The sequence below is a fragment of the Aspergillus fumigatus genome, chromosome 4, assembly GCF_000002655.1.
Source record: "Aspergillus fumigatus Af293 chromosome 4, whole genome shotgun sequence".
In the NCBI taxonomy this organism is placed as follows: domain Eukaryota; kingdom Fungi; phylum Ascomycota; class Eurotiomycetes; order Eurotiales; family Aspergillaceae; genus Aspergillus; species Aspergillus fumigatus.
The window spans coordinates 1,459,675-2,476,608 of NC_007197.1; the positions used below are offsets into that span (position 1 = coordinate 1,459,675).

Sequence of the window (1,016,934 nt, forward strand, 5' to 3'; positions counted from 1 at the left end):
TTTTTCCTATAAGATTTTTACTATCTACTAGCTCCTACCTATTATTATAATAGTATAAACCTTCCTCTATTTTCCTATAGGGTTTAGAGGTTTAATAGGAATAGGTCTATAACTATAGTCTATATAAAGCTTATATAAAATAGGGACCTTACTATACTAGTAGTAGTATTATATTATAAAAAGATAGATATAGGAATAATTACTACTCCTTATCCTTATTACTAGATTTACTAGTAACCCTAGTAAAGTTCTAAAATATCATAGTCTTATCCTCAGGGGTGGGGGTTAGGTATTCTATAATTATATTTATAGTAATATAAAGCTTAAATAAGTTATAATTAATTAATTACAGAGCATAAATGACCCTGCCTATATTATACTTAGGTATAAAGCTTATTATTACCTCTATCTTATTATATAACACCGCGATGGCCCTAGTATTATACTTAGTAATTAGAGTCTCCTAAAATATAGTAACTTAGTAAACAAGCTATAGAGGGACTGGCTTATATAACTTCTTTAAATATTAGCAGTAATAATACTTATAATTAATATTTACCTAAATATAGGGATAGGCCACCCCCTATTACTACTTCTACTTAATATAGTACTAATAACCTATAAAGGGGAGGGGCATAGTACTATCAGCCTATAGGATAGTAAAAGAGGTAGATAGAGAGGGTGATAGGGAGGCAGAATAAGAGACAGACTTAGACTAGGAATAATTAGCTACTATAATAGTAGGTGTAGATAAAGTAATATAATAATACTAAATAGTAGGGGAAATAATAATTTTATTACTAGACTATCTCCTTATCAGCTTAGTAGGCTTAATCTAAGGTGACTAGACTCTATAAAATAAGTACTTATGCTAGAACTATCTAAATAAGGTAAGGAAGAAGTATTAGCCTACTAATACTTCTCCCTGCAGGAGTAAGTAGGAGTTTAGGAATACTTAATAGATATATTAAGTAGTATAGATACATCAGACTACTAGTAAAAAAGAAATAGAATATTATTAAAGGGTTAAAATTAATAAAAGAAAGGGGGGGAACTACTGGTATTTATACTACTAAAAAAGTAATACTACCAGACCCTTAATACCTATTAATCTTAATTACTTAATAAGACCTTACTACTATACTTATTAATTATTTACTCCTGACTTATTATAAAGGCTGAATATAATAGTATATTAATAAGATAACACTATAATATTATAATAGCTAGAGAAATCTAACTAATCACCAGTATCACGCTAGACAAAGCCTATTAAGGAAGATAATAATTCTATTAAGAACTAATATAGTATATTCTAATGCCCTTCTAACACCTTTTAAATACTAACATAAAGCCCTTTATTAACTGTGATTAATGGTAAAGAACTACTAGTATTAATCCTTAATAGCTACTTTAGGATTAGCGCAGTTTGGGACAAACCTCTCTAAAGGGGGGGGGTAGTTATTATATACTTAGAATAATATAAGCCTAGCAAGCCGCCAGCAGCAAGCCCCCTCTTACTTAGGTAATTATATACCTAATTCTGAATATACTCAGTAGAAATAGGAGTTCTGAATAGCTTGGGGGAGACTAAGTAGTTTATTCTAATCATTAATATACATACATTTCCACTAATATATCTATACATCCCTGAAACCTAGTATTCCTATCTATAGCCACAGCCTAGTCGCCGTCGCATTGCTGGCTAGGACCCCCTAGGTCGATTACCTCCGATCGCCTTACACTAGACTAACCAGAGCCCCCTCCTAGTATTAAGGAACTACTAAATACAGCCTACTAGTTAGATAATACTATACAGTCTATCCTATAAGTGCTGGATAGGAATGCTAGCTAATACCCTAATATCACCCTAGCTAACTGCAGACAATGAGGAAGCTATCTATATTACTATAAATACTTATATATCCCTAACCATAATGAGCTAAGAGCCTAGTTATTATAAGAATGCTATAATAAGCCTACTACTAGACACCTAGGAAAGTATAAGTTATATAAGTTAATAATATAAGAATATTACTAGCTGGGCATGTACTAGTATGTTAATTACTAGACCTAAAACTACTATACCTACTACTAATCTACCCTATCTTATAAAGCCTGCTAAGGAGTGCTATATCTACTCCTAGTACCTAAATAATTATAGTAAGATATCTTAATAGACTTTATTACTAGTCTAGTACCTAGTTAGGGCTATAATACTATACTAGTTATTATTAATTAACTTATAAAGATAAGGTACTTTATCCCCTGTTAGACTATCTATAATGCTAAAGGTATAGCCTAACTATATATCTATTATATATAGAAGCTACATAGCCTACTAAGAATAATAGTATCAGATTATAGCCCTTAGTTTATTACTATATTCTAGAAGTACCTGACTTAATACCTAGATATTAAGAACCTATTATCTACTGCTTATTATCCTAAGACTAATAGCTAAACTAAAAGGATAAATACTATTCTAGAATAATACCTATATACTTATATTACCTACCTATAAGATAATTAGGCTAACTAGCTACTATTAGCTAAGTTTGCCTTAAACTCTATATAATCTAAGGCTACTAGAATCTCACCCTTCTTTATAAATTATAGATTTTATCTTTATATAAGGTTTGAACCTGTCTAGCCTGTGAATCACCCTGCTACTAGAGACACTAAGGCCTTTATAAAGAAAATATAAGATATTATTAACTATATTTATACCTAGATCTATATTACCTAGGCCTGTTATAAAGAATAGATAAATTACTACTAGAAACCTACTTACTATTACTGTCATGGTGCTGCCGTGGATAGGAGTTAGCATCACTAGGAAGGAATCATGTGACTCTAGGAATATCTTCACCATATAACTCAGCAACCTGTTTAAAGGTCCTTAAGCTATATCCTATCTATAGAGCCTGCCTGTACTAGCCTACCCTATAACTAGAATAGATAAGATATAGATTACTATAGCTAGTCTAAGTATTAACTTCCTTATTAACTAACTTCTATTTACCTATGATCTAGCACCTTAATATTATATAGCTCCTCCCTTAGAGTTAATACTATTAGAATGCCTATCCCTCTGCCCCTATTCCTGCCTAGTAACCCTAAAGAGTTCTTTAAGTATATTACTAGCTATAGTACTAAATAGTATAAATACTACTACCTAGTATATAAGTATATCTAGAAGGCTAAATTAACTATTAATAAAGTAAACTAATAAGCTAAATAATCTAAGGCCTAACTTCTAGAACTCTAGTATAAACTTACTACCTTAAAGCAGAGATATAAACAAGAGACTACTAAACTAAGGGCTATTCTATAATACTAGAAGGAATAGCTATAAGAGAAGGAATAGTAGTATATATAGACTACTATAGAAAGGGATTAAGTTTATTACTTAGCTACCCCTACTATAAATATATCTATACCTATACCTATATATAACCCTGTTACTAAAAAGCCTGTAGTTACTTTAGTAAGAATACCTATATTAATTACTACTCTATCTTCTAAAGCTATTAGATTATTAGAATAACTCCCTAACCCTAATAAGTTTAAAGGTAACTAAAAGGACCTTTAGTATTTTATAGTATAGATTTAAGAGAAAATAAATATTAACCTTAACTACTTCCTAACACCACAGAGCTAGATAGCTTATATAAATAACTACCTAAAGGGTGTGCTATACACCTAGATTCTCCTCTATATTAAGAAGGGAATTTATACCCTTAATAACTACTAAGATATCCTAGACATCCTAGAGCATGCCTTTAGTAATCCTAACTATATAAATAATACCTAAAATAAGCTATTTAGCCTGCGCTAGACTAATAAGGAGTTTAGTACCTTCTTTATAAAATTTTAATACCTAGCCCTAGAGGGTGAGATATCTAAGGAAACCCTATCTACCCTACTTAAATAGGCTATTAATCATAAACTCTAGGGCATGCTTATATATAACTAGCCTCTAAGCTAGAAGTACTATTAGTTTACTAGATTCCTATAAGAGCTTAAGAACTACTATTAGTAATATATTACTAACTAGCCCTCTATTATTAAGACCTATACTACTATTACTAAACTTACCCTATATTCCTAGTTATCCTAAAGCTCTAGCCTTATTACTATTAAGTCTACTAAGCAACTCTAGCGTTTTATTATTTAAAGAAATAAGTATATACTAGTATAATAATATAACCCTATAGACCTAGATACTATCTAATATCTAATAAGAAAGGGGTATAGCCCCTCCTACTATGAGATAGGTGCTTATTTCTAATATAGCTTTTTAGAATACTAGATTAAGGACTGCCCCTACTCTAATATCTATTAAAGAGTATAAATTATAGTATTTTATAAATTACACCTAGAGAGCCTCTAGAGGGGATAGATTCTAGAATCTAGAAGCCTATTACCTAGCTAGACCTCCTTAGTAAAAGGAGTAAGCCTAGAGTAAGCTATAACTAGGCTTAGAAACTATATATTATTTAAATTTCTACTACTGCTATTTATAGACTTAACCTTAAGTAATAAATATAATAATTAAAAGCTATAATATTACCTATAACCCTAGAGAGGGAAAAGAAGGGAATAAAACTATCTACTTATGCCCTGTTAGATACTAGAGCTAAAGAATAAGGATTTATTAATAAAAGATAGGCTAAAGACTAGAAGCTAGAGCTTATCTCTCTAGTAGACCTAATAATCTTATATATATTTAATAAGAGAGAACTAGAGAATAGGAAGATAACCTATTATATTTAGATAGATATAAGAATTAAGGACTACTTTAAGAAAGATATAAGGTTTTATATTATCTAGTTAGTATACTACCCTATTATACTAGGAATACCTTAGATAAAGATATATAACCCCCTAATATGATTTACAGCCTATAGTATTATATTTAATAGTAACTACTACTAGAAATACTATAATACTTCTTAGAGGCTAATTAAGATATAAGCCCTGTATAATATCCCCCTAAAAACCTAATCTAGATACCTACCCCTAAGACTAAAGGGACTAGAGAATAGAGATATAGCTTTTATCTCCTTAGCTACCTGCTTAGCTTATATCTAGAGAAATACCTAGATATTTATAATCACCCTAGAAGATCTTAAAGCCGCCCTAAGAATTAGGAAAGCTTAGAAAGAAGATCCTATTAACCTATTACCTAATAAATTTAAAGACTATACTAATATTTTCTTCTCTAAGAAGGCTAAGTGCCTGCTACCACACCGCCCCTATAACTATAATATTAAGCTATTAGAGAGAAAGACCCCCCTATTTAGCCCTCTGTATGCTATATCCTAAGAAGAATTAAAAGTCCTAAAGGAATAGATTAAAGAGAACCTAAGAAAGGGCTTTATCTACCCTAGTTTATTACCTACTATATTACCTATCCTTGTAAGGCGATCGGAGGTAATCGACCTAGGGGGTCCTAGCCAGCGATGCGACGGCGACTAGGCTGTGGCTATGGGTAGGAATACTGGGTTTTAGGGATATATAGATGTATTAGTGAAAATATATATATATCAATGATTAGGATAAACTACTTAGTCTCCCCTAAGCTATTTAGAACTCCTATTTCTACTAAGTATATTTGGAATTGGGTATATAATTACCTAAGTAAGAAGGGGCTTGCTACTAGTGGCTTACTAGGCTTATATTATTCTAAGTATATAATAACTATCCCCCTCTCTTTAGAGAGGTTTGTTCTAAACTATGCTAATCCTAAAGTAGCTATTAAGGATTAATACTAGTAGTTCTTTACTATTAATTACAGTTAATAAAGGGCTTTATATTAGTATTTAAAAGGTGTTAGAAGGGTGTTGGAATACACTATATTAGTTCTTAATAGAATTATTATCTTCCTTAATAGGCTTTGTCTAGTATAATGCTGGTGATTAGTTAGATTCCCCTAGCTATTATAATATTATAGTATTGTTAATGAGTATAGTAGTAAGGTCTTATTAAGTAATTAAGATTAATAGGTATTAAGGGTCTAGTAGTATTGCTTTCTTAGTAGTATAAATACTAATAATTCCCCCCCTTTCTCTTATTAATTTTAACCCTTTAATAATATTCTATTTCTTTTTTACTAGTAGTCTGATGTGTCTATACTACTTAATATACCTATTAAGTATTCCTAAACTCCTGCTTATTTTTATAGGGAGAAATATTAGCAGGCTAATACTTCTCCCTTACCTTATTTAGATAGTTCTAGTATAAGTACTTATTTTATAGAGTCTAGTTACCTTAGATTAAGCCTGCTAAGCTAATAAGAAGGTAGTCTAGTAATAAAATTACTATTTCCCCTGCTATTTAGTACTATTATATTACTTTATCTATATCTACTACTATAGTAGCTAATTATTCCTAGTCTAAGTCTATCTTTTATTCTGCCTCCTTATTACCCTCCTTATCTATCTCTCCTATTATCTTACAGGCTAATAGTGCTATATCCCTCCCCTTTATAGGTTATTAGTACTATATTAAGTAAGAGTAGTAGTAGGGGGTAGTCTATCCCTATATTTAGGTAAATATTAATTATAAGTATTATTACTGCTAATATTTAAAGAAGTTATATAAGCTAGTCCCCCTATAGCTTATTTACTAAGTTACTATATTTTAGGAGACTCTAATTACTAAGTATAATACTAGGGCTATTATAGTGTTATATAATAAGATAAAGGTAATAATAGGCTTTATACCTAAGTATAATATAGGTAGGGTTATTCATACTCTGTAGTTAATTAATTATAATTTATTTAAGCTTTATATTACTATAAATATAATTATAGGATATCTAACCCCTACTCTTAAGGATGAGATTATAGTATTTTAAAACTTTACTAGGGTTACTAATAAATCTAGTAATAAGGGTAAGGAGTAGTAATTATTCCTATATCTATCTTTTTATAATATAATACTATTACTAGTATAGTAAGGTCCCTGTTTTATATAAGCTTTATATAGACTATAGTTATAGACCTATTCCTATTAAATCTCTAAATCCTATAAGAAAATAGAGGAAGATTTATATTATTATAATAATAGGTAGGAGCTAGTAGATAGTAAAAATCTTATAGAAAAAAGACTATCTCTTTTCTTTTCTTTAACAGGGCTACTCTGCAGCCTGTCTAGCTTACTCTTTATATATATTTAGTATATCTATAGTATTAACTAGGTTGTCTTCTAGTTCCTATAAGTTCTTATAATTAGGGAATCCTTTCTACTTAACTAGATATTATATCTCTCTCTATTAAGTCTATTCTATTAGTATATTCTCTACCTCCTATTCCTCTTCTCTATTAATATTAAGGGGCTAGGGTTCTAATAGTATCTTACTATTGCCCTGAGGGTTCTACTTCTTAAGAAGGGATATATAGAAGGTAGGGTAGATTTATCTATATAATTTTAGTAAGTATAGGGTGTATGCCTACTTTCTTATAATAGTAATAATTTTAAACAGCCTATTATATTTATTATTAAGTTTCTTATATAGATATTATATTCTTAAGTTTCTTAATAAGAGTAGTACCTTTTCTCTAATAGAAAATAAGATATCTTAGTACTTCTAGTTATAATACCTAGCTTATATCTCCTAAGCTGCTACTAGGTAACTCTCTAGCTAGTTTTATAGATCCTAAAGTACTTTTAGATATTCCTCTACTACTATTATTAATAAATTATTAGTAATATTAATAAGCTAGGGTAATACTAGGATATAGCTATAGGTAGCCTTAAAGGGTATAATTTTTATTAAGGTGTATAGGATATAGTTATATATAAACTCTACTATCTGTAGCTATATAACCTAGTTATCTTACTAGTAGTTAATAAAGATTCTTAAATATACCTCTAGCATCTAATTCTAGCATTCTATCTAGCTATTAGTTTATAAATAAAATACTATACTTATCTGTTTTTTAATTCTTAAGGATCTATAGAAGTTAGTCTAGTAGTAGCTAGTAAATAGTATATCCCTATTAGTTACTAGGCTTCTTAGTATACTATATTATAGGATAATCTTTTCTAAGAATATATTAGCAAGTTCCTCTGCAGTAATTATCTTCTTAATAGGGATATATTTAGCTATTTTTATATATTAATTAATAATTACTAGAATTATATTAAATACCTCTTAACCTTATGCTGATGAGGGTAGTAAGGTAATAAAATCTATAGATAAATTACTCTAGAGTTCTTTTAGTATAGATAGTATAGCAAGCTTCCCTATAGTGAGATACCAGGGAGTCTTAGTCTTTTAATATACTATATATATATAGATATATTCTTTAATATTATATTACATCCCTTCCTAATAGAATTTATACTAGAGTAAGGCTACTATTTTCTCTACCCCTAGATACCCTGTGTAGGGGTTATTATAGTATATTTTTAGAAGCTCTTACCTAACTATAGTACTAGTAGATATATAAATAGTATTTTTAAATCACAGGAGACCCTTACTGTTGATTTACTAGTTCCTAACCTAAGTATTATTAGGGACCCCCTGTAGCTACTTAAAAACTAGTTATATATAGGCATCCCTATACTACAGTTCCTAGATAATATTCTTTAAGTAAGCTATTAGTAAGTCTTAAGTAACCTTAGGGCTAGTGGCCTCTATTACTAGTAGTCTTAGGAACAGGAATTCTAGACTTCCTACCCCTACTAGTATACTATAAATACTAGGGTTATTTATACTAGTCTAGTTTAACTATAAGCCTAGTATTAGCTTCCTCTAAAATATAGGTAAGAGGCTAGCTCTAGTTTCTTTATCCCTAGTTAGCTTATAATCCTAGTACTTTAATAGTATATCTATAGGGTTAAGCCATCCTAATTTATATTTAATTATAAAATTATAGGCTATGAGTAACTCTGCCTACTAGGCCTATCTTATATTTAAAGTCTTAGTAGTAAAGAAGTAAGTTAGGTTTATATAGTCTATCTAGACCTTAATTAGGTAATAGCTACCTTCTAGGTAGTATCTTTAGTACTTAAAGCACTTAATAATTATAAGTAACTCCTAATTATATACCTTATACTATTATTTAGTATTATAAAGCTTTCTTAAGTAGAATATAATTAGGTACTAACTACAGCTGCTATATATCTTTATTAAGTTACTATTAAGCTATAAGAGAATACCTGTAATTATAAAACCTAATATATTAGTAATAAGAAGGATTAGCTTCTCAGGGTTAAAATAAGTAAGGATTAGGATTTTAATAAATATATCCTTTAGGTCCTAGAATGCCTTCTAGGCCTCCTCTATCTAAGTAAAAGGCCTAGACTTATACCTATTCTTTACCCCCTTTAGCAGGTTTATTAGGGGAATAATAATCTATAAGTATGCCTTAATAAAGCATTAAAAGAATCCTATAAACCCTAGAAAAATCTAAATATTATAGAATAAGTAAGGCACTAGCTACTTATTAATAGTACTAAATTATATAGGATCTACCTAGACCTCTTCTGTAAGGCGATCGGAGGTAATCAACCTAGGGGGTCCTAGCCAGCGATGCGACAGCAACTAGGCTGCGGCTACAGATAGGAATACTAGGTTTCAGGGACGTATAGATGTATTAGTGGAAATATATGTGTGTTAATGATCAGAATAAACTGCTTAGTCTCCCCTAAGCTATTTAGAACTCCTATTTCTACTAAGTGCATTCAGAATCAGGTATATAATTACCTAAGTAAGAGGGGGCTTGCTGCTGGTGGCTTGCTAGGCTTATATTATTTTAAGTATGTAATAACTACCCTCCCCCTTTAGAGAGGTTTATCCCAAACCATGCTAATCCTAAAGTAGCTATTAAGGATTAACACTAGTAATTCTTTACTATTAATCATAGTTAATAAAGGGCTTTATGTTAGTGTTTAAAAGATGTTAGAAGGGTATTAGAATACACTATGTTAGTTCTTAATAAAATTATTATCTTCCTTAATAGGCTTTGTCTAGCATGATGCTAGTAATTAGTTAGATTCCTCTAGCTATTATAATATTATAGTGTTATCTTATTAATATACTATTATATTCAGCCTTTATAATAAGTTAGGAGTAAATAATTAATAAGCATAGTAGTAAGGTCTTATTAAGTAATTAAGATTAATAGGTATTAAGGGTCTGGTAGTATTACTTTTTTAGTAGTATAAATACCAGTAGTTCCCCCCCTTTCTTTTATTAATTTTAACCCTTTAATAATATTCTATTTCTTTTTTACTAGTAGTCTGATGTATCTATACTACTTAATATATCTATTAAGTATTCCTAAACTCCTACTTACTCCTGCAGGGAGAAGTATTAGTAGGCTAATACTTCTTCCTTACCTTATTTAGATAGTTCTAGCATAAGTACTTATTTTATAGAGTCTAGTCACCTTAGATTAAGCCTACTAAGCTGATAAGGAGATAGTCTAGTAATAAAATTATTATTTCCCCTACTATTTAGTATTCTTATATTACTTTATCTACACCTACTATTATAGTAGCTAATTATTCCTAGTCTAAGTCTGTCTCTTATTCTGCCTCCCTATCACCCTCTCTATCTACCTCTTTTACTATCCTATAGGCTGATAGTACTATGCCCCTCCCCTTTATAGGTTATTAGTACTATATTAAGTAGAAGTAGTAATAGGGGGTGGCCTATCCCTATATTTAGGTAAATATTAATTATAAGTATTATTACTGCTAATATTTAAAGAAGTTATATAAGCTAGTCCCCCTATAGCTTATTTACTAAGTTGCTATGTTTTAGAAGACTTTAATTACTAAGCATAATATTAGGGCTATTATAATATTATATAATAAGATAGAGGTAATAATAGGCTTTATACCTAAGTATAATATAGGCAGGGTTATTTATACTCTATAATTAATTAATTATAACTTATTTAAGCTTTATATTACTATAAATATAATTACAGGATATCTAATCCCTGCCCCTGAGGATAAGACTATAGTATTTTAGAACTTTACTAGGGTTACTAGTAAATCTAGTAATAAGGGTAAGAAGTAGTAATTATTCCTATATCTGTCTTTTTATAATATAATACTACTACTAATATAGTAAGGTCCCTGTTTTATATAAGCTTTATATAGACTATAGTTATAGACCTATTCCTATTAAACCTCTAAACCCTATAGGAAAACAGAGGAAGGTTTATATTATTATAATAATAAGTAGGAGCTAGTAGATAGTAAAAATCTTATAGGAAAAAGGCTATCTTCTTCCTCTCCTTTAATAGGGCTGCTCTGTAGCCTGTCTAGCTTACTCTTTATATATATTTAGTATATTTATAGTATTAATTAGGTTATCTTCTAGTTCCCATAAGTTCTTATAGTTAGGGAATCCTTTCTACTTAACTAGATATTATATCTCTCCCTATTAAGTCTATTCTGCTAGTATATCCTCTACCTTCTATTCTTCTTCTCTATTAATATTAAGGGGCTGGGGTTTTAATAGTATCTTACTATTATCCTGAGGGTTCTACTTCTTAAGGAGGGATATATAGAAGGTAGGATAGATTTATCTATATAATTTTAGTAAGTATAGGGTATATACCTACTTCCCTATAATAGTAATAATTTCAAACAGCCCATTGTATTTATTATTAAGTTTCTTATATAGATACTATATTCTTAAGTTTCTTAATAAGAGTAGCACCTTTTCTCTAATAGAAAATAAGATATCCTAGTGCTTCTAGTTATAATATCTAGCTTATATCTCCTAAGCTGCTACTAGGTAACTCTCTAGCTAGTTTTATAGATTCTAAAGTACTTTTAGGTATTCCTCTACTACTACTACTAATAAATTATCAGTGATATTAGTAAGCTAGGGTAATACTAGGATATAGCTATAGGCAGCCTTAAAGAGTATAATTTTTATTAAGGCATGCAGGGCATAGTTATATATAAACTCTACTATCTATAACTATATAACCTAGTTATCTTACTAGTAGTTAATAAAGATCCTTAAGTACACCTCTAGCATCTAATTCTAGTGTTCTATCTAGCTATTAGTTTGTAGATGAAATGCTGTGCTTATCTATTTCTTAATTCTTAAGGATTTATAGAAGTTAGTCTAGTAGTAGCTAGTAAATAACATATCCTTATTAGTTACTAGGCTTCTTAGTATACTATATTATAGGACAACCTTTTCTAAGAATATATCAGTAAGTTCCTCTGTGGTAATTATCTTCCTAATAGGGATATATTTAGTTATTTTTATATATTAATTAATAATTACCAGAATTACATTAAACACCTCTTAACCTTGTACTAATAGGGGTAGTGAGGTGATAAAATCTATAGATAAATTACTCTAGGGTTCTTTTAGTACAGGCAGCGCAGCAAGCTTCCCTGTAGTAAGATGCTAGGGAGTCTTAGTCTTTTAATATACTATACATATATAGATATATTCTTTAATATTATATTATATCCCTTCCTAGTAGAATTTATACTAGAGTAAGGCTACTATTTTCTCTACCCCTAGATACCCTACATAGGGGTTATTATAGTGTATTTTTAGAAGCTCTTACCTAACTATAATACTAGCAGGCATATAAATAGCATCTTTAAATTATAGGAGACCCTTACTATTAATTTACTAGTTCTTAACCTAGGTATTATTAGGGACCCCCTGCAGCTGCTTAGAAACTAGTTATATATAGGTATCCTTATACTATAGTTTCTAGATAATATCCTTTAAGCAAGCTGTTAGTAAGTCCTAAGTAATCTTAAGACTAGTAGCCTCTATTACTAGTAGTCTTAGGAATAAGAATTCTAGACTTCCTACCCCCACTAGCATGCTATAAATACTAGGGTTATTTATACTAGTCTAGTTTAATTATAAGCCTGGCATTAGCTTTCTCTAAAGTATAAGTAAGAGGCTAGCTCTGGTTTCTTTATCTCTAGTTAGCTTATAATCTCAGCACCTTAATAGCATATCTACAGGGTTAAGCTATCCTAGTTTATATTTAATTATAAAATTATAGGCTGCGAGTAACTCTGCCTACTAGGCCTGTTTTATATTTAAAGTCTTAGTAGTAAAGAAGTAAGTTAGGTTTATATAGTCTGTCTAGACCCTAATTAGGTAATAGCTACCTTCTAGGTAGTGTCTCTAGTGCTTAAAGTACTTAATAATTATAAGTAACTTCTAGTTATATACCTCATACTATTATTTAGTATTATAAAGCTTTCTTAAGTAGAATATAATTAGGTGCTAACTATAGCTACTATATATCTTTATTAAGTTACTATTAGACTACAGGAGAATACCTGTAATTATAAAATCTAATATATTAGTAATAAGGAGGATTAGCTTCTCAGGGTTAAAATAAGTAAGGATTAGGGTTTTAATAAATACATCCTTTAGGTCCTAGAATGCCTTCTGGGCCTCCTCTATCTAAGTAAAAGGCCTAGACTTATGCCTATTCTTTACCCCCTTTAGCAGGTTTATTAGGGGAATAGTGATCTGTGAGTACGCCTTAATAAAGTATTAAAAGAATCCTATAAACCCCAGAAAAATCTAAATATTATAGAATGAGTAAGGTACTAGCTACTTACTAATAGTACTAAGTTATATAAGATCTACCCAGACCCCTTCCTAGCCTATAAGAAAGCTAAGAAACTTAACTTCTGCCTTATAAAACTTGCATTTAGATAGTTTAGTATATAGGTTTATGCTATTAAGATGCTAGAGAACCTCCTTAATATACTGCTTATGTTCCTCTTCTATCTATAAGTAGATAAGAATATTATCTAGGTAGATAATACAGAACTTATTAAGAATTCCCTATATTATCTTGTTAATATAAGCCTAGAAGGTGGCTAATGTATTAGTTAGCCTAAAAGACATGACTAAATATTTAAATTAGCTATAGTGGGTGCGGAATGCTATCTTCTACTTATTACCCTACTATATATAGATATAATAGTAAGCATCCTACAGATCTAGCTTAGTAAAGAACTTTACTCCCTAGATGCAATCTATTAATTTATTAATCTAGGGTAAGGGGTATTAATTCTTAACTATAATAGTATTTAGCCCCTAGTAGTTAACACAAAGATATAGGCCTCTATCTAGCTTTTTTATAAAGAGTATTAGTACTGCTGCTAGGCTAGATAATTCCCTAATCTACCCCTTCTTAAGTATTTTATTAAGGTATTTATATAGAGCCTCTAGCTCTAGCTATAATATAGTAAATAGGGGGCTATATAGTAGTAACTTTCTATTAAGTAGTTATATCTTATAGACCACTCTGTCTAAGGGCAGGGTGCTAGATTCCTTTTCTAAAAATACCCTAGTATATTCCTAATACTATAGTAGTATTTCTAGATTAGGGGCTTTATATCTAGCTTAATTAATTATAAAGAGGAAAAGGTCCTTATCCTATAACTTCTTAAGGAACTCCTTTAGCTCTAGGATCTTAATCCCTAGTGAGTTAATATAATAATACTAGCTACTTACCCTCTAATTAATATCTAGATTAGCTTGCTGGAGCTAATTTTGTCCTAAGACTATATTATATCTTATAATATTAGTAATTAAGAAGGGAATCTAGAATATCTTCTTAGTTAATTCCCTGTCTATTACTAATACTAGTAGTAACTATTCCCTATAGATTTTTACTTTTAAGCTATTAGTAAGTTTTACAGGAGGAAGTATTATACTATTTTTAAATTAGTACCTATTCTATATTATAAATTAGTATAATATATAGTTAGGCCTAGCCCTAGAGTTAAGGAGCACCTTAGTTATTATACCTATCCCATTAACTATAGTTTCAACCTTAGTAAGGATAGGAGGTACTAGTGGTTCCCTAGTATAGTATAAGACATTAAGCTCCTAGGGCTTGGGTTCCTATTATAAGGGAGGAGGCCCTTAGGGTGGAGTGCCTCCCCTCTATTAGGCTCTCTTTAGGTAGGTTAGGAGGAGGTACCCCTTTTCTTTATAGTAGAAGTAGCATCCCTCCTTCTAAAGCTAGTTTTTATTACTAGATAGTCCTTGCCTATTATTAGGTTTCCCTAGCAGGTGCTTATTAAAGGAGGAATCCTTTCTTTTAGCATTACTAGTAGCTTTTAGGGGTGTCTCTAGTAAGCTACTGTATTACTATTTCCACCTATTTAGGGTATCTACCTTCTATAGATAGTAATTATAGTTATTTATCCTAGTTAACTACAAGGTAGCAGGTCATCCTTCCTACTATAGGATCTTATTATATTAGGCTGCGAGGGCCTTAAGGTAGTCTAATAATTAATTATAGCTAGGTATGTGCTGGACTTCTGCCTTTATATTAGGATATAGTTTCTCTATAGCTATCCTTATCCAGAACTACTCTAGGCCTGGGCTAGGCTTAATTATATTTTATAACTCTTATAACTCTGTAAAGAAAGATTAAATATATCTCCTATACTAGAGCTGCAGAAGCTAGTATATAGTAGTATTCTAGTAGTCCCCCTATAGTTTGATATAGTCCTACAGGAATTCTTTAAATTCCTTATAACTAGCCTTATATCCCTCAGGGTACTGCTCCTGCTAAGCATTCTTAATATCTATACTAAGTCAGGAGGTCGTGTATAGGATCTTATTTATATTATTATTAAACATCTAGGGCTTAGCTAGGTAGTATTCAGAGAGGTTATGTAGGAATGTTCTTAGCTTAGTGCTAATATAGGCCCCACGGCTATCCTATATGGCTAGGTTGGCTAGCTTAAGGCCCCTTAATTTATTATCATACTAGTCTATAGCTACCCTTAATCCCTAGATAAACTAAGTAAGGCCAGCCTGGTCTAGCATAATTATTAGGGTAGTATTACTAGTAATACCTAGTAGTATGGAGCTAGGATTATAGTTATATGCAGGCATTATGCTGCTAGTCTAAAGTAGTTAGAATATATTTGCTTCTAGGGTCCTTAACTTACTAGCTACCTAATCTATAGAAGGGGGATTGCTACGCAGGCTTCCTATAGGGGACCTATAGCTATACTTAAAGATTAATTCTTAATCAGATTCTAGATGCTGGTTTAGTAGGCCCTTAGAGTCCCTATTATTAGACTAGTTAGCATGTTATTAAGTATTTATATCTAGTAGGCTGTAGGGGAAGCAGTTTGAACTATAAGATAATCAGAGGTAATTAACCTAGGGGGTCCTAGCTAGTAATATAATAGTGACTAGGCTGTGGCTACAGATAGGAATACTAGGTTTTAGGGATGTATAGATGTATTGGTGGAAATGTATATGTGTTAATGATTAGAATGAACCACTTAGTCTCCCCTAAGCTGTTCAGAACTCCTATTTCTACTGAGTGCGTTCAGAATTGGGTATATAATTACCTGAGTGAGAGGGGGCTTGCTGCTGGCGGCTTGCTGGGCTTACATTGTTCTGAGCATGTGACATCTTCCTAGCCTATAAGAAAGCTAAGAAATTTAACTTCTATCTTATAAAACTTATATTTTAATAGTTTAGCATATAGGTTTATACTATTAAGATACTAGAGAACCTTCTTAATATACTACTTATATTCCTCTTCTATCTATAAGTAGATAAGAATATTATCTAAGTAGATAATATAGAACTTATTAAGAATTCCCTATATTATCTTATTAATATAAGCCTAGAAGGTGGCTGGTGTGTTAGTTAGCCTAAAAGATATAACTAAATATTTAAATTAGCTATAGTAGGTGCGGAATACTATCCTCTACTTATTACCTTATTATATATAGATATAATAATAAGCATCCTATAAATCTAGCTTAGTAAAGAACTTTACTCCCTAGATGCAATCTATTAATTTATTAATCTAGGGTAAGGGGTATTAATTCTTAACTATAATAGTATTTAGCCCCTAGTAGTTAATATAAAGATATAGGCCTCTATCTAGCTTCTTTATAAAGAGTACTAGTACTACTACTAGGCTAGATAATTCCCTAATCTACCCTTTCTTAAGTATTTTATTAAGGTATTTATACAGAGCCTCTAGCTCTAGCTATAATATAGTAAATAGGGGGCTATATAGTAGTAACTTTCTATTAAATAGCTATATCTTATAGACTGCTCTGTTTAAGGGTAGGGTACTAGCTTTCTTTTCTAAAAATACCCTAGTATATTCCTAATACTATAGTAGTATTCCTAGATTAGGGGCTTTATATCCAGCCTAATTAATTATAAAGAGGAAAAGATCCTTGCCTTATAACTTCTTAAGGAACTCTTTTAGCTCTAGAATCTTAATCCCTAGTAAGTTAATATAATAATACTAGCTACTTACCCTCTAATTAATATCTAGGTTAGCTTACTAGAGCTAATTTTATCCTAAGACTATATTATACCTTATAATATTAGTAATTAAGAAGGGAATCTAGAATATCTTCTTAGTTAATTCCCTATCTATTACTAATACTAGTAGTAACTATTCTTTATAAATTTTTACTTTTAAGCTATCAGTAAGTTCTATAAGAGGAAATATTATACTATTTTTAAATTAGTACCTATTTTATATTATAAATTAGTATAATATATAGTTAGGCCTAGCCCTAGAGTTAAGAAGCGCCTTAGTTATTATACTCATCCTATTAACTATAGTTTTAACCTTAGTAAGGATAGGAGATACTAGTAGTTCCCTAGTATAGTGTAAGACATTAAGCTCCTAGGGCTTGGGTTCCTATTATAAGGGAGAAGGCCCTTAGGGTAGAGTACCTCCCCTCTATTAGGCTCTCTTTAGGTAGATTAGAAGGAGGTGCCTCTTTTCCTTATAGTAAAAGTAGTATCCCTCCTTCTAAAGCTAGTCCTTATTACTGGGTAGTCCCTACCTATTATTAGGTTTCCCTAGCAGGTGCTTATTAAAGGAGGAATCCTTTCTTTTAGTATTGCTAGCAGCTCTTAGGGGTGTCCCTAGTAAGCCACTGTATTATTATTTCCGCCTACTTAGGGCATCTACCTTCTGTAGATGGTAGTTATAGTTACCTATCCTAATTAACTGTAAGGCGATTGGAGGTAATCGACCTAGGGGGTCCTAGCCAGTGATGCGACGGCGACTAGGCTGCGGCTATGGGTAGGAATACTAGGTTTCAGGGACATATAGATGTATTAGTAAAAATATATGTGTGTTAATGATTAGGATGAACTACTTAGTCTCCCCTAAGCTGTTTAGAACTCCTATTTCTACTAAGTATATTCAGAATTAGGTATATAATTACCTAAGCAAGAGGGGGCTTGCCGCTGGCGGCTTGCTGGGCTTATGTTGTTCTGAGCATGTGACAATCCTATTTATTAAAAAGCTAGGTAGAGGCATATAAATCTGTGTTAATTACTAAGCCCTAAATACTATAGCTATTAAAGACTAATACCTGCTACCCTTAATAAAGGAAACCCTAAATAACCTAAAAGGGATGAAATATTTTATAAAGATTAATATCATTTTAGTATTTAATAATATATATATTAAAAAAGGATAAGAATACCTGACAGCTTTCTATACCTGACTAGGCCTATTTAAGTCCTTAGTAATACCCTTTAGGCTAATAAGAGCACCCATAACCTTTTAGTAATTTATTAATAATACCTTATAAGATTATCTTAATGTCTTCTATACTACCTATTTTAATAATATCCTTATTTACAGCAAGACCTGCACTAAATATATAATATATATCTACTCTATCTTATAGAAACTAAGGGAAGCTAGCCTATATATAAAAATCTAAAAGTATAAGTTTATTATCCCTGAAACTAAGTTCCTAGGTATTATTATTAGCTAGGATAGCATTTATATAGATTCTAATAAGGTAAAAATAATTATTAACTAGCAAGTTCTAACCTGCATTACTGATATTTAGGCCTTGATTAACTTTAGTAATTTTTACTAGTAATTTATTAAGGATTTCTCTAAAATTATTACTCCCTTAGTAAACCTGACTAGGAAGGATGTCTTATTTATATAGACTATAGCCTGTAAATTAGGCTTTAAAGCCCTAAAGAAGATATTTATAAATACCCTAATCTTAAAACTATTTAACTAGATAAAAGATATTATAGTTAAGACTAACTCTTCTAATTATATATCTACTGGTGTAATATTCTAGTATAATAATAAAGAAGTCCTATACCCTATTATATTCTTCTCTAAGAAGCTCTTAGTTACTAAGTGTAACTATAAGATCTATAATAAAGAGTTACTTGCTATTATTTATTATTTTAAGGAATAATACCCTGAACTAGAGGGTATACTATTACTAATTAAAGTTATAACTAATTATTATAACCTAAAATATTTTATATCTACTAAGCTGCTTAATAGATAATAAGCTTACTAGTCTAAATTCCTATCCTACTTTAACTTTAAAATTATATATTAACCTAGGAAGTAGAGAGTTAAGCCTAATACTCTGACTAGAAGGTTAGAAGATCTCCCTAAAGAGGGGGATAAATAGCTATAATACTAGAGCTAGATAATTCTAAAGAAAGAGAACCTTAACCCTGAGATTTAGAACTTAGTGAAACTAGAAGCTATTATAAGGAGCTAGTTAGTTATAAGAAGAGTTTACTTTGCAGACTTAGTAGCCTAAGTTGCTAGAACACCTAAGGAACCTACTAGAGTACCTGCTTAACTAGTGTAGATAGACTAGCTAGACTAACTAGACTAGCCAGACTAACCAGACTAACCAGACTAACCAGACTAACCAGACTAACCAGACTAACCAGACTAACCAGACTAACCAGACTAACTAGACTAACTAGACTAACCAGACCAACCAGAGCCCCCTCCTAGTATTAAAGAACTACTAGACACTGCCTACTAGTTAGATAATACTGTACAGTCCATCCTATAAGCACTAGATAGGAATACTAGTTAATATCTAAAGATTACCCTGGCTGATTACAGATAATAAGGAAGCTATCTATACTACTATAAATACTTATATATCCCTAACTATAATAAGCTGAGAGCCTAGTTATTATAGGAATGCTATAATAAACCTACTACTAGATACCCTAGAAAGTATAAGTTATATAAGTTAATAGCATAGGAATATTACTGGCTGGGTATATACTAATATATTAACTACTAGACCTAAAACTACTACACCTGCTACTAATCTACCCTATTTTATAAAGCCTACTAAGAAGTATTATGCCTGCTCCTAGTACCTAAATAATTATAGTAAGATATCTTAATAGACTTTATCACTAGTCTAGTACCTAGTTAAGGCTATGATGCCATACTAGTTATTGTTAATTAACTTATAAAAATAAGGTACTTTATTCTTTATCAGACTACCTATGATGCTGAGGATATAGCCTAATTATATATCTATTATATATAGAAGCTATATAACTTACTAAGGATAATAGTATTAGACTATGGCCCTTAGTTTATTATTATATTCTGGAAGTACCTGACTTAATACCTAGATATTAAGAACCTGCTATCTACTGCTTATTACCCTAAGACTAATAGCTAAACTAAAAGAATAAATACTATTTTAGAATAATACCTATATACCTATATTACCTATTTATAAGATAATTAGGCTAACTAGTTATTATTAGCTAAGTTTACCTTAAACTCTATCTAATTTAAGGCTACTAGAATCTCACCCTTCTTTATAAATTATAGATTTCACCTATATATAGGGTTTGAACCTGTCTAATCTATAAATTACTCTGCTGCTAGAGATACTAAGGCCTTTATAAAGAAAATATAAGATATTATTAACTATATCTGCGCCTAGATCTATGTTACCTAGGCCTATTATAAGAAACAGATAAATTACTACTAGAGACCTGCCTACTATTACTATATAGGATAACTAGTTTAGTTAGATGCTTAGAATATCAAGACTCTATACCCCTAGAAGAAGCTTAACTAGAAATACCTAGGGCTATTCTATATTAAGAAGATTATTAGCCTGTATGCCTATAAGCTAGACCTACTAGCTTCTATAAAAATTCACTCTATATTTAATATTAGCTTACTATACCCTGTTACTAAAGACCCTATTCCTAGATAAAGATAATTACTACTACTACTAGTAGAGGTTAATAGCCTAGAAGAATAGATTATTAAGGATATCCTAGATTTTTACTAGGAATACTGGGGCTAATAGGGCCCCTATCTAAAGTATACTATTAAATAGTTAGGTTATAATAACCCTACTAAGGAACCCACCTATTACCTAAGGAATGTATAAGAGATTATAGCTAACTTCTACCACTACTATCTAAGTAAACCTAGACTAGTAGATAGTCTTAATAGAGCTTAACCTTAAGAAGGGGAGTACTGTCATAGTGCTGCCATAGATAGGAGTTAGTATTACTAAGAAGGAATTATATAACTCTAGGAATATCTTCACTATATAATCCTATAACCTATTTAGAAGTCTTTAAGCTATATCCTATCTATAGAGCCTGCCTATACTAGTTTACCCTGTAACTAGAATAGATAGATATAGATTCCTATAGCCAGCCTGAGTGTTAACTACCTCATCAACCTGTTTCTGTTTACCTGTGACCCTGTACCTTGATATTTAAGATAGGCTAAATAACTAGTAATATTCTGTAACTACTAGGCTATTTAGGCTATAAGATTTATCTATATATCATTCTACTAAGACAGTTATTATTACTAGGTCCTTCTAGGGATATTAACATCTATAATAACACATTATTATAGTTCATACTATCTATATCATCTGTTTGGCTATTTCATCTAGTTTGTCTAGTTCATCTGGTTCATCTGGTTTATCTGGTTTATCTAGTTTATCTAGTTCTCTCTTACTAGTTCTATCTGACTATTTAGTAGCAAGTAATTTCTAATGTCACGGGCTAAAAGCCTTATAAATCTATAACCTAGATTTAGATAGTGAGAAATTACTAGGAGAGAAGTCTAGCTAGGACTGTGGTAGTTGAATATAAAAGGGGTATGCTAGGTGGCTCTTACAGTCATATAACCAGCAGCTGGTGTCCAGTTTGGATATGACTTCGCGAGGGCTGTATGGTTTGATCAAACAGCCCAAGCACCCAGCGGGCCCTGCCCGCTACACTGGGAACTAGAACCCAACTAGCCCATGGGTTGCAGCTATACTAACCTGAACCTAGCCCATAGCAGGTTCGGGTTGGGTTGGGTTTGGGTTCCTGGGTTGGGTTTAACCAGTCTAAACTAGTATATTTCTTATTTTTTTTTAATTTACTATATAAAATTAATACATAGGAAAACTATAAAGTAGCCTAAGTAAGCTTTTAAAGTATTAATTATTTATTAGAATATTTATTTACTTATATAGCCATTTAGAATCTACTATTTAAAATTTTATTATACCTATTATATCTACTAGAATATCTTTATAAATACTAATACTATAGCTGCTATAGCTATAGCTACCTCTTAGAGTCTAAGTTCCCTCTTATTAAATTATTTAATTTATAGATTACTAATTCTAATAATTTAAAGCTATATATATACCTCTATAAGACTATACCTATCTTACTAATTCTTTTATATATTACCTCCCTAGCTGTAATTTCCTTCCTATAATAGAACTCTCTTAAATAATAAAGGGTCCCTATATATGCTAGAATCTTAAGATAATACTAGGACCTACTAGCTTATAATAGGGGTATAATTAATAGAGCTAATAGGCCTTCTGTAAGTCTATATAACCCTTAGCTCTAGTACTAAAAGATATAGATTATTAGTATTATCTTTATTATTAGAGGTACTATAGTCTACTAAAGATAAGCTACTAGAAGTAGCTATTTTAGTGTAAAATTATGCATATCTTCTATATTAAAATATAAAGTAATTACATCGTATAGTTATAATGCCCTATAGAGATGCCCTAGAGATTAGCCCTAGCCCTAGTGCTTATACAGTTTTAGAGATTATATAATATAGAGTCTAACTAACTAATTACAGCAAGGGAGTGTGTGACTAAGCTGGAGGGCTGTTTTTCTAAGATAGGGGGGTGTGCCACTAAGATGGGGGGTGTGTTTCTATTAAGACCCTAGAATCAATCCCATACAAAATCTCCTCATCCAATTACTCGCCATACTCAAATTTACCATACAGATCCAGCAGCGGCAATTGCTGTACCAATGGCGTCAATTTTACAAGCAATCAGGTATAGCCATGGCAAGTTAGCCATCATTGACCAGCTACAGCTTCCATACGTGGAAAAGTTTATTACAATCCGGACATCTGAAGACGCCTGGCATGCAATCAAGGAAATGAGAGTCAGGGGCGCACCAGCCATTGCAATAGTTGCAGCCCTCGCACTCGCCTCGGAGTTGAATACACTCATAATCCACGATAAACTATCATCGAGAGCAGAAGAGGTGAAACTTTTTATCCGGGAAAAGTTGGATTACCTAGTGAGCAGCAGACCAACTGCTGTCAACCTCAGTGATGCTGCTCGCAAACTCGAATCAACCATTTCAGGTCATGCGGATACCCCTGGTGCAACTGGGCGTACTGTTGCGGAGGCTTTCATCCGGGCTGCAGAGGAAATGATGACCAAGGACCTGGACGATAATATGAAGATTGGTCAAAATGGTGCAGAGTGGATTATCAAGCATGCACTTGCAAGGCACAAGTCAACAGCTACGGTCCTGACGCATTGTAACACTGGGTAAGCATTTACCACGATGATTTTGTTAATTGAGTACTGAATGGATTCTATCAGCTCGCTTGCAACTTCGGGCTATGGAACAGCACTGGGTGTGATACGATCGTTGGCTTCAAAAAAAGCACTGGAACATGCATATTGCACCGAGACTAGGCCTTACAACCAAGGCAGCCGCCTGACAGCTTTCGAACTTGTCCATGATAGACTCCCTGCTACATTGATAACCGACTCAATGGTAGCTGCACTGCTTGCTAGTACGAAAGCTGAAGTGGACGCAATCGTGGTTGGGGCAGACAGAGTGGCAGCCAATGGAGACACAGCCAACAAAATAGGTACATATGGTTTAGCAGTACTAGCCAAATATCACGGCGTGAAATTCCTTGTCGCCGCGCCACTTACGACAATTGATCTCGGCACCAAATCAGGTGAAGATATCGTCATTGAGGAACGGCCATCAGCTGAAGTCACCAAAATCAGAGGTCCTGTCGATGGAGATCATCCAGCTGATATTGTGAAGTTGGAAACTGTGCACATTGCTGCAAAGGGTATCGACGTCTGGAATCCAGCATTCGATGTTACTCCCTCAACACTCATCGATGGCATCATCACTGAAGTCGGCGTCATCGAAAAGGAAGCAGATGGCCAATTTCATCTGGAGCGGCTATTCATAGATAACTCAGCTTCGTGAAAATTTGCCTTTGTATGATGATTGCTATTGCCATCATCACACTGGGATTCATTGTTGCTCTCAACGGCAGCAAGAAGCTTGTCCAGCTGGGATTCCAGGTTTGTCAAATGGTCTTCGAGTACTTCAGCTGCTTTTTCACCCCTTACAGAGGTCAGAAAACTCTGTCAGATTTGAGTCTCAGGTGAGCCACGTACGAAGAGATATCCTTCAGGACCTGGATACTGTTAGCGCTCGGGTTGGGTCTATTTGATGACTCTTCCAGGTTCGTGTGCTATGGTTTTGCAGTAACATTGTTCAAGGCTTCATTTCCTGACTATGATGGTGCGAATAATATTATAGAACATACTTGCATATAATTCGTAGATAACCCGTCTTTGTTTGCTTGGGACATTTTGATAGATTGGCTGGGTGTGTTCATGAAGACTAAGAAGCGGGGAGCTGGGCTTTACTAGGTAATTAAGAAATAATTAGTAATGTGTGAGCTAACGCTAATAGAATGAATTAAGTTTTGCTACTGGCGCATTCCCCCATGGTGGAGCCCCAATGATTTAATATACAGAATACATAGTAGATGCTAAGCTGCCATAGCGGTAAAAGAGCTATAATATTATGTAGCACTAGGCATACCCAGCATTGCTACACCAGGTGGTGCCAACTTGCGAGCTAGTCGGCTGGAATTACTGGACCGTGAAGATTCGATAGGGTGCAGGTCCTTGTATACCTCAGAAACAGTGAGAGACAGAATAGGAGGCACATGGCCTCCCCGCAACATGCAAGTTGACAACAAGAGGAGATGACACTTATCCTGCTGTGCAGTTAATCTAGCGTATTCAGAATTGGCGTCGGTTCTTGGCGTGTTTTCAAATCAAATTTCGCTCAACTCTACGTCTTTGATTTGGCACAGGGGGTTTACTTCATTACCCCAATAATCTCTTCGCTATCTGGGATGTTCTCTTGTCTTTATGCTATCATTGGATGGCTGCTATCTTTCTGGACTGCCTTTCTATGGTTAAGTGGGTATAAGACTACCACTTTAGGATGTCCTTACCCCGCGTTTTACTACCATGTATGAGGTCATGGGGTGTTCTAGCTGAAGCTAGATTCCATAAATTAAACAACAAATCCGAGCTCCAACCCTCCAACTGGATTGAACATCATTGTCCTTGTATAGCAACGGTTTAATGAGATTCTAACTATACTTGACTGTCGCCTAAGTCTGGATTTGCTCTTGTATCCGTCTAGGGTTTAACTCCCTGTACTATTCTGTCCATAATAACCATTCCCTCTGAAATTTCTTGTGTTCGCTGTTAACAGAAACCTCATAAGGGACTTCCAAGGTATGCCCATGTTACAGTCAACAAATGCAGGTGGTCTGAATACCTGCTCTTTCCTGCACTCAAACACAACTATAGCTCACACCAGCTGGTTCGGTATCTCCGTTTCGCTAATGATATATTCCTCCCTCCTAGTGTACTTCCCAATCCGTTCTCAGTCCGATCAAAGTGCTCACCCAAATAGCTTCTCTATAATAGTAAGCAGATCTCAACACACAGATCCCCCGATGAAAGAGGTGATCTGTTGGAACAGTAGTTACCATTGGTCAATGTGACGAGCTATGCTAATGCAAGTCTCAGTGACGCGTTCTCACAAGCTCAACGGCCGGGATCACTCAGGACTCAGTGACGGAATGGCAGCCTCACATGAGCATATCCCTCGGTATTTTGCAAAATCTGGGCCCATTGACGCTGATCCTAAGAAGACGAAAAAAGATGGAGGAGGAAAGGGAAACTGGTTAGAGTCCCTGTCATATAGCTTCAACTGTCCTTTTACATCATGGGTTTGTATGCAAGAACACCGCCTAACAGTGCGCAAGGGGCCGCTCTGGTGAAGAAGTCCAAGACTATGATTATACCTTCACGAACGCTCGTCGCCATTCAAACAGCAGTAGCCAAGGCATGGCGGATTTTAGAACGAAGTTCGAGACCATTGAACCAGATCCAGTCTTTGAGCATCGCCTCCACGGTCCACAGAATGACTCTATCGAGCAAGGGGACTCGATGATCCCCGACCGAAATGAAAGTGGTCAAACTAACACCAATAACATCTAAGACCAGACAGGGGGCGGAACCTCTTATCCATAATGGGATTAACCGAGGCGGATGGACCAGTACAGGAGTGAGTAGAGAAATGAAAGGCTACAATACCAAATCGATAGGTCTTCCTTCAGGTCCTTTATACCGTTGCTAGATGATAACTACCCATCAAGAATATCTGCAAATGCTGACAACTGTAATCTGAGAGCCCCGATAATTCACAAATTTGGACAAACGAGCCGAGCATCAATGTAATAAGAATACTTAAAAATTCAGAGCAGTCTCCAGAGCAGTCTCGCCCGCGTGTGGATATGGCCTCAAGTATTCAAATAACAAGAACGTCCTCTTACAGGTGCGAGTTGAGCCGGCAAATAGCAGACTTATATCAATTGTACAGGCCAACTATTGAACATTAGTTCATGCCGCTGTGTTTATCCCCAAGTATTGCAGAAGCCGAGAAACATGATTAAAGCCACGACAACTGCGCTCTTGTGGAAGGAGATCCTGTTTCCGAATGGTGTGCCTGTAGACCATCGCTGAACTGCACCAAAGCGCCAGTTGAATGACTAGCTGAAGATGAAACCGCCTCCTCCGCAGAGATAAGGAGTTTCCGGTACCAGAACTCGAGTTTTCCCTCTTCAATCCGTTGGAGAAGTATATCATTTTCCTTGCTCAGATCGCGGCAAATCCTATTGCGCTGCTCTTGTGGGTATGACGACAAAATAAAATCGAGATCTGACTCATTAAGCACTACATCCAGCGGCGAGGATGGTACATAGAGTGGACAAGGATCTGCGTCCGCGCAGTGTTCTGCGAGTTGAGTTTGATCAGTATACACATAGTCAAACTTGGGAGATATGCTTACTATCTCTTAAACAAAGTGTGAGTGTGCGAAGAAGAGAGACACAGTGCATGTGATCTCCAGGTTCATGATCTGTGTTGTCAGCATTTTTCTCCAATTGCCAATCATCTCTGATCATGCATCTGCGCCACACAAGCTTCTGCAGAGGGATACAGTAGAGAGGACCCTCCTGGGTGGAAGAGTTCAATCGAATTACCCGCAGAGCCAGGTAGAATTCCTTGCCAATGAATTCATTCTGCGTTTCCTCCGAAACCTGGCCGCCATCGATCAGTGTCAACAAATCAACCAACTGGTCAACCCTGAGGATTTGCCGGCTGATCACTTTAGTGAGTAAGGCAGATAGTACTTCGTGGAGCGATGGGGTGTCATTCACAAATCTTCCGAACTGGTCAATTGCTAGTTCAGTTTCGGCTTTTTGATCAATCGCGCCCTGCAAAGCTGGCATCATATAAGCATAGACAACTTCTTGGACAGCATCTAATTCAGCCAAGTCCTCTAGGCGTTTTATCTCATTTCCAAAGATAGGCTTGGCAGCTGCACTGCTTTCTTCCCAGGCTGCTAGCGTGGCAAGTTTAGACAAGGACAACTCAACGCGATGACACCACAAATCTGATTCACGCTCGAGAGCCAAGGTCTCCAACGATCGAGCAGCCGCTTCATAGTTATCCTCACCGATCGCATCATTAATCCAACAGAGCCGAGCGTAGGTCGGATTTTTATGCAAGAAGCGGTTGATGAAAGGTTGAAACCTTCTCATTGTGAACAGAATCTCTGATTGACCCATCGATATTTGGCGAGTGAAGAAGGCATCAGCCCAGGGTTCGCCGAACTTCTCGAAGTACGTCGAGATTCTCCTACCGAGCTGTTCTGATTCATAGTTGGTGACATTTTCGGCATGTTCCGAGTCCGCCAATGTCTGATCCTGAAGCTCAATGATGAGTTCTACCAAAGCACTCATGTCCCGGAATTTCTCTGCCAAAGAAATTGCGTCTTCTAGCTGCCCAATGCCAGCCAACTTGAATAGCTGCCACCTGCGCTGCTTGGTATATGTTTGCTCAAGTTCAATGCCCTCATCGACTGATTTGGGATTATCCTGTGAGGAAAGCCACCTGACTCTTTCGTAGTGCATTAAACTGAGCACACGGAGTTGGCGGGCGCTGTTTTCTGCAATTTGCCGGACGAGCTTCTGCTCCCGTAGATCCAAAGAAGTCGTTGCTTGTTGGGTCCATGCCCTACATGTATCGAGTTCTAGATCCAGAAGATGTCCCGTTTCAAGAAAAACAATATCTCGAGACGTCCAGAACTCAGAGAGACCATCATAGCCAGACGACAACACGCCATCCTCTATGTGCTCGTCTTCAAGCCCGTACTGACGAGCGTGCTCATCACGAAACCGAAAAGCTGTCTCCAAGACGGCCAAGGAAAGCTCACTGGCTTGGACGATTTCTTCTAATACCCTCCGGCCCTGCTTCGTTGAAATCCCCTTCTGAAGTTTGAGCGCCTTGAAGATCCAGGGAATAATATGTTCCATTCGAAACGTGTCAAAAAGAAACCAGTCGCGCACATTATCTTTGTCCTCATAATCCTCAGATTTTGTTTTGAATTTTTCATTCATCGACCCAATCACATGAGCCAAAAACGTATTCCCTTGGCCCATTGCCCGCCTCGCCTTATCCTCAGATTTCCACAGGGCCCTTTGTGCAGCAAGTTTCTCTGCACCCCACAATAGCTCGTACCAGGTTTGACGATGCAAAGGTTTCTTATGCTGCAGTAACAGACTCGCAAGATCATCTAGAGCTTTTGCTCGTAATTTCAAGTTCTGTTCTAGAGTGACCGACGTGGCGGGAATATAATGCGAGGTAGACCGCAGCAATTCTCCGCAAATTTCAAGTGCAGCTTCCTCGATCTCCTGGGGACTAAAGTCGAAGCCGCCTTTGTCAGTTAGATCGAGTGGGTTGCCTGGCCTCGCGCCGTAGAATACGGCTTGTTCGATTTTGGTTTTAGCTGTGATTTGAGCATCTTCAATCTCATTGCCTGCGCTTTGTCGAGGCCTCACTGCGATTCGAATGACCCCAAAATTTCGAACCATGACCAAGCATGCGGAGGAAGATCCTTCACCCGTTTCATCCTCACAGCCGCTGCCCAGTAGCTTGTAGTCAGCTCCGGATCGAAAGGTGATATGGTCATTGAAAGGAGAGGGAAGTCGACCAGAGTCTAGTAAGAGTTGCGAGGTGGGCGAGTCACCATATGAGCCCAACGAGAGCAGTAACACCGATTGGTCAATCACAATAAAGGCTGTCTGGCTCACTGTGGCTACATGTAACTTGATGTTGGGCTGCGGTGCGTTAGACAATGTAGAAAAGCTCAAGTCTATGGAACTGGCAGCCAAGACATGAACTTCTTCTGAAAGCAAGAGCTGCACCACAGATATGCATCGACGACCTGTCTCCCGAGAAGGCGCCACAACCAGACAAAGTCGCCACGACTCTGCCCCACTATGCTGTAGATCTTGCGCATTATCTCCGCAGGACAAAAGGGCAAAATCTAAGATCTTTAGATCTGTATCACTGGCCACTTCTGTGTGCTTTCGACCCAAAGAGCGGCACAGGTCCTGTCTGATATCAAACTGTTTCTTCATTATGCTCCCGTTACTCCAATGAGTGTCCCAGATCTCAAACACTCCTGTCGTTGTGCCAACAATGATGTCCCGCTGCCCTCGTTGATGCGAACGGGCAGCCTTTACTGCAGCGACATCCTTCCTCCAGCAACCACCACTGAAGACGCTTTTTATGCCATTCAGTAGCCCACTACTGCTGCTTGAATTCCGAAGAAAATTGGCCATCACGGTGGGCCTCCCTTGAGAATCCCTAAAGGTAATGTGAGCGACCCTTCCCGATGAAAACGTGACAATTACACCGGAGGGCTCGCAATTTATCACATCAGTAACATATTCACTTGGGAGCAAGCCAGGTACATGACCTTGAAGCCCACTTTGTTTTTGTCTTGGTAGCCCAAGGGATCCAGCATGTGATATGGTCTCCCAGTAGATAATTCTTCCTGTGTACGGCATGACTACCATTAAGCCTGGTATTTCGCCATTTGCGGACGAAAGGAAAGTCCCAAGGGGGGGTGCACCATGAGATTCTCGGCAAGATTCGGGAATTGTAAGTGTAAAGACATCCACGGGCGACGATGCTGATGCAGAGGGAGAATATGGCCAGATAATAGCATGCGATGCTGTCAAGGCCAATGCATAGCCATTCGCTGTCCCAAAAATACCTCGAAAATCTACAAAAACAGATTAATACACTGGCTTTGACGGGAATGTCCATAACTTGCCTGATTGTAGGCCACGGATCTGGTCCGGAAAAGCAGGAAGTTGAGAGACCGTGTAGAAATCTGTTTTGGACTTCAAAAGTCTTTAGCGTTAATGAAAAACTAAACAACACCCGGCGAGGACAACAAGGGAATGCAAGAATCTTGTTGCGTTAAACACATAGCAGACTTACAAGCACAACAGTTGTGTTGACCTCATTTGGTGGTAGCTTCAATTCATTCAGTGATCTCACTGGCAGCGACTTTTGCACGCCAGGTTTCTTCGTAACCGTTGGGTCGGACACATCTCCGGTATCAAGTCCTGGATGTTTCGGTAATCTTTTCTTAAAGTCTGACTGAGCCTCCGAGGAATGCCCAGGACTCTCACTACGCAGCGCAGAACGTTGTCTTTTAGCATCTGGTTGCTTCATAGACTCATCGGAGCTAGTGCGCTGACGTCTTCGTGGGTTGCGCAACGAGGCCACGGAGGAGAGTCCTGCTTTTGGTACAAACATTGTTTTAGGGAGGTTGTCGATGTATCACGACAGAATGATAACTTCTGTTGCTAAATCCGGTACGCGCATCTAGGTGACAATAGTGATGCAGTAAATTTAATCACGAAGGTAGGACTTAGGGACAGCAGGATTGATGCAACAAGGCCTACCGCTCCTCATATTTTATCAAACAAGCAAAAACAAAGTATATGTTGTGAGTTTGGTAGATATGAGAAGGCGGTCATGCCCTGTGAGCTCCATGTTGGATATCAAACATATCAAACACGGATAAATATTAAGAAGAAACTCAGTACTCCAATTACGTCGAAGGACAGAACATAGAAGACATGGATATGTAACAGTTGCTGTGTCGCATGGTATGTACATAATAGACGTGCTAGAATAACAACCTTGGAAAGGCCATAGAGGTATCAGTCAATTCTTGATTCTACAAAGCGTGTATTACGATTTCGGTATCACAATGAGACAAGAAGCATCCATATTATTATTAATATATGCAGCAATAGTAGCTAGCTTCGCAGTTTACTGCATTTCTCTCTCTCTCTCTCTCTTTTTTTTTTTCCCCCTCTCTTTTGAGAAAATTAGTATTATGGCGTACTAGTTACATTAATTTGAGGATCGAAATTTTTGATAGTAATATGTGGATGTTAATTGACATAAGTACCTGGTAGTAAGTTTACAAGCCTGTAGTAGTCGTAACTGCCTTACTTATTGCTAGTACATTGTACAACAGAGGTAACATATTGTCATGCTTTTGCTTTTAGTCACATGATTTGACTGGACCGAAGCCTTCGATAGAGTCAACTGGCTCTTTATCAAGAGTAATTCTCATCTATTGGACGCTCCTGTGTCATAATACACCTCTAATTGACACCGTTCATAATGCCCACATATTATTATATCCAATATGCTTGTTCCGAGCCTGAATAATTATTATGCGTTTATAATCACTAAATCATGTTGCTATTCCTCAGTCTGAGATACACCACTGCCATCCGCTATGTCTGTGGTCGCTCAATCTCAAGGCTGAGCCCCCATCGCCAAAGTATCTGTCCGCACTCCACCACAACAAGATTGCACACAGCTCTATTCTTTCCCGGTTTGTCATACCGTCTACTCCAGAGATCCGTATTCCTGATACTGATATAGGTCCAGGTCATGGCGTGCAGCGTGTGGGAATGGCTAACTCCTGGGTTGACAATTTTCCTGGCACGGCCAGACCATTCTTAGATGAGATGGACGACACTTTAGGATTCAACCTGTCTCGAACTATAGCAAATGGCCCAAATTGCGAGCTAAACAAGACTGAGAATTCCCAACCTGCTATCATGGCGACGTCCATATTAATCCTTCGCATATTGGAGAAGGAATTTGGTTTCGACACGAAATCTCGTGTGAATGTAACACTTGGACATAGCTTGGGCGAGTTCTCTGCTCTAGTCGCTGGTGGCTATCTTAAGTTCAGAGATGCGCTAAGATTGGTTCGCCGTCGGGCGGAGATTATGGCCGAATGCACCCGTCAAGCCTCTAAACAATCCGGAGAAGACTATGGCATGGTAGCTCTAATCTGTGAGCCGGCTCATCTCGAATCTTTACTTTCGGCCATACATGAATTCACTGGTCATCCTTCCCCAGACTTAAAGGACGATTCGAGTCACGGATTACCCACAATCCAACAAGTTATGATTGCCAACATCAACTCCAAAAACCAAATAGTATTAAGTGGGAGCATTCATAGGATCACGACTCTTCTCATCCAGCTTCGCCAATTTGGTGGCCACGACCCACGTGCTGTGAGGTTGAAGAGCGAAAGCCCGTTCCACAATCCCATCATGGCGCCAGCTGCAGGGTACATGAGACATGAACTAGAACACATCGACATTGAATTCCCCTCCCAGCTGCCGTGTATATCAAACGTCTCAGGTTTACCTTTTGAATCAAGGGACGATTTGAAAAACCTTTTGTCTAGACAGTGTGTTGAAACCGTTAAATGGTGGGACAGTATTCGCTATCTTGACCAAGATCGAGGAGTCAAAAGATGGATTGGCATAGGGCCAGGCAAGGTCGGCAGAAATCTGGTCGGCAAGGAAGTTGGCAAAATCAACACCAAAGGAGGTGGCGTTTGGGCTCTTAGTGATCCCCGAGAGCTGGAGAATGTTTTGATGGCGCTGCAAAACACTGAAATTGACGTCTTAACCCAATGAATATGCGTTTCCCCGATAATATACGCACTATTCATTTGTATCGATCCAAACGAGTCTTGCCCATTACGTACGAAATTTACTGATAAGTCGCCGGAGTTTACACGCAAAATTTCCATCCAAAATGTAGCCCGGTGCTTTGATGGCCTTAATTCCACACTTTCCACAGGCAGTCACAGTGCCATATTCTTTCGAGAAGGTTGTAATTTGAAACAAATAATCTGCAGCTAGAGAGATAAGATAACCTGCTCAGCCACTCTAACGTCTAGGAAACATCAGGTCAAGTTTTGCGGCAGTTTTCTTGGCTGGTCTGGATCACCCTGAAGTTGTTCTTTGCTTAGAACAACCAGCACTACCTTCTGCGACGTTGTCTCGCTATTCAACTGCGTTTCTCATTGCGCTGTCAAAACGAGATTCACTTCCTACTCAGTACAATCATGAGTTATGCTCAGCGAGGGTAGATTGGGTAACCATGTATGATCGGCTTGGTCCCTGGCCCAGCAAGAAATTGGAGAAGCGCTAGCTCGTATTTCTTATGCTGCTCAATCTTCAATGCATCTCGCATGAAGTCAGGTATAAGCTTCATTTCCGCATTCCTTAAGACAAGTTGGCGAGGTCCAAAAGTTGCCTTAGGGTGAAGTTCGCTCACAAATTCGTCCGTGGTTGTGTAAGTCCTGGATGATCAGGCAGAGCAACGTGAATCACAACGCCTGTCCGCTATGCTTCATACAGAAAAGCCTGTATATTTGTCGGGGGGTTTTTGGCCATTCCAGGAGCATTGATATGTTTGATTTGTCTCCAAAAGGTTTAGGGGCTAAGAGAGCTCAGAGCCCAGCCATTCCCGGAGCCCAGGTATCGCCGATACGCTTGACAGCCGCAATGAACTTTCGGTCGACGATTTGCGATGCATTCGAACTCGATGCTGTGGTCTTCGCAGTAGGCGTGTAATCGTCCGGAAAGAAAAATGGGTTTTGTAACAGTTGAACATATGCAGTTTGCAGCGCTCGGAAAGCCTATCATTCGACGTTAGTGCTTCCTTGAACCTTGCAGGCCTCGACTGCGTTGCAAGCTAAAATGGTAGAAACGTGCCGGCTTCAAGTCCGATTCCCTCAATGTCGCCATCGCACCGATGCCTAAACTTTCGGCCCCAACATGTGTTGGTTGCCCTATTGTATCCACCACGATCAAGAACTTCACCCCAGTGGTTGTCAACCAGCCATACGCGGCTAGTCGCTCATCGATCGCATGCAACAGGCCCAGATCCTGGCCGACTGAAGTCTTTTTCTGCCGTATCTCAAAAATATCAAGGCATGCGTTCAAGTAGAAAGAGAAATTTACAATGGAGTCTTGGTACGGTGGGAACATTGAGATATGGAGAGGATTGTCCTTTGAGAAAATTAGTAGAGGCATCAAATTGCAATGGATCGTCTCACAGCCTTTCCAATCACGCATATGCAGGCAATCCTGGGGCCTGACATCGCTTTGCGTGTGCGAGGCTCTATTAGCTCCTTGAGTCAAAGGTCGATGGAAGTACTACAAATGGAAAATGACTAGGCAGGAGATTAGACTGACGGCGGAGGAAGGGGATTGCAGAGCACTGTTTCCAGCAGTACAGGAGGACCCGCTTAATCTTTGTCCTTGCCTCATTTTAATGAGGGCACCCCGGTACTGATAAGCCCGGGTAGCAGTCACCCACTTCTACTGAATTGAAACACAGCATCCACAACAGACTCTCTCCTCATATTTGTGAACGGAATCTCTGGATTAATAAACGAAAGATTGTAGGCAGAATCAATGCAGTCTAGATACGCTCAAGTAATGGTCAAATCGAGTGAACTTTCTACAGTTAAAATTAATTCCCATTATAACAAGCCCTGGCAGGATAGATCAAGTATTAATGAACCAAATGTGACAAATCAAAACGAATGTCATCATCGTAGGGTTTTCTGCGACTAGACATACTCCGGAGTATGATCTGATGGGCGATAGATATTATTACCACTTGGGGTTCGAACTTTGAAGACAGAGAACGTTGAACTTGAAACAGAACTGTTTTTTATTTACTAAGCTAGAGCGGCGATAGGCTCGGTCATTTTCGGCGCAACGGCGTTACCTTCCTAGTTTGGAACCGGAACGGAACACTCGCAACCTGTATCTCAACCATTTCATTGCCACTGGGCCTTTGAGCAACAGAGGTTCTGTTCCCCTCCAGTACCAACTACTTCTTTATCTGAGTAACAGGCGCACGGACAAGGCAGAAGTATTATCCAGTATGCTCTCTACATCTAGGCGCGCCGTTCTGGGCGCGCTCCGCGGTACGTCTATTTTTCTGTCTCCTGTCATTCGTCGCTCATTTGATATAGCGCGATCAGTTACAGTTCCATTCCCGTTCAGAGCTCAGCAGCTTGCATTGCTGTCCACCTCTCCAGTCAAATCAGCGACGGCACTCGAGCATCAGGCGCAGTCCGGACAGCCTTTGACTGCATCTGGAAAGGTTCGAAAGGAGGTGCCCTTGCCGAGCCAGGAAAAGAAAGAGGGTGCAATGCAATATGTCCTGTTCGTGTCCCGCATCTTTTACGTGCATGCATACTAAATGCCTGGTCGTCCTGACACTGTCGTGTAGTACCACACTTGACCAAGTCGCCAATTGGGCCCGCCAAAGCTCCTTGTGGCCGATGACCTTCGGTCTCGCCTGTTGTGCTGTCGAGATGATGCATCTGTCGACACCTAGATACGACCAAGATCGCCTGGGAATTATTTTTAGAGCTTCACCTCGCCAGTCAGATGTGATGATTGTGGCTGGTACATTGACCAACAAAATGGCACCAGCCCTTCGACAAGTTTACGATCAGATGCCTGATCCACGCTGGGTCATCAGCATGGGAAGTTGTGCGAATGGCGGCGGCTACTATCATTACAGTTACTCGGTTGTACGAGGATGTGATAGGATTGTTCCTGTCGATGTTTATGTTCCTGGATGTTCGTCGATCTTCCCTCTTGACTCGCAGTTGAGATTTTTTTGGTGTGAGAGCTATGCTGACGGGATATAGGCCCACCTACATCTGAGGCATTGATGTATGGAATATTCCAACTCCAGAAGAAGATGAGACATACAAGAATCACACGCATGTGGTACCGCCGTTAATATTGTACTCGAGGAATGGGTGGATATCATTAAACCTTGGAAAATATTGACTATGGCATTGTATTCTTGAGTACCTAGGAGACATACCAGTGCATTCAATGAGCCGAAGTGTCCTTTTGCTTGATATGCCTTCCGTGTTCGGATTTTGCTCAATTTACCAGATAATACGGGCTTCTCATTTGCTATCTCTCTTTCTGACAAACGTGCCACCAACCATTGAATGTAAATGGTTCAAGCGGTCTGGCGTCCTAGCCTTCAGGTACCTGTTCGTCTTTGTTGTGAGCCTAAGATTGCTTGAGACAACGGCTTAGCCGTTGACCATGACACCGCCATTAGGGTGCAGGCTTTGCCCCGAGATGTAGCTACTGTCATGACTTGCAAGGAAAACAAAGCATGTTGCAACCTCGCTAGGTTGGCCCGGGCGACCCATGGGCACGGAGCTGAATTGTTCCATTGCAGAAGTATCCATGGTGGATGGGATCAAAGGAGTCCAGACTAGAACCTATGTAAGAGACAACCTTTGCAATTATCCGGTATCGAAACATACTTGGACCAGGGCACACACAGTTGACTCGAATTCCTTTCCCAATTTGTTGGTTGGACAATCCTCGAGTGAACGCAATAATTGCGCCCTTCGTAGATGTATAGTCAAGGAGGTCACCTCGGCCAATATAATGGTTAACAGATGAACAATTGATGATCGTGGCGCCAGATCGCATATGTGGTAGGCTGTACTTCGACAAGTAATAGTAAGGATGGATGTTTGTGTCAAAGGTGCGATGCCATTGGTCCCTAAGGAGAGGGTCAACTTGATCAGCTAATGGGAGAGCTCTCCCTTCTCGTGTGTTGTGGGGGCGCTGGTAGTGAAGAGGGGCTCAAAAGACTCTGTTGGGAAATCAGAGCATACTCATCTAGCTCGCTGATGTCTTGGACCATGTTCTGGAATGCAGCATTGTTCACCAGAATGTCAATTCCTCCCAGACACCGAAGGGCGACGTCGACTACTTTCTGGCAGTTCTCCCTTTTTCGGATATCTACTGCCAAGCAGTGACATTCTTTTCCGGTTTCCTGCACTCTTCTCTTTGTTTCCTGAGCATCTATCTCTTCCTCTGGCAAGTATACAATTAGGCTAGATGCCCCTTCCATTGCAAACAATATGGCAACGGCGCGACCGATCCCAGAGTCGCCACCCGTAATGATGGCTCTCTTTCCAGCGAGTTTCCCGGCTGCTTTATATGTCTGATATCCATAGTCGTCGGTCGGTATGCGAGTTGACGCAGGCTTGGGATCCTCGAGTTCCGCCTGTAGCCCAGGCTTTTTCTGATGTTGGATTGGGATCCGGTGACCTGCAGTACTGATGAGTATGGCCAAATTTGATTCGAAGATGGGGACTCACCAGGCTGAAATTGTGATTCAGCACCGCTTGCTGGCTTTTCCGTGTACTCTTGCATGGCGGTGATCCAGTAGCAATTCGGACGATCTCAATTGACAACCCACAACTTGCCTATATGAGGTAAGGAGCGGCTTTCCGAACAAGTTAATGCGCGAGAAAGGGATTTAGGAAGATAATCGGGTCAAATTATAGCATCACAAAATCCGGCGCATACGGCCATGTCTGCTGCAATGTCACAGCGTCAGGATGACGTTTTCAAGCAACATAAGAATCCAGGAATTGAGAGCCACGAAGCATCTTCGAGATATAGCCATGCACGTACAAACCACATCGCAATCATTACTTCGATCTGGCCTAGGTGATGACCATATAAGTTCCTGTGCAGGTGAGCCGCGACAGCTTCCTTGAAGTGACGTTATCAAGCAACCAAGAACTGGCGTATGTGATGATTCAGAACGTCATGAGCACTTTATTTGAGGAGAAATGTGGTTGATAACCCTTCAGAAGTCCTCTGAGAAAGCTCTCTGAGAGCCGGACAATCGTCAGCGAGACATCACGTCCATAGAATTTGATAAGGTCTGGTTATCACTTGACTTCATCAGAGTTCGCGATCAGAATATAGTACTGGCCTCAGAGGGCTTTGCACTGGTGAACTTTTTGAGGTACTAGGGCAGCCAGATTGTGGGAAACACCCCAGTTATCCAAGGCCATATTTACACGTTGAGGTTCATCTGCAGTGGTGCTTTACCTTCTATATTAGGGTGGTGAAATGAGATTCCGAAATTTGTCTTTGTATTACCTTTTTTTTTTACAATCTCAATTAGCAGCAGGCTGGTAGCAGCAGATGGGTTGAAGATCAGCATTATGTCAGTGACCCAGCATTCATTAGAATTATTAGGGAGGTGCTCCGTCATACAGAGTACTAAGGTATTATTTTCTATTATCATTATCTGCCTTGGGACCGCGCTAGTTCGATACCAATAACCCATCCAGTAAGACTTAAGTGGAGCGGGAAGCTTGGCAGAGAGTTTTTCATTTTCATTTTTCTCTCTAAAGGAAAAAACACCAGTCTCATTTTCGGACTATTTCTTTTGCACTTCATTATTTGTCTCTTTCTTCTTTGCTCTCTACATAAAATCATTTTTCTATTTAAACAACAGCGCGGGCCGATGCCCTCTCAGACATTTCTGCAATGGACCAAACGGTAATGCAAGACCAATCTGAGACGATAATCCAATGCCCAGCATCCAGGTCGACTCGTGACGGATATAATATGCCTATCGAATCAGCATTATCGACACCGTGGGTTTTTCTTAGCCCGACAACCTCGCTGCATGCGAATACAGTTGATTGTGCAAAGTACTTTCTGGATTCCCTTGCCCTGTCCGTCAGCAATGCACAGCTTGCTCGTCAGCGCGTTATGCGGAAGCGCAAGCGATCGGATTATGAGCAAGAGACTCTGCATCATGTATTACAGTTGAAGGAACTGTTTGTGCAAGGTTTTACTTCAGATCAAATATGGGAACAGGCCACAAGAATACTAGACTCTGCCAAGCAGGAAATTGAGCAAGATTCCGCTTTGATTGCCCAGCATGTCGAACCAGCTTTTCTAGACGCAAGAGCGTCACCATTTCTGTCGCAGGAGGCGAACTCTGAAGATATCTCTAATTTTAGTGATATTTCAGATTCGGCCGCTGATCGTTCAGACCGCGACTCTGCTTCTGATGATGAAAGGGAAGATATGGGATCCGTACCAGAATCACCGAGCATGGCTGAGGGCCGCTCTGACGGAGATAGTAGGACTGATGTGGAAGAGTCGGACAATGATAACCACAATAGCCGCGGCACCTACGTACAAGACCCATTCGGACTGAATGATGGCTTTTTCTCCATTGACGAATTCAACAAGCAGTCCGAGTTTCTCGAGAGGCAAGATGCAAAGGGCGAAATAGATGACGATTTGGAGAGCGACGAAGAGGAGATAGACTGGCACGTCGACCCCTTAGCTGGTGGGGTTTCTGTGCCTTCCCAAACCACACGACCAACAGCACAGAGGTCTAAACGGTCTTTCGAGAACGGAAGTGAGAGCAGTAGTGACGAGGAAGGGCCGACTTTCGATAACGTTGCCATCGAAAATGACATCGATTCAGAGGATGACGACGCATATGCAATTAGTGCGGATACCACTAATTGGATGAATACCAGTGATATCAAGTACTCAGATTTTTTTGAGCCTCCTCCACGGAGGGCGACTTCGACGAAAACCCGCCCTCTTCCGAAAACACAACCTCATGGGGCTCCTGTGGAAACTGACATCGATCGCGCGATTGCTGATGTTAGGCGCGACTTGCTTGAGGACGATGAGTCGCTGGATGGAAACGATTCTTCCGATAATGAGCTAGCTGGTTCTAAACAACAGCATTCGGCTCATGAGAAACAACGCGCGCGGATTGCCGACGAGATACGTCGCTTAGAGGCTGCTAATGTGGCGAAGAAAGATTGGATGCTTGCTGGTGAAGCTCGAGGCGCTGAAAGACCTATGAATTCCTTGATTGAAGAAGACTTGGATTTCGAGAGGGTTGGAAAGCCGGTACCAGTTGTTACGACGGAACTTTCTGGGTACATTGAGGAGCTGGTTAAGCGTCGAATATTGGCGAAGGAGTTCGATGAAGTAATACGCCGTCGTCCTGGAATTCCGGAAGCGCAGACTGCAAAGAAAGTGAGATTTGAGCTGGAAGACACCAAACCTCAACAGAGCCTGGCCGAGCTCTTTGAATCTGATCATCTCAGGGCTACTGATCCGAACTATGTCGACCCCAAGAATCATAAACTTCTACGAGAACATACTGAGATTTCAAACCTTTGGAGAGAGATTAGCGACCGTCTGGATACGCTGTCGAACTGGCATTACAGACCAAAGGCTCCTCAAGCAAATATCAATGTGATCACGGATGTCCCTACCATTATGATGGAGGATGCGCAGCCTGCGGCTAGCAGCGCTGTTGGTGGGTCAGCAACCCTTGCTCCTCAGGAAATTTACGCTCCGGGTGATAACGGCAAGGTTGCTGGAGAAGTAACACTGAAGAGTGGAGAATCTATCGCCAAGGATGAAATGACGCGCGATGAGAAGTCCAAGCTAAGGAGGAGGCAGAAAAAGCAGAGAAAGTCTGACTCTGACCCTGCAAAACAACAATCAGGGAAAGCCGCTGAAAAACAACAAATCGTCTCAACGTTGAAGAAGGGCGGTGTCAAGGTGATTGGTAGAGAGGGCCACCTCACTGATGTTTATGGTGCCAGAGACCGGGAGGGCATCGCCAAAACTGGTGCAGATATACTCAAGCTGTAAGATTACAATCTCCTACCGTCCATATCGGATGACGGAATGTTTGGAATTGCGCGAAATTTTTTTTTGGAAAGGCAAAAACCTAGTAGATTGGCAGCGCATTTCGTTCGTTTTGTAGCTACATATCAACAATGATAATCTGGGTTTCCTCTTTGGTGTATGCTCATTCTTTTATTGCTCTAAGACTGCCGTTCTCTGGTCTAAATCTCAACCGGAGTGAATAGAGAAAGATATTCTCCCTCCTGTATGTATCCGCCTCAGGGTCGTCACGAACCTCCTTGATATCAAAAACCCTCTTAGCTGCTTTCATAAAACGGAGATCTGCTCGCCTACGCCTCTTGAAACAGAAGTAGCAAACAGATTCGGGTCCCAGCAGATCTTGCAAGGTTGAAATGAGAAGGGGGAATGCCGGCTCGAAATAGACGCAGTCCGCAGCGAGGACGATCTCAGGATGTGTCGGTATACAGTCCGGGAGACGCTCTCCCCAATTTAATACTGTGGCCGCCACAGCAGTTGAGAGATTGTTCAGCTCAATGTTCGTTTTCATCAAGTGTAACATTGGCTCTTGGTCTGTGATGTAGATGGGACAAGGACCAACATCGCACCCTCGTGCAACCGCGAGGCCCACAAGGCCCCCGCCAGCTCCTAGTTCAACTCTAGGTAACACCGCATTAGTATAATCTCAGACGGAGCGGTTGTCGAGGACTTATTATGAAGAAAGGGTAGTGTACAGACATTGTCTTGTTGGAGAGATTATTGCGGTGTTGCCGCAGCAAGTACTTTGCCAGGACAATCCCTGCTGGCCATAATTGACCACCGCAACCCTCTTTAAGGTCTTCTTTAAGAATTAGGGGCTCTTCCAGGAGACCATCAAATGAAACCAACGTATTCCCAGCCGGTTTTAGCTCCCTGACAGGAACTAAGTGTTCGCTGACATCGAAGGCTGCCACAAGGTTGGGTGATGAGGGTTTGTCAGGAATAGTTGCTTCCATCGGGAGAATTTTTGCACCCATCGAAATAATTGCTTCTGAGGTTGACAAATGTCTATCGAAAGAATGTTAATGTTAATAAAAACTAATTGATGTGTAAAAGGCCCCAGTCAGTCACTGACGCCTGACAATCAAGAAATATAATGAACCAATAGGAAAAGGCAATTGAAGAAGACGAAGATAGTACCTATGGAAGTATGCTCAGAAAAGATCACAGGAGAAATGGAGGGGGAAGTCCATGCTTTTTTGATAGCTCTGATTGGGCATTACTTAAAATGAGGAGAAACTAGGTAGGGACAGAGAAATTAACGATGTACGCTATAGATCTACCCTTTATCTAAGCTCTAGTGGCCTTTGGGACTTTATAGTTATCTTTTGTCTATCCTTAGCTAGATGAGGCCATGTTTGAGGAGACAATATAGTGTTTCTCTTGCCCCAATCTTCTTCGCGCCTTCTCCGTGTCCTCACATGTGGACAATCGAGAGGCCAGAGGACATGCAAATTCCTTGAAACTCTTTCCAAAAAGCGGAAATACAGGCCGTACAGAGTAAAGTTTTAAATATAATTATAATTATATCTTAATATAAATATACCGTATTTTGATGTGTTTCACAATGAATAGCTATAAATTAGTGAATTTGTTAATTCTTGTTAATATCCTGCCTGGAATGAAGGAAAATAATTTTTCCCTGCAACTTCATATGCGGGTGGACTTGGCAGAATAAATCGGTGCAGCGAATGCAACTCATGACTGTTGAGGTTGAGGATGGATCACACTCTATAATGGGTGGGAATAGCGAGAGATAAGAAATTGGTAAGGTATTCGCTTGCTTGGTCAAGGATTATCTACTATTAAGAATCTTTTACTTCATCGCCCAAGCATAGCTAGTATAAAGATACCTATCAAGAAATATCATAAATGTGTGTCTCTTGCTTGACGTCATGGCCACTGCTTCTTCCCCACACCAAGGGACCTTGCTTCCAGCCTCCTACCTTAACCGTTGGTAAAGCCGACTTTATTATTGAGCTGCCTCTATTGATTGGTCCGCAATATGACTCGATCCCCATATCAGGATCTTCACACTGCAGCTCGTCGGCATGTCCTTGTCTTTAGATCATGACGACGTCACTCTGTAGCCTGCCAAGTACCTACTGTATGATGGCAACCCCATGTGACCTTGGTTCAGCAGTGTTCAAATAACGAATCTCCCCCACTCAACGGACGACGATTTTGTTGAGATCTCACAACCTACAGAATCATAATCATACGGCGATATTTCCACACTCAAAATGACCACTCTCCACTGTAAGGATGCCCCCATCTCCGTGGCCTGCTGTCCCACTGATCATTATAATAACTTGTAATCGGCCAGATCTCCCTCCCGTGAAACCCTCGGCTATTGCGATGGGTACTATCTTCACCCATACGGCTTCACTGGGTATTCTCGCACCTGTCTTTGGTGATACTTATCATCGTGCGCAGGCCGCCAATTCCAAGGAGGAATTTATCAAGTCCAAGGAGGCTGCGGGAGCAGCGGCGGCTTGGGGTAGCTCCCTGGTTGGAAGCGCCGTTCAGACTTATGGTGTTGCCGCCCTGATCAATGCTACTGGAACGCTGAGCTACAAGGGAGCTGCCTATTTGGGAAGCTTAATTTTCATGGCCAGTTCTGCTCCAAGTGTGAGTATTCCGATTCTCTCCCACCAAATTTTACATGATATGCTGACTTTGCATTATGTTTCTAGTTTATCAGCCAAATCTTCACCGAAAAGCGACCCCTCGATACTGTTGCTGTTGGTGCTGTCAGCAGGGTGTTTGAGACAGTTGGGCTTAGTCTGTTCCTTACCTGGTGGGGTACTCGCACAAATCCTTTCGATTAGGAGCGACTCCTGGTTAATGGTCAGGGAAATTATGATTTTGTGAATTAAGATCTAAATTTGAATCAAGCCAGATATAGGATTTTCCTGCTTGCTCATGCCAATGTCTGCAATTATGCAAGGACCAAGATCAGATCGTAGCTATTTTAGGTAACGCTTCAAGGATAAGTCTGACACTTGATTGATTTCTTTCTTAAAAAAAGTCCGACTTAATAGCCCTGTTTTCCTTGGCTTTTTGCTGTATGCGATTGTACAGCCTTGAGTTTGAGGACGTGGCAAGCTCTTAGGATCATGACGCTGTAACTGCACTAAATCTACCCTTGGTAAATGACATGCGAGATTCTGTTTGCCCTCCTACCTATGAGACATTGCGACATTGTGTTCCACATGACTAGTCAATATAATCGAATGGAGCCAACATAAGAGTATTCTCGGAACATATAAATTCAGTCTGACACATAGTTGTGGAGTCATCAAGCGAAACTTTCTTATGCACATGTAGCTAGCTAGTATGGAAGACTGACTCAGCATTATAGAAAAGGGCCAACATCGCTATCAGCCTGCTCTATCGTACCCATTCCACGTTTGAACACTTTTCGCTAATAGATGATCTACGTCCCAGGACAGAAAGAAGATAGCAATTCAATTTCAGATGTGCAGTTAACGAATACTTAGACGAACGTCCGGCAAGGATACCTAGATTAAAATGTAAGCTGGGGTAACAGATTGCAGAGAGAAAAACATACACAGCAGGATAGCCTTGACCTTGACCAAGCTGATACTTGGCCGCAGAGGCGTTCAAGTTACAAGGAGTTGGCGGCAGACCATCGGCGCCCAGAACGCCCTGGATGCCCCTCTTGTCCTTCTCAAATATGGCAGCGAGGCCACGCTCTTCTCCTTGCTGTTTAACCTCAACCAACTGCTGCTCTCCTGCCTGCCCGGTCTGCAGAACGTCGTCCTTGGGCGCCGCCCGGCTACCTACTGTAAGAAGGCCAACAGCGTCTGCCTGGTTGACTATGCTAAGTCTGGGGTAATTTCTCCGGACGTCGCGCTTCCAGTAAGGGTTGTCGGCAATGTCTGCTGCTGGGACAGTAACGGGGTCATCATAAGATTGCGGCGGGAGAGCACCAGGAGTCGGAAGTCGATATTGCGAGTTAAGTGGGACTCCAGTAGAGCGATTGGGATCGATGGCAAGAAGACGGCGAAGACGTTCCCATATCCCCGTAGACTGGACGGTGTATTTCTGATCATCAAAACTTAGAAGTGAAAAAGTACTCCATCAGAATAGTGAAATTGCCTACCTTATGGACGGCTATCGCGTTCGATGCGGACTTGGCGGCTTTGAGGACGTCGCGAGTCATGATGATGAACCTATCCAGTTTGCGTGTCAGCCTCACAATGGCTTCATTGTCCCACTGTCCATGATGAAGGCCAGTATAATGACCCTTTGGCTTACCTGAGTCCTGACCTCCCAAAGCTCCCGTCTCAACAATATGTGTATTCACTTGCCTTACGAAGAACGGAATCAAGATGGCTGTACTCGGACAAACGACCTGTGAACGGACATTTTGTTTTTCCGACACCGTGCCTCCTGATACCCGAACATCCACACCCGCGCAAAGCGACAGCTTGAGATATCGGATTTCATCGCAAGCACCTTCGTGGCCACAGCTGCAGATATACTGTGCCAGGAGTAGGAGCTTTAAGCGAAAATAAAAGTTATGCGTTATTCACCCCCTTCTCAATAATAGCGCCCATTGGAGATAGTAGCTATACTAAACTAGAACCGCCAGTAGTCATGATAATAAGCTTTCTTCATCTTCGTAGGTAGATTGAATCAAGTTCCTCTTTCATTGGAAAGATTGCCAACGTTTGAAGTATGACAGAGGTATGAAAAGCGATCTCAGGATCATTGATATTACATGGTCCCCCAGAGCTGAAACGTGCTCTTAAAATTGTCTGAACACCTAAATTCGACTTCCATCATGAACTTCCGTCACTCTTTGATCTGTCCGTGCGTCTCTATGTTACACGCTGAGATTAATTGCTGTACAGCATCCACTGTTGCATCTGGCCCTCCAGGTTGCAAAAGTAGGACCTTCCCTTGTTTATCAACAGCGAAAACCCCCCTTGTCGTACCTCTAGGAGTCTTCTTAAAGCCAAGACTCGAAATGAGAGTAGACGCCGTATCGCATAGTAGAGGATAGGGGAGGCTCTGCTTGGCTTTGAACGAGCTGTTTGCTTTGATGGAGTCCGCCGAAAGCCCATATATCGATAAACCAGTCGATGTTATATAATCATATTTATCGCGAAACAAGCAAGCTTGCTTTGTGCCTAACAAGCGATGAGCGTTGTTTTTGATTCCTGGGATTCTTAAATACGCTGCAGGGGCCGAGGAACAATAGCGTAGTACCACTAATGAGATGAGGGATGCAGGCGCTCTTCCTTGAAAGTCCACGGAGTGCTACTCTCGGGACGTTCAAGGAAGAGATGTGGGGTGGATAAACTCACAGCCAGGTGTGGACGCTCTTGGGTACGTGAACAAAACAATTCCTGATTTGCTTGTGTCGACGAGATGTTTGAGGGTAGTTTTCGTCCCATCATTGAGTTCTACCTCGCCACCAAAGTTGTCCAAGTCGATAGTGTCACCCACAGTTGGAGGTTTCTTGTGTGAGACGTGCGTAGAGCGCTCATCTTCCTTGCTTGATTGTACCAAGGTTGGACTGGTCTCCTCACTCGCCGTCTCTTTCAACCTTTTGCTCTTATTTTTGGTGGCAGGGTTCTGTGAGGGTGCTTTGCGCTTCCTGAGTTCTACCATGATGCAAAACTGATATTCGAACAGCTGAAGGAGCAATTATCCTTAGTGAGTGGTATGTCGTCCGCGCCTTCTGAGATGCTTTCAATAACGAGGGCACGAGACCGAGAAGGGCCTAAGAATACCTTTTTATATGTCTAGGATCCTTCTAGTAATGAACATCGGGATTATGCAGAGTTTCACACCGACTTTAGTTTCCATGTCGGGAAGCAGCTATGGCCGCTGCGAGTTATTGAAAACCACTTTTTGCGGTGGGTTAAAATAAGTTGACTACAATAGTAATACATCATAATAGCAACAGTTGGAAATGATAAATGTTTGGGTTCAGTGAGAAAAATACGGAGACAAAGCATGGGTGACAGGCCAGGAGATCCCTCGGGTTACCTGATATGATATTATCATTGATTCATTAGATACCATAGCATCGTACAGCTCCGTATATGCTCAGTTCTTATATAGAGGTAGATAGTAATAGGAACATCAGGTAGTTTACTCCGTACAGAGTACGATGCTGTCGCATTTTGACAGCCGAGAAATTCCGATCCCCGACCGAGCCCGCCTTTTCCCCGGGTTGTTTGCGAGTCGGATATGCTAAAAATTTCTTCTCCCGCGTTCCATTGCACGAACGCCTGTGATCGCCGTCCAGTTTCATCATTTCGTGAAGGCTTTCTTACTCATCCTGTAGTTGGATATTTGCCTCTTCTTTTATGCCTTTTTTTGCTGTTGTAGGCTCTCTTCATGAACGCAGAGACCTTTGCCCTTTTAAACGTCATCTTCTAGATATTCTCGAGTGCTTAACTTGTTTGAATCCATCTCGGCTGATTCGACCAACACGACCTTCCGCAAACTATAGTCATTTTCGATCGTGCTCATTAGCGAGCGAGTCGGTTGCTTAGCGATCCCTGCTTCTATCACCGTCTCTAGCTTTCCCGTCATGAAGGTCTTCTCCTCGACATGCACCTTCGATTATTCTTGGGAAGAAGTTTCGACTGCGAACTGGCGCAAATATTGCCCTTGGAATGACAAGTCGACCCATGTTGTGGCGGTAGACACCATATCTAGGACGGTAGATCCGAAAACTGGCATTGTGGGTTTTCCTGTCGAATATTTTCCATTTTTTACATCTCAGACGAAATGGCTAACCTGAACGCCCCATTCAGTTGCGTACGGAACGCCTCATCACTTGTGATCAATCAGTACCGCAATGGGTTCTCTCATTGTTCGGGGGAAGCGCTACTTCTCATGTATACGAAATCTCATATGTTGATCCTGGCGCAAAGAAGGTCACTATGTGCTCAACAAATCTTACGTGGTCTAACGTCTTGAACGTGAGAGAAACTGTTATTTACCAGCCTTCGTCATCGAAACCAGAGTTGGTCACGGATTTCAGTCAAGAGGCCAAAATCACTGCCCTTTGCGGCGGCTGGCAGAAAATCAAGAATAAGGTAGAGGAGGCTAGCATCGAGAGGTTCAGCCAAAATGCCAAGAGAGGCAGAGAGGGTTTCGAAACTGTTCTTGAAATGAGCCGAAGGGTTTTCGGTGAGCAGCGTGAGTTCGAGAACAAGAAATTACAGTCCTGAGCTGCCATGTCTTTTTGAACTCGTCACCATTATAGTCATTAAGCGGTTGCATTCACTGGCGTTTTCATAAATTGTTCTATCTTGCCGATGCATGCCATTTGAGCCGGCGTTCTGTTGGTCTATCTGCTTTTGTGGTCTCACTTTTTGCGCATGCATACTCCTTACACTGGACTTGATCACACTCGACAGATTGATGCCCCGATCCCTACGATGTTCATGGCTTTAAAAGTGATACCAACCCATGCCTGTTGATTTATCTCCTCTCGATATTATGCTAGTCTCTTACGTTTACTGGTTCTGCGTGTGCTATGTGAAATATATGAAGCAATATATCATGTCTCATTGATTTAGAATAGAATAGATTTTGTCCTTCGAAGGCTCAATTCATAAATCTACGTGGCACCAAATGTACTACCCACCTCGGAAGCATGCACGCTCCTTGATCGAAAGGCCCAATTACAGCAAATGCCACGCACCAGTTCTAGGACTTCCGCAAGGCGACATTGCGATTTGATTCAGCCTAGAAGACCGCCCAAAACAACACGACTGACGCCAGCTATTTCGTTCTTTGCGCTGGTTCTACTTGCATCCTCGAACTCTCGGACGACGCCTGTGACCATTATCTTCCGAAGCTTTGCGTCTGCCTTTGAGAACATCTCTCCCAAAGCAACTGTACATACAGACGGAGTGGAGACCAAAGCAGTGAGCCTGGTATAGCAGTCAATCAATACGTCACAAAGAGTGGCGAAGGTTTCGAAATAATCCGGCTCAAATGGTAAAGACGGCGTCAAAAGATAAGAATATTCCTCTCCTGGGAGAAGTTCAGACGCTTCACTGGTGGGGAACGAAACGACAGCGGCAGCTGCTGTCGTAGACGAGGTGATGTTCCCCGTCATGGACTTCAAGTCAGATGGGTCGCTAGATTGCATGGGAAGACCAATCTCCGTTGCAGAGCTAGCCCTCCTGCCCTTGGTTCCAGCGTGTGCCGCTCTTTTGAACATTTGTGGAATGCGTGCTCTTGCCAGAGTTGATGATGAACTCCCATCCGGTGGGTGGACTTGCTGAAATGCCTCAAACTCAATCAAAAGCGCGTTTAAGGCGCGTAAGTATTCCGACGGTGATGAATTGACGTCCAAAATTGGCGGAAGTGATATTCCGAGAAGAAGATAATTAATGGCCCGACGGGATAGTTTGCGAGGATCAAAATAGGGGATTCGGCTGATGTCAGCTCGAGAGAAGTGTACAGTGTTGAACCAATAGATACGACCTTCATGGCTGCAGCTTTATCAGAGCTTGGATTAATGAAAAAGGGCTGCTTTTTGCCTTGAACTCACGCTTTCCTGAGGTAATCCAGAGTGGATATCCTTTTGGTAGCCATGTCGTGAATATGTTGATAGATAGCTCCAGCGCTCTGAGGACCGAATGATCCTCCCCCACTCGTCAAAGGAGGGGGCCCACCCCCTCCAACACCTTCATGTCCAACACTAGATTTGTTTGTGTCTCTGCGAGAAAGGCTGGGGGTAAATGTCGATGATATCATGCTTGAAATGGGCGCTGGACAAAGAGCAGCTCCAACAGTAAGTGAAGCAGGCTTTTGCCTGCCCTCATAGATAGATAGCTGGTGAGGTCTCGTTTGCGGACAGCAGTCCAATTAGAAGAAAAAAAAGGTGGGGGGGGGGGGGGGTTTGGTTTACGAGTTCCAGATATGCCTCGATCGATGTTGCTCGATAATTTGGAGATCTTATGTACAGAGTATAGAGTCGCCAAGTCCCCCTGCACAAAGATTAATGCTTGGGGCCGGCCCTTAGATGATCCTGGGGGGTCCGGAGCCAGGAACGGGTTAGCTCGACCCACGGACCCCCGAGAGCGCGTCCAACACTAATATGAATGGTTTCCTTGCCTTAGGATAACCGATCTACGGAGTATGTACGGAGTACTTCGTACCAGACCTGCATTCCAAGTCAATCTACTCTTGAACATCCCAACGAACTGGACGTCATGGCGGAACACTGGCTTGTTCATCAAGATACCAGGGAGAACCATAGGTTATAGCTAGCCTTGACCGGGTAACTGTTTATCCGTCACTTATGCCAATTTACGCGGGTAAAATTGGAATAACTATTTGGGTTTCCCAGCCTCCTTCTGCCTAAATAACAGTGCCGTCAATCTTGTCGCTCATGCATAGGTATAGTTGATATGCTCTGTAACAAATAGGACTACGGACAATACCTAGATAATACCCCACCCAACCCCACCTCCTTTTTGCTTCTGTAATTTCTGGCTTAATCAACTCATGCTGTCGCGTCAACCTTCGAGTTTCGCCGATTCTTGGTCACAGACCATTTTTGCGCCAAAATCGACGCACTCGTACATCACAACAAGGATCTATTTGCTAATTGCCCAAAAGCGCCTCTCCAAACAATGAGTGTGTCGCCTGGAGATTTCGTTCCTGCGCCAGGACAATGGCCTGTGGATCCTCAGGATGATGTACCTATACGGGAAGATCGTATCTGGGTAGATGGGTGTTTTGACTTTAGCCATCATGGTGAGAAGGCATTCTCCGCTGCTCTGAAGTCATAGGATTCCCTAATCAAAAGTGACGGGGCTGGTGTAGGACACGCCGGTGCTATGCTTCAAGCCCGTAGACTGGGTAATGAGCTTTATGTTGGGGTACACTCGGACGAAGCAATTCTTGAGAACAAGGGCCCGACAGTAATGACGTTGAAAGAACGGTTAGTTTTTTCCTACAGAACTCGGCAGGTCAAATTAAATTGCTGATGACGGGTACCATGGTTTAGGGTAGCTGCCGTAGAAGCATGCCGCTGGGCCACTCGTTGTATTCCTCGAGCACCTTATGTGACGTCTCTCTCATGGGTGTCGCACTATGGTTGCAAGTATGTCGTTCATGGAGATGATATTACATCTGACAGCAACGGGGAAGATTGCTATCGATTTGTCAAGGCAGCTGGGCGCTTTCGGGTTGTGAAGAGAACCCCTGGCATTTCCACCACCGATCTTGTCGGCCGTATGCTCCTATGCACCAAAGGGCACTTTATAAAGAGCGTCAAAGACACCCTTGCGGGAGTAGAGGGATCTGACAATCAGGAAGAAAGGAAACAATTCGGTGTGGAGCTAATGCAAAGGATTCGGGACTATGCAACAGATGAGAGTGGTTTGCGCCCTGGTCCTCAGGTTTGGACTTGGACCGGCTCGAGGCCGGCGAAGGTTAGCGACACAGTTGAGGAAGCTGGTACATTTGAAACTCTGGTGAATGGCAAAGCAATCAAGCCAGGGCAGCGGGTAGTCTACGTGGATGGAGGCTTCGATTTGTTCTCCTCGGGTCACATCGAGTTTCTTCGACAGGTTCTAGAGCTTGAGGAGTTGGAAGGCCGCCAACGAGGATGGTATGACTCGGAACAAGTCGAAAAGAGACTTCACGAATTTGGTGAAGACTATTCCCCGGCTTATGTGGTTGCCGGCATTCATGACGATGATGTGATTAATCACTGGAAGGGATTCAACTACCCTATCATGAACATTTTTGAGCGGGGGCTTTGTGTCCTTCAATGCCGAGTATGTCCCTTTTCTTAATCGATGGTTCATACAACCACTAACGATTCTCCCAGTATATTCATGCAGTTATTTTCTCTGCTCCCTTCTCTCCTAGCCAGCCCTATTTGGAAGCTATGCCATTTGGTGTTCCGGATGTTGTTTATCATGGACCAACAACCTTCATTCCGCTGACATACGATCCTTACACTGCTCCCAAACGAATGGGCATATTTAGGCAGATAAACGATCATCCTTTTCAGCATGTGAATGCTGGTGAGATTGTTGATAGGATACTCAGAAGCCGCGAGGCTTATGAAGAGCGACAACGCGCTAAGCTACAGAAGGCCATCATTGAAGAACAGGTCAAATCAGAAGAAAAGAGTCTGGCTGGGGAACTTGGTGCATAGTGACTTGATGATCTCATTGTAAAGTATCGTAGACTAGTCGTTAGGGCTTCAATCAAACTCTAGTAGTAGGCTAATCGTCTTGCAGGTGGAGTCCCGACTCTTTATCTGACTTCAATACCAGCTCAAACCAGAGATTACTATAGTACAATAAATTTGACAGTGCCAATATAATGCCAACTAAGAGGAAGATGAACACAATTTGTAGCCTTCGAGTTATTGAGTAGAACAAAGGTAAAAAGCACATCCTGGCCTTTTGAGAATATTAGTACAGCACAACATAGAAATCATGAATAATTCTACAATGAAGAAGATATAATAGTAAATGAGTAAACAGTCTGCCCTTTATTGAGCCTCACACATATGTCAATCAGCTGCCACTAGGACCCCTTTCTCCTCAAGCAGCTTTGCGAGCTCTCCGTTCTGATGCATAGACATCAGAATATCGCAACCTCCAATAAATTCCTTGTCAAGGTATAACTGGGGTATTGTTGGCCAATCGGAGTACTCCTTTATACCTATGGAAGGTCGAGAGATTTAGCCAGACTGAGACTCCCACGCAAATATACACGACCGGTTTTTTTCCCTCTAAAAAAAAGGGTTACTATACGTACCCTGACGCAGCTCGGGATCCTCCAACACGTTGAATGCGACAAATTTCTTCGGGTCAACTCCCTGCAACCCCAGAATCTGTATGCTGGCTCGAGAAAATCCACATTGTGGTGTCTCCGGAGTACCCTTCATGAAGAGGACGACAGGTGCAGACGCAATAGCCTTGTCAATTGCCGACCTTGTCTGTTCCGAGAGAAATCGGGCATGGAGGGCATGCGGCAGTTGGAAAGCCGTGAATCGTGGAGTCAAGACAAGTGGTGACCGGGAAAAAGGTCGAAATGCCTGGATAGACACAGGGTCTTAATTGGCGAACAAATTGCGAGGGCAGGTAAACTAGAGAGGTATGCATGACTTACTGGCGCAAAAGCTTGCCTTTGAAACATCATATCTTTGTCAGAACTGGCCGGACTGAACTCTGGAGAAAGTTTTATTTGATACTGATAGAATGCTTGTAATATTCTACAGATGTACGGGGTAAGGCGAACCTTATCATGTGACGTTAGTCACCATGGCCCCAGTCTCCGCCATGAAATACAGGTACCCCACAGGATCGATACTTAGATTGCGGATAAAAAAGCAATGTCCGAATTGCATCACCGGCAGCCTTGGATCGTCACCGATCTACTTGAATAAAGGGCGGTGCGTGAGTCTATCAGTTAGATGCTTGGAGGGCGTCGGCAGTCCTGCTTGATCACTCGCATTCACGACAGCTGACATCGTCGCATATGATAACCAACTAATAGTTCCTGTCCGAGTACAGTGATTGTGTGAAACGTCGAGCTTCGATGGAAGGCATGGGGACTTTATCAGCTGAAGAGCAATTCAAAGATAAGAAGATACACATTCTTTTAGCAGCAAGCGGGAGCGTGGCAGCGATAAAATTGCCAAATATCGCGGAAGCTCTTGGCCGGCACAAAAATGTCTGTATTCGCATCATTGTGACCAAGTCTGCGGAGAAATTTCTTTCGGGTCAAAGCTCAGAGCAACCTCTACTCAATGCGCTAGAGCAGTTGCCTGGGGTTGATGCTATTTACCGAGACGAAGACGAATGGAAAGACCCCTGGACTCGTGGCGAGCCCATTTTGCATATTGAGCTTCGAAAATGGGCCCATGTCCTGCTTGTCGCCCCTTTATCGGCGAACACGCTGGCGAAGATGACAATGGGGATTGCAGATAATCTGCTTCTCTCCGTCATCAGAGCATGGGATACCACTGGGAAGGTAGACTCGGGTCTCAAGGACAGAAAGCCTGTAGTGTTCGTTGCTCCAGGTGAGATGCGCCAATATATTACTTGTTCACTGTCAAATCTGTTCTAACTATCAATAGCTATGAACACCGCGATGTGGAATCACCCAGCCACTAAAAGGCAACTCAAAATATTAACAGACGAGTGGGGGGTGAGTCGGACAAATGAAGAAGGTTGGGTCACTGTACTTCACCCAATCGAAAAATCACTTGCTTGTGGTGATACTGGTAACGGTGCCATGATGGATTGGAAAGATATAGTTAACGTAGTAGAGCATCATCTTGGAATCAGTAGTGTTAAGATAAAAGATATTCGCTGCGGAACTTGAAAGAAACCTTGAATCCTGTCCTATGTTCGTGAGTGCTATCCTCTTAATGTAAGTTATTATCGCTTTTATACAGGCCAGTGGTTTGAGCTATATACTCAAAGAACATCCCCAAAGTGATGCCGCCCCCAGTCAGCAAACATCCGTTCTTGAACCACCACCAGCAGTTCTTCACATTCTTCAATTGGACCTTCCATATCATGATACCGAGGGAAACGGCTGCGCTGCCGCAGGTGCCGACGTAAAAGAGGGGTCCAGCACCTGCTGCTACTCCTGCAGTAGCGAGCAGCGCTACTTGAACTGCTGCCAGGCCAGAAAGAACTGTCTTAGTGTTATGCTCATGCCGAAGGGCAATTGACTTGATCCCCGCCGCGACATCGTCTTTGATGTCCATATGTGCGTAGATCATATCGTACAGCACTGTCCAAGCAACACAGCTAGAATACAAGGCTGCCGCAGCTTCCAAAGCAGCATGGTTGCTAAAAAGATCGACGCCCAGCGCTGGAAATCCCATGATAGCACCCCACGAAAATGTGAGACCAAGAACAGCCTGAGGGTAGTAAGTGACGCGCTTGGCGAGAGGATATGTCGTCACCAACAGGAGGCTGGGAATACCATACCAGAGACACTGGGAGGGAAATTGTAGCAGGACAGCTAATCCGGCTAGAAGTTGGGAACAGGTAAAAACCAATGCCTTCTTAGGGGATAGGGCACCTCGCGCAATCGGCCGGAATTTTGTGCGTTCGACATACGGATCCAGATTCCTGTCCCATAAATCATTGATCGCACAACCGGCGCCTCTCATGATTAATGCACCCGTGAAAAAAAGACCAGTAGTGCCAAGAATCTGCATGGGTGTGGCAGATGCCATGGGTGCCGCGATGAGTGTCGAGAAAACACATGGGAAGAAGAGGTAGTATGTGCCAGTAGGTTTATCGAGGCGTATCAACTCAGCATACGGGATCCATGATCCGGGAAGAGAAGCAATGAAGCCTTTCTGGGGAGGTATATAGTGTGTTGCGGGGTTATTGTCCGTTATGGCTGCTGGGCGATCTGTAGAGGATGGGGACTGGGAAGAATGTGGCTGACATCTCATGAGAGACGTCCTCTTCGTGATCGCTGACCTGGGTTTTGCAGTATACGCTGATTGGCGTCCTGTTGAATTGACCCTCGACGAGGTAGTCAAGGAATTGCGATTGCAAAGTAAGCGGTGGCGCTTGTCGTTCAAGAGACTACTCCCTGATCCATAACGTCTGGAAAGCTGATCAAGACGGACAGGAGGCAAGTAAGAGAACTGCAATCTCATTTTATAATAAGCTGTGATCGGAGAAAGCTTCCACAGATTTCTTCCTCAAGATTCAGTCCGGATGGAGCTGGCCGACTAATTCCTACTGCACGAAACAAGAGTTAGTCATGGATAACCAAGAGATCAGCTAGAGTTGAGCAAAGCTGGTTTACCACCAGTCAGATTACTCCATACCGCGACTGAAATAGCACCAGATGCACTACCATGTGTCTCACCACAATTAGTGTAGTCTTATTTAAAAGTAATATGACATCAGGAAGGGTCGTTTGGGCTTCCTTATCAGTCTTCCCGAGTTCAACCCGTCGTACCAGTAACTAGTAAGATGCATGGAAATCAAATGTTTCACATCCAGATAGATTTCACACCTATGGTCCACCTGCCCTAGACGGAATAGCGCATGCAGTACTCCGCGGATCACATACCTAAAGTCCTGGACTAATCAACACAACGCGGGTTGACCTTCAAGAAGTACCCGAAGTATTGAGTATTCCGAAGTCGAGGATGTTGGGACATCCATAAACAGCCTGGGACTGGGACACTACCCTACTATGACTAGCGAGGCAAGCTTCAAAAATCATTGTAGGCCGCCACCAAAGGAACAACAACAATTCGAATTGTTTCCTAAAAAGCTGGCCATGTTCGATCATTACCTCCATGCTAGCGCCACTAAAACCCGCTCTTTTACGACTAAATCATACTGAAGCGAATATTGAACGACTGCTTGGTCACTGAACACAGCTGCACACCATACATTTATTTGGTTTATGAACAGACCGGCAGCTCTACCTTACTGATTGTGAAGCATTGGAAATCTTCCTGGCTGAGACAATGCGCGACTGCCGGCTTTCTCAGTAACACGTCGGTTTTAGTGACAACGCAGATCGAACGATTCTAGACCTGGACGAGCTTTTCTTTCGTAAACATAATATCGATATACATTTTTCGAAGCAGAATGCCCGCCCAGCGTCCCCGTGCTGCCTTTGAACCAATTCCCCCTGATCTGGACGTCGCTGCACTCGTGGAATCTACGCCAAATTTTGAGTACGTGGTTAGAATTCATTGCAACTCCATTGATGAACACGGTCTGGACAATTTCGACAAACTCGTTCGCTTGCACGTCATTCTAGGCGGAAAGCCGTTAGTGATTGAAGGTTTTCATGAGAGGCTGGACCGCTCTGTGTTCTCTGAGAGATGGCTAAGGAGCCATCATTCATCGAGGAGTAAGTCTACAAGCTTAGTGCTGCTGTCTCACACCTATGAGTTCCCGTCTAATCTCAAACTCGCTTTCCAAAGAGGAGATTGCGCGAAATCTGACGACGAAGAGTAATCTTCCCCTCTCGATTGGCCATTACCTCAAGAACATGCCAATGTTAACTAATCAATGGAATTCATTCAATTACAAGAACTCTGATAAACAGCGGATCTATCTAAAAGATATTGATTGTCCGCAGACATGGCACGATCATTTGAAGAATCTCATTCCGCCACCGCTTTTTTACCTGAATAAACACCCAGAAGCATTCCAGGGCCCAGGTGGAGAATCAGTTACTGCTACTGAAAAGCATCAGACTCATGCGGAACCCAGAAACAAGGTTGGAAAACCTGGTGACCTCATGAGCTGCCTTCCGGCGAGCATGCGCGCCGAAAATCTCATGTGTTACATCGGTCATGAAGGCACCTATACACCGGCACATTATGAAATGTGCGCAAGTCTCGGTCAGAATATAATGGTTGAGGCATCAGACGGCTCAGTTGAATATGGTATGAAGACTATACCGGGGTCGTCCATCTGGTTCATGACGGAGAGCAAGGATCGGCGAGTCGTTTCTGAATACTGGCAGTCGACACTGGGCCATGACATCAATATCGAGGATCATTTCGCGCAGATCAATGCCTGGAAGTCCGCTCCATTCAGAACGTATATCGTTGAACAAAGACCAGGTGATTTTATTCTGATTCCCCCGCTCGCAGCGCACCAGGTCTGGAACCGTGGAACAAGGACGATGAAAGTAGCTTGGAATCGAACTACTGTGGAAACCCTGAGTCTAGCCTTGAGTGAAGCCCTTCCGCAAGCTAGGACGGTCTGCCGGGATGAGCAGTACAAGAACAAGGCAATTGTGTTCTATTCGCTTGAGCATTACTCAAAGCTCCTTGGGGACATCGATGGGAAAAGTATGGATAGCAAGCAACAGCTGTTGCTCAAAGACTTTGAGCATCTTTTCGCACTGTATACTCAGATTTTGCTATCTGAGAGCTTTTCACAGGATGAAGCGGAAGAGAAGGACATCGAATACATTCCCTTCGACAGTAACATCACCTGTTCATACTGCAGGTGCAATATTTTTAATCGATTCCTGACTTGCCCGTGGTGTGCGGGTGGACAGACTGCCGACGGCGAGGACCCCTACGATATCTGCATGGAATGTTATGTCATGGGCAGAAGCTGCGCTTGCCTCTCGAGATTGAAGTGGGCTGAACAATTTCCTTGGAGTGAGCTGACTGGGAACTATGAAAATTGGCGAGACCAAATATGTCGGCTCAACCAGGGCAATCCGAACGGTCAGATCTTCCGGCCTCTCGCCGAGGAGCGAGCTCGCTACGGCAAGAAAACCCTAGCTGAGATGTGCCAGGGGGAATTGAAAAGACGACCGTGGGTTGATATCACCAAACCAGTGACGCGCAAGATCGAGGACAATTTGAGTGATCCAGAAAGCCCCGCTCGAAAACGAAGGAAGACTCGCCTCAGCCACGAATCTGAAAAGGGTGGTCGCTGCCATATCTGCAAATATATTGAGCCGAAATGGAAGCTCGCTTCTTGTGACTATTGCAACCAAAACTACTGTTACGGTAGTCTGTTTAGAGCCTTCAATATTCAACCACATGAAACCATGGAAGTGTATCGTTGGATGTGCCCTAAATGCCAAAAGGTTTGCAGTTGCGCAGCGTGCCGTCGAGATCCCTCGATGAAACCATTCGAACCAACCTGTACACTACTCGGCCATGATACAAGGAAAATAGCGGATCCTCGCAGTGTGGAAAGCTTGGTCGACTTCCGGCAGTCGAATCTCAGGTGGTTGAAAAAAGCAGGCGACAATGAGATAGAAAGACTGAAGAAGCATCAAAAAGAGGCAGACGAAAAGCGTCAACAGGCTATGATCGAATATAGTATTCAGTTGGAGGATTCTCCTCGAGTATCCGCCCATGCGACGAAATATGGCGACATACCAGTCGATCCTGTATTGGAGGAATTAAGTGGCTCAATTCTTACCCCGCCAGATTCGTTCACTCCTTGAGACAGAAAGTTCTTGAAATGGGAAAGAACCATAGCGTGTCCGGTTCGGCTTCATTTCAATTAGGCGGTTTAGGACAGATCAGACGCAAGGATGACAAGCCAGTCGTGGTATGATTCAACGATTCAATGAGTGAGGATTAATCTACTCATCGTCTGGTAATCAGTATGCGGTGATATGCAAGGATTTTTGTTCTTTCCAGGCCCAGCTCTATCGTTGAGATTTGAGCGCATTTCAGACCCCCAATCATGCTGCCTTTCGTCGCTGATTACATATAGAATATGTTAGTGACAGAATAACTTAAGCCAGAGAGGAACAAGTGAACCTAAGGCCTCTCGACATGCACAAGATTCGCCTACGCGCCCTTGTAATCATAGCGAAGGTTCTCAAGATACCTGATGTCGACGGACGCCATTACTTTCCGTGCTATCAAAATGGTCGCGAGTATTGCTGTGATGCGTAAGCTCTCGCACTTCAGGCCAGAACATGTTGGTCAGAAAGGTAGTGGCGGGCCCGAGACTCACCGGCCGGAATGAAATATGTAACGACTGCAGTCGGCGAGGCCATAATAGAGGTAAGCGCCAATAATGCACACAATGCAGCGTTAGTAGGGATAGCATATTTTTCGGCAGACGTTATGAGGTCTGCCTTTGTGATTGGCCTTTTCCCTTTGGGGTCTGGACGCTCGATTGCATGATACTTCATAATATACGCCGTCAACAACAGGGAAATGACACTTAGCATGGAGCGAAGCCTTTCAGATAAAGTCGATGAGCTTGAGATAGTCGGTGGGACGTATATTGTTGCGGCCAAGAGGGGAATGACCGAAAAGATGATCTATATGCGTCATCATGGTTTAGCTCTGGTTTCTGTGCTGAGAAGTGTCAACGAGGATAGGGGAGTTTTCACAGTATACTCAGAATTCCGCTGATCATTCTCTGCCTGTAATTGTCTAATTACAACGTCTTGTTCTACAAATCTCTGTCAGTATATAGTTTATACGATGAAAGACACATAACAGACCCTCTTCGTCTAGCTCTTCTCGGCCCTGTTCATCGTCACCTGAATCATCAGGGTATCGAAACGCTTTGCGAAGTCTTGTAGTAGACATGAATCAAATATCTAGCTATATTGACCGAGGCTGTAGCATGAAAGTTGAGGCAACTCTTTAGCAACATAGGAGAAGGGGCTCCTACGAGAATCCAGTGTGACGTACAACGGCGCTGACACTAATTCGGAGGATTGGTTTGTCTTGTTTGGCAACTTTGTTCTTTTAGGCAGTCACTGAGGCAAAACATTTCACCATCTGGGCTACCGCTCACTGCATGACGGTTGTCTACTCGTTACTCGTCTTTTCTCGGCGCCTTTTAGTCCTTTCACAACTAATCTGACAATGGCACTTTATACTGCGCAAAGGCGCATTGGCGTTCCACGAGCCTTCCTGTTTCGTCGCCACAATATGCCTCCTCACCGCTGTCTCATTCCTGCTCCCAAGGCCAACTCGGGCCCTTTGATGGAGCGACGGGCGGATCGAGAGCTCCCTTCTATCAATACTGAGAAACGCCGATGGATCAAGACGCTGCCAATATTTGTGGTAGTTGTGGGAGCTGCAATGCTTGGCATATTTAATTACCAGAAGTCGTCATCGAGCGTCGTGAGCAGCACGCTATATGCCCTTCGAACATCACCTCGTGCACGAGAAATCCTGGGAGATGAAATTTACTTTGCTCAAAAGATACCGTGGATTAGCGGGGAAATGAATCAGCTTCATGGTCGTATTGATATCTCCTTTTGGGTGAAGGGAACAAAGGGTCAGGGAAAAATGCGGTTCCGAAGCATTAGGCCAGACCGCATGAGCTTTGTGCGTGACTTTGCCTGATACACCACTTTCAAGACCCAGCTAACAATTCTGGCTTCTGAACAGTTTCGCACTGAAGAATGGAGTTTAGAGACGGAGGACGGCCAAGTCGTGCAGCTACTTGACCATGACAGTGACCCTTTTTCCCAAAGCAATTGAACCATCATTCGGACATAAACCCCACCAAGAATATTGGCACATTTGATTTTGTAATCTTCATGCATAGGATCAGGCGTTTTTTGGGCTTCGGACTGTCAGCTCCACCAGCTATAGCGTGAGGAGAATCTGTTCCGAGTGATTCTGAGGAAATGTCAAACAGGATATCATTTATGTATCATATACAGACGCCGCTCTAGAAACAGGATAGTGTAATAGTACATTGAAGGGGATCAAGACTCCAATATTTCGTGGGCTATGCAGCCGTTTTGGATACATGTGCAATCTCTGGCCAAGGCTTTTTGATAGCGTCCTGAATCCTGACTACGCATCCTTTAGGCCCGCTGACGGAACCTGCAACAAGATGAATATCAACCATTAACAATGCTGTATTGAACGTTGGGTAGCGGAAAACATACCGTTGACAACGACAATACCGTTGTCTGCATCAACCTTGAGAACTTTCAAGTTCTGCACGGTATTTTGCTCATTACCCATGTTTCCCGCCATTTTCTTTCCGGGATACACTCTGGAACCACCACCTTGACTAGGCCCGGCTGAACCAAGTGACCGATGTGTTAAACTGACACCGTGACTGCGGTCCTGTCCGTGGAAGCCGTGTCGCTTCATCACACCGGCAAACCCCTTACCCTTAGAGTAAGACCGGGCATCGACATACTGACCTTCCTGAAACCAGTCTGCATTGATTGTTTGGCCGACAGGTAAGAGGCCACTCTCATCTTTGACACGGAACTCGTAAACGTGTCTCTTTGGCGAGACACCGTTAGTCGAAAAATGGCCTAAGAGTGACTTTGTCACATTGCTGGGATGCTTCCAACCGGCACCGACCTGAACGGCATTATACCCATGCGTCTGTCTTGTCTTGTGTGAGACGACTTGTACTCGATCGAGTTGCAGAACAGTGCAAGCGATGCGTTTCCCAGTTTCGGCATCGTATACAGCGGTCATTCCTTTCTTGATAGCGATGGCACCGGTCCGAAGAGGTAGAGTATTCGCCTTTCGTTCCAAAGCAGCCGTGGAAGTCGACTTAAGCACAGGTAATTCAGGACCGATATTGAACCGAGAGGGTTTAGGTGGATTTAATGATTTTATGCCGAAAGATCGTACAGACACATTGCCAGTGATAGTGAGCGATGGAAGACCCAGGAAGAGAGTAGGAAGCTGCGTCAGCTTCCTTGACAGTCGAGGCGACATGGTGAGTATCGTTTGACCGATGATTGAATGATACTCAAAACAGTCTCGTCCCTGCAGCATTCTTTTGAGATTTTCCCAACTGCGGAGAGCGACCAGAAAAGGGCTAAGGCGGTCAACAGTGTTTTGCCTGAGGTGTCAATATCGGGTAAATATACAACGGCCAATTTGGAGTCCTTACTGGAGTCTTTCGCACCAAGCACTAATACAGATGATAGAGGAACGGTTCTGATGGAAGTAAATCATTGAAACGGACTTCCATGATGTTAATCCAGGAGAAAGTCGTTATCCAGGTGTGTCCGGCGCCTGCACAATAGAGTCATGAAGAGTATGTCATCCTGGCACCCGGACGTATCGGCACGCCGAGCACCGGAGACTGTATTGAATCCTCAATTGGTAACTTATTATTTTCTTCCCTTGGTGCACGTCATTAAGAGTGAAAGCATCAACCCCTCACAGGCGCCCTGCGGCTTGTCTTTCCAATCCTCTAAAGCCAATTGATCAACAGCTTGGGTCCTGAAATACCCTCTTAATCATGTCTTTGAAATTCATAACCACACCACGGTGGTTTTCGCACCTCATCGGTCAAGCCGGTCATGCGCCCTCATTATCTTTCGTCAGAAAGAATGTCACATCTTCACAGGGACTGTTTACGCCCAATATAGTTGCTTCATTCCCGTCTCGTCGAGCATTTGCTTCCTCCCCCGCTTGGAAGTCCAATCCACAATATCGATTCTTCCCCCGCCAATCGGGGTCAACTACTACTTTTACATACAATCCCCCCAGCACTCTGCAACGGTCAATCTTCCGGCGATTCAACTCATCGAGGGCGAATCAATCCGCACGGCCGGCTGAGTCAGGCTCTCTATCTCAGCGGCTGAAGAAGCTGTCCAGGGAGTATGGCTGGGCTGCACTGGGTGTTTACCTGCTGTTATCAGCCATGGATTTTCCCTTCTGTTTCATTGCGGTCCGCCATTTGGGCGCAGAACGAATAGGCCACTATGAACATGTTGTCGTTGAAACAGTCAAAGGCTTATTCGGAGCAAAGTCTGCACCGGAGGAACAGAGCCAGGAGGAGGTCTCAGCTCCCCGGCCTGTCCAGCAAACCACAGAAGCTCAGAAGAAGAATAATGGCGACGGCCCCAGTATGATGTCCCCTGGATTGTCTTAATTCCTGTCTCTTGTCTGAAGTCTTGCTGATCTGTACGTTCTTCTCTCTGCGCAGGTTTGTGGACTCAGCTCGCCCTGGCGTATGCAGTTCACAAGAGCCTCATCTTCATTCGCGTACCCCTCACCGCTGCCATCACCCCAAAAGTAGTCAAGGTCCTAAGAGTATGGGGCTGGGACCTCGCGAAGCGGAGGCCAAGGGGCATGTAAGCCCCGGGATCGTTCCCTGCGAAGTGCACACCTCGCTGAGCCCTAGGTCACTTCCTACTGTGGAGAATGATCATGTCTTTGCAAATATTGTCTTCTCTACTCTTTATTCTTATTGTCATAGCGAATTGTAAGACTAGAAGGTGTATTATAAATGGTTGTAGCTGCAAAATATTTTATCAAAGAGACGTCGCACCGATAAATTCTTGCCCATTTGTACAATTTCCAGTAGGGGTATTCCTCTCAAGCGATGCTGATGAACAGTAACCAATAGAGTTGAACGCAAAAGAAGAAAAGTAGACATGACATAGCCGGACATCGACTCCGTTCCCCGGGAGAGACAAAAGCGATTCCATAGATAGGAAGAGACACCGGGGCGCCAAACAGTAGAAAAGCGTAAACAGGGAGACTAGCGACAAATGAAGTCAAAAGACCCTCAGAGAATGGAAAGCAATAATATGTCTACAATAGCTCAATGAAGATCCACCCAAGGTTGATCAAAGATGGCGGAAATATGGACGATGATATAAGTGATCGAGACAAGAGACAAAGAAACAGAGCATTACATGTCAATCATGTCGTTGAATCTCAGAATACCGTTGGCTTTCAAAACTCCATTGACGCCCTCAGGCATCCGGTATGCCCACTCGGCGACGCCCACCGTATCAGCAGCTGCCAGAGGGTTTTTTCTCTCTGGTTCTTCATCTTCGTCGGATGTATCGGCTACAAGGACGAGACCAAGGCCTTTGATTGTTTCCACAAGAGCTGGGACAACATTCTACAACCCGTCAGGAACGATTGTTAGCTGTAAATTCTCTCACCTTTTTTGGTGCCGAATTTATGGCGTGGCCTTGTGGATACGTAATAACGAAAGGGGGTAATAACAACGTACCAGAAGACTAGAGCGGCATATTAAGCCCATGAAGTTGTTGCTCTGCGCAATACGTGCTGACTCCTTAATTGACATTGACGCTCGGCCACTGCTGTCTACATCTGGCAAGAAGCCAATGTCCCGAGCTAAGTCCCGAATTTGGCCGAGATCATTGCAAAGGAGTACCGGAACTATTTGACAGAGCTCAAGATTAGTCATAGAAACGAAGGCATGCGCGATAACAACCACTTACAGTTCGGCTGCTTCCAGTTAAGAGCTGTACATATATTATGATTATATGAGGTAAAGACCACAGAACGTAAGAAGTCCGGATTGTGCTCTCTTGCAACACGCGCATGATCGAATACCTCAGTCAGAATGGCATCCGCGAAGCTATTGACGTCGGCTAGAGATGCCATATTCAGGTCTCGTTCTTCGGCAGGTGACGGATAAAGAATAGATAGATTGACTCCGACGCTGATCGGAAGGTGCCGCAGTACTTCCCGCAAGGAAAAAAAGGATGCTGCAAGAAGGCGATGAGTTTGTCCAATATTGTTGGTAGCGTTCTCTTTCAGGAACTGTATCGTCTCGGCTTGATTCACGCCTCTCTCAGCGCCGACCGACTTGAACTCATTGAATGACAGGTGGCAGATGGGTATTTCCACACTATGATGCTGAATGGTGAATCGCGGATAGAGCACAGGTACTCTGTCCCTGGTGAGCTGTACAAATAATTGAATATGATCCCCTGACAAGCTAGAACCTGTCACCAGGCCATTGTGTTCAGAGTCAAGCGCACTGGTCGCCTTCCAATATGTCGCAAAGTGTGTAATCTCGAGAGGATCACCGTGGTAGGGTTTGATGACTTGAAAGCCGAACCGTAGCTGGCCAATTGAGCGCAGTCTAGGATCAAACAGCGGCAGCGTGCATGACCCGGTACTGGATTTATCGGCTCTAAACACGGTAGGTAGAGCGACGCTTTTAGCAATGACTTTCGAACCAAAGGTAGGAAAGACCTCAAAATCAACAGCAAATGATTCTAGGTTATCAACATGAAAAGAGATGGTCCTGGAATCTTCCTGAATAGGGAGCATAATTGTGCGAGGTATTAAATCAGAGAGCTTCGACGAAATGGTCAACCGAGCAGCAGGATGGCGACCTGCTTGGTCAAAGCAAAGCGAGCCTGAGCTACCTGGCTCGAATAGAATTTGGACGAATACCTTCTTATCCAGGAAATTGTGTCCGTAGCGTCTCAAAGGAATGATGGGTGGGGGCAGTGAAAGGTCAGGAATGCCATCAGCAGTGTCCATGTCACTCGAGGCCACTATCTCGTGATTCATGGTAGTCAAATTTGGTTCCTGCAACCTCAAGCCATTGAGGATATCGAGGGGCTTTTGAGGTAATTGTGACTCACTACGATGAGACCACAGAAGCAGCATGCATTCCAGATGTCCTTCCCATGCGGCATAGTACATTGCGGACAACCCTTTCTCATCGACAGCACTGGCGTCGACACCGAGTTCTAGTAGGGTACGCAAACAATTCACACAGCCTTCACTCGCCGCGTGGAAAAGTGGTGTCCATTGATACAACTTATCCCTCTGGTTCATATCAGCTCCGTGCTGTTTGAGAAGGAGCAACAGTTCTGGGGGCTGGGAAGCACGTGCAACCATGTGCTGTGGGTAGAGTCCCTCAGCGTCCGGAAGCAGCTGGGCGTTCCGTTCGAGAAGCATTCTGACTATCGGTATTGATCCGTGCTGGCAAGCGAGGTTGAGAGGAATATGGTCTGATTCTGATGCCGGTCCAATGCGAGCATTGTGCTGGAGAAGCTGCTCAGCACATGCCAATTGATCCTTGACGATGCTATGAATCAACGGTGTAAAATTGTTGTGATCCGCAGTGTCTACCGTATCAGGGCCAACAGCCAACAGCTCCCGCACCATATCAACGCGACCATGCATACAAGCATAATGCAGAGGTATCCTGCCGTACACATCTGATCTGGACACATCCACCCCTGCTGAGATACCTGTCTTGAAAACAAAGTCCCGCCCTGAAATGGCGGCTTCATGTAAGCAATTTCGTTCATTGATATCATCTTCGGCATTGATATCAACTAATCCACTCTCCAGGAGAACTGCAAGCACTTCATCGGAGTATTCGTTGATTGCTGCGAGAAAGGCCCGAGTCGCACGATCCCGGGCATCGGGGGCAGTATGAAGTTTGGCAGTCCACTCGCGTAGGGTTTGCAGACTGCCGGTAGTGGCAGATTGCAGGATTTGCGCATCGAGATCTTCCTCGTCGGTTCCAAAAGGCGGACCAACCCGGTCAGCTGGACGAACTGTATCAAACTGAATATTTTCGCCTTCCGCCCATGCTTCGAGTTCTAGGCGGGCTGTTGTTGCTCGGTCTGAAAGATCACGCAAGACATCTCGATTGAAACAGGGTTGCACTTCGACGGCTCGATGGAGATACAGCTCTTTCATGCGTGACTGCCAAGAGAATAATTTGTGAGTCCGGGACACGGGAAGGGTAGTACCCAATGCAAAGAGAATAAAGTTGTTCCAACCTTTGATGTTTTATCCCACTACATATTCCGTCAGTCGCAGTTTCCAGTAACCTGTCAACCTCTCCGCTTTGAGTGACGAACCTTTTTCAGAATTTTGGACATGGCAGTCTCATTGATTGCGACAAATTGCTATTGCAGAGAAGATACGCCGCATTAGCACCAGTGTGCCGGAAAACCAATTAGGCACACTCACTTGTAATTTGTTCAAGTCGCCATCGAACTGTTGAAACCCTTCGATCAAGGCCACGAAATTGGCTGGAGCCTTGGAGTGGGACACTGCCCGAGACTGAACGACTCGTTTTTTGTCCAAGAGGGTTTTCAAGCGCAGAGAGAACTATCCTCGGTCAGCCATCGTCATACGAAAACACGAGTTTTGCCCGATAGGACAGGACATTCATACCTCGGATTCTTTCTGCAGGTAAAAGGTATTGACTTTTTCAATCTCACGCTCCTATATTGACGGTTAGCCAGTATCTATCACATGCATCAGTGATTGCAAATCCATACAAGTCGGAAGAAGAACACTTCCTTATTCGCGCGAAGGGCGGCTTGCGCATCGGGAGCACCCTCTCCTGCAACAGTAGCCTGCGCGGGTAATTTTGGTGTCGCGCTCAGTTGCTTTATGAGCTACCCACAGAAAGCTGGTCAGTAATAAGGAAGCCACCGTCTGCATCTAAAATGGCCCGACCTTCTTCAGAGCCTTGTAGTTCACGAAGCTTGCGGCGTACTCCGGAAGATCCAGCTGCCTTCGTTGAATCTGCTTCCCGAACTTCCTATATAGTGGAAACCATGATCAGCTCCATAAACACCCCGAAAGCGGTACTACTTGCGCCATCAAAAAAGGATCCCTAATGCGCCGCTGGAACCTACATCTTGAGAAGTTCCTGTACTAAAGCAAATGGTTCTTGAACCGACGAATAACCCTACTGGGGATGAGTGTCGAACAAGCCCGGATATCGGCAGTAACAGATTGCACACCGTCAATTGATCGTGTACGAAGCAGAAGAACGGGATGAGCAGGGTCAATCCGAGAGGAAAGGACGAGGGAATTCCCTGCCCCTCTCTAAGCTCGAGACGACAGACGGACGATGAGGACGAATAGCAGTGTGGGTCAAGAGGACAGACCGAAATCGTCAGTGGCGGTACGTAGTAGCAATAAAAACAATATCGGTGGGCGTTGTCCAGTTATACAAATGAGAGGCCACTGATCCTCGCAATGTGATAGTTTCGAGCTCGAAGGCGGAGAGAATCAAGAATGCACACATCCGGACGGGGCTGGGGAATCAAGAGAAATGAAAGAGGGGAGGGCCGGACATCTGTCGTAAGGGTCCTTGTTGATTGAAGACCCAGAGTAGGAAGGAAAGAGCACGAGAAGCAGAGTGGGAGGTAATGCCTATAGAGTGTCGTCAAGTGTTAAAATAATAGTAGCAGTAATTAGTAGGTAGGACCTCGTCATTGGGACTCGCTGGCAATTGCGGGCTACCAATGCCTATGGGAGGGGCTTTTTTGACCCCGCTTGTCCAGAGGGGTTAAAGCAAGTTGGAACAGGAATAAAACCAGAATAATAATAAAAAAAAAAATTATATATAACAATTAGGGAAATTGAGACGATTTGACGGTGATTATTATTGTTGATAACGACAAGGGCAGTACGGAATATGTACCAGAAAATCGACGGAATACCTAGGTAAGCTCACGCCGCAGGGAGGAGAAACTAAGGTATGTGCTAACGCCTTACTAAGGCCGAACAAGAGAGTGGAGACCTCTGGGTAGTTGAATACAGCAACCAATCACCACAGCAGATCTGCCCACGTTCTGACTACGTACTTATGTGAACAGCCAGCATTTGTCGGATTTCTCTACTGTATGGATCGAGGGCTGCCACTACAGACAGCTAATGGAGCCAACCAAGAAAACCAGTCCCTTTTAATTATGATTGTTCGTTGCTGACTTACTTGAAGAAGTGTGACAGACACCAACCATAGGCTGTTCGAGGGCAACGTGTTCTGCCGAATCTGTCTGGCGGCTGTGGCTAAGAAAATCTATCTACAATTTTACGAAGTACACTCGCTTCACTTGGTCTGCTCGACGTGGCAGTTGTCTGAGACATCAGTCCCCTGCTCAGTAAGGTCGCCACCACTTTGACTGACTTAGGCTACTCCGAGTGAACGCCTGGTGATCTGATCATCATGTCTACTTCCGGGAGGCGCATATCGTCGGCTTTCATATGCATGGTATAGGCCTATGTAGTAAGTACCTATTATCAATGCAGGCTTCCGTTCAGGTGGATTGGTTGGAACTTAGGGCAGGTACCTTACTACCAGTGACTGGCAACAGTTCAACGACGATATGTGAATGGTACCTTAGTAGATAATATATTAATTATATGATTGGTCTGGTAATTTATCTCAGCAACTATCTCTCCCATAGTAGGTAGCTTCTGCGCTCTTCAGATTGCCGTTCTAAACTTCATGACGTTTGATAGATAACATCATTGGGTCTCAAGCCAATCATCGGAATATTCAAGTCTCTGATCGTCATCTGATGTCAGAGTGCATATCACGGAGTCTTAGTATCTAGTGCACGGTAATGCCGCCGCTGCGCTGATCCCTGCTTGATATATTTCAAACCTACTCATCAGTAGCCAAGAAGTTTTAGCCACTTAGGCCGGCCTTCTCATAGACAGACTCTCGCAGTGTTTTCATGTCGTTCACTACCAGAATAACTCACATCGATTGTCCGTGTAGGCTGGTGCCACACCAGTGGTGCCCACCACACTTGGAATACTCCGCCATGGTATAGAGAACAATCAAGGGAACATACAACATGGCTGACGAAAGTACAAAGACGAAACTGTATGTATTTTGATGTGCAAATCTCTCAGAGGAATTACAGGACCATTGCATCCAAATGTACAAAGCTAAGATGCAAGCAGTGTGACTCGACCCCACAAACTCAATCCAGAAAAGTCAAAGAATAGCATAAAACGCAGATGCCCATGGAACTGGAGATATTCATGCACGTCCGGAGCCGGTTCAGAATCTCCAATATCTCGGATATCAAATCAAAAATGCGAATCAACAGCGGGCAAGCGGCCCAGAAGTGAGCCCAGAAGGAAGCTAGCGGTTTATAGAACTGAGGAAGAAAACAAGAGAAAGTGACGGTGCCTTAGAAGCGGGAATACAGAATCTCATGAACATAAGCGGACTGTTAGAAGAAAAGGTACATCTAGCGAAGGAATCGTTGGGAAATCCTCGAAGGATGGGCTATGAGAATAATGAGAAGAAGAGAAGAAAAGCAAGTCCAAGACAAGTTTTTTGAGAAGACAACAAGAACGGCGAATCGTGACCGAAGGAGACTGAATGCTGACGGCACCAGATGAGACCGAACCGATTGGTTGGTGAGGCGCAGGTGGGAGAGGCCGGCCCATATCAATCCGATTCCTTCGTAAGTATCCTGCGGCCGCAGAAGCACTGGACAGGACTCTACCATATTCGGCAAAGACACAGAAGATTCATGTCATCCTGTCAAAAGTTTTGGGCGATGCCAGCGTTTCCTTGTCGCGGGAAGACCGCCGGGTTCTCGATCCGCGTATTGCGCCGGGCCTGGACATCTCGAATCACAGGCTGATTCGGGACATATGGACCGTCTCCATAGGCCCCGTACTGCCCTTGCATATCACTATAGTACGGATTATCCTCGTAGAAGGCAGCAGCTGGATGAGTGCCAGACATATGGCTTTCTTCCGAGGCCTCGGATCTATTGGCTGCAGAGTAAGCAGATGAAGCATTGGACGGGCCACGGTGGATGTCAGTGGTGCGATTATTAGAGGAGGTAGGAGCAGCTCCCAAGACCCCGATTGGTTCAGTTTCTTGCATCTGTCCTTCGGAAAATTGGATGGTACCGTCACTCGGAGTTGCAGCGTGATGATAGCCAGGTGCACTTCCAGCTTCCGATATAGCTAATCCCGGCCCGGCGCCGCTCGACAGATTCGTCGACGCTTTGCGGCCAGCAGAGGTCGTTCCCCATCCCCGATATCCAGATGTGTCCTCCTTGGGTTCGTATGCAGCGCCGGCGCCCATGATGGGCGGTAATGTCGGATCGTTATTTGGGTTGAATCCGTACTCCTCCACCTCTTTTCTTCGTTCTTCCTCCGCCGCTTTCTTTGCCTTCCATTTGCGCCAGAAGTACAAGGCAGCTAGGATGATCAAAGCAACGGAGACAACAGGCACGACTACCGCTACAGCGATTGTGCCACCAGCAGAAAGTCCAGAACCACCCGAGCTTCCTCCTGTAGATGATGCGGTGGCCGATGGTCCTGATGATGTAGTTGTCACTCCATTGGCTGAATTTCCAGTCGGGAGAGTTTGACGCGTCGATTCCGTCGAAGTAACATAAACGGTCGTCGGCCCAGTATTTGTATTGGTAGGTGATGCAGTAGCGATAGTTGTGGTGACGTCGTCGGGGCTCCGAGAGGTCTCGGAAGTGGTGGGTTCTGTGATCTGTGCAGTCGTGGTGGATGAAGTGCTTGACGTGCTTGAAGTGCTCGTACTACTTGTACTGCTAGTCGTTGGCGGTTCCGGCGGAGTGGACGTCGTTGAAGTTGTTGATGAGGTGGTTGAAGGCGTTGAAGTTGGCTCGGACGTGGTGGGTGGAATTGGCGTCTGCTCAGCAGTTGTTTGGGCCAGCGTACCGCCATTGGCGTTGACACTCGTCGGAGCTGCCTGTGCTGTTCCTATAAAATCGTTAAATGACCGTCTGATAGCGATTGAACGACAATCCTGATAGAGAAGGGGCCATCGTGGACAGGCTGGCTAATCCATACCAGAAGCCATGATTCAGTAGCTCTCCTGGGGTAGTACAACCAGAAACCAAGTGAAATCTAATGGTACAATCGGCAGCGCAAAATTCAAGACGCGCAGATAACGTGGGTACAGTTGTCTTGTCTTTCGACACGAGCGGCGCTCCCAACTAAGATGCAGGGCCAAGCAATTCACTTTCTCGACGGTGTTGGGTTATCAGCAGACCGAAGGTTGACCGACCGTGATTTCGTAGGGAGGACGAGCGGGGTTCCGATGTCCCATAAGCAATTGGGGAAAGGGACAAAAGTATGAGAAATGAAGCAAGATAATAAAGTGAGTGAGAGAAATAAAAATGATAAAGAGTGGCTGTCGACTACGACACAGTAAACGATTGCGCGCGCAGCGGTTAAAAGAGTTGCAGTCAGATGTGGTCAGAATTGAGGCCGACGGAGGTACAGACTGCCGGATGGTTGATGATCAGGGGCGAATCGAAATGGAAACGTCCAGCCCTGAAGACACAGGAAAGAGACCTGGCAGGTACCTATACAGGCTCCATGAGATGAAAGTGGAAGACAATAACTGAAATAGATGATAGTAGGTACAATATAATAGTAATGATAAGGTCAATTCCACCGTTTAGAAAGTAAACGGTCCAAAGACGAAGGTAAAGCGAGTAAAAGAAAGGGAATAATTATCGAAGTGAGAGTGGAGATGCAGAGAATATCTAGTAATAATACAGATGGATCATGGATCATGAGCAAGAGATCCCATTGCTAAAGCCGGTTTCTCTACTCCGTAGTGGTATTCATCCCTAGTGACTTTTAAGTGGGCTCAAATTCTTCTACTTCCTCTCGAGACGGGGACCATATTTAGTACATATCTACTTGGTAGCAAATGTGCATACTGGATTAGTTCCCTGGTACCGTAGTATCTAGCTACTTAATGACATTTCAGAGTCTTCCATATTCAAGACTAGCACCTTCCAATTCTCGCGATTGCTTGGACTTCACTTGAGACTGTAGCTAAATAAAAACATCGTGCGCATTCTCTAAAGTAAATGTGCTCGACTAAGGTACTGAATTTGGTGTGCTTGCTGTAATTGATTACCATACACCACAGGCCCATGGAACCCTCCGGTAATATTAACAAGAGACAAATGCGGTCATGGGAGCAAATGGATTACGGAGTACAGAGTGAGCCAAACAACCATATACTTTAGGAATGGAAGTGCGAAGTTGCTGCTGCAAGTCTTTCCCGCAACCAGCATGTAGATTCAATATAAAAGTTGTTTTCAGAGTTAGTTCCTCATGCTCTCAGCAACGGCATTTTCGCCAAACAACCATCTGGGACTGGCTGGCCTTTATTCAATATTTACGTCAACGATATCTATAGAGGAATTAGTTCGCTTGATCTGTACATACACAACAGTAGGTAGCCACTACATTTTCTACTCCCAGTATTTACTCTGTACATCAGTGTCTAGGTGAGTATCGATTAGACAGTCGTCTACCTTACAGGCAAGTGCTTCGTGGCTCAGAGCACTACATGGTAGTAATTTAGTGATTGAAGTAGAATATCATCATTGATTGGTGGAAAACCAAATGGATTCCTGTAATAGTTAGGACGGATATGGATACCTCGGTCACGTACCTACATAGTGAAATAACTAGGTAATGATTCTCTATTTGTACCGTGATCTCACTGGCAGCATAAGCTCTAATTTCTCACCTGGTATGTTTCCCTCTCTTGCCCCGGCCCTACTCAAGCTTTTCTGCGTACCTAATAATCATCCAAGGTTGCCCATTGAACCGTTGGAAAACGACCGCCGAATATTTTATACACGCTTTTCCCGCGAGTGGACTTTGATTCAGTTCCAACGACACTGGATTACTCCAGGGCCACAGCCCTAATCCGTTGTGCAGACTGGATCACTTTAGCCCATAAACCATGGATAGGATCACGACCTACAGTAAACAGTGCCGGGCATACCTACCTGCCCTATACCAGAGTTAACTGACGATTAGTACCATGGATGAAGGGTATCTCATCTCGGGACAAGGCTACCCTCGCACCAGTTGACTACAAACAAGAGTTATGACTAACCAGCAACTGTTCAGCTTGTGTTCAGGCTCAGGCCTTAGCCAAGATTAGTCATCTACCCATAACCAGGTAACCAAGTTAAAGATGGATATGCATCAACATAGTCAGCACATCTCGTCAGGAGACTCATAGAACTTGTTAAGCCCGGTCTCACCATGAATGATCTTGAGGATCTATTACTCAGGTGGTCTTGCATCGACAAGCTATATATTTTACTTCTACTCTTTCCAAAGTCCGTCACTTGGATATTCTACGTAAGAATGCTGCTTGGTGGAGCAGGTGGAGGTGTACTCTCCGATATATCTCGAGACTGGAAATGGGTAAATGTCAGAACGTATAGGTTATCTTCAGACGAGCCACACGATCTGGAGGAGCGTGATGATTTCACTATATAAATGCACTGTCGCTCTGAATCCAGGTAATCAAATAGGAAATTGATTTACCAGCTGGGGCCAGAGTCCAAGACTAGGACCCATCATCTCGGGTTCTGAATACTTAAGGGATGAATTCGGATGTGGAGACAGCACAAGGGAAAGGATTTCTTCAAGTATAGTCTATTTCTCAACAAGCCAGACTTGCGCCGATCAAAAACAGAGATCAAAAATAGAGCCTGAGACGCCTGAGGGCACAAAGCCATGCTCGACTTACTGCTCTAAAGAACAGTATGCGGAAAGCTGGAAATGATCACAATCACACTAACAGAACAAAACCCCATTCAGACAGCATCTCGGATTTCACTGCCGCTGGAGCCTTGAAACCAAGCAGAAAGGAAGATCAGAGAATAGAAAAAAAAAAAAAAAATAAAAATAAAAACAAAAAATAAAAAAAAAAAAAAATAAAAAAAAATAAATGAATAAAAAGATCCAGCTTCATATATCTTATGTACGCCATGGACGTAGAATTGCCAGTAACATTGATCCCAGTCTCTGGGGAGACAGTGCCCATTTCGGAACAAATAACAAGAGAAAGGTCGTGAAGTACCCTAGCGACATTGTGGAAAGATATTCATCACCTGGAGAAACAGAAGATCAAATCTTGGCGAAGCTTTCTATGTTTGCCGCATATCCCATGATGGACGAAGATTGGACATCAAGTCATCTTTCGTACCGACAGTCTCTGGGGGGAGCCGGCTGACACGATAAGCACCCGTGCGAATGTTATGCAGATGAGCAGCAGAGATCCCCGTGCGGTTGCTATGAATGCTACCAGCGTCGCTTGCGGTCTCTACGTTCTTGAAACGAGGCGGAGGCGCAAAATCAAGGTTATCGAAGGTCCCTGACTTACGCAATGCATGCCTAAGGTTGTTAGTTTTGTGAACTAGATCTTACTGGAGTACACAAACTTACGGGCTTGGTATCGGCGCGAGCTCATCGAAAGCGGAGACAAGAGGTGTACGAGCAGGTGTTACCGGAGTGTAAGGACGCAATCCACCAAGAGGGGTCTCTGCTCGTCCTTCTCTTTTGTCTTTGTAATTCATGCCAGGGGCATACTCGGCAGCATTCATTAGGGAATCCTCTTTCAGCAAGTGAGGAGAAGGTAGAACTTGAAGTGGTGACGGAGGAGGCATTGGCTTGCGAGGAGCTCGAGGCCCAGGCAACCGATGAGAAGCCGAAGAGAAAGCACGAGGTCCCGGATAGTTGGACCGATCGCTGGCACCACCACCCACAGAGCCTGTAGCCATATGCCTGGCAGCTCCTTGGAAGCGGGGTGGTGCGCGAGGGGGCGGCGTCATGGCACGACGATTGACGGGCTCAGCGAACGGTGCTGGAACTGCATCGTAGTATTCACCAGTGGCAGGATCGTAGACGTAACCATCATCTTGAAAGTACTCTGGACCGTAGTCCTCGTAGATAGTTTCCCTGCCCGTCTTAGACTCGTCGAAGTACTCCTTGTAGAACGACCGAATACGGTTGGCGCGCTGCTCAGGATTGTCTGATGGATCCTCTGGAGGCAGAGGGCGAAGTCCCAGGGTGAATCTACGAGTGTCACGACGAACATCAAGGCTCTGATTCTGAGACTGCAGTGGCTCCTGGGGGATAGGTGGAGCTGCTGCATGATTTGGAGCCCCGTCACGCTTCTGGGCATCCTCAGCCCCGTCGACATTCACTGCCGGGATCTCAGCATGAGAATTTCTATTATCACCGTAGTCGCTCGCTGCATCGCTCACAGGAAGTGAAATTCGAGGTGTTGGCACGGACGGTGATTGCTTTGAAGGAGAGGTCGAGCCAAGTTTGGTCGACAGATCTTCCTGAATGGGACGACCCTGTTGTTCACGAGTGTCGAGATGCAGCTCCAATGAAGGGTCCATGGCGTTCTTGAGAGGTTGTTGAGGCAAGTTGGCATTGCGGGTCTCTGAAGATGATATGTCCTCGCTGCCGTCGGCATGGCCACCTGGCGCTGGGCTTGTTCCACGGCTACCGTTAACTCCTGGTATATGAACAGGGCTCAAACTACGTGGCAGATTCAGCTGCAACCCCATATCCTGCCCATTCCCTTGGCCCCGAGGACTGTGCGAGCTACCACCGTCCGAAGGAGCATTATACAGTGGGGGTGAAGAACGCGACATTCTCTGGGCGTTCTGTAGTAAACCTTGGTTCATGTCATCTCCTCGCAGACTGGCTTTACTCTGTGATCTGGAGAATGCCGACGTCTCATCGTGGAATCCCCTCGGTTGCGATCTGACAGATGCGTTATCCCCGAGGAATGAACTTGCATGGCGGTATTTATCGTCATCACCTATGATAGACCTTGAAAGGGAGTGTAAAGACTCCCGGGAACCATGTAAACCAGGAGGAAGAAGATAGGGGCTTTGGCCTATGTCGAGGGACATTCCCTTGGAATGCATGTTGCTCCCTTTCTCTGCCTGCGTCATTGGTTTAGATCCAGCTCTGGGTTCCAAATCTAAGCCAAAATCGAGAGATTTATGCTTGTCATTGGCATCTTCCTGCCGGAGCTTCTTCACATTCCGCCGATGCAGATAAAATAGGACGATAATGGCGCATACAATTGGGATTCTGGTCGCTCATCAGCCCATGCATAAGAAACAGACCAAGAATGAGAAATCCACGTACACTGCGCCTAGTACAATCGGCAAGGTCGTTGTACTGGACGAATTTGTATATTTCTCGCACGCGCTGGAAGTGTCACCCTCAGGACAACGGGTGCTTGCGGTGGACGTCGTAGATGTTGAAGGCACCCTTTTCACAAGGGTTGGATCTTCGGTGCCAACCAAGAGAGGCACACGGTCTCGAGGTACAATGTCTGGTCGACGCGGCGGGGAACGCACGGCCAGGTGGATTCCATGACGGGGAAAATGTAGATGTTGGTGATGATGATGCATGGTCGTCCTAACTCGTCTGGTCTCAATGACTTTTGTGTCGGACGCCCGATACAAAAGTCTCCAAGGTCAATGGACCGCTATAGTCGTCAGGTCGATTCGAAGGGGGGAAATTGCAAATTGCGAGGACCAGCGATCAAATCCAGCAATCGACCAACTCTAATCATGAATGCAAGAGTACGGGTGGCATTAGCTGAGCAAGGAAACGCTTATAGGCAGGCTAGAGATGGGAGGATATCGCTTGTCAGATTGGATCAGCAGGCTAACGAAAGGCAGATGCGCTGCCAAAATTGACGCTGTTTGACCAAGGAACGAACGGGAACGGCTTTTTCCCCTAAAGGAGTGGAAGCTGAAGGCTAGCGGAGTTGTATAAATGAGTGAGAATGATCTCCGCGAGGAGACCAAGTTAGAGAACGAACAAACAAGCAAAAAGGAATGGATAGGATGATAACAGTAATGGAAGAAAAGGAACAAGAAAAGAGAAAATGACCAAGGGGACAATGACTAAGGAGAGACACCGGATATTAGACTAGCAGGTGAGGTTAGTGCAAAGATGAGGAGACAGTACGGAGTAATAATAACAATACTTGTAACTAGTCACACTTGTGTCCTAAGCCTGTCCATACCTCTCCAGCTCTGCCTACCTAGTCTTGTCTACAGGTAATATCCAAGATCCAGAGCAATTATACCTTAATGACCAACATGTACATCCTCTGGTAAGGTAAAATTCAGCTATTGGCCCTGATTGTTTTTATGATAATGAAGTTCCAAAATCTGTTAGGTTCATTTACTAGGTAGGTAGGTGCCTTGCTACCTTGCTGTATGGAGTACATAGACTGCCATATAGCTTAACGCATACCTTATGGTCGCAGGGAATAGCACAAACAATTCCAGGCATGATTGTGTGTGAACCAGGCGCCAATGCCTCAGTAACTACAATACCTATAGGTAAGGTAAGGAGTCCAACATCCTTCACCTCTCCATATAGCTTACTTGCAGGTAGTCCATGCCAGGTACCGCTGTACTTCATCTTGATAATCTACACCTACTCCATATACCTATGATATTACCTCTGCACGCTATGAGATAACAGTCGGTCTATTCTCTCTTGCTTGGGTTGAGAGACAGAACTGCAAGGTAAAGTACACTCTTTTGGTACCACTAGTCAGGTACGGATACCTATCATACAAGTTTGGTACCTGAGAAGTGGCGACGGGATGAACAGCCAAAAGGTTTCACTAGCCCCACTGAACCCCCTTAATTGAAAATTATTGGTGGCTTCGTGCAAAGCCTATTATTATAAGCAGATCAGTTCAGGGGTAAGACTCTCTGTGTTGGCGAAGGGCAAGAGTCTAGACTATCTATCTGTAAGGGCTGTGCAACTTGTTGTGAGAGGCATCTGTATGGAGTAAAATGGTCAATAAACCATGTGCAATTGCTTGTACTGATCATTATAAAATCCATCTCTCCTACTTAGTTTGCTTAAAGCAAATTATGAATTGATTGTTAATCGACCAGTTAATATAAGATAATTATATCAGCACTTTTTGGTTGACTATTAGTTATCCTGTCCACCTGTACATTATCAAGATAAGTATCTGCTTTGGAGATGAGGAAGCTGACCTTCTGTATGGATATGGACCCTGAGCAAGCCGATAGAGGAGCGAGTACGGAGTACTAAGATATTGAATCAAAGCTTCGCCTCACGCATGGGCGTCGAGCTCAATTGGGTTCCTCTCCATATTATTCGTTAACCATTGGCCACCTACTTCAATTGACCGCAAATTATCTTATGGAGATTACTTTGAAACTGAGTTTGAGAACAAGTGGACTTATCAAAGTTACTTCTGAGTTGCCATAATAATATGTTCATAACCTATTGCTTTTGAGGATATATATGCGTCGTGTAGTGTATTATTACAGTGTGATTCCTTCCTTCCCTTGCAAAGGAGGGGACCAGCATACATCTTTCACTATCTTCCCATCTCTAAGAAAGACTGTAGTAAGTCCCATGTCCTTTATTTAGAATCTCAGGTATCATAATTCCTGAAATTTAGAGTCTACTACAATTCCTATTATTGTCATCAATGAAGCATGGGCACGAGGAGGAAATAAGGTTATTTTATGCTCCCCTTTTGTTTGTGCAGCATCATTACGTCAAAAGTTGAGCCCTACACTGTAGCCGACGCCATCAGATCGTTGTCCGACCTGCCCTACAGCACTTTATTCTGTTCTGTTGCATTAAACTCATAGTCCAGACATATCGGCTATGCCTGTCTACTTTTATTATTGTGGCTTTGAATGCTCCTGTATCCTCAACAATATCATGGAGAAGACAGGGTGAGATGCGCCCCTCTCTTGAAGATCATGCAGTGATTTCAGAAATGAACGTGCTCTCAAAAAGTTATGTCTTGTGGGTTATGAGCCATACTTCAATATTGCCTTCTAACACCAGTGACAGCAACTAGGTAATGGTGCTACCACTGTTGCATAGTACTTACCTACCTAGGTACATGACTGATTGTCTACCTGATGATCATGGTGACGATGATGATGCCTGAACCAACCTTGGCCACTTCGTTTCATGTGTCTCTCGCAGCCAAATCAAAAAAAAAGAAAAAAACCCATGTAGAATTGACAATTTCCAAGAACAATATCCCTATCCATGTACTGGTTGTATGTCTTACATTACAAACAATAGAGCCTTAACTGTGGCCGCATGGAGCAGAGCGAAGCACATGGACATCGAGGCAGATTCTCCTGTCGGGATTTTTCCCGAAGATGCGGCTTGAGATCATCTTCAAGTAAGCCCAATTTGCCGCTATGGTTGGATTACAAGCCCACTCGAATCGAGTAATTTCGCACAATCTACTCCCTTGCCTCTTCAAGTGGACTTGTACGTCTTGTCTCAAAGCAAATTCACCCTATCGATATGTTATAATCTCTCCTTCCTTCCTGCCTCGCCGAAGAGAATTCTCCGAATTTCTGCTATGGTCTCCAGCACTTGTCTCCTAGGCTGCGTGCGTCATTGTCCGCATGGATTCATTGTCGCGGAATCTCGAAAAGGCTGAATTGGAGGCATACCGTGCACCAAGCCGCCGTCAGAGCCTTAATAACGGCGGCCGTGCCTCTCGGTCAAACTCTCTCTCACCCTCAGTCACGTCTTCCAGCTCGTCAACACAAGCGCAAGAGGACGACTACTACTTGTCGCAGATTCAGACTGCCCAGACGGTACGAGGTGCTGGTCTAGAACGACATCCAACAGCACTGAGTCGCATTGCGACTCAGAGAAGCCAGCATAGCGCCATTGTGGGTGCCCTTAAGCCAGTCGTGTCAAAGAAGCCTCTGCCAGAATTTGGCGCCGGAAAGCCCTATCCCCCGCCGCTTCCAGAGAGAGACGAATATGTCGTCGAGTTTGCTGATAAGGATGATCCTTTGCATCCTCAGAACTGGTCTATCAAGAAGAAGTAAGACACTCTAAAGTGAGCGACTAATGGCAACTCACCTCTGCGTATAGGATTGCAGTTTCCGCCATGCTGGCATACACGACTTTCAATGCGACTTTCACAAGCAGCATCTACTCTACCGCCAATTCGGTTGTGTCATCAAGATTTCATGTCTCGACCGAAGTAGGTACTCTGGGCCTCTCGCTGTATGTCTTGGGGTTTGCGTGTGGTCCAACATTTTTCTCGCCGTTGTCTGAGCTACAAGGCCGGCGTCTACCAATTCTGGTTGGCATGTTCGGCTTTGCCGTCTTTCAGTTTGGAGTGGCTACCGCGGAAAACCTCCAGACAATAATAATATGTCGTTTTTTCGGTGGTTTTTTTGGATCGTGCCCCATTGCTGTTGTTGCTGCGGTATTCTCTGACATATATGACAACCGCCATCGAGGGCTCGCGATCACGGTCTTTACCATGACCGTCTTTACCGGCCCGCTCTTTGCTCCTTTCATCGGTGGCTTCATCGTTGAAAGTTACCTAGGCTGGCGTTGGACGGAATATCTCACTGGAATCATGGGTGCCTCAGCTTTTGTTCTAGATTTGTTCTTTCTGGAAGAGACATATCCTCCAGTAGTGCTAGTTGGGAAAGCTGCTGAGCTACGTCGGCGAACGAGAAATTGGGGCATTCATGCGAAGCAAGAGGAGATCGAGGTTGAATTTGGAGAGCTGATTCGCAAGAATTTCAGTCGTCCACTACGGATCTTGTTCACTGAGCCGATCGTGCTCCTGCTAAGCATCTACATGGCATTCCTCTATGGCTTGCTATATCTATTTTTGACCGCATACCCAATTGTCTTTCAGCGCATTCATGGTTTCAATAAAGGCGTTGGAGGGCTTCCTTATTTTGGGATAATCATCGGCGAATTTCTGGGCGGGATATTTATTATGCTGCTCCAGCCATGGTATAACAGACAACTGAGTGCATATAAGGACATACCCATCCCCGAATGGCGTCTACCCCCGGCCATTATAGGTGGGGTTGCCTTTTCTGGCGGTCTTTTCTGGTTCGGTTGGTCAGGGTACAGATCTGATATACATTGGATCGTGCCGACTCTGTCAGGTCTCCTAACCGGCTTCGGACTTTTTTGCATTTTTCTGCAATGTCTCAACTATATTGTCGATGCCTATCTCGTATTGTACGTCTCTCCTTCCCATATCTCTCCCTCAGGAGCTATGCTGATGTCTTGTCACGTAGTGCTGCTTCAGCCCTGGCTGCAAACAGTGTTTTGCGTTCTATAGCTGGTGCAGGATTCCCACTTTTTTCAACCTATATGGTACCTTCGGCCCTCCTTGCTACTCCCGCCTTTTGAACGCCTCGTTTCGTTGGCTAACACGCGCACAGTTTAATGCTCTAGGCGTCAACTGGACAGGGACTCTTCTTGGATGCGTTGCTGCCATCATGATGCCGATTCCACTCCTGTTCTATTTGTACGGACCCAAGATCCGTGAGAAAAGCAAGTTCGCAATGGAATATATCGTAGCCGCTCAGGCTCACAACGATGAGCGCGCGGAATGACAACTTTTGTTCACCACAGTACGGATACAGTGGGCAGCTCATTCAGGAGATGAGAAGAATCACGGACACTGTATGCGAGCCTGATGAACTTGGAACCTCTGTGATGGACCATCTTTAACAGTTTGCACAAGCCTTATTGCTTTTGTTGAACATCTCGGTTCCCATCGTATCAATGGGCAGCACCGTGTTCAAAAGGTTTCATTATTTGACTTGCGATACCCCTATGGCTTCGATTTACGTTGGCCTTTGGCGTGACGGCAGATGGCTTGTACAATGTCGTTAGTCTCAATGACAATAAGACGACATGAGTACATGTCCGAATCCGGAAGGAAGCTTCCAGCGCTCGAATCTTGTACAAAGAGATACCGGCGTTTACTTCACATGGAGACATTGAATGTGCAGATACTATTGGAATAATGTCGCTTCATTCCATGGTCTTTTATTACATTATGTACCTTTCTTCCCCCTCCTCTAGTAGATAGTTTTAGCCAGAATGACATGTGGTCGTATCCTTGATTTTGGCGCCAATGTCGACACTGCCTCGCCTGCCTGGTGCGTGTTGTGCTTTTTCAAGGCAGATACCAGCAGTGGCAGGTGTGAGAAGACGCAAATCCTGGGACAAACCCAGGCAACAATCAGACAGGACTGCCATTCTGTGACGCAGAATGGAAGGTCGGCGTAGAACAGAAAAAGAAAAATCATGACAAAGGCGAGGAAGAAAAAGTAACACATCGATGGTGCCCATACAAGAATAGACGAGAAAAATGACATCGGCCGGAAAATGTACACCAAACCCACTACTACAGGACGACTCCCTGTTTAAAAAGAAAAATTTTTAGTAGACAAAGTTAAAACGGCCTGACATTCCGGAAAGGCAGAAGGTTAGTGACGGATGGGGATCCCGGGCTTGGAAAGATAAAGAAGGAAAACCATCTCACGGTTCTATTCACGTCGTTTCGTAATGCTCGAGTCAATCGTCAGAGATCAAGGAACAAGAAAGTAGTACACAAGAGACAGAGGAGAGCGAGGGAGGTGTGCGGAGTGACGTCATGTCGACCCTAGGAATTGATGCATCTCTAATTGACACAATGAGTTTCGTAAATCAAGTGATTATCATCAGTAGGCTGATCAAAGATCCGGCTGAATGGCAGATCAGAAGACTGCGCTTTGTCGTCGGGGGTAGTTATCACGCCCTCCTCCTTGCGAATAACTTCTTTTAGAGCTCGGGTTACCACACCGGCTCGTATGACGAGATCACGAAGAGACTGCGTATCAAACGGGAGTTTTTTGGAGCGCGAACAATGAGGACCGCGGAGAGCGGGGTCCTGTGAGCGTTGTTGATAGATCAGATCCAGAACCGACTTCGCTTTGGCAGACGTGTCACACGAGATGTTGAGATTTGGAGGTAACTTCTCGGAAAGCGAAGCTCGCCAGGAATCCCCGCTTGTCCGTTTCGATGGATCTGCTAGGTTAGACGACTCGCCTTCAGAGTCATCAAAACTGAAAGTAAGGGAGGTCGGTGATCTTGGAGGGGAATCATTGTTTTCCTCATCGTCAAGCGTGGCCAAATTGACGATACCCTCAGCCTCCTGCCAAAGTTCACTCGATGGACCTTGAACTATATTCAGAAAGCTGGCCCGGTGACGAAGACGTTTAAGTTCCTCGACCAGTAAGGTCAATTCCTGGACCTGCCCAAATTGTCCGTGAAGGCTCGCTTGACGTTCCAGAATGGCTGCAGGGACTATCATGCCCCGTCGAGAACTCGTTCTACTTGGCCGCATGTTCTCGTTGTCCACTTCTGCATCGTCGAACTCGAAGTCGCTGTCCCAATCCTCACTAACGCCTTTACTACCCAAACCCCAAGTTCCAAATTTTCCAGATGTCTGACGAGATTCGCTAGCGGTTGCAGGTTCTCTCGCTACAGGAACACTTTGGCTGCGAAGATGCAATGAGTTCGGAGCCCTCCGCCCTGGAGCACGACTGCCACGGAACTCAGGGCCATTTTTCCCGTGAACAGTTCGGGGCCTTTCGTCTATTCTTGAGGCGTCGCGGTCGCTTCGAGATTGTTCCGACCAGTCAAATATGTTCATTTTTCGGCATGACCCAAGTGACTCTTGAGAAACGCTGCGCAATTCGTCCAGTGCAAACGCCTCATCTGAAGCATGGGATGAATTTGAGTGGACGTGAGCACGGATATCATTGCCTTCGGGGTAGAAATTGGAAGCAACCAGAGGACTACGGGGGAAAATGAACGGTGAATTTGTCTCACCAGGCAAGGCGGCAACCGTGCTGCGAGCATCTTCATCTTCGGATAGGTCCGAAGGAAAGGATATCCTGTTGTCTTCGCTGTCGTCTAGCTCTGCTATCTCACGGGTTCTAGGGGTTGAACCAGAAACTGCATCGCTGTCGATTCCCATGTCGCATTTAGCCGAAGTCAGTCCATCCGGCATTCTTGGACCGCGAGGCTCGAGCGCTTCGATTGTAATCTCGTGGTTCGCAAGACTCTCTACCGAATTCTTGTCAAACATGGTTTCAATCCGCAAGCCCCGAGAACCGGAGATGCTACCAATTGTGAAGTGAGTGCGGATTGAGTCAAATGCGGTATCTGTCAAGAAATCTGACTCGTCTTCATCGCCAGACGTAAAAATACGGGTATCTTCGGATCCAATCGCGGATGAAGCTGGATCTGAGGCTGCGATTGAATGGCGCCTGGGACGTTGGCGGACGGACCACAGGAAAGTCAAATCAGAAGCGCGAAAGAATGCATTCTGGGATGCTGATAGCGCTATCGCGTCCGATGTCAAGGGGCGGTTCCCGTAATCCCGACAGCGACCCAGTTCCGCTCTGTACTCTCGAAGATAAGAAGGTGTAACAGAACGCCGCGATCTCATGATCTTTGCTGTCAGGAAGTTAGGATATCCTGCCTTGAATGTGTCAGGAGGCCGACGGAAGATGTTTGGGTCGGTGATGTTACGCTTCCCGTGTAATCGTCTCGACACCGAGGTGGCGGCTTTCGAATTTGGTAACTCTGAGAAGGATGTCGATGCTGCTCTCCTTCTTGACCAGACCGGAGGTCCACTATTGGACTGTTTGGAAGCTGCTGCGCTTGAGCCTTTTTCAGGTGACCTCGGGTCCGCTTCGAGTACAATAGAAGAAGGCCCGCTGTTGCTTTCCACTACGGAAGGTGCGTCTCGCGCATGCGGTGGATCATCAAGTTTGAAGGGGTCTCGAAACTGGACTGGAGAGGCAGGAGCAAACTCATTCGAAGTGATGTTTATTGCAGGTTCTTTCACCGTGATGGAGGTCGCCAGAAGAAGCGCTGGGAGGGCATCCGGGCTCGGTAGGATCCGCCGTAGTGTTTGTTCCTTCGGTCTTGTCACAGTGGACAGCCTTCGGGCGAGTCTCTCAGTCACCCCCTCCAAACTGGGTCTTAGATATGGTTGCCATGCGCCCTCCTCAATGTCAATCGATGCGCCTGCCTCAACAGAATGCGACGCGGGACCTGTGATAGAACTAGGTTCAAAATTTAAGCTGTGAGTTGCTCTATGCCGTAATACTTCGGACCGTTGATAGCTCGTCGCAGGTCTCCGCAATTGCGAAGGTGCCCAGGGCGATGATGGCGCATGTGAAGATAAAGGTAGACCACTGGAATGCTGCGAGGGGGGTCGCTTCACGAGCTTGTTTGGTACTCTGCGCTGGCTGGACGGCCGTGATAAGCCTGGGCTTGTGGGGTCGTTGGACGATGGAGATAATGGACCATTATTTGAGAGGCGGCTTTCCTGCGGCTGGATTGACAGACGTCGCAACCAAGAAGAGGACGGTCGTCGGGAATGTGAGGGTGTATCGTTCTCCTCTTTAAGATGCGAAGGTGGACTGGTCATTGTATGACCTCGGCGCCGACGTATTACACCCGCAAATGAAGACTTTCTCCGAGACTGTGAGTCCCCGGAATTAAGCTCGGGTGAAGCGACATTGCTGTGAGGCTGGGAAGGGTCTGTGATATGATGTGTATTTACATCGCAGACTGTGGAGGGAAAAGACGGGGAATCTGGAGATGTAGTACTGAAAGCCGGCGATACAGTATTGTTTGCTGTAGGCGCATGATTGTCGCGCAGGAGGGTCTTTCTTCGAAATCTCCCTTGTTTGGAGGAAGGTCGATCTATGCGACCGAGAGCGAAACCGGTCGCTGCAATACCGACAGTGCTGACCGCACAGAGCTGACAGAAAGCGAGACGAGTTAGTGTCGGGCCAGTCAAGTAGTGCTCGATCGCAAACACCAGTGGAGACAAAACAAGAAGCTTTTTTGCTCAGAGATCAGGCGGAGAGCTTCCTACTGGCGCTCAAGAGTGGGTTGATTCCTTTGAGAGAATGGAACTTATGGGAGGAAAATGGCGATAGCGCAGAGGATGAGGGAAGCGGCGGACTTACTGTAGAAACATGCTCCATCCTCAGAGGGTGCTGAGAACAGTGTCAGACACCACAGAACTCAGTCCAGCCACATGGGACATTCCTGTGTGCATAATCATGCACAAGGAGGAGTTAATTGAAGAGAGGCAGGGCCGAATAGGAGCATATAGAAAAGAATGCGACAGTTGTATGAAGTAAACCAGTGGCAGTTGTGAACGAGGGAAGTAAGAGGTGGAAAGCTGTATGGAGATACACCCGCCGTCGAGCGCAATAACAACAATAAGAAGAAGCGGAGACTGTCTGGGGGGGGTAGGGAGGGGCCGCTGCAGCTGAGGTGAAATGTCAATGTAGGTACGGGAGTACACTGCAAGGAAGTGAAAGAATGGGGGAGGGGAAGGATTGTAAAGAATGCAAGAATAAGACAATTGTGGTAGTAACTGAAAACAATAAGGAGAGCAATAAGGAGAGAAAGATTATCATAAATGAATCGGATTCTGGTTTCGCTTCTCTTTTCGTTGCAGAAAGTTGTCGTAGAGAAAACAACAATTCTAATAATTATTGGAGAGGAGCTCAGCTCCCCAGAGTGAGCAGCTGGGAAGGATATGGGTTAAGAAACAGGAAATAAGAATAATGCCCGGATTGACCACAGGGTAAAAGAGGCATGGGCGGCCACTCATTAGATACGGGAGTATCAGAAGCTGGATAGACAGGGATGTAAGTAAGGCAGGTAGTTCTAAACAGTTTGGCAACTTTATTGACTACTACCACTAGGCAATTTTAGCTTCGACTCCTCCGACGGTGAGATATTCTGCTGGTTCTACTCTGTACTCTAACCGGCTCCTTGACTCCCTGGTCCCCTTGTCTACACTTTTGGTAGATTGTGGCATCCAGAGCGGAATATCAGGATTTTACGGAGTAGATACAGCACCTAATCAATGCTTGGTTAGTTCTATGGTCATGCTAGGAGGATGTCCACTCTGCATTCTCCATGTGGCCAGGCACTAACTAATCCCAAAGACAGACGATTCGACTAAGAATTCAATAATCCAACATCGTACAATAATTATGATTGAAGTCCTTGCCTTTCGAAACAAAGGCTTTTATTCTAGGAATATCATGCTCAAACAAGTGATCGATAATTTGTACGGAGTACGATCTCAGGGGCCACCATGCCTTGTTTACTTCCATCTCATCAGGCGAAAGATTCTAGCAGCATACTCTATACTCCGTACATACAAAACAATGGGCTCACAAAAAGTATGTTACCGACATAAAATTTTGACAATGTATAGCCTTTTTAAGACGGTGGGTTGAGCAGGGAAAAGCGGTGGAACTGGGAATGTTTTTCTTTTTCTTTTTTGTGTGCAAATCTGGTGAAAATCTACTGCTGTATGCAATGCAACTTGCTTATGGACCAAGCAAGCATCTTGATGTTAGAGAGACTAGTGAGCATGAAATGCAAACAGCCAGTTGAGGTGACAATCATTGGACCCGCGACCAGTAAAGGTAGCCCTCGCACTCGTTACCACGGATATTGATTCAAGGGAAGGATTACCAGAACAATTCATTCGTTTCTATTTTTTTTCTTTATGATTATAATTAGCCATAATAACAACAAGACCTGTTTAGTGCAGCTTATTTGTGATTGAGCCTGAAGAGCTGCAGGTGGGAGGAGCTGGAGCATTAGCGCGCACGATCTTGCTAGCCAGCAATCTCGATCAGTGGAGGAGCGGGATCGGGATATTAATATTAGTCTACTTAGAAGTAGCCGCTAGGCCAGTCATCATTTCAGCTCCCTTTCAAACCTCAGCCCCTCGATCCCTTACATTCCCGAGATGACGATGATGAAGGGGATTGATGAGCTTTGATTGATTATACTCTACTGGATTCTTAACTTTCTGCCCTAAACGAAGACGGTTTTGTATCATGATGGGACTTGCGCCCCGTTCGCCTTTCCCGACTCCTTCCTCGCCGACCGAGTGTTCGTACTACTATTTAACCTAGTAGATCGAATTATCAAAGAGGGGCTTGAGCTTGAACTTGGGCTTGAGCTTTTCTGGGCAACTTGCGGTTCAGGAAGGCTGTAACGACTAAAGAGTAATCATCATAATCATGATCCCCTAATTGATTAGAGGATATCTCCGATTCCCCACTTTCTGAGGCCTTTTTTCCCCTTGCCGTCATTAGAAATGGTATGGCTGGCTGGGGAGAACTTGGTGATAAACTACGCCAAGAATCTCCATCGGCCTCAGCGAGGTTTTGAGACTGGCGCTCAACTTGTGCAGTTGACGGGACAATGTTTATATCAAGCGTCTACTAATAATCAATTGTAAAGCGAGGAGACGTTTGTCAGCTATAGAAGATAAGTTAGATAAATGCCCACAATGATCTTCTGGAGGTATCTGTTGTTGTTTTTTTTCGTAGTGCGTTACAAGCAAACATAAGAACACTATTGTATGTTTCTTCCATATGGATAGGTGACTCTTGAAGTATCTTGCGTTCCTTGGAAATAGCTTCCCGTGGCCCAACCTTCCACGAATTGAGGTGGATACTGATTCCTGGACGGGGTTCCAACGGCGGTATCCCAAAATTTTCAAGCTCTGTTATCCAAGGGAACAGGCGGGATCGTCACTGTTTCCAGAATCCGAGATCCAGAATCCAGGCTCCTCAATTCAGTCATCTAGGTGTCTCAATTTCCCGCTCATGTGGATTATTATGACGACACAGCAGAAATTAGTCACAAATCCATAACCGTTGGAAGCTCATCCAGCAATAAGAATAAGCACTGGTACAATTGATCTGAATTGATTTATGCTAATTTTTGCTTACATTTTGATTATTTATGGTAAATGGTGTCAGATCCTCTAATCAACTCTTGCCTCTCTAAGTCTTTACATCTAGGATTGGTAGGGGTAGGCTCATCAATTGGGCGATCTTTTGTGATAGATTGATTCATGATACAAGAGCTATCTCCAAGCCCTCCACCCCTCCTGTATGGGACTTTGCGAGGGAACGTGGCCTGCACCTGCAACTGCAAGTTGTTTTCTTTTTTCGTTTTTTCCCTCCCTCGGGGCTGTGGTAAGGTAACAGTGTAAGAATTATATCTCCGAGATTTTTTCTGGCGGGTCTGGGCCCTTACCTTCTCAGATGCGCAATCATAATGTCATTTTAATCATTGTCGTCAACTCGCTACTCATATTACTTCACGGAAAAGCACTAGGTAGAGATATCACCCTGTAGAACTGCAGTCGCATGCCAATAATATAAGCATATATATCATCCGCACATCATCTGTGTCGCTCAATCTTTTCAACCTAAGTCCTTATGTTTCAACATTTGAAAATCCCAGGTGCGCGATTGGCCAATATCATCCAAGTTGATCCACGCAAGTTTGTAAATAGTTGATGCCCTTTCATAGGGAAAATTGCGTCGACCCATGATGTCTAGTCCAATTCTTTTCTGACAGCTAGGCTTGTTTTACACAGGACAACCTCGCTCTCTCAGGTGGACTTCAAGCTACTCGCTCCGTAGATACCTACAATTGCGGCTTTCGAATATCTATTAAAACTCCAACGAGCTTTCTCGCTTCTGTATGCACAGATTTTTTCTTTTCCTTTCTTTACTTTTTTACTTGCGGTCGCCCTTGTTGGTTGAGTTTCTACAGAAGAGGATGCGTCGCTTTCAATGGTTAATGGGAAAAGAGCAATTCAATTCTCTGCTAACTAGCTTGAAGCGAGCAGGTAATTGAACTAGATTACCCTTGTTCCGCCCTAGAAGATAGCGGCAGACTGTCACCCCGGACAACACTCATCTAGGGGTGTCATCGACACTATCAAGGACTCCGGAGTGTGTACTTACCCCTTCAAGTCATTGATAGCCGCGCAATTATCATACAGCAGTCACTATTTTTATTCGACCCTGCTACGGAGTAGACAGTCGCCAGTATAAATGCTCCTGGGTTGGAAGGCAGACCAAGCCAGGGTTGCACAGTTCCTTGAGCAACTGTCCTGCTAAAACTGATCATCATGACTCAAACCAATGATCGTGGTACTGTCGACTGGGCGCGACGTAGACTATTGACAGCCAGCATCGTGGTAGTATATATTCCGTACCAACTATCTAATGGCTGCAGCATCCCTGCAATGCAGGCGAAAGAGACGCTAAATAAGGCGGTCTGTGTTTCACGAAACTGAGATATCTGTGGAGTAGGGAAGCACTTGGGGAAAAGTCATACATAGCCATTGTTGTTGCCGTCGTTCCACGGTTGCGTTTCCCTTGACTCACAGATAGTCTGTGAAAATGCATCAGAGAATGACCAATTTACGAAGTCCTTACGGATATGAAAATATGACAGCGGAAGTCCGCCTGAAGGAGACATTGGGAAGGCGGTCAGGATTGACAAAATCACTCCAATAGTGTCTCGAACAACCAATGTGCAGAATCAACCAACAGCATTTCGATTACCATTTCGCTTTTCTCAAATTCCTGATATTTAGTCGTTATATTTCCACTTGACGGCCTATCAAACGGGAAGGACTGTCTGTAGCATAGTCAAGTATCTGAAGTAGCGTGCAAGAGTTCAAGCCACCCAGGCCGCCGCCTCGGTTCACTCTTTATCCACAAATCCGCCACCTAAGATCTGCCACCAACAAAAAAGACGGCGCTGCATCTGAATCACAACTGGCGGAGTTGATAGAGCGCGCCATTCTACGAGACCCTATAGGAAACCAGCAGACTATCCACTATATTTGCAGCTTTTCTACCTTGTCTTGTCCTATCAAATTTCGCGACGTCCAGGTTGTCGAAAATGGAGGCGGAACTCCAGGCACAAATTCCTGGCTTGGATCGTGTGATCTCGGAGTATTCTGTGGTAAGTACCTGAATTGCCTGTAATCGGGCCCTTTGTCATTCATGCTCTAACACGAACCAGGGTTATCTGACTCACGCCTCAAATGCTTATGTCGAGGATGCAAATGCTCCGTCACCATTATCGGAAGCCGCCGACATGGTGACAGAGCTTCTTGTTTCCGCTTCTGGAGACTTCTCCGAACACAATGAAAAGGCCATTCGGAACCTAGTCGAAAAATTCATTTCCTCCCTGAGTTCGTCTGATGGCGTCGATGCAGAGCGCAGGCAGATGCCGTTCACCGCAAAGAAGCTGGACCAGGCCATCCATGTCGGCTCCCAGAGGAACATGTCCTCCACGCTCGGCCTTGCTGGGGGTAATGTCGATCTCGAGTCCGCCAACTCCAGAAAGGTAGAGTCCCGAGTGGACCGCAAGAAGCTCGAAAAAGCAGAACGAAAGATTCGTGCCAAGCAGGAAAAGAAGCAGATGAAAACAGTGCAATACGAAGCATCCCGTCTCCTCAACCAGCCAGAGAGTACTCTGTCCTATGAAGAGTTCTTCATGGCTGTCAACCCACTTCAGCTGGGATCGGATTCGCAATCTAAGAGCAAAGATATCAAGGTCGACAGCATTGACATTTCTATCGGCGGTCACCGCATCTTAACCGACGCCTCCCTTACCCTAGCTTACGGACGCCGCTATGGTCTTGTGGGTCAGAACGGTATCGGAAAGTCTACTCTCTTGCGTGCCCTGAGTCGCCGAGAGGTAGCCATTCCCAGCCACATCTCAATTCTACACGTCGAGCAAGAGGTGCGCTTATGAAGCAAACTCTCCCTCTGGCGGTTGTTGCTGACATCAGCTTTCAGATTACGGGCGATGATACCCCGGCAATTCAGGCTGTTCTCGACGCAGACGTTTGGCGGAAACGTCTTCTTGCAGAGCAAGAGGTGGGCCTCGCTCTATGACCTTCCGTTGAGAGTGAGTTAGCTGACGATTTGCAGAAAATCAGTAAACAACTTGCAGCAATTGAAGCGGAAAGGTCGTCTATGGCAGACACATCGAAAGATGCTGCCAGGCTTGACCATGAGAGAGAGGGTCTTGATATAACTCTGAATGATATTCATTCCAAGCTGGCCGAGATGGAATCCGACAAGGCAGAATCTCGCGCTGCCAGTATCCTAGCCGGTCTCGGCTTCTCACCGGAGAGACAGCAATATCCTACGAAGACGTTCTCTGGTGGTTGGCGAATGAGACTGGCCCTCGCACGGGCTTTGTTCTGCGAGCCGGACTTACTTCTGCTTGACGGTAAGCTTCGTGCCTCTCAATTCCGAATCAAGCATCAATATTAATCTAAAGCGATACAGAACCTTCAAACATGTTGGACGTGCCATCCATTACCTTCCTATCCAACTACCTCCAGTCATATCCCAGCACTATCCTTGTAGTGTCTCACGATCGAGCGTTCCTCAACGAGGTGGCCACAGATATTGTGCACCAGCATTCTGAAAGACTAGACTACTACAAGGGAGCCAACTTTGGTAAGGATCATTCTCTTGTCCTCTAATGAAACTACTAATACGCTTCAGATTCATTCTATGCCACCAAGGAGGAGCGGAAGAAGATAGCCAAGCGCGAATATGAAAAGCAAATGGCGGAACGCGCCCATCTGCAAGGTAAGTTGTTCTTTGCCCTATTGTGGTATCTAGTTGCATGTTTGCTGACGACAGACGCCAGCCTTCATTGACAAATTCCGCTATAATGCCGCCAAGTCATCCGAAGCGCAGTCGAGAATCAAGAAACTGGAGAGAATGCCAGTCCTGGAACCTCCAGAGAGTGACTATGTTGTCCATTTTAAGTTTCCAGATGTTGAGAAGCTTTCCCCTCCGATTGTACAGATGTCGGATGTCTCTTTCGGCTATAGTAAAGACAAACTGCTCCTCAGAAATGTGGAACTCGATGTCCAGCTCGATTCCCGTATTGGTATTGTTGGGCCAAACGGCGCTGGTAAGACTACGGTGCTGAAGCTGTTGACTGGTCAACTCCAGCCAACATCCGGCTTAATCTCGACCCATGCAAGGTTGCGGATCGGCTACTTCGCGCAACACCATGTTGACGCGCTGGATCTTACTACCAGTGCGGTGAGCTTCATGGCCAAAACCTATCCCGGAAAGACAGATGAAGAGTATAGACGGCATCTGGGAGCGTGAGTTTGACCCGAACAATCTTCTGATTTCTCCGAAATCTGTAACACGTCGACTGATGTTCGTCTTTAGCTTCGGTATCACCGGAACTACCGGTCTTCAGCGCATGGAGTTATTGTCTGGAGGTCAAAAGTCCCGTGTCGCATTCGCCTGTCTCTCCCTGACTAACCCCCACATCCTTGTGCTTGACGAACCTTCTAATCACTTGGATATTGAGGGTATGGATGCGCTTTCTGAAGCGCTGCAGAGGTTTGAAGGAGGTGTGGTGATGGTGTCACACGATGTGACGATGCTGCGGAATGTCTGTACCAGCCTTTGGGTCTGTGACAAGGGTACGGTACACAAGTTTGATGGCACTGTCGATGCCTACAAGAAGATGATCAGCTCTCAGGCCAATGAGGCTGGTGTGGTGGCGCAACATTAGGGGACAATGTTGATTAACTATTCATACATTGACCAAATTCAAGTCAAGCCAGCTTCAAAAGCTGTGGAGCGGTTGATAACTTAATTGTATCGGCCTTAGCCTTCCGTAGATTACTGTTGTAGATGAAAGATTCGCCGCTAATTACATCTCAAGCATGGGCGGAGTGGATCCGTCAACTGTCAGCACCGTGAGCTTGGAGCCAACTAATTATATATACTCCGTACACCGCCCAATAGTCTCCCTTGTATCCACCTTCAAATATCAACAACCTCATGCGACAGCAGTAGACCACTGTCTGTTGTAGCCAGTATACTACCAATGTCTAGCGGTGGAAAGAAAGAAGCTTAAGCGATGAATCGTGGTGATGCAAACGATGAGTTGGCGCCCGATGCCCCTTTGCTTTCGACAGAGCAAGTGGGCGTTGATGGCACCGCTCACTTTGCTGCTGATAGTCAGTCCTTGAGCTTGGACTTACGGGACTCAGGCAGCCTGTTTATTTGGGCCTTGACGTTCTCAGCCGGTATCAGTGGCCTTCTGTTCGGTTATGAGTAAGCCATTCGGTCTTTTGTACCCCTCGTTTTCTGCGGAAAACAGATCAAGAAAATCCTCCCAACAAATGAACTGACATATGCGTCCTGTACAGTACAGGTGTCATCTCTTCAACCCTCGTGTCCATTGGCACTGATCTCTCAAATCGTGTCCTGACGACCCTAGACAAGAGCCTGATCACATCTTGCACGAGCCTCTTCGCTTTATTAGCAAGTCCCTTGGCAGGAATATTGGCCGATAAGCTCGGTCGTCGGAGAGTTATACTTGTCGCAGACGTTCTATTTACTCTGGGAGCCTTGGTACAGGCCGTTACCGGTCAAGTATGGGGCATGGTACTTGGGAGAAGTGTTGTTGGTCTAGCCGTCGGTGCCGCGAGCCTGGTTACTCCATTGTAGGTCAACCATCCCCCCAAGTAAGGAAGGTGGGCCATCCGAGACTACGTGACTGAGATCGAGCGGCCTGTTACTTGGACGAGATGACTGATCATTGTCTTCCCCAGATATATCTCTGAGTTGGCGCCTTCCCATGCCCGAGGGAGACTCGTGACTATCTTGTGCCTCTTCATCACTGGTGGTCAGGTTGTAGCTTACATCGTTGGCTGGCTATTCTCCACAATCACCAGTGGCTGGCGGTGGATTGTCGGCCTTGGAACTCTCCCGGCTGTGCTGCAATTCGTCATTGTCGTTGCCTTACCCGAAACTCCCCGATGGCTGGTCCAAGCGGGGCTGGAGGCAGAGGCTCTCCATGTATTGTCCAAGGTCTATCAGGGCCAGTCTGACAACCATCAAATTGCTAAGCAAGTCGTGCGAAGTATCCAGCTTGAGGTAGCTGAAGAGCAAGAAGAGATGGACCGCATTAAACCTAGTGTCGATGCGACTAGGATACCATGGCTTCGGAAAGTTGCCCAGCGCGCTCAAGATCTTTTTCTCGTTGGTGGAAACAGAAGGGCATTGATAATCGCAACCATGCTGCAAGGACTACAGCAACTTTGCGGCTTCAACAGTCTCATGTATTTCTCGGCGACTATTTTCTCCATGCTCGCATTCTCCTCGCCCACCCTCACGTCTCTCTCTGTGGCTGTGACCAATTTTATTTTTACGCTGCTGGCGTTTGCGCTGATCGATAGGATTGGCCGGCGTCGCATTCTGTTATATTCAATACCTGTCATGAGTGCATCACTAATTGTCTGCGCCTTGGCTTTCGGCTCCATGGAGCTGCCAGGATTCTCTTCTGAGCCGCGATCACAAACCCAAGCCGACAATGGCGCCACGGATAAGTCGTTTCTTCCAATTGCTGTGCTTCTCTGCCTCACTGTATATACCGCCTCCTATGCTTTCGGACTGGGCAACGTGCCCTGGCAACAGTCAGAGTTATTTCCCCTGAATGTGCGTTCTCTTGGATCGGCTCTCGCGACTGCAACGAACTGGGCGTCAAATTTCATTGTCGGACTTACCTTCTTGCCCATGATGGATTGGCTTTCTCCGGGTTGGACATTTACAGCCTATGCCGGCGTTTGTGTGGTTGGATGGTTTGGCGTCTGGGCCATTTACCCCGAAATGAGCGGTCTTAGCCTGGAGGAGGTCAGAGGACTTCTCGCCAACGGTTGGGGTGTCAGGGAAAGTTTGTCAAGAAATCGGTACAGTGCAAGTTGATTAAACTGAACTTGGATAGGTCTATGAGCAGGAATCCATGTAGGTCTTGCTGACTTCTACTCCAATTTGAAATGATGTACTCAATCAGAACTTTGGAAGCCTTTGGCGAAAGTATCTGCCCGTAACTTCTTTGACCACATCATCGGCCTAATTTGCCGATCTTTGAAATATCAACTTCCGCCGGCTACTGCTACTGCATGTTTCGAACAGCGCAACGCCTGTATCTCGCTCGACTCCTTTTGGCCCCAATTTAGGTATGCGTACGGGGTAGGCAGTCAACACTGTTGCGGGTTTGATTGAGGGATCCAAAACTCAATACTTCTTCTTCCTCTTGGGAAGATAAAAGGAAGTGGTTCTCGATTGCGCAGTTCAAATCGGGGTGCAAAGCGCATTTGTCCAGTGAGACGCAGAGGCACAAAGCGAAATGTCTGCTTACACCAGCAATGTATGGGCTCAGAGACAGACGATGAGAAAGGGTACACCGAAGCTGAGAATTTACTTCAATTTCCCCGGAGTACAAGACGTTAAGTAAACACGACAGCTTGGAAGACATAGTCAGACGACCGGCCTGAGATGAAGCCGACTCGCGATTGCTCACCAAGTCATCCACTGACCTATTCGTCCATTGGAATCACCAACATCCAGTCAGAAAGACCTCACTCTCTAGTTGGTCAACTCTTCGATACTCAAAACGACGAAGCCCCCCTTCAATATCCTCGTTAACACAAGGAAGCTGGGTTTCTTATCAACACAACTTTGCAAGACACCCATACCACACACGCTTCTTCTTTACAAGCAACCATGCCTAGAATGCGCGGCAGTCATGATTCAGCTAAGTACATTGACACTCATGGCCACCATTGGGAAATGAGCCGGCAAAAGACAGACCCACGAGCTCGGAGTCATAACGCAAGTCCCCTGCTGCTGCTTCCCACAGAGGTATTTGCCCTGAGGCAATGTCTAGATGGACTAGTGTTTGACCTTAACATAGATACTTCAGTATATTGCATACCTTCTCCCGAGCGATGTCGATATAGTCAATCTGGTGTCGTGCTGTGTTCACCTAGCTAGGGCGATCTTACCGGCTCACTCGTCCATCTGGCGGGAGCGATTCAAGGACCTTTACGGTACCCCTCAGAGACGTTCTTCAAGTGAGCTCAAACTGGAGTATCAGATTCGTTCCATTGTGCTGTCTCAGAAGATCAACTTCCGATACGGCCAGAAACAGGAGCAAACATTGTGGCTGGAAGTGCTGAGAGACATGCTTCTGGAAGCATATGAATCAGCCCCGACAGATGAACACACTGCTTCCAAACTCCTCGAGCAGATTCATAAGACACTCCACAACTCGGAATTCCTGAACCGACCTGTAAGCGGATATGGTGACACGAATACCGATGCGCCTTCTGAGTTATTTTACGCTGTTCAGCTAGTAAGTCCTGCACCAACTATATCTGTCCCGAATTTGGATACGGTCTCATCAAACACTCTAGTGCCTCACCCACCTGGTGTTGGACCCGTCTATGGCCGTCTATTGCCTCAGGAATGACTATGATATTGGCGCCGTGTATTCATTCCAAGTCGATATCAGTGAGCCGCTTGTGAATGTAGAGAAGCTGGATCTGGGGAAAATTTTACATATTCGCAACTTCTGGCTTCGTCATCTCCTCAATCCGAACGAAGCGACATTCTGCTCCTCGTATACACTGCTGCATCAACGACCGAATGCCACGCGATCTCTGGGCGACAGCAGATGTTGCGTTAGTACCCATTGGTTGGGGTATTATTGTCAGTTATTGTGATCTCTCTATTCTGCTGAACGCCCTACAGGAAGATGCTAACCTGAGGTGATCGAACCTCTTCTATAGCGTGCATCCATCCGTACCCAGATTCGCTGAGTCATCTGGAACACCGTCAGACATGCGCCGACCTGGAGACACATTGGCCGCAGGTGGACCCTATGGTAAGATCTGCCTACATGGCAGCCATCTTAGCAGGTAGCTGACGTTGGGTTCGCGATTAGTCTTTGCGCATCAAGCTAGATCCTGACCCGTCAAACTGGCCGACCTTATTCGACAGCATCATCCCTATCCTGGGGTCGAGAACGAGTTGCTCGTACTTTCGCGGCATTGAAACGCAGCACGGATCTGATGACGATTCAACATACCTGGTGCGGGGCTTCACAGAAGTTATCCCAAAGGCTCACGGTGGCTTCCCCTATTGGCGCCGTATATGCTTTGCCATCTACGATGCGGACAGGGAACAACTCCCGCTTATACCAAACGATGATGGGACATCTGGAAAGGGAAAGGACGATCTATGGCTCCCGGAGGAAGCGTGGCCGCCATATGATTTGGAGGTGGAATTCAATTGGGTCCATGGATACGAGGGGGTCATTCTTCCCAGTGGAACGATCATGATCGGACGATGGATTGATATGGTTGAACCGACTGCCCGAGGTCCTTTCATTTTCTGGAATGTGTGACGACTCATTTTGCGTTAAGACACATCGCAAGTTTTGGCGCTGGATGCTTCTGCTATTCCATGATGTAGTCTTTCTCACTATACGCTGTTCTACGTATTTTCTCTCGCCGGAATGAAATGCAATGGAATGCACGATGGAGGCATCTTAATGGACCAGACCTCTTTCACCATTCAATAGGATGGGAATATGATAACAGGCAAATGAAAACCAACGGAAGAAGTGATAAAAATCTACTCCTCAATGTCCTTTACCTTCTCCCATTGTCCCTTCAAATTCTCTTTCCACAAGCTGACCTTGTTGTCTCCTCCACTGACAGCAAGGATGTTTCCACTAGGGCTCCAGCTAACCCGCCACAGGACAGTGTCGAATTCCAGCTGCTGGCTGGTCCATTGGCCGGGATTCGATGCATCCGAGGTCCAGATCCGCACAGTCTTATCCTGAGACGCAGAGGCGATATAGGACTTGGACAGAATGCTGGGTGACCAGGCGACGTCACGGACCCAGTCCGAATGACCTTCCAATGTCTGGCTGAGGTTGTAGGTCTTGCTTTCCGGGCTATAAGTACAGTCATTAGTACAGTCGTCGGCTTCAAATCCAGGAAGAGTCGAAAACTTACTTGTAATCCCATATCTTCAGCAGATTATCACTGCCACCGGTAACGAATCTCCGCTGTTGACCTGGGCCAGGGTTCGAGCTGATCAAGCTTCCAGGAGACGCTGCTGGGGCCCAGCTGATCGAGTTCACACCCATTCCATGAGCGTGGAAGATCTGATGGGTCCAGCTGTTGTCGCGGAACTCGAGGACACTCACATGCCCGTCCGAAGAAGCGCAGGCAAGGAGACATCCGCTCTCGTGTGGAGCCCAGGAAACCATATTCACCGAGGCAGTGTGGAGGGAGAAATCGAAAACTTTTGTCCAGGTGCTGCCTGCAACGGGGGACGTCGCGTTTTGGTGTTGCTCACGCCAGATAAGCACTTTTCCGTCGTACGAAGAGGAGGCAAGAATCGTGCCAAACTTGGGATGAGCCTGAAATGGAGAGTAGACAACATATTAGCCATGCAAACGAAAGGGACACTCTGCATGAAAAGGACTCTCAAACCTACCCATGCCACACACCACACCGCGCCTTCGTGTCTTTTGATTCCGAAGATGTCCGTGTTAGCAATTAGAAAGTTGAGCCATTAGCGTCGAGGCAACTCACCCTTTCAGTGTTTCAATCAAGCGATGTGTCTCCCCCTCGATTTCGAAAATCTTTATTGTCTTGTCCGACGAACATGTTGCTAATCTGCGACCATAGTAGTCCAGTCCGGCGTCGTGCTGCAAGAAAGGGCCGACCAAGTTAGTCCCGCGGGTCATGATGTAAAATCATGAGTTTGACATGGCGCATCATCACGTACAATCATATCATCATGACCAGAGTTCGAAATAACCTGAGCAGTTGCCTTGGGAGATGTCAGCGAGAGAACAATGCGAAGCTTAAAGGGGGGGAAGAGCTGCCTGAAATAAACATACCATGATGACCAATGGGACTGCCCGAAGCGAGTGTTACCGCAGCAGACGGGAATGAAATAAAATAAAATAAAATAAAATAAAATTGAAAAATTGAAAAATTAGCTCGAGAGATATATAGATCTCACCGTATTGATGTTCTAGACGAGCCTGGGTAGGTGTGAAGATAGCGGCGGTGGAGGATCGAAATCAATATGCAGACAGGTACTCCGTCCGTACTCCGTAATCCGTACCGCCAGCTTGTCCGTTTCACTGGTGAGACTTGGGCCACCTGCGCAAGCTGTGATCTTTCTTATCTTATCGGCTGAAGTTGACTCAGCGCTCTCTGGTCAGTGGTCACGCCCAGAAGCACGTGAGGGGGGCCTCGGCTTTTGACCCTCGGCCAACCTACCCCACGGGCGTGGGCGTTGCTCTACCCCGTCTTTATCTTGCCTCTTCATGCCTTTTCGACGAGTGAAATTCCCCGGCCACTCTAGAAAGGTACTTTCTTACTTTTTGAATAGACATATCTTTGGACATATTTCTCTTCCGCACCTTATTGCAGTTGAGGCGTAGCGCATAGTCCGTTCTACGATCGATCACCCGTTTCTTCCACCTTACAAGGACTTGTTCTCGCCCAGCTACGGCACTGCAAGTCACTGACAGCATGAGTGATACTTTGTGCGGCCCGTCAAATGCCTTGCAGAACCTTCAGAAACATGCATCTGTTGATCGGACTCTCCAACAGGATCGGCTGATCTCCCGCCGGTCGCCCTCTCAGGTACGCAAGGTTGCGACTCATCTGGAACGCTTTTGGATTTGGATTGAACCGGTCGGCTAAACATGCTTGCTTGACAGGGCTTCAGATCCCAAAATTCGAGCGACGGTGTCCTAGACCCCGAGTTTGCTGCTTTTGAGTCCGATCTGGCCGGACCGTCACTTCCGAATCTACAACATGCAGGACCTTTCTCAGCACATCCTCACCGGCTTCCGGTGGCTAGCCATGCCGAGAACGTGACCTGGGCGGCCGACTTTCAGAGACTACATATTTCAGGGCCTTCCCATCCTATTCAGCAGCATCATGGCCCATCTGCAACGCCGGCTTCCGCGATGTCGCAACAAGGTTGGCACAGTGAATTCCTGAAACAACAGCAGCAACGCCAAGCACCTACACAGCAACATCAGCAGTATACTGGAGGCTTCCAACCGTCTTTCTCACCCCACCACCCTATACATGGAGGGGTAATAAACGCCTTGCCCTCTGTACATAGGCCGGCAACCGACCAGCAACACGCCACAGAGACATTTGATGAATCGGCTTTCGAAGCTGCATTTGAACAAGCAAGAGCGGATATGGCCTTGCAGGAAACGAACGCAACGGAGGAGAAGGCCGAGCCTGCGAGCGAAACGATCCAGCCAGATTTAAGCACAGCTCAAGAGCCCACCGAGCAAATCAAGATCGGTTCAGATACTATACCACAAATCGACAAGAATGACCCTTTAAGCCGGGTCAACGATGCGGATGAACTCGCTCGGACTGCAGGACAGTTACTTGATAGTGTCAGCCACGATCAGAGCGAAAAGTTCAGAAAGAGTAGTTTCCTGGCGCTGATGCGTCGCATCCGGGATCGCGAAGTCCGGATCGAGGATGACGAGTTTCGTGAAGTCAGTACCAGTCCGTGATCTCTTATATTTCGGCTGGCGTGGCACGAACGCTGGTAAAAAATTTTTTCCATTCATGACGGCTCTTGTTCCTGCTAATTCATGAGCAGACATCGCAGTCACTACATCCCGGCGGTAAATATTATCCCGGTGGCCAGCAACAAGCGCAGCGGCAACAGACATCAATTCCAACACATCAGGATGGGCCCGACGGCGTTACATTCGGCGATATCAGTAAGTCAGACACATTGGAAAGGCCCAGTATACCGCGTACGGAATGACAATGCACCAATCCAAGGCCTGACACGATGCAATGTGCCAAACAGATCGTCCGCAAGTGAGTCCTTCGACGCCGGATACCGTCGAATCCATAGCGACTTCGAAAGCAGCGCCCCGGGATATACCCAGTGCGTCGTCAACTGGAGCAGGGTTGGGAGAGGATAACTCTCTCTATGCGAGTTGGAATTATGGCGGGATTTGAGCCTAACTGGTTATTGAACATTATACCCAATCGGCTTTTTGCCGTCCATTTTTGAATAATGCAATTTGTGAGACTAAGGAGCGTTCGAGGTGTATTGAGCTGAATTCAATCTTGGACATGCCATAGTGGGTGAACTCCTTTTCTGGCAGCATTCATTGTTTCCGCCATCGTTTGTTGATGGAGGCCAATGATGAATGTTCCATGACCTACATTTGTGCATCTACCCGACTTCCAGCCTCCATCATTGACTGAGATAGCATCAATAAATTAGGAATCTTCTGCTATATCTTATCCCTTTACAACAATTTTACTGGGCTGACGTTCAGGGAGGTTGACAAATAGATGGACAGCACGTGATCCTATTCTGCCTATTGATGGGAAAGAACAATACCAACTCAATAAGGAGGCCGGGGGCATTGTTACCTACAGCACTTTATTTGTTAGCGAATAAACACAAGTGCCAGCAATTATTGATGCACTGCTGCTCTTCGCCCGGCTATTGGTAAAAGTGGGCTGTCGTCATTTGGTCTGCATCAATAACGTCTTGCATGCTATTGTTCCTACTGACCTAGAGCTACATGCCGCTAAGGTCTACCATGGGTTATATAACCAGCAAGCTCTCATCTTGCTTTGAGACAGAGCTTCCTCCAACAATCTACCTTCAAGTTTGATTTCTGTGATACCAACCTAAACGCGGCTCTTCGGACCACAGCATCATATCTAAGGTCCACTTCAAAGCCTTGCCTGTGCATTGCCTCAGCTGTCGCTATACTTTATGTTACTTTGCTTGTATAGAAACATGCTGCCACCGTCAGATTCTTTCTTGCATCACTCTCACAAGCTTCGAGAAGTAGCCGCTAATGCGCGCAACCGTGCGGTCCGCATACCACCACCTCCGTACTCTCTAGCAGTCCCACGAGGTTCAACTCATGAGGAGGGACAGAATGCGTTGGAGACCATCGACGATGACACGGCCTGGGAAACCTGCGCCGGTGCCAGCTCCACTCCTATTACGATTAGTATTGACGCTTCCATAAATGTGGTGGGCAACGGCAACACCATCATGATCCCGTCTATGGCAGGTCATCCTCAGCAAACTCCGAAAGTTTCTAGTTCAATGAGTCCCGAGAGTTCATCCTCCTCTTCGTCCATTGCACCAGCAGCCTCTGAAGCGGACACTCTGCACTCAATCCAAAAGCAACGCCAGGCTAGACTCACCGAAATGGCAACCGCCATCATCAATACCCTGTACGACTCGGGCCGGCTAGCACCTCCGGCAGAAGACCACGAACATGCACCGCTTGAAATCAAGATAAACACAGGGATCAAGGTTGAGGGGAGCCGCAACGTCATTTGCGTTGGTGCTACAGCCCGGGCCCAGAGCAACAAGAGCGCCCCGATGGGCACGGACAAAGATCGACAAGTGATTTTAAACCGAAAGAGACGAGCTCTATCAGTATGTCATTTGCACCTTCACCGCTTATCAAGTTGCCGGATCGTGAATTCTTTGGCTAACAATCTGATATAGGAGCCTTTCGAAGCACCGAACTCCAAGAAGAATTGTGTGCAATAATTGCGGAGAGGCATTCCAATCCTGTGCATCCCACGGACACTCATGTTTTCCATATGCGATGACCTGATCTCCTGATTGTCGAAATGCATCAAGGCGTCTGTGTCTGAAAGGTCTCGCATTTAGCATCGATAGAGAAAAGCACTCGTTTGCTATCCACTGAGATGTCCTGCGCTTCTGCAAACTGTACCGTCAGCCATATGTACCACTACTGATTGAAACATCTACACGATACTGTGACGATTTATCAAATTTTCGTTCAAAGCATTCCCTTTATAAAGTTTTATGCCAAAACTGGCCAAAAGGCCCGAAAGTCACCCATGGCGAGACCGGTAACTGAGCTTTGAAAGCATGATACGCTCTCCAGAATACTACAGAAACACTCTAGAAGTTGACCTGCTTCAAAATGTCAAGGAAATCAACCGACATCGGGATAGCCCCGAGTAGAAAGGGATCAAAGGTGTCGGTCTTGAAAACAGATCAGGTGAAATGGTTCTCTTGCAGAATACAGCTATAGAAGTAAATGGTTTTCAAACAAATCCGACCAAATGATGCTTGATTCCACGAGGAAGGGCAATGTTTCAGACAACGGGGCCAGCAGCTAATGCTGGTAAAGATAATTAAGCTGGAAATTGTGAAGTCAAAATAGTATGCGCCGGAGTCCTGCCTCTTGGAAGGTTCATGAGAGATATCGTGCCAAACTTAGGAATGGAAATGAGAACAGAGAAAAGAAATACATGACGTATGTCCCCCAGATCATGTAGATAGCCGTGGGAAGGATAAGGACAGCTTCATGATGCTTGCCATGGATGAATTCCCCAGAGATAGGGATTGTTTGGTTTGATGGTTCGAATGGCCTGGTTGGTTTATGAGGAACAGATTTGCGCTGCAGCGATGGTCATTCCGTGGAGTGGGTATAGCTGGCAGCTAGCTCTAGTGACTACCGACCAACTGGTACATCGTGGCGATGCAAATCTCTTGACCACTCCGGGGTGACCTTGTCACGTTCGTACAATAGGCCGCAATTGTGGCAAAGAGTCTAGACATAGCAAGTTAGTGCACGACTCGAATCTCAAAATGGTGTAGGAGGATTCTCACCCTTGGACCAGCAGGACCATCTCGTACTGCCCAGACCGCAGAACCCCATACCATGCAGTTGCTGCATCTCCAACTCTGACGTTCCCTAGAAAGAAACAAGCAGGTAAGCACGAGTCAAGGATTACATGAATCACAATCGACAAGCATACCAATCCGATAATGTACCTCCACCTCCGCCATATCCAGCCCCCGAACCGGTATCTGGTGTGCCCCGTCCACCAGGAGTGCCTCCCCTTCCCGACGGGCTGAGGCTGCGGAAGCGCCTCTTTCGCTTGCTACGTTCTCCTCTACCCAGCGGTGTCTCACTATCGACGTCGAAATAACCACTGCCCTGCCGCGACATATCTGGTGTGATGCCGGCGGTGGAAGAGAACCGGGCTGTTTCTCGTCGTAGACGTCTGATCTGGCGCTCGCGGTCTCCTTCTCGCTTCTCAATCTCTTCCTTTGAAAGAGTCTCTACCTTAGGTTCCCATTCATCGCCTAGTCCTTCGGGATCATACCGCCAACCAGCCTCGGTGCCATTGGCAGCTTGGTTATCGATCTCATTTCCATACCCACCCATGCCACTGATCATCCCTCCGCTCTCACACACTTCCTTCTTCAATTTCAAGACAGCTTCGTAGATACCATGCGCAATGGCTCCAACCCACTCGCCGCCCAGGCCTAGGTCGGCGCAGGTGACCTGCGCGAATTCCTCTGCCATGCCGGGAGGGTGTAACAAGGACCACTCAAACTTATCTGTGTACAGCCTGTTCTGCAGATTGATGTTGAGGTTGATTAGGCACCGATATGCATCATCCGGGTTTAGTATACTGTCGTTAACTAGTGCTTCTTTTGTTACCGAAACACCAATCGCCCTGTTGTCTGGTGTTGCAGCTTGCGTAGGAACTGGCGTTGCGGACACATCCCGAGATGGATTTGTCTGCGAAGTCGGAGCGGGCTTCGACGATTGTGTACTTTGAAATAATGGATGTAGCGCAACACCCGCGTACTCCTCTAACTGCTGGCGTATCTGATTGCTGATTGCCAGAGTCATCGCTTGAGGGTTCGGTAGGTCCAAGTCTCGCACGAAGCCCATGGCAAATTCTTCAGGAGTCGCCAGAGCTTCATGAAGGTTCCACAGAAACGTATCTTTGATGCGGAAGGCGGGCAGGGGATCTGGTCTTCGATATCCGGGAAGGGTAGGGTTGATACCGGGATCCACCACGCCACGCGGCATGGGAAATGGCTCGAGAGGCTGATGCGCTGGGACCTCCAAGTCGATACGAATCGGGATGAGAGTCAGGGGGAGTTGCGCTTGAATTTGTAGCTGGTCGGCACAACTGTTGTAGCAAGAAAAGTTAGGTCAGCTCAGTCGCGAATGCCTTCCAGCGGGCAAGCAAGCCCGGAGAAACGAGTCAAGATACATACGCTGGTCGCAACATCCTCTTAATCATCCAGTCGCGGAAAACTCCCTGAACCTCCACAGGAGCATGGATTTCTTTTCCCAACTTCTCCGCCAGGGGGGTCTTGTCTGTTGCCGACTCTTCGCGCCGTAGACTTCTTAGACCTGTGGGCCTTCTGGGGCCTTCACTGTCCTCAAAGTCATCATCGTCGAAGCCATCCTCGGCATAGTTCACCGCAGTAGTGCCTCGTTTTGTCGTTCGCGGCGTCGGACCAACTTGAGTCTGCGGAATGACTGGCGTGAGTAATGCGTTCCCGTACTGGCGTATTCGCGGAGGATAGGACGTGATATAGCCTCTGAGGGGGGACATGTTGGCCGTTTTAGGAGGACAAAACCATGTCCCTCGCGGAGCGTGCAAGAAAGACGTTGCTGAAAATGCGAATCAACAATGGCCTGCAATTCAACTGAGGGAGGAATTGAGTTTGATTGGGACAGAGTTTTGCGAATGTGATCAATGCAGTCGCTTCAAGAGTCCGATGGCTCTTACTGAATTTGCGATGTCCTGCAACTTTGGTCAGTCGAGTTCGATACCAAACAACCTGATCTCAGAGAGGTTATGCTACAGCTCCAAAGTGGTGATCGCGGTCAATGCTCCGCCTTTTTTGTCTTGTCGCGTTTCTGATCTACGCTAGGCTAAATCCAGCAGTATAGTCACGTGCCTCATGTAACAAAGCGTTCCAACGACAATTTTGGACCAAAAAGTGCTCGGTGAGATCAGCACAAAGAGACTTCTATCACTATTGTATGATCATGGGGAGATCTGAGCTTGAAAATTGCTAGAGCTGGAACATAAGACCTAAAATTTATAGGACAAAGCCGGCGCCCTTTTCTTGTTCTTGTCAACACCTCTGACCAGTTAACGACTATTCATGATGTTGATGGAAACAGCTTATGTGAATTATATGTATGACATAGGGGAAAAGGTGGAAAGCAAAGAAAGTAATGCATGGAGTCCCGCCAGCTAGTGAAGACAATGAGCAGAATACACAAGCACCCAATAAATTGAATACGCCATTTCGCTTGTCTGATGCAGACATGGAAATAAGGGGGATATCGTCAACTTGGCAAACAAAAAATTGAACCGACGCGTTAAGGACAAGGGCAGATTTCTGTTTTTATCTGTACAGCGTCATGGAGGAGATAAACAGAGGATGTGCTGGCTGCAAATGTGTCGGATCACCGGACAAAGACTATCGGAGACCAATAACGCTCTGTCGAGGGATTAGAACCATGGCGATATACCAGAGCAGGCTAACTTACCATTTCAAGCGTCCAGACTCTCCGAATCCACACTTTTACTTTGCCTTCGACGCCCTCGACACTTTCCAGTTCGACACCCTCCCACCAGCATCTTCTGGCTGGTTTTCTCCAGAACAATAAGAGTTTCTGTGCCATGCCGACCGCATTGTTATTGGACAGATCACCTCTGACGTCGGTGCGAAGTTTAGCTAATGCAAGGCTGCAAATGACCGCCTTGTTGGGTTCGGGAGCACGGTGACCCCACCGGTCGTCTCTTTCAAAACCACTGCACTTCGTGAGTATTCTTGCAGATTTGATAGAGTTTGATGTACGTAATTACCCTGCAGTGAGCATCTCAATAAGATGTTGCTCCGTCGATCCGGGTTCATCGCTCTTCTTCAGGCCGGAAAATATCCCGTCTTGTTTAAGAAGTGCTTTGCCCACGGCACGTTTGACCTCCATCATCTCCGTATGGTCGATGTCAGGACGTGGTGGTATCGCATAGAAATCGAGGTCCTCACGTAGGACGATAATTCCGGCCCGATCTTGTAGTATGTCTCTTGGTGACCCCAGCACCGTTTCAGACATCTCTAATTCCGGAGTAGTCGACGCTGAAGGTGAAGATGACGGGATCGACTGAGCCACTGAACGGAAGAAATCTAACATGTACTGGAGAGATGTTGGATCATACTAAGAGGGCAATTGTGAGCCATTGCCATTCATTTAGACAAAGGGAATGGCGGAAAGACTTGACGTACGTCAACGGGATAGATATCACCCTCTTGAAATGAGCCCATATGCCCATCAGGCAGAAGACCATTGGGAAACAGTGATAGAAGGACAAATTCAGGCAGGGTTAACAGCTCATCCCTCGAGAGTGTAAATCGAGTACCTCTAGGTGATGAATTAGCATTTCAGAGAAAAGTTTTTGTATGGCTGCCACAAGGATGTGCCCTCACCGCAATTCAAGAGTGATATGCTCGTCACAACCGATGTCTAAAGTTCGTAGAACAGACTGTTAGTGATAATCATGATACAAAAATTGCATCCCTCCATCACAATTTCATTCTATCAATGGTCAAAATCGACAGAGCTGCATACCTCCTAATGTGTTGATAGGCGGCCCTCCTGCCTGTTGAACCTGAGTGATAATACTCGACGGGCCTCCTGCCGCAGCCATCACGTATGTGAATGATTCAATGGGACTTGACCCTTCAGTGTATGGGGGAGGGGGTTCTCCGTCCTCGGCTGATTTCGCGCCGGAAGATTCACCTTTTTGGAAAAAGGCTTTGGTTTCCGCAACTATAGGCGATGAAGAATCGTGATATTGGGTCCCTTCCAGCCGAGGTTGATGAGCCGGTGTCGAGAGAAGATCCGAAGCAGGCTCGGTGGCAGTAACTTTTGCGTGACTGTGATCAGTCACAGTATTGAATATAAGCGATGAGAAAGGCGGCGGACGAGACGAGACGAAGCTGGAGGAGGAAGCTTCCGAGCAGGGGGAATGCGGAGGCGGTGCGGTATAGAAGTCGTCGTCGTCTTCTTCCTCCACTTGAGGATACGTTAGGTGAGGAGGCCGCGCCGTGATGGGCGAGCCAGTGAAGCTTGACTGCCGCAGCAAGGTGTACAGGCGTCGAGATTATCTTCACAAGAAGCGTTGTAGAGGAAAGTGGGCTTCGGTTTGAGTTGCAAAGATAAGATCGATTTTGACAGCGGTGCCGTTGATCTAAGGGATCGAGACTCAGAGTATCGGGTTCCTTTCGATCAGGAGGCTTCGGAAATGCTCACAACATAGGGGTCCGTGTGCCAGGAAGATTTAGAATGATTCAATCAAAGCCGACATATATCCCTTTTCTGGATATGACACAGATATGATTATTGCGACAGAACAAAGAACATCGATAATTCTCGGTAGGGGCGACTGAAGAGAAAGTGGGAGTACTCCGAGTCTGGAGGGAGGCGCTTAGGACGATGGAGAACGTCAGTAGCGTTGTTCTCATTCAAAGTTACTGCTCACATTTCAGCAATCAAAGTATTCTTTCAAATTCTCGGAGTTAATGATTTATATACATTTTTAACTCCCAAGATAAATGAAGTTCTTAATTTCACCACTTTACTGTATAGATAGTCTCATAGGGGAATAGCAGTGTTGAAGCTGGAATGATACCATCTCTTTATCAACAATCACATGATCTGAAGCTGTCACCATAACATTAATTTATACGGAGTACGGAGTATAGGGAGTACTGATGCCATGTTAGCCAGTTCGAAGTCCCCTGGATTGGCGTTGCTAGCTAACCATGTTATTGAGATAGATCAGAGCGCCTTTGACTTACACGGTAGGCTCTTTGTTACATCACCGTCTCTATCCAATCCTTGATTGACAAATATTGTGGTATGTATTTGCATTATATGTGGTGCTATTGAACCATACATGCCTTGATGCCAACATTCCCATGAACTGACTACTAATCAGTTCGCCCACAAAGCCTTGATATCTAGACATTGCGTTCAACGAAGCTCTGAATCATGCCCTCGAGGGTGGGCTCATATTCCTTCAGAGTTACCTCGTCTCCATTTAAGATCGTGTTGCCCTGCACAAAGATCTTACGAGGAATTTTGTTTTTCAGAACAATATCGCGCACCTTGGTACCCCACCACTCATCCACAAAGGTTATGTCGCTATACAACTTCTTGCCCGCGTCTATATCGGCAGTGGATTTGTAGATGTGCAACTGCTGCAGGTATCTTTCCACAGCAGGACGTCCGTGAGTCAGGATCTTGGATCGATCCAAATGAATCTCTAGGTCAGACAGGTCTTCCTTGGTGTAAACAAGTCTGACAAAGTCATCACCAGCGTCGAGGAAAGTGCGAAGTATGCTGTAGCGAGCCTGCATGTGAGCCTGGCCCCACTTCTGCGTTTTAGGATCCCAGAATTCAAGGGCAACCAGACCAGCGCGAGCCATTTGCAGATATGCGACGAATAGGACATCGCCAGCCTCATTGTTGAGGTCAACCTGCCCGTCTCCAAATCCGAAGATCTTCAGAATTTCGAAATCGCAACTAAGTACCATAGCCACGCACTCGGCCCGACATTCTTCATATGAGGATGCGATGGCCCCAAAGACAGAACTCCAAGTCTGACCAGGCTTGTACCAGGTGGTGACTGGTTTGTTGGTGATTGGACTCACGGGAGGGTTTGATACATCGAAGTTGTATTTCCCGGGAGCCGTCTCCTGCAGTAACTTTCCCGTTCCATGCCCGAGAAGTTCGTGAATGCCTACTTGCACCTCGAACGCAGGATCGCGGTATCTGCGGTAGACTTCCAGGTCTTTCTCGGGGATAAAGGGCACAGGCTCATTCGGGGCTTTCGCACTCAGAACATTCCCGAGTGACACGTTCTTGAAGCCTAGATTTTGGCGGATGTCGTCATAGTTTGGTAGGTTGATGCCGGCAGGGACACCAGAAGACTGAAAGCTTAAGACTTCCAGGGACGTGAAATCTGGGCTAAGAAACTTGTCCTTCTCGAAATCCTTGCTCCACGGGAGTTTAGGTATCATACTCTCTGCACTATCCACCAACTTTCCGAAAGCACGGGTGCGCTCCAAATTAACCTACAGACGTTAGTAATCTGAAGTCAACTAACCACCTGGAATAACTAGTCGTAGAACGTGACTTACTAATGCTACAAACCCTTCCCACTCTCCCCTTACTCCGTGGGGGTCTCTGTATGTCTCCACGAAACCTAGATTGGTCTCCAAGATCGGCTTCTGATCTTTCACCCAAATGCGTTGAGCCTCTTTGAAAGCTTCAATTGACCCGGCGCCGAAGGAAAGAGCATAGGCATTGAGCATCCGCTTCTGATTCTCATTGGCTGAGTACAGAGAAGCCTGTTTGACACTGTGGGCAATCTTTGCCATCTCCTCCCTATGATCACCAAAAACAAGTTGAACCTTCTTTCCCTTTAACTTGCCATCTAGATCTAGAGACTCAACGTCGCCGAGGTCCCGGTCTCTGGATGGAGGCGAGGAGACACCCGAAGCAATCAATAGCTCGAAATCGCCAGACGGCAACTTCTTAAGCCGTGTATTTTCCAATGGCAAGCCCTTCTGCTCCATCAGGTCTCCAATGGCTGTAATCTCATCCTTGGTGATCGAAGGCGAATCAGGGTAATAGGTGGTCATATGGCCGCCTTCAGTATAACCCAGATGCATGAGCGACTGGTTACTTGTCTCATAGATTCCACCGCCGGTGCGATTGGCCTTTTCGAACGCTGCCTTTGCATCCGGCGTTATGGAAGCCAAGGCCTCGAACGCGGCAACAGGCAAGCGAGGAATAAATTTTGAGTCACCAAAGCCCTTATAGTTACCGCAATTTCCTAGAAACTGAGCGGCGTACTCCAGAAAGAAGCGAAGGTGTTCGTCGCTGACTTTCGTCTTCCGGGCGAGACTGACCCAATCACCATTACAGGCATTGTAGAGGGCGATAATGAGATCGTAGATCGGCTCTGACTCGGGAGAGACTTGCCGTAGTGTGATGCGGGTACCTTCAAAAGCAGCTCTGTGATCAAGCGACCAAACTGCTCGTTAGTCAATGTCTTTGCCAAGAGAGAGTGGGCTTTTATGGTAGAGAGTCCAGATGGACGAAGACGAACCTGCTCAGGTAGTGGGCATATTTTCTAAGCTTCCCATCTTTAAGAGCATCGAAGTGTGACTTGATCTCTAGCCGTACTACAGTTGGAGGTGAGTCGGCCAGATAGTGTTGCTTGATTTTGTCATCCATGATGGTATTAGACGCGGCTTCTGAAGACGTCGAAAGAGGGATAAAGCTTGCAAAGGAAGGAGTCGAAGATGAGAAATTGAATCGTTGGGTGAGGAGCGAAGAGCGAGGCAGACAGCTGAGGGGTAAGAGAGAAGTGATCGTAGTAGTAGATGGGCGGTGGATGGAGAGCAACCGGTGATTCGACGGCAGACGCCTCAAGGCAGCGAGAAGAGGGAGCATTCCTGGAGCTGTTCAGATAGGACGTCACCACTAGCTACCAACTTACCCAACTTACCTCTCAATCTACCAACTCTAAGTCTCTGACTAAGGTTATGCCTCTTTTCTTGGCTCAAGTGGGGAGGCCAATTGGTGCCCACTGTTCCCTAAATCTATGTATGGAACAAGCATAGCACCAAGATTGACCTCACTACGCTCACTGCTGGTTTCTCCGTCACCGTAATCGAGTCAGAAAATATGTGCCATATGTTCTCTGATTTGGATGCCCCCTAACAGAAATTGGCCCACTGGCAACATCGTCTCGTAAGCGGAGATCAAGAGAATCTTATGTGATAACTTTTACCAACGGCTCGCTGCTCCGTCGCGGTTTGAGAATCATTGGGAATCATGAGTCGTAGGACAAGAATTCAATATAGTGAAGAATGTATGACAATTGAGAACTAGCTCAAAATGAAAAGGGTATAAAAGCAAGCAAAGTCCTTGATAAGGTAACAATTTCATAATAAGCTTTCATACTTTTCCAGACCTTGCTTCTGCGTAGTCTGCATTGAGGTTGAAACGGGGTTTAAGGAGTTGGCAGGTGCCGGGGGATTCCCTACAAGCGAAGCCCTGCCAACGGTAGTCGAACCACCAGAGCTGGTAACAAACGACGCCGTCATATTTGGTGCTGACGGAGGAGGTGGAATTGAGAAAGCGGAATAATTGGAGGACTGCTGCGACAAGCCGCCCGAAACGGGCTTGTTCGGCGATTTCATACCGGTCAATGCACCCATGGTCAAACCAGTCATGCTGCCAATTCCATTGCCCTGCATATTGTGCTGAATATTCGAGGAGGCCGGCAGACTCCAAGCGGTCGATGACGATGGTTGTGATGTGGGGACCGTCTGCGCCACGATTGGAGATTTCTCTCTCGCAACAGGCTCTAACGATGGGAAAGAGCTCATACTGTAATCGGGCGTGACAGATCGAGTATTTAGGTTGGACTGAGGACCTCCTCTGCTGACTGAAGACCAGGGAAAAGCATCGGCAGCCTTTTTCTGAGTAGAGATCTGTGGAGCTGGCGCTTGCGAAGCCAACTCCTGCCACGGGTCAAGGCCCTGACTACTGGGAGTAGTACTCTCTCGACCAAGGACGAGACGTTCAAAGTTGTTTCTTGTGGTATCCACCTCAGACTGCATGAGATCGTTTGACATACTGAGAGAGCTTCCGAGTCCGGTCTGAAAACCAGTAGCCTCCGATCCCGAAGAAAGTTCCCGTAATTTCTTCGTCTGTTCACGTTCAATCTTCGAGGAAAGGCGTTTGATTACCGTCATATATTCTTCGAATTGACGAAGGCTCAGCAACGGCCCAAGGCTGAAAGTCCACAGGATAGGCAAAACCTCCAGCGCCAGGAATTCAGTGTCGACAATAGTCCCAATTTGTCCAAAGACCTTCAAGGCGGCCATCATTACGGCTGGTTCTTTTGTCTTGATCGCTTTCAACGACGGGACAAGTTTCTCCTGTATGGTATATTTGTCTAGGATGGAAGACTTAACGGTTGTCGGCGTTTTTACTGTAGCAATGCCACTCAGACCGTCCTCGGAGGCCGCGTCGTCGCCAGTTGTACCTCCACAAAGGACAGCGAAGGCGTCCAGGCAGCGCACTTTGATGGCAAGACTGCTGGTCCGGCTGAAAGTAGAGGCGATTGGAGGAAAAACTTCGTTCTTAACAGTGCTGAAATCCAAAACGGGAAGGATAACCGGCAAACATTTGATTGCTGCGTCAACCAGGGAATGGGCTGACGAGTCCAAACCAAGCCGAATCAGCGGCAAAATGTCTACTGGGGTCAGTCACAAGAGCAAAAGAATAATGAATAGTTGACTCACCGTCCTTAAATTCCTTCCCTGAGCAATTCTCGGCCACAATGTTCATGTTCTGTAGCACTACCATTAGACCCGCATCCTTCTTGGAGTCACGCTCCTGAACAGTCCCTTTTCCTGATTGATGCGCGAAGAAAATTTCCTTGAGCCGAGGAATAACTTTCTCCGAAAGAGTTCGACGTGCGCTTGCAACGCGCTGCAGTATGGCAAAAACATTCTGCAGCGTCAGGGGCAGCAGCTCACGATCCTTCAACTCTTCTAATAAAGCGCCCAGGACTTTCTTTTCCAGAACTGTTGGAGGAAACTCGGTTATCACTTGTTGTAATCCTCGCATGAACTGTGATTTTTCATTTGCATTTTTGGCTGGCAGGGACTCCAGAAAGCGGATCGTAGATACCAGGATATTGTCAAAATATTGAGATTGCTGAAATTCCCGGGCATTCAAGCGCTGGGCTGGTCGCCTTGTTATCAACTTAGGCAATAGATGCGACGAGAGATCTTTTGGAATGGCACCCGCGCAGAGGAAATTGTTGCCCTGCGACGGAGTGGATGATGGGGAGCTTAACAGCTTCTTGTACGAGATCAAATTTGAATGCGATTGCAGCGGAGAGACATGAGGTGAATTATAGAGGGCGATGACAACAAGTCCCAGTGAGAACATGTCAGCAGCAGTAGTCACATTAGAGTCCAGCGCGAAGTCAGGGGACGTATAGTCAAGATTCAACTGGACTGACTGGGGAAGTCGTGGATCATGGTAGAGAACTTCTGACAGAGCCAAGGGCGGAAGAGATGACCGTGACTCCGTAGAGTTTGGAGGTCCTGCAAACCCGAGCCCGGAGATTTTCCAGTCGGACTTGGAGTTTATGTAGATAGCTTCAGGATTCAAGTTTCCATGGACAAGGCCTGCAGACTCATGCAGAAACTCCAGACCCTTAGCTACCTGTAAGAGTCCTTTTTGTATTTCTAGTTCATCAATCTCGAGGTCTCTCCGCCGTCGAGTTCCGTCCGCCTCTTCTACCATAAAATGGCTTGAGCTTGAGCCGATCCTTGACGTTCTCTCTTGCTCATCTTTTTCCCGTAACAAACTGGCCAGGGATGTGGTAATTGGTTCGGTCACAAACATGAGGCCACCGCCACGCGTCTCTTCCACAGGTTCTAATACCTGGAGGATTGATGGATGTCTTAGACGCGCAAGGTTGCTGGCCTCACGCTTTAACCTCTCGACCACATCCTCATGTAATTTCTTCAATGACGAGCTGGACCGGCTTGCAAGTCCACTTGGTCTGTAATCAAGCACTTTCCTGTCAAATATGAAGACAGAAGCAGTGGTACCCGTTGATTTCTTCTTTCCATCATGAATTCTCCATGGTCCAGAAATCACGGTTGGATGAGGAGATATTTGGTAATTTGCTGATATGTTGGAACTCAGCGTTTTGAGAGCAGAAGAAAACATTTTCTTTGCCAGGGCATCAGAGCCTCAAAAGTAGAAATACACTTTGAATGAAGCTAGCCTGTCTCGGCCAGAGGGAAACACTGTAGATGTCACAAGTCAAGGTACCTGTACACCAACCGGATAAATCCTTACTGGAAGAAAGTCAAGTATACACAGAAAACGGAGCATGAAAGCTATGACCAGTGCCTGAAACTGTTTGAAGATAACGCCATTGACTTTGCTCACAAACTCCACAGAACTTTTGAGGCCATTTGGGCCCCATGCCTGATGTGGACAATGCCCCCTATCAATGCTGTGGTGTCAGTTGTGCCTAAAGGTCACGTGAAAGGGGCCTGCTGAAAAGCAGGCTCATGTCATCTCAATCATCCTTGAACTCCACGTGACAGTTAGTTCCAAAAGCTGACTAACGGCTATTGCCGGCATTGAGTCCGCTCTGCTGGGCCCGCCGACGTCGGACATGAACTCCCATGAAAGAACATTTATCCCATCCATTATGTGCTGCAATGGTTGCTCTATCAGGATTTGACAACAAAGAAACACTCTGATTGAGATTACTCAGCGCTTCGAACCAACATTGACTAGTTTGAGGTATGTCACACATATTGCTTGATGTATGATACGCAATGTCGAGCTTTCGGAGTTGTCTCTTGGGTCCGGCGGGAGGAGTCATAGCCTCCGCTTTTTAAGCTCCATTATTGCCGGCCACCAGCACTGTTTTCTCTCTTCCCCATTTCAACGATTGACGAAACCTCTTTTGCTGATCTCTGACTCACTCGATCTTGAAGTGCGCAGAGCTGGTCAAACATTGCACAATCATGAGCTCGCTTCGTCAATTGACCCGTCATCGGACGTTGCATAGCTTTGCTTCCACGCGTGTTCGAGTTCAGAATCCGGAGACAAGACAGTCATGGCAGCGATATTTCAGCGCAACGTCAGCTTTTGCATCTCAACAGGCTGGTCTTGACCCTTCGAAGCTCACAGTCACGAAGACCACTACACCTAAGGAGCTGGTGGCACCAAAAGATCTTGTGTTCGGAAAGACCTTCACTGGTATGGCTCCTTGTTCTCCGGAATACGTGCCAATCTAGGCACTAATGCGAATATTTCTGTAGATCATATGCTTTCCATTGAATGGTCAGCGGCCAATGGTTGGAACGCTCCTCGCATCGTTCCGTACCAAAACCTTAGCCTCGACCCTTCGGCTTGCGTGTTCCATTATGCTTTCGAGTGTTTCGAGGGTATGAAGGCTTACAAGGATAAGAAGGGTCAGATCCGTTTGTTCCGCCCAGACAAGAACATGGCGCGCCTTAACAAGTCTTCCGAGCGGATTGCTCTGCCTACTTTCGACGGCGACGCTCTCATCAAGCTCATTGGGGAATTCGTGAGACTGGACAGCAGATTCATTCCTGAGTGGGTAGTGCCATTGTCCGCTTGCACCGGCCATCGCTGACTTCTGATAGTGCCCGTGGCTACTCCCTCTATCTGCGACCCACAATGATCGGCACCCAAAATACCCTTGGTGTTGGACCACCAGGCTCTGCCCTCCTCTTCGTCATTGCCAGCCCTGTTGGCCCTTACTACCCTACTGGCTTCAAGGCCATTTCGCTAGAGGCTACTGACTATGCCGTCCGTGCCTGGCCTGGCGGAGTTGGAGATAAGAAACTTGGAGCAAACTATGCTCCATGTATTGTACCTCAGCTGAAGGCCGCTTCCCGCGGCTTCCAGCAGAATCTGTGGCTATTTGGTGATGAGGAGTATGTGACAGAAGTTGGCACTATGAACCTTTTCATCGCCTTGAAGAACAAGGAGACCGGACAGAAGGAGCTAGTGACCGCTCCTTTAGATGGAACCATCCTCGAGGGCGTCACCAGAGACTCTGTCTTGGCACTGGCACGCGAGAGACTCGTCCCCAAGGGCTGGACCGTGTCTGAGCGCAAAATTAGGATGTCTGAGGTCGCCGAAGCTTCTGAAGAAGGAAGACTGATTGAGGTCTTCGGAGCCGGTACCGCAGCCATTGTCAGCCCTGTGCGAACCATTAGCTACAGAGGGAAGATGGTTGATTGCGGTTTAAAGAAAAACGAGGAGGCCGGCGAGGTTGCTCTACAGATGAAGAACTGGATTGAAGGCATTCAGTACGGTGATGAGGAACACCCATGGAGGTAAGTTGATTGTGACGTTCAATCCAACGTGTGCGAGGGTCCCAGACTGACATCGCCTACAGTTATGTACTCTAGATGGATACTGTTTGCTTACGGCCCGGTTTCGAATTGCTTTTCCTATCTCACATGGGTTGGAATAGAAAAATCTTCTTTGTCTCTAGCATCACGTCTTGATTTTGCGAGTTTCTAAGACCTGTCTAGCATGGCGCTTCCGTTAGCATGTGTTTGGTTCTGCTTGTGAGTTTGTTACACTGGAACAGCTGCACTTCAATCTTCTTTTTTTCTTTTATCTTAAAATCGCATGTCAGAGCATCGATGGAGAGGCTGAGGTTTTCACTCGTCACCAAACGAGAGCGAGAACGAGATGATCAATATTGCATCAGAGCCGCTCTCAAATACGCGATATACGCACAGCCAGCATTCTAGGAATCAGGTTCGGCGCAGCTTGTTGAATGTGCTCGCTGGCTTGTTACTGATGTCGGTATCGCCGCTGATCTTTTCAGATCGCAGCGGGCGCTGGACGCCTAAAGCGCAGGGTTCAGCCCTGTAGGTACTGGCTCCAATGGCCCTGAAAGACCATCCAATTTGAAGAATTGTAAAGTCCTACTTTGCAAAGACTGACATTGTAGCATTGAGGGGCTCGAGGCTGAGAAGCATTGACTTACTTCGGATGGACAGAAACTTATAAGTGGATTATAACATCTTCAACATCCATACGAGTACCTACCGGTCGATCATACTACTACTAGATTGGTGTGCAATCATACTGTAACAGGGTACTCCTCCGTACCAAGGCACCCCACCGTAGTAGTTACCTTTATATGACAGGTACCACTCTCAGCATCTCAACCTAATCTGGCATTCGAGTCGCTGCAGCCTGACCGAGTACTCCATCTGGGGAGTGCCTTGAACGGGCAGGTAAAGATTATGATGGCGTGCAACCGAATACCCAAAACCCATGTGTCCATAAACCAACAGTTCTTAGACTCGACCATCTGGTCGTTGGACAATTTCAATTGGACTTTCTGCGTCCCAGGGCCCAGGCAAACGCCGAACGCAGGATCTATGACAACCTTCAGAGTACTCCGTCGGTCCAACAATTTCGTCCGACCCGGCTCAATTTCACAAGGTATGGTAGGTAAGGCTCCGAAGAACTGAAAGCCTCCATGATACACACTGGTCACAACCTAAGTACTACCATGAAACCCCCACTGAATGTGAATTATGATTCGCTGAATCGTATTGAAAGCGAAACACAGTCACAGACCCAGTGCCCACCGAAACGGACGCACCGAATACGTAGCGTTGCCTTTTACGGGCTAGCCTTGCAGCCATCTTGCTTGTGAACAAGGCTGTGCAGAGTCTTAAAAGGCAGAGCGTATGGATAGAACTGGATAGATAGTCATCATCCAGACTCTCGTGTAAACAAACAAACCATGTTGTCTGGTCTGGGACTACATGAATGGCTGACAAATGAGTCCACGTTGCAAGCATCGTGTTGAGATCATTTCCGAGACTGCCAGAGAATGATCGTCGTCGTACAGATTATACTCTGTAGACCGAGCGAAAAGGGAGGGGTGGAACTGTTCAAGGGGTTCTCACTGAGCCTCATCCCCTGTCTTGTCTCATTCGTCCTAATCGCGGGGTGGAAGCTGGGACTGGAAGGGATGCAATCTTCGAGTCGCAGTCCATGAATATCAGAATTATTTTTTTTTTTTTTTAATTTAATATATATATACATATATTAGGTTGTTTGTAACTCATTTCCCTACGAGAAGAGTCCACAATTGCATACAGTATCGTTACCTATCATGAAGAATGTTGTACAAGTATCACTCAGCTACAGTATTCATTGTCTTCTCATGATAGTTGGAGTCATGATGGTGGCCGACTAAAGTGCAACCCATGTGGGCCGGGAAGATAACTAATCTTTTCAATGATATGGAAGCCAAAGGGCTGATCTCATTGTTTTCTCCGTCCGAAACACCGGAGTTAGGCAGAGAATCACCGGGCTAGCGCCATTGGTTTCCTAAATTCGCTCAGGAGTGGAAAGTGAGCTACGAATCCAACAGTACACACACATACCATAAGAGTTTCAAACTGGGACTAATGCAAGGATCAGTTGGAGGCAAAGGCTACCGTACAGTGCTGAAGAAGTGACAGATTGTGGTTTTACTGACGCAATCAATCATACAACTGATGAGAAATGAGTAATTTTCCTCGCCGCTTGGCTATTGGATTTACAGTATCGCCGGCTAAAGCCGAGTCTTGCATTCCAACGGCGGGCTTGAGGCTCTTGCCATGTAGTTTACGGGCTTTGATTCGAGCTTTGACATCTAGCAGAGACTAGTCTGTTTCTACCCACCCATTCCACCAATGGCCACAAATACCTAGGTACGTATGGAACGGTTTGAAAACATCAAATCAGTCTGCCAAGTTGCGGCCCCCATCGCAACATCAGTCAATAACATTTGATTCCTCAACATTTTAGCGGGTTCACCTGACTCTCAGCCGCTGCAGGTAAATTGTGCCAATGACTTGATGTACTCCGTACTCCGTACAGCCTTTACGTCTTCAGAGTCCCCCCGCACTTGCAAGTCTTTTACGGCTCCCCCCGCCGAGCAGTGGGTAATATCCACTAATCTGGCTGAGCAATTCAACCTGCTCCATAGCCGAATGATCTCGCCAGTGGCCCGTCCATAAGAGCGGTTTGATCATATTGCTCTGGGCATAATAGGTTACGTCCCATTGATAAGCTCGCCAACTTTCATGATGAAACGGTTGTCAGAAGTCAAGAGTCTCAGTGCTTAGCCCGTGCATCTTGATGCACGAGGAACTGGATACCGCGGGCTTAGCGGAAACTAAGTGAGTTGTAGCCGGAACCATGAGTCTGTAAGACTGCAGAAGAATACTGCAGTGAAAAGTAGGAAAGCGCACGAGAATGCATAAAAATAGTCCTCAAAGTAGTCACTCTATCAAGTCTTGCATTATTTGTCATTTTCTGTGATAGTTACCTGGGTAGGATGAAGACGACTAAGTATATAGTTTGCTGGTTTCGACCAGTAGTAGGCCGGTAATATATGGTTTATGTTGGTTGGGTGGGAAATAATACCGGGGATTATGGCACGCCTAATCCTTGGACTGGAGATACACGCTCAACTACTCGCTGCTCGATGGTGCGGATCGTTTGTAGCTAAATTAAGACGGTTAGGCGGGATACTAGGTATCTAGTTGGGGTGGGGTTGCAAGAAGGGAACCCAGCAGCAGATTTGTGAAGGACACAGGACTGCCCACGAGTTCAGAGAAAACAAACCCATCTCAAGGCTGAAAATTAATTAAGGCTGCAGATGCATGAGCGGATTATGGGCATTACAAAGAAGAGACCATAATGACTCGTGATAGGTGGGGCTGGTCAGATTCACAACCGAGTCATTTTCGCCCTCCACCGCCCTGGAAGCAGGCTTCTAGATGCTGGGTGGAAAGGTTTGCTGACAAGTTCAGCTCGCCTCCCTACACTGAGTGGTTCAGACCCCTACCAGATGAGATCGGACCCAGTCAACCGGCAAGGATCTTCGTAACCACCAGCGGTGAGATGAAGACTCATAATCACTGCTCAATGTCCAGGATACAGTAAAATCGTCCCTCTCCCGTGTTTGCTCGTTGCGTTACACAAACTGTACGATCTTGGCTAGGAAAACAGGGAGAAACAGCAGCCTTTCGGTCTCCAAATTGAGTATTAGTTGTACTGTGTATATGAGATGCATGGAATCGTCAAGGGTCGGCAACCCAAAAACATGATTGGCAGCCGCTCAAAACATATCCTGCCAAATTGAGTAATTTTAAACAGCGCTAAAAAGAGAACCAATGAGCTATGGCACTACCACCTTGTCTCAGCCCTACAGGTGGAGCTTCAGGGATACATTTGCGGGCAGCTTGCGGTCTAGCGGACGACCTACTGAGCTGTCTGGTATTGAAGGTTTAGGCGAGTCTTAAACTCTTAAGAGCCAGTTGCCAAGAAACTGATAAGATATTATCCAAGGCTTTGAAACATTAAAGGAATGACAAGATTGGTCTACTCCTCCATTCATGGTAGGAATATCATACGCAAGCTGAACATCCTTCTCTATTAGGAATAGAACTACGCCATAAAATTAATATGTAATGATTTTTGTTCTACCAAAAAGTACGGACTAGTTTCAAGAAAAAAATACGATAAATACATAACTAGAAGTATAGAGAGTAGCAAATCAATTTGAGTGATGATACTGATCTGATGGAGGGTCAGATACTAAACCGGCAGTCGTCGGCCAAATGGCTCATACCTTTATGAGCCTAACTTGCGCGAGCTGGAAAAATAATAATGGTGAAAATAAAAATCAAATAAAAAAAGAAAGTCAGAAAGATTGGCCCGAGCCATGTGGCCAGCAAAACTGTTTGCCTGTGATACAGTGATTCGAGAGCTGATTGTGTAATGGAACGTCAGATGATTAAGTCACTGCCTCTACACTGCGCCCGCATTCCAAAAGGTTTCTCATTTGATATCTCGTTTCTGGTCCACACACTAAGGATGAACAGAGATCAAAGATGCTTCAGTTGGCTCCATTTGCTCCGTAGATCAGCTCCATATTTCTCGTGTCCTAAAAGCACGTTGCAAGGGCTAAATTCTCACAATTATGGAAATCAACCCATACGCCATATCCGTCCTTACCCACCTGGCTGGAGAAAGGGTGAGATCCTTATCCTTAGTTTGTTGCCAAGATCAAGGGGTTACAACGTGGCAGAAGTCGAGACCGTGCGTCTGGCCGTCAGCTGTAATTTACTCTGTAATCTAGATCACTCTATCTTCACAGATACCTTATACAATGAGTAGATTCTTTCCGAGGCTTTTTAGCTCAGGCCTCGCTGGTACAAGGGTGCAAGGGTGCAAGGGGGGGTTTTGTCTTGAATGTAAAAGCAGCCCATAAACGGAAACTGGTCTGGACGGTACGACAGGCTACCTGCCACTGGCTCCTCTCAAATAGGTACCCACAGGGCGCTGTCAAATCAGTCTAGTTGTCGAAGACTAGTAGTATTCATAGTACATGAGTGAATTCGTAGAGGCTCCAAGCCTCCAAGACCCATACATTAATTGATTTGGACGCGCGGCTAGAACGGAAATAGTGGGATTGATGGTGCAACTACTCCCTACGATCATTCCCTTTGAAATTGGGGGCTATATTGGAGACTGGGTGTGTTACTCAATCCAAAGTCGCCTAATGTATGTATTTCATGTAAAATTAGAACTCAGTTCCAACAAGCACGTGGCGGTATGGTTGATCAATGACTCGGCGTCGGAGCCCGTCATGTACCTTTGACGCTTTCACGAAGTGGTGCAACGCCGGATACCATTTTTAACAAGGGAAAGAACTTATTTCAATCACTTCGAGGCATCCTGTGTAGAGAACATTTCTATATACATAGGGCAACCCAGACCCTGAAGATAGAGAGTACTGTACTAAGAACCGAATGATAGACCCACAAGATTGGAGAAACTGCAATAGAACTTGATAATCAATAGAGCAAAGGTTACTTAACCTGGGTTGATTTAGGGAGGGTCACCATTGTTGGGAGCCGTCCATAAATACCATCCATTAATATCCATCTGTGCAACAGCACCTCTAATAACACTATGCTAGTAGGAATACCGTCATCTACTCTATCCAGTCACAATCAATTCCTGTATGTTGACTCCATTCAGGGCCCCCCAACGGCCAGCCACCCAAGATGTTCTATGGAGTAAGGTCGCTTGTTTCATATCCAGTGAGCACATATCCGATTTTCTTTAACTCAAAATAAAGTAGAATGAATGCCACGGAATCTCTTGTCTAGGAGCCTTTAGTTATTATTCAGACAAGCTGAATCAGTAGTTCGTATCAAAGCCACATTGGAGAATCTACAAAAGTCCAATGGTACACTGCTTCTCCATCCAGCTATACTCCAGCGATATTCTTATCAGTCTCATGACAAACATAGTTTCCGTCCAAAAGTACCATCTTTCTGATGGTCATTGATCCCAGCTTCTAAGAACGAGGGGTGCAAGATAGATAAGAGATAAATTGTCATCGGGGCTTCTTCTGGCTTAGTTTTTGTGAACTGCATGGTATGGTATTATGGTTTTGATTGGTATTCATCTGCAGCTCGAAAAGGAGCAAAATCACCAGATCAAGAAATCGTAATGCACCATGCTTCTATTTCTGAACTACTCACGAAAGAATGTTGCAGAACGCATTACTGTGAATCAAATTATTGAGCCCCTGATGTAGACCCTCAGCATGGTCTGGATACGGAGTACCTACAGTAGTGATCCATACCTCTGTTGGAATGTGGATTGATTGTGATACCTTGAACCACATGGCCATGATTAGTGGTCAAACCTTCCCTATATCCTGGGCTTGGTTATTAGAGACTTGGTTAGCATTTTGGGGAGGGTGGGGGGCGGTAACACACAAAGACTCAATTAGCACTACCTGATGTTGTCCTTCCTCCACACTCCATGTCCATCCCTCCATACAGCAGTGTCATTACTCATTCTTCCTGGTCGGCAATCGGCCTGATCTCTAAAACAGCCTCACGCACTTGACATTCCTTCAGCCCAGCTGGCGGACCATGTCTATTAGTCGTGATGCAGCCTTGCACATCTAGTCTTCCATTCAGGGTGGGTTCCTTACCAACAACACATGGTTCCAGATCCATGCCATGACCCCCTAGAAGACTAGCGGGTATTTCCAGTTTCCACGGTCCCCCAAAAATAAAAATAAAATGAAATTGACAAACATATTACTCGAAAATTTTAAATCATTTATTTTATTTTATTTTTTTCAATAAAGCAAAATTGAGTCTCGGAGCTCGGACTTGAGCTGTTATCTACGATTTGATTCATCATCATGGATTGGATACAATGGCGGCTTAGCAGCCCATAGCTAGACGCCTGATTCTCCAGCTGATCGACCTTTAGGCTCAGACTTCTTTTAAATACTCTGATGCTTCCTGTTCCTTCTGATGGATCCTGTCTGTTGATTCTCAGTTACCTGTTGCAACTTTATCATTAGTCTACATTCTTACTTGGTATAGATCACTCAAACGCTCCTCGGTTCTATGCTCTGTCTGAGCTTCGGTTAATCTTTCCAAACCATCCTGGCTTTATACTTGCTACTGCGCCTTTGAAATTGCTGAGCATACCTTCCTTTTCCTGCACAAGATGCATCGCTCTTCGAACAATTCGTACCATCAGTCTTCGAGCTCCCGAAGCTCGTCCGCCCACAGCTCTAGCAGTGCTTTCAGTCCCAATGCCAACCCTAACGAGGACTGGACAAAGATCTCAGATCTTGCTGAACGTCGACGGATACAGAATCGCATCGCTCAGAGGAACTACCGTAAGCAGCTTCCTTACTAACTCATGGGCGCTGAAAATGTGTTCTGACAATCTCCGGATGCAACAGGCAAGAAACTGAAGCGTCGCTTGGAGGACTTGGAAAAGAGGGCTGCCTCTGCTTCAGAGTCGCCAGAACGGTCCCATGAGAAACCGGAGTTGCCGAAGCATGCGAATCCTGGCAAGTCCAGTAGCAGGACAAGCCGCTCGTCCAAGTCAAACTTGGAGACCAGTCACGGCTCCAGAGAACGCCTTCCTCTTTACGACTGCTACAATAGCCAAGACGACCGGGGTGCCATGTTCTCTCACCAATGCACCAGGCAACTGTCAGCGTCACCCCCCCCTGTGTTCTCATATCCCTCGTATCCGCACCTGGACCCCTACAGACAGTCCAACTATGGCACCTCTCCCGCATACAGTTCGACTTACAATGACTTGTCGTCCTTCCAAGGGGAATATGGAAACCCAGTGCCTTCAATCATGCCGGTTGCAATGTCTTCAGGCGGGCCACTGAAGAGGCCACATACATATGCGGACGAAGAGATCATCAGTCCCTTTAGTATGAGCTACGCGACTATGGCCGGCATCGACCTATGTCCGACTTCTCACCATCCCGGTGAATCTAATATCTCTGTACGTAATCTGTCTTCTGGCCTGCATCGATATCGTTCAAGCAAAGAAAAAAGTAAGAAAGCTGACACATGGTTCATTAGATCCCATCTTTGTGTCAATTATTTGCTGAGGATCTCTCCTCTCCGCCGACACCCGCAGAGACGTCCATTCTCACGTGTCCTCTCACACCCGAGTCCGACCCGTGCTCCCCGCATTCGTTTCCCTTTCTGTGATTGAGCTGTTGTCGTTTATTTGAGTCTAGAATTACCGAATTTGCTTTTAATGGTGTTACGATACGCTTAACCGCATGGGAGTTACGAACGTTCGGGTGTTGCTCTCCGCGGCGATCTTGGCTTTTTTTTTTTTATTGCTTTCCTTGCTCATTCTGGACTGTTATTCATTTACGGGCTGAATCGTTCTGCTCGGAGAAGATCTCCTATCATATGACGGTTTCTGGGCTATCGAATGCCCATGTAGTGATGCATGACTCGGGGCGTTCAATGTTTTAACATCAAGAGACGGAAATTCATGTTAGGAGTTGGAATGGGAATTGGCAACAATACTGGGTTGATTCACTCTTTTCTTTGTCCATTCACCTTTTGCTTGTTTTCCGTCTTTCGGTTCCACTTGGATTTACAAGAATATCAAACGAAATTGCAACCAAACAATTGTCCTTAACGGAGTAGTATAATCATCATGGCTGCGGAGTTACGGCATGTCGATGCTCCGACTGCAGGATAAATCCGGTGTGTTGGGCGTATTAGCCCGTATGGATTTTTGGCCCCCAATTCTCTGCAAAGTGCATCGACCATACTCCTAATCGGCTAGAGGCATTCTTGATTCGTCTCGAACATCAGATGAATGTCACCAAACGTGCACAATTCTTTGGCTACATTTCTGGCCGCGTGCTCCAGAAGGATCAAGGTCCCAGTCAATAAATAAATAACATAATAATCACAGGGACAATAACTGGATTTTGGCTGGACCGGAGCGAGTTTCCGGACGATTGTCGATACTGTACTTCCACGGAAATGGCCCGCAAGTACCTACTCAAATTGCCAGACAAGAATACGACGGTCCATCCGACGAAGTCCGTCCTACACCTGATAGGGAGACTGACGACTCCAGTAGTGACGGTCCACTGCAGATTTCCAGTGCCAGGGTCAGAGAAACTGATTGGCTTCGTGCTAGAAATCGCGTCGCTTTGTTCCCGCTGTCCCTCCTTCTATGTTGCTGTGGGATAGAAACTATTCTCGATCTCGTTGGTATTATTATTTTTCTTGTAATTGAGTCGCGACGGCTGCCACTGGCCAGTTGCTGGTTGATTCTCAGTGGGGCTCTGCGCAGGTATGTACCAAATGTGAACCATCTAACATGCTGCGCCTCCACAGCTCCAGCCCGATGTGGTACAGTGCATTGGTCAAGGAGACACGGACCACTGGCAAGGGGAATCAAGCGACTTCGGGGGGCCTTGTACATCATGAGGTTATGCTCTGAACTGTGATCAATTGACCTTGTGCTACAACCATGGAAAGCAGGTTGATGATGTCCTGCTCCCCTTTCTGTGTAAGACTGGGAGACTGGAGAAATTCAGACACTTCAAGTTACAACTGACAATTGACAACTAACTGTCCCCTTCTGGGGCTATCCTACTGCAGGATTACTCATCAATCGAAAATGCGTCTTGATTGATAATCCCATCGAGACAGGATGGGATCATTCTTCCACCTGTCGGTCCTGCACGCCCGAAGAGCAATTCTACAGAGTAGTTAATCTTATCTCAACCTGACGGCGCATATGCAGATGCCTCTGCACAGGAATGGAACCACATGAGAAGAACCAGTGATTTCTAATCCCTTTGTCTAATTGCCGATTCTGAATCTGCCCTTTGCAAGAGCTGCCTTGGAGCTTTTTAACTACTCGGACCTCTCAGGGACACAAAAACAGCCAAATTTGCACCCTTGACCCCAGCCGTCAAACTATTATGGATCTTGCCTAGGCTGCAATATTGTCTTGGGGGGGGGGGGGCGATCAGGCTACATTCTGGAAGCTCCGGAACGGATACCATGTACCGTTTCGAGTCATTGCTGGGCGTTGAGACAAGGTAGTACATCCATCAGGCGCGAACCAACCAAAGGTGCGCCAAGACTGTTAGTCTGTTAGATACGAGCTCGCTTCTGGTTGTTCCCTCCAACTCGGCGAGGAACATACGAAGTAATGCTTTCTCATACGGAGTTGTCCGTGGACGCTGAAGAGTGGACACACGAAAGGAAGATCCTTTGATACCTGCCGTTTGGTTGACCAACGACGAGACTTGGTCCTTCGTCGGGTCTTCAGCCTTAAACTGTATGTCTGTGCGGATCATGTGGAGTGAAAGTGACCGGCAGGCATCTGTCGCAGGTAAATCGTCAGCCGTCAGCCGTCAGCACATCTCAGCCCTGATTTTAGCCGTCTGTTCATGACAGTCTGACGATTCCTCGTTGTCGGATTTAGACATCCAGCTTACGATTTAAGCTCAGAAAACTGAATGCTGACGATCCGCCCTAGCGGGTTTTTTCTATTGTTATTCCTTTTTCTCCCTTTACTTAGACTTACCTAGTACGATCCTCATTGCTGTCGTCGGGCTGAACGAACGGCCGATTTAAATCCCGGGACTCCATTGAAGCCGTGACTGATAGATCCCGTACCATGTTATGAAGACCCTTCCAGCCCTCCACAATCAAAAGAAAGAAGGCAAGAAAAAGGCAAAGGGCAAAATAATAATAAACTGATTGACACGGTGCCACGGTGCAATAAAATGGCGTGTTACATTGTTGTTGTTCCACCTGGTTACATGAGGAACTCAGCCAATCGTTTCAAGTAGCGAGACTCCCAAACATCTGGGCTCGTATCCGGATAACCAGTAGAGAGATTGAAATCACTGTATTGGCTTTAGGGTCCCCAATACTCACAGTGAAACAAGTGCCAGGCAGCAGATCAACTGCATACGTTACTGTCATTGTGTAACCCAAAGCGGCTCTGAGGAACCTCGTCCATTTGTCCATTCGACGACCTTCACTCGACCCCTCCCAGACCAAAAAGGGTTTATTTAGGATTAGGAATTAGGTAGGTAGGGACAACACGACTTCCAAGACTCGGATCCGATCAATGCGAGACAGATCTCAATATAGGTGAACAGCTAGCGAGGAATGCAAACAAAGAAACCCAACTCCATCACAGTGTGTCACAACCACGCCAGTGACCTAGACTGTCCATGGCACGCCTGTGCTCCCAACCTTGACCATGACCAAAAGTCCTAGTCTACGGAAACGGAGCCCACTGGTACCGACGGCGAAGGCCGAGCGAGCCCCACCCCTTGCATGGAGGAAATATGCAGCAAGAGCAAATAGATTGTAGCCAGTCCCTTGGCATTCGTTCACTTCTCGACCACCCCCTTCCCCCAATCTGATGATTGATGAACGCAATCCCCCACACAGATGACTATTGACACGGTGACTGCGAGAGTGATCCATGTGAAATGCTTTGTAAGGGATGATGTCGGCTCCGGATCATCTGATGGTAATCTGTCTGCTTTGATTTCAAATGATGACCAAGCATCATCCCAGAGGTATCTTTTCCTTCACATTGAATATTGCTCCCCTCCTCGAGATAGGAATAACTAATCAGTTCAAAGTTCACGGTGTAATCACTGAAGGTTACGACGTGCTGAACGACCATCGCCGTGGCCATTGACTAACAGGTGCAGGCGCCCGTTATTTTACACCAGCAGGCGTGACTGACCTCCACGAGGGGAGCCGCTGCTGCATGGTTCGATGGAGGACTCTCTCAATTTGGATTCGTACATCAGTTTTCTGACTGCGACACCTGTATACCTGTATGCGACTTGGGGTGGGATGTAGTCCAAACCAATTTTCGAAGAGATTTAACTCGAATATACATTGCAACATTCGAGGATCGCTGCCTCTCAAGATATGAAGCTACAGGGCCAAATTTTGCAATGAGTAAAGACAACTCCATATGATTTTCCTTCTGTACTGTATTGAATTCGATAAGCTGTATGTCATGAAGACAAAGGAAATAAAAGTCAACGACGCCTTGATGCAGGTCAAAAAGATCGAGAAACAAAAATCTTATGTTTCCCCGGCATTAGAGAGGTCATTCGCATGAGCAGATGAGGTTTGTTTGAGGTAGCCTCCGCGCGCGCACACGCACACACACAACACACGCGTGCGCACACACAAAACCATCAGTAGATATGAACCAACATGGTGAGAAAAGCAGATAATGAAAATGGAAAGAAGAAGAAAAGCCTTAAGCGATACAGTCCCCATCCCCATTACAATAACAAACCCCCCACCTTCGGGATCACAGCTCGATCAAATCTTCAAGCTCCCGCAGGATCTATCAACCTTCCGCCCCGTTGATGCTCATCTGATCGGGATGATGCCGCCGTCTCCGCATGGGCGCTTTCTTCCTGGCTGCGATTGCGGCTGCATTCTGAGCTTCAATGTTCATCTCGGTATCGCCGCCATCGTTCGCTGAACCGTGGATGGCCTCGTACTGAGCCAATTCGTCCAACTCCCGGATATCCGCCGGCTTCATCCGCAGCCACTTCATGCGCGGACCAACTCTGGATCGCTCCGAAACGCGAAATCCGTAAATCTTCGACTCGTAAATCCTACCTGGTCCCAGGCCGGGGCAGAAGTTGGACGTTCGCACGCCGTTGATCTCTGTTGGCTGGTTAGGCGGCGGCGGCGGCAGATCAGGAGTCGCGCGGTTGACCCCAGACGTCAGAGACGAAGATCGAGATTGATTGTTTGCATTCGTAGGGGCAGCGGTTAACATGGAGGGATCCAGGCGGGGCCCAATGTCCAGGTCGGGAAAAGTCATGAAGAAAAGGTATCCGAACGTGGTCCCGAAGAAGGCCCCATCGACCGAGTGAAAACGACTGTTGGGCGGAGTGTACAGATCCTGGCAACTGGGACAAAACAGCTTCACCGTCTCTTGCCCAGGCGTGTCGGAGCAGCCCACGGGCAAGACCTTGCTTCCATTGCAGTACGTGCGCGGACAGACACCAAAGTGCTGCATTTCGTACTTCTCCAGCATCTGCTGGATTCCCGGTCGCGACGTGATGTAGCGCTGGTGGATGAGGCCGTAGAGCAGCTCCGCAGAACTTTCGATCACACTCAAGTCGCTGGCCACCCGCGCATGTCTCCGGTCGCCAGCTCTGCGGTAGCCCGGGGGTCGCTCATCACCGAGAATCTCGTCATCATCCTCCTCCTCTTCCTCTTCTTCCTCCTCCTCATCTTCGTCCTCCTCCGGTTCCACATCCAGAATCATCTCGAGCGCCTCCTTGTACATGGGCACCTGCGACTGCAGACCCGTAAGATTGAAGTCATCCTCGATAAAGTCCTCCGACACCTCTGCGAAGAATTCATGGCCCATCAGCGAGCAGAAGGAGGAGATCCATGACTCGGGCGCCCCTTCCGAAGACGACATATCGAACGAGGCGGACTCGGATGACGAGGAGGCTGACGATTCAGACAGTTGACTCAGATCCAGCCTGTTCAGGCCGTCGGCCAACGCCGAACCTATCTCTCTCGACACGTTGCCGAGAAGCGAAACGGAAAACGAGGGATCGAACGAAGACGAAAGCGCTTCGCTTGGATTTCTTCAACCTTGGTCGTTCGGGCACAGACCTCAGCCCAATTGCCGCGGATGATCGAGGTCGAAAGACTCGTAAAACCAAGACGGACCGTGACTTGGTCTGGGCTTGGTCGGAAAATCAGGAAAGAGGTCGGGTTCGTCGTCTACCTGATAATTGGAGGGTTCATCCCAATGTGCGGGACGGCGAGTCGTTGTGCGATGAGGGAGTATTGACGCGATGGCGCTTGAAGGTGGAACTTCCCCACTAACACTACCGTACTGCTCTCAAATAGAGATCGAGGTCATCCGTCGAGTTCTAGGCGTAAAGTTCTAGCAGATTCACCCGTAGAAGAGCGACCGACACAATAGATTGTAGAGCGTAAATACCAGACCTCTCCGGTCACTTCCTTTGTGGCGGTTCAGTGGTCGGTCGACGGCATCGAGGGGGTCCCGAGTTTAGGTTCGTGGGGCGGTAGGAAAAAACGTCGCTGTTATCTCTGTGCTGGTCGAGAGGACTTGACAGCTGTCGCAAGACGGGAATGTGTAACAAGTGGCTTGCCTGTGTGTAAGAATTATGTGGTCACAATATTGTGATTAACACTGACATTAAAACCAATGCCCCTGACGTGGTGCTCATCCTGCGTAGGGCGTTGATGTGGCTGGAAGCATTGTGGTCACGTGCATGATTCGCTCCCAGACAAGTTGGGCTCATTCAGCACGCCTACACCTACAGTGAATATCATCTGAAAAGCGAGATGATTGTATCCAAGTCATTATATTCCCATCATAAATCCCCCGGTTATCGTCATAGAAGCTTCCGGCTGATATATATACATGATGCATGCCGCGTAAGACTGTCAGGAAAATTAAAAGAGCTCTCTGATGATCCGGGACAGCTCGCCATCATCGCCAAAAATCCCTGAAAGTCCCTCGCCCGTGTTTTGAAGCTCTCTATCATGATTTACAAACCCGGGTATACCTTCAGGTGCTGTACCAGATGCAATGAAGCTGCTAAACCCTCCAACAGCCTCGAACAGGTTGGTGAGCTCTTGACTCATCTGCAGTCCGTTCAACGGACTGTTTCCCAGTTCATTGACCCCGTTCATCGGTCCATAGACAGACAGATTCTCGATTGAATGGCCCGCCAGGCCCGCCATGGCGACAGCAGCCGTTGAATGGGGGTCGTTCGAGTCCGAGCCGAACGGGCGCGCCAGCACGCCCAGCCGTTCCCCAACCATTCTCAGCCCCTTGATCGTCTTCCAGAGCCGCTTTGACACGTAAGATTTTGTACTAAATCCGTTGATGAGATCGAGTGCCATGTAGAACTCATCTCGCACCTGACGGTTGAATTCGTTTGGCGCGTGACATACGGCCAGAAAGAGCACCGCGAGAGCGGCGACAAGGAAGTAGTTGAAGGTAATTTGTTGAGTGCGGTAGATGTCAGACGTATGGTTAAGCTGAGTGAGCACTCGAACTGTATCTTTGGCAACATCTACCACGGTTTGAGCATGACCGTTGTCTTCGGCGATACTCGCAGAAGAATGTAGTACGGGCCGATAGATGAGAATCCGAAGCTGATTCATGCGCAAGTACAGTAGTACCCGTAGTCGACGCAACCCCCGGCTTACCGTCTCGCCATGCTTTGGAGAGTCGCCAGGGTAGAATTTCAACGCATCGGGAACCTGCTTGTACCACTGGAGAACCTGGTAGTCCAGATACCCGATCTCATCCCGGCGTATGTCTGTCGTGCCCTCAGAGCCAAGTCCGGAATACCATATCTTTGAGCTTATACGATTATATGAGATCATACACCTCAAATAAGGCAGCGATCCGTCCTAGACCTGTTAGTCAGACATGCGTGACGCGTGTCGTTCCTGGCTTTTGACTTACAGGCTCGGGGAGGTTAGGGTCGACATCCTCATCTTGAATGACAAAGGGTAGCCCGGTACCAAGACTCCAGCGTCTATCCAAACTGTAGATCGTCCAGAAGACCTTGGTGACGTCGGCCCATTGATCCTCGTTCGGAAAGGATTTCATCAACGCCTCCCGTCGGTGCAGACCCAGTTCAAGGCACATACGTGCAGCGAATCCTATCACTCGGTAGGCCATCGCATCGTCATCCGTGTGGAAATGGTAAGTTGCCTGTCAGAACATTTAGTCAGGGTCCCGGGCGGGTCGGATATCATCAGAATGACAATACATACCACCATGCCAAAGAGCTGGATGGTCTTGATGTCGATCGGTCCCCAAAGCTTAGCCTCAATGATTGGTTTGACACTCAAGAATAAACGTTGACCCAGATCACTTCGCCCGCTCCCCTCCACAATCAACGTTATGGCGAGAATCATCTTGAGGAGAATTGTATTATCATCAAGGAGAGAGTCTGGGCCCGGGAATGCTCGCTGCGCGAAGCCAGTTCGCAATGCAGCCTCCATGAAAGTATAGAGCAGGTTGACTTGATTGGTAACCTTCTCAATATCCACAAGCGGATACATAATACCGACTTCTTCCTCATAGACATGGCAGAGTCGTAGAGCTTCCTCCCGTTTGATTGCCCATATTGGATCTTTGGTTGGATGTATGGACTGTGTGAATACAGCCTGCTGAGCAGGCGGCGATGCGGCCGGCGTGGCTTGGGCCGTTGTCATGTCGTCGTTCATGACCTCTTCGGCGGGTGCAATGCCCATGGTCTGAAGACTGGATCTAGCGACATCAAAATTGAAGGCGGAGCTAGTGGGACCGTGAAACCGCAGATGTCTTACGCGAGGTCTGACGGTAGCCGCGTGCATCGACGTAAAGACCGACTGTGAGCCATCCCGAGAGAGGTCCTCCAGATTCGGCGAGTCCAAAGATGATCTTTGATTCCGAAGATCATTCAAACTAGTGAAGAGACTGTTCACCTGTTCCTGCAGAGTTGTGATCTGGTCTTTCATCGAACGGAACTCCCTGTCCCGTACCACACTTGTCAGCTGCCTTACCGACAGCAAGGTAAGCCATATCAGAGACAAGGGAGATAGAACATACTCGGAATCCTTGAAGTTATTGTTGCAGCAATTGGGGGCGTATCGGCCTATCGCACAGTCATTTTCTCTCCATAAAAACTCAAACGTCATAGACCGACGAAAACAGCCAGATGAGACATAGTACTGACACTCGAGTTTCAAATGGCCACAGCGCTGGCATGGCACTTGACCGTTGCACTTGATCTTGCGTCGCTTACATTCATTGCTATAGCAAAACCGACGTTAGTCAAATCGTACTCCGCTCCATGGCCGTATCAGAACCATGACGGTAATCATAATGAATTTACAGCTATCCACAAAGACAAACATGGGGTAAATTCGGAATTTCCTCAGCGGGGATCATACCAGGCGATCGAGATGTAGCGATTCCGCTTTGTGCGCGTGTGAGTTCCGTTGCTCTGTTCCGCTTTCCTCTTTGCGCTGTCCTCAGCCGGGCTGGCATTTTGGTCTGCTTTTCCCGCCTGAGGGGGAGCAATATCGACTTGGGATGACTCGGAAGCCATGTCAGATGCGGTCAGTATGGCCTGATCGCGTTGTTCTGCGCAGGATAAGGCAGGGAAGTGTGCGGAGAGATTCCTTTCATGCTGCCGCGGTGTCATTTTGGCCGCGCGGGGTTTCCGTTTCCCCAGAATCAATTGAGCCAATCAGCACAGACCCAGAGTAACATCGCACATCTCTCAATTACAATAGGTAGATACATAATCTTTTAGGACAGCCATAAATACATATTTGCAATTCAAGAATCGGCAAGCTCTAGCTGCGGTATGGTCATTTCTAATGCCAAAATCAATCACGAAAGCATTCGACGAGCGCGGAGCAAACCCTCTCGGATAGCTGAGACGATTGTAGTTCGGGCTCCACTAAACAATTCAACCAACCGTTGAGTATCTCTGGGATGCAGCTTGAGCCAGCACAGACTGGAAATGATTGCCACGAGTACAGATCTCCTCAGCACGGTCTTCATCCTCTGAAGCATGAGACCCTTGCGCGTATATTTGGCTGTCCAGTGGTGCCACACAGGAAAGGTGCATCTGAGATAGTAGTCAATCTGAGTAAATCTAAACAAGGTTATCAGCGGGCGTCTGTTATCAGTCGTGACTTGATCTAGTTGGGGAGACTCACGGATAGGTGGACGAGTTCCAACCTTCATCAGTTTGGTACCAGCTTGTGCAAGCTCCGCGTCGAAAGACGGTGCCCTGAAGGCTCCTCTGTACTTTGTCCGTCCAGTCGCGCTCAGCATTCTCTTTCACCTCGAACCAGCTGACACGCCCCTCCAGAATGGGTTTGATGAAGTTCAGAGAGTAATTGACGGCATTCTCGACCGCGAAAATGACGCTGCTATGGCCGGTCGCTGTGTTCGGACCAAACGAAAGGAAGAGATTCGGCATATGGTCCATGGCAATGCCCAGGTAAGCCTGCGCTCCTCCACGTTCCTCCCAAATCTCGTCAAGGGTTTTCCCGCGCCGACCGAAAACCGGGAGAGGATGAAGGAATTTATTAGTCTCGTATCCGTTGGCCAGAATAATGACATCCGCCGCTATCTGTCTCACCCCATCCGTTGACTCCTGACTTTCCGGCGGATAATGTCGATCAGGGCCTAGTGACACGCTTCTGGCTTGGACGCCTATCAAGGGCTTCGTCGTCAGCTCAAAATTGGGCGCATGAATGCTGGCATAATAGTTGGACTCCACAATTCGTCGCTTACAGCCCAGGCTGTAGTTGGGAATGAGTATGTCGTGATATTTCTCTGGAGCAGTCGCTCGCATGTGCTCCAGGAATTTCCTCTCTATTCTGGAACGATTCCGGCGGGAATACTTATTGTCCTTGAAGATCGTGAGAAAATCCCATTCCAAGAGAAGGAACAGCAGGGCCCTCGCAGCAAAAGCAAGGCCAGGGACGTTTTTAAACAATGGCGGTGTGTACTTCTCCCATTTCTTGAGCGACTTCGGCGTCAGGAAATCGGGCATGAACCAGGCAGGTGACCTCATGAGCTGCGTGATTGACCTGATCTTGTACTCGGGTTTCGTCAGCTCAGAGACTACCTGGGTCGCACTGCAGCCAGAGCCAATGATGACAACGTCTTTACCACATAGATCAAGATCGCTCTTCCATCGAGCTGTATGAACGACCTCGCCTTCGAACGTCTCAATCCCGGGTACAGTTTCAGGCCATTTTTTAGGCTCGACAAGCACACCCACCCCGCTGACAACAATCTTTGCTCGCACAATCTCTGTTTTAACATAGACACTGCGCTCGCCTTCCTTGGATATTCGCGCATTTCTTTCCCCTTCGGATAAGTCTCCGGTACCAGGAACAAGATGCAATAACGTGACTTGCCACTCTTCCGCATCTTCTAACCATCGCATTTCTTTGACAGCTGTGTTGAGTTGAATCTTGTCGACTATCTGGTATTTTTCGCAGACATCAGCCAGGTACTGAACAATCTCCGGTCCGGGGGGATGTAGGGTAGTCCAGTCTTTCTTTGGAGCAAATGAAAAAGAGTACAACAGCGCGGGACTAATAAACACTCAGCAAAAAGAGTCGCTTCGACAGAGCATAAATGCCTTGAGATGCCCATACACATCGCATGCGGCTCCTGGGTAGCGGTTTATCCACCAAGTACCTCCGATGCCCGATTGCCTTTCAAAGATTCTGAATTGATCAAAGCCAAGAGCTTCCTTGAGTCGACATCCTGTAGCAATGCCAGACACCCCTGCACCAATCACGAGAACCGGGGAGTAGGTGTGAGCATCTTTGCCATATGAATGGCGTTTATGGATCCTTGCCACCGAAGAGGACATCTTGCCTGATCAAGTTGTAATAGATTTGAAGCTACAACCAGGCAATAGCATGAAAGCATAAAATTCCGAAACGACTTGGAATGACAGAGGTACAGAGCGCAGAGAGGGTTGTCAAGTTATGTAGGTCAATGTTCTTAGTGAATTCCTCGGGCTTCCCCAGCAGGAACAGCAACTAATGCATCACCCCTCCTCTTCATAATTATCATTTATTCAAAGTCCAGCATATTGCTTGCATGGACCTCAAGTGAGGGGAAGCCATGATCGACAACGTCACAGGATCTGAGAGTAATGCCCTCACCTCGGTTGTTCAAGTGGTTCATGGCGCAACATCAGATCGGCCGAGGGAACATGATGCTTTGCGCTCCTCACTCAGTAAGGAGCCGAGACGACCCTTAACCGAGAGTCATTGCTTTTGTTTGGTATTAAAATGCTAGAGATCATACGATGATCGATAATGATGAATTTGGGTGGTCTCGTCCTATTCTCCACAAAAGCAGTCAAAGGTGGAGGGTGATTCGACATGCTGAACGGAGTATGGGACCTGAAGATCCACAGTAGTAGATAGTTCCCGTCAATGTGAAATGTCAACTGCATGTCGGCTGTGTAGCCGGCACAATCCTCTGATTTCACCTTGCGTGATACACACATCCCTTGGCCCTCCAGAAAGACGACGACTTTCTAAAATCAACCGAAGTGGCAGCATTGGCATAATTGTCCTGGATGAAGTATCAGCGATGGCTGCTTACCCGCAATAACCTGTGGGCTCCCAAGCGACCGTCAGTTGTCGCCAGCACCAATCAACCGGGGTCGATATCGTTAATCAGCTCCAGGGATGGACGTTCGGTATCTACGACCTCTCAGAGTCGATTTCATCCCCTGAAACCCCTCCGCGAGGTGAAGATTGATGAATTCCGCCGTAGCTACTTCCACTCGGAACTTCCTGTCCTTCTTCCTTATCGGCACTTTCGCGATCTCCCCGCATGTGAGCGCTGGTTCCAAGTGGTCCCTTCATCCAACGGCCATGACCGCAGATTAAACACGGCATATCTACAAGAGCATGGCGGGGATGCATTCGTCCCCCTCGAACTCACGCAATCGCCCGCAGATACCACGGCGCCGGATGCAACTGTACCTGAATCGAACGAGCTGAGCTTCCAGCAGTTCCACGCTCCATTGAGTCTGTTCCTAGATTGGATGCGAACCGCAGAATTGCAGTCGCAGGCTACGCGACTCTATCTAGCGCAATGCCAGCTACTTGATCTTCCACCAGTTCTCCGCGATGACTTTCCCACCCCCGAACTCGTGCTAAAGGCGGGCAAAGGCGACATCTACGATACAAACGTATGGATCGGGCACCCGCCTACATATACCCCTTTGCACCGTGACCCGAACCCGAATCTCTTCGTGCAAATTGCCGGACACAAGGTTGTGCGACTCCTGGCCCCCGATGCCGGGCAGAGGGTGTTCGCGTCGGTCAGGCGCCGATTGGGCCGGAGTGGGGATCGCGAGGCAGCTGCTTTCCGGGGCGAGGAGATGATGCAGGGGCAGGAAAGGACTTTGCTGGAGCATGCCGTGTGGGATGATGCAGACTCGGACGGTACCAATAATGTGCTAGATTTTGGATACGAAGCTCACTTGGAAACCGGCGACGGGTTATTTATACCAAAGGGATGGTGGCATAGCATCAAAGGTGTTGGAGAGGGCGTCACTGCGTCGGTGAGTTTCGTCTAGCCTCCGGTTGGGTACGCGCTGCTCTAACCCATAAAACCAGGTCAATTGGTGGTTTCGGTAGAAGAAACGGCAAGGGATCCTAGTAACCAGATTAACTGTGTTGCATTATACTTGGAAAGCGATTTTGTACATTAGACCTAGATTTAGATACACATCCATGGTTATATCTGAGCATGACGCAGAGTCGTGATTGCTGGCTCCACAGCCATTCTAGAATCCTCTCCGCGGATCTTCCCTGTGTCCACTTTACCTCCAGAACATCAGTCTCCGCTATAATTACTCCCTCCTCTCTCAACCTACAACTCGAAGCTCCAGTCTCATCGTTCAGAGATGTACACGTCGCTCAAAGCCATATCTCGCGCTACCGTCCTCCACATCAGTCTGAATCCTCTTTTTCTAATCGGAGCCCGCGCCTCGCTCGCAACCGCAACTACAACATCACCAAATCTCCGCTCATACTCAGCATTATATCCCATCTGCCCATCCTTCCACCTCTACTATCCTACGCAAATCAGCTCAATCCACAATCACAACCAAGGACATCCCTTCTCTACATCCGCGACCATGTCCGCCGAATCTGCCTCCAACGAGAGCCAGTCGCAACATCCCCGCCAACCAGAGAACGAGCAGGAGCAAGACCCAAACAAGCCTATCCTCGCGCTACCGGAGGCTCCCTCGGCAGAATCAGGAGCCACCCATATCGACGTTAGTGGTGGAGGGTCGACGGTGAAGCTCGACGCTCTGGGTCCGCTGGTGGTTAACCAGGATGGAACGCTGTCGCGGATCGCAAACTGGGAGCAGATGACTGAGATTGAGAGGCGGAATACACTGCGTGTGCTAGGCAAGCGGAATAAATTACGGTTAGATTCGCTGAAGGCGGCAGAGGGTGAGAAAGATGAGAGCAACTGATTGACTGTATACGGCTCTTGTCAATGATCTATTGGATGATGATACATTTCATGTCTATTTTTGTACTATACTGTAGATTTTTCCCCCGATGCTCGCCAAGTTCTTTGTAGATTTTCTCACAATAGACATATCCTCATGCCAATCATAATATAATCGTGACAATGCCCAGACATACAATGTTGCAAGTTGCAACCCCTAGAGCGGACAGGTATATAACAGGTCGCCTAAGCGAAAAGCCAATCAGCGAACCTCGAGAGGGCGTTGCTAAAATCACAAAATCAGCTAGCCAGCTCGCGAAACTTAGTGGTAACGACAGTCATCCTTACCTTGGCTTTTCGGGAACGTAATGTCTCTCATACTCGTCGATCTCGTCGAGTCCTGTCAAGAGATCCACTTCTTCCGGTTTTTTCACCTGTGTGCGGTGTACAATCTTCCAACCAAAGTACAGGACTGGAAACACTCCAATCATCGTATAAGAGAAGAGAAAGGTCGGGATATCCCAATTCCCAGGCAGAAAGACAGTATAGCCGCCTACAAAAGTCATGACTGTCGTGGAAACCAGCGCAACATAGGCAGTATAGGGTTGCCACCAACTCTTGTATGGGAGCGATTCTCGTGGAATACCTTGGGCTATCATAGCTTTCCAAAAACGGGTATAGGTAAAGGTGACGACGGAAAAGTTGATAAGCTGAGAAGCAGTTACCTACCAACTGTTAGAGACTTTGTTTTTTTCGAGATAGAAGTCAAGGTGATGCTAGTCTCGGAATCGGCACGTACCAGATTAACGAACCAATCCAGGACGACAGATGCGCTGTTTGATACTTGGAGGAAGGCTAGAAGTGCAATCAACATGACAACTGTGACACAGTAGATCGGTACACCCCGCTTAGTGCACTTAGTGAACAATCGGGGTGCCTTGCCGTCCAGAGCAAGCCCGTAAAGGCTTCTGCTGGCGCAATAAACATAACTATTCCCGGCACTGAAAGCTGCCAGCAGGATCATGGCGTTGACAATGTGGGGCAGGATAGGGATCCCGAGTCTGTCCATAGCAACAACATAAGGCGATGCAGCGGCGCCCGGCAAGCCCTTGGCGAAGGCTTCGGCCAGAGTAGGATCATTGTAGGGGACAAGAATGCCGATACACAGCACACCCAAAACGAAGAAAGCTGTGAGTCGATAGAATATACCGTTATATGTCCTAGGCAAGACTCCGCGGGGGTTGGCTGCCTCTCCAGCTGCCATCGACACATAATCGGGTCCTGCAATGGTGAAACTGGCCTGGATCAGGCATGCAAGGAAACCGAGCCATCGTCCAAGATCACCCGTTTTGTAATACTCCGCAAAGGCTCCCGGCTCGTTCCAGTATCGGAACCCGAATCGATCTCCCTTTGGGTTGCCGCCCAGCATCACAATGAATGTGAAGAGAATCAACCCAATGCTGAGTAATACTTTCGAAAGCGCAAGCCAAAACTCGGATTCGCCGTACCATTGCACTGCGAAGACGTTGAGGAGTCTATCAATCTAGAAGTCAATATTCAGGCGACTCCAGATGGGCAGGGCCTTTTGCCGTTCAGAAGATGTTACGTACATGTAAAGGACCAGCACGATGACGATGACCCCGCTCACTGGGATAACGTCGCTCCAGTAGTTTATGATCATATTACACGCGGTGATCTCAAAGGGCACTAGGGCAGCCTCAAAGACGAAGAAGTTGTAGCCGGCGGCAACACCAAAGGCTTCATCGACATAGCGGCCGGCAAATCGAATAAAGGGCGATGAGATTGGCAGGTAGATGACCATCTCAGCCAGACCTAGGAGGCAACCTGTATTTAGCACGGACTACATATCCAAGATCTCGAAGTGTAGAATAGCCAGGGAGCCGCAGGGGCAGCATGCAAGGAAACGGGAGTTGTCGCTTCAGGGCACTCAATGGTACAAATGAGGAGAGCTGCATCGGGAGCACAGGTTGCAGACGGCATTGCTGGGGACAGCAATTGGAGGGGCTTGAAGACCGGGGTTGCGTACAAACAGTAATGGCCAGGATGACGAAACACCTAGAAGTAAATATGTATAAGATTCCACGGCTCGATCAAAGGGCAGTCAAGTAAGACGCGCATGCGAAGTATGAACACTGTTCTGCATTGAAGTGCAATTGGAGATCCTTGGGATTTTCGTTGTATCTTTTCTCAAGATCAACTCGTTGCAACATCTGGTGTAGAGTCGCGCAAAATACGTGTATCTTGCTCTTCTCTCTACCAACTCAACCTACGAAAGACACCTCAAGGCCAAGATCGCAACAACAAGAGGCAAATAAAACAAAACGAGCTTATCAAACCTGGCATCTAGCGTAGTACTTACCAAATTGAAAATGCCAGGAACAGACTGCCAGGGCCACCCTTCATCAAACTTTTACCGACCTGGACATAGAGTGCTGTACCAATCGTACCCCCGATACCGATAAGCTGAATATGTCTGGGCTTCAGCTTCCGGTGCGTATGATCAAAAGTCGGCTTCGACAATGTGCCTCCTATTGATTCTTCACCATCCTCGACAACAGTGGCCTTCTCTGAGTAAGTTATAGGACAGCCATTTCTTTTGGTCAAATTGGCTGTGGCCAAATTGAAGTCGTCGGCCAGGTGGGACGACCTATCACTGCTGATAGCCGTCGGCAATGATGTTTGATGGACACTCGTGTCTGGGTCAGGCCTTGACATGATTCACGGCAAGTGACGAGGTTTTTGTCTCATTGACACATTCCAAACGTAGAGATCCGAAGAGGGCGATGTAACTGCAATTTATAGAGCAGGTGGGGAAAGGTGATCAAAGAAGCCAAGAAGAAAAAATCAAGGGAAAAAGAGAAAATAGTTTGAGGGAGAGCAAGTAAAAGCAAGACTTGTCGCATTGAGCAGATAGTGTCAAAGCCCATGCGACATGAAAATGCGGGACACTTTGGAGATGTTAAAATCAGCTAGACCGAAGCCGGCATCGAAGTAGTATCACCAACAACCAAATTGAAAGTGATTCCTCTCGGCCAATTTCTCGTCCAATGAAAGACCGGAAGCCTAGAAGGCGAATAAGATTGGATGCGTAGTGGCGGCAGCAAAATATCCTTCTGGAAAAGATGGTCAAGCCACGCTGAGGACTCCATAGGTCCCCACAGGCATAGTCCCATAGAAATCGAGGTGTCTTGATGTTGTACTGGTGGATAGTTTTCGGTCCAGCATTCATCAAGACAGCAGGAGTAATCTAAGCATCTCTCTCACACTCTCTTAGCCTGAGCTTAACAATGCCGAGCGTAGTAGCAGGACGGAGTGGCCATCAGTAAGTCATGGTAGAGGCAAATAGGGCCCAACGGAGGGAAATCGTTAAGAAGCGGTATGTCGATGGAGGGGCATGGTGCAACCAGGAAACTGTACCTGTTTGGACTAGTAAACATGGCTAGGAGGCTGAGATTAGTTTAGTCGATTCATTAGAGAGTATATCGGAGCCGTGTGGGCCATCTCTTGGTGAAAAGTCAACCTCGTTTTTGCCGAGGCTCAAGTGGGCTACAAAAGATGAAGAGATAATGAAGAGTAGGATAAAGAAGTAGATAATGATGATAGATGTTCATGATGATATGGTACAGTACTACCGGATTCTGACCGAGAATGATAATTCTGAGCCCTGATGCGAATAGGAACAGACATGCGATGGTATGGCCTGAGGATCAACTACTGGATTGGTCTCAGCCACTGCATCAGATCGTCAAGACCTCAATTTCGACCTCATGACGAGAAGAACCTACGAAAATATGGCCTTTTCTTCAGAGAAAAATGTTATCTGTCATTGTTTGATACTGGAAGTTGGTCACATTAACATTTGTCTACTTTTGAACACTGTGCTGATCAAGTAACATGAAGAGTTCCATCCATCTCCCGCATTTAGAAAAGAACAGCCAACAAAATCTCGCGATCTGAATTTATGCGAAGTCATAAATCATATCTCCAGTCTGATCAATGATCATGCAAGCCTGGTAAGCGTCGGAGGAGAGAGAGCGTAAGCATCCGAGACGAAGAGGTCTCCGTCGAAACCATGACTCAGGTCTGAACAGACGAATCCACGTATGGACCGTGACTCCGATGTTTCTCATCTGGCGATGGCTTCTCTCCGAGTTCACTAGGTGGAAAGAAGCAATCGTTGTCTTCGAAGTAGAGGTAATGAGATAGGTCAGAGTCTACGGACGTCGTCCTACTGCGCCCTTGAGCGTCCGGCTCCGTTTCCGTAGATGATTTATGATTCGAGGGACGAGGTGGTGTTGTTTGAAAGGTTTTGGGAAGGGTTTCTTGGCACGAGGACATTTCGCTGATATTGCTCTTGAGAACTATATCAACAATATAATAGGTAGAAATTTTGAGCTGAAGCCGGTGATCTTCAATTTCATTGAAGGTTACTTGAGGTTGCCCCCCGCACTGTACAAAGATGAAAGACAGGTCCAGATCAGCCAATGTCTATATCTCATATATGTTAAGCTCATGGACATCTCTCACCAAAGTTACCTCTCGGGTTCAAATGCAGCCAGGCCATGTGCCAGTTGACGTCATCTTCGGAGACCATGGTTGATAGCCTCCGAATAAATCAAGTATGCCTGGACATACGTTGACAAAGAATAGTGGCGCTCGCAGTATTACGCGTAGTGTTTCTGTTGTTTTGTTACTCTGAGAATTCTACAAAGACGCTTCGAACTGAACAGTATATGATAATTTATTCTTGGAAGAAAGCGGCCAGGTTTCTACAGCAATCCATGTGGGAACTCATACTCCAGTTTATGAGCTTCTAAAGGAGGAATGAAATACCCCCTTATCAGGAGCACTACGAATGTATCAAACGAAGGGAACATAGATACATCTACCTTGAGACTGCCATTTGAGTCACCCAGACTGTTTTGATTCCTACTGCGCATCATATCAAAATCCCAGCTCAAGAGATAGCTGAGCGGGCAAGCCTTCATGTGCCTCTCTTGGCGTCCGGCTGTCGAGCCTGAGTATGTTTTGATCCCCTTTGCTTCCACTCAATCCCAGAAGGGACTTGACTCTCCAAATTGAATCGAGAGAGAGAATTTGGCCAGGTGGTGTACTCTCGATAGGATGCAGGCAGCCCACTGTCTCAAGGCCCGACGCCTGATTCTGGTTTCTTCACACAGTAAATTAAATGTCTGAAATTTGTTTGCAATAGTGCTTGCCTAGCTATGAGCTCCAAAGGGGTCTTGATGCTGCTCAATGAGCCAATGAAGAAGATGCAAAGAAGAATTGCAGACCATCACGCCAGTTGTCGGCAAGTTCCACGGTTAAGCCGACCTCCGAGCTCCCCCGCCCTGCCCCGCGTCCAAGGAAGCTCTCATGGGCTAAACTTCATTTTCTTGCTTTGATCACTTCTTTTCAATTATATCCTTCCCCAACACGAATTCCCCAAGCTTACACTCATAATGGTGGAACACGAGCAAGAACCCAAGCGCTTCGAGCCAAAGGTCCCTGTTCAGCTGGATCCTCCCAAGGATGACCCCATCACTATGGAGGAATTGTCCAAATGCGACGGTATGTGATTTTCTCGGTTGGATTCGTCAATGATGGAAAACAACTAACTGATGCGCTTTTTGCAGGCACGGATCCCAGCCGGCCAACTCTCGTCGCGATTAAGGGAATTGTGTTTGATGTGAGCAAGAATCCAGCTTATGGCCCCAATGGCCAGTATCGCGGTAGGTTGATTCTTCCCCTCCCGTGCGCTGCAAAATAATTGCTGGCTTAGTCTGTACTTGACATTACTGATTCCACTGTATAGTTTTCGCTGGAAAGGATCCCTCCCGGGCCCTTGCCTGCTCGTCTCTGAAGCCTGAGGATTGCAGGCCGGATTGGTATGATTTGGATGATAAAGAGAAGACGGTGCTGAGTGAATGGTTTACCTTCTTCAGCAAGAGATACAATATCGTCGGGAAGGTGAAGGATGCTACAAACTACTAGTGCGCCTGATGGCAGCCTACGTACGGTCTGTAACGGCGCTAGGCTATGCTGATGGATGAAGGTTCTATATACCCCATGAATTTATGAAATCCTACGCGATCTTTTTCCATTGCCAATTCGGCCAATATAACAAGTGCTTTTTATTTTGCGTCTCTCGCCAGAGTGCGCCCAAGTAACGCCGGGGAATAGAGGTGATTATAAATAGAGCTCTATACAGTCACTTTTTGATCATTTAGGCCTTCCCTTTCCGAGCTTTGCGCTGCATCCTTTTTCTAGAAATGATCCGGTTGCGTTTGGCGATCTTGTTCTCTTCTTCCACATCGCGGTCTCCATCCTGCTCTTTGCCACTGCCACGGCTGTCGGATCGCTTCCGCTTCTTCCCTTTGGGAGAAGCTTTGCTGTTCGAATCATCTTTGCTCGGGGTGTTTCCGTTGTTCTGTTGACTTTCCTTCTTGGCGCGTGCCCTAGCCTCCATCTCATTCCGTCGCTTAACAACCTGGGCGTTCTCAAGGGCGAACTCGACAATCAGTCGCTTCTTCTTATCTTTGATCTCCGCCGAGCCGCTCTTCGGGGCTTCCACAGCGTGGCCGTTAAGCCATCGTAGACCCATAAGCGCATGTCGATGTGTGTAGTACTCGATGAAACCGTAGCCCCGGCTTCGGCCTGCCCCGCTCTTCTCGCTGATCTTACTTCCCTCTCGAGTCTCAAAGACAATCTTGGCTTGCTTCACAATACCCTTGCCCTTTGACCTCCGGTACTCCTCTGCCTCTTTCATAGCGTCGGCTGACCGAGTGAGTTCCTCCTTGGAGAGAGGTTGACGTTGACCTTCCTTGACGTCTTTCGCGAAGCCGACCACAGCCTGTCGAGCGAGCTGCTTGAGGTCCTTAGAGGTGACGTGACGGGGGATGTTGCGTACCGAGAGTCGGGTCAAACTAAAATGTAGAGCCGGGTTCTTCCGGATGAAGTTCTGTCGCTGCTTGAAGCTGTCCTCTCTCATCTTGATCTCGGACGGCGAAAGCTTATGGTACAAAGGGGAGTTGGGAGAGATAGTGCCTTCTTGCAAGAGGAAAAGACGACGCTTGTCAGTATCACGAACCAGTCGTTTTGATACACCCTCCTCTTCAAGTTTGGCAGCTTGTGATTTGCTGACGGCGCGGGCGACCTGGAGGACACGACCGTCCAAGGTATAGCGGCCGCTGGGGTCAGAGTTCTCATTCTGCAGGATAGAGTGCTTGAGTGCGGTGGAAGACTTCTTTCCTTTATCCTTCTCCGCGATCAAAGTATCTTGTTGTTTCGGGGCTTCGCGCACGCACAATGCGGCATCCTCAACCTTCCAGAAGCAAACAAACCCGGTACCACGGGGACGTTCTGTCTCCGGGTCAACGACAATTCGTGCGTATCGCAAGGGGCCAAATTGCGTAAAATGCTCGTAAAGCGCCTCGTCTGTACACGAGAAGGGTAGATTTCGAATGAAAATCGTACAAGCATTTCGCTCGTCTTCTTTCTCTTGTCTTTCGTCTTCGTTGCCCTCGTCCTCGTCCTCCTCTTCATCCATATCTTCCTCATCCTCCTCGTCGTCATCGTCCATATCCTCATCTTCATCGTCGTCATCAGACTCGACGCCTTCATTATCGGATGTCGTTTCTGCGTCATCTGCCATCTCAACGTCGCTCGATCCAGCCTCCTCCTGGGTATCCTCCTTCTTCTCAGACTCCTTCTTCAAGTTCTCCCATACTTCCTTTTCTACAGCCCAATCGACTGCCAGCGTTCTTCCGTCTACCTCTTTGCCGTTGACGGCCTGCAGCGCCTTTTCAGCGTTCTTCTTTCCTCGTAAAACAACGAAGCCAAACCCGGCCAGCTTATCACCTTTCTTGGGAAGCGTGACATATTTGACTTTGCCGAAACTTCTGAAATGTACCGCTAGATCTTCTGGTTCCTTGATGCTCCAAGGCAAGTTTCGGACAATGAGCTTCGGGGGTTGGGTAGATGTTTTCTGTTGTTCCCGCTGTTTCTTAAGTTCAAGGGCAGCAGGAGCCGGCACGCTTTTCCCGAGGTTCTCATCAATCTCACGGTGACGCGGCTGAGCGTAGTCGACTCTGATTGTTTTCCCTTCGAAGACAGACCCGTTGAACTCCTTTAGCGCAGCTTGCGCGTCTTCGAGATCGGCAAAGGTAACGAAACCATAACCCTTGCACAGCTTCGTTTCCGGATCATTAACGACGATCGCATGCTTGATAACGTAGGATTGGGAGAAGTATTCGGTAAGGCTCTCGGTCGTAGCTGAGGTGGGAAGCGACCGAACAAAGAGGGTCCTTTTTGGCTGCGTGGAGACTTTGTCGTTCTGGATGGTATCTTTTCTCGGGGAATCCATCGTAGTCTGTGTGTCTTGGTGACCACCACTACTTTCGTCCAGACTTCCTTTCTTGTGTTGCTCTGTCATGGCTGTTGAGATCATCTACCCTTTTTTTCTTCGGCCTTTTTTCTGTAGCGGCAGAAAAATCCCAGCGCCAATGTTCCTAGCAGAAAGTGGGTCCGGGCGGTGAGCACAGCTGGCCTAAACTTTAGCTGCTGCGATTAGATAGACCGAACCGAACCGATAACAGCACTATCGAAGTCTTGAGGATTGTGCAAAAATGGCTAAGGACATCGATACTAATAACGCTGATCCAGACCATGGCCTTCCTGAAAGGAGCGCCACCCCTCGGGCTGCAGGGGGCACTCCGAATTCAGCTACTGCTCAATCCACGGCCCCCAAGGTTCAACAACCAAAACCACAGGCACTTGCCAACCGAACCGGTCCCTCCGCGATTCTTGTTTCGACCAGGCAAAAGGGCAATCCAATACTGAACCACATCAAATTGTTGCCCTGGGAGTATGCAGATATACCCGCCGACTATGTCGTTGGAGCGACCACATGTGCGCTGTTCTTATCGTTGAAATACCACCGGTTACACCCTGAATACATATACTCTCGGATAAAGGCTCTTGGGGGGAAATACATGCTCCGGATTATTTTGGTAATGGTCGATATCGAAAATCACGAAGATAGTTTGAAGGAACTCTCAAAGACCTCGATCATCAATAATTACACTCTGATGCTCTGCTGGTCGGCTCCGGAAGCAGCTCACTATCTCGAACTATATAAGTCGTCCGAAAACGCTCAACCGACCGCGATCCGCACCCAGCAAGCCCAGTCTTACAAGGAGTCTCTGGTGGAGTTTGTTACAACTCCTAGAAGTATCAACAAATCTGATGCAGCGAGTCTGATATCCACGTTCGGGAGTCTACAAAACGCTATCAACGCCCAGCCGGAACAGATCAGTGCCGTGCCCGGCTGGGGCGAAAAGAAAGTACGTCAATGGACCAATGCAGTAAGGGAAGACTTTCGGGTGGAAAATGCGAAGAAAGCGAAGGCACCTGAGAGGAACATTGAGCATGACCAAAATCCTTCAGGCCTCGGCATTGTGAGCCAGACAGGGCCCTCAAATACGGCTGACGAAGATGAAGCAGCCTTGTACCTTTCGGAAGCGGGACAGAGGAGTGGGGTGGATGCGAAAAAAGGAGCCCCAGAAGTCGACACTCCACGGCAATCCAATCAAGAGGAAATGAGTGAAGGCATTAGCGCAGCCCTTGCGAGACTTCGGGAAAACGGAGGTTGAATAGTTGATTGATGAATACTCTGATTGTCAATCGTGATATCATGGACGGCTTCGCCATATAGCTTGATCTAGGAGACAGCAGGCTTCCAATCTGTCCCGCGCGGATGCTAGCGGCACAGTCTCTGAAAGTTACGGTGTGCAGTCTGCCTTACAGGAGAACACAGGTGAACTGCTGACAGGCTGGCCAACTCAGCGTACAGCGCTCTCAGTCTGAAAAGCGAAGCTCACTCCACCGGTACAATGCGTTTACTTTCAACCCATTTTCTCATAGCTCTCTGTCAGCAGCGCATGCTAGAGAAAGCATCTGTTCTTGAACACGAATGGCAGGTTCTAATGCGCGAATCATGAAACCCAGATGGCTTGGGCCCTAGGCTATTGTCAGCGGGATGGGCCGCCAGGGTGTTGCGGAATCCAGGGCTTGGGAAGCCTGTCAGCCACTGAGAATCAATACCAAAGGCAGCGAGCTTTAGTGCAGCTATGCACCTCGTATTTCATGATTAAAAAATCGCGTTTACATTTTTTTTTTTAACCGAAGATGGCCGGCGACCAGAACAGTCAACCAAGGAGCGTTAATCAAAAGGCATTGGATGTGGCCAGCGGAGAAGCCTTGCGCGCATCAATGATAACTCGATTGAATGATCTCTAGACAGCCAGTCTGCTCCAGAAAACCGCTGGATAGTAGTTTTTGAGATACTCCGTCCGTATCGCTAAGTCAATTCCCCGATTAAATTATCACGTGATAATGTGTGTGGGGCACTATAGCCAAAAAGGGAAATCAGGATGACGCCAAACATTGGAAGGTTGTGCAATTCCCCATTGAACTAGTTTAAATGACTTCTGTTCTTAATAGCACCAGCGAGTCTAGATCAACGCCCCAATGAAAGCCAGCGTGTAACGAAAGTTGCTTAAGTGTCCGAGGAGCGAGTCAGTGTTCTCCACTGACAAGCCGAACAAGATCTTCCCCACTCTATCGCTTATAAGCTTTGCCTCTACTATCATCCTACTCGCCCAACCAAGGCCGGATCATGAGACGATGGGAGACGAGGATAGCATGAATTCATGCTCAGAAAGACAGGCCTATCAGGATGTGCCAATTTCAAATGGAGTCAGTCTTTCAGGTGTACTGCCTGTGCGCCGGTCTCCTGGTGGTCATGCGGGGGATATGATAGGATCGTCGAGGCACCCATCTGCTAGGTCGGTTCAGCAAGCACAGATCCCGCAGTCCAAAAACTTCGAGATTGTCCTCGTTACAGATAACGAGTCACGGCGTCAGGTCCGCCGCCATGCAATGCGGCAATATATGCGTCAGCGGCGCTTGGACAGCATTGCTCGTCTGGAGACGCCTCGCTTGCCAATTGGTGGTTGGGTCAACCGCCAGGTACTATCGGAAGCTTCATCATCCAGCATTCCACCCTCTCCAGTTGAAATCCCTGTCAAAGACACTTCTCCAGAGGAGGAGAAGTCATCTCTAGTAAAAGATGGGGAGCCATGCACCCCAGTAAGTTGGACAGGGCCACTGATGCCCTTGGCGTCGAAATCATCCAAAGTCAAAACTGAAGAACCGTCCTCTCCTTCCTTCCCCAACGTTAGCTATACACTATCAGATCCTCGTTCCAGCCCTGGTCACGGGGCCGTGGAGGATCCATTTAGCTGTTATCCAATCCCTGTTAGTCACTCTGACCATGAGTTAATTCAACACTGTAAGTTCTTCCTTGGAAGCCCGTATTCCCATACAGATCACGCCGATCTTGATACCAGTGCAAGAGGGGCGTCTGCCAGAACAATCTTGATCTCGTTGTCTGGTGGCTTACACTGCAAAGTTATTGTGACATATCCATCCATGATGTATAAATTTGCCGATTCCGTCGCGAACAACCCAATGATGGAGATTTTTCGACAGCTTGCGCTGCACGACAATCTTTCATTCCAAGCGATGCTTGCTATTGCCTCAAAGCACCGAGCTGGAGTGGAAGGCAAGGCGGACTCTGTTCAAAGCCTCACTCATAAGATGCGGGCACTTCGATTAATAAACGAGCGAATACACACCGACTCCCAAGGCCTGCAAGATGGTACAATATACGCCGTAGCCACAATGGCAGTTATTGAGGTGATAACTTTCCCTATGCATTGAACTCTGCAGGTTGCTCATACAATTAAGAAATGGTCAAGGGATGCTTCCATTGAAAGGATGCACTGCATGGGACTAGCCTCCATGGTCCGGAATCGCGGCGGGATGCGAGGCATGCGGGCTTCCAGCCCTTTTTTGGAGAAGGTCCTGTACTGGTAATGCTCTGACGGAATCCTATAGCAACACCATGGTCTGGCTAACTTTGCATAGGGTAGATATAAGCTGCGCACCCAAAGCGATTTACACCTCATGTCTTCCATGGACTGGTACAGTACCCGACACTTCTCCAGAGAGTCTTGACTTTCTTGCTCCTGATGTGCACCTCGCTATTCCCCCCACACAGACAGCGGTGGGATCATTCGATAGCCTATGCGATCAAAATCGTGCTTGTGAGGATTTTCTGCGGTTTTTCCGCTGTCTACATGAGCTGGAGAAGGCTGCGTTAGGCTGCCCCGGTACTGTCTCCCGAAGCAGTCCAGCTTCTCGCGTCAGACGCTTCACCCCAGGAGCACCGCTGCATTCCATTCTGACTATGCTTCCGGATTATGATCACGGGATCCGGGATATCCGATTCATCGATGAATACACCTGCATGTCTTGTCTGTTCTTCCTGGCCGTCGCACTCTACGACTCCTATCGCAACTCTACCAATTTTGACCGCTACCTCGACTGGCTGGATATGGAAGTCCAAAGGCTCAGCCCCTCCACTAAGCCGAGCATTACATCTGTCCTCTGGATCTTTCTCAACAACGGCGGCTACCCGCAAGGGGAAGCAGGCGACGCCGGCGAAAGATGCTGGGTCGTGTCCCGCATGGTACGCATTGCCAAACGCCTCGAGTGGAAACGTCAGGGCACCATTTGGGATCGTCTCCGACAGGTCCTGATCAACTTTATCTTCGCCCAGCAGGAATGCGCCCTGGGGTCGGATAGCGTTGACGAAGAGGCGTTTATCGCGCGGCAACAGAGGCGCCGTCAATCAAACGAGTATTTCTGGGACGAGGACGAAATGCGCGTGGAACTTCTGGGATCACAACCATCGTCGGTCCTGACGCCGTATCCTCAGCTGCAGACAACTACTGTGGCATAGTCACATGCCTTGGTGCCTTGATGGATACCAGAATGGCATGGAAAAGTCGCTGAATTCTATGATGCATCCTCGGAAAAATAAACAACTTCATATACCCCGAACATATGGATGAACTTGATGACTTGATGATTGATGACATGTATTCCTGTACTGACAATCTATTTCGCTGTACATGATTGTACTACTGTAACTAGGAAGCAAAACTCATTCGAACAAAAGAAATGATCCAAGCTCATTGCCATCTCATTACTAGGTCTATTGTATAGGCACATCAATCAGGTGGGTATTGGACGGTCTCTCTAGAACATGAACCACAGCAGCAACGGCCACCCATCCATTCATCCGGCACGTCATCGAAGAAAAAGACAAGATCACCTTCCCGGGCAGACAATCATCCATAAATGAAAGAGGAAAGGTATAATAAACAATTATTCTTCTGCCGAACCTCCCCGTCAACAGTGGCATATCGTAATGGAAAAGAGAAAAAAAAAAAAAAAAAAAAAAAAAAAAAAAAAAAAAAAAAAAAAAAAAAAAAAAAAAAAAAAAAAAAAAAAAAAAAAAAAAAAAAAAAAAAAAAAGAACGAATCGGTCGATTCCCATGTATCAAACACATCGAAGGTCTAACGAGAATGTAGAAAAGAATACTGCTGGGTATTGAGGGCTGCTTCCGCACTTCTCCCACTTATTTTGCTTTTTGGTAAATGCGTTCGAGGTAGTTCATATTTTGATGTTGGAACATCGGCACAGATCATAATAACATTAAAAGAAGCACGAGCGCTGGGCGGATCCATGGTATGACATGAGAAAGATTCTACGTCGGCTTGTCGCATCCGATCCTGCCAAGGAGGGCCTTGCGATCGCTCTGGTCACCAAGTGGGATTCGTCCCCGCGCGCGAGGTCGCACGCTAGCTGAGCCGCTCGAGGCTCGACGCCAGTCGGCATTCGCCCCGTCCACACCGACTGGGTTGTTGTTGAGCGCGTCCTTGCCCACAGGTCGGACTTCGACTTCTTCCTCTTCCTCTTCGCCGTCGCTTCGAGTGTCTTCGGCATTTCCGGTTCGGAGCACATTTACAGCCACGCGGACAACCATCACGAACCATATGAGAGAGAGCAATTGCAACGCCAGAAGAAAACCAAGGAAAATCCACTTGACAGTGCGATTCATGCAGATGGGGCCATTGATGTCCAAGAAGGGGTTAAAAAGGTAGCGGAATCGGTTCGGGTACCCATCGGTTGAAATCATTTCCGCGGTGCTACCGGAGTAGCAGCCGTAGGCCATGGCATCAGGGACATCCTTGTAGATAGACCAGCAGAGTAGTGGGTAGAAAATGTGACGTGTAATCAACCAGGTCACCATGAACAGGCCGAAGGTGATGTTGCAGCAAAGCTCGAACTTGAAGTACTTGAGAATCTTGGCAGTCTGTCGCGCTAATGTCAGCTCGGCCAGTTCTTGATGAGAGGAGATGAGATCTCATGGCATACAGGCAGCAACAGGTCGACAATGTCCATCAGACACAGGACCACGTTTGAAACGTTATAAAAACCGTAAATATAGGCGGACGTCAAGAGAGTGCTGGTGATGATGTGGTGAGTCAACATCTGGTAGTGATCTTTTCTCCTTTCTTCCATGTTGATAACCAGGATCTGCTGGAACCAGAATGACAGCTGTGCCAGCAGATACCACTTCAGGTTTGCAGAGATACCCCGCGCGGGCCATTGAGCCCAAATTGCCTTGAAATCCATCCAGTAATAGGAGTTTGTCCAGATATACTACATCCAACACGTCAGTTCCACCGTTCAGAGAGGCAATGGATGGATGCAGCGAGACAAACCATTCCAAACGTCCAGAAGAACGCATAGTACATCCACATCCACGCCTGCTCGGCAAAACGATTTGAAGCCTTCCGCTTCAATCCCGCATATCTGGCGGCTGGTCTGAAGATCCATTCAATGGCAATCGCTCGGACGGCGGTGAACGTGATGGCGGAGCTGACGACAAAGTACACATCGTCAAATCCTTGGACATAGACCCCTTCGGAAGGTTGGTAGTACGACAATTCGAAGAACGGCGCCGTGTATGGCCGGAGGGTGGGGTAGAGGTTATGAGCAGCCAAAAGGGTGCCAAGAATAGTCAATGAGACTCCTAGATACGCATACAGAGCAACGGTCAGCCATCGAGTCCAACTCTATCACAAGGACGACTGAGCGCATGCGCTGCGTTCCTCCGGCGCAGAACCAGGTTATGTAGTGGATTGGAGCAATGTAAGCACATCAATGGACTCCAACCCAAGGCAAGTTGGAGAAAAGACGCATACCAATTTGATTCGCGTCCATCCATTCTCGAAAGGTCGCGTCTTTGGCAGCAGTTCGGTGACTGGTGGACACACAAGTATTAAGCTCCGAAACGGATTGCGATCGCGTGGATTCGTCTTTTGCCATGACGGCGGTTTTGTGATCCCGAAGATCTAGGGATCACGGATGCCGGAAGGAGCAGCAACAGTAACCGTGTCTGCGAAGAAAATTCTAAACAGTCAATCGCTGCCACCGAGAGAATGAGTAGGATTGACAGAGGTTTCGCAGGTAGGTTGGTCGGACGAAAAGAGAGTACCTAGAACTGCTGTAGATGTACCTTGGAATAGCTACTTGACAACAACCAAACTTCTGTGACTTTCTGCCACTGGGACCCGCTGTTCCGCAGCGGGTACCTGTTGGGGGGAGGTGAGAGAAACGGTAACGGCTGATGAGGGACAGTGTCCTTTCTTGGTGTCAATAGCAGACACACAGAAAAGAGTCAACAAAATAGTGCATTCATAGAGCTGGTGTCAATGACAGTGAAAGACAGAGATGTGAAAACAACCCAAGGAAAAGTCGACCCCGTCTGTTGAAACCCTAGAGGTAGACTATCCCAGTATCCTTGGAGAAGAGCACCTCATTGGTAAAGGTATCCGTAGTACGTATGTTGGTGGGCTCATGGAAACATCGGAACGTAACTTATTACGCCAATGAAACACAGGGTAATGAGGGGATTGTTTCGAATTATCGAGACAATCCACAGTGGCACCCCACAATATGGGCTTTGTGAGACTCTTGGAGACGCGTACTTGGGTCTTGCTATTATGCACTACGTTTCCACTGTGCATCATGTACCCCTACACCCCTCCCACTCACGTAAGGCCGGTAGGTGCGATAGGTATGGAGTACTTCCATGGATGTTGATCATACACCACTCAGGTTGTATACTCCGTAATACATCTACAACCAGGCTCACCGCCCATCAATAAAAGCCCTGGACCCTTTCCCTTACAGGCGCCTTACCTGCCTTGGTCTGGATAAAGTTCTCGGCCTCCGCATCGCTGTCCCGCATCTCACGGTTTCTCCCCAATCGCAGCAACTGAATACTTCACACCCTCTATCCAGAGGCTGTCCCGCATCGACTACTATTTGCAGCTAATGTACGCTTCCTGGTCGTCTGAGCAGAGAGTTCTCTATGCGACCAGATCGTCCCCAGACATACTAAACGTATTAAACGATTGAACGGATCCGAGTAACGAATAGTTTCGATGGAGTATGTAGTCGATTGTGAGATATACGGTACACCAACGATGAACATAAATGTAAACCTTGGCGCACCGACTACTCGGGTGCAGTTGATTATCTCTCCGGGGGATCAACATCATCTAAGCCTGCCGTGACGCCATTGACATATTCAGCCGCACTGACACCCAGCTTGGCCAAATCTACTCCTCCTTGTCCCGCCATCGCCCGGGACATGGCTCGCACCACTTCCTCTTCCTCCCAGATACTGCTCGGAGCCACTGAAGCATCGCCATCCGTGTTACCAGCGCCCATCGCGACAACCGTCCGCCAATACGCATCATCCCGGTCCTTCAAGACCTTATCTCTGACCACGGCATTTCGCGTCACGCTCACCGCATGCAATTTCGAGCTAGCTCCAGCCAATGACGTTAGCGAAGTCGAGACCAGCTGGTCGACTTGATCGGCCTGCGAGGGAGGCGTGAAGAAGAATCGGTTGGTGGCGGTTACATAGATTAGCAGGGCGCAGATCCCGTCAAAGACCGCAAAGACCAGCGGACGGAGCAGGGTGGTTTGGTGATACAAGCTCGATGGCGGCACCATGCCCGCTCGTACAGCAGCCGAGGCAGACAGAACGGGGTCGTATGTCGAGACAATGTAGATGTCGATGGCAGCCAAAGCCAACCCCGCGACGGTAAATTTGTTGCGCCAGCTGGCGGCTTCTCGGCCGGCAAAGGGTGCCGAGGTCACCAAGCCCACGAGGACCATATGCAAGATATGAGGGATTAATGTGTTGAAGGGGAGATAGTAGAGAAGGTATGTTTTCAGGTTGTCAAGCGAGCAATACTCGCAGGACGTCAACGCATCGGGCCCGTAGCGCAGGTACACCCGCCGCGCCACCACCGAGGTAAACTTGGATCGCAGCAAATGATCTGTTTCGCTCAAGGTATTATCTGGCCGGAACCGTGCCAGCCTGCTAAAAATGACATCGGTCGGGGTGTTGATGCGCGATCGCGTCAGGGTAAATATACTTGGAGAAGGGGCATGAGGGTTGAACGGGAGGCTGAGAAGGAAACACAGCAGGATGGCGAAGAAGAGGACATTGAGGGCGCGGCGGGTAGCCTGAGGGAGCGGACGAGGTGTGGGACGTGATGCGACAGCAACTCGGAGACTGCGGTACAAGTTGATGGCCCGAGGAATGATGACGGGAGCAAAGAAGATCAATAAAGACTTGATGCTGTGAAGTGGTCAGATCGTGACACACTGACGGCAGATGAAATTCAGACACTTACGTCGCGAACGATATCCCAAGTTCAACCATCTTGCCCATCAATTTATTTCAACAACCTGGCTGCCACATGTCCTTTGAGATGGATGACAGCTAAGTGGATGAGGCTGATGGCCATATTCCTGATCTTATCGCTGATGCCAAGAGGCGCTTAATGTTGGCCAATCAGAGGTCCATTGTATACCTTCTGGAGGAGCAAGAATCATTTTGGCCAGTTGAATTTGAGAATTAAAATGTTACAAGAAATACAACATAGGATAATGTGTGAATAAAATCATAGAAGTGCAGCCAGTAATGCCAAGCTCTGTAATGAAAGAATTTTGCCAGTGAACGCCCTCGCTAATATACCTTTGGGACGACAATCCGTTCAAACGCCCCTCTCATCGCAAAAGATGGTAAGGCCTAGACCTGCGAAGAGTACATGGCTGGATGATGAGACAGGTCTGGAATGGTCACACCCGCCGAGTCCCGAGAGTATTTGGATGACGCTGCATCGTTCAAGTTCATTGGCGGGGATATCTTCAGTGGAAACCGAGTCATACTCCGTGTGGAGGCCTGCCTCCTCACTGGTGAATGCGAAGGAGTATATGTTGGAAGTGAGTCCTCTCGTTTTATACCGAGCTTGAATGATCGCTGGGAACTTGCTCGTGTGACGACTTTCTGAGGCGCTACCGCCCCGTAGACTCGTACATGACGTGCAGTGACCCCAGCAGCGCGGTCTGAGAAAATGAAACTCTTGAGGTTTAACAATGTCAGCGTTCGCTTCCTAGGCATGAAAAGTTAAGGTCGACTTACCGACACCAGATTGACAACACTCATAACCATAGCCAGAATACCTGCGGATACCACAATCCTCCAGAATGCAAGGCCAAGTGATTCCTGACTCGTGGCAGGCGTATTCAGATCGCCCAAGACCCCCATTCCAAGTATAAGCATTGCCACAGCTAGTGTGACGAAGCCGGAATCTTGGCCTAGCAAAGGCCAATTGCGGTCGAAGTACCCGCGGAAGAAGGGTAATTCTGAGAGTATAAGAAAGACTGTCGAGTGTCAGTATATCTGTCATGCCCATGCTTCACCATAGCTGGGGGACCACTTACTGCTGATTCCTGCAGCCATGACATGGGAAACGGCTTGGAAGAAGAAAAAGCTGCTCAAAAGAGAGATCTTCACTATCATCACAATGCTGGCAGCGATGATGTCTAGGAAGACGATGATATTGAATACCCTTATAGCGTTCAAGATCACAAATCCTGGACCAGCCAAGGACTCTTTCAATGAAGCCATCGTGATCAGAGTATGTGTATCGCAAGTGAAAGCACAGTTCTGCACGACAAGACGTCACTACCAAAGGATCATGCAAGAATGTTGAGGACTCGGGTCGAGTTAAGATGCGTTTTCAAATGATATTACGAGAGACAGTAGAATATAATAGAGAAATGAAAGTAGAGGCACAAGAACTGACCAGCAGGACCGTGTTGGCTCGGAGACTGAAGGAGAGAAAAGAAGAGAAAGAGCAGACTGGCGAGGTCTGTTTGAGCGTTAAAGAAAGAGCAAAAGAGTGAACAATGAGGCGACAAAAGATAAGAGCCCTATTGAACCAGCATTATTCAGGTTCTTTCCTTTGGGCTGTAGCGCCAGACAAATCCGGTTCTTTCAGAATAGGTAGCGAGGCCCGAGTGAATGTCCAAGGACAAAGATTGCTGACAGTGGGCATTGAGTCTGAATCTGAAACACAGACTGATGGACATTGAGGATCAAGCCATCTATTCACGCCATAAACAATGGTGCTGTCTTCAAAAATGACATAGACAGATGAACACTGATCCAATAATAATTCTGCTCCTCGAGGTGCGGTTTATCCTTAGAACCACTCTGCAGAGCCCCGACTGGGAAGTACAGCCCATCACAGCGTTCCCTGCTCGAACTGAATTAGCCTTGGTTTGTATGCTACTGTTCCCAAGCCTGCATTTTCTCAGGCGTCAAGCTCAGGTCACAAGTCCTCATTGCGAAAACAAAGCGAGTAGCTATCACTGCGAGATTGTTAACCTGCCTGAAACAACCGTCTCGTTCTATTGCCTTGCTACATCTGACGATTGGCCGTCGTTCAACTATTTTTGCTTCAAGCGATGATTTAATAAGCCTCACTGATCTCCAATGATCCTCTCCCGAGCCTCGGATCCCAGAAGAGATATTAGTCTCAAATCGGGCGCTTACTCTTGTAAGGACCCGCAGGACCTTGATGTATGTTAAGAATCAGTGCCCTATGGGTCCGCGACTTGACAAGTTTAGGCGCCTGAGAGAACTATATCGTTTCGTGACGCCAAGTTCTTCATCAAGGTTTTGGAAGGGTACTATCTTGCGAGGTTGAGATCAGAGCTCACCAGCGGACGTAAGACTTACTTCCCTGTGCAATTGATGACATCGGCATCGGTAGAATGGACGCAGGATACATCTACGATACTGAGTACCACAATACACCCCCGGTCATTTGCATCTGCCGTCCTTCAACCAATTAGCCAACTGATCCAGCCGCCGAGATCCCAGCGCTTCTTTAGCAATCAGAAAGCAAGCGCGATAAGTGCGACAGTCATGGTAGCCCAAGATCATGTCCCGAGCATGACTCTTTCCTTGAGGTTCAAGCTTCCACACAGGACGCGGAAGCAAGTACACGTTTCTTTCTGGTAGAGTTGGCATAGGAGTAATGAATGAAGTAATGAGTTGTACATGGCATGTTCCATCATAGAAGAGCTCGATTTCAATATCAGCCTGGATTATCAACCGCCTCTCTCCTTTGTTTCAAAGATGTTGCTTCGAATCTGTGGTATTGGCGTTTCTGTGTTGATATGCTGATACTGCGTTGGTCGAAATGATTATCTTGTCACCTTGCAATAGTCCACAGAAGACCATCGCTTTTATTGCTTGTGACTAACACATTTCCACGGGCAATAGATGCAAATTATGCCATTTATTATGAGCTGTATCAATCTGATTCCCCTGATGTTGTGGTATCGGGCAAATAATGGAAAAGCTGGGATCTGGGGTCTCGGCGGACTATAAAAGGAAAGTCATGGATACAGACAGAAACTTCCCTTAACGGCCTAGATCTTTGCTCTCTTCTTACCTTGATTCCATGCCAAGTTTGGAGCTCGATATACAAAATATTGCTCCTCTCCATTTCTGTTTGCAAGGGCAACTCAGAGCACTCCAGTAGTCAAAATGACCCGCGGAAACCAGAGAGATAGAGACCGTGAGAAGGCTCTCAAGGCCAAGGCCAAGCAGGTCAGTTTTCGTCCCCCGCAACCGTCCAGCAGGTCTCAAAGCAAGATGTCAATTTACAAATCCTCATTGGACATAGAACACAGCTGCTAATATACCTCTCATGTCTATAGAAAACTGCAAATACCTTGAGTGGCAGCGAGTTCCAGCGCGCAAAGGAAAACAACGCTGCAATTATGCGCGCAAAACAGGCAGCGGGTAAGCGCGCCCAGAAGTGTTACGTCTGTTGCATTAGGGCTTGGATGTGCTAACGCATTTCGCCTTTAACTACAGCTGACGCGAGAAAGGCAGCCGAAGCAGCAGCAGCAAGGAAAAAGAAGTGACGGCCCATTACGGAGTTGGTCAGCAGCCTTTTTCACCAGCAATCCCGATCTCAGCCGCGCTGCTGTCCCATCATTATCTTCATCCCTTTGGCCGTCATGCTCCGGTTCGGTGCATAATATCACTTCCCCAACCTCATAGAACCCTTAGACCTTGGCTACCTGGTCAAGTCTGTTGCATGGATTGCTACCCTGGATGAACGCGGTGACTATATCATATTCTGTCAGAGGGACGGAGGTTGGCTATAAGCCCATCGGTTTGCCGTTCCGTGTGTTGATGGGGTATTTTGGAGTCGTTGGCGCGTTTTACTCGTTTACTAGAGCATTTTTACAATTAGCGAGGCGTTTCTTTCAGCATATGGCGTTCAGTCTACGTTGTAAATTCAACCGATACACTGGATCATTCTTCTAGGAGGACATGAGGTCTATGACGACAAGGGACCAAACTAACTACTCGTTTGCTACCAGACATGACCAGGTTCGAGCCTCGATCAACAGTTACAGTTGTGCTGTTATGCTGCCAGTTCGCCGCTCGACCAACATGCCTTTGCCCTGGCCATCCATGTCCTCCACGATTCTTTGGACTCGCTTTTGGCAGTGTGAGCCAGCGTATCCACTGCGACGAGACGAGTTTGTGTTGCCTCCTCCAGTCCACATAGCTGACACCAAACAGTTTCCACCACATCAAATCTCGTAGTAGCCAGGTGCACAAACGTCCAAAGACTCTCGCCTTCCCAGCGGACGTGCACTCCAAACTTGACAGCTTTGTTTATGATAGCCAGTAGTGTTTCTCTGTACGAAATAGTTTCCAGCAAATAGAGCAGAAACATCCAGCCGGATATATCCGCTGGATGGGCGAGACACCAATCCAAAGCCTTTTCGGTGATGAGTAAAGCCAATTGGGCGGAGCTCTCCGCCCTGTCCTCGCTTTCGTTCAGTGTGTCAGTCAAGGCCACATGAAGCCGGCGCATATAGTTAAAAGCATAGTAATTTTTGGGATGGAGCTCCCCTGAGCGAAGTACAACGGCAAACTCGGCCTGGAACATTTCCCGAAACTCTGCCGTCGTATCAAGCATACTTTGACTGGGCTCTTGTCGCTGCAGAACGGCAGTTTGTGGTAGTTGAACTGTTGGGCCTGGCCGCCGGAGTTTATCCATCTGGTTCAAGATCCATAGACGGTGTTGCCATAGTGTTGGAGACTTGGTGTGCCGATGTAGAGGAGAACATAGATAGGTCGTCATGAGAGAGAGTTCTGTTTTCAGGGCGTGGACCAGGCTCTCGAGACCAGCTTCTTCCGTACTGTGAAGATCCTGGCCCTTGATCAAGGCATCAAGTCGTCTTTTCCGCCAGTTGCATGCGGTGATATGTTCACAGTCAAAAAGCAGGATGATTTGAGATGCAATCGAAACTTCATCTTTTGTAATAGCATCTGGGCACTTCATTCCCGGAGCATCAAGGTCGGCCATAGAGCCCAAATGCTTGAAGAAGATACATCTGGCAGTCACAAAGGCCTGTTCCAAATATTTCTTGGTGATGCCTATCGAACACCCATCTTGAAGGAGTGGGCCAACCTGCGGTGGCAGAATCTCAATTTCAAGAATGCGAGTGTCTCTGCTTCTGAAAATCCGAGAAATTTCTTGGTACGCATCTTCTGTAGTAGACATTTGGGTGTCCCTGTTATCTGGACCACATTGGCAGTGTAAATCTCAGAAATTCCGTCTCTCCATCGTGTTGTATAGCATGGCAATAGTGCCAGGCGATTGATTGTTATCGTTTGTTTAGTGGTACCGCCAATGGGCGGAACGCACAGATCGAGGCCACCTTGACAACGTCATTTCGATCACAAGTCCCCCCCCTTCAAGCCTCACAAATGCGATTCTAAAATCGTGTTCACCTCCTACGGAACCCAAGCTGGTGTCACATCTTTAGAAACTTGCACAGCATAGTCCCTGCAAGTTGGATCGTGGCTCTATAACTCCCACCTCGATACCTTATTGCGAACCCCCGATAAATCTTACCCTTCCGACGGCCATATACCATACGCAACAAGATGCTATCGCTCATTCTGACGATATTCTTTGTCCACGTCGCCATTTACTTGGTGAATACTGTCGGAGCAACTACCATTGATACTCTGGTATGTTCCTGCTTAGTCCCCTACCGGCATAGCACCGCAGCTAGTTTGCCACGGCCCCAGACCGAGCGTTCAACCATTCTAAATGACATGTTTTTACAGCTATGGATTCTCTACCTCAAGCTCCCTACATCGACATCGAGGAATGCACGCCAGCAGAGCCGACTGAAGCGCGAAGTCGTCCAGCTCAAGCGCGAGATGAACAACACCAGCTCGCAAGATGAGTTTGCAAAGTGGGCTAAGTTGAGGAGGAAGCATGACAAAGCTATGGATGAATATGAGGCAATGAGTTCGTATCCTGCTCTATGCACTGAAATACTATGCTTCTTACTTCACATTGTCGAGGTTCAAATCCAGCTGATTGATCGCTTCTAAAACAGACAAGAAACTCACGGCACAGAAAACCTCGTTCGACTGGAGTGTCAAGATCGCTCGGTGGCTCAGCACCAACGGTCTTAAGATCTTTCTGCAGTTTTACTACTCCAAGACTCCTGTCTTTGCGCTTCCAGCAGGCTGGTTTCCCTTCTACGTTGAATGGGTACTGTCATTCCCTCGAGCGCCTCGTGGATCGGTGAGCGTCCAAGTTTGGAACAGTGTCTGCGCGACAGCGATTGCCGTCATGGCAGAGATTGTTACCTCCATGTTGCTGCAGTTGAGAAGTCGGAGCGCAAGCCCTGCTTCGACAGCAAAGGCCCAAAAGGCGCAATGATTAGAATGACTGTTTGCCGTATTATATATTACGCATTATGGAAAACGTAGACTAAGACGACATTGATTAATTCGATTGTTTTGTTCTATAAAAAGCATATAAGAGGGAACATTGTTCGTCAGATATGAAAACAATCGTTTATCGTCACAACCCATGCCGTAGCAGGAGTATCAGGGCTTGACTCTATGATTGGTATATCATCATACGAACGCAATGTGCATGTCGACGAAAAGACAAACATAAAAAGAAAGGAAAAACGAGTCCGGCCCCTTCGACAGGGCTTCTGTGACCATAGATCCAGCCACCGCTTTGCAATAAGCTACAGACTCAAAAGTAAAGAGCGATGAACTCCTCGCCTCAAGAATGAGCCCCATTGAGTTACCCAAAAGCCTCCAAAGGAGGATCAGGGCAATCGCATGACTATCCAAACACGACGAAAGGCAACCCAATGAAACAACCCCTCTCCGACACCCCGCTATACCATCATTGTTTCCACCGCGAACAGCGTCAGATATAGGCACGGGCGCCGGGAGGGAGTAGGGCAGTTAGCCGCTATCAAATTGCTTCTATGGCGGCGCGTTTCCGCATTGCCTGCCACGGATCCGAGGATCGGGCAGGGTGTCCGGGGACTTTCTCCCAAAGCTAGGTTCCTCCTGGCAGAGGAATGAGAATACCCGGTAGGTACTCTGTGTGTGAGCTTTGAATGCGATCCTTTGAGCGAGGAGTTGAGGAAAGAAGAAACAAAGTAGACGGGAAAAAGTTTTGGTTTTTAATGCTTGGTTGACCCGCTGGTAGAGGCTAGCCAGTTTGAGTATTAGCGAACCACGTGATATTACTCAATGTCCACCAATCACGTTTGTGTTGGTTAGGTATATCACGTTTCAGAGATTCCATACCTTTAAGATAGCTTTGCAGTGCACATCGATAGCAGGGATTAGAAACAAGACAAAATTGGGTATATTTAACATGATGGCTATGTGAGTGATTAAGTCTCATGAGAATCTACTTGATGCTGAGCAGGCTAGAGCGGTTACAGCAATTCTTGTCACCGACATATACATTCAACAATTTATCCCAAACAATAGCAGACCCTTTTGTGCTAACAAGATACAGAGAATACGAAAAAATAGCCCTACGCCTTCACCTTCTTAGCCTTCTTGTCCTTGGTCCCAGCCTTTGTAGCCGGTGAAGCGGCAGCTCCATTCACTCCCTTTTTCGTTGACGCCTTTTCGCCATCCTGCTTGGGCGTCCCCTGCTTAGGAGTCGATTGGCTTGCCTTCTTCTCCTTCTTCAACTTCTTAGGAGTCTCGTCCACGGTAGTCTCCTCCTTGGACTCCTGCGCCGAGGGTGCCTCGATAGCCTTCTTGGGCTCATCGGCAGTCGTATCGGCAGCTTCAATCGCCTTGGTCTCTTCTTGGACAGGAACTTCGTCGACGCTCTTCAGCTGGGGAAGCTCATACTCATAACCCAGAGCCTTCAGCTTCTCGGCCTTTGCAAGACGTCTCTTCTGTTCCCGCTCAATGCGCTCCGACCATTGTTCCCTCGTCTTGCCCTTTTCCAGCCTCTTCTTCTCGATGCGGTTCCACGGGGTGCGCTTGAATCGTCTGTTGGCACCCTTCCAGACCTCTGGGTGCAGTTGATCGGAGGGAACGTATTTGCATTTCAGGATATGGCCATACATCAGGTAGTTGTCCATAGTCTCCGCGACAATCTTGGCAACAGTGCTCGAGGCGAACTCTACGAAAGCGTAGTGCTTTGAGCGACCGGTGATGCGGTTACGGGAGAGACGCAGGCGAGTAATGTCGCCGAATTGGGAAAAGTAAGCGCGCATCTGATGTTCGTAGAAACCGTGGGGGATACGTCTGTAGAAAGGAGATGGTAAGACCTTATCACGGCAGAACAACGAGGCAAAGAGGATTACTGAACTTACCCAACATAAACCGTTCCGGGAACTTCGGGCTCATCGTGCTTCTTTTGCTTCTTCAAGATCTTGCGCTTGGCCTTCTTGGAATCGGGGATCTTGGGAACTGGCTGGTCAGGATCAAATCCTTCGTCCCCGGATTCGTCCTCGTCGCCGCTGCTCTCGAAACCCTTGATCAAAGCGGCGGTCTGATCGTCTAGTGTATCATCTTCTTCGTCTTCAGAGCTATCATCGGAGACAACAGGGACCTGCTGGTTATCCTCATCGTCCGACTCTTCGACGACCGGCTCAGGCTTCTTCGCCTTGGTCGCCTTGGGCTTCGCAGCAGTAGCGCTTGTCTTGGCTTTTGTAGCGGGCGCAGGAGTGCCGTCCTCCTTCTTCGACTTCTTCTTACTGGGCTGCTTCTTCTCCTCGGTATCGGCCTTGGGTTCGGATGCAACAACTTCCGGCTCACTCTCGTCGTCGCTGAGGAAATCCGCCGCACGCTTGCGAGGCTTGACCTGTCTTGTCGGCTCGCCATTGACCTTCACTTTGGAAGTGGAATTTTGCTCTGTAGCAGGGCCATCCTTCTTGTTCTTCTTCAGTATAGACTTGGGGGTTTCTTTGGGGGCTTCGCTCGGCTTGGCCTCGACCTTTTTGGTCTTCTTTGCGGGCGAGTCTGCGGTTACTGTGGTGGCAGCTGTATGGTGTTAGAAGACAGTAAAATGGCTGAAAACTATGTTAGAAAATGGACCTACCCTTGCGCTTTTTGTCCTTTTTATCAGGCGCCATATTTCTGGTTGTTGTGTGTTGTATGCTAGGTTGAAGCACCGCAATCAGGCCCTTACCAAAAACAAGGTGCGGGAAACTTTTTTTTTGGTCTCCCATTTTTTCCTCTGACGGGTCGACCGCCAAGCGGTGAGTCTGGTTCTCCGCAGGCACTGCAGCGGGATTAATCCACACAGGAACCAGTCAACTGCTCAACTACGCAACTACAAGTTGCTCATAAAATGGGGAAAGCAAAGAATGCGAATAGGCCCCTGACACAAGAAGAAATATGGGACGATTCCGCCCTCGTTCAAAGCTGGGATGAAGCAGTCGAAGAGTACAAAGTACGTCTCCTGTATCTCTCACGTGACTTATCTAATACAATATCCCCAGTTGTATCACAGCATACATGCCAAAGGTGAGGATGTTGAAGATGTTCTGAGAGAAGCTGAGGCTGCGGAGCGTGCCGGGTTGGATCAGGACAGACAGCAGCCTGATGAAGCTGCCGATGCCATGGAGGATGATGACGCTGTGGCAACGACAGCATCGACTGCAGCAGAACAAAGCTCATCAATGCAAGTACCAGATGTGAGTCACCTCTTGCCGCATCGTGCAAGCGAACTAGTCTTTCTGACTATTTTTCAGGCTGTAGAGGAGCACGCGGCAGCGACTGATCAGCAGCCGTCCGGGATGAAACATCCAACTCAGCCTGCTCCGGCGGGAGCAGCTGCGATGCCATATGCTGCTTTAGCACAAGGTGACCTTCCCTGCATAGCCTTAGGGCCTGCGATGACTAATTGTTGAACGTTATAGTCCAGGATGAAGGGTTGAAGAATCTGATGATGGCCTGGTATTTTGCCGGTTACTACACCGGTCTATATCAAGGGCAACAACAAGCGAGCCAGAACAACAATTCATGATGATGTCTTTAGTACTCGGGAGGCATGTCACTTCAAAATACAAAACAGGTAGTCTGCTTAGAGGCCTGCTTGAGACACGGGAACGAGCTCACAAGAAGAGTATACGCCCCGCAGTAGACTGCAGAAATGGTTCTACGAGACTACGCAGAATGGTATGGTCGGGTATGCATATATCTCCACATGTGAGCCTGCGTATTTCGGAGCGACTGGATCAATCTGCGGGCAACCTAAGCAGGATGAAGACAAGAAAGGGTGATATGATTATAGCTTGTTGTCCCTAGCGCTGTCCATCGCCACCATGATCTTCGTTATTGTACATATAAGTTCGCTATGAGCATCACAACAGATTCGACTCGATGCTAGAGTGTTCGGATCCAAAGCAGACAGTCAGAAACTGGAGTTTTTGTCATCTTGGCCCAATGCGTGCTATCGGTGCTCTGTTTCCCTCCGTTCGACACTAAATGTGTTTTCCAATTGTCTAAGCAAGTGACGTCGAAGCATGATGAAGTGCATCCAAAGACGGAAGTTTACAGCCTGTTCCACCATGGTAACTTGCCATAGACTCGTAATATATTTGCAAACTAGAAGTTAGAAAGAAATTCCATTGTCATTTTGAGATTCTAATTAATGTACTAGTCGAGGACAAATCTTTCCACTGCACCAGGAAATATCCAACAAATTTGCTCCCAAGTAGGAAAGCAAGGCATAGACTGCACCCAACGGTCCCGACAAAAACCTCACATCTCAGGAAATCAGAGATAAAGCCGTTCAACGACCCCGGGGCGAACTACAGGCCTCCACTTTGTCTTCGACATGTGTAATCTACCGACTTGGCAGAAGGCTTCCCAGACCCTCACCACCTCCCAGCACACCGCCAATGATGGGAATGTGCGAGAGCATGTTAGTGCTGCTCTGCTTTTTCTTCGGAGCAGCAGCGGTAGAGCTGCTGGCAGAGGCGGGGGTCTGCACCGTGGTGCGAGTGCCTGATGGGATGGGCTGCGACGTTGGGGTTGCCTCCTTCACAGTGGCTCCATGAGAAGGCGAGGCCTTTTCTGGGGTGTTGTTCTTCTCCTGGTCCAGCTTCTCAAAGGCCTGATTGAGTTAGTTTGTGCGTCTGACTTGAACAGCTTGCAGAGAATGATGTTAGGAGCAGAAATACGAACCTTGAGAGCGCTGAGAGCTGCTGCAACGGCATCACCAGCATCCAAGTCATCGTCGCCAGGCTTGGCGGGCAACGCCGAGACCACAAGGGCCAGGAAGAAGCAGAGAGCAAGGAAAGACAAGCTGAAACGAGCCATTTTGGATGAGAAGTGGTGGTATTCTGATTATTGTGGATGTGATTTCTGAAAAGAAAGGATATCTCAACAGAGAGGACGCCGTCGGGCACAAGAGGAGAGTTATGTGGCTTGCAACTGCAGTGCTTGACACCCAGACAGTCAAGGAGGAAAACTCAACCGTTGACCATCAACGAGGTCGAGGCCATGCTTTATAACTGATGGGGAGTGGAAGGGGGAGGGGAATGTCAACTCAGAGAACATTTGCTCCCCTTATCGGCTTGCGCGTCTCTACGTGAGTACTTAAGGAATGCCACCAACCTCGTCTTTCGAATGTAAGAGCAAATTCTCCTGACGGGGAGGTTTGCGTATGCAAGTTCCGCGGGTCAGCTATGTGCCTTGGTGTTAAGCAAGGGGGATATCAAACTCACACCTGCAGCTTCCAAGACATTGGCCCTTGAAGACTTCAAAAGCTGGTTTACATTCTGACCCAAGGAGGCAATGAAAGAATGTAGATCGTCGTCTGCCCTAGGAAGCGCCACCTTTACGTAGCTGGCTTGACAAGGAGAGTTTGCTTCCGAGTCAAGATATTCGAGGCGAAAGCTTAATGATGTTTGAAACAGAGCTGCACGCAAGGGTTGAGGAAGTACGATAGGGGATAGAGCATCAGTGAGAAGTAGATTTGATTCATTCATGGTTCGGAATTATGGAAACTAAGGCACCACGACACATTCCACCGTCGATGGTAGTGCTGGTTGATAACTGTGGATGATCATGCAGCCATGCAGAACGGTACTACTGGAATGTACCTCTCTTCTTTTGACACGTACCGCTCCATGTAAATTGAGAGCGGACGCAACACGAGAGAGGTCTTAAGCAACAAGATGTTGACTCATTCTCGGCACGATTTTGACCTCGAATATCATGGAGATGACGGACGAGACTTCGAAAATGCCTGATGATCGTTGTAGGAAAGCAAGAAAGTTGCCGCCTACGAGTAGTCAATACCATGAGTGACCTGCAAGTTAGTTCGCGAGGGAGAATTGAGCATGGATCGACGGAGAGTGTCCGGGAGATGATCATCTTCATCCCATTTGAACATCCATTCCGTGGGCACCAATTGTGATTGAAGCAAAGAAAAGTAGTACTGGATATCCGTCCTAGAAGATATCGGAACCGACTCCCTTCAAGGGATGTATGCTCAAAAGCGAACCCAACCACCTCGTGCGCGTATGGCAGGTGTTGGGATTAGAACGAGCACGCGATAATCGCTCTCGGTCTCGAATCTAAAATTTGCAGACGGAACGGATAAGCTTTGATGGTCAAAACAATCCATCAACAAGGGTATGTTGGAGACCTGGCAAAGAGAAAAAAGAAGAGAAGGAGGTGAAGAAGAAAAACAACGCAAAATTTATTCCGTGGTGGAAAACTCGACTTAGGTAAGCAGGCTTGTGCGGTCAAACTTGCAACCGGGTCCCGAAGAAGAGATGAAGTACGGAGTACCTAGTTGAATGCATAAACACTGATATTTAGGTTTCTTGAAGAGTATACAAAATGGTTATATCGCTGTCCTTGGAATCTCATTAAAAGGCAAAGCCATGTTTATTTTTCGCCAAGAATAAGTTTGACTTAGAAGCGTGCGAGCACTCTCTCCTGAGTGTCACCCAGTGCCCACTGGTCGTTGTGCTTCCTGCTAAGGACCGATTTAGCTTGCTCGGCTGTGAAGCCCTTTGCCTCGACGGCTGGATTGTATCCCAGTCCAGTGATCTTCGCGACAACGTCTGAAGGAACTGCAGCCGCAACCTTTCCGTCCGCACGCTTATATACAGTCACGACGACTGCACCACCCAAGCCAAGGTTGTGCTGCAGTGCCACATCTGTTCCCTGGACCAATCGGTTGTTGGCCCATCCGCGCAGGTGCCAGACCAGTTCAGAACACTGCGCAAGACCGGTAGCACCCAAGGGATGACCCTTGGAGATGAGACCGCCGGAGGGATTGATGACCATTTTGCCTCCATAGGTGATATCACCTTTGCGAACCATCTCGTGCGCCTTACCAGGCTCACAGAGCTCGAGTGCGTCAATCGTGATCATCTCATTGGCAGAGAAGCAATCGTGCAGTTCGCAGACCTTGATGTCCTTAACGTTGACGCCAGCCTCAGCAGTGGCCGCCCGACAGGCGTAGCGGGTCATCCCAAAGCCCATCAGGTCGATTGAGCTTCGGTTGTAGAGAGTGGATGTGTCCGTTGCAATCTGCTGACCTGCGATCAGGATTGCCTGGTCTTTGAGGTGGGGACGGGCGTCTAGGAATGCCTGGGAGACGATCACAGCGGCAGCACCCCCGTCCGAGGTTGGACAGCACTGCAGCTTGGTGAGGGGCTCATGAATCATAGGCGCCTTGAGGATCTGCTCGAGCGTGTATTCATCCTGGAATTGCGAGTAGGGGTTGCGCTTGGAGTGTTCATGGTTGATACGAGCGATTTCCGCGAAGTCTTCATTCTTGGCACCATACCTGAAGGAAGTTAGTACGGCAGGGGTAAATCATGCAGCATTTAGCATGGTTCAACGTACTTCTCCATGTACTCCCGGCCAGCATTGCCAAACATCTGTGCAGCACCGGGGGCGTTAGTGATGCCCCTCGTCTCGGCCATCATCATACCAAAGAGACCAGTCGGATTAGCCCGGTCGTTGTAGACCGACTGCAAGCTTCCAGGGCTCATCTTCTCGAAACCAATAACAAGAACACAGTCCGCAGCGCCGTGGGAGACCATGGTGCGAGCCATGGCCAGACCCGTTGAGCCGGTCGAGCAGTTGTTATTGACATTGTAGATGGGGATGTTGGTCAGACCGAATTGGTAGAAGACACGCTGACCGCAGGTACTATCGCCGTACACGTAGCATGCAATACCTTGGTCGACATCATCGTAATTGATGTGAGCGTCCAGCATAGCCTTGACACCAGCCTCGAATCCGAGTTCATGGTAGTCGACCTTCCCACGAGGCTTGATAAACTTGGTCATGCCCACGCCTAGGACATAGGCGGGCGCTACTTGCTTCTTTCCCATGCTGATTAGTTGGGCCCGAGAGGTGTGTAAGTGTTGTATCTTTGTAAGGTAAAAGGTTGAGGATATTGATCACCGGATCAAAGGGAGAGATGATTGTCATAGATATAACATTTGCCGTCTGCGCCTTGAATGCGGAGAAGCACTGTTGTGATTAGTGGTTAGACCAGTAGTTGTTTGAAAGCATCCCCATTCTTGGGTTTGCGGGGCGGACAAGCCGCTGCCGCGACCGAGGTCCCGAGGATGTTTGGTTGATCATGCTGCCATGCATTCATCAGAGCGCATAAAGAGGATATGTACGTGGTAATCGTGTGTTTCATATGATTGTCCTTGCATATCCGGGCTTTCTTTTTGTTTTATGACCGTGTTCTTGATTGCCTTAGGTTGAAGATGGAATGAAGGCAGGCGAAGCCACGCCATATGTGAATTAGAGATGAGCTCAGGGTGAATCAACACACTTTTACATTGAAGACCTTTCAATGTATCACAAAGACAGTTAAGGTCATATGCAATAAATAACTATATGTTACTAATGATCAACTCTTTGGAAGCAAGGAAGGTTAAGAGCTAAAAGAATATCAACACCTAAGATGAAGCCTAAGCAGCAGGTGAAGGCTATCACCAAGGAAACTTAGGTATGGTTGAGGATATCTGGGCTCGGGAGACTAGCAAAGAAAAGGGAATAGGTGAACAGTAACCATGTGCTCTCTACAGTCCACACCTGCTTTAGCAAGCTGCGCATGAATATACTTCGGATACACAAGCACAAGGTCCAAGTCCCCAAACCCCGTATAGTAGTACTACCTTACCCAAAAGCATCTATGGTGCTGGAGAGATCATCAGGATGTTTGTCCAAACAGTTCTATAGGGGCAAATTCCCAACCTACTGTCTCTTATTTATTTTCTCTTTGATGCTATGGCTTGTATTCAGAGGCCGAGTAAACAGACCAAATAAAATTCATGGATCATCAGCGATTACCCCCTACTGATCCAAGGAACGTCCTGACACTGATTTCATGTGTACTTGTTTGATCGATCCCACTATAAGTAGGTAAGTAGTGTCACCCTTTGGGAAACTCTGCTCGTGCTCCAGTCTGGTCATACCCTCAGGAGAGGTACAGTAGTGCGACAGTGTTTCGTTCACTTGTCGAATAGCCTTGTACGAGGTTCATCAAAGTATTCTCTGACAGCAGCCGTGGCCTGATACTAACGAGCGATCTATGCCTGAGGAATCATACTGGCCCAAGTCCGAGCACATCCTTTTCCAATACAGAGCCAATCAAAACGGCTGCTGATTAGGGCGGGGTAAACGCGACCAGCACCGGACTGGCTTGGTCTGCAACAGCATCTCCCTTGCCACGCCCGCCACATCGATTCTTGAGTACAATCTTCCATGATAACTGGCTAGTCTGCCAGGGAATTGGGGCGATATTTACCCTAGGTAGCTAGTAGCTACTCCATAGTGAGTTAGTGTGTCATAGATAGTCTCCTAAGAGCTATGTATGAATTGCTCGGCTGCAATTATACCCAAGCTCAAGCTTAACGGTTGGTGTATTGTAGAATATCTGCTCAAGGAGGAGCAGCAACGAATTGAATTGATCTGCAAGCGGCCTTGTAACCCTGGCCACTGTACCCCTTCTTCATGACATGCGACTCCAGAAGGGCACACTGGATGCTTCACGACGACGTCACCGAGCCAGAGCCCCTAAGCCATTTCAAGAAGCCCGTGATCCACTGGCTCAGGACGGCCCACATGCCTGCCTGAATTCTGAGGTTTAGCTGCTGTTCGGACTTTAAACTAGGCTAGTCACTGGTGGGAGTATTCTCAGTTCACGACTGGACGGATCGTTATCTGGCTGTCTGTTTGCCCTTCTAGCGATCTTTCCTCTTCATACTCTGTCAAGTGGTGACCATCTTGGCTGGTATTTTCACTAGAGAGGAGATATCGAGGTCACACGAGGTAAGTGCTTGAATTTGTGCCTCCCATGCAAGTTCTGGGATTTTCTTTTGCTCGCAAAAAACGAGGGATGTTGATGCAGACTTGCTGATTGAAGCTCTGTCACTGCTGTGGTGTAGTGCAATCGAATTGTCTCGTCACCTTGAACCTTTCGAATGCCGTAGACAGCCCAAAATTTCGTGCATCACCATTGTCGCCAGAGCTCTGCGAGTTTGCTGTCCTCCATTGCCGGCCATCCTAGTCTCTGGCCCTCCTCAAAGACGAAAGAGAGACCATATACAAGGGCTGTTTCAGTCCGCTTCATGGACAATTGTGGGACGCTGAACGGTCTGCTCGCACCCTGAGAGACCGCTTTGCGTTCCATAGGGTTCCCCAGCCTGCTGCTCACGATACATCGCACTTCACCTCTGCCGACTAAGCAATCAATTGTAGCAGAACTCCTCTACCTTCTGCCCCAGATGGGCAACTTTCAGGGATGACTTTGGACGAACACACTGAACATGCGCCCTTTGTGTCTTCACCTCCAGAACCTTCCACTGTCAGAATGCGAGCGGACAACACCTGGATTATGGATGATGCCACACGCAACAGATTCTTGAAGAAATACAAAACCCAGGTGGCGTCGGCGACCTCGACAATCTGCGCGACTCTGTCTGTGGTAAGTGTGGATTATCGGGTGTTGACTCAGCGGGATGGATGCTGATATGTCGGGTTTTCCCAAGACTCCTCTGGAGAATATCAAGACCCGTATGCAGACGTATGTTATTTCTTTCCGCAAGTTCACTGCAAGAAGGGCGCTGGCAGAATTGACCCCGTGAACAGACACAACTTCCAGAATGTCTTCCAATGTGTTCGCTATCTTTGGCGTACCGAGGGACCCCGGGGCTACGTCGCTGGTAGGTTGACATTGCACTTGAATTCTACGCAATCGACGGGTCTAATATTCAAAATACAGGAGCTCTCCCTCCTCTGGCAAGTGTGACCGCGGTCCGTGTCGTGAATTTCTCCACGTACAACGTCGCCAAACACCGCATCTCCGAGTTTGTCGAGAGAATTACTGGCGAGTCTCCTCTGGCAACCTACAACACGCCAGGCAGCAGTCCCACTGTGTCCACTCTTTTCACCTTCACTACCGCGGGCTTCATTGCAGGCCTGATCACCTCTCCGCTCGCATGTAAGTTTCGTGATTGAATCCAACCGCCACAATTGCTGATTCGGTAGGTCCCTTCGAACTGGCCAAGAACGTTGTGCAGACATCCGTCTTGGTCGCTCACCGTTCCCAGGCGTCTCCCGATGCGGTGCGGGACCCATCTCTGCGCACCAGACCACGCCTCGGCACCATCGAGGCGATCAGGCAGATTGTTCGCCGGTATGGGTTTCGCGGCCTGTACACGGGTTTCCATCTCCATGCGATGCGCGACACAATTGGATCCGGCTTGTATTTTAGCGTCTATGAAACTGTCAAGCAGCTGGCGGCAAAGGAATTGGGGCCGGACAAGTCTCCTTTTGGAGGTCCGATGATTGCCGGTGCCATCTGTAGCACCGTGCCTTGGTTTTGCGTAAGGCACTTTTTCTCTAATGAAACGGTCTAAGTTGCTAATCTTTGCCAGACCTATCCACTTGATACTCGCAAGACCCGAGCCCAGAGCGTGCTACTTGGCAAGTCCAAGGAGGTGGGCGAAGCATCAGCGGCCGTCTCCAAGTCGAGTATGTATAAAGGTCTATCGGTCATTCTTATTCGTACAGGAGTCAACAATATGATTCTCCTGAGTATGTTCGAGTACATTAAGATGCGGATCAACCAGTTGGAGGGCTAGCGGGAATTGCATGGTTGATTTTTCTTGCAAACAACGGAGCTGGTCTTTGGCGCACCGGGGATAGGCATTGTATTTCTTGCATGGGTTGGGCAGACGTTTCGAGTACATAAATACATGAGCCAGAAGCTCGTAGCAAATATCAGGATGAATCAATACTGTCATAGAAAAATATGCCCTTAAATAATATTGAAGGAAGGACATGGAATGCCTCAGGCAGAGAGGACGTCATCCGTTGCCAGGCGAGGCAGGGCGGGGTTGGGCCATCTCGCTGTCAACAAAAAGTTCCCAACAGCGGCCGGCCACTTTTGACTGCGACGCTTCCCATGCCTCAACCACCATAATGACATCGTACGTGCTGTTAAAACCTTTTCACTGATGTGTTTACTGATGTTTTTCTTTAGAAATATCCTTCAGGTTCCATTTCGGCGCTCCCATGCTGTGTCCCTGTCCGATGCAATCACCCAGTACATTTCGTCCAAATATGACCAGCGACCAGATATGTTCGCAGACGATCTCTTGATCATTGACCGTTTGCGAAACGAGGCGATTAATGTCCAGGAGCCCCATGTCAGCGGGATCAGTCGACTGGTCACATATGCGGCGCAACTGAAATGGCTGGGTGGGAAGTTTCCGGTAGATGTGAGTGTACTGGAAACAAGCTCTTTGCGCCGTACAGCATGCTGATTGAGTGCTATAGGTGGGGGTGGAGTTTCCATGGTATCCTGCCTTTGGATTCAATACAACCAGACCTAGTATGTGATATACCGGTTTCCCAGGGATGACTCCGGATGAGCACCTGACCGTTGTCAAGTCTCACAGAATAACCTTCGCTTCGAATTGGCCAACATCCTCTTCAATCTGGCGGCGCTATACTCCCAGCTAGCTTTCTCGGTTAACCGAACGACTTCCGACGGACTCAAGCAGGCATGCAATTACTTTTGCCAGTCTGCGGGGGTCCTCCTGCACCTACGAGCCGATATCCTGCCCGACCTGCGAACGTCCCCGCCAGAGGATATGGATGAAATGACCCTGCAGAGTTTGGAGCAACTTCTTCTGGCCCAGGCACAGGAATGCTTCTGGCAAAAGGCGGTCAAGGACGGTCTGAAGGATGCATCGATCGCCCGGCTGGCGGCCAAGGTTTCGGACTTTTACGCCGAGGCCGGTGACTGCGCGGTCAAGTCCAATGCGGTCAGCCCTGAGTGGATCCACCACATGACGGCCAAACACCATCACTTTGCGGCTGCGGCGCAATACCGCCAGTCGCTGGACTGTCTGGAGAAGCGAAAATACGGTGAGGAAGTGGCGCGGCTGCGGGATAGTGAGGCGTGCGTCAACGAGGCGCTCAAGGAGTCTCGCTGGATAAACCGGGCCGTGCTGGGAGATCTCAATGGCCTGAAGAGCCGCGTGTCGGAGGACCTTAAGCGGGCAACCAAAGACAATGATGTCATCTATCTCAACCCTGTGCCGCCCAAGTCGGAGCTCAAGATCATTGATCGCGCGTGTATGGTTGCGGCCAAGGCGCCATCTCAGGTGACGGATGCGATATCCATGCTGGGGGAGAACGGGCCTTTGGGGCAGCCGCTTTTTGCCAAATTGGTGCCATATGCAGTTCATATTGCGGCCAGTATCTACTCGGATCGCCGTGACCGACTGGTCAACGAGAGAGTTATTGGGGAGTTGGAGACCATGACAGACAAACTACGGGAGTACGTTCTTGCAACTCTGAATGTCCTGGCCGCTTTTTTTTAGTGGATTAAGCTGACATTACTAGTTTGCTATCATCGCTGAACCTGCCAGGATCTTTACAGGCGCTTGAGAAGCCCCTTGGACTGCCTCCAACGCTGGTAGCTCACGCCGAGGAGATGCGACAGCAGGACGGGCTGCACCGGCTGCGGAGGTCGCTTGAAGATATAGCCAAGGTCAAGGCCAACGACAAGGCGGTCTACAATGAGGGCGTCGAGCTGCTGGCGGCCGAAAAGGCGGAGGATGAAGCTTCACGGCGAAAATACGGAACTGATCGATGGACCCGTCAGACCTCCGAGGCGGCGGCGCCGAAACTGTACACCACGTCGAGTGAGATCAGCGGGTATTTTACGTCGGCGCAAAGCAGCGACAATCTCGTGGAGCAGAAGCTACGGGACTCGGAAGCGGTGTTTCGGGTGCTCACAGGCACCAATCGCGACCTGGAGATGTACGTTCCCAGCAGCCGACGGGCTGCAATCCCTCCGGAGGTGGAGCGCGAGTTGATCCGGCTGCGGGGATGCCTGAGCGAAGTGAGTCGGTTGGAGAGCCGAAGGAAGCGGCGAGCGCAGGCGTTGAAGGAGAAGGCCCGAGCGGATGATGTCACGCAGGCGCTTTTGAAGGAGACTGCGCGGCTGGAGCGGGAGTTTCCCATGCAGCCGATCCAGGCGAGCCAATTTGAGGATCTGTTCGAGGATCAACTTCATCTGTACGACTCGGACCTGGAGATGGTTGCGCAGGAGCAGCATGATCAGGACCAGATTGCGGCGCAGGTGCGCGAAGCCAACCGGGCATTCACTCGGGCGCACAAGGGGGATGCGTCGACCAAGGAGCGGGAGAAGGCGCTGCAGGAGCTGGAGAACGGGTATCTGAAGTACAAGGAGATCATCTCGAACATTGAAGTGGGCCGAAAGTTCTACAACGATCTGGCCAAGATTGTGGGGAGGTTCCGGGATGACTGCAAGGCGTTTGTGCACCAGCGCCGCATGGAAGCGAGTCAGCTAGAAAGGTATTTTCTCTTGTCATCGGCTTAGGTTGTGATGACTGATCGATTTAGTGATATTGCAAGTGCTGCAGCGATGGCTTCATTGAATATTTCGCAGCCTCGCCTCCGACAGTCGCAGCAGCCCCCGCACCAACCACAACTATCATCACCTCCGGCAGCTGTTCAGCCGCCCGTTCAGGTGCAACCGTCGCGACCCCCGGAAGAACCGCTGACGGCGCCGCAACCGACACGAGCGCCGGTGGCACCGCCCGCGGTCCCGACGCCTGGCATGTGGTCACCAGAGATGGGGATCCGGTTCGGGGGAGGGAACAACCGAGGACAGCCGGGGCAATGGGATCCCAGCGATGGAATCCGATTCGGTTGATGTATGCATTAGACAAGACGTATCCAGATGTATATACAAGGGAATGATACCATTGTGGAGTATATATATAGCGAGAGCTAAGTCACGCGACGCATCACGGCGGCCGCCTCGGCAGCCAATTCCCTCGTCTTGATATCCAGATCTTCAGCCAGACTCAGAAACTGAAACCGATCAATCCACATCTGCCAGCGACTTTTGGAGACAGTAGTCGCCGCGGCGGCCTCCCCTGCAGCAGTAGGAGCAGCAGCCGCAGATGCGCGCTGCGCAGGCGACAGAGACAATCCCACGGGGCATTCGTCAGTCTCATGCCTCCGTTCCCACAGCTCCTCACCCATGACCACCGCCCAGATGGCCGCACAGGAGACGAAAACAGCCATCTTTTTCCGATTCCCCCCTTGCTCCGTCTTCATCTCCATCTTCGTTCCCGTCTCCGGGTACCGCCGGTGCGAATAATGGTGTTGGTGCTGGTGCTGGTGCGGCTCACCCCTCTCCAGCGCAACCCTCAAAACATGGATCCCGACGTCTTCTAGCCGGACAATCCGTTCCTTGGTGATGAATGCTAGGAAGGCGTGGAGGTTTTCCCATTCCTCGATTGTGGTTTTATTTTCGTTGGATGTTGAGGTGCAGGACTTGTCGTCTTCGTCCTCGTCCTCGTCCTCGTACTCGGATAGAATATCGGCGATAGCTGATTTTAGTTCCGCTTGCGATTGAGCTGCATCGGCCTCGACATCCTGGTTCATGCGAGGGAGGGTCCGCAGGGAGTCAATGAGGGATTGCTGCTGTGGGGAGGGGAGGTCGGGTTTCGGTGTTGATGTTCGGGGGGTGTGTTTGGCGGTAGTGAGGATTGCGGGCCATGAGTCTGATGGGGAGGTCATATCTTGATATTTATTTAACGAGGTTGTTTTTCACGTTGGTCGTTGGTCGTTGGTCTTGTCTTGTCCTTGGTTTGGTGTTGTGAGGTTTTGATGTGGATGGGTATCTGGTGGGGTGATCAATGACGTATGACGGTTACCAGTTTGGCAGTTACCACCTTATCGATATGGGAATGGGCTGGCTGAAATAAACAAAGCAATCGATTTTTGGGTATCATTCGTTATGTATCATATATACACCATTTGTATTCACAATTGCAGACGCGCAACCAGGCAGAAGGCCACTACTCCTTCTCACCAACCTCGACGTCCACCCCCCCGAGGAAGAAATCCAATTCACTCGGCCCCCCCGCCGAGTTCTGCTCGTTCTCCGCCAACTGCTCCAGCAAGCTGAGGAAGGGATCTTTCTCGATGGATCCCGCCTCGCTGCCGCTGCTGCCGCCGCCGGCGCCGGCAGTATGTGATGAACTGGCCTGGGACTGCGCGCCGGGCGTCATGATCGTTTGGCCGGTGTGGGTTTGATGGTTGCTGTTATTGTTGTTGTTGTTGTTGCTGCTGCTGCTGTCGAAGGGGAAGGTGGCGTACTGAGGGTGGGAGGGCGGAGTGGGCGCCACGGGCAGGGATTCGGTCAGGAAGGCGGGCGGCGAGAAGCCGAACATGGCCGATGGCGGTGGTGGGGAGAAGCTGTGGTTGTGGTTGTGGTTGTGGTGATTGCTGGCATCCGAGGAAGAAGGGTGGGTCAGGTCGGCGTTGCCGAGCGGAAAGGTAGAGTGGAGTTGTTGCGGCGAAGGCTGGGGATGCTGCGAAGGAGGAAAGGTGAGCGATGGCGACGAGACGCCTGGCGGCTTGGTCGCAGTGCTGGCGGTGCTGTGCGAGTCGCGGCGTGGTGACGGGTTGTGGTTGGATGGGAGGGTGACGGGCGCGCGGAGTGGTTGGTTATGGTACATGGGATATGCGGGCATGGATCGGTAGTATGGGTCCAATTGGGGGCTACCGAGTCAGATCATACTGCGTCAGAGCAAGCAACCCAAAAAAAAAAAAAAAAAAAAAAAAAAAAAAAAAAAAAAAGAGGGCAAAACTTACGTATCATCCATATCCACCAGGCGCACGTGCGACCCGTCGGCCGTCAGACCGGGATACCGATCCAAAAAGTCCTCCAGGTGAAAGACGGGCGAAAAGCGCATGGGACTGGTGGCCAGCGTGCGCACCAGCTCCGCATGACAGGTGTAGATGGTCTGCAGCATCTCGCGCTGGTGCTGGACGCCGGCCCAGTAGGACCCCAGCCAGGTCAGCTGGTGCATCTCCCGAGTAAGAAACTCGGCGCTGGACGAAAACACCTCGCCCTCACGGCCCTTGTAGTGCACGCCGTGCACGTGGACGGTTCCCGCCGTGCAGACGCAGTACCCGACAAAGGCAGGCCATTCGATCAGCGGGGAGTTGCGGGCCAGCTCGACGAGCTCGGCAATGGCGTTGGAGTGCGAAAAACACAGGTTCGTGGCCTCGATCTGCCACGACTGGTGCTGGCCGGTGCCACGCAGCTCGACCAGGTCAATGGGCAGGAACGGGCGGTAGATCAGACAGTGGACGAGATGATAGATGAGCTTGCTTAGCAGCAGGATGGAGCTCTCGGGATGGCCGAACAGCGCTTCCACCGACGCAAACACATCCTGGGTACCGGTAGCCCAGATGTCCAGCTCCTGACGGATCTTGGACAGGTTGGACAGCGAGTGCCAGGGGAAGTGCGAGTCACCCTTGACGCCGCCGGCGGCCAGGTAGCGGTTGGTGATGCCCAGGATGCGGGTGATGTCGATGAGGAGGGCGGTGGCCGCGGGTTTACGGCGCGGGTCGCTCGAGTACTGGATGTTGGGGCCGACATTGTTGAACAGCTCGCCCTCGACGTTGAGTCCGGCCGTATGCGGGGACCACGCGGGGAGCCGCAGGACGATGGAGTGGTCGGCGATGAGGCCGGGACGTTTCGAGCCGCAGGTCAGGAAGCGGTCCATGATGTAGACGGCCCAGAAGAGCCGGCGGCGGATCTCGCGTTCCCCCGCAGGCAGACTCTTCGGGGGCTCGCGGTAGAGGTCTAGAGCAATGGCCATGGAGGCACAGTTGGCTATACAGTCAAATCAATACTATCCTGTCTTGTCTTTCCAGAAGGCGATGGATTGCATACTGAAAGTCATATAGGCCTTTTTGCCCAGACCATGGGCGAGGAATGTCTGCGAGAGCAGAAGTAGGACCTGTAGCCCATCCATGGTCGGTTGATCGACATCTACCATGCGTCGGGCCTGCAGGGCATAATCCAGGGCCATTCGCAGGGACTGTTCGGAGGGGTTCGGTGAGCTCGTATAACTGCAATGGTCAGTGCTGAACTAGATGAAAGAGAGGCAAGGAGGGGGGGGAACAAACCGCAAGGTAATGGCGTAGATGGCCATGGACAAAGCGACAGGCAATTGCCCCATCTGATGACTCTGCCGAGTCACCGACTCGTCCAGGATGAAGTAGGGCTTGCCATGGATGCGAGCAAAGTACGCATCCAACACGGAATCCGGCAGGGCAAAGTAATGCACGGGAGGCGACGGTTGCGACGGAAAGGAGAATGGCCGGGGAAAAGGTTCGGATGGGGGGACGCTGGTAGTGGATGTGCTGGAGGTGGATGGGCGTGCGAGGGCATGCATTGAGGCGGACGGATCCGGAGGTTCCTTGTTCGGCTCGACGGGTGAGGTGGGCGACATGGGATTTTTATTCTCATCCTGCAGACGTTTCTCGAGACCGTCGACACGCTTGAGCAGGGCCTCGAGGACGTCTGTTTTGGGGCCGCGCTTCTTGGGGACGGCATCTAGGGCAGTTAGTTAGTAGGTCGGGTACATGACATGACAAGGACCGGAGGATGAGGCGAGATACCGTAGATGCATGGGCATTGAAAGACCTTGCAGGCTTCACAGCTCGGACGCATCCGATTGCATTTGATCTACAACTTAGAATGGACTTCGGTAAACAGAGAGAAAGAAACACTTACCTTTCGCTTTCGACATGATTTGCAGTTCATGGACTCGCGCGGTTCGGCAGTGACTCGGCGCGGAGTCAGCCGGTCAATACTGACGGCGGGGCGAGAAATAACCGACGACATGAGGTTTTGATAAATAGATGAATAGATTTACAGTAGAAATAGAAAAATTGGTCAAGACATTGGGAAGACTGAGACGGCAAAGAAGAAGGAGGAAAAAAGGAAGCGGAGGGAAGAGAGTGAGGAGGAAGGGAAAGGAAGAGGAAAGGATGAGGATCAGGAAGATGAAGTCCAGAGCTTCAATTCAAAACTCAAGGCTGCGGCAGTCTAAAGCAAAAGCCAAAAGCCAAAAAAATGAAAAGGAAAACCGGTATGAAGATCATAGACACGTCCACAGAGAGTTGACTAGTGAGTGGTAGCAGCGAGAAGAAGAAATACGAAGCATGAGGAGAGAATGGCCAGAGAGTGGGGAATCTGGAGATGAAGAGACGGAGGATTGTCTAGTGTCGGACCACACTCGATTCCCGGTTAGAACTAACTCAATAGTTGACTAGAGTAGTTCAGCCTTTAGCCTGGCGACGAGACCAGACGAGATGAGATGGGGGAGGATAATTTATTCTGTGCCACCGGAGTGCGGGGGGTTGTACGGATCCAGTCCCAGTCCCAGTCCCAGTCCCAGTCCCAGTCCCAGTCCCAGTGTCAGTGTCAGTGTCAGTGTCAGTGTCAGTGTCAGTCTCAGTCTCCAGGCGAGTCCAGAGTATCCATCTCCTCCGGACGTACAGCCAAAGAAGAGTCCGCAGAATCCGGGGAAGTCGATCATTTCTTCATCTGCTCTTCAGTCTGGCCTCGCTTGCACAAAATAGATTAATCGCGCGCGCTCTCCCTCCCTCCCACTCTCTTTCTCTCTTACGGACCGAACTGCCGTCCTGTGGCCCACTGGCCTTTTACTCCATTTGAGACGGACCTCCTAGACCTAGTCTTCTGCAGTGCGCAGGTGCAGGTCATCATCCCCTGACCCGATTCTTCAGCCCCTTGACTAGCATCCTCGCTACGGAGTAGATAACCCTTGTCCATCATGTCCTAACAAGTTAACTCCCCGCATCCTGCACCAGGAGTCTTCTGGTCGGGTTTGGAGAAGCGTCTCCGATCGACCAGGTACCCTAACGAAACAGTCTTAGCTTTGATTCGGTCGAAGTACTCCCGGATCTCGGTATTCTGTTCTCCGTCCACTCCACGTGAATTACACTTAAATATTGCCCCCCAGTCAGGGTCAGGGTCGGGGCTAAGGAGGATGCACTCAGAAATACCGGCCACTCTCCGAATACCGGTTGTTACCGTACACATAACCGGGGTCCCCACATTTACTCCAGAGTCCAGCCAAGAAGTTCCAAGACAGTAAGTACTCTGTGGTATATCTGTGACTAAGGCTCCCCCTCACCGCTCCGCGTTGAGGGTGAGCCACAGCGAAACCACCAACCACACCGAATCCACCATTTTTCGATATTTTGACTATTTGAAGCTATTCCAACCACCCAACATGCCTAAATCTTCTAAAATTAATGAATCTTACCTCCTCAAGGCCTGCAAGGCCGCTCAGGCCTAAAAAAAGCCAAATATCTCCAAGATTGCGCGTGAATATGGTGTTCCTTATGCGACCCTACGTGATCACATCAAGAAGCATGTACATCCTCGACTAGCCAACAAACCAGTTAATAGAGCCCTTAAGGGATACCAGGAGGAGGCCTTAATCCAGTGGATAGTCTGTATGCGTGATCAGAATATGCCAGTGACGCCTAAGCTACTAGAAGAGTATGCAAATCAGGCACTTCGACGCGCAGGGGAATCTAGGCAGGTTAGCAAGATGTGGGCATATCACTTTGAGAAACAACTTCCAGAACACCTTAATCTAGGCCCAGCGAAGCAAAAGATAAAGGAATCCAAGCGTATCCAAGCTGAGGATGCAGGTTTACTGACACATTGGTATAATCAGCTTGCAGGGGTGGTTAAAAAGGATACACCAGCGCGGTTGGTATACAACTTTAATGAATGCAGCTTCCAGCCTGGCGAAGGCAAATCTAGGAAGGTAATCAGTTCAAAAGGTTCAAAAGTGCCTGATCTTGCCGAATCCGAAAGAGGAGAGAATATTACAGCTATTGAATGTGTAGCTGCAGATGGATGGCAGATGGATCCCTGGTTTATCTTTAAAGGTAAGTTCCTAATGATTCTTCCCTTCCTTTAAATACTAATCTATGCTCGCTTCCTAAAGGCAACGGAATCTTCATGGAATCTTGGTTTAATGAGAGCGAGGCCTTACCACCAGATACTACGATAGCGACGTCTCCTAATGGCTGGATATCAGATGAACTAGCCGTTCAATGGCTTCAAAGCTTTATCAATGCAACAAACGAGCGTACAAAGAAGGGGGAGAAACGGATACTTATATTTGATGGCCATGGCTCTCATCTCACTGTCGAATTCTTGCAACTTTGCGAAGATAATGGCGTTATTCCCTTTGGATTCCTTCCTCATACGACACATCTTTGCCAGCCTTTGGATGGTAAGCCATTCTTAAGCTATAAGCAACACTTTCGTCGTATGAATAATGAGCTATCTTACTGGGCTGGTGAGCCTGTAGGGAAGTCAGAATTCTTACACATGATTGGACCAGTACGAGAGAAGGCTTTCAACCAAAGGATCATCCGTGAGGCCTTCAAAGATCGTGGAATCTGGCCAGTCAATAGTAAGATAGCTGACGATCTTGCTATCTTACTATGGGAAGGAATTCCGGATATCTACGCGCCTGATCTTGATAAGATGACTCCCTCTACGCCACCCTCTCAGCCGCCATCTCGGCCGCCATCTTCATCTAGTATTGATATCTCACCTCCGCGGACGATTCAGGCCCTTAAGAAGAACCAGGCAAAGCTATCTAAGCATGCAGATCTGCTTACACCAAAGCTGCAGCGAAATCTTGAACGGATATTTGAACATAACCGAATCGCCGCTGAGCACCTGGCTATAGCAAATGAAACTATTGGTCGAATAAGGGCCGCGCAGGCCCCCCTACGGCGTCAATATACTAAGCGGCAGGTTAAGCCGCTTAGCCAGTCTGGTATATTGACATTACGTGATGCAAATCGATCAATTGCTTCAAGGAAGGCCAAAGATGCTGCCGCGCAAGAGAGACGTTTACAAACGCAATGGGAGAAAGTGCATGGTAAGCCCCCACCACTAGCATCTACATAAGAGAATATGGTATCAAATGGATTAGCAAAGGCAGTAGATGAGAATAGTAATTTTTTTTATATAGATAACCCCTAGTATGGCATCAAAATCATGATTTCTATCGAAAAATGGTGGATTCGGTGTGGTTGGTGGTTTCGCTGTGGCTCACCCTCAACGCGGAGCGGTGAGGGGGAGCCTTAGTCACAGATAATGCACAGGTATGCGAATGTAAATAGATTTGTAGATTTCACTCCAAATGAATATAGAGGCAATGCATCTAATAAATTCTTCCCGAAGCCATGCGCACAAAATCAAACGGCACATTCTGTCCCACCAGCAGCCGCATCGTTTCCACCGTCGTCCATGCCGTCACCTCGTCGATCCCGTACGCCGTCCAGCCCGCATTCACCGCTACCCCAACCGGATCCCCCTTGCGCTCCCCCGAGCTCGCCGTCAGGTCCAGATACACTTTGCCCCGCGTCGACCGCGGGGATGTGCGCCCGTTGCTGCGGTAGTGTCGCAGCAGCGGCTGCACCAGGAGCGACTTCTCCGGCGGCAGCGCGGACACCATCACAAATGGCTGCTCGACCAGCTTGACCGACTGGATCGAGGTAAAGGGCTCCAGTCCCGCCGCCAGCGGTCCGGTCGCCCGGAATCCCACAGTGTAGATCGAGCCCACCCCGAGACTGCGCAGCGCATAGATCGCCGCCGATGCATCGCTTTCCGACCCTGCTAGGATGATCGCCGCCCGGCCTCGGTAGGCTGACGGCACGTAGTCGCGTGTGAGCGTCGCCCGAATTCCCTTCCACGTGGCGTTCTCCCCAATTAACGTTCTCGCCGTTGGTGGTCCGTGCGGTTGCGATTGCGATTGCGATTGTGATTGCGATTGCGACTGCGACTGTGACTGCGACTGTGACTCCCCCACGACAATGGTATCCACCAACCCGATCGCCCGCGCGGCCTCGCTGACGGCGGGAATGTACGGCGTCGCGGCCGAGATGGGCGGGTTGACCGAGGCGCCGCCGAAGCTGGGCTGCATGATCACGCCTTCGATCGTGCCCTTGGGGCCGCGGTCGATGGACGTCAGCGTGTGCGGCAGGCTCAGCTCGTTAAAACACTTCTCCATGAACATGGACTGCGGCGTCGCCCGGAACGACCCGATCACGTAGAGATCGCGCTTCGGCAGGGCGCCCATGATGTGCATCGCCTCGTTGATCTCGGCCGCGGTCAGCTGCCCCGGGGCCGCAATCATCGGCAGCAGCGGGTGCGTGATGGGCGAGAAGACCGTGTTGAGCGCGCGCGACAGCTGACCCATCTGGCCCATGTTGACCGCCGACAGCAGCGGGGACGAGTCGCCCGCCCCGCGCGCCTTGACCGTCGACCGGAAGTACTCCAGCTCGTAGTTGGCCTCGATCGTGTGGACCATGGCGATCATCTTGACGATATCCGCGTACCGGGCGCTCTCCGCGAAGATGCGCGCCGCCTCGGGCGACGTCCACTTCCACGTGCCCGAGAAGTCATGGAACGCCGACATGATCACGCTGTGGCCCTTTTGCTCGGCCAGCCGCCGCCGGATCTCCTCGGGCAGCCACAGCTCCACGTCGATGTACTCGCACCCCCACTGGATCGCCCGCCGCAGGTACCGGTAGAACAGCATCGGATCGTCCATGGGGAACTTGCCGTTCTCCTTGGTGCAGCGCGTCGTGAAGATGATCGGCAGCTCCGTGTGCTGCCGCAGCAGCATCACCTGCTGGCCCACGTACCGCAGGCTCGGCACGGGGCTGACGACCCCCTGCGGCGACGGCTCGACCAGCAGATCCACCCGGATCTCCACCGCATCCGACCCGACCGACAAGATGTCCAGGTTCGGCAGCGCCGCATGCACATCCGGGAACGTCGTCGAGATGAAGTTGGTGCGGGTCTTGGTCTTGAGATCCTCGTGCGGCCGCGTCTGGCCCAGGATCAACGACAGGAAGCGCGTCAGATCGCGCCGCAGAAACGGGCTGTGCGAGTACAGAAACTCGTAGTCGCAGCGATCGGTGAGCGCCTCGTCCGGCGACGAGCCGTCGTCCACACAGTGCGTGTTGATCACGATCAAAGTCGACGGGTCGCACTCGTCGAGACTGCGCGCCAGCTCGGCGGCCAGAATCCCCACCACCACGGCATTACTGCCCGTCACCAGGGTGGACAGCGACGTTTCCGTGGTCCATGGTTTGCCCAGAACCTCGGCGACCAAGTGCACAATGGAGTCCTGGCCGGACCTGTAAACTACCACCACCGTCCTCGGAGGATCCGCGGGGACCGACGGGGGAGCGGCGGCAACGGCTGAATTGGCCGAGACAGCCGTCGCCAGTGGGGGATGAGCACCATTCGCTGGCGACGGAGCGCTGGCGCTGTTGTTGGTCACAGAAGGAGCGGTATCAGCAAGAATGGTCATCGCCATGGGCTGATGAATGGCTGTCTGCATCATCTCATTGCATGGGCAGATAGACTGCTCAGTTCATAGTTGGCCCAAGTTCCAATGGATAAACGACAGCAGTGGAGTCTCAGACAGAACGATAAGATGGTATCATTCATGAGAATAAAATCAAATCAAACCAATGGGTGAACCAACAGACCGACACTCAACTGGGATGCTGTTCTGTTCTGCTGGCAATGGCACTCTGGGGGTAAACCCGCACAAGAGGGAGTTTAGCCTTTAATTGCTCGTTAGTCCCTGTTCGATGGAGGGAGGTAGGCAGGGTAGGTTATTACTCGGCAAAAAGAGGGCGAACGGGTATCAAATATATCAAAAAATCGAGCGAGATAAAAGGAGAAATGATAGAGGGACGGAACAGTTCAAAAATCGAAGGGAGAATAACCAGGTCCTGCAGGGTATCATCCACCAGGGCCAGGCAGCTGGAAACCGACCGGCAACGCCGTAGTTCTATGGTTGTGTTGTATCGGACTGACTGTAAGAATGACTACCCCTGATAGAAGAAAGCAAGCAACAAGGAGCAGGCAAGATCCTGAGCAAGAAGACGAGTTAGCGACTCAAACCCCGACTAGCCATCAGAGAGTAACATTCTCAAATGGGTCTTGATCTTCTTCTCCTTCTTCTCTTGTTCTCTCGTCGTTGTCGTCGTCGTCTGGTCGATGATCCCATGGACGGCAAATGCAACAATGCGTCTTCCTCTCTCCGGCTGAATTTCCCCGGGTTTCCGCCTCCGCTGCCGGACCCTATTTCTCCGCCAATAGAATCCTTTCTTACGGGGTACGCTAGAACCGTATCAGCAGTATCTCATTTGGTATCCCAGCGTTCTCAGAACCTGGAACAAGGTGATGAGGATGATAGAAGATATAAAGGAGTAATGGGGAAGATAGGATATTTGGCTAAATACTCATGATCCCCCTGGTCAGATACCCTCAACACCATAACCCTAATGATCAGAATATCATTACAAGGTAGCAAGACCAGGCACCTGGAACTATCCATATTATGTTACCCTAAAGACCAGGTATACTCGATGGGAGTATTCCGTAATAGACGATCTACCGTAGGGAGTAGGGTTAAAATCTCCGATGATACGAGGGAAAAGAATGCTCATGCCGTTACGGAGCACTACCGCCCCCATCTGACTGGCCCTGGTGCTCCTGGGGAATCCACCCGTCCTCAGATGTATGGGCTACTTGAGGACTTTCTTACCCTAGGACAGCTCCATAGTCATGGCACCACGGGCCCAGATCACCCTCTGACCTTCGCAAGGGGTTTCCCGGCTACTGACCAGGAGGTCGACCGGACAACTTCTAAGCTTACTACGTAGGAAGCCAAGACATGACGAAGAAAGAGTTGCAGAGGAGTGTACATCGGCAACAGTAACCAGTCTGATAGAGCCCGGATGAGCCCCGTCATCTCTAAAACCTGGCCTGGCATTTGTGGAAGAATCTGCTGGTGAGACATGCTTATCTGAAGGATGATCCGCCGCGCCTCAATGGCCCGGTCAACCGTCCCTGTTTATCCTGTGCGGTTGATATCCACGGTGAAGAATATATATACTCCGGAGTCCCTGGCATCGGACGGAATCCTGTCCAGTCCCGTCATGAATAGCCAGATTTCTACAGACAAACCCAACTACTCATGCAATCTCGTATCGTCGTTCATTCCAGGCCCACCAAACGCAGGCCACCATTCCAATGACACATTCACAGATGCAACAAGATGAGTCTTCCAGAAAAGGGAACAATTCTAAAAATCAATAAACAAACCAAACACAGCTGGAGAAATACCGGTCAGTCATTCAGGGTATTAGAGAACAGGAAAAAAAAGAAAAGAAAAGAAAAGAAAAGAAAAATGAAATCCAAAGCCAAATCCAAATCCAGTCAAGCATAAGACCAAATAATCATAACCGCTGTCTCATTGTAAAATGTAAAAGAAGATCGGTAAGTGTACGTGTACAAATATGCCGGCGTCGATGTATGTATCGTACCCCCATGACCTCGAAAGGTCAGGTTTCATGTCGGGCCATCACGTCATCGGTAGTGACATGTGCCGCGCTCAAATCATGCGTGCAACTCGTCCAGATCCCGTCTGTAGAGGAGCTGATCCGGAAATACTCTTCAGCGCGGAAACAATGGCCTGCCTCAGGCGTGCTCCGGCGACCCGGACCCTCCCATGTCCATGCAAAGTAACATTGCTAGTTCGTACATTGCTCGTTGCGGTCCACCCAAGCAGCTTTCCAAGTGCAGGCCGGAATATCGTCCTCTCGACGGTGGCCGAGCCAAGTCTTGGGGTGCAAATGACCTGACGATGCTCTATCTGCGACAACAGTGAAAGAAAACACGGCAACTGGCCCCAGTGAGAGATTCGATGACAGCTGCATGCCACGTGGCCAGCGTCATATCGAATAGTGTTCTAGGGCATATTAAGTCCCCTCCAACGCCGAATCTCCCTGTTTCACGGAGGGGAGATAGCAAGCCCGTTCATAAGATTAGGAAGTGGCTTCCGACGAGCATTGTTGGCCGTCTTTGACACTCGCGGCGCTCCATTGATCATGCGCGGTTCCTTCATCAGGCTGGTGTCGAGCTTGGCTGGGGCTGCGACGGATTAGCGTCATTCTACAGGCAGGCTAACTAATAAGTTTGTCGATCGTCGACGCACCTCTAGTGACAATGCGAGTGTAATCCCCTGAAAGAGTCTGCTGACCCCTGCTGCTCGGTGGAAACGAAGTGGCACTGGCTGTTCGCCAGAGATGGTTCGAGGTATCGGATAGGAAATCCGTCGTGGTACGGCTAGAAAACAGCGAAGAGCGGCCCCGGTTCCGTTTCGACAGGACAATCTCATCGAACAAGGCCAGTCGGGGGTCCTTTGACTTGGGATTCACCCTTTCTCTTTCCCCAATGAACTCGTTAAAACCTGACGAGGTGAGCAATACAGACCATGCATGTGGTTTACGTTTTCCCCGCGCTTACCTTGTGTGTGCTGCAGGACCGCAATGTACTCCGCATGCTCGCTAGGCAGGCTTTTCAAAAAGGCTTCCATATTAAAGCTGTACGTCAGACCCGCCTTTTTCTTGTCGCCCGTGGCCGGTTGAAGGAACTTCTTGTACGTGTAAAACAGGCTGGCGAAACATCTGACAAAGGCGGCCCGAACCTGCTCCGGGTGGAACGCTGCCGGACAAACCAGACAGATCTGGAGAGCGCACCGGTTGTGCACCAGAGTCTTGCAGGCACTGCATCGGTACATGCCGTCCTCCGCTCGCTCATCGCACACGGCACAGACGGCCTTGTCATCGGCCGGGACCACCTGGAGGCAGTGGCCCTCAACCCAGCACGTGCCCTCGGCATTGTGGATGGGCTGCGCGACAGACTGCGGCACGATCGTCGAGGCTGCCACCGTGGACTGAGCATAGACGGACGGTGCATAGGTGGAGCCCGAGTTGTATTCCGTGTTCAACGTGGTGACTGACAGGTTGGGCGCATGACCAAGGAAAGGAGCACTCGGCCGTCTCGGAACACCCGGCCTCATCTCCATGCCAAAGGACGAGCTTCGCCGGGATGAGGCATCAAAATGGCCCGACCGTTTCTCCCGCAGCGAAGCCTGCAGAGCCATTCCCGAATCGTTCCGGGAGCTGGGCGGGAAGTGGCCCGAGGTCGGTGAATGGTCCCTCGGGGAAGGGGGTGACCCGGTCTTGGACGTGGACCCGGTGCTCGGTCGGTCGGAGCCTTTGGATGAGAAGCCCCTGGACGCCGCTTGCTCGTTACGTGCATACAGATACGCGTTGAAGATGAGTGGCTGGAACGTAGTCGGCAGCACAGACTGTTGACCAAACGCACTCGAATTGAGACTGACATACTTGGCCAGTTGCGTGGACTGCGCCCGGGCGTTGAAGATGGACGGGTTTTCCGACATAAAGGCATCGAAGGGGAACGTCTCGATTGCGTAAGCTGGAGGGCCAGTGGGGACCGCGCACCGACTGTGGTGGGGAGCGGCCAGCTGGAGCAGCGACAGCAGCTTCCGGCGCTGATGACGCGGCAGGGGCGTCGGCTGCACTGTGCTCTCGATCACGTCGGCATCCAGATCCACCAGGACAAAGTCATCGGACGGCAATTCGACCTTCTCATATCGACGCTCGATCCCCACAATGTACGGACAGGGGGCCTCCAGGGCCTGGATCAACCGTGCTGGGAGCACGGGAATCAGCACACCGGTCCACTGGAGCGGGAAGAGCAGGTCGACGAGGGCTCTGGTGGCCAGGTAGAGCATCGACGTGTGGGACGAGAGAAAGATGATGCGGGACTCGGTCAGGGCGTACTCGAACAAAATGATGATGTTTGACAGGGACAGCGTCCGGAACAACGCATAGAGATCCGTGTTTCGGGACCCGGGCAGCTCATTGACCGCCTCCTTGCGTGCGAAGAGGCGCAGCTCCCGGACGGCCAGCTCGACCTGCGTCTTGGACGAGTTGGGGCTGAATGCCTCGGTGCACAGATTCATCACGTATCGCTCCAAGGGTTGCCAGACGCCCATGCGCGGCGAGCTGGGGGGGACTCGCTGAACGCCGCCGTCGGTCATGGGGACAATGATGGCCTTCAACCACTCCTTCCAGAAGCTAGTCATGTTCTCCTCACGCCCCAAAATGCCATATGCGCGGGGGATCCAGAAACCGGTTTCTCCGTCGGTCAAGCCTTCGATCTTTGACGCCGCCCCGTGGCGCACCGGCCGGAGCAGATCGGTCATGAGTCCAATCTTCTCTTCCACCGCGCTGATCTCATCCTCCAACTGTTCTCTCGACTCCGACCCGGACACGACGGTGGGAAGCTTCGCCAGGAGCCGTGACAGCTTGGCCCGCTCGGAGGCCAGCCGTTCCCCGAGACTCGCTGCCAGCTCTCGCTCCTCGTCCGTCATGTTCTCTTTCCTCCACTCTTCACAGCGCTTCTCCAACTCTTCGGCCGCTCGTTGGTTCAGAGGGATCCAGATGATTACGCAGATTGCATGCAGTCGGGACCCGTTGTCAGTCGTCATGGTGAACCCATGCCACGTGGATCGAGGCCGCTGGTCGGAAGACACGATATTGATATCATTGGGAAAGGCAAACATCGGGACGTAATCCGGGAAGGTTCCGCGCTGCTTCAGCTCCTCCGTCATACCTTTTGTTGGATATCGATCGAGAAGAACGGGCTCGAATCGCCGCTTCAGAGGGTGCATGGTGGGGGAGAATTCTAGGGGTTGCGGAGCGGGGATGACAGAGTTGTAATTGCTGAGACGCCGTGAAGTACGAATGGAAGCTGTCCAGGAAAAGAACAGAGTTTAGTAGATTGTCAGCGTAGATGGCGCCGTATGGCGAATATCGCCGGGAATGGACTCACCTTGACGGGCAACCGACGGCTGCCGCTTCATACTGTTCATATCCCGGAAGGCCATGTGTCGTCGTACGCTACCGATCCCAGATCGTAGTAGGCTCGACGGCTGTGATGGAGTCTCCTCGGCGGTGATCTTCTGCGTGCGCAACCGCGACCGGGGGCGTGAGGCGGGCGTGATGGCCCCGGCACTGAGGCTCAGGTCGGACAGGAACGAGTCTCTCTCGGACGCGAACTTGAACAGCGCCTTGTCGAAGTCAAAGTCCTCCAGAAACGACGAGCCCCGAGGGGATTGCGCACCCTTGATCGTCAGGCTGCTTCGATTGCTGTTGGAGCCGTTCGCGTTTCCCTCGGCGGCGTTTTCCGAGCGCATGGAGAACCGCTGAAATGAGTTCCAGCCGGGCAAAGTCGAATTGGGTCTCGAGAGCCCGTCGAAACGGGAGTCGTGAGCCTCCTCAGCGTCCGCATCCTCCTCAATGGTATCTGTGAGAGCGGGACCAGGAGAAGTGGCGCTGTTTGCCCTGTATTCATCGCCCAACCTTCGAAAGGTCTCTAGTACCTCTGTGCCATCCACGCCAGCTATCCAAAAGTAGTCCGCAAGAGGCGTGGTTGACGCCTCGGGGGTGGAAGAGTAAGGCATTATTTTTTGAGAGGGGGGGGGGGGATGAGGGGGTGTGATGAGTTGATAGCAGGTGGATGATCGTTCAATTCGTCACAAAATCTACCGTGTAGTTTATCGTCATCACATGAAGCCAAAAAATGAAACTGAAAAAGCAAATCTCAATCAACTGTGACCTGGAGCGCGAAACCAGCGCCAATCCAATTGGGGGAGGGTGGCTTCAACAATCAGGAGCTTCGGGATCAATAGGGAGGGTATCGCAGTGGAGACGAGGACGCATAAGTAAGAGAAGATTTGCGACAATGGTCGCGGGATAGGCTGGACAACCTTGCTGGAAAGATAAGCCGTCCAGGTATATGAAATTGGAACAGAAGAAGCAAAGAAAGATGAGACAGACGAATGTGGAGAGAGAAAAACGCAGTTGAGTTTGAAGAGGGGAAAGGGGGAAAAATTGGGAATGCGTGGAGAAATTGATCTACTCCTGCTGCATGCAAGCAAAGCACTAGAGCGGGAGGGGGGTGGAAAAGGAGTAGTAGTAGTAGTAGTGGTGGTGGTAGAAGTTAGTACTCCGTGGTAGCTAGTAATAATATCTAGCAGTGATTCAGTGAAGGACAAGAAATGAATATCTATTGAGTAAATGCTAATAATCAAGGAGAACAACAGCAGAAATAGTAGCAATACAACTAAGACAGAAGCTCCCCTCTCCTGACCTTCTTTTCTTTTTCTATTTCTTTGCGATCGATTTCTTCCATCGCTTTTCAACCTGTGGACTGATAGATACTAAGGTACGGTCCTTCTACGACTCCATACGACTCTATCTCAGCTGTGTGCTGCCCCTCTACTCGCTCTACGTCCCCGTTTCTTCCTCGTTCTTTGCTCTCTCCAGGCTCCGGTCTGCTCTGTATGTTGTCTTTGGTTCCAGTCACCCCAGTGGTCCCAGTCTTCTCTCCGCTCCGCCGTGCACACGCACACACCTAGCGAACAGAGCCGTCCATGCACTTGAGTCTACTCCGTAGTCTAGCACCAGGATGACGGGTATACCCACTTCTACCAGCGCAACTGGTGGCTGATTATGACACGATTTTACTTTTCATTTCTGTTATCTGCGAGGGACATGGTATTATGAGGTAATCGACGATCAAAGAATTGATTGCTATCAGCCGAAACTAGCGACGGAGAATGTTGACAAGCGACGTCCAGTCAAAAGGCAGGAAATTGTTACTTCAATGGAAAAAGGAAAGGGACCGAAAAACGAAAAGAAAGAGGCAGGCATAAAGGAACGGGAACCAACGTGCAGACGAAACCGAGATGCCTCGTTGGGACCATTGATTGGGACCGCACCAATGCAGGAGAGACAGCGATAATTTCGAAGGATGCAGGGCGCTGTACCGAGATCCTGCAGCCTGCGGGTTTACCTTGGATAAATTCAAGGAGGTAATGATTTGTGTTCCGCTACCTATTTTCGTCACACTAAAAAATTCTGGTGACACATACACGTACTTTAATCCAGTCTCTCCACCGACAATTTTAGCAATGGACATGGCATGACAGACCAGACCGTCTCTCATCCTCTTCAACCAGTCGGAGAAGCGTCTCAAATCCATACAGAGTATCTATCTACTACTGTACCAAGTACGGAGTATGTAGTTATCAACACTCTCAGTGATCAGCATTAGGGAACAACAATCTACGTCCCGAAAGTTGTCACTGTTCGGATCCAGTGGAGAGCAAAACTGGTGGATTTCCAAGTGCGTGATCCCCTGCCTATCAGAATTCTAAAACAATCCCCTCTAGTCCCTTGGTACTTGAACGGCTGGAGAGAAGCACTACTGTCGGGACTGGAAATGATCATCATCGGATGTAACCTTTTCGGGTGGTGGTGACCACAACTCCCCTTGCTTGATATCAGCATTTGGCTGTCAAACCTCCCCGCCATCACGAATCTTCCAGTCGTCCAGTACGATCAGTACCCAAGGTACCTCAGCGTCGGCAACCGCTCGGGCGTTTGGAGTCTCGAACAGTTTTCGATTCCGGGATTCTCAGCCATCGTACGTCCGAGTGTCTAGATGGAACAGTCTGGCCTTTGATGATCTGCTGGATGATTGGATAGGAGAATCCTTCCAACCAGCCGAAGCAAAATGGCACATGGCGGATAATCTCGAGGTTACCGTTTCGCACTCCGAAGAGGATAATCCTCGCCTAGTCAGTCCTCCGTACTCGTACTTTAAAGGATGTAAGTAGATTTTACGGTGTGTAAAAATTTTCGGTTTTCCTGCCGAGGCTGCAACATTCTTTGTGACGGTACTAGTAACAATTATGCATAATGCCGAGTGCATAAACGATTCAACTACTCAAAACCATCAAAGCATTGTTTGCATCCTCTTTCTTGATACATGTTCGTACGTCCATTAACCAGCCCCGGCAACAAGATCATGATGCTGGTCCCATCCCCAGATGCAGATACCTCCGGGGCTGGGCTTGGTCTCTTCACCCCGGTCCTAGCCATGGAGAACCGTTTGTCTAGACGCAGGGGGGGGGGGGGGGGTTGTAAGGAAGGAAGAGTAGGGGTTGCTGCAGCTAACCAGCCTTGTCTACACACTAAGGTACCGAAAACTACTCCGTACTGCTTATGACTTACTCTGTACAGTACTCGGTACCTTGTCCGTCATCCATGAACTTTTTTGATGCTGGACTGTGCCGGGATTGGCACCGGGCAGTTAGTTCTGTTTCATATAGCCAAGAATCATCTCATGGTGGCAAGTAGCGTCCGAACTCCTCCTTATTGTTCAACCATATCGGCTCTACGTTTGATCGCGAGTGTACAATACATTCTGACCAGGCATCATGCGACGGTGACTCCGTCTCCGATGTTCTCGAAACATGATCTCAGAAACTACCCGTGCTTCTTTCATCCCATCCCGCTGTGCGCCTTGTCGCTCGCTCTCCTTGACTCCTACTGCTTGGTTCAGATCCCAAGCCCTGATAGTGATAGCCTCTACCAACGCCACGGTACTCCACCTTGCAGATGCCACACATTCTTTAGGCCAACCCTATCATGGATCAACCCTGTATCTACAGAGTACGCTTTGTAAGGATTCATGAACCGTTCACATCAGATTCGCTCTATACAGAACGGCTAGAAATTGATGTGGTATAACAAACCATCACATCCTCTATAGTCCCCAATAGCGAGCTCAATACTCCGTACTGTCGCCGCATAACGTTTTCAGTTGCCACCAAGACCCTGCCAAGATCGAAAAGCCTCGAGAAAATCCAGCTGTCGTCGACCGTCTTCCCTTTCATATTCATATTCGCATTCAATACTCTTTCCTAAGAACTCCTCACTTTCCCTCACATCAAGAATCGGGACCATAGACGGCCGTCCATGAGCGCACTGAAAAGGCAGCATGCATCCCGCCAATCGACCTACAAGACTTTTGCACTCCTCGGCTGTCAGCATATCATTGAACATGATTGCTGTTCTGCATGCCCGAGAGTTCAGCAAGTCAATTATCCCCTGAGGGCAACTCGTCAATCGGTCCACCCAGTTACCCTCAGTCTCAACCCCCAACTCGTCCCGATGCACCTTGGATCTCTGGGCTCGTTGATCGCTAAGAGCCAAAGCTCCCTGTCCGTTCTCTTCATGTTTCCATATCTCGCCGCGGATCATGTCGCTGACCAGGTCGGGTTCTAATCGACACCGCTCGGCAATCAGCGTGGGAAGTGAAGTCACTACAACGAGGGCAGCTCTAGCTGATGATTTCCGCTCGACAGTGTACCCAACACCCCAAGATGCAAAAGAGTCGGCATGCTTTCCAAAAAGAGCGGCTTCCATGAGCGGGATATCGAAAGTAATAGGGTCAATCCTGATGCTTTGAACTTGGCGATGACCGTCAGCGAACATGGCTCCAAAAAGGCTCTCAATTCGACATCGTTCATCCGCAGCATGCTGATCAATCAAGACCAAGGCCGACCGTGAGCTACGGCCATCGGCGAGCTTTACGAGGATAAACTTTCGATCCACCTGTGCAATGACGTTGGCCGTCGCTAGATGACTCTTGCTTAATCGGCCTCGGAATTTCGCCAATCCAAAATCATCCAATCCGTAAGACCCTCTTGAGCAGTCAAAAGGCCGAATGAGACCATTATCACTCATGTTTCTGTGACTTTCACCGTCGCTAATCGCGGTTATTGGCCTTTCCGGTCGACGGAAAGCAGGGTTTTCCCATCTTCTCAAGAGGCTCTCGACCCAGATATTATGACTTGTGCTTGAGATTGCCGACCTTGGCCTTGACCTATCGAGCGCTCGCAGTGTCTGAATTGTTCCAGCAGATCGGGGGCGCTCGTCGACTGTAATTTCAGTAGATGGTGACCTGACATTAATTGCTTGGCCCGTTCTTGCATTGATCAAATGAGAATATCCAGTATGGGGGTCAGTCCATGGTATCGACGCATCGGCATCCGACCCGTCGTTTTCAGTAACCTCCAGATCCAAATTGTTACCGACCGATGAATCATCTGTCTCTAGACATAATGATAGCGATTCTCTATCGCCGGACTCCCAAGCAGGCCCTGAATGCGCTTTCTTCAACCCACCGGCCAATTCATGTTTACTAGCAGGCGGCTCTCTCGCACATTTGACCCTAGACCAAGTCGCAAAATCTGAAGTAGTGTTCGTTGACGTTAGCCTTCGAAAGGTCGGCAGCTTCAACTGCCCTGCCAAGGCTTCTTCAGCAATGGAAGATCTGTCGCGTGAAGATACCGATTTCGCAAAGTTGGACCTGCCGGCCCCTGGCGACTCAACACTCGCGGACCTAGACACATCTTTCGTCTGTCGCCCTGCACGTGGTCGTAGGCCATGTTGTTTCAAGAACTCGCTCATCATGGCCACAAGCACATCTATAAGACGCTGGACAGACTGGTTTGACTCCGGTACCACCTCATGGCCTTCCTCAAAGAGTTCTCTAGGGTCGTCGACGTCTATGCGAATGTAGAACATCGGCCATTTGTTCACTGCCTTGCTTGTAAACCTAGGACCTGGGTGTCCATCGCTGCTTACAGGGGCCGCTTCAACCGCACCAAAATCGGACAAAGCAAACAAGCGGTTGATTTCACTATAGAGCAGGTCCGTGCTATTTCGCGGGTAGACTGGGTCAATCCCAATGGAGATAAACTGAACCTTCCTCGTGGGGCTAGGTACAAGGGATACAGCGGCGCGCAACGAAATGCCAGGGACGCTTGCTGACACATAATTCCAGCTATCAGAATTTTGCGATTCGATCAGACCGGCCTGCATAAGTATAGAAGCGATGCGTTTGAGATCCAAGTCTCCTCTTATTCCTGGACGTCCAACGTGTGGGCGAATCATGAGTTTCCTCTCTTTTCCAGCGGTAGAGACCACCAGTTTAGTGAGATGGTCATTCGCCAATATCAAAGAAACGAGTAGTCTCCGGAGATCATCCCACTGCCGCTCGAACTCGTCGGGTTTCTGAAGGGCCAGGGCTCGACTTTTCACGCGTACGGGCATATTGCCAAACAAGTCATTGACAATAACGCGTGTCCCATGACTGCTGCAACTCAACTGATGCGATGATGGTGCTGGAATGAAGCGTGCGATCGGAGTCGAATGATGGAAAATGACACTGTTGGTGCTGTTGTAGCGGACATGGTGTGAAATCACCGTCAACAGTGAAAGAGAAGCCAGAGAAGCGAGGAATAGCCCTCTACGACCGTAGACAGCTCTTGCTGAATATAATTTCGAGGTATCTGCATGACAGATGAGCGAGAAGACAGCTATTCAGGACGAGGCCCACGTACGATGTGCTTTCCCTAGTCCTCCATCCGACTCAAACTCTGCTGGGGGTATTCCATCCCCGTCATCCTCAACAACACATCCCCCGCGGTGGAAATCAACCGTTACCGAGACCGTACGTGCATTTGCATCCAGCGCATTCTTGACGAGTTCCACAACCACTCTGTTTAGATTGATAATGGATGTAGAAGATTTAATCTTCGCCACAACTTCCGGCGGAAGTGGCTCTATTCTGCTGTCCTCTGAAGGCATGACAGAAGCAGTTGGGGTTCCGACTGACGTTTTCATGCGAAACGGACTGTCTCACATGATTATAGCATTGTATGGCCCTTGGCCAGTCTTTGAACGAAGTTGCCACCAGAGTGGCATATGAAACATCGTTAGACTATGATGTAGCATCGGATCTAGAGTATTACAGCAACACCACTTGAGAAATCAGCTTTATAAATCAGGAGCGACAGATCCGTGTCGTTTCCATGCTTGTTGCCTAAGGTCTGGAAGAGTTGTCGAGAGGGAAACAACTGTTGCAGTTGACAACATGTATCACGTGACATGTTACGTGTTATGTCTGGGCCATCTCTGGGTCACCCATCGCCTGTCTGTATATGTTTCCATAGCTCTCCTCCAAAATGCGATTAATACCACTAAACATGCCAGTATTGCCTTCTATTTCTTTCTTTGCAAGCACAGTTAGTTAAAATCTCCCTTCGTCCTTTATACCAGGCGGTTGTTGACCTATATGTTTCCTTGACATGTGCAAGCAAGTTGACCCGAGAGCATTCCCTGTTTTCCAGCGTGTCCAGTGTTCCTCAACAATTTCAAGGTGCATTCAGTACTTGTCACCGGGCTTGATGTTTCCGGCTTAACGTTCTCCAAATTTCAGCCCATAAATAGCAGATCATTCCAGACTTCTAATGGCCTTTTGTGCAGCTCAGCCATTACAGCAGTAATCTCTGCTATTATCACCACTATGCTGGGTTTTTAATCTCATGGGACTGGAAACGGCGACCTAAAGGGACTTAGCTGTTGCTAGGTGCCCTTAGTACTCCTAGACCTTTCAATTCTTGCTTGAGGGTCACCGAAAATTCTACCAAGCAATCTGTCCACAGCTGCTATGGTGACAACGTGTTGGAAGAATATGGCACGTCATCATGACAGTCGCTCCCAATGTTGTCCGCACTATATTCAAGCCTCTGGAGAAGCATCTTCAGTTGATCCCCGTTGTTGAAGGGGAATGCATTGTTCATCACGGTACATTCATCCTTCACGAACGGTGGCTTGCACACAAGCAGCCTTAGGTCATGTACAGGTTCTCCGATGGCACTTCCACTGAACATGCCACCAGCAAGCATCCTTTTGTCTGTCCTGGTAACAAATTTCCCAATGCACCCATCGGATCGACTAAAATAATTCATCAATTCACTGCACAGTTGACCCGGGTCTTGCGGGCCCCACAAAGTAGAAAAGCCATGAACAACATATTTCCAACAGCGGCCTCAACAGACGCGACAGGGAAGGAGCAAGTGTGGCGTAATGAGATGGAAAAGTCTGGCTTGCTGGCGCATGGTACTGCGATGGAATGGTGCTCCTTGAAGAATGCATCATGTCTGTAATGAGGGTTGCAGCGTTCCTGGATGTCAATATACCGTGGTTGAAGAGTGATTTGCTCACGACACATGTTTCAAAGCTTGGCGACTGCTTTCCACAAGCATGGCCGGCGGTGTCAAGCGTTGTAAAATCAGCATAACCACTTGTTGTATATAATGCCGCAGATTTGCATGTCATCTCCTATTCAGCGCCTAGGTTCTCTGACCTTCGTGCCACAACAATAACTCCTCTGACTACTCCGGTCTGACCCCACCAGTCGAAAGCATTTGCTGCCCCCTTGTACCGGCCTATGGTCATCCCGTACTTGCTTAACTCGGCGTCCTGTTTCCTCAGAAAACGTGCTATGCCAGGGAAGACATGTTCCGAAATATCCCGCATTTCGATAAGGGTACTCTCATACCCGGCGTGCTTCAGAATTTGTTTATACCCTGTCTTTGTGACGAAGTTTCCATATGGCATCCCAGCCACCAGGCACATCAAGCGCAATACAAACTTCTCCCAAAGCGTGGCGTGTTCTGAAAGCAGGAGATCGAATGCCATTATAGAGGCCTGCATATCTTGGTACGCACATTTGAACAACCGATCACGAGAAGGTTGAAAGTGGTACAGCGTATCAAGCGCTAATAACCATGTCTGAGTTTTCTTCGGACACTCTTGTATCGGCTCCCCCTTTACGCTCTGACCGAAAACAGCGCGGTGAAGACTCGATTCCCACGAAGAAGGATCCGCTGCGTTGGCAGCAAAGATCTTCACATCTGTTGTTTCCTCAGAAGCTCCTGCGAGGTCCGTGGTAGATCGAACCTGCGAAAGTCGTTCTCTGGCAAATTCTGCTTGAGACTTTACGACCGTGAGACCAACATACGAGTCGAAGAGTGGTCTGACTGAGGAAGCTTCTCGCATGCCACCTGCGGAAGCAGTGGGAATGCCAGCCTTCCTAGACAGTCGCCTGGTTAAGTAGAGAGACTGGTCGCCGCAGCCAATTCCCACATCAACCAATTTCATTTCATGAATAAATGGTTCCGATTGGAAATCATTGTCTGCATCGAACGTGATTGGTGTTCGGTCTTCATTTAAAAGCTTTGCTGTGATCAGGACTTGCTCTAATAGGGCCTCGCAGGCTTCGGGGAAAGAACTTGTGTGCTAAGTCTTCATTAATATCATGTTTTCTGCGGTCCCTTAGAGGAGCAGAACAGTTAGGGCAAATAGAACAATTTGCCGTAGGACCGTTATTCCTAACATACCTTCCAATACCCCATATTCATCCACATTCCCTTTGCTGGAGGGACCTCCACACTTAGAATAGCATGGTCTAATCCATACAGTTCCTTTCCCTCGAGTAAGTCAATAACACGCGCTGTGATCTTCACTATGATCTTTAAGGGGAAGATAAGTCCCTTGAGGAACAAACTAATGAAATTGCCCATCATAAGTTCAGGAAAACTAGGGCACCTTGATTTGAATGGCTGGTGGCTGATTCTGTTTTCCTTCCCACCCAATGTGATATAGAGACACTTGACAATGGTGAGAAGAGCAATAATAATACTTTTGCTAGGACACTTAGAGTCCCCTGTCCTCTACGGAGTAAGTGTTGGTGACAGTAGAAAACCCATGGTTGTGCATGGTTGGTGGATTGAAAGGTGTGGCCTTTCCGTGCTGCGCGTTGGTGCTTTAAATATCCCAGGTATGCTATACCTAGTTTGTTCTAGGGCTAATTCTGTGAGTTATAGTTAATAGGTTCTTTTGTATACTCAGCGCATATACCAGATGAGCAGACAGAAAAATATAAGGTCAGCATATAGTATTGTAGATGTAATGGTTAGAAGTTCTCATGTATTCTATCTCCTAGGATGTTATTCCTTTTAATTTGTGGTATTTCACTAGCATGCCTCAAGCCAAGATGATGATATTTAAGGATATTAATTAGAACGCCTTTGTTTAGCAGCCTGATAGTAAAACAAAAGGTGATTTTAAGGAGATAATGAAGTAATATATACTCAGCCCAGTATGTCTTGGTTATCTTGGCCTGCATTCGCCCACAAGGCGATACACCTACGCCCATAAAGATACGTTGCAGAGGCGCTTTGAAACTCATAATCTGAAATAAAAATTCCCAAAGGGGTGCCCGTGTGACTATCCTGGCTACGAGGAGCTCTTCTACACCTCTTAAAGTATAAACTTCATTAGCATATGGTACACAAGATCTCTCTATAGGATCACATCATTGCGAAACGTGATCATTCTTCCTTTGACCACGGTATATCGACACCCAGGCATGCTGCAACCCTCATGGCGGACACAATACATCCTTCAAGAAGCACCATGCCATCCCAGCACCATGCGCCAACAAGCCACACGTTCCCATCCCCATTGCGCCACAATTGTTCTTTTTCCGAGAGGGTGTTTTGGGACTGGCTCGCGGAAAATATTCTGTTCACCACTTCTCTACTCCTCACAGTCCGTAATACCCGAGTCAGACGTGCGCGGTGAATTATTTTGTTCGAATTGATGGGCTCAATTGGAAAATTTGTCACCATGACAGAAGAACGATGGATGTGGACAGATTCGGTTGAGTTGTTGTCGGAAACCATATACATAATCTCCGGCGGCTCCAGTGCTTTCTTAGCTTCTGTACATAGCAAACCGCCATCAGGAAGAATAGATGTATCGCAATGAACAATGCAGTCTCCTTTAACGGTGGGGATTGACCGTAGAGGTTTCTCTAGCGGCTTGAATATAGCAGCCACTACATCAGGAGTGACAGCCATGATAACATGATCGTATTCTGCTGAGGACACTTTGTCATTCTGGGAATCGATCCATGTGATACGACACCTCGTTCCAGCAGCCTCGACAGCAGTGACAGTTGAGTGAAGCCTAATGGCTAGTCCGTCGGATATTCTTGCCTGAACACGATGAACGCCGCCCACGACAGTGTAATGCGGCTGACGGTATGTTCTCGTCGCGTAGTCTACGACATCAATAGCTGGAAAATCGAGAAGCTCAGCATGCGAACAAGTGGTCATGCTTGACAGTAACGGCAATAGATAGCGCCTGGAGAAATACTGAGGCAATCGTATCCGCTCAAGGTAGCGTCGGAACGATTCGTCCCCACAGGACACAGATTTTCCTTTCGGCCCAATAACAAAACAGCACACAATGAACCAGAAGTAGCAAACTGTCAAATATAACGTTTCGGCAATCCAGTCCATGCGACTCCGGGATCTAGGACGGATCGGTGGTACTTGGTGGTTGCTGGATGAGTGAATAAAATAAGGAGGCTCTCTCTTTCCGCTGGAAGGACAAATTCGGGATAGGGAATAAAGAAACTTGGGCGATACGTAATCGATACCAAGGAAGTCGTACATTCGCTTCAAGTTGATGTGATAGTTATCATCGAACGCGCGCATCGGTATATCGACGCGGTGAGGGAGTTCATCGGTGGCCGCTTCCAGGGTGTATGATGCTGAATCTAATGACAATTGGTCTTGCTGATTTGAATTAGAAGCTACACAACCGTCCTCAAATACAACATCTGGCAGGTTATAATCGTACCTTTTCAAACACTTCCACCCTGTATCTCCCTTTGCTGTCGCGGTGGAGAAGGAACGCCGCCACCAGGCCTGCCATCCCAGAACCGATGACAGCGACGGTTTGTTTTGAAGCCTCGCGCATTATCACTTGTAGAGAGACCGATAATTCATGTATTATGGGCAGGATTGGTTGCAGTGTCAATCGAAATCATGATTAATCCATCTGCATGTCTTTGGAAGTGCTTTGCTTGTTTATGAGCTAGCGCCTTGGCAATCCGGGTTGTAGCCGCGGTAAGGAATTTTCCACCTGGAAAACCCACGTGAGAGTAGGTGTTGAGGGTGTGATGGCATTGCCACCCATATATCTTGCTCAGCTGCATGTGCACTACCACAACTAAGTCGTCCACTGAATGGATGTGCGCTATCGACAGCAATGTCCGAATAATTGGCAGATCTCTAAACTTGTTCCGTCGATCCATTCGGAGGGTTAATAAAAGGCAAGGAGAAGTGGAAAGCGCCATACTTGCGTAGTCATCGTGAAGGCGGACTTACTGCGCATTGCTTCTATTTTCGCACCTGAAGTGGTTTGGCGGAGTGAGTGTCTATAGCGGGTGTTGCACTATGACATTTGTGGACCCGCTCATTGACTCCCTTCTGAATGCAAGATTCTCCTGAGCATTCCGGCAGACGTCGCCAGCCTGGACGATTGTTCGTGGTAAGCTGCACTCCAGCTGCTGGAACAGTCCAATACTGAAAGAATGTCCTCCTCACGCACCTGATGCATCCTATGCGTGTCCAATGACTTTCGGATGTGAGGCGGAACAGTTCCTTGGTTACTATGAAACATCCCCCGTCGCAGGTCCTACTTATCTGCAACACGCTCGTGGTAGTGGCAGCTTTGCGTTCTTCTTTTCCCAAGCCCCTCTTTTGCTCATGTAGAACCACATCTAAATGGAAAGGGTGATGCAAATGAGCATAAGAAAGCAAAACTGTGTAGTCATCAAAGTCAGGAAGCATGTTACTGGAGTACCAGCAGACCATCCCTAGGGAGAATTCCAGGATTAAAAGGTCCAGAAGAACCAAGGGCGCCCAGGCAACTGCCAAATCTCTTTTGGTGGCTTTCTCAAGTCCCTCGAATTAGAGAAGTAGCATAGTCGCCACTACAGCAGATATAACAGCTGTAATGGCTGAACTGCACAGAAAGCCTTCAGAAGTTTTGCGAACTCGCTGCTTATCGGATGGAGTTCGGGCAAGGTCAAGACAGCAACAGCAAGCACGCTAATAAGCGCGCCAAGCACCCCAAAAGTGCTGTAGAAACGCTGGATACGCTGGAAAACCAGGATTGCTCTGATGTCTAGTTGTTTCCCTCATCAAGGTGAATGCATATCTTGGGTCCTCAAAGGTCGCAAGCGAGAAGAGATCCACGATTTCGCGGATGAGTGTCGTGGAGGTGGTGGTAGTGAGGGATCCCCAGCTCCGCTCGTGTACTTGCGTCTGTACTTGCGTCCGGACAAATCAACGACCACCGGATACGGACAACCTTGAGGACGTTTTCTGAAGAAAGAAGTGGGTGATGATTTTATCTCGTTTGATGGCCTTATGGAGGAGTGTGTAAGAGACATTTTTCGACAAGTGTCCAGTGAGAAGCGGGTGCGCGCTAGTCATGCAGTGTGTCAGTATCTCGCTCGCTGCAAAGCCAGGTCACTAGGTAGCTCAGATCATCGCCAACGCAACGAATCCCGCTGTCGAGCGGCTGTTGCTCAACGAACAGATACTTGGGACGAAGTTGAGCTTTACTCTTCATCATATCGCGCAGTATCTTAAGCCTTCTTATGGGCATGGACCATCAAAACCAGGAGTAGGTATATGCGACATCCTGACCAATGATACTGACCAATCATCGCCCAATCTCTATATTGGTGGATAAAACCAAGCTTCGAAACGTGGAAGGATAGCGGTCGCGAGGTGTATGTAGATCTAACTATACTCCGTAGTTAATGATGAGGCTCTATAATGGAAAAAAGTAGTGGTCGCAATAAAAGACCCACCATTAGTATTTGAGCTTAGTGGAAATGTCTAACTTACTGAAATGGATCAAGTGGGATTCTATTCCTTTTCCTGTAAAGTATTCTCACTCTTGGAGCTTACCTTATTCTTAACTTTATAATCACTGTATCTGTAACTGTACCATTCTGTGCCTGTAGACTTCATGGTACATTACGCTAGCAGATATAAATATTATCAAAGGGGGAAAAGAGTTTATAACTAGACAAGCCTGCCAAAGCCAAATAAAAAGAACGAAAGTACCAGCGTAGAGAGCAGGGAAGTTTAATGATGATCTATAATAACACTAATAGCAAGAACAGATGTTGAGATTGAATGCTTAAGAGACGCTGGATCTGCCGTCCCAGTGTAACTGACTGTTTCGGTCACAGTTATCACCCTCATCAGGCTCACAAGTAAAATGAGGACCAGTAGAACTCAAGGTAAAGGTACCCTCAGAATAAGAAGGGGAGCCGAAGAAGAAGCAGAAGTAGAGGAAGTGGAAGCAGCAAGGATTGGGCTCGAGGATCCTACAAGCTGGACCCCGTAGACTAACGTTGAAGGGGTCGGTTAGGTAGTGCTACAAGAGTCTTAAGCCTACTATTTATAAGACTCAGGCTGTAGAGTAGAGTATCAAATAATCCAGGTGGACTTGGCGCAGATAGTGGGCCACCTCTCGTGCTTTTCCTGCTTATTTCTCTAGTTTCCTTAGGAACGGGTTACCGGACAGAAATCAATTTCTGTTAGCTGTTAATGAGCTATTTTCGCTCACATCCCAGCTCAAATACAGCCGTTTCAAGTCAATATGAGGGTGGAGGAGAGGAGAAGCGGCAGGGCAGGTTGATTTGGGCCCGAGGCAGCCATCACGTGCTGGCAGTCGTCCCCCTTGGGACTCCTGACGGTGTTGTAGCCATTATTTACCCAGCCATAATATTCTCTTGCTCCCTTAGTTTACCTGACTTCTTTCATACCCTCCTCTTTTTTCTTTTTCTTTTTCTTCTGCATTATTTAAGATTATCTCCAGTCAGCTGGAGACCTGACGAGCCGTGAACCTGGACTTCAGCAGCCACCTATGCTTCGGTGATTTGTGGCTTATCTGATCGTCCCTCTTCTGTCACCTGCATTGCGACCACATTGACTCGACATTGGTTGGCAACACCGATTATCTGGAAATCCTCAACTCTAATTATTCACCTTGCAATTACCTGCAGATCGTTACGTGGCCAAAATGGCCACAGCTGATGTCCCTGCGCGGACTCATGGTTCGTCTTCTCAAGCGTTCTGCCCCTCATGAGACAAACCCAGACTGACAGTTGATAGTTCGCAGTGGACGTCGCCACCCATTTTCTAGCTGGATGAAGAGACTTACCGGTCTGAAGGGCTCCTCGACCGATTCGGGCACAATTCGCTGGTCCCATAAACGTCATGACGCTCACAAGAACAAGAGAAACAATAAGAACAACCCTTACCCGCTCTCCGGTACCACGAACGTTGTCAGGGAATACAGCAGTGATTTCGTGCCCTCCGTATCGGATACAAATGCTGCGAATGGGCCACGATCGTGCTCATATAGTGAACCTTCCATTGCCTGTTCCGGACACGACAATCAGGTGCCTGCGACAAGTGCAAAGTCAACGGCTCCGACCATCTCAACGAATGGGGACACCGCCATCTCAGAGGCAGCATATTCCAAGTCAGGAACGATGGCGACAGCAGGAGGAGGGATTAGCTCTCAGGGCGGAGGCGAAGGAAGCACCTTCTCTTCGCCCGCGCCGTCGGTCCGTTCGTTGACAACTACCTTGACTACCGTGCAATCCGCCGCGCCATCCATCCACTTCTACAACGTGCAAAGTACACATCAGGGCCTAGCACATGCGAACTCGACGCACAGCAACGCGAGTCAACAAGTACAATTTTCCCAGCCATTTCCTTCCTCCCCCGCGACCGCAGTGCCACCCCACCTTGTCCCTCACGGTCACTCCCATACATACAGCACTGCGACTGCCAACAATATCCTTACTGACAATGCATCCATCCTCACCCTTGCTTCGTCTTCAAAACGGCGCCGCAGGAACTCGCTGGATACGAACGCATCGGTCCGCGCTCTCGCGCCGTCCTCTGTATTTGGTGGGAGTCGGGAGAGCCTGCCACTGAGCGTGCTCAGTGCAAATGTTGGAGAGCCATCCAACACGTCCACATTCAGTACACCCGGGGTACTCAATCGTCCTAGCATGGTGGGTCTTGCTAGCGCGGAACGGATTAGTGTATACTCAGCGTCTGGTGCGATCGCGAGCGGCGAGCGAGGGAGCTACCATAACAAGCCGAATCCAGGCGCGGGGGATGGTGCAAGTGTCAAGAGTGCAGCGTATTCGCACAGTCGCAACGACAGCTATGCGGCGAGCATCTCAGGCGGGATGGGTGTCGCGATCGCCAGCGGGTCCGTCAATCAGCCCATGACGGGGAGGGTCAGTCGTCGCAGCTCAGGGTGGGGTGAGATAACTGGCGATGAATGCGACCGGGAGAAAGAGGACAAGGAAGAGCGGCCAGCAGAATTGAAAGAGGAGGACTCCTTTGATGATGTGCCTGAAGGGACGACTGAGACGACAACGACTGTGACGACAAAGAATTGATGATGCCGAACATGATAAGGCTTTATACGCAGGAGAGTCTGCCGTGAGCTGCGCAACGAAGTTACGCAAAATATCTGCATGAAAGAGTGGGTTAGATTATTACCAACAATTTCCTGCCTTTTTTTCCCGGTTGCGAAGGAAGGATGAGGTCTGTTTGCTTGGAATGGGAGTCAACTTTCCTTAACCTGGGAGTTTGGGTTTCTTACTGGTTTTTGTATCTAGGTATACCTTGGTTGTTGGATGCATGGACACTTGATATCCCGCTGGCATTGTTTAGCATGATTAACTTTATTCATTATTTCTTGCTAGTTGACAATTGACTGCGGAGTCAATCCCAATCCCCTCCTCAAAGCCAGGGGTTAGCAAATCAGTGTGGACCGACGTGCCCATGCGCGCCTTTGCCAGCGGCTTCTATCGCAATCTCATTCGCATGTATGACTATCTGGGGGTTTGATAGCACTCGCAGCCGTTTGTTTTTCGCTTCTCTCGGCTGTCTTCGGGACGACCACAGCAGCAACAGCAGGAGGAAGAGCCGTATATGGTCCATACTTTCAACTGCCACCAGCTGTCCCCACTACTCCCTCACAAGGGATACGTTTTCCAGTGGCTTCCCGAAGCTGTTTTTGCGCTTGTGTGCTAACTGTCATTCACCGTGTGTTGCTTTCTTGTCACTCCGACAGACGAGGAAACGTTCGGCCACTATCTTCGCCGCATCTGTCTGCCGCAGTACTACAACGCCAATTACCTCTGGCCGTTGATTTGGGCGCCTGTACCTGCTCGCAAGAGGAACTGCTAAGATTTTGCTGCAGTGGATGTGCTCGAATACAAGAAGCTTACGCATCGCCAACCGCCTTACTTCGTGACAGATGGGGTTTACACTGTCCAGGAGACGCTCCTGCGAGGGCTAGACGCGCAGGTTAGTGTACAGCCGACCAAAGTCACGCCGACTCCGAACGGAGTTGAACTGTCGTACTGTGGAGCAGACAGCGAGGCTCAGGAATCATTGACTTGTTCAACCTGGTTGTTCTGGTTGTGTCCCCAGACGTCGTGGCGCACATCTTCGAGCCCTTGGCATCGACTCTGAGCGACGTCCACACGATCACGGTGAAGGCCGTGACGCATACCGACTTTCCAATCTCCCGCAGGTCGGGACAGGAGTCAAGCCAGAAGTCAGGGTTTCCAGTGAAACCGGAACCCCACAGCACATTCTCCTGCGCTCCAACGCATTCACCACGGCATCAGTCCACGTGCAGCTAAACTCGGTCCTTGTCACGGCAAACCCGCCAACGCTTATCGATGAGACCAAAGTCATTCAATCCGCGTCATTTACGTGCGTCCTGCGAAGTCTGTAGAGCCGACGGCACATCAATCGCGTTCTTGACAAAGAGGGCAAACGCGCTGTTTTCAAAGGGATCAACTGGCGCAGCGACGATAACGGTGTGTATCTAACGGAGAATGGTACTGGGATGGAATGGTGCTCTTGAAGGGCTGTATGGTCTCTGCGATACGAGTGGCCGTTGAATTGGGGGTGGAGGTCCCATGGGAAAGAGATGAGGTTGAATCAGGAGTCTGACGTGAGATGACTGCATATACTTAGTAGTAAGCCTGTGGAGCCAATGACAGATACTAGCATGTATATGTATATTATAAACACGGATAATGGGACTAAACGACGTCTGATAATTGGATTTGGCTCCATCCTGGCCCCGGGCGTGATGACTAGCGAATCTGTGTTTACCGCGCGTATGTTTGCTGCTTTTTCTCTTCACTCATAGGTATTCATTCCCAACACAAAACTCGCCTTGAACACCATCATCTGGTTTCTCAGTCTTATTCGACGCTGTTCTAAATTCACATTCAGTCTAAGATGGGGTGGGGTGACCGGAACCTCTACAGCTTCCACCAATGCCGCTCTGGAGTCTCGGAGACAGTCTCCCACACCGGTTTGAATAGCTTCATATCACGCAGCCACTGTTCTCCTTTTCATGGGGAGAGAGGCGCTCTCGGAGTACAAGCGCCTGGGTGAGGGTACGCTGGCGCCGCTGTGAGCGGTAGGAATGCGAGAAGAAAGGCGAACATGTTGAACCATGTCGACGCTAGACTGACGCCGGCCAGGAGGATGAACAGGACGAGGCTTGTGGGAATGTTTTACTCTGCCATTGGACGTTGGATTTACAGGCCTGGTAGCGATTTGTAGATGGTGAGGGCATGTGTGTGACCTGTTAGAGCGGAGGGCAGACCCCCACACAGCAATAAGACTCGCCTACCAGCTGTGTGCTAGAATATTACACATATCCATTGAGATGAAATAAGGGGGGAAAAATGGATTGCGGTCTAGATGGAATCCATCCAACATGGCTCGCTGATAAACAAACACATTAACATATCGTCAATCATAAGTCTCGCTCATCCACCCTTTGCTCCGTGAGACGCCTTCCTCATTGCCTCCAGATAATGATCAACCAGATACTGGTTCAATAGTATTAACAGGAAAGCTGTAATAAATGACGGGAAACAATATATTCACTTTTTTTTTTTTTTTTTGTTTTTTTCTTCTTTTTCATTTGGCTCTGCTCACGCAGTGCCAACACCGATCTTGGACTCGGAACTACTCCGTTCAGCGTCGGCCTTCTGAGACGAAAGGAACTTCTTGAACATGTTTGCAATGTCGGTCTCGGACTTCTTGGTCTCCTCCGCCGATTTGCCGTTCTTCTCTGTGATCAGGTTCTTCAGCCATTGATTCTCCAGCTCCAGCGCGGTCACGCGGGCCTCAAGAGCGGCATTCTTCTCGGTGGTCTCCTTGACTGTCTTCTCCAGCGCTTGTTCCCGGAGCTTCTTCTTGACGCGGAATCGCGCGCTAGCAGCCGTGTTCCGCCGACGCTTGTCCTCCTCCGCAGCAATGCGGGCTGCCTCCTCCACGCTCATAGGTGCCGGCTTTTGCGTGTTCTTGCGCTTGGGTCCCGCCGCAGTTGTTGCAGAGGGGGCTTGAGCAGCTATTGGGCTGGTAGCTGGGCCAGCGGGCGATGCTGCAGACGAGCTCGACTGACTCGGCGTGGGGTTGGCGTTGAAGGGTGCATTTGAAAGCCCTGAAGGAATTGATGGGATCGTTGAGAATTGCGTATCTTGAGCCGGAAACTGAGAATTGATCGAGTTCAAGTTGGCTGCCGAAAAATCGGGCATGTTGCCGAAACCATCTAAGTGTGTGAGATTAGCCTCAGGCCACAACCGATCAAAAATGCAGTCCCTCGAAAGCCAAGCTGGACAACACAAGAAATCATTGCAGGATAGAGCATCATGCTGAAGCAACTGAGATTGACGAGCGCGACCTGCTATACTCGTGCCAGATGAATGCAACAAGCATTAGTGACACAAGGGGTGTCACGTGATATTGCGCCATACTTGACCCCATTCACGACAACGCTAAATTGCAAATTTGATGCAGGAAGCACATAACCTTTTTTTAAGATAGCCGCACAAAGACAGGGGAAAAGGACTCATGCAGGCAGGGGTTTGTTTAGGTGCTCGGCCCATCCAATGATGGCCCGTGCAACGGAAATAGCAAACCGCAACCATGTGCCCCCAATGATCAGAGAGGATTGCGCAAGATATCACGAGTCGTATGAGACAATGAGGGGAAGAAGAAGCAAAAAATGTCTGAGCGCGATTGACAGTAATAGCATGATTGATCATGCTAAATGAACAGGGGACGAACTTGTGCGGGGAACAATTCCGCCATATGTCCAGCTTGGGATGAGGGAAAAGATCAGACCACTAGAGCTAGGTTTTCACTCACCCCCTAGAAGATCCAGAAACTCCATATCGGGATTGTGGGCAGCAGGTCCTCCATGCTGCTGGTCCGTTGTCTTTGCACTGTCTTCATTCACGGCATCAAACGAAGGCAGGTTGAGGTCTCCGAGATTGTCGAAATCGAAGAACTCGGTATTTGTGAACAATGAGAGTTCAGCATCGAGGTTGAAAGTATCTTGTCTCTGTTGCTGCTGCAAGGCCTGGTCGTACGGCGAGGGAATGGCATTCAAATCCTCGAGGTATTGAGAGAAGTTGGGCGCACGGCGGCCGTTGTAACCGGACATGTTGTAGATGTGAGGCTAAGCCTCTCTCAAGTTATCGAGACAAATCGAGTAGTAGCTGTTGGCTGTCTTCGTCGGTTTGATTTCCAGGTGATGCCTTCTTCAAATGCGTCCAAGACGAGGGGCAGAATGAGTCGTCTATATGACTCCGCCGTATTAATCTGAGATGATGTCGTAGCACTTGTCTGATGTGCTCGAATAGTCGCGGGGAGGTCGAATTGACTATGGAAGAGGGTCCGGAGATGGAAGAGAAGAAGAGAGAGGAGCGAAGAGACCAGACAATGAATAATACTCAGTGTGGAACGTGGGAGATCGGGGGAGCGTGGATGGGAATTTGCGCGGTGGGGGGGTGGGCTGATGATTAATCCGGCGGAAGTAAGTCAACGCTCTTGAAGATGAGTGGTCGGAGCGATCCGATCTCAATGATTAAAAATCGAAGAAGGGCACAACAGCCGCCATCTGACAAAAGCAAACGACTAATAGTTAATTCATTGATGCTTGATAGTAGTATTCTATTCATCTTACTTGACTACTTTATTGCTTTGTTGCTTATTACTTCTACAGCGGCAATACAAAGCATACTCATCGAAAATATAGGATCGAATATTTTCACTCAAATCCTTTTTCATCACTGGCAATCAACCACGTTAGGATAAAAGTTCCTTTGTCTCGCCACTGTGCCTCATTGACTTTTCCGTATCGAGAAAAGATTACATCGCTTCCGAGTCATCCTTTTCGGTGACCGAGATCGGAGTCAACTAGATTCAAAGCCCCCTCGAACCAGGCACTGTCCAATTTCCGGGAACCATTATTTCACGATGAGGTATGCGAATAGTGGTAATCTGTCAACTACTCTCTGTTTTTTTTTCTCAATTGGCACTGCTACTATGGTCCATACCTTATGCTATGCAACCTGTCTGGGTAGTCTGCAGCTGTGTCCCTGCTCGATTTAGCCTGTGTTCAGTGTTACTGGCGAATAATAGGGGCTGCTTACTTCTTAATGATCACAAGGAAATTGACTCTCGTATAGTAAGAATCAACCTGCCGTATCTCGTAATCCGATTCCTTGTGCGTCGAGTGGTTGGCTTCAAAGCCTCATTTTGGCGGATTATTCCGGGTTAGCTCCTCTTTTTCTTGCATGACGCGGTTAGCGCCTGAATCTCTGTTGCAGCCCTATCCATGACCCTTGCAAATATACCGTAGTAGCTTATGATGCTGCAGATAAGCTACTGTACTCCCTACGCCTGTAGATTTCGCTTGGCCGTGTTTCTAAATCCTTCAAGGTGTGTCCGTGCCCTGTGGCCTGTGTGCGGAGTGCGGAGTGCAACACTATTAGTAATGCTACCAACTTTGATAATGCCTAATCATACTGAGAAGATCTGTGGAGCATTGAAGAGGCGTGCTCGTCAGAGTCACAAAGCAACTAATTATGGTAGCACAATGTACGAGACCTTCATCAGAGAGCATGTTACAGACGACATATTGATTAAAGCTGTGGAGCTTTTTCAACGAAAACTAGGGGTTCTGGGCAAAGCTATCAAGACAAGCTGATGAGCAGGCTAATTGCCTCTTGAGAATACTCAGAGAGGATTTCGACAATGTATACGGTGTCATGAGCTCTCATCCAGCTACTTGTCTGGCAGCCGCCAGCTCTTCTGGGCGCAAGTGCAACTCGAAGATGCAATTTTCTGATTCTCATGGTGGAAAGTGACTATCGAGAAATATCCCTCGATTTCATTTGCGAAATTGCCCATTCTATCACGTCGACGCCGTCAGTAATGACCTGATAACATCTGCTTGCAAAGGACTGAAGTCCTCGCATTGTGAAACAGTCCAACATGCTCGCAAATCACAGACGAATGACACGCATTCCACAGAAAATAATAATAATAATAATAATAATAATAATAATAATAATAATAATAATAATAATATGGCATCTTACACGCACGAGAGGGATTGGTCGTAATACTGTCACTTCTACTGAAATCGTCCATTTCATAGTGACCCTGACAGATGACAGCCATGACAACGTCACACTACAAGGGACTTCAACGTCCTTCCCAGTCTTACTGAAGGTACGTTTATTGGCACCGACGCCTGGAAGGAGAACAAAATGGTCATCGACTTCCCAACCAACACAATCCGCGTCGACTGGCGCAGGAGAGAGCGGAGAGAGCGACGACGGCAACTTTACTAGCCAGGATGGGCGCTGAGATAGGAGACAGTTCACTATGGGGTACCAAGGTCATTGGGGAATCCTCGCGGCAGGAGGAGGACGTCGGATAGAGATGACTGGCCCGGCATAACAGCACCAAGAGAAGGTAGCCGTTTGAATACTACTGCTAATGCTACCATCTCTTGATAACTGTGCTCTTCAATGTAATCTAAGCTCATATATATGAAACCTTCCTCCACAGAAATTCCATACCTGTACGTCTTGAGGCAGATGTTGCATTTCTATACAATTCTGACTTCGCGAATCATCAAGGTGGATGTCAGACCAAAACAACTTCATGATGGCTCAATGGGGTGTTTTGGAGTTAGAAGCCCTCCACAAGAGTGGGAAATAGCAATCGGTAATAACGTGACGTTTCTGCTTATCTCCACGTGACTCATCTGCTTTGTTTATTCTAATCTATTTCTGTGTTAGGCCTGGAGTCGCAATCGAGCGTTTCCAAAGGAATCGTGCACCAACTGTCATATAACTCAGCCTCATGGTTATGCTTAGTCAATAGTATAAAGAGGATCAATTCATCGCAGAAATGGCGCGTCCAAAGGCTATCCGTGCGCCTACAGCCGCCAGTCTACCCAACACTCTGCGTCTCCCCTCCTCGACCTCGTCTCTCATAAAGTCATTCTCACGACTATCACGCCACGCTCTGCTGGACCTAGTCTTCCAGTGGCTCGATGATCGCAACGCACAATTGTTTCCACCATATCTTCAGAAAGACGAGATCGAGAACCCCGCCGACGATAAACTCAGCCCGTACCCGGCCGCCGAAACGATCGAGGACGTCCGGAATGCTTACCAGGATCTACAAGACAGGAAGGGCGGCAAACGCGAAGTGATTGATCGTATATTGGAGGGCGACTGGCGACACGGTATCACCCTGCGACAACTGGCAATGGTGGACATTCGGTACATGGAAGATCATCCCGCAAGTCTGCGATGGACAGCATTTGAACTCAGTCGCATTGGCATGGACGGAACTCAATCCGCAGGAGCAACAACGCCCGACGTTTCCGCATGTCTACCGCGCATCCACGCCACCACGTTCCTGAGCAACCTTCAACAGCAGATTTCTCCTCTGGTGAAAGCGCATTACCATCTCGTCCGCTCGTCCTCGCTTCCGCTCTCGTTCTTGCGCATTCTAGTGACCAGTTCTCCATACCAAAACCCTCGCCAGCCACCTGAGGCTCTGATGGACTCATCTCGAGTGATGTACGTGGCTTTCCCCGACAGTTGCCCTTTCATCTACACGTCCATAGCAACATCGCCTGTCGCAAAATCCAATACAACCACCAACCATGCCGTCGCAACCGATGCTCGAAGTCTGCAGCGCATTGTCCGAGACGCTTTACCCAAAGCATTATCACGACCTCAAGAGCGATATGCCCTGAAAGCGACCTCTCTAACAGCGAAGAACCTGCAAGCGCTGCTGGCGCTCCGTGGTCCTGGAAGATCCAACGTGGCCCATGGGGCGTTCAGTATATTCGCGGACGCGGTACTCGAAGGGAGTCCCTTGGACCCACGTCCGTCGGATACGATATCTCCCAGAGAGCACTTCTACCAAGACTTAGACAAGGAGAACGAAAACCAAGAGGACGGCAACACGAGCAAAGAGACGGAGCCTAGTTCCCATGTTGCTAAGAAGCGCAAATTAGCTGTCCATTCTCGTTTTGGCACAACTGGAACCCTCTCGTCTGCCCCTCTGGACCGCCTCGACGTGCGCCTGCTTGATCCAGCAGACGATGAGGATGACGAACATGAGGTGGACCACACGCAACCATCAGTATCACTCACATTTGTCGGCTCGGACGTCATCAGTGGTATCCGCAAGCTCGCCGAACTGGGTGTCGTTGACCCGGAGCGTATGCCGTCCTGGATGACGGGCGAAGAAGCAGTCAGCGTAGCTGTCGTTCATCGAGGAAAACGTGTAGTCAAAGCTGGTTGACGGTAGGGCCTAGTCTCCAGGAACTTGATCGCGAACCAGGAACACATTCTGGTGAAGAATAACGCTGGAGCTCCTCCGGTGCAACTGCCGCGAAGCAGTAAGGCGGCCCCCGAAATGCGGCCGTATATACCCCAAGATCTTAGTACGTCCACACACTGGTCATTGGACGAGCGGTGTCGTCAAAGCCAATAGCGCAGACACAGAAGATCACCGGTCAAGCTTCTTGATGTACAGCGACCAGGTGAGCAGAATTCCGAGTCCGCTTTGAGTCACAATCGCGTGAGATGGGTATACTGAACATCTATGAGTTACACATCTGTGCCTCGGGCAGAGAGCGAAGTATCATTGGAATACATCAAGCAACACAATTACAGATAGGGGTATATAGCAATCTAGCAATCCAAAACCCAGTGACCACGCCCTTGCACCATGTAGCACGCAAACTCATTTACCAGCGCGAACGCCACGACCTACGCGACCCATAATAGGACGATCCCGGGGAACCCCAGGGCCGATAATATGTTGAAGAGTCTATCACCGAGCGTTCGTTAGCAACCTTTCCAAGAGATGAAAAGCAAAACTAAGGGGACAAGTACAGGGACGGCCTCGTACCGCGTTCGCCCGGCATGCCGAGCAGATGCCCCACATTGACATAACCTTCTTCGTTGACGTATCCGTCCTTGGTGAGCTGTTTCAGATCCAGTTCGCTACTACCGGTCTCCCATGCAGAACGGCTAGACGAGAGTCAGCATGTCTTCACGATCTTTGTCTCAGGTGGTCGAGCCCACCAGTAAACACAACGAACGCCCTGCGCGTTCTGCGTTGCAGCCCATTGCCGGAAACATGCCTTGTGGACGTTATTCCCGCATGCTGCGCGGCACCAGACAATCTCGTCTTTCTCTGGCTCGAGTTCCATGAAGCAGATGGGACAGTCTCCTTCGATGGGCTTGCGCTTGCCGTTGTTGTCCTCCGATTGTTCTTTTTGGCTGCTGAGGGGTGATGACTGGTACATTTCGCGGAGTTCCTGTATGAAATAGTGTAAGTGACTCATACAACTGCGTCCTTTGCGCGAACGCTTACCGAGGATAAGAATGCCAGCTGATACTGTAGATGTGCCGGGGCTTTAAGAGCGTTTATTAGGACTTGATAGGCCATAGTAGTTAGCGACTGTAAGAATAGAATAGAGACGGAACGCCAGTACGAAAGAAGAGTAGACAAGGTCACAATGTTGAAAGAAATGTCGTCGACATACCATAGAATATGTGTTTGCACTGATTTCCTTTACCTCCATCCGGACAATCGCAGGAAGGCACCTTCCCAATAACAACCTTATACAGATTTCCAGTCGTCCCCGCCATTGTAAACACGACTTCGGGCGCATCATCGACCTCGGTGACACAATGTTCCACGACACACATCCTGCTCAATGGCCGGGTTAGTGAGCATCGCACGAAAAGGGGTACAGCCAAGCCAAATCCTACCTCTGGGTCCGCGCTCGCGCCATCCTTTCCATTATACACTTTGGTGGTTGCTTACGGAACGGCCTAGCGCGTCGCTCGGGGGCTGGCTGGCCAGGAAGGCGCTTCTTGGGGCTTCGAGTCTTCTTGGTCGGGGTCGTGGCGGGTGAGTCTGCTGTCAAGTCGATCACCTCGGTAGAGCCTGCTGAGGCTGCAGAGGTGGGATTCACTCGTCTGCGCGCATTTTTCACCGGAGTCGCCAAAAATTTGATGTCATCATCGGCGTCTCGCTTTCTCTTGGTTGCTGACCGCGTATTGCCTGGGGCGACGCTGTACATTCGACCTCGCGCAGGCGAGGAGCCGGTGATAATTTGGCAAGATGCCGTTGTTCGCGTACTTCCCATATTGACTAGCAGCAGGAGCCATGTACACAGCGACTCAATTGGGGGGAAAATGGGGTAGACGTTGGTAGACTGAACTGACCTGGGGTGGCGTTGGATAAGTTGATAGATTTGTTTTGAGCAGACGCGACCTGGAACGCTGACATAATCACATCCATCAGTCGGCGAAGGTGGACGTAGACTTGGTCTTGAGTCGATTCTTTTGATGTTGCACCCTTGAGCTTTGAATATTGTCTCCTTTGCGCCTATCTAGATACTTCAATAGCCAGTCGATGACAAAATGATTATCAGATGTGGAGGTTTGTTGGGTTTGTGTACTTTGTTCTGTTTGCTGGCAGCGATAAGCTATCAGACTAGTGAAGATAATGATAAGAAGAAGACAGCATCCATTCTAAGTAGTTGGAATTTTTAGTCGAACTCGGAGTAGTAGACCAGCTTTCTATCTCCACGGGGTCTGTGACGTCTCGATTGATTCTGAATACAGCATTTTCAGGCGTCGATGGCCTGAAATACGCTCATCTGGTATATTTTGACTGTGAATGAGGACCTCTAGATAAGAGCATGCTATACCTTTTTGGGAAGGATTATGTAACCCCACATGACTACATCTCAAGGCACAACAGAACGATTCTCTGTTGGTATTTCAAACAATTCCTCATGATATGATCGACTGAAGGACTAATTCCTTCAGGGTAGACATATGGCTCGTCCGCGAGGCTACTCGGGCGCTGAAAGCTCCAAAGAACCGCATGCGGTCTCCCTAAAAGGTACGCACAATTGAGATCTCAACTGAAGCTACATCTCGCTGATCCGGCCTCAGTATTGCGGTAAGCTGAACTCAGAGAAGCATTTTGGCCGTATGCTAATAGAGTAAGGCTGTCGCGGCCTTCGCTATCCAATCAATATCCCCTTCCGGCTGCAAACACCAAGATCTCAAGGAAAGCGTCCCTGAGCTACCCATCCGACAGTACCGATGACAAGTTCATCCTAAGTCCTAACGTAAGCTCTTAACACCTTCCACCAAGCGCAAACTAACGAACCCGCAGCTAACTCTACCGCCTTCCTTTGGGTCGGCATACGTCGGGGAGACATTCGCCTGCACGCTCAGCGCCAACAATGAGCTCCCGGAGGACGAGACCTCGCGCGTCGTCACGTCCGTCCGCATCGTCGCTGAAATGCAGACTCCATCCCAGGTCGCCTCGCTGGACCTGGAACCGGCCAACGATCCAGCCCAAACAGAAGGCCTGCAGAGGGGACAATCCCTGCAGAAAATCGTGCGCTTCGATCTCAAAGAAGAAGGGAATCACATCCTGGCCGTCAGCATCAGCTACACCGAGACGCTGATCGGGTCTGACGCGCAGGCTGCAAGCGGCCGGGTCAGGACATTCCGTAAACTGTATCAGTTTGTTGCGCAGCCGTGTCTCAGTGTCCGGACGAAATCCTCGGAGCTGGCTCCGTTGGAGGTGGAGAATAAGTCGTTGGGACCGTATGGGAAAACCCGGCTTCTGCGATTCGCTCTGGAAGCGCAGCTGGAGAATGTGGGGGATGGCACCGTGGTGGTCAAGGTTTGTCGATGGGGTATTTTACAGGACGAATAGTATCTCTGACCGCAAGACAGCAAACGAAACTCAATCCCAAGCCGCCGTTCAAAGCCCTTTCCTTGAACTGGGACCTGGAGAGGCCGGATAAGGCCGACTCGCAGCCGCCCACGCTGAACCCACGGGATGTACTGCAGGTTGCATTCTTGGTGGAGCAGGAAGAAGGCCAGCAAGAGGGACTCGAAGCTTTGCAGAAGGACCTGAGACGAGATGGCAGGGCAGTTCTGGGACAGCTTTCGATTGAGTGGAGGAGTGCTATGGGTGACAAGGGGTTTTTGACTACTGGGAATCTGTTGACAAGAAGGCGGTCTTGAGGGTATCTTTATCCCTATACGTCCAATCACCTTGCAATAATGAAGTCTCAAGGACTTGCATGAGTACTGCCTGTGTCATGCACCAATAGACTATAAGTGTACCTTTTTGCTATCCTGAAAGGTTGCTCCGCCACTTGTTTAACTGACGCATAGAAATTCTCCTACCTGCTGCTGCGGCTGAATTCCACAAAGGATACGTTTTTGTTGCCATGGTGCCCACCCCCATGAGATGTCGATAATCGAACAGCTACTGCCTTACTACCTGAACTTCTTGAGCGCCACAGAACAGTGATACTTGGTGGGTGGTCGTTATCGTACTCAAGGTTCAAGGGATGGGAGAATTTAGAAATGGAAAAGAAGTGAATGAGATCAATAATTCATTGACTTGAACCTATGAGTAAATACATACAGTACAGTTCAGTGCCTTGCCTCCAACCGAATGCGATCCATATCCATTTCCAAACCAGGTATCACAGATTCCAACCAAGTTTTCTTTCCAATGCAGTCCAAACCAGTAAAACAATTAAGATAGTAAGAAAGTTTCTCGCGACAGATTGACGTTCCAGCATCCACAACCGAGGGGGTATCTATTCCTGTTTTCTGTAGCCTCCGGAGCCGCGAGGCTCAGTGTAGTAGGGGTCTAATCACAGAGCACCTGTGCTATGCACAATTTTGATATGCCGAGGTACTCCGAATCAATCCGGTCGCTCTGTCAGAACGATCACAATAAGAAAATGAGTGCAAGAATTTTGAGATCACAAGCGCCGCCCAAGATATTAGAAGTATCGACAACGAACATACGGGTCAAAATAAGTGATGGCATCGTATAAAGCATGAACAAAGATAATCAAATCTGATCGATCAGAAGTCGTAAGGTCGTAATATAAGCTCAAGGGCCGTCAGTACGGCCGTAATCAGCATGAGATAAAGAAGATATGCCAATAGAATCAACTATTGGTAGCGACCGACTTGGCCTTGGAGGGATGCGTCCAAGCGAAGAGGTCAAATTTGTCCCTGGCGTTCTCCATGATAGAGGAGGCGCTAGACTCAGGCTGCAAATTCGGCCGCGGCGTAATCTCGCGCGGCTCCAGAATGAGAGAGCGACGATAGAAAGTCTGCAGGCTTTTTTCGCCATTGGAACGCACCCGCACCAGCTCGTTCTGCATCCAGGTCTGAAGTTCGGGAACTTCGGTAAGACGGTAGGGGACCTGGAACCGCTGGAGCTCGCTAATGATCTTGGCGGTCTTCATGTGCTTGTCAAAGTTGATGACGGTCATCTCGCCGTCATCGGTAGGCAGGCTTCGCAGCGGCTGGTTCCCGTGGTCTACGAAGGTCAGATCTGTGAGGTAGGTGCCGACGAAAGGAAGACATGGCGGAACATGAGTTTGCAGTCTTTGCCGCAGGACAGCGTAGTTGCGCGACACATCCACGATGCCCCGCAGGGTCTCGAGAGTGGCTTTGGTCTTCTGCGATACCACTTCCCAGGTCCGCTTCAGGCGCGAGATCATTGATGAGTTCAGAGAGCAGATAATGGCCATCAAAGTGTCATAGTTGTTGAGTTCCAGGCACTTGTTAGCAATCTTGACCCACTGCTTGATGATAGCCGCCCGCTTCTTCGGTTCCTCCAGCTGCAGGATAGAATCAGCCACCAGATGGGCGAGATCGGTAGACAAAGTCGACATGGCACGGACATTGACGGCCAGTGAAGCGCTCTTTTTCATCCACTCTGTCGCCAACAGCTCCTCGGGGAGAATTGCACAAAAGATGCGTGACTCCTTGATGGTGAGCTGACGGGCCAGCTCCAATGGATCAAAGTCCAGGATGCTGATCGCAGCCTCGCCATTCTTCCACTGTTTCAGAAGGTTCACCTCCTTCTTGCTGAGAATGGGAGGGGGGAGCGGGGTGTCCGGGTGCACATATTGTGCGGTTGCGGTGTTGGTCTTTCCTATGGACGAGATGAGACGGGGCACAACGGGTCCCTGGAGCGTCGAAACCTTGTCCGTCAGTTCTAGAAGGCGTTTTCCGGCGGAGGGGAGGGATTGCATCAAAGTAGTTTTGGCAAAATTGACAATAAAATCTAGAGCCGAGTCATCGCAGTCATGACGCCAGTGTGACTCCAGCCAACCCTTGAACACGTTGTACACGCGGAGACGCACGGGTCCCGCGGCGTGCGGCGTATCGCCAATGTAGTTGAACCGCTCAACAAGGGCCTCGGCAAACTCCAGCGGCGTCGCAAATAGACGGAAGGTGAGGTAAAAGGTCGAGACAAACATGGCGTCTGGCGTTGATCCATGAGAGGTGAGCCTCTCGATCAGTGCCCGAAGACTGCCGCCCATGACTTGACCGTCCTTGAAGATCAATTCATGCGCATAAGTCTTCTCCAGAATATTCACTTCGGTCTCCTCTCCCTCCTCCGCCAGCGTCGAGTGGCTGACACAGCTCTTGAGCGATGGAGCCTGGTAGCAGCTGCCAATGTCTGGGGATGTGGCGCGAGTAGAAGTTTGAGACACTCCACTCATTTCGGAGTCCCGGAGGTGGCTGTGGTAGGTGAAGCTGCTTCCAGTACTGGTCACTCCACGGCCAAACGACTCGCCGATCTCGGACTTGGGATGGCTGATACGGTTCTCGAGTACCTTGACACCAGCCGCCGCATCACAAGACGAGGAGAACGAGGACTTCGCTGGGCTGGGGGGAGGGATGTTAGCGGATGGCAATGACGCCTCGTCAGTTGCAGCAATGGTGGGGTTACTGAGGTTGCGGGAGTTGAAAGAAGAAGATGGAGTGGTATCGTCGGTAAGACCTGGGGTGGGAGGGGAAGAGTCGAGATCTGCGTTCTGGGGGATCTGCAGGGGAGGTGGTGGGAGTCGCATGGATAGCTCAGGCTGGTCGCCTTTCTGCTGTTGCGATTGCGACTCGGGTCCAGCACCAACCAATGGCGTCGCAACGTCTTGCGGCAGTGCCTCGAGTTCGAAATCTCCAACCTGCTCCAGCACCAGGCGAGCTTTGGCCAGACAGTTCCCTGCCGCTCGGACGCAGTCGGTGGCGGCGTCGACCAGTCGCTTTCCTTCATCGGGCATGAAGACAAGCTCGTCATCGGGGGATTGGGCGGGTCGGAAGGCGTCCCGTGCAGCGAAAACGAGCTCGGACAGTCGCTCATACATCGCATCCTTGGCGCTCTCGAGGAGCGAACTGCCTTGAGAGTCGTGTTCGCAGACGGCCTCGACCACAGTGAGCAGACCCCGGCAGGACCGGACAGCCTGCTCGGTGGTGACGACTAGCTCGGTTGAGGAGCGAGACTGCAGGTGGAGACCAATGAATGAACCAAGCACGCCGAGGAAAGCATCGTACGTGGCGTTGAGTCGTTCCGATGCGAGATTCGGGTTTCGGGAAGCTGCAGCAGGTCCCGAGTAAGACACCCGGTGGGAGATGGATATCCGTTTTGTAGCGACGGAAACGGGCCGTGGCTGCTCCGACATGTCTACCCGGGTGGAACAGCGACTCATCGACATGCGGCTGCTGTTGAGAACTCGCGACTCGTTTCGTTCAGTCTCAGCCTCCGAGGGGGCCTTTTCCGACATGACAAATGTCTCGGATGCAGGTGTAAGGGGAGAAGTATGATCCTTGCTTTGCTCCAGCTCCGCGATTGTTCGACTCAGACCAACCTCCTCGTTCCAGATATCGAGAAACCGCACACCGCGGGTCACAACGCGGAACGCTTTGAGAAGCATCTCATCGACCATGTACTCGACCTCGTCTTGTAAGGGGTTTCCGCTAGCAATCACTTGGAAACTCTTAGTTGTACGAACAAGCGCTGTAAGGTCCGAAAGCAATGCTTTTCGGTTTCTTCGCAGACCCTCGTGCCTTCGGACAAGGAACGAGTCGCGGGTGAGACATTCTGATTTTTCCTGGACCGCTGTCAATTGCCTTGTCTTTGGATCATTCGACTCAGGACACTCACCAGAAGGAAACGTACTCCGGCAATCAGGCCTCTTACAAGATCCTGATTTCCAAAGTCACGAAGAGACGACCCGCATCCGCCTCGGATAATATCCCAGAAATCGGTCAATGCCTTCAGAAGAGGCCTCATAGGTAGCTGGTCGTAGGCTTCGCAGTAATTGGTGGGTAGCCAGCCCCGGGCTCCGGTGTCCAGAAGCGTTCCGTCAGCCCAGCCATTTGTGTGTACCGAGTGCACCAGAATGATATCTCCTTGGTCCAATGGCAGGGTAATCGTATCCGGCGAAACATCTCCCGGCGGATGGAACGGATAGAATGCGCGTAGATAGTTGTGGAAGACGGCCCTGGGGGCCTCCGTCCGATCCATGCTGTTGTCTTTGGACGAGGTTGCGCAGTAAGGCGTCAGAGGTGGTGACAACTGCAGACTGTGCTGTGTAGAATAGTGATGATTGCTAGAAGGGTCTCCAGACTCTGAAGTGGTCGACCCGCAAGGATTGGTGATTGTCTTTTCGACTTTTAACGGCGCAATGTGTCGCTTCATTGGTTCCATGTCTCTATTCTCTAGCGACCTATTCGTTCGCTTTCTCGTTCCGATAGCGATTAGCCGGCGCGAAGGTCACAGACCGAAGCGATTAGGTGAGACAGAACTCAATGAGCATCCTCAGGGGAGACTGTTCTTTAGAGATAGTGTAAATGCAAGAGGAATCGAAAGTGGAGATATCAGGATCTCTGGTCGGGATGAATCAAGGTCGTAGCGATGACGCGCACAGCCGTCCGACAAACGACCAGGTTACTCGGCTAGGGTCAATGGTTAGCGGTGGCTTGATCCCTTTTACACAGTAGGGAAGAGGGATGACGGTCTCAAGGTGGTCGATGAGGATGTGGTTGCTAGGGCTTATTGTTGTGCACCTCAACCTAGGGAATGTTGGCTTCCAAGGGCAGTGGGGAGAAGGAATGGAAGGAATGCTGGGACAGAAAATATTCTTGGATTTCCTCAATTTGATCTTGGAAGAAGCGAGGGCACGGACATACCTATGGTCTAATCTTCAATAACAACGATAGGAAATGATTATCGAATAAGCTGTCAACATGGCCTGCAGCAGCGTCAAGGGATAGCACACGCTGCGTGCAAAATCTTGGGAGCAAGGAAGGAAAAGGCACACGTTCCAAGTCGCAACGAGGGTGAGAGTAGGAGATATTTCGGCGAGCACGAGTAAGAGGGCTCGGAGAATTGAAGGTGGTAGGGGAAGGGATGAAGGAGTGGAAAGACGAAGACAAGGGAAGCGATTTCACTCGTTGTTCTGGTGATGATCTAAGTGAGAGAATCTTCCCTTGATCCTGCCACTTGCGAGTGATCCGGAGAAAGAGTAGTAGTAAGTAGGGACTAATAGCTGAATAGTTGATCTCTTCTTTTTTTGAGGTTCTGGAACTATGGTCGTCGGGCTGCAAGGACCACCACCACTTGGACCCTCGAATCTGGGGGGAAAGGATTACGGAGACGGAAGGGAGAACTCGAGCAATAGGGTTGAGGCTGTTGATAAGATTCTCGTCCCAATTGACTCAACACTCGACCGTCCGACAATGAGGGGAAAGGTCGTTGGGTTTGTCGACTCTGGTCCGCCTCAAACACACAAGCAAGGGCTGACAAACACCAACAGCAGGGAGGAATGAACAGTCCGTCTGGTTGACAAGTCGAGTCTTGATTGCAGCGAGGGATTGCCACCGGCAGCAATTGTTTAATGACGATGATGATGATATTAATCTAGTGATGAAGGAACGATGATGATGATAATAAAACGAAAATAATAGCAATGAATGATCGTAGACCAGCAATGATCTTGGAAGAAAGCGGGAGAGAGAGGAAAGGAGTACTGTGATATTGACAGACGGAGAGGAGAGTAGCAAAGTAAGTACTATCAGGCTATTGGCATAAGTATGGTCTGGACAGTAGTCATAGTAAGTGGGATTATGAAATAAGAATTAATATTAATATAATTAGCAGTGCTATGTAGTAGTGGATTAATATTATTTATCATTTGATATATCGAACAAAGAAAAGGGGAAATAAGAAATATTAATAAGTCGCTATGGACAGGGAAAAAAAAATAAAAATAAAAAATAAAGGGACTAGAACCAGTCGTCGAGCACGAACTAAACTAGCAAATAGTCCGTTGGCACTACTTTTCCGTCCTCGAACGATAACAAGGACAAGTAAAAATGAATTAAAAAAAAAAACGGGCCAAATCCCGTGCGATGGGACAAAGGATCCATTTCTTTGCTTAAGCAAGATGGAGTACTATCTATGCTCTCCATAGACACTAAGAGAGGGTGGAATCGGGAGAGCATGGAATACGGGAAAGTTGGACCGCCGAGGACCCATACTCCATACACAGTGCAGACTACAGAGAATATCACTCAACACCTTTTTTTATTATGCCCTCAATTGTGAAGACAGGGCATCTTCCCCATGCTGTTTGCTTCGTGAGCTATCGTCATCATGCTCCTCGCCAAATCGGTGATGCAATGCGATTGACCTGGTGCTTTTCCCGAGGGCAGAGAACCAAGAGCTTGACCGTTGACGAAACGCAAGCTAACAAAGGTCGCCAGAGCACTATGATAGATTAGGTAAGTGATCTTCCATCACATCAGTCCAGAGTTCTATCCAAACTCTAAGGTTCCAGTGATGCCCCAATTCGGTTGGAAGATGAGGATGTACCACTCATATGGTGCCGTGCTGAATCGTAGACTAAAATGAACCCAAACTGATCACTAGGTTGAATACTGGGGGAAATGGAACCTCACGCAGTCAGTAGAAAATTATCTATCAAAGTGATCACATTATCACAGACTAACAAACGGCTCGAGGACGATCCAAACGGACCGAGTCCCTTTTACTCTCCCTGTCCTGTCTAACTACTCCAACTATAATGACAATCCTTGTCCTTAAACCACAGGAGAATATAAACATGACGTGCTATGTGGTATTTATATTAATAATCGGCCTATTGTTTTTCGAAAAATAGATTAATTGCCATGGTATCTACCAATGCGAGGACGTAAACACTGTAAAAAATAAGACCTTACCAATCCTGCGTGAGTCCTGCGGTTCCACTGTGCAAAAGCCCGCATACAGGACAAACGGGGGCAAACGCCGCCAGAAGTTAGACACTTCCTTGGCACAGTTGAGGACTGAGTCTAGCAGCCCAGATAGATATCCATCTAGCAAAGTAGAAAACAATTACTTCCGTCTTCTTGTGGAGAAGTCAAGTTGGCCCGTCTCTTCCCCTCACGTTGCCGTTTAAGTCCATAGAGATTTATCCTGAATCAAAGGTTTCGATCAATCCTTTGAGAGAACGAGTTTGCCTTTTGCTTGGGGACTTCCGCTACGTGTTCGTAGTTCTTGCCGGGTGTGGGGATCGACAGCGCAGTAACCATGTCGAGTCGACGGTACTTCTGGACTCGTTGGTGGCGGACTCATATTCATGACGATTTAATATAAACGATGCGAGGAGTGACTCTCTGCCTTGTTAATTTAATTGACTTTGCTTTCGACATGGTTCTTTATCATTCTCTGGATCATAAAAATGCAAGCAGGACTGATTGAAAGATTAGTGTTTGGCAAAAGCAGAATGCAGCAAAGCCGAAAGGGAAGTCAGTCGCAAAATGGAGCTCAATTCCTGACTAATGGGGCTTTTGAAATTGGAGCTGTCGACCGTCGCGGAAACGGACTTGATCCTTTCCACATGTCACTAGATTTCGGTACAAAGTACGATTTCTATCTTTTTCACGAAGGTATCTGGTCTACCACTCTTCTACCTGATTACGGGGTCTGAACCTGCGGAGTACATTGATCAAGGTACATGATATACATGATATACACGATTGGTGGCTGGCAAGATCTTATGGAATGCCTTCAAATCAACTTACGACTGTATCTAAGAGTGTCTATATATATAACTGCCCCCACTATCAGGCCATATCATTACAACCCGACACAGCATGAGCGTCCAGTTTTTCATCGAGTCAATCAGTCCCAAGTCGAAACAATCTTGAGCTAAAAGTACGCAAGCCGATTGAAATATCGGAATACTGATTCTAGCGGTTCGATATATGTCACAGAGTCTTCAATTAAAGGCATATCTACGGAGTAGATGCACTGTGCATCTCTGCCATGCCGTCTTCGCCCACGGTAGGCAGAAACAAATGATCAACCCCGTTATCGTCGATGGCCTCTTCAGGAAAAATCCAAATTACCGGATAAATCCAGAAATTCGTGGCATACCTACCTTTACAGAGTACCGCGTCGCGGGCGAACTTCGTAAATATACCCCGTACTCTGTAGTATTAGATGATCTAATGACGCAAGGGCGGATCTGATATGTCCGTTTCACACTTCCATAGCTTCATTTCACGCATACGTCAGAAAGGTTGTCTGGGACTCGCTAGCACCCCATACATCGTACATTTCGGGTGATATCCAATCATATAGAATATGATAGGAGATATATCCATAGCGACCGCGCACTGCACAGACAACCAGACTCCAGACAGTCACACAGACACTGGGCACCTTATCACCGATCCACTCCTGTGGAAATACCAGCAACCTGGTCCGGGCCGGGCTAATCGGTAATATACTTTCTGGCTGTATCACCTTTGGAGAAGGATTGACTCCTTGTGGAGACAACGCAAGCTCCCAAAGTATGACTATCGCCATGTGAGCTCAGTTGTGGCGATAACTCGCACTATACTCCGTATGCTCTACTTGGTCAGCTGCTTGGATGATCTGCATGATTTGAAATGATCGGGTCCGGTAACCTCATAGATAGCAAATATATGTTCAATATCAGCACTACTGATGCAGGGCTAATCATAGGATCTAGATAGTTCCTCCTATTCTGCGGGTCTATGAACAAGAACCAGATGACAAGTCCCATCGCATCGCATCGCATCTTGATTCTGAAATTGTAAAAGCACGCGATCCGGTGATGGTCTGATGCACCAAGGCCTGACATAGCAGTTGCGGCACTGAGTGTAGGACTACAGCCCTGGCCACCAAGCTACGGCATCTTCCCCGGCTCCAGAGAACTTCGTCTGGCGGCTTGGCACCAGTATCCAATTCTGAGTCCAGTCGCCCTGTCACTTCAGAGACTGAGGCATGGGCAAGGCAAATGACATCTTGCGGTAGGACGGGGTCCCAGGTATCTAGGATCCAGGGCCCTTGTCGTTGCCAGGACCTTCGCTAGACAGTAAAATTGCTGTCTTTGGATCGACTTAACCAGTGTGGTCTAAACTACAGCTTACTACTCCGTACTTCTCTAGGGATGTAGTGGGTAATCTACCGTTATCCCTTATACAATCTACTACTGGGAATCCGCTTGAAGCGATTGATAGTTGTCGGCCGTAGAATCCGTAGTTGCTAATCAGAGTGTCTAGAATTTAGACTCCAAAACAATCTAAACCAGGCTTACCTTAGCTTATTTAGGTAGGTAGGTAATCCAATGTAGGAAACGTACCTTGCAAACCTCCAGCAAGAAATTTGGACTGAGCAGCCTATCATAGGGCGCACGTGCTCACTGTTATATGCGGGCCAAGGCTCTAAGCTCTTTCTGGCCCTGACATTTTGCCGCCGTTTCTTTGTCTGCTAAAGAACTAGCCAACTACGTGTCCACATGGAGCTTCCTGCTACTAACCTACGGAGTCCTTGCTAGCCGCCGCTGCAAGGATGCTCCAACAATTACGGAGTACATGCCAAAACGTCAAGTTGGTTCCGAGGCTACCAAACGGCAAGTTCGCGCACGACCATGGTTCGCCACCACTTGGTTCAGGAAACAAAACAATATCAATGGCTAGATTCGTCATACCATGGTGATCATTGTTGAACTGGTCATGACTCGAATCCATGGCGACAGATAGATTATTATCCCACGGATACGCTTGACTGCTTGGGGCCATCCTTTCAGTCCCCGTTCACCGACACACTAACACTAATCACTAAAGCCAGGGGGGTGAACAGGGGTTTGTTTTCCATTACGCGGCTCTGGCCTCGGTCTGGCTGTGCCGCCGCACCACAGTCTCTATCCACGATCATACTGCGTACACCTGCTTGTGTGGTTCCTCGTGGAGTTATATGATTGAGGACTCGAGGTCTCATGAAGAAACACTCTATGATGTTAGTTGCCACTGCTAGGGGCAGGGTCAGTGGACATTGAGAATCAGAAGGATTTGATCAACCATTTCACTGGAGCAACCAGAGCAACACCTGGGACGGCACGAAATTGCCTGTTTGTCCATCATTACCGTATGGGGATAACGGATGGAACATGATGGGGACCGCGGAGGTGCTCTTTATCTCAATTAGGTTGGGAGTTGCCTCTTTGGGAGAGAGGACTGCTGTATGAGTGTGAGATTACTCTGTATGCAGTCATCACATGGTCTAGACAGGAGATACACCTTAAGGGAGTTACTTGTAGACGTGTCCAGCGGTTATCTTTTAAACATCGTGTGGTATGGACTATAACCGTGACGCGAATAGTACGGACTAAAAAAGCAGAGTACTGACTCGAGTTGTGATGGCCAAGGCCGAAGGCACTCAGGGGTAATTATTATTGAATGTGGTTAGACCAACAGCTACTGCCTTATTGCCTGGACTTGCAGGCACCAAGCATATTCCTCCTCACGTGCTGTTGTCAGCTGTTCCTCACTGCTTCTGTGGAAGAGCTACTTAGTTCATTCCCCCGCCCCATTGCCCAGCCCTCCATGATGCAGGATAATTGACATTATTATTCAGTTCGATTATCTCCATACCAGAGGCACTTGATCTCACGGAGGCTGAGGATCGATCGTATTGTGGACAATGTGGGGTATTTGTCCACAGTCACTCGCAGAGACGGGATCGAAACCGAGAGTCATTGCCGAACGAACTGTGGAACTAGGAAAGCCGCTTTAGGTCCCAGACAGCCGGTACTACAGAGTATACGGAGTATGTGAAGCATTATGCTGTATGTTCTCGTGCACAGGGACGCAAATTCCCTACACTTTCTGGAGACAGATCTGAAGGATATCTTACTATTCCGAACTCCATACCACCCTCTTCATTGCCTTTACCATTGCCTTTACCTTTACCCAAGTAAAGGGTTTTGGTGATTCCAGCTCATGTTAAAGGACGGGTTGAGGAGAATTGATACTGGTCTACGGAGTATGCGCACTGGCTATGTCATTTCTTGACGATTTTGTGTGGCTCAGACTGAGCGCTCCTCCTTTACCTCAAGCACGGATTTTTCCTTCCTGATGCAGGTGTAGGAGTCACTTCTTGTGCATAGCAGATCACCACTGTGAATGCTATTGTAGAACTGCTCGGATGTGGTTCGGAACCCACAAAATCAAAGGCGTCAATGCTGGTAGCAATAGCATTGTTCGACTGCACGTTCACTCCTCCACTTTCGCCCCACTAGTCCACCCATCTTCTGACCATTGGTTCTTCAGTGCGACGGATTGTGCACTTCTGCAGGGGCCGGCATATGGCTATGTCATTGGCATCCATTGGCCAATCTAGTCGGGGACCCGACTGATTGCAAGTCCTTCTCAGTGCCCGCCCGTCATCGGACTGGGAGTGGGGGGGAAATATTACGCTTCCCCAGTGGTTGGTCCAGCCTTGTGGGCGGACGGTTACTTGAGTTTGCCAGTTGCCGTGCAACTCCACTGATCGTGCCGGGTTGCCTGGATATTTAGTACGATTGACATGGTCCGTCTTGTGCAATTGTCAATAATGATGCGCCGGTTGAGTTTCCTTTTTATTTGTAATATTTTTTTCCCTCCCAGAATTGGTCAATGACCAGAGGGCTGAGATCCGGAGGCATTTGCGAGAGCATCCAGTTGCTGCGGACTCTGCACAGATGCCCAATGCTACAATCCAGAGTGGATTGCAGTTCTAGCCGCAAGGGTTCCTAATTATTTAAGCTTGTTATACTGAATGGCGTGCTCCCCTGTCGTCAACGTGGACTCATTCATTAAGGTTGAAGCCAAACGAGGCTTGAATAATAACAGGGGTTCTGTACAGGGCTGCTGAGCAATCTGCGATCGTCGCTGATTCTATTCCAGGTCCGACCGAGACAAGTGTGATGAGAGATTGTTGTCTCCGCGCTTGCATATCACATTCTGCAGGTCCATTCTGCACAATGTACTGAAGAAGTTCGACTTTACAGGAACTGATTACGTTCCTGTCACTAGTTGAGACTTGGTTCCGGGGTGTTGTGGAGTCGCCAAGTCTTGATGGCTGACAGGCTAAAGCCGAAGCCAGCTTGTTCCTTCGAAATTCATCACGTCGAATATCCTCCAATGGCAAGGCTCATCAACAAAAGACCTCGTGCTGAGGGTCGCCTCGTTCCTGATGATCACAGCCTGTCGGGACAAAATTACCAGATGCAGACAGCCCGATGCAACATACATGCTTGATTGCTACAGTGGCTGCAGATGGCTTCGGACAGAGCATAGTATTGTGCCATCTGCATCTTCAGCCTTGCGATTTCTGGCGTCTGCCTCGACAGCGACGGCTAGCGCGCTCTGCCTTCACGTGCATGGGTCGATCGGTGTGATAGAAACGAAGGAGCTGCAGGATGGGGCTTGTCAAATCTGCAGCTTGCATTCGCACTAGGCACTTAGTTTGAAGCAACTAAATCAAGTCAATATGGCAATTGGCAGCATTGAATTTTGTTGTCGCATTATGCATGCTGTTTGTCATTTTGACAATTGACAAGTCAACTATGATTCATGCAATATTGGACAATGTCTCAGCGTCGCAGTTTTGTGTCCAATATTGATTCGATAGTTTCAGCTCGGTCTGATTCTGGACTTAAAATCCATTGATGCTGCATCTGCATCTGCATCTGTCTCTCCCTTTTCGCAGTCGTATATTTAGCAATAGCAGACTAGAGTCATAAGCAGGACAGATCACAATATCATGATAGTACTGTACTCCGATCTCCACTACTCGAGGTCTGCCCAATGCACGAGACTGAATTGAGTCGACATTGTCATTGTCCATTGACGGAGAAATGCATCCCTTGCATTCCTCCGGCCACAACCAGGCAGGGCATCTTACCCTTACAGCTATACGGGTTCATATACAACCAACATATAATTGAACTTGATACAGCTTATAGTGTCTGATTCTCGAGATCCCATTACTGAACAGAAGAGAATTCAATCACCGTACAGAGCATCCGTTGCAGTAGCTGACCACAACCCGTGGAGGGAGGAACTAATAACCGCATCAAGGGATAAGGTGCCATCACCAGCTATTCCAAACCAATAAAAAAAGAAAAAGAAAAAGACAAACGCGTCGATCCTCGTACAGCAGCATACCAAACCACTCTCCAATGGACTATCGCAGAGACGGGGGAGGTGGGGGGAAATTATATCACCCTTGCAACACGACCAACATCCTCATCCTCGTTTCTTCTTGACCGTAGTCAACCCACATAGACTGGCTGGCAACTTGTACGTGATTCATCAATAGCACAATGGGACCCAAAGCCTACCTATCACTCCTCCTCCTCCTCACCGTGGCCATCGCCTGCGCTGCACCAATCCGTCGCCCGATTTCGGCCCTCCACACCCGCCGGGACCCAGGACCAGACGCAGCAGCAGAAAGCCTCGACTCACTGTTACCGTCGCCGTTGGACTTGCCGTTGCCCAAGCCGGAGCCCCTAGATGTCGATAGCATGCTTGCGCATTCGCCGCTCAGTGACTTTTACAAGATCATTAAGGAGGAGGTTAAAGGTTTGAACACCCGTCCCGTTGGCAAAGGATATGTCACTGCTGGGTTGCCGTTTGCTGAGGCAGCGTTTAGTTGATATGCCGAATATGAGGCATAAGAATCGGCCTGTATGAGCAGGGCAGGGATGAGCATGGGTGGGAGGTTGTGGTGGTTTTCCTATTACAAGATTGTTTGCTGTATAGGTGTGCTGCTTTCCCAGACCTGTCATTTTTCTTTTTGTATATATTGCTAATACCTTCCGCAGGCTTATCTATGTTTGAACTGGATTTACTATTGGTTGCTGGGTATGAAAAGGACTTTTGTGGTGGATTAATAGTTAGAACGAAAGGGTACAAGATGATCACCTTGCCGGCGTTGGGGCTTTAAATTGGATTTACATTCCCATAATGCTTCACTCGTATCAGTGTATACCTAGAACATCCCCTCCATATCCAGATCCAAAAACTCCGGGTTCCCAACCGCCATATCTGCCGCGTTCAGTACATCATCGATACTCGTATCGAGCCCCGTCCCCGACGAATCCAGCCCCGCTGCCGCCGCCGCATTGTCGATCATGCGATGGATATTCTCCGCATCGTCGGGCCCGACCCCATGGTCGGCAGCCCCCGTGGCATCCAGCTCCATCTGGCCCGCGCCCACACCAACACCCCCCAGCTGCATGTTCTGGATGATGTTGTTGACGTCCAGGTTGGGGACCTGCGACGGCGGCGCCAGTAGGGCGTTGACCCGCCGGTACAACCGCACGAGCACCTCCGCGCGCAGGGGGTCCTTTTCCGAGATCTTGGGCACGTTCTCGTGCTGGAGCGCCAGCACGTCGCGGAGGGTCAGGATCCCGCACCGCGGCAGCGCCTCCTTGTTCGGGTCCACGGGCTGGTGGCTGTTCTGCTCCACAGAAAAGGTCTCCGCCATGGGCGCGCAGATCAGCGTCGCGGCCAAGTCCAGCGCCAGGGGGCCGTTGCCTGCCTCGGTCTGGAGCTTCAGCTCCTCGATCAGCGCAGGTAGCACGCGCGACGCCCCCAACATCCGCACGCCTGCGATCAGCTGGCGATGGGTGTACGGAGGAGGTGCCATGCTGACCTCTGGGTTTGTGCTCCATAGCACCAGCGACTGGAACGTGCTGCGGATGCTGCCCAGCAGGCCGCCGCTGGAATGTGTCGTCCAACCCTCCAGTTCGGAGCGGTGGCTGCTGCCCACCAGCTGGAACGATAGGCACGGCTCCAGGGAGTCGAGGATCGGTTTGATGTCGGTGCGCGACGGGTGTCGCGTGCGCACATCTTTGAGCTGCTCTTCCAGCGTGCGAGCAGCGATGTTCAGCACAGTCCGGTGGATCTCTCTGGCTTCACCGGAGATCGAACTCGGATTCACCAAGGAATGTAGCACCTTTAGGGGAATTGAGGGGTCGAGTTCCATCTCCCAGATATGGTCCCCCAACCACGTCAGCGCGAAGATCAGAGATGGTAACAGAAACGGCTCAAGCAGATCTACTCATGTCAGTATCTTTCCAGTAGATCCAGACCAAGTGACATACATTCAAAGCCCCCTTTCAAAGTATCAAACTCGAGCTTTCCGGTCTCACATGCTTCTAGGCTCTGACTGAACAGCGTCGCCACAAGCAGGTAGAACTCCTGTGGACTGCACGCTGACATGGTCTCCTCACTGATGCCTTCGGCGATGAACAGAGCCGCAATCCAGGAGCCCAGGTTTTTGTTCTGTTTTTCATCGAGAGCATCGAGTTTCTGGCTGCAGGATCCTCGCTCGAGCAGTCTCAGAACAAAGGAATCACTGCTTGAGATCCCTAGATCCGCTGGTCGCAGATCAAACCGGTACTTGAAGGCCAGCACCAGCAGGAGAATGCTTCCAAACTCATCGTACACCGGTTGGTACTCGCCCTGGTCCTCGTCCCAGTGCCACGAGTCCAGTAAAGCGCAGAGCGGCTGCAAAACCTGCTTTGGGTTTCGGAAAATTAAAACCACGTCCAGCGCCTGAGGCCGCCTGGATAGCGAATTGCATATGTTCTTCAGTGTCATGGTCTCCTTTTGGTTGCAGAGATTATGCATGACCTGTTTTCGTTAGCTGATGCCGTGCCAATCAATTCCTGACACAGAGACAAACCTCTGTGATTGCCCCAATGATCGCTCCTGCATTTCCCTCCATAGACTCAATCTCGTTGATCAACTGCTCCGCACGTTCAGGATTGGCGTTGATCTGCGACACCAGTTCGTCCTTATTATAGCCCACAGGAAGAGTTTGCATGGGATTCTCACCCAGCAAGCGTTCTATGCTGGATTCAGGTATCAGTTTGTGCGAGGCACAGGCGAACAAAAACTCCTGCCGCACGTCGGACAGGACCGTGTTGCCCTGCATTTCGAACATCTGCGAGAATGATGGAAATGTGTTGGGGTCAAGCCGGCTCAATGCATGACTGATGCACATTTCCATTGGGATGGAGACCATGGTCGACGCTAGCATGGCTGCAAAGAAAGGGGGGAGCTTGTTGACTAAGAAGGAGCGAAAGACGAACATCATCCGACTGGATTCATTACGATACATGCCGTTTGACAGGACATCAAAAGAAGCGGTGAGAATTTCCTCAACGAGAGCTTCGTAGTGTCCCTAAACGTATTAGTCGAGCCTATCTTACCGGGGCCTCACAGTACCTACTCCGTATCGATTGGCAAGATAGTTGATGAGCATACCATCATCCACTAGGGGCCGACCCACGAGCTAAAAGGTCAGCCTGTACAGCTAGCGAGAAGATTGATACCTACCATTGCATTGATGAAGACGTAGAGACCTGCTCTCGAGTTGATGACCGGCCCATCCATGACAGACGCCTCAAATTGCAGAGCGTTGACATTCATGTTCTCCATCATTGGAACATCCAAGGACTTCGGCACCCGTTCCCCGTACAAATTAAATTCCTTTTGAAGGCCATCCAATCTGTTCCGCAGAGGTAACGACACCTCAACGCAAAGGGGCAGATATGCGGAGAGCGCTTGGCCCAACTTGACTTTTAACCCTGCAGTCTGTGAGCTTAACCTAGATTTATTCAGAAGTGATGGAAAAATACCTTCATGCGAATCAGCCGAAAGAACCTCTAATCCCTTCCCGGTTCCTGATAGAGCAGCGAGGAGAATGCCCAACGATTCGAACAGTGACACCACATCCGGCGAACTCATGATGCCACTCGAGTGTTGACCGGGATCGAAATGGCTATTATGCCATGAGGCAACCGCATGGATCCAGTCAATGATAGCAAAGAAAATTGCGACGGCTTCTGCGTTAGTTTTGGGAGTACTCCCCGTCGAGACGGAAAGCATGGTATCTTGGATGACTCGAATATCAGTCATCAAAGTATAGCATTTGGAGCCATCCTTGCCCTCTGACGTAGACAGTTGCGGCTTATCATGTATAGACGAGTATTTCAAAAGAGAAGTCAACACAGTGGACGTTCTGACCCTGCCCGTTCGGCACAGGCAGTCTATGTAGAGCGGGAGTAGTGGATCCCACTTGATCCGGGACTCGGATCGAGTCTGAAGCAGTGCATCAAGCAGTGCAGTTTCTGCAATGGGACATTTCTGTAGCAGCAGTTTTGACAGATTTCTGAACTCGTTGGCATCGATTCGATGTAACAAACATTGATGGAAGAATGTTCCCCATTGGACCGGGGAGGTCATTTTTTGGGAAGGTTCAATCATCCTGGCTTGTATTCAAACATAGCAGATGTAAAGGTGGTGACGCATAAATAAGCATTTGATTATTCACGCTGGTTCGTGGGCGACATTTTCCTGACTCCTTGTACAGGTCTGGAGTATGTGGTCCACGGAAACTTGAGCGTCATTATTTGTTTGGCTGACAGGGGAGTCACATGATGGTTCTCACATGACTGGACAACTATCAGCTATGTAGACATCAAGCATAGAACAAATCAACAGACCATGAGCATGAAAGGTGGTGTCTCTGGCAGACTGGATGAAGGTTTCATGATTGCTAAATGCATCTGTATCTTTAATAATTTATTGAAGCACATAATGCTAGTGTTCTACTAAAAAGAAATCTAGAATATCTACAAGTTGCAACTACATTTTTGAAACCGAGGCAGTACTCCACTAGTGATGCACATTCGATGCTTAACATCAATATATAGCAGAGAATTCTACCATGAAGACGTTGGCAAAGTAATCTGTACTCTGGATCCTTCCATCCGGGAATTCCTCATTTCAAGGATCAGCCAACCCACTAAGTCCACTCTGATGTTCCCACTCTGTAAGGTACCACAGCGCACATAGAGACCCCAAACCCATGTTGTGACACTGGAAGAATTTGCAAAACAAGTTGCAAAGAACACAACTATACAGAATATCTGCACAGCGACTGAGAAACTAAAAGATCACTACAAACACTAACATCAACAATCCTCAAGTTAAGCACAAGATTGGCTCCTGCCTCCCGATCTAATAAAACCTCCGGACAAATAACATCTCAGATCAGCCAGATGCTGGCACAGGGGCTAATCTAGTTCTTTACTCCCCGCCCAATCATGCTTTGATAATGGACTTCCCTCTTTCAGTTCTGTAACCGGCCCGCAGTTGGAATTATCTAGAACTATCAATTATGGAATAAACTCAAATGTAAAGCCTATAAGTGACTTACATGTCCTAACACGGGGCACGACCCACTTTCTGACTGCAGAATAGGTAGGTCGTTGACGATCAAGCAATCGGTGGTAATACCTAGGTAAAGTCCAGGATTGGGTGTAAATGTGTGGGTTACACGGCGTAATTTGCCAGTCTCATGCAACGCAGTTCTAGTTGTCAGCATGTTAAGACGCTGTGTATGCCATTTTCGTGGAGAACGGAGGAGGAAGATATTTCCGAATAGTTAGGAAACTTCATATACATCAGTACAAGACGGGTGGAACCTGCAGGGCTGAGGAAGTTAGTAGGGATCCGAATGGAGGCATTGCAATGTTTTACACGTACTCTGGGGAGGGGCACTTCACCTGTACTGCGGCCGATATGTCGAATCTCAACCTAGATAGAGTACCTAGTTAAGTACTCTGTAGGAGGGTAATTCCTTAGACAGGTACTCCGTAAATTCTGCCTGACTAGAGGTATTGTGTAAAGTTGCAGATACTGTTGCAACCTCTGCGCCGACTTTGAGTAACTACAATACCACCACTGTATTTTGACCATTAAAACTGCTGGACCCGCCATTCAGCTAGCCACTCAACTGATCCATTGGTTGCGCTGTTGGACTATTAATACTGCAAACTCTTAAGTCTAGAAGACTCAAATACCCCTAAACTTGGAAAAGCGAGACGGAGTCTACTGTAGGTTGCCTGACGCACGGTCCGATATATTTGAATACCACCGCTCCTGGGTATCGGTAAAGATTAAGCAATGCCAGATCGTAGCTACAACATGGGATTCTCTCAGCGCCGATAACTCAGGCCACATTCAAGCAGGTATCTGTAGTCAAAGTTCCGCCCGAAACCAAGTGGGTAATCGAAAACCTGAGTGAAATCCCGATAGCCCTACCTCTACCAGAGTTCCATTCTTCCCCACAGGCAAACCAGGGAATTGATCGAATCCCCTTCCGCGCCGTTCCCTAAGGGGCGTCGTAATCACGGGTCACCGAGACAAACCGGTGGGGTCTCAGGTCGAGGGGTAATTGATGGACAGGACAGCCTCGATAATCTGCCCTAAAAACTTGAGCAATAGGTCCATAATCCTTCTCCCAGATCCAGAGGCGTCCTCCGTAAAAGGTATGGCTCAGGGGGTCTGGTTCGGAAAACACGCCGTGGCCACAGCTTACCGCAGCCCTCGAACAGTGAATTAATTCGGGCTGTAAGTCTCCATTCAGGAGAAGTCGCTGTGCATTCTCCAAAGACTCAGTCGGGCTGGATCTACACAATGACGAAGCATTACATGGAAGAAATAGTTCGAGAATCAGTTGTCTGAGTCATCGGCGAACGTGCCATCGGGAACAAACCTAGGCGCGGGAAGCCACCTCGCATTCTCAATGTTATTTTCTTTTCGGGCATTGGGAATGTCGTTTCACAGGAAATGATGTAGGGTAGTGTAGATGAAGCATCGTTTCACTGTCGCACGCCAAGATAAATGTATGATCAGTGTGTATGATCATGTTCCCCTGGCGAGGTCCAACTTCACTCGGTCGAACGAGTCTGTTGTGTATGATATAACACCTTTTGAAGGGTAATAATCTCAAAGAGGTTATTCAAAGGAACGTAACATCGGACTTTATCACCATGGAGGTCACCCTCCTGAGCTCCGAGGACACGACATATGTGAGGAGGAACCTCGGAGAGCATCAGGAGCCCGGGGTCCAACCATCCAATCTTCCATTGCAAGCCACTCACTCCAACTTCTCTCCGCGGCCTCGATCTCGGAATCCACTGTCCCTTGCAGGGGCCGCAGGAAGGGAATGGTCTCCAAAGGAGGCATATCGTAATCTCTCTTAACCGCAGCCCAGCCGCCGCTCTTCGCGGCGAAGAGATAGTTGCGACGTTCCTGTTCGTGGAGATATCCAACACCTGCGGTCCAGTCATCACCAAAGAATCCTTGGAGGACCCCAGGAGAATCCATGCCCGTGGCTACTAGACGTCGAATATAGGGGATGAGTGACACAAAGGGGGCCGGATGCGGGGATGACTCTGAGACAGAAGACGTCAGTCCTGCAGAAGGTGTTGATGTTTTGCTTGAAGAACTGGAGACAGGGTGCGGTATTCGTTGGAAGGGCAGACGAATGTTCAAAAACGCGCACAGTGCTTGAACGGTGACACTATGTTGTGCATGGTCGAGTAAGTACCGCTGGCAGCTTTGATAGTGGGGGTACCACTCGAAGATATCAATGGTGCCATGCGCTGCTTCCTGGGACGACCCAGAAAGGTTAATTATTGTGTCGGGTTCGAAATGCTGAGCGGAGGCCATTTTGGCGGCCCCAGACAAGGGAGTTGACTGATCGGAAGGATTTCTGTGTAGAGAGTACCCGACTTAGCTCTAGGTCCCTATCTAGCTATTGGCCTGATGGTCTTCAAAGAGACGAAGGGAAGTGCAAGAAGCTGCCACCGGTAATGATCTTTGCGCTTTCGAGCGGCTTCCAGGAAACGCCCACCTAGACGTAGAGCGGAGAGGGATAAGAACAAACAGGGGAGAGAATTACTTGTTCACAAAGACACTCCTACCTCGGCGGATCAGGAGAGACACCTTTCGTCGAGGAGACTCGGAGGGGGAAGGCGTAGAGCGGAATAGGTTTCTAATGGCAAAACCTATGTTTTTACCTTGGCCGGAATCGTTATCAGACATCTGCTAAGTGTGCTCCATTTAGAGGCAAGATGCTCTCTAGCTTATGCCATTAATGTAGTCGAACCGAGATTATTGAAAATCGAGTGTGTAGCGGGGAAATTGAGCCGACGAATGCTTCGGGGAGGACCGACCCATCGAAGACAGTAAACAGATAGGACTATGAGTATCTTGTCAAGTAACAAATCGTTGCAACCAGAGACCAGGAAGAAAAGAGAGTAGAAGAAGAAATTAATGACAAAGGATGTTGCGTGGGAAAAAAAGAAGCGGAGCTGGGACTCGCACTTGTATAACTAACCAGTTGAGAGCGAACAGAGCTGGAACGGGTCTACCCGATCAAGCGATTAAGACAGTTTATTTGAGGGCCTAATATAGAAATAAGTCCCTAAAAATATTATTTCACACAATCGAGAAAGTGATCGTTCCAACGATTCCAATTTTCCGATTACCTTTCTACATGTGGGTAAATAGGATTTTTTTTATTTGAGAAATGACAGGCCATAGCTAGCAAGGAAAACAACGGATGGCAGTCACAGCAGTTGATTGCACTGAGACATAGTAACTCGATTCAGATTGACGGGAACGAGACACTGGTCCATTGGACGTGGAGGCTCAGATTGATGCGAATCGAATCAGTGGATGCAAATGGGGGTGACCAGTGGCAAAAGAGCCATGTTCATCACGTATCGTTAATTCCCTTCACTCCTGCTGGTGGATCCTAACAAATTGGCCCGGGTCAGAAATGAAACATCTCTGTCCAGCATCTGGAAACGATGATAAGGAAGGCATTTCTATGGTTCAGGCCTGGCCCCAGGGATCAATTGGGTCAATCGGCCCCAACCGTATTCGCAAATTCACAGTTACCTGAATTACCTTCCATGTACCTAGAGGTTGACTTTTCCGACAGGCTTTCTCATGTTCTGGTTGGTGTGTAATTGCTATTTGCAAAGTTTTGGGACTGGTACTTTGGTAATACCAAACATACCCACGGGTGAGGAGGTCCCTGTACCTAAGACCGCCTCCAACCTATAGGTAGCTCCTTCCCATTGGAGGAAGACGGAGGGAAAGTTGATACTAGGTTAACTTCCAGGCACTCGACGGCCCCGTTTCTAAAGAAGCCTCCAAGATCTGAGATCGTCCAATCTAATCGATTCTATTTGGACTCTTACATAATCTCGATACTTCAGTCTGTCAATGACAATCCCAAATCAATCTTTCTATTGGTTTCTTTAAAAGTTAAACGCCTGCGAGTCATTGGGCATGCAGAAGAGCCACCGACATTTGCCAATGGCTAGAAATGCCTCCGGTACCTCAAGCACTTCGAGGGCAATCAGCGGTGAGTCTGCAGAGTATCTCACAACGAATCCCTCTAGTTGACCAGACTCAAGGAATTTTACCTCTAGCCATATATCAGGCCTGAACCGAACGATACATCACTTCTCGGCTCTATAGGACATAGATTCGTCACAAAGTGCATGATGTACCAGCCTTGAACATCACCCATAATGCCCGAGGATGGGCCTGAAAGGCGAGCTCGCAATGGACATTATCTTGAGCCTATGCTAACAGCTTATTGTTATTCATCACCATTAAAGCCAGTCGATCAAGTTTACCCGCATTCGCTACCATACTTCTGCCGACATCACGTCTATGCCAACTAGTAGATCCATACATTCTTACCTAACAACACGAAGGTATTCATGAGTTGTTGAGATGAGCGGTGAGAGCGATACATCAAACATCACCATGACGTCTACGATTGCAGATAATATGAGCCAAGCCCAAAATATCTTTCCAGCAGGGATTCGTTCCCTGTGGTAGTAAAGCAGCTTCTAATAGTTCTAGCTCCGGTCTCGTCCTCGCGGGTGGGACGTGGCCATGCTCCTGGAATATCGGTGAGAAATCTACTCGAGTTTGGAAGCCATCCTTCATACCATAACAGGCATTCTCCGCGAATGGCTGCAGAACCAGGTCGCCAAGTCGCCATATATATTATTGGTCGTTGTGTAGGAAAGGGAATATGCAGGTGTACCGTTATTGTACAACGCAATCCGTTATTCAATTAGTTATCCCCTACCTGATATATGTATTTCAGGCCGATTAGACTGACCACATCGAGCAGATTCCTCAAGTATGCACGAGCTCCAATAGTGGGCCGTTAGGCCGCGCGATTCCAGGAATTGTCCTGCACAAAGCAATCACCTACATTCTACTAAATAGTGACAGGTCTGGGTCTCGACTCCCGGTATGTTGAGTTACCGATCGGCCTATCGAAGACCATAGCGACAACCCCTACCTGGATTCAATGAGCAAATAACGCTTCATGCATGGGTCCAACGCCGTAATATATTTCAGGCGGTTGAATTGCAAATTACCGATACCTACGATACAACACCAAGAATATTGCCAAGTAGGAACCACGGTCGTCCTCTTCACTAGAGAAGATTTGTTGAGTACCTTGCGACCATTGACGTACACAATAACATCTGTCCATTGAGGACTCTGGTAGGAACATACGCCCTCAGCTCTGCATGGATGTTGAACTCGGAGACACCGATACTGACGCCGCTGGATCTGCAATACGACGACACAGCCACAGGATCGTGGCTCGCACAGGTGGCTCGTGCATCATCAAGTGTAACACCTAGCAAAGCCAATACCAGACTAAAGAGGTCCCCGGACGATATGTCTCTTAGTCTGGAAGTAAGTTGCGGAGATTACTGTGGACATCCCTGTTAACAATGCTACATCAAACTACGATTGAGCAGTATCGGTAAACAGTGAGATTGTCCATTGCCAGATGTGCTACTTGATTCGCCTGTTTCTTGTCTCCCTTGTCCCGTTACCCCTGTATGCGGACGGGTTGGAACGCGGGGGCTGGGTCGCATAATTGCCATCCGGACCTGGTCGATAGACGCTTGCGCAATGAGGCTGGCGTACATCGAGGTCTCAGCTTGATTGACTCCTTGCTGAGCAGGAAATAAAAGGGTCGACGGGATCACGCGGTAGGAGGGCTCGACTGTGTCCCCGCACAGCGGGAGAACTGTACACAGATACTAGCGGTCTGTCTATGTGGGTATGTAAGGTATTCATTACGTCGAAATGTGGTTGTCTGGAAGGATACGAATACAGGGTTTCAATAGTCTGGCATGCCCTTCCCAAGCTGCTCGTTCTGGTCCACATGGCAGTGGGTTGTGTGCCATGTTATGGGCTGTCGCGCGCTGGTCAGTACCTGTGTTGGCCGAAAATATTGGGTGAAGGGGTGAGTGATCCAGTGTCCTGCGTCTAGGGGCATGCATAGCAAAGTAGGAATAATGTAATGAACATTGATACAAACTCATATATGACATGTCATTTCTACGCCCTATCGTAGGCCTTGGATCTGCAGGCCCTGCTATAATGTCCCCAAGGAAGAAAACCAAATAGTTGAATGAGATCGGATACGTCCAATGGCATTCTATTCCCGTGCTCCTTACGTCGCTAATAGTCTAGCCCTGTTACCTGGTAAGGCGATGCATTCGACAAAAGCTTAGGCTACTTGGCATGTGATCCTCCAGTACGGCGTAACATATGGAGTATGTAGTCAGGCGTACATGGTTCGCTAGTATGGGTTTAGTATAATGGTGCTAGCTAAAGATTATTCGACCTCGAGAACGTCAGACAGAAGAACTTGTCAAATCTGAGAATGATGCTACGATAGGGATAAGCGAGGAATCAAGAATAGTTCACTAGGAAGCCTTGTCAGACGAGGTTGAATATCGTTAATCAGAAGTTGGGGAAGTGGAAGGATGCCAATATATGGAGGGAAAGGGGACCTTAATCTACGGTATCTATGATTATTTATTCCAGTGCTGTGCCAAACTTCGGAGGACGAGACTTACTCCGAATCAACAGCCTAAGGCATCAAACATTACTCCGTAGCAGCTTAGGCAATCATCCATCTTGGCGCCAGTAGTCCGATCTATCCGAGAGCGGAGTTGACACAAGTCACCCGAAGACTGCTAGGTTGCATCTGCATTTCACTTACCCGCCCCAGGCGACATTGCAGTGTCTGGCAGTCTGATACTGAGACTCCCTCAGTCACTGACGAGATTTCCTATGGCAGTTCAAATTCCCCCGCTTTAAATATGGCATGCGAGGTTAATACTCTGGAGGAGGCCGTCTCGGCCGTATGATCATGATGCCACCGAACCCCACGGGATGCGGATGGCCCACGCTTCACCGGTAGACCGGGGAATCCCGATTACAAGTGTTTCATTTATGATTTTCCCCCAATTATCGAGCTCATTGCTTATTCCACACTTCCACAGAATAGCTACACGTACTCTTCCTGGAAACAATGTTGATTACCTAGGAGTACCCAACTTGAGAGGGTGGGCGGCTTCCTTCTGGAACACCACACCACCACACTCAGATCGATTTCTCCCGACGGCACTTCATTATGGAGGAAGGTGGCAGACGAGCTGTAGACTAAAGCGGTTAGTGGTAGTTGATAATCAGGTAAACGATCAGATAAGATTTCTGATGGAGTTGGTGGAACTGCCAGGGACGCAACCTGATTGGGCTATAAAGCACGTGATGTGCTGACAGATCATGAATGTGGTGGGTGAGAGGCAGTGGCCACTAAAGCTTGGCATGGCTGGACGGTCGCTAAGTCTCCTTAGCAATTCTTACAGTGGGAAAGATAAGACAATGGGTTGTAATTATCCGATCGTGTCAATAATAATAACAATTAAATCTGCAATTTCCAAATCGAATCCCATAACACGAAAGATATGGATGGATAAAAATTTCTGACCGGTGGCCACACCCACGATGATTTCCCGGAACCCGAATGCGGACAGGCTTGGGCGGGTTTCCGCCGATAGATAAGCAGCCTGCAATCTGTGACCTTAAAGTATCGAATAACACTTACCTCCACCCGAACTTCGGAAGTCTCCCCTGTCCAATCATCGTCCTTTTCCTTTTGTTCTGGCAGTGTTTTCCTCCCAATCCCGGCCTTGTGTGCCGGCAATTCTGCTGTTCATCTCGGCCTCTCGTTGGTCCCCTGCACTTATCTGAATGCTTGTCCTCCCACTCGTCCGACTCCGGCATCCCTCTTTCGCCGTCCTCCGCTGCCCCTCGCACCCCCTCCTCCTTCTGTGCCGTCCATCTCCAGCATAAATACATCTCTACGTCTCTTGTTCTTCGCTTCTTCTCAGCTCAATCAATCTCATCATCTCTTCCCTCCTATTGTCTCTTCCATTGACTGTTAATTTCGACAGTCGCCACTTGACCTTTTCCAGAGACAATAACCATCTAATCATATTCAAAATGTCTAACCTTCCTCACGAGCCCGAGTTCGAGCAGGCCTACAAGGGTGTGTTACACAAATGTCTCTTTTGCTGTGGCTTCTGGATAATCCTAACAGTTGAATATAGAGCTTGCCTCTACTCTTGAGAACTCGACTCTCTTCGAGAAGAACCCTGAATATCGCAAGGCTCTCGCCGTTGTCTCCGTCCCCGAGCGTGTGGTTCAGTTCCGTGTCGTCTGGGAGGATGACAACCACCAGGTCCAGATCAACCGTGGTTACCGTGTCCAGTTCAACTCCGCTCTTGGTCCCTACAAGGGTGGTCTCCGTTTCCACCCCTCCGTTAACCTGTCCATCCTGAAGTTCCTTGGTTTCGAGCAGATCTTCAAGAATGCTCTGACCGGTCTGAACATGGGTGGTGGCAAGGGTGGTTCCGACTTCGACCCCAAGGGCAAGTCCGACAACGAGATCCGTCGCTTCTGCGTGGCCTTCATGACCGAGCTGTGCAAGCACATCGGTGCCGACACCGACGTCCCCGCCGGTGACATTGGTGTCACCGGTCGTGAGATCGGTTTCCTCTTTGGCCAATACCGCAAGATCCGCAACCAGTGGGAGGGTGTCCTCACCGGCAAGGGCGGTAGCTGGGGTGGTTCTCTGATCCGTCCCGAGGCCACCGGCTACGGTCTCGTCTACTACGTCGACCATATGATCAAGTATGTCACCAAGGGTGCCGAGTCCTTCGCCGGCAAGCGCGTCGCCATCTCCGGCTCTGGTAATGTCGCCCAGTTCGCTGCCCTCAAGGTCATCGAGCTCGGCGGTTCCGTCGTCTCCCTGTCCGACAGCAAGGGCTCCCTGGTTGTCAACGGCGAGGGCAGCTTCACCCCCGCCGAGATCGACATCATCGCGCAGCTCAAGGTCGACCGCAAGCAGCTCTCCGAGGTCGCTACCACCGAGGCCTTTGCCACCAAGTTCAAGTACATCGAGGGCGCCCGCCCTTGGGTCCACGTCGGCAAGGTCGACGTCGCCCTCCCCTCCGCCACCCAGAACGAGGTCTCCGGCGAGGAGGCCCAGGCCCTGATCGACGCCGGCTGCAAGTTCATCGCTGAGGGCTCCAACATGGGCTGCACCCAGGCCGCCATCGACATCTTCGAGGCCCACCGCCAGGCTAACCCTGGTGCCGCCGCCATCTGGTACGCCCCCGGCAAGGCCGCCAACGCCGGCGGAGTCGCCGTCTCCGGCCTCGAGATGGCCCAGAACTCGGCCCGCATCAGCTGGACTGCTGAGGAGGTCGACTCTCGCCTCAAGGACATCATGGAGTCCTGCTTCCGTAACGGTCTCGACACCGCCGTCAAGTACGCCACTCCCGCTGAGGGTGTCCTGCCTTCCCTGGTCACCGGTAGCAACATCGCCGGTTTCACCAAGGTTGCCGAGGCTATGAAGGAGCAGGGTGACTGGTGGTAAACGCCTCGCCCCTCCTCTTCAAGATGATGATGACGAACTTTTTTTCTGAGCGATTACCCTTTTTTTTTACATTCTCGTTTTTTCTGGTTATCCCAAGCGCATTTGAATTTGGACGATAGAGGCGCCGGGTTTCGGGTTTTCGGATTTCCTTTCTTGTATAAACTTCTCATGATCTAGAGCATTAGCATATATCATGATTCAAAATATACCATTATCAAGATTATATTATTTCCACCCTTCAAGTTCGCATTGTAACTTGTAGCTCTTATACCTGAAAATACTACAAAGAGAGTGAAGTCGAATAAGACATCATTAATATTTGAATAAATTACAAGTAAAATATCGTTAGTGGTCTTTCAGATACCATGGGACTGTCCTTTATCGACCCCATGCGTAAGTACTGACAAAATTGCCGCCCCTCAGGTATTGAATATACATATATATACTCCCTGAACATATGATAGCCCCGCTGTCACTCGGAACACCGTCGCTAAATGCTCAACAAATAAGAAAAAGGTATTAAACCGAGACTATAAGAGATTTATCGTCCCAAATCGACTAAGGTTGGGTATCATGCGAGTTAACGGAAATGGAAAGAAAAATATACAAGGGTCATGATTCCGGCCAGGGGGCGAGGTCATGCATGAGCCCGCCGCCGCTCCTGGCAGATGATGACGATGACTGCTTCTCTGGAAGATTCGTTCTGCTGGGACTTGACATCGGATTGTAGGTTGTTTCGGGGAGGTTGATGGTAGGAAGTGGATCGCTCAATACGCTGCGACGGCGGGATAGAACGCCGCCAACTGAGGGGTTATCCTTCTCGCGGGGAACGGGAGCGAGGGTTTTGTTCGCGGCCACACAGCTACGACGACGGCGGTGACGGCGGAGATACTCGTCGGGGACGGGGTCGACCTGCTTCTTGGCGGCCGGCACAAAATTCAAGTACAAGGGAAAGATAGCGCCGGCGCAGAAAAGCGCAACAAGAACGCTGTACGAGTAGGAAACACCACCCGAGAGCTCGGCGGCGTACTGCGCGAAGGGGAAAAAAGCTCCACCGCTGATGGCCGTGGCCAGTAGCGAAGCAGCCGTCTTCGTATGACGGGCGGTGCCACGGAGGGACAGGGCGAAAATCGTGCTGAATGCGCCGCTCTCAAAGAGGTAGACCATCAGACTCATGGCGACCGCAGTGGAGCCGGTCGTCTTCATGCATAGCACTGCAAACACAATCATGCCAATGTACGAAAGCATCAGAACCCATCGTGGTTTCAAGAACCATTGCATGAAGGCAGTCAGGAACCGCCCGATCGCAAAGACGGTGTGTCCGATCGTCAAGTATTCGAAAGCGCCGAGGCTGGAGCAACAACCAGGTTAGCGGTCTGGGCTGGCCGTCGAATGCAGCGGAGGGATTCTTACCTTGGATTCGCAGCAACAACAAAGGAATCAAAGCTCCGCGAAAGAACTTCCTGGCCTGCCACATAGAAGAATTGGGAAAATACCCCAAGCCCCAGGGTCAACCAAACCACAGGCACTCCGAGCACTTTGGTCATATTATCCTCGCGGCGACGGTTGGCTAGTTCCTCCAGATCTTCATCGGACGCCTCGGGGATGGGCAGATAGTAGAAGGCGACGGCTAGGAGCACGTCAAACAGAGCGATGCCCAAGTAGGTCCATTGGACGTCCACCAGGGATCCCACATCAGTGACCCGTTTGAACAAAACCTTTTTAGCCAGAAGAGGCGAAACAACGCTTCCAATAGCCTGCACACCCTGCGAGATATTGAGACGGATTTCGGAATTCTCCAGCGGCCCGCAGAGAGCGATGAATGGATTGGCGGCCGTCTCCAACACAGCGAGCCCGAAACCAACGATGAAATTCGAGATTGTAAAAGCAGAATACGAGGTCAATACGGCCGAGGGCCAGAAGACGAGCGTCCCACACGCATATATGCATAGGCCCGTTATAAATGTCGACTTGAACCCCCATCGCTTCAACACAGTTCGCCCGACCAGAGGTGGGCCCACCAAGTACCCACCAAAGTATACAGCATGAAGGCCCAGGGAGCGCCACGAGTCCAGGCGGACGATCTGCTGAAATTGCGTGTTCAAGATGTCCAGTAGCCCATACGCGACGCCCCACATAAAGAAGAGGATGGTCGTCAGTGCGTTCGGAGCGATCGATTCTTTGTTCGTTAACTTGAGCATACTGGGCGGGTTGTTCATGTTTACAAAGTCGAAAAAGGTGATACTGTGCGGAGACGACGTGCTGGTCAGGGTAGCCGTATTGGCTTCTGCATCGTGACGAGCAGGTTCGGGGGATGTCAAGAACTCCAGCATGTCCATGGACCCTGGTTGCGTTCCTCGGGTGTCAGCGACACTACCACTGCTACGGCTTCCTGACTGTGATGGTTTATTCCGGGTCCGGGGGCTGCCGGACTTCGAAGGCGATGGCGGTACATTGACAGGGACCGCGACAGCTCCCTGGGGCAAGGCTGTGGGAGGTTCGACCGATGGAGGATGGTTCAAATCAGCCGTGTTCGGAGTGCTCTCGTCCGTGTCTCTTATCAACTTCGGAATGAGACGAGCCACAAGGGGCTTTAGACTGGGGACACACGCGCACATGACCGACACGTTGACTTCGACAACCGACCACATGAACGAGAGAGATGCGTACCCTAGATGCGCCGTCAGCGATCCTATGAAACCGCGCGGACCAGTTGGAAGTCATACAGTTAAAATCGTCGACCGAGGCAGATTGATAATGGAAATCCTTGACCGCGATTTGACGGGATGTGGCCGCGTCCTGGATGTAGGCGATTCGGATCACATCGACCACGGCCACGAAGAAACCGAAGCTAAAGGTGATAACCAGGATAATCTTTTGTTTTCGAGGTAGGCGCATCTGCGTCAAGATCGGGTTTGGAATGAACAAGATGGCTAAATCAGTAATGATGTTGACCGGCGAGGAAGAAAGGTATAAAGTGAGGATATCGATGCAATGCGCGTCCGGTGGCAAAGGATACGAGTACGCAGCGTGCACGGGACGACATTGAAAGACGTTGACGAGAGTGAGGGCCAAGCCCGCGGCATTGACGGCAAAGAGAGTCACGTAGTTGGCCCAGCGAAAGACTTTTTCGCCCTTGGTCAAGGTAAGGTAGAAAACGAGGATGGAGGTTTTAACAGCCATCAGCGCAGGATTCTAGGTATAGTATCAGCAACAGCCATTGGGCATTCTAAAGGACCAGATCACTCACGTAGAGGACGGTAAAGGCATAATCGGCACGGTTGAGACCGGGCCGATCGTCGAGTGGAATATCATGGTCGTGAAGGCCCAGACCCTTGCTGGTCGCGTAGAAGAGCGAGAACGAGAAGCCAAAGTCGATCAACTGAGGATGATTAGCAGGTATTCCCATGCGACCACGAAGGCGCAGACGTCATCAGAACGCCTCGACGAGTGCGCAACATACCCAAGCCAGTAGCATCAGATAGTCATGCAGGCCAACCCTCCGCACGACGAAGATCCGCGACACAAATCGCAGAGCTACAAAGACGGTTGCGAGAGCGAAAAATATGACCGAGACGACCAATACCTCTGGTCTGCGATCCGCCATGCTGGACGAACACGCACGGACCACTTGAAGCGTGTCCTGCGGCTTCCAGACCCAGAACCAACCCACGAAGGTTTTAGACCCGATCAAAAGTGATCTATAGAACTAAGCTCCCAGATGGAGGATATATATTCAATTCTCGACTGCAAAACGACCCCATTGTCACCGAATCGCAAGTTCGGAAGGGGGAAAGTGGGACGACTGGCCAGCAGTTGAAGGAATCCGAAGACGGCAAAGAGCGTAGTCCAACTTAATGACTCTTTGAAAAGTGGTCGCGGGTTCCAAAGGAAGGGCGGGAGAAAGAGCGGAAGGGTGACGGAGATGGCGAGAAAAGACTGCAAGAGAGGAATTGGACTGAAGTTGGAATCATCAATATTATTGATGATGATAACAATAATAATAATAGATGGGATGCGAAGAGATCGAAGATCGAGAGATTGGGGAATTGGAAAATTGAGGAAAAGAAAGTCAACGAAGAGAAATGACGGGTAGGAGAGAAGATTCTGGGGATGTGAGGGGGGCAATAATCGAAGGGATTTCCACAAGCGGAGAAATGTGGTAACTTAAGAGTGAGTTATTGGTGGTACTTAGTCAACGAGCAACTTTATTTGTGTGGCCCGCGTGGGCCAACAGGGCCATACAGGTACTATATGTATAGGGATAAGTAAAGCATGAAGAGACAGTCTATCACTATCACTAGTTGATGCTATCAATGAGGTGACCATACCATCTTGAGAGGAGTTTCTCGAGACAAACAGACAGCAGTTGATTTCTCCCGGTGAAGAGGAAAAACCATTGGTGACGGGGAATAGGACAATACATAGTGATATTTTCTGGGCATGCAGGGGAAAAAAGAAACATGGAAGGGCGATCATCGGAATGTGAGCCGCATATTTGTCATTTTGTTATCATGAGCATTGGATCATTTCTCGCATGGATTACTCAGGAGGTGTTGATGGAAGATACTTTTGTTAAAGCCTACTCCGTACCCTATGCGAAGTACCACCATGATGCCTAACTCCCAAGGTATCATTATGGTCATGCCACCAAATAACAATCAAGGTCTACTCCGTAACCAACGACGTTACCACGAGCCATGTCTCAGAACCTTCAACCTTTCAAAAGGCCTCATCTCCCAACAGACTTGTCCCACGCGCTTGAACTAGTCTACATCAGTGATTGCTTTCTCTCAATATCGCATGCGGCCTTGTCCCCGTCCATGCCGCCATTGAAGTTTCACTTGTTGCGTGTTATGGAACCGAACGCCTCCTTCATCGTTACTCGTCCATGATCCATCAGCCACAAGAAACCGACAAATCCGCTCCATAAAATTGGCCTCACCCTTTCACACAGGAAACCTTAAAAAACTAATCTTCCTGTTCTAGGGGAAGATCATGGTTCCCCTCTTTCCATCAATCTGGATCACCACTTGGATCTGCTGCACTGCCGCGCCGGGGAGAGGGAGAAACTCCCTTGCAGATTATTGAATGACCTTTGGGTACTCAAGGATGGAAGGAACATACGTAGGACTAGATAAAGGTTGACTATCGAGTATAACTCATCATTAAGGTTGTGGATATGGATCGGTTTTCATCGAGTAAGTGAGTCCGCCTTGATGCCTTGGACGCTCGATTGGTAGTCTTCAGGATTCAGGGACCAGGATTAAGTCGATTTCATTGTTTAGTGATTTGTTTAATGGCATCTGCCATCGCTCTCATCAGCATTGTCTGTGTCTCGTTAGATAGATTGATGTCTGATATTTTCGGTTGATGGCGGACATTTCTCGAATGACCGCATATCGATCACTTGGACGATATTTTCATCTCATCACTCCTCCACGACCATGGAATTGTCCACTTCTGCACAGAACATCGCAGGCTCAGGTTAATCATCTGATTACCGTTAGTCATGAATCTGCGATGAAGATGCAGAGATCCTCGCTTAGCCTCGAGATGCGACTCTAATGTGGAGAATGTCTCCTACCCCCGCTTGAGGTTTCCATCACATGGCTGCTAAGCTGCTGTCAATCTCGACTTCCCAGCTTATTCGACTCTCTACCTCCGAGGGAACCAAGACTTATCGATGTAACCTTTGCGCTCTTCACAGCTATGATCTGTGCCGGATTCCGTCGGTCTGCAGAATTCTGTAGACGACTTTCTGCAGAAACGCCGGTAAACGAGGCTCCACCTGACTGACAGCCATCTATAAGATGGCACAGCCTGCTCACCTGAAATATCTTGCCATAAGGGGGGATCGGCGCCTGGAATATTTAGGCTAGCTTGCTTGGACAGCTTGGATCAGAATGAGATTGACCACCTTTGTTGCTGCTCTCGCCTCACTGGCTACCATTCACGGCGCCTCTAGCGAGAACTGGGCCAGCACGATTTGGGATGATATCAAAGAGACAATCACCTGTGCTGGTTGCGAGGTCTGTTCTCAATTACAAAGTTTGAGAAATCTGGACAGTGATTGATCTCTGGCAGGGACTGTTGGGAACGCTCAAACTGGTCGCTGGTCTCGGAGAAAATGTCTTGATCAATGTCCTCACCGATGTGTGCAAGCTGGCCAAGGTATGTCATTGTCAAGCATAATGATGAGACTTTTGACACCCAAAAAAAATCTGATTGCTCTTTCAGGTGGAGGACCCCGACGTCTGCGCCGGTATCATCAGGGCTGAAGGTCCCGCCGCATATTACGTGCTCAAGCAACTCAAAGTGGGTTCGCATACCTCGAAATCGTTCTGTTCGCAGATGGTTGGCCTCTGCGACTATCCCGAGGTTCGACCGTACAAAATCTCCTTCCCTGTCCCCAAACCCTCGACGCATCGCCCCCCTCCGAGCGGCCAGCCTCCGATCCGGGTAGCGCATATTAGCGACACGCACGTTGATCGCGCCTACGAGACTGGCGCCAACTACGAGTGTTCGAAGCCCATCTGCTGCCGTGTGTATACCGAGAATGACGCCCCCGGAAAGACCTCGTTCCCCTGCGGTCCGTACGGTCATCCCAAATGCGACCCCCCGCTTCGGCTCGAGGAGAGCATGGTGGCCGCCATCGCCGCTATGGACCCGGCCTTTTCCATTTACACCGGGGACGTGGTCCCCCATGATGTCTGGTCGGTCAACCAGACCGAAGTACTGCACGATCTCAATGCGACATACAGCCTCCTGGACCAACTGGGTCTTGTCTACGCCGCATTGGGCAACCACGACACCGCGCCCGTCAACCTTTTCCCCTCCGAGCGCATTCCCCTCTCCCACAACCCACAATGGGCCTATGATGCCCTCGCCGAAGACTGGACGAACCTGGTGGGCGGTCCGCTGTCCGCGCCTGTTGTGCACGCGACCGACCAGTTCGGATCCTACTCGGCCGTTCACCCGGGAGGCAAGCTGCGCATCATCTCATATAACAGCGTCTTCTACTACACGTACAATTTTTATGCCTACCAGGAACCGATGGAGTACGATCCGAACGGGCAACTCGCCTGGCTCATCTCCGAGCTGCAGGCCGCTGAGACAGCGGGCCAGCGCGTCTGGCTCATCGCGCACATTCCCACAGGAGGTACCGATACCCTGCACGACTACTCGCACTACCTCGACCAGATCATCCAGCGGTACGACGCGACCATCGCCGCCCTGTTCTTCGGCCACACGCACACCGACCTCTTCCAGGTCTCCTACGCCGACCCGGCGCACCCAAGCGCGGACTCCGCATCCGCTGTTGGGTACATTACCCCCTCGTTGACCCCAACTTCAGGACCCCCAGCCTTCCGCATTTACGACATCGACCCGGTAACTTTCGCCGTGCTAGACTACACCGTCTACACCGCAAACGTCTCCACCGAGGCCACGCCTCAATGGACAAAATACTACTCCGCCAAGGAAAGCTACGGCTCCCTCATCACCCCACCCGTCACCGACCCCACCGCAGAACTCACCCCGGCCTTCTGGCACAACGTCACGGTTTTAATGGAAACCGACAACTCCGTCTTTCAGGCGTGGTGGGCGCGCACAACACGGGGGTTTAAAGTGCGCGAATGCAACGCGCAGTGCGCGCGCGATCAGATCTGCTCGTTGAGGGCCGCGGACGCCCAGTACGGCTGTGTGCGCGGCACCCTGTCCATTACCAAGCGCGATGGCCTGAACCTCGCCGGTGTTGCCCCTGCCTCTGCCTCTGGCCCACAAGTGCACGTGCATTCCACTCGGCCGCAGTGCGAGGAGGGCGGGCTGGCGAGGGTGTTAGCGGCCGTCATACGGGAGACGGATGACTTGCAGGGGCTGCTTTTGCAGCGGGCTGAGCTGTATATCTAATTGTTCCAATGCCTACATATAGAACCCTATGGAGGATTAGAATCTGTCTACGAAGTACGAAAGGACACATGATCGTCAAGATTAGGTGAAAGCGAAATGCAAGACCAATGCGTAGTCGATCTCCTCAGCCTCGTAAATCAAACCTAAGTAGAGCATCTAAGGAGGATAAACATCTCTGAGAAGGTGGCCTTCATAAAGGACAGCCTGCGCTAGACCTGGTTATAATTAAGGATTTCATATGATTTTATATTTTCTCTTTGCATGGAATGATCTCTCTGCACCCTCTGAAATCAGCTATACTGAATTTCTAGTGCTCTGCAGGCTTCACATGTCTTACTAAGTCTACTTTTGACAAGAAGGATGATTACTCAGGATGTTTATAGAGGTTTATCTTCTCCCTACACTCTCTATATAAGCAATGAGCTCTGGCCCTCAAGTACTGATATAAGCCCTGAGATACTACTAATCAATCCATAGTTGAAGCAAAGTTGTAACTCAATGATTTTTGGTAGACATGCGCAAAGGATTTCTGAGGACGGGGAACAGAGTGATTCTTTTGTATATTACAGGCAGCCTAGATCCCGGCATTGCTCCCACATCTTTTGAGTTGATGGATGTAAGACGATCCAGGAGAGAAGCCATACTAAGCAGACTGCATAACCATGACACCTGTTAGTGCTAAAGTTGAAAGCTTCCCTGGACCTTAACTACTGCACCTAAGGAGAGCTCTCTTAGAAAAACCAGGTGTTGTACTGTGGATAACAATGGAGTTCATGTAAACTATTAATTGAGAAGGGCCATGGCGCGAAGTTCAGCTGGTGACTCTCAAAGTAGCTCGATTTCATGTCCCAAGAGCACCAGAACGGTGAACCATCTATCTAAGGTAGAAGAGACCACATTACTTTTCAAGGGATTATTGGGACGCGGAATATTGTACTATCTGTCCATTACACGCCCAACGAGAAGACAGATGAGCATAACACAAAAGTCAAGATCATGGTTTGCCATGGGAAAGAACGCAATGAGAGTCTCTTTGCTATATACTTACTCTTGCACTGAATATTAAAACCAACGCCTTTCCCTGCAAGCCCTAAATAATGATTTTCAAGACCCTGAACCCTCCTGAGGTATGGCAGAAGACAAGAATCCGAGTGATTTGCACACTAATCAGGATATTTAGCTTGCAGCGTACGACACAGCCTTCCAGCCACGATGATGGCTAGTTCGGGTGCCAGTGGCTCCTGTCGGAACAGCAGATGCAATCATTGGAACGACGGGCATTGGAGACATGTCTACAAGGAAGCTGACGGCCGGAAACAATGAAAAAACTGTCAGACTGGTGACCATGGCGGCCCAGAAAATTCAAGGACCACCCAGCTGGTGGACCACACGGCTTCGAAGAGTAGAGGGGTACATAGACTTGACAGTCTCGCAAGAGCATCTCTGAGTGTCTGGGGTCATTCGGGTGTGGAGTCAATGGCCTCAATCCAGTTTTGGATTGATTTGGTGCTGGAATTTGCAGATTATCCACAGTTCAAATCAGTGCTGTCAAGGTCTGACTTATCAGAACTTTTGATATCAATCTAGGGATGTTAATATAAAAGCTTCTCACCATGCCAGATATCCTGTCATCTATAACCACTCAAATATTCCACAAGTTTCTCCTTCAGATAATGATTCTAGAGAAGAATAACAATAACGCAGAGTTAGAGGAGATCCACGAGCCTTCCCCATATTTAAGTCCTTTTTATCTGACGTAACTTTGCCAAGTCTAGGATCTTATAGTTCTTCACCATTGGTAAGACACTAATACCAAGCATTGTACCTGAAGTAATGGTAATTACATAGTATATGTTTCTGGACTTCCAGCCTAGTGTTGCAGAGATAAGATTTACTAAAGGGTTTCCACAGGGTAGTAGGAGCGCAAGCATATTTATTACTAGAAGTTAGGAATAGTAGTTAGCATTTATCTTCATAGCAGATTATCCAATCATTACTTGCCTTCAGGTTCAAGGTTATAAACAACTATATGGTTCCAGTCCACGCAGCTACGTGGAGATCAACCACTATCAATCCATTCTTAATATCTTGTAACTTGGACTTTGCTATCCCTATAATGATTGCATCAAGCTAAAGCATTACTAACTATGGCTGTCGCCTGCCAAGAATTTAGGCATGTCATTTTCTTAAGATAGGGTCAATCACAGCAAATGCTAGATTAAGCCAGGCACTAACTAAATTATATTCAATATTAGCATTAAAAAAAGTACTATATAACAAAGATCGCATACCCTAAATATCTAAGCTTAAAGACATGTACACAGAAAGAAACTTGCTATATACCACAACAAGTTCTATGTGCAAAGGTTGGATCAGGGGAATATCCAAGCTCACCAGATTCTGAATCTGAGTGATAGATATGGTGGCTGGCTTTGGCACTGGTAGTGTAACTAACCTACTACTAATAATAGGATGTAGAGTGTTGCAGCTAGAGCAGCTGAACATTAGCCCTATAGTTAGTGATGCGCGCAGAACTTCGCCAAATATTTAAGAGCAGTTTCCGATGAGGGTGGTGCGGGATTATTGTTGCACATAATCAGTCTTGCATGGCTGAGAGACCTGTTTAGGATTGATGCAGACCATGGTGAGATATAGGTCTTGCCCTTATAAGTAGTGGTTATCCTCCAGCCCTTATCACCAACCAAGATAGCCCTCCACCAACGAGCTTCACCTTCTTCAATATCATCACCAATCGTGACCTCCACATCATATTTCCCGTGTGATGTTGCAATCATTCCGTTTATTTAATACTTAACCATACATTAATGATTTGAAGAGTGACTCAGGAGCTTACTCCACTGAATAGATAGTATATATGCCCAAGCCAGCAATAGAACCGTGGCATAATTGCCCTTATCGTGGCCATATAGGCCCTGGACGATTGGCTATTCCATAAAAGAAGTTTAATCAGCAAATTCCACCTTCAGAGGGGTCTGAGTTGCTAGTAGATGTTGGTGCAGTACAATTTTTGGCTCCAAATCGCAAAGCCCGTTCGAAGTTTCCCACTTTGATTTGCCTTTTACAAAACGATCATATAGGCCTGGTAGTATGCCTTTCTTAACACAGTCGAACAAAAGGGATTCGTTAGCAGGACGTACGCCGTGCGCGAGGAAGCTTAGTATTTGCGAAAGAATATTCCTGAGCTCAATGCAGTGAAACGGGAGGGTTCTGGAATCATCCGCATCAAGATATAACAACCAGAGGTTATAGCTTTCACGCAAGACGCTGTCATAAGTCTCTTTACTTGGGCGGACGATATCACTCATTGTTGGAAGGAGTAAAAAGGAACATCCACAGTACCTTCAGCAGACAGTCGAAGTGCACTTGTGCCTTGCATCCTTCAGGGCACGGCGCTCTTGAGTCAATATTTGTGGCTATGTCGAAAACTGAGAAGGAGTGGATGTTGTTGAGATGAGTTATTGTGAGGCTGAATAAGGTGATGATCTCAGCTCCAATTTTACCAATGAAGAAGGTCTGCCACAGTCTTACTTGGAACGCGTCTAACGGACTATTACCCCATAAACAGTCTCACTGACTGGGTTCCGATTGTCCCTGTACATTTTATAATCCTCGCTCAAACCACGCTTTCTTTCAGTGTTTTTCGACCCATTGTCAATACTTCCTCTGACGCACACAGCTCTGAAATCGATAGCCTAACTGCTGTTCCCCTTGTTAGGCTCCCCTCATGGCGCGCGACTCCAAAACCACTGTGATGCCTCAGCGAAGTCTAAGGCGGCCTTGACCGTCTTCTCCCTTGAGACGGTGTCTGGTTTACCTTTCTTATCTTTGGTCAAGCCTCCCAGCAAACTCGAGACGCTACTGAACACGTCCCCTACTTCCCTCTATAACTCCCTTTAAATGTCCCTCAGATCCAGACAGTCCACTAGCATATGGGTGACAGTCTCTTATGCGCCGTACACACAGAGGTTGTTATCGCGGAAGCAAAAGGCTTTAGCATAGGTGAATAAGTAAATATAACCTATGTGTAGCTATATCAATAGGTACACTTAGTTCCTGGGAAGGCTTCCATATAGCCTTCTCTTTTGTATGTTTCTGGAAGGATGCTTTCGATCTTTCAATAGGTGACCACCCCTCCATTTCCTGTTCCCACTGATGGAGGATATTGCCAGGAAGGCACGCGCTCTCCCTCGAAAGTAGTGGGAAGGGGTGCGTTTTGCCTAGGCGCGCGGCATCCTTAGCCAGTCGATCCGCAAATGTCATTTCCAGGGTCAGTGTGACTGTTTAACTTTTTCAAAAGCATCTCTTTTTCTTGATCTCATGGCATTCCACGCTGCTGATCTGTCTTTGGCCAACAAGGAGACTGTTGTTAAGGATGTATTCAGCCCCCTCTGCAGAGTTAAACCAGGTGCTGAGCGACGCAGCATCTCCCTAGCACTTTGTCCTTCTGCTTGAGCCGAGCCAACTCTTTGGTTTGACATCTCTGGTCCGCTAAGTCATTTTCTTCTATGATGTTCGCGCTGGCCTCTGTATTGGCATTCTCTAAATTTGAAGTCTTCTGTCAGGGTACGGTGTACGACAATGCTGAGCCTTGGCTTTACTAGTTTTGTGCTGTTTCTTAGCTCGTTCCACTATTTGGTGTTGTTTTGAGCAGCTTCTGCCGACGCTTGATCCCTAACGCGGATCACATGTCTAGTCTTTAGTGGTACCAATCCCGGCAATCTGTGCGTCTTGCGTAGCTGGTGCACTCAGCAGGGCTGTACAAATGTAGGAATTCGCGAAGTCAGCAGGGGAGGTATTGGCCGAAGGCGTTCCCTTAGTTAGCCTCGTTGTCCTCTGGATCTACGAATGACCGCTGGGTGCTGATCCAGACGCATTTCTGGTTCTTGTCAGGGCGTTGGTAACTTGGCGGAGGGATCGCATTGCCTCCAAGCTGGCTGCTATGGCGGCCCACGATCTCTAGCCGAGGGCGACGGTGGGAACTATCGATGTGTGCACTCAAGGCTTTGACTTCCTCATGGAGCTTCTAATTCTGTTTGTGAAGTATGCATTGGTCGTGTTTGACCTCTTGTAGCTTAGCTTTGTAGAATTCATGGCGAACCAAGAGAGCTCAGCAGGCACTATGCCGCAAAGAGCATGCCTCAAGTGGGCGTGCGGCGCAGCAGTGTGGTGGGGGTGTGGCCGACAGCACACGTAGGGCTAGGTGCCCTTGCCATCAGCCTTGCTCCTGAACTCACAAATAGGCTTACCAGGCTACGATTCAAGGCCAGGGTCAGGTGGAAAAGCTGTTGCCTAAACGAAAGAGCAAACTTTTCTATCATTGTTCTTAATCGGTAAGACATATTTCCCTAATCTAAGAATAAACTGCCGTTCGTTGGATACGATGATGGGCGGAATTTCCTGATTCTCGTCCAATCATATCGCAACCTGTTGCGCCTAGACCTCCCGTGTCTCTGTGTGTATTTCCCGTGCCGTTGATCTGATCGTAGTCGTCGTAGAAGAGTAAAAAAAGGGGACCAAAGGACTGCAGTTGCCATTCCGAGCTGGCCGGAAATGTAAGCAATTGCGTGCTCGGATTTGCTGTTTCCTCACTTGTCTCATTGCAGCAAGAAGAGGAAAAAAAAGTTTTGGCTCATGAAGGTGACCAATGTCTTATGGACATGAACATAAATTGATCCAAAAGGCCAACGTGGCCCATGAATCTTCTTGGTATAAAAGGTCAAAAAGGAGTGGAAGAAGATAAGTTTAAGAAACGGAGGAAGAGAAAATTGTCTCCAGTCCGAGCATGCTACAGTCCTTTAATTCGAGAAAGCGATCAACGCTTTAGTTGAAGTACCACGACATGCCGTCGATACGGCCCGCACTGAAATCAGCCAGCTCGCCGAACAAGTGCCGGGACGCGTCGAGATCGGTGGGCTTGCAACCCATGCACTTGTCCACGACAGTAGCGGTCTTGGTGATACCGTTGTAGGTGATGGTCACGGTCTTGCCGCAGTCAGCGTCAGTCATGATGCCCACGGGAAGCGCGACCACGTTCTCAGAAAAGCCGTCGTTGGTCAGGCCGCAGCTGCTGGGAGCGCTGGCGGAAGTAGCCGTGTCATAGTACGTGAGCTGGCCAACGCAGGGTGAGCCCTTGGAGCAGGGGCCACTGTATCCGCTGCTGGCCGCCTTTTCAGTGCTACCGCTGTTAGCGGCTGGCGGAGCGGACGGGGCAGCCTGGGTAGTAGTAGAAGTGGAAGGAGCTGCGGTGGTAGCAGGCTGAGGAGCCGGCTCTTCAGGGATGGGAGCAGCAGAATCAGCAGCAGCAGCGGCGGCGGCGACAGGAATGAACGTAGCGACAGAAGGTTGAGTGGGCTGAGACTTGGTGGTCTCGGGCTGCGTTGAGGTCTCGATCGGCTCGGCCTGCTCGGGAGCAGCTGATGGAGTTGGGGTCGGAGTAGACTCAACGACAGGGGGAGTGGGGGCCTGCGGAGTAGGGTAGATGGTAGTGGTCACATCGATGGTGGTCCAGACGACAGTGGTGACCGTTGTCCACACTACGTCCACTTCACGCTTGTCAAGGTTGACAGGGGCGGCCGAGCTGATGGCAGCGAAAAGAGCGCTAACGAGCGCAAGGGACTTGAAGATAGGAGCCATTGCGACAGGATGATATTTAAAATCCAAGCGATTCACTGCGAGTGTTCCTTTATAGAGAAGGTGGTTTGTCGGGTATTATCGACCGTCGTTTTGATAGAACGATTGAGTGAAGGAAGGAATGGGGTCCAGTCAGATAGACAGACAGAGACTGCGCAGCAGTATGAAGTATCGACTGAGGCTCCGAGAGAAGGCTGGAGACTGGAATGAAGGAACGACAGGAAGCTGTCAAAGAGAAGGACTGTGGTGGTAGACGGAATGGAGAAGAGAGGAATTTGCGCGGAGGGAGGAATTCAGTATTTAACAGAACCCACCTGGGAATGGACTAAGGTAGCAAGTTGCCATGTCTTCCACGCAACAAGAGTCGAGACTCTCAAACAGTACCAGACTAACCAGAACAGGGTAGGTAGAGCAGGGTCATTGTTAGCCTCTCACTAGGGGACATCTACTCCGTACCTCACTAACTGGAGTCTAAGTGAAAATGAGGCACTCAAGATAATACTGAATTACCGATTATTACCTGTGGGTCCAGTGGGTCAGTGGACTAGTAATAAAATTTATGGATACTGGCCAGCATGGGATGAACCCATGGAATACTCTGTATAACCTGTGTGCAATGTGTGGTGGGCTTTGTTGGACAAATCAGACTGCTTTTGAAGGTTTATGTGGTCCCACCCACCCACCGTTCTCTCCCAGTTCAACCCCCCCTCCAAGTCCACACTGTTGGAAGTGAGATACAGGTACCGTTGGGAAGTACCATGAAGTGGTTGCTAGCATTCTTGGGCCGGGCCGTGTCCCAGGGATAGGTTGCTCTGGTTTCTGGTCATATGGGGAGAGCTTGCAACCTTGGGACATCAGCCAAGCTGTCCAGCTTACAGATGTCCCGGTACCTGACTCTGCCAACCAACGCATAGACTGGATACTTTCTGATACGTCGTCGATGTTCACCAGTAAGATGCCCGAATGGCGTGTGATTGGGATGAAATTTCAGGCTGAGCGGGTACCTGAATTTGGAGGCGTTGGAGATCAAGAGCGATTGGCTGATTGGCTCAAAAGGAAAGCCGCCGGTGAGGCACCCCTGCTTGGTGTTCACTCTTCATTAACTCTAAGCCTAATAAAGCTAGGAGTGGTAAGCTTACAGTTTATGATTGGCTGGGCGAGGCAACTAATTCATTTCCTTTGTCGCGTCTGTTTTCCGCTAAAAAAGGCTTCCCTACGGTGCCTGAATCTGAATGCGCCTCAGCCTCAGCCACAATCCTTTCAAACAATTAATGAAACATGGGAGGCTGTGTATGATCCTTTTTTGTTCTTGAACATGAATCAAATCTGTAACTTGCTTGATGTTGGACTGTACAGAGATTCTTTTTCCGTACAACCCGAGCCTTTCTCTCGAAAGAAGAGGCCTCAATCTCCACCACCAGGGTTCAGGGATACGAACCCGACCACTCGTAATGAGACACACATAGTAGAACTGACGACAAAAAGATCCGATTCGTACCCGGCCACTATTCGACCGTCTGACATGTGTTCTGCGGTGGTCCCTGTGAAGACCAGCAGTATTGGTCAGGTACGCGACCCAGTGCACGCCACCCAGGCACACCAGTCTAACACTGGCTGCCACTTACCAACTGAGACCACAACGCAGCAGCAACCATTGTGATTTGCGGATGCTACCGGTGAACTGGCTCAGTTCTCGTAGACTCATCGTCATCCTTACTCCATATTTTTGACTGGTGGCATCCTGGCTCTACTCTGTAGAATCAGGACTTGACAACACAACTGTCCAATAGATTATTTTCTGTTCCCGGGCGGGACTGTCGGACTTTGACCGGGACTGTTCGTAGGCAAGAATATCCTTGACAAGACAAGAAATGGTCTGATTCTCACAGGTCTCGACTCCGATCAATGATTATCGCATACTCATTCAGTCTGTATTTCGAAAAATTCTTTGTCTTTTTCTTTCAGAGCAGGTGGGGGAGGGTGTGTGTGCGTGTGTGTGTCTTTGCAGCAACGCCACGGAGTACACCCTACCAATCCTGACAGTGACGAGATTCCATGACGAGATTTCATGCCGCCCCTCACCAAAGAAAACAAGAAAACTCTCCACTGGATCTGTCCATCTGTGGCAACTGTTGACAAACTTGACTTGGCAAGATTCATGAGCATTGACCTCCAGGCTGTTCAAGGTAGAAAAATCTACACGGTCTAGCGTAGAGTCTGGACACTCGTCCCTGCAGGTCTTAATTAAATCGACCAAGCTTCAGGATTTGTGATCCATCAGCATTGCCTAGATATGTACTGTGTAGAGTTCTGGCTGAAATACGGTGCACAGAGGTACGCATTACTTAGGAACCAGTCGCTTGATCCGTACCCAGTAGTTCCAATCTGCTCTCACTGGTTATTTGCACGATTGGATGCAAAATCCTTCGACTTTGTCCCCCTTTACGCCTGACCCACTCCATCTATTGACACATCATTACTTAAGAATATGAGCACAAAGGAGGAAAGTGTGTGTCGTGGACTTCAAAGAAATTCATTCCTATTCATCCGAGTCGAGACACGATAACATGCTGCATCATTACAATCGACGAGTCAGGATCCAAGAACACGAAAACCCGTTTTCCATCAAACAACCAGCATATGAAGAGTAACATGAAAACTTGCCAGTATTGCTAGAGAAGAGCGAACATAAGAAAAAGACCATCAAGCTCATAATATAAATACATCAGAATCTGTACCAACTAGAAGCGCCTCTAGCGCCAGCCATCAATTATCATTATCCTCCCCGACTAACCTTGGCACATCAGACAAGCCTCCTTATTCTCGATGCTGCACTGAAGGACCTTTTGAGAGTAAATGTCGCTCTCCCGCTCGCCGCTCTCCCGCTCATCATCTTCCTCCTGGGAGCCGTTCACGCCGGTTTCACTATCTGCAGTGACATCGGCGGCAAGAGCTCGCGGGCTGCCGTCCTCGCTGTGGCCGTTGAGCGGAGCGCTCGTTGTACGAGGAACAGCAGAGTATGTGGTAGGCACGGATCCGGCGGCTCTCTTCTTGTAGGCAGCGTTGGCTCGAGCAACATTAGTATCAGCAACCTTAAGTTGCTCCTGATCAACAGTAAACTGGATGGGAGCGGAGGCAGCCATGGTTCGCAGGTAGTACATTCCAGTCTTCAAACCCATTTTCCACCCAGCAAAGTGCATACTGGTGAGCTTGCCCATAGTAGGCTCCTTCAGGTGAATGTTGAGAGATTGAGACTGGTCAATGAAAGCACCACGGTCGGCGGCCATCTGCAGGATGGTACGTTGGGAGATTTCCCACACGGTCTTGTAGAGAGCCTTGATGTCGGCGGGAATGTTGGGAATGTTTTGAACGGAGCCACCATCTGCGATGATACGGTTTTTCATGTTGTCCGACCACAGACCAAGGTCGACAAGATCCTTGAGAAGCCAAGGGTTAACGACCTGGAACTCACCAGCAAGAACACGGCGAGAGTAGATGTTCGAGGTGTAAGGCTCAAAACATTCGTTGAAGCCCAGAATCTGGCTGGTGCTTGCGGTGGGCATCGGTGCCACCAACAAACTGTTACGAACACCGTGCTGGGCAATCTTCGCCTTCAGAGAATCCCAGTCCCAGAGGTCCGTGGGGGTTCTGTCCCACATATCATACTGGAGAATACCCTGAGAGACGGGGGAGCCCTCGTAAGTTTCATAAGGACCAAACTCCTTGGCCAGCTCACAAGATGCAGTCAAAGCACCGTGATAGATGGTCTCAAAGATCTGGATGTTTAGCTGTCTTGCTTCGGCGGAGTCGAACGGCAGGCGCAGGGCAAGGAAGGCATCGGCCAAACCATTGACACCAAGAGCAATGGGGCGATGCCGCATGTTGCTCTTCTTGGCCTCTGGAACAGGGTAGTAGTTTACATCAATAATCTTGTTCAAGTTACGAACCAAGACCTGCACAACCTCGTGCAGCTTGCCGAAGTCATACTCTCCACGGGCCGCGTCGACAAAAGTAGGAAGCGCGAGAGAAGCCAGGTTGCAGACAGCAACTTCGTCAGGAGCACTGTACTCAATGATCTCCGTGCAAAGATTGGAGCTGCGAATAGTTCCCAGGTTCTTCTGGTTGCTCTTCTTGTTGCAGGCATCCTTGTAAAGCATAAAGGGGTTGCCAGTCTCGGTCTGAGCCTCAAGAATAGCATACCAAAGCTTTTGAGCCTTGATGGTCTTACGACCACGGCCCTCTTTCTCGTACCTATGTCACAGTCAGCACATACCCAAATAACTGGCAACCACGGCACAAACTCACCGTTCATAAAGAGCATCAAACTCATCACCATAAACATCTGCCAAACCAGGGGCTTCATTGGGGCAGAACAGAGTCCAGTCACCGTTGGACTCAACTCGCTTCATGAACAGATCAGGGGTCCACAGGGCGTAGAACAGATCACGGGCTCTGACTTCCTCCTTACCGTGGTTCTTGCGAAGATCCAGGAACTCGAAGATATCGGCATGCCAAGGCTCGAGGTAAATAGCAAAAGCGCCAGGGCGCTTGTTACCTCCCTGGTCGACATACCTAGCAGTGTTGTTGAACACGCGAAGCATGGGAACAATACCGTTAGAGGACCCATTAGTGCCACCAATGTAGGAGCCTGTGGCACGGATGCGGTGAACGTTAAGGCCGATACCGCCAGCTGTCTTCGAGATCATGGCACAAGTCTTAAGGGTGTCGTAGATACCCTCAATGCTATCCTCCTTCATATCGACGAGGAAGCAAGACGCAAGCTGGGGTTGGGGAGTACCAGCATTGAACAGAGTAGGAGAAGCATGAGTGAAGTATTTCTGAGACATGAGGTGGTAGGTCTCAATGGCCTTTTCAATATTGTTGCCATGAATGCCAACCGCAACACGCATCAACAAGTGCTGCGGACGCTCAGCAACCTTGCCATTGATTCGCAGCAGGTAGGACCGCTCGAGTGTCTTGAAACCGAAAAAGTTGTAGTTGAAGTCACGATCATATACAATAGCAGAGTTGAGCTCATCAGCATGTTTCATGACAATTTCATACGTCTCTTTCGAAATCATTGGCGCGGGTTGCTTGTTTTTGGGGTTAACATAGTGGTACAGGTCCGAGATGACCAGAGAGAACTGCTTCTTGGTTTGCTTGTGGAGGTTGGACACGGCTATACGGGCAGCTAAGATGGCATAATCGGGGTGAGTGACGGTCATGTACGCGGCAGTCTCGGCAGCCTGTAAAAAGGAACGACGAATAAGCAGCTGTCTTCTATATTTTGAATGGTTCTAAGCCATACCAAGTTATCCAGCTCAACAGTGGTGACACCCTGGTAGACACCAGAGATGACCTTCTGCGTGATAGCAGCAGCATCGACGTGTTCTGGGTCAAGACCATAGCACAGTCTTGATACACGTGCAGTGATTTTGTCAAACTGTACGCGTTCTTTGCGTCCGTCTAGAGATTTCGCATGTCAGCCAGAGTCCGACGTCCAGTGGCAAGAAGCCAGTCTGCCAGGAAGGGTTGAAGATTTCTTGTCCTGAAATAAGGTGAAGAAAATCTGAAACTTCCAGTACTTACCTCTCTTGTAGACAAACATTGTGACTAATATTAGAGGACTCGAGATTGAGGGTGATCAGGGACCAAGTGTGCGACGGGGTATGATATTGTATCAGGAGGTGAGAAAGGTACTCAAATGCTAACTCTTGAATCTAAAGGATGAAGAAATGAACGAAGGGGTCGTAATCTAAGAGACGGAAGTTGAGTAAACGGATCGAAGGGAGGCATGAGAGGAAAAGAAGTCGGAGGGGCAGAGGTATTGATATGTCGCCAGGGCGAACGCGTACCCTCGTGAGTTATCGACGCGAATTTTCGTGTTTGGACTAAATGGTATCCCCTTGAAGATACTGCATCCTTTGTAATCAATCCTAGATTTGTCAGAACTACGGCGGGCCAGGAACGCGCAGAAGCGCTATCACGTGATCTGTGATACATGACAAGGATTGCTTGTTTAGTGGTTGAGAGGCTCCCTCCTAGACACCATTGAATAAGACTCGTTTTCGATGATACTTCACCGCAACATCAGGTCATGCAGGAATGTTATTACGGAGGACAAAGAATAATCTCTGTTTGTACAGATATGTGTGCTTGTCTGTGAGGCAGTCAGAGTCAATCCATGACTCGAACGAGAATAGACAGAACAAGATGAAGCAGTAAAATGACGATATCCAAATGTCGCAGTACAACTGACGATCAAAAGAACATTTCGTTTATATCAAAATTCTACAGGGTTGCAGCAAAGCCGAAGAAGACGACAGCCGCAAAGGCTGCTGCGGAGACCTGTCGATCAGACGAGCCAGCTGAGACTGTCTGGGAAGTCGACGTAGCACTGGAGCTAGAAGTTCCGGACTTGTTCTCCCCAGAGCTAGAAGAGCCAGTCGCAGTAGCAGTAACGAAACCGGTGTTAGATGCCGAGCCCTTAGTGGAAGTTCCGGTAGCGGACTCAGAGGTAGTGGTAGAGGATTTGATATCTAAGAAATATGTCATTAATGATGCGGCCAATTAATCATTCAGGAACCCCGCGATGCGCCTCGGTACGCCCTGGAGAACATACCAACTTTGTAGCCTGCAGCGTCGCAGGTATCAGCAAACCACGACAGGGCTGCCTGCTCACTATCACCACAAGTGTTCGCGATCTTTTTCTGTACATCATCGCCATTGGTAACACAGACAGCCTTGAGGTCGGCGGGATTCTTCTCAGCCCTGTTGTGGGGGGTATCAGCTAATAGTCCCTTTGCCAATATCACATTCCAAAGATCGGATCAAGCGTACCCTACAACCGAGAGAAGGCAGGCAGGTGTCTGCGCAGCAGCGACAATGTTGCCCAGTGCCAGGAATGAGAGGACGAAAGTAGACTTCGAAAAGAACATTTTGATGGTGAGCGTCGAGACTTCGGACAAAGGTATCAATAAATACGAGTTACTCGATCAGGAGTGAAGAGTCGTAGAAGCAAATATAGTAAGGCGAATGAGTGACAAGTTTGTAAACAAAGAGCGACTGGAAGGTACTATAGAAAAGAGCGTATGTTGAAGGGTACGAATCAAATGAATGCCTGCGTAAAGAGCGACGGACAATAATCAGTAGAACGGATAAAGATCTCAAAACAGAATCATCCTCAGTTGGAGAAGCGAAGCGGGAATCTTAGGGGGCAAACGACCTTCGCGGAGCGCCTAGTGTCTCAAAGCAGTTATGACCCTGCTGATCGATACCTTACTCCGTAGGTCCCTGAGCAACCTAGTAATTTGTTGCCCAAGACCAATCTTACCATACGGCACTAACCCTGGCTGTGGTTAGAGGGCTGTGACACGATTGGTGGAGCTTCCAGGGAAGTTAAGCTTATGTAATAAATCACATACCCAGTCTCCCTTACTGCCTATATGTCCTGTGCCGATATGGTATCTGGGGTGGTGGGCAATACTTGTTTTCATATTTCATTCAGGAGGCGGATCTAAATGAGTAGTCCTGGTTCTCTGCACGTAAGTCATAATGCAAATTGACACGGACCCAGAAGCCATGAAGAGTCATCAAGTGGTGGTTGTATATGGTCGAAACCCCTAGAACGAAACATGACCATTCATCAAGAAGGATGGAGCAATCACCTATCCCACCGGGTATCATAGTAACTGGTAATAATCTCTTGGACATCCATCCTGTTATCGACAATCTCTTGTCCGTTAACAAGATCATTCTCCATCGCCCGTTTGTCCGCCTCAGCTTCATCCTTTGCGATACCCGCTTGCACATGTCGCCGAACCAGCCTCTTCCGAGCAGTCTCGAAATCGACCTCAACGAACCATAGCTCATCCATGAGCTTTGCTGCAGAGCTCCACGGCTCCTTGTTCAGACTGAGGTAGTTTCCCTCGAAGAATATTATCCTGCTCGTCGGAGCAATGGGTATATCGTCATCAACCGGATCCTTGACCGCATGGTCGAAGCTTGGAGCGTACAATATGCGCGTCTCTGATGTTATCGGCTCCCTCAGTGCCTGCACTAGCCTCAGAAACTTCTCGCCGTCAAAGGTGAAAGCCGCACCACGTCGCGCAGCAGCGTATTCTGGATCTGGCATCTGAGCTAGTTGCGCTCGTGTGAGGTGATAGCCATCCATAGGGATGTCCGCCGCTATGGGCGGCTGACTTGCATATTGATCTGAGTAGAGCTGGTTGATGCGATTGGCCATAATGCTGGCAAGTCCTGTCTTCCCAGAACCTGGAATGCCACTGATTGCAATCATCAAGCGAGCATTTTCTGGTAGAGGATGGAACTTCTCTGTGACATTGGTAGTTAGTCACATGTTGCAGAGCTTGTTAACGTTTGGCATATGACATTAGAGATGTATGGGCTATCAAATATCAAATGCAGCCGAGTAAACTCACTCCATACTTTATCCACTAGCCTGTCTACTTGCTCCTCCATGCTGTGAAAGTTCGAGGAACGATGCAAATCAGATGCAACCTTGGGATCAACAGAGAGAACTTCAACAAAGACGACTGTGTGAAAGCTCCCTGTATCTTGAGTATTGGAAATGCAATGGATAGTATGCAATTGCTCTCAGGAAGTACTTTATGGTAAGTTTTAACGGCGACACAGATGCATGTATATGTCAAAATCACAGTCTATCGCAGCTTAGAGAAGCTTATGAACATTGAAATTAAACGCAATCGGCGGGGCTCGGTCATTGGAGTGGGGTTCCATCTTCGCAACAGCGGAAACCCCAGCTACGTCACAAGAGGACTCGACGGTTTTCAACGGACATCATCGCTGGTCAAGCTGCCTACAGTGAGATGAAGACTAAGTGAATGAGCTATTTGATTGAATTCAATTAGGGTCTCACATAATGGCCACTGATGGGGATTCGAATTTACGATCTTCAGGTACGCTAAATGAGTTATCTTCAACTTCAAAGAACATGGGGACTAGCATGCACGTCTTCTAGAGTCCCGGATTGATTCCAGAGAATACCTGCACAGTCACTAACTTAAACGAGACTCGGTTTTATGGTTTTGATTGGGCAAATCACTGGTCTTTTGTTTTGAAGGGCTAACCAGCAACAATTGGAGCAAATGTGTACAGATATTCTGACACGATTTATAGGACTCTCAAGCAACGCCTAAAGGAAAGAGCTCCGCTCACTTGAGTTATTGAAATGAAACTAGCTCCGGAAACCCAGGAACGCCCATCAACCTTCTCGCTGAGACCGGAAACAAACCCGAGCAATTGCCCCTGACCGAGAACGAAGAAGGAATAGTCATATAACAGGTCAAAAAAGTATTTTCATAAAGGTCTAGCCGATGCATCCGTGGTTTCGGTGTCATTGGAACCATTGTTTGTGCCAAGCCTGTGGCCAATGGTGGGAGACAGTCCAGCTGCTGCCCACCAGTCATCAGGTATGACCTCCCTACGAGCAAGCCGATCCAATATCGCTTGCATCTGCTGCAGTTCTGGATCGGTAGAAGAGTTGGAAAAGGCGAATGAGAATGCGGGAATAGGAGGATGGCTACTCATTGTTGAGTGCAAGTCATCTGAGCGCCTGGAAGTACTCATTTGATGCATTCGGCGACGGTAGCGCCGCCACAAAGAGAGCTGATTAGAATCTCCTTCCGATGCAGAATCAGAATCGGTGGAACTAGGATAGTCACATGGATTAATATATTCTGGGTACGGATCCAGCACCATCCGCACCGTTGCTGTGCTTGAATCGAGGGAGCTGGGAAGTGTCTGAAAAGAGCGTCCTTGATTTCTTGACCCCGCGCTCCCAGATACATTCAGTCCAGATGCCGACGCTGAAGCAAAGGAAGAATCCGCGCTAGGCAGATTGTCATCGGGCGTAATTGTAGTCAAAAGGGTCTCCCACGCGTCATTTGAAGCGTCATCGTCTGGACTCATGCTGCGTTGACGGTCACCGAGGCCATCAACAGTCGTGTCGTGATGCATCGTTCGGTTCGCCTCGTTGACAGACCGCCGACCAACTCGCCTTAGTAAGGGTACAGTCGACCCAACGACCTCAAAACCCTCTGGGGGGAAAGATGAAAGGCTTGGGCGCGTCTGAGGCGGCGGAGATACTCTTCTGTGGTATGCAATAGCAGGCGCAAAACTTGGAGTAAAAGCAACAGCATGCTCGGAGCTCTGTCGGCGGCCGGAGTCAACCCCTGGTGAAGCGCGACGATACGAATCCAAGTTGAAGGTATTGCGAGGAATCCTCAATCGCTGGCCGGGACGTCCGTGGCGAAGGGCTTCGTGCAGCAAGCGTTGACCAGCCTCGCGCCTGTTGGCATCGCTGATCATGGAAGTCAAATCGAACGGATCTTCACCGGAGGTAGTATTCGGGACAGGGGACCGTATGTGACGCTGTAATCCATGCGCCTCGCGCTCGATTTCGTCTACGATCTCACGAGGGAAGGGTGAGTGTAACGAAGCACTTCGTAAGGTGGAAGTATTGTGACGCGAAGGGCGACGAATAGCGGCCTGGCGACGGATTGAAGAACGCGCAGCGGCAGAAGGATCTTTAATGGGTTTGTTCTTGCTGGCCTCAGGAGAGGACTCACGGTACATCCTGCGCGCGCATGTCAGTAAGGGTGGCTGTCCCATGCGCCGGCAGGCGACAGGCCCAGAGCGCGTTGAAAATCAAAAATACTGGTCAAACTTACGGGATACCCATGACTGGAAAGGGTATGCCGAGTTAGCAGATAAACCTCAGGTAAATCCCATAAAAATGCCTTTGAGAAAGAAAGTCACGGCCAAGAGGTCGCAAATTATTGAGAGAGAAAAGCGCGATGTTTGCGGAGAGGGAGGGGGCAAGAATAATGATGATGGTCTGCCCTTGTACAGACAACGGAGTACAGGGTAAGGTTCGGCCCTCCGTAGTTTTGGACTAATTAATGGAGAAAGCGGCAAGATCTCAGTTTTGCTCCAACGCCAAAGGGGGCCAAAGATATTCGCGCCTGAGGCTGCGAGTATGGAACGTAAGGAGGCTGGGATGTGGCGCTGGGAACAGCACAGAACTGCGCGTACAATGCAGTACGGAGCCGCCAAGTTTCCCTTAGGGGAAGTTCGGCGGTTACGAAATAAGGCCCCTTCATTTCGAGAAAAATACTTGGTGCCTCAGGACTCAGGCATCAGATCCTCACCGCCTGGCTGTCAACTTACAGAATGTCAACCTGCCTTGATCAGAAGATTGCGAAGATCTGCGCTTCTGAGCCTGAGCAGTTTCATATTAATCTCTTTTACCATATTTGGAGATCCTCAAGGCTGAGCCGACCTTGATTGCTCCATGACTGCCTATCCAGTCCAGAATCGTTCTTGATCATGAGGATTGTTTTGAGAAAAGTAGAGACGTCACACGATCGGAGGAATGATTGAGCTCGGTCTTGGTCGCATATCTAGGCTCCTCCAACAGACTCCTCTGTCATGGAAGGCCATCCACATTGCTGGAACCAATGGCAAAGGCTCCATTAGTGCCTATTTGTCGCACATGTTGACTGCGGGTGGTGTACGCTGTGGTCGCTTTACTTCTCCTCATCTTATCGATCGATGGGACTGCATCACCATAGGTGAGAGCGTTGTGCAGGAGTCGCTTTTTCGGCAGATTGAGGAAAGAGTCAGATTAAGGGATCAGTCACTGGGAATAGGGGCAAGTGAGTTTGAGCTGCTCACTGCCACGGCATTTGAGATCTTCAATCATGAGCATGTCGAGGTTGGTGTGGTCGAGGTGGGAATGGGTGGTCGTTTGGATGCTACGAATGTACTGAGCGATGTATTGGTGTCGGTCATTGCGAAAATTGGGCTGGACCATCAGGCCTTTCTGGGAGATACGCTAGAACTAATCACCCGAGAGAAGGCCGGGATAATGAAGCCTGGTGTTCCATGTGTGGTTGACGGCACCAACGCTCCCGAAGTGATTAGGACCCTTGAAAATCGTGTTAACGAGTTGAAGATCGATGCTGTCTATGCGCATCCTGATACAATATGCTCCCAGTCACCATGCCTGGGCCGTATCTTCAGGGAGCTTGATCTACAGCGTCATCAGCGGGCTAATATGTCCTGTGCAGTATCAGCGCTTCGGCTCGCCCTGGCGAAGGTCCGCCCAGGGCTCGAGGTGGACATGCTTCTGCCTTCCCTCAAAAATGTAGAGTGGCCAGGACGTTTGCAGAAAATCTCCCTCAGTCCTCTCACCGCCCGCACAGAGCCTGTCTTGCTCGACGGTGCACACAATAGCCAGTCGGCTGAGGTTCTCGGAGAGTACGTGAACAAAAATCTGCGTCCTCAGGGTAAAATCACTTGGGTCATTGCAGCGTCGCGTGGGAAGGATGTGACCGCGCTCTTCCATTCGATAATCAAATCTGGAGATAAGGTCGCTATCACGGCATTCGGCCCTGTCGATGGAATGCCATGGGTGAAAGCAGCGGATACAGAAGATCTGGCTCTCTGTATTCAATCAATTCCAGGCGTCCAAGACGTACGTACATTTGACGGGGACGTTCTTGCTGCCATCAACTGGGCTTGTACCGAAGCCGGCGACTGCCCCTTGGTGATTGCAGGGAGCCTATACCTTGTATCAGACGTTCACCGTCTCTTGCGTGAAGCGCGCAAAAGCGCAGAAATATACCGGGGTCATTAGAAGCATAATGATTTGAGATACCCTTTTTAGAGCAACGTTTTGGAAATATTACCATGTCATGTAGATAGACCAATCGATCATCATATCCAGCGAGTGAGAAGACTTCACTACGAGGGCAAGGAAAGACAATGGAAACGACAAACGAGATTAGTCCCTTACTTTTAACAATGGTTAGCTTGAGCAGGATACCACTAAGATCGTTAGGTTGTCAAGCTGGTAAGATCGGCTCTGATAAGGCTGATCGGAGATACTGAAGGAGCCGGTCGCTGCGTCATGGTCCATACGGGAGCTGACCCTTGTGGAGAAGCAAAAGTTCAAAAACATTGCTTTTCACTTTTTCTGCAACAGCGAACACAGCAGTAAGTATGATTTTTCTGGTCTAGTTGTGAGCTTATTCCTCTACGATAAGTTCAACTAACAAGAAGACAATCTTAGCATTTCGGAAGCCGGCCTCTGATGTGCATGTGCAGGGACGCGTCTATGCTCAGCGCATGTCGATGACTGTGAGAGCAAGAAGGGGCCCTGTATGTTTCTTAGACTTCTCATCATGCCATTTGTTGGCGAGCGGATTTCTTTCTGACACATTCTTTTCCCTGTACAGCTAGATTACTTTACTAACAGTCTTCTTCCCACGACAGAGCGTGCTGACATGACTGATCCGGCCAACCCCTGGCTCCTGCCCTTTTTCTACCGATCATTTTCCATCTGAAACCACCTGGTCCGAGACAACTGCGGAGACTAGCGACTCAATACAAAGGGGGTACCTACCTCTGAATTCTCCGGCAATGGTCTCTAGATCTAGTGAGGGGAATGAAGGGCCCCATCCGTCCTCGAGGACTCCTGGAACTCCAGCCAAAACACGAGTCTCCAAACTTGGATCCAGCCCCTCGAAAAGGGACGAAAAATCTGGCGAGGGCAGGGTGGTAAAATCTTCTGCGAAAGATGTCGCCGAGCTCAAAGATTATGTACGTATATGGCCCGTCTCGTGTACGCAATCCTTGAGTTGCTAACGCTGGCACGTTGAAGCAATTGGGCGACTGTTTGGGTAGAGGTGCATTCGGTTCAGTGTATAGGGCGCTAAACTGGAACACTGGGGAGACTGTTGCTGTGAAGCAGATCAAGTTGGCCGACCTCCCAAAAAGCGAATTACGAGTTATAATGGTATGGCATCTGGATCTGACGGTCTGTTGCGAGGAACGCCGTTACTGACGATATACGCTATTGCAGTTAGAAATCGACCTTTTGAAGAACCTAGATGTGAGACTCAGGTACAACAAACACAGCCGTCCCACGGAGCTAACTGAATGGTTGCAGCATCCTAATATTGTCAAGTACCATGGTTTCGTCAAGTCTGCTGAAACTTTAAACATTATCTTGGAGTATGTCTCTTCGTCCACCGACCGCTTAAGTATTGGAGGTGCTAACAAACGTAGGTATTGTGAAAATGGCTCCTTGCACTCTATTTCCAAGAACTTCGGTCGCTTTCCCGAGAATTTGGTCGGGTTATACATGTCGCAAGTTCTCCATGGGCTTTTATATCTGCACGAACAGGGTGTCATTCATAGAGATATTAAAGGTGCAAACATCCTCACGACAAAAGAGGGACTTGTCAAACTTGCAGACTTCGGTGTCGCCAGCCGCACTACTGGACTGAGCGAATCAAGTGTCGTCGGCACGCCGTACTGGATGGCTCCCGAGGTGATTGAACTTTCAGGCGCAACTACAGCTTCAGATATCTGGAGTCTCGGGTGTACAGTCATCGAATTGCTTGAAGGAAAACCTCCCTACTACAATCTTCAGCCCATGCCGGCGCTGTTCCGTATTGTTAATGATGACCATCCTCCTCTTCCACAAGGCGCCTCTCCGGTAAGTCCTTCGTCCCCTGTCGGATAGGCATCCTTTCTAATGACGATACCAGGCAGTCAAAGACTTCCTGATGCAATGCTTCCAGAAGGATCCTAATCTCCGTGTCTCTGCAAGGAAGCTCCTAAAACACCCTTGGATCGTGAATGCTCGTAGATCGGACTCAGTGGTGCCGAAGAAGTCTACGGAGTATGAAGAAGCGGTCAGAAGCGTCCAAGAATGGAACGAGGCTCTGCGATCTCCTGGTGCGGGAACTTTACGGAAGCCCTTTAGACACGATCGTCAGAGCCCAAGTCCCCTTCGTCGCAATCAGCTGCCATCTCGAAACACCCCCACTAAAGACGCTCTTCCAGCCCCCGTCGTTAGCAATGCCAAAGACCAATCTTTGTTGTCGAACGCAACTGCCGAAGATAACTGGGATGATGACTTTGCAACTGCCATTTCTCCCAGTGCGCTGCAGCTACCACATCTTCGGCCGCATGACAATTTCGGAGGAATGCTTTCCTCTGAAAAGCTCAAGGCATTCGCCTCACTCGATGGGACCGTTATCAAATCAGAGAATAGTTTTGGAGACTTCAACGACTCCTTTCGGACTACTTTGCACTGCGGAGAGTCGGATCCTCTGCAGACTATCCGACCTTTTCCATTCAAGCAAACCGGTACGGACGATGGATTCGCCCAAAAGTCGCCACTCCAGATGGAGCCCAAGAGGTCTACTCCTTTCGTACATAACGTCCCAATTTTGACACAAAATCCTGTTCCACCTTCGAGACAGGCTCGTCCAGCCTCGTTTTACAAGGAGAACTCAGTAGAGGATTATTCTGATATCATAATAACTGACGAAGACGTTTTAGGCCGAAAACTTAACGGTGTGAAAGTACGCATGGAGGCCAATATTTATCCGAATGTTGATGATTGTTTGTCTGACCTGTTTCAGGAGACCGATGAAGAGCGATATATCTCGAATTCAGCAGACCTTCCGCCGTCAAAGGAGATAGTCCGATATCACACGCCCTCTCGGGATGACGAGCAGGAACCCCACTTACGGAGGCAGCTCTCAACCAAGCGTCATAGATCAGCGGTAGAGATTCACAGATTTGCCGAGAACGAGAGAGACGAAGACTTCTCGGATATTCTGGGGCCCGAGGAGGTCGCCCTAGACAAGCCGGATAGCGATGGTAGCTCGGATAGAAGCACCTTGATGCTTAATTCACGACACTCAAACAATTCTTGGCTTGGAGACCAAGACGATGAAGATGATCCATTCGCCCAGTTAGAGGAAGGGCTCGATGAAATGGACTTGGAAGCCAACATTGCGCGCGATAAATATGCTAGGCTCCGTGGTCAAGTCGAAGGGCTCGTGAGCTCTTTGAAGACTTCTCAAGACGAAGACGTACTTGAGGATATCTCGGAGCAATTGTTAACGATATTTTGTGATCTTCCGGAAACGAAAAATATCATTATGAGTGCCCACGGCATGTTACCGATACTAGAGATTCTTGATACGTGCCGTCGACGCAACGTCGTCTCATGTCTCCTGAAAATTGTCAATGCAATTATTTATGAGGATTACGAGATTCAAGAGAACTTGTGTTTCGTTGGTGGAATCCCAATCATCAATGAATTCGCTTCGAAGAAGTACCCGCGCGAGATTCGACTGGAGGCAGCTGCTTTTGTACAGCAGATGTATCAAACTTCTACCCTAACTCTTCAGATGTTTGTTAGTGCCGGAGGGTTGAATGTTCTTGTGGAATTTTTGGAAGACGATTATGAGGATGAACGAGATCTGGTCCTTATAGGCGTCAATGGTATTTGGAGCGTCTTTGAGCTGCAAGTAAGTCCAGCTCATCAGACTAGGTTCACTCAACATCTGACACTTGCAAGGGATCAACACCAAAGAATGATTTTTGCCGAATCCTGTCTCGCAGTTCGGTCCTAGACCCTCTTTCACTCGTATTAAGCCGAGTATTGGACGAAGGGGGAGAACTCGCCGAAATTGTCGAGGGGCGCATCGCCAGCATCTTCTTCGTCTTCTCTCAGGCTGAAAATCATGTGAAGGAGATGGTTGCCGAACGAACTGTTTTGCACAGTAAGTGTGGATACTTGCCTGGCGAGGTCATACCTTTCTGACTCTAAATACTTAGGAGTGCTGAAGGAACTGAAGCGCATGACTCCTGCCCATCAAATAACGATGTTGAAGTTTATCAAGAACTTGTCCATGCTGTCAACTACACTTGACTCGCTGCAGAATTCAAACGCCATTGACGTGCTGACTGATCTCTTGCGGTCAACCATCAAAAGGCCACACTTTCGAGAAGTCTCCAACCAGATCCTGAATACAATCTACAACATGTGTCGTCTAAATAAGTCCCGGCAAGAGGACGCTGCATTGAACGGTATCGTGCCGCTGCTCCAAAAGATTGTTAAGACTGAGCGACCCTTAAAGGAATTCGCTTTACCAATCCTCTGCGATATGGCACATTCCGGAAAGGTGGGCCGTCGTGAGCTATGGCGCAATAGAGGATTGCCTTTCTATATATCCCTGCTTTCCGACCCTTACTGGCAAGTAACTGCCTTGGATGCCATCTTTACCTGGTAAGCTCATTGTTCCTTTCAGCAGTCGCGGTTTGAACTGATCTCTGTAGGCTACAGGAAGAAACGGCGAAAGTTGAGGAGCACTTGCTCAGTTACCACCCTGATCAGCCATCATTCACAGAGTCTATTATCAGATGCTTAACAGTCTCGAAGGCTAATGCTTTTGAGAATCTTCTTGAACCGCTTCAAAAGCTCCTTAGGCTGAGCCCTCCCATCGCATTGACATTCGCCCGGGAAGACATGTTTGTCCGGATCAGGCAAAAATTGCATCACAACAAAGCTGCTGTTCGCTTGAACCTTCTGCGAATTATATCCAGTATCTGTGAGGCCAGCGAAGACCACGGTGGTCTTCTGGCCGAGTATGGCCTTCTTGAAGCAATTAGAGAACTGGAGCATGATCCGGCTATCCTCGTTCGAGACATGGCTGGAAAACTCATTCAGGCTAATGAGAGAAGCGAATCCTATGGATTAGGGAAGCGCAGGCCAGGTGTGAGGAGAGGAAGTACAGCTACTACTCCGCCAGGTCTCTTGACAAACCAGTCTGCTCCGAGTACCCCTTCGGTCCCTCGCACGAACCAGTCGAAAAGCTACTTCGATGGGCGCGAGGTCCAAAGGCATCCGCGAAATGCTCTCAGTGGGTCAGCGCTGGCGCTGCGGCCTGCTAGTAGAGATGGTGCAAGTCCCGCTCTTGCCGTAGGTGGAAGCAAGGGCTCCAATGCCTCAAGCGCTTCCAGGAATCGGCTACCGCGTGGTATGTCTAGCAATAGACTGTCTCATGTCGAACTTCTACCAGAGGAAGACAGCAGGTCACAGAGCTCATTGTCACGTCGACCCTCCATCCTCCCACGACGCCGGCGTCAAACACACGCTGATGGTGACTGGTGACTCTGGCTTGTTCTGCACCCGCTTTCCCTCCTTCTACCTCTGTCCCCTTTGCTTCGACACCGCTTGGCATTCTAGCTCTCACTTGAGAGCCTGTAGATTTCCTCAGCCTTTCATCCAAATGCATTGCATCATATGGGCGTCCCTGAAGATTCTTTGTGTTCTACCTGGTCTGCAAAGAGCTAACGTCGAGTTATCATTGATTTCCTTGGCGCATTCTTATGTATAGTAATTTTATTGGCGTTAGTCGAGTTGTTGAACAATACAAAAATGGTGTTTCTCTCGTTCGGAGTCTGTATATCTGGATATCCATGATGTCTAAAGTCGTGTGGTAGGTTTGCTGCAATGCCATACCAAGTGCCTTACAGTGTGCAGTGGCAATCTGTACAAGATCGCCAGGACACTGCGAATGGTATGTGAAATCTTGAAAATCTCATATTATTTTCTCCGAGTTCGTTGGACTAGGAAAGATTTGATCTAAGAACAGCTTCTGACGCTCACCTCTATACCTGCACTTCCAGATCACGTGAAACATACTTCGGGCCGACAACGGGTGAGGAAAAATCCCGAATCGCGGCGACAACCGCCACCTAAGATTCCTCCCGGCAGAATTTCTGTTCTATACAATGAAATGAGCGTGTACAGACGGAGTGCACTTTGGGATTTGAGGTTACGAGCGGTCTGTGGTCGTCAAGTTCACGGTGCTGATTGTGTTCGGCATGAGAGTGGCGCTCCGCACCCCATTGCGGGCATCGGATTTTGATCCAGCGGCAGTGTTCAGATACAATCCGAATGGTTTCTTCTTGAGCCAAGCTTCGAAGCGCAATTATTCGTCTACGTCTTCTCTGCGATCTCCGGCCTCCATTCAAAGTTCATGGAGAGGGATATCTCGGCACCATTCACATGCGCGATCGTCATTCCGCACATGTCCGTCTTCGCGGTTCTATTCTACAAAAACACCTATCTTGCCGGAGGATATCAAGTCTCGGGACAATAGATCGGGTCATTCAGGTTCACAGCGATCGCGGAGGAGGCTTCTAAAATATGCAATCATCGCCGGTGTCGTCGGCGCTACAACGGTGACCTTATCAGATGATGTACGGCATCTATATCGCGCGGCACAGCGTACAGGCCGGGTTGTCGGGACTCTGGCTGTCTGTATCAATGAGTGAGTCCAGGACTTCTTGCATCTCTGACTATTGGCGTGTCACTTACATGGGCTCTTCTAGTTACCGTGTCACCCTCAAACAAGATACTCCAACAGAAGAAGAGCGACAAGAGGCTATCCGAGCATGTCATAAGCGTTGCGCAGAACGAACCCTACGTGTTCTCGAGAAGAATGGGTCTATCTTTATAAAGTTGGGCCAGCATCTCAGTAGCATGGGTTATCTTCTTCCGTTGGAATGGACGACGACTTTCGTCCCTCTGCAAGACAAGTGTCCCGTCTCGTCTATTGAGTCCGTCGAGGAAATGTTCGTCACCGACACGGGCCATCGCATCGATGAGTTATTCTCGAGTTTCGAGCCATTGCCCATTGGAGCCGCATCTCTTGCCCAGGTTCACATTGGTACGCTGAAGGAGACTGGTCAGAAGGTTGCTGTTAAAGTGCAGCATCCTGCATTGGCCGAATGGGTGCCCTTAGACCTGGCATTGACACGGTTTACTTTCTCGATGTTGAAAAGATTTTTCCCCGAATATGATCTAGAGTGGCTCTCGAATGAAATGGATTTCTCGCTACCCCAGGAATTGGATTTCCGCATGGAGGCAGAGAATGCCAGGAGGGCTAGTGAGTATTTCAAAAATCACTCAGATGCTCCGTTAGTGATTCCGGAAGGTTCGTTCCATTTATAACGATAAAAAAAAGAAAGTTCAGCCGCTCTGCTAACGCCTCAAGCAGTCATGTGGGCTCAGAAAAGGATTTTGGTTATGGAATTCCTCTCAGGCCATCGTCCGGATGATCTCGAATATTTGGACTCCAACCATATTGACCGTGACGAGGTCTCCGCCGCGTTCGCACATATCTTCAACGAAATGATCTTCGGAGACAATGCCCCGTTACACTGTGACCCCCACGGCGGTAATATCGCCATTCGCAAGAACCCCAACCGACGCCGCCACAACTTCGATATCATCCTCTACGACCACGGCCTGTACCGCGACATTCCACGCGATTTACGTCGTAACTATGCTAAGCTCTGGCTGGCAGTCATCGAAGCAGATGAAGGCCGCATGCGTGAGTATGCGCGTAAGGTCGCAGGTATCACAGACGAACAATTTCCCCTGTTCGCGAGCGCAATCACCGGACGAGATTACACCGTGCTAGCCAATAAGGATGTCGCTTCTCCACGCACGGCTGCCGAAAAAGAGAACATCTCCGGTGCGCTCGGGGAGGGCATGCTGCAACAGCTCGTTGAGTTGCTTGGCCAGGTACCCCGGATCATTCTTTTGATACTGAAGACAAACGATCTGAGTAAGTTATACTCGCTTACAATGCACTCGTTTCCATCTTTCTGTTTTCTTCTTGAATTTCCAGCTAACATTGCCTGCTCTCCACCTTCAGCCCGCAGTCTGGACGAAAATCTACATACCCGACAGGGACCCATACGCACATTTCTTATCCTAGCCCGCTACGCCACGCGCACCGTCTTCGAAGAGAAGATGGAGAACATCAACGAGACCGGCGGCATGCTCCGCCCACTCAACTTCTTGCGGTTTCTCTGGGCCTGGACAGGCTATCTCCGGGTTGAACTGAAACTCTCCATCTACGAGACTCTGCTGTCTATGAAAAGTCAGTTCGGGTTGATCTGATAGAAGAGCGGCCGGTTCTTCTTCATACCGCTGGATTTTCTCCAGTCCGATGCCCTTATAACACTGTACATTAAAGTTCAATCTTCATCATCTAGACAGGACGGATCTGATGGGCTCCGTCTGTCTGTACATCATCAGCGACGGCGTTTCGTTTCTTTTCCCCCTTTTCTGTCTTCCCCACATGTATAGAGATTTGTACAAAACTTCCCTTTGTAAACCTAGACCTATTTCATTTAGATAGATCGAATATCTGTTCACTTCAACCTGATACCTCGGTTTAATGCGACACCTTGCTTACAGGAATGACGGCTCCAGGGCGTGCCGAGGATGAGTTTTCTTAATAGCCCTGTTGAAACTAAAGCAGCGTACGAAACCTACATCATAGCGCCTTTTGAAATGAAATCATATCTCACAGAGATGCACATTCCTATTGACGAGCCTATGACTGAACGAGATTCATGATCATGATGCCATGTTCCAAGGCACAAAGCAAAAAGCATGGAGAAATGAGAAACAAAAAATATACATAGACAACAATTCAACCTATCAGTTGAATTCAATGAAACAACGCATGCTTTGGTGATTCAAGTAATCTGCAGTCTCGGTACGCCAGTCAGTCGAACAAATAAACCCTAACGGATCTCATCTGGTATCGCCGTAATAGTGTTTGATGAATATATTGTTACTTTTGATGCACAAGCATATCACAGGCTTGCGGTGCTACCGTCGGTCTTTTCCACGTTGGAAATGGAAGCCGCAGTGCCAGAAAGATCAGTCTTAGCAGCCTTGGGGTTCTTGGTGTAGTAGTCGTTGATGGCAGACTTAATAGCGTCCTCGGCAAGCATGGAGCAATGTAACTTCACAGGGGGCAAGCAAAGTTCCTTGGCAATGTCGGTATTCCGGATCTTAGCGGCCTCGTCAAGCGTCATTCCTCGCACCAACTCGGTCAGGTAGCTGGAGCTGGCAATCGCGCTACCACAGCCAAAAGTCTTGAACTTGACGTCGGTGATCTTGCTGGTGTCCTTATCGACTCGGATCTGGAGCTTCATAACGTCACCGCAAGCAGGTGCACCAACAAGTCCGAGACCGACATCAGGAGCATCCTTGGGTAGTGAGCCAACTATCGATATGTCAGTTTCTGAAGCATGTACATGGTTGGTCAAGAGCTTGAAGAATGCTGAGACTCGAGATTCTCCTCGAGCGCATAGGAGACAGATGGATGTTGACTGGTCATAGCAGTCTTCTAGTACAGCGTTGTATAGTGATTGATTTTTTGAAAAAGTCGAGGTCCAAAATTCAAACAGTGCCCTCCCTGGTGTAGAAGACCGTGTATAGGACTCGTCTTCATTTCGATGAGACTTCGCCAGGTCTTGACAGGAATCTTCTTGAAACGAGAAAGACCACAGCTGACAATTCATCTGCCTCCCATCGACGCTTCGAGGGAAATGAGGGAAGAAAAGTAGCATATCAGAATTGCAAACATACCGTTGCGTGGGTTGTTGTAATGATCTAGCAGTGCAAAGAAGGTCAGCATTTGACTGGTCATCCCAGACTGATCGATGTACTTATCTTTCTCGTGATAATTTCTCCTCTGAGGTGTAGGAGACGCCCTATTGATGGGTTGAGACTGGATTCCAGAAATGGCCGGCGCAATGCGAGGCGACGCGACAGCACCGACTGAGCGGGGAGCGACAGTAGCCAAACGGCGGAACATGGTGGATGGATGTGTGAATGATTTCCGGATAGCAAGCGAATTAAAGGTGATGCGCTGTTGGATTTATGATGAGGCCAAAAGAGAATGCTGATAGAATATGATGATGTACCCGAGGTTGTGATGTCGACGAAAGATCGATTAATTATTCTTCGGGGGTTCGCCTGTGCTTATATACGCTAAACCGAAACCAGCAACACCGTCGCCTCCGCTCCGTCCGGCCTCGGAGATAATTACACTATGACGTTCGGAGGTATTCGCCATCATTTGTTTTAACCAGAATAGGCATAAAAATGCCGACTCCAAGAGCTGATTATTTCATACTAATTATAATCAGGGCTGGCCCCTTACTTACTTTTGGTCCATCGATCCAAATTGCGGTACTGTTTTCTACGATAGTACTCCGTAGTTTGAGGCGAATCTAGCACACTAAAGATCCTAAGCTTGACGTGGACTGATTGATTACCCCCACGATACCGTGGCTGGGAGTCTGCAGCCAACAGGAGCCTGTATTTGTGGTACTGGATAACGTAATTCATTGCTTGACTTGCCTCCCCTCCATCTGATAAAGGAGCTCGGGAAAATGTTACGCCGATGTCCGCCCGCCTTGACACCACCAAGATGCCTTGGGAGACATCGTATGGAAGCTGTCAAGACGGATTGAAGTCATCTAAGTTTAACCATGACTCAAAAAGGAGGAACGGGGAAACCCTTGGGGAGGACAACCGGAGTAAGTGCAACCTGTTGAACATCCTTCCAGCGCTGTCACAGCTCTGTCTCACAAGTAGCATTCTATTACCCTGAAGTAACAACACAATAGTCTCTCAATGCTCCGATAGCTGCCTTTACCATGGCAATCATTCTATGCTCCTACTGCATCAGTTCCATCAACTCCGCTCGCCGCGAGGCTCAATCATCCCCAGTCACCGCGACTACAAGGGCTCAGAAGTTCTCCGTGGAAAAATCTGACCAATCGTGGGTACAGCAGGCATTAGAAACCAGAGATGCAGAGCAGCAAAATCGGTCGAGGTAGTCTTGCGTTGGACTTGCACAATAGCAGAAGCTTGGGTTTGATTGAGCTGAAAGAATTCAAGAAAGAATGCTCATGATTGCTGCGGTTTGGACTAAGATAATGATGCACTAAATGAAATTTCTGTAGCCTTTCCACACAACGCGTCGTTGTCAAGCTCATTACTCGAAGTCCATGATCAGAATTTTCAGTGTATGTGAATAGTCATATCCAGAAGATATTGTAATCTGGATCTACCATTTCATTTGAATGTTCATCATATCAACGGAAAGTCGAGGATAACTTGGGAACTCTATCCTCCATGCAAGACAACATACAGATATTTATATCTGGATAATGATCTCACCCAGATTTAAGATAACAGCTCTGATGATAATAAGCAGTGCGAAAGTGCCCCTTCATCAAAGGCAGGCCATGCTTGAATTTCTCGCTGTCATAAAGTATGCTGTTGTTTCGAGATGGAGGGGAAATTGCTCAAATTTGGAAAATCATTTGAGTGATTTGTCGCTTATTTAGTCACGTGACACATTTTCTACCACTACCTGTACTAGCTATCATCCGTACTAGTTTAACATCACCATATATTCTAGTTTCCATCATACGTTTCCATATCGTAGTACGGCCATACTACACATTGTCTCGCGGTACCGTGACAAGAACAAACAATTCAGCGAGGTAGGAGCATTATCTTGGCGTTTTGAGGGCGAACTACCGAGTCTGCCTATCAGAAACATCGCTCGGTGTCTGGTATTATCTGATTTAGTGGCGGTTGTTTCGAGGAGCTGAGAACGTCGATATGGTTTGAATAATAACGTATGTTTGTATGTACAAAGATGCAGATCATGCAACGCAACCGTCAACGGTGAAATAAACGACAATGTAACAACAGAGACCGCTTTGTAAGACATGTTCTGCAAAGCATGACGACCATATATCAGTGAGTTCATAAGTCCCACAAATGTCGTAGCGATGACCATGCTCTTTAGGCTGTTTCCTGGCATGAGCTGAGCGCAGGACAGCCGAGCGATCCCCACTGCTCCAGGATATCGATTATAGTAGGATCAAAGCTGAAGACGGATGAGCACATATTCAGCTCAACTGCCCACCCAGTGGGAATAGAACGCCCGTAAGTCAACCACTAAGGGTTGCGTGACTGCATTATTCAACCGAAACAGGAAAAGAACAAGACACGTCTAGTATGCGCCATTCGCTGCTTATTTACTCATCCTGCTGCAGCAAGGCTATTTCTCTATCATTTGCCATGCGCAGCTTCATCTCTCCCTCATGTTGCAAGTGACCGATCAGCTTACGGAGATACTCGTATGTAAGCATTGTGGTCATGGCAGCCGGCACAGCCCGGAATAGATTCACCCCGATGCCGGAGTAGAATGCGCGCCAGCCTTCCTCCCTCAGGATGGTCTGACATGTACGGATCACGCCCGTATACCGAGGGCGGTTGGGCATGCCGTCCGATGAAGCCGCTCCTGGAGGCCGCCCGCGGTCTTGTGGGTGATCTAGCCCTCCACGAAATGAGATACCTTCTGGAGAAGGCGCTGGAGATGTTCTTTGCTGTGTCTGAAGTCTTGTCCGTAGCACTTCATGCGGGTAGGTTAAAGTGCTGGCACAAACTTTGCTTAGGAATGTCGCACAGGATATGCCAATCCAGTGAGAGCCACCGTTATCAGGATGTTCCCCTATCCCGTACCCAGTAAAGGCCATCTTCAAGTATTCGTATAGCGGGAATTGAATAGCGACGTGCGTTAAGCCGAGTAACGCGGGGGTCAGCCCAGAATAAAATGACCTAATCCCTTCGATCCTGTACATTTTGCGGGCTGCATCCCAAGTGCTTGAGTACTGCCATGGAGCCGTGTAGCCTTCACTGTTGGACTTGAGGCTCTGTGACATAAGCCGCGTTTTAATGACCCAGATTGGATTAGTCACTATAGTAGAACAAGCACCGGCTGTTATCGACGCATAGCCTCTGGAAAGCCACCAGCTATCTGTTGGCGTGACGCGAATTATTAGGCTTTACATCCTACCTCCGGAACGGAACACACAGAGATACTTACCGGTGGTTTCGTAGAAGTATTCTCGAGATCGGTCATAAACAGCCAAATATACGGCCCACGTAGGCAGATATCCCAAGAGCATGGGACCCAATCCTTGATATAGACCCCGAATTCCATCTTGCCGCCATATGATCCGCCCAGTACCTAGCATACCACGATAAAGGGTTTTCGCCTCAACGACTCCGCCGCCTCGTCGGAGAAATCCGCCTTGTGCCTGCAGCTTCGTCTTGATCACATCAAGGGGGCATGTGACAATCCCAGAGGCCACACCCGCACTGGCGCCGCAGAATGGAGCAACGTAGTAATCCGGTATCTTCGTGGACCATATCTCAAGGTTTGTGACGAACTTGGGGCTGGAAGCAGCTTCAGGTGGAACTTGAATGTCGGATGACGCAAGGTTGTTCGACTGCGATATCTGCTGCTCTTCAGAGCTGCTGGTGGCTCCTGAATTGCCGTGACCGTCGGAAAACATCGCTCCGGCCAGATTCCCTAGCAGCTTTCTCTGTCCGTCTTTGCAATCAACGAGGGCTCCCGGAACCGAGCATGTCGGTGCTCGCTCCGGAACCCTGCAAACCCTATTCTAAGCAGATCTCGACGTAAATATTTCTTTGTTAATTAGAGCAGTAACAAGAAGCGACACCGTCTGGTGCAGACAATTGAATAAGCGTGACTGAGCTGATGTTGGCGAATGCGCTGATATGCCTGTAATTTTGTCTTTTTCGGAGGTGAAGACGGGGCGGGGGCCGGTAGCAGTGACACAGCTCCGGTGTAGGAGCAAAAATGTAATTCAACTGATGATGAGCCCCATACCAAACCGGAAGCGATACCGGGTTAAAATATGTGAACGATTAGGGAGTCTGATCGATGGGAAGATTGGAACACAAGGCGAGAACCGGGCCGCGCGGATGATTGTGGCCAAGATCAATCAACGTACCTCTTTCGGCAGTCATGTGGAGTGCAGCAACTTAGCTACTGAATTCATTCCGGTCCCAAGCGCCAGGGCTCCGAGCCTGAGGCAAGATAATCACATGACATAAATCGGAATCCCATAGACATATTTGATGCCTCAGGCTGCAAAATCGGATGTTTTTGGGAAAGTCCTCCCGGCCGGACCTCCAATTTGCACAATCCCTAACGTCGGGTCACTCTTTACAGCTTGACTGACCTTCGCGATCTTCCCTTCTTCTACAACACGCCCTCAATTGGATACCCATCCACATCCATCTGGGATCAGTCACCATGTCCGCTCCTTCTCTCACCAACTACATTGTCAAGCGCCCATGGCTCAAGCGCTGGATGATGCCACTTGCTCAGTGGTACACCGACGCTGCCGGCTACAGGAAACTCGGATTGAGGTAGCCAACCCCCGCCTTCACCCTCCCAGGATGAGCTCCAGATGAGCATATTATGCGACGGCGACGTCTCTATACGGCGTCCAATTATGCACGATTTCTCTCTGGTCGCTTATTTGGGACACATGTTACTCCTGACCTGTCTATGCAGGCAGTCAAGCTGATTATTCTCAGATTCGATGACCTGATTCCCGAGGAGAGCGACGTTGTTCAGACTGCCCTTAAGCGTCTTCCTCCCAAGGAAGCCTACGACCGCGTCTTCCGTATCCGCAGAGCTTTCCAGGTGCGTCTCCGTCTAGATCCTCCAGAACATCAACGCTAATTTGCCTCGTCAACACAGTGCTCCGTTTCCCACACCCTCCTTCCCGCTCATGAGCACACCAAGCCCGAGGAGGTGAGTCGATCTCGCAATTCCATAATCCGGCCTCGTCAATTCCCCGCATAAAGTATTGGCCAATCCGGTGGCGCGGATTTGTCAATTGGCTTATATCGAGTTTACCGCACTTTTGCAGTTTCGGGATGCGTCCAGAAAGCACCTGTGGCTATAAAAGCAACACTATGGATGCTAATCTTGCTCTCTAGGACGTCGAGTACCTGAGCCCTATCATCCGCGAAATCGAGAGGGAGAACAAGGAGCGTGTGGACCTCGACACCCTCGTTGTTAGACGGTAGATTGCTTGATCCCTAGTTATAACGCATAGAGGACACGAAATCGTGTCACTAGGGTAATATACGGGCGGAAAAATAACGAGGAAGGGGTTGTACGATTTGGCGGCTGTGCTTTGCCTACGAGCCCGTGGCGGAATTTTGATTGAACTACGGATTCATCGCTCAAGTCATGTGTACTGTTATTGTACAAATTCATCGTCATTTTTCTGATCCTCCGCTTGTCATGCAACTCTGTAACCGCGGCGGTGATGCATGTGTGTTCATCCCAGGTAGTTCAGACTGGGGCGAGTCCAACCTTCTCATTGTATAATCCTGAGTTGCATCTGTCAGATTCTGACGACATACTGATGCGTATTGGACGCGGTGCTGCCGTCTAAACCGGGCAGTGTCATCATTCTAAGCGATCTATTTGGTTCAATTTGAGTAGGGACTATATATACTCGAGGAATGTCCCATGTGGATCTCTCAAGCGTTCATTACAGTGACATCGACATCCTCTACACGCCACATGTACCACATGAAAAGGCTCCTGCGATGCTAACGTGAGAAAAAGTTCCTGATGGCCCAACTTTACGGAAGTAAATGAAGAGAATGCACTGCCAACTTACCTGTACGGGGCGAACTTCGCAGCCAGTTCCAGCATGTCTTTTTCGGCCATATACTTGAACTTACCGCCTCCTTTAGCCTTCAACTTACTCACGTCCTTTCCCATGAACGCCGCACAGCCTCTCCTATTTTTCTCATTAGCGGGTCATGTTTGCCAGGAGTAGTCGAACGCATGTTGCTGCGCTGAGGTTCGGCATGGCTGATGATTAACTTACTGCACGCCGAGATCTCCAGTGGAAAAGACATCAATGCGCTTTAACGCAAAGCACGCGAACATCTCAACGGACCATCGGCCTAGCCCTCGGACAGCAGTCAACTTCTCCACGAGCTCTTCGTCACTGGCATTGAGCAACATCCTCGCACTGAGTTCTCCGGTAGCGAATTTCTGGGATAGCCCGTGGATATATTCGGCTTTTCGCTGGGAGAGTCCAGCAGTACGTAACGTAGCGAGGTCGCATTGGACGACCTCCTCTGGTGTGGGGAACCGAGGCGGCTTCGCAGGATCCTGTCCCTCATTGTCCTTGTTGAACAAAGCCACGAATTTGTCCTTGATAGATCGGGCTGCAGCGCCTGACACCTGTTGTCCGATGATACTGCTGACGAGACTGCGGAAGGGGTCGATTTCCTCGGCCAGTCCCTCAGGAGAAAATAGAGGACACGGATGTCGCCTTATAAGCGGCTCCAGGCGCGCGTCTGTAGCAATTAGATGTGCTACGGCTTTCTCGAGGAGGGTACCGGTCGTAGCGGTCGGACGGGGTCGACCGGTCTTGGAGGGGGAGAGACTCTCCGAGCCGGGCGGGTAGGCGACGAGAGAGGAGCCATGGGGTGTTAAGAGTGTTGCATTTGTCCTATGCGGTTCGACAGGTCGGTCAAGGGGAGGAGGGGTTGCATGTAGTCTGCTTGGAGGGTCGGTAGATATAAGGTCAAGAGTGTTAACTGTCTCCACATTGTTGTTTGAGACCGGTATGGCTCCGGAATCTGGGAGCGTTACGTCGAGAGGAAGCTGTTCGACACTGATTTTCAGGTCATTGACATCTTTTCTAGACCGGCTTTTCGCTTTGTTGACCCTGTTGCTGGACTGAGGCCTGCTTGATTTCTTTGGTGGACTCCGCGGTTGTGGTGGCAGCACTTTATTATTGAGCGCCGTATTCAGGCGGGCCGAGCGTCGGAGGGCCATCATGAAAACGACACAACGACAGACGCAGATAATAATTGTGTCTTCTTCTTGTCCCTTCTATCCCCCTAAAGAGTTGATATCTTTTCGATGTTCGCTTGCTGGTACGGCTTTCGGTGCTGAGTACATTTATCCAGAGTCCGATAAGTCATCCGCTCCGAGGCTCGTATTGAGTGAGATACTTGTATTCATATTGGCTGTATCAAGGGTCACAAACGGTCCACAGTCTTTTATACAGCTTTTTGTCGAGATTTGTGTACGACGAAAGTAGACAATTGCTTTCCACGGCACGATGTAGCTCCCTTCTGAAAATGAGGAATTCATGATTGATTACCGCTTTTTCGCCTACGACTCCGTACTCCACCACCATCTGTCCAGTACTTTATCTAGATAGGGCATGTAAAAACCGACTTATCTATTTACCCATTCAGATTGAAGGAATTTATAGAGAACTTGACTGCATGTGTCTTGCATACATTATGAACCAGCTTTTAATTGCAGATTTGCAAGTAAGGACAACCTTACCCGTCACATATTTGCGCAAGCTTTACAAAGAGAGCCCTTCAAGATGCTAGCTCAACTGCCAACCAGCAGGTAGGTTTGGGATTACAAATTATTCAACTAGTATTCAGATTGACACTGCATGGGACGTTCCAGTGGATCAGGCACTTTCTAATGTCATCAGATCTGTCGTGGAAGGAGGTATGCTCTGGTACACGGCAGAAGATGAAGATTGCAAAGGATACTTATGGAAGATATTTTCAAAATTCGAGCAACCAGTACGGAGTATACTGGTCTTTCCTGAGCTTAAGAGCTACCATATCCTCAAATGACTTCTAGCCATCTATTGACTCTTGCGTGGAATGAACATAGCTCTAACGCCCGTATGACTAGGCTCGGCTGATGTGAAATCACCAGGATGGCTCCATGAGATAAGAACCGCGTGTGATCATAGCTAGGCCCTTCTCTATCATTACCAAGATCCCAAGAGTATGAGGAGTTGGTGATGACTCTTTGCTAGAAGCTCCAAAAGCAATAGATCTGGTACGGTTATGATATTCAATACAGACAAACGGGCCGCACAATGCTTGGGACATGATGAATGGATTAATGGGAAATATGCCTTGTTAAATCTAGGCATGGAGGGGAATCCTTAACAAGAAAATGATGAAATGCGCGATGAAGTTTGAAGCAGTGATGAAGGGAAACTACATAGAACATGCACAGCAATGCTGATGCTCTTCCAAAATAGGATGCTATACTGTTTCCAGTCATTCACCATCATCACGGAATGCAGAGTAGGGCTGGGGTTAAAGAAAGCATGTTGTTTGTACGGAGTACTCTAGGAGACATCTATGAGCACTCCGTAGTCAGTTGTATTGCTTTGTTTAGTTCAACTGTGTGGCTTTATTGTACAGAGTACACCCCAGCCACCCGTTATATGTGGCGTTCTGGGAACGTGCCTTAAATTTACATACAGTCGTACTGGTAAATTAGCGCACAGGTACAGCAGGGTGACGTCGAAGTAAATATTGAACAATAAAGCAGGATAGTGTCGAAGGATCTTAAATAGTCGAATAGCTGGAACGGGGCCTGGCTGCAATTTTCAAAGCGGGTCATCGTCAAAGTTCTGACCAAGAGCTTATCCATTATTGTGATATGCAAGTAGTTACAGATATCAGTGATGTTCTTCGACTCCTAATAATAATAATAAATACACAGTTAGATGGGGGAACAATCTTTTAATGGACTGAGACACAATTATTAATGATTATGAATCATTGGTCCCCTGGACATATAATGGCCAGATGAAGCGAGCTATCCACTACAAGAGTTGGTGTTGATAAACCTCTGTCATTAAACTGGGTGGTTCTTTGTTCTATAGATTAAGATCTCTTAAAGGATTCAAACAATGACTAGAGAACTAGTTATAGTTACTGCTATTTCCATCAGGCCTCCCTGCACAGCCATACTTTACTTGACGGCAAGCCATCACTGACAAACATACGTACCTGAAGAATTTACAGAGTAGATAGCTTGACTTTGGCCATCCCTATCGTGTTGTATATTTTTAGCGCTCATAAATTTTCCATGGAGGCATAGTTCTCAATTGCAGGATTGTTTCATGGATCCACTAACCTACTTAAGTGGGTCGAACCAAGATGAAGTCTCATCGATGGTACTGGTAAGTTACAGAACTTACAGAACTATTTAATTATTATTATCTGTTACCGATCTTCCCACCTACTCCATACTCCGTACTTTGGTTGGGATAACACTCCCATCAACCTCAAGATAAGAATGCCATCATTGAGCTATTGAGTAATTGAGTATCTTGTGTTAGGACTTTCATTATTTCTGGACTCTGCCAATATGTGCAGCGTACTAGTAGATGTGTATAACAGTTAGCTACACACATACGGAGCTTGCCACAGAATGGAACAAGCAATATCGGGCCGCACGCATATTCGCCACTTTATTAGTTTTAGCCTGACCATCTCAATTGATGTCTCGCCTAGTGGAATGGCACTTTGCCTACTTCGCCTTCTGCCTGACCTTGTGGCATAATGATAATGAAAACATACTTCAACTAGAATATCTGTAGCGTTATGGAAATAGGAATCATAGACAGTCAATCTATCTACGTAGAAAGACACTGCAATATTATGGATGAGATATCCGGCAAATACAGTATGGTACCCTCTTTTTAACGTTTAATAGGGATCATTTAAAGGGCAGAAAGCGGCGAGGATTGACATTAAAATCTATCTAGCTTGCAAACGGCGCAAGAGATTCTGGATCCCAACCTCCTTGATGCTTTCTGATATTCTTACATTCCATAACCCGTAGTCCAGGTGATGACACTCATGCCGGGAGAGCGGACCCATTGATTCGGGAATTTCAGATATTATTTACATTCGTCTTGCTGCCGAACTTGTTGGCTCGCCATCACAGACAGGGCTTGCTCCTTAGTAAGGAGTCCAGTTTCTGAAACAATAACATTCTAGATGCCGTACACATATTGATTAACTATAGCTGTTTCCATCAACGGTCCGCTAGACCTGGACAAACTGAGCCGAATTGTAGATAATGTTAGCGCTCGTCATAACAAAAGGAATTGGTGGTTAAGGATCATGAATGGTGAATGAATGATTTGATGTGGCTATTATTTATTTACAACGTTGCATTTGGATTTCGCTTGAGTCTGGCCACGGACAGCAATTTATGAAATGTTACCTATCAGTACTGGCGTATTTCAGATAATGTCGTATTAATGTATGGATTTCACCAAGTAAGGTACTGGTCACTGGTTCATGGAGTAGTGCAAAACCCCCTCCATTTCCCATGGATGACAGCCGATGGCCATCAGTGATTATAATCAGGTTAGTACTGCTGCTGCAAGGAGATAACGATGGTTATAAAAGAGGATCAACAATTAAAGGATACTAATTCTGACAATTGCCAACTGTATTGTAGCCAGGAACGTACTCTGTACCCAGGGCACCGACACCCAAGATTACGTATCTCAACCACTGCGGCCACGATAAACAAAAGGGAATGGTGCGCTTTGAATGGTCAAAAATGACGGGAGCCAGAATGGAGCCAGAAGGGAGCCAGAATGGAGCCACGGGGCGAATCATCGACAGCATTGCAGCACAATTATTGGTGACAGTGTTACAGAATGGAGCCGACTAGAAGCAATGGGCTCGTTACCGAGCCTAAGAATCAGGATTCCTTGCAAATTTGGCTTGTGACGCACCTTGTGTATTTTCTCTGGTACAGTGGGAGTAAAGAGGACCTAAGAGAGGGAAAAAAATAGTAACTGTCTCACAAGGAGAATGTCCATCAAGTTTACCGGACCCGGTGCTGGGGCCACGCCTCCTTTCTTGTCTGGTCCTCCCTAAAGGCACTTTCCTTTCCCACTGCCTTGTCTTTTGAAGGCTCCTTTCCAATCAATTCCACCCATCCAGTCTTTTGTTCTCTTTTCTTCTCCTTCTTTCCCTTCATCATTCTTCTTCGTCCAACGTGCTTGCCAAATTAGTCGACTTTCGTTGAAGAAATCGCCGCTTACAGCTTCTCCTTCGTTTTGACCTCCTCACCTTCTTTCGCTCGTTCATCCAATTTTGTCTGCCAACTCTTGCAGCTACTGCCATTCGCCTGTATCAACCTCTTTAAGGGCTGAGCATCGCCCGCTCTACATCTCTACCTCACAGAACATTGGTAAGTCTCATCACACTCATCTCACTCTCCCTCTTTCTCTCTCTTTCCCCCCTCTCTCATCTTCTCTCTCATTACATTCCCAGTGTGGTCTTTTCCTGCTCGTGAAGATGGATTGTCGTCGGACCCTTACTTGATGCCAACCTGCGAAGCCTGCTAATGACATTACTGACCTTGCTTTGAGAATCTAGTATAAACAACATTTAGCAATGGCTTTCCTCAAATACGCTCTCCCTGCCCTGGCTGCAGCCCAGGCCGTCCTTGCTGCCAGTGAGTGAACCATCACCCCCGACTCCCACGAATCTGAAGTTGCGAGGGTGGGAGCTGATTGTTGGCACAGACTGCGGTAAGACCGATGAGACCATCACGATTTCCAGCCAGAGCGATGCCGACGGCTACTCCTCCTGCTCGACCATCAAGGGTACCATTGAGATCGACGAGCACCTCTCGGGCGCTATTACCTTCAACAACGTGAAGCAGATTGACGGCACCCTCAGCTGCACGGGTGGCGCCAACATCTCTTCCATCGCGGCGCCTATGCTGAACTCCATTGCCGACACTTTCAAGCTGGATGGCCTTACCACGCTGACCACCCTCAGCTTCCCCTCTCTTACCAGTGTCGGATCGATCCAGTGGACTGCTCTGCCCCAGCTTCAGAGTCTTGATTTCACCAAGGGTGTCAATGAAGCCGGTGATGTCACGATCACCAACACCGGCCTGGCTAACCTGAACGGTATCTCGCTGAACACCGTTGGCAAGTTCGACATCACCGAGAACACGCAGCTCAAGTCCATCAACATCAACAACCTGAAGAACGCCACTGGCCTGATCAACTTTGCTGGTAACCTGAACTCCCTTGAAGTGGAGCTGCCCAACCTCTCCAGTGGCACCAACATGACCTTCCGCAACGTCAGCGCTGTCTCTGTCCCCTCTCTCCACAACCTGACTGGTCAGCTTGGCTTCTGGGGTGACACCTTCAAGTCTTTCAGTGCTCCCAACCTTACCGAGACTGGCGACCTGGTTTTCAACTCCAACAGCAAGCTCACTAACATCAGCATGCCAGCTCTTGAGACTGTCAACGGTGGTTTCCTGATTACCCGCAACGATGAGCTCAGCAGCATTGATCTGCCTTCCCTGAAGGTTGTTACTGGTGCCGTTGACTTCAGCGGCAAGTTCGACGAGTAAGTGACCTTTTCCTGCCGGCCGAAATATCGCCCAACAATCTAATCAAATCGCAGAGTGAGCATGCCCAAACTCGAGAACGTCAAGGGCCAGTTCAACTTGCAGAGCACCGGCAACTTCAGCTGCGACACCTTTGACAAGGCCCATAATGACAAGGTCATTCGCGGTACCTACAAGTGCAAGGCTGCTGAGCCTAACCCTACCACCAAGGATGGATCTTCTGGCACCACCACTAGCAGCGGCAGCTCTGCTTCCGCTTCCAAGTCCAATGCTGCTGACCTCAACGCTGCTAACCTCCCTGCTCTCGGATTCGCCGCCGTTTTTGGAGCTCTGGTGCAGTACGTTTTGTAAAGGATGGCCAAGACTAGGAAATCGCATGTGGTTTTGTTTGTTTTCCAAAGCTCCTTCCCGGGGTGTGTAGAGCTGTCTAATAAGCCATGGTTTTTTTTTGATTGCCGTGCTTTGACTGTTTTATGATAATAATCGAATTTCATTTGAGCAACCTTACAACCGTTCAAGACTGAACCTACGGCGAGGCAGTGTGGGATGTGCCTCTTAAGCAATCAGATCGCGGCTATGTACTTATGTATGCGGACTTCGTAAAATCTGCGTAAAATTGTCCGCAGTAGGTACAACCAAGTGGCGGGCATAGCACAAGCTCGTGTATGTGCATCAGATCGGATGCATGCATGCACATATCGCCAGGATACGCACGTGTCGGATTTTGTTTTCCTGCGAAGCTACTCATGGCATCATGGAGGACGACAGGTTGGGCATTCAGAGACCTCTATGTGCGTTACAAATCACAGGTGAAGTCGCGACTAGGTAGTGCAAAAAGTGGGCCGAAGAAGAGAGCAACATCCATTTGGAGCCGTTCGCTTTTGTCAATTGAGAACGCCACGCTAAGAGAAAACCGAGACACGAGAAGACAGAAAGGGGATATTAACCAAGCAGATGCGACTAGATCACATGAAAATGAGCGTCAACTACCCTTCGTTGTAGGAGTGGCCGCGATGCGATGGGCGCCGTACCGTAAATTTAGAGCATTGGTTAGACCGAAGGAGAATACGAGATCTTGATAGAATCATCGCGTCATCCGCATAACAGATCTCAGAGTTCTAGAGAGCAGGATTCTCCTTGACGACCTGGCGCACGCGCCGCTCGTACGCCGGCCGGTCCTTCTTGAATAAGTTATATGCTTCAGCTTGCGCGGGAGACTCTGGGTTCGGGTCATCAAGTAAGTCTTGGATTCCCAGAAGAATCTGCTTGATTGTGATGGCCGGCTTCCAGGCTTCTTCTTCGTTAAGGATTGAGAGACAGACGGTGCCCGAGGGGTAGACATTGGGGTGGAAGAGTGGGGGGACGAATTTGCCTGTATCGTTTGCGACGTCAGTTTAGCGGGTTCGGATATGGATGCGGGAAAAGGTGGCAATGTATATGAATATATGATGCCAGCAGTCGGAAGGAAAATACGTACATTTTGGGGGCTTGGTCGGATACTCTATTTCCAAAAAGAATCGAGAGATGGTCAGCATATTCGCTAGTTATACAAGGACCGACCGGTCACGACCACAGGCACAGACAGGCTTACCATCTGGAAAGACAACGTCCAGCTTGAATAGACCGCCTTCCCACAGCGTATTCGCTTTCCCCGGGATACCGCATTCCCAGCGCTTCAGGTCCAGCACGCCCTGGGGTGTCCGATGAGGCTTTGCGTAGAAGCCGAACGGGTGGTCGCGTCGCCATTGCTTCCTGCGCGTGGGGGTTGTCAGTCTCTCTTGGGTTGTTGTCGGTTGCGGAGTCGTGGATGTGTTTGCGCGGCGCGAATTTAAGCTGGGTTGATGGACATACCGTTCTTCTGTAAGGCGGTTTAAACAGAGGGACATGGTGAGTTAGTGATGTGAATTGGTCGCAGGATGAGGTTTGCCTTCGGTTGAAGAGGCGATTACAGACAGTTCTTGGAGAAATGACCAAGGAAGGTTCGCCGCGGAGGAACTCTAGGGAGAGAGACTGGAGACAGGTAAGAGAGGAGGAAATGAGAGGAAAGAGAGAGAGAGTCACAGACTAAGAGGCTCAAAGTGAATGGCCACCAGATGAGGCTTTTCCAGTGTTGCTCAATGGATTTGATACCCCACAGCCAATCGGGTCTCCACTGATAAATATCTCAGTCACGATCATGTGACTCTGCACGAAGTAGTTTCCAGTGGCCAACCTGTGGAAGGAGTTGGAAGCAAGAAGGTACCCGTGTTTTTTCGCAAAGTTGTGTGAATACAGAGATAATTGAAAATATTTCTTGCATCAAGCTGTTCTGTCTTAATACACTCAGGATAGTCAATACGAAGGAACAACAAGGTGAATCTATCTTAACCGTATCCATATGAGTATAAGGACCAATGCTTCCTTGCCTCAGGCTCCTGTTGTGAGACACAAGCATTGAACTCTTGATTGTCTCTTTGTTGGGACTCACAGATGTCACTCTCCCATGCCCTTTGCCACATGTCAATGCCGTCTACCGTTCTCAAATATTCTGCATTCATGTAGTCAGGTTTGGCTATGACTGCGACACGAACGAGACCTTGATTTTCGCAGTGATAAAGGAGCCTGCCACTGGTGCAACGCCAGCAACACTTCATGCGAAGCCTCGAGCCTCAGTCTGGGCCGCACAGTATCCCAAGCAGGGAGGCGGCAGACAAGAAGGCTGTCAGGAAGTTGATGACGCGCAAGGTTGCTATCTTAAGGACTCAAAAGTCCGCAACAACGTGGATAGTGTCAAAATATTTGAGCGCAATCATCTTATCTGCATATAGTTTCATACTGTTCAGTACCCAGTCATTATCGCATCAGAAATCATGATCTCAGAAGGCAGAACCGAGTCATTGCATCGACTGACTAGTAATGAACCCCCGTGAATATGCGGTACATGTTACTTGCTCCAATGCCTGCTACCGGTCGTCATATATCCCTTCTTCGAATTTCTGAGTGTCGTAGAAACGGGCTGTGATTGTGTTGCCATTGAACACTCGGCCTTCCAGGGCATTCACCGCCTGACAGATTTTGTCAGTGTCCAGACTTGGATGGCTTCTGAATTCGGAGATACTCACACGTAAAGCCGACAACTGATTAGTAAACTTGACAAAGACCGGCACAGGGGGCCCAGATTCACGGGAAATGAAGACACGCTCCACACGACCGTACTGATCAGTGTTAGATGGTAGCAACCCAGTCATGGATAGAGAAGCGCACCTTTTCTGAGCATTCCTCACCAATCTCTTGGATTAACCCCCCGTCTTGATCACCCTCGAGCTCAGCATCGACATCCATCCCATCAAGCATACCCTTGAGGATGATGACTTCGCTCATACGGCCGAACTTGCCCTCCTCTTCCTCCGCCTTCCTCTTACCGCCAATGATTTTGCCCCTGCCAGCAGGAGTAACAAAACCACCACCTTCCGAGTCTGGCCGCTTCTTTTGCTTCTCGACTTTGACCTGCAACGGCTTAACGATACCCGACCCCGTGGCACCCAAGCCAGATCCCTTGGTCCACCCGTACTTCGCCAGCAACCTCTCGGCGAATCCCTTTTGTCCCGGCCGGAGTGAGCGCTGGCCGTCTTCTTCGTCGGGTGCATCCCCCGCAGGCTCTTCCTTCGCAAAGACTTCTTCAAGCTCCGCTTCTGTGGCGGGAATATCTTCCGGAGGTGGAGGCAGGGTATATCGGACCGGCGCGCGAGAGATTGTGGCAGAAGCTGGCTGCAGTGCATCCAAAGGCCGAGGTGGCGGGCGAGTGGGCGCCTGCAGCGTAGGCTGAGCTGCAGCAGCCATTTGCACCCGTCTCAGGTAGGCGTCTTCACCGGTGGGATCATCCGAAATTGGAGCAGGTGCCTCTTCTGGCGGAGGGGGAGGCGCAGGTGGCGTTCGACCAGACATTAATGCATCGGATTGACCTGCCGTCATGCGCGCGCGTCGAGCAAATGCATCGTCTCCTGTAGCTTCATCGAGCGGTGCAGGAGGGATATCGTTAAGATTAGGCGGAGGCGCAAAACTCTGCGGAGGCGCAAATTGTTCTGCAAAAAATTCGTGAGCATTCTTAACAGTCGAACGCCATGCAAAGAAAAGCTTACTGTTCATTGGTCTCGATTCATCGGCACTGTGCGAGCTCCTGCTCGGCGATCGTGCCATTCGGTGAGCGTAGAGGCGATCTTTCCACTCGCGCACCTCAGCAATCTGCTCGTCACTATGCTTATACTCTTCGTAGATGTTCGGTCTTGAAGGGTCGTAGATGTCATCCCAATTTTGGACGAACGCCTGCGCTTCCCGGTTCTTCTTGCGCTTTTTACGCCCGCCGCGCTGTCTCTTCTCGCCAATGTAGAATCCATTGACGTCGTCTTCTTCGGTTGCTGCCCAGTCCGCAAGGGTGGTCTTCACGGGAGGAGCCGGCGCAGACGCAGCGCCTGGGGTTGACTTGGGCAGCGCTGGTTTCGGTTTAGGTTTCTGAGCAGCTAGCTGTGGTCTTTTCGTAGGCTGAAATCGAAGAGAAGCTGAATACCCGAGAAGAGAGGAAGAAGGCCAAGTGAGCAATCAGATCGTCAAAGTGGGATACATGAAGAGAACTTCTCGATCACGAAAGAAGGGTATGAGCTCTACCAGCACTTAATTGCTGCTTTTTCGCAGCTGAATCATCTGTCTGTGAGTCGCCTTCCGAGGCCTGCTTGAAGACGACCGGGGCGCGAGAGATTGTTCCGGGAGAGGATGCATTGGATGATGGGTCAAGGAGATTGGCATAGAGAGACAGGCCTCCCCCTTTGGAAGGGGTGGATTCCGAGGTCATGGATAAAAAGGATAGATAGATATATGTGGAAAGTAGTGATAGTTCAACACAGAAGACGGAGAACAAGAACTATAATGTTGTCCCTGCAAGGAGGATCGTTGAAGAGTTGGAGATGCGGAGTGATTCCATGCATAAACCATGTTTGCTCGGCTTGCACTGTTTGCTATGTTTGGCTTAACCGTTACGTAAGCCACCCGGTGCCACCCGCTTGGAAGGAGGAAAAGACAGGGAAGGAAGACCGAGGAAACAATGGGGCCCGACGACAATTGAACAATTTGACCCGATACTTCGCAGCCAAGTCCGAGGACCCATGGGCTTAACCATCAAGGGTATAATAATGGCACATCTACGTCAATTGCGTAGGATACATGAGTGGTATCCGCAGATTCCTCATGTTCAATCTGTATAATCTATCTTAAATAACCATCTTTTCCATCGCTGTAAATAACCCCTGTCGCCCAAGACATACACCATAAGAACGATGGCCACACTAGCTCAGTCCCTCTCGCCCTACAGTCCGAGTGTTGCAGTGATAGTCCCTCATAAGCCGTCGGCCTTGTCGGTCTCCTACCATCAGCTTCATACCCATGTCGCCGACTTTCAAGCCAAGCTCGCTAGGCTGGGGGTCGGCCATGGAGCTGCAGTATCATTGGCTCTCGTTAATTCTTTTGAATTCATAGTCTCTTACTTGGCTACATCATGGCAGAGAGCTATCGCAGCTCCTCTCAACCCGGCATACAAGCAGGATGAGTTTGAGTTCTATATTGAGGATCTCAGCTCGAGCCTGGTGTTGATTCCACGGGGCTCTTTTGCCCAAGGTGGTCCTGCTGTGCGGGCGGGTAGGAAATACAATGCTGCTATCGCGGAGTGTTACTGGGATGGGAAGGAGGTTGTACTGGACGTCAAGGAACTGGGCAAGCTGGCAGGAAAGGGCAGCATTGGTATCCTCGAAGCACAACCTGATGATATTGCCCTTGTTTTGCACACCAGTGGGACAACTGGTAGACCCAAAGCTGTATGGGCCTTCTACCCCTGAAAAGAAGGCCATCATACTGATCGCAATATGGGAACAGGTCCCGTTAACACACAAGAACCTTGTCACAACCATGAGTGAGTAAACAACACAGTCTGACATGGTCGAGATTTCACTGATCAATCACAGAAAATATCCGGGATACATATCTGTTAACTCCCGAGGACCGAACGTACTTAGTGATGCCCCTATTCCACGTTCATGGGCTGCTGGCCGGCCTCCTCGCCCCTCTCTTTTCAGGAGGCTCTGTTATAGTACCTCTCAAGTTCTCTGCCTCCGAGTTCTGGCAAGATTTCGTGACTCACCAGGCAAACTGGTACACGGCTGTGCCTACGATCCACCAGATCCTCCTAAAGACCCCTCTGCCGAATCCCATTCCCAGGATCCGCTTCATCCGCTCATGCTCGTCGCCCCTTTCCCCCAAGACTTTTGAAGACCTGGAAAGAACTTTCAAGGCCCCCGTTCTGGAAGCGTACGCGATGACAGAGGCCGCCCACCAAATGACGAGTAACCCTCTCCCACCCGGAAGACGCCGGCCTGGCAGTGTCGGCATCGGACAAGGCGTAGAGGTCAAGATCCTCGACCAAGCGGGCGAAGAAGTGCCTCAGGGCAAAGAGGGGGAGATTTGCGTCCGTGGCGAAAACGTGACCAAGGGGTACCTGAACAACCCGGCAGCCAACAAGTCGTCTTTCACCAAGGACGGTTTCTTCCGCACGGGCGACCAGGGGAAGAAGGACCGCGACGGCTACATTATCATCACCGGTCGCATCAAGGAGCTCATCAACAAGGGCGGAGAGAAAATCAGCCCTATCGAGCTTGACAACACGCTGTTGTCTCACCCCCAGGTTGCGGAAGCCGTCTGTTTCGCTATCCCGGATGAGGGCCACTATGGAGAGGATATTGGAGCCGCGGTTGTGTTGAAAAGTGCCGGCTCTGCAACCGAGGCGGATCTCAAGGCATGGATGGCTGGAAAGCTGGCCAAATTCAAGACCCCGAAGCAGGTATTCCAATGCCCCTTGTGCCCAACGTATTTTCCTGAGCAATGATCTTACAGCATACAACAGGTCTGGATAATCACGCAGATTCCAAAGACGGCAACGGGGAAGATACAGCGACGCAAGGTAGCAGAGGCGATGCTCCAGCCCAAGGCAAAGCTGTAGTCACATGCATGTTGTACATGCGACCAGATCTTATAACATAAATAGTAGCATCATTGCTTGGGTAGATTGCCAGATTTATCAATGTATTTATCTCTCACAAACATGTTACTGGCTCGTAGCGTCCCACCCCCGCCTTAAGTAACTCACAGTGCCGTCCGAACAGCAGATTTGAACTGAACCACCATTAGCCTCAACAAGCAAACAAGCAAGTCACAGAAAACCTAATCACGTACCGGAATAATCTGCGCCTTCTCCAAATCCCACACTCCACTCCGAACATAGATATCCTTGCTCAGGAGCTCTTTCGCCTGCTCCTCGCTCTCGGCCATCAGCAACATCGCACTCCCCTTGAACGAGGGCGTGCCCTCGGTAGAATGAGACTCCAGCATAGCCCCTGCTCAACTCACTCAGCCATCTTCTCTATGAGGAACCATAACTGTCGAGGCCAAATGGCAGGAAAAAAAGAGAGCTTGCAAGGTACTCACCCCCCATCGTGATCACCCCATCCGCAACCAGGGGCTTAACGCACTCGAGGTGGGAGCTGTACAAAACCCACCTCAGTATCGCACCTCGTAAGGTCCAGCAGAAAGCAGTCTAGGTTGGTGGAAGAGTGACTTACGAGCGCACCTCCAGCCTCTTGGCCAGAGCATCCGGCTTATCAGGCAGGATGCAGAGGAACTCGTGCTTGGTGGAAGCCATGATGGTGGACGAGAATGCTCGGGTGAATGATCGGCTGAGAAAAGCGGGGGAGGTGAGTCTGGTTAGATAGACCATGAGCGTTGATGAGATGGGTGAGAAAGTAGGAGGCGTAATATCTACTGTTTTTGTTTAAGTAGACTGCCCCTCGGTACTCTAGTTCGCAAAGCCGAGATGGGTAGATTCGGCGTGGGGCAAAAGGACCGTGTCACAATGTGGAGAATGTTCTACTCCTGCAATGGAAACAACGACGATACGAACAAGATGATCATACGAGAAGATGAGTATGTTAGCAATGCTTGCTTAACAACGCGATCTACTTCAATTGCCCATGCAAATACATGGTCACTGTTAGAATCTTCATTGGGTAGACGGATATGGTATTGTCGCAAAGTAGTAGCAGCTCTTCTGGCTCAACAGATGTGCTTAAAAGCTGTCGAAGACTTGGTATGCTTTGTCGGAAATTCACATTGTGTAGCTACATATATATGTATGTACATGAAGGGTTGCGACCTCCATGCCCGATCCATCGCCCTGTCCATCTCAATTTGACATCGACGCCCTTGGTCGCGTCTTGGTCCGGTAACATGTCCTCTCTGCCAAAGACTCCTAGGCATCCATTCAGTGGGCCTCTGCATACTCCAGGGACACAAATCTGAGAACGATGTCATTGACTGATCCCAGCTTAGAAGACAACTGGGAACCAAGAACTGGTTCCAGGGATGACAATGCCAGATTAAAGCATCAGGGTCGTCAAGTCCGTCTGCCTAATGGCAGAGGATCAAGAACAAGACCCAGGCGGCTATGAGTTCAATCAAACAGTCGACCGGTCAACTCTATAATCCTCAAATACCGCTGAACAACGTCCCCGAAGCGCCAAGGAAACAGCACGTAAAGAAATCCCTAGAACACAACATATGAAGAAGATTGAAAATTATTGATATCATTAGATATCCGTTTCAAAACATCACTGAAGAAACAAGAGCATAGAAAGGAATAGCTGGGAATGTAACCAGCATTGATGAATATGGTTGAGAGCTCCACACAATCATCCTGACGGCAACTGCGTCAGATATCAGTGGACAAACGGGTATTGAGCGCAAATTGAAGAGTTGGGTCTTTCAGGTCTACTTCGGCAACCCCGAATGCATGGGTAAGGCCATTGACTCATATCATTGATTATTAGTACGCTTTGCGATCCCCTAGGTTGCCGGGCTTCTCTTCAGTGTCGATGTGCCACACAATGTAGTTCGGCAAGCCATATACCTCGTATCCAGCCCGCTTGGCCATACGGGCAAACCCTTCCGTTTCAGCCTGGTTTTCGAACGCATAGGGGGGGAAGTTGATGCCTATAATGTGGACGGTTAGAACTCAAAGGTACGTGATGATGACAGAAGATGGACCAACCGGAACGGTGAACGTCTGCTTTGACCAGAATGTTGACACCACCGATGCCGTCAAGCTCAACCTCCTCGTCCTTGTTCTTCCTCCAGTCACCCATTCCAACGAGGTATTCCCGACCCGTATCATATTCCTTATATCCCTCAGCGAGAATAGTGTCCGGGTCCAGAGTCTGTCTCAACCTGCGGCCTTTGTCGGATTCGATCCACGAATTGTAGTCAACTAACGATAGTCAGTAAATAATGCTTCCAAAACATGGGAAAGGGCATGCACATACAGCGACCCTCAATATCACGCCCGTCCTTGTAACGATGGAACCAAATGTCTGTAAAAGATCATACGTTAGCGCTGAGGCAACTGGAATAGAAGAGTTTCGACATACTGGGAACAAGGATGTCCCTATTGTGGGAAATGAAATCTTCCAAAATAGTTGGAGGGCTGTCAACGATATCCACGTCTCTCCAGTAGACCCAGGAGTGATCAGGCTTCAGAGCGGAGTAGAGGAGGTAATTGCGAGCTCGGGCGATAGCCTTGCGACGGGGCCCCTGGGCCGCAAAGGAGTGTCGATCCTCGACATTCATGCCAGTTTCAGCTCCAAATTCCTTTTGAATAATTGTCGCGCTGCGGAAAGCAATTTTGTCTTCCACTTGATCCTGAATTCGTTTCAGCTCCCTGGCGAGAACGGCGAGCGTGTCATCCTGAGAGTCGCCGACAAGGAAGGCCAGATCAATGAGTTCATGGGGGTAAGTGATGTTGTAGAGGAGATCGAAGTATTTTTCCAGATGGGGAGCGGCATCTCTTAGAGGAGTGAGGATCAGCACCCGCTCCTTGTTCTCCTTAGCTGCACGGGTCGACTGAATGCCGTTGAGGTCGACATTGATAATACTGCTGTCATTCACGACATAGGGCTCATGGTGGTTAAAAATCACCGGAGTCTGAGTATGTGCCATCCATGCATTCATCTCGTTGATGGTCATTTCCATTGGAGATTTGGGGGGACCATAGCAGTAGAAACTGATCACACCAACCACGTGTCAGAACCACTTTGCACTTCATGACTACCGAATGGATACTCACTTTTGCATTCCTGATGCTGATTTGCTGATTCCACGCCATAATAAGATCAAAATGCCTGTCAGAGCTAAAGATATCAAGAATCGCGGCCGTGTAAGGAGAACAACAACGGCCCTCCAGGGAGGGAGTCGAGCTTTGGCCGACTTCCACGTTACGCCACCCTTAGGAAGAAGCATCTTTGCAATATATGATCAGAGAATACGCTGCAACTGGCGAAATGCAGTTCGAACACTCAGGAATCGCAACAGTCTGGGCACGGCAAGGATTCCTGGAAGGTGCGTTGTGGACACTCAACGTCGAACGGAGATAGGCAGCCGACCACACGGCGGCTGTAAATCCTCGAAGCTGTTTACCACGAACCCTGAATAACACAATTCGAAGCAAGTTTTGAACGAATCGGCCTGGCTGGCACTGGAACGAGAGGGATGGAGTCGGTAACGCGATAAATCGCGAAGGAGGGAGGGATGGCTCGGTAGAGATGGGGGAAAAAAGGTGGTCTGGCGGAAGGGTGCGGCCAGTAGGGCACCGCAAGAGAGGAGACAACAAACGAGTGTAAATGGAGCCAGATGCGATTATGAAATGTATATCTAAGACGAAAGAAAAGAAGAGAACCAGGTCTGGCAAAATGGAGATGGGTGACGATGCTGCCAGAGAATCAAGCCGTCTGGGAGAAGAAAAAGCGAATCGTCAAAGAATGGACGGGGAGTTTTCCCTGAGAACAATCTGGGCACGGGGATGGCGGAGCCCAGAACGCAAAGTCCACCCTTGGTGTCACTTTCTATAGGTGGTGGTCAAGTCAAACCAATGGGACTTCATCACCAACATTATCATCGGTGCAGATTGGCTCGAAAGTAGCATTAATCCGAAGCTCTAGAATTGATCGCTTTATTCGGATTTCGTCAATTTTGTGGTGTCCTCAATCATCTTCATCAACAACCCCCCTTGCGGCGAAAAGGGGCTGTTCTTGGCAGTTGGTCGAGGCGCATCCCATTCGCTGACTGGAGAGAATTACTATCTCGAGATCTGCTTACATCGTAGATACCTCCGCATTGCGATATTGCATGCAGTTCGGAGCGTAGTCAATCGAAGATGATAAAAATTGGAATTTTGTGGCTATTATTCATGAATCGTGTATTTGCCGGTGTGTACAGCTGCTTATGTCTTTCAAGCATATCATAACGTTCAACAATGGGAGAGATAAGAGACCGAAACCTGCTCCTGACGTTTCGCATATTTGGGAGCATGAAGGAAGCCAACATCAGGCCAGTCCAGAAACGACATATGTCCCAAACACCAAGTTTCCACAGGAAAACAGAACCAAACAAAGGAAATATGCAAAGAAATCGAATAGCGCTCTGAAATCCACCCATGGTTTTCTTTTCCTTTCAAATATACCGCCCTTTTTCTCCAATGTTCGCCAATAAATGCACCCTAAATATTCTATAATCCGCGAGATAAGTTGAGAGATGACCGAAGCCGAACGTTCGAAAATGCAGAATGAAAGCGCATCACTGTTCACGGAATTGATGTTGATACAATGCAAACGCTCAACCGCGATAGACAATCGAAAGCAAGCCGGTTTAGGACGAGAACCATTCTATGACCCAGGGAAACTCATGACAGAAAGACGACCTTTGGAAGTCACCACACAGAAAACTCATTTCCCTTTATCACGGCGATGGGATCAGAGATTCGCGCCGCGAATTTGCAGCCGAATAGTTTGTATGAGGAAATACCGGTGATGAAGGTCCTGTCATGGGAGGAGTGGCGGAGAGAAATGTGTGTCCGAAGGACTGTCCGTGGGAGGAGCCTGGATGTAAGGGCTCGGGGGCGGCGCTTGGGGCAGCGATGCCATCACAGAGAACTCGCAAGCCAGGAAGCACATTTTGAGTCTTGGCTTCAGGGACCAGCGCCAGGGGACGAGGGCTCGTTTGCTCGCTCTTGGGGGACCGGAACATGTGCTCGTATGACTTAAGTTGGAACTCAAGTGCTTGGTTTCGCTCTTCCAGCAGCTGGTTCTCCTGCTTCAGAACCTTGATCTGCTGTTGAGCTGTCTGCTGCTGCTGTTGCAGGTTCGACACCAATTGCTGGAGTTGCATGCAGCGGATCTGGGGCTGCAGCTTCTCTGACAGCTGTCGAGGCATTTCATTCTCCTGGCGAATCAGGTGCACGATGATCAGCAGCATGAAGTCGATGAGGAAAATAGCACCCTGAACGATGTGTTCCTTGGATTCAGGCAAGCTCTTGGCCGGGTTCCAGCCGGCCCGTTCAAGAAAGAAGTCATGAATCCTACTATCCAGCTCCCGATGCAATTGGCTGAGATTCTTGCGACGATTTCCCTCGGCAATGCGGTGCTTCTCTCGCTGGTCATCAACATCAGCGGAGATCATGCTTCCCTTGCGCTTTCTTCCGCACAACTGTTGCAGTGGTGGCTTCCGACTGATGTTCTTCGGGGCAATCAAGCTCAGCAGGTCGGCAGGAGAGAGTTCCTGGGACCAGTCAAAGGCCTTGCGAGGCGTCAAACTGTCGGGCCAGGAGCTGTCGGCGGAGTTGGCGGGAGAGGGAGGAGTGACAATGTGCTCTGAAACCGGCCACGACGACTTGGCGGGGATAGTGTCATGTGGGCTGGGTGGGCTGGGAGCAAAGATGTTAGAAGTGAAAGGGTTAAAGGGTCCCCGAGGCAATGGCTCCGCGCGAGGAAGGGGGGGTAATTTGCGGTCATCGCCCAGATCTACAGGCCCGGATGAGCTGTTTGAGATGGAGCGTATGCTGCTATTTGTGGAAAGGTATGTCAGTCGGACAACGCTTCGAAACGATGAAAGACATTGATCACTCACGGCAAAGCGCGGCGCTGGGAGGTCTCGTCGCAAGTCGACGCCATGTCTTCGAACATCATGTTTCCGTCTGTGCTGTGTGTTTTGCGGGTGGCGGACAGCGGAATGGTTATGTCTGTGTGTCTCACCGTGTAGACACAGCGATAGACGACCTCCAGACCGGTATTCTGTATGTGTATGTATGGCGGGTACGTGCGCAACCTTGCTTGATAGGTACGTCTCAGAGACAACAGCAAGAGATGAGGACGTAGAACGTAAAAAACAATGCTTCTTGTGCTGTACTGTTGACACAGGGTTGGTGCCAAGCAGGTGAGACACTTGTTTAAGAATTGAGAGGTATAGCTCAAGGGAGATGCTTGGGCAAAGCGAGGGATTCCACGAGGCAATTTGAAGAGGTGAAGAACTCAAAGCTGCTTGTTCTGTGGATAAGGTGCGAACCCGCTGCATGTTTTATATCTGGTTGCAGGATGGCGAACGAGGGATGAAGGAGAGGACAAAGAGAAGGAGTTCGACTTCAGTTGGTGGCGCTCAGACGTGCAGTGGATGAGCTGCAGGCAAAAATGGAGCTCGAATCTCTGGATCTTCTGTCCAAAGTGAGAGTGTATCTAAATTGAGGATGTATCAACTATCGGCTAGGCAGATCTGCGACCAACCCAACTTGGAAATGGGGAAGGGAATTAGAAATTGGAAATTACAGTATCTAGAGCATGTGGGCAATAGAAAATGGGTCTGGTCTAGAAGATGGCATACTTACTAGCAGGAATAATATATTTTACCATTGACATGACTTCCTGGTCAATCCCTTGGTACTGATGTGCAGAGGCCCACCAAGCCACAACAGCACCTTTTCAGGTCCATCCCATGATGGCGGGGAAGTAAGAATGGCATTCCGCCAGAGTTTGGTCTCGACATCCACTAATCAATTACTAAAAACCATCTATGGGGCACGGAGCTGTCCAGATAGTATCGAGATAGTGTTTGGGAACCGTGGTCCCGTTTGAATTATCTCTGTCACAAAACCTAAGGGCACAGACGGCACTATTCGTGAGTACCTCACGTAACACATGTGGCTCACACTAACCGGCATATGAGGAGAAAAGCAGATCGACGAATCAAGCGTTGTTTGAATGACCTCGCTGTTTGAGCTGGATAGGGATCGAGACTCTTGATTTGTCACCACGACTGTGGATTTTCGATCTACACGGGTAGAAGACATCGATTCCCCTTGCATTACTGCCATAATACTTCAATATACTTTGATCCAGCAAATAATGGCCATGGTCTTAATCTCCTCGGGCACCTTCATCCCCAAGCAAAACAATGAATCCCCGAAAATAGTGTGAGAGTGTGTGTACGGGCGAGAACAGAGCAAACGTTTCCCGTAATGTATGCATGAACGAAATCATCGAAGATTCTGTGGCGGCTGTGGAACAGCCCATCCGGCTTTGCTTCTGCTCTTTCTGGGGTAAGAGACGCCGCTCAATGGGTGTGATGCCTATGGAGAAGAGGATTCCCAATTCCAGACGCCCCCGACAAATTGCATGGCGGAAGGAGCAATCGGAATCAGCCTCCGCCTGTTTATCCCGATCTGGAGTTTGGAGATGTTGCCGATGCATCCTTCCTGCTCTACTTGCAGCAGTGGTGATACACTGGTAATGCGAGAAATGACAAAGGTACTGACAAGCGATAGTGATGGCACAGATAAATATCCGACGCACAAGCAGACGCAAAGCCTCCACCATGGCGGGTCGTCATTGCCTCAGGCTCCACAAATCCTGATCAGAATCAAATAGCACGAAGCAAGGACCCTGAGCTTGCTGGAAGAGCGAAGAGCTTGGGACAGCTGAACAAAAGTACCTGAGACGCTCTGCGAGGAGGCAATCGAGCAATCATTGATGGCGATAATAACCGTCCATGGCAATGTTATTGTTGTACATACCATATCTATAACTATTGAGCTCGACGAATACAGCAGAGTCGGCGTTGGCACGACCGAGCATGTTCATCAATAAGACTCTCAATACGGTACATAATACGTCTATCTAGGTACCCAACCGAGCGAAGCCGAATAAAATTACCCATGTAGCCCTAGATCATTAAGGGATCAAGCCTCGAAGCCTCGAGGGCCACTCGATGATCGCCGAGGTAGGCCCGTCTACCTGGGTCACAGGGAGAGCCCAGCGACCAGGATCAGATGGCTGTCAGACTCATGGCTCCGACGTTCTGGGCTTCTTCGGTCTTAGGGTAATGGTGACTAGCCCAGTAAAGCCACATAACGTCAATAAGTAAGAGAGTTGCCTGGTCAGGTTGCCAAAGTGATTTGGAATTTGTTCCAATCAATGACAACTCTAACGGACACGCATGCCGTTGATTTTGGGACGCCACTCTGACTCGACAGTCAACAGAAATAGAGTGCGCAGTACTGAGAGGTGTTGCTTCTATGTTTATCGTCTACTGTACCATCTATCGGATTCGAAGCAGTAACCTGTGGTCGTACTTCAGTGGCAGGAATATCAATGAAGGCCTCCTGATAAAGAGTAAAATTTCAATTCTAAAGGCAATGGGTCAGCGACTGAATGTGCTTTCGTCATCAAACCCCTAGATAGCAAAGACCGAAAAGGAAATACGCCAAAAGGGGCAACTTAATTAGTATCGAGTAGGAACACTCTGTAGTGGACAACGCGGAAAGCAATATCAATAATACTCAGTCTCCAAAAGATAGTTATGCATGTACATACATCCGTAACGTATATCTACCTATCTTACAGAGTACAATATCCATATACTCTGTATGTACAAAGTACCCCATACAGAAAAATGCTGCATACCATATCCATAACTCCCACTAAACATGCGCGCCGAGCCAGTAAAAGTGGGGCCCTGGCAAAAGGAAATAAGAGCTGTCATATTCATGACCCCGGATCTATGAAGAATCAAACGGATCTTACGCCTCCTTCCTTTTCTTCTTAAGTTCTTTTTTTATAATTATATTTTTTTCCCCTCACTCACCTGCTCGCAACCCTGACTCTCTGAGATCTCAGGCTCTCAGCTAGCCTGCCCCACGTTCAATGCCCATGGGAAGGCAAATCCTGGAAGCCATCCGCCATCCGTAACGACTTGTGATTGACATTAAGATTCATCATCAATTCTCCTTTTTCTTCTGGGTCTCTGATTGATCCTCATTGCGTTTCATCAGAAGTTGGGGAATTGCTATTCTGAGGCATAGCTCGCCTTTAGTGATGATTTCGGGTACTATGCGCCATGCAATGTGCAGTACATATCCCCTGCCTTCGAAGCCTGAATGGGGTTCTCTCTGTTTCTACTTACATACCTCTTGGGGAAGAACCAACTTACCCGGGTCTGATTCACTACCAGTCCCAGAGAGCAGTAACGGGGACTCTGACATAAGTACCAAACCCCTGTTTGGATTGATTGCCATGGGGATGTGGTTGAGCCGGGTGCTAAACACGAGAGTACTAGATACGATTGAGAATTAGCTGCTAAAGTTACTCGCATAATCTCATGGTGGCCTTAAACAAACTCCAATCTACAATCTAGTGATCCTTGCAAGACACATCTTTCACGAGGGTAGCTTTCCGTTTGCTCGGATGATTGGTTAATTGATAGTTCAACAGGTTGAATTTAATGCAGAGTAGCAATTTTCCGGCATGACCATTCACGGACCTTAACTTGATTACTTTCAGAAGTACAGTGCGTAGAGTTCGTCGTGTACCTACATGAGTCTCTTTGAAGGCTATGCGACTATGGGTATGCCTACAAAGTTTAGGTACCCCGACGATAACCTCATGGATATCCCTTAGGAGCCCCTGCTGAAATTGTCCGGGTGGGCTTGAAGTTGATCAAGGGTGGGCCTGCCTGAATTAATTACGAAATTGGTAGGTCACGCTGTCTGGCTTCAGATGGTCTACTCCGTAGTTCGCATGCCGTGCTCGACCATGGGTATCCGATAGAAATCCTTCGGATACGCTATCAGAAACTTCAATATCTTGTCAGATAGAATGATCGTCAAGGTCAAAGAGCCAGCAGAAAAGGGAGCTTTCCTCAGTCTTATTGGCAATTTGGCATATACAGTAAGTAGACTAGAGGGGTATCATGATTTGTGTGGATTTGCAGATTGACCACCTCCGTGCGAAGTAGTAGCTTTTAGTGCAGGTTAGCGAGGTTTCAGAAGAAGACTAAGGGCCGTCGCGCGAGGTCTAAGTGTATGTCGGATCTCATCCAGGCCAACGGGTTCACAGGCAAACTCCGTTAATTCAAACATTAAACCGTTCGGCCTGGCATTAGCTTCCTCCTTCCAAGGTTTAGTCAAATAGTCCATACTATCTCCCCCGTCAATTACGGGCTTATCGATTTTGCTTTTTGTGCTCTTAGGCTATTGATGCTGAAGGACCTTTCTATTTACTATCTGCTGAAGACGTAGTCAGGCCGGTTCAGACGCCCAAGCCGTTACTGACTCACTGTACACTACTATACAGTACTATAGCTTTGTGTAACGACATCAGGTGAAACGTAAACGTCCAAGGGAAGCACTACCAGAAAGGCAAATTGATCGAAACTCAAATGGAACCATTCTTGACAGGTCATAAAAAGCAAATGGGGTTTGTTTCAAACCCAACCATCATTATGTTAGTTAGCATTCAATCAACAGTCAACAATCTCCGGTCCCAATCAGTGCGTTGTCCATGTTTACCTGTCGACTCGGACTAGGCGAGCTCCGACAAATGCTGCATCACCGGAGTGGTAGTTGCCTGAGGCCGCAAGTCCAACACCACGATTTCGATAGGTAGTGAGACGAACAGAGGCTAAACCCGTTTACGCGTCTCTTAGCACTAGGTATTGTTCGTCCAGAAGGCGTTGGCGCTGTGGCTAAAACTGTAAAAACGGACACAGGCGTCTCCCCATTACAATCATCCAATAGATATTCCGACCAGTGCCCAGACTCTCCCGTCAGGTGTGGAGAGACCAGGGACGCCCCTGCATGACAAATGCAAGACTTTTCATGTATCGATTTCTTCTAGGAGCACAACCATAATCAGCAAATGTTTACTGTCCTGAAGACTGGAACCTGGATGTACGATCAACTCGTGCTATGTTTCAGTTTTCTCTGCTCAAACTATGCCTTGTTCTTCTTGTCTTGAATATTTCTGATGCTTCAAGCTAAGTGGGACGAAGATGGACAGCGCAGGAGATGGCCATGCCTCTCGCCTACTACGGAATATTCAACCGATACCAAAGCAGGTGGTTACAACTTACAAATTCTAGTTGCCACTCGAGCAAGGCATGAATAGATACTCCATCCTCTACGCGACCAACCCTATATTGTCTTATGCAGAATACCTCAAGACTTGAACCCTTGATACTTTGAATCTGGTCTGAAGTTCTAGGCCGGACGACAGGCGCCATTCGAACACATTGCAGATATGGAATGTGTCCTGTATTAAGAGCCAATGCATCAGTTGTATCGATTACTGCAGTTCGATCGGATGCTACCGTACTAAACATGCAATTGATCCCCATGCCCGTGCAGTTCCAGTTTGAACACGGAACCTTACTATGGGCCTTAGCCAGAGCTATGCCCGTGTCCAAGTCCCCACATATCCTACTACCTACCGGGAAGGTGGAGGTCTATAGGTCCATGGTAGGTGGGTAATTGTATTGATCAGGGCAATCGCCTCATGCAAGGTATCGTGGACCTTGATATCTATCGTAAGTTCATTTCTAGGTGCAACAAGCAGTCCACTATCTACATAATGATTCCAAATTGTGCTTCCCTGTTCATCAATCGTGTTCCGCGACGAAGGACTTGTGGTAGCTATTTTTATATCTTGCAACGATCCCCAGTTCTTCTGTGCACCGATAATCGTATCGTTCTGGTTGGAACTGTCCTGGCACTGCAGATCATTCATCTAGGTGTGCATTGGGCTATGGAAGTATTGTACTTGCAAGACCAGGTGGCCATGGTGGTGGTCAAGGTTCAGCAGGCGTATTGGTGAGCTGATGATCATCCCCCCTTCAGCTCGACACGGACGCCGGGTCAGTCCATCCGCTGGGGCGAACATACCAATTTAGAGTATCTAGGGCTATAATTTGATCGTCAGGGTGATCCATCGAGGGCCGGATTATACTCCGTACGTGATGCAACCATCTCAATCAATATCTGGAGTCCAGCGGAGAATACTAGATAGAGAGATAGAACCTTGGAGTCTGCTTGCCTCTTCAGAAGAGTCTGCTTCCTCGGGCCTCGAGACTCCAGTCTAGGGCGGGCAATTCTACAGGTACCAAGCCACCCACCACTCCCTACCGAACCAGTGGCAAACGGACTTTGAGCCCGAGCACCCATTGCGATGTGTAGAAACTCCCATCAGGTCGTGCATGGTCGTGCGGGCACAACCTCAGGCAGTTGTCTAGAACACTTACTGCAAGACAGAAGAACATCGAACCTCTCGTGTGACTATGACCCCGTCCACGTATGACATGCATATGCGATCCCAGCAGATACGCTGGTCTCTGCGTGCTAGTGCTAAGAACTATACATCCCAGTCAGATTCAACTTTCGGACACGTCAAGCTGGAGGCATCTCCGCGAGTGTTCATCGACTGCGAAGCGGGAACAGGCCAGCATCGGACTACGAGGTCCAGATTGACCCCTATCGTCACTCAGGATACTCTCAAGCCGGAAACCACCATTAATCATGCTTGCCCTCTTTTAAAGATGACACTGTACAATGACTGAACCAGAATTCCATCGCTTCAGCTCCAGCTCCAGCCTTCAACGTCACGGTCTCGGATTTCCTTGGTTTGTAGCGCAGTGGCCTGCAGATCCTTCGCTCGCAGGTTTTGTCCAAGAACGTCAACGAGCATAAGTCCTCCTCTACTGCCAAAGAGCACGACCCGACCCAGCAATGTGTCCCTGATGCCCCGTTTATCACCCCCACCCGTGCAACTCGGGGACAGATCAATTGCTGACTTTTGAAGACTATCAAAAACAGGTTTTCGCACGAGCTTCTCCACGTCATTTAGACAGGATCTGAAGTTTTCTTTTCTTGCGCTTTGCCTTGAGTTACGTTATCTTGAGTCGCTGAGTCCTGGATCGCAGCCACAGTTTAGATAGGCTAGAAGGAGCAGGACTGACGAGTGACCTGGGAGAAGAATTGGTCTGTTCAGTCAGGGCATGTCCTTGGAGACTAGCACAAAGGGCATATCCCTTCTCGTCTTTGCGTGCCAAGGCCAAGGCTTGATTAAGTATTTGTTTTCATCTCTGTGCACTGTTCTGGTTCCCTATGGATCAGCTCGTTGGAATACATTCAATTAGTCCTAGGGATACAAATACTCATACTCAGTATAGGCAACAACACTTCAGGGCCAGTAAGGTCTGAATAAGGGTTCAATACAGTCATTTATTAGGCCCTCGAGGGGCTGAATTAAGTATAATACACCTATTCCGATCACACCAAATCCTTTGAAGTCCTCGATGGTTACAACAGTCTCACTTGGATGTGTTTTTCGACCGCTTCTCCCAGCCGATGATGCTTGGCTTCATGGGGCCCGAAAAGAGGGATGAATAGTCAGTTTCAGGGACTCCTTTCTTTCCATCCACGTTGAAAAGTCGCAGGTGGCGCACAATGGTCGCCAGAATCACACCAAGGTTGACATAAGCGAATTTCTCGCCGATGCAGCGGTGTCGGCCAGCACCAAACGGAAGATAGGGACTTGACGTGCCCTTGGAGACGGCGCCGTAACCGTAGTCGACAACCTTGTCGTTCTCCTGCTCCTTAGTAGCCTGGTTCTCCCAGCGATGGGGATCCCAGCACCCAGCATTGGGGAAGTGTTCGTCGCTGAGGGCTGTCACTCCAGGTGAAGCAAGGAGCACGCGACCGGGAGGAATCATGTAAGGGGTCCCGGGAACGGGCAAGGGGCTTTTCACCTTGCGCATGATAGAGTGAATAGAGGAGTGAATCCGCAAGGTTTCACGAATAACATGTTGATGGAAGGGAAGTTTGTCAAGATCCTTGTACTGGAGCGGAGGAAGACTGCCGTCTGGCCCGGCGGGGCCAAGATTGGCCAGCTGTTCCTGATACAGCTCTTCGAGGACTTTTGGCTGTGAGGCCAGTCTCAGCATAATCCAGGCGCTGATGGACGAAGACGAATGCTGACCAGCCATCAACAGGGTTATCATCATGTGCGCAATCTCTTTATCAGGCACTTGCTGGCCGTTTTTGTATGTGCAGTTCATCAGGTTCCATATCATGTCTGATTTCTGAGAGTCCTTCTCACCGTCAAGACGGCGCTGAGTGATGATGTCAACGTAGATTGACCTCATGCGCGCATGAGCAGCATCTCGCTTCTTGTTATGCGGCAATGGGGCCCACGGTAGCATAAAATTGATGGGAGTAAAGCCCTTGTCCAGGTCATGATAGAGGTCAGCGAACTCAGCCGTGAGTTTGGAACGAACTTCCTGGCCTTGGAGGGCTCGAGCAGCGGTAAAAATGGTAATCTCAGCCATTGCCGCAGAGATGTCCACCCGGCCGGACGAGCCTTGAAAGTTCGGTGAATCGCGCAGATAGTCCAAAACCTCCTTCTCAATAAGTGGCACATGAGACTCTAACGCAGACTGAGTCAAGCCGTACTTGATGAACTTTTTCTGCTCCATCAGCTTGGAATTGGGACAATCATACACCACGTCCGATCCGAAAACGGGGGTCGTCAATGGACTATAGACCTCTTCCGCATTGACATCCTTGAGCTTGCCGTTGAGAATAAACTCGTTTCCCTGAACGCCCAGGTAGACTGTGGTTTTTTGACCCAACAGTATAAAAGTGAAGATATCGCCATACTGCCAGTTAAGAAAGCAATACTCAGCAATGCGCCCAGGAATGAATGTCAAACTACAATCTTGAAACTTGCCTTTTCTCTGCACGCAAAGAAGAACTTGTAGGGATCAATCCCGTAACTGATGGTACTACCCAGATATGGGACCCAATGAAAGACCATTGGCGGTTCTGTTCGGTTCCAAAGCCGAAAGAATAATTGATAAACAACATTGAGCAAGATTGCCGTCAGCACCGCAACGGCCATGTAGGCCGTAAGCCATAGCATCGGCACCATTTCGAGGAGACACAGGGAGGGTGAGCCCGAGGATTAGAGTTGCAGTGATGAGGGAAATGAAAAAGAATAAGAGGAAAATGGATAAGAGGGATTATTTCATATACTGGATTCCTTAAGGCCTAGGACAAGGACGAATGAGAGACCAGCTAATGAAAAACATGTTCCATGCTGTATTTTATATTCACCTACCTACCAATATAGGTTCATAGGTAAGTAGATCTACCTACCGTAGTATGAGTTAGGGTGTATGGTATGCTGGAACTACACCTTAGTAATTAGGCAACTTTCATTCGGCTCAGCACACATCCGGACCGCGTGATTCTAGACAACTCTGGAGTGGTGCTGCGATTATTCACTCATGAGTTTTTTCTAGAGGAGAACAGTGTAAATTATTCAGAGTGCTTCTTTCCTTCTCCCTTGCTACGCACGTGTTTCAGAATGCTGCCGCTGAGCAACATATGAAAGCCATAGTATCTCCAGCCCGCTGCCCAGTATTCTGTTATGTAGGAGAAGACAGTGCATGAGCATAGTTTGATCAGCCAGTCCTGCACTCGACTTATAGGGGGGAGGCCTCTGTCGCGGACTGTGTCAAAGTCTCTCTGGCACAGCACAAGTCTCTGCGTCCACCGAATCTAAAGACTGGGGGACATGCTGCAACTCTAGGACAGTTTTGTTCAATTTTGTACCGCAGCAAATAGGACATCTCATGGTGGCCTCATAAGTCATCCAGTCGTACACTGATTCCGACACTGCTATGCTTCCTTCTGGTAAACGGCGTCTATTCCCGCCTTAACCGCTTCGGAGATTCCTCCCAGCATGGCTCGCAAACTGCTAGGAATTTTTCACTGCATACAGAGAAATTCATACTGTTGCAGCGATGATGCCCGAGATATCAAGTTGTCTTCAATCCCACAGGTAATTGCACAAAATTGCCGGAGCCCGAGCACCGCCATGCCTGAGCATTGAAGAAGTGGTGTCACACAGATCGACGTATATATTCCTTTAAGAGGCTGGCTTCAGCTGCCGAAGCACAGGAAACCAACACTGCTTTGGACACCCCTTTGTGCAGTTGATTTCACTCTTGGCCGTAAGAGAAAGTCGCTTCTGTTGTGGCGGACAATCCGGTAAGGGAGCTAAGCCAAGTCTTGTTCATCCCCTGAATTGCCCAGGAATCCATGGCAAATCAGCTCACTCATTCTATCGAGTGATTTCATCATCTGTTTCTGTTGATGGGTGGATGTCCACAGAAGATGGATGTGGGAAGCAACTACAGTGGTGGGAAAATATATATCATGGTGGTTAGAAGAAAGTCCTGAGTATGAAGACATTAATTGACCAATGAACATCCATGTAAACGACAGCTTGACAGTTCGCGACGCCACAGCAGTGGTAAGAGATTTTCCCCAACAGTCACTCTGCCACAAAAACTCCGATGAAATGTGGTTAGTGTAGGGACGGCAGTTACTTATCTTATCGGGGGTATGAGTCAAAGATTTGTGGCCGAAATCGCCTCTCGGTCATTGTTCTGCCCCGCCAGTCTGGCTCCAGCTTTCCTTTAAAATTTCCCTCCCCCCACGAATATCTGGCTAGCTTAGTCAATTACTCTTCTCTTCTTCTCGAGCATCTTGCTGTCTAATTACCAAGAGTAATTTCTCAATTGCTCGTGCCCAGCATGTGTGGAATCTTCGCTTGTCACCAGTACGTCCATTTCTATAGCTTTGTCTGTCGCCTTGTGCATGCGCCCCGCGAATTTTTAGTGGGCGGCCGCACATCGGACAGGGGCCTTCTCCAGGTCTGATCGAGTCCGCGCTGACCTTTGATTGTGTGACAGTCACCCCGATGTGCAGGCATTCAAGCCCACAGCTTTGCGCATGGCCAAAGCGTAAGTTTCTCGCATAATTCATACCTCATCCTACGGTTTCCTGACTGACTGTTGCCAGTGTACGCCATCGTGGTCCCGATTGGAGTGAGTCACATCACCACGCTTTCGGGAGACTCCAAGAATGTCCAGCTAACCGCAACAACGATAACAGGTGGAAACTGGTCTTCTGAGGGCACTAGTTCGTACATCTGACAATTTATATCAAAAGCTCGCTGAAATGCTAATAGAACCCTAGTCCTCGCTCACGAGCGCTTGTGTATCGTCGGTGTCGGTTCGTGCTCATGCCAAGCTTCCCGCTTTCGAATTTGCATGCTGAACTCACAGCAGACTCCGGAGCGCAACCCCTCGTCAACGATGATGGCACCATTGCCCTGGCCGTCAACGGCGAAATCTACAACCACCGGATCCTGAGAAAGGGGTTGAAGAAGCAGTACAACTTCAAGACACATTCAGATTGTGAAGTGGTCATTCCTTTGGTATGCCCCAAGACATTTCACAAAAATTGCCGGCTTCCAGAGGCTAATCAGCTTCAGTATATGGAACATGGTCTTGATGCTCCTAAGCATCTTGATGGCATGTTCTCTTGGGTTCTCTATGACAAGAAGGAAGACCGGGTGGTCGCCGCTCGTGACCCCATCGGTATCATCAGTTTCTATATCGGATGGTCCTCTGAGACCCCTGGAGCTGTTTACTTCGCCTCCGAGTTGAAGTCTTTGCACCCTGTATGCGACAAGATTGAGGCTTTCCCCCCTGGCCATGTGTACGACTCCAAGACAGAATCGATGACCCGCTACTTCCAGCCCAAGTGGTGGGATCCCACCAACGTCCCCACAGCTCCTGTTGACTACAAGGTTATCCGTGCAACTCTGGAGAAGTCGGTGCGCAAGCGTCTGATGGCGGAGGTGCCTTATGGGGTTCTTCTGTCTGGTGGTCTCGATTCCAGCTTAGTGGCCTCCATCGCCCAGCGGGAGACCCTGCGTATGCAAGAGACGGCCAAGAACGCTCTTGTAGACCAGACAGGCGCGTCTGATTTGGTCGGTATTGACGATACTAACGAGCTGTCGACCGTCACCACTTTCCAGCAATTGCACTCCTTCTCTATTGGTCTACCTGGCGCTCCTGACACTGAAGCTGCCCTTGAGGTGGCCAGGTTCCTCGGCACCAAGCACCATGCCTTCACCTTCACCATTGAGGAAGGTCTCGACGCTCTCTCCGATGTCATCTACCACCTTGAGACATACGATGTGACGACTATCCGCGCTTCTACTCCCATGTACCTGCTCAGCCGTAAGATCAAGGCTATGGGTGTCAAGATGGTCCTCAGTGGAGAGGGTAGTGACGAGATCTTCGGTGGTTATTTGTACTTCCATGCCGCTCCCAACAAGGAGGAATTCCACAAAGAGACTGTCAGACGTGTCAAAAACTTGCACTTGGCGGATTGTCTCAGGGCCAACAAGTCCACCTCTGCTTGGGGACTCGAGGCTCGTGTGCCTTTCCTGGACAAGGAGTTCCTCGAGGCGGCCATGGGTGTTGACCCTCAGGAGAAAATGATCACGAAAGAGCGCATCGAGAAATACATCTTGCGCAAAGCTTTCGACACCTCGGACGAGCCTGACACCAAGCCTTACCTCCCGGAGAAGATTCTCTGGCGTCAGAAGGAGCAATTCAGCGACGGTGTCGGCTACAGCTGGATTGACGGCCTGAAGGATCAGGCCGAGAAGCAAATCACAGATGAGATGATGAAGAACCCCAAGCCGGAATGGGGTAACGATATCCCTGACACCAAGGAAGCGTAAGTCCACCTATCTCAGAAGCCCAGGTTGGAGACATAAGTCTAACAACAACTTTCAGGTACTGGTACCGCATGATGTTTGACGAGCACTTCCCCCCAACGTGCGCGTCCACCGTCGAGCGTTGGACACCGACATGGTCGAAACAGACCGACCCCAGTGGAAGGTACGGGCTTCAACTCATATTTGGTCAACGCTTTTCCCATGCTGATACATCAATCTCCAGAGCTATCGCAATCCACGCTGCCAAGTATGAGCACATTGAGTAAATGGTTCTTTCAATTTTGGTTCACGCAAGTCGGTCATCACAAAATTCTCTGAACTTAGACATGTATAGAATATTAAACGGAAGTACTCCTGGGATTGCAAAAGCAGAGTTTTGCAGCATATGTAAAGCTATTTGTCACCTTCTTTGAGCTTCTGGGACGTCCATTCTGTTTCCCTGACCGACAAAGAGTCAAGTCACTGATATTACGGTGTTGCGATATGTGTCGATTTATGTCCCTTGATGAAATATTATCTTCAATTGCTTGATTCATTCAGGTCCGAAGTCTGTAAGCGCGAAGTGGGAGTCATGGTCCATTGAATGCGTCCAGCAAGGCATGCACAGCAAATCGTATGATGATATACAGAACAAAGAAAATAGCACCAATACTCAGCTCAAATAAAAGGGGAAGTAATTTTTACTCAAGAAGTACTTGACTTCAACTACTCGGTCCTCTGCGTAACTGCGTCAACACTGGACAGTCCGAGTACAGAGGATCTACCCCTGATATACTCACGTAAGTTCAGGAACAGGTACTGAAGGAGGAGTCGAAACCTAAGGCATCAAAACAACGTCACGCGATTTAGCGGCTTTTACCGGCAACCCGATCAACAACCAATAGGCGCCAGATCCTTTTCCCGTGCCTTCCCCATTGTTTGGCAACTCAACCTTCCGCCGACCTCTTCGTTCTTCCCCCATCGCTTTCCACTTCTTCTCCCCTCCATCATCACAGAACCTCCTGACCAACAGCTACCTTTCTCTACCATTCTAATACCAATCTGTCCTCTCTCATCCACAATGTCTGCTCCTGCTGCTTTCTCTGACATTGCCAAGGCGGCTAACGATGTATGCCTTCCTTTTGGTTCCTTCCTATGAAGAAAGAAAATTAGCGCAGACTTGTCGAGTAGGATTCTTCCAGGCTAATACACTGTGTTATAGCTCCTCAACAAGGACTTCTACCACACCAGCGCTGGTATGTCTCACCACTATCTTTGTACATGTTGCGCGATTGAGCTGACCACTTTCCTTCAGCCAGCCTCGAGGTCAAGTCCAAGGCTCCCAATGGCGTCACCTTCAACGTGAAGGGCAAGTCTGCCCACGAGGGTCCCATTGCTGGCTCCGTAAGTCTCGCGTCGTGCGCCTCCTGGGGCTTTACAGAGCTCAATTGGCCGAATTGATACTGACTCGCAACTCGTATCTTTATAGCTTGAGGCCAAATACGTCGACCTGCCTACTGGTAAACGCCCCATAACGCGCAAACCACCTGATCCCAGCACCAGGAAAACCGGCGAAGCCAGGTCCATGTTCTCCTTTACATGCGGCCAGGTCTCGTCAGCATACTTCAGATTCCTATTCATGACCAGGATAGTCGCTCATTCCGTGATGCTAATACTCTGTCCCCACCCAGGTCTCACCCTCACCCAGGCTTGGACCACCGCCAACGCCCTCGACACCAAGCTCGAGCTTGACAACAACATTGCCAAGGGTCTAAAGGCCGAGATCCTCACTCAGTACCTGCCCTCCAAGCAGTCCAAGGGTGCCAAGCTCAACCTCTACTTCAAGCAGCCCAACCTGCACGCTCGTGCCTTCTTCGACCTCCTCAACGGCCCTTCCGCCAACTTCGACGCTGTCCTTGGCCACGAGGGATTCCTTGTTGGTGCTGAGGGTGGCTACGACGTCCAGAAGGCTGCCATCACCAAGTACTCTGCTGCCGTCGGCTACAGCGTTCCTCAGTACACCGCTGCCATCACTGCTGGCAACAACCTGACCGTCTTCTCCGCTAGCTACTACCACCGCGTCAACCAGCAGGTTGAGGCCGGTGCCAAGGCTACCTGGGACTCCAAGGCCGGCAACTCTGTTGGTCTTGAGGTTGCCAGCAAGTACAGACTCGACCCCTCTTCCTTCGCCAAGGCATGTAGAAGCGTCTTCTTTTGTGAAATCAACTTAGGCTAATCGGTGTTCCTTTGATACAGGCTAAGATCAACGACCGTGGTATTGCCGCCTTGGCCTACAACGTCCTGCTCCGCCCTGGCGTCACTCTGGGTCTTGGTGCTTCCTTCGACACTCAGAACCTGAACCAGGCCGCCCACAAGGTCGGTGCCAGCTTCACCTTCGAAGCTTAGATGGTTTTTCAAACCAAACATTCTTCGCACCTCGAGCATCCTCCACACCTAGATTCCAATGCCCCGAAATCTTTTCTCAGTACGAATTGAAAATACTTTGCAAGGAGCTGCCAACAGCAGATGCGTGTTGATCTGATAGTAATTTAGAGTTTTCTGAGTTGGCTGTTTTCTGGGTCTCCATGTGGCTCCGCAGTTACTACGTGAAGTCGCGGTAGGAGATCGTTGATGTAAGCGCTGGAAAACATTGTTGGAGTGGATGTGGATCTCAGTTGAGGTGCGCTTAGTCTATATCATGTAACGTATACCACGAAGATCACTGTATATCAGGTCCGAATTCATTGATTTGACATCCGAAGCTTGTGGAGGCCATTCCCTTGCGTAGATCTATGCTATACTATACACTAAAATATCACGCCCCGTCTCCAGACCACCATCAAGTCGCCTTGAAAGTGTATGTATGTTGAAAAACAACTCTCACAAGGTATGCACACAGTCCCTGACAAGGGGGACTTCGATGTCGCACTATCCGCCGTTGGAAGCCCCTAGCCATCCTTCCGCCGGCTTGACGAGCCGGGTTTGGAGGTGGTCGGCCAGCGAAGCCAGCCAGCCATGGCCCCTGCACCCAGTAAAATTCCACATACGATCACGAAGCGCAGAGCAAAATCACCTGCACGGCCGATGTACTGTTCGTTCAAGGCACTCATCTCTCTTGATCGCCGCTCCTGCCGCCGCGCATCTTCCGCTGACTGAGTCCGGTAATGCCCGCGGGCATTGAAGTGGTAGACGGAATTCCGGTCAATGAAAGAGATCGGGTCCTCATCCCGGGCGCTGCCCGCAGCACCCGCAGATGACGAGGAAGCCGAAGAGCCGCCTGGAGGCGGCCGTCTGCTACTCCCGTACCCGCCGTGCGCGTAGAACGACGGCGGCGGACCACGAAAGGGCCCGCGCCGCTTGCTTAGGCCGCTGGCTGGTCTGGATCCCGCATAAGAGGCGCCCTTGGTATGGAGATTTGCGCCGTAGCTGCTGTGGCTACCCATCGGGTGTTGGCCTGGGTTTGCGGTGCTGTGCGTCGAGGAGCCATGTTGGGCATAGATGCCGTGTTCGCGATCGTAGGCGGAGCGCTTGGCGCTGTTGCTGAGGACGTGGTAGGCCGATGAGATGCGGGCGAAGCGGGAGGAGGCTTTCGGGTCGCCTGGATTGCGGTCTGGGTGGTGATGGAGGGAGAGGGAGTAGAATTTTCTGATGATGCGGGTTACGTTAGCGGTGCCGAGAGTAGAAAAATATGGTAGATGAGGGGGTGAGGGACGGAGTGTTGGACGAGGCCAATTATCGTACTTTTTAATCTCTGCTGCTGACGCGGTTACTGGCACATCGAGTATCTCGTATAATGTTGGTTCGCGACTGGCCGCATATAGGGCTGACGTCGTCGTTGAGAATGAAGCCGTGCACGCTCGAGTCCGGTGGATTGATGTCTGCCAGGAAGCATTGAGAATGAATAGGGTAAAAGTCCTCATACGAGGAGATGGCATCACTTCTCATCCGTTGAGTTCACATCTAGTTTTATGGAAAGAAGGATAGTTGATGAGAGGAAGTCGTCTGGGATTGACACGTTTGACAGAAGATTGTTAAGAAGTTGAACGGGGAATTCCCCCCCGGTCGTAGGTGCGTCATTGGCGGTCGGACATTGCCAGGATGTACGAAGTAGATCTGATAAAGATCCCAGGCCTTCTCTCCACTTGATATATGACTAAGTGTCAAAACACGCTGGATTCATTAACACTGGGCACATTTCCAGACAATAATCATACACCGTTTCACATTCATTCAAGTTGGTCTAATATCCAACTTCACCTATGCGTAGCTCACGTATTCCCTTACTCTGGGGTACAGATATCAGGACTTGCGCGGCATCCTCACTGTTTGTAGGCGACTTCTACAGTATAAATCTACCCCACAAAATCTCAAGAAACTAGACCAACTCACAATCCACTGCAATAAGTCACGTCGGCCAAAGTTTTATAATCTTATTATTACCTCTTGTGCGATCATGATTGTTTGTTCCTGACATATTGTCATAAGGCTTATCACCCGGTCGTCTATACCGCACTCGGTCTTGGCACAGAACTTTCCCCTTCAAAAGATATTTCGCCTCTTCTTCCCCATCTTTTAATCCCCCCCACCAGCTAGTACAGTTTTTGTTTCCAGCCGACGGTCTTTCCCTTATTCCATAACAGGCTATCATCATGGCGGCTCAGGTTAGCGAGAAGCTGCAGGACCTCCACCGTGAGTAATCCCGCCTCATCCGATGCGCTGTCTACAACTCTGTCAAGTCGGCTTATACTAATGAAACGTATTTCTTCGCTACAGTGAACGGCCTGAATGGTGACGCCAAATCAAATGCCACTGTTATCGGTCAGACAGAAGCTGGTGAGGCAGAAGATGACTCGGACGACGAGAAGGAAGATGGAAATACTGCTCCGGAGGCCGGTGCAGGCGGAGGTGCGTACCTACACGTCTGGGTCATATTTGAAATGCCTGTCAGTCAGGCCTTGGGAATGCTTGCTTACAATTCCCGGATTCCAGCTGCAAAGAAAAAGAAGCGCAAGTCCAAGAAGAAGAAGAAGGGAGGCGCCAAGGTTCAGAGTTCTCCCCCGCGTGTCCCAGTATCGAATCTTTTCCCCAACAATCAATATCCCGAGGGCGAAATCGTTGAATATAAGAATGAGAACTCCTATCGCACAACCAACGAGGAGAAGCGTTATCTGGATCGCATGAACAACAACTTCTTGCAGGAGTACCGCCAAGCTGCCGAGGTGCATCGTCAGGTCCGCCAGTATGCGCAAAAGACGATCAAGCCCGGCCAGACCTTGACAGAAATTGCCGAGGGTATTGAGGATGCAGTGCGTGCTCTGACTGGTCACCAGGGACTTGAGGAAGGTGATAACCTCAAGGGTGGTATGGGTTTCCCTTGCGGTTTGAGCATTAATCATTGTGCGGCTCATTACACTCCCAATGCTGGCAATAAGATGGTGTTGCAGCAAGGGGATGTGATGAAGGTCGACTTTGGTGCTCATATCAACGGCCGCATTGTTGACAGTGCCTTTACTATGACTTTTGATCCTGTCTACGACCCTCTGCTGGAAGCCGTCAAGGATGCTACCAACACCGGTATTCGGGTTCGTCAATCCCCAAGTTTCAAGCTATCGAGGATTTCATACTGACGATTCACTGCAGGAAGCCGGTATCGATGTGCGTATGAGCGACATTGGTGCAGCCATCCAGGAGGCCATGGAGAGTTATGAAGTCGAGCTCAACGGCACGATGTACCCTGTGAAGTGCATCCGGAACCTGAACGGTCACAATATCGATCGGCACATTATCCACGGCGGCAAGAGTGTGCCCATTGTGAAGGGCAGTGACCAAACCAAGATGGAGGAGGGTGAAACCTTCGCCATCGAGACCTTCGGTAGTACTGGGAAGGGTTACGTGAGAGAAGACGTAAGTGCTCTCAGGAAGACGCCGTTGCTTGCGTTCGGAATATGCTTACCCCATATTTTTCTGCAGATGGAAACGTCCCACTATGCCCTGATCCCCGATGCGCCTTCGGTCCCTCTCAGACTCTCTTCTGCGAAGAACTTGCTCAATGTCATCAACAAGAATTTCGGCACACTGCCCTTCTGCCGTCGGTATCTTGACCGACTAGGCCAGGAGAAATATCTCCTTGGAGTACGTCAATACTCTGCCAGTTCCGGTGCAATCTCCTCTCTTCTACAGTACTGACCTATCTCTCCAGTTAAATAACCTTGTTTCGTCGGGTATCGTACAGGATTATCCTCCACTCTGTGATGTCAAAGGTTCATACACCGCCCAATTCGAACATGTATGGGAAAGACTTACACTCTGATGCTCGGGAACAGAGGCTAACATTAGCTACAGACCATACTTCTCAGACCAACCGTAAAGGAAGTCATAAGCCGGGGAGACGATTACTAAAAACAAATGTACATAACGTTCTGGCATACTTGATGTGGATATTATGATGAGCCCAAAAGCTTAATGCTTCGAAGAAAGCAGAATGATACGACGCAGGCTGAAATTCGGCATATATAGAATCAAAGAATGAATCAGTTACCCTTCATCTACATATCCATGGCCACGGCTGCTCTGTCCCAGAGGTTATAAAATTAGCGGCTTGTCCCTGAATCATATCATGTGCCAGTGTAGCCCCACGTGGAATCTATCAACTCCGAAACCGATAATCTCCAATTATTATTGTTGTCTGATTGTCAAGGCTCAACGTCAATTGACCCATATCGTTCTCTTTCGTTTCCCAGTTCACTCTTTTTTTCTGTTGCATCCATGGACTAAGTTGTCACGAGTCTTGCAATCCCCTTACTCCACCATGCCCTCTGTCGATGCAACTGCCTCTGCACCTCACCTCCGCGTGTCCGCCGCAAAGAACCAGGGCGATAGGTCCTCAACGGATACTCAACCATCAGCGAGAATTCCACCCCCGGAGCAGTCGGCGGTCGAAGATAAATTCTTCTGGACCTATACGGAAGAGCCTCATCGGTCGAGGCGGCAGGCGATCATCAAAGCTCATCCAGAGGTAGGTATCCTCTGATAAACAACTTTACCACCTGCTAACTGTTTGTCAATATTTCTAGGTAACCAGGCTGTGCGGGCCTGAGCCTCTCACCAAATATGTCGTTCTAGGCGTTGTTACCCTGCAGATTTGCTGTGCATACCTCCTTCGCGATACGTCGTTTTTTTCATGGTCATTCTGGGCAACGGCGTATATAATTGGAGCAACAGCAAACCAGAATCTATTCCTTGCGATCCATGAGATCTCGCATAACTTGGCCTTTCGTTCAGCAATGGCTAATCGGTTGTTGGCCATCTTCGCCAATCTTCCAATTGGGCTGCCATACAGCGCCGCCTTCCGAGTATGTGGCTTTTGAAACTTCAAACCATGTCACTGATACGCGAGCAATGGTTCACAAGAAACATGGACCTGCTGACCTTTTGTCTGTCTTTCTCTACAGCCATACCATCTCACACATCACAAATCCCTCGGCGTCGCAGGTCTCGACACCGACCTCCCCACCGCAGTTGAAGCTTTCTTCCTAGACTCCCTCCTAGGCAAGGCATTCTTCTGCACCTTCCAGATATTCTTCTACGCCGTCCGCCCCATGTTCATCTACAGTCCTCCATTCACCTATATTCACCTGCTTAACCTCATCACTCAACTCTCCTTCGACTATGCCCTCACCAAGTTCTGCGGCGGTTCCCTCCAGCCACTACTCTATCTGCTCCTCAGCTCCTTCCTCGCCGGCTCTCTCCACCCCTGTGCTGGTCACTTTATCGCCGAGCACTACTTCTTCTCCCGGGTGGAGAGCGGCGGTACAGAAAGCATTGAAGAGCAGAGGAAAATGCGGGCGAACAGCGGAGCCAGCAAGCAAAAGCAGCAACCACACCCTCTAGACTCCCTTCCGCCACCAGAGACATACTCCTACTATGGGCCCCTGAACATCCTGACATACAATGTCGGCTTGCACAACGAGCACCACGATTTCCCGGCCATCCCGTGGACGAGGCTTCATGAGCTTCACCGCATCGCGAAAGAGTTCTATGAGCCGCTCCCTTGTCACCGCAGCTGGGTCTGGGTCATCTGGACGTTCATCCTGGATAAGAATGTGGGCCTGTGGTGCCGTGTCAAGAGAGCGCAGGGCGGTCGTCTCGTTGGGGGTGGAAATGGCCGAGCGGGGGAGGGGATATGTGCTGCTTCTCCCGAAACCGACGAAGAGGGAGATGGTTGGAAGGAAAGTGAGATTCAGAATTGATATCTGAAGTACCTGTATCACCAAGTGTACTCTCGACAAGAACCCTCTCCGAGTTATATGGACGTGAAAGGGTGGACTGGAGCCACTTGATTTGACAACAACTTCCGAGACTAAGTTCACATCTATTTAGGGCCCAGTTACTCCGGATTCAATTTCGACTAGTGTCTTACATATATGATAAGGGATAATACCAATAATCTGAAAAATTGACAAGAAAGGAATCTGCAATGAAGGATTTTTTGAAAAAACATTCATTTGGCATTTCAGTACCTCATCATAATGTACCCGATATAGCGTGGCTATGAGCGCGTCGAGAATCGTCTAAGAAAATACAATGGCTTGCAGAGAGTCGGCAAACTCGGTGTCAGTAACAGGAAGACCGAGACGAAGAATGAAAGATAGTCATGCGGCAAAGCCAGAAGAGCTTTGAAGGAAATTCGTACGATACAATTGAAAGTTGCGCATGGTATTTGATAGAAAAGTCCCCGTGCTCTTCCGCGAGGTACAGACAGAATTGCTGCATCTGCTGGATTCGTATCATAAGGGTAACTAGGAAATCATACTTTCAAAAGGAATGGGGTGACAAGAAATGGGAAAAGGCAAGCTGTAAAGGATAGAAGGCATGAAAATTGCAAGCTGACGCCTTGGAAGAAAATTAGTGAGACAGGGCTCTTCACGACAGGATACAGCGGGTCTGTAAGTAATAGAAACATAGAAAAGAAGAGTCTGGACAGAAAAGAGGTTGGGAAAGGCGAAAATTGGGTTAGAAAAAGAAGTACGCGATCAAGAAACTTAGCAAGCAAAGCCCGGCCACGATCTGCAATGGCACACCTGCGGCGTCGGGCTGGACCTGCTGTTGTTGCATCGTAGGCGTTGATTTCTCGTTATCGCCCCCAATCTTTCTCTGTCTCAATCCCTGGTCCGCAAGCTTCTCCTTGAGTTTTTGAATCTGAGCATTGGCCTCGGAAAGTTGAGCCTTCAGCTCATCAGCTGAAGCTGGGATACCCGATGTGTTCGATTTGACAGATGTTGCTGAAGTCTCATTCGACTGTTGGGCGAAAGCATCCCGCTTGGGCTTCTCGCTGAAATCTGGCGGTGGGATAGGTGACGTGTCATTGGAAAATTTGGTGGAAGCCCCAACTGCAGGAGTTTGATAGTTCGCGCCAGGTGACGTATAGGAAGGTGGTTCTTCTTCAGGTGCACTCTAGACTTGGTAGTTAGTCATGAATGATCTAGGAGTTGATGATTGATATGCGACAAGGGGGCGCACAATTCCATTCGGATCCTTCCCCTGCTCGCCTTTTGAGGACTCTGCAGGCAGCCAGTTCACACGGATCTTGCGCTCCTGAATGGAGGATTTGGAGGCTTTTTCGAACTAAATGGCTGTTAGAAAGTATGGCAGACAACTTGCAGCAAGGGACAGACGCACAATCGAAGAAACATTAGAGAACTCCATGTCACCAGTCACGGCAACGGTCTGAACCAGGAACTTGTCTTTGCATTTGGCATCAGGCGCAGGCTCTTCTTTCATCGCCTGAAGTAACACTGTTCGACTGATCAGCACTCCCATCAGAGGCTGGAGCACTAGCTTCAAGATATGGATCAACCTTGGACATCCACATTCTTGCCTGGTTCTATCCGTCCTGAGTTGGGCCGAACGCAGTAACTAGTTGACTGTCAGTCAATACTGGAGGCTGATATAAAAGCTAGTATTCTAGAGGAGGTACTGACTGCTTCGGAGCGGTTGTTTTGACCTAACACACACAGGCTTGTTAGTGTGCGATCATGGTAGGCTACTTTCCTGGGGGCGCATTTGCTAAATACCTTGAAGACCACGGGCTCTGAATTTGTATTGCTCAAGTGTAGGATCTCACAGACTTCGCGATCGAAAGGGCCTGATTTCTCAGTCAGTGTACAAGTTCCAGTCCCCACAAATCCTGGGCTGGAAAGACCCACGTTTGAACCCCAACTCAGGTGGTTCCAGAAGAATGGACATTGTTGTAACGGAATAAAGGCGAAGAGATGTGCAAACGAGGCGGATGATATGTGGAGAGACACTCAAATCAGAAAGGAAAAAAAGAAGTGAGTGGATTAAGCTCGTCTGTAATGTGGAGGTTGGATAAGGTAGGGGAGATCGTGACAGTGGTTGTTTCGGCCAAGGGAGTACCTAGTTTAGGTGATCACGGTGTAAGGTACGTAGCTGATTGCAATAATTATGGATCAATTCCATATCGCAAGTCCCGCTCTGCGCTCTCATTGGTGCCTGTTTGTTGATTACTAAGCAACGTTTGGCTCAAGTCAGGTGATGTCATCACAGGTGCTCTTACGATCGACGCCATACGTTCAAACTGTTCAGAGGTATGACCTGAACGAATTTAGAGTGCCTGCCTCTTACACTGACTAGGTGACACAATCTTCGCACTTGGGCTCACTGAACGGATACATACGTCGATGCTCAAGATCTGTATGTTTTGGTTGTGTTCACGGCCTTGGGATCCACAGGCTGAGATCTTCGAAACATTCCGATCACGAACCAAACGAAGCCGATTTGTTTATCAGGAATGAGGACATGACACATGTATGATGTGGCATCCTTTCTACTGGATATTTGATCCTTTTCAGACCAGAGAGAATCCTGACTCCTTGTACTCTTATAGCGTCGGGGGTTATTGATGTGGCATTGCAAGTCAGGTTTTCACTGCGTTAGCCTTGTTCAATCTCTATTAAAAGGCAACAATGTCATCGGAAATAACCAGATATCCTCCTTTGAGCTATCACGGGACCCATGGCCTGAAGTACTCTACCAGAAATCCATATGGAATGATAGGCGAAGTGAGAGAGAACCTATTGATAAAGACCATCCTTCATACTCTGAAAGGGACCGACAGCTGGCTATCTCTTTTACTGCTGTGTACTCAGTAGCCATCTCTGCTGACATGCTTTTTTGCCCAACTTTATCACTTACATACCACTTCGTACTCCGCAGTAGACGATCTTCTAGGGTCTTGTAAGAATCTTTCCCCCTGAGTTATATTATATGCGCTCTCAGTAGAGACAACAGAACCCTCATTTCTCCCATGATCTCAGCCATAATGGTAACTAACCTTTGTTCTCTTTAATGACAGTTATGATTGCCAGAAAAATAGTAAGATGTAAGATTTGCGGTACCTAGACTCCGCCCTTAATAAAAGTGGACCATCCCGCATCTCTTGCTCCGCCGCCTTGGCTCAAAGGTTATACGTCACTTGTAAACTGGCATCTATCTACCTACTGCTGCGCTCAATCTCCTTTACAACACTGTAGCCTTTCCAATCCTTCCAGCCCCTGGCAGCTGCAGAAACCAACATAACTAGCTTTAGCGTTCTCTTCTCGCATATTGGAGAAGCTTTAGGGTCTCTACGGCCTCTACTTCCGCTCCAAAACTCTCGACAGTTCCCCCACGCCAGGGCATAACCTTCCTCAAAATCATTAGTTGGGCTTAAGCAATGGCTACTTCAGACTTGGATCAGCTCATCGAAATGGGCTTCGATAAAGAGAGAGCGGAGCTGGCGGTGGCAAGAACCGGTGGACGTAAGGACACCCCTCAGTCCTCACCAGGAATGAAGTACTGATCTTCTCTTCGGTCAATTTCAGTCCAAGGGGCTTTAGAGTGGCTTGAGGAAAACCAAGACAAGTCGTTGGAGGAAATAAAGGCTGGCGGGTCGAAAGAAGGGGAGGATGAGAAGGGGCCCGCGTTGCAACCCGGTGAAGAACCCCGCAGTCTGGCTTGCAACGAATGTGGGAAAAAGTTCCGCAGCCAGGCACAGGCAGAATTCCACGCATCTAAGTCCGGGCATGTGGACTTCTCAGAATCAACAGAAGAGATCGCACCCTTGACGGAAGAGGAGAAGAAGGCCAAATTGGAGGAGCTCCGGCAGAAGTTGGCCGCAAAGCGAGCGGCACAGGCTGAGCAGGATAAACTAGATCAAAAAAGGAATGAGGTGAGGGCATTCTGTCAGCTCACTTCATCATCTCCTACTGACAATTTTGGTACAGGAAATCCGACGGAAGAGCACCAAAGAATCGCAAGACATCAAGGAAGAGCTGCAGCGGAAACAGATGATGAAGGAAGCGGCCAAGAAGAAGCAAGAAAAACTGGAGGAACTTGAAGCCAAGCGTCGCATTAAAGCCAGGATCGAAGCGGATAAAGAAGAGCGGAGACTGAGAGCTGAGCGGGAGAAAGCGGAGCGTGCCGGCATGGCACCTCCTGCACAACAAGCTGCTCCAGCGCCTACAACCTCGGGACCTGTTGCTTCCAAGCCTGCAGCTGCTTACACTGAGACTCGACTGAGATTCCAGACGCCCAAGGGGAACATCATGAAAACAATGCCCGTCACTACTACCTTGTTCGAAGTTGCCGCAGCCCTGAAACAGGAGGACGGCATTGACGTGCAAAGCTTTGTGCAAAACTTTCCTAGAAAAGTCTACAACGCCGAGTTCTTTGGTGAGTCTCTAAAAGACCTTGGACTTATTCCCAGTGCCAGTCTTATTGTCCAGTGATTCCTGGTATTGGACTCGGTGAGGCTGGCCGCCTGAGTCAGGCTGCAACAACTTTTGCAGGTTGATTACGATATTTAACGCAGACATTTACTATTCAACCAAGCCTACTGCGTAAAAATTGAAGTAATAGCCTTCCAGATACGCAACTACCAACCAGTGAATGGAGTACTGGTCCAATAGATGTATTCATGTATATGATCACGTGATGTCGTGATTTGTCCGTGTCGCCTAACGCGTCTCATTGCGTCGTGCTCGTCATCCTCAAAATACTCATCAGCCTCATTGTCTCATCATCCTGCTCGACAAAGCATAATACATGTGGGCTTCAATGATCTGATATTTGCAGTTTATTCATATCACTGAATTATGCCCGCGTAAGCTAATGCGCCATCCTTAATCGTATTGTTATGCCCGTGGTCAAAGCTAATCGCGACGTACCCCAGTGTTGGCGACCAACACCGCAGTGGTCCAGTATGCGTCATGATGCCAAATTCGACAGGAAATATGTCCGGCAACCCATTTGAAGAGCCACCTCGGCGAATCAGCGAGTATACGGCGCAGGAAATTGCTACACTCCAAGCACGTCTGGATAAGAAACTGGGCCCTGAATACATCTCCTCGAGGCCTGGCGCAGCGGGACAGAAGGTGCACTATCTATCCGCAGACAAATGCATCAATCTTGCCAACGAGGTATTTGGCTTCAACGGCTGGTCGAGTTCGATACAGAATATTCAGATTGATTTTGTATGTTTGATGAAACATATCAGAATGCGTCCGGGCGGCGGTAGGGCGAAGTTGCTAATGGATGCTCCGTGACAGGTTGAGGAAAGTCAAAATACTGGGAAAATTAGCTTGGGCTTATCAGTCATTGTGAGGGTAACACTGAAGGATGGTACTTACCATGAAGTATGTTTTCAATGGTTGCTTCCATATAGTCGTTCTTACTAATTCGTCTGGATTAACTCAGGATATCGGTTACGGTCATATTGAGAATTGCAAAGGAAAGGCTGCTGCTTTTGAAAAGGCCAAGAAAGAAGGGACTACTGATGCACTTAAACGTGCGTTGAGGAATTTTGGAAACGTCCTGGGTAACTGCATATACGACAAGGATTATGTTGCGAAAGTTACCAAAGTGAAAGCCACACCTGTATGTTGCAAACCTCAGCTTGATACTCAAACACTGTCTTGTTCTGACTAAGCTATAGGCAAGATGGGATGTTGACGATCTTCACCGGCATCCTGACTACGCACCGATAAAGGAGCCTGTTCTAGCAAAACCTGTCCCAGAGGATGACGACCTACCTCCTCGACTACCGGATGCTGGGAAATCTACAAGTACAAATGATACAACTGTGTTTGATGGCGATGGGGAGTTTGGAAGTAAGTAAAACAGACCTTGTTTATTTCTTGTGGCCACTCATGGCTAATGGATCTAGGTGATCTCTTTGACGAGGCCGATTTTGGAGTTACGGCTTCTGGGAACCCCGATGAGATAGTACTGGGACCAGAAACACAAGCAAAACCACAGCCACCAACTCCTGTAAAGACAGGCCCTCAGGGGAATTTTCACCGCCCAAACCCTGCAGTCGTAACACCTTCCAGGCCAGAAAAGCCATTCAACCAAACAGTCAACAACAGACAGCCTTCCGTCCTGCCCTCTCTCAATCAAAGACATAATCCTGCGCTGCAAAACCAATATGCCGGACAAAGGCAACCTGTCCCGCAAGGACAACAGCAGAACTTTCAAAACAGCAGAATGGCGCCCCCAGATCAACCAAGAACTAGCCAAGATTCAAACTTGCCAAGCGCAGCAGGGCAAATGCCTGTCAAGCGAGAAATCGATGCTAAAGCTCAGGACACAGCTCCCCCCGCCAGTTCACCCTCTGTTCTGCCTGCCTCATTCTTTTCAGCTCGAGCAGTAGATTTGTTGCGGGAAAACCCACATACTGCCGTGAATGCTCCCCAATTTGATCCTCACGCCGAAAGTCCCTCGATCCGCAAGACAGCAGGCGTCGATCATAGCAAGAGTGTCCCGATATCGAAGCCAATGCTTGCGGCAGCCTCACCAGCTTCAAACAATACGCGCGACTTTATCAATCCTTCCACGGACATGCATCGGAAAATTGGCGCCCCTGGTGGTATTGGCAGTCCAATGATGAACCGTGGTCAGACGACTTCATCATACCGCCCACTGACTCGGCAAAATCTCGATCCAAAACAAGCTATAAGCAACGCAGCTGCAGACAGAGCCGGTTTTGGACCACCCAATGTTAATGGGAAACGACCACCTTTAAGTGACGTGACGAATGCATCTGTCTCTGGCAGCAGCGGGCCTGCTTCAGCAGTCAATGCCAATGATCCCAAAAGACCCAAGATTGATGGGAATTCGACGCCATCCTTACCGCCGCAGCAGCAACAGCAGCAATAGAGTATACTTGGTCTTTCACGCTCATTGTGTTCGCTCACCTCCTCGTTGTCATCTTAGAGAATTTGTTGAGTAGCTGGCGTTCAGGCGATAACGGCATAGTTACTGGGACGGCAGATTAGCATTTGGTCACTGTTTGATTGTTAAAAAGAAAACAACTGCTTCTTCATCTTCATCTTTGACCACTTTCCGTCCGTTTGACCCTCCTTCAAAGCGGAATGATTTACAATGAGCATTAAATGGTTGCTTGGCTCCTCAAGGACAGGACTGATGGATGTGACCTGCATCGTTTGCTTGACGTCAAGGATTATTCGAGCATTAATAATACATAGCTGTTATGCCCAAGAATGGCAAGAAGTAGCCCCTCTTTCTGCATGTTCCAATTTCTCGATCACAGGGCTCGCGCCAGGGAAAAGCTGTCAGGCAGCATCAGACCACGGTCTAATAGATTCGACGAGTCATTGAGAGCCTCGCTCACTATTTTTGCAGACGAACAGATCCCATTATTAGTCCTAATACATCTAGTAACCGTGTGCGGAATGTGGCACCGTCATATAGTCAAAACGCTTGTACTCGAATGTCAGATTGTTTCTATTGAACACACTTCTCGCCGCCCATCTTCTCTACATACGACGGTGCATGAGAAGGGAAGGTACTCTTGGAAGGACAAAAGAAGTTGAGATGCTGAAAGGGCAATACAATCATAAATACATATCAGCGTTGGAGTGCTAACTAGAGAAAGAACAGCCAGAGCTACTAATCGTACAGAATTCATATTTGGAAGGTTCGTCACACATGATCAAAGGGAAAGGAAAATAGAGTAATATCGGTCGGAGAAGACTATCAGACGATGCAATCCATTCTTGTAGGCGATCATCAACGTAGTGGCTTTTGAGTCTCAGAGCTCGCCCATCTCGAGCCATGAAGGCCAGTGGACCTGCGATTTTCAGGTGCTGCTACAGTAGGCTTCTGCACCACTGGTGTTGCATAGATCGAGCCTCCGAGGCCGCCCAATGCTAAAGTGCTCGGATTTCTCATGGCCGTGGGATTCTCTTGCACCTTTGGAGCATGCATAGACCGCTGCAGTGCATTCACCTGCGATATAGCGCTCACCTTCGGAATGGCTTTATGAACCGCCTTGGCTGCCTTGGGCACAGAAGTAGGAGTAGATGGGCCTGAGTTTGAATCTGACTTCACACCATTAGATCCAGTCGCTGGCGCAGTGGTTGCCAACCGGGCAGGTCTCGGAGAAGGTTCACCAATACTGCACGACGCACTAGTGGATTCGGCAGATTCCGAGTTCGATGCTCCATGCGTGATTATTCTTTCGGGGACGGATGGTCTTGCTCTAGGCACGGAAAGGGCTTGTGGCATTGTTGGAGTCAAGAATTTCGGACAAGCATCATTAGGCTCTACACAAATGAAGCGTCAGCAAATGGTTAGATAGAGATCACAAATGTAATAACAGATCCCCACAACACGTTCTTAACTGGCGATAATGCTTCGTTCCCATGTCTCTTACCATTGATTCTTCCCCTACCGGGCAATAAATGATCACCAAAGATATGATTTTCACTGGCCTGACCTCCGCACGGTGGGAGCTGAGACGTAAACCTTGAAGAAAGAGAAGTAGTCGATTCAATAAGCATATAATCTTGACTATTCTGGCGAGAATGTTGTGACCGTCCAGTCCGTGACTCGGAGGTCGTTGAGCTTGGAGGGCTAAGCTTAGTATCTCGCCAGCCACTGAAACTGGGATTCCTGGCAGCAACCGTTGGGACGAATTCCTTTGCTTGCACATTGAATTTGGACGGACTAGGTGCCTCCTCGGAACACAGACTAAGTTTACTATTTCCTTCCTCAAGAGGAGCTTTCACCGGAGGGGAACAGACCGACGGTGTGGGGGAGGATATCTTGGGACTTTTTCTTTCCACAGCTGTTTCAGCTTTCTTTTCCTGAGATTTGCGAGATGAGAGAAATTCCTGTCGCTTTCTGGCAGTCTGTGAGGCAGTCTCCTGCATTGTTCCTTGGTGCAAGGAAAGTATCTCTGTGAGCTCTTGTTCGTACTTCCTGAGAGCTTGCAAGTCCATATCTCGAAGCGGCTCAGGCACATGGTGGCGCAATGTTTCCTCCACAAATTTGCAAAGGCGCGCGAGCTTTTCTCGGAGGGCAGCTAGATCAGATGGTGTGCTATCAGGCGTAGGGGTCATCGTATCACCATTGCTTTCCACGATCCTTGGGCTGGAGAAGTCCTTCAAATCGACTGGATCAGCCTCAATGAAAGAGTATATCTGCGTTTCTGGTCGCTGTTCTGGCCTCAAAAGAATACTTTGTGCAACATTTACCTGAAAATTGATGCCTTCCAAATCTTGCAGGGCTGGGCTCATCGACAAACTATTTTCCGCGCCTGGAAGACTCTTCCTTGGAGGAGTGGAGTTGAAGTCAAGGAGAATTCCAGTTTTCCCCTCGGTTTGGACATTATCATAGTAGAGGTCTTTGCTCCGGACGATCGTAGTTGAGCCGGACGGTGGTGTTGAGACATCAACCAGTGCGTCGTCTTGGTTTTGCTTCCCAGCTTGAGCTTTGTCATCTGCCAGTTCAGAGTTGGATTTGACGTGCTGCGGTTTCCCTTGCTGTGAAGATCGTAGTCTGCTGGGCTCAAACCGCTGGTCTGTTTCAGTTGCTGTATGAGCTGCCTGGACTATGCTCACCCGTGACGACTGACCATTATTAGAGGACACAGGTGTAGCGATTGCCACTGAGTCTCCGTCTGAACGGAAAGAAACGGTGGAGTCCTTGTATGCTCGGCCCGCATTGGTCTCCTCAGGCTGGTTGAAAGATTGTGGAGTTTCGTGATTAACGGCCCCCGTGACTTGAGTTTGTTCAGAACCCGTGGTACGAACAGTTGTTGGGACATTCGAGGCCCTCCCATTGAGCAGACAATCGCGCGCGGTAGAAAGGAAGTCTTCAGGAGGGCTGAGGACTCTTGCCCAATCGATGTTACCACTATCGCACAGTGTCAGATTGTATTCAAGGCTGGGTGGATTTTGATCATACACAGGCCGTCTAGCTTTGAGAAGAACGAGGTCTCTCTGCACGTCTTCTCAGAGAAGTCAATCGGTTGCGTTCTTTCAAACTCGAAGACAGAGGCTTATACTTACCGCTTTTAACAACTGTTTGCAACTTTGAGCCAGATTGATCCCTACTCTTTTTCGGCGGTTGATTATTGATATCAAGAGCAGGATCCTGCAGGTGCTTCCTGGCGTGAGGGGACTGAACCACATGATTGCCCAGCTTTGCGACGGCGCCTTGGTGTGTGACTCTTGTCTGAGCGCTGATTATGGTTTAGGCCAGATTCATGGGCTTGTTAATGGGATCAGTCGCTTACTTTGGCGAGGTCTGCTTTGTCTCACGACCTTTTGTACCAATGCCACCGCCGCCACGGCTGGTTGGTTTGGAGACTCTCGTTGATGCAGAGCGGCCGCTCAGAGCATGTCCCGCAACCTGAGGGGAACTATCATTCTTCTTGGAGGATTTTGAGTAAGACTGGCCACCGCTCCCTTCTATCACGGCGCGCAGTCCAAGACGGTGGCTCTGGCCGTTCAGAAGATGGTCTAAAGGCTCTTGATCAGCCGGGTCACATAGATCCTTGTATGCATCTACCACAGATCTTTAGCCAATAATCCGGACAATTTTTAATGTAGTGAAAAACTCACTTGCCCAAGTGTTAAGGCGTGCTTGATTCACTTGGGCCAGATGCGCAGCGTCTGATCCAGCAACATTTATCATTCGCGTGGCTTCGATATCCTCCAAGCGGATATTCCTGAACTTCTTGGTGTCAACAGTTGAGATATACTCTCTTCTAAGCGTCCCAAGGTCCTCCTATATACAATTTAGTGTTAGCCAGACTCTCCTACAAGCATCTTACGATGGTATCAATAAGGCGCAATTATCTTACCATTTGAAGCCTCTTCAGGCGCTCGATTGCCTCTTCGTCCATGATGACTCGCTCAAATTTCCAAGATAATGATGTACGGATGGAAATGGGCAAACAAAAGTGCAACAGACGTATGTTTTCAGAGTCAGAGACGACGAAGAAAAGAAGTGAATGTAGCAAGGCACAACAGGGGAGCCAACTCTCTGTTGATAGAAATCGGAGTGAAAATAATGCCGTCGCTCAAGATGCAAGTAGTGCAAGACCTTCTAGGTGTCAGTTCAGAGTTGAAGGTCAACAAAAGCTCTTCCAATGTTTAGTGGGAGTCTGTAGGAAATGTGACTATCCTCTTCATGATTATGAAGGTCTGGGGGTAAACCGAGATAATGGAACTATGAACTGCTTCAAAGACCAGAGAATGGTACAGGGAAACCAAAGAGGGCAGGGGAGTGTGAGAGAAAAGGGAAGAAGAAAATTAACAAAGGAGAAATTGCGATGGGGATGTTCACTGGTTTGTTGCTACGGCGTCAAGTACAAACGCAGCTATTGGACTAAAACGGAAGGACTCTATTGATTCTGTGTAGCCCGCTGCGTCTCTCTCATTATAAGTCTCAGTTCAGAAGCATTTGGACAAGGGTTAGTGTCATACTCAGAGCATCCCAGATCACATCAGATGCCAATAAAGCATCAGAGATGATGTGTCAAAAGATCAGCTTCACTGTATCTGGAGGGAAGAATATCTGAAACTGGGGGACTCTAAAACACTACAACGAGGCCCTTCCTGTCATGTCAGTATCTCTCATCAGTAACGGTTCAGTGTATTCGAAAGTAATTCGGTATATGTACAACAGGCCCAAGACCGAGAGAGGCGTCTAGGGCCGATCAAAGATGCAGTCATATATTTAGACAGGCATTACTACTTGCTAAGCACTGCAAGTCCTCGTGCCACCCTCGTCTACACACGGGATTTCTCTTGTTAGCGGATCTGACCTCAAGAAGATCAACGTCTAGGTCCAAACTCACTACTTATCATCTTTGCAACAGCTTGCAACAGGCTGACTCCCATGACTGTGATACCAAAGGCGAGACACAGATATGCAGGAACCTTAGATTTCCAACTCGCATTGCTTAACTTCACATAACAAAGTGGAGGAAATATGTACGCCAAAGCAGCTGCACTTGTGGCTCCAATGAGCTCGAATACAGCCCCAAGATCACAAGTGAACAATGCCATGGCCATAGATGTTACTACCAGAGATGTCGTGAATATTAAGTGTCGATTCATATTGAAAGGTTCGTCAGGGAAGTAGTAGGTCGTCATGACCGATCGACAAACAAAGGCTTCAAGGGGCAGCGTTGTAAGCATATTCAGGCCAAAGCAACTGCGGACAATTTGGTGTTAGGTTAAGCAATGGTTGTTAGTTGTATAGAGGAGGTCTTACAGCCGCGCGATATTGACCATTACATTATCAGAAGGGAAGTTGTTGAGCACGTTGCCTTGGGTCTTGGATCCGAAGAAGAGGAAGCCTGAGATACCCATAGCCAAGCACATACAAAGGGAGACGGCGGTTGAGTAATGGGTTACTTTTGCGAAGCGGTCCATGGTTGGTTTCTTGAGAGAACCATAAATCAAGAGACTATTGTGGTCTTTGGACGGTCAGTCAGGGTCTTGCGGATAATGTATATGCGGTGGGCAACATACGGCAGACGAAGGCTATGGCCTGTTAGACATTAGAACTTCAGGTCCTTTGGGCAATGCAAACTTACCGAAAGATATAACTCCCACGGCCTGGAAGAAACCAGAGTTGATAAAAAGTAGGTTCTTCACCTCGCCACGAGATTCTGAGGGAACTCGAAAACCCTGTGTGATTACAGCAACGACAATCACCAACATACTTACGAGCGCTAACGCAGACGCCTTAGCCAGCTACTACATTGTTAGCCTCGGAAATGTTCGTCCGCTGCATAGAGAATATTAGAATCGCACCTTGGCAATATCCCGGTACAGAGATAATGGGTATGAGACTCCCAAAACAAAAAGAACAATGATAGCTCGCCTGTCTGTGAGGAGCCAGAGGAAGGACATATCTCGGAGAGAAGGAAATAGAGAGCTGAAAACATGCGGTATAGTATCACCCACAATTATGCAGAATGCAATCATACCGCCAAAGGCAAAAGCCCACTGAGCGACGGAGATCGCAATGAGACCACTTTTCCCGAAACAATGCTGCATAGTTGCTTGGAAGGAATCCGCGCCGCTCAATTTAGAATTGACCACAATCAAACGAATCGTCCAGTCCACTGCGACTGTGAGCGCACATAAGAGCAAAACTCCCATCGTCATGCCCGCCTGCCGAAGCGCATAGGGTTGTCCGATGATACCAGCGCCTATAATGCTGTTGGCCATATTCATGAAGGCCATCCGCATTCCGCTCCTCGGCCTCGCGTTCTCAAGGTGTTCCTCAGGGAAGAAATCATCAGAGGTGGCAAGGGTTACACTAGGGGCCTCTATATCCGTTAAAAGAGGAACCATCTGACCTCTGCCATTTCTTCCCGATCGGCTCGTATTTGGCCGCGCATAATCCTCCTCCTCCAGCCACGAGTCCTCCGAGTCGCGAGGGTGTCCATTCGGGAGACTTTCCTCTTCCGATTCTTCCTCAATATCAAACCGAACACGATTCATTGTACGAGGGCGACGTTGCCCATCTGGAGCGGGCTGAGATATCGATGATCGATATTGGTGCGAACCAGGAGGAGCAGAAGGAGAGGTCAGGGGAGGACTGTTTGTAAAGGGATGGGTTGTCCCATTGGTTTCTTTGGTCGGAGGTCCCGAGAGCAACGATTGAGATTCTCTCCCATCTGGACCATAATGGTTAAGCAATGGAGATTCCCGTCCTTCATCCTCTTTCATTGCTGAATCTGAAGCTCATGGTAACCTCACGTTCTCACAAACAGATCGTTGTTTCGGGCCAGATAACCACAAAGATTCACACGTGATGGCGCCTATCGATAAGTAGACAAAAGCAAGCCCACAGCCAATCACAGCTACAAGTTATACTTCCACATCACAGTGCTAATCTAGTAAACATCTAGGCCATATTTGATCAACATTCTCTTTATATTTTGGACAGACCTAGGTTGAATAGAAAAATAAGCATGTGCCAGATTCATGAAAGTAACTTCTGTGCCGGATGTGAATTCAAGTCCAGACAATCAGTGTTGAAGCCCTACTGCAATGATTATTTATAGTCTGATTACGGTAGTATGTTTATTGAATGCAGTAAATACTAGTGGATCAGACTGTTGAGTTGGTTTTGATAGTAAGGTACCTACATATTTAAATATACCTGGCCGTGATGGCAGCTGTATGTCTCCCCATTTCTCAAGCTAATGCAAACGCCCCGATGTGAAGGAAGGCTAAGGCACACAGAACACCTATTAATTCAGTCCCTTAATTACTACTCGGAGAATTATCAAAACTAATCATCGAGTCGTTGTTTCCCATGACCCTGATCATTGACCTAGGGCAAGATACAATTCATGTCTCGCACTCCAATCCAGATTTGTCTCTGGTGCTACGTGCGTCGTTGGGCATATCTCTTGCAGGAGATCTGGATTCTGGACATCTTGAAGTTCCCAAGGAAATGATAAATTCTGGAATGATATGGATAGCCCAATTGCCGGAAATCGAAATGCATGTCGTCGCTACTGCCAGATCTCATTTCTCTGAGTCAGTTCCATCTCTCATCTTTCACGTAGGAGATATTATTCGCAAGTCGAAAGTACGTTATCACGCAGCAAAAGCCACTTACGCTGGGCTGTGATTGACCCATTTACTGACAGACACCCTGCAGCTCTGGTCAGATTTGGATCTTGCTGTCCTGCTCAGAAGCAGCGAGCATTTTACCGGATCAGACAATTCAACGACCATCAAGCTTTCCTTTGGATTGCGAAAAAAGGCAGGAGGGCCGTCAACAAATAGAATCCGCAGAGTACCAATATCAGCGCAACACGACGGGGATGCTGCTCCTCCTGCGAATATTCGCACAGCATACTTATCTACGATAAACGTGTTCCTTGAAGTGTATGACTCGAACCAAGCCAGACAGGAATACTTCCGGTTCGCGCCGTACCCGCCAATCTCAACATCTCCCGAAACATTTATAGCAAATTCCAAGCGATGGAGTCCAAGAAAAAGCCTTCAAGACTCTCCGAGACTACCTGTGACGCAAACAGACTGCGTGGATGAATTCATGGACAGCAGGCTCAGCAGCTCAGGGTTGTTGTTGGACGAGCTGGAGGATCTGAAAGATGACTACCGAATGGAGGAAACCTGCGATAGTCAGATTCACCAGGAGCTTGATCAGCTGCTCAGGAAAGGCCTTCGACCGCTCATAGTTGAACCACATCAGCAGAGTGATACAGGCTGTCGGAACTCAGGAGATAGGGCTCTCCAACCCCTGTCACGCATTGTGCCTTCGGTGTTTAGCTTAGGCTACCGTGAGGTACTATTCAGGATTGGCTTTCATCAAGAAGGGCGCATACAACTGACACAAATTTCTCCACCCACAGGCCATGAACACGCGATCCCACTTGATTCCGTCCATCGCAAAGTCCCTAGCTTCAGTGCTGAAGACAACGAGAAACTCGTCTTTGCAAAGCAGAATCAACGATCTCCAAGCTTTGCATAATCCTCGAACAGACGCGTCTCACGCACCAGGGTCCACCGACTCTAGAGCAGCAATACAGACCGCCCTCTGGAAGATCGCCCACAAGCAACTATATGATTCCCGTGCTTCGCGGAAATTGAGTGCATCAGATGCCGTGACTACTTCCGCCGATGATTACAGAGGAGCCGAAGAGGATATTTTATCGGAAGCAGGCATCGATGACTTTCACGATATCCTAAACAGTGAGAATCACGAGGTATGCGATTCCGATAGTTATGTGGGAAGCAATTCTGAGTATCTTGAGTTTATGAATGAAGACGAAATGAACTCTATCTTATCATTTGACGGAAATTATTCACACCATTCAATTGATATGCTGGGACATGACGATACAGAACTTGATCAAATTCGGGAAGACCAGGCAATAGTTGACGATACCCAGGGCAGAACCACAATACCCGTGCTCAATCTTTCAGAGCAACTCTCCTGCCACTTTTCCCTCAGTGATGGCGAGATGCTGGCATCGGACTGTTTTGAAGATGAGCCTACGAGCCCACACCTTCTTCCCTATAGCTCTAGCTTCTCGGGGGCTTGTGAGTCTTCCGATGAGGACTGTGACCTGATGCTGTGTGACCACAATTGGGTTCTATAATTTGTAGTGATGGGCTGCCAAGCTGCAGATTGTCTATCCGCATGGATAGCATTCCACAGTATATAAATCATTAACTACATAGCGTTACAGCAAATTGACACATTATAAAGAGGCCCAATAGGCTGCGTTCTCATTCAAGAGGATCTAGCTTCAGCCAAAGAAGATTTAGGTACTTATTGTGTTCTATTGAGATGATAAGAGAAGATACCAGTGTAGCCATCAATTATCCATCTGTTCTCAGACAAAGACAAACCCACACCCTCATTCATAACATTAGCCCGAATTACCGTCCATTCGCAACACCATACACCGAACACGCCACTGTATTATCACAATAAAGTGTAGGGTATCTGACAGAGAGATCACGGTCAATTATAAGCCAACATGCGCCGCCCCAATGCACCTCCGTGCTCTGTACTCCATGCAGTCAACTTGTTTTAAAGTCGGCACAGTTGTACTCCTCGAGGTTATCCAGTCCTCCATCAGATAGTGTGAGAGTCAATCAAAGTGTGCCACATCCATCACATAGCGTCGGACTTGTGAAATACACTGGCAGAAGAATGTCTACTGCCTCTCGGGGTATTTTCGTCCTCGACTACTTCTTCGCGAAGCGGATCGAGCATTACACCAGCAGGCCAGGAGCTTGCACCAGAAGAAACAGCGAGGGGCCCGAGTCTGGTGTCATCGAAAAGTTCAATGAATCGTTCGTCGAGAGGCCTTGATTTCGGCAACGAAAAATTGAGGTATTCCTTGCGAATAGCTGGCATGTCCCAGCCCTGAACCTTCCGAAAGCAGCCGACAATGCATCCAGTCCGATGCTATTAAGTCTTGTTAGTCGGGTCGAATTTGTATTATCGGCATTTGCGCTCACCTTTCCCTTGTTGCAGTGTAGAAGGAGTGGGTGATTGGTCTTGTTGAGCATGATTTCCAAGACTCGGTTCACGACATGGTCCGGAGTTCGAATCGTGGGATCCTTGTTTGCCAGGATAAGAATGCGACGATGTTCAATACCATTCTCTTTGAGAAAGACTTGGTGGTCCTGGGTGTAGTCCCCTTCAACTAACGTACTATGTGGACAAGCGTAAGAAAGGGGTAATGATCTTATATGGCAGCCGCTTACACAATCATCCTGAGTCCCAGCTTCTTTAGCGCTTGGAAATGCCAAGGTTGCGGGAAAGAGCTTCTATAGACTCCTTTGACAACATCTCCGAAATTGGGAGGCAACTTTTCAGTGTGAATGATCTCTGACTCCAATGATGTTTCTCTAAGACGAGTCCTTTCGCCTGGTTAACGCGGTCTAATCAGTAAACAGCTCACTGCAAAGGTCGATAACCAAGGGAAGAAGACTCACTCGCTTTAGCCCTGAGGGAGCTATTAGAAGACTTCTCACTAAGTGGTTTAGCCATCGTAAGGTTTCTTTGAGACAGATGAAATTCAGTGCAGCCTTAACGCGTCTTGGTGGTCTCAGCGCTCCCTTGTTCGAAGAGAATCTTCAGGCGACTGTGATATGCCTCAAGACAAGGAATATAGAGCAACGAGCTTTGAGACGTGTCTGCCAACCCAGGAATCTGGATACAGCTGGTTGCAAGGCGGATTGTAAGAGTGCTTTCGGAATGGACGTCAGTTCTATGGGAGAGTCCGAGGATAGAAGATCGATGGCCTGAGGAACCGGCGTTCAGTCAAACAAAAGAGCTTGAAGAGAAGCCATGATGGAGGTATTCGAGAGTATCAGGAGACAGGATGGATAAGCGAGAAAGAGAAATAGATCAGTGAGTAGGCTATCTTCGTTATCTCGTCAATAACAACAAAGACAGTGAGACATAAGATTTTGGAGTAATATGGGCGGTGAGCTACTGGAGGAGGGATATTAGCAAAGTGAATGGCACAGTTTGACGAAAACTGCGCTAGCACGAGCTTGACCTGGGATGTCTGGCATGAAACAGGCCTATAATGCAGCCTAGGAAACAAGATCTGGCTGAAGGCGTTCAGCGATTGCAAGTGAGAAACACAGCTACCACTTCTGTCACATCATTTTGCTTCAACAAAGATGGCCTCATATTGAGTCCGTTATAGTCCAGGCTCAGGATATCATGGCCGGAGCAACAGTCACAGCTGAAGTCGCTTCTCTGCTGAGTCACTTTCGTAGTGATTGGAAAATAGACTGCTTTCTTTGTCAGAAGGTGCCAACTTGGCAAATCGACGCCTGGAACGTCGAATCAGAAGAGGTTCGGTCAGTTTGGATCCGACAGCTTGGCCATGAACACAGGAAAGCAAACTTCATTGACACGCTCGCAAGCAATTCTATCAAACGGAGTCAAAGTTTGGGTATGGACAGAAGACTAGGCTTGACAAATCCCAAGCAGCTGTTTCCCTCCTCTTCCGGTGAGCACTTCAAAACGGAGAGCAAAGAGTTACGACACTTCCTCTCCTAGTCCAAACATTCTTATCGAGTTATTCCAAGCCCTAAGTATGGAAATGTCAGCTCCTTAGTGGCCAAAGGTTTCAATCCGAATAACCTACGCCTCGCAAACCTCCGCTGCCGTAATATTTTTTAATTTAGCGATGACATGGGCGACATGGGCTATCGCAACGGGTTCATTGCGGCCCTTGACCATAAGGCCCTTCTGCCATTTCTCCTTCTTGACTGCCTTGGGCAATGCGGGAGAACCCTCGAGGTGTTTAGCGGATGCGTGAGAGGGCCGGATCTCGCACTAAGGATATGCCAGTCAGAGGGGAAAGAATGTGAGGATGTTGTAAGGGAGATGAGAACTCCATACCCATGGACCATCTGTCTCTATCTGGATTCGATCAAGCGGGATAGCTTTCACCACCTCCAGGTTCTCCTCCGTCTTCAGGCTGCATCCGTTGACACCGACGTCCAAGCCCAACGCCAGCATCCGTTTCATCTCGTCCATTGTCCCTGTAAAACTGTGCACCAAGCCTTTCTTAGGAAGTTTCTCCAGTCTGGGAGCTAGCAACTTTTCAAAATCCTCACTGGCAGCTCTGGAATGAAGAAAGAGCGGGAGCTGTATTTCCACCGCAAGATCCAGCTGAGCTTCGAAGTATTTCAGCTGAGGTTCTTTAGCGCTGAGGAACAGCCGGTCATAATCAAGACCGATTTCACCGAACGCAACAGCATGCCCGGCTGCTTTTGCTTCCAGCGCCAGAGACTTCAGCTCCTCCAACATCTTGTCTGGACCGCCAGGAAATTCATCAAAGAGCTTTGCTTGACATGGATGAACACCAACAGTTGCGTAACAGAAACCAGCTGGCAGCCGAGCTTGTTAGGCTTGATAGCACGAAGAAACAAAGGGTAAGGATGTTGTGTGCGCAACTTACGGTAACTTTGAGCAAGCTGGATAGCATGCCGAGATTCTACTAGATCTGAACCCGTCACCATGAACTTCGTGCACCCCACATCGCGAGCACGCTGAATGACATCGTCAAGGTCATTGTCATGAACCTGCCTGCCGTGATATTCTCCTCGAAAAACAGGGTCACCAAGGTTGATTCCAATCTAGAAGCAATCAATGTTAGCAACAGTCGTTGTAGATATGCATTGCTTGTGAAGACTCTTACGTCAACATATCTCAAAGGCTTGTTAGAATCACTCATCTTGACTCTGGCCGATATTTTATTCAGAAGAGCAGAACAGTAATATCTTTTGTTGTTAGAGAGAAAACTGCAGGATGTACGCCCTGGCTTCAGCAGACCACTCCCGGAGACTGCTTTTATTGGTGAGCCAATGTGTGCAATACTACCGTTTCCAATCCATTTAACTCAGCAGAGGAGCACTCCCTTCCGCTGTGGGTTTGACTTTAACCGTCTAGACATACCTGGGTAATGTTCAGGCCAACTCGGAGGCAGTTGCCAGTGTAGATTGAGGGACTTTTCTCTGATCCTGAATCCTACGCAACCGAGGAAAGAGGTACAATTACGATTCCCGACAGCCTTCAGAATATTGCTTACGCTGTGAGTCACACACATCAGTCAATGAGTCACTTCGCTGAAGATGTACGAAGTCACTCCGAGCACTGTCCGCGGGCAGTATTAGATTCCTGGCAAGCAAGTACTCCTTAGATATCTTGTGCCGGAATTACTATGATTAGATTTCTCCGAATTGTGTCCAGTGGCTCCGTAGTTCGTAGTGCTTAGCCACAGCTCCCCTGTGCCCCTGTGGCTGGAGAAAAGCACGTGTTAAATTACATAAGCCCTTCTCGGAGCGAAACCCGGTGTCGACTGGTTTTGTCGGCGATGCCCCCGATGCTTTCGACCGAGAAACCGGCATTTCGGTGCATGAGAGAAGAGCAAGAACTGATGTCTTACAACAATTGAAGTGCACATATGTTCGGCTTCATGAAGAAAGGCAGCTAGAGTAGAGACAGGTAAAGTGGGTTGCCTCTTTTGCATCCCATCTCCGCTGAGTTACCAAAATACATACATTGGACGTGAAGGTTCCCCATGGTTGTAATTACTTGAGGCTTCAAACATCATTGTGAGGAACCAAAAAATAGCTCTCTCCGTATTGACTCCGAGTTTCCCAAGGCAACTATGATAATTTGATTCGTGGATCCGTCATTCCTTTTTTAACTGTTCATGCTTTTCAGCACTTGGGGCGAGTTGAGAACCCCCAAACGCGGCACTAAGGCCCCTGTGGAGTAAAATTCACTTCTCCGCACTCTGCTTTGGCCCTTGTGGAGAGCTCTCCGAAGCGCAATGCAGTTACAGTCAGTCTATATAACCAACAGCGCCTCTCAATATTCGTTTCAGGTTCATTTCCTGCAGTTACTCGAGTATAATCACTCTGACTTGGAGTCTCCGAAAGAATTTGTCTTTCAAACCAGTGATCTGCGCGAATTTCAAGAGAGTAAAGATGGCGGGCGAGAAGCTTCTATCCACTAAGGAAGTGTCGAAACACAAATCGCCTGATGATTGTTGGATTGTTGTTAATAATAAAGTATGGGACGTAACAGATTTTGTGGAGGAACATCCTGGAGGGTCAACAAGTAAGAGTTGCTGGTTATTATGCTGACAACTGAACCCAGAAAGCTGACGTTGGTTCAGTCATTCTGAAATACGCTGGCCGTGATGCCACCAAGGCCTACTCAGAGGTTCACTCTCCTGGTGTCATCAAATCAAATCTACCGCCAGAGAAGTACAAGGGGATCCTCGACTCGTCCTCAATCGATGAAGAATGGCTCAAACAGCCTCCCAGCGAGAATCCACAGGTTGTCCTGGACGACGAGAAGCCGCCCTTGCACACTCTGATCAACTCACACGATTTCGAGCTTGTGGCGTCCAAGACGGCAAGCAAAAAGACGTGGGCATTTTATTCCAGCGCCTCGACCGATCTCATCACTCGCGATGCGAATAAATCTTGCTTCGACAGGATCTGGTTTCGACCTCGCGTCCTCAGAAACGTTCGATCCGTGGATTCTAGAACAAAAGTTCTCGGCGTCGATTGTAGCATGCCGTTGTTCGTAAGTCCGGCTGCTATGGCTAAGCTTATCCATCCGGATGGAGAGTGCGCGATTGCCAGGGCATGTGAGCGCAAAGGTATCATACAAGGAGTATGTCATGATCTTATATCCCATTCAGTCTCATTGCACAACGCCAAGCTCTAGTGCTCATTATTGGGCAGGTTTCTAACAATTCTTCGTACACTCTGGATCAACTGAGAGAAGCGGCTCCTTCGGCGAATTTCTTCTTCCAGCTGTACGTCAATCGAGACAGAACAAAGTCCGCAGCGCTTCTTCGTCAATGCTCGGCAAATCCGAATGTCAGGGCAATCTTTGTGACAGTCGATGCTGCATGGCCAGGCAAACGGGAAGCGGATGAGCGAGTCAAGGCCGATGAAAATTTGTCTGTGCCAATGGCACCGGCGCGAGCGAAGAACGACAAGAAGGGCGGCGGCCTTGGACGTGTTATGGCCGGCTTCATTGACCCTGGATTGACGTGGGATGACTTGGTATGGGTTCGAAAGCACACGCATCTTCCCGTGTGTTTGAAAGGAGTGATGTCTGCGGATGACGCGATCTTGGCGATGCAGGCTGGGTTGGATGGCATTCTTCTCAGCAATCACGGAGGTCGCAATCTTGACACGAGCCCTCCCTCAATAGTCACTCTACTGGAACTTCACAAGCGCTGTCCAGAGATCTTCGACAAGATGGAAATATATGTGGACAGCGGAATCCGCCGCGGAACGGACATACTCAAGGCCATCTGCTTGGGTGCCACCGCTGTTGGCATGGGGCGCAGCATGCTCTTTGCCACGAATTACGGGCAGGAAGGAGTCGAACATCTGATAGACAGTAGGTGCTGTCCCATGTATAACCCTATGAAGCTAACCAGCAATTGTAGTTATGAAAGATGAGCTAGAAACAGCGATGCGGAACACTGGGATTACTTCACTTGATGAAGCTGGCCCTCATATGGTCCACACGGGCGATATTGATCATCTAGTTCCTGACTCTCGGTCACATCCGTATGCCCGAGCGGTTGCAAAGGGTCGGCGCTCAAGGGAAGTCGCCAAGCTTTAGACCTGACGAGATAGGGATTCAGGAGGGCATTTCTCTCACAGCCATGCAATGATCCAGTAATACATACATACACTGGCGCAGTGAACTATTATGAAAATAGATACTACAATTTTGTGATTGGGCATCACTCGAGTATCATGTCCAGGCTGCTGGCCTGGCCCTTGCTTTGTATTTCGTACAGCTCCCCGTCAAGCGGATGATCTGGAAAAAAATTTCAGACTTTGGACATGATTGTTCTTCTACTGTAGTTGTAGCCAGTGGTTTAGCTTCTGATGCGTGGTTATTACAGATCTCTGTCTGGGATATGCCACAATATATATATATTTGCCAGTCGTCACCACCATGTTACGAAAATCGAATAATATCTAAACGACATCTATCATAACAACATATCGAGATCTGATTAAGACCTTGAAATCACATTTGCTTTCCAGAGGAGACAGTCAGAGCAAAAAAGAAAAGACGGAGGAAACAACAAAAAATGGTCACTACGAGGGTCGAACTCGCGACCTTGGCGTTATTAGCACCACGCTCTAACCGACTGAGCTAAGCGACCAGTTGTTGATTATCAACATGCTTTAAAGCTATATGATTTAAAGAAAAAAGCCTTCCAATCTGCACCTGAAACTGCATCTGCGGAGTATTTAAAGAATCCAGTCTAGTGAATATCCACAGTATTAGTTTCCAACCAAGGCACGTGAAATATCCGACCAGTAGAGTTGTAGAAGATGAATTGATTTAGAAATAGAAACAAGTAAAGCATGTGAAGTCTCTAAGGACAAGAGCCACTAGATTTCGATTGAATTAGACTGCCAGTTTGATGTGGTCAATCCTCATCATCCTCCACCTTGCTTCACACCACATCCAGCAGCGAAGCTTGACAGAATCCTGCTTACTATTACGCCAAGCCTCATCACGTTGCCATTCCAGAATAGTAGGAGTACGGCAAGCGCTAGATAAGTTGAAGGAACTCGCCGGGACCCGACTTCTCAGATGTGAAGTTAGACTCACTGGACATAAGTCCGAATAATTGACCACATGACTACTCGGCATTTTCAATTGATTTTTACCCAAGGTCCGTCTAACCACCATGTAAACATGCGAATGTGATCCGTTTTCAGACGACACCGAGTTCATTACATTGTAGAAGTGCTCAAGGTGAACCCCTCCCGAGTGCGAAAGAACTACCGCCGTCATCTTATTCTATTGCAGTCTACTTAGAGGCATACATTTACTGGCGACGCAGACGACCTACTGTCAAGGCAAGCTGGTGCGTCCCCAGGAGGTTCCTCATTCGATCAACTCGGGGTTGGGTTTTGTTTCGCATAATCTTGTAAGAGCATCAATGACATGGGCACACATACCATTAATGATGGATATGCGAGTCGGATCAAAGGAAGAAAGGGACAACTGTATTGCCTCCTATTGTATGTATTCCAGAAGAGCAGGAGCCCAGAAGTTTACCATGCATTACAACTGTTTATCTCTATAATTAAATCAGGTCACCAGTGTATGATGGGAGGATGAGGGGAAGATCAACAAGACAGGTCAATCTAAAAAGTTCCGGTTGGAGACGATGCTCGCAAAGCCCGAATGTGGATGGTGGATGGTCATTTCTAGGTTGCTCAGATGATCATCAACTGACCAAACTCTCCATCTCAATGGTATCCCGCAGTCATAGTCTCTCAGAAATGGGACCGCAGCCTGATTCATTGGCTGCTTCGCCAACTGGGGCACCGGGGAACATGGCATAATTCTCGTCTCATCCTTCAACGCTTCAGTGGAGTAGAAATAGTACGATGCTAGTCTGTCAGAATCCTAAAAATTCGGGATACCTCATCTCCGGAGTACGGTGTAGTTTTACGGTGACTCCAAAGGTACAAGTAGTACATAATGTACGACGCAGATTCCATCCTACTTCCCTTTTCCCCTACCTCACCATTATTTCACATTTCTACCCCTCATCGCCCATCCATCTCGGTTTGTTGAAGGAGACTCATCACTTCCCCTGTGTTTGCTTTTCGTCACTGTTGCTTCACGAACAAAAAAATCTTTTCTTGCCTACTTTAAATCTGTCTACCCAGAACACTACTGAATCTGTATGCTGTCGATCCCTTTAACCGCACTTATTTAGTTGCTAGTCGTTGCTACTATTACAATCCGCTGGGTCAGAAGTCAGCAAAGTCGGACTTGGCCAGACCGCCCCGTTCCCCAGTGTTGCAGGGATCCACTCAGAAGCTACCTAGAAACGGACGATCTAAGGTAGGAGCTCATCCTATGCCATTCCCCCCCCCCAACGATTCGGATCCTTGAGATATTCAAGTATATCAGCTTTCCCCGGGCCATCCATTGCCTTTTTCCTTTCTCTCCTCTTTCCTCCTACTCTTAATATATCTGCTCTGTTTCTGACAATACTGTCCTGTGACCTCGACACTTTATCACACCTCGTTCTGCTCCTCATTTCCCTCCTGATCGCTTAGCATAACCTCATCCAACCCTATCTTCATATTTCATTCCAGAGCTCAACAAATATCCATCGAGCAACCTCTTTTGACTCCATTTACACTAATACATAATTAAGCGACATTCTACTTTCAAACTGCTGAATCCGTACTCTTTCATTTATCATGGCTGCTCCCCGTTCAACGTCATTACGCGCTCTCCGCATGCTTTCCCAGCAGCATACCACCACACCTTGCGTTCGCCGTAGCTTGCATATCACAGGCGCAAACTCCGCTCAACCGGTTAATGTGACCGACAAGGCTTCGTTTTATGCCACTCGTACTTTAGCTGATCTCAAGCTCGAATGTAAAAAGAGATCGATAGCAAGCAATGGTACTCAGGCCGAGGTTTGTATACCAGATAGCCCTATCACTCATGCATGAACTGCAACTAATCCTCCTATCTTCAACTTGAAGCTTGTGGAACGGCTTTCCAACCATGATTTCCTACAATCTCGTGCCTTTAGCATTGCGATGAAAAGAATCAATGGCAAAGCTTCTACAGAGTATGCTTGTCCGCACTTACTTTTCCTCATCGAAACCCTCAGTGCTGACATGATTTGTTACCATATCCAGTCCCTCCGTTCGTCATTTCAACACCTCTCGTGCCGCAAAGGCCGTTGGAGATTCATCCACCGTCGACTTTGCATACTTCCCTTCTATGGAGGAGATTGATGTTCCCCCCTCCCGTCCGGACCCACGCTTTCCGATCCTCTCCGATATCTACAAGTACTATGATCCCTCAAAGCAGACGATCACGTCTGACCCACCCATGAAGCCGCAGGTCTATACTGTATCTGGGGAAGATGTGGCTGCGAGCCCCATGAGTGAGGTTGTTGACAATCACTCAATAGACATTGATCCCTTCTCTTTGACGGAGACCGTTGGCAGGTCCCGTTTGGGCGAAGAGCTGCAAAGACAGCAGAGCGGATCACAAGCCAAAGAGCCTGGTATTGTCAGGGAGCTTTGGTCCGGATTTGTGGAAGACCTCTTAGGTCCTAAACAGCCGACCCAGAGAAAATGACTTTGATGTATTGAATTTGTTGTAAGGAATATTAGCGCAGTGATTCAGTGACGAAACGCCCCTGTTTTTAGTTTCTTCTATTCTCTTTCTGAGACATGTTTTTTGATCGCCTGCTTTTCAGGTACACAGTACAACCTATGCCAGTCCTCTAGGTATCCAAGGCTGAGGGACTAATTTTACCGCTACCGTTGCAACTCCTGCCAGACCTAGTAGCGGGACATAACGTCCAATTTCCATTATTATTTACCTAGGCTAAACTATGATGTCCAAGGGATCAGTCACCAAGGTCAGAAAACCATTCAGTTCGGCCCTCGGTAGGATTGGACGAAGTAACCAATGATGTTCTAGAAAAATAGCTAAGGTATTTTTACGGAATTCGTGCTCCGTACTCTTGTGCCTTCGGAAAAGTATCCAAGTGGTGATGTGATGGACTGACGAGGCAGGTTTCCCGGCCCCTTCCGAGGCGGATTACACAGTATGTTCTATTCCATCCATGAATCATCATCCACGATCGTGTCCTGGTGGTTCCTGGCAAAATTTTTCGTGAAGGATTTCAATCCTGCAGGAGCAACATTTGTGACTACGGCTTGGAGTGGCAGGATGTGTCTTGATTGAAGTGCCGACACACAATACGCTGCAGTGAACGCAACGGGAGCTACCCCAGGTTCCAGTTGTGGAAGAACATTCAACTTTCTTCAACACTACGGAGTACAAGGCACTATTTTCTCTTAGCTGTAGAATCTCTCGAGAACATGACGAATCATTTAGCACCGCCTATTTGAGCATATATACCCACCTCTACCGACATCGAGGATACAACTACACAATAAATCCAGGCGCAGAATGTCTCTGAAGGTCACATGAGTCAATCACTCCATTACCTCTTCGCCAAGAAATATCTGGAATCTGGGAAGAGGGGAATATCACGTGATTAAGATGCAGCAAAAAGGCCATGCGAGCTACTATTCTGCTGCCTTGAAAAGTTATGATACTGTGAGATGCATCATTATGTCCTCCGTGTCGACTGTCCAGGTAGTCTGGATTGAACACTATCTACTTCATATCAAGTCGACCTCCTCGATTCGTCGGATATTGAGCACCTTCCACAACGCTGATGATTTGGATGATTGAAGGCCATGGTTCAAATAGCACATAATTATCGCCAATGTGACAGAGATCAGAGCATAGCAACACATATAATAGAACGTCAGCAGTGGCGAATCAGTGGGGTTATCGAAGCAGCTGAAACAGCTCTTCGTCCAAAGCCGACAACAGCTCCTTGTGGTGGCAATGTATGGGACAGAGACGGGGGCGTCTTTGCCGTCTTTCTTGCATGAGATTCGTCCATCTGTATAAGAAAGGCACTGCTTGTTCAGCTCGATTACAAGGATGACACTAAGCTAGTTGTAACCAAAGCAGATTTCATAGTTCATAATTTCTGTAGCTGACTCGATATCCAATGTCTCTACAGAGTATTCAGGCCAGGTCTAGATTTTGACTGGGCAGGGCTAGTCTGAGAGGCGCACAACATGCATACGAAGTTGCAGTGGATCAGCTTGACTTGGCGTTCCTGCTGCTCACCTGGTCAAGACATCCTCGGTTGAGAATGATTCGACTCACAGTTTGAGGGGTGTATGCCGACCTGAATCACGGCTGCTATTGAATAGTGACTAGCAATGTCTTCTCTCAGGGGTGATTTGCAACCTTCAGATATATCCCCGCTCTCCATCAATCCCGAGAGAAGCGTCAATGTGCAGATCGGAGGCGGCCAGCAGAGCTATGACCCATAAAGTGGCTATTTAAGAACGAACTAAAGAGACTTCTGAACAACTTGTCAGTCAGTTTTTTTCCTCATTCAAAGCATTAGAACTGGTAAGTGTTAGCATGATGGAGGATTGTCGTCTGTGCCTGCAGTGCTCAAGCGCTAGACAGTGCGAGTAACTGTTTTAGGTGTGGAGCTACCTGGAGATAGTTAGTGAGTCTAGCACTAAAGAGTTAGTGTCTTGCCGAAGGTTTGTTCTAGTCCTTTGGGGTCTTAATACTTGATCTGCTACTCCGTAGTGGAGAACATCCCCTATCCATCAAGTACCTGCCCACCTGCTGCATACCATGCGTATAATCTCTCATCTCTCACCTTTGCGATGAGCTCTTATTATATTGCTCAGCAGGGTGCAGGTTTTTTGATCTGTTAATTCTTTCATTTGCTTGTTCTCTATACCCCTTCTAATATAGTCTGCAACCTCAGCGTCCGTTCTTTCATCCTGCTTTGTCTGGATTTCACTCTTCAATTACAGTAATACCCGATAGACAAGCATTGCAGATTCGTTTCTACTCGACTCACTCTCACTACCGTCATTTAATCCTAATATACTGAGGTTCTGGTACTCCGAAGTCTTCGTCATAGCAATTGACCCCTCTCATGATCTTGTCAATATTGAGGCGACCATAGATTCCCTCTAGGATCATGCATCTCTTACAATGTCTACTTTCGACCATTTCTCTCGCCTCCACAGTTACAGCTTTTGTTCCTTATTCATTTAACCTCGAGGTCTCGACCGAAGGGCCCCCCAGCAATGATGTCGCCCGCCGTTTCGTGCCATGGAAATTACTGCTGGACGACTCATACAACAATCACGGGTCCTCTTCAAATGGTGTCTCTTTAACGTTGGACCTCAAAAAATTCCCTGTCCGCCGTGATAACAAATACAAAGTTGTCCTGGCCGATGAACCTACAACACCCAACACTGCCGCTCTTAACCAGGAGGGCCTCGATTACTCTTACTTTGCTACGGTCAGGGTCGGCTCTCAAGGCCAGCAGATGTGGTTGGTTCTGGATACGGGGGGACCTAATACTTGGGTCTTTGGCTCAGACTGCACGACTGTTGCCTGTCAGCGACACGAAACATTCGGCGAAGCCGCTTCAAAGTCTCTCAAGTTATTACCGCTGAACTGGGCTGTCGGGTATGGGACAGGATTGGTCAGCGGCGTCCTTGGGACTGACAGTCTCTCACTTGCTGGTTTGGATGTAAATATGACATTTGGCTTGGCCAAAAATGCTTCCACCGATTTTGAATCTTATCCCGTGGATGGTATTCTGGGCTTGGGACGATCGGCTAATAGCAATTTTAACACTCCATCGTTCATGGAAACCGTCGCGACGCAGCGCCTTCTCAAATCCAATATTATCGGATTCAGCTTCTCTCGCAACTCGGATGGTGCCAGAGATGGAGCGGCGAATTTTGGTGACCTGGATACCACCAGGTTCACGGGTGATATTGTCTACACGAACACAACTGGAGATAGCAATAACTGGAGGATACCCTTGGACGATGCCAGTGTGAATGGTACGCCTTGTCGTTTCGTCAATAAGACCGCCGTCATCGACACTGGCACATCGTACGCCATGCTTCCCCCGAAAGACGCTACAGTGTTGCACAACCTCATTCCTGGTGCAGTCACGACCTCACACGGGCAGAATTTCACACTGCCGTGCAACTCGACGGCAGTAGTGCAAGTGAGCTTCTCGGGCCTTAGCTACAACATCTCCCCCAAGGATTACGTCGGACCAGCATACGGTTCAGCGTGCTTGTCCACTATTGTGGGACAAGCCTTGTACGGAGACGACGTGTGGCTCTTGGGCGATGTGTTCTTGAAGAACGTCTATTCTGTGTTCGACTATGACAATCATAGAATTGGCTTCGCAAATCGTTCTGTTCCCATTGCCTCACCAACCACTACGGTCGCTGCAGCCGCGAACCCTTCTGCAACAGACGGAGCTGGGTCGACTTTGACTGGCTCCATGGCAGTCCATACTGGGAGTGCGTCTATTGTATCCCGATTTGTCCACTGGCCCTTTATTTTCGCACTTCTTTGCATGGTGTTGGTGTAGCCACGCTCCACCACACCAAATCTGCTTCTTTCGATACCAGCTTATATACATTTCATCATTCTATACATTACCATATTACCAGCTACGCATTGATGGGTCTTTTATTACTTACCCAGCTTAAGCATGACTGCACATTTTCTCAAACGCTTTTTCGAAGGGGTACTTCGACCACGCTATAAAACATACTGTCTTTCTAATCCAGACGTTTTACTGATGGCATGAGTGGTTCCTAGAGTACCATCTGTAATATAACAGATGGCATTACCAGAGTCTCCCAGTGTTTGAGCTGCGAATGAGCTCAATGTACATGCACTTTCCAAAATGGTCTCCAAATTTTGAACGCACGTATAGGCAAAACATATCAGAGAACCTTGCCCGGTATGTAGGTATACGACCTGGGATAGGACTCTAATAAATGATCAGCGGCCGTGCCTTTCTTCACTGAGCTCGACATACCTAGTATCGACTTATCAAAGTCTTTGATACTATTGAATCCTCCAACTCCCATTAAGATATCGAAATCTGCCAGGAGTGACTTCATGACATGGCGCACGCCTTCCTCGCCCATGATACTGAGCCCCCAAACCCAAAGACGACCGACAAAGACGAATTTTGCGCCCAGCGCCAGCGCTTTGACGACGTCGCTTGCACCCCGGACTCCAGAGTCATACATGATGTAAATCTGGTCACCCACCGCGTCGACAATATTCTCCAGCGCATCAAGGCTAGCGATCGCACCATCAACCTGGCGGCCGGCATGGTTGCTCACCACGATCCCGTCAACACCGTACTCGACGCACTTTCTCGCGTCCGCGACGGACTGGATCCCTTTGATGACGAACGGCCGACCACCGGAGATGGACTTCCACTTCCCGATCAGCCAGGGGATGGTGTCCCAGGACCAGGCCCGGCCATGCCAGACGGAGTCGATCCACTTGGTCGAAGCGGCCACGACGTCTTTTTCAATGTCGATGCCGGCCTCTTGACAGCGCTTCTGGAACACAGGGTCCGTTAGCCCCAGATCAGCGCCAATGCCGCGGTAAAACGCGTAATTCGAGTTGGCGACATCGTCGTGCCGCCAGCCGAGCTGCCATGTATCCGTCGTGAGCACCAGTACGTCGAATCCGGACTTCCAGGCCCGGTTGAGCAGTGACAGCATCAGCTCCTCATCGTGAGGCATGTACAACTGGTAAAAACGCGGGCCTGATCCGTTCGCCTCGCCGACCTTCTCAATTGGCGTACTGCCGGCTGTGGAGAGGCAGTACGGGAGATTGAGCTCGTGCGCGACCTTGGCGACGGCGACTTCAGCGGCAGGATGGTAGATCTTGTTGATGCCAATTGGGGCAAACCCTATGGGTGCCGAGACCTTGTGGCCGAAGATCTCCGTTGTTGTGTCGCGGAGGTTGGTGTCGACAAGCTGCCGGGGGACAATGCGGTGGCGGTAGAAGGCTTGTCGGTTGGCTAGGTGGGTATTGGACATGCCTGCATTCGAGGAAGCATAGTACCTGTGAAGTGCCTTAGTATCTGGCTTATCCATCGAGACCCGGCCTTGCGGACATACCAGCCGCCTTGGCTGAGCTTTTCACGGGCTAGCTCTTCAAGTTTCCTGGGATCTTTATGCTCGAAACTTAGCTCGTGCCTCCGATGCTTTACTTTGTTAGACTAAACATACCGGTGTTGAAAGGCACAGTCTTGCCCTCTCTTGCTTTCAAGAAGTTTTCCCGCTGATAGAGAGCCCATTGGGGCGTTGATCTCTGCTCAATGTTGGGATTGTTGGGGTCACTCATCGTGTAGGCTGATTGATCTGGCACATCAATGGCACGGTAATAGAACAGAGAGTGCTCATACAGTCATATGAGCTGCTATCAACCGTATCAGGCCGCCAGGTTCGACACATGACTTCCCCAAGACACCTTTATCAATGACTTCATATTGACGCATTCTCCGACGAGAGAGATGTTCGTCCTCATTTGAACTGGCTAGAGTAGTTGGAAGACAGGTAACAGGAGTAGGAACACTAGCAAGTGGTTTGATAGTACCTCTTCACTACTAGTGACCACTTGGAGCTGCGCATAGATTCTTCTGCTCGTAAACAGTCGATCGAGGCGGTTGATGCCGAATGATTCAGGCAAATAGATCCCGATGATGTCAACAGATCTGCTGTCAACGATCAACCTTCAACAACCTTCTCAACAAATTGACATACATGCTGATGAGCACAGAAGTGAATTGGAGTCTATTATGTGAAAGCTTCTTTAAATCCCCACAATCTCGGACCCTATACAGATTCTATGAAGTAATGAATGAGGGATATAGTCATTGTTGGCCCCGACTTCATCCGGGCGGAAACGGCCTCGGGAACCCAAACCAAATTACCAAATAATCGAGCCGACCACCTCCGCAAACGAAGGGTCAAGCAGGGGTGTTGGTCTAGATTGGTTTATCAATCTATACATATACAGCTATATTCTACTGATCACCGAGATCGGGTACTTCTGACGACTTCACATCTCCACCATGTTCAGGCTCAGCGCGCGAAGATCAGTTGTTACTCGGGCACAATGCCCATCACCACACACGACCAGCTCAACTGTTCTTTACATGAAAGCTGAGCATCCATTAACGAAGTCGTTAATCTTGTGGAGGGATTTTCACCCCAGCGCAGTGACCAATGTTTCTTCCAAGCCGACATGGATGCCCATGCGCGTCAAGACTCCGTGGATCGAGGCGCTGACGAAGAGTCGCGAGGATGCGCAGTCGGGCCAGACACCCCGTACGCAGGGAAAGCCAGACTTGACACCAAAGAGAATGTCAGATAGTTATTACAGTGCCGTAAGTTGCACCAATGAATGTTTTGCACAAATACGAATGGAGTGACCGAGTGCAATTTCTTAGATTTTACCCCTAAGTCAAGACAAATGGTTGCTGGATTCTTACCTGAATGCTTCGGGACATATAAGGTACGATTGTGTTTTCTTTCTGTAGGGCATAACTCATTAATCGCTCCTCTCATAGACTGGGATCATTGCTGATGGACCTGGATGCCTTGGCGGGCATCATCGCGTACAAACACGCCGGTGACTCAGTAGCTACTGTGACCGCGGCAGTGGATCGGATTACCATCGAGCATCCTCTAATGGAGATTTGTGATCTTGAGCTGAGCGGTCAGGTCACGTATGCCACGGGCAGATCAAGTATGGAGGTGTCCCTTCAAGTGACCAGGGTCCCTGCGGAAGGAGAACCGGTAAAACCGGAGGACGTCCTTATCACCTGCGCCTTTACCATGGTCTCGCTTGACCCAGCCACCAAGAAGTGAGTGCTGAGTATTAAGATGTGGGAAACGAGCACTGACATCCCCATTAGGCCCGTTCCTATTGCACCTTTGCTTGTGGAAAATGCGGAGGAGCGTCTTCTCTTCCACAAGGGCGAAAAGAATTATCAAGCCAAGAAGGCTCTGAGAACGAGAAGTCTCCTGGAGAAGGCGCCTGACGCCGAAGAAAGTAATTTAATACATAACATGTGGACGAAGGAGATGGCATATTTGAGTGAGTGACAATAATCCCTTCAGCTGTTCCAACGCTGATGCTAACGCGGGAACAGATCCTGAATCACCTGCCCAAAGACCTGACAATATGGTCTTCATGAGCGACACAGTACTGAAATCCGCCATGATTATGCAACCACAGGATCGCAACCGGCACAACTTTATGATCTTCGGTGGCTTCCTCCTCAAACAGACTTTCGAACTCGCATTCTGCTGCGCCGCCTCATTTTCCCACGCCCGTCCCAACTTCATCTCCCTGGATCCCAGCACTTTCGAAAACCCTGTGCCCGTGGGAAGCGTTCTGTACCTACGGGCTACGGTTGCTCACACAGAACCGCTGCAGAGAGACGGCACCACATACACCAAAGTGCAGGTCCGTGTCGATTCTAAGGTTAGGGACGTGGAGCACGGCAGCAAGAAATCCACGGGCCAGTTTAACTATACCTTCTTGGTTGAGAAAGATATTCAGGTCATGCCCCGAACTTATGGTGAATTTATGCTCTGGACCGATGCGCGCAGACGAGCACAGAATGCTGCCGCCATGGTGACTGGTTCTAAGGAGCCCAGTACTCTTCGCAACATCAAGGATAGTGTGACCGAGTAGAGATTTCCATTTGCAGCAGGGTGTTTGTGAATTTACAGTGTTTGTTTTACAGTGATGGAAATATATCGACAGCTAGACACTATCGTCGAGTCATTGGAGCATTTGCAACAAATGAACAACATCGCCAAATGGACATAGTAGCCAGTCACCTGACATCCGGTGCTCCGCACCAACGATCAAGAAATCGCTCGTGCACTTGTCGCCGTCTGCAGAGAATCTCCTTCGCCTCTGTAGCCAAACATTCGGATCCCACTCTTATATATAACTTATACATCTTATAGACTTAGGCAGTTGCCGAAGTCAATGTCACTCCCCAATGTATGGCATCTACGTCGGGTGGCCGATACTGCCGCCAAAGCATGCTTTGTTTGCTACAAGCCCTCCGCTAGTGTTCTGATTACACCAGACAACAAGGTAGGCGCTGCCTTGCTATTAAGATGCCGTCATCTTGTGCGGACTTTTTGTTGAGATTTTGCTGACTACGTAGGACTTTTTCTATATCTGTCCTGTCCATCTACAAGATAGGCATTTCTGCTCTCCTATCGTGGACTCGGAACAGGCGGCAGCCAAGGCAAAGCAGGAAGCATTGGCGCGGGAAATCGAGATAGTGAAAAAGGAGTATGAAGAGAAGCAGCGACGGAAGAAGGAAAAAGAGAAGGAGAAGAAGGCCGATGACGAGCCGAAGAATTCAGACAAGAAGTCCAAGAAATCGGACAAGGAGAGCGACAGCGGCGCCAAGTCACTTGAGAAAGAGAGAGATGAGAAGGTAGAAATGGCCCTCTTACCTCTGCAAATGGAATGATTAAGACGATTCGCTGACGTGGACAGATTGAGTCCCTCACGAAGTCCGCTTCGTCGTCAGCGACGGATGACTCGCCTCGTATTTTCGCTTTGCACAAGTATGCCTATTCCCAAACCGGATACGAAGCTAACCACGTCATCCTTGATCTGAACTAACGGATAGACAGAAATTTCTACCAGATGCGTGTCGACAGACAGTGTAATATCGAAATGGCCAAGCGGAATCGTCAGCGCTTGCAAGACCCATCTGCCTTCCCATCTGTCCCGTCTGGCGATCTTTGATGCGTGGCAGTCACATCCATCATTTCTTTGATGCATAGAAGATGTCTATCTATTCGTTGAACGTTGAACCTTTTCGGGAGTCGTGTGGGGAGTACGGGCTAGGATGCGGATCCTTCATGCCTGGCAAGGCTGGCACCAAATGAAACCTGATCGGCGGATAGCCTCAAGGCTGATGTGCTGGCGGATTTTGAGCTCAAACGACTGATCTTGGAATGGGGGCAGCGACTCAACAAAAGCATTCCACTGTCCTGCTGTTTGCTGACCTGATCTGCGGTCATATCAGTTCTGTCTTCCCAAATACCGAGAAAACAGATTCATTGGCAATGACCAAGTTACAACATGACCCGGATCGCCTGCCGGCAGCTGGCAGCTAGAACATCTCACAAAATTTCCAGAAAGACGGCTGTGCATACCGCGGTAAGCACTAGCCTGTATAAGGAAGCACGATGTGATCGAGCCGTTGCAGAAAGCGAACGGTGCGGTGCGTTCGGATACTACACAGAGTGTCTGCTGATCTTTCTGGTCACAGCATGCATAAGCCAGGTGTGAATGGCGGACTATACCGCATTTCCTGTTTCGCTCAGTTCGACGGCAGAGGCAGTTCATTGCAGAGATTATCTTGAACCCTCCCTTGCAATCAGAAAATTACATGGACGCAACTTTTGATCCGCTGCGCCAATTACTGGCCCATCCTCTATCCGTGGAATTTATTGAGCGCCAGTCATAAGAAAGACTAGCTCCTTCACCGAGTAGCAATCTGCCTGTCGCCTGATCAAAGACAAGGATGTCAATATCACCGAATCTTACCAAGGGCGGCACCTTGGACGAGGAGGAACAAGGTATGCTGGTTGCCTGAACAGGTTGCAACATCGAAGCCTGCCGTGTCTACAATTACACTCCTGATTCTCTGTCCATAATCAGGAGATCATCAATCCCCTGATGTAACTGCAAGGGTGCTAAGCCGCCAGCCCTGCGATTATCGATCTACAATCTTAGAAATCCACCGCGTGACGTCATCCTCAGATAAGCCAACTGCCACTTTGCATTAAACAAAGGAGACAGAGGTATGCAGCTCGAACGGTCTTGCCGCTCGATCTTGTTTGAACAGTTGGTTCCTGAAATGAGCGCAGTACATACAGCTTGCGAAGTGCTCTACTCCCTGTCACCGTAAGGCAGGGAGGCTGTGCATCTCCTTGGCAGAGATGACTGGCTGACAAGCACGGACTTCCTTAATGCTGCCCAGACGGGTGACATATTGCGACGGCCAATCCTTTAATGAATACTCCTTTCGTAGTTGATAGCTGGTTGGCCCATGGCTCCGTCATACCCTTTCTCCCTGGTGGTCTGAGGTGCAGGAGCTGCGTGTAGATCTCTCTCCCTAGAACGCAGTATAATGATCAATCATGATGACATTGAACCTCCCTGAGTGCTGCTTATGGCATGGTCTACCAGTTTGATACCAACATACGAAGGAAATATCCAAGGTAGGAAATGAAAAATACATAGACACCGATACTAGAGCCCCACAGCCCCTGACACGCGGAACCCGGCGGAAATGGAAAGATCGAAAATTGCAAACAATCAAGTCCATGCATGGGTCCTTGGTGCGTCCAGCTGCGTAAGAACAGCTTTGCACAGCCCCCGTCCCGAAGCTAGTTTTGCAGCCCACATTAGTCCAGGCCCTGCTAGCCTACCACAGCCAGGGGTTGACTTTGTGCTTACCAGTAGCCTAACCACTAGAGAACCAGCAACGGAATCATCTATTTCTTACGTCCGTAAAGTACTGTGTAGGGATTGTATCACAAAGAATTTATTGCCGGGTATGCAGTATCAGTATTCGACAACATCCGAGAAGCCTTTAGCTGATAAGGCTGACTATTGGTCTAGGCTTAATTCTATTCAATTACCCCTTTAGAGAGATATTCACGTTCTCTCCCTGAAGGCAGTAAACTACTGCGTAGAATGTTCATTCATCCTCGATCTTCTCTTGCCAGATCCCGGACTGGTGCACAACTGCTATTGGCTGCTTTGTCCATTTCAGATGGGGCTACCTTAGGGGCCCCCCAACAGCCTCGTGGGGATGTGGGTTTTAAGCCCTGAATCCTGGATGAATGCTGACAGGCGGCCCAGGCCACTAGCCGCTGGCTCTTGGTTCGATGACATGAGGCAAGCTAAGGGAACTCCCTTAGGTCCCTGGTCCTGGTAAAAGTATACGCTTCCTGGTGCAAACTGAAAATTGCTCCATCACACAGAGTTCGCGGAAACAAGCTCAAGACTTGAACTGTGCAGCAAGTGTAGGGAACGTTACATCATTGACCGAGATTCCCCGACGCTTAGTATACTAGCTGTCTACAGGAACGAGGCTGTTGTTGCGCTTCCTGTGTAGGTCTCCACATCTCAGAAGTGCCAACATAACTGTACATATCGAGTAATCAGACTAATGGGCAGGCATTCCGATGAAAGGCGAATTACAAGCCTTGTTCGTTGCTCCAGGGTCAAGGAATCAGAAGGTTCAGCGTACACTCTAGCTTTTGGCACAGGCCGCCTTCATTTTAAGAATCCCCACAGACCGATCGGCATAAGGGTCCTCCGAAACACCTTGGCGCTAGAAATGTAATTTCATGGACCCCAACTGAAGGTTCTTCTCGCACGATACCTTACTTGCGAAGTGCGATGAGATTACGGAGTCCCATGTGTTCCTTTGTCTTGCTTGTTGACCGCTATTCCTAATGCGTCCTAATGCAAGGGGTCTCTGAATGATGGAATCAAGACGTGGATAACAGCTCGTTGGGGTCATCATTCGATCGATGTTGCATATCCGTCTGTCAACTTCTGCTATCCACCCTCATCCAATGGACTTCTTGGTCTCGCCGATCGCCCATCCTCTTTGATACAGTCACTCTCGACTGTCTGAAGGGTAATCGCTTTTGACGATCGCCTTATCTTCCTCAGTCTCGCCACTTGAGACTCGGTGATGTACATAGTAAGACATTCCTGAAGTCCACGAGTGGCGACCGGGGACTGCTCCTAATGCGAGTATGACTCGGTCTGCTAACGTAAGCCGAACGTAATCCAGACACTTAAGGGCGCCAAGACTTGGATTAATGTTGGTGATGAGCACGTGGCGACGCGCCCAAATGTTCTTGGAGAGTTCATCCCAGACGATGGGTAGATTAGATTCTGAGGACCACGTCAAAGATTGCCGCGGCCCGCCCCTGAATCATCTGGAGCTCTCATGCCAGGTGGCATGCGGATCCCGAAAGCCGCTGGTGGTAAACCACCCGGCCCACGGGCCATGTTAAACCGATCAGATATATCAACTCTGGCTTTCGCAAGACCGATGGCAGGAACAACCCATTCACCGCAGTTGCACTGCATACCCTGCCAGGCAAATTTGCCAATATTAGCTCCACAAGCTGTATTCGGACACGTCAAGCGGCCAGATAGTGGCGCATCATCAGGACGGGAACCGTATTCTGTCGCTTCGGAGTCTGTAGTGGTATTAGGAAAAAGAGATGGTCGCATCCACGTCAGCGGATGGAGAAAAATGTGAGCACATTCCGTTGCCTTGTTATTCTGCCGTGGACCATGTGGTATGATGAATGGCGTGGTGGCCAGCGTACGCCTGAAGAGCCTATCAGACAGTGGTCTAAATTGACGACAAGTAAGAAAACCAACCGGCATTTACGACACTTGATCTCAGTCAGACGGTCACTGGTCTCTTGAGGTCTGTGTGGCTGTTCATCCTCAAACAAGACCGACTGCATCTCAGGTGCTCGTCCACAGGCCACACTGTCTTCGACTTCGCGGCGATACAGCCAACGATTGTAGAGTGGATGACCGGTGACATCGTCGGGACATCCCATTTCGTGGTAGAGAGCTAGCTGTTCCATGAACCCATCGTTTGGCTCGCAGAGTGGTCGGCCCTTCCTCAGTAAAGCAAGCGCAGACTGAGGGGTCAATGCACTGGGCTGCTGATGGAGCAGATAGGCAATGCAGATGGTGGCGGAGCGCGATTTTCCCATTGCACTGGTTGGTGTCAGTAATGACTTCAAATATATATGGCATTACTCAGTAGCCAAACTATTTACTGACCAATGTACGAGCACACTGCCTCCAGCATCCAATCCCGACTGGATGAACTTGATAGCAGATGGAAAATGTTCCAAGAGATTCTCATCTCCAACATCGTCTGCATGGATGCAATGATGTTGGAAGTTGGCAAAAATCTCATCAGGTTGATTTAATCGCAGCACCGAGACTATGTGTGTAATGTTCGCTCTACTCAAAGCCGCCTTGTTTTTGACTGCTAGAATACTGCAAGTTATTCTAACTGTTAGCAGGTTTTCATCTTATCGATCACTTTGCTTCCCAGTCCCCTGCTTATTATTGTCGTTCTTGGCCCCGCATCATGGGGAGCTCAGCGGCACGACAAAATTCTATCATGGCGGGAGGGGCAAGCTGGACTGACCCTCCGATGTAGATATCGTGTCCTGGGATCTTGTTCATAGCCATGCTGATGCCACGTTATAGCCGATCAGCGAAGGACAAAATTATGAGTATAGTTTCAAGGTATCCTTTCATGTAGGTGACGAGTTAAGGGGAGGTGACAATCTAATCAGCCTCGGAATCAATCTGAATCGAGCCAAGAAGATCTTGATGACTTTGATTGGTCTCTCGCGGAGGGCTAGCTCCCTGTGCCGTGGGTGCCTGAAGAATAAAATGTAGAGTACTTAGGGCTAGGGCTGACATCTGCACGTGCCTGATGGTCTGTCATTGTTGCCTCGGGTGTCTGTAGTTAAGAAGGCCAAGTCTGAGACTCAAAGGCCTCTCTCCTCTGCACGCAGGGATCACTGGCTAATTCGAGATGCTTAGCCTCAACCGGGTAATCTAGGCGGTAGTGCTTAACCTTTCAAACTTTGTGGAGTAACTCTGATGACAATTACGAAAGTGACGTGACGTTGGCGGGATACAGTACCTGCTTTACCCCTCATCCCCTGCAGATGACTGTGCCGAAATTGCGAATGTTTGGGCCTGATATATTCCATCCGACTCACTCTGGTAGATTCCCCCTGGCCTACCGCGCCATGCTAGCCCAGGCAGGAAAATCCCGACTTGTACCAATCGGGCGTCACTGCCTGGTTACTGCCTGGTTGACAATCGGTCATGTGGAGCGCCCCTCCAGATAGTTTTAGGTGGCTTGCTGGTTACCAGCAGTAAACCGGGCCATTAACGAGCCGGCTGGCCCAGGATTTGTCGTCGCAGTTAAATGCGTTCAAAGGAGATGCCATTCTGTCGAGCCAGCAGGTAGACATCAGTGGTCACCAGCACATGGATGGAAAGTTAATGGCTAGACTTCACGGACTAATCCAGTCTTATTAAGTCAAGCGCACAGCACAACTTCGATTGGTCCCCTATCTGCCAAGCTCATTAGGCCAGTGGTCTGTGCGACTGAACCAGAGATGGCAATCTTTGTCCCATGTCTGGTATGACTGGGCATCTTGAAGACAAATGATCAGTTATTTCAAGAATTTTGTTTAATTTTGACGCCAGTCGGACTAACAATAATAATGTGCTTACTAGTCTGGTGTTGTGTACTGATTTGATCGTATGAAAGGGCACTAAAAGTTTTGTAGGCATATTGAAAGTATCACATCCTGGTATACTCGAGATCATTGGTGACGGTCTCTTAGCCAAGAGAGTGGAGGCAAGCTTTGTCACTGCAAGATTGTCACAAAGTGTGGGTAGACAGGGCTGCATTTCGCCAGTAGGTTGATTGTAGACAATTCATTCTTCGCTGTGTCTTCGAGATTGATGCAGTAGGCTGGTAAAAGCCGCAAAACCCGTAAGGTCAGGGTCAGAGAATTCGTTGGCTGTGCCTACCTATGACAAAGGGCCAATCCGTTGAATTAAACTGGAGAATATTCTAGAAGGAGAGATTTACCCAAATACGACGTGCAGTCGGAAGGAGATCACCCATCGGATGTCATGACCACGGCCTGTTTAAGCTTTTACTTGTACGTATTCTGGTGTTCCATCAGTATCATGTGGGCTAAATTGGCCAAGGGCCTGTGCTTCAGCCTTCTAGTCCAGTGCATTTTTGTGCGTATCCTTGACAAGGCTGAAGGCTGACAGGATTAGATCTTAGACTTCTATGAGACTCTTGGGCCTACCAAGGTACATAGGTAGTACATTAGTCGTTACGTTGTGGAACTTGTGGTTGGTTTGACTGATCGATAGGCTCTAGATTGCGGGAAGGTTTAAGAAGCGCTGAGGGCTGACGTTCCTGACTTTCAGTTCCAGGTCCTAGATAACCAGTAAGCATAGAGACAATTCAATTCCAGTTGCATGAGACCTACTTGAGCACCATTGGCCCATTGATTTGCAGGTTTCTCGAATTCTACAATCCAGGCACGCTAGTGTACGAGGTGGGGTTGAAATATTTCGCTACTGATCTTGATCTGTGGTACGGAGAATCAGAAAGTGCCCCATCATTAAAACGTTCCAAGAAGTTGACCAATGGAAGCCGACTAGTGACATATCTGTTTGTTTAAGCCAAGTTTCAAGACAATCAGACTGGCACAACTGGGAATTAAGACAGGAGAGTACTCCATAGTCAAGTACCAAGCGCAATGGCAAAAGACAGGCCACTCTGGTCGCCGAATGGCTGGGAACACGGAATGGCTACAGCGACCGATCCAGTCTCCTGGGTTGCCACCACCAGTGGATGCAGACGTGCGTGTTCAATACTACAAATTATTAGAGACCTGGGTACCTAGCAATCGGGCTTCATGGCGAAATAAAAATTTACTGAAAAACCAGCTCAGACCCGAAAATATTGAATTTCATACAAACGGAGCAAGACGCCTAACTAGGTAGGTCCTTGGGTATTTTGGTAGGTTAGCAGTAACTTGACTGCTAACGCCGTAAGTTGCAGATTAATAACTCTTTTTGCCTCTCTTCCTCCTTGCCCAATCATCGATTGATATCTGTAGCCCAAGCTATTCCTCTTGCATCTTCCGAGACAAAACAATACGGGGATGAGGCATGGGAAAGACGTAAGCTACAACACTTGGTGGAGTCACCATCATGCTCTGCCTGGAAATAACTAACTTAAAGTGATGCGCAGATTATTACATGACACTGAACCATGCCATAGTTAGAAGAATGAATGATTCAAGTCCCTTTCACTTGAATCCAAATGGTGCTCTATAAAGACAGGTTCCTTCTATTTGAGGTATTCTCTACAATCGCTCTTCCAACAGCAAAGGCACACTTGTAGGCCTTTTTTCCCCATACGGAGATCCTTGGATCCCCTTAGACATTCCAATTGATGCGACAGACATCGACAGACAACCTGCGGTCCAGCACTGTGGCAGTGCATGTATCTAAGAGTTTAGTGGAACCTACTAAGCCTTGAACGGCAGCGGGTCAAGCGTTCTCTCACCATTCAGATTGATTTGGTTCGCTTGCGCAAGTAGGTATGGTGGGGTATACTGCAGTACCTAGTACCTTAGTAGGTTCTCGGAGCACCTTAACTTGGCGACAAACACTTTCTTGATGATGAGTTGTTTCAATTAATCCTTTGTGGAAAAGATGGTCTCAAAGGCTCACTCTTGTCGCTAATAGTATCCCTGCATTGAAACTCTCCTTCCGTCACCCTAGGGCTTTCACCCAATGGAACAGAGAACCATACAGGTTGAAGGCGATTTCAGGGTCCTTGAAATGCCTGCTTACAGACCCAGGCAAATATTAGTATATTGCACCATAGTCAAAATTGATAAACGGCATGACAGCGTGGCATTATGGCTTAATGTTTAGCATTTTCATAGATGGCCCGGATATCCAGTGCTGCATCCCTCGAATTGAATTGGTATTTCAAATACGTCAAATACAAAAATATTCTATCATTATCAAGACAGGAGTATCATTGAAACAGAAACCATACCAAGTCCAGCACTGCCTCAATCGAAAATTAACCTGACACCCGTTGTCTGACCCAGAATCGCTTAGTGTTGTGTTCACCGCTATTGAAACTGAATTGTTCGCTGCTTCCTAGCTTACTAGGTACTAATGAGGTGACGACTGGACTTGATTTCATGGGGAGCCGTTCCTTCTGATCCATTCCCTAACATATAGACTAGAACTTGGTGACTTTACAAGGCTTACGGAGTACAGAGTAAAGTTATTATTATTGGGCTCCATTATCTCCCTAGCCCTACGAAGTTATCGATCTTCCCGAGTCCTTCATAGCTATGTGCTTATATATAAATGCGGCAACAACCAGGTCTCTCATACTTGAGTAAAGTAGTCGTGGTCTTCTTTAAGCATGCTTTATCGAAGAATTCTTGACAGTCTATATTCCCATATCTCACCAAGACAAGCTAGTAAATACACTGACGAGCTTCTAGGCCGCTGTCAAGGTACACTGTCCTAGTATTAACGCCCTTTTCATAACACCAATTCCGATTAATATCATGATGCTGTTCTGTAGGCTCGCAGGTCAATCCTTCTGCCTAATGGTCGGTGACGTTAAACAGGCTTGCAAAACTACTCAGTTAAATCATTGAGCTCTGATCGATTCGTAAAGGAAATGAAGGTAGATAACCGAGATGATCTTTTCATCCAGCAGGATTATCACTATTGAAACGAGACAGACAGTGCCGATAGTGATTCGATTTTGGACAAAGATTCCAGCAGACTCACCCACTTTCTGCCCTGTCGATGATAGTACATGAGGAGGTTGCTGACTTTGGTCAGGATTCTCAGTGCTATTTTGACTGTCTGCCTCTCTGCCTGGGTTACATTTTGATAGACATTTACGCGAGTACTGTGTCACCGCCCAAGCACCCTAGAAGCCCCGAAGTTTAAATGAAATTGTTGGAATGCCTTGAAATCTAGATCGAAAAATTTCAAGGTCAAGACTGGAACACAAAAATTTTCGGCGACTTTTTCTAAGATACTCCATAGTTCTTCTGATGATTATCCTGTACTCCGTACGTATGCATGAATTCGCCTCTCCAATCAAGTGAGTTTCAGATTTACCTACGGAGTATCTTGCTCATCACAACAGTTTTGCGAATTTACTCATTTACTCATTTCCCTTCTCCTGTTCTTGCCTTTTGCTACTCCGTACATTAACTCTCCGTGCTCAAGTCCTCGCTTGATTTGGTATTTACAGGAAGCGTATGAGTGAAAGCCTTTTTTTTTTGGTCCCTTCTTTATTCCTTTTCCCCTATTCTCTTCATTTTTTTTTACCCCCTTAAGAAAAAGGGGACTGTCCCAGCCTAGGCTAAAAGTATTCTTGTCCGGAGTAGTGTCCACCTACGGCGTAGACCACCATACAAGTACCACAGTTGAAGGTGGGACCAGATACCATTGTTGTAAGGTATCATCATAATAATTGTTGTCCTCAACCCATCCTACCGATTAGATATTCCTTCTAATTTTGCGTCTCGAATGAATAATTTCTGTCCTTCTCTGTGCGACCATCAGTACTACATTACGTGCATTGTCATCACCATCTCCTGTTTGTTTGTTCAATATCATCGGGTGTCAGAGCGGAGAAGGAAAGACACGACTTGGAATGACAGGAGGAACGAGACTTCAGTTAGATCCTTGGAACTACTGATTTTCACCTTAATCTCACCTTACCCTGCTGCACCTAGGTACTTTCCAGAGTACATCATCTTCCTTTTCCAGCCCTGTAGGGACCAATAAGGCAGTGGCTTGCACCACCACCTTTCCCGACAACTTTCTTATAAACTACTTTACGCAACAGAACTTACCTAGGTGCATACCTCCATACTGCGTCCAACTTTCTGCTGCATAGAGGTCAGAAAAGGTCCACTCACGTACCTACTGTATCTCTGCCTCAGGTTACTTTCTAGGCCTCAGATCTCTCTTTTTCGCCTGTGCATCTCAGCCCTGGATCAGGGACAGCTTCTCTTATTTTCTTACCTTTCTAGCTGAAAACAACGCATGCGACATCGCCTTTCTTTTTATCCTCGACTCCGCCATTATCATTATTTACATTCAGCTTCATTCATCATATCCTCCAATCAGGAGGAATCAGGAACTTGGTGTGATTCCAGAAGAACCTAAACTCCCTGCAGTCTGGTTTTCAGCGCCCATCCCACCACCAACGCCGCCACCCTCATCACAGCCGTCTTGATCTCCGGCGCTGTTCATTTCTCGTCCGATTTTATGATTTTCTGTCTTTAATTTTTCTTTTCTTTTCATTTCTGGTGGATTTTCACTGTCGGCTATATTCGAACTTTCTCAAGTTCCCCAAGAACACAAGCTCCTCAGGCGGATCTCGCAAGAATGCTCAGTGGCTTCTGCGCCATTTCCTGCCAATGAGTTTGTACTGACAGGCGAATTGATGGCACACAAACGGTTTTCCAGGGTTGTGCGCGTGTGTTACAGAAAGTCGTTGACGCAGCGAATCGGTGGTCCAACTATCAGAAATAAGGACCTTTGTCAAGGAAAAATTGGTTTCCTGCAGCCCTATCTATCTTGTTGAGACCAGACCGACCTGACTTCTGGCCATTTACGCGCTTTCATAGACTTTGAGATACTTCATACTCTTCTTCTGACAATATTGTCTTCTTCCATTTTCTATTACGTTGCCTGGACGCAATCCATCTCCCTGCATGAATCTTGGCGACATCTGTGACGTGAAACAAATCCATCCTAAGGCCAGGGCTAAGATTTTCCAGCTGTCGAACCATTGGAACGATTCACGTTACGCTGTCTTGTCTTTTTGATCCGGCTACAGTTTCTGTCTTTTCCGGTTGTTGGCTGCCTTTTGATCTGTCCATTGATGATTACGCTGGACCATGGACTTTCCGCGACTCTCCCCACCATTGATAAATGTGCATGAGATCAATAGTGGTGGGTATGACCAATCTCACTCTACCGACGGATCGCCAAAAAACATGTCTGGACAGTCCTACTCACCCCTCAGGCCGATGCCTATACCGGTAAAATCAATAACTAACTTTGCTCCGCCGCCACTTCCTCCACCGACGCATATCACTGACCTCGAAGATGGCCATGATGCCGGTTGGCTCTTTGCGAACGCCAGAAATCATCCTGGGTCGGCGAAACTTGCGCCAATCAATCCCGGTTCTAGCCTGTTTGGAGGCCATCGTCGTTTGGAATCTGTATGCAAGACTGATCGAATGGCGTTGGATGAACTGGACGGAAGACAGAGCGGCTTGCCTGTCTCGACAAGTCCGAAGGCGCATATAAAGATAGAACCTCCGCCAGCGATGGAAGAAGGATTTCGCAATTCCATTACCATCAATGCACCCGGCTCCATATTGAAGGGCGAGCGAGATTTTTCCAGACGAAGCGTAAAGGATTCGTCAGACGCGTACGACCAACATCTGCTTTCCAAGATCGGCAAACCGCTCTCTCCCCGACAATCAATCAGCCTTGGCAACGAGACCAAGGCCTCACTGTCGACGCTGCCCATTCCTCCGAGAAATTTTGGTGGGTTGCCATCTCCTGGGGTTTCCGATGGACCAACGCTCGACGTGCGGTGGCCAAGCAACTCTCAATCTGGCGCAATCTCTCCTGGTACCAAGGTCGGTTGGAGAGATTATCTCGGCCACCGAAGCCCCAGTGTTGAGAGTAGCGCCCCTTCTTCAGCGGTGGAGTACGACCACTCGGCCTTTCTGCGTGACGTATATCGGCGCCGGGGAGGTGGTACAACGCCACAAAGTGAAGAAACTCTAAGCTTGCCGAGTCGATCAAACCGCGGAAGTTATGACCAAGGCGTTTTCTCGGATATCGAAGGTGATTTTTCCACCGATGAGTCGTTGCCCTCACGATATTTCAACCTCCGTGAAGCAACGCCACCCTATTTGGATGCTTCGAAGTCAGGTACTAAAAGAAGAGCCTCCTCACCACCGCGCGAGCCAGTGCAAGACGATAGACATGCGCCCCATGTTACCACATGCAATGGCGATCTTTCTCAGCGAAGAACATCTGGACATCCGTATGCCAACACCCTTTCGGTCAATGGTGGCTATATACAAAGCCATGGAACTCTGTCTGCCGCATCATCATTAAGTTTGAGGACTTCAGGGACGTATTCGTCAGCGGCCATGTCCATCGGAGGAAGCAGTATGACGAGCATGTCGACATTTGATCGTCCTTCCCCCGGGGGGCTGTCGCCAAGTTCGGATTTCGACGCCCTCAATGACAGACCGCCAATCAGTTCAACTTCTCCCGGAGGACTACCTAGTCATCAAAGTGTGAGGAACGCACAAGTCCCTGACGCATCAGAGCTACGAAACGCGGATAGCACGACAAAATTGTCTTTGCAGACTACCCTTAATGTGCCAAAATCAGCTGCGCCTAAGATGGCTGGACTGTATATCTGTGACTGTTGTCCGAAGAAACCTAAAAAGTTCGACAGTCCTGCTGAACTACGGTATGATTTGACCATTCTATCTGCTGTGACTGAGCATTAGTGACTAATACCCTGTGTAGTGCACATGAGATGGAGAAGCAATATTCTTGCCAGTTCTGCAATAATCGGTTCAAGAATAAGAACGAGGCTGAACGTCATCAGAACTCTCTTCACTTGCGGCGTCATTCCTGGTCGTGCGCCGCCTTGCCAGGATATCAAGCCGCGTTCCACCCTTCGACTTCCCCAACAGCGCAAACAAATTCGGGTCCTTCTCACGATGCTTGTGGCTACTGCGGCGAGGAGTTTCCAAACTTTCCGCAGCCCGATTGGGATCGCAGGTTTGAACATCTTACTTCAGTGCACAAGTTCGGTGAGTGCAACAACGGAAAGAAATTCTATCGTGCGGATCATTTTCGACAGCATCTGAAGCACAGCCACGCCGGTACAAGTGGTAAATGGACCAACGTCTTGGAAAACGCGTGCATGAAGGAAGAAGCGCCTCCGGAACTCAAAGACACCACACGCAGCAGTGGAGCTGGCTCTGCTGCGCCAGAAACGACGGGGTCGCTCACGTCAAATAAGATTAGTGAGGTTCTGAGCCCGTGTTGACAACTACGGGTATGTCTATAGGTCCGTTTGGTGAAGGAGCAAGGGATTGCGACGATTCTCAGGACTTTCTAGTTCTTTGATAGCAACCATTGCTTCTAGCAGCCTCGACTATCGTATATACAACCGACACCTATTTTCTTCCTTTCAAGATCACTGAGGTCATATCACTTTCGAGCTCTTCATTTGTGGTCGCCCTATTACTTGATAGCGTCTGGACCGCTGTGGCACTTCACATTCAAAAGTCTCACCTCAGATACTGAACTTGCGAAACTCAAAGAAAAAGAAACCAGGAGACTATATAAACAGCAGATAAAGAGTTGACAGGATATACACAAATGACGCGACACGATCTCATCTACTTTATTTTCAGCATCTGCTATTGCGGCTTTGGCAAGGGTATATCGGAGTCCGGTGATTTCTGTTGGAGGCTACTCGTCTCGGTTTGGCTGCGCGCGATATATGGTTTGTTTTTAGGTCGATTTGGGGTTTACTTCTTCCCGCTTCTTATCTTCTCATCTCAATCTTCGCATTCTCCTCGCCCTCTTCTTTCTCACTCACTTTCGCTTGAGACCCTCGAGTCCCTCGGTCTGCGGCTCAACGAGCCATGTCTGGACTATTTAGTTCGGGACAAGATATGCTGCATGCAAGGCCCAGCTGGTGCTGGGTGGCTGTACATAGACCCCCAAAATAAAGCGTGCATACAAAAAGGATACATAAAAGCTAGGATACTAGTTCAGTTACCGGTATCTGATGAGGTACTTCTTTTTTTGGCATGAGGTCACTTGAATCCGTAGTTAGGTGTAGTGTACAGTCCCAAGTAATTGTTATATTGCTTGAAAAGGGCAGAAACAAACGCCTGAAAAATGCATAGCCAACGGCCCACGGAATCGGAAAACAGTGAATATTTGGAAAAGAGAAGTAGACGTCAGTAGAGAGAAAGTCCGACGAGAAAGTGCTTCTCATTAGAGCTACAGCCCGGAGGGCGCGGAATATGGCAGGGACCAGTTAATGATTATCTCCAATCAACCCGGCAGCTTCTTTTGCTAATCGGAGATCCTTCCCGACCAGGCCAATGTCCTTGAAGTATAGATTGAAGGCTGATAAGAGGTCTCTGAGGCAACTCCTAACTGTATCCAGCACGAGGTCCACCTCTGGTACACGACGCGCTTCGGCTTGGGCGTCGGGATCGCTAGAGGGTGGGAAGTTCACATCCGTCCAGTGAGCATCTAGCCCGCCATTGATGAATGGCTCAAGAACCGTGATTGTTTCTGTGAAGAGGCGCACAACCCTAGGAACATCGCTTTGTACTTTGCCGTATTGATCCTCTGCAAGACTTGCGATGAGGAGTCGGGTCAACGACTCAATAGCATCAATGATGGAAGATAAATTTGCATGCGGTGTGCCAAGGACTATTCCGGATAACCGGCGGGCGTAGTTCTGTCGGAGGATGAGGCCTACTGGTGAGCGAAGTACCTGTGCCAGCAGAGGGTGCACATTCTCTGGTTTGCTCGTTGGTCCGGTGAGCATCTTGAGCTCCCGGGAAGAAGCGAGCAATTTCTGTTTTCGTTCAGGGCTCAGCACAACTGAGGATGCGCGGTCAAAGACATCACGAGCTCGAGCCCTAGCTGCCGGAGTCCAGTCGGGCGATTGTCCATACTTCTTGGCAGCTGAACTGAAGGCCTCTCCGATTTTCTCATGTCGCGACACCGCTTTGGGCGAGCTCGCAAAAATGTTGTCTTCCTTGGGAGGCTCTGCTAAGCGGGGCAGAGTATGGAGAACAGGTTGTGATTTGTCGGTCTGCTCCTCTGGCTTCACATTTGACGTCGGGTTCTTCTTCTCATTGATCCTGTTAGAAACGCCCTCGATGACCTCAGTGGCAGACTGCAGGATCTGAGTCCAGGTGGAGCCACCTTCACGGTCGATGTCATTGAAAATCGCCTTTCTCCGATCAGGAAATTGCTGACTGATGAGGCAGAGCTCCCAGAATGCAAAGGCCTTCACTGTCTCCTTCTTCGCCTTTAGGCCGGTCAGTAGGCTGCCGTTGGGATCCTTTGCTTCTGCAGTCAATGGTTGACCTAGCTTGAGGGGTTCCTTGCTGATAAACATCGAGAAGAAAAGGTTCGCGAATTGCCAGCAAAAGGTTAGTAGTGCTCCGGATATGGCAGTCCGAATCAAAAGGCCAAATCCTAAGTCAGGGATAACACCAGGAGGATCCGCTGCAGATCTAGGAAAATTCCAAAACAACTTGGCGAAATACAAGGTGAAGCTCCATGCTGGCCGCCTGAGGAGTAAGACGTAGGCGAAAGGGCAAATGGCTGCAACAAGTGCGCTCCTTGCGAGACCACCCCTGATCATTCTGGGTAAAGCCCATTGAATGCGCTTGGAGACTGGCTCTAACGGATGAGTTCTGCGGTCTGAAGCACCAGAGTCTGGCCTAACCACGGGGATAGGAACGCGGTCATAGTCGTAGTAAAGATGGACGATCGATTGGGCCGTTGCCAACAGCACATGGTAGGTATGAAGGTAGATCGGTCTCTCGTTCAGTGTTGGTCGCTCGTGTGGCCTGATTCCTCTCTAGGTTAGAATAGTCCGGCAGAATCCATTCGATTCATTTGAACACATACCTGCCCCGCCTGACCCATTCAAGTTGCGCGCTTGTAGGACATGACCACTTGTAGATCTCACTGAACCACCAAGCAGAGAACAAGTACCAGCCGAAGGTTTGTATGACATTGAAGGGGGCAAGGTACTTAAACGTGCCGATCGGTGATGCAGTTGTTCTCGACCCAAGGTGCATCTGGCCAACGCGCAGAACGAAAACAACGAGACTGGAGAAAAAGAGAAGAACTGCGCGGAAACCGCACGCTCCAATCGGGAACCATGCCCATAAAACTAGCAGAGAAGGGGCACTGTCAGCTACTAACTGCGACTATACAGAATAACCCGATGCAGAACTTGATCACTTATAAACTATGCCACTTACAGGATGATTTGTCTCCGAGAAGGAATGCAACAAGATAACAGACTGAGAGCGCTAGAGCAGACGCATGGACAAATCTGCGATGCAGCGCAGATGTCAGAATGCGCCTATATGGCCGAGGCCGAGCGGCGGCCATGATGAAGAATGAAAGAGGGACGCTGAGATCTCTAGGTAGAGAAGTATACGTAAAAATTTTAGAGCATGATCAAAGTCGCCGAGCGATTCGAACCTTGTACCAGGGGAATGGAAAATTGAGGTACAATGGCGGCTCTGTGGAGCTCCAGTAAGAAGGCTGATGCGTTGACAGCTTGCCGGAATGCGATAAAATAATTGAAGCTTTTGGGGCAAAAGCATCAAAACACACCAGCCACAGCAATATTGGTCAGGTGATGAGGCTTGATTGACGATGGTAAAGATAACGCTATTCCGCTTGCGGATTTCCAAGGCACCGCCGCACTAGAACATCATGTGATGGAAGCCCGCAGATCCAGGCATCAACAGTGCTCCTCCAAGGCAACCTCCGCATATCGATGCATCATCCTGCCGCAACATACCTATCCCTCTATCGCTTAATTCCAACTAACGACACTCATCATGTCCTTCGATCGTTTGAGCTCACTAGAGGCGCAGCCTACTACTATGCGCCGTTCCGAGGATCCTCACTACCGTGATGACCCCGACTTTGACCGTCTAACAGAGAGTCTCTCAAACCAGTTGTTCACTCTAACCTCAAATATCACTCGGTTGTCGGACCAGATCGCGCTTCTAGGAACGAAAAGGGACACTGAGCGGGTGCGGGAACGAGTTCACAATCTCCTCGAGGAAACTCGATCGGGGTTCAAGCATGTAGGCGAAGGGATCAAGAAAGTCCAAATGTGGGAGGATGTTAATGTATGTTGCCGGAATATATGCTGTTGCTCCCCTTGCCTGCGACTAATACAAATTGACTTATTAGCCCTCACAAAAATGGACTCAACAGAAGCTGTCTTCTGAGTTCAAAGCGACACTGGAGGAGTTTCAGACCGTTCAGCGTCGAGCATTGGAGAAACAAAGAGCGTCTGCAGTTGCCGCTCGCACAGCAGTGGAAGAGAGGGAGCATGGGCCGGCAGATGGTACCACCCAGCAGCAACAACAATTGCTGGAGGAGCAGCCTCGTCTCGCCAACCAAGCTGAGGTCGACTTCCAGGAGGCTCTAATCATCGAACGCGAAGCGGAGATTCGCAACATTGAGCAAAGCGTTGGCGAGCTCAACGAACTATTCCGTGACGTTGCGCATATTGTTCATGAACAAGGAGGCCAGCTGGATATCATTAGCGAGAATGTGGAGAGAGTCACTACGGACACCCGGGGCGCCAACGTCGAGCTTCGTAGCGCCAGCAGATACCAAAAGAACGCTCGGAATAAGGCTTGCTGCCTCCTTCTTATTCTTGCTGTGATTTTGGTCATTATTGTCCTAGCAGTCACACTCGGATAGTCTGCTACGAATGTATCGTGACGACTCGGAGTAATTCGACCGGCCTTTTTCAAGCCGAATATCCTTTCAATTTCCCTCTTACGACCGATATCCTCACCTGTACGATTCCATGTATGATTTTATCTTGAATTGCTGGTACCGATTCACTACGCTCATGACTAGTTTCCTTGATGAACGACAGGCGCATTCGGAGTGAGGAATGTTTCATTATGATTTTTTTTTGTGTGCTTGTTCCTTATCATACATAGCTGTGTTATACAAGACCATACACCGAGATAGTTGCTGCTAATATACACCCAAACTCCTTATCACCTCTATATGTGCAAGCGGGGAATAATAACCAAACCAGTTAACTGGTCAACATAGACGCGCGTTCTATAGCCCCGTAAAGCGTCTGAATCTCATCCTCCAGCCCTCGAACGTATTGAGCTTTGGCCGTACGTCGAGGTAGAAACTGAGTTTCCCTGGCCCCGCGTTGGCCGTCAATCCTGCTGCAGCGCCGTCCGTTCCTGATGACTTCCCTTGGTAGAAATCAATGACGTACTCAACACGCTCACCATCACATCTTTCCACCACCCAGTCATGTCGGTCGAAGGGCTTTTGGTATCCTAGCAAGCTGTTGAAGCGGGCGCGGGGACTAAGAAACTGGGGGTCGACGCCCAGCCCGCGGAATGAATACAGCTTTGGTCCACCGCATTTCTTGCTACCAGGATCTGATGACGGCGCCAGACTTTCCCATTCAAGGATCTGCTTCCAAGCACGCTCGTTGACGGCGTTATGGATAGGGATAATCGATGCTACTGTTGTCGCCAGCTCGGACGCGGAGCTTGTGGTCGCAGGCGTGTTTCCTTTCCGTACTAGAGCCTCGAAGAATTGTCGCTCAGACGGATAGATCCAATTGCCTGTATTCTGGTCATGACCCGTCTCGGCCTCTGCATTCGATGGTGTGCCGTGCGATGCGGCATATGGCGACGGACATGCAGCGGGCGCTTGAGAGGACGATGCTGACGATGAGGCGTCGAAAGCGCGTGGTATACTGCTCACTTCACGATCGGTGGACAAAGGCCGCTGGAGCTTTGGCTTCGTTTTCTCTTCTTCGCCGGGTAAAGGATGGGGAGCTCCGCCCGAAGCCTTGTGCTGCTGCAACCATACCTCACGGGTTTTGTGGTCGACAGGACAAGTCACAGCGGGCGCTGAGTCTGTAGGGGGAACGGATGGTGTACTTGCACCGGCGCCCATTTTGGTGAATTGTAGACAGCCAATCCAAGACGAGATGTACAAACAATCTCAGGATCTATCTCACTGAAAGCACCCATAAGAATTGCTGGATTAGTCAAGAGATTGGAAGGCGGAGTAGGATTTTGGATGTTTGACCGCCTTTCACCACCGATCCGTTTGAGAGGTCCACCGCTCCGTACTGTACCAAGAGTGCGCTGATTGCCCAAAAGGGTAACGCCCGAGATGGTCAAATAATCCACAGCCCCTCATCAGCAGTTGAGTTTATAGTACACTACCTTTTTCCCCTGCTTTCGACAGAAACGCGACTCCCTTGCATTCGAACAAGATGGCGGCTACTTCTGATCGTACCGTCTATCGTGCTACCACTACCGCCCCGGTCAACATTGCTGTTATTAAGTGAGTTGACTATAGCCCCCTAATCCGTCCTGCGGTGATTCTTGTTTCCTCCTAACAGGGTCTTTTAGGTACTGGGGTAAAAGAGATGCGTCTTTGAATCTGCCAACCAATTCCTCCCTTTCTGTTACCCTTTCTCAGCGCTCCCTCCGAACCCTCACTACCGCCTCCTGCTCAGCTATCTACCCCGCTGCAGACGAGCTCATCTTGAACGGCAAGCCACAGGATATTCAGACCTCCAAACGTACACTCGCTTGTCTCTCCAACCTACGTTCCCTCCGTCAGGCTCTCGAAAATGCCGACCCCTCATTGCCTAAACTGTCTACTCTCCCGTTGCGAATTGTTTCTGAGAACAACTTTCCCACCGCTGCGGGTCTCGCAAGCTCAGCTGCTGGTTTCGCGGCCCTTGTCCGTGCCGTGGCAGATCTTTATCAGCTTCCACAATCTCCTCTGGAGCTCAGCCGTATTGCCCGTCAGGGTTCCGGCTCTGCTTGTCGATCTCTGATGGGTGGTTACGTTGCCTGGCGTGCTGGTGAGCGGGAAGATGGTAGCGACAGTCTGGCTGAGGAAGTCGCTCCCGCATCTCATTGGCCTGAGATGCGTGCAATAATCCTTGTGGTTAGTGCCGAGAAGAAAGACGTCCCCAGTACAGAGGGTATGCAGACTACAGTTGCTACCTCGAGTCTCTTTGCTACCCGGGCCGCATCTGTTGTCCCTGAGCGGATGGCCGCCATTGAGACGGCAATCCAGAACAAGGACTTCGCCACCTTTGCGGAAATCACCATGCGTGACTCTAACAGCTTCCACGCAACTTGCCTCGACTCCTGGCCTCCGATCTTCTACATGAACGACGTCTCCAGAGCTGCCGTGAGACTCGTCCACGACATCAACCGTGCCGTTGGCCGGACTGTATGTGCTTACACATTCGACGCTGGCCCGAATGCCGTTATCTACTACCTTGAGAAAGATTCGGAGGTAGTCGCAGGAACCATCAAGGCTATTTTGGGCCCTAACACTGAAGGCTTCGACGGCCCATTCTATGATATCTTGAAAAACGTCACTGCTTCGGTCGTGCCTCTGGAGAAGGTTGACTCTAGAGCTGTAGAAATCTTGAAGAACGGCATCAGCCGCGTCATTCTGACTGGAGTTGGGGAGGGTCCCATCAGCGTGGAGGATCACCTTGTGAGCGCGACGGGTGATATCCTCGCTTCTTGAAATGCTATGAACACCGCAAAACATCTTAATCAGCTATGTACAAGTGTCTTGGAACATGGTGCTTGATACGAAAAGATACCCGGCTGTGATCACTCTCTTTCCTTATCTTTCCGCATCGTCCATTATGGCTTTAATAGCATCGTTCAGTCATGCACATCTAAATCAAGCTACAACTGCTTATCATGTTTTCACAGCTTTGCATGGTGCAACATCTATTAGCACGTGGTCCAGACACTGATTCATTTCGGGTTTATATCTCCTTTTTATCTCTCCAGTATCTACTTCAGCAGATAGTGGCCCAACAAACATACTTGAACCCATTCATGTCAGGAGACTAGTTCAGCAGGGCAGATTTCTTCATTTCCTTGACCGGTGGGACTTCCCGCCCTGGGATGCTGGTGCCGAGCACGGACCTGACACTCTCAGCGAACACGCGCTGCCCTCCACGTGGTCTAAGTTCTTCAGCACCGTCAACGTCTTCCTTGTCAAGCCCCTCTGCGGCATTTTTTTCACTCTCATTCTGTTCCAGGGCGCCGAACACTTCCTCCCTACTTTGAGCACACATCTTTAGCACTTCCTGCATAGCCTTTTCAATAGCAACGGCGCGCTCGCGCATCCCTCGCCGCAGGAGTGCATCAACAAGCGTTTCCACCTCGGGAACAGTCGAGTTGACCCGTTCAATGAGTCGCCGCACACTGTTGACTAGGTACTCTTCTTCGTAGACCGTGCCCTTTTTACCACGTGCCCGCTTCCGCTCCTCTCGCCGTCGGGTCTTGGACGTATGTCGTGAGGATGCCGTTTTGCCGGTGTACCTCGTGAACATGGTGCGACCAGCCAGTGTGGAGGCGTCCGTGGGAGCTAGAGAGACATTATCTGGAATATCGACTCCGAGGTCGTCGGTGGTTGGATCACCACCGAAATACGCCAGGGGATCAGCAGCACGGCGTTCACGTAGTTCTCGGATACGAGGGACCTGGGCGTTCAACTGCGACCTGAAGTCAGCGAGGAGGTCCGTCGTGGCTCCCATGGCATCTGCAAGACCTGTGTCCACAATCTCTGGAATCAGATCCTTCTTGCCGTGGAGCGTGAGGATACGCGTGGCATCCGCGAAGCGGGAGCCGCGGCAGAGGAGGCGGGCGGCTGCCGGAATGTCGTGCAGATGCTCTGCGTGGATTTGAGCTGCAGAGACATAGTCACGGCTTTCTTCTGTCAGTGTTGTCGTTAGAGCAAGTGCGTGGGCGGTGAGGTCGGCTTCCGATAGGGGAACCATCAGGGCACAGTATAGCGACTCGCGCCAGAGGTGCGCCAGGTGATAGCACTTGTATGCATCTTCGTAGAGCGAGAGAGACTCGTAAGCTAGAAAGAAGTCAGCATTAGTGTGCTCGCAGTTCTGCATGGCGGGATTATCTAAAAATGGAGAGACGTACCGATTCCTGCTTCTTTGTATTTGGAGTGGTCGTGTAGGAAGTCAGCATAGATATGTGTTATGTCACGCAGCTGCTCCGGCTGATACTTAAACAAGTCGATTGCTTCTTTATACAGCTCATGCTTTATGACATAAACGCGTATCTCGTCATATGCGTTGAGAGCGTGGAGATGCTTCAGAGCCTTGGCCCAGCGGCCAAGATAGTTGTCTATTTCGAAACGGCGTCGATCTTCAGGAAGCTGCTGGAGTTTCCGCAGGAATGGGAGGTATTCTCGGGGGTCCTGCGCGAAATTAGAGACTCATTCGCCAGCCACACGGCGCCAACCTTACCCTTTGAGCCTGTTGAGCGACCAACAAAGTGAGCTCGAGGTCGTAGAGACCCAATGCATGGTCGTATAGGCGGTGAGCATCTGTGAGGAAACACATATGCTCAATTGCGTCCTCTGCTTGCTCCGGGCTTTGTTCTATAGGACGGTCAGCAACTGACAAAGGAGTACCGGCGATTGTAATCAAACCTCTCAGGCGAGCGACAAGCTGAAGTCCAGCTTCGAGATCTGGTGGCGATTTGCATACATGTGCAGTGACGAGGTTATGCAAGTTGGTGTCCATGCGTTTCTCAAGGGTGGCCAGAAAAGCATCACAGATACGGTTGACCTTGCTGGTCTTAGTTGTCGGCTTGAAAGAGGCTGTACCCTCTGGCTGAGTTGTGGTTTGAACCTCCCTGGGTGTCTTCAGGGTGTCCTTGTACAAGGTTTGTGAGACATCATCCTCACTGAGGACCGGTCAGCAAGGCTCTTGAGAGGAAAAGCCAGGACACTCACCTCAACCGGGACAGGAACTCATCGATGAAATCGACTCTCTTCACTTGATCTAAAAATAATGCGACGTTTTCCAGGAATTGTTCAGGTGCATAATCATGAAGGATATTCATATCTACCATCTGGCTGCGGCAGGCAAGGAACGCGGAGCGGTAGTCCTTTCTGTCGATGTAGTTTCTGATGCCGGCTAAGACCAGAGCTCGAGGGTAGATTGTCTCTATGTTGCCCCTGGGCGCCTGGAGGGTGACAGCGAACTTAGAGGGCATGACGGATACCAGTTTGCTTCCACGCTCGATACTTCGGCATCGTTCGTCTGTCTCGGGGGTGTCGGCAGGAACCTCCATCTCTGCCGCTTGAAATTAGCCACTAGGAATTGGTGATGAGATCGTAATACTCAACAAACCTTCTGCTTTTGTCAAGTGAACAAACTTGAGAAGATGCTGGGAAGTAGTAAACAAGATGTGGGCTTGGGTCACGAGAAAGGAAGTGCAATTCTTTGCAAGCAGCTGGTTATTTGCATAAAGGGCTCCGGTCCTCGATAAAGAAATCAAAATGCGCTTTAAAGCCGTCAGCCAGGGTTCAGTCAATTGTAAGCAAAGAAAATAATACCTCATCATCTGACAAGTGGACAGCCCGAGCCCAGTGAGTGTCGACAGCAGGACTCTGGTCCCAGGAGTCAACTTGGACGTCTTCTTCAGGAGAGGCCTTTAGGATACAGTACGCGATTGGACGTCCAGGTTGAGGGACATGCGAAAACCACAAAGCTTCATGTCCAACGGCCGGGAAAATTGTGAGAATCTGCCCCGAGTCTGTTGTTTGGTAGACGGTCGTCGTTGATCGAGTCTCGAGCGTTGTCTTTTGAATACATGTACTGTTAGGTCCGCTGTTCCTGAGAATGTAGACTTCATTCTCGTTCAAAAAAGCAATCTGTCGCGGCCGATTGTCTAGATTGTCCGGCAAGGGATGGCTAGACTCGAGTATTGGAGAAGGAACAGGACGAGTCTTCAGTGACCACATGTAGATAGAGAAGCAATCTTTCATGAGGACAGCTATCCGGGTGCCAGACTTGCTGAATGCGACATCGACGACGTTCGAGTCCACTGGCACGTCGTTGTGAGCCATTGGTGGAGGAACTCCCGATAGCTTCAAGGGCGTCAACTTGAGGGTTTCTTTTGCGAATTAGCACGAAGCTCTGCTCATCAGATGCCGATGCAAACATACTTCCATCGATCACAGCAACAGCACCGACGTCATGAGGTGCGAAGGTCGAACCATGGGAAACGTCGAAGACAAAATCCAGGTCCAGAATAGACGCTAAGAAAGGATCATCAGCACGTATATGGAACAGCCATCGAAGTGTCAAGTACCTGAGCCACAAGCAACAGAGCGTAGAGCCTTCTCTTGATGCCATTTGAAGGCAAAAGGATGAGGATAATCCGGGTCGACCACCACAGGAACCTCTTCCTTGAGATAATAGTGGTAGTTACCCATCGTCCAGAACTGTATGCGATCTCGGAACAGTACGGCCAGGACTGTTGAATCGACATTCCAGCTGAGGTGTATATCGGAGGCCCAGGATGCTCTTTCTTCCTCGTTGAGGCGAAGCGAAAACTCTCCATGGCGCAAGCCGTTTCTCTCAAAAAATACCACCTCGACCTTGTCTTCAAGTCTCTGAATTCCCGCAATCAGATTGCCGTAGGGCCGCCAGCTAAGGGCACCTTCTAGACCGTCGACTGGCTCGCTGACGCTGTCCAAAGCGCCTTCTCTAGAATAGACTCTAATCACGCGACGAAAACCCGCTTCGATGCTGTTCACAGCAACGTAAGCACCGTCACCGCGCCAGCTGATAGTAGTTCTGCCGTCATCGTTGCTGCTCAATCGGCCCTCGTCTACCTTTTCGGGTATCGTGGGGTCCCTGAGAGCTTTGGCTCTTTTTCCCTGAAATTGTGTTTCTCGCTTGCCCCAGCCGACAGAAACATGCTGAGATACTTTAAGATCTTCGGGGGTGAAGGTGATTTCAGCAACATTCTCAAACTCTCTAGTCATATAGAGAAAGGTATTGGCTCTAGTTGTGAGAGCCAGTAGCTCCTCATCTGGAGACCAAGCGGCAGCTGAGATACCAACATCGACTGAACCCACGATCTCGATCTTCTCCTCGCCCGGAAGGGGATCTTCACGAACGACGACGATATCACCTCCCTCCAAGACCAAGCACGCGGTGAGATTGTCCGCGAAGTAATGTAGTGAGAGAACCCGATCGCAGCGCAAATCAGGTAGTGGGCATGGCGCATCCCAGGATGCGATGCATTCAAATACTTCTGCGCCTACAGGGTCCGTAAAGTAGCTGTCTTGGTGTTTCCTCCGAAGCTCAATGATGGGGTTTGCCTCTGTAGGTCCAAAGGTACAAATTACAGCGTCCGAAGCTGTATCCCACGCGGTAGCCGTGAGAGGAAGCTCATTCTGAAGATGCACCTCGGCGAGGCGCACGTTTTTCAAGTTGCGCATCTTTCAAGATATTGAAGATTTTACCCCGCCATGTATCACCGAGGCTTGCACAAGTAAATAGTCGATCTAGAGTAATCAATTAATCGACTTCATGAAAAGCCCTTTGTGGAATACTCTGGAAAAGGATTAGTGCTTTTCATGTACAATTAGTTGTGTTGTCTGCGGACTGCAAACATAGTTGTGCCGACCAAAGATTTTTTTATTTTCGGACGGACAAGAGTGAACGCTCGACCAATGACTTCATCCATATTCTAACGGGCATCAACCCATCTACCACAATCCGCTACAACCAACGACTACGAGGATCGGAAGAAATTATTTCAATAGACCGCAAAGAACTGCTGCCCTGGCCATTGAATTCTGAACTTTGTACATAATACCAAAGCTTCAAGTATAGAATACATTTCCCGCCATTTCCCAGTGCCCAAGGATGCCGAGGCACGAGCACTTTCACCGTAAGCGAGCTCCCTAACGGGTCTTGTAGGTTTGCCAAACTGTATAGGAGCACTGTTAGAATATATGATACTGCATTTGGCTACTGAGAACGTACCAGCAATGGCGAAGGGAGCACCGAAACCGGTGACTACATTCAAAAGTCAGCGTGATTCATGGCCTGCATCGCGGACAATCACTTGGAAGTACGAACTCATGAAAGCCCAGTATCTCCAGAAGAAGTACTTGGTCAGAGGGTTGAAGGGAATGTTGGAGCGAGGGCCCTCAGCGTAGTGGTACGGACTGGCGAACTGGGCCCGGGTGGTGGAAAAGCCACGACGGACGACGAAGGAAGTGGCCATTCTGGCGCGGAGAGCAGAAGCGGCGTTCATCTTGAACATGCTAGTCAGAATGAATTGAAAGGAGAGTTAGTTAAAAAGTAACAATTACACACCTTGAGGGAAGCAGGAGACACGATACCGTCGAAGGAACCCGATAATGGACCACCCGGAAAGGAAGAGGATGAGTGGAATGATACAGCTTCGGCGGCTCCCCGGGACCGCAATCACGTGACTATTTCACCGAAGCGGCAGGTTTTGCCGGCGGTGATAGCAGTTTGCTCAAAAAAACTGTTTCTGCCCAATCACACGCCGCCTTCCTCAGAAGGAACATTGAAATTTCTCGGTCGATCGCAGAGAGCGACAGACGTCTCGGCTCAACTTGGCCTTAGTCTTTGCCATCTGTGGCTGATCCTGGAGTTTGTCTCGATCATGGATGAACTCTTTGATGTTTTCGAAGACCAGCCTCAAGCGGCAGCCAAGGTCACCGATGTCGCACCCAAGCGGCCCAAGAAGGACAAGAGCAAGAAGCGTCAGGTAAATGGCGATGTGAAGGAAAATGGCGCAGCGACAGAGCCCAAGGAGGATATTGAGATTCCCGATGCGCCAACTGGAGAACTCGCGGATGGGGAACAGGCTGAAGCGCCTGCGACCGAGAACAACGAGCAACAGCCTGATGCGAAACGTCCACGACTGGAGAAGGAACCGCAACCTGTATTAGCAGACGAATTCGAGACGGCGCAGGAGCGTGAGGTTGCAGCATCTGCAGGTCTACAAGCCGCAAAGGAAACAACTTCGGTCAAGTTGTCGCACCAGGTTCGGCATCAAGTCGCCATTCCGCCCAACTATCCATATGTACCAATCTCGCAACACAAGCCGCCTGAGAACCCTGCGAGGGTATGGCCGTTCACGCTCGATCCGTTCCAGCAAGTTGCCGTTGCATCCATACAGAGAGAGGAAAGTGTTCTAGTCTCGGCTCATACCAGTGCCGGTAAGACGGTAGTTGCGGAGTACGCCATCGCGCAAAGTCTGAAGAACAACCAAAGAGTCATCTACACAAGTCCTATAAAGGCTTTAAGTAACCAAAAATACCGAGAGTTTGCGGCAGAATTTGGGGATGTTGGTTTAATGACAGGAGATGTCACTATCAACCCAACAGCGACCTGTCTGGTCATGACAACAGAGGTAGGCCGCCATGACTCTTCAAGCGCATCCTGGATGTTTGCCGACTCATGTGCCTAGATTCTCAGGTCCATGTTGTACCGCGGTTCAGAGATTATGCGCGAAGTTGCATGGGTCATTTTTGACGAGATTCATTACATGCGTGATGCCAGTAAGTCATCGGGAGTACTGCTGAGCCTGAGAAGCTACTAACAGCTATGGCAGTTCGAGGCGTGGTTTGGGAAGAGACTATCATCTTGCTACCGGACAAGGTCAGATATGTATTCTTGTCGGCGACAATTCCCAATGCTATGCAGTTCGCCGAATGGATCGTCAAGATGCACAACCAACCCTGCCACGTCGTATATACTGATTTCAGACCTACTCCTCTACAACACTACTTCTTCCCCGCGGGTGGCGAGGGGATCTTCCTCGTCGTTGACGAAAAAGGAGCGTTCCGCGAAGAGAACTTCCAAAAGGCAATGGGCAGTATCGCAGACAAGAAGGGAGATGACCCGTCCGATGCTATGGCCAAGAGGAAGGGAAAGGGTAAAGACAAGAGGTTGAATAAGGGCGGAAATGAAGGCCCGAGCGACATTTACAAGATCGTGAAAATGATCATGCTGAAGAACCTCAATCCCGTCATTGTCTTCAGTTTCAGCAAACGTGAATGCGAGGCATGCGCTCTCAAGATGAGTACTTTGGCTTTCAATGATGATTCGGAGAAGGAAATGGTATCCAAGGTTTTCAACAGCGCTATCGAGATGCTTTCCGAAGAAGACAGGAATCTGCCTCAAATTCAAAACATTCTTCCTCTGCTCCGGAGAGGTATCGGTGTCCACCATTCTGGGTTGCTTCCTATTCTCAAAGAGACCATTGAGATTCTCTTCCAAGAAGGACTTATCAAGGTGCTCTTCGCGACAGAAACATTCTCAATCGGTCTGAACATGCCTGCGAAGACTGTAGTTTTCACGAGCGTCCGGAAATTTGACGGTTTTAGCCAACGCTGGGTAACGCCGTCCGAATTCGTCCAGATGTCTGGCCGAGCTGGTCGAAGAGGTCTTGATGACCGCGGTATCGTGATCATGATGGTTGGTGAAGAGATGGATCCTGCGGTGGCGAAGGAGATTGTGCGTGGAGAGCAGGATAGGCTCAACTCGGCTTTCCATTTGGGTTACAATATGATACTGAACCTGATGCGTGTGGAAGGCATCTCGCCCGAGTTCATGCTCGAGAGATGCTTCTACCAATTCCAAAACACGGCTGGTGTTGCCGACCTTGAGAAACGTATGCTTAATCGCTTGATAACAGGAAGGAGGATATTTGTGCTAACCCTATTGCAGAACTCCAGGAATTTGAAGAAAAGAGGGCCAACATGACCATTCCTGACGAAGGCACCATTCGCGAATACTACGAACTAAGGACGCAGCTCGACAAGTATGCAGATGACATACAGGCAGTCATCAGCCACCCAGATTATTCTTTGCCATTTATGTTACCAGGTCGTTTAGTGCACATCAAGCACAAAGACAAAGACTTCGGATGGGGTGTGGTTGTCAATTACAAGCAACGGAAGCCACCAAAGAATTCAACGGAGGAGATTCCTCGTGACAAGAGGTATGTCGTCGATGTTTTGCTCAATATTGCCGAAGGGCCGTCTGTGGCCACAAAAACGTTTGAGGAGTTACCGTCGGGAGTCAGGCCAGTGAAAGAAGGGGAAAACTCTCGGATGGAGGTCGTTCCAGTCCTTACCGAATGCATCCGTGCCATCTCGCATATACGCATGAAACTTCCCAAAGACCTGAACCCAAAAGAGGCGAAAAACGGCGTTAAGAAATCTCTTGCTGAGATCCATAAGCGGTTCCCTGATGGCATTGCTACACTTGACCCGATTGAGGATATGAATATCAAGGACGAAAGTTTCAAGAAACTACTCAGGGTAAGACCATATATTTTCTTCTGCATTTACTTTGTATTTTGTGCATGGCTGACTATCATCACAGAAAGTGGAGGTCCTCGAGTCTCGTTTGCTTTCCAACCCACTGCACAACTCACCCCGCCTACCAGAACTTTATGAGCAATATTCCGAGAAGGTAGAGTTGGGGACGAAGATAAAGGAGACGAAGAAGAAGATTTCCGAGGCTATGTCCATCATGCAGCTTGATGAGCTCAAGTGCCGTAAGCGGGTACTTCGTCGGTTCGGTTTCATCAACGAGGCCGAAGTCGTGCAGTTGAAGGCACGAGTCGCCTGCGAGATCAGCACGGGAGATGAGCTCATGCTCAGCGAGCTTCTTTTCAACGGTTTCTTCAACAAACTTACTCCGGAACAGATCGCTGCTGTATTGAGTGTATTCGTTTTCGAGGAGAAGTCCAAAGAAACTCCTGCTCTCACGCGGGACGAGCTGGCGAAGCCCCTAAAGGAAATCCAAGCGCAGGCCCGGATAGTTGCCAAGGTCTCTCAAGAATCCAAGCTGGCTGTGAACGAGGAGGAATATGTAAACAGTTTCCACTGGGAGCTTATGGAGGTCATCTACGAATGGGCGAACGGCAAGTCCTTTGCTGATATCTGGTACGTCGTCTATCTGTCGGCGCTCTCGAGTCAAAGTCCACTTCAAAAATTAACTTGCCTGTCTCATAGTGGAATGACCGATGTTTATGAAGGATCCTTGATCCGGGTCTTCCGTCGATTGGAGGAGTGTCTCCGTCAGATGGCACAAGCCTCCAAGGTTATGGGTAATGAGGAACTCGAGAGCAAATTTGAGGAAGCTCTGACTAAGGTGCGCAGGGACATTGTGGCCGCACAGTCCCTGTACTTGTAAATATCGTTTTCTTTCTTTTTAATATCTCATGACCTCTGCGAGGGAGCATGTATGTGTCGTGTGGTCGCAGTCGTTTTGGAGGTCTCGCATTTCCCTGGCGTCGGAAATGAAAAGAAGGATTTCATATTTTGATTCTGTCTACTCGAATGGACGACATATGTTTGTATGATTTTGTCAACGTGTTCTCAAGCTTCCATCCACCAAATATAATAGTAGAAATCAAACCTCGTCCCCTGAAACATCACTTGTAATGACCGTGGATGGTGTCATGGACCAGGAACCTGCGCAGTCGGCTTGCGTTGCCTCCCGCAACCGCCTGCAAAGTGCAAGTCCACCGCTTTTCTTTCTTTCGCCCTTCCCCACCACTCACCTCACCTCACCTCAACTCAACTCGTCCTTACATCCTCGCTCTCTTCCTCTTTCCTTTTCCTAATTCTCCATCTTTTCTTTTCCCTTTGAAATCTTGTCTTTTCCTTGATATATCCCTCTTTCCTTGCCTCCTGCTTTCTTGTGCTCGAAATCCTTGTTTCCCTCCACCTCCGAGAGATCGGTACTTCTGCGCCATCAACTGTTTGTGACCCATCATGAACAGCTTGGTGGCTACACCTGTGCCTCCACACTTCTACGAGTATTCTCGCCTCTCCTCTCCACATCCGAGTAAGTTACTTTTGGGCTTTACAGGGTCGATATATGGAGCTGACGACTATTCCAGTGTCTACCCCTACTCATACGCCCATCAACCGTAAACGGAAAGCCGATGATGATGGCAATGATCACGATGGACGGATGTCAGCTTCTCCCACCAACTCCCCCGCCTTCACTCCTCGATCTCTTCCGGCTCCTCGGTCCTTCAAACGGTCCCGCCCCAACGTCTCTGGCAGACCACTCTCCCTCCCTCGACTGTTGGAGACCCTCGACACAGATGCCTTGAGGGGGATACTACGGTCAATGTGCGAACGTCACCCGGCTTTGGCTGACGAAGTGATCCACACGTCCCCACGCCCGAGTGTTTCCTCTGCTCTTCAGGTTCTACGCAATTACCAATCGACTCTGCAAAACTCATTTCCGCTAGGCGGCAATCCTGAGTCGGACTATGCCTACAACCGTGTCCGACAGCCGCTGGGGAATCTGCTGGATGCTCTGAGTGATTTCACGCCTCATTTCTTGCCGCCACATGAAACTCAAGCGTCCGTGTCTCTGAGTTATCTGGACGGGGCTACAGATATCATTCACGCATTGCCACGATGGCACTCACCACAGAACAACATAGAGCGGGACTCTGCATATGATGAAATCTGCAAGGCATGGATTCTGGTAATCCGAGAGGCGGCAAAGCGTGGTGGCGGAATTCAGCTACAGTATGGTGGATGGGATCAGAAATTGGCGAAACATAACCAGAATGCGGGCGGTCGACTTCAGGCTGCCGTTAACGAGCTTGGTAACAGCTTGGGTTGGATGCACGGCCCAGACTCCCAAGGCTATGGAAGTTCGACCGGTGGGGATCTTGTCTCGGTCCGAGAACAGTTACTTTCCGGCACTTACGGTTTGGGAACTCCCGTCAAGGTTGGACCCTGGTAAAGAAACAATTTTTGCAGTCTTGCTCGTCCGATACACCCTTGCGACGGCGTTGCGGTTTTTTACTCGTCATTTTCGATAGCTACTGTCAGATTACTCGACCGTACACACCAACATATGATACGATCACGATACCTATTGCATGAATTAGAGAGTTGAGGATCTCCTGACGTTTACAGTTTGCAAAGGGATACTGCGCTTTATTTATTGTGTCATATTTCCGAAAACCAGGCTCGCCGTCTTATTTTATCGTTACCTAGAGAGAGCACAAGACTACAGGGATTACTTCTGTTATCGCGTCTTTCTTGCCCGTCAAGCTACATCATAACACCACCGACACGAATCTTCACAAGCCTCTTCCCTTCCCGTCTTTCATTTTGCTCACTTTTCCTTCTCATTTCTGTTTCTATTCTGCTACGGCCGCCTTCTTTAGCCTGGATTTTTGCGCCATTTGACGGCAATCATTTCCCCTATGTCCGCTACCTGTCTTCTATACCCTTTGCCCATTCCTTTTCTCGCTCTTCTTGATCATACTGGCGGCTGAAACTTGGTATCATCTTCAATTGCGGTGGCTTCGATCATATTCTGGATTATTATGTCAGGTGGGCCGGCCATGTGTCAAGTAAAAGATGCCGATGCTCTCAATCCGTGCATGGTTAGCCTGCTCGGGGTTTAATAAGTCGCATTCACAATGCGTAGACAAGCTTTTTTAAACAGCAGAATGAATTGTCGCCGCGCAGCAGTGTGGAACTTCCGACGCATTCTAGACTTGTAGTGGCCCAGCCACGTGTCGGTATGGGCACTGGCTTCTTGCGCACAAAAGAGAGTTAAATAATGGATCTAGAGGTTGAGACGGAATAGAAGGGAAATGACCGTGGAAAGCTTGTAACATTAGTCGTATACTTAGAATGAATCTGCAGAATCTTAGTTGATTATTGAGTTGGATGAGTGCAATTCGATGTTAAAGTAAACGAGGATACTCCGGATTATCTAGAAGCCACGTTTGTACTCAAATTTTCAAGAATTTATGCGTGATGCTCGAGTCGACAAAAGAAGCAATGCATGACAAGATTGCACAATGTGGAAATTGTGTTTTGTAAGACTCATGATAGTGCACGCTTCATGACACGGAGGAACCACCCGACATCCGCCCAGCCTCCATTCTCCCCTGGCTTCTCCACCACAGTCGAAGCTATAGATTCGTCAGCTGACACGCTAGCATTGTCGTCGGTCAATTCAGCCGCAGAAGAGTGATCATCGCGGACACTATCGTTGTCTGGAGATGAGTCCGGATGCTTTGCTAGCTCGGCGGACTGGACATTTGCAGAAAGAGGTAGATCTTCGACACCGAATAGTGTCCACTCAACCATCCGATCGATCCAACCTCCCAGACCGAACCCTCGCTCCCGAGTCAAACGCTGCAGTTCCTGCTCGTCGATCTCGTCCTCCGAGTCGGACTCCTCGTCCGAGGCCGAGGCATACCCGTCCTCGAATTGCTGAATGAATGCCATTTCCGCGCGGATACGCTCATCCACAAAGTCAGGGATGAAATGGCGTGTCTCCTCGTGGGGACGGGTCGAGTCACGAGCATTCGATCCTGATCTAGTGGGGAGCGCATCGAGGCTCGTCATAGCCAGATCGTGTCTGCTGTTCCTTCGACTTGCCGCACGGGATCCCCATCGCGAATGCGCGGCTGGTGTAGACCTCCCGGATCTCGACCGGCGGGCCAGAACTGGACTGTCGACATTTGTTTCCGAGACGAGGCTCGTTGAGCTCTCGCGCTTCACGAGCCAGCTCTGGCCTTTTTCCTCTCGGGTAGACGAAGCGAGCGCGATCCCGGCTCGAAGCATCCATTCTGCGTCTCGGCGTCCGGCCGACTCGGAGGGCTGATGCCGCGATGAGGATGTGTGCTTCTTCTTAGGTCCGTGAGCATGTTGGTGATGGTGGAGGGGTCGTGCGTCGTCCTGGCTCTGCAGGCTGCTGTCGCTGCGGTGGATACGACTTGAGCTCTTGCTTCGGGAGTGCAGACGGACTCGGGATCCGCTGCGGGAATAAGAGAGAACGCCGGGGGTCCCTGGAACGGAAAAGCTTGAGAGATAGGATGTCCGTGTCGAGGTGTCGGCAGATCGCTCATCTCGTGGTGAGAAATAGTCCTCTGGCTCTGTGTCGTCGTCGATAGGGAACCGATTTGTCAAAGGTGCGAGCGAGACATGGTTTAGTGAAGGATATGAGCGGCGGGATGGAAATCCGCTCCCGCTTTGAGATGCAGAACCCTGTGGAGCTTGAGTGAGTGGATAGAAGGAATACAGATGGAAGGAGAGACCCATACATCCATTTGATCTATTCCTGAGAGATCGATGAAACGGTTCTTGGCTGGAAGGGGACAACTTAACGAGCTCTTAGTAGCTTGCAAGCTTGAAGTATTATGGGATGATGTACTCTGTAGGTGAGGAGGTGCGGCAAGGATTCGCTTGACTGTCTTCTCCGCCCGAGCTATGACTGTTGGCATGTGAAAGTGGGCTCTGGGACTGACAGACCTTAGCTCTTGCGAGTGGCTTTTTGACTAGGATCGGATCGGATAGAGTGTATCATTGCAGGGACTGAACCTGGTGAATCGATATTCTTGGCTTCTGGCAGTTCTTTGTACAACCTCGTGACATGCTCCGGGGAAAGACCATCGATGAAGGATAACCTGGGGTAAATCTCCACATCTCCACTATACAACTACTATCCATAGTACATAGATAATCAGTAAGAAATATCACACTCTACACACAGATCTAGTTGGGACAGAATGGTATTCGATCAACCTTGCTAATTTGGTTTCGGCTTGCTTTTTCTATAGAAACCATTCGATTTTCATAGGATTTTCCCCTTGTTGACAACAAATGCCTCAATAGCAGAAATTGCGGCCCACAGCCGATTCTCTGCTTCAGGGAAGACTAAGGACCGCTGGCTGTAGAAGACTTCATCGTTCACTTCCTCCGGGTGACGGGGCAAGCAGTGCATAAATTTCCACCCTTCCTTAGCACCACCACGCTTGGCCAGGTCGGCTGTGATCTGGAAGCCTTCAAAGTCCTTGAGCCGCTTAATCGATTCTGCTTCCTGTCCCATGGATACCCAAGTGTCCGTGACCAGAACATCCGCTCCCTTGACAGCTTCCTCAGGAACATTGGTCTGGATGAGTTTCCCGGGGCTGGACACGCCTTCCCCGGCCTTCTCAATGATCTCCAGCATGTGCGCAGGAATCTCATAGCCCTTGGGCGTGGCAACGGCCAGGTCAATGCCCATCTTGGCTGCCGCGATAGCCATGTCAAACAAAACATTATTCGCATCGCCGACCCAGGCGATCTTCAGGCCCTCCAGGCCCAGACTGGAGAGACCATGAGCCTTGGGTGTGAACGTTTCGTGCATGGTCTGGAAATCGGCAATTGCTTGCAGCGGATGGAATGAGTCACAGAGAGCGTTAATCACAGGAACGGTTGAGTGCTTCGCGAGGTCGGCAACTTCGGCATGCTGGCCGACGCGAGCCACGATGCAAGAGACCATTGAAGAGACCACCACTGCCGTGTCGTATAGGGACTCATTAACACCCAGTTGGATGTCATCTTTTCCCAGAAACATCGGGTGGCCTCCCATCCGCACCACGGCACCCTCGGTCGAAATCCTAGTTCGAGTACTCCGTTTACTGAACATCATGGCTACGGTCTTCCCGTTCAGGGCTCCAAGGAGATTTTGAGGCACGGAGCCCGATTTGATCGAGCGTTTGTACGAAGACGCATTGCGGACGAGGGTAGCGAACTCGGTAGGTGTCAGATCGGCAATGGAGAGAAAATGGCGAGGTGCGAAAGGAGAGATAGGAGGGGTGGTCTGGGACGAATATTGTCGCAAGCCATTGAGGGAGACACGTTGACGCAAGTGTTGGCCGTTCAATGCGCCGAATCGGGCAGCAGCCAGTTTCAGACCACAAGCCATGGTGGATGAGGTTGAAATATGGAATTGAGAGAACCCAACGACGCTGTACGGAGTAAATTTGGCGGTATAGAAGTCAGTTGAAGGAATGACTCAGAGAAATTACCCAAAACAATTACACAGGCATACCTACCTGGGGATGATTTTATCGAAAATAAAAGCAGCCTAGTGTCTCCAATTATCGGATCGATTCATACCAGTTATTGAATAGCTGATGATGATAGTTGGCTAATCTATTGGACTGGTTGGTTGAGCTCCTCCACAACTGGGGATGGCCCTATCAGCATTCTACCGTATAATTGGGCTGTTGGCGGTGCTACGTACTTACGTCGTTGATCATCACGTTCCTTAGTCTATCCGATGCTTCAAGTATGGATACCTTACTTAACAGTCCATCAACTTATTCTTGTTCTGCTCTTCTTTGATCCTATTATTGTTATAGATTGCATCTTTCTATAGTACTTGTGTACATATCTTCTTTGTTTATCTCCTCAGATCTTTTGAATAGATTAGTCGTTCTATTGCCACGTTCGGCTGTCTTCCCCACTCCCCCAGCCATTATGGCTGACGAAGAACGCAGACCCCTGCTCAACGAGGGGACGTCTACGGATGGCTCGTCTTCTCACGCAGATCGACCGATTCGGCCATTCGAGTTGTCGTCAGAATCTACGCCTCTCTTGGTCCGTCGTGATGACGGTGATATTGTTGCGTACGGTACGGCGCCTCGGAGAGCATCAGCCTCATCGTCAGCGTTTGAGACTTCCAGTTTGCACAAGTATTCCAAGTGTTTGAGTGGCAGGATAAGATGGCAATGTCTCTGCGCGTTCGTCACGCTGACGGCTGTCATGTCCATCCTTGTATTCGCTTATGTGGCACCAGCAGTCGTGAAGGATTATGCAAAAGAAGCGGCAGTATTCAAACTCACGGATATTTCCATTAATTCGACCACCGAGGATGGCGTGCGAACCAGAATTCAAGGAAAATTTGTCTTGGATGCAGACCGCGTTCAGAAGCAGTCAGTCCGGACTCTAGGCCGGTTGGTCACTTGGATCAGCAGGGAAGTGGAAACGGGTCCGTCGGAGGTACAGGTCTACCTTCCGGACTATGGAGATATTCTCGCCGGCACGGCCTCTCTGCCCTCCATCAAAGTGAATGTCCAGAACGGTCATACGAACAGCCTTGATATCCTGGCGGATTTGGTCGCCGGCGACCTCATGGGTATTCGAGCAGTGGCGGACGATTGGATTGAAGGGAGACTTGGTCAGCTCAGGGTCAATGGAAAGGCCATTGTTCATCTCAAGTCTGGTATACTGAGCTTGGGTGAGCAAATACTGACTGACTCTGTGACATTCAAAGGTTATTTCCGTCTCCCCGCTGCTGCTGTTCTTAATCATTGATAGAGGGTTTCTCAGTCGCTGATACTGTCTATAGATAAAGACTTTCCTGCTTTGCCTGAGGTCAAAATCTTGAAGCTGAATGTCTATGACCTGGATATCCCTGACGGAAGTGGCGCATTGGCGTTTGACGTGTCGCTCGCTGCATCGATTGATTCTCCTTTGTCTCTGACAATACCCTCGCTCGGCTTTGAGCTGCTCGTACCGAATTGCTCGCCAGGGGACCACAACATCTTGGTAGCCGATGCGGTCACAAAGGAATTTCAGGTCCAACCTGGTGTCAGTGCTGTCTTAAATGTAGTTGGTACTATGCAAAGTCTCTCCGACGAATTGACAAGAGCGTGCCCCGGAAGAGAAGACTCGCCACTTGATTTTCTTGTCAAGAGTTATTTGAACGGCCGTCCAACTACGGTTTACATCCGTGGAGCTGATAATCCATCTCTGGAAACTCCACCCTGGCTTGCAGACATCTTGAAGGGTGTCACAGTACCAATGCCCTTCGCAGGACATGCTCTCGATAACCTAGTCAAGAACTACACGATGTCAGACGTGCATCTCAGTCTTCCAGATCCGTTCGCTGAACCAGACTCAGAGCAATCTCAACCAAGATTATCGGCCCTGGTCAAGGTGCTAGTTGCATTGCCGGAACAGATGAATTTGCACATTGACATCCCACATGTTCGTGCCAATGCTGATGTCTTCTACCATGGGGAAAAGCTTGGAGTCATGAATATTCCAAAGTGGCAGCCGGCCAATGCAAGTTATATCAACGATACAGACGGTTGCCCGGCGTTGCTCGTAAATTTTGCGATAAAAGATGCACCGCTAAATGTTACTAATGAAGATGCTTTGACCGAAATCCTTCAGTCTTTGATTTTTGAAAGAAAGCCGGTTGACCTACGAGTTGTTGCAGTGGTCGATGCGGAAGTTGCAACGAAACTTGGCCAGTTTCCTGTCAGAGGCATACCTGCCGAGGGGGCTGTTCAAGTCAAGCGTGAGTGCATTGGCAGGATACTTCCGAAAGAAACAGATCACTGATCACTGCTTAGCTCCGTTTTCTGGCACTTTCGATGAATTGATGCCACGGCTAGAGTCCATCGAAGTTGGACATACAACCGATTCTTCCATGCTGGTCAAAACGAGAATGAATGTCACCAATCCCACGAAATATTCAGCATCAGTGCCGTTTGCCGACTTTTTGATGTTGTACAACGGGACTAAGGTTGCCCATATCACAGCCTTAGACATCGCCGTGGCTTCAAAGTCAGATGCGACGGTTCGGGTCGATATCATGTGGGAGCCGTCGAAAGGAGGTCCGGATGGTGTAGAAGCAGGCCGAGAATTTTTATCGAAATGTGTCTCAGGTGAGATACATAAAAGACCTAAAATCATTCTTGTTATCGTTAAGGTTCTAACCAATGTCTAGGGTCCAACATTACCATGACGGTACAGGGTCATGAAGGCACTATCCCGGCGTTACCTAGATTGGGGCGAGCGTTATCAAAGTTAGGCTTCGAATTTCAACTCCCCAGGATGTCTATTCCCGGGTCACCCAAGGCACCCAACGGTGACAATGGGGACACTAGGTTCATTCAAGAAGCCACGGTACTACCTGCCTTGATAGGAGCCGTTTCCCCCCCATGAACGTTGAATTGGTTCTAGCATGCCACTTTTGGGCGATGTGACTTTTGGCATAGAGCCCATTGTTCTCGGGCCTTTTTTTTTAGACAGGCGACTAATCTACGTGTGATCTTAGCTGCACCTTTGGTCATCCACTGCCGAGTTCACCCTGTTTTCGCCTCTCCCGAGGACGCTGATAGACATCATGTCTGTGCAAGCCCACGCTTACTACGCGGAACACGAAGAGGTCGGTAGTATTAACTACTCCGTTCCTTTCCAGGTGCCCCCTGGAGTCTCGAAGACGCCCCGGTTGCCTGTCGAGATGAATCCGGATGGTATCGGTTACGATGCTCTGAAAAGAGCTCTGGGAGGTTCCCTTGAACTTGATGCAATGGCCACAGTCGGCGTTCGGGTAGGCCACTATACGGCCACAATTGACTATCACAGCAAGGGAATTCGGGCCAATGTGAAAATCTAATATGGAGTATTTGTCTTTGGGTTAAAGAACTTCATTTGGCGCTCTTGGGTATACAGTCGGCGTTTGGGTATGGGTTCTACTGCAAGGTGATGTGAGAACACGAGATTCTACAGTATGCTTTTCCTTCAGTACCTAGTCAGATTTGCTAGCAGACTATGGGTTGAGATGGCATTGAGTTGGAATTATACACGCGACTAGCGGAATGAATCAAATTCGAGGAAGAAAGCGCTAGGATATACAAGTAACAAGCACGAAGCCGGACATTGATCTCAGAATGAACCAATCAACTTGATATTCCCAGAAAAGAAGACATAACAATTATAAATTGTTACCAATGAACACGGTCAATTTCACCAGGCTTCGAGTTACAGCTAGAAGATTTGCATTTTACAGCAGACGATTGCGTATCGGGCATTGTAATTAACCAGGAGGAAGGGTGCTAGCATCGACAACATCGGCGGCCTCTTTCTCAAGCTCTTCGCTGGGCTCAGAAGAAAGAGGAGAACGAGGCAGGGCCATGAGACCAGTCCGCGTGGACTCGAGAATACCGAAGGGGCTGATAAGCTTCAGGAAGGAGTCAATACGAGAAGGCTTGGCGGAGCTGCCGAAATGTTAGCCGATGCTAGATCGTAGAACATAAACGAGTAGACTCAGAACGCTTACACTTCAACAATGCAGTTGTTGGTGCTGATGTCCAGAACCTTGCCGCCAAACTGATGAGTCAAGCGGGTGATGGCATCAAGATGCTCGTGCTTGTGTCTCAGTGCCTGACTGGGAGGCAGATGGCGAGGGTGAAACTCGGCCTTCTTGGCTTGCGCATCGCCAGCCTTGTTCTCCTTCTGCCCTTCCAGGGCGTCACCGGGAGTGGTGATCTCGCGGTGGTGCTGGAGCAGCTCCTCGAAGAACTCGGGGCCCAGGATGCTGACCTTGGCGAGCAAAAGCTCGCGCTGCACCAGGGCAGAGTCGGTGTAGTCGAGGACGGCCCAGACGGGGACAAGGTCGTCCAGCTGTCTGCGTGCTTGCTCGACGACACCGTCCTGGCCCTGCAGCACGATGGTCATGCGGGACAGATCCTCAACCTCGGTGTTGCAAACGACCAAGCTGTCGATGTTGAAGCCCCGGGCGGCCAGGATCCCAGACACGCGAGACAGCACACCGGGCTCATTCTGCACCAGGCAGTTCAGGATGTGACGCTTTGGAGGATTGGTCGGTGTGACAGGTGTCTCGTACAAAATTGACGAGACGGCCGTAGGGGCGTCCCATTGCGGGGAGGCATCGGAAACAGGCAAGGGGAGAGGCGAGCGACGATGCAAGGCCTTGTAGGCTAATGCCGAGGTCGAGCTGGACGAGGCTCTGGAAGCAGTAAATCGAGAAAGACTGGCTGCGACTCGGGAGGTTTTGGAAGACACCGCCAGAAATGGCATCGATGCTGCCGATGACAGCATCAGAGGGCGTCGGAAAGACATGGTCTCTCGATTTGACCTGCGACGAAGGCAGGCAAAACAAGAGAGGCTGATCCGACTCAGTGGAGTCTTTTTCTAGGGCGAGAGGGAATCGGTGTCGGTAGTCATAAATCGCATTTTATACTCGCGGCCTTCCGACGTCGGGGGCGCTGACTCAAGCCTGTGTATGTCACTTACAGGGTGACAATACCGCTAGACCTTCTTTAGACTAGCGGAAACATGGGAGGATGCGCACGGTCACATGACCTGGAGCTACTGCACATCGCCAACTTTCTATTCGTGTTTTTGTCCTCTAGGATAACTGAAGAATAACTTAGTCTGCTCAAATTTCGCAGAGCTGTGTCATAGCACTGGCTAGGTTGCGAACCGTTAAACCTCAGAGCTTACCAACCTCTAGATGCTCCTTGACTAAATCTCCCCTGCGATTCGCCATTTCTCCATACTCCGTACCGAAGAGAAAAAAAGTGTTCCGGCGGTGCTGGTTGTTGCACTAGTGCCCATTGGGCTGATCCTCTTAACTCCACCAAACCTTTTTGTTGCTTTTGGACTTCTAAGGCCTTCCTCTTAGGCTTGTTCTGGACCATCTTTATGTGATTGCGCCGTCCAGTCACAGCAAGACCTCCTCTTCCTTCATACCCATCTCCTATCATGGCTGACGACGAACGCCGTGCCAAACGCTCTCGCTTCGACCAGACGGAGCCGGAGCCGCGACGAGCTTCACGATTTGACCGTCGCTCTCGGTCTCCTTCTTCGCGACAGCCAGAATCTACTCGCACCCGCAGTCCTCTCAGTCGTGAACCCTTCAGCCCTGGCGCCGACGATTCAAGGAAATCAGGCTCTGTAGATCCTGCAGCTGCAGCAGGTATGGCCAACAAGCCGGCCTCAAACGTCTTTCTTTTACCACAGAAGCTGACAATATGGAAATCTGAACAGCTGCTGCAGCGGCCAAGATCAACGCCCAGTTGCAAGCCAAGAAAGGAATTCAGCACGTCGATGTCCCTCCCATACGTTCGGTGAGAGATCAAGACGGTCCTGTGCTTTTGATGCCACTCTTGCTTACTTGGTCCCGTGTATACTTTCTAGACTGCCAGTCCCGCACCGAATGCCGCTTCGCCGTCCTCCGCCTCGGACACTAAGAAGTTGAATACCGAAATCTATGTTGCTGACGGCGATTACATCAAAGACATTGAAATCAATGACCTGCGCAACCGCTACACGTTGACCAAGGGTTCCACCCAAAAGATGGTAATTATTCCTTTTTGCGTCTGCTGATATTCCAGGCACTGCAAGCCGGCTAGCGCTACAGCCGCGCATCTTGCTTTTCCCTTCCATCTTTGTTCTTCTTTTTCGTGGCCGTGGCTAAAGCTTACCCAAATCAAACCGTCCATAGCATCTCCCTTACCCTCATTTTCATCTGCTGACCTCCACTGCGTGACATCTAGATTAAAGACCAAACTGGCGCCGGTACGCCTTCATTCCACATTTATATCATTATGAAACTTTTGATCAAGAAGGAAGCTCATCAAGTCTTATTATCAAGATGTCACTACCCGAGGAAGCTATTATCCTGACAAGAGCATGGCCACCCCCGCAGTATGTGCCTATCCTTCCTCCATAGCCCCCCTTGTGTGTACTATTGCTAATAGGATTTTGTGTAGAACCCGCCGCTGTACCTCCACGTAACCAGCACGACCAAAGAAGGCCTCGAAAAGGCTGTGGCCCTGATCGACGAACTGATGCAGAAGGAGCTACCAAATCTCGTTGATGAGAGACGATTCCGCCGGCGTGAGCCGGATCAAGTTGAGCGCGATGAATACGGCCGTGTATGCTCTCGTTCACTTGTTCACATCTAAGAAGGCGCTAATTGCGTACAGCGTAAATGGCCCGAGGAACGGATTCCGGTTGACCTAGAACCGATCCCTGGATTCAATCTCCGCGCCCAAGTTGTCGGACAAGGAGGTGCATATGTGAAACACATTCAACAGAAGACTCGTTGCAAGGTGCAAATCAAGGGTCGTGGCTCCGGTTTCTTGGAACCAAGCACCGGCAGGGAAAGTGATGAGCCCATGTTTTTGCACGTAGCGTGAGTACAGTTTCAGTTTCCGTTCAGATTAGACTCGATTGACTGACTGAATAAAGTGGCCCCGACCCAAACGATGTTCAGGCTGCTAAGGAACTCTGTGAGGATCTTCTAGCTAATGTCAGGGAACAATATCAGCGCTTCAAGGACAATCCGCCTCAGCACAGCTATGGCGGATATGGCCAACGTGGCGGTGATCGTTATTATGGAGGCGGTTACGGCGGTGGTTACTCTAGCCAGCATAACCAGCAACACTCCAACTCACCCTCTGCCACGGCTAGTCCTGCACAGGCAACGTCAGGAACGTCGGGTGCTGCTGGTGCCGGAAGCCCGGCTGATTATAGCGCACAGTACGCGCAATATTACGGAGCTGACCCCTATGCGGCCTACGGTGGCTACCAGAATTATGTCGCATACTACCAGTACTACCAGCAGGCAGCTCAACAACAGCAACAACAACAACAGTCCTCCCAGTCCCAAAGTCCTGCCCCTCCACCACCACCTCCAGCTAGCGAGGCCCCGCCCCCACCACCTCCTGGCTCTGGCTCTCCCCCTCCGCCGCCTCCTGGCGGTGGCAGCTATAGTGCTGTAAGTATCAACTAATCTCAATGATGGTTATCTCGTACTAACATTACCATTCAGGTTCCACCACCTCCCGGTCTTTAGAGATATCATACCAAGGTCTCCGAGGACATCCACATGACATCACGGAGCAGTCACAATATGTCGAACGCTCACAAGGAAGGTAGTGCTGATTGTTGAAGGATAATTCTCAAAGTTCATGTCGTTTATTACAATAATGTCTTTTGGCAGTCAATCAATTAAGTGACGTTGGCCTTTAGCACTTGTAGATTATCACTGGAATTATGTCAATCTATACTCATTACAGACCTCGGCTTGATATCTGCAACATACTGATTAGTTGATAGCAAACTTCTAAGAATCTAGTATTTAATAGAGAAAACAAAAGACCAGCCAAAGATTATCTTTACAAATACCGTCCCCACAAAGCCACATACTCCGTCCTTCAGCAGATCCGAGTCATGTTCCGGTCCCTGCATGATCTAGAATACCAGAGATCACCAATAAAAGCACTCTAGTGGAGATCACTAAACATTCTTTGGGTATTCTGAACAAGGCTGCAGTCCATAAACGCTGAAGGGTCGCTTTGGGGGGGCATGCTCGCTTTTCGTTTTGCCAGCTCAACCGTGCCATACTTGCAAAAATCACATGCAAAGTCACAGGGGGACGAGGTCACTCCCTTGACATTGCGGCCTGCGACTTGGGACCCCATCATCTCGAGCTCCTGGTCCCCAAAGAAGTCCTTGATGAGTTCATGTCTGCATTGTGTCACTGTTTCGCAGTATCGGACAACCTGTTTGAAGCTCTGCAGTCGGGCACTGTGGCTCTGCAAGTTATGTACGGCTTTTGTAGACGAGTCTTGGTTTTCATTGCCCTTGTCGCCTTTAATACCAGCTCGAATCTTGGCGTTCTGGACGTCCTTGTACAGGCGGTCGAGCACCCGGTCTCGTTCCTGGGTGTTATAGTAGATGAGAGAGGCCGCGGCACGGCCGTCTCGGCCTGCACGGCCAGATTCTTGAACGAGACCCTCGAAGCTGCGAGGAGGAGTCCAGTGGACCACAAAACGAACGTGGGGATTATCAATGCCCATACCGAACGCGTTAGTCGCAACGATGATATAGAATGAAGGATGTGGGCCTTCATCTGCAGCCAAAGGCCTTGATGCGGTCCACTCAGTCTGCACACGATTCCTGTCTTCCGGAGAAAGGCCGGCGTGATAAGCTACTGCACGAATGCTTCCATCAGACACTTTCGTAAGAGCAGTGGCTAGCTGTTCAGCAATTATGCGGTAAGGCACGTAGACAATGCCGAAAATCGGGGGGAGTGCTGCGTCCTTAGCATCTAGCCTAGCTTCTCGTCGCGTTTGGATGGATTTCAACCACGAGTGGAGGTCGTTCAGTTGGAAGTTTTCGATTTCAAGCGGATCTTCTGCAAAATTTTCGAGGTATCTGATCTCATAGTGGATGTTCGGCCTAGCAGAGGGAGTGTTGAACAACTTCAGCCGAGCAGGCTCTAATCCAAGGATGTTGATGATATCTGCGCGCACACGTGGGGTCGCTGTGGCCGTGAAAGCACTTATTGGGACTGGTGGCTGGTTCAGATGACGCCTGAACCAAGAAAGCTGTTTGTATGCGGGACGAAAGTCGTGGCCCCATTCGCTAATACAATGTGCTTCATCAATTGCTATGCGGATCAACTCTCCCTGTGAATGCATAGTCTGAAGAGTCCGCCTGAACGCCACTGTCTGACATAATTCCGGCGTCACATACAAGAGACGTGTTCTCGGATGCCCAGAAAGGAGATCGTCTATAATAAGCCGTCTCTCAGCTAGAGGAGTCGTCGAGTTGATGGTGGATACTGCTACTCCCAGATCCTGAAGTGCATTCACTTGATCTGTCTATTGGAGGACATGTCTTAATGGACTGCGCAGATTGAAAGGCTGGGAACGGCTGAAGAGAGCTACTCACCATCAAAGCGAGCAGAGGACAAACCACAACAGTAACTGTCGATGAAAAGAATAAGTAATCAAAGGAAATGCCTTAGTGAAAATGTCAATTTCGTCAACTGGTGGAGGGTGGACCAACCGCCATGACTGAGGACAGCAGGCAGCTGGAAGCACAAGCTCTTTCCAAAGGATGTCGATGCCTGCAAAAAAACATCATGACCCTCAACCGCAGCTGTTATAACGTCGCGTTGAAGAGGACTGGTATCAAGGTGTGGCATGTCAGTGTCATCCTAAGTCCTTGCAGCAGTGGCATTCCAGCAACTTACCGAAATGATTCCTTACGGAAGACACGCTGCAAGTAGAAATCCAAGTCTACTTTACGGCGCTGTAATCCGCCGTTAAGCATCTCTGCATCGTTAAGACAAATAGTAAATTCAGAACAGATTGCGAATGATTGTTTGGCCAAATTATCTCGATCCACGCGTCGACGCGAAGACGCTGCCAATAAGGACACGCGATATCACGTGATCAATATATGGCTTTACATATGTTGATACTCATCATGAGACAACAGGGGCCATCCCAGTGCCAGCCCGCTGACCTCCTACATGTATCAAAGTGGACTTGCAATAGTAGTTGTCTATATATCACTGTCGACTTCACTATAAGGGTATTTACATACAAATAGGTAATATACAATTTCGAGGCACTGTTGCTACCAGCCAGCCATCAGCCATCAGCGCCCTGTAAAGTCTTTGATATACTTATTCAGCTCCTCCTTGACGGCGAGGACATCCAGAGACTTTCGTTTTTGAGGCCGCCAGATGCGCTCCAGTGACAACCAGACGTCCATCACCTCTTCAGGCCCACAGCAGGTGCCAAATGCTCGAATGATCAGCAGAATCATTCGCCGGCCCAAGAATACCCCGTTCTCAATCCGGCGTCCAAGCTCATGCTCCATAGGGTCCGAGTCACTCTGCGCGCTTTCTGTTGGGGCGAGAAAGAGGTCGTCGACATCGAGATCGATACCATCGTCGAGCTCTATAATCCGTTCGCCCTCGTTCGTTTCATCTTCTTTCTCGTCCATGCATTGGCTGTGATCTTGGACATTGTTCTCTTCAGGGGTATCATTGATCTCACTGATGCTGGGAACATCGTTTCCGTCCGCCCGTTCACTAACGTTCGAAACAGCCTTGGTCTCGCCAGTGCTCGATGGCAGCGGGGTGTACAGACCAACTGTGGGTCGGGGAGAATCCGCCAACGTTGTCAGTACAGTCGGGGAGTCACCCTTTAATGGGTTCTCCCAAGTAAGGGCAGGTCGATGAATGGAGAAGTCGCCATTCAGTCTTGTCCTTGACTCGTAAAGCGCACGAACATATGATCGCCAAGCGAACCGTAACTTATCCGCGGTCCAACCCTTCTTCTTTCTGCCATGGCGAGCAAAGCCTTCGAAAAGCAACAGATATATCATACCACGAGGTGGAATTGTGAACGTCTTCTCCATATCCTCCACAATCTTCGAGAAAGCCTGCAGATTACCCGAGTGAATTGCGTGGTAAGAAAGAAAGATGTGAAATGTTCGCGTGTCCGGGCTCATCGGGATGGACTCTTGCAGGGCGCGATGGTGTGCTGGCAGAGTGTTTTTAATACGAGCTGCCATCTCAAAAGCACGATTAAGCTCCTTGGCTGCTTTCCGGTACAACACCAATTCAGAAGCAAGCGCGGGTTGGTGAGTCGACACCCCCTTGTGATTAGTATCTCCAGCTGGTCGTGCAGCCGCCTGCGCCTGCATCATCCGTTGGTACAGCGATTCGGCGATCCGGATTTTACCAGCTCTGATGAACGACGTCATTAGACAATTGAGGACCGCCGTGTCCACGATTTCTCCCGCTGCTAGGAACTCATCGAATGCCCGATGAATACCGTTGACGTCGCGCAGCATTCCATAATAGTAAATTTTCGAGACCTTGCCGGCACGTCGGAATTCAATGCCACGCTTTGACATTTCTTGAAGTAATCTGTCTGCTACTGTGAACTGACTCGCTTTGATGGCGATATCAAACAGAATAGTGAAAACCACCGGGTCGGACTCGATTCCTGCCAAGTGTTCCATCTGCTGCCAGATGCCGATCGATCGCACGAGATCTTGCTTCTTCACTTGGCCCATCGCCCTTCCTGCCAGGTGTATAGCGGATGTCCATAACGCGGGCGACAGTGGAAGCTTAGCAGCAATCATATCTTCCACTATAGCGAGATAGCGGCGTGCATCAGCCCAACGACGATTGGGAGGCTGGGACATTCGACGCAAAAGAAGGCCACGGGTGCGCTTCGAAAGGTGCGCCACACCGGGCGACGGAAGGTCTCTATAGAGACGGAAGATATACTGATTTGTTTTTTTAGGATCCCCGACTGCTTCAAGAAATCTCTGAACGGCTTGAAATTCAACGGCGTCTCTATTGGTATCTTTCCCGGCTTTGAGCGGTGGTGATGGAGTCTTTGAACAGTTCGCATCTTCCTCGGACTTTTTTTCTTGGTCTAATGAATTTTCCAACATTTTTGGATGCGTCTCCCAGCTCGACGTGTTTGATTGTTTTCCAGAGAGGGGGTCTATAAGATTAATAGGACCTTCCAGTGCATCAAACTGACCTCTCGTTTGGTTAGAAATCAATTCTTCAGAACCACTCGGATGGGGCTCGTTCGAAGGACCATTATCACGGAAGAATGGCTTCCTCTTCGAGCGAAGTAATGCTGACTGGCTAGTATATCCTTGACTTCGACCTGCTTCGAGGTCTTCAGCCCGTTGGTCTAAGCCTGTCACATTCTTCTGGGTCCCATAGCCTTCTCCGTGGTCATCATCCTTAACTTTCTGCACGACACCCGAGTTGAATGTTCGTCGAGTCCGCCATCTGTCAAAGCCAAAGCACTCTACCGGCGAGTTTGATGAGGGGACCGGGCGCTTCCCAGAAGTGAGCCGCCTGATGGTTGTTGAACACTTTCCCTTCATACGAGCCATATTTTGTAATGAAGTCTTGACAGCCACTGTAGAAAGCCCTCTGTTGCGGGGAGAGTGATCGCGACAGAAACTCGCCATGACCAAGGAGTTGACGAAAATGTCGGCTATAGATGCAACGGAGGGACGAATACGACGATATCCAAGCCTTTTGACAGAGGCATTGTAGCTGGATGAGGACGTATCTGAGACGGGCATCGAGCGGGAATTGCGGGAGAAGTAAGTATCCGGTGCCTGCAAAGGACGGATTCCCGCGTCGGGTGAGCTCTGGGACCTATTGAGAAGAGGCATGAGACGGCAGACATGGTGGCATCGGATCAGCCATGCATGTCCCGAGGAATTCTCGAGCAGGTTGAACAGGCAGGGCAGCTTGCTTTTTAGGGAAGAGAGTAACGAGATGGAAAGGTGGAAGGGAGAACAGCAAGATAGGGGACAGCAGCGAGTTCGAAGAGGCGCGGGCTAAACAGACAAATGCAATTAATGTCCTGCTGGTAATTGAGCGATGAGTTGAAGCTCTCCCCTGCGAGCGAGTAATTTATTATGCCCTTCTGTGACGATTGTCCTGGAGAACTTGCATTTCTCAACTTTCTCTGCACTTGGGCGGAGCCTGTCGGTCGGTCCAATCGGAGGCGCGCATTATACTCTCCGCCCAGGAATCCCTCTTTTTTACATCCGCACTCGATATCTCCAAAGCACCAGAGCCTGAACTGGAACGACTGAATTGCACATCACAGTGCGAAAAGTTGGGAAAAGAGGCCTCAAATCAGAGGAATCTGTCCAACATTGGACAAAAGTCGTCGCGAAATCTCGAGTTACACATTCAGAAGGGCCTACCGAGGCCGTCTCTCCTAGCCACTATGGGCAAATACAATTTCACAGCACTCCGAGTTCGCCAAACAGCATTGCGACAGCATGCAGCTGGCAAGATTCGCGCTCCTCCGAAGTGGCTTGATGTAGTGGCCGATATCCCACCCGCTCAGGTCCTTGTGCGAAACCAAGCACCTCAGCATCAGCTCGTTCGACAGCGCGTGAAGACGCTTCCCGGAACCTCGAAGCCGCAGGTCGTCTTCGAGGTGCAAGAGAAACGAATCAAGCCAAAGAAGGCAAGCCGTATGTTTTTGCCGACCGAAATCAAATACGAGGAAGATCAGCTTCGGCAGGAATTCTTCCGTGATCATCCTTGGGAACTTGCTAGACCCCGGGTCCTCGTCGAAAGCACTGGCAAGGATTCCGAACATTATGACTGGAGCCGGCTCCAGCAGCCAGGGAAGAGATTGGACGGTGAAAGGTATGTGCCATGCAACGCAACTGCTTGAGATGCGCCCCAATGGTCAGTCAAGGACGGATGCTTACTACTTTTCTTCCATTCCAACAGTGTCGTTCAACGCCAGCTCTGGCTTTTAAACAATGTTCCCGATATGACAAAGAGCGCTGCGTATGATATTGCCCGTTGTGAATTCTACCGACTACGACTACAAGAAGATATTGAACGACGGGTCGCTGCAGAGGAGGCGGAAGCAACGGGAGCGACCTTCGGGCCCTCTCTTCTGGAAGTTGGTATGGAGCTGGAGAACCAAGAGTACGAGCGTTGGAAGGCATGGGCCAAGATGGAAGCGCAATTACTGGACCAGAAAACGGCAGCATTTACTGGTGCTCCTGAGATTGCCGCCGCCGATGATGCTGTGGAAGAGCTGGAAGAAAAGGTGCCAGTGCCGGTATAATACGTTTTGCCAAAAAGAGATTGTCAAAAGCCACATACTTCTCGTAGCTGAACTGGAGGGATTGTTGCCTAAACACATCATGTATATTACTAGAATTTGGTTCATCTTTGCACTTTCGTTTCGACCTATTATCTTTCTAACGTCCTCCTTACCACGCACTGTATGTATTATTTCATATATTGGCTATTCCCACATACTCGGCCACAATGAGCCTGCTTTTCTACATAATATTATGAATTTTTCTCCTTAAATAGCAGTGCAAGTGAAATACCTAGGTAGTCACGGCTAGGCTATTCAGCCAATCATGCGGCGCGACATATCGCGCTGTAGGATCTCCCCCATCTTCCAGTTATCACTTGATTCAACTCTGGCCGTTCCCACCATCACGGCACAAAGGTTATTGATGTTACCCTTGATCAATTTTAAGCTTGTCGCTTCTCCTCCTGATAGCTGGTTCTATGTCCAGGATTGATTGACCTGGCTTGTGGTGGCGTCTCCTGCAGGCAGTTGCGCCTCCTCCGCGTTTCACCTTTCTCTTCTTTTCTCTGTTGGCATGATATGATCTCAACGCTGTTTCTCGGCCTGAAACTCTCACATGTGAGCCACCTCAGGGAGTCCGATTGTACTTAACAAACTTTCAGCCCTATCTGACGGAATAATAGATTTGTCATCTTTTCTGTGCTATCTAGCTTGTGCGCGAGTACTCGTCGATTCGAGATCAGACGGAACTATCGGGCTCTGTCTCACGCAGAGGTTGATTTTCGCGACTAAACCTGCTGCAACATTACCGGCAATCATTGTCCTCTACGATATCCTTCTTGTTTCGAAACAATTTCCATTGACCATGCTGGGTTTCTGCCCGCAACCAAATCTTCGGCTATTTCAGACCATTTGATTCATGGTTGCAAGCAATCGATCTCGAGTTGACGTAACAAACGATTCTATAATATCTTTTCTCACTCCATCGGTCGTCCGAGATGCTCTCAACAATGGTTCGGTCCGAAGATCCGATTAGGATGCCTCACTCATATCATGGTGATGACGAGGCAGACGAGAACAGAAGGACTCTGGAGCAGAATATTCCCTCATCATCGTCTTCTTCGAACAACGACGAAGCGACAAAAAGCGATGACGAAATATCTCATTCCCACGAGAATCAGGATGAAAATGGCAACAGTAACAACAAGAATTCCTCGGGACCGCGGTTTCTCACCCAAGAGGAAACCATCGAGCTCGCTCGCCGTGCAGTCGAGAATGGAATACTGGAGACAAAACGCTCATTAGCAGGAAGTGAGGCTGTCAGTGACGTGGTCAAGCCCAAATTAACCATTGACCTGGGCCACTCCAACATCGTTCGCATTCCCGAAGCGGTAGTGGATGCGATCAAAGATGAAGTCGAAAGGTATGTGTGGCTATGGATAGAAGGCTTCACTTCAGAAGCCTTCTTGGAAACCATAATCGATATCATACTGTCAGAAACTGATGTCTCTCAGATTGTCTTTGTCGAATAATCATCTCTTCCACATTCCTTATCGTTTCGCCGAGTGCTCTCACCTCCGCTATCTGAACATCAGAGCGAACAATTTTCGGGAATTCCCCAGGGGAGTACGTGTCATCAAAGAATCTGTTTATAAACTATCCAAGTCCTAACTGGTAGCTTAGGTGTACAAACTGCCGCTGCTCGAGATATTAGATCTCAGTCGCAACAAAATCAGCCACATCCCCGAAGAGATAAAGAGACTGTCTTCGCTTCGTGTACTGTCGATTATGCAGAATCGATTGGATGATCTGCCATTTGGAATTTCGGAAATGAACAAACTCCAGATCCTGAAGGTTGCGGGTAACCCACTACGGTATCCCTTACGACGAGTTCTCGAGACCTCGGAGACCGAAATCGCCCCGTCCACCATGACAGACAATGAGAAAGAGGTCGCCGTAACCGCAGAATTGAAAAGGTTCCTCAAAACTCGACAGTTAAATGAGCAAGACCGAGGAAACGAGTCAAGGTACTGTGGATTTTCAAAATGCGCCTGGCGACTTCTGGCGACTTCAGCTGACAGTTTTCAAGCGAGTGTGTTCTCGATACTCCAAAGCCTGTCAGACGCAAGCTCAGCAGCCGGTTCCCAGTGATCCCTAGCACAGGGGAAGGTTCTGATCCCAAGTCACCGTCCGTTGCGAGGCCGCCACCGATTCCGCTCAAATCCCATTACCGTATTGCCTCTGGACAAGGGCCGATCTTCCATGGTGGGGTCGTTCAACGACCCGGCGCAAGCCCGTACCATGGAGTGAATGAACGCAACCGAAGCAACAGCGAAGGCATCATCCAAGCATCGTTCGCAGCACGCAACAAGCGGATGGGGGTCATTACGCGAAAGAACACTGACTTGGGAACCCTCGACGAAACACGACCTTATCGAAACAGTCACTTGCGTGGGCTCAGCCATGGCTCCATTCTCAGGTCACGACCAGTGTGCAACGCTGGCGGTAGCAATTCCTCTAGTCCAAGTAGCCCGCGGGAGCGCAGGCGCTTGAAAGATGGTTTTGTGAATCGAATGTCGAGTTTGCCAGAACACAAGGGTGAGAGGGAAGCCCGGGACCCGGTAATTGAGAGTGCCAAAGGCATTCTATTTGCCCTTTTCCAAGTTCAGTCTCACGTATCAGCTGTGATAAACGTCATAAAACGTGACGACTCTCGGCGGAATAGTTTGGAGATCGTCTTCTATAATGCATCCACACATGTTGATCGACTCAATGAAGCTCTCGGGATTGCGGAGAGTTCTCGACAAGACGATCAGGATGTGCTCAAGCTGACGAACGAAGCCGTCAAGCGAGAGTGTGAAACTTGTATTGTGGCTTATAGCCACGTGGGAACGCAGCTACGTAATAGTCTTGAAAAGATCGTGGCCAACGGCGATTCGCGCTACGTTCGTTCGCTCATGCTCATGATCCACGGGAGCATCATTGAGCTTCGCAACGCCTGCATGAGTTTGGGTGTCCCACTGCATTCTGAGAAGCGCCTTTCGGCAGGAAAGACGCCAGTGACCGCAATCACTAAAGAGCCTGCCCTGTCGGATCGATTCTGTGGGCCGACCGTGACTCCATCACGCGGTGATCGGCCCATGTCAGTGCGCCGCTACAGAAGTGATACCACGATACAGCACCCTCGAATCACGACTAATGGGCCCTTACCCACAACATCGAACTATCAGTCTACGGTTAGCTCCCCAGGTTTTGCATCAACACCCTATAGCCTGGGAACGCGGAGCCGGTCAAGCAGCAAATCCAACCTAATTAACTCATCCGTACCCTCATCACTTGCGACACCCCGTTCAGGGGAAACATTCCCCCCCATACCGACCTCAGTAGTACCCCGAATCAACCCACTGACTGGCTTGGACGAGATTGAGGAGGAACGCATTTTTGAGAAGATATTTCACCAATTATCTGCTGCATACACCGCAGCCCTTCAAGCGCTGCCTCTAGCGCGCCGCCAGTTCGTGCGGTGTCTTGAATTAGCGGAGCAAAGTCGAGAATCCGAAGGGCTTCAAATGCTCTGGAACAACCTCATTCGCCGTTGCCGTGTCTGCCTTGAAGTCTCTGAGGCGCTCGGGCTGCGTCTTTCCAACATGAAGGTAAAAGAGCCGGGCGGGGGGATGCGCAATCAGCGCGAGTTCTGGCAATTGTGCAAAGCGTTCATGCAGTCATTCGTTGATCTTGTGACTGATATGAAAGAGGTCAGAAGCATGCACCTGTTGCCTTCTGACATCATCGTTGTCCTCCGCCCAGTTCAGAGGGCCAGCAGAGAAGCTAGTCGGCTGATCGAAGCTTCTCCATGGTCGTATCTCACCGACATGACCCCTACAAACGGACCTGGCAACATATACGGACCGCCGCTGCAATCGCAGCATCCGCAACACCAAACTTCGGGGTCCAGTTCCAACGTGCTACATGTTAACTCAAATCTCTCCCCGCAATCTGTTCACCTTCCCGCTACCCCCTTGAGCGCTGCTCTTGGTCCTGCCGCGCAGGCAACTGTACCATCAACCCCTGCTAGCGCGTATAGTGACAAATTCTTCGAGGGCGACGTATTTCAGCGGGCGGACTCACTTCTCTCAATGCCGAACCAAGCACCTTTCTTCAGTCGGCGTTGACATAATACAGTTGTCTCTTCTATCTGGACGCGATTTCCCTACTAATCCGGGAAGATGCGTCGCCATCCCACTTTGGACATGCTGGTCCCCTTGGACTGACGGTGCTGCCATGCAAGGTCCTGCTTCGGCACTTATCATGCCTGCTTACGCCAATGATATTCTCCCTTGTACATCTACATAGTTTTCAGATCTTGATTTGAATGGCTCATCTTCTGAACCATTTTCCCTTGTTCTTGCATTCTTGTTTGTCTCGTTCCTTTTCACCAAAGAGAATAAAAAAAGCCAAAAGACATGGGGTTCAAAAGATTAAAGGTTTTCGTTAGAGCTGCACGGAACTTGGAGTTATGACTTAGCGTTTGATATGTATCTTTACAAAATCTTTGCATAGCGTGTGTGTCTGCTTGATTTGATGAATGGATGATGGGAAAGAATTGCGACTAGATGTACTGTCTCAATTGCATTACGGACAGTGGATCGCATGAGAAAGTCTTCTGATTTGAACTGAGAGCCTTCTGTAGTGTCTGGGTGTAGATGAACAAGTCAAAGATTGGCTTTGATGTGCCCCAAGTCAGCCACTTGCCTGCGCAACGACAACATCCCTCACATAGGCGAACATCTCCCGGGGCTTCTTGATGAACACGCTGTGTCCAGCGCCTCGGAAAAGATGGTAGGTGACTCCACGTTCCGAGGCCCAGATGCCCGCCGGGACACAACGCTGTGCTCCTTCCGACAGCCCAGTAGAATCATGGCTCACACTGACATTACAAGCATCAGCACCATGCAAGGACGGCGCTGCGTCATCTACATAGAAGATTCGACTAGGTTTCCGCGAGAAGCCCTGGGCGCCGCCCCAGGTCATGTTCTGCAGGACCAATTCTGTGCCGAGGTGGTTGAGAAGCAGGTCATTGTCGCCAGAGTAAACATGGACGGAGATATTGTGCTCGGTCACGAGGGAAGGAAGGATGGTGTACGCCGGCGGCGTGGGCGGAACGGCTAGCAGCAGGGTGTCGAGGATGGTGCTGTTGCAGGGTGCGAACGCCAGGCCGGCTGGTGCTGGGGACAGATTCAGAGCAGCTTGGACGTCGCCACGGCTGAGATACGAGGCCATCAGACCGAGTGGGTCTATCATGGTACAGTCGTTCGTTATGTCGTAGACGTCGAAGCAGCGCTTCCCTGTGCCGGCAGCGGAGACAGCGTTTAGGTAGTTCATGGCGGTGGAGTAGGTCGCACAGGAGCCGTAGCAGGTTGAGTTGAGGATGGACGAGCTGACCTGCTCTGGGGTGGTAGGGTGGTTGTTGCACGTTTCATTCATTACGTTTCGCAGATTGCGGCGCTGGTCCTGCTGAAACCGGTGGCGACGATGCCGGTGTTTGTAGTTGAGGTTTTCTGGGTCCCCTACGATCTCGAACTTGCCCTTCGGAGGGAACTGGCTAGCCTGTTGTAGGACGGTTGTGAAACCGCAGGTCTGGTCGGCTTGTGTGAAGGCGGACAAGATCTCGCCTGGTATCTGCAGCAAACTCTTTCTGGATTTAAGAAACGTGCCGACTGTGACGGCTGTCATGGCAGCAGGATTGCCCAGGGTGCCGTCCCCTAGAGATATGGAACGGAGGTCTATCGGGTAATTGTCCTGATTCTCGGCGATGGCATAAGCAAAGTACGGGATGTAAATTCCTGCGTACGATTCCCCTATCATGTGGACACGCTTGGAGCGAAAATTGGGAAAGTGGGAAAAGAAGGACTGCAGCCATTTGTAGAAATCCGAGGTTACGCGGTCATTGTCCCGGACGGGATATGGGTTGCTTGCCGTTGAGAACCCCGTTCCTGCGGGCTGGTCGACATAGAGAACGTGGCCAAGCTTCGTCCATGATTGTGGGTTCTCGATGAGATGGGTGGTATTGCTATCGAGCAAGACAGGCCCATTGCCTGTCATCAACCCTATCAGCGACGAACAACCCGGCCCACCATTGAACCATACTGTTTGGAACAAGTCAGCGTTTAGAAGGCCCAGTGAAGAAATGCAGGGTCGGACAACACACTGATCAGGTTCTCATCATATCCGGGATCCTGGGCTTCAAAGAGCCAAAAGAAGATCGAATTGCCTTCCTCTGTATCGGGAATAGGTAACCGGCCAGCCCAGCTGCGCGGCAAAGTAGGACTATCGGGCAACGACAGCACTTCGAACCGCGAGACATCTTCGGATGTTCGAGGCGCCGTCGACAGCAACAGCATAGGTACAGCCCATATTGTGTGAAAAAGAGAAAGTATAGCAGCGACGTTCATGACGCTATCCGATGTCGACGATATCTCGCATCAATCTGTTATCAACCTGAAGAAAAGAAGACGAGACTGAAGCACAGAGAAAGGCTAATAGATTTCTTGCCATAAGTAATCTATGTACAGTAAGTCATCAGAGGAACGTCGGAGCAAAAAATTCTGAATAGAAGCCATGTTGGTGAGCCACTGGTGTTCTGGAGACTGAATGACTTTGATTGAGACTATCCCGATATTGACCTCAATAGCAGACTGCTTATTGAGCCAGAATCAAACCAAGTTGCCCACACATAAGAGGTGGAAAATAAAGGAACACGTGGCTTTCAAGTCAGCTCTCTCTTCTTGGTCTCATGTAAATAATGGACTACAGTATGACCCGAATGGATAGCTTTGAATGAGCTGTAAGGTAGTCACTGTGGTCCTCTCTACTTTGTACTCGACGTGTGATGTTAAGGTAGATTGTTGACTGCCCAAGGCTACCAGGCCGTTGAGGATCACGTGGTGAGGATAGGGCTCGGCGTTAGGGCCGTGGATAGGGCCTTGGATAGGGCCATAGATAGGCCCTTAGATAGGATGGCTGGCATCACGGAGTCGGAACTGGGCCACAGAGCATCTTGATGCCACCTGATGAATTGGAGCACGACTCCGTATTCTGCTTTCATTAGTACCGGCTCTGAGTAGGTTGCAAGAAGAATTTCGCCATGATGCAACCTATGAAGAGGAATCATCGGCTAAGAACTAAGGTACCTTACTCGTTGAAATGTCGGTGTCTACAGTCATTGGCTTGTACTACGCCAAAATTCCCAACTCGGAAGACCAAGTACAGTAGCTCATCCTCATACGACCACATCTGCTTCAACTTGCTGTCACCGTAGCGGAATCCTTCCGTTATCTTCGGCCAGCCCTCATTTGACAGTCGATGTTGAAGTGTCAACAACCTGACTTTCCCCAATTGACCCTCCTCCGCTGAGCTCCGAAATGAGGCGACCACGCGCGAAGTGATCAGTGCACTCGCACTGCATTGCAAAAGTGAGGCGTCAAGCGTGTGTGCTGGAGAGGTCTATTGCAGTCAGCGTTCACCTTTGGCACGGCATCTATTTATGAAGTACTCGAAGGATGCTCCAGATCATGTAACGGTTAGATGATCTTCACCACCTCGCAAAATGATTTTACTAGCCGCTCCTTATCTATGTATATTCCGCCGATCGCCAGTCTATTTGCTGTTTTCCTGTTCACAGGATAACAAGATATCCCCAGGCGCACTCGCAGGACTTGCTCCTGAAATGTTACTGGAAACTTGATGCACTTCAGGTAATTTCCATCGTCCGTAATAAGACAACACTATGCCGGCCAGTTGCATTGATACTATCTATCTGATGGAAACAGCAATGAGCCATCATCTACGGAATGTAGCAATAGCCTAATGGGTGAAGGTCACTATCCGTTTCCCGTCCAACGATTCCATAGAAGCTGAACCTCAACCCCTCACAAGGACAATCTGAAACCTCTACAAAGACGAGAGTTGCCATGCGCAAGGCGTTCTTGTATTGATGGAACTGCCGCCGAAACAGAGTGAGAGATGTTTTGCCTTCAGATGCATGCAAAATTCAGTTGGTCGCGGTCATGCCATCCTGGACATCTATCTATGTAGTTGACGGGCTCAGTGTGCCGAAGTTGTGAACAGAGGCCCCAGAGTCAGGAGACATTCATTTGACTGACATCAGCAAAACGACGGGCTCAGCCGTTTTGCTTGTGGGCCGTTAATGCTCAAGTAACGTTTGGTGGAGTTAGTCACTTGAGATAGGCAGCTAGAAACGAGAGTAAGACTGTTCTACATACACTCTATAGAGGAGAGTAGATGATCCCAGAAATAAGCCTGGATCCGGCGATGAAACCCATCACCTTTAATGAGATGATGCATTGGGCAATGTGGAATGTTTGCGATCACACCCGTTTAGGAAATCCATCCATCGCCAAGACTCCTCATCGATTTTCCCCCTGCTTTGCATCTCCTTGCCTCCCTACTCCGTATTGCCTACCGAAACGGGAAAAGCAAAGCATCATCCCATCCCCAACCCATTCCATCCTATCACGAATCCAGCTGATCAGCGGGGTGAGCGTATTGTACTCCGACTGTACTCCGTATCTGCTTGTGAGCAGACGGCAAGCCGCATCGGTCTGCGCATCTCGTCCATGCTACCATCTGTAGTAAAACTTTGTTGCGTGTAGCTATTCATCTACTATCGACTGTTCCATTGCCATTGCACTTGCAATTGCGCTTGCTCGTGGTTTGTCGCTTTGCAACAACAATTGGTTGTCAGTGGTTTTTCACCGACGAAGATCAGTGGCAACTGGCAGAGAAGGACTCGCTCAATTACGGAGGCACTCCATAGGAGCCGTCTTCTTATCGATATTTTCTTTGCTTTTCCCTCTTTTCCAATGCTTTGGCACCTCCGTGGCTTTTTCCTGACCTGTCAGTTTGGCTTCGCTGTGCATGTCCCCCATTTATCAGGTAACAGCATTTGCCTCTGGCAAACAGTTTGTGCTTATTGTGGTCTTGCAGAGGTCTGGTCTGGGATCATCCTCCTAGTCGACTCTGACTTGGTAGTTGGTACAATAAAGAGACGATGGTACTTCGCCATCATCTGGAATGCTGGATGTCGCCAAAAATGAATGCGGAATCATGCACTACCTGAGATCTTATCCATTTCCATACCTGGTCCTAATTCAAGAGACCCTGAAGATGATATCCTCTGTACTCTCGTAGATGCCGATAATAACAATAGTACATAGTCCGTAACTCTCCACATACGTACTCTGTGTTTCTCCTGACCCACAAGAGCCACAAGTCCACATAACCACCAACGAATCTGGCTCTGTTCAAGGAAGGGGACTAAGGAACTAGTGGATAATCCCTCCTCAGTCTTGGTCTAGACGGGTACAATGAAATCCCCTGTACGCTGTAGCGAGTACTCCGTAGTAGGTTGTCTATCAACTGTAGATAATAGTCATCTACTTTATATGGAGTGACATCTATTGCCCTCACAACGCCCATCCGGGCCGCGTTCAGGGGTTCAATCAATCAGCCACTTTGATACCAGCTTCATTCACTTCATCATGGCCGTTCTTCTCTCCAGTCTGAACTAACCTAAACTTGAATTTTAAACCTTGTTCCCTCTTCTATCCACTGTTGGCTGCTTCTCCGTCCCAGTTCATGCAGTACCTGAATGCGTCCGTAACTTGCAACTCATGAGCAGCCTCACTTTCCTGCCTTACCCTTTGCGTTGACAGGCGATTGTTCCCGATTCGACCTTTTGTAGCTTTCTATTCCTTCGGCCTAGGTTCCATGATTCACGTTTCGCTTTTGCTCTCTGACTCCGCTGTGGTGCTGTGATCGTGTGCTTGGGAGGTCTCCCTCGGTTCTCCATCCCCAGTCTCCAGGTGCAGGTGTGGCCATTTTCAGAATACTTTTTGAATTGCCTACCCTGTCTTGCTGAAAACATCTGCTTCTCTTGCCATTGGCTATATCAAGATACTCTCTCCTGGTCGCTTTGCCAGATTTGACCTTTACCTCTCCCTTTGGTTCCCTTTGGAGTTTTGGACCGCTTCGTCTCTTCACTGCGCTGCAGTAGGTCGCTTTGCTTCCACTTTGTTTGCTCTTAACTCAGGCCTTTTAACTCCTTCAACTGTGGTTGCTTATTCTCCACGTATCCCTCCTCAGTATCTCCATACGATCATTCCTTGTCTTGTATCGTCGTCACCCTCCAATCTCCCGCTCGTGCCTGGCTATACAGCAGAGCTGTTCAGAGTCGGCCTTATCTAGCAACGCCTAAGGGAGAAAGGCATTTTGTGCAAGATCTAATCTAGGAAAATATACGAGCAAAGTATCAATCCTGGGATCTAATCTGAAACCTGGTTGCCCCATTTTTGCGATCACCGCCTGCGATCTACATCCGTTGACAAGCACCAGGCAAGTATGTTTATCCCCCTCACCCCTTCCTCCGCCTTGACCCCAACTGCCCCAGGCAAGGACTGACCAAAGGGCTAATGGAAGGGATAGCTGATCGACCTAGCAAAAGTGTCCAGGGCTATTATGGTGTCTTGATTACATCGGAGGGATTGGACTACTCAGTGGTCGTGAATCATACAATTAAATCCGCGACGCCCAGACAGATCTATACCGCTCTCCAGAGGATTGATCATTGATCATTGTTCACTATCAACACCAACGCCTCGGGACCGCTGATCGGATGGAGATGGATCTTCAGAAAACAAAGGAGGCGAGTCGCAATGCGCCGGGGAAGGAAGAAGAAGGAACGGGGTGTCCACTAGAAGCATACAACGGAAGCCGTCATTCAATTGACTCCCTCGAGAACGATTCTCGGGATCATCGCGATGCAACCAAGCACAAAAACGGCGCCAAAGACCGCGCGAGGACAGACCAACCATGCTCCGTGAGTGGATCTTCCCATCTTTATACTTGTTTGCCCAAACTAACTTGGATGCGGCGAGATAGGCGACGCCGCAGGCTCTTCCGCCTCCTTCGGCTGAAGCGCTGAGGATACCGAAAGCATTAGAATTGAGCGCGAAACAGCACAAACTACTCCAGGAAGCCAAACGATATCCTCCAGTCACTAAAAGAACACTGAGCGAGCTCGACTTGCCCTGCATCATGAGCAATATCAACCTTCGGATGGACGCCAATTTCGACCGCGACCTACATTTCAAGCCGGATTTAGATGGGGAGAAAGGGAGAAGGAAAAGGAAAGAAGCGGGAGATTACTGGGAGGCGATGGCTGCCGAAATAGCAATCTACGCTTTTTGCGCAAACCAGACTGAGGATACAACAAACGACGACCAGCAGGATGACCCCCCGCAAACGTTCGAGCCCCGATTGCCCGCCATGTTCGAGACCCTACAAGACGTCCTTAAGACCTTGGTCCCGGAGCGCGATCACCCGGCCGTTACGCAAAACTTGGAGGTGGCTCTACTGATGCAGCAGGTCAGGAAGGGAGTTCTCGACATGGTTGGGATCGCCAACTGGTTAGCCAGGCTCCTCAAAACACATTGCGCTCCGATGCGGGACGAATGGGCAGACCGCATGGTTGAGCAGATCCGTGCTGGCTCGGAATCGCAGGACTCCATGGAGATTGTCCGCGGGCTGCAGACCCTCTTTGCCATTTTGGAGGCTATGAAATTGGTAGGCTTGGCCGTCGTTGGTTCTACACACACACAGGTATATGTGCTGACTTTGTTGCTTCTAGGACGTGGCAAATCACCAGATCCGCGCCTTTCGGGTTCTCCTAATCGAAGACACTGTCCCATTCCTGCAAGAGTACTTCCGGAGTAAGATAGCCCGAGACAATTTTCACGTAGAGGCTTCGCGGCTATGGTATCTGGACGTACGGGAGCAGGAGCTACGCAAGCTGGGCAAGAGTGCACATAATGACAGCTTCCTTCCGATCTCTCTATTATTCCACGGATTAACCGATATCTTACTACAATTCCACGGGCCTGAAGGTTTCCCGGAAACCTTTGTCTTCGACTCGGACCGCTTATGGCAGCTCCGGTCTGGTCTCCAGAATCTCATCACTCTGGATATCTGCTGGTTTATCTTTGAATCATACGTCCATACGCAGAAACGGTACTTGTCCGCGCCGGCTCAAACGTATGCCAGCTTTCGCTCGCGAATTGGGTCATTGATGGAGGAGAACGAAGCCTGCCGGCGGGGGTCGCCGCGATGGTTGAAGAATGTGCGCGGGATCGCCCTGGAAATTGCACGCTTTGCGTGCGCAGCATGCTCTGGTGATTCCATGGTCTCAGATGCTGTCATCGCGCCAATCGAAGCGACGTTGGAGTGGCATCTGTCCAACGAGTCGTCGGAGCTGTTCCAGTACTTTCAGAACGCGCTGCGGCAGAAACTGCTGGCCTCCACGTTTGCGTTTGCCAAAAAGTACCTCAACATGTCGCCTCTAGCGATCTGCGAGTCCCAACGAAGCTACTCGCATTCGCCACTCCCGCAGCACTACGATATTGAGCGGATATCGATGCGACTCGCCCACATTGGCGTCCTGCACTGGAGGGTCTGGGCACCCATCCTCTACGTGCACCAGAGCCTGTCGCCGACTGACGTGGCAAGCAGTCTACCAGCTGCAGAGTCGTAACGACAGTACTACCCATGTGGGTCTGGTTTGCATTACATGGGTATTACTGCATACATTCATACCTCTGTCTTGTTTCCATTCGGTCGTTCTCTTGGAGTTTCACTGTTAGCTTGCTGGCTTCATCTCTTCGGATGGCACAGAGCGGAGTTCTGGGTCAATTTCTCGTCATTCGTTTCTTGTCCGTTCTTGTGGCTTGCAATTCAGCGTCTTGCATCGGTTCTAGTCGGGTCATTGGCGTCCATATGGGAAGGGCATTCGATTTAAAAAAGCCTTCCTTCTTCTGGGCTGGGTGTTGTCGCATACTTGATAGAGGTAGTACCAACCTGGTATTGCCATTAGTGCGATTAGAATGAGTATTACTATAATATTAATATCGATCGGTTTACCGTTATATTGTAGCATAGTTCATAGTTAAAAACTGTGCATATTATGTAAGCAGGTGTCCGTAGTGCCCTGCATAACGCCTTACAGGCGAGTCTGCGGGATACAGCGACTCCTCACTCGGGCAATGCAATAACAAAATGCCATCGTACTTGGCAAACCAGAAATGCGCATATCATCACGGCTCCTCGGCTCTTACACCTGGCTCAACAACCTCAGAGCATCCCAGCTGCAGCGCATAGCCCAAGCAACGGGGATCCAGTCCTCAGGAACAAAGGCATGTCTCATCGCCCGGTTAAAGGAGGAGCTGCCGCATCGAAACCCAGAGAAGCAGACTAGTGCATGCGCAAGCACAAGCTCAGGCACAAACACCGGCGCTATGAGTATCCTGAGCATCGACATGGGGATTCAGAACCTCGCATACGCGCATCTTCTGGTCCCGCGCGATAGCCATACAGCGACCGCCGGGACCGTAGTGAAGCTAAACGCATGGCGCCGGCTAGCCGTCTCGGATGCATTACTTGACCTAGCCCCTGATTCCCTGGGGAAGATCCAGGAGGGACGTGCGTCGAATGCATCGAAGCTCACAGGGAAAGCGAACGTGAAAAGGAAAGAGAAAGAGAAACATACATTCTCCCCATCCGAGTATGCGCGCACGGCGTACGCGCTCGTCACGCGCTTGCTGCACGCGTACCGGCCCAGCCATGTACTCATCGAGAGGCAGCGGTTTCGCTCTGGCGGGGGCAGTGCAGTGCAGGAGTGGACGCTGCGGGTGGGTGTGTTTGAGGGGATGTTGTATGCTGTTTTGCATGCGCTGGGACAGGCTGGGGAGGGAGCCGAGGCGGGGATGCGACCGGTGGTGCTGGGTGTTGAGCCTAGGCGGGTGGGGGCGTATTGGGAGGATCGGTTGGGGGTGGATGTGGATGCACCGAAAAAGAAGAAGAAGAAGGCTTCGTCGAGGGAAGGGAAGAAGGTCAAGATCAATATAGCGGGGGAGTGGTTGCGTGCTGGGATGGGAGGCGTGGAGGCGGGCTCGGGGTCGGCCTTGGGCTCGCCGTTTCGGTTGTCTGTCGCGGATGATTCTGAGCTTCGGGCTCTGGTCAATGCGTATTTGCGGCGGTGGGCTGGCAAATCGAATGCTGGGAAGTCGGTATCGAGAGCTAGGGCTAAGGCCGAAGGGCAGGCTGCGGTAGAGGAAGACGGGGCCGTGTTTGAACCCCCAGATGTGCGCAAGATGGATGACCTGGCGGATTGTCTGGTTCAGGGCGTGACTTGGTTGGAATGGCAGGCTATGAGGCAGCGGGTTTCGACAGAGGGGTTGGATGCCGTCTTGCGGTTGGAGAGCCGAAAGCTTTGATTTATGTGATACCCTGTATAGTAGACTATGATTCTGACTCGGTACTCCAGACATGAGATATCATTGCATTTTACTCTGCATAACTGAATATAGGATCCGTGGTGGCCAAGTGCAAAGGTTCCAAGAAGTGATCAACATAATACTGAGTACAATGCTACGCTATTGTCCCTGTTACAGACAGGCAAACGCGATAGGAATCATAGAAATGGATTGGCTCGCTACACAGTCTATTCAGATTCGTCACTTCGCCGGAATGCAGTGGATCGTGCATCTATACGTCATTCCCGCAGATCAGAAAAAAAAAGTTCATACAATTGGCATCAAAGCACTGTCGCTGAACAATGTCGAGTATCCGAGTCTCGCCAGATGTGACCAATGACCGTTGAGAATACAGAAATTCAGCCGGAAGCGTCTCCATAAACTGCAAAAGAAGCAAGAAGCAACTCTGTTGGTTAAATCGGCGAGATCTGGCCTGATCCGCTTCATGGGAGAGAGAAAAATAAAAGAAGCACCAGAAGGGTATGGAAAGATTTCTCCCCCTCCGGATAAGATGAGAACGTAAGAGTAAAAACGTCTATATGAAGTTTGTGCCCGAGCTAAGTTTGTACCAGAAGAAAGAAGAAAAAAAAGAGGAGAATTCCTCGTTCAAGAGGTACAACGCCAGCGTGCGCATTCCGCCTCGGAATCGATGGTTTCTCGGTTACAGAACGGCCATTGTCACGGACTCGGATACCCGACGATTCGCATCAGGCTGGCTAACTTAGTGACGGCGGAAGCCGGTGGGGTAGGGCAGCTTGCTGGTCTTGAAACCAGTGGGCTTCGGGGCACCGCTGGGGAAAGGATTGGTGCCGTTGCCGTAGCCATAGGGAGGGCGAGCAGTGGGAGTGGGCACACTGGAGGTGGGCGCGTCGTCATCCTCATCCTCGTTGTCGTCCTCGTCCTCGCAGTCGTCATCCTCCTCATCGTCATCCTCCTCGTCGTCGTCCTTGTCATCGTCAGCGTAGTGCTCGTTGGCACCGCTGTCCTCAAGGTCACCGCCATTACCAGTGGGGGTAGGAGCAGAAGCAGAAGGGGCCGTCTACAATTGCGTTGTGTTAGCACCGAAAGACGCGCGGAGACATGAGCGGAATCCAGTACATACCACAGTGACGGTAGCAGTGACGGTGACAGTCTCCGGCTTGCAGCTGTTGTCGCTTCCAGAGCTGCCAGAACCAGGTGTAGGGGAAGAAACTGCGATCAGGGTAGCGGTGGTGGTAGAGGTGGAAGAGATTGTGGTGGTAAGATCCGCAGAGGAAGTCTACGATACAGAAAGTCAGTCAATCGGCTGCAATGTGACAAAAGTAGTGTAATATGATCAATGCAACATACAGCGAAGACAGTGTGAAGATCAGTTGAAGTCTTGTGGATAGTAGTAGTGACGACTGACTTGGTGCTGCCAGAACCCAGAGTGTAAGTGATAGTGACGTCCTGGCCACCATTGTCGTCGCCGGAATCACCAGATCCAGGAGCACCAGATCCAGGAGCACCAGTGCTGAGAGGGATGGTGGTTGAGGTAATTGCAGAGATCGAGTCACCAGCAGCGGACGAAGACTCGATCGGAGTCGGGTAGACAACGACAGTTGAGGTGGAAGCAGGAGTGGTCGAGTTCAAACCTCTGGGGTGAAAGAACTTGCGACCATGGAGAGCCTGATGGTTGGCCTCACCACCGGCAGCCAGGATGGCCAGAAGAGAGACGGAAAGCTTGCTTGTGAACTGCATTTTCGATGATATATCGCACAACGACAGTCAATGCCTTTGCGAATCTTTAGAATGTTTTGGTTTTCTGTTCTTTCTGACGAGAAGACTGTGCCTAGAAACGAATGTGGGGGAAGCGAAATCTATTCGCAACCGATAGAAAGAGTGGCTGTGTGTTGAGAAAGGAATGATCTCTAACACGAGGCAGAAGTAAAGGCCGCAGACAGTCTGGATGAAAAGGAAAAAGGCCGGAAGAGGAAGAGAAGAGGGAGACCAGATGCTGATGTAGAGGAATTAAAAGGAGGGAGGGGCATGTTCATCCATCACAGACTAGGACAGTATTGGTTATAGCCTTCAGGATTCATATTAAACTAATTAAACTAATTAAATTTTGATTATGATTATGATTAACCATTTGTCTCTACAGCAAGCATCCCATATCTGATACACGGGACAAACAGCCCGTGCAGTTGTGTCAAGCAGGTTTGGTACCTAGTACAGCCTGCAGCCTGCACTTAGACTAAACCAGATAAATACTCATACTATCCGTAGAATGACTCTTGAAGTGGGTGGCGCTCAAGTGGAGAAGCTAAAAGGACCAAAACGACGGGAAAAAGGCTAAACTTTGTCTCATGTTGTGATGCTGTCTGTACGGAGTATTTCGACGTCAACAGACATCAGAGAGGTGGTGTGTCAACATAGACCGACAGCCATTTCGAGTCAGTCTGTTACATCCTCTTGTGAAGCTAACAATGTCTCCTAGAAGTTATCATTCGGATGTTGTTGGTGATAGCCCCTTTCTATGGACTATTCTCCGTATCTGACACAAAGGATGGAAATAATATGCAATTACAGCGGTGGGTTCAAACCCAGGAACCGCACGCAGATTGGCTGCAGCCTGAGATGAAGGCCCGTTTCATGTTGTACTGGTGATGTGTGATTGGCTGATGCCCCTTGCTTAATCTCTCCGCGTGCCTCCCGTTCCGTGGCACACACACACGCTTTCCTTCTCCGTTGCTGTGGTGGGATTACCTATTTCCTTGGTCGCTTGCTTACCTTACTTACCTTTGCGCATCTACTCCGTAATTGTCCCTCCTTTTTCCACCTTCGCCGTTCGGTTTGCCGGTATCCAGATACATTCAGGACACGGCACAGGTTTACGGGGGATAGGCTTGGTAGAAGAAATTCTAGACAGACTGGAGCGGCCATTTCCGCAGTGGCCGCATTGCTGGAGGTCTCTCCTTAGATAAATACCAGGTTACCAAGTCCAAGACTTTAGCATGCGCTGGCCATTCGACGTACGGAGTGTCCCAAGAGGCGAAGCCCCAAAGGAACTAGAAGTCGGGATAGAACAATACTCTGTACCGCTCCCAGTCCGAGGCCCAACAGTACATACCATTTCTAACTTTAAAGGATACAAACAATGGAACCTGCAATGGCAAATTCATCTTGATCTGCTCTCAGGTCAACACATTCCGTGCCCCTGGCCAAGCTTATTAACTCAAATTTTCGTGTCGAATTTGCACGAAGGAAGGAGCACTACCAGTAATACTGACGACGGGGCACAACTCTTGGCTCCGGTGAATTCTATGCCCCCTTTCCCCTTTTCTGGTCGTGGAATACAGAAGCCACTGTCTATTTCTTCACATACAATGAGCGTTCGTCTCCGGAGTCAATAAAATAGTGCCATTTCCGCGTCTATTATGGAGTATCATGAGCGAAATGCAACCATCTATGGTAAATTGCGAGCTTTGACAGTCGCCGATCAACAGCCATCATGCTGGCAAGCGAGGATCGAGAGGCATGGATAATGGATAGTTTACTGATTGTCGATTCGAGGTGGAGAATAATAGAGAGTCTAGACAACGAGCAAATTGTTCTGGAGTCGCGGCATTTCTTCAAATGACTGACGTCTAGGCTAGTTTTTTTCAGTTGTCCAGAGTAGACAGATGGAATTGGCCACCCGTGGCGTCTATCCGGGCAGTCCGTAGGCTGAGTTGAAACGAGGTACGAAGGACCTGTTGCTACGGAGTACAGTCTGCTACTTTCGTGGCTGTCCTCCTCGCTTGGTCTCATGTTAACCACCCTACGCCAATGTTTCACATTCGGAAGTGGCTTTGATGTCGGCCAGTGACGGTGATACTGAACAACAGAGGTCTGGAGGGTTGAAAGCGTGACTTTTGCGTGGCCTGACCCCTTTTGAATTATGTAACACTCCGTCTACAGTGTGATCCTAATCGAGACAATTATATGATTGACTTAACTAGCATCAATAATCTGTCCCCATACCTAGAGTATATAATTGGCCCAACAAGGGATTAAGGTACTTGACGGACAGCTCGATATCTGCATATTTTAGATGACTCCCTCCGAAGAACATATACGTTTATAATCACAGAAGCATCAATGATTCAGATCCCCAAATATTGACAAGTTATCTTAATGAAACATGATTCAGATGATCTTCCCCAGCAAATATGGAGTATCTACTCCATACCGCGTTTGAGATTCGAAATGGGTCAGATTTCACACATCAGGCCGCGGGCCCCAGTGTGGGAATCAAAGACTCTTCCAAATGTCTGAATTTATTCCCATGGAGCTGTGATTTGTGAGGCCAATGACCCATGATTATGATCGTCTCCGCGTTAATCAAGCTGTTACAATTTACGAGCTTGTCATTCGGCCCCTGGCCCACAGACCAGTTATTTGCTGGTCAGACTGGCCGGAAAGGCGTGCAAGACAACATCAAGATCTAAATTCTAGCCTGGCCCCTAGGTAGAGCCATTAAACCGGCTCTTCAAGTGCATCTGAAAGAGAGCATGAGTGCTGCTACCTTCAATATCTGCCGTCGTTGTGCCGTGGGCTGCGCATTCTGGAACTGCAGCCGCCCGCCTTCTTAACCTTGGATGATTTATCAGAATGACCCCACCAGTGGATGCCAGTCAGCCGCCTCTGACGTGACAGCATCAAGCGTTATTTGGATGGCTGTTACCTTAGCTTAACAGCCCTTTCTCACTATCAACACGTCGTGAGTGTCTTGCTAGCCAATTTGACTACCAGAGTCAGCCATCATGGCGAGCAACTCATACAAGGCGCTTCGATCACAATATCAAGCCGCGTTGAAGCGCTTCATCACTTCTTCCAAGAACCTCGAGATACTTAATTCCGTCCCGTTGAACCACCAACAATACCAAAAACAGCCTTCGCAGGCCCCAGACATACTCTATGTCCTGGACTCGTCGTTCAACCCTCCAACTCTTGCTCATTTGAGGATCGCAAGCTCAGCCCTTCTGGAAAAACCCAGTGTCCCGTCGCGGCTGCTGCTACTCCTCGCTACCCAGAACGCCGATAAGCCATCCAAGCCGGCCAACTTCGAAGACCGTCTGGCTATGATGGAGTTGTTTGCGCAGGACCTGTTATCGCACTTAGGGACGATCTCGTCCTCTCCGGCAGACGCGGGCCTCCAGCAGATCGACATCGGAGTGACAAAGAAACCATACTTCGTGGATAAAGCGGCGGAGATCGAACAGTCAGGAATATACCCAAAAGCCTTGGAGCAGGTTCATCTCACGGGCTACGACACTCTGATCCGAATCTTCAACCCCAAGTACTATCCCCCGGAACATACCCTCCAACGGCTGGGGCCGTTCCTCTCTCAACATAGACTACGGGTCACCATGCGTCCTGGTGATGAATGGGGCAGCAAGGAAGAACAAAAGGCTTTTCTACTCCACCTGGCTCAGGGCGGCCGAGAGCATGAAGGCGGCAAGCGTGAGTGGGCGCAGCGCATACAGCTTGTAGAAGGGAAGAAGCCGGGTGACAAGCCCGTGAGCTCAACGAAAGCACGCGAGGCCATCCAGACGAATTCGCAGGATCTCGACTGGTTGGTCCCTCGGAGCGTCCGGGAATACATCCTGTCTCAGCGGCTGTACGCCGAGTAGCCGAACTCACGCCGTCTATGGGTACTTGGAGTAAACTCAGACAGCGCTATCGTAGCGTAATGACTTTTTACCACCTATTTCCGCGTATTATACACGACCAAACCTCACCAAAGCATATATACTGAGACAAACAACCCAACCGGAACACCCTACTCCACATCATATACCTAGCATCAAATAAAGATACAACGTCACGGGTGCCATCGTCTTTTCACTCATCATGGTCTTCTCTCTTCCCCAGGGTATAAGCCAATCCACCGCCCACCATATTGAGCAGGCAAAGGCCCATGGTCGTGCCGCGAACAATTCCCCGCGCGCCCCATTTCTTCATCAACGGCTGCCGTCGCCGACCTGCAAGGAGAAGATAGAGGCCCGACCATGCGGCGCTGATCCCGGCGCTGTCTGTTTTGAAGCCCTGGATATTCGCATAGCTGGTGAATAGAAGGACCGGGGGGAATAGCATTGGCAGGAACTGGAAGGGACGCATGTGCTGCGCGGTGATGAGAGACGCCAGGAGAGTGGGAGGGAATGGGTTTTCTAGAGGTAGAGGCATACACGTTGATTAGACTCTTGTTACTATATCGGATTATGGAATTCATCACAGATCGTGTGGTCATTGCTAGCTGGGTCCTTACCTCCCCATGCCTTGGCTCGTTGCATGAGCGACTGTTTCGCCTTTTCCGTTGTGTCTTCGCCAGCCATTGTTCCGGATGACTAGGAATGTCTAGATAAAGGCTTAATAAATGAACGATGGTTATCGAACGAGAAGCAAGGAGATTTCTCAAATAAGGACTATGGGGACTGTCTTCAAATTAATGCTCGGTCGTGCGACAGTAGCGCTAGCTCGTCTACTGTAGATAAAATACTCAAAGTTACCTACCGCTGGGTGAGTGATAACCTGACAGGCCTAGCCCGCGGCTTAGCGTCAACATCTGAACTCCGAAAAAGACACCACGTTTATCTTCCAGAGCTAGGGAGACCAACCATCACAATCATAGAGTCAAATTGACGCTATTCTTCCCTTATTCGCTGGACACCTCAACAAGGTTCTGTTACCGTCTGGAAAGCGTATTATCCTCTCGTTGCCGTCGCTTACGCCCACCGAATCAAGGCCCTCTGCCGCCTTTAACTTGCGCCGCCTCCAAAGCGAGTTTTCTTCATAGGAGAAGAAAGAATCGATAACCGACGGAGCGGGTGTCCAGCCAAGTTTTTCAACGCCCGACTCGACGGCTAAACCCATCAGATTATCTCGTCCACCATGCCGTCCGCTTCAGCATCCGGCGCGGATACTGGCGGTTCAGCCAGATCACGCGAACACAATCAGGGGAACCAAGATCGCAAATACACTGCGGAACAGAAGGCAGCCGTGATCCGGATACGAAAATGCTCGAGCACAGCGTACTACGAGATTCTAGCCTTGGACAAGTCTGCGTCGGATGGGGAGATCAAGAAGGCATACCGCAAACTGAGTTTATTGACACATCCCGATAAGAACGGGTATGAGGGGGCGGATGAGGCGTTTAAGAGTGAGTTTTTCTCCTCAGATGCTAGGATGATGGCATTGCGGATGTAGCTGATGCATGTGGCTGCAGTGGTCTCTCGTGCTTTCCAGGTGCTATCGGACCCGGACAAGAAATCAAAGTATGATAAATTTGGTGGAGATCCGGACAGCAGGTTCACGCCTAGTGCTGGGCCGTCCGGGGCGTCTCCTTTTGGTGGCTTTGGTGGTGGTGGTGGGGGGTTCCCGCGCTCAGCGGGTGCTGGTGGTCCAATGTTCGAGGAGGAGATATCGCCCGAGGAGCTGTTCAATCGCTTCTTCAATGGCGGGTTCGGAGGAGGAGGGTTTGGTCCTTTCGGTACGCTTGGCTCACATTCTTCTCTTGTCTCTTTGAGGGCTCATACTTACGGATGCTATTTAGGAGGTCCTCAGTTTGTTTTCAATATGGGCGGAGGTCCAGGTTTCCGGGTACACCAGTTTGGAGGGCCACGACCGCGACGAAGACCCCGCGAAGCCAGCGCTCAGGCCGAAGCCGCACCGTCTGGCTGGGCAACCTTCCAGTCACTACTCCCTCTCATCCTTCTATTCGTGCTTCCTCTGCTCTCCTCTCTTTTCTCTGGCTCGTCGTCTCCTTCCGGTCCTTCCTACAGATTTGATGCCGCCGTACCCCCTCACACTATGCAGCGGACGACACCGAAATACAACATCAATTATTTCGTCAATCCTAGGGACGTGGAAGACTACAGTGCGAAGAAACTTCGCCAGCTGGACACAAAAGTGGAAGTGGACTATATCACCAAATTGCGGTACGAATGCGAGAGCGAAGTACATGCTCGGGACCGGATGATGCAAGAAGCCCAGGGCTGGTTCTTCCCAGATGTAGAGAAGATGAAGGAGGCGAGGTCCATGGAACTTAAGAGCTGCCGGCAGTTAGATTCTCTGAAGGGGAGATATTAGCAAGCCTCAGATATGCCCTTTTCCATTTGACCCGCGACTTTGGTTCTCTACAATTCCTTTTTGGCCGCAGCTCCTTCTGTTTGCTTTTCTATTTTGCATTAGACGCAAATGACTGGCGGAGATTTTCGATGGCGTCCCATGGACTGATGAGTACTGATGTCTATGATTACTCTTATTGTGCAAATACTTTCTTATCGACGGCTGTGAGACGAGATTAAATCATCAACTCAAACGCAATTGATACTGTTCTTTAGAGGGATAAGTGATAAACAATATAATATATTTATTTTTCAGGTTTTAACAGGTGGAGCAATGGCAAGGGCGGTCTGCCTGGCTTAGTTAAGGGCATTAATCATGCAGGCGAATCTCAGCGACCATGACCGAATGTCATCGGTACAGTAGAGTGACCACTAGCATTCATCCATCGGCCTGGCCGGTCGTTACCCTTCCTGATACTAAATCATCGATGTGCCCAGATTCCTCCAAGCGCATATTTCTTTGACTGTTGGCTTCTGTGATCACACTTGGATCAGTCATACTAGTAACTGCTTACTCTATCTTCTCCGCACCATTCTGCCCCGCTGAGCCTCGTCTTGGGACATTCGTTCACATCTCCCCCGTCAACGGAGGATGTCAGATACTCTTTCTGATGCGGATAAGGTGAGTGCGTTACCACTTGATTCTCGTTGTCGAATCTAGTGGTTTTGTGGCCGGATGTCAGCTAAGACTTCTTTTGCAGATCCGCAACAAGCGCCTTGCAAAGCTTGGGAATCCATCCTCATCCTCGCAAAATGCGTCAGGGCCAGAGACAGCTTCTACCCAGCCCTCTACACCTTCACTGCCCAGTCCTTCTCCTCAACAAACCTTCGACGCTCCGCAGCCCCAGATAAGTATCAGCAGCGCACCGCGGTCACAAACTTCTTCGCCTCGGCTGGAGTTGCAAGAATCAGAAGGCAAGCGAATCAAGATCACACCGTCGGCCCCTGCCAGTCCTGCACCGGAGTCAGTAGCTGATACCCCGGTATCGAACACGCCCCCGCCACCGAAGGCAGAAGAGAGTATTGAATCCTTTGAGGATCGCACACTAAGCGCCGTCTTCAAGCTTAGCTTGAGGGAGGACCGACAGCGGGATATCCATGGGCACAAGTTGATCTACTTGCCTGGGTTGCGGAGTGAACTTGAGGACCAGGGTCGCGAACCGCGCATCGACACGACTGTACTGGACCAGGCCCTCCTTGAAGCCGCCTCGAATACCCAGCAGAAGCCTTTGGACTATCTATTGCCATGCTGGGGCCGGATCTCAAGGCTGCACAAAGGGTTTCGCCGTGCCCGCGAGGATGATCCGAAATTCGCTGTCATCAGTGAGGCACGACGCCTGTGCATGAGCTATTGCATCTTTGCGATCACGATGCCGGAGATGTTCGGGTGGGTTCTTACCTCTCCCCTGTTCAGTTGACGCAACGGATGACAGATTGGCTGATTCCGTTGTCCCTTAGGCTCGAGCCATCCGAGCGGTCTCCGCTGAAGCCATATCTTCTTCTGGATCCCGAAGATGATAAGGGAGTTGATCTTGAGTTCTTGGGCGAAGCTGTGAAAAGATTTGAGGAAGACGAAAGCATCAAGCCGGCTTTCATCGCCGCCGTAGAGGAGATGAGCCGCGACCTCGCTTCGATGACTATCAATGATGACTACAAGTCTTATCTAATAGTATACTATGCCTCTAGCGCTTTTTTCTTCAAGATTCCTGTTGCTGACCTGTCTAGGCTCTGCGAAACCTGGTTGGTAATCCGGTCATTGCCGCTGCTATTACGGAGTCTTCTTTTTTCAACGAGTGCCGTGATCCAGCATTGTTTGAGAAGGAGACGCTTCTGGGTCCGTGGTTCCGCTTGTCACCTCTCCAGGGCAATGTTACCATGACCTATTTCTCGAGTCCCAAGACTCGAGATCAGTCATATATCTTAAATGCGCAAAGATCCATGAGGATGATACAGCAGATGCTTAGCTCAGATCTGTTTGATGTCGTCAATCATATCATTCGTGCGAATAAGGAGGCAAGAGACAGAGTCCTGGACTGGTTCGCTGCCGCGTTGAACATCAACCACAAACGAAGAGCAATGCAGGTGGATCCTACTACCGTAGCTTCGGACGGTTTCATGTTCAATCTCACAACATGTCTAGACAAGCTTTGTGAACCTTTCATGGACGCAACCTTCACCAAGGTAAGCTTGGCCCTTTCATCTCATCATACTCTTCCACTAAGCTTACCGGGCTTTTAGATTGACAGGATTGATGCCGGGTATTTGCACCGGAACCCGCGCGTTGATATGAAAGATGAAACCAAGATCAATGCCGATCAGCATGCGTCGGACGCGTTTTACTCAAAGCAGGAAGAAGGGACTACCAACTTCATCACTGAAATCTTTTTTTTGACGGTTGCTGCTCATCACTACGGTAGTGAGTCCCTGACGTCAAAGCTGGACCAGCTTGAGAAGGACCTTCGGCACATGGAGGGTACGATCAGGAGGTTTGAGCTGGAGCGACCCAGATGGATCCACAATCCAGTGCAGCTTAGGGTATTCGAACAGGCTCTGAGGAAATACAAGGACAAGCTGGACCTGGGTCTGGCCCTGAAGTACAGTCTGCAAGGCGTTCTGTTCGACGACCAATGGCAGGCACGTTCCATGCTGTTCATGAGATATGTCATCGTTTGGCTGCTCAGGCTTGTGTCCGGCGTCAACTTCCCAAAGGAACCGATCAAGTTGCCTCTTCCGGAGCAGCAGCCGGAAGTTTTTAAATGTCTCCCCGAATACTTTGTGGATGACATTGTCAGCAACTTCAAATTCATCATGTGGTGCATGCCGCAGATAATCACTGCGACACAGGGGGACGAGTTAGTTATGCTCTGTATCACTTTTCTGGAGAGTTCGGACTACATCAAGAACCCTTACCTGAAAGCGGGTCTTGTTTCGATCCTGTTCCGGGGGACATGGCCTCGCCCTGGTGGCGCACGCGGTGTTCTAGTCGATCTTTTGAACTCTTTCCCTTTTGCTAATGAATACCTGCTGCATGCCGTTATGAAGTTCTATATTGAAGCAGAGCATACGGGGACGCACACCCAGTTCTTTGACAAGTTCAACATCCGCTACGAAATCTTCCAGATAATCAAGTGTATCTGGCCAAACACTCTGTATCGAAACAAGCTCTACAACCAGTCCAAGCAAAATCTGGACTTTTTCGTTCGCTTTGTGAACTTGCTTCTAAACGACGTGACATATGTGCTTGATGAATCCTTTGGCGCATTCATCACGATTCATGATACCCAGGTGGAGCTCAGTCGCAATGGGAACAACATGGATCCTCAGGAGCGTCAACAAAAAGAGGAGCATCTTGCATCCGCTCAACGGAACGCCAAATCCTACATGCAGTTAACGAACGAGACGGTCGCCATGCTCAAGTTGTTTACGGAAGCATTGGCAGACTCGTTCACCATGCCTGAAATCGTCCAGAGATTGGCAGACATGCTTGATTACAACCTGGATGCCATGGTTGGCCCAAAGAGCTCCAGCTTGCGAGTAGACAATCTGCAAGAGTACGGTTTTAACCCGCGGGCTTTGCTGAGTGAGATCGTCGATGTGTATCTCAACCTGATGGGCAAGGAAAACTTCATCCTCGCCGTCGCAAGGGACGGACGGTCCTACAAGCCGGCGAATTTTCAAAAGGCAGGGGAGATCCTCCGCAAATGGTCGCTGAAATCTCCGGAGGAGCTCCAACAATGGGAACAGCTGCAGGCGAAGGTCAGGGCGGCCAAGGAGGCTGATGAACAAGCCGAGGAGGATCTTGGCGAAATTCCTGATGAATTCTTGGGTATGTTCGGCGAATTACTTACGTGGTGATGGCCAGATAGCTGATGGGTTTTCTCTAGATCCCCTGATCTATACCTTGATGGAAGATCCAGTTATCCTCCCTGGATCCAAGGTATCCATGGATCGTTCTACTCTTCGATCTCATCTTCTGAGTGACCCACATGATCCGTTCAACAGAGCTCCGCTCAAGATGGAGGATGTAACCCCTGGTAAGCTCTTGTCTTTTGTCTTTCTTAATCGTCGAAAGCGACGCGGCTGACTGGGTTTGCCTAGATACGGAGCTCAAGGCCAGGATTGATGCATTTAAGGCGGAGAGACTAGCGGCACGACGACAGCCCTTGACGCAGACTGTGACTGACACTATGGATACGTCGACTGATTGAAGCACAATAAAAACTCGCATAGAAATTCTTGATGGATAATAATTGCTCGGCATCGACATCTGAAGCCACTCAAGCCAGCCCCTGCGCATTACTTTATTTTTGAAGAAAGAATGCCATGCTTGACCTCCTGGGTTGGAACGGATTTGTCTTCAGGTTTCCCATACACTGTGTCCTCGGCTGTTTGGTATACTTCTAGATATACATTATGAGTACTGGCTGCCAAAGGAGGGAGAAGAGATACATCCATCTGCAGTTGTGACAAGGAGTTGATCAATGTTCGATACATCGAACCTGTAACTAAGCAGCTGATCACGTGCAGTGACTGTCTCGTGACATCATTGGATGAACCAAAGCTATTGATCCTTCTTTGTTGACATGGGATTCACCTCCAATATCCCTAAATTCACTTCTTTTTGTTGTGTTGAGACTTTAAAGAGGCATATGGCCATGGTCTGAAGATTTACTCCCGGAGTTTCCTTGATCACCCTCGTCTTCGACTCTGTAGCACCTGTGCATCTCAGCGTCCCAAACCAGCGTGGCCCTTAGAATAAGTTGGTAGCGAGATCAGGGACTAATACCACGTATGTTTTTCTTTTCATCAGTGTTAATCATCTTATTGATTTCACCTTATTTCAAGTTTTCACTGATGTGTCAGACAGGCAAATATGGGCTCCGCATTTTCGACCTTCATGGGATCTCTTCCCCCCTTGAGAGACCTCATCCTACCCACTCCTCAGGCCTACACAACCCTGCTCAACATATTCCAATATTTTCCAGTGGTAAGTTTATGCAATTGTCCTTGAACTATGGTAGTCTAACTTAAACCAGTTCTCGCTCGTCCAATGGGCTGTCTCCTGGCATCCAGCTGGCAAAGGCTCCTACCAGAGATCCTGGCTGAACATCCCGGGCAAACTGGGGTGGTTTCTCATGGAGATCGTGGGACCAGCAAACCTGCTCTACATTCTTTACAAATTGCCGCCAGCGCTCAACATTACCTCGCTCCCACTATCTAATAAGCTCGTTGCGTCCCTATACGTAATCCACTATGTCAACCGTGCCATCATCTCGCCGTTCTTCGCGGCCCCCAGCATGTCCCCCATGCATGCGTCCGTCGTCTCCATGGCGGTGCTGTTCAACTGGCTCAACTCGACCTGTCTGGCTGGTTGGCTGGTGGGATACCACGTCCCGGTGCTGGGGTACAAGACCGACGGCGCCGTCTCGGGCGTTCCGGGAGGGCCGTCGTCCTACTCCGCCGCAACGCACTTCCTGCCTTGCCTGGGGATGGTCCTCTTCGCAGCCGGTATGATAGGCAACATCCACTCGGAGCGCACCCTCTTCCATCTGCGCCGCGAAGCAGCAGAGAAGCGCGACGCGGCCGAGAAGTCCGACGAGGATATCACCCAGCATGGAGACGAGGACCATCCGACCTTTATCCAGGCATCGTCCTCGTCCTCGTCTACTGACGCGGATGCCAACGCCAATGCCAAGGGCAGGAAGAATAAGTATGACAAGGTCTACGTCATCCCACCCGCCCGCGGTGTCTTCCGTTCCATCCTCTACCCGCATTACGCCTTCGAATGGCTCGAGTGGCTCGGCTTCTCTCTCGTCGGCACGGCCGTCTTCCCCGCCGCTCAGGCACTCGCCTATGCCTCGCCGCCCTTGCCCATCGCTCCGTGGCTGAAGCCCGCTGCCGCGCTCGCGGAGACACTACAGGTTCCCCTGCCTCTTCCGGCGGTCGTGTTTGTTGTTAATGCGGTGGCTAATATGCTGCCTCATGCGCGCTGGGGGAGGAAGTGGTATGTAGAGAAGTTTGGGGAGAAGGCGGTCGCGGGTCGAGGGGCTGCTGTTCCATGGTGTCCGTGGCTGTGATGTGGATTTCAGTTGCGAGCTTCTGCGGTGAAAGCTCAAAGATAGGACCTCATCTCTCTTGGATAGTATGACCCATCCTCGCTAGTTACTCTGGTGTGGAGGTAACTTATGAGTCTTCACATCACAGAATGTCGCTGCGATACATGTTTTTCAGAGTTTTCTCATATCCACAGGCCTTCAGTCACCATCTACAAGGTCTACTGAGATAGAACAGAGATAAAATAGAAATTGCCTTTCATTTGAGTAGGCTCTACGAGGTAGATCTAAATCAGTACCTCCAGTGTCATGTACAACACATTGTTGAAATATTGAAAAACCATCAGCGGCGCCGACTGCCGCGATCATGCACATCCCTTTTGATTAAAACCGAAGTAGCAGAAAAAAAAGAAACATCCCACCGATGGAAATGCTGACCGCATGTAGAGGCAGTCATGTTTGGCTTGAACGCCGATGTTGAAATCGTAAATGTTGAAACTCCGTTGACCCCCATATTTTCTAATACAAAACCCCGAACCCTTATGTTGAACTTTTGGTATCATCGTCGTAACTCATCACATTAACAAAACGAAAACAAATTCCGTTTGTTTCCGGAGCGACAGGTTGAAGAATGTCGTCCCCGTTCATTGAAAAAGCCAGTCACACCATTTATTTGGTGTACTTCTGGCGGTAGAACTTGGCAGCATTGACCATGTTGGTCAGAGCAGCCTTGGTCTCGGGCCACTGACGGGTCTTCAGGCCACAGTCAGGGTTGATCCAGAGCTGGTCAGGGCGGAGGTAAGGAAGCATTTCCTCGATGCGATCCTTGATCTCCTGCTCGCTGGGAACACGAGGAGAGTGGATGTCATAGACACCAGGTCCGATATGGCGAGGGTAAGCCTCCTCGACGAAGACCTTGAGCAGCTTGGCGTCAGACTTGCTGTTCTCAATGCTGAGAACATCGGCATCCAGAGCGGCAATGGCGTGGAAGAAGTCCTGGAACTCAGAGTAGCAGAAGTGAGAGTGGATCTGAGTACCATCGGAGACACCGCTGGTAGCCAGACGGAAAGCACGCACGGCCCAGGTAAGGTAGTCCTCACGCTCCTTGCCAGCACGCAGAGGGAGACCCTCACGCAGAGCAGGCTCGTCGACCTGAATGACCTTGACACCAGCGGCCTCCAGATCAATGACCTCGTCACGGAGGGCAAGGGCCAGCTGCTGAGCCTGGACGGACTGGTGGACGTCGTCACGAGGGAAAGACCAGCGGAGGCAGGTGATGGGGCCAGTAAGCATACCCTTCATGGGCTTCTTGGAGATAGAGACGGCGTACTTGGACTCCTTGACAGTCATGGGAGCGGGACGCGAGATATCACCAACAATGATGGGAGGGCGCACGCAACGAGATCCGTAACTCTGCACCCAGGCGTGGGTGGTGAAGACGTAACCGGTGAGACGCTCACCGAAGTACTGCACCATGTCGTTACGCTCAGGTTCACCGTGGACGAGGACATCGAGGTCAAGCTCTTCCTGGATTTTGACAACCTCGGCAATCTCCTGCTCGATGAACTTCTCGTACTCCTCAGCGGTGATCTCACCCTTGGTGAACTTGTTACGCTGGATACGGATCTCTTTGGTCTGAGGGAAGGAACCGATGGTGGTGGTGGGGAAGAGAGGAAGGTTGATGGACTTGCTCTGCTCGGCAAGACGGACGGGGAAGGGAGACTTGCGGTTGTGCATCTCCTCGGTGACAGCAGCCTGGCGCTCCTTGACCTTGGGGTCGTTGGTGCGAGCAGACGAGGCACGAGCCTGAACGGACTTGGCGTTGGCCTCGAGCTGGTCGCGGACAGCAGCAGGGCCCTCGGTGACGGCCTTGGCGATTACAACAACCTCGTGCGTCTTCTCGACAGCGAAGCTGAACCACTCCCGGACCTCGGGATCGAGGTTCTTCTCGCTCTCAAGGGTGTGGGGGACATGGAGAAGAGAGCTGGAGGTAGAGACAATAACTCGGTCCTTGCCAAGCTTCTGGATAGCGTGCTCAACCTTCTCGATGGCAGCCTTGAAGTTGGTCTTCCAGATGTTGCGACCATCAACAACACCAGCAGAGAGGACCTGCTTGGGGCCAAGAGCGGCAATAACAGCATCGAGCTGCTCAGGGTTGCGGACAAGGTCCACGTGGATACCATGAAGGTTGTGCAGAGCAGGGAGAACATCAATGTTGTGGACAATGTCACCGAAGTAGGTGGCAAGGACAATGCGAGGAGCCTTGTCACCGAGAGCACCAATCTTCTCATAGACAGGCTTGAAGGCAGCCTTGGACTTGGCAGGGAGATCGAAAACGAGAACAGGCTCGTCAATCTGAACGTCCTCGACGCCGGCAGCCTTCAGCTGAGCAAGGAGGTCAACGTAGACGGGAACCAGGTCGTTGATCTTGTCAATAGGGTCAATTTTCTGACCACGGTCGGCCTTGGCGAGGGTCAGGAAGGAGACGGGACCCAGGATGACGGGACGAGTAATGATGCCAGCCTCCTTGGCCTCGAGGAACTGAGCAACGGGCTTGGGGTTAGAAGCGAGCTTGAAGACCTGGTTCTCCTGGAGGGTAGGCTTGACGTAGTGGTAGTTCGAGTCGAACCACTTGACCATTTCCTGTAGATATCGTATTAGAATGGGAACCTTCTGAGCACGTTTGGTTGATGGAACGGAGCACCATACCAAGCTAGGAACGTCAATGGCGGGCTGACCCTCAGATGCGGGCTTCTGGAGACCACGACCCATGGCGAAGTACTCATCAAGAGGGTCAAGGTTGTACTTGCTGTATCTCTCAGGGACGACCTATTCAATGATTTTGTTAGACTACTTAGCGGAATAAGCCTTAACAATCAGGACAACTTACGCCGAAGAGCTGGATGTGGTCGAGGACCTGATCGTAGAAAGCAAAATCGTTGCTGGGAATGATATCGACACCAGCATCTTTCTGGATCTTCCAGTGCTCAGCACGAAGTCTCTTTCCCTCGCTCAAGAGCTCATCACGAGAGATCTTGCCGCCCCAGTAAGCCTCGGTGGCCTTCTTGAGGTCACGGAGCTTTCCCATACGGGGGAAACCCAAAACGGCACTACAGAGCCCATGTTAGTGCATGTCAAGAAGAAAGCATTGAAAAGTCAAGAGTCAGCGGATCCTTACGATTGGACCATTTTGAATGATGTGTGATATGAACGAAAGGGGAGAGAGAAGAGGATACGAGATGTGAAGGAGAAGAAAGGAGGAATGGTAAGCGGGATAAATCAAAGTCACACAAAAAGAGGAGATATAAAAACAGACAAGAGAGATCAGTCTCTTGCTGAAGAAAGGTGAGTTCAAAGGGGAGGATAAAAGAGGAAGACGGAAGAGAAGAAGCAGGGAGAGGGATGGGGGAATATTTAATATTGGGATACAGAGCAGAGGATGGAGGGGAAGGCCCCTCGATGTGGGCCCGCCGATAGATAGGAGCAGCACGAGGGAAAAAAAAAAGAAAAATGACAGTACTCCGTAGTATGTTGGAGGGGAATGGAGGGGTAATCGGTGGTAATTGGCTGGTAAGACACGGAGTTATTAGGTGTTTTTATTATGACAGGTAATACTAAGGTGTATCGATGTTTCAATGACCGTCGATGCACGGAGTGCAGAGTGTGATAAACTCTTCCTGACCATACCCAATCAGTCATGAGTCAAAATGGCGTGATGGGTTATCCTCCAGAATTTTGTTAGCCTCCAGCTACGCATCCAGTCTTTTTGGGCCCCATAATTGGTGTGCAGTGTACTCCGTACCTTAGTGGGATGTCGGAGAACGCTGGCCAGTCCGGCTCGGGGTCCGTGATCGGCCACTAATTTGCAACCTAGAAACGGTTTCAGTACCTGGGTACCAGATTACTGGTTCTTACCATACTTACTCATCTCACCATCTACGTTCTCAACAGCTGTCCTCTGCATCTTGTAGAGTGAGAATGCCTAATATTACTGGTTATGGAAATGATAAGAGTGGTGATTTAGGGGTTACTGGTCCATTGGTCATTATATCATACAGTGATGCCGTTGTCAGACTGGACCCTTGGATGGAAACAATCAACCTGAATCAAGACAATTGCTTCGAACTCAAGCTTAGGTGTCCTTGGTAGACTTGCATTTACGAACTGAATGATAGGGATGAAGCTGATCTACATCCGCCTTCATCAATCCCAATGGGAAAGACCCGAAGCACTTGCGATTGTACTTAGACCGCTTTTCGAAAAACCCTACGAAGTAATCGACGAATCCTCGGTGGGATGAACAGATTCTACAAATTATCCTAAGCATGAGATGAGCAAGTAGCTAATAGGTATTGGGGACAGGACACTTCGACACGTAATATTCTCGGCGCATTACTGCTCCTCCGATGTAGATTGACCCGAGAGGCACCCATTTTATATCGCCGAAGGATATATAGTTACATAACCAATAGCATCCTTATCAGTCTTCTAGGAAGGAAGATAGAATCGCAAATTTGTCGCAAAAGCCAGGGAAGGCAAGAACACCCACGAATGCTTCCTTCCTTGTCTTGACCATCACCTCTATTCGCTGCTTCCGTTTTGGGCCTCCATGATCGTCCTCACGAGAGTTTCGGGGCTGAGCCTGGCATCTACGGCTCAACTCCGGGACATGCTTTGTTTCAGCGAAACACGCAGCGATCGATGTGTCTGTGAGGATCGTATCCTGTGTGTACGCGGGCCTCACTGATGCTCATGGATCTCCTTCTCTGCCGTCGGTTTAGAAGGATTTGGAAATCCCCTCCATCGTCCGTTGATGGACAAACATACCAACTGAATGAGACTGAACCACCACTCTTCCTAGATGACTATCAAAGAGGTGCTTGGGAATCACCTGCTCCTTATATCTGTGGACACCCCTTCTGACATGATCAGGCCTTTCATCTGCGAATGAGTATATAATCCTACCTCAAAGCCCAAGACATTCCTCCGAAGGGCTTTCGGAAAAGCTTCGAAGGAGGCTTTCTCGAGAGTCAAAGAGATTGAACGTGGTTTCGCGAAGATCTGACAGAAGATCCGGCACCTCCTTGTTCTCGATCTCTTCGAAGTCTGCGAAGTACAACGGCGCCGTCGTCACACCACATGAGTTTGGAAGTGGCTTAATGAGCGAAAGAGGCTATGACAGTGATGCGCAGTTCATTTCCACTCCGACCCACATTGCGGACAATGTAAAGGCTGCAGCCAGTATTGGTCGTGAGGGTGTACTTCCTGCGCAACCCTACCCCAACGAAGGGAACAGTTTCTTGGCAAAGGACGGCAAGTGTCCAGTTTATCAGCACACAGAAGTGTCTCTCAGCTCACCAGAGCATGAAGGCTGGAGTCCGCAGGCAATGCATGGCTTTTTCAAATCCCACGAACCCAATGTCCAAAGTCCTAAAGCCAGAGGGAGTCCTCGTCCTTCCGCGAGCCTTAACAATCGAGCTTCTTCCGGTGAGAACAATGCGAACTGCGGCCTTGTCCCAGCTGCTTCGGCTTCAGCAGCATCCCTGAACATCTTCGAAGGCAAGGACATCATCACTCCTACCCTTCAAGAACAGTCAGGGTCTCCTGGTCGTGGCTCTGGCACACTACTCCATACTTTCAATCTGGTTAGCCCGTCCACAGAGCGCTATTCGGAACTTCTCATCACAAAAAGAAGACAACGACACCCGACATGCGAAGACCAGTCGATCCACCTCGCAGACCTTGGCATCTCGAAGATGCTTGCGTCTGCGTCAACTTCACCTGTTATCTTATCACCTAGTCAATCAAGCTACGAGGACCCACACAGCAGCACCTCCGGTATTGGGACTACGCAATACCAAGGCGGTGGCATTGGTCGTCCCGCTAGGATACTAACACCGGTCTGGGACGGAGGAGTATTAAAGCTGGGGGTGCAAGATGCAAGGCAAGCGTCTTCATGCTACTCTCCCAGGACAAGCTCTGCGTCCGCGGACGTTCCAGCGAATCTTGAGAAGAGAGAAGTCAGCTGTAGCAGGACACCTTTCGCTGCTCTTTCCTCTAATTCTTCATCTCGAAGCGTATCACTCCTGGAAAAGCATGTTCCGTCCTTGGATTGTGGCTCTCTTGGCAAAACAGATGCTTTGAAGAGCAGATTTACCGAACAGTTTGATTTGAACCGGTCCATAACCTCCCTGGGATCCGTTGCAATGCGCAGTGGAGTGACGTCGCCGCGCAAAGTCAGTATTGGATGGATGTCGGGAGGGCGACGTCTTGGCTATGGATATACTGTGGTAGATGGAGACACGTACGAAACTGCTGAGAAAGACTCCGGCAAAGCATCGTCCACACGATGGGAGTCGCCGAACAAACCCCCTATTGCGCATATTATTGATCGTTTGAGAGTTTCCCGCTGGTCTGGCGCAACTGCTCTCATCAGGCCTTCAAATGCCAGCGACTCTGCGAGTTGCGACTCTGTCGTCAATTCTCGCTCCTGGCGCAGGTTCGCAGTTCGAAGAAAGAATCTCGCCGACGCTCAAATGTCTGATAACCGAAGAGTTCCATGGAGTCAGAAGCCTACAAATTGCTCGAGCGACTGTGCGGGTGAGCGTCAAGCATCGGGGCACTATGCGCAAGCCTTCAATGAGAGTCTCCGGGATAGTTCGATGGAATCTGCGAGAGAACTACAGTCATCACACAGTCTACGAATGGAACAGCACAATCATAAGCACAAAGGACATAGGCATACATTGACAAAAGCGAATCCTAGCTGTAACACCATTGGTCGGAAGAAGGGAGCACAAACCATGAAATTGAGGTCCCCTAGTCGTAAGAGATGCCGCGATACTGCGAGCGATGGCGTGTCACTGTCTTCGTCAAAGCATACTGTGAAGAAGGAGAATTCACACAGTACTCCCCAAGACAAAGAAGGATGCATAATATCACAAGATGCTCTCGAACGACCCAATGTCCAGCACTCCTATGCGGATAATGAGGAACACCACCTCCAATGCGATGACGCGGAAACAACCCTCGATGATTGGGCCAGCAAGTACCAAGACTGCCTCGAACTGTATTCTGACCCAGAGTGAAGTTATCTGGATGAATGGATCCTTGATTCAGATGTACAGCGCGGATGCGACGGGCGAGTCTGATGGAACATAACCTCAAAAGGTGCCTTTTTCGGTCTGCCTATTCAAGGCGAGAAGTAACACCCATGGGACCATGCCGTTTGTTTGATCCAGAATGTTATCCCTAGTAGCACATAGGAAATATGAAGACTGCCGATGGACCAGAAATTTGATATCAATTCATGTAGTCGTACAGAGGTATATTAAAACGCACCACCAACACTGACGCCAGATATCCCACCAAGACAGCTACTTCTTTTGCCGCTTGGTACTCTTATCGCTCCCATTGCTCAGTACACTAGCTGAGCGTTTATGAGATACACCATCACGGTCCCCCGTACTCTGATCCGGATCTTCGGCACCTTGCAGTCCCTTATCCGCACGCTCGTCTGCACGCTCGTCTGCCGTCGGAGCAGCCGAAGCGGAGTCTCCAGCTCCAGAATCAGAATTTTCCACCTCCTCAGACTTGACCTCCGGCTTCCCCTTATCCTTGACCTCCTTGGTCTTGCGCTCTCTTTCCTCTCTGGCCGCTTCCAGTACCCGGATCTCACTCTCGATCTTCTCGGACACTTTGCGGGCATCAAGCAACAGGTTGACCGAGTGGATAAGCTTCTCGAATTCCTTGCACACCCGCTCCGTAGGCATAAGCAGACGCGGCGGGATCTCCAGCTCTGCCAGCGCCGTGGCGAGTTTTTGAGACTGAACGTTGGACTTGGCCTGCGTGAGCTTCTGTGCGCGGTCGCTTCGGAATTGCACGCCCGGAACGAGACGGTCGTGGTGTTGTACGCCGTACCGGGCTTCTTCGGCTGGGGTGAGTGTCTTGACGGTTTGCGGGGGCTCCTTGGCGGCGGCGGCAGTTGATCCCTTCTTGCTGGATGGACCGGCGGATGCGTGGCTGGGGGTATCTGCTCGGCTGTCGCGCGCGCTGGTTGGGGCATTCGATGTAGGTGTTTGACCTGCGGGGCTGGGGGCAGCGGCTTCGGGTCCGAGAATGGAGCGTCGCTTCTTGCTCTTGTCGGCTTGGAGGAGGGTTTGCAGGAGCTGGGATAAGCCCTGGCTAGACTGGTACATGGTAGTATTGCCCACACTGATGGGCACTTCGAGTCTGGAGTAGAGCTCCCTGCGTTCGGTCATGAAGTTTTGCTCGTTGGACGTGATGCGTTTGAGCTCCTCCAAAAGTATGCCCTCCTCGCGTACTTCGTCTGCGGTGCGGTTTAGTTGGAGCGCAGCGAGTTCTTTGCGAGCCCGCTCACGGTCTGGGTCGAATTTCATCATCTTCTCGTGCAAATCGAATTCGGCTTCGGACATTTCTGACGGGGGATGTTCCAGGGCCAGCATTGATGCAGCAATGAAATAGTAGCGCGCCTTCATCTGCTCCATTGTTCGATACTGTTTAGCCGGGACGAGCGCGGTCGCATTCGCTTCGGCGTCTATGGGTTGAGGCTGGAAATCGTAGCGATCGGCAATAACCACCCAGCGGAGGTCGTACTCTTCGACAAGGTCCATCAAATAGTCAGTTTCCTGCCGCGACCAGTCATCGCTCTTCAGATGCCGGTTGTATTCCTCGTCAGTGTAGCGTCTCGGTACGCGAGGTTTGACATTGTATTTCGCAAATGGATATTCCTTTTCTGGTGTTGCAGCCCCTCCTCCCGCTTTCGCCTGATCGACCTCCATCTCCGAAGCTCCTTCAAGTGCCGGTGCCTTTGCGGATTCGGACTGTCTTTGCCAGTGACGCAGAACAAGTCCATCCGATCGAGCATTGTTGGTGAAGGGGGTCATTTGCCTGGCAAGGAAAATAATCAGCAAGCAGAGTCATAACATCAAATCTCCGAAGTCGAGAGCATACCATGGGCGCACTCTGAGCTTGCTCATCCATTTCGGTCGTCCCTTGTATCTGTTCTCATTAATGGCGATCGGGGGCGCCCTTTCGCCTAGAAGCGCGTAGAGCTCACGAGTAATCCCCTCTGAGGCCTGGACATCAGTGTCTGCATCTGGTAATATTTGGCATAGATGCAAACTAACCTGGTCTCTTCTCGACCACCTTCTGTTTCTTGTGAGGTCGAGGCTGGCCCTCTGCGGGCAAATCCAGCATATCGCGCACATCGGCGGCGGCCATGATGGCGATTTAAGAGACCGGAAAAGGCTTCGGTCAATCTAGAAGTTCGCAAAATGATTTAAAACCTCTAGTGACAGAGTTCTAGATAAGAGAAAATTAGAAATTAAAAGATGAAATCAACGACGAGATGCCGACCGTGATGGCTGAAAGAGGGAAACCGGTACGCAGAAAACGGCCGGTCTCCTCCATTCCATTCCGCCCATCGAATCGCGCCAAGACCGTCCCGTCGTTGGTGCCAGATCTTCATTCAGTCAACATCAACGACCGACAACGCCAGCTTCTCTTCCAGCATCGATTATCGCCCTGACTTCAATTGGGATCTGTCAATATGGCACCGACCAGATCATCGGCCTCGTGGCTCTCATCAGCCCTGGCCGTATGTGCCATTCTCTGTCTTGCCGTGCCCGCCAATGCCCTCTACTTCTACATGGATGGCCGTCAAACAAAATGCTTCTATGAGGATCTGCCCAAGGACACTCTGGTTGTTGGTACGCGATGGTCATTCTATTATTCCCAGTTGGTTGCTAATTATCACATTTTTTTCCGAATGAACAGGAAACTTCAGAACCGAAGTCATCAACCAACAGTCCAACACGTACTCGGTCGACCCTAACCTGAAGATGCTCATCACTGTCGACGAGACCTTCGACAACGACCACCGCGTCGTCTCCAAGCGCGACGGTCACGCCGGCCGCTTCACCTTCTCCGCCGCCGACGCCGGCCAGCACAGAATCTGCCTTACGCCCGACACCAACGCTGCCGTGGGCGGCTGGCTGTCTGGTGCGCCCGCGGGCGCCGTCAGGGTGAACCTGGACATTGCCATCGGCGAGACAAGCAAGATTGAGACCGAGGACAAGGACAAGATGAAGGATATTGTGCAGAAGGTCAAGGATCTCAATGGGCGGCTACAGGACATTCGCCGCGAGCAGGTGTTCCAACGGGTATGTTGTTCTTTTCCGACTGTCTTACACTGTCTGGAACTCGGGAGAATGGCGGTTGCTGATTTGCCGACTTTTGTTTAATTGTAGGAGCGTGAAGCTGAATTCCGTGATCAATCCGAGGCTACCAACGCCCGTGTTGTCCGCTGGACACTCATCCAACTCGCCGTGCTGTCCGCTACATGTGCCTGGCAACTGTCACATCTCCGCTCTTTCTTCATCAAGCAGAAGCTGACGTAAGGGGGGTAATGTGGGCGCAGGAGAGGGAGACTAGTCGGCGACGTCTGTTGCATGGGAAGTGGCGTCCTATTTTTCTCGATCTGTATCGTCTCTACGTATACCTCGGATCACCCAGTTGCTAAGATGGGCGTATAAATGTAGGCTGTTTACGCCTGTTGGTCGGGTCGACACAGACGCGGTATTTTGGCTGCGGTTAAGACAACGAGAGGGAAATAACCTGTGATGACACTTGCGGGCTGGGACACTCATATTATCCCGAGTTCTGTCTGTTGCATTTCCAGCGTTCTGTTGTTATAGTTGTGGATTGAGCTTGATATGGATGTAATGACTTGGTTTACAAACCAGAGCCCTTTGCGTTCTTCATGTAGTCTGTACCAGAGAAACGAAGTGCTTGTCAGATGGCCAATTCCATCGATTATTGGATTCATGTGTTCTAATCTTGTCAATCATCGGCCGTAAATGATCTATTAAAGACGTATCGCCCAGCATAAAATTGAAGCAAAACGGAACGGGGGTATAGAAAAATTAAATAGACATCCAAACAATAAAATGCAAAAACGCAGAGGTGAGATTGCGCCGGTAATAGCAATGCGAATCATGTCAGGTGTCATTATATGTTCATCCGGTCAAGATTTGGACTCGTCGCCTCGCCGCAGAACTCAACGATCAATCGTTCCAGATCTGACAGCTTATAAGGCTTGGTCATGTAGCCTTTGATGCCGACTTTGGAGGCACGTCCGAGAGCCTCATCGGTTACATCTGCACTGACGGCAAGCACTGTGGGGAGCGGCAGCAGTAAATTATTGGCTTGAGATCTCGGTTGTTCCTGAAGGGTGCGGCGCTGGTAATCATCTACCAGTCTGAGGATCTTCGACGTTGCCTCATAACCGTCCATTTCCGGCATCCAGAGGTCCATCAGAACGACGTCGACTGGTTTCATGCGCTTACATCCGCAATCTCCCAACTGATCACAGTCGGAGAGCCGACTCGAAGCTTTGGGTTTCTGCGCTGCCAAAACATCCTGCATGATACGCACGGCTTCCTTTCCGTTACAGGCTTCATAAATATCCTGGTACCCAAGCCGTTTGAGCATGTTCACCAGAACCCGTCGATTTATCATGTTGTCTTCAGCTACCAGGAAGGTGAGCGGGTGCTTCTGTCCGAGCTTCTCATCATACGCATCCCTGTTGATTGAAGGGCGGATAAATTTTGCGGTGGAGACGGAGCGAACGGGAGTGGATGTCTGAGACGAAATTTCTTCGGTCAAGCTTGGGGATGGCTGTTGAATCGGCGGGCTCGGCCGGCGGATCAAGGGTGATAGCATGGACTGTTCGAGGCGGGAATTGCTCGAGGTACTCGTCGTACCCAATCGTGAAGAACCGCTGCCGTCAGGAGTCAAACTACTTGTCATGCAAGCTACCGGCTTGTTGCTTGACTTGGATTGAGTGACAGGGATACTAATTTCGAATTCCGAGCCATGATCGGGCCCAGAGGTAGACGAGCGAACGCAGATCAAGTCACCACCCATCTTCCTAGCAAGACCCTTAGCGACCAGAAGTCCAAGACCAAGGCCGTCCTTGCTCCGAGTGATTGACGCATCTCCTCTGGCAAAAGGTTGAAAGAGCTTGGGCAAAAATGCCTCCGGTATACCTGGTCCAGTATCTCGCACAGTGATAAAGACTTCACCGATATTGGAACCAACCTTTGCGCTGACTGTAATCATACCACTATTTGTGAACTTCACTGCGTTTAGAAAGACGCACGAGATCAACTTTGCCAGGTCTTTGTCATCCACCAGCAAAGTTTCCGGTAGCGCTTCATCGACGCTCCACACGATAGTCTTGCAGAAAATTTCCCCGTTGGACGATCGGGTCCGAACCTCGATTCTCTCTCCTAGCTCCGTAGCCTCGCTCAGACTAAAATCAGGTCGGCCGCCGACATGGAGCGATTCGTTTATCACCAGTCGAAGCAGGTCACGAATCTTGGTGACCCTCAGAGAGGGGCTTCTCATATTCAGATTGATGCCTTCTAGCAGCAGATGGGATGCTGATCTCCTCACAGCTAACGGGGGACGAGCCTCCACCATGTCTGCCATGACCTCATCGAAGTGATGCGAGGAATTTGCGTGAACGATTTGCTCACTCTCGTGAACGGCATTCTTGACGTCCTCACTCCGCGGGGACAGCTCTTCCCTGGCCGAGCGTCGGTGCGCTTTAGCCTTTGAGGTCGATGCTTCGCTCCAGTCAGCGGGATTGCTCCGCCGCCGCTTGTATGGGTTGCTGCCTTCGGTGAAGATGTTTGGCAGACTTTCAATCGGGGACTGGACAAGGCCACTAAACGGATCGCTCTCCCGCTCCCGCTGGGGTGTTTTGGGAACTTGCATATTGAGATCGTAGGCATGGACGACGTTATCTGCGGCCTCAACCGCCCGTCTTGCACTGTCTGTGATTCGGTTTGCATTAGCGGCTTGGTCGGGAAGGATGTTTCATGGCAACTAACCTTGAACCATCTCAATGCTTTCCTTGAGAGATTGAAAGACAGATTGATTTTTGGCAGAAGATTTTGCCTGCAAGGCCTCTCGTACGGTGGCATGCATGACATCCAGCATTCCCACAACTCCCTGCATTGGCGTTCGTAACTCATGGGACAAGCTCCGAGCATACGGCTTGAGCGGCTGCGTGGTGAACTCGGCGTCGCAATTGGCAGTGCTGGGGGTCACACTGTCGACGGTTCGTACACTTCCAAGGGTGCCCGCCGCTTCTGTCTTCGGTTGCGGATCGTGTTTCGGACACTCGGCATCATTATGAATCTGCTGGACAACCAAATCTTCCAGCGAATATAGGATCATCTCTAGGAATGACCACGGTAGATTTCGCTTCTGTAGGCCAGACTTGGACCACATGAGACCGAGATGGGCGATACACTTCGTTCGAAAGAAGAGCGGCACAGCCAAGTATCCGTCCGCGGGAAATGGGAGTTTGTCCGGACAGGAAGAACTAAGGGATTCAAGGTTCTCCGGTATCAAGCAGGGTTTCTCATGATCCATATGTGACAAGAGATTGCCCCCAGCAAAGTATCTGTGTCTGTGCATCCCAACCGTCTGATGCCCGTCATTGTAATAGAACGCAATTCCAAACAGACTCGGCTTGTGATCCCCCATCTCGTTCACGAGCTCATGGTCTCGGACCTTGCGAGCTACGAAGCCATACTGGGCATTGCAGATCGAAGTGACGCTCTCCATGAGCCGACTCCAGAATGATGTCGAGTCAAGCGCTCTGAGTTCCTGCTTCAATTTTACCAAACGCTCAATGGCGATGTTTTGGGCACTACCGGCGTACCCGCAAGTCGGCGAGGAGTCGAACCTGGGCTCATCGTCTCGGAACGTAGGAGCAGTCGTATCACCGGGGACACACTGGGAGTTGCAGGGGGGTAATGACATTGTTCTGCAGGAGAGGATTGAATCCGACCATTCTGACTCGACTGAGTCAGGCATAATTTTCGGACAGTGAGTTTTTGTTGCCGATGGTAATAGTTCTAATTTCCCTCTACCAGTAGTGTTTGCTCTTCGCTCTTCCGCCGTTAAGGTATAGGTGGGCGCCAGGACACTGCTGCAGACTTGCGAGAGATCGGAGATTCACGAGACAAGGTATCGTTGATCGAAACGCAGAGCATGGCTCTCTGTCGGGAGAAAGTAATACATAGATTGTGTTAGCGAGCCATCTAAGGGAACTAAGCGGAGGCCGAAAGATCAAGAGGGCGAGCAGATGGTGAGCGAACGAGGCTGTGTTGATATGATAAATTATTAAAGGTAATGTTAAAGGAGGAGAGGTAGACTAGGAGACAAAACAAAGAGAAAAATAACGCGGGGAATGAATAGATCCTCAGTAGAGACTAATTAGTTAGCACTACCTACGCAGACACTTGGTACGGAGACACTATGTCTACGAGGGGGATGGAGGATGACCAGAAGAGACTTCTCCTACTTCCAGTCCTACTTCCATGATCCCCCGATGACCATCTGTAAAAAGACAACTCCTAGGACTAACCAGTCTGCTCTCTCTCGGACTGGACAGATCCATCTCTCCTCTCAATCGGCGGGTCTAGACACACGGGAAGGCTGAAACACTGCAAACCGTAGGCCTCAGCATGCCGATCTTATGGGATGATTATTACAGAGAGTATTGAGTAGGTAGGTAGTTATTGTGTTGCTGTTGTCATCCTCTTGCCTCGCCAGACGCCAATGCTTTGTCTTTGGTCCCCCAGAAATATTTTCATATCATAGTATATCAGCTTGAAAGTAGGGAAGAGGGAATGACGATTATACGCATGGTTTGGATCAGGAACAGAGTGGACCACATTTATTGTAGTTCTGTACCAGAGGTACAGTACAGTGCCGGGCTCCATTGCTGGTTGTATTTGCACAGACGCCGGACCCTCCTCCCCTTGCCTTACTTTTTCCAGGCAGAAAGCCTGGATGGCTGAGATCTCGAACGAACGACACTGCAACTTTGACAGCATGATCGATGATGACGACAATGTTGAGAATGCCAAAGAATTTGGCAATGTTCAAATTTGCCTTTTTCGATCTTGAGGGGTATCCCAGAAACAACGCCGCCACTAGAAGGATGGAGTTTAACCCGAACGTAGATAACATGGACTACTCTAACCTGCTGGCAATCAATCATTTCTTCGAGCATGGGACATGGCCATCAATCATAGCAAATACTGGCGCAATATAATCAAATTAATCAATCATACCGATGGGTTCATTATTTGAAAACAGCTTAGTCCGATGGTTCAATCATGGCTTCCATCCCAGCTTCGAACATTCTGTGAGCTACTATGGGTTCATTGTAGGTACTAAAAGGGTAGTACTTACGATACTCATGATATTGCTATTCCCAGTGTTCTGTGCTCCTTACGGAGTAGATACATCAGCTTGAATCGTCGAGATACGAAGCGTTCCTATGAACCGAGGTATTGATCGGTTTCATATGTAGATCCGCCAGCATGACAGCTGGCGTATATCATTATAAACACATCATGGTATGGAGTATTTACAATGCCTTGACTAATCCAGCTTCCACTTGAAACAGGACGAGTATCAAGATGAATACAATCCGGCCTTTCACCATCAGTATCCCCGACTCCCAACTGGATCTTTTGCACCAAAAGCTTCAGGCCGCTACCTTCCCTGATGAACTAGACGCTGCAGGCTGGGACCTGGGAGTCCCACTGGACGAGATCAAACGACTGACCGCATACTGGCGCGATGGATTCGACTGGCGCGCAAAGGAGAAGGAGTTGAACGGCAAACTGCACCAGTTCATGGTCTCTGTCTCTGTTTCGGGCTTTGTGCAGCTCGATATTCATTGCGTGCATCAGAGGAGTCCTATGCCGGGTGCTATTCCGCTACTCTTCCTACATGGCTGTAATGTACCATATGTGCGGTTGGCTTTGTAGATGAAGGTCTGTTGACTGGTTCACAATATCCAGGGCCAGGCAGCTTTCTTGAGGCCGTCAAGCTGATACCGCTCCTGACGAAAGGCGACGAGAATCAGCCAGCTTTTGACCTGGTGGTGCCTTCACTGCCAAACTTTGGCTTCTCGCAGGGCGTGAAACAGGTCTGTCCAAGCTGTGCTATCAGCACATGCTGTCCTGCTCTGGCTGACCGGCCCCGTGTCTATGCAGAGAGGCTTCGGTCTGGCACAATATGCTGAAGCGATGCATTCCCTCATGTTAAATCTAGGCTACGAGAAATACGGTACGCTTTCCATGACGATCCATCCCTTCGTATCAATATCAAGACCCCCCGTTGACAAGTCAAAGTCATCCAAGGAGGAGACTGGGGTAGCATCATCGCCCGCGTCATGGCAACGATCTACCCCCAGCACATCAAAGCCGTCCATCTCAACTTCGCCCCCGTGGCTCCTCCCTACCCATGGCGCCACCCATGGATCTTTGTGCAATCAATTCTGACTCTTCCCTTCTCCTCGCGGAGCAGGGCTTTGATCTCGACCACCCTCGACTATCTGAACCGGGGAAATGCTTACATGCGCCAGCAGGAAACTGCCCCCCAGACGCTGGGCTACGGGCTACACGATAGTCCCGTCGCCCTTCTGGCTTGGGTCTACGACAAGTTACACGCCTGGGCGGACGACTACCCCTGGACAGACGATGAGATTCTCACGTGGGTGAGCGTCTACCAGTTCTCGGTCGCGGGTCCCGCGGCTTCGGTTCGGATCTACTACGAGGCTGCGCAGACGCCACCTGCTGATGCATCAGCGTCGACGTTGAAGAGAGTGTCCACCGTTGATGCAATCTCCGCGTCCATCCCCGGGGAGGTCAAGTTGGCCGTGGCGCATTTCAAGCGAGAGTTGATCAAGTTACCCTTCTTGTGGTGCCGGAGCATGGGCTCAGTGGTGCGGGAAAGTGAGTTTGAATGTGGTGGCCATTTTGCCGCGTGGGAAGTACCAGAGCTACTCGCTGCTGATGTGAGAAGCTTTTTGGGGAAGGGTGGCCAGGCGTATGCCGCCGTGACTGGAAAGAATGGCTACTAAAAAGGGGAGGGATATATTCCTGTTCATGAGGAAATAGTCATCAAGGCCGTAAAGCAGCTGTCTACCCTTGGCTAATTCAAAGGTCCGTGTCAGGCTGACGCTCCAGAGCTGGAGGTAAATGGACAGACATCGCTGTGCTCTTGCTTGCCCCATCAACCGATGGTATGTAGGATTTAAGGCAGATATGAGACCACAGCGACTACTTCCATCCAATCGGTAGGGTTCGACCAGGATATGATTAAGGGATGGCATTAAACGGAAATTAACAGAATGCGTGCCAAGCACAGAATGTCTAATCTTGTCTTCCCTTGAGTAGCCGCTTCGTCACCTTGTCTTTCTCTATGATGTATACTTGAGCACCCCAACCGGAAAGAGCATCTCTGTCAACTGCACTGAGAAGGGCTTGAGAAATAGTCTCGAACAAATCTTCAGGGGACTAAGGAAGGTGAAATCGAACGTTAGCAGAACCGTCTTGCAATATAGCTGAACCAAAGAAACGTACCAGATCTGGCTCCCACAAACCCTCACAAGTACCGAAAAGCTGTTCACTCGCCGTACCACTGACAATGAAATCCTTGGCGAAATCGATGCATCCGATACTGTCAAATCCGCAGATGAAAGGTTTACCCGTCGTGCTGTTCACGCCAGCAATGACAGGGCTCACGAAGAAAGGCCCAAACCGTCTCTCATACAGCGATGAACTGACCAGGTTGGCCAAAGTCTGTGGCGCAATGTTCCGTTCTTCGCGGAGTCGGTACATATTCACCTTGTAGCGAAGGAGGTCTGAGACAGTGTTGACGTCCGTGGCCAGGCCAGTCAACCCGAGGTAGGTTGAGGGACCGTAGTTGAAGATCTTGGGGAAGTTGTTGGAGACGGTCAAGGCCTGCATGCCCAGTCGGAGGTCGCATGCAATTGCAACGCAGTCCTTGCCCACCATGGCGACACAAGCTCCGCCATCTAAACAAAGACACAGTCAGTCTCGTGTATGCGAGATCGTGATAAAGAGCAGGAAGATTGCGTACTGATATCGAAGGGAGAGCTCTGTAGGTTGGATTCGATTAGCTCTAGTCGGTCAGGTTACGAAGGGGAAGCTCAACCTACCATGTTGAATTAGGTATGTCGAGAAATTGCAAGCCGAATGAGACCAGAGAGAATTTAAATGAAGGAAACAAAGAACTGGGGAGAGGAGGAGAATGAATTTAAAGGTGAAAATGAAGGCGATGCCGATGATGGAGAAAGATGATAACTGACGGGGAAGCTCTGCTGCTTGGTCCAACGCGTGAGAGCCGCCGAGAGAGCTTCGTTGCGGATGACGCTGCGCCCGCTGCCTACGGGAACCGTCGAAAGTACTCCGCAGGTAGATGGACATTGATGTCTTATGCCCTCTTCTTTCTTCGAACTTCTATTTTATTCCTCTACAAGTCTCTTCCTATTCAGATAGAGAACTTTCTGATTTTGTCTACTTCACTTTCCATCTCATCCTAAAGTTCCCAACTGCCATCTTCAACACATAGTTGCCCCGCAATAATAATATCAATCAAGCAAGTGGTCGCCTCCAAACCATGAGCTCACATGTCGTCGTTCTAGACTCGACTGCTCGAAGAGCCACAATCAAGACAACACCGGGGAAACATTTGACGGATATACTACAAGAAGCATGCGCTAAGCTCGGCTTGAATGCGAGCCAGTACGGCCTCAAGTAAGTGACCTGAGCTCTTGATGAAGTAATGAAGCGGACTCTAATAATTGGAAAGGTACAAGGGCAAACAGCTCGATCTCTCTTTAGTCTTCCGGCTCTCTGGGCTAGCTTCCGGTGCGAAACTTGAATTAGTGCAGCTCTCCCGATCGCCTTCTATCGTCACGGTCGCTTTACAGCTGCCTGAGGCAGAAGCTCGAGGTGTTCCCAACGGACGGCTTTTAGACAAGTTCCCCAGCACGACAACGTTATGGCTAGTGCTGCGCAAGTTCGAGGCAGGTGTTGCAGGTGGCGGACCGACTCGAAATTTCACCGGACGAGGCGTCCCAGTCGCCAGTGCCGGCAACGAGGGATCAGGACGCTTATTTTATGAGACTCCGGTAGTTCAGATCATGGGACGAGAACTGTCCACATTTGAAGATCTCCAGAAGTCGCTAGCGCAGCTTGGTTTCAATAGTGGGAATGTCCTGGTCAGATTAAGTTTCCGGAGGACAGAGGAACCTCTTGAGGTGGCTATGGTTAAGATCCAAGATTACTTCAAAGCATTTGAGGATGCTGCCCCGGAACCGCAAGAGACGGCCGGTGTGCCAGCGCAACCTAAGACCGTTGCCGAAAGCCAACCTGGACATCAAGTGCCGAGTGCTGAACATGCTGAGCCCCTGGATGCTGTAGCAGCAGCGGCGGCAGCACCTGCGCTATCAACACAAGAACCGGGACCTGATTCTCATCCCTCCATCGCCTCCACCGAACCATCTGCTGTGACCCAGCCGTCTTCGCGACCAGTCACAGTCTTCTCAGCACCGTCCAACACCACTCCGCAGGCCGCGCGAATGACATATAACGAAGACGACTACATTCCATCTGTGGACCAAGCACAAGCCCACCAGCGCCGTCTCAATGCCGCCTCTCGCCCCGTCCGTCTTCCCACGGATGCAGAAATCGCAGCCAAAGCGGCAGAGGAGGAAGAGAAGCGTGCAGCGGTCAGAGAAGTTGACGTCAAGGTCCGCCTTCCGGACCAGAGCCAGATTGTCTCGAAGTTCAGGCAACAAGATACCGGCGCAACGCTCTACGGCTTCGTAAGAAGTTGTTTGTCGGAGCAATTTGCCAGCGAGAGTTTCATACTCACGTCCTTCCCTGCTGGGACCCCGGGTTTAGGTGCGAAGAAGATTCAGAGTATCATTCCTGATACAGATCAGACGTTCTTGATCAAGGATCTTGGCATGATCGGTCGAGTCCTCGTCACCTTCTCTTGGGACGCAAGTGCGTCTCCTGCTGCTCGATCAACCAGAGCAAGTCTTCTGAAGCCTGAGCTCAGGAACCGAGCGCAGGAGCTCAAGGTCGAGCAGCCGCCAGAGTTGATGGATACTTCGCAGGATACTCTGCCTGCGAAGGTAGGCGGACTTGGCGACCGTGATCGAGAGAAGTCTGGACGCAAACCTGGCGGGATACCCAAGTGGTTGAAATTGCCGGGAAAGAAATGAGAATCTGAACTAGCATTTCGTTTTTTAGCGTGAAATCCACATTGTGTATTCTACGGAGTAGAATGACCAAAGGCTATGATCTATCTACGGGCATGCTCGCAATATATTCGACTTTTGTGGTCGACCTGGTGCCATGGGAGTCGAACAAATAGATGATGACGGTAGAAGATGAGGACTGTACATTATGGAAACTCCGCGATGCATTCGCTGCGAGCGCTGAGACAGGAGTAATGGGCAAAAATTGTATCCGCATGATAAGTGGATCCATCAGAGAGAAAGGGTTTCGATGGAACAAAAGTAGTGTTAGGTTTTCAGTCACCGAGGCCGTGAACACTAGGCCGAAATTCTCCCAGTTGCATTAGATTCAAAAGATCCATTTTGGTATTTAGTCCATGCTTATTGCATCATGATTTTGTCCCTCCATAGGACTTTTTGACGGATTGAATGTTACGGACAACAATTCCTGGTTCCATGCGCCAACTCAGCAACCGAAACGATTTCACTTAAATTTCGTTATCTCGTTCTCTGGCGATAATAAACACATTCTCAGAGGAAGGAAAAACGAATTTAGTGACCAGTCACACGTCTGGACTCGGCGATGACTCTCTGCATGTCCTCAACCTTTTTCTTGCCACGGGAGAAGGTACCGAGCTATAACACATGATTCGTTAGCATTGTTCATTATTGATTGTGGAAGTTCTCAGCAAGTGTTCCCTCAGCTCGCTCCACAAGGCGTTGGTCGGCGCTCTCTGTACTTGAATGGCTAGATTCGCGGAGGGTGCAGTGTACAACAGACAGTTGCCGTATGCTTAATCAAATTGCACTTCGAAGCGCAGACACCGTATGATGACGTTCCCAGAGAAGCGAGCAAAAGAACACTCGTGAAGACTGATATCCAGAACTCGTGACATATGAAGACTGATATCCAGAACTCGTGACATACCCTCTTCTTGGCGAGCTTGCGAGCTCTCTTGTCCTGAGTGTTTCTCAGAAGTTCGATGATACGACGCTCATAAGGGGCAAGACCAGCAACCTCACGGGCGATGTCACGGACGAAGGCAGTGCGGCGGGAAGACTGGCCCTTGGTGCGGCTGATCCGGGTCTTGGGGGTGTTGAAAGGGGTGGTTTTCTATCACGGGAACCCAAGTTAGCTCACTGATTGTTCCTCATTCCTATAATCACAGTTCGAATGTTTCCGATCGATTTTTGTCAAGTCGGGCTCAATAAGTTCGATTCGCGCATCCATTGTCGTTCCCATTTCATCCCCTCAAGAAGGAACTGTGTCTTTTGATAATCCGACAATATGTCCCCTCCATATTACGCTCCGTATCCTCAATCCAAATTTCTCGAGATCGACTGGACAAATATCGACCGGAAACATCATTTTTTCTTAGGGAAACAGGAGAGGGATTCAACGTACGTGGCCCTTGTTCAGACCGACCACGATTCCGGAACGTTCCTGCGCCATCTCGACGGTTGTGACTGGGGTTTGGCGACGACGGTGGTTGCTGGAAGGAAGTTGTCGAGTCGACAGTCGTCGGTGCGGATAGAATCGCGATGGAGCCTGCAAAGTTTTGGTTGGCCGCCCGTGTTGGTGCGTAGGCGAGCGGTTAGGGCTTAGGGCTAGGGTGGCTGACCTACAGCCGTACATCGCTCCTGCCCGCATGGGGACTTGCCGTACCAGAATAAGAGTTTATGCTTTACCATTTCGGGAAGGTATGTTTCTTCATCTGCCCTGTGTACCCATATTGTATTATTTGACTCCTACTGAATGTGGATGCACTCGTATCCTTAAAAGTGAAAGATATTGCGATAATATATAAGATGCCTCATCCTCGCTGAGATGCAACATCTACCTCAACTGTCTTTAGAATCCCCGAACGATAATTTGGTCCAAGTCCAGCGCCTCGACTTTCGAATGTATAACTGCCCGACGCCACGTTTGGAAGTTCAAGTATACCCACCTGGGCGCCGGCAGTCGTGTAACTGGCCCCTGAGAAAATACGTCCTGTGTGCTCCTCGGGCTGTTGCTCAATATCGTCCAGCTCGCAGTTGGTGCTCTGGCAGAGCTCGGTCATGCTATGGCCGCCGCTCGATTGTTTCTTTTGACGTACGGACCAGCTGGTGGGCCAACTGATTACTTCTATCGCTCTCTTCGCTGATCGGGACGAATAGCTGGTGGTTAGGTTCGAGATTAGGGCACATGCTCGCTTGAAGAAGTGTCTGAAGAAGGTTGGTAAAGCCGGCATACAGCTGGCTATGATCCCGGAGGTGACCTCGGCAGACCTTCATTAGACAACAAAGACGACACTGTCAGCAATTTGATCATAAGTGAGACATGATGACCGACGTCTGAGGAAATCGCCTTACGTCCATAAAAACTCGGGGAACCAGTCGTAGGTCTTGTCCTCGACGGTTCTGTTCTGCACACTGACCACAAGGCGCATGATACTGCACATGCAAGCGCTATGTGCAATTATTGCGGTCAGCTCATGGCACCGAATAACCAAGGGTGATTCTCACAAGATGCCAGCAGCGAAGATCATGGATGTGCCCAATTTCTTGGAGTCTCTCATTTGCAAGCGCCACACACTCACAATAGGCAGAACCAGTATCAGGAAGTCCGACGCCACATTGATTGAGGAAGTCACAATGATAGGGATATTGATATTGATACAGTGCCCTTTGAGTGTCTTATCCCAGATCTTTGCTCGAGGCGAGCATTCGAAGATCTTCACGATCGTGTCTGCAAAGTAGAACCCGAAGTTGAGCCAGATAAGCGCATGGATGCAGAAGAAGGTCTTGCTTCTGAAGGAGGGAGCAAATACGCGTAAGTAAAGTAGAAGGATTGATAGTTTGGTGATGAAGATCAGAGGGCCATAGACTATCTGCGACGTATTTGCCCACTGAATCTCAATCAGCGAACACACCAAACCCGCGTGCAAGGCGCTCACTCACTTTGCTATATCTCCGTAGATCAGATTCATCCACTTCCCATATATGGATGCCATTACCGTATTTGTCAGCCTCGAATGTGATCACGACGTATGCTAACAGTCCAAGCTGGTGTTTATGAGTAACTCCTTATCCAAGTGATAAAAGTGAGCCATACCCAGGCGAGAACGCAGCAAACTAGGGGGCCACTGCCTCAGCGCTTGAATAACTTGAATAATGATCCTCATGCTGGGATTTCACATACAGTCTTCCCATCCTGGTGCTTTAGTGATAAATAATTTCGAATACATTCGCGTCCAGACAAGAACTGTACTTATAGCGAGGCATGTCGCTTGCGTGACGACGTTCCAGTAGCGCACCGAACCTCGGTAGTCATATCTATGAACCTCGCTTGCAGCGGATTGCATGCCCTCAAGAACAGTCATTACGTCCTGTTAGATAAGGACAGTGCCGATAAACTGGATGCAAGATCAACACAAGGATATCAGCAATTTCTTCAGGAGAGATGTAGCTTCGATCAAGTCCATTTTCCGATCTGCAAGTGCAAGTCAGGCTCCAGGAGAGAACAAGCACCAGAAGGGCTGTAATCCGCAGCAACAAATCATCCGTCGCAGCGGCACTGAACACCAGCAGCTGTTGATGTAGCATCCAGCATATGCGCCCATGGTAGCCAAGAGGACGATCAAAAATCACACTTGCGGCGCGATTACCTGCATACGCTACGGTCCATAAGCTTACGGCTTCGCCATCACACATGACGAAGAATGCCTGGTACAACCGAATTAGAAACGCAGCGGCACGGATATAGAACGGATCGGTAGACAAGCCTAAATCTGCCCGTGGATACTAGCAATTAGCCCCATTATCCTAATCTAAGGCTCGTATTTGGAAGGGCAAGAATTCGGGGATGGAGATGATCCCCGCTGTGTAACCCTCGAGGTGGTTCCTTGTGTTACTGGCCCGTATCCTGAGTGGATTCGCTGGTGGAGGAGAGATGACTCGCGTATCATGCTTATGAACAGGAGAATCCAGGAATGTAAGGGATTGGCATCCTGGTGCAGATGGACATGTTGATGAGATTGGGGAATGCAGTTTTTCGATGAGTCTGGGGTATCTTGCTCAGTGGGATTATAAAGTTCCATGCGTACTATCACAACTAAGGCCGTTACTCAACGAGAATGTATGGACTGGTAGGACGGTGGAAGATTATATCTGTGGCACTGTGGTCGTGGTTTGATCGTTCGATGCACGTGCTAGCAGTCACGTCACAAAGAGACCGTTGAACTGAAGAGGCAATGTATGACTGCTCACCGTTGAAGGCCACCACACGTGCTTGTGCTTCATCATCCATGGCAGGGTGGTTAGTTCATTTGAATTCTATGAAGCCAGGCATTTTTATCTGTATAGAATCGCTATATATACATTTATCCAAATCCAGTTCAGTTCTCGACTTCTCGTCTTTGAATTAGGGTCACCCAATCGTCACAGCTTGTCACAACTTTACAGAAAGTGCTCCATTCAGGTTTTCCTCCCAGCTATCCATTAGCTCACCACAGACAAGTTCCACTGCTGGCATGTCAAGCGTCTTCTCAAGCTCGGTCCGAAGTTGCTGACCACCAGCCAGAACGAGGTCGACCAGGGAGCCAAGCATGCCTGGCTCGGAGACTCGTGACTTGAGAGCACGAATATTTGCTCTAACGCTGTCATAGACTTCCCCAATCAAGCCACCCAATTTTTCGACACGGTCCTTGGGAAGTTTTGCTGTCTTGGGACCCTTTCTTGATGCGATTGTATATACGAAGGACAACGCCTTGAGCGACTCGAGTACGAGAAAAGTGTCGTGTAAATACTTCCACGATGGAGCCGAGGGACTTTCCGGTCGCAAGAACACTGCAGTTCTCAACATAACAGGGGAGAGTTTCGCGCTGTCCAAGGCAAAGTCCTTCGACCTGGACTCGAGCCACTGCTCCACGTGCGATAGGCAGATGTCAACCTCTTCTGGATTGACCGATTTTGATCCGCTGAGAAGCTTCGCCACTTTGAGGAGGTTCACATGTAGCTTGACGCTCTCTATTTCAGGAGCGGTCATCTCGGACTCGGCGTCTGAGCTCAGAAGATCATCCAGGCTAGGCACATCAAATTCTGCAGACACCGGTTTCTGAGCAGCAAGGTTCTTCAAGAGCTCGAACAGCTGATCTGTCAACTGAGCCGATTTCACCCAATGTTCCTAAACAGCATTAGTCACGTTCTATCCAGAAACAAGAAGACTCACCTTAGGCAGAGGTCCCAGGCGCACTCGCTCCTCAAAGGTAGTCTGGCCAGGTGCTTCGCAGTTCATAAACGCATCAAAGACACGTTGATCTACCGTGGGAGACGTCTCTCTTGCTGAAATAACCCCCAGGTTAGCATCGGGCTCAATATATTCCGCTGGAAGTTAGAAAGTCTCACCCAAATCACTGTATCGGCCCATATTGTCCCCTCCAGCTAACCGCTGTAACCGCTTCACATCTAATGCCCACATTTTCCGGCAGATACTATGCTTGAGCCGTCTCTGAAGATCAATGGTTCCTTCTACATTCGCATAGCTGCCGTATTCCAACCCATTCGTCCTGTTTCTAACCGTCGTGACATCCGCAGTCCGGTAAAAGTTGAGGGCTTGTACAAATGCAGATTGCGGGTAGAAATCCTTGTATTCTGCACCTTCAACTGGCGGTGCTGAATGGGGGTGGATAGTTGCTAGCCGTGTAAAGAGATTATGGGCCACTGTCTCATACTGCAGCTGTTTGACGGATAGTTTGCTGAATGTCCTAAGAGCCAGGGATCCTGCACCTAAGCGAAGATAAATCCGGACGAGCAGCAGCAGCGCGTTATAATTATGAGGGGAGTCAAGCAAGAGACGCTCCAGAATACCCGCTGCGCGAATCAGACTGGTGTCTGGAACCTGGTCCGGCTTCTCGTTGGTCCAACCTCCACTGAATCGAATGAGACTCATAGCGGCGAGCAAACAAAGGTCATCACTTGGCTGACTTTCGATGGTCGAGCCGGCTGCGGTACGCTCAGGACGCTTTGCACTGCGGAAGATCTGGAGGCAACGCGAAACATAATCTTCGACTTTTGGCTGTGTGGCATTGGCCTCGTCGGCCGAAAGCAGGAAGCAGTACTCGAGTTTCAGAGCATTGATCGCCGGGACGTCCTTGAACGGATCGTTTTCCTTCATCGAGAGAGTTAGTAATAAAGGACGTAAAGCGCAATCATGGTTGGACATACATCGCCTTGGATCCCTTCGGTCCGAGACGCATATTGAATGAACTCTGTTAGAGATGCCTTATCCAAATCAGACAGATATTTCCGAAGATCTACGAAACAATACAGTTTGGTCTTATTTCGATCAAAGTATTCCTGGCACGCGGTGATCAATTCATGGCTCTTTAGGCTGCCAGACTTGAAGCTCCAATCAATCAAGTCAAGGCGGGCCAATTGTGCGTTTCGTGATCTGGGAACAGCTTTGATGAACTCATCGATGAACTTCCTGGTCTCGGCAGTAGTTCTATGACTGTTATTAGCCTATCAGGAGTTTCTTGTCCAAAGTCAACTTACTCTGCGTTCTTGATATTCTGAACTGAATGAATAAGTAAACTCCAGACAGCCCAGTCGTCGCGCTCTTGTAGAGTCTTCTCCTCTGATTCATTAGTCGGAATCGCCAGAAGGTCCCTCGCGTATGAGAGACCCTCAGCCCACATCTCGGCCTTCTCCAATCCAGAGAGCTTTTCTCCAACGAAAGGCCAATCGTTTTGGACAATTCGTGAGCTCAGACCCAAGTTCTGGCTATCAAGGAGCTTTACAACCTCCGAGTGACGCCCCTGAGATTCGCAGATCTTGATAAGTAGTAAAAGCTCCTCGGCGTTTTGTATGGCTCTGGGAGTGCTCAGCAACTCTTTCTGTTGTGATGGGTATAAGAATCATTTCATCAAGCCGCGAAGATACATAGCGTGAGAGTCGCCAGACTACAGGGAGAAAAGGGAAAGCTTGAACGTACTGGATCAGCGGGGACGCTATCTGCGGCTTTGGAGGCCATACGATAAGCCAGCGTCCCAAAGAGCTTCCGTTCGGCCTCCGAGCTGTTCTTGTCTACGGCAACAAGGTAACTGAGGAAAATGGCCCAGAAATAGTATTTCCGCGTCTTGGGGAAGTTGCTCTGAAGGCTCATAGCCGCCTACAATGAACGGTTAGTCATGAGTCTGATATGAATGCAGGCGATTCTGTTACGGTACAGTACTGACCTTTTGCGCTGATTTCCAGTCGTCTGCCTCGAATGCATATGAAAACCACCTTAACTGAACCTCTAAGTCCTGTGGTTTTGCTTTGGCAGCCTTCTCCCACAAGCTTCTCATGGTATCCTCTTGACCGCCTATCTTCTGTAGCGTCTCCTGCAAGATCTCGAGTGTGTCTAAATCTGTCGTTGGTGGCTCTAGCTTGCACAGCTCCAGCGTTTCGGTGAGGCCGCGCTGGCGATGGGCGTCGTCCGCATGGCGGTATAGGATCTCCGCTTTCCACGCCTATTGGGCACGAACAGAATTTAGCTGCCATTCATGGATACTATTGCAGAAAAGAGCTCCGTCACATTGCTTGGAAACAGCCGAAATAGTGAAACGGAACGCTGGGTCGCGCCAATAAAACCCAAGGGCGATAGCGGATGTTTTACCTTGAGAAATCTCGAGTCTTCTCCCTTTTTCATGCGTTTCTCGATGAGCTGCAGAGCTTGCTTCAAGTTCTGTCCATCAATGGCGTCCTGAATTTGCTTGTTCCGCCGATGAAACACGGCATCGTTGGTGGCCGACATTCTGAATCAGAAAGCCCGACGGTAACAATCAAAGATTAGATTCGGTAGACAGGGATAGAGCTCAAGGCAATGACCAGACAAGGTCGTTTGCTGCCCGGCCGAGCACAGCACAGTTGTGCGGGGAATAAAATTGAAGAATGCGGAAGATGAGGGGGTGATCAATTAGCTGTATCGGAAATTCTTATCGTCGCATGTTTGGCGGGGAGAGACTCTCCTGAGGCGGTGATGACTGAGGTAAGTTGACAAGCTATTGTTCCTTACAAATGTCTCATTGCTACTGTTATATATCATTAATTGTGATTTCTTGTACTATGACCTCTTTTGCTTTACTTAGTGGCACACTATATTGTAAACCTAATAAAATCCACAAAGGGTGTCATTCATAGGCATCATGATATTTTATATAATTCTCTCCGAAGCACAAGCTCTCCGCGAAGTACAGTACTGAGAAAAGCAATTTAAAGACAAGGAGCCATTTACAAGCTCTCAGGTACCTAACTGTAGCGCAGGAATTTCAAAAACGATGATTAATTCCACAGTAGTACAATACACAATAATATACAAGTTGAAAACTTCGCTCGAACTCCAAAGCGCAAACTCCGGTTAAACACCCCTAGTTCAGAATTGTCGACTCTTGTAAGCCTGTCGTAAAATAGACTGAAGGTCTCGCTCTGAGCAATAGTTGCATAGCTGAACACCACAGCGGATCCGTTCCTGCCAATAGGACCTCTAACACCTGACTTGAGTTGGGTAGAACAGATTCGATCTTCAGGTATTACCTGCGTCTTCAGGACCAGTGATATTTGCCCCGGGACACAGATGTGATGCCGAGATCCATAAAGTTTCACTGTCAGGGAGGGAATTATCCCGCTAATACAGCACTCTAGAGTTCTAGAGCGGTGCTGCAGAGGGGGCATCATCGACAGCGCTGGTGCCACTCTCCCCTGATACCAGGACTAGTAACTAGCTGAGCTTCTTCTGGGTCAACTGAAACAATGTTAGCATGATAATCGCATAGGTCCCCTGGGCGCCGTGCTTGCTCCTCTCTGGGCTGTTTTGACTCTAATGAATGACTTTAACTAGTTCAACATACCCATTCCTTTTTACAGTCACGGTAGGCTCTTTCAGAAAATAGATTAGTTCGTTTAAGCTCACAAAACTGAACACCAGCACAGATTGGCAGGAAAGAATGGAACAAACGTACTGGAAGTAGTCTCCACACATATCTTTGTCAAAGGCGTTCCGCTTCATGCACTTGAGACTTCGATCTGCGAAATCTTGGCATGGGTCATAGTATTCACTTGCATGTTTACTGTACTAAGGTCAGTCCCTTAGTTGTTAAACAAGAGAGCATGTCTGAAGCAGAGACTGGTGGAGTTCAGAAGTAACGAGATTTGGATACATTTCATGCCCCCCGAGGATTACCGGACAACAAAGTTCTTCAAAACTATCATGGAATACAATAAAATACAACAGACGTCACAGAGATCTCGAAGAACAGGAGGAATCAGCTTACTTGGCAAATTTGCGCTCCGCTTTCTCCCAAGCATTGGGTTGCCCTGACTGTGATAACTGCTGTTGTTGGTCGGCTTGAGATGATTGCGATGACATCTCTCCTATGGATGGAAGGCCTCAGGCTCAGGATACGGACTGTTTTGCACAAATCTGAGCCACAGAATAGAAAGAAGAGATGATTGTGGTCTTGTACCTGTGAGTATACCTGAATAATTGCGAATTTCAATGATGATCGAGCCTCCACGCGGAGGATACATGGACTGGTGCCGAGGAAAATCCGGCCCGGGCCCACAGTCTTGGCATATGGAGATACTTCGTCTTATACGGAGTAGGTAACTCAACTCCGTATAAACTTCTGCATTCCACCACAATTTACACTTTAGCGCTGGGTTCTGCTTTTCTGGTGAAGGATGTAACCTACATAGGCGGCCATCCTCACTTCCCGACAAGTCCTACAGCCACCAGAGATCTCTTTCAGCAATGATTTTCTTCAGTGCTACTACACAATCGGTTCCTTCTCTCCTTGCTTCCTTTCTTGTTAGTGAATGTTCGCAGAAATTGTAGTTTGCCTTCGTTGCTGCACAATGCAGAAATGTTGGGGTAGTTCAGCTCCAGAAAAGCCTGGAAATAGGCCTCCCGGCTAGGAGGATGTAGCTCCCATAAGGCTCCATGCACCAGAGTCATTCCAATTTCCATCCTCCCAGTGATGGGTGGGGGCTCGGCAGAAGGTGCCCGGCTCCAATGTCTGCGTATGACGATCTCAGTACGGAAATGTAACTGTCGCTTGCATTCTCCACGAGCCTAACTCTCCGTTGTTGCCAAGTGTAGTAGAAATCGATTGACGCCGAGGGCATCGAGCGGAATTTCCTTGTTGCTTTTGTCTTTTCCACTCCTGAACCCAGTGTCGGGAGTTTTCTTTCAGGCTGACCAGGTCCAGGTTGAGCAATATCAGGTGAAGAATCTTTAGTGGGAGCGACGTAATCAATGCTTTGGTTCTTCCATGGGTCTTCGATGCCTTACTTGCTGGAGCTTTGTATAATTTCCTAGTTAGGTCTGGAAAGAAATGAAGCACATTGTGATGCAGATTATTGCACCTGTATCCTATACCTGAGGTCATCTCTGGTAGTTGAAAGGGAAGAGAATTCCCGGACAGACAAACTTAGGCCACCTGGAGGAGGGTAAAGGTCCCAATGAGCAAGTTAGATACATCATCTACCTGAGAACCAGGTATGCCCTCGTCATCCACTTATCATCTTCTATCTTTCCAGCAATGACGACATTACCACGCTCTCAACATGACCTCTATATAGAATCACAGTAGGATGGGAAAGTAGCCTCGACTTAAACATCAATCAAGCCAGAAGTCTATCTACAATCAGAGGGCTAAGGCCATACATCCTATGTGGCTAAAAGTCCTTATGGAGCTATATTTGTGATCACAAACAGTGACAAGAAAGGAGCACCTTTTTAAGGGAATCATGTTATCTAAATCAAATTCTACTTAATTTTTAGCGAGATAGAAGCTTCGACAAGACCAGAGCCCACTACCATCGTGTAAGATCCGCTGGACTGTTAGCGGCTAGCTGATAAGTAGGACTTGCCCATAGCGAATCGTATAAAATAACTTATACTACTAGAGATCTTGTTCATAGAGTCCATTATCGTACTGAGAGCTTGCAAGTAAGGCCGAAGTAAACAACTATGTATTTACGATATTCACTACTTTATACTGAATGTATTTACTGATAGTATAAGATTATTCATGCCTTAATTTAGGATCGCGTGTTATCGATATTCAACATTCACACAACACAAGTGCCTGAAGGGATAATCATGCTGGTTCAAAATCTTTCTCTTATTCTCTTTCTTCTCCTCTCCACAACACCAGTCTGAGTTGACTAGCTTATAGAAATACGTACTCCCATATCTAATCGAAGTGGTTCAGGTTGGAATCGGTATTGAAGACATGAGTTCCCCTCGACAGCCCATTGCCAGTAGCTGTGGGTCCATGGATGATACATGTTATGGACTGACGATAATCCAGAACCAGAAAATATGGCAGCTTCTGGGGCACTTGCTTCTGCTCCATCCCCAGATCTAGCGTTGGATCTTCACACCAACGATACTGGGGATGCAGGAATAGAGAGTCATTCCTCTCAGCCACAGAAGCAGGCCGAAGCGGAGTTCGTTGAATTCGACCCAGCTAAGCATCTCAGTTTTACTCCCCCTTCAGGGTCTACACTATGGCACAGCTCGGATACCCAGAGCGTCGTGCTATTTCTCCTGTCGGCGTCTGCGAACCCTTCCCAATGTTCTCTGCCGAGGCCATTCAAGTCATGAGATAGGAAGCCCTTAGAGAGGAGGTCTTTACCAAGTATCACTGCTCCAGCGGTCTTGCTAAGGGCCAACTTAGAGGTTATACTGCAGAGTGAGTTCTGTGATGTCTTCTCTCACTTCGAATCCTGCTCTGATAATTGCAGGTGTGCCCCGTTTGTGTACGACGCCTGGAAACATCCCAAGACTCTCGCTATTGTTTCACGGATTGCTGGTGTTGATTTGGTTCCCGTCATGGACTACGAGATAGGACATATCAACATTTCCGTTCAGAGCGAAGAGGACAAAGCCGAATTTCTTGCAGCAGTGGCGCAGAAGAACAGTCAGGATGCTGGTAAGAATGTTTCCGACAGTACTTGGGAAGGCAAGGATCCGATTGTGGATTGGCACACTGACGGCTATCACTATGTCTGCGTGGTGATATTCTCCGACTGCGAGGACATGATTGAGAGAGAAACAGAACTGAGAAGAGGCAATGACGAAAAGATCAAGGTCCGGAGCCCCCAGATGGTAAGTCGGCTTTCATGAGGGGTACAATACAAGTTTAACCAGGCCCGTCAGGGTTGGGCAGTAATCCTCCAGAGACGCTACATCGAACATCGAGCCCTTCGTGCCCTGGGAATGGCCGAGCGATCACCATGGTGACCTCCTTTCGCCCACGGTCTCCGGCGATTCCCGATTACACGGTACTGACCACTATCAGACCGATTTCTGACCTTGGCGAGATGCATCATCAGTTTGCAGAATACCGCTTTGAGATTCTCGAAGCTCGTCTCAGGGAAGTCAACAAGTACATGCGGGACCGGAAGCGTGCAAACCGCCGCTTCAACCCGGGATTCCTGAAGCGATTCATTCATGAGCAAATTGAATTCTTGGAGCACATGGACCGAGAGATCGTTGAAGATGACAAGGTCATCAAAGGCGTGACTGGTGACAGCCACCTCATTTCAGAGGATCTCAAGCTGAAGCAGTCTAAGAAACGTGAGCTCGCTGCGGCAGAGTAGGCTGACGCTGCAGTGGAACATGCAGATATCCCCTTTGTCATTTAGCTGTAAGACTCAGTTCTCTGTGTCGCCTTCAGCTCTGGGGCAAGCAGCTTTAAGACCGTTTCTCGGTAAGTAACCAAGATCAATCTCGCGTACTGCGAATCGCAATGCTTCCGAGACTTGTTATTCGTTGATCTGCGTTTATATCCTCTTTTGTGATGTCTTTACCAATGACGACTTTTCGTGATAGCCGGGGCGCAATTCATGGCAGTAGTTGTTCCGGACAAGTCGTAGCATCAAAAACTGAGACGAATCTAGGCACGTTAGCCAATATCAATCCGAATGCAGCACATCAAGCTGTTTCCCCAAAGTGCTGACAGATACTCAGGAGACAAATTTGGATAATATTAATGGCATTTGACAGCTCGGTAAGCTGGCTCAAGACCAAACACCTCAACATATGCCTATTGAGCAGCCCAGTTTGATTCAGAGGATAGGAGACAATGGCAGGCTTGTTGGGTGATTAGGGCCGCACAATAATGCCCTTCATCAGCAGAAATTAGGCCTGAATCGTCAAGGAGTATACCATCTTGCATCTTATTTATCATTTATCAAACTACTTGCTCTTGTGTGCATGTTCAAGGACTGAAGTGTCATTGTCTTGTCAATTCAGAGGTCCACACGGCTATTATTGGATAACAGCTATCATATTCAGGCCAGGAAAGGAAGCCAGGGACAATCAGGCGAGCACATGAAGATGGGGTCAAAGATAATTGACTGTTTCATTGATGGATTGTGAAGTGTCGAAGGGGCTTGTTGAGCCATCACATATGGTTCATTGGATTGCGCAGTCAGGTGACCTGCCGCCTATTGTCCGACGCAAGTGTTAGTTCAGTTTGGCGCGGAACTTCCAAAAAAGTAAAAGTCATGCTCACGTCGCCCTGTCCTGGCCGAAGGACCGTGGTTATCGACCACGAACTTTTGTTCTCTCGTCTTCTGCTTGTGCTTATCTTCTTTTCTCAAGCCTCCATCCTTTTTTTCTTCCAGGTATTCTTTGTCTACTCTTCGCTCGGGACGAATAACCGAATCCTCGAGGGGATCTGACCTCCTCCAGCCGTACCCATCTATACTTCGATGAAAAGGGTGGTTGCCGCGTTTTTGAAGCTTTGCCGACAGTGAACCCCCAATCTTGCCACTAACGTAGTGTTTGCATTCTCGCTCGTGCGGGGCGCATCTGTGTTTCCTGAGCAATATCGACGTCTTTCTCCTCCTGGGGAGCATATTATCTCATCAAGAAATGTCGCCATCTACGACGGCGGGAGCTAGATCCACCAACGGCCCCGATAATGTGAACTCGACTAACTCGATAAATGGATTGGGGGACGGTGCAGCAGGAGTAAGTAGGCTAGATCTGGAATTAACCTAAGATTGCCAGCCCGTTGCTGAAATAGCCTCGCACAGCTCGTTCAAACGCTACAGGGACATGTGGACGACATCAGATCTCTCTTACAATGTGGTATTTGTGTTAAGCCACTTTATGAACCTTTCACAATCGCGTGTGGGCATACATTCTGTTACACTGTTAGTTTGGTCAAAGTACTATTCCTCATTATTCGGACGAAATATCTAACATTTGGGATAGTGCTTGTCATCATGGTTTACTTCGGGAAGATCGAACAAAACATGCCCCGATTGCCGAGCGCCGGTAAAAACCCAGCCTGCGCCTGCTTACTTGGTGAGATGCCCAGTGTTTTCTGAACAATATGAGTCTTCAGGGCCCTTGCACTAACAATCCATCTTGAAGATTCGTTCGGTCGTCCAGATGTTCACAAGTCGTGCAGAGCTCCTGGATAAAAACGAGACGACCGCCCAACATGAGCGTTGTCAGCGTGAAGAAGCTGAGAAAGTGGAGCGCGACAGAAGGAATACGCATCCAAGAGAAGGTGGGTTGTTCCGGGGTACATTCAATAAGCCGACCCGTCAGGCGCCCATCATCGATGTTGAAGATAATGTCATTCGCTGTCCACGCTGTTCCTGGGAACTTGAAGATGATGCTGGCTGCGCACAATGTGGATACCTTCGAGATGATCAATCAGTATCGGACGCTTCCGATTCGGTGACCGGTTGGACTGAAGAGGACGAGAACTCTGAGATGACTGATTACTACGATGACGAAGTTGAAGTCGGCTTTGGCGGTGGCTATCGCAATGGCTGGGATCTCGATCAACTTTTCCACCATTTGACTCCCGCCCTCCGGGATCAAATTCAACGCCTCCCTTCCGCCGACTCAGCTAGCCTTGACTACTCGGAGATCGACGACTACGATGACGCGGATGAGGATGATGAGGATGCCGACATGGATTCTTTTATTGATGACGACGAACATACCAGTCACGATTATGTCTCTGATTCGGATATATCTACCGTCGTCGGTGGTCCGGACCGCAATGGAGCCCACTACGACGTATCACAGTTGGACACTGACTCTTCAATGACACACACTAGTGATGATGAGGATAGTTTGAACGACCTTACGCCAACTGGATCCAGCGTCTTAGACCACGACGAGCAAGATAGACACGACGACGAAGATGATGACGATGATGACGATGATGAGCCTGTACGGCCGCCCGTCAACGCGAACCGTCGACGTCGGGGACCCTCGTACGATGAAGTAGTGGTATCAGTGAGACATGGGTCGTCACCCCCCGGTGTTTTTACCTCGAGGACTTCCCAATCAGCTCGTCGCGAAACCTCATCTCATCGAAATCAAGCGTCTACTGCGGGATCATCGGCCTATAATGCGATTAGCGTTGAAGATGATTCTGACGAGGGCCCAGTTGGACCCTCACGGAGGGCCAGAAACAGAAGAGGTTGCAGGGTCCATGCCTACTGAGCAACCCACTGTCCCTCCGGATGGAGCTGTTCTATTCATTAGTTTGGGTTGCTACCTCAGGAACGATTGCACCAATGCGCTCCACCCTTCGGACAGGGTTGCATTCTGTGTTCGCTCACAAGAGTGCAGCCCGAATATTAAGATGAACCATAACCACGGAGTTGCTACTGCGCTGCTTGGACTCATACGGACCATAATTTTTTTTCATTTTGATGATTCACAATTTCTGGCATTCTGGAAACATCATACAATTGATGCGTTTACTTTGTTCACTCATGGGAGGGAGTAAAAGATCGGATCCGGGTCTGGGGACATCTATTTTAGCATTCGAGGCGTGATTTTGGCTTTATTGTTCAGGTCCATTTTCAATACCCCTTCCCGTCATTTTCAAGGCCATGTATTAGCTGTGCTCATACTTGGTCTTCATAGCAGTTACCATAGCCCTTATCCAGCGAACAATTCAAGAGAGGGTTCAAGAATATGTCGGAGTTGTCTTTACTCGTAGAAAAAAGAAAGTTTGTCCAGTCGCAAGTATTATGCAGTGCTATGAAGTTTACGAAGAGTCTGCAGCATGTCAAATAAAAACAACTCGGGCCCATATTGATGGCTGAAATTCCTGACGGGACACTACCATAAATGGTTTCTCATGGCCTGTGTTGTTGATTTATGTACATTGAAGGCTAGGGAGCGTACCGAACGCCGGACTATTTTCCCAGTACAAGAAGATGCAAACAAATCGACGCGGCATACGAGTCTTTCGATACCATAAATCTACTCTGGGTGGGTTGCGGAACTTCATTTCTGCAACCGATGCCCTCATGATAAGGTGTGCATGCAAAATGCATGCTCCAATGCCTCATTCAGCAAATGTGTTCCAATCACTGCTTGCTGTCAGAGATAAAGGGAACTTCAAAGACCACCGCGCCGTTGCGGCCGTCAGCTGCAGATCCCTCGTGAAAATTGTTCGCAAAGCACTTCCAGCGCCCGAACCTGTGTTCCTTCCCAACAGCAGCGACGATGCAGAGACCGCGGGGCTCGGGTTCGGATGACTTGGTCTTGGTCTTGGACTCGGCCTGGCCTTGGCCGGGTTTGGCCGTGTCGGCACGACGCTCAAACACGGCAATATCGTTGATGACACCCTTGATGAGAGGTTCAGCTTCGTTCTTGGTGTCCTCGGTGTGTTGATTCTGGGGTTCGTCGACGGACATGGAGTCCGCGTCGGCGGCTGTGTTAAACTCGAGAGTCTGTTTGAGCTGTCGAGATGGTGTGTCCTGTGTCGCAGAACCGAGCTTTCCTCCGCCGACGGGGCCAAGCGGTATGATTGTCTTCTTGTCCTCGGAAACCTTCCAGGCTCGGATGAAGCCGTCCCAGCTGCCGCTAAGAACGATGTCGGTGCCGGGAACCGTTGCCAAAGCTGTGATCCAGCGGGGCATGCGCCGAAGAAAACGGGAGTTTGAGTCCGCGAGCTTCTGATCGACCTCAGCTGAGAGCTCGTCTAGCGGAGGGAGAGGGTCTAAGCCGTGAGCGCATTGGATGGTGTGGAGAGGCTTCTTCTTGTGAATGGACCAGAGGGAAATGGAGCCAGAATCTGAGCCCGTGACAAAATGGGTAGGGGGTAGAGGTGCTACACAGTCGATGGTATTTTCCTGATATGTGTGTTTCGATGATCCGCCACGAAAGACTAGCTGCGTTTCTTCGACGACCTTCCACAACCGAGCTGTGCGATCGCGTGCTCCAACACTGATGCACTGATCGATAGTCATGGCGGCGACTGACGACACATTGTCCTGGTGCCCGAACAGGGTTTCAACGTAGGCATGGCCTGCTGAGCTCAAGGACCATGTCTTGATGGTTCTATCATAGGAACCGGAAAATAACTGTTCACCGGAGCTCATAGTGGAGATGTGTCGGACGAAAGCGAGCCCGCTAACTGCATCACGGTGCTGGCTGAAGGTCTGCATTGGCGTCAAAGTAGCAGCATCCCAAATGATTAACTTCCGGTCCTCTCCACCAGTAGCCACGAACTTTCCCGAAGGCGACACAGCTACTGAAAGGATAGCCTTGGTATGACCATGTTCCTCGCCAGTCTCTGCGACTTTTCTTAATCCCCGAGCGAATTTCACTTGCTTTGGCTTTTTCCGTTGAGGTTTTGCTGGACGCTTAGATTCCTCATTCTGCGAATTTGCCGCTGGAACTGTTGCGGAAGCGTGACTCGGCGTTGCGAGTTCCCACTTGATCAAGGTCTTGTCTTTTGACACTGTATAAACGTAAGGCGGGTGTACTGCAATTGAAGTTGTCGACTGGGTATCTGCGCGGAAAAACGATGGTATCGCCGTCGAAAATGCTAAGTTTGAAGCTATCTGACGATAAGAGCGTCCTTTAAATTCATCCTTTCCGAGCGTCAGCCATCTGGTCCATCTGGCGCATATTGCGCAGTATGGGTGGGTTGATAAAAAAAACAGAGAGACGGTACATACCACATCTTCTTTTAGTCTCTCGGCGATCAAATCTCGATCAATCTCAGCAGCATCGAAACCGTAGTCATCCACCTCCTCCCGTACATTTTCCAAATACCTCTCAGCGAGCTTCAATCTTCTCTCTGCTGCTGTTTCACCATCCTCAGACTCCGAACCACTTTCCTCTTCGGATACTGCCGACGCCACACTTTCATCGTCATCGTCTAGGTCACTGCCAGAAATAGATTGATCTCTTTCCCTCGTCCTGCCCTTTCCCTTCGCGCCAGAATCTCCGTCCGCATCTACACCTCGCTTTTTTGATGCCGGAGCTGCAGCGCGGTCGTCTCTCTTCCGCTTTCGCTGTGAAGCGGGTAATGTAAAAAAAGACGACATCACACGGTCGTATTCGAGGATTACCGTGTAAAATTATCCGTCAATAGCAACACTGTGCTTGACAGTGAACTATTAGGGTAAGAGATGCCGGCCGTCTTATGTGCAGGCCGCAAGTAATAATTTCTTGTCGCTCTTTTTTTCTGCCGCTGGCCCGTGCAGCGGGCGGCCTCGGGTATCGGAGATAATTTACGCCTAAATGCTGAGTAAGCGACCAGCTCCGCAACAACGCAGAAGCTCCAGGCAGTGAGAGCTCGCGCGGCTTCAGGTGAGCTTATTAATTACAATCTCCATCAGCCTCCATCCTCATTTCTCCTCATCCATCATTTTCATCTCCCCTTCCCAGAACAGATTACTAGTAATATGTGAGATTGAAATTCATTTATTCCCAAGAGGGCACGCTCTAACTGTTGCTTTTAGGGAGGTTCTACTAGGTATCACCGGCAAGGACTTCGTCATCCTGGCGGCCTCCAAAGCCGCTATGAGAGGGCCGACTATTCTGAAAGCAGAGGATGACAAGACACGGCAACTGAGCCAGCACACTCTAATGGCTTTTTCGGGAGAGGCAGGAGATACAGGTACGTTGAGATGAATTGCAACGAATGACATCAACACAGCACGCTAACGATAGTTGCGGATAGTGCAATTTGCCGAATACATTCAAGCTAATGTTGCGCTATACACGATGAGGAACGACACAGAATTGCGTCCGAATGCTGTTGCCAACTTTGTCCGAGGAGAATTGGCTCGGAGTTTGAGATCGCGGAACCCCTACACGGTCAACCTCCTGTTGGGCGGAGTGGACTCCATTACACAGGAACCTCACCTGTATTGGATTGACTACTTGTCTGCGCTTGCTCGCGTACCCTACGCCGCACACGGCTATGCTCAGTAAGCATTTACATTTAAGGGTGACGAGTGGTCGTTGAAACAAGAGCGCTGACAATGAGTGTTAGGTACTACTGCTTATCCATCCTCGACAAACACCATCATCCCGATATTTCCCTCGAACAGGGTATGAAGCTTCTACAGATGTGCACAGACGAGCTCAAGCGCAGACTACCGATCGATTACAAGGGCGTACGTTCCCCATGAACAATCCAGCGGTATTGGCTTTTGCAGCATCAGCTACTGACTTACTCCATATAGGTTCTTGTAAAGGTCGTGACCAAGGATGGCGTCAAGGAAGCAGAGATCGATAATGATAGAATAGTCAAGAGTGCTTAACTTCACACTTGGACTGACGGCGTTGTATCATACCATGATTTGTCTTTTCACTGATTTGCTTCTGAAGACCGGGATGCATGGCAGGTATTTTCCATGAATTGGGCACGTATGTAGTCTCTTGATAGGGACCAATGGAAATGACTCAAAAAGTAGATACTCTCCTGAGCTCAGAAGTCCACCTGAGGACTCTTGAGCAGAACGTGATAACTGGTGAATAATGGGAAGCGCATTGGTGACGCTGCATGTTTGACATGTTTGCACCTTTGATCTGTCGCGTCTTCTACAGCTTAGCCTTGGCGAAGGTTTCGGAATACCAGCTCCATCTCCGCGACATCTCAACCCGATTGATAATTTTACTGCCACGATGTCGAAGAGACCGGCGGAACTGTCGCTTGAGGATGAGCCTGCAGTAGGCTCTCCTGTTTCGAAGAAGGCTCGTGTGGAAGACGAGCTTGAAGAGGGTGACCCCCGCAACGGAGCATTGCCTTTGCGACGAGCCAGTGGCCAGGAAATGGAGGAGCATGAACGCAAAGGCCAAAATATTCTTGCAGCAGCTGATCACGAAGAGGAAGAAATGGAAGAGGCAATTCCAGAGAACGCCGAAGTCCCCGAATCGTCCGATGTCGACGAGGACCGGCCAGTCATCAAAGCGCCGAAACGCCAAAGTGAACCTATGGAAGGCTACAGCGACCTTTACCTCGACACGATAAATCGCGAAATTCTCGATTTTGACTTTGAAAAGCTGTGCTCTGTCAGTCTTTCGAATATCAACGTGTATGCCTGCCTCGTATGCGGCAAATACTTCCAGGGCCGGGGTCCCAGATCGTATGCGTACTTTCACGCTCTCGAAGTTGGACATCATGTCTTCATCAACATATCGACAAAGAAGGTTTATGTCCTTCCTGAAGGTTATGAAGTTAAGAGTAAAAGTTTGGAGGATATCAAATATGTGGTAGATCCTCACTACTCAAAAGAGGAGGTTTCTAAATTGGATAAAGAGGTTCATGATGCTTTTGATCTTGCAGGCAATCGTTACAGACCTGGTAAGTATTCTCTTTCATTTTTATCGGAGATTTCTAGCACAAACTAATCCGCCTGGTTTTCCTTATAGGCTTCGTGGGAATGAACAACATCAAAGCCAACGATTATCTCAACGTTGTTGTCCAGGTCTTGGCTCACGTCTTGCCAATTCGCAACTATTTCCTGCTGCATCAATTTCCTGTACCCGGAACGCCAGAGTTGGCCCTTCGTTTCAGCACATTGGTGCGCAAATTATGGAATCCCAAGGCTTTTCGCTCGCATGTTTCGCCACACGAGTTGCTGCAGGAGATTGCGCTCCGGTCATCGAAGCGCTTCACCCTTACCCAGCAATCGGATCCAGTAGAATTCCTCTCCTGGTTTTTAAACAATCTACACCTTTCCCTAGGAGGTTCGAAAAAACCGTCGTCGACCCCGACAAGTGTGATACAGGCTGCTTTCCAAGGTCACTTGAGAATTGAGAGTCAAGCCATTACTGCGCATTCAGATACTCAAAACGCCCGTCTGGTCTTCACCGAATCAGGCACTATCAATAGCCAAACCATCCCGTTCCTCATTTTGACTCTGGATCTTCCGCCAACACCCCTCTTTCAATCCGCCAACCGAGAATCCATCATCCCCCATGTTCCCCTCACAACTCTTCTAAACAAGTACAACGGAATTACTGCCTCCGAGAAGCTGGCTCACCGTGTCCGACATCGCCTTCTGCATCCTCTGCCCCCTTACCTCTTATTCCACATCAAACGATTCAGCAAGAACAGATTTGTTTCTGAGCGCAATCCCACCATTGTCACTTTCCCGTCGCCTCGCTCTCTAGATATGTCGCCGTACGTGGAGCCTAACCCTGAAATCTGGCCGCCTGGCGAACCGATTCTATATGACCTAGTCGCCAACATTATCCTGGATCCAACTGTGGCAGCGCCAGGTACTACTGAAGATGCTGCAGAGAAAGGCCTCACCGCTGCGGGTGGAACCTCGTCCGCTGGCGCCGGTGCTGGCAGTGAGAGGGTGGCTTGGCTGGTCCAGCTCCACGACAAGGCCATGGCAGAGGAGAACAGACGGCACCAAAGCCAAGGTGCCGGGGAGCAGCAAGGACCTGAATGGCTGGAGATCCAAGATCTATTTGTCAAGAAGGCTGAGAGTGAGACTCTGTTCACGCGGGAAGGCTATCTGATGGTTTGGGAGCGGCGAAAGATCCCTGGGATGAACAACCGGAAAGGCAAGGGCGCGGCCAAGTGAGATACGAGTCCCCTCGGTGGGTGAAGCCGAAGGGAAATATAATTTAGGGATTTATTCATAAGCATCGGCTGCGGTAGATGAAGTTGCATGTACAAGATATACTGATGCAGCACTCAACTCGGAGAGATAATATTGTACAATTAGATGTGATGATATAACGATGGTGACCATGTTCCATGTGGGCTTTTTTTTGCGCTTCACCAATATGTAGCGCATTAATGAAAGCTATAGGGTTGTCAGTCCGTATCACGGTTTACACTCTGCAGCGCTCTCCACATAGAAGGAGGTTTCAAAGTTAGGTCATGCTTGTCTATCGCAAGTGACAAGCCAACTACTAGTATTGATTCAGCACGCTCATAGATTTCCCCAACCACAGAATCGCTTGCCGATCCTAATCGCAGCGCCTGATATCACCCCCCACACACTTGCATTCAGCGCAGCTTGCAGGCCAACCATGAGGGCCATCTTGCCCACATATGCCATTATATCCGAGGAAGAGCCACCTCCGCCCCATGCTCCGAGGGGACGGACGTCGGAACGTCGAGGGGACCCTACGGATGACAGATAGGAAGAGGCGAGGGAACGCAAATAGTATGACTCGAGGGGGATGAAGAGCGCAGTGGTGATAATAGAGGCGAGATGTGAAGCAAGAGAGTCGACTGGATGACAGGAAAGAATTGTGACGCGGTGTGGGACAGAGGAGGGGTCGGCTGGCATGTCACCAGAAACAAGAGCGTCTACTAGTGGCGGTGGCAGCTCCCCATTGGAAACATGGGCATGAAGGACGTCCGCGTCTGAGGTCGGCTCAAGATTGCTTGGCTCTTCCACGCTGTCTGGTAGAATGTTGGCGATTGTTGTGACCGGTTGCGTTGCGGGAGTACCATGTGTAGGCTGCTCATCTAATGTGCGCTGACTGTGATCTTGATCATGTAATGGAATACTTGACGAGCCGTCACCGGTTTCAGGAGACAGTGCAGTGGTCATATTAGAAAGTCCATCGCTGTCTACAGCTTCTGACCCAGCTACCGTAGCGAGACTTTGTCCCTGATTCGCTAGAAGATTGTCCAGGAAATCCTGAATTGACCTACGGTCTGCGGGCGCTCCATTGTAGTCGGACCGGTCAATTTCGTTGGCAGTTCTTGGATGCTGTGGACTCGGGTTACGAGTATTACGGTTTCCCAAGACTTCTAGCTGCATGGTGACAACGTCCGAATTCTGATGGATTAAGGATGCTCGGACACGTGGTGAGGTTGGAGGAGATGTTGCAGGAGACGACTGTCGAGATAGAAGGGTATCGGATCGTGAGTTGAGTCTGCTTTGAGCTTGCTCGAAGGGGGGATGGGTATCTACCGGCGGGTTGGATGAAATCACAGCAGAAGGTATGGTTGTTGGTCCCCTTAGTGTGGCTGCCTCCAAGGAGAAACCTGTGCTCAACTCAGCGGGCGACTGAGAGATCGGATCATCTTCACCGGATAGGACCCGATTTTCGTTATAATCTGCATCTTGGCCATGCCCCTGTGTTGAAACATTTAGCCCAGAAGACCCGGACTGCGCAGCTTCAGCATGATCCTGGAGAGCCAGCTCCTCAGGAGAAGCGGTAGGCCGTGAAATCTCTTCCTGGGGTAAATCAGATCGGTAGGGCGAAGAATTGCGCTCTGTTTGTAGCTCTGTCATATTTAGACGTAAAGGAGCTACCCGTCCGTCTCTGTGTGATGACCTCGCCTTCTTTGTAGGTTCCCCACATGGCCTAAGACGAAACAACGACAACATCCAGTCTCTGAAGGAAGACAATTCGTATATCACATCCTCTGTAAAAGACAGATTGCTGCGGTGATTCTCTTCTTCTGATCTGCGTCCAAGAGTTGGTACCATCCAGTCTATCAGATCATTCTCGAACGCCACTTTGATGGAGAGTTCATCTGCAAGGCTCGGCTTCGGTAATCTTCGGCGAATCAAGCGATAGATTCTGATTTCTATTATAGGCCGCAGGTATACATAGAGATAGACGAGAAGAGAAGGAGTCTTGGATAACCCCAGTACAAGGTTGACGAGGGATTTAAAGGAGACCTCGGTAGGCAAAGGCGGAAAAAGTATTGACGTCAAGTTGCCTATCGGGAAAAGAAATTGAATACCCGGAAGGGAGTACGGTTGGACAAGATGCAGGGATTGGAGTAATGAATATACATATGTCTGCAGTGCCAAGACGAGAAGAGTGCCCCTCGCCCTACCAAAAGAGTTAGTTGTGAAGGACATCCAAGTTGATATTAGACACATACGCAGAATGAAATATGTTGAGCGAGGCCCGCACGAGTCGTGAGCAGGGGTCATCACCGAGATGCTTATTCTGAAGAGAGGCAACAATTCGATCAAGGGGATGATGGCGACAGATAGATAGACAAGTAGACACCGCCCATGCAGGAATTCCGGAGAAGTAAAATTCCATTATTCCCATAGATGAGCGTTCACCACTTATAATACCCAATAGAGGAACATTGGTGTAGCTCTTGAATGTCTACGATGTGCCCAGTTAGATATGTTTTCAGGGCTTCAGATATCGATAGGACTCAGTACTTACTTGTATTCGCCCTGTCAAAGAGGAGGTCCACCATGAACTGAGGAATACAGCGACTTGGTCAAAAGTAGCCATGATCAGTCCATAATCGTTTTCGGCAGCAATCGTATCAATCGTCTGCTGCTCGTTTGGGGCGCTAGCGTTCCGATCATCACTAACGACAATCCCCATTGTTGAAAGGATGTCATTCTTGGCTCTTCGTAACTCCCGGCCAAAGTTCTTAGAGTCTGGGTTTATCGGATGCCCTCGTTCGTCATAATGCTGGACGTATCCGTCCGCATGGATAGCGGAAGTCCTCCGGTGAACTCGGCCAGATGCATCAGCAGCGGCGCCTACAGGAGGCTCGGGAGGCTCGTACGGTGACCGGCCCTACTTGATCGTCAGGTATCTTCCAACAGAACACATAAACACCAACGCATGATCATAGCCAGGGTCTGGAGTCTCCTTTCAGCAAAGCCAAACAAAGTCGTTACAGGTGACAAGTCGGCGAGCAACTAACATGCTTCAAGGCAGTATTGCCTGCAGAAAGACTACAACGAATGAGATATGAAATTTAAGCCTACCAGAGCAAGTCGATTTCTATAAGCCTGCCGCCCCATTGTGAGCTATTAAAGAGACCTAATCCTGTGCGTCAATAGACACGAACCCATGGTCAAGCATCGCTATGCTTCGAAAAAGTCAAAATTGAAGTTTTGTTCTGAAAAATGGACCCTGATTGTACGTACAACCGTGATGATGGTCGAGAGTTCAACGTCATGTTGATAGATTGGGAGGGCTGATCACGTGTGAACTGATGGCGGCTACTGCGCTTGTTGCACGGACCAACGTTTATCGTTCTTTTTTTCTGTCCGTTTGACAAACAGAACAAACAGCCTGGAAAAAGATCAAAAGTTTCTGGAAACAGCACAGTCCTGTGTCGCTTGAACGACGAGCAGCATTTTGAATTGTGTGTTGCTGGGCTGATTCTGGACGTATGATGGCGCGCTAGTTCTCTTGCAATATCAACTTCGAATCCACTAAGAGTCATGTCTAAAGCTGTTGTCAAGACGACTTTCGAGGCGTCTCGCACGCTTCGTCCTATATATACCGGAGGAAGTACCGCGCTCGATGCCAGTGGTCGATTACTGGTGACTTGTGTCGGCGAGGATGCATTGATTGTGGATCTTGAGACTGGTGATCAGCTTGCCAGTCTTGAAGGAGTGAGTCTGGTCTTTTCCCCCAAGAGTGGCCGAATCGCAAGTCGCTGACCCAGAATCCCTAGGATGGAGAAATCATCACCAGCCTAGCAAGTACGTGTTTGCCTTTCACATTTTCCGTGCCACCGGCCTGGTCTTTCAAGTGCTGGACTAACAACATTACCAGTCTCTCCATCGGCTTCCCATGTCATCGTCTGCTCACGGTCCATGTCAATGCGAATCTATGCCTTAACACCCTTCGACGAAACCTCCAGAACGGTTGAAACATCTCTTCTTCGAACTTTGAAGCCGCACACCGCACCTGTCGTGACATCTACAGTCGACCCAACTAGCACACTACTCGCAACCGGAGCTGCAGATGGCTCGATCAAGGTCTGGGACATTAGGGGAGGCTATATCACACATACCTTCCATGGTCATGGCGGTGTTATATCAGCCCTGTGCTTTTTCCAGGTCCCAGTTCAGGATGGTGACACAAAGTCCTCAAAAAAGAAGCAGTCAAAGAAGATGTCTGTGGATCTGGACGGTGACGACGACATGGCTGAATCTGACTCCGCGGTGGGCTTTCGACTTGCCTCAGGAGACGAAGAGGGCAAGGTTCGAGTGTGGGATCTGAACAAGAGAAAGTCAGTGACAACGCTTGAGTCTCACGTCTCTGTAGTACGAAGCTTGTCATATTCTCCTTCGGAGAATGCATTGCTATCTGCTGCTCGAGATAAGACCGTTATTGTCTGGGACGTGAGGACCTTCAAAACGCGGCGAATCATACCCGTGCTCGAAAGTGTGGAAGCTGCTACATTTGTCGCCGAAAGTGGGCTGTGCATGGTGGCAGGTGAAAACGGCAAATTGCGCGTATGGGACTGCAACCGCGGAGGAGAGGTGACCAAAGAGCAAGAAGCTGGGCCTGAATTCGAGGCGGTTGTGGCCATCCACTACTTCCCTGGTATGAAGTTCGCTATGACCGTTCATGCAGACCAGACCCTGAGGCTTCATTCACTCGAGTCCTTGTCCGCCTTTAAGCCGGGCTCCACACTGGATCCTTTGACAGTTGTCAGGCGCATATCAGGCAATGACGATGATATTATCGATTTAGCATATGTCGGTCCCGATAGATCAATGCTGGCGCTTGCCACCAACACGGAGAGCATTCGCATTATATCAGTCGCTCCGTCTGAGGACCGTCCGTCGACCCAAGACCGTGAATATTTCGGTGCCGATGTCGCACATCTTGAGGGCCATGACGATATAATCATCTGTATTGATGTAGATTGGTCTGGACATTGGTTGGCGACTGGCGCAAAAGATAACTCAGCCCGTCTTTGGCGTCTTGATCCCATGAATTCATCCTATACATGTTTCGCAGTCTTCACAGGTCATGCAGAATCACTGGGAGCTATCAGTCTTCCTCGAGTGCCTCCCCCAGCCAACACACCCGCACACAATGACCCCTTAAACCATCCACCTTCGTTCCTTCTGACAGGCTCTCAAGACCGTACAATCAAGCGATGGGAAACTAGGAAGCTAGCTCCCCTCACTTCGTCGAAACCGCATACACCCAAAGCTGTTTATACCCGGAAAGCCCACGAAAAAGACATCAATGCCCTTGACATCAACCATTCATCGACTCTCTTTGCTTCAGCTTCACAGGATCGGACTGTGAAAATCTGGTCCACTGAAGATGGCTCTGTTGTTGGTGTCCTTCGGGGTCACAAGAGAGGAGTCTGGTCTGTCCGTTTTGCCCCAAAAGACACTCCCATCATCAGCGCCGACGCCAAAAGCAGTACCAACAGGGGCCTGATTGCCACAGGCTCTGGTGATAAGACCGTCAAGCTTTGGAGTTTGTCTGACTACAGCTGTCTTTTGACGTTTGAAGGGCACACAAACAGTGTACTGAAAGTCATCTGGCTCCCGCCTTCAGAACTGTCCATCAAAGCTGAAGACGCAGAGGAAGATGATACGGATGCTTCGGTGCGCAAAATCGCTACCCAGCCGAAACCTCTAATCGCATCTGCGGCTGCCGACGGATTGGTTAAAATCTGGTCGCCTTATACCGGCGAGGTCGAGACCACCCTCGACAATCACGAGGATCGAGTGTGGGCGCTAGCGAGCCCTACACCCTCCGGCTCGCGTGCCGATGTCAAATCGTCACCTTCTCAAAAAGCCGCTACTCCGTACGCGCTCGCCTCTGGCTCGGCTGACTCCACCGTCACCTTTTGGACTGATACCACCTCTGCGACTTACACCGCTGCAGTCAGCGCCAACTCTGCCCGCATTGAACAAGATCAGCAGTTGCAAAATTACATTAGAGCGGGGGCTTATCGCGAAGCTATCACATTAGCACTCCAGCTTAACCATCCCGCACGACTCTTATCCATCTTCACAACCGCAATCGATGCTGCGGATAATCCGTACTCATCAGACTCAGACAAAGACGAGCGTGTCAACAGTTTGACTGGTGACGCATCGATCGATGAGGTCCTTCAATCCCTTGATCCGTCTAATCTCCGCCTTCTTCTGCTCCGGTTGCGTGACTGGAACACTAACGCGCGCACTTCTCGAGTGGCGCAGCGAATCTTATATGCTTTGTTCCGATCATATCCTGCTTCAACATTCGTGGAGCTGGCGACGTCAAGCATGGCAAAGCGAGGCAGTGATCGTCGCACCGCCGCAGGCATGAGGGATATTCTGCAGGCTTTGGCCGCATACACAGAGCGGCATTATCGCCGTGTTGAGGAGCTGACGGACGAGAGTTTCCTGGTCGAATGGGTGTTGGGTGAGATGGACGGCGGCGTAGGACTTCTAGGAGGTCCCGGTGTCTCCAGCACGAGCGAGGCCAATGGTGTTCAAGTACATGAACATGAAAAGGATTTCATCATGTTGGGGGTATAGATGCTGCGCTCGTGAGCTAATTCATGTATAAAGTATATAGAGAATGATGTATTGGCGCTTCACTGGCGGAGTACGCTTGTTTCATATACCATTTTCGTCCTGTACGGCGCCGGAGTCTTAAAAGCATTATATTGTTCTTTTCAGCTATGTTTTGCATTTCCTCTCTTAGAATCTATTCTCCGATTCTTTGAATACGGATCTTTACAGTCTTGTAACAATTTTGAGACTTCTTCCAGTTCAACTTTGGAGATAATCATCAAGCATCTATAGACAGAATGTGACATTTGGATCGCCAAATCACCATGGGTATCATACAAAGCGATTCCAGCACGACTAAAATGTACACATTGCTTCCCTTGATTATGTCCTATCTAATCCGAAGCATTGTCCAGCGTTTTCCGAGACATTAATCATCATATCTTCTCCGTTGAGAGTCTCGATCGCCGTCTCGATCACGTCCGTGCCGGCTAGACGCATGAGAGGATGAATGTCTCGAGCGATACCGATCATCATCCCGATATCTGCTGCTCCTGTCACGACTCCTCTCTCTATCCCGATCCCGGTCTCGATCTTTATCCCGCTCACGATCGCGCCGGTCTCTGTCTCGATCTCTGTCGCGATAATAACGGTCGTCTCTCCCGCTGCCGTCTTCATCGTCGTACTTTCGCCGCCTGGACTGTCGATCACTGGATGACAAACTTCTGTCTCTCCGTGAAGAACCCGTCCTCCGTCTGTCAGACCGATCGCTGTCATCGTCGTTATAGTCTCGGCGACGAGAATGTCCATCCCTATCTCTATCTCTATCCCGGTCACGTCCGCTCTTTTCAAGGTTGCGGTCTCGTCTTTCCCGCCAGTCATCGTCGCCTTTCTTTGCTTTGCCCTCCTTTTTCAAGGCTGTGAGCTCTTCCTCCGTGATGTATTCACCAGTCTTCTTATTCCGCATCAGGACGGGCATGTAGACACCTTGCGTATTGCCCTCACCTCCCTGGGTCTCTGCTTTTCTAGCCCCTTTGCGCATTGCAGCCCTACCCCACGCACCAAGCTCAGCCTCTGCGCCCTTGCCACCCGAAACGTCCTTCGCTCCAATACCCAAAAACCCCGGTCGACGCTCGGGTATCCGGGGTGACTGAGACCTGTAATCCGTAGCAGAAGTGCCGTACTTCCCTCGCCCGATCGACTGGCCCTCCTTCCAGCCCATTCCACGCAATAGTGCAGCACCAAACTCTTCCACTGGTATAGCGTTGTATTGATCCAGGGTCGCTGGCTCAGGCCGCGAAGCCACATCAACTCGGAACGAGCCCGTCTCGTCGAGCCGCACAGGATAGCTCTCGTCAACTTCCCGCTTCGCACTTTCAATGACCAAGTCCGTCCGACCTTCCGTCTCGCCTTTACTCTCGCGAATGAGCGCCTGCAGGGCGATTTCGTCCTGCGTCAGCGGCTTGCGTTCATCGACGACCTGAGGTTTAAGCGGGCCCGCATCCTTCATCGCTTGGTCCTCGCCCGGTTTGGTCTCTTCGCCTTGAGAGGGTTTCGCGAAGCTAAGACCGTAAGACATGCTCGGACGGTCCGTCTCTTGGTCATTCTCAGCAGTCTCGCCTCGCCTCTCGGCTTCCTGCATCGCTTGTACCTCCTTCGGGAGGAGATTCTTTCCCCGCGTGCCTCTGTTCGCTCGCACGCGGTCGCGCCAATTGTTTTTGCTTGTTACTGGTATAACCAGCTCGCGCTTCTCCTTGTCGACTGCCCGTCCGTCTGCTGACAGAACCGTCCCGGTATGGGTGTCAAAGCCCGCGACGTCCTCGAAAGCCGGTGGGGCTTCCTCCTCGTCGGATTCATCGTCATGAAGCCGGTGTGGGCGTCGCGCAAGCGTCCGACTTGGAGGCTCGGCTGCTCGCGCTGGAGGTATATTGAACGCGCTCTTTCTCGACCGTCCGTTAGACCCAGATCCAGAAAGCGACAAAGAAAACGGTTTTGATGACGGCTTGCCATCCTTGGGCGATTCTGAGGAGGACATTGTGACAACAAGCGTGGTGTCCAGACACGCAGCTAAAAAAGACAAAATGTGCTTATATAGGACAGCCCATTTATGATAATTGTAATTCGATGCAGGAAACAAAACCATACACACACGGCAATGCTGGAAGGCGTAGGGTCTGCTATGTTACGTTATTGAGGCGGTGCGGGTGGCGAGGCACCTTTTAAGCGCGCGCTTAGTCTCGTTTGTGCTGCACTATGTACAAGTGTTGAAGACACAACATGAATAGGAATTTCCCATGTGAGAGGCAGGTTCTAAAATTTAAACAAAGGTCTAACTGTTTAGCACTGCTAGCTCTTATATTTCATCATTTCCATTCCAGTGTTCACAAGTACGTCCAAGTACTACTTTCAAATACATCTTATCAGTACAGGTAGTGCAAACATCAGCAATCGCGAGGAGTCAAAGCCCGAGAGGGAGCACACATGTATACCCATGCATCCCATTACATCGGATCGGATTCATGCGCAGCTCGAGACAGCGTGGGGCCAAAAACGTGGAACTGAAGTGCCAGAGCAAGAGGCTGTCCTGGACTTTAGGAAGCTCGAGTGGTGCAATGGAGGGGGCGGGAAAGGGAGGTGTGACATTTCAATCGTCAAGCGCGGGCAGGAGGATGGGGAAGAGTGGGCAATAAAAGTATTCTTGGGTCAGCAAAATATGTACAAGTGAAGTAGAAAAGAAGTGTAGCGTATGGAGTAGACGACAAAACGATTGTTTGCACCAGAGAGCACGGACTTCAAGCGTCAGCCACTAGGGATCTGAGCCTGAGGGGGATGAGGACTCTTGCTTGAGCCTGGTACAGGGCCCGCCTGAGCACTTCCACTGCGCTGTGTTTGCGGTGTTGCGCTACGGCTCTGCTGGGGAAGGGCGACATTCATCGCGGGTGAGTTGCCTACTCCCATTCGATTCTGTTGAGCAGGTTGTGGGACGCGCATCATAGGCGAGAATCCTTGTGACTGAGGAACTTGCATTCCCGGGGTGCCATTCATGCCAGGTTGAGGAGACTGGAAATTGCCGTCGTGAGGAACTTGATAGTTGGCCTGGACACTAGCCATGTTACCTGCGGCTGCATTCATGGCCACCTGGGACATTCGCTGCTGCTGGTACTGATGTAGTCGGTCTGTGGCCAACTTGTTTACTTGCTCGGGGGGCATGTTAGGGTTACTCCTTTGAATCTGACTCTGGATGCTACTGATCGTCGGGACAACACCGCCAGATAGAAGATTGGGCTGCCCCATCCGAGGAGACGGAGTGGACACTCCTTGAGGCATGGCATTATGGAGAGATGGGCTCTGCATTCCACTCCCGGCCTGGATAGCCGCCATCATAGCTGGGTTATTCGGGGTGCCGTTGACATTGGGAAGATTCATATTCGGCGAATGAGAGCCTTGCGGTCCGAACTGCTGCTGATTGTGAAATTGTTGCTGTGCTTGCTGAGCCTGAGGTTGTTGATGTTGCGGTGGCTGTGGTTGCTGCTGCCGAGACTGCAAGATACGCTGCTGTTCTTGCAAGCGGTTCGCTTCGCGCATAACGCGGGTGTTATCCGGAGATGTCTGCATTGGCATTCCAGGTCGACCACCCGGACCTTGTGGCATCCCGGTTTGCGGCATCATCTTCATCGCCATCGGATTCGGAGGAATGGGGCCATTCATGGGTGGTCCACCAGCCGGCACACCTTGCATGTGAGGTCGGCCTTGGCTGACGCCCATCCCTGGCGGTATGCCATTCGGCAATGCATTGGGCATTCCATTATGCATCCCGTTAGGTGTAGCGCCAGGTATACCGGGGGTTCCAGGATTATGAGGTATACCGTTAGGGGTTCGTCCAGGTGGAGCGTTCATCATCGGCTGCTGGCTAGGTATTTGACCTGCACGCTGAGCTGCCAAATTCGCCTAGAAGAAGTCAGTGGCCGGGTCCAATATTATGGGGAATGATAGAAAGTTTTACTCTCTGCTGGGCTATCATTTGCTGACGGTATTGCTCTTGCCTCTCCTGAAGCTTCAACTCCCGATCGTATTTGAGCCGACTGAACTCGGCAGGGGACGAGATCGGAGGTTTCGGCTGGTTTGCGTCATTGACCTTCCTCAGCGAAGCAAGGTGAGAAGCTAGAAGAAATAAAGATAGAGTTTAGTATAATCCAACAATCTCAGTGACATTGAAAGCTTACCGTGTTGCTGCTTCTGAAGCATTGTCTCACGCTTCTTAGCCAGCTTTCGCATGGCATCTAGCAATGCAAGATGCTTTGAAGACCTTCTTCTGTCGACTCGCACAGGTTGCGTTGTACGCCTGCGAATCGGTGGCTGGGCTTGGCCACTGTTGTTGCCCCCCTGCTGCTGTTGCTGTTGTTGTTGTTGCTGCTGCTGCTGGGCAGCCTGCTGTTGGGCCAAGACAGTGCGTTGGGCAGTTTCTATCCTCTGGTGATATGCGCGGAAATATTGTGTTTTCGACATGTCGGCAGGCAGCCCTTCTAATCCCACCCACCGCTCGAAACATTCCCAGGGTGTCCGTCTCTCAGCGCCCGATGTAAATTGCGATGATGGAGTAAGGCAGCTGGATATCAACGACCAGTTGTATGAATACTCCTTCACAAGACGTCGCAATTCGTCGTCTTCAGCATATGTCCACTGAGAGGACTGCCTGGACTCGAAGAAACCAACGGAAGGCATAGGGTATTCAGTTGGGGGCCTGAAGGAATGACCGGGATGGATCCTATCCCGTATGGGTTTATTCTCAGGTCTGAAAAGCGCAACATTGGTCTGTTCAGGCGGCAAGTCTAGCATGCCGTGCTCCGGATTAGAATCGTATTGCGAATAATCATATCGACTACGCTTTCTGGGTGACTCAGTTTCGTGAAACTTGATCCTACCAGAAGCATATTTTGAGACGGGCAATAATTCGGTCTTCCAGGCAGAATCAGGAGGCTGCTCGAACATCGGCACATTGGCCCCAGGAGCGATCTTCACAGGTGTGTATATCGGCAGTTCATCAAGGAGTTTCTGGGCCGCAGGTGTCATGTCTAATGAGAAAGTGAACTCATCAGAGCCAAGGGAGAAGATTGCGGCGGGAGCCACAGTGTCCCGGATATCGTGACGTATCTCATCGTTGAAGCCGTCACTGACGGACTCATCTTCTGCAGACGGTATAAGATCCGGAGTAGGCTGCGAGACAACGAGCATCTCCTCAGTGGTCTCCTCTGGCGGTGAGATCATGCTGGATGCGTGGGCCTCTTTCTTTTCAAACTTCGAAGGTATCCTGCACGGCACACGAAGAAGGGCACGATGCTCTGGGTCACTGTTGACATACTCGGCGCACCAGTCAGCACAGCTCTTTGCCGCTGCAATCTTCCATTTCCGTTCTTCACGGTAGTCGGTACGCATCCACTTCATATGATCAAGCAGGACGTCCCAATGCGTTCCCTGTCGAGGAGGCTCAACGGAGCGCTTCAATTGGCGCAGCGGCCATCTGTTCGCATTCTGTAGGGCATAGATTCGACGTAAGGTACGGCAGTCCATCTGTTCTTGATATTCAAGGAGGTGGTTGGAAGTTGTAAGTGTCTTGTGAGCTGAAGCCAGCAGTGTGCTAAGATTCGTTCCTCGAGGAGGAGCATATGCCTTGTTCTGAAACAAGGTGAATAAATAGTCCTGCTCCTCGTTCAACCTAGCTAATTCGCCCGCATACTGGCGGACAATATCCAAAGAATCATCCTTTTCTTGTTGCTGTTGTTGCTGTTGCTGCTGCTTGGGGAAAACGACAGTCGACAGCTTGCTCCTCTCTTTCTCTCGTGCTTTTCTGTCTTTCAAGCGCATCTTCGCTGCAGATTCGGGTGAGGCGCTAGCAGGAGCCCGCACCATATCAGCAGGTTTCTCAATCGCATGAGCTTTCTCAGGTTGCACGGCAGATGGTTTGGGAGTCTCGCCAAGTATCTCAGATACGGACTTGTGTCGGATGGCCCCAGATGATACACGTGTTGTCATACGTTCTGGTTGAGCAGGAAGCACAGCCGCCGCTGTTGGCTTCTTGCCAGCCGGAGTCGTTGACGCAACCACCTTAACTTCAGCGCCCACTTGAGACTGGGTCTCTTCCTGTATACTCTGTGCTGGTGGCTGGGACTCCTCGGGAGCGACGACAACTCCATCTGGCCTCTTGGGTTCGGGAGCCTCTACAGATGTGGAAGTCTGGTCTTGTGTCTCTTTTGATGAATCGGCTGCCGCAGACGGGGTGGGGCCAACATCCTCTTTGATTACTTCATTAGACAGACTGCTTGCCGTTGTAACGTCGCCGATCGACTTGCTTGCTAAGGCGTTTTGTTGAAGAGATTGCGCCGCCTCCAGCTGAAGCTGTTCATCCGGCGTGGACGGGACCAAGCCTGGCTGTAACTGTACTGGACCAACACGTTTCGGGCTCAGCGCAACTTCATCCGCTCCTTCAGTAACTTCCTCGGCCGGGCTGGTATCAGGGGAGACAGCGACAGGAGCCGGAGTGTTGTTGGAATAAGGACCTGCGGACGAAGCGGGTGAGAGAGGTTGATCTTCCGAAGGCTGAGCCAAGACTAGAGACGGCCGACTCTCAGGCTTTCTTTGCGCAGAGGGTAGTTGGTTTGAGACCGCGCGCGGAGGTGCGACTTCGCTGGGGGGGAGTCCTTTCAGAGCCGGAGAAACGCTGGCATCCACCGACTCGTGGCTGGTACTCGTAGGGGGAGTATCAGGCACTGCAAAGCTCGCCTTTTGCGGCAGTTGGTCAGGTTGCGCAGGCGTCGTAGGGGAGTTGGCGACCTGCGGGATTTCGGAAGTTGTAGCGAGCGCCGGCTGCTGGTGGATGCGCGCATCATCCTTCTTGAGCGAGTCTTCAACCAATCTCTGTTCAATCACCTGTGCAGTCTGTCCCTCCTGCTGCTGAAAACTGGGCGCGATGCCTCGAACAGCACCTTCCGCTTTAGGCGCAATGACAGAGGAGACATCGTCTGTTTGGACGACTGGTTCAGTTATCTCCAGCGATGAATGTTGTTCTTCAGGGCGCGGGATGAGAGCTGCAAAGTCGGGGAATGGTGGAAGAGTAGCTTCATTGAAATAGCGACCTCTGTAGATATATTAGGAATATGCAAAGAATTCGATTGTCGGCAAAGTGTAATACGAGGTACGAGAGTGAAAAGAGAACAACAATAACGACAGATGCAAAGCACGAACGAATGTGTGTAGTATCGAGTGAGGTGCAATATAGTTACTTACTTAGTGAGGTCGTTGGCGTCAAGAAACGTCTGTTCTTTTTGGTGATAGAGTGCGTTGGTCGGAGCGTTCTCGGTCGCGCCCGCGAAGCCTACGGTCGCAAAGTAGAGCTCGCTCAGTTTGCGCTTCCGCGACAACAAACAACGTCTGAAAATAATTTTAAAATAAGCGACAATTCGATATAAGGAGATCATGTACAGTGGAAAAAATCGCTCAAAAAAAATAAAATACTTACGCGATCTCATCGTTCTTGGAGCGGAGTAGCTCGTCACGGAGCATCGAGTCTATTTCGGGAACACAGCATCCGATTAACGCTCTAAAAAGAAGGGAGATGGGTTGAGCGAAGTCATCCAGATGGAAAAAATCGCTCAAAGGGGATGAATCTGGCGGGGTTGTGTAGTTAAGTGATGAAGAAAAATTGAGACGCGAAGATTTCACCGTTGAAGGGATTTTTGGGGTGTGGTGATGAAACTTCTGAACGGGTAATACGGGTGAGTTTGGTTGGTTGATTCTGGTTACTGCTTGGTGATGCGGAGGGCAAATGTTAGGTATGAAAAGGTGCCGGGAACAGTCTTGTTAATGGCGTTCTGGTAGGGGCAAGTCCAAGCAACAACAGAGTATGTAAGTCAGGAATGAGATCAGGGGTGTTGTTGCAGCCTCAGGCTCCAAGGCCACCAACCAACTTCAGAACGTTTGACCGCATTCAGGCTCTGAACGTACCACGGCAGTCTGTGCAGTATGAAGCGCTCCGTAGCGGTGACTGCGCCACAGGCATGTAGGGCCGCCTCCTCAAACTGTCACCGCCTAGGATGCGATATGTCTGGCAGAAAAAAAAAGTTATCCGTCCTCCAACATTATAGAGCGTTGAACTGTTGGTATTAGATCCCTTAAGACACATTGTCGAAGAAATCACTGAATAAACACAATCATGGCCAAGCGCAAGAGGGAACAATCTTCCAAGGATACCCAAGCTTCCTCCAAACCGGCGAAAGTTGTCAAACCATCCACGGCTCAAGATGTTGTCTCGTCTAATGCGGCCAGTCCTGCGGTCACTTTGCAGATAGTCACTGGCTCTTATGAGCGTGTGCTCCACGGATTTACTGCTGCTGTTTCTCCAGCCTGCTTCAACTCTACAGATTCTGATGAAGCCGAAACCGACAAAGATGTAGTTCAATTCGTTGATACTTTCCTGTTCGAAGCTCATGCGTCTGCTATCCGTTGTCTTGCTCTGTCTCCAGTGCCAAAGAAAGATTCTACTGAACCACCGAAGGTCATCTTGGCCAGTGGAGGCACAGATGAGCGAATCAATCTCTACTCGTTGTCTGCCACTACGCCAACAGTGAATCCGCATTATCCAACGATTCCGACCCTTGCTGGAAATAAAGTCCTGGAGAACCCGAAAAACAGAGAACTTGGCTCTCTTCTACACCATAGTGCCTATATCTCCGCCTTGCACTTTCCTTCACGCTCCAAGCTATTGGCTGCTGCGGAGGATAATAACATTTCTGTCACGAAGACTCGCGACTGGACAGTTGTCTCCACAATCAAGGCCCCGCGTCCCAAAGTCCAGGGAAGACCAAGTGGTGACACTGCGCCGCCCGGAGGCGCTCCCTCGGGAGTCAACGATTTTGCAGTGCATCCCAGTATGAAGCTCATGCTCTCTGTTGGTAGAGGAGAAAAGTGCATGAGACTCTGGAATTTGGTGACAGGAAAGAAGGCTGGAGTGTTGAACTTTAGCAAAGAAGTTCTGCAGAGTGTGAAGGAAGGTCGCTGGAGCACTGGCGAAGGGAGAAAGATTGAATGGAACTTAAAGGGTGAAGAGTTCGCGGTTGCATTTGAATGGGGAGCCGTCGTCTTTGGAATAGTGGGTGTTCCTGTCGCGACCTTCTGAATCTGCGCGAGCAAGTCTAATCATTTATAGGATTCGACACCCGTTTGCAGGGTGCTACCAAGTCCACGAAGCAAGGTGCATCAGATGAGATACGTCGCTGTTGACCCCTCTGTGGAAGCCGGCGAGGAGTTACTTGCTGTCTCTACAGAAGATGGCAGAATCATATTCTACTCAACTAAGAGGCTGCAGAAGGCTTCAGATGACGACGAATCTCCAATTCCACACGCTGAAGCTGTTGCTGAGCTCGGTGGCAGGGCAGCTGGTTTTCCTGGCAGAGTCAAGGATTTCGAGATCTTGAATGTGGGAGGGGAGTCCACCGCACAGAAGGGCGATCTTCTTGTCGTCACCGCGAACAGCGAGGGGGTTGTACGCGTGTGGATGCTACGCGCGAATAGTCTCCTTCGTAATACGAAGGAGAATCCGGAGGCTTCTGACAACAAGAGCCAAGGATCAAAGAACCTACAGGTCGGAAAACTGTTGAACGTCTATGAGACAGGCAATCGGATAACCTGCCTCAAAGCCTTCATCATGCTACCCCCAGACCCGTTAACGCCCGATGATTTCGACGAGAGCTCGGGCGACGACATTGAGGAGGATGAAGAAGAAGAGGAAGAGGAGGAGTCCGGCGAAGGGAGTGATGAAGAATGAATGTGCATAGCTTCCAGTGATATTGTTCTATATACCCGACCATGTGCTCATAGACCACCGGATGGAATTTACTAAAAGCAACACAATTTGTTCAACTATTTTCCTAGATTGTCTGATCAACCGTCAAGGCTGTAACATACCATACAGGATGCTATCATAACGGTTGCTCCATACTAGGTTCTTTTACTGGATGATATGAGTCATTGGAGTATGGCACTGAAGAGACCGACCAGATGTTTGAGCTCAATAAAATAGAAAAATCAGCCAACTCCATTCCTTTATCAAACCCGGTATATCCATGAGTTCCAAGTGAGAGAAAATAATACTTTAGAATCCTCCAAAGTCTGGAGATAGATTGGCCTGTTTTTTTTTTTGCTAGATTGACCACATCAACCCAACGAAGCTGGCAGCCCACAGGGCACGAAAGAGGCTCCCACCGCCCACTCACTCCACTGCACAAACCGAACCCCACTGGTATCATATCGCCTCCGTTTTCCAAGCAAGCAAATTTCATCCAACAACGTAATCCTTGATTATCACCCTCCACTCTCGGACTAACACCTTCCTTTAACCCCAAGGATTCTACATCTCTCTGTCCGTGAACAATCAAAGGGTTTTTATCACAATCATGGCTACCAACGGCGATTTTACCGACGATGAATCGCAGCCTGGCTCTCCCATGTTGGATGCGGCGAACGGCCAGGATGATATTGAAGAACAGGAACGTCTTGACGTGGAAGAGAAGCCCCTTAAGTCTGCGATGAAGAAAGGTGCAGCGCCCCCTGCTCCTCAGCCGAAGCGTCCAGAACTCCCCGAGCAGCCCGACCCAGAGACTCTCGATTTGTCGACGCTCACACCTCTGTCGCCCGAAATTATTGCGCGCCAGGCCACAATCAACATCGGTACTATCGGACACGTCGCACACGGCAAGTCGACTGTTGTGAAGGCTATCTCGGAGGTGCAGACTGTCCGGTTCAAAAATGAGTTGGAGCGTAACATTACCATCAAGCTTGGTTATGCCAACGCGAAGATCTACAAGTGCGACAACCCTGGGTGCCCGCGCCCGACGTGCTTCAAGAGTTACAAGAGTGAGAAGGAGATCGACCCTCCATGTGAGAGAGAAGGATGCACAGGTCGTTACAGATTGTTGAGACATGTCTCGTAAGTAGAACAAACCTTGTGCTCGTGTCTCGAAAGGGACTAATAGCTAATCCTTATTGCTCACAGGTTCGTTGACTGCCCTGGGCACGATATTCTCATGAGTACCATGTTGTCAGGTGCCGCCGTCATGGACGCCGCCCTTTTGCTGATTGCCGGAAACGAAGCTTGCCCCCAGCCTCAGACTTCGGAGCACTTAGCAGCTATTGAAATCATGAAGCTCAGCCATATCATCATTCTGCAGAACAAGGTTGATCTGATGAGGGAAGACGGTGCTCTGCAACATTACCAATCAATCCTGAAGTTCATTCGTGGTACTGTTGCCGATGGCTCTCCTATCATTCCCATCTCTGCTCAGCTCAAGTACAACATCGACGCTGTCAACGAATACCTTGTCTCGCACATCCCAGTTCCCGTCCGTGACTTCACTGCTTCGCCTCACATGATTGTCATTCGTTCCTTCGACGTCAACAAACCCGGTGCGGAGATCGATGAGTTGAAGGGTGGTGTTGCAGGTGGCTCTATCCTCACTGGTGTGCTGAAGCTGAACGACGAGATTGAAATTCGCCCCGGTCTCGTTACCAAGGATGAGAACGGAAAGATTCAGTGCCGCCCCATCTTCTCCCGTGTCGTCTCGCTCTTCGCTGAGCACAACGATCTGAAGTTCGCTGTCCCTGGTGGTCTAATCGGTGTCGGAACCCGTGTCGACCCTACCCTGTGCCGTGCCGATCGTCTTGTTGGTTTCGTCCTGGGTCACCGTGGCCGTTTGCCAGCCATCTACACTGAACTGGAGGTCAACTACTTCCTCCTGCGTCGTCTGCTCGGTGTCAAGACCGCCGACGGCAAGCAGGCCAAGGTCGCCAAGCTCACCAAGAACGAAGTCCTCATGGTTAACATCGGCTCTACGGCTACTGGTGCTAAGGTTATGGGTGTGAAGGCTGATGCTGCCAAGCTCAGCTTGACCAGCCCGGCTTGTACAGAGATTGGAGAGAAGATTGCTATCAGCCGGAGAATTGACAAGCATTGGCGTCTGATCGGCTGGGCCAACATTGTCGCGTAAGTCATCCTGAGTACTCATCCTTGATATGGATTCGTATAACTAATCAATTACAGTGGCAACACTCTTGAGCCCATTCTGAACTAGAAAAAATTGGCTTGTCAGGTCAATTGGATCGGCCCCCTCGTGGAGCCGTTGAGGGAGGCATCTGGGGTCTCAGCTCACTCGCATCCCCCGATTGTTCACCAGCAGATCAGGGCGGTGGAAGCAGCAGAAGCGAATAGTTGATTACATGCGGTCGCGAAGAGCGTCGGGATTCACTCCAGTTTAGAGAACACAGGAAACCCCGACATTCAGCTCTTCCGGCTGTTGGAGCTCTGCAGGAGGTTTTTTTTTATGAAATGCAGAGACGGCTCTACTTGAGAGGTTCTTAAAAAGGTTAGATGCTGTCTGTTTGTTAGAGACATGGGTGCATAAAAGAATGAGTCACGTTGATGAAGTGCCACTACTTCTGTGATGTGTTTTATGAAGCTGTTCTTATGTGAAAACTCTCTATCTTCTCTTATATATTTGTTACTTTGTCTCCTACCTTGCAGAACATAAGTACATGCTTTGCGAGGTAACCGATGAAGTATCTAAGCGAACAACATCACGGGGGGAAGTCACCCATATAACTAAAATTGAACTTGCAATATATAAGAATACACTATCAGTCCAGTTATGGCCATAGATCTCAAAGAATCACATCCATTCATATCCTGAGAAAAAGGTGCTGTTGAACATTCTTTGCTCTGTCAGCTGGAGATGCGGCCAGTTTGCACTAGATGGCTGTTGACTAAGACATTGAATCACCATCCATCCAGCGGGAGTACTTGTATCTGTCAACACCACGAGGCAGCGAACAACAGGTCAACAACACAGTGCCTTGTTCAAACCGCCTGTTGTTTGTGCTGAATTTCCAGCCATGTATATCCTCGAGGTAAGCTCTCCGAAATATTGTTCATGTTGTACCTCACTCAAGCTGACCGAACGGTTCTGCCCTCGACAGCAACTCGCGCGTCTTCTGGACCGCCCGTTCTTCCCGTGGAAGAATGTTCTCGTGGGATTCTCTTTAGGTCAGTTCATTCTCGAAGGATTCTTGTCCTTCCGACAATACAAGGTGCTGCAGCGTACGAAACCACCCAAGGTGTTGGAGAATGAAGTGTCACAGAAAGTTTTCGATCAGAGTCAGGTAAGCAGAGATGATTATATTGCTATTGTCAAGATTGCAGGTCTGATATTTCTGCCCTTCTCTATAGGCGTATGGTCGCGCAAAAGCCAAGTTTGGTTTCATCTCGGGTCTTTACGGTCAAATCCAGAATCTTGCATTTATCTACGGCGATGTCCTCCCCAAGCTCTGGGGATTGAGCGGTCTCTTGCTAGCCCGGTACTTTCCCTCTCGGTTTCAAGGCGAGATTTCCCAGACTCTTCTGTTCATCTTCGGTTTCAACCTGATCAGCACCGTTCTGTCCCTGCCAGTTTCATACTACAACACCTTCGTTCTAGAGGAGAAGTTTGGCTTCAACAAGCAGACGCTCAAGCTTTGGGTCACAGACATGCTCAAGGGTCAGATGCTAGGAATTGTGTTGGGAACCCCGATCATCAGCGCGGTGCTTAAGATCGTCCAGAAGACTGGCAACTCGTTCTTCTACTACCTCTGGCTCTTTGGTGTCTTCGTTCAGATCTTCGCTATCACCATCTACCCCATTGTCATCCTGCCACTGTTCAACAAGCTCTCGCCTCTGGAACCCGGAGAATTGAAGACAGGCGTTGAGAGCCTTGCCCGGAAGCTCAAGTTCCCTCTCCATGAGCTGTATGTCATTGATGGCAGCAAGCGGAGTGCTCACAGCAACGCGTACTTCTACGGCCTGCCGTGGAAAAAGCACATTGTCATTTATGATACCCTGATTGAGAAGAGCGAGACTGAGGAAGTCGTTGCCGTCTTGAGTCATGAACTTGGTCACTGGAGCCTCGGCCACACTACTAAGCTCTTTGCTATTGCTCAGGTACGTGTTTACTGAACAGCTCCTTGATATCGCGCCCTTATGGAGACACATAAGTGCACAGTTTTAAAAGCTAATGATTTTATATTATAGTCTCACATGTTCTACATCTTCGCCCTGTTCTCGGTATTTGTGAACAACAAGTCCCTGTATCAATCATTTGGCTTCCACCAGGAAATGCCCATCATGATTGGATTCCTCCTGTTCTCGGATGCTCTGGCTCCCATGGATGCTGTCGTCAAGCTCTTGATGAACGTTCTTAGCCGCAAATTCGAATTTGAAGCTGGTATGATTTCTGTCCCCTCGGAAATCTCTACAGACAGAAGCTGACTGTGCCACAGATGCCTTCGCCGTGAAGCTCGGGTATTCCGAACAGCTTGCCGCGTCCCTTCTCAAGCTTCAGATCCAGAACTTGAGCACCATGGACGCTGACTGGATGTATGCCAGTTACCACTACTCTCATCCGATCCTGACCGAACGACTCAAGGCGCTTGGTTGGCAGGGAGGCAAGGTCACCGACGCGAAGACGGAAGATAGCGAAAGGCCGGTCAAGGCTGCTGACCGGGAGCTCTGAACTCGAAGTGAATCTCGCTCGAGATAAGTCCTTTCTCTCCCGTTTAGTTCCGTTCACGGTGTTAGGTGGCGGCTGGGGTAAAAGGTGTCCGTTGGTTGTAGAACAAAGGTCGATTTGATTCTAGTATAACAACAGACTCCATACCCTGTTTGTGATGTAATATCATCCAAAAACAAACGCCAATAGCAAGACACGGGTTCTGTTTATTGAGAACCAACCAATTGAACGGAAAATCCATCAGCAGAACGATGCAAGTAACCCAAATGAAGTTTCCAGCCCTTTCCGATCTATGCGTCCGCGCCCTTAGCTTTAGCTCTCTTCTCAGCCAACCGGCGCTCCTTCTTCTTCCTCTTCCGCTCCTCCTTGTCCACGGTATGCTTGTCAGCCTCACCCCCTACCCTACTAGGCTGCTGCTCGTTCTCCTCGTCATCTTCCCCTCGCATCTCCTCCTCGTCGTCATCCATCGCATCATCAGCTGCCACCTGTTCATGCTTGGTCTCCTCCCACACGACATTGTCCCCACTCTCACCCTGCAGCGCCTCACCGGCATTGATCTTCGCCAGAGTCAGATCACGGCCCAGAACCTCGCCAGCCAACCCGGCCTGGACGCGCTTCAGATTATGTAGGATGAGGTTCGGCGCTGCCGCTGTGGTACGGGAAATGGGGCCGTGCTCGCTGATGCTAGCGTTGGGTTGTAGGGCTGGATCTGTGGCGGCGCGGTCGAGATAGGCGGCGAGGAAGTCGTGGGCGGCGGATTGGGAGATGGGTTTTGAGGACAGGATAGTTGTTGGAGGAAGAGGGGAGGGGCCCTGAGTCGCCATTTTAGATCTTCTGAGACTTGTTGTCTCCTCAGTTGAATTCGTGGAATGTAGATCGAATTGGAAATGTAGTGTCGCAAATGGATGGTTGAGGGGAGAAGTTTGGTGGCTTGGCGCAATTGATGAGCGTATGTACCAAGCGGCCTTAAGTGGATGATTTTTTGTATAGAAAGGGGCTTTAAAGAATTAGGTGTAGCGAAAGCAAAAGAAAGAGGATCTAACCATGAAATCTCGAAGCATCAAATTGAAAGAAATCTGTTGGTCCGTGCGTCCGCCCGCGCCGGAGGTTCAATTTTCGTCCGCCTGAACTGTCAATGAGTGTCCGATAGACTCGGACTCGGCGAACTTCACCATCCCCGCAAAATATTCAGCGGTCCATTCAACACGTTTGTCTGGGAAAACGGATCAAGAACTACTTAATTGATTAGTTCTCGTGAGACTTCGACATGCTCTGCTTCCAATGTAGGGTCGTGCCCTCAGCGCTGCGAACTGCAATGCGCTCCCAACCGTCCAGGTACGTCCTGTTGATACTATGGAAGGATCCTTTCGACTTTCGAGACAATGCGGTGGCTGTCATACCAGGCTAGGACTTTCAGTTAACAACCAAAGTAACAGACTCCAGGCTCTGACCCTCACTAACTCCCTATCAACACCGCTCCGCACCTTTTCATCCGCCCTTCGTTCACAACCGACCCCGTTGACACAGAGTCTCCCCTCATTCCGCACATCTCTCACATCAGCCTCTTCGGTCTCATTCGGTCTGACGCAGCAGACTCGGTCATTCTCCGCCAGTGCGTCGCTGGCCGGTAAACGGGCTACCTACAATCCCTCGCGTAGAGTGCAGAAACGTCGCCATGGGTTTCTTGCGCGGTTGCGGTCGAGGGGAGGGAGAAAGGTTCTCCAGCACCGGAGAGCGAAGGGACGGAAGTCTCTGAGCTGGTAGTGTGGTTGTTTTCCTTTTTGCGGTGGTCGTGGTTTTCAAGTGACTCGTTCGGGAATCGGCGTGGGCTATGTCTGGCTGGATGACAAGTCTCGGTGGATATGGAGACGATGCAGTCTCGATCCTTTCCGGACTTATCAGCATTATTCCTGTGTTCATCGTGGTTGAGAGAAGGGGATAACTATTTCGATCACTGTGGTGGTTTAGATCGATTGGATGGCTGGCGTGCATCTTGTGTTTGCTGGGACAAAATGCTATTTTCACGTGTACCATATACATACAGATATCAGCTCCTTACATTATACTTCGGTTTACGTCTATTATATATATGGGGTGTCATTTCTGGGCCAAGATCTGGTCCTAAGAGACCATTCAACTTTAGCTTCTTTTATATACAGGAAATGGAAGCAACGCCAAACGATCATGAGGCGCGAGAATAGCGCAAACCCTGATATATGCACGCAAAGTACGTCAGGTATGAATGCTAACTCGCGGGTAGTGATCTTGCAGATGTAACCACGCTCATATATCCCAGTCTCACCACACCTCGTGCTTCCCCGTGTGAACGCCGTCTAGCTCCGCCACATTCGGGTGTCGCTGCTGGTGCGAGTCTAGCTCTGAGGGATTCTGGACTCAAGTCCCTGGAGGATAGACAGCGAAGGGGCGTTCCTGAGACCCCAGCAAGAAGGCGGAATTTGTTCTGCTCTGCTGCGAGTCGCTTCTTATATATGCGCACCACAAACAGCGCGATCAGACATCCTATGATGACAACGCCTACCCTGACGAACTCCGACGTCGATCGCTATACCTGTCGAGTCTGACTTTGAACTATGCGAATCGTTCGAGCCTGAGGGTACCCTCGTGGGGGTTGGCGTCGCCGACATCCCTGTGCTTGTTGTTGCTGTGGATGTCTCCCTGGAGGAATGTCGTGGTTGTCGCCGTCGAGGTAAGTTCTATTCCCGCCGTCGCAATGATGGCGGGTTCATCCAGGGTGATTTACACATACGAAGCCTTGGCACAGCAGTCGTCTGCAGAGCAGCAGTAATTGTTGGTGGTATTTCCGTATCACATCACCTATTCTCCACCAGAGGGGTTATCTGCACGCAGAGTTCAACTGGGCGAACACAGTGATTAGTGGGTTTGGCTCGAGGCTCACCTGCCACACGGTGTCGCTGGCATCTAGGGAGCAACCCACATCTCATCTGTGCAGGTCCCTTTGATGAACTGCAGGGGATTGCCGTCAGAGCCATCCCACCCCCCTGCGGGCTCGCAGGGTGATTGCTATACAAAAGGGTTCAACCTTAGAGAATTATGACTTGGAATTGATCGAGTATATCATCAGGATTGTCTCGGGAATTCCTTTGATTAACCCATCAACGGCTGCTCGCAAGGCAAGATTGCTTATGGGGGGAAAAAATCATGCTGGTTGTGTCATTACTTGAGCTTGGGGCCGTTGGTTATCTCATGATCGACAATAAGCTGGTTATATTGTGATGCAGCTATCCTACAACGCAGCTCTTACGGCACCATCAGCTCCATTCACAACTGGCAGTATGGAGCAGCTCAATCAAGTTTGCGCCTAGTAAAACGACCAAGACAGTAGAGACTGTGCCATTGACCAGCGGTTAATATATGTTGAATTGCATGCGCATCAGGACCTCTCCATCCAATATGCATAGTCTATCTAAATTGCTGTATGTACGGCTTGAAAGTCCATGTGTCCCATTCGGAGGCGCTTCTCTTTTTACCCTTTTATTGTATAATAAAAGCACCTGCCGGGTCTATCATAGAGAATGTAGAACTCTTGTCTAGGTCGTGAGGTAGACATCCGCTGGTACGATAACTCCCCAACGTCATCATAAGTCGCATCACTCGTTATCATCAGATTCTTCATCTTCCTCAGATTCAGACACATCATCGTCTTCGTCGTTATCGTCGTCGTCATCATCTTCTTCTTCTTCTTCGTCGGATTCTTCGTCGTCGTCGCCATCATTTTTCAATCCATAATCATCTTCAAAGTCCTTCAGTGGCTGCACCACGGGAGTGAAACGAGCCGCTTCGAGACCTTGTTTGATTGTCTATATTGAGAGTAAGTAACTATAGCTCACAACCTCATTCTGCACGTGCAAGGGAACTCTTACCTCTTCGAGTACAGGTGCACAGGTGACAACAAGGTTTGCCTTGTCCGGCGCGAACAATGGCAGGATGATTTCACGCAAGGCTGCTTTGACGTCTTCGACACCAGTGACTCGTACTTGTTTGAGCGTCTTTTCCTTGTAGTCGCTGGGCAGATTGCGAATGACCTGACGAATGAAGCTGCCTTGCGCCGCACTGGCGATAGTCGATTGCTCATTGGCAAAGCTGACAACAATGCTGCTAATAGCCCCCTCTAGCATTAAGGGGTCAAATGGGATTGCACCCGAGAGGTGGTCCTCGACAATCTGTTTACTGGACTCGAATGCCTTGTGTGCATTCGGTGACCGATATACATCAAAGTTCACAAAGCCAGTGTCGATGTTATAGGCGAAGTTCGTACCGTAAGCCAAGCCTTTGCCGCGGACGGCGACCCAGAGAGGACCCTCCACGGCATTCATATACGCAATAGCAACCAACAGAGCGGGGAGCTTGGGGTGATCATACGAGTCGAGACCCCGAGCAGTTGCGTAGGCAAAGGACGAGTCAATCGTCGGCATCGGAACCACGTACGACTTTCCACCAGGGGTTCGACCTGCCTCGCTCAGCAAGTCCCTGCGGACGGTGACGGGCTTTAGAGAGGTCACGTCGCCGAGTCGCTCAGCATAGGGCTTCCAGGATGAAACTGGATTGGGCAGCTTATCAATGTCTGCGATGACCAGAACTCGCATGTTCTCAAACCTGAAAAGAGCTTGTCTGATCTCTTCCATGCGAGCAACAACGGTCTCGGGTTGCTCGGCCAATTGTCGCTTGATCCGCTTGAGATATCGCGCCTTGACTAATGTACTCCGTGCCCGCACAATGGATTCAGGCGCGTAGTGAACCATGACATGCACAGCTGCCAGCATGTCATCACCACTACGCTTGGCATCGGGCACGTCAGCAAGCAGCCGACTGGTGATCGCGCGCAGTCTCTCCACGTCAAAGACCGAGTTCCAGGAGAGCTCCTTGAGCCAGGCGATTGCATTGCTATACTTCTCAATTTCGACCTGGAAAGAGATGCGCAACATCTCCGAGTTGCCCAGGCTCCTTGCACCCTCCATCGAATAGCCAACAGTATCCCTTTCCAATTCAACCACGACTTGTTCGAAATTGATCGTCTTCCCATCCCTTTGGACAGGTAAGTTGAAGAACGCCTCTGTATACACGGACAGAAGGGGACGAAGGTGGACTGGCACCGACTGAGCCGAGATAAGAAGTGAAAGCTGGACGAAACTACTGGGTATATGTTCAAAATGGATGAATAGTGGCAGCTCCGAGCCATCGGCATCCACCAACTTCTGGACCTTGTTATCTGCGCGTCCGGCTGTCAGGGCAGCACCGGATCGGGCCGTCATCGTCTCCACGAAGTGGATAGATTCAATACTAGGAATCTTGAACTTTTCCAGCATCTCTTTAGGAATCTCTCTATCATTTTCAGCCTTTGCCTTCTCCAGTTTGTCGGCCAGTTCCTTCAGGCCCTCGGGTCCGAGTCGCTTCTTCTGAGCTGCAACTCTGGCCTCTTCCTCTTTCTTCAAGGTTTCGGACATCTTCATTGATGGTACGCCAAGTATCGTAACATGTGGCGCATCCGAAAGCCACTTCTTGATGAAATTACGCCATTCATCTTCACTCCACTTCTCCAGAACGTCGTACTCTTGCAAGGTTGCAACGTCCAGCAGCGTTGAGCCGTCTTTCTTCCCGAAGAGAAAGTCAGAGATAACATACTCCGCCAAAGAAGAAGCAGAGTTCTCAGTGGAGAACTTCCAAGTCCTCTTTTGTCGGTCGATGCACTCTTTCAGATACTTCATATCCAGATTCTTCTTCAAGGCGTCATCAAGGACTTCAAAGAATCGTTTCTCCACCTGAGCGAGTTTGGCGGTTTCAACGCTGGTCAGAGTGAAGCGGATTTCGACACTTGGATGATCTTCCGTGGCATAGTACACAGCACTGGCGAGCTGTTCCTTTTCCACCAGTATGTTCTCTAGAAGAGAAGCCGACGACCCAGCCAGGTATAAAAGTGCGACGTTAAGAGCACCGGCTTGTACACATAAGCGACGAATCACTAGAATGATGAAGACTTGGGGACTCACTTTGTACAGGATCAGTGCAATCGGGACCCAGAAACCTGATTTCTATTTCACCAAAAGATTCGTCCTCCTCGGGGAATTCAACCGTCTTCACAATCGACTTCTCCAACGGAGGAGCTTGTTTGGAATCTACCCATGGTCGTTTAAATGGCGAATCAGGACTTGGAATAACATCCAGGATAGTGTCTTCGAATTTGTCAAGCGTTTCCAGCATGTTATCATGGTCCACCTCACCCGTGATAATCAGACACAGGTTACGAGGTTGGTACATCTCACGATGAAACGCGCGAATTCTGTCCGCAGTGAGAACACGAAGCTGCTCCATCATGCCTCCAGTCTCATAGCGGAAGCCTACGCCAGGCGGGTACATGAGGCGTCGGGCCGCCAAGTCGATCAGCTCTGCCGCGTTGTTTTGCACTCCTTGCATCTCCGAGTATACAACTCCGGCATCGTTACCGGAACCGTCTATGTGGTGCACTTCTGTGTAGCAGCCTTCATTTGTCAGAGTAGGTGCAATCACATGCTCCAGGTAGACAGGCAAGATCTGAGAGAACCCCTCCCAGCCCGCTGTATCCAGCGTGTAGGCTGTGTGATCCGTGGCCGTCCAGGCATTTGTGTTGGAATACACGCGCGTAGCGAGTTTGTCTAGGAATCCCTTATATCTATAATTGCGCGATCCCATAAAACACAAGTGTTCCAGAGTGTGAGGCGCTCCTGAATCATCCAGGATCTCTGTGGCGAGCACAAAGTACCCGGTCACCTTGGGCCCTTTCTGATCAATGACCACAACTCTCATCCCGGTTCTCTCAGATTCATATTGAACGAACTCGCTCGGTGAGTAGTCAGGCTTGAACCTCTGGAGTAATCTAAAGTGAGTCTTCTGGTTAGAGGGTGACATATTGCCGTATGACGTGAACAGAAACTCTCTCCGGTTTCCGATCCTCCAAATACTGCTAAACAAAGCTAGTTGAGACAATCTAGTACAGAGTCAGTATTTGAAGGACAGTTTAAAATATGAGCAAGGTCTGTCATCGGAAAACAGTGGAGGAATGACTGGTTCAATGAAAGAAACGGGAGCACCACCCATTCCATGACTGGCATCCAGGTAACAGAAACGCGAATATCAACGAAAAAGAGCGATTGGCTTGTATAAGGCTGCCAAGAACAGGTTGGACGTAGATTTTTTGACGCTATGGCATAGCACAGGCTTCGAAGCGGCATTGACGTCCATATAACGCGGGACACAGAATCTTTTGATTCTCCATTTGTGTTCGGTAGAGACAACAAGTGTATTGAACTCACATAGATCGAGTAGGATACGCCCGACTCAGGCCTCGCTGGAGAAGACGCGACAACACGACTGCGCAAGCGGCGCCAATAATGCTGCTTTAGGTGAAAAACGAGCTAGGATCCTAGACAGTTGCAGCTGTCGTCGAACTTGAGGATCTTCTGAGAGCGGAGTTTTGGAATTTGGGTCCCGTTCCCTAAGATCAACCATGCCAATAGCACACCAGAGTCTCAACAGACGACGCCAACCAGACTCAAGTGACAAGAATCCCAGCAGTTCTATGGTATTAATTGACGTCCTCAGTGCCAAACAACGAATAAATCAAAATTCCATCTGTCAGTTCATGTGGGAAGAGCACAGCTCATAGTGACACTTCAACTTATCCAGCTAAGGCGGTGAATCTGACGGTGAAGTCACATGGCGGGGATTGTTGTTATTATGGACAGCAAGGTCGCTTCTGCCACCTACTACCAGCACTAAGATTCATAGCTGTCCCTGCTCAAGATATATCAACAAGTCCTGCGGACGCTGTGTCGCCAAGTCAGAGTCGGAGGTTACCTTGGGCTATATCTCACGACAGTTCAGACACTCTACAGATCGTCTGAAAGATGTCTCCGCAGGCGCCAGAGCAGAAGATTTACGAGTCTGTACTGGATTTTGTCACAGAAGGCACCTTTCCAGGATCAGAAGATGTCATATCATCATTATTTCCTACGTCAGCTCTGGCTAAAGAACTGGAACTTATATCGAATGCACGTGAGCAGGTCGAAGTACGTAGTGAATATCCGTAATGTTCGGTCCTCCATTGCTAATGTCTTTACTTCCACAAGACTGAAATAAACTTACTGAGTCGACAAAATGACTTTGATGCCGACGGTTGGATTTCACAAGCAAAACAGCTTCATGCGGATATTGAGCGATCCAGGCTTACGGCGCGTGAGATTATTGCGCAGCACGAAAACACTAGGCCCTTGCAGCTGAAGGTCGAAGACGCCTCTGCGAAGGTTCGATTAATTCAGACAGAGATTGCTTTCAACCAGGCCGTGACTAGGACACTCGAGGAGGTACGAGAGCTTTGCCAGCGACTCGATGCAGGACGGAGAAACCTTGAGGATGGCAGTATCATGGCCGCCATTGACACGGTGGACGCGGTGGAACACTCTGTACAAAAGGATAGTCTTTTCGCCAACACTAATGTAAAACACATCTTGGTGCAGAATGTTGCCGAACTAAGAAACCAGATTGCGGAGGATCTCCGAGCTCGCTGGAACAACCTACTGAAGGTTGACAAACAGGCCGGCAGCTTCGAAGTGGCCAAAAATGACAGTAAGTAGCAACTAGAGAAGTTTGTATATTATTCAAGCTGACGGCGAATAGGTGCCTTGCTGGATGATACAATAGCTGCCATGGCTCGATTGGACCTACTCGTCCCAGCAAGCCAGAAACTACAGAAGGATCTTCTGTTAGCGATAGTGGAACCTATATTGCTTCCTAATCAGGACGGCTATAGTCGTCCGATCCATGTTGCAGAAGGCTCGATTCATGTGCAGCCAGAACCAGCCATAACCACTGTTCCGCAGCTGCTCCATCGTGTCTCCACTGCCTTAGGTTTTCTCCGGCAATGTCTACCTCCGTCCATTTCAGATTCCTTCTCCGACACTTTCGTACCCACTCTGGCCTCCAAAATCATATCATCTTGGCTTTCATCTGCAATCCCGACAGATCTTGCAGGCCTCGCTGACTTTGAAGCGATCCTGGATAGTGTGTTGAAATTTGCTCAGACGATCGAGACACTTGGATGGCACGGGAAGGAAGAACTTGTGTCTTGGGTGAATCAAGCACCCCGCCTCTGGCTTACCAGGCGGCGAGCCGACTCCCTCGATCAAGTCCGTAAAGTTCTTGCGGGGAGTCATGGGGTGACAAAGCAAGTGGAAAGGGTTGAAAAGGAAGAGGTATCTCGAGCAGATGAAGTACTGTTGGAAAATGCCACTTCCGATGACTGGGATGCTAGTTGGGACGACGACAGTGGGGACGAGTCCAAGGAAATCCCCTCAGGAACGCAAGAAGGTGAGGATGATGTCGCGGCTTGGGGTCTTGACGACGACGGTACAGAGGAGGTAGTGGAGACCAAAGTCGGTATCTCAGAATCCGCCGATGACGACGATGCAGACGCATGGGGCTGGGGTGACGACGAAGACGGAGATGAGCGTGTTGAGAACCAACCAGCCCAGGAGACTCATAAGGCCACTCCCGTAATTGGAAGAGATATCGGACATCGTGCCCCCCGGGAAGTTACTCTGAGAGAGCACTACACTGTCACGGATATTCCGGACTCCATTATGGCGATCGTCCGACAGCAGGTCACAGATGTGGAAGCCATATCACAGCCTGGGTAAGTTGGCCAGTATTTATGATCTGTACATGCGCTTACAACAACTTAGTCATGATCATACGCGTATTATCTCTTCTCCGGCTGGTCTTCTTGCACTTCCGACATTAATCCTGGCTATGTTCAAGGCCACAGCACCATCATTCTACAGTCTCAAATTCAATGCTGGACAAATGTACTTGTATAACGACAGTTTGTACCTTGTCGAGCAGCTCCGGACTATGGTTGAGGAACATAAGCTGTCGCGTCTCAGTTCGGATCTGGACGCATTTGAAAAGTTCGGCAAGCTCGCCTATAGCAAGGAGATGCAGACTCAACGCACTATAGTCACCGACTTGCTCGATGGTGCCCAGGGATTCAGTCAGTGTTCAGAACAGCCGTTCCTTGGGGAGTGCGAAAACGCAATATGCGCCACTGTTGACAGAATTCGCGATGTCTACAAGGAATGGCAACCAATCCTGTCACCCTCTGCGCTTCTTCAATCGATTGGATCATTGGTAGCCTCCGTCATCAACAAGATTATCATTGATATCGAGGATTTGGGTGATATCTCGGAAGCCCAGTCACAGCGCCTAGTGTCTTTCTGTAATCAGGTCTCTCAATTGGAGGATCTGTTTATGCCTGCGTCAGCTGAAGCTGAACGTGTGCCAATTACCGCGGTGTACGTGCGCAACTGGTTGAAGTTTCAATACCTGATAAATATACTGGAAAGCTCTCTTGCCGACATTAAATTTTTGTGGACAGAAGGAGAGCTTCGGCTCGAATTTTCAGCAGACGAGGTGGTTGATCTGATCGAGGCTCTCTTTGCGGAGTCTGACTACCGACGGAAGGCGATTGCAGATATTCGACGACAGTCTCGGGGATAAGACCCCAAATTGACAAGTTGTATATAATACATACTGTAATAAATAGCACAAGAGAATCTTGACCAACACAGATATGATTGACTGTTTTGTCTGTAACTATGCTCTGTTGCCTTCAAATTGGCTGACTGGGTAACAGCGAAACTCCGCGCACTGCGCAAGTGGCCGCATCGGCCGCCGTATTTTTTTCCCTTCCCTCTACGGTTGACGGAGCAAGTGTCTGGTATCGATGAGAATTTTCAAACACGCTTCTTCTGGGATAGTTACTGTCCAGAGTTCAATATGAACGACGGCTCAAATTCTGATGCTACTGCAACCTCGTCTGCTGCCCAGCGACAGGTCCGCGTGCAGCTCACCAGCAAACAGGAAGATATTGCGCTGCCAGATAACACTGGACCCATCTTGGTTCCTACAAGTAGGTCATTTCCTTCTGGTATCATTCGACTAAATTGTCGCAAATCTGACGCGTCTGCTTACTACAGGTCTGCGACGATATGCGCTTTCGACACTGGTGAACAAACTCCTTGGTAACGACAAACCGATACCATTCGAGTTTCTGATCAACGGTACATTTCTGCGAACTTCGATCGATGAATATCTAACAGCCAATGGTATCTCTGCCGAGACGACTTTGGAGATTGAATATGTCAGAGCATTGATCCCCCCGCTGCACATCGCATCCTTCCAGCACGATGACTGGGTTAGCTCCACTGATGTGCTCTCTGCAACCTCTCCCGCTGCCACCTGGGCATCTGCGACAATCTCTCAAGGTCAAGAGAAGATCCTTTCTGGCAGCTACGACGGCTTGCTTCGGGTATGGAACATGTCATCTCAGATTGTTGCGACTTCCCCGGCGGCCGCCGATGGGGGGCATACGGCATCCATCAAAGCGGCCAAATTCGTCACACCGAACCAGATCGCATCGGCGGGTCTTGATCGTACAGTGCGTCTATGGAAATATGCTGAGAGTGATGAAGGATTCTCGGGCACAATAGCTCCCCAGCTCGAGCTGTATGGGCACAAGTCTGGCATAAATTCTCTGGCCGTGCACGCGCTCTCGAACCGTATACTATCCGCCTCCTCAGATAATAGTGTCGGCTTCTGGTCGACGAAGAAATCGGACGCCCCCGCCGCGCCAGACGACCTGCTGCCATCGGCTGCATCAAGGAGCTCTAAGAGGAGAAAGCTGAACTCTTCTGTGACTGTTCCCCAGCGAGGGCCATTGGCACTCTTGTCCTCGCACACCGCACCCGTATCTGCTGCTATCTTCGATGCGAAGGACTCGACAGTTGGTTACTCGGCTTCTTGGGACCATTCAATGCGCACATGGGACCTTGTCACCTCTGCTCTGGTGGACACCCGGACGACGTCTCACTCGCTGCTTTCTCTTGAGCATCTCCCGGAGCTCAACCTGCTCGCTGCGGGAACATCCGCGCGCCACATTACTCTCATTGACCCCCGCGCATCAGCGACGACAATCTCTGCCATGACATTGCGGGGTCACACGAACGCCGTCGTCTCGTTGGCTCGAGACCCTCACAGTACATATGGTCTGATCAGTGGAAGCCACGACGGCACATGTCGCATCTGGGATATCCGTGCCACGAAAACCGATAAAGACGGTGCCGTTGGCGAGAGCGTCTACTCCATCTCACGGAAGAGTCTGGAGGAGCAAGGAAGGTCAGATACTAAGCGCGTTGGAGGCGAAGGTGTCAAGGTCTTCAGTGTTTGCTGGGACAAGACAGTTGGCATCGTTAGTGCGGGAGAGGATAAGAGAATTCAGATCAACCGGGGCGAAGGCGTATTGTCCGCATAATATGTATCGCAAATATTCTTTTGGTTTCTTAGTGGAGTACGAAAAGTTGGAGTTATTCTTGTCTCTTTCCAATATACAAGCATGATTTTGTCATGACTGATTTAGACACTATGAGATTCGTTTTGGAGAGATGAAAGAGCACATACCGAAGAAGATATCTCATCTGCTTTTAGTTTCGCATTCTCTGCCTATAATATGATACATGGATATAGAAATTTCAAAAGTACATAAAGTGCCAACGAGCATAACGCCATTACCATGCCTTGAAGTATAGCAGCCAACATATTCAAAGTCACAGTCTTCTTTCCATACGATTGAGCTTGACTGCGGTCGAAATCTGTGGATCTTGTCAGTATGCACCGCCTTTCCTTGTCTCCAACTCGTAACACGAACGAGTCCGGATCAAACCCGCAAACGTAAAAGGATAACCCACCTGTGTCCTCGTTCTCTGTCCCCTAACCGGCAATCCCAACGCATGGCGTCTGCCACGGTATGAACCCGACTCCTTCAGCCGCTTGATATCATCAAGAATCTGCCTCCGGAGATCATTCTCGATCTTCATGTCGGATAAAGCAGCTGTAAGGTCCAGAACCTGCTTGTTCGCAAGCTCGCCAACCTTACATGTGGGGTGGATGTGGAAGCGGGCGAGGAGACGTGCAGAAACCTGGGGGCCAACACCGAAGAACGTCTCGAGGGATTTCTATGTTAATCGTCAGAATCGTGTCGATAATTTATGAACAAACAGAGAAATGGCCGGGTGGTCTGAGTCTTTGGGACAGAGATGCGCTTGCCTTGACGAGATTCCGCTCAGGAAAATTCACACCCAGAATGAAGACCTAGATTACAGTAAGAATGCATAATTGCGTGAGTTGAACTTGGGCAATACCATCTTGGATAACTAGCTGGAATCGCAGTTCCTAGAAACGATTTCTCTTCTTCCGATTGCGCTGGACAGCCATCATTGATCGCAGTTGATGATCAGGAAGCGGAAGAAACTACGCTGCAAAAACATTTCTCCGAGCTGACTCTGTGAATATATGAAAATTACTGGGATTTTGTATCAAACGCTTTGCCTTGTTGAACAGTTCGCACATTTTGCTCCACATTCCAGCGGATTTACAGCAAATGGATTTGAAAATTACGCCGCTTGTCCATTCAAATTGTCTTGGCATCTCCGCACGATATGGATTACTGCAAGCTGGCCTCGACCTCCTTCAGTCCCAATCTATCCCATAGACTTTTCACAATCATTGCCCGCAATCTACTCTGCCGGCAATTGTGAGCAACTATGAATTTTAAAAGTCTGTTCTTGTCCTTCTTCCTGGTCTTCGCGGTTGGACTCGCTCTGGTCCACGCCGAGGAGACTAAGGAGCCACGAGGCCCAAAGATCACAAGCAAGGTAAGCAAGTCCTTTGCGTTTTTAATATACGCATCTAACGATTGGTTACATAGGTTTTCTTTGACATTGAGCATGGAGACAAACCTCTAGGAAGAATCGTGCTTGGATTGTACGGCAAGACTGTCCCTAAGGTAGGCATCGCCCTATTCTGCAGCACTGCTTCTAAGATCTGGACTGGACACTAATGGGACGGCCTGGATATAGACAGCTGAGAACTTCCGGTACGGTTGTTCAATCAATCGAAAATGTTTCAGCGACCCCTACTAAACGTAACGCAGCGCTCTCGCTACCGGTGAGAAGGGCTTCGGTTATGAGGGCTCTACCTTCCACCGTGTCATCAAGAGCTTCATGATCCAGGGCGGTGACTTCACCCGTGGTGACGGTATGTTCTGCATATCCATATCAATTGGTAACAGCGAATGTGCTGACAGTACTTGACTTGTAGGTACCGGTGGAAAGTCGATCTACGGCGAGAAATTCGCGGATGAGAACTTCAAGCTTAGGCACACCCGCAAAGGACTTCTGAGTACGGCACTCCTTGAACCATTGACTCGAACGTCGCCGTTCTCTAACTATACTAGGCATGGCAAACGCTGGCAAGGATACCAACGGCTCTCAGTTCTTCATTACCACCGTTCCTACTCCGTGAGTTTACCTTCTGTGATTTGCTTGCCGGTTTATACGAACCGCCAACTAATACCTCATGTACTGCTAGTTGGCTCGATGGTCGCCATGTTGTTTTTGGTGAGGTTCTTGAGGGCTACGAGGTCGTCGAACAGATCGAAAATGTTCCCAAGGGTCCTGGCGACAAGCCTGCGGAGACAGTCAAGATCGTCAAAAGTGGACAGATCAAAGACGAATCCACCAAAGGTAGCCACGAGGAGCTGTAGACCTGTTCCTGGTCAGTCCTTGCTGCTTTGATATGCAATCAAATATGCTGATGGTTGGATGACGCTCAGAACAAGATCCAGCTGATGGGCTTTACGATGGTGAGCCGTCAGAAATATCAACTCTGTCCGAATCTTCCGCTTATTCTCTTCGCAACGTTGCATTCCTTTCCATTTTCATCGCTATGGTTTTCATCGCGGTGAAGATCAGTAAGAAGGCCAAGCAGTTCAATGAGAAGAGCGAGGTCTAGCCAACAGTGTTGGTGCCAAACCTCAGTAGTTTACATAGACCCGTAAATGGAATACATATTTCATAACGTGATATTCAAGCTCGATAGATGCTGCGTGATACCTTTGACCCGCTATCACACAGTCCGGATTACCGCCAGTAGGTGGTGGCAAATGTAGTGGCAACCTGGAGCTCGTCACTTGGGTGGGGTTGGCACGCCCGAAAAGCAGTACATACGGAAGTATCTTGCAAGTATCCCTTGGTACTCGTGGTAGGTGACATTGAATCAAACATGACGCTGTCCTAGCACACGCTGACAAGAGAAACAGGATAGTCGACTCAGGGACTAGGGGTACGAAGATTGGACGAATAAATAGAATTGCTTTTTGTCGCCTGATACTATTGAGAACCCAAGATCAATAGCCAGAAGTAATTAGATGACGTTGATAACTTGATAGCATCCAAGTACATAAAAGTAGACCTATCTAGCCTAGGTAGATAGTCTGCAGATGTGTGTCACTGTAGTAAATTCGAAGTCATTTAGCCTTTCAGCAGGTCCACAAATCCAAAGTTACGGATTTCTACCTTGCTTTAACCTGGTGTCTGAACCTGACCCAGAGAAGACACATCCGCTCCGTAATCATTGCAAGATTTGCCATTAATGTATTCGAGCACATAAAGGATCTACTTATGTGTGTAGTAGATATCTATTTGATCTGAAGACATTCATGGTGCATAATAATGACCAATCATGATTCTATTTAATTCAACAGTAATAAGATTGGTACGGTTATGAGGACCCAAGCAAGAACAGGTGAAAATTCACGGGAGACAGAAAGACTGGGCCCAGCGTGTAAGGTTATCTGGATGTCCAGTCAGACCCTTCCCTTTCCTTTTTCACCCATTTTAAATCAAGGTTTTTTTTTTTTTTTTTAAAAAAAAAATTTCTTTTTTCTTTTTATTCGCCTCCTGGTGTCAGTCAGTAATTCCCATTTCCTCAAAAGTTCCTCGCTGGATCTTCTCGCCCTTCCCACAAAACCTCTTTCCACTCTCCCCCTCCCATCTATCGGCTACTACTTAATCTAAATTTCCATTTTCCTCCTTCTTTCTTCCCCCAAACATCTCTCCACCTAATACTGTCTTTCTCTTCCTCCCTTTTTCTTTTCTTCTTTTGCAAGATTTGATAGAGGGTTAGATCTGGGAGAACGCTGTTTTCAGTCTTTTTTTTTTCTCCCTTCAGGTCTTCTCAGTTTCTAACTTGTGTTAATTCTCTGCTTTGAGACCTTTGCTACGTCGCCACTCGACGATAGAGAGACACGTTTTTGTTTGAAGTTTCTCTCTTCTCTCATACTGTACAGATTCTTGATTTCGAAAAGAATCTCAAGCCTTCCTTACAACAGATAATCTCTGAAACAGATTGTCTGTGTCACGTTCTCGAGCAAAAAGAACGCTAAGCAACTCTTCGATTGTACGTTTACAACCACCGTCCTCGGAGTCAGCAGATCCGATTATTTCGACTATCTTTAGACACTGTACTGTTGAATCGGCTTGCTCATTGATCTGACATAGTTTCAGAAATCACCGCAATCATGGCCGACAGCTTGAAGATGGGAAATCTGTCCCTTAACGAATCCCAGCACGCGCCTGCTGCTCCCCCTTCAAACGGCCGCGCTGCCTACATCCCTCCCCATCTCCGTCAGCGCACCATGGGCGCTAACGTCGACGGTGCCGCTGCTTCCCCCCCCGGTCCGGCTCCTGGTGCTGGTGCTTGGAACGGCCCAAGGTATGTATTTCGCGATCCTTCTCAAATATCAATATGCTTGTCTGTGTTCATTTTGGCTGACCTTGGCGTACTTCTTGCAGAAACGCTCCTCGCGGTGGCAACTGGGCTAATGCCAATGCCTCTGACTTCAGCCCTCGTGGTCCCAACGTCCCCAATGGTAACATCAGCTGGACTCCCACGGAAACTCAACGTCGGCCCTTTAACCCACATGCTTACGGACACCCAGGACACGGAGGCTCCTACGGCGGTTCTCATGGTTCTGCCAAAGGCTCTGGAGACGGCCAGTGGCGCGACGGCAAGCACATCCCCGGTCCCGCAAACGCCCGCCTAGAGCGTGAGCTTTTCGGTGTTCCCAACGATCCCACCAAGCAGAGCACTGGTATCAACTTCGCCAACTACGACGATATCCCCGTCGAAGCATCCGGTCACGACGTTCCCGAGCCTGTCAATGCCTTCACGAACCCCCCGCTGGATGACCACTTGATTTCTAACATCAAGCTCGCTCGCTATCAAACCCCTACTCCCGTCCAGAAGTACTCCATTCCCATTGTGATGAACGGTCGCGATCTCATGGCGTGTGCTCAGACTGGTTCCGGAAAGACTGGTGGTTTCCTGTTTCCCATTCTCTCTCAGGCCTTCCAGACAGGCCCTTCCCCTGTGCCTGCTCAGGCCTCCGGCCAGTTCGGCTATGGTCGTCAACGCAAGGCGTACCCTACTTCCCTGATCCTCGCCCCCACTCGTGAGCTCGTTTCTCAGATCTTTGACGAAGCCCGCAAGTTCGCTTACCGCTCTTGGGTTCGCCCCTGTGTCGTCTACGGTGGTGCCGATATTGGCTCTCAGCTCCGTCAGATCGAGCGTGGCTGTGATCTCCTGGTCGCTACCCCTGGTCGTCTGGTTGACCTGATCGAGCGTGGCCGCATCTCTCTGGTTAACATCAAGTACCTGGTCCTCGACGAGGCTGATCGTATGTTGGACATGGGTTTCGAGCCTCAGATTCGCCGCATCGTAGAGGGTGAAGACATGCCTAACGTCAATGAGCGCCAAACTCTGATGTTCTCAGCCACTTTCCCTCGTGATATTCAGATGCTTGCCCGGGACTTCCTGAAGGATTACGTGTTCCTCTCCGTCGGTCGTGTTGGCTCCACCTCTGAGAACATTACTCAGAAGGTCGAGTATGTCGAGGATCACGACAAGCGTTCCGTCCTTCTTGATATCCTCCACACCCATGGCACGAGCGGTCTTACTCTCATCTTCGTGGAGACCAAGCGTATGGCGGATGCTCTTTCCGACTTCCTGCTTAACCAACGCTTCCCTGCAACTGCTATTCACGGTGATCGCACCCAGCGTGAGCGTGAACGTGCTTTGGAGATGTTCCGCTCCGGGCGTTGCCCTATTTTGGTTGCTACTGCTGTCGCTGCTCGTGGTCTTGATATTCCAAACGTCACCCATGTCATTAACTATGATCTACCCACCGACATTGATGACTACGTTCATCGCATTGGTCGTACCGGTCGTGCGGGTAACACTGGTATCGCTACTGCCTTCTTCAACCGTAGCAACCGTGGTGTTGTCCGTGAGCTGATTGACCTTCTCAAGGAGGCTCATCAAGAAGTTCCTTCCTTCCTGGAGAGCATTGCTCGCGAAGGCAGCGGATATGGTGGACGCGGAGGCCGTGGAGGCCGCGGTCGTGGTGGCAATGCCACTCGCGATATGCGTCGTATGGGTGGTAACGTTGGCGGTGGTGGTCCCTCGTTCGGCGGCGGCTACGGTGCTCCCAGTGGAAGCAGCTATGGCGGCGGGGCTGGCGGCTACGGTGCTCCCCCAGCCTACGGTGGTGGCTACGGCGGTGGTTATGGCGGCGGTAGCTACGGAAACCCCTCGGGCCCAACTGGACCCTCTTCCTGGTGGTAAATTACCTAGGAGGTTGTGGTCCTTGACGAGGCCGTTGGGTCTGAATGGCTCGTCTTCTCTCATGCCTTTCATCTGATGGTTACGATCGGAAAACGAGTCCTGAAGCACCTCTCTTCGTCCTTCTACCTTTTCTCACCTTTCTGTCAGGACCGGCTTTGTCACGACCGCCACGACTTCCTCTTTTACAATTTTCTATGTTATCTGACTCCTCGATTTGGGTTTGTGGGTGTTCTTTGTCTGCTGAGCATTTCGCGATTGCTATTTTTCGTTCGCCTTTTCCGTCTTAGAAATGGGACGTTCGATGCGGTCCGATATCTCCATCTCGCTGCGCCCAACCATACGGTCGGTATGGATAGAAGCGCCTTGATCGGCATTGCATGATTATCATAGATCGCGTTGAATTTCCTGCTATGACCGTCTTTTTCAGATACCCTTACCTGTTTTTCAAGCGTCCATGTGGAGGTACGCTTGAACGATGCGCGCCGAGCGGGAGTGCCGGCTTTTCGTCTTCCAGAAAAGTACTTTTTATGGTTTTCATATGCTCGGTGCTATTGCAGCTGCATCGACTGCGTCTTGCAACATAGATCTCTACGGTTTCGGTATCTAAAGGCGGGCCTGTTCTGTATCTCTTCGTCTTTTTGCTCGAAGTCTTAGTCACACGTGCATGCGTTATTCCTTTTCATGGAAACCAACGCTTTCTTCTCCGAGCTGTGTCATTACTTTCCATCGACTCTGAACGGCTATTCCGAGTCTGCGCATCCACACCGCATGAAAGGGGCGAGTGCACGTGGCAATCGTGTCCACGGGCCTTTTCTTTCCTTGTGTGTACTTTCCTTTTTCTTTTACCGCGGTGAATAAATTACTCGATGCGAGTGATATAGATGGGATTTTTTTGCATTGTGTTATGGCGTTGACTTGAGCTGCTGTGTCCACAAAATATTCTCTGCACTGGGGTCCGTGGGAGGCTTGACGTTCGAATGGGAGTCTTTTTGTGTTTCATTACTCGGATCCTCGGAGGGGGTAAAGCTGTGGTTTCTGGCGCCTTGATGTTCATGCTGGTTCGGAGGCATCATCGTTTACAGTCAGAAGCAGCTTGGGGCATTAGGCCTGCTAACGGCACGGCGTAGCTCACGGAGACGTTTAGTCTCGAGAGAAGAGAGCTACCTTTATCAAATAAAAGTTCTACTTTGTCTGTGTCATTGTAGCTTCAACGGACGATGGCATAAAAGAGTTATGGTTTAGTAATCCTCTCGTTTCTCTGGATGGTGATGAGCAATGACAAGTTCCTTCTTGTGTGTGGTTGGAATGTGGGTGTGTTTCTAGTGGTTTGCAAAGACTGACCTCAAGTGCACGGAATAATAACATCACTGATGGAAACTCCCAGCCTCCTCTTCCTCACCCAATACAGCTTAGCAGACCTCCGTCTGAGGTTCTGTTTTTCTCTATTAATAGGGCGTCAAACTTCGCATTTCCAGTGTAGATACAATACATCTAGAGGTCCGCATTCAAGCAGGTTCTTACATAATCTGGGGCTTCCTCTCTCTATTGTTGAGCATCTTTGCATGGATGCTATACGAAAGGCGAAATCCGCAATGAGTAATTTCGTTTTGAATATTCTGATCATTGGATGGAAGTATATTACTTACAGCCATCAAGAGCTTATATCAAATACATCTCATTGCGAGGTAATAAGGGAGGAAAGAATGATTAGAGAACAGTACCTAGTAGTTGGTTGGGTAGTATGACCTCTGTATACCAAAGCTGCGGCAAGGCAAAAGATCCGGAAAGGAAGCCAGAAAAATATCGGCACCAGAACACCCACAACGCTCCTTTTGCCTTTGCTCGAACCACTTTCTTTTCTCTTCATCCAACACCAGAGTCCATCTTCGTCTATATTTATCAACATCGCATCCAGCTCTCATCTTCATTTTGTTCTCTCATTCTTCCTTGACTCTAGGTATAAACTTGTGGCATCATTTCCTCCCCTTTAAATAGGTACACGCTTCGCGGTCCTCGATAACTCAAGCCTGACAGCGTGTGGCGGAAACCCCCCCCCCTTTTCCCCTGGGGCACGAAGCAACAATCCACAAGTACGGACCACTCGCGAGAGTGGATAATTTCTACATTGATAATCACCTACCTCGCGAGAAATTGCTGAATTGACGGGGGTCCCTTCGGAGATGGCCGACGTCGAAAGCAACGTCGCAGACGAGTCGTTTGCGCAGTCCGAAACCCAGGACGAGCAGCCTTCGCACAGTACAGTCAGCGCGACGGTTGGCATCAGGCGTCAGGCGAATGGCACCATTGGCTCCGTCTACTCAGGAAACAAAATCAGGCATCTGAAAAAGGAAGATGGTATGCCACTCTGGCGCAAGGACATCCAGTACCAGTTTCTCAAATTGGTCTTCGAGGACAAGACTCCAGTGTTCACTCGCTGGTCCGATGGCAAGAAGGGCTTGGATTTTGCGGATATTTACATTGATGCGATGGCGAGGAGCAGTAAGACGAGCAAGATACTTAAGGACAAACTGCAGAGCGATAAGCAAGCCGCCATTAATATGGCGATGGTTTGTCTGCTTGTTAACTTTGGGAGGATGAATACCACTTTGAACTGTATGGTTTTGCCTTTCTTTTTGTCTCTTCACTCAGCGCTCTTCGCGATCTCATTCCTTTCTAAATCCTCCCTTAAACTTGTGCCATTGGATCTCGAGACTGACTTGGAGACAAATTCAGTTTTCCCCGAAATGCGCGCTCAACTACGGACTTATCACTCTATTCCTTCCCTGCAGGCACACCAAGACCCCAACGCATACAAGCAGCTTCAGGATGCTCCTCGTCTCAAGTCGATCCTCAAGGGTGCATCAGAGGATGTTGACCAGCCAAATACGCTCGAGAAGATCAAACGCCATCCCATCCCTCGGACTAATCCGGTGCATCTCATCTTTGTCCTCGCACAGTACGCTCCCAAGGTGTCCGAGTTACACTTCTTCCCTCCCCGCGATTTCTTCGACTTGGTCATGAGATCCACGCTCAGCAGTAAGAGCCGTGCAAGAGCCTTCTTATGGTTGATGTGGTGGTATTTGGAGAGTGATTACTCCCGTGAAGCCGCCCTCAACAACCCATTCGGCCCGGGCCAGGATGGTGAAGGAACCGAGGGCCTGCCAATCAAAGTGCCCAGCTTCGAGAGCCTCACGGAAGAGCAGGCAAACGAGGAAAACGTGGATACGCCCTCGGAAATCGAATACGGAGAAACAAAACGCTTGGAGCGTAAACGTATGTTCATGCGACTGTCAACTTATTTTCTGCATTTCGGTGCATGGGCTGACGTTGTCCTAGGCATTCTAGAAGAGGACGAGCCATTACCCAGGCCGCCAAAGCGTCCACGAAAGGGTAATTCAGACCAGCTCCCTTGGCGACCTCCCTTGGATGGGGGCCCAGGAGAAGGTCCTGCGTGTAAGTTCAGTGCAATGCTCCAGCACGTGGTGTCATGTGTTAACCAAGGTTATCTATGATATAGACGACGCGTATTATGGAACCAATCCTATGCGGCCGCCTTCCAAGCGTCCAGCGGATCCAGATGAAGGCTATCTGACGCCTACTCAATCATCGCGTTCTGAGTCCAAACGACCCAAGCGGGAGTCGTCTCTTAACCGCTCGGTCGGTCAGCAGCGACTGATTTTGAAGACTAAGATGGAGCAGACCCCCGACGCGTCCTCGCCGGCGCCTCCAGGTTCAGGTCATCCGATTCTGAATAGATTCGTGACCGAATCCACAATCGGTCAGCCTCCCTCAGCTCGCCGCCCTCGACCACTTACACAGCACCAGCTGGCTGTCGAACAGAATCGGCGCCAGCGTATCGATTATCTTCTGGCAAAGCGTAAAAACGAGGCTTACCGAATTTTACGAGCGAAGAGAGAAAGCGAAATCCCGTTCGCACGCTACGGTCGCTTGTTGCAATCTCTTCCGGAAGGTTACGACACTGAGGACGAGGAGGTCTCACGGGGAAAGGGTGGCTTGATCCCTCACCACGAGGAAGAAGAAGACTTTGGAGAATCCGCGGGCTACTTCTTGTCTGTGATCCGTAAGGCCGCCAGAAGGCTTGACCGCTGGGACTATGAAAACGCGAATGGTCCGAAGAGAGACCGCAAGAAAGAGAGAGAGGAGCGCCAGAAAGCCAGGCAGAACGGCTATGCCATGGATGCCCTTGACCTGAGTGGGCGAGCCTCGATGTCCGCTCGTAGCAGAGCCCGCGCCGCGCGCAATGCGAGACGCAAGCTCGCCGAAGCAGAGGCTGGTGCTTCTGGTGCTACGGCCGGCGAGGCCTCCAAGGGGCAAACTGCCTCATCCGCTCGCTCCAAGAGCAGCCGAAGTCGCCCTAGTCGCGTTGCTGGAGCGGCCTCTTCCGATGTGGCTGGCAAGGATGATCTCGACGTTCCCTCACAAAACCAGGAACTCTCGCCGCTGCCTCCTTCCATTCGTCTGGCCGATGATGACGCCGATCTCGACGGCGAAGGCCTTGACGATCTGGATCGCGAACTGCTAGGTGAAGGGAGCGGGGATGAGGATGACGTTGCGGATCGCGACGACCGATCCCCGCGCCCAGCAGAGCCTGGTTACGAGGATAGTTTCATTGGTGGTGATGCAGATGACGACGCGGAAGCGTTGACATCCGACGATGAAGTTGACGACGAGGAGGATCTCGACGACGGAGATGGTGGAGTCGATGTGGACGAAAACTCATCGACTTTCGATGGCGGAAATGGATACGCTGCCAGCGAGACCTCTTCTGTTGCAGGTGATACTACTGCTGTCCTAGACGATGGCAAAGTCTAGTAGAAACACCGCTTTCATGATTGGGTCTCTTCTTGGAACGCTCTCACAAGTCGCACTAGACGTTTCATATTTTAGCACTCTGTTTCTTACTTTGTCTTCCTCATTGCCCATTTTCCAAAATTATTAATGTGTCCTTGACCATGTGACCATGTCCACTTATTACCATAGCAGAGTACAGTAGCCACATACGATTATGAGTGCCCAGAGCGGACTTGTGCTCAGGACTCAATTCCGCTGCATAAGCTGCAAAATATTGTTTTCTGATCATCAGTCAAAGTTCGGTATGAATAAACGTCAAACAACGGCGACCGATAAGACCGATAACTGCGGCGTCGGACTTAAGATGGACATCATCCAGACATTTCAGACCCGATCGAACGTTGTTATTGGGCAGTCCAAGGGCTGTGGTGCAACTCAAGTGGAGAGATGGCTGCTGCTGCAGAGCAGCCTTGGAGCTGTCGAGTGCGATCCATGTATCACTTTGTATCATTTTCAATTTCAGTTACAGTATGAGCATCGTAGAAAGTCCCACGGGAAAATGAAACAGCATAGGTAGACTTTGTGGAGGGGAACCCTGGATGGTTGAGAGGTTACCATACAATAATGTCGTCTATTGACTCAAGAATGACCATTACTATTGACATGTGAACGCATCCGCCGCCTCCTTCATCGTTGTCCTGTGTCCTACGAACGCTCAACAAAAATTCTCGGATCTGCTCACAGCACAAACATCCGCACTCATCTACTGCACTCGTTTGTCAATGTGTTTATCTTTATGTCAGGTTACACTAACATATAAACGTGTCACCTTGATTCTTATAGAATTTCAGCCAGAACTGTAGTATACTGGTCCTCCTTCCATTGTTTGTGTGCCCCAGAGGTCCGCCGATCACAGGGAATCTTGCCGCCAAATTGCACCTGCAAGTTGTGCTCCACTCCAGCTCTTGGACGACTCGGCTCTCAGTCGTCTTCATCTCCTCAGTTTAAACCCTCCGCTAAGTGGGCGACTGCGCTGGAATTGCTACGGAAGTACTCCATACAGCTACAGCAGCTTCCGGTCTGTCGCTGCACGCCTGACAGGTCCTTGACCTCTTTCTCCTTTTTTTCCCCTTCTCTGGGTGTCTCCCCACCCAGTACCTTGCCACCATCAGGCTGGCTATTTACTTTAGTGCTGGGATCACATTCACTTACAGGGGAGCGTTCGTTTCATCCTTCATCATCCTAGCATTGGTCTATTTTCGGCGATATAAACACGGAGGATTCTCAGTTACGAACTTCACCTCATCTGTCGATACTGTATTGAACTCATATTTGGATTTGGGAGACCGCAACTACCTGATTGTTTATTTCTGTCCTGTTACGAAGCATACCATATCCTTATTCAGCAGATCGCACATCATGGCTGATAAACCCGCCATCCTTCAACCTCGTCCGCGGCGAGTGTTCGACCTTACGCCTGCTTCGAACGAATCGTCCGAATCTCCTACTCCCGCGGAGCCCGCCAATTCTGATCTGCTCAATCCCAAGGAGGCCGCTTCGAGCAGCGTAAGCCGCACTGCTTCTATCATGAATCTGACATCGTCTACCCTTTATGGCATTTATTCTCCGACCGCATTCGAAGGCGAGGGACAAACACCTATCTCGGAGAGTCCACCAATCATTAAACCGTCTCCTGACACGCCGGTTCGCCAGTCACTTCAGAGAACTCGGTCGCGCCTCAGTCATGGGCTATTCCGTGGAGTTATTCTGCCTCAGGTGTTCCGAAGCGTGCTTCTCTTTGGTTTCGGAGTGGCCTATGGGGTTATCACAGTTCATTTACATGAGAATCACTGGATTACGCCGGTGAAATTGGAGAATATTCGCTACTACGACTCTTGGCAATACCTGGGTTTGTGGGGTCTGGCTGGAGTGGCTCTGGGAAATGTTCTTCCCTGGCTGGATTCTTTTGCTGGAGAGTGGAATACGGATCGTTCCCAGACCGTCAAAGGGCAGGAGAACAATCGTCTCCGCGAAGATCGTACTCCTGCTTGGGTTATAGTGGCTCGGAGTGTTGGGGCCTTTGTTGGAATTGCGTTTGCTCTGGTAAGCTATCTCAATTCTTCTGTTTTTCTGATCACTCGCATCTATCTATCTAAAGGCTTGTAACGCTGACTGGGCTCTGTTGCACAGAGGAGACTTCCCTGGGAATCAACAACTCAGGCGTCTGCCACTCTTGCTCTAGTCAACCCTGTGCTGTGGTATCTCATTGACCGCACAAAGGCAGGCTTCCTTTTGTCGACCGTGGTGGGACTAGCCGGAACAGGTGTGGTGCTGGGGCTCAAGCCGGAGTTGGTCCCAGCGTCCGCAGACACTCCTGCGACTACCATTCCTCTGTTGAATGGCACTGTCCTGGAATATGGGCTGCCGACGGGCCTCACACAAGAGGGTGTTTCGGTCCGCATATGGCTCGCAAGTGTTCTCTTCTGCGCCTGCGTCTGCTTTGGCAACGTCGGCCGACAACTTGCCATTGGAGGAACAGGCAGAGATCGACTCGGTTAATGGAGTCCCTGTCAACGCCCTTTTGAGTTCTTCTTTTTTTTTTGTTTCTTGTCCATTTCGTGTTCGTTTCTATGTTGCTAGGTTTTGGGTTGATCGGCGCAAGGTAGCTTCCTTCAACAGGTTACCATCGATAGATAGGTCTCTTAGCATAGAATAACTTCATGATAGGACAATGGAATGATCCTGATCACGAAGCCTTAAGCTCGGAGGCCGAAGCTTTGGGTATGATCTTACGGGCTTACGGACTTTGCCATGTCAACGATGTCATTGGCGACGCCTCCAGCTACTCGAGGTGCCGTGTCCCCGACCACTTCGACAACACACGACTAGACACCATACACTTCGTCCAGATTCTACAAAAGGCTGTAGAGCCAATCATTGCAGTCCCTTCCACCGAGCTCGCCATTAGACGAGATCAAGTCAGACACTGCACCCAAGATCGACACTTTGCGGATATCCCACAATCCCTCTCCATTCTATATGACGATTTCCGTACTTCATCGGCCTATCTCTCCCGTAGAGGAGGATAATCCTCGTAGGAACGCTTTTGAAAGAATGTTGTTATTTGCGTTGTTCATGAAGAGGAAAAAGAAGAAAAGAAAAAGGAAAGAAGTTTTTCAACAGAGCGAGTTTTGTGTTCCGTTTGAGATTTTGGTGGTCTGTGCTGTGTCATGTGATTTTGAAGAAGCTCAAGTGCAGTGCATAATTATGTAAACCCTCATCACATTGCTATGTGATTATCATGTGACAGCTCTGGCTCAGGGGATCCATTCTTTGAAATTACATTACACCTGACGGTGAATTACCAGATGGTGAATGGATGTGGGGTGGTTATTTGAGAAATCATCTGTAATGATACAAACAGTCCGAGAGCGGCGATGATCCTCAGGGAGGAAAGAGAGGATCATGGCTGACCCCGCGGTGGGATGAGCAGAGATAGAAAAGCTGTCGATAGATAATCGTTGCAGATACCTCTTATACCTGTGATTGACAGTGAGACTGGTGACGCTTATCTTCATTCTACCCAGACTGTGATATTCTCAGGTAAGAATAAGAATAATAGAATTATCGCCCTCAGGACCCAACTCAATTGACTTCAAGCGGGGCTCCTCGTCTTGATTGTCGTTGAACTTTTTCCCATACTCCAACCACCCTTCCAGATTTTCGTCGGTGCTCGATTCTGACTCTGTTGTGTCCCAGTGTCCATCGCTGTCAAGTGTCTCACGATGTCTCAACAAAAGTCAGGTATGTTTTATCTATTGTATTCTTCTCTTCTTCCCCTCACTCGGAGCTTGGGTCTGTTCCTCGCCAAGTCGTGCTGGCCGGTTGCTTCCCCACTCTGAGTTTTGTTACTCTTGTAGAATTGAAATGAGCATTAAACTGACTCAATGTTGTACACTTTTTTTTCTATGAACAGCTATCCTCTCCGTCTATGACAAGACTGGCCTTCTGGACCTGGCCAAGGGTCTGGTCAAGCACAATGTCCGTCTGCTCGCATCTGGCGGTACCGCCAGAATGATCCGTGAAGCTGGGTTCCCGGTCGAGTGAGTCACCACCTCCCCCCATTTGCTCGCAGTCATGGTTACTGACATGGTGCTTCAATCGTTAGGGATGTTTCGGCTATCACTCACGCCCCTGAGATGCTCGGTGGCCGTGTCAAGACCCTCCACCCCGCTGTCCACGGTGGTATTCTTGCTCGCGACATCGAGTCCGACGAGAAGGATCTGGCCGACCAGAATATTTCCAAAGTTGACTTCGTTGTCTGCAACCTTTACCCCTTCAAGGAGACCGTCAACAAGGTCAACGTTACCATTGCTGAGGCCGTTGAGGAGATTGACATCGGCGGTGTAACCCTTCTGCGCGCTGCTGCCAAGAACCATGCTCGTGTCACCATCCTCTCAGACCCCCAGGACTACCCCGAGTTTCTGAAGGAGCTGGAAGCTGGAGAGATCTCCGAGACCAGCCGGAAGCAGTACGCCCTCAAGGCCTTTGAACACACTGCGGACTACGATACTGCCATCTCGGGCTTCTTCCGCAAGCAGTATGCTGGCAATGGCGAACAGTACTTGCCTCTGCGCTACGGCGCCAACCCTCACCAGAAGCCTGCCTCTGCTTACATGCTCCATGGCAAGCTCCCCTTCAAGGCTCTTAACGGATCCCCGGGCTACATCAACCTACTCGATGCCCTTAACGCCTGGGCTCTGGTCAAGGAGCTCAAGCAGGCTCTCGGCTACCCCGCCGCAGCCAGCTTCAAGCACGTCTCTCCTGCAGGTGCTGCCGTCGGTGTCCCTCTGAGCGAGAAGGAGCGCAAGGTCTACATGGTCGATGACATTGCCGGTATCGAGACTTCTGGACTTGCCCAGGCTTATGCTCGTGCCCGTGGAGCGGACCGCATGTCCAGTTTCGGGGATCTACTTGCTCTCAGCGACGTCTGTGATGTCCCCACTGCCAAGATTATTTCCCGCGAGGTTTCCGACGGTGTGATCGCCGCTGGTTACACCCCTGAGGCGCTGGAGATCCTCTCTAAGAAGAAGGGTGGCAAATACCTTGTCCTGCAGATGGACGAGAACTACGTCCCCGCTTCCGAGGAGACTCGCACTATATATGGTGTTCAGCTCAGCCAACAGCGCAACGATGTTGTCATCTCCCCTCAGAAGACTTTCAACACCATCATCACTCCTAAGGACTTGAAGGCCCTTCCCGACTCTGCTCTGCGGGATCTCACTGTGGCCACTATTGCTCTGAAGTACACTCAGTCCAACTCGGTTTGCTACGCCCTGAACGGCCAGGTCATCGGTCTGGGTGCTGGTCAGCAGAGCCGTATCCACTGCACTCGTTTGGCCGGTGACAAGGCAGACAACTGGTGGATGCGCTTCCACGACCGTGTGCTGAACATCAAGTGGAAGGCCGGCACCAAGCGTGCTGACAAGAGCAACGCGATTGACCTTCTCTGCTCTGGACAGACCCCCCGTAACGAAGTCGAGAAGGCCGAGTACGAGCGCGTCTTCGAGGAAGTCCCTGCTCCTTTCACCCAAGAGGAGCGTGACAGCTGGCTGTCCAAGATGGGGGAGGTTGCCGTCTCGTCCGATGCTTTCGTAAGTGATTTGACCACTCTATTTCGCGTTTTTGTAGCTTGTACTGATGCAGAATCAAACAGTTCCCCTTCATCGACAACGTGTTCCGTGCAGCTCGTTCGGGTGCCAAGTACATCGCTGCCCCCAGCGGTAGCCAGAACGACGGCCCCGTCTTTGAGACGGCCGAGAAGCTTGGTATCGTCTTCGTCGAACAGGGCACCCGTCTGTTCCACCACTAGGTGTAAGGAGTTTACTACTGTCTTAGTAGGCGATGATACCGCAGTGATGTTTGCGTAGTCTTGTGATGACCCTATAAGTATTACCATCTTCAGGCCTCCAAGAGAGTCATGCCAAAAGTGCTTGATGTCTTTGATGTGATTATGGGATGTGTTGGCGTTGTGAATAGCGCCTTAACGAACAGAACTTGTATAGATTCAACTCAGTGCCATTTTATTCATGTTTATACTTTCTGGGATGTTGTAGCTGTGTAATAAACCAACGTCAGAGGCACTGTCTGCATCATAGTGTCCAGCACAGGACATTGCAAGAAAGGTGCCAGACAATTAAAAGTTGGTAGAATACAGTCGGCGCGCGTCATTCGCTATACCCCTACCTTCATGGCTGATTGCTTTGGGGTTTGCAACGAGGTCCGTGCCGTTCTGTGACAACTACATCCGCAGGTCTCTGGTCGTACTTGTTCCATTCAATGGGCTCGAAAAAGGCAGACTATCAGGTCTCGATTAGCTGCTGAGGCTATTTGAGTGTGTTCCTGCTGTCCATCTAACTTATTAAGACGGTGTGAGTACGTTCTTCTTCGGGGGGGTGGGGGGAGGGGGCGTGTTTTTTTCGCTCATGCTGTCCCTGTAAGTTGGGTTTGATATCAGTGTTTGTGGACTTGTGGTATATGTAACTATGCAACCCCGCATGCTTTCTTTTGCACCTCGATGATGTTGTTGATAACTGCGCCTTGCTGTTGATAATAAGCTGGTAGAACATGCGAGACAACCGCTAGTTGGGTACATTGTAAATGGTGTTGTGCTTTACTGACAACGTTTTGGCAGAAATATACTTGAGATCGGCTCAAGCAGGCCATGGTTATAAGAACCAATAACAACCCACATGAACAAGGGATGATCCAACACTTTATTTAGCTCCGCACCTACGAGAGTATCAATCGAGTGGAATGCCAAATGGGAACCATCCGGTGTGAAAGGTCGAAGAACGTGTATGGAATCGGGTGGTAGTGATATACAAGACGCAAGTGGATGCGGCATGGAGATGTAATAGGGCACAGCGCAAGTCTCATATTTAGCAAAGTGAGCTGTGTACTAATATCTACCAGCTCGCATAGCTCAGTTGGTAGAGCGCATGACTAGTAATCATGAGGTCAGCGGTTCAAATCCGCTTGTGAGCACTCTTTTTGTCACTATTTTTTCCCTTTTATTTGAATAATTACAGCACCCGGACGATTTCCGCAACCCTTTTCTGTCTATGTCCGTGCTTTATGTAGGTATGCAATGAGCATAGCAGAAGCTTATGGGTTGCAGAGGTCTAAAGTTGCACTGTTGGGGAATAACGACTGATGCAGGCACATATGTATGCAAGAAGATTGGACAGCCTTCCCGCACTACCAACAAAGATCAACCACACATGTCCTGCATTAGCTGCACAGTGGCCCGCCCCTGGTTTGTCTCAAAAGCCACAACAACCTGTCCTTGGAGCAATCGGAAGTCCGACCCAGGGGCAAGAACACCCACATCGAGGTACGGTAGGTTTGCAAATGCTGCTCGGTTGTATATAGCTAGGAATACTACTACCTGTTTCCTGCTACGCGATATCTCTTGTCTTCATCCACAAATAGCTCAAAGGAGCATTTCCTGACTCCAATAATGACAACAATGGTCCTTGTTTCTCCATGACTCCGAGATTGCATATACGTTCTGATATGTTGCCGTCGACCTAGATAGTACTGATCGTTGCAAATCATCATTAGAGCTGGTGGGGGATTTGCAGCATCTCAATCCGAACGAATATAAGGGAAGGGCTAGAAATAGTAGATCAATAATATCTTGTTGTGTTCACTGGTCAATGCCTCCGTGGCCATAGATGATCGTGGTTATCGCGATCCTCGTCTTGCATGACTTGATATCAGGTATAAAATTGACAGTACCAGGTCATACTTTAGTCAACGCACATGCTCTGGAGGTGGAAATTGACAGCTTGTCTTTCCCTTCCCGTATTCTCTGGGCATGTGGACATGGATGAGATAGTCATTGAGACATTCTAGACAGGAGTATGGGGGTTGTTACTTGCCATGTGTGAGTGTCTTGAACGATCTAATGGAATGACGGGGTGCTGCGAATGAGCATTTCCACCAGTAAAGAAGATTCGACCCGTCCTTTAAGTCACGCACCCCAGGAGTCCATTCTAGCTTGAGATTGGAATCTGATCAATTTGTCTCACCCGAGCCTGCTTAGTGAAGTACTATTGCTATTACCATCTTTGACTCAGCTCAGCTCAGATGGAGGTCTACCTGGCAGGCGGTAGTGAATCAAAATGGAGATATCAAACACTACCTTACTCAAAGAAACCCTAACACCTGTCACTTAAAATAGGACTCAGGCCATCCACGTGCCTATGAGCCTCACTGTCACCTATCTATGGGAGCTCAATCAAGATTCAAGACATTGAAAATGGGAAAAAAAGCAAACACAAACCCTCAATTGAATACTTCTACCAATGCCTAATAATATCTCAGGAGACCAGACATCTCATTCAATTTTCATCATTAGTTCCATACACTTTTCTCATTCGCCTCACCTTCATCCTCATTGCTTGACTGTGCAGGTACCGTTTGGAGCTTACCCCTTTGCACGTGACGACCCCATAAGCGACACCTCACCAACGACAACAGCGTCGGCCTCCTGAGGTCACTTCCCGCTTTCTCCAGTTGCTAATCCACCTACATATCCCTCCCTTACTCATCTCACTTCCTCTAATTCCTTACCTTTACTTTCTTTCTTTTCCCCGTCTTTAGCTTCAATTCGCCGTTATCCAATTCAGTTTTTTCACCTCGAGCTTAGTTGATTTCTTTTCAGCGGCGTTTCGTTGGGCGGGTAAGGTCGTCTTACGGCCTTGGTAAATATGGCTCCTCTTCCCATCAAGTTCACGGAGCTCATCAATGTATTTCCCCCTCTCTCACGTGTTGATTCAATTTCGCTCATTGACGGAGAGTGCTAATGTGTGGTTCATCTACTGTAGCTGACAACTGCTGAAATTGCTGTATGTTCTACCATCCCATGCTGCCTGATGCTATCCGCAGGTGAACTAGGGTGTCGCATGCCGGCACGCCGGACGCGCCTCTCTTTACCTATAAATCTTGTGAATATCTGCTTACATCTCGTTTATTCTAGCCACAATCGATTGGCTTCAACTCATGTGTAAGTACAGCTTGGAGGCGCACCTCGAAAACAGGGATCTGACCCGGAGCTTGCTAACGGCGTTGTCGTTGCTGGATAGACTTTAGAATCGGATCATTTCGTTTGCGTGAGACAAAAACTCAATGAAGATGACAAGCCCCAAGTCATTATCGTCAACCTCAAAAACAACAATGAAACTATCAAGCGGCCGATCAATGCGGACAGTGCGATTATGCACTGGTCCAGAAACATCATCGCCCTCAGAGCTCAGGGTCGAACAATTCAGATCTTCGACCTTTCCGCAAAGCAGAAGCTCAAGTCTGCTGTCATGAATGAAGATGTTGTCTACTGGAAGTGGTTCAGTGAAACGAGTCTAGGTTTGGTCACCGACGCATCGGTCTACCACTGGGACGTTTTTGATCCAACCCAGAACCAGCCTCTCAAAATTTTTGACAGACTTCCAAACCTGAGTGTAAGTGTGGCGGAGATCAACAAGTCCAACGCATTGCTCGACTCATAGTAACTGACAATCGCCGTTGCCAGGGTTGCCAAATTATTAACTACCGTGTCAATGACGACGAGAAGTGGATGGTCGTGGTCGGTATCAGCCAACAGCAGGGACGTGTTGTGGGTTCAATGCAGCTGTATTCCAAAGATCGCGGGATTTCTCAATTTATTGAAGGACATGCAGCAGCTTTTGCTTCGATCAGAGTCGAAGGCTCTCCTTTGGAGCACAAGCTGTTCACCTTCGCAGTTCGTACTCAGACCGGCGCGAAACTGCAGATCGCCGAGATCGATCACCAGGAGCCGAATCCGCGCTTCCAGAAAAAGGCCGTGGAAGTGTACTTCCCGCAAGAAGCAGTTAATGATTTCCCGGTCGCTATGCAAGTCTCCAGAAAGTACGACATCGTTTACCTCGTTACCAAGTATGGCTTCATTCATCTTTACGACCTGGAAACCGGGACATGTATCTTCATGAACCGTATCTCCAGCGAAACAATTTTCACTACGGCCCCCGACTCAGAATCTACAGGCCTGGTCGGTGTCAACCGCAAAGGCCAAGTCCTGTCGGTCAGCGTTGATGAGGGAACTATTATCCAGTACCTGATGGAGAACCCTGCCATGTCTGGACTTGCGGTGAAGCTCGCGTCAAAGGCTGGCCTTCCTGGAGCGGATCACCTCTACCAGCAGCAGTTCGATAACTTGCTGGCGCAGGGCAATTATTCTGAAGCTGCCAAGATCGCTGCCAACTCTCCCCGGGGCTTCCTTCGTACACCCGAGACTATTAACCGTTTCAAAAATGCGCCTCAAACTGGCCAACAGATGTCTGTCATCCTACAATACTTCGGTATGCTCTTGGACAAGGGATCCCTCAACAAGTATGAGAGTGTTGAGCTTGTGCGCCCTGTCCTGCAACAGAACAGGAAGCACCTGCTGGAAAAATGGATGCGTGAGAATAAGCTGGAAGCCTCCGAGGAACTCGGAGATATCGTCCGACCATACGACATGAACATGGCTTTGGCCATCTATCTGCAAGCTAATGTACCTCACAAGGTCATTGCCGGGTTTGCTGAGACTGGTCAATTTGACAAGATCCTCACCTATTCGAAGCAAGTTGGATACCAGCCGGATTACACTCAACTTCTGCAGCACATTGTCCGCGTCAACCCCGAGAAGGGTGCCGAATTCGCTGCTCAGCTGGCTAATGAGGAAAGTGGCGCACTCATTGATCTTGACCGCGTCGTGGACGTGTTCCTGTCACAGAACATGATTCAGCAGGCAACCTCGTTCTTGCTCGATGCTCTCAAGGACAATAGGCCCGAGCACGGCCACCTGCAGACACGGTTGCTTGAGATGAACCTCGTCAACGCTCCCCAGGTTGCAGACGCAATCCTTGGTAACGAGATATTCACCCACTATGATCGTCCTAGAATCTCCCAGCTTTGCGAGAATGCCGGCCTCATCCAACGTGCTTTGGAAAATACTGATGACCCTGCGGTGATCAAGCGGAACATTGTCCGTACTGACAAGCTGAACCCTGAATGGCTCATGAACTACTTTGGCCGCCTTTCCGTGGAACAGACCCTTGACTGCATGGACACCATGTTAGAGGTGAACATCCGCCAGAACTTGCAGGCTGTTGTTCAGATTGCGACCAAGTTCTCGGACCTCCTTGGACCCGGTCAACTCATCAGCCTTTTCGAGAAGTACCGCACCGCTGAGGGTCTCTACTACTATCTCGGAAGCATCGTCAACCTCAGCGAGGACCCCGAAGTTCATTTCAAGTATATCGAGGCTGCTACTGCCATGGGCCAGATCACCGAGGTCGAGCGCATCTGCCGCGAGAGCAACTACTACAACCCCGAGAAGGTCAAGAATTTCCTGAAAGAAGCCAAGCTGACCGAGCAGCTTCCCCTCATCATCGTTTGCGACCGTTTCAACTTCATCCACGATTTGGTTCTCTACCTATACCAGAACCAACAATATAAGTCAATCGAGGTCTATGTGCAGCGTGTCAACCCTTCTCGCACTCCGGCCGTCGTTGGAGGCTTGCTGGATGTTGATTGTGATGAAGCTATCATCAAGAACCTTCTGTCGACCGTTGAGCCCTCTGTTATTCCCATTGATGAGCTCGTCTCCGAGGTTGAAACAAGAAACAGATTGAAGTTGCTCTTACCTTTCCTCGAGGCCACTCTGGCGACTGGCAATCAGCAACAGGCCGTCTACAATGCTCTTGCCAAGATTTACATCGACAGCAACAACAACCCCGAGAAGTTCCTTAAGGAGAACGACATGTATGACACGTTGACCGTCGGTAAATACTGCGAGAAGCGTGATCCGAACCTGGCCTACATTGCATACAGGAAAGGACAAAATGACCTGGAGCTTATCAACATTACCAATGAGAATGCCATGTACCGGGCCCAAGCTCGTTACCTTGTTGAGCGTGCCGATCCTGAGATTTGGTCGTTCGTCTTGAGCGAGAATAATTTGCACCGCCGTCCCCTTGTCGATCAGGTCATCGCAACAGCAGTCCCTGAATCGACTGAACCTGACAAAGTCTCAGTTGCCGTCAAGGCGTTCCTCGATGCAGATCTTCCTGGCGAGCTTATTGAGCTCCTGGAAAAGATCATTCTCGAGCCCTCGCCCTTCAGCGACAATGGTAGCTTGCAAAACCTTCTGATGCTGACGGCAGCTAAGGCCGACAAGGGACGTCTGATGGAGTACATTCATCAGCTCAATGAGTTCAGCGCTGATGAGATTGCCGAAATGTGTATCTCCGTCGGGCTGTACGAAGAAGCGTTCGAGATCTATAAGAAGGTCAACAACTACATCGCTGCCGTCAATGTTCTTGTTGAGAACATTGTCAGCATTGACCGTGCTCAAGAATTTGCCGAGCGCGTGGAGTTGCCAGATGTGTGGAGCAAAGTTGCAAAGGCACAGCTTGATGGTCTCCGCGTGTCTGACTCGATCGAATCGTACATCCGCGCCAATGATCCCTCGAATTACCTCGAGGTCATCGAGATTGCCACTCACGCCGGCAAGGACGAGGAGCTTGTCAAATATCTCAAGATGGCTCGCAAGACATTGCGGGAGCCAGCCATTGACACCGCCCTTGCTTTTTGCTATGCTCGCCTTGACCAACTACCGGAGCTCGAGGACTTCCTACGTACCACCAACGTGGCCGACGTCGAAACGTCTGGTGACAAGGCCTATGCTGAAGGCTACCACCAGGCAGCCAAGATCTTCTATACGAGCATCTCCAACTGGGCCAAGCTTGCTACCACCCTGGTGCACTTGGAAGACTATCAGGCTGCAGTCGAATGTGCACGGAAGGCCAACAGTGTCAAGGTTTGGAAGGAAGTCAACCAGGCCTGTGTGGACAAGAAGGAGTTCCGTCTCGCGCAGATTTGCGGTCTCAACCTCATTGTGCATGCCGAGGAGCTGCAGGATCTTGTGCGCCAATACGAGCGCAACGGCTACTTCGACGAGTTGATCAGTGTTCTCGAAGCTGGTCTGGGACTGGAGAGGGCGCACATGGGCATGTTCACCGAGCTTGGCATTGCTCTGTCCAAGTACCACCCTGACCGGGTCATGGAGCACCTCAAGCTGTTCTGGTCTCGCATCAATATCCCCAAGATGATTCGCGCATGTGAGGAAGCAAATCTCTGGCCAGAGCTAGTGTTCTTGTATTGTCACTACGACGAGTGGGACAACGCCGCTTTGGCAATGATGGAGCGTGCCGCGGATGCTTGGGAGCACCATTCATTCAAGGATATCATTGTGAAGGTTGCCAACCTGGAGATCTACTATCGTGCTCTGAACTTCTATCTGCAGGAGCAGCCTCTGCTTCTTACGGATCTACTCCAGGTCTTGACTCCTCGGATCGATGTAAACCGTGTTGTACGCATTTTCCAGAGCTCCGACAACATTCCTCTTATCAAGCCGTTCCTCTTGAACGTCCAGTCTCAGAACAAGAGGGCCGTCAATGATGCCATCAACGACCTCTTGATCGAGGAGGAGGATTACAAGACTCTACGTGACTCGGTGGACAACTATGATAACTTTGATGCGGTACAGCTGGCGCAGCGTCTTGAGAAGCATGACCTCATCTTCTTCCGACAGATTGCGGCGAACATCTACCGTAACAACAAGCGCTGGGAGAAATCAATTTCGCTTTCCAAGCAGGACAAGCTGTACAAGGATGCCATTGAGACCGCGGCGATTTCTGGCAAGTCGGACGTGGTCGAGGAGCTTCTTCGCTACGTATGTTTATCCCTCATCGATCTCTTTTTCTCACCCTGACAATTCGCTGACTGTGTCTAGTTTGTCGACATTGGCAGCCGCGAGTGCTACGTCGGCATGCTGTATGCCTGCTACGATCTCATCCGCCCCGATGTCATCCTGGAGATGTCTTGGCGTCACGGTCTTCATGATTTCACCATGCCCTACATGATCAACTTCCTCTGCGAGCAGACACGTACGATCGAGATGCTGAAGAAGGACAATGAGGAACGCAAGGCGCGGGAGGCGTCGCATAAGAAGGAAGAAGACAACACACCAATCCTGGGAGGCTCACGGCTCATGCTGACCCAAGGGCCGGCGACGCCTGCCCCTGTACCGATGGCATACGGACAGGCTAATGGCATCACCCCGCAAGCGACTGGCTTCCGCCCGTTCTAGCTGACGTTTTTTCATCAATATATGCACCGGGAGAGGGCCAGCTGGTGGGCTCGTGATATACATGGCTGGGTATCTCGTTCGCGATGTGACTTTTTACTCATTATCCCTGATGGCATTGCATTTCTTTCTCTTATCTCTTCGTACCAATGTATTCGATAGGCTCTGAACATTTGTACCTTTTGTCTTTCCCCCAGGTGAATAAATTAGTATCTTTCACGGCATGAACGGTAATGCGCCATGGCTGCCGGTCTATTGATTGCGGCAGTCATTAGTCTACATTCTGTAAGGTGTCCCTGTCGATGAGTAGTAGAACAAGCTGATGATCGGTTGAAAGGAAGTACCAGGGAGATAGATTAGCCCGGACGATTCGGGGCAAGGAACTTTTTTTTTTTCCCTTGTAGCATGGCGATTTGTGAATAGGCCGACGAGGCAAACGAGATGCAGCATGCGAAAAAGGGTGGATTGTGCAGCTGAAGATAAAACTATTTGACCGTGATGCTCCATATAGGTGTCATGATGGGGGTGACAGAGCAAGGATAAGATCATCGCTGCATTTCGGTGCCGGGCAGTTTTGGTGTGGGAATTTAGGAGAGTACGACGTACGTACGGAGATACGTGGGTTCTAATGTGCATTGCTGACCGCAGTAAGATAGAATTAGTTACCCGGTGTGCAGAGCACTGTGTAGTGGTAGAGTGATCAAGCCAGTCCTGTGTCCATTGTTACATAGCCAGTTTCTGTCTACTACTCCGTATCTCAACGCTACTGGCCTCATAAATGCAGTTACTAGGTAGTTGTCCCACAAAGGATTGTGTACAGAGTACTCCGTAGATAGAAGTCAGATGACCTCACGGAAAGGTCCATCTTGTCCTGTCTTGTCGCTATGACCATGGTCAAATGAGATTTCTGCCAGGGTCAAAGTCTAGACCGTTTGTAAACAGAGTTTTATAGTGAATTGCTGACTTGCAAGACCGTGCCTGTGCCAGTAGATGGAATTGGAGCAATCTTACTCTGGTCCGTTGATCGGTCGGGGCATTCCAGTCCGAGGGTGTTTGAACAGGTAAGGACCAGTCGGGTTGCAGACGATGGACGTTTCTTGCCCTCTGTCTATCTAACCAGAATCGGTCATTCTAGTTGATAGACTAGACGGGCGTGACGTGATTGCACGGAGTTTGTTGTCCGGCAATGCTGCCGATCAGACCCAGAGCCAGCGCGTAGCGCCGTTTACCTACGGAGATTACGAGAAAGGATGTGGGATTGTGGGTATGGGTAGGGCCATTATCCTGGAAACTTGCGATCCCTATCCCAGGATAGGAACGATCTAACTGTTCTAGAAATGATGCTATTGGGAAAGTAGTTCCTCGCAATTCAGATGGTTTGATTGATTGATTATCTACCGAGGGCCCGAGGTTGTAGGAGTCGACGTACCTGAATGACCCGATTCTTTCTCGATCGTCGATATTTTAGAATATGACGTGAAGCCTTGTGGATGTCCCTTAGCTTGGAGGTTATTATTGCCATTTCCCGAGCATCTTCACCTTCTTGATCGTGCAAAGGGAATCGTTTTTCGATGTGGAAGTCAATACTCCAAAGTAGACAGATCCATGATGAACGACCAAATCAACTAATTAACCAAGATTTCATCCACCAATGGCTCGGTCGAGCGGATAATTTTGCTTACTGAATGTCGATAGATAGTCCAGTATCTGATTTTCAGTAGAGTAAAACGATTTGTACAACAATTTGTACAAAGGGGAAAAAACCTACGGGGCCGTCCATGGGATCCCCCGCTGCCCGGTGTACCGGTGAGCTAAATCCACGACTTCCAAGCGGTCGATCAGAGTAGCATTTGTGAAATCATTCTTTTTGTATCGAGATACTCGATAGTTCTGCACCATCAGGATGAAGATAGGTTTCCAGATGATAGATGGACGTCGTTTGATCAGTAGTGTCCGTACTCCGTAGTACTCTCTACTTGTATTCTCACTATTGGCCTCAGGCAGTACAGAGATCCTTCTTATCACGGTCCAAATCCCGCTCCTCGTTATCAACAACATTTTCCCATCACCGTCGCTTCTCATCCTCCATCCAGTATCCCCTGTTGCTGTTCTTGATCGATTCATCGCAATTCATCTCTGCATCAATTCTTACAAGCTCCAATTACATCCCCATTCGACCATTGCCTCGCCTATTCCACCCGTGGAGTCGTTCCAACCTTTCCCGCCCTTCCTGTTCTGGCCGCTCAATCCCCTCCGCTGCCGAAACCGGTCCTTTTTCTTGCTTCTTGTGCTGCCCCGCGGGAAGCTTCCTTTTGCTCTCCTCCTCTTCCACCAAGGTGACTCATTATTTTCCTACTTATTCCTCTTATTTTTACTTCCCGACTTGCCCTCGCTCGCAACGGCGCTCTCAATTTTGCAAATTCCCCCGGATTTTTAACCTTCTTCATCTTCTCCCGGGCCTCACTTGTTGAACCTTCCGTTACGCTTTCCATCATCCCCCTTCCCCTCCCCCCCCTTTGACTCGCTCTCCCATCTTCCACAACTACTGATCGCTGTTGCCATCAGCAGCAGCAGCGGCAAATAGCTGGCCAGCTGATTGAATCACTTTCCTCTCGCATCCATCACACAATTGCCGACCATGGCTGCTGCCTTTCGCCAGCCCGAGGAGGCGGTCGATGACACCCACTTCATCGATGATCATCATGAGCACCACAGAGACTCGGTCCACCGCCGGCTACGTGCCAACTCTGCCATCATGCAATTTCAAAAGATCCTTGTCGCCAACCGTGGTGAAATTCCCATCCGTATCTTCCGTACCGCCCACGAACTTTCTCTCCAGACAGTCGCCATCTACTCGTATGAGGATCGTCTGTCCATGCACCGCCAGAAGGCCGACGAGGCCTACATGATCGGTCATCGCGGTCAATATACCCCCGTTGCGGCCTACTTGGCCATTGATGAGATCGTCAAGATTGCTCAGGAGCATGGTGTGCACCTGATTCACCCCGGTTACGGCTTCTTGTCTGAGAACGCCGAGTTTGCTCGCAAGGTCGAGAATGCTGGTATTGTCTTTGTGGGCCCCACCCCGGAGACCATCGAAGCCCTCGGCGACAAGGTCTCTGCCCGTCAATTGGCCATCAAGTGCGGCGTCCCCGTGGTCCCCGGTACTCCTGGTCCAGTGGAGCGCTACGAGGAGGTCAAGGCCTTCACCGACACCTATGGCTTCCCCATCATCATCAAGGCTGCCTTCGGCGGTGGTGGCCGTGGTATGCGTGTCGTCCGCGATCAGGCCGATCTGCGGGACGCCTTTGAGCGTGCTACCTCCGAGGCCCGCTCTGCGTTTGGTAACGGCACCGTCTTCGTCGAGCGTTTCCTCGACCGCCCCAAGCACATCGAAGTCCAGCTTCTCGGTGACAACCACGGTAACGTCATCCACCTGTTCGAGCGTGACTGCTCCGTTCAGCGCCGTCACCAGAAGGTCGTTGAGATCGCCCCCGCCAAGGATCTGCCGAACGATGTGCGCGACCGCATTTTGGCGGATGCGGTGAAGCTGGCCAAGACGGTCAACTACCGCAACGCCGGTACCGCCGAGTTCCTGGTTGACCAGCAGAACCGCTACTACTTCATCGAAATCAACCCTCGTATTCAGGTCGAGCACACCATCACCGAGGAAATCACCGGCATCGATATTGTCGCTGCTCAGATCCAAATCGCTGCCGGTGCCACGCTGGAGCAGTTGGGCCTGACCCAGGACCGCATCTCCACCCGCGGTTTCGCCATCCAGTGCCGTATCACCACCGAAGACCCGGCTAACGGCTTCAGACCCGATACTGGAAAGATCGAAGTCTACCGTTCCGCTGGTGGAAACGGCGTTCGTTTGGACGGTGGCAACGGTTTCGCGGGTGCCATCATCTCCCCTCACTACGACTCCATGCTGGTCAAGTGTACCTGCCGTGGTTCCACATACGAGATTGCGCGCCGCAAGGTCGTGCGTGCCCTGGTCGAATTCCGTATTCGCGGTGTCAAGACCAACATTCCGTTCCTCACCTCACTGCTGAGCCACCCCACCTTCATTGATGGCACGTGCTGGACCACCTTCATCGATGACACTCCCGAGCTGTTCGCTCTTATCGGCAGCCAGAACCGTGCCCAGAAACTTCTTGCCTACTTGGGTGATGTCGCCGTTAACGGCAGCAGCATCAAGGGCCAGATCGGTGAGCCTAAGCTCAAGGGCGAGATCATCAAGCCTACCCTGCTGGACGATGCCGGTAAGCCGATTGACGTGAGCGTTCCCTGCGCCCAGGGTTGGAAGCAGATCATCGACCGTGAAGGTCCCGCGGCTTTTGCCAAGGCTGTCCGTGCCAACAAGGGTTGCTTGATTATGGACACCACCTGGCGTGATGCCCACCAGTCGCTGTTGGCTACTCGTGTCCGCACGATCGATCTGCTGAACATCGCCAAGGAAACCAGTCACGCGTACGCCAACGCTTACAGTTTGGAATGCTGGGGTGGTGCCACTTTCGATGTCGCCATGCGCTTCCTCTACGAGGATCCCTGGGACCGTCTGCGCAAGCTGCGCAAGGCCGTGCCCAACATTCCCTTCCAGATGCTGCTCCGCGGTGCCAACGGGGTCGCCTACTCGTCTCTTCCCGACAACGCCATTTACCACTTCTGCAAGCAGGCCAAGAAGTGCGGTGTCGACATCTTCCGTGTTTTCGATGCGCTCAACGACGTCGACCAGCTCGAGGTCGGTATCAAGGCTGTGCAGGCCGCCGAGGGTGTCGTCGAGGCCACCATCTGCTACAGCGGAGACATGCTGAACCCCAAGAAGAAGTACAACCTCGAGTATTACCTGGCGTTGGTGGACAAGATTGTCAAGCTCAACCCCCACATTCTTGGTATCAAGGATATGGCCGGTGTGTTGAAGCCCCAGGCCGCGCGCCTGCTGGTTGGCTCCATCCGTGAGCGCTACCCCGACCTTCCCATCCACGTCCACACCCACGACTCTGCCGGTACTGGTGTGGCCTCCATGGTTGCCTGCGCTCAGGCCGGCGCTGACGCCGTCGACGCCGCCACCGACAGCATGTCCGGTATGACGTCTCAGCCCAGCGTTGGTGCTATCCTTGCTTCTCTCGAGGGCACCGAGCACGACCCCAAGCTCAATCTGGCCCACGTTCGTGCCATTGACTCCTATTGGCAGCAGCTGCGCTTGCTGTACTCGCCGTTCGAGGCTGGTCTGACCGGCCCTGACCCTGAGGTCTACGAGCACGAAATTCCCGGTGGTCAGCTGACCAACCTCCTCTTCCAGGCCAGTCAGCTCGGCCTGGGTCAGCAGTGGGCCGAGACCAAGAAGGCATATGAGTCGGCCAACGACCTGCTCGGCGACATTGTCAAGGTCACCCCCACCTCCAAGGTTGTCGGTGACTTGGCTCAGTTCATGGTCTCCAACAAGCTGACTCCCGAGGACGTTGTCGCCCGTGCTGGCGAGCTGGACTTCCCCGGCTCTGTCCTTGAATTCCTCGAGGGTCTCATGGGCCAGCCCTTCGGTGGCTTCCCCGAGCCTCTGCGATCCAAGGCTCTGCGTGGCCGCCGCAAGCTCGACAAGCGCCCCGGTCTCTACCTGGAGCCTCTGGACCTGGCCAAGATCAAGAACCAGATTCGGGAGAAGTATGGCTCCGCCACTGAGTACGACGTGGCCAGTTACGCCATGTACCCCAAGGTCTTTGAGGACTACAAGAAGTTCGTGCAGAAGTTTGGTGATCTCTCCATCCTGCCTACCCGCTACTTCCTGGCCAAGCCCGAGATCGGCGAGGAATTCCACGTAGAGCTGGAGCAGGGTAAGGTCCTGATCCTCAAGTTGCTGGCTATCGGCCCCCTGTCCGAGCAGACCGGTCAGCGTGAGGTCTTCTACGAGGTCAATGGTGAGGTCCGTCAGGTCACCGTCGACGACAACAAGGCCTCTGTCGATAACACCGCCCGCCCCAAGGCCGACATTGGCGACAGCAGCCAAATCGGTGCTCCCATGAGCGGTGTCGTCGTTGAAATCCGTGTCCACGAAGGCTCGGAGGTCAAGAAGGGTGACCCCGTTGCCGTTCTGAGCGCCATGAAGATGGTGAGTTTCCATTATTTGCGCGCAAAGTTCACTATGTCAAACAAAAGCTAATGGAATTACTAGGAAATGGTTATCTCTGCTCCTCACAGCGGAAAGGTCTCTGGCCTGCTCGTCAAGGAAGGCGATTCCGTTGATGGCCAGGACCTCATTTGTAAGATCGCCAAGGCATAGAGCTGGCAAGAGGCCCCAAAAAGCGAAATTACAAAAGAATGAGGTTGTATTGTCTTGTATACAGGACGCGTACACGGCTTATTTATATGGAGATATGAAAATGGGAATGGCTTTTGATGTCTGCTTCGAGCGTTTGATATCTGGGTTGGGGTTTATTGTCGGTTGTTTCTAATACCTGTCAAGGAATCTATTTCCGAGCACAATCAAGGTGCTATTTCAAAGTCTATAAATTGATTACATACGTAGTTGCCATCTCGAATGCATCTACTCGAAGTGTGCCGAGGTATGGATTCCATAATGGTTTGGCAGGCCTGGGTGGTCCGATCCAGACAAGGTCAAGTCACACATGGACGGTAAAATGCACGTAGATTACCATCCAACAATCCTTTGCCTCGTCAGAGTTTCGCAGACGTAGCGCCTTCGCTGGGCCCCCCCACCTCTCGCAACGCCCTCCAGACCCGCAAGGCTTCGTCCCACAGGCCATCCTCGCAGATCTGGATTGACCCATCGGGCCTGAGAGACCTCACCTGCCGGTAATCATCCGTTCCCCAGCCGATGTCCGCATCCGCATCGCCCCGGACAAATCTGATGAGCGGGCCAATGAACGCCTCCCGCACCATGGGCTTCTCGTCCGCTTGCAGCACCTCCCCATTACCCCAGAACCAGAGGTACTGGTCTGTGGCGTGCGTGACGCCCCACGCGGGCGGGATCGTCCGGTCCGCGCACTGCAGACGCTTCTCGATGCGGTAACGGTAGAGTAGACGGTCAGCGTTGCCGGTGGCGAGGGCGTGGATGAGCCCACGCTGGGTCTTGTGGACCTGGATGTCGGCGTAGATCAGGCCGAAGGCGTCGGTGTGCCAGTTTTTGCAGCCGGGAGGAAGTTGACCGGTTGGACAGTAGATTTTGATCAGGGCGTCGGCGATGTGACGGGGGTAGTCGGCTAGGAGACGGCGGTGCAGGGATTGCAGGGTGTTGCTCTGTGGCGGGTGCCATGTTGCGTAGAGGGATCGTTCGTCGCGGCATTCGCCGAGCATGATTCTGATGTTTCGGGCTGTGAGTTTGCGGGCGAAGGTGCCATTGTCCAGAGCATTGAAGAGAGACGGGTCTATGAAGGTGCCGTCGCTTGTTGGGCGGAACTGGTGTAGCTCGATGCTGGTTGCTGCGTCGAGCAGGGACTTGGCTGGGATAGAGCGGAGTCGGGCCAGTTTTTCTGCCCAGGATAGGGACGTGGGGATTTTGAGTTCAGAAAGGAGCTGGTTGAATTGGAGCTGCGCTGCTGTTTCACTTTTGGGTTGGACGCCGGGTGAGTTGGACCAGATGCAGACTTGTTTCACAAGCGATTGTGCTGGAGGGAGTTGAAGGTCGTAGGCCAGCTGATAGAACACCGAGTAGGCTCCTGGTACACAAATGAGAATACACGAGAAATGAGAATAGATATTCGAAGAATGAAGGAGACTCACCTGCCGAATAACCAGATATGGTGACCTGCGACGGGTTGCCACCAAAAAGAGCGATGTTGTCTCTGGTCCACTCAAGCGCAAGACGTTGATCCCAGAAGCCATGGTTTCCCACAGTCTCTCCTACATAGGTGGCGTCTTGTTCAATCTCAGAGGAGGAAAGGAACCCAAAAACTCCTAGACGATATGCGGGCATGACTATGATGGCATTGAAGTCCGCCTCACCCAGAAGAGCTGCCGCCGAGAAGGCGTTTGGAGTTCCAAACTGGAGAAAGCCGCCATCTACGACGTAGAAAGGGTCAATACAATATCGAAGGGTAAGGGCATGATCTGTCCCTGGGGTAGCTATAGAAGACTTACGAATAAAGACTAAAACAGGCCATCCTGTGCGCTGTCAGCCAACTTTTCAGGAGGGTATTCAATTAACAAGGCACATGGAGTCTTAGTTGACAGACCTATCTCGGGAGGTTCTGCTACAGGAACCCAGATATTACACTGGAAGCAATCCTCGGTCCATTCATCTTGGAAAGAACCGTTCATAAACGAAGGTTGCGGACAGACGCCTGACCCGTCACGCTGACTAGGCTGATCCCGGGTGCCATAGGTGTAATCCGATGGTAGCCTCTGGGCTCTTCGCCATCGCTGAGAGGGAGCTAAGCCATAGCGAATGCCACCAAAGAAGCGACAAAGGGGAGTGTTTGTAGCCTTCAATGTAATGGTAACGCCTTGGACATAGCCTCGGTGGCCAAGAGACTTCACATACGGATATCGAATCGTTTCCATGTCGATCTGTGATTCTCTCCCCAGTTTTTGTTATACCCCAGGTTCGTTTTCTTGCCTCCATGGATCATATTCATGGGGCACCTGGCTACCATTATATATAACGTGGCTGATCAGTGGGGATTCCCCCAGCATGGCGATGATAAGCCATTTGATAGTCGAGCATTTGAGCTAGTACGGAGAAATACATCCAAGCGAACGAATCTCGAAGCGATATGAGCCAAGATTGATGTGAGTTCATCGACAAAAGCGACGGGAGTGGCCGACCAGACCGGGTCGACTTTCATCGCAGTCGACTGTTTGGCCGGTCTGTGCGGGGAAAGTAACAACATCCCGTGTCGGCGCCAGCACCGGAGGTCGATTGATGCCTGAGGCACAGAACATGGGGATGTACTCCGTATGCTCCTGATCCAATCTGAGATAGGGGAGTTTGATGGATGCTTTATCGCAATCAGAAACAGTATCAACTATCGGTCAGCATGAGGCGCGATGGAATCCACACTTTATCAGATGGACGTCCATCCCCTCCGCTGTTGAGTCCGTTCCCTATAATCTGAATCCATGGATGTATCGATCGAGTTCCCCCGCATCAAGGAATCTTGACGTCAGCCATCACGAGATCGCCTCGACGATTGCAGATAGTCCGCTGTCTTTTACATGGAGACTCACTCATGCTGAACCGAAGATTCCGGAGTCTGACTGAGCCTGGATGATCGTTTCCTCGGCGGTGATTCGCCTAGAGCGTGTCCATCAGTGCTGCCATCGGCAGACCTGGACGTTTCTGCGAGAATGATGAATCATCGTGCCAATCTTTTGATGAGACCAATTTCTCGAAGGATGACCAGCTGCGAGCCACCATTGGATCAATCCATTTCTTATTTGGCCCTATTAAGCTCCTGGGAAGGCAATGGAGGAGCACGATACATCATCGCATCAGGGTTTGTTTCACTGCTTTAGGGGGAGCTACGATAGGTAGCTTACCCCTCTCGCCTGGAGACGCCTCTCCTTGGCCAGGCAGGAAAGAGTTGGCTATATGTACACCAATCAGTCATGTTCTTTCATGAGATGAGCACACAAACTTTCATAACGTTTGGTAAGTGAGCAATATCCTTCTAGTATCTCCATTTGTCATCATTGGGACCTGCAGAGGGTTGGGTGACCTCTTGATTATTCATTAGGTTTACTCAATCTCTCTGAAGCCTTTGTTACTATTTATTAGGTCACCTCGCTCTGGTTGCTCCTAATTCCACAATAGCACTGAGTTGATTGATTTTGGAGCGTTGCCTAATTCATCACACTCACTAGGAACCGCTATCTTGACAACAACCTCTCGCAACCCTCAGTCAATCATCCAAAATGAACAACGGGTCCGAACCTCCAAAACGGCACTGGCATGGAACTGTAGGTGACCGCTACGAACAGCTTAATGTCTGGGTCAGAGGCGGCGCTATCCAAACGCTGCCCGGTAGAAGACCCTCGACCGATGTGAACGACGACAGACATGTACGTCTGACAGGTTTCTTAGAAAACACCGTTCAGACATTTCCTCTCATCATCATCTCTGTTTTTGTGTCTTTCAAGCTAACGTGCGTGCATAGGACTCAACGTCATCCGAGTCGTCCACCACTTCTGCCCATGGTGCAAGTCCTCCACGCAGTGGGAGCGGGGAGCGGAGACAGTCAAGCACAGGTCTCTTTGAAGGTTTGACGAGCACGAAGCGGAATGCTACTGATCCTAGCATGGCTGCTCGTCGGCAGAGTTGGCTGGAGCAGTCTGAGCAGGGTGGCTACCTCTCGAGGCTCTGGAATAAGTACACCAGGGGCCGTTGATTGAGCCGAAATGGCTGTGAAGGAAAGAAAGGGAAATTGAAATTTTTTATACATGTTAATGCGATGCATAGGGGGCATATCAATATCACGAAGTCGGTCATCAGAATGGAGATTTACTGCTTTCCCTGTTACAGTTTCGTTCAGCATAATTGCGCGGCTGATTTGAAAAAACGGTAAGTCAATATTGTGGGTTGCTGAATATTATTGCCTATTGCCGTATGTCCTATATCGTAGCCCATATCTGATTGAGCATGCATGAGGTAACAGGTGTATGCATTTGGGGTCTCCGGGATCAGGTTGTCGTATATCCAGTCAATATAGGATTCCCGTTAAAGTGAGATGATGCTGATGAGTTACCGGAACACTACGGGGCATTACGAGCGTCTACAGTGCAAGAACACTCTACGATAGACGGCCACGCCAGTGCTCGAAGGGTGTCCGTTCTGAGACCAGACTGGCATCAGAAGAGGGTTGGGTGACCCAAGTCCTACGACTTCAACCCTTGGATAGCCCACATAATGACACAACCCAAAGTGTTCCTTGACGGAAAGCACTCGGTTGAGAGTCATCGACCCCACGGCCAGGAACATCCCATGAGCAGCCCATGGATTCATGGGAGCATCATGTAAAACTTTTCAACAATGGTTATGCGGAAAACATCACCCTTCGTGAAGCCTTCATTGTGAAAAGTGGATGTGTTTTTTGAAATTGTGGATTGATATTCCTAGCACGCCTATCCATATGCCGTGGTAGAAGGAAGCATTTCAGAGCAGAGCGGCAATGTAAAGAAACGCCCGCCTTTTTTATCGATTCATCATAAAACACACAACCCCAAAGCGGTCCCTCCGCACACCCATGGACGGAATATTTACCGAACAATGCCGTCGAAGCGGTTCTTGAACCACTTGATGGTCTCGGCCTGGGTGATCTTGTGGCTGGAACCGATGCGAGACTTGCAGCGGCGACGCTTGGCAACGCGCTCACCAGGGCGGGTCCTAATAAGAAACACACATCTGTCAGCCTTGGACTTGACTGGCAGACCAAGGGGAAGCCAAAACTAGAACCGAGGGCCACTCACATGCAGCAGTAGAAGTCCATACCGTAGATACCGATACCAGGGTCGTACTTGATACCGAGATCGATGTGCTCGCTGATACCGAAACCGAAGTTACCGGTCTCGGAGAAATTCTTCTTTCTCAGCTCATATTCCTTGACCTTGAGGCCACGCTCGAGGATCTCCTCGGCCTTGGGGCCACGGACGGTAACGTGGACGGCAATCTTTTCGTTACGACGGATACCGAAGGTACGGACAGTGTAGCGAGCCTTGCCTATAGTTTGGAGAGAAGTTGTCCCATCAGCCATGCTGTTCCCAAGTCTCTCACTGTTCTTCTTGCTCCTTCCATCCCCGCCCCCTTCTTCGTCGTCCCAACGGCATCGGAACAAAGAACTTTAAAATCGAACTCAGGCGTCCTTACTGTAGACTGGAGTCTGACCGCTCAGCTGCTCGAGCACCTTAGCAGCACGGGTAAGTCTGTCACCAGACTCGCCGACACTGATGTTGAGCACGAGCTTCTGGATGCGCAGCTCGCGCATGGGGTTTGCGCTCTTGTCCTTTCCGTCCGACTGCATGGCGATAAGTTGTTAGAAAAAAAATTCTTCTTTCTTGATTGTAGTGGGCTTTTGTAGAAAAAAACTGGCAACATACCATGGCGACTGCTTTTGGCGTTAGATTGGTCGACTCGTTGAGTGGAAGAATCGAAGGTTCGAAAAGTGTGCAAAAGTGTATGTGTGGGCTGGTGTGGGAAGCGAGAGCCCTTAGCGTCTTGGCATGGTCGTTTGGCGCTAAGCGCAGAGCCGCGTCTCGATCACGACTCCGACTCCCGTGCCACCAGAACGATAGAGTTGGAGAACCTGCTTTAGCTGGATTCTCCATTACCTATCTACGGGCGCATAAGCTTCGAAAAGTGAATGATCAAGTAGGGGAGTTCGTCTTCTACTGTTTCACTACATTCTTTGGTTTAATTCCCAAGTCGCATTCGTGCGCATTGCCCAGCCAACATGGCCGCCAACAAGCAGGGCAAGATGGTAAGTTTTCGTCATGCCGTTCTTTTGGTCGTTGCTCTTGGTGAAGACGATGATTCTGCGGTATTTCATAGCTGACACTCTCGTTTGCAGCAAAACCTCGTAAGTCATTGACTCAATGACTCTTCTAGAGCTCCCCATGTCAGTCTAACATTCTTCCAGATCAACTATCGGATGAGGATTACCCTGACCGACGGCCGACAGATGACGGGACAAATGCTCGCCTTTGATAAGGTGAATTCTAACAGGTGTTTTTCTTCTCATACCCATGTAGCTAACGACAACGCCTTTTGACTTATAGCACATGAACCTCGTACTCGCAGACACAGAAGAATTCCGCCGCGTCAAGCGGAAGTCCAAGCCCGCTGCTGGGCCGTCAAACGCTCCCCTGGTCGAAGCGGAAGAGAAGCGGACTCTCGGCCTCACAATCGTGCGCGGCACTCACGTCGTTTCCTGCTCCGTTGATGGCCCACCTCCCGCCGAACCCTCCGCGCGACTTGGAACAGGTGCGCCCGGTGCAGCTGCAGCTGCCACTCTTGCTGCTGGCCCAGGAATAAGCAAGCCCGCTGGACGAGGCCTTCCTGTCGGCCTGGGAGGCCCTGTTGCTGGCGTTGGAGGACCACCACCGCCCCCTGGCGGCTTCGGTGGTTTCCCACCCGGTGGATTCCCTGGAGCACCTCCTCCCGGATTTGCTGGCCGTGGAGGACCCCCTGGTGGACCTCGTAAGTTTCTTTCATTTTTGAAGAGCTTTCCGTTCCAAAGCGAAGCTAACCATCCATTCTTAGCTGGCTTCGGTCCCCCACCTGGCTTTGCGCCTCAAGGTGGTCCTCGTAAGTATTCAATACATCTGAGTATGGGTTAACTCTTTGCTAATTGAGTTCGATGCAGCTGGTGCTTTCCAGCCTCCACCAGGCTTTCAACCTCCCGGTCAGGGTCGGGGTTACCCTCCTCCAGGCTTTGGTGGTAGATGATTAATTGATTTCCGGAACGGCACTATAGCATACAATATCCCGGCCGTCCATTGAGTACGGCAAGATTTTTGAAGGCTAGGAAAAGGAAAAAGGACTCGCCATGATTTCAAGTCTATCCCACAGATAGATACAGCACACATCTCTATCAGGCAAACGGCGTTGCGGCGTGTGCGGATGTTGGAAATGCCCGACGAAGAACGAATCAACTCCAGGAAGTTGGTCTAGGATCATTAGCAGTAATGCTAAATATGTCTAAAGTACCGATACACTAGTCAATTCATAATACGTCTTCTGAAATGTTTCTATTAAAACAACTTCGCTTGAACTGTAGTCATATCCCGTAGTATCACGTGACTACTGGTTAACTCTGTGCTGGGATTCCGTAGTCGGGGAAGGGTAACAAAACGTGCCTGGTTAGCAAGCCTGAATACTTGTCTCTGGACCCTTACTCCTGCTCCATCGACTAATTTTTCAACATGGCCGCTGCAATTAAGGCGATCAATGCTAAGATCCGTTCCAACAAGGTTCTGGATTATGTCTGCTCAACCCGTACGTGCAATACCTCGCGTTGACACTCTCACCCGAGATCGGCCTGCCCTGGATGGCAGCGATGGGACTCATGAACGCGCATTCAGGTTTCTGATGGCTTTTCATAATTGGTCTCGGGATGCTGTTTTATTCTGACTGGATAATGTGCATGAGAATCGCTGACGAATCTTTGCCAATGCAGACTTCTGGGGCCCTGCCTCAAACTTTGGTATCCCCGTTGCTGCTGTGATGGACACACAAAAGGACCCTGAAATGTACGTCGTGATCGCACCCAGTTGAAGATTTCTAAGCTTCGCATCATGATTCAATGACGCCCCTATCTCGGATTTTGGAATGTTTTCATGCCGCTCTGAGCCTCCCATCGACTTTTCACCACCTGCGCGGGTACAAGTCAAATCCCTCAACTAATTATCTAACAGAATCTCCGGAAAGATGACCGCTGCGCTCACAATCTACTCCGCAACCTTCATGCGTTACGCCCTCGCTGTCTCTCCCAAGAACTATCTCCTCTTCGCCTGCCATTTCATCAACTGCTCCGCTCAGATGACTCAAGGATACCGGTACCTGAGCTACTGGAAGTATGTTCTCTACTCGCCTCCTCCACATTGCCGTCCCCTGTGCCTTCTTCTTCTCTCAACACAACTATGGAATGTGTAACTGACAGCTCTTCTCAATTCTAGCTGGGGTGGCCGGGAAGCCAAGCTCGCAGAGGCCGCCAAGCAGGGCAAGGAAGTCACCGAAGCCGGCGCATAAACGATGTGATTTCCCGTTTTAGTCGCGTGTTTCTTGGTTGCTCCCGGGTGGATGCTGTCCCTATATAATCTCCCTTTTTCTCAGCAGTACTTAGACCTACTCCAGACGAATGCAAAAATGGATTTCGAGTGTCGACTCGTTCGAGGATTACCCGACGGTTTTCTATCGAGCAAAGAGTAGCTTTTCGATGAGATGGTCGGGTACTCCTGGAGGCTGTACATAGACTTTCTTGCAAAAATGAATGCTTTGCACTGCCACTACTTGGCTGTTTTTGATAGCCTGGGCAGCGTGACTCGCTGAGAGCTTGATCGCAGGAGTTTTTCTTAGCAGTGCTCGTCGAATATGAGCTTGAGTAAATTAATTAATCTTGGTTTAATATCTTGCTTATTAGCAACCTATACACAAGACTGCTAACTCTAGTGACGTAATGATCTAACTATTGACACACATGGCAGACGTGCATATACAGGCTTGCTCGAACATGACCAAGGAGTATAATGGCAGAAGAGTGATATGAATCGCTTGCTCTCTAATCAAAGTGCCAAAAAAGCAGTGGATCGTCGTCTCATATCTAAAAAGGTCTCGAATACCCAAAAAACAGTCGCGATAGGAACTTGTACCGATATGCGAATCACGAATCGCAGTATCCTGGAGGCTTGGTGTTGTCAGAGCTCACCCAGTTGTGGAGGGTCAATGAAGTAGTATATATGCAAGAAATAACTCCGAAGCAGGAAAGAGCGATATCGGCGATCTGCTGGCGTCTTGATTGCGCACAAGCTCTGAGATGAAGGAGTGGCTGTTGGAGCGAGAGTCAGTAAACTTAGACAAAACTTCAGGAGTTCTAGTTGTCAGAGGCATACCGGATATACGTAAATCAAAGGAACACAGGCGAAACTGCCGACGAGTGAGACAAATTTGTCAAGGTCATCTGCTCCGCCCCAAGCAACGAACGCGCAAATCATGACCAGAAAGAATCGGAAGCAGTTTTTCTTCCATTTGATCCCCGGGTTATACTTGCCACTGCGAGTGAAAAGCTCATTTTCCATGATTCGAATGGCAGGGAAGAGTTGTAGGGGCGTGCTCAGCAGGATTGCCAGAGAATACAGGAATTGGACCGCATTCACGAATTTATCATCCTGAGGAAGATTGAGAATGACAACAGTTTGCGTCGCGGAGCCATAGGCAGCATAGCTGAGAGCACCAGCAGAGAGGAAAACAATGGTAATGAGGACCATAACACCGGCAAGGACGCCTGGAAACCGACGAGGTTCCTTCATTGACTCCTGAATTGGAATAATCAAACCAATCCCTTCATAGGTGAAAATGGCAGTGCCAATGAAAAGAGTCCATGTGGATGGGTTGAATGCCTTGATATCCGAAACGCCACCTTGTGAAACGATAGTAGTAACGTCGTAGTAATAGAGGTAGATGAGCCCCAGTAGAATAAACACATCGGCCACAAGTGCGGTGAAACCCAACTTGCCAATGTCACGAATTAGGGAAAGAGGCAGAAATATGACCAATTGCATCACCACCATGAACTTGATGTCGATGAACGACTTGCATTTGCTGACAGCCAAGACGAACGCCTGGAGGTTCTCAGCAGTGAAGACGATGTACGCCGAGACAAATCCCAGTTGACTGAGAACAATGGACCCGAGGATGACCCGTCGCATATGTTTTCCAAAGAGAGCACCACCAATGTCACCGAAGGAGCCTTCGATCTTCAATCGGGTGTTGACCAGAAGGATGAAGCAGTAGAAGCTGAGTATGGATACAGCAAGCAAAACCAAACTGCTGAATAACATCCCACCATTCAGGAAAGCTCTTGGCAAGAAGAGGACACCCGTGCCGACAAACGATTTGAGTAGAAGTAGAGCAGCTCCTGTCATTGTGTTGGTTCCCATTCCACCGCGCGGTTTTGGTTTACGCTTCCTTCGGCCAGGAGTTTCTGGTCGGAGCAAAGCGGAGTCTTCTCCAGGTTCTCTATCTTCTGCTTCGTCCCATGGTTCTGAGGAGAAATACTCATCGGGCCCTAGAACCTCGTCGTCTTCTTCTAGCTCTTCTCCGGCGAAGTGGCCGTACAAGGTGAGAAACTCCAGGAAGCTGCTGGTATGAAGCTGATGATGAGTCGCTGGCGCTCCTGTGCGGCCATCGGTACTTCCAGGATGAGGACTGCCTGCAGTCCTTCGTATGAAGTCTCTTCTGAATCCTCCTGGGACTCGGATGGTATTGATGTTCATAATTTCCTCCTCCGGCGCAGGTCTACTGAGACTAAAACTCTTACTTCGTAGATGTTTTCGTACAGAATTCCCGGCTTCGGCATCCTCGGCCCACCTATAAACCTGTCTTGTAATGTCCCCTCCCTGCAATTGCAAGCTAGAGAATTCATCGTCGGCGTTACTTGCCAAGTCCCTGAAGTTATTGGATTCGACAGCATTCTGTGGTTGCACGAGGTGTCTCTTCACAACCTCAGGATCCTCATATGGCGCATTTGAATAGATCGAGCCCTCCTTTCCTATTTTATTGTCAAATGAACCATAATTTGACCTCACTGGCTGATATAGTAAGGCGGGAGAGTCGGTTCGTCTCGGCGGAGTTCCAAGTCTCGGAGGTGAGCGACCAAGGCTTTCCTGAAGCGCAGATGCGATCATGGACTGTCCTGGGCCTGGTAGCGAGGCTGGATTATCCACCCGGCCGAATTCCTGCCCGTTACCTGTCGTAGACTGGTTTGGTATAGGTACTTGTCTGGAAGAATATGAGGTTGAGAGGGAAGGAACTGGCGAAGCCAGCCGTGCAATAGAGGCTTGTCTTGACCCAATGTCTGCTGCAGGAGATTCCGAACGCTTAGCTGGAGTTGACATAGGAGTTGAGCGATTTGGTTGGTATGATGGTCCTTCCCCATTGTCTCTTCTCGCCGATGATGCCATTTCGCAATGGACTAGCTAAGAAGTAGATGAGAAGATAGGAGGTTGAGAGGTTGAATGGACCCGGCGCAACTAAACACAAAGTCTCAGCCAACTTGACGAGAGTTCACAAGCAGCGGTGGAGGCAGAGTAGACGAGGGAATGCGAGTTAATGTAAGATATGGGTGTAACTTGTAGTGGTTGTATTTTCCGCCGGCTGTATTTTCCACCAAGCGATGCCTTGATTGTATAAAGATATCTTGGTGGTTATATCGATGAAGAGTGGTACCTATTTAGTGTCCATCCTTCATTTCTCCTCATACATAGAGAGGTAGATGAGTATCACAACACGCAGGAAACTGTGCCTGGTGACTAACGAGGAATTTGCACTGTTTGTCTTCGTTTTTGGAGTGAGGTCATTGCCGATCTTCCAAGCATTTGCAGTTTGCAGCGATGTCAAGTCAATTGCTTCATTCCGAACTCGATTTTGCCGGTTTTTTGAATTTTGAACGCACTAATGCTTTTGATCAAGTATAACGCTTTATAATAATAACATGTTGCCATTCTATCTTTGGTTAAGGCTTCATAGTTGAAACACCGTTCTGTTGTAATCTTGGCCGCGACTAGTCTGTTATAGAAGGGGTGGGGACCCCACTGTGATAAGGTGCAGGATATTGTGTCATTGATGAAAGACGGACCAAACAAAAGCAATTCGGGGTCGATGTCCAGACGAAGGCCGAACTTTTCCACACGAACTGCTGAAGAGGATGTATCCAGGTTGGAGCCAACCGACTCAGCTCAGGCATCGCCTGAGGCGAACAGCAGGTTCCTCGATTGGAGGACTACTGTCTCGTCCCGTCCCTTTGAGCCGCTGAATGCCTCTTCACCAAGGTCAGATAACCAGCGTCATCCGTCATCGACCGGTCTTTTCAGCAGTGTCTCTCGTTGGTGGCACCGCCGAGAGAGTGGGAGGCAGGATTCCGGGCCGGACAATGTGGCAGCCAATGTTTCCCACTCTACAGGGCCGCGGAGAGAAGACTCGAGCCCTCATAAGAAGGAAAAATATGCATCAGCACATCGTGCATCGGAGGCTGCATATAAGCTTGGGACATTTTCTGGAGTCTTCGTGCCGACAACGCTGAATGTGCTCAGTATCCTGATGTTCCTTCGATTTGGGTTTGTCCTCGGGCAGGCTGGCTTACTTGGGATGCTAGGTCGGTATATACTGTCTTTGACAACTTCCTCCGTTTAGAAAGACTGTTAACGAACGCAGGACTTCTTGTTGCCTCTTATACAATCAACCTGGTAACGACAATGTCTCTCTCCGCCATCGCAACGAACGGCACCGTAAGAGGCGGCGGCGCTTATTATCTGATTTCTCGTTCACTAGGACCCGAATTTGGTGGCTCGATTGGAATCGTATTTTACCTAGGCTATGTCCTGAATACTGGCATGAATGCTGTCGGTCTTGTCGACTGTTTCACTCAGAATTTTGGCACGGAATCGGGCAACTGGGCCAATTTCCTTGAAGAAGGATTCTGGTGGCAGTATCTATGGGGAACTGTCGTCTTGGTTCTATGCACTACAATATGCTTGGCCGGGAGCTCCATGTTCGCGAGGGCTAGTAACGGACTACTAGTCATTCTACTGGTGGCGACATTCAGCATCCCACTTTCCGTGATTGCCATGAAACCTTTCAGTAATCCCGAGTTGAACATTGAATTCACTGGCATTCGGCTGCAGACATTAATGGACAACCTGAAGCCTAGACTCACCAAGGGTGCCGCTGGTAGCCAAATCAACGGACGAGAGAATTTCCAGGACCTCTTCGGAATCTTGTTCCCTGCTACAGGCGGAATATTTGCCGGTGCCAGCATGTCGGGTGACTTGAAAAACCCTAGCAAATCGATACCAAAGGGGACGCTTTATGGACTGGCACTGACTTTCGTCACTTACACACTTGTGATCCTGGCAATGGCTGCCTCAATAACCAGAGAGTCGTTCTACAAAAATACCAGCGTCCTTCAGCTGGTCAATATTTCCGGTGTCGTTATCCTGCTGGGGGAGTTTGCAACGTCGTTCTTCTCCTCCTTGATGGGAGTCATTGGTTCTGCGAAACTCCTCCAGGCCATTGCGCGCGACAGTCTTCTTCCTGGGCTGAGTCTTCTCGGCAAAGGCAGCAAGAAGAGTGACGACCCAGTGTACGCTATAATTTTGACTTTTGTATTCGCACAGCTTACAATGCTTTTCGATATCAACCAAATCGCATCCTTTGTTACCATGACGTACCTGATGACATTTTTGGTTACGAATTTAGCGTGCTTTCTCCTCAAGATTGGCTCCGCACCCAATTTTCGACCGTCTTTCCACTACTTCAACTGGCAGACTGCGGCAGCCGGAACTTTGGTGTGCGGTGCCAGCATGTTCTTTGTGGATGGACTCTATGCCACCGGCTGTGTTGGCATTCTCATTGTGCTCTTCTGCTGATTCATTACTCCTCGCCTCCAAAGTCATGGGGAGATGTTAGCCAAAGCTTGATCTACCACCAGGTGCGCAAGTATTTGCTTCGCCTTCGCCAGGAACATGTCAAATTCTGGCGTCCTCAGATTCTGCTTTTCGTGACCAATCTTGATGAACAGTACAAGATGGTCTCTTTCTGCAACTCACTGAAGAAAGGAGCGTTGTTTGTGCTGGGCCACGTGCTTGTGACGGATGACTTCTCTGCCGCAGTGCCAGAGGCTCGTCGTCAGCAAAGTGCATGGACAAAGTTGGTTGAGTACTCTCGAGTCAAGGCCTTTGTCAACATTGCCGTGGCTCCGAGTATCGAGTGGGGCGTCAGAAATGTCGTTCTGAATTCCGGACTCGGAGGGATGAGGCCCAACATTGTAGTTATCGATCAGTTTCGGAAAGGTCAATCGCTTGGTGAAGTCTTGCAACTTCCCGGTCACAGAAAAGACTCTACGAACAGCAAACGCTACTCTCACGAGACGCATGGCGAGTCACTCGAAAATGGGACGCACGGTCTTTCTAGGAGCTGTTCTATGAGCTGCAGAAGCTATGTGACTATACTCGAGGATCTTCTCTTCAAGCTCCGCATTAATGTTGCCGTGGCCAAAGGATTCGAAGATCTCGAGCTTCCGAGTCCGGATGGACAGCATACGAAGAAGTATATCGATCTGTGGCCTATTCAGATGTCGGCCGAGCTTGGCGCAGACACCGAAAGCAAACAAAATGTCCTCACGACTAACTTTGATACATACACCCTCATCCTTCAGCTAGGATGCATTCTAAACACAGTTCCCTCGTGGAAGAAGACGTACAGGCTTCGGGTGGCGGTATTTGTGGAATACGAGACCGACGTTGAAGACGAGCGCCGAAGGGTTGAAGCTCTGCTTGAGAAACTTCGAATCGAGGCGGAAGTCCTAGTCTTCTGGCTTGCATGTGGCGACTTGGAAGCGTATCGCATCATTGTCAACGGTGACATGAGCCCGGATACCAAGGAAGCCCAGGACCGTGTTCACGCTGTGCTGGAGCAGGAAGACTGGTGGCAGGAGCTACGGCAGTTCCGCAGTAACTCGAAAGATTTCCAGGGGACATCGGGCCACTTAAGCGTCGGGAGCTTACCGGAAAGAATGTCCAGCTGGAGTGGGCCATGGGGCCACGAAATGACAAGGTCGCAGAGTCAAATGGCTGGTGGACTGAGGAAATTCATCCAGTCCCGGCGGCGGCGATCTATATCGAGTTTCAAAGGGTTTGGAGGGGTCAGCCTAGGCATGAAGACGCATCGCCTACTTGACTCGCTAGTTGACTACGATAGCAGTGCAAGCGAGAGTAGCAGTGATAGCGAATTTGAGCCGTACGCTAGTGACGATGATGGCGGAGAAGAGGGAACACTGGAGACTGATGGCCATAATTCACAGAGTCATGAAGCCGTGACTTCGCCTATAACGGATCAAATGTCACCCCAGGAGATTACAGTCGGGCAGGATCTTCCATCCATCATCACTACGGGTGAAGAGGCATCTCCTAAGAGTAAAGTTGGGCTTACCCAGCCACCCATCAGCCGCTCACCATCTACCAACCGGTTCTCTTCCTCACCCATACCTGAAGCAAGAGTCAGCTCAGAGGAAACCGCAGGCCCGTCCATCATGTTTGCGCCAAGCTCATCGCCTCCGCGCTTCCCGAACCGGTTGGAATCAATCTACACCCGACGTTCCTCCTCCGGGGCCAGAAGTGCTTCGGGATATCCCAAGCAGGCGTCTGTTCCTCTGTCATTCGACGATCTTCCGAGTCGTGCGCAGCACCTGATCCTTAACGAACTGATGGCCCGGCAAAGCAGTCAGACGGCCGTCATCTTCACAACCCTGCCTTCCCCGTCCGAGGGTACCGCGGGAAGTGAGGAGACAAGCGAATCTTACTTGCGTGACTTGGAGGTTCTGTGGCAAGGACTGCCACCCTGCCTGTTGGTCCACAGTAATAGTATGACCGTGACGATGAACCTGTGATGATCTATTGGATTTCTCGTGATGATGCTTTTGAAGCGCTGCACATATACTTGGCAACACGATTCGATCAATACAGCTAGCACAATAACATAGATTCTAATCGACTAAGGCGACTGGTTTGTCAGACCTCTTCCAATAACTATTTACTATTATTATCTTGACTGGACCGAAAGGGCTTAGAAGAGAGGGAGGCAGGGTGTCAGCACACCTGAAGGACGAGGTGTGTTTTTGGTCTCGTAAGCTTAGTGTAATCACATTACACATGCATGTCAGCAGCACAGAAAGAAGAAACAGTATTCTTTGACAGAAGCTGACAGCAGCGAGATTCTAAAAATAAGAAGAAAAGGAAACCAGTTACTATCATCTTCATCCTTAAAATGTCATCAAAAGTCGAATTCCATTGTATAATCTGCCTAGTTCTGGGGGCAACAAATGACAATTTGCCTGCGCATAATTGGGCCACAGGGCACGCGGGTCTGGGCCATCTCCAAATGTTTCTTGTTATTACCGTATCCAACTCCATAGTGTTAATACCTTAGTATCCCTCGGTGCTCCATACATGGGTAAATAATAAAATTTAAGTCCGTTAGGGTGTTTTTATCGCTCATCGCCAATTGAACTGCTCGTGTTATTTCTTACCCTCCCTTCGTTCTCATTCTAATCCCTTAAGAGTAATTTCTCTACTAATAGTAATTGTTCTTCTTTTATTCTTCTTTTTCCTCTTACGTTGTGCACACGAATAACCTTCTAGTCGGTAATTCCCTTGGATTCTCTTTCGTCATAACCCTTCCTCTCGGGACCCCCCTTTCTCGTCGCATCGCCGGCAGCTCAAATGGGCAACCCCCGTGGACGCCGAACGAACGGCAGCATCAAGACCAGCAAGGGTACCCAACGTGGTACAGTGTCCAATTTATTGTCCGATCAGCCCCTCGCCGCACGACCGAAGGTCTCAATTGTCAGCAACGACGACAGCCAGGACAGTTCTGACGGCGGCGCATTCACGACTCCTTCCACAACCGAATCCACCTTGAAGACTACTATCAACGGTACAGACAGCACGGAAAGAAATATGTCGAGAAAGCCCTCATCGCCAATGGCTCCGGCCTTCATGGTGTCTGCGCCAGGCAAGGTTATCGTCTACGGCGAGCATGCCGTTGTCCACGGCAAGGCAGCCATGGCTGCGGCCATTTCCCTCCGGTCCTACCTTCTCGTCACAACGCTGTCCAAATCGCAGAGGACAATTACAATGAATTTTCGGGATATCGGTTTGGACCATACGTGGAACATTGACGAGCTGCCGTGGGACGTGTTCCACCACCCATCCAAAAAGAAGTTCTACTACGACCTGGTCACCTCCCTCGATCCGGAACTCGTCGCCGCAATCCAGCCCCACGCCGATGCTGTGTCCCCAGACAAACCAGAGGATGTGCGCAAGATCCATCGCCGATCCGCGTCCGCGTTCCTCTACCTGTTCCTTTCCCTCGGTTCGTCGCAGAACCCCGGCGCCATCTACACCCTCCGATCCACCATCCCCATCGGCGCAGGTCTCGGCAGCAGCGCCAGCGTTTGCGTCTGTCTGAGCGCTGCGCTATTGCTCCAGATTCGCACCCTCGCTGGTCCCCATCCCGACCAACCTCCCGATGAGGCGGAAGTGCAAATCGAACGCATCAATCGCTGGGCGTTTGTCGGGGAGATGTGCACGCACGGGAACCCCAGTGGCGTGGACAACACGGTCTCCGCAGGCGGCAAGGCCGTGGTGTTCCGACGAGAGGACTACTCCAAGCCCCCGACTGTCACTCCGCTCCTTAACTTCCCCGAACTACCTCTCTTACTCGTTGACACACGACAATCCCGCTCAACTGCGGTCGAAGTGGCCAAGGTGGGCAAGCTGAAGGATGAGTATCCGGTCGTGACCGACTCCATTCTAGAGGCGATCGACCAGGTGACCTTAGCGGCACAACAGAAGATCCAGGAAATCAGCACCAATGGTATCTCATACCGAACTTTGGAGGACCTAGGTACCCTGATCCGCATCAACCATGGCTTCCTCGTCTCGCTGGGTGTCTCGCATCCTCGCTTGGAACGAATCCGCGAGCTTGTGGACTATGCCGACATTGGATGGACAAAGTTGACCGGTGCTGGAGGCGGCGGGTGCGCAATCACCCTTCTCCGTCCAGACATCAAAGAGGAGGCTGTCCGCGAGCTTGAAGAAAAGCTTTCCGCCGAAGGATTCGTCAAGTACGAGACGACGTTGGGAGGCGACGGCATCGGTGTCCTCTGGCCAGCTGTGCTTCGCAACGGCACCGACGAGGAAGGTGGCGAGGAGATTGACCAGCAGAAGTTCGAGAACGCAGTCGGTACCGAGGGCATCGAGCGCCTCGTAGGCGTCGGCGTCCAGGAGAAGCGGGAAGGATGGAAATTCTGGAAACGGTCGCCTCGTTTCTCATGATACCCTCGGACACTCTGCATCCCTTTATTTTTTTTTTTTTTTCCCCTTTCTTAAATTTCGGCTTTCCCCAGTATGCGTCAGAAGACCTTTGCATGATATGCCTTTCACCAGCACTTTTCTCTAACTATTCTCATTCCGCCAATACCTTTATCTTCATTCTTGTATCATATTTCAGTACTCGTTACGGTGGCGCCTGCTCTTTTCTTGCATGGTGCTTCTTCCTTTTCTATCTCTCTTCACTTTCGCGTCACTTTATGGTTGAGTACATCATTCTTTAATCGTTGTGTGTGCTTGTTTCAGAAGTCATGGGAGCGTGAACGTCGACAATTGAGCGCTGAACGAACTTATATATCTATACAACCATAGTGCAGGGAAATGCATGGGATAGCCATGATTTGCTATAAATTATAGTTATACAAGCATAATCCAATAGTGCAATGAGTCCAAAACACCTGGACGCAACGCGGTTGGGGCAGTCCCATGTTTGACAGTCCGTTGAACAACGCCGTAGAATTATGGACGATCTGGTGACAACAGGGTGGGTGCGGCCCCCATGTCCCAAGGCTAGTCAACCCATCGTCGTCTCCCAGCCCTTCTCGATCATGACATCCATCCAGTATACGTTACTGTCTCCCGCATCCATTCGTCTCCACACCTCTTGTACAAGTTGAAGACAGACGCTGATTGGCTTCGGAGGCAGGACATGCATAAAGGAAGTCAACCGTCCGAGAACGAAACGGCGCATCCTGGAAACCTCGATGGCATGCGATGAGAGATGGGGCCCATCTACATCTTGAGGGATTTCCGTCGGCGTTACACGTGGCAGGCGAAGTTCGCTACTCGATGCGACGAGCAGAAATGGTTGGAGACATCTGGTGCGGGATTCGAGGGGAATGGTCTTGAGGCGGGACAGAGTAATGAGTGCAAATTCTGTCAACCAGCTGCTGTAATAAGAATCTGAGTGGGCTGTGCTTGATGCTGCTGGCTCTGACAGCACATTGCTTTCCGGCTGTGCAAAGGGAGGGCCGGAGAACCAGGCCATGCCCTCGAGACTTAAGTCGGGGTCCAAGCAGAAGAAAGGATCGCGGGGAGCAGTAGCGGATGATTGTTGGTCTGTCTGTGAAGACAACGTTTTATTGGAAGGAAGCCGATGGCGAAGTAGATCGGGGAAGACTCTATACAGCTGCAGGAGGCCTGTACAGCGGTACACCTCAGCCATGGTGAGGAGATGCCAAACTGGTGTCTCCTCGTCGCCAGGACTGACGATTTCACCTTCCGTGGGATGAGCGAGGCCAAGCAGCCTTTCTTCCAGCTCTTGAGCCCTCGTGATGGCCATCTGCGCTTGGTCGATGTCTACCTGAGAGGTGAAGTTCCTGGCTCGAACTCTCTTCCTCTCTGCGCGAATTAACCTACCTACTTCTTGGACGGTGAACTGGGTATCGCGGGCAATTCCCGTCCAAGGATGAGGCACTCGCTGGAGGACGACTGATTCACCGATTCCCGAGGCAGATTTCCCAGACAACACAGCCGAGTCGTCTGCGACAAACGACAGAAGCATCTCCCAGTAAACGAGAGCCTCCTCGAAGAATTGGTGGTTATTACCGCGATTATGACTTGCAGATTCGGCAGCCTTGACGTCCAGATGCTTGCGAAGGAGGTTGAAAAAGGAGACGCCTAAATCTTTGGGGTCGTGCCAACTAGCGGTCTGGCCCAGCATAAGCAGAGCCAACAGGGACTTGTCGTCCATGGTAGTCTCTTTCGATATGATCTCCACTGCTTCGTTTCGCATACGTTGTCCCAAGGGGCCGAATTCTGGAAAATCATTTACCAGGGTGGCTGCTGCCATGCTTTGCATAGTCTTGCACATGGCCAGAGAGGAGCCCCAGAGACGTGATACAGTCGACCGGAATGGGTTCATCTGACTATCATAGCTAGAGAACAGAGCGGCTACCTCTTTGAAGTAATATTCAATCAAAGTCCAAGAAGGGTTGTTCAACGTTTGAGGAATCGAGGTGAAATCGTGCAAAGATGGCTTTGAATGGGATGAGGAATACGTGCGGATGATCGTCGAAGGCGAGAAATCAGAAAAAAGATGAGAATTATGCTGAAGCTCTGATCCTGCTGCTGAAAAGAAACTTGCAAGGTTCGTTGGCGTTTCGAAGTCAAGTGCGGCGCTCTGCCGTCGTGGCACTGATATCGGAGGCGACGCTGACGCTGGGGATGGAGGGCAAAGATCTGTCAGCTCAGGAAGAGAGTCTGTGCTCTGGAGATCCCAGAGATTATCACACAAGACACCTCCGCCATTTGTTTCCAAAACTTCTGTTTCAGATGGTTCCTCTGGACGCTTCGAATTCAAGTTGCTACTATCCAAGGCCAACGGGACCTGTGGCAAGGAATCAATGAAGACTGGCGATTTGGGTGAAGCTGACGGCCGCCGATCTGAGGATCGAATTGATCTGGATGCGGATGCTTCAGAGATGCTCGTTTGATCATTGTCAGGCTCTTGAAACTTGGTCACCCAGCGCAAAGATTGGACATATCCGGGGCACTTCACCCCCAAACGGATACATCGGCTACAGTGTGGTTTTTCTTCCCCACATTTGACCTATCGCTATGCTCAGTGACTGTAATAAATCATCGCAGTCACAGAGTCGAGGCTCTACGTGACTGGCTGATGTTGGGGATACACTCACCCTTTTGCTCTTACACCTCGCACAACCGTTGCGGGACTTTTTGACTCGTCGCATAACGATTCAACCTCATCGACTAAGACAACAATAAAGCAGATAGGTTGTCATCGAGAGATGCTGGAAGAAACTTGAAACTCCCCAGTACCGCTCCAAGTCGAAGCAAGTCATCTGGACAAGATAAAGGATGCCGACAACGTGCGGGGAAACCCCGAGCTTATCAGCAGGCGGCGTCCAATTAGGAACCGGTTGGGACGTTTGCCTGTTTGGGGCAAGTTGAAGGCTATCAGGGAAGTATATGAATCATGAAGTTCCTCAGGACCACCCGTGTCGATTCATTGACCCCCTGCTCTCGCAGGTGGCACGAGTCCCTATGATTGGACTAGCGTCATGATGAGACCATTTGAACTAGTCAAACAAGGAACAGGTCCAGCATTGCTACTGCCACAAACAACGGCGTTTGCATCCACATATGCTTGAAGATTGCTGATAAAGCAGATAAAGCATCCAAAGCATGGAGCATGACACCATTCAGTGCCGTCGTGCTGGGTCTCTTTCATCTCAGCTACCAGAAAGACCACGAAGTAGGATGAAAGCTCGTTGTTCTTACCGCGCTCGAGGGCTTCATGGCAATCGCTTGATATAACCTATTTCTGTATATTATATATTCAATTCCAATGGTAGGAACAAAGAAGAATGATCAGACGATTCGTTGCTGCGGATGAGGACAGCAGATAGGAAGAAAGGAAAAATGTTTGATATTGTTGTCTTGATATTGTTCGGGATGGCCGCCTGAGGCTGCCACAACACAACCCCACTCGATTATCTTATCGTGTGTTTTGAGGAATTTCCTCCCTACTACAGAGTACTCCGCAGCGCCTCTTCGCTGGATCATTTCTACTTGTTGTTACGTCTGCCTTTTAAATACGGTTAGAGACCCTGGCGATCTGGAAGCAATTTGCTTGGCCACCGGATCTGACGGCGGGGAACGTACAATCTCTGTGGACGCTGTGTAACATAGCGCCATCGCTCTTCAAGCGAGATCAACACGGCCCTTTACGGATCGACTATTTCGCATGCTTTCGCATTAAAGAAGAACGCTAATATCGTCAGGGTACTCAGTATTTAGCTTGCTTCCGGAGAATTCCTTGCGGAGAGTGGCTCAAATTAACACCAATCATTATTCCGTCCCAGCATGGAAGGGAAATACTCGTCCGATCCAGAATGGGCATCTATCAAGCCCATTGAGCTCAATGATGGCAGCGACTTCGGTGCCATGCCGTTGGCCACCATTTCCTATTCCCCGGAATATCTCGAGGCCACTTCTTACCTGCGAGCTGTAATGGCCGCCAATGAAATGTCTGAGCGAGCGCTGAGACTGACGGGAGACATCATCTCCATGAACCCAGCGCATTACACTGTTTGGTAAGATCAGGCTACGGTCCTCGCCGCCTTAACAAAGGCGCCAAAATGACTAATATCTTCTATGTAGGATTTACCGGGCTAAGATCCTTTTCGCCCTAGGAAAAGATCTCAATGAGGAGATTGAATGGCTCAATAAAGTCGCTCTGAAGCATCTCAAAAACTACCAGATATGGTAAGTATTAGGTTCTGTTACACCTTGCATCCCTTCTATCTGACACACTTCAACAGGCACCACCGCCAAGTTCTCATGTCTTCGCGGGCACATTTCCCCACTCTTCCGCCCAGAGAGCAGGACTTTCTGATGGAAATGTTTGCCCAGGATGCCAAGAACTATCACGTCTGGACATACCGCCACTGGCTCGTCCGACATTTCAAGCTCTGGGATCATCCGCGCGAGATCCAGGATGTGGAGGCGCTCCTGAAAGCTGACGTCCGGAACAACTCCGCCTGGAACCACCGGTACATGCTCCGCTTTGGACCGCGCGATGAAAACGAGTTTGATGCCGGTCTACACAATACCACGGGGCCATCCTCGGAGAAGGGCCGCCTGCCAGTTGTCGACGAGGATCTGGTCGACTCTGAGCTGCAGTACTCGCAGAGTAGGATACTCGAAGCTCCCGAGAACCGCAGTCCATGGTCGTACGCGCGCGGAGTACTCCAGGCAGCCGGCAGACCCCTTTCAGAATGGAAGGATTTTGCCCGGAGCTTCGTGGTCGAAAAGCAGGAGAACGGCCAGGTGGTGGATGTTGCGGTCAAAAGTAGCCATGCTATTGAGTGGTTAGCGGACGTGTACGCGGAGGAAGACGGAAGTGAAGGAAGTGCAGCCGAGGCAGTCAAAATGCTCACTCTTCTCAAGGAGAAGTACGACCCTATCCGGAGGAACTACTGGGAGTATCGAATCCGGCAGATTACGGCATCTGCGGCGCATGCTACGGAGATATCTGCCTCTGCTTGATCTGAGATGTTTTCTTGCAATAGTTCAAAGATTCTCTGTATTACTTCTATCTATCTGCGTTCAGTTCTTCATGGTTTTACATGTACATAGTTTATGATTCTACAGCGGTCTTTGGTATTGTGTTATGTTTACCGAGGAATCTACAACGTTTAGGACCAGACAGTGTCTGATAGATAAATAAAGCACACAAGAAGCTGTTCACCTATAGGAGAAACAGACAATGTATAGTATCCAAGTGCCTAAGCGATCAAACGGCCCGAAGTATGTTGAACCTGGCCTTGGCAAGCCTTATTCGAAAATAGTGTGGCGGAGGACACAGAGGGCCTCAGTTGCTGGAGCGAGGTCATTTATGCTCCCGTTGATTTGCAACGCAGTTGGGTGCTTGATCGGGATATTCAAACGGTACGGATTTGGATATTTGAGGAAATAAGCGAAGAGACGAAAGGGGAATGAGAAGAGTAGAGAAAGTGACAGCAAAAGACGGAGAGAGAAAACGAGTAGTAAATATACTGCACGTTTCAATTGGAAGACAAGTCCGTATCACGTCCGCAATTTCGACTCCCAAATAAAAAAATTTTCCATTGTAAGGCATTCATTAATCCTATCCTACTCTGTGAATTAAAGACAGAGGGGGTGTAAACGAGGCCGTAAGTGGCCTCGGTAGCAGTCACTTTCTGCCACAACTTCACAAATCCTCCATTCTAGATTGTAAAACGATCCCAAGTACTCCAAGAAATCCAGGTCCCATAGCCATAGCATGAACGAATCTGTTAAATCAAGAAGTCGTATCCGTTATCGAGGGAAATATTGTATCTGTTTTGCAGGAAGCACTGGTTTAAGCGTCCCAACCCTCCTGCAACATCTTCCTCCACTCTGCCGCCATGTCGATGGTGACATTGCTGCCCCCACAGACGATGATCACCACTCGACTATCCGGTTGCAGGTTAGGGACCAATTGCTTCAGCTTGGATTGGAATTCGTGCAACGGCGACAGCGTATTTTCGGTAGGATGTCCTTGAGGCTGACTGCCCGTCTCTTCCAACTCCGTTTCGGTTTCTCCGGACGATAGTCGGTCATCGCCGTACCCTTCATCCCCCTGGGAGAACTCGGTCTGTGTCCTCTTCCGCTTCTTCCCTGTCAGGGCTGCCTGTTCGGCTGCCAAATGTGTGCTTGTTGATCCCGAGGCACGTGCCTTGGCCGCATCGCCGATGGCGGCCTCGACGCAGACACCGCATGCCAACTCCACCAGCAGCCTTTCATCATCCGCAAGACGGAGCACGCCCCGAGCGGCATCGGCATCTGAGAGGACGGCAGTGTGCACAGCAATGCCGGGTGGAGGGGAGATGGCGTATTTGAACGTACGTTCCGAGACGCGGATGGCGCCCAGCGAGGTAGCTTGGGATGTGATCTTGGGGAGAGAGACGAGGGATTTCTGGGCGACAGCGAGGGCAAGGGAGTCTGTGCCTTGGGTTTCGACGGCGAGTATGTGGATGGGGTTTGGTTGAGAGGATGTGATGTCGTTGCTGTAGTGTGAGCTCTGGTTCTGTAGATGTCTCCGTCGCTCTAGGCCCATGATAAGACCATTTAGCAGCCCGCCGCCACCAACACTGCAGATCACCGCGTCCAGTGGCAAAGCACGACCACTGTAGGCAATAGCTTCTTCTCGGGTGGTTACGGGCGGCAGTTGAGCCGCGAGCTCATCGATGATCGTACTGTTTCCCTCCCAGATGGGCTCATTGTCGAAGGGATGGAGGGCAATCTTGACCACGTCTGTTCCGGCGTCCCCGTCATCTGCCTTCATTATCACTTCCCGCATATACTCTCCCGCTTCCGAGAATGTCTCGCCGTACTGGATGACGTCCGAAGCGCCCGCCGCCCGCAGTTTGTTCACCATCAGGGGCTTTGTCGAGAGGGGCACAACCACGGTGCAAGGATAACCCAAGCTCCGGGCAGCGCACACCGCAGCGAGACCGGCATTGCCCCCCGAGGAAGCATAGAAATGCACCGGCCGGCCAGCGTTTTCCGGCTTGACGAGGTGCGAGAGGATCTGGTTGCCCATTGCACGGGATTTGAAGGATCCGCTGGGCTGAATGTTCTCGAGTTTCAAGAAGATTCTACAGCCTGCCGCGCGAGACAGACCAGCGGATTCCACAAGGGGAGTCTCAACCCATGGCAGCTTGAAGCTCAGCTTCGCTTCCTCAGGTGAGATGCTGCCCATGGTGTAAGAGCGGGGACGCAATTCTGCTCAAGAGACCAGGGGAAAGACAGAAGAGCACAATTGACAAGTATTGTATACAGTTCAATTCGTAAGTTGGGATGGTAGTAATATAAAACAGAGCAGAATATATAAGAGGGATCAAGAAACGCAAGAAAGCTGGGGAAAAAGAGAGCTCGAGTATCACACTGGGGATTAGATGCCAAGCTAGAACATGAGAGAAATAATACAAACCAAATCCTGCTTATCATGAACTATATGACTCCAAAACACCAGTTCTTCTGATATACATTAGGGCATACTTCCCGATTCCTATGATAGGAGGTTTGCCGCGGGAAAGGGCCAGGGTTTTCCGTCCACAAGGCGTTCGGGAATTCAGCGTCGCGATTTTGGATCACTTTTCCCCGCTGATAACCTTGTGGACAATGTTGGAGGATCCAGAAGCCGTACGCCATGACATAACACAAACCTTGTCTCATCTATACATGGCGATGATCGTGTAGTCTTGTAACCCAGCTCCACTGGCAAGTAACGGAAAAGTGTCTTGCTTAACCCTTGCATTGGCGGAGAAGCAGAGACCCATCATCTTTCTGTATGATTGGACTGTGATCCTTTCTCCTTATCAAACGGAAACTCATTTTCTCATCATTCTTCAATAATGAGAGGCGGGAAAAGAATACTCTTTTTGACACCCTCACCATAGTCCGGATCACAACCGTAGCGTGCGGCCGAAAAGCTCCGTTTCGATGGCTCTGTCTTGTCTACACGAAGAATATCGAGAAGTTCAGTAGACTTACTGGGCATAAAAGGTTGCAATAGGATACCCGAAATTCGTAGGGACTCGGCGACATTGTATAGCGCTCGCTGCGACCCGGCTGGAGTTTTCCATGGCTCTGCCGCGTGGAAATACTTGTTTGTCTGCGGTTAACGACAATGAAAAGCGATGTCAGTCGGAGATAGTCGCGTCTAGTCGTTGTGATATGGACTCTCAACACTGACCTTCTCAATAATCGCCATGATGTCCTGCAAAGCGGCACGGGGGTTTAACTTTTCCATTTGTTCCGCCACTTTGTCAGGTGTCTGCTCCAGAAGAGATTGATGCTCCAGATCTTCGGGCGTCGGCGCGGGCAGCTTGTCGGCGGCTGCGTCCGCAATGTACGAGCGCAGGTTACCCTTTGCACAACCAATTGTACGGTGGGTTAGGTTTCCAATGCCCCATTGGAGCAGCTTCTTGTAATCGCGGATAATGTAGGAGTTATCATAGTCGGCATCCCCCGCTAGTCCACCTTGGAAAGCAAGGAAGAAACGCATGGTGTCGACGCCAAACCGATCAATCGCGAAAAAGGGATTCACCACATTCCCGGTGGATTTCGACATCTTTTCCCGGTTGATGGTCCAGTGACCATGAATGAGGACCCTCCGAGGTAGGGGCAAATCCAATGCCATGAGGAAGGCGGGCCAGTACACGCAATGGAAACTGACACGGCTGTCAATCTTTCGTCCCGCCCGTCACGCGGAAGAACAACTTACCGAACAATATCCTTGCCGATGACGTGCACATCGGCTGGCCAACCTAGTCGGCCCTCCTGACCAGGAGGAAAAGGGTACCCAGCCTTGGTCAAATAGTTGATAAGGGCGTCTAGCCAGACATAGATCGTTTGTGTCTCATCACCCGGTACAGGAATGCCCCAGGTCAATCGCTCTACAGGCCTAGAGATCGACAGATCTGATAGTCCCGAGGAGACTGACTTGACGACGTCTGCCATGTAGTTACTAGGCGTGATGAAGTCGGTACTCCTGTACAACTCTAGAAGTCGCTCCTGGAAGGCAGACAGTCTGAAGTGATAGTTGGTTTCCGAGGACCATTCTACCTCTTTTCCCGTCTCAACTGAAACCTAGCATAGTGAGCGATTGTACCACCTGATAACATTCGGCTTCTAGGACCAAATACCATTATCTTCCTTCCAGTAGAGGGGTCTAAGGAGTTCTGCACTTGTGTAGGAGGATAGAACGTTTCGTCGCTGACAGAATACCATCCCTCGTGCTTTGCAGTGTAAATATAGCCCCGGTGGTTCAGCATTTCCTTTCCCATTGTCAGCATGCGGGCCAAATAGCTAGCAGCATTTCCAACGAACCCAGAAGTATTGAACAGCTTCCTTGTGCGCCGGGTCGGTCGTCCGTATAAAATGATTGTAGTCAACATTTGCGGCTTTTGCTAACGCCTGAAACGCATTATCGCAAATTTAAGTAGAGGTCCTCATACGAGTTGCAAGGAGAGGCGACTGACCTGAAAGGTTTTGCAGTTCATATCACAAAAGGCTTGAGGGTCCATGCCTGCCGCGCTCGCGGCCTGCTGAATCTATTTCGCCCAAGTTAACCGCGTGAGACAGCCCCAGATCGAGCAGCAGAAGATACCTTCATTCCATGTTCGTCGGTTCCGGTCAACAGTTGAGCATCCTTATCTCCGAGAAGTACCCGCCATCTCTTCAGAATATCGGTGATCACCATAGTATAGAAATGACCAACATGGGGGGCTTTTCAGAAGATCGATCCCATCAGTACGGATTCGACACTGGGGTCCGCTTAGAGTTGATAGAGGCTCGTACCGGCATTCACATAGAATATTGGAGTCGTCACATAGTATGGCTTCTTCAAGCTTTGCTCGGAAGTCGCTGTCGCTAATCGGCGCGCCGAAATGGCTTGAGTAGGACTTCTGCACGGAGCACATCCCCGCAATGGACGCCTATGGGCTACAAATTGACTGGCCCATGAAAGCGTACGGAGTCTCCCTTTAGAAAAAGCCATTGGGAAGCAATGGTGACACGGAAAGACGAAGTTGGTTCTGAAAGACAATTCTCATACTGGGTGACTTCTCGGAGCTCGATAATCTCCGGGTGGTCCTAGCTCCGTAACACTTTTTTTCCCTTGTCAGTCCGTTCTCCAATACACAACCTGTCATTTTCACCTTTGCAGTCGTCAACCTCGGTCATATTCCTCAACCCAGGTATTTAGGGGACTTGAACATTTACAGTTCGTCTAGTAACTTCAATACCGTGTTGTTAACGTCTGTGTCGCGCATCTCGCTGTTGTACACGAAATTGTTGTCGCAGATTCCATCATCGACCTGAGCTTGCGGAATCTACATCCAGCTTAATCTGTCGCCAAAATGGCTACTCGAAGTGAAGATGTGCTCACAAGAGTGTCGACTGATGGTAGGTTGGGCCCTGCCAACATTGTTTTCCCTTTCTGACTGTGTCTTTCCAGCTGCTACTGAATTTGTCCAATCCTTCTACCCCGCGCTACAGTCCAATCGCGCCGCAATTGCTTCATTTTACAGCCAGCCCACCTCTACGATCCTATTCAACGGAAACGCTGTCGCGGATGGCAATGCCGTCCAAGAAATCTTCGTCAACCAGATGCCCCCTACTCATTACGAGGTGCAGTCGTTCGATTGTCAGGTCATCAATCCAACGTACCCCACGCCAACAACATCCGGCGTGAAGCTCCCAAATCAGACGACCGTCAAGGACATGTCAATATTGGTGGTAGTAAGCGGTTATGTACGATTTGGGGAATCCAGAGATCTACCGCAGCGTGGCTTCAGCGAAACTTTCATGCTGGTGCCAAATCCTACAGCGGATGCCCCCAAAGGAAAACGCCGGAGAGAATGGCTTATTCAAACACAAAACTTTCGACTTGTCGTTTGATTAATGCATACTCCGACGAGGCGATTTGTCCGACATATCAACTTTCTTCGACAAATCCCTCATAACACGATTATCGCCTATTCACCCATGGAAGGCGCGCGCACTAGGTATCTCTGCTGGTTTGAATAACGAAATGAGTACAAAGAGAACGCCATGGAAATACAGGAACTGATTCAAAACACAACATTTCATAAAACTCAGGTCGTTGATCTCGGCGGTACGCGCAGATTCGCTCTGACACGCTCGAGTAATTCGTCGCGTGTGGCCTGCTCAGTGGGCAGGAGGGCTCTCTGCAGGTCGCCACCTGTTAGTTGCGGGAATCCCTGATGAGAGGAGCGAAACGTACATTGCGAAGCCATCTCCGCATCTCGTCGGCAGTCCAGTATTCAGGATCTTCTCAGAGACACACAGTCAGCCTTCTATTCCGGTATGGCAATGGCCTCGAATTGCTTACCTCCGGTTGGGTCTGGCTCGGACGGGAACATGTCACTACCCCAGATTGCCCACGCTGCGGCAGCCGTGACCATCCCGGCGAAACCTACATCTTGTCAGATTGATCCGTGTTGACTCAATTTGTGCGCCACCAGGGGAGGTTACCCAGGACAAGATTCTGGATATGTGTCAGCAAGTTGCCACTACGTTGGAATGTGGCTGAATACAGCAGGCTGGGGTAAGCTCACTTTGGAACTCATTGCTCGATCTAAGGCTGTGGGCATTTTTCCAAACTCTGGCTTGGCTTTCCTTGGGCGGGATCACGTCTGCGATGTCGGTTGTTGGTATTTGATATTATCTTCTGTTGTTATGATGTTTCGCACGAGTCAAAGCTTCCATCGTCATGATAGGAAAGCTGCCGCCTAGACCTTTGCACCGCCACTTGAACCTCCAACGCCACATTCTGGCGGCATCAACACCTCAGGCATCCACATCTCCTATCCTACTATAGGAAGAAGTGAGGCTTCTACCCCATTGTTGCGATTTGCTCAAGCTGCCAGCCCCGGTTTGTCATGATCATCACTTCCTGTAGTTTTACTGGTGGCTTGAGTATGAAAAGAGCAACTCTAGATACAGTACCGTATAGCTGCAGTCCGTCTTGATAGATTTCTCAATACATCTCCCTGTTCGTTCCGGCCTAGCTTTCAGTGTCTTTACATGTAACAACATTTTCTCGGCAATTCAATCAAATTGTAAGAGGCAGCACCCCATATATGATGGTGATTCTCATCTCCAATGCCCAGGGTTGCCTTCTGGAGGCAAAACAGACTCCGAGTCCATTGTTCCAAGAGAGATCGGAGGAGCCGAAATGGCGCGGAGCTCGGAGATATTCCTCACAAAACAGCACCCGTTCGATATGACTTTGCACCAAGTCAAGAGGATGCTGCATCAGTCCATCACCCCAACCCGGTTGACAGAGATGCATCCAGAGTTATCGACAACATCCCGCCTTGGACTGTGCCGCCATGACAGTGGAGGCGACACCAGCCACGAGAGGAGGAGAGGCTGAGAGGATAGGCTGTGTGGCGCAGCAGCCAAGGGTTTCCGACCGGCTAAACCCTAATCTGCCAGATTCCACACAATTGCCTCAAGTGTCCGTAGTTGCCCGTGTTGAGACTCTGTGAAAGTGACTGCACTCCATTCCCTCGCTCCGACTTTCTTCAGATCACCCGGTTTGCGTCCATACCCCCTGCCCACCATGCCTCGCGAAGTTTCCGATATCAAGCAGTTCATCGAGATCTGCCGCCGCAAGGATGCCTCCTGTACGTTTCCCGTACACGATTTGCCCGGTTTTATGGAGTAGGGCGATGTGAATAAGCTCGGATTAAGCTCCGTGGAAGGATTAGGATGGAATTGCATGGATGCTAACAGTTTGGTTTTCTCTTTTACAGCTGCCCGCATCAAGCGCAACCGCGCGACCCAGCAGATCAAGTTCAAGGTTAGATGCCACCGCTTCATCTACACCCTTGTCCTGAAGGACTCCGACAAGGCCGACAAGCTCAAGCAGAGCCTGCCTCCAGGTGCGTTGCCAACCTAAGTTCCTTCTCGAGTTACCCCAGTCACGCATCACTGTTTTTGGGAATAGTGTGCAGTGATAGAGTTGATGAGGGGAATGAGAAAACAAGCCGCGTTTCTACTAGGGATATCAAGCTAACGCTACGTCTTGCAACAGCTCTCAAGGTTGTCGATGTGTCCAAGGGTGACAAGAAGAAGGCTCTGTAGATACCTTCAGCTGAAGGGGAAGGGTGATTTGAGCTCGGTCAATGCAGGAAACAACTACCAAAAGCGAATCGGCATGGGCATGATCTTTTGTGGGTCGAAATTAGAATGACAATTCAGCTTATGCGGTGAACTTGTTTTTCTTCACGACTGTTATTGAACACGTCGAAACGTCAGGGCAGATGGCATTTTCACATCAGCCAAACGACCTACCTTACCTGCACCTACCACCAGGGGCTGCTTTGTCGGAGCTCCCTGGGCTCTACAACTTAATGGAGAAAAACAGTTGAAAACTCTTACCTATCTTCCGCGTCCCGGACATGCTGAAACGAGTAGTTTCACACACATGAATTGTGACATGTATCGCCGTGGATAGAACACAATATTTCTATCCGGTATACTTTGTAGATTTCGACCATATGACGCAGGATAGCTTTAATTGTTTCCCTGGCGTGCACGCCCATTAGGCACAGGAACTGTAGGGTGGACATCATACTGTGCTGCCTCCTCAGTGCAGACGATGGGGCACTTAGCATTATTATCTGAAGCCATATGAGTACGGGACTTGGACAGCAGCCGGTACAAAGTGGGCAGAAGTGGCTTGCTGATCTTGTCTAGACTGTTGTCGAGACTTCAGGCGACATCTGACCTGTGTGTATCTACTTGGCCTCTAGGGATTCTGAGAAATGACTGGACTCCCAAGTCCCGCCTTGTTGCCGACCACAGCTAACTACTAAGTAGAAATTCAGCCAGAAGATCGCTTCTCATTGGATCTTTACATTTCCTCCAGTATCGGGTTTATTGTCCACGTCCCACAATCTTCAGTATGTCGTATCAGCCATGGACAGACTTAGGCTATATTATGTCTTGGCAAGGTGTGATGAAACATAAACCCCACGGCTCCAATGCCTCCCTCTCATTTTAGCGAGTCAGGAGAGACGACGATCATCATGGCTGACTCTCGGCCATGAAGGCTACGCATAAGGAGTTTGTCTGCACGGTAACTGGCATCAGGTGATGAATCAATCATGCGCTTACTCGAGCGGTCGTGTGTGATATCGATGGGGGACAACTCCAAAGTAGAAGCTCAGGAGCCTGCCATTGAAAGTAAGCATCCGCGAATCAGATCAATAGTTGGGACATCGAACGCTAATCATTTCTCTTCAAGGCACGGCAGATCACGAGCAGACGAGGCCACTTATATATGGGGTACCCTCCCTGATCTCGGTCTGAGCCGCCTTAGAAGCCAACACGGCAAAAGAAACTGCGACGTAACCGTTTCAGGCACGGATCCCAAGGCAGGAAGGCACAGAGGCTCGTATATTGCCGTCGGCCCGTGTGTCCGGCAAAACCTGGGGGATCGTCGCTTTCCATACAGGGAGCGCTTGGCTGTGCTCTGTGCGGCATGCCCAACGCCTCCTCTTCATCAAAGAGAAACATCTGGATGTCGTACTAGTCCAGTCGGATGACCAGGAGTCTCAGCATGTCGCGATGGTCTGGCGTATTGTGCATTGTGCATTGTGAAGACAAATGGATCACTATGCGGTCTGTGTTGAGATTTCGCTGCTGCTGAGCCGTGATACTCGGTGTGTCGAGGGCACCCACTAGGTTAAGGCGCTGTATCCGCCGTGGTGGAAGGAGAAAGATGCTGATGCATCTAACGTTTCTGGACGGTTCCAGTAGCAAGGTCTGAGGAAAAACCAGGGCATGGGGCTGTGGCTGCACGGTACATGCATTTAGAGGCAAAAGTGGCCGGCGTCAGGGAACATTTCCATATTGCAAGGCTGTGGAGCGCCAATGATTTATGGCAACCATGCATGCATGCAGCCATTGGCGCCGGGATTACTCGTAGCGTTCCTATCTGCCGAAGATGAAGAAGCCAATCTGGTGATTCAGGAGCCCTTGTATCAGAGGGATGGATAATTTCTTCAGTTATGCCGGCTGCCCGCCAGGACACTTTCCAGGGGGGGTGGGGGTGGTTCTCGTACCATGCACTGTTGATTATTGCAAAGGTCGAAGCTCTTCAGAATGGGTATAAAAGGGCCTGAGAACTCGCTCGTAGCTGTAATCTGTTCTGTTCTCTGTGCTCAACCAAAGCGCTTCTTCCTCCAGACGCCCCCCATCAAGCAGGTCTTTAATCATTGGCTGCTACTGCTTCTGACTGTTCTGTGAAGTTTACCTTCTACTATAAGACAGCATGACTTTGTCCAAGATCACTTCCATTGCTGGCCTTCTGGCCTCAGCGTCTCTCGTGGCTGGCCACGGCTTTGTTTCTGGCATTGTTGCTGATGGGAAATAGTATGTGCTTGAACCACACAAATGACAGCTGCAACAGCTAACTTCTATTCCAGTTACGGAGGGTACCTTGTTAACCAATACCCCTACATGAGCAACCCTCCCGACACCATTGCCTGGTCCACCACCGCCACCGACCTCGGCTTTGTGGACGGCACCGGCTACCAGTCTCCGGATATTATCTGCCACAGAGACGCAAAGAATGGCAAGTTGACCGCAACCGTTGCAGCCGGTTCACAGATCGAATTCCAGTGGACGACGTGGCCAGAGTCTCACCATGGACCGGTACGACGCCGAAGAGAAGAGAACATATTGTGACCAGATAGGCTAACATAGCATAGTTGATTACTTACCTCGCTCCATGCAACGGCGACTGTGCCACCGTGGACAAGACCACCCTGAAGTTTGTCAAGATCGCCGCTCAAGGCTTGATCGACGGCTCCAACCCACCTGGTGTTTGGGCTGATGATGAAATGATCGCCAACAACAACACGGCCACAGTGACCATTCCTGCCTCCTATGCCCCCGGAAACTACGTCCTTCGCCACGAGATCATCGCCCTTCACTCTGCGGGTAACCTGAACGGCGCGCAGAACTACCCCCAGTGTTTCAACATCCAAATCACCGGTGGCGGCAGTGCTCAGGGATCTGGCACCGCTGGCACGTCCCTGTACAAGAATACTGATCCTGGCATCAAGTTTGACATCTACTCGGATCTGAGCGGTGGATACCCTATTCCTGGTCCTGCACTGTTCAACGCTTAAGCGGCGTGCCATGTTTGATCTCCCTCGCCGGCCAGGACACTGGCCGGATTGGTGGCTTGTTTGAGGGGAGGAGAGCAGTGTTGGACGACGGCTGGGACAAGCGTTGGCATATGTGTGAATCAAAGTTTCCTTTTCTTTATGTCCCTTCGGTCATCCTTTTAGTCCTGTCTTGATGATTGTGGTTGAATCTATTCAATGTATATATTCTCCACGAAGTTACTGGAATACGACGTCTGTATGTATTCATAGCATAACATCGCCCTAGCGAGGTTAAATCCATCACGCATGATACAAAATTATATAGCTGACTGTTGAACTTAGATGCGTAGTTCTTTGGTACCAGATTCCAATTAGAGGAAGACAGATATTAGAGGAGCTATGCACTTACAATTCCAACAATATGGACAGTTGATTACAACTAGAATATCACAACGAATGACCTTCTGCATGATTGAAAATGATGCTGCCTAATCAATACCAGTAACTAACATGCTGCATGACTTCAGCCCAGTCAGCCAGAGACCAAAGGACATAAGCCAACGACACGAGTACGTTACTTGCTTGTTGAACAAATTCCAAACCGGCGAATAACCGACACACAAAATACCTTGACTCCACTGAGCTAACTCGGCTATCGTTCCAGGGGAATCCATAAGGCTGATGGATGGACTAAAGATAATCATGACATGACGATATCCTGGAACGTCTGCGCGGTTGATGTCATCGGCTCGGCCGTGGACCCATATCTTCATTTCATATTCATATACAGTTATACACCCACCACACAACCACCAAAACGTTTGCCATTGATTTACCTTGAATTTTCTAAATAAACAGATTTTTTGAATGGATCCCGATTCAGATTCCACGCGCGATACGCAGCAACCCCCGGAAATGACATCCAGGATGCAGCAGGCAGAGGGACAAGGGCGGGACGGGACTCGGGCAACGGGGTCTAGCACCAACACTGCAGATATGTACTCGACGACAACAAGTTCCCTCGCTGATCTGGGGAATCACATCAGCAACATGGCTGGGACGACCATGGCCGAAATCAGAAATAAAGCTAGTGCGGTTTCAGCCAAGGATGTTGTTCGGGAGGTTCGGGATACGGCGTACTCGATCACGATGGGGAATAAACAGGCGGAGGAGAGTACGGGTACGGGGGTGGAAGGTTTGTTCGCTTAGTTTTTAATTGATAAAGTGGATCATGGGCTGATACGAGACAGACTGCGATCCTCAAGAAGCTCGCAGGATTGATGAGCTGCCCAAGGAGCGAATCGTCGAGTTCCTGCAGGAAAGGCACAAGAGCAATGCGGTGCATCCTTCGAAGCAGCAATGACATTGCGGGGGCCTCATCTGAGTAAATCGATGTACATACATTCAATTGACGATCCGCCTAGCTACGATACCAATGGCAAGCAGTATCGCGAATTGCGAAATAACCACTGAACCGACCGAAGAGCGACAGACTAGACATCATATCACACGCTAAAGCACCGCCCGGAAACCTTTATCCAGGCTGCGATCCAACCCCAAGAACTCGGCGACTTGGCCCAGATGGTCAATCCCCCAGAACCCTTCTGTCTCACCCTTGGGGTTGGTGCACTCGAACCAGGGAAGCCCAAAGGCACCGGACTTGAATGCGCGATCGGTGTTAGCCAACAAGAGCGATTTGGCCTCGTATTGGCTCATCTGTTACCGACGGTCAGTAAAGCCAGCAAACGAAACGCGGTAACAACAATCAACACACAGCCTTGAGGATCTGCTCTGTGCTATCCTTGCCGAGCACTTTCTCCAGGACGGGGCCGAATCCCTCAGGTTGTCCGATCTGGCCATTCCCTTCGACCCAGTAGGACTGAAAGAGCGCCTCGACAGCTGGGACAAAGCGTTCCGGCGCCTTTTTCGAGATGGCGCACAGAGCACGCTGGGGAGCCACAGTTAGGGCCGGAAAGCCTGGCGGCGTTTTTTCAACAATGGGAACGGAGAAGTAGCGGGCCCAGCGGCGCCGTTCTTGGTTGATCCATTGTGCCTTGTCTGGAACACAATTAGGTATTGACTTGGGCATGTGTCCTCCCTGGAGAAAGACTTACTCTTGATCTGGATGGGTGGTGTACTCCCGCATGCTTTCAGCAACCCACCCAGAAAAATGGGCACATATGTAATATCGCACTTGGCAAATGTGGGAGAATGCTTCGAAAATGTTAGTAGCAGCCTCTTAAGACGTCGGATGCGAGTGTGCCATCACTCACTTTCAATACATGGAACGCAATATGAGCAAATGGGCTCACAACGTCGAAGTAGAGCGTAATCTTGGGGGCGGCCATACTGTGCAGTCCAGGTAACGCAGTCCGTTACGGGTCTGTCTTGTAAAGCCAGAAGCAGATAAGTCTCTTTATACAGTTCGTCAAACGCGAGTAGTTATCATGAGTGTTGTGGCATCTGATAGTTACCACTCCGCATATGCTGCTGAGTCATGGTCAGTGGGACTGCCGAGGCTATTGCCATTGATGCTACGGAGTACACCGTTACGGAGCACTTCATGGTCTCTGATGTAGACGCCGTATACAGACTTCCCGGCATGTCCAGGCCGCGGTTTCCATCTCCATGGCCATCTGAATATCTCTACGCTATTAGCCACTTTGATGCTTGTACGAGGAGGCATTTTAGGCATTTTCTAACCCCGAGAGCACGGAATCATGCATCCGACCACTGCATCAGGAGTCCAGGACACAGCCAAAGAAAGCTGGCAAAACGCCAATTTTCTACCCTTGTGTCTGTCTCAATGAGGAAGTGCGATGCGAGTTGAGCCCTGCTGACGAGATAGTGCCTTCTGGTCGCGTCTCACTCTTCTAATGACCAGGTCACTGGAAGCCGCATGGCTTTGGTCGTATAGTATACTTGAACAGATCAGCTTCATAGTCACAGTTTCAATAATTTGATAAGTGCCAGAGAAATAGAAGACGCTGAATTGAAGTGATCGGTAATCAGTATCAGCGCAGTGCAATTTGTTGGGCTTCGAAGGTTCCAAGCCGTTGCGGATGTCCGATGGTAAGGACATGCAGTCCTTTCAGGATACAGTGACGGAGAGGCGTCGCCATGCAAAGTATTACCAAGCCACTCGTATGGTGCTTACTGCCACGTTTGCAAAACAACTCCGCGAAATTCATGTGTCTCCCCGGTTGTCAATGAGAACAGCAGGTGTGACCAATTTGAGGAGCCAAAACTCTTGATGAAACATAGATCTTGTACGCTTGACTGAGGACCGTCTCGAGAAGCAGCTCCCCCAACCCTATTCCGTTCGACGGCCCTCTCTGCCAAACAGAGGTCGAGCTCTGTGTGCGCTTACAGTCATAAGAACGGTATTAGAGTGGTATCTGGTGACGGATGGGCCATCCAAGAAAGGCCACTAACAAGACGGCATCATTGCGGATTAACGAAGGACGACTTGAAACAGCAAGGCAGAAATAGGAGGAGCTTCCCTGGCCGAGAAGCATCAACAATATGACTTCATTGTATGACAGGTATGATCTTCCGTCATTGCATCGCAACCTCGTCATCATGATCCAAATCCTCTACTGTGGCGCTCTCGGCCCAAAACCCGGCTGGCGCTCGATATATCAGATCCCAGGGCCTCCAAAGGATACGCAAGCGACAAATATCCTTCTAGACTATCTCAGCTCGGTTGCCGCATACCGCTAATAGTATTGACTCACACGTTGTGCACCTCAGTTGGGCGATGTCATCCAACATTCCGAATGAAGAGGGAGACTTCCCGCCGAACGATGAGCAACAGGACGGTTCGAACGTCGATCGTGAGATTATGGGGGTCACTAGCCGAGGGACAGCACCGCGCGTGTCGCGACGGAAGCGGTCCGAGTATGCACGATCATGGAACCGATCCAGTTCTCGACGACGCGTTGGAGAAACAGGATCCAAATATCGTTCTCGATCCAGGCACTAAGTCTTTTAATTTGAGACTCTGTCAGCTTGGCTGTCTTTGTTGAGGAGATTGCACGGCTGGACGAGGGCAGGTTGCAACCAGACATGTTAAAAATTACAGTACTCAGGCGCTGGTATGGAACAACAACAGCAGGTCTCAAACAGAATAATTGAAAACCACGAAATGAATGTCCAATTTAAATATTGCGCAGACGCTGCGCCGCACTCATACGGTTGGGGCGAATCTGACTATTACTAGTCTGCCATCGCTATTATGGCCCGATGCGATTTCTTGTAAGGAGTCGACCTGGAGATCGTTACTAGCCCTGTCTTCCTGAATTCGCCTTGTCAAGTGAAGAAGAGGTAAATGCCACGTTCAGCACACAACCGTATACATGGCCAGTAATTTGCGGCAGCGTCAACTGAGAAAGGCGGCATGAATCTGTCAGAAGACCCCGAAACAAGTCATCCAGGTACGTGTGTCCAGAAGCTGGCAAGAGTCGGTATACAATATGCCGGGTTCCCCTCTCGGCGGACGCGTTCGCCGCGAGGTAGGCAAGTTTTTTGTTGCTCGTTGTTTGACCCCGTAATGCATCACGGAAAGGGAAGTATCTTTCAGCTCGCCATAATGGGCTTGCTTACGCGCGAGTTCTGTCTGTCTTTTCGTCCATAGCAGTACAGCTCAATCTCGTCAAAATGGTCATATTGAGACGGAAGCTGCATGATGTCCTTATGCAGACTGAAAAGATTAACTGAGTCCATCAGGCTGAAAAATACCTCTTCGCTATCATGTCGTCTCTTTAAAGCCACCAGGACTACAGCTCCAGGCGATATCTGGACCAAACGGTCCAGCACATCGACCAGTGCCGGCAGGCTGTCCGCGTTGTACGTGCAATCCGAAACAAGAATGAGGTCAATGTGGCCGTCACATAAATCGCCCGGCAGCTTCTCATCCCAATCAAGTGGTTGATATCTAACCCGGGACAATGGAGCTGGCCTTGCAACGGCTATGTTTTTCATGACAATCTCCTCAACTTCATCAAGATCTGTAAGTAAAACCGAGCAATGCGGGACGAGCTCTGCTAGCGCTATACCCACAATACCGCAGCCAGACCCCAATTCAATGACGTGAAGAGGGGCGCTGCCTTGGCCTTGTAGCAGGCTCCCGAGCAGAGATGCCGCGGACCCTGGAGTCTTAGCGATAGCTTGCTCAAGGTATATAACCGATGCGATAGCTGCATCCCTGCGGATGCAACATATGTCTTCTTAGAACGATAACCAGATAGGGATTTAGAAGCCTCACCAGATGTGCCGGGCAATGCTGTTGCCGGTTTCCTCCCATATCCGGAGATCCAATTGATCCTTTGGGCGGAAGCGTCGCTCGATAAGCTTCTCAGCCACAAGAGACTCTGACCCTCCAAACGGCGCGCTCCACCCTGATATGACTAGAGGGAGTTTAGAGGTGTCGAGCAGATGATCTGAACCAGGTGAGTTCGTCCGTTGATGGTCAGTTGCGATTACACCTAGCACGATAGCCTCCTGAGATAGTCTGGCAGAAAATGGACCTAAGGATAGCGGAAGCTCGCGCCTTCCTGCTTTCCACTGTAGGCTGTCTTTATACAGGATCCTGTCTGAGCCATTGGAACTCAATGTCACCTGCAAATCGATATCTTGTGCTAGAAATGCATCTCCTAGATCGGTGGTGATGGATATGAGGGCAGTTACAGTGACGAGCCCCGCTTTTTGACTCTGAAATCTAGGAGTCTTAAGAAAACGAATGTAATACACCATTTTTCAAATCACAGACGGACAAATGATTGACGGCCCTAGGGAGGTGGATTCTGGTAAATATTTACTAATATGGATGATTTGAAAGTTAACTGTCCTAATGATGGCACGTGCCGCTGACTAAGCTGCCAAGTCCGGAAATGACATCGCAGAGCGGAGGCGGTGCCCTCATTCCTGAGGCAGTGAGGCACACCACTTCCCAACTATCGCATGCTGTCTACACGCCATATGGACATATCGATGGGGCTGACGATCGAGCCACCAATTGCCGATATCATTCATTCCATCGATTCATTTCGATGTGATTCTTTTGGGACAGACTTAAAGCATCTCAAAGCCTCCGCCGTTGCCTGAGCGTCATACCCAAACGGGATACCTTATCATCAAAATGATGCGACCCAGAGACCCTCGGGTCCGTCAGACGATCAACCAGATCTCCCACAACTTAGAAACTGCGAACGAGACGGCGCAGGAGGGACTCTACGCATTTTCGCACCACTATATCCTACCTTGTCTCTCTTCGATTGGAAACTGCATCTACGCATGTACGGCCCCGTGTCTTCCTAGTCGGGAGGACCATCTTCGACGTCGAAGACGAGGACGTGCGGAAGCCAGCTTTGACTTTTACGATGATTGGGATAATGATGATGCCAATGACAGCTTGCTTGGATGGGGCACGGACGAGCTCGACAGGCTGCTGGCGGGGAGCGGCTTGACGCGCGGGGGCGCCGAACAGCCACGCAGACAGCGTAAAATGAGCTACGGTACTCGAGGTGCGAGGCGCAAGAGCAGTGTTTTGGTACCAGATAATCGAAATGATCCGACTGTTATTCCAAGCTCATCCTTCCTGGGATTCTTGGAGCGTTTCCCTTGGAGACTGGGAGCGCGAGGGCAGAAATACCGCCCATCCGCTGCGGATCTCCAGGAACATCCTACAGGCCTGCACCGGCATGTGCCAGAGGATGAGCCCCTCATGGAGTCTGCCGAAGAAACGGAGGAGCAGGACCTCTCCGGCAAGAATGGGCGGTACCGCAGTGCCACGCAGACATCCCGTGAGACCGTAAACTCCTTGAGCTCGAGAGGGGATTTGATCCCTAGCGACGAGGAGGAAGATGCAGTTCCTCTAGATGACGAATTTGCATTAGCATGGGTTAGTCGCCGAGGAACTGGACTAGACTCGGACGATCAATTGAGCGACAAAGTTGCAGGGATGAAACGGTCCATGTCCGGAACCTTTAGTTTCAGGACTTCAGCTTCGAGGGAATCCCAAAAGAAGAAGAGTCGGTTACGAGAATCCCAGAGTCCTAACAAGGAGCATACTGGTGAATACCGCACAGCGTCCTTGGTGGATCTAAGAAAAGAAGAGGAGCAAGCAGAGTTAGAGGAAGAAACAGACGTAGCTTGGAGACGGGCTGCTGCGCGAAAATTGGCTGCAAGTCGTGGCCTTGATCAAAGCAAAGACAAGGTATGCCAGTCGCCATGAGTTTGAGCCGCTCTTTCTCACCCGGAATGTAGCGTTCACCGTCATCTTATACACAATCTGGGCCTGGTGTCTCGGATGTCCCTTCTACATTCCCGGATTACACCATCGTAGGGTCAGATGAAGCCCGTACTCTTTCACCTACCCGTGAAGTGGTCTCACGTCGCGAATCCGACTGGCGACCGCCTACGAATTCCTCCCAAACCGAACCTTTCCCCCCACTACCCTCGTCTCTATCAGTGACTGGCCCGTCCGAAGACCATTCCATGTCCCCAGGAACACCTACTGAAGTCCTGAGCAGCGCCTCGAGAGCTGCTGGTCAGCCAAATTCGTCCAAGAGCCATGGCAATAACGCCTCTCACGGTTCAATCGGAGAAGATTAATATCCTTGCTGCAGGAGCTGTGTACCCGCTTCGGCTGGAAGCTAATATATGCCAGGACTACTGGCAGTGGTGATTCGGACAGAAAGCGGCTGGAAACGCTTACATTCAAATGGGCCAATTCCATAGCATTGAGCCTGAATTGTACACTATGATATGATTAACGATCAGCTATCTTATACCCAGTCTTCAAGAAGAACAACCAGTTACACACTTGGTGTACTGAAGGATCAATTAATCTTTTTTACAGATCTCAACATTGCTATGTTCGGCTTTGTCCTTAGCTTGTGGGGTCCAGAACCTTTCAGATAATCGCTCAGAGCAGAGGAACAGAGATTGCCATACCACCGATGGTTGGATGCCACTGTCGCCGATATTGTTCGACCGGCTTTCATGGCGGCGCTTGGGAAGAGTCATCAAAAAGCCAAGGCGGGTTGGCTAGATTCATGATCTGCTGATCAAAGATGGTCCACGAATAATCCATATTCGGCGCCGGGAACGCAAAATCAGGTCCATTGTCCGGCGGGGTGTGCATACTCTGTATTCCTGACTGGAGCCGTTCTGCAAGGACGCCGTGGATGCTTAGTGTAGACGGATCGCTCCGTTTCAAAGTGTTCAGCTGGGTTTGGATCAGACGGAGATCTGCAACAAGTAGTGTTAGAATACGATTTCAACGCCAGGCTAATTGATCGCGCCGTACCATCATGATGTGTCATGCCGTCCTCGACTCCGCGTAGCAAGAGCATAGCTGCCCAGGTTATCATCTAGATTTGTTAACTTGGCCCAAGAAGGGAGGTGAGGACATGCTTACAATCAGATCCCAGTTCGACCAGATACTTGAATCATCCTGCCGCAATCGCAGGACAGCGCGCGCCGACATAAGAAGCTCCTGCCGTTCGCTCGGGGTGATGTTCGCAGAGCCCAGGTCGAAGCCACGAGCTGGATGGTAGATTGATAAAACGTACAGCTTGTGGAGATGGTACTGCAAGAGAATAAGGATACCTTGACGGTCGGACGGGGAAGGCTCTGTGGACATAAGCACGATACGTTAGCGTTGGCTACATCCATCGCTAGTTCTGTCCAGCAAGGGAAATAACTTACGCGACGCTCCGTTGTATTGAACCAGCCACTCATCAAGTTTCTTGGCCCACAGCCGAATAACTTGAGAATCCTTGTCTGTAAAAGGCGTACCGACCGAGGGCACGGCATCTGAATCCCTTGCACTCACGAAGGACCATATAGTTGGAAGTTTCCGGCCCACGAAATGGTTAAGGCCTTGATGCATCATCTGTGAGAGGCCGCGAAATGCACTGTCATGTTGGCTATCCAAGTGTTGCAGAGCCGGTATGGGTGGCTGTCTGGGAAGAAGGGGATAACGCATGTGCATGGAGGCATGTTCTATGTCGATTACCTAGAGCCATTAGAACGTAGCCTGAGATCAAACAAAGGATACTGCAAACCTGAATGCCAGAGAACAGACGACGCCAATCATATGTTGCGTCTTCCAGGTTGGACGGGCAGTGGTCAAGTAGAAGCCGGTACGCGAGGGCTATCCACTTGTCTGTAGTTTCAATGTACGCTTCGCAACTTAGGCTGGCCATAATAAGGCCGAGAATATCCTGGAACACCGTATGTTCGGCACTTGAGGATGAGGAGATATGGCTTCCGGTCCAGCCAGAGGTGCCAGGCCGTGCACTTGGAACAACAAGCTCGGAGATCGCACTGCAAATAGCTGTGAAATACCCCCCTGCTAACGAAGCAAGCTCCGGTAGAGGGCTATGCACGGCCGATATGTAGAGAACCGAGGCAAGCAATAGTGGTGAAGGGGAGACCAAGACACTTTGATCCTGAACAAAATGAAGTAATGGAAGGTTGTTTAGAAATCTAGGTTTTGAGTCAGTTCGCACACCGAGAAGGGACAAGGGAAACAAAAGTATGGGCTACATACGAGATCCATAAACGTGTGACGACCGCATATGACCAGATATTCTGATCCTGAGGCGGACTGGTGATGATCTTAAGACGCTCAACAGCTTTCCAAAGTCCACGGGAAGACACATCGTCAGACTCTTCCTCCAGGTCGGGGTCGATGGTCAGCAATGAAGACCTGTTTCCCTCTTTACCAATGCCTAGCAGTGACTCGATCCGCTCCAGACGCCCGAGGATAGACGAAGAATCCTGATCGGGAGACGAAGGATGATACACGAGCGCGCCCTGCACACTCTGTGACCGTTCAGGGATTGATTGGACCGCTGCAGCCTAGAGGGTGTCAGTATGCAATGGAATTTCCTCAGACTTTCCAGTGAAGCACTGAGGCAAATGCGATCAGTACATTTGATCTAGGCTTGAAGATACATGGAGCGTTCGTATGACGACAGCGACGACATGGAGGAGCCCCGTCGACTTCACATTTCATCTTGAGGTCCATCAGTACAATTGGCCCATTCTGGTTGACAGTCGGTGCAAATTCACCTTCAACCTACGACAATTGACTGTAATAGATCTCATCAGTTTTCATCCAACACTCATCAATCTACTTTACCACAGGGAATTCAGCTGCACCTACCGCATGCCTTTGTCGGCTTGGGGCCCAGGACAATGGAGCCCGTTCTCTTCATGGCGCTATACACATGAATCCCCGAATAGCATGATTTTAGTGGAGAACCCAGCCGAGGCAAAGGAGCGGGCACTTTCCTTACGCCTGGGAAACGTTTCTTTTCAAGTTCATCTGAAGTAAGCGATGATGAGAAAAATATAAAGTGATTGGGGATGTTGAGGGATCTAGAGTACAGACACGTGAGAGGGGGGTAAAGCTGGACAGTAAGGTAGACGCTGTAGACACTAACCGACCCCGTAGACTAACTTAGACCTCCTCTTCTTTGATTTAGATCCTCTCACGATTCGTCAGTTGGTCAACAGACCCCTGATAAGCCAAGAGTACTCTAACGAGAATTGGAAGTTGGTTGCAGAATGCAATTACAACCCCCGTTTACCGCTTCTGGTCTCTTTGGAGTGCTTATTTTATGAAAAGTACGGAGTAACTATAACGCTCGGTCTGATGGTCTATAAGACTTCAGCAAGTCACCCGCTGGCCCAGGTAAGCGGCGTTCAAGTTTCAACTATTTACGAGATAATATACAAGCAGTTACCAGCTTGCTCCAATTTTAATTATGTTCTCGCGTTTTTAGTCCGCCCTGCGTAGGCTGACAGTTCAGAGAGGGTCTGAGAAACGGAGACAAGAAGTGTACCTCGTGGGTTCACATTCTTATTGATCTTGCGCTTACTCCAGGCTTGAGAGGCCAGGAGGACCAGCCATCTACCGACCATGGCGATCAAGATCGAAGACGGGGTCGAGATTTGTTCTTGAGACGCGCTGGAACGATGGAGACGGGAAAAGGAAGAAGAAAAAGAAACAGAGGGAGTGAAGGTGGTATACTATACAGGAAGATGTCTATATACAAGCAATTTGCCCCGCGGACGCCATAATAAAGGGTCATTATAATGATACAATAGGGGGCCCCAGAGGTTCAAGAAGGGGCCCCAAGGTTCGGGGTATCATGCTCGTCTAGGCCAAGTCGTTGCAAGACCGTCTCAACTTTAAGCCGACGCCACGGCGCCATCTTGGCTCAGGGGATCGATTACCGGCTCGCCTGAGGCATTCATAGAGAGCTTCCGAACTTCCCAGTCGTCGGAATCAGCCCAATCCTTCTTCTCGCCGAGCAGACAGATGGATTGCCGAGAGCCTTCAACCAAGAACTTCTGAGCGACCTCGTTGACATCCTTTGCAGTCACATCGAGCACTTGCTCTCGCCAACGTTGGTCCATTTCATGGGTAACACCACTCATGAAATACCTGGCACCCTCCTCATCGACACTCATAGGAGCATCAAGTCCCTGGAAGATGCCCAGCTTGGCCTCAGCAAGTTCGCGGTCTGACCAGGCACGATCCCGAGCAAAGATCCCACTGTTCTGGAAGACTTTGAGACTGTTCACTGGATTGGGATCCCGGTAGCTGGTAAAGGCGAAGAATCCCTTGATAGGGCCGTTGCTGGCCCCCGCGCCATACGCACCTCCCTTCTCTCGGATTTCAGGGTGCAGGTATTTGTGTGTCAGAAGTTGAGAAAGGACGCTGAGAGGTGCACTAGAGGGATCAATGAAAGGGACCGTCTGCATAGCAAGTCCAGAGTAGTAAACCTTGTAAGGCAGGTCATAGAACACCCGATTAGCTACTGAATTCACGCTGGTATGATCAAGTGGCGAAGTGGGAGACCTATTACGAGGTAGTCCTGCCAGCCATTTCTGGAGCACAATCTCGTTCTGCGATGCACTGCTGGGCTCACAAACCATGCGAACACGGAGGCCTGAGCCTTTGGAAATAGCAAATGACTGGATCAGCCGGAGCTTATCGATCAGCTCAGCAAGACGTTCTGGAGAACTCTCCGCGTCGCGGAGGAGGTTCGCCGTAGCTTGCAATTGCGCCAGGCCTGACTGCTGTTCCTGAACCCAAAAACTCCGAGACAAACCAGCCGCTGCCGCATTCAGGGCGTAACGATGGCCTGACCCGGCAACAGCGTCCAACGCGCCGTTGGTGGTCATGCGCAGTAATTCCTGGATCATGGCGGGCGCATGCGGGCTGGTGAAATCTGTCTCAGTGACGAGTGTAGTAAGAATCTGCAGCATATCCGGAATGTTGTTGTCCAGAGCATATCCTGAGAACTGCAGGCCCTCCCTGAATTTACCCAACTCCGTAGGAGAAGATGTGTGGAGAGTGGATGTTGTGATTCCGCCGGTCTTCAACTTTATCAGATCTTCCCACTGTTCCATGGTTTTGTCTCCAGTGCCTAGTCGCATGATACAATCGTTGAACAGCGGCAATAGCAATCGCAGGTCATCCGGGAGCTCCTCGAAAGAATTCAATGCTTGGAAATATGTGAGCCCATTTGTTGGGGCTTCGCGCCAGACGACGTCTATATCGTCCATCTTGGACTCCCGCACGGGTTTGCGTTCCTTCTCCCTGGAGATATCCTCAACGCGTAGAGAGGGTAAGCAGCTCAAATCGGCGTTTTGCGCCTCTTCTTGAATCTTGAGCAACTGAAGCTCTTCTTCAGCAAGCGCAGAGACAGCCTGCTCAACTGAGCCATGGCGTTCAACGAGCTCACTTAGTTTCTTTTCCTTGCGCACCATTTCCTGATCATCGAGATCTTTGTTATACGAGGGAGTTCCCACCATCGTAAATGTCAGGCAGTTATCGTTCATAAGATATTTTTGCATTAATGACTCAAGGTAGCCTCCTTGTTCATATTTTTTCTTGAACTCATCGATGACTTCATTCCAAGACAACTCCTTCATAGGGTTCGAACCATTGAACCATGATGAAAGGGTTTTCTCCATGACACCAATACCAAAATTAGCCGTCTTGTGTCTCAACGCGAGTTCAAGTTGATGAAGGAAGCCTTGGACTTTCTCATCATTGAACCCGGAGGAAAGAGACTCCTCGAAAACCCTTTTGATAGTCGACTTGACCTTTGGTGCGTCCGCTTCGCTCACGCCAGTAAGACCGACTGAAAAGATTGGCACTCTACCAGAGGAATCAAGGCCCGTGTTGGGAGTAAAAGAAGACCCTAACCCACCCTCGATCAACGCACGATACATTGGCGAACCATAGCCATCGAGGAGCAAGGAAGACAGAATTCCGACCGAGAACGTCTCGACGACGTCGGTAGTGTCGCCCATGTACCAAGAGGTGGAGGTCTTGTACTGCTTGTCCTCACTGGCGAATGTGTCGATGGGTCCGGGAACAGTGACATTCAGGGGCCCGCGACTCAGGTCCAAGGGCAGCTTGACATCTGTATCGGCCTGTCCCTTTTCAAAACCATCCAGTACCTCACCGATCTGTTTCAAGTGTACGCTCAGAGGCATGTCTCCGTATGTCAAGATCTTGGCGTTACTGGGATGGTAATTCCGCTTGGAGAAGTCTACCAGCTGCTGGTGCGTCAAATCGGTGATGTACTGAGGGTCTCCGCCAGAGTTATTCAGCGACGGGCAGATACTTTCACGGTATTTGATGTAGTAGAGATAATTGGCATCTGATATCTGTCCCTTCATTTCGTTGTAGACGACACCTTTGAAAACCACATCTTCTGACTGCAGGTTTCCCTTGGATTGCTCTCCCTGGGTTAGAATAGAACGAGGGTCCTCTGGTCCCAGCCGCCAACCCTCCTGTCTGAAGTCTTCTTCTTTCAGCAATGGGTGTAGGGTAGCGTCCAAATATACTGATAGTAGGTTTTGAAAGTCCTGCCGATTTGTTGTGGCGAATGGGTACGTAGTGTGGTCGGCGGAGGTGAAAGCATTCATAAAATTCGACAATGACCGCGGAAGCATCTTGAAGAACGGGTCGCGAATTGGGTATCTGCAATGTGGAGGCATATCAGCAATAAGTCCGTCTCGAAAGGCGCATTTATACTCGCGCAAGAGTCGGACCGAAGCTTTCTCACTTTTCACTTCCACACAACGTGGTGTGCTCCAAAATATGTGGTACACCAGTCGCATCTGGGGGGTTCGTCTTAAACCCAATACCAAAGACATTGTTCTTATCCTCCCTAGCGACATGAAGGTAATCTGCGTCTGTCTTGTCGTGCTTTAACCGTACTGCTGTAAGGTGCAACTCTGGCACATGTTTCTTCTCCTGGACTGTAAACCCATGAAGTTTCTCCCCGACATTCGGAAAACTGTCCAAGCTAGTGACGGTCGACGCAGCTCTCCGAGATTGATTCCATGGAGTGAGTGTGCTGCTGATTCTCAGCGACCGACCACAGACTGGCTGCCTCGAGACCGGTATTCGGCACTTGCATTTACCTGCCCCTGAGAAAGAGCGCAACATGGCGTGGACAATCTAGAAAGAAGAGACCGCCTAGCTGCAGCAGTCTATAGGATTGTGAGCTTTTCTGTCTTGTAGGAGCTGTTACCCCAAATTATGGAACTGAGATAAGGAGATCGTTTAAGGGTGCAGCCAAAAATGTCCTGGTCACTCTGATCCGACCAAAGATACCTATGATTAGACAGACAGAGGCGTTTGAAAGGGGACGATAGAAAAATGCTCCACCAGATATATCGATGTAAGTGAATCGAAGGATATGAGGGCAGACCAGGCCGTGGCTACTTTGGCCGATGCCAAGATCGAAGATTTCAAATCGGGTTAGTGCCGGTCAAGAGCGCATTCCCCCTCTTACCTACGCTCACAACTGGATTCAATTCGATCCATTCTCCCCGGCAAGGTCCTCGAAGCTTCTGCTCTGCGCGTCCGTCTTTCATCTCCCAGACCTGCCCTCATTCTCCGGAAGCTCCCGCAGCCTATTCTCTTGCTTGAAGGTCTTCTATCGTCTGGCAGAACTTGGTGCAAAGATCGTGGAGATTCAATCCACCGCGTTCTGCCAGTCTCGAAGGAGAAGGCCACCTAGGTTCTCCGCTAATATAGGTACTCTGTGGGTTTTCGGCTTCGACTAGACTAGAGCTCGATTATATTTCTTGGGGAGTGCTGTTTTACATTCGTGGTGTTCCTGCCTCCGCAAGCCGTGTACCGAAAAGCCACCCATTTAACGGTCGTACCGCTTCTCGCCAACCTTGCCATCTTCGCAATTTTCGGCATCCGTGGATCGGCCACGCGACCACCGCCAACGAATCCGCAAATCGCACCGAATATTCGGCACTGTTTCAGCAGGAATCGGAGGCCATGTCATCTGCAGCAATGTCGAAGAAGAACAAGGGGAAGAAGATGGCGGATCCCAATGAGACGTCTAAGCTACTTGCTGCCAAAATCTCTCAGCTGGAGCAAGATGCTGCTGGGGAGAAAGATCAAGAACAAGAAATCGGTTCGTTATGCGGCCTTTTCCTCGCAAAAATCCCATGTGCACCATGAGTTTCTGATCGCTACGATACTTATTGAGGAGTTGACACTAACCGGCACATACGGACAGAGCGTGAGGTCAAGAAGGCTACCAGAGATTTGAACCAATTGCTCAGCAACATCGAGTCCCCCATGACCAGACTGGAGACTGTGCACAAGAAGTACACCGAACTGTTGGCGGACATGAAGAAGCTGGATCGCGACTATGCCAAAAGCAAAAAGCGGGCCGATCAACTCCAGAAGGACCAGGACAAGGGCAAGTCGGAACTGAACAAGACTGTCACCATGAAAGATAAGCTGGAGAAACTCTGCCGAGAGCTTACCAAGGAGAACAAGAAGGTCAAGGTGGGTTGATTCGGACTCGACGGAATCGTCTATTTCAGCTGCAGGAGCGTTGGTCTAACAGGCGCATGTTCGACAGGATGAAAACAAAAAACTGGAGGAAACCGAGAAAAAGGCACGGCTGATTGTGAATGAACGGCTTGACTCTCTGTTGTACGATATCCAAGATGTCATGGCAGCGAAGGGCAACCCGCGCAACGAAAAGCTAGATATCGACTTGGACGAGGCGTAAGTCTACTGTCATACGGCCCATCGGTTTAACCGCTGACCTTTGCATTACAGTCTGCGCGCCAAAATTAAGACCATCGGCGAAAAGTTCGAAATGCGAGAGTTGCATTATAAAGCGCTCTTGCGCAGCAAAGATGCCGAGATCCAGTGCCTGACTGCCAAGTACGAAGAACAGCGCCGCGCTGCCGAAAATGAAGCGGCCCGTTGTCGTGCGCTCAGTTCGCAGGTGTCTACTTTTTCGCATACCGAAGCCGAGTTGCGTAGCCAACTAAATATCTACGTTGAAAAGTTCAAGCAGGTATGCTTCGGCGTCCTTTACCAGGCCCATCATTTCTGTTACAATAGCAGGTAATAATAATGTCACAGGTGGAGGATACACTCAATAACAGTAATGAACTGTTTCTGACATTCCGCAAAGAGATGGAGGAAATGTCGAAGAAAACTAAACGGTTAGAGAAGGAGAACCTGACGCTCACGCGCAAGCACGACCAAACGAACCGAAACATACTGGAGATGGCCGAGGAACGCACGCGAAACCATGAAGAGTTGGAAAAGTGGCGAAAGAAGAGTCAACATCTCGAAGCGCTTTGCCGGCGAATGCAGGCCCAGGGCCGTGGGCAGGGTCTCACAGGCCAGTTGAACGGCGACGATGAGGGAACAGAGAGCGAGTACGACGAAGACTACGAAGATGATGAGGACGACGAGGGTATCAGCGACGACGAATACGAGTTGGACAATTCGGAGAACGACATCAACGGCGGCCGTAGCGCTCCCCAGGCGACTGAGAAGCCTGTCTTTGGGCCACCCCCGCCACCTAACCTTCTGGAAGCGCGAGCGAACGGAAACAAAGCCATGATCAACGGATGCCACTAAAGGTTCTTGGTCCTGTCTAGTACCTGATGCATCGTATTTCCCTCGTATTCTATGAGTTTCCTGGCGTCCAATGCATAGAACGGCGTATATGCGTTGCGAGACGCTCGTCGCCCACCCGGATATGACTCGATCCGCCATGAGTATTTGATTTGGATGGCGCATATCAGGAAAGGACGTGTAGCAGCAGGCGTCTCGCGCCTGAAGGCTCGTTTCAGCATAGTTCAAGCCAGGGTAATGGAGACACCATTCGTGTGAGCCTCTCGTCTGGCGCCGCCGACCTAGTCTGAAGTATACCACAAAGCATGTCTCGTCATCCACAAGGTTTTCCATTTCGTCCGTTGCATCCGTTCTATGTTATTGCACATGTTCCTGTACTTGTACATGCCGAATGAACAAAAACCCTATTGATAGCTTCAGGCAATCATGAAATGCATTCTTACAACATAGCAGATTCCGAAAAGGCATCTAAACTACGGAACATACAGCTAAACGATCATAGCTTACTTGACGATCCTATAGTATACGACGCTCCTTTTTTCAACATCTCGGAGGCAACCTTGACCATCTCGCGCACAATGTCACCTGCAGGCTTGATCTCTGTGATGCTGGCCGAGACATCGCCCATGAGGAAGGGCATATCGACCTCCTTCTCGTTCTCCAAGTCGTGCATCATCGGGACGATGCCCTTGGCCGTCAAGTCGGCGATCTCCTGGGGCCGCTTTTCCCAGTCCTTGATGTAATCATTCGGCAGCATCCGCAGTGGCCGTCCGCTGACAACAAGGGTCCGGTGCGTCTCGCCGTACCGGGCCCTGACCACAGCCTCCTTGTGCATCCGGCTAGCACCACTCTCCTCGGACGCCACGAACCGTGTACCTACCCAAACCCCGGACGCACCCAGCATCAGCGATGCCGCCAGGCTGCGACCGTCGTTAATTCCGCCCGCCGCGACCACCAACGCCGGCTGACCCGTCATCGGGCTCTTATACCGCTTCGCGACGTCCACGACGGCCGGCACGAGGACAGAGAAGGGGATGTCGCCCGTATGCCCGCCACCCTCCCCACCCTGCGCACAGACAATGTCCACCCCGCGCTGCAGCGCCTTCTCCGCGTGCCTCGGCGCCCCGACCATATTCATGACCAGGATACCGGCGTCATGGAGCCGCTTGATGGTGCGTTCGGGCGGCACCCCCACGGCAGACACGAAGAGCTTCGCGCCGTGCGAGATGACAACCTCGATGAGCTCGTCGAGCTGACCGTGTGTGTAGTCGTGGTTCGTGGCGCGGGCACCGCCGCCGACCTGCGGCAGGGCCAGGTCCACGCCGAAGGGAAGAGATTTGTCGCGGAGCAGAGATTTGAGTTCCGTGAGCATCTCCGACAGCTGTTGTGGGGTGTAACCCAGCCCGCCGATGGTTCCTAGTCCGCCTGCGTTGGAGACGGCGGCGGCGAGGGGGGCGCCGGATGCACGCGCCATGCCTGCCAGCAGGACGGGGTGCTGAATATTAAGGAGGGAGCAGAGGGGTGTGTGAACGGACATTTTGAGCTTAGATAATGGACTAGGCGTATCAATTCGTCTTTAAAAGTATGCGTTGTCTTGTCTTTGTGTCATTCCTATTCTTGACGGCTGGTGTAGAGAGGGAAAGGAGGGACCTAGACTGAGAAGCAATCGTTACGGCAGACGGTTGGAAAAACAGGAAGGGATCGAGTAAACAGAGAGGTCATACTAATTATATACAAAGCCAGCTCTCAGGAGCCTCAGAATCATTATTCACCCATAACTAATGACCGAGCAGAGACGAAGCAGTAGTTGTGCGGACTTGTGCCTGTGAGAATGCGGGGAAGTGGAGGCCTCAAGCAACCGGACCGAGGCTGAAACCTGCAGTTTCGCTCCGACTATCAACAATACATATCTACGTCTACCATTACCATCTCTATGGCTTTCATTACTTCATATGACCGATATGTGAACAGGCGCGCTAATGATTTGTGGTATCCTTGGTTCCTTGCATCATCGACGGAATGCCGAGTCCGCTGGTAACTCGTGAGGATTTTCCTGGCCCTCGAGCTCATGCACGGTGCTGTGGCCGTCAAGTTCACTGACCATCTGACTGTTATCTTTATAATCTGTGATGGGGACCACCTGTGGCCCCGAGACGGCTGGCTGACGTTTCGTTCGGCGACTGACAAGCCACCACACCAAGAAAGCGATGAGGGCTACTCCAGCCACGCCACCGACTACGCCTCCTGCAATGGCTCCTGTGTTTGTCTTGGAGGACGTATCAGGGGGTTGAGTCGATGTTTGCGTTGGTGATGCTGCGGATGTAGAGCTCGTCGACAGTGTGGATGTTACGGAGGCAGTTGATGTCCCAAAGGATGCTGGAATGGTACGTTAGCATTTCAACCAAGATTCTAGACGTCCCTGCAGCGATGTACCTTTCCCCAAAGAGACAACCGGCAACAGAGTCTCGGAGCTATCGAACTGATACCCCGGCACCGCGCAACCATCACTGTTTGAACTCGTCCCGAAGGCTGTTGTCCCATTCTCACAGCAAAAGTATCCGTAATAATTGTACAAATTCCACGTCTCATTGGCGCATTTCGGCGTCTCCAAAAGCAGCTGCGTGCAATTCGCGGCGGATGGGCAGCAGTTCACATTGTACTGACTTGGACATTGCGAGCCCGCGGGACAACAGGCTCGAAAAGGGGGCATGGTCGCACCACAATCGACTTCTGTGTCGAGACAGGTGCCATTTTTGCGAAGCGCAAACCCAGCAGGGCCGTCTAATACGCCAGACATTGATTGTGGACTTCGGTCGACGTGCCGTGAGGGCGTAGAAGCGATGGCAATATAAAGGGAGGATGTTGACCAGCGTGGATGCTTGGAAGCTCACACGGTTACCGCAGAGGATAGTACACAAGAGTCAACTGTAACAAACAGAATTCGGCCCCCAAAATTCAAAAGCAACTGGAAATTTTGCAAAAAACGCTGCTGAGGCTCTGGGCCTCAGTGCACGTTAATCGGACCATTAGAGGCGCACAGGGATCATGTACACATACTGTGTAGCAACCCATTGGGTCAAATTGTTAATGCCTATCATTTAGGCCCACATTCTGTGATATTATGATTCGCAGCTGGCGCTGCATGGATTACAAATACAGAAATAATCTGCGTGAGCACTACAGAGTGTAGAAGCAGGAGAAATACATCGGTCCAATTATGCCTATCCACCCGACGAGTCAGACTATCCCTCTTCTACCTGCCATAGAAGAGGGCCAGAACGGGGTATGCTGTGGACATTTGACTTTTGAGATGATCATCTATTCTTTTCAAAATTACAAGTGCCACAGGGCCCACAAAGCTGAAAAGGCTGATGTAGCTAAGCCCCATGTATCCATAGCGTCTCTACTTCCTTCGGAGGAAGCCATTCGTGTAGGTACCACCCTCACTTGTGTCTTGGTCACAGTCCCGGTGACTACGACAACGTTCGAGGATCTGGTAAACGCTATCAGCAAAACCGCCTAGAGATCAGAACGAGCAGATATACCCATGCAGAGCTGACGAGTTTCTCATTCCCACCGGGGCTTGCCTCAGTTCGTGCGTCGTCTCTCGGGTAATGATCGTTGTGGTGATCGTCTTGTAGGCCATTGTCTCTGTTGGTCGCGCATCGTTGGCAACGGGCCCTGGAGGAGGTTGATACCCGACAGCACCCTGAGGAGCAGTTATCAGTGATCCGGGAAGGCTTCGTCCGAACAGTCGCGTCGATAAGGCATGCGGGAGGAAGTCGAGATCAAACGCCGTCACGCAGAGGCAGGTCAACAGAATGAAGGCAAGGAAACTGCCTAGAAGACGAAGGGCAGATGGTAGGATCTTCATCCTGATACTGTTGTCGTGAAGATGGATCTAGCAACGTCTGATGTCTTCAACGCGTCTTGGGACTGTGAGGATGACCTGGGGAGATCAACTCACAGGCCGGCCACGGGTGGGAGGACAAGATATGAGCTGGCTATTGTTTTGAAACCTGCCATCCTCATGGCAGACATGCAGATGCACGTATGTGAGATGAGCAAATCATTCTCGAGTCGTCGACTATGTCATTCGAACCACTTTCCTCAATTGACAAGAATGAAATGGATCCAAGTGCGAAGGGGTGGACCTATCAGAGAATGGGACATCTGGTGACGCCAAACAATTAAGGCCTCGTGCAGTCGATTGACTCGATGCAATCCAACTCATTGAAAGATGTGGTATGTGGAATGGAGATCGGAATGTGTTCGTAGCCCTTGGGCGGATAGCCAACAATCATCTACTGTAGTCCAGGACCGTTCACGATATCTAATCCCAATGGAAATCTCGCAAACGACCTCATGAATACTGCAGATTGAAGCTCGGTCTTCTAGACTCTGTCAGAGAGATCTGTATTGATTGATTGGGTGTATAGTCGACCCATTGGTTTTGCTTCAAACCAGCATTCTTCGGTGACACAGGCACGTTTTTGGCCGAAACAGCCAGCATATCGCAGAAAGAAGCATGAGGGTAAGAATCTATAGCTGCTCTTACCTTCTACGAGCTTATCTCAGAGTAATCTCTGTCATTCTTGATGGAGATCCATGGTCATCCGCAACGATGACCGGAGTTGAATGGTCGTCATTCAACCAGAAATCCAGCGTTTTCAAAGCTTTTGCGAACTTAAAGAAGGACTCACACCCTGGTAAACCCCAGCAGCGGTTATCTCTTCTATTCCAGTGAGAGAGCACTCGGAGTGTTTGGTTGTAGAAGTAGAGGTAGTTCTGCCGAATGCGGTATTGTAATTACACTGCTGGGGAAACGCCAAAAGACGCGAGATTCGCGTGGTCCAGCGGCCTCGAGTCAACCGAACAATGACGGAGCTCGGCTTCAACTTTTTCAATTACACGCTCTTTGGGCCATAGCGGAAAGACTCATCTTACTTTCCATTGCCCAAAGGAAGCACCTTGGAAGATAAGAAAATTGCTCACACAATGGCTACCAACACAGCGGAGGACGTGTTTTTGCAACCCCCGAGGTCTGCTCTTCACGATGCTCAGAAGCCTCAGATGGATAAGATGATGCTAACAATCGCTCGATGCAGTGACGAACAGTTCTCGCCTGTGTATCGCGAAATATCCCACTATAACCCACTTCACACCTTCAAACTCCCCCCCGGCGATGCGAGACATTACCAGCAACAATATGGCGACATGTACTTCTTGCGACTGGCACGACTGAAACCCGTGGTGGAAGAGGTTGGAACGGACGCATGGGAAGGATTCAGCGTAAGACGGTAGCTTGACCCTTGGTCGTTATTGTCCTAACCTTATCGATGGGTGATAGATCGCCGGAGAACGCGCTCGTCGTGTAGAGCGAGTGCTCGATGTGCGACAAGGCGAGCTTTGCTGGGTCGCTGGGACGGTCTACATGGACATGCCCTTGAAGCCGAACATCCTGGACGATCTCTCCAGAGAGGTCCGAACGCCCCATTCGTTTCTCCAGGCATCGCTGACGTCCCCTAGAGTCACACCCTAGCTCCTCCTCCCCGTCGCACCTACCAAGATCCCGCTCATCCGGAATTGACTCAAATCATGCTGGAAGACGAGTCAGGCCGCCTGCGTTTAACAGGGAGTCTTTTGACGTCAACTCAACTCGCGACAGGAGTCATCATAGCGGTACTGGGGACGGAAAATGCAAATGGTGATTTTGAAACGATCGATATTAGAGTGCCTGACCTGCCTCCGCAGCCGCGTCGGTGGGAGCGGAATGAAAACAGAACAGAGACAAAAGAGCCGCACAAAAGCAAGATTGCTTTTGTGAGTGGTCTTGGGATTACGGGCACATCGAGTGATACTCTTGCGCTGGAACTTCTGGCAGACTATCTTCTGGGGTATACAGGGTCGGATGCGTCCTCGATCACACGGCTTATCATTGCCGGAAACTCACTGGGGGCTAATGTGACGGCTGAGGCAGCAGCTACAGACATGGAGATGGGAACGGCCGCGAAGAAGAAGACGGGTCCGAGAAAGTATGGATATGACGCCTCTGCATACAACGCCTCGCCCATCACACAACTAGACAACTTTCTTGCGGAGATTTTACCGAGCATACCCGTGACACTCATGCCGGGCGAGAGTGATCCGGCGAACTTTGCACTCCCTCAGCAGGGAATCCACCGAGCGATGTTTCCACGGTCCAGAGCATACTGTGCTCCGCCTCCGCCGGGTGACGAAGCTCCCGAGCCGGGCTGGTTCGACAGTGTCACAAACCCTTGGGAAGGGGATGTCGAGGGATGGCGGCTGTGGGGAAGCAGTGGACAGAACGTGGATGATGTCCTGCGGTATCTAGACTTTGCAGACCGTGATGCCCCCGACGCCGGTGATGGGGATATCGAGGCCAGGATGAGAATCATGGAGGCCATGCTACGGTGGAGGTGTGGAGCTCCCACCGCCCCTGATACAATATGTACGTTTCTCTGCCACATATCTCGATGGAGGTACTGACTATGCACAGGGTCCTATCCGTTCCAGACAAACGATCCCTTTGTAATGCAGTCCTGTCCGCACATCTTCTTCGCTGGCAATCAGCCACGGTTCAAGACGGCCGTGCTGGAAAGCGACTCTCCCCTTAGGCTTAACGGAGCCGACACAAAGATGACCGACACGGCCGAGAATCCCGGTGCGCGCGTGCGTCTGTTGTCGATTCCCAAGTTCAAGGACACGGGGGAGTTGATTCTCGTGGACAGCGAGACATTGGAGGTAGAGCTGGTCAAATTTGGTACTTTTGCAGGAAAGCAAGAGAACCAATAATACACTAATAGACACGATGAGCAGTTGCTCATTGACGTGTGCACTGCCAAAATCCGCAGTGACTGTTCTCCATATTATGGAGTACTCCGTAGTAATGTAGTCTATAACTATCAACGGCGCCAAGACCGGGCAAAAAGTCATATTTTCCTCTTCCACGAAGTCCATCTACCGATCAGATCAATGGCAAAAAAGCTGCAGGCAGCAATAGACATAGACTCTACACTTAATCTAAAGCATAATAGAAATGCGCCTCAACGAAAAAACCGGTACGCCTACCCACCTTCAAAATCAACCACCACAAGAATTTGATTCCCCCACCCCGAAAAGACTAACAAAGGCAAATAGCTATCTCCACCACAAAGGTACTTCTAGTCCCATACTCCAGCTGGCACGTTCCCCACTACCACGAATGGATGAAAGATGAGGTAGACACTCAACCCCCCATCCCCAGCTCAATTGATAGAAGCAACGCTAATGGAAGACAGGAAATCCAAGCCGCCACGGCATCGGAGCCACTTACCCTGGAAGAAGAGTACGCGATGCAGCGCAGCTGGCGCCAGGATGCCGATAAGTTGACTTTTATTATTTGTTTGCCTGTTCCTCGGCCTCGGTCTGAGCATCAGCATCAGACGGAACGTCAAGAGCAGCAGCTGCCGGGTTCCGGGTTACGGCTGCAGGACGGAGATGATGCTCCCGGGCAGATGCTCGGCGACATTAACCTCTTCCTCCGGGTTGAGGATGAGGATGAGGACGAAGACGAAAACAAGAAGGGGCCGTCATGTCCACAGATCATCGGGGAGGTCGAGCTGATGATTGCCGAGAAGGCAAGTCAGCGGAGGGGCTATGGGCGGGCTGCGTTACTTGCGTTTCTGCGGTATGTGCTTGAGCATGAGGTAGACATCGTGGGGGAGTTTGTGCGAGGCACTGGTGCTGGCGCTACTCTGCCAGGCAGGACGGACTGGAAGTTTGGCGCGCTGAGTGTCAAGATTGGCAAGGAGAATGGGCGCAGTCTGGCGCTGTTCGAGAGTGTTGGGTTCTGCAAGGTGAGCGAGGAGCCGAGTTATTTTGGGGAATTCGAGTTGAGGAGGGTACGGAAGGAGCTGTCGCTAGAGAGTGTGGATGAGGCGATGGCGAGGGCTGGTGTTGAGGGGTATACTGAGGTTTCGTATGAGAGGACTGAATGATACCATGGCATTGCTGAAGCGGTTATTTGAAGCGTTGATGTCCGTTCTGGTGCTGTCTCGATATTCGGTCATCTACATTTCCATGTAGTATCTGACCACCATTCCTTTGCATCCTGTACATCTAAGCGATTGGTGTCCAAACAGATACTCTATTGACTCAATGACCCCATTCAAAAACATAATTAGCATCCTTAGCCTCGGAGACAGCTACCTACGTCATTTAAATTAGGGCTTCCAAATCAGGATTAGCGCCTCTGCCCCTCCGGTGTAAAAAGTATCACCATCGAGACTCGGTCTACTCAGAAAGTCGACAGTCAGGCAGAAGAAAAGAAGGGGGGGGGAAACAAAGAGAAAAATGCCCGTCCCCATAACAATTATAACGGGCTTCCTCGGCTCCGGCAAAACCACCCTCCTGCTCAATCTCATCCCCCAACTCCCCCCAACCTACCGGCTCGCACTCCTCAAAAACGAATTCGGCGACGTAGCCATCGACTCGCAGCTCGCCTCGACACAGTCCATCTCCGGCGTGCGCGAGCTACTGAACGGATGCATTTGCTGCAATCTCGTGGGCCAGCTCAGCGACGCGCTGAACCAGCTGCGCGAGGAGGTTCAGCCAGACCGCATCGTCATCGAGACGAGCGGGAGCGCGTTCCCCGCGACGCTGGCGATGGAGGTGAACCGGCTCGCGCGCGAGCAGCCGGGCAGCTTTGTGCTGGACGGGGTGATCAGCGTGATTGACGTGGAGAATTGGGAGGGGTACGAGGATACGTCGTATACGGCGAAGCTGCAGGCCAAGTATACGGATCTAATCATTTTCAATAAGTGGGAGGCGGTACCGGAACAGCGGTTCGAGCTGTGCCTGGATCGCGTAGGTGATCTTGAGGTGCAGACGCCGTGGGTTAAGTCGGATAAGGGCCGGGTGGATAAGGAGGTTCTCCTGGGGATTGACGGGGCGTTGTTCGCCAAGGAGGATGCTGAGGATGCGTTGCGGTTGACGGATGACCATCACCAGCATCGGCATGACCACCAGTCCGAGGTCGAAGTGCTGTCCGTCACGCTCAAGGCCTCCCGGCCCGACCAGACCATCGATGTTGCTGCCCTCGAGATGATGCTGCTCGCGGCGCCCAAGGAGGAAGTCTACCGGATCAAGGGGACCATGCGCTGTCCTGCGTCGCAACCGCCTGCCGACTCCGGGGACAACCCCGGCGAGAAGAAACCCGCGCCGCCTCCGACTTCCGGCAATGCAGCTGTCCGACACTACATCCTCAACTGGGCCTTTGGTCGCTGGACTTTTACGCCCTCCGAAATGGTGGCGGAGAGTGCAGACCCCGTTGTCGTTGCCCGTCTAACGCTTATCCTGGCTCGGTATGAGTCGGGCAAGTGGAAGAAGAAACTAGAAGCTGGGGGATTGATTCAGCTTGGTGAAGGTGCCGAGGGCGAGTCAGTGGTCGAACGCCTGGTATAAATTATTTTTTTTTTCTTCTTTCTGCACATAAACTGCAGTGGAGCTGGCTCCTTATGATTGTGGTTGAGAGACGATGCGGACACGAGTGTAGATAAACAGATATAGATGTTTCATAGATATACAGATGACCTCATTTTCTGCATCAAAAATGCACTCTATAGCGTCCAGGATTACCAAGAGAACAAAAAGGATGACCCCAAGTAGCTCAGAAGATCGATTAGACAAGGTGACAAAATCTAGTCTATCAAGCAACAAAGCAAACCAAACTGTATGGGATCCCCGCCTTCCACATTATCTATCCCATTACAAACCGAATTACAGACAAGCAGATGAATCAAGTCCAGACTTCGACAAATTCAGGAACATTCTCTAATACTCCAGGAGCGCAGTCGCACCGGCTTCGCTCGAGATGTAAATCACCTCGTGGTTGTCCGAGAAGCCGTTGAACCGGGTGGCGCTGCACTTGGTATAAGCGCCCATCTCCTCAAAGTACAGCCAGTCGCCGACGTCCAACAGACCAGGCAGCACAATGCGCTGGGTGATGACGTCGATACCATCACAGGTCGGACCCCAGATGGAATAGGCGATGCCCTCTGAAGTCGCAGCATTCAGAGCGGACGGCTGGGTCTCACCAGAGCAGGTCAAGATCTTGGCCACGGGATGCTGGTGGTCGAAGATGATGTTGGAGAAATTGCCGTAGACGCCATCGTTCAGGTACAGCATGTAGGTATCGTTGGCCGGGTCCTTGGGGTCACGGACGTCGCGGCGCGCAATGACATTGGCGGCCAGGGTGAAGGCGCTGGCGACGTAGTAGCGGCCCGGCTCGGCAATGACACGAATGTGAGGCGGGAAGTACGTGTCAAGCGCCTCACTCAGGATGCCGGCAAATTTTTCAAAGGTGTCCTGGCAGAACCCACCCCCAACATCCAGGGTGTGGAGCTCGTGGCCCACCTCCGCGGCCTGGTCAAAGACCAGACGAGCATCCTGCACAGCCTTCAGGAACGCGCGGGGATCCTCGGCACCGGAGCCCACGTGGAAGCTCACTCCGACAACCTTGAGCTCGAGCTCGTGAGCCAGTTCCAGCAGCTGACGGGCGATGTCCAGGGAGGCACCGAATTTCATGCTCAGCCGGCACAGACTGGTGGAGTCGTCGGTCAGGATCCGCAGGTAGAGCTCCGCGTCCGGGTAGCAGGCCTTGATCTTGTAGAGCTCGTCGGCATTATCAAAGGTCATTTGCTTGACGCCCACCTTGGCGGCATAGCGCAGATAGGACTTGGTCTTGCAGGGCTGCGCGTAGATGATGCGGCTAGGATCGATGCCGGTCTCGAGGGCCAGGTCGATTTCCGCCTTGGACGCACAGTCGAAACCGTTTCCCAGCTTAGCCATGAGACGAAGGATCTCCGGGTCGGGGTTGCACTTGACCGCTGGATGTCGTTAGCTCTGTGTCTGAGGAGATCCTAATGGTCGGAGAAACGTACCGTAAAAAGGCTTGACGCGACCCAAGTTCATTTTCCAGCGAAGATGCTGTCGGTAGATCTCCCCCATGTCGGCCACATAAAAGGCATCTTCTTCACCGGGGCCGCACCGGTCCACATCCACCTCGGCGGCGCGTTTCTTCAGGACGTCCAAGACCAGGTTCTTGGCAGCCAACCTAGATTGCGAAAGGTCGTCCCCTCCATGATTGCTGAGTTGACTATGGTAATTGAAATTATAGTCGTTTATGTCGTGACAATGTTTGGTCATGCATACTTCAGCAGGTACACAAGCAGTCGGTGCCATAACCATGCGCGCTGCGACGAAGCACGGAACAGGTCTTGAAAAAGTGGTTTGAAAGAGTATAAAAGAGATTTCGAGACAAGTGTGTCAAAAACGCGACTGCGTGTTAAGGAGGACGAAAAGATTCGCAACCGAGGTTGACTGGACCAAGCCTCCTAGACCCTTCCTCCTTAAGAGGAAGAACCTTCAGAGAAGTCCTATGCGGCAGCTCAAAGAGTGAGGGAATAAGTTGGAGGGGCGTCAAAGGGTGGTTAAAAAATGGCGCACCGGAGGAAACCGAAGGAGGGGTCAGCAGCAGGAGGTGGTGGAATGTTGTTAAGAGTGTCGCGGAGCCGTCGAGGCGAGACAATGTGACGAAAGGGCAAGGGAGAGGCTGCGAAAGCCGTGATGAGCTGGTGCCTTTGGAACTAAGGAGTTTCCAAAGGCGTAGAGACGCGGTCTTAAAATTGGGTAGAAAACTTTGTCGCTCGGTGGACAAAGTAAGAGAACTATTTATTTTTTTTATCCCACAAATGAGATAAATCTGACAGAGAGAAGAGCAGCGGTCAGTACCCTTGCAGAGGAGGTGAGAAACGACCGTAGGACGGGAGGGGAGGGAAAGGTGAGAGATTTTATGGGCGAACGACGAGGTGCGTGCGGTCCTTTTTTTTTGTTGGCTCGTTCAGCGACGGTGGACGATGTGGTGGTTTAGGGCAAAGGGCACACGCCAACGAAAGTGGGGGAGGTCGATATGGAATGCCAATATAGGTAGAGACCAAATCAAGGAAATGAAGGAGTAGGAGAACAGACGAAATGCAACTTACCTCGAATGGCAATGGATGGGAGATTGGGAAAGAGGGAGAGGGGAAAAGAAGAGGAAGAATAAAAACGAGGAATCGAGGAAAAAGTTGGTGGTGGTGAGGGAGGAGGGAGGAAGAAGCACCCGACTGTGGGGATGGAACCGCTCTGCCACTGCTCTGTACACAGTGTACTGTACTGTACTGTACTTACGGAGTCCTGTGCCCCTCTATGACGAAGCTGAGGGATTTCCCTTGACTAAGGTACAAGAGGACTCCGTGCCTCGGATTTTGCACGGTACTGTGCTAAGGCTGTCATTAATACCCGTCATTCTATTCGTCCTTCCCCAATTTGACTCATTTTTGCTCTTCTCCACCCAGAATTGCAGCCTGATTCTCTTCTCATCCTGGTCTGATATCACTGTATGATTCTGCAGCCTGCATTGCATTGCATGTGCAGGTGCATCATCACACCCTTCGAAATCATCATCAGCAGCAGCTGTCCTCACTCTATCTATCTTGTCCGCCCTGGATTGGATATTATATTTAGCGCAATAGCTTGTTAGTGATTCATACCAGAGCTACCAAAATATCAAGCAATCTCCCTCCCCACGGCTTTGTGCATATACTCTGTATACTGTTTCAGATACTGAATCATGGGTCGATTGGCTAGAAAATGTCAGCAGTCTACGTCATCACCAATTGCACAAGCAATGTTATGGATTCCGACCGACCGTAACGGCAGAAGAGAGGGTTCCAAAAGCTATCTCCGGACGGCGTTACTTAGATACACATCGACCTTACTCCAGCCTGAGGCCTCTCATCGATCCTGGTCTCAGCTGTGCCTGCTTTCGGGTAGGTTGTGAGGGCCCATGAGTATAGCATCACATTCGAATGCATCTCGCTGAATGGTAAGGCTAATTTGAAAAGACTCGAGAAACTATCACGCAAATAGAGAAGACTCGTATTATCAGCATCTTACAGAAATATAAACATGCGCAATATTTGGCAAAGATAATCCAGTAAACCCGTACGAAGACAATGCTTTGAATCAAAAGAGTAAGCCGTGCCAGGCAAACTGAATCCTCAATAATGGGGGTATATAACTCTTGATGAAAGTGAAGGAAGTAGGAGCCGGTCGCCGATGGCCCACGACTCGAAGGATTACACAAGTATGTAGAAAGACTGAAAAGAAAAAACAACCAAATTTGTCCTCATCACAACCACAGAACCCACCGGAGGCCCGCAATTGCTCCTCGGAAGATATAGCGAAGCACCTTGAAGGCCATGACTATTAACCACACCCACCACAGCATCGCAACAAGCGCCCATTCAAGCATGACAAAGCCTGTACGGCGAAGCCAGCGCAATCGTCGATGGCGCTTCCGAATGCCCTTGTCGAGTTTGTCGCTCAACTGCTTTACTGCCAGTGTGCTTGTGGTGTTGAGTTCGACACTGAGATTTTCGGCGTCATCTGCCAGGGCTCGAACGCGCGGGGCAAGAGTCTGGTTGACCAGGTCTTCCAGCTGCGCCAATTGCGTTCTCAAGGCGCCCGAGGCTCTAGGGTAATCCTCTATAGTTCGCCGAAACGAGTCATGAGATGTCTCTAATCGCCGGAGCAGTCCCTTAGCCGCCACATCGAATTCATAGAGGCGGATGACCTGGGGCACAGGGGAGCCGGAGTAGGCTTTCTGTAGAAAGTCTGGCGGTGGACTGCGTATCGATTCGGCCCGGCGAGTGATTTCCCGTGCTTTGATACCCGATGTGAGAAGAAGCGCCCTTGTACGCTCGATTTCCCTTCGATCCGGGATTCCGGAGTCCACCGAAGTCGAGATGCTGCGGTTGGAGATGCTCCATGTCCTTGACTGACCTGATGCACCACGAAGCTTGTCTTGAAGGCGATCTGCAGCCGAGATCTCTGCCTGCGCAAGCCCCGTAACCGGAGGACGGATCATGCTGAAAGGAACCGATGGATCTTTAATCTGCCTTTTCTCGATCTGGCTCCGGACCGCGTGGAACTCGGGCTCAATTCTTCGGCCATCACCAATTTTCTCCGCCAGAAGGTGTGCATTCTTCTGTAGCATTGGAGCATCGAGATTCTTCGTCTGCGACACCTGTGCATCATGGAACGAAGCATCTGGACCCTGCTTCATAGGACTATCCAGGGCCGAAGCTCTGCACTGTTCTTCTTGCTCGATCCGTCGAGATGGGGTCGCCAAAGCCGCGGTCGATTGCAAAAGACCCTTGGCGCTTACACGCTCAGAATGCTTGCGAGGAGTTCCATCCGAGAATGTCGGAAGTCGGCGTAGGAGGGCTTTGGGCCCGGATCTCTTTTCACCCTTCGTTTCCTCGCCCTCGTCTAATGCACTATCCTCGGAGGGAAGAGCTGTCTCCAACGACGAAGTCCTTGAATGAGCTGGATCGTCCTTCTTCATTATCAGGTCGCCCATTTTTGAGACCTCGTTGCCTACGATCTCTGCAATTTTTCCGGGCCCTTTAAAGATTCCGCGCAGCCGCGATTCCGGTTGGAATGATCCCTTGCGGACATGCGTGTGGGTCCGTGTCTTGTCAGCTTGGTTCAATGGAGACACATGATCGGGAATTGGGCTTGGTTCGAGTTTGCCAGCTCGATATGCGGCATCAGGAATATACTGTTGGAGATTTTCGGCAGTATCCGTCGCGGAGATCAACTTGTCCTCGAGGATCTCCCGGGGGCGTGAGCGGCTTTTGCTACGCGCATGGCGAGCAATAATTCCGTGAGCAACTTGTCGTTTGGATGGCGACGGTGAGCGACTTGAAGGAGGAGATAAATTGGACGCAATGCTAGGGAAGTATCCAAGGGGAACAGGCGGAGTGCCAGTAGAAGAAGGATCCTGACGACTTGCGGCGGATGACAAGGAGCCGCTTCGCTCGTCCAATTTGGCCCACATTGGTTGAATAGTCGAGGTCTGAGACGGCAGCGGTCCTGCATCGAGGCCATGTTCTTCATCTGGGGCAGTGGTAGAGGAGTTTACTCGCGCGCTCCGAGCTCGGGTAAGTTTTGATGCGGCAGATCCACCTGCATTGTCCGCATGATGATACCACGAGTGTCTTTCACCAGTGGCGGAGACACTCGAAGAGCTACTTGACCGCAATCCCAGTTTGCGCTCCTTGGTGCCTATGCTGGTCAGTGAAGTACCTCTGCTGTGGAAACCATGTGCAGCACTATGATATCTGTGCCGACGCCTTCCACGATTGACGCTTCTGAATTCGGCTCCCAATGCAGGATGCGCATTGGAGAAAGACGTATCAGAATCCGCGTGTCGTGCGCCCGCAGACGGCGACTTGGCTTGCATATGCGCCTGGGCAGATGTAGGTGGCATTTCACCACAAGGATGTAACTGTGCTGGGTCCGGAAACAAAAGATTCCCATCCTTGTCCACCATTTTGCTCTTATTCTGGCCCTCTTCAACCCACGCAGCATCAGCCAGAAGCTCAGCCGGAGAGATTGCCCAGTCAAATCTTGGCCTGCGAGCCGCTTTGGTGCTGCTAGTGCGGCTGACTCGCCTTAAGCTGGAAGGAGGAGACGCTGCAAACAGATCTGGATCATCGGGTTCTTCTCGTGGCGGATCCTTCTCGCCTCGTTCGAATGGCGGCAGCTTTAGACATTCAGAAGGCAGGTGACTTCTGTCGCCATACTGAAACTGGACTGAGTTCACCCATTCACACACCCTAGCAACGTCATACCAACCTTCCGACTCCGGATCAATTGGGCGTCGCTCACGGAACCGGACTTTCCGATTTCGAATCGCCTGGAGAGGATTGTAGTCTCGCGCCTGGGGAAAGCTAGCCTTTGACGCTGATGAGGCGTCTGTGGCATCTTGCGTCCCATGATGTCTCAGTGGCGGGAGCGAAGGGAGTAGACGCAAATAGAGGTGAAATAGCTCAAAATGACGCCTAGCTTTATCGGCCCGAGCAAGCGTACTCGTTGAGAATGCGTGAGGCAAGGTCTCTTCTCCAGCAGCATTAGGTAGTAAATCCAGTACGGATGCTGGATTCACGGCTAATTCACCAGGCAGGGGTGTGGCCCGGTGACTGATCCCCGGATGAGGATAATCACGACGCGTATGAAGAGTTGGATATCCACGACCGGCGCCCGTAGTCAACGTTGCACTATCGGCATAGGGAACCGACCCCCCAGCCCCTGAAAGGCGAGTCGAGACGGATCGACCGAGATTATTTCTCCTCCGGGATTCACTCAAGTTCAGAGCCAGATTAACAATCTGGAGTGAATCCCTATCCAAACCTGGGACAGCCTCATTATTGTCCGCCCTAGCTGGCAGCGGCTCCGACGTTGGAGGTTGCTGTGCGGACGATGGACCAGACGTTTCTGTTCCTGCAGCCTCCTGGGGACCAGCAATCACCGACGACCCTTCCACTGACTCTCTATTGCGACTCCAGGGAAACCGTGACCTCTTCTTCGGTGTTGCAATATCGCTCTCGGGAGCACCACGCTTCTCATTGCGATGCGATTCCAAAAGCCGTGGCCGATGAGAGCTGGTCCGTATGCTCTTTGACTTGGATAAAAATGATGAATCGACAAGAAAGGAGCTCGAACTCGCTGTTCTTCGTTGGCTGCGTCGGGCCCTGTCTCCATCGCGTGAGCTGCTCCCGAGCGTGCTGCCCTCCAGCTCGCCGCTTGCTCGTCCCTCGGTCATTCGTGTGGAAATCCGCTGATGGGAATCGCCATTAGATCCGAATTATGCAGCAGGTTTCGATGCCAAGCTATCACTTTGTGTCAAAATAAACATTAACACTGAAAGCAGCGATTCAAGGGAACCACCGGATCGTTCAACATCAATGGGAGAGCGGCCGGGTCACTCCCGCGAGTAAGGAGGTGGGTGTTACGTTGTGGAGAAGTCATGGAACTATTGAGAGAAAATAATGCAAGCGCCGACTTCAATCTTTGCTCAGCTCAACAACATAGCGGCAAGATAGAATAGAGTGGCAGATTCCGCCACAACTTTCAGAAGCAAGACATTCAGGTTGACATTCAGTCGATCAGCCATGCGCGTCAACGGCTTGGAGCTGCATGTGGATATACAAACAGAACAAACACCACATATAGTTATATCTACGTTTCATAAAGACAGTGTCAGTGAAGGGAACCCTATAAGCATGGGTCGAAAATCCAGACAAACGAAATATCTAGTTTGATTCTAATAACGTAGAAGTGCTACTAAAGATACAGGTTCTCCGTAGACTACAGGAACATATACGCGAAATAGAAAGGGATCGCTACTCTTTTAATCTATTCAACCCTCAAGCACTGGAGGCGTGCCTCTGTCTCGATAACCTGGAAAATACGTATGTCAGCCTATCTATATAAATGAAACAATGAAGTAAAAGGTCCTAGTCTTACCTCAAGAGCCTGTTTTACCTCCAACACCCGACGCACGTCACTCAACCAGTCCTTGCTCAAAATCTTGGCCCATCCCTTGAGGGTGTTCATCTCACGAGCAGCGTCATCGAGGTTGCCTTCCTCTAACAAATGCTCGGTACGAAGAAGCACACTTTCGACGTCGTCGCTGCCCGCGACGGCGTCTTTCTTGAACATGACCTTGCTCAGGACAAGACTGGCCGCGTGACTGGCGATGCCAGCATCTTCGGGCAGAAGGCTCGCCTTGCGGACTTCATCGGCCACCCGACGGAAGCGCTCAATAATCTGAGACGTCGAAGGAATACCACGCTGATAAGCAGTTGGGTTGATCGATGCAATAGCAGCCTCAACGACCGGGTCACCAGCAGCCAGCTCTTTCACTGCAACAAGTTCACGGACAAAAGGCCTGGGAACGGTGGAGCGCTCAAGGACGGAGCGGACGGCATCCACAGCAACCTGGAGTTGCTGGGTCTTGAGGTTGGTATCGATCACTTCCTTCCAGTCGGTAGTAAGCTTTTCGAGCAGGTTGACATTGGCGGTCAACTCGTTCAACTTGCTTAGACGACCTTCACGTTCACGCTCAACGAGATCCTTCACCTCGTGAAGGTACTTGCGGTTAAGCTCGATGGCCTGTTCAACCAGCTCATTCTTGAGTCGCTGCTCAGCTACTTCTTGAGCCCTCTGCAGCTCCGTGTTGACCTTCTCCTGGTAAGCACGGGCGAGTCTCTCGCGCTCTGCCTCAAACTCCTCCCGATACTGAGCAGCGTCATGAGCACGTGCCTCCTCAAAACGACGAATCAGCTCTCGTGCAGACTCATCGAAAGTTGCATGGGCTTGCTTGATCTCCTCCTGGGCAGCTTTTCGCGCTTCATTGCGGATGGCGATGATCTTCTCGCCAATAGTTCGAAGCTCCTCCTTTGCCTTATTGACGGCACCAGAGAACTTGTGCGCGTTCTCATCAGCGCCAATGACAGTGATAATGTCGTTGAAAGTCTTGACCAGTTCCTGCACGACCTCTTCATCGCCTTCACTGACAGTTGCAAATTCAATGGGCGTCACTGCTGGAGCCGCGGGTTTCTTGGGTTCCTCCTTCACCTTTTTCTTATCCTCAGCGGTCTGTTCCTTGGCAGCAGACTCGGCCTTAACTTTCTCGACAGTGGCGACCTTCTCCTCAGGCTTAGCTGCGCCAGGCTTGAGTTGCGCTTTGTCGCCATTGTCGAGTGCGCTCATATGAGGACCCTTCTGCGACACATCAGCTCCAGATTCCTCCTCTGCAACCTTCCAGGAGAGCCCGCTCTTGCTCGGAATCGTAACCGTGTGGCCCTCATCCTTGGGGGCCCGGTTCTGGTTTCTCAACGTGTTGGGGAAGCGGCGATAGAAGTCACGTTCCTCAAAGTACAAAACACAGTCCTCGCCATAAGGAACGTATTCCGTGAAGAAATCGTGGAAGTTGTCAGACTTGAGCGCCAGAAAGATGCCGCCACCGTAGGCGAATCCAGACGTCAGAATCAAGTAGAGAAGGAATTTTCGAAATCGCCCGGTCTTACGCGCAGGCGCAGGGGGAGGCGGGGGAGGGAGAGGAGCCTCAGCAGCTGCACTAATTAGCACCTGGAACCATTAATGACTTCAATGGACGACGGGAGTCGAACCTGGTGATGGCTTGGGGACGGTCTCTGGAGGAATAGATGATTCAGAAGAAGGGGAGGCGGGAGTAGGTGCACCGGTGACGGGAGGTTTGGCATCAGCAAAGAATCTCTGTATAAGATGCCATTGATATTAGCCCTTATTCCCGAACATATCAAGGAGGGTAGCCTGTCGTCATACCTGGCCGGCAAGGCGGTTGCTTGCTCCAGCTTTCGGCAGCCATTGCGCAGCTGTCCGTGAGCGAGCTTGAGACAGGAGCAACTGTCTGCTCTGTGTGAACGAAGAGCGCAGCATGGCGGGCCGCACAACAGAGGAGGAAGACGCTGAAGGCGGATTGAGAAGAGGGGGTTGATGCTGGCAGAGGGAAAACGCGGACCGGAATGGAGATGATGCTTTTACGATCCGCTCCGACAGCTCTGCACAGCCATATCTATGTGGCTTAGTTTTGGAGGTCACACCGCCCAGATTCTGCCCACCAATCTACGGGGTACAGACTCCATGGTACGTATCCTAGGGGAAAGAATGGTGCAACTATTTTGCGTTTTGAACTGAGTGTCTACATCTGGTAACAATATTTTCTTGTTTCCTAGTACAGCTCCGCTGCAGATATACCTTCGTATGGAGCATTGAATGGCTACAAGTTGCGCCTTTTGTCTTTCGCCGTTAATGCGAAATCAAGCACACAGTGATCAACCTAGGTGCCAACCTTCAAACAAGGTGTTGAAATGAGAATTATATAAACATAGCATACTAATGTAACCTGGACTGAATAAAGAAAAGCGAAGAGTGACAAGTGCAGAACCAAACTCAGCCCATCGGAGAATGCAGACGCCGGATTCAAACCAGAAACAGCTAAAGACAAGATAAGGTGACATAGCGTAGGTACAGCCCTATCGCAAAACATCTAGAGCGCCAAAATCCAATCGACCCTGCAGCGAAGTGCGGATTCCGCAGCTAGGGATAGCGGATGTTCTCTTGGATCGATGAGACAGAGGCAGGAGGGCAAAGTATTGTTCATTCCATCTGAAGCTATTTCTCAGTCACTGAAACACCATTAAAGCATATTGCGAAGAAAGGCCGGCATCACATGGTCAAACTTGAGACAGGAAGATGCGGACCTCTCATATCTAGGCACAAGAAGTTGAAGCGGGGAGAAAAATCTGGATCTTGGTAGGGGAATTTGAGGACGATGGCAGATATTTCAGCAATTAGCAATTGCAAGCTCCGGCGCCCTGCGTGCCAGGTGCTTCCGGTCGCAAGTCCACACCGGGACGAGGAGTGGTGCGCAGATTGCGCGGGCCCGCCTGATCGAGAGGGAGTTTCTTGGCGATTGCGGCGAATAGTTCCTTCACATTTGTCGAAGTCTTCGCAGATGTTTCGAAGAAAAGGAGTCCGGCTTCGCGCGCATAGGCTTCGGCATCAGCAGTCGGAATGGCTCTCTTGTCCGGATGTTCCGTAACTAAATCCAGCTTATTGCCAGCGAGGGCAATGACAATATTCTCGTTCGCCTGTCGCTGCAACTCCTTCACCCATGACTTTGCCTTGTCCAGCGACGACTGTTTGCCAATTGCCCGAGTTAGTCTTTCAAAGTAGCCTGATATTAGAGAAGGTGATCGGGGCGCGTACAGCCTGAGTGATATCGTAGACAACAACAGCACAGTTCGCATTCCTGTAGTACATTGGAGCCAAGGACTTGTATCGTTCCTGACCAGCGGTATCCCATATCTCGAATTTGACCGTTGTGCTTTCGTCCAGCGAAATGGTCTGTGTTAGGAAGGCAGCGCCGATCGTCGACTCTCGGTAGTCATCAAATTGATCCTATGATATCCGTTAACATCTAGGCTGTCCCCATGGGCCATCAGGCACCAGAGAAGAAGAAGAAAGCTCACTTTGACAAATCTTAGCACTAACGAACTCTGGAGGATAAGATGTCAGCGACCGAAAGAACACCCATAGACACTATAAGGAGCTCTAACCTTTCCAACAGCAGATTCACCTACAGATAAAACATGGTCAGTAATTTAACTCAAAACAAATGCAGCAAGAGAGAACGAAAGGATAAGGCTAACCAAGCAAGACAAGCTTGAACTGGGCGAATCTAGCACCCGGACGGGTTCCTGCCGGCGCTCTGGAGGCCATGATGACTGATTTGGGAGAAGCACAGGGCTTAGGAGGTATCTTAGAATTCAAGCGCCGAGATCTTTGAAAGTTCCAGTGGTATAAAACCGAGGCAAGAGCGTTCTGGAAGATGGTTTGAGAGCGATGAAGGCGGGATCGGGATACCGGGGAGGTTTGATGGCGGGCTGCTGGTTAAGGCAAGGTTACTACTGGGGAGTCTTGTCTGTAGCAGTCTGGGACACAAGCAGATGACGAAGGGGGTCAGCCACAACTGGCTTTGCAGGGCCTAAGGCAACTTAATAACCTGCGGGGCGGTGTGGCGCTTCCAATAAGAACGTATTTATGTTAGTCCTACGTACCTGTAGTTGTAGGTAGTACCTAGGCAGTAATAGGTAATAATGCAACTTGCGGCCTCTGATTTTATAGTACGGTGGTACTAGTGAGATATTTTACCTCTCTTGTGTCTTGCCTAGGTACCTCAGGTTCGAGGGTGGGCCTTATCATTTGGGATGGACGGAGCACACGGTACCTTACTTTATCAACCATAGTGCTGAATGATTGTTCCCTTTCTCGCTGGGAAAATCATCTCCAGCCTTCTTCTTTCAGTCTCTCTTTCTCTTGGTTGATTACTATTTTCCCCTTTAAAATACATACACGCTATGCGTTGATATTCACTTCATTCCCTTTTCCGAAACTCAAGCTATCGCAACCTTCCTTCTGTTTAGTTTGACCGACCCATATCCTCTCAAGCCTCAGCCCCCTCAACACTGGGAGACATTGACAATGGCTCCTTCTGTGCTGCCCTTTCGCGACATCAACCTGCACGCCTCTCCCTCTCATTATGCATTCACTTCTCCATCATCACCTAATGCTCAGACGCTCGTTGTCGACCGTCCAACTGGCGACCTGCGACTTGCGGATGGTACCCTGTCCGGCGCGAAACGCATATCTAGCATCGCTGGTATCCTGGGTATGATCAAGCTCAAACTGGGTAAGTTAAATGTCATCTACGTCCTATCTCAGTTTCCATGCTAAGTGTTGCAGACAAATACATTATAGTCATAACAAAGGCCCAGCCCATGGGTAGACTTCGTGGACACATGGTTTACAAGGTCGCCGCCACCGAGTTCTTGCCCCTCCGTGAGCGTCCACTGCACGATCATGATGAAGACACCTACCTGGCACTGTTGAAAGAATTGCTCCGAACTGGACCGATGTATTTCTCCTATGCATTGGATCTTACCAACAGCTTCCAGCGTCAATCTCAGAGTGACCCCAGCCTTCCCCTGTGGAAGCGCGCTGACGATCGGTTTTTCTGGAATCGTTTCATTCAATCGGACTTGATAGATTTTAGTCTGGGGGCACATGATGCGACTGGTCTGCGCTACGGCCCCCAACCGGGAGCCGACCCATTCATCCTCCCGGTCATATTTGGAATGCTCCGTATTACCCCGGCCAGGGTCAAATCAACATCATTTACTTTTGCCCTTATCACCAGGAGGTCTAGGCATCGTGGTGGAACCAGATACTTCTCCCGCGGCATAGACGAGCACGGCCATGTTTCAAACTATAATGAGACGGAACAGATCGTGATACTCAATGATGCGGCGGGAGGGCTTTCTGGTTTTGCGCCGGGACAGTCTATGGCCAAGGATAAATCCGGTGGCTCAGGCCAGGATCTCCAGATCATGTCCTTCGTCCAGACCCGAGGAAGTGTACCCGTCTACTGGGCCGAAGTGAACAACCTCAAGTACATACCGAAACTCCAGGTTCGCGGAGTGGAGACAGCTGTTGATGCTGCACGCAAGCATTTCTCGGAGCAAATCAGAATTTACGGCGAGAATTACATGGTCAATCTTGTCAACCAAAAAGGCAGAGAAGAGCGTGTGAAGACGGCCTACGAGCAGCTGGTACGCATATTGGTGTCTTCCTCGATCGAGGACACCGAGGCCGATGAAAACACCTCCGAGAAAGTCCATGTGGTAGAGTCCGGTCAGAAGCAAAAAGAACTGGACCGCCTGCATTACATTTACTTCGATTTCCACAATGAGACCAAAGGCCTGAGATGGCATCGCGCTGAGCTGCTTTTAGAACGTCTTGTCGATGGACTCTCACGAGGCGGCTACTTCCGTGGGGTTGAAGACCCCGGTGCCCCTGGCGGATTGTTAGAAATTCGGTCCCTTCAGTCAAGCGTCGTCCGGACCAATTGCATGGACTGCCTTGACCGGACGAATGTGGTGCAGAGTATGCTTGGGCGATGGGCTGTGTCGCGGCAGCTCATGGACGCAGGAGTCCTTCGTCCAGGAGAAGCAGCTAACGATGATCGGGAGTTTGAGAACCTGTTTCGTAACATTTGGGCTGATAATGCCGATGTTGTCTCGAAAGCCTATTCCGGCACAGGAGCCCTCAAGACGGACTTCACGCGCACTGGTCAAAGAACCCGGGCTGGAATGGTGCAGGATCTGTGTAATTCTATTACCCGCTATATCCGCAACAACTTCCTGGACGGCCCCAGACAAGACGGGTTTGATGTGTTCTTGGGCACCTATCTGCCTCCTGATTCTGCTCTTGGCAACATCCAGCTCTTCGTTGACCGCAGGCCGCTAATCATTCAGTCAATCCCTTACATTCTTGCTGCAGGCCTGTTCATGATCTTTGTTTCCATTTTCACGAAGCGGTTGCCGGACTCTGCCGTCTGGCCTATCCGCATATTCATTTTTTTCTGGGTAGTTGTTTCGGCCTGGTGTGCACGCTTCATCTTCGCACATGGCATGCTCTATGTAAGTTTCACCTTTACACCATTGTTTGCATGGTCGTTCGTCACTAACATTCTGGTCATGTAGGTCAACTGGCCAAAACTGAATACTCCTACGGCTGGATCCGAAGGCTATCAGGATGCACTCATTAAAGCACGTTCCGACCCAATCGTTGGACAATTTCTTCCTGCACGAAGGCATCAAAGAGGTTACAGCAATGCTCGCCTGGTTTTCTTGGAAGAGGGTAAAACCAGGATTGAGTGATTCGTCCCCTGTTCTCTAAAATCGTCGTCTTATCCCTATTCGTCATAATAACGTATGTCCATGGCATATTCTCCTCTGTAGTTCTACTCTAGACAACTGTTTGCGATTTTCTTCTGTTTCAAATCATTTATTTTACTTATTAATCATATCAAATCATTCTCATTTTACCATTCGATTCAAGGTTCAAAGCTTCTCCTCCAGCCAGATGTAATTACATACAGGCTTCCTTTCCTTGCATAATGCGCCCTAGTCTTGTTATAGTTCCATTGGGTGGTCCGTATGTTCTAATTAGAATTAATTGGACCTACACTGCAGTCTTTATACTTGAAACGTGTCGATGAGGATAGAATTGGACTGACCCCACGTGATGCTGTTGATAGAGAAGGCCCAAAATAATCTCCGAGCGTTGGAGACTCGCGGTCTTACAGGTTACAAAAAAAGATAGGTAGATCATATAATCCCCTCACATCTCTGCACTCTGTGCTTTCCCCGCCCTCCAGGAGGGCTTTTCATATTCATCTCTGATGCGAGACTTCTCATGTTCTCCTTCCCGTTTAGTAATCAGCTGCGTTTTTTGTCCTGCTCATCATCCACAATGGCTCGAAACTATGAAGTAAGTAACGCTCTGGCGGTCATTTGTCTATGACCCTGCACCATTAATCCAATAATGCTGATCTCAGGACTAGGCTGCCATCTCGGCGCTGAATTTACTGCAGAGCAACTTCGCCGCCATTCAGCAGGTGAATAAAGACAGGAAGAATATGAATTTACGGTCCATTCCGGAGACCATCGAGTGGCTCCGACGCATCGGGTACAAGGTGCGTATTCATCCCATCTGTGATATTAGTTTGGCAGAGCCTTGCTCACCTAAAATACGTATGGCCATGTACTGATGGAATGTCTATAAAATTGTGCAGCCCTCTGATCTGGACCAACTAAATCTCGTTCACATCGCGGGCACGAAAGGCAAAGGCTCAACTTCAGCTTTTGTGTCGTCTATCCTTTCCCAATATACTGTCTCGCAGTCACCCGAGTTGGAAAGCTCTTCCCCAAAAATCACCAAAGTTGGGTTATATACCTCCCCTCACTTGCGATTTGCCCGCGAGCGCATCAAAATCGACAATGCCCCTCTTTCCGAGGAAAAGTTCGCTCAATACTTTTTCGAGGTATGGGACCGCTTGGAGGAGGCTGCTCGAGTGGCAGGGGAGAACCCTTCAGATCCACAGACGAAACCACAATACTTCCGTTATTTGACACTGATGGCATTTCATACGTATATCAGTGAAGGTGTGGATGCCGCAGTGATCGAGTGCGGAATCGGTGGGGAGTACGATTGCACAAACGTGATTGATCGGCCTGTTTCAACTGCCATTACAAGCCTCGGGATCGATCATACCGCTTTGCTTGGGAACACGATAGAGGAGATAGCCTGGCACAAAGGTGGAATTATCAAGCCAGGCGTGAAGGTTTTCAGTTCACCTCAACCCCCCAGTGCCGAGGAAGTACTACACAAGCGTGCGCAGGAGAAGGGAACGCAGCTGCAGATTGTGTCTGGGCATCGTGAACTCCATGGCGGCAGTGAGCTCAAGCTTGGCCTTGCCGGCGACTTTCAATATACAAATGCATCGTTGGCTGTAGCTACTGCCGCCGAGTTCCTTGCGAAATTGGGACTTGAAGATATCCCCCCGGACTTTATGGAGAGGCCTCTACCACCCAAGTTTCGCAAGGGATTAGAATCGGCTCGATTGGGCGGCCGATGCGAGACCAGACGTGAGAAAGACATCACATGGTACATCGATGGCGGCCATACACTGGAGAGCATCAAACTGGCTGGCCAATGGTTTGCTTCCCAGATTCAGAATAATTCGTCATCGAGCGCTGCAGCTAAGAGGAAGCTGAGGCTTCTGATCTTCAACCAACAAACGCGCGACAGTAATGCTCTTGCCCAAGCGCTCCATGAAACCCTCTCAAGTGCTCTAGGGTCGGAGAGCCCATTTACCCATGCAATTTTCTGCACCAACGTGACATACAAGGACGCCGGGTACCGACCGGACCTCGTAAGCATGAACACGAATGCATCTGATGTGGAAAGACTGCGAGTCCAGAACGGCCTCGCAGAGAAATGGACTTCCATCGACCCAAAGGCGGAAGTTAAGGTCTTTGGCACTATCGAGGAGGCCGTGGACTTTGCTCGGGAGCTTGCGAGACAGGAGAGAGGCCCTATAGCCCATGACGAGGCCCCTATCATGACTTTTGTCACGGGTAGCTTACATCTGGTTGGAGGTTTCCTTGACGTTATCGAGACCAAACCTTGTTCACAATAAGGCCACTGTCACAATTCATTACATTACTCAGGATCCGCATCTTTTCTGCCTGTCAAAAGGTTTTCAACATCGCGAAGATACCCCCATGGAATTTTTTGTCTTTGGTCTCGTGTAGAATCATACTCTTCTGGCCAGGAGGCGTTCGACCGGCTTTCAACAAGACCTCTCATTCTAAATCGTGCCCACAGTGGATATTTTGGTCTATTATTGAATTGAACATGAATAATGCATAGCGATTTGATACAATATGCACTTTCCTCCTATGTGTCGGAGTCAATTTGAGACGGATTGATGCTCAATTCCGTACATTTCTTTCCCGAGGTTTATTCAGATGTTGATGAGCACATGAACACTAAGTAGCTACGGAGTAGATCGCGGGAGGTTGTAAGACTTATGAAATGAGGTAACATATGCCCTGAAGAGGATACGTGTCACTTGATCCGAATCCATACTCAGTACCATTTGATTTTACCTAGGTGCTTGTAGTTAATCTAAACGCGACTTGAACTATAATAGTGGTCCCCCGCGAAACGTCTCCCACCATCAGTGTATATCTTAAGACTAAGACGTGGGGCCGTCGCTGAAAACCTTCCCGAAATCCATTATCTTTCGCGCCTTCGATTTTCAACCACCTCCCTCCTCGCTCTCCACACTCCAGAGGTAATGTCCGACTCTAAGGATCGCAAGGGCAAGGCCCCCGAGGGCCAGTCTTCCGAAAAGAAAGATGGCGCGGTGAACATAACCCCTCAGATGGCGGAGTCGCTATTGGAAAACAACCCCGCTCTCAGGAACGAGACGGCCGGCATGGACAAAGACAAGGCGGCGGAGGCAATGCGCAAAATGAACATTGCCGAATTGCTGACAGGCTTGTCAGTTTCCGGGAAGAACCAGAAGGATATGGCTTCGTACAAGTTTTGGCAAACGCAGCCTGTGCCCCGATTCGATGAGACGAGTACCGATACTGGGGGCCCTATCAAGATCATTGATCCTGAAAAGGTCTCAAAGGAACCGGATGCGCTGCTTGAAGGATTTGAATGGGCGACACTCGACCTGACAAACGAGACTGAGCTGCAGGAGCTGTGGGATTTGTTGACGTATCACTACGTAGAGGACGACAATGCCATGTTCCGGTTCAGATATTCGCAGTCGTTCCTACACTGGTGGGTGCACAACGCGGCCGAGGGATCTGTTTCTCACCGGCTTGGGAGGGTGTGGATTATTTGAGCGCTGACAATTTTGACCGTAGGGCTCTTATGTCGCCTGGCTGGAAAAAGGAATGGCATGTCGGTGTCCGCGCTACGAAGTCGCGCAAACTGGTAGCGTCCATTTGCGGTGTCCCGACAGAGATCAATGTGCGCAATCAAAAGCTCAAGGTCGTCGAGATCAATTTCCTCTGCATCCACAAGAAGCTCCGCTCGAAGCGCTTGACCCCAGTTCTCATCAAAGAAATCACCCGTCGTTGCTACCTCAATGGCATCTACCAAGCCATCTACACTGCGGGTGTGGTGCTCCCCACTCCTGTCAGCTCATGCCGCTACTACCACCGTCCTTTGGACTGGTTGAAGCTTTACGAGGTCGGCTTCTCGCCTCTCCCTGCCGGATCCACCAAGGCGCGCCAGATCACCAAGAATCACCTGCCCAGTACTACCTCTACCCCCGGTCTTCGCCCCATGGAGCCCAAAGACATTGACACAGTGCATGATCTTTTGCAGCGATACTTGTCGCGGTTTGCGCTGAACCAGGCCTTTACGCGAGAGGAAGTGGACCATTGGCTCGTGCACAAGCCGGAGACGGTGAAAGAGCAGGTCGTCTGGGCATACGTGGTAGAGGACCCTGAAACGCACAAGATCACCGACTTCTTTTCCTTCTACAACCTCGAATCCACCGTCATTCAGAATCCCAAGCATGACAATGTGCGTGCTGCTTACCTGTACTACTATGCAACCGAAACAGCTTTCACCAATAACATGAAGGCTCTCAAAGAGCGTCTGCTGATGCTGATGAATGACGCTCTGATCCTGGCTAAGAAGGTAACTACAGGGATCCACTGCCATTTCCCTGGAGTTGACTTACGAAGCTGACATTGTGTTGATAGGCGCACTTTGATGTGTTCAACGCACTTACGCTTCACGATAACCCTCTGTTCCTCGAACAACTCAAATTTGGAGCTGGCGATGGGCAGCTTCACTTCTACCTCTACAACTATCGCACCGCCCCTGTTCCTGGAGGAGTTAACGAGAAGAACCTGCCGGATGAGAAAAGAATGGGAGGCGTTGGCATCGTTATGCTGTAAAACATTCTCACCGCATGGACCATGCCTCTCGCCTCGTTGATGATCGCATCTTATACCTATTTCTCGCTGTGACATGAATTTGGGTATGCGAAATACCATGAAAATTTGCTTCTTACGATAACCCCATCTCCAATCATACCTGTGAGTTTAGATGATGCCTGAGTGTAGATCTCTTTTCACGGTCACGACGATGCCTGGGGCAGCGACCTGCCATGTAGTGGAGTGCCCCAGGCGCCAAGGCAACCCAATTATTATTGTTTCCGTGACGTCTGCATCACATGGACGGTCCAGACTATCTAGTGCGTCCTTTGCGTCAACAACCATATCGTCCATCCAGCCGATTAGCCTGGTGGACTCTCTCTGGTTCTCCAGATATGGATAATTATGAATAATATTGTCTTGGCCATCGATTCTGCAGCCTGAAGCTGACTGCTATCGTAAACTCCCATTCCTCTTTTAAGTACGGAGTACTCCGCATTCCACCGCACCCAACAGCCCATTCTACCCCTTCCTCGACTGGGCCGATGAGGTGTTAATCAATCGAGCGACTGTATGCACTGGAATCTGCACTGAAAATTGCTCCATTCTGTGAGATATCCTTTGTTCTATCCACCTGCTCAATATGGGTGTCGGCCAGTCGACTGAGCTTCCGGGCCACGTAGGGACCCCAGGTTAGTCTTGACCATCATCGTTTCTGCCTTCCCCCATTGCATCCACTCCTGGCAACGTACACTTCCTCGACACGATTGGCACCGGAAGAGAGGCAGATTCAAGCCAGTCTAATTCAAAAACAGAACACTTGAGCCATGTGCTGGCTGAGCGCTTCGCGACCAAATGTTTCACTCCGCTGGAGCTCACTCACTTCAAAGATAACTTCTTCTCTCGCGCAATTGATCAAGGAGGCTTGAAGTACTGGAACGAGAAGATCCTTTCAGACTTCCTCGGTATTCCTGACAGTAGCGATTCCCATTGTCCGCTTGATGCTGGACCGGTGATCTTCCGGATGGTCTCGTACTTGGGCGCATTCCCCTTTCAGAATACATTGGCTCCGAGTGTTCTGACCTTCGAGGCCATGGTAAAGGTTGCAGTTTTGCTAACAGAACGGTATGGGAGAGTTCTACGACGAGGGCGCAAGGACCGCATCAAGCTCTTGTTCGGAAGTCTCGCTGACGTTGGGAGACGTAATGTCAGCACGTCTCCAGACACGGAGGATGTATGTAGGGAGACAGATGATACTGTCAAACCGCATGTGACAGGCTTTGAGGTCGATGCGCCTGCCAACGATGACTACGGGGATGAGGATGAGGATGAGGATGATGATGATCTCGCCCTGGCGGCCTTGGAATCGTTGGATGCTATTGACGTGTTCAAGCACGACTCTCGTGTCGATAAGAAGGTCTATGAAGCTCGTATATCCGTCGCTACATTACGTCGTCTTCTGATGCTCTTTCTTGTCATTGCACCTTTGAAGACTTTGGAGCCCGTGACTTTGTATACCTCGGACCTCAACGAGGCTCGAATGGAGAGTATTCGAAAAGAGGCCGATACCATTCTGGCTGCCTTCAGTACTGAAGATTCCGATGGTGGTATCAGTTACCGATCATTCGCAAACATTACTTCAACCGCTTTACCATATCTCTTTGATCCATTGACGCCCCTTTTCGAACATCTTCTGTTCAGCAAGAACCTGGACATGACCAAAAAGAGTCGGTCTGACGCAACAGTAACAGACACGATTGAAAAGCCATCAGATAGTCCAGGACCCTCTCCATCGACAATCGTGCTTCCCGGGGGTTTTGAATCGAGTATCCTCAAGCCGAGTGTTGTATCTCATCTTTCATTCTTCCTGCCTTCTCCTACCTCGAACGCGAATCTACTCCGGGGCAACATGCGTCTGCATCCTGTTTTCTCAACCGCTGTGCACGGCTCATCATTAACCTCTTTCTCTCACAACGTGCTCACATGGAACGCTGGCACACTACTCCTCCTCGAGGGTGCTGTCTCTGAATCGTCCGAACATGGAGAGGGCATGGTTACGCTGGGAGCGTACCTTCCGCAGCCCTGGAAATCTGCACCATTGTCTCATTCTTCAACGAAGCCTTCTGACTCTTCAGCCTTGCCCTGTCTTTTTGAACTTTCGCCAAAGCATCAGCTTTTGCAAGGGAATCCTTCACCCTCCGTGCAGAAGCCCAACGCCCCTGTAGCATACTTCTCCACCAGTACGGGGATAGCGATTGGATGCCAGATTCCACCTCCATCCCGAAGTCAACTCCTGACACCTACGCCTCTTGGAGCAGGCAGCTTGACCGTTGACACCAGTCTCGAGTCTGCAACCTTCTATATGTCGTCCATCGGTCATAATGGCGTTTTCCTCCCCCCAGCTACTACATCAATGTCGGAAGAAACTGTTAGAAAACAGATAGACATCTACACTATGGAAATATGGGGCTTGGTTCCTGATCCTTCGGATACATCCTCATCAGACTTGTCGAGGCAGAGTCCAGTCGAGTTGCAGCGGGCGAAGTGGGAATTTGAAGCTCGCGAGGCTGAACGGAGACGAAACCTCAATCTGAAAGCCGGAGCTGGGGATCCTGCAGCGGAGGGCGCGCGATGGCTTCTGGAGACTGCTGGGTTGATCGGTGATAGGCCTGGACAAAGGGGTGGAAGCCTCTAATACTTCTTCCCGGGCAGTGATTTCTGTCGGCATGATCCATGATTCATACCGTGTCCTGGTTTGAATAGCGCACTTGAGGAGAGTTCCCATGCTATGGAGAAAGCATTTGATTTTGGGGTTCATGAATTCTGATGCTACAGAGGTACAGCAAACAGGATATATTATACATGATTTATGAGAGCTGAATGCTCGCCATAAAGCTCCTTTTCATACTCTTAGGGGCGTGAGACCAGTCGGGGGCCCATAAAAGTCCTTTAACTCCTCTTCTTCCTCTACTTCCTCGACAGGTCCATTGATGTTCTCGATCTCTGATTCCTCATCCGCAGCGTTACTCTTTAGGAACCGACTGCGCGCGCCTGAATTTGCGGCAGGAGCAGGAGTTCCGCTTTTTCTCGTGTCCTCGGGCTCGTGTTCATCCTTGTTCTCGCGCGGAAGGCGTAAGGCCAGGAATCCCTCGGGGGCACGTTCTGCGCGGTCCATTACTTCATTCATGTACTTGCGCACCTCATCTGCTGGCTTGACCACCCGTGCCAGAGGCTCTAGTATCTTCGGGTTGGAGCTGTAGATGCGTATCGTGACGGGTTGGTAGTACTCCTTAAGATTCGACTTGTCTGCATCTTCCTTCGACTCCTTGGATTTGTTGGAGTCGGGTTTGCTCGGAGTTTCCGCCTGAGCCTTCTGATTGCCTTTATTGTCTGATCCTTTAGCCGAGTCAGTAGCGGCCGTAGCGGAATCCTGATTGTTAGATAACTGAGCATTATCCTTCTCCTTGGCGCCCTCATCGGACTTGCCGTTCTCTTTCTTGTCTTTCTCTTTGCCTTCCCCGCCTTCCGCTGCCTTGTCTTTGTTCTTGTCCGCTTTCTTCGACTTGGAGGTCGACTTGCCCTTGGCTCGGGATGTGCTTGTCACTGAAGCATCTTCTATGGGAAACGGTGTGTTGGGGTCCACCTTCCGAATGAGCAAGAAGGACGCTAGAACCGTGTTTCCGCCAGGAAGCCATTCCAAAATAGAGTACTCCGGAAACAAATACCGGTCTCCTGAGCCTGCGTGACCTGAAGTGCTACTTCCGTAGGGCGTTAATGGTGAGGTAAACTCAAAGACAACCGACTTGTAGCCCACCCTAGGAGGTGGGGGAGGAGCAGGACGATAGTAGGCCGGAGACCCGTGTTGCTGTGGACGTGACTGTATTGAAGGAGACTGGCTTTGGAATGGCGGGTACTGGCCACTTGACCGCGGTGCTGGAGTGTGGTTCGGAGGAGGCTGGTTCATTGGTCGTACTGCAGGACTCGAATTTGGCTGATGAGGAGTAGAAGCTGCGCCTGGAGGAGGCAAGACTACCGCGATACTAGGACTAGATACTCCACCAGGGGGCGGTCGACTCGTCGCGATCGTTCCCGGCTCCTGTTTGACCTGGGGAGTAGTATCAGAGTTCTGAGCATTGGGTGTTTGAGGTTGCTTGGTTGGAGTTTGGCTGGAGTTCTGTACTGCAGACTTCGTCGCTGGAGAGGGCTTGGGAATTTGGACTTCCACTCGTGGCATCGGCTGCGGCTGCGGCTTAGCCTGTGATTGTGATTGTGGCCGATGTTGGTGGGTCGAGCCTGGCTGGGCCTGCGACGGGCCCGGCTTTGGACTCGGCTGCTCTGGTCGCAATTGCTGAGAGTTCTGCACCGGTGAAGGCTGAGGTTGTCGCTGTGGAACTCCCTGCTGTGCAGGTTGCGGCGTGTGGCGCGGTGTCTGCGATTGAGCACTGCCTGGAGCTTGCCCATGTTGCTGTTGTTGCTGTCGCTGTTGTTGTTGCTCTCTCGCACGAATGATCGCGTTCAGTTCATCAATATGAGCCTGAAACGCTCGAAGCTGTTCCTGAGACGCCTTGCTGCTAGCAACCACTCTCATGAGCGCTTTGAGATCAGGGTCTGAAGCAGCTCGCGTTGCAAGCATTTGAATGACCGGGTCCGGACTGGGCTTTGGAGGTTGAGAGGGCTGTGCTTGTTGAGACGCAGACGGGCGCTGCGCTGACTGAGGGGTATAGGGGGGGCGAGGAGCATTGTGAGAAGGCGGATGAGTGGGTGTTCGAGCAGGATGTGGAGGCGGATGTTGGCTGCCCTGGGGGTAACCTGGTTGTGGCGAAGCCGAGTGGGCGGGGGAGTAATGAGCGGGCTGACGCGACTGTTGAGGAGGTGGTGGATGTGGATAGGAATGGTACTGCTGGAAGTTGGGATGGCCATAGTGAACCATCGGCCGTTGGGGGGGAGTGTATTGAATCGGTGGCGGGGCGTTAGGATCTTTGACGGTGTACAGCATAGCATCGAAAAGGTGAGGCCCAATCGCGATGTTGCAAGGTCCAACTTTCAGCATGGACTCCTTGGGGGGATTTTTGCCTTCAAGCTGCTCTCTTTTGGACTTCTTGGGTTTGGTGTAGTATCGCTCTAGAATGCCGTCGCTGAGCCATTTCTTCTTCGATCGTTCGAGAGAGGCGAGAAGGACAGCACTGTAGGATACAAAGAAACCACGTCAGTTCAAGTCCGCACTCAAACAGATGCAATCACAAAACGAAGGCACTGCACTCGATGGAACCCGGAAGAACGCACCTCTCGGCAATTGACTGATACTCTTTGGATGAAAGGTCGGCGGGTTGCGGCGCGCACAGCGTTGGGAGAGCCTCTCCATCCTTGATCTTCGTCGGTAGGGGCTTCTCGATGACCTCTGGTTCAGGCGGAGGAGGTTGGGGAGTAGGAGCCACGCTCGGTGTAGAACCCTTCTTCTTGGAAGAAGAGCCCTGCTGAGCCTGAGATTGAGGTGCGGCTTCGGATTGCCGTCTCTTCGCGGAAGGCTCGCGACGGTCGCGGGTGGAGAGTCTGCGCTTCTCAGCCATGCTGAGCTATCACACACGGGGCAGCCGAGGAAGAACCTTGCTAGAGGAGATCAAAAGCATCTCCGACGGCTCTGTAAGTGGCTGCAAGGGAAGAGATGAAGGAAGCGAGGGTGAGTTGCGGAGAAGAAAGAAAAAGGAACGCGGAGAAACCACGGGCGATGAAATCACGCTGTTTTCTAAGATTCCTACTACTACGCCATCGTTCTATACTGCCATTTCTCTCGTTGTACAGATGTTTCACAGTGACTCCTAAACATGAACATGGTTATTTATCTATCCTGAGGTTTTGATATTGTATCTTCTCCCCGTCAAAGGCTTATCTATCCTCTGTTTGGTGGATCTCCAAGGCACGCTTCCTATCTTTTAGACCATCGCTCGCATACTCTGTTTCGGAAGCTCACATTGAGAGATATGCTTGCGTGCTCATAGGATTTGGCTATCGGATCCCACTTCACAATGGTTGAGTTACAACCGATCTTCAAGAAGGCCTACTGGACGCTGGCCGCTGGAGGTCTGGTCTATGTGAGCTTCATCTGCGCGCTCACATGGCCCAATGTCCAAAGATTGTATGCTTTGCTTATCCATATTTCTACGAACGCGACGACTAACGATTCTGGCGCCATGCGCATAGCGCCCTGTATGCGAACAAAGTCAACCCTGCTCTGTGGGAGGATGTGAACCAGGTCGAGCGCTTTGGGTTCCTGAGTACGTGGGAAGGCCCAGCTATCCATGGAGTGGTCGTTGTTGACTTGGCCAGAAACACAGGTCCAACCGTTCAATCTGGTTACCCCCGATAATGAGACAATCTATGGCTGGCATTTACTCCCTCTACACCTCTGCCGTGAGCACGAAGAGGAACTGAACGCAAACGAGCCATCTGGCCCAGCTGACGACTATACCCAGACCCCAGCTTTCAAGTTTCTAGCCCACGACCCTAACGCTCGAGTAGTTGTTAACTGTAAGCGCACTGGTTACTTCGCTTGCGACACAATCATGAGGTGCACATTAACTAATCTTTGTTCAACTGCAGTCCACGGCAATGCCGCGCATCTCGGCTCCGCTCAGAGACCTGAAATCTATCGCATGCTTCTGGGCTTGTCAAGTCCCTCCAACCCCGTCCATGTCTTCGCAATTGACTATCGTGGGTTTGGAGTGTCCACCGGCTCCCCAACGGAAGAAGGCCTAATTACCGATGGGGTCTCCCTCATCAATTTCCTGACCGCCGGTCCTTTGAACATCCCGCCTTCCAGAATTGTCATCGCGGGACAGAGCCTGGGAACCGCTGTGAGCGCCGCAGTCGCTGAGCGCTATGCATTTGGATCGCCAGATCCCGCAGCTGTGCAACCCGCCATTAATGATCCCGAACCGTTCGCCGGTGTGGTCCTCCTCGCATCATTCAGCAACATGCGCAACCTTATCGAATCCTACAGCTTCAAAGGTCTTACGCCGCCGATGCTTTCTCCCTTGATTGGGTACCCTCGCGTACAAAGATGGGTGAGAAGCCATATCGTCGACCACTGGGACACGGCTGCTCGTCTTGCACGCCTGACGGGCGTCGGACCATCGGCTGAGGAAGACGCGAAGGCAGGGTACAACAGCAAAAATCTGGATCTCGCAATCATTCATGCATTCAATGATGTCGAGATCCCCTGGTACGAAGGACGTAGTGTCTGGATTGCTGCCACTGGTGAAAACCAGAAAGACGCCCCCGGCACCCTTGCGTACCAGAAAAAGGAAGAGGGCGGTCCGACCGAGGTGAAGATCTGGGAGAACAGGTCCGGGAAGCACGCTGTGAAAACGGTTCGATGGGAACGTGTAGGCTACGGTGGTATGTCGCAGATTCGTTTCAATGTTCTTGTTCACAGGGAAAGATATAACTGATACATTCTAGGTCATAACCGTGTCGCTACTTTCTCTGTTGCTGCTCTTGCTGTGCTCAGGGCATTCGAGGAGTAATAGTACACTTTGATATTCCCCCACGACTCCGGAAATAGCTTGACAGTTAGCTTCTGTAACCTGTCCCAATATATACTCATTCATCTACAGCCATCACTTAGACCATGATACCTGTGGGAGGTGGGGGGACGTTCAGTAACACATTCAAGAACCCATAACCTACTTATGATTAGGATTTCCTTTTTTTTGCCGCTAAATTTCTATACTCTCAAAATCTTAGGTCATTTTGACATTGTGAATACCGTGCCTACCCCTATCCCTTTCCCATTCACTTCTTCCATGGCTCCCCCAGTTGTGGTAGCCTAGGCAGGAACATTTACCTCTGGGAACAGAGCCATAGATAGATACATACGAAGGAACTGACCTTCTTACTAATGTCATAAAGACTCCGACCCCCAAAGTTCGACTATATCGCGGTCGTGGATTTCATCAAAAGCCATTTCTCCAATTGAGACAGCACGCCGCCCAGCTATCCAGTGGATGTTCTGGAGCCTGAGCCTAAGTATCTTAGAATTCAGTTTTCCCAGCTGCTATAACAAGGTATATTGTCAAAAGCCAAAGAGAATCCCTCACAAGACCCACAGGGTTTGTCTATATTGCAAAGTAATACATGGCTCCAAATGCTTTGGGCACGAAGGTGAAGAGGACATGAGATGAGAATACACGTGGAGAGAAGCAGATCGCTGTAGTAGTAGTAGAATGTCAAGATGCTCAGAGGGTATGTATGAGCTTCATCTTGAGCAGAAGAATATTCGTAAGAGACTGTCCAGTTCGGATATGCATGGAACGGCCAGGGACTGCAATCAAGACGACTGCGCAACGACAAGTGATGACAGCCATAGCGTTTATTTCTTGTGCCTGTCAGCCTGGGCCTTCAGGTACTTCTGGATAAGTTCCTTCCTGTAAGAAGTTGTCAGTGATTGTTCAGAGCGGCACATTAGAAAGATTGTACATACTGTAACTGAGGCTGAGCCTTCTCGTAATGGCTGAACTCCATGGTGAATTCACCCTTGCCCTGGGTGGCAGCACGCAGATGCGTACTGAAGCCGAACATTCCGTTTAAGCTGCAGTCCGCATACACAGTGAACTCATCCACACCGGTCTCGGTATCATTGATCGTAGCATTACGCTTGTTGAGGAGAGAGATCACGTCACCTTGGAACTCACCAGGAGCGGTGACAGCGATCTTCATCATGGGCTCAAGGACAGAAGGGTTGCTTTCCATGAAAGCCTTCCGGAAAGCCTGTTGGGTGGCGTTCTTGAACGACATTTCGGACGAATCCGTCATGTGGGTAGCACCATCGTTGATGACCATCTTGGTACCAAGCACCTTGTGACCGATGAGCGGACCCTTTTCGCAAGCAAGATTGAAACCCTTCTCACAAGCGAAAAGGAACTTCTCAGAGATACTACCACCAACGATCTGTTCCTCAAATTTGTTGTCCTCGAGTTTGCCGGTGGGCTCCATCCAGCCGACGACGCGGGCATATTCACCAGGACCTCCTGACTGCTTCTTGAGCAAGTGGTCGAACTCGACCCGGTTGCCGATGGTCTCGCGATACGCGACCTGAGGCGGGCCAGTCACACAGTCGACGCGGTACTCGCGACGCATGCGCTCAATGTAGATGTCAAGATGCAATTCACCCATGCCAGAAATCAGAGTCTCCTCACTCTCCGCATTGTAGGACACCCGGAAGGTGGGGTCTTCTCTCTGGAAACGAGCCATAGCCTTTGAGAAGTTGGCCGAGTCCTTGCTGTTCTTGGGCTTGATAGAAAGCGAGATAACAGGCTCGGGCACGAACATGGAAGTCATGGTGTAACCGAGCTGTCCATCGGTGAAAGTGTCGCCAGAGGCACAATCCACACCGAACACGGCGCAGATTTCACCGGCTCCAATCTCCGATACCTCCTCCATCTCATTGGAATGCATGCGAACAATGCGAGGAACCTTGACCTTCTTGTTGTTGCGAGCATTGAAGACATTGGCGCCCTTGCGGAGGGTACCCTGGTACACGCGAATATAGGTCAACTGCCCAAAGTTGCTTTCTTCCAGCTTGAAAGCAAGACCAACAAAAGGCTGGGAGTTGTAAGGGACAAGCTTGACCGAAGCCTCGTCGCGCTTCCGGTCAAGAGCGAGGTTTTCAACTTCCGATGGGTTGGGGAGGTAGTCGATGACACCATCAAGCATAGGCTGCACGGATTTGTTGGCCAGTGCAGAACCCATGAAGACGGGAGTGAACTTCAAGCCAATGGTTGCCCGGCGGATAGCGGCCTTGAGCTGCTGCTCCGTAGGCTCAGTCTCCTCCAGGAAGAGCTCAGCGATCTCGTCGTCGACATCGGCAAGCGTCTCGATGAGCATCCTCCTCCGTTCCTCCACGACCGACTTGACCTTCTCAGGAATCTCATCCTTAACCACGACAGTCTCACCGTTCGGTCCATCGTTGTAAATGGACTTCATACGAATCAGGTCGACCACACCCTCGAACTCGTCTTCAGCGCCTATTGGCACCTGAACGGCAGCAGCAGGGATCTTGAGCTTGGTGTTGATCTGTTCAACAGCCTTGAAAGGATTGGCACCCATACGGTCCATCTTGTTGACGAATGAAATTCGAGGAACGTTGTAGCGGCGCATCTGACGGTCGACCGTAATAGTCTGGGACTGGACACCTGACACAGCACACAGGATCATAACAGCACCATCCAGAACGCGCAGCGCTCTCTCCACTTCGATGGTGAAGTCAATGTGCCCTGGTGTATCGATCAGGTTGATGTGGTATTTCTCCTCTTTTCCATCGTCTCCCTTCTTTATCCAGTCACAGAACGTCGCTGCGGACTGAATAGTGATACCCTTTTCACGCTCGAGATCCATCGAGTCCATCTTGGCACCAACATTGTCACGACCGCGAACTTCGTGGATGGCCTTGATCCGACCAGTGTAGAAGAGGACTCGTTCGGTACAGGTGGTTTTTCCGCTGTCAATGTGTGCCTATAAGTACTAGTCAGATGCTGCGTCTCCATCTCCACGCGAATGCTTCAATTCCGCGGAAGGTAACTTACAGCGATACCAATGTTCCGGAGCCTCGACAGTCTGATCGCTTCAGCAGGGTCAAGGTTGTCAATGATTGCCTCCTGAGACAGACCGTCGGGATTGGAAGCAGCTGCCTCGAGACTGAACAGAAGAGCGAGATTAGCGATTGAACATACAGAAAACAAGGTGGAGTCTAGCAATTTCAAGGGCAATCCACTGGCCACTAGAGATAAAAACTACTTACACGGCGGCAGTGGTAGCAGCGGAGGCATTCCGTCGTTGCAGATTGTGCCTGTGGAAAACCGACTGATAAGCCGGACCGGCGATGGGTGAACGGAGAGCGGCCGTCGACGCGCATCGTTGATACAAGAAGTTCTGAGACTGAAGACGCACAGGCGATCTGGTCAAGCCAGATAGGGCACGATTGGGTAACCGTGCAAGAGAAGGGCACCGCATGATTGTCAACCACCACCACGGGAACTGGGGAGTGCTGATGCTGCTGATGCTCTCAGCGTCGCGATCTTTTTTCTGCTCCGAAAAAAAGTTCGGAGAAGCCAGGAACAAGGCACGTGATCATTTCAGCTACAACCAATGAGATCGGGGTAGTTCAAACCATTTCTACTGCGCATGTACTCTGTAAGTTTGACATGACGGACAGCCTGGGAATTACTATGGCAATAAATATTATGATAATCTCAGTTGTGAATCAATCAAAATGATCCAATCTCAGTTGCTGCGGAAATAGTTCGCCGCCAAAACTGGCCCCAGGTTCACTTCCTTCGCGAATGCACCCAGATCATACCTTATCCTCTGCCAGTTACCAACGGGCTTTCCATTCTTTGGGGCATGCTTCTCGATATTAAACCCTTCCGGCTGCTCGTACAGCAAAAAAACATATCGGTGCGGCGCGCTGCCTGGTGGAGGCGCAGGGCCAATATAGTTCGCAACAAAAGGGGCAGACGTTGTCAAGATGGTCTCGCCCGTGACAGTGGTATCCGTCGACGGCTTAAATCCCGGATGTATCCAGTGAAGGATGGGTCCTAGGAAGCCCAGTGATGGAAATGGGGCATCGATATCCAGACTGATGACAATATAGGTGCCAGATGACACGTTGAACGAGATCTGGGGCTCTTTCTGTGCATCTAGATACATATTTCATGCATCAGTCATTGGATCATTGTTTCCTTCAGCCTACTAACCACTTCTGGGAAGGTATTGCCCAGGCGTTGTGATGCGTTGCTCGCCGAATGCCAGGCCAAGAAGCTTGGAGCTATCTTTCTCAGCAGCAGACAAGACGGCTTCGACGAATGAAATCGACGGCATTTTGATTGATTAGGCGATGAATACGGACTTGCCTATCTCAACGAAGATGCCAAGTTCATAGATGAGCCAGGTAACAGGGTTAAATATGTGAGGGGGTTATCTGCACAACCTTCCCATACAGTAGTTCGGTGTTAACGGGCTTAATGGAGGTAACAGAGTTAGGCGTCCCATCAAGTCAATTTGACGTTGCCTTCATGTGATTCCCATATTAGACAATATCATTATCATTGATCTTTTTGACTTGTGATGGGGTGCAGAGTAGATACATGAAGCTTTTTCTCTCAAAGCCACCAAGTCTCAACTAGAGGTGTATCCACCTATGATGTAGGTAGGTACTATATGTAACTGTATCATACAAGACAATACACCCTTGAGAATTTACTTCACCGCCTTGCCTCCGGCCGCCATTGGTTTACTGTTAGCTAAATATGTCATGGTACCATTCTTGAAGTAGATTGGGGCGTTTTAATGGTCAATGTCGTCAACTTTCTGTATCAAGACTTAGGCAGGGTATGAAAAGATGCATTCATCTTTGAGACTGCTTGCCTCTGTCTCCCGCGGCCAGCCTTCGAAACTCAGAAAGCCGGCAGTTAGTTTGGACCATGTATGTAACATCTCCATATCAAGCGTCGATGAAATAAGCTATATTAATGCGCTTGTTAGTTCATACAGAGACAGCGGGTCCTCGGTCTATGGCGCGAGATAGTCAGGGCGCTGAACAGTTAGTCTTCCCGTACTTGGAAGTCTAGATTCTAGTTGCCATGATATGTTGAGCCTTGCAAGCTGATGAATGTCTCGACATAAAGAGATTCCCAAATCGTCTACTCGGGATGAGCTGCGCAGCTATGCTCGTTCAGGATTTGAGCGGCATCGCAACGTAACAGACTTGGTGAGTATCTGCACAACGGCTCAGAAGCGCATGGCTAATTTCGTTGCTTGCTTGTATAAAGCAACATATACGATATCTCGTATCGGTACGAGGCATTGCTCCTGAGTTCTAACCTTGCCGGCTGACCAATTGGCAGACCGGGAAAGCCGAGTTCGAAACTATGAAACGGTATATCGACGAACAAATCGCGAGTTGAAACGATCTTGTCGGAGTCGATCCATGGTCGTTTCTGCTACAAGGCATCTGGTCTGGCTCAAACTTGGCTGGTGAAGGAGAGTTTCTCATACTCTTACAGGACCCTAAAATGTATATATGTACATGTTATTGTGAGGTACCACATGGTAAATGACGCATTTTCGTAATGTCAAGTTCACTTTTGCTGCATCCATAAATCTCGCACAGCAGATAGTACACCGATAGACCTCTCATCAGCAGGCTCAATAGCTGACCGAGCAGCGTCCTGCTCTGGAAGCTTTTTCGGCGCCGGCCTCTTGCCAGCCTCCTTAGCAGCAGCCTCAATGGCAGCATGACGCTCCCTCCAGTCCTTATCTTCCTTGTCTCGGATTTCCAGCTCACGCAACCAAGCATCCCTCTTCTCCTGTGCCTTCCGCTGCTCCACCATCTTCTCGAACTCCCTCCGTTGCTGGCGCTCTGTCTTGTAGTACATGCCTCCGGCAACAACAGCGACGAGTGTAAAGAATTGGGCGTAGATACGAGCACGGAACATCTTGTTCATTTCGACCGAGTCACCGGCCTTCATCGACCTGTAGGCGCGGTAAAGGGCGTAACATGTGGCGGCGCATCCTGGACGCGAAAAATCTGTATCAGCTCGGAGCTACCGAGGTTGCGTATCTCAACTCAACTCACCTAGCGGGATCAAGGGTTCCTCCTTGAGGCGTCTGCGGAATTTCTGGAGAGAAGTCTCCTCCTTGAATTGGCTGGCGGTTTATGACTGGTTAGTTATCCTGTTCCTCCGCGTCTCCATAGTTAGCGGATGAATTTGATCGATACGTACGGGTTATCCTCCATCGAGGAAGGAAGGGGTTCGTTGAGCATTTTGTCTTTGAAGTATCACAAGGTAAGTCGTCAGATCCGCCGGAAAGTTATCAAGCTTCGCGGAATTGATTCGGGTGGTGACACGCCACGACTGGGATGGAAATGAAAATGGGGGAGAGCACTCGCAAATGGCACAGGCTGTGCAAGGATGAAAAGTAAATGGAGTAATTAATGATTCAAGCAGACTGTTTCCTTCAACAGTCTCCCCTACGATTGAATTAAGGAAGGCAGATGTCGCCTCGATCTATCGAACTTATGGAAGCAACATGCCATTGCGGAGAAGTCGGAGATCTTGATGGTAAAGTTCAGTACCCGTATCGTACGTTACCATAGTCGTGTTTTTTACATTATTCACTGACAACGATTTGAAGTTATTTACACCTGAGGCACATCTGTACGCTGGCGAAAAGAAGTATCACAGCGAAGAATGGACAGGGAAGTCCTTCGTCTAGGTAGTTAACTACTGGTATAGATGTGAGCTTCTGCTCTTGTGATTGGAGATTGTCGACTTTTATCTAGGAACCACTAATGATACACAGCCCGCAGAAAGACAAGCTTAACCTACGGTTATATCTAATTCGAGAATGACGTCCATTGAAGACTAAGTCGCTTGAACGCCAGGACTTTATAGTTAGCCAGGCTTTTCGACGATCAGACTGAAATTCTTCCACAAGACGTCGCAGAAAATACCTTTACCTGCAGGGAAATTAGGGCTCAAGGTGAGGGCTGATGAGTCAACAATTCCGCTCCGATCACGGCATTCCAGAAGGGTAGGTAGCCCCCCGGGAAGGATTAATGTTTGTCGAAGGCGTGATTGTGCCACTGCCGGCGAATTTTTGAAATCTCGCCGCCGACTCCTTGGATTGCGTTCTCGTGACTCTAAATCGCAATCAGTGTCTTTGATTTGAGATATAGGCCCCCATTATGCCCGATCAATCTGCCACGAACGGTACAACAACTCCGGTCACTGCGAAGCTGAGCAACCTCGCTCTGACTGAGTACACCGCCGCTCCCACTCCCCCCTCAGAGAAGGACCAAGACACCGCGCTGGGCGTATCCCGAGACTGGGGTATCCCAAATGCATTCCTGCTCCCCAATGGCTACCCAGATGTAAGCTCCTAACCCAATGGATTTGTTTTCCCGAATATAATCAGCCAACCGTTACTTGCGACGCAGTATCTCCGCCTTATTTTGACGTCACGGGTCTACGATGTTATTCAGGAGACACCTCTCCATCACGCCATCAATCTTAGCAACCGTCTAGAATGTCGGGTGCTGCTCAAGCGGGAGGACTTGCTCCCTGTATTCAGCTTCAAGCTCCGTGGAGCTTACAACAAGATGGCGCATTTATCCCCCGAGCAGCGGTGGAAGGGAGTTATTGCATGCTCCGCAGGTCAGAGCCTTTCAATGTGGTACACCACTCGTCTCGAGGAGAGCTGACAGGTATATAGGTAACCACGCACAAGGCGTTGCATTTTCCGCCCGCAAGCTCAAGATCCCCGCGACCATCGTCATGCCCTCGGGTACCCCTGCCATCAAGCATTTGAATGTTGCGCGTCTTGGCGGCAGTGTTATCCTTCACGGAAACGACTTCGACGCTGCCAAGGAGGAAGCTCATCGACTGGAGAAGCAGCACGGCCTGACCAGCATTCCTCCCTTTGATGATCCGTACGTGATTGCAGGACAGGGTACCATTGGAATGGAAATTCTGCGTCAGGCAAACTTGGAGAAACTCGAAGCTGTTTTCTGTGCTGTCGGCGGAGGGGGTCTGGTTGCCGGTATCGGGGTTTATCTGAAGCGCATTGCGCCGCATGTGAAGGTCATCGGAGTTGAGGCCTACGATGCCAACGCCATGGCCCGGTCGTTGGGCGAAGGATCTCGAGTCTTCCTTCGGGAGGTTGGACTGTTTGCGGACGGAGCGGCTGTGAAGACTGTGGGAGAGGAAACATATCGTCTTGCTCGTGAGGTAATTGACGATGTCATCTTGGTTTCAACCGATGAGACCTGTGCCGCCATTAAGGATGCGTTTGAGGACACAAGATCTATTATCGAGCCCGCTGGTGCCCTGGCACTCGCAGGTCTCAAGAAGTACGTCTCCCAGAACCCTAGCCCCGACACCAACCGGGAGCTGGTCGCCATCACATCTGGCGCAAACATGGACTTCGATCGCTTGCGTTTTGTGGCTGAGCGTGCTGCTCTGGGAGAGCGAAAGGAGGCGCTGCTAAGCGTCAAAATTCCCGAGAAGCCTGGCGCTTTCGCAAACCTCGTCGAGGTGATCCTTCCTCAAGCCGTAACCGCCTTCAGTTACCGTTATGCTCGGGCCGAGTCCGCCGATGTCCTGATGGGCATCTCCTTGTCTGCGCTGACAGGTCGCGAAGACTTGGCGAAGATTATGGATCAGCTCGAAAAGGCCGGCATGCCCGCCAAGGATTTGAGCGACGACGAGCTTGCCAAGCGACACGTGCGCTTCCTGGTTGGAGGACGCTGCGACGTCAAGGATGAACGTCTCTTCATGTTTGAATTTCCAGAGCGTCCAGGAGCCTTGGCCAAGTTCCTCACGACGCTCCGGCCCAACCAGAACATCTCCCTGTTCCACTACCGCAATTATGGTGGTGATGTCGGAAAGGTACTGGCCGGCATTCAGTGTCCGAATGACGAGAAAAAGGATCTCGAGGCCTTCCTCAACGACCTCGGCTATCCGTTCAGCGAGCAAACCGACTCTCCCACCTACCAGACATTCCTACGTTGTTAAGAATAATATGTGTCATCACATCCTCCGTTATTTTTGCGTTTCTGCTAGAGGGAATACTTGACTGGGTCAAGCTGTTAATTTTTTTCTCTCAGGATGAAAAGAAACTCTATTTTCATCGGCGTTCGGGTCGAAGCATTAGATAGATTAGAGGCTGAAGCCTGCTTTTAATGAACTGGCTTGTATATAGCAATGGATTTCAATTCTTCCCTGATGTTATACAAGTCACCGACCGCCCCAGCGCTGCCTGCATTCTTTGTCGTTACCCCTTCTCGGTTCAGTAATTCCAAGTCGTCGGCGTCTCTCGAGGTTGATCTCCACGGTTATAGATCGAGGAAGCAAGCTTGCTTTCTTTACTCCACATCGCCGGGTAGGCCCATTCTCCGTGAGCGGTTGCCTTTGAAGCGTCAAAGTCGAGATATCCGGTGTGTTTGTCGCCCTGGTCGACCTTGATGTACGCATCAACCACTCGGGCCTCCCACTGGAGGTACACATGATTCGGTTTGGGGGCCTCACCCAGCCGGGGTCCGATGGCTTGTCCCCTTGATGGTTCGCTTGCTTTGCTTTTTTTCGACTTCGACCCATAGCCATCAGACTCGTCATCAGACTCATCTTCGCAATAGGTCAACTTAGGAGGCTGTTCTTCTCGGAGACGGTGCAGTGAATCATGGGACAGCGCTCGCAGCATGGTTCCTTCAATGAGAACCGGTTTGAACGCGGCCACTACTCCGTTTGGAGTCGAAGACGTTTGTGACCTTAATCAAGTTGCACTCGATAAAAGACGAGAGGTTTATGATTCTGCTAATGCCAAGGGTGATGTTCTCTCTGGTCTGCAGGGCGCCGAGACTGTCTGTGGTATTACCACTTCTCAGAGCACCAATGAGACCCTGGAAGATTCCAAGGGCATGAAGATCAGGAGCTACAAGGAACCCCTGGGAGTTGTCGCTGCCGTCTTCCCTTTCAGTGTGTTACCCGATATGCATTCTTCTATGGTCGGCACTGATGAGCGTAGATCTCCGCCATGAATCTTCTCTGATGTAGTCCTATTGCTACCATCACGACAACACTGTGATGAAACCCTCGAGCGTGTCCCGGCGCAACCATGATACTCGCCGAGTTGGCCAAGGAAGCCGGCTTTCCTCCCGGCGTTATTAGTATCATCCACGGATATTCCAAGGCCGTCAACCTCATCCTGGATAGCCCCTCACGAGCTCACGGCCATGATCAGCTTTCTTGGAGGTTATCGTGCTGGAGAGTACGTCTACACTCATGGGTGCGCCACTGGCAAGCGTGTACAGGCCAACCTTGGTGTCATGAACCACGCTGCCGTGCTTTTCAACGCAAACAGACTATCAATGCCTTAGGTGGAGCTTCTTGCAGCGTCTGCACGCCAGCTTTGCATGGCTATCGGCACAGTGGTCATGATTGGCGTGAGCGATAAGTGGCTGCCTTAGATGATAGAACGAGCCAAGGCTCTGGACGTCAACGGAGGCTTCGAAAAGGGCGCTGAGTTGGCCCTTTCATCAATCCCAAGAGCAAGAAGCACCTCGGGGACCTAATCGCCAGCGCGGGAGAGGAGTGCACCACTATCCTCCTGGACAGAAGAGGCTGCCTAACTTCTTCTTTATACGCTGGTTTCTCTAGGTGAAATCTCAGTGACCTAACTATCAACAGATCCTTTGGCGCTCCATTCACTGAGAGCGCTTCAGTTGTACTACCCGGCCAAATGATAGCCGTCAATCAAGTCAAGCACCGACAACTTCAGTATGCAGTCTGCTTCACCTGCCGTTCGACTGTATAGTGACTAAGCCACTTCACTTTTGATAATCCCGACGCACTAGCCTTTGCCTGAAAAAGGGAGTCCGTAGATGCATATTTGCGGAAGAGCAGCCTCGAGTCCTCCCACTCCGATGCCGTCTTTGTCGTAGGTGAAGACGCCTGAGTTTAGGAGGGCCGGTGATGGTGGAGGTTCTTACTTATGGTAGTACATCTTTGGAGATGCGGTTGGAGCAGTTCTTGGAGCTGTGACACTAGATTTCTATTGCTTATGTACTATCTCAGGTTACCTCTGCGACTGAGGAACAGGAACCTTAGCAGCCTGCCCTAATGATTGGAATAGGAACAACTTGGGATGGATCAATTAACCAGGGCATCAATAAGTGGGCCGTTTTCTGCAGATCATGCAGGAGAGGTGGGAGGATCGGGTAATTCTGCTCCTTAATCAAGGTGGCCTATTACCCATAAGACCACATGCCTGGCTGCTGATATGTATCTAGTTAGACTGCATCAGTGTATTCCCGTCCATTGGGCCATGCCTGGCGATCACTGTCAGCAAAGCTAATGCCGCTGGGAATTAGCTTCGATATCAGCTAATGTTTCATGTTAGCAGTTGGAAATCATTATAAGACCAACATTGAAAGCAGATGATCGTCATCTGTTGAGTCTGCCTTGGTGCACTGCCCCCACCAGCGTCGATGTCGCACAAGTACTCTAAGAGAGCGCCAAATGCGCTGACTTGAGTTTCAGACATCGCTACTCTCATTAATCTGGCAAGTGAATTGTATATGCATCACCTATTCTCACAATGCGGCCGTCAACAGTAACGAGACTCCCGTTTCTGGTATCCTCCTCTCTCTTGATCTCTCTGGGAACAGCCAATCTGAATGGCAAGAACCCTTCACTCGAAAGCCATGCATTATCGTACTGCATAGCAGCAGATGACGTGTCTTCGGCATCTGGGACTGCATTTTTCACTTCACCCTTGGTCAATAATGGCTCGACCCAACTCTCATGAACGCTTGGCGTCCATATCCAAAACAGCTCTGATGACACGGGACAGAACGATCTCATCCAAATCAGACGCGATCTCTATTTCGGCCTTGGCTCAGAGGCTGGCGCCATTGAAAATGGGTCCTTTCGAGCCTGCAGTATCTTCTACCATGGCGCCTCCGAGCCTCTCTCCTCGGACGCCATCTCGGACGGTAGACGTACTCAGGAACTTTCAGACGATTGCGTCCGCGATTTGACGGCCCTAGTAAACAGGACTGCACAAGGAGAACTGATGCCCCAGAATGATCATGATCTATCGAACGTGTGTAAGAAGTTGATAGAGGCAACAGCTGGCGATCGGCCAACTGCGTGCCAGAACTATAACCTAGGGGAGTTGCACTTCCAAGGTAAGAATTGAATCGATCACCTCGTCACATTGTAGGGGCTAATTGGTTTGATAGCCTTTACGAATCAGAATATCTCCAGCGCAAGCGGCAATGGGGATTGCCCAAATTCCGACGGCGATTATAGGCTCACTCTCGTGGACTCGAACGGGTTCGTCAACGCCAATGGATCGAGTAATCTGAAGAATATGGTTCTGGGCGCTACGCCGATTGTCACGGTCTTCTATCCAGAGTCGAATTTGTCTCAGCCGGACATCCAATACGTAGCTGTGAAGCCAGAGGACACGAGTGGCTTGTTAGGACAAGTCAGCGGCTCGTTGGCATCCGGTTTTACTGCACCCACCGTGTTTGCCTTGGGGACTCTGGTCATTACCTCTGCTTTTCTTTCCGGGATTATTTGATTATATGCACTCGAACACATGGAAAGGCTGTCCAGTGGTTCATCAGGGATATGATATCAGTACCTGAGGAGTTATCGTCGTCCCGTCCCTGATGAAGAAAGTAGTCCACCATGAATCTTTCCTTTACGCTCCAACCTTGCTCCCAGAATAACCTATCTTCCCCAGGATCCTGTTCCTGAAGTATGCAAGCATGATTTTATGGTCCAGCAGCCCTAGAGGTTCAGCATTACAGCCACATAGCGACCACTAGGCGGCGATGCAGACTCACGATTTGCTAGACAAAGATGGATCGATGGTGTCTCTGCTGGATAACAACAAAATCGAGAATTCCTTGGAAGATTTCCAAGGAAAGTCTAGCAACGACATATTGGCGTTGGATATCCAACACAGGGAGCATGTATATCATGAGAATCATGAGACTAGCTATATATACTCTGGCGGTAGAAAGAGGGACATTGCTCTCTATCATTGAGATGCAGGTCCAAAAGCCACCAACATGATAGGCGCCTGGTCGTATTCTCGGCTGTATGAATGGTGAAGACTCCCACAACGTTCTACTTGCCATTCTCTCCTCAATGTTCCCTTTCACCAACAAAATAGAGCATCGTCAATGAGCCGCGCTTCAATTCTGGTCTAGCACTGACCCGGGCTTGTCTCGTTCCAGGTATGGATTGAAGCAGAACTCGATGTCCTGACTTCATGTAGCACATTTCATCACGATCGAGGTTGCCTCGTAGTGATACAAATGCTGCCATAGTAGTAACCCAGAGACGAAGTAAATCGTCCCATTGAAACTTGACTACATATCAGGACCTGCTACCTACCCACCGATTGGCGGATGGTAATAGATCCGGATCTCGGTGATACAGAAACTCCGAAGAACATTTGCTCCACGGATTTGGTGAGCTTGCGAGCATGAAGCGGACCATCTGACCGTTTCACCTCTGAGCGGCTGATCAAGAACAAATTGTTGCGGTTAAGGCTACCATTCCTTTCCGCTATTCTTTACACCATGCTGTCCATCCGCTCCATCCTGGGTTCTTCAGCCCGGGCCTTCCGCCAGCTTCTCCCGAGTCAGCCATTCTCTCACCACTTCCTCTCGCGGTCACTATCACAACTATCAAGAGTATCGGTCGGCAACAGCCTTCGGAGCTTGCGTTCTGCGAAGCAGCATGACGCCAATGTGGGTGTTGTGGGTTCCACTGTGCGACATCTCGAGCAGGTTCGGGGCATGAAGACGAGGTCGTCCGTTAAGCGGTTATGCGATGGTTGCAAGGTATGAATTATGCTGCCTGCATGGCCTACATCATACTAACGGCTGCTTGTCAATAGCCTGTTCGGAGGAAGAACCGAGTTTACATCATCTGGTCAGTATCGGCGACTCCCTTTACATTCGATTGGCCGAAGTCTGACCATGCGCAAATACAGTTCGAAGAATCCTAAGCACAAGCAACGTCAAGGAAAATAATTGCGTGCAGCAGAGAGCAGAGGAAATGGTGAAACGATCTCCATCTACTGTTTGAACCATGAAGGAAGCCTTATCAACTGTATCACGGTACGGTGCTTGGTTGGATTCGGCACAGACATGCTTCATTGGACATATGGTTTCGTTGTGATACTCGGGATATGCATGCTCAACTTTATTATCGGTCATTGGATCCGGCGCTCATGTTATTTTGTACATTAGACAACTTTCTCACTATGTCACTTCTTTTCAGAAGACCAGTCTCCTCTACATCTGTTTCGTCTTGAATCCCTGCACTCATTCAACCACCCTTTCTCTGGTCTACCACCCTATCAAGACTTCTGAACTCCGAGCTTAAGTCACGTCCAATGCTCTCAGGTGAAGAGCGTCAGAGTTCAGATATCGTGTCGCTTCACTTGGTACGAGATTCCACTGCCTCCACCAAATTGCACTGTCACTCTATCGGAAGTCACTGTCATTGCTGATGAACGAGCAATGGCATGCGCACAAGTAGGGAGGTATGAATCAGTGGCTTCCTTGACTCAGTGCGAGCAGACACTCCTTTTGATGTTGCAAGATTTGGCATTGTGCTCCTGTGGCTCAGGAATGCGGGATGAACCCTCTGCCTTTTGGTATATTTGCCCCGAAACTCGAGAACTCCTCACTCGTGTCCAAGTCCACTTACTCTTTGAAAACTATCTAACAGCTGCTAGGTAAGAAGTGGGTTCGGGAAACCTCCAACATCATGGTTCGCCGTTATGCGCACCTCCTGGTCTTAATGCCAGCGACCACCGCAACACTGCTATTCTCGCAGCAAACGTTTGATGGAAACAACAACCTCAAACACAATTGGCGCAATGGGACTGTACGTGGTCTGCAGCAACCACGGGATCACCTCTCACAAGCGAAGGACCAAAGGTAGAAAAGGCGTTGCAAAGGGTCAAGAAAGCCGTGTTCGACGAGCCTCACGCCGGACTTCTGGTGGGATTATTGTACGGCGACTACGGACAATTACCGTGATGAGGCGAAGTGTGGTTAGGACGTTTGGTCAATGGCCTATATTGTCATCACTGTGACTTGAAATTACAGATCTGGATTCAAATTTTGTCTTGAGTAGGCTGTCTGATATAGGCGCTCTACGACTGCAATGGCTCACCCATACCGCCAAACGTTACGCTCTTGATCGTAAGGAACTCGTCGATTCCGTACTTGCTGCCCTCACGGCCGAAACCGCTCTGTTTAACACCACCGAATCTAGCGAGAGTTAGCACAATGCAGTAGCATTCCCTTTGACAAAGACACTTACGGAGTGGCGACATCGCTAATAAGTCCTGTATTGACCCCCACCATACCGACCTCCAGCGCCTCTGCAACCCGGAAAATGCGCTTGACGTTTCCGCTGAAGAAGTAGCCGGCAAGGCCGACCTCGGCACGATTGGCCAGCTCGACGACCTCTTTCTCGGTCTCAAAGGGGAAAATTCCAGCCACAGGGCCGAACGTCTCCTCGGAGGCCATCAACATGTCCTTGCTCATCTCGGCGAGGACAGTCAATTCGTAGAAGTTGGGGCCCAGCTCGGGGACTTTTTGGCCTCCCGCGACAAGCTTGGCTCCCTTGGCTTGAGCGTCCTTAACGTGCTGGTCGACCTTTTCGGTAGCACGCTCGTGGATAAGCGGGCCGTGAGTGACACCGTCCCCGAAGCCGGAGCCGAGCTTGAAGTTCTTGACCTTTGCCGCGAAGCGCTTGACGAATTCATCATACACACCTCTCTGGACGTAGATCCGGTTAGCGCAGACGCAGGTCTGGCCTGAGCTACGGAACTTGGAGGCAATGGCCCCGGCGACTGCGGCATCGAGGTCGTCGACATCATCGAACACAATGAAGGGTGCGTTTCCGCCCAGCTCCCAGGACACCTTCTTGATAGTTGACGAAGCCTGCTTCATGAGCAGCCTACCAACGTTGGTCGAACCGGTGAATGAAACCTTGCGGACTTCAGGATGGGTGGTGATCACCTCTCCCACCTCCGGTGTGTTTTTGAGTGAAGTCACCATGTTGACAACTCCTTTGGGAATACCAGCACGATGAGCCAGCTCCGCAATGGCGTTCGCTGTGAAAGGTGTTTCGCCAGGAGTCTTGCAGACAACCGTGCAACCCGCCGCCAGAGCCGGTCCAACCTTTCTTGTGATCATAGCAGCGGGGAAATTCCACGGCGTTATCAAGCCGCAGACGCCAACGGGTTGCTTCAACGTCATGACTCGGTTGCCGGGAACTGAGGCGGGGATTGTGTCGCCGTAAATCCGAGGTGCTTCCTCACTGAACCATTCGAAGAAGCTGGCTGCGTAATTCACCTCGCCCTTGGCATCAGCTAGGGGCTTCCCGTTCTCCCATGTAATCAATGTTGCTAGGTCTTCAGAGTTGTCCATCATCAATTGGTACCATCGTCGCAACATGCGGGCACGCTCGCGCGCAAGGGTTGTGCGGAACTTGGGAAAAGCAGCAGAGGCGGCCTCAATGGCCTTTTCTGTGTCGAGGGCGTCGAATTCCGGACATGTGCCGATAAGTTTTCCAGAGGCGGGATCTAAGGGGAATATGGAATAAGTTTCATTCTAACACCAGGAGAGCACCAGCCTTACCATGAACCTCGAATGTTTTCCCCGACTCTGCGTCTACCCACTGTCCATTGACATAGGCCTTCTCAATGAAGAGAGACGGGTCTTTCAGCTACAGTAGCAGTTGTGAGCTCGTTGCCAAAAATGCCAGCCTTCTTTCAAGAGTGGCCTTACCGGTGGTACAACATGGCTTTTTGAGTATAACCTTTTGGCATGAAGTGTGGGTACGGCAAAGGGATACCGAGCTCGCGATCTCAACAATTGCCGCGAAACCGGACGGATAATCCTCTCCATGGTGATCTTATGATGGGCCCTCGAGGGGACTAAGCTGCCTTCGGTGGCACAGAGATCTTGAACCAACAAAAAAGATAATCAATAGGTATGATTCTCCTCCCTCACTCGTTATGCGGGGAAAGTCGTTACGCTCTTGCGCCAACGGAGTCCTGGGATCTGCGGAAACAAGAAGATCTAAAGGGCTTTATCTACGGGAGGAGGAAAAAGTTATCTTTATACTTTATAAATCCAGGGAAGGATGGATCCAACGATGGAGTATGTAAAGTAATGCTAATCGTATCTCCGAGCTTGTCAAGCATTCATTACCACCAGTTTCCTCTAAGCGGGGAGAGATGTCCATCACGTGGGTCGACGTCATTCTTAGAACAGCACGCATCTATTCTCCACACTCGTTCCTATTGCAATGGTAGAGTTGATTCATGTAGATTTTGGACAATGCGCACAATGTGTAGTCGCAAGTCACAGTGATAGAGAAATAGTTGCTCTGTTGAAGATCAGAGACTTGTTCAAGCAACCCCGAATTTCGATATCAAATACATCAACCCGTATCGATAGAACACGGCCAGAAGTGCGGACCGGGAGCTCGGCACCTCCGGCCAGTAATATTGGCTTATTTAACCAGCTCCGGTAGATGTAGCCAATAGTACAGCTCAAGGACACCGACGTACTGTGGTGAATTACAAAATGTGACCAAATAATTTACCTTATCAATTGAGGACCAGCTAAAGGACTATTTAGAACTGGATAAACCAGAGTTGATCCATTAGACCTGAATCTAGTGGCTAGTATTCGAACTGGATCTTAGGGATGTCAACACTTTAGCAACCTGTTTGCTAACCGCTCACTGACGGAGCGCGGGACCTGGCACCTGCAGACTTGAGACTGGCGCTCCTGGACCGGTACCCGGCATGCATTCGCTTCATGTGCAAGTTGAGATTCCATGTCCGAGTGAAACCATCGATATGTCGGGGACATGACTTGACAGGACACACTATGTCTTGCTTGCGATGCTGCCCTTTTCCTTTGAGTCGTTGTGTGCTACCAGCTGCCTCCGATGTTGGACTGCTGGGACGAGACGTCGAGCCAATTGTAGACGCTGCGCGGGAGCGCGATTTTCGCGATTGAGTTCGACTAGGAGGGGAAGGCACGATCTGCTCTGGTTCAGACTCATCGGTCTCGTTCTCAACATACTCCCACTTGTTGACATCTCCTTCCTTCGAATGCTGTAGTTGACCCTCACTGAAGGTCCGGAATTCCATATCCTCCCCGAAAAGAGCGGCACATCTGCGAGCAGTGCGCATAACAGCAGCATGCGGCAAGCCTATGATGGAAGCAACACCTAATACTTCACTCCAGTCCCGAAGTCCACGGCGAATGCGACTGGCTGATCGCCTGCGATCACGATCAAAAGACCTTCCACGCGAATGAGAGGGTGTGCGTGCGCTCGACGCGAGTACGCTGCGGGATCGGCCTGTCGTGGATGTAGCCCGCACGGAGGATCTGCGACTTCGTTTGCGCCCTCTTGATTGACTCCTCTCTCCCTTCTCACCCTTGCGCCTTTTCCTTGAATGAGATGCGTTCGAAGCGGCACTCTCCGTGTCACTCTGCCATTCACTTGCTGAGCTATCATCTCCCGTCATTCCGCCTTTTCGAGCATGGTGCAAACCCATCAGTAGCTGATCGAATCGGGTAAGTATGTTGCGCGTGAGAGGGCGTAGCTGTCGTCGAGATTTGTCATCGTCGGCTTGGACTACCGGACGAAGTTCCATGGCATCAGTAGTGTCAATGTCACACTCCCATTCGCTCTCTATGCCAGTAGTTTCGTCGTTCGTTTGGGACATAGATCGTGCTCTCTGCTTTTGGTTTGGACCGACGCCTTTAGTGGTCCAATCTCTCGCCTGAAACCGATCCTTGGCAGTCTTAAGCATGATTGCTATGATTGACTCCTCCAGCTCTGCGCTGGGTCGAGGATCCGGCGGCATTCTCAAAGTCCATTCGTCATCAATTTGTCTTCGTAGATGCTCTCCTGGACGAGGAACCTCCGTTGCCGGTACAGGCCACGCTGTCCAACGTTTCGGGGGTACGAATGCTTCCGTCTCGTCAAGTTGCTTATCGCTTTCTAACGCTTGCCGTGCGATCTCACGTGCCCTAACCCGTAAAGCAAAAGCATTGTACAGATGAGCGGCAAGGTCTCTGGCTCTGAGTTCCTCCAGTGCTTGCGCATTCTGCCGGTCTTCAAATGTAAGCTTTCTCCACGTAGACTCAGGGCCACGGAACCTATTAGGCCTGTATGAGGGCGATGACGGCGGACTATCAGGGTGTTGCTTGCTAGACGATGGCAGCACCGCAGCCTGCTTCTTCGCTAATTTGTACGAATCACCATCATTGCTGGCCTCATCGTCGGACACAGAACCGTCGTCCTCACTTTCAACGTATGTCTCATCGTCTGAGTGATCGATTTCAGTCAATGGGACATCTTCCATGTCAACGTCTGAATCATGTTGATCAGGGCGATTTCCGCCCTGTTGCGTCTCTGGGTACGGTTCCAGATCTGTCACATCCTGGCTACTTGGGCCTCCGAATATCGATCTGTACGGTTGTGCAGACTGAGGAGGACTGAAGCGTGGGGGCTGGCTTCCAAAGACTGAGGACATTGTTTTCAGTCTAAGAGAGTCATGCGTCTCCTAAGTACAAAATTTATTGACTGATAAATCACTTGTACGTAGCGCTGAAGTAGTATGATGAAAACTGTCCGTCTTTTGGCATAGTAAGTGTGCCTTGACCGTTGGAACGGATCATGACCTCATTCAGAAGCGTTGGATAGAAGGCTGCTAATTTAGTGCAAGTTCCTCAGTAGAATTTTAGCGGACCAGGCTTGGAAACATGGCTTTTCCTGCGGAAAGATCTCGAGCCCTATGAGTTTTGATTGCATGCAGGAATCGCATTCAGACAAGAACCAGAAAAAGAAAATGATATCACGTGATCTGTCAACAACAGTCTCTTGGATCGCAGGATAGTGCTGTCAGCAGACCTACTCTCTATGTCTAAAAAATAGATACGACGATTCGTCGAATACATGGATGAATCTTAATATACGATGTTTATATGCTGAAATAAGTACAAAGCCAAGGAATGACGCCAGAAGATTGAATGTCCCCAAATTCCAGAAAAGGATATCATCTTGTCGCCAAAAGCATGCTGCTAACTTTTATCTATATGAGCTCATTTTGCCGCCCCCTTCTCAAGCTTTCTTCTCTTTGATCGCAGCTTCGCCGCTTCCTCTGACTGCTTCTTGTTCGAGTAAATCATCTTCTCAAGCAACTTGCGTTTCTTGCGACTCATCATCATCTTCTGTCTCTCCAGCTCTTCCTCCTCCTTGCGCTTCTTGGCAGCGATCTTCTTAGCCTGGGAAGCCTTCTTCTTGGATCCGTCGCTAGTAGCCCCGTTGGAAGAGAATGGAAGACCGGCAGCTTCAGCCTCGAGCTCCTTCTGGTGCTGGGTGCGAGCCGCTTCCTCTTCGTCTTCTGATTCGGAAGCAGCCTCTTCTTCAAATCCATCAAAGTCTTCCTCTTCATCTTCACTCTCGCTCTCATCATCATCGGTACCGGCAACATCCATGCCGCCGTCAACAGACTCATCCTCATCTTCACTTTCCGATCCAACATCTGCCTTAGCTTCGGCCTTCTTATCGCTGGTCGCTTCTTCCATCTCCTCGTCACTGTCCTCGTCTAACTCGGCCTCGCCTTCCTCTTCCTGCTCGGCCAGGCTGGCTTTAGGATCGTAGCCGCCTCTAGAGGGCTTGACCCAAGGGCTCAAGTGAGGCGGAAGGGTGGCACCCGGTGCATACAAATCAGGACGGACAAGCCTGCCCTCATTGATGCAATCCCAGACCCATTGAGGCTGGACGTAGGTTCGACCGGGAATCCGAGTACCTGGCTTCACCTTCTGGACGGCGTCAGAACCGTCCTTCGAGGCAGCAGGAATAGCTGGTAGGGAGGACTCGGGCAATTGAGGTCGGTCGACAATCTGATGAGTAATGCGAGTATCTGTCTCATCGTGAGTGAAAGCACCGTCACCGAGCACGGCATCCCAGCCGATCCGCTTGCAGCCGAAAGCCCGCAGAATGAATTCAAGGGGCGCCCTAGGTGCCTCTCGTGAAATGTAGAATGTGAATGGGGCGAAGAGCGACCCAGCCTCGTTTCCACTCAGGTCAGGTTGGGGGAGTGTATCAGCTTCTGGGGCTGCGGGCTCGAACTTGTCAATTGTTTCACTAGATTCCTCGGTCGTCTCGGCGGCCGGCTCCTCCTTGGCTTCATCCAGTCCTGCTGATTTGATCACGTTGTCGACCTTCGCCTGAATTTCCTTCGAGACCTCCTTGTTGTTAGTAGAGGTGGTTGCTTGTGTGTTTCCAGCCTCAATTGCCTTCGGGGCATCGCCGACTCCGCGGCCCTCGAGGGTGAAAGCCGCCAATTCTGCGCCATTCTCGTCGCTTCTGGTGTCAAACTTCGGGGGATATCTCAGACCAATCGACGAATACAACCGGAAGTTCACAAATCCAAGCAAAGTGGTGTAGAAGTCGACGAATGTGGCCATGATACGGTAATCGACGTCGCCGTTGACGCGCTGCACGAATCGGTAAGGAACCAGCCACAAGATATCCTGTCCTTGGATCGTAGCTTGATAGTAAATACCCTTGATGGAAAGGAAAGATTTGCGCAGAGAGTTGGTCGTGATCAAGTAATGCTGAAATTCGTGACAAAGCCGTTGGCAGAGGGCAATAGTCTTAGGAGGAACGTGAGCGGTCGAGGGGAGGTTGGCAAAGAGGAACAGAAGTGACAGGGCATCATCCAGGTCTCTCAAAGCGTCAATGAAAGTGGGATAGCGCTCCTTGATGACATGGTCCAATGTGAGCTTAGGGGCATGGTTCTTTTCCAACCGAGCTGCATCGCCGACTTCTCCGCGTCCAAGAGATCGTGCAATCTTCTTCGCAACGGCCTTCTGCTCCCGAAATTTCCTGAGTAGGGGTTCATGGAGAAGATATTGGATGTCCTTGGTGTAGTAGAAAGTGGTATTCGGAGTCGATGTTTTCGAAGCCTTCTTCTTGTTTCGAGGCTCACGAGGATAGATACCTAAATCGCAGAAGCAATCCGATCAGGATCGACGCCACCACATATAGAAAAGAGAAATAAAGGATCGTATTTTCTGAACATACCCTTGAAGATACAAAGACGACGGAAGTCAGGCAGAGAGATCTGAAGCTTGCGAACTGCCTGAGTTCTGGTAATGTAGTTTTTGGCCTGACCAGAGGTACCTGAAAACAATGTCAATTAAAAGTCAAAAGCGCAAAGAATATGTTCGACAAGCATACCCTTCTTCTTGATTTTACCCATCTTTGCGGTGTATGGCCGTTGAGCGAAAAGTTGTTGATGGGGAGACTTTTCTCTGATAACCAGAAAATTTCTTGATAACCCTTTTTTTCCTTTTTTTCTTTCTTTTTTCTCCAATCACAAGCTCTATTGGCCCGTGCGCTGCGGAAAAGGGAAATGCGCGGAGTCTTGGCGCGGCAGGCCGAAGGACAGCTGGAGCATACAAACCAACAGCCAACAGTGAGACACTGACTGAAAGTTAGATAACGATGGTCAATTATTGATAATTGCTATGCTACAATCTTCAATTTTTTGTTGAACACATTATGCCAGTCGACAGACGGAAAGTCGCCGTGTTTGGCGGTGCTTTCGTCTTACGACTTCTCCTCTTGCTCCTGTTCCCCTCGCTCCCAGACCTGCTGACGGGCAGAGTCGAGGTCTCTACACCGGTGAACAGTTTCAAAAGACGTGAGTTCTATACGAAAATGTTTTCTGTCTGTCTGAAATTGCTTAGGCTGACATCTCTATCTCCAGTTCAAGAAGGCCTTTTTCTTTACACTCATAATGTTTCCCCTTACGACGGAGGCGTCTTCCATCAGGTATAGAGTCGAGGATCCGCTCTCTTTGGCTTTACTAAGTCGCGATACCACCGACTAGGCGCCGCTCCTTCTTCCCATCTTCGCTCTGCTGCCGAACGCCAGAGACTATCCGTTAGCGACGGCAGTCTTTTACGCTCTGCTTGACCTCGTTAATGCCAATGCCTTGGTCACCATATCGGACTCCAATCAGGGGATATCGGGAAGGTTGTATACGACGTTGCGAAAGGATATCAAGTGGGGAGGAGTAGATGTGGCAGCATGGTGATTATACTGGCGACTTCCTGCATGGCTATGCTCCTGACGGATAACAGGTACCTTTTCAACCCATTTACCATTGCCGCCTGTCTCGGCCGATCCACAAGCGCCTTTACTTCGACCGCAATCCTTTATGCTCTGTCCAATGCCGTCACGGGGAATAGCTTTAACGCCATGCTCGCTCTAGGATGCGCGTCATATTTGTCAATCTACCCGGCCCTTCTGTTTATTCCGCTCGTGCTTCTGTGTTACGATCGACGTGCTCAAGTCGCGAAGCCTTCATCTGGAGTTGCAATCTTCGCCATTCAGCACTTTGGCATACTTTTGCTCGGCGTCGGAGGGCTTCTAAGTCTGTCTTACTTAGTCGTTCCAGACTTCCAGCAGTTTATCTCTGCAACATACGGTTTCCAATTACTTGTCCCTGACCTTACTCCTAACATTGGACTCTGGTGGTATTTCTTCATCGAAATCTTTGATTCTTTCCGAGAGTTCTTCCTTGGCGTCTTCTGGCTCCATTTAACAGGCTATGTCGGCGGTCTCACCGTTCGATTGCGCAAGCAGCCTCTTTTTGTTCTGACCTCCCTCGTGGGCATCTTCACCATATTCAAGCCGTATCCTAGTATTTCGGACGCCTCCTTGTACTTCGCACTTCTCCCTCTTTACCGGCATCTGTTCCCTTGTAAGTTCTGTGAATGTCCGTGGGAGTTGGCTCTGCTAACGACAAACAGTGATGCGCTACACCTTTTTTGCCATTTCGGCGCTTCTATACGCCACTCTCCTGGGCCCTGCATTCTACTACTTATGGATCTACGCTGGATCTGGCAATGCCAATTTCTTCTATGCGATCACACTAGTGTGGAGTCTGGGACTTTCCATACTCTTGGCAGACACAATCTTCGCTGCTCTTAGAGACGAGTGGGAGCAGGAGAATCCAGAAATGCGCGGCAAAGATATTAGGCAGATCTAGGTCATGGTATCATAGACCTTTCAACTATTATACTTCAAAAGGGATTTTAACCCTCTTCAGTCTCAGGTGACGATTTCTGTCTCAGAGATTTGGACATAATATAGTAGTCAGGCTCCACTTCTCCTGTCCGCAACCGGATCGACCTAGGGGAGTTCTCATCCACCTTGTAACCGATCGACTTGTAAAACCGCAATGCGCGTCGATTAGACCGAAAGCAGGTCAACATAGCCTTCTCCAGGCCAATGTTGACCCCGATTGATCGCAACAGCATCATCAGATGCATTCCAATTCCCTGGCCTTGAACCTTCGGGGCCACATGCACCTCATAACAGTAAATTACTTCCTTGCCGTCCTCGTATGTGACCATAAACGAAAGGAACGCAAGTATCTCTCCCCTCCGGAAGGACATGCCGTCGGCAAAGGTCACTTCAGGTGAGCCTGTCTGGCTGCGTCGCTGAATGAGATATTTCATATCAGGCAATCGCATCTCTTTTCGCTTGCGAGCCGCAGACCATCCCCAGCTGGACGCCCTGTAAGCGTCTGCCGACGTCTGCTCGATGAGTTTGAAACACGCATCGAAGTCCTCGGCGGGAATCGTACTGGATGAGTATACGTCAACGGTGCAGTGCATTTTGATGTGAAACGTATTGCAGTCATAAGGACTGTATTTGCCATTCGGACGCCAAAGTAAATCGTAATCAAGGAGCTTTGGGTTGATATATAGCGATGTGAATTCTTCGATTGGTAGACTGTTGGTGCGCTCTACCAGAGGTAGTGGCTTGGGATCTGTAACTAGGTCAATACGCGTCTCGATTCAGTTATATCAAGCAATCCAAAATCTTTCAAAGATGATTGAAATAAGAGCACAGGTGAATGGGGAAATCCTGTGTGTAGGATGACCCCGGATGAGACAGCATGAACCGGAGTTGCGTCCATCATGATACAGTAGAAAGGGGCCAGGTAGAACCATGTTGAATCCAGCCGTTGGATTCCTTCAGGACTAAAGTTGTACATATCTATAAACCTATCGATAATCGCATTTTGATGGCCAACTCACCTTTATTCTGATCATCGTTTGCCTTTCCTGTCAAGCTACGTCGAGTGACTTTTCGTTGGGATGGCTGTTTAGCCTTGGGTTTTGTCACCCTGCCTTTTTTGACAGCTGGCATTATGATTGAAGATCTATATATGAGATTTCATGGCACCAAGTATCAGAAATAATTGTTCCTGATGAGGAAGCAGGTTTGCTGTGTGTTCGGCTGCTTTGAGGTTTTTTCACTTGATCATCAGTGTTTTTTATGTTTGCCAGTTAGCGTTTGACATTACCCTATTCTCTCTGCAATTCACACTTTGTTGAATGCTTCTTTTGCCCAGGCTCAACCATTTCTCGACCTTGATCATTCCAACTGAAAGATTGAATATTCTTCCAGTAAACTGAGCTGAGACTTTTCATCATAACCTTTTTTTGTTTCACTAACGACTTCTGTCATCAACGTAGGACATCTTCCCTTTGTCGGCTGGTTTTGTTACAAGGAGATAGTGCATACCCAAGGGCTTACGTTCTATGTATTGCATCTTATTAAATAGCAAGTTTCAAACTGGCAGTGACATGATGACATTGGAGTCTTTTCTTGTTTTGGTGGCTGGTTTGGCTTCCTGGCTGCTTCTCGGTCTCTGTTGCCTTTCTTCCAGTACTGGTGTTATGATCTCCGTCGCTTCCTTCAGTTCCCAGCAAATTTTACGGCAGGGTGGCAGGGTGGCAGGAATTTGGCCACAACAGGGCGTATCAACCTGGGCCAAAGCTGAAGATTCTCGGCGGGCAAAGAAGGTATCCACGGTATAGCCGACAGTGATACGCAGCCAGTCTGGATTACGACAAATCTTGTATGCAAGGAGCCTTTTGATGAGAGCTGGGCAAGCAGGAGACTGCACATGAGTTTAATCTCGCTTGACACAGTTCTCTACTTCTTCATACGCTCGATCAGACAGCAGGACGCAGTCTGCTGGACCCAGTAGCCCTCTGCACGATCGTTCAAAGAGACTTCAGCAAGCCGATGGACGTACTCATTGTAAGAAGTGTATCCGGCTGACGCATTCTCATCTTGGAGAACTAAGCTCTTAGCACCAGCCTCATCCAGTTAGTGTCTAGATCGTTACATACATATATAGGCCACTCAGCGTCTATAGGACATTTGACCGCTACGACAATCATGCGCTCTCACTTTCCCTCAGCTCGCTGCATGCTCCTCTGCGCGTCTCCCGGCTCCCTCAGCACTCAATTCCCCAAACACATCCACATCCCAGCGGAACGGATAGTTATATCGTTGATGACGGTTGACTAACTTTGCACCCAATTGCTGTTTTTCTGGAATTTTTCCATGAGGTTCCCCTCTGATTGTTAACAACCAGTCTGCTTCTTCACTTCTACGTGAGGTGTGACCGATGACGACTCTTGTGCCCCGCGAGCCGTACTTTCCAAGGAAGAGCTAGAGAAGCTCTATCCAAAGGAGCTTCAGCTTCAATTGGTCCAGGTGTTCCTTCGTCAGGTTGAACGGACGCCGGTCTCCTCGCGATTTCAGAACGCGGGCCTCGCGCCATATTGGCCGAGTTTTCTAGGAGCTTCGAACTCCGCCTCAGGGAAGATGAAGTCCGATGGAGACGTTCTGATCAGTCAAAAGGCTAGTCTGAGGACACGGTCCCATATATACCTTGAAAAATTGCTCTCAAAACTAGATGACTTGACACTTTGTGGAGTAGCAGCGGAACCACGGTGGACAGCCCAAAGTATCAGCAATCCCGATGGTCAGTTCACTTCGCCAGCAGGTACGAGGATTTAGTATACCGAGGTCCACCGAAGATATTGTTGCCCAGAGGGCTGTACGCAGCAGGTAGGATATTCTGGGGAACAGTCAACAAGATGTGCATGCTATTGTAGGTTATTGGTGAGATATAGATTCTCTTTCAGTAACCCAAACGACTTGGGCTGAAGGAGGTAAGGATGCGCCTCGATCTGGTTGACTGCGGGAGGAATGTCTGCCGTGTTAAGTAGTTCCTCCATCTTCTCAATGGTGAATAAATTGCTGACTCCAAGACTTCGAATCTTGCCAGCATTGACTAGCTTCTCCCTCGCTGCCCAAGTGTCACCGATGGGAATGTCCACTAAACGGAATCGTTTGTGACCGGGTCGAGATGCTGGAATGTGTCGTTGGTAGGTATGAAGGATATGGCCCAGTGGATCTTTTCACCTAACAGCAGATATCCGACAAGAGTGTACCGAACATAACAGATACAAGTCCAGATAATTCGTCTGTAGATCCTTGACTGTTTTGTCGAGCGCTTCTTCGACATGGCTCGGATGGTGGTGCGTATTCCACAGCTTGCTCGTTAACTGCAGAGTGATATGAGATAATATATCAGAAGCAATTGAGTCTACTATGATCGGAACCAACAAATATCCCCTCTCGGGGCACACCCAACTTCTTCCATCCCCGTCCTACTTCAGCTTCATTCAAGCCGACAGCAGCACTGTCGATATGCCGGTATCCCACGCCGCCACGCGAAGAGCCGTCGCGACGACATCTTCTACATCATGACGCGCAGATAGCTGTCAGGTCATTAGCAGCAAGATTTATGTAGCTCGAACGCATAACTCTACTAACCTAAGTTCCTAGACCGACAACAGGGATCTCATACCCAGAATTGAGCTTGAATTTACGTCCTAGGGATATCACAGTTTCGTCTTTAGGTCCAAGCAAGATACGTAGGGTATGCAAGCAGTCACCCAGAGATGAGATGAATAAGAAAGGATCGGGTTTCATCTTGGTGAGGGGATGTGACAGGCTGCTGACAGTTTTACACCTTCATGCAATGTAGATCTCACTCAGTGATCAGACTATGTGGATTCTATACGAAGACATCTACTGTCAGCAAATCTCTGAGCAATGGGTCTTACAAGAGAGCTTTCACTTCGTCATCTAATGTGTCTGCTTAGTTGGGCTATGATAGCGCGGCGCCCTGAAAGGAAGCCCTTTCCTATGATATCCTCGTCCGGACTTGACAAGCATCCACCAAGATAATGCAAATTTCTGACTTTGGGCTTGTTTTGGTCTTTATCTCTCCTTTGACTGCCAGGACGGAACTACCTATATGAGTGTTTATTCTCCATGAGAACCATGGATACACCAACAGGTACACCTCACGTTCAATGACCGCTAATAGCAGATGGCCTTTCGTGAAAGATTTGTTTGCTGAACCCACTTATTATCTGTTCACTTTACTCTAGTCGCCTATTCCATGAGATTGGTCGTTATCGTGCTATGGTCCGTGTGGCTAAGAGAGTAACTCAGAGACCGTCTATCAGGGATATATAGAGCCAGGATGTCAGGCAGATGGTCTATCCAGCAATCGCTGTGTGAAGATAGAGTACAGGGAACATCAACTGTTTCTACTCTGTTCCGAAGCTCATCCACTTCCACTTCCTCTTGTACTTCCCCCCTAAGGTTTGGTTTTGCTTCAAGCTGGAAAACGTCTCAAGAGGAAGGAACCACGACTCGTCTCGAGTATCTCGCGCTTGTTGGTAAGTTTAGTTGTTCATAGCCAGATAGACTTTTTACTTCCAATACGGTTGCCTTAAAAACACCAGGATCAATGTGCATGTTCAAGACTCACAAAGATCCCCTAGAGTACAAGTGTAGAATTCTTCATTCAGCATTCACAAGCGAGTTCGCGGAGGGCCAGGATGGAGAGTAAACCTTCTCAGACACGACTGACGGGACTCTTGCGCGCTTTGTTGAGTGGGCATATCTAGGCGACTATCAGGCATCAGTGATCAGCAAGGATGTGGAGCTTGATAACCATCTGCAGCTGGCTCATCTCCAGCTTTAAATTTTCAGCGATGCATGCCTCATTGCTGAACTAAAGCAGTTGGCTTATGAAAAGCTCATTGCATGCTTCAAGGATATCAACAGGCCCCAAACTCTCAATCAACAACGTGCGATTAGCGCTTCCTTACGAGTCGCATTCCTCAAGGTCCCGTTGGACGACAGTCTTTCGGAATGATTTGGAGGTGGGTAACATGGAAAAGCAGGGCAGTTGGTATGAGCCATTCAAGCTGCGCGGAGAAGTCCCGAACAAGAAGCCTCGATGTCCCAGGCCAGGAGGGCTAGTACTCGATATTAGCCTTAAAAGCATGCTGAGTGATGGATTATTCTATCAGATTCTGAAACCAAAGCAACCGACCTGGCAATTGACTATCGGTTCGTGGATTTGCCAGAGTGGGGACAGTCTTCTGGATGAATCAAGTTTGGGGACGTCTTCGTTAGCTTCGTCATAGTAGAAATGTTGGACAAATAGTAGCGCATGCTTTAGATCCCACCTTCTACTAGGGAGTACTCAACCTCCACGCGCTGGTGATTATTAATCGAATGAAACGATTAGAAATGTATCTCTTAAGATGCAACTGCCGGCCATCGAAGACTCGGTGTTTGAAGGTATCCACACTCACTTATCCCTTGAGCAGCTTGAATAACAACACACCTTATTTCAGAAGATGCATGGCAGACGTTGCCGAACAATTTCCAGCAGACTGAGCACAGGTGGACCGGATTTATGAGCAAAGTTTAACGGAAGATCCTCAAGAAACATCGATGATTTGCTTGTCGACCAAACCCAATTATCTCGGATATGCCTCGGCACCGTTAAAGATGGCCCGATTCGGAGAGTTATCAGTGTGCCGTCATAGCAGGTGGAGCTCTGCCTTACGTCAAGGACTAAAGGTCGAGAGCTTTCGAGAGCTTGGGTTAGAGTTATATATCTGCTTCAGGCCTCCCTGGTCAGTACATTTCTAGCTAAAAGCCTCCTTCGATCACAATATTCCTTCAATTGACTCTCCTGAGAACTCGACGCCTTACGTACGGAAAATGGCTCCCTCAACTATGAAGCAGTGGGTTGTTGCGGATAAGGAGAATGGTTTCGATAGTCTTAATTTTAAGGAAGGTCCTGTGCCTAAGTGTGGTGAAAATGAGGTGCTTGTCAAGCTACGCGCTGCGTCGCTCAACTATCGTGACCTGATCATCCCCAAGGTGCGTCGCTTCATCTACGCTCGAGACAGCATGAGCAAATCAGCCTTTTGTCACGCACATTTCTGATGCTTCTATAGGGGATGTATCCCTTCCCTATTAATTTCCCCGTTGTCCCCGGTTCCGATGGTGCCGGCGAGGTCGTCGAGGTCGGGTCGAAAGTGACCCAGTTCAAGAAGGGCGATAAGGTGGTGACCTTGTTCAATCAGTTACACCAGTACGGTCCTGTTGATACCCGGAGCACCAATTCCGGTCTCGGTGGCGTCCTTGATGGCACTCTTCGCCAGTACGGTGTTTTCAACGAAAATGGCCTGGTTAGGGCTCCCAGGAATCTCAACTTCCTTGAGTCGAGTACCCTTACCTGCGCTGCCCTCACCAGCTGGAATGCTCTGTATGGCATGAACGCTCTTAAGCCGGGTGAGATTGTTCTGGTACAAGGAACGGGGGGTGTCAGCATGTTTGCCCTGCAGGTAAGTCTTCACCTGCCTACTTGAGGAGAGAACACACGACAAGCTGATAGTGTTCGTGGGATAGTTCGCTAAAGCAGCTGGAGCTACTGTTATTGCTACAACTTCCTCTGATACGAAGGCCAAGAAGCTCAAGGAGCTTGGAGCGGACCATGTCATCAACTACAAGACGAACCCCAACTGGGGCGAAATTGCTCGTTCCCTGACTCCCGACAACGTCGGTGTCGATCACATTATCGAAGTGGGAGGCGCCGGAACCCTCAGTCAGAGTTTGAAGTGCATTAAGTTCGAGGGCACAATCAGCATCATTGGTTTCCTCGGAGGAGCCGATCCCAAGGGTCAGCCTGGCATGCTTGAAGCACTCAACCACATCTGCACCATTCGAGGTGTATATGTCGGAAGCAAGGCTTTGATGAACGATATGATCAGGGCCATTGAGGTAAATGACATCCACCCGGTCGTTGACGAGAAGGTTTTCCGTCTCGATCAGGCCAAGGAAGCCTATGAATACATGGTGAGTTGTCTCTCTTGAATGTCATTGAGAATAGGGTGCTAACGGCAAGAAATAGTGGGCTCAAAAGCATCTTGGAAAGCTGGCAATTGAGATTGAGTAAAGCGAGCGTATCAAATTATGCGACGCTATTAATAAGAAATACGACAACGTTGAATGGACCTGTTGACTGCATATGTACTACCATAGCCATTGCACTATCTATATAGTGACCTAATAAATGCCAATGGACGCATGATGCTGTTTTAGCCATCTCCACCTTTCACTGGGTAGTTTTTCCAATCTTTTAGATTTCCTTGTCTCAATTTCCTTATCGACTTGCTGACACAAGATGACAATATCAACCTTTCTTTTCACTATCTGCAGCACGGATAGGAACACCAGCCATGAAAAAAGCTGGAGGGGCGTCGCTCTGCACCTTCCCCTCATCTTGCCCGCAACACGCCACCGCCGCACAACAGCTCATCATGCATCATAACGCCATGACCGTCCAGGATCCCTCTCTCCTGATTTGCACCCTTCCTGGAAAATGGGTCCTCTTCACACTACTTCGTACTACTGCAAAAGCAGTGATGCTTCTCCACTGCTTAGTTTCATTCTTGTCTTGATATTCCCGAGCCGCCCAGTCTACTCTTGAGATGCAGGTCAGCACAAGGAATACATCGACTCGGCCCATTATCGGACCGGGTCGCCATCAGATGCCGTCACAGCTTCAATTCTACCGTCCCGCGCAAATGAGTTTGTTTGCACGTGTGACGTGCTATCCGCCTTTGGGGCAGGTCACTGGTATACCAAGGGTACAGAAGGCATTGCAGTCGGAAAAGGATGATACGGTGAGCTATTGCCTTTGGTTTTGTGTTCATCTAAAGCTTGCGGAGAACTATTTTCTTCTTGTCCGTTTTATAACTACCAAACAAATGAACTAATGGACAATAGCTTCGCTTTACTGTGGTAATTGAGTCAAGCAGCTTATTCCCAGAACAGCCATGGGAGGCCCAGATTTGGCATAATCTCGGTAGCTCTGAATGGTCGGCTCTCCCACTGAAGAGATGTGAGCCCATCGTAGCTCCCTTGATGAACGGGGACGAGGAAGATTACAAGTACCGTCGGTATGTCTTCTCCGAGGAAATCACCCTCCCTGCTACCGCGGGCTATGTGCACTTCACAGTTCGATTTCGAGCCACTCCAGAGGCTGAATGGCAATGGGTGAATCAACAACGTCATATTAATGACGGGGAGCTGGTATTTGCGGCACGGGAATCCCAGTTTGACTCGGGTGTTTCTCCATCTGTTACTATGGATCCCGCTCGGGCACCGTCGTATAGTCCTTCTGCGATGACACATGGAAGTACGTCAAGAGCTTCAGAGAGAGTGGGATTTGACAAGTTCTTTGATAATCTCTCGACTGATGTCGAGGTCGAATCGCGTACGAGTGAGGCCCCTGCATCTCTTTTGTGGAGCCTTTCTGGATCAGTAGAAGCCGCCAAAGAGGGCGAGTCGGGGCTCAGGCGAGTCTCTTTGGGCAAACCATCCTCAATCGCTCGTTATTTTGCCCTAGTACGGGTATGGATTCCATGGCTTGGGCCTAGACATGGGAAGAAGAATTTCAGCTTGACAGAGGATGCCGTATTATGTTCCTTCCTGCGGACTGACGGTTCTCATTTGGTTCTTCTGGCGGTCTCGGGGATTAGCGATGTCCTGACTGTGCTTGCTTCGAACGAGAAAGGGGAAGTCGTGATTAAGGCCAAGTCTGATCACACTGAAGCAAGCAAGTTCCAAGTTCTTGCTTCCGCCGCTGATGATTTCGAGGTAGCAATGAGCGCTGTAATATACGAAGCTCGGAAAATGGTCAGGCCGTACGCTACGGAGGGATTGTCTGATCGATCACCGACTCCAGTCTCGCCCATGGACAACGATATTGTGGTGGTCGAAAAGGACCCTCAGGCGCAATGGATGTCAGAGTGGTATGATGGGTTGGGTTACTGTACTTGGAACGGGCTGGGACAGAACCTGACCGAAGAAAACATCCTTTTCGCTCTTAACTCCTTGAAGGAGAAGGGAATCGAAATTCAAAATCTGTTTATAGATGACAATTGGCAGACTCTCGACAACGAAGGCGAGTCACAGTTCAACAGGGCGTGGACACGGTTTGAGGCAGATTCCAAAGCCTTCCCACAGGGATTTAAACGAGGCATAGAGACCATCCGCCAGAAGCATCGGAATATTCAGCATATCGCAGTCTGGCATGCCCTCTTTGGATACTGGGGTGGAATCTCGCCCAACGGGGATCTTGCCCGAGCCTACAAGACCAAAGAGGTGCAGATTACAGATCCGGCCACAGGAGGGACCGTTGCGCACGCCTCTGAGAAGGGGTCATTGCTGGCTATTGATCCTGAAGATATACAGCGCTTTTATGATGATTTCTACAGCTTTCTATCATCTGTTGGTGTTGATTCGGTCAAAACAGACGCTCAATTCTATCTTGATCTGCTGAAAGACCCCGAGGACCGCAGACGGTTTATGAACGCTTACCAGGACGCATGGTCCATTTCCTCACTGAATCACTTCAGTACAAGGGCAATCTCGTGCATGTCCATGATACCGCAAGCCATCTTTCATTCCCATCTCCCAACGAACAAGCCTCAAATTGCTCTGCGCAACTCAGATGACTTCTTCCCGGAGATCCCGGCATCTCACACATGGCATGTATTTTGCAACGCACACAATGCCCTCTTGACACGGTACCTCAATGTTCTGCCAGATTGGGACATGTTCCAGACGTGCCATCCCTACGCTTCGTTCCATGCAGCTGCACGATGCCTCTCGGGCGGTCCGATATACATCACCGACGAGCCCGGCAAACATGGCCTACCGGTCATCAACCAGATGACCGCGCCCACTATTCATGGATCAACAGTCATCCTCAGACCTAGTATCGTGGGACGCACGCTAGACATGTACCACGATTACAACGAAGGCAACGTCCTCCGCATCGGCACATACACTGGGTGGGCCAAGACAGGCAGCGGCATTCTGGGACTGTTCAACATCCACGCCGCGGGATCATCTTGCATCGTACCCTTGCGCGATTTCCCGGGCATTCACGCAGGCTCAGATGGCCAGTACATTATCCGCGCGCACACAAGCGGTAAAATCACCGAGCCGATACATCCCTCCGACGACAAGGCCCTCGTATCCGTTGTACTCGAGCAGAAAGAATGGGAGATTCTCACGGCCTACCCGACCAAATCCTTTACCCTCAGAGGGAGTAGAGGCTGCAATGCGGACGGCTCCAGGCTCACCCATGTCGCTATCTTGGGTTTGCTGGGTAAGATGACTGGTGCAGCTGCCGTGACGAACAGTGATATCATCATGGCGGAGAACGGCCGGCTGCGTTTCGACGTCAGCCTCAAAGGTCTGGGGACTCTGGGTATCTACTTTTCTGATCTGCAGAATTGGAGTATTGCTCGAAATTTCATGGTGACTATCCGTGGCCGGGCTGTGCCAAGAAAGACGGTCTGGAAGGAAGGAGGTGCCCATGCTAAGGTTCTAGCGGTTGATGTTCAGGCGGCGTGGAAGGCGATGGGATTGGATAGTGGTTGGAGCAATGAGGTCCTTGTGCAGGTCTTTGTTGGATGATTGTTCGTGTAGTCCGGATAGGTTTCGATCAGCAGGAATGAAATGCTTTGCCCCAGAGTCCTGTTCAACTGTAGGTCGAGGGACCCAGAAAATCCTACTCGACAACGGCCCTCCACCCCCGTCTCGGTACAAAATGTTTCACACCTTCATCCTCCAATACATCCTTCCCCAGCCTCCCTGTGACCACACTCCTTTCAACTTCAGGCCCACGAACATAGAACGGCTCGAACCCTAGTTCCTGTCCAGTCCGCAGGTTCCGCTTACGCACCCACCTCTTCTTTCCTGACCCAGATTCAGCTGATTCATGCTCAGGCACAAACCCAGAGTTCACACGGTCCAGTGTGGCAAACCATCGTCGCTGGTGGATGGAGCCGATCGTGTTGGTGGAACCGGGATAAGCATTGTTCATCCGGATCTGACGGTCTATGGCGCTCTCTGGTTCGGAATGGGAGGCCATGGTGTCTGCATCTGCGTCTACAGATTGATCCTGAGGTTCCCTGTCTGGAATTTCGGAGTCTGAGGAGGTGCTAGGCTCCGGACGGGTTGTTGATGAACGAATAGTCCGTCTACGTCTCTTTCGAGGAATCCGTGTAGACGGCTTTGCAAAGTCAAAATTCTTGTCTAGCCGGAGGATGATGGTATAGTTTTCCGGAAGACGCGTTCCATGAAGTCGGAGGCGGATTTTATTCTGTTCGTGATCAGTTATCGTCAGGGCTGAGGGAGGGTCATGTCACTTACGTTGCGAAAAGCCTCGCGCAGTTTCTCACTTTCAGTCTTCTTATATACATGGGAATGAAGTGATGAGTCAGAGAGTTCTGACCGGGAATCGTCTGTTTCAACTATTTCCCGCGCGGACTGGGAAGGAAGAATCTCGTATTCCCCCGTGTCCCAGATGATCATGCTACCTGTGTTTGCGGATGCTGTCTCAATTAGGTGGTTCTGTAGGTTCAACGGCTGTCAGATTAATGCAATGCAACATGCCTCACTAAGAGCCAACATACCCAAAAACAATGTACCCGCGTCTCAGTCGCATTCCGGTTCAACCGCCGGCTGTTGGGATCACCGGGTAATCCGTACATGATCGACCAGCTGACAGAGCTCGTCTCCGAAAACTGTAGTCGCAGGTCATAGTGCGGTCCTGCGATGGGGTGATCGTGTTGATGAATCACAAAGTGTCGGCCGTTTGGATGCAGGTTTCGTTCATACAGCTCTACCCAGTCTCTGATCGGCAGCCGAGGCACTTGGGGTGATACTGGACGAGCACACCTCGCAAGTCTGGAGGAAAAGATCTTGAGGTGGTCTGTTACCTCTACTAGGCCAGCTTCGATGGCTGCGAGGCTTGGTTCAGAGCTGGGAAGTTTTGAATCTGCCGTCACGGACGAGAATGAAGGTGCTGGCTGGTCGTCCGAAACTTTCTTGTTCCGACCCTTCCTTCTAGGTGGCGAGACAGGCGCATCTAGCGTAGATAGTAACGGCTTCCCATCCTCGAGAACCTGATGGCTAGTCGAACTGGACTGTAGTTGTTTGTGTTCCCCGTTCAGACTGCGCTTCATGATGCTATCACATATGAACTGGAGGGGGACTGCTTGTGGGCCTCTGAAAATTCATCACATGAGCGTTTGCAGATGGCATTCCATGGGCTACATATTCTTCAAGTGCCCTGTCGAAATCTACACTTGCCAATAATTATGAGTGGAAAAGAGATGACAATGTCAAGGGCAGATGATGATCATCGGTGTTATGTATTGCTTAGTCATACTGTTCATGTCTCTATCCACCATTATATTTCACATTCCTTCACTCCATGCTTTGCCAACTATCTGCAAAAATACAAGTGCAAGCAAATATATCTAATTGATCCTGAAGTGTCGTCCCATTGGCTTCAATGGCTTGAAATCGCCATACCACCGTCGTCTGAGCTTGTCTAAGCCAGCCAGAGCTTCAGCTCCTCGGTGATAGCGACCGTTCCATGTACTCAAGGACGCTTCCTTGGTGACAAGGCTGGGTCTGAAATGGATTGACAGCAAGACAGAATAGGTAACTAATGCGAAGTTTAGGTCTTTACATGCAGCAATCTTGCGGACTATCGTTGGAGTTCCCACCATCCTCACAACCCTTTGTTTGGAGACACCAACTCCTCTAGCATGGACTTCCACGATCAAGGAGATGAGCAATTCGCTCACCCGAAAACATGAGACGCTTCGTATGAAACATGCGTGGCATGAATGGAGACATTGGGGAGATGACTTGACTTGGTCTCTCCGTTCGCCCTTACGTCTTGGCCGCTAACTTATCATTATAAAGTTGTCTGTATTGTTGATTTGTTGTTCTGTGCTTCAAAGTCAATGTAATATTAATACAACCCAGCTCACATATGCGCCAGTGTTTGCCGACAATTAGGCTATAGCTCGTAAGCAGTTAGTATTGCGGCTGTCATATGCGCCTCTCATGTAGGTCTTATGCACCAACTATTGATCACCATGAGAGCTAACAAACACTCGTCCTGAACAGACAACTTGCATCGGACCTACTCTGCTCTTTGTCTTATTAATCTTTCCCAGGCACAGGTTTCCCAGCCAGCAGCTCAGTGGAGATGTCGATCATTTTGATGAAGACAAGCCATTCCAATGAAGTCCGGTTCGGGGACCAAACCTTACTGTAAAAGTCCCGACTCCCGGAATACCTTCACAATGAGATGTGCTCGGACTGCCCTTCTCCAAGCATCTTATTAGAGAAAGAACCTCTCGTATTCTCGGGGAATTATCGACTATTAAAACCTTGAAGTCTTTGGTCCTCAAAGTAGCTAGGAGTCAGAATGCTGCCCCTTTGACGATCGTTATTCATGATGCTTCAGTTCGGGGACCTGCGGACAGTGGAGAGGTTTCTCCAACCATCATCCATGGTTTGGAAACTGAATAAGTTGCTCGGGGACCATTGACAATCGTCATTCACGGGGGAGCAAGACAATCGCCGAATAAATCTTAAAAGAGTGTCGGGAACTGACTATGGCGCATCTACGGCTTTGTGAATTTGCTCTTCTTCATGGTGAATCCCTTGAGAATCTACCAAACGTCTACGACAGTGGACTCGAGAATCCATCCTTTGAATTCGTGGTATGAAAGGAATGACCTCATTTCAATCGACAATCTAGAGTGATTGAATCTGGCCAACGGTTGCAATGTTCACGCCCGTCCACACCTCCCTCGGAGCTCTGCTGCTCTTCCAGAGTTCCTCAGGCCTCCTTCTACATAATGGAGCTGTCTTTGGCATTTCGTCCTTGTTGTCCGGATGCGTTTTCAATCCCAGTTGTGATAATGTCCCCATAATCGCAGGGTTAGTCTCCAGCGTGGCCCCGATCTATCTGTTCGCGCCGTCCCTGATACCAACATACCCACCTGCGCCGAACTCGTGGGCTTCCGTGGCGTCCACATTTGGTATAGGGTTCCTACTGGGCTGGGGAACAAAGGTAAGTCGCCCACCACGATCTCTTTGATGAGACTGCTTGCTGACAGGGACATTGAACTAGAATGGTCGCGGCTGCACATCAGGCCACATGCTCTGCGGTCTTTCGCGCCTGTCGCCCCGCTCACTCATCGCAACAGCCATCTTCTTCACCACCGCCCTGCTGACTGCAAATTTCGTCAACGGAGGCCAGAATATTCCTTCCTGCCCGTCTGGAATACCCTGTTATACCCCAGTGTACCCGTCGACCGAGGAGCTCGCGTTCATGGTCACCACCACCGCTCTGACACTCGTGACGAACTTTGTAATTGTTCCACGAGTGCTGGACCGGTCGAAGAAGTCGAGGACGATCTTTTCGTACCTGGCCGGGCTGCAATTCGGCCTGGGACTGTTCATCTCTGGAATGGCTGATCCGGCAAAAGTCCTCCGCTTTTTCGCCGTGCTTACCGATCCAGCTCGCTGGGATCCTTCACTTGCGCTCATCATTCTGTTTGGAATCGGTCCGTCGCTTGCGACTTACTTGTCCGTGAAGCCTGGACAGAAGAAGGGAGAGAAACAAAAGGGAGAGGAGTCTGCGAAGCCTACCTTGGCGGATAACTGGAAACTGCCTACATTGACTGTGGCGGATATTGACTGGAGGTTTGTGACTGGGGCCGTGGCGTTTGGTCTTGCCTGGGGCTTACGAGGGGTATGCCCGGGTCCTGCGATTCTGCGTACGGTGGTCCAGCCAACATGGGGCCTTGTCGCGATGACAGGGTATATGTTGGGCAATCTTTTCTAAAAGTAAAATAGGCTGGTAATATTCATTCATGCAGGCCAGCTGCAAATCTGCTAGGTTGAGGTGTAGAATATCACTCAAAGCTCCTTCAGTACAGGATGGACTGTTGACATATGTATAACTCGCCGACCTTAAACGCTAGGCAGACAAATTGTACGTCAGCGAAGCTCAATATAATAGCAATCCATGACACGAATAGTACATTGTGTAACATTTATTGTGATACAAACAGGTCATGATGGGCTGGCTCACAATTCAGTCTTCCTCTCCGAATGAGATCGCTTCTCCTTGAGCCGCGCCTCACTCCCCGGCATGAAGCCTTCCAATTCCATCCACTCGGCGGCAAATGCGGTAAAGAGCAGGCTCCAGTCTTCCACCGTGTCCAGATCTAGATGTTCACCGTCGTCATCCATTGAATGCCAGACACTTGGGAACCCTGTCATAGGGGAAGCATCGATTACGTGTAGGATTTCCACGCCGCGCGCAAGGAACGGGATATGGTCATCTTGTATGCTACCGGCAGTGGTCAGCTGATGCTCGTTCTTCGCGCCGTCAGCGAACCACGGCCGCTCGGACGCGTCCCCTGAGGACGACTTGAATAGCTTCAGATCGCGGAGCCGCTTCTCGAGCGCGGCCAGTTTCTGGTAGGCCCAGTGCGTCGTCGCAAAGTAGGACTGGATGTAGGGGCTTTTGCTACCCAGTAGATCGAGCAGTACAAATAGCGAGATGGACGAAAGCGGAGTCTTGTAGACCGACATGGCCGGGTGGACTTGTGAGTCCCAGTGCTCGGCGAGAGCGCGCGCGCCATATAGCGAATCGGTGTCCGTCCAGAGATCGAATGCCTCCTCGCCGTCCAGGAAGAGCACCTGTATACCCTTTTGATCTTCCAGGGAAGCATCTGTTCGGCCCTGCGCCTGCATAGCCTCCCACTTCTTCGACAGGGCTGCGTCGATGCTGCGCATCGTGTGCATGATTATCGCGCACGGGGCTGCGCTATCGGTGGCCCCAATAAAACCCTCCGGTTTGTATTTGCTGTCGTAGTGTGCGACGAGCGTCAGTCTGCCCACGTCGCCCACCGCGGCCCAGGGAGGATCGCGCGACGCGATGAAGTTGACGAACGGAACCTCCTTGCCATGAGAGAAGGGCGTTTTAGACGTAGAGTTCTGGAACTCAATCTTCCAGTTTGGCAGAGATGTGCGGAAGAAATCCGCAAAGTGATTGAGCACAGCTGTGGAGCCGAGCGTGCCAGGGACACGGGGCCGCAGTATAGGGGCCAGTAGTGCTCCGTTGTGGATATCGAAGTCGTTTTTCGGTCGTGGCAAGGATTTCAAGGTTTCATCTGAGATCGACTGGTACGCTACTGCCGGGAGTAGCAGAATCGGCAGGGTGAGGCATATCGTACGTAGCCAACGAACAAGGCCACCGTAAGCCGGAACCATGGCGACTATAGGGTGATGCTAGCAGGCTTTCATGGCAAGTGATCATCGACCTTGAACTATTTCCGGTATGCTGGAGAGTTGCCAGCGTCAGGAAGCCCAGATACTCTCACAGATCCGACATTGGGCAGCAGAAGACATCTGGTCGAGGAAATTGCAAGCAATCGAGACAAAGCAAGGAGCACAATCCATCAACGCCAAGAAGGCCTGAATAAGTCGGCTGGCGGTAAATTAGATAAGGCCCGTTGCGGAGATCACCCGTGCAGTCATTCCGTCATTCCCTCGAAGTTCTGTTCAATCATCGAAACTGGCAGTTGTTCGGGACTGCTTCCTATCATTCTTCATCCAGTCATAGCAATTGATGGGATATTTCACAGATTCTCAATATGAGGTTCCAATGCTTTTTCCACCCACAATTGCGCGCAGCGCTTCCCCGATCCGTGCAGAGAGATCTTAGAAGCAGATTATTTACTCGGTTCAAGACGACTCAGAACGCATTTAAAGGAAATGGATCATCTGCCGTGAACTCAAAGGAGAACAGTGGCAGCTTGACAGGCTCCAGTGCTTCCACGAACTCCCCGACGACACACGCAAAGACCACCATCAGACGAGGTAGCGATACCCTGGACCAAGTTCAACAGATGTTCTGCATATGATGCTAAAAGCAAGCTCATAGGTCCTCCAGAACGGATATTGATCTATCATGGCGGGACGGGAAAGGTCATATTCCTGGGCATGTTGCGAATCACGACGATATTCCTCTTTGGTGTCTCTTGCCTTGTCGTGGCTCCAGCCTTTTTCTCTGACGACTACCCATGGTATATAGCACCGGCTGGTACGTTGTGGGAATCCCCGAGCTGAAATATTGTGGGCTAACTTCTAATAGTGGTTGTCGGTGGCGCGTTACCGATGCTCTTCGTTGCGTACACTTCTGCCCCGTTTGTGAACTTTGTACACCTCGCGCTTCCAGTCTTTGCTCGTCGTTCACGGGAGCAGACCCTACAGTATGCAAAGAATCTACCTCCGACAGCCACGTTATATATCAATACTATGAAGTTTACGACGATCCCGAGGCAAACTGAGGTGCGATTGGGAGACCTGGTTCGTGACAAGGCCGTGTTACGGCCAGTAAGCTTCCGAAATACAAACCCAGCTCCTCTACCTTGGTGGGCAGGTAGGACATTAAGGCAATTCTACACGGCTGAAAAGAGTCAACCAGGGAAAGAGTCCTCCACATTTTATCCTGAACTGTGGGAACATGTATATAAGCAGATTCAGACCTCACCACGGCCAAGGCGAGGCTAGAAAACCCCAAAGCTGAAAAGAAAGCAACACATACAGTCAAATTCCCTAGCATATTCCTCGTACCTTAGAGGATTCTCCATGCACTTCTGAAACACTCAGAAGGCAAATGTCGATCGTTAGTGCGGGACCTGGAGACTGGAATCTATTCTCACTTCATCAATATTCACACGACGACACAGACACTTCTCACCCTCGCCTCACATTTCCCTTTATCTGACTTGTGTTGCGTCTGACACTGTGCTTCTCTTCATCGTACTGTTCTAAATTACTCACACGCCCTCTCACTGTCACTATATCTACTGCTACTTCTACTCTCCTCTCTCACTTTCCCTCCTACAACCTCCTTTATCATCGTGCGCCTCCTATTTCTCCTCCAGCCTCCATACTTTTCCCCTCACTGTACAGAACAACTCACTACTTTCTCGACAATTTACCTCTCCAACAACAAACATGGCATCCCCAGCAAAAGCCAAACCCGAGGGTATCTTGGGCCTCTCCGCCGCCGAAGCCAAGATCCTCATCCTAGGCTTTCTCTGCATTACAGACCAATACAAGGTACACACCCGCCCATGAATCCCTAGACCCCACGAGCCACGTAGCTAACAACCACCTAGATCGACTACGAAAAGCTCGCCAGCAAGGGCGGCTACACAGCTGGCTCCGCGAACGTCATGTTCAACAAAGCCAAACGCAAGCTCACCGAGCTCAACCCCGACAACAGCACCGGGAATGGCTCGTCTGCTGCCGGCGAAGCCTCGTCCTCGAAGTCTGCAACGGCTACACCCAAGAAAGGACAGGCTAAGCGTAAGAAGGCTGCCGGTGCTACAGATGCGGAGGATGGTGGTGCCGATGGCGAGGAAGCTGCAACGCCGACCAAGCCCAAGCGGCAGAGAAAGGCGCCTGTGAAGAAGGGGACGGATGCTAAGGCTGGTGCTGACAGTGTCGAGAATGGGTACGTTACTTGGGTCTTCCGCTCTATCTTGTTCGATTACCACATTGGAGATTGCTAAACTCATGACATTACTTGACAGAAACAGTGCCTCCAAAGTCAAACCCGAACCTTCCAAACCCAAAGGCATCGTCAAGAATGAACCAATGGAGGAAGGCAATGATGACTCGGAGCTCACGGTCAAAGCTGAGCTTGACGAGGTCATGGATGAGGCAGACCTCGACGCAGAGCTCGACGCTTTGGATGCTGCTCAGGGGGTCGTGAAGGCGGAGGACCACACCGCATAGATTCCAGCGTTCTCATCTTAATGACTGATGGCATGACAAAACTCAAGTGGAAATGGCTTATGATCATTGTTTCTTCATTTACGCCCTTTTCTTTTGATCGATGACTGTTCCTTTCAGCCCTTGGGGTGTGGACTTCTATGAGATATTGCATTCGTCCTTCTGCTTAGCTAGATGAGAAAGATACTCCGAATAGTCCATACCATTCCGTTTTCTAATTGAAGTACTATCTTCGTAAGTTCTTAAGTGCTCGGGCCTTTAAGAGACAAGATGAAAATAAAGGGTCCTCGGTCTTGCGACACAAACATGTTCTCTGAAATATACCGTAACTAAATGTCCATCATTTGATACCACTTTTCAATCATGGTCTATGATTATCTAACATTCAGTATTATATATCCCGAAAAGCTTGCTGACCTCATTGTTGGAACTGTCGAAGTCCATATAATAAGAATAACCCCAGCGCCATACTCCCACTAGAACCCTTGACGAAGCAAATGGCAACAATCCCTTGACAAGAAACGTCCACTGGAGCCTCCGCCATGATCTCCACTTCCGATAACTCAAAGAGCTTCGATAGCTTTGCGGAGTACCTCAAGACTCAAATCGGACACACTCTCGCTGCTGGGAGTGTCAGCAGGGGTCTCGCGAAGAGCCCAGGCGACGTCACTCCACCATCCCAAGCCAATAAACCCGCCACCCTTCCGGCGCTCGAGGCTTTCCTTGAGGCGACTTGTGTGCTCCCACTGCTTGGCGGCAACTTCGGCTCTTTCGATAACCTTGTTGGGAATACCACACATGGACGCGCAGTGCATACCAAAGCTACCTTCAGCGACGCCGTCCTCCAGTTTGTACAAGAAAGTGATACGTCTTTCCTCATCATCGACATGTATTTTCATGCGTTTGGGCGTGATCTCAGGGTGACCATCGAATTCCGCAGCGAGAGAATGATAGTGAGTCGCAAAGAAGCCCATTGCTCCAATATGAGTGGCGACATGATGCAGCACTGCCTGAGCAACAGCGACCCCGTCATAAGAACTAGTTCCACGGCCAAGCTCATCGAGAATGACGAGCGATCTTGGTGTAGCTTCAGAGAGTATCTTCTTCGTCTCTGAAAGCTCCACGAAGAATGTGGACTGGGCTGCAAAGATGTTGTCATTCGCACCTAAACGGGACATGATACGATCAACAGGTGTCAACCGAGCGGACCGGCAGGGCAGGTAACAGCCGATTTGAGCCATGATAACGGCGATACATGTCTAGAGCAGCGAGAACAGTTAGTCCATTTTCTTTAGAAAAAGTTGGTCATTTTTGCGTGCTTACCATTCGAAGAACCGTGGATTTTCCGGCAGCATTAGCACCGGTGAGGAGATTGATATTCGGCACTTCGCCTCCCAGACGCACGTCATTGGGAATAAAGTCCTCCACTGACGACAGAAGGCATGGGTGCCGCAACTCCTCAAATTCAAGCACACTGCGTTCGTCTTCGACGAACACAGGGCGGCAGCTTGGGTGACCCAGGGACGACGAGGCTTTGGCCAAACTTATCAGACAATCCAGTTGTGAGATGATTCGGACAGCTGCAAGCCATGTCGTGTAGTTCTCATCGAATCGTGCGTAGAATCGACCGGCAACTTCCTTGACGATCTGACTGTGCGTTTCCTGGGCTTCTTGCAATTTGCGAATAAGAGACCTCAGTTCAGGAAAGTAGTAACGCTTCACCTGTTTCGTGGCGGACATCTGGTCCCAATTCTTAGGGATATTCTTCACCTTGATCGGCACCTCGAGTTGATAGATTTCTTTTCCGTTGTCACGATAGCATATGGCTGTGGACCCCAGCTCACGCCGTTGGCGTTTGAGGAGATTGTCAAGATCCCGGTGCAATTGTTCAATACGCTCCTGGGAGGTGTCGAAGTCTTCCTCAACACCTGGTTTAGGAACCAGGATGCCATTTTCCTTCGCCTTAGTGCGGTCGAAAGCTGTTTTCCAATATTCCAGCAGGGAACTCAAGTCGGGCATCCCGCTAATCAGTTGCCCAATGACTCCTTCACTCGAAGAGCCGTTATCCTTGAGGAGAGTGATAGTGTATTCAATCTGCTCGAATCCTTCCAGCACACGCACAAAATCTTGTGCTTTGCAGTTGGCTGCATGGATACGGGAGATAAGCCGCTCGAGATCAGGCATCTTGGTCAGCTGGGAAGAGAACTGGTCTCGAACGCTTGAATCAGCATTCAGGGCATCAACTGCGTCCAACCTCGCATTGATCTTCTTTGCATCCATCAATGGATGACAAACCCATTGCTTGAACATACGCTTGCCGAAAGGGGTGATGCAGCGATTCAGAAGCTGGAAGAGTGTCCCCTCTGAGCCACCATCAAATGAGTTGGCGAATATTTCCATGTTGATCAGAGTTTGACCATCAAGGACCAAGCTGGAGGCTTTCCTGATAGGGTCATACCATGAGAAGTTACCTATGGTGATCAGATCGCGGTCGAGTTTCAGCACCCTGAGATATTGGACCAAGGCTCCAAACGCAGACATAACCATTTCCTTGTCTCGAGCCTCTCGCAGAGTCTCCGGCCACGCTTGTAAGTTATCGTCATCTTGAGAGACAAAATATTCGCTAGCATCGAGCTCCTTCACAGTTATATCTGCTTCCCAAAACTCTTTTCCAGGTTTCAAGTGATTCCAGATGGTGGTGGGACCAGTGTTGTTTTTCAGAATGCGTAGAGCTTTCTGAGAAATCGTGGACTTCTCCAGAAGCAATTCCTGGGGACGAGTTTGTGCGACGAATGTCTCGAACTTGGTCATGTCAACATCGTCCACGAATTCTGACAGAGAGAATTGGCCTGTCGCTGTGTCGACGAACGCAAGCCCAAAAGCAGGGCGGTCGTCTACAATGGCTTCCTTGATCGCAACGCAATAGGTGGACATATCATCCTGCAGCATAGAGCCTTCAACCAATGTGCCTGCTGTAAGGACGCAGGATAATTCTCTCTTTATAATCTTGTCTTCTTTCCCGCCAGCCTTCTTTCCGTCTCGCTCACGCATTTCTTTACCCAATGCAGATTCAGACTGGTCCACGCGGGCAATCTTGAAACCTTTGGCCACGAATTGATTGGCCCAGTGATCTAAGCTCATCTCGGGCACACCGACCATCCGCATGTTAACACGATCCGTGAGCTTTAGATCAAATAATTGGTGACCGATGGTGGCGTCGTTCTCATACAGCTCGTAGAATTTGCCTTTCTTGAAAAAGACAATTGTGTCCCAGAACTTTTGCTTGATCTCCCAGTACTGCTTCTCAAAAGGAGAAAACTTTGCCCAAGCCAGTGGGGGTATATATATAGTACGAGGGTCATAGTCGGGGTGATCTGGTGGGTGTCCTTCAATGTCCCGAATGCTTGCGAGCCAAGGATAGCGCTCTTCAGGCTCCTTGAGATGCACTTTCTGCTTGGCAGGAGCGGCGTTACTTTTCTGTGTAGCTTGTATTTCCCGGTTCTGGCGGGGTTCAAGATTCTCAGGATCATAGGTCCACTTCAGAGCTGTGCCTGAGGAGGCGTCTGGAACACCCAAGTCGAGGTCTTCTACTGGAGAAGGAGGAGCGGGAGGAGAGGACGCCTTGCGAGTCGTCGCATTTGACGGCCTCTTACGCTTCTTGGATGGTTTAGCTTCCTCATCGGAGTCGTCCGCTACGATAAAGTCGTCCATCTCTACTAGTCTGTTAGTCCGCAAGCCAACAACGGCCGTAGAGCTATCATGCGACGAACCATCATCAGAATAGCCAACCTCATCACCTTGCTCGAATTCATCTTCGCTCTCTGGGGAAACCTTGCGTCTTTTAGAGGCGCGATTGTTTCGTCTGTTGGGCCCGAATATCACATCATCGTCGTCTTCACCCTCAGAATCGGATTCGACATAGCTGATCTGTTTCTTGGCCTATAGGTCGTAGTTAGCGACCGGTATCACCAGGATCGACCGCATATACGATTGCACAAATAGTCTTACCCGACGGGACGGCGAAGCAGTCTTCTTTTCTAGATCCTGTTTGCACAAGCACAGTTAGCAACCTGACAACCTCGCATACAGTGCCGCATCTGAAATATCAGCATACCTGAGTTTTATCCTCATCTTCCTCAGGCACAACCAAGTCGCTACTTGGGACAGGAGTCAAGTTCTGTGTGAATCTCGGTACGCTCTTCTCACTCTTCGATGTCGCTTTGCCGGAATTCGCCTCGCGCTTTTCAGATGCCCTCTCTGCAGGAGACGAAGCAGGATCTGCGTTACGAGTACCAGATGGCGTCAATGGTGAGGATTTCTGAAAGAAACCCAGAATAGACCGCTGGTTCTTCATGTTTTGTGTGCTGGAGGTGGATCGTTTCAGCGCTCCGGAGGGAGGTGTCCCTGTGGTGGGAGAGGATGCGGCACCAGCTCCTCTGGCCATTCTGACGGAAAATAAATGATCGGTTGGTGTAATGTGATAATTAAGAAGATGTATAATCCATACTGAGGATGTCAGAAAGCAGTCAGATGGAAACACACTACAAGTGTTGAGAGAGGTTCCCAGGACGGGAAAATGTCGGCTTGTCCGATAAGGAGGCGTCACGTAGCGCGTCGACGCGTTTAGTGGTGGTATCGGTATGGACACTCATCACTTCTTGGCCTCCCCAAAGGCCTATCCACTCTGGAAACCACTCCAGCAACTTATGTCAACTACGCTGTTCTTGACTGAGAAAATATTCTGCCTGGGCTTTTTTTGTAGTGAGAATCTCGCACATGATGCGTTGGAGGAGAGAAAACAGTTCTAAAGCATATACTTCATTAGGAAGCTACAATATCCTCTACTGTCTCACAATGGGTCGTGATCCATGAATGCCAAATCGGGCAACATTGTCATAGCGATGGGTCAAGCTTAATAAAGCAGCGTTATGCGCACAAGCACAGGATCTCCCACTGTTCCTATCCATCACCATTCCAGGACAGGATGTCTCCGACAGACCTAAGGAGCGCACTCCCACCTCTGGTGGTCCCGGCTGGCTGATGCCTAGTTGCAAACCCAGGCTTGAGCAATTTTTGCTCCTCCATTGCAGTTGATAGTGCGGCTTTGGAACTTGCAGTTGCTGTTAAACTGTCCGTTACGGAAAAGGGTCAACCCATTTCCACCGCAGCCTTCGAAGCGGAAAGGCCCATTGTTACCGTCAACATAGAAGTTTCGTCCACAGGGGTTGCTGTCACTATCGACAATGGTGCTGAAACCGCTGCAGGGTTCTGGAGTTCCGTTTGTCCTGATTTTGGAGTCCTGGTCAGCGTTTGTGATCATGTTAGAACACCATATACTTTCAAACATACCATGCCACCTGGGATTTATGTCCATCATAGTTGGTGCGCAATCCCAAGTACACAGTGGCGTTTACCGAGGTGGCCGCCAGAAGGGCAACGAAGCTGAGAAGGGAGAACTGCATTATGTTTGAAGCGAGACGCTGATTATGATCTGGTCTTGTTGTATGAACTGATATGAGTCTGATGATGCTGTTGAGATCGAGTTTGCTGTGGATAATGGACTGCTTTTATGCCTTTGCAGTCGGCGATGAAGATCTATTGATGGTATAACTCATCCTCATTTTGTCATTCCTGAGAACCGGGCCAAATGTTTCATCCAGTCTAATCATGCAGTGAGTGTACTCCGTACTATCATCACCTTCGCCCCCTGCATCAAGACCAGTTTCCAAAAAGGGAAACTGGTCTACTGGATGCTGACAGACATTGAATTTCATGGGGTCACCCGATCGCAGGAGGTTACGAGACGGACTGACGCTGCTGCATCGACTGAGATCTACGGCTGTAAATAGTTCCCTCGACGAAAATCACCCCATTGTGGGGTATCGCAGTCAGCGAATATGTTACAATTAGTCAAATCCGCATGTACATACAGCGTGGCATTGGAGGCTTCTGTATCGAAGTCGAGCTCCTCCAAGGCGATTGTCGACAAGGTATGGTGAAGCTGCAGGCGTTCCTCCCTCAGCTCTCTTTTGGCAACGCCTAGACTCAGATATTTTCTGACGCGTCTCAGCCTCAGACAAACATGCAATCATGCAGGTTGTATAAATGCCCTCATATTTCCAGCTGCTTGGCGATTAATGATCATAAGCACGATGATTAGTCACAAAAGGCATCGGTGCCAGGGTCATATTAAAGAAATAATCCCATTGCCCTAACTGCAGCCCTAGGCTCGACTCTTACTTGGGTAAGCTGTAGCACACTGGATGTAAGAAGATCTTATGGTAAGTGATGTGCAAGGGTTCTTTATGCATGAGACACAGCCGAAATCTCATGTCTTGGCTTTCTGTGTGACAGCATGTCAACCTATGCATACGGCGTTGCCGAGTCACCCTAAGATAGTCAAATCATTCCCAGCTGGGATGCTATTGGTCCGTCTCGAAGAAGCATAGGGTCTCAACGAACTGCCAAGTTCAATAGCTCTCTTTAGCTTAAATACGTGGTGTGCACAAAGTACTAGTGGGAACGAAGTCCAATATCCGAGAAGAACCTGAGATGTAATCTATAACGCTAGTATATTTACAAGGCTGTCTAAAAATACATGTATGAAGTAGACTGGCTCATGCTGACTTCGTCTCCGTTGCCTTTTCAGCAGCCGATTCTGATTCCGACTTCTCCAGCTCCCAACCAGGAGCAGTAAGTCCGCGCTCTTTGAACTCTTCATCGCTGACGATCCTTACCATCCGGAACTTCCATTTACCGAGCTTCAGGAGCAAGAGGTCCCCGTTGATGATGAACTCTTGCGTCTTTTCTGGGAGCCAAGTCTCAATGGGCGTGAACGCTAGATCATCAGACATGGGCCCACTGTCGCCTGGGCGACTTCCCACATAGGCGCCCTTATTGGCGACAATGCGATGGCCTTCACTTTTGGAGGAGACCAGTCCTGCATGCCACAGGATTTTGTGGAACGGCTGATTATAAACCAGGGAGTGGGGAAGCGTGACATGAGGGCCGCCCATGTTGGCGAAATTGGTCTGGGGAGCGTATTTGTTCCCAGACTGAGGATTGGCATAGCTTGCAGTGGGCGAGTTAGCATGGCTCCTAGGCGGAGAAGTCACCTTGGGCATAGGACTAGGTTCAGCTGTCGAGGAGCGTGGCCGGAAAAGTTGACGATGTTGTAAAGCAACTGCGTCAGCCTCCTCTTTGCCGTGAATCAGCTCCAAGAATTCAGCAGCCAGTGTATGCTGAGCAATTCGCTTCGAAGGATCTTTATTTTGTTCTTCCATAATTTCGGCAATCTTAGGCAACGGCAGGAACGTGAACAGCTTCAAATAGCGCTCAACAACGTCGTCTGGTGTTCGGACGAAGAACTACGCAAAGTTAATGGTTCCTGCCTGTTGCCGTCTAGAAGCTAGATTGGCTCACCTGGTAAAGTTCGAACGTAGATGTCATGTCCTTGTCCAACCAGACGGCATTACCAGCGGACTTTCCGAACTTTTCGCCATTCGCGGCTGTCAATAGTGGCGTAGTGAACCCAATGGGTTTATCTAAATCATCTTCCAGGGGATTTCGGTCCTGTTCTATCGCAGTATTCTTGCTGATAGACTTCACGGCGTCCATGCCGAAGAGGATATTCCCATATTGATCGGAACCCCCCACCTGCACCTGAACACCTTTTCGGAACAGCACCCACCAGTCCCATGCCTGCAGTAGTGGATAAGTAAACTCCGCAAAAGACATTCCGTCTCCTTTGGTCATCCTGTTTTTCACACTATAATCATCGAGGTCAGTAATCGTATGGCCGACTGAATGAAAGAGAGTAATAGACTCACGTCTCTCTACCAAGCATGGGACCAAGCCGCGTATGGGCGCCGAGGTCCCGTAGCACTTCCAGTAACGATGTCGAATTCCACCATGTGTTGTTGTTCACCAAGGCTCGCCGCCAGATCTTCTCTTTGTGATATCCGTGTTTCCTGCCGTATTGCTCCACAGAGGCGCCCAACTTTTTCAACTGCATGTGCATACTCGCCATATTTGCTTTCCGGACCGAAGAATCCATCGCCTCTCGTCCTTTCAACCTCCCAGTGGGATCACCGATTCGAGAAGTAGCCCCGCCAAGCTGTTGTTTATCAGCAATGATGTCCACGCGATTCAGACGTTAGGGCGAGGCAGGACCGACCAGATAGGTGACAGGTAGACCCCAGACATAACCCCAGGCCAGCACCATGAACGGAAGCATATGGCCAACATGTAGGGATGGAGCTGTTGGGTCTACTCCGACATAGATCCCGACTCTCTTCTCCGTAAAAACCCGGTGTAGTAAGTCGCGCTCTCTGTAGTTTTGAGTCGAGTTTCCATCAGCTACTACATGGACAACTTGGATGCATTCAGGTACAACTCACCCAACAACATCATGGATCAGCCCTCTCTCTTCTAGATGTTCAACGAAGCTTTTCCGCTTGCCAGCCTTAATCTCCGCAGCGAACTGAGCCCACTGCTCCTCTCCAGCTTTCACCTTTTGTATATGTTTCTGGGTGATCCACCTTCTTGACTCCCTCACCGACGATCGTATCGATGAATTGACAAAAAAGCGGGTTTCTTGAGCAGTTAAGGAGCCTTTTCGCGCAATCTGCGCAGTTCGCATGTAGCTGCGTGCACCGTAGGCCGTCTGCATTGTTGTCTTTAGAGTAAGTGGAATGCGCAAGCGTCCTGCACGAGGCAGAGACAACAATTGTGGTTTCATTGGACCAACTACAACTGGCATTTCAATTAACCGCAAGGAGAATGCGGTTAATTGGCTTTAATGCGAGTCACGGCCTCACAAAGTACGAATTTATCACTATCGGCGATGATAAGCAGCCCATAACTGCTCTCTCCAACGGATAAATATTAATGCGGATCTGCTCTGGCACAAAAAGTTCCAATTGTCGTAAATAACTACACTGAGCTTAGGATAAAATGCAAATATGGATTGTCTTACGCAAGGAGGCCGAGTAAGAAGATCAAAAAAAACTACTATTCTACGGTTAGGGGGAAAAGTCGCTGGAGGGAAGGTGTGTTGAATTAAGAGTACGGCTGGAAATGTCTTAAGAGTCGGTAGCGCATAGGAATGGTCAAACTAGGTAATCAATTTTCAGGATTCAATCATTTCAGCAAGTCTAGCATTGCGAGTCCACTCTCATGGCCAAAGATTCCTATCATGAATGTATTACAGCACCACAAAGGAGCCATATCACATTTCTAGGATCCTAGGTCATATGGAAAGTCCATGGAGGAGCAAACACCACCAAGTAATGTATTTGGTATCAGAGATGCCTTCATCGCGTCCGTCGAAGTAACAAGGAGATGTGCCGAACGCCTTTATCATCCTCCCTCCATCCCGAGTCAAGCAGCCCTTGAACCCCGAAGGGAGAGCCACAAGGCTCAGAGAGGAGCGATAGATCAAATATAACACACTAGGCTTTCATCATCTGAGAGGATATGTTAGAAAATCATCCTGTGCGATCCTCGTAGCCGACATTGAGAGCTATAACTCACCTGTACAAAACTTGGAAGGATGAAGAAAAAAGGAAAATAACTAGTGTGCATCCTGGAGGTTTTATTTGTAGTGGGCTAGGAGACGCTATTCCCAATCGAATGAGCGGTACATTTCTGCCGGATAAACTTGCGATACCTTCAACAATGGGGAGATCCGACTGGATGTCTTTGGATCATGGTTGAATTTGAACTCGATTTGGAAAGCATTGATACCAGCTCCGTTGCCTATTGGAGAGCCTATTATAACTACAGCATCTTATAAACTCTCCCACCAAGCCCAGCTCGGTATGCCTTTGAGCAATGTGGGACGTTATTCACCTCGTCTCCGCACGAGCTATGTTGAAATCTCCAATTTCCTCCGCAGTCGGCCATCAGGACTGCGCAATGGGCTGAACGCTCCCTCTTCTGCGAGGACATTTCACAGAAAACATTGCCTGTTCGAACAGCAGGACCATGCTACTCCACCTCGACAACACTTTTTGGAACAGTATAAGAAGGGCGGTATGAACAACCCGTCCTGCCGCATTTTACCAGTTTCTCGTTCCGCCCAGAGCTAAATGCTAAGGTTGTCTGGTATAGTTGAGTTCCCACCGGCCACGAGTGATTTTGAGACTTTCCTCGCAAATGCATCTGCAGGGCAGGAGGTCCAGCTTCATGGATACCTCGGACCCCGCTCCGACCTTTCCAAAAAGCTATCTTTTGCTCGCCTGACAGATCCTACCATGAAACATAGCATTCAGCTTGTCTCATTTATTAAGAATAGCCCTCTTGAGAAGCTAAGGTCAATCAATGCGAATAGTCCAGTGGTTGTACGGGGCATTGTACAGCCGAAGAAGACAAAGGGATCGGATACCGAGCAAAGCGACTGCTGGGAGGTGCACATTGCGGACATTGATCCTCTGAATGAATTTCCTAAAGACATTATCATGACTCCAGGGACTGCATTTGCTCCAGAACACAGATATCTTCAACTGCGCTCCGACAGTGAACTCCGCGATGCCCTGCGATTCCGCGCTCAAGTCCGCAATATATGCAGGGAAGAGCTGGAACAATGTCGGCCTCCTTTTGTGGAGATCGAAACCCCTCTTCTTTTCAAGTCAACACCAGAGGGTGCTCGCGAGTTTCTAGTGCCGACTAGGAGGCGTGGTCTGGCTTACGCTTTGCCTCAGAGCCCTCAGCAATATAAGCAGATCCTCATGGCAAGTGGGATACCAAGGTACTATCAGTTTGCGCGCTGTTTCCGCGACGAAGATCTCCGAGCGGATAGACAACCAGAATTCACTCAGGTGAGCATTGAAACTCGTTGTCCACTTCTAAACTGTGATCTAACATAAGCTCTTCGCTCAGCTCGATCTGGAGATGTCTTTTGCTACAGGAGAGGATGTCATGCGGACAGTTGAAGGGATAATCCGGAGGCTTTGGTCCTCTTTGATGAAAGACGAGGCCCCCTCTGGACCGTTCCGGAGAATGCCATACCAGGACGCAATGAGCCGCTATGGGTCAGACAAACCCGATACAAGATATGGAATGGAGATTTTCAAGATCGACTATCTTCTACCTGTCGACCTGGTCAACAAGATCACTCCGTTGACCGACCCCATCATCGAGGCCTTCAAATTTGAAGGCAACGACAATGACCCCGTTGCCACCTACGAGTTCATCAAGCAATTCCTCGACTCCCCAGCTGGTGCTCCATTTAACAACAATCCTGAGGGTGGCCCGGGCGTCTTCGTGTACGACGCCAAGAAACCTTTGTGTGGCCTCCAGCCATTCGGTTTTGAAGCTGCTGAACGCATTGAGGAACTCCTGGATCCCGATCACGGCGATCTGATCGTCATCCAAGCCCGTGAAAGAGCCCCCTTCACCGGTGGCTCCACTCCAATCGGCGACCTTCGCCGTGCACTCCACACCGCTGCAGTCTCGTCCGGATTCAAGCCCGCTCCCACGGGGTTCGACTTCCTCTGGGTGGTGGACTTCCCCCTATTCTCGCCCTCTAGTGATTCGGAACCAGGCCAAGGCGGTGCAGCTGGCATTTCATCCACACACCACCCCTTTACGGCCCCTAAGACCGCCGCAGACGTCGACCAGCTCCTGACAGATCCCACAAAGGCGGTGGCCGACCACTACGACCTCGTCGTGAACGGAGTCGAATTGGGCGGTGGCAGTCGCCGTATCCACGACGCAGCCGTGCAGGAATTCATCCTCCGAGATATCCTCCAAATGAAGCCCGAAAGGCTGGCCGACTTTTCCCATCTGCTGGATGCCTTGCGGGCGGGATGTCCGCCGCATGCTGGACTGGCGCTCGGCTTCGACCGGCTCGTCGCTGTCATGCTGGGCAAGGAGTCGGTGCGGGACGTCATTGCATTCCCCAAGACGGGTAAGGGTGGCGATGATGCCATGGTCAAGGCTCCTAGCATGATGACGAAAGAAGCATTAGAAACCTACCATCTTCGTTTAAAGGATGAATGAGTGTATGAAGATGCAGTTGCCGCAAGCCGCTCAGCTGAATTGTACATTAGGATAGACATGATACCCAATCTCTTCTCACGGGGGCGATCTGTAAATAGTTGTCTCATAGAAACACCGATATAGTCTTGGTTTAAGTGCAAGTAGATTGTGATACAGAACTCAATCTTATAAGTTGGGGTAGAGGTTCGATATAGCAAGAACCCCCCGTTTAAGGTGCTATACAGAAAACTACCTGAATCAATTCATGTTGAAGCTATATCTACGTGTTGCGGATCATCATGAGTGAAGTTTAAAAAGAATTTGTTATACAACGACGCCAGCCTCCCATGCCAAAAAGGCAGTCTAGTATGATAAAGTGCTGTAAACAAAACAATATCAGTGTCGAATTGCGCTGATAAACAAAAGTAAGAATCACGAGCTACTCGTCTTCGCAGGTATCATCTTGCGCTCCGCCTCTGCCACTTCATCCTCATCCTCCCAGAGATAGTCATCCTCGTCTTCCACAGGCTGACCGAAAACATTGTTCCAGACACCATCCCAGAGACCTTTCTTCGTGACCAGACCACCGACAAGGAGGATTGGCAGCTGCCAAATACTGGCCCAGAAGAGGCGTCGAGCACTGCCGTTGGCGCCTTGGTGCCGCCAGAATTTGTAGGCCTCTTTGACTAGCCAGCCATTGGCCGCCGTGCTTCCAACCAGGAAACCATTACCGACAACTCCTACCCACCAGAGACCGACGGAGAAAGGAAACATGAGAAGAGAATATCGTAGTGCGACACGGGCATTTGCGGCGGGATTAGTCCATGCGAGCATCCTGTACCCGGCTGCCTTGTACTCTTCACGGATCATGTAGGACAAAGCATTGAAATGAGGAAACTGCCATGCAAAGAGAATGCCACCCAGGAGCCAACCACCGATGCTATCCTTGCTGAACAACATGTCCCGCCAGCTGTCGTGGCCAGTGGTCGCTGTCTGGCCTGCTGCAGCGGTCCAACCCATCAACGGAGGAATGCCTCCTACCACGGCGCCTACCCAGGTGTTGATCACTGATATACGCTTCAGCGGCGTATACACAAAGGCATAGAGACAGATATTACTGGCGGAGAGCGCAGTAGTCGTAGGGTTCGTTCCAATGTATAACAAACCGAGACCTGCAGCAGCAGTCGCAATCGCAAACAATACCGCAGCACGGCGTGAGAGTAGCCCCCGCACTAACGGCCGGTTCCGTGTCCGTGACATGAGGGCATCGTATTTAGGTTCAAGGAGCATATTCAAGGTATTGGCGCTGCATGAAGACAAGAAGGTTCCTGTGGTCAGGTAGAGAAAGGTCAAGGTTGAGGTCGAGAGGGTCGGTAGGGGAGTCATTGAAGGGTCAAGTGTGAGAAGAGAGGAGATCGGGTACATCCCATAAGCGGAGGTAGTCGTCAACACGATCAGGAACGAGAGACGAGGCTTTGTGAGGGCGAGAAACGCAGCCAGCTTGCGGCGCAGGGAAGTCGCAGGGAGGGCTGATGAGAGGGTGGACAATTGAGACGAGGCATCAGGAGGGAGTTCGGTTTCTGCAGCATTATTCTTGGCCGCCTCTTCCTTTAACCGCTTCCTCCGGCGATGAGGTAACTCTTGTGAAGTAGACTGTGAAGTAATCGACTCCGAACTGGCTGCACCCTGTGATAACGCATTGTCGGCAATACTTCGAGGGGAGCTATTGACGGCGGATAAGGATGCAAGTAAGCCATCTGCGGTCCGATTGGCAGAAAAATAGGTCTTTTGGACAGTCGAGGGAGTTGATTCATGATCGGCAATGCCAGCCCGCAGCCGAGATGAGGAGAAGAAGCTGCGAACTGCGACAGGTCGTCGTGATGGTGAGAGTCGTGAGAAGCATTGTGAACACAGGCGAGCAGGATCTCGAGCCAATCCAGACCTCAGCAACGAGGACCGGAGATAAATCATGGCGGAAGGAACATGGACGGAGGGATATTGAAATCACGATAGGACGATATCTAGATCATGAGATAGTGAGTCTCGGAAGAGTCGCGATTGACAGGGCAGAAATTCCCCGGCGAGGCACAGAGACCACAACCGCAGGAATGAATGCACCATTCCGTCCCGATGGTTGTTGCTGATCTTTTGGAACCACCGTGCTCCGTTGGCAAACTCCTCTTCAACCAAGGCCCTGAGCCGTCTTTTGCCCTGTAGACTCTCGCCATGGATACGCTTCAAAGGGTCGTTATTGACCCTCTTCAACCCGTTCTCCGTCCTATCTCGTCCGCTCTCCCACAACCTGTCCACGATGTCATCATCTCCCTGATCGGATCGCCATGCCACAGCGCCCTCCTCCTCGATCTGGATGTCACCAAGGATGCTGCCTGCACGTCTCTTGCTATCTCCAAGGCTCTGGGTATTGCTATTGTGGGTGCAAGTGCCATCGTGAAGGTTCCGCAAATCCTCAAGCTTATCCGCTCGCGATCCTCCGCTGGCGTATCTTTTGTCTCCTACGCCCTCGAAACCGCTAGCCTGTTGATCACTCTTTCCTACGGTGTGCGCAACCAGTTCCCGTTCAGCACATACGGAGAGTCTGCGTTGATTGCTGTGCAGGATGTGATCGTTGGGGTTCTGGTGTTGACCTTTGCGGATCGCCCTACAGCTGCTGCGGCCTTCATTGCAGTGGTTGCCGCCAGTGTGTATGCGCTGCTCTTTGATCAGACCTTGGTGGATGCGCAGACCATGTCGTATCTACAGGCTGGTGCTGGTGCGCTTGGTGTGGCCAGCAAGGCTCCTCAAATCTACACGATCTGGAGTGAGGGAGGAACCGGACAGCTGAGTGCCTTTGCGGTAAGATTTTCCGTCTAGTGATACCTGGGGATACGCGATTGACTTGTAACAGGTGTTCAACTACCTCGTCGGTTCCCTTTCTCGAATCTTTACCACGTTGCAAGAAGTCGACGACAAGCTCATTCTTTATGGGTTCATTGCTGGGTTTGTCCTGAACGTTATCCTGGCGGCACAGATGGTCTACTACTGGAAGAGCCCCGCGCAGCCCAAAAAGCGACCTGCTCGAGCCTCTAGGCCACTGGAAAAGATTCCTGCTGCTGAAAGCACAGGAGTATCGACCAAGCCCTCGGCCAAGTCGCCCACCACACGCAGACGGGGTTAGATTAGTCGCTTTGACAATTCTCATCAGAATGCCTGAATACATTTTTTTAATGTCGTTGAACCCGTTCCTGCGCACTCTAATTGATGGTCAAGTGCTCGCAGCCATCAGCGCTGCGTCGGCGGTATTCCCGTAGTCATATACCGTAGAATATCCTCCAAAGGAACCGCAGGCCCAGCTGCTTTCTGCTGCTGCTGCTGCTGCCGTGACCCCGGCGCAGGCGCCGCAATATCAAATTCCAATCCAGCGCCCGCACCAGACCTACGTCGTACCCCAACAACCTCCATCTCCTCCTCCTCCACCTCCTCCTCACTTTCACTCGCCTCCTCATCCTCATCCTCCAACTGCCTCCTCAACCCAGTAACGACATTCTGAATCCCCATCTCCCTCTCTTCCAACGTAAAGTTCCCACCCCAGTTCCTCCTCCTCGCCTCCTGGTTCGCCTCGACAGGCGCCCAATCCCACAGCTCCGCCAGCGCACTCTCACTCAACGCACCCCGGTCCTCAAGCGCGGACGCCCCCGCCCGCCGACCGCGCGATACCCAGTCCTCAACCCTTGGATCAAGTTTCGTGCGCAGGAGTTGCTCCAGTGTCGGGGCCTGCGTGCGGCCGGGGTACGAGGGGCCCGGGTAGGCGACGAGCGCGGAGAGGAGGTCTTTGTTATCGGCGAGATGCTCGGAGATGCTGACGAGGTTATTTGAGATGATGCCTGCTTGGGATTGGAGCGAGGACCTGCTTCAATTAGCAAATTTTGCCCTTGGATGCGGTTGTTTGAGCTGGGGTGGGTGTAACCATGATGGAAGCGGGTCGCTTTGGTTTAAGCTGCCGATTAGAGAGGCTAGGGAGCGGGTGAGCTGGACGAGCCGTTGGCGGGATTGTTCGAGGATTTTGATTTGGTCTTGGTTTAGGGATGCCATCTTGCTTTGAATTAGAAGTTCGGACTGAGCCGCGATGCTGTTGAGGTAAAGCGGCTGGGACGGTGACGGAGAGGTGCCAGCAGACAGCGAATAAGTAGGCCGAATAGCTGGAAGGTTGGCGATTCGGCACCCCCACAGCTACCGTCGCATAGGGCTACATCTACTCCGTACATCTGCATCTCCATCTACAAGTCTAGTATCTACAACACGGTCTGCGAAAACTATCTCAAAGTCAAGGGCATCACTACGTAGTTATCTGTAGGTCCAATTACTAAGGTCTGCCTAACAGTCCTACGCAGATTGATTGCGTTCTCTCAGCTGCACAAGAATCACTCGGAATGCTATAAATAGCGTCCTCTCCACCACAAGAGTCCAAGCAGGTGAATCCTTCAGCACAACCACCCTTCACCATTGGTACCTTGGCAACTTGACTGAAACGCGTGGAATGCAATCAGTCCAAGCTGACAGTGCTATTATGCTGGAGCCTGAAGATAGCCTATGCTGTTGTTGACTCGTTAGCGCCATCACCCGTGTTTATTTTTAGCTAGATGCCTGTCCTGTGAAGAGGGGCAGGTCAAGAAGCGCTCCCTTGGCTCTCACCGGAAATGGGTATAAAAAGACGATACGGTCTGTGGGACAAGGACAGTAGTCTTGAAATTTTGAAGAGTTACTGAGTGGCAGCTTTGATACTTGTTGATTATCTTACTGAGCTATGGTCAATCATGGCTACGGATTACCCACCAACTAGTCAACGCCAGCAAAATCACCATACTCCACGCGATACAACATGGTTCGCTCAAACGCCGGAGGGAATGTGATATGATGATTGAAATCAACTGTTCAAGGAGGGTATATAAACATCATTTGATGAGTTCAATAACATGAGGCGCATCATGCACAAGGGAAGAACGGGGGAACGAAAGAGTTTCTGGCACCTGGCAGTGGCCTGCACTGGAGAAGTATGAAGATCATCCACATTACTCGATCAGTACATTTTTTTTTTCTTCTCAGCAAAGCCCATGGATTGCCGTACACCAGCAGTTCGTCAAGGGAGCAATGTCGACCTTTACTCACTGCCACTTAGCTTACTGTTTCTGCGGAGGTGAGATACTGCGCTCAGGTAAGTATGTCTGAGCGCAATAACCCTTCTCCTGCTCTGGGGAATGTCTGGTAGATGGGGCTGTGACAGGAGATTCACTGATTTCGACATGATTGGATTTGGTGAATCCCACCTCCTGCGTACGGCCGTCTGTGTCGACAAAATTGAAGCCATGTCCAGACCCTGGATGGTGCACCGATTGGCTATACATCCCACCGTTGGCAGGATCGGCCCACGCCCCAGGAGCTGGTGTACTGATGGTGGTATCGTTCCACCGCGCATGGAGATGGCCCGAACGACGGTTCTTGCGAGCCTGCTTGCGGCGCCAGCGGATAAAGAAGAAGCATCCCACTGCCAGGATACAGATCAGGATCACAAATCCCAGAATCGGGAGCGCAATGATCAGAGCCAAGCGGCTGGAGCCTGAGTTGGGCTTCGCGGAAGGAGAAAACAGGTCCACCGTGGACTGCGGCAGCAATGACTCGCTGAAGACTCTACTCGGGCTAATAGGAAAAGCTTTGCCGGTAGGAGTTCGGAAGTGACAGTTGTAGCGAAGAGCTTCAAGGACTGCGTCGTTCGCAAAGCTGTCAGTAACTGGAGAATTCAGACCGCAATACGGCAAAGAAAGGGAAGGCAACACACAATTTGCAAGGTAGACCTGGGAATCGGTCATATTGCTGGTCAAGTTGTAACAAAACTCGCACTGGCTGATGACATTGTCCGCGAAAGACGAAGTACCACACCAGGTATCGAAGTTGACTCCACTCGGATCATCCAAGTCATACTCTAACGCCGATGATAATGATTGGCAAGACACCACGCAGGGAGAAGAGATATTGGCAACCTGTTCAGGGAAGCCGTACACGCAGCTGCTGAAGGCATACCGGAGATTGTCTAAGGCTTCGCATTAGCGACGACATGTCCCATTATCACCCAAAGGTCGAGTATACGTACAGAGGCCCCAATCGACATCCGCCTGGCCGGACGACGAATCGCTGTAAGTGCTCTCCAGTTGGCACTCCACGCAGTTTTGAAAGTCGGACCCCTTCGTGGTCTGGCTGAACTGCTCGTCCAAACAAACGATCTCAGAACCTGTAGTGTTCGCGGACACTTGATTGCAGACATTAGCGCACGGCGAGCCGGGTGTTGTCCTTAACCCGACCACCGCAGGTGTAAGGTGACCGAGCAGGAAAGCCGCCACCAAAAGCGACATAGATTTCGGCTTTTGGCTCAAGAAGCCGATCATCTTGAAGGATGGGCCGGACCGATCGATCCAGGCTGATGTCAGTCAATCTATTACTGTAAGTTCGAGGGGAAAATAGGCGACACGCCGGAGGTTCGATAGCCGGGCATCGAAATGGCAGCGCAGTGATCGAAAATGATAGCCCAAGGACGTACAAAAAGAGAGAAGGTAGCCGGCCAAGAGAGCAGAAAATGGAAGCAAGTCACGTCCTTGAGTCAGTTACCACCATCGCCAGATTGACATCTTGGTACTCCTCGTGGATTGATAAAGAACCCGACCGGAGGCAACACGCTGCAGCATGGCCAGGTCGACTTCCTCCTTCCAGGATCTGTCGGGACATCGGTCGTAGGGTGCAAGCTGCTCGAGGACGATTAAGCATGCACCATCAAATGGTGCTTGTCTGGGCGCTAAGACACACACTCGCAGTGGCAGCGAACATTGGCTAGTTCTTAGTCTACCATCATCCCCCACGACTGGTTGGAAGAGAAGCGGGACCGGGGCTGGTGCTGAAGCCAGTCACCGTCCAGTAGTAACTCTCCATGGCCATTTGAAATTGTTCTGGGAGCAGGATTCGGAGCGTGACGAGAGTCGACAAAAGACTGGAGATGTGATTGTGACTCGGCCTGCAGCTTGTCGCATCGGCTCACGTTCGTCCTGGCAGGAGGCTATGATTCGTCGATCACTAGCAAACCCCTCATTCAAGTAAGCCAGAAACATCAATCTACTTCCACAGTAGGCACTAGGCACGCACAAAGTACTTTACAGGTAGACAGTACTCGCACTCGCTCGTCATTGTTTGCATCCTTGATTGGACGAATGATGTTCGTCTGTAGATCGCGGGTTGCTGGGTTCCCTCTGTTTGTGCTCGGAAGTACAGTGCCGATATTATCAGAGTCTAGATCACCTAGACATCCTGTGCAGGTCCCTACTGCAGTCTAGCAAAGGTGATGGTCAAGTAGCTCAGTGATAATAGCCGCTTGTACTGGATACAAAGCAGCTACCTCGACTCATCCCTGCATCACGACTTCACTAGGCTGAGTCAACAGTTATCCGGCCCCAACAGATAAAATTATGCTCCATATAGTTTCCATGATAATGGCATGATTATGATACGGAATGATCAGAAAACCTCCTGTTCCTAACAATTTCATACATGGTAGATATTGTCTCATCAGTCTCCAGGCCTGCCCGGGCTGTGCTAAGAAGAGAAAGCTTGACAGGCACCTAGACGAAAAATGAAAGGGGCCGCCCATATGGAAAAGATAAGACTCCAAAATGCAAATTGTATGACCCAATGCGCTCTCGCTGGTGGCACACAAGGTAACGAATCCATAAAAATCATTTAAAAAAAAACCTCGAGCAGAAAGCCATCTTCCAGCCAGACCTCCAATGAAGGCCGGTTATAACGAAAATGGTGATTGATTGTAGTAGGGAGGGTATGAAGATCGAACACAAGCGCTACCCGAACAGTTCATCGTAGGAGGGTACCAACTCGGGCTCGCGGACGGGCTCAGTCTCTCGATGCTTTGACCGACGAGCGAGTTTTTGTTCCTGAAATGGGGAATGCGACTTATGTCGAGATTCCTCCGGTGGAACTGACGGTACCGAGGACGTAAAGCTCGTATGCTTGGAACTCGTGGTCCCCGAACCCGATGCCGTCGGCTCGGTGACGTTACTTTGCTGACTGCGTCGGCGCATTCGCGAGGTGACAGAGAGCGGTGGCGACTTGGACGCTCGACTATAGTCATCCATATGTGCACCAAGTTTGAGACGATTGAATTCTCGCGGAAGCCGTTTGGGCCCCTTTGGCGGTGGAATAGCGTCTTCATCGGCTTCATCGCTGGAGCATATCTCATCCCAAGGACTGACAAGCCCCTTCTGTTCACTTACCATTCCGCGGTGCTCGGACATTTTCTGCGTGGGTAGTTCTTTTGTCGATCGGCTTCGTAATCTCGCATTGTAGTGTCCGGTGGGTATTGTCATGGCAGAATCGACTGACGATTTTCGTCCTTCCGAGTCCCCAGAATGCAAGGTCGGTTCGGGGCGAGAAGAATTACTTTCTCGATGTCGAGCCTCTGGTGAACTATGCCTTCGACGTTGTTCCGAAGGCAGCTCAGCGGCAACATTCATGTTGATGCTGGAAGGCTGGTCCCACTGACTCCAGGAGCCTTCGGTGGGATAAGTGATTGATACATCGCCCCATCGAGAATGCAGTTCGGAAGAAAGCTTGCGCTTCCTCCTCAACTTGCGAATAATGGCCGTCATGATGGCGAGAGGGTTTTTCATAGAACGTACCCCAGAAGAGAGGTTCACTTCTTGAGAAGGACTTGGGCGGGCGATAATGCCACACCGTCGGGAAGGCAAATTTTGTAGCGACTGACGGTGAAATTTTGTATTCCTCTCCTACTGAGACTCCCCCGAGTGAGTCAAACGGGAGTCAGGCTTTGTAGGGAGAGGAAACAGGAGGGACACTTGACAGCCGACGGCCTGCATGGGATGACGAGAAATCATAACACGTCCATCAGGCACAATCAAATGACAGCCACATAGCTCTGTGACATGATCCGAAAGGAAAGATTCCTGAAGAAGTCCGCTCGAATTGACGGCACTGTAGGACGGAAGTCATGCGAGACAAAGACGCGTTACAGACCCGACAGTTTGGTTCACCCCCCCCCTTCAGGTGTAAGTCAACGGACCGCCACCTGGAAACTTCCCAAAGAAGATCGTCTTTGGGCATCGCGGCGGTTTTGGAACGGCACGCAGAATGGCCGACAGTGACTGGTCCTGAAGACCCAGGCAGAGCACCTTTCTAGACAGGGTAGAGAGCAGTCTACAGTCTCTGGCCTGCAAGCCATAATATTAAACGAGAGGGGTACGTTGCGGGAGGAGTAAGAAACATTACAAGGAAAAAGAAATTGCGGCGTAGTCACCTTACAGCTCTTGTCGACGCAGCCAAGAGATCTTGGGATGTTGGTCAACTACGTTGCACACAACGACGCCCGCAGCTGTCCGCCTTCTTGGCGTGGCGCTTGCTCATCAGCTGGCAGCCGTACAATCGATTAAGCCTCGAGAAGACGTGGGACTTTCGCAAGACCAACTATGTGGAGACTAAGCAGATAGCATCTTCCAACACCGCGGTTGGCCCTCATCGATAATCGCATCCACGATGAAAACCTCCATTCCTCTGCAACGTGCCCCTATTGCCAAGCAGTAGTCTAGATGGTCAGACTACGTAATCTAAGGACAAGTAAGTCGTCAACGTATGTTTCAAGGCAAGGATGCGGCCGAGGAAAAGGTTCAACCAATACTGGGGGCGAAATATCTGTGTGGATGCCATGTCTCACTTACTGGGATCTACTTTCCGCACGCCCCACGATGTTCATCGCTATATCGTGTGGGTAGCTGAAAGGGGATGGATACTTGAGGCAGACAGGGATCATGAGCAAAAGGAGGGGAAAGACAACGAGCTGAGGCTCGAACCTCAAACAGGAAGGCCCTTGGCCTCGTCCAGTCGTCCTCCCATTGCCCCAAGCGAAGTACTGCATCCACCATATTGTTCCTTAATTTTTTTTTTTTTTTTTATTCGAAATCAGAACCGACAAGTCATCATAATGAAATCGTTAAATGGGTTGGACATCGTCAGTGCTGAACCCTGGAACCAACATGGCGATTGTTTATCGTATTGTTGTTGGTCGAGAAGCGAACAAGCACAAGGTTGATCGTCCCGCAGTCCGTCAATCCGTCGAGAGGGGGGCCAAGTAAACCGAACCATCCATCGAGCTTAACTACGCGCCGTGATGGAGCATTAGCTCATGCCTGCTTAGTCTAATCACAGTCATTCCGTTTGTTATCCCCTAGTCTAACAATCCGGATTGATTGAATCTAAGCGAATAGAACCAAAATCGGTCTCAGCACCTCGACATGGGAAAGACATCATTGACTAACAACTGTGCGACCAGGACAAGAAACTCGAATTTTCTCCGTTTTCCCGGCCGAATCGAATAACGCTTCAGAGTACGTACGCTCTCGATCTCATCCTGTCAGTCCCTAGCAAACTGGATTCATGCTCGTGACATTCGAAAGGACAGGGATATATATTCGCAGTCAAACGTAACCCTCACATGCCAAGTCATCTCAGATCAGGGTCTCGAACATGAATGCGTGTACTCAGTATTGACACTCCTCAAGTCCAGTCGAATGTAACCTCACAGCTGCTATCAAGCTTGGCTATGGCATGGATCCGTGAAAGAGACATTGTACGCCTATACCGTCATCGCGGAGATTCTCGGGAGCACCAGTCGAGCTATTTCCACGAGTTGTACCCATGAATGACAAACTACGCTTGCGGTTTGGAATATTGTCCACAGGGAGTACAAATCCTCCATGAAAGAGAGAGCAAGCCAGTTGTGCGGTTAGTGTATCAAGACGCAGATTCTATGGCACTGCTAGATTTCTCCACTGTTTATATGAAAATGATGCGAGTTTTTCGGAGCAAGGACCTCTCCTGGTTTCGCAACTTGCTACGATGAAGCAATGACTCGAGTCTACTTCTGGTGGGGGGTACCCTGGACAGGCTAGGATTCTTGACATGTAGGCGTAGCAAGTAGAAGTTGTTATACGTTCTGTGATCCTATATAGCATCTCACAAGCACAGCAATTCAGCCCAACCCACTAAGCCGCGCAAAGTTCAAGCAAATCTAGCCATTCAACAAAGATGAGCGATCCAAATTACAAGCGAAACACGCAAACGTTTCAAGATCCTCTGGCCGTTATTCTCTCGAACAAGCAAAGCGACCGAAGACAAAGAGCAACCAGCGACTACCACAACCCTTCCGCGCCGCACATTTCACCAGATAATGAAATTGCCTTTGATGATAGCATTAAACTGAAACATCCTCGGCTCCATGTCGAGATACCGACCACCCGTATCGTTCTCGGCGTCCTTCCAGGATGCAGGCAAGATCTCCCCGTTTGCTCGCCATTCGGAATCTGTCATTCGCAAGGGAGCAAAGTTGAGTCCCGCCCTCCTGGCTAGTACTTCCGCTCTTCGACCTGCATCCTTCATTGCCGATTGCGCAATCTCGACCTCTAGAGAACGGATAGTCTCCCTGCTGAGCAGCCAGTGAAGTTCCAAGATTTCAACGCCTTTATGGTCATCAAGCTTCTTCGCCACATGGCGCATGAAGTCCACATCTCCGAAGCCCATTCTGTACGTCGTCTGAGACCGGTAGATGCGCGCACGTGCCGACCTCGGATTAGCATCTGGGGCAACAGGATCATTTTTCCATTCCGACCAGGTGCGAGTGGGCTCAAAAACATGAATCGACCGTGGTGGGAATGCCCGCGTTAGAGCTTGAGCACAAGCTATTTCCTTCCTGATGACGGCGCCATTGGATGCGGCGGAGAGATTCGTTCCGAAAACAAGAGCGGCCTGGTCAGCGGGTTGTTGCACAGTGGCGAAACCATACAGGCAGAGGCACCCTGCTACCATTTCATCCATACTGATTCGCAAATGGGGTGTCCGATTGAGTGCGCGTCCGCCTGTGTACCGCGTAACGAGAGTAACGGCTGAGATAAGAATAGGTAGTATTATATGGCAGAGACGAGGAAATAGGGCACCAGAGAGATGTCTCCGCCGGACGTGTTGTCTCGAGAGATGGGACGAGAATACGTCAAGCTAAGGGTGTGTTGAGGTAGCGGACTATTTGGTCTGCACTTTCCACATCAGGGGCGATGAGGGCAACGGTAAAGGAAGGAGGTAGGTCACCCCATTCAGTCCTCATGATGATTCCTACCCCTCTCCTCCATTTTTAATTGTCCTCGGGGGACTTGCGAGCCCCTCATTATTGACGTTGTATGTCCTAGTATGACTGCTTCCTATTGCTGAATGCAGCCTTCAGAGCCGAACCTGCTTATTCAATCATCAACCGGGGCCTCTTCCACACGCCTAGGGCTCTGAAACTTGGAAGTCCTCCAGATTGCATGTTTTGTTTATGAAGTTGTTGTCATTGTTTCCGCTGCTTCTGAGCCAATGATCACGAGAAGATAATCACGAGAAGAACAAGAGTAAGGAAACCCAGGATCCCACACCATGCGCCATCGCTAATATCCATTTACGCCGTCCAAACAGACAAAGAAATTCGTCTAATACCAGAACCATGGTCAATTGATAAGAACATGCATCTCATCATTAATTGAGATCTGTGATCAACCTTGAAAGCACCGGTTTTGGTCTCCTAGGTAGCCTTGCCGTCCGATCGAGGGTGCTTGAGTCTGCAGGAGCCAAAGTGGCTTGGAAGGGACTGTCTGATTGTATCGAGTCTCGTGTCGAATCTGGTGAGGTTCCCAGAAATACCGGCCCTGGTGGCTGCAATAGCTGTGGCAATGGCGAGACAGGCTGGTTGCGAAGCTGTGACGAAACTCTTGCAGGAGCATTATCGACTGGCTGGAATGGTGGTTGTCTCATCGAAGAGAACTGCACAGCTGGTGGAACATCTATATATCTGTACCTGGAAGGGTCATAGACAGGTACATGCAAAGTCTGATATGCTGGTGGTTGGTCATTGATGTCGGCAGAGTGGGCGCGGTAGATGGAGAGCGAAGATGACGGCCGACCCCGCATGGTTGCAAGCTCAGCATCCTCGGACTTCAACCCTGCCTGGATATGATACTGGAGGAGTTGTTCTTCGCGTCGACGAATACGATCCCATCTGCGTTTCTTATGAAGGAAGAAGAGTATGCCCGCGGTGACTGACACAGACTTTTTAGCATTGGAACACGCAGAGGACCCTAGCTTGATGGAGGAGAGTCCTACTTGCAATGGCAACAACGCCTCCAACGACCACTCCAATGATTATCGCTGTGACATTGCTGGAGCTCCCCGGTCCTGGATCATCGGTTGACGTCAACGAAGCGTGATCGGATTCAACGTGACTTGAATAGTTGGTGTCACGCGAAATGACCATACTGGCAGTCGTTCTTCAGGCAAAAGAAGCAATGCTTGTTCGATACCAATCACATACGCGAAACACTGAGAGGACCCTGATCCGCCTCGCCAGCCTCTCCATCAACGCTGTCGGATCATTCCTCTATGATGAACGGAAAGAAGAGAATATTTAAGCCCTGTCATATTGATAAGCTCGGGTCTGATCACGGTCCCTTGTTTCAGAACCATGAGTTTAAAGCTATTTTGGGGGTCAACAATGCAGGATTGCAGTAGTCATGGACAAAGATAGAAACCGAATCGGAGGACGCTCTGGGAGGATCACTTGCGCTTAACTTGTTTAGTTGATGGTTACAGACAAACGCAAAGCTGAAACGCATGCTTGAATCCTTCCTCACCCAAAATAGAATCCAAACTGGTGAGGATTCAGGAATCATTGGCTGACAGTTTTCAGCGACTCAGTTGTGTGCGCCCGGACCCCGTATCTCCGCGCTAGGGTGGAGGGGGAATCGCGATCTGGCCCATCTTCTCTGCAGATGAGTTGTTCAACTTCAAAGGGTCCTATATTTGTCGGCAATTGATGCACAATGTCTGCATCGTGAAATTACAAGGACTAACAAGTGGAGGAATTAGGCCATCATGATGCATTTCTACTATGACATTGACTGGCCGCCTAATGACCCATGCGCCGCTTTCTGATTACTCCGTATAAGGTCGATAAACCGCTATTCCCTTCTCTGTGTAGAAGTCTAGGGCAACTCCCTGTCCGATGAAGTAGGTGTATCCTTCCTTCAGGTCGAACCGCTTGTCGCCTGGAGCGTTCATATGGCCGTTACCTTTTACGACAATCATAAGACTCGGACCTAAGATGGCTTTGTGCGTCTCCGTCTCCCCGGGCCCCAAACAAGTCGCGAGGACGTTGAATTCGCTAAAGGCGGGCGCATACTCATCGGTTTTCCCATTCAAGCCTTTGTCGCTCTTTTTCCGTGGTAGAATCACCTCCTCTTTTGAGTGAGGTTTGAACGTTAGCGCGCGTGAGAACAGATCCAAATTGTCTCGCGCCGGCCTGGGACAGAATCCTGTGTTCAGCACGTTATCGGACCGGGCCATGCATTCCATGATGTCGCCGTTGAGATATGCATGCAGACTATCTGCAGGTACATTGACAGCCTCACCTGGTCCGATGCAGAGATAATTCATCAACAACGCAGCGACCAGGTTGCCATTGTCGTACTCCGAATACTGTTTGCGAAGTCTCTCCAGCATACCCGGAATATAGCTGCTGTTGGGACCAAATTGAGGCTCGGGAATGCTCTGAAGCTCATTGATCGTTTCAGCAACGGCGACTGGGGGCGCGCTTAGCAGCGCCTTGCAAATCTGCCGCAGAAGCTCGTCATCGAATGTGTCGTGAGGCGGGACAAACCGTTCGAGCGGCTTCAGTTTCATGAGAGACTCGATGTCTTTCAGGGGTTTGAAGCCAGCGAAGAGCTCAAAGTTGGATAGTGCAATTGCTATTTCGGGTTTGTGGTTGGGGTCGCCGAATTTCTTCGGATCGGTTGCGTGGAGCTTCTCAGCCAAGGCCTTGTCAGGGTGGATTTGAAGTGGGAGGGCTTTGGCGAAGGATAGGATCTGAGTATTCATTAGTCAAGGTCATGCAGGCTGTTTTTCTCGAGACGGTGTGTACCTTGGGCAAAAAGGGGATTTCTGGACCATATCGATCCAAAACGGCCTTCCCAATCAACTGCGGGTTGTTTTTGATGTAGTCGGCGAGCATCTCGCCTGTGGCAAGGATTTTCGACGGAACTGTCGGGTATGTACCCATCCACATCTGTCTCAAGAGTCAATGTTATGAGCTGCATGGCTAGGAAATGAGGCGATTTCTCACCTCAGAGTATGTCTCTGTCTCCTTGACATCGCCGGAGCCAGGTGATTTGGCCCAAAGCTGGGCAGCCAGTGCATGTTTGCCCTTTTTGCCCCAGGGGTCGTGCTGTTATGATATGGCCGTTAGATCTTGAGTCTGTGATACAAAATGGTGAAGACGAACCTTGCATTCGCATTTAATCTGGACCACTGATTCTGCCATTGTGCCGGGTATATTCAACTTAGGATTGAGGTGCTGGTTGTAATAGTTGTTATTACTGATCCTCAAGCGAACGATTCAAGCAATAGGGATAATAATCGTGAGCGATGCAGAAAGCAGCGAAGATAATCGGACTTTGCAACAGCGATAAGGTGTAATGCGTGGGCATGGCGTCATTGTTGGTATACCCAGTGGAACAGACGATATAACAGGGAATCTGGTATAAAACTAAATCCACCATTGCCTAATATTCGCAGCAAGTTGGACTAGATGAATCGATGCGACTCTGAAGAAACGAAGAGGGGAGGCCAGCCCGCCAATAGGAAATATGAGCGAACGACGTTCTGACGTCGACTGGTGATGGCGATGGTGATAGTGATGGTGTTCAATCTGACGTCAGGACGGGGCCCTCACATTCAGGTACCTTCGTGGTCTTAGGCATGTATTGCAAATATGCATGTAGCTCATTGTATTACTGTCAGTTCAGGTAGGTTCCACAAGAATATAAACTTGATTGTTTAATTCCTGTGGGTGTTTGTTCAGGCTTTGATTGATTTTCTACTGCCCTAGTAAGATGGGCCAGGCGTGCAATTTGTGAGGTGGTCTTCAACTCTCTATACCAAATGATTTTCAAGATCTCAGATGTCTAAAGAGGGTCAGGAGACAGCTACTAGATGCCATAATGTCATTATCATTATCATGGTTCTGCCTAACACCATGAAGTTCGAAATAGAAAATCGACGCTAACCCACCAAACGCCTTGAATATGCCGCAAAATTCACCATGAGCCAGAAATGCATTCAAGACAAACGAAATAGACAAAAACTAAATCATCCGTAGATTTCATCCGCATCAGGAACCATTGTCATGGTCATGCGTCTGCCCGAGACCCTTTTCTTCGCCGACGAACAACTCCGAGACCGGGAGCTGGAGTCCAGGTTGAACTCCTCTTCCCAGTTCTCATCGTCGCCAGCACGGTAACTACCACTCGAAGAGACCGAATACGCGCGCAATGAACGCGAGCGAGCGAATTCCTCCTCGTACTGCGGGTAGGCAGGGATATACCGGAAGCGCGACCACGACGGGGACGGCGTGGGCTCCAGCGACGAAGGGGGAGTTGGAGACGGAGATATTGGTCGCTCGCCGACGCTGTTGGAAGTGATTCGAGGTGCCGCAGCTGTCTTTTTGGCCACTTCGCTGAGATAATCCTGGTGGATGGGTTTGTAGGCGAACTGGGCCCGGCGCTCGACGAGGGGTTGGCGTTCGGTTGTGTCACAGTACGAGCGGGAGCACCTTGATCTAGGCGTCAGACGTATAGAGAGACGCCGTGACAGGGAGGTCGAGGTCGAGGTTGAAGTGGTGGACGTGGACGTTGGGGTTAGGGTCGAGCTTGGGCGGGACTCGATGAGTTGATGCGTGCGAGGTACGTATTCCACTTCGTAGGCTGGCTTATCCGTGCTCTTGCTCTTGCTCTTGCTCCTGCGGGTCGAGGAGGAAGATTGAGGAGGGGCAGAGGTAGTGTATTGGGCCCAGGAGCCGTCCGTTGGCGCGGAGATGGTTGTGTCGCCCCATCTGGTGTGTAGTGAATGTGATTGCGGCAGCGACTGGGACTTGGAGTCGTGTTTGCGGAAGATGCTGAGGGGCCGGGTGACGATGTTCGCCATTTTGGTTATGTTCAATGCTGCTTTCCTGTAGGAGCAGAGAGATGGCTCATGGTACGGAGTACCCCGTACTGATGTTGGGATCAGGGTATATAGAGGTGACACTGGCAACCGAAGCTGGGAGAGCAGTCTGAGGGGGACGAGGCTGCTCTGCAAAGTTCAAAAGCGAGGGGTCAAGAGGCAAGGATAATACACAGATGATCTTTACGGATGACCACCATCAGTCTATGCAATGCAGGACAAGGGCAGGCTTCAGTCACAAGCACCACCAGAGCAAGTCTGCGGACAAGCTTGAGACTCTTGTCGACCAGGACGACAACGGGTGTATATAAGCTTATCCATGTTGGATATCCAGTTAACGCTGCTGTTTTCTAAATATGTTTCATCATCCACTGAGTCTCTGAAACAGCCACAAACAGCTTAAGCTTGCATCGATCCGGTCGATCAAGTTGCCAACATTAGCAACAAACAAAGCCACTCTATTGCCGCCGGGGTATTAGCGTCAATTAACAGGCCTTGCAGCAAGGCTAACATATCCATTCTTAGAAACTTATCCATGTAAGACAGCGAGGATTCTGAATTAGCCTGGAATATGCAATCGAATACCATAATTAGTTTCCTTTTGCAGTTTGCTTGCGGGATAATAGTGCCAAATTTAGTTCAGCACTTGGAGGGCTGAGGTTGCAGCGCAGCAGCGAAGCGCCCAGGGAGACCTCACTACTAGCTGGGGAAGACGAAACACACTAATTATGCGGGATTCTAGTTGTTAAATGAATTAATATCCTCGTCCTGCATGCAACTGATTTGGTCAGCGGATTGTTAGCTCATGAGGGGTTATTATGGCCAACTCCGTGTCTTCGACTATACAGAGCAAGCACATGAAAAGGGATAGGATAGTATACGAGATGTGCATCGTGCATCTATTCATTATCTGCTCTAATACAGATCAACCCTCCATCTTGCCCACAAAAGAATACAGGACGCCGTTTCAAGAATGCTGTGGTATGAGCTGTGAACCTGTCAAATGACCTGAAACCGACACCGAGTCCTGGTCTAAGGCCGCCGTGTATGTACTCTCTAATCGAGGCTTCCCCATCGCCAGAAACGCCTTTGCAGGCATCTGTGTAGCTTCCCAGACTCAAGGTCTAGAACCTAAGGCAACATCACATGCCAATGAAAGCCGTAAAAAGTGATCATAGTACGAAATGGACTGCTGCTCGTGGTCTCACATGCTAGACAAATGCTCGAAAAAGAGGTCGGATAGAGTGCTTCGTAAATTGACTTCTTGACGAGTCTCTTAAGTGGAGTTTCCGATATCCCCAGAAGGACCCTGGTGTCATTATGATGGGAAGGCATTTATATTGGCCACTCTGATTGCGTCTCAGTTGTAAGAGTGACGGGTTGACGTCCCAGCGGAGATCCCATGAACTGCAGGTGTCATCTGCAATAAGTTGTGTGGAGGTGATATCGTCTTTGAGTACAACGACATTCGGGGGCTGGCATTGTCGGCAGAGTGCGCAGATGATGGCCAACGTGATGTGCCTACGGAGGGACCCATCACGGACGCGGCCGATGTTAAGAGCGGCCGGGTTCGGACAGTGCTCTGCTGACTATGCCGCGATCCCGGCTGCGCACCCGCTGACGATCCCCATGAAGAGGCCCGTAAAAGTACTGGTCGCTCTGGAGAGGATAGATCGGTTTCGTCATAATCAAAATCAATACAATATGTTCCGTCAACGGTCAGGTCCTTCGGGCGGTCGTCACTGCGATCTTGAATCTCTTGTCCAGCTTCGGCTGAACGAACAACACTCAGGCTATGTGACTGTTCGGCGAGATATTCGCTACGAGACCGCCTCACTTGCGCTGTGGATCGACGGCCAGAATTCGGACGCATTCGCTCCATACGCTCCACTCCATGATCGTACGAGCTCCTCCGGTTGAGCATGCGTCCGCGCCCTCCACTGCTATCGAGCGAATCAATCGAATGCCCATTAAACCCTTGGTACCTCAAGTCAACCAAGCTAGGACTGAAGGCAACTCGCACGCGCATCTGCTGGATAGCCGAGTCCAATGCGAGCTCTATAGCACAGTGATTCCGGATTCGTCCGAGTTTGGGCCAAGTCGCGCGTTCTCCGCTGAGACACGCCTGAAGCATGAATTCAGTGGTCGGGTTCTTGAGGATTCGAGGGAAATTTGCGTAGAGAATCTCGGGGTAGATATTGATATCTCCGTAATATTTCTGGTTCATGATGGAAGCAGCTTTGGTGAGCGATGTGGGGAAGATACCAAGATCTGACAAGACCGCCATCCGGTGTAATATTTCGTCCTTGGCTAGATGTGTCACGGTGTGAAGCCAGGTAGGTGAAGATGAGGTCTGCATTGGCCCATGACTGGGACCATCGTCCTTAGGAAGGAAAGGAACCACATGAGGATTCACCTGTGAGACAATGAAATGATTGACATTGAACATCTCAGACAATCTGGTCATGGGCAAATCTCCATCCACTGAGCCGTCAATGTACTGCTTGTGGAAATCAGTCCAAGGGACCGCTTCTCCGGTCAATGGATCTTTGGCCATCAGCACAAAGGGCGTGAAAACCAGCGGTACTGAACAGGAGACAGCGCTATAGCAAGTCAGAACACAGATCGGCCAAGCTATTCAGGGTATGTTGAGCATCAGGATAATGAAACTTACACAGCAGACCAAATCATCACGTTGGGTGCGGTAATGTAGTTCAACAACCTTGGAAGTTCGTACACTCCGGCACTGGAGACACAAATGTTCAGTATCCTCCTCGTCCTATTGTATGCTTCCTGAAATGTAATGTCGCCAAGCCAGTTCCGCATGACTCTAGCAAGATTCGAAATGTCCAAAAAGGAGCCATATTTCAGAAACCGCGCTGTTTTCTGCAATATATTCTCCTCCTTCCCTTCCTCATCAAAGACGGCGAAATCTCCGTAAGCATAAGATTCCAGAAGCGCTGGCAACTCATCGTCTGTACGTGTGCAGAAAACGGCACAGACGATACTGCCCGCGGAGGCGCCAGAAATAATGCGGGGAAGCAGTTTTGCTTCCCATAGGGCTTTTAGTACTCCAATATGGTTCATTCCGAACGTGGCGCCTCCTGAGAATAGTAGAGCACTTCGACCAAACGCCTGTCTCGCGGCGAGAAGCTGATCGAGCATATACCTCGACTCCAACACATCACACTTCTTTCCAGCCAGATCCACCAACATTGATATCGTATCAACCGCCGTCGTAATGTACCGGTCGATCAAGTCCTTCGTACCGACATGAGAATGTCTGTACAGCGCCGCATTGCTCATATTCCCCAGATCGCGACTCAGCGAAGTGCGAATCAGAAAAAGCATCCGGCTTACGTCACAACTGATGCGGGCCTCTTCCAGCTGTTTGAGACGCTCTTGCACAAGGTGAGGGCTGTATTCTGAACATTCGAATGTCTGCTTCCAGGTGTTATTGTCCTCTAACTCGTCCAGTTCGCAGGCGCAACTCCTCCACTCCTCGTACGAAACTGCCTAGACCATGAATCTGATTTAGCGATGGACTGACAGCGGCAACGGAATGAGGAAAATTAGCGACTTACATTACGCATTCCGAGGTACAAAATCTGCTTGCGATCCTCAATATCCGTAAGCGCCTTCCTTTGCTCTCTTGAGGCTCCATCGCGATACGCATTTAGGGTATCCCCAGCCCATGATAGCGAGTTCCGCACCACCGACGGTAACGAGGGGACAGAAATCGATTTCAATAGAATACGGCGCTGCCGTGCTGGGGTCGATGAGACATTGAGCTGACTGCGGGATTTAACACCACCGTAACATTTAGGCTGCACAATAGGCGAGTCATGAAAAAACGACATGGTAGCAGGCGTCACGTTGAGGGAGAGCCATCCATTTGGCAAATGTAAAGAGGGAGGAGGAACAGAGAAAATGTTGACCAGAACAAAGCATGAAGATAGACTAGAAGAATGCCAGACAAGCTTCTGCAATCCTCACTTTATACGTCAAGGAGAGCATTGGAAAATAACAACATAGAGAATGGAAGCGAGAAAAGAATGTGAATGTACTCCAAGCGGGCTGCCCTTGCCTTGGTAGTCTGCACTCTGTAGCATAGCCCAACCCCAGGAAATTCGTGTGGGGTTTGGCAGTCAGCAGCGATTCAGACGTCACGCGGGCAGAGTTGGGCCTCAGGTGTGGAGTCTATAGTGGCCATCGCCACATGACGCCTCCAGACTCACACGGTTTCTCGCATCCCTCCTTTGATGCTCCTCATTATCCTCATTTTCTTCGTATGAGGACGTGGTAGAGGGCGGTATTTGCGCTATCTAATCTGCTGTTTGTTTTGTTCGCCCTTGATCAGATTAGTTATATTTAGTTATGCTGGACACCTTACGTCATCCGCTTGTTCCAGCCAAATAGATGTACTTGTGCGCCTGAGGCTTGATAATTCCTGTCTGGAAACACAAGCATGTGACAGGATTATTGATAGGCTAACATACAATTCGGGCACATCAGGACTTATATCTATCGAAATCACAAGGGAGTTGGCTGGAGTTTTCGTCCAGCATCTAAACAGTATTCACTGGGAGAAAGGATCTTTGAGTAGAGACAATCCCTAAGTTGACAACCACCATCGCCTGGCAGTCACCATATCGTATGTGGGATGTCGACATACGAAATGGTTCCATTGTAAGTTGCCGTGCTATTATTGGACAGTATGTTCGATGCTGGTCAGGCTAATTAGCCCATCACAATGACTTGAAACTTGGTACAGAAGACCTACCTCCATGAGTACTGAAGTACAGTCGATGATGGTCACCATGTTGCCGTCCAAACCTCGCTGCTGTTGGCCCATCCACAGCTGCCAGCCTGTTGCTGCCTCCAGGACGGACAACGCGGACTTCGTTTTCTAAGGGGCCCAGAGCAATATATGCTGTCCCGTTTTCGTCCAGAGTAAAGTCGTCCGCCTCAGTCAGATTTGAAGCAACGATCTCGGATACACCACATGGCTTCCCGTCATCATTAATCTTAATTCTGGCCAGGAGACCAGCATCAGTGTTGGTCCAGTAAAGATATCCTCCGAAGACCTTGATCCCATTGACACCGGCTTTCCCTTCTGCACCTGAGTTCTTCTTCATCAAAGGGTCATCAACAATCACATCATATGCACCAGTTCGGACATCGACCTTATAGACCCATCCATTAGAGGAATCTGAAACCAAGATAGCGTCTTCGTTGAGCGTCGTGGCTCCATTCACTAGCTGAGAGCCATCAAGGCTGGTGAGTTCCACCACTGTGGCATTTGAGAGCACCTCTCCTGCCGAGGACACCTCCAAAGTATCAAAATCGACCCGGAATATGTAATTGGTCGAGTTGGGTAATAACTTCATATTCTCGTCGTACTGCCCAGCCACGGCCACATAGAACTCGTCGTGTCTGGTCTCTGTGATTCCCAAAACACCGTCATACTTGCCAGCACTGGCACCTTCGGCCCAGCTATGGATCACTATAGGCGGCAATTTTCCATCGGGATCGACTTGCAATATCCGCGGGTCGAGCATTTGGGTGGCCAAGACCTCGCCTGAGTGTCGGACGGCAAGATTTTCGATCCAGGGACTAGGTCCAAAATTGGCGAGCTGTTTGACTTTCAGATCCGTTGGCCATTGGGAGGACGATATAGCCACAGTGGGAGATGCGGAAGCAAGGCTGACAAGGATGGAAAGCAAAATGAATTCGCCAGAACTGAGCATGATTACGGAAGAGAAAAACATGCTCGTTACTCTTGTCTTAGAAATGTTTGAAGCGATGCTACGAGGAAGAACGCCGCATTGAATGCGCGGTTTATACAGTCATATACTTGCGGTGCTTAGGCCACCCGGTTTCCCTAGAGTGCTTCTTCCTTCACTCCTTAAGTCCCAAGCTCAGAGAGAGGCATCATGCAGCTGATCAATAATCTCCATCATAAAATACCCACTGAAATTGCATTAAGCCTTTTCCAGGATGTCGGCGGCCTGATTCGGTAACAGCTGACATGGCTAGGTGAGTCAATTGTTATGGAGCCATGCAGATCGGTATCTTTGAACGTTTTTCTTTGCACTTGGTGATGAATTCCTTGCGTCCGGCGCTGGATATTGTGTGTTAAACCAAAGGAGAGCCTAGGACAGCAACGCTATGGGTCGTGAGAATTATTTAGTGCTTACGCTGACGTACGATCGCAAGAATGCCTTTCAGCCAAGCTTCCAATACGCAGAAGTGCTCCTTGGACCTGTTTGGTCAATAAGTAGTTTTAGGCCACCCAAAAACACACTTTAGCGCGTAAGCTCATTATAGGTGGATGCCTTTCGTGTGGCGGACTAGCATCAGTGTGCAGCCACTGTTCTGAGTGTCTATTCTTGATGAGGACAAGCTTTATGAATGCGTAGTGAATTGGACACATCATGTCCGGCTGAGTGTAATGTGGATAAATGAGCCCCTGTATCTGGTCTATGACAACAGGCAAAAAATCGTTGTTGGCGGCAGAATTATAAAAATGACACCCGAGCGCTCATTGAGTTGATTCGACTGCGCTGCGGGGTAGCAATTTTGCATAAATGATCCTGAAGGTCTCCTCATTGATCATAGAAGCCGTGAGATTAGCTTGCAGAATCATGGAATGTGATGCAGCCAAGTCCTCAGAGCTTCCCTTGCTCGAGATTCAACGCCTTTCTCACGCCAGAAATGGCCGGCCCCGTCGATTTCGGCTGACTGAAATTGGCTGTGAGCCGCTTCAGAAAGATCGCTAGCCCACTTACGTAGTTTGTGGGCGGAAGTGAATGTGTCGTGATTTCCGTAAATTGCCAGTGTTCTGTGTGAGCAGAGCTGGTCGGCTGGCTTTGGGCAGAGAACCTGTTTACTCTGTGTAGTGGTCTCTACTTCCAAGCAGGAAGAAAGCTTCGAAAAAGACGTGAGTAGTAAGTTGACAGGGGGCAAAAGAGGTGAAACGAGAAGGTATGAAATTGTTGTTCGAGTAACATCCTCAACAGTCGTGCTCCATTCTCTGGATGCAAATTTGCTCGATGTCGACGGCATGTCTGTGCCTCGGACACTCTTTATCGACTGAGCTGAGAGCTCCTTCGCAGCTTGGCGTATTTGGTGGAATGATGTACCGACATCGCCCTCTGCGAACAAGCGTGCTACCACATCGACAGTCGGAAGATGTGAAGCGATCATCGACCCGTAGGAATAGCCCCCTAGAATGAGATGAACTTCCCCAGAAGCGGTTCTAGAGTCACCAGCTGATTCGACCGGTGGAGCAGAACTCGGATCTGGGCCCTTGTCCTCCTGTCGGGTGTGGTCTTTCAACAAACGCAGGTAATGGAGCATAAATCCGTAGAAGGAAACATAGTCCGCCAATTCAGGCTTTGCTGTCCAGCTAGTTCGACCTCCGGATTCACCAGCTCCCCTATTGACAGAGTCAACAAAATATCTTCGAAGCAGTGACGGCGAAATACATCATGGGAAAAACATGGCCCATCCTAAGACTCACCGAAAGTTGAAGGTGCCCACCACAAAACAGCCTCTGAGGACCTCCCCGCCAATAAAGCCCACTACCGGATCATCATAGCACCCTCCAAGAGGAGCATATGGATGGGCTATTATCGCACCTCGTATGTGCCACTTGCGAGCACCATCCGACTGCAGCAGATCCAGAGGCAAATAGAGACGGCACTCTAACTCAGTCCCGTCGTGAACCGAAGGGATGTTGAAGCTGTAAGTCGGGGCAGGAAGATGCATCTCAATGGACACCAGCTTGTTTATTTTTTGTCTTCCTGCCCTTGCTAATGAGTACTAGCTGTGGCAATCTGTAGCCGTTGGGTTGTCAAGATGAAGACGCTGATATATATAGTTGTGGCTAATGTTGGGAGGGACAAGGCGAGTCGGAAACATTCGTGCATGGTCTTTTCATGGCTCCAAGGCTTCGGTTGGTGATTGACCCGGTGGTTTTTGCTAGTACAGTGGGCTTTGCAGGGATTCGGATCCTTCTAGTATTCATTACCGCCTTCCTAAATAGTATTATATGAAGCTAAAGGACCTATTGTTATAAGACCCTAGACTGATAGGATTAACGTCCAGACACCTTTTTAGTCTAGTGGTATTATATTTCGATACCTATCTTCCGTAAGTGAACCTACCTAGTGAGCAATCAACACGCCATGCCTACGCCCAACCTAGAACCCCCCTTCAGCAGGCAGCTGAGCAGAGGGGAACTCTATATTCTTAACCATAATAGTGAAATTTGTCCTTACCCTCCAAGGTGCTGGCTTTACTTAGCAACAGATTGCACATCAGCTTTAAATCACACATCGTCAGCTTTAGTACCCTGCCGAAACCAGCAAATGACGCCTCGGAAGGCTCCTCGGCAGCTACCAAAGCTCTCTGGGGAAGATGTTATAATATTATAGCATTCATCATTTCTTCTGAAATCGCCGCATGTCTTTCAGCAGAATCTGTCAAGAGCTTGATCTACCCATTAGACTAACTACTCTTGCTCATGCACTTGTACCCCTGAGTTTGTCTGTCGTAAGTTAAATCGAGTTCATCTCCCGAGCACCCCAGGCTACTGCTCGGAAAGAAGACTCCGTGAGGACCTATGCTTTTTGTTGGAGTTGAACCTCTGTACAATGAGAATTCTCCATTGGGAGGACAGAGACCGCACGGATCTTCTCTTCCAAGCAGGACCTTCGCTCCGTAGAGAGGACTGACTCCAGCTGGATACATCGGTCCGCAGGGAGCTTCGGACGAACCCCACACATACGCGAGACCCATTTGGAATGGAGCCTCCACCCGAAGATCCACATGAGCCCTATACAACAAGCATCGGCAGGACAAGGTCCAGCCGATCCGACATGATTGCCACACCGAAATCTCGGCGCGCCTTCATGACTGAACTCAACTATGTTGATGTTCGCAAGCCGTTCCTCTTCGCCCAACCTCTCTTGCTCCGCCTGGGCGTATCGATGACACGCCATACTGGTTGCATTGTATGAAAGTATGGCCTATTATAACGTGTAGCTAGCTAAGAGGGTTATATAAACACGTCCTCCCTTTTGGAGAATCATCAAGACTGAACAGCCAATTGCCCTTCTCTTGGTCTTGCGCCCTAGCGTAGATCTCAACCATATTAACCTTTCATCCCTTTGATGACCCAGACATAGTAAAAATGTAATACTCTCTCTCCTAATAGCCCTTTTTCTCAATATAAGCAACTAATGTTGTTATGCACATTCTATGCTCTTGAGTTACCGATCTCCTATGCCATAATCTCTAGGACTAGGCCGCGCGGTATGTTCCCAATATGTCTGAGCATCCTCCCTAGTCTTAACTTTGCTTGTGACCAGCCCATCAACTGCATTTATGAAGACTGCATCCATCAGTACTGCCTTCTGCGCCATCTCCTTCTCTTTACATGCGTAATGTGACAAGGTGGCTTGCAAGACACTAGTTTTGATAAGACCTTGCTTAGAGAACTGCTCCTGTATATGTTTAGCAATAAGACTAGTCTGCAACAGCAGCTATGTTTACCTGCCCAGTAGATTCCTTTGACATCTGTTACACCTTCTCCAACTGTGTTGCTGCTCATAGTGAAGAGCTGCTAACTAACTTAACTAACTGCTAAGAGTCCTGAGTCTCCAGCCAATTCTAACTAGGTCAGTTATTAGGTTTCAAATTGCAGTACCAAACCCAATGCTAGAAGCCAAGACCCTACTAATAAGTTCTTTTCGTCAGCCCTTAATTCATTTTCGTTCTTCTTCCTTGTTACCAGTCGCCTGGCTTTGGGCTATATAATATGAGTATAAAACCTCCAGAGTGAACATGACACATTTGAAGCACAGCCATTGTGGAGAAGGTGAGCTTGGGGATGCATAAGAGCATGTAGCGCTGTAGCAGAGTATGAATTGTCTGGAATTAATGTCTACCACTCATCCACTCATATCTAATAGGACATAATCTATGGAACACTGCATCAGTAGGCCAAGAATCAGTAGCTTCTAAACTTTTCTGAACTTGTCCTCCAAATCAAACATTAGCTTTCCGGTTTCCCAATGTTTTGGTAGACTTGGTACGGAGTAGTCAATATGGGTTGACATGTCTCACTAATCTACTGAGTGCTCTATCTGTCTTTAAGTGAATAGTTTAAATAAACAGGAGAAGCAGCCCCCCCTCCTCTTCTTCTAGGTGTGTCTCATGCTGCATGAGCGTGAAATCTAATTCCATGGCCAGCCTACTCCCCTAACGTAAATCTAATGGAATTAGATAACGGACTGGATCCAGGAGAAGCATCCAGATGTTCACCAACTATCATACAATGCTTTGTAAGAGGTGGTTCGAGCTGCATGGGATGCCATTTCTAAGAGTTTCTTAGGGACCTAATCAAATCTATGCCAGCCAGATGTCAGGCAGGAATTAACGCAAGAGGTCATACCAAAAAAATATTAGATAATTACTGCTCCGTAGATAGCGAGCAGAATCAATATGGATTATAAATTGAGAAGGCCCTCCGTACTAACAAAACCACTGGGGTCAGCCTGAGTAGTCCAGCACACCAATCAACTGCATCTTGGAGTACTGGTGGTTTGATTCGAAATCTTGGTTCGAATGAACAATGGCTGTTTATGCATATCATTTACTTCACTAGCCCGCATCGGCACAGCTCCACAACGCTAACAGTTCAAACCATTTACGACAGATTGTTATTATATGGGACTATACGTTTTGCAGACTAAGTATTCAAGCTTCAGGGAGTAGCCAAGCGGGATCGGGCTCGTCATCCTCGTTATCCGACCTGAAATTCGGTCCTGGAGATCTTTGTTCCTCGTCCCTGAGTAGATCAGCTGGTGGTTCGGGATTGTCCACCCCAAGAGGATCTGTCAATGAATCGCTTTTACCGTCAGGAGGACGTGCATTTGTTGTTTCTCTTCCTGGAGCGGGTGATTTGTCCTCTGTAGATGCTTTAAATGCGTCGAGCAGCATCTCTCGTGCTTCGCGCAGGGCTTCGAGCTCTGCTCCAATGCAGCATATGAGTAGCTTCCAATCCTTCTTCTCTGCAAGATTCAGGTGTTGTTCCACGCGGTTGGTAGTATGCTCCAGATCTTCTACAATAGATTGAACCTGATCATTTTCTGTATTAGTTTTCGAATGTCCCTCTGTCTCAAGAAGTTGCGACTGTGCCTGGATCGACCTGCGCATGGCCGACCTGAGTCGTTTCTCAAAGCCTGAGACTTCCCCCACGACCTGTTTCCATACACCTCCACCCTCTTCAAGAGCCTGGATTTCAGCATCTACCTCCTTTTGCTTTTTTCGTAAGTCATCTTGCTCTGTTGTCCAATGTTCGTGGGCCATTTCAAGAGTGCGACGCTTAGGATTCAGGGAGTAGAACGTTGAATGACTGCTGGTAACCGAGTCAGGCTTGACAGGAGGGTCTTTGAGGAATTTCTCGATGTCCGATTCCACAAGAGACAGAGAAGCTTTGTAAGAGGACAATTTGGATTCCATGGCATCCTCCATTTGTGCAAGTTCTCGAATCACACTCCGATGCCTTGCTTTCATTTCAAGTAGCCTGGTTTCCAACTCCTGAATCTCCGCCTCAAGCTGATGGCTCTCCTCAAGCAGCTCCTTTGAACGGTAGCTCTCCTCATTATCATGGATGGTCGATATGGCATCCTTCAAGCCAGCTCGTTTGGTCCTAAACCTGGCAATCTGTTCCAGAGCATCCGACCTTTCGTCAAGTCGGAAGCTGAGTATTTCTCGTTCCTCCTCTTTCAGTTTCAGCAAATCATAGATCGACTTGAATATCCCTTCCCGTGCTTCACGTAACCCAATCTTCCTCGCAACGGGTTGTCGAACCGGTATGGTAGATGGGCTCTTGGAGCGGCTAAGTTCAGTTGGGGTGGAGCTTTGATTGGAGGTGGAGTCAGTATGAGGGTTTCCTGCGAGGCCTGCTAGGAGACCATCACTCTGGGCGTCAATCAAGACCTGTAAACTGCGCTGTATGTATTTCGTCTGGCGGTCAATGTAGAGAAGGGGGTCTTGCTGAGACGTAGGTGTTCTCAGAGGCAACGATAGCAAATTCTGCTTCGCGTTCTTAGGAAATATGGCTGACATTTTAGAAGATAAAAGATGGTCATTTGAAGGTGTGCACTACTTCTCTCTGCGCGTTGTATTTAGAACCCGACTTAGCTAGGCTTAAGTAGTGAGGGGGAAATATCGCGCTCGGTGGATGTCAAACCAGAAGAAAAGGGAAACAAAGAAAAGGAACGTTAACGCCACAGAACGCCAAACAACGCAAGGAAAGAATGATCATCTGCGAAGGTGGTCATGTTGACATTTTGCCTTGGTGCTTTCGCCAACTGTTCACCTGTTCTCCATTCTATCGTAAAATCACGTGATTGCTATAGGGGATTCTGCAGGAACCACAGGCGCCTTTCGTCAGCTTCAACCGTTGACGTGTGCCTGGCTGGTGTCGGAAGCTTGCTAATAGTCAACTCACAGCTTCCTTCTCTCATCTGCTCCCCATTATCTGTTTGTTTTTGATTTACTGCCTCTCTGTAAATTTTGTATATCTCGGTATTTGCTTATCCCGGATACTTTTGCCCTAGATCTGAGCTGATTCTCTTGTTCTGAAGCTCCTCGAAGCTATCGCCTCATCTCTCGCGGTAGCAAAGCCGACCCCTTTCACATCAACCACGAAAACCCGGTCTTGGAAGCAAGACTTATCTTTCAAAGATGGTCGGACTTGCTTCGGCCGCCGGTCTTGTTGGCTTTCTCTCTGAACCTGATCCGGAGTTGAGAGTCTTCGCTTTGAAGACCCTCGATTCTCAAATCGACCTCCTCTGGACAGAAGTTGTTGACGCAGTGCCTCAAATGTTGGTCATCCATCCGATTTCCACATCACTATTAAAGAAATTCCTGCCAAAAGTTTGTCGCTAACCGACTCTTGACCTTTAGAGAGGCATTATACGAAGATGAGTCTTTTCCGGAGCGGGAGCTCGCCGCTTTAGTTGCGGCGAAGGTTTACTATCACCTTCAAGAATATAACGAAAGCATGGTGTTCGCTCTCGGAGCTGGGAAGCTCTTCAAGCTGGAGAATGGCGGCGAGTTCGAGGAGACAATCATCGGTAAATTTTGGCAGTACTCCTCCGATTGATATATCCTTCGACTGACCTAAGTTTTCTCTCAAGCCAAATGTGTTGATACATTTATCTCCCTGTCTGCTGCTCAAAGACCCGCCGCAGGCGACCCGTCTGCCAACTTGAACAATTCATTCCCGACATCAGGCGAAGGAGCCACGAGCACGTCCGCCAGCCTAACATCTCCCATTACGCCATTCTCGCAGTCCACATTGCCGTCAAAGTCATTGCTGTCTCGGCAAGAGGTGCCGGGTTTGGACGCCGCTCACCCGGGAGGCGAAGACGTGTCTGTCAAGCATGATGAAACAACATTGGTACTGAAACGGGGAGTTCAGGGCCAGCTGCAATCTGTCATTGAGCGTTTGTTCGAGCAATGTTTTGTCCAGAAACGTTATCGTCAGGTCATCGGAATTGCCATCGAAGCGAAGAATTTGGACGTACTCCGCAGGGCTATTATCCGAGCAAGTGAGGATGGGAAGAAACACGGTGGATCCCGTCGAAGCGAGGAGCTCATGGAGTACGTATTGGATATCTGCATGGGAATCGTGCAGGAGAGGGCTTTTCGCAATGAAGTATGTCTATTTTCTTGTTTTATATGCCGTTGTCAGGCCTTCCGCTAACAGCCAAGTTAGATCTTGAAACTCATTCTCGAGCTCCTGAACGAAATTCCAGCTCCGGACTACTTCTCGATTGCTAAATGTGTTGTCTTCCTGAACGAGCACTCCATGGCATCCGTCATTCTTCGACAGTTGGTGGAGAAGGGTGATGCCAGGTCACTTGCCGTTGCTTACCAGATCTCGTTTGACCTTTATGACAATAGTACTCAAGAATTCCTCAAGAAGGTTCGCGAAGAAATTGCCGAACTTGTACCCGAAGAACAGCAGCCCGACGGCAGCAAAACGGAAAGTCAAGAAGAGCCCAAGGAATCTGATCCTTTGTTGCAGGATCAGTCTAGCTCGGAGCAATCAAGGTCTCTTGGATTGAACAATACCCAGGCGAAGTTATCTGATGAAGCGCGTACGGCATTCAAAAATATACTCGAGATTCTCGATGGCATAAAATCAATTCAACTCAATCTCGAGTTCCTCTACCGGAACAACAAAGCCGATATTGCTATTTTGAACAAGGTCCGCGATAGTCTGGAGGCTCGGAACTCCATCTTCCATACAGCCGTTACTCTTTCCAACGCGTTCATGCATGCTGGCACCACACATGACAAGTTCTTCCGAGATAATCTGGAGTGGCTGGGCAAGGCTGTTAACTGGTCTAAGTTCACGGCTACTGCCGCGCTGGGTGTCATTCACCGTGGCAATCTGAGCCAAGGCCAAAAGTTGCTCCAACCCTATCTCCCAAGGGAGCATATTGCTGGCGTTGGCGGGTCGGGCTCTGTTTACAGCCAGGGTGGATCACTCTACGCTTTTGGACTGATTTATGCTAACCATGGTGGAATGGCTGTTGACATGATTCGGGATCACTTCAAAAAGGCTACGGAGGAGGTTGTTCAGCACGGTGGAGCGTTAGGATTGGGTGTTGCTGGCATGGCCACTGGTGATGAGGGTATTTACGAGGATCTTCGGAATGTTCTCTACACTGACTCAGCGCTCAATGGTGAGGCCGTTGGTCTGGCTATGGGCTTGGTCATGTTGGGAACCGGAAATATGAGAGCTCTTGAGGACATGATCCAGTATGCTCACGATACGCAGCACGAGAAGATTGTTCGTGGTCTGGCTATGGGTATGGCCTTGATCATGTATGGCCGCCAAGAGGCTGCTGATGAGTTGATCAACGGCCTTCTGGGCGACCCTGACCCAACCCTCCGTTACGGTGGTATCATGACCATTGCGCTTGCTTACTGCGGTACTGGCAGCAACAAAGCCGTCCGCAAGTTACTGCACGTTGCCGTTAGCGATGTCAACGATGACGTTCGTCGTGTGGCAGTTCTCAGTTTGGGTTTCATCCTGTTCAGAAAGTACCAGAGCGTGCCTCGGATGGTTGAGCTGTTGTCTGAATCTTATAATCCCCATGTGCGCTATGGTGCGGCGATGGCACTGGGTATCTCGTGCGCTGGTACCGGGCTGGACGAGGCGATCGACCTTCTGGAGCCCATGCTTAAGGATTCCACCGATTTCGTCAGGCAGGGCGCCTTGATCGCCTTGGCCATGGTTTTGGTCCAGCAGAACGAGGCTATGAACCCCCGTGTCAGCAGTCTTCGTAAAGCCATGATGAAGATGATTGGAGACAGGCATGAAGACGCCATGGCCAAGTTCGGCTGCGCTGTGGCTCTTGGCATCATCGACGCCGGTGGTCGGAACTGCACTATCAGCCTGCAGACACAAACAGGCAACCTCAACATGCCTGGAATCGTCGGAACGGCCGTTTTCATTCAGTATTGGTACTGGTTCCCCCTCACTCACTTCTTGTCGCTCAGCTTCACACCAACTGCAGTCATCGGCGTGGATCAGAAGCTTGAAGTTCCTTTCTTCAAGTTCCATAGCAACACGAGACCTAGTCTTTTCGACTACCCTCCAGAGCAGCAGGTGAAGGCCGAGGAGGCGCCTGAGAAAGTCAAGACTGCTGTACTTTCGACGACTGCTCAAGCGAAGCGTCGCGCTCAACGTCGTGAGAAACAACAACGGCGTGAGAGCATGGATGTTGATCAGACGCCAACAACACCAAAAGTGTCGGACCAGCTCCCCGAGAAGATGGAGACGGACGAAGGTGCGGAGAAGCCCGAGGAGGAGGCGAAGGAAGGAGAGAAGGGCGCTGGCGACGGTCCGAAGAAGAAAGCGGAGCGGGAAAAGGTTGGATATGAACTCGAAAACATGTCCAGGGTTCTTCCTGCTCAGCTCAAGTACCTCACTTTCCCAGACCCACGGTACGAGCCGGTAAAACGGGTAAGTTATTAAATCACATTCTATCCATTCCAGAAAATTGCTAAGTATGGACCCACAGCCTACTGGAGGAGTTGTTGTTGTTGTGTTGGACAAGAATCCCGACGAACCTCGTGAAACAATCGAGATGAAAGCAAGCAAAGAAGTCAGACAACCGGCAGCAACCGCCGAATCGCTTCAAGATCGGCTGCAAGCCGCCATTGGCGCCGCGGCCTTGCAGACACCCCAGCGCGATGCTGGTCGGATGCCTCTGGGTGCGGATCTCACCGCAGCCGCAGGGGCAGCGGCCGCCGCTGGTGTCCTAACCGCTGTGGATGAGGATGAAGAAGGTGGCGAGGAAGCCCCTGTGCCGGAGGAGTTTGAATACGAGTCCGAAGGCATGGAGGAGTAAACGCAAGGATATTGATGCTATGTCTACACGGCGGTTGTACTACTAGATTAACGATGATTTCACTTTTATTTCTAGGAAGCAGGGAGAACCACTCGTGGTTGAGGTATACGCTTTCGCAACTTGGACGTCAAGCCCTAGCCTATCTATCTATCTTGTAGATGATGATATGTGATGCTTGTTGCAATGCAGCACTCTGTTTGTATTGTTCAGCACTGAGCACTAAGAAGCTGGAGGGTTTTTAAAAAGAAATCTTAACACGAGACCTGATTACACCCACGTTTCGCAACAGATGCCTATATGCAGCCAGGAGCCGTTACTGTTGGAGTGTTGAATTAAGAAACTACATATATAAGGGGCCTTTTAACGAGCGCATCGAGAAATCCTGGTGACATAGACCTGGCTGAAGAGAGCCATCCTAATCCAAGACCCATGTCTCCGAACGAGTTGATCATCAAAATGAGCCGAATAGAATTTAAGAGCGGATTCACATGGGAGGTGCTCCTGAGCAGTCTTATTGCAAGTAACAGTTGTCTGGTGAGACGAGACTTCGCGCTGATTGCCCAATCTGGACTAAAGCGACATCACGTGTGGCTGGATACGACCTCGGCAGCTTCCCAATATAGGTGATCAGCACACGTGCGGCCATGACGCAGACGGACACTCAACAGCCAATAGCAGAACGCATAATCACTGGCGGATGACCCTGCAGAGCATCATCTGGCCGAGGTGTTTCGCCTGCGTGCTGCTGTTAATTTTTGGGAGGGCATGGTAGCCAGCCGGTCATCAATCACCATGGTTGCTTTTTGGCCCGCGCATGTGAAAGATGGCCAAATACTACCTTACCTGTCATCAATAAATCTACCGACAATAACAAGCACTAAGACCTTGGGAACGGGGCTCAGTGGGCTCTTTTGGGCGGTTCCTCCGAAAGGGATATCCACTCCCCATACATTTTTCATGCTACTTACTGGCTGTGCTGGATAGCGCAGGCATATCGTCACTTCTCGTCCTCATTATATCCTGGGCCTCCGAGGTGGAGGGATCAGTTCCATTGTGCCGCATTTCCTAGGCCTATATCTATCCCCGAGTCCTCCTTGTCTCTTACCCCGGATTGTTTCTCTGTCCCTCACTTTTTTGACCACACTCTGCCCCGTCCCCCAGATAGCTTGTCGTTCTAACTGCGTGGGTTGCAGATCTATATACACTAGGCTTGTATCTATACTTTCGTTCTGCTCATAACATCTGTTTATATAGACAATCATGTCCAAAACATTCTCCAAAGACGACGTGGCGTCGCATAACAAGCCAGACAACCTCTGGGTGATCATCGATGAGGACGTCTACGACCTGACCAAGTTCCAGGACGATCATCCTGGTGGAAAGAAGAGTACGTCGTTGTCACATGTTACTAGATTCGGACATTAGCGGCATCGGCGCTGACAGTGCGCATCTAGTTCTCTCGCGAGTGGCAGGCAAGGATGCTTCGAAGCAGTTTTGGAAATATCACAACGAGGGGATCCTGAAGAAGTACAAGGCCCAGCTGCAGATTGGTTCTCTAGATTCGAAGAAGGCTGTCGCCGCCCCTACTCCTGCTAAGAAGGAGGCGCCCCGGCCTCAGGCCGCAGCGCCGGTTGATGTTGCTGCTGCGAAGTCCGACGAGCCCCTGGAGCCTTACGGTGAACTGGTTCCCTTCGCGGACCCTTCATGGTACCAAGGTGTATGTTTCCTTGGCAAGAATCCTTCTTACTGCCCGCTTCTGAAACGGCCCCGCTGATCGTCTGAATGACTCTAGTACCACTCGCCCTACTTTAACCAGACTCACGCAGCCCTACGCGCCGAGGTCAGACAATGGGTGGAGACTGAGATTGAGCCCTACGTCACCGAATGGGATGAGGCCAAGAAGGTGCCCGACAGCGTTTACAAGCAGATGGGTGAGAGAGGATACCTTGCTGGTTTGTTGGGAACCAAGTACCCCATTCAGCACACTCGCAACAGGGTCCAGTCGGTGGCACCTGAGAATTGGGATCTCTTCCACGAGATGCTGCTCACGGACGAGTTGTCCCGCGCTGGCAGTGGTGGCTTGGTTTGGAACTTGATTGGTGGTTTCGGGATTGGTTGCCCGCCTCTGGTGAAGTTCGGCAAGAAGGCCCTGGTTGACAGAATCCTGCCTGGCATTCTGGCCGGTGACAAGCGCATCTGTCTCGCCATCACTGAGCCCGATGCGGGTAGTGACGTTGCCAACTTGACATGCGAAGCTAAGCTGTCTCCTGATGGCAAGCACTATATTGTCAATGGTGAGAAGAAGTGGATCACCAACGGTGTTTGGTCCGATTACTTCACCACTGCTGTTCGTACCGGCGGGCCTGGCATGAACGGCATCAGTGTTCTCTTGATCGAGAGAGAGGCGGGTGGTGTCAGCACCAGACGGATGGATTGCCAGGGTGTCTGGAGCAGTGGCACCACGTACGTTACCTTCGAGGACGTCAAGGTGCCCGTGGAGAACCTGATCGGCAAGGAGAACCAGGGCTTCAAGGGTGCGTTGTTACATCTTAAGTGCCCCCAACACAGATACTGACTACGTTCTAGTGATCATGACCAACTTCAACCACGAGAGAATTGGTATCGTCATTCAGTGTGTCCGATTCGCTCGTGTTTGCTACGAGGAAGCCATGAAGTATGCCCACAAGCGCAGGACCTTCGGCAAGAAGCTCATCGACCACCCTGTCATTCGCATGAAGCTGGCGCACATGGCCCGCCAGATCGAAGCAACATACAACTGGCTAGAGAACATCATCTATCAGTGCCAGTCGATGGAGGAGACCGAAGCGATGCTCAAATTGGGTGGTGCCATTGCTGGTCTTAAGGCTCAAGCAACTACCACTTTCGAGTTCTGCGCCCGAGAGGCAAGTCAGATCTTCGGAGGTCTGAGCTACAGCCGCGGAGGCCAAGGTGGCAAGGTTGAGCGCTTGTACCGTGATGTTCGTGCCTACGCTATCCCCGGTGGAAGTGAGGAAATCATGTTAGACCTCAGCGTTCGCCAGAGCTTGCGGGTGCACCAGCTGTTCGGCATGAAGCTATAGTCCTTCTTGGGGTCTGAAATGGAAAAATACATAGATATCCACTTTTTGTTCTAGCTCGGTTTTCAGGTTGCGGATTGCCTTTTGATTCGCATTCCATTCGGTGTGTCTGTACATATAGGAATATCAAATTGATTTTCTACCTTTCCAGACCATGCCAGAGGACTCATGAAACTCTTCGTATTCAAGTAAAGTATGCTCGACGGTAGAGCCTCTGCAACGGCCAGGTAAGAGCCGATGAGATAGTTTATAATTGGTTATGCTGTTAGACAATTCCTTATGCCAGTATTGGTGTAGAGAAATAAGAACTGAAATGTCATTAATAAAAAGATGAATCGGTCGACTGCTGTTGTGTTGCTCAGTCCCGACCGAGGGGCCTCCGGGTGCGCATTGAAACCACAAGCGCAGTCACCCTTTGCTTATTGCGCTGCCACCTCGAAGTTCCCTCGTCTTGGGGCTCAACCCAACTTTTTCCCTGCCAAATTACAGAAATAGTTGCTCGCACCATCAGACTCTGGTGAGCAGCTGTATACTTCACATTCTATTCCCTTTCAGATCGAATTTTCCGTCTCGGTAAAGGCAGGAACCCCATTCGTCGGGGTCGCGGAGTCGGCGATCGAACGGAGAAGTTGCCGCTCGACTGTCTGGCCAACTTGGACGCCCTGATCTTTTGATCATTGTCCTTCTCGTCCGGAGTACCTTGAACCTCGTCCAGACGTTCTCTTTTTCCGGCTGACAGCTAGGCTACTGTCTATCTAAACCAGTTGATATCCCCCGGTAGCAACTGTTTGCTCTTTGAACCTTTTCCCACCCTTCCTTCTACCTCGAGCTCGATTGCGGAATCGCGTCGTCTGGCCTGGAAGAGGATTGGTGCGCCCTTGTGTTATTATTCTCGATCTCAGAGATCAGTTCACGGGGCTCTCATTTACCAGAACCGTCACCTCGTTACACAACACATTCGCGCCACAACTTAAAACATGTCACGGAATTTTCTGAACGAGGACTTTGGGTCCGAAGAAGAAGACGATGACTTCAATCCCGCGCCTGCGGAAGACTCTGACGAAGAGGATGTCAAGCCACAGGTGCGTGTCTAATAGGTCGACTGGCTGGGATTGGTACAAATGCTTACACACTTTGCAATAGTCTACGAGTCGCGGCCGTATCAACGAGGAAGAGGAAGACGACGACCATGCCGATGTTAAGCCTGAGAGAGCCGACCGAGAGGGGAGCGAAGATGACGTAAAGGAAGACATTGATGCCGATGAGGCTGACGCTGGCGGCGAGAGAGACGAGGGGGAAGACGAGGAAGAAGGTGAAAATGACGAGGATGACGAGGATGACGAGGAGGAGGGGGAGGAGGAGGAGGAGGATGAGGACGACGAAGATGAAGATGAAGACGAAGATGAGCAAGATGTCTCATCGGTAAGTGAAGTAGCTTCCTTACCGAGCTGATGGCAGTTCTAATCTTGGCTGTCTTACAATTAGGGCCGTCCGAGAAAACGAAGGAAGAGATTGGGCGGTGTGCATAATTTCATCGATACGGAGGCTGGTGTCGACGAAGAAGAGGACGAGGCTGAAGATGAGGAGGATGAAATGGAGTTTGGCGCAGAGATGCACCCGGACGATCTGGATGCGCTCCCCGCTGGCGCGGATACAGACGACCGCCGGCACCGACAACTCGATCGCCAGCGTGAGCTCGAGGCGAGTATGGATGCTGAGAAGCAGGCGCAGTTGCTCAAAGAACGTTATGGTCGAAATCGCGCCGCCGCCACCGATGCCGTCGTCGTGCCCAAGCGGCTACTTCTTCCCAGTGTCGATGATCCCAGTATCTGGGGTGTCCGTTGCAAAGCTGGCAAGGAGCGGGAGGTCGTCTTTGCGATTCAGAAACGGATCGAAGAGCGGCCGCCCGGCTCTCGGAAACCCATCAGGATCATTTCTGCGTTTGAGCGTGGGGGTGCCATGAGCGGTTATATCTACGTCGAAGCGCGCAGACAGGCTGATGTGATGGAGGCTCTGGAAGATATGTCAAACGTTTATCCACGGACAAAGATGATCCTGGTTCCCGTTCGAGAGATGCCCGATCTACTTCGAGTTCAGAAATCCGAGGAGCTTAACCCTGGCGGATGGGTTCGCATCAAGCGCGGCAAATACCAGGGTGATCTGGCCCAGATTGAAGAAGTGGACACAAACGGCTTGGATGTTACAGTACGCTTGGTCCCGCGGTTGGATTATGGCTTGAACGAGGACAGTGGAGCTCCTGTAGTCGACATCAAGAGGAAACGACCTGGCATGGCTTCGGGAGGTCCTCGGCCTCCTCAGCGGCTGTTCAGCGAGGCTGAAGCGAAGAAAAGACATGGAAAGTACTTGTCAGCTACGTCTGGCCTGGGCGGAAAGTCGTGGAGTTACCTGGGTGAGACGTATATCGACGGTTTCTTGATCAAGGACATGAAGGTACAGCATCTTATCACAAAGAACGTCAACCCCCGTCTCGAGGAGGTTACTATGTTCGCTCGAGGCTCTGATGACGGTACCTCCAACTTGGATCTCGCGTCACTTGCGGAGACGCTCAAAAACTCGACGGCCGAGGAATCATATCTTCCAGGTGACCCAGTCGAGGTGTTCCGAGGCGAGCAGCAGGGCTTGGTCGGTCGCACCACGTCGACCCGTGGAGACATTGTTACCTTGCAGGTAACTGAAGGTGAACTGGCCGGTCAGATGATTGAAGCTCCAGTCAAATCTCTTCGCAAGCGCTTTAGGGAAGGTGACCATGTCAAAGTCATTGGCGGCAGTCGATACCAGGATGAGCTGGGTATGGTGGTACAGGTTAAAGACGATACTGTGACACTGCTCAGTGATATGAGCATGCAGGAAATCACTGTCTTCAGCAAGGATCTCAGGCTCTCTGCCGAGACTGGCGTCGATGGGAAGTTGGGCATGTTTGATGTGCACGACCTCGTTCAACTAGAGTAAGTTCTCTCGTACCGGGTTAGTATGTTCTTTGTTCGCTGATCTCGTCCAGTGCCTCCACTGTTGCTTGCGTTGTCAAAGTCGATCGTGAGTCGTTGAGGGTTCTAGACCAGAACGGGTCTATCCGCACCGTTCTTCCGTCACAGATCGCAAATAAAATCACGCCTCGTCGGGACGCGGTGGCTACTGATCGCAATGGTGCTGAAATCCGAATTGGCGATACTGTGCGGGAATTGTATGGAGACCAGAGGAGCGGCGTCATTCTTCACATTTACCGCTCGTTCCTGTTCTTGCACAACAAAGCACAGGCAGAGAATTCAGGTATCGTTGTGGTCCGTACGACCAACGTTGTCACTGTGTCGGCCAAGGGTGGCAGATCCACCGGGCCTGATCTCACCAAGATGAATCCGGCTTTGATGAGAAGCGGCATTCCTGGTGCTTCAATGGGTCCTCCCAAAAGTTTCGGCCATGACCGGCTGATTGGCAAGACTGTTCAAGTGCGCAAGGGGCCGTACAAGGGTCTAGTGGGTATTGTGAAGGATTCGACAGATGTACAAGCACGTGTGGAGCTTCACTCGAGAAATAAACTGGTGACGATCCCTAAGGACGTACTCATCGTCAAGGACCCTGTCACCGGCCAAACGCTGGATATGTCTCGAAAGGGAGGACAGCGTGTCCCATATGGTGCTTCCGCAGCGCCGCCATCCGGATGGTCAGGCGGACGCACTCCTATGGCAGCGGCGGATTCATCCAGAACGCCTGCTTGGGGCGGTGCATCCTCGGCTCGAAGTAAGTATTTATTTTAATGCCGTTCATAAATGGATAGGACTGTGACTAACTGGTATTTAGCACCTGCTTGGGCAGGCATCAGCGGTTCTCGCACCCCAGCATGGAAGATGGACGGATCGCGCACATCGAACCCCTACGATGGAAGTCGAACCGCATATGGAGGCGCTGGCTCACGCACACCAGCCTGGAACGCTGGCGCACGAACACCTTATGACTCCGGCTCCGGATCGAGTGGCTTTGATGCATTTGCGGCAGGCTCACGAACGCCAGCTTGGGGCGGAGCGAACGCTGGCGGCCGCACGCCGGCCTGGTCTGCGAGTTCCTCGGCAGGAAGCGGGAATAGAGATTCTCGCGGCTACGACGCTCCCAATCCAGGTGGGGCCTATTCTGCTCCCACCCCAGGGGCATATACCGCACCAACCCCCGGGGCCTCGGCACCTACGCCTGGAGCCTGGGCTGACAGCGCCCCGACACCGGGGGTGTTCAACGCACCGACCCCCGGCGGCCTCTCAGGTCGTCCGTACGATGCACCCACGCCGGCGATGGGTGGTGCGGCAGCGACCCCGGGCGCAGGAGCATATGGGGATGGTGAGGATGGCGGGCCTCGTTACGACGAAGGAACACCCAGCCCTTAGAGCATGCTTTCAGCGCACAAAAAAGGCGAATATTTTGAAATGTATTTTACGTTGCCGGTTTTTTTACTTATCTCTTTTCAAATACAGATGGACAGTGTATAATGCGTGGTCAGTCGGTTTATTTCATACTTTGATCGTTGCAATTCTAGACATATACAGGGCGGACTCAATATCATGTACACCTTGCCAAACTTCAAGATGGATTGTAATCAGCTGTATGGGCTTGGATCCATATGCCGGTCGTGAATGAAGTTGCAAACGCAATACTATGCGACATGTCATATCAGTCATATCATGTCACGATTTCAGGCTCTATCCGTCACTCATCGACCTGACCATTCAAAATAACCGAAGAAGGGATATATACTAACACAATCGAGAAGGTTAAGGCAATTCCATCCGAGGAGGAAGAGAAGTACTAGTAGTAGTCTGTATTTCTTCTACCTGGAACGGAGAGAGGGTGGAGTAGCGATGATACGTGGTTTTCCTGCCGACTTGGCATGGAATATCAAGAAGGCGGCGGCACCGCACGCGCCAGCACGCGGATGTTATCCACAAATCCTTTGACCAAATCTTCGTATTGATTCTGCGGGTCACCGGCCATGGCTAGCTGGCCCTGACGGCGGATCTCAGCAGCGGAGGCCTCGATCTCGAGTTCGTGTTCGAAGTCGCCTTTGCTAGGGGGCTGGGTCATCGTCAAAACAGGGGTTCTAAATTTGGAAGGGGGGGGGGGGTCGTTGGAAAAAATGGCTTACTTCTGACTTGGCAACCTGAGTAAGGTCGATCTGGTACGCCAAATGTCTGTAGCTCATGCGGTCTTTGCTTCTGTCTCCACCGCGGCCGCCTCGGCTGTCTACCATTGGAAGGTGACTGACGTCGCCGTCGTAGCTCATTTCGAGGTTAACGCTGACTCGCCAATCGACGCTTGTGCGCGGACTGTGCACGTCCATGTCTGCAATGCGGCATTTGACGATCTTAGCGAGGACCTCGCCAGTGCGCTGATCGACTGTGACGCGGACCTTTGGTTTGTGACGGGGATTGAGGTTCTGTCTGATGACTGGCGGAAGCTCGGATGGGGAAATTTCATAGAAGGTGTCTCGCTCTTTCTTGTGAGCGTAGGACAGGGGAATTCGACCTTGATTTGTTTGGGGCATAGATGCTTTCACAGCTTCGTTGAGAAAGTTGTTCATTGCCCGATGTTGTGACTGCATGGCTTGTTAATTAAGTGGCTCAGGGTAGACCAAAAAAAAAAAAAAAAATGGGAAACTCACAAGCGTCATCGAACTTTCGAATGCGGTCCGAAAACGAGGGTTTTCCTTGTTAATGACGCTTTCTGTCAAGATTGGGAGGCTGAGTCTCTCGCCACGATCCATGTCAATAATGTGCCCCAACTTAGCTTCCACCTCGATGATGGCCCCCTGACCCGCCGCAGCTGTGCCGGCGGGTGCAGCAGTAGCATCGTTCCTGAGCACTACGTGTTGGAACAAAAAGTCGCACACCAACTTGGTAATTTCCTCGTGAGGTATGAACCCGGTGATCGAGGGCTCCCATGGACCTAAGCTTCCTACTGGGAGAGCCGAAGCGGCCGGGGTCGGGGGTAACCGGGCCGCTGGAGGGCCGTTCACAGGTGGTGGTTCCGACTTGGTCACAGCTGTCGCGGCGGTCGAAGGCGCGACTGTAGCGGCTGGCGCTTGTGAAGGTGTTGACTGTCGACGTGCTTCGAATGGATTCTGGGGCGAGTCTCTGAGATGTTTGGGAATCGGTGGGAGTGGGTTTGGAATCATCGGGCATCGTCCTTTAGTGCGAACAGACCGCTGAGCGAAGATTGGGGGCTCAATATATCGTCTTCTTCTCCGCTTCGCAGGACGGTCACTCGAATCGGGTCTGAAATCAGGAGGAACATCCATCTTGGTCGGAAATGCGTCTCCAGTGAGGGATTCGTTGGGCTTGAACGACTGGGATGAAGGCGAGCTGTTTATTCGAGATGTTGTAGGCGCAGTACGAGCGTCCCCAGGAGCAACCGACGATTGCGACATATTCATAATAGACGCTGCGGAGTTCTCTCTCGTTTCGCCGTCCCCAACGCGGCTGCTCTGCGCTGCAAACCTCTGCTCGGAGGTTGAGGTCACGCTTCCTTGTCGGGATGCTGCAGGATAGGCAGTCTTGGGGCTCACGCTTTCATCTGATGCTCGCCTGTCAACTCTCGGAGGAAATTGTCGAGGGGTCAGCTCCCGGTGTCTTGAATCCTGACGCGAAGCTCTTGGCATCGAAGTTGGAGACATGTGGACTTGAGAATCCGGGCCAACCCAAGGGCTTGAGCCATGGTGTGATTGGGAGTCATGACCGGAGGATTGGGGACGCGTGGACGGCGTTGTTTGACGCGGTAGTGATGTGGTAGCGGATGCTCGCGGAGTCCCAGGCAACGACCCATGCGCAGGGGGTGAGAACAGTTGTGACGGATGCGACTGCGAAGCAGCTGAGGAAGGACTGTCTCTGGGTGGGAATGAGTGGTTGGTCGCGGGTGGAGGGGAGAGGACAGACTGGATGGACTGGGATCGCTGCTGCGCGAAATACGACTGCTGCTGTTGCTGCTCTGGGAAAGGACCTGTGGAACTCGCGGGTTGCGGGGTGTATGGAGAGGCCAACGATGCAGCCGTGTTATAACTGGCGGACGCAGAATAGGAGTCACGCGAGCCGGAGGAAGCAAATGGAGGAGCTGGAGGGGGCGGACTCTGGCCTCGTTGGGATTGCGCACCGGCACTCAGCGCAGAAGCCGAATGATACTGGAAGGGCGATTGTATTGAGCCATAGGAAGACGATCGCTCTGGAGACGCATGAGGCCTCTGCAATGGAGGCGGCTGTTGTTGGGATCCAGGAGGATGGGAGGACGACGAGGACGAGGGCGATGCGGTGACATTTTGCGGTTGACGTGGAGGATACACGGATTCGGTTCGAGAAAGCGATTGTTGCGACGGAGCAGGGGCAGCATCAGAGGTGCCAGTGGCATCGCTATTCATGATCGTGCGCAAATCCATTATGGGCACTATTCACTAGAAGTCACTGAGGCGAGGACAGGGCAAATAAAGAAGATAAAATGACCAAGCTAAGACATCCAGATTAAAAAGCTTTATAAACAAAGAAAAACAGAGGTTCCGACGTCGCAATCGGATGCGTCGAGGGGCCACTGTCCTTTGTATTCGCTCGAAAGGAAAGGAGGGGAGAAAAGAGGAATTGACAGGGGGATACGAAAACAAGTAAAAGAATGACTCTCTGGCTTCTTTCGTAGGGACGGTTCGACTGGAGAATAGGGATGAGTTCAGACAGCAAATATGCGATGGCGACGGAGATAGAGATGGAGATGGAGTGGATGGGACGGAGAGAATTTGGAGAAGCCGAAAAGTTTGGCTGGTTTGGTCGATAGTGCTGAGAGAGCGATGAACAACGAGAGCTCTGACATCTTCTAAGTACTTTATCGCTAATTGATTCTCTTTGAGCATGCTTGAAGATGTCCACGAAGATTCTATCAATGCACAGGAAATCCATGCCTTCGTTCTGCGTGTGTTCACCATGGTTCACACTGAGGTGATTAGTAGAGCTATGATACAGCGCCAATTCGAGTGAGCCTCCACAAGGTGATGGATACTAGCTAAATTCTACAAGAAAAAGAAGTCGGACAGATATTGATGCATAGTCAAAAACATCATACACTCAAGAATACCACAGATGGATGTTTTGTCGAGGAGATACAGACAGGATTGGTGACCGGCGCCAGTTGACGACGGGAACAAACAGGGCTGCGTCCGATTTATTTATCCTCTTCCTCCTCACTCCTCTATTCCAACTCCTCCTTTGCCATCAATCACACACACACTCTCTATACTCAGTCATTCCTTTCCCCCCTAGCTATCTTTCTTTTTTTTTCTCATGTTATATCGGTGATACACAATAGGTGAGAGACTCTCGATTTTCGAAATTCAAAGATCATGCGACCATTCTAACCATTGAGATTCTGTCCTCAGATTGTCTACCTGTTTGCTTTGGCGCATTGTCGGTTGATGGACTTTTGAAAGAACACGTCTGCACTTCGAATATACCCATTATCGCGTACTTTTGAATATCTTAAAGCGAACGGCTGGGTTCGAACATTGTTTCCGATTATTTCAAACGACTGGATCGTTTTGAATCTCCTTGTCGATCTGATTGCGCAATCAGACCCCGTTTACACCAGGCCCACCTCTGTATAACGCACTGGCTCTCCCCAACGTCTTCGCACAAACTCGTACCTGACACAAACATCATCCTCAAGATATGTTGCTCATTGACAAGGACACACGGCCTTCTCCTGCGATTCATGATATTCCCCTCGATGACCTGGAGTCAGGCCCATATGGAAGCAAGTCGTCCTTCAACTGGACGAATCTATCCGACTACACCCCCTCCCGTGTGCTCACACGTCCGGATCGGCTGTCTTCGCACGTACAGCACGTCTCAAATCACTGGCAGGAATATTTAGATCGTTGGCTTAAAAGATTGGGCATCGCGCTCACACCGAGCTATCTGCAACACTTGGTGGGTGGGGAGCCTCCCCAGCCCACAAAACTCCATGCGATCGCGGCGCTGGATGGCTTGAGAGGCTGGGCCTGTCTGCTGGTCTTCAATTTTCATTTTCTCTTCACCTACACATGGAAAGTCGCAGTGGGATGGGGTTTCAATAACGAGAACTACGGGATCCTTCATCTTCCTATCATTCACCTCCTGGTCTCCGGCCACATCATGGTTGCTATCTTCTTTGTGATATCGGGATATGTGCTATCCTACAAGCCTCTGAAGATGATCCGTACTCGCTCCTGGGAGCAAACACTGGCTACTTTGGCGTCCTCGACCTTTCGTCGCGGTCTCCGGCTGTACATCCCTTCTATTGTCGGTATCGTTCTGGTCTTTATTGCCGTGCGTCTCGGCGTCTACAACTATTCGCTGAAAGTCCTCAATGAAGGACAGACCATACTCGGCACGAACGAGCAGCATCCTCCGCTGATGAAGTCCTTTACGAAGCAGTTCTGGGACATGTACCTCACGGTGGTGCACCTCATGGACCCCTGGAACTGGGCGCTATACTACAACTATTACAACCCGCACCTGTGGACAATTCCAGTGGAGTTCCGGTGCTCGATTGTCCTCTTCCTCACCATCATCGCAACCTCGCGCGTTACAGCTGTTGCTCGCCTCTCCCTCGTTAGCGGCCTAGTCTGGTTCTGTATGCGCTGGGGTCGGTGGGACGTCGTCCTGTTCCTGTCCGGCATGCTCATGGCTGAAGCCGATCTGATCAACGGTACATGGGAGCGCCCATCCGTAGACGAAAAGCCTGTGCATCGCGGCCGGTCCACCCTCTCCCGCCTCTCAAGCCGCAAATTCTGGATTGCCCTCTTCATCTTCGGCCTCTATCTCGGCTCCGCTCCGAACACAGGCTACAAATGGACCCCATTCTACATGTGGACGTGGAAAATCACCCCCAAGACCTACCCCGAACCCCACCGCTTTCCGCAGACGCTCGGTGCAGTCCTGATTGTCTTCAGCATAAATCACTCCAAGGATATCCAGAAACTTTTTGTTAACCGACTGTCGCAATATCTAGGCAAAATCTCCTTTGCCTTTTACATCGTACACGGACCTATCCTGCATTCCCTGGGCTACTCGCTTATGCCGAATATCTGGAAAATCACCGGCAAGCAGACCGATTTCCAGTACTGCCTGGGTTTTCTCATCGGGTGGCTCATTTGCTTGCCCGTTTCCCTCTGGGCGGGCGACGTCTTCTGGCGCGCAGTCGACATCCCTAGCGTCAAATTCGCCCGGTGGGTGGAGGATAAAGTGCTTGTCAAGATGACCGGGCAGCAAAATTCAACGCCGAACGCACATATTCGCTAGCACATAAATGCTGTCTTTGCACTCGAGCCACTCATCGACTGTTGCATTTTCAATTCCCGGACCGCGTGGTCTGCTTTTCCCCTTGCGCTGTACATATTAACATTACCTACCTGGAGTAGGAGTAAATAGACTTTAGATTGGAGGAATCTCTATATACCCTCATTGTTCAATCTCGCCTCGCATGAGCGCTCATCCTGTTACAGTCAAGCACTGTAGGTTTTCTCTGATTCAATACAGTTAATCGTTCAATCATCACTCGTCCAGTTCGCTTCATATACCGGCATGCATGTCTTCATTTTTCATCACCCGTCGGACAGAATGATTAGCAAGGCAAACCAAGACTCAAGAATGATGAGAAAGTAAGGGGGGGAAAAAAGGAACCAAAGGGGAATAAGTAGAAGTTGTCTAGAAGCAAAAAAATCGTTTCATCCGTCTCCATCTCATAATGCAACTCCCCACACGCCTCGGCCACCACAGACTCCTAACCAATCCCTCGGGTGACCAGAGCTGGTCGTCCCCCCTTGGGGAGACCAGCTAAGGTTCGAGACTTCATAATCGCATTGCCAGGCCGCAGCGGGCCCTCGTTCGGAGGTGGTTGATGGTGTGCCTGGATTGTGCACGACGGGGGCCACAGGCGCGGCATTGTGCTGGTTGATTAGATCCCACAGGAGGACAAAGCAGTCGTCTGCGCCGGAGGCGAGGACACCCCGTCTGTTGGGGGACCAATCGACACAGTTGATGGGTGCGGAGTGGCCTTTGAGCTCGAGGATGGCTTGGCCAGGCTGCCGAACATCGAGTACACGGACGATGTTGGAGTCTTGAGAAAATGTTGCTAGGAGGTGAGCATCATGTGGTGATGCTGCAACTGCGTTAGACTATGTCTGGCCATGCATGCAACTAAAAGGACACACCTGCGATACGTAAAAGTGGCGGGGGCCAGATAGAATTGGACGGAGCTGAAGGGCTACCGTTTCCAGGGCTCATTACTAGAGAAGGCTCGTGTCAGCAAGACTCAAAAGCAGGAGAATGTGGGCGAAATACATTTGTCATTCTTCTCAGTCGGCTCGTAGATGATCGTGCTGTGCTCCAGGCTGCGCAAATCAAACATGCGCACACTACCATCAGCGCCGCAGCTAACAAAGACGTCGACGCTGTTCGCACAGAATCGAACGTCATATACCTCCTTGTCGTGCGCAATCAGCTGTGTTTTGGCTGTGAGCGTAGGAATGTCCCAAATTGTGCATGTTGTGTCGATACTCGAGGTGATGATCAAGCTGGGAGAGATCGTATTCCAATCGAGAGAGGTGATAGGGGCAGTATGTTCGGGAGACTTTGAATTTGATAGCAATGCTAAGGGAGAAAGCTTGGCAGCCGGGGGATCCCGCTGATTTGCAGGACGTGTGATCGAGTTAGAGCTATGCAAGGGCTGGGTAGTGGGTAGTGACCACAGTCGTAGGTGGTCGCCGGATGTCGCGAGTAGGTCCGTCGATTGCTTCTGGGACGAGGGCGGCTCCCAGAGGATTCTCGTGACGGGATAAGAATGTGTGGCTTCGGCGGTTTTGACATACTCTATTTTCATGTCTCCAGGCGCGAGATCTGGTGTATCCGGGTCTGGTTGTGTCAAATGGGTATCAATGATTTGTATCTAGACCCATGTCAGCATGTGAATGAATACAAAACGAAGCATATAGAACATGTCCCTACATAGTTGTGGTTATCTTCCAAGTAGCTTCCTAGTGCGATCTTGCCGCCAAAGGAGCCCGGGCTTCCTGAAATTGGCCATTTACACCAATCCATTGCATATACGGGCCAAGGGGCGATATAGTTGCTATTCGTTGGAACCTGAGTATCTCCATTAATTGGGGGCATGCTCGGACTGTGGAGTGCGTCGCTCAGAAGATCTCCCGACGGACGTATATCGGCCAACCCAAGCGGGGAGTATTTCGCTCCTTGCGGAGTATGAGGCTGGAAACCCGCACCGGGTGATGATCCATATCTGGAATTCTCCGTCCCTCCGTGCGATCTATATTTGGGTTGCTCGAGGTTCGAAGGACTGGATCTGGAATGGCCGTGCGAATTGACCATGCCCGAACGAGGGGTCGTCGGTGGCTGCTGTTGTTGTGGCTGTTGCGATGCCTGCGGTTGCAGCTGGGTAGACAGTTGGGTAAGCGTTGGGAGCGCAGAAGGCGCTGTGTTCATAGACACTGCTGGAGGACGGTTCACGTTCCCTGGTTGGAGTGCTCCTGGGAGAGCACCGCTGCCACTACTGGTACCGGCCGCGTAGTGGCTTGGTTTGGCGCTCGAAGGCTGGACATTAATGGAAGGGAGATTGTTCATTGGGGGCTCAGTAGTTGGCGATAATTCGTGAGACATCGATTGGCGCTGCATATTTGAACTGGCCTGGGGCCCGGACGGGATATGAAGCTCCTCTGGCTGGCGGCTATAGACGGTCGTCCGTCGAGAGGGTTCGTAGGGTTGCGCGGGGTTCGACATGGTGCTGCTGCTGCTCACTCGTTGAGGAATCCGTGAAACGTCTTTCTCGGTACGTAACGTTCTTGCGCTGCAACCAAAGCTCCCGCTAGGTTCTCACCGGTGACTAGTTCTGAGGGCATGGTAAGTAGATGACTTTACCGTGAAGAGAGGGAGAGAGAGAGAGACATGTACAGGTAGGAGTATGGAGCTCCGACCGCACCAAGCCTATGTGTTGCAGTATGGGATCACCTTAGTGGTGTTTCACAAGCACATCATGGAGTTTACGAAGAAACCCCCAAGGACCGTAAAGAAAAGCCGAATGGCAACGACTGGGCAGCAACAGGTCAAGGATGAGACACGCCAGAGTCGCCGGAGGAGTCTCGTGCTGCTGAGTCAGCCGTGATGATGAGATGAGTTGACTCTCTCAAATGAACATAACCGACGGCCATACTTCTCCTGGTCGGATGTAACATAGGATTTGCGTAACTGTCTTCTAGTTCTTTGTTATTCGCTGGTCCGAGGAGTCTATTCCAAAATGCTCAGTTGAACTTCTCAGCATATATAATCCCCCAGCGTGCATCATCTGTCCCGCTATCTCCGTCTTCCTTTTGCGATCTTCCCCTCGTCTCTCCCCCTCCCGCAATTCCCTTCAGAATGGCTTCCGATGATGGTCCACAGGAGATTGCAGCTCTCCTGCTTCTCCCTCCTCCCCCGGCTGTAAAGTTTGAGCAATTCAAGGGTGCTTATGAACCGACCTTGTCTACTGTTTTTTCCAAGCTCTGCAAGACGCTTAATGGCGTTAATAGCATTGCAATTCTAGACATCGCTATTTCCATACCAGGTCTGGTTTCACGAAGCTCTCAACCTCGGGCGAAAATTTTCCCAAGCCTTCAGCATTACTTGGCAAATATCTACAGGCTGATTGGAATCGTCAGCGCGGAGCACAGCATTGAGCTGGATGCCCCTGGTGGCATCGATGCTCGGGTAATATTCATTGATTTTCCAACGACCTCGGCAGAGGATCGTCAGGCTCCACGACATGGACCGATCCTCGATTTGCATTCGCTGGCGAATTCTGCGCGTCTATGGGACTGGATCTACTATCCTGAAAACAAAGCAGGTCAACAACTCGCAACAGCGTTTGATAGCATCTACTCAAAAAACAAAGACCCGAACGCTGGTTCTTTGCATGCACTCTCAAATCAGCCCGACTGGCCCTCTCCCAGGACATTGATAGTCCCCGAAGTTAAGGCTCAATCGCCGCATTATTCAGTGGCCGTAGGGGGCACGTTTGATCACTTCCATATTGGACATAAGCTTCTCCTCACTGCCACTGCGTTGGCTCTGGAGCCCGTGGAAGAGTTCGATCCGATCCCTGAGCGATATCTGACTGTGGGCGTTACCGGAGATGCATTGTTGAAGAACAAAAAGTATGCTGAATTTCTGGAGAGCTGGGATGACCGATGTCAAAGCACCTCGTCCTTCCTTTTGGCGATTATGGATTTCAGCCGTCCAAACGAAAGTGCGCCGCGCATTGAGCGGGTATCACAGCCGGGGCCCAATGGCCATTATGTGCTAATGAAGGTCCGTTGCGGCTTGACGCTGAAATTGGTACAAATCACGGACCCGTTTGGACCGACGATCACCGATGAAAGCATCGATGCTCTCGTGGTGTCTGCGGAAACTCGCTCGGGAGGCGCAGCTGTCAATGATGAGCGAGCGAAGAAGGGGTGGAAAAGCCTCGATGTCTTCGAGATAGATGTCCTACATTCTGGGGAGGTTCCCACAACGGATGGCGAAAGCTTTGCGTCGAAAATAAGCAGTACAGATATCAGACGACGTCGTATGGAAATGGCCACGGCTCAGTAACTAGATTAGTTCTGTTAATCAGCCAGGCTCTGAGAACCTACTTGGACTGAATATTCTGCTTCCAAGACCTTCAGAGACGAGGACGCTCCGAAGGACAAATGACGAATTGCAGCGCTGTTAGACTGGAAACCGGAATTTCGTAGATTAGCACCCGACATTTCTGATCAAGATGGCTCGGAAGGTGTCTTGAGTGGCCGAGTGCCTACCTTAGCTGCCCTAGTGCCTCCCCCCATGCTTACCGGATAAAAAAAGGAACAGACGTCCTGGTTGTTCGAAGACATCTCTCCCTGAATCATTCTGTAGCATGATAGAGGGATTCCAAAGGAAAGACTCAAAACGCGAGAGACTTATTTCCCTACGGAAATCGAGTGGCTGATATGGATTCTTTCCCTCTTGTTTTCTGAAGCGAGGTGCAGCGGGTCAGTCAGGACGGTTAGGGAGGACAGTAATGGCATTGTCCCAGTTCTGCATGAATTCAGCCCATGGTGTTACTCTTTGACGCGCTTCCAGGACTAATAAAATGCAGAGAACCGTCACGCTGATTATCCCACCGGTCACAGAAACAACCCAGACCTGCAGCTGATAGCACGGTGATTCGTTTTCTGCTCCCCAGGGGCGGGGTGGGCGTCTGCAGCACTGAGTTGGACTAAGGGCGACGACGGCATTAGCAGAGGTCCTGACTCGGCCGGCTGTTTCTTCTGTCGCATCATCGGATCAATCATCATTCTTATGAGCACTTCCGTCTTCGACTTCCCCTCTTGGACTCCTTTTAGTCCTGCCAGCTCATCTGGTCTTCCTCTGAACTCCCAGCCACTCGTCCTCTGTCTCTGCCAAATGTTCTGCAGGTTCGCGCTGGATAACCGCATGCTCTTTCAATCATGTGACTGGTGTGTGCCAGTTGGTGAACCAATATCCAGTCGTCCTTGAGAACCGGGAAATCTTGATGGCAGACGGGCATGCAGGGTAGAGGTCCATCATATTTGTCACTGTTGTTGACGATGATCCCAGTCGAACGGGCTGGTAGTCCGGGTGGATTGCTCTAACCCTCGTCAGACATGTCGACTTGCTGCATGCACGCAGTGGCATCTGCGGCGTCTGTCTGCCCTCCAGGCTAGACAAGACTGACACTGCAAGAGAGGCATGCATTCTTTCCCTTGTCGTCTGGATTGTTTTCTTTTTTTTTTTCCCATTTTTTTCTTTTTATTGTTGGCGTCTTTCTCTCTGGTCCTTCCTTTTCCTTGATCTTGGAGTCTACTCTAATTGCCTTATATATACCCAAATCGATCCCCATGCTGACCCTTCACGCGTTGTTGAGCAAGTCACGCAGCTGCTTGCAACTCATCTTGTACTAGGCTTGATTTCCGTGTCACTGCAACTGGTCACAGCAGTTAAATATGCGGCTTTCTCCTTGTGCGAACAGCATGAACCACGCGCGACATATTTACGACTTGGCGGACGAATTGCTAAGTGAAATCCTCTCGTTCCTCCTGGAGTTGGATACTCCGATGAAAAGAGCATCTCAGACGTTCTATCAGCGTGAGCCGCAATGCACTGGGGATGCGCACCTTCATTTGTATGGGGAGAAGTCCGACTTGGATCGGTTCAGGCTTGTGTGCAAGCGATTCAGGCGAATCGGAGCTCCAACCAAATTCCGTCGATTTGTCCTGCGATTTTCACGGAATGAATTTGGACGATTGGAAGATTTCTTGACTATGCAACTCGCCTGTCATGTGAGGTATTTCACTTACATGGTGCGACCATTCTATACAGAAAACGGTACAATAACTGGAGATTCCTCGACGCCAATGATTGTTGAAGGATGCTGATGATTTCCAGGCTGGCCGTTGATCTTGACTGAAATAGAAAAGACGGATCCTCCACTATTCAACACAATCAAGCATCGGTTGCAGGACCAACAACAGATCATTCAGGAAAACCAGGATCTTCTCTTGCTGCGGCGTGCAATAGCGTCGTTTTCGGGTCTTCAGCAGGTCAAACTACTGAGATTACAAGACGAGGCGGATGAACTATTGATGGGACACAATCAAAGAGGCTCGATGGAGAGATCTGCCATGCTGGAATGGGAGCCCGCTTGCACTCGAGCAGTGACAAATCTGGCGATTTCTCTCCTGGAATCAAATTGTACCTCCATTCGCTTTGTTGGGCCCCAAATGAGTTCCGATTCCATGATCAAGCTACTACAGACTCCCCCCATGATTTTCTCCGCCTTGGGAGCACGATTGCTGAGCCTGGATATCAACTTCCAGTCGTACACTGGGATGGCCACTACAATGTCAAACGTGTCTAGCGTCTTCTATGATTTCTTCCAGGCGGCTCGAAATCTGACTGCTGTCCATTTCGGAGTTCCTGGCAATGGATCTGTATTTCTCCCACTAAAACAGATGCTTTATCGCGTCCAATGGAAACGGCTTCAAACTGTCAGCCTGCAGGGTTGGTGCCTGGAAGCAGACGACATCATCACAATATTCCTTCAACACAAGCTACAGATTCGCGACATCAGGCTCATCAATGTGCACCTTCGAGACGGACGCTGGCGGGACGTGTTAGCCTGCCTCCGCGAAGAGATGGAGCAATTGGAACGTATAGACCTGCACGACATCGATTATGTCAGACGAACACAATCCGCCGACCACACGAACGGTAGCAGTAGCAGGCATAGTAACGGCAGCGGCGCGGGGCTTGGTATGATAGAGGCCATTCCAGCGCTCTCCCTCGTGTCTCATCTGCCCTCTGGCCCTCCCCAGCCAGTCACTTTTGACGATGACTACATGTCATTAGCTCCGCGAGGCACATCGAGGAGATCAATACCAAAGGCGACCATGCAAAAGCTCCGCACTCTGACAGTCGACGACCTTGGAGACGATGGCGTCGCAGTCAAGCGAGAACAGATTTTCCTCTGGGAAGCGTGGATTCTTTCGAGTTCACGAACGTCCTTTTCAAGGCAGTGATGTCTGTCTTTGTCTTTCATCCTCATTATTGATGATTCAGCACAAAATCTTGTATTGTATTTTCCTGTTCCTGAGGCTTACATGGAGGGTTGGCGGAGGCTGTCTCATTCGAAGCTCTATGTTCATATTCATTTCTAGCATGCAATTGACATCGTTAGGTGATAGAAGGTTAGGATTATAATGCATTTCCTGTTCAAGCGGAGCGGGAGCTAACACTGTACGTGCTCATCCAGACGTTAGTAGGCCGGACCTGCTATCAATGGTCACAAGTCAAGTGAGAGTTAACAGAAGAGACGAAACCAGCTATCTAGATGCGGGCGCAAAAAACACAATGCATTCTATATACTTGTACTCAATCATCGTCGCACATACCAAAAATGAACACAACAGTAGAAGCAATCAGATCTACACGCCGGAAGCGGCACTCTGATCTACAGCGGTCGCAGGCAGAGATGTCAAACCACCCGAGCTTCCGGGTTTGGCATTGCGTTCTCTCATTAGCCTTCGGCCCTCCATGAGGCCGCGGAGGCCCCGTTTCTGCAAGCCGATGACGCTGCTCAGATCGCCCGTCCAGATCTCTCTGTGGGGCCGGAGCTGGGCGTCCGTGTCGCGGCGGACACGGCGTCGACGGGGCTGCGACTGCGACTCGCTACCGGTGAATTCGGAGTCTGAGTAGTCGTAGCTCGACACGGAGGTGGCGGTGCTGGCGTTGCTGATAGAGTCCTCGCGGTCGCGGTCAGTGTGGTGATGGCTGCGACCGAAGAGGTTGGTGTTGATGCGTAGCGGGATGCCGCGGGAGGAGGGCGCGCTGGCAGCGCCGCTGCCGCTAGTGGTAGAGAAGGCGGAAGTGGTGCCGTGTTCGGTGTCGGAGGAGTCGGAGGTGAGATGGCTGTTCTGCGAGGCGTCGGTGCCTGTTCTGGTGCCGGCGCCACCGTTAGCGATTTCACTGGCGGCTGCATGTGCGCCGTTCAAGGCCTCGAGGGTGCCGCCGGGTCCGCTGGTGAAGCCGGTGCCTCTCCCGCCGCCGGCGGCCATGGCGGCTGCATTGAAGACGGCGGCGGCGTTACGACCATCGAGGATTTGGTGGAGTCGCTCGACGGTCGCCTCGAGGAGGCCGTCTACCTGGTAGGGGCGGGCAAGTTGAAGGAGGGAGCAAAGAATTTGGGGCGTGCAAAGGGAAGATCCGACGGGTGGGAGCGACGAGGTGTACAGGTAGTAGACGAGGACTCGGAGAGTGAGAAATGTGTGGGGGAGGTACAAAACACGCGGTCGAGAGGTAGGGGGTAAGGTATGAGCAGAGGGTATCTCAAGATTCGATAACAAAGACTTGGAAGGGTTCGAGTGGTTGCTGACAAGGGTGCTGGCACTGGAGTAGGAACTATTTTGTCCTATCGAGGGGGTAATGGTGATGCTTGAGTTTCGACTGGGGTACATCGGGATCGCTCCACGCAGGGTCGCCGTATCGGAAACACCAGTGTCGGATGACTCGCGAAGGAGCTGGATGAAATAAGGGCCCCATCGCCGGGAAAGAATCCGCGAGTTGACGGGGATCCGTTCCCCACCAGCGGCCTGAAGCTCCATGTCCGCTATTTCAGGAAGAGACTGGGCAAGTTTGCCCAGTTCGTCAGACGCGGGTGAGAACGGCCTTCCACCCGACGTCAACTGAGTCAACTTGTGTTGTAGAGACGCAGGAACTGAAGGTGCACTGTGCGAGATGTACCCGGAAGTTGGCGCGGTTCTACATGGATTGTTGTACAACCCGAAGGCCTCCAACTCGACCATGCAGACGTGAGAGAAGTTGATTCGACGATGGTTGTAATCCTCGACCAGACTACGCTTTCGGTGTCCCAGAACCACAAAGGTATTCCGTCTTGCCCATAGCACTCCGCGGTTCCAGCTGCCATGACCGAATACAGACCCTCCGGCATCGATCCGACCCCATGTGAGAGTCTTCAGATCGAGCGCCCAGAGCGCATACTCCTGTTTGGACGAGGTCAAGTAGGTGCCGCTCACAACGAAATGCCCGTTGATCACACCGCCGTTGGGGAATCTCAGGCCCGGCGGCGACGCTGCACTGTGCATTGGCTTCTCAATCAAGCGACCATCCGGCAAACGCACCTGGAGCTCCAGCTTGACATCCAGGAAGTTGTAGTTGGAATATATCAGCATGGGACAGCCTTCCACCTCCGATTCCTCCACTGGCTCCTGCGCTTCCCGGTCGGCGGCAGCAGACCCGATGTCTGCCACTTTCATTTCAATCAACGGAGCAACAACACTACGATAGGCGCCACAGCTTCTTCCGAGCGAGCTTGTGTTCGTCCACTTCAGGCTGCGGAGGTTGAATACACTGATCTGCTCGATATAGTGATTCGAACTATCCTGCCCTCCTACCACTACCATTTCGGCACCACCAAATCCATCTATGTCGACACCAATAGTCCCCTGATGGGGGTTGGACGATGCGGGGTTATGGTGGATAGCGGAGAGTGGAGCACTAGCGGAGGTGAAGAAGGCGCTTGACGGGAGGATAGTCGCGCAATGAGCATATCGACCCTGAGGCGAGTCTGTAGCGGGGACTCTCGTCCACGTTCGAGACGGTACGTCGAAGATGTGTATATCCGACATGACCACAACTTCCGGCTGCCCTTCCTGCCCTGATGCGCCATTGCTCGCTGACTCCTTGGACGCATTCGGGGCAGGTGACATGCCTCCATAACAGACCAGCTTATTATCACCAAGAGCACATACGCTGTGGAAATATCGCGGGCGGGGGATATCGCCGGTGGCTTCGATCTTCGTCCAGTGCCGCCGGATCAAGTCCAGCTCATACAGATCCGACGTCAGCTGCGGGCGAGTCTTCGATAGAACGCGGCCTCCGAACACGTAGAGCTTGTCGCCGAGGATAGTGGTGGTGGCTCCCACCAGCGGGTGTGGTTCTCTGCCTGTCGTCCGGCGTACATTGCAGACTAGGCCCGACAGATTGATCGGACCGGCTGTAGATGGCGGTTGTTGATATCCTGGAGAGGCCCCAGACGTGGAGGGTTCATCCCTGCCTGTATCCATGTAACCCAAACTTGACTGACTTCTTGACATCATATTTAACAAACTCCTAGCGAGACGGCCTGCCTGATTTCGTCTCTTTAAAGTCCTCCTCGTTTCGGTCCCTCGGTATTAGATATGTTGAACTTGTATTTCAACTGATCTCCAGCTCGTGGTACATGGAGTCGCGAAAACAACCAGGTCACGTACCACTTCAAGAAACTTCGGCCGGTCACAGTGATCGAATGGGGAAAATGGACAATCAACGTCAATCTGCAGAGGGAAGATACAATCGGTCGTCGTCCAAATCGTCACCGGGACCTTTTTTTTTGACGTAGATCAGGGGCGGGCGGGCACTGGCAGGTAAGTGAGTGGGACGGGGGCTGGTCGTTCCCCGCCCTTACTCCCCCGAGGATTCGAAACAGAGCTGGAGGTTGGCGAGATTGCTGGTCGAAATTAATGCTATCCAGTTGCGGTCGGGACTTTGAGTCGAAATAAGAATGGAAACTGGTCAGCAGAAAGAAGCGATGTGGAAGGAAGAGGGGGCTGATGATAGTGATACGCTACTACTTACTTTAGTGTGGTGCGGGCTTCGGAGCGGTCGCTCGTTCAAATGGTCCAGGCAATCAGGCACTGCGATCCAATGATATGGATGGAGAACATTGTGGGGATACTATTAGCTTCTGTCTATTTACGGACTACAGAGTTCTGTCTTGTTCGATTGATTTGACAGATTGATGCCATGTGACTTCTTTAATTTCAAGATTCTCAGATATCTCCTGCATGGATATGTAGTATTTTATTATCATGAGAGTTTCGGAAATATATGGGTCGAATACACTTCCTGTGGCACCGCACACGAAATACGAACTAACCCCTGTGACTATACGCAAATAAAAACACACTGATTCGTCAAGATTAATACTGTCGTATAATGGACCAGCTTATTCAATAAGCAAATGTATGTAGTTATTTGAAGGAGGTATCAAATGTAGAAATCATAGCCCATCATGTCCCCTTCCTTTTGGTAGAACTCCAGCTTTTCATGCCGCTGCTTCTCTACTCCAAGGAGGCAAGTGAATCGAGTAATAGATCACTGCTTAAGAGTGGTGAAGCGCAGGTAACTATATCATTTGATTAGCATGACTCGTTCATGTTGCGCCCAGGATTGGCGAAACTTACGGCTTGACCTCACGGATCTCGCCAAACTTCTTCTTAGCATCCTCAGTGGAGACTGGAGGGGGAATGATGACATCGTCACCGGGGAGCCAGTTGATGGGGCAGGTAACGCCGTGCTTGTCGGTGGTCTGGAGGGCATCAACCACACGGAGAACCTCGGCGGTGTTACGGCCAGTGGAGGCGGGGTAGGCCATGATCAGACGGATCTTCTTGGCAGGGTCAATAATGAAAACGGAACGGATAGTGAAAGCGATGCCCTTCTCGTCGACGTTGGTAGTGTCCTGGTAGTCAACCATATCGTACAGGTGGGCAATCTTGCGGCTGGGGTCGGCAATGATGGGGAAGGTGAGCTTGGAGCCATTGACCTCGTCGATGTCCTTGATCCAGGCCTTGTGGGAGTCGGTGCCATTGGCGCTCTAGCGGAATGTCAGCGAACCTATTCATGTCTTGGGAACCCCTGGATCCAGCTTACAAGACCAATCAGCTTGACATTGCGGGCAGCGAACTCGGGCTCGAGCTTAGCGAAAGCACCGAGCTCGGTGGTGCAGACGGGCGTGAAGTCATCCTATTCCATTAGAGATCAGCCTTCTTTCTTTCAATCGTCTGGGCTATTCTTGCACGCGGCGATCTGGGAGATCGGAGGTACTAACAGGGTGGGAGAAGAGGATAGCCCAGCTGTCGCCAATGAACTTGTGGAAGGAGATAGGACCATTGGAGGTATCAGCTTCGAAGTCAGGGGCAGTAGAGCCGAGACGGAGACTGTTGGATGAGAGGGGATGTTAGTATATGTTTCTTACAATGCAAAGTTCTGAGAATAGCAATCCTATTCAGGAACACTTACGGAGCAGCACGTTCCTGGGCCATTGTGACTGTGTATGGAAGAGAAGGTAGATGGAGATATAGAGAGTAAGCTTGGGGTGATGGAGCAGAGAGCAAGAGATGGAATGGGAAGAGACAACGGATCAATGAGGTTAATCAGCTAGAAATAGTTGTCCACTCCCCCATACCAAACGCCAACAGCCAAATGATACCCCTCTAGATCGTCCTCTTACAGTGATCCATGGGCAAATCACAGCAAGGCTCCTGTACCCCCGCGATCACGCAATTCACCACCGCCAGCAGGGCAGAAAGCGTGTGATTGGTGCAACATGAGGTCATTCATGGTGGGATGTTTAGCGTGCGTTTCTCTTTCTTGGGGGGTTCTGCCCCACACTTGCTGTTTTCGGTGATTATGAGACTTTTGAAGATGGAACCTACCTTGTCCTATTGAGTCATGATTCTAGCTGACTGCAATTTGATTTCACTTGGTTTTCACTATCATTGATATGTTCTTCGTTGCCGTCCCTCAGTTTCAAGTTTGATTATCTCCTAACTGCCGAGCTCAACAATCCCTAGGCTGATTATTCATAGTAGCTCATACAGTCCTTTTGAGGGCCATCAGCCAATCACGCTTCATGAGTGTTTGACAGGAGACGCTTGGCTGACAGGAAGTACAGTACAGAGCCTATGGGGATCTCTGAAAATGGCGCAATAGGACATCACTTTCCGTCATACTGAGCCCGCTGATGATAACGTGGAAGAAGCCTGTGCAGGATGCAGCAACTCAATCTCCGTATGACAGACGGCTTTCAACCATTTACTTCGTAGATTGCCGACCCCGAGCGCCAGCGGTCGCACACCAGAGTTTCTCGGTCACCGATCCATAGGCCATGAGGAGCAGCTGGCGGCAAATTGTCGAGAACCTCTAATGCTGGTGCATAGTTTCTTGCGCGATGGCTCAGAACTAATAAACCCGGAACAAGTTTTTTTGAAATATGCTTTCGAACTCGCTTCTTGAGCGAAATCTGAAGTTCATAAATGAAGATAACCCGACCGGGATTGTATAAACTCGTCCCAGGCCAAAAAGCCGACGCTCCAGTGTATGTACTAGGCATCTTAGTCCACTGCTCTTGATGGAAACTCAAGACTGGCAAAATAGACCGTCAACGGAGGCCGCTGCGTCTGACGGTAGTTTTGTGTTCTTCGTCGCCCTGGACCTGGATTCGGCGAAGAACTTTGCATCATGCCTACTGAACACCACATTATGATAGCCAGGCTCTTCTAGGGCCGGTCCAGGACTTTTGCCTTGCGGCTCAGACGCACACTACCCATAGACTCCCTGAGGAAGAACTGTGCAACGAGTATGCAGGGAAGGGACTCGACGAGCCAACCTGCACATCTTGCGCATGACCTGCTGACTCCACATCTAATTTAAGCATACTGCGGTAGACTGAACTTAGCCTCCTCTTCCTACTTCTGTACTCACAGAATAAATCATACGAATCATGATAGCAATATGCTCAAGACGAATGCAGGTCTCCTGGATTGATTTCGGAGACTGTAACCAGCATCATTGGCGCAATACCCAAACCGAATGTGAACATACGAATACGCAGGTCGTAGCCGGCCTTATTCACATTCCACTTGACCGTCAACTAATTAGATGGAAGCGTCTGCTCGGCCTCTGTATATGCAGCCTTAGCAGTCAGGGAACAGGGTATCATGGTATTGGCCATAAAAACTGAAGGTAGACATCGTAATGATGGTGGAGCCGCTGCCCAGGATGCGGAGACGAGGTGCTTATGGGTGAAACAGTGGGATGCCGAAGTCAAGGTGAACATATTCAACATCCAACAGAGTAGTTCCGGCCATTTCACAATTTCCCTGCAGCTCTTTCTCTTCTGCTGCAGTATCTGTCTCCCAAGACAGCATGATTGTTCACTGGCTTGGAGATCCCTCTCGGCCTAGAGCCGATAGCCGACGGCTGTTTTTGATGGGGGATTCATGGTTGCATTCTTGCGAGGACTCATCGTAGTCGCAGGCAATGTCAGACAAAAATTATCTAAGTAGGTAGTGGGATATCCAGGCTTGGGCCAAAAAGCAGAGAATCGGCGTTAGTTGTAGCAAAAGTACAATGGTACACTTGACGGCATACTAACCGATGGACTGATCCTGCCCAGGTTGTCACTGTGAACGGATGAATATCCATGTGGAGCACGAACTTGCTTAATGCAGGTTCTGAAACCTGGTCCCTGCTTTAGTGCGTCTGCTTCGGAGTGATGACCGATCTCTTCACATCGTTCGTCATTTGAAGGGGGTGCATGATCCCATGTTATACGAAAGTTTTCTTCCACGAGCCTACCATTTCAGTACTTAGTTCGACCTAAATTGCCCAGAGAATATTCATAGATGATGGAACAAAAATTATTGCGAGGATCACTCCGTACATCCGTCACCGAGCTGATTAATCATAACAGACAGGTGAGGAGGTCGGAATGCTGTAGATGAGTAAAACCAGACGGACACGCCCCAAAGACCTGCATTTCGAATCCGTTGACGGTCGTTTTGAAGCCCAAAGAGAACAGACCTCAAAGCTAGTCTTTGTGTATTCTTTGACTATAATTTGATAAGAACTCATACTCGAGATTGAGACTGTTCCAGTTCTGTTGCTAATTCAGTGGGCTATGGCCGTGTAGGAGCATTCGCGCGAAACGCGTCAAGCTTAGATGAACGGGCCTTTTTGCTTCTTTCTGTCCGTCTTGCGAATTCGTGGTGACTGACCATTTTCTCTGGTCAAGCCACTATTCAAGAGTATTGCATAGGTACTACTGTAGAGATACTGCAGCCTGACTCGAAAGAAGTTAGTGTAGATCATGTGACCGGTTAGGGCGACCCACTCATGAGCTTCCGTCGCGTCCTGTTGAAGCTGGACCGTCAATCCAATGTCTCTTCTGAGGAGGCGCGAGTAAAGCTTCCATTCAAGCTGTGTCCAGACCGGTGTTGTCGATACCATAGTAGTCTCCAAATATTCTATCTTTTCATCCTATTTACTATATTAGAACAACAAGGGTGCTAATTAGTCTTGAGGTGAGTCAACTGCCATCGCTATTCTCTCTGTATCAACGTCCTCCCTTTCATGTTCCTTTCCCCTCTCCCCACGGGTGTTCCCGCACCCAATGGCAGGTTTCGCACTGAATGTTTGTTATGCATCTCGGCGCGTCCAGAAAACTGATCCAGTGTCATGTCTTGCCCGTTGTCACAGTATCCCCCCTGCCTGTCTTCTTACTGGCTGATGTATGCTCTATTTTTGCATCTTGTTTTGATTATTTCTTTCCCATCATCCCGTGAACATCCTTGAGCACAGTTCTCAGCTCATCACCTCAAGTTTCCAGGAAGAAATTAAAATGGGCCGAAAGCGCAAGTCCGAAGGCGCTGCCGATAGCAACCCTCCAAAGAGAGTGCGTAAGCCTAATTTCAATGCGGATTTCCTCTTCATTGGTCTCTCCATCGATTCCAAGCTGCCCAGCGCGTCATGCGAGGGCCATAGTTGCCGTCAATCCGCGAATGTGCGATTCTCGGCAGCTTGAACGCATCGTTATCAAATCCATCGATATGCCTGTCTACTGTCCTAGCTCTGTCTCTATCCATAGAAATACGATTGCTCACTCAGGCTACCGGAAAAGGGCGATAAAAACTTGGGATGAACATGCACTAATATTGACTCTTCGTTTTTAGCCTGCAATTGATCCTTACACGGGCGAGCCCAGGAAAAGAGGTCGTCCCAGAAAGTATCCGCCTGGTCAGGAGCCACCACCTCCTCCGGGACCCAAAAGAGGCCGAGGCCGTCCCCGAAAGGACGGGACCATCAGATGTAAGATGCCTGAACGGAACAATCAACTAGACGCCGTCGCATTGAAATTCTTCTGTGAGACTGACTGCGCCTGAAGCCCCAAATTCGGCACCCGAAACTCCCCAGGGCCCGAAGCGACCAGTGGGAAGACCCAGGAAAAACCCCGTACAGAACGGAACCGAGACACCATCGCGACCGATACTCTCAGAATCGGAAGAGCCGAAAATTGATGATGAGGAGAGTGACCGGTCATATTGGTTGATGAAGGCAGAGCCTGAGTCGCGCATGGAGAAAGGAGTTGATGTCAAGTTTTCCATTGATGATCTGCAGGCGGCTGAGAAGCCAGAGCCGTGGGATGGTAAGTCTCTGGATTCTGGTCCCCTTCAATACAATGGAATGCTGGATCGGAGCTGACTCTACTCTTCCTCAGGCGTCCGCAACCCTGTCGGTAAGGGTGTATGAGGGAATGGCCATTACAGAATACAAGCTTACGGAACGATAGCACGGAATCACATTCGGGCGATGAAGAAGGGTGATTACGCTTTTTTCTATCATTCCAACTGCAAAGTGCCTGGAGTCGTAGGCATGATGGAAATTGTGCAAGAACACACACCAGATGGTTCGTCTTCGACCAGAATCATATGTTCGAGCCCGGTAGCTAACGTATACTTTGGCGCATCATACAGAGTCTGCATTCGACCCTGCTCACCCGTACTACGACCCAAAGTCGAAAAGAGACAACCCAAAATGGGAAGTCGTTCACGTCGAGTTCCGTCGCAAATTCAAGAAGATGGTCACACTCAACGACCTCAAGGCTCACGCGACGCCCGGCGGTCCTCTTGAGGATCTACAAGTTCTGAAGCAGACTCGACTCAGCGTTTCCTCTGTGACGCCAGCACAATGGAAGTTCATTCTGGGGTTGGCGGGCGAGTCATCAGAGTCCGCGGAATAAAAGATACAGAGTATTATGTATTCAAAATTGTCTTGGCTCGCTGGTATAAATCAAGGGTGCATGGGTCTTTGGGATGTCTCATTTGTACATTTCATAAGCCATTATCTTCTAGTACTGGAAATGCGACAGGTTCGCATCATTGGTATATTATCGTATCATTCCGTAAGCCAGCTTGCAGCACCTGAGACATGCTACCAATATGCCAGAAGAAAGATTCCAGACTTTGAAGGTAACTCCGCAAAGGGTCGTTTGCCTGGGAAGAGTAAGTGTATCCGATGTTACTGGGACGGCCCAGAAAAAGCCCAGTAGAAACCCACTTGGCCGCGGCGACTTTATCGAATGAGAGAGATTTATTTATCTACGCAGCTATCTTCAAGCTGGTTATCGGCAGGCGGGGAAAGCTGACTGTCTGGATCATTCCTGAATTTGTCAGTTCTTGCATGCACAAAATAAATACACCCTACCTCTTCGCCACAACTTCCTCTTTGCTCCGAAGATTGCATATGAACATCCCCTCTTTTCTCCTCCGACTGCGCCTGCGCTGTCTCCATCCTACTACTCCGCTTCACATCCCTTCCACTCTCCGTAGCATCATCCCCAACAACCCCACCTTCTCTCATCGACACTTCCACAGCACTCGTATCATCATGTCGGACGTTGTGCTTCAACTGACAGCTCCCAACGGGCGCAAGTACTCGCAGCCGATTGGTTTATTCATCAACAATGAGTTTGTTCCGTCCAAGTCAGGCGAGAAGTTCGCCACGATCAATCCTTCGTAAGTTTGTAGCTCCCTACAGCGACTCGACAGACTAGCTGACGGAACAGGGACGAGTCTGAAATTGCTTCCGTCTATGCTGCGGGGGAGGAGGATATTGATATCGCCGTCAAGGCAGCCCGGAAGGCTCTTAAGGATCCTTCCTGGAAGATGTTGCCAGCTACCGATCGGGGGAACCTGATGTTGAAGCTGGCGGATCTGGTAGAGCAGCACCGGGAGACTTTGGCGACCATTGAGACTTGGGATAACGGTGTGCTTCCACTTTTTGGTCTGCCTGCCTCGGGTTGAGTATCCACTGACGTCCTTCAGGAAAACCATACTCTGTCGCATTTAATGATGACCTCGGAGAAGTCATCAACACCATCAGATACTGTGCCGGATGGGCCGACAAGGTCCACGGACAGACGATCAGCACCACTTCAGCGAAATTCGCTTACACGCTCCGTCAGCCGATCGGTGTGGTCGGCCAGATCATCCCCTGGAACTTCCCTCTGGCCATGGCTGCTTGGAAGCTCGGCCCTGCCCTGGCATGTGGTAACACCGTCGTGATGAAGCCTGCTGAACAGACTCCCCTGAGTATTCTCTACCTGGCCACTCTGATCAAGGAAGCGGGCTTTCCCCCGGGTGTGGTCAACATTCTGAATGGCTTCGGTCGAGTCGCGGGCAGCGCCCTCGTGAACCACCCTGATGTGGACAAGGTTGCCTTTACCGGGTCGACTGCGACCGGTCGCGAGATCATGAAGATGGCCGCCGGCACTATGAAGAACATCACCCTGGAGACTGGTGGCAAGTCTCCACTGCTGGTCTTTGATGACGCGGATCTGGAGCAGTCGGCCAAGTGGGCGCACATTGGCATCATGTACAACCAGGGACAGGTGTGCACTGCGACCTCGCGGATCCTTGTTCACGAGTCCGTCTATGACCGATTCGTTACTCTGTTCAAGGAAGCCGTGGCGACAACCAGCAAGGTTGGCGATCCATTCGCCGACGACACCTTCCAGGGACCCCAGGTTACCAAAGCCCAGTATGAGCGGGTGCTCTCTTACATCGAGGCTGGCAAGAATGAGGGCGCCACCCTTGTTGCCGGTGGCGAGCCCTACAAGAACGTCAAGGACGGCAAAGGCTTTTTCATCGCACCGACCATCTTCACCAACGTCAAGGACGACATGCGGATCTACCGCGAAGAGGTTTTCGGCCCATTTGTCGTGATCTCAAGCTTCAAGACCGAGGAGGAGGCCATCACTCGGGCCAACGACACGACCTACGGGCTGGGTGCAGCTGTCTTCACCAAGGATATTGAGCGGGCGCACCGCGTGGCTTCGGAGATCGAAGCCGGCATGGTCTGGATCAATAGCAGCAATGACAGCGACTTCCGTGTCCCCTTTGGTGGCGTGAAGCAGAGCGGTATTGGTCGGGAACTGGGCGAGGCGGGTCTCGAGGCATACACGCAGATCAAGGCCGTTCACGTCAATTTGGGAACCAAGCTGTAGTTATCACATGAGCAACTCATCTTAGCCAGCAAATATGATTCCTACGGAGTAGCCTTGGTGGAAAGAACCGGCTTCTACAGGAGCAGTTCAACTCCTTTTCATCCAGCATTTCGCGGGCACTATTTCCTCGTCAACTAATCATTAGATGTGTATACACAGCTCTTCCTCTCGCAAGCAGCCAGCAGCATTTGCAGAAAATAGGCTCACCACAAGGCAACTTTCCTCGAACCACCTCTCCCCCATCTACCAACCCACCCACTCTCAAACAAACCCAAGGCACCTGCATCCCATCCCCTCCAATGCACATTTCCATCCATTTTCAGCGAATACTAATCCATCCTCTGTACCCTCGCACTCAACCAACGCCCAACAAATCTCCACCCAGCGTAGGCAAGGTAGCGCACATGCACGAAATTCAAATAAGATAACCCAATTGCAGCCAACCTCAAAAACTCCGCATTACGTCCAGTCTAAATCTCCAGTCAGAGCCAGTAAGCAAATGAGGCGGGTGGAATTATAATTGTTCAATCGATCGCGGTTGGAGGATTGTGTAACGTGTACCCACGGTCCTCGAAAGTGTCGTGGCAAGCCGTTACTCGCCATTGGCGTCCTTGCCTTGGATGCGGTGCGATGCAACATGATGCAGGGTGTGAAATGCAAGGCTGCGTTGCGCTGCGTGAGCGCAGTGCACCCGCTGCTTGTGCTAGCTTGGGTAGTACCGAAGTGGGTTGTTGGCTAGGTCCTCGTCTTGATACTGTTATTGCTGCGCTCGTGCTCTGAGAATCACTCGAGTAAGTACCTTGCGTGGTATGTAGCGATAGTGAGTGGTTAGTCTGGTAGATCTGGGGTCAGTTCAATGTCTATCGCCTCGTTTGGTTACCTACCAACTGGCGAGGCCGATGTACTCCATACCTAGCATGTAGGAGTGAGTACCTTAGGTACCTAAGGTACCTAGGTTCCTTACAAACGCACTGGTACCGTAAGTTAACACGCACACACCCGTACCAACTGGTAAGCGCAGATAATCAGATAGCAGCTAATGTAGCTAAGCTGCATGCCCAACGCACCACAGACTGTGCTAAGTTTATTTAACTAGAGGTGACCCTGCTCTGCTCCTTTCTTTCAGGCTTGCAGCTGCATGAAGAATCAATCATGTGAACTGAAGCATGGCTGGTTGTTATTTATTTATTTCAATCCAAGCTGACAATGTGCCTACATACTAGGTACCTTCGGTACCCTCCACACTACGCCAAGCCACCACTCCAAGCAGAGTGTCTGTCATATCTCTATTTACGGAGTATAAAACTTGAGCAGTCAGTATGACCTCTCAGGTTCCATCACAACGGTCGGAGCCGTCATTACTTAGCAGTTCGACAGCCTCACCGCATTTTCATATGTGTGGTGTCGATTCTCGACCGCCTCCCTGCAGCGGTCGGTGTCTCGGTAGTGGATCAACATTTTCTTCCCGAGTTAAGTTTGCAGGTCACTGTCAGGCAGCGACAGGTGCCTAGTTCTCTGTTCCAGATGCTCCGGCGTACATCCTCTATTTCGTGCTCTGACTCATCATCCCGTTGCACGACTTATGCAGCTTGGACGTTGGGCCGGCCAAGCAAGTGCGGCCAGTGCTACTGCATAAGGTTGCTGGACGGATCGTACGCAGCCATTCCTTTTCCAATAATGTTTTCTTTCAAATTGGCGAGTAAGATTGCTCACTTGCGGAGCAGCTACGGTGCAAGGAACTGGTTGGGCGTGGAGAAATGCATGATGTTCAATTGAACGGACATCCTGTGCATGGTCTCCAAGCCCGTTGATGATCGTCGAAGCAGGGAAAAGGACGAGTCAGTTTTGGATGCTGCCTGTACAGAGTAGTCGTATATTAGATGACAACAATTGCCCCTAGTCCATTTTTGAGGTAGAGATGTCCATGTCCACAGCCAGACCGCTTGAATTAGCTGGCCGAAGGTTGGTATGTCACTTAGCGAATGTTTATTAGATTACCTGGATAGGCGCTACTTAGTGGTTAATAGTAAGCCCAGCTTCATTCGAAATCCTTCTGGTGGTCATAAGTCCCCAGGGGCAGTAGCTGCTAAAGGATCGAATACGCCGTGGCCTCATTTCTGATCCATCTCCGACAATTTCATGCAGGAGATAATCAAAACACGGCACACAGGCCGCCTCGAGGCGCAAGAACCGGTGATCAATGCTGCGAATAATGCAGAGTGACATGTCCTCGCAACGGTTGTGCGTCAGATTTTTTGACGCCCACGCATTTTTGAGTTGAACAGAAATAAGCAAACTGGCGAACCGCCGTTGGAAAAAGTCCGCGTGCCTGAACCATGAATGGATGTACTCTGAATCCGTTATCATAGGCCAGAAACTGGAACGAGAGGCTAGAAATGTCCCGGGATTTGTTAGCTGTTATCGCAAACTTCAAAGATGTCTATCACTTCCCGCTACTCCGTAAACTATCAGCTGTCACGCTGGACAAGCGATAGTTTGACATTGGACAGGATGGGTGGCCCCATAGAGTCGACGATCGGATCGCTTCCTATTTGCTTGGATGGCTCCAATTCCTTGGATGGGATACTTTTCTCTGTTTCTCCACTGCGATGGGCTAACTCTTGGTCTGGATTCGGATCTAGGGCAAAAGGAGGCGCAAGGCAGGAAGTCTGCCGGACTCCGGCAACCGGCCACCTCCTTGGGAAAGGTAATACGCCATACGCCATGCCATATGGTGCACTCTAGGTATCCATTGATACGGGCGCTGAGGGTCTGTACCATCACTGATGAGCGGTCTCTACTCCTATCTAATGACTGCTGATTGCTCACTTCTTTTTTGGGGGGCCTTGTATTATCGTTGTAAGATAGAATGGAATGATTGACGTGATGTTCGAACTACCTAAGATAGAGGGTACCTACGAGGCAGAAGATGGTGGTTGTCATCCTAGGCTAGATTCGGAAGCGTAGGCGAAAGAGTATCCTTCAACAATCATTTGAACTGAAGCTCACAAGGATTTAGCAATTATATCCCCTGGATAGATAACCGACCCCTACAACATTAGTTTAGGGGGAACGCGCAACCTCGTAAACTAATGTTGTAGGGTTGGTCATAAGCTGGACTGAGTTAGCAACGGGTCTTGGTGTCGTTCCAGTTGATTGGATGTCTGTTCCCGAAGGATCAAGGTTCCGACTTCCCGTCGTGAGAGGAAGAGTTTCAACTCTCAGGAAGCAACTATCTCCCGCTAGTGAACGGGAATATCTGTCAAAAGAGTCTCCAAATTGTTCTCAACCATCCAACAAGCAGTGACTGTGAAGCCTTTAAGAACTCTGATGATTGTCGTCACGTACCTGCAACCTACCAGACTGAAGCCAAGACAAGACTGAGATTGTCGCTCCGGAGTTCGAACTATTGAGTCTGCTGGCCCACTGACAATCATCTGCCTTACCTCGAGTGAAAAGAGTCCGGAACTTACGGAATGATGGACCGAGTGAGTGGACGTGATGGATAAAGGCAGTGGATAAATTGAAGAGATTGGATTGTGGGGGTTCGTCTTGGCATTGACATCCCACGTAGCCGGTCACAGAGACTATTGATTCTTGAGCTCAATACCTCTCCATCGCCATTGCTCAGTTTGTCGACGGCTGTCGTTGATCATTAGTGACAACTAGAGCTTTTGAAAGTCAGTCTCGGAGCAGTTTTGTTGGCTTTTGCCGTCATCATCCTGACCGCAAGTTGACCGGATCCGCAGAGATCATCCTTTTGGCACGATCCAGACAAGGCAAACTTTTCCACTTCGTTACGTGGCCTGTCAGCGGCTCGAAACAGTATTCGAACAAGGAAGTCCAAAATCAAGAATCATCATGGCCGGATTTCAGAAGTGGACGGTCACTGAGGTATGCATCTCAAACACCACCGCTGTAGCTGTTATGTACAGCGTATCAGTTGTAGACGAAGCGCACAATCTCATCCTTTTTGTTGCTAGCCCTACATCGACATAGCAGGTACCCTGCTCGAGGGCCCATTTCACGATGAGGCCAGAAACGAGTTTCGTTTTGTCGACATCTGGGACCAGAAGTTGTACATTCTTGATTTAGCCAAGGGTCCGGATTCTTTAAAAGTAATAGACACAGCTTCTCCTCTTGGGTAGGTATATGCTTCCAAATAACCTCAATGGCTCATTCGCTGAGCGAGACATGCAGTGTCACCGCCAATATAGCGAATGGCGGAGATGATCACAAGGATCTAATAGTCGTAGCCGCCAAACACGGCTATGCCCTTGCTGACCGCAACACTGGGCAGCTGTCGTACATCCGCAAGGTCTGGGACGAGCAGGAGGACCCGGAGAAAGCCCGTCGGTGAGTCTGATCATCTGACGGAACCCGTCTTTGGGCATAGAAGTTGACTCGTTCCGAATGCTCTCTGTACCAGAATGCGTTTCAATGACGGAGCCGTCGACAGTCATGGGCGGTTCTGGGCCGGATCGATGAATGATCCCAAAGTCCAGAAACCAACCAACGAGGGCGTCTTGTTCAGGCTGGACCCCGACCTGCAGTTGCATCGTATGGTCGAAGGGGTGTCCATTCCCAACGGGATCGGCTGGAACCTCCGAGACGACACCATGTACTTTACCGACTCGCCCACGGCGAAGATCTTCGCCTTTGACTTTGACGCCAGCACGGGAACTATCAGTAACCGCAGAGTGCACTATGATGTTGGCGAGCCTATGGAACCCGATGGTTTCGCCATCGACGAGGAAGGATGCATCTGGAGCGCGATTTACGGGGGCGGGAAGATCATCCGCATCTCCCCGGAGGGCAAGCTTATTGGCGAGATCTCATTCCCAACCAGGAACATCACCTGTCCAACCTTTGTAGGTACCGAACTATTTGTCACCACGGCCAAAGACGATGTCAACGATGAGCAATTCCCAGAGTCTGTCCGTTATGGTGGGCGGGTCTATCGAATTGACGTGGGGGTTAGGGGCAAGCCGAAAAACGAGTTCCGGTTCCAGAAGTAGTTTTCCAATTGCCGAGGGACACGTCAATAGTCATGAATATACGCATGGGACTTTCGATAGTCGCCCATAGCTCCAACTTTTTTCCAGCATTGTGAGAACCCTACCAGCTTTCAGAAAAGACATGTGCACCTTGCGAGTATAAGTCTACACTCATCCATTGATCATGTGTCCCACAACATGGTATTTGTATTTGGAAACGAGGCGTTCGACAAGCTTACTGTCAATGTCGTAGACTGAGTTTGATCTGCGGTTTCCAATGGAGGCCTGGAAGCTATCAAGAAGTCGACCAACAGACCTATTTCGGCCCAGAGTCCGACAACAGGTCGAAGACCGGGTAGTCAACGCACATCATTTGATATGCAACAGCCAGTCAAGAGAGGATCGAGACAACGCAAGGCCAGAATCACACGGCAATGCAATGATATAAAAAGCAGACCCAGACTTCCTCGTCTGGCAGAATTAAGCCCAAATAGATAAGCAACAGATGAGAAAGAAGACCTATTTTTGGGTCTGCCACATGCGTGAGATACGTCCATGTCCCAGTGATCGTGGATGCATGAGAGATCCCAACTGCAGGCGGAAATGCCCAAGGTTGGTGGCAACATTCTAACCATAAGAGGAGTGAGTCACACAGACTGCTGTATCTGGCACTGCATGGTCAACAATCAGGATCGACTGTTCTTTCCTTTATGGTCGTAATAAGGATTCAGGGTCTACGGACTCCATCATGCCTTTCAGACACATTTTGCCAACACATGATACCAGAGCTGCACATGGCTGCACTGATTTGTGCGCCCTCTAGATATCAATCTATCTTATTAGTCTTCTTCTCCAGAAGAGGTCAATGCCACATCATCCATTAATAAGTTGTTGGATGGAGTCAACCACTGAGATAAAAAGGTGCCCAGAAAACTGATTCTACCTAGTATACTTATAGAGCAGCAACGGTTCAACAAGATGATTCGCTTGTCTATTCCTTCTATTTTTCTAGCGCTATGTAGTTCGCTCATACCAATGCCCGCGTGACTATGGTTAGCTGCTTACCAAACATTATCGTCCGCTATGAGTAGTTAGTGAATCCAGTTCTCGGAATAGGCACAGCAGCAGACTAATACAGTCACCCGCAGAGGATGCGGATTCTGCCAACAGTATCTGATGAGGCATACAGATCGCTGGCAACCCAATGACAGGATATTGATTTAGCACGCTTGTGGAAAGCGGGATTTGTAGTTGAGGTCGCCTCTTAACAGGCGCTTGGAGCGGTAGGTTGCGGTTTCAGAGGGAAAAAGCAAAGTGCGCGGGATGAAGGATTTCTAGGTTTGAAGTGAGAGGGACGGAGGGATCTTGAGTTCCGTCGATGGACTACGGAGTACATTGGTCACTTTTAGTCTTTGCTTCTTCATCACTCTAATTTAGGTAAGTAAATAAGGGGAGAGGTAAGCATGGGATCTCATAAACTAGGTTGAACCCCTATCACGCTGTACCAATAGATAGGACATGGATTATATATGCAGATAATTGGTCACCTTGCCGAAAATAATCAAATGCTATTTATTCCAGTGCTATTTCTCAACAAATGAAACAAGGCTCAGGGGCTAAGGTAAGGTTGCTATCTATGGTGTACCGAGGACTATCCCGAAAACTAGAATAGAGACAACAATCACATCCCCTTGGAAGGATTCGCTTAACCAACCTACTAGCGCCAGCTGAACACGCGCATTTACATTTCAATATTGAATGCAGTCCCAATTTTGAATAGCGCTGCCCACTAGTCAAAAGCTAAAAGTACTTGGTAACATCGAGACTTGGGAACTACGATACAGTGCATACATTCACTGCCAAGTCGCCAGTTGAGTGAGATTATATCCCCTCAGTCAGCTGTGCCTGGATTCAAACTCCACTTCCCTCTTCCCATCATCCACAGATCAGGCAGGATTCGAGGTTCAGGAGGCCATGCACATTTTCGACGATATCTCGTCAGCAGTTATTTTCATGGATCAGCTAGTGAGACAGGGCTCTACTATGAAGTACATGAAGCTGCCACTATGTCCCATAGAATACACTACAGCCTGAACGTGGGACGTAGGAGGTATGATATCATGAATATGACTCTATCTCATTGAGAGGTACTCCAGTGTAGATCTCCAGCGCATGCATAATACAAAGTACATAGTGACAATCCACCCTTTCATCCAGCCAGGGCAGTGGAATTGACCTAACTTTTGATTACTAACAACCCCGAAGTATAACTAAGTACGGAGTGGCCCCCAAGTCAATGGTACATCTGATACACAAATTCAAAAAGAAAGGACAAGGGATCATCGTACCGAGTCGTGTAACGCACCGGAGCAGGATTAGCTGTAGGCTATCCGAGAGCTTAAAACACATACGATGGTGCAGGCACCAAAAAAAAGGAATTATAGAATAATTTCCAAAGTAGACTTTCCACCTTTGACCAATCATGTCTCCGAAATTCTTAGAATTCTCGGGATTGGTTTTGATTTCGAAATTGCGCTGCAGATAATTTATCTTCTGCTGCAGATCATTACTGACGGAGCTTCAAGCCTTCCACCTCATATGATCACCTTAGTCGACCAATGTGGGTGTCGCATCTGATATTGTGGTCAAGCACGTATCTCCTCTAGTGCGTTTCCATGAGGCGATCCACTCTTCTTCTAGAAAGTGTACTACTGGACTTCTACCAAAGTACGAGGTTTCAAATGTCGGACTTGAGATATATCACATTGCCGGCGGTACCACATCGACAATTACAGGATCACTCGAAATCCCGATTCCTACCTACCAAGGTGAGACTTGCTGTGTCGCATGTCAAAAGCACGAGTAAATGCTGCGCAACATGAACAATAAGTACTTTTTAAGTTGCTGAGTTGCAACATTTGGAGTTAGCCTCGCCTCTCCCGCCGTGATATACGACTTGATTTGCCCATTCTACTGTCTACGTGCGTATGTTTTGTTTGAGGTGGAAGCTTATATGCAGCTCATTTGTCGTACATTAGGGCATTTGTGCAGCATGCAGCCGGCCGATTCTGGGTTTCGGCCAAATCAGCCAGGAATATTTTGCCATCAGGCAACCGATGATGTGTCCGCCCTCTTTTGTCCTCCGGCTTTCAGACTGCGAAGAGACTGCCGAACTGGGACGCTCGTCAAGCGTTTACTAGAGTGCAGACTCTGATGATTGATATTCGCTTGTCTTTGGAGGATATCTGTTTTGCTTATTTTGCCTTGCGTGTCTCACCATGTGGTGCTCATCAGCACTTCTAATGATGCCCAGATGCCCAATGATGTAGCCGAGACTCTTGTCCCAGGGACGGTCCGAGATTGCCTGCAGAGTATGCTAAGTCCGAATCTGATTGGAGCTCAAAGAATCTGCGCTACTGCCGTGTGCCAAGTGGCAAGCATTTTACCATGCCTTTTGTCATGAACAGCAGGCTGCAGAACTGTTTTGAGGCCACTAGCACAGAGAAATTATCAGAAAGACCGTTTCCGCATCCTGACAGATGCAGTTGCCAGAGTGTTTTGAAACGAAAGGACCAATTCGCCTCCTCCATATGGCGCAGCCAAGAGGAAGAGAGTACCCAGGAGACGCGTGAAAGGATCCAGCAACGACTGCATGCATGCACAACATCCGAATCCATCCCAGCTCGTCAGCTGGCTGGGCCCACTGGGGCCAAGCACTAGGTAAACTTTCAGTCTCTGGCCCCAATCCCATATGCCGGCCGGAGACTAATGGGGCCCTTGTTTTAGTGCCTTCGCTGGCGGCGTGGCATTATGGCATGGCCTTTGTGGTCTTGGCTGGCGTTCAAGCTGCATTAGGGAGTACGGCACAGAGTCGGATCAAGGCTATCGATCCAGTCTGGTATATGTGAGGTCTCATGATACGACCCCCCGTCCGCCACGAGGCAAGTGTTTCTAAGTGTGGGCCTCAACCGTTTGACAATTCACTAACTCGTTCAGCCTTCGATATCCCTGCGACACAGATTCACAAGGAGTAATTCACTGTAGCCCGGAGTATTGTACTTAATATCAATGTAATTTGCATTGGACAGATCAAATGAATGTTAATCTAAACAGCGACAAGCCAAGTGTAGATGCGCGAAACAACCGGGTGACTGTCGTCTGATTTATCAGGGCCAGACTGAATTCTATCACATAACCATATATTGGATGTAGTGACCAGGTGGTGACATGTCTCGTGCGCTGTTGATCTTGCTCAATATCTGGCTGGTGATGCTATAATAGCGGTAAGTAACTATGCCTGTACTGAATATGTATCTGAGATAATATTGGTAATACACTAAGAATATGCGGAGTAGCGGTACTTTGTGTCATGTAGCAGGACTCCACCCGATCCTGTCCGCGCCCATGGTGACGGGTGCCTTTTAGCATTTGGGCTTTGACTATGACCAGGTCAATGCTTCGAGAGTGACCCTACTTACCCTACAAAACAAGCTCAACGCTGGAAAACCGAACTATTACTGGAAATCTTTAAACAACAACAACAACTGTGATTGTAGCAGCAGCACACCATCCCTCGATCGTCAGATGTCTTGCGCGATCAGTTCCAGTTCGACCTAGAGCCAAGGTAAAGTACACAGTATCTTTGTAGTAGAGCGGGTCTGCAGTCTCTTGCCTATTTTCCGCTACCTCTCTGTCCGTCATAGGTTGAACCGCCTTCCCCAAATTTACCCAATTTCAGGGTGGGGAGTGACGTTGAATCTCACAGACTTCCAGCTCCAATTTCAATCCAGCCAGGACCCGACCCGTGAACACCAACAGTCGCGTTCCGATTCCCCGGCCCCATCCATATAGCGTTCCCTCCTCTTAGGTAGTCAGACATGCGGTGTCGACCCTAGAAAGGACTGTCTCGGTAAGCAGTGGCTTCGATACATATCTTAGTAGGTTCAGGATTACCTTATTAGGTGGGTATATCCGTCAGAAGCAGTTTTCTCTTCGTGAGTGCGTGATAAGGTTTTCAATATCAATAATGACACCCATGCCCTATGCCTATGTCCTATGTACTATGTACTATGTACTGTAGGTCAAAGTCTAGAACTTACCAGGAGATGGTGTTGGATACTCCGTAGATATGTTTGTTACTAGTCGAATGTGACTGACGGTTAAGTCAAGCAGTGCTACCGACAGCCAGTTCCCATGCCTGCGGTTCCCGAGCGGGTCTGTCCCAGGCTCCCAGGCTCCCATTGCCAGGCCCAGTATTAGTATTAGTATTACTGCCATCCCCACCGGGCTCCACTCATTTCCTACTTCCCCCCGTCTCCTACTATGAGGGACTGTTCACCGCTTGATCTGCTACTGTCTAGGTACTGTCTGTTGCCAACGGTCCTCCAAGGTGCCTGTCAGTCAGTCAAAATTATCACTGGGTATTATTATTGTCATCTCGACTATGGTAGGTAAGGTACTTTGGGCCTTGGTGCTGTGCAAGTGTCATGTCTCTCGAAAAAAATAATAATAATAAATAAATAAATAAAAAAAAAATACAACTTAACCGTAATAATAATAAATGATAATATTAGAGAAAAAAAAATGTCCATGTTGAATTATCACTCTGGAACTGTCTGATTCCATCCAATTTCTCCCTGCTACTACTTCTCCAGGCACTGCTACTTAATTCTAGTTTGCATGTTCGATCATCACCTTATCTTCTTCCTATCCTCTTCTGCACCGCGATTGTGTCCTAGGGTTATATTGATTTGCTTCCGCCCCCAGCTGGATACCTCCTGCTTCTGCACATACTTCCTCTGGCCCCTTCTGATCTAATCTCCGTCGTCTCCTGTTGTATTTGATCACTCTTCCCAAGAGAACGTAGGCTGAGTGTCTATATTCCTCTGACTCACGACTCCTCTTCATCGAATTTATCGTCGTCTTTCTTCTCTCATCTTATACTCGACTCTCACCCGCCAAACTGGCTACTCTAGGGATCAGCGTGTTGAATACTACCTCCTACTCCAATCCTGTGCATCTTCCTTATCAATATAAGCCGCTGTCTGGCTATCATATTCCCCAGCCTACCGGCTCCCTCTCTCACTCTCCTCTCTCCGATATCAACTGGGAGAGGGGGGGCCCTGCGTCATGCCCCAACTCTCAGCGACAGTCTCGGGAAAGTAAGCAGGAGCACATGTCGCACACTCCACCGGCTTCTGAACCGTTGAAGGACGACCATCTCCGCACAGACTCATGCAGATTATCCGAAAAGAAGCGACCTCGTGTAGACGATGATTCTCACTCTTCCGAGGTCCATGATCTCGTGCGTCCTCGGCCGCTCTCATGGCGCCCTTCGGCTCCGGTGGAGCCCCCGTTGCAAGCTGCCCAGCTTCGTTCTCTTGGAGTGCTCTCCATACTGAATTCCCCCACAAAATCTGCTCCTCCTTGTCTGGTATCTTCGGGGGGAGATAACCTGAGTCTGGTCAGACATCAGTCGTCTGCCCCTCCATGTTCTCCTTCTGCACCTGCTTCTCATGTCCGACTGCATTCATCGCCAACGCTTCGTCTAGCTTCGCCCTCGATACATCCTGCCAAACAGCAATCGCTCTCCCCTGGTTCGGTGAACCGTCAGATTCTCTCGCCTGTCTCCCCCACATCTCGGTTTGTCGGAGCCGGAGGGCCGTATGCTAGAAAGCACAGTGCTATGCAGTCTCCCCTAGCTCAGGAGTCACGGCCGGGATTGTATCCGTTGTCCTCTGGGTCGCCTCTGCCGCTGGAAAATGCGACAGTGAACCCGAATCATGGGCCCGAAACCATAGCCCCAGTACCCGTGTCCATCCACTCTACCCAACCCTTCCACAGTCGGGGGACGAGCGTGAACCCGACCCCTACTCCCAACTCCCAAGAGAGGAGCCCCACGACTCCTCTTTCCATTTATGGTACGCTCGGTCGATCATCGCCAGCAATCGTGGGGATGCCCATCTCACAATCTGCGCCAGCGTTCGCCAATTCCCAGGTATACGGAACGTCAGAACCGGTCAGTCGATTGCCATCTGTTGTCGGTGATAGGCCGGCAGGAGACGAGCAGCCCACGATGGGAGGACCCACGGATGTTCCACCTCTGCCTGGAATGATTCCCTGCATTTTGGACCTCAAGTCCGGGTCATCCAGCCAGGCAGAGAAGCGGAAGGCAAACAGCGATGCCTCGAGACGATTCCGCAATCGGAAGAGAAATGAGATGCAGATGGAGCAAAAGATCACGGCCCAACAGGACGAGATTCGGAAACAGCAGGAGGCACTGCACAAACAGGCGCAGGAGATTCGGGAGCTGATGCAGCAACGCGATTATTATCGATCCGAGCGGAACTTTTACCGAGAGCATGCCGCCCGCCTCATACCACCGGGGCAGCAGCTTCCACCGCGGCCACCGTCCCCTCAAGCGTACCGTCCGATTCCCGAACGGGAAGCTGAGACAACGTGGTCCGCTGCAGAGACCAGAGCTGCCATGAATGCTACAGGAGGGTCACCCGGAAAACCGTCAGCCTCCAACGCAGTTCCGGGATCCCCTGTCGGACGAGAAGGCTGGCACAACGGTGTCTCATACCCAGTGACTGCTCATGACCAACAGGGGAAGCAACTGCCCCAGCTGTCCGAGAATTGGACGCGTTCCTAGCAGACCGACCTGTGAGTCGTTGCCTATATCCGCGGAGAGCTTAACCTCTCCGGATTATGTAGTATCCTTTTCATTTGTCATTTCTCTTATTGTGTCGTCCTCAAGATTGTTACTGCCACTTTCCTTGGATATAAGCATCGTGCTTGCATTGGGAGCGTTCTCGGCGAGAAAGAAATTCGCATCCTCATTTTGACTGTGGCTGAAAAGCCGAGAAGCTTATATTCATCGAGCCTTTTCTAGGAATGTTCTTGGGTTTTTGGGAGGCCAAATTGTGATCTAGCTGACTTGAGATTGCTGCAAGTGACCCTCATTTTTGTACATAGCTCAGAAAGCCGTCCTTGATTTGGCAGGCGTTGGATAAGAACCTGGTGATTACCTTTGGTTGACTTCGTCCGTTCCACACATCCATCCAACTCACTCAATCTAGCTGGTCGTCCATCTGTGCATTCATACCATCACATGCTGGTGTGACAACAGCGACCCCGTTGGCTCGAGCCGTCACCGCTGATCCGTGACTCCAATGCATCTCCTGCATTTATTTCAGTCAGTGTAGCGCACGCCACCAAACGAGGAAACACGCCGCGCGATGATCGTCATCCCTAATTTCTCTGAAACATCGTTTCCGCTGTTAGCCGCCGACTCATCATCTGGAGAATTCATGTGTGCCATATCGCGAGCAACGATAATCCGAGTTGAGGAAGAGGCATGGATAATGCTGTATGGATCACATCGCGTTGTTCTGGAAATGGTCTCTTGCACACGCTGCGATGAGAGAGATTCCGATTGGTCGTGTTGAGATATATCTATATATGTCGGTATATACATAGATTCAAGTATTACTCTCGAACAGGCAGATTAGCCTTTGCGACAGTGGGTCTGGGCAATAGGGCTGTTAGAGCGCCATCTATTCTCTGACTCTCTGCGAAGTATTGGTTTACCTGGACAGTATGGAGCGTACTGTGTAAGTCACATATTGTTAAGACATTTTGATTCACGGAGCATTCCAGGGCACGAAGGTCCCCACCTTTGTTCCGCACCCCCCAAGGTCGGTCTCCCAGGCGAGCGATTCAATTTCAGGCCGTCAGTCGAAGGCTGCCAGGCACTTTCCAACCACAACAACAGTTGCACCCACGTGGTTTCCCGCCCAGCGGCCCCAGCCTATCAGGCACTCGCACATCACCACACATTGGGTTATCCAAACATTTACCTCCGGTATCTCTCCTTCGATGAAGCTTCTGTGTGCTCTCATCCTCGGTTCGGGAAACCCATCCCCTGCTCTCACGCGACAGAGTCACGAATCGCTCCACCGACGATAGGCTACTCGTCCTGTAAACCAGCTGATTGTCTACCGGTGTGGTGCGACGGGTAAGCTGGGCTCCACTAGGCTCAGACCCCCCGTTTCGTATGCGGAAGGGGAGTGCGATGTGAGTCGGGCGGGAAGAGATGAAAAAGCTATATAATGGCCGGCGTGTCCGGCGAGGGGAGGATGGTTTCCCGATCAGATTCAACGACGGAGGAATCGCAACCCTAATTGTCGGTATCATGGTGACTCTGACTTTCCTGCTTTCGGCGGCGTATCTGCTTTCTGGGTGAGTGGCTTGGATCTATTGCTCGGATAGGGCTGTGGTGCTGATTCTGAAACGGAGTAGAGTGTCTGCGGCACCTAGTTCTGCTGGCTCCAAGTCCTGCGATACGGTAGACCTCGGGTACCAGTGCTCCCCTGCGACTTCTCATCTATGGGGCCAGTACTCGCCATTCTTTTCGCTCGAGGACGAGCTGTCCGTGTCGAGTAAGCTTCCCAAGGATTGCCGGATCACCTTGGTACAGGTGCTATCGCGCCATGGAGCGCGGTACCCAACCAGCTCCAAGAGCAAAAAGTATAAGAAGCTTGTGACGGCGATCCAGGCCAATGCCACCGACTTCAAGGGCAAGTTTGCCTTTTTGAAGACGTACAACTATACTCTGGGTGCGGATGACCTCACTCCCTTTGGGGAGCAGCAGCTGGTGAACTCGGGCATCAAGTTCTACCAGAGGTACAAGGCTCTGGCGCGCAGTGTGGTGCCGTTTATTCGCGCCTCAGGCTCGGACCGGGTTATTGCCTCGGGAGAGAAGTTCATCGAGGGGTTCCAGCAGGCGAAGCTGGCTGATCCTGGCGCGACGAACCGCGCCGCTCCGGCGATTAGTGTGATTATTCCGGAGAGCGAGACGTTCAACAATACGCTGGACCACGGTGTGTGCACGAAGTTTGAGGCGAGTCAGCTGGGAGATGAGGTTGCGGCCAATTTCACTGCGCTCTTTGCACCCGACATCCGAGCTCGCGCCGAGAAGCATCTTCCTGGCGTGACGCTGACAGACGAGGACGTTGTCAGTCTAATGGACATGTGTTCGTTTGATACGGTAGCGCGCACCAGCGACGCAAGTCAGCTGTCACCGTTCTGTCAACTCTTCACTCACAATGAGTGGAAGAAGTACAACTACCTTCAGTCCTTGGGCAAGTACTACGGCTACGGCGCAGGCAACCCTCTGGGACCGGCTCAGGGGATAGGGTTCACCAACGAGCTGATTGCCCGGTTGACTCGTTCGCCAGTGCAGGACCACACCAGCACTAACTCGACTCTAGTCTCCAACCCGGCCACCTTCCCGTTGAACGCTACCATGTACGTCGACTTTTCACACGACAACAGCATGGTTTCCATCTTCTTTGCATTGGGCCTGTACAACGGCACTGAACCCTTGTCCCGGACCTCGGTGGAAAGCGCCAAGGAATTGGATGGGTATTCTGCATCCTGGGTGGTGCCTTTCGGCGCGCGAGCCTACTTCGAGACGATGCAATGCAAGTCGGAAAAGGAGCCTCTTGTTCGCGCTTTGATTAATGACCGGGTTGTGCCACTGCATGGCTGCGATGTGGACAAGCTGGGGCGATGCAAGCTGAATGACTTTGTCAAGGGATTGAGTTGGGCCAGATCTGGGGGCAACTGGGGAGAGTGCTTTAGTTGAGATGTCATTGTTATGCTATACTCCAATAGACCGTTGCTTAGCCATTCACTTCACTTTGCTCGAACCGCCTGCCGTGTTCCTCGCCTTCTCACTTCCAAACTCCTATCCTTCTCTTCATCACGCTCACCTCTCATTCAGTCGCATCTACACTCAAGGGCTTACAGCAGTACATGCAAAATGCCCATCTACGACATAACCCACTACCTCCCTATCCAAACACCCCCACCCCCCGAAACCGACGAAGCCTACTACACCAAACCCATCCTCGTCCTCATCGTCTCCCACCGAATCAACACCTGGAACAAGTATCTTTCTCTCATCCGCAAACTCCAGCGCGAGGCCCGCCTCCTCTGCGTCACAAACGTCTACGACCTGAACGAGCTGGTCGACCAGCACGCAGACGAGATTGCCGGATTTATCGCCACAACGGGGGATATCATGCTCGCGGACGAGTCTGTTCCCGTCCTCCCACCTCGTCTAACCGTACGCAACAACCCAAGCTCCAGCTCAAACTCAAACTCAGCAGCTGAAACCGAGTCTGAAACCGGAGGAATGATAGAGGGCCTCCCCACCCGCCTCTCCACCCTCCTCAAACACCACGCGTACTCCCTCGTCTTTGCCTTCTAGTTCCCCCGCGCAGCAGTCAAATACCCCACTTCCTTTACAGCCTTCATGCAGGTCCACTTCAGCGTCAACTGGACCGTGGCAGGGCCGTCGCGGCAGCGGGTCGCGATGGAACTGCAGACACATAGCCTGGGCATGTAGCGGCGAGGAACTACCGCCGGTGGTTCAATATCCGGAGGGGTGTTTCTGCGGGGGGTCCCAAGGCACGAGAAAGTGTTGGTAAGCTGCGAAGATGGAGAGATCGAGTTTGGGGAAGGGGAGAGGATGAATCGGTGGACGCTTTGGCATCGGCGGCCATGGATTGAGACGCCGGACACGGTAGTTGGGGAGTGGGATGAGAATCAGTCTGAGGGCGAGGTTGCTGGTGACGAGGAGGGAAGCGAGGAGATTGAAGAAGATGACGGCGGAGCTGATGAAGATGGAGATGGGGAGGACAACGATGAAAAGCTTCGTGCCGACTGCGCTGTAGCCATCCACGAGGTGAAACTCGCGAACGAGACTGAAACCGAAACCGAGGACGGAGGAAGAAGCTATGTCCCCTTTATCGGTCACTTGGAGGACAGCCGCTCGATGGCCTCGTTGATACTAGGGATATGCGGTGTTGAGATGGACGATTCTGAATAGTCGGCTTTCTGCAATTTGGACTTGGGATATATGGTACATCAAAGGCATCAAGACAGAAACAAAAATCAACTAATGTACAACTTTATTTATTAAAAAAAAAAAAAAAAATTCTATTCCTTCTCCTTTTCCTCCGTAGACGGCCTCCCTAGCCGTTTCGGTTTACTATTCCCATATGCTACACAAATAACAACATCAGCTCAACTCAATTCTCATAACAAGGAGAAGCACATACTCCGATCATACAACACCCACGACGTATACAGGAATATCGGCAGCGCCACAATAGTCGATAACCACCTATCATCACATCATCAGTTCAGTACCGAAAGCAGAGCTGGCTAGAACTTACCGTCTAGCGGCAACTTTGTACTCCTTCGTCTGCCGGATATCTGTGATCTGGGCTTGGGTCCGCGGGCGGGTGGTTCGTCGCTGCGAGAGGGTTTGCGGGTCGACGATGACTCTGGGTTTTGAGGTGGAGGTTGATTCTGTCATTGTTTTACTTTTCCGGTTGGGTTTATAAGGTACTACGAAGTAGGACAGGATGAAGCTGATACAGGGAATGAACTGTTACAAGGCCAAGGAGCGAGATGTCAAGGAGTGTGCGGTTGGCGGAAAAGCTTGCCTTGGTGCCTTGATGCCTAAGGCACGTCGCAATCATTCCTATGAATGCCGGGCGTTTTTTTGGCTACAATTACACAATTTACACAGGTCTGGCCCGTATCATCAATTGTCGTAATGCCGTTAAGGGAACATTCCTAAACACATCGCCGCTAATATCAGTTGCTTATGCATCCATAACCCGTTGCTTGCGCCGGATCCGATATGCTCAAACTGTACCGAAAGAAATGATACATACAGTCGCCATCAACGGCACCTCACACACAGCGTGTCGGTTCCTGCTGAAGGCTCAACATAACAGAAATGTCTAGGGAGGTCCGCAGCTTCCAGCTCGGCCCAATCACCTGACAAGAGTTCAATGAAACAACAAGAGGAACGATGAGAATACCACAAACGCCGAATGAACAGAAACCCGGAGTCCACCGAATGCTTTCGCTATGCTTAATGTATGTACTCAATTCGTAACGCCATGCGCCAACAGTGTGATTAGATTAGGTAAAAGATGATGGTGCCTCGTGCCAATCATAGCAAAAGAGGTTCAACGAAATTGAGTGTCGAGTCTCAAGAAATTAAGACGGAGATGAAGGTAAACGATCAGTCTCCAAAGGTAGATAGATGCAGCCGAAAATCAGAACTCAGTCCAGATTGAATGTATGTGCAGTCATCATCGCGGATCAAGAAGGAGGATAGTGGTAGTAAGGAACAATCAGATCATGGACCTGTAAGTGGCTGGTAGATTGACTTCAAATCGAGTCACGAAATCGGCCAACTTTCGTGGTGAGGTGAGGCAAAGACCAAGTAAGACATAGGCCAAGCGGTTTCAACTCAACAGATAGTCGAGCCTTGACATGCCAAATTAACGTGGGACGGGGTGGAATCAACTGGAGGCTTGACGAGGAAGGTATTCGAGAGAAAGCAGAGGCCAGTGAAGTAAAAGTGACGTGCGAAGAAGGCGAGGCAGAATGCAAGTGAAACAGATGCTGACAGGTAGCCAAATCATGCGCTTTTTATAGGCACACCCTCAGCACTCCCGCCTCCCTGTTTCGAAGGAGTAGCGGCCTTCTTTCGAGCGGCCCGGCGCGCCCTCTCCTCGGCATGGGACTGAAAATCGGCCATCAGAGCCGTTGCCGCACGGCGCCGCGGACGACCATTGGGCGTCTGGTTCTGATCGGCGGGACTGGCTGTCTCTGGCGATGGCTTGCCTCTCTTAGGCGGACTGCCCTCATCTTCATTCTCCACGTCGGCGAGAAGGCGTTTCTTCGATGGGCTGGATGGCATTGCCCCAAAAAACCCTGCCACCGCCGCCGCTTTCTCGGGATTGGAGAACTTAAACTTCACCATAAGACTTGACTTCTCGGCGGTGGCACCAGCGGCGGCGGCAGCGGGACTTGGAGCACTCGGATTCTGTCGCCGTCTCTTGGTCCCCACAGTCGACTCAGGGGTAGCATTGACGGGCTCAGTGCGCCTTCTCTTCCGCGAACCACTGGCAGGCTTCTCCTCCTTCGCTGGCTCACTCTGCCCAGCGTTGTCATGCTGCGCGATCAAGGCCTCGATCTCCGCGGCCGACATCGTCCGATCAACCGGAATGCCCCTCAGCCGGGCTGCCTCTCGTGCTTTGACCTTAGCCTTTTCCTCGTCAACGTCCTCCAGTCGGAAAGGGAGATTTGTTTGCCGCGGGAGATTACGCTCCCCCAGCCGCGGCGGGTACCCAAAGATCCGGTCCTTCTCCGCCTGTTCGCGCGATTTGAATCGCCCTGGCGGCTGGGGAAGCTGGTCATCCCCGTAGGTGTTGGCGGGATGAACCCACTCAAAATCGGAAGAGACGAAGACGTACTCCTCCCCAAACTTGTTGAGAAGACCTGTATGCGTCCAACCATCCTCGTCAGTCCACGGCTCCGATACTTTCGTCTTGTCCATACCAAATGGTAGGCTCGAGGTTGGCCTATTTTCTCCCCCCGACCCCGCCCCCTCTCCATCCTGCTCCCGCTGCTCCGCTTCGAACTCTCTGCGCAGGCTCTCCAGCCTGGCATCAAGCCCGGAATCCAGCGCAGGGTCTGCAGACACAGCTGCCGCCGCCAGCTCAAGCAACCGCCTGGCAATAAATGCCGTGTCGGGCTGCTGAGCGGCAGACGCCTGCGCGGATGCCGGGACCTGATGCTCAGGCTGGGCCGCGCCTCCCTTCTTCTGGCCCAGACCCGCCGCCGACTCGGGTTTGTTGGATAGAGCCCTGGAGCGGCGGAACTGTCGCTCCGACTCCAGGGACTCCAGAGCCTTGATGGTGGGTTTCCGAATGCGACTCGAGGTCCTCGCGGCAGCAGACGTGCCAGTGGATAGACTCGTCGGTGAGCCGAGACCATCCACCTGGCCATCGAGGCCGAAGCGGCTACCATACATCTCAGGGCCATATTCAAAATGGAAGTTGTCACGGTAGGCTTGCGCAGGCGTCCCCTCGACACTGTCGGCGACCTCTCCATTGTAAGGGGTGGCCTCAAGAATCATCAGGGTTGCTGGTGACTCCAGAGGCTTATCGACAGCCAGAAGTTTTGACGCAGTTTTGGCTCGCGAGCTTCGAGTGTTTATGTTGTGAGAAAGAGGTTGAGCTGCTTCGAGGGTAGTATCTGGGGCAGAGGGAGGCTGGGATGGAGTCTCGTAAATTTGGACAGGAGGTTTGGGATTGTGCTTAGTCGACGACTCTTGGATATGATCCCCAAGGCTGCGATCCGTCCCGGTCTTGGACTTGAGATCACGACGATGGGATCTGGCAGTAGAGTCCCGTGAATTTGTTTTAGCCTGAGCGGCGGGAGTTGTTGAGTCGGCTGTTTCAGCCTTTTCAGTCTTGGGGGCAACGGGAGTAGCAGCTTTGGCTGATGTAACTTGAGCCACCTTGTTGGCAGACTTGGTCGCCTTGACGCTGGCTTGAGATGTTGACTTGGTTTTACGATCAATTCGAAGCGGAGTGGAAGGGCGAGAAGCGGATAGTTTGGCAGACGACTTAGGATGGACAGTCTCTTTCTTGTCGGTCACACCGTTGAGCTTTGCAGGCATAGACTTTCTTGCCTTGCGATCGATTTGCGTTGTTGCAGGAGCCATGGTCGAGGACTTCGAGCCGGATTTGTCTCTAGATGCGTTGGCCAGCTCGGCCTCGGTAGCCAGAGACTTGCGTTTCATCTGAGGATCTTTATGAGAGGCGCGAAAGTTTAACTTAGACGGCAGAGCTTGCGCCTTGCGCTTAGCATTGGAAGATATAGGAGTCGTCAGTAGATGGCCTTGCGAGTCACCCGCATCCGCGGCGTGGCCATTCGGCTTGCCTGACTTTCGACTGCGACTGCCGATTTTGGCATGACTTGTAGATTCTGAAGCAGGAACATCGTCTTTCTTTCGCACCGGAGTCTTGGTGATCTTCTCCGGCTGAGAATCCTTGAGATCAAGTGGACGTTGGGATTTACGACGTTTCGTCGATGGCGCCGATTCCTCGAAAGAAGAGGCAATAGGGGTCGGGGGTAGTGAGTAAGAGGTCTGGGCCATCTTAATCTTGGTGGACTCTGGCTCTTTTGTTGATTTACGTGAGTGATGAGAAGAGCTACGTCGAGAGTTTGTTTTCTGGAAAACAGTTAGAGATGGAAAAGTCGGAGATGGTAAGACACGTACAGGAGTTTTATCAAAAACAGTGTTCAGAGACATCATGTCGCGGGGAACAGAATCTCCTTTAGCCACTATATCTGGGTGAGTTGTTGGTCAGAAGATTGAAAAAAATATTGTGTTGAAGCCCTAGCTGAGAACCTCGGTTTGAGGGACACGGCGCGAGGCATGCCAACACTCGGTGTTGCCGCTTACTTTTGACTTTTGCAAGAGATATTGAGTAAATATCCAGATCCAGTTATTCAAGTGGATCTGTAATATAAAGTGTCCGGGGATGTTGGAGAAGTATGCGGAGTATGCGGTGATAGCCGTTGGGATTAGGAAAGGTAAGGATGGAGATTCGAATGTGTTTCAAGATGTGAGAAGGATGTGTTGTGTTTTTCGCCAACCCTAGCACCTGATACAAAGTGAACAGTCAGTGAAAGAGTCTAAGCTGCGAACAAACCACAGGCAGACAAGTCGTAGGGGCAATCCCTACAGGATGGCCACTCCGTAACAACCGGCCTGTTTAAAAAGTGGCAAATAGGATATTTACATACCAGCACGCCGTATCTCCAAAATTTTTTACCTTATAGTATCGATATCGATAGTAGGATGATGTAGAACTCGGATGGAAAGGCAGGTAATGACGGTGGCTACCTGTCGGTACAGCGGAGGCGAGGAGTTGGACAGGTTCAGGTCGATCGATTTGCAAGCGCAAAAAGGTTCCCGTAATTAGGTATCTGCAGGAAACGACATGCTCGATCACTACCGGAGCGATAATCGAGGCGATCGACAATGTCACAGCGACGCTGCAGGGGCGTTGACAGCAGGTAGCTGGTCGAGGAGAGAATGAGGTGTTTGGCCGACAGCCAGAACTGCAGGAATCCGGGAAATAATTAGGGCTTGCGTGGAGCAGGTGGACGCCGATGCCCCAACTCTGACTATCAGGGAGTCCCGGGCGCTTATCTGGAGGCCCATTGTTTAGCGCTTCCGCGATTCTTCTCAAGACTCGGCAGTTACACCAGAACATTACATTGTTCTGCCATCTCGACTGCACTCTTGTCTGTCTTTTTGTCTTTTAGTTTCTATTCTTTGACTATTTGACTCAGCATGCAGCTTTGGCATACTGTTCTCCAGCTCTCTCTGCTGGCTTCAGCAACAATCCCGACCGTAGTAGCATCCTCTTGGGGGTTTACTGATGCCACCGTGTCAGTTCAGACCAAAGGCGCAGGTGTCGGGTCTGGAGTGAAGGAAAAGTATAGACATTTATTCAGTGACACTTTATTTAAGAAATTAACATGCTAATTGCTGTAAATATTGCAGAATCCCCGACAACAAGCCGCTCTCCAAACCGGTCGCGCTCGGAAGCTCAGATACCCTTAAAGTGATACTCACAGCACAGGAAGGAAGCTCAGCCAAACGCGCTCACCAAGTCTTCCTCCTTCTTCGAGATCCAAAAACCGGCTTAGACATCTCATATCCCTTTACCGTCAAGGATAATGGCAAATCGAGGCTAGAGCTGGTAAGCAGAGGTCGAGTGTACTGAGTTACTCAACAGCTGACGTGGCCCGCGAGCTTAGACTCAAAAAGACCTCCCCGTTCAATTCCTCTCCGTTGCCGAACCCTTGGACGCCAGACTTGTCATTGGATCGTTTGGAAGCTCTCATGCGTACAATGAACCTGCCTTCCCGTTGATTGTGGCCCGCAATCCCGACGAACCAGTACCGACAGTGGAGGTTTCGCGATATGGCAAACTGCCCGAGATTCACCATATCTTCAAGTCTGACCCTCAGAGCCCTCCCGTTATTGTGACTCTCGTTTTCATTGGAATGGTGCTAGCTGCTTTTCCAGTCCTCGGTGGCCTGGTGAGTCGTTTCCTCCAAACAACGCTGTCCATGTTCTGACTTGTATAGTGGCTCTTCATTGGCGTCAACCTCAACCATTTGCCGACCGCCTTTAAGTCTGCCCCGATTCCCCACGCTGTTTTCCTGGGATCTCTGGTTTCCATCGAATGGATCTTCTTCCTCTACTACTCCCATTGGACACTCTTCCAGATTCTTCCAGCTGTCGCTGCGGCCGGTGTTGTCGCATTCATTAGCGGAAGCCGCGCTCTTGGTGAAGTGCAGGGCCGACGTCTTGCAGGTCTCAGATAGATATGCATAGTACTGGATACTGGCAGACTTTAGATGAGGCGATGCGCTTGTACTAGTAGGACCGGTCTTGAACCCTGATACACCATCTATATCATTTTATATCGCACGTAAAAAAAAAAACCACAACATTATACCACAGATTACTTCAATCTCTAAAATATTACTTTTGGTATCTTCAACTTCTAGTCATAAAAACGAAAAAGAATCAAAACAATCAACGGCCTGACGTCACTTCTGCGGCCATAGCATTGACCAAGACAGGCTAGTCCGGCGGGTCTTTTGATTTTCTGAAGAATCTCCGCAAAGCTCTCCGCCTCTGCCAACCCAGCTTCACATTTGAAAACCATCAGAACGTCACTATCTTATATATATTCCAGGAGAAAGAATGGGCTCCTCCGCATCAAAACCGGCTCGGTCAGCCGCCAGCGCTGTGTCCCGACGCCAATATCCCAAAAAGCCCCCCGCAGCTCCCAGGGCCGCACCACCACCAAGCACAGCAGCACAAGCTCCCCCCAAAGAACCAAACCTCTCGCAGCCATTCCAAGCTCAATCGCAAGCTCCATCTATCCCAAAGGAACAAGCTTCCACAACAAAATCAACGGGTACGAATACCTCCCCAGCAGCCGCGTAAGAAATATAGCTAAGTAGCTAATTCATCAGTTATCGACCTCGATGGCCGCGACCCTGACTTCGCCGCGTCCCTCCGCTCCATCGGCCCCGTCGTCCCCAATCCGACCCTCTCGCGTACGAGCACGTTTAACCCCGGTCCTACCCAACAGCAAAACCAAAACCAGCCCGTCTTTCCGACGGCGGCGAATCCGGCGCTCTTGGTGCTCACTGCGCGGCAGACAGCCGCGAAGGCTGCGCAGGAGGAGGCGGAGCAGATTGGGCGGCCGGGGTTTGCGGGGCGGGAGTTTGTGGATGCGTGGACGATAAGGCAGGCGTTGACGATGCGGGATCGGCAGGGTTTGAGTCTGGGGGAAATTGAGGGGATATTGAAGTTGAAGAAGGGGGTTTTGGGGCGATTAGGCGCGAAGGGCATTGTAGGGGAAGTTCGTTGATGACGGTTTATGAGTTTGATTTGTATGACGTTGGACGAAGGGTTTGTACTATATCTTGATGTATTTGACTGATTGATTGGGTTATGTACTATAAAGAGATGATATTCTGGCTACGTTGCACGTTTGATCAGCGCCTCTTCGACTGCCTGCAGCTTCCCAGCTAGCTCGAGTATCCATTCTTGTTTGGCTGCATCCGTGAAGAGAGGATACGGCCTTCGGCAAGCGGCGCTGTCATCGGGATAACCAAGCAATTTGGCGACGACCCATTTGCTCCCGTTGATTCCGCCCTTCGCAAAGGCCCATTCCGACGTGGCAGCTTTCAGTTGGAGCTCCGTTGCTTCTTGGGCCTTACCAGCCTTGTAGAGATCGTACAGCTCAACACACGCCTACCGCCAGTTCACAATCAGCACACCATGAACAGACCTCAAAAAAAGATACTCACCCTCGGGTACAGATTCGCCATCCCCGTAATTGCCCCAACAGCACCAACGGCCATCGCAGGGCCCATCCAGTCAATCTGCCCACCAAGCACGCTGAATGGTCTCACCGCACTGGCCGTCACACGGGGAACCTTCCCAATACCTCCACATGTCAACTTGGCGCCCGAGATATTCGGATGCGCGCTTAGCTTCACCAGCATATCAGAGTCGACGTCCAGCCCCGCCGCCACACCGGGGTAATTGTACACCATGATGGGAATGGGGCTGTGGTCCGCCACTTCTTCGAAGAAGGAGACGATGGCGGCGGAGTCCATGGCGAAATGGTAGTAGCTCGGTACTAGGACCATGGCAAAATCGGCGCCGGCTTGCTGGGCTGCGATGGTCTCATCGATGACATGGTGAGTGGATTGGCCGCCGCAGCCGAGGGTGATGGTTATGTCTGGGCGGTTGAGGCGGGCCGCGAGCTTGCGGGTAAGTTGGACGAGCGAGGTCTTTTCGGCGGTTGAGAGTGCGACTGCTTCGCCGTTGGAGCCGGCGAGGACGACTGTTGAAGTTGTTAGGGTGTAGCCTTGTATGGTTTGGGACGGCGGAGGTGGGACGTACTTCCGTGGAGACCGGACTGGATAAGAAATGTAAGATGCTTCTCTTGTATGTCCCAGTCAATGTCCTGGCGTTGGTTACTTCGAAAGAAAGTCAGACAGGGGACATGAATGCCGCCTGGAAAGACTTTGTTGCGGTCAATCTGATTTGATGCCATGGTATTCTATATTCTCAAGGTTGGACCGTCAGGGTCAAAGACGAGTAGGCCAGGAAGTCAGGTCGTATGACAATTCAATGTTCTAGTTGTGCCGCACTTGGACTGAGTTCAATCCAGCTGTTTAATTATTTCTCGTAATCTTCAGGTTCTCCTCCGTATGTATGGAAACATCATCTCGGATCGTCTCCGAGGATGAAGGTAAACCGTAAACCCCACCACCCTCGGCAATCTTACATCGTAGTTAAGACAGGACGTAGTACAGCCGGGAAGTGATTATAGCGAAGGATTCTTTAAGTGAGGGCTGAGCCTTGGATGTGGGACAGTACTGTTAGCAAAACTGGAATTTGATATCCGCATATAGTGACATTTGTGCACATTATAGACACCTCCCTCGCTCGAGATTCGGGTTTCTTCATTAACCACAAAAAAGCAACTGTAGCAAGCCATCAAACCCGTCAGAACTCCCACTGCGACATTCAGCTCCGCGAGTACGTTTCAATTCATAAGGGTTGAATCAGCGCCGTGTTTTGCCCTGCCCCAGCCTACATTTGTGTCGTCGTTGTATTCGCTTAATTACCCTCCGTATCAGGTAGAATGGAATCGCCGAGTCTTCAGAGCGTAGGTACTCCGTGAGGACTCGAATTGCCTTTATCCATGTGTCTTAAATGTCGTCATTCACTTTCTTGGAATACACAGGCGTTCCTTCCTAAGGCAGGCGAGTATTCCTGTATTGAGCGTTGTTGCCTGTTTGCTATGTGAATGCGCACCTTCCTGTGACTGAGTGAATGATGGAAGCCTCCGTAGCTCTAGCAGTACCTACCCCCCTCGCAGCATCTCTCTCCCGCTTTTCTCTCGCTTTCTCTCTCTCTCTCTCTCTCACACACCTCTCTTGCATCTCTCTCTGTCAAGCCTCTCTCTTGTCTCTCCTTCATCTCTATCCGCCTCAAGTCTTCCATTCCTCATCAAGGGCACTATTGCCGTCTCACTACACAAAAGCTCTTAGCATTTTTGTCACATCCATTAAAAGGGCATAACAATGTGAGTGCATATCTAATTGAAATAAATAGAGACCCTAGACTGATAGGAATCGTCCGGACACCCTTTTTAGTCTAGTGGTAGTATTTTATTTTAATAATATCTATCATCATATAGGTCCCCTCCAATTTCTGAGGAGTCACTTACAGCGGCTTCGGCCCCATCCTCTGCCTCCTCCTCTGGCTGATGCCGCGCCCCCCGCCCCCGCCTGTGCTTCTAAGAGTCAGTATATCAATTCAACCTTCACAAGAAGCATCTAGTGGCAATGCTAACATAGATATAGAGCGGCGGAGGTGCGGCCAATGTGGAAATATCCACAAGGGGTAGTGCTGGCCAACCTTGAACCTGCAACGCCCGTGGGCGTCGCCATCTTGGCGTCTGCCCCCCGCCAAGGCCCCCCGGGCAAGCCAGCTCCCGCCCCGGCCGCTTCGGTGCCACCAGTTGGTACCATGGTATTCATTCTACTCCTTCTGTCCGCCCCCCTCTACTTCCTCGGCGGGCGCTGCTCCCCCGCCCGCCAACCTGCCGACCAGGCACCGCCGCGGCCGCGGCAAGAAACCTAAGGACCAGAAGGCCGACAAAGGAGAGGGCGACAAGTGAGCCTTTATAACATTGTCCATGTATATAATTAACTTCCATTAATTCAACCTATTGATTCAGGCATGCCTTCATCGTAGTCCACTGTTGGATACAATAGTATACGTACTTTCTCGTTCTCAACGCATGGGATGTCATCGAAAAGTATCATTGATACTTAGGTTTACGACGGTTAAGAGGCTAGTTCTGTATCGAATATGGAAAGGAAGGTAACGTGAGCCATAGCATCTTTTTGAGGGGTGCATTATCTGACCTGCGGGGTGGACAGAATCTTGTTCTTAAGGGTCAGAAGACGGAAGGAAGGCCGAACGGAGTTGCTCCGTTACTCGTCCGTAATTATTCTGAGGGTCAAGTCGTGCTGCCAGATCTCAGACTAACTGTAGTGACGCGGCCTTGTGCAACTTTACTTTCTAGTTGCTGGTGTTCCCTGCTGGCCACGATGATCAGCGGGGAATTTCAGGATTCGAGTACGGAGTCCAGTTGGTTGTCAAAGCACAGTCATCCAATGAGTGAATGACCAAATCATCCATGTATTGACTGATTGTAGCCGTCGAATATTCTAGGTAAACCATACTATCTGTTCGTTTTTCCCCCTCCCTCGATGTGAAAGCCTGGAGACATGGCAGACGGCAGATATCATGACGAGAACATTGAATTTAAATCAGATCACGCTTGCTTTCCCAACATAAAACATCATCGCAATAGCATTCAGGAAACAAAGATCGTCCGGGAGAAAGAAAAATAAAATAAAATAGAATGAAAAAGTAAAGCATTGAGCAAACATTTACCACGCACAGTGGCCACCGTCGATGCGCAGGTCGCTTCCTGTCATGAAACTGCTGGCGTCACTCAAAAGAAAGACTGCGGCACCCCGATATTCATTGGGGGTAGACAGCCGGCCCAGCATGTTGTGCTTGGGCCATTCTTCTCGGCGCTCCGGGAACTGGACAAACAAATCTTCGACCATTTTCGTGACAATGTAGCCCGGCGAGATGGTGTTGACGCGGATGCCATATTGACCCCACTCCATGGCCAGATTGCGACCAAGCTGGATGACAGCGGCCTTGCTGGCATTGTACGCGGGGCAAATGAGACCCTAGTCAAGTTAGCATTTTTCTAGTTCGGTTGACAACAGTAGAGACCATGCGATGGAGTTTGACAGGCAAGTGTGACATTAAGTCAGAAGCGGGGAAAGGGAAGAAACCCGGGGATCCCCGTTTTCCACTCTAGAAAGGAACTGGTAGAAACGTACCCGATTTGCGACAGTACCACTCATGCTCGCAATTAGTGCAATGCTACCACCATTACCAAAGCGAATCATCTGCTTGGCCACTGCCTGGGCAGTCATGAATACCCCCGTCACGTTGACCTCAAACATGGTGTTCGCGTCCTTGGCCGTGTACTCCAAGGCAGGGGTTTCCTGTTGGATCCCTGCTGCAGCAATCAGGCCATCCATTCGGCCCTCGACATCGGCGATTTGCTCAACGGTGCTGGTCAACAGTTCCGTGTCACGCACATCAATACGACGATAGTGCAACTCCGTCCCCAGTTCCTCCTTGGCTCGCTTTTGAATCTCGAAGAACTCGGCGGACTATCACCATCCAGCATGGTTAGACAGGATGCGCCATGAGCAAGGTTGTAGAAAACAGGGTTACTCACTGGCTCCTCCAGACGATCTAATCCGTACACTTTGGCGCCAGCCTCCAAAAGCGCTTCAGCCTGGGTTAAACCAAGACCACGAGCAGCACCGGAGACAAGGACGACCTTGCCAGCCAGACTGAATTCTGGCATTCTACCCTTGGAGCCTAATGAGACGTCTGCCGGTTTGGTGGCAGAAGCGACAGGAGTATCCGCAGTAATGGAGACAGACATTATGATTAGAGTAGAGTGTTAAGTCGAGCAGTAATCAGAGTACAAGGAAGTTGAGTCGCGATGTAGTCGTTCAATTGACTTTTCTTCCTGCGGCGGAAAAGGGGAATAGATGCTTGGATAGAATACAATTGAAGCCAGGTTGATCTAACGAGCAGCCACCCAGCACCTTAAATACTTCACGATCGTGAACCTACGGATGAACGAATCCAGAAAAAGGTGGGTAGTACTACGACGACAGGCTTACGCTCAAGACAAAGAGCTCATGTGAGCAATCGAAATTTGAGTAGCGGCCAAAAGAGAGAAGCATGATGGCTGCTCGGGGAGAATGTCAACAAGCAACCAAGCGAGGGAATCTGGTCGAAGGAACTATGGATTCGGTCCAGACCCAGCGGGGCAATAATGCAAACGTGGGACAGGAGCCGTTACTTCTCCACCAATTGGCCAGTTGCTTGTTGTCCGTTGTACGAACTACCTTAGGTTATTATTGTAGACAGGTCTTATTTTAAACTGACTATTCTATGACGCTTTTTACAGCCACGGTACAGATGTTGGACGATCTTCCAATCCTGAGTCCTGACAACAGTCGTGTCTGATCTTCTGGTTATAATAACAATATTTAAAGGACACGAGTGGAGGAGCACGAATTGAGAAACCCAGTTAGAATAATCCAGACGAAGTCAAACTGATGATATAGTCATGATGGAGCGATACAACACTCATGTTCCGCAGACGTGACAAACTGGCTTCGCTTCTACAGGCTAAATGACCACACCAGAGTGACTGGAAGACTCTTGGTCGTGGCACCATTTGGACACTCGGATTGCCTAATGGAGTAATCCGGACGGGAGACAGGCCGACAAGTTCAGATGACTTAAGATGCCATCATGTTTTTTTAGAGAACATTTGGGTCGAGAACGCTGGGGATGGGACAGCTTTTGCGGTCGGGTCACGGGGCCATGGACTGGTGGTTCTAGAAAGGAGATCTAATGCAGCAGAAGATTCTATGGGCGAGATTACACAGTGTCGAATTACTTATGGTCACGGGCCCTAGGTGATCATTACTGGGATAGTTATTAGCGATTACGCGATTCATCAAAATAGTACTTGAAATAGTACTCGAGATAGAGACTAGGATGCGGGAGAAGAGAGCGCGATCATATTCCAAGAGTGATGGACAGGTGGCAGGAGATAGTTCCTGGGCCTCAGACCTCCTATGCTGTGCATTCGTTATTGGTCAATTTTTTGTTGTTTATCTGCCATGGCATCCCAATTTTGGATTATCCTAGGATGATGCATTCCATTTACCTTCTATGTAATCTCACTTTCCAGGTATCGATTTCAAGACGATTGTTGTTCTGTGTGTCTAAATCCGGGTCTTTGGTCTTTACTGTCCAGAATACTATATACTAAACTTAGCCTGTTTCAAGACTATGATTATTGTCAATTATACTGTCCAATTTATTTACTACACAACTCAGATTTACTATGGAAGATCTACAAGGCTCACTCGTAATCTAACCTTGTGACCTTCAGAGGTCTTAGTCATGTCTCTTTCTGGGGAAGATAAGGTATTGTGGAGAAGTGGGCGAATCCACTTGAGCTACTTACCCCTTTAGGTTTCCCGGGAGGCGTTCCTCGGCTCAACCATATCATACTCCATAGAAGCCCAAGGCATACAGCTAGCCGCTTTGGGGTCCTCGTTCGGAGGTAAGTCCATTTTAATCAATAATAGATTGTAACCAGGAGGACTTCACATAAGCCTGAGCCTGATAACAAGAATCCCATTCCCCATATGCGATATATACTGTGGTAGAAAGAGAGAGTAAAACATATTCAAAGGTCTAAGGATAAATAAGCATTGATTCCAGACAGCCACTCATCTTTTTTTTGTGCTATTTCAGCTATCTAGATTCGGATACTCGTATAAGCTTCGTGGCTGCTTATAAGCTATAAGCTCAGAGAATTTTTTGCCATCCCTGATCGAACAGACATACTGAACTTTGAAGTCGGTTTGCCGTACGATACCTCGATAGGTGAAGAAACCAAAAGAGAGTACACTTTTACCTACCGTCATGTTGGCTGAATATTGAGCGATACACAGATATAACTAGAATTCAGCATTGTCAAACTGTACTTTGAGCTGTAAATTTTGCAATAAGTTCAAAAAATAAATGACGGAACAAATCCCGGAAAGGCATAAGAACAATACAAGTGCAGTTATAAAGATAGATTCAAGGTTAGGGCTTAGAGGTTATGATAGATTAGGACTCCCTTTGGTGGAAAAATGAATGATACATGCCGATATAGATTGTTCTGGACAATAACCTGCAGTATTAGACAGATGTAGTTTCTAATTCCGCACTAGACCCAAGAGATTAAAACGGCACCTGTTGGATTTGTTGCCAACCGCAAAGATATATTGGGGACAAATTAGGAAGATAGATTTTGAATACAGGAGTATATGCAGATATGACGCTACATTCTGATGCGAAGAGGGCCGAATGCTAAGTTCTCAAGTTTTGTTGGCATGCCAAAGAAAGATACAAAATATCCGACACCCTGGTAGGTTCAAGGACAGCTCCGACAATAGTTATAGTGTTCAAACTGGAAATGTAGGTGCCATGGCCAGATTAGACGGTATACTCGAAAAAAAAAAAATGACTGCCAAAACGCATTGATAGAAGACAGGTATTCTCCAATTGATCGGCGATAAATTGATACGGCGTAGATTGAATTCTCAACAAAGAAACAATTGGACTCCACATTCTGAACATACACAACACATATATTTTCAAACCCTAGTCATGTGAGATACGCTAGTATGTAGATGAATAATTGGTAATAACTGGCCCGTTATGTACTACTTAAGTACCTAGCTTTGTAAGATCATAACATCTTAGTCACATCCATAGGCCTAGAATCAGCATTCCAAGAATGCTTGAACGAAACATGAAGACCACTTTAAGAACTGGCTGAAGGGAAGCAGCAAATAAGACGCTGAGATATGCTAGACGCACAGTTCACGTGCTATAATGTGGCTCTTCAAGCTTGGTTTTGTTCACTGAACCTCTCATAGGCACAATCCCATCAATGAGCTGCGTCTTTCTGACTTCCTACTCAATCCTACGCACGATAAGACTTGCCGCCTTCTTGGCCCAATGCAAAGGGCTACTGAAACATTAAACTTGCAAACCGCTGCAATGTCAAGTCGACCTACCCTTATCTTCATACCAGGCTCCTGGCATAGACCAACATGCTATGAGCCAATTATTCGGCTCTTAGAGCCCACGTTGAGATGCGTCGCAGTGTCTCTACCCTCGACAGCATATGATCCAGAGGCGACCTTCAAAGATGATCTTGAGGCAGCCCAGGATGCGATTTCCGCTGAGACAAGTAACGGGCGCAATGTCGTTGTCATCGCACACTCCTATGGCGGCATAGTGGGCAGCAGCGCTATCAAAGGCTTCGCAAAGCCTAAGGACGCTGATAACAGCCGATCCGGATACGTGATTGGACTAATTCTCATGGCCTCTGGCTACACCTTGACTGGGCTGTCCTTTATGGATTCATTCTTTGGTCGTCCGCCGGCGTTATGGCGTGTGAATAACGAGACCGGCTACGCCGAGCTTGTCGCTTCCCCGAAGGAGATATTCTACCACGACCTCCCTGAGGAAGAGGCGAAATATTGGGCTTCTCAGCTTGCGACGCAGAGCCTGAAGGCGTTGTTCGAAGGTCATGAGTATACGTACGCTGGGTGGAAAGACGTGCCTTCTTGGTATATCGGGACTGTGGAGGATCGGGCAATACCAGTGCTGGCTCAGCGAATGTTAGTTGGTATGGCAAGAGAAATGGGTGCTAGTGTGGAGCATCGAGAGCTGCAAACGAGCCATTCGCCTTTTCTAAGTGAACCTGGTTTGACTGTGGGGATTATTTTAGAAGCTGTTGATGCATTTACCCATTCTACACGCGACAAATCCAAGTTATCCATTGGTGGAGCTGACAACGTGATAGTCGTGCCTCGGGCCACCCTCTTGAAGCCACTGACATGGTTCAGCTTCGGATTGCCGATGGCCTTTGGCCGTGTGTTAGGCAGATGCATTCTTTTATATGGCTGGGGAAAGAGACTATGGAGAGCTTGGTTTCGTTGATAGGTATCTATTATTTAACAGAATATCTGCTAGAGGGCTGTGCTGACGTGCCTGATGCTCTTGCATATATTAGGGACAGAAAGCTCACTACACTGGGTGACCTTGTGGTATTTGTGACGTGGTGGAATTCGTTGTATATGGCACAAATTATTAGTATTTGGGAATGGCAATAACAGTTGTACCTGTAGCATAATCACATGCACACATGACTTGAGAAAACGCTGACTTTCATAGCTGCGTCTCCACTGCTTAAGACTACGTGTTGAATATCGCCATTAACACACACCTTCCTTAGTTGGCATGAAGGACACATAGCTAATCAAGGAATAGATATTAGAGATTACTGACAGTAACCTGACAATTAGTTGTGTTTATCTCTCATTCGCTGTTTAAAGGCTCCAATGGAATATGAGACAGCCATTTCCATGTGATTAAATGATAGCGGAGGGCCTTTTAGAGACTCCAGCAACACAGGGCCTTTTCTCAAAGCCCATTTCCAAAAGTCGTGACGCAAGTAGTTCGACGCTTGACAAAGGGGCAGTTCCATTCTGAACTTCGCCATCTGAGATTATAAAAAAATCGAACCAGTCCGAGTCCCGAAAGCGGTACGCCCAGGCTGGCACAAAGCAGTAGTCACGAAATGAACCTCATATGTCACTACTCAAGACTGACATATGATTGAGCCGACAGCATGGATAGCCTTCGCAGAATAACAATATCTTTGGAGTACACAGGTCATCAGAAAATGATTCAGAACCCCACTCAGCCGAGAGACGGTGCTAATCTGGAGAGGTGATGCACCTTTATTGCCGTTTCCAGCCTAGACTGGCGGAAAGGCCGGAGCTTCGCCATCGTCATCCTCATGCATTTTCAGCCCTTCAGGGAGGCTGATCTGTGGTCCTCGGCTCAAACTACTAACGAATTCCGAAAGCTCCAATGACAATCACCTATCCTACACGAGGGATAAGACTACTGTGTACGGAGTATGGAATAAATCAAATTGCCCAATCTCCCAAGCCTTTAGTATGCTTGGCCTTTTCGCTGATCCACCGTCCCAAGATGAGGACCCCTGGCTAAGTGACACCGCCCCATTTATTCAAATGCCAAATGGTGGCTGCCTTAAATTTGGCGGTTTGTACTCCACAGAGAGAGAAATATTTGATCTTATTGTCCTCTGTAGCTGAATCTTCACCCGGATTGTGGCGTGAGGCGGCATAATACAACCCAAAATGAAGACCACCACAGTCGCGTGCGCTGTCGCTGGTCTATTATTTTCTTGTAGGTAAACCGTTCCGCCTCAAAGTGTGGCTCGAACTAGTCGGATGAGTAGCTTTCTCGTATCTGACTACAAACGGAACTAATGTCATTGAATTTCAATAGGTGTGAGTGGTGCTCCAGACCCCGTCCATGTTGAAATTCAACAGCGTGCTCTGCCAAATGCCCCCGATGGATACACACCCAGTACAGTTGGTTGTCCTGCCAGTCGCCCTACCATTCGCAGTGCCGCAAGTTTGTCGCCCAACGAGACATCATGGCTGGAGACGCGTCGGGGCAAGACTACTTCTGCGATGAAGGACTTCTTTAATCATGTCAAGATTCAAGACTTCGACGCGGCGGGCTACATTGACCGCCATTCCAGTAACTCGTCGGATCTTCCCAATATCGGCATCGCAGTCTCTGGTGGTGGCTATCGAGCATTGATGAACGGCGCGGGTGCAATCAAGGCCTTTGATAGCCGTACGCCGAATTCCACGAGCGCCGGTCAGTTGGGTGGATTGCTGCAGTCAGCCACCTATCTGTCTGGCCTGAGCGGTGGATCATGGCTGGTGGGATCAATCTACATCAACAACTTTACTACCATCTCTGCACTCCAAACACACCAAAAGGGCACCGTTTGGCAATTTCAAAATTCAATTTTCGAAGGTCCCGATGGGGGTAGCATTCAGATTTTGGATTCAGCCACCTATTATAGGGACATCAGCAATGCGGTCTCCGGAAAGTCGGATGCAGGCTACCCGACTTCAATTACTGACTACTGGTAACAATAGCTTTTGATCTCTTTCTTGTCGCAATACAGCATGCTGATGATTTCACAGGGGCCGTGCTTTGTCCTACCAGATGATCAATGCAACCAACGGTGGTCCCAGCTATACATGGTCCTCCATCGCGCTAACCGACGCCTTTCAGAAGGCAGAGATGCCAATGCCTTTGGTTGTTGCAGATGGTCGCTACCCTGGAGAACTTCTCATCAGCAGCAATGCCACCGTCTACGAATTTAATCCTTGGGAATTTGGAACTTTTGACCCCACAGTTTTTGGATTTGCGCCCCTCGAGTATCTAGGAACCAAATTCAATGGCGGCTCAGTCCCAAGTAATGAGAGCTGTGTGCGTGGCTTTGACAATGTTGGCTTTGTCATGGGTACGTCCTCTACTCTCTTCAATCAATTCCTTCTTCAGATCAACTCAACGGCTTTGCCGGATTGGCTGAAATCCGTCTTCACCGACATCTTGAAGGACATTGGCGAGAATGACGAGGACATTGCTCAATATGCTCCTAACCCATTCTACCACTTTTCCAACACAACCAACCCTAGTGCCGCTGAATTGGAACTGGATTTGGTGGATGGTGGTGAAGATCTGCAGAATATACCACTGCACCCGTTGATTCAGCCAGAGCGACATGTCGATGTGATCTTCGCCGTCGATTCCTCTGCCGATACCACGTACAGCTGGCCCAACGGAACTGCCCTTGTCGCTACTTATGAGCGTAGCCTAAATTCCTCAGGCATCGCCAACGGTACTTCCTTTCCTGCAATTCCCGATCAGAATACCTTCGTCAACAAGGGCTTGAACACTCGACCTACGTTTTTCGGGTGCAATAGCTCAAACACCACTGGCCCGTCGCCCTTGATTGTATATCTTCCGAACTACCCCTACACGGCTTACTCCAACTTTTCTACTTTCCAGCCAGACTATACCGAACAAGAGCGAGATTCTACCATTCTGAACGGGTATGATGTGGTGACAATGGGTAACAGCACTCGCGACGGCAACTGGTCAACCTGTGTCGGCTGTGCTATCTTGAGTCGGTCTCTCGAACGCACCAACACTAACGTGCCGGAAATCTGCAAACAATGTTTCCAGAGGTATTGCTGGGACGGCTCTCTCAACAGCACCACCCCTGCGGGTTACGAGCCGGTCACGATTTTGGATAGTGCAGCCTCTGGGATCATTCCAAGTATTTCCACTGTTGCAATGGCCGTTGTTTTTGCCGCCTGGACAATTTTCTAAGTTTCATTTTGGAATTATTCGAAAATGTCGATTTCTACCGGATCTAATGTGGTCTGAGCTATATCCATACCTCACAGACTTTTATCAGATGCCAATGTTATCACAGTTGGGAGGTTTAACGAGCAATATTGTTTCTCTAATCTATCTATTTATCGTTTTGTACCCCCTTTTTGTATATAAATTATGCAAAAAAACAACATCATCCTGTCTGATATTGCGTCCATAGAATGATATCCACTTAACTAGGCTAAGCAGGAGGTACAAGGTTCACGATCGGCGGGGAATACATCACGTGCTTATGAGGCTACGGCTGTTGCTGTGACAACGCTCACGTGATTTCTCAAAGGAGAAAGCCAAGGACAAACGCCGCAGCTCTTGCGGGCGGCCAAACAGCTGGAAGTCAACAACACATATCTAATCAACGAGTCAAGTCTACTTAATAGCCACAGCAAAACCCCTGCTTGAAAACTTTTCTGCAGGTGCGCCTTTGTGGTTAGTCGAATCTGTCATTCCTCTGCTGCGAAGTTCAGCTCATGATGAGCGCATCGGGCTTGTCAACACCGACCCTTCTTCGTTACTAACAGCAGAGAAACCGTACAAGTGCACAGCCGCCTGAGATACAAATTTTTTGGGTGCATAATTCTCTGTTATTGATTCAAAATGGCTCGCGCAGCTATCATCCCAAAGTCATCCCCAAAACGGGCCACCCGTGGCCGTCCCCCAGCCAACACAGTCAAAGCCGCCAGTCTCACCACTGCCAGCAAACCGGTCGTGAGGACGGCGAGGACAAAGTCAGGAACTTCTGCGACAGAAACCAGAAAAAAAACTACGAGAACAGCAACGGCGACCAGCGCCAGGACTAGACAGGCAGACTCTGACACGGATGAGGCTACGGACGACGAACTGGGACTCATAGATACGAAGGAAAAAGCGAAACCAGGCAGACCCAAAGGGAAGAGCTCAACTTCTTCCACAAGCGCTACAGGTCGGGGAAGAAGACCCGCGACTCCTGCAGCTGCAGAGTGCGAGAGCGACAACGACGAGGACGAGCTTGCCCAGACCGATGCCCCCAAGAAGCGACCTGGACGGCCAAGGACAAAGCCGCTGCCAAAGGAGGACGAAGTTAAACCCGAGGCAGCGCCTAGACCGAGAGGTCGGCCAAGGGCAACTGCCGCGACGAAGCCTACTGTCACTACAGGCGCTGATAAAGACAGTACAAAGAAGAAGACTCGAGCACAGACAGGCGCAGTCGAAGCATCCAGCAGTGGTCCCAAACATATTCTTATCGCCACAAACTCTACAACCATGAGGTCAAATTTGCTCCGGGGACCAGCCAAGAAGAAAACCGTCACATTCAAAGATGTGTCCGATTCCGAAGAGGAGGATGCCAATGAACCAGCTCCTACTACGACTGGAAGACGCCGAGCAGCAACTACAGCAGCAGGCAAGGTCGGTCTCGGAGCCAAGCCAGTTCGTAAGCCTGCGACAACTACTGGTCGAGGACGCAAGCCTGCAGGCTCCAAGAAGGAAGCCGGCAAGCCTCTCTCACCCAAGAAAGCCACGCAAGTTGCTAAGTCAATTTCCTCATATATCAGCTCGGACGGGGAGGATGATGAACTTAGCAGCGTCAAGGACCAAATGAAGTTGATCATAAATTCGCCTCTCAAAAAGGGATCAGAAGCTACTGGGTTGAGCTCTCCTGTGCGTAAAATCGACTTCACACCAAGAAAACTCAGCCAGTCGGTGGACGAAAATGGTGAGCCCAACCTTCAATCCACGAAGGCAGTCGACTTCAGTAGCTCGCTGTTTATGTCCAGTCCTGCCCGGCGGCCCCCCCCTTCGCCCTTCCACTATACCGTCAAGGAGACACCAAGACGAGCTCGCTTGTCCTTCAAAGGAAGCGCGAAATCGATTGCCCAGCCGAGTTTAACCCCAACACAAAATTCACCACTTAAAGCAGCTCCAAAGAAAGCCCACTTGGAAACACCCAGACACGGAGGATTGGGTCTCTGTGACGAAATAATGCCTTTATCACAGCCAAATTTCACCCCTGGACACAATTCACCTCTCAAATCGTCCCCTAAGAAAGGCATATTTGGCGTGTCTTTCGCTCAGGCTCCCTTACAGGAATCATCATCAACGCCATTCAAGTCCCGGTCGCTGTTGCTCCAAAGCCCTGCAAAGAGAATTGCTTCCCCGTTCAAGAATAGTCTCTTCTCGAGTGTTCGTTCAATGCCGGAATTGCGTAGGAACGAAAGCGGAATGGGTCTTGTTAGCGGTGCTGACCAGGCCAATGATGCGGAACATGTTGAATCGTCTTTCAGGACTCCTGAACCTCAAGGGCCAATGGATGTCGATTATGATAACGAAGGACTAGAACAAGACGAGGTTCCTCAACAAGAATCGTCCGATGAGCATCCTGTTGTGGATTCTCGGGCGCAATTTGCTGATTCTCATGATTTTAATGACGAGCAGCAAACACCCTCCATGACCGCAGAAGATGTCGAGGAAGCTCCAGAACATCTGTCGGATCATGATGATGTCGCCGATAATGTCGAGGATCTTCAAGCTTGTGAGTTGACCAACGAAGGTCCTGAAGTCGAATTTGAAGAATCTGGAGACCAAACCCTTGCAGGGAAGGAACCTCGAGCGTTAGATGACAACGACAGTGAAGAGGGTTCCAAGATTGATGAAAGCGATATCCATCTGGCGGACGAGAGTATTGTCGGCCATACCGCCTATGTCAGCAATATGGGTACCCACACCGAGCAAAATGACCACACGCCTGATTATGATGACGCAGAGGATCCGGACGCAACTGAATCAGAGCCAGAGGAAGAGCACATGATGCAGGACGTATACGGCAGCGAGTTTCAAGCTGTGACAGAGGAGTCAAGCCTGCCGTTTCAGCGACACTCGATTGAGGGACTTGAAGATGTTTTCACTGACGCACCGGTAGCCTATGAAGACGTTGATGGTGAATCTGACACTGATTCTGTTCCGGAGGCTACGGGAAGTGCCGCCGTTCAAGTCGATTTCCAGCCTGGAGAGCTCAACAATGAGTACGTTGACTTCCACGATAGCGAATACTTTGATGATGACGAGGCGACACTCGTCGCATCTGATACCACGGACCACTATATCTATGAAGTTCAGCCTGATGAAGAACCGAATGCGCAGTTAAACACTCAGCTAGGCCCCCAGCAGGAACTGGAAAGAATGAATAGCCATCTTCATGACCAGGATGGTTCCCTTGCACCACAAGCGTCGACAACTCAGGATGGCATTTTCTACCACGGTGATCTGAAATATCGCGAAGAAGTGGATATGTCTGAATCTGAGCTCACTACAGACAACCAGAGTCATTCAATTGAGCATAATGACCTGCCCGATTCACCTACCTCCGCTGCAGTTTGCAATGACGAACCGGAAAGCGGATTCCTGATGCAGCGAAACCGTCGTCCACGGTTCACCCTTTTGGCAGAGCAGCTCAGTCAATGGAAAGCTAGCAGTCCCGAGAAGTCTGAGCCACGACGCACCAGGCGAGGGGTGTTCTCCATCGGAGGACTTCGAAGGTCTTCTCGTCGTGGGACTCGTCTTCCTCAAGAAGTGGCCTACCCCGACATCGAAGATTGTCTTGGATCTCCTCAAGAGAAAGCCTCAGATCGCCCTCGCGATAGCGAGATCTATGCCGGTGTTCCAGAGATCTACGAGGACCAGGATGACCAAAACCTGGAAGAGTCTCGTTCTAGTGCTGTAGCAACATCATCTCCCCAGAGAGAGCCAATGACCGAGTTGTTCAGCGAGCCGCAACCCGAATTCTCCGAGCCGACTGCATACAAAAAGGTCCTGAACCGTCAGCCTGCGCATGCTTCTGATACCACCAAGAGCCCAATTGCATCGCCTAGCTCTCCAAAAGAAGGCGATTCGGATGAGAACAAGGAGAATGAAAGAGTCGAACCTCCTGCTCCTGCCACGCCAGTCAAGCAGAAAAGCATCCCGCTAGAGACCTTCCATACGGTATCCAAAGTACCTCTGAAACCGGAAGGTCAAGTTTCGCCCTTGAAACTGTCCCGCAAAAGGGGCCGATCGCTCTCAATCTCTTCGCCTATCCGCTCATCTCCTCGGCTCCGAAAGCGTGTGCTTGCTTCCCCCCAGCAGAGTACGGCGCAAGCCTCTCCTCGCAAGATGCCCAAACTCCAACATAACGAGACTCCCCGATCTCAAAAATGTGAGTCCAGGCGGACGAGTGTAGCCAGCCAATCAAGTAGGCGTTCCATGGCTCCTTCGGCATCTCCAGGACCCTCAAAGACTCCTGCTTGTGAAAACATTCTTGGAGGAGCGGTTGTATATGTGGATGTCCATACAACTGAGGGAGAAGATGCCAGCGGCATATTCATTGAACTTCTGCAGCAGATGGGAGCTCGATGCGTCAAGAGTTGGGGATGGAATCCACGCGCAAGTATGTCGTCAGGCGATATGACAAACCGCAGAGACAGCAAGGTGGGTATTACCCACGTTGTGTTCAAGGACGGAGGAGTGAGAACCCTGGAAAAGGTCAGACAAGCAGCTGGCCTGGTCAAGTGTGTCGGTGTTGGTTGGGTTCTTGAGTAAGTAATCTTCTCGATATTGCTTGATTAGATTATGCTGACATGGAACTCCAGTTGCGAGCGAGAAAACAAATGGCTTGATGAAACCCACTACACAGTGGATAGCTCCATTATCCCTCGCGGTGGTGCCAAGCGCAGGAAGAGCATGGAGCCTCGGGCACTGAGCAATGTCAACGGAACTCTGATCAAAGCGGACAACAGCGCATCGGCGTCTTCATCTGGCAGACGCGCCGGGGCTGACTTTGGCACCATGGGTGATTTTATGAGACAGACTCCTCCACTTTCGCATGGGGAGTCTTCGACACCGGAGAGCAACAGAAAATACACCGTAACCCACACAGAGGCAGATCAGCAATATTGCCAGACGCCAAGGACCCCAGGCACATCTGGATACGATTTCAGCAGGTTGGACAACATCGGAATGTCCCCTGCCACCCCATTCTATCTCTCTCAAAAATCCAGGCTCGTCCAACAAACGTGCCCCCCAAAGCAAACACGGCAAGGTCTGTTTTCGACTTCGTCATCGAGCGACGATGAGCCTACTCAGAAGCTTCGATTCAAGCTGGAGGCTGCGCGACGAAAGAGTCTTGCTTTTAAGCCCAAGGTTGGCAGTCCACTCATCAATTGATGGTTCGCATATTGCATGCAAGGCGTTAGGATTTCTTGGCTCATTGCTCTAATTTTTCCCCTTTCCTTTTTTTGTCGGGATATACCCTGTACATTAGTCCATTGCTTTATAAAAATACCAATGAATACATCATATAAGAATGCACCAATTCTTGTTTGCCGAACACTCTTAAATGCCTCAGGCTGCAATGATGGTCTCGGAACCTGATCAGGCATCCCCCGAGATCGGCTAAATCGGCACTTGGTTCGGATCTCCGCATTTTTTCATTGTGCCGATCTTATCGATAAGATTCTATGGACGAAGTAGATAAATCGAGATGTCACGCGAGCTTAGCCTCGATCTCGTCAGCGGAAATTTCTTCGTTCTATTGCTGTGCCGGAAAGAAATTTCTTGTATACAGTTAGCATCAATAAATCTGTCTAATCTTGCTCATTGTTACATAGAAAACCATCAGTCCCCTTATCACGCTTCACTACACTCTGGCTTGCCTTTTCATTGATGCACGCCGCCCCTACAAGTCATCCGCGACATCATGATGATGACCATCTCCATCTCAACCATGTAGACGCCAGCCCTCACGGATTAACTTGCCTCGACAAAGATAGAGATGGAGACATTCCAAACAGTACGAACAATGACGGTAGTCATCCTCCAACCTCTCCTGACGCACACGTATTCGACATCACCAGTCATGGACGAACCTCATCAGACACATCCTTCAATGATAGTGACGGGGATGACGATGCAGAAGACGCCGATCTAGTCATCGACACCCCTAGTGAGAAGCCCGTCACTTGGGCCTCCCTGCCCAAAAAGGGCCAACTTGCCATCCTCACCTTTGCCCGTCTCTCCGAGCCACTGACCCAGACATCACTCCAAGCATACCTCTTCTACCAGCTCAAGTCGTTCGACCCTTCGCTGCCAGACTCGACCATTTCAACGCAGGCGGGGATCATGCAGGGCAGCTTTACCGCAGCGCAGTTTCTCACGGCGGTCTGGTGGGGCCGGTTGGCGGACGCGGAGTGGATGGGGAGGAAGCGTGTGCTGCTGATTGGGTTGCTGGGGACGTGTATCTCATGCCTTGGGTTTGGGTTTTCGAGGTCGTTTGCGGCGGCGGTAGTATTTCGGGTTCTTGGGGGCATTCTGAACAGTAACGTTGGGGTGATGCGGACGATGATATCGGAAATTATCGAGGAGAAGAAGTAAGTGCACTCGGTCCGGGCCTGGGTCAAGGTGATTCTGACAGATGCACTCTGCAGATATCAATCGCGTGCGTTCCTGCTTCTTCCGATGTGCTTTAATATCGGGGTTATCGTTGGCCCTATTGTTGGGGGTTCGTTGGCCGATCCTATCCACAGCTATCCTCATCTGTTTGGCCCTGGGTCGTTCTTTGGTGGAAAGCATGGTGTGGGGTGGATGGAGCGGTGGCCGTTTGCGTTGCCAAATATCCTCAATGCTATCTTCACCTTTGCTGCCTTTTTGGCTATCTTGTTTGGGCTCGACGAGGTAGGTTCTGCACGCATTTCTTGGGCCAGTCAAGATCTAACGTACCTCCTAGACGCACGAGGTTGCACGGTACCGAAGCGACTGGGGCCGCCAGGTCGGAAGAACGCTCTTCGGATTCTTCTCCCGACGTCGGGTTCCACGTCATTATCGCCAGTTGAGGAATCTCGAGGACAACGAGTCTCTGTATATGGACGGTAGCGTGACCAGCACATCAGCCCCGTCTAGTCCGATCCGCCTGCAGGGACTTCCTCGTCATAAACGGCCTGGGTTCCGTCAAATCTGGACTCCCAATGTCCTATTGACATTGTTAGTTCATTTTCTTCTGGCGTTCCACACCAGCGCCTTTAACGCTATGACTTTTGTCTTCCTCCCTACCCCGAGGGCTCCGGAGAATAGCCGGCGAGGGTTCTTCCATTTCAGCGGTGGCCTGGGACTACCATCCTCCCGTGTCGGTCTTGCAACGGCAATTATCGGGGTCATCGGCCTCCCGTTGCAGATCTTCGTATACCCTCACGTCCAATCTCGTCTAGGGACCTTGAGCTCTTTCCGCACATTTTTACCGTTTTCACCGGTTGCGTATACTCTGATGCCGTTCTTGGTGATCATCCCTCGGTACCCATGGCTAGTCTGGTCTGCCTTCACGGCTGTGGTTGGACTTCAGGTTATTTCTCGGACGTTTGCTCTTCCTGCTGCTATCATTCTTGTGAATAATTGTGTCACTGATCCGTCGATCCTTGGGACGGTGCATGGTGTCGCTCAGAGTATAGCGAGTGCAGCGCGTACACTGGGCCCCTTCATCGGTGGTTGGGGGCTAGGGCTGGGGTTGAAAAATAATCTTGTTGGTGGTATTTGGTGGGCACTAGCGTTGGAAGCATTGGTTGGATGGCTGCTGCTGTGGACAATACATGAGGGAAAGGGGATCGAGAGAAGGAAAGATGCGAGAAGAGGCACCCAGGAAAGTTGATGCTATTCTCTGAGGTTGGCGCTATGCTCGTTTATGGATAAAAGCGATGGCGTTTTATATATGACTACGAGACACGAATTGTGATAGATATGTCTATACTCGTTGATAGAAATGAAAAGAAATAGTAGCTAAATTTGGGAGCGTCATTCGTTAAAAGTTGTCATTACATTAGACTGCACATATCGAAACTTGCGAACTCAAGTTTCGTCTGAGCCTTTGCCATTGTCAATGCTTGGGTTCATCTCATCATCACCAGCGTCATAGCTTCCGTCCCTGCAGTTATACCCAGGAGCAGCACATCATGCTCCCATGGGGCTAATGAAGGCCCGGATCGCTTTCCTCATATCACCATCATGCGCCTTCAGCAACTCCGTTGCCTTGCTCTTACTCAAGTCCAACTCTTGCACCTGCAGGTCATTAACACCACCATACACCCAATCTCCCAGCATAACCTGTTCTAGAAAGACAAGGGTAACGTACTAATAAATTCACATCCTCCGCCGAAACCTTCACAGCCTTCTTCGTCACTGCCTGTGTCTTCTTGGTATCTACCTTCCTGGCCGCTGCATCCGTAACCGGGGCAATATCCAACCTACTCATCGCTTTTCCCAAAGCCTCCTGATCGGCAGGCGAAGACTTATTGCTTGATTCCGTGCCGATCTCATTAGCGTGCAGGGAGGAAAGCGCGGCGGCTGCTTTTCGGTCTTCGGCGTGGGCGGGATGAGATCGCTCGATGGAGTCCGGATCATGGGATGCGGCGGGAAGGGAATCTGACATTTTCAATGAGCGTCTTGAAGGTATATGTTTATCTGCTGGATCGGTTGAAACTAGGATGTTATGATGCCTCCAAGGTCTCTTACTACGCATGGATGACGCGATAAGAAAGTGGCCGATCACGATAAGGACGCTTCTTACTCAATCTGGACTAGTGGGGATACGCTGATGACTCAGGCCGCGAATAAGCGCTTGTTGCTTTTTTCCCTCGTTGCAGGCTTACAGCGGGCAGTCTTCGTGTGACTGTGACTGTGAGGCTGACTGTGACAGCAAGTGGTCCCTTGCTTACTTGTGTCATTTTTAATTGCTAAGCTCTCCCGGACTGAGAGCTGATTCCTTAGTCAATCCAGCATCTGATCGGATACTGAAGAAGCTTATTTGTTTATGCTTCTTGCGAGGCAAATAGCGTCGATCATTACCCTCACTATGGAAGACTGGACTCCAAGCTGTAAGTTGTTACCCCTCATCAGCAATGGCAGGAGCGGATGCTGACTGTGTCTATCAGCTTGGACTACGAAACCCATCAAACAAGATGTTGTCTATGATGATAGGGAAGGAGTCCAAGCCGCTCTGAGCAAGCTCCAGAAACTGCCTCCGCTTGTCACAACACAAGAGGTACGGCGTAGTGTCCTACTTTACTCTTAGTTAGGGGCAAGTGTGATGCTAACTGTCGAATGTCAGATTGCGAATCTGAAAAAGAGCTTGCGAAATGTTGCCTTGGGCAAGGCTTTTGTTCTACAAGGCGGTACATTGTCCTGCCTGAACCCGTGATGCTGGTCTCCAAATACTGTATCTAACCGCCGTGTTGCTCGTAGGGGACTGTGCTGAGCTGTTCGATTACTGTAATCAGGATATGATAGAAGCGAAACTCAAACTGCTTCTGCAGATGAGTTTGATTTTGATCTGGGGTACGCTTACGTCCTCTGTCATCTGGCGACATGTACTAATGGCGGGCAGGCGCAAACAAACCTGTAGTGCGAATCGCACGTATAGCCGGGCAATTTGCCAAGTAAGCTACATGGTCATGTCCTTCAGTCGTCCTTCTTTTTGTTGCTGACAGAGCCAGGCCCCGGTCAAGCCCTATGGAGGTAGTCAACGGCGTTGAGATGCCCTCGTTCCGCGGTGACAACATCAATGGCTTCGCTGCCACCGCAGAATCTCGCAGGCCAGACCCATCTCGGCTTGTTTCCGCGTACTTTCACTCCGCTGCCACGCTCAACTACATGCGCGCCTCACTCTCATCTGGTCTCGCGGATCTTCATTCCCCACTGGATTGGGGACTCGGTCACGTCATTGAGCCCTCAATCAAAGAGAAGTACGAGCGCATCGTCAACCGAGTCAAAGACGCGCTGCGTTTTATGCACACCGTCGGAATCGACACAGACCGAGGCGTCGAGACCGTCGACGTCTTCACCAGCCACGAGGGTCTCCTCCTCGAATACGAGCAGAGTCTCACCCGCCTCCTGCGCAACCCACCTACCACAACTCCACAACCCACAGCAAGCTACTACGCCACCTCCGCACACTTCCTCTGGATCGGCGACCGCACGCGCCAACTCGACGGCGCCCATGTCGAATTCTTCCGCGGCATCGCCAACCCCATCGGCATCAAGATCGGCCCCAGCATGACCCCCGACGAGCTCGTCCGCCTTCTCGACATCGTCAACCCCAACCGCGAAATCGGCAAGGTAACCCTGATCTCCCGCTACGGCGCCAGTAAGATCAGCCAGCACCTTCCCACCCACATAGCCGCCGTCCAACGCTCCGGCCACCTCCCCGTCTGGCAATGCGACCCCATGCATGGCAACACGCAGACTACCCCTTCAGGCGTGAAAACACGACACTTCAGCGACATCCTCTCCGAGCTGCGGCAGGCGCTCGAGATCCACCGCGCCGCGCAGTCCTTCCTCGGCGGCGTGCACCTCGAACTCACCGGCGAGGCCGTCACGGAGTGTGTCGGCGGTGCGGGCGGGCTGACCGAGGAGGGGCTGAGCGAGCGGTACACGACGTTCTGTGACCCGCGCCTGAACGAGAAGCAGGCGTTGGAGCTTGCCTTTTTGGTTGCCGGCTTCTACCGCGACATGGATGATGTGGAAGGGATGAACTCGATCTAAGCTCGATTGCTTTACGGTTATGAAAAAGTATAGCGCATTGGATATGCGATCTCCTACTTGTGTTTGCGCCGCTTGATATTATTGGTTATTGATGCTTCATACCTAGTTTCGGGGATATATCTCAGGTCTTAAAAGTCATCTCTGCAGAACTGCATGAATTGAATCATAGTTGCACTTTCGGGAATTCATGATTGGTTGGTTATATGTCACATGCAGTACCTCACAACTTGAGATGCTACGCTCCAATAGGCACATATTGCAGTTGAAGACAGCGCATATTATATAGGGGGAGTTCGTGCATTGAACGATTGAAAGCATAACATACACTCGAAATCCAACCAAGTCCCTTGCCCAAATGCTAAGAGAATTTAAATAGGACACACTTATAAACACCGCAGGACACCATTCACAAGCTAAAACCTCACTGGAGAAAGAACACAAAAGTAGAAGAAGAATGAAGAGAATGTGTCCAAAGCTACGAAATCAAGGCCGTGCAGCAGAGTCAACACTGCTAAGCCGATCTCAAGTAACGAAAGACATTCCTAGGCCCTGCTTCGAGAACAACCAGATGCCGAGTCTATCAGCGGACCATACCTGTCTGCTATGTAACACTAGGAACGGTGTCCCAGCCCAACACATAGTTCTCAAGGACCAGGGACATACACCTCCAAGAGGTCAGTCGGAAACCTGAAACGAGATCCGTGCGAGAAAGCGTGAGCAAGTTGAACGGAAGGGCCAATCAATAGGAAATGGAAAGAGAATATGCAAGGAATGAGAGAAGAAATTCAGCGACCTGGAGCGAAGCTAGTTTCCAATTCTGCCTGTAACATCCATTGTGCTCTCAATGCCCTCCCATGGTAGCTCCTCATCGTCGTCTAAGTCAGTATCGTTGTTTTTGTGGGAAGATTTGTCTGTGGTAGCGGTCACATCCGTGGCCCTCGTGGTGGCGGCGGTGTCGATCCCAATGGATTGAAGTGTGACTTCCATCTCTTGCTCAGTCATCTCGTGTCCGTTCTGTTTTTGGCCTTCGAGAACATCGTAGAGCGCATATATTTGATCAGCTTTCAAGTCAATGTCCTTAAGAAGCTTTTCAATCTTGGCGGCCAGCGACTTCCTCTGGCGTTTGCTCAACGAGGCATCCAGCTTGTTATACGCCCCTTGATACGTTACAAGCTGCATTTTCAAATGGGACAGTTCATCCTCCAACGCCTTAAGCACCGTCGCGAGAGCAGCACCGGGAGATTGTGCAGGGCGCAACGTAGGCTCCTCATTGTAAACAGAATGCTCAGGCATGCGCTCCGAAACGGGTACAGGTTTCGGGATCTTTACAGTCTCATGAGTATGGTCGCATTGCGAGTTACCAGGAATGCAGCGCTTGCAAACCGTGCAGTTTTTGCCATCATGCTGTGTAGCACTGTCCAAGGCCTTTTGCGCAGCCTGGGGCAACCGGCTTGGGTCCTCAGCTGCCAACTCAGCGTGACGAATAGTAATATCTGGCAGGATGAAAGCAGAAGTCATGTCGTCAGTAACAGGGCGACGTCTCCGCTGAGTGGTGGGGATGATGGAATGATCCGAATGCCGTCTTGGGCGCTCAATGGGCACGGAAAGATTGCTGTCTGCCTCAGCCATGCTGACTTTCGATGTGGCCGTCAGATCACCCATTGCCGAAGCTGGTCTTGTTATCGGGGCTTTACTGTCCTTCATCGAGGATTTGCGAGGCGCAGCTGAGTTTGATACACTTTGTCGGGTAGAGTTTGCGGTCTCGTCTGTACTTTGAACCTTGGTCGAGATCGACTGTCGCCGTCTACGCGCAAGTCGTTCTTCTTCTAGCGTCTTCCGTAGTTGAGCGATTTCACGTTCCTATAGCAATCATATTAGCGGCAAAAATAAGTCAAACAAAGTAATAACTCACGTCAACGAAGCTCAACAGCGTCAAGTCTTGCTCTGTGGCAGAGGATTTCTTGGCATGGCCCGTGGCGTCTTCAGCGGTTGAATCCAAAGGCTCAGTGATATCGACTTCTTCGACAATCACCCTTTTCACCCGCTGCTTTCCTGTGTTTGGCTTTTTCTTTGCTTTCGTGTTGCCTGATTGCGCCCGAGTCTGGGATCTCTCGGCTCGGGAACTCGAGACCCTAGTCCTCGGCAGGTCAATCGAGAAAAGAGCTTCTTCGGCTCGCTCTTTCTCAAGGAGAGACATCTCCTTATCAACCTGTTTAGCGATCTTTGTGCGCGATTCTTCTACGCCGCCGGTCCTCTTCGATCTTGTACTCTTACTGGTAAGATCTTTAGTGGTCCGACTTAGGTCCTCACTTCGCTGCGTGTCGAGCTGGCCGCTTTCAACGCTTGCTTCCGTTGCGGATGTTGCTTCTGAGCGGCCAGTATCCTCGCGAGATTTTGAGGCCAGCGAAACAAATTTAGCCAGCTGTGCCTTAAGTTCAGCATTCTCTTGGCGAAGGCTGTCATTTTCGCTCTTCAGATCTCGAGATTCAAGATAGGCTATCCCCAATTGAGAAACAGCCATGTCTCTCTCACGACTCAATTTCTTCAGCGCCGCCTCGCTCATCTGCGCCTTCCGCTCAGCCATATCCAACTGGTTTTGCAAAGCTAGATTCGAAGCTTCGAGCTCTAGAGCAATGGTTAGCATGAGGTTCTCGAACTGCAAAAGGAAACTGACTCTGATAGTGAGACCCGGCGTCTCTCCTATGGTCATCGTCTTCGGATTCATACACGCGAGAACGGCCGTGTTTGTCTTTGCGGTTAGACCGGCCAGCCTTCAAGGCCGCATTTTCCTGTCGCATTTCATCAATTTTTCTCTCCGCATCCGACTTCGCCCTTTCAAGCTCCGAAACTTTGTCCTGCAGCAGTCTCAGAGAAACAAAGAGAGCCTTTTCATCTTCTGGAATGGGAATCGCGTCGAGGGGGATATGTTCACGAGTCATGGACACATCAGCACCGTCATTCGGAGGAGAAACAAATCGTGTCGCCCTAGCTCGGCTCTGGCGGGTATAAACCGGTGTACCGTCTTCGTAGACACCCGACACCAACTCCGACAGATTGGGAAGATCGGGAAGAAGAAAAGACTGCATAGTGCCCGTGTCGCCAGCACCATTGCCGGACCCGTTGCGCAGGTTGCTGGATAACTTCCCCCGGCGCATTTCCTTAGCATAAGCCTCCTGTGACGCTCTTTCCACCGCGTCTGCTATCTGATGAGAAAGGTTGACGTTTCCGAAGCGCGTCGCACGCGTACTGGTTGCCACAGGCTGAGGTCTCTCATCGGCGATGAAGGAACCATCGTAAGAATCGCGGACCTTCGCGTGCATTTCAGACAATGTCCGTCGCTGATCCTTGCGGGCTGTTTTGGATGAAAGAGGGTCGCGATTCTCCTTGTGGGCAAGACTGGCTTGTCTCAACTGAGCATCCCTTCGTAGACTCTCGCTGGCGGTCCTTCTCGAGGATACGCGCATGGCTGACTTTTGAGGCGTATGCGAGGTGGGATAGTCGAGTCTGACGGCAGGCGAGGAAGACCGCACACTATTTTCAATACTCATCAAGGAGTTCCGCGAGTCATCGAGCCGACGCGTGGGCTTGTTAATGCCCCGTCCAGCTTCAACCGATATACTTTCCTCGGTGTCATCTTCGGAGGTGCCCACGGGGGACAATTCAGGGAAGGCGCGTTCCAATGCAGAGGTGTCGATGGCGTAGTCGGGCTCCTCGTCTGCAAAGTTGTTGATTTGTTTCCTGGCACTGCCTTTCATCTCGGGCAATTTGGGGCTGTTCTCAAAGTGTTTCGTAGACGCGAGGGCTTCGTGCTCCGGGTCAAAATCGGAGCCAAACGACGCGAAGCTATTTGTCGTGGCTTCGGAGCGTCTGGTGTTCTCGTGCGACATAGTCCAAACGTATGGCGCGTCTTATTCCAAAAGCAAGTGTTGCAATACAAGTGAATTGAAGCTCAATTGACTTCAGACATGAATGTTTGTGCTCAAATTGGCATTGACGTTATAACTGGCAGAAGGGGATGGGTAATCGCTGGGTATGTTGTGGTAAAGCGCGTTGGCGGCCACGAGCGTCCACGAGCGTCCACGCCAAAAGATAATAACAACCAGGATATGGGTATCTCAACGGAGAGCATAGAAGAGTGATGCAATTAGTTAAGTCAGATTATTTGCATCAGCCGCGAAATAATGCGATTGATGATCAGAAGTTAGTTTTGACACTCTGCGGGACGGGAAAAGAGGAGGCTGGAGGAGTTGTTGATTTGTTTACTCGACCGGGTGGAGCTACTGTTGGAGTGACCGCCTAAACAGTTCTTGTCCACCATATGGAGAACAACAACCAAAGAGCGTGCTGCAAGCATTTACACTTCTCTATTCTCACTCATAATTCTGGATACGAGAGCATTAAAGTTAGAGCGGTAGTTCATGGAATTGGTTATTTTCATTCGTCTCCTCCAACTGGGCGCTATCAACTCCTCGAACAGCGGCAATATCGTCTCAATGTACATGTTGATATTGATATAAGGAAACCAGAAGAGAAACAAAGAAGAAACAGATATGGACAGATAAAGGACAAATTTCCCAATGTAGCTCCTGACGCCATGCTATTTAAAGTTCCTCTCCGACCGTTATGAGAGAAAATGAATCGTCGTTAGTCATGCATGTAAGTCGCTGTCCGATGCAGGAGATAAATCCATTCGAAATGCAATCAGTGCTGCACACCTCCCAGTCGTAATGAAAAGGGTAAGTAGAGAGATAGCAAGAGCAGTGTGAACTGCAAAGCTAGCGAGTTACAGAAGGAACCGCACGCAAATCGTGCTGCTCTCTGGACTCATGAGGAGCAGCCGCTGGGAAATTGTCGCTGATAGGGCTCGCTGCATCAATATGAATGGTAGGCACAACTGTTAGCTCCCGAAGAGGTGCAGTATTTTCGTTCCTTTCCTCGACAGGACTTTGATACGGAGGGGCCTCGCCCCAGTCCAGATGATCGTATTCCGGAGGGGGAATGCTGAGAACACCAACATCGGCCTCCTCAGCACCTGGGGTAGATGGCAAGGTAGAGGCGGTAGAATGTGTCTGGGAGTGCACCCTAGTCAAGGCACTTGGATCGACGGTACCAGTCGAGGCGGATGAGTAGGACTCTCCCCGCGAGTGAATGCTCGGGGTATCGACCATGGATGACCTATTAGAGGCATCGAAACTGCCGGAAGGGCCGTTCGACAGTAGGGGGCGACGGTCGGAATCGGGTGAAGTTGCGCGGACTCGTGATCCATCGTGACGAACGTAGCCCACGTCCGCATAGTTCACACTGGCAATCCTCCTGCCACGACCACGACTCTGATGCTCCGCTAAAGCCGTAGCGAGGTTGGATGCACTATTGCTGGCATTGGTTGATGACCGACTTCTTGCACGTTGGCGAGCACGAAGTCGATCCTGTTGCCGTAAGAGCTCTAGCTGAGCGCGGTCTCCACGCTCCCGAGCCTCACGCCGTGCCTGTCGCCTAGCCTCGCGTTCTGCCAGTTCCTCACGCCGGCGCTGGCGGATCTCGTAAAGCGATGCCATGAGCTCCTCCCGGCGAGCCTCTTCTTCTTCAGCGGTCTCGGGAAACTCGATCACGGTATCCATACCGTCTCTTTCACCTTCACGTGCGATGACCCGTTCCTCGGGCTTGGGGTTTGCAGAATAGGCAGGAAGAGTGGCCACGGACCGAATGGAAGCGTCTCGATGGATAGGATTGGTCGTTCTCGCTGTTATCATCTCCGTTGCTTCAGCGCCAGTAGCCGATCCGTTCCGAATGTCATTTGAGACTTGGTTATAGAACTTTCCAGGGTCCCAACGGTTCCATTTGTCTTTCAAATATTTTCCCGGGAGATATTTGGGGGAGCAGCCCATCCGACGCAAATATTTCAGGCCGAAGTAGGAGGCGCCAAGAAGGAGGAACGTGACAACAATAGCCAGAGCGACCTAGACGTCGAAACAATTAGCTGAGAACCAGTGCTGAAGCAGCATGCATACAAGGGCGAACGCTCACAATGACAAAAATGATGTTTCTATCACTGGCTTGGGAATTGGTGTCAGGGATGGTGTTGCCGCCATTCTGACGGGCCATCAGCCCACGAACTTGGGGTGGGATATACATCACAGCCGCCCGATCCGCTAGGGAATAAGAATGTAGCGTCTTCTTTTAGGTTCCTTTCAGGACGAATTTTGATGTCTTGTTGTTAGCGAAAGAGATAGCAAGAGGAACCGAAGTCAGAGCGAACAACACTTCGCTGAAGAGACAGCAGAGGCAAGTGAGTCTCGGCGCAGCAGATCAGAAGTTATATATAAACGTTAATAAAACGCATCAGATCATCACAGAACAATAGTAAAGGTTAGGAAAATAGTGTTAACAACTACAAAATCCATGATTGAAGACATGGACAGTGCAGATAAGCATGGAAGAGAAGGAGGTGAGAGGAGAAAAGAGAAAGAACAAAAAAGGCCTGAATTGTGGTAGGATCTGTGATGATTTGGCTGGAGTATGGGGTAGAATAGTAGACTATCAAACAGCAGAAACTGTATGCCTGAGAGCAGACTAGACTAATCAGAGGCTGTCATGAATGGGCTGAAAGATAGATCCCTTTGGTATTAGTACTGCCCAGGTGGCTGGTGAGGTTGAAGGCGGAAGGCCGACAAATTAGCACCCTTATGAGAGGTAGACCTCAATTTTCGCTGTTTGAAAGACACATCTAGTGCCCGTCCAGTTCCATAATTTTGACATCAAAAAGGGACTGATTGTTAATCATGGTACTCCATCGTCCACCATACCATGGTCATGGCGACCCGTAAAAGCACCCGCCACAGTCCGTTCCTTGCCAAGCTCGTGTGGTTTCACAATGACTGGCAACTAGCTTATCAATTTTTGATGACCAACGCAAGCCAAAGATCCATTTTTAGAATATGTGCCGAACTGTCTGAGACTTGGAGGATCCATCCATGATTTGCACTAGGCTATTCCATGGTTCTTCTAGTGCTCTCGGAAGAACCAGAATGTTATACCAGCAGTTTGTCTGAAAGTCTACCGCGTTAATCCTTAGTGTCTCTATACAGGTTACTATCACCGTGCGTGTTTCTATAAAGTCCCATTCAATCGTCACTTCAACTTCTGATAATCAATGGCCTATCGTGCTTCCGTAGCTTGTTATCCAAGATGGGCAGTCTGCACTGGGGTTTCGGAACGTCTGTTCCTCTATCAATCTCTAGTTAGTCTCTGAATGGAGAGTTTGATCATTTCCCACGATCTTAATTGGACAGCTCATCGTTCTCTGTAACTTCGCCTTGCTATAAGACGCTTGATGAACGAACCAATTGACCAAGCAACAATGCATATTTCTCTGTCGGGCTGGTACTACATCATCTGCTTGCCAGTGCCCCCGAGCCTTCTTTAATGATCCAAACCGAGGAATACCAGAATCATTCTCGGATTCTGAAACAACGGGCCGTGAGAACTTAGTCGAAGATTCTGACCTAATGCTGATTTAACGAAGCATACTATACCTAGGACCTCATCCTCTTCATCCTCCCTACGCTACACCGTCTCATCGTACGTCAACAAGAACGGCATAACCACAAAACAGAAAATGAGTGGGTTAGCATCCTTGCCAATGGAGATCAATGATGTGGTATGTTTTATAGATCAGCAGCTGTCATTTCTGTGGAGAAGAGCTGATTCAGTATAATAGATTGCGAAAGAATATTATACGCCCTGTCGTTAGGACCCCTCTTTCTTGTTATATATTATTGATAAGATGCATTTGACGGAATGTGGTATCCTTCACCAAGTGAATAAGGCGTTCTGTTACAGTGCCACACACTTAATGTTCCAGTCCTTTGTGATTCAACTAGACTGGGAAGGTCAGGCAGGCCACTTTCCCTTTATCAAAATTGAAGAGCTCTGCTGCAATGACAATGCTCACTACCTCCAAGCAATAGTTATTGAATGTCATGATCATCTTTACAAAGATGCAGCTGCTCAGAATCTTGGAGAGTTTACTGGTTCTTATAAACAGTTCACGCTTCATTTTAAGCAATTCCCATCTTTAGGATGCGTTGTTCTGATTCTATACAAGTATTATCATGGTTGTCATGCCATGGAAGCAGCCGACTAAATTGAGCAGATAGTCAATGCCCTTCAACGCGCAGCTACCTAATCTAGAGAGCTTGAAGATTTTTTACGATGGGTTGAGCAAGGGCATGTCTATCCTTGATCTACTTGAACGACCACGCTCCACTCCCTTGAGGTTATTTCGAGGAGCGTAAAGACTTTCCGGGACCTAAGCCTTAGCCTTGGGTGCAGCCGGCTGTTACGCCGAAACAAGGCTCCAGTATAAGTCAAATTCTTGAACACGATGAGAACTTGCAGACAGTCTACGCACAGGGATCTATAAACTACCACAAAGCTTACCAACCCTTATCTGCCCATCCGCTCTCTTACATCCTTAGGGGCTTACGTCTTAAAAAAGGCCTGGTGAGTGCGTCCTAGAATTCGGGCACTTTTAAATTATGTCGAGATGCCTCTACCTTAAGGATGTACTGCTTAGTAGCAGTCGCACTTGAGCTGAATTGTTCATATTGCCTCACCAGTTTTCCGCCCTTGGCAGGCTGAAGGTAGAAGCGTGGATACAGTCGGATCCTAAATTCATGACTGAGTCTGATCAACAGGCTTTGCTTCAATTCAAAGATAACCGTGCAGAGACCAGGGAGAAAACAAGCCTCAAGCCGCATTTACAATCAGTATCCATATACGTCCATCAATGCTGGTAGGACTAGCGCAGGACTGCGACAACCGGCACTGGCCAGACGGAACTTGGCAGAACCCTTGAGCTGGATGACAGTGTGGAACTTGGCTCTTTTAAAAGTGAAGGATACCAAGCTAATGTCTTTGTTCCTCCCCAAGGGACCACAAGCACATACCGAGTCTGCACAGCGTAGGCGCCAGGCTCATCTCAACATAACCACAGCGCTAGGACAGACTGAGTCAGTTTGACCATTACTCATAAAAGCGGCGACTCACAGCGTGGAAAGGCCTCAATTTCTGGCCCAAAGGCAACGCACAACCATGTCCTTTCTGTCGTCATCCAGACTTACTCTATATATAGTCCGTGAGTGTAGGCAAATCCATGGTCCACCCAAAGCTTCTTTCCTGCTCTATGCAACCGCACCAGAAATGAGCAATTGGTCTGTGTTTGGTGGCAATCATCACCACAGAATTATTATCTTATTGGTGGGGAAACATATAATCATGTTTGTGCACTGTATGACATTGATTCTGCTCCGTAGAGAGCAGCAACTGGAGGAACGCCAATAGAAAACAGGACAGGTCTTACTTATCTTGCTTTAAACAACGTATTTAACCACCTTGGCAGCCACCAGTGTTGCAGCCTGAAATTCAAGGTTTCACTAACAGGACTCCAGCCATGGATGAGCACATCATTACTGTCTGGTAGAAAATACTCTGTAGGATACCACTATAATTACAGACGTGAGACTCTATCCTGACTAGTATATAGTCCGGACACCCTTTTGGCCTAGTGGTTGTCACATGCTGTCAGATCAATTGTCCCAGCAAACACGGGAAGCACATCATCCCGCCCTCGGTTTTTCCTCGACTTCCATCGACTCTATTGAAGTAACAAGCAGCCATTAGTAACTTACTCATCTGCGGAATACATCCATGTCCTGCCCCGAGTGCTTCAGCGGCCATGTACACTCCGGCGAGCCACAGGGCGAGGTGACCAAACTACACGGACTTGACGTCTACGTTGCGTCGCCAGCGCCAGAGCCAACGGGTAACTCAGCAATCAGAGGGATCATCATTATTATTCCGGATGCGTTCGGCTGGGAGTTTGTCAATAACCGGATACTGGCGGATCATTATGCCCAGAAGGGCGGGTACAGAGTTTATCTACCGGATTTCATGAATGGTGAGAAATCAAAGCATTGAGGATGTGGATTGATGCTAGTAGAGACTAGAAACATATTATGAGTTGATGCTCACTTGAATAGGACACTCGGCCCCTGCGTGGGCTATAAGTCTCATGGCGAATCTGTTCAAGACAGATACCCTGTATGACTGGCTTGTCAAACCGTAAGCCTCTCTTTTCTGATAAACGCATGTTCAGGAATGTTGAAGCAGTCAAACAGCTATTATATCGCTGGCGCGATGTACACCATGATTCCGTTCATGTACTTCAACAGATTCAGCAAATCCTGGCCCATAGTCAAGTCATTCGTCGCTGCTGTCCGCCAGAACGAAGGAGCTCAGCTCCCCATCGGAGCAGCCGGTTTCTGCTGGGGAGGCAAGCACACTGTCAATCTGGCTCACGGATTTGAAGTAGACGGCAAACCGTTGATCAATGCTGGATTCACGGGACATCCTAGCCTCTTGAACATCCCCGGGGAGATTGAGAAGATAACGATCCCAGTTAGTTTTGCCCTGGGGGATTTGGATGTGATTGTGAAAAAGCCGCAGATTGAGCAGATCAAGAAAATTATGGAGGGTGGGGAGAAGGTTGGTGAGGTGAAGGTTTACTATGGGGCTAGTCATGGGTTCTGCGTGCGAGCAGACCGTCTTCTGAAAGATGCAGAGCAGCAAGCTACGGAGGCGGAGGATCAGGCTCTGGATTGGTTTAATCGCCACTTCGCTAATGTGCAATAAGACCGGTTATGTTTGAAAGGGTGAGCTGCGGGACTATGAGTCTACGCCCTCACTGTCCTCTATCAAAGCTTTCAACTTTCCACCGCGCCGCCGTGCAAGAACCTCGTAAGGGCCCTGTTCCACAATAGACCCCTGTTGAAGGACGACGATATTATCCGCAATCTCCATCATTTCTCTGGCATGCGTAATGATTATCACGGTAAGGCCTAATCGAGCCGACACCAGCCTCTGCACTGTCTGCCGGATCACCTTTGCACTTTCTGGATCAAGGTTTGAGGTTGCCTCATCTAGGATCAGCACCTGCGGCCGACGTACAAGAGCTCGTGCAATCGCCAATCTTTGCGCCTGGCCACCGGACAGGCCCACGCCACCGTCCCCAATGATAGTCGAATAACCGTCGGGGAGTGACACGATGAAGTCATCGATGCCCGCAGCTTGAGCTGCAGTACGAACATTGTGCAACTCACGGAGGGGCGACTCGTCTCTCAAACCGTAACAGATATTGTGATGTATGGTGCCTGGGAATACCGTAGGCTGCTGTGAGACAATCGATATCAGGGAACGGAGGGACGGAGTGTGGAGCCGCCGGATATCCAAACCCCCAATTGAGATGGTCGGCGTCTTGCACATAGACAGCGGTGTTTCATAGAGAGACAGAATCAAGGATGCGATGGTCGACTTTCCTGATCCAGAGCCGCCTACAATCGCTGTGCAAGAATTCTCAGCTATGGCGAGAGTAACGTTTCGAAGAGCAGGAGCGTCGAGCCGCGATGGATATCGAAAGGTCAGACTTCGTATCTTCACCGGTGCTGCCTTCAAAGGGCGTTTGTCACCCTTATGTTCATGGGATTGGCCAACAGGTAGGTTGGTCAGTCGTAGCAGCTGAGTAGCCATGTCTTGAGAGGCACTGATTTGCGGAACTTGAAAAGCGATTATTAAGAATCGTACAGGCGAGATTTTCTAAGCATTTGGAAGGAATGGACAAGACTTACTCCATGAGAGTACCGTACTCGCATATCCGATGCTAAATAACAGCATCGAGAATACAGTCATCACATTTTCAACTGTATATCCGGACGATGTGAGAAGCGCTCCGTAGTAAAAAATCAAACCTGCATAGTCTTTTAGAAGAGTCAACAAAACGAGAGAGGCGGCTACTCACCACTCACGAATATTATTGTCGACTCTACAAGGCCGAACAAAATCCCAGTGCAAGCCGCCCTCTTGAGGCATATTTTCATGCATTTTGACGCCGCCATCAAGTATTTCTTGTGAAAGAATGGCTCGAGCGTTAGGGTCCTCACAGTTCGTATTTCTGAGAATGTCTCGACAAATACGTCTGATGCATTCCTGGCAACTTCATTGCACCGTCCCTGCCACAGTCCGCTGGTTCCTTCAAATCCCCTGGTAATGGCATAAATGACGGGACCGCAAGACAGTGCCACCAGGGTGAGCTTCCAGCAGACGACTAGACACCAAATGACTGCGGTCATGGTAATTGCCACAGCTACCAGGACGTAGCCGCCGAAACGGCCTACTAGGTTCCGCATATCCTCCCCGTTTTGATCTAGACATGCAGTGATCCTGGATGGCGAATTGCTTTCTTCATCGAACCACTGCCGAGGCTGGTCCAACACTCGTCTGAATGCCTCCTTGCGAAGCTGATCGACCCAGGCCTGGCCTGAAGCTTCCAAAAGATAATGCATGAAGTAAGAGGCAGTCCCGTCAATTAGAGCGACGCCTAGAACAGCCAGAGCCCATCTCAAGGAGCTGACTTTTATGTCGTAGAATGACTGGAAGAACTGAGAAAGACAGTAAGAGAAAACAGGCGTTGCAGTAGCATCCACCAATGCAGCTATGACTCCGAGCAGAAGGAGCAGTCGCTGTCTCAGGGTGAGGCTGGGCACTAATGTCCGCATGATCTGGTTCATGGAGAGACGATGCGGCCCTGAAAGTGGAGTGTTCCCTCTTGCGTATTGTGGCCGCTTGATAGGCCGCGAATCATTTATTGCAGGGACAGGAGGAGGTAGAGAAGCGCGATGTAATCGGAGTCGATGAGCGGAGATTAATGACCTGCGTGACTGCGCCATACTTAGTTCACACATCGGTATAGCAACTCCGTCAGGTATGGAGATCTCGGCTTGGGACGCTGCCTTAACCACATTTCTCAGTCCTGCAGCAAGCTGCGTTTCTTCCATTCTGCGGTCGAACAGTTGAGTGTTCTTAGGTTGCGAAGGAATTCTCCTTGACAGAACTGGTGTCTCTTTGAAGCCAAAGTTGCTTACACAGATAGTATTCGGAAAATCGATTATCTCCTGCGTCTCGCCATTGACGTAGGGGACTTCTGGCTTCGGATGACTTTTCGATAAGATTTGCCTTTCACTGAAACGAAAGTATTTCTCTTTCGCTGGGCTATTTTCGAGCTCATGCCGGTATCCTGATTGCACAACTGATCCATGCTCGAGGACGTAAACGTAATCCTGATCCACGATTTGTGACATATCGTGTGTTATAATGATCGTCGTCTTCCCTCTGCGCCATTCTCGTATCGCTTTCATTACTGCTATACGGTTTATTCCATCCAGGGCGCTCGTTGGTTCGTCCATGATGAGAATGGGAGTGTCCCGTAGCCTGGCTCGTGCAATCGCCACTCTCTGCCTTTGACCTCCACTCAAGAAGCTTCCCCCAGGCCCAACGCATGTGTCGAGACCATTTGGCAAGCTGTCAATAGTGTCCCTGAGCATTGCCAAATCTATGCATTCGCGCAAGTCTCCCTTCGTCACTGTCTCGTGTGCCCGACGGCCGAAGGCAATGTTAGTCAAGACGGACTCGTTGAAAAGCACGCTCTGTTGGTCGACAAGTGTGATGTTGTTCCTGATCCAGTTGAGGCTGAGAGCTTGAATTGCGTTGCCATCAATTAGTATTTCGCCTGAGGTGGGCATATACAATCGCGCAAGTAATTGTCCGAGCGTACTCTTTCCAGATCCGCTTTCTCCAATTACAAAAGTCGTTTCACCTGCAGGAAAGAAGAAGCTAACTGAACTTAATATGGGCCTGTCGGGCTGAGAAGAGTAGGTGAAAGAAAGCTAAGGGAAAAAAGGATGAAAAGGTTAGAAAACTGGGCAGGAATTGTTAGCCGGGAAACTTACATCGCACACTTCGATATCACCTTCACAATATCGGGGGTATGAAGCTCCTTCCAACTCCTCAGGGCGCTTTTTCACTCTTCGGTCGTTCAGAAGATCCTTTAACATTATCGCGGCAACCTTGCCTTTCTCCATCACTATTACTTGCGGTAAGGCTAGCTCGATCGACTGAGCCGCCGTCAAGCAGGCCCAGAATGTTCTCAGGACTTCGCCGGCAGTGAGTTTCCCGGATGTCGTTAGAGCAGTACCATACCAAAACCCCTGAATAAACATGCCGAACATCATGAATCGTATGACTGCTATCCGTAGGGAGTTTAGGTGTGCTTGTTTGAGATATTGAGCTGCAGCACTATTTATTTTGAGGGAGAAATCGCGAAGCTCAAGCACCTGTCCGTTGAGACATTTGACCGTGTCAATCAAACTCGTAGCGTTATTGGCAACTTTTGAGGCACGGTTAAGCTCAACCTGCTGGGCTTCGATTCTGGGCTTGATTCGCGAAGAAAGAAAGGCAACGATGGCTGAGAAAGCCGGAATCCCGGCTAGAGTAATGAATGCAAGACTCCACGAGGTATAGAATGCCAGTCCCAGCGCGATGATAGTCCTGAAGGTGTATTGCATGATGAGCCCTAACGGCTGCGACGTTGCTATCTGCAATTCGGAAATTTGGCTATGATGGGGGTAAGATAAACGAAGCATAACACAAAAGACATTTGAGAAAAATGACCTACGCTTGAAGATAAGACAAGAAAGCATTCGAACCATCCTTGTGTGTTTCGAACCATTCCTGGTCCCTCCTTAGAAGTTCTTCGAAGATCCTGGTTCGAGCGTTCGATACTTGTAGCTCCCCAAAAACAATGAAGAGACTGAAGTACGTTCCATTGAGTACCCAGCTAGCGATACCTAAGCCTGAAAGCGCGATGCCGTTTCTCTTTACCTTTCGGAGAAGGTCGTCGCCACTAATATCACCACCACCGAACGATGTGAACGAGTGGAAAATGTCTCCCAGAAGGATGGCGAATATAGGCGTAACAGAGCTAGCAAGGAGAGCAAGCGCCATCGCCAGACTCAAAGTGGGCAAATGGTTCTTGGTGGTAAAGCTAAACAATGACATCCAACTCCATCTCCAGTGCAATATGCGTCTAAGGCTGGGAAGTGATATTGACAAGGCGAATGTCATCTTGTAGAGGCTGATTGAAAATCGTCCTCGACCAGGATTCTCAGTAATTTCGGATGAGATCAGAAGTGTGAGAAACGACCATTATTGTGAGAATGACACAGTAGGCAAAATATTTAAGCAGACAAGAACACAAACCACGACACTTCACCGTTTCCATGCTTTCAACCTGAAGCATTGAGGGGATCCGTTTCATTCTTCTTTGCATTCTTTGCTTCGATACCAGATGCGGTAATATTGAGGCAGCCATTTCATCTCAAAGGAACAAAGGAAGTAGAAGGTCAGCCGTTAACATTGTTCTTCGCTTGTGATAGACAAGGGGTCACGTGTCACCTGGTACGCGACACATATCAGATTATACATCCAGAAAATCTATGTGCATAAGTGACACCCCACGAATTGCCGTCAAAAGTTATCTCGAGTAAATGTATTAATTACAGTATTGCGTTGTTATGCGAACAGCATTCGGATTCATCGCTTCCAGGATAGCCGCTTGGGAAAGTCAGACTCACAGCCACTCAAAACTTCGGTTTTGAGTAGGTTACCGCTCTAACATGACTCAAAGATAGCAGAGTCAAGTAGAAGGACTTTTCCCGGGGCCCTTCAGACTGCTCAACAAAGGTATATCTTGAGAAGATGAGCTTGAGCGACCGACAACAATCAGGGACGCACGGCGTGACGAGCTCTTTTGACGCTACGTCGCTGGCAAGGCAATCTCGAGTACATTGACACTTCGTGGCGCCGCCAACTCTTCCCGATTGGCAGTTCTAAAAGGACCAGAAAACAAGGAATCCAAGTCGGTCTTACGAGCTGGCCGTTTTCTCTTCCGGATGAGCCCTCTCATAAATCCAGTCATTTAGACCGGCCCGGTTTCTGGACTCGTCAGAAATTATTCACGTACAATATAAAATAGGGCGCAGTGACTTACCGGGCAATCTCGATAGCGTAAAACTGCATACGCATAGCTTCAGTGACGGTTAGTAGCTATTCGCACCTTGCCAAAAGAATTAGCACAGAGTAGCAACCTACCGAAAATGGTTGTGTCTTGATCGTACTCGACACCAGGACTGACTCTGAGTATGGTTCCGAAGTTGTAGTCGCTAATCTTCTTCTCGTACTCCTTGATAAATTTCCGCCACTTTTCCTTGCCCTCCTTGCTCTTCATACTATCCTCGTCGATGGGTGCCGCAGGATCGAAGTCGGGAAATTCCCTCTTGAAGTGCTCGTAGATATCGTCGTCCATCTTTGTTAATCTGAGCTGCGAACCGCGGACTTTCTCGAGAATCGCCCAGTATGTCATCAAGTGTTCGACGGCTAAACCGGGAAACTGTAAGTATCGATGGGAGTATTAATCGACTGAAGAAAACTGACCTTTCACCGCGAACTGCTTCTCCATCTGAAGTCATGATTAGCGTCAGCAATCGTCGCATTGATTAGGTGCACTAGGTCTCGACAAAAACTTACATCCTCCAGGTTCTCCGCCGTCTCTGGGTCAAATGGCTTCGACATTTTGTAGCTATTGTAGCTTTCGGTAAGATAATTTCAAGATGTAGATATATAAGGACGGGGTATAGAGGAAGGTTCTCAAATTGGTGTCAAATATGTGAAAAGTTCACGCTGGTGATAAGTGTGCCCCGCAATCTTTTTTCTTGCTGGAGATTTTTGCATGGTGGTCGCGAGCCCCACCAGGCTAAGACCGTACGTCATCGGCTATCTCAGAAGATAGTGGATGACACTAGACGGTTCCTGAAGGTCATCCAATTGATATGTTTAAACAGATTATAGTTGATAAATGGAGCTTCTGATGCTGCAGCTAAATCACATCACTATTTCCAGGAGCAATTACAGAGCGCGATCTGTGCTTGAAATGAGGAATATAGCTTCAGTACTACCTAATACAACGAATTTTAAATATATTGAAGTAGAAGGCCGGTATGGCAAAATTAAATGAAGACTGATAGCTCCAAGGTGTTGTGTCAGTCGCTTTCATCAGAGTCAGGCAACTCCTCGAACCGTCCGCTCTCAACAGCCTGTCTGACTGGATTTTCAACATTCAAAACGCCAGTAGCTCTGGCTCTGCAATCAGGATTAGCATATGGTATCAATTATGTAGGAACTTTGTCTTACCTCTCAAAAAGCACGAATAACCTCTCTGCTTCCCTTTCCTTCTCCTCTCTGGACATTGGCGGGCCCGTGTCCTGTTTCTCGGCATCCCATCGTTGGCCAGTGATAGGGTTAATCTCTGGGTCGAAGCTATTCGAATTGGTTGCAAAAGCTTCACTCGCAGATTGTGGTATCTCAATACCACGAGAGGCTAGCAATCCGGCGGCAAAACCGTATCCGATGTTCTTTGTCAGGTTCTCTGCGTCTTTGCCGGAGAGAACGAACATGAGCTCGGAGATCGCGATTTTCAGATTCTGGTATGGCGTGGTTGACAGTCGCAGCAGCTTGGAAGATAGCGTATCTGATTTGCCAATTGGCTGTTTTCTATCACTGTCTTCCGGCAGGAGGAGCCACTGCATGTATTTACGTGGCCCATCAGGTGCCACTTCGTAGATGGTCACAAGTGTGTGGAGAAGAGGGATGGCCTTCGTTGCGAGGTCCTGGGCGTCATATGCAGATACTGCTTGATCAAGAATGTTGATGAGCTTGTCAACGTTGCAGTTTTGGTTGAACGTCGGGAAGATGGGACTGCTCTCGAAGTGCTTTCCCTTCTTATTCTCGAGATCGAGAGTTGACAGGCAGTTGAGGAGGTATCCCAATAAGCCGTCTAGAGGTTTAGGCGGAATGTCAATGCGGCTAATGATCTTGAATATATAAGGAATAGAAGGAGAGAAGGTTGCGGAAAGATCTGGATAGACCTTTGAGACGTTGAATATCAACTTCAACGTGTCAGTGAGTGCCAGCTCGTCAATTTGAACCAGAGGCTTTTTGCCAGACTTGGGAAATTGCTTTGCATGCCGAATTATTTGCTAGAGTTGTCAGTAAAATGCATCAACCAGAATCTTAATAGACTCACGTAATTGACATTATCACCCAGTGAGTGATTCTTGATAAGCTGCTCATAGTCCATGGTAGTGTCATAAGTACATATGAACAGAATACGGCTGATGACCATCTCATCTTCCGAGTTATCACACTGCAAATTTCTGTCTCAGCTTGCGCGGAAACTCAGTTGATATGGCGGTCATACCTTGAGCATCTCAGCTAATTTGCTTCCATATCCTGTGTCTGCGAAAATCTGACGCATTTTGTCATCCAGTAGAAGGGCGTTCGCGACGCAGCGCAGTGCCGCGCGACGCACGTCTGGCGTCTCTCCCTCAACTCCGTATCTACCCAGTATTTTCATACCCTGTTGTGAGAGTCAGGACATACGCATCGTAGACAGTATTATGAGCCTGCGCTTACCCACTCAGAATAGATGAGTCCCGCATTGCTTGGGTTTGTGCCATATTCTCTTAGACGAAGGAGTCTCTCAGTCTTTTCTGCGCCAGGAAGTCCGCTAAGTCAGAATGACTAGTCTGATGGCTAGTTTTGTACAACTTACGGGCAGATGTGAGAGACCTGTCGTTGAGATCATTCTCAAGCGTTTTCAAAAGCTCCGTTACCTCTTTCGATTTGTCTGTATTGATCAGCGAATTTATTCAGGTACCTTTTCCCTGATGAGATCATCGAGGCATACCTGCCATCATGTTCCTCTTGACTCTATGCTAACGAGTGGTGGGTCTTGATCAATCGAGCTGAGCTCTGTACGCCGCCCTGCAAGCCTGATCTCGTAGGAGTGACCCAAACAGGACAACAGCCGCTAATGATAATCCCAGTTCACAAGAGATCACAGACTCAAGAGTATCAGGACCACTGAACAATTAAAGAAAATCAGGTAAAATAAGTATCTTAGGCCACCTAAGGTAGTCAAAGAAATGGGTAAAGAGATGCGGCAAGTTGAAACAATGAATAAATAGTAGGTAGTCCGTAGTATGGTGGATAACCGCAACCCCACATATAGTAGTCTACCATACGGGGTGGTAAGTCGAATCTAAGATGTACTTAGCCAAGAATATTTCTTTATTCAGTATAGGCATAATGACAAAGAAGTCTCCAGAAGACAGGTAGCCATCAAAATTCTCTAAGACCTACTGTGTATACGATCTCCACCTACCCTCACATCACCATCTGCTGAGGCTTGAAGGGTTGATTGCCTTAGTGCCTAAGGCACTAATCTGGTAACCACCACTTTACGCGTGCCTCAGCCACACGTCGCGATCACAGATTTGGAGCGCGTCTTTTCAACTTTAACACTCAGGCTTGGCGCGGCCCTAGGAGCGATCTACTACTGAAAACAGATCACAAAGGGCAACAAGGCTCTGGGGACTACTGCTGGATATCACTCGCAGGCATTCGCATGTTCAGCTTGGCCTGAGCCTTGTAGCTTGACCATATCGCCATGCTTTTTGTTCTCTTGCCGCCCCTGTCCTCATTTCCTTGATCATTCGATCTGCCTGAAATATGGTGGAGGTTGTCGGCCCTGTGTCTGCTCGTCCGCCCACTCCACCTAGGACAGGTTCTCGTATACTATCTGAGAAAGATCGAACAGAAGATTCCCCCATCGTCGTACAGACTCCCGTGGATTCTCCTTTCGCTGCGGACAGTTCCGTCCGTGCTCCATCTACTCGACAATCCAAGCGAGTGAACTTCTCGCCATGGACCAAGTACATCAAACCTCCGTCCTTTACAAATTCTGCTCCTAGATTGAAGTCAGAACTCAAGGAGCTGCCCCCTTCGAATGAGTGCAAACCGACAAAGTCGATTTTGAAGACGACGAATGCGCATCCTCCGATCGACACAACCGACGCCGCACCGTGCACTCCCGAATCATTCGCCATGCTGCTCGATTCGATCACACAACAATTGGCCGGAGAGTCGATAAGTTCGAGACTGGATGCGTATATGCAGTTCTTTGGGGCTCTGAGGGCTTACGAAGGGCTTCCCAGTGAGCAAGAACTTGGGCAGAAGCTTGGACTCATTAGCCAGTTCATCCAACGGGATCTTAGCACAGATCTCGGAGATGATGTGCCTCTAGGCACGAATCTTGTCATTCAAGCTCTCAAATTAGCTGCTGCGCTCTCATGGAACATCGAGATAGCTGCGCACCTTCCAGACGAATTCAAGGTCTTCCTTGTGGAGCACTCCATCAATGCCCTTGAAAGCGCGAAAGCGCCCAAATCGGTATTGACACATTATATGTCCATACTATCTACACAAAATTTCCATTCAAAAATCATGACAAATGCGCGGATCATCCGTCTACTGACCGTACTCGGAGACATTACCAGCCGCGTGAATGGAAATGCAATCGTCTTTCAGCGTCTAAGCATTTATCAGCGCCTTCTTACTCAGTCCAAGTCGATTTTCGTTTCCCAATCAGGCCTCTGGGTAGAGCATTTGCTATCCGGCCTCCTTCACCACGTCAAAGATACAAGGATTAAAGCCATCTCTTTGGGCTTTCAAACTTCGATGATTTGCGGTCCGAATCCCAGTCTATCGAAAAGTATCCGTGACCTATTCGATCGTCCTTTGGACAATGGCAGAAAACTAGTATCGGAAATATGCGAGCGAATGTCAAGGATGATGGCAAACGTCGAAAGTGGTGTACATGTTCCCCAGGTTTGGAGCATCATCGTCTTGCTTTTGAGAAGCAAAAGGCTCAGTATCGACCAATGGGAGCATTTTAAAGAATGGGTTCTTGTGTTACAGAGGTGCTTCAACTGCAGTGAATCATCTATCAAAGCTCAGGCTATTCTTGGCTGGAACCGATTTGTCTACGTCGTCAGCCCCAGCGACACGACAAGTCGGTCAATGCTGAGAATGCTAAGCAAACCCATCATGTCCCAGTTCGAGCGAAAGAAGCAAGAACGACATGGATCACAGCCCGGACAATTAGCTCTGTGCAGCTACCACAACCTATTATACTATGCATTTCGTCCGTCTGCAACTCTTCAACACCTCGATATTGTCTGGGAAGAGTATGTTGCTGGCCCCTCGAATGTATTTGCCTCATTTCCTCACTTGAACGATCGATTCTGTCACGCTCTTTCCAACCTACTTTGGAGCCCACAAGCCAAGATATGGACCGAGAACAAGGTCAACGAGAGCACGAAACTCGAACCTGAGGAGCTACCTTCCATCGACTGCAAATGGGTGAGGTCAAGAATCACGATTATCCTGAATGTCTTCGAAGCCATCTTCAGAACTTCCCTTTGGGCTGATGATTTGGATAAATCGAATATCGCTGCTGCCTGGATCAGCCTGTCTCAGGCTTTGTCCTATGCCTCAAGTAAAGAGATCACACCATCCAAAGAGTCCATGCAAGCCGTTGCCAGCGTGCTTGGACATCTCCAACGGCTTTGGAATGCTGGTCCTTCCTCGCTAAACGCTCTTGGTGACGAGTCAATGGATGTTTTCTTTGACCGTTTTCGGTTCCTGTCCACTACCATGATCTCTTCTCTGGGAGGCATCCCATTTACTGAGAAACTTCTCCTGAAGACAGCGAATGAGACTTTCCAGGCTGCTAATACGCCGACGCATCATCCTGTGCGGGCAAACACTAACCTGGACAGCCCAATCTTACATCTTCTCCGATTCATAAGCGACGTGACTGGGGTCCCTGAACCTACACCTTCTTACTCGCGTCTGGTTGATGGTACGCTTGAGGCTGCATGCAAAGGTAGAATATCCCGAGGCTCCCGTCTGGAGCTCCTTCAGCAATGTGCGCGGCTGTATCCGAATGATGCCGATTTTGATTTTGGCGTCCAAAACTTTGCTCAAATTGTGTGGAATTCAACTGCACAACTGGCTGCGGAGTCTCTGAGATCTTTCCCGCTTGAGTCTGCGCGAGAACGAGATGGGTCCGTTATTCGCGATTATGAAAATGTTGTCAAGATCCTCTCTGCAGGGCTCAAGTTTTCCACCGTTTTCCCGGCATGGAATCAGCTTCTTGATGCCTTAGTTCGTGTCATGAGAACCGAGAAAGGAGACCGGGCCATTGCATTGATGACTTTGGAACCTTTGGCTGAATGCATGATGACAATTGATGCTCGGAACACGTATCTTCCATTGTCGTCACTCTTCACCCAGTCTCTATCCATCCCATACTGCCATCAGAGTGATTCGGGCACGAAGGAAGGCGAGGTCATTTCCAGGGGGCCTAAAGAAGACGTATTCTTTCCAAATCGATTGGTACAGTTGGTGGATCGCACACTCCAAGAATCCTACTCAACATTCGATCCATCAAAGACCAGCGGTGTCGCGGATTTTATAGAGTCTTTGACATCCTTTTTGGGCTCCGGTATCTTGGCTTTTCGACGGAAATTACTGGAAAATTTTCAAGGATCCCTTGCGCTTTGGCTCAGAGATGAGGCACGCAAACTCAATATCGAGAGTGGCGTCGAAAGCAGGATTCTTACAGCTGTACGTGCACTAAGCAAAGGGGGACCTATTTTAGATGCATACTAACTTCGGTTTAGTGCCGTGCTTTGTCGTCAGCTGTCATCAATATTTTGCAAAGTTCTTCTCCCCATGACGCTTTGTGTCTTCATAGATTTGAAATCATGATCGGTGCAGGGCTCGAATCATCTCATACATCAATTGCGAAAAGATTTTTAGAATTCTGGAATTCTACATTTGGATCGCAGGAGACCCTTGAATATCCTGAGGTCATATCTCGTGCGCTGGCGAAACTGCACCAGCTCCAATCCCTGCATCGAGCAGGTAATACACAGGTGTGCACTCCAGCTGTCTGTCTGAAGTGTTCTATGAACTAATGTTTCTAGGGCGACGTACGCACAAAATCCGTCTCACCAGAGGGTTCACGTGAAGCAGTAGATATGTCAATCAAGTCTCGCATTTCGTATATCCTAGATGACACATTCGAACATTCTCGTTCTCCCAGTTTCCATTCATCGCCTGTCACGGATGAACGAGAGGTTACGGCCTTGCCGTTGAGTCGAAATCCCAATGTCATCAGACGGCAGCCCGCGCCGCCCTTCAAGGACAGACATGTCGAATCTACTGTCAAGATTGAGTCAGACCCTTTCATAACAGACAGTAAAGATTGTAGCAAGCCCAACGACGTGTTCTCTATCATAGACAGCATTCGGTCATCTTCGCCTCCTGTGCAAACTCCGAGAGAACTGGGATTTATGACCCCGCCGCACGCGCGTCAACTAAGCAACCCAGCCATGAGTACACATTCTCCTCGGACGCCTACTTTTCCAGCAGTTGCAATCGAGAACGAGGATGGCTTCTTCGGCTCTTCCCCTACCCCTGGCACCAGAGGCAGGGCACAGGTGGTCGGCTCAACCATTCCCTCGACGTTAACAACTGAGGCGATGGATCCTTGTATGAATTTCGATCCTCCCTCCTCTCCTCCAGGTATACGGTCTCTCAGTCCGAACTCACGCAATATAGCAACGCCTTCAAATATCCCTCAGATGCCTTCAGACGCAGAGAAAGAGAATATCCGTGCAGTTCTGACTCAAGAGAAGACGACGGTCAATGATGTCACATCCGAGTATACTGGTCTCGGCAAAGAGGAGCACTGTGAGACTGGTCAATCGGAAAGGCCTCTCAAGCGCCGTCTTCGTTCTTCTATGGGCAAACAGCAGATCACGAATGCGCCTGCCGTTTTAGAACCTGAAACACCTGTAGCACGTCAGGAAACAGAGTCTGTACCGGAACCCCTTAATAATGACAAGGGGGGGTTCTTAGAAAGCGTCCATGTCGTCGAATCTGCGCCCAAGATGGACCAAGAGATGATGAAAGGCAATGTGAATCAAGAGGAGATGCACACAGATCCGGACTGCATTGCAGACTCGTTCAGTGATGATATGGAGACCCAGGTCGCGTCTCAACTCGAACAAGACTTGGAGTCTGCAGGAAATATGAACGAGGAGCCTAAAAGCAAAGCACCTTCAGAACCTCCCAAACAACAAACAACAAGAAAAAGGAAACGGGGCGTTAAGGAAGCTGATGCAGGTGAAACATCTTCTACTCGAGAGCGGCGTCGATCTTCGAGGCTGTCGTCGACGAAGACACCATCTGCTGTCGAAGTACAAGAATCCATGAGCACTCGTGCCTCGAGATCCATGACCACTCCATCATCGCAGAACCTCAAGTCTTCGCCCGCTGAGTCTGTTGCAAAGAGACGCAAGTGTCAGTTCAAAGGTGAGGAGGGTGCTTCAACCGCCGTCATTTCGGAAGCCCTGGAACCGGCAAAGGAGCAAGATACATCGCAAGAACATATTGCATCAAGCCACGACCGAGTTGAAGTCTCGGGGAACACCGAGATTTCACCTCAAAAACGGAGGTCGTCCCGTCTAGGAGGTCATCCAGCACCCGCCATCGCGGATGAAGGTCCGTCTCGGAGGCAATCATCACGTACTGCGCGCTCTCGGAAACAGGCTAAGAACAAAGAGCTTCTTTCGGAAAGCTTTTCCCTTAAAAAATTAGAGGCCGATGCACCTGATTCTGTGATGGAAACACCTGCAGCAGAAATTCCTAACCAGAATCTGACTTGTATTCGGGAGTTGACCCTGGAAACATCTGTTCACGGTAGTAACCTTCCCAAGACGATTACACCTGACGCATCGGTACAGCCAAGCAATAGCAGCTCTGGTGATACCGAGATGGTCGAAGCAGAGCCGGCGGCCGAGCCAGAGCCGACAGACGATCATGCTCAAGTCAACGCGGCTCAGACAGACGCTGATGGTAACAATCACGCTCCCGAGGACAAAATCATGATTTCCCATTCCGCCCAGACTGGTACCTTGGTCGGCCAAGAAGGCGTAATATCCTCTTTACGAAGGGTACTTGATGATGTCAAATCAACCACCCTGAACTTATCTGCTCTGAAAGAGATCGACGACCTCCTATTCGATATCCGGGTGGAAATGCACGAAGCACTAAGAAGACATGCAGGGTAGTTTCTCAATTGCATAGCGCTGGCGTTTCATTTATATCTTTTTGTATCTTCTATCCTCTTTTCTTTTTCTGTTTTGGCAAAAGTCGTCTTGGGAAAGCTGCTACTACAACGTTTCTCTAGTCTGGTTTGCAGGTTGGTCTGTCTGAGTGTTGCCCTTCAGGGGTCGGGGCAAAAGGGCTCGACAGTTCATAGTATAAATAGAATTTCATCCATTTCTTTTCAGGGAAGTGCTGGTTCAAGAGGTAGAGAGGTCCGGACGATGTAAATCGAGATCGGCATCTTTTTCTAGCATCAGTGTTAACCTCGACTGAGGTAAGTAGGACATTATACACGCTATCGTCCACCTTTGATACCTGAACGACAATACATCGCCAAAATGCCAGAGACCCATTCACAAATGGCCCATCGGAAATACAAACAAAGGCTTCAGACATTAGTCTACTCTCAAGAGCCATCGATAAGGATACAGTTCATCCTTTGGGAGAACTGTGAAATCCTAGCATGAGTTGTTGGGCGGCATCGTCCTTGGTGCAACACTCTCATTTGTGCATAATGCCTCCCGTGACAGGTGACACAGCTGATCCCAGAGCTCAACGTGGCTTAGCCGCGACTCTGTGCGACAAGACTGTTGGAGGATCGCTCCGCTGGCCAGCGTGGCTCGGCTCGCGTAGTCTGCACATGTAGACGCTGAAACCTTTTTCCTTGTCCTTGGGATCACGATGCGGGGTTGGCTCTTGGCCACGAGGGTGTTGACTTGCTTGAATAGTCTGGGAGTTCCTAAAGTCGGGAGATCAAAGGGTGATATCAATTTTCCCTTCACGTAGCATTTGCTTTTCATACTGTGGTAGTAAAGATAGTTCCAGTTCAACTTCAATGATACCTCTTATCTGGGATGACTGATCACTCAGTCGAGTCCTCGTCTGCAACTCCTCTGGGATATATTGCACCTCCGATCGTTGTGTTTCTATTCCTCCTTGTCTGGTCGGTCTGATGTCATCTATCTCTCGTTGTCATATGTGTTGATCAAGTGATTAATTCAAATTAGGGCCGTGATCACCATAAGATATCGAAGCCACAGACGGGAGGCAGAAACAAGGCGTCTCTACTTCCTGGGAAGGACAATACTAGCTGATGTCGATATCAACAGACAGTTCCCCCTTGCCAAGCTCAGTATCTGGAGGGCGCTGCACCGAGGAAAGCAAGCACTTGGGGCAGAGAGCGACGTCCCGGATCCGATCCTGTGCTCTATTTGCATGGAACAGCTCAGGGATGATGAGGACGTCCGGCCGCTTCCTTGCGAGCATATTTTCCATCCAGAGTGCGTGGATCCGTGGCTGACGAGATATCATACCTCGTGTCCTTTGTGCAGAGTCAGCTTGGTAGAAGATGACGGCAAGTTGGATCTAGAGGATGGGAGGCCACCTCGGCTCTTGACTCTGCCTATGCCTCCCCAGCCGGCGTTGATCGGTTTTGCAGGGCGATTCGGGTAAGATTCTCATGTAAACTAGGTGGTCAGTCTTTCTCTCTTTGCGTGATTTCATGTGTCCTGTAATTGCGGTTTGCTTAGCAGCAGATGGGTCTATTCGTGGTATTGCGACAGGCGTCACAGAATGAGCCTTTTGGCCTAGCCCGGGTGCTTCCGGGGTTCATAATGTTCTCCGTTATTCTACCGTTTTCCTGATCAATGCTGGGAGATTCAATCACTCTTTTTTTTTTTTTTTTTTTTTTTTTTTTTTTTTTTTTCAGGATTAAACCCTCCATTCACCGGCCTGGTAGGCTATTCGCCCTGGTGAACCCGGTCTAGAGCGTTGTTCCGATGTATTGTTGCCCTTGATCGATCCAGCTTCAAGATCAATTTGCGCACGTCCCTTTCTCATACATTCTCGTTGATCCTCCCATTCGTCCAAGTCTATTCCCTGGAGTTCTGCGGAGTTCTCCAGGTGTTCAGATGATGGATTAGCGATTGCTTCCTTGCTTGCTTCTCGCCCATCCTGTTCGACGGACGGCATAAATTCCTTGATAGCCCGTCGATATCTGGAGCCTTTGATCTTGAGGACTCGGTTCAGAGAAAACGAAGGTCGCGACTGTGAGCCTGAGGAGTCCTTGCCAGCCTCAGCACCCTGCTGTCGGTACTGCCTGCTTCCGTATAGGAATGCCTTCAGGCCGAATAGCCTGCGGAGCAGCGGCCATAGGCACATCAAGTTTGCCACATAAATTGCTGTGCTGGCCTCCCGAATGTACCAGATCTGATAGGTGGTGGTCAAAGGGGAGGCGAAATTGAACACTTTGTTCAGAATGGCTGCTACAATGGTGAATACGCCGAGGCTCATGATGCAGATAAGCAACAGCTTCTTTCTCGTCTTCATCTGTGCTTTAATGAGTAGCGGGACCGGGACCGCTAGCATGGCTGCATCTGACGTTATGTTGAAGACTGCCTGAGTGATAGAGTAGTTCTGGTAGGTCGCACATTGTAGGTCCTTGACAGGCATGGCCCAGTACTGGGAGAATGGTCGGCAGTAGACGCCATAATAGGTGATCATAATGACAACGAACCCAACCGCGACATACACGGCAATGATCTTGACATAGAGATGTAATCGGAGGTTCTTAGTTAACCGCCAGAACAGGGTCAACATGCAGATCTTGACTCCCCAGGTTGAGAACAGCATGCACTGTTCCAAACCAATGACGATCTTACTACCAATGATCCGGTCCTTGACTTCTTGAGGATTGGCTAGAACTTTGTCGTAGTCGGCTGGGTCCATCAGGTTCGTCGCATAACGGGCGGATATTTGGATCAGAACGAGTAGACTCGTATAGATCAACTAGGATGCGATCATTGACATGTCAGCCGCTTCTGATTGAGGACGAGCAGACGGTAGACACCCACAAATGTTGCACTCATGACATAGTCATCAACTATTACACCACCTTACTGTTAGTAGCTGTCACACGCGTTGCCGCAAACCTACTGGGGCATACAGTATAAGCGCTTGACCGATCCATTTGAGATAACACGAGATATCCTTCGCCAGATCAGACCTTTACTGTTTCCTCAAGGGCATCTCAATGTACACACATTCTACCAACGTAGAGGACAATCGCAATGCTCCAGAAAATAACAGATTCCGTGAGCAACTGGTGTGGAGTGGGCGACACGTTCCCCATCGTGGCAATGGCTCGCAACGGATGGGCAATCCAACAATGAGTGCTATTGCTCATCCGAAGCAAACAGCTTCAGCTCGGATGCAATGTCAAGGTTGCATTGCTGTTTACTGGTTTAAAAGAATCGAGATCGAGCTCTATCAGCCAGTCCACTGTGAGCCACGATGTCTCAGGCATATCAAATGGTCCGCGTATCCAAACATTGATTGACCGCATTATCATCGGAATTTTTAAGTTAGACCTAAACGATACAGCGTGCAATCCCTCGTTTGTTGCATGTCATAATTTGTCAGACTCCAGACCCAGATAAAGCAAGGGAGGGAGGGGAGAGTTCAACGCAGGGGATCACTGGGACCACAGGTCGTAAGGACCATTGGCTACATCCACGCTCAAAGACACATCCAGCGTTGAGCAACGCTGTTTGGGTGCATTCTTACACATCAAAGAATGCTTGAGCGTTTCCCAACTCCAGCCATCGAGCGGGACCTCGGACAGGATGACAGGCTGGGAAGCATGAGCAACAAAATTGTATGATCCACTGTTGTCGTTCCACTGGAATCATGTTTGGGTGTTTATATTTGAGTGCTTATTTCCCTTGCACATCCAGCCAAGGTATTCTCCAGTGAGGGAGGCGGTTGAATGCCATCACATGCGTTTGCCATGTTAAGCGCAGCCAAGGCCACTTGGAGAAACATCTACATAGTTCCCCCTTAAGCGTCTGTAAGCGAGCTTTCCTCCCTAGGTTAATCTTATCTGAAACCAAGGGTATTTGAGGACGTATTTTCGCATGTAAGGATAAGATTTCTGGTACGACGACATCTAGGAGACGCATTTGTGCCCAGGCCTGAACAGGGTTCGCGTGTCCTTACGAATTGTGCAAGACTGCCAGGGTCAGCTGAATGGCAAGCTTAGGGGAAAACAGCATGCACGGTAGTCCTTGAGGTGTGTTCGGACGCTCAATGGTAAGCTATTCCGCGCTTTGCTTTCCTTACAGATGCTCACACTGGCTACTCGGTGATGCACAATAGCCTTGTGTGTGATGGGGTGAGATCAAACTTCTTCAATCATCCTCAGTCCAATTGTCCAAATAGCGGTCAGATAATGATTGGAGCCATTTGTACATGCTCGTACCAGCCAAAGCATTCTCCAGTAAGTAAGGCTTCAGTGCCGAATTCAATCTCGTTAAAGGCATATTTCTCCGCCAGTTATTCAGGAGAAGAGGGAGTAACCAATATGGAAGAACCATGTACATCAGCCCCAGAATCGTTTCAAAGAGTCATTCTTTGCAGGTCGCAAGTATAGATGCTTCAGGAGAGAGGAGAACCGCAAGCCAGAATTTCCAGCCACCTCTTCTGGAATTCTTATCCCTCCGAGGCCCACGCGTATGTTCAGTAAGTGGGGAAGTCCTGAGACAACACCCCCGAGCACCTCGCCTCAGCGTAGCTCTTTGGCCGCACAAGATTTAAGTGCCTGTACGGAGTAGATATATTCAATTCAGGATTAAAACCCATGTTCACTTCGCGGGCCTTGGTAACTGCCCAGATGCACAAGTACAAATGTGTCGAAGCAGGCATCACTTTCCAAGTGCGCTGGGCCCTCGTGGTGATCTGAGGCTGTGAGCTTCTAGGGTTGCAACAAAGAGAAAAGTTGGTTAGCTTGAAAACAACAGATAATGACCGTCCTGTCACTTAATTTTCCTTAGCCAGCAAACATTGGCCGGAAGTAGTGAACCAGACACTGATAGGTCTCATCATTCATTTACTTCTTGCCCATCATAGAATCACCCTGCATATCTGCAGTCAGGCTGCACATTAGTAGCTGTCATCGATAATGCCGCAGCTGAATGAAAACAACTCAACTCATTTGATGTTCAGAGCTGACCTAGTCGAGTGGGAGAATTGAGTCCGGGTCTATCCCGTGAGCCTTTGTGATAGGTAATCGTATGCGATTTTTGGGAACCACTATCTCCCCTCGTTGATCTCTACTCAACTGGCGCTTCTAGCCAGCATGAAGAATCAAAGGTACTTCTCGTCCATTACCAGGGCTATCAGGCCAATTCTGAAATACAATGCGAAAGCTGATGATCTCTGTCCAGCTGTAGTATGCGATATGACCCTTTTTTGAACACTCTGGCCTGGCAGAAAAAACGAAGGAAGCGTGACGCCAGTTTGTACATCGCTCTTTGGGACTGTGAGCGCTACATGCGCCAGGCCCATGATCTCACCGGGGTGCGTCTCCAATCATCCAACGAACATGGCATTGGATGTACAGTGATCTCCTTGACTGTCCCCGGGACTCAGGGCATTGCGGACAAGACCGAGGCGGAGACAGCGACTGTGACGAACAACTGGATCGCAGAGCAAGTCAAGGAGCACCGAGACCTCTTGGGAGCTTTTGCCTGCCTGTAAATGCATAATCCTGTTCAGGCTGGCCAGGAGCTTCACCTGTGCGTCAAGGATCTTGGCTTCGACGGCGTTGTGCTGTGTTTTTTTCAACATGCCGGGCCGAATGGCGAAGCATACCTCTTCTACGACCAACCTTAGTACGATGCCTTTTGGAAGGTCCTCACGGAGCTCGACGTTCCCTTCATATTCACCCTGCAGCATCAGCCGATGTGGTCCTGGAACAATTGTACAGTCAGCGTCCATTCTTGATTGGACCACCTTTTATCTTTCGCTAACGAGGTGAATCTTCATACCCTGGGGCTGAAAAGCAATGGTGTGTTTGGCCAATTGCCATAGTGAAGGTTATCATTGGTCATCTGGGAGAACACATTCAGTTTGGCTTTTGCCGTATAAACCACCGGTTCCAGGATGTCAACAAGCCCATTGCTGAATACAAGGGCAAAGTCGACCGCAAAAAGACCGTTTATAATTGTTTTCAAATAGGATATCTGCATCGCCATCGGCCGACACTTCTCCATGGTGACACTCAAGTATTCGGCGGACGAAATAGGCACCAATCGTGTCCTCTTCATCGACTATCCATTGAGAATGTCTAAAATGGCTGTGGCTGGTGGAACAATGGTGCGAAGGCTATTCTAGAGGCAGTAGAAGTAGTGATTTGTATCGTTGCATCGGCCAAGACCTTGCGAAGAAACTGCTGAAGTTGGGTGGCTTTCACGATCCAAAGCGCCTGTCAACTGATCTTTCCTGACGATTAGCGGATTCTTGAAGTTTGTAAGATTGAGCGTGATAATATGTACATATGGCTTTACCTAGTCCTTTCGACTCAAAATTCCATTCAAGACGGCCACTTTGACGACATGCTAAATAGTCAGGTGATAATGATATAAACAAGGCTGTGACTTTCATGACTCAGTGAGAAAAGCAAAGACGATGATATTAAATGAAGCGATGATCCTAAAAGTAGTTCTTTGGCGAATGAGTTGGCTGAAGACGAACGCCCTCGAGCAGCACGTGGTTGACATACAAGGTGGTCTCTCTTGTTGGAAAGCCACCACCAGGCACCAGATGTATCCTTTACTATACCCAGATATGGGATAGCAGAGAACAATCGAAAAGCAAATGAATATTCCCGAGAATGTGGACTCAGTGGCGAGGATCGACAGAAAATTACTACCTCAGCTCCCCCTTGCGTGGGAATCGCAAGAGCAAAGTTCCCTTATCCATCTAACGGTTGTAGAGGTAAGTACTTACATACGTTGTTGTCAAAGGTCCTGAGACTGCTCTCTGCTCGGTTCTGATCTTTTCATACCACAGCTCGTCAAATGTTACCATATCGCATCCCGACGCGGCGTATGCTCAGGATGGACAACATGATATACTACTTCTGGCCATGGCATCTGCGATTTGAAGCTCAAGTAAGCCTTCAGATATGCAACCCACGTGGCGTCCATATGGGGGCAGTCATACCTCCTTGCATATAGTAGGGGGTAAGAGACAGGAGGTCGGTGGTTTAAGGAGCACATGCCATCGAATAACTCACCTGTGGCACATCGAGTGTGCTAGGCTTTGAAGACTGGACTTCTCTTCTAGCTCTGTCATTTGTTCACCCATTCAACCAGATAGATACTTCCTATGATCCAAATATAATGGACGATGCACGTTTAGAGGCTGCCTTAGGCCACAAACAAGAACTGAAAAGGCATTTTGATCTCGTCAGCTTGGTCAGTCTCGGTATTGTCATTGCGAAGTACGTCAAGCACAAGGCTAGCCGTCTGTACAGTTTGCTGATATGTTCACGTAGCGCCTGGGCCCTTACTGGAGGAACGATCGTTGCAGCTCTACAAGATGGAGGCCCCATGGCAATACTGTACGGCCTCATACTTGTCAGTGTATTCTATACACTCATATCCGCATCCCTGTCCGAGCTGGCATCTTCCATGCCATCGGCCGGAGGTGTCTATTATTGGGCATCAGTGTCGAACCAAGAATACGGTCGGTTTGTTGGCTTTTTAACGGGTTACCTGAATGCTTGTGCCTGGCTTCTGTCGGCTGCGTCGATTAGCTCCATGCTCGGAAATGAGGTTGTGGTCATGTATATGCTCCTCAATCCCGGCTCGCAGTGGCATTCGTGGCAGGTGTTCATCGTTTTCCAATTGCTCGCTTGGATATGTTGTGCAGTGGTTTGTTTTGGGAATAGATTCATCCCTAGGTTGAATCGATTTGCTCTTGTTCTCTCAATGTGTGGCCTATTGGTGACGATCATTGTCCTCACAGTCATGCCGAGAAAGCACGCAAGCAATACTGAGGTTTGGAGAAGATATCACAACAACACCGGCGGATGGTCGGATGGTGTTTGTTTCCTAATAGGACTGATCAACCCGGCCTTCTCAGTTGGAGTCCCTGACTGCATCACTCATCTTTCCGAAGAAGGTTAGTAATTTGCTCCTTACATCTACTACTTCTCTAGGTAACAATGTTTTTACATAGTTATGAAGCCCCAAATTAGAGTCCCTCAAGGAACGATGCTCCAGATGTTAACTGCCTTCGTCACCACTTTTGTCTACCTGATTGCGTTGTTCTACTCCATTGAGAACCTCGATACGGTCTTACATAGCGAGTTCTCGTCGTTCCCAACAGCAGAAATCTACCGACAAGCCACAGGATCTAGGCAGGGTGCAGTCGGACTGGTTGCGGTGCTCTTCGTGACTGCGTTTCCAACCCTAGTTGGAGTCTACATCACTGGAGGTCGCATGTGGTGGAGTCTTGCTCGAGACAAGGCAACGCCTTTCGCCTCATACTTCAGTAATGTTCATCCAACACAGAAGAATCCCGTCCGGGCCACTGTAGCTATGGCTGGTATGGTGAGTTTCCTGGGTTGCATATACATAAGCAGTACTACCGCGTTCCAAGCACTGCTATCGTCCTATGTCGTGCTGAGCACCCTGTCCTATCTAGGGGCTATTCTGCCCCATGTACTGACAGGTCGGAAGACTATAGTGCCTGGACCTTTCTACATGGGAAGAAAGACGGGCTTGGTAGTGAACGGATTGGCTGTGGTCTATATTCTTGTTACGATTGTCCTCTTTTGCTTTCCAATCACCCTCCCGGTCACAGTTCACAACATGAACTATTCAAGTGTTATTGCTGTAGGACTGGTCACTTTGACTGCGTTATGGTGGGTTGTTCGTGGGAGACACGATTACAGGGGCCCGCAGTACAGTGTCGAAATCGCACAAGATCTTCCTGCCGTGTTGGAAACAGAGAATAAAGGACTGTCCGAACAGAAGGCTGCCTGAAGACCATATGAATGTTTCTCTATCTCTCAGACACCGCAATGTGTAATATTAGCAATCGAAATTTATTCAAGGCAATGGGGTGGAAACCAGCATAAGTCCAGCAAGAACTACATTCGATTGGAGCCTTGAGGGATACTCTCAGCTTGCAAATTTGTTTTAAATTCCTTAAGGCATCAAAAAGTTTCCTATCATCATCCATTCAGTAAAGAGAAAAGAGCAACCCCGCCGTTGCATCTACAGTCTCGGGCGGATTGACTGGCTTCCCTCCCAGGACTCGCCAGCCTCCAAAGTCTGCCAGCTAGCAACGGAACCAGCCTCGATGCAAATCATTTTCTTGTATGCATCATCCGGGGAAAAATCGGCCATGCCCTTTGCCTTTTCGATCCACGGGTTCCAGACAACGACATCGTTCAATCCCTCGCGTGTAACAGAGAAAATAGGCTTGTCGTCAGCGGCAGATGCCACGATGATGGGAACCTTAGGGTCCAATGCTCTGTACACACGATCTGTCTCCTTGTCGATCTCCAATGCAGGCGAGTTCTCAGTGTGCGTAGTAGCGTTTTGGGTCTTATCGATGTAGGTTTTGGATTCGAGGTTCTTAACCCGGATTTGCGAGATATCCTATAACACATTGGTATTTAGCAACGCCATGTAGCACCTTTAGGAATATTAATGGACGCTTACATCAATGCTGAGATAGGTGTGCATCAGAACCTGGAAGTCGAAATTCTGATTGCCCTTGTTCTGTACTTGCAGGGATGTTTCCAGACCTTCCTTGCTCAAGGTGACACTGTACAAAAGGCCGAACTCATACGGCCAAGCCTTCCGGAATTCCTCGCTCAGCATAGTATGAGACAGACCAAAGTCGAGCTTGACTGAATCATCACTGTCCTTCTTTCCTAGCGATTCGGACGAAGACTTGCCTAGGAACTCCCAATTGGAGTTGCGCGCAAAGCCATGCTGTGGGAGGGAGGAGGTAGCGTGGTTGGGAGGAGGAGGGCCAAAGACCTATAGTAAGAAAGAGATGTCTCGCATCAGTTGTGCTGTCCAGCTTCAGGTAAGGAGATTTTGAATAGACCTACAGGAAACACAACGGGAATGCCACCACGGATAGGCTTAGAGCCATCCAAATGAGCCGTTTCACTCATAAACAACTGTTCCCGTCCATTTGCAAGCTTCCACGAGGTGACAGTTGCTCCATATAAGTGAACGGTGACTGACTCGCCGGTGGGCAAGGTGGCCTCGATCTTGTTTTGGCGGAAGGTGATGGTGGGCTGGGGTAGTGATGCAGCCACACCAATGGCTGAGGGCTTGTTCGGCCGCTCCATTTTGTCCGATGACAGATGCAAAGCAGATATTAGGCTAGACTTGTGGATTTGAGAGTCTAAAGAGCGAAGATGGTCGTCGAGCTTGCTGTGATGCGGGGAGTGCTACGACGGGACTGAGGGGAGGCGGGGCAAACAACATCATAATCATCGCCCGATTATTTCACCACATATGACTCCCTCTTACATCAAGCCAACATACAGTTCCATAACTTACAGCGTTGATCCAGATAATTAGCCGCTTTTTTTTATTGTTAATTTCCCAGGTCTGACGACTATAGCTGCCGTATCCAAGTTCTGTTTTTTTTAACGATCAAGGAACCAATGGGATTGTAAAGGTACTAGGACTGGCTTGCATGCCTCTAACCATGCTGCCACAGTACCGTGGTATGTCCCTCGATACTGACAGACTCAATCCGTCGCATCTCTTCTGGTGTCAGGCGCCAGCCTAGAGCCTGCATGTCCTGCTCCGCTTGCTCACCACTTCGGATTCCCACCAGAGAAAGAACTCCCTTATTGATACTGAAATTCAATGCCACAGCGGCCACAGGGACACGCCTTTCTTCAGCGATTTGCTCAAGCACGCTCAGGGTTGGCTCAAGCATATGCATTGGATAGCTACTGAAACGATAAGTCCGCGGAGGCTCATGGAATCGAGAGTACTTATTCGACAGGCGGCCCTCTCCCAGTGATGCATATCCCTGGAAGACGATTCCTCTCTGGCGGCATTCGCGGATTAATCCATGAACTTCTGGATGTCTTCTAATGACGGAGTACTCGCATTGATTGACCGCCAGGGGAACGCCATGCTTGTCGAGCTCATCGGCCATTTTGATCATATCGTCTCTATCATAATTGGCAACGCCAACGGTACGTGCCAACCCACTGTTGACGCAGTTTGCAAGACCCTGCGCGACAGTCGATATCATGCTAAGGTGAATTGGTCCATGGACAAGGTACACATCCACATGTTCAAGGCCAAGCCTTTCCAACGAGCTTCTGAGTTCGTTTTCCGGACCGTGCGATTGGAGAAAGACGTTTGTCGGGTCTGGCCATGACATCCACTTTGTCTGTATGATGAATTCCTCCCGCCTCATGTCCTTGAACAGCTGGCCACAGATACGCTCGCTGTCTCCGTCGCCATACGCAGGGGCCGTGTCAACAAAAGTTAACCCGACCTGTCGCAACTTCGACCAAGCGGCTCGGATCCTCGGAAGGTCACGTTCTGCATCGTATTTCCACGTGGCTTTATCGCCCCAGGACCAGGCACCGATGCATATATAAGGCACTAGAACATCGTGGGCCTTTCCCCGCAGTGTGATTCGGGCCCTCGAGTCTGGTATGATCTCACTGGGCAGCACATAAGACTCCTCACTCATCTTGGGGTCAACGGGATTCGGGTGGGGCGAGTGCATTGGCCCTTCTGTAGCGGACATACCAGATGCCAGCCCTGTCTGCAAGACATGCTGGCTTCCTGCAACTGACATTTTGCGTAATTAAGGGTATCAATTACAAACGTAATCAATTCTATGCGTGCTCGAACTTGGTTATGCACAGAGTGGAGAAATCAACGGCACAGGGTATCCATTTACTCTCGCAGAAATATATACACAAGCATTGACCCCCCAATTCGTCATTGTGGTGGCCAGATATCTGAGGTTTCCCGGAGGACATGTCCGAGCTCGCCTCCATTCACAATGCACGGTACATTGGTCAGGCTGATGGCGAGGGCGCCGTGATTGGCCAAAAAAAAAAAATTATCAAGCGCATGTCCGTCACAAAAGGAATAAATCCGTACGGACCTAACATTGCAAAAAGTATCAAACAGTTATGTTACAGAAAGCAAAAAGAGTGCGCCAAACGGGATTCGAACTCGTGTCTCGGTCTTGCCCAGTAGGGGAATGGGAGGACCGCATCCTAACCACTAGACCATTGGCGCGCTGTTATGGTTAGTAAGGCATACTAATAAATAATAACACACTCCACTTGCGATTCCATTTAGCTTTGGGCAGGCTAATTTTCTCTCTCGTCGCGTCTCTTTTTGTATGGATGACTTCTGATTGATGGACATGAACTGAAAAATTCATCCTGTTCCTGAAATTACTCGGCTTTATGACATTCGCGCTTTTCAGATACAGAGACAGACGATTCTAGAGAGGTGAAAAGTGTGAAAAGAAAAAGGAGAATCAATTTCAGAAAACGCCATCGCTATGCTCCATATAGGTATCCAACCCGATAGCCCAGAACTCCGGTCCAAAATTGTGGGTCAGCCCAAAAAAAACCAAAAGAGTGCATCCAAACTGGCGATCACATCAGAACGAGTGATGTTCATGTTGCTACCTTAGAGCTGGATACAGCAGCCATTGCTGCCCCCTCAGTGGCCACAGGCTTTGCGTTCGCAAGTTTGCTCGTAGCATCGCGTTTAGATACTTCCTCATCGATAAAGCATCCTAAGCCTGCAAACGCCTCGAGTAGGGTACGAGAATAATATTCACGTAAATCGTACCCGCCAGCCTGCATTCGGGTGTCCTGCCTGATTGGGTCAAGGTAACTGGATGGGTAGTGATCGCGCAGGGTATAGTAGTCGCGCTTATTGGGTATGAAACCGCCAAATGGATCGTAGGCCTTCTCGGGCTCCGGGGTCTTAATCTTCTTGAGACCCTTGATGAGACCTGTGTCTGCTGGACCGGCGCGGTCAGCAGTGGTTGCAGCCTGGCCGAGTTTCTTGAGCTCCGAGCTGCGCAGGGCTGCCTGCTTCTGACGGATTCGCTCTTCCTCGCTACGCCGCGCAGATGATTTCTTGAGGAGGACTTTGTGGCTCTCCCGGGCGATGGTGGCGGCATCGCCTGGTTTCCCTGATGCGAGCCGAGCGAGATAGTCTTCTCGGCCAGCGATAACTTCTCGTCGCTCGTTTTCGTATTCTTGTCTTGCTTCCTCCCGGCGGATTCGTGCGAGCTCTTGTTCCTGTGTCTGCTGTTCTTGGAAAGAAGTCGCCTCCTGGACTTCGAGAGCACGGTTGGCCCGAATAGAGTTCATGTTCTCTTGCGCGTATTTCTGGAGATCTGCCTCCGTCTTCGCTACGTCTGTACCATGGACGAGATTTGCGATAATTTCTTCACGTTGTTCAAGGAAATCATCCCAGGCCCGTTTCGAGTCGAACTCCTCCTCGCGGCGATTCAGACTGAATGACATTAGCGCGGCTCAGAAAAAAGAACGCCAGTAATGAAGAACCTACATCGACATCACTCGGCGCCGTATATCCACCTCCCTTTCGACTCCGATATCCTCAAATGTCTGCTTTCTGAATCGATTCTTTCGCAAAGTCCTATGGCATCCCGCGACAGGGCAGTTGGCAGGACCCGAGGAGAAAATCCGATCCACACATGACTCGCACATCTTATGGTAGCATTCTGGATTGATGAGAAATCGCATATCCGGGTTTAAGTAGCGGGACGATTTGCAAACTGGACAGACCTCTACACAGGGCCGTTCAGCATTTAATCGTAGGAAGATCTGATAGTCATGAGGTAGTCACTTACCATCTTCATCCCTGCGATGGGCGAGGGCATCGCGAGCAGGAGGCATGATTCCTCAATCAATAAGAAAAACCGAGCCAATCGATGAGCTGTGAAAAGAATTCAAATAATGTGAAGTCTCAAGGGCAGAGAAAGATGTTCATGTCGATGATGGCGTTAGCTTGATAGTTGGATTAGCTGGAGGGACGGACCAATCAGAAGTATGGTTCGCGGTTCCGTATTGCGGAACTTCTTTCGCCTTCTTTGCCTCAGCCATTAAAATCTGAACATACCTACAGCAAATCTTCTGGCCAAACAAATTTGCGTCAGGTCGGACGCAACAAAGTTCTATGTTATGGTTTTATCTCCCCCTATATAAGATAGATACCTGAAAACCTCTACTATGGGCGTGCCAGACAGCCACTTACAAGACCTCGAGCGTCAGCGCCTCGAACTCGAAAACAATATTTTGAAACTTCAGGAGTCGTTGTATCATTGGCGGACATGGGAGGCCGAGTACGACGGGTTGAAGGAGGAAATCAGCAATCTAGACGACGATGCTACGACTAGTGATTTTCTCCGGATAGGCCGCAACTTCGGCGGGACGCTGGTCAATGAAGACGAAGTCAGGGTGATTCTGGGCGAGAAACAAGGTGTGACACGATCGAGGCAACAAGTTATCGATTTGATATCGAGGCGGATTGACTACGTGAAGGAAAATGTTGCGACGATGGAAAAGAGGCTGCGCAAAGCTGAGTCTCAGCTTTATGCACTGGAAACTTCCGAACAACTTCCCTCAGAACCTTTTGCGGATTATCAAATGACGGAGATCATGGAGGAACTTGATGACGATGGCAATGTGATTTCCAGCTCAACCTCGACGCCTGGGAAACAGGCCCCGGAACTCCTGGAAATTCTGAAAAAGGCCGGTGTGAAGGACATACCAGAGGTCCCCAAGCGGAAAGATACAGAAAATGCCACACTACCTGTCGATGCTGAGGATGATCGGGCTGGTGGGGCTGAAGAAATTCAATCTCGTGACCCCAGGGATCACCAGGCCGAAAAACGGGATGAGAGTGTCGCACCTTCAAAGTCGGTAGCGGAGACGCCAGAGGAGCAGCCCATCACCGATATCGATGAGCCACCAGAAGACGCAGAACTACGCCGCGAGATGCTACGATACAGCTTGGATGAAGTCGGAGCTGTCGTTGCCGAGCTTGAGCTAGACGAAGATGCGGACGAAGTCTCTGTTGACGATGAATATGATTATGATTATGATGACGATGAGGAAGAGGAAGAGGACGAATTTGGAAGGACGCGTCCTGTCCTAGATGAAGACTATCATCGGCAGATGCGGGAGCTAGAGAAGAAGTTGAACGCCAAGGGCTTGTGGAACGTGGGCAAAGATACCACTTCCCTTCCAGAGGATATTCAGAAGGAGCTTGAACGACCTGCTGTTGTTCGCATCGAGAAATCCGACAATTCTGTTGATACGGTGATGAAGGAGAGCAAGCCGAAGAAAAAGGTTGCTTTTGCCGAAGAGCTGGATATTGCTCCTGCCCCTAAACCTGCTGTTCCCGAGAAGAAGACTCTTCCACCCAAGCAGCCTGAAGTGCCCGCAATGGCGGACTCAATTGTTGAACGCATCCAGCAGAACGGAAAGACACCAGCGGCAAGTAGCGGTCCAAAGAAGGCCTCGCGCTTCAAGAGTGCCAGGAAAGCAACCACGGAAGAGATGCCTAGCGTTGTTCCTCCGATTAACAGCATCCGAGCCTCAGATCTCCGCTCATCCCATCGCAAGCCCATGGTCCCAACACCAGATTCCATTCCCCTCTTCCCCGCCAAACCAAGGCAACCCAAACCATTCTCACAGCCGATTTCGGACATCATTGAAAAGCCAAACCCGCCCCCTCAACCCGAAGGTACGAAGGGGAAGGTCCTCGCAGACACTCTTGTCGAGCGAACCGTCTCAGAAGGAGCCGCGGTCGCTCCCGAGCCAGACGAGCTCGACGAGCAGCTGCACAGGAAAGAAATCGCGACGGAGTTCTACAGGATGCGAAACCGGAAGATCCAGCAGAACGGCGGGTTCCTGGACGATGAGCCTGAGATGGTTCCCATAGACACCGATGAAGCCCCCAAGCGCGTGAGCAAGTTCAAAGCCGCGCGGATGAGGCAATCATAGAAGTATCATGGCCATGAGAACATATACCCATTCTATTAGCATTTGTCCTTCCCCCCCTTTATTTTGTGTAGAGATCTATTCCCGAGTTAGACCGGAATTCTCGCACTGCCACTTGCTCTTCCGGAGCTCTGGCGGAGTCATGATCATGTCTGAAGCAGTGGTATGGTCATCCTGAGAAGATTCCAAGATAAAAGATTAAGAGGGCTCTCTGACTGTGTTTCGTCCCCGGCTATTAGCTGCACGTATTGTGCTCATGTAGAGAGTACTTACGTACGGTTGATGGGTCGGAGTATGTGGAAATTCGGTAACGTTTCACCCTCTACATGACTGTTCTGGCTGGCATCGTTATTATGCGTGGAGCTGGCTCTTTAAATACCACGTCACCAGATAAATTTTGCATTGTACTCTTTGCTTTGTTGCTTGACCAGTCCTATTGAACATATTGTATCTTTCCTTCAAGACCTCAACAAACAACAGCTCAGGTATCAAGTCCTGAGTAGACTTATGCGGCAGTAACGTCATGAGAAAGTAAATGAAGAGGCATCTAACAGCAGCCGCAAGTGTTTTGGCAGGAGCCATCACAGGATAAGCAGAAAATAGTAGCATGAGTCTCAGCCCACAAAGGCTTCCCGCTCCATAGACAATCAAAGAAGCATTGCCTCTCCAGGGGCTTGCCAGAGACACAATTTATGGAATCGCATGCTGAGGCTTACAATGACAATGTGGACACCAAGAGCGATGAAGTGTGCCAGTAAACTGCGGGACCGCAGAATGAACCCCGCAAGTAGAAGCAAGGGGTAGAGGACCCAAGGGTTGACAGCTAAAGGAGCACACGGCTGAAAAACTGAAACGACCTTCACGAAAAATAAAGATAGGGGCAGAAATGGCATAACAGGCAATCGATGAGACGAGACTACTCCGAAGAGCCTTGCCAGGAAATGACGAGTTGGCGGAGGAGGTAGCAAATGCTGTAGGGGACGAGTATCTCGATTCTCATTTGTCTGTTTATCACGGTCGATATGATCCTGCATAGGCGGAGGGGTAGCAGAAAACCTGGGTCGGATCATCAGCTCTCGCTCGGAGTTGAGAGAGTCTCTTTCCTCTGTCACATTGCTATTGGCAACAGACGCTGCCTCAAGGACGGCGCTGTTGGGTTCATAGTTAGGGCTGCACCGTAGAGCCACTGGGCTTCCAGCGAGTGTATTCCTTGGAGAGAGAGATCGGCCCACCGACGAGACGTCAGGGCTATCGACTGAATGAATCCTTGAGTTGGTACGAGGGTCGGGACTCGTGGAGCTAGATCTCCTGAACCGGAAATGCTCATTGCCGTTGACACCGGCCTGAATGCCACTCAAGACTTCATCCGCAGTTGGCCGTCGGTCGGGGTCCACAGATAAGAGACGTTTGAGAAAAGTATAGAGCTTCTCAGGCAAGTCCGGTCGCAGTCTACGTTCGTCATCAAACCCTGTCCACTGGCTAATCTCAGCACGAAGTTGATCAAGATCCTCTTTCTCCTCGTGAATCAGGTCAGCATTGCGGTAAGGAAGTTCCGCAAAACATAGGAAATGGAGTATCATCCCCAAGGAGAAGATATCTGACTTGAACGTGAAATTGCCAAATGGTCCTCCAGGGTACTCTCGTCGTAGGACTTCCGGTGCACAATATGAAACGGTTCCGGTTGCCCCAGTTGACAATCGGGTGGTATCCTGAGCCTGGACCTCGCCGAAGTCACTGACCAACACCCGTAGACCATCGCTCGTTTCATGAAGCAAGCAGTTATTAGGTTTAAGATCCCGGTGAATATAACCATTCACATGCAAATGACGGAGGCCGGATGTGATGTCCTTGAAGAACGAATAAATCTGCTCGAAATTTAGCTTGCGAGGTCCGCCCAGGTCAACCTGAGGTTCCGGCTCTCCCTTGGATTTTCTCCGCAGGCGCGCCTTTAATTGCTGTGGCGTAGTCGTATCTTGCACTGAGCCACAAATATAGTTGTGTAGATCCCCGGCGTTACAGTATTGTTGCAGGATAAACGCACACGGCACACTTGGCCCAAAGGTGCTGATTTTAGCGTTCTCAAGCCATACGTGCCGATAGGATACGAGGTTCTGATGCGATAAATGTTGTAATAGTTGGACCTCGCCCAGAACCTTTTCCAACCATTCGTGATCGTCACCAACTGGAACACGTTTGCAAGCGTAGTGTCCCAACGATACACCATCAAGCACATGCTTCACGAGAAGCACCACACCCTTTCCACCTTTCCCTAGAATTCTCTCTTCAACGAAAAACTTTTTGAAGTAATTCTGGGTAAATGCGGCGGAGGATATCCCCTGCGTTCCACTTATGGACGGAGTTGGCTCGCTCGTGGACCCATCGGCAAGAGCAGGTTGAACCAAACGCCGACGAGGAGATGGGGGTGTTGACGAGTCCGCGGAGCTAGGCAAGCTATTATGAAGCATGCGAAAGTAGTCCGGGTTGACAAATTCTGGCTGAGGACTAGCATGGTGCCCTTCTTGACCTGCATTGCTCTCGCGAAGCGGTCGATGGCAATACGGACAGTCGGTCAATTCAAGGCCCGCATGGCTGTCAGAAGCGTTCCGCAGTACCAGCTGCTGGGAGTCTCGGTCGAAGACGACGACTGAATCGTTGTGACGCCTGCGATATTAAAACCATTAGATTTCCTGGCTCAAGCACAGATTCTGGAAACTAGAGCCCTTACAGCACAACGTCAAAGTTAGAAGATCCGTAGGGAACAATAGACATGCCGTCTTCCGCCATTATTGGGGGAACGGTCGCACATCTCTCTAGAGAATAGAGACATGAAGAATTATAGTTGTAGTCATGGACGCTAGTTCCACCGAAAACACCATGCAGGTGACTGTCTCAAGAAACTTATGATGCAAACCTCACGAGCTATCTAGTTGTATTGGGCGAGGGGAAAGTGAGGCTAGAGGGCCCCACACAAGCTCCAGGCGGTGAGGCACCCTCTACGTGCTTAGGTACTGCCCATTTGGCTTCTACAGTCTTTACCAAGGTACAGTAAACGGAAATAGCTCATCTGCTTTGTTAATTTCCATTTATATAGGGTGTGGGTATCAATAATATCGGACCGCGATGCATTGAGCATCAACTCAGTGACCATTGCGTTGTCACGATGGCCTAACTGAAAGAAGTGTTGACGAGTGTCACGCCCGATTTATGTCGTGTAAGTCCACGACTGGACTGAGTTCACGCGTCAAAAAGCCTCGACTCCATCAGGCCGTACAATCGGATGCTGGTGGAATACGTGTGCTGAACACGGACTCTGAAAGACAACCTGAAGGTAAATCAGGAGCCTGCCTGCCGGGCTATGCGCTGTTGGTCTAAGCAGCGAGCGGCAAGGAGCCACAAGCCAACGATGCGGCCTTTGGCAGTATAATTGTACAAGCACGAGCTCGTAAGAAGTGAAAATGTTGATAGAGAGCTTCTGTTCACTCCTCCCCGCTTTCTTCATCGCTGATTTCAAGGTTCGCTATTGAGTCATCGTCGTCGTCACTTTCAAAGCCTTCGAATTCCTCATCTTCGGACTCGGCGTCCTCTTTATTAGAGGCATTTTCGGTGGTTTCCGCAGGTTCCGAGTTTGTCTCGTCAAGTTTCCTCTTTCTACCCATCTCCCCAAGCCGACCTTCCCGACCTTCAATCTTTGCATTGTCGTCACCAGCAGACTTGGGAGGCGGGGTGAACCACGGGATCTTGCCTCGAAGGAAATCATTGATAACCATCTTAGCGACACCATCCAAATCGGGCTCGCCTCCACGGAGGAGTCTACCACCCTTGCGCGCGAGAATGCTAAGGAATTCGATGGAATCTCCAGTGCTCTTGATGCCATATGTGCGTTCAAGGTGTTTGGGTTGAACCTTCGCCAGGACAGCAGGAATATACTGTTCAGGGTTGTGAACATTCTCGATACGGACGACGCCACGAAGGAGAATATCTTGCTCCGTGTCGTTCTGGTTTGGTGGAACCACACCAGGGCAGTCGATGAGATAGATTCTCTTCATCAAAGTCACATACTGCCAAACCTTGGTCTCTCCAGGGATGGGAGCCACGTTGCAAACTTTCTTTTTTCGCAGAGTATTGATGATGGACGATTTGCCGGTGTTAGGATAACCAATCAATCCCACAGAGATCTGCTTCCGGTCCGAGTGCAAAGAGGAGAATTGCCTCAGAAGCTGGATCAAAGAACCTTTACCAAAGGAGTTGTTGATCGAAGCGTGGAACGCCAACGTGGGGTAATCCTTAGAGAGATGCCGTACCCAAGATGCCTGGTAGAAGAGTTAGCAAACCCTACCAGCGTTTCTTGAACAAAACAAATGAGAATTGAGATCAGAGAAGAGTGAGATGTGTGAAATGTTACTAAGAGGACTGCTACGAAGCCGCCGATAAGGCAGAAGCAGCACTCAACTCACAAACAGAACACAACTTAGCCCTTTACGACCAGTCTTCAAAACGAAAACTGGTCAGCCTAGCTTCAGAATGAAATTCGGCACGGGCCAGCGTCAATCTGCCAGAGCTGTAACAGACAAACTTCCATGGAGAAAAGCACGACACAAAGTCGCAGGAAGAAGACTTGACTTAGCAATGGCATATATGCTTTTAAGGAGCATGAAGATGTAATGTGATGATCGTATTGTGCAACAGGTTCGAGGGTAGGAATGAATGAACAGAGAGTTTACTTACCGCCACACTCGTAGGAACAAGATCACACTTGTTAAGCACAAAGATCAAATGCTTATGGGGAGCTTCCTCTCGAATATACTTCTCAACACTCCGACAGCGAGTGCCTTCAGGGTCACGAGCGTCAAGCACGTGGATGACAACATCTGAAGAATCGATAACCTTGTACAGCTCGTTCCAGATTCGCTTGCTCTGCCCTTTCGAGAAGACGGACTCTCGAGCAGTGGGTGCTTCACTAAAAGTCTTGTCGTCGGTGGACACATCGCCAGAAGCGATGATTGTTCCATCTTCGTGAGTAGCTTGATCCGTCTTTTCAACATAGGCGTCATGCATCTTGGCGGTCTGCCCAGCCAGGTCTTCCAGAGATGCAACACCCAGCTTGACTCGCTTTCTTTGAGCCTTGGGACCGAATGTATCACTGAAAGGAGCAGTCTCAATGGCCATCTTCGCTTCATGCTGCTTCAGTCCATTCACAGTGTGAACATTGTCTCTGATTAAGCTCATGGGAAGCTTGTTGGTCTTGAGGAGAACCGAGTACGGGTCCGAGGCACGTTCAGCGACCGCCTCGCGGAAGGATGTTAAGGCCTCCTGAGAAATCACTCTCGTGTTACCGAACCATTTACGGTTGGGTTCAATCCGAGCCGTTGGTGCATCTCGTGACTGGTATGAGGCGGCGACGGTGATGTTTCCAGCAGCGTCACGTCGAGGCTTGCCATCCTTGAACATGTTCAGATGCTTGACCTTCTTCGCATCTCTTCCATTAAGTCAACCAAACATTCTTTTCACGCCGAATAAAGCACATGAAAGCATACCTGTAGAAGTTTTCACCCTTCGTTCTGACATTGGCCATGCCATCTCCAACCTTCCCCTGGCGTACCTTACGGTTCGCCTCCTTCTTTCCTGTACCCATGTCGAATAACACTCCTTGATAAGGCCTTCAGAAAATATTTCCAAAAAGTCCCAAAGGCAGGAGTAGATAAATAAGAGTTGGCAAAGCGCAAGAGAAAGAAGAGAAGGAAAAAGGGAAAATTTCCTCAAGAGCGAGATTATTTTTTTTCCCTGGCGTGGGCGCCAAGCTCTGTGGTGCACGGACCATGTGCAAGAAAATCCGCTTCATCTTTTCTAACTCCTATGATATTGAGACCGCCGTCTTCGGTCGTTCATTGCTTGCTACCTTCTTATCTGGCCACTTGCCAAGGCTGGAGATCGCTTGCTCCTCAATCTCCGCTGGCCCCTTTTCTATTCAAAAGAGACTTGCCGCTTTCTCGGGACCCTGAGAAAACTGCGTCAGTCCAACATGTCTCTCTTCCGCAACTACAGGGCTGCCACGGCGCAAGTCCGCAGCTTCTCCTCTTCCACCTGCCGTCGAGTCGGACCAGAGTCTCCAAATTTCGTCGACGTCCCTCAAACCATTCAGCCCGATCTACGAGTGAAACCCCGAGTTAAGGGTACGCTGCCCGTCCCTCGAGAGCTCTTCCCTGCCCGCCGAGTAGACAAGCCCTCCGAAGAATACATTGCTGCTGCGACACCACTTCCGTCGAAGGATATCAAAATCGACCCCAACGACCCACACGCTGAATACAAGGATTGGAAGCGGCGAATGGCCGACATGAGGCGGCAGAATCTTCGGGAAGGTCTCCTCGAATTGCACAGCCGGAAGCAGCGTACGGACAAGTTGATGGCGTACCGCAGCATTCAGAGACAGAGAAGACGCGAACAAGTTCTTCGGCAGCCGGAAAGAGACGATGAGCGCTTGACTCGTCCCTCTATTGTCCAGGAGATGCTGCCTAAACGTACTCCGGTGCTGCCCGATCCCGACAGAGAAGAGCGCCTTGCTCAAGCTCGCGCAAAGTTGGAGAGCAAGAAGGTTCGGGATGAGTTAGAACGGCAGGACTCGTTACAAACACTCTACATGAATGCTCGTACTTTTATCACCACCGAGGCTCAGCTTGCCGCCGAGATCGAGAAGGTGTTCCCCGACGGCGAGAACGAGGCGTGGCGTAGTGATCACCAGCAGGGTGAAAATATTTGGAATCTTGGTGTGCCTCCGACAGTGCAAAACATTGTCAACGATTCGAAGAAGAGCGAAGCAGCTCGTTGGGATCTTATCCAGGGAAGAGTCAAGAAGCTGGGAGAGCAGATTACTGGAGGCAAGATATAAAGCGGCTGTTTATGAGGTATTGTACAGTACGGGTTCTTCAAGGAATTACAACACCTTTTGTTTGTATTACTATCGTGCCATTTCAATTGAGTCTGGATCAATGTTCTATATCGTGTGTTTCGCTCACGCCCGACAGCGGTGTGTTGTTGGCCTTCTTTAATCCGATATAATGTGATAATGAGGATTCGGACAGTCGAGTTCTCACTCATTGCAAACAGGTCACAATGTGTCTGTCCGTCGAGTTGAAGGCTTCGACTCTCCAAACTCTCACTCCGCCAGGACCGAGAGCTAGAGCTTTAACCCTGCAGCACAGGGCAATTACCTACCATTGTCTCTCACATACATGAGAGGCAGAAAATGCAAAGGTCAATTCAATGTCTATATGAACTTGCTGTATCCCGCCTCTCTTAATGACATTCTGTGCCCCGAATACCTCGAAACCACCTCGCAATCTCACATAGGAAACATACACATAAGTGATATATCCAGGACATGACACTAAGTGGATGTTTGCCAGCTTCAGAGATGAGGAGATGCAAGTGATGCAAGGCTTACATCGATCTGAGGGATCGACATTACTCAACTACATCAGTCAATCTATATTTCACACTAACGGGCTTTGTGGGAAGACCAGGGTCATCTTGTTTGCTCACGCTGGAGAATGACGCTTGCATTGACGCTCTGCTGGTTCACCCATGCGTTTTGAGATAGAGGATTTGAGATCCAGGCCTGGCCTTATGTCAAGCGATTGACATTTCCCATGCTCAGTGCTATGGTTAAAGTTGTGTCAGGTGTCATATCATAAAGGTAGAATCTCTTCGAACAGGAGCTGCACGAGCCAGGTAGCCTTGAAGTCCTCTTGGTGACGGTGAACAGGAAACATCGTGCATCAGACAATGAAAGTATTGGTAGCCCCAACTTGAAGGCCGTCTTAATCCAAGGGTCAAGCGCATGCGAAAATTGACAGATTTTTACACCCAGGTAGCATTTCCATGATTTATGAGCACTAATTGACAAATCTGAGGCTGTCTGTATTATCGGAACAATAGGTATATGTGCCTTCAGCTGACATCCTGGATAATCTGGCCGCACCGCGGTTGTTCTCGTACGGGGAGTAAAGTGTATGTTGGTGTTTGGCTGATCATGTTGTTGCAGTCACCTCGTTTACTGGACTTTCGCAGGCTTGCTTGAAAGGGACTGAATTATGGAGCAATTATTAATGGGATAATAACTTGGTCCAATGATATGGCTGCCATATATAGATCGGCATGATGAAAAACAAAGTGTCTTACATCCATTGTATTACCCAGGCCAACTTCACTCTAGCCATGAACCCTGTGCATGCATTAGTTATTAATTTGAAAAACTCACTGTGGAAAGCTATGTAAAGACAATCAGCGTTCTTGGCTGCCAGTGGTGTCGTCACCTACCCATTGTATCATCGTCAGGGAAGCTCCATCTTGTCCCACTTGAGCGTTGCTTACTTGTTCTCGCTGTGGTGTATTTTTCTAGAATGTGTATAATTTCCCACTTTTCCAGTCCATTTCCTTGGCTCATAATCCACGCCCCAGACTACCATAGTATTGGTGACCAGGCGCAGGACCCTAGATGATAAGATCCTAGTCCGTGAGGCACAAGCCATGCCCCATTGCGAAAGCGACTAAGCAGTAACAGGATAAGGCAACTCAAGCTGCACCGTTTTGCGCCCATGTTACGGAAGCTTAAGTCAACACCGACAATCTCTCATGACGTTTACTAGATGCAAGGCACCTTAAGGCATCTCCACTCTTTACTCTGCTCCACTGCTCTTTTCCAGGCGTATGGGCTTGTCGTGAGAATACATCACTAATGGTGTGGAAAACGCAGTAGCGCTCAACTCTGTGCAACGCATCACTGACCAGCCATCCCTGGTGATAGGCGACTATGAATAGAAGGAAAGAACCATGGGACCTCAGTGCCTTCGTCCTCGAAACCTCATCCAGGAATGTTTGTTGTCTTTGGCCAAACCAATTTCCGACTGTGTGGGTTCCGTGGATCGAATCTGATATCGCCACCTCAGTTGCAGTGTCACTTGCCCTGAACATGAGAGAACCATGTATCACGCAACATTGAAGGGTTGCTGACACAGGGCAGGCTTTCTACGGCCAATCCAAGGACCTTTGACATGGGTCTTGATCCACCCGCAGGCTTATGCTTTGCAACAATGTTACTAGATATAGCTGCTGTAGTTGCCCATCCTGTACTGGGATCGTAGGTGGGCCATGCTATCACAATGCTATTCACCATCTCCCCACAAAGTCTTGTCCACCATGACGTCCTCCATATCGAATGCCGTCGAAATCCGATTGCTTCCAGATTCGCCGATAGGCCCGTGCAATAACGAGCTTGTTTACTCGCTCTGGCGTGTTTATGATGCCAGACTGATCAGTATTGGCCCACATGCATTACATGGGAATGAATTGCTACTGGCCAACACTTTGCTTCTATTTTCTGCTTTCACGCGAAGTATGAGCTGTTGCTGACCTACCTTGGCCTGGGTCCCAGTGACATCCATGACGCTGATATGTAAGGGTACCCACCGGGGTTTATAAAGTAACAAGCACGTATCGTCCTTGTCAGTGTTTGTCGTAGTCCTCAAACAGACAAAAGATAAACAACGTCGGTCTTTAGTCGTACCAATACAGACTATTCAAACCGTTTGTCCATTCGCTTCACCTATTGTCCTACCTCGCCTCCCTCCGTTCGCTCTCACAGAATGAAGAATTTTGCCTCTCTCGCGGCTCTTGCTGTCGGAGCCAATGCTCTCGTCACCAGAGACAACACCTGTTGCTTCCATCTGGCCGCTTCTGGCGGTGCCTCTGGCCCCATTGGCCAGCTCGATGATGGACAGAACCGTGTCTTCGGCAACCTTCCTGAGGGCGAGTTCTGCATCAACTCCGATGGCGGAATCATCGATGGCCACGGACGTGGATGTATTTTGACCCGTGAGTATCTGGATTCACTTCTGACAGATAGACAACGTCCTAACAAATACTGATAGCTCCTACCACCCAGTTCCAGTGTGATGCTGGAGCCCAGCCCACCGCCGGCTTCTCCGTCAACGCCCAAGGCCTGCTCACCTACAACGGAAAGACCGACTTTGTCGCCTGTGAGACTGGTCAGAATGGAGGACTGAATATCTACACCTCTCCTAATCCCAATGATGTGACTGGCTGCAAGAACATTCAGCTGCATGCCGACAACTGTGCCAACACCGGTGTCAGTTCTTCCACAGTCTCCGGCTCGGTCGTTCCTGTCACTCCAACAAGTTCCGCAGTGCAGGAGAGCACCCCTGCCACCTCTCCTACTCCCGAGTCGAGCGCTCCGGGATCTACCACCACCGTCAAGACAACCATGACTAGTACCTTTTGCCCTGAGTCAACCATCCCAGCTGGCTCTGGATCTCAGCCTTCTCATTCTGCCTCTGCCACCCAGTCTTCCAGCCCCAACTGCCCGACCGATCTCTCTGGACAATATGAATTTCCTCACCTGATCATCCCTGTCGACTCCTCTTCTCCCAACAAGGCTCCTGGTACCTCGTTCAACGGCACAGTCTCTTCCACCGTCTCGAGCATCTTCAACTTTGACATTCCTTCCTCGGACGCAGGCAAGACCTGCAGTCTTGTCTTCTTGTTCCCCAAGAAGGAGGATCTCGAGACCTCTTCTTACTCCTTCAGCGGCGACGGCAAGATCGATTTTGCAATGCTAGAGTCTGCCGCTACTTCCCAGACCTCCTTCAGCAATGCTCCCAAAGTCAAGCAAGACTACGGCGTTACCACGGTCTCCCCTGGCAACTCCTACCTGATCTCCACCTTCCAGTGCCCCGCTGGACAGGCAGTCGGCTTCGAGATGAAGAATGCTGGTAGCACCAACCTCAACTTCTTCGAGGACTACAATCCCGCTCCGTAAGTTTACTCTGTGCGTCTCAAACATTTGAACCGTGGCTAATCAACATCCAGTCTTGGTCTGTACATCACTGTCTGCTAAGTCAAATCGGCTTGACAAAGGACTCCCCGACATTATGAGAACATGAGTGATGGACCTATGGTAATATCTTTGGACTTATTGCCTTTATTGATGAAACGACAAATTCACTTTCGAACCCAAATTGATTCAATGTCGAGTATCGTCAGGATGGCAGGCAACAAAGTTAATCTCTTGAATAGTTTAGTGACTTGAAACTTAAAACAATCATTAGGTACATAGGAAGATAGCTTGCATTGTATATTATAGCGAAGACAGAAGTCGATGATTGTTCCCTACGCAAAAAAGCCGCGAAACTCTGGCAATAGCCACGAGAAGGACATACATAGTCTAGCACTCCAAACAAAACTTCATCTTCAATTATCTCCCCAGATGTTCAATAGTGGAAAATCTCCATATATAAAGTATCAAAACACAACTGCCAGCTGCAAAGTTTTGATTTCAAGGTCTTTCGTTCAGATCCACAAAGAATAATGTTGCCTAGAACAGCCGCTGTGGTGTGCCTCTCGATTAAAGTTACTTGACGATCCCGTCATGCAGAATAGTTGAGCGCCACGGAGACAGTAGACTTAGCATTTGACTTGACAGTACACCGTTGAGTATCTCTCTTTAATGATTATTCAAATGTTCTACTCCGTAGATCACGAATTAATTCTGTATTTGAATAGCAATACAAAAGAAATCAAAAACAGGAAGACAAGGTTGTACACGTGCCGTCAGTAGTGCCATGGTGGTTTTAATTTAGACTTTGTGCCCCTAGACTCCCAGACAAGCTACGGAGTAGACAAGTCCTCATTTGATTCGCAATTGTTCGACCAACAGTACTTCGTCCTCCAGACCAGGGTCTGTTTGTGGATCCTCAGTGACAGCCTCGGCGCGTCTCATTGAACGGAGCGCATTCTGATTGTCTCAGGGGCCAGCCTGACTGGCTACGACCCACGCCACAGGACACACTTCAAGCCTTAGCCCTCGAGGTGGCAGCAGTTTTTTCCCGTTATTGGCATAGCCTTGGGCTTTGTTCTCCATGTTTGAATCATTTTAGGCAGCTTTGGATTTGGCAAACTATTTAATGATCGCATGCTCAACTTCTGGCATGGCGATATCTCACAAACAGCTCGATCGGGGATACTCTAAAGATTAGGATCCTGATTTACATCGCCGCGCGGGATCGCGAGATATTCTTTTGACTTGTACAGTAAGTTGTGGATCAGTCATTTTTTCCAAACGAGCTAAAGGATTTGTTTCCTGTGCTTTCCAAGATATAGCCAAGAGGCTGTCTGTACCAGCCCAGTGTGTGCCCGAATTCAGGAAATATAATGCGTCTCCTTGTCCTATTATGCAATGAGAGCTGATTTTCATGCATAGCTTTCGTTTAGTATCTTCGTTTCACCAGCGGCCGTTTACGTTTGTGGTTTTAAGAGCTTTAGCATCAAGAAAATGGATCATCTTCCCTCTAAACTACCGTTCTCGAAGCGGCGGTTACGGCCTCGTATTATAATTTTGTGAGTGATGAAATCGGCAAGATTGACTGACTGGAATTGTATTGCTAATAGCTTCTGTTTTGTTATGCAGATACATTGCCGACTATCTCATCCTCATGTTCGTTTTTCCTTCCCTTTCGCTCATAGACCGTCACAATCACTTACCGATCATTTCACTTTAGCGGTTGCATTGTTGGTTTCTACATTTTCGATTCCATCGAACCCTATCACCAGCATTTCTCTCTGCGAAACATATCCATCCAATACCCTTATGCCGTCCACGAGCGCATTTCGATTCAGGCAGCCCTGCTCATCTCCGGCGTCACCCCCCTCGTCATAATTGCGGTGTATACGCTGTTCATTGACGGTCTGTTCTCGCATCACAAACCGTACAATCCTGCATCCGGGAAGAGGAAGCTTACCGGGCCGTACCGGTGGAAGGATCGCCTGTGGGAGTTCAACTGTGGCTTCCTGGGTCTTCTGCTATCTCAGGGACTCGCATTTCTCATCACCCAGGTGCTGAAGACCGCATGTGGGAAGCCCAGACCTGATTTGATCGATCGGTGCAAACCGAGACCAGGAAGCGAAGATCTGATTCCCGGATTGTCCAATTCGACTATCTGTACAGGAGACCCCGCAATAATCAAGGATGGATTCCGTTCTTGGCCTTCTGGTAAGTTTTACCCTGGCCTTCTGATCTTTGTCTTGGGCTATGCTGATTGATAATATAGGTCATAGTAGCTGTAAGCTTTTCGTGTCAAGTTTTGATGCTCCTTTTCATTGTCCTAATCTCGAAATATAGCATCTTTTGCCGGTTTATTCTACTTGACTCTTTGGCTGTGCGGAAAACTTCACTTTATGGACAACAGAGGCGAAGTTTGGAAGGCCATCATCGTCATAATCCCTTGCCTCGCAGCAACGCTTATTGCCGTTTCACGAATTATGGATGCGAGGCATCATCCTTTTGACGTGATCAGTGGATCATTACTGGGCATTATTTGCGCCTACATCTCCTACCGCCAGTATTTCCCACCCATTTCCGAGCCGTGGAAGAAAGGGCGCGCGTATCCGATTCGAAGCTGGGGTACAGACCCTGTGGCACCTAGCAAGACCTCGCCTCTGTCTGACTGTGCGAGCACATCAGCTCTTCGGAACCCGGGGGAAGACAGGATAAACGCTTCTAGTGCTCCTGAGATGGGTCCGGCGCGAATTTCTCCGACTTACATGGGTTCAGCTAACCCGTACACCTCGAACTTGCGCAATCGCAGATCCCATGACAATGATGGAGATTGGTCATCCTCCAGTGAAGATCTTGCAGATGGATATGAGATGCAGCATGGCTATGCTCGTACACAGAATCCGGCAATCGGCGGGCTTCCAAGATACGAAGCTGACACATCATACCATTCTCAGACACAAAATGTACTACCAGGCGTCACTGCTGCTCATGTACCCCCGGATCCAATAGCCACCCGTCCAGCCAGGGACTCATAGTAAGAGTCGGTCAGATCTGCAGTTTCGGGATAAGTTGAGACTGGTTTTGGAGTGTGCGGATATCGCGCATTTCCTCTCAAACTGCTGGGTCTGGAAGTATACCCGTGCCATGATTGATGAATTTTTGCTCGAGAATAAAAAAGCTGTCATGTCTCTATGTATATGTCCTGTTCCTGCTGTATTTAGATTACTCTGCTTGTCATTTTGGCGTTTGATAGAATTTGTGACGATTTTCTATTCGGAATAACAGCCGAATGGTTGTCGATCATACCAGGAGCATGAGCGTACATCATTAATCGGTCAGTTAAGTCCAATCTATTGATTTACTGCATAGGAAGTACAGACAGCATCTTTTCGTGCTCGTACCTGACTGCTTTAGCTCCCAATTGAGGTACCTGCTGCAAAATAAGCTAAAGATCAACCATGGTTAAGAACCGCGTGGGAAATAGACCGTTCGAGCCAACAGTGGATTGGTTACATACATGCTCTCATACTAGGTACTATCAACAATTGGTGCAGATGATAGAAGGAAATGTCGATACCTAATATTATCATTGGGGAGTGACAGTTCAGCTCTGAAACAAGTACATAGAAGCAACCAGGCACCGCATCTTCTCCACGTGTGTCGATAAATGCTCCATGATGGTGGTTGCCCAGCCACCCCGCAATCCAACAATCTGAGTCGCCCAGCCTCCCCTCCATCATCGATCAGCTCGGAGAATATTTCGCGAAGAGGCATTTTCTTTTCCTATCTTGCTTTTTTCCCTCGTTTGAATTCATGTGCTGTCATGATTTCACCTCATTCTTGCATGCATAATCCCCTGATTCCACGTTTGAGTGTTTTCTCGTGCTTTGTGTTTGCTCAACATATTTCCGGCGGTGGTATAGTGTCCACAGCCTAACGCAAGGAGTTGGATCACACAAGTCTCCTGAGCTTGCACACATACCGTTCTTCTCTAATCGTACTGTCGCTGATGACTTCGTAACGACATTATCAGCTTTGATCAGAATCGAAAGCGCATTGTCTCCACATTTTGGACATTTGATCACATCACATACCTCAAGTCGGCATTTAACCTTATCCATCGAAGCAACAATCGGAACACTCAAGTGTACAAGATGATTGGAAGTCTGTTCTTCATCTTCAACCGCTTGGTGGAGATTGTATTCCTGATTCCGATCATTGGCATGATGGTAAGCATCTATACTTGTCTGGCATATGCATTTCCAGGATCCTAACATACCGAACAGGCCTACTTCGTCGACGGCTATCTCAAAGCAAACCAGATCACCCCGCCCTACATCTTGGTGCTTTTCATTGTCAGTGTGATCGCCGTCTTCTGGGCCTTCGATACGCTCATCCGCCATTCGACAACGAAGCGCTCTGCGTTCTTCGTCGCCTTCGTCGACCTTCTTTTCTTCGGCGCTTTCATCGCTGGAGTCTACCAGCTCCGCTTCATCGCGAACGCCGATTGCGCTCACTGGAATGGCGGCTCTGTGTGGGTGTCGCTTGGCCCGTTTGGGTACCTTGGTTACGAAAACCAGAACCACTTGTACCTGGAGATCAATAAGACCTGCGCGATGCTGAAAACGTGCTTTGCGCTGGGGATCATGGAGACGGTGTTCTTCTTCTGGACGGCTATCCTGGCACTCTTTATCTACAGAAGGGACAGGGAAGTGGTCGTCAAGGAGACAACGACGGTGCGGAGGAGAAGCCACAGCAGCCGACGGGGTCATGGCCACAAGCATCGCAGCTCCTCGAGGAGTCGCCAGCACTATGTTGTCTGAGCATGATTGACGATAATATTTTATGTTTTATGATTAATGGAATATACGATGATGTGAAAGATATGCAATTTGCTCAAGAAATGAGGGGAGAAACAAGTGAACAGGCGCAGGGACAAGAAGGTATCAAGATTGGTGATGCTAAGGAAAGTTTGTCTTGATTCCGGGGTGTCCTTTGAGCTGACACACTCTGCCGGGTGAAGCCCACGTATTACGTATGAATGCCTCGCACAACTGTTTGATCTTTGCGACTATTTGAAATATGATGATTCACGAGTCAGCTTGGAATTCTTGTTTCAACTGCTTGGGCCCTGTAGGTTATGTCTTTCCTGATACTGGAGTCCACTATGTCGAATCCATCGAATGCTACCTACTTACCTGTTTTGTTCTGCCCGGCCTGTTTCTACATACTCCGTAGTCATCGCTTATCCCTTGTTAACCGGATAGGCTATATGCAAGATGAATCACGCCTCAAGAACCAAGATCCGAGTGCATTGACAGTCATGGGGATCCATACCTGAGATCTCGTGCAGGTCGAACCTCCTGTATCTCGGTTTCATCGACCCAGTCCATGACTAGATCATTCTTGGTTCGTCTGTTGGCGACAAACCATGCCACGTATCGAAATGTGATTTGAATTTCCTCATGACAGCATGGATTGGGAGGCAAATACCTTCCGACCATAGGTCAGACTCATACTACTCTCAGGCCCAACAGTCAGATGCAACCGCTCAGGGAACCATCATTGACATGGGAATGCCTGCAGTCAGCTGTTGGAGCGGCATCTTATTCGTGGCTCGAAGCGAGTATCAGGGCCAAAAAAGGAGTTCAGCCACCAACCGTCAGCTCAGCAGGGTGAACCGTGTTGTCGTAAGTGTCCAAGGATATTGGTGGCAATGCATTGTTAGGCAGCGTGGTTCGAACGCAACATGCATGAACTATTGCAGGCTGTCGATTTTGAGACTGTTAATGGGTGTGATAAGTGAGGGGTTGTGGTGCCCTGATAAGTCGATATAGTCAGTTTGAGCCGTGCCGCTATGGCTCTGCTTGCTTTTCGGGCGGAGCGCCACATGAATTTGTAGGTGTATGGCTTATTGCCACGCCGTCGGGGATTTCCGCCCCCCTCGCCCATTCTTATCCTATTGTGGGGAAGCTGACCTTCATCGTCACTGACCACGCAGATGCAGTTACCATCATCCCTGCCCTCATCTAATTTACTAGACATATCCGAATTATTTAAGGCAGAGAGATGTCTGTCCTGGAGAGGTCCCATTGCTCGGGCCATTGTTTATACTCACTGAAGTGGGATTCATGCTCTGGACACCGGTCAATGACGTTTTCGTCCATCGGTAAGCTCCGACAGGTCTCTTATCTGTATACCGAAGGAGGTTGATTGAACTTCGACCCATCTCTGTCTGGTTTTCATATATCGAGTGTCGGTTTCCTGTTTGATATAGTCAATCTCGAGGCGATATATTGCTGTCCGTGTGCGAATCTTCCAGTGTTTGGTTGGTCGCGTGGTGGAGTTAGGTTGTCGCCACCTTTTACTCGCATCGGCGCAACAGCTCGATTGAATTATTCGCAGTCGAATTCTTGAGGCAGACCTATCTGGAGTGATAAACGTTCCAATATGGTGGGAGTCACAAGCTGTGAAGAAGAAATACTGGAGTATGGAAGGGGATACTCGGAGGATGTGGACACAATCCGAGAGAGAGAGTATCCGCAGCTGAAAGGTGCGCCCCCTTTGCTTGAGGAAGGCCACACTATATTTGACCTCTGTACTTATCGTTGTTGCAGATACGACATACCTGGACCATGCAGGAACCACCTTATATGCCAAGTCATTGATTGAGTCCTTCTCTCGCGAGTTGACGTCGAATTTGTTCGGGAATCCCCATTCCTTGTCCACCTCCTCACAGCTGTCCACGCAGCGTGTGGATGATGTTCGTCTTCGAGCCCTTCGCTTCTTCAAAGCAGACCCGGAAGAATTTGATCTTGTATTTGTGGCGAATGCCACAGCGGCGATCAAGCTGGTTGCGGATGGAATGAGGGATTCAACACGGCAGGGATTCTGGTATGGGTACCACGTGGACGCTCATACGAGTCTTGTTGGTGTACGAGAGCTCGCGGAGAAGGGGGGTCGGTGCTTCACCTCTGATGACGAGGTCGAAGATTGGATCTCAAGGTTGTGTGATGTCCGATCTGAGTCGCTCAAATTGTTTGCGTATCCCGCGCAGTCGAATATGAACGGTCGCCGTCTGCCATTTTCATGGTGCAAGAAGATCAGAGATCAGGGCGAGACTACTGGCGGGAACGTTTATACGCTCCTCGACGCGGCGTCTTTGGTTTCGACCTCGCCTCTTGATTTGAGCGATGCATCCGCTGCACCGGACTTTACGGTCCTAAGTTTCTATAAGATCTTCGGTTTTCCAGACCTTGGCGCGTTGATTGTCCGCAAGAGTGCTGGACAGATCTTTGAGCACCGCAGGTATTTCGGCGGAGGCACTGTGGATATGGTTCTGACACGCGGGCTGCAATGGCATGCAAAAAAGCAATCTTCGATACATGACCGGCTTGAGGACGGCACTCTCCCGTTCCACAATATCATTGCCCTTGACTCGGCGTTTGCAACTCATGAGCGTCTGTTCGGCTCGATGCAAAATATCTCGTCTCATACCCGCTTTCTGGCAAAGCGCCTGTATGACCGACTAAACGCCTTGAGACATTTCAACGGGCAGAGAGTCTGCGAGCTTTATAAGTCTCCACGGTCAGACTACAACCAGCCCTCCACACAAGGCCCTATCATTGCTTTCAACCTCCGCAACAGCCAAGGGTCGTGGATCGGAAAGTCTGAAGTCGAGAGACTCGCAGCAACGAAAAATATCCAAATCAGATCCGGTTCCCTGTGCAATCCGGGAGGAACGTCGGGAAGTCTTGGGTGGACGGGGGCTGACTTGCTCCAGCAATTTTCGGCGGGTTTGCGTTGTGGAGATGATCACGACGTCATGGACGGCCGGCCGACCGGCGTATTAAGGCTGAGCCTGGGACCAATGACTAACTTGGAGGACATCAATACCTTTGTCGAGCTTGTCGAGGAGTTTTATGTCGAGAAGGCGGCAACTGTGGACTCTCTGGTTGCACCAGTACACAGTGTGCCACTTCAACAACCCCGCTTCTATATTGAAAGCCTGTCTCTCTATCCGATCAAGAGCTGCGGACCATTCAAAGTTCCTGATGGAAGGCGCTGGGAAATCAGAAGGGAAGGGCTGGCTTGGGACCGAGAATGGTGTCTTATACACCAGGGTACTGGTGCCGCCTTGAACCAGAAGAAGTATCCGCGTATGGCTCTCATTCGACCTTCTATTGACCTTGACCGCAATGTGCTGCGTGTCACTTGCGGGGAGCCGGGTTCAACTGATCAGAAGCTCCTGGAAGTTTCTCTCCTGCGTGAGAACACAGAATTGGCTACGACCTCCCTTTGCCAGCGAACATCAAAGGCCTCTACAGTTTGTGGAGACCAGGTGACTGTACAGGCCTATACCTCTCCCCCTGTCGCACAGTTTTTCTCCGATTTCCTTGGTGTTCCTTGCACACTGGCACGATTTCCGCCACATAGCTCAACTAGGTATGCCTCACCTCGGAAAGCCCCCGGGGCTTGGAAACAGTACCTGAGGAAGTTCGTGATGCCAGGCTCTTTCCCCCAAGACCCTTCGCCGCCTCCGGCTGAGAAACATCCCATTCTTCTGTCCAATGAGAGTCCTATTCTCCTCATCTCGCGGTCTTCTGTAAATTACTTGAACGAGAACATCAAAGCCAATCAAAAGAAGATTAGGACTGGGACCAGCAAAGCCGTGGCCGCTGACGTCTTCCGGGCCAATATCGTCGTCGCAGAGAGTCTCGCAGACTCGCCCAAGATGGAGCAACCATACATCGAAGATCAATGGGAGGCCCTCAAAATCGGACCTGGAGAGCTTCGGTTTGACGTTCTTGGTTCCTGTCAACGATGCTCGATGGTCTGCATTGACCAGTTTACCGGCGTTCGTCGTGACGAGCCCTTTTCGACGCTGGCAAAGACCAGGAAGATCAATAATAAAATCGTTTTTGGGAGACATTGCTCCCTTTCTGCGTCAGAAGTTACGCAAGACCAGCATGATAATGCAGAGCGCTGGACGCTGATGGTTGGCGATATCGTTATCCCTTCGTATGCGCATGATTACACCTTATGAGAGTCATCTGGTTGCCCGCTTTGGTTGGCGTTGGCTATGAGCGACTTGTTTTGATGACACATATATATGGCCACTCAAGTTATTGAATACTTATTGCCACGTATGATTGTCCTGTATGAGCCAGTTTCCAGTCCTGGAGTTTGTTTCAGGATTTTGAAATATTCAATATACACACAAATTCTATGCACCATGGAACGCTTTGTGCAATTTCTGCTATAACATCTATTTGTACAGTACATATGCAAACAAGAACTCCCATCCCAAACCCCGTCAATGATCCGTATAGTAATCTTAGCCAAGCTGTGTAAGTCGAGGATTGGCAAATAAAACAGACGCGACAAGATGAAATCCCGGGTGATAGAAAAGACATTGACATACAATCGTTCACCTCTTGGGCCATTGCTTCCAGCCACGACCATGACCTCTCTGTGCATCGCACCAGGTTAGCCTCGACACATTCCAACCGGACACTCAAACATCAACTGAATGCTTACCTGCTTCCACAACCGGATCATCTCCGGCATCTCCATCATAGCCTTGCGTCTGTCCTCCAAACGAGCTTCCATCGTCCGCTCCCATTTGTGACCCTTGACCTTCTGTCCAACACCGGTACCCTTGATCGCCAGTCCGCGCTCCGCCCGTCTTGTCTCCTTATACTCGGTCGACTTGCGCCCAGGCGGCAGCAAAGCCTCCACATTATACTTGATAGCCAACTTGACCAGCTCCGCCTGTCTCCTCAGCCCGATGGGCGGGCCGATCCACTTGCCATTGCGGAAGTTCTTGCGAGGGAGGAAAGGGTTGGGATGTTCCGGGTTGGAGTAGAGGAGCGCTTTGGACGGGGAGAAGGCTTTTGGGTCGGGCTTTTTGAAGCCCTTTGCGTCTCTGTTGGGCGTGTATGGCGATGGAAGGGATTCCTCGGCCGCAGTTTCGGGTTCAGTGATCGGAGGGCGTACGGCCGCGGAGTAGATTTGCGGAGGATAGCGGGCGAAGAAATTGCGTAGGCGGAGAGGGAGCTTGCTCACCAGGTCGGTGGCTGCTGTTGTGGCGGACATGTTGAAATGTAATAAGCCAAGCCAAAATCCCCCGGTAAGATGTGAGGTTGGGGACTTGGGATAGGATAAATGTTCGGTTGGCGATCGATAGCTTCAAAGGAAATACTCCTGGATATGGTATGAGAAATTCCACAGCCCGGGGTGCGGCTAAGCCACATCAGTTTAGGCTTGGCAGCGAGAAAAGGCGGCAGATGTGTGGCTGGTGAGAGTGGCTTCTTCCTCAACTTGGTGAAGTTCTACCTGTCTCTCCCGCAACCGTCTCACTTGTGTTATTCAGGAGTCTTTGTCTCCTCCGTTCATTGCATTCCCTCTTTCTCAAGTCTCTCCATTTATCGTGTATTACTCCTTCTCGCCTGTCCTTGCGCTGCTTGCACCTTTGAGTGATTGCCATTATGGCGGACTTTAACTATGGAGGTTCCGAGGAGGAGAACGCCGAGTTGAGAAAGCTTGAGACTGAACTTGTATGATCCTGATTTACGCATGCTATTCCGAAGCGCAAGTGTTGTAGCTAACAGATGTACATCTCAGGCCGATGACCCTGACAACTTCGAGACGTGGGAGAAGCTTGTTCGCGCTGCCGAGGCGCTGGAGGGTGGAATCAATCGCAACTCCAATCCGCAGGCCATAACAACTGTCAGAAACGTCTACGATCGGTTCTTGGCTAAATTTCCCTTGTTGTTCGGATACTGGAAGAAATATGCCGACCTAGAGTTCTCCATCACGGGTACAGAAGCAGCGGACATGGTATGAAGTCCCTCTCTCTACCGCGCATGTTCGGTGCTAACATCTGGTTTCCTAGGTCTATGAAAGGGGAGTTGCTAGCATCTCATCTTCCGTTGATCTATGGACCAACTACTGCTCCTTCAAGGCGGAGACCTCCCATGATCCTGACATCATTCGAGAGTAAGTATACTATAGCTGGTTTCCTTTCCTTCCCTGTAACCGTTACCGACACAGCGCGGACCTTATCGTGGTGCCGAATATGCATGATGCAAGATTCCACTGGCAACAAATCCCTTGATGATGGGTGAGATTGTCGCCTTACCCAGGTTCCACTGAAGTTTACTTCTCACCCTTGGCTTTTCAGGCTGTATCCTTTCCCTTGGTGAAATTGATTTGACCTCAAGCACCACTTCCTTGCACGGATACCAAGACCAGTAACTCTGTTCGGAGACTGCTTCTTGCGCGCACGATGCGCAGGGAGGGGGAAGGAGAATTCTTCCCTCAGTCTGATCATCCTACTCGTTGAATTATTTGGGCTCACGCACTGATTAGTTAAAACTGATGTTTGCCATCCTTGCCATCCCCCCTTTCCGTATACCCTCCTTTACCCCGTTTCTGCTCAAACAATGTGCTAGTTGCTGGGGCTAACATACTTTTCTGCAGGTTGTTCGAGCGAGGAGCTAGCAGCGTCGGATTAGATTTCCTGGCGCATCCCTTCTGGGATAAATATATCGAGTTCGAAGAACGAGTCGAAGCTCCTGAAAAGATTTTTGCCATTCTTGGCCGCGTTATTCACATTCCAATGCATCAATATGCTCGGTACTTCGAAAGATATCGCCAGCTTGCGCAAACTCGTCCATTATCAGAATTGGCGCCTGCGGAGACTTTGTCTCAATTCCGCGCCGAGCTTGAAGCAGCCGCTGGCCAGATACCCCCCGGCGCAAAGGCAGAAGCAGAAATCGAGAGGGATCTCCGGCTCCGTGTCGACGCTTATCATCTTGAAATTTTCTCAAAGACACAGACAGAGACCACCAAGCGATGGACCTACGAGTCGGAGATTAAACGCCCATATTTCCATGTCACAGAGCTGGACGAAGGTCAGCTAACCAACTGGAAAAAGTACCTGGATTTCGAAGAGGCAGAGGGATCATATCCTCGAATTCAGTTCTTATACGAGCGGTGTCTCGTGACATGCGCTCATTACGACGAGTTCTGGCAGCGCTATGCGAGATGGATGTCTGCCCAGCCTGGCAAGGAGGAAGAGGTGCGGAATATCTATCAACGTGCAAGCTGCTTCTATGTTCCCATTGCAAACCCCGCCACGCGCCTTCAGTACGCATATTTTGAAGAAATGAGCGGCCGGGTGGACGTTGCTAAGGATATCCACGATGCGATACTTGCCACCCTACCAAACCATGTGGAGACTATTATCTCCTTGGCTAACATGTGTCGTCGTCATGGTGGCCTTGAGGCTGCGATTGAAGTATACAAGAATCAGTTGGATTCACCTCAGTGCGACCTGGCTACCAAGGCTGCTCTTGTTGCCGAGTGGGCTCGCCTCCTATGGAAGATTAAGGGCTCAGCCGAGGATGCGCGTCAAGTCTTCCAGAAGAATCAGCAGTACTACCTGGACAGCCGTCCATTCTGGAACAGCTATCTCATGTTTGAGTTAGACCAGCCCACGAGTGCTGCTACAGAGAACGTCCAATACGAACGGATCAAGCAGGTGGTTAATGACATTCGTTCTAAGAGTGCCCTTTCGCCCGACGTCGTGAGAGACCTCGTTCAGATCTATATGGTCTACTTGCTTGAACGGGGAACCAAGGACGCGGCGAAGGAGTACATGACTCTTGATCGCGAGGTCCATGGTCCTGCCTCTGTGGCTCATACCAAGACTGGAGGCGCAGTGCAAGCCCCGCAGAACAGCAGTCAGGCGGCACCTGTGGCTACTGTTGTGGACCCAACAGTTGCTGCCGCCGGCGCTGCTCCTCAAACCAGCCCATATCCTTACTATCAACAAACTCCGGTCAATGGTGGTGTAAGTGCTTAGTTGGCATGTGTGATCTCAGCAATAGACACTGGCTGACTGCTGCCATGGGTTAGTACCCGTCTCAGCCCGTCCCCTACCGATAAGGTAAATGGCTTTCTCATGCTTTCCTCTTTCGCCTCCGGTAGGAGCCATCTCCCATGTAGACCAACTACTTCATTGCTCGCTCTTTGCAACAGCAATAGCAATAGCGGTTCTGTCGCACCAAACGCAGAGGTTCGTCAACATCTCGGCGGACACTCTGCTTCTCCGCCTCCTTCTCAAATGATATCATGCCAGCTGATTGGGTGGAATTATGGATTTGGACATTTCTTTTTCGATCGTGTACTCTAATTCTAGGTCGCAATGCCACTGAGACTTCATGTACTCATTTGCTGGTATCCTTTCCACTGGTAATGTAGACAGATCACGTGACTGCGCGTCGTGCTTCTATGCCATCCGTAGAAATTCGAGATACGCTTCACTTATCGAAGAGTCCGCAACTGCTACTTGCAACATACTTCCCCGCAAACCACCATGGATGGCATCATTTCAAACGGCTCTCCAGGTGCGCCTGTTACCCAGCCCCCTCCTGAGCCATTAGAAAGACCTCCTACACCACCTCCCCCTCCCCCAGAAGATTCCGCCGCCCCTCCTCCGCCCCCAGACACTTCCGTGCCGCCACCGCCGCCGGAAGATGCTCCTCCAGCTCCGCCGCCCGAGAAGAAGAAGAAGGTAGGGTGGGGCGCGAAACGCCCAGCAGCGACGCCGTTGAGCGTTGAGGAACTTGTACGGAAGAAGAGGGAGGCAGATGCGGCAGCAGCCAAGGTGGGCTTTCCTCCAAACATGCGGACTACGCACTAAACACAATAGCTGATACTCTGACTTACTGCGCAGCCGAAATTCTTATCCAAAGCTGAGCGCGAGCGGATTGCTCTAGAGAAGCGCGCCAAGGAGGTGGAAGCAGGGCGACGATTGAAATTGGACCCATTCACCGACGGTACAGACCGAAGCGGGACGCAATCACCGTCAGTTTACCCCGAGACTCCCAACGGCGATGAGAGGTCGATACCTACCGGCCCCCGAGCGATGCGAAACTCAGAAGTCCCGACCGGCCCGGCCGCGATGCGCAACAAGACTTACGACATGTCGCCGCCGCCTCCGCCAAAAGCTATGTCGTTTAGTCTAACGGATGGGAAAGGAGACAGCAAGCGCCAGGCGGAGGAGGACGAGGCGGCGGCCCAAGCTGCCTTGATCAAGCAAAAGTACATGGGAACGGAGAAGACGTCGAGTTTCTCAGCGAAGAAGAAGCGCAAGAGGACGACTGATCGGAAGTTCAATTTCGAGTGGAACGCGGAGGAAGATACGAGCGGGGACTATAACCCGTTGTATCAACAGCGGCATGAGGCCAACTTCTACGGGCGTGGCCGGTTGGCTGGTTTCGGAGACGACGTGGCCGATACGTTAGCGCAGAAGTATGCCAGGGCTCTGGAAGACCGCGATCGGGAAGCTGGAAGCATCCGAGCGCGAGAGATACTGGAGATGGAGCGGAGACGAAGGGAGGAGAGTACGCGGAACCAGCTCGACAAACACTGGAGCGAGAAGAAGTTGGAACACATGCGCGAGAGGGACTGGCGTATCTTTAAAGAAGATTTCAACATCAGTACCAAGGGCGGTAGTGTGCCGAATCCCATGCGGTCATGGGAGGAATCTGGCCTTCCCAAGCGGCTCCTGGAGCTTGTGGACCAGGTTGGCTACAAGGAGCCCACACCGATTCAGAGAGCTGCTATCCCTATCGCTCTGCAATCACGAGACCTGATTGGTGTTGCCGTTACAGGTTCGGGGAAAACCGCGTCATTCTTGCTCCCGCTGCTGGTATACATCTCAGAGCTGCCCCGGATTGACGAATTCGAATGGAGGAAGAACGACGGTCCATACGCCATCGTCCTAGCTCCTACCCGAGAACTGGCACAGCAAATCGAGATCGAAGCCAGGAAGTTCACACAACCACTCGGGTTCAACGTCGTCAGTATCGTCGGTGGTCACTCTTTCGAAGAACAAGCGTACAGTCTCCGAAACGGCGCGGAGATCATCATCGCGACGCCAGGCCGTCTAGTTGACTGCATTGAGCGCCGTCTCCTCGTGCTTAGCCAGTGCTGCTACGTCATCATGGACGAAGCTGACCGGATGATCGATCTCGGCTTCGAGGAGCCCGTGAACAAAATCCTCGACGCCCTTCCCGTCACCAACGAGAAGCCCGACACGGAAGAAGCCGAGAACTCCGCCGCCATGAGGAGTCACCGCTACCGCCAGACAATGATGTACACGGCCACCATGCCCTCGGCCGTCGAGCGCATCGCCCGCAAATACCTCCGCCGGCCCGCCATCGTGACGATCGGCAGCGCCGGCGAGGCGGTCGACACCGTCGAGCAGCGCGTCGAGATGATCGCCGGTGAAGACAAACGCAAGAAACGGCTCGCCGACATCCTCTCCTCGGGCGAGTTCCGACCCCCCATCATCGTCTTCGTCAACATCAAGCGCAACTGCGACGCCATCGCCCGTGAGATCAAACAAATGGGCTTCTCCTCCGTTACCCTGCACGGAAGCAAGACCCAGGAACAGCGTGAAGCTGCGCTTGCCTCCGTGCGTAACGGCTCGACGGACGTCCTTGTCGCCACGGATCTCGCAGGTCGTGGTATCGACGTCCCCGACGTCAGTCTCGTCGTCAACTTCAATATGGCCAACTCCATCGAGAGCTACACGCATCGTATCGGTCGTACCGGTCGTGCAGGTAAGAGTGGTGTGGCTATCACTTTCCTCGGCAACGAGGATGCAGACGTCATGTATGTCCATCCCCCCCCTTTTTGCTTTCTTCCCGTCTCAGAATTATTAGGAGGATATGGTATGCTGACTTTTCTATTTACTACAGGTATGATCTCAAGCAGATGCTCATGAAGTCGCCCATCTCTCGCGTCCCCGAAGAACTACGCAAGCACGAAGCCGCCCAGTCTAAGCCTAACCGGGGACTGGCGAAAAAGAGTGACGACAGCTCAGGATTTGGGACTAAAAGTGGGTGGCAGTAGAATAACATAGACCCATCATGCTGTATACCTTTATGACCTATGTACCTATATGCTGAGCGAAGAGACATTCTTATGGGGCTCCAAGTGCATTCTGGTCCCTCAGGGTCGACTTAGGACTTGTGGTGCGACCATACACCTGTAAGAAGCACATAGCCTCATCTTCAGGCACTACTCTTGATCGCCTGTATCTGTGTAAAGCTCCCATGCTCCTCGCACTTTCAATGTACGCATCGTGACCCAGGCTTTCACAAAGCTGCACAGTAAGTTTTCTTCGAAAGTTAAGTCTAGTTCGGTAAAGACTCTTAAACTTTTGGTGTATATCTGTTATCTTCTCTACAACTTCTCATTTCTGAGGTAACCATTGGACTTCAGCCAAGACTCAACGTCAGCGCGGTCACGCTTCAGCCATTGGACCTTGGCCCGGATAGCATCCAGACTCTGCGAAATCGCACGATCATAGCCCTAAATAGTCAATTAGCCATGTATCTCTAGAAACTAACAGGCGACAAAACTCACCTTGGTATCCTTGTTCTCAAAAAATGTCTGCACATCCTTCAACTGCTCCTCGGTGCAGAAGCTAGCAGTGCAGAGCTGAACAACTGTGCCCAGCATACCAAGTGCAGGGGGCAGACGCTTGTAAAGGGCGTCCCAGTTCGTCTTCATCCAGTCCCAACGGGCTTCAATGGCAGCAGGCGAGCCACGGAGTCCTCCGAGAGGCATGTAGATATCCTGGTTCTTAACCTCATCACTGCTGGCCAGGCCCAGAGTACGCTGAATCAGAGCGGGATCTTCGGCAGAACCGAGGCAGCGCAACGCGGTTGTCTTCTCATCAGAGGTAGGAGCGTTGCGGAAACGGTCCAGTACGACATTGTATTCCTTCTCTCCGCCGTGTTTGAGGACGATGGAGAAGACACTACCGCGGATGTTAGGGTGGATGGCACCCAGGTCACCACCAGCAAATCGCTGGAACATGTCCTGAGCGGCCTTGACGACAACAGGATCTTCGGCCATTCCTGCGCTACCGAACATAAGAGCCTTGAACTGTTGCAGAATATGGCCGTCCTTGTCAGAGAACTCCCAGCCGAGCTCCTGTGCCTTGCTACTAACAAGCGAGCGCTGGAAGGCCATAAGAGCATCCTTTGTCTGGCTGTTCTCGAATATCCAGGCGGCTCTCAGGGTACCGACACGGGTCAGAATCTCGTTCCAGACGACGAACTCAGCTTCACTATCGAAGCCCTTCAGGAGGGACAGCAGACCAGAAGTGCTCTGATAACCAGACGCAGCCAGAGCACCAGCATCTGCAATCATACCTGCACGATCCTCAACTGTCAAAAGTCCCTTCTTGGCTGCTTCTCCCAGCTTGCTGAGCCGCTCGGGTGGGTAAGAAGTGCGGTAAATGGCGGAATGGTCAGCATTCAGCTTGTAAAAGTCAAGGTCGGGAACCTTGAATTCACCCTCACGTTCAGTGAGCATTGTGTTCTCGTCAATGCCCTGCTTGGTGCGCAAGCCCAAAATGACGGGGTACAGTGTTGTGTCTTCTTCGGGACGCACATCGCCCGTGCGCAGGAAACGGTTTTGCTTCAGCTTGATCGAAGAAGCGCTGGGATTTTCCGTCACAGAGACGACGGGGAACCCAACATTCTTCGTCCAGATGTCCATCACCTTCTCCACCGGCTTGCCGCTGGCGTCAGCAAGGGCGGACCACAGGTCACCGGTTTGAGTGTTGCCGTATGCGTGCTTCTTAATGTAGTTACGTACACCCTGGAGGAACACATCTTCTCCAAGGTACTTGGAAATCATGCGGAGGACCGAAGAGCCCTTCGAGTAGGAGATGGCGTCGAAAATCTGATTGATCTCATCTGCCCGTTTCACAGGCACCTCGATGGGATGGCTGCTGCGCAGAGAGTCCAGAGAAAGCGCGCTCTGCAGACTGTCAATGACATACGTCTCCCAGACCTTCCACTCCGGGTAGAACGCGTTGCAGGAATACCACGACATCCAAGTAGCAAATCCCTCGTTGAGCCACAAGCCGTCCCAGAAGTCCATCGTCACCAGGTTTCCGAACCACTGATGCGCCAGCTCATGTTGGACGGTTTCTGCAATGCGCTCCTTCCGAGAGGCACCGCTAGCCTTCTCGTCCAACAAAAGATCAACAATACGGTAGGTGATCAGACCCCAGTTTTCCATTGCTCCAGCACTAAAGTCAGGCACCGCTACCATGTCCATTTTGGGCAGCGGGAATTCGCTATCAAAAGCCTTCTCGTAGAAGGCCAAAGTCCTCGCGGCAAGATCCAGGGAGAAGCGGCCATGCTCGATGTCCTGATCTGGAGTGGCATAGACACGGATTGGGACACGAAAGTCCTTTGTCTCGATGTACTTCAGATGACCGACGATGAAAGCAACAAGGTATGTTGACATCAGGGGAGTGGTGTTGAATTTGACGGCCTTCTTGGCACCTCCCTGAACCTCGGTCTCAGAAGCGACGTCCATGTTGCTTAGGCAAGTCATGCTCTTATCAGCAATCAACGTGACCGTGAACTTGGCCTTGAGTGCAGGCTCGTCGAAGCAAGGGAAAGCCCTGCGGGCATCGGTAGGTTCCATCTGGGTCGAGGCGATGTACTTGGTCTCCCCATTGGCAAGCTTATACGACGAACGGTAGAAGCCAGCCATATTGTCGTTGAGAATGCCACTGAAGGTGAGCTTCAATTGCGCCGAGGATCCAGCGGGGATGGTTTTGGCAAACTTGATTGTCGCCGTCTGGTTGTCCTTGTTGATCGAGATATCGGGGCTCGATGTGACAACGGAGCCCTGAGACGAGACGACGGCTTCATGAATATCAATCTCATTGGTATTGAGGGAGATGGAGGTCGTATCTTCGGCAACCTCAAGGCTATACGTGGCATCAGCGTCCCGAACCGCCGTAGCAAGCAAACATCTCGAACAGAAAACCTACTCAATGATCACGGTTCCGTCATATGTGAACTTCTCGAAATTGGGTTCAAGAGTAAGGTCATAGTGCACCGGCTTGACGTTGGTAGGCAAGACCTCACGGCCATGGGTGACGTTGGTCGAGCCCGAAGGCACGTCGGTTCGGCGGGACATGCACATCCTTCGATAGGAGCAGTAGCGTTTGGCAACTTGGGAAAGGGGAAAACGACGGGGGGCGATTCGATTGACGGACGTTGATGGGGAGGAGGAGAAGAGAGAGGCGGATCGAGAGAGGAGTAGGAGGGGCTTTGTAGAGGGTGAGGAAAGCGGTGGCCTTGCTGAGTTCAGAACCAGCGGTAACCGCGCAGAGGAGAATCGACGCATGAACCCCGCCGGTGGAAGAAACAGAGAGGAAAGAGGGAGAAAAGAAGAAAAACGGTGGGAACAAGAGGATGAGAGTCAATTGATGAGAATGACAACAGCACAATTGAAGTCCAAGAACCGCGGATGGTGAACAATGGTAGAGACCGATCTGTAGAACTGGCTACAATCGGCATCAACCCGGAAGAAAACGACGATGTCTGATCCGAAATAGAAGGCGGTGGAAACAAAAACATGAATAATGGGCTCATAACTTATGCTATTCAGTACATTACACCTCGAATACCCTCACCGCTTTAGCACCACAGCTTGAGGCGTCACGGGAGTCAAGCTCTTACGTATGCTAAGCCTATATGAGACGTAGCGTATCACGTGACATGCTTACTTTTTGCTCGGGAATCTTTCTCAACCATCTTCTTTCCTCCTCTCATTCTTCACGCAAGTCACAACAGCATATGCCAGGCTTCCTTTTGAGGAGTACACTGTGGCAGATGCCTCTTCCTATGCCCATGTGGCATTACTTGCAAGACGGTTCTCCAGTCAGTTTGAGGGGTTCATGACAGCAAACTATGCAAATCTTGTGGATGGGCTTCCATAGAGGACTGGGACAAGAGGCATCCTTAGAGAACTTTTTTTAATCATTTGAGTCCTAGCTTCACTGACCAGGAAATAAATTCTTCTACGGCACTCTCTATTGGGGTATTCGTGAAATATGGAAATGTATTTTGTGCAACAGAAAATCAAGATGCTTGTTGAATGCTGCCTATAAATGCCTCCAAACTCCGAAGATATGCCAGGGTATCCAGTTCCTCCCTTTATACACATTAAGATTATGCCATGAGGGCAAGATGTTGAATCATGTCGTCGTAACCGGAGAGTCTCATCTGACGCCGCTTGGCTGACAAGAGAAACTCGAATGCGAGATCAAACTCGCTCGGCTTCCGCGAGCGGCAGCCGAGTGAAAACGCTTCTGGACCAGCCATCAGCGTCAACCACGGTTTCTTTTACCAGCATGTAGCGACCAAAGCGTGGCATCACAATAGCCCACACCACGTAGTATATTGCGCCCAAGGCAAAGATGCCGAGCGCCACGACACAGTGAAGATAGTAGGGAAGTTCTTCGTAAACACTCTTTCCCTCCGAGGGCGGAATGTATGGCGCAATAACCAGGTATATGTTGGATAGGAAGAAGAAGATGGTGACTGGGAGTGTCGCGCGGATCCCGGGAGCCCAGTCAGGAAAGCGTGTTGAACGCGTGAGGTAAATATAGATGAGACCGCCGGATACGAAGACGTTCACAATGGATAGAGGATACGAGATCAGGCTTGACGGATTAGCAGCGCCTCAGCTGAATTGATGCAAGGGCGGACTCACTTGAGCAGGAAATTGTATGCATCACCCGGCGGGGGAGCCAGCATAATGATGATTGAGACGACCCAGTGCTCAAACAGACCAGCAGCTGGCGAGTGGAACGGCTTGTTACTCGCCCAAAGCCTCGAGAAGGGCAAAACACCCTCACGGCCAAGTTCTTGGACAACTGCCGAACTTGTTAGTTCTTGATACAACACCAGGGGCAACGAGCTTGAACATACTTCGTCCTTGGGAGAAAATCACGGACAACACATTTCCAAAAGCCGACAATGCCACGAAGACGGACATCACCTTCTCCGCACGCGCGCCGAACATATTCCCGAAGAATTTGGCTGCCACCGTTTGGCCCGAAGAGAGCATATCTTCCTTGGACACGGCAGCAAAGTAGGCGATATTGCATAGCATGTAGAGAATGCCCACGGATCCGATAGCGATCGGCGCCGCGATCTTCAGCGTGCGTACAGGGTTCCTCGTCTCGCTCAGAGCCTGTCTTGCAGTCAGAATACCAGTCAGAGAAGACAAGTCACGACTGCGAATGACTCACATAGTTGGCGTTGGAGTATCCGATGAACGACCAGATGACGTTGTACAAAGCCATGACAATACCATAACCGCTGCCAGTTGTGCCCTCAAAAGCATTTTTGAAGTTATGAGGCGTCTCGGCCTCGGTGTGACCGGCTAGCGCCACCCAACCAGCAACAATGACAAATAGGATAATGACCAGCTTGACCACACCAAGCAAGTTCTGGAGACGGAGACCCCATTTCACAGCAAGAGCGTGGATGAGGAAGGCAGCTGTGACGCAAGCCAATCCAATACCGCGCTGATTCCACCGATTGACCTCCACATCGGCAGCATTGAGGATATACTCGCCAAACACGACACTGTTGCTCGCAGCCCAGCCCAGCAAGACAGCGTACGCAGCAAACATGGCCGTAGCCAGGAACTTGGGTTTTCTGTAGACGTATTCGAGGTAATTCTTCTCGCCGCCGTTCCTAGTAGTCATGATGAGTATGGTGGAATCCACATACACGCAGGGGGATCATACTTCGGAATAGCAGTACCCCATTCCAAGTACACCGCGGTACCCGCCATGGCGATAGCAGTACCCGCAACCCACATGAAGAGCGATAGACCAACGCTACCACACAATCCCAAGATTGTTGCCGGAGTAGCAAAGATACCGGTACCAATGACACGATTGAAGATCAGAAAAGACGCACTGACGACGCCGATCTGCCGACGGTCGTCTGGTGTCGCATCAAAAACATTGCCCTCGTCTGGATAGAAACATCAGCACCGATATCTCCCTTGAGCAGCGAACATAGAGCAGGACATACACAACTGGGAGACTCCGTCCACCCTCCGTGGGGTCTCGCTGAACGGCTTGTCCTCAGGCATGGCGCCTTTCTGATGAATCGACTCTGTTACCGGGTCGTTCATGGTGTAGCTCGTGTAAAAATGCCTACTTCAAACGGTCTGTTTTTCTGGCTCCTTGAGCACGGAAGCAGCTCAATTTCAATGCAGGAGCAAGTAGGCACTATGCGGTCAAGTGCGGTTAGCGATGGCACGATATGGATTAAAAGATGATGATGTGCTGGGTCTAAATATGATGCAATTGCCACTGCCTGTTAGCGGAGCAGATACCTTGTCAGAAAAAAAAAGCTCAAAATAATAGAGCGAAAATGCTCGTGGGCATCAATCGGAGAGGTATAGTTCGGGATGCCGAGTTGCCGTCAATACTTCATATTCCAGTCCAACGAAGATATGAAAAGAAAAAAGGGAAATATGCAACAAGAATGATTAAATGGACTACCGAAGAGAAGGGAGAAATAGAGTCAAGTCAAAAAGCAAAGGAAAAAATAAAAGAAAAAAAAAAAAAAAAAAAAAAAAAAAAAAAAAAAAGAAGAAGAAAAATAGGAAAGAATGATATCAATTAAGGTGGCATTGTTGCACTGACTGAGACATTCGCCATGTGGTCGGCGGATGGTGCCAAACGGCCAATGGAGTCGGCAAGAAAAAAATTTCCCTGGCGCAGCGGAACAGGAGGCTCGGGAGTCTCCACCAAGAGCACGCTCAGCAGCTCGTGAATCGTAGAAAACAGTGGCCATGACACATAGAAATCGATCACGCAATTTTCGTCACTTCTGGAAGCTCGCCAGCTCCATCTAGACTGTCAGTACGTAGCATCACACTAATTACAACTCACCACCGCCATTGTTCAAAGTTCCAACCGCCGCTCATACAAGACACAAGCACCGGATTCAATGTTTCAAATAATCAATCTCAGTAGGCAGATTGGTAATTTTCGTCTGATTCTTTATGTACAGAATTGTAAAGCTCGTCGGACTGGTAATGATTAGTTCCGCCCGAATCAATAGCACGATCATGCACCCTGGACTCCCAAATCAATTGATTACTCGCAGCCATGAATCATCCCAAGTGGTCTTGACAATCTGCGTATATCCGTCAAAAACTTCAACGCCAGAAGGCTCAGCCTGTAATGAAAAAGACAAAGAAAAAGCGAAATGGATATAGACTGGTCAAGGAATATTGGATCCGAGAGCAGTAAAGTTGAGCCTCGATCGATCGATAATCAAATGCGCTTGGGAACTAGGGTCACAATAGAAATGTAGAAAGAGATACGGCCAAAGGGGGGAAAAAAAAAGAAAAGAAGAAAAAGAAAGCCTGCGGCAAGCTGATAGGCAATAGGTAGAACAGTCATTGAACATATGTCGTATCAAAGACATAATATAATGCAGCGGAAGGGTCAGAATGCCTTCATGTAGAGCATGCTGAGCACAAGGAATAAGTCGGAGTGGACCGAAACACTCCATGGAGGGCCCACGCTTACTTCGGCGGCGTTGCACCCACGGAGACCGGATTTGATGAGGCCATCTTGCTGGGAACATTAGCAGAAGGTGTCGGTGCTCGTTTCGCAAGAATCGCCAGCTTCTTGCGAAGAGCTGCTAGCCGACTCCGGATGCTGGCGACAACTGCCTGGATCGTCAGCACTAGTTGGTTTCCTGCTCGGCGGGAGCGACTCACGCTTTATCACCACTTGCCGTTCGTCAGCCTGTACAGCATCAAGCACAATTTTGTCGCTATCCTTGGACGTGTCGTCCTTGTCTTGTCCAAATCGCGGCACTTCACCATTCTCCAGTACAGCTTCCAGCATTCGAATGGCCGTCACGTACGCTATTTCGCACCCAGACAGATCTTCGCCGGTGAGCTCGTTAATGGCCGCCGTGCGACTCATTTCCAGTGCACGGTCATACATTAGCTTCTCTGCGGAGACGCCAGGGCTCACAACGACGTCTACAGACGCACCTGACCCCAGCGAAGAGCCAACCGAGTGGTTGTCCGGGTGACTAGGGTGGTCAGGTGGCAACCGTTTTTGTGCCTCGATTAGCTTGAGACGGACGAATTCTCCCTTCTCTAACACTTCGTTGAATCGGTTTCGTATCCACTGAACGACATTGTTGATGCGGGTTCCAGCAAGTGTACTCGCTCCATTGGCTCGGCTCATGGCTGAATCCCCAAAACCATCTCCTCGATTCTTCCGTGCCCACCAGGCTCCTGCTATGTCCATCGATTTCGCTAGCAAAGAGAGCGCTTTGACATAAAGAACCAACGCCTCCTCCGACAATGTCACAATAGCATCTACCGTGAGACCTCCATCAGCCGAGTCAGGATTCTCCCTCTCTCCGGCCAAATTGAGTTTGGATGATGGATCGGTCTGGACCGACGGCGCAAGGGGAACGAGCTGCTTATATTTGACTTCAGCAAATCCGTATACGACGTCACTGCGAGTAGCACATTCTTCCAGAATTTGGACAGTCTTTGTATCCTCGTCCAGAGCCAGATTACTCTTCGCCCCGTCTCCAATCATCAAGCTTCCATGCGCGGGATATGCGGGAAATGGATTGTAAGCAAGAGGAGGCGACCGTCCCCCCTTCGTAATAGCCAGGGGTGGAGAAAATCCCATGCCAAACAAGCGTCCACTGGCCATATTGAGCGCCTTCGAAATGGCAGACGTTGCAGAGGTGGGACTCTGCCCGTATCGACGCTCATATGAGCCCTGACGATTGTGCATTGAATCAGCACGAGAACGTCCTGAAAGGACCTGCATGGCCTTCCCGACAGTAGCTTGAGGTGGTGATGGGTTCGATGGCGTCGGGCCGTGTACTGTCGACCGACGGGACAAGGCGCCCGTCTGCGCACCTCTTGAAATGTTGCCCTGAATGCGGGGGCTATGCGCCAACTCGTCTGCAAAAGCGTTCACTTCCACCGCACGCTTCTCTACAACGACATAGTCCCTCTCGAAAGCAACATCTTGTGCTGCCCGTTCTCTTTCTTCTCTCAATTTGTCCGCCTGTCTGTCTATCTGTGGGGAACCTTCGGAGAATGTATTCCGACCCTTCTGTCGTTCCATGGCTGTAAATGTAGCATTGCGATCAACAAGTTCTTGTCGTCCTGGGGCAGTTGCATGGCTGACAGCACTAGGTCTTTGAGGGTAAGTCATCGGCGGCGTTGACTCTTTGGGAGTAGATGGAGGCCTGTCCCCGCTTCCTATTCGGCGCATAGGTGTTGTAGTCTGGGGTGTGCCAAATCTCTGGTTTTGAGAAGGGGGCCGCTGTGTAAGACCAGTATCCCCCTTTGGCAAAGACGGACCCTCTCTTTCGCGCTCCGTACCGCCTGGCACAGTGGCTCCCGATCGGGAATCGGGTCTCGGAGTTGCTTCTGCTGTTTCTGGATCAGCAGGGGGGCCCTGGGGTATCGATGGCAGATCGTCAGCCACCAAGCCAGGAATAGGACTTGTGATCACGCCATTTTGAAAGAAGTCGGGAAAGTTCAATCTCTCGACGGGATTTCTCTTCAGAAGAGCCCGAATAAGCGCCTTTATTTCATCAGATGCCGGGTTCTCCTCGGGAAATTTGATCCTATCCTCTCCTTTCTCGATCTTGCGAAGCAGTTCCACATGATTTGTCGCTCTGAAAGGAGGCTTGCCTACAACCATCTCGTACAGCACCGTGCCCACGGACCAGAGATCAGCTTTAGCGTCATACTTTTCGTACCGGAGGATCTCGGGGGCCATATATAATGGCGAACCACATAATGTTTCCGCCAGTGATGTAGCAGGAAGTGATCGAGCGAATCCAAAGTCCGCAATTTTTAGAAGGGGTAGTGACTCAAGCCCGGTTGCAGGGTTAAAGGAATCTTCGCTGCCTTTGAATGGAACTACTTGAGTGACGCCACTGCGATAGGACGAGGGCGAAGGACAAAGCAGGAGGTTTTGTGGCTTGATATCGCGATGAATGAGGTTCCGGTCGCGAAGAAACTTCAGGGCGCTCGCCAGCTGCTTAAGGAAATGCCGGACAACAACTTCGTTGAGGGCGCCACCGGGAGGATTCGGATACTTGGCGATCATATCCCGTGTGTACCTATGATCTCCAAGAGTATCTCGGCGCTTGATGAATAGGGACAGGTCGCCCAGAGCGCAATATTCCATCACCAGATGAATGTGGGAGGTGGTTTCATGGCAATCGATTAGCGCAACGATGTGTGGATGGTAGAGGCCTTTGAGGATATGAATTTCAGAAGACAGGTTGTCCTTCAACTTCTTATTCAACTTCGAGAGGTTGACCGACTTTATGGCGACATACGTGCGTGTTTTCTAGTAAATTGTCCAAGCTGGTTAGCGAGAGATGCCTATGGATCAAGAAGGGAGTATCATCACCAAGAGGTAGATGAAAGGTAGGGTGTGATAAGGCTGAGTGAAGCAAAACTCACAGTATGAACACCCTGGTAAACCGTAGCAAAGCTCCCTCGACCGATCTCATCCAGCCTTGTGTAGCGACCGATAGACATCTCGGGTTGAGGGGTCTCCCTCGACCTCCTCGAGTGGTGAGTAGATGTCATAGTCTGCAGCAACCAAGCACGTCCTGTCAACTACACGACTACCTCAGCAGCAGCAGTAACGTCGACGGATGATGGGGGCCCATCAGGGGAGTAAGAGATGAACTCTGATCTGCCAGTGCACCGGAAAGGCTGGAGTGAATAGGCAGAGATGGAACCGTCGGGAGACAAGTATGGAAGGAAGAAACAGGTGGGTGAGCCAGAAGCCGTGGAACTGTGGCGGAACAGGCTGAGCCGGTCGTTTGAGATCAAAGACCTAGACCGTAGAAAACCAAAAGTTCTCTGTATGATAGTCAAGTTATCGCAGCGTTCTGGATCAAATCAGTTTAAGCCCAAGGATGCAGAGGTAACAAAGCGGTGAGGCCGCAAGAGGAGCTGCACGGTAGATAGGCGGCAAAAGGACAATGATTGTTTGATAAGGAAAGCTCCAAGGTACGCAAAAGAGTTAGGAACACCAGAGCTGACGATTGTTCATGAAATGTCAGAGGCATCCAAGTCAAAGGCAAAAAAGTAGGTTGCGAGATCGGCTAGTTGAAGATAGGTAGGAAGCAGCTTGATCCAAGGAACGTAATGGTTGTCGACTATGGGGAGGAAAGGGTCGACAGTTCAGGCAGTAGTAGGTGTAGGAGGAGCGTGACCTACCTAGCGATAACAGATGTTCGGAGATAAACCTCAGGCAAAAGTCAGGTAATGTGACTGGGGAGAGGTCTTAGATAAGGCGGTCAGAAGGGCGGCATCGCAATGGGAGATGATCAGGACCAATCAAAGCAGATGATGCAGCGATAAGCAGGAGGCAATGAAGTTGACTAGGGTACTCCGTTCTTGGTCGGGTACCCCCCAGGTTCATTAGGTAACAACAGTAGCACGTCCGTGGAAACAACTACCTTATGGTTAGGGACCGAGTAAGTAGATGAGTGCTTGTGATGACAATGATGCAAATGATGCAATCTGACAAAAGAAAGGATGGGAATGATGAAGAAGATGAGCAATGGAGATGACTTGGGGATGATGATGGGGACGAATGACAAGAAGCGGCTAAACCGCTTAAGGTAAAATAGCTCTCTATCTGAATCCCCACCATGGAGATCCATCCATGATCGACAATGGCCTGAGGCCGGAACGGCTATTTTTCGAATCTTACAATTTCCATGATTGCGCCGTTCTTGATATCGAGTCAGTCAATTACAGTGTAGGTGCTCTAGCTCTAGTTAGAGAGGCCATTTCTACCTGTCCATCTTTTGCAGGCATCATCTGTCATGGTCTTAGGTGACTCGACTTCCCAAGTACCTTGGCATGTATGACTCACTCAAATGAGACTTCAAAGCTGCGATACCTAATTCAAAGCACTTGAAGGTACTGAAACAGGTAGTAAATCAAGTGACTCAATAACCTTAAGGGTTCATGCGTGATCACGCAACTGTTCACCTGCTATTTTAGTTTAGAGTTTCTGAAGTAACCGACAGCGTCCAGTACCTCATACTTGGTTGTGATGTGCCCACTGCATCATTGGAACGGATAGGCAGACTTCGCTCATCTCTGGTTCTCTGTTGGTGTATGATTCGAGACTTGTCCGTTCGGAGTAGAAACATATTTCTAAAGTAGATTGAGGAAAAGAGAAACGCTCTCTAGTGCGCTTCGTCTAAGCGCTTCAAAATCAGGGGTCATGCATTATGCCTAATGTCATCAATATAGAAAGAATCGTATTCATCAGTAGCTTTATATCCAGTGGTCTTGTAGCTGATTCAAGCACCGGATTGCTCTGTGCTCTCTTCCAGCAAGCCAAATTGGTAGCAACGGAAATCGGGAGGACGATATAATACGCAAACGCTCAGACCTGTAACTCATTCTTCCGGAGGAATCGCCTAGAATCAAATGAGATTCAGGTAATCTATCATAGACCGAGCCCTCTGACCAGCAACCAGAGTATGATCGGCACAACAACATTATCATTGCATCCAGTGAGAATCGCTTCGGTGGCACTAGTCGCACCAGCGGCCAGAATGGCTTTGAGAACCGTAACAAGCAAAAGATGCTGCCCTGGCTCATCCGATCTGTTCGTGTGCCATTGTCCTACCGCGAGCCAGATGCTCCCGGACAAAAGCCCACAGAAGACTGCGACGACAAAGGCCACGCTGCCCTCGATGGACTTTCCACCTCCCCAAAACCACTTGCGCCGACCGAATCGCCTGCCGATCAATGAGGCGGCTGCATCTCCCATGCCAACGCAGATTACACCACTGACCATACTGACATCCCTTGAGCTGATATTCCATCCGCTCCAAGGACTATCTCCCGTCCGCGGGACATCAGCCAGGGAAAGCCATAGAGGAATGGCGCATCCGATGAGAAGAAAGATATGAGAGATGATAACGGGGCCCCGATGGTCACGACCATCGACGTAGGGCGCCAGGAAATACGTCAGTGGCCGGGATATCGGCGGAAGTTGCGAGGCTCGGAAAAGGTCTAGGAGGAGAAAAACCGCCAGGACTAATGCAAGAGCCAGAGCGCAGAATGCCGGATCGACATAGACCGTTGGGAGGAACATCAACACCATCATGCCGTGAAAGACTTTGCGTCTTGTGTCTACTTCCGCGACGGACCTGAGCTTGAAGACGACAACCATACCTGTCAGAAATACAAGGATGCAATAAGCAGTGATGATCAGGCGTGTATTCGCTTCACCAAAAGTGCTTTGACGAAGGTGCTCAACCCAGCCGAACGAGCAATAAGCGTTAAGGCCCTCCTCGTCCAAGCGCACCGGTAGAGATATCCAGTGGTCAAGATTCCACATAACAACCCAGAACCTGAACCACGATATATTACCGAACAGATAGCCAAGGGCCCATCCAAACGGTTCTTCTCCACCTAATGCTTGTTCACCAACGTATTTTCGAATCGGGCCAAGGATTATCACTAGTACAGCGGCGTACACGTAGAGAGCATAGAGCCACTTGCGTACTTGAGCCTGGGGTACAGTCATTGTGAGGAATGACGAGAGCCCAGGGGCCATTGATCGCTTCCGCCTGCCACTAGGGGTCGTCCGGACTCGCTCGGTGCGCACAACTTCCACAAAAGTTGAGATGGTGTGCCGCCGGCGGTGTGTGGCAGCCGTATGCCGCTCAAATATCTCCTCTGTGCTCACTTTATCCACGGCGGAGATAGGTTTTTTAATCGCGACATTGTTCCGAGTTTCCTGCATAGTCTTGCGTGATTTGAGCAAGCGGCCTGGTGAGTAGTCGCTATCTGACATGGCATCTTCGGACGAAGCGGTCCGACTCAGCCTCTGGCAGACCTTGTGGTCGATCAAATTCAAGATATTCTTTGGTGACCGCGATGACCGCGACGACCTGGGGGATCGCCTGAATTTCCAGGTGGGAATCCTTGCTAGAACCACCTCCCATCGAAGGACATGCCGACAAGAGGCGAAGAGGCAGAGACCACCGAGCCAGAGGAGTGCCTTGAGTATCTCTGCTTGTGGGGAGGCCGCAAATAGAAACAAATTAATCAAAGCGGTCGCCAGAAGCTGCAATTCCGCTGGAAGGATACTAGTAGTCAACAGGAAATCTAGAGTGGGTATCAATGCTTGGTGCAAAGGAAAAACAAGAGTCAATTGCTCCGAATTGAGAGCACGAAAAGAGAGAGGTGCAGGTGTTGAGCTGTCTATGGACCAATGCTCCGAAACCAATATGGGTATCAAAGTAATGAACCAATGAGGAATGCTGTGACCATTAACCAAACCGTGTAGAGGAACGACCGGGGCCGGTAACGACGCGAGGCTGAGGAGGATATTGGGTAGTATTAACGGAGGTCTATGGTGTGACAACGACAACGAGACAAGGATCGGTATCAAGATCGGATAGAGGAGAGGAGCAGGCTCAAATTTCGATGGAACTGTGAAAGAGAATAGTTTGGAGAACCGTAGGCGTCGTGTCTGGTGTAGCGGGTATATCGCATAGAGGACAGTCACAATGAGAGTATGAGCAAGGAGCTCTGCCCCAAATCAGTAAGCCGTACTTCGCACAGTCACGAGACAGGGTCAGTCACAAACCTTTTCTCCATGTCCGCGCAAACGCTCTGGCATCGTCCTGCCATAAGACAACACCACCTACAGAGAGCAACAATGCAGTCTCTGAAAGCCTCCGGAACACCTCGATTCGAACCTTTCTGCGGGCCTTATCTCTCAGCTGGCGTACTTCGGCTTGTGCCTCATCTCCCGAGCTCCTCCGCGAACTTCGCGACGACGTTGACCGGGTGAAAGATGGCCACGTCCGCAAGGTCGGATACCATAAGTCACTATCGTCCACGCCGTTCCAGCTAGATCGAAGCCCTTTGTGTGGCCGCGGTGGTGGGGCCGGTAGGCCTTTTAGGATACCTGTACTCTCATCGTCGGCTTCTGTCCCGCTATCGCTGGAGGTCTTGGCCCATTGTGACAAGTTCCGAGACGGTCGATCGCTGTGGTCTGTCAACACTGACGGTGTGTCGGCACAGTTCAGACCCTTTCGGTGGTATGGATGGGGTGAGCGAGATAATAGCCGGAGAGGGTAACCAGCAGGGAATCCTAAATCGCTGGCGTTTTGGCCGGGGGTAAGTTCGTCTTCTTCCTCGCTCAGCTTGGAGGCCATGGCGCCATGAATGGTATCGGAAAGAGTCCTATAATAACAAATACGTCATGTCGGGTTGGGAGTGCGGAGAGGAGGTTACTGTTATAAATCAAATTAGCAAAAGGAACATCTCAATATAAGCAGAATATCACTTCTTTTCACTCACACAATTGCTAGAACAGAAGATCGGCTCGTAACGACTGAAGCGAACGAGGCGGAGGGTTGTCGCTTGTTATCGAGATGGACGCAGAAGGCGGAAGAGCTACTATTTATTCGCCTATCACATGCTTTTTTAACTTCGACGATGTTCTTATGGTACTAGTCTCAGGAGTAGCACCACCCGAAAGTACCTAGCACCAGCATACACGAGGGTAAATTGTACCACGAGATCGGTGGCTAACTCATACTAAAAATCATGTCATCATATTTTCTACCTTGTTGAGTCCGTACCCCTGTCAGCGGTTACATCCAGTAACTGCCAGAGTAGGTCCAGGCCTGCTGTTGGTGCGCCACGCGTTGGTCCCAACCGTTCTTGGCCGCACAGAACGAATGGAAGCAGAGCAGGGAGGCGAATATAGTTTCGAGATTGCAGCGCAGCCGCAGATTACTGGTTCTTACTACTGACGTCTGGTCACGCTTATCTCGGATTATTATGCCCTATCAGCCTTCAAAGGCGCTCAACGGCATCATATGTGGTTGTAAGTACTGGGTATGTTGTCGGTAAGGCGTCATTTCTTCGATTCATACTTCATCAATAGACCAAGGCTTTCTATGACTCGAGGCTCTGGAAAATAATCCCAGCTGCCAGCCTACGTCCCTTGTGACCCCAGACTGACTTGCAAGGAACGACTTCCCCTGGCCAGGTCATCAAGGGGAAGGCCTTTGTGGTATAGATCACTGCGTGCGTTAAGGCTGAGGTTACCATGTGGGCGGCTAGAATCCTCTGCAATGCTGACTTCAGATCGCTTTCTGGCTTCTCCATGTCGATTTCGATAATAGTGTAGCGCGCTTTCTGTTCCGTAACTGTCCTGGTGATACGTCCTTGGTCTGTTTCTTCTGCGTTCAATTCCAGCCCATCGCAGCGATAGCCCAGGCCTTGCCATTCAATGTCACTGGCGCGAGGAAGTTCTTCGACTTGGACGGCTAGGAAGGGAGGAGTTACTCCGCTCGATCGTAGCACCTCGAAGTTCGGTATCGAAGCCGAGACCGTCGCCTTGGGGGTCTGCTCCTCTGTCCTCCGTCCGTATTTGATATCCCACACATCGAACGAAGATTCTTCTTCGTCGATCGACTCATCGTCGCGTTTGCGGTTCATAGTCTCCCAGATGTGCCAGGCTACTTGAGCCTTAGCAGCGATGTTTTCTGCACCTGTAATAAATGCAACTGCTCCAAGCCACCAGTCGACCTGCATGGTTACACCAATCCTCCACATGTGCTGAAGAGAGAGCACTGCCCGTAGAGAGTAGTCCGAAAGCCACGATCGTTCCTCCGTAGGTGCACTATCACAGACCATTTGCATAGAGGCCGGCTCTAGAGGTATCTGCCCTGCAATGTATACTATACGTTCGGCTCCTCGCAGAGGAATAGACATGGCTTGCGAATACGGCCCAATGTTGGCTGGTGCCCAGTACGAACGAGACTGAACATGAAGGCCTTGTCGGGCATCTCTGTCTCCCAAATCAACAATGAATGAGACCATGACATTCACGCCCTCAGGAAGCTCATCTCCGCAGGCCACTGTGGCTCTTGCCGGGGGGTTAGGTTTTTTGAAAAGCGACACGTAAGAACCGTTCATCGATGCAAAATCGGCCATGGAGCGGAGCAGCACTGTAGCGAAGACAATATCCTCCGTCCCTCGAGGTATGTTAGAGGAAGACTGCAGTATCGTCCTGATCTCCTCGACAATGCCTTTCATCTGTTCAGCTGCCTCAGTGCCTGCTTCAGGCGCTGTGATGTTGCAAATGTGCCATATCCTGCCGTTCCTCAATCGACGAGGCTCACACTTGATACCCCCCGCGCTGATCGATCCAGCCAGCACTTCACCTCCGTAACTTCCTGAAGCCGACCGCACATCCGCCAGAACTCGAGCAAACGCCTCATCCAGCAGCATCGGCCGTCTTACTGACTCTGGTGTGATCGTATCTCCCTCCGTAGCCGTCTTGGGCACGCATCTCGCCCCTTTCAACCGCACGTACCCAACGCCGCCCTCACCCGTCCGTACCTCCGTCTCGCAAACCTCAATTCTCGATCTCCAAAGGAACCCCGGCCCATCAAGCGCCAAACTCTCATACTCCCCACCCTCCCCAAGCACCGCGCCCCGCAGATCCCCCGGCGCAGCAAACCGCCTCATCCCATTCACAATACGTCTCCGCAACGCCCCATCCGCCGATGACACATTCCCCCACAGAAACCTTTCGTCCAATCCCCCAGAAGCAACCTTGATGATCCGCGCCTCACACCCGCAAGCCGCCATATCCTCCAGTAGCCCGGCGTCACCCAGCAGAGACGACTCCGCTGAGAGCGCGCTGCGCTCCACAGCGGCAGGCAGCACGGGATACTGCCACAGCCAAGCAAGCGGCACGAGCCCCAGTCTCGACGCGACGTTCTCAATCCTGGTCCGCTGGTACGTGGACAAAATGGCACCGGCCGAGACGGCGTTCGCTTCAGGATGAGCCGCTTTTATCCGTCTCAGGAGGGGAACAAGCGACTCCGTCTCGTCTTGCCGATGCTGCTTGTTTTCCTCGTTCGCAGACTCAGATCCCTCGGCCATTTGGTCTGCGGCGTTGTGCCGGTAGATGCGGGACGTGTCGACCGCGTCGCCGGTGATGGGGGCCCGGTAGAGCGGGATGCCCAGGGCGGCTTCGTAGAGCGGAATCACGCTGTGTCCAATGGTTTGGTACATGAAGCTGTCGATATCTTCTTCTTCTTCTTCTTCTTCTTCTTCTTCTTCTTCTTCTTCTTCTTCTTCTTCTTCTTCTTCTTCTTCTTCTTCTTCTTCTTCTTCTTCTTCTTCTTCTTCTTCTTCTTCTTCTTCTTCTTCTTCTTCTTCTTCTGTTCCTTCTTCCTTCTTGAGATCTTCATGACTGTCCTTTGCAGCGGTACTGGCCGCCTGTCTGGATGTAGACGGGTACAGATTCGCTAGAGCGACCACCTTGTGTCCGTTTCTAATGCAGTGTAGAATGGAGTAGAGCGAATCTTTCCCGCCTGATATCAAGGCAATCACGTTTAGCCCTGGCGTTGCTGGGGGAGTCTGTGTTGGTGGCGACATTGTCGCTGGAGCTTGTCCCGCTTTGCTTTGTAGCGCAGTGAGGGGGTCATCTAAAAGCACCCCTCCTTTTGTCCTTACGTCCTCTTCAGGAGTGCTATTTCAGATTGGAAACGGGTTATTCAATTTTGGGGGATATCAGGTAGTGATTCAGATCGTCGACTATTTTAAAACAGAGCGCTAGAATGGAAGTGCGGCAATTTTGCAAAATTTTGAAATTGGATCTATGAGAGGTATACAGGCGTGTGCCCCATCTCAGATGTAGGACATGCAACAACTGACACCATCACAACAATGTCGATCAAGTTAAATAATCAATGTCAACCTTGGCAATATGACATCTATTATTCTCTATTCAAGAGTACTGTCTCATTTTCAGACAGGTATAATTTCACCAATTCTTCAGATTACCACTAGGTGAGCCACTACAAATGGTATGCACAACATATTATTAGACCACAGGGGGAATAATGCAAGGTATATATAAGTTCAATAACAGCGAGGGAGATAATACACACAAGGGGTATGAGATGGGTGAGAAACGACTGCTAAAAGGCAAATTAGATGGTACATGTGGCCAGCACAGTAATGAAGGGGGAGAAACGAAAGCATATGGAAAAGATATTACATCGAATAAGTCACAAAGAATGCAAGAGAGAACAGTATATGAAGAAGATGAACAGGCGAAAGTTGGAAAGGCTGCTGGCCTCCAATGCTTCGCAGTGAAGAATCAAAAAAAAAGACAGAGAAGGAGAAAAGGTGAAAAAAAAAAAAAAAAAAAAAAAAGAAAAAAACGAATAGTGCCCAAGTCAACCGTCCGCGCCAGAAATGATAGGTTTCGTCATGCGCTCTATTGATTTTGGTCCAGTACCCTGGACTCCGAAGTGCGCCCAAGTTTGATTGCTGTCCAGGCAGCTCAAAGCTTATGTCTTTGTAAGAGCAAGGAGCTCGTACGCCTGGATCCTTCCCCCTCTTATAAACCACCGATGCAAACAGTCCTGACGCCAATCCAAGGAAAATGACCAAGCCCGATCCACCCAGCCCCGATGCGGAAGAAGTATTAGAAAGTATATTAAGTATTAGGAGAGCTCCTGGTCTCATCGCATCATTATAGAGCTTCTAGTAGTCTCGCAAACGGAAGTTCAGACGTGGTCGTCCCGTCGGCGCTTCTTGGCAGGCCGCCCACCGACGGACGACGTGTCTGAAATAGTTCCATCGGATGACTCGCTCGTCGTCGACTTGCTCGTTGCGGCGTTGGCGGCCTCGTACAGAGCGAGGCCCAAAGCCCGCGGCTCAGGCTCATCGAACGCGGGTTGAGTGTTCGAGCTGTTTGTGTCGATAACACCCATCACAATGGAACCACCACCGTGAGTCCTGGCATGCTGAGCAAGGTTGTCGCTGCGAGAGAACTTCTTACCGCACTCATGGCACTCAAACGGCTTGTCCTGAGTGTGAAGCGAGCGGTAATGACGCTTCAGGTGCTCCTGACGGCGGAAACGACGAGAGCAGAGCGAGCAGACAAAGGTCTTCGAGGGGTCGTCGGTCAAGGATTGCTTGCGTCCGCGACGATTGACAGAGACAGGAGCAGCCGGGGACTCAGAGTTGGAGGTATTGGCGGTCGAGTTCTGACGCGAAGAAGCAGTCGACTGCTGGACGGTGGAAGTCGTGTCGGAGTGACCAGACCGGCTGGTGGCGGAAGCCTGAGTCTTCTTGGCAAGGCTGTCCGAGCTGCTCTCCGACGTGCTCGCCTTCTTAAGCGACCTGCGAGAAGTGACTCTCTTCTTCGAGCTCATTTCCTCAGTGCTCTGTGTAGCATCACCCTCGACTGCGAGAAAGTCAGTGGACTCCACGGAGGGAAGACCGGATTGGGCAAAGGCCTCTTGATCGTCCAGATCTTCCAAGCTGCGTTCACTCAAGAACTCGTCCTCATCAAGGAGGTACGTGCCTAGACGTTGCCGTTTATCTCCCTGGAAGTAGGTGTTTCCAATAGGGTGGAAGTCAACGAGCTTGTTGGCAAACTCGTCCTCCGAATCAAGGTCAGAGAAACTGTCAAAAGTGGGCAATGAACCGAGAGGATCTTCGGAGGAGCTCGAGAATGATGGCGACAGGCCCTCGTGGACCGGCAATGTCACAGTTGCGCTACCCAAAACAACCTTAGGTTCCTCCTCATTGCAGGAAAGAGTAGGCAATGGCGGTAACTCTGCAGGAGCTCCAACTGACGATTCGACTGTAAGCTGTCGAGGGTCGCAGAAGTCGGATCCAGAGGGCTCAGCTGAGAGAATCGACTGAGGATGAGAGATGAAAGTTGCCGAGTCCGGAGAGGGTGATGGAGAAAGGGATGGGCAGGGGATTTGAGCTGATAGGAGATCTGAGCTCTGGCTGGCGGTGAGGGATTGTGGTTGGATAAACACTGGAACGGGTTCAGTTAGCCCCTGCTTAGCCCTAGAATCTCCGCAAACACAATCCCCGCAACATGATCTCTTCAACACATGCATTTCAATACACAAATATTAAAAGATGGGAACAAAACACTAGACTGAACATCAAAAAATCATTTGACTCACCAGGTGTCAAAGGAGGCGAGTCAGACCGCGACCAGTCGGTGTTGGCCAGGAGCTCACAGTGCACATCGCTCTCGCAACCTTCCTTCACCCCTTCCACCTTCTCAAATGAGAAGAAGCAATCATTGATTGGGGTATGAAGAGAGCCATTGCTGGACGGAGGGCTGCTGATGGTGCTTCCAGATGTAGACAGCGGTGGGGTCGAAGGGAACCCATAGAAGTCATTGCTGACGAATCTCGTGTCCAGAGGCATGAGAGCTGGGGAGTCCTGCTGTACGATGATGGTAGGCTTGAGATGGGTCGGCTGTGGGGAGGCAATCGGGGTCATGCTGAGGGCACCCCTGAAGGCATTGGTTGTGGCCATCTGATGCATGTTCAACATAGGTTGAGCAGCATAGACTGGCTGTTGTTCTGGCATGCTGTGCTGTTGCTGAGCTTGTTGCTGTGGGTAAGACGACACTTGTCCATAGTACTGCATCTCGAACGGGTGACTGGTGAAATGTTGCTGCCGCGATTGCGACTCTGTTGGGTAGTATGCAAATGATGGCTGTCCCTGCACTGGGGTCTGTGCCATGGTGTATGTTGCGTCCATTGTTATGGGTTGCTGTGTCTGACTTTGAACAGATGTTAGTTATTGTACCGCAGTCCGGTAACAGCGGGGAGTCAGGATAAGCCACGAACAGGTGATGAGGTTAACCAGGACTCAGAGGAGATGAAGCTCTAAGCTTCGCCTTGCTGTTTGCTGATTATGCTATACGTATAATTGACCTGTATGCGTCCTCCAGTGCGTTTGTTTGGCGATGTCGCAGCTTGACGAAGGGTGACGAATATTAGGCGACAATACTGGAGATGAATGAGTGTATATAGAGGGGCTGTCTCTTCTTTCGAATAAAGGAATGACTGGAGGGGCCGACAGTTGGATCTTCCTTCCCAGCCTTCGATACTGATGTTATATCCAACGTAGACGAGTGTTTGAAGTCTGTTAAAGGAAAGACAGGGACCTCTTTTCGATACGAGCCAAACCACAAGATCTATCTATATGATTTGGAACGCTCTCGTTCAAGGCACCGGGAGACAGATAAATGACACGGAAACAGAAAGAGAGAAATAGGAAAGGAAGAAAAGAAGGCAAAAGGTTAAGTAGTTAAAGAAAGATAAAAAGGAATGACACGAAGGGAATCAAGACAGAATCTAGAAAGGGAAAAAGTAAAAAATAGTCCAGAAATCCATAGAGAATAAGAAGAAGATCAATGCAATGGAAAGTTAGCTAGAGTACAGTACAGAGAGGAAACTGAAAGTCGCGGGGAAATAACGAGAGACAGGCCAGGCCGATAACTATGGGACGAGGAGCGACGGCTAGAAGGGTGGGCAGCAGAGTGGGCACTGGGCAGTGGATAAACTGAGCGACTGATCTGCCTGTGCTACAGCTTCGTAGCGCAATTGGTAGTGGCTTCTTAGTCGTACTTTTAGTTCTAGTATTGAAGTACTTAGTTTCTCTCTAGAGGTGCACATGTGGGAGTAGTGGCTTGTACGGAGGTGGTGCCAGAAAATAATCACATTTTATTAATTTAACAGTAGTACTACAAAAAAAAAAAAAAAAAAAAAAAAAAAAAAAAAACCAAATGAAATATATTAAACCAAAAATAAAAGCAATTTTAAAAATACTGTACCATTATTAGATATTATTATTATTAGCAGTATTTTTATCCCACCCTCCCACTCCAAAGTTCCACCACTCCTAGCAAAATACCCAGGAGATATGGTGTCATAACGGGACATGAACCAGACTCTTAAAATGATCTAAATTTTGTTCCTACGCAGGAAGTATGCAGTTTGCGTAAACGTTCACAAGGGTACCTGACTTGATCCAGGTACCGTGCTGGTTTCCAAACTTTTCTCGTCCTCGGTTGCAACACTACAATCTGGGGCTGGAGATTTGCGCGTCGCAGCCAACAAAAGATTGGAAAATGCAAAACTCACTTTTCCTTCAGATAAAATGTCTACCGGCCAGTTATAATTAAATCCTCAGAAGCGGAGACCCGTGGGAGGTGGGACTGGCTGTTCCCATATAGGTAGGAAGGCAGATAGTCCGAGGGTTTTAGCAAGAGCCTTTTCATCCTCGCCATCGCAACGGGAGAAGATGATAATAGTTCGCCTTCTCCAACTGACCTAGATACTAAGTTGCAACGCAAAATGTTGTGCTCTTCCTCAATTCGGACACTGATGGGTAAGATCAACTACCCTAGAAAGACTGGTTGGAGAGACAGCGACGGATCCCGGTCGGTAGACCTGTACTAAAGAGCAATCTGCCCCACCAACTTCGGCCGGGGAACCCAAAAAGGTCTTAGTGAGTGGCGCTCAAGAGCACGAGTTGGAAACATTAGTTGGATTTGGGCCTGTCCCAGGCCCCGTTGCGAATGGAAAGTTGGCTTCAATATTAGTACGTAGTTAGATTGTTACAAGAGACATAGTACTACGGAGGAGAAGGCAGAATTGAGAGAGGCGGCAACGAAGGTGTATCCTCCCGGGAAATGCGGAGACTTACTTGCTGTCTTTCCACAAGGAGATGGACGCCTTGTCTCACCGTAGACATACCAGCCAACAGAGGGGGTGATAAATACATTGAGTGGTCGGCAAATACCGCAGCGGCGCAGCACTGTCTGAGGGCAGTGGAGGGACCTAACCTATGGGACTTGAAATGTTGACGAACGCCGTTGTCACCATGATAGTCTTGTCTCATGTAGGGGTATCTGATGGAGATCAATGATTGGCATGATCAGAAAATTTGGACTGTGAATTGCCACTGTCCCCCCGAGACCTCAGCTTCAGTGGCAGTAAAGATACACAATGCTACTGATGGAATTGAAAATGCTCATATTGTCTATCCCTCGCGCCCAAAATAGTTGCCTCCAGTAAAGAACGATGATTCAGTCCTACTTCAAGCCAGCTGACGCGCACATGTCGATAGAACCATTTTTTTTTCCACGCCCACCTCTGAGGATTGACGTGCTCGGCTTGGTTGATTTCCGTAAGAACTGACTTTGAAGGTCCCCATTTGCCAACCTTAGCCTCGTTCTAAAGGAGCACGCATCAATTTCCAGCTTCTCAGTGGACTATTTCCCATGGGTTTGGTGACTGGGAACGTTTGGGGTCCAGCCAGTCACAGAAAATCCTGGGAGGATGGGTTAAGTGGGGGGGCGCTCTTCCTCATGCGCAACTTTGCAGGAACTGAAAGGTGATGTGGCAGATTAGCAGAGTGGCAGTGGTTAGCTAACATGCTAGATAAAAAGATAGGAAGTAGTGATAACCAAAGCTTTACCTAAATTGTTCAGGGTGGTCCATCCTACAGATTTGAGCCGGCCAACCTATCAAGAGATAGTATGGTTTCTTTTCCACTTCGATTCAACCAAAAGTTGGCGAAACTAAGTGCGCTCGAGCTGCATTGGACTCGCCCGGCTAAGCTAGACAGCCCCGCTGGCATGTCCCGTCCGCCATTTGGGGAACCCCGTCATTCCAATCAAAGAGACAAAACAATCCACAAGTAGATCAAATGGTAGAAAATGGTAACTTGTTAGTGTTCAGAGAATAGGAGATCAGCGTTGCAAACTTCCAACGGGATTAGCAAGCGGGTAGTTCAACACGGTTACATAAGGGCAAAGTCATCATCAAGCCAGCCGCTAATTAGCATCAACTCCCCGTGCAGCAGCAATCTGCCTATCTAAATTTCAGCGCTCCGCTCTGATTGGTTCAAACTGTGACCACGTCGCTCAAGACTTTCCTTGGGTTTCGGGAACGAACAATTGCGCATAGTCTGCTTCTCGGATGACATGAAGCCAATTCATGTCAGTAATATAGAATGTACACTACCTTAAGAGGCATGATTGATTACTAGAGCAGTGGTGAAACGGGAGCGAACAGGGTCCACTACCCCGGAAGTGATGGCATGTTCTTCCAGACCGACACCCATATCGTCCTACTTGCCCTCAGTCTGAGAGAGGCAGGAAGCATGTATGATTGTGTGTACTCCGTCCATGCATTCAAACTACATCAATTATACGATCCACAATATTATATGCCGCAGTCAGATCCCGAATTGTTTAGCGGGATACTACTGAGCTCATCCCGAAACACCACGGTCAATAGTTACTTTATTAAAGGAGGATGCATATTATGTAGATAGGCACTGGTGTGCTTCTTATATGCTAGCCAGCAAATATCCCGCCAGTATTGAACCTACTGCGCTACTTATTCTCCGTCAGGAAAAAATTTTCGGTGGTCGACCACATTCGAGGCTGATAATCTGGGGAAAGAGAGAGCTAGAAGGCCGGACAAAAAACTTTCTTTTGGGGTCTGAAATTTGAGAGGTGTTGATAGGCAATAGTTGTGATTGTAAGGTGGTACCTTGGACACTGTTGCACATCATGTGAACAAAGAGCTGCCTCGGAAGTGGAGTGCTTGGGCCTCAGGCACTGTTAGCCTAAGTTTGGGATTCGACCTGTTAAACGGTGGATGGATCAAATTTGGTCGGGCTACTGCAGGAACAAATGCGGAGAGGCCATGGAAAGAAAAACATACATATGTCAACCCTTGCTTGACCAGATGCAAGCACTTGCTTTGTTCTGTGATAGTCATCTATACATGGGAGTAAAATATGTACTCTGTACAGTAACTATGCACTCATCCACTCAAACTCTTCGTCTGTAGGCACCTCTTTAGAGTTAGACCAAAGTGATATCAGCTTGGCTGCCTCATTATTCCAAACCCTTCTCATAATTCATGGTAAGTTGTACATAGCTGACAGATTTAGACGCCTGTATGCAAAGGGTTTTTACCTCGCCTATCTAAGAAGGCTGTCTTCGATACCGCGACACTGCCGCAGAAACGCTTGATGTTTGTTTCCTTATCAAGTACAGCCACTATCTAGTCACCAGCACTGAATGTGAGATTTTTGAAAGTCGATACATAAAGGCCCACATTCACCGCCTCCACCATGAGGGAGCTGTCATGGACTCATGATCAACGCAACTGAAACATGATGGCCGCAGGATTACTGTTTAAGGCTCGGATGATGAGATGATTTACAGTGCATAGCAAAGTGACAGGACAGAACACCAAGCAAGGGATTCCAGAAGAGCTGTCATATCTTCATGCCGAAACTGACATATATTTTGGATCCAGTGAGGACTGTAAAGCCAACAAATCACATACCCACCATTTTGCCACCAAGATAGTATAGACAACTACTCCGTAGGGTAGTCCCACATGCCTCTTCTCCAAGGGTACCTGACATATCTGTGTAACACAAATAAAACTGCTGGGCCGATATTCCGGTTGATTTCTCAAGTTTACCTTATGAATTTGGGATTTCCCACGTCCAGACCGCACAGTCGGGTGCCCTACTGACTGAACTGATTGAGAAATGAGACACCAGGCTCCCAGTACCCAAGATAAATGCTGGACATCCGTTAATGTCCATTGGTTAGTCTAAAGATAGAATCTGACTTTATTGGTCGACCCCTGACGTTTAATGGCGGAAAGGAAAGCTTCCGGGGGCCGGAACGGTCCCCCCGGCTGTTACCCAATCTCTAGCGATGACCTGACATTCAAACATGGGTCAGAGAGAATAATACAAAACCACTATGAAGTCGATAATTTCGGTAGCATCTCGCATCGTCATCGAAGCAAATAATACCAATTAGGCCGCAATATTAAATCTCCACTGCAATTTGGTTTAGGGTCGGTTGTCAGCACTATGGGCTCACTTAGATTGACAGTCTACCCACCTAGTCCTCCTCGTCTATGCATGGAAGCTGGACCAATTCGTTCGAGAAGACATCGTCGAAGGCTCTGGAGCAGTAACTAGCCTGCTAGTTTGCCTCTAGATTCCACACTTGAATACAAGGATAATTGGTCTGTACGGACTAGTCTATGGAGACCTACTTTCAGCACCTTCTACGATGTCGACCGTCGGGATACATCGTCCGATATCCGTCGAGTACCGACTGTAGTCACTACTAGTACTACTACCGTATTATTCCATCCTTGACTGATGCTGTTTGCCTTCGCGTCCCGAGGGCTTGCAGGTACAGCAGGGGTTATCGCCACAACCGGAGTGCCACACACACAAAGAATACAAAAGCCGTTGTCGCACAGACGAAAAATGAGTTCGAGGAGTCACCTCCGCCACTGCTCGTTGCCAGACGATGAACGCTGACGGATCAAAGCCATGGCCTGAAATTTGAGTATCTTGATTATAACTTTATGATATATCATAAACGTTGCGCCCATGTCATTGAGATTGTCAATCGGTGGTTCAGAACGATGTACTGTAATTCGCCCGTCCGATGTGTGGATGACATCGTTCCGAGAGTACCTTGCTTTACAGCGGACAACCTCGGGGTGTGGATTAGTCCGTACGCTACTTGGGAGTCCATACCTACTATGACAGGTAGCTCGTAAGTCGTTACCTACTGCAGACTCCCCACTGTCCGAGCACAGCATAGCTAGAGGGCTAACGTAGCCTAGAACAAACGGTCGCAACCGTTACTTTGCAAAGTTGGCAATTTCGGTATCTGGCCGACTTTGTGGAGTTTGCAGAGTATGTACTAATTACAGAGCTGATAAAAGATTTGCATAGAAGAAAGGTAAACATGTCTAGAATCTAGCATAATTTGACAAAAGACACTCAGGCCATTCTTCTTGAAGATAACGACGTAGAAAGGACTGAATGTGGGTTTCAATAGCACGTCTGTGGGCAGCGGATGGGCGGTAGTCAGAGTAAGCGGCTTCGCGGGAAGGTCCTCAAATCATCTTTGACACAATGTTGCACCATTGATCAGTAGGCGACCGTGCAAGTAATGTAGGGAATGTTCCTTAATTTATCGGCTTTCTCCGGGCGAATCCGTTATCGACTCTCACAACATGTTATCAGGTTATCAGGTTATCAGGTTATCAGGTTATTCTTTCTGTTTTGGTGTTAATTAAGAGGATGTTGTTCTGGTTGCTATGAGCTTTTAAGGTTAGGTATTAGCTTTGTGGTACGCTACCGAATTAGATTCGCGACAAGGTACCTATCTTGGGTTCTCTGTATCAGATTAGAATCCAAGAACTCAGGGTAGAAAAATTTCCAGACCTAGAAGCCCGGTGTCTGGAAGGAGAAAGAGTAAGAAACATGTCATTATCTCAAACAGTGATAACTCAAAGGTAAATGTCAAGGCGTGCACAAGTAGCCACTCAGGTTCTAGGCTTCCACTCAGTGCCACTGTGAAAACTACAAATTTACATCAGAGACGTCAAAAGTTTTGACATAACCTGATCTCATCATCATGCAACGTACAGAGTACTATGTATATCCAGTGTCATTCAACAGTGCCAAGCCGGTTTCCACTGTCATTTCGCGCCTAGTGGGAATGGCTTCAGAGTAGCCGTCCTTATACTACGGATACTTTCTGTGACACTTTACAAACAATGATACATGCATGACGACTCTGGATGGATGATTCCGGTGACGATACTCAAATGCCCTAATTTATGATCGTTCACCCTGTCCGGTCTCCAGTTAAGTTCAGATTCCCATGTCCATGTGGAAAGCTTATTATCAACGTACCAGAGCATAGGGTTCAGGAATACGAGCATGGCTGTTATGATCCCCACAGTGTCAAATGCTGCAGAATCTCAGAGCAGACTGCGCGGTCCAATCTGCTGATCCAAATATTCGTACTCTGCACATCCTGTGGTACATTATTGCATGATCATACAGTAAAACTACGAAATCTCTAACAAAGTCCTCACACCATCAGTTCGCCGCCAAGCAGAGTAATTGCGAACATCAGTAGATCCCCCACTAAGCCGAGAAGAGCAAGTGGAGGCACAACCCGAAAGACTAGTGTTGATGGTCTGTGGAGGTCTACAAGGACCTTGCTGGAAGGAGCTAAGAGCGCGAGACTAAGCCGAAAATATCTACTCCGTAAGCATTGGTGTCGAGCTCCACATCCCAAGGTCGGCAAGCTCGAAATCTGAAACAGACTACGCGTACCCCAAACCCTCCAATTACAGGAATGGGCTGACTCGGGAAAAGTGGCGACGAGGTCTGGTGCCCAGTTATGGTATGTCGTGAGTCTGAAGTGCCTGTCTTGGATTCCTGGTACGGAGTCATTGAAAATGGTATCTACTCCATAGATATCGAACGACATTTGTCAAGTGTCTGATAGCTGTTTCCGTGCTCGAATGCAGATCCTCATTGATCGAAACCATGGAGACAATTCTTGGGGAAAATTGCGAAAGAATTTGCTATTCATACGCCTCGGGCAGCATCCGCGAGAGCTTCCTTGGAAGAGGATCCTGTGAGCTAAGAGTTTTCCAGTTTGAGTCTCTCTAGCAGTGATTCAGAACTTATGATCAGCCCTCTTGCATAGACTGTCGACTAGTGTTCTAACTCAGGCCGTAGAAGACACCTCGAACACTGGACTCTTCCTTCTAGAGCGGCCCCCTTCAGTACCAGCCTAGAGGTTAGAAAGAATCCAAATCCAAACCTCAACACAGCCGGCACGTGTCTCCAGTGCCAAGCACGCGCCTTCAGCATTGATAGTAAGGGTAACATCCCCGTCTGGCGCCACCATAATCAATGATCTAGCCACCTTCGTTAGACACTGTCTGTCGATGTGCGCCGGTGATTGGAAGAGATTACTAAAACTGAAGCAATGGTAATCGGAGCATGATTCTGGACGCTGCAGTTCTACAAGTTTCCGCCAATGCCAAGCAGTTATATGTCCTCTTAGGATAGCCCTAGACGACAGGACGGTATTCGCTACAGGAGATTTTGATGTCATCAAGTGCCTCAGGCTAGTCATTTAATCTAAGGATATCCGCGAGGCTGTACGGAGTATAGTTTTTACTACAGGGTACACCACGCCATCTAATGTCTGGCTATCGTCAAATGTCAAATATATTGCTGCTGTCGAGTATTGACAGAGCTAAATAGCCATAACGATAACAGCCCGTGGCGACTGGCGGGACCCAATGTCATTGGTCAAGAGGACTTTCCTTCTAGCCTTGATAGGTGGCCAATTTGCTGCTGTGGCTGGTCTAAAGCAACCCCCCAGTATGCCGAATGCACGGCACTTCCATTTAGGCGAAACACACGATGGGGCCAGCAGAGCAAGGTTTAAGGAATCACTGTGTGCAGATGAAGCTCGTGATGAAATCGCCATCTGTTTAACGTCTGAAGAGCGTCCCGTTACCTTACATTTCTTCCAGAGAAAATAGCATGTCGTCAGTGGGGAGGACTATTGTGGTTGATCCTCATTATCGAAGAAGATCATACAATTGAAGGGCTCAAACACGTGCACTTATGGCAACTACCCAGCGCTCACAGCTTGATTGTGTTCCATGGGTGAGCTACTGCATGCTAAGTCTTTATGGAGGACGCGGGATGCAGATTTGCCCTTCGATTTGTGGAGGCGGACATGCTAAACCGGCGCTAGCCGGCTACTATACCGTACCGTAGAGGCGTGATGGAGTGGGAGGTCCTGCGTGGGCGATTTTCTGTTCCTGCATTGGTCGGCAGCTGGCATTGGTTGACGATGCCGAGTCTAAGCTATCTGCGGTATGTTGTTGATCTGAAGGTCTGATAATAATAACAGAGGCGGTGGACAGCCAAAGGATGGGATCAGCCTTCCAAGGTTCCCCAGTCCTCCATAGTCCATTCGACCGGAGAGAGTCTAAGAGCTCGTATCTCTCCCAGGTATGGAGAAACCATCAAACTCTCCATGTGGCTCAGATCTCCATGTTCGAAACAGACAGCAAGGGTGACGAAAAACAGAGTTCGTCCGGTGCCGCTCACCGTTGACTAGACAATGCCATTCCTCTGGTAACTCTCGTGACGGAACTCTAACCCTGGAGGTTACTGAGCGCTGGGATGATGAAGACATGTTTGCCGACGACCTCAGCATATTCTCACGGTAAAGCGGGGTGGGTTACGCTGCTGTTATCCGGATATCGGAGCTACCTCACCATACATGACTCAATCTGCTACCTAGCCTGTTAAATGTCTATTTCTGAGACATTATCCGCCTATCACGTCGATAGCTGGATAAGTGTCATACCTAGACTGACGGTGGCCCGTCACACCCAGACATCCATAGTGGGCAGTGAGTTATGAGTGCTTGTTATTACGTCTCCCAACTTGCTACTACATACAACCGCAAGCTAAAGGATCACCAAGGTTTGTGGAGAGTGTCTAGGTCAAGGCTGTACATTTCTTTTTCAGTTAGCTCTGGGGGAAATGATCACGGTTTGCTGATACAGAGAGGTGCAGATATCGAATCAAGTCTCCGCCTGCGAAGCTAGGATAGGCCATCTCAAATAGCCCACCCCGACAATTCCAGGTGTGAACTCTATCTGGAAGGATTCAATACCGCGCTCCTCCACATTCCGACGGACCACTTTGACGCCTTTGAGTATTTGGCCAAGAAGCTCAGAGACTAATCCGCTGCGGTGGCTCCCTCAGACCACAATGCTCGCCAATCGAGTTTCAAAGGCGTGGGTCGCCAAAGGGACCATGCGTGTGACAATTGGAACGGGCGTTGGTCTGGAGCTCGAAAGAGATGTGATGATATGATGTGCTTTCGCTCCTTTAGGGCTTGATTGACGGCGTCTCCCAAGTTCAAACCCTTTGTTGCTGATCGGCACCCGAACCTGGCTCAGAAGTCTTCCCAATCACTGGTTCCCGCATGCAGATTCCGTCATTCTGCTAGAATGGATGGTCAGTCGAGGAGCGATCTTAAGAGAGAAGCGATAAGCGATTGGAGTGTATCCTTGGCAGATCCTTCAGCACGAGATCATAGTGGCTGTGCGGTTCCATGGCTCGAAGTGGAAATCATTGGAGACTAAATACGGATCATAGCACAGAACATGAGGGCATTCCACAAGGTGCGCTGTGCGTGCTGAGTATTGGGCAATGACCCTGGCGCAGCGACCAAGTTGTGTCCTTGACTCCTCGCCCGTGCTTGATAGTCTGCTCGAGACTTTGGGTGCTGTGGGGAAGAGCTACCATGAGAATCAAGTTTGAGAGCAGCAACATGTGCCACGTAGCCTAACACGGGCATCAGATCGGAGTATCTTCGGGGTATTCTACTGCTGATTATGGCCCTGCCGCAGTGAGCATGTCTGCACCCAAATGCAAGATTGCATGAAAAACCATGAACCTTGTCCAACTTCTACACACACGCAGGCTGATTAAGGAGCCTAAAATGGCAACACAGCACGAGACCATCTAGATCGTGGAAATGCTTATGCTAACCTACATGAACAATACCACACAGCAGCCGAACCCTGTTGACTGTGCCGAAGATGGCAGCATCTGCAGGTTCTGAAGAATCCAACGACCAGCGCATAGGGCCAGGCCATAGAATCCCTGCTTCCTGTATCACCCAGGGTCATCCTCAGACGAGAGGACAACAGTATTGTTCCTCCTTTGGGGGGGTACACGTTCAATACGACCAAACGCGTGGACACTAAATAAACACTGCTCGAACGAGCACTATCCACCACCAGAAATAACAGGTATATGCGAAAGCCTCAGTGGATGTAGTGTTGAGATCATGCTCCCAGAGGGAGACTCAGTCTCTTCCTATCATATATTCATCCAATTGTCTCATCACAGGCTTTGTCTGAAGAAAACAAAAGAGAGAAGAGAAGGAGAGAAATTTTCTATGTACTTTACTCGCTTGGCATTTCGTAACCCACACAGAGAATCATGCTTATGTAATTAATACTGGGGTGTCCCAGCCGCAACGGAAAAACAGTATCTCCATCGTCCGAATTTCACACAAGGATAAATTTCGTCGCAGCCAGCCAGCATTCTTATTTTTTTTTTCTTTTTCTTTTCTTTCTTCGTGCGGCGACACAACTACTATTTCACCCGTGTTGCCTGGACATCAATTCTCGTGATGTTATCCCAGGTGTCAGTTGTGTCACAGAGCGACGGAATTGCACGCTGGTTCTACTTTATTGGTCTTTCTGAATTTTATCAAGGATGAGACCATTTGGTTTGGGATCGGACAAACTTTACTACTCTTCTCTCATGTGGGATTGCGATATATCGTAGCGATTAGCGATTAGCAAGTGAAAAGAATTTTTTCGGGAATTGTTTTCTTGGAAGTCATTGTAGGTCGTAAATCTAGTCTCGTATGCTATGTCCAACACAGTCCTCCGTACAGAAAATGCCGGGTTTGCAACTCCTGGCGGAGCTTATTCGCCCGGCTCATCTCCAATCTTCTCGAGTTTGCCCATTTCTCTCTTCTCGCCGGCCTCGCCAAAGATCCTGATTCTATCCACGCGGAGCTTCTCGCTGTCTCCATCCCCATCAACGAAGAAGAGAACCAAGGATGTGACGTTCTGGAACTTGACAAACCGCAAATCGATCTTCGCCGTCGCCGTCTTGGGATCCCAATCCTCAGGCTGAATCGTCACAGTCTGCACCGGCGTGATGTCATCCGCCTCGTCGAACCCAAGGACATGCGAGCGGTTAGTGTACAGCTGAATAGTCTTCGGACGCATCGGGGCCTCGTCGTCGTCCTCCGACGGAGACGCAAGCGAAGTCACCTGGAGCGAATGGACCTTGAGCGTTGACTGGAACGGAATGAAAAGCATCAGCTGCTCGTCGGTATCGCTCTCCACCCAGTCCGCGGGGGCGCCTTCCTTCCTCTTCCCGTTGTTACTCAGCGCAGACGGCTTCGACGGATCGAAAAGCGTCTTCGCGGTGCCGAAGTCGCTATCCCAATTCAGCAACTCCAGGCCCTTGGGGTCGTGCTGGTCCGTGATATCGCTGTATCCCTTGGGCACGGCGGCGCCGATCCAGCCGTTGCCGCCGCTAAGATCACCTGAGGCCTCGCCGGAGGCGGAGTTGTCGTTCTTGTTTGCTTCATCGGCGAGCTTGCGGACAGCGTCGGAGAGGGCTTTGGGGTCTGCGCCGCGGACGGTGGAGATGGGGCGGCCTTGCTGGAAAACGATGAAGGTGGGCATTCTGGTGAATCTGTCAGTATCTGTGCGTTTCTCTGAATACGAGCGAAGGTGTGGCTGGTCGCAGGTGTTGACGTACGCTGTAATTCCATATGCACGGGCAATGTCTTGCTGCTGGTCAACGTTGACCTTGGTGAAGGTAATCCGGTTCGGGCGCGAAAGCTGTTTGGCCAGCTGCTCGTACGCGGGGGCGATAGCTTTGCATGGTCCGCACCAGTCTGCGTAGACTTTGAGGAGATAGTCAGTAGCTGTCCGTAGCACGGGGATGAGTATGCATAAGCTCGTGGTCTGGCTGTGGTCGCGGCCAGCCAGACCAGTGGCGGGGGCGGGGAATCAGGAACAGCGAGCTTACAGTCTGCGACAACAAACTTGGAAGTTGATAGAAGCGTGGAGAATTGCTCCTTCGAGGAGATGTGGACAAGTCCCGACATTATGGCGGCGGAATTTGACCAGCCAGGGAGATGAATGGAGGAAGGAGGATGTTGACGGTGGGAAAGAGGGATATGGTGGTTTTCTGTTTTGGACCAAATATGTCATCAGCTGAGCCCCTCCACATCGCCGACAGCATCAACAGTGCTTGTAGTCCAGGAATGCATGACATTAGTTTGGAGCTTGTCTTTAGCTCTAGATGGGAAAATTGTGCTTGATCGATTGATGACCCTGATTGAACCTGTTATTTTAACGACTGGTTATAGTCACTGCCATGCTAATTTATATATAAAATCATTCCTCGATTTCATACTGGTACCAATTCATAAGTTCGCGAAACTCATGCATCAACTTCATTCTCCATTCCGTAAGAATGTCGCATAGACGCAATAAATTTATATGAGCGTCCTATACGTAACAGCCATTCCTCGACACAGTGTCCAACTTGTGGACAGGGGCCAACTGTCCCGGACTGGCACAAATGCTCTCTGTACAGGAGCCACCAGGTCTCTATACCCAGCAAGCTCCCTGAGTGACGCCAGAGTTGTGACGCGTGACGACTATTCGGACAAGCCTGGATCGAGCCGACGACGCTGAACGTGACACTCCGATCGTGCCTCTCAGTCCTCTGTAGAAGACTTAATCCCATCCAGCGACAGCCAGAGAGTATCTAGCCTCGATCTCCGACGACCAGAGCAAGAGAGGAGGGCATATAGTCAATCAATTTCAAATCCCACTTCGAGCCATTCAAGGTCAACCATCGCCCTCCTCCATCGCAAACAAAATCTTCATCCAGAGACTACACCCCCGGCACCCGATCACAACCTCACCATGCTCAGCCTCCTTCTCTAAATCCTTCTCGGTAACCATGAACCCCCTCTCATCTCCACACCGGCACCCCCGATACCAGCACAGTAGTCCCTCCCCATCGCCCATCTCCTCACATACAAGATCCTCCAAATCAACTACCTCGAGACCTGTATGAAACGCTGCCTCCGCGCCCTTGTCCCCCTTCCCCGCCGTCACCCGCTCAAGTCGGAGGACACGATCATATTCCGCCCGCAGGGCAGGGTCAGAAAGCGTCTTGTAAGCTGCTGTTATCTCGTCGATGGTGAATGTCGGAGAGGTATCAGCGTTGCGGTCGGGACTTGAGCGGTAAGCGGTTTTCGTATCGTGTGTGTGTGTGCGTGCGGGAGTGGCTGCGACTGAAATCGCTTTGTCCGGGTGATGTTTCAGGAGAGCTTTGTGATATGCGATTTTGAGTTGTTGTTTGGATAAGGCTGCTGGGGGTGTTGTAAATGGGAGGTTGAGAATATGGTAGTAATCATGTCGCGGGGTCTGGGATTTGATCATGCTGTGAGCGGTGCTCTGGGAGGTTGTGGTAGTAATCGAGAAGGGAATAGGCGAGGCACTTGTTACTCAGGCATGAGTGTTCCTTAATCATAGAATGGAGTGAAAAAGGTGAGTGGGATGGAGCCCGCGGATGTTGCATCGGATCAAAAAATGCGATGTCGGGTTACCGCCACCCTCTTGATCTGCAGCGTTTCCGCGGTATCTGTCTGTGTTCTTGCCGCCTGCAACATGAACATCTTACATTGAATGTGGGCTATGCGCCTCGCTCTTCAGGCAAAATTCAGGATATGCAACAGAATTCAAATCTTCCTGGTATTGTTTATGCTAGGAATATGTCTATTGGCACAGATACAGTTTAGAACCCAATATATGACATGCTCCAACGCGTCGCTCCAAGTTTCTCAGGGTAAACTAAGTGTCACACAATGACATGGCCATCAGAAAATGACAAATCACATATCGGATATCAAGATACGAACAAACCAGAAATGCAGTGCTATCCAGGAAATGAAAAGAGATTGAAAGTCAACAGTGAAATTCCTTACTCAGAGGTCTTGAAGACGTAGCGGTCCTCAGCCTTGCTGGTAAAGGGGACACCAAGCTCGAGAAGCTTGACGAAAGCGTCCGAAAAATCCTTGAAGAAGGCATCGCTGTCCCTGGCATAGCGCTCGACGTGCTTCTTGAACTCCTTGTCCTTGATCAGGGCAAGATCGGCGGGAAGCATCATCAGGGTCTTGGTGGTCTTGTCAGTGAACTGGGCGGGGCCGTTCCACTTCCGGTTCTGCCACTTCTCATCAACAAGCAGCCGGAAGAACTCGTTGGTGAAAACGGTGGGGCTGAAGTCCCAGGGGCCGTCGTAGCCAGAACGGTCTGGGTGAGCACGGCCCAGAGCGTGGGCCCCGATCAGAGCAACGATCTCCTGGTCGTTGAATCCCATGCGGTAGAAGATGTCACGGATGTGTCTCTGGTCCTTGGAAGCGTCGGGGAGACGTCCATCAGGGGTGCAGGCAGCTACGTCCTTGTCCTGACGGCCAGGGCGCCAGGGAATGGTGGGACCACCCAGTTCCTGGATGGCGCAGGCGCCGGCCAGAGTCCAGAGATCGGAGTACGAAATCCAAGGAAACTGGGCCTTGATGGGCTCGAGGAAGTCCCGAGCAATCTTGAGACCAGCGTTGGCACCGTGGTCGGACTCGGGGGCGAATCTCATGGTAGCGCCGTTGCTTCCTCCAGTGCCGGTTTCCTTGTCATAGGTACCACTTGCATGCCATGCCAGACGGACGAGAACCTATCAAAACACCACAAGTCAGCACACTGTCCATCGCCCATGTATTTCATTGACAAATGGAGAAATAATCTTACAGGTCCATAGCTGCCATCGTCATAGTCGGTCTCATCGGCAAGACGGCGAGCGATGGCGTCGTACACCTTCTGGTAGTCCTCCTTGCCAGGAACAAAGGTCTTGGAGGTAACGGAATCGCTGCCGTTCAGGTAGAGGTATGCACCGGCACCACCAGCCACGGCGAGACCAGCCCAGAGGAAGACGTTCGACGAGGATTTGCCGGAGTTGGCTTCGGAGGCATAGCCACGACGACCAGCAGCGCGGAAGCCCTGAGCTGGGAGAGCAAAGCGAGCGGCGCGGACAGCAGGACGGAAGGAGGAGGTAGTAGGAGTGGAGCGCAAGAAGGCGCGCGAAGCAGATCTAGCAGCCGAAGCCATTGTGAAGTAGAGGACGCGCCGGAAAGGAATGTGTAGGGATAAATGAGCTTTCGTTGATTGCGGAGGAAGGGCAGGAAGAGGGATAGACACTTTCTAATATACAAAAGTCGATTTACGAAGAAACAGAGTGAGAATCTGACAAAGGGAGAGGGAAGGATAAGAAGGAATGAGGAAGAGGGCAGGGATAACTGGCTACTAATAAAGTGCAGCAGCTCTTGCCATTGCATAAGAGATATCCCCTCATCCTTCTGCTGCCGCTCCTCCTCCCTGGACTACAAAAACGCCGAAACCTATCGAAGCCCCAGGAGGAGCCGTAAGAACCAATCACGATACACAGATTTGTGAGCTCTGGACCCGATTCTTTTGACTCAGCAGATGTTCTCTCCGCATTTTCCCAGAGGTTCTGCTTTTCTTTGGCATAAGGCAGATAGATAGACCAAGCCTCGGGAGGGGGATATTGGATCATGAATGGCCGTGGCAATAAGCCGACCCATGGCTCCCTCTGCCCATTTGCCTCCTGCACTTGAGATACAACTGACCATTTCTTTGAAACATCTACTATGTTTGTGTTGATACCATTATCCTTTTGTCAGTATAAGAGATCGAGGTTTGTTAACAATCAGTTGTACTAGCAACGATGATAACCGAAGACGGCTCGTCGGGCGGATCCTAAAACCGCCATAACATTATTAACAGGGACACGCTCTTTGGCAGACAGACTCGAGCGTCTCAATAACCGCGGCAGATTCCGATCTCCACTCTCCCTTTCACGCTCATTCTTCATTGGTGTCCCTGCTTCCCTAAATATCTCACTCATCCTAAGTTCGAGACTGGCTGTGATTAATCATCGATTCAAGTGGATGATTGAACAGGTCACCAAATATATTCATCACATCGACTCGGGTGCGCTGATTATCATGACAGACCGGCATGATACTAGGTACCACAATAGAAACCGGTTGATGAAAGGACGGACTTTGGCTTGGACATCATCCACCCCTCGATTGCGTTATTCAGCACATCTTGCGTCGCGAAAACCTCTTAGATCAATGCAACCGGAAGTTGATAAGCTATTATGACTGTCTTCATGATCAGGAAGCCTGGAGGTATTGCCTTAAGACCCAAGATGCTTCCAAGTATTCCCTACAGGAGGTTCACATAGGGAACAATATGGTCCGCATTGAGATACTCTCATTATGATACAACAAAGGTAGGATGTCCGTCGTAAAAAAGTCCTGCCGTTCGAGAAAGACGAACACCAGGGTGGAGTAGACGCAGCTCTGCTAAAAACTGTTTGGTTTTGATCTTCCACTGAACGAACAAATTGAAAAGCATACGACTTGGCCATGGAGAGACTAGACGCGTGCTGTGTGGTTATAACAACATTGGTTCAGAGTACAGAGTACAGAGGAGACAATATCGAGTCTTGTATTGAGACTACAGGCAATAGCTCATACATCATTGAGCATGGCGCAGTTCGCATTATGCGAATTGCCCCTTGATGAGTGTTTTGTTGAAGAGAGGAAGAAGAGGGAAGGTCTTTGCAAAGGAAAAATATGAAAACTTCCACAATCGAGGTCACCTGATTTCGCATACACTAGTGCACTGTCTGTATATCACGTGACGCACTGTCGACGTTCCCTTTATATTCTTCTAACCCACACAACAATTTCCTCCCTCTTCTTCTTTTTTCCCTCATTACACTTTTCATGAAACTACGAACGCATAATCAACCTCCAAATCCTACTTTTTCCTACAGGTTGGTAGGTCATATTGGCGTACTAGAATAAATATTTCGGGGCATAATAAGGCTCCTCTACCGTGCTAGAGTTTCTTCCGAGACTCTGAGTGCGATGGTGGGGTGAGTCACCTGCTGCTCATACATTCTACCATAACCATCATGGTATGATATTCGTAGTGTGAAGCGTAGTTCTCCCTCTGTAGGGACGAGATGATATATGTCGAGGTCTGCTTGAGTTCTCTGCAACTTCGCTTGAGACGGTCCATATCGCCGGCCAGAGTGATGTGGTATCTATCCATGCTGTGGAGGCTATGTGACCGCCGTACAACCGGTGGACATTGAGCTGAATTGATTGTGAGGGAATTGGGAAAGTTAAGAGACTGTCACAGACGTTTTCTGTGCTTGGCAGTCAAATAGTCAAGACTCGAAAGTTGGTTCAAGTCGGTTGCCCCTGGCGCGGTCTTGACTAGGGGACCCATACCAGAGGCTGGAATGTGCAGTCCTCCACGAGACAGTTGGACACTGTCCAACAATCAACAGTGGGAAAAGCCATTGTCTCTCTAATTATAGCTCTAGAAATATCAGAATATAGATACAAATCCATAAGGTCAAAACATGTCTATCTAATATGCTCAAGAGCAGAGAAATCGATGCGGCGACGGTCGTCTGTCTTCCCCACACCACCGCCATCTTATCATCCCTGACCACTTCGTTTTCTCATTTACTTCTCCTGGACTATCGAACTCCTGCGATTCACCCCCCTCCTTAACATCTCTTCTGACGATTTCGGCCTTCGCATTCCTTGCATTCTTAGAACTCATCGCGTTGAGCCTTCCGTTCATATCGTGTAAATATGATTTGTCTTTCTATTTGAGATCCCACTATCTCCCGCATACGGAAGATCGGCCCGGCCTCTGCCACTTTTTCTCCATCGTTCGTGAATAGCTTCTGTCTGTTCCCAACCTAGTTCTTCTCTTCCTTGGACGCTTGAAACCCTCGGCTTCTGTTAGTCGCTCTTCATCAACAAAGAGACGGCCCGGCTGTCTCTCCGGATTTTACCAAGATGCCCAGCATTGTCAGCAAGCGGCAGCAGCAACGAAATGAGAAGGCCTTGCAGGATCTCATCCGCTCAGTACCGGGCAATGATCGATGTGCCGACTGTGGAGCCTTCAACCCAGGTATGCTCTTAGAGACCTGTATATAACTGCAAGCCAATCGCTGACAAGCCACTTGCACACAGGATGGGCCAGCTGGAATGTATGTATATCTCTCGGTTGCACACGACTTGCCGCTACTTTTTACAATGATTGACCCGATGAAATACAGATGGGGATCTTCTTATGTATGCGGTGTGCAGCTCTGCATCGTAAGCTGGGCACACACATTTCCAAGGTCAAGTCCTTGACCATGGACACTTGGACGGCTGAACAGGTTGATGTAAGTAAATCAGTTCAACAACGTGAAGAGGCACAAGCTGATTGCCTATGGGACACAGAATATGAAATCACACGGGAATACCCTCATGAACAAGATCTTCAATCCCAAGAACATCAAACCTCCGGTCCCCAAAGATATCGACGAGGCCGATGCCAGCATGGAGCGGTACATCCGGCAGAAATACCAGTATCGTTCGCTGGAGGATGGAAAACCGAAACCACCAAGCCGTCATGATTCCAGTTACGGCATGTCTCCGGAGGGCTCACCCCCTCCACTACCTCCAAAATCCGGCCGGTTTCCGGGCCCTGGGTTACGATCCGCTTCCTCTACCTCGAACCTCCAGCGGCCGTCCAACAGACCCTTTGCGACCTCACCTCGATCCGAAAGACCCGATTCCCCTCCACCACGAAGCGTTTCTACTTCCGGCTCTCAAGGGTTTGGACTTTCCATCCGTGATACAAGTGATGCATCATTTGAGTCGAAGCTGGCCCAGCTGAGAGAAATGGGGTTCACCAACGAGCGTCGAAACGCAGCGGCCCTAAAAGGTCTGGACGGTAACCTGAAGATGACCATCGAGACTCTGCAGAGATTAGGAGAAGGGCCTGCATCGTTGGGACGGCCTTCGGCAGCTGGCAATTCCACAAACAATTCCACTAGAGGGGACAGTTCCGCCAATCCGTTCGACCAGCTCGACTCCAAACCGTCCCCTAAGACGAGCAGCGCGTATAATCCGTTCGATATGCCAAAATCACAAGCACAACAGCAACTCGCACCTGCGCCTGCCCCTGTACAGTCTCTGGAGGGGTCTTTCCAGCATTTACAAGTTTCGCAGCCGTTATTCCCGCATCAAACCGGAGGATATCCTGGTCGCCAAGCCTCGCTTCCTCAGCCCCTTTACCAGCACCCTCTTACACCTCCTGTCACCTCAACTCAGTCACAAGGCACATACATCTCATCCCCACAAGCGTTCGACGGAAGCCAGAACCCATTTTTCCAGTCCGGCGCCCAGCCGCAAACGCCCTTCACAAGCACACCGCTCACCCAGAGCCCTGGCGTCGCCCAGACAAACCCTTTCTTCAGCCAGTTCGGAGCGGCGGCGAACTCAATGCAGTCACAACCTCAGTCAGTCTCTGGAAGTGCACTGCCCAATCCGCCCCAGCATGCGAACACTATGCCAGCGTTGTCCTCCACATCGCCCTTTAGCCAGGGTTCTTACCAGCAGCAACAGCAGCCGCAGCCGCAGCAGCAGCAGCAGCAGCAACAACAACAACAATTCATGCAGAATCAACCACATTTGCAGGGCCAGGGCTTTGCATCCCAGAATCCATTCCAGTCAATGGCAGCACCAAATACACCACCGAATGCGATCTATCAAAACCAGTATCAACCACAAGTACAGGCGGGAATGCAGCAGCCCACCCAGTACATGGCTCCTCAGCCCACAGGCCGTGTGGATAAGGATACCATTCTTTCTCTGTACAATACATCCTCCCCACAAGCATCCGGGATGCAGCAGCCCTCTCAAATGCAAGCTTCGATGGGAATGTCGCTGAACCAAGCGGCCCAAAACCAGCCAATGCCAAGTATCAGCGAGCACCAGAACAACGGCCCACAGGCCTCCGCTGGCCCCCAGTTAGCCGGGTCTCGGAATCCTTTCATGGGTGGACAAGGCAATCCCGGTGCTGGGACGGACCTAACCCCAAAAGCCTCTCAGCCGAATGGCAATTTCCCCAGACACATGAGCCAGCAGAGTGTAGATATCAATGGCTTCCAGAGCGGACGGCACAGCCCTGATGCCTTTGCCAATCTGAGCGCCCGTTACCAGTAGCTTTTTCTCCCAACAACCCTGTTTCTGGAAGGCGCTTTGAAAGTATTTCCTTCTCTGTATATTCACCTGCTGTATCTGATCTTGGCGAATGTAGTGGTGAACAATTGGTTGCATCATTGGCTGGCGTTTGTGATTTTGGCATTAGAATGAAAGTTGCGGGCGTTGTTTGAGCTCGGTGTATGCTACGTTACAGCTGGACATTAGCAAGAGTATATAGTAGAATCCAGGCACAAAATGGACACCGCCGTCTATAAAGACAACTCCTACAGATCGATCCAAGTTTTACTATGTTCCATTGATATTACAGGGACAGCACATAAAATAATATCCAGAAACCCAGGAGGTATCACATGTACATAAGTTTAACAAGTTGACCAATTGGCAAAACACAACTCTTACGACCACAGATCCCGCTCAAGAAGTTTCTTCGTCTTTTTCTTCTGCCTCCAACCCCCGAACCAGTCCCCTCCCCAAGCCGTCCACGACGGCCGTGTCCTTGTCCACTGCGGAATCTGCACGCCTAACCAGGCGGTCCGCTTTCGCTGGCCCCACGGCCAGCGCCACGACGTCGGCCACGACAGAGAGAGCGAAGACGACGGGGCAACAGAAGACGAAGACGAAAACCACCGACGGAACGGCGAGAGCTTGCCATCGCGCTTCCCGCTCGCTTCTTTCCGGAAACTCTCGATGATCCGGTCGAATTGTCTCTCGCGGTTCTCGAGGTCGCGTTGGCGGGTGGCGGATCGCCAAGCCTGTTGTTCGGCGGGGTCGAGGCACCAGGCTACGATGTCGCCTTTGCGGCGCCAGTCGTCGTGCCAGGCTGTGTTGAAGGTGCGGTAGCATTCGGCGTAGGAGCTGGCGCGGAGGAGGGACTGCAGGGTTGGCTCGAGTTGCGCGAAGAAGATGAGGTAGTCAGGCCATTCGTGGCTGGCGTCGTTGGTGCTTGTCGTCGACGGGTGCTGGGGGCGTGGTTGCGCGGAGAGATAGGATGGTTTCCGGGAGATGTGGCGGAGGCCGCCGGCCATGTGCTCGCGGAGGAACCGGGCGGGGTTGGCGTAGAATTGGTCTGCTTCGTCTATGTAGGTGGCTTTTTGGGCGGCGGTTTGGTCAACGGGGGGCTCACAGGTTAGAGCCCAGGCGTGGATTGTGGGGTAGATGAGGTGGGAGCGCCAGGGGGTGCTGTGGCAGGGCATGAGGAAGCCGGCTGTGATTCCGTGCGGAGAGGGGTCTTTGACTGAGGGCCTGAGGTTCGAAGGAGTTTGAGCAGCCGGAGCATGTAGCTCGTGCTGTTGCCGGAGGTATGAAAGGATATTGGACGGTCCGGATGCGTGGTAGATGGTCGTGTAGAGGGCAATAACGATATTGACCAGCAATAGGAAGATGAGGGTGAGCCGCCTGGGCGTATATGATCGGGACGAGCGGATGACTGCAGGGAGGAAGTAGTCCACCAGAGGTGGTGCGCTAAGGATGTGGAGAGATGGTAGAAGCGGATAGATGAATCGCACTTCCTTGTGAGAAACCAGGGACAGGACAAAAGGCATAATTACGCATATCAGCGCAAGCTGCGCTTGCACGAGAGACTGCAAGTGCCCCAAGCCGAACGTTCGAACTTGGGCCAGAGCGCGGTACAGGCCAACGAGAGCGAACGGCAGTGCGGTGGTAAGTAAAAGGGGAAACCCTTGCGAGACATAATAATGCCAGTCATTTCTCCCATAGAAGACCGCAAGAGACTGTGCAATGTTAAAGTACAGGAATCTCAAAGGAGGAAAGGTCCAGCTTCCGTAGAAGAGCCGATCCACCACGCACGATAGACCAAGAACGGCACACCTATGAATTCATCAGCTAACATTTTCTGCAACATGCCTGGCAATATCAGCTCACCCGCAAAGCAATACTTCGCGTACCAGAATCGCCCTCCTGTCCCAAGAAGTTCGAAACCATGCGACACTGGCCAAACCCATCCAGATGAGAATATTTGTCGGTCGTAGAATACAGGCGACAGCTGCTAGGGATAGGCATTGACGTAGCCTACGCTGCCGCGTCAGATATGTATGATCAAATGGACGTCCACCATACCTTTGTAGCGAGTCTGACCCCTCTGGACCCCTCTGAGCACGCTCCCTGCTGGCCGCGCGAGTAGCCTTCTTGCGAACCGGTGTCTCAAATGACCAACTCCAGGGCCACAAGTAGAGAGCGACAATGGTAATCGTGGTCTCCAGGCAATTCGACAATGTCCTGGTCGAACAAAACCATTGCCATGGGCTAACGACCGTCAAGGCAAGCTTTGACAGTCAACCTCGGTCCTCGTATCGATAATTAGGCAGACAATGAGATGAACATACAGTAGCCCAAGCCTCGTAACTTCGAGCGCCATAGACATAGCGAGCCAACTTCCAAGTATAAAAGTCCCCGAGCCCCGCGATTACCGCCTGCGCAGTCTTGGGAGCGGCGACGAGAAGATCCGCACGCGATGCGAGGGAGAGGCGGAGAAGCTGGGCGACGACATCGGCGGCGGAGTAGACAGCGGCGAAGAGGAGAGGATGGATGGAAGACCTCAGTTGATGCCTCCATTCCTATATTGGTGACATCCAGTATTCATAAGTTAGTAGCTGGAATGATGTGACTGTTTGCAACAAATTCGAATGCAAGGCAAGGCTGCACACGATAATGCTGGGGGGATGCGACTCCACTAACCCAGGTTATCCATGCCCCCTGGTTTTCTCCAAACGCGATTTGCCAGGCAGGTTCAAGGGACTGAAAAAATTCATCGGGTTGGAAGAAGGTGCGAACAGTGAATGCGTTGACCAGCCGAAAAGCGATTAAGGACAGAAGGATATTGGTTGCCAACGGCGTTGTTGATGTCGGTGATGTTTTGGTATTACTTGATGGAGGAGACCGCGGCCTCAGGCGCGAAGTCGGCGGTGGGGAGTGAAACGACGGAGACGACGAAGAGGACGATGACGTGAAGGACTTCCTTCGACGCGACGAGGACATGGTCGTAGGCAAATTTCACCGGGCGTATCTAACCCCGTGATAACCTCCGATGCCAGCAAGAGAGTAACAAAATCAATAAACTACCTAATAGAGCGGCCAAGAGGACAAAGTGTCCGGGCCGGCAAAAAGCGACGGGATCCGCCCCGGTCATGCAGTGGAGGCGCGGAATCGATGAGTAATGGACCGGACGCCAGTGGACAAATGGACGAACCGGAAGCCCCAGATCGGACAGGCGAGGAAGGATTAAAGTCAGGTGGAAAGCAAGCTGACTGGATGACCGGAGGGAATGTGGATCACCGACATCATGGTCGCTGGGGATAGCGCGTAGACCTGCACTTAGCGATATACAGCGGGTAAACCTGCACTTAGGGGTCTAGTCCTCCTTCGGTGCCCATGTCTCTCGCCTCCAAAAGGCGACACCAGCGGGTCTCAAACGTTGCAGGATTGGAATGGTGATTTCTACCACCTTGCTCTTCTGCCGTTTTTCCTTCTTTTCTTACCGTGCTCAATTCTAACGGGTGTTTCCCATCTTCGTGCTATTAAAGGACGGTAACTCGCCCGTCTCGGACTGCTCAGCGGACATTTCCTCCCTACGTTATCTTCCTCGACTACCCTCCTCACTCCCCCTCGATAGCTTCGACGCTTCTTACTTCATATAATTCTTGATCAAGAACAATCTCTTTCAAGCTCACCTCCTCGCTTCTTTCCGCCAGCATGTCTGCCAACGGAACCAGTTTTTACCATGCGTCCTCCACGCAGGAGGCCATCCAGGCGGAGAAGGAGTTCGCAGCCCACAACTATCACCCTCTCCCTGTTGTCTTCGCTCGTGCCCAGGGCACCTCCGTTTGGGATCCTGAAGGCCGCCACTACCTCGACTTCCTGTCAGCGTACTCTGCCGTCAACCAAGGCCATTGCCATCCCAAGTTGGTGGCTGCACTTGTCGACCAAGCCTCACGCTTGACCTTGAGTTCTCGTGCCTTCTACAATGATGTATTCCCCCGGTTTGCCGAGTTTGTCACCAAGTACTTTGGTTTCGACATGGTTCTGCCCATGAACACAGGAGCAGAAGCCGTGGAAACGGGAATCAAGATTGCTCGTAAGTGGGGCTATAAGGTTAAGGGCATTCCGGAGAACCAAGCCGTTGTTCTGAGCGCGGAGAATAACTTTCACGGACGTACTGTAAGTGCACGCGAGAATCAATCGACCCGATCATGGTGTATTGACCAGCCTTCTTCATCTAGTTCGCCGCTATTTCTCTGTCTTGCGATCCCGAGTCGCGCGAAAACTACGGTCCGTATCTGCCAGGTATCGGATGCACAATCCCTGGAACCGATAAGCCCCTCAAGTATAATGACAAGGCAGCCTTGCGGGAGGCCTTTGAGAACGCGGGACCCAACCTTGCCGCCTTCCTGGTAGAGCCTATTCAGGGCGAAGCAGGCATTGTCGTTCCCGACGATGACTATCTGCGGGAGGCGAGAGCTCTGTGTGATAAGCACAATGTCCTGCTCATCTGTGATGAGATTCAGACGGGTATTGCCCGTACAGGCAAATTGCTCTGCCATGAGTGGAGCGGAATCAAGCCCGATCTGGTTCTGCTGGGCAAGGCTATTTCCGGTGGCATGTACCCTGTGTCGTGTGTCTTGGGTCGCAAAGACGTCATGCTCACCATTGAGCCTGGTACCCACGGTTCCACCTACGGCGGTAACCCTCTAGGCTGTGCTGTGGCTATCCGAGCCTTGGAGGTCATTCAGGAGGAACACATGGTTGAAAGAGCTGAGAAACTCGGTCACGTCCTCCGCAAGGGCCTGGAGGCTATTCGGAGTCCAATCATCCAAACTGTTCGTGGCAAGGGATTACTCAATGCGATTGTCATTGACGAGTCCAAAACCAATGGACACACCGCCTGGGATCTCTGTATGCTGATGAAGGAGAAGGGTTTGTTGGCCAAGCCAACCCATCAGAACATTATTCGCCTTGCTCCTCCACTTGTGATCACTGAAGAAGAGATCCAGAAGGCAGTGAAGATCATTGCAGAGGCAGTTTCTGAGCTTCCAAACCTCAAGGGCGAGGCAGAGGACAAGGTCATCCCAAGCCCAGAGAAGAACGTTAAGATCAGCCTTGACAATTAAGGAGAGTTTGGCAAAGACTTTCGAGTTCCCTTGGAACTGAGGAACACCCACCACACAACGCATTAAGCGGTTGCCCACGGTCTTCTACCCATCCTCCGCTATGCAAGTGTGAACACAACCCGACCCAAGACGGTAAATGTCTGCTGGCCGCTGGAAGTGGAGGATTGAGAGACTGTCTCGCTCAAAGCGACGAAATTACCCATCGACAGTCGATGGCTTGCTTATTTCCCATAAGGATGGGACAGCGACTTGATGCCAGTTACGAATGAACTAGTCTATGTTTGATAGTGAGGACTTAGTCTGATTTTTAGAATGCAATCAATTCTAGCGTCTTTTATATGTCTTAAGAAAGCAAACAACAAGCCAAGTGTCTACTCCGTAGAGCAAATGGCTTGAGATAGACCATATGTCTACTCGTTTTCATCCCCCTCTTCTCAGCGCACTTTTTTCCTTCGTTGCCCATTTCATTTCGTACAGCTGAGAGGAAGAACTCAGATAAGGCTAACCTGGAAAGCTTAGCCCCTTGTCGGAAGAGGATCGGAGCCCGATTCACCGATCATTTAGTGATATGTCATTATGTGTCTATTACGAATACGAGGCCAGTCGGTGACGCGGAGGCAACAAGCTCCTCCCCACCTCAGGACAACAGGCATTCCAAGATATGGGCTGTTGCTTAACAACTGGTTCGTAAAATCATGGGGAAGAAATGTATCACCTCGGATTTAACAATGATTTATCTCCTTTCAATCCACCGATTTGACACGGTCGGGCATAGGTTGCCGGGTCATTATCGCGCTTTTTTGACTACTAAATGCGCTATTTCCCTGGCCTTTAATCGTGCAGTGATTTAACTCGAACAATAGGTCGTGAACAAGGGAGAGGTAGTCGCAAGTGGATGATATTCCCACGTCCCTTGCATACTCTCATTCTCAATATTGGTTGATTGTTCGACACCCAGTCTCTCATTATCAATAGTCCCGCGAGAACTGATTAATTTCCTGTTTAGCAGGTCAAATCATCACAGGCCTCGGCAATTCATCGTTTAATAATCCTGCAACTGACTAGTGCACAACAACCATATCTCTGTTGGAATCTTCGCACACGATTAGTTGGACATTGTCTTTCAGGTTTGTATCTCCACTGCTCAATTCATTTCCGTTTGATGATGACTTGTGGGCGATCCTTGACCTGCAGCAGGATTCATCCTAGACGACTTTCTCAAGTTGTGAATTGGCGCCATACACATAAACAAGGCATGCAATTGGCAGTATCGCGCCAATCCTTAGTACCTTCATCTGCAACCGATGATCAGCCACGGAGTCGGCTTGAGAGACTTGATCAACGGGCCCAGCCAATAATACTGAGTCTCCTGGTTTAGGAAAGAGGTAAGCAACCATTTTCTCATCTAACTCCAGTCTGATCGGCTGTCAATACACCATTCAAACCATACGATAACGGAGTTGCGCGGCATCATGTTCGTACAGAACAAGTGGAATGGCTCACTAACTTGACGAACTTCGCAGAACATTGGGTAGCAAAGAGATACGAAGTTTGGTGCATCTTATCATATACCCCGGGGACGCTCTACACACACACACACACTCTCTCTCTAACACTACGCGAGTTTCGATACATGATGGTGTCGGAAATTTAATGTCATTTCAGGCTGATTCACAAACAAAAAGAGATGAGCAAGACTCCACAACCTCCACTGGAGGTGATAGCGCCTCAGGCGAAACTACCGGTTGAACAGAATCAGAAAGAGGGCTCGAATGACCAAGCTGCTTCTCCCCAGCCACAGCTGTCCAAATGGCGCAAGTTGAATCCTTTGCGACTGCAAAATGTACCCCCTGTTCCCAGCGAGAGACAAGTGACTCGGGAATATGGGGCGAATATCCTTAGTCGCATCTTCTTCGAGTGGATGACCCCCTTTATGAAGGTTAGTTCGGAATCTCGAAACCCAGAATGTCAGCAATGTTTACAGAATTGAATAGGTGGGTTATCTTCGACCATTGGAACCCGAGGATATATGGACCATCAACCCGGATAGAGCAGTGGATACCTTGTCGGCCAAGCTTGGTCTGGCTTTTAAGAAACGAATCGAGCAAGGGAGCAAGAAACCTCTGGCGCGGGCTCTTATCGACACTCTAAAACATGATCTTTTGATTGGTGGTATATGCCAGCTTGTTGGAATGATGTGCATGATTCTATCGCCATACGTGGTCAGGCACCTTATCACTTTCTCGACCGAAGCATACGCAGCCCATATTCGCGGAATACCTGGGCCCCATATTGGACCAGGCTTGGGCTACGCCTTTGGCCTTTATGCCATGCAAGTGCTGCAGAGTTTGACTATGAACCAGGCGTTGTATCGAGGTATGGTTGTCGGAGGAATGGCCAAAGCGGGCCTTACATCTCAAATCTTCGCCAAAGCGATGAGGCTGTCGAATCGTGCGAGAGCTGGCGGAAAGCAGGCCAATGACACCGGACCCAAATCTGCCGAAGGAAGTCCATCCGGAGCAGCAGCAAACGATGCGGCGAAGGAGACTGCCGGCTGGAGTAATGGACGTATCACGACATTGTTGGGCGTGGATGTGGATCGTATCGATACGGCTTCCGGCATGCTTCATATGCTTTGGGTTGCACCCATCGGTCTTATCGTCGCTCTAATCATCCTGATTGTCAACATCGGCTACAGTGCACTTGCCGGGTACGCCCTCCTGGTTGTCGGAGTATTTGCCCTGGCATGGGCTATGCGCCTCCTGGTGCAATTTCGGAGGGCCATCAATAAAATCACCGATCAGCGAGTCACTTTGACAAGAGAAATATTGTACAGTGTGAGGTTCGTGAAGTTCTTTGGCTGGGAAAGCAGCTTCCTCAAGCGTCTCGAGGCTGTTCGCAATCGCGAGATCGGCTCCATCAAACGGCTCTTGTTTGTCCGACACGCTGTTGTGGTGTGCATGGTTTCTTTACCAACATTCGCATCACTGCTGTCTTTTGTCACTTACGCTCTGTCGGATCATAGCCTGTCCCCGGATCGCATTTTTGCGTCCTTGGCATTGTTCAATGTGCTTCGCATGCCACTCATCATGCTCAACCTGACTATCACACAGATGACCGATGCCTGGACTGCTATGAACCGAATCCAGGAGTTCCTTCAGGCCGAGGAAAAGTCTGACCCAGTCGAATGGGACACAGGCATGGACAAGGCTATTGAGGTCGAACATGCTTCATTTACTTGGGAACAAGTGCAGAGTAACAAGGGAGAGGAGAAGAAGGGAGAGAAGCCGAAACATAGCCAGGTCTTGCCGAAAGACGCAACGCCTAGCAGCCCGTCCGACGACAAGAGTGATACCACCGAGCTTGTGCCGTTCAAGCTCACCGATATCAACTTCGAAGTGGGAAGGGGTGAACTTCTTGCTGTAATAGGAACAGTTGGCAGTGGCAAGAGCTCGTTGCTCGGGGCTTTGGCGGGCGATATGCGCTTGACGGAGGGTAAAATCCGAATGGGTGCAACTCGATCGTTCTGCCCGCAGTACGCCTGGATCCAGAATGTGTCAGTGCGAGAGAATATCCTCTTTGGAAGTGATTACGACGAAGAATTTTACGACCGCGTAATTGATGCATGCGCTCTACGAGCCGATCTAGATATTTTCCCAAACGGAGATCAGACGGAGATTGGGGAACGAGGCATCACAGTCTCTGGAGGCCAAAAGCAGCGAATCAATATCGCCAGAGCGGTCTACTCCAAAGCCGATATCATTCTCATGGATGACCCTCTTTCAGCCGTTGATGCCCATGTCGGACGACATATCATGGACAAAGCCATCTGCGGTCTTCTCAAGGATAAATGCCGTGTCTTGGCAACCCACCAGCTTCATGTCCTTAGCCGGTGCGACCGAATCATTGTGATGAATGAAGGCCGTATTGACGCTATTGGTACCTTTGACGATCTTGTACGGACAAATGAACACTTCAGGGAATTGATGTCAAGCACTTCGCAACAGGAAAAGCAGTCGGATGATGATGATGTCGACAAAAAGTCTAACGAAGGCGAACCTTTGAAAGACCAGATTGACAAGGCTAGACCAGCAGCCGCGTTGATGTCAAAGGAAGAGCTAGCGACGGGGTCAGTTGGGTGGCCAGTCTGGAAAGCTTATATTACCGCCTCTGGATCTTTCTTTCTCAATTTCATTGCTTTTCTCGTGCTGTTGGCCTGTCTCAACGGTGGTCTAATTATGACCGGCCTGTGGGTCTCGTATTGGACGTCCGACAAGTTTCCAAACCTGACCGCTGGCCAGTATATGGGAATATATGCGGGAATCTGTGCAGCGCAGGCTTTGGCCCTGTATGGCTTCGCACTACATGTAACCATTGCCGCAGCGGTCTCTAGTAAGACAATGCTGCACCGCGCAATGTATCGAGTCTTGCGAGCCCCGATGGCCTTCTTTGATACAACCCCGTTAGGACGGATCACAAATCGGTTTTCTAGGGATGTCCAGGTGATGGACAGTGAACTCGGCGAATCTATTCGCATGTTTGCCTTTACCTTCACTCAAATCCTCGCTACGATGGGATTGATCATTGCATTTTATCATTATGTGAGTATCACAGGGTAAGATTTGTGAAATGAAGTTGCTAACCACCGTGGCCAGTTTGCTATTGCATTAGGTCCTCTGTTCGTCTTGTTCTTACTCGCAGCGGCCTACTATAGAGCTTCCGCGCGGAATCTAAAGCGGCATGATTCAGTACTTCGCTCGACGGTGTTTTCACGTTTCGGCGAGGCCATCACGGGTGTCGCAAGCATTCAAGCGTATAGAATGGAAGGGTACTTCCAGCGGAATCTGCATGAAAGCATCGACTCAATGAATGGTGCATATTTCCTGACGTTCTCCAACCAGAGATGGCTCTCGATTCGCCTTGATGCTATTGGCAGTCTAATGATCCTGGTGGTGGGAATTCTGGTCGTCACCTCTCGTTTCAACGTTGGGCCAAGTATCTCCGGTTTGGTACTGTCGTACGTTTTGAACATCACTCTGAGCTTGCAATTCACCATCCGGCAGTTCGCTGAAGTTGGAAACAATATGAATGCCGCTGAGCGGATCCATTACTACGGCACCAGCTTGGACCAGGAAGCGCCCCTCCAATTGGCCGAGGTACCACCGGGCTGGCCCGAAAAGGGGAGAATTACGTTCTCAGATGTGCAAATGCGGTATCGTGATGGACTGCCTCTGGTGCTCAAGGGACTCACGATGGACGTTCGCGGCGGGGAACGTATTGGCATTGTTGGGCGGACCGGTGCCGGCAAATCCAGCATCATGGCCGCGCTATTCCGTCTCACCGAGCTTTCCGGGGGAAGTATCAAGATCGATGACATTGATATTGCGACAGTTGGGCTGCGTGATCTTCGGACTCGTCTTGCTATTATCCCGCAGGATCCGACGCTCTTCCGCGGCACAATCCGCTCGAACCTGGATCCTTTCAATGAGCATACAGATCTGGAACTATGGGCAGCGTTGCGCAAGGCACATCTCGTCGGCCAAGAGCTGCCAGAGGACGAGTCCCAGGACGGCACTCTAACGCCATCATCGATGAACGAAAAGCAGCAGACGGTGCAGCGACTGCACCTTGACACCATCGTCGAAGAGGAGGGACACAATTTCTCACTTGGCCAACGGCAGCTAATGGCTTTGGCGCGTGCTCTCGTCCGCGATGCCCGCATCATCATTTGTGACGAGGCAACCTCGTCCGTTGACTTTGAGACGGACCAGAAAGTCCAGGAGACGATGGCGCAAGGGTTCCAAGGCAAGACGCTACTTTGCATTGCTCATCGTCTGCGGACAATCATCAATTATGATCGCATCTGTGTGATGGATCAAGGGCAGATTGCCGAATTCGACACCCCTCTGGCGCTCTGGGAGAAGCCGGACGGCATCTTCCGCAGTATGTGTGATCAGAGTGGAATCACCCGGGAGGATTTTGAGGGTTGATGTGATTGTTCGAGTATATCACCTCGAGTATATAGTTTGATAGTATCCATAATAATATAGACGTTGTGAACTTGGACTTGTCGAGATCGTTAGCTTGAAACTCATGCTCAGCAACACATTCCTTGACTATTTCCCCCAGAGATTGGCTGGTGAGTGGTGGCGCTATTAGCTCTTCGGTCTGGCATTGAAGCCATCCATTCTTGTTGACTCTGATAAATACTCGTAGATACCATCGTTACAGGCGGATCCATACCTTACCTCCTGCTCTCTCATAATGCTCGTTGTTGTCTTCTGTGGCATCACCTGACCAAAGTTCTTAAGACTCTATTCAGCCTAGTTTGGCTTCTACGCCCGGGTGTAAAGATGCGTCTCTACTTACTATGAAATCCAATGGAGGCGCGTCACAGGCAGAACCTCAACCCAACAACAAACAGAACGCATCCGCGCAACTACACCCGTCTCCTCGAATTCCTGGTCCTGCTGTACCTCCACCAGACACGAGCGGACTCCAGGAAATGTCACGGCTCTTCAGGCCGCCGTTTCTAGGTGGAATATTGATATAGTCCGGTTACTGCTCGAATGGGGCGCTGATGTCAATGCACCAGCAAACAAGCATAAGCATGGAGGAAAGCCTGCCCTGCAAACAGCAGCGCCAGAGAACCATCGAGTCATGACGGACCTCCTGGTGCATCAGGGGGCTGGTGTCAACGGCGTGCCCAGTCCAGTGCGTGGCCGGACCGCTCTCCAAGAGGCTGCAAGCTCGGGTTATGTGCAGCTCTCTGAATATCTACTGGCTCATGGAGCCGATGCTGATGCTCTAGCAGAACATTTGGGTGGTGTTACAGCCTTGCAAGGGGCCGCAACACGCGGCAACATTCGCATTGTGATGATGCTGCGTCCGGCCGGGGTAGATGTCCATGGAGCTGCAGCAGAGAGTGGCAGGCTTGACACCCTGCATCTCTGAAGAGCTTGAGATCAAGAGAAAAGAGCGGTGAAACTGGCGCAGGCAAATGGTCACCTGGCCATTGGGAGATTTCTGCTGGCTTGCCGTAAACATCCTCGAAGAGACCAATAATGCGATGTAGGGCACTGAAGGGAAAAGTTGGAAAAGTCCATGTTGTGGTTCTTATTCTCACAGATCGTTCTAGTACGAAGTAATATAACTCCCCCCCCCCCAACAACAACAAACAACAACGTACGCTATTTACCCCTTGCATCACCTCTAACAATACTTCTCAAACCTAACGATGGATACTTCCCGCCCTCTGCCTCGTCGACCCAAATCTTTGCTCGGAATAGCGCCGCTCCAGCCCAAACATCTCATTATCAGGCTGTCCCGGGAACTGCGGTGGGCCCCCAAGACTGGCCAAGACCGCACTATTATTCGCCGTCAGATCATCCATGACATCGAGCTCCTCGACGCTGAACCATCTCGGCATAATCCACACTCTGAACGGAATCAAGGCAATGATCAGAATCGGGAACCCAATCGCCGCAATCGTCTGCGAGATGGCCACCGTCGCGGCGACGCCCAGCGCCTGACAGGCAATATACAGCGCGATCTTGCGCCGTCGAACAGTCAAGAGCGGCTCGTCGCGCTGGATGAAGCGGTTCTCGCGCGCGAGAAAGATCAATTTCTGGAGGATGCCGTTGGACTCGATAGAGCCCCAGCCGACGGTGAAAAAGACGCCTGCAAAGACGGCGGCAGGCATTGTGTGCAGGACGACCAGCAGCGGGCGAGTCATGGTGCCGATGATGAGCAGGCCCATGAGGAAGTGGGAGATGCGTTGCTCGACGACGGCGGTGGCGGTTACGATTGGACGGCGGATTTCGGCGCCTTCGCCTTCGGAGGTGGAGATGGTGCGAAGGGAGGTTTCGTAAATGGTTAGGGAGTCAGTGTGGACGGGGGCCTGGATATCGATTAGCTAGGACGTAAGAAAAGGAGAAAAGGGGGGGGGATTTGGCGTTACCTGCGGCACTAGGCCATTTGGCATGGGGATGCCGGTGATGCCGGCTAGGAAGGTGGTGCAGCCCAGGAGGAAGAAGTCCCAGTGGAAACCGGCGGGTTTCTTAAGGGGGAATTGTCTTGCCTGGGCGGTTAGGCTGCTTACATTCTGTTCTGGGTTAGTTGGCGCGCTTGTTGAAGGCGAGTGAGGAGGCATACGTGGTCGTAGTAGAAGAGGAGCATCACCAGGAAGCCAAACGGCAGTGCGGCAAAGACCCATTTGGCGTCGAGTTCCCAGAAATGGATGAGCCAGCCGCGTGGCTGGGTAGGGTGGAAGGCGCGGGCGATAGGGACGAAGGAGACGTGGGTGGCTTTGAGATTACCGGGTATATGCGAGAAGCCTACCCAGAAGACGGTCCCGATCTGGTACATGTGAGTGATTGGGATGTCCGATGCATCGTGGACACATACCACATATGCGTAGTCGGCCAGTAAGCCCCTGAACCACGGTTTCCAGATGGTGCTGGACCCGAGCCGTTCCAGGCCGTAGATGGTGAGAAAGTACAGGACGGCAATCATGGTGCTCATGAACCCGGCGGTGTTGCCCTGCGTGGTGAACTCATTGACTAGTTCCTCGACTCCTTTGACTACTACTGTCAGTACGTAGTGACTCCCATACCCCCAGGGTGAACTCACTGCAGTAGATAATCCCAACATAGGCACCAAACGACTCGGACGAAAAGTCCGTGACATAGCGCATATAGTCACACAGGTTACAGACAGCCACGATCCAATGGAAGATGGCCGCCCAGATGGCCGTCCAGCACATGAAATTCGGGTAGATGGCCGGCTCATAGATCGTCACGATATCGTAGATAGTATAGTTAAACAGCGAGATCAACCCCGTAATACCCACGATAGTCAACGGCTGCGCACCAAGCACACTGAAGATCATCGCTGCCAACGCAGACGAGAAGAGCGCCTCGTTGATGCCGTAGAATTCGCCTGTGCGGCGGTACATATCTAGGGTGTAAGCAATGGCAGGGAGCATACTGCAGTGATCAGTACACACCCTTCATAGCGGGCAAGAGTAGAAAAGAGAAACACACTTAACAAAGTACATTCGGATCGTACTCGCAACCACACGGTACGTCCATGCATCTGCGATATCACTCCAGTAGTAGGGCAACCGTCGACACACGTCGTGATACATGCCCCGAAAGAGGTTGAGCGCGCGGAGGGACTTCCATCCTTTGCGGCCTTCGTAGCTGTATGACAGCCAGGATTTCTCTCTTGTCAGAGGCTGGTCGGTCGGCATGATGATTGTGGGCTAGTCTTTAATGATGCATGAGATGAGTATATGGAGGTAGAGTTGCGATGGAGACATGGGCTTAAGGAGGAATTGGAGAGCTTTTATGCTATGCTCGGTCCTGGATTTCTTGGCCTCATCAGAGGGTGATCGAACATTTGTTGAAAATCTCCCCGTGGGGAGGTTGACCTTGGGTGTCAACGTTGGGGAGTGTATGGAGTGATATGGGTGATGCTGGCCGCTGAAGGGTGCTCAGACATGCTAGACGGCGCACCACAGCCATCACTCTTTTCTCTATCTTCTTATTCAAACTGCTCCTGCTCTTCTCATGGACTCAATGGTTCCAGGTCCATCCATATACTGCGTACTCCGAGCCAATCGTGATGCCTGACGTCATGCTGTTGACAGTTCTGATCGATGAGTCAGCAGCTTTTTCTGCTCGGGCAGATTCCACGGACGGAATGGGATGGGCATGAGGGTATACACATACACATCTTCTTCGTCTCACCCATGATTTGAATTCGCTCGACTCAATGGCATGGCTGTTCCGTTGATATCGCAATTATGCACGCTGCTAGGCAACCAGCAATTTCCCTCGCAGCTGGCATCGATCTTGAGTAAGCATAACGCAAACGAGAGTTACGCGAGCAATGATCATCTTGTCCTGCGCATTGAGGCGTCTATCTGGACAAAGGATGCATCTCGTTCGCTTCCTGGCACAATACTTTTGGTGATTGTCCTTGTATATGAGGCCTGTATACTGTATTCTCACATTCATAGGGCTGTATTAATCTGAAGAACGGAGAAGTCATTCCATATTCCCCAATCACTCCAACTGCTACTCCACCTCGAGTATGTCCAGCTCCACTGGTAGAATCAATATACTAATTTTGTAGGACAAGGAAACGGACGAAAATGCACCGCACACCCCCAGATCAATCCAAAATGAGGAAGCACATCCTCCCAAACGTCACAAGACGGTCAGCGGTCTGCGGCCATCCCGACATCTTCAGCCCGCCAGGACAATTGTAGAGTCTTTAGAGGAGGACCATAGTGGCGATACTTCTTCCACAGAGGATCAAAGCACAGTTTCCAGATCAGTCCGGCAGCTCCACAGTGATACCGGATTTCCACAACGTAGAAAAGCCAGACAGGACTACGCCGCGCCGGTCCTGGAGCCTACATCAACCGACAAGTTGATTGCGGGGATCTGGCGACAGATTTACTCACCTGTGAAGCTGAGTCGGGTTCCTGCTGTACGTTTCTGATTGATATGTGTGTACCTTGCTAATCGAGCAGGTGGCTGAACCCATGATTAACATCCGCACTGGTGTCAGTGGAGAGGTGAGTAGTGGTGCTCGAGCTGATAGACTTGGCTGACGAAAAAAGGTCTTCCGAGCCGTCAACACTCTGTGCATGAAATACTACAATCAGAGCCAGTCGTCTCGCGCCTTGGAGATGATCGTCCAGGCCTACTGGATTGAATGCTATGAAGCACGTATTGCCGTCATCCGGCTGGAGAACCCGCATTTATCCAGTACTGAGGCACGAGTGACTGCACTGAAAGAGGCCTGTGCAGTCCTCAGCTGGAAGGAAAAGGACCTCCGAAACAGAATGTATCTCAGTCCACCATTTTCCTTCTCCAAACCTTCACTAACGGGGTAGGGCAATCTGGCGTGGGTACAAGGAAATCAAAGATGCAGGCGGCTGGCCCGCCCTGATCTTCGCCAGCTCCGGCGTCTACCGGTTCTGCAAATACCGCACCGGCTTTAGCGAGGGTTTCTCGACGCGTCTGCGCCATATCCGGTCGAGTCTGGAAGTTGCAGCCGACACCCTCCACCCCGAATGGAGGGATCTGTTGCACGTCATCGGCCAGGGGGATACCCGGCGCCAGTACCATGGCCACCCCCATGAGTGGGTGACAGTCACAGGAGCGCCAGCACTACCCCTGCACGCGACCTATGCGCATCTCAATCTGCCGAACGGGTTCGTATATCGCTTCATTGACGAGTGTGTGCTCGATACGACAGTATTTGGGGAGGAAGATCCCCGTCGTGTACCCGATCTGGATCCGGATATCTGCCAGGTCTGCAAGTCGAAACAGGCGGACGACGTCGAACAGAACCAATGCTCGTGTTTTCCGGCGCTATTCGGAGGCGTCAAGGGACCGGCTCCTGTTCAGATATTCAGTACCGCCAGCGGAAAGAACAATGGCGTAGTGGCCCGTGTGGTAAGTCCACGCTGTGGGTCTTCCAGGCACGTCGCTGATGAAGATGCAGAACTTTGACCGCGGGGCGGCCATCGGCGAATTCGTCGGGCTTATAACAAATGGCATCTCGGGCGTAGATGTCATGGTAGGCGGCACAAAGAGCAGGACGTACCAGATCTACCAGGGCGAGATGGGCAACTTCACCCGGTTTATCAATCATTCCTGCCGGCCCAACAGCCAGTTCCAGCGGTTCTACTGGCGCGGCCAGGAGCGAATCATTGTGGTTTCACGAGGTGTAGTAGCGGGGAGGGAGATCACAGTAGATTACTCGGACCATTATTGGAAGCAGTTGAATAAGGTCTGTCTGTGTGGGGAGTTGTGCTGTCGATTCAGAGAGTCGAATCGGTGATGATTCGACCAGTTAGAATCAATCATATATATATAATCTACATATTACTAGGTATTTAGGCTAATAGATAGATAAGATTAGAAATACTCAGAGTCAAAGTGACAAATGAGAATTCTCGACGCTTATGTCGGATTGTCGTACCTGTCCATTGCCGGCCAGCACGGAAATAGTTCCACTCCAGAATCGCCGGATGTCATACTGGATGAGTCATATAGAGCACTGCTATTCTCGCTGGCGAAGGCATTGACAGCAGAAGACTCAAGGCTATCGTATACAGTTATGATTAGAGCTATACCATGAGAATCCAGCCTGTTTGAAGAGGTCTCCCTTGCTCGATCATATCACGGATACATACTATGTTCAACATATGATAAGTACTCCTGCTTTTGCCAAGTCAAGTCCGTCAGAAAGCCAATATCACTACAAGATGCCATCAGAGACCGTACTCAAGACGAGTACAGTACCTTGACTGTTGTGTTTCAATATCCTGAGCCTCAAAGCCAGTATCTCTACCCCGTATATCGTTTCCTCTCAGCAACAGGAAGCCCAAACGAGCTGAGAATAAGCCTAACCCTCACCCTCAGCAAGCACGAGGCCTCCCACCAACCAGATGTCCACCCAGTACACCACGGAGATCAGCACATCCACAGCCCTCGAGTCCAAGTACCAATACCTCACGCCAACACACCACCACGATTAACTAAGCCACCAGTCCGACCCCGGCAACGGCAGTCCGAGTCCAACCCTGCCGCTGGAAACGCTGCTACCTAACAGCCGAGCGCCACCGGCCTCCCCTCCGTAGATCGACTCACAGGCCACGGTTTACGAATTACGTTTGTCCTAAGCATCACACCACCTGCAGCTAGGTGGGCCGTTCTCGTCCCGGATTCGTCATTGCAAGTGACCGTTGCCAGGGATGGAATCGGCTATACTTCCATATAGGCGCTGTCCAGTGATGGGTGGGATCTAAGAACGGTACTGGGACTGGTTAAGCTTAAGCTTATCTGAGGTTCTTTGTCCCGGGATACTGGAACTGCGACTGGTTCCTGCGTTGTGTGAACTTCGGGGTTGGTTCACATCTTGCTGGCGATGTATATATTGATATACAGAAGGTACAGTCGAGATGCTTGCTCATGTTGTTGCCACTGCCTCTATTCAAGTAATACTGTAGACACGTGACTGTTTTGATACGATGATATCCGATTACTCCGCATGTCTACGACATAATTTTGGGCTTAAGAAATTAGCGGACATTATGGCCTCAAGTTCGACGGACGGGGCTGGGTCTACCCCGCTCATCAGACCATAGACTACGCTACAGACAAGGGGTGAATGGATACCGAGTACAAAGTACCGTATACCCTGGGCCATAGGGCGGAGTCAACGACAGGGTTGATCGATGAGATGACGTGGCTAGCGAGGATAGTATTGTACTGCAGTTGTTACTGGTAAACAGCGGTGTTTATACTCAACGGACAATCCTTTCTGAATGGAGTGCATACGACGAGAATAAAGAGATGAAAATCTGTAGGATCGTCAAAGGTCCGAGAGTCAACCATCAGATCAAAGCAGTTTGATGATGGGATCGCCAGGGCTGATGAGGTAACCAAGGGACCGATGGGTCAGCCATTATTTGATTTATAAGATCATCCCAGAGATGCTATTACTTTTACACCATCGAAATGCTTCCATCCGTACTCCGTTCTCCATAGCCCATAGCCCATGGACGTATGATCCATAGTTCGGATCGGCCATTCGGATATCCGGATTTAACTCAGACACAACAGTCGATGATGACAGCCGTTCTGACTAAGCATGGGGCAAGTGTCCGGGACAACGTCCGAAATCGGGGCGAGTTGCCTATTTGGAGTAAACCGTGCAGCAGACTAATCCCAAAGCAGCCAAAGGCCTAGCCCTTTCCATCAATCAGACTGTTCCAAAGAAGCAAAAGGCGCGCCGAAGCCGAGCCGAGACATCCCGGTTGGGTAGCACTATGTACCAGATTCTGTGCATAGCGTTCTTCCGCTGTATGCAGAGCAGACTAAGCCTTGTCATCGAGCTTCGATGGGTCTATATCTTGAGAGGGTGCTTGGCGGGTCAATTGTGTTTTGTCATATGTCATAGACCGTTGGTACTAGTTGTGGTGGTTGTACTTGTAGTCGCAGTAGTCGCAGTAGTCGCAGTAGTCACAGTAGTCACAGTAGTACCAGTAGCAGTAGTTGAGCACCACAAGTATAAGTAACCCCTCACGAGAGGGGAAGCAGCGGTCTGTGATAGCTTACCACCGGGTTACATACTTGACTCATCTCACAGGGGGGATGCACATGCTCATGCTCCTGCTCATGTTCGTTTCCGGGTCATCTGCCGCCTTATCCCGTCCTGGAGATTATCAGCAAATTTTTACTTTTTTTTCCACTACGACGGAGGATGATGAGGATGGACCTCCACATCCGACCCTTCCGTGAGCTTCCAGATCTGGTGACAAAGCAGAGTAATTTAGCCCACTGCGACCATTGCCTCACCCAGTCACCCCTTTACGGTCCCCGATTAACCCATGGCAGGTCATATGGCGATTATCCGAATTAGATAGCTTGCCCCTCATGGAAAACAAGCCGATGCAAGAGTGGAAAAGAAAAAAAAAAATTTCCTCCTTTGACTCAAACCGTGCTTTTAACTGCTTATAAATTCAAAGCGAGCCCCGCTCCCCTCAACCCGGGATGCTTGCCCGTCTGCGTAGGATGACTCCATAATAATAGATATTCAGCATATCTCAACCTGCCTTGGAATCCAGCTTCTCTTTCTCCAGTCCGCTATCACCGCCCACACAACAATGATGGAAACACAGACCACAGCACCGGCCCTGGCGTCATCGCGCCAGTGCGGACGCAGCTCCGAGAGCAGTAGCTCCGTGGACGTCATTGCGCAAGAGAAGCAGAAGGTAGCCGCAGCAGCAGCATCATCAAAGACCTCGACTGCAAGTAAAGACCGTCCGGACCTGCACAATTCAGCTTCCCCGAAGCGGTGGAAGACCTTCTGGGCCGCCTTCCGATACCTGCAGCACCTGACGCCCAAGCAGGTTGACGACTTCATGGCGTCATATGTCATCTATAACCTTGACTGGTCGGACGAGAAGCAGATGATCGAGACATTGGGGCCTAACTACCAGGAGAAAGTCGGCGACTGCCTCAAGGCGTACTATGGGGTGTTGAATCACCTGTGTGCGCTGGGCGACGTGGAGAAGATGTACATTCCGCCGTTCATGAGCAAGAAGGCGACCGTGCTGGAGAACCAGCTGCTGTACGAGGAATCGATCGCCCGTGACATCGGGCTTGGTCCCGGCGACAAGGTGTTGGATTTGGGTTGCGGCCGCGGGCGGGTGGCGGCGCACATGACGCAATTCTCCGGGGGTGCCCAGGTCACCGGCATCAACATCGACCCGAACCAGGTCGCGCAGGCGCAAAAGTTTAATGACAAGCGCGGATTCCAGAATAAGTTCGTCGTGCAGGATTTCAATTCGCTACCGTTGCCGTTCGAGGACGAGAGCTTCGACGCCTTCTACCAGATCCAGGCCCTGAGTCTGTGCAAGGACCTGACGGCGCTCTTCCGCGAGATCTACCGCGTCGTCAAGCCTGGCGCTAAGATCTCCCTGCTGGACTGGGTCAGCCTGCCGGCATACGACCCGTCGAACCCGGAGCATGCGGAGCTCATGCGTCGCGTCAAGCCTCTCATCGGCGCCGTCGGTACCCCCACCCCGGAGATTCTCGAGCGGGCGCTGGTCGATGCCGGCTTCACGGTGTTGCGCTCGGACAATGCCAGTCTGGATGGGTTGCAGGCGCCGCTGATCGACACGGTCGACTTTTACTTCCGGTCCATGCGACAGGTGATCCTGGGTCTGGTGAAGGTTCACGCACTGCCCTACCACTTCAAGACTCTGATCAACCGGCTGTGTCTGGATGGTCAGGCGTTTGTCAAGATGGACCGCATGCGCCTCTGCAGTACGAGTTACCGCATCATTGCTCAAAAGCCTTCGCGGTGATCAGTTGTTAACCACCCGCTCAAAAAACAAGAGCAATTGGCGACAGTGGCCCCGCGGACTGGAGCCGCATCAAGTCGACAGGTCTGCTGGCAGGACGAGACCACGCCACAAAACCGTTTTTCTCCATTTCATGACAAACGAAAATTCCCTCGCGACAATTTCGCGAAAGTCTTATTAATCTAATTCAATTCTTATTTGCTTCGGTCGATAGATCATCTCCAACAACACAGATACCGGCATTCGCAAACAGCACGTGTCACGACTCACAGCCGAAGGATGCGGCTGCGGCTGCGAAAATCAATGCGCGGAATGTCGAATCCTTTTGGGGTTCGTTCTAGCTTAGTCTGAAGACCGTTGACACCGTGGTCAGTGTGTCCGAGACTAGCCACCACGTGCGTTGAGTGCCGGTTACTCTGGTTCTCGGCTTTGGTTCAGGGGTCCTCCGAAGTTTTGGGTGGTTTCCTGCGGCCGTAGCGTGGCCTATAGATTTGCATTTGGGGTTCCAAACATCTTCGGTGCGTTTTGTAATGGTTTCATGGATGTGGATAATCATTTAGTTTATCTCAAGTTGGCCTTCAGTCGGAAACTCTGTAGAGTGGGAGTCCGTGGGGCTGACTCTGTATATAGACATTTAATATATGACTGATCAAAGGATTCATACTGTGCCTGATATGTACTGACTGACTGGATGAATATCTATGAGAGTTTCGTACTGGGAGGATCTCTGTCTCTCAACATGCGCCTCTTTTTCCCTTTTCTCAGCAGTAAGTAAATCCGATGTGGACCTGATCCACACCGAAGAAACAAACTTAAATTTTCTTCTGGATCAATGGTAATAATAAGAATGGATCCATCGAAGCGCCAATTGATGGGAAATCAATTAACTCAGTCCGCTAGATACCTCGTTACGTCTGTTCTCTTGGAAGCGAAGACAAGCAACCATGCGACCGATTACCAGGATCTGGCTCCGTCATTATTGTACATGGAACAGAGCTCTACCTAGCTTGAGCTTGGACTTTCAGGACGTCAATATGATATCCGGAAGACGCAGGCCACCGAGGGGATGTTGAGTCAGGGGGATCGTGCCATGGCGCTTGTGGACGAGTATGACGCGGGGCAGTTCACCAATAGTTTGATTCTGAATCTACGAAAATATATGTGCCATGGTGATGGATATATTAAGTCTCACGACGCAGCCGAGGAAGACACAGGCAGAAATGTCCTCTTGTCACGCTGGTCCAGAGGCTGACAAGGGCCCCACTGGTTTATAAGCTTTTAACCTCAGCCATCCATTTGCGCACGTTGTGGATAACCCTGTCTGTTCTGATAGTTGATTCCCTGCATCTGGATGCATACACCAGGCACTAAGTATGCACTTGCTGAGCAACTCCACAAGACATCCGATCCAGTTGTCTACTCCACGAGGGCTCAGCCTGTCCAACTATTCACTTAGTCCGCTAGCCGTATATTCTCTCCATCATCTACTATTGACATTTGACTAACTGGCTAGTTACCTCCACCCTACTGAAGTTGTGGTCATTCAAAGTCCCCATCCGCCCTAAACTAGACCCCCATTTCCGTCATGGTTCCGGTCCAGTTCCACCACCTTTGCGAACTCATGATTATCGGTCATAACTGAGGGCATAGGCATCAACCGAGCAGCCAGAAGAATGGGACTCCGATATCCTGCGTCCATCTCAGCCCCATCGATCATATCTCGGAGATCAGCACGATCGCCAGTCTCCCACGTTGTTGTTCCACTGTTAAATTACTAGTGACCTATATCCATCACTGAGCTGTCACTCGGACGATCGTATACAGATTCATCGTCATATCACTCTATATTATCCCACTTTCCGCAATTATATATGCGCATTGGCCGTCCGACCTTGCGGCCATGAGCCACCATACAGTCTCCGTCTTCGATCACGACTGGCCTCTGCCTCCTCTACTTCCGTCCCGACGCGAAAGCGCATTTTCCACCTCGACCGGTTCGTCCGGCTCAGCATCCGCAATCCTGGGTTCTCCGTCGTCACCGTTCTACACGCCCATCAGCCCCGCGACCACACCGGGGACGAGGTCGAGGGTCCCGTCGCTGCATGACGATGTCACTCGCCTACAGCTCAGTCCAGCCGTAACGATGTACGTCATTGATAATGGCAGGGTCAATCTGTCAATCTGACATGGAAATAGATCATTCGTGCGAAATAGCAAACTCTTCAAACTACGATATACCTACATCGACATCTGCAAGGATGCCACAGGCACCCTCCGCAGTCTGGAGCTGGGGGGCGGGATAGGGCAGAATTCGCCATTCATCCATACCTGTAAGTCGCTGAGACTTGATAGACACGAAGCAGATCTAATGCAGAAACAGTCCACGGCACCAAACTCCCCGTGCCTCACCTCGAACATCCCAAACTCCGCGACGAGCCCTCCCTCCGCATCTCCTTTCTGGAAGAGCAGACCGTCCAAAGCGCCTGCACGGTCTTTACCACCAAGCTCTCATATACTTTTGAGGACTGGCAGGGTGAGTACTTTTCTTTGCCTCGATTCTGGACCTCCCCGATGCTGACATCCAGCAGACTGCGTGCAGTTCCAGGAGCTCATCCTGGCCGCAAAACTCGTTCTTATCGCCGGCATCGCCGAAGCAAAATCCAAAGGCCGCGGGGAGGAATGCATCAGCCAGAATCTACGGATCTTCCGCGGATACAACGGGAAACAGGTCATGCTGTTTTTCGCCAACTCGCAGCGCAAGGAGCTAAAGCGATATGTGTCGATTCCTGGTATGGGGCCCCTTCAATCTTCACTGGCAGCACTTTATCCCATCTACGCAACTATACTGACACTGTGCGAAGTAAATTGCATCGAAACAGTGAATCCCGGCAAAAAGGCCGGTCGACCGGTGGTGCTGGACCTCCAGCCGAACTTTGATCTCCTATCGCAGATGAAAACACTGCATATCCAGTTCCTGGACGATCAGGGTATGTCATTGCGCCACCGTGATTGGGAGACTAGGCTCACCAAGTGCAGATCGGAAAGCATTTTGCGCATTTCTGACCAATCAGATGTTATAACCGTACCATATGCAGATACGGTCTCAGAGCAGAGGATTTCTGGTACCCTACTACTAGGTTCCACGACAAGGGACAGGCACAGGCACAGGCACGGGGATTCAGGATTACCAATACAGGGAATCGCCAAGGCCGTGCATGCAGTGATTGGATATTGATTGGACATTGGGTTGGATATTGGGATCACATTACTTAATTTCGAGTATTGCACGAGCACGGAGTTTAGGTCTAGGATGTTTGGAATAAATACCCCTGTGTGCGTTTTGATAGAGTTTGCTTTTTCCCAGTGGGACGTCGACAGACTATCGACTGAGAACTTCGTCTAGTCCGTGTATGGAGTACTTGGGAAATGAATAGATTTTTCTGATTTTCCGATTTTTGCGCGTAATAAGCGCAGAGTGCGCAGTATCCGGCAGTCTATTGTGGGCCTCCATTGCTCAGTAATATACTACTGCCGTCAGAGTACGACGGACAAGGACCAAGTTCCCGGTGACCACGCCGACGAATCCTTCGCGTGTTTTGATAAGATCCTACACGTGGAGTAGAATATGGAGTCATGTCATATGGAGTGCATAGACACAGTTATCTTCGTACTGTTCTATGGGAGTACCCCACTGTTCTACCTTACAGGACCCGGACCTCAGGAGTATTGTTGTCATTGCCATTGTTCGAAAAGCGCCATAACACCAACAGCATGTGCAACTGCAACAGGATTGACCTCCCTTAATGGTCCAGTCTCACTTGTAGCCAGAAACTCATGTCCTCACACTGAGACAGATGATGGATAGATCTCGATCAGTTGATTTCACCAGTGCCTCGTCTAAGTAACGTACGTCTGTACGTGTTGTGACAATGGTGATATGTGGGTCTCAACGGGCCAGTGGTGACACCGCATCACCGCACGTGCGGGCCTTGCGTCCTTAGGCCCGGGAGCTTAGCGACAGTCAGCTCGGAGCGACGCCAATCACGGCTGGATATGCTAACATGGTATTTCTCTGTCCGGGTTGTCTGGCGTGACTGCTCCAAAGATGTCCTCGAGTCAGGTCAGTCAGGTCAGTGGCGGGTCGGTGGTTGACTGGGTAGGCTAGAGTAGCTAGAGTAGCTAGAGCACATATGCTTTTCTTTATTTATTTTTTTTTTTTTTTTTTCTAATGAGACCAGAGGTGAACCCCTCATGTGGTCAGTGCTAGGGCTAATAGCCCCGTGGGCCGATTGCTGGACTGGCGGATTTCTCTTATCTAGCCTGCGTCTCTAGATCGAAAGGTGAAGGTCCATCTTGGTTGTGATCATGTCGATTGAGTAATACGTAATTGTCATCATTATGGGAAAGATCAAACGGTTGTATAAAACCGATCGGGCTCAGGATTTTGACCATGAGCAGGTATGTCTATTTCAGACTGAGACGCTGGTGCACGCCTGATCTGGTTCTTGATTGCAGGACCGCCATGTTCGCATGCGACAAATCTACGAGACCATCGATAGACAAGGATATCAATGGATTGTCGTCTTCGTGGCCGGGGTCGGCTTCTTTCTCGATGGATATACAGTAAGTCAGCCCGGATACTTACAATGGACTCGGACTCGGACTCAACGGCGACAGCTCTTCGCGAGTAACATGGCCCTCCCTATGGTCAGCTACGTCTACTGGCAAAACAACCTCTCGTCCAAGAAACTCACCTACATCAATATCGCGACTCTGGCCGGCACGCTCTTCGGACAGGTCCTCTTTGGCTATCTGGCGGACCGCAACGGGCGGAAGAAGATGTACGGGGTGGAGCTGATGCTGATGATCACGTCAACGCTGGGTGTCGTCATGTCCTCGACCGGAGAGAATGGGAGCATGGATGTGTTTGCCTGGTTGGTTTGGTGGAGACTGGTGGTGGGAGTTGGGGTCGGGGCGGATTATCCCCTCAGTGCTGTCATCACCTCGGAGTAAGGCTATGCATTCGGCCTACAGAAGCCCAAGGCTAATAATTGGTGTTAGATTCGCTCCGGCCAAGCATCGCGCCCGCATGATGGCCAGCGTCTTCTTCATGCAGCCACTGGGACAAATCGCGGGAAACATCGTCACCCTGATCGTGGTGGCCGTCGGCAAGAACCAGCAGCACGACGACCTCATCCGCACCTTTGATATCATGTGGCGGTGGGTCATCGGAATCGGCGTTGTGCCGGGTGTGATCGCGACGCTTTTCCGGGTCGTCATCCCCGAAACGCCGCGCTTCCTGCTCGAGATCGAAGACGACCCCGTCAAGGCCGAGTTCGACGCCACCACCCTCTTCAACGAGACCCCGTCGCTGGACCCCGAGGACACCTGGCGGGACCTCCCCATGCCGGCCATGTCCGTCACGAGCCAGTGCTTCAGCGAAGGCCGCTCGCCCTCGCAGACCGAGATCCTCCAGCCCGCCACCCTCAACTCGCACTGGCATCTGACCCGCAAGGACATCACCCAGTACTTCTGGACGGAAGGCAACTGGCGCACCCTTGTCGGCACCGCGCTGTCCTGGCTCCTGCTCGATTTTGGCTTCTACGGCATCGGACTCTCGAGCCCGCAGTTCCTGGCCAAAACGTGGGGGTCCCTGAACATCCACGGCCGGGCGCCCGTGTGGAAAACCGACGACGACCCCAACGCCAACGTCTTTGACATGTTCATGAACAGCTCGATCCACGCGCTCGTCATCCTCAACATCGGCAGCTTCGTCGGCGGCCTGCTCATGATCCTCTGCAGCCACAAGATCGACCGCACCGCACTGCAAAAGTACGGCTTCCTCGCTCTGGCCGCGCACTTTATCGCCGTCGGCACAATGTTCATCACCGTCCACAAAGAAGGGCCCGTGGCGGTCATCCTATACATCATCGGACAGCTCCTGTTCAACTTTGGTAAGCTCAAGCCCCCCACTCCCACCCGCCCCTGAAATTAGATGCCTGGGAAACTGAACGAGGAGTCAGGCCCCAATGCAACCACATACATCATCCCCGCCGAAGTCTTCCCCACGCGCTACCGCGCCACCTGCCACGGCATCAGCGCCGGCGCCGGCAAGCTCGGCTCCATCCTCGTCCAGGTCTTCTCGTCGTACTACAACTTCGGCACCGGGCCCGGCGAGGAGCCCACCATCCGCCACGGCTGGATCCTGATCGTCTTCAGCGCGTGCATGATCCTTGGCGCCGCCGTCACGCATTTCTGGATCCCGCCTGTCCAGCGCGACGCCGCCGGCAAAGGCCAGTTGTGGGGCGGGAGGCACGAGTCGCTTGAGACGCTGGCGCTGGGCCGACTGGGGTGGAGGAGTCGGTATGCGGTTAAGAAGGCCGCGCGGCCGGCGCAGGTGTCGGCGTTTTCGTACGAGCTTCGTTGATTTTGATTTTTGAACACATCTACCTTCTCTTGTATATATTTCATTTTTCATTTTTCATTTTCTGACCATATCAAAATATTCGGATAGATGGATAATAAACGGACATAGATGTCAATCTGTCGGTATCCCAGATGGAAGAGGTTAAATCGCGCTTCTAATTGAGGGTGCCAATGTATAGCCTATTAGGTTTGTAGCCTTGTACTCATTTTGCGTCGCTCGGCTGGAAAGTCAAAGAGAATGGATTGTGTAATCCCAGAGGAGCCAGCACTGAGACTGGAAGGAGTCAATTGGTTACAAGGTGTGCTTGAGATGGAAGACTTCGTACACACGTTGAATGCTTCATCTATACACTGCATAAGCTAGTACAGGCTGTCTGATGTTTAGTCAGTGGTCTCCGATTTAGGATTGATAAATGTAGTCGATGTCAAGAAGGAGTAGCTTGGAGGAAGAAGAAAAAGGGGGGGGGATTCAAAGAATTGGGGCTAAAGCAAGTCAAAGGAAAAAAAATGAAAGAATGCATCATCCGTGAATCGAACACGGGCCTCGTCGATGGCAACGACGAATTCTACCACTAGACCAATGATGCTAGTTATTATCAGGCTTTTGATAATGTTATATATAATTGCATGGTACAGTTTTTTCTAATCTCAAATCACGTTGCACTTCAATGTTCGTACTGTAGATCAAAGACAGACCAGTCATATATTTATAGGAGATCTAAGTCTCCAGGTGACTACCCCATTAATTCTAGGGATGTGACTTACAAGGCTGCCTTGCATTTGTAGGGCACGGATTGCAATCCAAATTAAATGACCAAGAAAGGTACACTTTGGCAAAATCAGGAGGTAAAGATATACAAAATTCCGCGTAGCAAGCCTACGCCGAAAGTCTAACATCAGGCGGAGGAGCACTTGAAAAGTGTTATCGCTCATCTGCATGACCAGACAAGTCTTATCTCCCGTGTCTGTGAAATCAACAGTCGCATCCTCAGACGTCGCCGCGATGATCGTCCAAACATCCAAAGACGAATCGCTAGAAGTATAATACACCGGCTGCTGCAGGGGGGTAAGGATGGCATAGAGTTTGTTCGGCTAGATCTCCCAGACACAGCTGGGGACAATCTGCCCGAGCCCGGGAGACGACTCCCAGGCCGCAGAACAGGTCGGCTGGAGACCTGGTCAGTACGGTGGAGTTAATGCCTGCGGGGCAAGGGGAATGTAGAAGGAAGGTTTGCAGAGGCAGGGTGATGGCTTTATGCGGAGGGGGCGTGGCAACGAGAATCGCATATGTAGTTGCTCAGTTTAGGTACACCATGAGAACATCAGTACTAGCATTTTCGACGTTTGACCACATCGTGCCAATTTGCTGTATGTGTCTACTTTGCTAGAGATATAGCTCGGCCATATATATATATATTGCCCTAGGTGGTGTGCATAAAGGAGATATCAATCAGAACTTGGACTGAACACAGGAATCGGACTAATTAGACAAGATCTATACATTTGTAGATTATCACGGTCTAAAGAATTCTGCCCCTGTTATACAAAAACTAAGACACTTCATATGAGGAAATATGTTAAGGCTCATATCGACATTCTGATTAAATAAACTCAGACTCATAGAAGGCTACGCAAGAACCGAGAGCATATCTGCCAGCTCGCATAGCTCAGTTGGTAGAGCGCATGACTAGTAATCATGAGGTCAGCGGTTCAAATCCGCTTGTGAGCATTTTTTTGCCCCGTATTTCTTGGGGATACGGAGTATTTCCGCATCGCCCCACAATCACCCAGAAGCGGTCCTCGTTCGAGATCGTTTGACGTGTCTTCTGGCTAATATCAACTAGTGATGTCCCCTCACGTAACCCCGCAGATACCCCATCATATGATCTGATTTTTGACACATCTAACTAGCTAGTTAGCTGTCATGGAAATGCTGCAATTGCTGTCCATCCATGTCCGATGCACACAGCATGACCAATTGGACATGTATTTCAATTGAATTGCAGGATCAGGTTCCGCCCATGCATGTATCTCAAGCAATGACCTCTACTGTATAGCATGCCAGAACCTGGCTTCGTCCAATAGAACTGGCCAAGCCCTGCTGTGATACCAATACGTGTCATAGGCCATCCAATCTCCTTTCAAGAGGTATTCGACATTGCCCAGACGGCGTTGAAGCCTAGGAAGCGTGTGTTTTTTCCATTTCCGGGATTGACGTTACCCCGCAATCTCGGATTACTCACTGTCGATCTTAAGTCTTAAGGAGCAATTGCTCGGATCGATATCGATCCATTGTTTGCCAACTCCTCTCCTACCAGATACCGACAAAATGACCGTTCCCATCACTGATCATCCTTCCAAGGATCGGATCGAACCAGGCTCTGTCAATGTGCCCGTTGGAAAGTTTCCCCAAACTGCCTCCTCCACATCTGTTGATGCTGCCGAGCTCGCTTCAGAGGCGATTGATCAACTGAATAGTGCTCTAAAGCAGAAAAACTACAAGGCCGTCTCGGATCTGTTTCTCGAGGACGCCTACTGGCGGGACCATTTAGGTCTGTCGTGGGATTACCGAACCATCAAAGGTAGAGAGAACATCGCCAGCTTCCTCGAGCATTCCACACGGCTGGTCCGGGTTGAGATTGACCAGTCATCACCCTTCCGTGCGCCTCATGTCGGCCCAATTGATGCGTTCGGCGATGTCACCGGTGTGGAGTTCTTCACTACTTTCGCAAACGATGTAGGGAATGGAAGGGGTGTGGTCCGCATGGCGGAGAAGGACGGCGTCTGGAAAATCTTCACTATCTTCACGACCCTCCAGGAGATCAAGGGGCATGAAGAGGCCGTGAACGCCAGTCGACCACTGGGTGTTCAGCATGGGGCGCAAGTAGGTAGAAGGAACTGGCAGGATAGGAGGACCTCCGACTTTGAGTTCGAGGAAAAGACCCCAGTGGTCCTGGTCGTTGGTATGTCGCCATTTCTGGACTGACAAGACCTTGTACTGACTTGGAAAGGCGCTGGTCAATCTGGACTTACGGTCGCCGCTCGTCTCAAGATGCTCAATGTCGACACACTGGTCATTGATGAGGAGGATCGCATCGGAGACAACTGGCGGCGGAGGTATCATCAGCTCGTGCTACATGACCCCGTGTGGTTCGATCATATGCCGTACCTGCCCTTCCCTTCGAGTTGGCCGGTCTTCACCCCGAAGGACAAGTTAGCCGAGTTCTTCGAAGCGTATGCCAAGCTTCTTGAACTCAACGTGTGGACGCGGACGACGCTCAAATCGTCTTCGTGGAGCGATGATAAAAAGCAGTGGACGGTCTTTCTGGAAAGACGACGCGCCGACGGCTCCGTCGAGAGCCGTACCTTTCATCCGCAGCACGTCATCCAAGCCACCGGCCACTCCGGAAAGAAGAGTCTTCCCCGGTTCAAGGGGATGGAGTCGTTCAAAGGTGATCGCCTCTGCCACAGCTCCGATTTTACCGAAGCGAATCCCGCGTCCAAGGGCAAGAAAGCGGTGGTCGTTGGATCCGGTAACTCGGGCCACGACATTGCGCAGGAGTTTTACGAAAAGGGTTACGACGTCTCGATGGTGCAGCGGAGCACTACATGTGTGATTTCATCCGAATCAATTGTCGAGATCGGGCTCAAGAGCCTCTACGGGGAGGGTGGGCCCCCGACCGAAGACTCGGACCTGTACCTGTGGAGCATCCCGACCGAGCTGTTCAAGGCGCAGCAGATCAAGGTGACTGCCGCTCAGAATCAACGCGATGCCGCGATCCTCCAAGCTTTGGACAAGGCCGGTTTCAAGCTCGATATGGGCTCGGACAACGCCGGTCTCCTGATGAAGTACCTGTCGCGGGGCGGCGGCTACTACATCGACGTGGGCGGCAGCCGGCTCATCGCGGACGGCAAGATAAAGGTCAAGCAGGGCCAGGAGATCACCGAGGTTCTCCCCCACGGACTTCAGTTCGCAGATGGCACGCAGCTGGAGGCGGACGAGATCGTCTTTGCCACCGGCTACCAGAACATGAAGACGCAAGCGCGAGCCATCTTCGGTGACGAGGTCGCCGATCGGATCGATAGCGTCTGGGGATTCAATGAGGAAGGCGAGATGCGCACGATCTGGCGGCAGAGCGGTCATCCCGGATTCTGGTTTATGGGCGGCAACCTGGCGCTCTGCCGGTACTATTCGCGGTTGTTGGCCCTGCAGATCAAGGCCCTGGTGGAAGGCATCACCACCCATGGAGCGAAGTAGATGCATAGATTCAGTGGAAGACATCTCAATATGACCGTCATAATCATTAAATGTGCAACTGTCTCTCTACCCTCAACCCAGCCAGTCCTCCTGCGCCGCAACCCAAACCCCCGTCGTCAGAACCATAGTATAGACTGCAGTCCGGAACTGCCCATCCGACGGGTCAGACTCATCCGTAGACGAGCCCACACACTCCTGCAGCCCCTCAAGTGGCAGCCGTTCCCAACATCCAACCTCAAACCCCTTTTTCGTAAGCGATGCCACCCGCGCCGCCCGCCGCGTCCTCATATCCACAATCCCCAGCACGAATCTGCTGTCCGCCGCGGCCCGCGGCGCCCGATCCGTCGACGACGAAGAAAACGACCGACTCCTTTCTTTCTCCCCCCGCCTCTTCCACTCCAACACGTACTCTCCAGCCTCCCCCCGTCCCTGAAACCGATACCAGCCTTCAGCCGTCACACTCGCGGACCACGCGCGCCTCGTCAGCGGGAAATGCACCTCCGCCTCCGCCTGCGCTGGCCCCGGCCCCTCCTTTCTCGCTTTTGTCTTCTGTGCGGGTGGGTGGTAGATCACTCCGACGACTGCTTCAAGGCTGCTGGCCTCCGCCTCTGCCTCTAAGCCTGAATTGGGATGGTGGTTCTCGCCAGATAACGAGGCGTATGCCTCGCTCTGGGTAATATACATGTCCCCCGCATGGAGTTTCGGAAGAGTCGCGCACGGGCGGGCGGCAAAGCGCGAAGGCTGCCAGACTTCGAGGACGGGGAGAGGCCGGGTGGATTTCGGGGAGAGGTGTTGGATCTGGAGGAGGAGCTTGGGGGTGAGGCGGAGGCACTGGGTTGGTTTTGGGGGTGGGTGGGCGAGCGGAAACACGGATTGTTCTTTTAGGCGCTTGGGGCTCTTCTGGCGCGGGGGGATGCTATGCTCGTTGCCCCGTATTAGTACTCTATTTTCCGATTTGACGCCGTTATGGATTGTGCTGCTCATACCTGGTTACGCTCTCCGTGTCGCTGCCGCTCCTGCTGGGGGCGGGGGAGATGGTGGCCATATTTTGTAGACTGTGCGCAGACACGAGGAATAAGTGGAATGTAAGCGCAAGGATAAAGGCTTGATTGAGGTTGATATTCTGGATCTATATCTTATTAGATTGATGAGCGGGTGCTGTGCTAGGCGTCCGGCAAGGCTGCAAGTGCTTACGGCTTATTTATACATGAACCAAAAGTGTTTACAGCCCAACGCAACACATTCCCTATGGGGAACAATCGTATTCGTATCTAAGCTATTCACAAACGGATACACAGACACAGACCCGGACACTACAGGCTGAGCCAAGTAGACTAGAACCGCACCATTGGAGACTGACTGGTACGAGTACGAGCGGAGCCAAACTTGGCAGTGGAAGGGAGAGGGGCTGAAGCATCGGTTCATCCGGATCACCGAATTCTTCTGCCTGATTATGCTCCGAGTGATTCGCCTTTGAGGAATCAAGCTTAATTATTTTTGGCATCTATTAATTAGTTGCCTTGGGTGTTCGACAGCTGCGAGATTCACCATGGCCCAATCGAAAAAGTGGGTAAACGAGTACGAGCCCACCGCCAAGTCAAACGGGTGATTCAGGGAGACGGATGGACAAGCCGTGATGCTAAATTTGACTACCGGAATTAATCGAGGTAAATAGTACTACTACACAGTATATACTCAGCAAGGCTCGCGGTGCATTTCACAAGGCACCCCAGCGATCATCCACTTGTCGGAGATGTTCAAATTCGTCGGCCCACCCATCATGCATAGCTTCAATTGTGATACCACGCTCCTTTGCAACGGCATATAGCCGGTCGCAAGCAGCTCGAGCTTCCCGCAGAACCGTTTCTGGTGCCTGGACCTCTTTCTTCCCATTCTTGTCACCCTCATAATGCAGGTCGAGGACAAATCCCAGCTTCTTCAGCTCGGGGAGATACTCCTTCGAGGCAAAAGACTCTATCCACTTCTCCCACTTCTCGGACCGACACAGGGATGCGGGACCCCGAAAGTAGAGGGCCGACAGATTGGGCGGTAGCTTTGTGTACAGGCTTGGCAGATAATCCCTGTCCTCGAAAATATCCCCCACGCTCAACCGCAGCGTCCGCAGGTTCAGCAGATGCGGAAGCACACTCACAAACATACTCTCCCTCGCAAACTGGAAATCCAGTCCATGGGTCGAGCGCAGCGTCAGCGTCTGTAGATTATCAACCACATGAGGCAACGCCACCGCCATCCGGCAGAACGCATCCAGCGCATCGTTCTCGACAATCTCCAGCGTGTCGGTGGTGACCTGCGCAGGGGGTCGGTTCGCCGACTCCACCTGCGGGTTGGGCTTGGAGTACTTGTCTGTCATCCACTGCGCCACCAGTTCAGGGATATAAGTCACCTCGATCTGTCGCTCCGCCGGTGTTCCCTCATCTACTGTGAAGTATCGCGGCGTTGCGTCGCCGCGATCGATGGCTTCGCGATTCATGCGCTGCAGCTCTGCGTTCGTGGGACCCTCGAATCTTAGCCCGGAGGTGAAGATTAGAGCGAGGTGCTTTACGCGACCTTGCAGGATGAAGGGGGTCTGGATGACCTCGCCCGCGGCGGAGCTGATCTCAAGCCGCTCGAGGGGCCAGTGCAGGGGCATTTCTTTATCGTTGAGGCCCTCGTCGTACCCGCCGTCCATTTCCAGGTCGCGGATGTTGGTAAACTGCTCGCTGAGGATTGACCATTCCTTGTCTGAGGGGGTGCTCTCCTCGATCCGTAGAGAGCTCGTGTCCTGGGGGATGCTCTTGACTTGGGAGATGAGGTTGGCTTTGTGGTTGTCCTGATCCTCGCTGTTCGGCCCTTGTACCCGCACGGTGGGTGTTGAGGATCCGCTGAAATTTAGACCGTTCTGAGTAGCGTCTACCGTAGCGGCGCGTAGTTGAGTGAAAGCAGGCCATTGCCTAGGCTGACCACTGGGTTTCCTTAAAGTGACCCCAATTTGTTGAGTTGTCCTCCTGGAGGGAAGTGACCAAAACCGCCCCTTAAGGCAGGTGGATAGGTAATGACTGCGCTACTCTGGTCAACTTGAATTCTGATTACGAGGGGCCATTGTCAACTCACCATGTTGATTCTGTCGTAAGCAAGGGATGAGTCGATGACGAAGTGATGGAGTGTCGTCCAAATTCAATATCGCCTTATCAGCTCATCCTTATCACTTATCTTATCATTGTTTGTTTGCTCTGTTTGTTGTCTGTGTGTTTCGTGCCTGAGGCAGCATGGAATTTGCAGCCAGGATTATATTATCAACTTGATCAACTCCATTCACTCCCTCAGCCTAGGATATGGTAATTATATCCTGGGTTCCATGGAAGGCTATTCACTTCTTTGACTAAAAGCCTGCGCCTTAGCCTACTAGACATGTCTGGCATGTGAATGGTTCAAAACTTTGGAATCTACATAATCTATACAGATCTTTGGTGCATTCATAGAGGAGGAAGTATGTGCTTTGATGAGCTGCTGACATTTACCAGACTCAGATCTCTGTCATTATTGGTATATGTATATAAACCTGCTGTTGCTCCCAGCCTTTGCTTCAACATCCAAATCAAAATGTCGTCTTCAGCTGAGGTAGCTGCCAGGACGCCGGAGCGGCTCCATAATGCAACTGCAACTCCCATGAAGATGGATTAATCAAACATGTTCCTGATACCATTTCAACTTTGAACTGTCCTGAAGAGATTATACAAGCAGGACGTCAAACTGTGAAGGGAGCTTTCCTCCCTTCCCTCTGGGCCTGGGGCACCCAGCTTGTACTCCTCAAGTTGTTATATAATCGTCCCTCTTCTTTATTTTTTCTTTACTTTCCTCAAAGTACAATCGTCGAGGACGTTTGCTTTCTTGCTAGGTACTCACAGTGTCGCTTAAAGAAACCGTATTGACTCTCGGGTTTCTTCCTTCAAAGATAATTTCGAAGAAGACATGGAACCAATTGTGATCTTCATTGCGCGTGCTTCCCAGCAATGGCATTCCTTATGGCTTGTTTGACACGTCGAGTTGGGATCCATGTTTTACTGGCGGATTGACAGCCCTTCATCAATTTGAGGTCAAGGACAGCAACAAGAAGAGTCAAGTTCCACGAGAAGCAACAATGACCTTGGATGACGATGCTAACCTGGAGGTCCTTACGGACGACGGCATCCTCCTCATTACACAACAGCCACCCACAAGTGTTGGCTAGTACCCTGGCCCTAGAACCAGTCGCCCCACGATTGTGTGTCCCAAGCAATCTGAATCGGGCCGGGATGCAGCTCAAGCAATGAATGACAAGTAAGCAGAGCAGCGTGGATGCTTGACCTAGTGTTGTTGTTTTCTTCTGCGGCGGCAACCCTGACAACTTGGTCGTCTGGCTGGTGGCTGCCAGGCGGTTCAATAACACCTGTATCTGTGACCCTTCCATGGGGTACAAGGATATCATCAAAAAGTACATCACCCACCATGTGAACAATCACAGCCACAAGGAGGAGTATGGTAAGCAACCTGTGTGCAACAAGGTTGTCCAGTGGTTGCAGGATGCCAATATTTTCCCCACTCTCATGGCCCCTACCACCCCAAGGGTTGGCATTCTCAAAGTCAAGGATAAGTCACTCCTAAAGCTGACAATTCTATGGTCTATCGTTTAACTCATAAGGGCAAAGCCGTCATTATTCCCTCGCATGAACATCACCACTGACCTAATCAGCCTGGATCCGTATAATGTCTTATACGGTTAGAAGTCGTTATCCTTTTTCTGGAAGCAAGTCCAGGGAGGCAAAAAGGCAAAGGGCAAGCTGCAGAAGAATGTTGCCATACCCCCAGGTCTTCTATACCTCCACCAATCCCACACAGTCCCTGGCTCCGGCCTAAATATGGTGTTGGCAGGTGACTCCAGCACAGCGGCGGGAGAGTGTTGGTTTCTGTCATGGCTGACACCCTGTTCAGGGCAGACCATGCTCAGGCAAATTCCTATATAGCCACAAAACAGTATGCTAACTAGTCAAGAAACACTGCCCTGCTGCACCATGATACCGTCCAGAAGACCTTTGAGATGACAGCAGCAGAACTGGATGCTATGATTTCCTGCACTTATCTCGGCACTGGAGCAGAAATGGCAAGATACATGAAACATATTTCCCTGGCCTTTTCTAACGGACCACAAATGGTGAACTCACTCTACTGGAAAGTATTTGGCGTCTAATGTCAAAAATCAGAGAGTCAGACTCCGACAGTTCAGTCATCCAGAGTTCTATACCACCTGTGCACACTCCCAGAGGAAAGCAATAAAGGCTCAGGAGGACTCGTGGAAACCAAACAGAAACATGTCAAGTTAGAGCTAGATAAGCTGAATCAAAGCACATGAACATAAGCACCATTGGTATTAGTGTGAGGGGAGTCTGTTAGGGGTGCAAACCCAATCGCCCTCTTCGCCCTCTAAAGGGTTGGAGCTGGAGTATGCTGAGGCTGAAGCACTAAGGCTCCAAGAGGGCCATAACAGTGAGCATTGTACGGGAAGAAGTTCTCAAGGTTGAGCATAAATAGAAGAAGACATTACAGGCAAGGGACAAGGAGGTCGAGACGCTGAAATGACCGGTTGAGGGTCTTGAGGGAAAATAGGGATGGGATATTAATGGAAATTGACAAGAACATCTCCTTGACACTGTGACAGTGTTTACTAACTTGGCTCTAATTCCCCAGCCTGAACATACTACGCCATTCTATACTCCCTTATCCCAGACATCGAGTCTGATCAAGTAAATTAACAATGTCGACAGCCCCGAAATCTGAGTTGACTAGTTCATGACTAGTTCATGACATATTGAGCTCAAATTTTCTCGCCTAAGGACTATACTTGAAGATCCAAAGCCCCGGTGAACTCAACGCCACGGGCGCCAACGACAAACTCCAATACTTTACATAACAAACCTCACTCAGATACAATACAACCAGGCCGAAGATCAAGGCATCGCAGCGACAGCCGCAACCACCGCCCCAACCAAGGGGAACGCGCCCCTCACAGCATTCAACACGCCCCATCTCTCCATAAGCGACTCGACCTCCGTCCTCGTCGCCTCACTGTCATCCTTAGACCCCACCTTCGCCTCCAGCGACCGATTCGTCCCCATCATAAACGCAAACGTATACGGAACAATCCCCACGGTCAACAACCCCGACACAGCATACAGGAAACTACTGTTCGGCGCTGCAACCAGCGACAACGCCGTTCCATCACGGACAGACCAGGACAGGTAGAAGAAGACTGCGGCGGTGGCGGCCGCAATGGGCGGGTTCTGCGTCTTGCCGGCGCTGTAGATGCCGGCCCAGAGTCTGGCGGCGGCGGAGGGGGTGACTTGTTTTTCGTGGAGGGTTTGAATGAGAGCAGGGTTGGGTATGAAGCTTAGGGAGAATATGTTGCCTGTTCATATCAGTGTCAGTGTTTGGTAGGTGATGTTTGAGAGTGGGGCGATGGAAAGACCTGAGAGCCAGGCGGCGCCTGTCAAGCCTAGGATTTGGGCTGCGCGGAATGCGGTTGGGAAATCGCTCATTGTGACGGCTGTAGTTGTATCTTTTCCGGTATAGAGAACGGGGAGTTGTGATATGGGTTTTATATCGATGGATAAATAGGAGCAGTCTTATGAGGAGACGGAGTTATGACGAAATTCCCTATGGATTTGCCTTTGGCATTGGTCATGAGACCGGCGTATTTGAAACCACGAACTGAGATCTTTTGGAAGTATTGCAGACTCCCGCGATTTTAAGCTTGCCACAGGAGGATCATGCCATTCCTTATTATATACACTGTTGGTAACTTCGGATTCTGCAGTGTCGGCTTTTGCGGGCTTTGGAGTCCGAGTGTGGATCAAGGCCAACAACAAGCACATGCGTATCATGAGTCACAATACCTGGATATAAAAGTGATTTAAGATGTATAAAGCCTAGCAGACTAGCTACTGCTAGATTACTGACTTTATCAGATTGCGTGGAAAGTCCCAGCTTCTGCAATTCTTCCCTGCTGCTGTCGTGGAGCAATTCGAGGCATTCTTGATCATTGGTGGCCGGAAGCAACTCTATCACTCTGAAAGAGTTTTCTGCGTCTTCATAATGTGCTATTCTGTCTTACAATGCCTTAAGGCTAGCTAACTGTAGCAGGCCAGGCACTATACTTAGAAGATATGACCTAGGTCTCTTTCGATCATAACCAGGCTGGTTGAAGGGTAATACACTTGAATTCGAGGGATGAAACAAGCTTGACTGGGCATACTTGGCAAAGCTTGTCAGGCATTAGTACATTGCGATCATCAAGCACCTCGAAAATACCTTTTTGAGTGTCTTTAGCTACTTGGCCAGCGCTGGACTCTGCATGGTGCTATTGGTCATATCTGAGGGCTGGATCCTGTCCATGAGTGGCTGTGGAGCCTTTGCCATACAGGCCATAATATACTGTGTTAAACGACAAGTTGCCTCAGAATGGGGTAAAAGGAGACTACATAACCCTCGGTGTAGGATGGATGCGCCTCTACTTAATACCGTAGAAACTAGAAAAGATGTTGTGGTTTCATTCTCTGCTCAAGGGTCATTACTAGATCAAAGACTCAATGCAGACGATGGGGATGGCATAGAGAAGACGACAGACTACGCAGTCCGTCATCTGTCACTTCCTGGTAAATACTGGCCCTTCTGATTCCAAGCCTCAGGCCTTCTCTACCACAAACCGTGTGGCATCTTCGATCGCTCCGGTGCTCGCATTAAGCCTAGTATAGAGGTTCTCATCGTTGCCTGCCTTCCAGTACATATGCCAAAGTGTGCGAAGGACAATGACACTACCGTCACGAATCTTAGCGCTGCTTCGGGGGTTAGCAGGATCGTATGGAAGGAACGTCTCCCAGTCGTCTGCCGGGCCCCAGCCCACACCCCAGTACATGAAGCCTCCGGAGTTCTTCGCACAGGACACCACAGTATCGTCACCAACTCTGCTGTCGACATGAACAAGGCGGACATTTCCATTGGCGTTGCAGGAGTCGGCGTCTAGATTGCCACTGAACGGCCATTCCCAAGACGAGTCCCTCCGATAGTGCCGGATCAGGAAACGAGTATTGTCCGTTGGCGCGTTCACCAGGGTCAGCAGGCTGAGATTTGTGTTCCCGGGGGGGTTGCTGTCCACGGCGACGTAACGCCCGTCCAGTGTCCTGAGTCGAATCGTGCTCAAGTAGTTGATTGTCGGACCCAGAGGCAGCACCGGGCTCTGAGTAAATTTATTCAAGAGAATGACGTGGGAGATACCGGGTTCATTCCAGCCTTCATTGACAAAGTCGCGCTTGACGATACCTAACTTATCGCCAGGTTTGAACTTGGTGAGCCATCCAGTAAAGACCGGCGCTGCTCTGCTATCGCAGTCGCTGGGGTGATGACCAGGCATGTAGGAGCGCTTGGGTGTGTCGATGAGCTGGGTGATCCACAGCTTCTCCTTCTTCCACTGTGCTAGGACTTGGTCTAACCAATTCACAATCTCCTGGGGGGATTTGTCCTCGTAGTCATCCGCCCAATTGTCCCGGATATTGCCGGCCTGCGGAGCCCAGTACTTGCCACTGTCATAATGTTTGGTTTCCCCGTTGACCTTCTCCTCTTCGCCATAGATGACGACGTATTGCTTCCCGTCCTCCCGCAGCTTCGCCCAGGTAAGATCAGTGTTGTACATTTTCCCATCGGGGCCGACGTGGGCGGTTGCAAATGCATCTTCTTTGCCGTCTCCTAGAACTTTGATCAACATGGCCAAAACGTCGCCTCCGACACCATCTTCATGAGCGAGATCGAGATCGAGGAAAATGAATTCGGATTTATGCGAGTCGGCAAAATTCTTGATTTGATAGAGGACAGTCTCAAAGGGCTGGAACGTGATGATACCATGCTTCGTCACCAACGTATTCCCGTCGCGAGTGACGCGCAAATCAAACCACCGGGACCCTGCCAGGAGCTGGCCGGTGTAATCCGCCGACTGGCAGATACTGCCGACAAACTCGTGCATTACATTGTCGCCTCCATCGTATTTATAGGCAGACGCATCGTGACTGCAGGATATGTACGAGTCGATCACGCGTACGCTGGGATCCAGGTACTTCATCCAGTTGGCGAGATCAATGGCCGTCATCGTGCAGAGCAGAAAGTGTCCAATGCTATTCAGGCTTGAGTAACGCGAGAAGTATAATAGTCCAGAGGTGCGGTTTGGTTTGTCCCCGGAGCGATTTGCCTCCCTGGATTTCGAGCAGGGAGAGGCCCTGGAGGGGACGTTCGAGGGCCTTTTTATGTTCGGAAAGTGACCCTCATGCCTTGTTGTGGTATCCGAGAGCCCTCATATTGAGCCACCTCCGGGTACGAAGAAGGAATGAGAAGACGACTCATCCACAGATGGCTGGCTGAGAAGTGCAATAGCCGGCCTTGTCAGGACATGCTAAAGTTCAGCCCGAGACCTATATCCAAGTGCGCAGCGGCAGACTTCTCAGAGAGTTGGCCTCACTCTCTAACCAGATTTAGCATGCTGACATGAACTATCACGGTCGTCACAAGTGAGTCGATATACTAGAGTACCCGACAGTCCAATTGCGCTGGTCGGTTTATATTTCCTCGAATACTAGGGGTATATTTCTTTTGTCCATTGCTCCGTCCAGCGGATCACTCTGCAGCTGAGGCCAAAGCTCTCTCGCTTTGAAGTGGGAGATCCGACCAACAGGGCTAGACGGTTCGTATCGATCAAACCTTAATGCCTCCCCTCTGGCTGCGAGACTTTTCAGGATTGGACAGCTACTACTTCATACAATGCCACTACCACGCCGAGCTGAATAGCAGACAGCCACCTAAGGCAACCGTGCCAGTGTCTGCCTCTCAGCACTTCTACATCATGGCCCAGAGGGCACTGATACGACAGTCAAAGAAGTCGTGGCTCCCTGGACTGCTGCGAACGCACAGAGCCATCGGTCAAATGCTCAACTACGGTTATAACTAACGATTGGCCTCGGCTTAACGATACCGAAGAAGGAGGGTCGTTGGCACTGATGGTATTCTTGAGAGCTTATTGATGCGTCCCTGTGAGCATGCGTTGATGCAAGCAAGCGTTTCCCCCACGCTTTGATATTGAACCGGTGCATATCGTTGTCACAGGACACCAACAAGTCCCAGTTTGGAAACCCTCTCTCTACTAGTAATATACAGAAGAGAAGGCTAAGCGACTGACAAAACTTGAAATTTGGGTATGTAATCATATTAATGGACAGCAATATAGCCTAAAGGGGGTTATTCAGAGTGCGACCTTCTCAAGGATTATAGAACATACCGGTATTTCTTAGATTACTGTAGAAAGAAGCAACTGATATTGGCGAGCTCTTATAATGGGGTGGCACCTAGGCTTCTAATATCTATGACTACGTAGCAACTAGCAAGAACACCCTATTCAAAAGTGTTAATAAGATAGGAGTTAGTTACAGTATTGCCTATTGTATACTCCGTAGGATATGTTATAAAGCATACGGTAGTGGGTATTCACGGAGCTGAGTGGGAGATTATAACCACAGGTCTACTGTCAATTATCTGGGTAGAAAGCACAAACAAGACGTGGGGGTAACAACATATATCACGGCACGCCTCTAAAATACCTGTTGGCATGTATTTGGACATGTACATCACCCTCAACCTGGCGAGCAAAGTCTGCCGACGCGCTCTTATTAGACACATAATTAGTACCTGAACGTGAATGGACATTACATCCGAACATACCGATCATCATCCAGCACCAGACTAGTAGGTAAGTATCTCGTTCGACAGTCGATGCCTCGATTTGGTGGGCCGCTCTCCCATCAGACTCTTGAAATGTGACGGTGGTGAAGTTATTGCCACCGGCTTTCCTGTTCACATTAGAATCATCCTACAGTATACTGCCTGACGTGCACCAGACTAAATCGGAAAGTCGTCACAACCGTGCTCTGCGTCATCAGATATGTCCGGTATCTCTGAAGGTCTGGAGGCTGAGGGCCATCGATGGGCTTGTTATTAAACGAGACGTTCGAAGTCTTACAGTAAGGCCGCCCTTAAGGGTGCCTTCGGTTCAGGGAAACGGCGTGTTTCGAGATTTCGTGTCCGTATCAGGAATGTGGGTAGTATGCCAATTGTTTATACAGGATATGAATGTGCGTATTCGGAAAGGGACGTCAGTAAAGTGAGAGAATAATGCCGTCAAGAGGAAGCAAACAAATCTCGAACAAGCTAAGAAAAAGATTTGAATGCAGGCAGTTCACGCGCAGTCTGGGGGAAAAGGCCACCGTTTTGCGGCTACTTCTGGTGGCAACTCATCGCTTAGAGTCTCCATATACATGTCGAAGAGGTATTTGTTCATTTTTTTTTTTTTTTTTTTTTTTTTTTTTTTTTTTTTGGTGGATTCCCATTGTGCGACTGGAATCCAGCCGCTGTCGTCAGTGCGGAGTTGGCCCTTAACAATGTCCCACAAATATACTGTGTCTTGGTAGTGTTGGACCTGCTCGTTGTGCCTTCGAAGATCGTCTTCTGTGAACTCGAATGGGCAGCTTCCTGGTAGCCCGATATTTGCCCAGTCCTGAAATAGTCGTGCCAGAGAGTTTCGTAGAGGAACCATGGAGCCATTCGAGAAGAGCTGGCAGCATGTGAAGGGCTCCCACAGTCGCCGATCCAGCTTCGTTGCGTCGTAGATGGGCTTGTTGTATGCCAGGCAAGACATTTCATAGTATTTAGACTGGGCTGCTAATGTCTGCTCCTCAGCAACCCTTTCCTTTTGGTCTGGATCTAGCTCTTCGAAATTTTCCGGTAGAGAGGGTATTTCAGTTCCCGTACTGTAGTTTTTGGGTGGCCGAAGGAATTCAGGGAACTGTGCCTGAATGAATAAAGGGGCGGCTTGCGCTGTCTGCCAGTCTTATCACGCCTTCAATCGTAGTTGGATCATCGGAGGAGACATAAATATTTCCAAGGTGCAAGTCCGTATGCCAGATGACCGAACCTGCGCTTTCTAGCACTCGCGGATCGTGTGACAGGACCGGCAGTACCAGTATTTCCTTCTGCAAGAGGTCACAATATTCATCAACGGACTGGGGATCACTGAACCGATCTAGACGGCGCTGCACTTCGTCCCTGTCGTCGGTTCCAGAGCGTTCATTGTCCCCCATCTTTCCGCAAGTGCGATGCCACGGATCTTCTCCATGATTATATATTCAGTGCCCACTGGGTTCGTAGGATCGGAACTCTCCAAGCATACACCTCCGGGACTCGAATCGACAGATGGGACCGTACTAGACCGTCAGCCTATAAGCACGCTGAGAACAGGTGGAACTTGGGGACCATACAAAACTTTAACGTCGCTACTTCAGATGCTGTTGTCAGTAACCGTGGCCCAGCATTCGGACAAGGAATCTTCGCTATAACTTCATTGCCATCATCCATTGTGAGAAGGAAGGCCTTGTTGAAGTTTCCCTCTAGTTTGACAATGTGCATGCACTTTGTTTCTGGACTAAAGAGGGCGGCAGCTTGAGAGCAAAGATTGGCAACACTACATTCCACATAACGCTGCTTCAATTGGTACTCCTCATAAATCAACCATCGGCCGGAGGCATATCTGAATAGGTCCTCCCGGGCGCACATGTCAACGCCTGCCATTGATCAGCACCTGTATACATAGGGCACAGAAGCACAAAGAAATGTATAAACAAACTAGAATCTCTCATTGTCCGTCGTTTCCTATGCACCGTCGTCCGGAAGGTGCAGTTCAGATTCATAAAGAAGGACTAAACACCAGTCAACCTTGAGTGGGTAGGGCGATGCAAGGAACGAAAGGGCGGCGACTTCCACATGATCTATCAACCCATGAGTCTGCCGCATACAACTGATATCTGCTGTGACGCTGCTGACCTAGGGCTTGAATATTTGGGACTGACATATTCCTACCCACAACGTAGATTTGACACTCAGCCAGGTTGCTCGCAGGCAACGGAAATTGATGCAAACACAATAGATCTACATTGGTTCTTACGCGCGAGACCGGGGATATAGTAGACTTTCGAAGCCGCAAGTTATGCTGAGGTGAAAACAGCCGCCCCGAAAGTGAAAGACGAGGGGAAAATGACAGCGCGATGGTTATGTCTGGGGCCAAACATTGGGGGCGCGGCCTTGGCCGGCTAAACTAACCGTAGAATTAGAAATGCGCTGATCTTGCTAGGGGGGTAGTATGGGGAGGCATGTACCAGAGCGCATTGCTGAAAGCAGGAAACCTCACCGGCAAGGGAAATGTATAGTTGTTCACTTTACAGCACATCTTCCAGCAAGATATTCTCTTATACATGAGATCACCTCAACGAATTCCAGATACCATCGACTCCAAAGTCCTCTGTTCAGAATGCCTTCCGGCTCCGCCTACAAGGTAACACCGTAACTCCACTATAATATATTACACTGTACATGTGCTGGGACCAGAGTAAGAATAGAAGAGCGACAGTGAAAACCCTCTATATTTAAGTGCTCTATTCTTACAGTTAGGCTCTACAATACTCAATTCGCCCACCTCTTCTTCGTGAGCACCGAATCAGATCCTTCGTCTGGCTGTCACAAGAGCTATAGAATTGAAACTGGTAGCTGTATTTATAGCTACAGATTTGATGACACAGAGTTTATGCATCCCAAATTAGCCTCCTCTGGTCATCTTAACCGGATAGGGATCTTAATACCTCATGTAGTACACTCACACAGGTAAAATAACCTTTTTCTTCTTCCTGAAACAAGACAGCTTACCAAAGGCAAACGGCGTTGACCAAAATCCCTCACTCACTTCGTCGTGCATCGGGCCGGGAGGCCTCGCACTTCCCACGCTCAGACCTGCGCTTCTATGCCCACCAAGCAGCCATCGCAATCACTGTTAGCGGAAAGGTGAGTGCCATCCAGAACCACCACAACCTCGAGGTAGAAATTTTATTGGAGTTTGCGCTAGCGGAGAAGATGCCAGCGCTGAGGAATGAGGATGCTCTCTGGAGTATTATGTTAGAGTGGCACTCTGCCAATGTGCCGATTGACTTACGGAAGTGAAGGTTGTTCGTGTATTCGAAGGAGGTGGTGTCATGGATGTCTGTGAGTGTGCGGCCGGATTAGGGTTCGCAGAGACCAAGGGAGGTGTACTACACACGCCCACATCTAGTCCATCCTGCTTGACTGTATCCAGAATTTTGTCCAAGCCTGCACTATTCAATGTGAGAAAAGCTATTCTGTCATCTGTTTGATCGAAACACTTAGTCTTGGTCTCATCCACAAAGTTACTCTTCGTGCAATATAGTAGCGCCTCCGACCCAAAGCGGAAACGTACGCGTCGACTGTCCTCTACCTTTTCTGGGCCTGTAGATGGCATACTTCCGTTCCTTGACGATTTTCCAAAGAGAACGCCCTTCGCGATGGGGCGGTCTAATTGCGCTATGATGTCGCGTATTTGTTGCTACTTGAGGCCGAGGAAAATGCAGTTGGCACCTCAGCATGAATGGTATAGGGCTTGTGGCAGAAGATGATACAGAGTACTAGAGATTCGCCCATTTGCTTGCTCGTAAAAACCTTGACAACTCCCGAACGGTGGTGGCAGCAGGTCACCAAATGTGTCGTGCAGGCTATGACTCTATAAGTTCGGTCTCAGTATGCTTTCCCTCTCTCTATTAGTTGCACTATCCAGTTGCAGATGTACAGGATATAGCAAAGGCGCATGTAGGTAGGGACAGCCCTACTACAAATGGGCGCTAAATGGGCGTACATCATTGCGAGTCTTCGGCTCTTGGAGATGTAGTTTTGTTTGCCTAGTCTATCAAAACCCTAATGCACTGAACTGCAATTCAAAATCCTAGTCTATGCGGCGGCGCTATCATCAGAGTATCAATGAATCAGATTGCAAGGAATATTGGCGTATTTCAGGGTCGATAACAGTAGGAGCGTGAATGCTGCAACATAGGTTGCTACACAATAGATACATTCTTAGCCAAGTAAGCTCTACGAAAGGCTGTATTCAGCTTGTAAGAGAGCTTTTGAATCATTCACCAGCGACCAAGGAGCATAGCTCTAAGCTGGCTATACGGTAGTTTAATGATAAAAGGAGGGAATAGTCCACCCAAGAAACTGCTCCCCAACTCCGTAGCTATTATCTGGTTATTCATTTCATTTACTAGTGCTCAGCCAATGGAGTCTGCACAGCCGGTTAGCCAGATGTCAACCATCAAACCACTCAGCGAAAAGGTGTCTAGCCTTCTATCTCCAGCATAGTAGGAAAGATAGTGCATATCTTGGTTTAACGCCAGATGACTGACTTTCCCCATAGTTCCAACTTTCCTCTCACCTCCATCCCCACAATGGAAAACACAGCAACCCAGCTGGCCGACTTTCCTCCCGAGATTATTCTGGACATAGGAGACCATCTCGGGCTGAAGGACCTCAATTCATTTGTCCAGACGGCAAAGCTGTTCAACACTTTGTTGTCTTCCCGACTTTATGCGCTCGGAGCCAAACACGTGGGCGAAACAACATCGCCGCTAATCCACGCGGTCCAGTATTGCCCGATCTCAGCTGTTAGAAAGTTGCTTGACAATGGAGCAGACCCTTCAGTCTTTGCCGGCAAGACCAACGCCTTCCTGGCAGCAATAACGCGCTATAGACCTAAGGTCCTAAAAATCCTCGTTGAGCCTGGCGTTAGCGCATCCACACCGATAACCAAGCTCAAGTCACCCCTGTCAATAGCGGCGACTCGTTGGCGACTAGCGCCACTACGTATCTTATTGAATGCTGCTCCTGGACATTATCCTGATGAAGACGGAGCATGGATGGGGGCGTTGGGCCGTGCGCTAGTGAAGAACCGCGTGCGTGCAGCCCGCCTCCTGTTGGCAGCGGCTGCGAAGACGATCTCCTCACCTCTGCAAGGTTTATCTGTGGACAAGATTTATAGCGTTCTCTACCGAGCAAATTGTGAGATTATCCGGCTGCTGGTCGAGTTTGGCTGGGATCCCCTCGCCCAGTTAGGGATGGGAGGCCTGCCCTTGCATATTGCTGCGCAAACGGGCAGAGCAGACCTTGTTCGGCTGCTACTTTCGTACGGCGCCGATGTGAACGCGAGGAATGGCCAGCATGCTACGCCGCTCCATCTAGCCTGCGCCAACGGCCAGTTGGGCGCCGTGGAGCTTCTTCTGAACCGCGGCGCTGATGCCAACGCTGCCACCTTATTTCGCGAAACTCCCTTGCATCAGTGTATGCGTTTTGGCTCTCTCCCCCTTCTTGAGCTTCTGCTCACTGCTGGAGCCAATACCAGTGCTCGCGATGAAACCGGGGTCTCACCGTTGCACATTGGCATCAGCCTCAGGAAGCCTCTGGAGATGATTGTGCGACTCATCCAAGCGGGCGCCGATATCAACGCACTCGACCTGCATTCCCGAACATCGTTATTTCTGGCCGCTAAGTACGGAAATGCCCGACTGGTGCAAGCCCTAGTTGATGCAGGAGTCGACATGGCGATTGACGAACGAGCAGGTTCGACAGGGCCGTTGCATGTAGCTGCTACTGAAGACAACTTTAGAGTCATCCAGCCGCTAATCGACGCTGGACTGGATATTGAGGCTCCCGACTCCTTGGGAAGAACGCCCTTGCATTTAGCAACAATTCATAACTGCCTTATATTCCATGAGGGAGCTCATTCGTCAAGGAGCTGATCCAAACCGCGTCAACCATCCGGGAAAGTCAGCAGCCTATGGGGCAATCGCCTACAATCGCACCGAGGCCCTCAAGTTTCTCCTTGAATCTGGAGCCGATGTGTCCCGCCTGAGGCAAGATGGCATCTCGCTTCTGCATGACGCCGCCACACACAGCGCCATGCCCAGACTGATTACGTGCCTCCTGGACTACGGAGCAGACCCCCTGGCTATTACGTCTGACGGTAAGACTGCGCTGCACTATGCCGCGACTAACGACAGGTATAAGTCAATCCCACCGCTTTTGGAGGCGGGAACGCCGATCGAGGCGAGAGACAATCATGGCGACACCGCACTTCTTATTGCTGCCCGCAGCAGTTGTGAGGGTACCCGTGAGCTGCTCAAACGAGGTGCCAATGTGAATGCATGTGACCGACGCGGGAGGACACCGCTACACCATTGTTCTTCCCACACAGATTCAGAGATATGCACCATGCTGAAAGACGCTGGTGCAGATATCACCGCAAAGGATACATTGGGGCAGACGCCGTTACACTCAGCTGCCGCTGCAGCGAACTCCGTCGTCTGCGATCGACTCCTCGCAGCATATACCGCCGGGGGCCTAGATTATATGGTACGGGACGCAGTCGGCCGTACAGTGCTGGAAATCGCGGCCATTACAGGAGAAACCCGTATTATCGAGAACCTCATCCACCGGAAAGTCGATGTCAACATCGGTTTTCACACAGACCACGGGAAGCATCGCGGAGTCCCGGCCCTTCACGATGCAATCCTCAGCTGCAAATCCGAAGCTGTGGCTTGTCTCGCGCGGGGAGGCGCAGAATACCACTGCTTGGATGTATTCGGCCGCAGCGCAATTGACTGGGCGTCGATTGATCACTCCGGCGACCTACTTCGTGAACTCCGCCGACATAGACTGGTGACATCCCTGACGTCGGCAGAGGAGCAGATCGCCGTCCTGAAATCCAGTGTCGTCGGCCTTGCCACGCGTATCTTGGAAGGCGACCGATCAAACGTCTACACTCTCGCCAAATGCCTCCAGTACCTCGACGACAAGCAGGCCACCGGCGCAATATACGCCGAAGTCGATGCCTACTGCGACGTATGTGACAAGCTGATCCCAAAGTCCGACATACGCTTCATCTGCGAGGAGTGTCCGGTTATAGACCTTTGCTTGGCCTGTATGGCCAAGTACGAGGAGCAGAATATACGGATCCGGATATGCCAGGCACATCAGTTTTGGAGAGTCGTTGTTTGGGAGCATCGGCTGCCGAAGCAAATGACTGATGGGGGGGAGGGTGAGCTGGCGAGAGCCGAGTTATTGAAGAATTTGATTGAGGTTTATCGTGAGGGTGCTTCGTAGCCTGTTCTTGGGCAACTATGAGCACATAGCTCTCTCTTGTCAGTTTGATGCAGCCAATCTATCTATAATCTGACAAAGATGGAAAGACAGACCAATATATTGTATGGCCTGTAGGAATGATTTCCTAATAGAAGACTTCCCTGCCTTCTTAACTCTTAACTTCACAACCTGTCCCAGGCTCTACAATGCAGGATGAGTTCGAGACAATGTCCCGTGTGAAATATGCTCTACCACGCTGAATCACAGAAGAATAACCTTTCTGGAGCCGACCTACGCAAGAACGCTATGTGAATAGCCGGTAGAAGCTATACATGGGCATACCCAAACCTGAGATGAGAGACCTGGTATATTGATTAACAGAGTCCGGCACTGACAGATCCTTGTCCTTCCATTACCCTTTGAATAGTAGGCAACATGAAGCTCCAGGTTCGTCTAGTTTTCTTTGATCACATCACTTCTTCCTTTTTCTAACTGGCGATAGTACCTCTCATGTCATGGACATGTGTTCACTTTTGTGAACATCATCGAGCATATTGTTCAGGGTATCATATCCATGGAAGTGCCTTTTGCGGAAATGATTGCACTTGTTACGCTGAAGCCACATGCACTCAACTATACTGCCAGCTTGATGCCACTTTGAATGATCCTAGAGAATACTCCCCTATTGTTGGGTCTAGCGGCAGCATTGATACGGCTGCAGCTCTTCCTACTCCAGCCCCAAGTCTGAAGGGGCAGGCTTGCTGTACCGGGGTTTCATGTCAGGTAACCAGGTTGATAATGTTTGCTTCCCAGATAAAGAGGCTTTATTAGTCTTAATCAATATCATCCCTCTATAGCTGTTGACAGTGCAGGACCGAGTGCAAATCGTAGAAAGTCCGGACCATGTAAGCCAGAAACTATCGCACAGCGTAGAAGAAAAGGGTTCCAAGAATCAGAACAGGGCATTCGGGTTCGTGGAATTTTCCGGGAGATTTTGGAGAACGTCCCAATGCTCGACAATGCAGGTCCCGTCCATACGATATATGTCCGCAAGAGCAGCAGCTGGCGGCGCGCCTTCGTCTCCTATTCTGACGTGGACGAACCCAATGTCTCCACCATAAGATGAGTGCACAACCGTGAACGTAGAGGTGGGGATGATTTGAGACAGACTTTCCACGACTTCATCACGGCTTTGTTCATAGGGACCATGCTCCGTCAGATCGGGGTCGACATATGTCTCGAAAGCCTCCGGCACATTCTTGTTCTCGTAGAGCGTTTGGATGAATTGGTTGAATATTTCGCGTTGCAAGTCTTCATCAGCGTCTTGACCAGGGCAATATGACTCAAGTTGTGCTCCTTTGGCCTTCGAGCGGTTTGGGGAGTGCGTAATATCGGAGGGATCCCTGGCAAAGCCCAAGGAGACCAGGGAAAAGAGCACAATAGAAGTCAGACGCATCTTAAATTTCTGCAAACCAAGAGAACTAATGCCAAAGTGATTTCCTTAGTGAATAGTCTGTAATAGTCCGTAATCTGACAACAGCAAGGCCAACAGCAAGGCTGTTCATATTTATAATGGTTGCAGGTCACGGGTGCGATTTACCAATGAAGAATGGCTATATAGCAAGACCAGCATTCCACCCCTACATTCAGCAATTCGTCACAGCTATCTACGCCCTCTAGTCCCACAGAAAGACATGCTATAAGGAATGTGCTTAACGCGTTGTCTGTGTCCGTGTGCCCATATGAGATGTGACAATGCGGTCAGCTGCCATTATCCTCAAGTGACTGGAGAAGACATCCTCAGTATGTCTTCCTGTTTATGCATTTCTAGTGTAGGGCTCGAGGACTTCTAGGAGCTTACAGTCTTCCCAGTCAACTCAGCCTTGAAGTATGCCATAGTATTTGCGCAGCATACTCAACTACATACTCAACTAGATACTTTGATTCACTAACGCTGAGTATGAAGACTCCATGAAAAAACCTGCCCAGACTATTCTGAGGCTCTTTGTCAAGCCTCGTTATGTCGTTGACCCGGCTGATAATGATGGGAGACCGGTTATAATGGTCCTGTCATCTAACTTTGTGGAGTTCACCGTTGTTGATAGATCAAGCTTCGACCTCAATTCTGGAAGAGGAATAGACATGCATTCGAGACATTACCGTTGTTCATAGAAAAACAGTCCGTTCAAGTACAGGCATCCACAACGGATAACCCAATTCGCTATCCCATCCCACCCTCGTGGTGAGTGTCTCCGTCACTGCTTGATGGAAAGTGCCGGTCAGTAGAAGTATTACACACCCCATTTGCCAAGATGATGCCATCTCCTCCCAAGATCCCTACATCAAGAGCTTAAGGTCGATAAACAAGTTCTGTTCTGGAATCATACACTGTTATTGCACATTCGAGAATTGACTTTACTTATCAGGATTACGTGCACGCCGTATAACCGTGTCCTTAGGCAAAGCCGCTTAGTAAAAGGTATCACGGCCGTCGTCTTTGGATCGAAAAGCTGAACGTCCTCAGACTTAAGCTTGATTTTGGTTGTGCTGAACATAGAGCAACAGGTGTAGGATAATAGCTCCCGCAGGAGCATTTCCCTTACCTTGGACCGCAACAAGCTGAGCTCAATGCATGCGACAGGACAGTCAGAAAGCCATTTCTTGTTTTGACTATACCGAAGTCCTGTAAGAACATCCGGAAACACACGGTAAAATAGAGCTCGAGGTAGGAATGGCAACCTGCTTGCACCAGTGGTGCAAGTCGGAGCTTGACACCCGGTTTCTCTCCTTTGCAGTTGCCAAGGAACTAGAATCCATCTTTGGTATCGCGTGCTATTATTGCTGGATAACTGACGATGCTTGACGGTTGGTAGTATCGTCTCATCCCACATGGGGACGTCAGTATCATCATGAGCCTCTGAGGGAAGGGTAGGACTCCTCAGTTCCTGCTCCAGGAGGTGCCAAACTCAGCTGGTCTCTGGCTGCTGAGTCCTTGTCTTCTGGGCCGCGGTGCTACATCCCATGTCAACGCATTGTCTCTGATTTCAACGAAACAATGCAGCTTACTTGGCGGGAGAGCCAACCACGAGTCGAGAGAATGAGTAGAGAGAGAATGGCTTTATATAAGAACTCAGCCAGTGTGAGTCCGGAGACATTCTAGCTTTCGAAGTGAATGTTCTATTCAGGGTCATCTCCGGCGGAAGCCTCCACGTTGGGCCCGGCTGTTTCCTTGCACTTCAGTGCTAGTGAAAAGAGATGACTGGCGTCGCCATGTGTATAAGGCAGAGTGGTGTACCAATCCGACTCCGCGTCGCGAGGACTGCTGCTTCTCTCTTAGGCCATTCGCGGCTTAGCTGCTCAAGCATCTGCTGACATTCCCTTCGGATTGGTGGGTCATTAGCTGATGTATAGGACCTTTACCCAGTAAGGGGAGGGCCAAGAGAGAAGTAGTTGTATCGTAGGGTGAAGCGTCTTAATGGAGCATCTGTGGTGAAAGCAGCGCCATCATGGAGGCAGGTAGACATGTTTCCTATTATCATCTTCGTTAGCACGATAATCCAGGTCAATAAAATCATGAAGGATAGGAAGGTTGATAGAAGCACAAGATAGTAAGTAGGAAATAACAAATACCAGAAACAAATCACAAGGAGTAGGCATCTTACCTCAATAACAAGTTCCCTATTTAGTAGGTAGAACGAGATGGTAGACTTGAACGCTTTAGAAGATTGGAAGATTGGGGTAGGAGGAGCAGGCTGTATGATGGTGGCGCAAATACCGCCACTATGTCTGCCTCGCAGCGATCCATCATTAATCGACCTAATGTACGCGTGGCCAAGTGGGTACTCCAGCATTTTCTTCAGTTGGCCCCAGTTGACTTGGCTTCTGCAGTTCATTTTTGATGTCGAGAGGAGCGTGGTCGAGGCGATGTTTACTCGATCTTCTCCCTTTGAACAGGACCACTCGTTAATAGTCACAGTGCAACAATCCCGGTGACCTCCAGACGACTCATATGGTTGGGCCAACTGCTTGACCTTGAAGAAAGAGACATTTGATGATCATAGGGGTAAAGAAGGCGGGGGCAAGTCGCTCAGAGAAATATAGAAAGAGAAGACTGAGAGGAGAAGGTCGAAGAGACGGGAAGAGAAGAGGATATTTGAACACAAGAGCTTTAGACAGACAGCTTTGAATTAATAGAAAATGTCAACTTACATTATTCGGTGCCATACTATCACCTTCTGTGCCATTGCAGGCTGTCCGTTGCTGCCTTCCCCCTTTTCCCATAGAATCTCGGGGATTCATTGATGCCCCGATATTAGTAGGGGGTGTTTATGTCGCACGTCCAGATCAAGAGATTGAAGATGCGAGACTCAAGGCAGACCGGACGAGACTGGCTCTTGGCCTATAGGGCATGAGTTTATAATGGCGAAGTTATATCATCATCGTCAAGCAGAAGAAATCATGATAGAAAAAGTATACAGGCAAGACAGTATGGAGGAAAATCAAGAATGTCTGGCTATCCACAGGTACAGGAAGAGAGGAGAGACCGCAGTATTTATTCCCCAGAAGAATATAAGCCTCATTCACTACTCTGAGGCTCTGCATTCACTTCTTTTTCTGAATGTATTGCCCACATGCCTCTAGACTCTTCCAGTGAAGTATTCCTTTGTGGAGAAGAAAGGCTATTCCGTACTTTCACTGTTGTTAGGGCAGACAAACCTATAGCAGTAAAAAAGAAACCATTGAAAGGGCCTGGTGGCTAAGACCAGCAGGTATCTTGAAAGAAGTACAATTCCAGTGGTTTAGAACGATTCATTATCCCCTGCGAAAGCCACCGCAGAGAAGAGAAGACAAAAGTGGAAAATAATATCTCTTGGTTCAAAAAATATTTGCAGTCATTAGTCGGGTTATTATCCCTTAGACTCTGGAGACTTCCAGTTGGCTAGGTCTGCGGATCAAGCTTTTGGCTTCAACTTAGCAACAGGCATGCCCAGCAAACGCCAGGGGTCTCGCTGGATACAAAGGAAGAAAAATCTTCAGGTGTCCAGCGTGCCAAGACCTCGTTCGTATTTGCAGTGGGATAGCACTATGAACTAATACTCAAATCGGATATACAGGATGACTCATACGCGTCTCCAGCATCAGCAAGCCAGATCGTCGTGGAGAATACATCTCTGACGCACAGGGCTAATCCTGCTCATCGAGAAAATCAAATCAAATCAAGGCAAGGCAAGGAATAAGGACCACGATGGCCTGCACCCTAGTCCCCATCAACCTGCACAATCCAGAAGAGTACGCCGAGCTACAGGCCCAGCGCGTCCAATGCGGCTGGGACGCAGAAGACAGCAAGATCCTCGCCTGGCGCGAGAAGCAAGACCAGAACCTGAAATCGTTCTTTTGGATCACACTTCCCGCCCCATCTCCTCCAAGGGACAGTGCAGACGACCACCCAGATGAGAAACGCACGATCCGCGCAGGCCACATATCCCTGGACGCCTACGCCGACCCTCCAGACCCCGAACTCGCCTGCGCCGACAAGTCCGTCATGACGATCCAGACTTTTTTTATTCTGCCGGAGTACCGGCGGAACGGTCTTGGAAGAAAAGCCATGGACCTGGTTGAGGGGATGGCGAGCCAGGAGCCGTGGGGGAGTCCGGCCTGCCGCTTTGTGACGGTCAATGCGGTGAGCAGACGATATTTCTACGAAGATTGGCCTGAGAAACGTGCGCTGTGGGAGACGTGGGCGGACAATCCGCCGGCAATGTGCAATGTGGATTGGTATACGCGGCGGGGGTACGTGCACTGGAAGACGGAGCCGCGGTATCCAGAGCGATTGAAGAGCGGGGAGGAGGTCAAGATCTTGGCAGATTTTTTGAGGAAGGCGATTACTCGATAGATGTGAAGCAGGTCTGGGATTGTCTCATAGTTGGATGCAAGAGTATGGTTGGGAGGTAAAGTGATGACGATCGACGATGCGAGGAGATAGTACATAAGACGTGGTTGTCCTTGCAGTTTCAAGGAAAGCATGAACAATAATTTATTCCACGCAGGAAACCAGTACCAGAGTGCTGATCGCTCGAAGTAAGCTTTCACGAAAGTTGGGCTGAAATGAAGGCAGTACCCCAGTGTGAAATTGCAACGAGACACCCCTTGCTTCTGCGGCCTAATATCAGGCCATGCATGATCTCTATAGATTTGTTGATCATGCGAAGTCCGTTGACAACGCCTTACTGTAAGCATGCAAGAGGAACAGGTCTTAGAGCTTCATCTCGTCTAAGCAGAAGAAGATTCAGAAGATCAACAGCCCCCTCATTTGCCAACCAAGGTATAAAAGGCCTGAACAATCGAGCCTGGTCCCATCATCATCATCATCATCATCATCAACGCAGTTTCTCACCTCAACACGGCCTTCTCATCTCTCAAGCTCAACTGTCAGACTCCAACCAACTCCAAAATGCAGTTCTCTACTATCCTCTCCCTCCTCGCCGTTGCTGGCATGACCATGGCTGCCCCTTCTGTCGCGCGTACGTCTCCCAACCCCTACAGAGTAACCACCCAACTAACGAACCAGGTCGCCAATCTAATCACAACGGTCTTGCCGGCGTCAACGTTGAGAATAACAAAATCCCCGTCAACGTCGACGTCCCCATCAAGGGCAACAACGTTGCCAACGGCGTTGCCAACGATGTGCTCAAGGACGGCGTGGACGTCGAGCACGTCGCCGATGCGGTGAATGCCGGTGTACTGGGCAATGCAAACCAGGTTGCTCCCCAGGGCTTCTAGATGAAGGGCTTTCCCGAAAGGTATGTGGTCTATGGTCGTGGGTCGTCACAGGCAATGCTGATAGTGTTGATAGATGGAGATGGCTGGATATAGTCGACGAGGGTGGTTCAATGTGTAATTAGGTCATGATGCAGTGATAATGGTAAATTGAAGAATATCTTCTGGCTTTTCTTCATGGTGGATATAGTCTAGTGTAAGAAAGATGACCTTACTGTCGATAGAGCTGAACCTGTAGACCAGTCAGTACCTGGCTTTGAGCCGGACATGGTGGAATTGGACGCCGACTGTCACCAATGATTGTATAGCCTTCAATAGAGACAATTTGGAATGGGTTTACCACAATATCAACAATACAATAATAGTGCCGAACTTGAAGCAGACCTTTGAATCATGCAATGTCCAGACAATCCCTATCCAACCCGGAAACCCAAGAGTTAATCTTCTGCAGCATCTGTACCTTACTGTGTAATACATCAAATCTATGAGAAACATCAAGTAGGTCTTCAGGTAATTAGTGAATCCGAGACAGAAATAAGTCAAGCCATCTAGATGCAGTTGGTGATGACCAATTCGGTATAGTCAACTAGAATGTGAGATATACCTACTCTGAACTTCGTAATGCTCTGCAGGATTTAGGAAATTGCCAAGTAAGACATAACCAAAGGCCCAAACAACAATAAGAACATTGCAGACCAATCAACAACGATGTTGTGCTTGTCAAATCTCTGTTCCTTGACCGCGCGGCCTTGGGTTACAGCGCTAAAGGCCAACTCCGCTGATAGCCAGCCTCGGTCTACAAACGTTTGCTTGGCAGGTGAAAACAGACGAATGGAATGGGAGATGATCGAGCCCAAGAGCTATCTCCTGCGCATTCTCCGTCGGGATTAGAATGATACAATCGTCTTCGCTCTGGTATGCGGGGTTATTCCCCCATATTTAAGGTCAGGGAGGCGATGCAAGTACCTCGCTGTGGCTGCTAGCCGCAGTCAACATGAAGGTATGTACTTTATCATGCAATCCAAGGAATGCAGACAACTGACAAATGCAATAGTGGTCAATTCTCCTTTTGGTCGGCTGCGCTGCCGCCATTGACGTCCCTCGTCAACCATATGCCCCTACTGGAAGCGGCAAGAAACGACTGACCTTCAACGAGACGGTCGTCAAGCGAGCCATTTCCCCCTCGGCCATCTCGGTCGAGTGGATTTCTACCTCCGAGGATGGGGATTATGTCTACCAAGACCAGGACGGCAGTCTGAAAATCCAGAGCATCGTCACCAACCACACGCAGACCCTCGTCCCTGCGGACAAAGTGCCAGAGGATGCCTACAGCTACTGGATCCATCCCAATCTCTCCTCCGTGCTCTGGGCTACCAACTACACCAAGCAATACCGGCACTCGTACTTTGCCGACTACTTTATCCAGGACGTGCAGTCGATGAAATTGCGACCGCTCGCCCCAGACCAGTCCGGCGACATCCAGTACGCTCAGTGGACTCCCACCGGCGACGCCATCGCCTTTGTCCGCGACAACAACGTCTTCGTCTGGACCAATGCCTCGACTAGCCAGATTACCAATGACGGCGGGCCGGATCTCTTCAATGGCGTCCCGGACTGGATCTACGAGGAGGAGATCCTCGGCGACCGGTTTGCGCTCTGGTTCTCGCCGGACGGGGCGTACCTCGCCTTCCTGCGGTTCAATGAGACCGGTGTCCCAACCTTCACCGTGCCGTACTACATGGACAACGAGGAGATTGCGCCGCCGTACCCACGCGAGCTGGAGCTGCGGTATCCCAAGGTGTCGCAGACGAACCCTACCGTCGAGCTGAACCTGCTGGAGCTCCGTACCGGCGAGCGGACGCCTGTCCCGATCGACGCCTTTGACGCAAAGGAGCTGATCATCGGCGAGGTGGCGTGGTTGACGGGGAAGCATGACGTCGTGGCTGTCAAGGCGTTCAACCGCGTGCAGGACCGGCAAAAGGTCGTCGCTGTGGATGTGGCCTCGCTCAGGTCCAAGACAATTAGTGAGCGCGACGGCACGGACGGATGGCTGGATAACCTGCTCTCCATGGCGTACATCGGGCCCATCGGCGAGTCCAAGGAGGAGTACTACATTGACATCTCGGACCAGTCCGGCTGGGCGCATCTCTGGCTGTTTCCTGTCGCCGGAGGCGAGCCCATCGCCCTGACCAAGGGCGAGTGGGAAGTCACCAATATCCTTAGCATCGACAAGCCGCGCCAGCTGGTCTACTTCCTGTCGACCAAACACCACAGCACCGAGCGCCACCTCTACTCCGTCTCCTGGAAGACGAAAGAAATCACCCCCTTAGTCGACGACACCGTCCCCGCCGTCTGGTCCGCCTCCTTCTCCTCGCAGGGCGGATACTACATCCTCTCTTACCGCGGGCCCGACGTGCCCTACCAAGACCTCTACGCCATCAACTCCACCGCGCCCCTGCGCACCATCACCAGCAACGCGGCCGTGCTCAACGCCTTGAAGGAATACACCTTGCCGAACATTACCTACTTCGAGCTCGCCCTTCCCAGCGGCGAAACCCTCAACGTCATGCAGCGCCTCCCCGTCAAGTTCTCCCCCAAGAAGAAGTACCCCGTTCTCTTCACCCCCTACGGCGGTCCCGGCGCACAAGAAGTCTCCAAAGCCTGGCAAGCCCTCGACTTCAAGGCCTACATTGCCTCAGACCCCGAACTCGAGTATATCACCTGGACGGTTGACAACCGCGGCACGGGCTACAAGGGCCGCGCATTCCGGTGCCAAGTTGCCAGCCGGCTGGGCGAGCTCGAAGCCGCCGACCAGGTCTTCGCCGCGCAGCAGGCCGCCAAGCTCCCTTATGTCGACGCACAGCACATCGCCATATGGGGATGGAGTTACGGCGGCTATCTGACGGGCAAGGTCATCGAGACCGACAGTGGGGCGTTCTCGCTTGGTGTGCAGACCGCTCCGGTTTCGGACTGGCGATTCTATGATTCGATGTACACGGAGCGGTATATGAAGACGCTGGAGAGCAACGCGGCAGGGTACAATGCCAGTGCGATCCGGAAGGTAGCAGGCTACAAGAATGTGCGTGGTGGGGTGCTGATCCAGCATGGGACGGGTGACGATAATGTGCATTTCCAGAATGCGGCGGCGCTGGTGGACACCCTTGTTGGGGCGGGAGTGACACCGGAGAAGCTGCAGGTGCAGTGGTTTACAGACTCGGATCATGGGATTCGGTACCATGGGGGGAATGTGTTCTTGTATCGGCAGTTGTCCAAGAGGCTGTACGAGGAGAAGAAGCGGAAGGAGAAGGGTGAGGCGCATCAGTGGAGCAAGAAGTCTGTTCTGTAGATATCTCATGTATGCACGGTTGGCGTACATGGCAGCAATGACGCTCAATTTTCTTTTATACAGCCTGAATATGAGCCCGAATATATCCAGTGCTCCACTCCTGCAGCAAGACTCAGGTAGATGCACCCCAGCTCCGGAGTCTGTCTTCCATTTCCTTCTGGTATGAATAAGATCATGAGAACGAACTCCCGTAGACATGAATCATCCAAGGGCTATAAGACACCAGCATGAGTAATTTTTCCTAAGATAACTGAGTCAGCGTAATAATCTGTCTAGAGATGCTCCTGGTCCGATGCGTACCGACGTATGTTCTGGTCAGCTTAGGTGCTTCCTGACTGCTTTAGGGACTGCTGCGATCATCCCTTCTGAGTCTGGAGCAACATCTGAAGGGATTTCCCTGGGTCTTCGAGAGACGCAGGCCGACAAGACATATAAGTCAATCACAATATTGCGTCTTTGAATTCCTTGTCTGCTACGTTACATATTTCTATAGAGATGATTGACCTTGGGAGAAGAGTAAAAAGTCACGAAGGGGTATCCTTCCCAAAAGGGCAATATGTCAACAGACACTAAACCGGATGAAGTTAGACTTGCAAGTGTTTCCCAAAAAGGCAGTCAGCTCAACATGATCTCAGGAACCTGAAGACACGATCCAGTTTTCATCAGTTTTCATGGACACATTCGAAAAGATTGTACAAGGCAATGTCCAGATGTTGGGCTATCCTTCTCGTTTGAGGGGTGTCCAGACTTTTGCGACTATGAAGCTTTCTGAGAGTCAGCTCACAGAGTCTTCCGTTGTAGCATGCCAGCGATGGGTCTAATCATCATCGCAGCTTAGGCTTATCCCATTCATCAAGAATGATAACCGAATTCTCATTATTGACCAACGATAGGCAGCACGAATTGATCGATTTACTCCGTCAAACTCTTTCCACGGCTTATTGGACAGGCAGAGGAGACAAGGCAGCATTCAAAGTGGCTGTGAGGGGGCTGACGGACGAGGCTCCCCCGCTAGGTGGCCGAACTCTCGTATTTAAGATTCACGAAGTCCCTCAAGCGACTTAAAATGCGGATCTGGTGATTACCAATTGTGAACATGTCTCTGTCTGTGTCAACGGCTGAGATTCTGGTGTCTGACCTTCCAACCAAATCGGTCACTCTGACTCCGCTCAGAGCGACGGTGGTTCGCGAAATCCAGACTACTATCCAAGTAAGTGCTACCTCTGCAATTGCTACGATGTATGCTAATTTGTACAGCCCGGTCAGAATGAAATTACCATCATTGGGCTCGATCCCCGGGTTGACCCCGATTCCATCCGTGTCGATGGCTCCGGTTCAGCAACCATCACCGACATCCAGACCGACAAGGTTCCTCGACGGGAGAGTTTCGAGGACGTTTACCCCGAAGAGTCGGACAGTGAGCTGAGCGACGCGTTAGTAACCGACTCGGATGAAGATATCGGCGTCGACGATTCGGAGCTACAGGCGGTACGAAAAGACATCGCAGAGGTGGAGGCCGCTCTCGCCAAAGCGCGCGGCAATCAAGTCATGTCTGTCGCCGTTTCAAACTTCATGGATGGGTATGGGAAGAAACTGAGCATGGAGAATGCGGACGCAGCGAAGTTGAATGATTTTCTCCAGCTTTATGTCCAGCAGCACTCAGTCGAATGCGACCGCCACCACCAGTCTTTGGTGCAGATAAAAGAGGCGGAAAAAAGCCTAGATCGCCTCAATCGAAAGCGAGCACGGCTGGAAATTGCATACAGCAAAGCCAAGGAGGCAGCTCTGAAGGATGTTCGTAAAGAACGCAAAAAGCGCCTGCGAGAGCGCGAAGAGAAAAAGAAGAAAAAACAGCAGTTGCGATCCGAGCGAAAGCAGTTCTGGACCCAGACCGTCAGCCAGGTCATCGTCCATCTCGACAGTCACTCAATCATGACTCCGGGATCAAGCCGACGCAGCTCGATCGTGGGAAAGGCTGGAAGCGACGCCGATGCTATAGATGTGACACTGCGTCTGACATATGTGATTCCCGGTCCTTGCTGGGTGTCTCGCTACGATCTCAGGATCAGCACTCCTTCTTCGTCGGCTCGTCTGACCTACCGCGCCGAGTTCCACAACTCCTGCTCGGAGACATGGCGGGACACCCAGGTGATTTTGTCCACCTCCCAGGCTTCATTTTCGGGGCTCGAGGAGCGCATTCCGCAATTGCAAGGCTGGCATATCAAGCTGGATCCCAACAGCACAGGCCTGCCTTCGTGGAACAACATCTTGCGCAGCCTCGATGAATCGGGTCAACCTCCTCATGCGCAGGCAAAGTTCCTTAGACAACAGCTTGCAGAAATGCAAAAGGCAAATCAACAGCGGCTTAATAACATCCCGCGAGTACCGATGCAGGCACAACAGGCTGCGCCCGCCTCACTGTTTGGAGGTGCACCCGCAAAACCAGCGTTTGGACAACCATCGTTCGGCCAAGCTCCAGCCGCATCAGCGTTCGGAGCGCCACCCCGCGCGGCCGCTGAGTCCAGCTTGTTCGGCTTAGACGCACCGCAACAGCAAGCACAAAGTCAGCAACAACCTCAGACCATGCCGGTGATCGAGCGGGGCGAGAGGCTGGACAGCCTACCTGCGTCTGGTTTCGGGATGGCCATGCAGTCACAGGCAGCGCCATCTGGGAGCTCCAATTTGAACCCTGGCAACCAAGATGATGGAGAGGACGAAGACGAGGACGAGGATACCCAAACCATCGCGGCAGCGAGTCTGGAACACCAAGACTCCGTCAAACAAGACTACGGCTTGACTACAACGTATGACCTCCCAGGGCGCCGGACGCTCGTACCGTCAAAAGTGCATCGACGACACGTCCTCGCCGAGCTAGACCTAAAGTCCATGACTCTTACGCACATCATCGTGCCCAAGATCCGCGCGGCAGCCTTCCTGCGCGCCCGCATCCAGAATACATCGTCTGTAACCATCCTCCGCGGCCGGGCCGGTATGACCGTCGATGGCACCTTCCTGGGAACGACCAACTTGCCCAACTGCTCGCCGAATGACGCCTTCAATATCTCCTTGGGCGTTGATCCGTCTATCCTGGTGACGTACGCGAAGCCGTCCGTCCGCCGCGTCGGAGGCGGGTTCTTCAGCAAGGAGCATACGGCCGTCTTCCGGCGGGCCTGCTGGGTGAAGAACACCAAGAGCATTGCCGTGAATCTCATCGTGTCCGAGCAGGTGCCGCTAAGCGAGGACGAGAAGCTGCGTGTGCAGATCCTGGAGCCAAGGGAACTGGAAAAGGAAGGCGATCAGGCGAAGATGGCGATGGAGGGTAAGGGCAGCGGCAGCGTATCACTAGCCAAGAATGGCGAGGTCAAGTGGACGTTCAAGCTGCAGCCGGGCAAGGATATCCGATTGACACTGGAATATGAAGCCAGGGTTCCCCCGGGCAATGAGGTGGAGGTTGTCAGATAGCAGATGCAGTTGCCATCGCATTACTCCGTATAGCTAGCTCTATCAAATCGATGCTCAATCCTTCTTACAAATTGTACAGTAAACCGCTATGCTACCAATCAAAACTCCCCGGCATCCGCTGTTTACACCCCCGATGTTGATCTCCTTCCTCCCCCGTCTTTGTGTTCTCTCCGACAGCCTCCCCCTTCCTGTCTTCGACAGCACTTCCCCACCTCTCCCTCCAGCACGCCAGCTCTTCCCGCCACAGATCAGTCACACATGGGTCACACGAACTCCCACAGCACTCCCCCAGCCCCGGCGGCGGCGGCGGATCATCATGTTCTCGCGCCGCAGCCCGGACAAGCTGTTTCCAGCGGGTGGTGCTCAGCCGTTTTGCGTTTTTGATGCGCGGGACAGACTCGGGGGCGTATATGGGAGTCGGTTTCAATTCTGTTTGCGCATTATGGGGCGTGAGGGTTGCCAGGAGGGTGGTAAGGGTCATCGTCTCTGTTTACGTCGTTAGCTACGAAAGTCAGTTCCTGATATGAACTGGACTCGTACGTGATGGAAGAATGATTTCCCGGGTATGGTTAGTCAGCTGCGTGGTTCGGTTGGTTTCGAACAGGCAGGGTTTGTGCAGTCGGTGATGGTTAGGATATAGAGGTCATGACATGGATGTGATTCTTCAATTGTCTTCTGTCTAGTTGTCTTCTGTCTTCCGTGGGATCGTTGAGTATTGTCTGTTGATGGCATCTCATCCCGGGAGTGCCCGTGAGTCCTGACTGTGGAGTGCGGAGTGTGGGGTATCACTATTAGCATCATTTACGGCACTGATTGAGACAAGTTACGGAGTATAGGGTAAGAGGAACAACTCTGTACAGTGTATAAGTGATGGTGAAGCATCTTGCTTGAGGAGGTCAGTAGTTTACGTGCCTAAAGAGTGCAGGTGCTGACCGAGAGTCTTTCAGTGTCCAGTCCTCACTCAAGTCAGGCAACTTGAAAAAATATATACCAATTGCTACTCTGTAATTTAGCATCGATTCAGTACGTCCATGTCAAGGCTACTCCGTATTTTCAACAGCATACTGTGCTGACCGTGTCCCACCAACTCCATTGGCTCTATTCGCATTATACAGACGACTACTCCCCTATCCTAAATAATGATGATCTCTCTTCTGAGTTACAACACTGTTCTTTATCAGAACACGTGATACACACCATCGCCATAACGCGTGTGTGGAATATTCATTCCACCCCTTTCGTGGTTCATAGCTAGCTTCGCTGCATAATATGCATCCATTCCTCAGCAGGATAATGAATCCCTCTCTCGCATATGACAAGAAGCATGATCCCGGCATCTGCTGCAGAACAGCGCAGGACCTCCCGGTCTCGCATCGAATCGGAAAAGGGCTGAGTCGTACCGTGTCCCGTCGTCCGTAAGCCCGCAAGGTAAGGTATTTCTGTTGCAGGCGGTGACTCGGCAACTGGTAAGCTACAATACACAAGTGCAGTGGTGGTTCCCTCTCGGTTCAGTGTTCATTCGAGGATTTGTACGTGGTGGTGTATTAATTGAGCTGGGCTATGGTTATTTTTGCATATGTGTCTATATGTGTGTATCCATTCCCAACGAGTCGTTTTCGTCCGGTAGCAAACGAGTGGTTGAGAGTGAGTTGGTGATCCGGATTGCCGAGTGCAACCGCACAGATTTCTGTCAGCTGAAGACGGCGACGCAACGCAACGCAACTCAATTGATTGCATTAAGAGAAAACATATTCCAACGGAGTACGGAGTCGAGTGATATTGCTGAATTGCCCTATTGCGCAGTAGTTGCTGGGATAGATCGTAAATCCACCCCGGTACTGGATTGGCCACTGGCATTGGCCAACTGTCAAGCTTCCCCAGATTCAGTCCTAGACTGAGTAAACTACGGTGCAGGAATGAATACATCAAGGTAGAGAGCTCCAGGTGAGTGGCCATTTTAAACTCTATATGTACAGTTTATTTGATTGGGATGATTGCTGGCGGAAAAGTAGTACATGATATATCAAAAAGACCACCACAAATTACCTCTAAAACACACACCCCCCCGAGCCAACGCACACAACGCCGGACGGAGAAGTTGAAAGCAAGAAGGTTGGTCTTGTTTCATCAGATATGCAGCGTTGTGATGGAAAGATTTTTTGATTCGTTTCGTTTCGTCCCGTCCGTTCAAAAAACTAGTCCAACGTTGCACATCCTGGACCCCAGAGGGTCAAGTCGTTTAGACGTACTTGCACATCATGGCAACCATCAGGTCGAACAGACCAATGGCTTCGACGAAAGCGAAACCCAGAATGGCGTAGGAGAAGAGCTGACCACGCAGAGCAGGGTTGCGGGAGACACCGAGGAGGAGGGCACCGAAGACGAGACCGATACCGATACCGGCACCACCGAGACCGATGGCGGCAGAGCCCATACCCATGTTCTGGGAGACCTGGACCATGGCGTCGGCGATTTCAGAGGAGTACTGGCGGCGGGACTGGACGTTGGCGAAGACCTGGCGAGCGTTGGCCTGGATGAGGCTGGGCTGCTGACGCTTGATGGTCTGGAAGGGGGTCATGGGGAGAGCGGTCTTGCGCTGGGTGGTGAAGGTCCGCTTAGGAGCCAGCTGGAGACGAGCGGCAGGACGAGCAACCTTGGTGGTTGCGGCCATCTGGGAGGCCAGGCGAGAGGCAAAGACACGAGAGGAGGCCATTGTGATTTTTGTGGTGGTGTTTTTTTTTTTTGAGATTGGAGATGGTCTCAAAGAAGGTAGGTTAGAGTGTGTGGAAGGAAAGGAAAGAAAAAAGAGGAGAGGAAGGAAAAAGGAGAGCTGGGAGAGCTTTTGGGGGGTAAGAAAAAAGGCGGGAGGGCAGGATGACCCAGAGACCCATCAAGGACATAAATACTTCCATGCCGAATTTTCACCAGTCGGTGTTTAGTGCGTTGGGATCAAGCCCTAGCAGTCGTCCTCTATCCGTATCTCCAAGGTATCTGAGGGAACGATTGACCAGACAACCTGCCTGGCCTTCCCACTCCGGATGCACTTATCGGGTTCGTCCGGGTTATGGCCAAGGTGGCATTTGTCCTGGTACAGCCAATTATTCAGGGTCCTTGCAGGCCGCGCAGCTCCGTAGAGTCCACAGATTAACTCTCCCTCCTCCACTCTCCTACTAGTTACTATTCTTGATCCAGACTTACTCTGACTTACTCGCTACTACACTATTTGGTGCCAATCGAGTCACTGACAATGAATCCAAGCAATTGACAGAAAAATGGCAGCAGACAACAGGGAGGGAGCTGGAGCTGGAGCTGGCAAAAGCAGGATGGATGACGAATTTTTTTCTCGTGCGGTGGATCAAATTATGGGTCCGATAATTTGGTTCGACCCACCGGACCCAGAGCTATCCGCCAATCATAAACAGCAAAAAGCAGGCCGGCGTGTCGGAGTCAATAAAACCGGGCCGATTCGGGCTGCGGCTCCACCAGAACCGGAGTTTGTGCGCCAGAAACAACCAGAACAGGAAGAGCCCAACCACTGGTTTCGGCTGGAGGGAAAAATAGTCCTCTTGTTCCGAGGGAAACCTCCCAAATGTCTCACCGGCTGGGTTGGCCTCATCAATCCGTCACGTTCTCTCTGAGCTGTGGGAATGAGGACAAGCTGTCCTGCAAAGAGACTTGTGTACTCGGTAGTGACAGAATCGACAGGTCGATTGCGACTCATCTGAGGGAGCTGCACCGGTTATATATCCCTCCCTGGATACATCAGAGCGTTCGCCGTGTTTTTAGCCCTTCTCCGAAGCAGGCTAGAATCCTCCGTGTTTTAGCCTGAAATTTCTGCGGATCGATCATTCTGAGGTCACCGACCGTACACACCGCAGAGGACACGTAGTCTACGTCGGTTGCTCCCTTAGGATAGTTAATATCGATCTCTTGCCATCACAGAAGTATATTTACACAGCTTTGGATAGTCGACATCTACGGAGATCAATTGATACTGACGATGTTGAAAATGGAGGAAATAAGCAGTAGCGTCCTGCAGGCAGCCTCACCCTCAGCCTCATTTCCCGGCAGCTGATCACCAGGGAGCTGTGGTTGCATATGCACTGTTACGTAATCCATCTCTGTAATTATTCCCTGCCAGTGCTTGAAGCATGCGCCTATGCTGCATACTTCGTACAGCATCCAGGGATAACATTCCTTGGTGAAGCTGCCATACTGCCGATTCTCCCCGATGCTCACTCAACGCTTTTCAGAAGAGCACCTCCTCATGAGTACATGAGTAGAAGAGTACAAGAGTACAAGAGTACAAGAGTACAAGAGTACAAGAGTACAAGAGTACAAGAGTACATAAGTAGGTTGATATTCAAATGATGAACATACGGAGTAAGATTGCAGGATTGCACTGAAATACTCATCTCGGTCTCAAGAGTGATTGCTGCCCCTGATCGGGATGAATCGGACTTTTATTCTGCCTGAGGCAGCTAGCAGCTTATTACCTGTTTTGGATTGCCGCGGAAGCTTCAGCCGAGGTCACCGATTTAGACAGGTTCAGCAGCAGTACGGGGTATATTCCGTACTTCTCTACTCCGTAGTGATACGAGTATCCAAAGTACAATGGCCTCACAGTAGTCTGTAGGTATGCAGGGACAGAGTGATGCTAATTAGCTCGTCAAGATTGTAATCAAGTACCGATCGCAAGTCTGAGGTCATTGTTATATCGCTCTCACCAGCTGATTGCCGGTCGATAATTGGTGTCTAGATATTTGACTTACAGTAATAGGTCCAAACTACTCCGTACTCCGTATTCTGTTATTATTACTCTGTAGTGTTGTTCTTGGGTTGTACTCAGAACAGTCCTCCGTACGGAGTCGGTTATATATTTTGTCTGGAGACTAGAACCTGGGTAGGATGAGATCATTGGAACCACAACAGTTATATATATTAACCATCCAGTCTATTGAGATTAGATCGCTCCAGTGCTGTTCATGTTATCAGCTGGTTTAAACTGACTACAGTGCTACAGCTAGATAAATGCTCTTGTTTATACCACACGCCACCTATATCGCCACAACTGGCACAGATAGTCCAGACATATGGAAGCCAACGATCATGATTTAAACATGATGAGATCAATCATCAAAGTCGTCACCTCTAGACCTCATTCTTCGACTCCATATGATCCCACTGGCTTTAGACATGTGTTCCAGAACGAGGCAGTCCTGAGCTAATCAGTCGTCATTAGAATGTTCATCTGCAGTGTACGTTTGCAAACATGCTTAATAGAAACTGAATCCATGACAGCTAACAATATGCGAAACTCCAAGAAGTTGCACATGGCTGCCATTGCTTTCTCCTGCTGGGGCCGATTCAATCAAGGGCGAAGACTCATGCCCGCCTATGGTGCCACTGAAATGCCAGACTTAAAGAACGCATTCCATGACAGTTCAAACAATCTCGTCGACATTACCACTTGTTTTTACCTACTATCCTTCTGCTCCCCGGGCAACCCCCCAGATTGACCACCTGAAGCTGACTCCCCAGCTCGTCCGCTGCGGACGTTGAGCGATATGCCAACAGCAACAGCAACAACAACAACAGCAACCCCTATCAGGCCGACAAAACATCTTCACGACGCAAAGTCCTCTTTTGCGGGGTCACAGGGAACTTTCCAAAGGTTCTCTCAGACTCAGAATGAACTAGAGGGATACAGCGGAAGGCATTCTCTTCTCCATGAAACAGTCCAGAGGGCAAGTTTCTGGTATGCTTCCGGATTCTGGAAGGATGCTATCCGTGCACAGCGAGGATAATCAAAGTAGTTCATCCCTGAGGACAAGGTGGACTGAACGGCTTCTTTTCCGGTTGACACATGAATTTTTTTCCCCGCTTCTGCGGACTATGTGTCAGTAGTCATGTTGATTGCTTCATCCCCAGACTCTACCACCACTACATCGACGACTCACCGTCCACCGATCGACCGTTTGACGCAGGATGTCTACACCACTGTCTGACTCGATCCTCGGTGTAACCTTCCAACAACCTATGGGAGTTTGACTTCTCTGTAAAGCTGTCCCCCGATCCAGGGGCGCCATTCCAGCTTTCCACAACATTCTTGGCGCATGACTCGAGGGCATCAGTAAAAGCTTCATAGCATCAACACTCATAATAGGGTGTCTTGGAATGGCAGAATACCAGCATCAAAATAAACAAACAAATGATCAAATTGTATATTAATGCTTGTGCGACTGGGCTGGCATCCCAGTTGCCCGGACTCTTAATCTCTAACATTTTTGCGTTCGCCACCATCGACATGACAGCTGTCACTGCGAGTCTCCCTGTAGCTGATCGGGGCTTTAGAAGGTTATTACAAGAAGCTCCAGGGCGATCATATGACGATGGGATGTACCATCCTGGTGATAATCGACTGTCAGGCGTTGCAGATCCTTCCAATGGAATCGATCACCCCGAGACGAAGCCAATCGCGGCAGCAGACGCAACGCTAGACGGACACGGCTGGAGCGAGTCTGGAATGCTTCGGGGAGCAACAACAGACACGCTTCCAAACCCCGTGGTCGCTGCTGTAAAACCCGCGGCCCTGCCGTCAGAAGCGGCCCTGGATCTGCATCAAGGACATTTCGACCATCCAGTTCAACCTATCACCACCATAACTACGTCGACAAACGCCTCTCCATCCACGACATCCGCGACCACCTTTTACAAATCTACCATCCGTACCACCCTTCATACCGTCTCGATGCCGACTGCTACTCGGGCTAGTTTGACTAAGAGCGCATCCCATGCCACCTCCACCTCCACCTCGGCGCCCGCCGCCCGTGGCGGGGGAGGGACGGCCCCCGGTACGCAAGCGGGGATTGTCATCTCAGCGATGAGCCTCGTCATCATCTTGATTGTGATAATCTTCTGGTGGCTGAATCGCAAGAAGCGGGCCCTCATGAAGTCCCTCCGAGGGGAGGAGTCGCCGCCGCCGACAGAGAAGCCAAACCCGGCGTATAGATTCGCTTCAAACCTGTATACAAGCAGTACCTCTACGCTGGTCAATGTAACGGAGATCTTCAAGGCTTCCAGGGAGAAGAAATCGCCATCCGTCAATGACGGAAGCAGCAGCATCTACTCCACCGACCAGATACAAAGCAACCAGACATGGAGAACTCTGTTCACCCGGGCTGCGGCCAAGGTTAGAGCATTCCGAGGCAGAAAACAGCCCCCCGACAGGCGAAGCCGCTATTCCCACGGCTATATCTTTGCACAGGAGTTCCAGCACGTCCCCCCACTGCCGCCGCCACGTCTACAGAAGATTGTCGCCGGTCTCTACGCCAACGGTTCGTCGACGATCAAAACCGTAATAGCATCGTTTCGAGCGCACCCTCCGCCGCCGAAAGATAGCGCGTCCTCCTCAACGTGGAGCTCCACGAGCAGTCGCACTCCGTGCTCGCGCGCCTATGAGAGCTACCCGCAAGCGGATCAGTTCCAGCCTCCATGCGACATCAGCGATAGTCTGAACCTGGTCAAAGTGCGCAGTGTTTCCTCGGGCACTGTCGCCATGAGTAACCCTGCCGAGATCAGCGTCGACGCACAGGCCGGACGCATCTCGGGAGAGAGCAGGCCACACCAGGAGGCGGCCTGGGAGTCATCCAGCCCCTCGCTGTCGCAGCATATCTCGGCTCCATCCCAGCGGCAGTCCCCCCCACCACCCACCTCGCGGGAGGGAAGCCCTGCATATTCCGGGCGGGAGTCCTCCTCCCAGATGCAGCCGGAGGTCCCATCGGTGAAACTATGGACCAAGCAGGTGTACCGCGTCGAAATGGACTTTATGTCCCGCAGCGACGGCCAGCTGCAGGTTGGCGAGGGACAGATGGTCCGTTTGGAGCAGATCTTTGACGATGGATGGGTAAGTCGACTCAACCAGATTCCTCTGGGTAAAAATATTCGGCTGACTCCCCAGGCATTATGCACACTGACCGACAGCGAAAAGCAAGGGCTCCTCCCCCGCGCCTGTCTCTCCACCTGGCCCATCCAGGAACGCCGGCACTATGCCTCCAGTAGCAACACCTCGGAGCGTGCCGTAGGCGTCTTGCCCATAGACTCCCAGCCCTCCCGGTTCTACCGACAACACTCTCAACCAGGAACCCCCAAGCCAGGCACCGAGTCCAAGCCACCAAGCGTGAAGAAGCAGTCGATCTCACCTACGCTGTCGACTTTCTTCCGTCTGTAGTCGGCTTCTTCCAGTCCTTTTCTTGTAGATATTTCGCGTATATGTTTTTCATCGACTGTACGGTTTGCGGTCATCACTGAGACAGTCATAATCAGGTCATGTACATATTAAGAAGCCAATTCGAAGCGGTTCGGTGCCGGCTTCGCAGACAGCTCGCTCGGTGGTGCGTCAGCGCATGCCTCGAGTTCCGCTTGTGTGGCTCTCGTTCTGGCTCCACTTGCCCAAAATGTATTCTTTTCAGTTTGACTTGGCCCTCGGTTGACAGCTGCAAGTCTGCGTGCCCTGAGTAGCAGCGCAACCAGCACGATGATGATGATTCCTGCTCCCGCCGCACCAATCCCAATGCCTGCCTTTGCGCCCGTAGACAGGCTCGCTGTCGCTGCTGCCGTTGCAGCTGCCGTAGTTGAAGGCGTACCAGACTCCGACGGGGCACTAGCCAGCGTCGAACTCGAAGTCGTCGTAGTCGAAGTCGAACTCACAGGAGTAGAAGTAGAAGCAGACGCAGACGCAGACGAAGACCCAGACCCAGGCGCCGGCAACTCAAACGTCCCACCATCGCAGCAATCCGCTTGACCCAAACCCGCCTCATCGTTATGACAACAGTACTCCGTCAGCGCGGCATTACACGCCCAGATATACTGCCCGCGATACGAATCATCTAACCTCATCAGCACAGCTAATCTTGTCAGTCAGTAGGCTTAGCGGGGGGACCCATACACGTCGTGCAAGCTACGGAACACCCCTTGTAGCTCTTGTCCTGGCAGGAAGGGGTATAGTAGAGACCCGTGTAGTTATACGAATGGCCATCGGGAAAAACAGTCAGCGAGCCGTTGGGGTGGTTGTTCTTGTCGCGGCAGAGGAGGTTATCCATGCATGTTGCGCCGGAGGGGCAACAGGTGTTGGCATTTGGGCAGGGGGTGTCGTCTACGGCGCGGGTGCCGTTGCGGTAGTAACATGCCATATTGTTTGGTTTGTACTCTCTTTAGGAGGTAAAAGGAGGATGAGAATGACATTTTGACCAGGGGCTTCGGGTGAGAGGCAAAGTCGGCGCTTATGAATGCGTCAGGGGAGGTATTTTGGGAAATTGCATTCTGAAACACCGGCATGCATGATTTGATGCCAAAGCTGCAAGCTGCGCCGCAATCTGCACAAGCAATGAAGTGCAGGTTTAGGCGCCGTATCGTCATTGTAGAGTATGCGAGAAAATCTCAAACCTCAATTGACAAAAAGCCTCAGAGTTCGGGGCATGGTTGGAAAGTGATGATACCCAGAAAGTCGAGAAACAGCAGTCCAGATCTTGCAGAAAATATGTCTTATTGTCCAAGTGCAATCAATCGTATCACTATATACAAGTTTCTTCTGAACGCAGCGTATATTGGCAGCACATCCCGTGCAACATGACTCCTTGAATCAGGTCACATCGTAGTTCCGCTCTCCTCTATTATACAAAGCCTTGATGGCAACATTCATTAATTCCATGAACTTTTCATGCTCGAGATAAACATCATTGTTATGCCAGTCGTCGCGCTTCACAGTTTTAGCCGGCTTCGTTGCGTGAGCGCTGAAATACAAATGCCCAAGTAGCGAAGCAAGGTTGCGAAAGCCCTTGTGATTCAGACCCGGCGGAAGTATCTCGACCATCACAGAGCCGGATGGGAGGAAGATGCCGTGCGTGAGACCGGCGCCGTGCACGCCCACCAATATGTCAGATCCCTGGGCAATCCTCAGCTGCTCCTGGAATGGAATGCTGGCAAAGTCAATCATCTGAACGGTGATATGGGGAAATTGCTTTTTGACTGTGTTGAAGTAGTCCTTCTGATTGATCAGCTTTCGGCTTCCCGTCCGGTCGATAAAAGTCACCACGATCTGCGGGCCCTGTCGGGGTCGCCGAAATTCCACATGGAAGTGAGAGAGGATCCGTCTGGAAAAGGTACGGACCAGTGCAGAGTCTTCGCATGAATGGATCTCCCAATCACCCTGCCAGAGGGGGTTGGATCCGCCCGCCAGAGGTACAATCAGGTTCTCGAACTCATTGGTCGGATGCAGATCATTGATTCGGAGTAGCGGCCGCTGAGCGAAAATCTTCCACAGGTCAAAGTAGGGTCCTTCTTCGATCTCATCCAGGATGACAACCTGTGTGTTTTCAATGTCTCCAATACTGAAAAGCGGCCGGTGCGGGTTGGGGCCCGCAGTCATGCGCAGAACATCGAAGGTCATGGTCATGGAAAAGATCTCCATGAGAGAATGCCAGACATTCCCCGCGCCTTCTCGCTGAATCAGGATCGTGTGGTTTGAAACTATGGGAGGAACGGTATGGTTGAGCTTGCCCTGGAGGGAGACTGCCTTTTGGAACACGATCCCAGGGCCTGTGTCGTACCAATAATTGCTAAATTTTCCGAAGGTGGGTACGTTCTCGCCATCTAAATCTCGCAGTTGACAGTCCATGATAAATAGTCGCTGAGCAGGATCGTATACAGCTCCGCGCCCGAAGCAGAACGTGTCGATGCGCGAGCCCGACGCTGTTTGACTGTGGAAGCAGGTCAAGCCTGAAGGCGAGTTTGGAGTGCAGTACTCGGTTCTCGAGTCGCGCAATTTCTCCAGATATGTGACGCCGAATCGATCTGCGCAGAAAGATGGCTCCTCGGCCACCGCCAAATAGTCGGCAGGCAGAGAAGACGCCTGTTCTACGTTTGGGAGATGGCCCTTTGTATCGGAATCATTTCGACCAGGGCCAGGAGCGGAAGATGGCAGCGGAGAATACTGAAACTGTGTCCTTGTGAGGGTCACATGTAAGAGGAAAAGAACAAAAAGCACGCCAATTACAGTGGCAGATAGCCGCACGACCCGACGCTGGGAACTGAGGCTTAACCAGGACATGAGACTCTGGTAACAATAAGCTCAAACGGAACCATCAGTCAAAAAGAACAGGTTAACACTGAGAGGATGCCAACATGAGAGGATGCTGAAAGTGGCGGCGGACTCGATTCGAGTGACCATTTTGCCTAGTGCGCCAGGCAGACATGGCGACAGAGAGTGAGCGTGGAGCCTGTCTATCACAGAAAGGTAAGCATGCAGAGGTCCGTCAATCTCACTGCGGCATAGCTAGTCTTGGTATGGAGATAGATACGCGATCAGCTGCTCAGCAAAGCCCCTAATTCCTCATGCCAACGCAGCTTTAGACCCAGAGGGGTTCATGATTGGGCATGTTTCAACTTTTGTGGCGACTGCTCCGGCTGCTAGTTAATTGGTATCAGAAACACATCCTAGTCCAAGACGAATCATGATGAGCGATTACCCGCTGGGCGACATTGTGGGCCTTTGCACGGCACTGGTGGGTACAGGTTTGAACCATTGAGGCAAGCCTGCTTCAAATAAACCAAACGCGAGGAGTGGGATCGAATCGTGGCTCCAAGGTCGTAGGGAAAGGGTCGAAAAGGAGGTGCAAGAGGTTGTTTTCATCAGTCTGGGGCCACGCGCCCATAATTATACGGAGAAGAAGTACCCCAGGCAAGCCCAGGTTAATACGCTTACTAATATCATTCCACACATACCTAGGTATGATCAAAGCAATGAACCCTTCTTACCCTCGCGAAGCTCTCCTAGTACGGAGGATAGAATCTGACAATACATGGTACTCGTTAAAGGGTTTGTGAATGGTTGATCAGACTCTCTACGCGAGAGGGGCATTTTATCTTTATAATTATGCTCCGGACAGGGCCCTCTGACTTGTATTGCTGGAACCCATGTCTCCTCCCCCTGTACAAGCGGCTACACATAGTCATAGGGCGGACTTACGATTTCTACAAGAGACTAATCATGAGGACTCAATCCACTTCAACACCTGTCTACTGTGTACGGAGTAGGCGCAAATATCATCATGACCATGGTTGAAAATACTCATCTTAACTAGGGCTATTCGAGATGTACTCCGAGTAAAGCCCCACTTCGGACGTTTTTCATTGACTCGTTTGGTCCCATGGATCCGTGAGCGACTTTCCCATTGTTCATATTATCATTGCGGCCCGCTCCCAGTGCCATCCCAAAAAAGTACAAGCACCATGGCGCTAGCCATCGAGACCCCTGACAGCTTGGGCCAATCAAGAACTATGCGTAGAGCGGCGCAGTCAACTTGCGTCCTGGAGGCATCAAGGAAAAGGAAAGTCGTTGGGCAGGGCGACATTGTTAATAGACACAAAGTACGGAGTTCTCCGTAATCAAACATGGGCGGAGTGGATTGGCTAGAAGTTGTGATAACGCAATATAACCAGGCAATTTTGGTCCCCAGGCGCTTTACCTGGCGCATAATCCGCCTGGCCATCTTCCTCGAACATTTGTTCGGCGACGCTGGATCTAGACACTACTACGACAGCCTCGCGGCAGTGTTCAAAGACTTCCTTCCTTATGCCCCGTACCCCGTTGGGTGATGTGTAACTATTCAAAGCCAATCTGAGGATCATCGAGATGCTGGATGATCGCATATTGTTTTCTGCTGCTCCCTCGAGCTCCGATTTGCTCTCATTGCTTCTCTTCCTGCTTCTCACCGTCTCCTCAGCTGGTGCCGATTGTGTCCCGTCCCCATTCAGTGTGCGAGTTGGCAATGTGTCTCTCACTAACACTCAAGTTGCCCGCGGGCTCGGCATCTCCGTAGGGACACCTGGTCAGCCATTTGCCTTCCTTCCACAGTGGTAATTCTCTTCATAACAGAGTGGCACTCATGAAATTGCAACGCCTCAGTCTAACATGTTCCAGGCCACTGAACAACACATTTGTCTATCCCACAGGCTGGAACTGTGGCACGGACTGGGCCGAAGCGGGCTGCATGACCTTTCGCGGAGGGTTGTTCGATAAATCAAAGTCAACTTCTGTGCGAGCGACCTCTACAGACTCTTATCCGACAGACAGTTCGCCGTATCCCTCTCTAGAAATATTCAGTGACACCTTAACCCTCACACCGAGCATCAATGTCACCAGATTTCCCATTGGAATGCCGAAGTCAGGCTGGGGAGAGCAAGGATACCATCCGCAGGCGGCCATAGGACTCGGCCGCAACTCCACCTTGTTGAATGCTCTCGTCAGCACTGGCAAAATCGCCTCAAGATCATGGGCCATGTTTTGGGGCCGTCAAGGTGCGACAGCAGACGCGCAGATGGACGGCAATTTTGTGTTTGGTGGCTACGACCGCGCCAAGGCATCTGGGGACAACTTCACCCAAGGCTTGGTCTATTCTAACCCTGCATGCGGCACTGGCATGCTGGTAACCATCACAGACATTTCATTGGACTGGAATAATGGTACGACTAGGAGTCTTTATGACGGGAGCCAGTCGGCTGCCATGTCCGCATGCATCGTTCCGGATTACCCTGTTCTGATGACCATCCCTTACGATCCATATTTCAAACGATTCTCGGATATCACGGGGGACAGCATTTTATCATATGGCCGCTCATTTGGCATCAATTATTATGGGATGCTATATCCTCCAGGTGAAAGCCCGTGAGTTCGCCTGGCCCATGAATTCGAGTGTGGATGAGGAACATATGCTTACAGAAAAACAAATACAGATATTCTGGCGACCTGTCAATCAGCCTTAGCTCAGGGTTGAAAGTGCGCATTCCCAACGATCAGCTCGTCATCCCGAACCTCACAATCGACAAGACTACTGGAGCGATTTTGGCCAACGCGTCCGCTCCCGAGCTTGTACTCAACTCCATGCAACAAGTAAACGCCGACGATTTGCCCCAGCTAGGCCGCCAATTCCTCAGTGGTGCCTACGTCATGGTCAACCAAGACGCCGGCCAGTTTACCCTGTGGGCAGCCAAGCCCACAACCGAGGAGGATCTTGTTGCTGTCAATCCGGACAATCGCGTGTACAGCTCCTTTTGCGCGCCAGGAGCGTCCAATCTAGGCGATGCTACCCAATCCACCAGCACCTCAAGTCCCACGCAATCGGCCGCCTCTAATAGCAACATTGGACAGTCTCAAAGAGTGGATGATGCAAGCAGCGGACTATCCTCCGGAGCGATCGCAGGAATTGTAGTGGGGGGAGTGGCTGGTATAGCCTTGGTCGCTGCTGGTGTATTCTTCGCAATTATCAAAAGAAGAAGAAGAAGGCAGACGATACCTACACCTCAAACTGCGGAGGCCTTCACCCCAAAGGTGGTTGACCTGACACCGCGTGCGCCGCAGGAGCTCCCCGGAACCTTGCCAAATGGAAGAAGTAATGAGAGATGGGAACTGGAATGAGCCCTGCCACGACCGTCGAGAAACGGACGTAGATATTGCATTGACTATATGATTCTTTCTGCATATAATCTCTTGTATAATAAGCTACTGTTCATACCCCTGCAAGTTTATGCTAGTTGCCCAACGTTACAGGTGTTAGCTGGTGTATCCAATGGCTTGTCTGGATTGTATCTTGCGGATTCTATCTTCCACTATAGCAACACACGGCATACTGGACCCTAGAATGTTTCAGTTCTTTCACAGCTACAGGCGATACCCCATCAACGACGTTGGAAAGCTCGAGCGATACCGCCAGGACGGTAATCATCCAATACCTCCATCGGAGTATGGCTAAACGATCGATACCGCATTGTCCATAAGCTTGGATTCGGTACATACTCGACCGTCTGGTTAGCAAGGGACGAGGAAGCCAAGAAATACCTTGCCACCAAGATAAAAAATGGCAGCAGGTAACCCAGCTGACTTCCAAGAAAGCAACATCCTCCATCAACTAGGAGTTCCGGGATCGAGAACGAATCCGCAAGCTGGGGACGCATACATCACCCGCATACTAAACGAATTTTCCATTTCCGGGCTCAATGGAGTTTATTGGTTTTTCGTCAATGTACCGGAAGTGATCAGTCTAGCTGAATTTAAAGATGCTTCGACTGTTTTGGCTCCTCCAGCGGCCTGTCGCCAGAGCCATCGCGGCTCAACTGGCTCAAGCGGTGGCGTTTCTGCACTCGCATGGGATTGCCCATGGTGATACGTAGCCCTTGCTTACCCGTCTCTCCCACATGTTATACATGCAGTTCGTCATGCTGGTAACATCTTACTTCGTCTTCCGAGAGCATGAACACTCTCGTAGCGATATGGTACGAGCAGTGTGGACAACCTCATACCGAACCTGTGGGCGTCTCGATCAGAGTCCACTCGCAGACGACGTCTCAAGCCATGCTTTGTATCCGTCTGGCGAGGAAAAGCAAGCGATCATGTTTCTATCCAAACACAAACCATCGTCACTGACTATAGAGAGTCCTTCCTCCAACTACTACAATGTGCCGTTATTCTCATCCTGCGGCCCTTTGGTTCCTCCTGAGGTGCATTGTGAATCAAGAGCCGCTTTCATTCCCTGCTATATATGACGCTGGCGTGTACTATCTGAGAAATTGTACACCAACGGCGGCTTTTTGAGAGATTCAATCTGTTAGCCGACTGGTAATCAGAGAACAGGCTGATACGCTTGGCAAGCTGCCTCTGAAGTGGTGGATGAATGGGCCCATCTGCCTTGTCAAGTCAAATGAAGGGAAAGAACCATGTGTCTTGCATGCGGTACAAGTCTTGTACATGACCTTCCTGGACACTTGTCCTAGAATGATTCCTCGACCTGGTTGGCCTATGGATAAACATGAAAGAGGAATGTCGATATAATACTGCTTGAGACAATATATTCCCAGAATCTAGCAGCATATGCCGTATGGTTTGATATCTATGAATCTGGGGTTGACATCCGGGACGAGAAGGGGGGACGATGCTCATACGATGTGCTATTCAGATGACTCTATGCACGGTAGATCTATCTATCTGAACAGTCTGCGATGGTGTTGATCACCGTCTAGATAGAGAGAGATGTCGATATCCCTGGATATCCCGACATAAGCTTAGTTGATGTGGGGAAATGATGCGGTGATGTCATCTGGCCAATTTCTGTTTTGCGCTGTATAGACGATCAAAACGCTTTTCCTCCACTTCAGCATACTCGACATGTCTGATCAACATATTGATCGATATCATGCCAGCTCCTCCAGCATACCCTCCAGCCCGTGCGCTGTTCAACTTCTCCCCGCAATGGTTCGTCATGCCCCAAGGGACCGCCATCATCTCGGTCATCCTGCACCAACTGCACTACCAGTTCGGCGCATTGCGTATCCTAGCCAAGATCGTCTGGATTTATACCATCGTGCTTCTCGCCATGACGCTCTTCCTGTACATCCTGCGCCTCATCCGATACCCAAGAGAAGTCTGCGATGAACTGCGCCATAACCTCATCGAGACCTCCTGCCTCGCGAGCATCGTCATCACCTACACCACGATCGTCCAGATGGTCGCCCTGCAGTACGGCAGCACCCACGGCGTCGCAATAGGCGTCTACGTCCTCTGGTGGATCGCCGCCTTCCTGTCCACCCTCGCCGTCATCGGCATCCCCTTCGTCCAGCTCAAAGTCCAACCCAGCAGCTTCGAGCGCATCCCCCCCGCCATTTTACTCCCCGTCATTGCCGCCCTCACCTGCGCCGCAGGCGGCGGCGTCATCTGCACTTCTACCGCGCTCAGCCCCCGCCTCCAGGTCCCCGTCATCATCGTCGCATACCTCCTCGTCGGCGCGGGCATATCCCTCGCCCTCGGCTTCGACGCCGTCATCCTCTTCCAGCACTTCTCCGATCAGCAGCCCTCTCCGCAGAAGGTATGGCAGGATATGATCCTCTGCGGGCCCTTTGGACAGGGCGGCTTCGCGCTGCAGATTCTGGGAGGTGCGGTGCAGAAGAGTTTCCCGGCATATGCGCGGGGGACGCTGCTGCGCGCACAGGCGGCTGGCCCGATTGCCGCGGTAAGCCAATTCGCGGGACTCCTGTCGTGGGGGTTTGCGACGTTTTGGTGGTGTTTTGCGATTCTTAGCATTTTGCATACGTTGGCGGCGCAGCCGGGGGGGTTCAAGAGTACGACGTTTAGTCTGGGGGCGTGGTCGTTGGTTTTTCCTTGGGTACGTCCCGTTTCCTTCCTTTCGTTTTCCCCCTTGTGATGGATAGATCAGTGACGATTGCAGGGGGTGTATACGAACTGCGCGGTGCAGTTGGGGAAGATTATGGATTCGCCTGCGTTTGATGTGTGGTCGACGGCGCTGCTGTTGCTGCTGGTGATCATTGCGATTGTGAATACGCTGTTTACCATCAAGGGGATCATCACCGGGGAGGTGTTGGGATTGGAGCACGGGTGGAGGAAGGAAGCATATCAGGATGACAAGGAGGCTTGAACATCATCTGTCTATTGAGTTGATTCTATCCGACTGGGCTCCATCAGTGTTCATCAGTCGCAATCTGTCACCATCTGCGGGGTAAATCACGATATCATCTGGCTTAAAACATATCCCAGATCTCACGCCAACACCATCGATAGTCATCCTGCAGGCATACATCTACAACAATCAACATGACCAACGTAGCAGACATCGAAGCCGCCAACGCGCAGTACGCCGCCGCTTTCACAAAAGGCCATCTCCCTCTCCCTCCCAAGCGGTGCGTACCCTACTCGACTGCTCTCCAGCTGCCATCGAACTGACAAGCTTAGCAAACTGGCCGTCGTCACCTGCATGGACGCGCGCATCGGTACCCTCCGCTTCCCCCTTTCTCGTCTCCTTACCGTAGTACTAACAGCGCAGACGTCTTCTCCGTCCTCGGCCTCACCGAAGGCGACGCACACGTCATCCGCAACGCAGGCGGCCGAGCCAGCGAAGCGCTCCGCAGTCTGATAATTTCCCAGCGGTTGCTTGGGACGGAGGAAGTGGTTGTCATCCATCATGTATCCCCTGTCTGTTCCCATCCTAGTTTGACTAGCGGTACTGATGATGACGATGATAGACGGACTGCGGGATGCTCACCTTCAGCGACGAGGATATCAGAGCCAAGATCCGGGAAGAGCTTGGCGAGGATGCGTCGGATATCAAGTTCCTGCCGTTCAGGGATCTGGAGGCGAGTGTGCGGGAGGATGTGAGGTTCTTGCGGGGGAGCAGACTTGTCCAAGGGAATGTGACGGGGTATGTGTATGAGGTGGAGAGGGGGCGCTTAGTCCGGTTGGACGTGAGTGATATATGAGGGATTGAGTAGCCAGTCGAGACAAGTGAATGATGCGAATGGTGGCGTGCTGTTCATCAATGGAACTTTTTACCTCTGTCTAGCAATCTATCTACCTGTCTATCTACCTGCCTGTCTATACTGCTACCTACCTATCTAGCTACCCCAGAGAATGCATTAAGCCAGGCTCTGAACGTTCTTCCCCTGCTGCCGGCGGAAATACACCCTCTTGGCAAACTTCCACAGTTCCACCCCCAGGAAGAACAGCACCGCCTCCACAAACACAATCCCCCACTCCCACGAGATCCCCGTGTGCTTAAACACCACATGGTTCAAAACCGGGATATACAGAATGGGGAAGGTCGTCACGAACCCCGCCACAATCGACCAGAACAGGAACTGGTTCCGCCAGACATCAGACATCCACTGCGTCAGATACCGCGTCGAGCCGGGCTGCATGCGGAAGAACGACCGCCGCATGTCGACCATCTCCCAGGCCAGGAAGAGCGCGAACCAGGTGAGGCAGACAAACGTGGTGGCGCGCGCGCGGAAGACGAGGTCGCACTCGGCGGAGTACTCGCGGTTGCAGCCGCGGGCGAGATGGCCGTCGCCGAAGCCCCAGACCACGACCGAGAAGGAGGCCAGGCAGAGCGCGGCAGTCCACACGCCGTACACCACAATGTCGACGACGACTTCCCCCGTGAAGATGCCCTGCTTGGTCTGCGGGGGCCGGGCCATGATGTCGGGCGCCGCGACTTCCATGCCCAGCCCCATGTCCGGCATGCCGGAGGTGATCATGATGATCCAGAGGATCTCGACGGGGGCGAGCGGGAAGACGGACTGGCCGTCCAGGTCCTTGAAGGCCAGGCCGATGAGCAGCGTGCAGGCCTGCGCGATGTTCTCCGACAGCAGATGCAGCACGAATTTCTGGATGTTGTCGAAGATGCGCCGGCCTTCCTCGACGGCGTTGAGGATCGACGCAAAGTTGTCGTCCGTCAGGATGATGTCCGACGCGTCCTTGGCGACGTCGGAGCCCGCCTGGCCCATCGCGATGCCGACGTCTGCGTGCTTCAGCGAGGGCGAGTCATTCACCCCGTCGCCCGTCATCGCGGCGAACTGGCCCCGGCGATGCAGCGCGTCAATCATCCGCACCTTGGTCTGCGGGGCGCACCGCGCAATGACCAGCGGGAGCGTCGGCAACGCGTCCACCTCGCGGTCGGTCAGCTTGTCGAACTGGCCCGCCGTCATGACCATCGCGTCGGCCACGTCCGCGGCGACGCTTCCCAGATCCGACGGGAGGATCCCCACCTGCTGCGCAATGGCCGTGGCCGTCCCCGGGTGATCGCCCGTCACCATGTGCACGGCGATGCCGGCCTGGGCGCAGGCGCGGATGGCCCCCGCGGTTTCGGGGCGGGGCGGATCATACAGCCCGATCAGGCCGAGGAAGCACAGATCGCGCTCGATCTCGTCGCGCGGCAGGTCGGCGTCTTCGAGCAGCCGAGTTGACGGCGCGTACGGCTTGTGTGCGAGGGCCAGCACGCGCAGGCCCAGCCTCGCCAGCTCCTCCATGTTCTGCAGGATGGTGGCGCGGTGGCCGTCGGTGAGGTCGATCGGGGTCGAGCCGTCCTCCCAGATGACGGTCGTGCAGGCGTCGAGAATGCGCTCGACGGCGCCCTTGGTGAAGACCATGCTGCGTTCGGTGCCGCCGTCGCCGTCGAACCGGCTAAAGATGACGGACATCTTCTTGACGGTCGAGTCGAAGGGGAACTCGGCCTTTTGGTGCCAGACGGGACGCTCGCCCTTGGTCCACCGGTCGCGGTTCCAGTTGAACCGCGCCGCGAAGACCTGGATGGCGATCTCGGTGGGCTCGCCGCGGGCGTGCCACTCGCCGTCGTCGGAGCGGTAGACGTGCGACAGGTTGGCCATGGCCGCGACGTTGAGGAACTCCTCGAGCCGGGGTTCCTGGGCTGCCAATTCGTCCAGTTTGCCGATCACCACGGGGCCCTCGTTCGCCTCGTCGAAGCGCACCGGTGGCACCGGGGCGAACGTCACCTCCCCGACGGTCGGGTTGAACGGCTCATTGTTACTGCCAACCGAGTACGTCCCCTTGGCGGGGATCCACGCCTTCTTGACCACCATCTTGCCCTGCGTCAGGGTGCCCGTCTTGTCCGAGCAGATGTCGGTCACGGCGCCCAGCGCCTCCAGGGAATCAAGCTTGCGCACGATCACGTTCCGCTCGACCATGCGCTTCGTCCCCACCGCCATGGTGATGGTCAACACGACGACCAGACACGCGGGGATCATACTCAGCCCGGTCCCGACCGCATACAGAATGACCTCGTTGCTACTCACGAATTTGTTCGAGGCCATCACGATAATCGCAAACAGCACCGCGACCCCAAACAGCAGGATCGCCAGCTTGGACAGCTTGCGCTGCAGCGGCGTCCCGACATTAACGCCCAGGAACCGGCCGACGGCGTCCGTCCCCGTCAGCGTCCACGCCTGCAGATACCACCGTTTCTTGGTCTCGCCGTTGGGGCCCCTCTTGACGGGTCGGCGGCGGCGGTCGCCCGCGCGCAGGGCCGCAGCGATCGAGCCAATCTCCGTGGCCATGCCGGTGGCAATGACCACGCCGCGGGCTCGGCCGCGCGTGACGGTGCTGGAGCTGTAGGCCAGGTTGAGCCGGTCGCCGGGGCCGGTGTCTTCCTTGAACACGGCGTCGCAGTCTTTCTGGACCGGGAGGGATTCACCGGTCAGAAGGGCTTCGTCGGTCTCGAAGTTGACTGCTTCCACCAGACTGTTCTGGTCAGCTCTCCCGTCGAGGGCACTGGACAGGTTGTTTCGGGGTGGGGGGCATACCGAATATCAGCAGGAACAGTATCCCCCGTGCGCAACTCGACCATATCCCCCGGGACGATCTCGGCACTGGGCACCGAAAAGGTCTGTCCACCACGGGAGACCGTCCCCGTGGGCGAGCTCAGGGAATGCAACGACTCCATGGTCTTCTCGGCCGCATACTCCTGGAAGAATCCCACCACGATGTTCAGCACGATGACGGCACAGATGACGCCGCCTTCGATCCACGACTGGATGCCAAAGCTGACCGCCATGGCCAATATCAGGACCTAGAATTGGATCAGACAAGTTCGTGTGATTGCGCAAAAGCAAAAAGTGGGTCCCTTAACTAGCATCATTGCGTTGGCCACCTGCCGGACAAGGATCTTGACGACGGACACGCCCTCGCCTTCGTCGAGTTTATTCGGGCCGTACGTCTGCAGCCGACGGGCGGCCTCGTCCGGTGTGAGACCCTCATCGAGTCTGGTGGAGAGTTCTTTGAGGACCACCTCATAGGGAAGAGTGTGAGCCGGGTGGGAGAGGGGCTTGGGGTTGGAGCCCGGGACATTGCTTTTCTCCATTTCGTACTCGAGTTAATCCCTCGGAGTTCAATTGAGGAAACAAATCAAACAACCTAACCGGCCGACAGGGGAACAGCCAGTTTATAAACCTCCAGGGAGAACAGGAACCCCACCACGGTGCGAAAACTCGATCCGTCCAGCTCCCCTTGGCGCCGAGAATCGCGCGCATTGGCACTGGCATGGGCCGACCGCTTGGCACCGTCATTAATGGTCTGCCTCATCGTATCTGACATACCCCCCACAAGGCGATTTCCCACTTACTGTGCGCAGGGGACACACGTGCGCCAGGAAGCCAATCAGGGGGGGGATGCCAAGAGGATCCCTCTGCGTGCCAAGAAGGCGGAACTGGCGGGGCGAACGGAGTCCGTTACCATTCGCTGAGAACAGGAGCCTCGGGCGAATAAAATCTGTTATCCAGCTGCAGTGTGTTGGCCTGTGTACATCCTACTCGATCGATCGTAGGTACGGAGTTGAATTCAGCGAAACAGGTATGGAGTACGGAGTATTGGGTCATATTCATTCATTCATTCATTCATTCATTCATTCATTCAATCATATATATCATATCATATCGTCAATATCAATCCATCATAACGCCATAGCCAGAGCCAAGAAGGTATCAATCCATGTCGTCCATCATCTATCCCGCAGAGCAAATGCGCAATCCACCCAAACCATAGCCGATCGATTCAACCCCTCGAGCTCGTCTCCTCCGCCGTATCTACTATGGTCAGCATCCGACGATCCAGAAAAGGGAACGAACCTACATCGGCTCTCCAGATCCCTGCCCATCCCCCGCGATGCAGCCGAAAAAAGACTCTCGCGCCGAAAAGTCCCCAGAGTCCTCATCCGCACCGACCGCATATACATCTCCTGGGCATGCGAGGGCTGGAACCGGCTCTCGTAGGACTCGGCGGGGTTCAGCTGGCGGGTGAGCGCGGCGCCCAACGACACGGCGGCCAGACAGGCGACGATGACGATGACGATGATGGCGGGGGTGGTGAGGCCCATTCCGGCGCGCTTGGGTCTAAATTAGCCTCGTAGGATAGTAATCAAACTTGGCGATCGAGTACAGACCCAGATCGAGTAGTTCGGTTTGATATTGGTCTCGTGGGACGTAGTCTACATGATCATGACCCAGACGACAGGAAGAGGGAAACGTCTTTCTATTTCTTTCCAAAGCACATCCTTGTCTTCGGAAGTGCTAGGAAGAGCTGGATACTATTTATGGCGTCGTGTGTCGAGGGCCCATTGACTCTGCCGAATTCCCGCCCACTCGGATGGATTGGGACGCAGCGAAAAGCATTGCTATTGGCTGGCTGGGTGTGAGTGGGTCAAACCTTGTGATGATCCGCCAATGGAAGCTTCTGGAGAGACGGTCTGATTGGTCAATATTCATTGTTCATTTGTGTGTACATGTACAGAACACATGGTACAGCGAGACGGATGCTGTTGCATAAGAAATGACTGGTCGATTACTCTCACATGCTGGTCGCCTCAGGCAGACTGATCCCTCTAGTAGTTAGTGAGGAGCCCGACAGTGATTGATAGAGGCAGCTCCATATATTAGGGACAGGAGGATCATAGTACGGCACAAAGAAGATTCCCTACAATCAGAGGAATAAGTGAGGACAGTCAATCAGACAGCAAAAATTAAGCACTACCGAGTGGTCACACAAAGAGTCGAGCCCACCGAGATCGCTGGGGCTCCGGCAATATGCGCATACACCAGGCCGACAGTCCTCCCGCAAAGGCAAAGTCGGCCGTCTCCCACTTCTCGGACAGCTGATGCTTCCATTCCTCGATCCATGCCGTCCGCTTCGTTCCATCAAGACCGTCAAGGACCGTCATCCCTTCGGGCACACGCTCAACGGCCCGAAGCGGACCGCCGGTATAATAGAACTCGTGCTGAGGGTCGCAGATACCCTGGGGATGGGACGTACCATCCTGGGATAAGGCGGACTGGATCTCGTGGTAACACCATTGACACAGCATCATGAACGGGCAACAAAGGCAAAAGTACCAGTGGCAGATGGATTTCATCTCACACTTGCAGTTCGAACACTCGGCGAAATAGTCGATCGTGTACGAGATCCGGCGTTCAGAGACCCCATCATCCGGTACCTGGGTCTCGTCAGCGACCAGGTGCACTTGGTTCAGAGATTTGGCGACGCCACCTTCGGACATTCGATGGTCGCTCTTCGCTTCCCGCAGACAGTCCTTGTACCAGGCCTTGGTACAGTACAAGGCTCCGCTCAGATCCTCGTCACTGTCCGCCGCCGTCAGAAGTGTCTGGAAGAGGCTCAGGAAGGCATCATCGTCGTTGGAAGGATCGTCGTCCGACAACAGCTCGATACTTTTCTTCACCCGTCCGCGGAGAGCTGTCCGGGCGTTTGCGAGATCACCGTGATACCGCAGCCAACTCGAGATGACCAGACAGATATCACTGTATTCGGCCTTTTCATCCAGTCTCAGAGGGGGCTCGTCGCACAGTGGAATCTCCGGATTGCATAAGCACACGGCTGCTAAGCGACTCAGCGACCGCGCCTGAGCCCTTTCCCTATCCCCGCGAGGGTGGTCGAGGGCGGCAAGCTGGTACCAAGCCTGGATTCCTGCGCTGAATCGGCCGTTTTCGACCATCAGTGATGCGATGAAGTATTTCGCCGCCGCCAGGTCATCTGTTAATTCCCCCTCCGAGGCCTCGGCTCTGGCCACAGCCGAGGCCACAAGGTCAATAAGCTTCCCGTCGCCCCGGGTCCGCGTATGGTGAAGGACCCTATATACCAGACGGCGTGTCCAAGTCAGTGTTGACGCGAGGAACTCGACCAAACCGATTCGTTCGGTAAACTGAAACTCCTGAGGATGAGAAGCGGCCAAGTCCAACACATCTTGGACACGGTGTGTCTGGTGCAGCTCCAGGAAGACCGAGAAGAATGAATGCAGCGTATACCGGTCTCGATAATCCTCCTTTTGTCCACGATACGTTTCCCAGGCCTCATCTGCGGTGGCAACAGCTTCATCGGTCATTTTCGCCAAGTGCTTCATTTGCGCAGCATTCAGCAGTCGGCCAATAGGATCCTGCCAGCTACTATCCCAGGACGCGTCGCGCAGCGACTCGGCCAGATCAGAGTGTTCTACAGCCTCCCTGTATCTTCCGGTCTCGGTACACGCGCGAGCCATGTCCCTGTGAATGGCAAATAGCGCTTGTTTGCTCAGGACAGGGTTTCGCTGATGGTCATCAAGACAGATCTGGAACTGTTCGAGGGCCGTCCTGTAGTTACCATGCAGGAGGAGCGCCTGAGCCACTCGAGCATGCCAGACGGGCGTCTTCTCGAGACGCTGCATCTCGGCGACCTGCATGATCTCGGCAGTCCTCAACGCTATGCGTACTACCCCTCCCAACTCCCCCTCGGCGGTTGGAAACTCGGTGCCCGCCATCTGAGCGTATACAAATAGGAAGGTGGAGAGGCCTTCCGGTAATCCGTCTTTCTCTTCGATATCTTTCGGAGCCAGCCAAAGCCGGGAGAAGGACTCTGCCATACGCGAGAAAAGAACCGTAAAAGGACAGGCATCGCTTGCCACCGTCGATGATCGAGCACAATCCTGCAGGAGCTGTTTCGTATCGGGGGAGAGCCAATTCAGGACCAACTCCGCCCTCTGGTTCGCCGTGTCACGCTTCTGAGTATTCCACCAGTAACAAGCAATGTCGGTTGCGCGAGAACACATATATTGATCGTATGTGGTCACATAGACCACGTCGTATTGTTCGATGAGCCAGTGCTGAGGGTTGAATACCGGCTCCTCGGTGAGGAGAGCGGCAAGCTGCTTGGCTATCCCTTCTCTCCGATCTGCCTTTTCTGGATTTGCACGCTCCAGATGCAGTGGTAGGAATTTCTGAGCATACCGGCTGATCAGTCCTAGCATCCTCTCGGACTTGGGTGCATATTTTCTTTGCAGGGCGTAGAGTAAGACAAATACAAAGGACGCCTCCGCTCGGTCAGGGTCGACCTGAATGGGTCCGGCCTCCACAGATGTGCTGAAAAATTCATAGAAAGAACTATGTCGCAGAGTTACAATGACTGTGTCTTTTTCTACCTCATCATCATCATCATCATCTTCCCCTTTATCTCCTTCACCCAGCGCGGGACGGAGCGAAAAGAGGGATGAGTATGCCGTGCGCAGATCATCCTCAAGATTCAAAACCTCCTCTTCAAGGATGACCTCCAAGATAAGGTCGAGTTGGTCCACCGTCAGCGGCTTTTGAGCCATCGCCACAAATGAGAGTAACAGGTTGAGCTGTTGAATCTGCGTCGTTGTGTCCCCGGATGATCCTTCTCCATCGGACAACTCAGGCGACATTGCATCCGAGGCCGACAACTCTCTAGCCAAACGCTGCAGTTCTGCATGTAGCATTGCACTGATTCCTCGCGGCATCGTCCGCACCACTCGTCGAATCTGTTCCTTGGACCGGCAGCGTAGAACAGATTTGATGACCAGGTTCGCCCACTCCCAGAGGCCTTCCGCTTGTCCACATATGTCCTGGACAACTTCGTCGAGGAAGTCTGGATAGCCGCGAAACAACTTGGTCTTCTGCAGCTTCTGAGAGACGTATCTGTGCAGGTCGTCCTGATTCTGGTTATTGGTGATCTCGATCTCTGGAATCCCGCCGAGGGAGTGTTCCTCGAGGATGCCGCGCACGGAATCCCTGCCCAGAAGTACGACGCGGATTGGTGCGCTTGGGCCTGTCTGGTCCTCTGTCGCATATGTGCTCTCGAGCAGACGAAAGAGGATTTCTTGCTCCTCTGGATCGGCCTCGTCGATACCGTCAATGACAAAGCACGTTCCGGCGTCCGGTGGAGACTTGACGAAGAAGTCAAGCAAGAGCTTCCTCCAGACAACATAGCTGTTGGCTGGGTCTTCCTTCAGACAGAAATCCTCTGCATGCGCCGCAAATCTCGATCGCTGTACGACCACTTGCCATGCCAGGGTCCGCAACGCTTTGTTAAATGAGCGTAGGTCGACATCGTTGTTCTTGAAGAAAAAAGAGGCGACGATGGGCGGCGTAGATGGAGCGGATGAGTCTGCTGTCGCGAGATCGCTGATGATCTTCGACGCCAAGTAGGATTTGCCCACACCAGGGCCTCCATGGATCCAGAGTAAAGGATCAGGACTCTGCCACCAGGACCGGATCCTGTCTTCAATCCAGCTGCCCGATCCGGGTATGCGGTTCTCGTTGAGGGAGGAGAAGACGCGGCCGGACGCGGAAACGGGATCTAATGCTTTCTTCACTTTGTCCAGTCTGTCGCGCTCGTTCCTGTTGTCGTCTCGCTCGAGTAATTCCGCGGTGCTTCTGAGCGCCTGGTGAGTGAGATCGAGCGCATGCGCAGACACCATCTTGTGCTCCTGGCTCGTCAACTCCTCCAGCTCGTCCAGGAGCGACCTGATCGACGTATCCTCAACCAGGACGTTCTTTGTCCATTTCGTAAGTCTTGCTCGGAGCGACCCCCGACGGAGTAATTTCTGCGACGCCGCACAGACACGAAGGAAATTGACCAAGACCTGGACAATGATGGTCTTCATCCCTTCACTCAGAGAAACCCCCTTGTACGAGTCCAGACGGAGGGCAAAATGACCGAGTTTGTGAAACAGGTCCATGAGCATGTCGAACGATTCACTGACTCTGCGAGCCCCTCGAACGAGAAGCATCATGGCGCCCATGATCGACGACGCCGGGGGAAAAGCTGCGGAGGCGACCCCCGCAAGCAGATCCCCCCAGTGCTCGAACGGCGCCAGGATTATCTGCATAGCATGCAAGAGTGGTCGTTTTTTCATTCGAAAGTCCTCGAAATGGTCCCTTTCGGCGTCGAGATGACGCGACAGATCCTCGGGACCGTGGATCTTGGGGAAGTCGCCATCGGTAAGCGCAATCCCCGTTTCTTTAGCGTAGTCATCACAGGCTGACTGCCAGAGTGTTGATAGCCTGTCATCCAATAGGTCACTTGTCGTTCGAGTCATCGTGGTTAGGCGCGCAGTCGTATGGGCAGTGAGATTGTAAGCTCGTGTTGGACAGAGTCTGATGATATGCTGATACAATGCCCCTCGTTTTCGTGCAGTGAGCTTCCTTTTCAGGATTAGCTCGTGTGCAAGCTAGGATATCGGCTTAATATTGCCATTTCTGGTCATCTGTGTATTTATCTACAAGGATACCTCTTCTCCTGCACCCGCGTGGTCGAGGGTAGTTGCACAAATTCCATTGCAGACTCATATTCTTTCCGGTTGGATACTGCAGCATCGTGTCCTTATATGCTGTGCAATAGCATTGACTTATGACTGATTGAACTAGCCGTCTGATCGACGCCTCCAGTTTCCCTCCCTCCGGGCGAAAGTCAAATGCAGCGGCCCCATATACAGCACAAAGTTGTCCTGCGCCTGCTGCTTGAATGCCTTCCCATCCTCCCCCGGCGCAAATCCCATATCAAACGTCGTGACCAGCTTGGCGATGGTAGTACGCATATTCAGCAACGCCAGAGGTCGGCCGACACAGCTATACGGACCTATTTGCTGTCAGCACTCCCTTAGTATACGAACCACAGGCGCATACATACCTAGGCTGAACGGCGCAAACGCCGAGCGATCCTTGATGAGGCCGGGGTACTTGTACCATCGCTCGGGGATAAACTCGTCCGGCCGCGCATAGCAGAGCTCAGCTGTGCGATACCGTTAGCAGCATCTTCTGAGCTTATCCACAGCGAAAAGACATCGTCTTACATCTCCCCAAGACATACTGCGGACAATACACCGTCATCTCCCCGGGGATATGCACCCCCTCCACCTGGATCCCCTCGGGGGGAGTCTTCCGCTGCAGCCCCGACGACACAGCCGGATACATCCTCAGGGCCTCATTGATCACGCCGTTCAGATGCTCCAGAAGCGCAATATCGGCCCCACGCACATCGCCCGCCGCATCAACAAACGGCTCGACCTCCTCGCGCAGCTTGCGCAGCTTGCGCAGCTGCTCCGGATGCCGCGCGAGCTCGTACAGAGCCCCGCACAGCGACACGGCAGTCGTATCGCTGCCCCCGACGACGATCAGCCGCGCGTCGCCGTCGAGCATCAGTCTCTCCTCCGGAGTGGGCGCTCTTCCGTGCAGCGGGGCGAGCAGCGAGGCGCTGATGTCGGGGATCGGCAGGTCCATGCGCATGCGTGCGTGGAGCCGCTCGCTGCAGAACGACTGGAAGGCCCACCAGTCGCGCGTCAGCCAGGGGATTTTGAGCAGGATGAGGTGCAGCCACGGCGGGAGGAAGAGGCCGATGTTGCGCAGCGCGGCGTTCAGGAGGGTGATTCCCGGGTGCTCGTGGCCGGCGGCGAGGCAGTCGAAGCTGCGGCCGAAGGAGAGGTCGCCCATGACGTCGAAGGTGTACAGGTAGATCCACTTGCGGATGTCGACGGTCTGGCGCGCCGTCAGCTGGGCGATGAGCTGCTGCTGGTAGGTTTGGATGCGCTGCTCGTAGCCGCGGACCATCCTGTCGCTGAACGCGGGGGTCCAGGTCCGCCGGCGGGCGTGGTGCTCCTTGGCGTTGCGGCAGTGTTGCAGGGGACGAGACGGGTACGACAGGTCGTACCAGGGGCCTTTCGTGCAGGCGGATTGGGCGCCGTAGATGGCGGGCACGGCGGACGGGTAGATGATGGAGAGGTCGGAGGGGCCGGTGCGCACGATTGGGCCATATTGGCTGTGTAAGGCCTGGAGGCTCAGATATGCATTGTGCTTTGGGTGGATGTACCAGAGACCCGAGACGCGGGCGGCGAGCGGGCCGGGAAAAGAGCGCAGCGGATGGAGGAGGAGACGGTATACGAGGATGCTGGTATAGAGGCTGGCGAGATACACCAGGATATAGCTGTAGTGGACGAGTACGGTGACGACGGCGGCGGAAATAACAAAGAGGACCAGGTAGATATGGCTGTAGAGCTGATGCTCCCCACGTCGAAAGTAGACGACATGGCTGAGGACACCGGCAATGGCGATGAGAACGTATGAATCCATTTTGCCTGCTGCTTACAGCTGGGAGCTGAAAGGCGCAGAAATCGACATTTTATAACCAGCGAACATACAGCTGACGCGAGCATTCCGATCCAGGCGGATGTGTTTGTTACAGCCACTCTACTTGCTTATTGCTGACCGTGAGCTGAAACTTCATTGGAGTCGGCGCTTCAAAGCGTTTCCGTTTTACGCAAGGGATGATTCGAATTGTGTCACGTCACGCAGCGCACCCTATGTACATGCAGCCTCCCCACATAATGGCAGATCATACGCACACGATGCCAGATCAGAGAGCAGCAATGATGGCATTATACGCCGCCTTGGGCTGGTAGTTGCTGTCGAACAGCAGCGGAGACGAGCCGGAGCGCCACGAGTCCCTGTCCGACACCCCCCAGACGGTGATTCCCACACACTTGGGGACATCCAGGCATGCCTTGACGACCTGTTTCTATTAGTATCGATGACCCTGCCACTGGCAATCAGGAGACATACATTGACGTAGTCCTGGGAGCTCGCACCCGCGATATCCAGCTCGGTAATGGCGACCTCAGAGACGCCGGAAGACGCAAGAGCAGTCAATGCTGTACAGGGGGGGTCAGCGTTACGTAGGCAAGAAAACCAAGGAGACTTATCCTTTGACGCTGGACGAAGCACCCGCACCAAGGTGGGTTTGAGTGCCTTCAGGAAGAGTCAGCGTACAATCATCACACACAGCTCCGCGACCTGTGCTCACCGATTCCATCGATAGGAATGCCCGCAGCCAGCCACTTCTTGACATATCTCACCATCCCCTGGGTTTTGCCATAGCTAGCCGAGTCGAGACTGTGATGGTCAGATCCAGGACGGAGTACATCTCTCGACAAAACCACAAGCTTACTTGTAATCGTTGATGTACAGCTTCGCCGAGGGATCCACAGAGCGCGCCGTCTCGAAGGCAATCCGCACAAAGTCCTCGCCCAGCACGCGGGAGAAGACGCTGTCGCGGAGGGAGCCGTCCTCGTTGAAGATCTCGTTGACGACGTCCTTTGCAGCTATTAGCTGGGGCTGGCATTGTGTGGGATAGAGGGCAAAATACCCAGGCGTAGATCTGGCCCTTGTACCGGGTCATGACGGTGGTGATGTGGTTCTTCAGCACCGAGGTCAGGGTGTTTTTGTCGCTGATAGCCGACACCCAGGACGGGAGTTGGGAGTGCCAGACTACACTGTCAGCTTGGCTGTATCCTCGAAATGCCGTGAGGGCGCATGAATACCTAAGGTGTGTCCGCGGACCTTCTTGCCATTCTGTTTTGCATAGTTGACCTATTTATTGTCCTTCAGCAGGAGCTCGACCGAGATGAGCAGATTGCATACCAGGAAATCAGCACCAGCGAAGTTGAATCTTCCTTGCGATGCTACACAGACAGTCATGTCAACAAGTTAACGTCAGCCACAGTGGCCGAGAGACCTACGCTCAGTCGCATCCCACTTCATGCTATTCTCCGGCGTCAGCTGGCCAAAGTCTTTGCGCACAATGGCCTCATTCTGCGACTTCTGGAGCAGAGCTTGGTCACTGGCGGTGCCAAAGTACTTCTTGCCATGGGAGGTAAACGCCTGGTTGATGCTGGCTGCCTGGCGTTCTTCGATCACGCCCGCCGAAACCAGGGAGACAAAGAGAATGCTGCTGACGAGCTTGCTGAGGACGACCATCGTGAGTATGATAGAGTGAGATTGGATTCTTGTCTGTTGAAGTGTTTGCTGAAAGAGAGTCTCTACAGCAGTATTATAGTTGCAAAGCACTGCCAGAAGTAGTACAGACCCTCCACAGGGTCCAGGCTCTGTCGTTTAGGCTATTTTCAATTTCACCATCTAGTCCAATAACTACTCCGGAGCATAATCGAGGGAGTGCTGCAGAATGGTGTCACTCTGCGACTGGGCTTGTTTCAGCCAAGTTTCGCTTTAATATCCGCCTGCCGATCCCCCACCGGCAACAGAGCCCTAATATCACGGCACTGGCAATGGATGGCCAGTCAGATGCCTCCTTGACGAATTCAGCCGGAGAGTAATATTCCTCTGCCAGTACAGACCAAGTCCCTGCCCCCTTTTGACCCTGCTTTTCTCCTGAAGACCACCCGGCCTGCTTCTGGGAATCCATCCTACCTGGATCCACCGCGGCCGCTATTCGCATTCCGACGGACATGCTCACCATCGTGAGTAATGGAAGATAGCCTGAAAACTGAAAACTGATGCAACTAAGCAGTCTTCTGACTCGCATCCCGGCCTGGTCATCCTTCTCGACCCCAGCACTCACTCGGTACTCGAAAGCAACGACCCTGGATCACCCGCAGGAAATTATCCGCCTTCGTCTGCAAATACAGACATGCATCTCGTTTGTGTTCCCATATAGCCTATACCTCGGATTCACCAGGGGCTTCA

General features: G+C 49.7%; 363 protein-coding genes and 7 non-coding genes across 370 annotated transcripts; 172 read left to right on the plus strand and 198 right to left on the minus strand.

Annotated features, from left to right (window-relative positions):
- Nucleotides 1–22,969: 22,969 nt before the first annotated feature.
- idi2 (S-methyl-5-thioribose-1-phosphate isomerase) lies at nt 22,970–24,909 on the plus strand. Its single transcript, XM_747148.2, has 2 exons — nt 22,970–23,652; nt 23,707–24,909. The coding sequence occupies exons 1-2, from the start codon at nt 23,120–23,122 to the stop codon at nt 24,335–24,337; spliced, it is 1,164 nt and encodes a 387-aa protein (XP_752241.1). The 5' UTR covers nt 22,970–23,119; the 3' UTR covers nt 24,338–24,909.
- A 25-nt stretch (nt 24,910–24,934) lies between these two features.
- On the minus strand, nt 24,935–31,562 carry AFUA_4G05840 (putative nuclear pore complex subunit Nup133). Its single transcript, XM_747147.2, has 4 exons — nt 30,802–31,562; nt 30,632–30,701; nt 27,296–30,580; nt 24,935–27,240 (listed from the first exon to the last, which is right to left on the minus strand). Exons 1-4 carry the CDS (start codon nt 31,120–31,122, stop codon nt 26,897–26,899), a joined length of 4,020 nt encoding a protein of 1,339 aa, XP_752240.2. The 5' UTR covers nt 31,123–31,562; the 3' UTR covers nt 24,935–26,896.
- A 379-nt stretch (nt 31,563–31,941) lies between these two features.
- AFUA_4G05850 (ACP S-malonyltransferase) lies at nt 31,942–33,326 on the plus strand (the record flags this gene model as incomplete). Its single annotated transcript, XM_077804558.1, has 2 exons — nt 31,942–32,221; nt 32,278–33,326. The coding sequence occupies exons 1-2, from the start codon at nt 32,080–32,082 to the stop codon at nt 33,324–33,326; spliced, it is 1,191 nt and encodes a 396-aa protein (XP_077660705.1). The 5' UTR covers nt 31,942–32,079.
- A 646-nt stretch (nt 33,327–33,972) lies between these two features.
- On the minus strand, nt 33,973–34,978 carry AFUA_4G05855 (uncharacterized protein). Its single transcript, XM_001481505.2, has 2 exons — nt 34,757–34,978; nt 33,973–34,709 (listed from the first exon to the last, which is right to left on the minus strand). Exons 1-2 carry the CDS (start codon nt 34,799–34,801, stop codon nt 34,350–34,352), a joined length of 405 nt encoding a protein of 134 aa, XP_001481555.1. The 5' UTR covers nt 34,802–34,978; the 3' UTR covers nt 33,973–34,349.
- Nucleotides 34,979–35,461: 483 nt separating this feature from the next.
- On the plus strand, nt 35,462–36,576 carry AFUA_4G05860 (NuoB/complex I 20 kDa subunit family protein). Its single transcript, XM_077804559.1, has 4 exons — nt 35,462–35,638; nt 35,687–35,879; nt 35,947–36,302; nt 36,374–36,576. The coding sequence occupies exons 1-4, from the start codon at nt 35,596–35,598 to the stop codon at nt 36,466–36,468; spliced, it is 687 nt and encodes a 228-aa protein (XP_077660706.1). The 5' UTR covers nt 35,462–35,595; the 3' UTR covers nt 36,469–36,576.
- A 199-nt stretch (nt 36,577–36,775) lies between these two features.
- Nucleotides 36,776–38,815, minus strand: AFUA_4G05870 (oxidoreductase, short-chain dehydrogenase/reductase family; the record flags this gene model as incomplete). The annotated part of the gene is made up of 5 exons (XM_747144.2): nt 38,661–38,815; nt 37,865–38,603; nt 37,376–37,814; nt 37,016–37,260; nt 36,776–36,963 (listed from the first exon to the last, which is right to left on the minus strand). The coding sequence occupies exons 2-5, from the start codon at nt 37,917–37,919 to the stop codon at nt 36,776–36,778; spliced, it is 927 nt and encodes a 308-aa protein (XP_752237.1). The 5' UTR covers nt 37,920–38,603; nt 38,661–38,815.
- Nucleotides 38,816–39,053: 238 nt separating this feature from the next.
- AFUA_4G05880 (rRNA-processing protein MPP10) lies at nt 39,054–41,207 on the plus strand (the record flags this gene model as incomplete). Its single annotated transcript, XM_747143.1, has 1 exon — nt 39,054–41,207. One exon carries the CDS (start codon nt 39,054–39,056, stop codon nt 41,205–41,207), a length of 2,154 nt encoding a protein of 717 aa, XP_752236.1.
- A 160-nt stretch (nt 41,208–41,367) lies between these two features.
- On the minus strand, nt 41,368–42,504 carry AFUA_4G05890 (protein N-lysine methyltransferase family protein; the record flags this gene model as incomplete). The annotated part of the gene is made up of 2 exons (XM_747142.2): nt 41,940–42,504; nt 41,368–41,860 (listed from the first exon to the last, which is right to left on the minus strand). The coding sequence occupies exons 1-2, from the start codon at nt 42,215–42,217 to the stop codon at nt 41,368–41,370; spliced, it is 771 nt and encodes a 256-aa protein (XP_752235.1). The 5' UTR covers nt 42,218–42,504.
- Nucleotides 42,505–42,724: 220 nt separating this feature from the next.
- Nucleotides 42,725–44,260, plus strand: AFUA_4G05900 (DUF1761 domain-containing protein). The gene is made up of 3 exons (XM_747141.3): nt 42,725–43,499; nt 43,567–43,871; nt 43,937–44,260. Exons 1-3 carry the CDS (start codon nt 43,484–43,486, stop codon nt 44,069–44,071), a joined length of 456 nt encoding a protein of 151 aa, XP_752234.2. The 5' UTR covers nt 42,725–43,483; the 3' UTR covers nt 44,072–44,260.
- A 142-nt stretch (nt 44,261–44,402) lies between these two features.
- On the minus strand, nt 44,403–45,603 carry AFUA_4G05910 (uncharacterized protein). The gene is made up of 4 exons (XM_077804560.1): nt 45,525–45,603; nt 45,370–45,439; nt 44,815–45,311; nt 44,403–44,764 (listed from the first exon to the last, which is right to left on the minus strand). Exons 2-4 carry the CDS (start codon nt 45,427–45,429, stop codon nt 44,740–44,742), a joined length of 582 nt encoding a protein of 193 aa, XP_077660707.1. The 5' UTR covers nt 45,430–45,439; nt 45,525–45,603; the 3' UTR covers nt 44,403–44,739.
- Nucleotides 45,604–45,854: 251 nt separating this feature from the next.
- AFUA_4G05915 (thioredoxin peroxidase DOT5) lies at nt 45,855–47,362 on the minus strand. Its single transcript, XM_001481507.2, has 2 exons — nt 46,580–47,362; nt 45,855–46,402 (listed from the first exon to the last, which is right to left on the minus strand). Exons 1-2 carry the CDS (start codon nt 46,884–46,886, stop codon nt 46,065–46,067), a joined length of 645 nt encoding a protein of 214 aa, XP_001481557.1. The 5' UTR covers nt 46,887–47,362; the 3' UTR covers nt 45,855–46,064.
- A 139-nt stretch (nt 47,363–47,501) lies between these two features.
- On the plus strand, nt 47,502–48,463 carry AFUA_4G05920 (putative mitochondrial protein sorting (Msf1); the record flags this gene model as incomplete). The annotated part of the gene is made up of 2 exons (XM_747139.2): nt 47,502–47,970; nt 48,044–48,463. Exons 1-2 carry the CDS (start codon nt 47,818–47,820, stop codon nt 48,461–48,463), a joined length of 573 nt encoding a protein of 190 aa, XP_752232.1. The 5' UTR covers nt 47,502–47,817.
- Nucleotides 48,464–48,978: 515 nt separating this feature from the next.
- AFUA_4G05930 (uncharacterized protein) lies at nt 48,979–50,003 on the minus strand (the record flags this gene model as incomplete). The annotated part of the gene is made up of 2 exons (XM_747138.3): nt 48,979–49,738; nt 49,798–50,003. 2 exons carry the CDS (start codon nt 50,001–50,003, stop codon nt 48,979–48,981), a joined length of 966 nt encoding a protein of 321 aa, XP_752231.3.
- Nucleotides 50,004–50,292: 289 nt separating this feature from the next.
- On the plus strand, nt 50,293–52,520 carry AFUA_4G05940 (ethanolamine-phosphate cytidylyltransferase). The gene is made up of 4 exons (XM_747137.2): nt 50,293–51,008; nt 51,078–51,195; nt 51,262–52,036; nt 52,090–52,520. Exons 1-4 carry the CDS (start codon nt 50,885–50,887, stop codon nt 52,420–52,422), a joined length of 1,350 nt encoding a protein of 449 aa, XP_752230.1. The 5' UTR covers nt 50,293–50,884; the 3' UTR covers nt 52,423–52,520.
- Nucleotides 52,521–52,539: 19 nt separating this feature from the next.
- AFUA_4G05950 (monothiol glutaredoxin GRX5) lies at nt 52,540–53,489 on the minus strand. The gene is made up of 3 exons (XM_747136.3): nt 53,388–53,489; nt 53,034–53,313; nt 52,540–52,937 (listed from the first exon to the last, which is right to left on the minus strand). Exons 1-3 carry the CDS (start codon nt 53,415–53,417, stop codon nt 52,786–52,788), a joined length of 462 nt encoding a protein of 153 aa, XP_752229.2. The 5' UTR covers nt 53,418–53,489; the 3' UTR covers nt 52,540–52,785.
- Nucleotides 53,490–53,816: 327 nt separating this feature from the next.
- On the plus strand, nt 53,817–54,605 carry AFUA_4G05960 (putative flavoprotein; the record flags this gene model as incomplete). The annotated part of the gene is made up of 2 exons (XM_747135.2): nt 53,817–54,300; nt 54,358–54,605. 2 exons carry the CDS (start codon nt 53,817–53,819, stop codon nt 54,603–54,605), a joined length of 732 nt encoding a protein of 243 aa, XP_752228.2.
- A 43-nt stretch (nt 54,606–54,648) lies between these two features.
- AFUA_4G05970 (putative para-hydroxybenzoate-polyprenyltransferase Coq2) lies at nt 54,649–56,213 on the minus strand (the record flags this gene model as incomplete). Its single annotated transcript, XM_747134.2, has 2 exons — nt 56,083–56,213; nt 54,649–55,993 (listed from the first exon to the last, which is right to left on the minus strand). The coding sequence occupies exon 2, from the start codon at nt 55,906–55,908 to the stop codon at nt 54,649–54,651; it is 1,260 nt and encodes a 419-aa protein (XP_752227.1). The 5' UTR covers nt 55,909–55,993; nt 56,083–56,213.
- Nucleotides 56,214–56,380: 167 nt separating this feature from the next.
- Nucleotides 56,381–59,201, plus strand: AFUA_4G05980 (putative JmjC domain protein; the record flags this gene model as incomplete). The annotated part of the gene is made up of 2 exons (XM_747133.3): nt 56,381–57,128; nt 57,202–59,201. The coding sequence occupies exons 1-2, from the start codon at nt 56,861–56,863 to the stop codon at nt 59,199–59,201; spliced, it is 2,268 nt and encodes a 755-aa protein (XP_752226.2). The 5' UTR covers nt 56,381–56,860.
- An 846-nt stretch (nt 59,202–60,047) lies between these two features.
- On the minus strand, nt 60,048–60,309 carry AFUA_4G05985 (uncharacterized protein; the record flags this gene model as incomplete). The annotated part of the gene is made up of 2 exons (XM_001481508.1): nt 60,048–60,169; nt 60,222–60,309. 2 exons carry the CDS (start codon nt 60,307–60,309, stop codon nt 60,048–60,050), a joined length of 210 nt encoding a protein of 69 aa, XP_001481558.1.
- Nucleotides 60,310–60,591: 282 nt separating this feature from the next.
- On the plus strand, nt 60,592–61,215 carry AFUA_4G05990 (cytochrome c oxidase assembly factor 1 family protein; the record flags this gene model as incomplete). Its single annotated transcript, XM_747132.1, has 2 exons — nt 60,592–61,059; nt 61,123–61,215. 2 exons carry the CDS (start codon nt 60,592–60,594, stop codon nt 61,213–61,215), a joined length of 561 nt encoding a protein of 186 aa, XP_752225.1.
- Nucleotides 61,216–61,468: 253 nt separating this feature from the next.
- On the minus strand, nt 61,469–62,670 carry AFUA_4G06000 (mitochondrial 54S ribosomal protein uL3m; the record flags this gene model as incomplete). The annotated part of the gene is made up of 4 exons (XM_077804561.1): nt 61,469–61,566; nt 61,632–61,980; nt 62,062–62,554; nt 62,606–62,670. 4 exons carry the CDS (start codon nt 62,668–62,670, stop codon nt 61,469–61,471), a joined length of 1,005 nt encoding a protein of 334 aa, XP_077660708.1.
- A 289-nt stretch (nt 62,671–62,959) lies between these two features.
- AFUA_4G06010 (FAM210 family protein) lies at nt 62,960–63,801 on the plus strand (the record flags this gene model as incomplete). Its single annotated transcript, XM_747130.1, has 2 exons — nt 62,960–63,569; nt 63,650–63,801. The coding sequence occupies 2 exons, from the start codon at nt 62,960–62,962 to the stop codon at nt 63,799–63,801; spliced, it is 762 nt and encodes a 253-aa protein (XP_752223.1).
- A 159-nt stretch (nt 63,802–63,960) lies between these two features.
- Nucleotides 63,961–68,932, minus strand: phoC (uncharacterized protein). Its single transcript, XM_077804562.1, has 10 exons — nt 68,109–68,932; nt 67,927–68,011; nt 67,746–67,865; nt 67,639–67,689; nt 67,432–67,572; nt 67,320–67,367; nt 67,239–67,256; nt 64,923–67,161; nt 64,691–64,860; nt 63,961–64,576 (listed from the first exon to the last, which is right to left on the minus strand). Coding segments are annotated over exons 1-10 (3,090 nt in total). The 5' UTR covers nt 68,111–68,932; the 3' UTR covers nt 63,961–64,360.
- A 915-nt stretch (nt 68,933–69,847) lies between these two features.
- AFUA_4G06030 (uncharacterized protein) lies at nt 69,848–72,901 on the minus strand. Its single transcript, XM_747128.2, has 2 exons — nt 72,064–72,901; nt 69,848–71,973 (listed from the first exon to the last, which is right to left on the minus strand). The coding sequence occupies exons 1-2, from the start codon at nt 72,071–72,073 to the stop codon at nt 70,766–70,768; spliced, it is 1,218 nt and encodes a 405-aa protein (XP_752221.1). The 5' UTR covers nt 72,074–72,901; the 3' UTR covers nt 69,848–70,765.
- A 778-nt stretch (nt 72,902–73,679) lies between these two features.
- On the minus strand, nt 73,680–78,012 carry AFUA_4G06040 (uncharacterized protein). The gene is made up of 4 exons (XM_747127.2): nt 77,212–78,012; nt 75,487–77,154; nt 74,034–75,435; nt 73,680–73,963 (listed from the first exon to the last, which is right to left on the minus strand). The coding sequence occupies exons 1-3, from the start codon at nt 77,478–77,480 to the stop codon at nt 75,189–75,191; spliced, it is 2,184 nt and encodes a 727-aa protein (XP_752220.1). The 5' UTR covers nt 77,481–78,012; the 3' UTR covers nt 73,680–73,963; nt 74,034–75,188.
- A 1,878-nt stretch (nt 78,013–79,890) lies between these two features.
- On the plus strand, nt 79,891–82,493 carry AFUA_4G06050 (MFS transporter; the record flags this gene model as incomplete). The annotated part of the gene is made up of 4 exons (XM_747126.2): nt 79,891–80,944; nt 80,995–82,113; nt 82,173–82,251; nt 82,320–82,493. The coding sequence occupies exons 1-4, from the start codon at nt 80,514–80,516 to the stop codon at nt 82,491–82,493; spliced, it is 1,803 nt and encodes a 600-aa protein (XP_752219.1). The 5' UTR covers nt 79,891–80,513.
- A 391-nt stretch (nt 82,494–82,884) lies between these two features.
- On the minus strand, nt 82,885–87,599 carry AFUA_4G06060 (uncharacterized protein). The gene is made up of 2 exons (XM_747125.2): nt 86,922–87,599; nt 82,885–86,710 (listed from the first exon to the last, which is right to left on the minus strand). Exons 1-2 carry the CDS (start codon nt 86,937–86,939, stop codon nt 83,570–83,572), a joined length of 3,159 nt encoding a protein of 1,052 aa, XP_752218.2. The 5' UTR covers nt 86,940–87,599; the 3' UTR covers nt 82,885–83,569.
- Nucleotides 87,600–90,408: 2,809 nt separating this feature from the next.
- On the plus strand, nt 90,409–94,463 carry AFUA_4G06070 (putative AAA family ATPase GCN20). Its single transcript, XM_747124.2, has 8 exons — nt 90,409–91,770; nt 91,831–92,556; nt 92,613–92,693; nt 92,748–93,051; nt 93,111–93,284; nt 93,333–93,419; nt 93,481–93,949; nt 94,020–94,463. The coding sequence occupies exons 1-8, from the start codon at nt 91,708–91,710 to the stop codon at nt 94,369–94,371; spliced, it is 2,256 nt and encodes a 751-aa protein (XP_752217.1). The 5' UTR covers nt 90,409–91,707; the 3' UTR covers nt 94,372–94,463.
- Nucleotides 94,464–94,619: 156 nt separating this feature from the next.
- AFUA_4G06080 (putative MFS myo-inositol transporter) lies at nt 94,620–96,680 on the plus strand. The gene is made up of 3 exons (XM_747123.2): nt 94,620–94,919; nt 95,015–95,311; nt 95,420–96,680. The coding sequence occupies exons 1-3, from the start codon at nt 94,723–94,725 to the stop codon at nt 96,570–96,572; spliced, it is 1,647 nt and encodes a 548-aa protein (XP_752216.1). The 5' UTR covers nt 94,620–94,722; the 3' UTR covers nt 96,573–96,680.
- Nucleotides 96,681–97,373: 693 nt separating this feature from the next.
- Nucleotides 97,374–99,057, plus strand: AFUA_4G06085 (uncharacterized protein; the record flags this gene model as incomplete). The annotated part of the gene is made up of 5 exons (XM_077804563.1): nt 97,374–97,511; nt 97,564–98,004; nt 98,066–98,360; nt 98,441–98,535; nt 98,596–99,057. The coding sequence occupies 5 exons, from the start codon at nt 97,374–97,376 to the stop codon at nt 99,055–99,057; spliced, it is 1,431 nt and encodes a 476-aa protein (XP_077660710.1).
- A 230-nt stretch (nt 99,058–99,287) lies between these two features.
- On the minus strand, nt 99,288–100,828 carry sec13 (GTPase-activating protein SEC13; the record flags this gene model as incomplete). The annotated part of the gene is made up of 6 exons (XM_747122.2): nt 100,570–100,828; nt 100,455–100,499; nt 100,259–100,374; nt 100,161–100,191; nt 99,674–100,083; nt 99,288–99,612 (listed from the first exon to the last, which is right to left on the minus strand). Exons 1-6 carry the CDS (start codon nt 100,570–100,572, stop codon nt 99,288–99,290), a joined length of 930 nt encoding a protein of 309 aa, XP_752215.2. The 5' UTR covers nt 100,573–100,828.
- Nucleotides 100,829–100,955: 127 nt separating this feature from the next.
- On the plus strand, nt 100,956–103,087 carry pex20. Its single transcript, XM_077804564.1, has 4 exons — nt 100,956–101,326; nt 101,404–102,210; nt 102,318–102,441; nt 102,534–103,087. The coding sequence occupies exons 1-4, from the start codon at nt 101,213–101,215 to the stop codon at nt 102,686–102,688; spliced, it is 1,200 nt and encodes a 399-aa protein (XP_077660711.1). The 5' UTR covers nt 100,956–101,212; the 3' UTR covers nt 102,689–103,087.
- A 135-nt stretch (nt 103,088–103,222) lies between these two features.
- Nucleotides 103,223–104,525, plus strand: AFUA_4G06110 (uncharacterized protein). The gene is made up of 2 exons (XM_747120.3): nt 103,223–104,144; nt 104,217–104,525. The coding sequence occupies exons 1-2, from the start codon at nt 103,464–103,466 to the stop codon at nt 104,259–104,261; spliced, it is 726 nt and encodes a 241-aa protein (XP_752213.2). The 5' UTR covers nt 103,223–103,463; the 3' UTR covers nt 104,262–104,525.
- Nucleotides 104,526–104,563: 38 nt separating this feature from the next.
- Nucleotides 104,564–107,375, minus strand: AFUA_4G06120 (putative RSC complex subunit Sfh1). The gene is made up of 4 exons (XM_747119.2): nt 106,767–107,375; nt 105,506–106,678; nt 105,357–105,441; nt 104,564–105,297 (listed from the first exon to the last, which is right to left on the minus strand). Exons 1-4 carry the CDS (start codon nt 107,108–107,110, stop codon nt 105,199–105,201), a joined length of 1,701 nt encoding a protein of 566 aa, XP_752212.1. The 5' UTR covers nt 107,111–107,375; the 3' UTR covers nt 104,564–105,198.
- Nucleotides 107,376–107,549: 174 nt separating this feature from the next.
- AFUA_4G06130 (putative general stress response protein Whi2) lies at nt 107,550–110,167 on the minus strand. Its single transcript, XM_747118.3, has 7 exons — nt 110,107–110,167; nt 109,141–110,045; nt 108,999–109,035; nt 108,798–108,933; nt 108,380–108,729; nt 108,061–108,325; nt 107,550–108,011 (listed from the first exon to the last, which is right to left on the minus strand). Exons 2-7 carry the CDS (start codon nt 109,217–109,219, stop codon nt 107,991–107,993), a joined length of 888 nt encoding a protein of 295 aa, XP_752211.2. The 5' UTR covers nt 109,220–110,045; nt 110,107–110,167; the 3' UTR covers nt 107,550–107,990.
- Nucleotides 110,168–110,275: 108 nt separating this feature from the next.
- AFUA_4G06140 (dipeptidyl-peptidase III) lies at nt 110,276–113,110 on the minus strand. The gene is made up of 3 exons (XM_747117.2): nt 112,691–113,110; nt 111,717–112,596; nt 110,276–111,650 (listed from the first exon to the last, which is right to left on the minus strand). The coding sequence occupies exons 1-3, from the start codon at nt 113,035–113,037 to the stop codon at nt 110,535–110,537; spliced, it is 2,343 nt and encodes a 780-aa protein (XP_752210.1). The 5' UTR covers nt 113,038–113,110; the 3' UTR covers nt 110,276–110,534.
- A 25-nt stretch (nt 113,111–113,135) lies between these two features.
- On the minus strand, nt 113,136–116,644 carry AFUA_4G06150 (putative protein kinase Scy1). The gene is made up of 2 exons (XM_747116.2): nt 114,900–116,644; nt 113,136–114,850 (listed from the first exon to the last, which is right to left on the minus strand). Exons 1-2 carry the CDS (start codon nt 116,344–116,346, stop codon nt 113,532–113,534), a joined length of 2,766 nt encoding a protein of 921 aa, XP_752209.1. The 5' UTR covers nt 116,347–116,644; the 3' UTR covers nt 113,136–113,531.
- A 363-nt stretch (nt 116,645–117,007) lies between these two features.
- AFUA_4G06160 (branched-chain amino acid aminotransferase, cytosolic) lies at nt 117,008–120,681 on the plus strand. Its single transcript, XM_747115.2, has 4 exons — nt 117,008–117,396; nt 117,459–117,756; nt 117,807–118,505; nt 118,568–120,681. The coding sequence occupies exons 1-4, from the start codon at nt 117,162–117,164 to the stop codon at nt 118,578–118,580; spliced, it is 1,245 nt and encodes a 414-aa protein (XP_752208.2). The 5' UTR covers nt 117,008–117,161; the 3' UTR covers nt 118,581–120,681.
- A 4,487-nt stretch (nt 120,682–125,168) lies between these two features.
- On the plus strand, nt 125,169–127,588 carry AFUA_4G06170 (bZIP transcription factor). The gene is made up of 3 exons (XM_747114.3): nt 125,169–125,917; nt 125,984–126,546; nt 126,627–127,588. The coding sequence occupies exons 1-3, from the start codon at nt 125,743–125,745 to the stop codon at nt 126,756–126,758; spliced, it is 870 nt and encodes a 289-aa protein (XP_752207.2). The 5' UTR covers nt 125,169–125,742; the 3' UTR covers nt 126,759–127,588.
- Nucleotides 127,589–127,851: 263 nt separating this feature from the next.
- On the minus strand, nt 127,852–132,797 carry AFUA_4G06180 (casein kinase II subunit beta). Its single transcript, XM_077804565.1, has one exon. It carries the CDS (start codon nt 132,022–132,024, stop codon nt 130,930–130,932), a length of 1,095 nt encoding a protein of 364 aa, XP_077659912.1. The 5' UTR covers nt 132,025–132,797; the 3' UTR covers nt 127,852–130,929.
- A 240-nt stretch (nt 132,798–133,037) lies between these two features.
- AFUA_4G06190 (transcription factor domain-containing protein) lies at nt 133,038–135,284 on the minus strand (the record flags this gene model as incomplete). The annotated part of the gene is made up of 3 exons (XM_747112.1): nt 133,038–134,006; nt 134,062–134,313; nt 134,376–135,284. 3 exons carry the CDS (start codon nt 135,282–135,284, stop codon nt 133,038–133,040), a joined length of 2,130 nt encoding a protein of 709 aa, XP_752205.1.
- Nucleotides 135,285–135,984: 700 nt separating this feature from the next.
- Nucleotides 135,985–137,995, minus strand: AFUA_4G06200 (flavin-containing monooxygenase; the record flags this gene model as incomplete). Its single annotated transcript, XM_747111.1, has 3 exons — nt 135,985–136,252; nt 136,317–137,711; nt 137,775–137,995. The coding sequence occupies 3 exons, from the start codon at nt 137,993–137,995 to the stop codon at nt 135,985–135,987; spliced, it is 1,884 nt and encodes a 627-aa protein (XP_752204.1).
- Nucleotides 137,996–138,580: 585 nt separating this feature from the next.
- AFUA_4G06210 (putative JmjC domain protein) lies at nt 138,581–139,963 on the plus strand. The gene is made up of 2 exons (XM_747110.2): nt 138,581–139,711; nt 139,767–139,963. The coding sequence occupies exons 1-2, from the start codon at nt 138,716–138,718 to the stop codon at nt 139,785–139,787; spliced, it is 1,017 nt and encodes a 338-aa protein (XP_752203.2). The 5' UTR covers nt 138,581–138,715; the 3' UTR covers nt 139,788–139,963.
- A 21-nt stretch (nt 139,964–139,984) lies between these two features.
- On the plus strand, nt 139,985–140,775 carry AFUA_4G06220 (uncharacterized protein). The gene has a single exon (XM_747109.2). The coding sequence runs from the start codon at nt 140,057–140,059 to the stop codon at nt 140,633–140,635; it is 579 nt and encodes a 192-aa protein (XP_752202.1). The 5' UTR covers nt 139,985–140,056; the 3' UTR covers nt 140,636–140,775.
- A 182-nt stretch (nt 140,776–140,957) lies between these two features.
- On the minus strand, nt 140,958–144,177 carry AFUA_4G06230 (putative general amino acid permease (Agp2); the record flags this gene model as incomplete). Its single annotated transcript, XM_747108.2, has 4 exons — nt 143,019–144,177; nt 142,224–142,446; nt 141,413–142,148; nt 140,958–141,338 (listed from the first exon to the last, which is right to left on the minus strand). Exons 1-4 carry the CDS (start codon nt 143,347–143,349, stop codon nt 140,958–140,960), a joined length of 1,671 nt encoding a protein of 556 aa, XP_752201.1. The 5' UTR covers nt 143,350–144,177.
- Nucleotides 144,178–146,096: 1,919 nt separating this feature from the next.
- On the plus strand, nt 146,097–146,628 carry AFUA_4G06240 (putative progesterone binding protein; the record flags this gene model as incomplete). Its single annotated transcript, XM_747107.1, has 3 exons — nt 146,097–146,205; nt 146,271–146,366; nt 146,450–146,628. 3 exons carry the CDS (start codon nt 146,097–146,099, stop codon nt 146,626–146,628), a joined length of 384 nt encoding a protein of 127 aa, XP_752200.1.
- Nucleotides 146,629–146,860: 232 nt separating this feature from the next.
- AFUA_4G06250 (mRNA-binding ribosome biosynthesis protein NOP4) lies at nt 146,861–149,083 on the minus strand (the record flags this gene model as incomplete). The annotated part of the gene is made up of 1 exon (XM_747106.1): nt 146,861–149,083. One exon carries the CDS (start codon nt 149,081–149,083, stop codon nt 146,861–146,863), a length of 2,223 nt encoding a protein of 740 aa, XP_752199.1.
- Nucleotides 149,084–149,221: 138 nt separating this feature from the next.
- Nucleotides 149,222–151,033, plus strand: AFUA_4G06260 (DNA repair protein RAD10). The gene has a single exon (XM_747105.2). The coding sequence runs from the start codon at nt 149,262–149,264 to the stop codon at nt 150,285–150,287; it is 1,026 nt and encodes a 341-aa protein (XP_752198.1). The 5' UTR covers nt 149,222–149,261; the 3' UTR covers nt 150,288–151,033.
- A 3-nt stretch (nt 151,034–151,036) lies between these two features.
- Nucleotides 151,037–153,977, plus strand: AFUA_4G06275 (uncharacterized protein). Its single transcript, XM_077804566.1, has 4 exons — nt 151,037–151,987; nt 152,108–152,394; nt 152,446–152,570; nt 152,626–153,977. The coding sequence occupies exons 1-4, from the start codon at nt 151,321–151,323 to the stop codon at nt 153,500–153,502; spliced, it is 1,956 nt and encodes a 651-aa protein (XP_077660712.1). The 5' UTR covers nt 151,037–151,320; the 3' UTR covers nt 153,503–153,977.
- Nucleotides 153,978–154,043: 66 nt separating this feature from the next.
- On the minus strand, nt 154,044–156,745 carry AFUA_4G06290 (uncharacterized protein). The gene is made up of 5 exons (XM_077804567.1): nt 156,132–156,745; nt 155,818–156,025; nt 155,335–155,645; nt 154,985–155,272; nt 154,044–154,922 (listed from the first exon to the last, which is right to left on the minus strand). Exons 2-5 carry the CDS (start codon nt 155,939–155,941, stop codon nt 154,314–154,316), a joined length of 1,332 nt encoding a protein of 443 aa, XP_077660713.1. The 5' UTR covers nt 155,942–156,025; nt 156,132–156,745; the 3' UTR covers nt 154,044–154,313.
- A 16-nt stretch (nt 156,746–156,761) lies between these two features.
- Nucleotides 156,762–158,520, minus strand: AFUA_4G06300 (uncharacterized protein). The gene is made up of 2 exons (XM_747101.2): nt 158,329–158,520; nt 156,762–158,273 (listed from the first exon to the last, which is right to left on the minus strand). Exons 1-2 carry the CDS (start codon nt 158,364–158,366, stop codon nt 157,154–157,156), a joined length of 1,158 nt encoding a protein of 385 aa, XP_752194.2. The 5' UTR covers nt 158,367–158,520; the 3' UTR covers nt 156,762–157,153.
- A 584-nt stretch (nt 158,521–159,104) lies between these two features.
- On the minus strand, nt 159,105–159,655 carry AFUA_4G06310 (uncharacterized protein; the record flags this gene model as incomplete). Its single annotated transcript, XM_747100.2, has 2 exons — nt 159,422–159,655; nt 159,105–159,361 (listed from the first exon to the last, which is right to left on the minus strand). Exons 1-2 carry the CDS (start codon nt 159,606–159,608, stop codon nt 159,105–159,107), a joined length of 444 nt encoding a protein of 147 aa, XP_752193.1. The 5' UTR covers nt 159,609–159,655.
- A 1,885-nt stretch (nt 159,656–161,540) lies between these two features.
- On the plus strand, nt 161,541–161,923 carry AFUA_4G06320 (4F5 domain protein; the record flags this gene model as incomplete). Its single annotated transcript, XM_747099.1, has 3 exons — nt 161,541–161,603; nt 161,714–161,798; nt 161,874–161,923. 3 exons carry the CDS (start codon nt 161,541–161,543, stop codon nt 161,921–161,923), a joined length of 198 nt encoding a protein of 65 aa, XP_752192.1.
- A 509-nt stretch (nt 161,924–162,432) lies between these two features.
- AFUA_4G06330 (uncharacterized protein) lies at nt 162,433–163,584 on the minus strand (the record flags this gene model as incomplete). The annotated part of the gene is made up of 1 exon (XM_747098.1): nt 162,433–163,584. One exon carries the CDS (start codon nt 163,582–163,584, stop codon nt 162,433–162,435), a length of 1,152 nt encoding a protein of 383 aa, XP_752191.1.
- A 386-nt stretch (nt 163,585–163,970) lies between these two features.
- On the plus strand, nt 163,971–164,763 carry get1 (guided entry of tail-anchored proteins factor 1; the record flags this gene model as incomplete). Its single annotated transcript, XM_747097.1, has 3 exons — nt 163,971–164,057; nt 164,157–164,343; nt 164,435–164,763. 3 exons carry the CDS (start codon nt 163,971–163,973, stop codon nt 164,761–164,763), a joined length of 603 nt encoding a protein of 200 aa, XP_752190.1.
- Nucleotides 164,764–165,714: 951 nt separating this feature from the next.
- AFUA_4G06350 (RNA-binding protein) lies at nt 165,715–167,567 on the minus strand. The gene is made up of 3 exons (XM_747096.2): nt 167,422–167,567; nt 166,694–167,363; nt 165,715–166,625 (listed from the first exon to the last, which is right to left on the minus strand). The coding sequence occupies exons 1-3, from the start codon at nt 167,549–167,551 to the stop codon at nt 165,896–165,898; spliced, it is 1,530 nt and encodes a 509-aa protein (XP_752189.1). The 5' UTR covers nt 167,552–167,567; the 3' UTR covers nt 165,715–165,895.
- Nucleotides 167,568–167,626: 59 nt separating this feature from the next.
- On the plus strand, nt 167,627–168,879 carry AFUA_4G06360 (uncharacterized protein). Its single transcript, XM_747095.2, has 4 exons — nt 167,627–167,775; nt 167,825–168,019; nt 168,077–168,188; nt 168,245–168,879. Exons 1-4 carry the CDS (start codon nt 167,674–167,676, stop codon nt 168,349–168,351), a joined length of 516 nt encoding a protein of 171 aa, XP_752188.1. The 5' UTR covers nt 167,627–167,673; the 3' UTR covers nt 168,352–168,879.
- A 66-nt stretch (nt 168,880–168,945) lies between these two features.
- AFUA_4G06370 (uncharacterized protein) lies at nt 168,946–170,982 on the minus strand. Its single transcript, XM_747094.2, has 2 exons — nt 169,515–170,982; nt 168,946–169,443 (listed from the first exon to the last, which is right to left on the minus strand). Exons 1-2 carry the CDS (start codon nt 169,647–169,649, stop codon nt 169,174–169,176), a joined length of 405 nt encoding a protein of 134 aa, XP_752187.1. The 5' UTR covers nt 169,650–170,982; the 3' UTR covers nt 168,946–169,173.
- Nucleotides 170,983–171,011: 29 nt separating this feature from the next.
- On the minus strand, nt 171,012–172,956 carry AFUA_4G06380 (putative sterol carrier protein). Its single transcript, XM_747093.2, has 2 exons — nt 172,197–172,956; nt 171,012–172,137 (listed from the first exon to the last, which is right to left on the minus strand). The coding sequence occupies exons 1-2, from the start codon at nt 172,688–172,690 to the stop codon at nt 171,255–171,257; spliced, it is 1,377 nt and encodes a 458-aa protein (XP_752186.1). The 5' UTR covers nt 172,691–172,956; the 3' UTR covers nt 171,012–171,254.
- A 2,163-nt stretch (nt 172,957–175,119) lies between these two features.
- On the plus strand, nt 175,120–176,461 carry AFUA_4G06390 (putative mitochondrial carrier protein; the record flags this gene model as incomplete). Its single annotated transcript, XM_747092.1, has 4 exons — nt 175,120–175,302; nt 175,545–175,818; nt 175,866–176,203; nt 176,255–176,461. The coding sequence occupies 4 exons, from the start codon at nt 175,120–175,122 to the stop codon at nt 176,459–176,461; spliced, it is 1,002 nt and encodes a 333-aa protein (XP_752185.1).
- Nucleotides 176,462–176,836: 375 nt separating this feature from the next.
- AFUA_4G06400 (putative pH signal transduction protein PalA) lies at nt 176,837–179,571 on the plus strand (the record flags this gene model as incomplete). Its single annotated transcript, XM_747091.1, has 5 exons — nt 176,837–177,100; nt 177,159–177,213; nt 177,273–178,167; nt 178,233–179,210; nt 179,259–179,571. 5 exons carry the CDS (start codon nt 176,837–176,839, stop codon nt 179,569–179,571), a joined length of 2,505 nt encoding a protein of 834 aa, XP_752184.1.
- Nucleotides 179,572–179,648: 77 nt separating this feature from the next.
- On the minus strand, nt 179,649–180,660 carry AFUA_4G06410 (DUF3632 domain-containing protein; the record flags this gene model as incomplete). Its single annotated transcript, XM_747090.2, has 1 exon — nt 179,649–180,660. Exon 1 carries the CDS (start codon nt 180,444–180,446, stop codon nt 179,649–179,651), a length of 798 nt encoding a protein of 265 aa, XP_752183.1. The 5' UTR covers nt 180,447–180,660.
- A 67-nt stretch (nt 180,661–180,727) lies between these two features.
- Nucleotides 180,728–183,399, minus strand: AFUA_4G06420 (transcription factor domain-containing protein; the record flags this gene model as incomplete). The annotated part of the gene is made up of 5 exons (XM_747089.1): nt 180,728–181,433; nt 181,527–182,556; nt 182,617–182,795; nt 182,853–183,282; nt 183,348–183,399. 5 exons carry the CDS (start codon nt 183,397–183,399, stop codon nt 180,728–180,730), a joined length of 2,397 nt encoding a protein of 798 aa, XP_752182.1.
- Nucleotides 183,400–184,063: 664 nt separating this feature from the next.
- Nucleotides 184,064–184,645, minus strand: AFUA_4G06430 (uncharacterized protein; the record flags this gene model as incomplete). Its single annotated transcript, XM_747088.2, has 2 exons — nt 184,361–184,645; nt 184,064–184,283 (listed from the first exon to the last, which is right to left on the minus strand). Exons 1-2 carry the CDS (start codon nt 184,525–184,527, stop codon nt 184,064–184,066), a joined length of 387 nt encoding a protein of 128 aa, XP_752181.1. The 5' UTR covers nt 184,528–184,645.
- A 364-nt stretch (nt 184,646–185,009) lies between these two features.
- On the plus strand, nt 185,010–186,696 carry AFUA_4G06450 (transposase; the record flags this gene model as incomplete). The annotated part of the gene is made up of 4 exons (XM_077804568.1): nt 185,010–185,131; nt 185,167–185,657; nt 185,717–186,190; nt 186,230–186,696. The coding sequence occupies 4 exons, from the start codon at nt 185,010–185,012 to the stop codon at nt 186,694–186,696; spliced, it is 1,554 nt and encodes a 517-aa protein (XP_077660714.1).
- Nucleotides 186,697–186,828: 132 nt separating this feature from the next.
- Nucleotides 186,829–189,953, minus strand: AFUA_4G06460 (type I 3-dehydroquinate dehydratase). The gene is made up of 2 exons (XM_747086.2): nt 189,430–189,953; nt 186,829–189,371 (listed from the first exon to the last, which is right to left on the minus strand). The coding sequence occupies exon 2, from the start codon at nt 189,143–189,145 to the stop codon at nt 186,953–186,955; it is 2,193 nt and encodes a 730-aa protein (XP_752179.1). The 5' UTR covers nt 189,146–189,371; nt 189,430–189,953; the 3' UTR covers nt 186,829–186,952.
- Nucleotides 189,954–190,983: 1,030 nt separating this feature from the next.
- On the minus strand, nt 190,984–195,170 carry AFUA_4G06480 (dDENN domain protein). Its single transcript, XM_747085.2, has 4 exons — nt 194,521–195,170; nt 192,124–194,439; nt 191,813–192,067; nt 190,984–191,748 (listed from the first exon to the last, which is right to left on the minus strand). Exons 1-4 carry the CDS (start codon nt 195,149–195,151, stop codon nt 191,609–191,611), a joined length of 3,342 nt encoding a protein of 1,113 aa, XP_752178.1. The 5' UTR covers nt 195,152–195,170; the 3' UTR covers nt 190,984–191,608.
- Nucleotides 195,171–198,356: 3,186 nt separating this feature from the next.
- AFUA_4G06490 (putative DNA mismatch repair protein (Mlh3)) lies at nt 198,357–201,194 on the minus strand (the record flags this gene model as incomplete). The annotated part of the gene is made up of 3 exons (XM_747084.1): nt 198,357–198,524; nt 198,561–200,896; nt 200,948–201,194. The coding sequence occupies 3 exons, from the start codon at nt 201,192–201,194 to the stop codon at nt 198,357–198,359; spliced, it is 2,751 nt and encodes a 916-aa protein (XP_752177.1).
- A 1,536-nt stretch (nt 201,195–202,730) lies between these two features.
- AFUA_4G06500 (uncharacterized protein) lies at nt 202,731–203,974 on the minus strand (the record flags this gene model as incomplete). Its single annotated transcript, XM_747083.2, has 2 exons — nt 202,731–203,690; nt 203,792–203,974. The coding sequence occupies 2 exons, from the start codon at nt 203,972–203,974 to the stop codon at nt 202,731–202,733; spliced, it is 1,143 nt and encodes a 380-aa protein (XP_752176.2).
- Nucleotides 203,975–204,547: 573 nt separating this feature from the next.
- AFUA_4G06510 (uncharacterized protein) lies at nt 204,548–208,150 on the minus strand. The gene is made up of 3 exons (XM_747082.2): nt 208,129–208,150; nt 206,103–208,061; nt 204,548–206,038 (listed from the first exon to the last, which is right to left on the minus strand). Exons 2-3 carry the CDS (start codon nt 206,220–206,222, stop codon nt 204,785–204,787), a joined length of 1,374 nt encoding a protein of 457 aa, XP_752175.1. The 5' UTR covers nt 206,223–208,061; nt 208,129–208,150; the 3' UTR covers nt 204,548–204,784.
- A 339-nt stretch (nt 208,151–208,489) lies between these two features.
- Nucleotides 208,490–210,753, plus strand: AFUA_4G06520 (uncharacterized protein; the record flags this gene model as incomplete). The annotated part of the gene is made up of 2 exons (XM_747081.3): nt 208,490–209,385; nt 209,444–210,753. The coding sequence occupies exons 1-2, from the start codon at nt 209,352–209,354 to the stop codon at nt 210,751–210,753; spliced, it is 1,344 nt and encodes a 447-aa protein (XP_752174.2). The 5' UTR covers nt 208,490–209,351.
- A 2,574-nt stretch (nt 210,754–213,327) lies between these two features.
- AFUA_4G06530 (putative bZIP transcription factor (MetR)) lies at nt 213,328–216,230 on the minus strand (the record flags this gene model as incomplete). The annotated part of the gene is made up of 2 exons (XM_747080.2): nt 214,547–216,230; nt 213,328–213,947 (listed from the first exon to the last, which is right to left on the minus strand). The coding sequence occupies exons 1-2, from the start codon at nt 214,842–214,844 to the stop codon at nt 213,328–213,330; spliced, it is 918 nt and encodes a 305-aa protein (XP_752173.1). The 5' UTR covers nt 214,845–216,230.
- A 1,376-nt stretch (nt 216,231–217,606) lies between these two features.
- On the plus strand, nt 217,607–219,019 carry AFUA_4G06540 (CENP-N/CHL4 family protein; the record flags this gene model as incomplete). Its single annotated transcript, XM_747079.1, has 1 exon — nt 217,607–219,019. The coding sequence occupies one exon, from the start codon at nt 217,607–217,609 to the stop codon at nt 219,017–219,019; it is 1,413 nt and encodes a 470-aa protein (XP_752172.1).
- A 448-nt stretch (nt 219,020–219,467) lies between these two features.
- On the minus strand, nt 219,468–221,170 carry AFUA_4G06550 (RING finger protein; the record flags this gene model as incomplete). The annotated part of the gene is made up of 6 exons (XM_077804569.1): nt 220,501–221,170; nt 220,272–220,438; nt 220,100–220,161; nt 219,808–220,043; nt 219,632–219,753; nt 219,468–219,550 (listed from the first exon to the last, which is right to left on the minus strand). Exons 1-6 carry the CDS (start codon nt 220,878–220,880, stop codon nt 219,468–219,470), a joined length of 1,050 nt encoding a protein of 349 aa, XP_077660715.1. The 5' UTR covers nt 220,881–221,170.
- A 139-nt stretch (nt 221,171–221,309) lies between these two features.
- Nucleotides 221,310–222,887, plus strand: AFUA_4G06560 (trafficking protein particle complex subunit 13). The gene is made up of 5 exons (XM_747077.2): nt 221,310–221,644; nt 221,698–221,704; nt 221,753–221,876; nt 221,924–222,442; nt 222,496–222,887. Exons 1-5 carry the CDS (start codon nt 221,578–221,580, stop codon nt 222,787–222,789), a joined length of 1,011 nt encoding a protein of 336 aa, XP_752170.2. The 5' UTR covers nt 221,310–221,577; the 3' UTR covers nt 222,790–222,887.
- An 849-nt stretch (nt 222,888–223,736) lies between these two features.
- AFUA_4G06570 (guanine nucleotide exchange factor) lies at nt 223,737–227,541 on the minus strand (the record flags this gene model as incomplete). Its single annotated transcript, XM_747076.2, has 2 exons — nt 226,748–227,541; nt 223,737–226,694 (listed from the first exon to the last, which is right to left on the minus strand). Exons 1-2 carry the CDS (start codon nt 227,291–227,293, stop codon nt 223,737–223,739), a joined length of 3,504 nt encoding a protein of 1,167 aa, XP_752169.1. The 5' UTR covers nt 227,294–227,541.
- Nucleotides 227,542–228,174: 633 nt separating this feature from the next.
- AFUA_4G06580 (uncharacterized protein) lies at nt 228,175–228,414 on the plus strand (the record flags this gene model as incomplete). The annotated part of the gene is made up of 1 exon (XM_747075.1): nt 228,175–228,414. The coding sequence occupies one exon, from the start codon at nt 228,175–228,177 to the stop codon at nt 228,412–228,414; it is 240 nt and encodes a 79-aa protein (XP_752168.1).
- Nucleotides 228,415–232,406: 3,992 nt separating this feature from the next.
- AFUA_4G06590 (uncharacterized protein) lies at nt 232,407–236,703 on the plus strand. Its single transcript, XM_747074.3, has 2 exons — nt 232,407–236,523; nt 236,594–236,703. The coding sequence occupies exons 1-2, from the start codon at nt 236,265–236,267 to the stop codon at nt 236,632–236,634; spliced, it is 300 nt and encodes a 99-aa protein (XP_752167.2). The 5' UTR covers nt 232,407–236,264; the 3' UTR covers nt 236,635–236,703.
- Nucleotides 236,704–236,932: 229 nt separating this feature from the next.
- nut1 (putative RNA polymerase II mediator complex subunit Nut1) lies at nt 236,933–240,198 on the minus strand (the record flags this gene model as incomplete). Its single annotated transcript, XM_747073.2, has 6 exons — nt 236,933–238,002; nt 238,050–238,581; nt 238,634–239,134; nt 239,183–239,245; nt 239,290–239,540; nt 239,592–240,198. The coding sequence occupies 6 exons, from the start codon at nt 240,196–240,198 to the stop codon at nt 236,933–236,935; spliced, it is 3,024 nt and encodes a 1,007-aa protein (XP_752166.2).
- Nucleotides 240,199–240,593: 395 nt separating this feature from the next.
- On the minus strand, nt 240,594–244,275 carry AFUA_4G06610 (uncharacterized protein). The gene is made up of 4 exons (XM_077804570.1): nt 243,707–244,275; nt 241,524–243,517; nt 241,175–241,442; nt 240,594–241,120 (listed from the first exon to the last, which is right to left on the minus strand). The coding sequence occupies exons 1-2, from the start codon at nt 243,847–243,849 to the stop codon at nt 242,800–242,802; spliced, it is 861 nt and encodes a 286-aa protein (XP_077660716.1). The 5' UTR covers nt 243,850–244,275; the 3' UTR covers nt 240,594–241,120; nt 241,175–241,442; nt 241,524–242,799.
- Nucleotides 244,276–248,583: 4,308 nt separating this feature from the next.
- Nucleotides 248,584–250,838, plus strand: AFUA_4G06620 (glutamate dehydrogenase). Its single transcript, XM_747071.2, has 2 exons — nt 248,584–249,205; nt 249,267–250,838. Exons 1-2 carry the CDS (start codon nt 249,160–249,162, stop codon nt 250,595–250,597), a joined length of 1,377 nt encoding a protein of 458 aa, XP_752164.1. The 5' UTR covers nt 248,584–249,159; the 3' UTR covers nt 250,598–250,838.
- A 57-nt stretch (nt 250,839–250,895) lies between these two features.
- AFUA_4G06630 (putative MFS monosaccharide transporter) lies at nt 250,896–254,204 on the minus strand (the record flags this gene model as incomplete). The annotated part of the gene is made up of 5 exons (XM_747070.2): nt 250,896–251,948; nt 252,011–253,268; nt 253,324–253,792; nt 253,848–253,979; nt 254,061–254,204. The coding sequence occupies 5 exons, from the start codon at nt 254,202–254,204 to the stop codon at nt 251,210–251,212; spliced, it is 2,742 nt and encodes a 913-aa protein (XP_752163.1). The 3' UTR covers nt 250,896–251,209.
- Nucleotides 254,205–255,885: 1,681 nt separating this feature from the next.
- AFUA_4G06640 (sphingomyelin phosphodiesterase) lies at nt 255,886–258,626 on the plus strand. Its single transcript, XM_747069.2, has 3 exons — nt 255,886–256,629; nt 256,685–256,771; nt 256,838–258,626. The coding sequence occupies exons 1-3, from the start codon at nt 256,504–256,506 to the stop codon at nt 258,506–258,508; spliced, it is 1,884 nt and encodes a 627-aa protein (XP_752162.1). The 5' UTR covers nt 255,886–256,503; the 3' UTR covers nt 258,509–258,626.
- A 3,625-nt stretch (nt 258,627–262,251) lies between these two features.
- On the minus strand, nt 262,252–263,163 carry AFUA_4G06660 (uncharacterized protein; the record flags this gene model as incomplete). The annotated part of the gene is made up of 2 exons (XM_747067.2): nt 262,574–263,163; nt 262,252–262,410 (listed from the first exon to the last, which is right to left on the minus strand). The coding sequence occupies exons 1-2, from the start codon at nt 262,787–262,789 to the stop codon at nt 262,252–262,254; spliced, it is 375 nt and encodes a 124-aa protein (XP_752160.1). The 5' UTR covers nt 262,790–263,163.
- Nucleotides 263,164–263,627: 464 nt separating this feature from the next.
- Nucleotides 263,628–265,612, minus strand: aspf7 (RlpA-like double-psi beta-barrel domain-containing protein). The gene has a single exon (XM_747066.2). It carries the CDS (start codon nt 265,160–265,162, stop codon nt 264,350–264,352), a length of 813 nt encoding a protein of 270 aa, XP_752159.1. The 5' UTR covers nt 265,163–265,612; the 3' UTR covers nt 263,628–264,349.
- Nucleotides 265,613–267,578: 1,966 nt separating this feature from the next.
- Nucleotides 267,579–271,149, minus strand: AFUA_4G06690 (ribonucleotide-diphosphate reductase subunit RNR1). Its single transcript, XM_747064.2, has 4 exons — nt 270,749–271,149; nt 270,468–270,625; nt 269,465–270,405; nt 267,579–269,410 (listed from the first exon to the last, which is right to left on the minus strand). Exons 1-4 carry the CDS (start codon nt 270,765–270,767, stop codon nt 267,949–267,951), a joined length of 2,580 nt encoding a protein of 859 aa, XP_752157.1. The 5' UTR covers nt 270,768–271,149; the 3' UTR covers nt 267,579–267,948.
- Nucleotide 271,150: 1 nt separating this feature from the next.
- On the minus strand, nt 271,151–272,471 carry AFUA_4G06700 (putative GPI anchored cell wall protein). Its single transcript, XM_747063.3, has 3 exons — nt 272,000–272,471; nt 271,782–271,930; nt 271,151–271,698 (listed from the first exon to the last, which is right to left on the minus strand). The coding sequence occupies exons 1-3, from the start codon at nt 272,095–272,097 to the stop codon at nt 271,451–271,453; spliced, it is 495 nt and encodes a 164-aa protein (XP_752156.2). The 5' UTR covers nt 272,098–272,471; the 3' UTR covers nt 271,151–271,450.
- Nucleotides 272,472–272,582: 111 nt separating this feature from the next.
- AFUA_4G06710 (kinase-related protein) lies at nt 272,583–273,864 on the minus strand. Its single transcript, XM_747062.2, has 2 exons — nt 273,601–273,864; nt 272,583–273,493 (listed from the first exon to the last, which is right to left on the minus strand). The coding sequence occupies exons 1-2, from the start codon at nt 273,638–273,640 to the stop codon at nt 272,823–272,825; spliced, it is 711 nt and encodes a 236-aa protein (XP_752155.1). The 5' UTR covers nt 273,641–273,864; the 3' UTR covers nt 272,583–272,822.
- Nucleotides 273,865–273,930: 66 nt separating this feature from the next.
- AFUA_4G06730 (uncharacterized protein) lies at nt 273,931–275,893 on the minus strand. Its single transcript, XM_747060.3, has one exon. It carries the CDS (start codon nt 275,810–275,812, stop codon nt 274,499–274,501), a length of 1,314 nt encoding a protein of 437 aa, XP_752153.3. The 5' UTR covers nt 275,813–275,893; the 3' UTR covers nt 273,931–274,498.
- Nucleotides 275,894–276,362: 469 nt separating this feature from the next.
- AFUA_4G06740 (dihydrofolate synthase) lies at nt 276,363–277,942 on the plus strand. Its single transcript, XM_747059.2, has one exon. It carries the CDS (start codon nt 276,576–276,578, stop codon nt 277,839–277,841), a length of 1,266 nt encoding a protein of 421 aa, XP_752152.1. The 5' UTR covers nt 276,363–276,575; the 3' UTR covers nt 277,842–277,942.
- A 123-nt stretch (nt 277,943–278,065) lies between these two features.
- AFUA_4G06750 (serine/threonine-protein kinase) lies at nt 278,066–283,676 on the plus strand. Its single transcript, XM_077804571.1, has 11 exons — nt 278,066–278,200; nt 278,277–278,806; nt 278,868–279,002; nt 279,069–279,098; nt 279,156–279,220; nt 279,275–279,707; nt 279,760–280,581; nt 280,642–281,538; nt 281,589–281,793; nt 281,849–282,299; nt 282,350–283,676. The coding sequence occupies exons 2-11, from the start codon at nt 278,627–278,629 to the stop codon at nt 283,182–283,184; spliced, it is 4,053 nt and encodes a 1,350-aa protein (XP_077660717.1). The 5' UTR covers nt 278,066–278,200; nt 278,277–278,626; the 3' UTR covers nt 283,185–283,676.
- An 84-nt stretch (nt 283,677–283,760) lies between these two features.
- AFUA_4G06760 (ABC1 kinase family protein) lies at nt 283,761–286,250 on the plus strand. The gene is made up of 4 exons (XM_747057.2): nt 283,761–284,349; nt 284,411–285,015; nt 285,079–285,651; nt 285,742–286,250. The coding sequence occupies exons 1-4, from the start codon at nt 283,901–283,903 to the stop codon at nt 285,987–285,989; spliced, it is 1,875 nt and encodes a 624-aa protein (XP_752150.1). The 5' UTR covers nt 283,761–283,900; the 3' UTR covers nt 285,990–286,250.
- Nucleotides 286,251–286,368: 118 nt separating this feature from the next.
- AFUA_4G06770 (iron-sulfur cluster assembly scaffold protein) lies at nt 286,369–287,912 on the minus strand. The gene is made up of 3 exons (XM_077804572.1): nt 287,559–287,912; nt 287,475–287,504; nt 286,369–287,109 (listed from the first exon to the last, which is right to left on the minus strand). The coding sequence occupies exons 1-3, from the start codon at nt 287,701–287,703 to the stop codon at nt 286,694–286,696; spliced, it is 591 nt and encodes a 196-aa protein (XP_077660718.1). The 5' UTR covers nt 287,704–287,912; the 3' UTR covers nt 286,369–286,693.
- Nucleotides 287,913–288,907: 995 nt separating this feature from the next.
- Nucleotides 288,908–288,994, minus strand: AFUA_4G06775. The gene has a single exon (XR_013344504.1). It is a non-coding gene; the product is annotated as an uncharacterized ncRNA (small nucleolar RNA).
- A 417-nt stretch (nt 288,995–289,411) lies between these two features.
- AFUA_4G06780 (uncharacterized protein) lies at nt 289,412–291,752 on the minus strand. Its single transcript, XM_077804573.1, has 2 exons — nt 290,800–291,752; nt 289,412–290,730 (listed from the first exon to the last, which is right to left on the minus strand). The coding sequence occupies exons 1-2, from the start codon at nt 291,269–291,271 to the stop codon at nt 289,949–289,951; spliced, it is 1,254 nt and encodes a 417-aa protein (XP_077660719.1). The 5' UTR covers nt 291,272–291,752; the 3' UTR covers nt 289,412–289,948.
- Nucleotides 291,753–292,206: 454 nt separating this feature from the next.
- On the plus strand, nt 292,207–292,844 carry AFUA_4G06790 (ubiquinol--cytochrome-c reductase subunit 7; the record flags this gene model as incomplete). Its single annotated transcript, XM_747054.3, has 3 exons — nt 292,207–292,434; nt 292,492–292,545; nt 292,734–292,844. 3 exons carry the CDS (start codon nt 292,207–292,209, stop codon nt 292,821–292,823), a joined length of 372 nt encoding a protein of 123 aa, XP_752147.3. The 3' UTR covers nt 292,824–292,844.
- Nucleotides 292,845–292,973: 129 nt separating this feature from the next.
- alkA (DNA-3-methyladenine glycosylase II) lies at nt 292,974–294,997 on the minus strand. The gene is made up of 3 exons (XM_747053.2): nt 293,642–294,997; nt 293,429–293,551; nt 292,974–293,349 (listed from the first exon to the last, which is right to left on the minus strand). The coding sequence occupies exons 1-3, from the start codon at nt 294,604–294,606 to the stop codon at nt 293,286–293,288; spliced, it is 1,152 nt and encodes a 383-aa protein (XP_752146.2). The 5' UTR covers nt 294,607–294,997; the 3' UTR covers nt 292,974–293,285.
- Nucleotides 294,998–298,452: 3,455 nt separating this feature from the next.
- On the minus strand, nt 298,453–298,608 carry AFUA_4G06810 (uncharacterized protein; the record flags this gene model as incomplete). Its single annotated transcript, XM_747052.1, has 1 exon — nt 298,453–298,608. The coding sequence occupies one exon, from the start codon at nt 298,606–298,608 to the stop codon at nt 298,453–298,455; it is 156 nt and encodes a 51-aa protein (XP_752145.1).
- Nucleotides 298,609–299,009: 401 nt separating this feature from the next.
- ecm33 (GPI-anchored protein Ecm33) lies at nt 299,010–300,351 on the plus strand (the record flags this gene model as incomplete). The annotated part of the gene is made up of 3 exons (XM_747051.2): nt 299,010–299,088; nt 299,159–299,999; nt 300,057–300,351. Exons 1-3 carry the CDS (start codon nt 299,028–299,030, stop codon nt 300,349–300,351), a joined length of 1,197 nt encoding a protein of 398 aa, XP_752144.1. The 5' UTR covers nt 299,010–299,027.
- Nucleotides 300,352–301,031: 680 nt separating this feature from the next.
- AFUA_4G06830 (E2 SUMO-conjugating protein UBC9) lies at nt 301,032–302,139 on the minus strand. The gene is made up of 4 exons (XM_747050.2): nt 302,066–302,139; nt 301,592–302,010; nt 301,478–301,501; nt 301,032–301,372 (listed from the first exon to the last, which is right to left on the minus strand). Exons 2-4 carry the CDS (start codon nt 301,884–301,886, stop codon nt 301,119–301,121), a joined length of 573 nt encoding a protein of 190 aa, XP_752143.1. The 5' UTR covers nt 301,887–302,010; nt 302,066–302,139; the 3' UTR covers nt 301,032–301,118.
- A 125-nt stretch (nt 302,140–302,264) lies between these two features.
- Nucleotides 302,265–305,024, minus strand: AFUA_4G06840 (uncharacterized protein). Its single transcript, XM_077804574.1, has 6 exons — nt 304,642–305,024; nt 304,119–304,535; nt 303,244–304,061; nt 303,102–303,194; nt 302,891–303,044; nt 302,265–302,814 (listed from the first exon to the last, which is right to left on the minus strand). The coding sequence occupies exons 1-5, from the start codon at nt 304,823–304,825 to the stop codon at nt 302,943–302,945; spliced, it is 1,614 nt and encodes a 537-aa protein (XP_077660720.1). The 5' UTR covers nt 304,826–305,024; the 3' UTR covers nt 302,265–302,814; nt 302,891–302,942.
- A 111-nt stretch (nt 305,025–305,135) lies between these two features.
- Nucleotides 305,136–306,904, plus strand: AFUA_4G06850 (acyl--CoA ligase; the record flags this gene model as incomplete). Its single annotated transcript, XM_747048.1, has 4 exons — nt 305,136–305,219; nt 305,289–305,840; nt 305,899–305,935; nt 305,988–306,904. 4 exons carry the CDS (start codon nt 305,136–305,138, stop codon nt 306,902–306,904), a joined length of 1,590 nt encoding a protein of 529 aa, XP_752141.1.
- Nucleotides 306,905–306,906: 2 nt separating this feature from the next.
- AFUA_4G06860 (uncharacterized protein) lies at nt 306,907–307,407 on the minus strand (the record flags this gene model as incomplete). The annotated part of the gene is made up of 2 exons (XM_747047.1): nt 306,907–307,047; nt 307,252–307,407. The coding sequence occupies 2 exons, from the start codon at nt 307,405–307,407 to the stop codon at nt 306,907–306,909; spliced, it is 297 nt and encodes a 98-aa protein (XP_752140.1).
- Nucleotides 307,408–308,122: 715 nt separating this feature from the next.
- On the minus strand, nt 308,123–311,118 carry AFUA_4G06870 (ANP1/MMN9/VAN1 family protein). Its single transcript, XM_747046.2, has 5 exons — nt 310,193–311,118; nt 309,498–310,129; nt 309,393–309,440; nt 309,122–309,337; nt 308,123–309,063 (listed from the first exon to the last, which is right to left on the minus strand). Exons 1-5 carry the CDS (start codon nt 310,363–310,365, stop codon nt 308,897–308,899), a joined length of 1,236 nt encoding a protein of 411 aa, XP_752139.1. The 5' UTR covers nt 310,366–311,118; the 3' UTR covers nt 308,123–308,896.
- Nucleotides 311,119–311,199: 81 nt separating this feature from the next.
- AFUA_4G06880 (putative HLH DNA binding domain protein) lies at nt 311,200–313,790 on the minus strand. The gene is made up of 3 exons (XM_747045.2): nt 313,778–313,790; nt 313,027–313,680; nt 311,200–312,961 (listed from the first exon to the last, which is right to left on the minus strand). The coding sequence occupies exons 2-3, from the start codon at nt 313,083–313,085 to the stop codon at nt 311,860–311,862; spliced, it is 1,161 nt and encodes a 386-aa protein (XP_752138.1). The 5' UTR covers nt 313,086–313,680; nt 313,778–313,790; the 3' UTR covers nt 311,200–311,859.
- Nucleotides 313,791–317,700: 3,910 nt separating this feature from the next.
- On the minus strand, nt 317,701–322,148 carry cyp51A (cytochrome P450; the record flags this gene model as incomplete). Its single annotated transcript, XM_747044.2, has 2 exons — nt 317,701–321,876; nt 321,948–322,148. 2 exons carry the CDS (start codon nt 322,146–322,148, stop codon nt 320,530–320,532), a joined length of 1,548 nt encoding a protein of 515 aa, XP_752137.1. The 3' UTR covers nt 317,701–320,529.
- A 1,672-nt stretch (nt 322,149–323,820) lies between these two features.
- On the plus strand, nt 323,821–326,642 carry asn2 (asparagine synthetase B; the record flags this gene model as incomplete). The annotated part of the gene is made up of 9 exons (XM_077804575.1): nt 323,821–323,846; nt 323,980–324,030; nt 324,089–324,114; nt 324,182–324,208; nt 324,266–324,301; nt 324,358–324,506; nt 324,564–325,822; nt 325,882–325,986; nt 326,047–326,642. The coding sequence occupies 9 exons, from the start codon at nt 323,821–323,823 to the stop codon at nt 326,087–326,089; spliced, it is 1,722 nt and encodes a 573-aa protein (XP_077660721.1). The 3' UTR covers nt 326,090–326,642.
- Nucleotides 326,643–326,679: 37 nt separating this feature from the next.
- On the plus strand, nt 326,680–328,208 carry AFUA_4G06910 (porin; the record flags this gene model as incomplete). Its single annotated transcript, XM_077804576.1, has 6 exons — nt 326,680–326,931; nt 327,025–327,058; nt 327,118–327,206; nt 327,292–327,322; nt 327,494–327,996; nt 328,059–328,208. The coding sequence occupies exons 1-6, from the start codon at nt 326,884–326,886 to the stop codon at nt 328,206–328,208; spliced, it is 855 nt and encodes a 284-aa protein (XP_077660722.1). The 5' UTR covers nt 326,680–326,883.
- Nucleotides 328,209–328,411: 203 nt separating this feature from the next.
- On the minus strand, nt 328,412–329,857 carry AFUA_4G06920 (uncharacterized protein). Its single transcript, XM_077804577.1, has 2 exons — nt 329,544–329,857; nt 328,412–329,447 (listed from the first exon to the last, which is right to left on the minus strand). The coding sequence occupies exons 1-2, from the start codon at nt 329,735–329,737 to the stop codon at nt 328,751–328,753; spliced, it is 891 nt and encodes a 296-aa protein (XP_077660723.1). The 5' UTR covers nt 329,738–329,857; the 3' UTR covers nt 328,412–328,750.
- Nucleotides 329,858–330,451: 594 nt separating this feature from the next.
- Nucleotides 330,452–332,352, plus strand: AFUA_4G06930 (methionine aminopeptidase 2; the record flags this gene model as incomplete). Its single annotated transcript, XM_747040.2, has 5 exons — nt 330,452–330,491; nt 330,576–331,384; nt 331,443–331,934; nt 332,002–332,088; nt 332,145–332,352. The coding sequence occupies 5 exons, from the start codon at nt 330,452–330,454 to the stop codon at nt 332,199–332,201; spliced, it is 1,485 nt and encodes a 494-aa protein (XP_752133.1). The 3' UTR covers nt 332,202–332,352.
- A 66-nt stretch (nt 332,353–332,418) lies between these two features.
- On the plus strand, nt 332,419–334,051 carry AFUA_4G06940 (sphingolipid delta(4)-desaturase family protein; the record flags this gene model as incomplete). Its single annotated transcript, XM_747039.1, has 3 exons — nt 332,419–332,817; nt 332,876–333,154; nt 333,254–334,051. 3 exons carry the CDS (start codon nt 332,419–332,421, stop codon nt 334,049–334,051), a joined length of 1,476 nt encoding a protein of 491 aa, XP_752132.1.
- A 763-nt stretch (nt 334,052–334,814) lies between these two features.
- On the minus strand, nt 334,815–336,409 carry AFUA_4G06950 (uncharacterized protein; the record flags this gene model as incomplete). Its single annotated transcript, XM_077804578.1, has 8 exons — nt 336,379–336,409; nt 336,008–336,314; nt 335,876–335,946; nt 335,783–335,805; nt 335,659–335,717; nt 335,481–335,596; nt 335,322–335,426; nt 334,815–335,255 (listed from the first exon to the last, which is right to left on the minus strand). The coding sequence occupies exons 2-8, from the start codon at nt 336,045–336,047 to the stop codon at nt 334,815–334,817; spliced, it is 855 nt and encodes a 284-aa protein (XP_077660724.1). The 5' UTR covers nt 336,048–336,314; nt 336,379–336,409.
- A 702-nt stretch (nt 336,410–337,111) lies between these two features.
- Nucleotides 337,112–338,769, plus strand: AFUA_4G06960 (UBA and UBX domain-containing protein). The gene is made up of 3 exons (XM_077804579.1): nt 337,112–337,621; nt 337,685–338,031; nt 338,087–338,769. Exons 1-3 carry the CDS (start codon nt 337,537–337,539, stop codon nt 338,588–338,590), a joined length of 936 nt encoding a protein of 311 aa, XP_077660725.1. The 5' UTR covers nt 337,112–337,536; the 3' UTR covers nt 338,591–338,769.
- A 17-nt stretch (nt 338,770–338,786) lies between these two features.
- On the plus strand, nt 338,787–341,398 carry AFUA_4G06970 (RAD52 DNA repair protein RADC). The gene is made up of 6 exons (XM_747036.2): nt 338,787–338,964; nt 339,034–339,334; nt 339,410–339,496; nt 339,558–339,737; nt 339,796–339,970; nt 340,027–341,398. The coding sequence occupies exons 1-6, from the start codon at nt 338,957–338,959 to the stop codon at nt 341,016–341,018; spliced, it is 1,743 nt and encodes a 580-aa protein (XP_752129.2). The 5' UTR covers nt 338,787–338,956; the 3' UTR covers nt 341,019–341,398.
- Nucleotides 341,399–341,891: 493 nt separating this feature from the next.
- AFUA_4G06980 (uncharacterized protein) lies at nt 341,892–345,015 on the minus strand (the record flags this gene model as incomplete). Its single annotated transcript, XM_077804580.1, has 7 exons — nt 341,892–342,427; nt 342,538–344,021; nt 344,073–344,115; nt 344,177–344,349; nt 344,404–344,674; nt 344,732–344,897; nt 344,974–345,015. 7 exons carry the CDS (start codon nt 345,013–345,015, stop codon nt 341,892–341,894), a joined length of 2,715 nt encoding a protein of 904 aa, XP_077660726.1.
- Nucleotides 345,016–345,949: 934 nt separating this feature from the next.
- On the minus strand, nt 345,950–347,922 carry AFUA_4G06990 (putative amino acid transporter; the record flags this gene model as incomplete). The annotated part of the gene is made up of 4 exons (XM_747034.2): nt 346,937–347,922; nt 346,717–346,876; nt 346,392–346,596; nt 345,950–346,331 (listed from the first exon to the last, which is right to left on the minus strand). Exons 1-4 carry the CDS (start codon nt 347,858–347,860, stop codon nt 345,950–345,952), a joined length of 1,671 nt encoding a protein of 556 aa, XP_752127.2. The 5' UTR covers nt 347,861–347,922.
- Nucleotides 347,923–350,792: 2,870 nt separating this feature from the next.
- yphA (tyrosine phosphatase family protein) lies at nt 350,793–351,677 on the minus strand (the record flags this gene model as incomplete). Its single annotated transcript, XM_747033.1, has 4 exons — nt 350,793–351,089; nt 351,143–351,338; nt 351,392–351,535; nt 351,589–351,677. The coding sequence occupies 4 exons, from the start codon at nt 351,675–351,677 to the stop codon at nt 350,793–350,795; spliced, it is 726 nt and encodes a 241-aa protein (XP_752126.1).
- An 828-nt stretch (nt 351,678–352,505) lies between these two features.
- On the minus strand, nt 352,506–354,369 carry AFUA_4G07010 (3'-5'-exodeoxyribonuclease). Its single transcript, XM_747032.2, has 6 exons — nt 354,108–354,369; nt 353,851–353,996; nt 353,611–353,788; nt 353,049–353,539; nt 352,792–352,982; nt 352,506–352,734 (listed from the first exon to the last, which is right to left on the minus strand). The coding sequence occupies exons 1-6, from the start codon at nt 354,256–354,258 to the stop codon at nt 352,683–352,685; spliced, it is 1,209 nt and encodes a 402-aa protein (XP_752125.2). The 5' UTR covers nt 354,259–354,369; the 3' UTR covers nt 352,506–352,682.
- A 162-nt stretch (nt 354,370–354,531) lies between these two features.
- Nucleotides 354,532–357,038, plus strand: AFUA_4G07020 (FMN-dependent alpha-hydroxy acid dehydrogenase). Its single transcript, XM_077804581.1, has 5 exons — nt 354,532–354,998; nt 355,057–355,277; nt 355,336–355,841; nt 355,913–356,582; nt 356,632–357,038. Exons 1-5 carry the CDS (start codon nt 354,988–354,990, stop codon nt 356,808–356,810), a joined length of 1,587 nt encoding a protein of 528 aa, XP_077660727.1. The 5' UTR covers nt 354,532–354,987; the 3' UTR covers nt 356,811–357,038.
- Nucleotides 357,039–357,292: 254 nt separating this feature from the next.
- tI(AAU)3 lies at nt 357,293–357,366 on the minus strand. The gene has a single exon. It is a non-coding gene (tRNA).
- Nucleotides 357,367–358,603: 1,237 nt separating this feature from the next.
- Nucleotides 358,604–360,626, plus strand: AFUA_4G07030 (SAP domain-containing protein). Its single transcript, XM_077804582.1, has 4 exons — nt 358,604–359,072; nt 359,392–359,659; nt 359,729–359,817; nt 359,888–360,626. Exons 2-4 carry the CDS (start codon nt 359,438–359,440, stop codon nt 360,333–360,335), a joined length of 759 nt encoding a protein of 252 aa, XP_077660728.1. The 5' UTR covers nt 358,604–359,072; nt 359,392–359,437; the 3' UTR covers nt 360,336–360,626.
- A 2,173-nt stretch (nt 360,627–362,799) lies between these two features.
- On the plus strand, nt 362,800–364,224 carry ctsD (pepsin-like aspartic protease; the record flags this gene model as incomplete). Its single annotated transcript, XM_747029.1, has 1 exon — nt 362,800–364,224. The coding sequence occupies one exon, from the start codon at nt 362,800–362,802 to the stop codon at nt 364,222–364,224; it is 1,425 nt and encodes a 474-aa protein (XP_752122.1).
- A 361-nt stretch (nt 364,225–364,585) lies between these two features.
- On the minus strand, nt 364,586–366,011 carry AFUA_4G07050 (uncharacterized protein; the record flags this gene model as incomplete). The annotated part of the gene is made up of 3 exons (XM_077804583.1): nt 364,586–365,729; nt 365,786–365,837; nt 365,897–366,011. The coding sequence occupies 3 exons, from the start codon at nt 366,009–366,011 to the stop codon at nt 364,586–364,588; spliced, it is 1,311 nt and encodes a 436-aa protein (XP_077660729.1).
- A 907-nt stretch (nt 366,012–366,918) lies between these two features.
- On the plus strand, nt 366,919–368,372 carry AFUA_4G07060 (putative acyl-CoA thioester hydrolase; the record flags this gene model as incomplete). The annotated part of the gene is made up of 5 exons (XM_747027.1): nt 366,919–367,056; nt 367,120–367,184; nt 367,240–367,536; nt 367,588–367,769; nt 367,825–368,372. 5 exons carry the CDS (start codon nt 366,919–366,921, stop codon nt 368,370–368,372), a joined length of 1,230 nt encoding a protein of 409 aa, XP_752120.1.
- Nucleotides 368,373–368,675: 303 nt separating this feature from the next.
- AFUA_4G07070 (AAA-ATPase Vps4-associated 1 family protein) lies at nt 368,676–369,455 on the plus strand (the record flags this gene model as incomplete). The annotated part of the gene is made up of 4 exons (XM_747026.1): nt 368,676–368,786; nt 368,932–369,138; nt 369,201–369,271; nt 369,341–369,455. The coding sequence occupies 4 exons, from the start codon at nt 368,676–368,678 to the stop codon at nt 369,453–369,455; spliced, it is 504 nt and encodes a 167-aa protein (XP_752119.1).
- Nucleotides 369,456–371,642: 2,187 nt separating this feature from the next.
- dspC (dual specificity phosphatase YVH1) lies at nt 371,643–376,086 on the minus strand. The gene is made up of 6 exons (XM_747025.3): nt 375,815–376,086; nt 375,019–375,761; nt 373,927–374,955; nt 373,551–373,772; nt 373,134–373,484; nt 371,643–373,080 (listed from the first exon to the last, which is right to left on the minus strand). Exons 3-6 carry the CDS (start codon nt 373,968–373,970, stop codon nt 372,648–372,650), a joined length of 1,050 nt encoding a protein of 349 aa, XP_752118.2. The 5' UTR covers nt 373,971–374,955; nt 375,019–375,761; nt 375,815–376,086; the 3' UTR covers nt 371,643–372,647.
- Nucleotides 376,087–378,646: 2,560 nt separating this feature from the next.
- znfA (putative C2H2 finger domain protein) lies at nt 378,647–382,488 on the plus strand (the record flags this gene model as incomplete). Its single annotated transcript, XM_747024.2, has 2 exons — nt 378,647–381,900; nt 381,960–382,488. The coding sequence occupies exons 1-2, from the start codon at nt 380,297–380,299 to the stop codon at nt 382,486–382,488; spliced, it is 2,133 nt and encodes a 710-aa protein (XP_752117.2). The 5' UTR covers nt 378,647–380,296.
- Nucleotides 382,489–383,493: 1,005 nt separating this feature from the next.
- AFUA_4G07100 (nucleoporin NDC1) lies at nt 383,494–385,773 on the minus strand (the record flags this gene model as incomplete). The annotated part of the gene is made up of 3 exons (XM_747023.2): nt 385,472–385,773; nt 385,113–385,380; nt 383,494–385,051 (listed from the first exon to the last, which is right to left on the minus strand). Exons 1-3 carry the CDS (start codon nt 385,602–385,604, stop codon nt 383,494–383,496), a joined length of 1,959 nt encoding a protein of 652 aa, XP_752116.1. The 5' UTR covers nt 385,605–385,773.
- Nucleotides 385,774–385,948: 175 nt separating this feature from the next.
- AFUA_4G07110 (SNAP receptor PEP12) lies at nt 385,949–386,942 on the plus strand (the record flags this gene model as incomplete). Its single annotated transcript, XM_747022.2, has 2 exons — nt 385,949–386,359; nt 386,424–386,942. Exons 1-2 carry the CDS (start codon nt 386,063–386,065, stop codon nt 386,940–386,942), a joined length of 816 nt encoding a protein of 271 aa, XP_752115.1. The 5' UTR covers nt 385,949–386,062.
- A 375-nt stretch (nt 386,943–387,317) lies between these two features.
- AFUA_4G07120 (cytochrome c1 heme lyase CYT2) lies at nt 387,318–388,181 on the minus strand (the record flags this gene model as incomplete). The annotated part of the gene is made up of 1 exon (XM_747021.1): nt 387,318–388,181. The coding sequence occupies one exon, from the start codon at nt 388,179–388,181 to the stop codon at nt 387,318–387,320; it is 864 nt and encodes a 287-aa protein (XP_752114.1).
- Nucleotides 388,182–388,377: 196 nt separating this feature from the next.
- On the plus strand, nt 388,378–389,789 carry mvd1 (diphosphomevalonate decarboxylase MVD1; the record flags this gene model as incomplete). The annotated part of the gene is made up of 2 exons (XM_747020.2): nt 388,378–388,577; nt 388,646–389,789. Exons 1-2 carry the CDS (start codon nt 388,507–388,509, stop codon nt 389,787–389,789), a joined length of 1,215 nt encoding a protein of 404 aa, XP_752113.1. The 5' UTR covers nt 388,378–388,506.
- Nucleotides 389,790–390,123: 334 nt separating this feature from the next.
- On the minus strand, nt 390,124–394,707 carry AFUA_4G07140 (Elongator subunit IKI3; the record flags this gene model as incomplete). Its single annotated transcript, XM_077804584.1, has 9 exons — nt 393,401–394,707; nt 393,255–393,347; nt 392,643–393,202; nt 392,437–392,590; nt 392,037–392,379; nt 391,731–391,987; nt 391,546–391,679; nt 391,217–391,496; nt 390,124–391,145 (listed from the first exon to the last, which is right to left on the minus strand). The coding sequence occupies exons 1-9, from the start codon at nt 394,536–394,538 to the stop codon at nt 390,124–390,126; spliced, it is 3,981 nt and encodes a 1,326-aa protein (XP_077660730.1). The 5' UTR covers nt 394,539–394,707.
- Nucleotides 394,708–394,858: 151 nt separating this feature from the next.
- Nucleotides 394,859–395,371, minus strand: AFUA_4G07150 (cytochrome c oxidase VIIc family protein; the record flags this gene model as incomplete). Its single annotated transcript, XM_747018.1, has 2 exons — nt 394,859–395,121; nt 395,185–395,371. 2 exons carry the CDS (start codon nt 395,369–395,371, stop codon nt 394,859–394,861), a joined length of 450 nt encoding a protein of 149 aa, XP_752111.1.
- Nucleotides 395,372–395,617: 246 nt separating this feature from the next.
- Nucleotides 395,618–399,540, plus strand: AFUA_4G07160 (ATP-dependent RNA helicase MTR4). Its single transcript, XM_747017.2, has 6 exons — nt 395,618–396,493; nt 396,551–396,641; nt 396,695–397,756; nt 397,813–398,408; nt 398,473–399,038; nt 399,108–399,540. The coding sequence occupies exons 1-6, from the start codon at nt 395,741–395,743 to the stop codon at nt 399,286–399,288; spliced, it is 3,249 nt and encodes a 1,082-aa protein (XP_752110.1). The 5' UTR covers nt 395,618–395,740; the 3' UTR covers nt 399,289–399,540.
- Nucleotides 399,541–399,639: 99 nt separating this feature from the next.
- Nucleotides 399,640–401,619, plus strand: sts1 (cut8/STS1 family protein). Its single transcript, XM_747016.2, has 2 exons — nt 399,640–399,945; nt 400,001–401,619. The coding sequence occupies exons 1-2, from the start codon at nt 399,873–399,875 to the stop codon at nt 400,864–400,866; spliced, it is 939 nt and encodes a 312-aa protein (XP_752109.1). The 5' UTR covers nt 399,640–399,872; the 3' UTR covers nt 400,867–401,619.
- A 53-nt stretch (nt 401,620–401,672) lies between these two features.
- AFUA_4G07180 (DUF3984 domain-containing protein) lies at nt 401,673–403,614 on the minus strand. Its single transcript, XM_747015.2, has 2 exons — nt 403,193–403,614; nt 401,673–403,136 (listed from the first exon to the last, which is right to left on the minus strand). The coding sequence occupies exons 1-2, from the start codon at nt 403,370–403,372 to the stop codon at nt 401,967–401,969; spliced, it is 1,350 nt and encodes a 449-aa protein (XP_752108.2). The 5' UTR covers nt 403,373–403,614; the 3' UTR covers nt 401,673–401,966.
- Nucleotides 403,615–403,643: 29 nt separating this feature from the next.
- argB (ornithine carbamoyltransferase) lies at nt 403,644–405,158 on the minus strand. The gene is made up of 2 exons (XM_747014.2): nt 404,969–405,158; nt 403,644–404,881 (listed from the first exon to the last, which is right to left on the minus strand). Exon 2 carries the CDS (start codon nt 404,836–404,838, stop codon nt 403,723–403,725), a length of 1,116 nt encoding a protein of 371 aa, XP_752107.1. The 5' UTR covers nt 404,839–404,881; nt 404,969–405,158; the 3' UTR covers nt 403,644–403,722.
- Nucleotides 405,159–405,186: 28 nt separating this feature from the next.
- Nucleotides 405,187–408,327, plus strand: AFUA_4G07200 (uncharacterized protein; the record flags this gene model as incomplete). The annotated part of the gene is made up of 5 exons (XM_077804585.1): nt 405,187–406,191; nt 406,267–407,223; nt 407,279–407,593; nt 407,656–407,834; nt 407,986–408,327. Exons 1-5 carry the CDS (start codon nt 405,396–405,398, stop codon nt 408,325–408,327), a joined length of 2,589 nt encoding a protein of 862 aa, XP_077660731.1. The 5' UTR covers nt 405,187–405,395.
- A 420-nt stretch (nt 408,328–408,747) lies between these two features.
- Nucleotides 408,748–409,882, minus strand: AFUA_4G07210 (acetolactate synthase regulatory subunit; the record flags this gene model as incomplete). The annotated part of the gene is made up of 2 exons (XM_747012.2): nt 408,991–409,882; nt 408,748–408,928 (listed from the first exon to the last, which is right to left on the minus strand). Exons 1-2 carry the CDS (start codon nt 409,791–409,793, stop codon nt 408,748–408,750), a joined length of 984 nt encoding a protein of 327 aa, XP_752105.1. The 5' UTR covers nt 409,794–409,882.
- A 209-nt stretch (nt 409,883–410,091) lies between these two features.
- AFUA_4G07220 (KH domain-containing protein) lies at nt 410,092–412,767 on the plus strand. The gene is made up of 9 exons (XM_077804586.1): nt 410,092–410,652; nt 410,724–410,803; nt 410,874–411,035; nt 411,233–411,254; nt 411,331–411,383; nt 411,449–411,613; nt 411,665–411,873; nt 411,930–412,458; nt 412,513–412,767. Exons 1-9 carry the CDS (start codon nt 410,439–410,441, stop codon nt 412,534–412,536), a joined length of 1,458 nt encoding a protein of 485 aa, XP_077660732.1. The 5' UTR covers nt 410,092–410,438; the 3' UTR covers nt 412,537–412,767.
- Nucleotides 412,768–412,769: 2 nt separating this feature from the next.
- On the minus strand, nt 412,770–414,854 carry AFUA_4G07230 (putative RecQ family helicase RecQ). Its single transcript, XM_747010.2, has 4 exons — nt 414,724–414,854; nt 414,537–414,655; nt 414,420–414,454; nt 412,770–414,349 (listed from the first exon to the last, which is right to left on the minus strand). Exons 1-4 carry the CDS (start codon nt 414,801–414,803, stop codon nt 412,967–412,969), a joined length of 1,617 nt encoding a protein of 538 aa, XP_752103.1. The 5' UTR covers nt 414,804–414,854; the 3' UTR covers nt 412,770–412,966.
- Nucleotides 414,855–414,978: 124 nt separating this feature from the next.
- AFUA_4G07240 (pentatricopeptide repeat protein) lies at nt 414,979–417,980 on the minus strand. The gene has a single exon (XM_747009.2). It carries the CDS (start codon nt 417,696–417,698, stop codon nt 415,134–415,136), a length of 2,565 nt encoding a protein of 854 aa, XP_752102.1. The 5' UTR covers nt 417,699–417,980; the 3' UTR covers nt 414,979–415,133.
- A 98-nt stretch (nt 417,981–418,078) lies between these two features.
- rsm25 (mitochondrial 37S ribosomal protein mS23) lies at nt 418,079–419,372 on the plus strand. The gene is made up of 2 exons (XM_747008.2): nt 418,079–418,695; nt 418,783–419,372. The coding sequence occupies exons 1-2, from the start codon at nt 418,265–418,267 to the stop codon at nt 419,126–419,128; spliced, it is 777 nt and encodes a 258-aa protein (XP_752101.1). The 5' UTR covers nt 418,079–418,264; the 3' UTR covers nt 419,129–419,372.
- An 84-nt stretch (nt 419,373–419,456) lies between these two features.
- AFUA_4G07260 (uncharacterized protein) lies at nt 419,457–423,807 on the plus strand. Its single transcript, XM_077804587.1, has 5 exons — nt 419,457–419,725; nt 419,791–420,530; nt 420,622–420,733; nt 420,791–421,134; nt 421,197–423,807. The coding sequence occupies exons 2-5, from the start codon at nt 420,106–420,108 to the stop codon at nt 423,277–423,279; spliced, it is 2,964 nt and encodes a 987-aa protein (XP_077660733.1). The 5' UTR covers nt 419,457–419,725; nt 419,791–420,105; the 3' UTR covers nt 423,280–423,807.
- Nucleotides 423,808–423,847: 40 nt separating this feature from the next.
- Nucleotides 423,848–427,568, minus strand: cp9 (putative serine carboxypeptidase; the record flags this gene model as incomplete). The annotated part of the gene is made up of 2 exons (XM_747006.2): nt 425,316–427,568; nt 423,848–425,253 (listed from the first exon to the last, which is right to left on the minus strand). The coding sequence occupies exons 1-2, from the start codon at nt 425,557–425,559 to the stop codon at nt 423,848–423,850; spliced, it is 1,650 nt and encodes a 549-aa protein (XP_752099.1). The 5' UTR covers nt 425,560–427,568.
- A 1,008-nt stretch (nt 427,569–428,576) lies between these two features.
- On the plus strand, nt 428,577–432,106 carry sok1 (TCP11 family protein). The gene is made up of 4 exons (XM_747005.2): nt 428,577–429,524; nt 429,611–430,004; nt 430,067–430,750; nt 430,815–432,106. The coding sequence occupies exons 2-4, from the start codon at nt 429,801–429,803 to the stop codon at nt 431,712–431,714; spliced, it is 1,788 nt and encodes a 595-aa protein (XP_752098.1). The 5' UTR covers nt 428,577–429,524; nt 429,611–429,800; the 3' UTR covers nt 431,715–432,106.
- A 7-nt stretch (nt 432,107–432,113) lies between these two features.
- Nucleotides 432,114–433,583, plus strand: AFUA_4G07290 (uncharacterized protein). The gene has a single exon (XM_747004.2). The coding sequence runs from the start codon at nt 432,262–432,264 to the stop codon at nt 433,450–433,452; it is 1,191 nt and encodes a 396-aa protein (XP_752097.1). The 5' UTR covers nt 432,114–432,261; the 3' UTR covers nt 433,453–433,583.
- Nucleotides 433,584–433,644: 61 nt separating this feature from the next.
- Nucleotides 433,645–435,674, minus strand: AFUA_4G07300 (uncharacterized protein). Its single transcript, XM_747003.2, has 3 exons — nt 434,821–435,674; nt 434,594–434,749; nt 433,645–434,530 (listed from the first exon to the last, which is right to left on the minus strand). The coding sequence occupies exons 1-3, from the start codon at nt 435,208–435,210 to the stop codon at nt 434,213–434,215; spliced, it is 864 nt and encodes a 287-aa protein (XP_752096.1). The 5' UTR covers nt 435,211–435,674; the 3' UTR covers nt 433,645–434,212.
- Nucleotides 435,675–438,257: 2,583 nt separating this feature from the next.
- AFUA_4G07310 (nicotinate-nicotinamide nucleotide adenylyltransferase) lies at nt 438,258–439,127 on the plus strand (the record flags this gene model as incomplete). The annotated part of the gene is made up of 1 exon (XM_747002.1): nt 438,258–439,127. The coding sequence occupies one exon, from the start codon at nt 438,258–438,260 to the stop codon at nt 439,125–439,127; it is 870 nt and encodes a 289-aa protein (XP_752095.1).
- A 211-nt stretch (nt 439,128–439,338) lies between these two features.
- Nucleotides 439,339–440,367, minus strand: AFUA_4G07320 (uncharacterized protein; the record flags this gene model as incomplete). The annotated part of the gene is made up of 3 exons (XM_747001.1): nt 439,339–439,664; nt 439,763–439,841; nt 440,224–440,367. 3 exons carry the CDS (start codon nt 440,365–440,367, stop codon nt 439,339–439,341), a joined length of 549 nt encoding a protein of 182 aa, XP_752094.1.
- An 18-nt stretch (nt 440,368–440,385) lies between these two features.
- AFUA_4G07330 (J domain-containing protein) lies at nt 440,386–441,889 on the plus strand (the record flags this gene model as incomplete). The annotated part of the gene is made up of 3 exons (XM_077804588.1): nt 440,386–440,653; nt 440,720–440,983; nt 441,047–441,889. 3 exons carry the CDS (start codon nt 440,386–440,388, stop codon nt 441,580–441,582), a joined length of 1,068 nt encoding a protein of 355 aa, XP_077660734.1. The 3' UTR covers nt 441,583–441,889.
- Nucleotides 441,890–442,212: 323 nt separating this feature from the next.
- On the plus strand, nt 442,213–445,828 carry AFUA_4G07340 (ubiquitin-ubiquitin ligase UFD2; the record flags this gene model as incomplete). The annotated part of the gene is made up of 7 exons (XM_746999.1): nt 442,213–442,242; nt 442,304–443,007; nt 443,079–443,289; nt 443,346–443,801; nt 443,859–445,446; nt 445,487–445,654; nt 445,719–445,828. The coding sequence occupies 7 exons, from the start codon at nt 442,213–442,215 to the stop codon at nt 445,826–445,828; spliced, it is 3,267 nt and encodes a 1,088-aa protein (XP_752092.1).
- Nucleotides 445,829–446,493: 665 nt separating this feature from the next.
- Nucleotides 446,494–447,697, plus strand: AFUA_4G07350 (3-oxo-5-alpha-steroid 4-dehydrogenase family protein; the record flags this gene model as incomplete). Its single annotated transcript, XM_746998.1, has 2 exons — nt 446,494–446,607; nt 446,657–447,697. 2 exons carry the CDS (start codon nt 446,494–446,496, stop codon nt 447,695–447,697), a joined length of 1,155 nt encoding a protein of 384 aa, XP_752091.1.
- Nucleotides 447,698–448,342: 645 nt separating this feature from the next.
- metH (5-methyltetrahydropteroyltriglutamate--homocysteine S-methyltransferase) lies at nt 448,343–451,292 on the minus strand (the record flags this gene model as incomplete). The annotated part of the gene is made up of 4 exons (XM_746997.2): nt 450,852–451,292; nt 450,564–450,783; nt 450,383–450,502; nt 448,343–450,316 (listed from the first exon to the last, which is right to left on the minus strand). The coding sequence occupies exons 1-4, from the start codon at nt 450,860–450,862 to the stop codon at nt 448,343–448,345; spliced, it is 2,325 nt and encodes a 774-aa protein (XP_752090.1). The 5' UTR covers nt 450,863–451,292.
- Nucleotides 451,293–451,469: 177 nt separating this feature from the next.
- On the plus strand, nt 451,470–454,761 carry AFUA_4G07370 (uncharacterized protein; the record flags this gene model as incomplete). The annotated part of the gene is made up of 2 exons (XM_746996.2): nt 451,470–452,549; nt 452,606–454,761. The coding sequence occupies exons 1-2, from the start codon at nt 452,420–452,422 to the stop codon at nt 454,759–454,761; spliced, it is 2,286 nt and encodes a 761-aa protein (XP_752089.2). The 5' UTR covers nt 451,470–452,419.
- A 288-nt stretch (nt 454,762–455,049) lies between these two features.
- On the minus strand, nt 455,050–457,068 carry AFUA_4G07380 (SANT/Myb-like DNA-binding domain-containing protein; the record flags this gene model as incomplete). Its single annotated transcript, XM_077804589.1, has 3 exons — nt 456,823–457,068; nt 456,647–456,764; nt 455,050–456,583 (listed from the first exon to the last, which is right to left on the minus strand). The coding sequence occupies exons 1-3, from the start codon at nt 456,914–456,916 to the stop codon at nt 455,050–455,052; spliced, it is 1,746 nt and encodes a 581-aa protein (XP_077660735.1). The 5' UTR covers nt 456,917–457,068.
- Nucleotides 457,069–457,154: 86 nt separating this feature from the next.
- Nucleotides 457,155–458,477, plus strand: erp5 (emp24/gp25L/p24 family protein). The gene is made up of 3 exons (XM_746994.2): nt 457,155–457,404; nt 457,472–457,857; nt 457,945–458,477. The coding sequence occupies exons 1-3, from the start codon at nt 457,245–457,247 to the stop codon at nt 458,092–458,094; spliced, it is 696 nt and encodes a 231-aa protein (XP_752087.1). The 5' UTR covers nt 457,155–457,244; the 3' UTR covers nt 458,095–458,477.
- A 16-nt stretch (nt 458,478–458,493) lies between these two features.
- On the minus strand, nt 458,494–462,253 carry AFUA_4G07400 (ATP-binding response regulator). Its single transcript, XM_746993.3, has 2 exons — nt 460,594–462,253; nt 458,494–460,536 (listed from the first exon to the last, which is right to left on the minus strand). The coding sequence occupies exons 1-2, from the start codon at nt 461,585–461,587 to the stop codon at nt 458,705–458,707; spliced, it is 2,826 nt and encodes a 941-aa protein (XP_752086.2). The 5' UTR covers nt 461,588–462,253; the 3' UTR covers nt 458,494–458,704.
- Nucleotides 462,254–462,282: 29 nt separating this feature from the next.
- AFUA_4G07410 (epoxide hydrolase) lies at nt 462,283–464,654 on the plus strand (the record flags this gene model as incomplete). The annotated part of the gene is made up of 4 exons (XM_746992.2): nt 462,283–463,525; nt 463,591–463,718; nt 463,786–463,858; nt 463,924–464,654. The coding sequence occupies exons 1-4, from the start codon at nt 463,204–463,206 to the stop codon at nt 464,652–464,654; spliced, it is 1,254 nt and encodes a 417-aa protein (XP_752085.1). The 5' UTR covers nt 462,283–463,203.
- A 292-nt stretch (nt 464,655–464,946) lies between these two features.
- pup3 (proteasome core particle subunit beta 3) lies at nt 464,947–465,758 on the minus strand (the record flags this gene model as incomplete). Its single annotated transcript, XM_746991.3, has 4 exons — nt 464,947–465,090; nt 465,157–465,611; nt 465,677–465,695; nt 465,756–465,758. The coding sequence occupies 4 exons, from the start codon at nt 465,756–465,758 to the stop codon at nt 464,947–464,949; spliced, it is 621 nt and encodes a 206-aa protein (XP_752084.3).
- Nucleotides 465,759–466,216: 458 nt separating this feature from the next.
- AFUA_4G07430 (putative UBX domain protein) lies at nt 466,217–467,831 on the plus strand (the record flags this gene model as incomplete). Its single annotated transcript, XM_746990.1, has 2 exons — nt 466,217–466,353; nt 466,409–467,831. 2 exons carry the CDS (start codon nt 466,217–466,219, stop codon nt 467,829–467,831), a joined length of 1,560 nt encoding a protein of 519 aa, XP_752083.1.
- Nucleotides 467,832–468,398: 567 nt separating this feature from the next.
- Nucleotides 468,399–469,509, minus strand: AFUA_4G07435 (60S ribosomal eL36 domain-containing protein; the record flags this gene model as incomplete). The annotated part of the gene is made up of 3 exons (XM_746989.2): nt 469,252–469,509; nt 468,775–468,960; nt 468,399–468,482 (listed from the first exon to the last, which is right to left on the minus strand). Exons 1-3 carry the CDS (start codon nt 469,495–469,497, stop codon nt 468,399–468,401), a joined length of 516 nt encoding a protein of 171 aa, XP_752082.2. The 5' UTR covers nt 469,498–469,509.
- Nucleotides 469,510–469,660: 151 nt separating this feature from the next.
- Nucleotides 469,661–471,076, minus strand: AFUA_4G07440 (uncharacterized protein; the record flags this gene model as incomplete). Its single annotated transcript, XM_746988.1, has 5 exons — nt 469,661–470,006; nt 470,202–470,297; nt 470,355–470,737; nt 470,790–470,881; nt 471,031–471,076. The coding sequence occupies 5 exons, from the start codon at nt 471,074–471,076 to the stop codon at nt 469,661–469,663; spliced, it is 963 nt and encodes a 320-aa protein (XP_752081.1).
- An 875-nt stretch (nt 471,077–471,951) lies between these two features.
- On the minus strand, nt 471,952–472,137 carry AFUA_4G07450 (uncharacterized protein; the record flags this gene model as incomplete). The annotated part of the gene is made up of 1 exon (XM_746987.1): nt 471,952–472,137. One exon carries the CDS (start codon nt 472,135–472,137, stop codon nt 471,952–471,954), a length of 186 nt encoding a protein of 61 aa, XP_752080.1.
- Nucleotides 472,138–472,278: 141 nt separating this feature from the next.
- On the minus strand, nt 472,279–475,626 carry AFUA_4G07460 (MDM20/NAA25 family protein; the record flags this gene model as incomplete). The annotated part of the gene is made up of 8 exons (XM_746986.1): nt 472,279–473,013; nt 473,059–473,171; nt 473,235–473,997; nt 474,054–474,333; nt 474,384–474,724; nt 474,823–474,999; nt 475,067–475,342; nt 475,489–475,626. The coding sequence occupies 8 exons, from the start codon at nt 475,624–475,626 to the stop codon at nt 472,279–472,281; spliced, it is 2,823 nt and encodes a 940-aa protein (XP_752079.1).
- A 3,570-nt stretch (nt 475,627–479,196) lies between these two features.
- Nucleotides 479,197–480,479, plus strand: AFUA_4G07467 (uncharacterized protein; the record flags this gene model as incomplete). Its single annotated transcript, XM_001481510.1, has 4 exons — nt 479,197–479,432; nt 479,498–479,569; nt 479,622–479,989; nt 480,037–480,479. 4 exons carry the CDS (start codon nt 479,197–479,199, stop codon nt 480,477–480,479), a joined length of 1,119 nt encoding a protein of 372 aa, XP_001481560.1.
- An 895-nt stretch (nt 480,480–481,374) lies between these two features.
- AFUA_4G07490 (uncharacterized protein) lies at nt 481,375–483,845 on the plus strand. The gene is made up of 4 exons (XM_746983.2): nt 481,375–481,857; nt 481,923–482,042; nt 482,104–482,196; nt 482,266–483,845. Exons 1-4 carry the CDS (start codon nt 481,759–481,761, stop codon nt 483,355–483,357), a joined length of 1,404 nt encoding a protein of 467 aa, XP_752076.2. The 5' UTR covers nt 481,375–481,758; the 3' UTR covers nt 483,358–483,845.
- A 5-nt stretch (nt 483,846–483,850) lies between these two features.
- AFUA_4G07500 (ribosomal RNA-processing protein RRP9) lies at nt 483,851–486,341 on the minus strand. The gene is made up of 2 exons (XM_077804590.1): nt 485,835–486,341; nt 483,851–485,747 (listed from the first exon to the last, which is right to left on the minus strand). The coding sequence occupies exons 1-2, from the start codon at nt 486,204–486,206 to the stop codon at nt 484,236–484,238; spliced, it is 1,884 nt and encodes a 627-aa protein (XP_077660736.1). The 5' UTR covers nt 486,207–486,341; the 3' UTR covers nt 483,851–484,235.
- Nucleotides 486,342–486,459: 118 nt separating this feature from the next.
- On the plus strand, nt 486,460–487,624 carry pre1 (proteasome core particle subunit beta 4). Its single transcript, XM_077804591.1, has 5 exons — nt 486,460–486,568; nt 486,624–486,781; nt 486,845–487,094; nt 487,160–487,283; nt 487,353–487,624. Coding segments are annotated over exons 1-5 (612 nt in total). The 5' UTR covers nt 486,460–486,566; the 3' UTR covers nt 487,431–487,624.
- Nucleotides 487,625–487,794: 170 nt separating this feature from the next.
- Nucleotides 487,795–489,707, plus strand: AFUA_4G07520 (ubiquitin carboxyl-terminal hydrolase family protein; the record flags this gene model as incomplete). The annotated part of the gene is made up of 2 exons (XM_746980.1): nt 487,795–488,473; nt 488,542–489,707. The coding sequence occupies 2 exons, from the start codon at nt 487,795–487,797 to the stop codon at nt 489,705–489,707; spliced, it is 1,845 nt and encodes a 614-aa protein (XP_752073.1).
- A 354-nt stretch (nt 489,708–490,061) lies between these two features.
- Nucleotides 490,062–491,381, minus strand: AFUA_4G07530 (uncharacterized protein; the record flags this gene model as incomplete). Its single annotated transcript, XM_746979.1, has 1 exon — nt 490,062–491,381. The coding sequence occupies one exon, from the start codon at nt 491,379–491,381 to the stop codon at nt 490,062–490,064; it is 1,320 nt and encodes a 439-aa protein (XP_752072.1).
- A 1,760-nt stretch (nt 491,382–493,141) lies between these two features.
- Nucleotides 493,142–496,364, plus strand: AFUA_4G07540 (U3 snoRNA-associated protein UTP13; the record flags this gene model as incomplete). Its single annotated transcript, XM_077804592.1, has 3 exons — nt 493,142–493,478; nt 493,541–493,568; nt 493,642–496,364. Exons 1-3 carry the CDS (start codon nt 493,305–493,307, stop codon nt 496,362–496,364), a joined length of 2,925 nt encoding a protein of 974 aa, XP_077660738.1. The 5' UTR covers nt 493,142–493,304.
- A 360-nt stretch (nt 496,365–496,724) lies between these two features.
- spp2 (spliceosome ATPase-activating subunit SPP2) lies at nt 496,725–498,375 on the minus strand (the record flags this gene model as incomplete). Its single annotated transcript, XM_746977.1, has 2 exons — nt 496,725–497,152; nt 497,178–498,375. The coding sequence occupies 2 exons, from the start codon at nt 498,373–498,375 to the stop codon at nt 496,725–496,727; spliced, it is 1,626 nt and encodes a 541-aa protein (XP_752070.1).
- Nucleotides 498,376–498,576: 201 nt separating this feature from the next.
- Nucleotides 498,577–504,400, minus strand: eaf1 (MYB and HSA domain protein). Its single transcript, XM_746976.2, has 5 exons — nt 503,854–504,400; nt 503,622–503,765; nt 500,564–503,472; nt 500,344–500,501; nt 498,577–500,288 (listed from the first exon to the last, which is right to left on the minus strand). The coding sequence occupies exons 1-5, from the start codon at nt 503,895–503,897 to the stop codon at nt 499,140–499,142; spliced, it is 4,404 nt and encodes a 1,467-aa protein (XP_752069.1). The 5' UTR covers nt 503,898–504,400; the 3' UTR covers nt 498,577–499,139.
- Nucleotides 504,401–504,546: 146 nt separating this feature from the next.
- On the plus strand, nt 504,547–506,157 carry AFUA_4G07570 (putative 60S ribosome biogenesis protein Mak11; the record flags this gene model as incomplete). Its single annotated transcript, XM_746975.1, has 2 exons — nt 504,547–505,482; nt 505,540–506,157. The coding sequence occupies 2 exons, from the start codon at nt 504,547–504,549 to the stop codon at nt 506,155–506,157; spliced, it is 1,554 nt and encodes a 517-aa protein (XP_752068.1).
- Nucleotides 506,158–506,785: 628 nt separating this feature from the next.
- AFUA_4G07580 (translation initiation factor eIF2 subunit gamma) lies at nt 506,786–508,459 on the plus strand (the record flags this gene model as incomplete). The annotated part of the gene is made up of 3 exons (XM_746974.2): nt 506,786–507,318; nt 507,385–508,371; nt 508,429–508,459. The coding sequence occupies 3 exons, from the start codon at nt 506,786–506,788 to the stop codon at nt 508,457–508,459; spliced, it is 1,551 nt and encodes a 516-aa protein (XP_752067.2).
- A 697-nt stretch (nt 508,460–509,156) lies between these two features.
- Nucleotides 509,157–510,928, plus strand: AFUA_4G07590 (zinc metalloprotease; the record flags this gene model as incomplete). Its single annotated transcript, XM_077804593.1, has 5 exons — nt 509,157–509,291; nt 509,361–509,543; nt 509,611–510,357; nt 510,448–510,640; nt 510,696–510,928. Exons 1-5 carry the CDS (start codon nt 509,277–509,279, stop codon nt 510,926–510,928), a joined length of 1,371 nt encoding a protein of 456 aa, XP_077660739.1. The 5' UTR covers nt 509,157–509,276.
- Nucleotides 510,929–511,215: 287 nt separating this feature from the next.
- On the minus strand, nt 511,216–511,749 carry AFUA_4G07600 (uncharacterized protein; the record flags this gene model as incomplete). Its single annotated transcript, XM_746972.1, has 1 exon — nt 511,216–511,749. One exon carries the CDS (start codon nt 511,747–511,749, stop codon nt 511,216–511,218), a length of 534 nt encoding a protein of 177 aa, XP_752065.1.
- A 289-nt stretch (nt 511,750–512,038) lies between these two features.
- AFUA_4G07605 (mitochondrial 54S ribosomal protein bL34m) lies at nt 512,039–513,844 on the plus strand. The gene is made up of 2 exons (XM_001481511.2): nt 512,039–512,260; nt 512,362–513,844. Exons 1-2 carry the CDS (start codon nt 512,193–512,195, stop codon nt 512,687–512,689), a joined length of 396 nt encoding a protein of 131 aa, XP_001481561.1. The 5' UTR covers nt 512,039–512,192; the 3' UTR covers nt 512,690–513,844.
- Nucleotides 513,845–514,294: 450 nt separating this feature from the next.
- AFUA_4G07610 (putative zinc metalloprotease) lies at nt 514,295–517,925 on the minus strand. The gene is made up of 3 exons (XM_746971.2): nt 516,952–517,925; nt 514,828–516,899; nt 514,295–514,764 (listed from the first exon to the last, which is right to left on the minus strand). Exons 1-3 carry the CDS (start codon nt 517,844–517,846, stop codon nt 514,555–514,557), a joined length of 3,177 nt encoding a protein of 1,058 aa, XP_752064.1. The 5' UTR covers nt 517,847–517,925; the 3' UTR covers nt 514,295–514,554.
- Nucleotides 517,926–518,694: 769 nt separating this feature from the next.
- Nucleotides 518,695–521,587, plus strand: AFUA_4G07620 (uncharacterized protein). Its single transcript, XM_746970.2, has 4 exons — nt 518,695–519,006; nt 519,067–519,562; nt 519,614–520,628; nt 520,678–521,587. The coding sequence occupies exons 1-4, from the start codon at nt 518,845–518,847 to the stop codon at nt 521,489–521,491; spliced, it is 2,487 nt and encodes an 828-aa protein (XP_752063.1). The 5' UTR covers nt 518,695–518,844; the 3' UTR covers nt 521,492–521,587.
- Nucleotides 521,588–521,770: 183 nt separating this feature from the next.
- Nucleotides 521,771–523,304, plus strand: ytm1 (WD repeat WDR12/YTM1 family ribosome biogenesis protein; the record flags this gene model as incomplete). Its single annotated transcript, XM_746969.1, has 2 exons — nt 521,771–521,903; nt 521,971–523,304. The coding sequence occupies 2 exons, from the start codon at nt 521,771–521,773 to the stop codon at nt 523,302–523,304; spliced, it is 1,467 nt and encodes a 488-aa protein (XP_752062.1).
- A 101-nt stretch (nt 523,305–523,405) lies between these two features.
- Nucleotides 523,406–524,459, minus strand: AFUA_4G07640 (mitochondrial 37S ribosomal protein uS13m; the record flags this gene model as incomplete). Its single annotated transcript, XM_746968.1, has 5 exons — nt 523,406–523,492; nt 523,738–524,004; nt 524,048–524,140; nt 524,304–524,331; nt 524,425–524,459. 5 exons carry the CDS (start codon nt 524,457–524,459, stop codon nt 523,406–523,408), a joined length of 510 nt encoding a protein of 169 aa, XP_752061.1.
- Nucleotides 524,460–524,592: 133 nt separating this feature from the next.
- On the plus strand, nt 524,593–526,727 carry cyp6 (peptidylprolyl isomerase; the record flags this gene model as incomplete). Its single annotated transcript, XM_746967.2, has 7 exons — nt 524,593–524,703; nt 524,757–524,834; nt 524,908–524,924; nt 524,982–525,085; nt 525,149–525,229; nt 525,285–525,348; nt 525,419–526,727. 7 exons carry the CDS (start codon nt 524,593–524,595, stop codon nt 525,591–525,593), a joined length of 630 nt encoding a protein of 209 aa, XP_752060.1. The 3' UTR covers nt 525,594–526,727.
- Nucleotides 526,728–526,815: 88 nt separating this feature from the next.
- ded1 (DEAD/DEAH box helicase) lies at nt 526,816–531,027 on the plus strand. The gene is made up of 3 exons (XM_746966.2): nt 526,816–527,287; nt 527,395–527,602; nt 527,683–531,027. The coding sequence occupies exons 2-3, from the start codon at nt 527,409–527,411 to the stop codon at nt 529,511–529,513; spliced, it is 2,025 nt and encodes a 674-aa protein (XP_752059.1). The 5' UTR covers nt 526,816–527,287; nt 527,395–527,408; the 3' UTR covers nt 529,514–531,027.
- Nucleotides 531,028–531,258: 231 nt separating this feature from the next.
- Nucleotides 531,259–534,756, plus strand: AFUA_4G07670 (uncharacterized protein). Its single transcript, XM_077804594.1, has 4 exons — nt 531,259–532,126; nt 532,247–532,786; nt 532,850–532,966; nt 533,031–534,756. Exons 1-4 carry the CDS (start codon nt 531,694–531,696, stop codon nt 534,344–534,346), a joined length of 2,406 nt encoding a protein of 801 aa, XP_077660740.1. The 5' UTR covers nt 531,259–531,693; the 3' UTR covers nt 534,347–534,756.
- Nucleotides 534,757–535,111: 355 nt separating this feature from the next.
- On the plus strand, nt 535,112–537,460 carry insA (INSIG family protein). The gene is made up of 2 exons (XM_746964.2): nt 535,112–536,428; nt 536,516–537,460. Exons 1-2 carry the CDS (start codon nt 535,745–535,747, stop codon nt 536,882–536,884), a joined length of 1,053 nt encoding a protein of 350 aa, XP_752057.1. The 5' UTR covers nt 535,112–535,744; the 3' UTR covers nt 536,885–537,460.
- On the minus strand, nt 537,248–537,464 carry AFUA_4G07685. The gene has a single exon (XR_013344505.1). It is a non-coding gene; the product is annotated as an uncharacterized ncRNA (non-coding RNA).
- A 286-nt stretch (nt 537,465–537,750) lies between these two features.
- On the plus strand, nt 537,751–540,445 carry AFUA_4G07690 (phosphoribosylaminoimidazolecarboxamide formyltransferase/IMP cyclohydrolase). Its single transcript, XM_746963.2, has 5 exons — nt 537,751–537,928; nt 538,085–538,129; nt 538,302–538,428; nt 538,494–539,979; nt 540,042–540,445. The coding sequence occupies exons 2-5, from the start codon at nt 538,111–538,113 to the stop codon at nt 540,195–540,197; spliced, it is 1,788 nt and encodes a 595-aa protein (XP_752056.1). The 5' UTR covers nt 537,751–537,928; nt 538,085–538,110; the 3' UTR covers nt 540,198–540,445.
- Nucleotides 540,446–541,299: 854 nt separating this feature from the next.
- On the plus strand, nt 541,300–541,372 carry tT(AGU)3. Its single transcript has one exon. It is a non-coding gene (tRNA).
- A 1,213-nt stretch (nt 541,373–542,585) lies between these two features.
- Nucleotides 542,586–549,526, plus strand: AFUA_4G07700 (uncharacterized protein). Its single transcript, XM_077804595.1, has 6 exons — nt 542,586–543,141; nt 543,220–543,240; nt 543,372–543,398; nt 543,478–543,849; nt 543,921–548,144; nt 548,205–549,526. The coding sequence occupies exons 1-6, from the start codon at nt 543,103–543,105 to the stop codon at nt 548,559–548,561; spliced, it is 5,040 nt and encodes a 1,679-aa protein (XP_077660741.1). The 5' UTR covers nt 542,586–543,102; the 3' UTR covers nt 548,562–549,526.
- Nucleotides 549,527–550,390: 864 nt separating this feature from the next.
- Nucleotides 550,391–555,058, plus strand: AFUA_4G07710 (pyruvate carboxylase). Its single transcript, XM_746961.2, has 2 exons — nt 550,391–554,670; nt 554,734–555,058. Exons 1-2 carry the CDS (start codon nt 551,197–551,199, stop codon nt 554,839–554,841), a joined length of 3,582 nt encoding a protein of 1,193 aa, XP_752054.1. The 5' UTR covers nt 550,391–551,196; the 3' UTR covers nt 554,842–555,058.
- A 178-nt stretch (nt 555,059–555,236) lies between these two features.
- AFUA_4G07720 (putative carboxylesterase) lies at nt 555,237–557,081 on the minus strand (the record flags this gene model as incomplete). The annotated part of the gene is made up of 4 exons (XM_746960.1): nt 555,237–556,237; nt 556,302–556,628; nt 556,659–556,682; nt 556,754–557,081. 4 exons carry the CDS (start codon nt 557,079–557,081, stop codon nt 555,237–555,239), a joined length of 1,680 nt encoding a protein of 559 aa, XP_752053.1.
- Nucleotides 557,082–558,149: 1,068 nt separating this feature from the next.
- AFUA_4G07725 (uncharacterized protein) lies at nt 558,150–559,076 on the plus strand. The gene is made up of 2 exons (XM_077804596.1): nt 558,150–558,581; nt 558,677–559,076. Exons 1-2 carry the CDS (start codon nt 558,435–558,437, stop codon nt 558,905–558,907), a joined length of 378 nt encoding a protein of 125 aa, XP_077660742.1. The 5' UTR covers nt 558,150–558,434; the 3' UTR covers nt 558,908–559,076.
- Nucleotides 559,077–559,775: 699 nt separating this feature from the next.
- Nucleotides 559,776–560,536, minus strand: AFUA_4G07730 (60S ribosomal protein uL5; the record flags this gene model as incomplete). The annotated part of the gene is made up of 3 exons (XM_746959.1): nt 559,776–559,902; nt 559,986–560,235; nt 560,383–560,536. 3 exons carry the CDS (start codon nt 560,534–560,536, stop codon nt 559,776–559,778), a joined length of 531 nt encoding a protein of 176 aa, XP_752052.1.
- A 77-nt stretch (nt 560,537–560,613) lies between these two features.
- AFUA_4G07740 (small nuclear ribonucleoprotein-associated protein) lies at nt 560,614–562,352 on the plus strand (the record flags this gene model as incomplete). The annotated part of the gene is made up of 5 exons (XM_746958.2): nt 560,614–560,992; nt 561,064–561,074; nt 561,152–561,223; nt 561,291–561,819; nt 561,878–562,352. The coding sequence occupies 5 exons, from the start codon at nt 560,614–560,616 to the stop codon at nt 561,958–561,960; spliced, it is 1,074 nt and encodes a 357-aa protein (XP_752051.1). The 3' UTR covers nt 561,961–562,352.
- A 4-nt stretch (nt 562,353–562,356) lies between these two features.
- On the plus strand, nt 562,357–563,608 carry AFUA_4G07750 (pyruvate transporter MPC1). The gene is made up of 4 exons (XM_746957.2): nt 562,357–562,509; nt 562,691–562,763; nt 562,929–563,087; nt 563,190–563,608. The coding sequence occupies exons 1-4, from the start codon at nt 562,437–562,439 to the stop codon at nt 563,260–563,262; spliced, it is 378 nt and encodes a 125-aa protein (XP_752050.1). The 5' UTR covers nt 562,357–562,436; the 3' UTR covers nt 563,263–563,608.
- Nucleotides 563,609–563,625: 17 nt separating this feature from the next.
- On the minus strand, nt 563,626–566,510 carry AFUA_4G07760 (putative amino acid transporter). Its single transcript, XM_746956.2, has 2 exons — nt 564,123–566,510; nt 563,626–564,058 (listed from the first exon to the last, which is right to left on the minus strand). Exons 1-2 carry the CDS (start codon nt 566,190–566,192, stop codon nt 563,894–563,896), a joined length of 2,235 nt encoding a protein of 744 aa, XP_752049.1. The 5' UTR covers nt 566,193–566,510; the 3' UTR covers nt 563,626–563,893.
- A 379-nt stretch (nt 566,511–566,889) lies between these two features.
- On the plus strand, nt 566,890–570,673 carry AFUA_4G07770 (putative cation chloride cotransporter; the record flags this gene model as incomplete). The annotated part of the gene is made up of 3 exons (XM_746955.2): nt 566,890–567,382; nt 567,442–568,640; nt 568,679–570,673. The coding sequence occupies 3 exons, from the start codon at nt 566,890–566,892 to the stop codon at nt 570,671–570,673; spliced, it is 3,687 nt and encodes a 1,228-aa protein (XP_752048.2).
- Nucleotides 570,674–571,505: 832 nt separating this feature from the next.
- erg12 (mevalonate kinase) lies at nt 571,506–573,122 on the plus strand (the record flags this gene model as incomplete). Its single annotated transcript, XM_746954.1, has 1 exon — nt 571,506–573,122. One exon carries the CDS (start codon nt 571,506–571,508, stop codon nt 573,120–573,122), a length of 1,617 nt encoding a protein of 538 aa, XP_752047.1.
- A 568-nt stretch (nt 573,123–573,690) lies between these two features.
- Nucleotides 573,691–576,538, minus strand: AFUA_4G07790 (Zn(II)2Cys6 transcription factor; the record flags this gene model as incomplete). Its single annotated transcript, XM_077804597.1, has 2 exons — nt 575,816–576,538; nt 573,691–575,727 (listed from the first exon to the last, which is right to left on the minus strand). The coding sequence occupies exons 1-2, from the start codon at nt 575,867–575,869 to the stop codon at nt 573,691–573,693; spliced, it is 2,091 nt and encodes a 696-aa protein (XP_077660743.1). The 5' UTR covers nt 575,870–576,538.
- Nucleotides 576,539–576,677: 139 nt separating this feature from the next.
- ramB (bifunctional protein farnesyltransferase/protein geranylgeranyltransferase) lies at nt 576,678–578,398 on the plus strand. The gene is made up of 3 exons (XM_746952.2): nt 576,678–577,234; nt 577,302–577,406; nt 577,463–578,398. Exons 1-3 carry the CDS (start codon nt 577,005–577,007, stop codon nt 578,187–578,189), a joined length of 1,062 nt encoding a protein of 353 aa, XP_752045.1. The 5' UTR covers nt 576,678–577,004; the 3' UTR covers nt 578,190–578,398.
- A 415-nt stretch (nt 578,399–578,813) lies between these two features.
- AFUA_4G07810 (putative L-serine dehydratase) lies at nt 578,814–580,407 on the minus strand (the record flags this gene model as incomplete). Its single annotated transcript, XM_746951.2, has 1 exon — nt 578,814–580,407. The coding sequence occupies one exon, from the start codon at nt 580,405–580,407 to the stop codon at nt 579,025–579,027; it is 1,383 nt and encodes a 460-aa protein (XP_752044.1). The 3' UTR covers nt 578,814–579,024.
- Nucleotides 580,408–581,049: 642 nt separating this feature from the next.
- Nucleotides 581,050–583,209, minus strand: AFUA_4G07820 (methionine--tRNA ligase MSM1; the record flags this gene model as incomplete). The annotated part of the gene is made up of 8 exons (XM_746950.2): nt 581,050–581,322; nt 581,404–581,881; nt 581,935–582,299; nt 582,356–582,487; nt 582,540–582,626; nt 582,692–582,763; nt 582,820–582,938; nt 583,011–583,209. The coding sequence occupies 8 exons, from the start codon at nt 583,207–583,209 to the stop codon at nt 581,050–581,052; spliced, it is 1,725 nt and encodes a 574-aa protein (XP_752043.2).
- A 153-nt stretch (nt 583,210–583,362) lies between these two features.
- On the plus strand, nt 583,363–585,563 carry AFUA_4G07835 (putative nuclear transport factor 2 domain protein). The gene is made up of 2 exons (XM_001481512.2): nt 583,363–583,616; nt 583,669–585,563. Exons 1-2 carry the CDS (start codon nt 583,571–583,573, stop codon nt 584,109–584,111), a joined length of 489 nt encoding a protein of 162 aa, XP_001481562.1. The 5' UTR covers nt 583,363–583,570; the 3' UTR covers nt 584,112–585,563.
- A 47-nt stretch (nt 585,564–585,610) lies between these two features.
- AFUA_4G07845 (60S ribosomal protein eL38) lies at nt 585,611–586,792 on the plus strand. Its single transcript, XM_746948.2, has 3 exons — nt 585,611–585,865; nt 585,995–586,123; nt 586,276–586,792. Exons 1-3 carry the CDS (start codon nt 585,802–585,804, stop codon nt 586,323–586,325), a joined length of 243 nt encoding a protein of 80 aa, XP_752041.1. The 5' UTR covers nt 585,611–585,801; the 3' UTR covers nt 586,326–586,792.
- Nucleotides 586,793–587,743: 951 nt separating this feature from the next.
- AFUA_4G07850 (lytic polysaccharide monooxygenase auxiliary activity family 9 protein) lies at nt 587,744–589,776 on the plus strand. The gene is made up of 3 exons (XM_746947.2): nt 587,744–588,620; nt 588,674–588,902; nt 588,959–589,776. The coding sequence occupies exons 1-3, from the start codon at nt 588,520–588,522 to the stop codon at nt 589,379–589,381; spliced, it is 753 nt and encodes a 250-aa protein (XP_752040.1). The 5' UTR covers nt 587,744–588,519; the 3' UTR covers nt 589,382–589,776.
- A 142-nt stretch (nt 589,777–589,918) lies between these two features.
- Nucleotides 589,919–590,723, plus strand: AFUA_4G07860 (uncharacterized protein; the record flags this gene model as incomplete). The annotated part of the gene is made up of 2 exons (XM_746946.2): nt 589,919–590,555; nt 590,611–590,723. Exons 1-2 carry the CDS (start codon nt 590,228–590,230, stop codon nt 590,721–590,723), a joined length of 441 nt encoding a protein of 146 aa, XP_752039.1. The 5' UTR covers nt 589,919–590,227.
- Nucleotides 590,724–590,872: 149 nt separating this feature from the next.
- Nucleotides 590,873–591,850, minus strand: AFUA_4G07870 (putative 2-hydroxychromene-2-carboxylate isomerase; the record flags this gene model as incomplete). Its single annotated transcript, XM_746945.2, has 4 exons — nt 591,634–591,850; nt 591,475–591,574; nt 591,135–591,418; nt 590,873–591,076 (listed from the first exon to the last, which is right to left on the minus strand). The coding sequence occupies exons 1-4, from the start codon at nt 591,706–591,708 to the stop codon at nt 590,873–590,875; spliced, it is 663 nt and encodes a 220-aa protein (XP_752038.1). The 5' UTR covers nt 591,709–591,850.
- A 452-nt stretch (nt 591,851–592,302) lies between these two features.
- AFUA_4G07880 (protein N-lysine methyltransferase family protein) lies at nt 592,303–595,150 on the minus strand. The gene is made up of 4 exons (XM_746944.2): nt 594,627–595,150; nt 593,429–594,566; nt 593,098–593,347; nt 592,303–593,047 (listed from the first exon to the last, which is right to left on the minus strand). Exons 1-2 carry the CDS (start codon nt 595,112–595,114, stop codon nt 593,939–593,941), a joined length of 1,116 nt encoding a protein of 371 aa, XP_752037.1. The 5' UTR covers nt 595,115–595,150; the 3' UTR covers nt 592,303–593,047; nt 593,098–593,347; nt 593,429–593,938.
- A 146-nt stretch (nt 595,151–595,296) lies between these two features.
- On the plus strand, nt 595,297–596,974 carry AFUA_4G07890 (uncharacterized protein; the record flags this gene model as incomplete). Its single annotated transcript, XM_746943.2, has 2 exons — nt 595,297–596,576; nt 596,627–596,974. Exons 1-2 carry the CDS (start codon nt 595,500–595,502, stop codon nt 596,972–596,974), a joined length of 1,425 nt encoding a protein of 474 aa, XP_752036.2. The 5' UTR covers nt 595,297–595,499.
- Nucleotides 596,975–597,362: 388 nt separating this feature from the next.
- On the minus strand, nt 597,363–599,791 carry AFUA_4G07900 (Zn(II)2Cys6 transcription factor; the record flags this gene model as incomplete). Its single annotated transcript, XM_077804598.1, has 9 exons — nt 599,538–599,791; nt 599,444–599,463; nt 599,304–599,387; nt 598,920–599,230; nt 598,432–598,855; nt 598,073–598,382; nt 597,783–597,997; nt 597,672–597,735; nt 597,363–597,613 (listed from the first exon to the last, which is right to left on the minus strand). Exons 1-9 carry the CDS (start codon nt 599,587–599,589, stop codon nt 597,363–597,365), a joined length of 1,731 nt encoding a protein of 576 aa, XP_077660744.1. The 5' UTR covers nt 599,590–599,791.
- A 258-nt stretch (nt 599,792–600,049) lies between these two features.
- On the minus strand, nt 600,050–604,095 carry cym1 (pitrilysin family metalloprotease cym1). Its single transcript, XM_746941.2, has 2 exons — nt 603,466–604,095; nt 600,050–603,380 (listed from the first exon to the last, which is right to left on the minus strand). The coding sequence occupies exons 1-2, from the start codon at nt 603,849–603,851 to the stop codon at nt 600,569–600,571; spliced, it is 3,198 nt and encodes a 1,065-aa protein (XP_752034.1). The 5' UTR covers nt 603,852–604,095; the 3' UTR covers nt 600,050–600,568.
- Nucleotides 604,096–604,321: 226 nt separating this feature from the next.
- On the minus strand, nt 604,322–604,707 carry AFUA_4G07920 (uncharacterized protein; the record flags this gene model as incomplete). The annotated part of the gene is made up of 2 exons (XM_746940.1): nt 604,322–604,475; nt 604,577–604,707. The coding sequence occupies 2 exons, from the start codon at nt 604,705–604,707 to the stop codon at nt 604,322–604,324; spliced, it is 285 nt and encodes a 94-aa protein (XP_752033.1).
- Nucleotides 604,708–605,006: 299 nt separating this feature from the next.
- AFUA_4G07930 (taxilin) lies at nt 605,007–606,317 on the plus strand (the record flags this gene model as incomplete). Its single annotated transcript, XM_746939.1, has 4 exons — nt 605,007–605,219; nt 605,281–605,444; nt 605,499–605,742; nt 605,811–606,317. 4 exons carry the CDS (start codon nt 605,007–605,009, stop codon nt 606,315–606,317), a joined length of 1,128 nt encoding a protein of 375 aa, XP_752032.1.
- Nucleotides 606,318–606,810: 493 nt separating this feature from the next.
- On the minus strand, nt 606,811–607,851 carry AFUA_4G07940 (NAD(P)H-dependent flavin oxidoreductase; the record flags this gene model as incomplete). Its single annotated transcript, XM_746938.1, has 1 exon — nt 606,811–607,851. The coding sequence occupies one exon, from the start codon at nt 607,849–607,851 to the stop codon at nt 606,811–606,813; it is 1,041 nt and encodes a 346-aa protein (XP_752031.1).
- Nucleotides 607,852–608,322: 471 nt separating this feature from the next.
- AFUA_4G07950 (uncharacterized protein) lies at nt 608,323–609,111 on the minus strand (the record flags this gene model as incomplete). The annotated part of the gene is made up of 2 exons (XM_746937.1): nt 608,323–608,690; nt 608,748–609,111. 2 exons carry the CDS (start codon nt 609,109–609,111, stop codon nt 608,323–608,325), a joined length of 732 nt encoding a protein of 243 aa, XP_752030.1.
- A 394-nt stretch (nt 609,112–609,505) lies between these two features.
- AFUA_4G07960 (uncharacterized protein) lies at nt 609,506–611,064 on the minus strand. The gene is made up of 3 exons (XM_077804599.1): nt 610,873–611,064; nt 609,860–610,705; nt 609,506–609,807 (listed from the first exon to the last, which is right to left on the minus strand). The coding sequence occupies exons 2-3, from the start codon at nt 610,186–610,188 to the stop codon at nt 609,648–609,650; spliced, it is 489 nt and encodes a 162-aa protein (XP_077660745.1). The 5' UTR covers nt 610,189–610,705; nt 610,873–611,064; the 3' UTR covers nt 609,506–609,647.
- A 248-nt stretch (nt 611,065–611,312) lies between these two features.
- On the plus strand, nt 611,313–613,130 carry AFUA_4G07970 (DNA-directed DNA polymerase delta subunit POL31; the record flags this gene model as incomplete). Its single annotated transcript, XM_746935.1, has 4 exons — nt 611,313–611,606; nt 611,665–611,796; nt 611,844–612,786; nt 612,835–613,130. 4 exons carry the CDS (start codon nt 611,313–611,315, stop codon nt 613,128–613,130), a joined length of 1,665 nt encoding a protein of 554 aa, XP_752028.1.
- A 413-nt stretch (nt 613,131–613,543) lies between these two features.
- Nucleotides 613,544–614,314, plus strand: AFUA_4G07980 (uncharacterized protein; the record flags this gene model as incomplete). The annotated part of the gene is made up of 1 exon (XM_746934.1): nt 613,544–614,314. One exon carries the CDS (start codon nt 613,544–613,546, stop codon nt 614,312–614,314), a length of 771 nt encoding a protein of 256 aa, XP_752027.1.
- Nucleotides 614,315–614,669: 355 nt separating this feature from the next.
- On the plus strand, nt 614,670–615,779 carry AFUA_4G07990 (GTP-binding protein; the record flags this gene model as incomplete). The annotated part of the gene is made up of 1 exon (XM_746933.1): nt 614,670–615,779. The coding sequence occupies one exon, from the start codon at nt 614,670–614,672 to the stop codon at nt 615,777–615,779; it is 1,110 nt and encodes a 369-aa protein (XP_752026.1).
- A 369-nt stretch (nt 615,780–616,148) lies between these two features.
- odcA (type III PLP-dependent enzyme) lies at nt 616,149–618,482 on the minus strand (the record flags this gene model as incomplete). The annotated part of the gene is made up of 3 exons (XM_746932.2): nt 618,359–618,482; nt 617,258–618,078; nt 616,149–617,203 (listed from the first exon to the last, which is right to left on the minus strand). The coding sequence occupies exons 2-3, from the start codon at nt 617,562–617,564 to the stop codon at nt 616,149–616,151; spliced, it is 1,362 nt and encodes a 453-aa protein (XP_752025.1). The 5' UTR covers nt 617,565–618,078; nt 618,359–618,482.
- Nucleotides 618,483–618,616: 134 nt separating this feature from the next.
- AFUA_4G08020 (uncharacterized protein) lies at nt 618,617–623,427 on the minus strand. The gene has a single exon (XM_746931.2). It carries the CDS (start codon nt 623,026–623,028, stop codon nt 619,549–619,551), a length of 3,480 nt encoding a protein of 1,159 aa, XP_752024.1. The 5' UTR covers nt 623,029–623,427; the 3' UTR covers nt 618,617–619,548.
- Nucleotides 623,428–623,500: 73 nt separating this feature from the next.
- Nucleotides 623,501–625,805, minus strand: AFUA_4G08030 (MICOS complex subunit MIC60). Its single transcript, XM_746930.2, has 4 exons — nt 625,575–625,805; nt 625,400–625,505; nt 623,733–625,342; nt 623,501–623,666 (listed from the first exon to the last, which is right to left on the minus strand). Exons 1-4 carry the CDS (start codon nt 625,686–625,688, stop codon nt 623,622–623,624), a joined length of 1,875 nt encoding a protein of 624 aa, XP_752023.2. The 5' UTR covers nt 625,689–625,805; the 3' UTR covers nt 623,501–623,621.
- A 78-nt stretch (nt 625,806–625,883) lies between these two features.
- On the minus strand, nt 625,884–627,800 carry AFUA_4G08040 (Rab family GTPase). Its single transcript, XM_746929.2, has 5 exons — nt 627,464–627,800; nt 627,371–627,390; nt 627,284–627,310; nt 627,021–627,212; nt 625,884–626,950 (listed from the first exon to the last, which is right to left on the minus strand). Exons 1-5 carry the CDS (start codon nt 627,531–627,533, stop codon nt 626,603–626,605), a joined length of 657 nt encoding a protein of 218 aa, XP_752022.1. The 5' UTR covers nt 627,534–627,800; the 3' UTR covers nt 625,884–626,602.
- An 80-nt stretch (nt 627,801–627,880) lies between these two features.
- Nucleotides 627,881–630,819, plus strand: AFUA_4G08050 (putative phosphoinositide phosphatase (Sac1)). The gene is made up of 3 exons (XM_746928.2): nt 627,881–628,503; nt 628,557–630,292; nt 630,356–630,819. The coding sequence occupies exons 1-3, from the start codon at nt 628,296–628,298 to the stop codon at nt 630,530–630,532; spliced, it is 2,121 nt and encodes a 706-aa protein (XP_752021.2). The 5' UTR covers nt 627,881–628,295; the 3' UTR covers nt 630,533–630,819.
- A 129-nt stretch (nt 630,820–630,948) lies between these two features.
- On the plus strand, nt 630,949–633,129 carry AFUA_4G08060 (tetrahydrofolate synthase). Its single transcript, XM_746927.2, has 3 exons — nt 630,949–631,145; nt 631,219–631,350; nt 631,450–633,129. Exons 1-3 carry the CDS (start codon nt 631,071–631,073, stop codon nt 632,854–632,856), a joined length of 1,614 nt encoding a protein of 537 aa, XP_752020.2. The 5' UTR covers nt 630,949–631,070; the 3' UTR covers nt 632,857–633,129.
- A 390-nt stretch (nt 633,130–633,519) lies between these two features.
- AFUA_4G08070 (glycylpeptide N-tetradecanoyltransferase swoF) lies at nt 633,520–635,149 on the plus strand (the record flags this gene model as incomplete). The annotated part of the gene is made up of 3 exons (XM_746926.1): nt 633,520–634,016; nt 634,103–634,886; nt 634,952–635,149. 3 exons carry the CDS (start codon nt 633,520–633,522, stop codon nt 635,147–635,149), a joined length of 1,479 nt encoding a protein of 492 aa, XP_752019.1.
- A 622-nt stretch (nt 635,150–635,771) lies between these two features.
- On the plus strand, nt 635,772–637,830 carry rtc5 (TLD domain-containing protein; the record flags this gene model as incomplete). Its single annotated transcript, XM_746925.3, has 2 exons — nt 635,772–635,820; nt 635,944–637,830. The coding sequence occupies 2 exons, from the start codon at nt 635,772–635,774 to the stop codon at nt 637,821–637,823; spliced, it is 1,929 nt and encodes a 642-aa protein (XP_752018.2). The 3' UTR covers nt 637,824–637,830.
- Nucleotides 637,831–638,030: 200 nt separating this feature from the next.
- On the minus strand, nt 638,031–640,695 carry AFUA_4G08090 (uncharacterized protein; the record flags this gene model as incomplete). The annotated part of the gene is made up of 2 exons (XM_746924.1): nt 638,031–640,311; nt 640,412–640,695. The coding sequence occupies 2 exons, from the start codon at nt 640,693–640,695 to the stop codon at nt 638,031–638,033; spliced, it is 2,565 nt and encodes an 854-aa protein (XP_752017.1).
- Nucleotides 640,696–641,151: 456 nt separating this feature from the next.
- Nucleotides 641,152–642,754, plus strand: AFUA_4G08100 (alpha/beta hydrolase; the record flags this gene model as incomplete). Its single annotated transcript, XM_746923.3, has 5 exons — nt 641,152–641,261; nt 641,327–641,400; nt 641,453–641,653; nt 641,726–642,523; nt 642,587–642,754. 5 exons carry the CDS (start codon nt 641,152–641,154, stop codon nt 642,649–642,651), a joined length of 1,248 nt encoding a protein of 415 aa, XP_752016.2. The 3' UTR covers nt 642,652–642,754.
- Nucleotides 642,755–643,067: 313 nt separating this feature from the next.
- Nucleotides 643,068–646,206, minus strand: mef1 (elongation factor G). The gene is made up of 4 exons (XM_746922.3): nt 645,924–646,206; nt 645,709–645,820; nt 643,608–645,637; nt 643,068–643,551 (listed from the first exon to the last, which is right to left on the minus strand). Exons 1-4 carry the CDS (start codon nt 646,133–646,135, stop codon nt 643,497–643,499), a joined length of 2,409 nt encoding a protein of 802 aa, XP_752015.2. The 5' UTR covers nt 646,136–646,206; the 3' UTR covers nt 643,068–643,496.
- A 117-nt stretch (nt 646,207–646,323) lies between these two features.
- AFUA_4G08120 (YbhB/YbcL family Raf kinase inhibitor-like protein) lies at nt 646,324–647,279 on the minus strand. Its single transcript, XM_746921.2, has 2 exons — nt 646,879–647,279; nt 646,324–646,821 (listed from the first exon to the last, which is right to left on the minus strand). The coding sequence occupies exons 1-2, from the start codon at nt 647,000–647,002 to the stop codon at nt 646,406–646,408; spliced, it is 540 nt and encodes a 179-aa protein (XP_752014.1). The 5' UTR covers nt 647,003–647,279; the 3' UTR covers nt 646,324–646,405.
- A 982-nt stretch (nt 647,280–648,261) lies between these two features.
- Nucleotides 648,262–648,947, minus strand: rcf1 (respiratory supercomplex assembly factor RCF1; the record flags this gene model as incomplete). Its single annotated transcript, XM_746920.1, has 3 exons — nt 648,262–648,695; nt 648,759–648,829; nt 648,907–648,947. The coding sequence occupies 3 exons, from the start codon at nt 648,945–648,947 to the stop codon at nt 648,262–648,264; spliced, it is 546 nt and encodes a 181-aa protein (XP_752013.1).
- Nucleotides 648,948–649,215: 268 nt separating this feature from the next.
- Nucleotides 649,216–651,910, plus strand: AFUA_4G08140 (threonine dehydratase, biosynthetic). Its single transcript, XM_746919.2, has 5 exons — nt 649,216–649,245; nt 649,319–649,421; nt 649,494–650,057; nt 650,124–650,340; nt 650,399–651,910. The coding sequence occupies exons 3-5, from the start codon at nt 649,872–649,874 to the stop codon at nt 651,697–651,699; spliced, it is 1,704 nt and encodes a 567-aa protein (XP_752012.1). The 5' UTR covers nt 649,216–649,245; nt 649,319–649,421; nt 649,494–649,871; the 3' UTR covers nt 651,700–651,910.
- A 63-nt stretch (nt 651,911–651,973) lies between these two features.
- Nucleotides 651,974–652,887, minus strand: AFUA_4G08150 (uncharacterized protein; the record flags this gene model as incomplete). Its single annotated transcript, XM_746918.1, has 2 exons — nt 651,974–652,451; nt 652,697–652,887. 2 exons carry the CDS (start codon nt 652,885–652,887, stop codon nt 651,974–651,976), a joined length of 669 nt encoding a protein of 222 aa, XP_752011.1.
- A 570-nt stretch (nt 652,888–653,457) lies between these two features.
- Nucleotides 653,458–654,546, minus strand: AFUA_4G08160 (uncharacterized protein; the record flags this gene model as incomplete). The annotated part of the gene is made up of 2 exons (XM_746917.1): nt 653,458–653,613; nt 654,280–654,546. 2 exons carry the CDS (start codon nt 654,544–654,546, stop codon nt 653,458–653,460), a joined length of 423 nt encoding a protein of 140 aa, XP_752010.1.
- Nucleotides 654,547–657,871: 3,325 nt separating this feature from the next.
- On the minus strand, nt 657,872–659,636 carry uga2 (NAD-dependent succinate-semialdehyde dehydrogenase; the record flags this gene model as incomplete). The annotated part of the gene is made up of 4 exons (XM_746916.1): nt 657,872–657,989; nt 658,042–659,311; nt 659,367–659,454; nt 659,517–659,636. The coding sequence occupies 4 exons, from the start codon at nt 659,634–659,636 to the stop codon at nt 657,872–657,874; spliced, it is 1,596 nt and encodes a 531-aa protein (XP_752009.1).
- A 485-nt stretch (nt 659,637–660,121) lies between these two features.
- Nucleotides 660,122–662,568, minus strand: AFUA_4G08180 (uncharacterized protein). Its single transcript, XM_746915.2, has one exon. It carries the CDS (start codon nt 662,288–662,290, stop codon nt 660,470–660,472), a length of 1,821 nt encoding a protein of 606 aa, XP_752008.1. The 5' UTR covers nt 662,291–662,568; the 3' UTR covers nt 660,122–660,469.
- A 114-nt stretch (nt 662,569–662,682) lies between these two features.
- Nucleotides 662,683–665,099, minus strand: nop7 (mRNA-binding ribosome synthesis protein NOP7). Its single transcript, XM_746914.2, has 3 exons — nt 665,005–665,099; nt 664,849–664,947; nt 662,683–664,765 (listed from the first exon to the last, which is right to left on the minus strand). Exons 1-3 carry the CDS (start codon nt 665,024–665,026, stop codon nt 662,859–662,861), a joined length of 2,028 nt encoding a protein of 675 aa, XP_752007.1. The 5' UTR covers nt 665,027–665,099; the 3' UTR covers nt 662,683–662,858.
- Nucleotides 665,100–665,217: 118 nt separating this feature from the next.
- Nucleotides 665,218–666,823, plus strand: AFUA_4G08200 (GPI-anchored transamidase subunit GAB1; the record flags this gene model as incomplete). Its single annotated transcript, XM_746913.3, has 5 exons — nt 665,218–665,470; nt 665,537–665,601; nt 665,660–665,862; nt 665,913–666,535; nt 666,585–666,823. Exons 1-5 carry the CDS (start codon nt 665,329–665,331, stop codon nt 666,821–666,823), a joined length of 1,272 nt encoding a protein of 423 aa, XP_752006.2. The 5' UTR covers nt 665,218–665,328.
- Nucleotides 666,824–666,869: 46 nt separating this feature from the next.
- Nucleotides 666,870–668,047, minus strand: AFUA_4G08210 (N-terminal L-serine N(alpha)-acetyltransferase NAT4; the record flags this gene model as incomplete). Its single annotated transcript, XM_077804600.1, has 2 exons — nt 667,881–668,047; nt 666,870–667,609 (listed from the first exon to the last, which is right to left on the minus strand). The coding sequence occupies exons 1-2, from the start codon at nt 667,990–667,992 to the stop codon at nt 666,870–666,872; spliced, it is 852 nt and encodes a 283-aa protein (XP_077660746.1). The 5' UTR covers nt 667,993–668,047.
- A 369-nt stretch (nt 668,048–668,416) lies between these two features.
- Nucleotides 668,417–668,924, minus strand: AFUA_4G08220 (putative cytochrome P450 monooxygenase; the record flags this gene model as incomplete). Its single annotated transcript, XM_746911.1, has 3 exons — nt 668,417–668,749; nt 668,833–668,843; nt 668,888–668,924. The coding sequence occupies 3 exons, from the start codon at nt 668,922–668,924 to the stop codon at nt 668,417–668,419; spliced, it is 381 nt and encodes a 126-aa protein (XP_752004.1).
- A 237-nt stretch (nt 668,925–669,161) lies between these two features.
- AFUA_4G08230 (aldo/keto reductase family protein) lies at nt 669,162–670,641 on the minus strand (the record flags this gene model as incomplete). Its single annotated transcript, XM_746910.1, is given in 8 exon segments — nt 669,162–669,214; nt 669,274–669,449; nt 669,636–669,779; nt 669,802–670,060; nt 670,103–670,211; nt 670,273–670,402; nt 670,418–670,474; nt 670,517–670,641. The coding sequence occupies 8 exon segments, from the start codon at nt 670,639–670,641 to the stop codon at nt 669,162–669,164; spliced, it is 1,053 nt and encodes a 350-aa protein (XP_752003.1).
- A 2,100-nt stretch (nt 670,642–672,741) lies between these two features.
- On the plus strand, nt 672,742–674,132 carry AFUA_4G08240 (zinc-dependent alcohol dehydrogenase family protein; the record flags this gene model as incomplete). The annotated part of the gene is made up of 4 exons (XM_746909.2): nt 672,742–672,903; nt 672,981–673,370; nt 673,435–673,881; nt 673,937–674,132. The coding sequence occupies 4 exons, from the start codon at nt 672,742–672,744 to the stop codon at nt 673,979–673,981; spliced, it is 1,044 nt and encodes a 347-aa protein (XP_752002.2). The 3' UTR covers nt 673,982–674,132.
- Nucleotides 674,133–674,408: 276 nt separating this feature from the next.
- Nucleotides 674,409–677,517, plus strand: AFUA_4G08250 (putative raffinose synthase protein Sip1; the record flags this gene model as incomplete). Its single annotated transcript, XM_746908.3, has 2 exons — nt 674,409–674,711; nt 674,815–677,517. Exons 1-2 carry the CDS (start codon nt 674,517–674,519, stop codon nt 677,515–677,517), a joined length of 2,898 nt encoding a protein of 965 aa, XP_752001.2. The 5' UTR covers nt 674,409–674,516.
- Nucleotides 677,518–677,611: 94 nt separating this feature from the next.
- On the minus strand, nt 677,612–679,070 carry AFUA_4G08260 (uncharacterized protein; the record flags this gene model as incomplete). Its single annotated transcript, XM_746907.2, has 3 exons — nt 677,612–678,205; nt 678,256–678,456; nt 678,534–679,070. 3 exons carry the CDS (start codon nt 679,068–679,070, stop codon nt 677,612–677,614), a joined length of 1,332 nt encoding a protein of 443 aa, XP_752000.2.
- A 341-nt stretch (nt 679,071–679,411) lies between these two features.
- AFUA_4G08270 (YeeE/YedE family protein) lies at nt 679,412–681,760 on the plus strand (the record flags this gene model as incomplete). Its single annotated transcript, XM_746906.2, has 3 exons — nt 679,412–679,522; nt 679,575–680,983; nt 681,044–681,760. The coding sequence occupies exons 2-3, from the start codon at nt 680,696–680,698 to the stop codon at nt 681,758–681,760; spliced, it is 1,005 nt and encodes a 334-aa protein (XP_751999.1). The 5' UTR covers nt 679,412–679,522; nt 679,575–680,695.
- A 128-nt stretch (nt 681,761–681,888) lies between these two features.
- AFUA_4G08280 (glutaminyl-peptide cyclotransferase family protein) lies at nt 681,889–683,362 on the minus strand (the record flags this gene model as incomplete). Its single annotated transcript, XM_746905.2, has 2 exons — nt 682,010–683,362; nt 681,889–681,895 (listed from the first exon to the last, which is right to left on the minus strand). The coding sequence occupies exons 1-2, from the start codon at nt 683,194–683,196 to the stop codon at nt 681,889–681,891; spliced, it is 1,194 nt and encodes a 397-aa protein (XP_751998.2). The 5' UTR covers nt 683,197–683,362.
- A 217-nt stretch (nt 683,363–683,579) lies between these two features.
- On the plus strand, nt 683,580–684,498 carry AFUA_4G08290 (uncharacterized protein; the record flags this gene model as incomplete). The annotated part of the gene is made up of 3 exons (XM_746904.2): nt 683,580–683,805; nt 683,879–684,028; nt 684,080–684,498. The coding sequence occupies 3 exons, from the start codon at nt 683,580–683,582 to the stop codon at nt 684,496–684,498; spliced, it is 795 nt and encodes a 264-aa protein (XP_751997.2).
- A 450-nt stretch (nt 684,499–684,948) lies between these two features.
- AFUA_4G08295 (putative histone h1.3.) lies at nt 684,949–685,734 on the plus strand (the record flags this gene model as incomplete). The annotated part of the gene is made up of 3 exons (XM_746903.1): nt 684,949–685,053; nt 685,113–685,450; nt 685,530–685,734. 3 exons carry the CDS (start codon nt 684,949–684,951, stop codon nt 685,732–685,734), a joined length of 648 nt encoding a protein of 215 aa, XP_751996.1.
- Nucleotides 685,735–686,002: 268 nt separating this feature from the next.
- AFUA_4G08300 (mismatch repair ATPase MSH6) lies at nt 686,003–690,314 on the minus strand. The gene is made up of 5 exons (XM_077804601.1): nt 689,846–690,314; nt 689,740–689,775; nt 689,502–689,670; nt 687,055–689,444; nt 686,003–686,990 (listed from the first exon to the last, which is right to left on the minus strand). The coding sequence occupies exons 1-5, from the start codon at nt 690,173–690,175 to the stop codon at nt 686,295–686,297; spliced, it is 3,621 nt and encodes a 1,206-aa protein (XP_077660747.1). The 5' UTR covers nt 690,176–690,314; the 3' UTR covers nt 686,003–686,294.
- Nucleotides 690,315–690,397: 83 nt separating this feature from the next.
- AFUA_4G08310 (uncharacterized protein) lies at nt 690,398–691,739 on the minus strand. Its single transcript, XM_077804602.1, has 2 exons — nt 691,081–691,739; nt 690,398–691,016 (listed from the first exon to the last, which is right to left on the minus strand). Exons 1-2 carry the CDS (start codon nt 691,191–691,193, stop codon nt 690,776–690,778), a joined length of 354 nt encoding a protein of 117 aa, XP_077660748.1. The 5' UTR covers nt 691,194–691,739; the 3' UTR covers nt 690,398–690,775.
- A 506-nt stretch (nt 691,740–692,245) lies between these two features.
- Nucleotides 692,246–694,554, minus strand: AFUA_4G08320 (tyrosine--tRNA ligase MSY1). Its single transcript, XM_746900.2, has 5 exons — nt 694,131–694,554; nt 693,908–694,061; nt 693,561–693,847; nt 693,154–693,499; nt 692,246–693,098 (listed from the first exon to the last, which is right to left on the minus strand). Exons 1-5 carry the CDS (start codon nt 694,490–694,492, stop codon nt 692,349–692,351), a joined length of 1,899 nt encoding a protein of 632 aa, XP_751993.1. The 5' UTR covers nt 694,493–694,554; the 3' UTR covers nt 692,246–692,348.
- Nucleotides 694,555–695,431: 877 nt separating this feature from the next.
- AFUA_4G08330 (aspartate--tRNA ligase MSD1) lies at nt 695,432–697,873 on the plus strand. Its single transcript, XM_746899.2, has 3 exons — nt 695,432–695,766; nt 695,845–696,551; nt 696,613–697,873. Exons 1-3 carry the CDS (start codon nt 695,553–695,555, stop codon nt 697,732–697,734), a joined length of 2,043 nt encoding a protein of 680 aa, XP_751992.1. The 5' UTR covers nt 695,432–695,552; the 3' UTR covers nt 697,735–697,873.
- Nucleotides 697,874–697,927: 54 nt separating this feature from the next.
- cox10 (protoheme IX farnesyltransferase) lies at nt 697,928–699,796 on the minus strand. The gene has a single exon (XM_746898.2). The coding sequence runs from the start codon at nt 699,682–699,684 to the stop codon at nt 698,146–698,148; it is 1,539 nt and encodes a 512-aa protein (XP_751991.1). The 5' UTR covers nt 699,685–699,796; the 3' UTR covers nt 697,928–698,145.
- Nucleotides 699,797–699,879: 83 nt separating this feature from the next.
- Nucleotides 699,880–700,888, plus strand: AFUA_4G08350 (putative monosaccharide-P-dolichol utilization protein; the record flags this gene model as incomplete). The annotated part of the gene is made up of 2 exons (XM_746897.2): nt 699,880–700,566; nt 700,619–700,888. Exons 1-2 carry the CDS (start codon nt 699,940–699,942, stop codon nt 700,886–700,888), a joined length of 897 nt encoding a protein of 298 aa, XP_751990.1. The 5' UTR covers nt 699,880–699,939.
- Nucleotides 700,889–700,992: 104 nt separating this feature from the next.
- Nucleotides 700,993–701,802, minus strand: med8 (RNA polymerase II mediator complex subunit MED8; the record flags this gene model as incomplete). The annotated part of the gene is made up of 2 exons (XM_746896.1): nt 700,993–701,617; nt 701,678–701,802. The coding sequence occupies 2 exons, from the start codon at nt 701,800–701,802 to the stop codon at nt 700,993–700,995; spliced, it is 750 nt and encodes a 249-aa protein (XP_751989.1).
- Nucleotides 701,803–702,887: 1,085 nt separating this feature from the next.
- Nucleotides 702,888–704,147, minus strand: AFUA_4G08370 (uncharacterized protein; the record flags this gene model as incomplete). Its single annotated transcript, XM_746895.1, has 2 exons — nt 702,888–703,795; nt 703,856–704,147. 2 exons carry the CDS (start codon nt 704,145–704,147, stop codon nt 702,888–702,890), a joined length of 1,200 nt encoding a protein of 399 aa, XP_751988.1.
- Nucleotides 704,148–705,602: 1,455 nt separating this feature from the next.
- Nucleotides 705,603–706,409, minus strand: AFUA_4G08380 (uncharacterized protein; the record flags this gene model as incomplete). The annotated part of the gene is made up of 1 exon (XM_746894.1): nt 705,603–706,409. The coding sequence occupies one exon, from the start codon at nt 706,407–706,409 to the stop codon at nt 705,603–705,605; it is 807 nt and encodes a 268-aa protein (XP_751987.1).
- Nucleotides 706,410–708,990: 2,581 nt separating this feature from the next.
- On the minus strand, nt 708,991–709,644 carry AFUA_4G08390 (SIMPL domain-containing protein; the record flags this gene model as incomplete). Its single annotated transcript, XM_746893.1, has 1 exon — nt 708,991–709,644. One exon carries the CDS (start codon nt 709,642–709,644, stop codon nt 708,991–708,993), a length of 654 nt encoding a protein of 217 aa, XP_751986.1.
- Nucleotides 709,645–710,380: 736 nt separating this feature from the next.
- Nucleotides 710,381–710,766, minus strand: AFUA_4G08400 (uncharacterized protein; the record flags this gene model as incomplete). The annotated part of the gene is made up of 2 exons (XM_746892.1): nt 710,381–710,566; nt 710,677–710,766. 2 exons carry the CDS (start codon nt 710,764–710,766, stop codon nt 710,381–710,383), a joined length of 276 nt encoding a protein of 91 aa, XP_751985.1.
- Nucleotides 710,767–711,786: 1,020 nt separating this feature from the next.
- On the minus strand, nt 711,787–713,170 carry AFUA_4G08410 (class I mannose-6-phosphate isomerase; the record flags this gene model as incomplete). Its single annotated transcript, XM_746891.1, has 4 exons — nt 711,787–712,716; nt 712,772–712,915; nt 712,973–713,074; nt 713,132–713,170. 4 exons carry the CDS (start codon nt 713,168–713,170, stop codon nt 711,787–711,789), a joined length of 1,215 nt encoding a protein of 404 aa, XP_751984.1.
- Nucleotides 713,171–713,997: 827 nt separating this feature from the next.
- Nucleotides 713,998–714,996, minus strand: AFUA_4G08420 (uncharacterized protein; the record flags this gene model as incomplete). Its single annotated transcript, XM_746890.2, has 1 exon — nt 713,998–714,996. Exon 1 carries the CDS (start codon nt 714,829–714,831, stop codon nt 713,998–714,000), a length of 834 nt encoding a protein of 277 aa, XP_751983.1. The 5' UTR covers nt 714,832–714,996.
- A 704-nt stretch (nt 714,997–715,700) lies between these two features.
- On the minus strand, nt 715,701–718,975 carry AFUA_4G08440 (putative Patatin family phospholipase). Its single transcript, XM_746889.2, has 3 exons — nt 718,434–718,975; nt 717,524–718,365; nt 715,701–717,452 (listed from the first exon to the last, which is right to left on the minus strand). Exons 1-3 carry the CDS (start codon nt 718,707–718,709, stop codon nt 716,210–716,212), a joined length of 2,361 nt encoding a protein of 786 aa, XP_751982.1. The 5' UTR covers nt 718,710–718,975; the 3' UTR covers nt 715,701–716,209.
- A 622-nt stretch (nt 718,976–719,597) lies between these two features.
- AFUA_4G08450 (SMP-30/gluconolactonase/LRE family protein) lies at nt 719,598–720,599 on the minus strand (the record flags this gene model as incomplete). The annotated part of the gene is made up of 1 exon (XM_746888.1): nt 719,598–720,599. The coding sequence occupies one exon, from the start codon at nt 720,597–720,599 to the stop codon at nt 719,598–719,600; it is 1,002 nt and encodes a 333-aa protein (XP_751981.1).
- Nucleotides 720,600–721,494: 895 nt separating this feature from the next.
- Nucleotides 721,495–722,622, minus strand: AFUA_4G08460 (uncharacterized protein; the record flags this gene model as incomplete). Its single annotated transcript, XM_746887.1, has 2 exons — nt 721,495–722,290; nt 722,375–722,622. The coding sequence occupies 2 exons, from the start codon at nt 722,620–722,622 to the stop codon at nt 721,495–721,497; spliced, it is 1,044 nt and encodes a 347-aa protein (XP_751980.1).
- Nucleotides 722,623–725,380: 2,758 nt separating this feature from the next.
- AFUA_4G08470 (uncharacterized protein) lies at nt 725,381–727,220 on the minus strand. The gene has a single exon (XM_746886.2). It carries the CDS (start codon nt 726,988–726,990, stop codon nt 725,617–725,619), a length of 1,374 nt encoding a protein of 457 aa, XP_751979.1. The 5' UTR covers nt 726,991–727,220; the 3' UTR covers nt 725,381–725,616.
- A 104-nt stretch (nt 727,221–727,324) lies between these two features.
- AFUA_4G08480 (proteasome regulatory particle base subunit RPN2) lies at nt 727,325–731,629 on the plus strand. The gene is made up of 6 exons (XM_746885.2): nt 727,325–727,452; nt 727,512–727,751; nt 727,834–728,003; nt 728,067–728,587; nt 728,648–730,909; nt 730,968–731,629. The coding sequence occupies exons 2-6, from the start codon at nt 727,612–727,614 to the stop codon at nt 731,295–731,297; spliced, it is 3,423 nt and encodes a 1,140-aa protein (XP_751978.1). The 5' UTR covers nt 727,325–727,452; nt 727,512–727,611; the 3' UTR covers nt 731,298–731,629.
- Nucleotides 731,630–732,557: 928 nt separating this feature from the next.
- On the plus strand, nt 732,558–734,377 carry AFUA_4G08490 (putative acyl-CoA dehydrogenase; the record flags this gene model as incomplete). Its single annotated transcript, XM_746884.1, has 4 exons — nt 732,558–732,684; nt 732,752–733,014; nt 733,090–733,831; nt 733,884–734,377. 4 exons carry the CDS (start codon nt 732,558–732,560, stop codon nt 734,375–734,377), a joined length of 1,626 nt encoding a protein of 541 aa, XP_751977.1.
- Nucleotides 734,378–735,351: 974 nt separating this feature from the next.
- On the plus strand, nt 735,352–738,765 carry spt5 (transcription elongation factor spt5; the record flags this gene model as incomplete). Its single annotated transcript, XM_746883.1, has 5 exons — nt 735,352–735,456; nt 735,518–735,796; nt 735,860–737,340; nt 737,394–738,130; nt 738,191–738,765. The coding sequence occupies 5 exons, from the start codon at nt 735,352–735,354 to the stop codon at nt 738,763–738,765; spliced, it is 3,177 nt and encodes a 1,058-aa protein (XP_751976.1).
- Nucleotides 738,766–739,136: 371 nt separating this feature from the next.
- triA (uncharacterized protein) lies at nt 739,137–742,161 on the minus strand. The gene is made up of 3 exons (XM_077804603.1): nt 741,307–742,161; nt 740,037–741,258; nt 739,137–739,970 (listed from the first exon to the last, which is right to left on the minus strand). The coding sequence occupies exons 1-3, from the start codon at nt 741,798–741,800 to the stop codon at nt 739,476–739,478; spliced, it is 2,211 nt and encodes a 736-aa protein (XP_077660749.1). The 5' UTR covers nt 741,801–742,161; the 3' UTR covers nt 739,137–739,475.
- Nucleotides 742,162–742,561: 400 nt separating this feature from the next.
- AFUA_4G08520 (acyltransferase family protein) lies at nt 742,562–744,687 on the plus strand (the record flags this gene model as incomplete). Its single annotated transcript, XM_746881.2, has 2 exons — nt 742,562–742,714; nt 742,785–744,687. Exon 2 carries the CDS (start codon nt 743,074–743,076, stop codon nt 744,685–744,687), a length of 1,614 nt encoding a protein of 537 aa, XP_751974.1. The 5' UTR covers nt 742,562–742,714; nt 742,785–743,073.
- A 440-nt stretch (nt 744,688–745,127) lies between these two features.
- On the minus strand, nt 745,128–747,484 carry AFUA_4G08530 (uncharacterized protein; the record flags this gene model as incomplete). Its single annotated transcript, XM_077804604.1, has 5 exons — nt 747,346–747,484; nt 746,392–747,289; nt 745,729–746,332; nt 745,599–745,673; nt 745,128–745,546 (listed from the first exon to the last, which is right to left on the minus strand). The coding sequence occupies exons 2-5, from the start codon at nt 747,178–747,180 to the stop codon at nt 745,128–745,130; spliced, it is 1,887 nt and encodes a 628-aa protein (XP_077660750.1). The 5' UTR covers nt 747,181–747,289; nt 747,346–747,484.
- A 120-nt stretch (nt 747,485–747,604) lies between these two features.
- Nucleotides 747,605–750,068, plus strand: AFUA_4G08550 (putative pantetheine-phosphate adenylyltransferase). Its single transcript, XM_746879.2, has one exon. It carries the CDS (start codon nt 747,814–747,816, stop codon nt 749,026–749,028), a length of 1,215 nt encoding a protein of 404 aa, XP_751972.1. The 5' UTR covers nt 747,605–747,813; the 3' UTR covers nt 749,029–750,068.
- Nucleotides 750,069–750,449: 381 nt separating this feature from the next.
- AFUA_4G08560 (F-box domain protein) lies at nt 750,450–751,997 on the plus strand (the record flags this gene model as incomplete). The annotated part of the gene is made up of 2 exons (XM_746878.1): nt 750,450–750,804; nt 750,865–751,997. The coding sequence occupies 2 exons, from the start codon at nt 750,450–750,452 to the stop codon at nt 751,995–751,997; spliced, it is 1,488 nt and encodes a 495-aa protein (XP_751971.1).
- A 405-nt stretch (nt 751,998–752,402) lies between these two features.
- Nucleotides 752,403–755,093, minus strand: AFUA_4G08570 (putative regulatory protein Ral2; the record flags this gene model as incomplete). The annotated part of the gene is made up of 1 exon (XM_746877.1): nt 752,403–755,093. One exon carries the CDS (start codon nt 755,091–755,093, stop codon nt 752,403–752,405), a length of 2,691 nt encoding a protein of 896 aa, XP_751970.1.
- A 709-nt stretch (nt 755,094–755,802) lies between these two features.
- Nucleotides 755,803–757,264, minus strand: prx1 (peroxiredoxin). Its single transcript, XM_746876.2, has 5 exons — nt 757,057–757,264; nt 756,866–756,974; nt 756,688–756,780; nt 756,219–756,631; nt 755,803–756,160 (listed from the first exon to the last, which is right to left on the minus strand). Exons 1-5 carry the CDS (start codon nt 757,077–757,079, stop codon nt 756,130–756,132), a joined length of 669 nt encoding a protein of 222 aa, XP_751969.2. The 5' UTR covers nt 757,080–757,264; the 3' UTR covers nt 755,803–756,129.
- Nucleotides 757,265–760,438: 3,174 nt separating this feature from the next.
- Nucleotides 760,439–761,836, plus strand: AFUA_4G08590 (EVE domain-containing protein; the record flags this gene model as incomplete). Its single annotated transcript, XM_746875.1, has 5 exons — nt 760,439–760,492; nt 760,770–760,905; nt 760,982–761,242; nt 761,387–761,503; nt 761,571–761,836. The coding sequence occupies 5 exons, from the start codon at nt 760,439–760,441 to the stop codon at nt 761,834–761,836; spliced, it is 834 nt and encodes a 277-aa protein (XP_751968.1).
- A 503-nt stretch (nt 761,837–762,339) lies between these two features.
- Nucleotides 762,340–764,101, plus strand: AFUA_4G08600 (aldehyde dehydrogenase family protein; the record flags this gene model as incomplete). The annotated part of the gene is made up of 3 exons (XM_746874.1): nt 762,340–762,611; nt 762,662–762,861; nt 762,921–764,101. 3 exons carry the CDS (start codon nt 762,340–762,342, stop codon nt 764,099–764,101), a joined length of 1,653 nt encoding a protein of 550 aa, XP_751967.1.
- Nucleotides 764,102–766,949: 2,848 nt separating this feature from the next.
- On the plus strand, nt 766,950–769,833 carry AFUA_4G08610 (SMP-30/gluconolactonase/LRE family protein). Its single transcript, XM_077804605.1, has 5 exons — nt 766,950–767,781; nt 767,851–767,995; nt 768,085–768,245; nt 768,302–768,457; nt 768,531–769,833. The coding sequence occupies exons 2-5, from the start codon at nt 767,963–767,965 to the stop codon at nt 769,117–769,119; spliced, it is 939 nt and encodes a 312-aa protein (XP_077660751.1). The 5' UTR covers nt 766,950–767,781; nt 767,851–767,962; the 3' UTR covers nt 769,120–769,833.
- A 5,440-nt stretch (nt 769,834–775,273) lies between these two features.
- Nucleotides 775,274–776,752, plus strand: AFUA_4G08620 (uncharacterized protein; the record flags this gene model as incomplete). The annotated part of the gene is made up of 1 exon (XM_746872.1): nt 775,274–776,752. The coding sequence occupies one exon, from the start codon at nt 775,274–775,276 to the stop codon at nt 776,750–776,752; it is 1,479 nt and encodes a 492-aa protein (XP_751965.1).
- A 1,443-nt stretch (nt 776,753–778,195) lies between these two features.
- On the plus strand, nt 778,196–779,749 carry phyA (histidine phosphatase family protein; the record flags this gene model as incomplete). Its single annotated transcript, XM_746871.2, has 2 exons — nt 778,196–778,341; nt 778,399–779,749. 2 exons carry the CDS (start codon nt 778,196–778,198, stop codon nt 779,747–779,749), a joined length of 1,497 nt encoding a protein of 498 aa, XP_751964.2.
- A 177-nt stretch (nt 779,750–779,926) lies between these two features.
- On the plus strand, nt 779,927–780,997 carry AFUA_4G08634 (uncharacterized protein; the record flags this gene model as incomplete). Its single annotated transcript, XM_001481513.1, has 3 exons — nt 779,927–780,201; nt 780,250–780,361; nt 780,635–780,997. 3 exons carry the CDS (start codon nt 779,927–779,929, stop codon nt 780,995–780,997), a joined length of 750 nt encoding a protein of 249 aa, XP_001481563.1.
- Nucleotides 780,998–781,107: 110 nt separating this feature from the next.
- On the minus strand, nt 781,108–781,610 carry AFUA_4G08640 (uncharacterized protein; the record flags this gene model as incomplete). The annotated part of the gene is made up of 3 exons (XM_001481514.2): nt 781,347–781,610; nt 781,230–781,294; nt 781,108–781,172 (listed from the first exon to the last, which is right to left on the minus strand). The coding sequence occupies exons 1-3, from the start codon at nt 781,487–781,489 to the stop codon at nt 781,108–781,110; spliced, it is 273 nt and encodes a 90-aa protein (XP_001481564.1). The 5' UTR covers nt 781,490–781,610.
- An 84-nt stretch (nt 781,611–781,694) lies between these two features.
- AFUA_4G08650 (putative GPI-anchored cell surface glycoprotein) lies at nt 781,695–786,104 on the minus strand. The gene is made up of 4 exons (XM_746867.2): nt 785,794–786,104; nt 785,450–785,651; nt 785,264–785,328; nt 781,695–785,215 (listed from the first exon to the last, which is right to left on the minus strand). Coding segments are annotated over exons 2-4 (2,670 nt in total). The 5' UTR covers nt 785,451–785,651; nt 785,794–786,104; the 3' UTR covers nt 781,695–782,611.
- Nucleotides 786,105–786,225: 121 nt separating this feature from the next.
- Nucleotides 786,226–787,529, plus strand: AFUA_4G08660 (putative oligosaccharyltransferase subunit ribophorin II). Its single transcript, XM_746866.2, has 4 exons — nt 786,226–786,492; nt 786,560–786,758; nt 786,817–787,101; nt 787,150–787,529. The coding sequence occupies exons 1-4, from the start codon at nt 786,347–786,349 to the stop codon at nt 787,387–787,389; spliced, it is 870 nt and encodes a 289-aa protein (XP_751959.1). The 5' UTR covers nt 786,226–786,346; the 3' UTR covers nt 787,390–787,529.
- A 113-nt stretch (nt 787,530–787,642) lies between these two features.
- AFUA_4G08680 (uncharacterized protein) lies at nt 787,643–788,450 on the plus strand (the record flags this gene model as incomplete). Its single annotated transcript, XM_746864.2, has 2 exons — nt 787,643–787,991; nt 788,050–788,450. Exons 1-2 carry the CDS (start codon nt 787,775–787,777, stop codon nt 788,448–788,450), a joined length of 618 nt encoding a protein of 205 aa, XP_751957.1. The 5' UTR covers nt 787,643–787,774.
- A 110-nt stretch (nt 788,451–788,560) lies between these two features.
- On the minus strand, nt 788,561–789,838 carry AFUA_4G08690 (dihydrodipicolinate synthase family protein; the record flags this gene model as incomplete). Its single annotated transcript, XM_746863.2, has 3 exons — nt 789,494–789,838; nt 788,893–789,434; nt 788,561–788,836 (listed from the first exon to the last, which is right to left on the minus strand). The coding sequence occupies exons 1-3, from the start codon at nt 789,645–789,647 to the stop codon at nt 788,561–788,563; spliced, it is 972 nt and encodes a 323-aa protein (XP_751956.1). The 5' UTR covers nt 789,648–789,838.
- Nucleotides 789,839–790,474: 636 nt separating this feature from the next.
- On the plus strand, nt 790,475–791,245 carry AFUA_4G08700 (uncharacterized protein; the record flags this gene model as incomplete). Its single annotated transcript, XM_746862.2, has 3 exons — nt 790,475–790,685; nt 790,756–790,904; nt 790,966–791,245. Exon 3 carries the CDS (start codon nt 790,985–790,987, stop codon nt 791,243–791,245), a length of 261 nt encoding a protein of 86 aa, XP_751955.1. The 5' UTR covers nt 790,475–790,685; nt 790,756–790,904; nt 790,966–790,984.
- A 491-nt stretch (nt 791,246–791,736) lies between these two features.
- Nucleotides 791,737–793,584, minus strand: AFUA_4G08710 (putative short chain dehydrogenase). Its single transcript, XM_746861.2, has 3 exons — nt 792,939–793,584; nt 792,532–792,870; nt 791,737–792,375 (listed from the first exon to the last, which is right to left on the minus strand). Exons 1-3 carry the CDS (start codon nt 793,149–793,151, stop codon nt 792,064–792,066), a joined length of 864 nt encoding a protein of 287 aa, XP_751954.1. The 5' UTR covers nt 793,152–793,584; the 3' UTR covers nt 791,737–792,063.
- A 2,403-nt stretch (nt 793,585–795,987) lies between these two features.
- AFUA_4G08715 (alpha/beta hydrolase) lies at nt 795,988–797,655 on the plus strand. The gene has a single exon (XM_746860.2). The coding sequence runs from the start codon at nt 796,310–796,312 to the stop codon at nt 797,297–797,299; it is 990 nt and encodes a 329-aa protein (XP_751953.2). The 5' UTR covers nt 795,988–796,309; the 3' UTR covers nt 797,300–797,655.
- A 583-nt stretch (nt 797,656–798,238) lies between these two features.
- Nucleotides 798,239–800,848, plus strand: plb1 (lysophospholipase family protein). The gene is made up of 3 exons (XM_746859.2): nt 798,239–798,577; nt 798,680–799,337; nt 799,396–800,848. The coding sequence occupies exons 1-3, from the start codon at nt 798,529–798,531 to the stop codon at nt 800,588–800,590; spliced, it is 1,902 nt and encodes a 633-aa protein (XP_751952.1). The 5' UTR covers nt 798,239–798,528; the 3' UTR covers nt 800,591–800,848.
- Nucleotides 800,849–800,972: 124 nt separating this feature from the next.
- Nucleotides 800,973–806,011, plus strand: AFUA_4G08730 (uncharacterized protein). Its single transcript, XM_746858.2, has 2 exons — nt 800,973–805,200; nt 805,255–806,011. The coding sequence occupies exons 1-2, from the start codon at nt 801,251–801,253 to the stop codon at nt 805,826–805,828; spliced, it is 4,524 nt and encodes a 1,507-aa protein (XP_751951.1). The 5' UTR covers nt 800,973–801,250; the 3' UTR covers nt 805,829–806,011.
- Nucleotides 806,012–806,116: 105 nt separating this feature from the next.
- Nucleotides 806,117–808,298, plus strand: AFUA_4G08740 (putative MFS multidrug transporter; the record flags this gene model as incomplete). Its single annotated transcript, XM_746857.2, has 4 exons — nt 806,117–806,227; nt 806,272–807,030; nt 807,088–807,334; nt 807,387–808,298. The coding sequence occupies exons 1-4, from the start codon at nt 806,145–806,147 to the stop codon at nt 808,296–808,298; spliced, it is 2,001 nt and encodes a 666-aa protein (XP_751950.1). The 5' UTR covers nt 806,117–806,144.
- A 299-nt stretch (nt 808,299–808,597) lies between these two features.
- Nucleotides 808,598–809,211, minus strand: AFUA_4G08750 (huntingtin-interacting protein K; the record flags this gene model as incomplete). Its single annotated transcript, XM_746856.2, has 2 exons — nt 808,779–809,211; nt 808,598–808,705 (listed from the first exon to the last, which is right to left on the minus strand). Exons 1-2 carry the CDS (start codon nt 809,163–809,165, stop codon nt 808,598–808,600), a joined length of 495 nt encoding a protein of 164 aa, XP_751949.1. The 5' UTR covers nt 809,166–809,211.
- A 287-nt stretch (nt 809,212–809,498) lies between these two features.
- AFUA_4G08760 (3-deoxy-7-phosphoheptulonate synthase class II) lies at nt 809,499–811,186 on the plus strand (the record flags this gene model as incomplete). The annotated part of the gene is made up of 6 exons (XM_746855.1): nt 809,499–809,520; nt 809,578–809,687; nt 809,754–809,817; nt 809,888–809,980; nt 810,030–810,081; nt 810,139–811,186. The coding sequence occupies 6 exons, from the start codon at nt 809,499–809,501 to the stop codon at nt 811,184–811,186; spliced, it is 1,389 nt and encodes a 462-aa protein (XP_751948.1).
- Nucleotides 811,187–811,990: 804 nt separating this feature from the next.
- AFUA_4G08770 (uncharacterized protein) lies at nt 811,991–815,435 on the minus strand (the record flags this gene model as incomplete). Its single annotated transcript, XM_746854.2, has 3 exons — nt 813,861–815,435; nt 813,099–813,811; nt 811,991–813,046 (listed from the first exon to the last, which is right to left on the minus strand). Exons 1-3 carry the CDS (start codon nt 815,071–815,073, stop codon nt 811,991–811,993), a joined length of 2,982 nt encoding a protein of 993 aa, XP_751947.1. The 5' UTR covers nt 815,074–815,435.
- Nucleotides 815,436–815,591: 156 nt separating this feature from the next.
- AFUA_4G08780 (uncharacterized protein) lies at nt 815,592–817,940 on the minus strand. The gene is made up of 2 exons (XM_746853.2): nt 817,211–817,940; nt 815,592–817,143 (listed from the first exon to the last, which is right to left on the minus strand). The coding sequence occupies exons 1-2, from the start codon at nt 817,316–817,318 to the stop codon at nt 815,962–815,964; spliced, it is 1,290 nt and encodes a 429-aa protein (XP_751946.2). The 5' UTR covers nt 817,319–817,940; the 3' UTR covers nt 815,592–815,961.
- A 193-nt stretch (nt 817,941–818,133) lies between these two features.
- AFUA_4G08790 (dienelactone hydrolase family protein) lies at nt 818,134–821,878 on the plus strand (the record flags this gene model as incomplete). The annotated part of the gene is made up of 6 exons (XM_746852.3): nt 818,134–818,662; nt 818,723–818,843; nt 818,904–820,677; nt 820,731–821,144; nt 821,227–821,308; nt 821,365–821,878. Exons 4-6 carry the CDS (start codon nt 820,895–820,897, stop codon nt 821,876–821,878), a joined length of 846 nt encoding a protein of 281 aa, XP_751945.2. The 5' UTR covers nt 818,134–818,662; nt 818,723–818,843; nt 818,904–820,677; nt 820,731–820,894.
- Nucleotides 821,879–821,911: 33 nt separating this feature from the next.
- Nucleotides 821,912–825,714, minus strand: AFUA_4G08800 (ABC transporter ATP-binding protein; the record flags this gene model as incomplete). Its single annotated transcript, XM_077804606.1, has 5 exons — nt 825,028–825,714; nt 824,853–824,964; nt 823,041–824,774; nt 822,871–822,990; nt 821,912–822,798 (listed from the first exon to the last, which is right to left on the minus strand). The coding sequence occupies exons 1-5, from the start codon at nt 825,640–825,642 to the stop codon at nt 821,912–821,914; spliced, it is 3,468 nt and encodes a 1,155-aa protein (XP_077660752.1). The 5' UTR covers nt 825,643–825,714.
- A 1,408-nt stretch (nt 825,715–827,122) lies between these two features.
- Nucleotides 827,123–827,707, minus strand: AFUA_4G08810 (polysaccharide biosynthesis domain-containing protein; the record flags this gene model as incomplete). Its single annotated transcript, XM_746850.1, has 4 exons — nt 827,123–827,163; nt 827,228–827,512; nt 827,570–827,594; nt 827,663–827,707. 4 exons carry the CDS (start codon nt 827,705–827,707, stop codon nt 827,123–827,125), a joined length of 396 nt encoding a protein of 131 aa, XP_751943.1.
- A 231-nt stretch (nt 827,708–827,938) lies between these two features.
- ricA (synembryn) lies at nt 827,939–830,368 on the minus strand. The gene is made up of 7 exons (XM_077804607.1): nt 829,881–830,368; nt 829,746–829,820; nt 829,607–829,683; nt 829,392–829,550; nt 829,218–829,337; nt 828,326–829,170; nt 827,939–828,274 (listed from the first exon to the last, which is right to left on the minus strand). The coding sequence occupies exons 1-7, from the start codon at nt 829,888–829,890 to the stop codon at nt 828,175–828,177; spliced, it is 1,386 nt and encodes a 461-aa protein (XP_077660753.1). The 5' UTR covers nt 829,891–830,368; the 3' UTR covers nt 827,939–828,174.
- A 114-nt stretch (nt 830,369–830,482) lies between these two features.
- Nucleotides 830,483–836,786, plus strand: AFUA_4G08830 (uncharacterized protein). The gene is made up of 3 exons (XM_077804608.1): nt 830,483–833,665; nt 833,722–833,976; nt 834,028–836,786. Exons 1-3 carry the CDS (start codon nt 830,705–830,707, stop codon nt 836,176–836,178), a joined length of 5,367 nt encoding a protein of 1,788 aa, XP_077660754.1. The 5' UTR covers nt 830,483–830,704; the 3' UTR covers nt 836,179–836,786.
- Nucleotides 836,787–836,896: 110 nt separating this feature from the next.
- Nucleotides 836,897–837,791, plus strand: AFUA_4G08840 (putative RING finger protein; the record flags this gene model as incomplete). The annotated part of the gene is made up of 4 exons (XM_746847.1): nt 836,897–836,975; nt 837,086–837,158; nt 837,223–837,663; nt 837,686–837,791. The coding sequence occupies 4 exons, from the start codon at nt 836,897–836,899 to the stop codon at nt 837,789–837,791; spliced, it is 699 nt and encodes a 232-aa protein (XP_751940.1).
- Nucleotides 837,792–837,920: 129 nt separating this feature from the next.
- On the minus strand, nt 837,921–839,399 carry AFUA_4G08850 (uncharacterized protein; the record flags this gene model as incomplete). The annotated part of the gene is made up of 2 exons (XM_746846.2): nt 837,921–839,002; nt 839,268–839,399. The coding sequence occupies 2 exons, from the start codon at nt 839,397–839,399 to the stop codon at nt 837,926–837,928; spliced, it is 1,209 nt and encodes a 402-aa protein (XP_751939.1). The 3' UTR covers nt 837,921–837,925.
- A 1,998-nt stretch (nt 839,400–841,397) lies between these two features.
- On the minus strand, nt 841,398–842,628 carry AFUA_4G08860 (uncharacterized protein). Its single transcript, XM_077804609.1, has 2 exons — nt 842,560–842,628; nt 841,398–842,489 (listed from the first exon to the last, which is right to left on the minus strand). Exon 2 carries the CDS (start codon nt 841,988–841,990, stop codon nt 841,583–841,585), a length of 408 nt encoding a protein of 135 aa, XP_077660755.1. The 5' UTR covers nt 841,991–842,489; nt 842,560–842,628; the 3' UTR covers nt 841,398–841,582.
- A 360-nt stretch (nt 842,629–842,988) lies between these two features.
- AFUA_4G08870 (putative choline transport protein) lies at nt 842,989–845,046 on the plus strand (the record flags this gene model as incomplete). The annotated part of the gene is made up of 2 exons (XM_746844.2): nt 842,989–844,180; nt 844,238–845,046. The coding sequence occupies exons 1-2, from the start codon at nt 843,397–843,399 to the stop codon at nt 845,044–845,046; spliced, it is 1,593 nt and encodes a 530-aa protein (XP_751937.1). The 5' UTR covers nt 842,989–843,396.
- Nucleotides 845,047–845,280: 234 nt separating this feature from the next.
- Nucleotides 845,281–846,374, minus strand: AFUA_4G08880 (D-hexose-6-phosphate mutarotase; the record flags this gene model as incomplete). The annotated part of the gene is made up of 3 exons (XM_746843.1): nt 845,281–845,667; nt 845,731–846,054; nt 846,129–846,374. The coding sequence occupies 3 exons, from the start codon at nt 846,372–846,374 to the stop codon at nt 845,281–845,283; spliced, it is 957 nt and encodes a 318-aa protein (XP_751936.1).
- A 359-nt stretch (nt 846,375–846,733) lies between these two features.
- Nucleotides 846,734–847,858, minus strand: AFUA_4G08890 (aldo/keto reductase; the record flags this gene model as incomplete). Its single annotated transcript, XM_746842.1, has 1 exon — nt 846,734–847,858. One exon carries the CDS (start codon nt 847,856–847,858, stop codon nt 846,734–846,736), a length of 1,125 nt encoding a protein of 374 aa, XP_751935.1.
- A 365-nt stretch (nt 847,859–848,223) lies between these two features.
- On the minus strand, nt 848,224–848,310 carry tG(CCC)1. The gene is given in 2 exon segments: nt 848,224–848,258; nt 848,274–848,310. It is a non-coding gene (tRNA).
- A 137-nt stretch (nt 848,311–848,447) lies between these two features.
- AFUA_4G08900 (TFIIH/NER complex subunit TFB3) lies at nt 848,448–849,981 on the minus strand. Its single transcript, XM_746841.3, has 3 exons — nt 849,911–849,981; nt 849,607–849,847; nt 848,448–849,552 (listed from the first exon to the last, which is right to left on the minus strand). Exons 1-3 carry the CDS (start codon nt 849,954–849,956, stop codon nt 848,700–848,702), a joined length of 1,140 nt encoding a protein of 379 aa, XP_751934.2. The 5' UTR covers nt 849,957–849,981; the 3' UTR covers nt 848,448–848,699.
- Nucleotides 849,982–850,289: 308 nt separating this feature from the next.
- On the plus strand, nt 850,290–852,068 carry AFUA_4G08910 (prefoldin-like protein; the record flags this gene model as incomplete). Its single annotated transcript, XM_746840.1, has 1 exon — nt 850,290–852,068. The coding sequence occupies one exon, from the start codon at nt 850,290–850,292 to the stop codon at nt 852,066–852,068; it is 1,779 nt and encodes a 592-aa protein (XP_751933.1).
- Nucleotides 852,069–852,712: 644 nt separating this feature from the next.
- AFUA_4G08920 (protein kinase IKS1) lies at nt 852,713–854,993 on the minus strand (the record flags this gene model as incomplete). Its single annotated transcript, XM_746839.2, has 2 exons — nt 854,791–854,993; nt 852,713–854,726 (listed from the first exon to the last, which is right to left on the minus strand). The coding sequence occupies exons 1-2, from the start codon at nt 854,847–854,849 to the stop codon at nt 852,713–852,715; spliced, it is 2,073 nt and encodes a 690-aa protein (XP_751932.1). The 5' UTR covers nt 854,850–854,993.
- Nucleotides 854,994–855,068: 75 nt separating this feature from the next.
- On the minus strand, nt 855,069–857,791 carry AFUA_4G08930 (putative GTPase NOG2). The gene is made up of 3 exons (XM_746838.2): nt 857,600–857,791; nt 856,791–857,541; nt 855,069–856,375 (listed from the first exon to the last, which is right to left on the minus strand). The coding sequence occupies exons 1-3, from the start codon at nt 857,695–857,697 to the stop codon at nt 855,542–855,544; spliced, it is 1,683 nt and encodes a 560-aa protein (XP_751931.1). The 5' UTR covers nt 857,698–857,791; the 3' UTR covers nt 855,069–855,541.
- A 102-nt stretch (nt 857,792–857,893) lies between these two features.
- Nucleotides 857,894–860,276, plus strand: AFUA_4G08940 (uncharacterized protein). Its single transcript, XM_746837.2, has one exon. The coding sequence runs from the start codon at nt 858,085–858,087 to the stop codon at nt 858,946–858,948; it is 864 nt and encodes a 287-aa protein (XP_751930.1). The 5' UTR covers nt 857,894–858,084; the 3' UTR covers nt 858,949–860,276.
- An 878-nt stretch (nt 860,277–861,154) lies between these two features.
- AFUA_4G08960 (putative GPI anchored cell wall protein) lies at nt 861,155–863,414 on the plus strand. Its single transcript, XM_746836.2, has 3 exons — nt 861,155–861,932; nt 861,989–862,892; nt 862,947–863,414. Exons 1-3 carry the CDS (start codon nt 861,704–861,706, stop codon nt 862,972–862,974), a joined length of 1,161 nt encoding a protein of 386 aa, XP_751929.1. The 5' UTR covers nt 861,155–861,703; the 3' UTR covers nt 862,975–863,414.
- A 994-nt stretch (nt 863,415–864,408) lies between these two features.
- Nucleotides 864,409–866,346, plus strand: AFUA_4G08970 (phosphatase PAP2 family protein; the record flags this gene model as incomplete). The annotated part of the gene is made up of 5 exons (XM_077804610.1): nt 864,409–864,473; nt 864,544–864,570; nt 864,635–865,125; nt 865,184–865,195; nt 865,255–866,346. 5 exons carry the CDS (start codon nt 864,409–864,411, stop codon nt 865,944–865,946), a joined length of 1,287 nt encoding a protein of 428 aa, XP_077660756.1. The 3' UTR covers nt 865,947–866,346.
- A 719-nt stretch (nt 866,347–867,065) lies between these two features.
- Nucleotides 867,066–867,734, plus strand: AFUA_4G08980 (uncharacterized protein; the record flags this gene model as incomplete). The annotated part of the gene is made up of 2 exons (XM_746834.1): nt 867,066–867,140; nt 867,198–867,734. 2 exons carry the CDS (start codon nt 867,066–867,068, stop codon nt 867,732–867,734), a joined length of 612 nt encoding a protein of 203 aa, XP_751927.1.
- Nucleotides 867,735–869,361: 1,627 nt separating this feature from the next.
- hxB (putative molybdenum cofactor sulfurase protein (HxB)) lies at nt 869,362–871,957 on the plus strand (the record flags this gene model as incomplete). Its single annotated transcript, XM_746833.1, has 2 exons — nt 869,362–869,464; nt 869,529–871,957. The coding sequence occupies 2 exons, from the start codon at nt 869,362–869,364 to the stop codon at nt 871,955–871,957; spliced, it is 2,532 nt and encodes an 843-aa protein (XP_751926.1).
- A 184-nt stretch (nt 871,958–872,141) lies between these two features.
- Nucleotides 872,142–873,207, minus strand: AFUA_4G09000 (mitochondrial 54S ribosomal protein mL59). The gene is made up of 2 exons (XM_746832.2): nt 872,452–873,207; nt 872,142–872,383 (listed from the first exon to the last, which is right to left on the minus strand). The coding sequence occupies exons 1-2, from the start codon at nt 873,007–873,009 to the stop codon at nt 872,342–872,344; spliced, it is 600 nt and encodes a 199-aa protein (XP_751925.1). The 5' UTR covers nt 873,010–873,207; the 3' UTR covers nt 872,142–872,341.
- A 35-nt stretch (nt 873,208–873,242) lies between these two features.
- On the plus strand, nt 873,243–876,167 carry AFUA_4G09010 (putative mRNA splicing protein (Prp39)). The gene is made up of 5 exons (XM_746831.2): nt 873,243–873,470; nt 873,538–873,753; nt 873,809–873,912; nt 874,396–875,770; nt 875,836–876,167. The coding sequence occupies exons 1-5, from the start codon at nt 873,402–873,404 to the stop codon at nt 875,863–875,865; spliced, it is 1,794 nt and encodes a 597-aa protein (XP_751924.2). The 5' UTR covers nt 873,243–873,401; the 3' UTR covers nt 875,866–876,167.
- An 86-nt stretch (nt 876,168–876,253) lies between these two features.
- On the plus strand, nt 876,254–878,841 carry prp28 (mRNA splicing protein PRP28; the record flags this gene model as incomplete). Its single annotated transcript, XM_746830.2, has 3 exons — nt 876,254–876,586; nt 876,656–878,601; nt 878,688–878,841. Exons 1-3 carry the CDS (start codon nt 876,296–876,298, stop codon nt 878,839–878,841), a joined length of 2,391 nt encoding a protein of 796 aa, XP_751923.1. The 5' UTR covers nt 876,254–876,295.
- Nucleotides 878,842–879,174: 333 nt separating this feature from the next.
- AFUA_4G09030 (M1 family metallopeptidase) lies at nt 879,175–882,153 on the minus strand (the record flags this gene model as incomplete). Its single annotated transcript, XM_746829.1, has 3 exons — nt 879,175–879,303; nt 879,358–881,731; nt 881,795–882,153. 3 exons carry the CDS (start codon nt 882,151–882,153, stop codon nt 879,175–879,177), a joined length of 2,862 nt encoding a protein of 953 aa, XP_751922.1.
- A 435-nt stretch (nt 882,154–882,588) lies between these two features.
- Nucleotides 882,589–885,366, minus strand: AFUA_4G09040 (high affinity methionine permease). The gene is made up of 7 exons (XM_746828.2): nt 885,169–885,366; nt 884,862–885,061; nt 884,570–884,801; nt 884,066–884,516; nt 883,743–884,007; nt 883,525–883,687; nt 882,589–883,474 (listed from the first exon to the last, which is right to left on the minus strand). Exons 2-7 carry the CDS (start codon nt 884,962–884,964, stop codon nt 883,075–883,077), a joined length of 1,614 nt encoding a protein of 537 aa, XP_751921.1. The 5' UTR covers nt 884,965–885,061; nt 885,169–885,366; the 3' UTR covers nt 882,589–883,074.
- Nucleotides 885,367–886,371: 1,005 nt separating this feature from the next.
- Nucleotides 886,372–889,443, minus strand: atg1 (serine/threonine protein kinase ATG1; the record flags this gene model as incomplete). Its single annotated transcript, XM_746827.1, has 3 exons — nt 886,372–886,535; nt 886,570–889,198; nt 889,315–889,443. The coding sequence occupies 3 exons, from the start codon at nt 889,441–889,443 to the stop codon at nt 886,372–886,374; spliced, it is 2,922 nt and encodes a 973-aa protein (XP_751920.1).
- A 1,888-nt stretch (nt 889,444–891,331) lies between these two features.
- On the minus strand, nt 891,332–894,062 carry AFUA_4G09060 (putative phosphatidate cytidylyltransferase; the record flags this gene model as incomplete). Its single annotated transcript, XM_746826.1, has 2 exons — nt 891,332–893,430; nt 893,489–894,062. 2 exons carry the CDS (start codon nt 894,060–894,062, stop codon nt 891,332–891,334), a joined length of 2,673 nt encoding a protein of 890 aa, XP_751919.1.
- A 343-nt stretch (nt 894,063–894,405) lies between these two features.
- On the minus strand, nt 894,406–897,539 carry AFUA_4G09070 (diphthine--ammonia ligase family protein). Its single transcript, XM_746825.2, has one exon. It carries the CDS (start codon nt 897,307–897,309, stop codon nt 894,811–894,813), a length of 2,499 nt encoding a protein of 832 aa, XP_751918.1. The 5' UTR covers nt 897,310–897,539; the 3' UTR covers nt 894,406–894,810.
- Nucleotides 897,540–898,077: 538 nt separating this feature from the next.
- sebA (putative C2H2 transcription factor (Seb1)) lies at nt 898,078–901,334 on the minus strand. The gene is made up of 3 exons (XM_746824.2): nt 900,549–901,334; nt 899,871–900,477; nt 898,078–899,716 (listed from the first exon to the last, which is right to left on the minus strand). Exons 2-3 carry the CDS (start codon nt 900,457–900,459, stop codon nt 898,449–898,451), a joined length of 1,857 nt encoding a protein of 618 aa, XP_751917.1. The 5' UTR covers nt 900,460–900,477; nt 900,549–901,334; the 3' UTR covers nt 898,078–898,448.
- A 10,782-nt stretch (nt 901,335–912,116) lies between these two features.
- Nucleotides 912,117–913,318, minus strand: AFUA_4G09090 (thioredoxin-like protein 1; the record flags this gene model as incomplete). The annotated part of the gene is made up of 3 exons (XM_746823.1): nt 912,117–912,891; nt 912,967–913,114; nt 913,240–913,318. The coding sequence occupies 3 exons, from the start codon at nt 913,316–913,318 to the stop codon at nt 912,117–912,119; spliced, it is 1,002 nt and encodes a 333-aa protein (XP_751916.1).
- A 751-nt stretch (nt 913,319–914,069) lies between these two features.
- On the minus strand, nt 914,070–914,669 carry dph4 (diphthamide biosynthesis protein 4; the record flags this gene model as incomplete). Its single annotated transcript, XM_746822.1, has 1 exon — nt 914,070–914,669. One exon carries the CDS (start codon nt 914,667–914,669, stop codon nt 914,070–914,072), a length of 600 nt encoding a protein of 199 aa, XP_751915.1.
- Nucleotides 914,670–914,955: 286 nt separating this feature from the next.
- ccp1 (peroxidase) lies at nt 914,956–918,072 on the minus strand. Its single transcript, XM_746821.2, has 2 exons — nt 916,029–918,072; nt 914,956–915,954 (listed from the first exon to the last, which is right to left on the minus strand). The coding sequence occupies exons 1-2, from the start codon at nt 916,383–916,385 to the stop codon at nt 915,211–915,213; spliced, it is 1,101 nt and encodes a 366-aa protein (XP_751914.1). The 5' UTR covers nt 916,386–918,072; the 3' UTR covers nt 914,956–915,210.
- Nucleotides 918,073–918,084: 12 nt separating this feature from the next.
- AFUA_4G09120 (uncharacterized protein) lies at nt 918,085–921,648 on the plus strand. The gene is made up of 4 exons (XM_077804611.1): nt 918,085–919,304; nt 919,367–919,383; nt 919,453–919,563; nt 919,622–921,648. Exons 1-4 carry the CDS (start codon nt 919,190–919,192, stop codon nt 921,389–921,391), a joined length of 2,013 nt encoding a protein of 670 aa, XP_077660757.1. The 5' UTR covers nt 918,085–919,189; the 3' UTR covers nt 921,392–921,648.
- A 3-nt stretch (nt 921,649–921,651) lies between these two features.
- On the minus strand, nt 921,652–924,486 carry gpi10 (putative glycosylphosphatidylinositol-alpha 1,2 mannosyltransferase). Its single transcript, XM_746819.2, has 5 exons — nt 924,086–924,486; nt 923,734–923,964; nt 923,468–923,673; nt 923,273–923,419; nt 921,652–923,218 (listed from the first exon to the last, which is right to left on the minus strand). Exons 1-5 carry the CDS (start codon nt 924,383–924,385, stop codon nt 921,787–921,789), a joined length of 2,316 nt encoding a protein of 771 aa, XP_751912.1. The 5' UTR covers nt 924,386–924,486; the 3' UTR covers nt 921,652–921,786.
- Nucleotides 924,487–924,681: 195 nt separating this feature from the next.
- On the plus strand, nt 924,682–926,865 carry car2 (ornithine-oxo-acid transaminase). Its single transcript, XM_746818.2, has 2 exons — nt 924,682–925,564; nt 925,627–926,865. The coding sequence occupies exons 1-2, from the start codon at nt 925,100–925,102 to the stop codon at nt 926,512–926,514; spliced, it is 1,353 nt and encodes a 450-aa protein (XP_751911.1). The 5' UTR covers nt 924,682–925,099; the 3' UTR covers nt 926,515–926,865.
- A 500-nt stretch (nt 926,866–927,365) lies between these two features.
- On the plus strand, nt 927,366–932,643 carry AFUA_4G09150 (ATP-binding cassette transporter YOR1). The gene is made up of 6 exons (XM_746817.2): nt 927,366–927,459; nt 927,521–927,641; nt 927,709–927,899; nt 928,038–928,453; nt 928,509–931,115; nt 931,170–932,643. Exons 4-6 carry the CDS (start codon nt 928,202–928,204, stop codon nt 932,502–932,504), a joined length of 4,194 nt encoding a protein of 1,397 aa, XP_751910.1. The 5' UTR covers nt 927,366–927,459; nt 927,521–927,641; nt 927,709–927,899; nt 928,038–928,201; the 3' UTR covers nt 932,505–932,643.
- A 241-nt stretch (nt 932,644–932,884) lies between these two features.
- AFUA_4G09160 (ankyrin repeat domain-containing protein) lies at nt 932,885–933,468 on the plus strand (the record flags this gene model as incomplete). The annotated part of the gene is given in 2 exon segments (XM_746816.1): nt 932,885–933,050; nt 933,068–933,468. 2 exon segments carry the CDS (start codon nt 932,885–932,887, stop codon nt 933,466–933,468), a joined length of 567 nt encoding a protein of 188 aa, XP_751909.1.
- Nucleotides 933,469–933,473: 5 nt separating this feature from the next.
- AFUA_4G09170 (anion exchange family protein) lies at nt 933,474–936,930 on the minus strand. Its single transcript, XM_746815.2, has 5 exons — nt 935,559–936,930; nt 935,146–935,501; nt 934,669–935,096; nt 934,475–934,618; nt 933,474–934,414 (listed from the first exon to the last, which is right to left on the minus strand). Exons 1-5 carry the CDS (start codon nt 935,765–935,767, stop codon nt 933,746–933,748), a joined length of 1,806 nt encoding a protein of 601 aa, XP_751908.1. The 5' UTR covers nt 935,768–936,930; the 3' UTR covers nt 933,474–933,745.
- A 244-nt stretch (nt 936,931–937,174) lies between these two features.
- Nucleotides 937,175–938,376, plus strand: AFUA_4G09180 (SET domain-containing protein; the record flags this gene model as incomplete). Its single annotated transcript, XM_746814.1, has 3 exons — nt 937,175–937,374; nt 937,424–937,988; nt 938,038–938,376. The coding sequence occupies 3 exons, from the start codon at nt 937,175–937,177 to the stop codon at nt 938,374–938,376; spliced, it is 1,104 nt and encodes a 367-aa protein (XP_751907.1).
- Nucleotides 938,377–941,206: 2,830 nt separating this feature from the next.
- Nucleotides 941,207–942,412, plus strand: smt1 (class I SAM-dependent methyltransferase; the record flags this gene model as incomplete). The annotated part of the gene is made up of 1 exon (XM_746813.1): nt 941,207–942,412. One exon carries the CDS (start codon nt 941,207–941,209, stop codon nt 942,410–942,412), a length of 1,206 nt encoding a protein of 401 aa, XP_751906.1.
- Nucleotides 942,413–943,017: 605 nt separating this feature from the next.
- Nucleotides 943,018–945,644, plus strand: AFUA_4G09200 (uncharacterized protein; the record flags this gene model as incomplete). The annotated part of the gene is made up of 6 exons (XM_077804612.1): nt 943,018–943,875; nt 943,923–944,554; nt 944,606–944,739; nt 944,790–944,942; nt 944,998–945,396; nt 945,505–945,644. The coding sequence occupies exons 2-6, from the start codon at nt 944,310–944,312 to the stop codon at nt 945,642–945,644; spliced, it is 1,071 nt and encodes a 356-aa protein (XP_077660758.1). The 5' UTR covers nt 943,018–943,875; nt 943,923–944,309.
- Nucleotides 945,645–946,634: 990 nt separating this feature from the next.
- AFUA_4G09210 (phosphate transporter) lies at nt 946,635–948,949 on the plus strand. Its single transcript, XM_746811.3, has 5 exons — nt 946,635–946,867; nt 946,925–947,032; nt 947,087–947,418; nt 947,471–948,363; nt 948,433–948,949. The coding sequence occupies exons 1-5, from the start codon at nt 946,808–946,810 to the stop codon at nt 948,834–948,836; spliced, it is 1,797 nt and encodes a 598-aa protein (XP_751904.2). The 5' UTR covers nt 946,635–946,807; the 3' UTR covers nt 948,837–948,949.
- A 402-nt stretch (nt 948,950–949,351) lies between these two features.
- tG(GCC)6 lies at nt 949,352–949,422 on the minus strand. Its single transcript has one exon. It is a non-coding gene (tRNA).
- A 1,069-nt stretch (nt 949,423–950,491) lies between these two features.
- On the plus strand, nt 950,492–950,564 carry tT(AGU)4. Its single transcript has one exon. It is a non-coding gene (tRNA).
- Nucleotides 950,565–950,709: 145 nt separating this feature from the next.
- On the plus strand, nt 950,710–953,093 carry AFUA_4G09220 (flavin-containing monooxygenase; the record flags this gene model as incomplete). The annotated part of the gene is made up of 2 exons (XM_746810.2): nt 950,710–951,798; nt 951,847–953,093. The coding sequence occupies exons 1-2, from the start codon at nt 951,165–951,167 to the stop codon at nt 953,091–953,093; spliced, it is 1,881 nt and encodes a 626-aa protein (XP_751903.1). The 5' UTR covers nt 950,710–951,164.
- A 72-nt stretch (nt 953,094–953,165) lies between these two features.
- AFUA_4G09230 (uncharacterized protein) lies at nt 953,166–954,077 on the minus strand (the record flags this gene model as incomplete). The annotated part of the gene is made up of 1 exon (XM_746809.1): nt 953,166–954,077. The coding sequence occupies one exon, from the start codon at nt 954,075–954,077 to the stop codon at nt 953,166–953,168; it is 912 nt and encodes a 303-aa protein (XP_751902.1).
- Nucleotides 954,078–954,591: 514 nt separating this feature from the next.
- Nucleotides 954,592–956,302, minus strand: AFUA_4G09240 (uncharacterized protein). The gene is made up of 2 exons (XM_077804613.1): nt 956,205–956,302; nt 954,592–956,154 (listed from the first exon to the last, which is right to left on the minus strand). Exons 1-2 carry the CDS (start codon nt 956,205–956,207, stop codon nt 954,811–954,813), a joined length of 1,347 nt encoding a protein of 448 aa, XP_077660759.1. The 5' UTR covers nt 956,208–956,302; the 3' UTR covers nt 954,592–954,810.
- A 2,204-nt stretch (nt 956,303–958,506) lies between these two features.
- AFUA_4G09250 (DUF1772 domain-containing protein) lies at nt 958,507–959,926 on the minus strand. The gene is made up of 2 exons (XM_001481515.2): nt 959,593–959,926; nt 958,507–959,532 (listed from the first exon to the last, which is right to left on the minus strand). The coding sequence occupies exons 1-2, from the start codon at nt 959,660–959,662 to the stop codon at nt 959,075–959,077; spliced, it is 528 nt and encodes a 175-aa protein (XP_001481565.1). The 5' UTR covers nt 959,663–959,926; the 3' UTR covers nt 958,507–959,074.
- Nucleotides 959,927–959,954: 28 nt separating this feature from the next.
- Nucleotides 959,955–963,475, minus strand: AFUA_4G09255 (uncharacterized protein). Its single transcript, XM_001481516.2, has one exon. The coding sequence runs from the start codon at nt 962,260–962,262 to the stop codon at nt 960,808–960,810; it is 1,455 nt and encodes a 484-aa protein (XP_001481566.1). The 5' UTR covers nt 962,263–963,475; the 3' UTR covers nt 959,955–960,807.
- A 920-nt stretch (nt 963,476–964,395) lies between these two features.
- On the minus strand, nt 964,396–966,005 carry AFUA_4G09260 (uncharacterized protein; the record flags this gene model as incomplete). Its single annotated transcript, XM_746806.2, has 5 exons — nt 964,396–965,033; nt 965,131–965,261; nt 965,353–965,419; nt 965,474–965,776; nt 965,873–966,005. 5 exons carry the CDS (start codon nt 966,003–966,005, stop codon nt 964,396–964,398), a joined length of 1,272 nt encoding a protein of 423 aa, XP_751899.2.
- Nucleotides 966,006–968,446: 2,441 nt separating this feature from the next.
- On the plus strand, nt 968,447–971,207 carry AFUA_4G09270 (ankyrin repeat protein; the record flags this gene model as incomplete). Its single annotated transcript, XM_746805.2, has 2 exons — nt 968,447–969,678; nt 969,821–971,207. The coding sequence occupies 2 exons, from the start codon at nt 968,447–968,449 to the stop codon at nt 971,205–971,207; spliced, it is 2,619 nt and encodes an 872-aa protein (XP_751898.2).
- Nucleotides 971,208–972,138: 931 nt separating this feature from the next.
- AFUA_4G09280 (nuclear transport factor 2 family protein) lies at nt 972,139–972,642 on the minus strand (the record flags this gene model as incomplete). Its single annotated transcript, XM_746804.1, has 1 exon — nt 972,139–972,642. The coding sequence occupies one exon, from the start codon at nt 972,640–972,642 to the stop codon at nt 972,139–972,141; it is 504 nt and encodes a 167-aa protein (XP_751897.1).
- A 1,960-nt stretch (nt 972,643–974,602) lies between these two features.
- AFUA_4G09290 (uncharacterized protein) lies at nt 974,603–975,079 on the minus strand (the record flags this gene model as incomplete). The annotated part of the gene is made up of 1 exon (XM_746803.2): nt 974,603–975,079. One exon carries the CDS (start codon nt 975,077–975,079, stop codon nt 974,603–974,605), a length of 477 nt encoding a protein of 158 aa, XP_751896.2.
- A 1,352-nt stretch (nt 975,080–976,431) lies between these two features.
- AFUA_4G09300 (GNAT family N-acetyltransferase) lies at nt 976,432–977,079 on the plus strand (the record flags this gene model as incomplete). The annotated part of the gene is made up of 1 exon (XM_746802.1): nt 976,432–977,079. The coding sequence occupies one exon, from the start codon at nt 976,432–976,434 to the stop codon at nt 977,077–977,079; it is 648 nt and encodes a 215-aa protein (XP_751895.1).
- Nucleotides 977,080–977,213: 134 nt separating this feature from the next.
- Nucleotides 977,214–978,626, plus strand: ScwA. The gene is made up of 3 exons (XM_077804614.1): nt 977,214–977,415; nt 977,471–977,986; nt 978,040–978,626. Exons 1-2 carry the CDS (start codon nt 977,360–977,362, stop codon nt 977,964–977,966), a joined length of 552 nt encoding a protein of 183 aa, XP_077660760.1. The 5' UTR covers nt 977,214–977,359; the 3' UTR covers nt 977,967–977,986; nt 978,040–978,626.
- A 256-nt stretch (nt 978,627–978,882) lies between these two features.
- Nucleotides 978,883–981,564, plus strand: dppIV (prolyl dipeptidyl peptidase DppIV). Its single transcript, XM_746800.2, has 2 exons — nt 978,883–978,963; nt 979,018–981,564. Exons 1-2 carry the CDS (start codon nt 978,958–978,960, stop codon nt 981,307–981,309), a joined length of 2,298 nt encoding a protein of 765 aa, XP_751893.1. The 5' UTR covers nt 978,883–978,957; the 3' UTR covers nt 981,310–981,564.
- Nucleotides 981,565–981,929: 365 nt separating this feature from the next.
- On the plus strand, nt 981,930–984,771 carry AFUA_4G09330 (uncharacterized protein; the record flags this gene model as incomplete). The annotated part of the gene is made up of 3 exons (XM_746799.2): nt 981,930–982,083; nt 982,143–982,519; nt 982,567–984,771. Exons 2-3 carry the CDS (start codon nt 982,406–982,408, stop codon nt 984,769–984,771), a joined length of 2,319 nt encoding a protein of 772 aa, XP_751892.1. The 5' UTR covers nt 981,930–982,083; nt 982,143–982,405.
- A 91-nt stretch (nt 984,772–984,862) lies between these two features.
- AFUA_4G09340 (uncharacterized protein) lies at nt 984,863–985,252 on the minus strand (the record flags this gene model as incomplete). The annotated part of the gene is made up of 1 exon (XM_746798.2): nt 984,863–985,252. The coding sequence occupies one exon, from the start codon at nt 985,250–985,252 to the stop codon at nt 984,863–984,865; it is 390 nt and encodes a 129-aa protein (XP_751891.2).
- Nucleotides 985,253–986,703: 1,451 nt separating this feature from the next.
- On the minus strand, nt 986,704–988,972 carry AFUA_4G09360 (ATP synthase subunit C family protein). Its single transcript, XM_077804615.1, has one exon. The coding sequence runs from the start codon at nt 987,482–987,484 to the stop codon at nt 987,011–987,013; it is 474 nt and encodes a 157-aa protein (XP_077659911.1). The 5' UTR covers nt 987,485–988,972; the 3' UTR covers nt 986,704–987,010.
- A 1,123-nt stretch (nt 988,973–990,095) lies between these two features.
- On the plus strand, nt 990,096–993,001 carry AFUA_4G09370 (uncharacterized protein; the record flags this gene model as incomplete). Its single annotated transcript, XM_077804616.1, has 2 exons — nt 990,096–992,677; nt 992,732–993,001. The coding sequence occupies exons 1-2, from the start codon at nt 990,983–990,985 to the stop codon at nt 992,999–993,001; spliced, it is 1,965 nt and encodes a 654-aa protein (XP_077660761.1). The 5' UTR covers nt 990,096–990,982.
- A 107-nt stretch (nt 993,002–993,108) lies between these two features.
- AFUA_4G09380 (uncharacterized protein) lies at nt 993,109–994,147 on the minus strand (the record flags this gene model as incomplete). The annotated part of the gene is made up of 2 exons (XM_746794.2): nt 993,719–994,147; nt 993,109–993,659 (listed from the first exon to the last, which is right to left on the minus strand). Exons 1-2 carry the CDS (start codon nt 993,960–993,962, stop codon nt 993,109–993,111), a joined length of 795 nt encoding a protein of 264 aa, XP_751887.1. The 5' UTR covers nt 993,963–994,147.
- Nucleotides 994,148–994,411: 264 nt separating this feature from the next.
- AFUA_4G09390 (DUF563 domain protein) lies at nt 994,412–995,878 on the minus strand (the record flags this gene model as incomplete). The annotated part of the gene is made up of 1 exon (XM_746793.1): nt 994,412–995,878. One exon carries the CDS (start codon nt 995,876–995,878, stop codon nt 994,412–994,414), a length of 1,467 nt encoding a protein of 488 aa, XP_751886.1.
- Nucleotides 995,879–997,462: 1,584 nt separating this feature from the next.
- Nucleotides 997,463–999,989, plus strand: ap3 (putative aspartic-type endopeptidase; the record flags this gene model as incomplete). The annotated part of the gene is made up of 5 exons (XM_746792.1): nt 997,463–997,658; nt 997,783–998,494; nt 998,563–999,218; nt 999,442–999,543; nt 999,739–999,989. 5 exons carry the CDS (start codon nt 997,463–997,465, stop codon nt 999,987–999,989), a joined length of 1,917 nt encoding a protein of 638 aa, XP_751885.1.
- Nucleotides 999,990–1,000,940: 951 nt separating this feature from the next.
- Nucleotides 1,000,941–1,002,251, plus strand: AFUA_4G09410 (putative malic acid transport protein; the record flags this gene model as incomplete). Its single annotated transcript, XM_746791.2, has 2 exons — nt 1,000,941–1,001,981; nt 1,002,045–1,002,251. The coding sequence occupies exons 1-2, from the start codon at nt 1,001,016–1,001,018 to the stop codon at nt 1,002,249–1,002,251; spliced, it is 1,173 nt and encodes a 390-aa protein (XP_751884.1). The 5' UTR covers nt 1,000,941–1,001,015.
- A 176-nt stretch (nt 1,002,252–1,002,427) lies between these two features.
- Nucleotides 1,002,428–1,003,089, plus strand: cafC (beta-class carbonic anhydrase; the record flags this gene model as incomplete). The annotated part of the gene is made up of 4 exons (XM_746789.1): nt 1,002,428–1,002,513; nt 1,002,566–1,002,603; nt 1,002,657–1,002,796; nt 1,002,856–1,003,089. The coding sequence occupies 4 exons, from the start codon at nt 1,002,428–1,002,430 to the stop codon at nt 1,003,087–1,003,089; spliced, it is 498 nt and encodes a 165-aa protein (XP_751882.1).
- A 156-nt stretch (nt 1,003,090–1,003,245) lies between these two features.
- AFUA_4G09440 (cation-translocating P-type ATPase) lies at nt 1,003,246–1,006,484 on the minus strand (the record flags this gene model as incomplete). Its single annotated transcript, XM_746788.1, has 3 exons — nt 1,003,246–1,005,895; nt 1,005,928–1,006,193; nt 1,006,254–1,006,484. 3 exons carry the CDS (start codon nt 1,006,482–1,006,484, stop codon nt 1,003,246–1,003,248), a joined length of 3,147 nt encoding a protein of 1,048 aa, XP_751881.1.
- Nucleotides 1,006,485–1,006,537: 53 nt separating this feature from the next.
- On the minus strand, nt 1,006,538–1,007,495 carry AFUA_4G09450 (uncharacterized protein; the record flags this gene model as incomplete). The annotated part of the gene is made up of 3 exons (XM_746787.1): nt 1,006,538–1,006,696; nt 1,006,746–1,006,861; nt 1,007,252–1,007,495. The coding sequence occupies 3 exons, from the start codon at nt 1,007,493–1,007,495 to the stop codon at nt 1,006,538–1,006,540; spliced, it is 519 nt and encodes a 172-aa protein (XP_751880.1).
- Nucleotides 1,007,496–1,008,155: 660 nt separating this feature from the next.
- AFUA_4G09460 (NACHT domain protein) lies at nt 1,008,156–1,012,571 on the minus strand (the record flags this gene model as incomplete). Its single annotated transcript, XM_746786.2, has 1 exon — nt 1,008,156–1,012,571. Exon 1 carries the CDS (start codon nt 1,012,497–1,012,499, stop codon nt 1,008,156–1,008,158), a length of 4,344 nt encoding a protein of 1,447 aa, XP_751879.1. The 5' UTR covers nt 1,012,500–1,012,571.
- Nucleotides 1,012,572–1,012,631: 60 nt separating this feature from the next.
- AFUA_4G09470 (cytochrome P450) lies at nt 1,012,632–1,014,525 on the minus strand (the record flags this gene model as incomplete). The annotated part of the gene is made up of 3 exons (XM_746785.2): nt 1,012,632–1,013,038; nt 1,013,090–1,013,191; nt 1,013,253–1,014,525. 3 exons carry the CDS (start codon nt 1,014,523–1,014,525, stop codon nt 1,012,824–1,012,826), a joined length of 1,590 nt encoding a protein of 529 aa, XP_751878.1. The 3' UTR covers nt 1,012,632–1,012,823.
- Nucleotides 1,014,526–1,014,808: 283 nt separating this feature from the next.
- Nucleotides 1,014,809–1,016,208, minus strand: AFUA_4G09480 (endo-1,4-beta-xylanase; the record flags this gene model as incomplete). Its single annotated transcript, XM_746784.1, has 8 exons — nt 1,014,809–1,014,964; nt 1,015,015–1,015,200; nt 1,015,308–1,015,344; nt 1,015,400–1,015,545; nt 1,015,598–1,015,719; nt 1,015,773–1,015,821; nt 1,015,873–1,015,913; nt 1,015,971–1,016,208. 8 exons carry the CDS (start codon nt 1,016,206–1,016,208, stop codon nt 1,014,809–1,014,811), a joined length of 975 nt encoding a protein of 324 aa, XP_751877.1.
- Nucleotides 1,016,209–1,016,934: the final 726 nt, after the last annotated feature.

Excerpts from the sequence above, each read along its gene's own strand:
- idi2 (XM_747148.2), top strand. The coding sequence starts at position 23,120 with ATGGCGTCAATTTTACAAGCAATCAGGTATAGCCATGGCAAGTTAGCC. Across the intron at positions 23,653-23,706 it reads CTGACGCATTGTAACACTGG|CTCGCTTGCAACTTCGGGCT; the intron begins GTAAGCATTTAC and ends GGATTCTATCAG.
- AFUA_4G05840 (XM_747147.2), bottom strand. The coding sequence starts at position 31,122 with ATGTTTGTACCAAAAGCAGGACTCTCCTCCGTGGCCTCGTTGCGCAAC. Across the intron at positions 30,702-30,801 it reads TCAACACAACTGTTGTGCTT|TCCAAAACAGATTTCTACAC; the intron begins GTAAGTCTGCTA and ends AGACTTTTGAAG. Across the intron at positions 30,581-30,631 it reads GATCCGTGGCCTACAATCAG|ATTTTCGAGGTATTTTTGGG; the intron begins GCAAGTTATGGA and ends CTGTTTTTGTAG.
- AFUA_4G05855 (XM_001481505.2), bottom strand. The coding sequence starts at position 34,801 with ATGTCAGGCCCCAGGATTGCCTGCATATGCGTGATTGGAAAGGCT. Across the intron at positions 34,710-34,756 it reads TATGCGTGATTGGAAAGGCT|GACAATCCTCTCCATATCTC; the intron begins GTGAGACGATCC and ends ATTTTCTCAAAG.
- AFUA_4G05860 (XM_077804559.1), top strand. The coding sequence starts at position 35,596 with ATGCTCTCTACATCTAGGCGCGCCGTTCTGGGCGCGCTCCGCG. Across the intron at positions 35,639-35,686 it reads CGTTCTGGGCGCGCTCCGCG|CGCGATCAGTTACAGTTCCA; the intron begins GTACGTCTATTT and ends CATTTGATATAG. Across the intron at positions 35,880-35,946 it reads GGTGCAATGCAATATGTCCT|TACCACACTTGACCAAGTCG; the intron begins GTTCGTGTCCCG and ends ACTGTCGTGTAG.
- AFUA_4G05900 (XM_747141.3), top strand. Across the intron at positions 43,872-43,936 it reads TGGCCAGTTCTGCTCCAAGT|TTTATCAGCCAAATCTTCAC; the intron begins GTGAGTATTCCG and ends TTATGTTTCTAG.
- AFUA_4G05910 (XM_077804560.1), bottom strand. The coding sequence starts at position 45,429 with ATGACTCGCGACGTCCTCAAAGCCGCCAAGTCCGCATCGAACGCGATA. Across the intron at positions 45,312-45,369 it reads ACGCGATAGCCGTCCATAAG|AAATACACCGTCCAGTCTAC; the intron begins GTAGGCAATTTC and ends TTTGATGATCAG. Across the intron at positions 44,765-44,814 it reads GGTCAAGGCTATCCTGCTGT|GTATCCTTGCCGGACGTTCG; the intron begins GTATGTTTTTCT and ends ATTTTAATCTAG.
- AFUA_4G05915 (XM_001481507.2), bottom strand. The coding sequence starts at position 46,886 with ATGGTAGAACTCAGGAAGCGCAAAGCACCCTCACAGAACCCTGCCACC. Across the intron at positions 46,403-46,579 it reads AAGAGCGTCCACACCTGGCT|GCACAAAGCAAGCTTGCTTG; the intron begins GTGAGTTTATCC and ends ATCGCTTGTTAG.
- AFUA_4G05940 (XM_747137.2), top strand. The coding sequence starts at position 50,885 with ATGAGTGTGTCGCCTGGAGATTTCGTTCCTGCGCCAGGACAATGGCCT. Across the intron at positions 51,009-51,077 it reads TTTTGACTTTAGCCATCATG|GACACGCCGGTGCTATGCTT; the intron begins GTGAGAAGGCAT and ends GGGCTGGTGTAG. Across the intron at positions 52,037-52,089 it reads TTTGTGTCCTTCAATGCCGA|TATATTCATGCAGTTATTTT; the intron begins GTATGTCCCTTT and ends CGATTCTCCCAG.
- AFUA_4G05950 (XM_747136.3), bottom strand. The coding sequence starts at position 53,417 with ATGATGTTTCAAAGGCAAGCTTTTGCGCCA. Across the intron at positions 53,314-53,387 it reads AAAGGCAAGCTTTTGCGCCA|GCATTTCGACCTTTTTCCCG; the intron begins GTAAGTCATGCA and ends GTGTCTATCCAG. Across the intron at positions 52,938-53,033 it reads GGATCCCGAGCTGCGTCAGG|GTATAAAGGAGTACTCCGAT; the intron begins GTACGTATAGTA and ends GACCTTCCATAG.
- phoC (XM_077804562.1), bottom strand. Across the intron at positions 67,866-67,926 it reads ACTACAAGGCTCTGAAGAAG|CTCATAAAGCAACTGAGCGC; the intron begins GTCGGGCCATTT and ends TTCTGTGGGTAG. Across the intron at positions 67,573-67,638 it reads ACCTGCAGAAAGAATCCGAG|TTCTCTCTGCGCTTGAAAAC; the intron begins GTATGAATGTCC and ends GACCGAGGATAG.
- AFUA_4G06040 (XM_747127.2), bottom strand. The coding sequence starts at position 77,480 with ATGCATCATCATCACCAACATCTACATTTTCCCCGTCATGGAATCCAC. Across the intron at positions 77,155-77,211 it reads CCGATTGTACTAGGCGCAGT|AATCCCAATTGTATGCGCCA; the intron begins GTACGTGGATTT and ends ATGAGCGACCAG. Across the intron at positions 75,436-75,486 it reads CTCGCGCCGATACCAAGCCC|GCATGCATTGCGTAAGTCAG; the intron begins GTAAGTTTGTGT and ends TAACAACCTTAG.
- AFUA_4G06070 (XM_747124.2), top strand. The coding sequence starts at position 91,708 with ATGGAGGCGGAACTCCAGGCACAAATTCCTGGCTTGGATCGTGTGATC. Across the intron at positions 91,771-91,830 it reads TGATCTCGGAGTATTCTGTG|GGTTATCTGACTCACGCCTC; the intron begins GTAAGTACCTGA and ends AACACGAACCAG. Across the intron at positions 93,052-93,110 it reads GGACTTACTTCTGCTTGACG|AACCTTCAAACATGTTGGAC; the intron begins GTAAGCTTCGTG and ends AAAGCGATACAG.
- AFUA_4G06080 (XM_747123.2), top strand. The coding sequence starts at position 94,723 with ATGAATCGTGGTGATGCAAACGATGAGTTGGCGCCCGATGCCCCTTTG. Across the intron at positions 94,920-95,014 it reads GGCCTTCTGTTCGGTTATGA|TACAGGTGTCATCTCTTCAA; the intron begins GTAAGCCATTCG and ends CGTCCTGTACAG. Across the intron at positions 95,312-95,419 it reads GCGAGCCTGGTTACTCCATT|ATATATCTCTGAGTTGGCGC; the intron begins GTAGGTCAACCA and ends TGTCTTCCCCAG.
- pex20 (XM_077804564.1), top strand. The coding sequence starts at position 101,213 with ATGAGTGATACTTTGTGCGGCCCGTCAAATGCCTTGCAGAACCTTCAG. Across the intron at positions 102,211-102,317 it reads AGGATGACGAGTTTCGTGAA|ACATCGCAGTCACTACATCC; the intron begins GTCAGTACCAGT and ends ATTCATGAGCAG. Across the intron at positions 102,442-102,533 it reads CGTTACATTCGGCGATATCA|ATCGTCCGCAAGTGAGTCCT; the intron begins GTAAGTCAGACA and ends TGTGCCAAACAG.
- AFUA_4G06110 (XM_747120.3), top strand. The coding sequence starts at position 103,464 with ATGTTACTTTGCTTGTATAGAAACATGCTGCCACCGTCAGATTCTTTC. Across the intron at positions 104,145-104,216 it reads GAAAGAGACGAGCTCTATCA|GAGCCTTTCGAAGCACCGAA; the intron begins GTATGTCATTTG and ends AATCTGATATAG.
- AFUA_4G06120 (XM_747119.2), bottom strand. The coding sequence starts at position 107,110 with ATGTCCCCCCTCAGAGGCTATATCACGTCCTATCCTCCGCGAATACGC. Across the intron at positions 106,679-106,766 it reads AAGAGGATGTTGCGACCAGC|TTGTGCCGACCAGCTACAAA; the intron begins GTATGTATCTTG and ends TTGCTACAACAG. Across the intron at positions 105,442-105,505 it reads GGAGGTACATTATCGGATTG|GGAACGTCAGAGTTGGAGAT; the intron begins GTATGCTTGTCG and ends GTTTCTTTCTAG.
- AFUA_4G06130 (XM_747118.3), bottom strand. The coding sequence starts at position 109,219 with ATGGCTGCGGCAGGAGGCCCGTCGAGTATTATCACTCAGGTTCAACAG. Across the intron at positions 108,730-108,797 it reads GTGATATCTATCCCGTTGAC|TATGATCCAACATCTCTCCA; the intron begins GTACGTCAAGTC and ends TTGCCCTCTTAG. Across the intron at positions 108,326-108,379 it reads ATTGAGATGCTCACTGCAGG|TGGTTTTGAAAGAGACGACC; the intron begins GTAATTACGTAC and ends CACGAAGTGCAG.
- AFUA_4G06140 (XM_747117.2), bottom strand. The coding sequence starts at position 113,037 with ATGCTCCCTCTTCTCGCTGCCTTGAGGCGTCTGCCGTCGAATCACCGG. Across the intron at positions 112,597-112,690 it reads TATGCCCACTACCTGAGCAG|AGCTGCTTTTGAAGGTACCC; the intron begins GTTCGTCTTCGT and ends GCTTGATCACAG. Across the intron at positions 111,651-111,716 it reads GGGAAGGGTTTGTAGCATTA|GTTAATTTGGAGCGCACCCG; the intron begins GTAAGTCACGTT and ends TAACGTCTGTAG.
- AFUA_4G06150 (XM_747116.2), bottom strand. The coding sequence starts at position 116,346 with ATGTTTTCTTCTGCTCTCAAAACGCTGAGTTCCAACATATCAGCAAAT. Across the intron at positions 114,851-114,899 it reads AGGGAAGGAATTTAAGGACG|ACATTTTGCCGCTGATTCGG; the intron begins GTGAGTCAACTA and ends TGACCCCAGTAG.
- AFUA_4G06160 (XM_747115.2), top strand. The coding sequence starts at position 117,162 with ATGAGCTCGCTTCGTCAATTGACCCGTCATCGGACGTTGCATAGCTTT. Across the intron at positions 117,397-117,458 it reads GTTCGGAAAGACCTTCACTG|ATCATATGCTTTCCATTGAA; the intron begins GTATGGCTCCTT and ends ATATTTCTGTAG. Across the intron at positions 117,757-117,806 it reads GACAGCAGATTCATTCCTGA|TGCCCGTGGCTACTCCCTCT; the intron begins GTGGGTAGTGCC and ends GACTTCTGATAG.
- AFUA_4G06170 (XM_747114.3), top strand. The coding sequence starts at position 125,743 with ATGCATCGCTCTTCGAACAATTCGTACCATCAGTCTTCGAGCTCCCGA. Across the intron at positions 125,918-125,983 it reads CATCGCTCAGAGGAACTACC|GCAAGAAACTGAAGCGTCGC; the intron begins GTAAGCAGCTTC and ends CGGATGCAACAG. Across the intron at positions 126,547-126,626 it reads CCGGTGAATCTAATATCTCT|ATCCCATCTTTGTGTCAATT; the intron begins GTACGTAATCTG and ends ATGGTTCATTAG.
- AFUA_4G06180 (XM_077804565.1), bottom strand. The coding sequence starts at position 132,024 with ATGTCGTCTTCGGAAGGGGCGCCCGAGTCATGGATCTCCTCCTTCTGC.
- AFUA_4G06210 (XM_747110.2), top strand. The coding sequence starts at position 138,716 with ATGAAGTATCAGCGATGGCTGCTTACCCGCAATAACCTGTGGGCTCCC. Across the intron at positions 139,712-139,766 it reads GAGAGGGCGTCACTGCGTCG|GTCAATTGGTGGTTTCGGTA; the intron begins GTGAGTTTCGTC and ends CCATAAAACCAG.
- AFUA_4G06220 (XM_747109.2), top strand. The coding sequence starts at position 140,057 with ATGTACACGTCGCTCAAAGCCATATCTCGCGCTACCGTCCTCCACATC.
- AFUA_4G06260 (XM_747105.2), top strand. The coding sequence starts at position 149,262 with ATGGCTAAGGACATCGATACTAATAACGCTGATCCAGACCATGGCCTT.
- AFUA_4G06275 (XM_077804566.1), top strand. The coding sequence starts at position 151,321 with ATGGGAGACGAGGATAGCATGAATTCATGCTCAGAAAGACAGGCCTAT. Across the intron at positions 152,395-152,445 it reads CCACAATGGCAGTTATTGAG|AAATGGTCAAGGGATGCTTC; the intron begins GTGATAACTTTC and ends CATACAATTAAG. Across the intron at positions 152,571-152,625 it reads TTGGAGAAGGTCCTGTACTG|GGTAGATATAAGCTGCGCAC; the intron begins GTAATGCTCTGA and ends AACTTTGCATAG.
- AFUA_4G06290 (XM_077804567.1), bottom strand. The coding sequence starts at position 155,941 with ATGGCAAAAGACGAATCCACGCGATCGCAATCCGTTTCGGAGCTTAAT. Across the intron at positions 155,646-155,817 it reads GATGGACGCGAATCAAATTG|GAGTCTCATTGACTATTCTT; the intron begins GTATGCGTCTTT and ends ATGCGTATCTAG. Across the intron at positions 155,273-155,334 it reads TCTTCTGGACGTTTGGAATG|TATATCTGGACAAACTCCTA; the intron begins GTTTGTCTCGCT and ends TGTTGGATGTAG.
- AFUA_4G06300 (XM_747101.2), bottom strand. The coding sequence starts at position 158,366 with ATGGGCAAGATGGTTGAACTTGGGATATCGTTCGCGAC. Across the intron at positions 158,274-158,328 it reads CTTGGGATATCGTTCGCGAC|CATCAAGTCTTTATTGATCT; the intron begins GTAAGTGTCTGA and ends ACCACTTCACAG.
- AFUA_4G06350 (XM_747096.2), bottom strand. The coding sequence starts at position 167,551 with ATGGGAGACCAAAAAAAAAGTTTCCCGCACCTTGTTTTTGGTAAGGGC. Across the intron at positions 167,364-167,421 it reads AAAGGACAAAAAGCGCAAGG|CTGCCACCACAGTAACCGCA; the intron begins GTAGGTCCATTT and ends AACACCATACAG. Across the intron at positions 166,626-166,693 it reads CCCGGAACGGTTTATGTTGG|ACGTATCCCCCACGGTTTCT; the intron begins GTAAGTTCAGTA and ends TCCTTTCTACAG.
- AFUA_4G06360 (XM_747095.2), top strand. The coding sequence starts at position 167,674 with ATGGGGAAAGCAAAGAATGCGAATAGGCCCCTGACACAAGAAGAAATA. Across the intron at positions 167,776-167,824 it reads AAGCAGTCGAAGAGTACAAA|TTGTATCACAGCATACATGC; the intron begins GTACGTCTCCTG and ends CAATATCCCCAG. Across the intron at positions 168,020-168,076 it reads CATCAATGCAAGTACCAGAT|GCTGTAGAGGAGCACGCGGC; the intron begins GTGAGTCACCTC and ends ACTATTTTTCAG.
- AFUA_4G06370 (XM_747094.2), bottom strand. The coding sequence starts at position 169,649 with ATGGCTCGTTTCAGCTTGTCTTTCCTTGCTCTCTGCTTCTTCCTGGCC. Across the intron at positions 169,444-169,514 it reads CAGCTCTCAGCGCTCTCAAG|GCCTTTGAGAAGCTGGACCA; the intron begins GTTCGTATTTCT and ends TAACTCAATCAG.
- AFUA_4G06380 (XM_747093.2), bottom strand. The coding sequence starts at position 172,690 with ATGGGAAAGAAGCAAGTAGCGCCCGCCTATGTCCTAGGCGTGGGCATG. Across the intron at positions 172,138-172,196 it reads GGCCGGGAGTACATGGAGAA|GTATGGTGCCAAGAATGAAG; the intron begins GTACGTTGAACC and ends AACTTCCTTCAG.
- AFUA_4G06460 (XM_747086.2), bottom strand. The coding sequence starts at position 189,145 with ATGATGCAGACAGCCATTCATCAGCCCATGGCGATGACCATTCTTGCT.
- AFUA_4G06480 (XM_747085.2), bottom strand. The coding sequence starts at position 195,151 with ATGCCTTACTCTTCCACCCCCGAGGCGTCAACCACGCCTCTTGCGGAC. Across the intron at positions 194,440-194,520 it reads GCCGTCGGTTGCCCGTCAAG|CTTCCATTCGTACTTCACGG; the intron begins GTGAGTCCATTC and ends TTTCCTGGACAG. Across the intron at positions 192,068-192,123 it reads GGTCCTGCAGCACACACAAG|GTTTTAACGAGTTCATTGGG; the intron begins GTAAGCGCGGGG and ends TCACCTCGTCAG.
- AFUA_4G06510 (XM_747082.2), bottom strand. The coding sequence starts at position 206,222 with ATGCGCGAGGCTTCAAAACAAACCGTCGCTGTCATCGGTTCTGGGATG. Across the intron at positions 206,039-206,102 it reads GGGTGGAAGTGTTTGAAAAG|CAAGACCAATTGTCATTAGA; the intron begins GTACGATTATAA and ends AATTCAAATCAG.
- AFUA_4G06560 (XM_747077.2), top strand. The coding sequence starts at position 221,578 with ATGGCTCGTCCGCGAGGCTACTCGGGCGCTGAAAGCTCCAAAGAACCG. Across the intron at positions 221,877-221,923 it reads AGTTCATCCTAAGTCCTAAC|CTAACTCTACCGCCTTCCTT; the intron begins GTAAGCTCTTAA and ends ACGAACCCGCAG. Across the intron at positions 222,443-222,495 it reads ATGGCACCGTGGTGGTCAAG|CAAACGAAACTCAATCCCAA; the intron begins GTTTGTCGATGG and ends ACCGCAAGACAG.
- AFUA_4G06590 (XM_747074.3), top strand. The coding sequence starts at position 236,265 with ATGGGACCCAAAGCCTACCTATCACTCCTCCTCCTCCTCACCGTGGCC. Across the intron at positions 236,524-236,593 it reads CATTAAGGAGGAGGTTAAAG|TTGATATGCCGAATATGAGG; the intron begins GTTTGAACACCC and ends GGCAGCGTTTAG.
- AFUA_4G06610 (XM_077804570.1), bottom strand. The coding sequence starts at position 243,849 with ATGTCTGATAACGATTCCGGCCAAGGTAAAAACATAGGTTTTGCCATT. Across the intron at positions 243,518-243,706 it reads AGGAGTGTCTTTGTGAACAA|AAATCCTTCCGATCAGTCAA; the intron begins GTAATTCTCTCC and ends CTCTCTACACAG.
- AFUA_4G06620 (XM_747071.2), top strand. The coding sequence starts at position 249,160 with ATGTCTAACCTTCCTCACGAGCCCGAGTTCGAGCAGGCCTACAAGG. Across the intron at positions 249,206-249,266 it reads GTTCGAGCAGGCCTACAAGG|AGCTTGCCTCTACTCTTGAG; the intron begins GTGTGTTACACA and ends AGTTGAATATAG.
- AFUA_4G06640 (XM_747069.2), top strand. The coding sequence starts at position 256,504 with ATGAGATTGACCACCTTTGTTGCTGCTCTCGCCTCACTGGCTACCATT. Across the intron at positions 256,630-256,684 it reads TCACCTGTGCTGGTTGCGAG|GGACTGTTGGGAACGCTCAA; the intron begins GTCTGTTCTCAA and ends GATCTCTGGCAG. Across the intron at positions 256,772-256,837 it reads ATGTGTGCAAGCTGGCCAAG|GTGGAGGACCCCGACGTCTG; the intron begins GTATGTCATTGT and ends TTGCTCTTTCAG.
- aspf7 (XM_747066.2), bottom strand. The coding sequence starts at position 265,162 with ATGGCTCCTATCTTCAAGTCCCTTGCGCTCGTTAGCGCTCTTTTCGCT.
- AFUA_4G06690 (XM_747064.2), bottom strand. Across the intron at positions 270,406-270,467 it reads CTGTTGAGCTGGATAACTTG|GCTGCCGAGACTGCCGCGTA; the intron begins GTATGGCTTAGA and ends TCCTTTTTACAG. Across the intron at positions 269,411-269,464 it reads TTTGATGCTCTTTATGAACG|GTACGAGAAAGAGGGCCGTG; the intron begins GTGAGTTTGTGC and ends ACTGTGACATAG.
- AFUA_4G06700 (XM_747063.3), bottom strand. The coding sequence starts at position 272,097 with ATGTTCTTTTCGAAGTCTACTTTCGTCCTCTCATTCCTGGCACTGGGC. Across the intron at positions 271,931-271,999 it reads TGCCTTCTCTCGGTTGTAGG|GGCTGAGAAGAATCCCGCCG; the intron begins GTACGCTTGATC and ends CCCCCACAACAG. Across the intron at positions 271,699-271,781 it reads CGCTGCAGGCTACAAAGTTG|ATATCAAATCCTCTACCACT; the intron begins GTATGTTCTCCA and ends CATATTTCTTAG.
- AFUA_4G06710 (XM_747062.2), bottom strand. The coding sequence starts at position 273,640 with ATGGAGGAGCAAGTAGACAGGCTAGTGGATAAAGTATGGA. Across the intron at positions 273,494-273,600 it reads GCTAGTGGATAAAGTATGGA|AGAAGTTCCATCCTCTACCA; the intron begins GTGAGTTTACTC and ends CCAATGTCACAG.
- AFUA_4G06730 (XM_747060.3), bottom strand. The coding sequence starts at position 275,812 with ATGGGACAGCCACCCTTACTGACATGCGCGCGCAGGATGTACCGTGAG.
- AFUA_4G06740 (XM_747059.2), top strand. The coding sequence starts at position 276,576 with ATGATTGAGCTCGGTCTTGGTCGCATATCTAGGCTCCTCCAACAGACT.
- AFUA_4G06750 (XM_077804571.1), top strand. The coding sequence starts at position 278,627 with ATGGTCTCTAGATCTAGTGAGGGGAATGAAGGGCCCCATCCGTCCTCG. Across the intron at positions 279,003-279,068 it reads GCGAATTACGAGTTATAATG|TTAGAAATCGACCTTTTGAA; the intron begins GTATGGCATCTG and ends ACGCTATTGCAG. Across the intron at positions 279,099-279,155 it reads ACCTTTTGAAGAACCTAGAT|CATCCTAATATTGTCAAGTA; the intron begins GTGAGACTCAGG and ends GAATGGTTGCAG.
- AFUA_4G06760 (XM_747057.2), top strand. The coding sequence starts at position 283,901 with ATGAGAGTGGCGCTCCGCACCCCATTGCGGGCATCGGATTTTGATCCA. Across the intron at positions 284,350-284,410 it reads CTGGCTGTCTGTATCAATGA|TTACCGTGTCACCCTCAAAC; the intron begins GTGAGTCCAGGA and ends GGGCTCTTCTAG. Across the intron at positions 285,652-285,741 it reads ACTGAAGACAAACGATCTGA|CCCGCAGTCTGGACGAAAAT; the intron begins GTAAGTTATACT and ends CTCCACCTTCAG.
- AFUA_4G06770 (XM_077804572.1), bottom strand. The coding sequence starts at position 287,703 with ATGTTCCGCCGTTTGGCTACTGTCGCTCCCCGCTCAGTCGGTGCTGTC. Across the intron at positions 287,505-287,558 it reads GAGAAATTATCACGAGAAAG|TGCTAGATCATTACAACAAC; the intron begins ATAAGTACATCG and ends CCTTCTTTGCAC. Across the intron at positions 287,110-287,474 it reads TTACAACAACCCACGCAACG|TTGGCTCACTACCCAAGGAT; the intron begins GTATGTTTGCAA and ends ACATATCGATAG.
- AFUA_4G06780 (XM_077804573.1), bottom strand. The coding sequence starts at position 291,271 with ATGTTTTCCGACGGTCACGGCAATTCAGGAGCCACCAGCAGCTCTGAA. Across the intron at positions 290,731-290,799 it reads ATACTTCTACGAAACCACCG|ATAGCTGGTGGCTTTCCAGA; the intron begins GTAAGTATCTCT and ends TCACGCCAACAG.
- alkA (XM_747053.2), bottom strand. The coding sequence starts at position 294,606 with ATGATGGCCCTCCGACGCTCGGCCCGCCTGAATACGGCGCTCAATAAT. Across the intron at positions 293,552-293,641 it reads ACTGGAGATCTCGGCGTGCA|GAGAGGCTGTGCGGCGTTCA; the intron begins GTAAGTTAATCA and ends TGAGAAAAATAG. Across the intron at positions 293,350-293,428 it reads GCGAAGTTCGCCCCGTACAG|GAGCCTTTTCATGTGGTACA; the intron begins GTAAGTTGGCAG and ends TTAGCATCGCAG.
- AFUA_4G06830 (XM_747050.2), bottom strand. The coding sequence starts at position 301,886 with ATGTCCCTCTGTTTAAACCGCCTTACAGAAGAACGGTATGTCCATCAA. Across the intron at positions 301,502-301,591 it reads GGACGTTGTCTTTCCAGATG|AGTATCCGACCAAGCCCCCA; the intron begins GTAAGCCTGTCT and ends TTTTGGAAATAG. Across the intron at positions 301,373-301,477 it reads TCCGACCAAGCCCCCAAAAT|GCAAATTCGTCCCCCCACTC; the intron begins GTACGTATTTTC and ends CAAACGATACAG.
- AFUA_4G06840 (XM_077804574.1), bottom strand. The coding sequence starts at position 304,825 with ATGACCTCGGAATCCACCCCTTCCAAAGGGGGAGGCCTGTCTCTCTAT. Across the intron at positions 304,536-304,641 it reads AAAGCAGCAATTAAGTGCTG|CTTCTCTTCGATTTCAGCCT; the intron begins GTAGAGCTCATA and ends TCGGGTATTCAG. Across the intron at positions 304,062-304,118 it reads TGAATCGAGACCAATGAACA|AACAATTTGCGCCTCCGCAG; the intron begins GTAAGCTTTTCT and ends AATTTTTTGCAG.
- AFUA_4G06870 (XM_747046.2), bottom strand. The coding sequence starts at position 310,365 with ATGCTTCTTCCTAAGGGTGGCGTAACGTGGAAGTCGGCCAAAGCTCGA. Across the intron at positions 310,130-310,192 it reads TCAGCATCAGGAATGCAAAA|TTTCTACTGCTATGGTCCCC; the intron begins GTGAGTATCCAT and ends TGGTGTGATCAG. Across the intron at positions 309,441-309,497 it reads TAGGGACATCCTTGTTCCCA|ACATTTGGTTCCATCGTTAC; the intron begins GTATGTCGAAAC and ends GATCTTTTACAG.
- AFUA_4G06880 (XM_747045.2), bottom strand. The coding sequence starts at position 313,085 with ATGATGTTCGAAGACATGGCGTCGACTTGCGACGAGACCTCCCAGCGC. Across the intron at positions 312,962-313,026 it reads TCCCAGCGCCGCGCTTTGCC|CAGCATACGCTCCATCTCAA; the intron begins GTGAGTGATCAA and ends TTCCACAAATAG.
- AFUA_4G06920 (XM_077804577.1), bottom strand. The coding sequence starts at position 329,737 with ATGCCATCTCCTCGTATGAGGACTTTTACCCTATTCATTCTCAATGCT. Across the intron at positions 329,448-329,543 it reads TCAGCAGCAGAGATTAAAAA|AAAATTCTACTCCCTCTCCC; the intron begins GTACGATAATTG and ends CCGCATCATCAG.
- AFUA_4G06960 (XM_077804579.1), top strand. The coding sequence starts at position 337,537 with ATGGCTACTTCAGACTTGGATCAGCTCATCGAAATGGGCTTCGATAAA. Across the intron at positions 337,622-337,684 it reads GGTGGCAAGAACCGGTGGAC|TCCAAGGGGCTTTAGAGTGG; the intron begins GTAAGGACACCC and ends GGTCAATTTCAG. Across the intron at positions 338,032-338,086 it reads TAGATCAAAAAAGGAATGAG|GAAATCCGACGGAAGAGCAC; the intron begins GTGAGGGCATTC and ends ATTTTGGTACAG.
- AFUA_4G06970 (XM_747036.2), top strand. Across the intron at positions 339,738-339,795 it reads CCAAAGTGAAAGCCACACCT|GCAAGATGGGATGTTGACGA; the intron begins GTATGTTGCAAA and ends ACTAAGCTATAG. Across the intron at positions 339,971-340,026 it reads TGGCGATGGGGAGTTTGGAA|GTGATCTCTTTGACGAGGCC; the intron begins GTAAGTAAAACA and ends TAATGGATCTAG.
- AFUA_4G07010 (XM_747032.2), bottom strand. The coding sequence starts at position 354,258 with ATGTGTGTGACTCACAGCGTAAGCAATATTCTGAAGGCTGTCGGGAAT. Across the intron at positions 352,983-353,048 it reads TAGAGACAGATGGTCCATGG|TGCGAGATCCGGCCCTCTCA; the intron begins GTATGGAGTTCT and ends GCATATCCTTAG. Across the intron at positions 352,735-352,791 it reads GCAGCGGAGGTTTGCGAGGC|GGCTTGGAATAACTCGATAA; the intron begins GTAGGTTATTCG and ends TTCCATACTTAG.
- AFUA_4G07020 (XM_077804581.1), top strand. Across the intron at positions 355,278-355,335 it reads ACATCCTGGAGGGTCAACAA|TCATTCTGAAATACGCTGGC; the intron begins GTAAGAGTTGCT and ends ACGTTGGTTCAG. Across the intron at positions 356,583-356,631 it reads AGTCGAACATCTGATAGACA|TTATGAAAGATGAGCTAGAA; the intron begins GTAGGTGCTGTC and ends CAGCAATTGTAG.
- AFUA_4G07030 (XM_077804582.1), top strand. The coding sequence starts at position 359,438 with ATGGCTGCTCCCCGTTCAACGTCATTACGCGCTCTCCGCATGCTTTCC. Across the intron at positions 359,660-359,728 it reads GCAATGGTACTCAGGCCGAG|CTTGTGGAACGGCTTTCCAA; the intron begins GTTTGTATACCA and ends TTCAACTTGAAG. Across the intron at positions 359,818-359,887 it reads AATGGCAAAGCTTCTACAGA|TCCCTCCGTTCGTCATTTCA; the intron begins GTATGCTTGTCC and ends TACCATATCCAG.
- dspC (XM_747025.3), bottom strand. The coding sequence starts at position 373,970 with ATGGCTATGAACAAGATCCCAGGACACGATATCTACATCGGAGG. Across the intron at positions 373,773-373,926 it reads CACGATATCTACATCGGAGG|TATTCTAGCAGTCAAAAACA; the intron begins GTCAGTCCAGCT and ends AATAACTTGCAG. Across the intron at positions 373,081-373,133 it reads ATCAAGTGTCGTAAATGCCG|GCGTACGCTGGCCACCACGC; the intron begins GTTGGTTTTCTT and ends TAGGCTCTTCAG.
- AFUA_4G07160 (XM_747017.2), top strand. The coding sequence starts at position 395,741 with ATGGATGAACTCTTTGATGTTTTCGAAGACCAGCCTCAAGCGGCAGCC. Across the intron at positions 396,494-396,550 it reads GTCTGGTCATGACAACAGAG|ATTCTCAGGTCCATGTTGTA; the intron begins GTAGGCCGCCAT and ends TCATGTGCCTAG. Across the intron at positions 397,757-397,812 it reads TGTTGCCGACCTTGAGAAAC|AACTCCAGGAATTTGAAGAA; the intron begins GTATGCTTAATC and ends ACCCTATTGCAG.
- sts1 (XM_747016.2), top strand. The coding sequence starts at position 399,873 with ATGAACAGCTTGGTGGCTACACCTGTGCCTCCACACTTCTACGAGTAT. Across the intron at positions 399,946-400,000 it reads CCTCTCCTCTCCACATCCGA|TGTCTACCCCTACTCATACG; the intron begins GTAAGTTACTTT and ends CGACTATTCCAG.
- AFUA_4G07180 (XM_747015.2), bottom strand. The coding sequence starts at position 403,372 with ATGCCAACAGTCATAGCTCGGGCGGAGAAGACAGTCAAGCGAATCCTT. Across the intron at positions 403,137-403,192 it reads CAGGAATAGATCAAATGGAT|GGTTCTGCATCTCAAAGCGG; the intron begins GTATGGGTCTCT and ends CAAGCTCCACAG.
- argB (XM_747014.2), bottom strand. The coding sequence starts at position 404,838 with ATGGCTTGTGGTCTGAAACTGGCTGCTGCCCGATTCGGCGCATTGAAC.
- AFUA_4G07220 (XM_077804586.1), top strand. The coding sequence starts at position 410,439 with ATGGCTGACGACGAACGCCGTGCCAAACGCTCTCGCTTCGACCAGACG. Across the intron at positions 410,653-410,723 it reads AGATCCTGCAGCTGCAGCAG|CTGCTGCAGCGGCCAAGATC; the intron begins GTATGGCCAACA and ends AAATCTGAACAG. Across the intron at positions 411,874-411,929 it reads CCCATGTTTTTGCACGTAGC|TGGCCCCGACCCAAACGATG; the intron begins GTGAGTACAGTT and ends GACTGAATAAAG.
- AFUA_4G07230 (XM_747010.2), bottom strand. The coding sequence starts at position 414,803 with ATGCTTAACGGCGGATTACAGCGCCGTAAAGTAGACTTGGATTTCTAC. Across the intron at positions 414,656-414,723 it reads TTCCGTAAGGAATCATTTCG|TCCTCTTCAACGCGACGTTA; the intron begins GTAAGTTGCTGG and ends CCTTGATACCAG. Across the intron at positions 414,455-414,536 it reads TGCTGTCCTCAGTCATGGCG|TTACTGTTGTGGTTTGTCCT; the intron begins GTTGGTCCACCC and ends TTTCATCGACAG.
- AFUA_4G07240 (XM_747009.2), bottom strand. The coding sequence starts at position 417,698 with ATGCCTCTTCTCAATAGGTCCCAGAGCTCACCCGACGCGGGAATCCGT.
- rsm25 (XM_747008.2), top strand. The coding sequence starts at position 418,265 with ATGGGCAAATACAATTTCACAGCACTCCGAGTTCGCCAAACAGCATTG. Across the intron at positions 418,696-418,782 it reads AAGAGATTGGACGGTGAAAG|TGTCGTTCAACGCCAGCTCT; the intron begins GTATGTGCCATG and ends CCATTCCAACAG.
- AFUA_4G07260 (XM_077804587.1), top strand. The coding sequence starts at position 420,106 with ATGCTCTCAACAATGGTTCGGTCCGAAGATCCGATTAGGATGCCTCAC. Across the intron at positions 420,531-420,621 it reads ATCAAAGATGAAGTCGAAAG|ATTGTCTTTGTCGAATAATC; the intron begins GTATGTGTGGCT and ends GATGTCTCTCAG. Across the intron at positions 421,135-421,196 it reads GACCGAGGAAACGAGTCAAG|CGAGTGTGTTCTCGATACTC; the intron begins GTACTGTGGATT and ends ACAGTTTTCAAG.
- sok1 (XM_747005.2), top strand. The coding sequence starts at position 429,801 with ATGGAGATGGATCTTCAGAAAACAAAGGAGGCGAGTCGCAATGCGCCG. Across the intron at positions 430,005-430,066 it reads GGACAGACCAACCATGCTCC|GCGACGCCGCAGGCTCTTCC; the intron begins GTGAGTGGATCT and ends GCGGCGAGATAG. Across the intron at positions 430,751-430,814 it reads TTTTGGAGGCTATGAAATTG|GACGTGGCAAATCACCAGAT; the intron begins GTAGGCTTGGCC and ends TGTTGCTTCTAG.
- AFUA_4G07290 (XM_747004.2), top strand. The coding sequence starts at position 432,262 with ATGCGCATATCATCACGGCTCCTCGGCTCTTACACCTGGCTCAACAAC.
- AFUA_4G07300 (XM_747003.2), bottom strand. The coding sequence starts at position 435,210 with ATGCAGTTCACAAGCAAGCTTTCCGTCTCTCTTCTGGCCATCCTGGCT. Across the intron at positions 434,750-434,820 it reads ATCTTCACACTGTCTTCGCT|ACTTCCTCTGCGGATCTTAC; the intron begins GTATGTTGCATT and ends TCTGTATCGTAG. Across the intron at positions 434,531-434,593 it reads TCACTGCTACCGTCACTGTG|ACGGCCCCTTCTGCTTCTGC; the intron begins GTATGTACTGGA and ends ACGCAATTGTAG.
- erp5 (XM_746994.2), top strand. The coding sequence starts at position 457,245 with ATGGCACCGACCAGATCATCGGCCTCGTGGCTCTCATCAGCCCTGGCC. Across the intron at positions 457,405-457,471 it reads CAAGGACACTCTGGTTGTTG|GAAACTTCAGAACCGAAGTC; the intron begins GTACGCGATGGT and ends CCGAATGAACAG. Across the intron at positions 457,858-457,944 it reads GCGAGCAGGTGTTCCAACGG|GAGCGTGAAGCTGAATTCCG; the intron begins GTATGTTGTTCT and ends GTTTAATTGTAG.
- AFUA_4G07400 (XM_746993.3), bottom strand. The coding sequence starts at position 461,587 with ATGCCTGACTCAGTCGAGTCAGAATGGTCGGATTCAATCCTCTCCTGC. Across the intron at positions 460,537-460,593 it reads AAGCATTGAGATGGTTCAAG|ACAGTGCAAGACGGGCGGTT; the intron begins GTTAGTTGCCAT and ends ACCGAATCACAG.
- AFUA_4G07490 (XM_746983.2), top strand. The coding sequence starts at position 481,759 with ATGTCGCCATCTACGACGGCGGGAGCTAGATCCACCAACGGCCCCGAT. Across the intron at positions 482,043-482,103 it reads GGCATACATTCTGTTACACT|TGCTTGTCATCATGGTTTAC; the intron begins GTTAGTTTGGTC and ends CATTTGGGATAG. Across the intron at positions 482,197-482,265 it reads AGCCTGCGCCTGCTTACTTG|ATTCGTTCGGTCGTCCAGAT; the intron begins GTGAGATGCCCA and ends TCCATCTTGAAG.
- AFUA_4G07500 (XM_077804590.1), bottom strand. The coding sequence starts at position 486,206 with ATGTCGTCTTTTTTTACATTACCCGCTTCACAGCGAAAGCGGAAGAGA. Across the intron at positions 485,748-485,834 it reads AGAGACTAAAAGAAGATGTG|GATGAATTTAAAGGACGCTC; the intron begins GTATGTACCGTC and ends ACGCTCGGAAAG.
- pre1 (XM_077804591.1), top strand. Across the intron at positions 486,782-486,844 it reads GGGAGAGGCAGGAGATACAG|TGCAATTTGCCGAATACATT; the intron begins GTACGTTGAGAT and ends AGTTGCGGATAG. Across the intron at positions 487,095-487,159 it reads GCCGCACACGGCTATGCTCA|GTACTACTGCTTATCCATCC; the intron begins GTAAGCATTTAC and ends AATGAGTGTTAG.
- eaf1 (XM_746976.2), bottom strand. The coding sequence starts at position 503,897 with ATGCTCCGTGACGAGCTACTCCGCTCCAAGAACGATGAGATCGC. Across the intron at positions 503,766-503,853 it reads TCCAAGAACGATGAGATCGC|ACGTTGTTTGTTGTCGCGGA; the intron begins GTAAGTATTTTA and ends AATTATTTTCAG. Across the intron at positions 503,473-503,621 it reads GACGCCAACGACCTCACTAA|AGGTCGCTATTTCAATGAAG; the intron begins GTAAGTAACTAT and ends ATATATCTACAG.
- AFUA_4G07605 (XM_001481511.2), top strand. The coding sequence starts at position 512,193 with ATGCTCTGCTTCCAATGTAGGGTCGTGCCCTCAGCGCTGCGAACTGCA. Across the intron at positions 512,261-512,361 it reads ATGCGCTCCCAACCGTCCAG|ACTCCAGGCTCTGACCCTCA; the intron begins GTACGTCCTGTT and ends CCAAAGTAACAG.
- AFUA_4G07610 (XM_746971.2), bottom strand. The coding sequence starts at position 517,846 with ATGTCACCCTCTAACCAGAAGACTCACTTTAGATTACTCCAGAGGTTC. Across the intron at positions 516,900-516,951 it reads TTGCACTGATCCTGTACAAA|CCGGTGCTCTTAACGTCGCA; the intron begins GTGAGTCCCCAA and ends TATGTGTACAAG. Across the intron at positions 514,765-514,827 it reads GTGCACCTGTACTCGAAGAG|ACAATCAAACAAGGTCTCGA; the intron begins GTAAGAGTTCCC and ends CTCTCAATATAG.
- AFUA_4G07620 (XM_746970.2), top strand. The coding sequence starts at position 518,845 with ATGTCTCCGCAGGCGCCAGAGCAGAAGATTTACGAGTCTGTACTGGAT. Across the intron at positions 519,007-519,066 it reads ATGCACGTGAGCAGGTCGAA|ACTGAAATAAACTTACTGAG; the intron begins GTACGTAGTGAA and ends TACTTCCACAAG. Across the intron at positions 520,629-520,677 it reads GAAGCCATATCACAGCCTGG|TCATGATCATACGCGTATTA; the intron begins GTAAGTTGGCCA and ends ACAACAACTTAG.
- ded1 (XM_746966.2), top strand. The coding sequence starts at position 527,409 with ATGGCCGACAGCTTGAAGATGGGAAATCTGTCCCTTAACGAATCCCAG. Across the intron at positions 527,603-527,682 it reads GGTGCTTGGAACGGCCCAAG|AAACGCTCCTCGCGGTGGCA; the intron begins GTATGTATTTCG and ends TACTTCTTGCAG.
- AFUA_4G07670 (XM_077804594.1), top strand. The coding sequence starts at position 531,694 with ATGGCCGACGTCGAAAGCAACGTCGCAGACGAGTCGTTTGCGCAGTCC. Across the intron at positions 532,127-532,246 it reads GATGAATACCACTTTGAACT|TTTTCCCCGAAATGCGCGCT; the intron begins GTATGGTTTTGC and ends AGACAAATTCAG. Across the intron at positions 532,787-532,849 it reads AAAACGCTTGGAGCGTAAAC|GCATTCTAGAAGAGGACGAG; the intron begins GTATGTTCATGC and ends ACGTTGTCCTAG.
- insA (XM_746964.2), top strand. The coding sequence starts at position 535,745 with ATGGCTGATAAACCCGCCATCCTTCAACCTCGTCCGCGGCGAGTGTTC. Across the intron at positions 536,429-536,515 it reads TTGGAATTGCGTTTGCTCTG|AGGAGACTTCCCTGGGAATC; the intron begins GTAAGCTATCTC and ends TCTGTTGCACAG.
- AFUA_4G07690 (XM_746963.2), top strand. Across the intron at positions 538,429-538,493 it reads GAAGCTGGGTTCCCGGTCGA|GGATGTTTCGGCTATCACTC; the intron begins GTGAGTCACCAC and ends TTCAATCGTTAG. Across the intron at positions 539,980-540,041 it reads CCGTCTCGTCCGATGCTTTC|TTCCCCTTCATCGACAACGT; the intron begins GTAAGTGATTTG and ends AGAATCAAACAG.
- AFUA_4G07700 (XM_077804595.1), top strand. The coding sequence starts at position 543,103 with ATGGCTCCTCTTCCCATCAAGTTCACGGAGCTCATCAAT. Across the intron at positions 543,399-543,477 it reads CGATTGGCTTCAACTCATGT|ACTTTAGAATCGGATCATTT; the intron begins GTAAGTACAGCT and ends GTTGCTGGATAG. Across the intron at positions 543,850-543,920 it reads ACAGACTTCCAAACCTGAGT|GGTTGCCAAATTATTAACTA; the intron begins GTAAGTGTGGCG and ends CGCCGTTGCCAG.
- AFUA_4G07710 (XM_746961.2), top strand. The coding sequence starts at position 551,197 with ATGGCTGCTGCCTTTCGCCAGCCCGAGGAGGCGGTCGATGACACCCAC. Across the intron at positions 554,671-554,733 it reads TTCTGAGCGCCATGAAGATG|GAAATGGTTATCTCTGCTCC; the intron begins GTGAGTTTCCAT and ends TGGAATTACTAG.
- AFUA_4G07725 (XM_077804596.1), top strand. The coding sequence starts at position 558,435 with ATGAACAACGGGTCCGAACCTCCAAAACGGCACTGGCATGGAACTGTA. Across the intron at positions 558,582-558,676 it reads ATGTGAACGACGACAGACAT|GACTCAACGTCATCCGAGTC; the intron begins GTACGTCTGACA and ends GTGCGTGCATAG.
- AFUA_4G07750 (XM_746957.2), top strand. The coding sequence starts at position 562,437 with ATGGCCGCTGCAATTAAGGCGATCAATGCTAAGATCCGTTCCAACAAG. Across the intron at positions 562,510-562,690 it reads GGATTATGTCTGCTCAACCC|ACTTCTGGGGCCCTGCCTCA; the intron begins GTACGTGCAATA and ends TTGCCAATGCAG. Across the intron at positions 562,764-562,928 it reads ACACAAAAGGACCCTGAAAT|AATCTCCGGAAAGATGACCG; the intron begins GTACGTCGTGAT and ends ATTATCTAACAG.
- AFUA_4G07760 (XM_746956.2), bottom strand. The coding sequence starts at position 566,192 with ATGGCATCATCGGCGAGAAGAGACAATGGGGAAGGACCATCATACCAA. Across the intron at positions 564,059-564,122 it reads CTTTGATTTACGTATATCCG|CCACTCCTTCATCTCAGAGC; the intron begins GTATGCCTCTGA and ends TCGCTCCAACAG.
- ramB (XM_746952.2), top strand. The coding sequence starts at position 577,005 with ATGGAAGGGAAATACTCGTCCGATCCAGAATGGGCATCTATCAAGCCC. Across the intron at positions 577,235-577,301 it reads CCAGCGCATTACACTGTTTG|GATTTACCGGGCTAAGATCC; the intron begins GTAAGATCAGGC and ends TCTTCTATGTAG. Across the intron at positions 577,407-577,462 it reads CTCAAAAACTACCAGATATG|GCACCACCGCCAAGTTCTCA; the intron begins GTAAGTATTAGG and ends ACACTTCAACAG.
- AFUA_4G07835 (XM_001481512.2), top strand. The coding sequence starts at position 583,571 with ATGGCTACTCGAAGTGAAGATGTGCTCACAAGAGTGTCGACTGATG. Across the intron at positions 583,617-583,668 it reads CACAAGAGTGTCGACTGATG|CTGCTACTGAATTTGTCCAA; the intron begins GTAGGTTGGGCC and ends GTGTCTTTCCAG.
- AFUA_4G07845 (XM_746948.2), top strand. The coding sequence starts at position 585,802 with ATGCCTCGCGAAGTTTCCGATATCAAGCAGTTCATCGAGATCTGCCGC. Across the intron at positions 585,866-585,994 it reads CCGCCGCAAGGATGCCTCCT|CTGCCCGCATCAAGCGCAAC; the intron begins GTACGTTTCCCG and ends TCTCTTTTACAG. Across the intron at positions 586,124-586,275 it reads CAAGCAGAGCCTGCCTCCAG|CTCTCAAGGTTGTCGATGTG; the intron begins GTGCGTTGCCAA and ends GTCTTGCAACAG.
- AFUA_4G07850 (XM_746947.2), top strand. The coding sequence starts at position 588,520 with ATGACTTTGTCCAAGATCACTTCCATTGCTGGCCTTCTGGCCTCAGCG. Across the intron at positions 588,621-588,673 it reads ATTGTTGCTGATGGGAAATA|TTACGGAGGGTACCTTGTTA; the intron begins GTATGTGCTTGA and ends CTTCTATTCCAG. Across the intron at positions 588,903-588,958 it reads CAGAGTCTCACCATGGACCG|TTGATTACTTACCTCGCTCC; the intron begins GTACGACGCCGA and ends AACATAGCATAG.
- AFUA_4G07880 (XM_746944.2), bottom strand. The coding sequence starts at position 595,114 with ATGGTGTATTACATTCGTTTTCTTAAGACTCCTAGATTTCAGAGTCAA. Across the intron at positions 594,567-594,626 it reads AGCATTGCCCGGCACATCTG|GGATGCAGCTATCGCATCGG; the intron begins GTGAGGCTTCTA and ends TTGCATCCGCAG.
- cym1 (XM_746941.2), bottom strand. The coding sequence starts at position 603,851 with ATGTTGCGCTCTTTCTCAGGGGCAGGTAAATGCAAGTGCCGAATACCG. Across the intron at positions 603,381-603,465 it reads ACGTTGTGTGGAAGTGAAAA|ATACCCAATTCGCGACCCGT; the intron begins GTGAGAAAGCTT and ends TCCACATTGCAG.
- AFUA_4G07960 (XM_077804599.1), bottom strand. The coding sequence starts at position 610,188 with ATGAAGATCCTACCATCTGCCCTTCGTCTTCTAGGCAGTTTCCTTGCC. Across the intron at positions 609,808-609,859 it reads AACTCGTCAGCTCTGCATGG|ATCCTCGAACGTTGTCGTAG; the intron begins GTATATCTGCTC and ends AGCGTTTACCAG.
- AFUA_4G08020 (XM_746931.2), bottom strand. The coding sequence starts at position 623,028 with ATGACCGAGGGACGAGCAAGCGGCGAGCTGGAGGGCAGCACGCTCGGG.
- AFUA_4G08030 (XM_746930.2), bottom strand. The coding sequence starts at position 625,688 with ATGCTGCGCTCTTCGTTCACACAGAGCAGACAGTTGCTCCTGTCTCAA. Across the intron at positions 625,506-625,574 it reads GCAACCGCCTTGCCGGCCAG|AGATTCTTTGCTGATGCCAA; the intron begins GTATGACGACAG and ends CATCTTATACAG. Across the intron at positions 623,667-623,732 it reads AGGTAAAACAGGCTCTTGAG|GTTATCGAGACAGAGGCACG; the intron begins GTAAGACTAGGA and ends CGTATTTTCCAG.
- AFUA_4G08040 (XM_746929.2), bottom strand. The coding sequence starts at position 627,533 with ATGGCCTCCAGAGCGCCGGCAGGAACCCGTCCGGGTGCTAGATTCGCC. Across the intron at positions 627,391-627,463 it reads GTTCAAGCTTGTCTTGCTTG|GTGAATCTGCTGTTGGAAAG; the intron begins GTTAGCCTTATC and ends TTTTATCTGTAG. Across the intron at positions 627,311-627,370 it reads GTGAATCTGCTGTTGGAAAG|AGTTCGTTAGTGCTAAGATT; the intron begins GTTAGAGCTCCT and ends CTTATCCTCCAG.
- AFUA_4G08050 (XM_746928.2), top strand. The coding sequence starts at position 628,296 with ATGGCTCCTTCTGTGCTGCCCTTTCGCGACATCAACCTGCACGCCTCT. Across the intron at positions 628,504-628,556 it reads TATGATCAAGCTCAAACTGG|ACAAATACATTATAGTCATA; the intron begins GTAAGTTAAATG and ends TAAGTGTTGCAG. Across the intron at positions 630,293-630,355 it reads TCGCACATGGCATGCTCTAT|GTCAACTGGCCAAAACTGAA; the intron begins GTAAGTTTCACC and ends CTGGTCATGTAG.
- AFUA_4G08060 (XM_746927.2), top strand. The coding sequence starts at position 631,071 with ATGTTCTCCTTCCCGTTTAGTAATCAGCTGCGTTTTTTGTCCTGCTCA. Across the intron at positions 631,146-631,218 it reads CAATGGCTCGAAACTATGAA|GCTGCCATCTCGGCGCTGAA; the intron begins GTAAGTAACGCT and ends TCTCAGGACTAG. Across the intron at positions 631,351-631,449 it reads TCCGACGCATCGGGTACAAG|CCCTCTGATCTGGACCAACT; the intron begins GTGCGTATTCAT and ends AAAATTGTGCAG.
- mef1 (XM_746922.3), bottom strand. The coding sequence starts at position 646,135 with ATGCGGTGCCCTTCTCTTGCACGGTTACCCAATCGTGCCCTATCTGGC. Across the intron at positions 645,821-645,923 it reads GCTGCTACCACTGCCGCCGT|TCTCGAGGCAGCTGCTTCCA; the intron begins GTAAGTAGTTTT and ends TCTTCTGTTCAG. Across the intron at positions 645,638-645,708 it reads TCCGGAACATTGGTATCGCT|GCACACATTGACAGCGGAAA; the intron begins GTAAGTTACCTT and ends TAGTACTTATAG.
- AFUA_4G08120 (XM_746921.2), bottom strand. The coding sequence starts at position 647,002 with ATGCCGTCGATTTCATTCGTCGAAGCCGTCTTGTCTGCTGCTGAGAAA. Across the intron at positions 646,822-646,878 it reads GCAATACCTTCCCAGAAGTG|ATGCACAGAAAGAGCCCCAG; the intron begins GTTAGTAGGCTG and ends ATATGTATCTAG.
- AFUA_4G08140 (XM_746919.2), top strand. The coding sequence starts at position 649,872 with ATGCCCGATCAATCTGCCACGAACGGTACAACAACTCCGGTCACTGCG. Across the intron at positions 650,058-650,123 it reads TCCCCAATGGCTACCCAGAT|TATCTCCGCCTTATTTTGAC; the intron begins GTAAGCTCCTAA and ends CTTGCGACGCAG. Across the intron at positions 650,341-650,398 it reads AGTTATTGCATGCTCCGCAG|GTAACCACGCACAAGGCGTT; the intron begins GTCAGAGCCTTT and ends ACAGGTATATAG.
- AFUA_4G08180 (XM_746915.2), bottom strand. The coding sequence starts at position 662,290 with ATGTCCTCAGTCTTTGGAAGCCAGCCCCCACGCTTCAGTCCTCCTCAG.
- nop7 (XM_746914.2), bottom strand. The coding sequence starts at position 665,026 with ATGGGTAAAATCAAGAAGAAGG. Across the intron at positions 664,948-665,004 it reads GGGTAAAATCAAGAAGAAGG|GTACCTCTGGTCAGGCCAAA; the intron begins GTATGCTTGTCG and ends CATTGTTTTCAG. Across the intron at positions 664,766-664,848 it reads TCGTCTTTGTATCTTCAAGG|GTATCTATCCTCGTGAGCCT; the intron begins GTATGTTCAGAA and ends TCTGCGATTTAG.
- AFUA_4G08300 (XM_077804601.1), bottom strand. The coding sequence starts at position 690,175 with ATGGCCAGAGGAGCTGGTGCCGCATCCTCTCCCACCACAGGGACACCT. Across the intron at positions 689,671-689,739 it reads CTGCTTCGCCGTCCCGTCGG|GCCAAGAAACAGATCAGCTA; the intron begins GTAAGACTATTT and ends TACGACCTATAG. Across the intron at positions 689,445-689,501 it reads GGTTGGCTATTCTGATGATG|AGATGGACGACTTTATCGTA; the intron begins GTTCGTCGCATG and ends ACAGACTAGTAG.
- AFUA_4G08310 (XM_077804602.1), bottom strand. The coding sequence starts at position 691,193 with ATGCAGTTCTCCCTTCTCAGCTTCGTTGCCCTTCTGGCGGCCACCTCG. Across the intron at positions 691,017-691,080 it reads CATAAATCCCAGGTGGCATG|GACAAACGGAACTCCAGAAC; the intron begins GTATGTTTGAAA and ends CTCCAAAATCAG.
- AFUA_4G08320 (XM_746900.2), bottom strand. The coding sequence starts at position 694,492 with ATGCCAGTTGTAGTTGGTCCAATGAAACCACAATTGTTGTCTCTGCCT. Across the intron at positions 693,848-693,907 it reads GTCTACCTGTCACCTATCTG|CTTGGCGGGGCTACTTCTCG; the intron begins GTCGGTCCTGCC and ends GATAAACAACAG. Across the intron at positions 693,500-693,560 it reads CCCATGCTTGGTAGAGAGAC|TGTGAAAAACAGGATGACCA; the intron begins GTGAGTCTATTA and ends CGATGATTATAG.
- AFUA_4G08330 (XM_746899.2), top strand. The coding sequence starts at position 695,553 with ATGCCTTTGAGCAATGTGGGACGTTATTCACCTCGTCTCCGCACGAGC. Across the intron at positions 695,767-695,844 it reads GGAACAGTATAAGAAGGGCG|TTGAGTTCCCACCGGCCACG; the intron begins GTATGAACAACC and ends TGTCTGGTATAG. Across the intron at positions 696,552-696,612 it reads GACAACCAGAATTCACTCAG|CTCGATCTGGAGATGTCTTT; the intron begins GTGAGCATTGAA and ends CTCTTCGCTCAG.
- cox10 (XM_746898.2), bottom strand. The coding sequence starts at position 699,684 with ATGATTTATCTCCGGTCCTCGTTGCTGAGGTCTGGATTGGCTCGAGAT.
- AFUA_4G08440 (XM_746889.2), bottom strand. The coding sequence starts at position 718,709 with ATGTCGTTTTTTCATGACTCGCCTATTGTGCAGCCTAAATGTTACGGT. Across the intron at positions 718,366-718,433 it reads TGTACCTCGGAATGCGTAAT|GCAGTTTCGTACGAGGAGTG; the intron begins GTAAGTCGCTAA and ends TTCATGGTCTAG. Across the intron at positions 717,453-717,523 it reads GTGATGATTTGGTCTGCTGT|CGCTGTCTCCTGTTCAGTAC; the intron begins GTAAGTTTCATT and ends GACTTGCTATAG.
- AFUA_4G08470 (XM_746886.2), bottom strand. The coding sequence starts at position 726,990 with ATGTCAGCCATATTTCCTAAGAACGCGAAGCAGAATTTGCTATCGTTG.
- AFUA_4G08480 (XM_746885.2), top strand. The coding sequence starts at position 727,612 with ATGGTCGGACTTGCTTCGGCCGCCGGTCTTGTTGGCTTTCTCTCTGAA. Across the intron at positions 728,004-728,066 it reads GTTCGAGGAGACAATCATCG|CCAAATGTGTTGATACATTT; the intron begins GTAAATTTTGGC and ends TTTTCTCTCAAG. Across the intron at positions 730,910-730,967 it reads GGTACGAGCCGGTAAAACGG|CCTACTGGAGGAGTTGTTGT; the intron begins GTAAGTTATTAA and ends ATGGACCCACAG.
- triA (XM_077804603.1), bottom strand. The coding sequence starts at position 741,800 with ATGGATTTGCGCACGATCATGAATAGCGATGCCACTGGCACCTCTGAT. Across the intron at positions 741,259-741,306 it reads CAGCGATCCCAGTCCATCCA|AGACAGTCCTTCCTCAGCTG; the intron begins GTCTGTCCTCTC and ends ATTCCCACCCAG. Across the intron at positions 739,971-740,036 it reads TCGAAAGTTCGATGACGCTT|TCACAACATCGGGCAATGAA; the intron begins GTGAGTTTCCCA and ends CAAGCCATGCAG.
- AFUA_4G08550 (XM_746879.2), top strand. The coding sequence starts at position 747,814 with ATGGCTTCCGATGATGGTCCACAGGAGATTGCAGCTCTCCTGCTTCTC.
- prx1 (XM_746876.2), bottom strand. The coding sequence starts at position 757,079 with ATGGCCCAGGAACGTGCTGCTCC. Across the intron at positions 756,975-757,056 it reads GCCCAGGAACGTGCTGCTCC|TCTCCGTCTCGGCTCTACTG; the intron begins GTAAGTGTTCCT and ends CTCATCCAACAG. Across the intron at positions 756,161-756,218 it reads GAGATCCGTGAGGTCAAGCC|TTACCTGCGCTTCACCACTC; the intron begins GTAAGTTTCGCC and ends CAAATGATATAG.
- AFUA_4G08610 (XM_077804605.1), top strand. The coding sequence starts at position 767,963 with ATGGCCGGATTTCAGAAGTGGACGGTCACTGAG. Across the intron at positions 767,996-768,084 it reads AGAAGTGGACGGTCACTGAG|CCCTACATCGACATAGCAGG; the intron begins GTATGCATCTCA and ends TTTTGTTGCTAG. Across the intron at positions 768,458-768,530 it reads GACCCGGAGAAAGCCCGTCG|AATGCGTTTCAATGACGGAG; the intron begins GTGAGTCTGATC and ends TCTCTGTACCAG.
- AFUA_4G08650 (XM_746867.2), bottom strand. Across the intron at positions 785,216-785,263 it reads CTGTTTTTGATAAAACTCCT|AAAACAAACTCTCGACGTAG; the intron begins GTACGTGTCTTA and ends ACTGTTTTCCAG.
- AFUA_4G08660 (XM_746866.2), top strand. The coding sequence starts at position 786,347 with ATGCAGCTTTGGCATACTGTTCTCCAGCTCTCTCTGCTGGCTTCAGCA. Across the intron at positions 786,493-786,559 it reads GGGTCTGGAGTGAAGGAAAA|AATCCCCGACAACAAGCCGC; the intron begins GTATAGACATTT and ends TAAATATTGCAG. Across the intron at positions 786,759-786,816 it reads GCAAATCGAGGCTAGAGCTG|ACTCAAAAAGACCTCCCCGT; the intron begins GTAAGCAGAGGT and ends CCGCGAGCTTAG.
- AFUA_4G08710 (XM_746861.2), bottom strand. The coding sequence starts at position 793,151 with ATGTCTGTCTCCATTACTGCGGATACTCCTGTCGCTTCTGCCACCAAA. Across the intron at positions 792,871-792,938 it reads TAGATCGTCTGGAGGAGCCA|TCCGCCGAGTTCTTCGAGAT; the intron begins GTGAGTAACCCT and ends GGATGGTGATAG. Across the intron at positions 792,376-792,531 it reads GTGGTACTGTCGCAAATCGG|GGTCTCATTTGCCCCGCGTA; the intron begins GTACGTTTCTAC and ends TAACTTGACTAG.
- AFUA_4G08715 (XM_746860.2), top strand. The coding sequence starts at position 796,310 with ATGCAAAGGGCTACTGAAACATTAAACTTGCAAACCGCTGCAATGTCA.
- plb1 (XM_746859.2), top strand. The coding sequence starts at position 798,529 with ATGAAGACCACCACAGTCGCGTGCGCTGTCGCTGGTCTATTATTTTCT. Across the intron at positions 798,578-798,679 it reads CGCTGGTCTATTATTTTCTT|GTGTGAGTGGTGCTCCAGAC; the intron begins GTAGGTAAACCG and ends GAATTTCAATAG. Across the intron at positions 799,338-799,395 it reads ACTTCAATTACTGACTACTG|GGGCCGTGCTTTGTCCTACC; the intron begins GTAACAATAGCT and ends ATGATTTCACAG.
- AFUA_4G08730 (XM_746858.2), top strand. The coding sequence starts at position 801,251 with ATGGCTCGCGCAGCTATCATCCCAAAGTCATCCCCAAAACGGGCCACC. Across the intron at positions 805,201-805,254 it reads GGTGTTGGTTGGGTTCTTGA|TTGCGAGCGAGAAAACAAAT; the intron begins GTAAGTAATCTT and ends ATGGAACTCCAG.
- AFUA_4G08780 (XM_746853.2), bottom strand. The coding sequence starts at position 817,318 with ATGTATATCCCACCCCAAGTTCGTGGGCTGATGGCCCGTCAGAATGGC. Across the intron at positions 817,144-817,210 it reads GAAACATCATTTTTGTCATT|GTCGCTCTGGCTATTGTTGT; the intron begins GTGAGCGTTCGC and ends TTCGACGTCTAG.
- ricA (XM_077804607.1), bottom strand. Across the intron at positions 829,338-829,391 it reads AATTAGCTGAGATGCTCAAG|TGTGATAACTCGGAAGATGA; the intron begins GTATGACCGCCA and ends AGAAATTTGCAG. Across the intron at positions 829,171-829,217 it reads TGGGTGATAATGTCAATTAC|CAAATAATTCGGCATGCAAA; the intron begins GTGAGTCTATTA and ends TGACAACTCTAG.
- AFUA_4G08830 (XM_077804608.1), top strand. The coding sequence starts at position 830,705 with ATGGTGGAGGTTGTCGGCCCTGTGTCTGCTCGTCCGCCCACTCCACCT. Across the intron at positions 833,666-833,721 it reads AAAGCAGGATTCTTACAGCT|TGCCGTGCTTTGTCGTCAGC; the intron begins GTACGTGCACTA and ends ACTTCGGTTTAG. Across the intron at positions 833,977-834,027 it reads ATCGAGCAGGTAATACACAG|GGCGACGTACGCACAAAATC; the intron begins GTGTGCACTCCA and ends TAATGTTTCTAG.
- AFUA_4G08860 (XM_077804609.1), bottom strand. The coding sequence starts at position 841,990 with ATGGACGCTGACTGTACAATTGTTCCAGGACCACATCGGCTGATGCTG.
- AFUA_4G08900 (XM_746841.3), bottom strand. The coding sequence starts at position 849,956 with ATGCCTCCTGCTCGCGATGCCCTCGCCCATCGCAGGGATGAAGATG. Across the intron at positions 849,848-849,910 it reads CCATCGCAGGGATGAAGATG|AGGTCTGTCCAGTTTGCAAA; the intron begins GTAAGTGACTAC and ends GGCCCTGTGTAG. Across the intron at positions 849,553-849,606 it reads CGGCGCCGAGTGATGTCGAT|TCTGAATCGCCGCGAGGAGG; the intron begins GTAGGTTCTTCA and ends AATGTCATTCAG.
- AFUA_4G08930 (XM_746838.2), bottom strand. The coding sequence starts at position 857,697 with ATGGGTACAGGAAAGAAGGAGGCGAACCGTAAGGTACGCCAGGGGAAG. Across the intron at positions 857,542-857,599 it reads AAGGGTGAAAACTTCTACAG|AGATGCGAAGAAGGTCAAGC; the intron begins GTATGCTTTCAT and ends ACTTAATGGAAG. Across the intron at positions 856,376-856,790 it reads TTGTTCCTACGAGTGTGGCG|GCATCTTGGGTACGGCATCT; the intron begins GTAAGTAAACTC and ends CTCTTCTACCAG.
- AFUA_4G08940 (XM_746837.2), top strand. The coding sequence starts at position 858,085 with ATGTCTCTCTTCCGCAACTACAGGGCTGCCACGGCGCAAGTCCGCAGC.
- AFUA_4G08960 (XM_746836.2), top strand. The coding sequence starts at position 861,704 with ATGAAGAATTTTGCCTCTCTCGCGGCTCTTGCTGTCGGAGCCAATGCT. Across the intron at positions 861,933-861,988 it reads ACGTGGATGTATTTTGACCC|CTCCTACCACCCAGTTCCAG; the intron begins GTGAGTATCTGG and ends AAATACTGATAG. Across the intron at positions 862,893-862,946 it reads GAGGACTACAATCCCGCTCC|TCTTGGTCTGTACATCACTG; the intron begins GTAAGTTTACTC and ends ATCAACATCCAG.
- AFUA_4G09000 (XM_746832.2), bottom strand. The coding sequence starts at position 873,009 with ATGTCCGCCACAACAGCAGCCACCGACCTGGTGAGCAAGCTCCCTCTC. Across the intron at positions 872,384-872,451 it reads TGATCCGGTTGTGGAAGCAG|AGAGGTCATGGTCGTGGCTG; the intron begins GTAAGCATTCAG and ends TGCGATGCACAG.
- AFUA_4G09010 (XM_746831.2), top strand. The coding sequence starts at position 873,402 with ATGGCGGACTTTAACTATGGAGGTTCCGAGGAGGAGAACGCCGAGTTG. Across the intron at positions 873,754-873,808 it reads GTACAGAAGCAGCGGACATG|GTCTATGAAAGGGGAGTTGC; the intron begins GTATGAAGTCCC and ends CTGGTTTCCTAG. Across the intron at positions 873,913-874,395 it reads GATCCTGACATCATTCGAGA|GTTGTTCGAGCGAGGAGCTA; the intron begins GTAAGTATACTA and ends ACTTTTCTGCAG.
- AFUA_4G09040 (XM_746828.2), bottom strand. The coding sequence starts at position 884,964 with ATGAACGACCCGGTAACAGAGTCGATTCATCAGAAAGGCGCCATGCCT. Across the intron at positions 884,802-884,861 it reads GGACGGAGTCTCCCAGTTGT|ACGAGGGCAATGTTTTTGAT; the intron begins GTATGTCCTGCT and ends GTTTCTATCCAG. Across the intron at positions 883,688-883,742 it reads GATTTTCTCCCAAGGACGAA|TTGTCCAAGAACTTGGCCGT; the intron begins GTATGTTCAAGC and ends CAAGTTCGGCAG.
- AFUA_4G09070 (XM_746825.2), bottom strand. The coding sequence starts at position 897,309 with ATGTCGCCACCAACACAGACTCCCCCAGCAACGCCAGGGCTAAACGTG.
- sebA (XM_746824.2), bottom strand. The coding sequence starts at position 900,459 with ATGGACGCAACATACACCATGGCACAGACCCCAGTGCAGGGACAGCCA. Across the intron at positions 899,717-899,870 it reads CTCGCCTCCTTTGACACCTG|TGTTTATCCAACCACAATCC; the intron begins GTGAGTCAAATG and ends AACCCGTTCCAG.
- ccp1 (XM_746821.2), bottom strand. The coding sequence starts at position 916,385 with ATGGCTTCGGCTGCTAGATCTGCTTCGCGCGCCTTCTTGCGCTCCACT. Across the intron at positions 915,955-916,028 it reads ACGATGGCAGCTATGGACCT|GTTCTCGTCCGTCTGGCATG; the intron begins GTAAGATTATTT and ends GTGTTTTGATAG.
- AFUA_4G09120 (XM_077804611.1), top strand. The coding sequence starts at position 919,190 with ATGCCCAGCATTGTCAGCAAGCGGCAGCAGCAACGAAATGAGAAGGCC. Across the intron at positions 919,564-919,621 it reads GGACGGCTGAACAGGTTGAT|AATATGAAATCACACGGGAA; the intron begins GTAAGTAAATCA and ends TATGGGACACAG.
- gpi10 (XM_746819.2), bottom strand. The coding sequence starts at position 924,385 with ATGTCCTCGTCGCGTCGAAGGAAGTCCTTCACGTCATCGTCCTCTTCG. Across the intron at positions 923,420-923,467 it reads GGGTCAGACTCGCTACAAAG|GCTACGTCAATGCCTATCCC; the intron begins GTATGGTGGACG and ends GCGGCAGCGTAG. Across the intron at positions 923,219-923,272 it reads CGCGAAGTATTGCTTTGCGG|GTGTGCCGTTCTTGGTCTAT; the intron begins GTGAGCTGATAT and ends ATGAATTCATAG.
- car2 (XM_746818.2), top strand. The coding sequence starts at position 925,100 with ATGTCTGCCAACGGAACCAGTTTTTACCATGCGTCCTCCACGCAGGAG. Across the intron at positions 925,565-925,626 it reads ATAACTTTCACGGACGTACT|TTCGCCGCTATTTCTCTGTC; the intron begins GTAAGTGCACGC and ends TTCTTCATCTAG.
- AFUA_4G09150 (XM_746817.2), top strand. The coding sequence starts at position 928,202 with ATGAGCAAGACTCCACAACCTCCACTGGAGGTGATAGCGCCTCAGGCG. Across the intron at positions 928,454-928,508 it reads GGATGACCCCCTTTATGAAG|GTGGGTTATCTTCGACCATT; the intron begins GTTAGTTCGGAA and ends AGAATTGAATAG. Across the intron at positions 931,116-931,169 it reads TCATTGCATTTTATCATTAT|TTTGCTATTGCATTAGGTCC; the intron begins GTGAGTATCACA and ends CACCGTGGCCAG.
- AFUA_4G09170 (XM_746815.2), bottom strand. The coding sequence starts at position 935,767 with ATGCCGACCGACCAGCCTCTGACAAGAGAGAAATCCTGGCTGTCATAC. Across the intron at positions 935,097-935,145 it reads TGTTGGGATTATCTACTGCA|TCAAAGGAGTCGAGGAACTA; the intron begins GTGAGTTCACCC and ends TGACAGTAGTAG. Across the intron at positions 934,415-934,474 it reads CAAATGGCCTAGTGCCGCAG|GCCCCCGTCCACACTGACTC; the intron begins GTAACGCCAAAT and ends ATCGATATCCAG.
- AFUA_4G09210 (XM_746811.3), top strand. The coding sequence starts at position 946,808 with ATGGGAAAGATCAAACGGTTGTATAAAACCGATCGGGCTCAGGATTTT. Across the intron at positions 947,033-947,086 it reads TCTTTCTCGATGGATATACA|CTCTTCGCGAGTAACATGGC; the intron begins GTAAGTCAGCCC and ends CAACGGCGACAG. Across the intron at positions 948,364-948,432 it reads ACAGCTCCTGTTCAACTTTG|GCCCCAATGCAACCACATAC; the intron begins GTAAGCTCAAGC and ends ACGAGGAGTCAG.
- AFUA_4G09250 (XM_001481515.2), bottom strand. The coding sequence starts at position 959,662 with ATGAGCGATTTCCCAACCGCATTCCGCGCAGCCCAAATCCTAGGCTTG. Across the intron at positions 959,533-959,592 it reads AGGCGCCGCCTGGCTCTCAG|GCAACATATTCTCCCTAAGC; the intron begins GTCTTTCCATCG and ends TGATATGAACAG.
- AFUA_4G09255 (XM_001481516.2), bottom strand. The coding sequence starts at position 962,262 with ATGACGGCCATTGATCTCGCCAACTGGATGAAGTACCTGGATCCCAGC.
- ScwA (XM_077804614.1), top strand. The coding sequence starts at position 977,360 with ATGCATGATCTCTATAGATTTGTTGATCATGCGAAGTCCGTTGACAAC. Across the intron at positions 977,416-977,470 it reads TCCGTTGACAACGCCTTACT|ATTCAGAAGATCAACAGCCC; the intron begins GTAAGCATGCAA and ends AAGCAGAAGAAG.
- AFUA_4G09360 (XM_077804615.1), bottom strand. The coding sequence starts at position 987,484 with ATGGCCTCCTCTCGTGTCTTTGCCTCTCGCCTGGCCTCCCAGATGGCC.